We start from the raw sequence: 840,592 nt of genomic DNA on the forward strand, positions 1-840,592 counted from the left end.
CACAGTGCATCATTCCCTTTTATCTGCCTTCAGCTCTTGTACCCAATCCATCCAAATATCACTGTCTTCCAGAGTGAGTTGAGCATGTAAAAATTTTAGTCAATCTAATATTAATTTAGCCACACACACTCAAACAAAAGCCTCTGCCATTTCCCATGGATTTAATTCCCTAATCACTCTTCATTCCCCCATAAAGAGTAATGCAGCAAAATATATGTGTATTTTTTCAAAATTCATTTTACTTTAGCTAAGTTTAAGGTGATTTTTTTTGACAGTCAAAAAAAGCAAACACCATTTCCTAGTTCTCCTCTTCCACAGGGAGAGCTAACAGGCAGCATCCCTTCTGAATTTTAGCCACTGAGTTGTCCAGTTATCAGTTAGAGGCAAGATGTCCAACACAGGTCTATTTCTTTCCATGCCCAAATTTCAGCTGGGCAGCCCTGTGTAATCTAAGTATGGGCAAAAGAGCTAATTAGAAATGGCTCTTGACAGATGTAAACACTGAGAGCTGGGATTTCCTCATTATGGGATAGGCCATGCTTTCTTTTCTGATGTGTACGGCACGTGCACATCTCCCTTACTCTTAAAACTGCATGGACCTAATATCATTACATTATGTAGGGACTGATGAAATCCATGCACGACAAACTGTTTAGAGCCATGGGGGCTTCCAAGGAGAGAAACAAGAAAGAAGATGAACATTGGAGTATGGCTGTAGGGGCTTTATGGACCTCTGAAGCATGGCAGAAGTATGTTATCATTTCTGCATTTCCTGCATTTCCTGGGTTTAGTCTGTATCTATCAAAACCTTACTGACAAATATTCAGCCCAGCAGCTCATTTTCTCTATTAAAATGCAAGTGGCTGGAGTATTTCCTCTTGTACACCCAGATATACTGGCAGTATATCTTGGAAAACAAACCATGTTTTCTAAGGACTGATGCACATTTATTAATGGTATTGTATATAATAACATTTTATATATTGCCTAGTACATATTTTATATATTTATTATATGTAATAGTTTGTATTTACATATCCCCTTTCATCTATCTTCAAGCTTTTTCTAATTCTAACTCCATTTTAATGTGTTAGTTCAAAGGGAGTTATCAATTTGTTATTTTATAGATTGACAAATGGAAAAACTGATAAGTTAAATGACTTGTGCAAAAATTCTCAGGATCCCTCATTATTAACTCTAATATTGATTTAACTTAACAGAACAAACCACTTGATATGCATTATTAAAATTTTTCTAAACTAAGTTCCACTGTAAGAGGTGAAGACAACACTGTGCAAAATTTAGATCTGGACTATTTTTCACTGTTTATTTCAAGTAGAAGAATCAAATGCCCACATTTCCAAAGGTAATAAAATACAGAACAAAGCTGTGTCATCTGTGGTTATCAGAAAACCTATAGCTTTATTATTTACACCAAAATAAAACTCAGTTTATTAACCTGTAGTATTTGTGGTGCATATTACAGTTTTATATGATGTGCTTCATCTTGATTGTTTTTCCATGGAATGTTTACATGGACAGAAGAAGCAGACTATTGTAAAAAAGAATAATAATTTAAAAAATTAACATAACTCTATTGATACTATTTTGAAAGTGTTGAGGAAATGTAAGAAGATGGTGATTTTGCAAATTTATGTAATAACTTCAAAATTCTTGTCATATGATCAGTCTTTTATGTCAAACACATGAAATTTTTCCTGATTCACACAGATTCCACTCTCCAGCTTGCATTTTTGGTTTTAAAATAAAAGAAACAATTTGATGTGACCACAAATCTTTTTATTATGAATCAAATTAATAATTATTACCAGACGTGTTAAATGAGCAAATGTGTTAATAATAAATCTGCTGTGCACAAACACATGCCATTTTCTCAGATATTGTAAGAGTTATTTATGGTAAAACAATTTCTGCCTTCAACCAATTACTGCTAAAAGACTTGACAAATTAACTGATTAAGTGCACACAGAAGAAAAGCACAGAAAAAGCTCTCTGCTGTACATTTCCTAACAGAAAATTTACCTTTGCTTTGGACTCATCTGCAGATTGAACTTTCCCACCAAAATGGTTCTGCCATAGAAAAAAACTCATCTCCATCTTTTGTATTAGGAACTACTCTCTTCTTACGCTACACTGATCCCATTTTTATGATCATGGAGTCAAATCCTAAGTAGGCGTTAATGGAAGTTTTGTCTAAATAGGACTTCACTGAGGCCAGGACACTTTGGATATGGCCCAGTTTCTTTTAGTAATTAATAAAGTACTATAGCTACAGTACTTATTTACAAAAAAGTCAGCAGGCGTCAGCAGGCAGCTGTGTGGAAAAGAAGATGGGGGAGAATCAGTACTGGCAGTACTCATTTTCCATCTCTCTGGCCCTGATTCAGCAAAGCACTTAACCACATGTTTAATTTTAGGCGCATGAGTAATCCCATCTCTGCAGAGCAAAGCGTGTGTTTCATTCTCATTGACTTTAATGGAGCTACTCATAGACCTGTCAAATCTTGCGTGCTGTGCTTGACACTTTCACAGCTGATTCCACCTTGCTCAGCCATGCAGCATGGCCTTTGGTCAGCGTCTTTGCAAAACACTAGAACTTCTATGGGCCTTATGGCCTTGTGTCACCTGTGTTTCACTAGTTGTGTTTGGCATGTGGGAAAATGGGCTGGTAGTAAGTGGGAACCATGCTATTTATTCAGAGGATTTGCAGATCAGCACCAACCTCATTTTATTATACAGCTTGTGGAGTCATGCTCAAGTATTCTGCTGAATTGGATTCTATCATCCTAATCAGCTGAGAAGATGTCTAGCAAGGGTGTTCCTTGATCCATTAGGTACCCCAAGCTGGATAAATATACAGTATGTATTGCTGATGTACAGGACATCCGCTGCTCAAGAAGGATCTTTAAAGTAGAATAGGTGGATGCCTAGGGCCTAGATCCACAGTCCAGTGAGCCCTAATTTAGGAGCCTAATTCCACAGCCATGAAAGTCAGTGGATGTTTCCAATAAAAATGGGATCAAGGTAGTAGGCCCTCATTCAGCTAAACATTTAAGCAGATGCTTACTTTAAGAACATGATTAAGTCTCTTTGAACTCCCTGGGAATGCAACACGTGCTTAAGTACTTCAATGAATCAGGGACCTGTTCCAGCTTTGGTCCACAGCACTGGAAGGTATCTACACAGGTAGTGCAGCAATTTCCTGTTGCTGCTTGGGTCTCTGGCTGCAGCTAAATTCTGCTTATTTTGATAAACATAATATTCTTCCCACTTCGGTAATTATTTTTTCTTTAATATGCAAGGCATTATAAATGTGTAATTATTATTGAACTTTTATGTTTTAAATTGATTTTATGCATGGAAAATGTTTTATTCTACTGTAGTCTTTCTTTAGATTTTCGCTCTGGCCAATGGATTAAATCATGACAAATGATTTCTTGAGCATGCTGATGGCATTCAACTCCAATGACATTTCTAAAAACCTGTTCGTGATGGGTGATTTCATTTTCAAAACTTGCAGGCATTATTTATGGGAGAACTAAGGCCTTTTAACAGATACCTAACAATGCATTTATCTAGTTAGTTCATCTACTGTGTAAAAAGGGAAAACACTCAGCATTTATTCCTGCATATGTACTCTTATGAAATACTACATTTACTTTTGAGTCATCTGCTTATCATTCTTTCATGCCAAATTGGCTTTAGAGGTAAAGGCTAAAATCTTTACCGCAGCTGTTACGCAGTGCCAGTCAGAAAAGAGCCAGCATGGGAGGAATAATTTGGCATTTTGCAGCCATAGAAGGAAGCACTTTTCTCCCCTCAGATTCAAAAGTAGACTTTTTGACTAGAGCCTGGGGGGCCTTTGAAATGTCCAGGATCAACAGTCACAAAAGCCACTTTTTGTTGGATCAAGACCACTGCACATTATCCTAACGTCAGAGGTATAAAAGTGCAAAACTGTATATAGTGCATTGAAAAACTTTTCCTTCACTTGTGCACAGTTGGAGAATTGCTTGACATTGAAATTAGATCTCTTGATCAACATAAAAAATACTTGACATTTTGTTTGGAAATTTACTGTGTATGGACATACACAAGAGGCAATTGCTTAAAGTAAATACAAGTGACTCAAAGTCAATAAGCAGTATTTTCCAGGCTGACAAGGACTCAAGTTTTATAAAAGTAAAGCTGTCTACTAGGCATAGAAAAGGCACTGAAAATTAGGGATGGATGAGATCATTCTGTTTCATTTCAAGTACTACATTTTTGGTTTGAAAGTTCCAGCCTTCACAGGACTTCTCTTTCAGCTTATAAAAATTTGTGGGTATAAAAGGGGCAGAGACTGGAAGAGATTAAGAAAATTACTGAAAAAGTACAGTGCGTACTGTATGTGCAGCCATAAACTCAAGCATGCCAGCCTAGTCAGGGCATATGGCCTCCTTCTAACAAAATAGAAGTATATTTTATACAAAGAAAGGGAGTTTTCCAGCAGAAACTTTCCTCTCCCCTCAAAATAAACAAATAAATATATAAAAATGTTTAGCTATGACAGGAGAGATTTATAAATGTAAACAGATTCTGCAAGAGTAATAATCCATCTGTGAGATTAGTTACACTGAAGACAAACAAAACTATTCAAAATACTTAAATACTTTGTTTTTTGTCTCAAGCTAACAATGGTAGGTAAGGTTTTGGCAAGGACAGGTAGAATAAAAGTGGATAACATCAAACCCACAAGCTAACATTATATTTTCAGAGCTAAAGTGAGTTTGAGACCCTATGCACAAGTTGCAAAGAAGTTTGTGTGTCTCACAGCATGTGGTATTAATGGGTATTATGCACCTAAGTGCTTCTAAAATGAAATGCAGAGATTCAAAGAGTTGTGGTATTTAAATGACATTTAAATTATATTATATAGCAAAGATACTTCCAAATATGAATTTCAGGTTCCTCTGTTATTCATTTGGGTGCTTTTTAAAACAGTGTCTGATTAGTCACTTCTTCCAAGGCCTGTATTCTCATGTAGATTTCACATCAACTGACTCACTTCATCAATAAATACAGATTTTATCCTTTCTAAATATTTAAGGATGTCATGTTGTTTACTCGTACTAGGTTCAGGGACAGCTTTGGGTATAAATGGAAAAGGTAGCTTCCTACTACACTAGTACAACTATTGTACCGTTGCATGCCTCGGCTGTTCCAGAGGCAGATGCAGCTCAAACCATCAATACATGGAGAATCTCTTTCTGCTTTTGCCTCCTTGCACCATTTCTCTGCGGCAGCAGCAGAAATAGGAAACCCAGGTATTTTGTTTCAGTGTTGTATTCAGGGCCTGATGGTCTGAGGGTGAAAGTGCGTTACTTTCAGAAAAATCTCTGAAGGAAGACTAGCTGGAAGACAAGGAGGGAGAGGTCCCTTGTTCTCCCTAAAGTGTCCTAGGATATCCCAAATTACCCTGATCACTCCCTCCCATTGGCATTTTGATGCCAATACACGTCATGAGTTTATTGAGCTCATTCTCAACTCAGAGGCTTTTTTTAGAGATAGCTGGCAGAACAGGGAATATCTTATTTTAAATTGTCTTGTGGTAGAGAATGATATAGTGCGAACACCAGAGGAGAGGACTTTCCAAAAGTGTGCTGAGTCAAGAGACACAGACATGTTGTCAAATGCAAATTTTTTTACTGTCTCCTTACCAAAAAAAAAAAAAAAAAAAAAGCTGTTGGCAATACACAGGCCCTGAAAGCTGGACCAAAAATAACAATAATGCATAGACCCTCTGGCCACAGAATACTCTATGAAATATAGAGAATATAAATTACTGGCATTCCTGCTTGGGCTAGGCAAAATGGTGAAAGATATACAAGGAACATAACTCTTTATTCTTAGGCTTTAAAGTATTACAACAAATGAAAAGCGTGCTTAAAATGCTTGGATTTGTTTGGAAACAAAACAGATCTAATGTAAGTGACTTTAGTCCACTGTGTCCCCCAGGGGGAGCAATGAAAGTTCAGGAATGAGGGCTGCACACCTTCTAAAATGTAACCTTCAAAATCTAGGGCTTCATCCTGAGATTTTCAAGCAATGATACATCCACAGCTACCCCATCACTGTGGTATGGGCCCCCCTCAGTTTGGATATGCTCACAGCACTGCGGAATGTACAGCTGTTTGCTTACAGTCTGTAGGTGCAGGACGGTGAGAACCCAGGGAGACAAGAAGAAAGCTGTGAACCCCATCAGCACACACAACAGGTTTTGCGGGCACTGTGAAGGATAGAAAAACATGATTGTAAAGATGAAAAGATATTCACAGCATAGTAAACTGACCTGGAACCTCCAACACAAAGATGGTCCATGTCCCTTGATAAAAGTTTCCAGAGCTCTCCTTCATGGGATAACCTGGTATTTTCTTTCCTTCTGTATGGAGATGTTAATCTGGCATGGAGAAGAAGTTAATCTGAAGCATGGAGGTAGGCTCAGAACAGGCCTAAGAGTGGGTCACATGTAGAGGAGATTCTGAGCAGAAAATAAATAACACAAGTCTACATTCATAGACTCTTTGGACTTTCTAGACTTTATACCATATAATCTACTTATTCATTTTCCTTGAAGAGTCCTTCTTGCTCTAGACATGACCTGTGACTTGATACCCCTATTCTCAATGCATTCATTCAGGAAGCAGAATCTGAAAGAAATACTTCATTTCTGTGCTAATCTCTGCCCATTTTGACTAGACAAGAAAAGGAAAGTGATCAGTTCTGATAAGAGGAGACATGAATTTGGATCACAACAAATGATCTGTAGACTTCAGTAACTCGTCTGATGGTGGGGAATGGTGGAAGGGGGAAAAGAAGGAAATAGCGAACTTTGCATATGGAGGGGATAGCCAGGCTGCCTCACTGATGTACCGCTGCCTTTTCACAGCTTCCATCCTACTTCTTCCTCTCCAGGGTGCACAGCAAAGCAAGGCTTTGCCAGACTTCTTACTTGTTGTTGTGCCAGAATGATTATGGGACCTGGTTTCCAGACGAGGCTCAGTGTACCCTCCTCATTCACTGTAAAACTTCTCTGGCATTTTATGCCCTCACTTCAGCTCCCATAGTGTGCAAGCTGGGTGTGTTTTAATGAGTCTCAGCCTCATTACAAGCTTTCAGGAATGTGCAGGAACTGCTAAAGTTCCTGCTACACGAAACATTTTCCTATGTCCCTGCCCAGGAGTGGGCGAACATCTGGATAGCAAGAGACAGTCTGTTCAATCAGAGTGTTGGGCTCTTGGGCCCTGTAATGGAGGGTGGAGAAAAAGGACCCTTCTGGATTTGGTATGGAGCAATGACAGGAAACAACGTTTTCAGAGCTCTTGTAGATTTGGTAAGGTCTCACCTTGTCTGCTTTGGGCAGCTTGTTGTCAGGACTTTGTCCTTAGCTGGGCTGTCAGCTTCTCACAGAGGATGCCTGTCCTCCCATGTGAGCAACCTTCCTATGGACTAAGAGACATGGAAGAAACCAGTTAGCATAGGTCCACGAGGGAACCAAGTGGGCAGACAGGTATGAGAATCTGCTCTGGGGTCTTGGGGTGGAGAGCTGCAGGCCCAAGTCCCACCAGAGCTAAGGGCAGAGCACAGGACTGCCACTGGTGCTGAGGGCTGCATGACAGACTCAAGGCGTGTGAGCACTGCCTCAACTCACCCCTTATGCTTTGCCATTGTGACCACCCAAACTTGGTTCTAGTGATACCACAGAAAGAGGGATCACTTAGGGCTTTGGAGATGAGGAGCCTTATGGCAGCTTCAGTAACAAAGATTGCTCTAAAATTCCAAAACACACACACACAAATCTACAATAAATTAAAAGCCTGACCAGGTATTCCTATACTGACAATCCTGACTGGTAAAAGCAGAAAGTCAGGGACATCCCAGGTTCACCTGGAAGTGATTACTATGCAGATATTTTGCAACCAGTAAATGCAGTTGGTGCTCAGAAGGTGAATCCACCTCAAGAGCTCACAGAAAGAAAGCAGGAGAACCTGTGACTATGCATGAACTAGGCTAAGGACTAATCACTGCAACATAGCTCAGCTTGTACCTTTGCTCAAATGTGTTCTCGGAGAAGAGCCCACAGCAGAAATCCCTGTAAAACTAATGGTGGGTATTAGGGAGAATGAATTAATTAGAAGTATCTTATTGCCTAGTTAAACCTTTATACAACACTAAGATAGTTGTCGATCAAATAAGAATGGTATTCATTTATTACATTTCATGATACAATGTATAAGGTGTTATCAGTGGGACTTCAGAAGGCTGCAAGTGGGAAACAGCCTAAAGCCGGTAATGTACTAAATAAGGTATAAAGGTATACATTCAAGATGCTAATCAGACAGCTTTGGGGGCTGGGGAGAAGGAAGAAAAGAAAAATGGAAAAGATAATCCTCTGCATTCTTATGGTGCACCCTAGAGTCATCTTAAGAAATAAGAAAGCAAAGTCTTAAGAGATATGTATTAAAGCTAAGGAATCCATGCCAAACCCAGAAAAAGCAAAGAGTTGCAAGTCACCTGGAAGAAAGCTCTACAAATTATCTATCCTCCTGGAGTGAAATGTGCTGAAACAGCTCTCACCTAAAGCACAGAGTGCCTACAACATCCGCAGGTCATCACAGCTTTTTTTGTCCAAGCTGGCTTTGAGTCTTGATGGCAGCACCAATGGCCCTTAGCAGTAAGCCCTTTGCACTAAGGCAGCGAAGGTCCACAAATCCCTGTCAGGCTTTCAGGATTTAGTTCATTTCCTAATGGTCATACTCTTAATTGGCCAAAGTCAGTGGATGTGCAAAGCCAGTACTTAGCAGCAGTGAGGTTGGACACCTTATCCTTCCCTTTCCCCCAGCCAGAGATGTTCAAATCACTCAAAAAGGAAGGAGGGCAGCAGTCCCACAAGAGCAAAAAGACTTATCACTGGAGCAGAAGCAGGCTACAGCTCTAATACGGCCAGAAAATATGTGGGTAACAGGCCTTGATAAGCTTAAATTTGTTCTCAAGTCAGAGGTTTCAGTACAAATATGATCCTGGGCATATGTCATTCCTGAGTAGCCTTTCACTGAGTGAAAGAATAATAAGAAAGTTTCTTTGCAGAGGTGTAACCAGGCTTAACGACACCCGGATAATGGGGAGTTTTGCAATGTCTCTGTGTAGCACTGACTTTGTGATGCTCTCTGAGGTTACAGAGCTCTCCAGTACCTCTCACTGTAATCCTTTTCTAAATCAAATAGTGTTATTTTCTAATGCATGAATTGTATGAGTCTATGCAGACTGAAAATACATGTCTGCCCTTTGTGCAAGGAAAAACAGAGATGAAAGAAAAAAATGTTAAGACAGTTCTTTCACTATGGATTCTCTTATGATTGTTTCTTGACAAACCATAACTGACCATGGATGCTTTCAGAGACCTGAGACATCTACAGTGGCATCACAGATGAGACTGAAATGCACTGCTGAAAAAGTTAGCTCCCCTTAACTTTAATTAAGTAGTTCAGATACAGGAGTAGCACTGAGAGCTAGGCATCACCAGTGGATAGTTTCCAGACAAATCTTTAGACAACAGCCACTAGCCTCACAGGAGGTTGAATAAAATTAGCACAATGGACCAGCTTGTTTTCCTTTATTATTTCTTCCTGTTACAGCCTTATGTGTATAAACCAAAATGCTTACTTTTATTCTTTGTTAAAAAACTCTAAATAAAGGAGAACATTAATCTGCATTCATTAAAGATGCAACCTACTTTTCTAACCTTTATTTTTCAACAATCACTGGAACTACTTCAGCATAGCTGAAGGACTGGTGTTCAAGGGGATGAATGGGGCTATTCCCCCGATTTCTTGCTTCTTTGCTGTGGTATTCTCTCTGGGCCCTTAAAGTGGTCCTAGAGACACCATGCCAGATGTCTAGGGAGGTAGGGAAGTCTGTTTCTCTGTGGCTGTCATATCCCAGCTGTGGCAGGTACTGCAGTGCAGAGTCATGGTATAAAGTCACGCCATCCACATCAGATCAGCTTGCATTGTCCAGAGAAGTGTCAGTTCCTGTGGCTTCGTGATTACTCCCATAACCAAGACTTTTAACTGAGAACACAGAACAGGCTTGAACACTGAGAACAAAGCACATTTGTTTCCTTATATATAAATAGTGTCATGTGTAATAATGAGATAATGGGAATAACAATAACATGAATATCATTTGAGAAGTTAATTTTTCAGCCCAGCTATGCATTTTATATCAGCTCGGTTGCTTTAATGGTAATCCTAGAAAAGGTAGTGATTTGTCATTTCTGAATCAGGACTGAATATCTAGGTCAGGTACAGGTCAGCTCCTTTTCTAGAGGCTCTGAAAATCTGACTGCAGAGCCACACTTAGCAATTAGTGGAGCCCACGGCTTCCACAGACTGTAGTATAACTTCACCAGGAGGACATGTGAATAGAGCCAAAGAGAAACCAAAATCGGGGTGGAAATCAGGTCTAGGTCAAGGAACTTTTCAACTATCATTCCTGTAGCTCATCAGCCTGACAACCAAAAATTTAGAATAAAGGCGAAGTAACATAATCATAGAAACATAAGGTTTATTAACACAGGAGCTCAGTCAGATCTGCTGACGTGTAACAGCTGGAGGTACTGAAACCCTTAATAAATGGACCCTCCTGATGAGATTTACAAGAGCTCTTGATCTGTCATCATGCCAGTTGCATCTGTCATTTGCACCTGGTATGAATATCTTAGTTATCTATCAAATATCACTTTCATGTGGTCCAGCAGGACAGCTGGAATCACTTCACCTTTGTGTTGAGGCCTTTATTAACAAAATGTGTTTTATAAGTTTCATTTGTGCCATCACCAGTGTTGTTTGGTGCTGGATTATCCTAAAACAATGGTCAGGGCACATCAGTCCCAAACATTAGTGATGCTCAGTTCACAACCTGCATTGTAAATTTGATGTGTGTTTCTTTCCTCCCTTTTACAGGCTGTTACATTAGGGCTTGGCTTTAGGAAAGGAATCATCTGGATACCTACTTAAGCCATCATGTGAAGCATATATTTTGATTTTAAAATTTTATATACATCTCTTTGTGAGCCACCAGCATTTCACAGGACAGTATTCCTTTACAGGTGTTAGGCTAGATCAGCACGTGAGCTGAGATTGCCATTGTGTTATCTCTTTTCCTATTCTGGTCCTACCATCACTACAAATACATGATTGCTAGGGTGTTTCTATCATGTATCTTTGCCCTGAAGCAAGGAAAATGCTTAGTTTCATAACCGTATCTCAGACTGTGCCATCTTGGTCCCCTCACTCAGTGCCAGTTCTGTCTCCTAAAAGTTATCAAAGGCCATGTGAAAGTCAGGAGACTGACAAGGTGCCTCTTGCACTCGTGATCCAAAGGAAAGCAGTACATATAGGAACAGTTGCATAACTTAATCATGACTAGTAGTTAGAATGGTTGGGGCAGCTTTCTGCAAATGGAGCAGCAAGCAGTTATCAACATGGCCCAAGATCTGGATCTCTCTAAGGTTTTTATAGTTATTTTTAACACTTGATGGAGATCCTCAAAAAATGAAATTTACAAGTCTTTAACAAGTCTACCAGCCTATAATTTTGGGAAAGGGACACTACCAAGATTCTCTCTCCAGATTTATGAAGCACTTGCAGTTTAACTCAACATAATTACAAGATATGTCACTTGCAATCAATACAATAATCTGTAAAGCACAATTCGTGGATCTAGATCACTTGCACTTTTATTCATTTTCCTTTGAAAACTATATATCAGACATAATATTTACATCCTTGCAAAAATTGAAACACCTTAGAAAGTATTTTTTATCTAGCCATTTTTTTTTCTTCTGTAATGTGCCACACAGTAGGCCAACATCTAATAGCAACAGCTTATGGGCATTTTCAGCCACATAAAAATGCTCTTATCATATTCCCTTTTCCATGTTCATATGCCCTTAAAAATATTCCTTTAAATTTATGTTCCCTCAATGTAAATTCCAGATTCATGTATTATTCACCAGTGTGTGACAATGAAGTGTTGAATTTTATCCCACTCTCCCCCCCCCCCAAATGTTTTTATCCTATTGCTTCCCAGTTTGAAATATTTCAGTGTCACCTGTCTTTCTGTGTACTAGCTTAGTGAAGTCAGAAAAGGATTTTTAGGAGGTTATTTTTGCTTCCATCATGACTTGTTCTAGCTTTTCTTATTCTTTACTTGTCTTTTTTCTGCCCTGACTTTCTCTCGTGTACACACATTCATGTATTCATTTCTTATTCACACAGTGAAGCCTTTATTTTGCCAAGGAAAATGCACAGAAAGAGCTTGTGTCAATGAGAATAAAATCTCATTTTAGGGCAGGCAGAACAGGGGAAGACGGTGAAACCCAAAAAAAGAGGCAGCCTGAAGGATAGGGTGAATCGTTAAGGGCAGCAGTACTCTCCAGAGATGGCAACCAGATGGGCCAAGGCAGAGTGAGGAGAGCCAGAAGGGGCAGGTGCAGCTAAGGCTTGCTGGCTTCTGCCACTCAAGAAAAAAGTGGCAGTGACTGGAAGAAGCCCAAGGAAGAAGGCAGGATAGCTGGAGGAGGTGGGGAGAGGGAAGAGAGATGACAGTGAGCCTGAAAATCTCGCACTAAAGCTCTTGGCTGAGGAAGGGCCTGACTAACCCCTTCCATCTTCCCACTCGTATGGGCTGGTCCTGTCTCTCTCATCCAGCTGGCCTTTTGCATTGGCCAGGAAGTTTTATTGAGATGAGTACTCTATAGCTGAAGCCTTTTCATGAGAAATTTAAATTTAATTTTCAGGACATCTCCCCCTTATCTGTCTCCAAAGAACAGCCATGAAAGAGTGAACAAATTCTTTGATGTATGCTTCAAACTTACCCACCTCACAGTCAACGTCAAAGAAAAGCACCCATAAAAATACAAATGTCAGTGTAATGAGGCTCAACAAAAATGCATTGAAGAAGACAGCTTGGGCCACAGGTGAAATAAAGGAGGAAAAAGGAAGAGGGAGATGTAATAAAGCACTCAAGCATCCATAGAAAACATGTGCAGCTCAAGAACCTGCATGCAATAAGTCTTAAAAAAAAAAAAAAAAAAAAAAAAAAAAGAGGGAGATGTTATTGTGCAACTTTATTGAGCTTTTCTAAAGCATTTGGAAATGATACCTGATGAAATAGAATGGAGGAAGAGGCATCCAAGCTCAAAATGGCTATAAAGCTGACAATGTTAGATTACTGCGGTGTTGAGAACAGGAGGAAAAGAAGACACAGAAAGAAGAAATTTCTCATAGAAGATATACTGACTACTCAAACTATCTGCTCTCCATTTACACAAGTTGAGAAGATGAATGAACTAGGGCCTTTCTTGCATCCAGGAGTCAAGCAGGGTACTCTGGTAAACTGCAGGTTTATTTTGTGACTAACAAAAACTGTAGTACGAGAAGGATTATACCCACAGGACCCTGGAAAACCTAATGAAGAAACAGTGAAAAATTAAAAGATATTAACGTTGACAATATGCTTCATTTGAATAAAATAAGATCTATTCATATACTGGAAGCCCTAACAAGAGATTATTAAAGAGAATAGAGAGTCCTTTGGGAGGCACCTGTCTTTGTGGCATCTCACACTGAATTTCTCGAGAAATTTTTTAGCAATTTTTAGAATTTTTTTTACCTTTTTTTTTTTTTATCTTTCTAGTGAAAAGATGCAAAATAGATAACAAGGTCACTTGCAAAATGTACGTATATATGTTTCATAGAGGATGCAAAGAGACAAGACAATTACATTTCTGCTTTGTGATTAAATCAGTCTGTGGGGATGATGAAAATAAAACAGAAGTGTTGTTATTGACAAATTAAAATACTTGGAACACCCTTACACTTTTTTGACCACTTAAAAGAGAATGAGTAGATGTCTTCTTTCATCTGACCATGCTTGAATGTTACATCTTTTCTTCTAGCTCTTCATCATTCAAAGTACTGTAGGTATCTCAACTGACAGCATTTTTTCACACTATAAACCCCAAAAGTGTACAAGATCACTATGTAGCCAATGTAAATAACAGCAACAATAAGTAAGAGTAGTAATAATTATCACAAGTGAATTAATCTGCTAAACTTGGATAGAATTTTGTATTTTTATCATTTATTAAAGCAACATGTTCAACAGTTGTTGCTGAAATAGCCTGGCAGAGTTTAGGAAAAGCGTATTTTCCTAAACCCTTACAACTCTAGTTAATTTGTTAAAAATGTTTTCTATAAAACAGGCATAGCTTCTTATCAAAGTGATTTGAAAGTGAATGCATTCTCCTGAGCTTTCTTCCATGTCTAAGTAGAAAAATACTTATAGTCTAAAAGATCCTAACTTAAGCCCCTTTATCCATGATTTCAGCTAGAGGATAAGAGGTCTTTGTATGCAGTTTTCCTGCCATAGAAACTCAGTGATGAAATGTGATGTGATGGCAGGAGGGAGGTTCTGTTGTGTCAGAAAAGATTAAAATGTGAAAAGCATAACTATCCTGAAGTCTTTTGAAATCTAGGTCTCTCCTAGATTTCTTTTTACTATTGCCAGGAGATACTTCCTTACTGAGTAGCTGGTTTTGACGAGGGAATTCAAATGATACTTTGGCACATGTTACTCAGGGCTCACACTGAATGCAGTGTCCCTTCTCTCTTAGGGCAAAACTTTTGGGAAATTAGTACAAAAATGACTTCTGGAAAGTTCTGCATTCCAGAATTAGAACATTGCTGGCAGGTTTGTTCACTGCCTGCAAGGAAAACACTTTATACCAAATGCTGTTCCAATGGATAGCCAGGCTTCCTGATAGAGAGCCACCTTTGTTCAGCCACACCACATGGGCTGCTCCAAGGGAATAGACACCTTCCAAGCCCAGTGAAGAGACATGCTCCTTAAACAGTGATAATGTCTTTGAAGCACTGTGAAGGGATGTGCGTTCTTAGGATTTAAGACCAAAAAGAGAACTCCAGAACCATCTAGTCAAGCCTCCATTGGATCTTACATTTAATTTGCTTATCCCTGGGTCAACCCCAGTAACTGCAGCTTAACACACGCCTAAGCTCCAGACACCAATTTCTCGTGTTTACTATTTCAGTTTTCCTGTGGCTTGCCTCAGACCAAAAGAACCACAGAGTAAAAGTAGATTTCCATATGACTCTTGCCTCCCTTTCATAACTGGAAGAAAATGTCATAAAGTGACAGAGTCATGTTGAAAACCACAGATGAAGAGATAATTTTTTAAAATGTGGTTTAAGTAAATATCTATTTCCTAATTCTGCTCAGAGGCTTACCTAGTACTAAACCTAACTGCACAGATCTGAATTAAAGCAGACTAAATCCAGGGATTTCATTGAGTTCTTCTGTAATACAAGTGTTTTGTTTTTGATTTTATATTGCAGAAGTATTTCATACAAGCCATTGAGAAGAGAATCAGTGTGAAAGGGAGGATTGTTGCACATGCAAGCTTAGCACAAATATAGCAACCATAGCCATATCTCTCTGATTATATTCATCTGTATGGGACTAGAGATATGATCCAAGTATGTCCCATAGCAATGGACATAGAAGTCTCCAATAAAAAGTAAAAATCAGTTGGCAAGGGTACAATTAAAAGATATGATCAAGAAATAGTTGAATAACCACTGTTTATACATAAGTGAACCCATAGATAAATTAGTCCCTTTCCTGCCTAATGCATATATTTAATGTTATCAAGAATACAGATTTTTTTCCAAAGGTCTACTGAACTGTAAGTCTTACTAGATTAGGTTCACACTGTTATCCCACTTGCCTCATGTGGCTAGATTATATAGAGGATATTTTCACTAGGAAAAAAAAACTCATGGTGGATCCAGATATTTCTTCATAAAAGATAGGCAGCAGCAAGGAACACTTCTCATCCTGCACTGTCCAAAAGGCTTTTCTCTCTCCCCTCTCAGTTTTCCCTCTGTGCTCTGCACTTGAGCCCATTTCATCTTCAGACTTGACCTTCAACTGATGTTTGATATTTCTTTCCTGGACCTGCCCCAAACAGTTTTCCATTGTTTCTTCTTTTGTCATAGACAAAAAAAAAAAAAAAAAAAAAAAAAAAAAAAAAGGCAGAAGTTGGGCCTCTCCTTTTCTCAGAAGAGGACATGGTCATCCTTTGTGATGGCCTCAGCATCCTTCAGCACCCAACTTATTGTTTCACTTCTGCAAGTTACAGCTTGTAACTTCAGGAATCTTTCATGTACTGTGGTTTCTGTTTGATGCTAATTTATTGAAATATATAGGAAATTGAGTTATTAATATAAGCCTTATTATGCCTTTAAAACAAATACATTTCATCTTACACAAAAACCTGATAATGTGATAATTAAGATAAAGGTATTCCAGTTTAAAAGAACCAGAAACCACCATGTCCTTATCTTATGTAAATGCTACATTGTGCAAATCCTCTCAGGCTTAGTCTGACTTGGCCTGTGTAACATTTCAGCTGTTATATTTCAACTGTAATAACAAGCAAAATGTAATCTTAACAGATCTTATCAAATCACCACAATCCTTCCCCACTGAAGGACGAAATGACTTCTCATCAATGATATATTCTCTATAAGGGGTTCTTTTGGGGTTTGAGACCTTTTGTTTCCCTCTCCTTCCCTTTCTGAGGGAACAAGAGTAATATTTGCTAAAAAATAGCCCAGTCTATGTTCCTAAGAGCCTAAGAACGCTGTCTCCTTGTGGATTACAGCTGGCAGCTGTAAGGTGTAAAGTTTTACAATTTACAGTGCTGGGATTTCTTCTTCTTTTTAATCTCTGCTACTCTAAAACCTTTAGTTTTCTTGGCAAGATGTGAAACTTTAGATTGCTAGTTAAATACAATGTTCTGCCTGCAAATATTATAATGTATATATGGACTAGAGGGAGCATATAGCAAGTGAATGCAGAATGCATTAATACTGTCTAGTTTGGGGATAAAGCTTGAAAGTATTGGAAATTTTTAACAGCTACAAGAACTGTCATAAGGATGAAAGATCACTTAAGATGTGAATTAATCTTTTACTCTATTTATAGAAAAGTCCTGTTACAGCTAATATAGAATTATCTTGCACTTTTAGCAGAATGGGTATATTTCACCACTAAAATCTTTAGATTGATTTTAGATGTCTTCAGAAATTAGTTCTATAATCTTTTAAAGTACTAGTTTTATCAGAGAGTATAAATTAATTCCCATGGCAGTGCACTGCATTTATTCCATTAGATTCATTATTATTATCATTATTATTTCATTATGTTTTACAATAGCTGGACCACATCATCCCCTTCTGAACTACAGTCCTCAGGAGGAGGTTCAAATAGAAGAAGATTTTGTGAGGACCTCATTGAAGAGACGTGTACTCTCCCGCTGGAGGGCCCTGGTTTTCCTCAGTCCAAAAAGGGCACTGCACTATTAATTTGTTCAAATTCTTAAGCAGCTGACTTTGTCTATTCTTGCTTGGTTTGGCCTCAGGCAAGCCTTCTGGCTTACTGGCAACGTTGCTGTATTGTACCTGTGCTGTATGGGATTTCCTCTGGCTCTGCCTGACCCTAATAAAAGTCCGAAGAGGTAGAGTAGAAATAATAATACCAGAACCCTAAAGCAATTTTGGCTAGAGTGGATGCTTGCCATTTCCCTAAGTCCCATCCACTTCACTTCTCCTTTAGCCTGTCCTATCTTTCTTTAATCCCCATCTAGGAACCATGTCTCCACTTGTCAGCCCTGTCAGCAAATAAGTGTATAGGGAAACCTATCACTTAGAGAAGAAAACCTCTGTGTAGAGATCCTGTGTGCATAGGGAAAGTACCCAGTCCCCAATCAGAGTTTCCACTGGAAAAACAGACGTTCCCCCTCCTTTCTCTTTTAGGAGAGGGATCCCAATAGCTAATTTCTACAAGTCCAAACTGATTGTTAACAGACTTTGTACCGATCCCAGCTTTACCTTCATTTAAAGGAATGTTTCAGCAGTGTGCAACCTGGGGTTACTACAATGGCAAAACAAAAAACATTGGAGACGGGTTCAGAGAGGCTGGAAGCAAACTGTTACCAGCCATTAGGCTTTGCAGCCTTCTGCACTGAGCCATAAAGTAGATACGGAGGAGTCACTGTCTTTGTTAGAACACACCACACACAAACCATTTAATCCTCACCTCCACCCCACCCCGCAAACTAGCCATGGCTACAAATCTCAAAGTTTGTCTATGTGTCTCTCAAATCACTCCCACAAGGCTTCTCACTGAAGCATACTTGGTTGCTCCCTCTTCTTCATCCCTAACTGCTTGGCTTCTGCGCTAGTATCAAAACACTGCATAACCCGGGGACAGAATTTCAGCTCTACTTGCAATTTCCTCATCTTTATGATCACACCTTGACTTCAGTTTAAAGTTAAATATTCTTTCATCTTATGCTTGTTTAAAATGTTATATTTATGAGCCTCTTTAATCCAAACAGGAGAGATTACATGTAAAATGCTTCACGCTAGTTGTTTCAGAAAACTTACCACTTGGACAACATAACATTAATAACATTTTCATGGCTATTGTATTGAAATTACTACATTTCCTTTCCCTCCCTCTCCCTAGCAAAACATAATGAAGAATATATTGCACGTTATACCTTAACAACTGGCATAATTTCAAAATCATGAATTATTATACAACATGACATGAAAGGAAATAAAACTGCAGCTCCAATGATTTAACCTTCCTTTTATACTCACCGCTTCTTAAAACTGCCAAACTAATTTTACCTAATTTTAGGGAAAAAATTGCTCCTATGCGCAAACTTTCTCAAAATTTCTCAGAATAGTTGAGCATAAGTTTCACCCCATTTAGGTGGTAGTACAAAGAATGTTCTAATGTTGAAATAATGACACTGAAAGGAGGATAATAAAGGTTTAATACAGATGCACCATTCTTCAAAGAATAAGGTTGAAATTACCGTTCTTTTAAGTCAATCAAGCTTCTGTTGGGTTCAGAGAAGCTCAAGATGCCATTGTATTCATTTCATAAATAAACCTATACACTTTTGTTACTGTTATGGATGTGATGTAGATCAGAGCACAATTTATAACAGAAGATATAATAGCAAGAATGTTCTCTATAATTTGTAGATATTTAAAGTCACTGTTGTTCTTAGTCTGAGAACACTTCTTCTCTAGACCATCCATGGAAATATCCAAACACTGCTGAGTATATCCTGGTATCACCAGGAACTTGTACACAGTTCAGAAGGCAAGATGCAGTAGAACAAGTTTTAAACTTTGCTAGATAGTCACCAGCTGGACATCTGCACTTAAGCATCATGCTAGTTTATATATTATTGTTGTGCTCAAAATGGAGTTCAAGCTTTACTTCAGAGCTAAAACAACCACATTTGGATTTCACTTTATTATTAATGAGTTTTAAAGGGCACAGATCAGTCATTTTACTTCCCCCACCCCACCCCAATCCCCAGAGGCACTGGATAAATTACAGGGACTTGTTAAGCAGGGGTAGTTTTCCAAAATGCTTCAAATTAATGGTAAGCATCTTGAAGTGATTACTAATTACAATTATTTTGATGTTTGTATTATTTTTGCTGAAGTTAGTTATTCCTGTAGCAATTATAAAGTTACCCCCACCATATGCAGCCATTTTCTGTCTCGAGCTCTTAAGAGTTTTACATCACTTTCAGCCAATGTTTTGGGAATCGTTACCCAGCCCAGTTCCTAGATGAAGCCTTGGAAGTTGGTGGAGCTGGTGCATGGTGACCTCTACTGCTTGTGTAGTGCTATAGGCATAAAGGCTCACTGAAAGAGAGCATTGCACCAACTGTATGTATTTCATTATGGAAATATGGACAAAGTACTTTACTGAAATGCTAGCTTGTACTACACTGGGACAGTATCAGACAACCAGCTGAACAACAAGCCACTTGAGTTTAGAAAAAAAACAGTGTATATAAGAGGACATGTTCCTCTTGCACAGATTTATAACATCACTATATAATTTCAGCTGAAATACTGTTTATTTTAACTCCAGATGTTTGGCTGCATCAGCTGTTTACCACGATGAACACTGTGCGTATTAAATGAACTATACTATCTGTCATTTCACTTTGTGGGGAAAAAAAAAAAAAAAAAAAAAAAAAAGGTAAAAAAAAGTTTATTATTAGTTTCTAAAGTTCAAGTACCAGGATTTAACATGCAATAACATATAGAAGCATGCTAAAACGTATTTTTCACTGTGCAAAATGTTATCAACAACTTAACAGCAACCCACAATTCCTCCATGCAGCCCTCACCCTTACTTCACAAAATGACCATTAAAAGTAAATTTTACCAGTAGACAATTAAGATGGCAAGGACTAATACAAAGCCTAACACAAAGTATGGTGACATTTGCCAGATGCATGATCTGTTTTCACATGTGTTCTGGTGCAATTGTCAGTCCCCCCCTTTAAAAAAAAATAAAATAAAAAATGAAACAACATCTGCACTGGAAGATGGAAGCATCCTAGTCAATATAAACAGTGCTACTATTTCTACCCTCTTCCTGGAACAAAAGACTTTTCCCAGGCTACATTTTGTGTTTCTTGTCCAGTCAGTAAAGCTATTTATAGCCTCTCCCAGAAGGTATGACACCATCAGCCAGATTCAGTAGCTGGGACTGTGACATTTGCCTGGGGCCCTTTGAGAAATTCAAGATTAAAAACCTCTTTTCACATGTAGTATCTTTTCCAGGCATATTTTATAACATGCAAGGCCTGGACAATGTCATTTGATGTTGGTAGAACCCAAGAAACAAAAAGAATTGGATTAAATTTAGTTCAAATCAAATATTGTGAAGAATTGATGTTCCCAGCTTTGACATTTGACAGCTTTTTCCTTCTACCCATTCCTTTTCATTTTTTAAGTGACAAAACAGAAAAACATGAGAGTCAGGAAAGGAAGAAGAAAGAAGAAAACATCTCTAAATCCTGAAATTCCCAGAGATGAGAGCTTGAGATGTATGAATGTTTCCACAACTTCCGCAAGCTGGTCCTTTATCTGTGTTTTAACCTCAGCCCCATTTCATCCAGTAAGAAATAATCCTTAAGGATTACTACACCAAAACCTCAAGATTCCTGTAATCCTGCAGACCCCAAAGGCAGGTTTGAATGTGCAGCATCTCTAAAGAGCTAAAAAACATGTCTGGGTCAAATCGTGTCCAATGGGTAATTCCAGGCTGCAACATGGTTCATGGGAGAGGCTTGCCCAGGAGCACTGGCACTGTGTGCTATGGTATAACCCACCCAGCATCAGAGTGACCCAGGGCTGAGAGAATATAAAGACAAAATCTCAAGGAATATACTGTACCCAGAGATAAAGAGTTCTAGTTCTCCTTCAGAGATTCTGCAAGGAAGCTTTAGAGAGAGGGAGGGAAAAAATTGTTTTTCAGCTCAAATCTTGGTGTTTCTATTTTTTCCCCACAGATTGGGTATGCACAGTTAGATCATACTGTGAGAGGTATAGGGGGAAAAAGCCATGTCATACAGCTACGGAGATATGACAGAAGAAACTTCTCACCTAAAGGTACTGTCTGAACAGAAAATGAAAATGAAAACTAATCAAGAAAACTTGTTTTAGTTAAACCTGCTGTAAACATACAGTATCACAACTAGAGCATAGATATTTTAACTAGGCTACTAAACAACATTGTATATAACTGTTATTGCCTCTCTCTTTCAGAATAGAAAAAAAAATCTCCATAGTTTTTCATGAATCTTTGTATAAGTCAGTGCAAAAATACTGCTCTAAGACACAGCAATTACTTTTGATTAATACTCTGCATTTGAATTAGAAAAAAATTTGGGGAACATGCAGTTAAAATACAAGTGCTCATAGTTAAACTCAACAAACATTTTCTCAAAGAGAATTTCAAGTCACTTTTAAAATAAAATTACTTTTAAAATTAAAAAGATGTATTAGATTGCAAGACTGCTCCTGTTAAGCTTCCCATTCAGACTTTCTCATGCCTGCTACTGTTTAGGCAATGAATATTCATGAACATAAACATGATTTGTAACATCTGTATACCAGTGGCAGAGTGTTAGCAAGACTAAGACACTCTTTTGTTTGGGATATATACGTGTATACAGAAATAGAGACTTTCCCTTGTGATCTTCTCCAGAGATGATTTCACAGTCCAAAGTCTGGCCTTAAAAAATTATAATGCATGTCATATGATTCTGCAGAAACAGAAATGGAAGCAAAGTGTCTCTTAGCCCACAGCCAAACCCTTCTACCTTGCCAGAAAACAGAAATAAAAGTTTAGTCTGTGAATCCCTTTAGCAGCCTTCACTCTACTTAAAAAAAAAAAAAAAAAAAAAAAAAAAAAAAAAAGTATATTGTATCTGGTTTGTCTATGCTGAATCAATTTGAGTTTAACAATACAGATGGAAAAAAAAAATCTTCAGGATTAAAATTCCCCTTGTATATAGCATTTCTTTACTCCAGTTGGTCCAGTTGACTTAAATGATGTGGCAGGGCTTGTCACATGAGAAAGTCAAACTGATTTACTCAATCTCTTTTAAAATTCATTAGTGAAAAGAGTATGAACAAAACACTTGTAACCCATATGAAGTCTATTATTTCAGCTTTCCTCTACCTTGTTTTGCTTCATCTTAAATTAACTCAAAATTCTAAACTTAATTCACCAATTTAAGTTAATTCCTATCCTTTTGTGCCAGGTCTCATAATCCATTTAAGTTTGTACTTTAGTTAAACTAAGAGCTTACCTAAGTGGAAAGTTCCTTGAGACAGAAATCTAATTGAAACCAATTAGACAACAATCACAAGAAAAGGTGGTACAACACTTCATGGTGTAGTGTGTGTTCTGTGAGGAACATTTCTAATAAAAACTAACACAAAAACTAAGATAATAACCAACTGTGACCTGACAACAATATATTTATGGACATCTGGTTCTTTGCTAAGCATTTCACAAAGCTTTATCAGCTCGATAATGTCTTCTTCAAAGACAGGCATGAATACAGACCTGGACTTCTCATCTGCTGCTGAGTTATTTAAAACTACCTGTCTAGAACAGCATCCTCCTCAGGACACTTTCTTACTTTCTGGTCACTTTGAATTATGTTCCCCTGCTTTATTTGCCTGTAGGAGCATAAAGAATTTTTCCTCTGACTTATTACTTCCCAACTGTTGTTCTAGGCTATAACAGAAAGCATAGAATTGCATATTTGTGCAACGCCCAAATTACATAACTGGAAGTTTCAGTCAGAATGAAGTTAAACTGGTCCTGAGTAAGCTGCATGCCTCAGGTTCCTACCCTAATATATAATTCTTTGTGTGCAGGTCACCCAGAAGCTCAAAAGAAGCTCTAATTTGGCTATTGGCTTTTAGCAGTTCAATTGGTAATGTGAATTGAATCAGTAATTAAAGGTCAGTCACTCAGCTGGCACTTATTTCCAATTCAGAAATAAGAGACCTTGCAAATTCAGGATTCATGGAAAGTGGAATGCATGGAGTTATAAGATACTGCTTGTACACACAAATTTATAGAAAAGTGGAACACTTTTTATCACTTGCTTGAGTAGTATGAATTATAGTCTGTGATGCACCAAAAGGCTTCCACGAGCAATTTGGAGTTTTACTGCAAAATGTATGTTGATGAGATAATATGCAGTCTTCCTGTGGCAGTTTTGTTTGACTTTTTTTTTTTTTTAAACTGTACTGTGTCTTGTATTTTTGTGGTCTACTATGTCATTCTGCAGTGCACTCATCCAGTAGCCCATTCAATTTCTTTCGAAGGAAGATTCTTTTTGTGCATTAATCTTAATTGGTATCTGAGGCATTCTTCTTTTGGGTTGAGGGCTTTTGCCAATGTGCAGAAAAATGCTATTAGAAAACTCTTTCATCATATTCCTAAATCTTAATCTTATGAATTGTCATATACACAGACCTCTCAGTCAGCATGAAAACAGCCCATCTCAGTCTCTGTGTTGATAAGACAGGTAGTCTTGAGTGGAACATTACATCTTTTGCTGGTTCTTAGGTGTTGCTGCATACAAAATACAGATTGTTAGATATAAATACATGCTATGAAAAGTCAAAAGGCTCCAGTTATCTTACTGTGTCCACATTTCAGAATGACTCAAAACTCTTCTTCTTGGAAAGCCTGTAAAAGAAAGATTAATGGCAAATAGGAAGCTTTAGAAAACACAGACATCTGGAAGTAAAGATATCATAGTGGTGTAAGCCACAGTGGAATAAAACATTTGTTTAATTCAACCTTTAGTCTCTAAGGCCAGTCAATAAGGAAAGACAGCCAACAGTTTAATGGCACACATTTGTTTATGTAAGGTCTGCTGTATAGGAGAGCCATCCAATTTAGTTTGCAAACTCTCCAAAACAGCATGTGCTGGGTGTTCTGAGCTGTCAGAGCACCCAGTTCCCAGGGGCAAATTCATATCATCACTCATATAATCCATGAACCTCTTCTGTCTGGCTGATGATCTGTGTCACCTGGATGAGACCCAGCCTCTCACAGTAATGCAGGAGCAAGGAGAAAGCCAGCAGTGCCAGTTCCACAGGGAGAGCACACATCCACCCTCCACTCCTGTTGACATGAATGTTACAACATATCTCATCTGGATGTGCAGCTGCTGCACTATGGCAGTAGTTGGTATAGGTTCCTGCAGAATTTCACATGCAATAGTGTTAATATAAAAAAGCTAGTAGTAAACACTGTGAAGTGTTTTGCTGGTGATGTTTACATTGTGCTGATTTTAATTTCCCACTCAGCAGGTTGAAATACTTTCTTCCAATCTGGCTTTCTCCTTAATCATGTAAGTCTGTTTTTAATTGAAGCTGATATTAAAATAAAGTTGTTTTTTTTTCTTTTTTTTTTTTTTTTTCTTTTTCTCCCCTTAATGTGATTTCATGCAGTGCATTAGTATTCCCAAATATCTTTGTACAGTAGCATTGTCAATAGGTCACAAAACAGCCTCAAGGACAATATTTCTTATCATTATGGTTTGCAAAGTATTGCAAGAATAAGAAGAATCTCCAAACTCATTTGCCACTGCATCATCCTATAGTGAAGAGTGGAGGTTGAGCTTAGTATTTTGTAGACTTTCTAAAAATGAAAAGACTTTATCTAGTAGATGACTTGGTAATAGAAAGTACATTAGAACATCAATAAATCACACTGATGGATGGAGCCTTGTCAGGTTCTGAATTTAGCTTGTGCTAAAGTTAAATCCAATTTAACTGTATGTATAGGCAAGGTTTGAGAGACCAACCGTGAATTACCAAATCTTGATCCTGATTCTGTAATGTAGTGAGTCACCTCCATTTTCATTCAAGTCAGTATAAGTAAATAGTATTTAGCTCTTCACAGAACTGAGTAACACGTAGGATTATTCTATGAGGAAATAAAAGTAACTTTAATCTCTATATAATTTTTAAAATTTAGCTCCCTGAATGTGCACATCTAAGAAAGAAATAGTGTTGGACAAAATCATCTTTGAGAACTGAGGGACAATAATGTGATAACTCAGTGTCATAAATTAGCCACAGAGTCTCTTTGCAAGGTATGTTTATACACTTACAAGAACCACAGCAGAGTTTCTTTATGAGATGAAGACTGAAGAACTAGAATAATCCAAATTTCCCTTCTGCAAAAAAAGTGTCTGCTACACAAACAAGCTTTTGTATTTGTATGAAACCTTGCAGCCAGGGAGAGTCAGCTGCAGTCATATAACCAATTGCAAGTTTAGTTATTAAGTTAAATTGGAATGTGTATGGTCAGGTTGGGAGGGAGATTTCAAGGTACAAATACACGAAAATAAGAAGAATGCAACAAAAATGAAGGTAAATACTGGATTGGCAGCAATTTTCTAGCCTGAAGTTTGCAACAGAAGTTAGAAAATTTCCACAGTGAGCATACAAGCATTACATAGACATATAATTCCCATTTCCTTTGTTCAATTTCCTCCCAGCTGATTTTTCTAATTAAATTAGTTAGAGTGAAAGTCTTGAGACTTGATGCACATTGCACATTTCTAGGGTAGGACATGGTTAAACTATGAAATGTCTCTGTGATACTCATCTCTTTGATGGTACTGGAAGGAATGTGATACATTTGAATTTTGAAGTTCAAGAACCCTGGTTTTTACTTTGCTGAAAGGACAGTTCTCATCCCTCAGCCAACAGAAAAGACTGTGAGACCCTGCCTACAAGGAATGAACTGCTGTGTCTTCTGGTGTCAAGCAGTCAAAAACCTTCTCTTGGAAGCAAGTCAAAACTACAATTGATAAATCATAACTTCATGACATAAGCAGGATCTCAGTAGAAATTTTACTGCCAATTTTCTCTGCTGAGTAAAATGTCCAGTTTTATCTCCTTAAACAGACATAATGAATAGATTCTCACCCTCTCACCTCAACTTTTCTCACAGTTCATCTGAGACTGCTGTAAACTACAAAAAAAAAAAAAAAAAAAAAAAAGAGTGAATGTACTTAGAAATTATTTTTAAACTTCATTTTGCTTCATTCCCTTTCCCTTCCATAATATTTCTATCTGCATAAAGTCTTTCACCATCTCTTGAGAGCTATTCTTGGGCTTTATCTTTCTAGAAGCGCTTATATCAAATGCTAATTGGCTTAATTAACTACAAGTCATAACTCCAACAAAAGCATTTCCTATCTAGTCAATGTGACCATTAAAAAGTGATTTGCATTACATTTGGAACAGCAGATACTGAGCTTGTGAAAGGGACTAATGAAGCATGTGTTCTGGGCACACAAATCAGGTGCTGGAAGTGTAGAAAGCAATACACAACCCCTTTGCAAAAGCAATTTAAAGGATTTAACTACTAGTCATCTAATAAGGACTGAAATAACTTTTTGCAATGATAAAATAATTAAGAGAAACGGAGAGTAGCATCTTTAAGCAATTCGACAGTTACAAGAAGAAGCACAGTCTTTAGTTGTAGTAATTCTCCAGTGGTTCAGCGCATACTAGGTCAGAAAGATTATGTAAGCTATATCTTGAAAAAAGACTTTGGAAGGGCAAGTGCAGTGTTTAAGTATTGCTAATGACCTGCAGAGGCAAACCTGCACAACCACAGAGCTCTGCTCTTACATTCAGCAACAATGCAGCACCACAGGCACCAAAAAAGGGCATGGTTTCAAGTGAAATTTAGGTCACATATAAGTGCCAATATACAAAAATATAATCCTGTAGATCTCTGCATGGCTGCTAACAGACCTTGGAATTGCTTAAGCTCTGTAGGCACTCTTGTTTTCAACACAGACTTTCTTTCCATCGATATCTGTAGCTCTTATTCTTGGCGTGTGCATATGTATTTCACGTTGGCAGGGTCGAGCAGCAGTGCCTGTGCCTGGTGCTAGATCTAAATTAGGATTCAAGGGCTGGGTTTCAGAGTCCCTGCTTTGGGGTCTAGCACTTGTCTAGGAGACTTTGTCACAGCATGTCTGAAATACCTGCCTTCTACACAGCACACAGGTGAATTAGGAAACCCATTCAGAATATGGCCAGGAGAAAGAAGAGTGCTTGGTTGTCTTCCATTGCTCTTCTCTTTCTGGTGTTTTTTGGCAGTTGCCACAGCCCTGCAGATGTGTGGAAAGCCAGACTGAGTTCCTGCTACCCTCTGTGGGACCAAGAGTTCTGGCCACTTGTTCACATCAGAAATGGAGACCACTGCATATTCTTCATGTAACTTTAAGGTTAGCTCTGCTTTGGGATTGACCTTCCAAGGCCCCTTACAGAGTAAATTATTACATGATTATATCATCTGCTACTAGCATTTTAAAAGATGGCAGTAGCCCCAACCAATTTTCTGCAAGAATAACTGCAGACCTCTTCTGGGAGGTGTATCCAGAATGAGTAAGAAGCGTGTATGAATTAAGAATAAGAAAGTGCAATCCATTCTGGCACTCCTTAAGTTTCTCAGGTACTGTTTAGGCATTTTCATTTTTATTTATTTATATATATATATATTTTTATTGCTCATGAGCCAGGAAAGCTCTAAAATTCAGGTGTGGCAGTATTGTCTCTGCGGAAAGAGAAAGAATTCCTACCTCCTTCCCCTTCTGCTCTGGTACCAACTAGTGCAGCTGAGTTTCTTGCAGAGATCAATTACTGAGCAAGTGCTTTTTTTGATTTTATCGTGGAAAAGTTTGGCAGAACTCCTGCCCTATTTCAAGGCAAGCAGCAAGGGATGAACCAGCTCCCAGAGCTTAGAGGTTATGTCTCTGACTATTAAAGAGGTTTTTGAAGTTCCAGTTCCTCACCTCTCTTCTTCCGCAGCTGAATGTAAACTGAAAATTAACAACTGAAAAACATTAATACAATAGAAAATTTCAAATCATTTCCCAGTCTACCCATAAACTATCAGCAATATGCAACTTGACTTGTGACCATGTCTGAATTAATCAACATCATTAAGAGGACATAGGTTCAAACTTAACACTGAATGATGTTTCCCTAGAGCTGTTTTGGACCATGGCAGCTGTCATAGGTTCAGACACCGAGCAGAGTGCCAGGGCATGGCAGGGCCAGGGCAGCAGGCTAAGGCCTGGCACTAAGGCCTGCTCCAGCCCCAGAAGGGCTGTGGGGAGATGGAGCCTGGCCCTGCCGTGGCCTGGCTGGGGCAGGGGCTGGCAGCCCTTGGGGGTGTGGAGGGGTCCTGAGCGTGGGGTGGGTGGGGGCGCCCCAGGGAGGGGGTCAGGACCCTGAGGACCCTGATGCAGTCAGGACTCTGAGACAGGGCCCTGGACCCTTCCAAACTGGAAAGGCTGGATGAGATGGCCAAAAGAGATGGCCATCTCTTTTGGTGCAGAAGGGAAGTTAGCCTTGTGAGTACTAGCTTTGCAAACCTCCTTCTGCACAGGCTTGAGCTTTACTTTTCCATAGAATTAAAAACAAAGAGACACACTTAGAAATATGGACAATGTTGCCATGGACATGTCCCATGACAACAGCTGTTACTAGTTTTAAGTTTATATCCTCTCATCCAGACAAATGATATTCTCTTAATCATCTTCAGGCAATCCAAGCATGTTTTCTTTTAGTCTCATGGTAGCTTAGGCCTGGGCCTTCTGATAGTTTTCTATCATGTTAATCAGATGTTCCTTCTGTGTAATCACCTCAAACAACCGTACCTTTAATCTCTTCTTCAGTAGAGGTCAGATTTGCATTTGGCTGTTGGGTTGTTCTGCATAGACACACTCTCCAGTTGTGGCACTGATTAGCTAAACCATGCACAAACTTCTTGGATTCCCACATGCCACTGGACGTTATTAGTCTGATGGGGGCCACAGCTTTGCAAGGGTCTGTCTGTGTGTTTTAACAGGTCCATTCTTGCTTCTGTTTCTTGTGCTCAGTTTAAATATGGATGTTTTATATCTGTAGCTTTGGAAATGGCTGACATGATACTAAACTTCTGGTCATGTTCATGTTTTTTATTTCTGCAAGCTAAGGTGTCTTCAATGGATCCCTAACAGTAAGCAGAATTTTGTTGGAGGTGTGAACTGTAGGCACATCTGTAAGTCCTGGCACGCATTCCTCTGAGAAATCTTTTATTTCCTCGAAAGCATCCTTATATTCTTTCTCAGTATTTTCTTTCTTTCAAGAATGCATCTTCTCAAGATAGCCATTTAAAAAGTGAAAACCTTTTTTTTTATTTTTTTTTCAGTAATTATTTAATTTCTAATATATTTTTAACCACATACTTAGTTAAGATCCTTCCTTAAAGGGCAAAAATCACTCCTTTTAAACCCTGAATCTAACCATTTAACTTCTGTTGACTAAAGCTTTTCGTTCAGTGATAATATCGTTGTTTCTGGCAACACACAAGCTTGTGCACCTGTGTCCAACTTAAAATGAATAAATGTTTCACTTGCTTTTGGATTGATGGTTAATTCATCTTCTGTTGCAATGATGTCCAAAAATTCCTGCTTCTTCATTCCCTCTTCAGACTCTCCTGGCACTGTTAAACTTTATAGAAAGTGATGTAATTACTTACAGTTTCTGCATTTTCTTCTGAAGGCCAGGCATTGTCTTGTTTATTGCAGTGCATGGAGATGTTTCATGTATCCTGATTTTCATCTCCATATGCTATCCTTCTCCTTTATTGCAGTAATTTCTCTTCTTTTCCATCTTCTGTGTCAAAATTGCCTTCCCCCTGCAAGTAGCTCAGCTCAGACTGGATGATAGCTTTGCATGCTCTGTTAAAAGAAAAATCTAATTTATTTTTTTTAAGAGTTGAAACTACTAATTACGTTTTTTTGATTCAGATTTAAATCATGATTTGGTATACAGGAACTTAACCTTCAAAATTTGAGGTGCTTCAGCTGTCTGTAAGTCAGGAACTTATGGATCTTCTCTTTCCATTCTGTGATTAAGAAAATCCCTTTCTTATTTCCCATTATGTGGAGTACTGTGTTCCTCCATTCTGTAAAAGAGTTTCAGAGACAGCCATCTCTGTCCCGGTGCTTGTGAAGACAGTCCAGTTCCACACAAAGTACTCCACATCTCTCTAAAATTTCAGATCTGGTACTACTTTTTAATTATTTTATTTATTATTGAATACATACACACACACACACACACATATATACATATATATATATATTTTTTTTTTCCTTAGCTTGCTTCCTTCTTGGCATCCTGCATTGATCAGGAGTCATGAGAATCAAAGAGCTTGACAAATGTGTGGTTTAGGCTATAATATCCCAGCCATTAACACTTGATTGATGCATTCCCAGGTCACACAGTAATATACTTTTGATCCAGATCAGGTGTGGGCATACAACCACTGTTTTTTAAAATTAAAAAGAGTGCACAATAAGGTGCTAATGCTGTCTTTACACTGCAGGATTTTTGATCTCACACTATAGGATCTAAATCTGACTTTAATGTGCAGTCAGACCATGACCTCAGAGCCTGAGCTGTAAGCTAACAGCACTGCGTAATGTGAGCCTCAGCAGAACACAATGCATTCCTTGTGGCTTTCGCAAGAGTATCTGAAATGTGTAACTTCCAACTTAGTTTAGGTGAGTTACCCAGAGGAACCATGGTCTAAGATGAAGTTGTATAACAGTACATTTTTGTGCATACATAATGATATAGGACCTCTTGATGTTAAATATAAACCTTTTATTTAATTTTTTTTTTTTAATTTTTATTTTTCTAGTATGCTTCTCATTATTTTGTCAGGTTTTTTTCTGCTCACATTTTTCAGAGTCCAGAATTGCATCATTCCAATAAGCTTTGGATCTGAAAGCCAATTAACATATGCATTTAATGAATGTCAGTATATATTTATATTGATTTTCAAACACAGATAATTAAAATACTCTTTAAATATTACTGATTTTCTTGTGAGGTATGTCTTCAACTTATATTGTAGTTTTAGTCTATGAAGTCAATTCTAGATATGAGAGAATATTGCAGACTAACTAAAGAGCAGGCTTTACTTCAGAAATACTGTCATGAAAAGAAACATGATTGTACTTAAAGTGAGCAAGATGACATGTAGGAGGTGAGTGTCTATTTATACTCCATCTGTTCTGCAGACCAGAGTTGATCATATTGGTCTTTATCCTCTCATTTACAATCTAGGTTTGAAAATGTATTTAAATGAATGTGCTTAGGGTTAGAAACTGTGAAGAAACACCTGTGAACATATTCCTTATGTCACTGTGAATTCAAGTACTAGCCTTATTATTTCATAATTTATGAATATAATATATAATAATATAAATCCTCAGAAGTAGTTGACTGGGGGGTTGGGAAGATTTGAAACCTCACATTTACCACTTCCAACGTTGACAAGGAAATTAAAACTGTTAGAAAATGTTGCACTGGGATAGAGATATAAAAATATGGATCTGTAAAGGCATTCAAGGGACCACTTAGCCCATATGCTTCTAGTGGATGAAGATCACCTGTTTGTTAGATTGGATGTGAAGCTTTCCCAGAGGTGCGTTGGCTCTGTGCCAACTTGCCACCATCTATGCCACAGTTTTTTCATGCTAATAAGTTTAAGATGTGCTAATACAGGGACACCTGCATGCCTTTGGATGCACAGGCAGTGGGTTCAGTGGGGCATGAGGATGAAGGGATGGCAGATTCATGAGCAGATGGAAAGTGGCAAGCGGAAAGCAGAGACAATGTTAGGGTGGAAGGGGTGAGCTGGAATAGAATCACAGAATATTCCAAGTTGGAAGGGATCCACAGGGATCATCGAGTCCAACTCCTAGCTCCACACAGGACCACCCAAAAATCAAACCATATGTCTGAGAGCATTGTTTTTTCCTTCCTTCCCCTGTTAGATGGTCCTATAGCATCTCCTTTCCTACTTTCAGAGAAAAGTTCTGCAGAATTTCTCTGAAATTAGCACAGTTATTCTGCCTGGATTTGGGAGAGAGAATTTGTAGATTTTGAAAAGGAAACTTTCAGTTGTGAACAAGATCCATGTTCAAATACTAAAATTTATATTCTTTGGGGAACTAAATGGATTTCCGAGGTCTGCAAACCTAGAAGACTGGGAAATTGCCAGAAACCTGGCAAGGTGATGTGGTCATCATTGTGCTACAGAGGAAAGATTTGTAGAGCTTGCAATTGCTGTGGTACAACACTGCCTAAATTTTCTTGAGGGGAAAACAATCTGTACCTAACTTTTACAGTAAGCCTCTGTCAAGCAGTTCCATTTTCAGGAATCTATGGTGCAAACACTGCTTTGAACTGGAGAATGCTACGAGGTTAACAGAGGGCTCCTTAGAACTTGAGACCATGGTTAAACAATTTCCAGTGGACCAAGAGCAATCTCTAGTTCCACACTTTGAATTCATAGTTTTATTTTCCAGTAAGACTTTTAAAGTCCAGGTAGGACTTTAAAAATATATAATAATACCACACATGATCAGTCATACACAGGCACAAATGTGAAGTCTGAAGGAAGGGAAACCTACCAGACAGAATCTAAGCTTCTTTTGTTGGCAGATGTAAGGATTTTGCTTTCCTTTTAGGATAACTGTAACATTCCTTAGATAATGTGGGATGATGACTTTGAAAGTTGATGCCTTGAAGGCTTGATACTCTGACACTGAACATTTGTTTTATATGATGAAAGAAATATTGTGCCAAAGGGTTGATTTTCTACTTTTTTTTCTACTTACTACTACAATAAAAGGAACATTTGTATTAATAAAAAAATAATTATTAATCTAACTTCCTGAGAAACTTGTATGAGAAGTAGGTCGTTGATGCTTGTTTGTAATATAAAATATACTGGTGTCCATTTAACACTAAATATCTTATAAGTTGAGCTAATGTTGGGCAAATTCTTTGGATTTTCCACTGAGTGAAGGTAGTTTTATGGTCACACAGAGAAAAGCTATGTCCTTATCAATTTTAATGTTTCTTTTGCAAAAGCTGTACAGGAAATCCTGGACGGGTAGGAACACAGAACTGGTATTTCATTGTTTAATAAATGTCAATTATTTGGTTGGTATCTATTTTTATACTAACAAAGGAAAATGTAAAAGCATTCCAAGAAAACTTTAACAAGTTCACAAAGAAAAGCATGTATACAAAACTACATGAAACAAACATTTTTCAGATGCTTTTCAGATTTTCTTTCAGTACAGTTACTCAACTGGAGGATGAACCTGAACTGAGGAAACCATGAAGCTCAGAAAGCAGAAGATACACTGAAATGAAAAAATAACTGAATAACACTTTCTTGGCCTCACCATTTAAAAAATACCGACTTCTGAATGCTTGATAGTCAGAAAATGAGGATGGGATGATGTAGTCTGTTCAGATGTGAGTGTGAGTAACCGCTCTTCAGGTGTTTCACACTGTTAGTGCAGAAGGGCAATGTGAGAGCACTCTTGTGCCCAATAAATACAACAAGCTAGTACAACAAGGCTAGCTAGCCTTAGATTTTTCACAAAAGTGATTAGGAACAACAGTAGGCAGAAAATACATTCTAAGAAATCCAAACATGGATTTACAACACAGCTTCTTGACTGATCACTCCAGTATTAAAATAGGCTTGCATAAGGGGGTAGGAAATGGGAAGAAAAAGGCTCCTGGGGTTACTATATAATGACTTTTAGATTTATATTAATGATTGAAATAATGGATTGTAATTGAGAAGATATTGCTTGCATGTCAGTATTACCTCATCTCACATTCAACAGAGAGCAGTGGGAATATTTACTAAAACAAAACAAAACAAAACGACAAGGTGACTTTCTTTTCCAGAATTGAAACATTAATATATTCGAAAACAGAGAAACATGGGAAAATTCAATGGAAGCATTCCTATGGCTTTACCTAAATTGTAACTTTGATCAAATCCTGAATATTTCTGAAAACTGTGAAATATATATCTGGGCAAAGAAAAATCAGTGATAGAAAACCACTATTTTATGCTGTTCAAAGTATTGTGCTGCAAGGTATGTATTTATACACTATGATAGTACAAGCATAATAATTTTTGTAAATCGAAGTTATGTTCAAGCAGACAAGTCAAACATGTTGCCTGACATCTTTAACGCCCACTGAGTTGCCTTAGAATTTTCCCATTAGAGATAATTATTTATAAAACTTTGTGTGTGCTGCACATACAATGTGTAAAAATAGATACACTAGCTGGAAACAATTCTCCTTTCCATTCTTTTCAATTATTTTGGTTTACATTTGTGATGTTCCAAATGGTCACCATATTTTTTTCATTAATTAATTAAATTGGTCTTGCTTTTGTTTTCTATTGTAGCTAAACAAAGTATAAAAAGTTTCCATTGTTGCTGTTGCTGTGTTTCCAAAACATTCCGTGGTATGTCCAATTCACTATGTATCTGACTATTTTTCATGTGCTTTCTTTGAATGTTCAGTCTGCATGTCATGCAATGTTCTCTCTGGCATCTCATGTTTGAATTTCTTTCCTAGTCTCTCTCTTATTGTTTTATGTTATACTAATTTGATCATGATATGAACATAAATATTAATTGTGTATATTACACATACCAAATTTATCTTGCAGAGAAGTCTGGCATAAATATACTTCAGAAATGTTTACTGTTGATTTGATTTTTAAACCATATTTCCTTGGTTTTGTTTGTGCCTATTTTATGTCCATGTTCCATAAACATTTTAGTAAATGATCTTCATTAAATGCACAGTTATAACAAACTAATTTTGCTCAGATGCTCTAATAGTCACCAGAAATATAGTTCATAATTTATATTCCGTCATCAATCCACCTTCAATTTACCATTCTTGTTGTTGTAGCTCATGATCTTCTAAGATATTCCCCATTTATTTTTACTACAGTACTACAGTGTAATGCCTCATGACCTAAACAGGACTAGAGTAGTGAAACTAAGCAGATGAGCCAATGTCTGCAGAAACAGATCTCTCTGCTGCACAAATTATCCAGTGAGGAAACAAAGCAGTGGAAAATGTAAATGCTCATTCCATACCATTTGTGAACCATCTGCAGGCCAACAATTATTCCCTGAAGAAATTAATGTATATTTCAAGTCAATAAATATGAGAGATAAATATGATCTGCTAGTACAATTCACAACAGGGGGAATTCAGCAGTGAGCAATGAGCCAAAATCAGGTTAGGCATCTTGCAGCCTGACTTTTAGCTCTTGAAATAAGGTTTATATTAGGCTTAAGTAGAACATGTATTTTCCACCTAGAAGTGGAATTCACATAAAACAAATAAAGAGTTAAATTAGCTAATTAATCTGTCACAATGTTTTTCTGTTCTTTTATGTAGCACATACACACTCAATGAAAAATATTCTTTTTGCAAAGAAAGATGACATTCAGTCCAGCAAACTGAATATATTGTCCAGCAAACTGTAGTATACTTCTGATAGTGTTTACTGAAGTATGCTTGTTTTGTTATGGGAAGTAATTTATTATCTGTGTTCATTACAGGGCATCTTCTTAGCAACAGATTTCAGAGGTATGAAACCTGGCCTTTTAAGACCATTGACAAATACAGGATTTTTCAGGAACTGAATGTAAACACCTTAAAAAAACAAACAAACTACATTTCTCCTTTCAATGGAAGATATATTGATTAGATGGGAAAAAAAAAAGAACTTTAAAATATTAATAATATTAATATATTAATAGGACTGTAGGTAACTTTCATAACAAATCTTAGGGATTTCAGAATTTCATTGATAAGTTGTCTTAAAACTGCCTGTCTAGAATAATTTTCCTCAGTTTTTGGGAGAATGGACTTGTTTTGTTTTTAAAGGCCATACAAACTGAAGGAAGTGACTGTATGCATTATGTCACTGGAACTTTAGAAATCTAAAACTATTTGCAGCAGCCACAGCTGTTCTGAACACCTACAAAACAAATTTCAAATTTATTTTATATATAAAAGCTTATTTAGATTACTTGAAAATATATGTTGCATACTTTTAGGTCAACTGACAGGGGGCACTTTTCTCCAGCACCACATTATCACACAACTGAAGGGAAGAAAAGGAAAGGAAAGGAAAGGAAAGGAAAGGAAAGGAAAGGAAAGGAAAGGAAAGGAAAGGAAAGGAAAGGAAAGGAAAGGAAAGGAAAGGAAAGGAAAGGAAAGGAAAGGAAAGGAAAGGAAAGGAAAGGAAAGGAAAGGAAAGGAAAGGAAAGGAAAGGAAAGGAAAGGAAAGGAAAGGAAAAAGAAAAGAAAAGAAAAGAAAAGAAAAAAGAAAAGAAAAGAAAAGAAAAGAAAAGAAAAGAAAAGAAAAGAAAAGAAAAGAAAAGAAAAGAAAAGAAAAGAAAAGAAAAGAAAAGAAAAGAAAAGAAAAGAAAAGAAAAGAAAAGAAAAGAAAAGAAAAGAAAAGAAAAGAAAAGAAAAGAAAAAAGAAAAAAGAGTAAGTCTTTGGGAGTTAAAGATAAAAATGACATTTCTAATACAATAGGGTAGCTTCCCTGAGGAGATGTTTCGAAACTGAAGGTCAGTTTTTGAAAATCTCTTTAAAGAACATTTCAATTTGAAGAGGACTGTCAGAATGCAAATGTAGTGATAATGCAGATAGTGTACATCAAAGGTGCTTTTCTGTCAGCAAGGGGGGATGTTTCTGATTTATCACACATAAAACAAGTTTTCTGAGCACAATTTGCGATTATTTATTTATTTTGTGGTTCTTTTTAATAATGTCCTCTAGGCAACCTGGGAATGACAATATGCACTGCAATGTTCAATGGCAAGTCTGTGAATTTGGTGCTTGATGGAAGCACACTAGTTCAATAAAAAAACACCCATAGTAGTATGGAATAGTATTCCCCACTGTATTCCAAAGCACAGAGTCACCTCTGCTAGAACAGAAGGCAAGTTCTGTAACAATTTTCTTGGGAAATCAAAAGGCAGTTGGAGAAAATGAAAAATCTTCCATTCTTTGCAGTGAAAACTTATCAGATTTTAGACAGTATTTTAATTTACCCCTTGGAAGAGGTCCACTTTAGTTTTGATAATACACAATTAAACCATAATACTGTGACTTTCCAGATCACCTTCCCTCACAGAATGTCACTGTACTTTGCATACTGAGCTCTGGCTGTTACTGCTGATACACAGTAGTGCTCATATCCTCCCCTATACTCCCATGACAAGAGTAAGTAGAAGAAATGTGAAGAAAACAAAAGGAGAACTAATTCTAATGAAGAAATTATGATCTCCAAAATGAAAACTGAGTTAAGGGTTCTTAGACCCGTATTTCCCAATGGATACACTAAAGCATGTGTATTCAGTTTGAATCCCACCCTTTTATTCCAAGAACATAATTACGTTTTCTGACATATCACTTTGTTTTTGTTTTAGTGACGGAAAAGAGGTTTGATACTCAGACCTTGAAAATGCTGTAGCTGAAGTTATTTGGGTAAGATTGGGACCCTTTAGAACACCACATGTTCTGATTACAGTTTATTTGTGCTTCCGTCTATGGTGTTTAACTGTTTTGTCACCACCTGGACACAATCACCTGAGTGCATGTATAGAAAGTACAGAAAAAATATATATTAGTAAGGGAGTATGTAAGGTGCTAAACTTTCAGGACCCATAAGAACCACCATTTCCTGTAGCTGAGATGCACAAAAAGAAATTACCCTCAACAAGAGTTGAGAACAAGAATAGCTTGGGGAAGTTCAAAGTGGTAAACGAGAACATGACTGACTGCTCATGACTGACTACGTTAATAAGGCTACTCACTGGGATGACTAGACATGTCAGGCACAAATCAGACTGACTTCCTCAACTGGAATTACCTAGCATTTGGTGGCAGTGAATTAATTAGGCAGCATAGAATTAATTTGGATTATCACCATATTAACAAGCTCTCTGGGAACCAATACTGCATTTTTACATGGTGTAAAGCAGGTCCATCATTCTTTTCTTGAGTTGGAGAATCAGAACCTGAAGTTGGTTTTACAGAATCACAGAATAGCCAAGGCTGGAAAGGATCTCTGAAGAATATCAAGTCCAACCACCCTGCCGAGCAGAGTTCCCTATAGCACGTTGTGCAGGATGGCAGGTTTTGCATATCTCCAGAGAAGGAGACTCCACAACCTCCCCGGGCAACCTGTGCCAGAGCTCTGTTACCCTCACAGTGAAGATGTGCCAGCTCCATATTCAGCTGGAACCTCCTGTGCTTCAGTTTGTGCCCATTGCTTCTCATCCTGTTGCTGAGCACAACTGAAAAGAGACTGGCTCCATCCTCTCGATTCCCTCCCCTCAGATATTTACGCACACTGATGAGGTCTCCCCTCAGTCTTCTCTTTTCCAGGCTAACCAGGCCCAGCTCTCTCAGCCTGTCCTTGTATGACGGGTGCTCCAGTTCCCCAGAGCCATTACGGTTTCAAACATTAACTGACCAGGAAACAATTAATAAAATTGACATTAACTTCCAAAGACAAACCAGTAACGAAACGTGCTTACTGTGAACTGTAGTCTCATTTTCCATGTGCCCAGACTTGTTTTGGCAGCTGTTTTAAGGGAGAAAAACTACATTATTTACTGTTATACAACACTCCAATTTCATTTGATAAAATTATAGAACAATAATGTGTAAAAGCATGCATGTTCCTAGATTTGCCTTTCTGGAAACTCAGGTACAGTTTGCCAAGGAAAAATAAATTAGCAACAAATGAAACTACAATATTTCAATAACACACTAGAAATGAATGAATAATTGTAACACATTTTACCAGTAATTAATTTATGTTGTCTTAAAGCTAAATGCTAAATCACAATAACCAGGAAAATTTTAAGAAAATATTCCCATTGACAACCTGACATATTATTTTCATTCCTCACTGAGATCCTACCTCCAATTACATAACTTTTGAGCCCTGATGGAAAACATTTTCAATAAAATCGCGTTCTAAAAATATTTTCCATGGAAATCCATTCTGAGCAATACATCTCAAGTGGAATTGTAAAAATAAATCAAAATGTATGTCTCTCAGTCTACATTAATGTGTTCTGTATTGAATTCATGGGCTGTGCATAAAGGGTTAATAATTAACATGACTTTCTTTAGTACATAGTTCATGAATAAGGAATATACTTTCTGCAAAGTGCTGATAGAGGTGTCTAATTGGGGAAATATACCATTTATACAAATTTAATTCTTTGTTATGTCCTATAAAATTTCTGCACAGAGGAAGGGAAGGGAAGGAAATACAAGTTTAGAGTGAAATCTTGATATCAAGCTAACTCTTAAATTACTGTAGCAAATGTTGCCTTTTGAAGAATTAGGGCTAAATCTTACTTTCCTTTAGTCATAAAAAGTTATAATAGAGTTCATGGGAAATCTACCATTGGTTTCAGTGAAAGTACAGACTCTGACACTTGCCTTTCACTTGAGTCCTTAGGAACAATGAGTGCCATTTAACTCTGTATTACTGTAATCAGTGCTCTCATTGTTAAAGGACCAGTGAGTGGAGAAAAGAAAATCCTGAGAGTTTTAAAGCATTAAAAAGATGATACTTGAAATAAAAAAAAATACACAAAAAGCCATTTGAACTTTCTCTTGCTATATGTCAGGACGATTTCAGCGGTGAACCAGAGTTCACAATAATTTCTATACTGCTCAACTTCAATACATATAGATAAAGGAAGTGTACACAGTTTCCTTGCCTTCACAAATGTAAATTTTGAACTTGTTTTGTACAAAAGATATTTGATCATCGACACTGTTTGTCCTGAGTAAATGCTTTGGTATCCAAGCCCGCTCCCATGGAAATCAACAAAACAATTGCCATTGGTTCAAATGGTGATGACCCAGGCGTTCACTGTGTAAGTATCTATAAAGGATGTTTTAGTATTAATATCCGTTAGTGTTTTCATCTATGGACATCTTGTACATAATGCTGAATGTTTGTAATTGCTGTTCTTTTCTATACAGAAAAATTACAGCTATTAAAAGGGTATGGGCATCTTGATAAAAGCAGTAATTTCAATTTCAGTACTATTTAAATGTTTGATTTAGATTATCTTTTCTCTTTCCACATAACTAATGATTGCAATAACTGGTGTTTAGACAGATGACATTAAACTTGATTTGTGTGATTAACCAGTACAAATTGAATCCATTACAGTTTTTACATTTTCTGTCACTTCTTTGGTACTGTGCTTAAGGGTAAGCACAAGGACAAAATGCTGTGTCTCAAAGTTCTTTCTTTACATATCTTCTTTTTCTAAATAAATTCAAATGAATTCTGTGTATTAACAAACAAGCTCCACATCACAACAGAAATGTGACTTTAAAAGAAGCGTGACTTGTAAATAACAAAAGAATAATTTTTTAAAGTGCTTATTGGTCAGAAGTTTTTTACTTAAATCAAGAATCCATCTAGAAACAATCTACATGACTCTGTACCAGTCTTCATATTCTCAAATTAAAGCTAAAATATCTAGGAAAGTAAGGGCTTACCTTTTTAAATTGCTTTTGCTTAAAATTTTTAATCATAAACAACATAGTGACAGTTTTGGTAAAATCACCCTTATAACCTTTGTTAGTTATTAATGAGTCTGCCAATAAATAACCATTCAAGAGCTTAAAATGATAAAATTTGGTTTATATGCTGCCCATTGTGTATTTTGAGAGTTGTATTTTTTGAATTGACACCCATGTCTTTGAATATAAAACAGTTAGCAACTGGCACATTGATCCAAGTAACGTATAGCTCATTCTACACTTTATAACATCTGTGTGTCCTCTTGATGACTTCAGCCTTTCTAAGACTAACAAGTGAATTTAGGATTTATAGGTGCGAAACAGCATGGCTGCTTCAGCTGCCAGTCTTTATTCATGACTTTAATAATAGGAAGTGTAATAAACAATGTAGGTTTATAACTGTACATTTTAATTATAGTTTCTGAAGGTTTATTTAATCAGGAGAGGTAATCAATGCTTCTTCTGATTTGAAATTTTTAAATTTGGTGCCAGACACTACTGAGTTATTCACTAAGCAGACAACTTTGCTCCTTTCATCAATGATTCGTGAAAGAGTTGACAGCTTGCGTGTTAAGGCAATCTGAGCTTCAGTCTAACAATCTGATTCGTTGGCTGAGTAGATTTACTGCATCTTGGTTTTCTTGATAAATTCTATGTGAAACACAATACAAGCTGCCCTAACAACATCTTTATCTACATGAAAAAAATTATATTGCTCCAGGTGGAAAGGGAAGGAGTCTAAGAATTTTGTAATGAAACTAAGAATTTTGTAACGAAAAGTTAAAAGTTAGCACAGTTTTCATCTGAAGTTTTTAAATCTGCAGATAAGCTGTAATAAAATTAAGAAGTGATATTTTGCTTTTGGAAAGTCTTCATTAATTTTGAACAAAGATATTAAACGATTGTATCTCACTAGCATGTGCTGTATACACAAGGAAATTGAAAGTCCTTGCTTACTATACTCAGTGAATATAACTGCAAAGGCTGAAAGAGATAATTAAATTATAAACTTTAAAAAAAAAAACAAAAAAGAAGCATAAAATGAAATTATGGATTATAGGGTAGATATAAAATAAATGTTATGTTTATTATAGCTTTATTTCCTAGGGTGAACAGTGCATCATTTGTTGTCCTAAAAGGATTTTTCACTTTTGAAGTACCGAGATTTTTAGGCAGGTTTAAAATCTCAACCCCCTGTTTAATTACCGAAAACTCATGCTTTCTTGTATTTTCATTGAATTAGATAATTACATTTCTTCCTATAGTTTATAAAGAATGGTTACATATTTTATAGTAACTGCAAGTCTCTGAGGTACTTTGTCTACATAATATTGCCTATGTGTCTTTTATTTGTGAATTTTACAGATTCTGGCCAACAGTGTGCCTCATAATGTTATCTATACATACACTGTTCCTTCTGACCCAAGAACAAATGCAGTACAATTTAAATTTCTACTAAATTTCAATGGTAATACAGAAAACATTTTTTTGATTTCTTTAGAATACACAGTTACTTGAAGTCATTTATTGTTTTGATGAGTGACAAAACTATATTTTGAAAAAGGTCCACCTGAACATAAATCACAAGACATAATTTTGTATACATATTAACAGTAGTCAATATTGACTGAAGTAGTAGTAACTACTGAAGTAGTAGTAACTGACTGAAGAAGTCTGTTAAATTGATTTCAGTAATGATATCTGGATATCTGGAAATATTTTGATGTTGGACATACCTTATGACTTATGTTGCCTTTTAACACAAAGAAAACCAAGAGCAGAGCGCCATTCTCTTGCAGATTTCATGAGCAGCATCACTGGGATGTTGAGACGAGTGTTTTATTTATTCCTCTCTAGTTTGATACAGACATTGCAGACAGCCTTAAGGAAGATGTAGGTGAATGCTGGGAAGATTGGTGTAAAACAGCATGTTTTAACAGTTTGAGGCAAATCTTCATTATGTTGGATGGTTTCCTTGGAGGTTTGAGTTTAATGATGCTCTACCCTGGAGTTTCTGTGTAGAAAATGCCTCAGAGCTCTCCAATCTAAAATGACTCATGAAGAGAAGTAAGATATTGTGCATAGGATTTTTTAATACCCTACACCTCTCAGGGTGTCTGTTGGTTATTAATCTGCCTGATCTCCAGGAATTAATTTCAAGGCTTTAAGGGAGAAAGCAACAAGAATTATAACAGTAGTACAACTTCCTTGAGGTATCCTGAATCTCAGAAGGATTTTACACCTTTTCTTAAAGTACTCTGAAAGATAACATTGACAAAGATAACAAACATGGATAAGGAAATTCAAAGAACTTAGGTTTATTCAGCAGTAGTTTGGAGATAAATTATTTACAGCCACTGAACTGAGTTAGTTATTTCAGATGAACATGGTGACGGACAAGCAGCTGGATCCCAAAGAATCAGGCCACGCTCCCACTTGGAAGGAAGCATGGAAATTTTGAAAACTGCAGAATTTGAACAGATATCAGAAACTAAGGAAACTAAACTCAAAGTTCTAAGAGTTAGGTGAACAATTTAAATGTCTGGACAACCAACTACACTTCCATTTTGACTTGATTACAGAAACTGAAATTTCTCCATAGTTCATCTTCTAGCATCAATTACACTCCTTTCAGAGCACTAGTCATAAGTAACAAGAAGGGCATATATCAGTTCATATAAAAAGCATGTGAGAAAAAGGGATTTAAAATGGCAGCTCTATATTTTTTAAAACTGTCCTAGTATCAGTGATCTCTGACGATATAATGACAGTTATGGAAAGCTTTTAGGAAAAAATACATCTAAACCAGTAAGTACTGACAGGAAAGAATACTCCAATCATCAGAAGGACATAGAACTGCCACCAAGACAGATAAATTTCACATGCTTACTCTGTGCAGACTGACATACAGATTTTGAGTCCCAAGATTTTAACTCCATCATGACATAGCAAAAAGAGTTTTTACATCAGACGTTGTTTTAGCAATAAATTAATGAATAATGCCAATGAAGAAAATTTGTAATAAAGAAAAAATAATTAAAAAGAGACTTGAAACTAAAATCAAAGAAACTAGATCAGTGCAAACTGTTTTATGACATGATGTTCTAATGCATGACTCTGCATTAGAATTAGGACCGCAGAATTAAAAATAAAATAAAATAAAATAAAATAAAATAAAATAAAATAAAATAAAATAAAATAAAATAAAATAAAATAAAATAAAATAATAAAAAAAAGCAGAGTTGGAGATTTTAGGGCTACTACATACTCTCGGATATTAAGGTTCCACACATAGTGTACATATCCTCTTGTTCTTCCATCCAAAAATAGCTTTCAGCCCTAAGAAAAATAAATAAATCACTCAATTTCTGCTACAGAATGCACAGATATGCCACAAACAGAATCAGGCAAGCACCTGAGGGAAAGCACATATATCCACAATTCTTTAGGGAGTATATCAAGATTCATAGCTCAATGTCACAGTAAAAGGAAATGCAGATTCTTTTCTATCAAAAGACTTCATCATATTTAAGATATTGTTTGCATTATGGAAGAACTTCTGGCAATAACCACAAAGAAAAATTGTTTTATTCAATTTTATTACTGCTGGGGATTTTTCCATTATGTAAACAGTACCTCATAGGTATTCAGGCATCTCAAGCCTTGAAACAGCTTTGAAAGCAGACAGCAACTGATTTGGCTGCATGCAAACTCTTCATATAAATGTCTTGATAGTTATTATTCTAAGAAGCACATTGCCTCTGTCTTTGCCTGCACAGACTGCAAATTGTGTGAAAAGTAATGAAAAAGCCTGAGAAGTTGCTGGGGGGACATCCAAATTTTTCAGACCTTTTTGAATTCATGGAAAAGCATTTGGGCTAATCCTAGAGATGTGCTTGCTATTCTAAACTGTTCCAAACGTCTTCTTAAAATAGTAATAAGAATTTAACTCTGGATTTAGATATCATTATATATATCAAAATATCATACGCAATTAACAACAGTCAGTATATCCTACGTAATTTGGTCTGTGTTCAAATTAAACCAGGCAGAGCTTGCTGAAATGACTAGTTTTTGCTATGACTGGGTACATTTAAGCACTTGCTTGCAGTGAATAGCTGTGCTACCATTATTTGGATATCATATATGTCCAGCTTTTACTATTTGGGCTGAAAAAAACAGAAGAGTCAATTCATAACACAAAAAAGGCAATTTGATCCCCAAGTTATTTTTTTCCAACAGCACACAAGGTTGAGATGACAAGACTCTTAACACTTCATTAATTAGTCATCATGCTTTAGCAAAACATGATAATAACTAATTTCTTACATTTTTGTTCATCTTTTTTTTTTAATTATTATTTACTTTAGATTGCTTTCTTATACTGTATACTATTCATTTTTTTCCTTCCAGATGCTTAAAGATTTTTATTTTGATGCCTCTCCTGGGTAAAGAATCTACCAGGTTGTTAGTTACCTCATTACTCCCTATATAACAAAAAATCTCGTATATGGAAGGCCCCTTTTTCTTTTCTTAGCTGCACTCCAGAGATGCTGTGAGCACCTGCAACTTCTGTTAATTTCCTTGGGTATTGCAGGTGTTCAACAGCTCTAAGGATTGAACCTACCGGGACTAAATAAATATGAGAAGCTCGTACTGGATTCATGGAGCTAACAAGGACTGAGAGTCCTAAAATAGACAGTAGTGAACTTACTACTCTACTAAAAAAGCATTTCTTCCAAGTGAATACATCAAGAGAGATGTGGCTTATTAGAAAAATATCCTACTTCTCCTTTATTGAATGACCATGTTCACAAGCTCTCATTATATTTTGCAGTCTGAAAAAGATTTATTCCTACTAAGATCTGAATCTCAGTTTGATTCTTATGGCTATTACTTTCACTATAGAATTCATATACAACATTTTCTTGTTATTCTCATCTTCTGCCCACCAAAGTTGCACTCTTCCTTTTCTTCTTTATTCAGTATTTTATTATCTATTTGTTGTCCTTTATTTATTTATTTATTTATTTATTTATTTATTCTATGCACTGGTAGTTAATTATGTTTTATATTCAGTGGAAAATTCTAGTAAAAGCACTAGAAGTTACAATAGAAAATTTTCTCTTTTTTAATTGATTGAACATCTGCAAGTTTATTGAGGCAACCCATTGAGATAAAGGCATCAACAAGTAAGTTTCCCACTCATGAAGTCAGTACAACCAGGCAGAAACTGCCTAGCAAGTTTCCACTCACCAAAGATTTATATTTATACCCAACACATTTGGCCCAGATAATAGCTTTCTGATAAAGCCCAAGGATTAGAGAGTGAACCCCAGCACAGCAACTGATTCTTAAACATTGGCATCCACTGGACTAGAGCACACACAGTTTCTTGCCTGTCAGGCTAGGAACATGCCTGAAGGAAGAAAGGGTTAATATAAAACCACTCTGTGGGTATTTTTTATCTAGACTCAGAAGGTTCTAGTCTCTGCAAGGTTGCTCTATAACAAGCTGCTTCTGATGACATGAAGAACAGAGAAGTACAAAGTCTACTCACGTCTTGTCTACAGTACAGGTTAATTTTCTGCTTAAACTAAGAAATCCAGAAAAGAAAAAAGCAAGGCTAGTCAGAGACTGCTGATGCCAGCCATTGGAAAAAATTGTAAGTTTTATAAAAGAATTAACTTGTGATTTAAAATATCAAGATGACAGGTATCAATAGATAATGCCTTAAAAGGAAGAAATATTTACATTATTTTAAAATACTCATCACATAACATAGCTCATAACTTTTATAATAAAGCCAAATGTTCAACATTATTTAATAACTGCCATGAGGAAACAGTGGTATTTATAAAGGAGGTACGGCTCACTATTTATTTCTCATGATTCACAGAGGCATTGCATTTTTTATTTTTGCAGCTGAGAAGTAAATAGTTGGCAAACACTTCAGTATACTTGAGGAATCAATTAAAAACAACATTGAGAAAATAGCAGTATCAGTTCAGAGCTTTCAACCTATCTGCAATTTGCTTCCTCTTAAAAACATGACTATTTCTTCAGAGCAATAACTGCATAGCATCTGGGGGATTTCACAGGATCAAATAACTTCACAAGTCCTGACCAGGCAATGTTGTCCTGTAAAATGATATATGATTGAAGTACATTAAAACGTGTTTGACTTAAAAGTTAAGGCACGGTAATAGGTCCACATTTTGAAATGCAAAATCACCAAAAAAAAGATTATTCTTAACGCAAAGCAGAAAAAACACTTATCTAACAACACAACTATTGAAGATTTGTTGTGAAAAAGGGAAACAAACAAAAAAAAGTATGTATATTAAAGTCAGTTTACTTCTGTCACTATCAAACGACACCTTATCAACCCTTTAATCAATAAAGTTGTCTTTTTTTTTCTTTCTTTTTCTTCTGGTTGAACAAGAGAGAAGATACTAAAGATCAAGTTCTACTTGTTTTATGCAGCACATTCTACTACTGAAGCTAATTAACTGATTTTTCAAATGAGTAGGGCCAGCTGGATCTGGTCTTCATGTTGCATATGGCTTTTATCATTTCTATTTTTTCTTCCTAAACATATTTTGTGAATCAACCAGTACAAGATTGAATCAATGGGTATATTACATTTAGAAAAGGTAAATTAGCTCTAAATGCACAAAGTCTGATCTTCCATCCTGGAAATCGTACAGATCTCTGTGTGACTTATAACTGGTTGGCATTTGGGAAAATATATCATTATTTAAATATCTCAAATTGCTTCTCAGTAAAAATACCAGTTAGAATAAAAGCATACATTTGCTACAACTCAGTTGTTCCAAGTATACTGTGGTAGAGAGGAAAGTGATTTTTTACTTATGATAAAATGGAGCTATTAAAATGAAAGCTTTATAGTGGAAGAACAGTAATTCACATGAATGAATTTAAACTTTATTTTAAAATTTTATTTTGACTGTGGCCGGGCAGAAGCTGGAAAATGCTACCATGTCTTCTGATCACATTGTTACTTATCCAAAAAATGTCTGCTGGTGTAGAGATAGTGTGATTGATGATTCTAAGTTATCCAGGTCAAGCTCAAAATTAGTGTTAGTAGAAACACTGTAACATAAATCATTACAGAGTAAATATAGAAGCATTTGCTTATTAAATCCCACATCTATATTTGTAAAATATATCCAGGCTGTATGCTAGTCAAATATACTGCAGTTGACCCATACAGTTGGAAAAAGTGTACCCTCTCTTATCATAGATCTTAATTAAGAAATGATAACAACAACCTAATGGGACTTAACCTAAAATTTCTTTAATTATATGTTCTAAAACTTATTCTTTGGAAACTCCAGAATGTACGGTATAATGTTTGTTTAGCATTTCCATTTTTTTTTTTAATTATTAAATATATGTCGTATTAAAAAAAAATTCTTGCATATTTAAATTATTTATTTTTGTATTGTTTATTGACTTGTAATTACCATACAATTAAAAGAACATAAGTTTTACTGTTGCTGCTTTGCTGAAAATAAAAACATCTGCTGGGCATATGTTTATACTAAATTGAATGAATGCTTATACTTTTGCAAATATGAGAATAATAATTCTGCAACAGAGACTTTTGGTCTGTGCAGTAATAAATTGGCTGAAATAGTCTCATTTCACTGAGGTAGCCTTTAGGTACCATAAAACATAATGCAAAAATACCTGCTCCTTGAGGTAGCAAAGACGATCCAGAAGTATCAAAACTTCTATGCAGGGAGCCAGCACGACCTTTAACTGAAAGAAAGATTAGATGCTGTTATGATCTGGGGAAAGAGAGCCAATACACTTCCCAATGGCTACACTTCCACAAAACAATTCCAGGAAGGTCAATCATTTTCTAGTAGTTGTACAAATGTCACCTTGCCAATTTTCCCTGTGGGGTGGACATCTTCTAAACAGATTATATTAAAGATCAAAAATACATGGAATGCCATAAAGCTAGGAAACTACGTTACTTAGTTGGTTTTGAGGCACTGTCCAACAAGAAAATGATATTATATGAAGCAGAACAATTTTAAAGAGGGAAATAATGAATTTTAATAAAAAGAATTTTTATGAAATAACTGTGTGGAGACCAGTCTAGGTTTAAAAGGAGACTGACATTTCATTTTCCAGGGTAATAGTCCCTCTTGAAAAAGAATCTTCCATGTGTTCACTTTATTATTTTACTGACACCTAATATAGTTTTGAATAGGATATGCTCCAAAGTTTGGAAGGGGGAGCTGCTTTGTTTTTGAGATTGCATACCTCAGTGTAAGACAGTCCACCTCCACATAAAACTTAACAGGGCTTTGTTCTAGACTAGCATATATATAATACAAGGTAATGGTATTAATCCTATAACTTTTACCATATTAAATGCTTCAAGCTCGTTCATTCTGTGCTTGTATTTTTCATAGTAATCCATTATACAGCTGTCTGGGAGCTGCAAAGGATAAAAAAAAAAAAAGTATCAGAGTCATTCCAGTTTTGAAATATGAAACATTTTTTTCCTAATCAAAAGTCATCCTACAAATGAAATCTGTGTTTTGTTTTTAAAATTAGCAATTTACTGAGGTCTATAATAATTTTCCAATAGCAATTTCTCAGTTCTCATTTACAATTACTGTTCTTCAGATGGCATTTTGCACTGACATGAAATACTGAGATATATTCATTATTCAGAAAGCTCTAGTCGTTCTTTAATGAACATTGCACAGCCAAATGGAGATAATATTCTCATTTCCTTTCCCATATATCTTATACCTTGCACCCCCCAGCCCAAGAGATATATTTAAATGGCTGAAGAGTGGAGTCTAGTGTCAGAGTATCACGCTTAAGTCAGGACTCCTGGATGGTATTTCGCATTAAAGAACCTACTGTCAGATTCTGGAAATAACAGTTTCACTGTGTCACAAGTTACCCACCTCTGAAATAAAAGTTTCTCTGTTTAATTTAAACCACTGCATGTTTCCCAATTACTTGATTCAACACTGCCAGCACTGACATTGTAACCGCAAATTTTGTGACTTTGGGCTGATTTTGATCCAAGGCAGCTCAAGAACTTGACTATACCAAATACCCCTTCCCCTTTCAGCCCTTAGTGGCCACTGCACCACAGCAGGTAGCTAGGCCTATGACCATAACTGCACTCACAAAGTATTTTCTCTAAGGGCAGCTGGACCACAACATTTCCCAGGCTTTGTAGGTCCTGATGTCTCTACCCTTCTGATGTCCACAGTCCTGGATGCTAAAGAAGACAGATGAGCTGTCCACTTAAGAAGCCTGTCAGAGGAGTGGGAAGTAGGTCTGCAACATTACTGGTGACAGAGGGTGCTGGAAAGAGTGGGGGTGAAAGAGCCTGATGTATTGGCCTGATGCATTTCAGTATTGGGTGTCTGCAGTATGGCTACTCTGTTGTGGTTATGGAAAGAGCCCACAGCTTAGCAGAAAAGTAATGCTACTGACAAAAGACCAGGAAATATAAAGTGTCTAATACATTTTTGCACACTTTTATTAGCTAAGTCATCTGAGAGCACGTGGCTAATCCAGTCATAAAGGAATAAAATAGCTTAAAATAGGTAAACAAACTATAGAATATTTACATAACTTGTAAGTTTTAAAATCAGGTATGTATTATGAACTTCATCTTACGATAAGCAAGAAGAGAATGAAATGACCTCAGAACTATTACTGTCACTATTACTTTGAGAAGTTCTCAAAGATGGTGTGTCAGATTGCTAGTAGATGTGTGTCTGTCATTGTAGAGCAGTCTGATCCAACCCATTAAAAAATGCAAAGAATTAAAAAACACTAAACAGATAAGTAATGAATTTGTCAAGAATAAATCACAAGTCAGCCTGCTTGTAAGAAGGGTGGAAGGATTCATGTTAGGGAAAACCAAATGTCATATATTTTGACTTCAGCAAGGGTTTTGCACCATTTCACATAACAATTTCAACACCCAATATAAGAAACAAGATTTAGATTAAAGTATTATAAAGTGCGTGAATATTGTTTGGATGACCATAACCAGAGAGTTGTTATTAATGAGTCTCCAAAAAACTGAAAATACAGACCTAGTGGAGGTCTGTTAAAAAAAATGCAGAATGTTTTCATTAAGAACTCAGATAGAACAGAAACCACATTAACTAACTCTGCAAATGTGCAGCAGGAAAGTACAGAATTGCTAGAATTTAAATAATTTTTAGAAATTGGATCATTGCTTAGAAAAGTGTTTGAAGTGCTATATGGAAATGCAGGGGAGACTACACTCAGGCATAAATAACAAGCGGTTCCCTATGAAGAACTCCAAATGACAACCTGGGAGATGTAGCAGATCACAAGCTGAGCAAGAGTCACAGTTGTACTACTGAAAAAAAAAAAAAAAAAAAAAAAGCAATCACCATACTGCGACATGTATGGGAGAACAGCTTGGACAAGCAGGAAGTAATCCTTCAACCCTGCTTGGCAATGGTAAAGCTCTAGCTGGAATGCTGTATCCATTCTGGTGCAGCAGATTTCACAGAAATAAATGAGCTATTTGAAAAAAAAAAAATAAAAAATAAAAAAAAATAAAAAATAAGAGAGAAAAGAGATCAGAAATCTAGAAAATAGGACCTGTGAAGACAGATTGACAGAACTGGAACCGATGAGTGTAAAGAAGAGAAAATCAAGAGCGGGCATAATACCAGCTTTTACAAAGCTGCCACCAAGAGTTAAGGAAGGTTGTTCTCTACATCTACAGTGGGTAGAAAAAGAACTCATGAACTTGCATTGCAGCAAAGAAAATCAGTCAAAAACTTGAAAAAAAATTATCTCTGTGAGGTTAATTCAGGACGGGGGAGGTTTTAAGTCACCATCATGGAAAAGTTTAAGAAGTTTAGATACATTTTTCAGGAATGATGCAAAATTCTAGCTCTGCCTTAAAAGAAAGGGAGGGGTTAGAAGAACTTTTGTAGCCTTTGACTCTTTTTTTTTTTTTTTTCTTTCTTTGTTTTTAATTTAAAAAGAACTTTTTTTTCCCAAATACAGCAGCAAGGCTGAGAAGTTGATCTGACAGTACTAATGCACTGACTTTTTTGGTCTTGTTGATATTTTATTTCCAGTAAAGCTGTGCAAATATCGAAAGATCCAAACCAACTAAAATACATCAGTCATGAGATAAACAAAATAGTTTATTTGACCTCTGCTCTATAAGCTTTTCATTTCAACTGAGAATTAAAAGCATTTCAGTATAATGGATTTTTGAAATTATAGGCTATTTGGATTAAAATATAAAGATCTGCATTTGTAAAAATATGAACATTAAATCTTTCTCCTTTTGCATCCTTTATGTTCTCCAATTTTCAACATGAAACATTCCAATCAACTGTGAAATGTTTCACAAATAAAAAGCTGGGTCAAAAATGTCTCCTAGCTGTAGCCATACTCAAGTACTGAGCCCAAATGCTTTTGCACTCCCTCCTTGCTTAACACATTTTGACAGAATGCATCCTGCTGTCATGGGTAGATTAGGTGGTACTCCAAATTGTAGCTCAACTGAAAGTTTGGTTTGTGACCCAGCTGAATATAACAGGCCAGATGAAAACAAGAGAAAGCGTCTGCAAAAAAATACATTGATAGAAAAGGGCATTAAAAGGAAAATGGTCCTTAGCTCTGTGGTCAATTGACTGGAAGAAGATCAAAACTTGGATTATGGTGGTTTTGTTTGAAACTGCAACAGTTTGCTACCTGGCTTCAGTACTTCCTAGGCACCCAACAGAATCTTCAGCTATCCCTCTGAGGTGAAGTAGGACCAAATTATTTGTTGTGTTTTCAGGAAAAGATTGGACTTACATATGTAAAACAAGCCCCATTTAGCCACCAGAGTTGTGTGTGTAACTCTTCTCCATAGAAACTTGCCACAGATTTGTCTATATATATATATATATATATATATAACTTTAAATACATGTACAAAACTTACATTATGATGCTGATACTACGAACTCATGGCATGACTTAAAATGCATGAAAGAAACTAAATACAATATCATGCCCTTGTCTTAATAAGACACTCAAAGACCTAGATTATGCTACTGATGTTGTAGTAAGGAAGACTCAATGCATACGGAGCTTTTTTGGCTAGTGTACCTTAGTTGATTTAGCTCCTGATCTTTACCAGGTTGTGAACAAAAGTGCCTCTCTGCACCGTGATGGTGGTGCATCCTTTCTTTTAAAGTAGTTTATTTGTGTGATGGCTGAAACAGCCAAAACAACCAAGAGTAACTAGAGGTCAGTGAGATTCCCATTGTCCTAGTTATAACAATGCCACATGCTGGAGGTGGCACATACAATAGACTCATCTGTAGTGAGCATGAGGAGGCTGTCAACAGATCCTTGAGAGCAACTGAGGCGCTGCATGCTTGAGCAGACCCAGGTTATACTGGAATCTCACAAACATGCTGATTGAGCACACTCTGAAAACAGAACATGCAGGCACAAGGTGGGTGACAACTAGTAATCCCACACTTAAAACTTCTCTAGAGAGTGTTTTTTTTTTTTTTTTTTTTTTTTTTGAAGCTGTGACTTTCCCTAGGCTAAAAAAATTATGACTGAATTAAAGAAAGCCTCTTTTACTGCCCAATCTGCACTCTCTCTACAGAAGAGAGCCAGATTCTAGAGACCCTGCACACAGTCAAACAGATATAATGCTCTTTGCCACCTCCATGGGACTGTTTACCCCTGTGCTGGTTGCACATTTCCATGTTTCCTCTCTCTCCTTGCAGCAGTGCTGTCATGAACACTAGCAAGAGTACCAGAAGCTAATAAGGCAACCCTTTTAGCTGAGCAGTGTCTTAGGTCAGTTCAAAATGCTTGAGAGGCCATACCAGACAACAACTTTTTACAATTTTCCAGTGACTAAGGTAGTTAAAATATATCTTCCTGCTTCTCAAATAATGTAATTACTGAGAAGCCTTTGTTTATTTAGAATTTCATTTGAAACGCATTTCAAATAAATGCAATCTATATCATTTATAATTGTATCTAACTGAAGTAAAAGTCACACTTCTTAAAATTACGCCTCAGACTAAAATGTTATGCTGCCATAATTGGGACAGCATTTTGCCTGTTTCAAAAATAATTATACTTGAAAACAGCATTATGCAGAGTATATATGCAGTGTATATTTTATACACTTGTGTTACCCACGTCTTCATTCAGTATTTCCCAAACAAATGAACTTCAGAGTTTGAGGTTTTCACTGTCATTTAAAGACCTCAACACAGAATTTGGTGGGGGGTAGACATCAAGATCCTTCACAATTATAAGAAATCTCATTTTAAAAGTCCCTTCCTTTTCTGATTTCTGCAAAAATTCTCATTTTACTTCCAATTATAGTTATATATATTCAAGTTAGTTCATGTCTGATGTACTATGCAATTCCACTACTGATAGTTCCCCAATTCTAAGTATGTGGCTCTTTAACATTTTTAAAAATAACAGTAAAATTAAGCCATACAGTATGACTCCTCCTCTTATTTTGCTTTATTTGCCAACCACATTTTATAATATTCTAATCTATCATGTTAAGATAAGCATTTATTAACTTCATAGCAGGACACAGCACAATGATGTTTCTAAGAGACACTGACAAATGCCAAAAAATGAGGATGGTGTTCTTATGTGTTTTAGTACAGCAAAAGCACCAGACACATTCTTTTCGCACTAGCAACTGTGTGATATACCTTCACAGTATTTAACTTCGAAGGAAGTTGCTTCTTCCAATGCAAGTTAGCAGACAGAAAGAGACGGAAGGAAGGAAGGAAGGAAGGAAGGAAGGAAGGAAGGAAGGAAGGAAGGAAGGAAGGAAGGAAGGAAGGAAGGAAGGAAGGAAGGAAGGAAGGAAGGAAGGAAGGAAGGAAGGAAGCATTCACATACAACTGACAAGTTCATGGAAGACCCAAACATTCATTTAGCATTCTATTTGAAAACAACATTGGTTTAGCCTGTTGGCACATCAACTAATGTGCCACATGAAAAAAACAAAACATAGCAAAACAAAACAAAATGTATTTTCAAGTAGTAATTCTGTAGTCAAGACTCCTAAAAAGCTACTATATGCCAAGTTTTGGAAACTGAACATTACATGTAGGAAATAGATTACATATTCAGCCATTTGAACTTGGGAAAGTATAAGAAATCCGTTTGGTTAAAGAGTTTTCATATTGGTGCTGAAATTAAATTTAGAAATTCATCACTCAGCTAATCCTGTTGGATAAATTTAGAGAATGTCATGCTCCTCTGGTCAAAATCTTGTAACATTACTTATTCAGAAATTCATACAAAAAAAAAAAAAATAAAGCAAAATTATAAATATATATATTAAAGGTGTAAGGACTAGAGTTCAGTCTATTACTTTAGAATGTTCTCACATGGTGTGGAAACATAATTTATTAATAACTATTCTAGAATGGATGGAACTTCCCAAATATGTTGCTCTAAAAAAGCTCAGTTTTCTAAATAATGAAACTTACCCTGACAAGCTCCATAAGGATGGAGGCTTTTTATCTTGTCCTGGGCTCACCTGTTCACTTAATTGCAATGTCGTTTGTCAATGACATGTACAGAGCACAGAGTCTCTTCATTATATGGTTTAAAACAACAAAAAACATGTAAAACATTCTGTTCAACATATTTTGATACAACTGTGTTCAAGTTTAATGAATTGGAAGATCATTAGAACATCTGAAACAGCAGGTATAGGGACAAACTAGGAAATATAAGTGAAATTGCGAACAATATTGTTTGAGTAGAACAGATGTGGAAACGGGAAGGAACCTCCTCAAAGACCGTTTGCCATTACATGAGTAGAACATGGTTAGGGATTGAAATCAGGCCAGCTCATAACACAGGTTGGACAGAGAGCTAACATGGCTGGGGTGGGGTGGGGTGGGGAGGAGGGCTTCCACCTGCATGCTTCTCAGAGGGACCATAAAGCTTGAAAAGGCTTGTCAGATAGTCCCTTGTTTGGTCTGAAAAGGGGGAAGGTATGATATTAGGGATGGATACCAAGAAACTCCAGAGGTGTTTCCAAACATTTTACCAGCCACACATTGTGAAGCTATCTGCAAGGTACATTTACCGCAGCATTTTCACAAAGCACTTATGTGATGGGAACTTCTAACTCTCTTAGGAGGAGTCTTTGAAAGTCTCATATTTAAGTTTTTGGCTTTGCTTCCATCTCATGCTGCAGGAATCTGAACACAGCAAACTGGAATTGTTTTTGTATTCGTTTTAAAAAGAGTGCTGTTATCATGTAAATACGTGCAAGCAAGCAGAGCATAATTTATGTCTGCTGAAAATTTATTCAGGACTGAGCTTGATATATTAAATATAGATTTAGCTAACATGAATAACTGGCTCATAAGAGAAGACATCTCCTTAATCCATGTTCACTCTGCCATCTGAGCAATTATAAAAAGGAAATGTATATTAAAACTGCAGTTCTGAAACAGTGACAAATCACATGAAACTTGGAATAAAAGTACATCTGTGATCCTTCTGCAAAACCAATTATTTTTAAAATCAGCATATCCTTATTTTATTTTAAAAATCAATAGAATCAGCTACTTTATTAGGCTTATTAAATTCAGACCTTTGACTTTCTTTGTTACTTGATATATCACTGAGAAATCACTCAGCTCAGCTACTTAGTCTTCAGACTTTATGTGTATGTACAGGCAAGTGTTACTGTTAGGTGTTTGCTTCACCAAAATGAAGTAAAAAAGTCACATATGCATGCTCTTCTGCTAGTTTTCTTAAAAATTATTGCCATTAAAAAAAAAACAAATGACCAAATAACAAAAAAAAACACACTACTGCTGCATGAAACATATGTCAAATATTCACACTAACTATATAAAAACTGATCAAAGACATTAGAAAACGAATTTTGTCTGACAAAAAAGTAACCAGTTACTGAACAAAGTAATTAGTGTAATTTCACACAAAATCTATTTTTAGTATTCTCTCTACATGTTTTATTACTCAAATTAATACTATGGAGTTTGCAAAAGCACAAAGTCAATGTATCAAAAAGGAAGTCATTTAGGAATTCCAGTAGAGCTGAACTAGCAAGCCCAGCGTACTTCAGATCTGTTTGGATTTATTTAATGATAAAAATTCAAGCATAATTGCTAGAGGATAAGGATTATTTTATAAATGAATAATATGTAATAAATTGAGAAAATCTTACAAAAATATAGCAATCATATATTATTATGTATCCATTATCAATTATAAATAAACCCCAAAGTCTTGGTTATTGTAGCCAAATAAAGTACTAACGCATTCATTTAATTAAATATACTTCTAAATACATAACCTTTGCAGAATATATAGGATGATACTACTTATATCTATATTTAACTACACAGCTAAATCAAGGCTTTGAAATATTCTAACATTGCTAGACATAACATATCAAATATCAAAGTTGTTTAAATCACTTAAGATGATAAATGAGTTTTCCACAGGACATGAGTTTCTCTTACTGTGTTATTAATTTAAGTGCTACTGTGATGGGTACAACACCTCACACATAGGTCTAGTGCCCTTTCCTGATCCACCAGTTCAGATTTGACAGCTGTAAATCTGTGTGAGATGTTCTACCTGAAGCACAGGATCAGAAAAAGACAAATGGGCAGCAGCTATTTTTAGGAAGTCTGGTCGGGGTAGAGCAAGCAGGGATAGTGGAAACTGAGCAGTAACCATCTGTTTATTGTTGCAGATCTTATCTCAGACTGTTTGCCAAATAAATGACTTTTTTTTTTTTTTTTTTTTTTTTCCAGGGGGAAGAGCAGCAGGAACTTCAGGTTATGTGCAGACACCAGACTGTTCAAAACTGAAAAATACCAGTCACAGGCCACCTGGAAGCTTGGATGTACAAAACCAAGTAGATCTGCAACAACAGGCTCACTGACAGACATTCTTTTGTGTGTGAAGGTTTACAGTGACCCTTCCTTCAAAGTTGCTCTTGCTCCTCGTGAGCACATGTATACATCTGAAAGGGTTACGTGATTAATGAAATATTTTGACTAAATAACTATCTTGTATGCTATTTGGCCATAGCAGTAACTCCAGTATGTGTATAGCAGGAGATGAAATCAAAGTGGCTAATAGCTTTCCTTTGCGGATGCATCAGGAGTGTTCCCAGCCCTGTGTATCTTCCTGCAATTGGATGTGGCATTAAATAGTGTTTTGTGCTTAAATGAATCCCAGCCAGCTTCTGTTTCCTAAATAGCTCCACCCACTGAGGCTCTCACTACCAGAACAGTTGTCCTAGCTGGACTGCAGATCCCCACGTCTCCCAGCCTTAACCTGGTAAGCCTGTAACCTTTAATCACCTTAAATCAAAGTAAGGTAAGCTCTAACAACAACATTTTGATAATTTATCCCAATAATTACAGGACACTAGGCAATTTCAGAACATTTTTCTATCTTTTCTAAGACTAGATATACATGAATACTTACACAAGTACTTTTTGCTGTGGCAATGCCATTTGTAGCACTTATTGTCCTAAGTAGTAGCCAAATGACTTAATAAAGAGGCTTACTTTTAAGTGTATCTGCAATAAGGCTTCAAATAGAACTGAAACTCATTCTGATGAAGAAATGTGGCAACAGGCAGGAGTGACTGCCCTTGTTGCTTGAAAGAAGCAAGACTAACAGGTGGAAGAGCAGCCAGATCCTCCAGAAGAAAGAACAGACACAAACACTTCATTCTTTCAAGTGAGAGTCCCACATTTATGTTGAATTAGGTAAAACTGATTAAAAGGGAGAAGGAATCTGATTGAATTTCTCCCTTAGATATCTAAGTGATGCTGAATGCTTTGCTCATACAACATGGAGCACACAGGAACAGAGTGAGCTAAGACAGAGAAAACAACCTGGAATAAAATTCTGCCTCAGTGTGTATCCACACTCATTACTGAAGACCTGTGCAGGGATCCTTGGCCCACAGAGCAATGCCATTAGTTCTAAATCTAGAAGCAATATAACCATACCTGCGAAGCATCAAGCTGACACTAAAAGACTCCCTCTCTGCCCTCACAATGTGTTCAGACATTCAAAAGTCATGGTGTATGCCTTAGTTTTACCACTGAGGTGGAGAAATGTGTGAAAAGAATGGTTCTCTACTAAAAGACAGAAAAAAAAAAAAGTTCATTTACATCTCAGTGTGTGATCTGGACTTGACAGGCTCTTCTACATTGAAAAGAAAACACAGTGGGGGAAATTATTTTGGCTAAGGTAATGGGAAACTTCAGTCCATGAGCAGGAACTTGTAACAGTGAATGGCCCTAGGTGATAGGTAAATGTTATTTTTTGTAGAAAAAACTATTTTACTATTTTGTCTCACTCTTACTCACTCCCGATTGACAATCTTTTCATAAAGGGTCTGGTTCTGATTTCATATAAGCAAAGGTCTTCACAACAAAAGAGGCAGAGAGGCTTGTTAAAATGAAGAACTGGTAGGACTGAAGTACCTAACCTTACTGAAAAATAATAGCAAAAATCAGTTTACTGTTTGGATGTTTATACCTGAGAAAAGCCCTCATCTCTATTTAGCAAAAAGGCATGTATTTATGTAAATGAGCATTGAGGTGGGTCAGGTGTTTTATGCAGTTGCCCTCTTTATCCTACCTCTCTGTTTGTCCAGACTGGAAAATGGCACCGTGCTGGTCGTTATCTCTATTCTCTTGTAGAGACATATTCTCTTGTAGAGACAGTAAGAGAGTTTAGTCTCTTGTAGAGAGATTAAATTTTCCCATTGTAAAAGAATTGCATTACTATTTGATATTATGACTCTCAGTTTTCTGACTTTTAAAAATTTATTTGTTAAATATCCAGCATTTGCACTCATAAAGCAGAGACCACTATGTAAACAATATTTTCTTACAGTTCTCCCTGGTTGTATCACACTGCACCCCTAATTACTTCCCCTAGTGCCAGTGCTCTGTGGTGGATCACTTTTTTATCTCCAGATTTGGAAAAGTAATAAACTGAACACTTCTGATTTGACCAAGTCTTCCTCAGCTGCTTTTTTTTTTTTTTTTTTTTTTTTTTTCATGGAGACAATGATGAATGCCTCCTTTTTCTGTGGCTGATGGGCACATTTTTGATTATTTGGAAATATTATTATATTATTCATATATGCTTACTCCCGTCTTACATTCTTCCTAAGCATCAGTTTTTGGCGACCGTCAGAGACAGAGCAGACGTTTGGTCTATGCGGTGCAGCTGCTCTTTTGTTCAGTTTTTAAAACAGAACTAGAAAACAAATTCTACATAAATTTCTCTTTGATTTTTGTTGTCTTTGAGAGCAAGTGTTTAGCCTTCATCACAATTTTAGCTATGTAAGTATTTTTTCTGAAGAGAGAAATTTAACACATTCTCCATTAGCGTGTAGAAATAGTGCTGACTCCACCATGAAAACTGCAATGTCAGAGCCACTGCTGAGGAAGCGTTAACAACTTTCCTCATGCTAGCATTAAAATAGCACTGGTTTGTCCTGATGCAGATTTGAATATAGCTGGGAAATAAAAAATAATATTATTTATGTCAGCATAAAACTCAGTTGTCACCATGCAGCCAGCTGCACATAAAAATGAGGAGCAATACAAGCAAAAATGAACATTTACTTGAATCAGATCTTAAGCACCTATGCAAATGTGTAGCTTGAAGTGGTGTTGCCAGACGTTTCTCTCAGGGCAGCCTTGCCCAGACCCTTTCTAGCAAAAGGCAGTGCTTCTAAAATCAGACACATAACATGAAGTTTACATGTTCAATAATTTTAAAGGAAATACTATGTAACTCTCACCAGCAGCGTTTAATCAATAATTACTTAAATAAACTATTATACAATCAATCTACTATTGCGTTTGGATGATTGTACACAGAATAAGGAAGGTAGCATCTTACTAGTTGCTTTCAACTGAGGCAAATGCATTATGTTAGTGCCTATTTATCATGCAAGCATGATTCCAACATCATTTGCAGTTATTCAGTCTTTTATTTATGTTTGCATTTTTGTTAGGTTTTGCATTTTTCTCCTAGCTCATGGTTTGATGTATCCGGCAAATTTTAAGTGATTTCATACTTTGGCTTCTGATTGTAAGAGTTGAGTTACTGAAAGCTACTACATTCAACTTAAATACTTTACTCACTTGCCACAGCTATTGTTTCTTTGATTTATACATTTTTTAAAATAATCTAATACCTTCTAGTTTCTGTTACACAATTTATTCCCATAGCATGGTTATGACCTTACACTCACATAGCTATATTCCATGCCTAATGCTATGTTGCCATCTGTTGACCAATTTAACAGCTGTATGGTAAAGAACTAAGACATGACATTTGAGAACATGAAAAAAATCTGAAAGATTTTTCAATTTTAAATCTCAGATTTGTACCTACTTCTTTTTCGCTATGTAGGAAAGTTATTTTAAAAAGTTAACATTCATCCTCAACATTCATTAATTTAAATAAGAAAGTAATAGGTTTTTGTACACACAGAGGCTTCACAAGATCTTCAAAAGCTACTTAAGGAGACTGTCTGAAGGCTAAAATCAATAGGAGATACTTTAGGAACCAAACTGTACGAGAAAGTACACATGAAAAAGCAGTGAGTTTGTATTGCATAGTATTTCAGATGGATTTAAAACGGTGCAGGAGTTACTTTTATCAGAGTATACATTATCAGCACAGGCAAGAAGTTCTTCATGTTTGCTTCATTCAGCAATATTTATGGCTATATTTACTTCTAAATGACTGCATGTATAAAATGGAGCATGTAGCACTGTTTTTTGTTGTTTTTTTTTTTGTTTTTTTTTTTTTGCCTCAAAGGTGATTTTTAGGATTACATTCATAAATACTGGAAAGGCTTTCAAAAATTCTGATCATTAGCATTATGTATAATAAAGGATTGCTTTATATAAAGTCATTACAAAAAAAAAAAACAAAACCTTTTAAAGGATTTATACATGGAAGCTGATTTCCAAAAAACATGAAACAACTCAGCTTTGATTTATTTCTTTAATATATCAGTATGGATTATTCTATTATTATTGCTAAGAATAAAACTACTTTATATTTATACAGCAATATACAAACTACACAACTCAGTGGTTTAAACACTGCATTGTGGTGTTGAGTTCAAGAACTCACATGGATATAAGGATTTCATACAGTCTCTCCTTAGCGACTCACCTTTGAATCATCCAGTTCCAGTTTTTTCAGAGACTTTCTGACATAATCCAAGAAAGAGGATGATTTGGAGAAAATTTTCCCAACATGTCGTTCACTGCAAATATAGTGTTGAGATGCATGCATTCCAGTAACAGAAACTTACACATTTTAAAAATAATTTTAATTGGATTTTTAATTCATGGCAAATAAAGCTGTTGGACAGCCACTACTGTCAAGTTAGTAGCAATATTCCTTTTCCACCTTTCACTTATAATAACTAGCTAATACTTGAAAAACTTTTTAGACACAACTTACTTTTGAAGACAGCTAAAATGTGGGTAGTTTAGTTTCATAAAATGTTACAATAATGTATGAAAATGTAACGAACATATAGAAATACTGACTCATAGCAGGTCACATACAATTTTTCCCCGCCGTGTTTAAAATATTTTGGAGAAACTACACACAGCTTTTGTTAGTCTGAATTCACCTTCTTGACTATGCTCTGCTGTAACACTGCCCTCTTCCAGTTTTGTTGTGTAGGAGTTAACATTTTCAGCTACAGTAGCTGTTCCTGAGTATGCACTTCAACTAGTTAAGGAGAAATAACATTAAATACAAATATCTTCTTAAGAACAAACAAACAACACTTTTAAAATGTTTTAAACATTTTCCTCTCTTTAATAATAGTAATCCTCCTTACTCCTTACTTAAGCATCAGAATTAACATCCACTGAGGTCAACAGAAAGACTTTATTCAGTAGCAGTTCTAACGTTTTTTGAGTGGCAGGGATACCCACTCACTGAGAATCAAGTCATGTTTATTTTTAAAGACGAAATAATTTCTGTAGTCATATTTAATGTTGAGATGCATTTAAACATTTGGGCTCATGTGGTTTGAAAATCAGTTGATTATGCTGCATTGATACTGGAAGACAGGCTTCTGCCCTCCTAATTCTGCTATAGGAGGAAAGACATTGCACCAGGTATGGCTGGGTTAATTTTCTTCACAGCAGCCCATATGGCGCTGTATTTTGGATTTGTGCCTAAAAAAGTGCTGGTAACACACTGATGTTTCATCTGCTGTCACACAGCTCTGCCCTGTGGCAGGTTGGCTTGGGTTGGGCGGGGGGGGACCTTGCCAGGACAGTTGACCCAAATTGACTTTAAGGATATTCCATAGTATATACTGTCACACTCATCAATAAAACTATGGGGGGTAATCTTTCCATGGTAGCTGTTGCTTGGAGACTGTCTGGGCATCAGTCAGCTGGGGGTGGCAGACAGTGAGTGATTGCATTTGCTTTACTTTTTTTTTTTTTTTTTCCCCTTTCTATTTACTTTAGTTATTAAACTGTCCTTATCTCAGTGGATTTTTCTCACTTTTGCTCTTCCCATTTTCTTCTCCATCCTGCTGTGGGGGTACTGAGTGAGCTGCTAGTGGGTGCTTAGTTGCTGGCCAGGGTCAGCAAATATACTACAATATATTTACTAGGTTCTTGATATATACAAGTAGTTTAAAAAAGCAAAACAGATTAATGATAGTTCAAGGTCTTACATCTAATGTAGACATAGGCAGTAAGCAGTCCTTTACAGCTATGCTAACTGTTGGTCATATACCAGATTTTTCTCAGGATAAATGGGAATGTCTTTTTGTCTTCTGCACTATTAAAGTTGCTAGGAATTCTGAATAACAAGGCAGACTAAGATTTTTTTTGACTTTTAGTGAGTTTGCTGTTTGTTCTCTGTTGAAGACATGTTTTTTTCCATGCTTCTAGTACCAAGGAGGACCTTTTTAAGCTATGGGTAAAGGAAAGGTAATACATTTGTGATGTGGATGAACAAATGTATCCTTCATTTTAATACCAATTGATAGTCTATAGTCTAATGAGTCTGATTCTTAAACATGACTTCTTAAGAAATCTTTGGTTTGTGGTCTGTGAATTCAGAGCTTCCTACCTTTTGGTGACGCCGTAATTTTCTTCTATAATAACTTGAAGAACAGCTCGATAAAACAATGAATCTGTAGGCAGCTGCAAAATCAATAAATAAATACATACATACATTACCACAGCAAGGATTTAAAATTGGCATTGAAATTAATATCAGAGTAACAAAACCAGTATTGACTTCCTTAACTACCTATTGGCTTACATTCTTTACAATCAGTCATAACAACTTTAAGGGGACTATTCACTAATATTCTTGCACACACTTAAATTTACATTTTTGGTCAGATTCTAACGTAACCATTAATGTGAGAAAAAAAAAAAAAAAGAAACTTGGGCTCTGAAGTACAGTTCAAAGGTTGGCAGAGGGAAAAAGAACAGAGAAGAAAAAAATATACTGATCATGATCCAAATGCTACTATGCAAAATAAATATAACAATTTACCTAAACTGTTTTAAAGACAAAGGAATAATTCCCTAGCTGAATCATCACACACTGTAGTCGCAACCATGTAGAAAGTATTGTGCTATTAAAAACAGAAGACACTGAAAACTTCATATCTTTGTGTTTGCATAAAATTAGTTAATACTTGCTGATTTAAAATTCATGGCAAAATGCATCTACAGTAGAATACTACTGGGATCAGGGGGCTTACATACAGAAATAAGAGTTCTCAGCCTTGCCTTTTAACTATCTGCACAGTTGGTGTCCACCATCCCTGATAGGATAACTTGTACAACAAGAATTCAAAGTATTCACAGAAAAAAAAAATACAGGGATTAAAAATGAGAATGATGATGTTTCTTACAGATTCAAGCTTTTGTCATAACAATTTCTATTTTTACATTAGTTGATATAACACTGGGATAGAGTGATCCAAACCAGGGATATCAGAAAGACATTTGGACTGAATTTATGTAGTTGCTGAAAGATAGTGCAAGAAGCTAGGAAGAGTATCTTAATGTCTTAAATTTTAAGCTGTGCTTTTTTTTTTTTCAGACTCTTAATTGTCAAAAGAAAACAGATTCACTAGGTACAATTGTAGCAATAAAAATGCAATTTTGTGATGACACATGCTATCTATCAGGATTTGATGTAGTGTGTGCTAGTGTTTTAGATTCCAGAAATTCAGAAGTTCAATATAAGGTCATGGACTGAGAGCATTCAAAGGGGAAAAACACATTTTATCTTAGAATGGTTAAAATAAACAATATTACTTACCATTTGGCCAACTGCAATTCGCTCCAAAGCCTTTAAAAGTGAAGGAATTAAATTGCTGATATGTTTATTCTTTATCAGAACATTTTATAAACACATTGTATAAAAGTCAGAGGATACAACATTTTAAAAGATTAATGGTGTGATATAACATGAACTTGCACACTTTAAAGTGTTAATACCTTTAGGGACTCATAATCAGCTCATTCCTGTTATTTTGGTTTATTTATAGGAGACGTGATGATAACCAACTGAATGGAAATAGATGTGAGCAAATTTTTTTCCTTTTCTTAGTAATCTAAAAGAATTTCAGAGAAATACGTCATATGAAAGTGTTAAAAAGATTTTTTTCTGTTTTTGTATTATACAATTATAATTAAATATTTTATAATGTTATAAATGCAATGTCATGTATTTCTGTTTAATATTTTCTGTTTCTGCAGAAATACGAGTAATTCACTTTGCATAATCAGTACTTTAAAGTAAATATTATTTCAATGTACAATGTCTTTACTGTTACGCTCTAGTATACAGATAAATCAAACATCCTTATGTAAAGTTAAATAAAATAAAAATTTCAGAGGGATTTAAGTTTAAAAGGCTGTTCATTATCTTTCACAAAAAATTCCTCAGACCTTAAATCCTGATGCTAGTGTGAGAGTACTTGATTTTTATGATCCATAATAAAAAAGAATGGCAAATAATTAGAAGTATGGAATGTTTTTCTGCAGTTGAAAAGATACTTTTCCTGTAAAATTTTCAACTGAGTAGTAAAGACTGCACTAGAAATTAAGGTAAAAAATCAGTAAATTACCTGACACTACAATAAATTAAATAAAAAATCAAAAATGCCTCACTGCTTACATATTATCATCACCTTTAGTCCCCAGACTCCACCACAGCAAATAGAACTGCTTCTCTCTGAATTATCCATTTTTCCTTCTCCTAATTTGAGAACTGATCTTTCATTTCAAACTGTTCTTCAACCACTGTCCTAGTAGTTGCAGTTCCTCCATTCATGGATTTGCCCAAGTATCAAATCTGACTTTTGCTATATAAACTTATACAGTGCACGTCATAGAAGATGGATGTGGGCTCTAACATGTACTGGAAGGGTCCAAAACTGAGTATCTCATCCAGACCCTTTGGCCCTTGGCCCTTTAACCAATTTGAACAACACATAATAAAGAATATATGTAATAATTCTGAGTATATTAACATAGTTCAGCACATTCCGTCTCCCCAAGCTAGACCGTTGGCCCTAGGAAGAAGGTAGGTGCCCAGCTGCACTGCACTGTCTCTCCCTTGTACCTCCTAGAAGGCGAGGAATATCCTAGTCATGTAAAATGCATACAGGAAATTACAAACATAGTAACAGTAGAAGTATTTAGTGACATAGAAGAGCTCCTTGCCTTTTGTGAAAGTTTAAACAACAAAAACATTTTTAACTGCCAAATTTCTGTGAATTCTATGAAATCTAAAATAGATATATATGGCATGTTCAGTATGATCTCTTGGGGGTCATTTGCTTTCAAAATTTATCCTCCTACCATTATTGAAAGACAGCCCAAACTTTCCCTTTCCAAAAGAAAGGGAATTAGAAAGGAAATAGCTGAGGAAGAAATGGTATTGCATGACATTGGCAACAAAAAGAGAAACAGGCAATTCCTTTCTAGAAAGCATTTTTGTGATAATAGTTTTACAACCATCATCTCTAAAAGTAGCACTTTTTTTTTTTTTTTTTTTCGAACCTTGCCATGGGTAACACATTTAAGCCTTAAGAAATATTAAATAACCATCCTCCTATACCTTCTTCTGATAGCATTAAATTATCATGTTAGCTCAAGTTCATATAACCTTGATACGTTAGCCTATACTGAGTCTTTAGTTTACACTATTCTCTCCAACAGAAGCACAGAACTAGCGCCAGAAGCTCACCAGAACCTCTTATGATTCATCTCAATACAAGAAATTAAAAATTAATAAAGCAAAGGAATACTACTCTTCTAACTGAAATAGTGGTCAAAACTTTTGATACATATCTGTTCTTTCAAATTAGACAAGAGTTCATCATCCTGTCTTGTTGAGGCTAGGTCATTAAGAGCATTGCATCTCCTGGTGCAATGTTAAAAAGATGTTTCCAGCCTGTTAAGCCACAAGGATTTTAGAGCTCTTCTAGTTTTTGGAAGAGGCAGGTTTGTTTAGGTTTCAAACAGTCAGAACATTCAATATTATGAATCATGAAGGCGTTGGGGGAGTTACTGATTGCAATCCTTCTACAATTACCTTCTTCCCCCCTAAGTCCTTGGCCAGGAACTATTACCCCGAGGAGTTACTGTGTTTACGTTTCAGCAAAGGGTTGGCCTCTCTGTCCACTCTTAAAATACATTTCTGTCAATACTCATTTTTTCATGCCTCCAGCAAGTATAAAATATATAACGCTGGAAGGTCAATACTATTTTTTTAGATACAATTCATCATGCTTACAACATTAATGATGTTATTCTGTAGAGTCTTGGATTAAAGTCATGGCTCTAGGATTAGAAGCCAAAAACAATGAATTCTGTAACATCTGGATAAAGCTCTCAGTAGGAAAAAGAAAAGAAGGGGAACCATACCAAACATGCTGACATTCTAGCATTGCGACCACAACACCAGCCCTTGTCCTTCAAGTACTGACACATGGGAAATCCCCACACTTCCTCTGTGCAGTCTGCAAAATGGCAAAAACACAGGCACAGCTTTCATGAGCTCTTTTACTTACAGAGTAAACAGTATATTGAGCAAGATGAACAGTAGTTAACATATGGTAGCAGAATCATTTATCTGTTCTAACACGGTACCAAAATCATGTTGGTATTAAAATTATGATTTTCCCCAAAGCGTGTTTTTTTTTTTTCAAGTGGTTTTTATGAAAATCCACTGAAAAGAAGTTCTAAGGGATGACAGAAGGGCTTGCAAATACTCCTGGCACCCCACGCCTGTGCCACAAGATACAAGGCAGGCAGTCGTTCTGTGCAGCAGGACTTCAGTAACACTTCTCGTTGGCTTCTTCTTCTATCATAAACATCTTTTAAACATCACACAGAACAATGTGTATTTGTTTATTTCAGTTCTGAAGGTCTGTGCTTTGCTGTGAGACAGAATGTTTGTTCTCCAGAAATGAGCAGCTGCAAAGGCTCTTGCTGTTTCTTCAAAACACTGAGAAGCATTTGCATCACAATCTGTGCTCAGTTTGTTTCAGTACCATTAATATTTTGAATAACAACAAAACCCTTCATGTTTACCACTAATGAAAATGTGGAAAAATTAAACTACAAGTTCAGCCTAGTTGTTCAAAATATTCATGTTTAAATGTAGATGAAATCTAAAACATTTAGAATTTTTATTAGTGTATTTGCCAGCTGATTTTTAAGAAGACAGAATAAGAATTAATACTTTCTTTAAACAACAACAACAACAGAATAACAAATTGGCCAGGATCCTGGCTTTTTAGCACAGAAAGATGACTCAGGCATATTTGGAGATAAATCAATGTAATGGGGTTAAAAAAAGGACAGCAGAAATACAACTCTTCAAATTTACCAGAAGTCTGGGATACAAACACATAAGCAGAATTCATTTTGTGAAAGCTAGGCAAAGAAAAAGGGAAATAGGAAACTCTAAAGAATACAGTCCTCCTCCTTGCAGCAGCAGCCCCCAGTCTTCACTGATCTCTAGACACTAACAGTGAGCGAGAAATCTTCTGCAGGCAACCTCACACTTGGCTCTCCTTTTAGCCCTGAGGAACATCAGATATTATGGACTGTGTACTGCTTTGAGGACCACTGTTGAAGAACTGGATGTTAATGAGGGATAATTAACAGACAGAGAAAGAAAGTTCCTTTAGCCATGAAGATTAGATTTGACAAAACAGATTGCAGGTGGTTTCAGCTCTAGGACCATATAATAATTTGTAAGTGCCTCATATTCAAGGCCCATCTGGATGCCTACCTGGAACCTGCTTTGGCAGGGGGGTTGGACACGATGATCTTTCGAGGTCCCTTCCAGCTCCTACAGTTCTGTGATTCTGTGATTCTGTGATTAGTTAACTTTAAGTCTAATTACTGAGTACATGGAATGAAACTCTTGGTATTTCTACTACAGGGATTATAATAAGATCTTATTAAATATATATATTTTTGGAAAGCAAACAATGACTCCCATGGTTCCTATTGCAAGGGTCACATCAATAAACTTTTCTAATACACATTACATAGAATATTTCAAATACATAGACTGCACAGACTATTTCAAAGTTAAAATGTGCAAACTGAGTTAGAAAGATGAAATCATCAATCTTTTCAAGTTATCCCTTCTATTTTACACTCTCTTCTCTAGGCAAACTAATCATCCAGGCAATTAAAATCGCTACCCAGTGAGCTACAATCTCAGTATTAGTGCACTGTACCCATGCATAAGTCTGAACAATTTATGACACCTTTGAAAAGATAATGAAGCAAATCACCGTCTTCTTTATTAAAACTGTAAAGGGAGATAAACCGATAAACCAATACTCTAAGTTATATTTTTCTGTGTGTATTTTCAAAGTTGACCACATATCTACACTATTCCCTTAAGTTCTGTTTATTTTTCCATATCCAATGGATTCTCAAGCACACTGCTGATTTAAAAAAAAAAAAAAAAAAAAGTAAGATAAATATACTGCTATAAAGTTTATGTGTTTATTAGCTAGACTTTGCAAATCTGGAAATTCTTTTAATGCCTTTAACTATTTTTGGATACACTCAATGACATATAGCTCATTATTTACCATCTTATGCTTCTATCTGACAACACAGCAGCTGTTCTAAACTGCATAAAACTCTAAAAACATTCAAACTACATTTTAAGTATGGGTATTCTATGGAAGATTTCACAGCAAACAGCCCAAGTGATCAACAGTGCATGAAGCAACTAATAAATCATGTCATAATTTAATACAGGGGAGCCAGCTGGACAGAATTCTCCTGCCAGGAGAGGTTAACAATATGGGAATTCTAGGCAATCAGTGAGCTGAACTGAAACTATGCTGGGGTAATCCTAGAACCTATTACTTAAATAACTATGACTTTACCTCCAAGCTAACCTCCTAAAAACAGCAGGTCACATATTTAATAGAAGGAATTGCTGCAAATATTGCATCAAAAAAAAATTTGCAAAGGAAAAAACATCTGCCATATTTTAGAACAAAATCTGCAAACCCTGACATAAAAATGATAGAGTTAAAACAACATCATAACCAACATGAGAAATTTTACTCTAATTCAGTTTTTTTTTGCAACAGGATGGTTCATTGGAAATTATACAAGTAAAATCCTGACTAAGGTAGTTTGAAGATACTTGCTGTCATTTTTACTGTCACCACAAAATGGAGACATCAGCTAAAAGTAAGGAAACATACTCATCAAAATCACCCAGTAATGCACAGCAGGGTATAACAAAGCAGATTACACAGAAATGGACATGTATAATGCTAAATACCACAGTAAAAATTTCTATTATTTCCCTCTGAGTTCAGTAACATCCATAGCTTCATGGAAGAGTTGTTTATATGCACACATTTAAACAAACTAATCCTGTCCATACCATTCTTTTTTGACGGTAAATAATACTATTCTGATAGCCATGACATCTCTTCTCCCCATAAAAGAATTTAACTGGACCTTCCAAATTGTCACCACTTTTTTCTGTAACATTTTTTTTAAACGCCTTTTGAAAAACAAAGGAACTTTATGGAACTTAAAGCAGCAATCAGAGAATCCTTTGAAATATTTGCACAACTTAAGCAATCACTCCAAGGATATACTGAGTCTTCTTGTAACCACAAGGATGTCTCATGACTAACCTTTCAGCAGCTGATTTCTCACACTCCTCTAACAGGCAGAAATGCAATAGGTCTTGAAGAGAAAATACTATATGGAGAAGCTGTCTTAACTTTGGTTTATGACATACTCTAAATCCTGTGGAGGAGATGATTAAACACTATGGGAAACAAATGCAAACATATCCAGATGCCAGCCAGAACTGCAAAATATTCATAGAATTTTTCACTCAACACTGTCTAGCAAAGGAGAAGACAAAGACTCAGGTAAAACATTTCACATTCAAATAAATGCTGTCTCATATTTTATCATTAACTGAGCAAGACCAAATTTTCTATAAAGTAAATCAGATTACCTCTTTCCACTTCTGGGAACCCAATGCTACCAGTGATTTTTAATGTTGTCAGAATGAATTTCTTATTTCTTAACTCAGTCCTGGAAGTCATATGTCATTACCTGTCCTCTATTTAGACCTTTGTGTAGCACCTTCAGTAAATTGCTGTTAAATTTTGTAGTGACATCAGCCTCCTTCCATTTTGTATAATTTTTGTGATACTGTGATAGTAATGGCATATACCATTTGCAACACCTGTACTATTCTGAGTTCTGTTTGTAATGTTTTTTTTTCCTCACCGTACTTAAGTTCCAAGTGAAAAATATGACAATACATATTGACATCTGGCATATTGAAAACATTATACTGAGTAATGAAAAATAAATCACAGAAAAAAAATAATAATTAGATCAAACAACTTCCTTCATCTTGATTTAATTCTGTCTGGATACAGAAAAAAGAATCAGGCAAGTCTTGTTGTTTCCATCCTATTCATGGACCCACTAAAACTCTTAGGGGAACAGGATTTCCAAATATGGAATACCAAATGTTCTTTATTAATACTTTTTTTTTTTTCTGTAGATAAAAAAATATATGGCAGTACAAATAACATTAAAGGATTTTATAGGCTAATCCCTCTGCATATGCACAGTGCTTTTCAAGATAGTCTGAGAGAATGGGACAAGGTCCTCTGCTATCTTTCATATTAGGCCTTACATAGCACTTCCTTCAACTCTAAGCAATATACTATAATTTCTAGCATGTTAACCTTTAAAATTTACATTGCACAGCTTTATAGCAATATATAGTTTCTATGAAACGTCATAGAATCATCGAATCACTTAGGTTGGAAAAGACCTCTTAGGATCATCTAAAGAAATAGGTTTAATTGTTAGTACACAAACAAGCTCAACTAGGGCTCCACAAGGTCTTGTATTTTCTTGTTTATTTTCCTTTGTTAACACCTCATGAAACCATATTTGCATTTATGCTTCTCATCTTTTCACTCTCTTACTAGAAACTGTTTCCTTGTTTCCTGCTTTATTTTCTGCTAATTTTACTGAAATTATCTATTGAAACCATTTCTTAAATTCATCCTCACAGAAACAATCCAGAACACAGATTGCCACAGAACAAGGCCTATCCCAATAATTTATGGAAAACAACAACAACAACAAAAACACCATGAACAACAACAAAAAAGCAAACACAACAACACAGGGCTTTGTTTCACTTCTGTGGTACTGTATAGACCGATTATAATGTCCATTCTGAAACTCTTTGTCTGGACTTTAAAACAAAGTAACATTAATAAGTAACAATAAATGACAAAGTACTATAAAATAGATGATTCTAGCTTTCTTGAAACATTTTTTTTTTAATTCTATTTTTAAGATTTTAGGAGTTTCTAGTATATATATAACTATATCAGATGATATTTATTTTCTAGTAATGAAGTTTATCAGATTGTGAATAGTATGTGCCAAAGAGAAGGCAGAAATATACTTTTAGTACACAGGCTAAAGTCCCCACTTCACTCACTATTGTATTTTGTTTAAGAAACTATATTCTCCTTAGAAAAACAACCAATGTTTGTTTAATTTCTAAACTTTATCTTAGGCAATTTATTACTGAAATGTTGTGAAACACCAGTCTCTTAAAGTGTTTCAGCATGAGAACATAACTTCGGGAGAATGAGAGATTATTCTGTTTATTTAGTGCTGTTATGATGATTGTTTGCCCACAGACAGTTCTGTATGAAACCACTCACACAATAGTTCATGGTGACAGATATCTTAGAATTCCCTTAAAAATCACCGTTAAGACTGAAACCAGGCTCTGAACTTTACATATCATGTTTTGGCATTTACTTTAATACAGAAATGTATTAATGAATAAATAAATGTTACTATTAAAATGTTCACTTCAGAAATTTGAAATGTATTTCAAAATGGTGTATTATCACTAGTTCTTAATAATACTATTCAGTAAATTATCACTGTAGTATTATCTTGTCAGTAATGAATGCTTAAATACTTGTTTGTCTGTCACCACTTATAAATTACATTTGATACAAATGTCTACCTATCCTTTTATTTATGAACTGTGATCAGTAACAGCTCATTTAAATACTGCATGTAGCAATGTAATCAGTTAATGTAGGAGAAGTACTCTTAAAAGAACTTCAATTTCCTTTCTATATCTTATCTTTTTTTATTACATTAAAACAGTAACATCTCCTAATTGACTTCTTTTATTTTAATACTAACATCTATTTCAGCTGATGCCTTCCTGATGTCTTAATGTCCCATCTTTGTTCATCCTTACGGTCTGTCTCTCCAATTTACAAATTCAAATACAATTATGAAGTATAATTCCTCAGTCTGCACCTCTACTTCAGTGTACGATTTATGTATTTAAGACACTTAATTCCCACTGATTCATGAGGCTGCTTTTTTGAAAGTTTTTTTTTCTTTCTTCCTTTCATTTTATCAATTTCAAAGCATGTGGAACCTGGAGTTCAGATACTTAATTATTAACTTTGCTTTCACTTCAACTGCATTTTTGTACTTCACATCCAATGCACTTGAGTGTCTACCATATTCTGTGATCATGAAAGAAAAAGAAAACATAAAAGATGTACATGTATATATAAAAAAAGAAAACAACAAGAGTATGTGAAGGCTCCATTTTGAATGACTTCTGGGCAGTTACAGAATACTCACAGAAAAAATTAAAGGAGTGCCAATTGTACAGAAAAAGCAAAACTGCCTGAAGATCAGGCACAGCTGTCAGCGTGAGGTAATTGTACAGGGACTGCCAAGCACATTGAAAAATCTCTGTATTAATCATATACTTGTTGGCCAACAACGCTTTGGGATTCTCTCCAAAGACAGAGAAGAGTAATGTGATATGGCACCTAAAACCTGTACATGGCTGAATCCACAAGGCTGGCACTAGGATCTTCAGCTGCTGAGCACTAAGAGCAATACCTGAGAGGTAACAACCACAGGAATCATGTCCTTGCTTGGGTAGTTACTGATATATTGATTGTCAAGACAAAAACAGCTGTAATAGGAATAAATCATCCCCTCTGCCTTCATTCTTTATTATTCTTTATCTCATCGTTGTTATGTTAGTATTTGAAATCGCTTGAAAATCAATGTATCCTTTAGAATCACAGAATCATAAAGTATATTGTAAATGGTCAAATTGCATAGAATCACAGAATGGTTTAGATTGGAAGGAAACTCAAAGATCACCTTGTTCCAAACCCTCTGCCTTGGGCAGGGACACCTTCCACTAGACCAGGTTACCCAAAGCCCCATCCAGCCTGGCCTTGAACACCTCCAGGGATGAGGCATCCACAGCTTCCCTGGGCAGCCTGTTCCAGTGCCTCAACAACCTTTATCTATATAAAAAGCTGTGATCTCCTTCTGTGTTCCTTAGAGCCTTTCTACTTCCAAGGAATACAACCAGCATTCCTAGAAGTTAACATCTAAAGAAAATACAAGGTTAAGCTCATTTGACTACTGTACATGGCATTATTTTCCATTTCCCTTCTCCTGTTTATTTTTTTTTCTTTTTTAACTAATCAGATTCTTTAAAATATTCTTTAAATATTCTCTGTAGAGAAAGTGAATTTTGTTTCTGTTAATAAGAACACAATAAAATGTGGTTAATAATAGAAACATATTACTGAAAACTGAAAGTAAACTTTCAAGGAAAACACCAAGTGAAAAACAAATAAATGGCTACTGACAATTTTGTTGGTACTGACATTTCAGCAGGGGCTGAAATCGCAGGGAGGGATCCCCAGTCTTCCAGACTCTCTACCACTTGAAAGGCCTTTAATAATTTACAATCTAGACAAATGAAAGCAGCAGAGTGAGGGTGGAGATGACAAGCTTAGGCTCAGGAGCAGCTCAGAGAAGAAGCCTGGTCTCCCAGGAGAAAACAGAGTTCATTCTGGTACTATCAACAAACCCAAGAACTTCCATAAAAATTGAGGTTAGTAGGTGTGACAGGAAATTAAAACAAGTTCTTTGCTAACACTGTACTAAAATATTGCTTCTTAGAACTGTTACTTAATTCTAGGAAGTTAGCACCAGTCATATTAAAAGTCAACAACAGAAACATGAAACTCTTTCTAATGATGGGGTGCACTATAACTCCAATACAAACACCAGGGGGATAAAAAATACATATGGCCATTGATTTGGAAATACATAGTATATAGTACATTAAATACTATGCCATCTCCATCTATATGAACATTCAAAAGAAATAGTCATTTTCCAAACAAACAAAACATTTGCTAGTAAAAACTAGCAAACATTTACTAGTAAATGGCAGTTCACTAGTAAACATTACTAGTAAAAACATTTACTAGTAAAAACATTATATTATAGTAATCAAAATTAAAACTAAAATATTAAAAATGTTACATTTTTGCAAAGTCCTAATTGTAATTATATTAACTGGAAAGGAAAATGACTCCTAATTTTTAAGTTAAATTACCTGGAAGAAAGCTCATCTTTATTGGTAAATATCATAAATACATACATGCTCTTCAGTGCACAAATAAAATGGAATTATAGGATACAAAATCCATAAACTGCCTTAAAAATGTAGAAGCTAGAGGAAGACTACTTTATATAAGCTCTTTATACTGTAATTAAATATTTTTTAAACTTTGTGGTGTATTAAAATATTTTCTTAAACTGGAGAACACATTATTCTTCAGTTGCTTTAAACAAACTCCAAACAAAAGAGAGATGATTTTCAACACTGCTGAAAGCTTTTTTATACACTAGACATGTATACTTCTTTTACTTAGAGAAAACTCCCACTGAAGCCAATTATTGCCTTTTCGTACTACTGGACATCCCTCATGGCACTCAGTTAGCAGGGTGTGACACAAATTTAAAAAAGTAAAATAATGTATGTCTTAAATCATACATTTGTGAAGTAAGAGGAATAATTACAATATATACATAAATACAATATGTAACTATCCTTTTAATGTAACCAGTAACATTAACAGAATCATATTTTATACCTCCTACTTTTACTTCTCTTCATCCCAGATGTCATTAATTGGCAAATTTATGACTTATCTTAGTGGCAAAGGGTCTGTAACAAACATGAGCTATACCTAAATAACTGCAGGAGTGGACATACATGTACTGTTGTTATAATGCATTAGGAGTCTTCTATGTGACAAATCCTGGCTCATCCAAGTGGGAATTAGCACTGGAAAGTCACACTGTACATTAGATTTTTCTCACTAAGGCTTTGAAATTGTAATACTCACTGAGAACACTCTGCTTAAAAGGAACCCCACTGAAATCATTCAAATACTACAGGTTGTGTAGCTGGCTTAAATGCTGCAGAATGAAGGATTAGAGTATGTACAATTGCATATTTATGTTGATATTATGTTACAACACTGTATAAAAGGCAACAAAATTGAGACTTAAAAAAAGCAATCATTGCCACTAAATTAAATAACTGTAAAAAATATATTTCAAGATGGGACAATTTTTTCTGTATTTTAAAATGGCATTTGTTTTCAAAATAAATCTTTCTATGTTTTATTTCAATTCAAGATGCTTTCTATTTGTTCTCCCTTGTCAAATATGAAAATGTGTTTATGTGACTAGTTTTGTATAGTCTATTTGCACAATAGAAGAGATTTTATGCTGAAATAATGCAATTTTTTGTTTTAAAAAAGTAGACAATTACTTTATATTTATTTTTCAAAAGACTATTATTACATTCCTACACGTTACTGAAATCAATGGCATATCAAACATGTGTAGTTCATCATTTTCATGATATTTTGTTTCCACAGAGTTCATTTTAGAATCCTCACTCATTGCTGGAGAAACAGGCCTTAGTTCACATACCCTAGGATCTTTGCTCTTGACAAACAAAGGCTGTCACTACATACAAACTCTATTCTTATTGAAGCCCAGGAAGAATAACACTTATTCAGACAAGCAGAAAATAGACATTGTGCCTCAACAATATTATAAATACTACTATTCAAATAGAAAAGTAGTCTTGCTTACCAAAGATTTATAGCTTTAGTAATTCTTCTGCTCTCAGTGTGATTAATCTTTTTGCACTTTATCTCTATAACAGTCATTACAAAAAGAGAAAGGTTTTCTTCTCAGCTATGTAATTGATATTATGCTCTGAATATACTGACTCCATTTCAGAGCATGAAATTGTTAGGGTAGTATTCTGACTCTCCTTGAAAGAGCACAAGCACAATCTATGTATTGTGTTCTGCAGAGTGACAGAAGAAAAAAAAGGTTATTAGCAGATAACTTTATTAGGTCAGTAGAGTAATCAGCACAGGCAAACAAAATGTTTTTCTTTCAAGGGTTATAAAAGTAAAAAGTAATTCTGTATGCTCTTCTGTATGATAATAATTCTGTATGATAATTATTTGTATAGATCTCTACTTTTCTTTATTTTTAATCTCAAATCTCTTTGACCTTTTGCAGATATTTGAGTGTATACAGACCTTCTTACAAGTAGATAGTGGTTACAGGACTACCATTTTGATAAAACTATAAAGGATTGTTCAAGGAAACAAAGCATGGAAAAAAAATGAATGCAGTTCTTAAGCCACAGTATTGCTTAAGAAACTAAATATCCATAGAAGAAGCTATGCCTGATTAAACTAATCATAACTTTGTTGAAACACACTGGAAGACAAACAACCCAACCTGTTTTAGTTCCTTCATGGCTTCCGATGATGTAGTAGTATCTCAGTCTACTTCTAAGGTTCTGAAGAAAGGAGAGGAAGAACTTGAACTGCCTTTTCCTTTTTCCTTTATGGGAAAGACTAAATCTTCCTTTGATAAAGACTTCACAGTTCCTTGAATCTGTACTTTTCCCTTTTCCTAAAAATCCCACCACTAAATGGGATTTTCAGAGGGGGCAAAAAAAAAAAAAAAAAATCCTCCATTTCAGGATGTAGCATCACTTGTCTTCTAAACAATTTTCCAAATTCAAACCTAGGGTATGTTTCAGTAATTGAATATTATAGAAGCCCTGGCTTTTTCAATTGTAATCTCCTACTTGTAAAACACCCTTACAATTTAAATACATAGTGTTGTCATTTAATGTTCATAAAACTTAACCAGTTAATATTTTTTGAAGTTTCATATTTTCTTCAGGGTCAGTTTTGATAGAAAATGTGGGTTTTAGTCACTAGTTAGGTCTGCCACAAAGTCATGGAAAGATGCTTCATGCAACAATATCTAAAAATGCCCTGGAAAGGAAATCAAGCTCTTTGATCCTTTGCTTGCAAGTGTTTTCTTGTGTTGCCATGGTATCAGTGATAGCTATTTTAAGACATGGGATGTGGAATATCCTTGAAAATATAGCTAGGCAACATATAAATCATATGTACTCTAATACTTCTGAAACAGTGACTAATCTTTCCATATTTCAGTGGAATGGAGTAATATTATGTTTGTGTAAGGAGTCCTTTAGAAAATTCAGTTATGAAGTTTGTGTCTGCTGACTCCAACTTATTCAAAGCCTCCACAGTTTTCACAAATCTGATAAAATGCTGTACATGAATTGCAACTATACTTTGCATTCCTTTCAGATCCCTTTATTATCACAGAATCATAGAATGGCTTGGCTTGGAAGAAACCTTAAAGATCATCTGGTTCTAACCCCCCTGCCATAGGCAGGGATGCCACCCGTTCAATCAGGTTGACCAGGGCTTTGTCCAGCCTGGCTCTTGAACAGGGATGGGGCATCCATAGCTTCTCTGGGCAACCTGTTGCAGTGTCTCACCACCCTCTGAGGGAAGAATTTCCTCCTAACACCTAATCTAAATCTCCCTTCTTTTAGTTTAAAACCACTCCCCCTTGTCCTATCATTGTCTGACTGAGCAAAAAGTTGTTCCCCGTCTATTTTATAAGTCCTCTGTAAGTACTGAAAAGCTGCAATGAAGTTTCCCTGGAGCATTCTCTTCGTCAGGCTGCACATCCCCAGACTTTCTTCATTACGTGCATTATCTTCTAAAAGTTAGAGCTTAACAAATGTAGCCAAATCTTATATTTACCTAACTTGAGAGTTATAGATTTTTACTTTTTTTAACTTTAACAGAATGCCTTGTAGACAAGCACTTCTTCACAATTTCAGGTAAAACTCTAGAATTCCTCTGTCTACCATTTATATTTTTCTTCCTAGACCAGTGACCTGCTTTTGGAAGTCCTTACAAAACTGGAATTTATAATCTGCAGTCCTCAGGATAATTTCAGGAAAGGGTTCTGATCAGACAGCTATCACTCAAGCTACAGTTATAACTATTTATATGATTTATTTTATATTTTAAAATATGTATACGCAACTACTTAGCAATAGTAATGTTTGTATGTTCTTTTCTCAAAACAGAGGATATCAAACTGAAAAAATTCGCTGCTTTCTAGATTGGTTGTGATGTATTTCAGGGTATGGAGGATGGGAGGAAGAGAATTAGAATACAGAAACATATCCATTCTTTTTTAAGGGAAGTCAAGACTTAGAAAAATCTTAAATTTGCAGTTTCTGTCTGTTAAGTAATAATCAGAGTCCAACTGTTACACTGCCCCAGAAATGTGCTAGCTGAATATATGATAAAACAGCTCCCCTAAATCCCAAGAACAGAATCATAGAGTCATAGAATCATGGAACCATTTAGGTTGGAAAAGACCTCTAAGATCATCTTGTCCAAATGTTAACCTAGCACTACCAAGTCTGCCATTAAAACATGTCACTAAACACTACATCTACATGTTTTTTGAAGATCTCCAGGGATGGTCACTCAACTACTTCCCTGGACAGCCTGTTCCAATACTTTAAAACCTTTTCAGTGAAGAATTTTTTCCTAATATCCAACCTAAACATCCCCTGGCACAACTTAAGGTGATTTTTTCATCTTATCCTTTAGTGCTTGGGAGAAGATACTGATCCCCATCTAACTACAGCCTCTTTTAAGGTAATTGTAGAGAACGATAAGGTCTCCCTGAGCCTCTTCTTCTCTAGGTTAAACAACCCCAGCTCCCTCCACTGCTCCTCTAAGACTCATTCTCTAGACTTTTCACCAGCTTTGTTGTCCTTCTTTGGACATGCTCCAGCACCTCAGTATCCTTGTATTAGAGTAACACAATATTTGAGGTGTGGCCTCACCAGAGCTGAGTACAGAGGGACAATCACTTCCCTAGCCCTGCTGGCCACACTATTTTCAATACAAGCCAGGATGCTGCTGGCCTTCTTGGCCACCTGAGAACACTTCTGGCTCATATTCAACCAGCTATTGACCAATACCCCCAGGCCCCCTTCTGCATGGCAGCTTTCCAGCCATTGCTCCCCAGCCTGTAGCATTGCATGGAGTTGTGCCCCAAGTGCAGGGCACAGCATTTAGCCCTGTTGAATTTCATACAGGTGGCCTTGGCCCATCCATCCAGCCAATCCTGATCCCTGTGCAGAGCCCTCCTACCCTCGAGCAGATCAACACTTTCGCCTAAATTGGTGTAGTTCTGAGGGTGCACGCAATCTGCTTGTCCAGATCTTTGATCAAGAGAAGATATTGAAGAGAAGCGTCCCCAGTACTGAGCACCGGGAGACACCACTAATGGCCAGCCTCCAACTGGCTTTCACTCAGATTCACAACATCTTTTTGGGCCCAGCCATCCAGCCAGCTTTTAACCCAACAAAGTGTACATCCACCCAAACCATGAGCAGACAGTTTCACCAGGAGAATGCTGTGGGAAATGGTGTCAAAAGCATTACTGAAGTCTAGGTAAACTACATCCATAGCCTTTCTGTCATCCACTGAGTGTGTCACCTTGTCATAGGAGATCAGTTTGGTCTTCTTGAAGTGTCCAACCTTTGCCCTTCAGGACTGCCTCCCAAGGGACTCTGCCAACCAGTCTCCTCAACAAGCCAAACTCTGCCCTCTGGAAGTCCAGGGCAGCAATTCTGCTAATCCTCCTCATTACCTTTCCAAGAATTGAAAATTCTATTAATTCATGATCACGAATAGTTCCTGAACAGTGAAATAGGGTTTGTTTCAACCTAAAAATCATTAGCAAACTGTTTTTTTCCAGAAAAAAACTGCCATAATGACTCACTACATAAATAAGTTTATGTAAAAAGTTTCTAATAGATTGAAAAATCCTTACTACTTTGATGTAATTGACTATCAGATGCAGTAACAGTGAAGAATAACTCTAAAGAAATCTATCACTTTAATAGTTTAGTGCATTTAATCCATAGCAGAATCTCTGTATGAACAGCCAATTCTCCTTAGAGAAAGCCAAAATAAAACTACTTAGAATTTTCCAAGAGCTGTCATAATATTCCATATAAACTGAAGTTTAGTATTAAGTACTGCTTATAACAGCAGTGACATTTAAAGACAGGTGTTAAAAGTCACTGGCCTCAATTTTTTTTATTGAATAGAAATTTGAGATGACGCAGCTCCTCTTGGTTGTTGTGTTTACTAATTAATCAAAACAATGGTTTTCATGTTCTTAAGACTTCAAAATTATTCCCAGCATAATTTGGATTGCCTCATTACAGAAAATTCCAGATGAATTCAGTTTATTTATAAGCACGTGGAAGAATATACTGTATTCTGACTGCAAGATCCAAGGCTGTGACTATGGCATCTACTTTCACTGCAAATGCTCCCAAAGTATTCATAGAAGGACCAATGGCAAACTGAATCATGTAATTTTCATTCATAAAGACCATGTCTTTAGTATTTTTAGAATCTAAGAGAAATGTAAGCTATTAGTCTTCATAGTCAGCTTCTCAGAAAGAAAAAAACAACCTTGCGATAACCAAGGTGACTTAATAGCCCCACAACAATAGCTTAGTAACATTTTCTTGATATTTTATCAACTCGTAATCTCAGACATATAAAAGGTATGTTAGACATTGAATCACGTAATTTTTCTTCCCATGAGTATTGTTTAGTCCCATATAATACAAAATGAAAAAGCAATTTTTCACTAGCCTCAAACAAGACTGACTTTGGTATTCAATAAAACATAACAGCCAAGCAACATACAGCCCAGCCTTTTCAAGTTATCGTAACTGTCAGTGCACAGCAGCTTTTTTGTGGGCTGGCACATCTGCTTCAACTAGGCTTATGAGAACAACCATCTGCATTTACATTAAAGAATAAGAAGCAGCAAAGATGGAAAATGTGGTACTTGGGTTGGGGTAGGGCTTGGGGGGGAGGCAGTTTGGGAAGTTTTTTCTCCAGTGGAGAATAAGATAGGAAGAGGTTCTAGATGGACCTGCCTCAACATTTTCCTTAAGAGTAACCACCTCAAGAAGACAAAAAGCTTTTATACCAGGCAAAAGTATAAGTATAAAACAGAGCAATTATTTTTTTAAAACAGAATCCTCAAAGCTACTCAGTCAAAACAAGTATAAAATGCTTTATAACAGAACTTCCCACTGTGTCCTCACAGGCAAGCCCTTGCTTATTGGACTGATTTCAAACAATTGTGACTTGCTGTGTTCCATCAAATTCTGCGCAGTTCTGTTTGTTTCTTAGGAAGTTATTCTGTAACCACAGATACCTAGCTCAAAGTCTGCTTCCTAATACTTTAACTAGTCTTTTCACCTAAGGCCCTCATTAGTGAGTAGCTTCCCTGGTAGAGTCTGTGGCAAGTGAAGCACAACCTACAGAACAAATAAGACTGGTTCAGGGACCAAGTGGAACAGATGTGATGCATTTCAGGAGCTGAGGGAACTGGTTGGTGTCTTGTGAAGGCACTTGGTGTCTCTGTCACCTTTGAATGGTCACATCTATCAAGGGAGATTCCTGGTGATAGGAAAAAGGCAAAGTCTAGCCTCACACCCAGTCTAGCTTCAGTACTCAGAGGATTATGGAGCAAATCTTCTTGGAATTCATGTCCAGCTACATGAAGAACATGAAGAACAAGAAGGAGATTGAGAACAGTCAACAGTAGGCTCAACATGAATCAGCACTGTGCCCTGCCAGCCAAATAGGAAAACTGCAATTAGTATAGCAAGATGGTCAAAAGAGGTGATCCTCCTGCTGCATTTAGCATTGATTGGTGTGACCTCACCTTGAATACTGTGTGCAGTTCTGGGCTCCACAATATTTCAGAGGTATCTGAAACGTAAGGTACCTGAAAGCATCCAGAGGAGGGCAACAGAGCTGGGGAAAGGGCTGGAAGGCATGTCCTATGTGGAGAGGCTGAGTACATTTGGATTGTCTAGTCTGGAGAAAAGAAAGCTAAGAGGTGATCTCATTGCTCTTTACAACTTCCCGAGGAGGAAAAATGTAGAGGGAGGTGCCAGTCTCCTGTATTTGGTAACCAATGATAAGACTGTGGTGTAAATGCCTGAAGTAACTAGGAAAATAAAACTAACATTCACACTTTTAAGGAAAAGGTACAGCATTGAAGAGGCTTTCAGGGTAGGGCATAACTGCATTATCTGAGCATTCCCTAGGCTCCCAACCTTAGATGCTATCGCGCTGGGGAAACTTGGTGTGCTAGCTCTAAGGAACACCACGGAGCGTAGAGTGGAGTGGAGACACCACGGCTAGGCTCTGTAATCAGGTGGGGCCTCGATTGTTCTTGTGCACAAAGCTGCACTTTTTGCCACCCTAAGCCAAAGACCTGTCATGTTTTGACAAATGCTGTACCCTAGTGTACTTTTTGCTCATTATAATATCATTATAATACCAAAACACACCTCCATCCCAAAAGCTACCCGCCTCCAAGGTGCGACCACCCCTCACTGAGCATGCGCTCTGAATTTCTCGGAGCCTATTACTTTAAACGGAAACGGGAAAACTTTACACCAATCATAACTAAGATATGCTTGACTAGAGCCACTCAAGCTCTACCTAAAAGATAGAAAATAATATAAATTGGCCCAAGAGAGAGGGGATGTTAGGGAAGATACCATCGTCAGGGGAGATACCATCCCAAGGACATACAACATCCTTAGGACCTCCTGACTCCTGGGATCAGTCAACGGGCTGAGCCTCTCTTCCCCCCCCATTGGGACGCCTTTGGGTGAGATCTGAATATTTGCTTATAAATCTCTATAGAGTCTTTGATCCTTTTAACGCGTTTATTTCTAGGCTGCGCACCTATAACACCTGTAACACCTATAACACCTGTAACACCTAGAACCCACACCTAGAACCCACACCTAGAACCCACACCTAGAACCCATACCTAGAACCCACACCTAGAACCCACACCTAGAACCCACACCTAGAACCCACACCTAGAACCCACACCTAGAACCCACACCTAGAACCCACACCTAGAACCCATACCTAGAACCCACACCTAGAACCCACACCTAGAACCCATACCTAGAACCCACACCTAGAACCCATACCTAGAACCCACACCTAGAACCCACACCTAGAACCCACACCTAGAACCCATACCTAGAACCCACACCTAGAACCCACACCTAGAACCCACACCTAGAACACACACCTAGAACACACACCTAGAACACCTGTAACACCTGTGTATTTCATGCATACTAGCTTGCTTTTGCAGATAGTCACTATCACCGGCAATCCAAAAGAACCTGATTATCTGTTGCTGTAATAAACCATACTTGATTGCATTGTGATAGCTCTCATTAATGCAACTAGGGTGAGGGTGGTTATCCGTGATAGTTCAGTGTTCTGAATCTAACCAGACCCCCAGACGGTTAATGCATTGTTGGTGAATGTCTGAATGGACCCCCAGGTGGTTAATACGTTTTTGGTGAATGTCTGAGCGGACCCCCAGGTGGTTATTACGTTTTTGGTGAATGTCCGAACGGACCCCCAGTTTTGGTGAATGTCCGACTGGTTCAGTACTCTGAATCCAACCGGGCCCGTAACGGTTAATCAGCTACACCCCTTTAACGCGACAGTAAAATTGGCGTAGTCGGCAGGATTGCTATGGATAAACTACTGCAAAAATATAAATGTGCCCCTTCCCAGGCAGGGAAGGAGTTTTCCCAAAAGTTTTGGAAAGATGAGGAGAAAGTGGTAGAGCACATTGAACAGTGTCAGGCTTCACGAAAGATTGGTCAAAGAAAGGGTAAAGGTGCGATTTGTGCTGTGTTAGGAGCTTGTTTGTCTTGTGCTCGGCAAAAAGCTAAGGAAACTCCTGCTCCCAAACTGATCTCTGATGCGGAACATACAGCTTTGAAATCAGAGATTGATGTGTTGAAGTCATCATTGGCCTTTGAAAGGGAGATGGGAAAAACATTAGGAATCAGAGTGGATAAACTTTTGGATGAAAATAATAAACTTTCCATTGAGAATGACAAACTTGTGACTGAAAATGATAAACTTGTGAGTGAGAATAATCATCTTAAACAAATGCTGGAGAGGGTTAGTCATCTGTTAAATAAAGTACAGCCTTGCGCTCCGGTCAAGCAGATTCGTGGAGTGCTGCATAGTGCAGAACCTGAAAGCTGGGACAGTGATTTCTGGTCTGACAGTGATGATGGCGTTGAAGAGATTTCTGATTCTGAACCCCAATCCATTTCCTTGAGACCTTTGGTTAAGACTGAGACTACTGTTGATGATAACGATGAAATTCGCACTACTGTGCGAACGATTCCGTTGCCACCAGCAGAGTTGGTTAAAATACAGGAGAAGTTCTCAAGGCGATCAGGGGAATCAGAAGTTGAGTATGTGTGTCGAGTTTCTCTTAAAGGAGGAGATCGAATGATGTTGAGTGAGGAAGAGGTAGGAGGCTTTTGGAGACCTGGAGTATTTTTAACCACCACACCAGGAGCTGACCTGGCTGTAGCAGTACAGAAAGCAGCCTGCATTCAGGCGATATATGAAAGAGATGAATTTAGGAAATCCCCGATGTTAGCTCCTATTGATCCAATTCGGTTAATCCCTCTCATCCGTGGACTCCCTGATTGTCTTAAGATGTTTGTAGCAAACACCCAAGATCATATACTAGCTGCTTGTAGGGATGATGATAGTGGTTGTAGGCAAAATCCTAACTCCCCTATTCCCACCTGGAGTGAATTGGTACAAGACATAGATAAGTACGGACACTGAATGGGCTGGATTAATTCATCCAGTATTAAATCCCAAGACCACTCTCGGCGAGTCCGCCAAATCCACACTAAAAATCCCAGATATCCCAAATTCAAAGAGAGATTGAAACCTAATAGGGAACGAGGCGAGTTGTGTCAGCAAAAAAACTCTTATCCCCGGGGAGGGCAATGAGCCACCCTGCTCAGCAGGTATTAACAATTCAATGGCTCTCTAATGAACATATTGACCCTATCATTGCCATTCCTGTTGGACCCCGAAAAATATTGGTAAATTTTCTTATTGATACTGGGGCTCAAATGTCAGTAATTACACATGAGACGGCACAAACCCTGAGCATAACACCTGGTCAATGCAGGGTTAAATTCATGGGAATCAATGGTGTGGAAAAACAATGCCCCACTGCAAAAATTTCACTCTGATTGCCAGAGGAACAAAAATTAACCAGGGTAGAAGTATTAGTTGGTGCTGCATACACTAATATTTTAGGATTTGACATACTGCATGGTTGTATGTGGAAACTCCCTGATGGAACTGTGTGGAGTTTCGCGACACATCAAAGGGATTCAGGCACCTTGAGACTGAGCCTGTTACAAACATCCATATCCCTATCCCCTGCTAAAATCTTATGGGGATTGACTGGGTGGTAACAGAATTGGAAAAAAAAGGCATTATTAAAAGGACCCGTTCACCTTACAATTCACCAGTGTGGCCAGTAAAGAAACCAACCAGGCAATGGCATTTTACAGTGGATTACAGACAGTTGAATGCTAACATTTGTCCTTTGACTGCCACAGTTCCAAACATGGCAGAGATAGTGTAAGCCCTCTGTGTTTCTAACAGTAGCAATAGTGCTAACTACTCCCTAATATTTCTATGCGTGGGAAATCAAAGATTGCTATTTCACCCTCTTTCTAACCCTGCCGGTTGAATACAACCGAGCATATTTTATTTTCTTTTGTGTTCACAGGAATCCTGAGCGAACTGTATATGGACAGCTGGAAGATGACGAATCAACAGTTTGGATTAATGATGCTATGCTTTACCCTGACCTTGATGCAATTGCAGACCTTAAAGGAAACTTAGCTACTGTGGCTGTGCATGGAGCTGAGGTGTTTCACCATGGCATTTAACCATGTATTGTCACAGTATAGCACAATCACTGGAACATCTCAAAACAAAAAGGACCTAAATCTCTACATAAATCTCTACAAAATATTTTCAAAAGATGAATGGAGTTGGAATGATTCTCTAAGAATGGCTGAACTTTAAGCCATGTCTGGACAAACAATACAAATTGGTTGCCGAATAACTAACCGATCCACTTATAATCGGCCAACTGAAAATAAGACAGTTTACTTTCACCAAACCTATAATTTTGTACTGTCTCTAAGGTTACAGAGGCACAGAATTACTATTTGAATTCATGCTCAAAGGATAAGAAGCCTCTGCCCCTGCAGATATTTGAAAATGAACCTACTCAGCCTCACATTGGTCTAACTCCTTCCATCTTCAACACAGGTCCTTACATAATTAAAAATGTGGGACAACAACAAATTGTCTTTAACCCTAGTTGGTCCCTAAAAAAGGGCCACAGGATGCAACTAGGTTATTGGGAACAGGATTAGGTATATTAAATAGCATTGATGCTGAGGTCTTAATGAGTAGAATAACTGCTACTACAGATGACCTAAGGAAACTGGAACAACCAATAAAATCATCCTTATTGGCTTTAGGAGCAAATCAATGGCTTCTATCAGATGTTTTGCCCCATTGGGAACAAATTGAGGAAAATGATCATCAATTAATTGTAAATGCCCTTGGAAAAACCCAAGGCAATACCTCCCTTGCCTTGAGCTGTATCCAAGCGCAGTTATGGATACAATCTGTAGCAGCAGCTATTATTAGAGAAGGAGAAGGAGGAACTTTGCCCACTGAAATTCGAAAATTGATTTGGGATAATGCTTCAGAATTTGAAAAAGAATTTCAAGCTTGGTGGCAATTAGTCAACTTTACCCATTATGCAGAAAATGATAAAATTGTTGCCTTTATACTTACTATAAGTAATGCCACCATATACAATGTATATCCAATCATTGCATTAGGACTCAATCATAATGGAACTATACTTTATCCTAAAGAGCATAAAGTATGGGCCCATCAGAAGGGAGGAAAGTGGCAAACAATTGATGTAAATGCATGCATTGTGCGTGAACAAAAAGGTTTCATCTGTGAAAGTAACACACTGGAATCTCAAGACATTTGTCTTGACACTGAGCAAAATATTTGCCACTTTGAGATACATCCTAATGAAACCCTTGAAACTGTACTTGTATATATTGGGAAAGGTTGTGTTTGTATGAGAACTCATTGTGATTCTATAGTCGTAGATGATACAGTGGTAGATACCAGTAATCACTCTAATGTTTGTGTTTGCAATTTTACCAAAATTCTAGGATGTGATTTTAAATACTCAGTTCCTGTCACTTCTTGTCAACTTATTGCATCTAATTATATTCTGCTTCATGAACTGCTGCCTACTCCTATTGGGAATGAACCTCACCTTGGTGAAGAAATTGCTGGTACATGAGGACCTGAAGCAGCTGATGACACAAGTCCGAGAAAATGGACAAAAGACTCTGATTACTGTCCACCATGATGCACAAGAAATACATCGAGTGATGGAAAGATGGATAGAACCCACACCTAGAACCCACACCTAGAACCCATACCTAGAACCCACACCTAGAACCCACACCTAGAACCCACACCTAGAACCCACACCTAGAACCCACACCTAGAACCCACACCTAGAACCCACACCTAGAACCCACACCTAGAACCCATACCTAGAACCCACACCTAGAACCCACACCTAGAACCCACACCTAGAACCCACACCTAGAACACACACCTAGAACACACACCTAGAACCCACACCTAGAACCCACACCTAGAACACCTGTAACACCTGTGTATTTCATGCATACTAGCTTGCTTTTGCAGATAGTCACTATCATCGGCAATCCAAAAGAACCTGATTATCTGTTGCTGTAATAAACCATACTTGATTGCATTGTGATAGCTCTCATTAATGCAACTAGGGTGAGGGTGGTTATCCGTGATAGTTCAGTGTTCTGAATCTAACCAGACCCCCAGACGGTTAATGCATTGTTGGTGAATGTCTGAACGGACCCCCAGGTGGTTAATACGTTTTTGGTGAATGTCTGAGCGGACCCCCAGGTGGTTATTACGTTTTTGGTGAATGTCCGAACGGACCCCCAGTTTTGGTGAATGTCCGACTGGTTCAGTACTCTGAATCCAACCGGGCCCGTAACGGTTAATCAGCTACACCCCTTTAACGCGACAGTACAAAGACACTTAGGAATACCACAAAGCTGCACCAGGAGAGGCTCGGACTAGATATAAAGAAAGTACTTTACCATGAAGGTGGTCATACACTGGAACAGGCTTCCTAGAGTGCTGGCTGATGCCCCAAGCCTGTCAGTATTCAAGAGACATTTGGATAATACTCAATAACATGCTTTAACTTTTAGTTAGAGTGGTCAGGCTGTTGGACTTGATAATCTTTGTAGGTCCCTTCCAACTAACTACTCTATTCTAACAGGTGGCAGAGATTTATCAGGGACTGACAAGCTACACTGCCTTCTGTGATGCAGTGACTAACTCAAGGAATTCGGGGAGAGCAGTAATTATAGTTTACCTTGACTTTAGCAAGGCTGTTGGGAAGGTTTCCTTAGTATCTTTATGGCCAAATTGGCAAGATATGATTCCAGCAGGTAGACTACAAGGTGTGTAGAAAACTGACAGGACTCAAAGGCTCAACAGTGTAATCCACAGGTTAGGGACATGATTATTTCCCCTCTTTAACATTTGTGAGAACAAGAGTATCTAGAATGCTTCTTTGGGCTTTCCAGACCAAGATGCTGACTTGAAGAACTTCAGTGGCGACTATAGGACTGCAGAGAAGATCAAGGAGGGATCTAACTGCTGTATTCACCTACCTAATTAAAAGCAAGTGAAAAGGTTAAGCCAGACTCCTTCTGGAGGTGCACAGTGAAAGGACAATAGATAACACATGTAAGCTGCAAACTTCAAATAGATACAGGGAAAAAAAATGTTGTTTAGATAGTCAAACATTGGAATGTGCTGCCATATCATTGTCCTTAGAGATACTTTACAAACATGACTAGACAAGGCCCTGAACAACCTGATCTAAGCTGGGCCTGCCTTGTGCAGTGATTTGAACCAGATTTGGACCTCTAGAGGCCACTTCCAATTTAAATTATTTCATCACAATTCTGTATTTGTTCCATTTTGGATGCAGAACCAAACTTCATTTGCCTCAGACAGCTGCAAGAGGAACTAGTTGATTTCTTGTACAGAGCGAATTGTTGGATCTGTACCATCTGGTTAGTTATGGAGTCAATAATTCTCTAGAACACTTTGCCAGTTTGAAATTTATGCACGGGATGTGTAGACACTAGCCCTAATTCAAGTGTTAATTCCTTCCATCCTTCCATTTTTTTCTTTGAAGAACTATCTCTTAGATGCTGTTGGTCCCTGTACTCTTACTCCATCACTGAACATTTATGATATCACAGTAATGTAATATATGTCATTAGCCATGCAATAGATGTCTTTTCAACAGGAATATGACAATGACATTTTGATAATGCTCACAGTAATGGTAAAAAAAAAACACAAACACAATTCATTTGAGCAGCACTTGAACTTGCATGTTCTTTTCCCCAAAAAAGAATACTACAGTTTCCTTTTACTTTGCATAGAATTCTTCTTTAAGAGTAATAGGGCTACGAAGATGGTGAAGGGCCTAGAGGGCAAGACATATGAGGAACAGCTGAGGTCACTTGGCCTTTTCAGCCTGAAAAAGAGGAGGCTGAGGGGAGACCTCATCACAGCCTACACCTTCCTCACGACAGGGAGTGGAGGGGCAGGTGCCAACCTATTCTCTTTAGTGTCCAGTGATAGGACCTGAGGGCACGGTGTCAAGCTGCGACAGGGGAGGTTCAGGCTGGACATCAGGAAGAGGTTCTGCACCGAGAGGGTTGTCGCGCACTGGAACATGCTCCCCAGGGATGCAGTCACAGCACTGAGCCTGTTGGAGTTTAAGAAGCGTTTGGACTGTGCGCATAGTCATGTGGTCTAAGTTTTTGGGCAGACCTGTGTGGTGCCAGGATTGGACTCGATGATCCTTTTGGGTCCCTTCCAACTTGGGATATTCCATGATCCTATGATTCTATAATTTGTATCCACCATGTTGAGAAAAATCAAACAGCTAGAAATTTCACTACACAATTTGGCTTCATTTTCATACTATTGTGAAACTGCAGTATCTCTTATCACTGTATGCACATCTGTTTAGTTGAATTTTTAACAGGTTATCACAGGTGATCCTTTGGTGTTGTCTGAAGAACAATAATTTAGTAAGGCCATATGCACTGGTCTGGAAAAAGTAATCATCCCACTGCTAGAACAGGAAGTTATATCGTGTTTTCAATAACATGAAATAACCAAATACTTGAGACACACAAACTTAATCTCAGGTATGTGAAAAGCTCACAGTTTTTTAAAACATTAATGTAAAAAGAATTGTCTGGTTTTTACTTAGTGCGTTTCTATAATGCAAATATAGGAAAATAAATTTCAATTGTATCTTCTCTCCCCCCCTTTTTTTGTTGTTAATTTGAAGTTTGTGAAATAATTGAAATAATACACTGCAAAATCTTTCAAAATTGTTGCAGATCTATCCTGAGTAACATAAAAAGATCACTAAAACAAGCAAGAGCTGGCATGTGTTGTGGTCAATCCAGAGCTAAGCCTCAACTGGCTGAGCAGCCAACTGTTACAGAATACCAGCTGAGTTCCTCCTGCCTTTCTGTCTATGAAGTTCCCTGAAAGAGATGAAATAAACTTTGCCAATCCACTTCTCTCTCAAATTTGGTTGATAATGGTGATCAGTTTCTAAGACTTCAGCAGATGGTCATTTAGACAGCTCAGCTGCATTACACTTGTTTGCTCAGGAAAGCCAGACTTTTAATACTTTTAATTATTCATTAAAAACAAATGAGCTAAATAGAAACTAAAATGTTAATGCATCTGTTAATCTGTACACTGCTTAAAATAATAGCAGAAGATGCTGTATAAAATTCTAGGGAAAACACAGCATTTGGATGTTGAAGTAGAAAGTGACAAATTTTAGTTGTAGTCTATATCCTTTATTATTACTTTATACCAAATAGCTTTCAAGTTGATATACACAAAGTATTAAACCAGACAATAGTACTTCTGTTAGCAATGACTCCATCACTGTTAACTATAAAACATTAGACAACAGAAACAGCATGAGCTTTCCATGATAAACCCAGCAATCCATCAGTTTCATCTACTATGGCAATCACTACATTTGTGCAAAGACAGTCTGTAACTCTCTGTTGTTTGAAAGCTGTACAGAAAGGTAAAGAATTTACTTTTCAGCTAAAGATACTAGCTTTCTATCTGAAATAATAGACAAGAAGGAAAATTTGCCTGAGGTGTGAATCCCCAAATAATTTTCAGCTTGTCACCCCAAGAAAAACCGTTAAACGTACTGTTCTATAATGTTCTAAACTGGCAAAGCCCCAGAGCAAAGCACTCAGATGAATGCTTTTTAGAGTAATAATTTACATTACAAGGACTTAATTCTGCTTATAGTTATACATGTACAATTCAACATCAATGGATGCTGCATGCTGACAGCCAAAGGCAAAATCTGGTACAAAATATTTCAAAAGGATGAAAACATATTGACCAAAAAAGCCTCAACATTTTATGAGTGAAGTAATGGAATAAAAACAGCTGTATTCATAACCACATAAAAACATTCTGCACTAATGTCCCTAATTTCAGCAAGAATATTAGCAATGTTGGCATAACAGGAAAGCTACAGGGCATCCGGGAGTGAAATACCCACATAAAGTAATTAAAATCAGTATTAAATAAGCTATTGGAAAGGAACAAACATCAGGAGGTTATTAATTAAGAGGTATAATATTCTTAACATGCAAACTGGCAGCCACAAGTTAAACTCAGAATTACCTTCTTGGTTTTCATATTGTTCTGATAACAGATGGTAGCAGCAGCCTACACTGCAAACTGCTTTGATTTCAGGCTTGGCAGTAAATATTCGTAGTGTATTTGCAGCAAGATCACCACATGTATGCAGACCCACCATTATACAGTCCTAAGAAGAAAAAAAAAAAAAAAAAAAGGCAACAATAAAGCATCTCCCTGTACAACTGAAAAACTATGAATAACAACAACAAACTCCAAAACCCAAACATTCTGCAAATGGTTATTCACTTGTAAGGTTTAAATATACAACTCCATGACGACTCCTGGTGTTCTCTTCTGGAATTTTTCTAGGAACAATAAAAGCCCTTCAGTGCTAAGAAAACACAGTGTATTTCTTTTACAGGGAAAACGACTGCTCAGCATTTTGTTCACTTAGGAACTATACATCTCTCTATACTTTACCCACAGCGTCCAAGAGGAAGCAAAAGTTTAGGAGTGTGAACAGCAGCTGGTTTAACTGCATGGAAAGGGACATCTACATGATGACTGGACACTGGCCATTTTGTCTCATTTTTCCTCGCTTTCCTGTTATAATTTTTACTACTACTGATACTTCCTTTTCTTACTTCAGATTGTCTACCATAACATAAACAGATGGACCTATCTGTGGCATTTCTGATACTCTGAACTGCTGAAATCAAAACCACTTCCTAAGCACTAGTGTAATTTGCAGAGCAGGCCCTGCTCCATCTGCTTTGCTATTTCCAGAACTATACTTGTACTGCAGTTTTGCAGTGTGCATACTATCATTCAACAACAGATTGGTATTTTCTTCCCTAAAACAAAAACCAAAGAACTTCAACTACTCTGTTCTGCCCATTTTACTTTCTGCTTTCCTTTTTCCTCAGTTTCCCATTTCTCTCTATTTCTCCATCACAATCAGTCCTCTTCTCACTGTTCAGAACAAGACTTCTCCCTTCCAGCATTAAGAATTGAAATCTACATGGTAAATATAGTGCTTGTTCCTTTGAATTTCAGCCTAATTTATTAAAGGTTATCAACAAATAATTAGCCAAGGTACATTCAGTTGTGGTGCCCTTCTGCAGTCATTTTGCACACATCTATTTTTATTGTCATGTATTACTTTGATTTTCTCTCCCTACTGTATAGCATTCGTACATATACCTCCCTTTATTTTCCTCTGGTTTTTTTTTGTTGTTGTTTTTTTTTTTTCTTTCTTCTTCCCATCACTTTTCTCACCTTCCACTTTGCTTGTGCTGTTTCTCTGTGATTGCTTTCTCACTGCCCTAGCACCCAACATTTTTAGGTGGCAAAAGTTCAGTTCCACTTCACCTTAGTTTTTAAAGATTTTTTGCTTGTTAGCCAGCTTCAGCTCATCATTGCACAAATCTTTTCTTCCACATGAAATAGAGTGGAACAATAATGAAGTTTGGAGACTAATAGAAGATACGCACCTGCAAAAGCAGTAGTTAAACTGCTGCTTTAAAATTAGATTCTTTCAGGGAAAAGGGAGTGGAAGGTGGCTACCACATGACATCCATTCAATGTTCACAGAACATTAGTGTGCTCAAAACTTCAGAACAATATCAGTGCAATATGTCTGCGTCAGGTACACTTCTGGACTGTCACTGACTTCACTGAGGTTGCCTGGGTATAACTGAAAGCACTTTCTGGATTGTTGGCTTAAGTGTAGTAAAATTTGATATCTCAGTATCAGTTCTGGGCCCGTATACAAACATGCATTTCTATCCTAATATTTCATTGGCAATTCAAATCATTTTCAGAACTTACTGCATAGATTAGTAAATAGTCATTTTCCCAAATTTGGAAAAATTGAGAAAAAATCAATTTATGGTTAAAATAAAAAATGATGATGTTTGTAAAGCTATTTGTAAAATAAATTTTTATTTCTAAATATTCACAGAATACTTTTAGAGCCATTTAAATGATTGTACTTTTTAGGCATTTTAATTATACACATTCATCACACATACTGTGCAGTTTGGTTGTTTCTTTTTTTAACACAATAAACTTTTACTTTTTTACATTAATGTTTTAAAAGCAGGCAGAGATGTAGGATTTCTTCTGCTTTTTATATCATGCAAATCATATGATAAATGGAGATGAAAACCAGTTGTGCAAATTTAGAGGCATATGGTTCACTTACTGTTTTACAGGAGCATAAACAGCTCCTCTATAAGTAATACAAACCTATAGTCTTGTATTAGAAATGAATTACACCCCTGAACACATACAAGTTTTCATCTTTCCAAAAGAGACTGAATATATCTACACAATCCACGTAAGTTAGCTCAGGCACAGCAACTAACCAGCCATACAGCTTCTAGATTTGTACCATTGCTTTTGAGCAGCTGAGCTTGTGCTTGTTTGTGTAGACACAGTCCTTGTCTGTGCAGATTACTAAATGAACTTACAGTAACTCTGGAGAGCCAAAATATAAAAGCATTACTTACAAACAAAGCTCGTTACAAACTCTTTATGTTGACTTTTATAGTCAATATATTCTGTCACGCTTTCAAACTTTTACCAAGATTAGAAAAATATAAAACTTGAAAAATAAGAAATTTCAGGGAAATTTAAATTCCAGTGCTTAATATACTTGCCTACGTGGTAAATTTAGTTATTTTCATAATAATTAGATATTATCTATATCCAGAATTGTGAAATACCTGAACATGCTAGTATGTATGCTGTTTACTTTGACAGCTGATTATTATCTACTGCATAAATTCTACAGGCTGCTTTACATCTTCAAAATAATAATAATAATAATATTAAAATAGAAAAAAGTATCTCTGTGTATGTTAGAAATACTAATGTAAACTGGCTGAAAAACATTTGGTCCGAATATTCACTGACCAATAGCATTTTATGTACACTCATCAAGCATTATATATGTATGAAAACAGCAATATAAAGACAATGGACAATACATTTCAAATGAGTAACATAACCTCCAAATCTGTTATGATGTCACCAAGTTCTGTATCTGCAGTGATGTAGGAAGTCAATGGAAAATAAAGGTTTGATTCACTTGACTTGCTCGCTTTGGCTTTGATAGATGCCATTTTTCTTTGGGCCTTTTCCTCTTCACAGAGCTCCTCACTGTTACACTGGGAGGAAGAAAAAATTTCTACAGCATCAGCAGGCAGAACATTGAGAATAGCAAGAGCCTCTTCAGAAAGTTCACTTTCATTGCATTGTGCCTGAGCCACCAAATCAATTTCTGTTTGTTTGCTGGTCTCAGATGTAGTTACTTCTGTGAAAACACAAGAAGGAACTAAGTCTTGGGTAGTCCTTTGGTCTTGACTTTGAAGACAGCTGTTATTTAAGGTCCTTTCATTGACTGCTTTAGATTTAATTTCATTTTGCACTGGACTGTCATTTGCCTTTTCTAATCTCTGGCTTTTGGGATTTGCTCTTGCTCGACTCTGATAAGCTCTCCAGTGTTTCTTCAATTTCCTGTTCCTTTCATGAGCACCATTGGTGTTGATGTTTGAGGAATCAATTCCATAAACTTTTAAGTTATATTGCATGGACAAAAATGAACTCAGGTAGCCCTTTCCAGAACCTATATCAATCACCTAGACAATGGAGAGGAAAAAAAAAAAAGAGAGAAAAATAAAAACGAGAAAGATGTACTAAATTAGTAAGCAACAAGACACATTTCAATCAAATGAAAAATAATTGCTTAAAAAATTAAGCTTGAATTTCATAATTATTTTATCAGTGAAATTTCCGAACATGCTTCATCCATTTGCTTTTTGGTACACTTTTTGACTTTAAAACACAGAATTAAGTCTAAATTGATTTCCTCCTGGAAACAGACAATACAAGACTTATGCATTATACATGTTCTGACACTTTTGGAAAAGACTTTCAGTATATATTTTGACACAGAACTGCCTTCTGTTAAAGAAAATAACCATAAAACACTAACACCACCACCTACCCTTGCTAAATTGCACCAGAACATAGAGTTAGGAAAGGAAGTGTTCAGAATATTAAGTTTAAGTGTTCACAGTATTAAGTTTAGGCACTTAGCTGCTGTATTTAGGAGAATACTACCACTAAGTATACAGAAAAAAGCATCTTCATGTTAAGTGCCTAACTTAATCACTTCAGACATGACCTAAAGACATGTGATATGAAATACTATCTCCTAAGTCAAAATGTTTATTTATAAAAGTTTCCTATTCTGTGAAAATGATCCATACATCCTTATGCGTAACATAAGGATGGTTTTGTAATAAAACAAAGGACATCACATGTGCTTTCCACTGAGTGTTCTGTAGGAAGAAGTGAAAAGAGGGATAATTAGCTGAAAGTTTAGTTTCTCTCATAGCTGACAGCATGCGCTACTTCAGTGACTGACAATATGTAGGAAGGAAAACACTATGCCGAGTAGTAGCAAAAACAAGAGCAACGTGAGAACTTTAATTACTTGATCAAAGTTTTATATCATGCATGCTTTAATTTATAATACAAAGCATATTTTACACGAAGCATATTTTACATATATAAATATGTAAAATATGTAAAACATATTTTACAAATGTCAGAGTGACATTTCTCTAAATGAAAGAAATTAAAATGCTTCCTTCTGTTCAGGTACGTATCTATGGAATAGCCATAATAACTTTCTTTGTAGATGTTCCTGAAACTGATTAGTTCAAGAATATTTTTTATGTATTGTTCTTGGTTTGTCACATATTCATAAAAAGCTTACATTGATTTGTGTAAGTCTAAATACCAGCATATACTATATGTATCTATCTCACACTCAATCACATTGTTTTTTACTAGGTAAGAACATGCAGCACATCAATATCTGTACTGAAATGAAAAACTTATTCCTTATTCTAAAAATGTTCAAGATGCATACAGCCATGGAGCTAGAAAGAAACGAACTACTTTTTCACTGAGGACTACTTAAATCAGTGGAGAATATACACCATTACGTAAAAATTGTCTATCTAGGCCACATGTAGCTTTTTCATCTGCATTCTTCATGTAATATTACCACATGATTGCTATCTAAATATACTACAATCCTCATATTTTTGAATGAAATCTGTACAGGAGAGGATTTAGAGAAATAGAATTGATATGTTCTAAGCATCTTTTGCATTTTGAAAATGTTTGTCACATTTATCACCAATAACCTCCCAGATTATTTAAAAGTAAAGATATAAAAGTGCCTAAGGAATAATTTTACCCACCATTTTATGTGACAGACCTATTATGTAGAATATGCACACCTCCACTTCTACAAGGTATTTTAATTATTTCTGTGAAAGTCAGTATTTGGATAGTAAATTAGTAAATTATTCCTAACTCATACACGTGAACTCCAGTGACTGTAAAGACAAACTGAGATTTTTTTAGTTGTTTACAAGCAAAAAGAATCATAGAATCATAGACTGGCCTAAATATAATCTAGCTCCAGCCCTCCTGCCATGGGCAGGGACACCTACCACCAGACCAGGTTGCTTAAAGCCCCATCCAGCCTGGCCTTGAAGGTTTCCAGAGATGGAGCATCCACAGCTTCTCTGGGCAGCAGTAATACATTGTTAAATTAGCACTGGGAGAACAGTTCTAAAAAGAGAGGAAATTTTGACTAAAAATAAGAAGGCAATGATCTTGTGCTAAACAAATAGACTGGATTAAATTAATCCTTGCTTTACCTTCCCTTGATTACATAAGGAAAGGTAATCAGCAATCCACAGTATATCTGCCAAGCATGAACTTTTAAAATGAAATTTCCATGATATAATGAACTCCAAAGGTCCTGTCCATGGTGAGTTGGGTACTATGTTTAAACACAGTCTCTGGCACTGCACAATCAAGAACTCCATTTCCAGAAGCATTCCAGCATTTCCCAGCATCAAATCACAAATTTAATGGATGCTGAATACAGAATTATATTACACTTAGGTTATACACTGCAACTCCTGCTGCACATGCTGTAATTTCCAAGGAAACCTTCCATAAATACATTAAAGAAAACAAATGTGCATTTAAGCAGAGAAGAATTATCACTGGCTTCTTTTCCAACTTTAATCAAGAGTTACTTCCTAAGAAGTTCCACTTGTGTGATAAGAATGATATTTAAGAGGGGCAGTAAACAACTGAAAAAAATGTTAAATTGGTTTGCTTTAATGTTTTAACTCAAATCATTAACCTAGAAGTGATTACTGTAGTAGTAAAATTTTTGCTTTTATTCTCATTTTTACTATTTACTATACTATATTGTAAAATACCACAAGAGGACAATATCCCCTACCACCCATTATACATCATGGTATGGAGGTGAAATGGAGGGCATTTTTCAATCTGTCAGTGATCTGTAATATCTGAAAGAAACACCCTGAGGACACGTGCTGTTGTAAAACATGTGTTGTGTTTTCATAGCTCTAGATATTTTAATTAAAAGCTACATACATTTTGTTTTGCTGAGAAGGACAGAAAGAAATCAATAAAGAAAAAAACTCCCCTAAAACTTTACAATTCCTGTATTTTCTTAAGTTGAAAGGTAACCAAAACAAAAGAAGTTGCTTTTTAATAACTGAGAAGGAGGAGGCTGGCTTCTCTTTTTTTTTTTTCTTTTTTTTTTTTTTTAACATGTACTGGAAAGCTCTTTTCATATATTAGGGATTTGTAACTTTGAACAAATAAATTCTGTTACAGTGTATGACTAAAATGGAAAAAAGTTAATATAAAGCAGTCGGCATTTCATATTCAGTGATATATTGCAATCATATTTTTCATTAAATGCTACATTTTTTTCAAAAAATAAACAGAAAATAATCCTAAAGATACTACAAGCTGTAACTACAAGTGCATAATCACAAGCTGAAATTGCAGCATATTGACAGATACTTAATAATGATTGGTTTGAGATTTTATGAGTAACCAGCTACATCGGGACTTAGGTTAGGTCATTAAGGTGGCTCTACTTTTTTCCTCTCTGAATATGGGTTTTCCTTTCTTTTCATTCCTGAATCTCAAAGGAACTATTTAAAACCTAAATGAAAATGCTATATGAAACACCACCAACTCACCTTCCAGCAAATGCAGAGAACATTTATTATTACATTATAAGAAAACTATACTTTTCTACAACTTTTTCAGTATATGAAAGTCTTCAACACTTGAACAACTGATTCTTGCCCAAAGCATGAGGTAAGCAAGGCAAAAAACATGGTAATTAATAGAGAAAGTTACTTTTATTTATCTACTACTTCTGCATTTTTACTCTTTGTGGTTGTTCAGGGCATCTGTGTTTGTCACTGTGTCTGGCTCCTGAAGGAGCTACTGGAGAGATCACGCTCCATCTCTGAATGATAGCAGATGCTCACAAATTGATCGTGGCTCATCCAGTAATATTTGGCCTTAATTGCAGTTCTCTATTTACTTGTGAATCCCAGTTGTATGGAGAAGATTGCCTAACACTTTGCCCTGTGCAGCTGTTCCTCACAAAACAGACACGTCAGAATGCAGAGTTTTGATCTCAGATTCCATGGACGCTGGATGCCTGACACAAACCCATGAAGAGTACTTCACCAGAACATATTGGTTATATTATCTAAATTAAACTCGATCTGAGCCAAATAACTTCCAAAACAAAGTTCTTCTTCAGCTACTCAGAGCAAAATCCAAGTTTTGGGACCTGCCATGGACTTATGGTGGCAGCATCAAACTCTGCAGTCACATCCATACCACTAAGCAGAACGTGGTCCTGTGTTCCACCACCAGCGGGCGATTACCCGTGCCATTACTTTTTAGCAACCTCCCAGGTATGAAGCAGGCCAACTAATTCTCTCATTGTGAAGGCCAGGCACATCCTGGGGACAAGATATATCAGGAATCAAAACAACACAGACTTAGTCTTACAAAGTGCAGCTATCTCTCTTCCTGTACCCACATCTGATATAGTAATTTTAACTAGACTCAGACGTACTTTCTTTAAAAGCAAAAAACGCTCAGGGGGTTCAGCATAAAATCTAGGCAGATAACTCATGAAATCTAGGCAGATAACCTTATTAGTGTTGTGTTTATAACTAACTATAAAATGTGTCCTCCAGAAAATTTTCTGGGAATGAATATTAAGATGGAGGAAGTTAGTCTCCTAGAGCTAACACCTACAGCTGCTCGTCTAGAAAGCAAATGCAGCTTAGATGTAGAACAGAATCAAAATCAGAGTCCAGGTTAACTAGTCATCTACAGACTAAAGCAAGAGTGAAGATACATTAGGCACTAACTAGCGTTACAGAGATTAAAATGGTTAAAACATCTAATTTCACTAAACTGCTTAAAAATTTAGTCTTATCTCAACAAAGATTGGCATCACAGAATCAAATAATGCTTCATATATAAAGAGTTCACAGGCAAATTACTCATATGGAAAATAAGGAAGTGTTACTTTTGTCTAATATAAGGTGAAATAAGGTAGCGAATAAAGTCAAATATTGTGATGCTTGTATTTTTGTCAACAGGCCTACAAATAAGCATCTACAAAGTTTTAATGCAACAGTGACTTAGAGAACTGTGAAATCATAACTATATTAAAAAAAAAAAAAAAAAAAAAAAAAGGAAGTTACAGTCACATTTTGAGAAAGGAATACTACAATTCTTCACCATCTGAATGATGAAGATGTTGCTAATGAAAAGCCTTATAGCAACCTTCCAATACCTGAAGAGGGCCTACAGGAGAGGGACTCTTTGTCAGGGAGCATACTGACAGGCCAAGGTGTAATGGCTTTAAACTACAAAACATTTAGATTAGATATAAAGAGGAAATTCTTTACTGTGAGGGTGGTGAGGCACAGAAACAGGTTGACCAGAGAAGCTGTGGAGGCCCCATCCCTGGAAGTCTTCAAGTGTTCTCTGCAAACTGAACAGGTCACATCTAAACACCTACTTGAAGATCTCCATCCACATTAAAGAAAGCTGAACAACAGTATTAAAGAACAGGAAATAACTTAAATCCCTTGTTCCAGAATAAAAAAAAAAAAAAAAAGAAAAAAAAAAGAGAAAGAAAAAGATGTACTTAAAAAATTTCCCAGAATTTCAGCATTGGTGTATATCTGGTAGTCTTGTGTGTCTGAAAGAAGGATAAAATTCTGCTCTACTACTGATGTCTGTGGTAAATTGCCAGCAGTGTAATACAGATAAGTGAGACAGTATCTGTGCATAGCAAAAAACAGTACAATTTTTAGCTGTTCAACGTATAGAGGACGATTATATATATATATATATATATATATATATATATATATATATTTTTTTTTTTTTTTTTTGATCCATAAAATGAATATGACTCACTAAAAGGCAGTTCATTATACTGGTGCATCTGTAAACAAAAATGTCCTTCAGTTTGCACTGGAATGCTCTTCTTTAGCTACAATTATTTAGATAAAAATAAGAACAGCAGAGGCAGAATATCAAAATATGGTATTTGAACAAAATAAGGAGAATAATTTGGAAACTATACAGTGACATTCAGTACAAAATCCTTTCTTACCTGTTTTATACCGCAGTAATTTGCTATTTTGTCCACAAGCTCAGACATCACTTGCACTTCATGTGATTTCTTATTATTCATAAACTCATCAGTTTTGATACCTGTATCATTTTTACAAAAATATATACATTAATAAAATTCACAATAATGAAAATTTATTATTAGTCAAAATAAATATCACCCTAAAACTATGCTTTAAAATTTTCTATATTTTATGTGCAGTAATATTTAATTAAACGCCCACTATATAATTACAAGACTAAACTTCTGAATTACAGATAAATTAGTAAAATGCAACACACTTTAAATTTTAGTTCTGCTAGTGTATTTTTTTTTAAATGTACATATTTAATATCTGACCAGATATTAGATACAAGCTCCTACTACAAAACTACTACTTTTTTCTGTTCATTAAGAATATTAATTTTTATGTCACTTATCACATTTACCTTTACATATTTGAAATATAAGGGCAAGGACAATTAACAATCACATAGTGCAGATTATTAATTCTCCAGATTTGGTCACAGTACCAACTGGGAGACACTTGAAATAAAAGTCATGAACAATGCTGGTGAAATTCAAAGGAAGCTGCATTTTTTTTTCTTTATTTAAGCTACAGATAGATTACAGATCTGCTATATCTTTCCAGAAAAAATGATTCAGATTATTTTGATGAGAGGTAGTCAACTTCTGCCACCGGTTTACATCTTTACATCCCCCAACTAATGAAGAGCTCAGAAGCGGCTTCCCTGTGAGAAACCCTGTGAGTTGAAATGATGATGTCAATTTTTGTATGTCTGGGTGAGGATAGAAGAAACCAGCCTGCTACTGGTGAGCATGCTCCTAGAAAACAAAATGTTTCCACATAGCTATGGAGATTAATATTTTGCCCTTCTCTGCTTTTTGCACAGTATGTGTTCATCTGTCCAGAATCTGATCGTTAGGCAAAAACTATGTTCATTCCTTGATCAGACCATGCTGGGAACACAGCCAAGAGCGTTACTTCTTTAAAAGAGAGTGGGGAATTGCACTGAGCTCATGAGAAACCTGGTGTTTTCTGTATTTCTCGCAAAACCCACAGGATCTCTCCATTTCTTAAACATCTGGTTTTTTTATAATAAACCGTTATGACAATACTTAAAATGTAATATAGCCTCTATGAACTGACAAAAGAAAATAATAGCCTAAAATATTTTTAAACAAACAAAAAAAAGCAGCAACAAGTGATCTGCTAAAGTGTTCACTAAAGATTCTCATTAACTTTAAAATTACGGAGATCTCTGTGGCCTCCTAAAAAAATCTGAATTTGTAACCATTTCAAATGAAAAAAAAAAAGAGAGAGAAAATATAGACCTTTTCTCATTTATCTGTAAACATTTTGCTATGTGGATAAGCTTATTAAAAAAAAAAAAAAAAAGAGGGGGGGGAACATGAGGAAACAGACTTTTTTTTTTTTCTTTACAAAAATGTAAGTTTTGTTTGTCTGGTCTCCAAAGCAGCACATTCACTCTGAACTATCACCACATATCACACCTTTTATACCTTGCAATAATTGAGTTCAATACCTTGAACTCAAATGACTGAACAGGGCAATGCTCTGCAAAGTAGAATTTCAAACAGTACTTAAGTCAAATAAATGAATGCATTTCAAACACAGAGGGGTAAATCCAGAAACAAGACCCAACTGACAAAAACTGAGGTTCCAGTTTAAAAAAATACAGTTTGCTTACACCTACTTAGATAAAGTATTTACCACCTTAGTAACTGAAGTTTCTTAACTACTTGCTTATTTATCACAAAATGAACACTGTCTATACTTCAGCACATGGAAAATTACACTGTTTACAGAAAATTACCTACTTTTTATAAATTTTATTTTTGCTGAGTTTATGCAAAATTTTGCTTGGGATAGTTTTTTTTTTTATTTATTTTATTTTTATTATTTTGACAAACAAGCAAACACACGGCGATCTAACAGAAAAATCTCTATTTATGGGCTGGTTTATATGGCCAGAACTTCCTTTTGTGGCAAAAATAAAGTGAGGTTGAAATACTTCATAGAATTTCTCTGGCTATCATAGAGTAAAGGAAAGCTTAATGTTTTAGTGGTACTCAAATGCTGCTTATTTATACTGTTAACCCCCTAGCATAAAAGCTGTTTTCCAGTTGAAAAACTGCTTTAACCCTATACAGTGCCATTTGCACCTACATCATTAGTTATGCAGTAGACAGAGTAAGGGGAGACTGTCTTACGGGCCTAAAGGAGGTTTTCCTAAGACCTTCTATGGCAGGATGCGGGCTTTTTATACCATTTTCACTTGTGGAAATTCAGGTTTATTAGATAAAAATTCACAGTCCATGCCAAACCACCACCAGTGCAGAAGTTACAGTACTGTGGTTCAATTCTCTCAGCCAGACTGGCAGAGTCTGGGATGACCATATGCTAAAAGACATTAAGACAAACTGATATTTATAGTCCATGCAATTTAAAGATGGGTTTATTAACAGTCACTGCATGACTGTTACCTTGGCCATAAACATATTGAAAAGGTAGAGAGTACTCTAACTCCAATGTTCTAGTAATCCCCTCTTCTTATGTCAGGTACATAAGAGAAATTCTCCTTGCTGACTTCTGTCCCTTGGGCCAGGTTCTTCTGGATCCTGTGTGCTCACTGCAACCAACCCAATGGGGCAATGAGGACCACAGCGAACTTTGGTAGGAAGCAATGGAGAAACCCCTTCACATTCAGATTACATTTAAATATTGGTACTTAGCTTTTCAAGAAATCATTCTAAGGAAGAATAGTAAAATGTCTATATTAATATGCTAAAGAAGTTTGAGAACTATGCAAGTATGCAGTCTGTGGGAACGGGCTTATAAGCATGCTTGTTTTAGAACAGGAAAATTTATTAAAAACATCTCAAACATAAATTGAGTAATCCTGAAGCATATTTTTCAGAATATGGGCAAGGCCATCATGAAGTTACTAATTTCTCAGACTGACATGTCTCTTGATTTGCAAGGTTTAGTAAGTCAGGAAATGAAATATTTTCTGAAATACAGACTTAACTCCAAAATACCTAAAATAGTTTAAAGGATCAAAACTTTCATTTGGCAACTTTCATACTACAAATACATAATTTGGTATTTTGCTTTTGCCAAACAATTATCAGGAAATTCTACTAAGTTAATTTAACTGATACTGCCAATTCAACACAAAAGTTTTGAATTATAATACCATTTGGAACACATTTTATTTTCTAAGTACTACTAAGAATTACTACACCACAATCCCAGGCCCCAGCTACCCAACCAAACAGCACTCCTGAAAGACACAGAACAAAATAATCATCAATTGCCTTATTTTAGATGTTCCATTCTTCATGACAAAAAGATGAAAGAATGCTTGTATTTTTGTCTAAGAAAGCTAATTCAAGTATGAACTTAAGTACGTGTATAACAAGGCAAAACTACAGAATTACAAAAATTAGGCAGAACACAGGGAATGAGAACATAACAAAAATGGTAAGAGATACAAAACAAGCAAAAGAAAAGCAGCACACAGCTGTCCAAAAGAATAGCCTGAGACTGAAAAATAGCAGAAGGGAAGAGGCCAGGAACTAAACTTATAGTAAGACCAATGCACAGCAGACCATTAAGTCTATTTTAGCTACTTTTTTTGTGATTTTGAAGAAACTGAAAACTGGGGGCCCAAACATGGAAAATGGTAAAATTGAAAACAGAAGACTGCTGTAGGAAATGGGAGAGATACCCTATGTATCTAATGGTGATATCACTTAGGATAGAAATGTCACTGGCATTTCAATGTATAGAGACAAAACGCACTATAAAGCAAAGGCAGATGAGCTTAGAGTCTGTCTCTGAAAAACTAAGGAGAAATCTGAAAGACAGTGACAAATCTGTGATGACTGAGGACTGCATGAAGATCACATTTTCTGTGAAAATGACAACAGCAAAAAGTAAGTATAAATGTCAGTTTACCATCTGAAACAATAAATAAAATCAGGGGTAAGACTTTCAGTATAAAGGTGCCAACTCAAGAGTGTTTCAGTCAATATTTTCAACTATAGAAAATGAAATTACTCTAGTTTTTATGACGCGTATTTGGTATTAGTTCAAAAAATACAGATTGAATAAAATCAACTTATTTTGAAATATCAAGCACTTAGGGGTCCATATTCAATTAAATGTCTAAGCACATGATTATTAGTAAACAAAAGTTGTAACAAAAAATACTACTTGTGGAGGTATGGCTGCCAGCTATTAGGCTTAGACTTTTAAAAAAAAAAAAAAAAGGAAGACTAGCAATCGTGGCTGAGGAGAATATGAGAAGAAGAACAAAGGGAATAGATATACATAGAATACAGATGTTTCACCTGTATGCGAAATAATGATGTGCCCACTTGCCTATTTCATATCCTTTAAAACTGAGTCTCGGGAAAGCCTTATATGACTGACTGTCATGACCTCTCTGTTGAAATTTTAGCAAGAGAATCCATTTTCTAAATTATGTTAATGAAGAAATTATCTAAGAACAAATTAGTTGAAGTGAGAAGCATGTAGGAAGGAAACCCATGTAGGGGGAAAACAAAACAAAAAGAAACAACAAAACAAACAAACAAACAAAAAAACATAACCACCCTCCAAAACACAAAAATCTAAAGACCCTGTAGTGAGAGAATAAAGATTGAAATATAAATGTAAATATACCAGTTGATCCTTGGTTGTCTCCTCCCAGTGCTTTAAGTAGCTCTTCTAGTGGGGTACACACTCCAAGGTGAGACAAAGAATAATATTTGACGGCCAGGGCAAACAAGTGTACATTGATAAGTTTCTTAGAGTTTTCACAAAACACGTTGGAAAATGTGTCATCATCTGTATGGAAAAGAAAAAGAAGAGATTTCTAATAAAAAGCTTAACACCTCCGCAATAGTGTTGTCAGAGAACAACAAACAATAAATTTGCAGTATCAGACAGAAATAATTTATTTTGCATAAGTGGGGGAATTGGTTATTTTTCTTCACCTGTATTCCCCTTTCAAAATTAAGGTCAAGTTTTGCTCTTAGCTGAACTAGTGCAAAAGTGGAAAACTACTATTTTAGCAGAGCTACTTTAGTATAATTGACAAGAGAATTCAGTAAACATTATCACTTTTCTTCTGTTTACAAACTTGCTCATTACGACTTTCCTAGTTATCCCCATTTGACAATATATACCATTAGATCTAATTTTAAAAGAAATGCAGCTGTTCAATAGATGAAATGTTTTGACTTACAATCATTGCATTTACATACACTTTCCTAGCAGCTTTGTAGCTGGTGAATCTGCTGGGAGAATCAAATTAATTTTTATTACCAATCAGATGTGAGCCAAAGTTAGATTCCTTAGCATATTTTCTTTGACTGAGGATGAAATGTTTCAGTTTGGCATTACTTAGTTCTTTAAAAAATGCTCCCTTTTTAAAAACGAACTATTTCACTATTTTTAAGTGAAATGTACTGGTATGAATCATTTACTAATACTGAGATAACTTTACATTTTCTGATTCCTCTGCATTTGAGCTAAAACAATTTGTTGAGTTCTCTATAGCTTTGCTATAAGTCATTTTAGATTTCTAAATACTTGTAAATGATTTAAAATAGATTAATGCTAGTGAGCCCAGCAAACAAACTGTTACACTGGTTTAGAAAATGTCTCCTGGTTTACCTTTTCTCCCATGGGTAGATAGATATTGAGCAAGTGCATACCTAGCAGGGTAGCTCTCCAGAACTTCACCTCCCACCTGTATAACAAAGGATGCAGCTGCTTTTATTGACCCCACCCCTAATACTCTTAATTTTCTTGCATGACTACTAGTCACATATAAATTACAGTCTATTGAAAACAGACCCAACAATGTCAACACATTTATTTTCACAGCATAACATTACCAAGGCAAGAGTCCAGCAAAAAAAAAATTTGGGCCTAAAACAGCATTAATATTGTCTAAGCTATAACCAGAATTAATATTATTTCAGTGTCTGTATGGCACTCTAATTTTATATACTCTAATTCTCACTAATACAAAATCAAAAAAGAAAGCTACCTTTCTCTATAAATTATTTTTCCTTGTTTGTACTTCTGAATATCAAGTAACTTTTAGTTAATGAAGCTTCAAGAAAGATAAGGGTGTAATATGAGAATAGAAAATAAAGCAAAACACTAAGCCAGAGTAAAGACTGTGAACCTTTTAGGGAGAAGGGGTTATTTTGTTTTTCAGTGTCTCTGTAAGATATGATACAGGAAGATACGATACATGAAATTGGATGTGTATTGAAATGACTGAAGAAAAACAATGTTTTCTGGCAATACCTTCAAATAAAGCAAATAACGCATGAGTCTAATTGAATAGAAAATGGTAATTAAACAGTTTTAGGCAATAAAAGGAATTGTTATTTTTTCCCCCAAACTCCTGACAACCATAAAAGGAGGTAAATAACTACACACAAGAAGTATTTTCGCTTTCTTCTGGATAATTGTTGGGCAGGGAATTAAAAGTTTAAGTTTCTTCTTAAAAGAACAAACTGGCAAAAGAAGAAATTTGAGTAGTTGCCGAAGAAGAAAAAATTTTGTAAGGGACGTTCACTCATTTAACTTATTTTAGAGTTTCTGGGAATGAACAGCATGCCACAAAATGTATAAATGAAGGTAGCCTAAATAAGTAAAAATACATAGAAATCTTTATGTCTGATACAAGGGGGAAAAATCACTAAAGAGTCAGGAAAGAGAACAAAGTTTAAGAAGAGACTCAACAAGCAAGTTCATGCCAGCAAGTACTGAGAAAATGATAGAGATGAGGCATTAAACCTACTTTGACCAGCCAGCTGCTCAGCAATCTTGCCAGGTAAAGAAAAAATCTACTTTTACGATGAGAAGTGGGTGTTCCACTTTGTTTTATGTATAATAAAAACTCTTTTCATTAGTATAGTACTTGTGAAAATTCCTGCCCATTATAAAATATATGCATGTTCATTATTTCACTGGAGGAAATTTTATTTTTAGCATTTTAAAATGCTGCAGCACATAACGCTGAAACATATAATCTTTTTAGGAACTGGCACACATTTTTAAATATACTGGCTAATCTTGTATTGCAAACCAAAGCAAAAATCAGTCACGCAAAAACCTTTCCTCCTAAATACATATATTTTTTTTTAATGACATGACATTGTATGATATAAAGGACTTTTGAAAATACATTGGAATTTCATCCTATTACAAAATATGTCTTTAGCATATGTGAGACATATGAGAAACATATGAATAAAGTCACAGTCCAAAGGAAGCATCTATAAGGTCTAGGCCAGCAAACACATTCCCAATACGTCCTCTTTTTCCAACGAGAAAATCCTGAGCAGTTGCTAATTCAAAAAAATGGGCACAAACACATACACGATTAACAAATAACAAGTGAAACCAAATCCTGCCATGCCAAAAAATAAGGCACATCTCTGCAGCCAACACAATCAGACCCTCTCCATATTAGGCATCAAAAACCCATGGATGCTCTCATGCTCATCCCAAACCTCACACTGTTGTTTCTGACTCCTTAAATTTCTCTCACAGAAATCACTTACATGAAAACAACTGTCACAATGTACCAGAATGAACTTGCTCCATCAATTAAGAAAAATCAGTGTCAGAAATTGTTTCACAAAACCAAAACCAGCCTCTCAGTTTTGAGTTTAAAGGGAGCTGATTGTATTTGGGGTACAAGCAGGAAAATTAATATTTAGAACTCTATTGGACCATAAATTGTGTATTCAGTAAACTGGTTTTGTTATAAAAGAACATACCCATACCTATTTATCCCAATCTTCACCTTACCTCATGCTCATCCAACATGTAACTGTATCACACAAGTACAACTCATCCTGATACTTTATAACTTAACTAGGTTGAAGAGTGTTTACTGAAATTCACACTTCTCTGCTTCATTGGTCGGAATTTATGAAAAGCTTACAAACCCAAAGCTTGCCTGCTTTATCTTTTAGTATGTCAGGTGACAAAGAAGTTATCAATTCTCCTTACAAATCTCACTTAACTAGAATTAAAAGCAGTAATGCACGTTATAGAACTGCCCTGAATTCAGTTGTCCGATGGAAGAACATTAACAGGACTAGCAGGACCTCATGCAAAACAATAGGCGCATCATCTGTAATAATGCTCCTACCAAATTTCAGTTGTTGTCCCAGCTTGCCAGTTAAAAGGAAAAACCCATCTACATTAAGATATCCGAGGCATCCCTCCAAACTACAGAATGGCAGTTGTTGTACTACTGATTATTTATGAATGTTAAAAAGGGTAGTTTTCTCAAATTGTTTCCTCTTTGGTGGCTCTCAAGATGAAATCTAATATGTCTTTTAACCAATTGGTCCATACATTTGCAAATAAATCTTCAGCAGAAATAAATATATGCCAAAAAATGCACAAATAGTAGTACAAATGGTAACTTACAGTAAAATATGAAAGTACTTAGACATGGATTTTCTGTGCCTGTGACCAATCTGATTAAATCACATGATAAATAAGATGCAACATGGCAAAAGTCAACTTTTAAATGTACAAAATATATGAAGTGGTTTTCTGTATCTAAAAATGGATCTGAAAATTTTCTGTAGATTACAACTGGAAACCAGGGTCCCACTCTTCATAGGGTCATTATAATGAAATATTGTCTGAGGAGTATCTGAAAATATTCCTTGAAACTGATTTACAGAACATGTAGTCATCCTCTTGCATACAATATTGTACAACAGAATTACAATTTCTTGCTCACCTAATTCTCAGAGAAAACTACAATTCAGCATGTACATTTAACAAAATCCCTACAGTAAAATAAAATATTGTACAGAATAACAGTTTTGTGCCAATCTGCAGTAATGTAACTTTTGAATTTGCAGACCTATGTGAATATGAACTGACTACTTTACATTTTCAAACCAATGCTGGTCAAATGTAACCCGTGCTTTCCTATAATTTCATTTAGGATCCATATTAGGACAGATTCTGGAAAACTTTCATAATAGTATGGGGACTGTGATTGTATAAATGCACAACTTCTCAAACTCTTGGGAAGCAAAGGTTTTACCAGGTGAAATCAAAATGCCGTTTAATATATTATTTGAGTAAGGTATTTTAAATTTCTTCTCACAGCTACAACCCAAAAAAGGTACTTCTGTGAACGACTGCATGTTAGGAGAGCATTTGAGTACTCATTTCAAACTAAATGTATAACTAACATTTAAATATCTGACAATTTTGAAGAACCACACATACAGTTAATACCTCAGAGGAACATAAGGAAGAGCCTTACTGTTGATGTTGGGTTTCAAGATATGTGTGTGATATCTATTGTTATCGAGCTGAACTAATGGACTTAAAGTAGCTCCCTCTCACATTATCAATCTTAATTTTAATATAGGCTATTGTAGGATATAGTGAATTCATTTTCAGATATAAGTGGATGTTTGCAGGTAACTTCACTGGGAAATTTGTATTCTGTTACAATGGGTTTTCATCATATGACAGGGTGGACAGATAATAAGCAGGCGAACAATTCAGGCATCAGATCAGCAAGCACATACGCGTTTCATTAACAATGCTTCCAATGTTCTCACAAAATCCTGAGCGTGTCTCAAAACCTTCAAAATGTAAAATATCATACTATATTTTTATGCTAGAAAAGAGATGAAGTCTCTTTTTTTAATGAGTACAATTAATCTCTACAGAAACATAAGAAGAAATGTTCTATTTTAGCCACAGCGGGAAGGCTTCATATTCTTCTGAAACATGTGCTTCATTTCAGCCATAAATTGTATCCTTTGATCCAGTAATTTCTATATTAGATTCTATAACACACACTTTGAATATGGCTCAATAAATGATTTTCCAATTTTAAAATCTAGAAAACAATACTTTGTCTTCCTGACTCTTTCTACTTTTCAGGCCACCATCTCAGTATCTAAATCATTTCATGGGCTTTCCTATACGTACAGTTAGGATCAAGGTAATTTTCCTTTACAGTTCTCTTTTTGATGAGTTTATCCAAATAGTAGTTTTGTTCCAACCTCTATTTATGTTTAATTTTATGTTCCTGTTATTGCTTAAAATCAATTCTGACTCTGACATTACTCCTTAAATATATTAAAGGTTTTTCTCGCTGCTTCCAAACACTTTTGCTTGCTGTCTGGATCATTGCCTTGTTTCCAGCTGGCTCTCAAAGATAATTCATAATCCAGTGTCTTTTTCATGCATGAATAAACTATGTTTCTTTTTCCCCTGATACCTCAAACTTTTAAAAAGCAGTCTTACAGTTAATATTTTGAAGATCTTCAGATCCAAGAGACAAACGTTACAAGTGATGTCGCAGTTCACAGTTCTTCAATCACTTTCCAAAATCAAATTATTGTTTGCCATTTATGCCAAGAAGTACACAGCTCCACACGCTATTTTTCACGGACCCTTCCATTGCACTCAACATGTTTTTCTGTCTCATGTGTCACTGCATGTGCCACAACTAGCGCTACATGAGAACTATCTGTGCTTAACAAGCTTTGGCAGGATGCAGGTTGCTCCTCTGCTACCTTCTTTGTCAAAGCTGTTATGTGAGTTTTGAAACCAATCTCTTTGACAGAACTCGGGCCCCCAAAATAAAGCACCTGTCAGATGCTTTATCTTCATTTCTGTACCCTGCCTGGAAGTGCATTGCTGGTCTATTTCCCTTCTACTTGGAGAGCGGTAAATCCTCTCATACAGACTCGTAGCTGCCCTCCTCTAGTTACTTGAAAATTACTAAAAATATGAAGTGCTTCTTAAATAACTTGTCAGAAATAAAGCTGCTTTCTGTCATCCTGTGCCAGACACTCATTATTACAGACATATAGGAAAGCAGCGTTTAAGTCTTTTCCAGCTGTCCTCCACGTTTCCAGCGTTTGGACATTTGGAGGACTTTAACCGTTACATTTTTCCACTCGTGTGTTGGGTTTTGTTTGTTTGTTGGTTGGTTGGGTTTATTTGTTTGGGTTCTGGGGGTTTCATTTTACTTCTGTTCTTCAGATGTCAGCCGGGGGGGGGGGGGGGGAGGTTGCCTGACAGCTAGGAGTTTCACTTTGTTTCTCAGCTTGAAATGGGATGAAGCTTTACTATGAGGCCACCCTCACAAGTGAGCGCCTCCTCACGTGCAATTCCTCCCCGAAAGGCTCTGTTTTGTTTGAATCGGGACCACGCGTCCTGGGTAAGGTGCCTAAACCCCACTTTCTCCCAGAGACACCCGCACCGCTCAGGGCTGCCCCGCTCCATCCCCAACCCCCGGGGACCTCCCGCCTCAGCCCCGATCCCCCCCCCCCCCAGGCCCCACTCACCCCACGCCCCCCCGGCGGCACCGGAGGGCTCCCGCAGGGGGCGCCGCAGCGCCCGCAGCACGGCGTCGGGCGGCGCCGCCACCAGGCGCTGCCACAGCCCCCCCGCGTACAGCTGCGTGGCGTGGGCCCGGCACAGCGGCAGGGCGCGACCCAAGAACGCCGCCAGGCGCCGCAGCGCCGCCGCCGCCTCCCCCGCCGCCGGCTGGGGCGGCAGCGAGGCGGGCGGCCGCCACATGGCCCTCGCCGACGGCTCCGACGGCCTCGCCTCGGCGCGCCGCCCCCCGGCTGTGACGCGGTGGCGGCGCGACGCGGGAGGAGCCGCGGGGATGGCTGCGGAGCGCAGCGGGGCCGGCAGCGGCAGCGGGCGCGGGGCCGGGGCCCGCCGAAAGCGGCTGTGGAGGCCGGCCTCGCTGCGCGGCCTGCTGGGCAGCCTGCAGGAGGGTGAGCCGGGAGGGGCACGGGGGGGCCCGGCTTAATGGGAGGAAACGCTTCGGTACCGGGGGGGCAGGGCGCCGGCACAGGCTGCGCGGTCTCCTCCTCTGGAAGAGGAGGCGCAGGGGAGACCTCATTGCTCTACAGCCACCTGGAAGGAAGTCGTGGGGAGCTGGGGGCGGCCTCGTCTCGCAGATAAGTAGTGATAGGACCAGAGGGAATGGCCTCAGGTTGCACCAGGGGAGGTTCAGGCTGGAAACGAGGAGACATTTCTGTCAGAAGGAGCAGCCAGGCACTGGGATGGGCTGCCCAGGGAGGTGCTGGGGTCACCGTCCCTGGGGGCGTTCAAGGAGAGGCTGGGCGTGGTGCTTGGGGACACGGTTCAGTGGGTGACATTGGTGGCAGGGGTACAGTGAGACCTGATGATCTCAGAGGTCTTTTCCAACCTTAATGATTCTATGATGCCACCTAGCCCACCATGCTCTGGGGCCCCCGCTGTGCAGGGACTGCAGCAGGTGACCCCCAGAGGTCCCTCCCCACCTCAGCCACTCTCTGGGCTGTGAGCACACCACTTCCAGCCACCTGGTCTGGCCGCTCAGTGACGATTCCCCATTTTTCCCTTTCCTACGAAGTTGTGTGTTGGAGAAGGAAGTGCCTTTGGAAGCAGGTTTGGATTTCTGGCAGTAAGCTATGCAAACATAAAAATAGTGTCAGGTCGTGCAGCACGTCGCTGAAATTTCAGCCTTGGGGAAACAATCAAAGGGCAGGTCAGATTTGGGCTTGCTGCTTTTAGAAGAGAGTTGGTCACTGAGTGTCATCAAAGGCAGTTCCTGTTAAGACTAATGCACTTACAGTAATATTAAGAAAAATATCCTGGACTTCAGGTTAATAAGTGGTTATGTATGAGGCTGAAACTACCGTTAGCTTTGTTTCTTTCAATGGTAAATAATTCTATGATGAAGCATACTTATGAAATTGTAGAAAAACTTCTTGGACAAACGTGGAAAGAGGGAAGCTAGGAATAAAAATACTATTTTTGTGGAAAGATCTAATGAAATATTAATATGGCATAATACAGTATTAATAGTTTAGTAGCTGAGTGACTTTTGTCCTGGTGCGTTATGGCTGTGCAGGCTGCTTAAGCAGACAATATTACTCTATCTGTGTTGTCTTGACACTGAGTAGAAATGTATTTTGGAATTTATTTTGATGTTGTGTGTAAAGCTGCTACAAATAGAAGAGAAGTGTTAGTACCTCTTTTCACTGGATTGAAAAAGCAAAGGCATATAATGTTCCATATAAATTGCATGTCATGTTTGCGATGATGTGTTCTATTAAGAGATTAGGTGATAATTTTTAGTAAATCTGTAATAGCTACAGTGCTGCATTAGGAATCAGATTTTTATCAATGTTTTTCCTTGAATTTTTGAAAGATCCTAATTAAAATCACCAAAAGTAGTGCCTTTTTCTCTTTGGGAAACCACATGGGTGGGAAGTGGTCCTGACAAGAACATGGTTTGGTACTACTTCAGTACGGGTGTATTTAACTCCCTTTTCCCTTGTGTTTTCAGGACAAGGATTTGCATTTCGGAGAAAACAGAAGATTGAAAGAAAATACAGGAAACTATTGAAAAAGGAACGAAAGATCAATTCACCACAAGATAATCAATTTGTTGATACTTATCCAGAGCACTTGAAACATCTTTATCTAGCTGAGGAAGAGAGGCTTAAGAAACAGCACAAGAGACGAGATGATTCAGTTTTATCAGAAGAAAAACTTAACATAGCAGTAGAGTAAGTTTTTAAAATATGTCTCTAAAAACAAGTAATTGTTTTCATCCTTAAAAAAAATATCCTAGATTTTACACTTCACATGGACTTCATTATGATGACATGCTTAATTGAAAATGCTGTCAGGCCTTACATGTTTTTCTGAATTGTTAGAAATAAAGATAAAAGTTTGTTGTGTTTGCGACAGAATCAGAAAGCAAAAATTGATTTTAGAGAAATAATATGAAAGTTACCATTGCACTTCAAGGGTTAGCTCAAGAGCAAGTAGGCACTGACCAATTTTTTGATGTTCAATACCATATCAACAAAGATAAAAGCCTGCGTTTCAGGTAGTGCTCATTTCAGTCTACAGAGAAATTTGGTACTGTGTGCCTTATGGCAGGTTTGTATCCCTAAATTAAGAGAAAAATAAATCCAAATTAAATAATTTCAAATACACATGCACTTTAAAGTACTAATACGTCTCTTATTTTTTGGATAGTGGTAGTTGAAAGTGGTTGGTTTCCTTGAAATGAATTTTTAAATTGAGATTTTCTCAATTCTAGCAGTGTCCCGTGGTGTAACAGTCTAATATCAAGATCAAGGTGCACCAAAGATTAACTTTAATATTCCCATGTGGCCTTAGAAGATGAATATGTTTCATTATCATCTTCAAAAAAGAAAATGTGATGATACTCTGTTTGGTGTTATAAATGCCTGATATTTGTCTATATTTTTTGCTTTAAATTAATTCTTGGTATTTTTAAATTAAAGTTATTTTTCATAAATATTTTTTACATTATCTCTGTTCTGAGTTTGATAAGTTGTCTTCTTCATACTGCATTTTCTTCTGCCAGAATGAATGATATTGTGTGCTGTTATCCTTTTGTGATGTAGCTTGTTTTGGGGGTGGGATTTTAACTACAAACTTAAAAAAAATAAAAAATAAAAAAAGAGAGAGAAGATAGAGTAAAACCGTATATAACATAGTAAAGTGTTCCTAATCAAAATTTTCATTTTAAATAATAGAGATGTCATAATAATTTTTGAGTGTTTTTTTTTCTATTTACTTAAAATAGTTTTCCAGTGTTTTTTTTTGTTTGTTTGTTTGTTTTTTGTTTTTTGTTTTTAATTTACTTAGAATGAGTGAGAGAAACCAAACAGAGTGTTTCACTTGAGATCTAATAAATGTCAGGTGATTTAATGATGTATATTTCCTGTTTGGTTGTAATTCCCCCTGACACGCATGTACTTGTTAGGTTTGTCAGTAAAAGCAGGACTCATGCAGATCTAATGTTTTTAGAGCAGTGTTTTTAAACAATATTTAAGTGTGGTGACTGAGACAATACCTTTTTGTCACTAGTGCAAGGAATACTCTAAATCTTTGAATTCCAAGGTGTGTGCTTACATTTTCCTTATATTTAAACTTTCTGGGGAAGAATACATGAGAGAGAGGGGGTAAAAGGCAGTCGGATCTTAACCCTGCAGTGGAAGAAGGGTAGTGTTTTGTGTGGAATAGGCAGTTAATTCACAGGGGTATCTGAGATAGGACTGGTGTTTTTCTTCAAACCAGATTTTATTTTTTTTTCCAGTTTGCTTAATCTAAAGTTGTGATTATAAACCAAGTTAATAATTCTGCATGAATGTGGCTGCTAATCTGGGAGCTGGGGTGAAGCGTATGGACTGTTACATAGGCTTCAGTGTTTCGTGGGGATGAAAAATAGGACTTTAGCTGGATAATTCTATTAAAATATAGCGTATGTTGCAATTCAAGTAGTTTTGCACTTCTGAGAAGATGAAGTGTCATTACATGGTATTGCCACAAGATGGAGATAAGAATTTAATAATATTTATTTTTTCCCAAGAATAGGGGTATTCCTGTATGAAAGTATGAGCAAATGTCTTCACTTAGCTTTTTGATTTTCTGTCTGAGAGCTCCTAGATGATGATAGTAAATTTTCAGATTTTTTTAGTGAGAGCAGTAGACTAATCAAAAGCTCATTCTGTGAGCAGTTGTTAAATACCTAGCAAGGCTTGTGTTTTTCAGTTGTTCATGTGTGAAATGCTTGATACCATACTGCTTATGTGATGGATTTATTGTGAATCGTGAAATAAATAAATAGAGAAATCCACTCACAGTAGTGTGTAAATCTGTAAATGCCAGACCAATGGCATTTTTTTTTGTTCCCTTTTGTCAAGGATACCTGCTTAGTTACTGAAATTGGGAATGGATATAAATTCAGCTCCTAATTTCAGAATTTTTTCCCATCTCCATGTCAGCATGACTTCTCAGGTTCACAGTCTTCTGACAGACAGTTGCCCTCATATCTGCAGTTGCATGCATTTGGACCTAAAAATGAGATAATGCAGCTCTAAGCCAGAGCGTACAGTTTTTCAAGCTCAGAAGGTCTTGTATGATAGGGGAAAAAACTCTATAGGCAATGTTCTGGCTTCATGGGACACTATCCACGTGAAGATCCAGCAGATAATGTGTATTACTGAAAGTTCTGTGCAGTCCGGTCTCCAGTCTTCAGTATGCTCAGAATTGAAGGAACTTGGTTTGCTGAGTTGCTAGATGCTCACTGTGTGACATGCAATGCTGTTGAGTGTCATGGAACTGTATTGCTAGTAGGTATTCATACAGTATGGAAAGATGAGTTTTGCTTCTTAACATAATCTGTAAGTCTGTATATCTAATTGAATTAACCAAGTATGCAAAAAAACATTTGAAGGCTCTGACTGCGCAGTAGCTATGGGATATATAGTTATGGGCTGTCAGCAAGCAGACATATTTACATTTCATGTACTTCTTCTTACAGGTCAGTTACGACTGAAGAGAAGTTTAAGAAAAAAACATCAAATCAGAAGGCAAAAGAAGAGTATGAGAAAATAAAGGCTGAGCGTGCTAAAAAGAAAGAGGTAGATCTTAAACAAGTATTTCTGGATGGTAGAGAGACTAAATTACTCCAGATAGGACCATAGGAGGGGAACATAGGATTCTTCCAGTCTTTCAGCTTGCCAGTGATACTTAGGAATGCAGGTCTTTTGAATTACGACTCTTGAGTTCTTTCTCTTTTTGTCTTGCTCTTGCTGTTAGATGGGTTTTATTAGGTTATTTGGTTCATTGAGAAATACTTAGACCTTGATTTGTATGTCCCAGTGGAACAATAATGTTGCCTTGTCATGAAATGCAAATTCTCCATTCCATTTCCTATGGTCTTACTACAATGCAGTCTTTACCTTTTTTACATTATTTGATCAACAGTGAAACAATTAAATGTAACAGTATCCATGGACAAAATCTTTAGAACCACTAGTAATGCTTTTTCTCATTCTAATTTAAGGGGCCATATTCTTACAGGGAATACCTTAATGTTATCATTGTTGAATAGCGCATTTCAGTTATTCAACTGAGACATCCTTATTTAGTCTTGGTCTCTTCTAGTACATTGTTGGTTGGACTGGCACCCATTATCAAATTGTAGAAATTGTGTAACTTCATGCTCACAAACTAAACGTTGGTAACTACTGTATAATAATTACAAAGAAATTATATAGTTGAATAAGAAGTTATTAGGGAGTGAATTACAAGTAAGCTAAAGTTGATGTTACTCTTATTTAAAAAAAATAAAATAGTGTTAATCATTATTGTGGTAAAATATGCAAAGCATTCTGAACAGAGAGATATTACCTGCTCAGAGTGTTTATTTTCTTTTATTTTTTCCCAGAATCCTCTTAGATTTGTATTTAGAAATATTTTGGGGGTTATTTCTACATAATTTTATATTCCCACATCAGAGAGCATTCTAACTAATTTTTGTACATCACTGAAGCTATTTGTGCCATGAAGACAAACATGATTGATAAACTGTCATCTATTAGGATGTTCTTCAGAAACATTTGCCTTTGTGGTCAGCATGGTATTGAATTTCAACAAATCAGCTTTATGAGAAGAATCCTTCAGTCTGATTTGTGATGACTTGCCTATTATGGTAGGACATGATGCAAGTGAAGGAAGCTAGTTAGCTTGCTTGTTGTGAATGCTTGCCCAAATTACTTAATAAAATTACAACACTAGAGAAGGGGGTGTGAGCTCTTTGATAAAAAACAAACGTAATATAATAATTATCCATATAGAGTGAGTGCCTCCATTAGTATTTTGGTTGCATGCATGCAGTGTCCTCAAGTAAAGTGTCTGTAACTGAAAATTGTGTTAGTCTTTTTTCTGTCTTAGTAAAGACAGCAATCTGTTTTACTTTGGAGAGGATGGGTCATGTCATTTTGGTCCTGCTTAAGCTGCCTTTACATAATGCTGCTTGTGATGCTGTCCTGGTATCACTAACATGCCCACTTTCCAGATGGAATGTGTCCTATATCCCATCTGCCAGGCTCATGCACATGTCCAGTATCTTAGCACATCTTTGTCTTTGGCAAGAAATTTATGTGAGGGCAGCTGTATCAAACTCTTTCCGTCTCAATCAGAAGGAGAAAGTGGAAATTTTTTGGTACTCTAGGCATTGGAGAAAAAAAGCAAAGGAGTTCATTTGGCAGAAAGGATGTTGTACATTTTTAGCTGCAAATCTTTATCATAGGATGCTCTACTGAAGACAACCTGGCTCTTCTCTTAAAGCTTTAGACAATATAATATATTTTGATTTCACTGTGCTCCAAAAGAGAGTCTTAATTCAGCTTTTAAGAGTAATGGCCTAGTGTCAATACAATATCTAATTGCCAGGGTTTTTACAAAAAGAAATTATACTGCTTATATATGATGTAATTTTTTCATAATCGTCATTCTTCATTTCATTTCAGGAAGCAGAAAAAAGAAGACAACAAAGAGAAGAAGCTCAACGGTTGTACAAGCAAAAGAAAATGGAAGCTTATAAAATATTGAGTAAGAAGACCAAGAAAGGACAGCCAAATCTAAACTTACAAATGGAGTTTCTTCTTCAGAAAATACAACAAAATACATAAACCTCTGCATAAGTTTTAATGGCAGGTTTTGAGTTGCCTGCGGACATTTTATTAAATGACTTTTAATAAATAATGTCTTTTTGCTTCTGATTTTGATGTTGGCTTGATTTATGTCATCGGTCCAATGGTGGAGGATATTCATTCTGAAAATATTTATTCTATCTTGAGAGTTAGTGAGACCTGGTACCTTGAAAATAAGTGGTCTGTATTTCTAAACGTAAATTCTGTTAGCTACATAATATCCCAAATTCCAAATCGTTAGAGCTTGGTACTGTCTACATCTGCATTGTGTAAACTATTTTTTTTCTAGCAGTAGTAGTCACAATAACAGGAAGTGTTAGTCACAATTATTGGAGGGGAGTAAAATGAGAGCAGTAAAATGTGACATAGTTGATACCTCATGAACTGCCAAGGCTAGGAGTGTTTTGTGGACTGTTGGATAAGGTTTGGCACATGAAAGAACATAAACTAGACTCAGATGGCTATTTATCATTCCCTACAAAGAGTAAAAATTACCAAGGGTCAAAAAAGTGCTTTGAATTTAAAGATGTGGTAGATTTAAATAATTTTTGGCACAAAGTATATATGACTTTTTCCAAAAACCAAGTACATGTATGATAAAGATTATTTAGATAATAAAGTAATGATTGTCTGGCAGAAATTTCTCAGGACATTCTCTATAAAATTTGCAATAATTATACAGTATTACAATATAATTATTTAAAGTCAAAGTGAATGCAAAAAAAAACCAACTTATTTAAAATAAAAAGGTATGAGTAGAGATATAAAATGGTTTCAAATGTTCGAAAAGTGCTGTTAAATGAAGTTTGGAGATTGAGTTGTCTAAAATGCTTCTTATTTCAGTATCCTGAGGGTTTTTCCACACTTTGCAAGGCTTTGCGTCTTTTCTGTGTTATCATTTAGGAAAAATTGAAACCAAGTCCTAAGACAATGTTGGAGACTTTCTTGAAATGGACATGTCTGTTCTTCGAGGAGAGAAAGGGAATGTAAATGTAAACTGCCAATATTGTTCTATGCGTTACCTTCTACATTTTCCTGATAATTGCTGTAATTGGCAATGGTGATTGGTTCTGACCAAAAACACTTAGGAAGAAGTACAACTATTCATTAGTAGTGCACAACACTTTTCAGTGATAGCTACATGTAACTTGTGAATAACACAAAACAAATATCCACATGAATTTGTGGTTGAAGTTCATCCTCTTTGTTTGCATGTGTCTGTTACCCTGTATTATCTTTTAATACTCTAGCTAAGGAAATGTTAAACACGATGTTAAGATTTGTCACCTTAAAAAGACCTCCTCTCAGTTTGCCGTCAGTTGTTACATCTGCTGGGCAGATATCTGCAGTGATGTCAGATTTCTACTTATATAGGAAAGATTTCAGAAAACTGCAAGCCTTACACTAGTAATTTGTTGATCAGTAGTCATCCTGGATTATTGCTATTACTCTAGACTGGTATACCATCTGTATACCAGTACATTTTTAGAGATGGTGTATAGCTGTAAAGCATTTCGATGAAGTTTGAATGATGCATTTGAAAACCGAACTTGTTTCATGTGTTAAATTTAGTGAAAAGTTTACTGACAAAGTATTCTATATGCTTGATTCTTCATGGAGAGTAGCGTAGATAATAGGAGGTGGTGATTTAATAGTTTATTTTATGATACAATTTCACCGTATTTTGCAAATTGACTCAAATATATAATGTAACCAGTTAGCATTCATAATTCATTCAAATTATTTAATAGCTTTACATCCTACCCTCTTTAGCAATGAGAAGACTCAGTTGATGTGTGGGAAAGAACAGACTTCTCTCTAAAAAGCAAACCCTATTTTTTCATTCATGTCATTCTTCTCTGCTTTTGTTAAGGATTAGCATTTTGTTAAGGATTGAGGAGGAATTCAGGATACATAGTGTCTGTTCCATGATATTGCTCATAAAAGGTAAAATGATGTAAGATTAAACTTTTAACTGTTGCCTTTCTCTTCAGTCTTTCTATTCTGAGTACTTGCTGATACGTAACAGGAAACAAACCACTGGTTTCCTTGAAGTGGCACCTGAAAATGCCTCCATCTCTTCCAACAAAGCTTAAGACAGCCTGATCAGATAGAGCACCTTAATCAGAAACTGCCATGGTATCTGACCTTAGCCCCATCATTGCTGGTTTAAAGTAGGAGAGGGGGTTTGTTGTTTCTCCAAATCATCTTCTTCATACCTTTAGTTGATTTGGAGGTAAGGGAGGCTGAAGAAGAAAATTAAATTTCCATATTTCCTCACGCTTTACTCTGCGTATTACCATGAAGTAGCAGCCCAGGACAGTGGCAGTTAGAAGCAGGTACAGTCCAGTGTCTCAGCTACTCCTCGGCCTGCAGTGTGATGCTCTCTGAGATAATTCAGCACCACTGGAAGGCAGAGACACAGCAGCAGTAGCTCTGAGTAGCCCGAGGTCAGGCAGAGTAGGAACTTGAACTTTTGCTTTTATTTACAGAGTAGAACTGTAACAGCTGACCCATCATCTTTTTCTGGAGAAAAGTATTGAGAATGGGTGGCAGTAAAGGTTTGAGGAAGGAGATAAAGAGATAATTTATTTTTTGATCTGGTCATCACTAGAAAAAAAAAGTCCAATGTGAAAGATAGTAGTTTATGGAGGCTGTCTGTAAAAGCTACTGTTTTCAACTCTTAATTTGAAATGGATGAAAAGTTAAAAAGTTAGTTCAGTAATAAAGTCTTATAGTAGGCACAAATGATTTCCGATTTCTGTACCAAGAAATGTCCACTCCTTTTACTTCTTTTTTTTTTCTTTAAACGATGCTATGACTGTATTGGAGACGTGGAAACATGAAAAAGAGGCACGTAAGTCCTGCCACAGTTCTTTATCTTGTCACACTCAAGTTGTCTCTTCTCTAGCAGTTTGTTTTCTGCTCCCTGAAAGCTGCAGATCTTAAGTAGTTAAGGTCTCTCAAGTATGTCCTGTGAGTACAATGAAGTGAAAAGGATAGGGCTGCACAGTCTGAAATCTTACTCTTTAAATTGGGTATTCAATGAATGCAGGTAACTTTAGACATCTCTTTTTTTCCTTTCATTATAGACTGGTGAAGCTGTGAATCAGAAATAATGGGGGAAGAAACCATTAGGTACAATGCATTCTTTTTTCTTTTTGGTTCTGTGGAATAGAATGTGAAGCTTTCCAGGTTATTTTGCAGGTAACTTCTTGGGAAATCACAACAGGAACATAAATGGATCATCTCATTAGCTGGCCTTGAAGGTACTAGGACTTTATCACTCTGTATCCATCTCAAAAGGTATATATTTAGTGCTACTAAGAGGAAAAAGAAAACAAATACTTTTCCTCCTTTAAGACACTTAGAGAAGCTTTGGAAATATGGGATGATCTAGATTTTTTTAATCTTTGCAATGTGATAAATTATGCATACACTAAGATAAAGAACATAAAGTTAAAAACCTGAATGTAACCTTAAAAGTAGTTGTTTGAAATCACCATTCAAAGAATTTAGAAGCAGTTCTAAATAGATTAATAAGCAGAAGTATTGTGAGCATAAGAAAGGAGGAAAGGCACTTTATTTAATAAAATTAGTGAAGAGAGAGCTCTGGAATATCAATTTCCAGAATAATTTTTATTAGCTCATGTATGCCTTCTGGAAGCTGCTGAGTGAATTGTTAACAATGAACTGAGAGCCATGTAGCTAGCTACCTGTTTGGCTACTCTAAATAAAACCATTTGGGCATTGGAGGGTGGGTAAAAAAAAAATAAAAATCTGAAGTGGTTCAGTCTGAACTCTTAGTAAGAGAATTGTTGGTCCATTCACAAAGCTCCTGTGTAACTGGACCCACAACATATCTTTTGTGCACAGCTTTTGGCATGAACTTTGTTGTCTTCTAAGTGGTTTTCAATTAACAGTGACCGGTCGCTATTTTCAAGACTGGATTTATTTCTCTATTTTCATAAATTAAAGATTATCCACACATTTGTATTTATTTATTTTTTTAATATTGTGATATCAATCCAATGAAGAAACATGCAAGTCTGCTGAGAAACTGTATTTGAGGATCCCACTTTGTGAATTAAAAAAAAATAATAATAATAAAAATAAAATAAAAAAATAAAAACTTATCTTAATGTTTTACTAACCTTTTCAGTCTACACTTAATCACTATGTAACATAAGAAGCGAAATATAGATTTAAATTTCAACATATGCAAATATACTGGATGTTATTTAGTCTTCTAACTGCTGTGAAACAGTTTGTATTACAAAAACGTCAATGCTATAAAGCAGTAAGAATGTTTCTCTAAGCAGGGACTTTGGCTTCTGCCCACAGTAGGCGCTCTGGTGCTGGAAGCAAGGACCTGCAGATTAAGTGGTTATGGCAATGTTGCACCTATCTGCTTATGGACTCTCAGGGTGGACTAAAGACCTGCTTGGTTTGCTCCTCACTGCATAAATTCAGAGCTGAACAGCAAACAAATACTTTTATTTTTGACTTTTATAGTTGATGGTTTATGAGAGCTGATACTGTGCTTTAAGACTGTCCCTCCAAGCTAAGGAGCTGTTTTGGGACATAGAAGAAATGTGCTGTTTGTTAAATATACACACAGCATCGAACATTGGTGTCTAGCTAGTGTTAGGAGGAGAAATGATGAGTTCATCTAGACCGTGATTTTATACTCAAATCATTTAGTTCGTTTTCATCTGTATTAAGAGGAACGTACACTCAGACGTAACAGGAGGCTGCTGCTGAGTGGTTCTTTTACATAGTTTTAGCATGATGATTGCTTTTATCAGTTATGTTTGGGTAGTTCAGGGAATTAAGGTGAATTCTGGAGATTTATAGTCAGAGCCTAACCTTGTCATTTGGGTCCTCGTATCTAATGTGATCGTAGTGGCTAAACCCATTTCTTCTTGAAAACTATGCAGTAACTAAAAATTTTCAGTGACAAATATGACTTGTATCATGAAATCATACAACTCGTGTTTTCAGATGGGAAGCAAAACCCCAAGCGCACAGAAAGGAAATCGTCTGGTTAGTTGCAAGTGACTTCAGCCTATGCTGAGGATGACAGAAGCTACAAAATGGATATGAATAAGAGTAGCAGTTCTGTAGCTACCAGGAGGATTTCATTTTGAAGTAGCTGTAGCTGTCACTGATAATTTGGAAAGCAGTGAACAAATAGAAGCCTTATGGAAATAAAAGCAGATATGTGCATTCAGGACCACAGATACTAATTCATCTGTGGTACCCATAAATAGTACAAGTGTTCAGACATATAGCACACAGGAGTGTCTGTAATGCAGTAGTGTCTGTGCTCCATTCTGTGCATTGAAGGTTTAACAACATGTGAGATCCCAAAACAAGCATATGGTGCAGTACAGGCTTGGCTTGCCATATGGTATTGATTAATTGTTCATATGAAAATCATATGAAATCAATCATATGATTTCATTGTTCCTGTGTTTATTACTTGGAAAAAAACATAATGGACTGACAAGAATATTTATTATTTTTGTTTATTTTAGAGGTCAGAGGCAGGTAGCCCTGCCATGTAGTGAAAGATTTTCTGAGATATGAAAAGTGTAAGTGAAATAACATTCAAGGAATTCCTGAATATTTTTTGAGAAATTGAAGGTACATTTATTTGACCTGTTTTAAGAATTTAACAGAATGTAACATTCTTATTCTAATGTTTTCAAGGTTTTCTGTAGTCAATGATACCATCAAATGTCAAATAATCTCATCTCAACATAAATCACAGATAGGATACCTATATATATACACCCATAAGGAGTTTATGGTAACTAGTTGTAACATTTTGACTTCTAGAGTTAGGCGAGATGAATTCTACCTTGTGTCTTGAAGAAGCCTTTGCAAGGGTCATTTACAAACAACATTTATTTATTTCCATCTAGTTATTTCCAGTTATTTCCAAACAACATTTAGTGTTATATCCATAGTTTACGGTACAACTCTGTTAAAATTCATACTTAGAGAAAAAAAATGATTTTTGAAGGGTAAAATAGTCCTGGACCCCTGATGATTATAGAGGAGTATACTGTGTTCCTCAGATCTCTTTGAGCAGCAAGCTTTGATTTTTTGATTTTGTTAATGGCAGTTTTTCTCCCAATCCCTCCCCACCTCCCCCCTCCCCCCTTTTTTTTTTCTTTTTTTTTTACCTAACCCATAATGATTTACTACAAGGATTTATTTATTTTTTTAAGTAGCAGGACTTAAATTAACTGCCAGTTGCAGATGGAAAATACATGTCCTACAATTGCTCATCCTAATCTAAAAGTCAAAGACATGCTGATTTGAAACTGGAAATAACTTTCCTCCTTTTTAACATTAAAAAGACTTAAACTGCACTGTATATTGTAGGTCAGCAGCCTACTCACAGCAGTTACACATATGGCTTAGATTGCTTTAAGGAGACCCAGGTGGCAGAACCTGTACAGTAACCAGATAATGCTGGTTTGCAATAAGACCTTGTTTTAGCAGTTATTAATATCTATGTTCAGTTTCTCCTACTGCCCAGTTAAGTTAAATGAAAAATAACGTAAAATAAATAAATTCTTTTTATTTGTTTATTTGTTTGTTTTTCAGAATAGAATTTGGTTGAAAACTTATCAATGGATTTTTCAATTTGTTTTTAGTTTCAAGGAATAGCTTTACTTTTATATGTAGAATTATCTACCAGATTTACCAGGCTGGCACTGTTAGGTGTTCTTTCCCTAAGAATTGCACACACAAATTGAATATTTATAATTAGAAGTCCTAATTTATGTTAGTTACCTACACCAGTTTGGGTTTTGCTCTCTGACAGCAGTACAGCTGTATTTTTGTTGAGGATATTCCAGAGAGGAATGGAAGTACCTGATGAAAGTACAGCCACAGGTGGCTGTCTCATGGTAGGAAATTAATCAGGCTTTTAGGGTTATTGTGTACTTACAATTCAGTGCATATGCAGTGTGTCTGATCTTTCTGGCTCACCAGTCGTGGCAGTAAGCTTCATGGCTTATCTGTACAGGCATGGAGCATTAGGAGCTTTTAGAAATTCTACTGCACGTTTTACATACGTGGCACAAAACTGATTTGCTCAGCATCCCTGGCATGTGGCAACACAGAATTCAAGTCTTCATTCATGCTACTGTGTAAAAGATTTCAAAAAATACGTGAAAATGTTAGATCTTCATCATAATACTGGGTAGAAAATGGCCATAGTCACCAAATATTCAATAGTCTTTTCTGTTAATAAACAAAAAGAAATGCTTATTTTTCATAATTGTATTTGTTTTTTCTTCAGTGCCCTTTTTCAGTTTCCATCATATTTTCTAATGATAGCTTAAAAAATAGCAAATTTCTGTGCTTAGGATCATGGTGCATATATCTGCTGGAAGTAGGACATCTCTCAAACATACAGCTATAATATACAATATTTTATATTCCACTATAATCGTTAATGTGCTTCTTTTGTCATCTCAGAGAAATATGCTGTAAAATAATTTCTTCTTTTGAGTACAGCACATTAATTTCATTCTCCAAAGACAATGCAGTGAAAGCTTTTTTTTTGATGGTGTTTTGATTTCTCAAATTAATGGTCCATCTGTAGCAATGATAGGTTTGAAAAGCATAAATTTATTCTGTATCACTGAGATTTATGATTACTTATTATTCGATTACTTATTTCACTTTTGGTATTTATCATTTTTTCTATTTTTTCTTTATAGATAGTATAAATAAAACTGGTACCTTAGGTGAAGAATATAATTGGATTAAATTAGGTAGACAGAGATTCTTTTAAAATGCTTAATACGCTTAACAATATGCTTTGATATGCTTAAGAATGTACTTAGTGGTTGATAAACCAATACACATTAAAAAAAATATTTTAAAGTATGATTTTTTTAAATTGTTGTATATGTGTCAACGGGTTGAATTGCACTTCAGATCTAAAAGCACAGAACTGTATTTCATATGCACTCTGCTCAAGATTAAAAGAGTTATAAATTACACATCCGTATCTATATATAGGCATCTGTAAACACTGATCTAATTTTCAGTCAGACTTGCAGCAGTTCCTTATGATGCTCTTTTTTAAAAAAAAAGAACAAACCAAAAAAAAAAAACCACCCTTGTTTTCCAGATACCAGTGATTACTGTTGTGTCATTTTAAATTCAATTACATACACCAGTTTGTGATAATTTCACTCTTGGAGCCCAAAAGTGTATTAACCGTTGGTCCCCCATCCTTTTTGCAGTATTCTTCTCTGAAGCCAGTCTGTTCTTTAATGCATGAAGATAATGTGGAGATACACTGATAAATTGCCTTTGCGCTAAGAGCAATAAATCATGCTGAAAATAGAAAACGTTTTGTATTTAACAAATATTTTCACTGGGAGTGCACAATGAGGACAAAACACAGTGCCAGCATCTTCCACTTCTGCATGGTAGTTGTCTCCCTAGTACAGCAAGTACTCACAAATCCAGCTGTATCCAGTGGGGGATGGAGAGCCCTTCCAGCCCACATCCACACTTCCCATCTCAGAACAAGCACACTTACGAAGGGACTTCATCACAAATTAGTGGGGCCTGAGCATGTTCTTCATGTTAATCATGCCAAGTAAGAGGAACTGAAAAGGGAAATGAAAGGCTACCTAGTCCATTTTACGACTTTTCATGTTTTCCTTTTTTTTTTTTTTTTTTTTTTTTTTTGTAAAGAAACCTAGTAAGATTCAGATTTCCATTTATTTCTGGCACATCTGCTTTTCAAAGGCACCACACCTGACTGCACCGCAGAAGAGAAGTTATGTGGCGGTCTGCAGGCACAGTGGGAGCTCACCAGGAGCATTACCAGGGGCCTATGTTGGAAGCTGTCTGAAACTCCAGATTTTTGGGTTTATTGTCAGATGTCAGAATTAAGCATATTTCTGTGGGAAACCTGAGCCAGTACTGGTGGTAAATTGAATAAAAGAGGAAGATTTCATGGAAATTTTAAATTTGAAGTACATGTAAATTCTGAATAATGCTCATGCTGTCAACCTTTGCACTTGATGAAATCCTAAGGTTTTTGAATAGAAGTTGGACCTAAAATTAATGCTCTGTGGATTATGAAAATAAAGATTGTTTGCCAGCTTTCTGAAAGGTACTATGAAAACAAACAACAACAAAGCATAAAGACACAATTTTCACAGTAGCACTCTTATTTTTTTTAACATTTTTAATTTTCTGAAGATGCAGGGCTATACTGTAAACTCTTTTAGGTCATTGTCTTCTTTGGCTTTGGATTCACAAAACAAAAAATGTTTGTGGTGAAGTTACAGTATTTACCATTTGATGAAAAACTTGTGAGTGAAAAGCAAAAATAAAAGTCAGAAATGAGTTCAACTTGAAAGTATAATGTGTAGGTAACACTCAAAATGTTTTATTTTTAATTGTTATTTTTTTAATTTTATTTTTTTAATTTTTATTTTCAGAATGTTATTTGGAAAGTGTGAAATTAAGGTGTCTTGGACCTTAGTCAGCTCTTAATAATAATAATTTTAAAAGTATAGTCAGTTTGGTAAGGGCTCTCTCAAAAAGTTGTAGTCTCTTAAAAATTATGAACTCGATACAAAAACATTCCTTCCATTCCTTCAGACTGTGCTATACAAAAGTCAGAGAAGATGATTGTTGTAGGACTTCCGTGACTGCAGCTTGAATTATTTTCTAAACATTTGTGGTATTACTCCTACTCTGCAAAAATCTAATTTGTGCTGAAGACTACAGACTTTTGCATCTGTTAATAGTTGCAGATTAATTACAGGCTGAAAAGCTTTTCATTATCCTTTAATTTCATTGTCTTTTAATTTCAGTGCTATGGTAGCATTAATAAATTGTAAACAGTGCTTTGACAACAGTACCAGGGCTAGTGAATGCGAAAGAAGAGAGATTCTGGGATGGTTTTGGTATTAGACATAAGAGGTAAAGAAGATGCAGTCACGGCTGTGATGGGGCATCAGAGGAGTTTATTTTCTACTTCTCAAACCAACGTGGAAGAAGAGATCTTGCACTTCTTCCTGGAGCAGTGTTTCCCTAAAATGATTTTTCTTGCACAAGTGTTAGAAGAGCGCACTGCCTATACACACACCTACGTTCTTAATGAAAAGCAACACATTTCAGGAAGCTGGGGACATAACAGAAAAGAATGAGATGGAAGGGGCAGACAAATGGGAGAACTAACAGCCATGTGACTCTTAATATAAATAATACCAAGAATATAGGTATACGTAAACCACTGCGTTACAATATCATTGTGTGTGTGTAAATGTTCTAAAATATTAATGCTTGGTAGTAAGGCCAGACCTAGTACTTCCACATGAAGTAAACCACCTAATTTAACAAAGAAACTCATGTTTATAGAACTTCTTTTATCATACACATTTCAGGGTATAAATCCAAGACATTTATTTCAGTTTAAAACAGCAATGCCATTGCAAATAGCTAAATGATCTCAACTGGAGAAAAAAAAAATCTGTAGAAAATACTTTTTCTTAGTATGAGTGTACAAAATATGTGCTGCAAACCAAAGGGTTATTTCTTACCAAAAGCCAGTAATATAATCTATTTTGTATTTATTTAAAAACTTGAAACAAGTTAAATTTTTTTTTAATTGTTAAAAAACAAAACAAACAAACAAACAAACAAAAAAAACAAATAAAAACCAAAAAAAAAAAAAAAACGTTTTCTCTGATGCCAACTGAATTTGGTTGTTTCACAATGACTGTTTCTATAGCAACAGCAAACTTACTATGTAGATAATTTTTTTAAACAATTTAAACATCTCAAATTTGTGGTAATCTAGCTTCAGAGGGTAAAATCAAATACATGTCTACATTTCAACTGAGCCAATCCACTGAAAAGATGGAGTAAAATAATTTCCAGCACCCTTACTTCCATTGGTACTCCATGTGTGCAAGCAGTTCTTTTAGTCTTGGTTAAGAAAAGGCCACTGGGTGGTGTCATGGAGCTGAATTTCATCAGGAGACAGCAATTCATAGGTTAATAAATGTAAAAAAAAAATAAAAAATAAAAATAAAAATAAAAATAAAATAAAAATAAAAATAAAAATAAAAATAAAAATAGGAAGGGGTGTCAAGATCTAAACTGCTAGACTTGTTTAATGAAGCCTTTAAGTCTAGATTATCATTTCAGGTTGGGCTCATCTTAAAACCCAGTGATCATAGTTTGAAATTAGTTCCAGTATTAGAGAATCCATGGAAAACTGTGAACTCTCTTGATATAATTCTTATTTTTCATTTTATGCTGCCCACTTACAACTTTGGCTAAATCGCACTCTATGCTGGTTAGGATAGTGCAACAGTTACATATAGACTCACATTTCATATAAATAGAAGAAACCATAAGGTTTTGCATTATAGAGTGAATTTTAGTAATTATTTATTTCGTTCTCCTGAAAGCTAGTTGCCAGTTTATCAACACTTTTCTCTTAATGGGGGCATCAAAGCTGAGCAAGGCCATGTGTTCCACAAACCACTGAAAGCTGCACCACACCTGTCTTCCTACATGCTACACTCATCCTGTGCTGAATAAGGGACTCGGCCACTACCCCTCAGCTTCTCATCTGAGCTTGCTGCACTGTTAATAGCATAACCAAACACCTTTTCTTGCAGCAGAAACTAAGCAATCGCAACTCCACAACTCCCCTGAGCTCAGCTTTCTCCTGCAGGTGCTGCCGGCAGTGGCTGCACATTCCAGTGACACCAGTGTCACAGGCAGCCCAAATGCTCACCAGAGCCAGGGGGGCCTCTGCTCCTGAGCATCAATCTGGAATGACACATAGGATGTGTCTGAACCCTCCTGCAGAGGTTCAGCTGGAAGAGCTACCTCAGCAGGGCTGGGGACTTCACATACTGACATGGGGTTTGAAGAACCAGAAGCAGTCTACTGACATAAGCTCTTGATGGATCTGTGTGAGATACTGGTATTTGCTGATCTCTGCCAAATCTTCTGGTTCCCTGAGTTTTGGACACTGTTTCAGCTCAGCCCTATCTGTCAGTTGTAATGATGATGACAATCTGCCATCAACTGTTCCTTTTTTGATATATCTCAAAGAAACTTAGAATGAGGTCTTCTCTGTGAGAAGGAAACTGTATGGAAAGGAAAAATAAAGACCTTTTAGAAACTGGAGAAACAGACTTGTAGTCAGCTCTAGGTTATGAAAGTGCAAGTGTCACAAAATTGGGCTTTTTGTCTCTAGTTGGCTATTCTGGGCTCCTTCCTGAAAAATGCTTGGAGAAGATTTCCAGAGAAATTCAAATTAGTCGGTGGAGTCTTAGCAAATATTGAGGCATCTGTAAGATAAAAGTCAGTTTTCCAAGGTTAACCCAAGGAACTGATGTGCTCCTGCAGTGTTGTTATGGTTCTTCTTCCAGTTGTTTCGCTCAGACTTCTTAAGCTAGGCACGAAGACAGTCTGCAGTCAGGACATGTGCACCTCCAGGGTATAACATAAAATTTATTTGCTAACATATAAAAGATATGGCCATTTGCTGAGGCGATCGGCTCCGGGGCAGGCGCGTTCTGCAGCGGAGCTGGGGATCGGGCCAGGCAGGGCTAACTTTTCCGTCATCGAGCCTACTTCAGGGAGCCGCCAGGACCTGGCAGCCCTCGTGAGGGAGGCTGACGAGGCGTAGGCAGAGCCAGCAGCGCCCCCTCCCCAGCCATTCAAAAGCTGCCCCTGGGGAGCGCGAGCAACCAGGATGGGCGAACAGGGCATGGCGAGTCAGAAGAGTGTGGCGCAGCAGTTCGCGCAGGCAGGGCGAGCAGGAAGGGCAGAGTGCTCCCCCTGCCCATACGAACACCTCCTTAACAACAGCCGTTAGCCAGGCGATAATGGTCTCCACCAGGCACGGTGTGCTCTCCAGGAAGTCGGTACACACCCAGACCGAAAACCCATTCAAAAATGCAGCAGTTCAGGTCACGGGATGCAGGGAGTGTCTGAGCCTGTTGCTGCCATTGGCGGGAGGCAGAGAAACTGTGTGCGAGCAGGTGGATGACCTGATCCGCATGGTGGCGGAGCTCAAGGAGGAGGTGGAGAGGTTGAGGGATATCAGGGAGTGTGAGTGGGAGATGGACTTGTGGAGCTACTCCCTGCAGGGCCTCAAGGAGAGGTATTGAGGTGAGACACCCCAAATGGGGGTGGACCCCCTGCCCTGCCTCCGTTGGGCAGAGAGAGGGGATCTGGGAGTTGAGGAGGAATGGAAACAGGTCCCTGCTCAACATCACAAGCGATGCCCTCCCCTTCCGGCCCCACCTTCCCTTGTGCACCTTTTGTAGTTAATTCATTAGGTCAACTCTAACCACTAAGCCCCTTGTCAGGTTATTTCTACTAGTGATAAGAAGCAATTGACCTTAAAACTTTGAAGCGAGGTAGACAAGCTTAATCAACAAGGTCTCTTGGCGCCACCCTTGTTAAGTGAAACCGGCCAGGTGTGGGTCATTTGACCTTTGCTATATAGGAAGCATGAGGAGGTATGGGGGAATTGCCTCCCCAGGAGAGACTGAGGCTTGGGTTGCCTAGGGTGTTTTTCTCTGGTGGTGAATTGGGCTCAGCATTCCTCAGCAGGCTGCTTTTCCTTCATGTATTCTGCCCTCTCTGTTGAAATAGCTTCAGAGACTCTATGAGCTAGTTACACTGGTGGTGCCTTCTTCACTAAAACCCTGGTGGCACTACTTCACTGCGAAGCGCCTTGGAAGTGACTCGAGTTCAGAAGACTACAGGTAAGTGTTACCGGGTTCTGTGCTTGTCACTGTTGAGGAGTTTGAGTACTTCCTTCACCGTGTCAGTTTTCTGTGAAATTACTTACGTGGATTCTAAGCTCCATTCCAAAAAATGGGGGGGAAAAAAAAGAGTGGATGGGGGGCGCAGAGTGCCCTCCCCGTCCGGCCCCACCTTCCCAGGTGTCCTTACGCAACAGGTTTGAGGCATTGGAGCTCGAGAGACTGGTGGGTGAGGAAGAGGTAGCAAGTGTTCCCAGGAGGATTCCTAGGGCAAGGAGGTCAACTCCACACCTCAGGACTGCCTCCACCAAGAAAGACAGAAGTCTTATTGTTGTGGGAGACTCTCTTCTTAGCGGAACATAGGGCCCTATTTGTCGGCCTGACCCTACCCGTAGGGAAGTCTGCTGCCTCCCTGGGGCCAGGGACGTTGCCAGGAAGCTTCCCAACCTGGTACGCCCCTCTGACTATTATCCTCTTTTGATAGTCCAGGCAGGTAGTGACGACATTGAAGAGAGAACCCTGAAGGCTATCAAATGAGACTTTAGGGGGCTGGGACGGTTAGTGGATGGAGCGGGAGTGCAGGGAGGGGTACAGAGAGGACACGGAAAGCCCACCTGTTAAACACGTGGCTCAGGTTCTCTGGGTACCCAGTACCCTGATCTGGTGGAAGGGGATGGGGAGCAGGATGTGGCCCTCACTATCTGCTAAGAACTGGTTGGTGACCTGGTACGGCACTTGGATGTGCACAAGTCGATGCAGCCGGATGGGATCTACCCAAGGGTACTGAGAGAACTGGCAGAGGAGCTGGCCAAGCCGGTTACCATCATTTATCAACAGTCCTGGCTATCGGGGGAGGTCCCAGCTGACTGGTGGCTAGCAAACGTGACGCCCATCTACAAGAAGGGCCGGAGGGCGGACCCGGGGAACTACAGGCCTGTCAGTTTGACCTCAGTGCCAGGGAAGCTCATGGAGCAGATCCTCTTGAGAGTCATCACGCAGCACTTGCAGGGCAAGCAGGCGATCAGGCCCAGTCAGCATGGGTTTATGGAAGGCAGATCCTGCTTGACGAACCTGATCTCCTTCTATGACAAAGTGACGTGCTGGGTGGATGAGGGAAAGGCTGTGGATGTGGTCTACCTTGACTTCAGCAAGGCTTTTGACACTGTCTCCCACAGCATTCTCCTCAAGAAACTGGCTGCTCTTGGCTTGGACTGGCACACGCTTCTTTGGGTTAGAAACTGACTGGATAGCCGGGCCCAAAGAGTTGTGGTAAATGGAGTCAAGTCCAGTTGGAGGCCGGTCACTAGTGGCGTTCCCCAGGGCTCGGTGCTGGGGCCGGTCCTCTTTAATATCTTCGTCGATGATCTGGACGAGGGCATTGAGTGCACCCTCAGTAAGTTTGCAGATGACACCAAGCTAGGTGCGGGTGTCAATCTGCTTGAGGGTAGGAAGGCTCTGCAGGAGGATCTGGATAGGCTGCACCGATGGGCTGAGGTCAACTGCATGAAGTTTAACAAGGCCAAGTGCCAGGTCCTGCACCTGGGGTGCAATAACCCCAAGCAGAGCTACAGGCTGGGAGAGGAATGGTTGGAGAGCTGCCAGGCAGAGAAGGACCTGGGAGTGATGGTGGACAGTCGGCTGAATATGAGCCAGCAGTGTGCTCAGGTGGCCAAGAAGGCCAATGGCATCCTGGCTTGTATCAGAAACACTGTGACCAGCAGGGCTAGGGAGGTGATCGTCCCCCTGTACTCGGCTCTGGTGAGGCCGCACCTCGAGTACTGTGTTCAGTTTTGGGCCCCTCGCTACAAGAAGGACATGGAGGTGCTTGAGCGGGTCCAGAGAAGGGCGACGAAGCTGGTGAGGGACCTGGAGAACAAGTCCTATGAGGAGCGGCTGAGGGAGCTGGGCTTGTTCAGACTGGAGAAAAGGAGGCACAGGGCCGACCTTATTGCTCTTTACAGATACCTTAAAGGAGGCTGTAGCGAGGTGGGGGTTGGTCTATTCTCCCAACATGTGCCTGGTGACAGGACGAGGGGGAATGGGCTTAAGTTGCACCAGGGGAGTTTTAGGCTGGATGTTAGGAAGAACTTCTTTACTGAAAGGGTTGTTAGGGATTGTAATGGGCTGCCCAGGGAAGTGGTGGAGTCACCATCCCTGGAAGTCTTTAAAAGACGTTTAGATGTAGAGCTTAGGGATATGGTTTAGTGGGGACTGTTAGCGTTAGGTCAGAGGTTGGACTCGATGATCTTGAGGTCTCTTCCAACCTAGAAATTCTGTGATAGTTAGGAGTTAATGAGCTCTTAGTCTAAGCATTAGCATGCCTACTGCCTCTGGTATGAAGTGGCTTTGCTGAGAAGCCAGCATCAACCAGGAGAGGGAAGGGTTGGCCACCACCACTTACTGGGACACATCCTTCATACTTTGCGTTCCTGTCTGTCACCACCTCCATCAACCCTGATGGCACTGGCAATTTGACTCAGTGCTTTAAAGTTAGTTCCCAGATAAATGCACCGGACTGGGTAGCCTCCTATTCCCCCTTTTTATTTATTATTATTATTATTTAGGACTTTAAACCTGCAAAGTTGTGTTTTTACTCTCTCTATGAGATTCTAATGATACTATCTCAACCATCCTACCCCTGAGTGAGACTTTTGTGTTTTCTCTCTTTATTAACCTTCTCACAGCACTTTCACAGCTGTCTGGGCCCAGGTTATTATTCTGTGTCATGTGAGAATTTGATCTTGTATGCCTAGCCCACTGAGAAGAGGGGGGACAGTTGGTCAGGATTACAGAGAGAGGGTTTCAGCCTGTGCAATGACCCAGGGAAAGGTAGTCAGGTGCTCATCTGTCTGGAGAATGAAATTCATCATATTACTTGTTCTACCCTGCTGCTGCTTTTCAAGCCAAGTGTAGATTAGAAAAAGACTGAAAATTTTTATTGCTTGAAGTCAGTTTGGATCATGGAAGCAGCATTTTCATCCAAGGCAGGATCGTAGAGTGTGGTATCAGGTTCTTCCAGCCCAGGACCAGGACTCACATTTGTCCTCACTGAATTTCACAATATTCGTGTTTACCTATTCTGCCAACCTGCAGATGGAATATGGGTCCATCTGAACCACAGCCCTGCCTTCAAGCACGTCACTTGGAATTTCTGATTTGGTGACTCCTCCTCCAAGTCAAGACAGTAGACACTACAGGTCCCATGACAGACCCTTGTACTTCACTTGTCATCAGCTCCAGGTAGAATTCCATGAACTTCTAAGCACAGGCATCCAACATGTTTTTACCCATCTAGTAACCTGTTAAGTAACATTTTTTTAATGGGAAATATGTAGCATGTATTTCTCTCTCTCTCTCTCTCTTTTTTCCCACCAGAAAATAAATATTTATTGAAACTATGCATTTTTTATTATTATCTTGTTGGTGGTGGTTTGTTCCCAAAATAGCATTGGTAGGATACCTTTCATCCTAAATATATCTAAAATTAGTTTTATTTTCCTTATTGCCAACTGTAGAGCTTCCTTTTTATTCTTTATTTTTTTCAATTGATTTTCTACAACTTCTTATTGATATTCATTTCCACTACCATTCTTCTCTTCCTCTCTTATTAATATAAAAGGGTATTTTTATTAATCTGTACAACATAGTGATGTATACATGTAATAAAATTGAAAATGTAGAAGTACTAATTTGTATGCATAAATTCAATTAATTTAGCATTACTGAAAATAATGAACTCCATAAAAGAGGTAGTGATACTCCACATAAAAAAGGTAATAGCTGTTATACTTAACACCTATTTACACCTTATTACACCTAACAATCCTGAAATGCAGGAGTATTTTCAAGAGTATTTTTTACTGTTTTTTAAAATCCAGTATATCATACTAGAGAACACTAAAGGTATAACATCAAAGGAAAATAAGAGGTCCTTTTACTGAACATTTTAAACCTATCTGCTGTACCAAGATTTTTATAAAAATCATATATAATTTTTGGAAAGAATTTCATTCATCTCAGTAATACTAAGTTTTATCCTTCATCCTGACAGATAAAAAAAATTAGATCACAGACTTATAAATTTCTGTAGCTTAGCTCCAGTGATCATGATTATGTTGATGTGCAAAATACATACTAAGGCAGCAGTATGCTTATAATACTTCAAGAGATACAGTACTACCCTGATGTACCCTGATGTTCAACAATCTTTTAAATCTAAAAAAATAATGCAGTTATTATACAAATAAATAAAATAAATAAAAAAGAAGAATAAAATAGCTAGCTAGCTTGTTTATGATACCTGATACTTTTACCTAGGAGATTTACAGTGAATAACACCAATCTAGAAATTTACAAGAAGCACATTCATGCATTTATGCAGATTTTTTTCTAACTTCTCCTGAGACATAAAGTGATTTATACATAAATTGTGGCATCTTACAAATTTGATTTTTCTCATGAGTTTTATGGGTAAATGGATGTTTTCCAAGTGAACTTGTCACCAAGAACTTGTTTACATAATTTGATTGACACATAGCTCAGTACAATTATTTATATACTGTGCAAAAATTCCTGGGGAAAAACATAATTGAGGGGATTATTTTGTTTGCTGGAGCTCTAACCATATTCTAACAACAACAGTGTATGTACAACAGGGGATATTTTATACAATAATGAGTTTTTTAAACATTAGGCTTCATTCCGGATGTGGCCTTGGAAAACACAACCCTAGTAGATGATTGAATTTGAATTCTAAGGACCATAGTTTCTTGACATCCACCTATGACTGACAGCTGTGTTTTTTGTTTTTTGGTTTTTGTTTGTTTTTTTTTTTTCGGTTGGAATCCAAAGGCCAGAGCCATACTTGAGAAACTAGAGCAGCAATTTGTGCTGGGCTGAAATGAGGTGTGAGGAGGAGGACCCAAGTATTTTAGATTCTTCACATGAAGAATAACCTATTCTACAAAGCAGTCTTCAACATCTGTTTTGACCTGCAAAGTAAGAGTACAATGAATATGTGTGTGTGTTTTACGTTTAAAACATGAAGATTTTACATGCTCAGCAAATAGCATGAACTCTCCATTGTCTGATTTTTACCCTGGCTCCATAAAGCAATTAATCAGTCTTAAGAATGATCAGTTCCAGGGAAGTAAGTGTGTTCATTATACTGAGGGACAATATAATTGTTTAAACCAGATAGTAAGAAACTGCTATGGAGTTGAAACCATAATTCTGAAGTACTCAATCTCTTCATCTTCACCCATCTATTCTGAAAGCTGTTGTTATTTTTGTTGCAGTACTTGATACTAATAGCATTTAAGATACTTTTCCCTTTCCTCTAATACTGTACTGGATGTATTGTTTCCCTACCTGAAAATTGGAGGTAAGATTGCTTTGGCTGGGCTTGTCATAATCTGGAATTGTTCTGATGGTAATCAGGAAAACTGACATTCAAGACTGAAGATACTGCTTTTCCACTCTGGCCTTCATATGAAGAACTAGTTCAAACCTTTTCTTAGCCTGCCTCAGAGGAAAAGTAACTAACACAGCCTCACCCCTGGGGAACAGAAAAAGAAACCAATAATCTTATGTGATGCTTCTGGCAGCTGGCCAATTTTCTTGACTGAATAGAGTATCTTTCCAAGTCAATATCTTCACTATGCATCTTGATTGGGGGGTTTACTGGCCTCCAAGCTAAAAGAGAAGAAACAACAAATATTTTTCCTCAAAAAAAACCTTTCTCATCAATAGTTCTTTTCCATAAAACTTCATGACAATCTTTTCCCACACAGCCTAACAACAATACTTTTTTTCCAGACTGCATTCTTCTTCTTGGTTAATCTTCAAGCCAATGAAGACTCTTTTCTTAGCTTCTGCCTTTTTTTCAATATGGAATAAAGAGAAGTCTCTACATAATGGAGCAGATTTATTTGAAATCAATCCCAATTACAATTTTAGCTTTGCAATTTAATGATGTGTGGCCTGATTCTTGTAGGGGGAAAAAAAAAAGAGGAAAAGCAGTGCTGTGGTTACCTCCCTGGCTTCAGTTGTTACTGCTGGATCCACCAGCGCTCCTCTTTGTAGTCACAAACATCAGGAGAGAAGTCTATAATGGCAGATCTCAGCATAAGATCAGGCAATTACTTGTAATCAGAAGACTTCAAACAGTGCAAATGTTACAGTAGGTAACGATGCTCAAGACAAGAAATTATCTTCTTGTTTAGTAATGAGAATACATAATAATTCTTGTGAATTTCACGCTGAAAACATCAGCAGCATCTTTGCCATTCTCAACATTACCATAAGAGTAATGGTGAGAGGTCAGGTTGTATGTTCACATAGTATAACAGCTATGGTAGATCCCAGAAAATGAAGTAACCAAAAATAATTCCATTTTATTTAGACGCACTAGAACCACACTACACAGGAAAAAAAAAAAAAGATTTTTTTAGAAGTTTGTTTTGCTAAAAGAAAAATAAATTTCTGCCTTATGGAGTTTGTAGTAGCTTTAGTAATAAAATTATCCAGTTACTTTAATATTTTAAAAATAAAAATGTGATTAGGTGTGCTATGATTAGTCATAATTGAAAGAGTTTGCATTAACTTCGTTGTATTTAATTGATTCCTGGAGTAAAATTTTGATATATTGTAGGTAATTGGATTTTCATCTTGCATTTCCAGCAAGCCAGTTTTTCTGCCCTCTGTTTCTTTTGTTAACCTTTTCTGCCCCCATTCCAGTCTTTCATTTCTTGAAATGACAGAGTTCAAAGATCTGATCACAAGACTGGATAGATCTTGTGGAGCATAGCCCTTAATTTTATGTGTCAGTAATTTTTAAGCTGTAAAAGCAAGCTTGTTAGATCTCCAAATGAACATATTTTATTTGTTCTTGCTAGCATGTGAGGATAATAACGCAAACACAGTGCCTCAAGACCTTGCTGTCTCTGTGACAGAGAACACACAGATCTTTATGACCTCAGAGAAAAATGCAGTCAATTCATGTTGAACTGCTGATTTCTGACTACTGCCCCCTTTTCATATAGCTGCAGCTAGAGACTTCTTCCTCTGTTTGGAAATATCATGTATCAGTGCACAGGGAGTAAGTACATCCTACAATAAGCATAAATCACCTTCCATCAAGTATCAAGGAACAAATGCCTCACCTCAGACGTGTACCCAGCATTATGTCTTTGAAAGGCAAATATGTCTGGTGGTATGACAACAGTACAGGAAAACATTTTGTAGGACTTGCTGCTTTCATACAGCATGCAGAGTATATTTCAGGGCATCCTGGAAAGAAAGCAAATTTCAGCAGCTTTCCTAGTTTTGATGTTTTCAGATCACTTTAGAGGCAGATTAATGAAACTTTCTTGTATCAATTCTTTACAGAAATAAAAAGGTACAATTTGATCAGAAATAGAAAACAACACATATGAGAAACCACTGAGGGAACTGGATCTGTTTCATCTGGCAAAATGGAGGATGAGGGGAGACCTCATCACTCCCTAAAACTGCCTGAAAGAAGGTTGCAGCGAGGAGGGTGCAAGTTTCTTTTCTCACATGACAAGTGGTAGAACACAAGGAAATGGCCTCAAGTTGCACTGGGGGAGGTTTAGATTAGATGTCAGGAGGAATTTCTTCATGGAAAGGGTGGTTAGTCATTGGAACAGGCTGCCCAGGGAAGTCAAGTCACCACCCCTAGAGGTATTTTACACATGTGGATGTGGCACATAGGGACATGATTTAGTGGTGGACTTTAGTTGGTGGTTGGACTTGATGATGTTATGTATCTTTTTCAATCTAAATGATTCTATGATCCTATAAAATCATTATTCCAGATTTCCTATGCACATTGCAAACCATATTTTCTTGAAAGAAAGCTAAAGAATCATTTCAAAGCACTGTTAATAAATTTATAGTCCAAGTAAACATGTGTGTCTTTGCACTCAACCACTAGGTCAATAAAACATTTACAAAACTTGGTTCTGAAAATGAAGTGCAAACTTCTACAGGGGACACTCAATACTCATGTAAGTTACTAATTATACTACTTTATGGGTTTAAATTTACCGGTGGATTTCATGCTATTGTAAAATGAAGCATAAGTTCACTTAAAGTAATACGTTTAGTTTTTCATATCCTCTGATGTCATCAGTATTTATTTATTAAAATTCTACTGCAACATACCATTGTATTATGCGTGGAGTATTTCTTGTATCAAGTTGTGGACTGCACAAATTTTTCCAGTGATGGCATAAAACAGTTTAGAAAACAAAATGAAACAAAGCAAAACAACAACAACAGCAGAGACCCACAGACTGCTGCAAAACAATCCATGGCCCTATTTTCTTCATGTCACATTTTACTAGCTGCCTAGAAGTAATTCCTGGAATCTCAAGATGTGTGGATTACAAACTGAAAAGCAGATTTTACTATTGGGCTATCCTCCTCGTAGCTGGGGTCTGGATGCTAAAGTCAAGTCATAAGCAATCCAGGGCCGAAAAACAAGTAATTGCAAATCACATTCAAGAAGGAAGGAAAATAGAGTAAAGGCTGTAAAAAGGTCTGTGTCAGACCTTAGTTATATCTTTTGAATATAAATCTTTCCAGATAGATCTATTTAGATTAGTCTTTGTTAAATGTAGTGGTTTCATTAACAACATTTTACCCTAATAGAGTAGGCATCATTTTTTAAGGAGAGGCCATTTTAGTTCCACTGGAGTAGGGACAGTCAGTTCCAGGTGGGAAAATTTATTTATGGGTATTCACATGATGAGGGTAATGAATGAAGTCAAAGGAGAAAGAGATGAATACAGTGTAGGAGTCCTTCATCACATTAGATGTTAGCCTGGAACGCCTGGGATTGCTAGCAGGGAAGCATCATGTATTTTTTGATGAAGAAGGGGAAGAGTCAGCGCCCTCATACATCCCTCCACTTTACTTAAGACCCTACTGCCACCGTATGGGCCATTTCTCTTTGCTAAGCACTTTTTAAATTTAAAGACTTTAATGTGCCACTAAATGATACATTAAAATCTCTCTCTATATTGGAGAAGATTTGGAATTGTTTTTGGATATCTAGTTAAAACCTCCAAGATCCAAGAATCTCATGTGAGGTCAGGAAGCACAAGCTCTGGATGAATTCATATTTAACAGACCTGAACTTCTGGTTTACCTGGTTTATTCTAAACTAGGTAATGCAATTTGTTCTGTGCTAACCAATAATGTAAGAAAAACATTTTTGGCTCAACAGTGGTGCCAGGCTTTCAGCATTCATGAAGTTTTCAAAATAATGCTATCTTCATTCCATAAAAAAGACTGTTCAGTAAAGACATGTGAAGACTGTGAAGAATGTAATGATTTTATGCAAGATCTGATTGTGACAAGATCACTGCTAGAGGGACCTTTTAAAACATATGGAAGGATTTTTTTTGGATCCAAATCCTGAAACTGGATATTCAGGTATTGTGGTATTGCATTTTAAATGGTGATAATATGAAGAAATCCTTCTTCTTAAAGGATTTCTGCTTCCATTTCCTTATTCCAATATTCAGTTTGGTTTAAATTTTCTCTCACCTTACCTACATTCTAAGTATTTAGAGAACTACTGAAAAAAATATTATGGAAGATATGCTGTATTCTTCACTTCAGTAATACCCTTCCTAAGAGGATATTTTCAGTGATAGAACCAGATCATTAACAAAGAAACCTTGTTTTACTCTTTGTATTTTTATAACAAACTTGATTTCGGCCTTCTTATGAAGCAATTCTTAGCTGAAGTTGGGACCCTGCTTAATAATAGCAAGTTGTCCTTTTAAAGGGTTGTGTTCCATATCTTAGTGACTACTCAACATGACTAAGATCAACAGTACTTTTAGTCACTAAATGGGGAACTGATGGAAGCTGTGTGTTTTGGACAAATAAATAAATAAATAAAACATCTTTCTGACCTTACAAGTATTTCTTTCTTAGTGAGAGTTCGAACGATGTCAGATTTTGTCACAGAAAACCAACAGAAGGAATATTAGTAATATAAGTCAGTGAATTGGGAGTGGAGAAAGAACCAATATAAGGCTCAGTAAGTGTTCTTCACAAAATATACCCTGTTTCCAAAGGGGGGCTTCACTTTAATTATTTTTGCTTCAGATTTCATCCATTGAATTATGAATTTCTTACAAGAGACTTAAAAAAGTGTCTCACTTCTCCAGAGAAAACTGCAAACTGTCTCAAATAATGAGCTGCTGGCTTTGTGGAATTGCCTCCTTTGTTGTCATGGAAACTAAAGTTATGAAAAATGGAATGAAAGAAGCTGATGATGCCTCCCCTAGTTCTGCTATAACTCTTGGAGTTGTTACTGTTCCTTAACATAGATAATTATTTTTAAAACTTCAGATCAAAGAATGGAACAATATAGAGTTTTGTTGAAGAGTACGTAAATGGAGCATACTAATGCTTGTTTATCAATATCCCACAGAAGTGTAAAACAAATTCTAATTCCAGCAAAGGTAGTCAAAATTTACCAATAAAGTGATCCAAGTGATACACATTATTGTTCTTCATATCTTTGGAAACTTCCACCTGTGGGAATTAATCTCTTTCTGAAGATTAACTGACAGTTATTCTAGGCCTATACCTTCTTCAAATGTTGTTTCCCTAAGGTTAGTGTACAAAACTCTTCCAAAACAAAGCTGTGCACTGTCTCATACAACACGAATCACCTGAACAAAATCTAGCATGTATTTTATTTAAAAGAGCTGTCTCATGGGAACAGCCTAGCAAAAAGTCAGCAAGTCAATTGGTCTACCCAATTTATAGCCATTATCTCAAATCCATAACCAGCTTCCAAAAAAGAATCTTGTACTTGAGTAGTCCCACAGGTGACTAACATGGCCATTTTACTGTGGTAATCATCTAAATCAACCTCTATGTTAAGAGGGTATATGTACCATCAGGACCAAATTGGAAGTAGTTTTTACTGGAAATATACAGGTGTTTGTTGGGCATCAATGCAAATACAAACTTTGGTTTATTTTTTCCTGTCAATCTGAAAAGTAGATATTCTCTTTAGCTGGTCACAAGAAACTTTCCAGGTAAATATTGGGCATTTCAATTCTATTTCCTTCAACCAAAACCAGTCCCAGCCCTCACAGACATCTTTTCAAGACTACCAGGAAAATCTCGTTTCTTACAAATGTTATTTTAATAATCTTAAAGGCTCTGGGTCTTATCTGTGGACCTTCTGCAATAATGCTAAGCTATTTAAATAGATTCCTCCAGCTCAAAAACTTGAAAGAAAGGAAGAAAGACAAAGACTAGTAGTCCAGACATAAGTAGTGGCTGTCTGAAGTTAATAGTGACAGTTTTTTCAATAATCTCTTTTGACAAATTTGATGTTATGTGTTTTCACTACTGCACAAACAGATACAGTTAGTAGTAGCTAGAAACCAGTTATGATGGGCTCTGCCTTTTCTAAAAGGCAGTTATCAGGCATGTAATATCCCTTTCTATATAGTCAATAAACGCTTAGAGCACTGGATGTACAGCTAACATCTTAGAAACATGGAATCATGGAATGGTTTGGGTTGGAAGGGAACTTAAAGACCACTCAATTACACCTCCCTGCCATGGACAGAGATACCACCCACTAGATCAGGTTGGCCAAGGCCCCATCCAGGTTGGCCTTGAACACCTCCGGGGATGGGGCATCCACAGCTTCTCTGGGCAGCCTTGCCAGTGCCTCAACACCCTCTGAGTAAAGAATTTCTTCCTAATATCTAATCAAATTCTATTCTCCTCCAACTAAGGTGATTTAAATTTAAGCAAAGCTACCTTCTCTAACTCTTTAGTTAGAGGCTTGGTGAAAATACTCTCCAGTTTTTCTGTTGAAGCTGTGTGCTCTGCAGCAATGAACTTATCTTACTAGTGAATGGACAACAGGAGTATGATGATCAGCAGTTTGGCTGTTCCCATGTGAAAGAGTAATCAAAGATTTTATTACTCTCCTCCTATGACTGATTGCACTTTTCCTTAAAAACAAACCAACACAACCTTGAACAAATGGCAGAAGCATTTCTGAGAGGAGATCTCTGACCACATGGCACCTCTTTGTTTTCTGCTTGCTGTGTTAGGGCCCACAGCTTCTGTCTAGGGATCAGTCTGGGGAGCTGTCTGATGAGTGGCAGTTTGCACTGTCCATCTGGGGTGTCTGACTTGTCCCAGTACCTCTGTAAGCAGTCAAGGTGCTTAAGTCAAAGTTTTGTTTATCATTTTCAGACATTAAAGGATTAATATCGCAGTCCTTAACATGATGTCTGCCTAAAGCAATGTCCCTAAATCTTTATTGAATATGATCCTTATTTTTTTCCTTCTTCAATTTTGCACTGTTAAGTGATGAAATTACTGTTTTATTTCACTGTTTTATTTCACTGCTTTCCTTGTTCACAAGGATATTGCCAGAAAAACCCTATAGCTTGTGAGTTCCTCAGGTACTAAATTAATGATGACCACAAAAATGAGTATCTAAAACAATACAATAAAATGCCTTTTCAATTTATGAATCTTAAAAATAACTTCCATAAATTAAAATCCATTAAAAGATATTCTCACACTTTCCATGAGAATAGAATTTCATATGAAAATACTAAAAGTAGTATTAGCAGATAAAATATAGGAACAGAAAAGTGAAAATAAAAAACATTTTGTTCTTTCTTTAGAAAAATATTAGATTATATATAAATTAATGAAAAATATACCAAGCATGGACAATAAATCAATTAATAAGAGTTTTGTTTTGCTTTCAGCAAAGTCAGGATTTTGCTTTTTCAGTTTCTCCTTTGACTTCACTTTGACTTTATTCAGACTTGTTCATTCTGATTCACATCATGCTTAACTTTTAACTTCTTGTCATTGAAACCTAAAGCCAGGATTACTTGAAGGACATGTTTGAGTGCTTTCCCTAAATCACACCTTTGCCAAATCTGGTTTAATCATATTGTTTTGCTTAAAGAACGTTCATTCTTTAAGATCTATCTCCTGGATTTGTGTCGTTAAGTGAAAGTTTCGGCTGCAGTTTTTTTTCCTGTGTTTTCTTTAATAAGCACCCTGTCTTTTTAGCTGCAGATAAAAACAAGAAAATATGACTTTAAAATCCCATAAAGGCACATGTTATAGAAAACAAATAAAAATAGCCTCAAAGGATTATTTTTACAGCTGTTTCTTTTGACCTAACTCCTTGAAGTTATATTTTCAGTGATATAGGATCAAAATCTCAAGACACAAGTAGGAAACAACTACGTTTTCCAGGACAGATATAGTCTTGTTCCAGTGAAAGAAAACAGAAAATTCATGAGCCTTGCATAAGAATGTTTGAAGAAATGTTAAGGAATTAAGACATTTGCTTACCCTTAGGAACAATGAAGACATTAGAAGTGTTACCTTAGGTTACATTCTGCATACAATTTTCACTTTCCAGAAAATTTGTGAAGGCAGCAAAATTTAAGATATTCTTTTACCTTATGCAGTCTGCTGATCCACAGACTGAAACCTGCTTGATTTATGACCATATATAATTCCTTTCAATAAGATAATAATATCACTAGCATTGATGATACCTTAATGATCAAAAGTAGAACAGCTTGGAAATTTTATTTTATTTTATTCAATAAATAAAGGAATGAGGTGGCTTTTCTCTTTTCTTTTTCTTTCTTTCTTTCTTTTTCTCTCTCTCTCTCTTTCTCTCTCTCTTTCTCTCTTTCTCTCTTTCTCTCTTTCTCTCTTTCTCTCTTTCTTTCTCTCTCTTTCTCTCTTTCCCTTCCTTCCTTCCTTCCTTCCTTCCTTCCTTCCTTCCTTCCTTCCTTCCTTCCTTCCTTCCTTCCTTCCTTCCTTCCTTCCTTCCTTCCTTCCTTCCTTCCTTCCTTCCTTCCTTCCTTCCTTCCTTCCTTCCTTCCTTCCTTCTTTCTCTCTTTTATCATTTATGTTTGTTAGGACCTTTCTATACACAAAGTTAACATAATTCCCACAAGAAGTCAACCTTCTGTTTTGTTTTTTTTTTTTTTTCATTGACATAACTTCCTCCTCTGTTCTGGGGTGAAATTAAATTGCTACTGATATATCTAAACATAAGCATACCTCAGAAATCTCAGCTTATCTCAGATCAGATGAGGGAGCTATGTTTAACCACTGGAACATTTTCACAGAAGCTCATTCTCCATTATTGCAAGTTTCCACAAGGACCCCTGAAAACAATTACTTCTGAGTCCTGTATCTAATATTTTTTTCAATAACTGCAATTCTGATTCATCACTAATTAACATTTTGAATTCAAGATTGTTTTTTTTTTCTAAAATACATGCTCTAGTTCAAGTACAACTGTGTGATATGAAGTAAAATTAATTAAACCCTGTGGACTGTTAGTGTAATTTTGAATATTGGAGAGGATTACTCTCATCAAACTGAATTTCTTGAAGTTAGGCACCTAGTTTAAGTTAATTGTTTAGGATCCCTCTGTATCCCATTAGTAGAATAAGTATATTCAGACACTGGGCCAGACATCTACCACTGTCAGGTAGGTGTCAAAGACAGGAGAGATAGTATTTGTTTATGTTAGCAATGCCTCTCCCTCTCTCCGGCTATTGACTGTGGTGATATCTGGATGACCAGCATAAAGTTAATGATGCCTAAGTTTTTATTACTAAAATGAAGTGCAAGAAATCCCATTCTGTAATGAAGTTCTCATCACCACAGTTATTTGACACCAGGAAGCAGATTCTGTGAGGTGTGTTTCTGTGCTGTATCCTGGCACTGGCAGCAGCATCTTTTCTCTTTCAGAGTGCACCCTCAGCAAGTATGTGGATGATACAAAGCTTGGTGGAGTGGCTGACACATCAAAGGCACATGCAGCCATTCTGAGAGACCTGGACAGGCTGGAGAGTTGGTGGAGAGGAACCTCATGGTTTTTCAACAAGGGCAAGTGCAGGGTCCTGCAACTAGGGAGGAACAACCACAGGCACCAGTACAGGTTGGGGGCTGACCTGTTGGAGAGTAGCTCTGTAGAGAGCAACTTGGGGGTCATGGTAGACAACAAGGTAACCATGAACCAGTTTTATGCCCTTGTGGCCAAGAAAGCCAATGGGATCCTAGCTTGTATCAGGAGGAACGCAGACAGCAGGTCAAGCGAGGTGATCCTCCTTCTCTACTCAGCTCTGATGAGGTCACACCTGGAATATTGTGTGCAGTTCTGGGCTCCCCAGCACAAGAGGGATATAGAACTTCTAGAGAGAGTCCAGCAAAGGGCCACGGAGATGATTACGGGATCTGTCTTATGAGGAGAGACTAAGTGAGCTGCGCCTGTTTGGCCTAGAGAAGAGGAGATTGGGAGAGGATGTTATCAATCTCTATAAATACCTCAGGGGACAATGTAAAGACAATAAGGCCAAACTCTTCTCAGTGGTGGCCACTGATAGGACAAGGGATAATGGGTATAAATTGAACCACAGGATGTTTCATTGCCGTATAAGGAAGAACCTGTACGGTTCGGGTGACAGAGCACTGGAACAGGTTGCCCAGAGACGTTGTGGAGTCTCCTTCTTTGGAGATATTAAAAACCCACCTGGATGCAATCCTCTGTAACATTCTCTAGGTGACGCTGTCTGAGCAAAGGAGTTGGATAATCTCTGGAGGTCTCTTCCATCCTCAACCATTCTGTGATTCTGTGTGATTCTGTGCTTCTCTCCTCTGGCCCTGCTGCCTGCTGTCCTCCCTATAGGCCAGCCGCTCCCAGCTCCGCTTCTGCCATGGGGTCATGCCTGCCTCTGATGGCTGACAAGTAGAAAACTCACTGCATCAAAGGAGCAAATTCCTGAATATATATGGCAGTGGGATAACAGACCATTCTCCTTCTGAGCAAATATTAACTTTCCCTAATGGGAGAGGTGAAATTATGGAGATGCCCAGAAAGAACTTGAAGGAAAAAGCCCCAAGGGGAATGGAGAAAAACAAAAAGAATGGTTGCAGCAGAAGAAACAAAATGTAGGACTTAATGTTGTGTAGGTGTAAAAGAAGGTGATTTATAAAGAACCACAGAAGAGGCTGTTGAAAGAAAGACAGAGGAGACATAATTCAGGTTTTATTTTTATGAGAGACTTGAACGATCTCTCATAAAAAACTGTTCAGCACAGCCTGGCTAGTGAACAGTTAAACTGGTTCTCTTGAATAACCTATAGATTGACATTTGTTTCCATAAATTATTCACTGAATACCTACAAATAACAAACTCATTTGTTGTAACTGGCTTTCAAGCAAAAAAAGGGTGAAATTTTCAATACATTATTCAAACAGCTGGAGTTCAGATATGTTTTTATGTATGTCGGCCACAAATACACTTGAGGTGTTATTAGATGGCAAGTGTGATAAACTGGGCATTTCCTTTGCATCAAATGCTATTGATTGCTGAGCTCAGAGGGCCATTGTCTGCTGAAAATGTGGAGTATTTGAGCTTTTGCCAGTTCCTTGTTGCTGAGCAACGGCATTTGTCCCTTCCAGTTTCTTGTGTATGTAGCTTGTACATATGGATTAAACTGAATGTAGAATGAAAACTGCCTTAACTATTTAATGACCATATAAAATATCCTCTCTGTTTAGAAAGTAAGGGCTGCCAAGCAGTACATTTTCAAGATTCTCCTGTACAGCTTTGGCTACGTATAACACATAGCTGACAGGGAGCAGATAGAGGCAGGGCTGCTCTCTGAGGAGGGCTGCTCTCTGAGGGAGCAGAGAGCCAAGGAGTCCTTGTGCCAGCCAGGCAGGGACTCAAATCCAGGGCTCAGCTACACAGCACCCAAGCAAGTCATGGGGCTGACCAATAGCTGGTGGCCAGGCCCAACCAAGGGCACAGGTCATAAAGCACCCGTGGCCCATACAGGTTGCCAGGCCACAGGCTCTAGCAGGCCAAGCCCAGCTGGAGCTCTGGACTTCTGGGTGGGCCCAGCTGGGTGCAGCCCATGGCCCAGCAGCTCAGGGCTGGAAGCTGTAACCCTGCCCTGCTGTGGCCTGGCTGGGGCAGAGACTGCTGACCCTCAGGGTTACAGGGTGTCCTGGGCATGGGGCAGGTTGGGGAGCCAAGGACACTGGGCTGGTGGTGCCCACAGGGCCTTGGCAATGTGGTTGGTAAATATCTGTAGTGAGAGTCACATGTGTCCAGATTATTTTGTAACAGTGAACTTCTGGATAAAACATTAAGACCTTTTACTACATTTTAGGTAGCATAATGTGTTTATTATTATTATTAATTATTTTTAAAATCTGTAATGACTGTGCAAGCAAAAAAAAAAAAAAAAAAAAAAAGCATTCGTTAACGGTGAGACTGTTTTTCAAAATTTGGGCTGTCAGCAGTATGTCACCACCACAGGAAAATGAGAGCATTTTTGTAAGATCCACAGTTAGGTGAAACTGGGATTCACATGGCAGTGCTAAAATTATGTTGACCTTTTCATCAGTCACTTTGAAATGTCAGAAGTTTTCAACTGACTTCACACAGCACCTTTAGATACATTAAGCACCTGTTTTCTATCCAATATTTTAAATTTTAATATTGCGTTCAAATAGCTGTGTTAAAAAATAGAACAAAAAATGATTTCCCTCATATTTCCAAATGGAAACCCAAAGGTAAATTCAAGGTCACTTGTGTTCAAGTAGGAAGTTATTGGTGAACTTCGATCTATTGGTGAGCTTCCAACTCTTTCAGCTTCAATGAGATTCACAGTGTTTAATTAGAATGTTTTTATGTCTCACTGATGAAGTTAAGCAGCAGACATTTTAAGCTTGTTGAGAAACAGTCATGTTGCATTGAGTTACTCATATCTAAGAGTGGTTTTGGTGAAACGCTAATTCATCTTTTTTATTCTACTATTTCTACCTGGAATCTAACTGGTGCCAGCAATGTAACTTTTGACTGCCATCTGAAAAAGTGATTGGTAGTTCTACAGCAGATGAAAACTTTTCTACATATTGTATTTGATAATGTGGTGTAAATGCCTGAAGTAACTAGGAAAATAAAACTAACATTCACACTTTTAAGGAAAAGGTACAGCATTGAAGAGGCTTTCAGGGTAGGGCATAACTGCATTATCTGAGCATTCCCTAGGCTCCCAACCTTAGATGCTATCGCGCTGGGGAAACTTGGTGTGCTAGCTCTAAGGAACACCACGGAGCGTAGAGTGGAGTGGAGACACCACGGCTAGGCTCTGTAATCAGGTGGGGCCTCGATTGTTCTTGTGCACAAAGCTGCATTTTTTGCCACCCTAAGCCAAAGACCTGTCATGTTTTGACAAATGCTGTACCCTAGTGTACTTTTTGCTCATTATAATATCATTATAATACCAAAACACACCTCCATCCCAAAAGCTACCCGCCTCCAAGGTGCGACCACCCCTCACTGAGCATGCGCTCTGAATTTCTCGGAGCCTATTACTTTAAACGGAAACGGGAAAACTTTACACCAATCATAACTAAGATATGCTTGACTAGAGCCACTCAAGCTCCACCTAAAAGATAGAAAATAATATAAATTGGCCCAAGAGAGAGGGGATGTTAGGGAAGATACCATCGTCAGGGGAGATACCATCCCGAGGACATACAACATCCTTAGGACCTCCTGACTCCTGGGATCAGTCGACGGGCTGAGCCTCTCTTCCCCCCCCATTGGGACGCCTTTGGGTGAGATCTGAATATTTGCTTATAAATCTCTATAGAGTCTTTGATCCTTTTAACGCGTTTATTTCTAGGCTGCGCACCTATAACACCTGTAACACCTATAACACCTGTAACACCTAGAACCCACACCTAGAACCCACACCTAGAACCCACACCTAGAACCCACACCTAGAACCCACACCTAGAACCCATACCTAGAACCCACACCTAGAACACACACCTAGAACACACACCTAGAACCCACACCTAGAACCCACACCTAGAACACACACCTAGAACCCACACCTAGAACCCACACCTAGAACCCACACCTAGAACCCATACCTAGAACCCATACCTAGAACCCACACCTAGAACCCATACCTAGAACACACACCTAGAACACCTGTAACACCTGTGTATTTCATGCATACTAGCTTGCTTTTGCAGATAGTCACTATCACCGGCAATCCAAAAGAACCTGATTATCTGCTGCTGTAATAAACCATACTTGATTGCATTGTGATAGCTCTCATTAATGCAACTAGGGTGAGGGTGGTTATCCGTGATAGTTCAGTGTTCTGAATCTAACCAGACCCCCAGACTGTTAATGCATTGTTGGTGAATGTCTGAACGGACCCCCAGGTGGTTAATACGTTTTTGGTGAATGTCTGAGCGGACCCCCAGGTGGTTATTACGTTTTTGGTGAATGTCCGAACGGACCCCCAGTTTTGGTGAATGTCCGACTGGTTCAGTACTCTGAATCCAACCGGGCCCGTAACGGTTAATCAGCTACACCCCTTTAACGCGACAGATAACTAAAAGGAAATATTGGCTGAAGCTTAAATTCTGAAAACCTATAGCAGATTTCCATTAAGAGATAAGTCTGGCTCAGCAAATGCTTACCAGGGTAAGCATCTCTACATAGAATGTGGTCTGCACCAATACCTAACTGGTATGTGCTGTCTCTTTTAAGAATAGTGTTATAGCATATAACCATAGAATTATAGAATGGCTTGGGTTGGAAGGGATCTTAAAGATCATTTAACTCCAACACCCCTGCCATAGGTAAGGATACCACCCACAAAATCAGGTTGGGCAAGGCCCATCCAGGCTGGCCTTGAACACCTCCAAGGATGGGGCATCAACAACTTCTCTTGGCAACTTGTTCCAGTGCCTCACCACCCTTACAGTGAAGAATTTCCTCCTAACATCTGGTCATTTATATGGACATGAAATCTTACATTACAGGACGATTCAGGAGGAAGACTCTAACAGTAAGTAAAGCAAGAGAAGAAATCCAATCATTTGCAAGGTTTCTCTATGAAAAAAATCATTTTCAGGATCAGAACGTGATTATAGAGAACAAGTATAAGGCAGTGGTTAAACAAACAAAGAACATTGTTTATTTTTTAATTATTTGAAAGTGGCTGTTCTTCCATACTTCCAGATTGCATAAACAAACAAACAAAAAAAGATATATGAAAGAATTTCCCACATGAAGATGATTTCTATGTGAAAGCTTACAGACACTTACCACAAATAAGTTAATTATGTATATCTGACTTTCTCAGCCCTTTTCTGGATACAAACATATCTTCTCTGGATGCATCATAGCACCCCAACTCTTCAAACTGGTTCAGACATATATCACAAATTCTAAAATATCCTTCTCTCTTTTTCTAGCTCAATGCCAAGAACAGGTAAGATTTAGGTCTTCATCTGTTATTATTTTCTTTTACACCCAGAATATCTTCTGGAGGAAGTTGCTAACTTGAAGTAGAAATTACAGTCTACCCAATAATGTCCATGTTTTATTGCAAGATGACAAACATCCTGTGTGTGAAGAGCATTTTATATTACTTCAGGGAATATGGTTCAGTTTTAATGCATGCTGCTTGAAGTCCTAACTATTAAGGAAAATGATTTTTTTGGTGAGAAGTATGAAAATAGCTAGTTTAAAATGACTCTTTAAATATTCCTATTTAATTATCCCTAAAAAAAAAGTAAATATGGTTTTCCTGTGTTTTTTTTTTTTTTTTTCTTTAGCATACTTGGGATGTTGTAGTATAAGTGCGGGTATAGTAGAAGACTTTTCTAAACAGCTATTTTTGTTCACCTAAGCAGTTCTGAATTCAATGTATGAATGGAGGTAAGATGAGTAGGACTAAATGACACAGGTTATCAAATGGAATAACTTGATATAAGTGTTTTATTCCCTGGCCATTTTGGCTATTGATTGCATTTCTTAGCATCAAGAGTGTTATGTTCTCAACCTTACATTAATACAAATATAATCTGCATATGTACTTGGATTTATCTATACACATGGTTGTGTATATAATATATATAATAACTCTGTCATGCCCTGGAAATAATAGGATAGTAAGTTTTGATCAGATGCTTTACATTAAAGTAATGTTACTATAGTTAATCTATTTTAGTCATCCACTGTTAATATCAATTATTAATATATCTGATTCAGTGTCAGTCATTCTACTTTGTAATAAACACAGAAAAGCAGAATTGGATAGGACAAATTCAGAAAATAAATTTCAGAGTTAATGTATTACAATAACAGTAACAGCTAGCAATAACTGTATTAGTACAACTGCAGCTGGTACTTATGCATTTTTGTTAGAGAAATACAACAAATCATACACAGTGAAAGTGAGATATGGACATAAATTAATTAAACTAAATTAATATTATGACAAAATATTTCTGGTGAAAAAGGGCATGAGTGCTGAACTAACAACATAATCTCTTATGCTGATGTGTTGGTCTCATCCTGTGATTTTTTTATTTTTTTATTTTGTGCAGTGATTTATATGCAGTTGCCTGTGTTCTGAGCTGCTTTCTTAACATCAAGAGAAAGGTCTGGAGAAGTACAAAAGGCAGCAGGGATACAGATATCATACAAATAGTACAAATACAATAAATCAATATAGAATCGTAGAATCATTGAATCAGTTAGGTTGGAAAAGACCTCTAAGATGATCAAGTCCAACTATATTAAAAATGATGAAACAAAAAGATAAAATAATCTTAAATCCTTGTTAAATCCTCAGAACAGCAACACCGCTGCTACAGCAGTAAACTGATAGATCCATTCAACTCTGTAATGTGAGTCTTGTAGAAGTCTTGCTGAAGAATCTTGTGAAGAGAATGCTGGAGTTCTGCCTTAATTGCAGATTTATGCAAGCATGGATTTTCCTACTGAGTTAGATCAAGGTTTCACATAGCTGTGTTAGGATTTACCTAGAAATTTAATGGAATGTACATCTTCCCTTCAGTCCCTCATAGTCATTATTTTGCATCACGCTGCAAATATTCTTCATATGACAGAGAAACTCGACAAGATGTGCATTAAAAGTGGTATTAATTTTCTTGTGACAGCATCACTAATTGTGTGAAGAGAACTGGAATACTGGAATTCACTCATTGTGTGAAGAGAACTGGAATATACTTAACTGACCCTGTTCATTCTTGCAGCCAAGCTTATTTTAATTTTGCTTCATCTACTCCCTACAATTTATGCTAAAACAAATAGATTATGCAAAATCAAAAGCTGTATGCTTAGAAATATATCCAGTTAAAAGTCTTATGAAACTAATATTCATATGGCTTTGCAACATCAAGTGTTTTGTTACAGTATGAATTGAAGTAATGATTGGATGGCAATGATGATGGTACAAATAAGCATCTTTTTTGATAAGCATGCATTTGTAACCAATGTTACTGAAGGAATGACCCAGAAAGAAGTCCCTGCATTGCACTTTGGCTTTGGAGATAATGTTATTAAATTTTCTTCATAAATGGAGTAATCTGCAATTTAAAAAATCCTGAAGTTGTTGGACTCCCTTTACAGCCATAGAAAGACAATTTTGGAACTGTGTTTCTCTGAGAGGCTTTCTAAATTCTAACCAAAATTTATTCATGCCCAGTTTGTTTGTATTTGTTTTTATGCCAAAATTGTTCTTTAGATTAAATAGCTCTTATTCCTCTCTCTTGTTTATCCCCAAAGTGTTTATAGAGTGACTGTATTCCCTCTCAGCTTTTGTTTTGCTAGGCTAAACAAGGCAAGCTCTGTTGACAGATGGTTGGCCAGAACCCAGCCAGGCGAAGCTGACACACCAGCTTCAGAAAGCCAGGAGCAATCACTCTGTTCAGGCTACCTCCAGACTCTATTGCATCCTTTCAGAGATCTGAGAGTAGATAAACATTCTCTTGGGCTGTAGGTGTCTCAGTTATTCCCATTTGCCAATTACTATTTATTTATTTATTAATATTTGTCAGTCAGATGCTCAAACTCTTTTATGGACATGGGAAGTGTAACTGTAGTCTGTGTTGACATAACTGGACTAATTTTGATCTAATAAATTTGTACACCAACATAAATGAAAAGTGAACAGTCTTAAGAGGGGGCAGTAAAAAGCTGTTATGAATCCTCAACTCTTATTTCACAATTGAGGTATGGTGAAGTCCTTGCTATCAATGCTATTGCTTCCTTTTTGCAAAGTGAGCTTTGCTACATGGGTATACAATGACATGTATACTACGGGGTCACACCAATATCTGCTGTGTGTACATCCTGGAAAAGGATTTGAATGCTTATAGAAAACCAGAAATTTATAGAAATCACAAGAAATCCTGGATTTTTTTTTTCCTTATTTATTTAAAATGAACCTGGCAACAACAATTAATTTCTCCTTTTGAACCACAGATGTTATGGAAAAGAAATTGTTTGTTTCAGATTTCAAGTTACTCTCCTTTCCCATCTTAAAAATATTTTGCAGTCATAAAGTGGCTCCTTACCAACAGTGCTGGCTGCTTGTCAAGATGGGTGAGGTAATCCCTGCATATAGTGTTCAATTTTAGGAACTGGCTAATCTCCAAACTGTAAAAATGAATAGGTTAGGCTGTTGAAATAGGCTTTGAAATCTTGTTCTTGTAAATCTTCCATGGGAAAAATATAAATTGTGCCACCTATGAATAGTTTCATGACTAAAAGATCTGGTCAAGATTTGTTCCACACACATGTTCTGCTACTAAAGAAGTCAAACCTAAAAGGAGTATTTATCAGGACCAATGATGCATACATAGCTATCTGCTTCTCTCCTTCCCTCCCTCCTCTCTCCTCTCCCACATTCCTTCAATCTCTTCCTCCCTTCCCTCCTTCCTACCCTCTTTCTTATACCCAAGATTCTCTATTTTATCATATGTCATGGAATGATTTCTGTGAAGCTGCTGAAATGTTTACATATTTGAATGAATCAGGGGCGTAATTTTCAGTGCCAAAATCAGTCTGGTACAGCATTTTCTTGATTTATTATGATATAGATCATCTGATTATGACAATATTTTCTGTGTTCAATCTGTTTAACTTGTTCTTTCTCAATATAATTTTTCCTTATTTCCTAATTCTTTCAGTTTCTCTTTTTCTTGTTAGAACTGTACTTAAAGAAATTTGAGCAATATGAGAAATGAGAAAATATATTCATTTTGACATCACTGACACTATGCTTATATGTTATGTCATTTTTCTTTCATCCTCCACATGAATGCACATGATTAAATCCTTCAGCACAAACTGAAGCTTTGTTGGCTGTGGATGGACTTCTGATTTTTCAAAGCTATTGTAATATGAATAACATATTTATTCATTGCAATGCCATCAACAGAGAATGTTGCACCACAGAAGAACTTTAATCTTATACAGGGGTCTATTAACTGCTTTTTTTTTCCATCTGTATGAAGTCCCAGGTCAGTAAGTATAGATGCAAGAACTGAACTCAAATACATATTGTATTCAATATATTAGTAAACTTCCTTAATACTATTAATGTAAATTCTGCCATTTTCTGCAATAAAACTCATATTCACAGGTATTCAAAGGGCAGTCTTTGTTTGTGGATCCAATATATGGGTTTGGTGGAGACTTCAATACTTGAAAGTGTAATTTGTAAATAAAATCAGTTTTATTGGAATAGTGATTGAGCAATACAGACCTGGAAAATATCTAACTGATTCACTTTGAGGGCTGAAAAAGAGAGAAAAGATGGGATAGGGAAAAATCCCAATCAAACAGCATTCCATCAGCATCTTCAGAGCAGTGATAATGAATTGCCTGAGTGCCACAAGAAACTATGACTTGACAGACGTACAAAAAAATCCATCAATTCTGAGAGCAGTGCTGACCTGCCTGTGTATTGGTTGGCATGGACAGCAAGCCACTCAAAATCACTCCACACATGCAGGTATTCACAGTGCCACCATACACTTCCCATTCCTTCTTTAATGTTTCTCTTTGCCTGGCTGGATTTCCATATGTTATACTCTTACTGCCATATGGTGCAGTGAAATATAATAGCTTTTGCATAAACTTGTATGCAAAGAATTCCTTAATTAGCTGAAGCATAACATTGCTATCTCCTCAGTGTGAGTAGCACTGTCCGTTTCTGGCTGATCATCTAATGCGACTTTCATTGTTTACCTTGGCTGCAAACTGACACCATTTCTTCATAGTTTTATTTTTAGTGGTTCGCTGGAACTATTTAGCTTTCAGAAGCATACTTTGACTTGTTATTTTTTGTCGTTGTTAGCTGTTGTTGCTTGTTCTATAGTTATTAGGATTTTTTCTTTTTGATCTTTGTCCTACACAATTATAAATTATAAAGTCTCTAAATTAATAGCATGCTACAGTGCTGCAGTACTTAATTTTCTTCAGTGATGACATTTTAGAATTTTAGTTATCATCTCTTTATTATTACATTTTGAACATGAATATGTTAAAAAAAAATCCATAAAAGAAAGACTGATCAATTGAAGTATTTACATTTTGTTGTTTTTGTTTTGAATTATATTTTTCTTGTTTAAATGGTATTCAGCACAGCTTTATGCACTTTTACTACACAATTTGTTGTACATGTATACATGTATGTTAGGACGTTAACTTCCTCAAGTGGGACAGTGAGACATGCTGTCAACAGGGAAAATAATATCTGGGCGGGAATGTGCCATATAGGCAAGGGCAGTTTATATATAGTAATTCTTGAAGAAATAATAACTGCTGAAGTCATAATTCCTTCCAAGGACTTCCTGAAGGTGATATAGCTCTATTTAATCTTCAAAGTGAGTTAATTGTTTTCATATGCAGGAAGACAAGGTCCTATTATTGTGTTCTAAACTGCCTCTTGAATCTGGCCAGGCACAAAACTGAACTGATGACAGAACAACATCACTTTCAAATCAATTCTGTTTTGATAGTTCAAAGCCAATATTTAAACACAAAAATCTCCTTTATCTGTCAGCACCTGGGAAAGGGAATATGGCTGGAGTAAAGATGCACATGAGCAGAATGTTCCTATGCTGTAAATAGTCCTAAATTATTGACCTTTATGCAACCCTGAAGTGGTTTACTGCTGTTACTGAAGGTGGCAATGGTAAAATGACATGGTTTGGGGCTTCCATTTTTTTTAACTTCCATTGATTGCATTTCAGTTTGGCTCTAACAATGATGTACTGTAGAAAAATATCATCCATTTTTTGTTCCAGTTTTTCTGGAAAGGAATGAAGCTGTTTTGTTGCTTCAGAAATGAAGGCAAATTATTTTTCTACTCTTTCAATTATAAACAGAAATATATTTTTATAGTTGATTCTGCTTTTCTGTGCTACCAGATTTTGCCTTTATCTCCCATCGTAAGTCAGCATTTGGTCTATATATTTGAGTTTGTCTCTTTTCACGGGTATAAATACTGTTCTCAGATTAGGATTATGTTTACTTTGATTGATTTCTTATCTTTTTATTGCTAGGTTTGTATTTTTTCTTTTTTTTTTTCTTTTTTTTTCTTTTTTTTTTTCAGATTTAGTAGGTACATACAAGGTGTTCATGCTGCAAAAACTATTTCTCACTGTCTTTGAAAGGCTTTATCAAGGAAGGTTTTGTATTATCACCATTTTTTTTTTCCTGCAAAGTACAGTGCTTTAGATTCACCTTCTTTCATTTGAAAGTTTCTACCTAAATCTTAGGAATTCAGTGCATAATCAATGGGACTTGTCAATATTGGGTGTTGCATCTTATAAACATTCTAAACCTGGAAAATTCTGCTTTTAGTAGAACTTGCAGTCTTCTTTTAAGCTAATTTCATAACTGTTTCATGACTTTTACAGTAGTCTGTACAATTTTCCATTTAAAAAGTTTTTTTGTTTTTTTTTTTTTTTTGTTTTTTTTTAACCATGGTTTACTTTTGACAGGAGAGATTAATTTAATTTCTTTTGTTTAAAAAGAAGAAGAACAACACAGTTACCTCAAAGAAAGATCACAGCTTAAATCAATGTAATTTAATTCTGCTCATCCTCTTTTGCATGTTTTGTTTGTTTGTTTGTTTGTTTGTTTTTTCCCCTGCAAGTATTAGTTTTACTTGCTTTCATAATTTGTTCAATTGTTATTTTCATAAAATTGAAATCGGACTATGGTGCGATTACAAGTCAATGACTGGACTGGACTGAATGGACTACAAGTCAATGAGTGCCATGTCATTGTTCACCCTCTTTACTGTTTTCTGCTTTCCAGTTAAACTCCATTGACCTCATAGACCATATTTTTTTCAGAATTTAGTGGTGTAAGTAGACACTAAACTCTTTTAGTTTTGACCTGCTTGGGTTAAGTCATCTCAGTCAAGAATACTTTATTAGCAGCTACAGGGAAGCTGAACTGTCTTGCTAATTCACAGACTAGATTTTGGTCTTTAGCTAGCTGGCACTTGGAATATTAATTGTTTCTTAAACATCTATTGAGATGGTGGGCTGTGCTCAGATAAGGTAGAGCTCAATGTTCCCTTAAAGATATAAGTTCTAAATATACAACATATTTAGGAAAAAAATGACAGTTGTTGGATATGGTGCTTTGACTGTTGGCAGTTATTTTTCATTACTCCCTGCTTTAAGAAGTGTTAAGGTGTTAACTGACAATACAAAATATGTTTTTATATGTGAATATTGTAGCTCATATCTTCTGCCTTCTTTTATTGACGATAAAGTGGATGGGCTGCTAAACAAGGCATATATGAATGCAAATTCATTAGTGCATTAATTCAGGTAGTAGATATTGCAGTAAAACAAGTAGCACTCCCATTATACATGCAAGCTCATTTAACCATTTTGGTAGTTCTGTAGACGATAGAAAGTTCCAAAATTCTGAAATGTTTATTGTGATGCCAAACCCATCCTAATGGTCATTTTCCTGTCTACATTGAATTCTCAGTAGTGGAGAGAAGTGTTTATTTGAAGTAGGAAAACAATTACAAACAAATCTGTCTTCTAATAGCAAGCACTCTGAAATCAGGTCTCTCTTTGCTCCCATTAATGTGTATATACCACAAAAAGCTCCCCTGAGGACACTACAATTGCACAACTGGCGCACGGGAGAAAGGAGCTGAGCTCGGAGGAGTAATCCTATACTAAACATTCAATGAATGCAATATCAGGCTTAAGGTGAAAATGAAAAGGTGGCCTTTACTAAAGTTCCTGTGCTGAGGGCTGTTCAATAAGCAAAACACAAGACAAAGAGACAAATCAGTTTAACTCCACTGATTTTTATTTTATTTTATTTTATTTTATTTTATTTTATTTTATTTTATTTTATTTTATTTTATTTTATTTTATTTGTCTTAAATATGGTTTTCCATATTTTGCAAGGTAATGACAGTTGCTAGCTACTAAATACTTTTTTTCAAGTTGCTAATACCTTAGGCTTCTAAATTTGCATTTAGCAGGACTAGAACTTTTAAGAATTCTGCTCTAGGGTCGTTCCTGTTCAGTTCTGTACTTACAAATAATAGAGAATTTATATTCAGTACTGTCTGCATTTCTCTTATGTTAGTCAGGGAATTGTACAAAATACCTGTCAGTTGCCTGTTTGTAACATGACATTTTCGAATGTTTATTGTGAGTATAACAGCCAGCAATTGTGAAGATGTTGGATGCATTTCCCTGAAGTGGACAAATTCATCCCCAGAAAGAGAGGAAAAAATATGACAATAGCTTCACATCATATTCCTTAGCAGATGTTGCTATGTAATAGACATCAGTCCACAGGGAAAGCCACAGAAATTTGTTTGTGCACTTAAACAGTGCTTTATGAGAGACAAGAAATGTTCCTGCTGAGCAATAAATACAATCCAAGCTGTATAGTCTTTGTGGGAAACTTGTTCTTACAAATAAATATATAATTAACAAGAAATAAAAGGTGCATTTGGTGTCTTAAGTTGAGAATATATTGTTCCAGAATTCAAAAGTCAATGTGCCCTTAAGAGACAGAGCCTTGGCTACATTGCTGCTAAGTGTAAATTCTCTGGAAGGAGCTGGTTGTTTGGATGATTAAATCTGGCATTGGGTTTGAAGCCTTTTATACTTTGTGATTTAGCTGATTCTTAATATGCACAGGCTGGCTCTTAAAAGTTATTCTGATGACTTCAAAGATAGAAGCTGATGAGCCACTTGAAATACATAGCTTTGATAATACTTGTTAAAGTATTCTAACTGGGGTTCTTGAGGTAGAGATAGTAAAATCTTTTAGAAATAAAATTCAAAAAAGAAATAGAAATTCAAAAAGAGAATTAAAAAAAAAAATAAAATAGAAAGTCAAAAATAGAAAATTTTAGCTAGGTTTCAAATTAGGCAATTTTTATATGTATATCTGGGCTGCAACACGTCTCAGAACTCCCAATTAATTTTAAAAGCAATGCTCTCTATGAAACATCACAAAGCAAGTATGTTAAACTTTGCTGGGCTATGATTTTTTATCACCAATTCTTTGATAGCCTTAATCTGTCACAGCAGTCACAGTTTGTTTGAGCTAATATTGCTGAAATTTAATATCAAAAGTACCAAAAATTCCGAGTGGAGTATTGCTTAGAGCTCTCTTATAGACAGTACCAGATTTTCAGAGGATAACACAGAACTTCTTGTTCTGTGTTCTTGTAGTTTGAGGAAAGGAGAGGCCTAGCTGTCCTAGGAGCCTTAATTTTTATTTTCTCATACTCAGAAGCCACAAACTTAAATGTGCATTATGGATATGCAAACTGAAGATATTGCTAAGATATATTTGTGTAAATCTAAGATATGAAAAACAGCAAGTTTGACTGAAGTTGAAGATAATCTTCAATAATGAATTATATTCAATTTGATGGATTGGTTTGGTATAGCATTAACTTTTCTCAATTTTTCCCCTTTTTATTGCTGTAAAACGTCTATTTCTATGAATATAATTTACAGTTAGTGGTTGTGGCTCCATTTTTTTTAAATTGCTGAGTACAGATCTCAGTTGCTGCCTTGCATTTTGATGTCTGATTTATCCCTAGGAACCTGATTTTGGTAGCTCCTTATCTAATCCACTTGGGATCATTTTAGCCAGTTCCACCTCCCTGAAGACAGCTCAGACTGCTTTCTTCCTACCAATGTAGCATGCTAACTAAGCCACTGAGGCCATTACACTGGAATATAGTCCTACAAACTTGTATCCCTAGTACTCAAAAATCTGTTTTACACAATAACACTTCACAACAGAAAAACAACAGCTTCTACTTGTTATTTGCATTCTGCTTGGATGTGTTCAATTCCCTGATTTAGTGATTTTAGAGTTCTGTTTACTTCGCACTGGAGGAGCAATTTTACTGCTCACACACTTAATGCTATTAATTAGCAATAATGCATACAACCATGAACATTAGAGCCAGATAAATGCCTCCTACTATTTTAATTATCTTAAAAGACACACAAAAGAAAGACAGACCTATTTATTTTACAGCTGAAAGAGAAAAAATTTGTCTGTTGGTCATATGTAGCCTTTGTATTTTTACTAACAATATCGAGTGACAGTTAAAATATGCTGTCAAAAAACAAATACATGTAGTGAGAATTTTTAGACTAAAAATGGAGTAAAATACTTTTGATCATTGTGTTTTAGTGTATTAGCCACAAAGATTTGTCTCTTAATATGCAGCAAACTCAATTATCCTTATGTAGCTTGCTTTACAGTGCTCCCATTAGAATAAAAGAAGGAAGATCGATATTTTTATTTATTTATTTTTTTCCCCGGCAAATCTCCCACAACTAGACAGAACATAGACTACGCACTCATTATTAAACTGCACTTTCCAGGCTGTAGCTATGGTCTTTCACTACAGGTTTGTTAACTTCTATAGTATATTACTTGTCATATTAAAACTCAACACCAATTTAACTATCAATTTTGCTTAAATGAACTCTTTGATTTTAGATGGGATATGAGCTATATATGTCATAGGTGTTCTTTTAATGATTGCTAGTTAACATAAGCCTTATCATAACTATCTTTTTTAATTTTTTCAAAACTTACCTTGTGTTCCACTGCTTAATGGTGGGGCATGATCAGATAAAGATGACAAAAATGAAAGAAAAAAGGGATTGAAATTGGGGAATATTTGGGACACATACAATCCTAAACACCTAGCTATCCATATCTGAACAGAGCAAATTATGAGTAAGCTGGTTCAAGTCTGCCTTTGAGGCACTGTCATGTTACTGGTGTTTGAGACAGGGGCTGGCCATTTAAGAAGGCTCCAAAATAATGTTTTCTGAACACTATGGTTTGTTGGGAAACATAATTATGACTCCTCTTGTACACTGTGGAGACAACATCTAACATGTTCTTTGTCCAGGAACTAAGTAAATTTGGATCATGCTCAGTAGGAATTTGTTTCTCTGATACCACAAACCTGATGGTAATCACACTTGCACCAGACACAAGGCTGGTGGCACAGCATACTTGAGATGGAAACTTAGCAAAGAATGAGTGCTCACTTACTGCTCAGCCAGTAAACAGCTTAGCCAACAGAAAAAAAAAAAAAGTGAATGACAAATGACTGTAAAAGGTATTGTTCTAGCTATGTTACATCAGTTGGGTATGAACACACACACAAACAAACAAACAAACAAAAAAAAAAAACAGTTAAGAAAATGCACATTCACTGTCCTGTGTCCCTTCTTAACGGAGAAAGATACACATATTAAGGCTCTTTTTCAAACTAAGATTCTTCACAAGGGTCAAAAACAGTATGTGCATATTCTTTGAAATTGAATTTATTTCTGTTTCTGTAAGAAATGGAGCAGGGAGAGGAATAAGGAATGATTAGCAGGACAAGGGACGGTGTGATGCAAAGCACAAGCAGACAGGAAGGATCACTCAGCAGAGTGTATTGGGCTTAAGACAAGAAGGACATCGAGGTGCTCTGTGATTAAGGTAGCAGCGTTTTGGTAGCAGGAGGGCTGCAGAGGTGGCTTCTGTGAGCAGAGCCCAGCAGCTGCCCCATGTCAGGTCAGAGCTAGTTCCACCTGCCTCCAAAAGGGATGGCTTCTGGCCAGAGCAATTGAGCGATGTTGGTTGTGAGAGCAGATTTAAGAAAGGAAAAAAAACACCTGCTGCACCACAGCATCTGGGAGACAGGAGCAGCAGCCCTGCAGACACTCAGGTCAATGTAGAAGGAGGGCAAGAGGTGCTCTAGGTGCCATAGCAGAAGTACCCTTGAGGCCTGTGGAGAGGTGGAGCAGGCTGTCCCCCTGCAGCCCATGGGTCCCACATGGAGCAGATCTCCACGCTGCAGCCCATGGAGGAACCCCTGGTGGAGCAGATGAATGTGGCCTGGAGGAGGCTGCAGCCCATGGAGAGCCCCCGCAGGAGGAGGCCCCGGGCTGGAGCTGCAGCCCGTGGAGAGGAGCCCAGGCAGGAGCAGGGGTCTGTGGGGAGCTGCTGCCCGTGGAGGACCCATGCTGGAGCAGTTTGCTCCTGAGGGATGGATGGACCCCATGGTATGGAGCCATGTGGGAGCAGTTCTTGAAGAGCTGCTGCTTGTGGGCAGCCCCCACAGGTTCAGTTCAGGAAGGACAGCATCCCATGGGAGGGACCCCACTGGAGGAAGGGGCAGGGAGTGACTGTGAAGGAGCAGTGGGGATGAAGCATCAGGGACTGACCAAAGGCCCTACTCCCCATTTTCCTGCACCGCTCGTGGGGAGGGTGTAGAAGAGGGTTGGGGGACGGGAGGGGGAGGGAAGAAGTGTTTTTAGTTTGCTTTTAGTTTCTCACTGCTATAGTCTATTAGTAATAGGCAATTAATTCCATTAATCTCCCTACAGTGTGTCAGTTTAGCCCATGATGGTAACTGGTGAGTGATCTCCCTAACCTTATTTTAACCCTTGAACCCTTTTTCATTGTATTTCCCCCCTGTTCTTTTGAAGAGGAGGAGCGAGTGGTGTGGTCGGGTTTAGGTAGACAGTAGTGTAAAACCAGCACACAGAGCACAGACCATGCTGCTGAAGCAGGTCATGGGGCACAGAGTGGTTTAGAGTCCATCCCTGACAGTGCCTGACAAAGCAAGTCAGAGGAGCACGACATGATGTGGCAAAGAAAACAAGGAAGCAGGTAAGTCACTGCTGCAGGAGCAACTGATAGAGCAGAACGTGGTGCGAAGCCCAGCGCTGGCTGAGTGATGGACAGCCGATGAACCAGCTATTTAGAACAGTTTTCCCCAGCTTATTCATCCCATGCCTTCCTTCCCAGCATCACTTAACAATTTTAACTACAGGAACCAGCTGGCCTAACAGTTGCTTTCCCAGAGGAAGAAGAACATAAATTGTTCTAGTTACCTTTCAGGAGTTTTCACTCTGTTTATCTACCCTGTTAAGTATTCTCCCTGCAATAAGAAGATGAGCATACTTCTCTTGTTCTTCACAGTGAAGAGCTTTATGGGTAGTAGGCAGTAACAATAAATAGCAATATTTTATTTTATTTTATTTTACAGTAGGATTTCACTGGATGTTTTAAGTGTTCATGCTGGAGCTTTGCCTGCAAGCTGTTGCTCAGGCTTTAAGGTTCCTTGGTGCTTTACATGCATGCTTATACAACTTTATGGTGTACAGTGTTACTTATGGGAGAGTCTAAATATAGATTACGTTTGCTTCCTATAAAACACTGTGGACTCTCTTCTGCTTCCATAGAGGTCAGTGTCAATTTTGCCATCAAGTTTTGCAAGGCCAGAAACAGGTCTGAGTAAGAGAGAAAGGAAAATACTCAGGAGAACAGTAACCACACACCTGCAGTTTTCTTCAGCATTTCTCATCTACAGTATTTTGCCTGCTTAATTTGGCTTGTGTATTGTGAAGTGCTTTGGCCCAGCGTATTTAATGAGAAGAATCTAGCTTCTTTTACAGAAGCTAGACCTCTGCCACCTAGGGATGTGTCTGGAGAGGGAGCAGATGTTGACTGAAAAACAGGGACTTTGCCCACTGCATGGTCACTTACTGTTGGTTAGCTCATGGATGTTAAAGTGGAAAATAGCAACATACTATGAAAAGTGCTTGGTATTAGTCTAATGAAGAGAAGACACCAGATATTGACAATATACACTTACCAGAATTATAAAGTTTTGATGTTCATGAAAATTTGTTTTACTGGTGGTAGTTTGGGAGACAGATTTTTCATGTATTTGCAAGCACATAGTAAAAATTTGTACAGATAAGCATAGTTCAGATGGGTAAACTGCATTTGTTTATAGATATGGATAGGAACAAGGATGTTCAACCTGAGAAAAAGTAAATATTCTGAGGAATTTCTTGTGAAACAAAATACAAGAAACAAACATACAAAAAACAAATATAATACATAAACTTTTATTTTGTGATTTTAGGCTTTAAGGTTTTTCAATAAAAATTAATTTGATTTCAAAAGCTCATTTGGAATAAACAAACAACTTTCAATGCAGAAATGCTCAAAAACATTACTGAAATTCTGAATCTTAAAAGCAACGTACTATTTTCTAGCCTTTTTTTTTTTTTTTTTTAAATATAAATAACATGGCTACCAAAATTTATCTTAAAAAATGTAAGGATCAGCTATAGTTAATTAAACCAATCAAATCTGACATGGGAATTGACATGTGTAATGTGCTGGGTTATAGAAACTATCAGAATAGAAAGTTCATAGCCTGATGTTCTCAGGTCTGATTCTCATTTTACAGACACCAGACTGATACTAGAAGTGCAGCTGATTACACATTGTAGCAGATTAGGCAAAAATCTATTAAGTATGCTAGAAACAACTCTAATCACATTTTATGGTTAAAAGTGAAACAGCAATTCACTCTAAAAAGTTAACTTATGTTTGCTTAGAAAGTGCTCTTTGTACCATTAAGTGTGGATAACTACCCTTTATAGTTAGCCATTTCATTTGTCCTTGTTTATGAATAGATATAAATATATGCAATTATAATACTATTTTAGTGAGTTATGTATTAGTTTGAGGGATAACCCAATTTTCTGAGCACTAGGGATATGGGATTCTCTTATAAATCAACCATAGTTTTCAGCATACAAAAGCTGCTGCTGTCAGGTGTCAAAAATTGCTATTACCCATCAATGTCACTGGAAATATGGTCATATACACCAGCTAACAGCAGGATCAGAACACTCAGCTTCAAAACAATTTGAAAGAATCAGAACTGCTTGCTTGAAATAGCTACCAAAATAGAGTACAATGAAAATACTGGTGTGGCATGACATGAAACAACTCAAGAAAGAAACAAACAAACAAAAAAAGTTGAGATGTGTGGCTATAATTAGAATCCTCCTATAAATATCAACAGAAGGTGAAGAAATACAATAGCTAAACCAAAATGAAATGTAAACACAAAAGTAAACTCTGGGTTAATGTGATAGCTACCAAACAGAGAATGTGACAAGTAGCAGATAGATCTGAACTGTGAAGCCTCTTATGCTCCAAGCAGTAAATAAAATATAGAATTATAGAACTATATAGGTTGGGAAAGACCTCTAGATTATCTGGTCCAACCTTTAACACAGCAGTGCCAAGTCCACCATTAACCCATGTCATGAAGCACTACCTGGTCACTACATAACTTGCCCTAATATGTGTCTCAAGCATGTGAACTGTTATTCCTTATGTATCAGTTTTCAAGAAAATGAGCTAGCAACATTCACCTGAAAAATATCTAAAAAAATATTGTAGAAAACCTGATCAATACGATAATTGAAAAGTGTGTTTTTGTGTGTCTTCTTCAGTCCTTGTGAATTTTCCCATGCAGGTTTTACTGGGACCTGAAAATTAGCTCACCTTTTCTACAGTTTTCCATTGCCTACAAAATAGCATTTTTGTGCAATAGATATTCAATATGTTTCTCTGTAAAATAATTTCTATTACACTCACATTTATGCAAAATGAAATAAACTTTGCCTTTTGTTTTTGGTATGTAATAAATCCAGTTAATGAAACAAATCTTACTTTTGTGCTAACAGGAGGAGGTTCAGGTTAAGTAACAGAGAGATTGCATTAATTCCAGCTGAGTTAATGAAGTTGAGGTTTTAGTTAGCAGCAATTTACTGTTAATTACAAAGGGTCAACTGCCAAAAAAAAAAAAAAAAAAAAGAAGGGAAAAAAAAAGTATGTATAGAATAAAACCTATTCAAAACTAGAATGGTGTGAAATGTAGTTTGCAGTACCAATAAAGCAGCAACAGAGTCTAAGAAACAGAGATTCTTGTTCTCTGGTTGCATCTACTTTGTCAAATCAAAAGTCTGCAATGAGTCCGCAGAATCCATAAATATAAAATACTACTCAATTCAATGTCATTTGAGCCTGCAATATTGCAAGTCTTCCTATTTAGATGGGTTCTTGAGCCTGCGCCAAACATTATGGAGTGCCTGCTTTTTTCTCCTTGTAATCCCTTGCCATGCAGGTACTTTTCACAGCTGCAAGTGTGTTAAAGCTTGAGTACACTTTTGGATTTATATCTTTGAACAGAAGGGAGAGGGAACTGCATGTGATTTTGCCTATTTAAAAGTTATTTTTTCTGCCCAAATTGCCTATCTAGGTTCTTTCTATTACAAGAAAGAGAAATGCACTATCATGTGACAGCCTTCTGACAGTTTAAGGAACACATCTTATGATCTGGTGAGCCTACTTTTTTTTTTTTTTTTTTTTTTTAAATGCAGTAAATGCTCTTACCTCTAGAGATGTCATATACAATCACTTAAATAAATTCCACTAATGTGAGAGACATTTCTATTGCTAGACAAAGAAGATACTCTCACTCAAGAAGAAAAAAAGGTAGGTAAAATTTATTTTGTTTTAAGCATAGAAGAGCTAGGTAATTGGTTTTTGACAAATTAAATTTCAGAGCTTGCTTAGTAAAAAATAAAATAAAAAAATCTCTGCTCTGTGGAGTAAGGTGCTTTCTATGGATGAAAGCTGCAGGAACAAGAGGCAAACATCATGAAGCAGTTCAGTCCTCTTGGGTAAGCCAGGTAAGCCTGTGCATGCAGCAACAACTGTGATGATGTGGGTCCTGTACTCCACAAAGAACAAGGAAGAACAGCACCATAGACAAAAGATTTTCAGACTACCCTGTCTGAAATGCTAACAAAACTTATGTAGATATTCATGCTTTTAGTTATTTCTGCTTTTAATTATTTCCATACTCTAAAACAACTACAAGAATGATGCAAAATACACAATAGATAAAGAAGTATATCTAACTACAAAATGTAGTGGTTATCAATTACACTGACAGAAAAGAGGAAACAGAATAAAAGGAAGTCTGCATTAATTGAATATTACAAAGACACATTGCTGGCTCCAGCTAATGGAGTTATTTGGGAAACTTTGGGTTCTACTCCCAAAAGTAATGTCTCATAATTAATTTATTGCATTGTATTCCATCTGCAATCCATTAAGAAAGAATGTTGTGATGTGGAAACTTGCACTGTTGGCTCATGAGTGATGACTGCAATACTATTCCTAACCACAAAGGAATTTTTTTGGAAATTATATGAGCTAGAGCAAGGATAAATATAAAATGCAGTTGTACAAGCAATTTTAATACAAAAATAGAATGATAGAATGATGCCATTGAAAAGCTTTTCAGTCTGTTTCTTCCTCTGAACAAGACTTAACAGCTTTTGGGGGTAATCATGCATGTTTTTATGTCTGGATATGACTGTATGTCCTAAGCTAGACTTCAAAAAGAGTTTTTATACATATTATATATTGACACTTATAATTAGTGTGTTGCAGGTCATATGTTAAACAAAACAGTGAATCAGGAGGAAAGCATATTCATTCAAACACCAGCACCAAGTGCTTTCTAAGATTAAAGAAAAATGTATTTATTAAAATAATATTTTTATTCCCAGTGTTCTGGTACATTCTGGCAACTCTGATAAAACAAAAATTCTTTGTTTTTCATTTTTGACATCACTAATAGCAAACCACATGGAAATACATTATATGATTAAACATTCTTGCCTAAACATAGGGCATAGAATATTTTTTCTGACTAAGAGTACAATGCCTTTTTGATATATTCAATTACTTATGTCAGTTATCTAAGAACATGTTTTATTTAACACAATTTTATATTCCTCTACAGAAGATAGGCCATATCTTATAGTTTCAATGATGGCAGGCTCTTTCTTCTCAACACTATGCTGAGGTAGGCAGCTGTGGCTCAGGCAGGTTTGGTTGTACTGTTCCTTTTGGAAGGCTGCTGGTATCTCCAATGCACCATGATCCATGTCTACCTGCCAGGAGCAGGCCAGGAGATGGACACTTAGCAGGGTCCTGTTATGGGATGCTCATGACACTGTGGATCCCAGGGGCTGGCCCTAAGCAATTCACTCTGTGCTGCACCGCCATCTCAGATAGGTGGCAGGGGACACTGAATCACTCTTTACTCATCACAGACAAGTGAGGGTATTATGCACACTGGTAGTTGGTGACTTAGGGACTCGTGTCCTGCATAATAACAGTGTGGCTGATGGAGGATTCTGACTGCAGTAACCTGGCCAGCAGCATCCTGACAAGCTGGTCACCATGTGAGCTGGGGGGATGCAAAGCAAGGACATGGGGAGCAATAGGAACATAAGAGGTTAAGGGTTACACTGCCAATATCTTGCAATGTATTCCTGATGAGCTGCCCTCCCAGAAGCACCACAGTATGTCAGGAATGGCCAACATGTGCTTCTGTAGGAGGCTCAGACCACTTGCCAGTGTACCCTGTAAAGCAGGGATGGCAACCACATCATCCCCTCACCTGATTCCAGTATAACTCCATAACCCTGTGTAACAAATAAGTCCAGCAGAACTTGTGGGTTGCTTCCCACCACTGTACCAAAATATTAGATATCCTAAGTGAGTTTAAAACCTATTAAAATACTATCAAACTAACACTAGGATGGGTGTTTTCCTTATATTTTGGATGTATTTCATTTCGTATAACCACTACCAATAACAATACTTGATTATTTTTTTCATCAGTAAATATATCCACATTTGAAAGATTCTTTAGGTTGTGAGAAGTAATGCTTTGAAAGAAGAGTTTTATTGCAGAAGTATACATTTTTTTCATGAGGGTAAGCTGGATATTAGAGACTATTCAGTGCTAGTGCCGTAATTTTAAAAATGACAGATTTATGGTGCAAGTCTAACATTTGCTGACTTCTGTGGGACAAAGACTGACTCCATAATTTGAATGGATAACTTCTACTTAGCCAGCAAAATCACATTTGCCAATAGAAAGCATCCCTGATATAAAATCACCTTAAATAAGCAGAAGATACCTGACTAGTCATAAGTTATTATACCAAAACTAAAATTTTCAACAATTCTTGAGTGGGGAGCTTAAGTGCAATTTACTTCCAATACTGCAAAAATATATATTTTTAAAAGGTAGTTAATAACCTGCAAATATCAATGGATGCCAAATAACACTTTGAAAAGTTTCACCTCCAGCTGACTAAATGCCTCTAAGTGTTGATTCTGAACTGTGCATTTTTTAAGAGAGGACTGCAGTAGAGCTCCACATGCAATTTTTAGGCTACAGTACTGTTTTAAAGATGTTTCATTCATTCTGCCTTCCAAAAACCCCCTTTCAAAGCCAAAATATTATTAAGGAAGTTAAAAATGTATTTTTGCTAAGTTGTTTCAGTTAACTTAGTCAGCTGGTTTGGATTTAAAGTTTAGTTGAGAAATATGATTTTAACCCCACAAACTTGTGCTGTGGTCCCTGAGGGAGCAACATCCTGAAGCTGTCGTGACAGGTGGAAAGGGGCAAAAATACCTTAAAAATGTTGCAGAAAATGAATCTTGTTGTTTTGGGGCCTTATTGTTATTTATTTATTTATTTTCAAAAATGTCTCAAAGCTCTGCTGCTGATTGCCTCTCTATATAGCCTGGGATATGAGAGCATATCTATGTGTATATGGAAGAGAAAGATTCAAGGAGGCAGCAAGGATGCTTTGAGCACAATTTCCTCTGAAGCAGTTGCTCTCTCAACCCACACTCAGAATAGGGGGGAGGGGAGAGAGGGAGGGGGAAAGCTTCGTCCTTTATATAAGGAGTTAAGAATCTAAGGTGACCCCTGCATAGGGTCATTGTGCTTGTTTGTTTTTAAATAGACTTAGTTTAAATCAATGCAATCCCCTGCTCAGACACTTTAAGCAAGTTACATTGCTTAATTCTAAGCACATAATTTTGCCCCTAAGCTGGATAGTCAAAATAAAGCAATGTGAAACTTTCCTTTGTGTTTAGGTTGTGTTGATTTTAAAAGCTTTGCATACAGATGAATTACACGATTTCTGAAGTGATTTTAGTTGTACAAATGCAATTTTGTGTGTAAGCTTTTGTAACTGTTGTCTCCTCTGTGGTAGTAAATGAGTAAATGCTAGTTTCAATTCAAACTAAGCAGGACTGTGGTGCAGGCGTGAATGGTGTCCTGTTGTCACCTGTGTGGTTCAGCACTGCCCAGCCTGGCTCTACCCAGGTGTGCAAGCAATGCCTGGCACTGTTTAGGACATGTTTGGAGGGAAGCTCAGGCTACTGGGCAGTGTGTAGGAAGCCAACCTCTTTAGGGTCAAAAAATAAATTTGTCTGCATTGATACAAACTGTGCCACATAACTGGCCCACAGAGCCCTATGGCTTCTTTTACTTTCTAGTGGAGAAGCAGGAGGTACTCCCCTTTCTGCCACCTTTTCTCCTCCTCCTTGCAGTCAGGCACTAGTCCAGAGCAATTTCTGAGGTTTGCCTTTGTCTGTGTAGTAATTTTGGACCATTTAACTCCTGGAACTATTTATTGTTTTTGTATATTTAATAATGTAGTTACATTAATAGGTCCTTTATGTATTAGTATACAGTATATAGATAAGGCAGTAAACAATGCCACGGTAGTTATTTTACTATAAGTGGAGTTGTGTCTGTGATGTGAGCAAGGAGGAATGCATTTCTTTGTGCATATCGTTAAAGCAATGCAAGATGCACTGTGAACACTACAATGAGGAGGCGGAGTGGTAAGGGTTGGAAGTGTAGAATGATATAAACACAATTGCTGGCAAATAGGTGATGCTACCTCCTTCCTACATCTACATGCAGTAAATCTTGATCTACCTGGATGCATCTTTTGAACTGAAACCCCTACATTCTTTTATTGTATTTACAGTTCAGCAGCAGGCATAAAGTTTATGTCATTTCCAGACTACAGTCTGGAAATACTCATCCTTCACAATCCATCAGAAGCTCAAAGAATAAATTGTCCATAGACATTCTGCTTCCTCAGTAGCTTTACAGCACGACCAGTATTACTATTCTGTCAATAAAATTAATACGGAATTTTACTGAATTCAGGTAAACATGAAGGCTTACCTTCACGCATATTTTTGTCCAAATATGTATCTTAAGCTTCATTAAATTTATACAGTAAGACTTGTAGAAAAATTAGGAAGAGATTTGCAGAAGAAAATGTCTTTGTGTCTGTGTGGAAGTTTTGTTGGGAAACAACTGTCGTGATAAAATACTTATCCATATTTTATAGAATATGAAAAAAAAAAAAGCTTTCAATTGAAATATTAAATGTATTTTCCTGTTCATCTAATGTATCATAATTCCAGGAATTATCCATACAAGGAACAAATACATTTTCTGTGAAAACAAACATATGAACTCTGACTGTTGACAAGATACAAAATCCAATAGGAGGCTGTAAAGGACCAGCACAGAGAACAGCTGAAAATAAACACAATGTGATAAAGAGGGCTTTTGATTTTCTGGTCATCATTGCACAGGTTAATTGTTTTCAGACGCAACATTCCCATCCCATGGCAGACACCTGTTTTTCCTTGGCTAACACAATGCACTATTTTAGGCTAGTCTCCCAGCAACTTCACTGTTGGTTTTACTGCGTAGTCCCACTCTGTTATTAGACAACGGTGGGCATTTAGAAACTGCATTTATTCATCTGAGTTTTCCTTTAAAGCGTACTACATGTGCTTTGAAATTAAAAACTCGTGATCAGCAACTTCACTTACATGGGCACCATATACATATGCATTCATTGTGGCACTAGGGGACATGGTTTAGTGATGGGACTAAATAGATCAGGTTGATGGCTGGACTTGATGGTCTTGAAGATCCTTTTCAGCCTTGATGATTCTAAGATTTAATACATGAACTATACAAATAGGTGTATATAGTGTATGCATGCATATAAGCTTGGCATACCTGCAAACTCAGGAAGAAGTTATGTTGTAAATCTTATGTAGGATGCAAGCCTCGCAACATATATAGAAATGCACAGTTAGAATTCTTTGTACTAATGATGGTAAATTTAGGCTCCACAGATGTTGAGTTAAAGGATTATTGTAAACATTTCTAATGCAAAGTTTCTTATCACACCAATAGCGTGTACTTCATAAATAAATGTGCAGTATATCTCCCAATGTGCATGGCATGTGTCTTCACCAGTAAATTAAAGCCCTGTTTTTACCTGCACATAATTACAATCATCTGCTTAATGGATTTACTGCTTTGTTTTACACAAAGTCTAAACACAGAACTAGTAAATATAGGACATGTTAAATATGACATTTCAAATACTCTAGAACAGGAAATTAACTGACTAACATGTTGATATATAATACAACAAAAAGCTGTATAATTCTCTGTGACCAAACAGATTATTCCAGGCATGGAAAAAGACATTAAATGAATTATCTTAAATACATTTCATTTTACCTAAACATATTCTAAAATAAATAAAATAGTCTAAATCAAAACAGGCACTTTAAAACAGTTCTGAAATGAACTTCATGTGTTACTGAGGATAGACAAGGGGATGGATTTTACACAGCAGCCTGTAATTTTATTAATGTAATGTAACAGACATTTTTCATTTAAGTACAGTAAGAAGACCATGAAATTGGACTATTTTGTAAAAGAATCATAAAATCTGTCTCTGGGGACCAATTATCTTCAACATACCAATAGGATTCCACTCAATCTTTAAATCTTTTACATGGGACAAGGCTGAGGTACTAAAAAGTAATTTTATCCATCAATTCCTTAGCATTTCCACTTCTGAGTGGCACTTCACAGTTCTTTAATTTCCTAACACCTCTACCATGAAGCTACACAGGGTCTATCTGGAAATTCTGAGGATACTAAAAAATCCCTGCAGTTCCTCTGCTGGTTTTGGCACTAAACAAAAAGGTCTTAATGATTTCTTTTGCATGCAAAATTTCTTTTTCAGAATAATATTTCCTTTATTTCACTAAACATGTTTATTAACCATAAAAAATAAGGCAAATGTTGCATGCCAAATTGTATAGCACATGTACTTATATATTTTTATATATATATATTTTATATATATATACACACATGCATATTCCATGTATAATATAGAGGTTGTGTGTACCTGTTTAGAGGAAATCAAACAGCTATGTTCTTTTAGAAGTTAAATAAAGAAATATTAATGAGATTGTGTCACCAATGCAACTCCATATTACCCTGTCAACAATGTCATTACTTACTGTAATGTTGTTGGGTTAATACAAAGGAAGAACTGGTTAATTATAATAAGGTTTTATCTGCTTATGACTTCTAGATAGAGGCATTACCCTTCCAGTAATATTCCCCTGACATAGTAATAAGGTCCTGACTATTTCACCAGTGTTAATTAAAGCTAAATCTTTACCTGATTTTTTTTTAATGAGTATTGAACTTACATGTAAATTACTTTGGATCTTTAAACAGAGAGCTTTTATAATTTTCATCAGTATTCATTTCAGCTATGTTGGAATGGTCCCTTCAGCTTTTCCTGCAGGCATGGTAAAGCAGTTCCATCATGCATAGGACTCAGACTGCGTTGAAATAACAGTTATCTCGGAAACTGCTAGTTACGGTTTTCATTTTTGTCACAGTTTCTGGGATTGCTTAATCATATAGCATTAAAATAAATGGCCATCTATGCTCTCATTTTTATTGTAACATCAGCTTGTCGGGAGGAAGATAGGAAGATTTCTTTCTTTCTTTTTTTTTTTTTTTTTAATTTCTTCTCATGTCTTATGTGAAAAAAGTTTTATTTTGTGTGTAGAACTCATTGGATCCATAAAGTGTGATCTAAAGAATGGCAACACAGTTCACAGAATATGATGGTTGCTCCTGAAAAATGAATATAAGGTAAATCTGCACACGCACATGCACACCACTAATGAGGTTTCTTCTTTATGGTCTTAAGTTCAGTGGGCACAGGACTTATGTAACAAATATACTTAGGTAAGAAGTAATATTTTGAAGCTACTAGTGGCACAATTTCTATGTTTTTAGAACTTTTATTCTGTAAGGAGGTAAGTTTTCTGTTCTTTAACATCAGTTAATCCATACTGTCACCACAAGACTATTTTTATTACTGACTGTTTCACTTTTACCCCATGAGACCATAGAAAATTAAATTACTGCATTATGATTAGCTAATGATATGGAAGAATATATACTAAATGCTTTCTCCATTGAACTTTCTTTATTATTGTGATGAAACTTTCATGCTCTGTGATAATGTGGCATACTGCAAAACTCAAACATTTCAAGAAAAATCTTTTTTGTATCACAGCCTCAAATCAGCTACCAATGAATTGCTTAAGATGATATGAAAGTAATTGCATTTAATGCATATATTATATGTTTATTAAAAGAGAATTTCAAAACACACTGTAGGAGGTTCATGCTTCATCAAACCCAAACTTATTCCAGTAAGTCTTCCAGTAATCTGAAAAATCGAAAAAAATTTGTAATGAAGCATAAAAACACCTCCAGAGGGCAATATATCTTACATATCTTGGGATAAGATTAATTGTCCTTCAGAAGTACCTATTCCTTTCATTTACTATCTAAGAGTCTAGAAAAAAAGCCTGGTAGTTACATAAATTAGGACTATGCTTTCTGGTGGTTAATATTAGGGAGAATTTATCCATTTTAGTATTTTATAAAGAAAATTAGGTGTCTATTAAAGTTGGATGGGAACAAATTCTATCCAATCTTCAATTCTGAAAGCTCTGAAATGAAGCTATAGTCAGTATTTATTTTGCATTTAATTCTCCACCTGCAATATTTATATTAGGGAACAGGACAGACACAAAATACTGTCAGCATTTGGTTTAAGTTATTGTGTAGCTCTTGCTTGGTTCTTATTGTCTATATCTGGAAGAAAATCAAAATAATTTGACTTTATGATATGTATTTTAAAATTTCTAATAAATTTAATGCTGTTAGCTTTACCATTTTAAATTTAATGTTCTTTTAATCACAAGACAAAAGTTAAGAGATCTTAGAGTTCACATGAGGAAGCTCAGAGATGGGGGCTTTTTTTCTCTTAAAACTTTCAGAATTTAGCTTTTTAAGCAAATTTGTTGGCAGGCTGCTAAATGAGCTGGTGGCTCAAATAGTGGGTAGCTCACTAATATATATATAGGCTAACACATATAGCAGACACACTAAATCAGGCTAAAGTATGTCTGATCAAATGTCTTTGTGCAGCGAGGACAGCATCCATCATCCCAAGTTTGTGGTTTTCACCACAAAAAAAAGCCAGACTTAGCAGAGGTGGAACAGGCCCCAACTCACAGTCCCTGCAGCCTGCAGTGAATCTCCATTGCAGAATTCTTCATCAAAGCTGATGAAGGAAGTCTTAGGAAATTGGCATATTACAGCTTGTTCCCCCTGTTGAGGTTATCAAAAATGTGACTGACGTGACTTGGGAAAACTCTTCATGAGTGATTTGTAAAAGACAGTCCTTACATCCCAGATTAAACTTCATGAAAATTAGTGGCTCTTATGAAAACCCAGACTGATATCCTAAAATAAGATACCAAGAATCTCTTCATGAAAATGAAATACACTTTGTACCACATACTGTGCCTGAGCCATCTATGGTGGTAAAAAAAAAAGGGTCTCACTACTTTTCCTTCCAAACTGAAAACTTGCAGTGTATTAACCTATTCAGTCATGACTTTTCTGGTCTTTATCTCAATATGCTTACTTGATTCTGTTAACTTAAATGTTAAAACACACTTCATGTTACTGGTAGCTGTAAGCAAGGCTAATTGATCGATTGGTCACTCATTTAAATGAAAGTTATGTTAATTTACCCCTCAGTTTGGAAAGTAGAAATTACAAACATGGTTTCAAGTAAATACAGTTTATAACAAGACAACTTTTGTCTATGCTTTGAAGTGCAGATTGGAAGTAGGGGAGCTGAGCTACTTCTTCTTATTAATATGATGAACCATTAATGAAAAGTTGGTAAGTAAAATCAAAAGTTGGTCACATAACCTCAATTTGTTCGATTTGCAACCACAAGCAAAGCTTTGGTAGTTGCTCAGTATGCTTCATAGGGGTTAAACATCTGAACTTCTCACATTAAGAGATCACAGAAGTGAATATATTACAGGAATATTCTTTGAGTTACTCTACAATATTTAAAAATATTTAATTAATATTTTAGAGCAATATTATACTCACACTTCAAAGACATTTTTACTTTCGTTACCCAATCAGGAGTAATGCAGTTAAAAAGAGAAATGGAGTAAAGGAAATTTTGGTTAACATAAAACCAATAGTGATGTGAAATATTTATTAGTATCAAGAGTCCATGTTTTCTATTTCTCTCTCTCAGAAAGGGATAATTCAAGCTGAAAAATTTGTAAATAGAGGAAAGATGAAATGCTTCAATGCCTGCTCTTGTTTTTAATAGAAAAATTAACTTCCAACTTAAAAACATCTCATCCTAAAATGTTCTCATCATAAAACCTGGAATTGAACCAATTTGCTTTAGAAAATAACTTAAAAGAGAAGCTGGCTGAATTGAAGACAGGTAAGCAGAATGTAGATTCAACTAGATGGGAAATGAAAGGCCTGCTTATTCCTTTGTGCTGCTCTTTGTGTGACAGGTTGCTTGCACTTGGCAAAGCGTTTGCGCAAAGCAGATGCTGCAATACATTCAGAAATACACAGCTTTGACATGAAACATGTTAAATTTAGCATTCTCTATAAGATAACAAAAGATTGACCTTGACAAAAGCATAATCAGACATTTTAAAGCTCTCATCAGCACTTCAGTGCAATGAATTGATATTCCCTATGTTTTTTACAAGGATGTTTACATGTGTAAGGCAGAAGTGGTCCTAGCTATTGCAGCAAACCTATTCCCTACTCTCACAGAATATGAATGATTGTCAAAATGCAAAAAAGATGCCAAATTCTATAGGACAAAAATATTGTAGATAAGTGACACATATTTAGCTTCACATTGTTTATTTATATAAACAACATTTTATTAATATTTTATAATACTGTAGAAATGTCTCGTGATACAGATTTTGCAGTTAAAATGCCTTTCAGGGCTGTAGCACTTTTAAATATACTATGATGTGAAATTCTTTCAAAAATGGGTCAAGCATGAATTGAAGGTTGGTTCAACCGAAGACAAAGGATGTTATCATACAGAAAACCAAAGATTCCTTTATATTGTGGTTGTTTCCATGTAGTAGTAGCTTTCATTACCCTCCACATTTTTTTTTTTCTTAAATGCCTTCCGTATGGTTAAATGTAAGAATGTTCAATCATAACAGCCCTTTAATTACTAAAGCCATTAATTTAAGCTCTAGAATGATTATATTCTTGCATGAATAGTACATCAACTTTTTAATTCATAGAAAGTGAAACTGTATGCATGTATACACACATATGTTTATATGTAAATATGGATATATATATGTGTGTGTGTGTGTGTATATATATATATGCATGAGTATAATCTAGGCATGATCTTGAGACTGACATCCATGTTTATTGCTATGTAGTATAATTCTCATTTCACTCTATTTTCTGTTTGTCCTTCCCCCCTGCAAATACCAAAACTTCTAGTCAGTGTTTTGAATGGTTAAGCTATGTGGGGACTTTTCTTGAGGATTTTCATTCTGTGAGTACCAACAATTCTTAACAACTATATGAAAAGTACTTTAAATGTACAACATAATTTGAAAGCAAGAGTTGTGCTTTAACCCGAGTAGGCAGCTGGGCCCTGCACAGTTGCTCTCTCCCTCCCAGTAGAATGGGGGAGAGAATTGGATAGGTAGAAATATGAGAACTCATGGGTTGAGATAAAGAGAGTTTGCTAGGTAAAGCAAAAGCCGTGCATGCAAGCATAGCAAAACAAGGAATTAATTTGCTACTTCCCATAAGCAGGCATATGTTCAGCCACTTCCAGGAAAGCAGGGATCGTGATGGATAATAGTTAATTTGGAAAGGAAACACCATCAGTCTGAATGTCCCCACGTACACCCTCTGTCCCTCAGCATTTATTGGTGAGCACAATGCCATATGGTATGGTATATCCCTTTGGTTGGTTGGGGCCAGCTGTCCTGGTCGTGTCCCCTCCCAGCAATTTGTGCACCCTCAACTTACTCACAGGCAGGGCAGTGTGAAAAGCTGAAAAGTTCTTGGCACTGTGCAAGCACTGCTCTGTAACAACTGAAATATCAGTGTGTTATCACCACTGTTTTTATCACAAATCCAAAACACAGCACCATACCAGCTACTATATTGAAAATGTACTCTATCCCAGCCAAAACCAGGACAGATACAGAGCTGTAAATATTAATCTAGATATATGAAAGGAGTCTGGAGACAGGTGCACACAGGTATTTGATGAAGACAGTCATGTATTTCCTTCATTTAGCAAACTGATAACATCTGTACATGTACTAAGGACATACATCAGTATTTCAGTTTGATGATGATCAATATTTAGGACAACAGAAAGGGAACTTGCAACTTAAAATGATACATACTTTCTGATACCTTAAACCGGGAAATACTGTTATATAATTTCCCACAGATGTGTCTGATACTTAGTGTTGCTAATATTGTTATAAAGATTTTCACTAATACAGATGTCAAACATAGTGTGGATTTTCTGAGTGAAATCTGTAGTGAAGAAAATAATACATAAGGAATAAAGGTATTTGTTGGAAGATGTCCTTCCCCTTTACACAAATTTATCTTCACAGTAAAGGAAGATGATTTAGAACTGAGGTCTAGCCTGAGGACATTTACTGAAAATTAGCTATTTGACATTTTGATTACATTTGTTTTTGAAAACCGAGTAGTTTAAGCTCTGTGGTTTCTCAAATCAGGATACTTCTATTTTTGATGCCCCTGCTGATTGTACATTGCAAATCCCCCATGTCCTGGGAGATGTAACTCTCACTAGACTTAACACAAGAAAGAGCAAGTATAGTAACGCAGCTGTGGGCACAAAAATATCCTGATATTAATGGAATGGGAGGGATGAAGGTGCTGAGCTTGCTTCTTGCTTTTCTTCCCTCCCCAGTTCCCTCTGGGCACCTAGCAGGAGGCTGGAATTTTGGTGGGTGACAGGGGGCATTTCTATGGGGAGTCCTCTGCCCTTTCCACCCCAAATGTCCCTGCCACATTACAGCCCCATTTACATCTCCAGAGCACTTCCACAGTTTTTCTCTGGTTCTGTTAATCTGGTAAATAAGGCCTGGGAGTCAGAGAAAAACTGCAGTACTGCAAATACAAGTAGCATATCAGTCTCCTGTGGGAAAGACTAGCAAATGGGTTCATCTAAATCTTTTTGCTCCTTGTCTATAATTACTGTGCTCTAGAGGCTGCAGCAAAATGCACTTTGATTTTATAACCTCTGAGCTTCAGGAATTTGAATCCATATTTTTCCACTTCTGATGAAGCACCATAACCACTGAAGGAAGAGACGGAAAGGATGCTTCAGCCTCCCTGTGGAAAGTCTTAAGTTGCAGGAAAGAGCTTTGTTAAGACAGAAGAAGGGGAAGAGACAGAGCATGACTCCCTTGATCTAGGATGGTTGGCTGGTCCCAAAAGAGAGAGTTATGTGAGTTTGGATCCCAGGGCTACCCATGTATTTCATATCAATGAGCTGCTGCCTACGAAGCCCAGGGAAGGGAGACATTGGTGAACTGTAGATATACTCAGTCCTGCTGCCTTAAAGCTCATTGCATAAAGCAGATAAGAAAACATATTAAGAATAAAGTTCTAAGAGAAAGGATACTAGAAGTCAGTTCTGAGTTACAATGAGCAGAATTGAATGTTAAATTATAAAACAAAACATTAAGTACTTTCATGTAACTTTTATACACCTGAGCAATCGATATTTCATGTGTGATTTCACATAATCACAGAATGGTTTAGGTTGGAAGGGACCTGCAGCAGGGCCCTCTAGGTTGCCCAGGACCATGTTCAGATGACTTTAGAATATCTCCAGGGAGGGATACCCACAGTCTCTGTGGGCAGCCTGTTCCAGTGCTCCATCACCTGCACAGCAAAGTGATGCTTCCTGATGTTCACGTGGAATCTCCTGTGTTCCAGTTTGTGCTCCTTGTCTCTTGTCCTGGCACTAGGCACCACCCTTCCTTGTCACTATTCTTTTACAAATTATTAATGAATATATCTTTAGACAAAAAGTAAATCTAAAGACAGAATTTATATAAGAAAAAAAATATTTTATCAGTGCTTGATAAAGCATTCAGTTTCCATAAATCTTTTATACAACGGCAGTATATAATATCTTTAATCAATTATTTACATCTGCTGTAGATATGAAGTTGATTAAATGAATTAAAAACAAATAAAAAAAAAAAGAAAAAAGAAACAAACAAAACACAACAATGGATTTTAGAAACACTTTCCCCATCATGAACTTAATCTATCTCAGAGTAACAACTGTGTGTAAACTTTTGATATTTGGGGTTTTCTAATGCTACCTTTTGCATAATTACAGCATAATTTGTCATATTCTTTAACCTATTAATTATTAAGATCTGCTTTAAATCTTAATTTAGTTTTAACAAAGATTATTGTTCTGTGGGATACTGTATAATTATTATTATTTTTTTTCTTCAAAATGTTTTGCTTTGCAGAATGTTCCTGGAGGAGCTGCAGACTCTAGTATAAACTTTAGGTCTACTGAGGAAAGGCTTGCTTTTATTGTAGCTATCCTTCCATAAAATACGGTGTAAAAAACTATCACCTTCAGTTTGTCTGCCAATACTCCTTTATTTTTTAGGAGCTCTGGGTAGCAGTGCTGTAGGATGACATCCAAGCACAGGTGCCCAAGCAAATATGCAGTCATAAAATCTTTAGAGAGCACTCAGTGGTAAAAACAAGGACTTGCTTTTACATTACATTCTTATGCAACCCATAGAATTATTGCTTACAGTGGTATTGTAATGGCTACCTAAATTGTTAACATGAATTTCAGCTGGTGAATATAATTATTACACATGGAACTCTGACTTAAAGAAGGTTATTAAACTTGCAGAACAAAACATCCAAAAGTAATGAAATGTCAGATATATTTAGCAATGGGACAAAACAATACCTATTTTAGCTTAGCTGAAGTAACTGGAGTAAGCAGGCCAAATGCATGCTAACATGTGGCTGAAAGAGTAGGAGGCAACTTTGAAGTAAACACGAATCAAGAATCTGTGGAAGAATGAAAGGTTAGCATAATGTCAGGGTGTAAACAAATAAGGATGTACCCTAGAACTTGCATGTCCCCCAAATTCAAAATTTTAATCACTGAGCAGAATCATATCACCCCCTCTCCCCCACCCCCACCTTACTTTTTGAAGCAAATTAACAGAAATGGAATATTGTTTTTTAATGAACATTATATCCTGGTAACTGGACCTGTCTGTATGTCTGCTCCATGACTTATTTAGAAGTAAGAGGTAAGAGAAATGAAAAATTGCATGATCCATTTATAGAATGGATCCAAAATATTTTGTTTTCTCTAAAAGACTGTAAAGTAGGAAAATCAGTGCACATGAATGCATGGAAATAAACATAACCAGCATGGGATGGAAATTTAGTAAATTAGACATGTGGAGATCCAAATTAGTGTTTTTTTAATAAACTCCTTGGTCATGAGCCACCCTATCCTATCCTTTTTTTTTTGTCTGCTTTTTCACTTGAGCATATGAAAAAAGCTTCAGGGCATTGTATATATTTTATTTAATGGAGGCATTGCAAACCTGTTTTAAATCTCACCATAGTACCCATTTGAAGAAAAAAACACATTTTTATCTGAGGCTTGCCTTAATATTTCCACTGGTGGAGAAATAACCTTGGTGTTAATGAAATGCCTTATAAACCATGGAACTTTGTTTTCCATTTTATCTCCTTTCTATCAAGCTTATGCTTTTCTCAGCTATGTTGGGAAGTAAGACTTTTCCTTGTTCTGAATCCACCCATTTCATTTATTTGATTACCTTTTACTTTTCATTTTGTGTGTTTGGTGTAATGTCACGTAAGCCAGCTGTTCATCCTACAGTGGATTTTTTAGAGTGTGCGTCTGTTTCCAATTTTACAGGCTTGACAGATGTCTATTGCTCATATTAAGATTAAATTAGCTTCCTGAGACAGTCTATACCTCATATAACCATTTTGTTTTTTTCCCACACTCTGCTGTGCCACTCCAAGCCTGTCTTTTACTGAAGAGAAATGCAGTTTTCCAAATTCATGTGTTTTTTTTTGTTTTTTTTTTTTTTAATACTTTCAGCTGTACAGACATCCATCCATTGGTTTCCACTAGTTTAGTTTTAAACAGGAAAAAGCCTTCACAATGCAGCACATTTTTCAGATAGCACATTGGCTTCAATAAAGCTTTGCCCATATATTAACAAGATGTAGGTGCTGAACATTAGTCCTGAGCTTGCTACTGATGTCTGACTTCATTTTGCTAGTCACTTTTGACTGTGTCAGGTCATGATAATCAGTAATACACTCTGCATTCCATGGGATTATGGTAGGGAAGAGACCAAGCCAATTTTTTGCTTATTCGTGTGCATATTTTCATTTGAACTATACTTATTCTATTAAAGGACACTGGACACTAGTAGCAGTCTGAATTCCCTTCAGCAAGCCCAACTGCACTCTTTTGCAGACCTCTCTCTATCTTTTGCAGATCTCTCTATATTAAGCCATACAGCTGAGAAATTTTTTAGAAGACCAACTTAACTTCCTGGCATTGTTTCCTTAGGGATGTAGTGTATCTACCCCATTACAGAGCTGAAGAAGCTGTTTCTGCAAATCATTAAGATAGTTTATGGTACTCCCTCACCAAACTGAAAGTGCGGAAAAAAGACCACTTTTTCAGGGTAATTCATAGACATGGAAATTTAGTGAAAGGCCTATAAAATGCCACTCTTCACTTACTGCATGTGGTTTCTGTTTCACAGAACTTGGTTTCTGAAATTTTTGTAGGCACTTAAGCATCTGAGTATTTCTTGAGCTTCAGATACTGATATATTCTTTAAAGATTTGCATAGCTACTTATAGACTGGCTTCCAATTCTGTGGAAAAGTAGGAAAAAATCTGCAATTTCCTTTTAGGACAGATTGAGCTAGATATACATTTATGTCTACATTCAGAAGCTAGCTACATCTTTGTCCAGTTCATAAATTTAACCAAAAAAAAAAAAAAAAAAAAAAAAAAGCTTTAAGTACTAAGATTGAAAAGAAACTTTTTAAACTCCCACTCTGCACTTCCATCCTGTGAATGTGATAACTGGGACTCATTCTGCTAGACAGACTATTAGGTTGGGGATGCAGTGTAATTTTCCTTTCCAATCTCCTTTTAACAAATCCCATGTTTGGGGGCATGACATAATTTAGAAAATTGTAACAAAAGGAGCTGCAACATGAGAGACCTGCTCAACACTGGATAGCCTCTTAGTGCTGGTACATAATAACTTCTGGACTCTTGATTTAGGAAAGGATCATGCCAACATCCAAACCAGCCAGGGGTTAAGAGCATAGCTGAAAAGTGGCATAGATCTGCTCCAGCCTTTGAGTGAGTTGTGATGTGTCATTGCATGGGACAGCACCAGGCTCAACACCACTGGGATGTGGGCTGTCTGTTAGCCCACCTTTCCATGAGTGTCGTTGAAAAGCAAATGACACAGCTACGGGTGACTGCCAAATCTCTCACCGATTCTTCTTGTTTAGTGTATTATGAAAAATTTCTTTAATGAATATATGTAATTCCAGAACTTTTGATTAACAGTGGACAATTTATCTCTTGAAAGAAATTTGCAGTCTGAGTATGGCCCCAAGCTTTATGTGAAACACTGGTTGCAAGCAATTTGTTTTCCAGCTCAGAACTTTTCAAAGTTATATCTCTATCAGTGTAAATGATTTTATATGTGTCTATATATATAGTCTCTCTCTCTCTCTATATATAGTGTCTATATACTGGAGATATTCAGTTCCATTTATTTTGTACGTTATAACTAGTGGAGGAAAAATTCTACAGGATTCCTCAGTAGCTGCAAGATTATAATACATCTGTCTCAGATATGATATGACAGTTGTTCAGAATACACTTATTTGTTCGACATTTTAAGATGATTAAGAAGGATTTGCTTTATATTCTAATACTTTAAATTAGCCGTGGAATTTACAAACTGACCTAACTTTCAATTTTGTAGCAAATAAATTCAAAGAGGAAATCTGTGTATTTTCAAAATATTAATGACATATGTTGATGTTTCTTTTATTTATTCTACTGTACTAGTATTATGTAAAATTTTAGACAAACAGATTATCTGTTTTCGGTGGGAATGAGGCAATTAAGTAGATATTTTACCTATGGCATTTGGTTGGCATTTTTATTTCTACTTTATTCTTTTTGTCTGTATACATGGTTATTCTGTGTAGTTTTGAGACCTTTTCTCTGTATTTGAAACAATTACTTTGAATGTACTTGTAATCTTTCAAATTTAGAATAATTTTTTACAGAAGAAAACTGCAGATCATCTAGTCCAACCTTCTCCTCAAACAGCTTCAGGGAGATAAGGTTGCTCAGGATTTTGTCCAGCCAAGTTTGAATATGTCCAAGGATTAAGTATTCACAACCTCACTGAGCAACCTGTTCCAGTGCTTGACCGCTCTTATAGGAAAAGAGTTTCTTTCACATGCTGCACTTGTGTATTTTGCCTCTTATCTTTCCACTGTGCACCTCTGAGAAGAATTTTACTCCATCTTTTCTACACCCTACCATTAAGCAGCAAAAGACAGCAGTGAGATGTCTCTTTTTAAGGCTGAAGAGACCCCTCTCTCTTAGCCTCTCCTTACTGGACCTGCTCCAGTCTGCCAGTGTCCTTTTTTTTGGGCCAGGGAGCCCCAGGGAGCACTCCAGAGAGTGCTGTCATGAGAGGGGAATGAAAGTGAAGGATCACCCCCCCTCAACCTCCTGGCCTTACTGCTGCCATTGCAGATGACAAGGAGGTTCCTTGCTGCCAGGGCACAGAGCTGGCTCACTTTACAACCCTTTCGAATTTAAAATCTTAGTAAATCTTCAACCAAAATATGTATAGCTTGGGACTTGTAAACAATCATTGTGAAATATTCAGTGAAAATCCTCAGGTGAAGTCACAGCTATTTACATTGCAGATGTGATGTGCAGCATCAGGTGGTGTCTCTGTGACAGGGAAACACTTCCAGTTCCACTTGTGTGTTTGCATGATGTGTCCAGGTCAGGAACAGCCCTGAACTGTGCCAGCACCTGAGCATATAGCGTGCACAGGCAGCCTGTCTGAGTGGTTACCCTGTTGAGGCTGTGATGGAGTGAGTGCATCCCCGGTGCTTCCTGTGAGGATGTGCAGGCGGTACTGACTGAGTGTGCTGCCAGGTAATAGCCATTTTAGTATTTGTACGCTTTGCCTTTTTGCTGAATGTCCAATCTGCAGTTCAAAATATACATGAAATTCATGATATACACAAAGATTACACTGTATTAAGAGGACGCTTATACATAATATATAAATAGTTAATAAATTATTAATACCAGCTCTTAGTGCATAACATGGGCTTATTGTGGCTTAGCTGTTGAGGAATCTCACTTTAGTTTCAGAGGCCTCAGCATGAACCAGTCTTTGGACCTCTGATACAGGCTGAACCTGATTATTTAAAATGAAATTTGGTTCATGCTCATTTTATTTGGGTACCCCACAGCTATTATAGATGTGATACTAGCCATATGAGCTGCAGCTACAGGAAAGCTTTCTCTAAAGGAACCAGTAAAGCTCAGATAGATCTTTGATTTTTGATAAATTATTTGCATTGTAGTACTCTAAGCATATCAGTGCAATGTGTTACAGACTTTTTACAGGCTAACACAGTGATCATGAAAGATCTGTAATAGATCTGCAGTAAGGCTATTTCAATCAACAGTGCTCAAAGCTACTTAGAAGTAAACACTATTACAATCTAAAATTCATTTACATATTAATCATTGGGTAATCCTCTGTAAAAGGCATATATTTACAAATTTACAATTTATTTAATTGTTGCTCTTGGTAGTAGAATTCAACATGTAAAATACAGGTCTTTTTTGCATTAACTTAGTTGATTTCTTCAAAAAGGTTTTGCTTTTGCAAAAAAAAAAAAAAAAAAAAGAAAAGCATCTATTGATGATCTTATTGATCATCTTTGACTAAATTGGTAGAAATATAGCTACACATGAAAATATAAGGCTCTGTCTAATATTTATAAAGACACAAAAAAATAAACACATTAATTGATGTAAGAACCAGCCCATACAACCTTTTCAAAATAGCATCTGCCTTTAAATAAAATTAATCCTATTATAATTTTAAATCTGTATTACAAGATCATGATTGTGAAATCAAGCTTTCAGAAGTATGGTAATGGCTCTCTGACAATTTTTAAAAAAATAAATAAATTATATAAGCATATGAACTAAGTTCTTTGCTTTCAGAGAATGAGCTGTGTGGTGGTATGATAATGAAGAATTAAGAGTATCATTTTATCAATACAGTTAAATATGTGTCCTATTTCTCAGCATTATTTTAATCACAACAGTAACGGATAACAATAGTTAATAATACACTAGTGAGTTGATGGAAGTTGTCTTTTCCATTTCCAGAGGGAGGTGTGTTCCCTAAGTTTCACTGCCTAGTATGAGACTTCTACAAGTTTTTTTAAATTATTTTTTCCAGTTAATTTTGTTCAAATTAAACTTTTTGTTTTCAATTATCTTAATGTTAATTGTGACTTTTTGGAGTGCCAAATCTAACATATTTTAGTTAATGGATACACTTTAACCTGGATTTATATTCATTTATTTAAGTAGCTTCATAACATAGTCAAAAATTATGAAAAATACATCCTCAGCTGCCTGTAGGGCAAAAAAAAAAAAATCACAGGTTTTGAATCAAATGTTTGCAAATTAGTCATTTTAACCTCCCAGCTCTGATGTACTTTTTTGTACAAATGAAGCTTTATTTATTTTTAGAGACATTTTTGTATACACTGATTTATATAGGCAATACTGCAAAAAAAAATCCTTTGGCGTATCAACTGACCTTTTGGAAAGCAGCAGAAAAACAATGGCTTTAATTTGCACAATAAATCTTTTTTTTTTTTTTTTTTCTTTTTTTTTGTAATTTCTGAGCATTGTAAATATATAGTGTACCTGTTTTAGAAGTATTTTCTCATTACATACCATTTTTTTTTTATCATTACTACAATATCCTACTAATCTGTAGAATCTGAAAAGATTTTGTGCACCTGATAATCAAATTATTTACTTATCTCTTAAAAGAATATGCCAGAAAATATTCACTCTGAAAGTCAGTGACTGGAAATAACTCATGAGTTATTTATGCTGGACAGGCAGCTGAAAATGAGCTCTCGTAGTGATATCATGGTGAAAGCAATTACTGAGACCTTGTTTTTTTTTTTTTCAGATTGTCAGAAAGACTTTCCACCATCTATATAGCATGTTTATAGAGTACAAAATCTGAATAAATAAAATAAATAAATCACAGCAATCTCTTTTAGACAGCAGGTGAAGTATTGCAAAACCAGGAACTGAAAGCCAAATCAAGCTTAAATCATTAGAACCACTATTATCAGTCATTAATCACTGAAGCAAACTACTGGAGGAGTGATAACCTCTTATCTCTTTATGTCCTTAAAAAAAAAATCAGATGCCTTTCTATAGTGTAGCCAAACATAAGCATCAGGCTTAATGTAGAGTAAACGAGTGAAATGTGTTGGTCTGTACTGTGGAGAAGGCCAGAATATGTTATTTTCACTCTGTAGGGCTTGTAGGACTTCCAGAAATGCTACTAAACATAGACCAGGTTTGCTTAAACCATCTAATAGTCCTTTCTGGACATTCTGAGTTTTTTAGCTACATGAAAATCCTTACAGATTGGAAATCACAGATACGCATTCAGACTTTTAAGTGCCACTCACGGTAGCTCAGTTCACAGCCAGCTTTTCTGTAAAATGAGGTAGCAGCCAAACCTGGCACAGGCTGAAGCATCAGAACTGCCAGCCAAAGTCGATGGGATGTCGCTGTTCCAGCTGCTCCAGGGCCATGCATGCAACGACCAGATCCAGGTGTCTCCAGACCCTGCTCATGACAACTCCAGAATAACAGGAGAAAAGGAAAGAAGGAATAATTATAAGTAGCCTACATAAAGCAGGAGCTTATATTACAACAGTTCTTTAGCTAAAGTAAAAATGAAAAATGGGCAAAGTGGGATGGTTCACAGGAAATAGAAACTCAATTGCTGAGTATGTAGAAGGCAGTTATTGGAGAAGGCAAACAAGACCTTAATTATTACAGAGTGGGGAGAAGAGTGGCTCTCATGAGATGTACTCCTAGCTAACTCTCAGTTTCTAAGGAATAGGTTACTTTCCAGAAGGAGGAAATTGTTTTGTGGCCAAAAAGCCACAGTTTGGGCTGAGAGGTCACACCAGGGCAGGTGATACTGGCAAAAGAGACAAAAAAAAAAAAAAAAAAAAAAAAAAGAAGTCATGTTATAGTTATCAAAAATGAACTAGTAAACAAAATCGTGGAAATCAGAGGAAGAGAAAGAATAAAACGAAACAAAGATGAACATGAGAAATTGAATTCAAAAATGATACATACAAAGATGGGGAGGTATGTAAAGGAAGTTACTTCTGAAGTTACTGATTTCTCTGTTTGCACTCATAGGTAATTGTAGATGACAGAAAACGTAGAAAGAAATATAGAATAAGATGTGCAACATGACACAAAATGTTAAATGAATTAAAAAATGCAGGTGGCGTACTGGAAATAAGTGTTAAAAGGAACCATTCCGGTACCAACACATGCATCAGATCCAGTGGCTACATACTAGCACAGACCCAAGTAAGTGAATGGCTTGCAAACTGGGGGTAATAACCTTGGGCAATCTAGCTTCTGAGCTGTGGCAAGGAATTGCTTGGGAGAGCAGTATCTGGTTTTGGATATATCCATGCCAAAGAACATTGAAGTTATTATCATAAAAGATTCTGGTCTAGTGGGAAGCAACGTTTCCAGGCTTAATTGAATTTACTTGCATAGGTGCAGCCAGTGAGTCCAGGATAATATCTATAGAGCATGAGTGGGGTTGACCTTCAACCGTAGGAGTAAATTTGGCCACTGAGGGGAGAGAAAGGGCTGTGCTCTGAAGGTACTGTAAGGGATGACTGTTTCTTGGAGAGATTGAAGGGATAGGAACAATCAAGTACAAATGGAGGCTTCCCACTACAATTGTAGAGAAGAATGACAGTGAAACTTTGAAGGAACAATCAAAGCAGGAATAAAATATAGTGAAAAAATGGGATTAAATATCAGTGTTTTAGCACAGCAGGATCTGAAGTTTCAGATACCCATCCACCAGCAACATTCCTGTCTGCTGTGCTGCATATGGTTTACTGGGTGATATTAAAAGTATTTGCACACCAGTTCCCAAAATTAAACTCTTGGCATGTTTTATGTTTCTGTAACTCTGCAGGAATCATCTTTTGCCATGTGTGTGCTTCAGTGCCTCAAAAGCTTCAAGACATTCATTGCATCTACAGTAAAATAACAGTTGGTTCTAGTCAGCAGCAATATGAACTTGGGTCTTTACTTAATATTCTGTGGGCATATTCTTAAAACGTCAGTGCATATTTTAGACACTTCACTGCACTTCTGTGCGTCACTTCATGTTTTTCGTTTCTGTTCTGAAGTGCAAATATATGAGACACCACTGAAAAACCTTCAATTGCCATTGTACTGCCTCTGCAGTTTCTTTTGATTCATCATAATAGCTCATCATGGGAACCGTTTCTCTGTACACTTACGTGTATACTGTTCAGTGAAGGTTGTTTGGCAAGATGCATATGTTTCCTTAAGAAATACTTTTCCCTTAAGAAATACTTTTCATCTCTTGCCCCCACAAGAGCAGGTGTAAACAAGCTTTGTGTGGGCAAATAATCCAGTGTGTTGACAGTTTCTTCCTCCAAAGTTGATACCCCAAAGCTGGATAACTGTTTAACCTCCATGCTACCTATTCTGGCTGTTTTCATATGTTGAATTCAAATAAATATTCAACATTACAGTACATTTATTTTTCATTCAAAATCATTAAAAGTCAACAGAAAAAATTTGAAAAACAAAAACAAACAACAACAAAACAAATTTTACTTTGTTAATACTGCATTAAAATGTTACTTTCTTCCAATGCAAGTGCAGTGTTAAGAGGACAATTAAATATTTTTCAATTGCAGTGAAATAGGAACAGTGCTCAAAGTTCTGTGTTTTTTTCCTTAGTATCAAAAGCAACATTAAAATTGCAACTCCATGCTTTGCCTTGAGGTGTGTGAGGCTCTGCAGAAAGAACACTGAACCTTGAACTAAGATCCTGTAAGACAGATCTGTTTCTTTCCTTCAAATACATATTTTGATTTTCTTGAACTACAAGGAAACACAGATAGGAATAGTACCTCAGGCATGTCATTCTGGAGGCTAAGTCAGAGCACAGGCAAATAGGTTTTTCAGTATATATGTTTTTCATTCTGTGATAAAATACTATATTTTTCTTCTGTAATAAAAATTCTGTTTACAGGACTTTAAGATTGATTACATATGAAGCACAGTGTTCATGCTTCTGATTTTATTAAGCCTCTCTGGAATAAAGGTAAAGATTTGGTTATTTTTATTTGCTGTTTTCTGTTTTGATATACTGAAGCAGAGATTTTGTGAATTACACATATACATAGCTTTGGCATAACATTAATTTATTTTATGGGCAGGTGAAGATTTTAAATATGACTTTAGATCTACTGTTGAATATTTAGCCTTTAATTTTTGTAAGAATCTACAGTTCTTAATCTATGTGTGGTGGCAGCATGGTTCAGAAGATTGGACCAGGTCCACAAGCAAGATTTCTGGGTGCTATTTCTAGTTCAGGCACTGACTTGCTATATGACTACAGGCATTTGCTCTTGGCCTCAGTTTCCTTTCAGATAAAGTAGAAGTGACAACACTTGATTTCCTTTGCAAACTTCCTTGAAAACTAGGAGAGAAAAAACAAGTGGAAGGATCATGAAGGATCGTTTCCATTATAAATCAACAATAAATATAATTACAGAGGTAATTATATCCATACTAGATGAAAACTCACTAGCTCAGGTAGAGAAAGAGCAATGCCACTACAGTGCAGAGCTGAGCATGAATTGCCAAAGACACCCAGGTCCTGCGTACATACTCTGTTGGTTAACTTGCATAGAACTTGAAGTCTGCACATCTATCAATACGAGGGTTTAAATCTATCAATAAGAGGATTTTAAATTACTCATCTATGTCTGGGTAAGCTGCAGCCTGACTTCTGACTGCAGAAGATTATCTGCATCATTAAATTAAATATGCAAGACTTAATAGAAAGGTACTAATGAAGATGTGAAAGTGTAAAATATTCCAAGATTCCTAACAGTAAAATCCTGAAAATTGAATAAAACCTGAAATACTCAGCTGCACTCAGAACAGATTTAAATGCAGGTCTGCCTAGTCTCACTACCTGAATGTAAGATACCCTCACTGGCTCCTCTACCATGTTCGTAAACCATTGCATCAAGATCTTCTAAATTCAGAGCACAGCTCCTGTCTTCTTCTGCCTTTCCCCATATGAAACACTGTTTTCCCTAACCTGCAATCAGCTGAGCAGCAAGGTTGTCATAGTATAATGAAGCACAAAAGCAGTTGTACTGCCACAAGGAGATTTGCTTTCCATAGGTTTCTTCAAGGAAAACCCTATTAGAAAACACACATTGCAGCTCCATCCTTGCCCCTGTTTTGTGACTTTATCAGAGTTCATACATATGTGAGGTTCCTTACCCGATAAAGGAAAAAACAAATTAAAAAAAAATAATAGAATAATTCAGAGCCTTGTTCAATGTAGTCTGTTCAGATCCAAAGCTTTAAAGACAAGACTTTTTAACAGCACTTGGTCAGGCTTCAAATAATTAGGAGTGAGCATAAATCTAGGGAAAGGCTTGGCCTCATTTTAAAACAACTGAATACAGCATTACAACATTCAGCCACAGATACCCAGATGTAAAACACACAGTATAAAGGAGCTTAGAAATGTCAAGTAGTTCCTGAATAAATGAGTGGTTGTGCGTGAAATGATTGAAAATAGATAACATTAGCAAATAATCTTTTCTGATGAATGGCAGAGAATATATATGGTTATTACTAGAGCTCCTTAATATCATTTCAGAGAAGATTTTCTCAACAGCACTTCTACTTGGCTTTGTGATATAGTAACCTGTGCTCAACCAATAGGAAATGAATTATTTAATCAAGAGAAAATTGAAATGCAAGAATAAACAAATATCTGTGATATGTGAAGATATATGCCATTCCAAAATACAGTAGTCCAAGTAAAGTAAACAGAGATGATGCAGAACAGATTACACTGCAAAACTTTATCCAAGTTCACTTAGCATTTTTTCTGCTTCCAAGGGATCTAGGTTCTCATGCTTAGAGAGCATGGTGACCAAAAAAAAAAAAAAAAAAAAAAGATTATGTATAAATATATGTTCTGTGTAATAGAAATATACTGCAGAAAGCATTTCTTTGTATCTCTGCCTCATCAAATCAAATTTCAAATTTAATCTGAAAAATGTACCTCTTCTTTGCCTACCTACTTACCCACCCAAATTCTTCTCTCTCTGTCTCTGTGCTTATATTTTTTGGCTTTTTTCCTATTATTTACATCTAGAAACCCTGTAGAGATATGAAATATATAAGAAATCATACTGCATTCAGTAAGACCCATCCTGCAAACAGGTCCAAACAAATAATAAATGCCTAAGCCCACACTATATTAGAACTGTTTTCATAGGTATTTGGAACAATTGTGTTTGTTTGTTTGTTTGTTTTAATACCTCTTTAGACTTCTTTTTGTATTTTCTCCCCTCTTTTTTTCCTCTAACTTCTGTTGTCCCAGTATCACTGGAAGTGGAAATAAGGTCTGTGAGGAGGAATTGCAGCATAACACTTGGGAAGGAGGTGGTAGAAAAGCTGTGGGATCACTGCAACATGCAGTTTAGCAGCAGCAAGGACAGTTGACAACAGCAGGGTAATGCTGGATTATGCTCAGTGCATTGGTTGCCCAGCAGAGTCTGGAAAGGAATGAATCCAAGGAAACCAGTGATACTGCCTTAGAGCTGAAATGTAACATTAGCTCTTTGTTATAAAACAGTATGGTATGATGAAAAACCTGCCTGAGAACAATCACATTTGACCTTTAAAAATTTTGCTTGTAGAGATTACCCTTTTTTAAAACAAACAAACAAACAAAACGATAATAATAAACAACAACAACAACAAAAAGCCTTAATTGAACATAATGGATGAGCAGGGTGCCTCTTTACTCTTATCTGCCCAATTTCTTCAGTTTAAGTACTTCCTCCTGCTCTGTTTTGAAGCCAATATTTTTCAAAGTCAAGGCATCCCACAGTCCATACACTCCCAAAGGCACAGGGAACCCTAATGATTTACCTGACCCATTTTCAGCAAAGTCCATGATAAAATTTTTGCTGACCTGGACACTGATTAAGCCTCTTTGGGTCCTCTCAAGTCCAACTTCAACCAGTAGAAGACTTTAGGTGAGGAAACCAGTGAGAGTTGAAACAGTTCGTACTGGATAAATTCAATTTCCACTGATGTCAGTGGTAGGGATCTTTGGTTTTGATAGATGCTAAACAGTGATCTTATGTTATGACATTAAGTGTGCAGTAGGCTGCTGTAGTAGCATCAAGGCATATAACACAGCCTTTATATCTTCTGTACACTGTGACTTTTGAAGCATGATCAAATATTTTACAAGTATTATCTAACATTTTCATGAGATGAATTGGTTTTGGTACTGGTTTAAAAAAACAAACAAACAAACAAACAAACAAACAAAAAAAAAAAACAAAGAAAGGGAACTGAAGCAAAGGTTTGAGTTTTGAGAGACTATAACCACATGAAACAAAGACTTTTGATTAGATCTGATATCAAAGCTCAGGGGGAACAAGTGAAGAAGAATGGCACACACAGTTACTAATTACAAAAATAAAGGGTAAAGAACTTACTGCTGCCATTCTGTAGAGTGGGCTAGGATGATAAGCATTTAGTGTTTTTATCTGGAAAACTGTATTATTGTTCCAGAACACTGGAAGCAAACTATGCATGAGATGCAAAATAATTCATATAAAAATATTTTTCTGAAAATTTCTGAAAATATTGATGTGCCTACATTGTGTGTGAACTGATTAAAAAAGAAATTAAATTCCTAATTCCAATGGTTAAGATTTCATTCTTATTTTCTTTATATCTAAACTCTGTGAAAGTTGTACATTTTAACCTTCTGATTTTGAGCCTGGAAATTCTTTTGTCATTGATTAAAGTGGTGTTAAGGATTACAATGTACACTGTTGATTGAAAACTGTACTTTGTATTAATACACTACAAGAATAGTGGTCAAGTAGTACTTCCGTACTTTTATCTACTGTATACTATTAATATGACACAGTTGGGAATGAACCTATCTGAAAAAAAGGAAATTAATTTGTCAAGATAGAGGAAAGCGGAAGAAAAGAAAGACAATAATGTGACTTGTCCCCAAAGGTGTATAAAAATAACATCTGATTTGGCATCCTTCATTTCTTATATACCAGGAAATGTTTCAGTTAGGAGTTACACACTACTTCTGATTTACCAAATACACTATTAGTAATTTAGCTTTCCTCCTGGAGCACTCTTAAAACATTTGGGTGATTATTGTCTGATTAGAACATTTCTTAATGTTCCTTTTGTTAATTTTGCTAATTTGCTAGTTTTCACAGCCTCTTAAGAGCCACTTAAATTGCAGACAAACCTCCCTGCAAAGGAAAAAGTCAGGTCATGGGAACCTTTCCAGGGTCCTCAGCAGTGGACTTTGCTAAATACTTCTCCATTTTGTTTCCCTCTAATGGCTTTTTCCTCCATGTGTTTTCCTTTTATATATCCTGATCATACTGAGGAAGATTTAATATTTTTGAGTATTTTGCTTTTCTTTCCTCACTTTTTGTTTTTGTATTTTTATATTTACTTTATCAGAATTTGCAACCTTTTTTTTTTTTTTTTTTTTTTTCTCATTTTTCTCTCACCTTCAGCTTCATTTCTGCTTATTCAAGATCTTCTTAAGAGGGATATGCATTGCTGCTGTGCTTATAGTAATACTTTTTATTCTCACTAATTATAAAAATTTAAATGTTTAGCAACAATATTTGACAGTTTTGACAACTCTTTAAAAAACAACAACAACAAAAAAAAAACAATTTCCCTCTTTCCTCTTTTTTTTTAATTCCCAATGGCCAGCATTAGAGAGCAGCTCTTTGCCTGAAGAACTTTTAAACAAAACCCATGCCTTACCCACAACCAAGCCCAGGGCTGCATTTCCTATTGTGGGCTCCCTAATCAGCTGTTTCTCTATTTCTCTCAGGAGCCACTGATGGTATCTAAAAATTCTCCATTTCACGTCCGGATATGACATTTGTCTAGTCTATCTGAGAGTAATTAAAGTCTCTCGTTACAGTTGTATTTCCTGCTTCTCTGATCTCTTTCAGCATATTCCTGTCAATGTTGCTCTCCTAGTTGAGCTACTGATAATATCGATCCAATACTATATTCTTACTGTTAGGACTGCAACACTAATTCACATATAACCTTCCCTCTCTGGGTCACTTTCATTGGACTTTGATCTTGCATAGAGAGAAGCAGGATATATACCAATTATCAGTAAGCAATTATTTATTTGCTATAACACATGGCAGGGAAACTAAGACTTGTGAGCTACTAGGCTATATGTTAACGTGCTCACCCTCACTTCAATGAAGTAGTAGTAGAGCCTCTTCCAGCCAGACTATTGCCAGTCAGAAAAAAAAAGGGTTATTATCTACAGCTGCTTCTCAGTCCTTCAGCTGAACCTCCATATTGTCTTGTTGCTGTCTTCAGTGTCTCTGTTTTACGCTTTTTCTTCTTGTATGCTTTAGGTCACATACTTTCTTACACCTTCACAAGAGCTTTTCCAGTGGGACCGAACTGAAAAAGAGACGTTCTGTACCAGTCAGGCCCTGAAGCCCCAGGGCTGAGAGTTATCCATAACAGGATAACAGGGTACTGATACTCCCTCTTACTTACTGACACCTTTGGTTCATTGACTGGAGTGAAGATCTTAATAAATAATCCTAATCTATGACCAATGGAATTTATCCTACTTTTCTTGAGTATTTTTATCCTGAGTATTACAATGTCCCATGAACTGTTTTAAATAGCTAGCAAAGTAATGTCTTAGTTTAGGGGTAGATTTTTTCTAGTTCTGTTGACTTGCTTCTCAGTTTGCTGGCATTGGGGTGGAAGTAAATAGTACTGCATTGGTTCCCTTTTATGTGCTCCGGTCAGAACATCACTGTGTTGTTTTGTTACCTATGTGACGTTATGCTAAACTGCCATGTCTTTGGAATTAAGATTTGAAATTTCCTCAGCCAAGGTGAAGATGAACATGAAACAAAGATTTAGTTTCACTTAGAACTTCTCATTTGCTGTCTTAACATATGAAAATGCTGCATTGCTGAATGCTTCTTGCTCTTATCCCTGACATCTGGGGTATGGAGGACGATGTCAGCATTCCTGTGGCAGCAGCGCAGCTGCCTGTGTTGGAGGCTGGCTGGGAGGTGGCAGAGCCATGCAGCTGTGGAGCAGACTGCTGGAAGAAAAGGAAAAAGTCTCCTTTGGGACACTGCCTGCATGCCGGACAGCATGAGGGCCTGCTCACACTACTCTCACACGCAGTGGATGGCCCCACTGGGGTCACACACTCCTTCCTGCAGCATGGTCCATGGTGGCATGGCAGCTCCACAGCAATGTTGGCCAGGAGCACAGGCAGCCAAACCTTTGTGGATGGGGAACGTTGCAGAGACTGCTGATATACTCAGGACCCTAACATCTATTACTGTTTATTTTCATTTCCTCCTGTTTTCACAGTCTTTTCTGGTGATCATGATTCTCAGACATGTTCAATTTAAATTCATGAAGCATTACACCTCCAGCTGCCTTTCCTGCATCCTTCCTTGATTTGTCTTTTATCACTCTATCCACCTCACCTGTGTACCATGTTTATTGATAAGGCTGAGAGGAAGGACATCCGTCTCCTGTTTTCTACATATTTACCAATAGCTCAAGTATATTTGCCTTATTTTGGCTTGCAGGATCAGTATGCTCCTCAGTTCTTTTCTGTTTCCATTTCATTTCTAATCTCCTGTCTCTCTTCCTCAAAACATATTTTTTTTTTCTCACTGTCAGCACAAGTACCAAGGGACCACATGCTGGTTGCTCTTTGAACAGGGAATGTGCCTGTTGGCTCTTCTCTGGGTGACATTCCCTGTGTATCACCACAGTACCTTTCCCTGTAGTGTTCTCACCACAGCACATTTATCCCTGGTTCCCCTTTTGACTCCCTATCTTGTGTAATAAATACAAGGCTTTCAACTTTCATTTCCATATTACTACAATATCTCACCCTTGCCTCCAATCCAGCTTTGAATTTTTCCAGTATTCTTCTTCATCACCTTTTTGCAGCTGTCTTCCCTTCCCTTCTGCTTTATTATTATTATTATTTTTTTTTTTTTTTTATTGCACCTCTCCTAGCCCTCATTTTTCTTTACTCACCCCTCACATGTGGCCCAGACAATGTCTGTGATGGGCTGGGGTAGCAAACACCCAGCACTGCATCAGCCCCTTCAGGTCCGCTCAGTGCTGACTGCAGGGGGTTGCCACCACATGTGCTCACAGTCTGCCCTGTGTGCCAGGTTCTCTATGTGCCCACAGCACTTAGCCATCACCTGGACATTTGCCTTCATCCTACTCCTTTGCTCTGATGACTTGGCTGCTCCAAGATCCCACAGGATTCACCAAAACTCACAAGGTAACTCTGCCACCAACCAGGCCCGACCCATTCCAGCTGCCACATTAACTTCTTTCACTAAGGACTCGGACAAATCTCTTCATCCTTAGTTCTAGCATTTTTGGAAATAGCAGTTTCTTTTGTTTTAATTAGACTAGGACACTTTAAGCATTTTTTTTTTATTAAAAGCACTCCTTATAGATAGACACATCTATACTATAACTATATACAAACACCTATATATATATATGCACATATATACAGAAATGAAAACTGTGTGTACGAAGTAACCACCCCTTATATATGAAGACTCTGACAAAGAAAGCCGGGCTTAATACCAGAAGCAGTTGGCACTCCATCCCCATGAGGTTGCTCAAGCAATGAGCTATTACAACATTAGAGTGTATAGCATCACAGCTACAGAAAAGCAACGTCATATATTTTCATTTCAGTGATTTGTAATATGTATACTGTTTTTTTCCTTTGTGTGTCTGTGGAATTGGTATCAAATCATTTATTAGCCATGTGCTAGCAATCATCCTGAGGTCCTTGTCAAATTTGGTAATGAATTCTTCTCAGCTCAGCACTTGTTATTGCGTAATGGGACGTCTGCCAAGTTCTAAAATTTGATTTAAAGCTTTTAGCTAATTATACTCTTTTTCTATTAGTTTCATTTAACAAATTTGTTGCAGTGAAACTGTAGTTTATGACCTTGTTTTCTTCTAAAACAGAATAAATTGTTATAAAAACTTAACAGCAGGGAGGCAGCAATTTTAGCAGCAAAGTTCACACCCCTCAAAATATTAAATCATTATTCCCTTTTCTAGATAAAGAATGTAATCTTTTATTAAAAGTAAACAAATCTATAAACTGCTCAGTTTGTGTCAACACTGTTGTTGAAATTCCATTTTGCAGGAACCTTGACAGGAGAGTTCATTGGAAGTTCTGATGGTTCTAGAGAACAGAATTTGGTTTATACAACATGAAGTTATTGGTACATCTTCTTTGTTTGGATCTTCTTATTAATTCATGCTGGTCAATGACTTGCTTCAAAATAATCCACAGTGGAAATGGTGACCTCAAAGATGAGAAATCAAGTATTAGAAGAAATAGAGGTTAGGATAAGTTTAACTGCTTGGGAACACCTGAGATCATCCTGCAAAATTTTGCAAAACTGCAGAGGGCTCTAGACTGCAGGTACCCATGTATTTATTACTGATGAGTGGTTTCTGTTTTTTGTATGCTATTTTGTACATTTCCAGAATAATAATTCTGCCATCATATTAGCCTCACCTTCTGACAGATCTAATGATAACCTAAATTTAGGTAAACTTTACTCTTTTTTTGTTAAATGCATTTTCAAATCCTTCCTTGGTAATTATTATTCAGTACTGCACTTAGAAAACTTAAAAAAAAAAAAAAAAAGTACTTAAATTTATTAGTGTGCCTGGGAAATGTTTACAAGGAAACGTAACTCAGTAAATGTTAATTAAGCCATTAATATTTGACAGACTGAATACAAGCTCATTTTTCTTTTGGTGAAAGAGAAGAGTAAATATTTTTTGCTTGAGTCTTATGGTAAAACTTATAGAGCAGATAGCTACCCAGATACTTTTACCAATGAAAGACCAGCAATAGTGGTTTAATTCATTTTATTTCTGGAACTGATGAAAGGGAACCTTCATAGAGCTCCTTTTTAAAAGCTTTTCAAGGTTAAAGAAAAACAAAGCAAAACAACAGACAAACAAACAAAAAATAATGCAATTAAAAAAAAAAAAAAAAAAAAAAGGAATGATATATCTAATCCCAAAGCTTTTATGACCATTCTACAGTTGCCCAGTATCATTTTCTGTAGTGCAAAAAAGGGCTGTGTGATTTAACACACAACAAACTTGTGCCGATCTTTCCATCACTTTAATTGATGGCATGTTTTCACATATTCAGCTTTTAATGTCTGCCCTGAAATGGGATCGCTGATTTTGACACATCCTTTTATGCATTCCACTTACAAGATTTTAAACAAGTAGGAATGTGACTTCTTTAAAGGCTTCCTATTGTAACTGTCACTCACAGCACCACATTCAAGGACTTCTCTTTCAGGTTTGTGACTTCTTGCTTTCAACCCTGTGCTTGCAAACCATCCTCTCCAGGAAAAGGCAGAAACCATATCAGAGACATTCAGAACAAAAGCGGAGGGGGGATGGGCAGGGGGGGGTGGGATTATCTTATGGAAATATGCTTCAGGCAGAGCACAGCTTTCATGGAAAATAACAAACTATCTCAACTGTAATGTTCCCTTCCAGTTTAAATTAATTGTTTTAATTACCAACTGTTACCCATTACTTCCTTGTCCATGTGAGATGTATGAAATATGCTCAGATTCAGGGGGGCTAAACAAATTTGAACTGATGCAATCCACACTTTTTCTGGTCCTTCTTAAGAAACTGCGGTATTGGTTTGTCACCCGTGTGTCACTGAACACTGAAGCTTGTCATTTCACTGATTTTAGTCTCTTTCAGACCATATTTTTAATCTTTACTATACTAATAAATTTTAATGGAATATCAACCTTAAAAAAAAATGTCTGTTTAACTACATGCAAATTATTGTACAGGAATTTAATTTATAGTAGGAAACAGCAGTGGGTAAAGAAATGTATGTCTTAGGTAAGTGAAGGAAGGAGCATAAAAAGATTGGACTTGGTACAGGACAGCACTATGTGCTTTTGTTTCTAGCAAATAATTTGAGATGTTCATTCAACAAAACCAAACACGTGGTAAAAAAAAAGTTTGGAATCAAAAGATTGCTATGCCTGCTGCTATAAGGTAAGACTTCATGAAAATTTAAACACTTTTAAGTTGCTTCCTAAAAAGGAGGGTGGTCAGGCTAGGAGAAGTGTTTGGGATGTTTATACAAAAGGAAAAAATACAAGATTAAGAGCCATTCTCATCCAGCCATTTTTACCGCTGCCTCTCAATGCAACTCTGGCATTGTTTTTAGTGTGCACAAGTATGTTTCAGTCATTTGTGCTCTGCTATATGCTTTGGCTAGCAGACCCTCTTTATTCCACCAGGTAAAACAAGCTGCATTACAACACCTCAGTAACAATAAAACGGGAACAATTCTGAGAATTAGCTATCATATAAAAAATTAATGCATAGTTTTTGCTCTGTATTTCACATTGGTGTTATCAGGCTACAAATTAAGAACAAGGATTTAGCTACTGTTGTGTTCAAGTTTTGGTACAGCTTCTCAACTGGTTGAATTGGCAGCAGAGTTTAGTAAAGGTGAAGAGGATGGATGTCAGCTATGCCAGAATGTTTGACTGATGACAGACCTACCAAGAGACAACAATATATGGGAGACAATTATCTGTTTTTATGTTCACAGCATGTCTGATTTCTAGTCTAGGTAGATACAGACCAATGCAGCACTCCTGCCTGCAGCACTCCTGCCTGCAGCACTCCTAACCAGTGCCAGAGGTGAAGGTGAGAGATTTGGATGTTAAAGACTGGAAAAGGTACATTGGTCATATCTAAAGTTGACAGCCAGGAGTGGAAGCAAGCAGCAAAGCTGGAACTCTGACTATTCCTATAGTTGTTGCTGTTGTCAGCACCCTTGTTGTTGTTGCTGTTGTCAGCACCCAATATAATTTAAGAAATGTGCATTCCAAAACAATATTATCTATATTTTTACAAGTTTTTAACTTATGATTTTGAGAAGAGTGAATGGAAGTGTGAAATGAAAGGAGTGAATGTACACTCATCCTCTGTATAAGTGTACAGAACCAAGCATCCAAGAGAAGCACTTACTGTTCAAGTAGACTTTAACAATAAACTACCTTCAGCTTCAGTTTCTACTGCAAAACTGATCTTCATGTTGTTACCTACAATTTAAGTAGGAGTTGTATAAATACAGAATTCTGAAACAGACAGGCAAGACAGTAGGAGCTTGATCCTCTGCCTTACATGGTGATACCATTTCCAATACAGTAAATTTATGATCTATTACTATAGCTCCTAAGTGAAACAGCAATATAAGCGCTAACAAGACATTGTATCTTGAATAGATGATCATAATCCTTCCTGTTGCACTAACAGCTTTTTCAAAATAATTAGGTTCAAATCTCCTAGGATAATGGCATTTTGAAAACACTGAATGTATGAAATTTCATGTGAGGCATAACCTCTGAAATTGTTTACTTTTAATTGCCTAAGCTTTTATAACTATTCAGAGCTGATTTAAGTCAGTCAAAACAAGCTGATGAAAAAAAAATATATATATATATTTTGTAATTTAAAAAATATTGTGTCTTCATTCTTTACACTTATAAACTTCACTGAGAAAGCACATTGACTCTACTGTTCTTCACTCAGTCAATTACCTGATCATAATCACACATTTTTGTGGAGCACTGGTACTCTTCAGTTCCTTTCAAGAGGAAAATGTGGGCATCTTGAATATCTGTGGTTTTACCAGAAACTACTCTCAGTTATTTCCTAATTTAAAGATTTTTTGTTTGTTTCTTTTCTTCTGATCAGAACTTTGGCTACTTTAGCTGTTACCTTGGCAACTGTTTGGTCATTTATATTGCAAACACTGTTTGGAAGATACAAAGAGCCTTATGAGGAGAAAAAGGAAAGATTAAAGAATAATAATACAAAAAAATCTTGTTCTCTTTAGCCTTTCTATTTCTGCAGTCCCTCACTACTTAATGGGGACTATCCCTTCACTACCCCTGGGGACCCTAACAGGGCTTTGTTTTCTAGGAGGGGGAAAGGAAAGGAGTGGGGGAAAAGAATGAGTCTGTGCAGATGTATTTCTAGTATAGTGACGATTTGTGAAAGAAAAATACTGAGCGCATGCAACTTTTAAGCCCTTGGAACATTATTGTCAGAAGACTCCCCCAAACAATTCAAAATTAAAATGAGTAAATAATATAGCAATAATGGGATGAAAGGCCTCAGAGCTAAGACAAAAGAAAATCTCTAAATCAGAGTAAAGAGTATCATTTTATTGTATACTGCAGTCTGATATAGAAATACCATTATTTCAGCTACTGAAAAGTCATATCTCTGCCCTAGCAATTTTACTTTTATTTTATTTTATTATTTTTTTTTTTAAGCAAGTTGAAAGAGCCAGTACAGATCCCTCTGCTACTACAGCTAGACAGTTTCCACCATCTTACTCATTCAAAGTCTCAACATATGGAACTTCTCAACACCATATTGCTCTCAACAGTGTAGACATAACCACAGACTATGAATCAAACAACAGTTTAAACCTCAAACAAAATTTATAATAATGTACATACAAACTCAAAGACTACTATGATCAAACTCATAATTACTTATGAATATTAGATAACAGTATTCAGTTGTTTCATGTATGCTTATGAATGTATGATTTCAGAGGCCTTTGTTCCACCACAGCACAATAGTGAAAGAAACACTAATAAACTTCTTCAGTGCATCAGCATACAACTAATAGAACCGTATTCCTACATAAAGGTATCTAAAATCATTTTGAATTCACCAAAATGACTTGAAAATAACAAGACCATCTGTGATGGACATCTGTGAAGGACATATACATTCATTCTCTAGGGCATAGAAGATCTGAAATCTGAATTAACATAAATTGTAGGTGGTTAAACTAAAAATCAATTATTTAAAAACAAAACAAAACTAACTGAACAATAATTACAACAAACAAACAAAAAACCCACAAAGAAACCCACACATGAAAATCAAAAAATGGATATCAAAAAGCTAGTATATAAGATCTTACAGTAAAAAATTTGAGTGTGATTGAAGAATACATAAAACTTGGTTTCAGTACAGAAGATCAATGTTAAACTGAAAAAAATCTTTTTGGCACAATAGTATCACAGATGATGCAGTTAGAGTAGCTGATTGTCAGATAAACTTCACTGTGTGGGTGAAGAAACACAGAATTATGTGAAAAGAAATAAACCAAAATGTAAAATGTATACAAAAAGAATTCAGGATAGAAACAAAATTAGATACATGGATAACGGTGGCAAAAAAAAATCTGAAAAAAAATGTTGAAAGAAATGACAATGAAGTCCTTCATCCTCTGCAATGCCTAAGCAGCAAGTTCATACCAATAACAGTCCCTATGATGTACAAACAAAAACAAACAAACAAACAAACAAAATATTTAAGAAAGGGTTTATGAGGTGTTTTTTTTTCATTAGCAAGAAATTCTTGCTAATGAAGTATGGGACTAAAAAAAGCCCTCAGAAAGATGTCATTATGGACTACATGTCAAAGAAGAGCTATTATTTAAAGCACTCTAATAGTTAGTGAGATATTTTATTTCTTTCAGTGGTAACCAGTTTGCCATAATACCAGATTAACTATCAAAAAGAAGGTAACTGATTAAAAATACAAAGCTGGATTTTGGCCTAAAAGATCACACATTCACCAAATTTTCAGTATAATCATAGATACAAGAAAGAACCACAAATTAAAAAAGAGAAGAAGAAAGAAATTAAAAAAAAAAAAAAAAGGAAAAATCAAACAGAAAAAAAACCACAACCCACCACCAATAACAACAACAACAAACTTAGTATGCAGCGTTTAGATCATAATGAAGCTTTTGGCATTTAATACCACAATTCACACAGGGACATCTTGAAGTTTAAGGTCTACTAACATAAATGATCAGTTTTGAAAAGGTTTTACATTAAGATTAAGGTCAAACTGCATAAGTCTATAGTAACAGAAAATTACTTCAGTGAGAATTTATACTCTTACATCTGTGAGTTGCTTTTGATTTCAGTATGCTAAAAAGCATGATAGAAATGGCACAAGGCAAAAGGATACATGGTACTGGACCACTCATTTTTTTCACTGGTAATATGAATTCTGTTAGTTAATTCTAATTAATAACCAAAGGAAAATATTTTCTGAATTGCCAAAGCAACGGTTTGAGATGATCATTGAAAATTTACAACATAAAGCAAAACAAAACAAAACAAGACAAAGGATAAAATTTAGGTATAACTGAAAACACTCTCTAGTCAACATAAAAAAAAAATGCATCAATTTTTAAGCAAAGTACTAAAAATACATTTTCCTCTAACCTTTTCTGGAAACCAGAACTAACTAGACATATCCTCATAAGAAATTCAGAGAATCTCTGAGACAGATGTGCACCGAACATTGAGGAGCACACAAAGGTTGACCTACACAATTTGGTGTAGAAGATCATCCTAAGACAGACAATGGTGGAACTTGCTTTATGTTCTCTGTCTCATTAGATGACAGAAGCAAATCACAATCTACATAAAAAATGACATGTTCATCAGATTAGCTGAGTATATTACTCTTAATCTTGACAATGGTTTGGTATGCCACATCAAATTCAGGATTTACTATCAATTACTTTCAAAATTATTCCTGTCATTGATCATGTATGCTTTCTAATTACACTGTTGTGCAAACAACTTCATGTCTTCTTCACAGTATCTTTTATCATTCTTTGTACACTCTACACACTTGAAATTTAAAAGCTCTTCCCAAATGTTCCCTTTAAAAAAGAAATCATTAAAGGTATAAATTCAGCAACACTTTAATAAATTCATATATTTAAGCATGTATTTTGTTCTATTAATTCACAGAATCACAGAAGCACAGAATGTCTGTGTAGGCACGTCTAGAGATCAGCTGGTCCAACTTCGCTGCTCAAGGTCCCATAGAACACATTATGCAGTATTGAGTCTAGACACCCTTTGAATACCTCCATGGAAGGAGAAACTACAACCTCTCTGGGCAGCCTGTTCCAGTGCTCAGTTGCCCTCACAGGAAATAAGTTTGTCCTCATATTCAGGCACAATTTCCTGTGTTGCAGTCTGTGCCCACTGTCTCTTGTTGTATTGTTGGGCACCATTAAGGGTTTAGCTCCATTTTCTTGACACCCTCCCTTCAGATACTTACATACGTTGATCAGATCCCCCCTGAGCCTTCTCTTCTCCAGACTGAATAGGCCCAGATCCTTGAGTCTTTCCACATATGAGAGATGTACCAGTCCCTTAACAATTTTATTAATCCTTCACTAGACTCTCTCCAGGAGCTACAGGTCTCTCTTGTACTTTGGAGCCCAGAACTGGACATAGCACTTCAGGTGTGGCTTCAACAAGGCTGAGCTGGAGGGAGCATTACGTTTCTCAAACTGCTGGCAATGCTCTTCCTAACACAGTTCATTGGTCTTGGTCACAAGAGTACGTTGTTGGGTCATGGTTATGTTGTTGTCCACCAGCAACCCCAAGTCCTCTGCAGAGGTGCTTTCCAGGAGGACAGCCCCCAGCCTGTTATGCCTTCCCAGGTCCAGGATCCTGCCCTTGCCTTTGCTGAATTTCAAGAGAGCTGGAGCTCTGCCCAGCTCTCCAGTCTGTGGAGATCCTTCTGAATGGAAATTCTTCTTCCTTTTCTGGGGTATCAACCACTCCTCCCAGTTTTGTGTCATCAGCAAACTTGCTGAGGGTGCACTCTGTCCCTTTATCCAGATCACTGATGAATAAGGTAAACAAGTTTGAACCTGGTATTGACCTCTGGAGGACACTGCTAACTACAGGCCTTCCACTTTTTGCCACTCATCACAACCCTCTGAGACCTTCTGTTCATCCAGTTCTCAATCCACCTCAGTGTCCACTCATCCAGATTGCTTCTCCTGAGTTTACATATGAGAATATCACAGGAGGCACTGTCGAAAGTCTTGTCAATGCCCAAGTAGACAACATCCACTGCTCTCCCCTCATCTGTCCAGCCACTTATCTTATCAGGTTGGTTAATCACCATTAAATATTTCAGTGATCTTTAAATGAAGCTTACATCTTAAGGGGAATTTTTGAACAAGAGCTACAAATCCAGTCAGAAAATTATTTCTTGCATACAGATTTTGTTCCATTATGTTCAATATTGAATATGGCACAGATGCATGCGTAATCTGCATAGTACTGGCCCAACTGATAGTCTGACCTGTCTAATAAGTACCGATGTAATTTATACACTAGTAGTACTCACATGCACTGAGAGAGCAGTACATGTCTCAGGTTATGAAACTTGTTTCCCTTCTGTTCAAATACAATAAGCACACAAGAAATAAAAACACTCATTAATTTGGGGGGGGGGGGGGGGGGGGAGGAGGAGGAGGAATTTGGGAGGAATTAAAAAGAGTAATTTTCTGCAACTAAGGCATTAGAGCAAAGCAATCTGTAGTTTTAAGGGGGATATATGCGCTTGATATGTTCAATTCCTCCTTGAAGCCTAAGGAACATGCTAGCTCCCTTTTGAGGCTCAGGTAAAACCAGTAAAATTCATCATCTGATCCACAGTTTTAAATTGTGGCCTGGGGAGCCAAGGCTACTCTTGAGGGGGAGCAAATCAGAGTTCTACGTTCTATTTTAATATTGATGATAAAACTTGAAAGTCGTTTACCCTTTTGATGTTAGTACAATGTAAATTTGTCTCCACTTTTTTTTTTTTTTTTTAATTTGACTCATTAAACTTTCACAAAAGCATGAGTAATGGAAACTGATTTGCCAGGATTAGAGTTTCTTAGTGGAGCTATAGAACTGATTGTTTCTATCACCACAGCCACACAAATTTTCCATAATAAGGATGGAATAAAATACAATCATTTATGTTGAAACAGCCTGAGGGAGCTAGATTTGCAAAATTCTGTGCATATTTCAGCTGACTGATGAGAGTATGCATTATATGAAAGTCCGTATGTTTTTCTGAGCTGACAGACAAAAATGAACAGTTTCTGGGGTTAGTTCACTGGAATTTAGGAATTCCATTTTTGCATCTTAGGGAACCCAAATGTAAAAACATGTTCCTAAGAATACTTGCTTCACAAAAGAAAGAACACCAGCAAAACAACAGCTGGGCCTAGCAGTAAGACAAACCTTTTCTCATCAGAAATGAAAACTTTTTGACATGAGAGTCTCTTCCACAACACATTTGGTCTTTCACAGAAACCCACAACACAGCAACAGTTTCCTGACAATGACTCTCTTAAATACTCAGAGTAATATAATTTAATTCCTCTAGTATCATCTAATACCTTTAGTATTCCACAATGCTGGATTGGATATCATAACAAAACATGTATTCTCCTTGTAATTTTAATTGATACACTTTGTATTTGGGACTCAAAGAGGGCAGTGGCAACAATGGTATGCCCACTCATATTGAGAAGCATTTCTAGATCCCACAATTGCAATTAACATGTTATTGCTATTAAATCAGTTAACCCCATGTGGGAAGGAGGTGGAGAGGGCAGATTTATATGGCTTCTTCTGCAGTGAAAAATTTAGTACTAGAACATCAGCAGATGGGGTGGCTTCCTGTTTATCTAGCAGTTTCAAGCTCTTTCTGTCTCACTTTTAACCTCTGAAATACAGTGGAAGCAGCAATAACCTTTGCTGTATGCATATGGATTGTCTGTGAATTGCTTACAACCCAGCCAGCAGCCACCCATTTCATTAGCTTGTTATTTCAAGAAAAACAACACCTGGAAACCAGAATTTTATAGAGCAGCATCCCTCATCTGTATGCAGAATATATAGTTTCCCCAGGATAATTTTGTTTGCTTGCTGCTGGGAATATACTTCATGCCTGTTTGGTTATCTGTTGTTTATCCCCAAACTTGTCCTTGTGCCTGCCCATTTTTCCCACATTTTCATCTAAACTTCCTTCTCCATGCTTTGGGTTAAACTTGGTTTCAGAGGCTACCCATGCTTTCATACTTCTTATGTATTTGTACCTTTTGCTTTCTGCCTTTTCTCCTCAACAGCAGCACCTTTGGTGTTATTTCTTTGGCCTTGAACCAGTTTCTGTGTCCTGCCAAGTGCCATAGGTCTCACAAAGTGCTTGTTCTGCAGTTGTAATTTTGCTGCTTCATATAAAAGAGCAGAACTTGCTCTGGAGCACTTGCTATAAATAGAACAGATTTTTTCTTAGGTCTCCTACTGATTTGCCAGATTGATTGTATCTCTGTTAATCAAGCTGAATAATACATAGGCATTCTCTTTTTTAACTTAAAATTGTACTGTATAAATACCTTGCTTGCTGCTTCTGAATGGATATTTTACATTCTTTTAAATAGATGAATATGTTTATTATGCTTATATGTTTTAACTCTTAATTTTATGTTGAAACATCATTAATGCAGTAAATATCTGACTTGTTATTTACTCTCAATATAATTGAGATACTTGAAGGTTAAGTCTGATAAGGTGACCTCAAACTAAATTCTTTCTTTCTTCCCTTTGTTTTTACATAATGTCTGGATGTCAGTCTTTAGAATGTGTCAGTAAAAACAGGAAGGCATTTATCATGTATGTACATAGAAAAAATAGCTCTTTTCCTCTCATATTCCCCTATAAATAACTTGAAATACCATTTTATATTACAGAGTAACAACCTGATCAGCTGTAATAATAAAAATAAATAAATAAATAAATAAATTTAGATATTAGATATATCAGTGCGGAAAGGGAAGGAAATTAATTAATAAGTTATTTAACAATCTAACTCCTTAAGAGAATAATAAAGAGTTGGTCACTGATAGGCTAATTTCACTCTTATGAAAAGAGAAAATCTATGGGTCTATGAAAAAAGTGATGGACAATTTAGCCTTAAATATTTGCATAGTTTATAGGTACATTTAAGTAGAATATAATCCAGTTTATTTTTGAAGAAAGTACTTGCATCTGCAAGGTTTGTAATGGAGAAATAAATAAGTAAATATATATGTCTGTCATTTGCTACAAGAAGAATCCAATCCATTTCAAAAGCAAATACGTGTACCTGTAATGAGCTGTTTGAGTATTCAGATCATACATGTCAAATGTGGACCTTCAACTAATTGTCTAAGAGCATTTAATAATTAGCAACACAGCCCAGAAATAGGACATCTCTTCCACATTACTGGCTTGGCTATAAAATGTTGCTTAGATGCATTTAAATTAGCTTTTCAAATTCTTACACACATTTAAGAAATCTATTGCAGTCTCTTTTGGGAGTAGAGAGGACACGTATATTTTTAGGTGTACAGAATACGCTTGTTGTGCTGATATCTCCTGATAATCTTCAGTGTTGTACTGCAGTTCTGCTAGCAAACTCACAGCTGATGCATGACACAGAGGATGGCAGACCTGAAGAGTGCCTAAACCTGGCACAACTGCCAACAGAAATAGAAAGCAAATATGTGCAGAGAATGACAAACACACACATTCATGTACATAACTTATATGTTATTATCAGGAATAGTTCCTCCATTTTTTTCAAACTCTGAGATCCAGCAATTATTAGAATTTTGCACAGAATATAAGCCAAAAATTTGTGTAGGAAAGGCATTTCACATGCTTTGGCCAAATGCAAGTGACCTCAGCATTAACCTTATATTTATATATTTACATCATTCCTTATGAATTAATAGAAGCAGAGGGGATCTTAAATAACAAAAGAAAAATTAATCAGATTTCTAGTGAAACAAAGTGAGGAAGTTCATATATTTTTTTAAGGTAAGCACCTAGAAAATCACAGGGCAAGTACGTGGTATGATGACTCAATTGTTAAACAAAAGCATTCATTACAATTGTCACTGCTTAACACTGTTATGTTATTTTCATATTATTTAGAAAATTTTAAGATTCCATGCACTCACACTATTTACAAATAAAGATGCAGAAGAATATGAATGTTCTGATGTCACTAAAAGTCATTGAATGTACTTCTCTAGTTTTACACAGGTAGGTAAAACTGAAAGAAGATACACAGGCTTCCCTAAGGTTACATAGCATGTAAGTAATGGAGACAGGAATAGGAACAAGAGATGATGGTACCTGGTCCTCTGTTTTAATTAGTAGTTCTCATGAACTATCCTTCCAATGCACGTGCTACTACATGCTGAAGGACTTTATGTGATAAAAATCATTGCCCATAGCCTAACTTATATAAATTTGTCTATGAAGGTGCATACAAAGAAGCAGGACTAAACACATAGGAAATATGCACTTGATTGAATTCCAAGGTAGGTCTGGAGAGAATGGCTGAAAGGACAACCTTCATTCTATGTTGTATGTAGAATTGTTGGATATTAACTGCGTCTGATTTTACCTCTTCTGTATTTACCAGACAAATCAAACATAAATCTGCTATTTGTAACATAAATGTGAAGCAAGTAATAATACTCAAACCATTGTAATATGACATTATTCATATGTAATTTACAGCACAGCTTTTGCATGTTAAATGGATAGCTTACTGAATGACAACAACAAAAAGCACCACCAACAAAACAACAACCAAACAATTAGTCTTACGGAATGTAGAACTGAGATTTATGCATAAATTAACTGAATATTAAATATATCCATGAAGAAACACTGATGGCTTTAAATATATAATTAAAAACATTTGTAAGTCAACTTCCTGCTCAAATATACTCTGCATATGCCAACTAGTATGTATATTAACACAAAAAGAACAGTCCAGCATAAACATTTTTAGATGTACAAATACTTAAGGTCTGAATTTGTTATTTAGTATGGATAAAGCCTTAGTTTAAAAGATATTTCACTGAAGTTTAAGGTTGTCAACATTTGTTTGTGATCTTTGGTGTCAAACATCACATTTGAGTTTGTAATGGTAAAGTTCTGCATCTGGATACATCATTGAACAGTAATGTTGCCAAACAGGCAGGTAAAAAAGTCACTATGTCCATAAGATTGGCTGGAAGAACATCTTCTGCATAGTTGCTCCAAATAAAAGATATTTGGGCTATGAGTAAACACAAGACAAGCATAGAAAGAGCAGATGAAGAAATGAGAACTGATTTGGATATAGATGACACACAACATTTTGAAGGAGGTGATATTTCCAGTAGAGGTATAAAGGGAGAATCAGTGATAGTCAAGAATGGAAATAACTTTGAGAGGAGAAATCTTAGAACGGGGCTTCAGGTGACAAAAAGAAGGTCGGGTTTTATATTAGCTGGCTGATAAATAGAATATAGTAGCACTTGCAATACAGGTAATGCATCTGTGAGGAATGTTTTAACAATTCCAATTCGTGTCCATAAATTCGTGTACATAAAAAAAATAAGTCTGTAATAATGTAATAATTCTGTTTGAATCCTGTCTGCCTCTGGGCCCTGCACTGGCAATTTAATTCTTGAACCACAGATGCAGTGTGCCCCAGTCTCCCCCTCATTCCAGTCAGTTTATCACGTCTTCAGAAAACACTCCTTAAATTTATGAACCTGTTTGCTTTTGTTATTCCTGACTTCTAGTTCTAACAGTTACAGTTTTTCTTTTCTGTCTTCTTCGAGATTGATTTAACACTGCTATAGATGTTATGTAGATGACTGTGAATAGCTGGGAAAGAATGTTTTAATTGCTCGTGAGTCGCCAACCTGTTTGGGAGTTTCAGAACAACTGATAATAACTGGTGACTGCTCGTGACTGTTATGAGATCCTTGGTATCTGGCCAGGGGGGCCAAGAGATTAAGAGGAAGGAAAAAGAAGCTGAAGGACGGTTGGGAGACAAGACCTGTGGAGAGTGTACAGAGAGTGTTCCATAAATTTGGAATAGTGCCGAGTAAGTACAAAGGGTGAGAGGAAGACTACGAGCCTTCAGCATGAAAGACCCCTAGAGACCCCCAGAGGAGACTGATGCGCATGCTCCAGTAGGAGGAACTGGACCCCGGAAGCTAATTATAATAATCTACTTTTTTAGAAGTAGTAATGAATATGTATTAGTCTAGGTGCATAAAAATCAGCTACTTGATGTAACTGGTGTGCGTCCTAGTGGAGCAGAGACTCCCGGTGCACCCAGCGCTGTTTGCTTACCTCTATTCCTTTATATTCTTTTAATAAATCCTATTTTTTTATTTAATCCTAATTTGAATCCTGAGCCATTTATAACACATCTGTTATTAATTCAGGTTTAGTCCCAGAGCACAGCAGTAACACAGGTAGAGTGGAAGTTGTCATTAAAGTCTTCAGTAAAACCTCCATTTTCCATATAGTCATTCAGATTCTGCTATACATACCAAGGTAACACTGTGGGCTGAACCACAACTAACTTTTTAAGATCTATACTTTCTGGCTGTATTTATACCGGGGGGATTTTTGTAATAGTTCTTGCCCTAGAATACGTTATAAGTACATTGCTTCTGTCAAGATGTCTTTCTCAGGGCTGTCTTGCACCATGGATTATGTCCAAATTCCACCTGATTTAGCCACTACAGAGGGAGTTATGTGAAGGTTCTGTGTTACAGAACATCCAAACTTGCCAAGGTAGACGGTGTGTTCATCTTGTGCATTCTCTTTTCCTTTGACTGGACTGTGAAGATCACAGTTTTTATACCAACTTTCCGAATGTTTTGTGTTGGAGGTCAGTTTAGAAGAAATGACCATTCTACATCAGCAAAATGCTGCAAAGAACTCAGAAAGGGGGAGGAATACATTTAAGATGAAAAACAGGAGAGCAGATAATAAGGTGTTGGGATACACAGAAATGCTTAGATTAGAGCAGAAGTTAGAGTACAGTTTTGATTAGTGAGAAGTGACAGTGAATGTATGTGATCATTACATCGTAAAGAGAGTCTGGAGGATATGATTAGGGAAGCATGACCATGGTACTACTGTGGAAAAAGCTTTGGGTCACTTACCAGCAGCTCAGAGAGAGACACAAAAAATTGATGCAATGAGTTGATTTTTAGAGCGATCAATAGGTGTCTGATAGCTGATCAGCTGAATGATTTTTTAGGTTCCATTTAATCTATTGAGTGCCCATATTGATCCCCTTTGCTTGTAACATGACTTCTAGCTCATTTGTTGACATTGTGTTTTGTCTTGATCTCCAGCTGAATCCCACTCATGAATTCAACACATCTGAAATGATGAGCAGGCGAGCTGGACTCCAGTGGGGAACATCAGGAGGACTGGATTGACTGCAAATCTCTAAAAGAACCCGTGGAGTCTGGTGTCATGGAGAAGACTTCATGACATCAACGTTTGTCATAGGTGAAAAAAGTAGCTTAAATTGTGAGTGTTGACAGACAGCAGATAATTGGGAGAAAGGGGATAAAGTCTGAAACCAAAATTGACCTTTTGAATAGAAACCTGCTATTTGCTATCTGCAAATTTTACTGTCTGTTTGTAAATTTTGATAACACCTGGACTAAACCTGAATGTCTTGAATCCTCCAACACATACAAAGATATGAGACAGAACCACCAGTTAGGACAGTGACTGTCCCTTATGCTTCTGTACATAGATTATTCAGATTTGGAAAACTGAAGAATCAGAGCACTGGAAATAAGGGAAGGCTACAAATAAGGTTTAATTGAAAGAATTAGTCTTGGAAAGAGAAAGGGAATTTGGAAAGAAAATCCTGTCTGGATAAAAGATCCTGGAAGTAAGCAAGATCTTAGAGGTGAGGGAGATGTGTGGAGAAATGCACTAGAGGACACTTGGAGACTGTGCCAATAACACTTTAGACTGAGAATGACAAGAAGCAACACAGCAAGAACCAAAATGACTTTCTGCCCAAAGTTCCCAGACTAGTAAGGATCTTCAACAAAGATAAGCAAGTAGAATAAAAGCTCTGAACTGCTTGGCTCTTAAATAAACCTGTGTCTAGTTTTACTACAGGGTTTCCTCCCTGTCTGTCTCTCTCATGCCGACCACTCACGTTGCAGTCAAACACAATTCTCCATTTTGCTGTTGATGGATCCCAGTATAGATGTCAGGCATTTAATTAAGTTTTTATCTGTATATAAATATATTTGTGTTAGAGGCTCATGCCAAACAAAACATATGTACCATCTTACTTGTGCATACCAGGGAATAAGACTTGGTTCTAAGACCATCAGCACAGATTAGTTGTGTTTACATTGATACATGAACTGATCTACATCAATAATTGTTGTAGAATGCAGACCATAACAGACATATTCTTCCTTCTATGGCAGATTTTTCCAGCAGAGAGGTTCATTTCAGATCAGAATTGACCAGGAATAATTAGTTGTTGTTAACAATGGGGCATCTCGGACCCCAAAACAGGAGCAAGGCAACATAACAGTAAATAAGTACATCTAAGGGGTATACTTCAAGGAATCTGGGTCAGTAGCAGTAGTTCCAGTGGAATGAATGTTTATGTGGCAGTGTTTGGCTCCAGTGTCCCATAATTAGCTAGGAACTGCATGGGAAGAAGAAAGCTTAATACAGAGGTCAGCCACTCTTCCCCTCCCCCCCCCCCCCCCCCCTCTAATTATTTATTTATTTATTTTCAGAAAAAGCTGATGAGGCAAAAACTGAAACGACTGATTACTGAATAGCAGTAATCCAAAAGGTAGAAATTTTTCATAAGCATTGTCTACTGAAGCAGAAAAGGCAGTAGGAAGAGACTGAGAGCTGCTATACAGTATGTTAACAGAAACTGAAAGGTGTTATATTGTCACCCACTCAAGAGCAGCTCATTTGTTCATATACCTATGGCTGCTAGCTATCAAAGTGTACAGGTATTGCATAAACACCACAGTGATCTTTAGGCTGTGAATGCCCTTACTGTGGGGCTTCATTAGCGTTTTCAGTGTATTAGGTCTCTCAGCACCAATCACAGAAGTAACAGTTAGCTCGGACCAGCATATACATGTATAGGTCTGGACCTAGCTGACCTCCTGTGCTCTTTTGTTTTAAAGTAGCTCCATCCACAGCTTTGTGTTTTTGTTGTTTTTTGTTTCTCTTTTTAATATTTTTCATGGTATTAACATCATGAAGAGATGCCAGTGACACTCTGATCTTTCAGTCAAGGTCAATTTAAATATTTATTAGTTTTTAGCATAGAATTATATAGTTATTAATTGCCTCAATTCCAACCTCCATAAAACTGGCTGTTCCATACATTTATTTTGGCTGATGTTTCAATTCAATGATAACAACATTCTATTAAAAAACAAATAAACAAACAAAACAAGCAAACAAACAAACAAACAAGAAACAGCACAGGCATGGGTCTCCACAAACTGGGTGACATCTTAATATATGAAGCAGACTATAAGCCAGGCAGATGAAAGTTGTTGTGACTTGATAATGCAAAAATCTGGGACAACCACAACATAAAAAACTGTTGGTATAGTGAAGATAACATTACAAATGTTATTACTCATGTGGGAGAACTGGACAACTGCTTCTATTCTATCCCATTCTATTCTGTTTGCTTAGAATAGTTCTTCACTGCTCTTTTAAGTGTACAAATAAAGTATTGTTTTGATTTTCTTTAGAAAGACTGTGTTGCTTTTCTTCAAGAACATCTCATCTCATATTGTATTCTCCTCAATAATTAAATAAACAAAATTCCCAAAATACTGCTGGCCATCCTTTCTTCTGTCTCTTTTTATCTTACTCTGTGCTACTTAACACTGTTAATCAGACCCATCTAGGACAAGAGCAACAAGTAGTGAGAGCTCTATAGCTTTGGGAATGGTTTAGTGCTAGTACAGGTCCTGGAAATTTACCTAGCAGGAAATAGTTGTTTTTACTGCAAGGCAAGTGAACTGCACATAGGTTTGCAGCCTGTTTTTCTCCTTTCTGTCCATAATCACTTGTCTCCATTTTTATTATCCACTTTCTATCTGTCTGGCTTTCTAAGGTGACCCTATCAGTTTTGCTGGGTTAAGTAGTTATGTAGAGAGAACTTCTGTTTTCCTTTATGTTGTTCAGAATTTTTGCAGTCTGTCTTTGTTTTGAATTAAAGCAACCATTGAGATATAGGGAGTTTGCTGTTCCTGCTTGTAGCTTATGTTGCTTGGAACTAATTTGATCCCTTAATAAAATCAGCTCCCATTCAGGATGCTACTGATTTGGATTACATCCTTCTCTCCAAACAACTCTCAGTTGCTAGAAAACAGGCTCGTAGGCAAAACTATTGGATCTAACTCTTCAGGACTGCTAGCTTTCAGGAGTGATTTATTCAGAAGATATAAAGGAAGTGTGAAGGTAAAAGACTTCTTGCGTCTTTTATCTGGTCAGAATTAATAGTATTTTCCATTGGTTCCCAAACAGAAACAGTTATGCCAGTTGTTGTATTATTACAGCTTTTTTATCTGAACAGAGTGGGTACTATCTTATATTGTTCCCTTTGCAGAGGTTTGCCAAGCACCCCCTTTTGAAAGAGTTGGATGAAAGCTTCTGGGCCAAATTACTTCCTTAGATAGTTGTGTGAAATGTGCTCATCTGATTCGTGTCAATATGGAACAATGCTAGGTCTGCATGATATGATGAAATGTGACCTTCTGTCTTACGTATCCTTGTATAACCACAAGTCTAAGAAAAACAGAGTGGTTAATGTGTATAGTTCTTGTATCTTGCAAAGGAATGGTCCAGCAATTTGTGTCGATAGGGGATAAGAGAACAAAGGGGTTTCAGAATAACTGCTAACTATTATGATTACTGCATGGGACACTATGCAAGTCTCTGATATCTGGCCAAGAGATTAGGGAGAAGGGGAAAGCCAAAGGACGAGTAAAAGACAAAGCTTGCAGGGGACACTGCACAAGTTGCTGACATCCAGCCAAGATGGACAAAGGAGGACAAGAAAAAAAGCCTGGAAGGAAGACTACAAGCCTTCAGCACAAGAGACCCCCAGAAGGACCACCAGAGACTGATACGCATGAACCAGTAGGAGGGTTAGGATTCTGGGAACTAATTATAATAACCCTGCCATTTCTAGAAGTAATAATGAATATGTAGGTGCCTAGGAGCATAAAAACCAGCCGCCTGATTTAACTTGTGTGTGTCTTGGTGGAGCAGAGGCTCCTGGCGCACCCAGTGCTGTTTGCTTACCTCTATTCATTTAATAAATTGTAAAACTGATTGTAATCCTATTTGGGACTTTTAGGCATTTATTACAGTTGTATAATGAACAGCAGAAAAAGAAGTTAGATTTTAGCTTGATATTTTCTACACGGTAATTTAAGTTTGATAAAACCTTAGAGGTACACACAAGCAAGCAAAGGTCTTCAGATAACCTTGTCTGTAGACAAGGAAAGAGATTTCTTTCCAGCTCTTTTATCTGTTGTACTAATGAAACAAGGGTAGCTATTGGCACAACTGTGACCCCAGTGAAGAAAATAGTGTGTGACCTCGTGACTTGTGTTGTCCTTCCCTTCTGCCTGTATTTTTTAATGAGCTTCATCAAGGTGGTATTTTTTAACACCCTAAATAGAGGGATCGAAAGACTATGACAGCAAACTGGTTTCCATATTTTATTATATTTTTCTCATCATATAACTCATCCTGTAAGAAAAAGATTCAGTTTTGAATGATCAAATCCCATCAGTCAAAAAAGCATTGTATGTTAAACTGTGTAGCTGTCAGTTTAAAATTTTTCTGATGATTTCTGAGCACTGGCATAACAATAATCAAACAGACCATGACTTCTCTGGGTACAAAGAAGAAGATTTCTTCCTCATCTTTGTACTAGAATTTCTTATAGAAAAAGTAGCACTGAGCACTCTTCAGAATAATTCTGTTCAAATTTCTCTTCAGATTAGCCTTCAGTGTCTCTTATCTGGAGTTATACTACCTCCACAAGTCCAGCCTTTGCTCCTTTCTCTTGAGTGGAGAATGGTGGTGGGGAGCAATCATAGAAAGAACAACCAACTGAAATGCCAAGTGCTTTGTACTCTCTTTATCTTTCATTGAACAGAACAAAATATAGCCATATATAAAACCTATATAAATCATAAGGCTGCCTGAGGCCAGTTTTTTACTTTTCATTTTCCTTTTTTTTTTTTTTTTTTCTCCCTGATTTATCTTGCTTTACAATGAGCATGCATGCTTCAAGGGATACCACAGGACAAAGAGAATAATTTTTTCACCATTATTTTTGATCTAGACTTCACTATCTTCACTTCCCAGTTTCACTCCTCAGTGGGTAAAATGGATAGAGTCTAAATTTATGAGGAAAGCAGATTAATTGCAAAGATATTTTGTCTCCATAGTAATATTGCATCCTTGTTATTACAGATGAAAAATCACAGGTAAATAACACAGCAAATTCAAAACTTGGGCTCTTGTCAATAATAATTCCTAACTTCTTCTCCCCATCTGTTTTTATGTTTTCTTTTGAAGGAAAATTTTGAATTGTTCAAACAACTAAATGGTGTTTGATATTAACTTAATTATTAATTGATCACAATTATGAGAAACAAATTTATAATAAATATTAAAATATAATTGATGGATTGGTTAAAACACTAGTAAAATATTGCTATGTAGTCACAAACTTTTTTTTTAATCAGTTCCCTGGCAGAAGACAATATTTAAGACAAAAACATAAGTTTAATATACACAATCCTGGGGACAGAAAAAAAAGAAGCAGCAATACCCACCCTATATCCTTTTTGATACTTATCATCTGTGCATTACACTCTACCCACTCACACATATTTGCTAATGTTGTCCATGCCTTTTATTTTAAGAAAATAGGAGTTTGAATGTAGCTTTTTATCTCATAGAAAATTCTGTGCAGAAAATGAGGAGAATAAAAGGAAGAAAATTCAATTATTCATTCACATTCACATTTATTGAAGATATGCCTTTGTCTGTTAGAAGAAAAAAAGAGAAAATTCACACAAAGAGAAGATGCACTATGCTTAGATACATGAATTTCTTCCAACTAGCTGTGACAGCCATACACACCTTCATATGCACATATGTATACATAGTTTTGGTGGGAAGAAATGAAATAATTATGCAATTCACCATGAAAGCACACTAAACAACTGGTGTCCTGGATCCATATCAGGTGTTTGTTCAGATTGTTCATAGAACAAAGATAAAAAGCCAATGGAAATATTCCAGGCTACATGAGGACCTCACTTTGAGTTTCTTTCTAATGGATTTCAAGAAAGAAATGATTGCAGCAATTCAAGAGTTTCTAAGATCATTTTAAGCACACAGAGATCTCTGAAATAGACCTGTTGGTCTATTTGCTATCAAACTTTGTTTTATTTGTTTTAATTTAAATGAGGTAGCAAAATGAAAGAGAGGAAGAGTGGAAGGAAGAGTGGAAGGAAGGAAGGAAGGAAGGAAGGAAGGAAGGAAGGAAGGAAGGAAGGAAGGAAGGAAGGAAGGAAGGAAGGAAGGAAGGAGGGAAGGAAGGAAGGAAGAGAGAGAGAGAGAGAGAGAGAAAGAAAGAAAGAAAAAAAAGAAAGAAAGAAAGAAAGAAAGAAAGAGAGAGAGAGAGGAGGGTATGACACCTACTGATATAATCTATACGACAACATTTTTTTTTTTTTCCCTAATATCGTCCTTCAGAAAAACATGTATGTTATTTGGCTTTCTGTGACTTTAATTTTCTTCTCCATAGCTCTTTGTTACAGGCTCATAACTGTATTGAAGCAAGGTACATTACAGAAGTTATCACTCATTAGTGATACAGTTGCATGATATGAAGCCAACAGAGTTATTAAAGAAGCATTGTAAAATGAATTTATTTTGAAGCACAGAATGTTACAACTAACGTTCACTACTTTTTTCTTTGTCCACACTTCTTTTGCAATTTTAAGCTACCTGGAAGGTGTCATTTAGCTACTCCTTTCTCACCAACCTGGGAAATAAGTTCTTAGCCATAATCACTTGATTTTTGATTGTTTCTCTTATTTTCTGCCATTCAGAACTGTTGTTTTTATTCCTTTTCAGCCTAGAGGTTCAAATACACCTAAATACTATCAATTCACCGTAAGGACAAATTGTCTTCTCTCTCACTTAAGACAACAGTATATCTAGAAATGTTTGATATGTTGGCCTTAAAAAAAAAAAAAAAAAAAAAAAAAAAAAAAAAAGAATGTCTACATTTTATACTACCAGTATCATCATAATTGGACACAGAATAAAATCCCACAGGCAAGATATTCTGATAATAGGTAATTAATATCCAGTTTTGCATTTTACACTATAGAAAGCCTATTTGAATGTACATGCAGAATGACAAAGGAGCTAATATTTTCTTGCATTTTTTCTCAATATTTTGATTTTAAAATTGTTTGTGAATTCCAGCTATTGAGCTTTCAGTCTCACAGGCACATACAGAGATGCATAAGTAAAAAACAGAGATACTTAAGTAAAAAACAAAACAAAACCATAAACCAATTACAACACTCAACCCCCAACCTCCCAAATAAATAAATAAATAAATAAATTGTTTCCAACATGGTATTTTGAAGACTTTATGCATCTGCCATATTCTCAGACTCAAAGAATTAAAGAAACTTTAGAGAAGTAAAAGAAATTTTAAAGATTTTAATTTTATGTATACGTGCGCACACACACACACATATTTAACAGGGCTTTAAAATTTTGGCATGCCAGAATAATTATGTCTTCTCTCAGATGAAAATAGATTTTAAGAAAAATATGCAGAGGAAGTTGTATCTCTCTTAAGATTTTGGTCTCCATACTACTTTTGCCTTTAGGTCTCAACTGTTATGTTTCTTTACTCTAAGTGAACAGGAATTTTCTAATGAATTTATTTTTTATTGGAAAGAACTCATCAGAAATAAACATTTTCATGAAAATTCTGTCATTCTCTTCAGAAAAAAAAAAAAAAAACTCTTATGGGAAAATTTTCCTGTATCTAAGATAACATCTGGGAAAGTGTGTTACAGAGAGAGGGTCTGACAGACTGACTAGGGACTTGAGTGCTATGCTTTTGTATCCTACAAGTAGGTATCAGTTTCACTCTAGTAACATCCCTTCTTCTGTGAACACCTGTGGAAGCCTCAAGTATACCACAATGTGAAAGAGGGAAAACAACAACAACAACAACAACCAAACAAACAAAAAAACACACAAACGTATTTGTGAAGATTTATTTTTTTTGCCACATCCAGTTGTGAAGATAAGTAAATTTTTTCATAAGTTGGGGTTTAAAGTTAGCCTCTTAAATTCAAATGCATGGCTTAATTTTGAGTTAGCTGAGCACTCAGAGCTTCTATTATCAGTGATTGTACTTACTGTGTCAATATCTGCAGATCAAAATTTGAAAAGTTATTTCATATATTTGTGAGGTTTCAAGCCCACAACAAGCCATCAAGGTCTTCCTGTTTGACTTTCTGAATTATATGAAATTAATGTAGATATTAATTTCTTAATTTCTTTAATTGATGGTATGTTATGGTCAATGAAAAATGACACAAATCAATGACATTCTGCATTTCTGAAAATGTTGAAAATACTTAGTATGAAGTCTCAAACTTAAAAAATTAAAAATACATATTGTATTACAATACAGTTTTATGTACAACTAGCCATTTTAGCTTCTAGAACTGAATAATTTTTTTGCCTCTCTGGTTTTAAAATTTATTATTCTAGCCTTTTGTAATTTACATTTTATTTACACTAGCAAAGAAACAAAGTGAAAAATCATCCTGGACTGCTTGTAGTTCAGTGACACTTTATTTGTGTTTTCTCAGAAATATTATATATCATATATCATATATTGAATATCATATGTTGCATATCATATACCATATACCATATATATTAAACCTGGAACAGAGCATTTAATAAAAAGTAAAATTAATTAATTAATTAGGTAAAAAAAAAAATTAGACCCAACTAAATGTTGAAATGTTGTGATTTGGACCTGTTCTGATGCCCTGGACAACATGATCTAGTGGATGGCATCCCTGTCCATGGCAGGGGGTTGGAACTAGGTGGTATTTAGGGTCCCTTCTAATCCAAGGCATTCCATCATTATATGGCAGATTCTTTACCAGATTTACATGTAGGGTTGTTCTGGACTATCTGGGAAACCTACTGCTCTTAAAAGATCAGTGATTTTTTTTTCCTTCTATTACTGTGTAGTATTCATAATTTACTCATGTTAATTTGCTTCATGATGGCTCTCAGCTTTTAACTACTTGAATTTGATGTGGAACTCATCCAAGCCTCATGATTAATAAATGCAGCAGCTTTATATTAATCAAACAATGGCAAGATATTAAACTTTCTAGATATCATGAAATGTTATTTATGTGTTTCTAAAATAGCATTCAGTGTGTCTAGAATTATGATGCTAGGTATATTCAGTTTGCTCATCTGCCTACCTCAGATGTGTTGCTTTGATGAATAATGAACCATGCATGCATTTGTCAGGAATAGCCACTATTTTTCATTCTGCTGTGATGAAATTTTATGTTAAATATTATCTCCCATTTCCTTCAGTGACATTTTGTTTTCAGAAGAATAATTGAAAGTACTAAAATTCAACATTCTAGATAAAGTAGTTTTCTATAAAACCCTATGTTGGAACAGGTTTGTTCATAGCAACAGCCAAAGAAGAGGGAACATGAGGTTGTGTCACAAGTGACATGGGGAGGAAGTTAAAAGGGTGCCAGCCTAAGCAGGTAGTGGGACAAAACCAAAGGCATATAAGACCTGGCACTACAAAATACAGCTGAACATTTCTTCATCCTTTCATCCCATGGCTGCACAAAGGAGCAGCATACGGCAGCAGTCCAAGCCATATGGGTATCTGCAGGAACTCCAGCAAAGATCACAGCAAAGGCAGCAGGAGACATGCCCACTAAGAGCTGATGGGATTAAGCATCATGAGATCAGACATTGAGGAGGCATTCCTCTCTTATTGCCTTCCAATTAGTACCCTCTAACCTCAACAAGTCAGAAAGTTCATGTTTTAAAGTCTTAAAAAGAGCACATTATTGAAGAGCTGCAGCCATCTGTACTGATCTGAACCAAGAATGTGTGCAAGTCCCAGGAGTGAAAGTTTATAGGAGGTACAAAAATATCAATCTAAAATTGTAGCCTTTCTATTACCAACTCTCTTGAGAAAACAACATGTTGACTTTTACAAGTATTTTTTTTTTTCCTTTATTCATTGTCTATGATGTTGATTGCTGATTGAAGGAGCAATTACCAGCACCTTTGTGTTAAGGGCCCAGCTACCTACTAGTGTCACCCCTGGAATACAGAAAAGACTGAAGTGAAACTTTGGGAAGCTGTATAGTGTCTTTGTGGGGATGAAACTGAATTACAGCTGTGCTTACTTATCCAAGCTTCAACAGCTCAACCAGACAGTCCTGAAGAAGCTGACATCTGGGAAGGATGAACCTGCTTGAGACAGCAGTATCATATAAGACTCAGGTATCTTGTATGTATTGTTCAGTTTTCATATCTTGTCTACTGGCTTTCAAAGGCATTATTATTCTCTGTCATATCCTTTATGTAGGTTTTACATAAAGAAATTGTAAGAATCTAAATTTTACCTGAAAACAAAATCAAAGATAAAACAAAATTAATTTTTCAACTAATTGCTTATATATATATATATTGCTTATACTATGCAGTATAAGGTGAGTTCCTGATTTGGCAGGAAGATCCTACCAATATTCTTGGTGATAAAAATACAAATGTATTTTTCCACTAGTATAGATTAATTAAATACTTTTTGTTTTCTGAGAATAAAAGTTGAAAGATTTTTCAGAACTAAATGCTAACAAGAACTAATGCAGCACTGTTGCTGCAGTCGTCATGACCTACAAAAGCTGAGTCCATATTATAAAATAATTCTCAGTTTTTTTTAGAATAGGATTTTATATAATTGAATGTTTTTGTACTTCCATATAATTTGGCAATTAATATCAGTCCTGGTGTTTTTCAATGCTTCTGCACATGTCATTTTGTAGAATACCTTTTTTTTTTTTTTTCCTATAAATTTTAGATGTCACTTCACCTTTTTTCATTAATTGCTTTAAGCTCCTGTAAATTGCAAACATTTTTCTATGGTATGGTCAAATTCCTCTTTGATCCTCTTCACCAATGTTTGTAGTAGTCTAACTAAATTTATATTGTAAACTACAGAGTTGTCACTCATTGCACATGAAGGGCAGTTCATTCTTCTGGTGGACAACCTGAATCTAAATGTTTCATTATATTTTTAAAATGAGTTACCCGTCTCTGCAAATAATTGTACTTGGCAGTGGTGGCTCATAAGGACTAATCTTGTAAATGGAGTAAGAATAGTGAAAAATATTTCCTCAAGCTTCGAACAAAAAGGTAAAAGGAGCTTTATGTATAAAATACAATTATTACCATTATACATATCAACATTATTTACCTAAAGCTTAACACTGTCCCTTAAAGCACAGAATACTAATTCACATGATTTGTAAAAAAAAATAGGAGTTGCTCGCTCTCACTAATCCCTGGGATTTATACATGACACAGAGAGGCTCAGCTCCATATGCCTCCTGTCTTTTCCTGCCAGCTTGCTTTTTTCAAGTCATTAGCATCTTGTGACTGATAGCATCAAAGTCATGATCAGGTCTCATGTTGATTGATGCATGGTTGTTCACTCATTTCCCAAAAGCAAAATACTTTGCACCTCAGAACTGATAATATTTTTCCACCTCAGAACTGGTAATAATTGCTTTCTGAGTCTCTGTCCTGTGTACAGGGACTCTGTTTCTAGAATGTTTCTGTAGGCTGTTCTGTGCAGTGATGGAAAAAGGTGCACTTAAGGGGCTTACAGTCCTGGATGCTTACAGGTGACGGTGGAAGTCAGCAGCTCTTGGAGCTGTTCTCTCCCACTTCTTGTTTCAGCACAAGACTATGTTAAAAAGTACATTCTGGTACAGTGGACACATGATTTTGGCAACCTAACTCTGCTTAGAGTTTTGACATCCTCTAGAGAATCATGACCATCCTCTGAAATCTCTGTTTTGACAAAAGAACAACTATTCAGAATAAACAGTCTACTATTATGAAGTTTGCAGAATGGATTGAAAGGATTCATATTTGCTGCATCAAAATACAATGTGGCATTAGGCAGTGACTTTTTAGGATGATAGTTTCTAGATTTCACACTTGTTGCTATGGGTTGATATTTTTGCCAGATGGAATGGAAAACATTTACACCTTTCTCTTGAGCCTGAACAAGTAATTTTCCCTGAGGCTTGGTTTATAGTTGTACAGAGCCTGGGCCAGTAATAGTCACTGTATGCCTATACTATGCCTACAAAATAAATTATGCCTCACTACTAAATTAAGAATGGTTCTTTTTGTTTGACAGGTGATCTGTCATGATCTTTCATTAGATGACCTATAAGAACATTTTCAAATATTTGAGATACAAAAGCTCGGATTGGCATTACTCTTTTATATATGACAAAATGATTGATAGAAATCTAAATATTAGCTCACCATACAAAAAATACCAAGGCACTACTTCATTTGCATGTATTGTCCTTTCTGCATAAATCAGGTACAGCAAAATCCAACACCTAGTAGGATAGCCGGGAAAGTGTTACAAAAGCACATTGTGATTGCACAATATGACAGTTAATGAGTCCTTTTTTTGTCTAGGTAAAGCCTAATTCAGAGCACAGAAGGTAGGAAGAATATCAGTTAGTTGCTAATAAACCACCACATACTGATTCTGACCTTGAACTACAATTCAAATATGTTTTTATAAGTTGATGTGAATTTCAGAAGATAGCAATACATCTTTGCAGTTACTTCGAGTTACTACAATGGTTCTTTTAGCTGATCATTAGTTTAGACACCTCTGTAAAATATGTGCTTTGTTCTAGGTGCAAGAGTTTGGAGCTTCCTGCACTTGAGTTGCCAGGAACAGGCTCCTTCAGCACTGTAAGTGCAAAGTGGTAGGAAGCACTCATGCTTACAGTTTGTGTAAGCATACATGAATATACAGAATCCAGTCCATGAGGACTCCATCTTCCTGTCTAAATGTACATAATGTAATAAAAACAATATTTCTGTGGTATCTTATGCCCTAGAAATCTAGTATTGGGTGCATTTTAAACTCATTCATCTATTTTCTTTCTGATAATGTGTCATCATATATTCCTGTGGGAATGTGTCAGTACATGATTGAGCTAATTCTACATTTTTTTTTTAATTGGTCTAGGCAGTGATGATTGTCCAGCATCCAAGAGGAGAGAATCTGATTTGTAACCAATAGCAATGCTGTCACCACACAAGACAAAGCACCCTTTGGAGCAATGATTTTTGGCAACTATTGAGAGCAAAACTCAGGCATTTCCACAATTCTGAAAAACTGCCTGAATTCAGCCTGGCTTCATGTCACTTAGATGCTGGCCTGCTCTTGTTACAAATGTCCTCAGGGCACTGGGCTCCTGCAGGACAACCCCAACATCTCCCTTCTGCCTGACATCACCAGTGACAAGAATGATTTGGCAGCTAGAGGTTTTACAGAGTCCAGGTATACTCATGCAGAAGATAAACATGCCTTGGAGGATACTTTAGGCATTATCTGTACCCAATGTTTCCCTCCCAAAATATAGAGTGGTCTGCATATAGTCCCAAAGGCCAGGTTGATAAGCAGCTTGTTTAGCCTCAGGCCTGCCTTGTGATACTGCCATCAGTGTCATGTGGCTCATAGCAAGGACTATGAGAGTACAGTCTCAAACAGAAGCAGTTCCAGATTTAGCAACAAACTAAGTACTATACAGGGAATATTAACAAAGAAAATGGTTCCCAACCTAAATATCATAATGTCAGGTGAAAGACAAAATTAGTATGAGGGTCAAAGAGAAGGTGAAGAGAGGTTAACAAAAACAAAATTCCTGTTAATGCTTCCTGAATATTATTAAAAAACAAAGTGTGCCAATATTGGATGAATCTTGTGTGTTTATGAGTTGAGGGAATTAAGCTGGTGTGACTGAAGACATGAAGCACTGTTTAAACTCATCAGACCACATATCTAGAGAGAGAGGAAAAAAAAAAAAAAAAAAAAAGCTCACAACCCTAGATTACTTGCTTAAATGAACCTTTTAGAAAGATAGTGATGTACAAGGAACCCTGAAGGATTTGGGAAGCTTATCAGTCACTATGCAGACTTGCTTGTTTCTGCTTCATGTCTCAAGCAGCATTCTAAGAGCTGGAAATTCATTTTCTCCTGTTGCACTATGTTTTAACCACAGGCTGTCAAAGCCGACAGGTTCAAAGTATGTTCCAGTCTTGGAAATGCATATTCTTTTTTTTTTTTTTTTTTTTTCAGAAGCAGCTTCAGTAAATTTTTATCAATATACCTGAAATAAATGTAATGGGTTTTAAAATGGTTATGAAGTGCCAGCTCCTTCAGGGTGGAAAGGGAAACATTCAGCAAATTCAGGGGATGGTTTTATTGCAAGCAACCAGAAGATCAGTACCTTAATCCTTATGCATTTTTGTCTTTTAGTTTATGAATTGGTACTGGCATTATATGGACAAATATCGTGCATTCTGAGCACTTCAGAAAACAGAAACCTTGCCAGTTTAATTCTCTGTTCTTTCACTGAAGCATACTGAGAGAGCAGAGTACAAGGTGGGCCAGGCAAGAATATTCATCATTGTGCAGCCCCTCTCTCTGGGCAGAGTGTATGACCATCGTGCAGAACCCCTGCTCCACAACCCCTCAAGAGTTTCAGGCTTTCCACAGCTTGCTTCAGAAGACCCAAGAGTGAATAAAATTACACAGGACCTCACAATTATTTCAGAACCTTTGGGATAAAATTGTAGTTCAGAATATAACCCTACACAAGCAGAAGAAGAAGATACAGCCCTCTGCAGTGCCTCAGTCTAACTGTGCAGTGATAGGTGCATCTTGCGTAACTGCTCATTTTTAAGCAAAATATGCAGCAACGGGAGGGTGAGGAATGGATAGTGTCAACTTTCTGTGTCCCCAGAGTGCTGGATGGTGCAGATGACCTGATCAAAGCATCATAATTAATGGCAGTTGAAGTCATGAGTCTGCAGTGATAAGGAAGTGCAGGAGTTTTATGAATGTGAAACTAAGATGGTAAAGCCTTCCCACCATATTTTGCTGGGGGCTATGCCAAAGGACGTACCAGGCATCTGATGATACATAACAGCTTACCCAGAGCTACGAAGAAATAACTTCCATGCAGAATACTAATACAAAATGTGAGGAAATAAAAATATGAGAGGAAAAACAGAATCTTAATCAACAATTCAGAGTATTTCTGGAAAAAGAGTTAACACTCATCCTGATTTCTTTTGTTTATTGACAAAAAACCTTTTTTTCTTTCTACTGTCATATCTTACATCTCTTTATTTTGGATATATATTTTCTATATTTTGCCTCTACTTTTATGAGAGGAATGAAACATTCATCTTTTCAAAGTATATTCATTTAAATTTAATTTGATAGAATTTAAGGTTAGCACATGCTAACTGTGCCATTTGTGGGAGCCTTAGTTTCTGTGACTCACTTTAAGGAATGGAGTCCTCTGCCCAGGTTTGATTATATAGACTGTATTGTGCAGATTGCCAGCCTAGATCATCTGCATAGTAGCCCCTTGTAAAGGTGACATTTGAACGTCAGGGTTAAGGTAGGCTTCAGTTTGATTCAAGAAGTAGGAGAAAAGTCTTTCAAGTTAGAAATGGCTGAACATAATAGTGCATTTTCAATTATTAATAGAAAAAGATTTAGAATAATTATATTTAAGTGTCAAAAAACTTGCTGTTCCATACAAAGACTAATTATGATGAAAAAAAAAAAAAAAAGATGGGAAAAGCAATTACTTTTCTAAAGTTATGAAATATGGAAGCAACAGGTTTTGAGAGCCTTTAGAGGAAGCATTAACTGTTTTATCATATCCTCCCCATAGCAAACTTCCAGCAGAAATTTCCCATTAAAATATCCCAATTGAAAATAGTGACTTATATGTTGGACAAAGAAGCTTATCAAATATGATTCCTCCTAATCTATTTTCTCTAGTTTGTACTGTTCATAATTATAATATTGAAAGAGGAATGTGGAGGTGCTATTGAAAAGATTACTTGCAGTTTCAAGTCCTCTTTAATATTGAAGGTAATATATATTCCCTACAAAAACAGGAAACAATAGACAATGTTTTGTAGGCTGATTATGGCAATGTTAAAAACAGGCGTTTTTAATATTTTGTTATTGAGAAGTTTAATTCAGATTAACCAAAGCAGAAGTGAGTTAAAAATATCATTTTCCCCTATTATCTAGACAGTGTTTAAATATTCCTGACTGTTGGCTGCAGGTGTTTGTTGTTGTTGTTTTTTGTTTGTTTTGCTTTGTTTTGTTTTCTATATGAGCTTATAGGCAAAGGATCAAGAAAGTTTAATTAAAGACAACAGAGCAACACCATTGGAGTTTCCTACCTCAAATTAGGTCTGCTTTTGCTGTAAAGACTTCGTAAGTCCTTACCTTGAAGCAAGTCTCCATACTTGCTTCAAGTGTTTAAAGTATAGTTTTTCCTCTACTTTCTTACACTGGGGGCACCAGAAATGAATCTGAGAGGCATCCGTTAGTCAGGGGTGGGAAGCAACATTGCCCGTGGGGTGGCCATGCTCAAGCACAGGGTACCTGAAAGGCTGATTTCCGTACATTTTTCTATTCCTACCGATAACTTCCACACAAAAGACAATAAACACTTTCATTATTTCTGTTTCATTATTTTGTTTTGTTTCATTATTTTTGTATTTTTAATTAAGCCTATTTCCTTCTTGACATCTGTCAAAGTGAAGCAAGAGTTTTTGTAGTTTCTTACAAGTATGTTGCCCAAAACTTTAAATTGATGTTGAGCTTATTAGGAGTGCATTTTCTTATTTACTAGCAAGGTATTGGCTCTTTTAACCTTCACTTTCTATAATTTCATTTCTTCTGAAAAGTGAAATTAGTTTTTCCCTTACCACCACTGGTTATTAGTCCTCTTAAATACAAACATCTTTTGTTTTTGTTGTTTGTTTGTTTTGTTGTTTTTTAAATATTTGGTAAGAAATTTTAGCATCCTTGCAACTATGACACCATATGAATCTTGAGCATCCTTGTTGCTGAAACTGGCAACAATTGCTGTCAACTCCTTGTGCTACATTAACCCATATAATGTGACAGATTGCAAAGGCAGTAGATTTTTAGGTTTTAGTGAAAAATCAATGGCAGAACTCCCCTTGCCTCTGACATGTCTGAAATATCATACAGACATGTCTGAAATATCATACAGTCTTAGGCATACAACTTATCTGCTAACAGCAAAATAGACTGGGAAATTTCTCATCTTATGGAGTTTCTGATGAAAGAAAAGCATTTGAAAATCAAAAAATTGTATCTTTTTCATTTGATCTTATATGTGAAAAATATGCTTCATGCTTTTATCTATATTTGATTCCTTACATATGAATTGCTCTTAATATTTGAGTAAGGCTAGTATAAATCGTTGCATTTTTTACTTTGAATAATAAAATACACACTTCATAAGCAATGCTACTTCTTTTGAAACACTTGCTGGTGTCTTGCAGAATATTGCAATTTGCACAAATAGGTAAATGTTGTATTCATAGAAAACTGAACAAAGTTTTCTTTCCTTTTACAATGTGGCTGGTATACTGTGCTATTTTAAATTATTTCATCCTCTTTGGTAAAAATAGTTTCAAAACTGTTTTCTTCTCAAAGTATCTGGTAGATACAGTATTAGTGAGCTTACAACAAATTCAGACAAGGAAATAATTGTATAGAAAACCTGAACTGAACTGTGTCCACATCACAAATATTTGAAATAGAGTTGCAAAATTTTTTCAAGAATATTTATTTAAACAATAATTTTAGAGTGACGGACACACCATACCGCTATGTTATCAGTTCACAGTACTGGAATTAACAAAATTAAGATCCCAGGCTTCAAATAATGTCATCGGAAAATTGAACTTAGTATTTACCAAACAAAAATAAAAATACATTTAAATAATCAGGAAATTTGTGATAAAGGCTAAAGCTAAGTTCATAGATTAGTACTACTTTCAAAGTTGCATTATTCAAATGTTTTGTTTATAAAATTACAAAATTGACTTTCACATAAATATTGCAACTTTTTGTAGTAAAACTATGCTTTTATGTTATTAGTTGATACATAATGCATTTTGATTACAAACAAACTATTACCTGACATTTAATTTTGAATCTGTTCCCAACAAAATATGGAAAGAGTCTATTAAATGTCATCCCACTCTTATTAATGTATTTATTATTCCATTTAAGATTAGTAATTGTCATAACTTTGAGTGGCATTGCAATGTGAAATGATAATTCTTATTCTTAGATTTGAATTCTAGGTTGAATTCTTTGGTTTGTTTTCAATAATTTTTTTTGTTTTTTCACTGCTGTTCTCCTTTATAGTTTATTTGGGATAAATTATATTAATGGAGGTAGGAAAATGAGGATTGAAAAACCTTTACTAAATAAATATCGTATTTCATACATTCATACAGGTCATTTATACAAGTATTGCTAACCTACTGTGCTTATATAAACTGATCTTACATAAATAGCATTTTTTTATTTTTCATAGTTTACATACCAAGTAAAAAATGAGTCTGAGCTCCTCCACAACTTTTATTGTTGTCCTCACCAATCTTTATTTTTTATTTTTTGCCAAAGGACCAATCTCACTTTATTATAACTCGTTGATAAAACAAAGTGCTTTTACATGCAAGATAAGCTATTGTCAGTAACTAGTTTTCAGGTTGTAGTTGCAGTTTTCTAACTCTGAAATGAGCAGAATTTCAGTACACAGCCTAATTTAACTGCTATTACATTTAGTTTGCTTCTGAAATAATGTTCTTTTAAATTCCTTTCCTGAATGGCCCTGTAGGTAATGTACAAGTGCATGTCTATGTGTACACTGAAAAACTGTGGAAAACCAAGGCTGGAAATTTTAACAAAAGCCTTTATGTATATTGAAGTATGATTTCTAACAGATGAATAGAAATATATTCATCTTATGCCTCAGATCATGACAGGAACTCACTTTCAATGTGTAATCTTTTCATTTATTTGAAGAATATGGTATTTACAACAGTAATTTATATGAAAAGAGACAGCCTCTTTAAAAGTTGATGTTTATTTTTCTCTGGCAATAAAATTCCTATTCATTCTTGAGGACATACAGTACCCAGATATTTAAAATAAAACTGAGCCAAATAATAAATATAAATGAGGGATCGGTTAATAAAAAATAACATAACATAACATAACATAAAATAAAATAACATAAAATAATAACACTTTTTGATTAGTTTTAGTTTTAAAAGACCATGTAAGTAGAAGTTTAGCTTGGAAAGACAATTGTTTTCCATGTGTGCATACAGAAAGCACACAGGCAATTTCTCTTCACTGCTCAGTTCATTGGTTAAATTCAAACCAAGCATTAAAAATGTTCATTTCTTCATGTGAATCGATGTGCAAATCACTGAACTGAAGAAAAGCTGAGTGAGCACAGTAAAGATGGAATTTGTCTTGGGGATGAGGGCTAAGGCTAATGGCTTAAGACACCTCTTAAAAGTATATTGCATACTTATATTTTGTCACTCCTACGCATTTCCAGTCTATGGCCAGCTACTTCAAATTCCCAGGAAGAATTTAAGAGTGTGGAGAGTTCTGTTATTGCAACCTGGACATACAGAGAAGCAGCAGATCAGCACAACACAAGTGCCAGCAACGCGTGCTGGTGCAGGGATTGGGAAAGCAGGGAGGGGGATGAGGGACTGATCCTCCTTTCTCAAACTGTAGTGAATTTAGAGATTGAGTCTGTGGTGGAGCAGAAAATGTCCATTAAAAAGTCCAAACCTAGACCACAAAAAATCCAGGCTATAAAGAGTTTATTTACAGAGAGTTGCCATGGAGGCACCCTGCTTGGAGAGGAAAACCAGGCAGAGAGAGCAATTGAATAATAAAGCTGATGTGAAGTTATTATTATTATTTATGTATTTAAAGGAAATGGAGAGTGCCTAAAATAGGTATGCCTAGTATATAGCACAGAAGGAAGTCAGTCTGTTTGTCATTTGCTTTAGTGTAGAAACTTGACACAGAAAAGATAAAACTGCACTGAATGGATATGCAAGAGGCATTTGCTATAGCACTCTGACTTGCCTTATTTTAATGAGGTCGATGGTAGACTCTCTGTGGGGTAACTTCAAGGCAAATCTTGTACTTTGTGAGATACCTTCTTCTAGGAGAAAGATGAGTCCAGCATCATCTAAGCAGCCTCTTCTTGCATCTTGCCATCTTTCACTATTGAGTCAATAGATCATGCATATCCTTTGGGATCCTCTTTCCTTTATCTCATTTCTCTTCAGGAGATAACAGTGTGTGTGTCTTCTTGAAAGAACAGGCACAGTCTTTATTCTTTCTAATTTCAGTCTTTTTATCTAATGATTGATTATCAAAAGGACCAAACAAGTAACTCACCAATATGGTTGTTCTATTACTAGAACCTCAAAAAAAAAAAAAAAAAAAAAAAAAAAAAAAAAAAATTGCAATTCAGTAGCTCAAGAGCCTTTCCTGAATTAGTCATTTTTATTTGCATTGTTATTTGAGAGGGTGGTGCAAACAAATTCAAAGGAAATATTACTCTAAAGCTGACATTATTTTTTGCTTTACTTGTTTCTGCCTCTGTAGTCAGTAGTATTGAGTATAGCTACCTGGGACTCTTTCAAAACATTTAAAATATCGATTCATTAAATTATTTTGATGATCCACTGATTAGGAAAAAACCCTCATCTGTTGTGGTTTTACTCTGCTGAGCAGCTGAACTCCACCATAGCCATTCTATCACTCCCCCTCATCAAAGGAAGAAGAGGAGAAAATACAATGAAAAGGACTCAAGGGCTGAGATAAGGACAGAGAGATCATTTACTGGTTACCATCACAGGCTAAACTGACTCAGCATAGGGTGAGTAATATAATATATTGCCTATCAGTAGCAGACTAGAACACTAAAAGCAAACTAAAAGCACCTTCCCCTCTATACTCTTCAAAATCCTCCCCATGAGCAGCTACAGGAAAAGGCAATGGGGGCTGCAGTCAGTCCCTAACATTTCATCTCTGCCACTCCTTCACGATCACTCTCTGTCCCTGCATGGGGTCCCTCCCATTGGATGCCATCCTTCCCAAACTGATCCTGTGTGGACTTGCCACAGGGAGCAGCTCTTCAAGAACTGCTTCAACATGGCTCCATACCATCCGTCAGGAGCAAACTGCTCGAGCATGGGTCCCAAAAGGGCAGCAGCTTCCCCCATACCCTCTGCTCCTACGTGGGCTCCGCTCCACAGGCTGCAGCTCTGGCCCGAGGCCTGCTCCTGTGGGGGCTCCACCAGGGGCTCCTCCACGGGCTGCAACGTGGAGATCTTCTCCACGTGGGACCCATGGGCTGCAGGGGGACAGCGTGCTCCACCAGGAGGGGACTTCTACTTCATGCCTGGAGTACTTTCTGCCTTCCTTCTGCACTGGCCTGAATGTCTTAAGGTCTGGTTCTCAATCTTCTCTCCCAGCTGCTGTGGTGCAGCAGTTTTTTTTCCCCTTCCTTAAACCTGCTCTCCCAGAGGCCCAACCAATGTTGCTCGCTAGCTTGGCTCTGGCCAGCAGCAGGTCCCTTTTGGAGCCAGCTGGAGTTGGCTCTGATCTGACATGGGGCGGGCAGCTGCTGGGCTCTGCTTACAGAGAATACCTCTGAAGCCCCCTTGCCACATAAACCCACATTGTCAATACCAAGTGGACGAGGAGTGCTGCAGGACCGCCTGATGGTTTTTATCTGTGTGTATATGCACTGCTTCAGCTGAACAAGGAGGACAGTTGTGTAGTTTTTGTCCTGGAGATAGCAGACCTGCCAGGTGCCGCCTCACCCATGTTGATGTGCCAGCCCAGCTGGTGCACCTTTACCTCACTCTACCTTATGGATGCAGATGTGCCCAGAGCAGCCTTCAGGCCACAAGCATGGCCAGGACTCTTATCAACCAGATAGCAAGGATTTGAACCCAGCCCTCTCAAACCAGTCACTGGTGACTGAAAGCAACTTCATCTCTAACTATAATTTTTAATGAAAAATAGTTTACATTATTATAAAACTTTATACTAGAATTACCCGAGCTGCAGCATGTGCAAGACATATTGTATTCTCTTGTAGGTCTGCTATCAAAAAAAGGAAAAAAAAAAATTATTCTCTAGATTTCTAAAGTATTCACAAACACAATTTTTACCTGTGTTATCACATAATTTACTAAGCACACAGTGTACAATATTCCAGCTACCTACATGACTACTTTGTCAGGTATATTGCAAAACTTCAGAAAGACATTGAAATGACATTAATCATTAAGTGTTAGTCTGAGTGCTCAACTTCTGTTACTGTCCTTGATAAACCTGCTTAATTAAGAAAGGACAGCTGCATCATTCTAAAACCCAAGGCAAAATTGGCTTAAAAAATCAATTGTATTTTAAAAACAACTTTTAGTTTGAAATATTGGCAGTCAGTTTCCACCCCAGTGAGAATATATTTTGCTTAAAGTAATTATAGCAGTGGATATGTGTCCCTGGAAAGAAATACATTTTTATCTTAATGCCAGAATAGTATTGCTCCTTCCTAGGGTACACTCTTTACAGAGATCACCCAGAAATTCTTGCCTTCTCATGTCAGTGGAACAATTTAAATTCAATTGGCACCAAAGCGTTCCAAGTCTGCAAAAGAAGTAGGATGCTATAGTTAATAGACTTGTGAACTCTTACAATAACTTTACTTTCACTAATACACAAACATGACAATTTAGGTGTTTTTGTCCCTTGTCCATATATGTTTTTTCCTGACAGAAATCTTGTTCAACAGCTGTTGTCAAATGCAAAGATAACATTTTCATAAAAATAAATAAATAAATAAATAAACAAACTCTCACTCCCACAAAAAGAACCAACCTGTAAACCCAACACCTAAACCTAGCAGTATATAATGTATTTACATGAAAAACTTGGAGGAAATAAATGCTTTGGCAGAGGTGTAGGCTGCCAACATGCGTGATCTCAGCAGAAGAGCAGTGCATGGCAGGACTTATTCAGATCCACTGTCACCTAGAGACATGTCCAGGGGACACCACTCTTCCTAGTAGTCCCTCACCCCTTGGCAGTGTTTAAGAAATCAGCCATACTGAGACAATGGCAAAACTTTTCCTCTGAGTCATTTTTCCACTTGCACTGGAGGTAGTGTGGACTTACAGGAAGTGCTCCTGCTCTCCTGACAGTGTTTCTGTGCTCTTGCCTTCATTGTGCCAAGCAGTGAGCACAAGAGGTGAGATCCTAGGCAAGTTTTGCAGAAAACCAAAGACAGTTAATTTCTAAGCTGATTTCAGAAATGAGAAAGTAAACTAATTCAATAAAGGCTTCTGACAGAAAATAATGTAAAGGTTCATTCTTGTACATTTATTACATGGTTACACACCGCTTTTTTCTTCTGTTTTACTCATCTCTTATTCAAGTTGTTATATATTGGCTAATGTTATCTCTGTTAAAACACTATGAGAGCAGAAAGAATGTCAGTGATCCTTTTCTGTGAGATGAGGAATAAATTAATGTGTGACTGAGTATGTGCAGAGGTTTCATTCTGTTGTGGTCACTCTCTCCTTGATAAGAAACCAAATTTAAAGGGAGGATTTTTTAGTTTATTTGTACATTTTTCTTGTTTACAAAGTGTAACACCTTTTCCAGTGTAAAAATCCATGTTGTTGCATTCCTGTTTTCAGGTTCCATGAAAGGCTCACAGAGTTGGTGTAATGGCTGAGAATGGGAAAGTGAGAAGAGAGCTTTTTGAGAAAAAACTGCATTTATTCAATCAGACAGGGTTTAAATGGTTTCAGTGATCAAAATTGATTTGTAGTATTGTACAGAATAAAGGGCCAACTTTACAATATTTCAGTTGAATATTTAAAACCAAAACAAATTTACTGCATTTCAGAAACATGCAAGGCACTCATAACTAGCACCATAAAGGACTACATTACCCTTCTTGTAATGTTTATGAATACCATTGTGTCTTAAGGGTGTCTTTAGAACCTGCAATCCTGCATGGTTCTCATTTCCTTTCCTTGCATTAATGCTGATTTCCATTAGTACTAATTATACTTTTTAGTGTCTTACTTCGTATTGCTAATACCTGCCATAATGGAAGCCGCATATGTTAAACTCCCTTCTGAACTGGGAAAGTGGAAAAGTAGATTAGAAGATCTTTGGGGTAAGAGGGTTTTTTTTTTCCTTTTCTTCTTTTTTTTTTTCTTTTTTTTCTTTTTTCTATATAAACAGTCCTTAAACATAACTGGACTCTTTTATCTTGATGAAAGGCTCATAAGCATTGCTGTAATAGCAACACAAAGTCCCACGTGACATTGCCAATACCCTGCTTATTGTAGCTGACATGGTGCAGAGGGGATTATAAATCCCTACCTGGGTCCACAGGAGATGTAAGGTTGCAGCTTGGCCCCTGCAATATTTACAATGGCAAATTTTATTGTGCTTCCTTAACTTTGTTGACCAAAAACTTCCAAAAAAACACATTATTTTTTTCCTACCATTACATTGGTAGAAATGAAATTTCTCTGAATTACAATGAAATTTAATGTAAAAATAATTTAATCCATATTCTTACTGTGACATGTTTTTCAGTTATAATCAGCTCCTTCAGCATTAAAAAATACTTACATGTAACATAAGTAAATGTATTGTGTTTCACATTTAGCCTGAGAGCAAAGTAAACATGTCAAAACTAACAACTCCCAGTACCTTCATTGTTAAAAAACACATCATCTAAAAAAATAAAATAATTTTGGTGAATATTTATGTACACATTCTTAAGAGCAAGCAGTAATATTAACAATTCCTGAGGATATATGGAAACAAACAATGTTAGAAGAATACTGCAGTGCAAAGAAATAATTTATTTCAGTTGATCTGTATAATAGTTATGGGAATAACAGTCTCAGACCTCCTTTTTCTTTAATCTCCAGCCACTTAATATTGAATAAAATAAAACTGTGTTTGTGTACATATACAAATATACATCACTGTAGTACGGCCATCATTTTCCTCCTTGGCATTGCTGCACTACCAAGGGAAGACTTTCATAACTGTGCTTCCTGGAAATGAAATACTAAAGGGGAGTGAGAAGCAGCAATGAAACAAGGCAAAGTTTGTTTATTTAAGCTTCCAGTTAAAACACTAAGATATCATAGTTACAATCACAGCTGCATATTCCTCTCATTACTATTGGATAATGTGGGTCACACTTCACACCTTCTTGGTATGGGACTGATATGCTGACATAATATCAGTATTATAGGAACGATACAAATATGTGCACCAGGCAAGGTCAAATGTTTCCAGTCAAGGGATGCCTTAAAATACATCACGCAGTCTTTAATTATTAGGCCACATGGTATCTGATTTGGATGGCTGCCTGCATCATTTACTAAATAAGTATTTAGAATCATAGAATATCCCGAGTTGGAAGAGACCCACAAGGATCATCAAGTCCAACTCCTAGGTCCCCAAAGGACCACCCAAAAATCAGACCCTATGCCTGACAGCATTGTCCAAATGCTTCCTGAACTTTGTCAGGCTCAGTGCCATGACCTCTTTCCTGGGAAACCTGTTTCAGTGCCTGACCACCCTTTCGGTAAAGAAACTTTAGTTATAAAGTTATAATAGTGATTCATTAGCTGTTTTTACACTTCTCATTTGACTAGTTTCATGGAATGGTTCCATGCCCCATTTAGCATACACTTTTTATTTCACTTTACATACATGTATATACATATATATGTGTATATAAATGATGGCATTCACTTTTCTGTACTAGTTAGTACAAAATGCAAAAGTAGTTTTTCTAGTACTCTTAGTCCAAACATTTTCCTTCTAATTTTTGATCTGGATTTTATAAACGTTATGCGAGGTTTTTAGATGCTTAAAGGTCTTTGATTCCTAAGTTTTCTTTTTCACAAAAGGAAATGCTATTAAAATTCTGCTGATCCTAGAAAGATCTTGTCCAGTTCTGCATAGGCCTCACCAAAAAATTTACTGACAATATTATTTTAACTCTAATATAGGTCCTCTCAGTGAGACAACATGCTGATATACTTGTTAAACTTACCACATTATTATGGGCATTATTAGATATGACAACTGTTGAAAGTCTTAAGCTTGAAGCCATAGGGAATGTTAGAAATGGCAACTAATTTTAATTGTGAGGATGACTACTGACCATAAGATGTTACAACTAGGTCTATTTGTGTAAGGAAATTAAAATTAAGAAATAACTATTTTAAGAAATAAGAAATAAGTCCCTCATGAACTGATTCGTATATAAAAATTTTGTGTATATGTTTTTCTGTGCAAAATTACTAATTTTTTTTTTTTTTTCATTGTTGTTGTTGAAAAAATAAAGTCATTTCTGGGCATGTTTGCAATCAGAAGGGTATAAGGTTGATTGGAGTCCTGAATGTTTTACTGTGTAAAGATAAATCTGTGCCAGGATCAAGAATGAAGATCTCGAGAAAAAATGCTAAATATCATTACAGTTGTTTCTTTTCTCATGGCATTGCTCAACTACTTACCCTTTAAAATCTGCACTTTAGAAACATGTTTTCCTAAAATATATGTAGTTCCTTATGGAAATGTAATTACTTTTTACAATGATAGTTCTGGAACAAAAAGTAGAGAGGCTGGATTTAGCAGACAAGACCAAGAAATATCTGTGAAGGGTCACAAATTAAACTTACTGAAGGACAATTATATTCAGCAACATCTACTGATTGCACTGAAATGATTCTTCATGAAGCTAAATTTAAAATAGATTTTTTAAGAGTCAGGAAATAACTACAGAAGGGCTACTGGGCAAGAATGAATGCAGAAAAAATATTTTCATCAGTGAGCAATGATTACACTGGAAAATACTTCTTCATGACTCTAAATTAAAAAACAAAACAAAACAAAACAAAAAAAAACACTTTAATTTGCAATTGACTGGCTACTGAGGGAAAATAAATATTTGGGTCATGATATTGTTGGATGTCTCTGCCATTGCTACAAAAAGGAGAGCTCTTCTTCTAAGCCATTTAGAATTTCCATGTATAATAGCATTCAGTCGTACTCATTTTAAAGACAACATAAATGAAGCAGAATGATCTAATAGCTTGATTTGCATTATTCTACTCCATGATTCCTGACCCTAAACTTAATTCAGTTTAGTGCAGCTGCATTGTTACTATCTTTTGCAATTTGTGTTGATATCTTTGTCTTATGTCTCCCAGAATTTATATATATTTAAACAGTAAAATATTGCTAAACAACATCCCATTGCTAACCCATCCCTGCAACCTGTAGATTGCAGGCATACACAAAACCAATCTCTCTATGCTTTTCAACAAAGACTTCATAACAGATATGATATTAAGTATTCAGAGAAGAAAAACCAAAACCAACCAAAAAAAAAAAAAAAAGAACTTGTAGAGTACTGTAAATGTTTTTAGAAGTTAAATAATGACTTAACAATTCCACAAGCAATAGTCTGTAGCACTTTTTTTTTAAGTTTATTTTTGTTTCTGCTAAGCTATAAAATTCAGAAATTCTAGAATTCTTTCAGCCTTCAATGTACTATAACAGTTCCACCACTTTGCTGGCACGTATTCTGTTTTTACTTTTCATATGATGTAACTTGTTTTTTCTCCCAACTTAAACAGAAAATAACAGGAAGTTTCTATTAAGATGAAATACACCTCACCACAAAAACACAGAAGTCTCTTTTATAAGTAGAATTTTAAAAAATCTTTAATTTATGATTTTATCTGATTAAAATATGGTCCAGTAAAGGGATATAATTCTTTATGCTGCAGTGATCTTTTTTTTTTTTCCACATATGGAAGCCACAAAGTGAATGCAATTGTTCCTTTATAGAATTAAAGTGCTGCAAAGTTGTTTTAATGCACATAGTAATGAGATCCAATACTATAAAAATAGCTGTTACCTCTAAGAGATGCTATTAGGACTCATTTTATAATGAATGAATTTGCACTAATTTTCCCATGTAAGAGAGTATAAACTTTTTTTTTTTTACTTTTTTTTTTTGACAGTTTTGATAATTTTGCTATTCGGGAATTTCACCATAGATACATATCACTTACAAATGGAAAATTCAGTGAGTTCCTTCCAAGTAAGGTTTGAAAGGATAGGTATCACTACACTAAACCTATCTCCCACTTTTTTCTTTATTTTTCTTTTATTTTTCTTTTATTTTTCTTTTTGCAAATAAAGATATGTTTTTGTTAAGAAATATTTTCAAATCATATAAGGTATGAAATATATGTTGTCGAACTACCTGTCAACCTAAAACTAAGTTTATATTATCTTTAATATATATTTTTTCTCAGAATATGTTCCAGGTCATATCTAGTTAGTTTTACAAAGCACGTATATATTTTTCAAGTCCATCTTTAGTAATAAACATCATAGTTAAGAAGACTCATACGTTGAATCAATTTCATAGGTAGTATTTAAATATATTTTTAAGTGAACATACAGTTAAATGTTTTATTGGCATGTTGAGTCTAAGAACACTTTCTTTAAGGTTCAAACAATGGCAAACCATTAAAAACACACTTGACTTTCAGAATATCATCATTTTATACTAGTAATTTCCCAAAGTACTTATGTGTTTAAGATACCCATGTACTTAAACATTTACTTGGATTATTCATTATGTTTGATGGAGGATTTTAATCTGTGAGATAAATGAGATGTATCTTGTAGAACAGAGATAGAAAAAGTTGCACTTCACAACTGTATTGACTAAAAGCAATCTGATTAAAAATAATAATAATAATAATTAAAATGAGAATTAATTCCAGCAACGAAGAGTAAGTTTAAGAGGAAAAAAAAATGTAAAATGATGGCCAGATACTTCTTAAATGTTGGAAGAACAGTATCCAACCAAAGTTGATCCCAGTGGTAGGAAAGGAGAGGATTCCTCTTGTTAATTCTTTTTTAATTGTAGTTGAGTGAAAAAAAAAAAAAAAAAAAAAAAAAGAATGAAAAGATACTTCAGAGATGTTATTCACTCCACCCTAATATCTAAAGCAGATAAATGATACTCTAGAAGCCCTTATTTACTGCCATCACTTCTGAAGATAATATGGAAAAAGAGCTCAAATGTAAATGCTGACTTTGTTGACATCTTTATCTAGGTGAAATGGATCCCTTCCACTTGTTACTGTGTGGTTTTTTAGAAGTAAGTGCTCCTGAATGCAGAAATGCAAATGTCTGAAATGGATGGAGGAGAAGAAAGGGGCAACGTTTTGAAAACAGTTGGATATGGCACACTTACAAAAAAAAAAAAATAATCATTTAAAGGAGTTGTAAAGAAGCTATTATATAAACAAGCCTAGATTGTGACTTTATTCTCAATACATGAATGGAACTGTTTTGAAATAAAAAGTAATGGTTGGCTAACATTTTTGCTTATACAATAATGAAAGTATAAAGAATATACCACAAATTTCACCATTTAAAAATAAACAAACACACAAAAAATACTATCAAACAAAACAGCTTTCTCACATGACAGCCTTACAAAGGGCATTCCCTAGTCTCCATGAGAGCTGTACACACTTCCAAGGTTTGGATCCATTCTGCAGAAATGATTCACTACTGTTACCTACCTCCATATTAAGCAAACTCTGGAGTTTGAATAAACAGGAGATTTTACAGGGTCTGAAGATCAACTGAGATAATGTTCACATATGTAGAATATAGTTTGGTTTCAACAATTAACTTCAACACTTTTCATCTAAAAGCTGTTAAACATTTACCTCTTTTGTATGTCTGAACCACACTTGAAGGACCATATCTCCACTTTTTCTCTTCCATCAGACATGGCAAATACAGAAATTTCATGCACCCTACTCTCAGACAACACTTCAAGTTCATACAAGCAACAAGCATACAGGCAAGTGAAAGCCAGCTCCCATTTTCTGTGTGAACAAAATCCAGATAAAGACAATTTTGCTGGCTCCTTTACTGAAATCAGGCAAAATAATTTGACAAGAATTGAGGGTAATTTTTTCAATGCCCTCCTCCTCCTCCTCCTGGCCAGGAAGAAGACACGTCTTGTTCATAACCACTATAAGAGGAAGCTGTGTGATATCCCTCCTTCCATGAGCTACTTCACCTTTAAGACCACAGATACCTTATAAGAATAAATTTTCTACTAAGGATCGTTTTGATCTGGATACTCCTGCTGCTACGCCTCCCCTTCCCAATTTGAAGAACAAACATAAAGAGTCTACTTGCACCACTGGCACATTCTGTTACTTATGTGTTAAGAAGGAGAAACAACATAACTGAAATGCAAATTAAATTATTAGTTGGAAACTCTGAGTATGTGAGGGAGATTACATCAGTTTTCTCATTTGGTTCATAAAATTGATGTATAAAGGGAATTATGTGTCCAACTAATATACAATCTTATTCCAAAAATTGTATAACTAGTACAGGTACTGGATTCTTCATGGTATAAAAGGAAGAAATGCGTAGTAATCATTTTAGCTTTCAAGTCTCCACCTACAAGTCAGTGGGCAGATAAGGATTTTAGAATCTATGACTGAGATCTGTCTTCCAAAAACTGCAGAATATAAAAATAAATTTCCTGGATTTATTGACAGTCTCTTCTGGGAGAATCACAGAGACTATTTTTTTTCTATAAGTTATGTCTAAATACCTTTAAAAGCAACCACTAAAACCCCTTCAAAACAAGTCTGTGGGTGAAAAAAATGTTGAGACAATTTACAGCCTTTGAAATATTCCATCCTCTATATTGTGATCTTTTATTACCTGAAACAGAAAGGAGAATGAAATAATATCTGATTTGCCAAATACCCTTACACTTTAAAGGAAATCTTTGTTTCGGCTCCTTAATCACTGAATTTCATGTTTCCTGGAGCAACTCTTGCTTTGCTTTCAACCAACAAACATAGCATCACAGTTTATAAAAATATTGGTCCTTACCCAATCACTTTTGGAGGGACCACTCACAGCATTATCTAAGTATCCTTTGGTGTGGCTCAGGAAAAACTGCTTATCAGTACAGACACACCAGACACCATATGAGGAGATATAAATGGATTCATTTGAATATCAACCTCGCTTCTCCGTTTGAAGCACATTAATCTTAGGAAACAAGGCATATAAGTAAGTGCTAAGAACACAAAATAATCAGCATCATCAGGAGTAGTTGGGTATGTATCCTGTGGTGAAGTCTTCTGGGCAAAAGTCAGAATTTGCAGCTTAGAGCTGAGAGGATGTAGTCTGGACTGAGTAACCTCTTCAAGTTGGAAGTTGTTTGATGTGCTTTATATTCAAGTCCAGATGCAAAGTTAAAAGAACTTTACTGCATGAGAAATGTAAAAGCAAAGATTTTCAGAAGAATATTAAAATCTTTCCTGATATCTGAAAGTAAAATAAATAAATAAATAGATAAATATTCATTTGAATGTAATTGAAAACCCTTCTCAGCAACATATATGGTGAAACATAGTAGAAGAAAGATGAATCCTGAAATCAAAGCCTAGTGTTTGTGAGAGGAATAAGAGCATCTGCTCTCATTAAGAATATGGTAACAAGGTAGTTGTTCATTGTCCAAGATACATTTTTGTTAGAATCTCGGTTGTTATATTCATTAGGCAACAGCTACACTTTTATCCTAAATCTTTCATAATCTTCCTCTCATGTCATGAAACTATCTAACTGCATACAACAGTGCACAAAGACAGTCACATTTATGGGATAATATGTTAGACAAGTTAGAGACATGGCTTATTGGGTGATATTGGTAATAGGGTGATGGTTGGACCAGATGATCTTAAAGGTCTGTTCCAACCTTAATGATTCTATGATTCTATGAAATTTGCTAGTGATGGTTACATAAATATATCTATATAACATTGAAAATATTAAAGACAGTTGTATTTAAAAGCTCCATTGCTTCCACTCAGGTTGGAACAATCTGGTTACTTAGTTGGAAAATAAATGCTATAGCTGTAGCTGTTAACAGTTTGCAATAATCACTGACTATTGAAAATGAAGTTGAAAATCTTTCCTTTATTGTTTCATTATGATCATATAATTCTGCTCACATGTTCTTCCTCCTTTCCTTCCCACTACTAAAAAACAAAATTAAGTAAACCTTTAAAAATATTATTGACTTATCCCTCACTACTGAGCCTGCAATCTAGCCCTGTTTACATGAATCACTGAAATAAATTAATAACTTGTATATAGAAAGCAAGTGTATATTGAAGTAAATTTACATGTTACAGTAGTTCAGACAAAAATTATAAATCTAAATATCCAAAGTAAATCAATTGTGTATTTATCCAGAGCCTTCAAGAAATTCTGAATAAGTCAAGGGTATTCAGTGGCACTGACATAATGCTCATCCATACTATATCTCCCTTCAAAAAATCAGACAGATCTTGGACAAAAAGACTATAACCATTTAGGTGGCAACATCCTGTTCTAGAATATCCCTTCACAAGGCATAGTAAAGAAGAGCATTATACTTTATTTCCCTTCTACCATAATAGGCAAATCGACTCTTTCCTTGCTCTTTTCAAATAACTGACCATGTTCCACATTCTCCTGTGATGGCTTCTGGAGACATAGAATATGGCAGAATTCTGCCTTCTCTGCAAACATCCTTTTAGGGACCAAAAACCTTTCTGAGATTAGTCATCATTAAACTGTTATTTTCACTTCTGTTTCTTGGCAACTGGATATTATTTTAAAGCATTAAGTCCTTCTATGCTACAAATTTGGCAGCTCAAGTTTTAAATTTTTATTCTAAAAAACTAAGGGACTTAGTGATTTATGGTGATACAAACACTTCTATGTAATATATTGGTGTCAGTACAAGTTCAGTCTATTCATGTTTTCACTCTGATGCACAATACAGAAATTGTATTATAACAAAAACTTGACACTTTTTTATTCTTCCAAGTATCATGTGAGTGTGTTCATCTTCAGTGTCGTGTCATCTTCAGTGTATTATATCATCCTATTAAAGTTACAATATAAAGTTAAAATATTATTAAAATATTCCAATTAATATTCCAATTCCACAGGAAGCAGCGAGCAGAAGCTATAGAACTCTTTAAAATTTCTGAAATTGCAGTAGAAACTAGAGCAAATTAATAAAGACTAGAGTTTTCTTGTCAGCTTGAGATAGAATAAGATTTTCTATATTTTATATTAGCCTTTGCTGAGTGGCTTTCCAGTTTCCCAGGGAACCTCATGTAAAACTGGTATTAATAAAAAGTACCAGAATTACAGATAACATGTATTTTCTAAAGGAGCAATGATAGATGATACTGGCAATCAAAAATTATAATTCTCCCATTATGTCTTCAAAGCTGTAAAATATTTATGTGCACTTTTAAATTACTTCTTCTCCATGTTCTTTTAATTGGCTTATTTCCTAGTTTCTCAAAATAACTAACAATCATATACAAAGGCTCTAGCTTCCTCATGTTAATTTAGACAGTTGAGGTATTCAATCTGTTTTGTTTCCATAGATCATTAGAAGTGGGGTAAAAGTCCAGAAAATACTAAATTTTGTATATATAGGGTCCACTGCTATTCCCAAGAGACAACTCTTTTTTTTTTTTTTGGACAAATTTTATCTCAAAAATGTCATTGAAATGATTTTCTTCTGCCAGAATTAAAAACAGTCTTATAGGGTATATAGTGGCAAGCAAGGCAAAGAGAGAAGAACTGCTATCAACAGAATTTATTCATCCTGGAATATCTGGTTTATATTTGTAAAAACAAACAACAAACAAACAAACAAACAAAACACCAACCAACCAACAACAACCAAACAAACAACAAAAGAAAAAAAAATCAAACAAGATTTTATAAGATTCAACAATACTGCTGTCTTCTAGGAAAGCCCATGTTTCCCCATTCCTAAACGCAAGATGATATAAGAAGGAAATCCAGCCACTAACTTTTTATTGTAAAGTTATCTTAAGAAAACTTACACCTTTATAAAAATAGATTTAACTATATTACTAGGTTAGTAACAATTATTTTTTTAAGTGTTTATGTGAAAGATATATAATAGTTATTGATTATTATCCAAAATAAAGGAAGATAGGTTTCCACTGCATCTGCTTCATGACTGCAAAACTAACAAATAAAAATAAAATACTAAAAAATGAAAACGGAATATAAAATTCCATAGAGGAAGACACATGACATGGAAGAATGCCCAGTGGGGTACAGAAGGCATGGGATGGGGAGAGAATAGGAAGAATAAATGTAAGAAAACTCATGGCTCCTTCTTATTCCTCTAGCCCAATTCTTGTTGCTGAGTTATGACATTATGACATGGTATGGAATATCTCTTTGGTTAGTTTGGATTGGCTGTCCCATCTATATCCCTACCGAGGTCTTGCCCACCCTCAGGCTATTCACTGGGGTGGGAGCAGAGTGGGAAAAAGAAACAGCCTTGATGTTATGCTGTTATGCTTTTCAGCTATAGCCAAAACATCAGCTTGTTATCAACACTGTCTTGTTCACAAATGCAAAGCACAGCACCATATGGGCTGTTGTGAAGAGAGTTAACTCCATCCCAGACAGACCCAGCACACAGGCATTTAAATTATTTTGTGAAGTGTTCAGTATTTGGCAACTCCCAAAGCTGTTCATGCCAATTTAAAAATTAAGCCTGAGTTTTGTATTCAGCTCACAAAAGATTATATGATTACCTGTGTCTATTTCCTGTTGGATTTCACTGTTTTCACAGAGGGCCACAAAGCATATGTCCAAAGCTCAGCCTTATTTCAGACTGGTATCCTAACTTTCTGTAGTCACTTTTATTCTTTGCTAAAACCGTGTGTCTGATAACTATGGTTCCTGATTCCAATTCTAATTCCTTCACAACTGATTTTGGGGGCCTTTTAAAGTATCCGATTCCTGTAAAAAAAATTAAGAGAAGAGTTTGGATACAAGCAAAAGACAATCAATTATGTATGCAACAGTTGTGCATACTTTGACAGTTCTGAAATAAACTTTTCCTTAAATTTTAGTAACAAGCTAAAGTTCTGGATATGTCTTGTCATTATTCCATACAAGCAGCTATTGCGCATAATTTCAGTACTGCAGGGCATTTGTCTTGTAGGTTCAAATAATCCCAAAAAATTGTGATACATAGATCATGGTATTTGTTGTGCTAGTTTGTTTGGTATAACAAATGAAAATTCATCTGTATTAAAGATCACTAGATGTCAACAGGCAGAGAAGGAGGACTTCTTTCCAACAAAAAGTAATATAGACATAGCTAATTTAGACGCACATTCATATTTTATACAGAAGTACTTTCCTAAATGACCCTGTGTGGATGACCACTACACTCATATAACTCTTCTACTGCCTTGTTTGTGTAATTTTTGAATTGCTCTGTAATGTATGTATTCCTCAAACTGAAGTCTGAAAAAGAAATAACTATCCATACACTTTAAATTCTCTCTCTCAAAAAAAAAAAAAAAAAAAAAAAAAAAAAAAAAAGTTTTAGATTATAAAAATGGCTTATTGCTGGCTTAGACCCTTGACACCTACTTAGGATTTCTATGCTATTTTTAGTGGTGAATTGGTGAATTACATTCTTATTTGGTGCTAGTTTTAATGAGATTTTTTTTTTTTCAATGAGACAGGAGTAACCGAGCTTTTTTTACTTTACATGAAATTGTAGAAATTTGGAAATAATCTTTTACATTCAAAGTTTCTTGCATTTGGATGGCAAACAGGTTCTACTTAAAAGCAGAAACAACAAAACCAGAAACATTGTCCAAGGATTTATCTTGTAAACAGCACATTTAATAATAAAACTGAACAGTAAATAGTGGGTATATTATACACATTTGTTGTCTTTGCCTCAGAAAAACTGAAAAAAGGACTTAAAAAATTATGGATCACAATGTACATATATAATTCTATTCTTCCATAACTTGATTTGAATATCTTTTATTTCCTCTCCACTTAAATTTCAGCAATTCTCATGAATATCATGTCTATTATGAGGGAAGAGTATTTGAAACAGTTGATGTAGTTCAAATTTGCTGAAGTTTAACCAAGTAGAAAAAAAATAAGAAAAAAAAAAAAAAAAAGAAACAACAACAACAAACCAACCAACCACCACTACCACCAAAAAAAAAAAAAAAAAAAAAAAAAAAAAAAAAAAACTATAACTAGAAAGGACTTTGATTTTTTTAACTCTTGCAAAATTATATTAAATGTCAAAAATATTTAGATTATAGCAATCTAAATGTTGATGGAAGTTAGTTCCAACATTTCTGTTCTCTGCTAGAAATATCATGGGGAGTTATTAACTGAACATAAACATCCTGTTTCCAGAAGCAGTGGAGATGATTTAACATTAATCCATAATCTATTCTTCTTTGCTTCACACTACACTATTCTACACTATTTTTGCACTTATGTGACTCTTAACAGACAGTTAGATACCAGGTTCCTTCATCTGTGTGGATTTTTTGTATGTACACGTCAAAACATCAGACAAACTGGACTGACCAGCAGAGAGAGGAGATTTGCACATGATTATCTGATGTTTTGGAAAAGTGTGTTTGAAAAGTCTCTAACAAAGTTTCAACCTTTTTAGGAATAATGCTGAATGTAAAAGGGAAGAGGCTAAAGAACTGGTTAAAAGCCAACACATTGTCACTGGCTATTTTGCCTGCAAGCTTTACAAGTAGTTGATTATATTGTACACAGTTGCACATTCTCTAAACAATGTAATTGTTCAAGAAAATTTTGCTGTTTAGGCTACAGATGTTTCATTCAGCCCATAATCAGGGCTAATAAAACCTAATAATACTGAATAATTGTCCATGCCATAATTAGATTTGACTCAGCATACTTTTGTGTTAAAAAATACTCTAGCTACAGATTAAGCTTTATTCTCTTGAAACAAGCAATTCGAATGATGAGGCAGGTGCTTTCTCTGGTTTCACTACAATTCCTCAATTCCTCTCTTTTCTGATTTATTTATTATTTTTTAATTGAGGATGGATGAAAATCTTCATAAAGACAGGAGATAGCAGCCATGACACTTCCAGTGCAAAACAGCAAAACAATTTCTCTAGCTAAACATTAATCTGTAACATTATAGTTCTACAAGTAGATGTTGCAAAACTCAGCTGGGCAATACCTCTACAACTGGTAGCTCTGGCAAGTGGAAAGCAAAACATGAAAAGCTATTTTAACTGTTTATGGAAGAGCTGTTTTATCACAGAAGACACTCACATACATTTACCTTGAAGCTGAATGCTGCAGTTATAATACTGAGCATGTCTTAAGTAACGGACTCTTAGACCTCGAGCTTTGCCTCTAGAGCTTGCTTTTGAAGTTTTGTGATTCTGTGGGGAACTTTTGATTTGAAACTATTAATATGGTAGGAGAACATAAGTAGACAAAATCTGTCTGTTTTTAATTACTTTTTCTGTTCCAAATGAAGTGCTGGGTATTACAAAAAATCCCATACCTCATAACTAAATAATACAGAAGGATTTTTTTTTTTTTTCCTTGTGACTGAGAGCATTAGAAAAGCAGAGATCCTTAAGAGTGAGTGAAACTTCAAATCCACCTGGATTCTGTACATGCGGTGGCAAGTTTCGGAGAAAGAATCCAGACCTTCTAAAAGGGACGTTACATTTTTATCGTATGGAAAACATAAAATTGAACAAGAAAAGCTCATGATAAATGATTAGGTTCTCTGAATTTATCCATTGCCTCTTCAAAGACACTTACTATTTCCCCTTTAAATAACTAAAGTAACTGCTATAAATATCAGCATTCACAGTGACAAGAAGGACCATTTGAAAGCTTTACCACAGGGCAGAGTAATAAAATATGCCCAAATTTGAAGATCCCCAAATGCAAATAATTCAAATTTATATATAAAATGACAATAAATCTTTCAAGTAAAAGATGTTTACTGGATAATTGCATTATAATTTTGGCTCAGAACAGTGATATATTAAAAAATAATAATAAAAAAATAAACCTCAGTATCACTGGATGCTGTAAATAGCTTATGTCTAGCTGGACTCCAGACCCTGGTTCATGCTCCAAGGTCAGGGCACACACCCCAAACATTCTGAGTCTACTTGTGTTAGATGTGGTTCCCTCTGAGCCCTACTCATCTGAGCTACTGTTTCAGGTCTCCTCTTGAATGCTGGACTGTTTTTTCTTCCTTTTTGTTTTCTTGTTTTTTTTTTTTTTTTAAGTGATAGTAGAATACACCTGCACAAGTTGGGACTACATTTTTATTATGGATACTGAAAGAATATATTGTGTTTCCACAATGGATACCCCACTGGGGACCGCAAGCAATTCTACATGCTAAGCTATGCCTTGGAGTTTTGCTGAGTTTTTGCCCAAGAAACATGCTCTGCAGGGGCTGAGAGTTTATTGCATGCTGGCATAGCTTGTCTCACAGCCTTATAATATTTTTATTGCAAGTTTCTTTTGTTACCCAAATATCCAGTGAACTTGAAAATCATAAATCATTTTATTTCCTTTTTTCAGGGGGTGGGGGAAGATGACTCATACTCTGATCTCCAAATATCAAAATTGGGAATACACTGTTGTATGTTTCCCTAGCTGCATGCTTGCTGATAAATCACCTCACAGAAGACACTGGTACAGCCTACAGAGACTGCAAATTGTAGAGTCCCAGTGTTAAATATTTATACTCCAAACACAGTCTGTATGAATACATAATGAGCGCCACAAACTGTAGCATTCTCATTTCAAAAAGCTATTAAAATTGACAATTAAGTTGACAAATTTACCAAAGACCTACTCTCTCTTTTACCTCTGTCATTAGTGATCCAGTGAAGGTTTTCTCATTCTCCGTGAACAGTAGTGCTTCAGATACACTTTAAAATTAAAAATAATAGCTATGACAACTTGAAGATCTAGTTTTGGGTTTGTCTTTTGTTTAGTTTGAAATGATTCTTCATTCTCGGTACCTAATATTTTAAAAAAATGTTAGATATTAGACGTTAGATGTTTGTTAGATGTTAGATGTTTGTTAGATGTTGTGTGGCTCAACCAAATATCTCACAAAAACACACTTTCTTCCAATGGCAGATGTTTTGTTCATATGATGAAAAACAATATATCCACAGAACTGTAATATCTGAAATATTTGTCTGATATTTGTGAAGTGTATGAACTACATGTATAAAGACTACTTTTCTGAAGAAAGATTCAGTATAAAAATGACTATCAGATATAGTTTTGAATTTGGCAATATATATAATCATATTATACATGATTTTATAATCATATATTGTGTAATTATATAACCACTGCTTGCTGGTGTGTCTTGTTTCAAGTATATCTTTTATAAAGGTATTCAGGTATTGTTAAAGAAGAGAAGGAATCTGCTCCATTTTTCTTTCTGTTGTAGTATGAAACATGGAAGATGATAGCTACATTTTTCTAGCGATGGTGGAGCAGGCAAGTACAAAAGGAAAGATCAAAGAGGTGCTTGAAGCCTCTTCTTGTTTCAGCTGAAAATCGGTTCTGAGACTGTACCAAAGTGACATGCTCAGCAACTGATTTATGCACAGCAGCTTCAGTTCTGTAACCAAAAAAAAATGTCGTATAGCAGTTATTTCAGTTAGAAACCACTCAGGAAATTCAAGGCCAGCATACATCTTCAGCCCTACCAAGAAGGTGAAACTACCCCAAAAGGGCTTATAGAAAAAGCTCTTTCACAGCTTCATTGCTACATGTGCCAGAGCAGCTCAATATCAACTGAACACAATTTTCAAGGTGCAACATCCTATAAGGTTTTCCATTTTCTGCTGGTTTTATTCTTTGCTAAGAAGGAAGGCTGATCTTGTTTAAGCAGGCTAATGAAGCTTCTTCAGAAGCTCATCCAATTTTGCATCATATAACCCAGAGAGATATTATACTACATCACACAGCAATTGCAGCAAGTTGCTTTGAAGCAAAGAAAGGACTGGCATTCTGAACATTAAATTCTCTGTTCAGTAGCTCCACTAAAACTGAACAAAGAGGTATCATCTTTTCAAACAGATTACAGACATTAAGGAACCTGCTAATGGAATATCAATGCTTAATGTTTATAGAGGTTCTATTTCAAATACCAGTTTAAACTACTGTCACCATAACTGCTAGTGGCCTCAGGGTATTCACAGCAATCTGAAATCTGTATTTAGAAAGATGCTCTCAAAACAACTTTTCAGTTAAATACAACTCCACCCCAATAGCATTACAAGCCAAACTGGATGTGTTAAAAACAGTTCTTGCTCTCACTGAGGGTACCAGTTGTCAAATAGAGTTTGACAGAAGTTTAAAATCAAGGGTCCCCTTTACTAGTAAACATGAATTTAAAACATAACCATGGGAGGCTGACCATAAAATTAGCTATCTTCCTGTGCATTTGAATTTCCTTAAGGCATTTCTGTTTCACTCCACATCCCTAGCCTACATGGCACACTGTGTCAAATTGGATCAAACTCAGTTTGGAACAATGAAATCACAGAATCACAGAATCACAGAATTTCTAGGTTGGAAGAGACCTCAAGATCATCGAGTCCAACCTCTGACCTAACGCTAACAGTCCCCACTAAACCATATCCCTAAGCTCTACATCTAAACGTCTTTTAAAGACTTCCAGGGATGGTGACTCCACCACCTCCCTGGGCAGCCTGTTCCAGTGCCTAACAACACTTTCAGTAAAGAAGTTCTTCCTAAAATCTAACCTAAAACTCCCCTGAAATGTAACTGAGCTGTTCTAAAAACTGTTACTTTTTTGTTATTCTCTCTTTACAAACACAGAAATGTTTTTCATAAGTATCTGCTTCTGCAAACTCATGGAATCTGTCTAAAACTGAACTTTCCATCATGTGTCACACTATGCATCAAGTCCCATCCTCTTTTACCACTGCACAAAAGGATAAGCCAAACCAAGCTGTGAAAACTCAGGCCCTGATAGCAATTTGGAGCAACGCAGTCTAGCCTCTTAATTTCATGTGAGTGTTAGAACTCTGTCAGGACAATCTCATACTTACATAACTGTTCTAGGACCTCATAGATTTGGGTTTCTCTTCCTACTTTAAGTGTTTTCCTTAATGATCTTAGATTCTTTCTAAGAAAGACCTTCAGTCTCAAGCCATCAAATTAGTACTTCTTTTCTCACACTACTAACTCATTCTATGTTTATAATAGTATCTATGATAAACAAAGAAATAAATAAAAAACACAATAGAAATCAGTTTCTGCTATGTAGACAACTTAATAAAAAGATCTAAATTTAGCTGGAATTTCTATAAGCTTTAATAAATTTGTGCTGAAATACATATATATATATTTATATAAATATAAATATATTTATTTATATATATTTATATATACATTTATATTTCTATATTTAAATTTCATAAGAGCTTGCCACTAAAAAAGAAAAGTATATATGTATACTCTGTCTACCACAAACATAAAAAAAAAAAAACAGAACAATCAAAGATTGTGGTTTTACTAACACATACTTCCATCAAAATATTTTATTGCAGTTCTTAGGTAACTGACATATGGAAAAATGCTACCTGCAATGTGAGATAATTCATGTTCCTACATAAAATTACTCATGATCTTATATAGATATAAATATTCAGGATTCTCCTACAAAACCTGTAAGATGTATAAACAGAAACTAGTAATTCCCAGTCTTTGTGGATTCACAGACCACTAACACAGCTCTAATGTACCAGACAGTTATCAAATTCATGAAACTTTTGAGTAAATAAACTCAATACGTTAATTTTAACATATCCCAACAGACCAAGTCCTCCCACAACATACAAAGATGCTGGAACACATTGTCTTGTTTCTTAACTTTAGAATTCTTGCATATAGTATTGCTGAGTAAACATGGTTTTGACCCACAGAGCCAAATAAAATTTGGAGATAAGGTACCAATCTTGGAAACAGTCAGCTAAGAAGTGGAAATCTCTTCCCCACAGGAACCTTAAAATTCAAACACATTTTTGGGCTTGCAGCTTAGTAACAAAGAAAATGCAAGTGACCCTACTCCCTGCAAAATGAAGATGTAGGCTGCAGCAAGCTTGTAAGCCCAGAAATATGGGAGTTTAGCGAGTATCTCTAAATAAGGACCTCCAGCCATATATACATAGTGTATAGTAGAAGGGTAGGAAAATGAACATACATTTCTCATTTTACCTTTTGTGACCAAAATTCCATCTGGAGTTTTTCATAAAGGAATGTCTGTCCCTTCCAACACAGATGAATGCTTTGCATTTATCTGTTTTGTTTTGCTTGCTTGTTTGTTTGTTTTCTGAAGCATCCATAATGTTGCATTTGTTATTTAAGTTCTAGAAAATTAATCTTGTAGGGACATAACTCTGAAAATTAAGGGTTGCAGTTTTGCAAACTTGAACCTCACTACAGTAAAACTTAATTATAAATCTTTACTTACATTTTTTCACTTACTTTTACCTTTGGCAAATGTTTCTACCAGGCTGGGATTCCTTTGATAAGAATGTACCCCTAACGGATTCCTTTGATAAGAATGTACCCCTAACAGATTATGTTTATTTATATGCATATACATATATAAAAATACACAGATATGTGTGTGTATATATACATATATGTATTTCAGCACAAAGTATATATCTCTTTGGAGAAAGCAATAAGGAGAAAGTTTTGTTTTCCTTAAAAATCCTGTCCCATTTTGTTTAGTAAACATTAGTTCCCCTTTACTTTTGGAATCAAAAAAAAAAAAAAAAAAAAGACAAAAAAATCCATCCTAGTATCAAGGACATGCTGAAAAAGGATTCTTAAAAAGACCCCAGATTTGGTGAATTATTGAGTTTCTATTAAATAAATAAATAAACAAACAAACAAACACTACCTTCTTGGGGTTCTTGTGGCTGAGAAAGTTCCGTTGAAAGTTCCACTTCTGCTATACTTCCCAGAAGACCATACTTCCCAGAAATACAGGCACTGAGGCTGAGCTTTCCTAAATTTTTTCTTTTCTGCTCTGGGAGGCATTATGCTACAAGCCACCAGAACTGAGAGCCTGGCCTCCCTTACCAGGTAAGGCAGTATGCAAGAAAAAGAATGAATTCTCACATGTGAATAAATAAGGAAGATGTTGAACTCAGGAATACAGAAATGAAAGGTGAAAAAGAAAGCAAGGGAGAGAATAAAAGTCACAGGCAAAGTGGACATTACTGCAGTTGCAAGCAATAAGGGAATGGAGAGAGAAACTCCCGTCTTCCTCATTTTCTATATTGCAGGTAGAGATACTCCCAACCTGCAGATGTGCTCAGGACAACAAATGCAATTAGTGGAAGCTCTGTTTTGAACCTAAGAAAGCCACATGCAGCCAAGTCCTCTGGAAAATAAATAAATAAATAAATAAATAAATAAATAAATAAATAAATAAATAAGAATACCTTGGGCTTCTGCAATCAGCATCCACAATTAGTTATTGTTTGGAAATTTGAATGCTGTTTGTATACTTCAGTTCCAGGTGTGCAAGTAGGTATAATAATTCCTTTTTTTTTTTTTTTTTCCATGGTGAAAGATAAGATAGAAGACGTTCCTTAACATCTGCTACATTGTTCATACACAATGGAAAAATTAAAAAACTAAGCAAGCACACTGAATTGTTTTCTGTTCAGGACTCAGAGAATATGCAGTGAAAAGGGCATTTAGCCAAGAACTGTCTGATATTTGTGAAAAGTAATACTGAGTATCTGCATTTGGTAAAGAAAGCAGGAATATTATAACAAAAGAACAGAATGTGAGCTTGTACATGAAGTCTGCTTTCTATAATCACAAAGGACCCAAATTAATGTTATATAGACAGGAACAGAAATTATGTGCTTCTTAAAATTTGGTGGTTTGATCCAGCACTTAAAGACCACAAAGTTCTTTCAGAATAGGTAATCTTTTATGTAATATTCTTATACTTTAGAGAACAATTATTTCCACTTATATTGAGTAAGTTGGTGCTGGTTGGCTATAAATCTCATAGCAGTACAATTTCTTCAAGCTGTGCTATACTCCTGAGGGTGCCTGAAAAGTTGGAAATGTAGAAAATTGATATTTTGCCTGGCTGTAAAAAGACATGCTGCTCACCAATCAGTCAGGAGACAACATCTGACAGCCTCACCAAGATTCAGGCATTCACATGAAAGCGACAGTTAATTCAAAGATTCTGTAAAATACTGCCAGGACTTGAACAATATGTGACAGCATAAATCAACAATTTATTAATTAGTCATGAGAATCTACGAATATTTATTTAGGATTATCTCCACACAACTCCTTCAGGGATTACTGTTTGGAGTTTCTTTTTTGTTTGCTTTTCCAGACTAGAGTCAGCAAAATAAAATATTTTAAATATCAGGAAAAAAAATTATATTTTCTCCTTAGTTTCTTCTAAATTTTCTCTGATAATCAATTTTATTTGAATGGGTAGTTCACCCTTTAAAATTCACCTTTATAATCTGAGGTCAATTCATGTGTAGAACCTGATTAAGCTACTTCATAGGCTAAAGGAATTTACTTTCAGAAATTCCCAGTGGATTGGCAAAGAGACAAACTTATCCATTATATATCCTATACAGTGCATTATTCAAATCATTCACTCTTAACTCCTTAGGTAATTGATCACATTTTCTACCAACCATCTGTATATGCAAATGTCTTTCCCTTAAGAAATCAAACTTCCTGGCACAGTGTTGAAAATTAGTGTAGTCAATAAACACAACAAATGTGCCCTAGTAATATATTATATACCGCAGTAATGAGGAATGAGCAACATGTGTACTTACAAACAAGCCCATCAGTGACAGCAGAATATACTTTTCTTCATATGGAACTTCCTGAATTGTGGCTCTTGAACACACCGTGAACATACTTGAACATACCCTTTGCTTCTCCTTATGGACTTCTGCTTCTCACTTCCAATGGCCAACCTACAACAAAGGTAGCATAGTAAGATTGAAATTAGCATTTATTTTGTAACGAGTGAGTATTTTATTAAGCCTGATAACTACACACAAGACACTTGCAAAGGGCACAGGTTGCCCACAGGCGTTGTGTCAGGAGCACTTCAATAGTGTTGGGCAGTTAGAACAGCACAGACAATAATACTTTAACGAGTGAACTGGTCCAGAGATCTTTCTAAGTTCCCCTAAAGCCTTAGCTAATGGAAGGTGAGATTGTTCTCACTTCCATCTGGTTATCTGTGTTGAGCTCATAACACTGATTCATGCTAGTGTAAATGAAAAGATCAGTTGTGCAGTCCCAACTATTTTGTGTTCTGCCACTCTTGAAAATGGAAGACCCATCTCTAAAGGGCATATGGAGTCTCCATCTTTGTTTCTCTTTATAATGTATTTGTTTAATTTATTTTTTTTTTTTAGTCACAGTTGCAGATAGTATCAAGTGTATTTGGATGCTAGTAAACCTTGCATGGATGTAAATAACCAAAGACAGAGATCCAAATGGCTACAACAGTTACATTATTTTATTCTCACCATTGAGTAACGTGTGTAATTCAATAAGGTTTCAGAAGATTGAGGGAAAGATGTAATTTGAGTTGCATAGGTAGGAAATTGCAGTACACTTTGCACTTGCATGTGCAGAAATGCAAAGTTCATTTTATAAAAAAATGAATTCTTTGTCTGCTCTAACTAACTGGCCTGGACAGTGCTAACAGCTGCGTCTACTTCGCTGGTTTTGCCCAAAGCAGAAGTACAGTTTTGAAGCTAATCCCCTGCTTGTCTCAATTTGCCATGTGTTGCTTTACTGCTGAGAGCAGTTTTGCTGTTCATGAAATAGTTTTTTTTTTTCAGAGGAAACTGAATTGCCAGCTTTTTTCTCTAAGTGCTTCAGTGCTTGATGGGGACATAATGCTCTAAGTTGATGTGCAGGTTGAAACCCCACAAGATCTTCAACCATGTACTTAACATTTTTTCCTTACAAAAAGCTTCCAACTACATGAGCAAAGAATGGGTTGAATCATTCAATCAAGACTGGATGAAACCAGAAATAAAACCTGGACTATCACATGATGGGAGTGGGAGTAGCCTTAGCTTCAGTCACTTCAGTCTGCAGATATTTTCCTATTGTGCTAATCTAGGCATAGAGATAGGTTGAGTTTGACTTTTTTAACACTTTCATAAACTTTGATATTTGCAGAGACCCAGGAGCAGGCACCCCGATGGCTTTTTCCTTTTAGCAATGACAGGAGCTTCAACAGAGAACGTGACAGTCCCTTTCCTCATGCCATCATGCAATATATAAAAATAGTACAAGTAGTCCTTGCTGTTAAAATTGAATAGACTATTGCAAAACATCTGGAAAGAAAATGGAGTTAATTATCTACACTATTTCTCATATATGTTTCAAATATTTCTGATTCCTGAAAATCAGAAATAGAGTTTGTTTTTTTTTCCATGTCTCTTTGACTTATGAAATAAAGATGAGGAAGGTAAGGTTGCTATGCAATGTGGCATGGGAAGTTTCTTATAACTTTTACCATAAAAACAGTGAAAAATATCTTTACTAGTACTCCGAGAGTGGATACCTGCAAAAAATAGATATTGCTGATCCAGAAGTCTGATTACAATATATTGGATTTATAGAAATATTTAGTTGCAAAAGACCTCAGTGCAGCCAATATCTTTCTATTGATGCAACAGGAAGATCCTGTACTTGTAATTGTTAGAAGTCAGGAATTATTATGAATATAAAAGCAACTCCTGTAAGTTTAAATTAATTGCATAGCATCTTCTGTGTGTTGCAGCATATATTATGTGATGCATGGTAAGCTACAATGTTACCTAAGATGTAGAACAGCTGAGAGCTTCTGATCTTGAAAAGTACTGGCATCTCTAACAATAATGACATAATCAAGAACCAGGCAAAGAAATTGTAAATTCTATACTAATTTTAAAATAAGACAAAAGAATTTTTAATTGATATAATCTGTTTATTGTAATTTGCATGTTTCTCCCTCTTACAATTTATTCTTACTCAGAATGAAGAAAGTATTTTCTTTTTCATGGGCTAGTCTGTTATTACAAAAAATGTTTTGAAGCAATAATAATAACAATAAAACTTTACAAAATTAGAGAAGACAGATAATTTCATGGCCATTAGCTATATCTTCTTTTCTGCTAGCCCAGCCAACATTGCATAGATAAGGATTGCCTATGTTCATGCTCTCATTAAAGTCACTAGGAATTAGCAGCTGAAGTTGATTAGTCCCTGCTAGCAAATGCAAGTCATTTGTCCCTCAAAGCAGCAAATTTGCCTAACAGGAGTGTGCAGCCATACCAAACAGCTACAGTTCCTGTACAGCTGGGGGCCTTTGAATTAACCAACAAGTGTTTCCTGGGTGAGAGGCACAGCTTAAACATCCTCTCCTCTCTTATGGCAAGTATGAGAGAAATGCAGATGAGAGAGAAAACTGAGTTTGCAGTAATTTTGCTCACAATTCCTTTGAATTATGATACATATATGTATATGTCTATTCTGTTCAAGAGTGTTGCACAATAATTGATGCACTTTGAAGGGATTTATTATCATCTGAAATATCTGATGGCCACTGCTGTAGCTAAGAATAAGACCTCGTTTCTGTCAAAGCTTTTCAATGATAAATCTATGAATCCTTTAAATTTGAGGGCTCATTATCTCCATTTTATAAACAGAAATGTGTGTTCAAAAATGACTTGCTCGAGTCATTGCTGTCAAAGCTGGGAAGAGATCTAAAATTGAAAAATTTACCTCTTTTGCTTTATTCAGAGGAATTGCTACATATTGTGAGCAATATGTACATCTGAGGTTTGAGCCAACAAAACAATCTTTAGTGGATTTTGCCTTAGATTTCCTGGGCAGAATGAGCTTTCACCCTGCTTGTATTATGCTTGTTTGGAAGTGGGTATTTAGCAGCAGTGGGGAACGAAGGTTTTGTTGAAGAAAAAATAGCAGGCTGATGGTAGCACAGTATGGTCCTTCTCTGGTCTGCATTCAGCCCAGCAGGAGCGCCAGAACTGCTGTGTTCACTCACTCATAACTGTGTGTTAAAATACCAGTTAAACCTCTTTTAAAGTTTTTTCTTTTATTATTATTTACAAATGGTTTTCAATGCATGGGGTTGTCAGCTGCATACAAACTCTTTCAGAAAACAGCTTTTTCATCCCTGTCTCTTCATATACTGAATATTTAAATTTTGTAAAGTACAGAGTGCTGTATCTTCCCAACTTAAAAAACAAGAGTTCTTTTTTCATCACATTTGTGTGTCATCATTATAGCATTCAAATGATATTTAGCAAGCCAAAAGCAGGTTGCAAAGAAATTCATTTCTGGAACTTGAGCATGTTGTGTATTGTAGTTTTGCTCTGTTATCTCTATTTTTCTCTTATGAGCTGTCACTTTTTCAATATAATTTTAATTAAACCCCAATGCATGTGCAAAACTAAAATACTTGATAAAGGACAGAGGGGTCTGCCATTTGTAGGCTCAGTCCCCAAGAAATTGCAGTGCTCCTTGCAAATACTAATTACTTTGCAGTTGCTAGTAGTTGTTTATTTATTAATAATGAGAAGGTTTCTTATTTGTGCGTCCCTGTAGCATTCTGGAAACTGTCATGCTTCCAGTCTAATATGCTGTTCCATGGTTTTATAGTTTATAAACATTATTGTTTATGTATAAGGAGAAAATAAGAATAACTATTATCATGGCAGTTGCTTCGCATTCATTTCCATTCACTCACTGTTATTCCAAAATATCTGAAAAGACATTCATGGCTGTGTCTGTCACTTTCATAATTAAAACAGTTACCTTATTCTCATTTGACAGTCTCTCTCAATCTTTCAGACTTCATTTTCAGAAATATTTTACATGCACCTGAGTGTCTTAAATTTCTTCTTAGAAATTTTAAGATTCTGGCACATCATTTAAAAGTATACTTATTAATTTAAATTGTAGTTATAGTGAAAAAATGTCAGAACAGAACAACAGCTCTCTTACTAATATTGATAGAAAATGTGTTTTGAACTCTTTATTTAAAAAAGAACAATCTAAGAGAGGGGGACATAGAAGCATTAGTGCCTGTCATAAACATTCTAAATCCTTAATTGACCTATTAATCAATAAGCCATTTTCTCCTCTGATAAATATTGTGGGTGACAAATAACTGGAAGCTACAGCACTCCAAAACAAGGAAGAAAGCACTTATCCTAGAGAGTACCTACAGCATGCATAATGTGTTATGGAATACTTAAAGCACTGGGAGAAAGTGTAAAACCATTCAGATGCACAGAAGATGTAGCATTTTCTTGGAACTGAGCATACAGTGAATAAACAATTAATTTTGATAATGGAATAGAGTATCTGTAAAATTCTGCAGGGAATTAATAAATATGAAGTACTTCCAACAGACAATGTTTTCCTGCTGATTTATATACTCAAGCTTTGAAGAATTATTAGGTCTAATAGTATCAGTTGGTATTACCTTACTTCTAATAAATAAAATTGCTGTTTGTGGCATAGAAATATTAGAAAGTATGAAGTATAATTATTGGATTGACTACTACAAGTGGTGGCTTTCAGCCAGTCAAAACACATATGTTGGGTTATTATTTAATACAATAACCTAAGGCAGAACTCCAGCAGAAATCATAATGCATATTGCCTAATTAAAGAATATCAAAGAGTATCATCATGGAGACAATGACTCAATGTTAGGACAATAAATGTTCTCTTACCATTAACATTCCTTAACTTCTGAACATTTCACTTTGCAGGAATGACATTGCGCAATGAAAATTACTATACGTGATGAGAGTAATGAGCCTATAACCAATGGCAGTGCTGCAGGAGCTGTGAGATCCACCTGAACAGGACTACGCTCCAAAACAGACAGCTGCACCTTTCCCAACCCAGCACTTCAAGACTGGAGAATGCCATGATATAGTAGTGCTTGTATATCTTTTAACTTTTAATTTCTTTGGACACTAACAATGCCCTGTATTTTTGTCATTCTGATAAGCTTAGTGATTTTGTATGGCAATTATTTCACCATGACTGAGACTAATCCTTGGGATTCTAAAACACTTCTGTTTTGTTTATAACTTTCCCTGAAAAAATAAAATAAAAATTACTAGTCAATCCTTTGATGATTTCAAATGCCGCTTAAGAGAACTGAACCAAGCAACCTCCATCTGCAAAGCACAGGGGGCTTAAAGTATCTTAAGATTTGAAGGTGTGCAGTTCAGAAGTGCTCTTTCACAAGGGAAGGTGTCAAAGGCAAATTCTCCACACAAGTTCCAATGCAGTGTCTGCTGTGCTTTGCTATTAGTAAAGCTTTTAAATGGACTTTGTTTCAAATTATACATTATTAAACCTGATAGAAGGCTAGTTTATCCAGAGCACAAGTAATAAAAAATGGAAAGATATTTGCAATGCATAAATGTGTTCTTATGCTTAGATTGCAAGAAATGATTTGGGGTTGTCACAAGTAGAAGAAAAGCCATAAATAAGTTTCAGTAGCAATAGGGCATTTATTATTATTATTATTATTATTTAATCCATAGTCATTTCCTGTAATGACTGGAAAAACCTTGAAGAAAATGTATGCTGCTTTAAACTGAAACTATACATTTCTTATATGGCAGCTACCATTTTATTAGTTATTGGTTATGGTAGCTGTTTTTACTGTGGCATTCACCTTGCTTCACAAAAACAGTTAGCTTATTCAACGAAAAGAATGGCTATAGAAATACATTGGTAAAATTTCCTCTTCTAGTAGGATAGTTTCTCTTTTGAGCATTTCTACCTTTCCTCTGAGACCAGTGGCCTAGTAGTGGAAATCAGCACAATTTTGTGGCCTTGTTCTGGAGCTGTAAATCAAAGTTATCTGGACAAGGATTAAAACTTGTTTGTTTTGCAGTTCAACATCTACAGGATTTATTGCATCACTAGTAAACAAGATTTTTGCTTCAAGGTATTTTCAAGATATTTCTGTAAAGAAGCAATGAAAAGAACCATGAACTCAGAAGAGATAAAAATGCCCAGTTTCCTTTATAGTGTTCACTGAAACACATTTTCAACTGTTTCATTCTCTGCAGAATAATGATGTTGTCTTGTATTTGTCAGATATCAATGATATCAATGTGGATGGAAGCAACTACTGCACTGATGTTCATGAGAAGTGAACATCAGTGCAGTAGTTGTTCATCAGAGGGTGAACAATCTGTATTGGTAGAAATGCTTTTGGTGTCCTTTAGCATGTCACTGGTTGTTGACCTATTCTGCAGTTTCCTGGGATAAAACCTGATAAATTGGTGCCAGTCAGTGCCTACAGTTATTCCTGAATAATGCATTGAATGATAAAACAGGAAAACAAACAAAAAAAAAACAACAACAACCCAAGCTTCATTCCTGTTTCAGACCAGAGTCACATCAGTGTATCCCCATAAGATACAAAAGAAGACCTTGTTGTTAAGCATTGAGATGTGACTCAGAAAATGTGGGTGAAATTTCCGGTTTGGCAGATTTTGTGTGACCTTGAGAAAGACACATAATCCTAATGTATCTCAACTTCTACAACTTAGTACAGAAATAATACTGTAAGCTGTTTAAAAAAAGCTTATGTGGGGATAAATTCAGTGTCTTTCAAGAACTTCTGTACAACAATGAAGGAGTGTACTGTTATTTGTCATGAGGATAAGACCTCACTCTCTGAGCTACTCTGAAATATCTTTGCCTTTGGCAGCTTCAGTATAGACTGAACATGTAGAAACTGAATGGGCAGTGATGTGCAACAGAAATGGAAAGATCAGTGAAATGTTGGAATCCAAGTGTTCAGGAAAAGAAGGTGGACTTAGCTGTATCATGTGCTGAAGTTACACTTGGATCTTCAAATACAATTTTTAAAGATACTGTGTTCCCAGCAGCTTAGTAGACCCCAAACCATTCTTACAACTGAAACAAGTCACACATCTTAGGGTAAGTGTAGAAAATGAGTTAAAAATGCACACATCTACTTTGAAGAAGGACAGAACTCATGAGGCACTCTGTGATCTCAAGGCTCAAATATATCACTCTTCTAAAGAAGGCAGTGACACCCCTTCCCATGTCATCTGGAGCTTGCCATAGCTGAATACATAACTCACAGCCTTTTGAGTTTGCTTATGCCCCATATACTTCTTATACACAATACGTCTGCTCCATGTGCAACATAATCTTCCACAAAACTTTGTAGGGCCAAGGCCCTACATGTCTTTGCAGCCTTTGCTCATACCCCTCCAAAACCTAACGCTGTCTTTTGTTGCTGTGAACATAGAGAATGCATGCTGCTGCAGATGCATCTGTCATCACTTTACCTGCTCATGATTATGTCAGAGAATATTTGATATATAGTATTGAACACAACTATGGATCTACCACTCTCTGCAGAATGTTATGGTTTTTTCTGCAGAAAACATCTGGTATGACTGAGGTGAAATTTAAGGTACAGGAGCATAGTGCTCACCATACACTGCATACATAGCTTAAATAAAAGTTTGAGCACCTAGTAAGCTCTGCAGGGAGCTGGTGGCTACTGGGCAGCAACAAAACAGCAGCATTGTTTTGCTGTCTCTGGTGCATAGCTATGGTAAAGGGAAGACAAGCAGATCACTTCTTGCAGTACAAGGAATGACCTAAGTCACAGGTAACTCAGAAATTTAGAAATCTGTTCAAGGGACATGTTAGGAAAAAAATAAATAAATAAAAAATAAATATCTTTTCCAGTACTATCAAGAAATGCTCATTAATGACTGTATTTGCACAATCTCTATCTAAATACTTGATATTTCAGTCAAAGGGAGATTTAAAATTATCTAATCTGAGTTAGATAGCCTTACAAAATGTCTTTGTTTTTTAAGTAAATCCTTTTTGCAATGTGCTAGCCAGAACCATAGTTAAACAACAACTGAATATGATTATATTTTCAACTTATGAATTCTGAGTTACTTGGAAAGACATTAAATTGCCTCAGGTGTCTTTCTTTTGAGACTAGATTTTAAACAGAGAAGTAGAATATGATTTTTTTTTTGTATTGTTTTGTTTGGGGAAACAAACAAAAAGAAAACAGAAAAAAAACAGCAGTGTGATGCGTGAGATATTCTAGTGTATCTCTTCAAACAGTTTAGGTGAGATTATAAATAGTTTCTCAAATATATAAGAATTTTTTTTATTTTTTTTTTTTTTTTGAGATGGTAATGATATGGGAAAAAGGTGAAAGAAGAAAAAAGGCTGTTCCTTGCATCTGCAGGCTACTTCCCTGGTAATATCTGAAATTTGAATTTTTCTATGTTTGACTGTTTATGTAAATTATTTTCACTTCTTGATTAGACGGGTGTGATTCCATTCTGTTATTTTTTTCACGTTGACAAGTATTGGCTCCTAGGAGAATTTCAGCTGATGTCCCCTGATAGAAAATCTGGCAGGATAGAAAGATGAAAAGCCTTAAAGTTGTAAACATTCCTTTCAGATAGAAAGAACTGCCTGTTGTGCAAGATGAGGAAATTCAGAATAATTTTAATGATGTAATGTCATGCAATTCAGATACATTTAGATTTTATTCCAGGTAGTCCTTATTTATTTTCCTAGAAAAACTACATCACATACAGTTTTATCAATACATTTAAAAGAATAAGGTTTATTTTTTTTACATGGGAAAATGTTTAACAATACAGAGAATGCCCTCAAATTTTGTCATTTCTTATAACTGAGAGTATTTTGTTGTTGTTTTTGTTTGTTTGTTTTGTTTTGTTTGTTTTGTTTTCCTCTCACTTTAAAGAAGATGTAATTAGTTTTCTAGAGGAGACCTTGGAAAAGTCTTTTTCTATGTTCATGCCTACTGAGGTTTTCCCAGGATTACTAGTTTGTAATGGCTTCCATTTTTATGAACCCTGCTCCACAGCATACAATTTCATGTCACAGTTTCAGGAAATTCTATGCAGGAAGTGCTTCCAAAGGATGTGGTACTGTTTTGGACTTCATTCAATTTTTACAGTCTTTTTAATCTAATAAACTATGTGGGTCTTATGTAGTTTCATGCAAGTCGTGGATGTACATTCCTGTAACAGAAGCATGTTGATTTCTTTGCTGCCTACTATTTCAGCTTGAACTAAGAAAATATAAGAAAAATAGAAAAATATTGACATTGATAACAATGGGTGAGTACATGATATGGCATAATATGCACCATTTGATTTCTTTTTCCAATTGTGATCAGGAAGTAATATGACAATTACAGCAAGAAAAACAACACATTAATAAAATGAAGAGAAAACTGTAAAAAAAAAAAAATAATTAAATCTAAGATTTCATTTTATGCTTTGTATTTGAATACCAAGCATATCAAATTTGTAACAATTTTACTTCTCATTTCTCCTTTAGGACAGAATTCTTTTCTGAGACTTAGCAGAAATTTGTACTTTCATTTTTTTACCCACAATCTCTGTAACTGTGGTCACCGCTGTAGGAAAATAAATGCAACATGGCTCTTTTTCCTTACTTACCATGGCTAAATCTTAGGTTTACCCTTTGAACCTTGAAAGTACCAAAGTTGCATGTTTTCTCCTAAAGAAAGACTTGTTTGTGGTAGAGAACAGGTGGAGTGTCAATAACATATTCCTTTGGATACACAGCATTCTATATGAATCAAAATTGTTTCATAATTAGACTGCATGTTGTATCTATTCCCAGATGCCTCTGTCATTTTGTTTAGAGGAAAATGTGAAACTTAAGTATGATTTACTGTCTAGGGCTTCTTGCATGGGAATATAGTCAGAATGAGTATGGTAAATGGACTGAGGGAGATTGTTTACAGACAGATTGTTCATCATGGAGCTATTGTCAGGTAAAAGACAAAGGTGGATGTTTTCATGATTGTAAACTCATCATAAATCAAATTTGAAAGGTAATTCAGTCAAGCAATTAAAGCTCATGTAATTTTTACACCCCCCAAGAAATCAATGTATTGGTTCCTAATTTCTGCCAGATGTGTAATCTCTTGTTTAACTGTAAGCCTGAACAAGAATTCTTGAAAGTTCTCAGTGCTTTTTGAGCGCCAAATTCTTTATTATTTCTCAATGAAATTAAGGGAAAAAAAAGTTTTTGGAAAAGTAAAACTAGAAATTCTTCTTTATGTCATGAGCTCAGTTGACCCTAAGCAGAAATGCAACAAAGTGCTCATGCTACAGCATACTACAGCATAGTGCAGCATGATTTCAACTCACAAAAATAACAGTGCTCTCAAGATGTCTCAGTGTATAGTTCTGTTCAAGAAAGATCTCAGAATTGCATAGTAATAGAAGATTGCTAGGCTGTTAAGAAGAAGGAAATTTCTCTAGGAAAACAAAACAAAGTTTAATCAAGATTTAATAAACAAAGATTATCAAGATTTGATTTATCAAATGAAGGTTTAAAGATATTAATATTACAGAAAATACAGAGAGGAAAAACAAACAAACAAACAAACAAAAACTAAAAGCCAGGACTAGCGCAAAAGAAAAATGGCTACAAATTAACCAGAATAAATTGCTCTATAAGTTAGATAAATAAAACCAAAAAGTCTCCGTTTTGGAACACACCTAAAAGGGAAGTAATGCCCCCCACAAATTGATTGTCATTGTTTTGTGAAAGAAGGTCATATAACCTTACTGTTTCTAGGAGCAGGTGACTCAGGAGGTTCATTTGTTTCCAGCCTCATCAAGCTGCTAAAATATATTTTCTTTTGGAATTTTGTTCCCATCCCATGTCCTTTGAGATCTACCTTTTTGAATAATTACTCTTGATTTTAGTGAACCAGGACAAAACCTAAACATAGAGTTTATGTTTATTTACTTACAACCAAATGAGTCCTGGTGCATGAGAAGAAATATTAATAAGGTAAAATTTTAATCACATGCATATGCACATATGTGGTTCACGTGGATCACATATGCATGTACATACATGCATATTCACACTTTTCTGAACAGTTGCATGGTTCGATATTAAATAATTCTTCAGTTGATTTTTTTTACCTAGAAGTCTTATAAATATAATTGACCAGTAAGCCCATGGAAGCAGTTGTCCCTAGGGATGTCTAAAATGAGGCAGGCACTGTTATTAAATCACAGATAGGTCTTCTAATATTATTGTTTCAAAATCAAAACTAATTTTTGGTAAAACCGATTGAGGGCTCTGAATAATAACTAGAAATGTACTTGCCAGTCATTTACAAAGAAAGAAAATGCATAATTAAGTCTATCATACAGAAATGAAGCCACCAAATATTTTCTAGCTGTCAGAAATTAGTGTTTCATTACGGGACTTGTACTCTGACTCTAATACAAAAACCATACCACCATGGTTAGAAATCTCCAGTTCAAAAGAAATTCAGATAGATCTTTGTGTTTTAACATTCTCTAATTTACAGTTCTGTTTTGAAAAACAGCAGAAGCAACTGGACCGTGGAATAAATTATCAAGGGAAGTGGTCATGGCAACACCACTTCAGAGAGTGAAGCCTGTGACATTAGCAAGGATGGCTTAATGAACTGCTGTGCTAAATGTAGGTCAGGTTGTATTATACAGATAGCTTCTACCACACCAGTCTGCCCCTTTCCTTTTCACAAGCTTTCTCATTTGATTATCAGCCTCTTTTTTCAGCCCTCATGGGTGGGCCCCCCCATGTTGTGGATGGCTGTGGTTGTGCTGTAACTCTCACCCCAGCGGTTCCTGGCACTTGGGTTCCTGGACTGCTGCTGTAGCCTTCTGCACCCCTGGAGAGTCCTTGATTTGCCCAGTGAGAGAGCCAAGCCTGACCCTCAGGAGCACACCAGCCTCACAGCTTGTGCAGTAAAACAGCTGAAGCGGGTAGCACAACACAGCTCTTCTCCTCCTCCTCCTCCTCAAAAAACAAACAAACAAACAAAAAAGGATATAAAGGCCTCCCTAAGTAAATAAAAACAATTGGAAGACCAGTCTTAGCCACACTGCCTCCTCCAGCAAGCCCTTTACCTATGCCTTGGCCTGGGCACTGCTCAGTCTACTTCTGGTTGTCACAGGCCAAAGCTGTGCTGAGAGGGTTCACAACTAAATTGTAGAGGTGAACATGAAAAAATGCCTGCATCTACACCACAGATTGTTTCATTAATGTAGATCTAGCTGTGTAAGGAGTTAGCTGGCTAGGCAGGTGTGCTTATCTGTTTTTGTCACCCTTACATCATGTTTTTTTTTCCTCTTTTTTTGTTTTTGCATAGTTGTCCACAATGACAAATGGATTGATGGGCTTTTTAACCTTTATAATTATTATTATTTTGAGTCTGGAAGGATTGTGTTTGCAGCTGTCTACATGCAGATGTGAACAAAATCTCAGGGTAATGTTGGGAGCGTACATCCACAAGCCTGGATGCACCCCAAGACATGGGTGAACATATTCACCATGAATCCCTTGAGCTTACTTCTAAAACATTACCTACCTGTACTTCTTTATTTTAAATGGGGAACTCCTCAAGAGAAAAAGAAAATACTATAGAGTTTTTGTTGTTGTTGTTTGTTTTTGGTTTTTATTTATTTATTTATTTATTTATTTATTTATTTATTTATTTATTTATTTAATGTTATTTTCTGAAGGATCCCTTAGGGAGCATACTGATAGGACCAGGGGTAATGGCTTTAAACTAAAAGACAGTAGGCTTTTTATATAAGGAAAAAATTATTCACCATGAGGGTGGTGAGGCATTGGAACAGACTGCCCAGAGACACTGTGGATGCCCCAACCCTGGAAGTGTTCAAGGCCAGGCTGGATAGGACTGAGCAAATTGGTCTAGTGGAATGTGTCCTTGCCCATGGCAGGGGGGGTGAAATTAGATGGTCCCTAATGCCCCTTCCATCCCAAACTGTTACGTGATTCTATGATTACTGACTAGATTTGGAGACAGGATAGAGTTTGGGTGGAATGTGGGGATCCGAGACAGTGCTGAAATTTTGTTTTATGGACTACTCACTCCATAGGACTCAAGTGGAGTTTAGTTACTTCACATTTCTTAGATGGATGAAAAAGCTTCATTAAAATGATAGCATTTCTGAATAGGATAATTTTAGTGAGAAATGGTTTTAAAAGGAAAGTCTTTGCATGATCTTTGCAATACCCTGTTTTGTAGCTGAAAATTATAAATACCGTTCCTTTTGGAGCACCTTAGCAAAAAAATAAAATAAAATAAAACAAAAACAGTATGTTCTTAAGAACATAGAAGTGAAACTTGTTATTTACTGAAATGAAAAAACTGCTTTGAATGTTTTCGTTCAGACAGTTGTCTTTTTTTAGTACGTCCACCCACAAGCTCTAACTATGAAATGTAAAACATGAAAGGGCAGAGATAGTAGAATAACACTTTCAGTTAAAAATAATAATAATAATGAATATTTTATTAATCAAAATAACAAAAAATATTAATTACATATGAAAGTGAAAATTTAAATCTAAACTTCTGCATGTTGCTAGAGGTGTTGGTCCAAATGAGGTACTATTTAAGAAGAACTGAATACACGAATTCACACAAGTGATGCCAGATGCATGATGCATTTGTTACAAAATTGTAAACAAATAAAACTTCAATACCCTTTAATTACCTGAAATGCAGTCTTATCTGCAGAATGCAGTTTACCTTCAGAACAGTATGACATAAGGACAGATGACTTAAGGACAATGCAAAAACATTTCATGGCTTTTTCTTCTTTTGTAACATCTTTCTTTACTGTACAATTCATGGCTCTTTTAAATTTTAATTACTGAAACAGATTATCCAGAGAAGCTGTGTTGTCTCCAAATTTGGAGGGTTTCAAGATCCACCTAGATAAGGTTGAGAGCAACTTGGCCCAGTCTCAGAATTAACTGAGCTTTGAGCAGAATCTTAGACTACAGAATTCCTGAGGTCGTTTGCAACCTGAATTATCCTATGATCTTTTCAGTTATTCCACTTCTAAAACTTTATATCATGTTTAAAATATGCCTAGCTAATTGTTCTTTGTTTTAATATTTGCCTTATTCTGTGTTTATTACTCTTATACAATCTAAGAATGTTACCATATTTTGATTGCAATAAAATTCCCCCCCAACAAAAAATGCAGTTTTCTTTAAGTCTTTACTTCTACATTGATTTGAAGTTAATTTCCTGCAAAGAAACATTCCTAACTCTCCTACAATATTAACTCTTACTGTAAGAGCTTGTAACAAATATTAATGGTTTCATTTCATATAATTTTCCTTAATATAAACTTTAAAAATGCAAGCCATTTTATGCATATCAAAAGTTTATTTATAAAAAGTTTATTTATAAAATGGAACACACTACTTAACTGTCATAATTAACTCCCAAGCAGTCTGTATAAGAAATTTAATTTAGTAAGTAGTAATCTGCACAAACAAAATTCTAAACCTTAACCTCATTAGTTATTTCACTAATAATTAAAATCTCTTTTGTGTTTATTAGCCTGTAATAAACTTCTGTCACTATTGCAATTTCTCTCCTGCTTGGTCTGAGTATCTCTTCTCATGACTAATAAAATTACAGAAAATTGATCTAGAATTTTGTAAAGATTCCTCATAAAATTTTGATCTTTTGCATGGTGATATAATCCAAACTGGCCCAAACACAACCCAATCTCTTGGGACTGACCACTGGCCAGGAAATGTGTGGTGTGAGTGCAAAACACTAGGTTACAGGTTAAGAACTCTTAAGTGTATGATTTGTGCCATTTGTTATTCATAATAATAATATTAATTCATGGTCATTTTAGATTTTAGTCAAAAAAAAGTATATATTTAACAACATAGCAGGTGGTTTGGTGATTCGGGGAAAGATACTCGGTCACTCTAACTTTGACTTAAACCCGTGTTTTGTGTTTTCAAAGAATTTTGTGACTTTGCCTTCATGTGTTATTTTTATAATTTATAAAATATTATTGATAGTGAGACTAAGTAACAATGAGCAATACATGTATATTTTATTGAAAGTAAAGGTGCTGGATAGGTCTTCGTTATTCAGTTTAAAACATTGTCTTTATCTTCCCTTTTATTCACTGGAGAGGAAATTCAACATACCAGTACAAGCATAATATAAAATTTTCTCTGTTTGGAATGTATGAATATGAACTAACATTTCTATATTCTTGTCTTTAATAAAGCTGTACTAGTGCAAATTGAGCAATGGCAGTATTCACTTTCTCATTTTCTTCAAACATGGTTTCCTTATTATGTTGAATTCTATGAATTTGAATTTTTCAAATGAATAAGAGGAATATGATTCTCTACATGCCTTTATCTTGCATATTCTTTTATACCTTTTTTGAAAAATGGTTGTAAAGCATTACTGGCTAACAGAATTTTATAATCACAGATTTTACTGTAAATGAAAACAGAAGCAGAAGAGCAGTGTAAATCAAGCCACTTTTTGGGGGTGGCTGTGTGGTGAGAGTTGATGAATACCTGTCAGCAAAGTGGTGACTCCAGTACAGCCTCTCTCTTGAAAGCATCTCTCCTTCTTTTGGAAGTGATTTTAGGAAGTTTAAAATGATTTTGAATCCTGGCTCAAAAAGGTAACTTCCAGCCTCCCGGGTTTTCAAGGCAACTCAGGTAAAGACATGTTCCATCATTCTGGTTAGGATCTGAAATCATGCTTTGACAGAATTTTGTAACCTTGAAATGTTCACAGTATCATACAGTATCATTTCATAGTCTGGTTAAAAAAAATAAATTAAAAAAAAAATAATAACAAATTTAACTAACAGCCTTGTTGTTCCTTTCACAACAAGCGAGCAAGATTCAAGAGAAAACTGACTTGACCTAAATTCTTCTCATCATGAGAGGCGGTTCTGCTTCTCAACACTATTCAAGACTTGAATAGTATTTATCTGACCATTGTGCAACTAACTACAGTACGCTTAGTTGGGAATAGCTCCATTAGTGCTTACTGACCAGTTTTCCATTTCTGTTTTTGCAATTTTAATTTGATATAACTTATTAAATATAGCATTCAAAAAAAAAAAAAACTATCAGAATATTTCTCACATTTTTTTCATTTATTACTAAAAACATGTATTTTATAAATAATTAAAAAAAAAAAAGTTTCCTTAAAGAGGTTTCTTAGTGGTTATATTTAGAGTCTTATTTGTATATGTTATTTTACAAGAATGTAAAGGTTCAAAGTGTTCTAGTGGTACAAATCAGCAACAGACTTGCTTTTTATGCTTATACAATAAAATTGTTTGTCACAGGTGGTGTAAGTAGTGAAGCCTGTACTTAAGGGTGCCCACTAGTTTCCATTAAAAGACTCAGTCTGTAATTACTTTTAATCTTGTCAAACTTAATGTACCACTCAGCCTGGAATTTTCCATGTTATGCCTACTAAAGAAAGAATTTGCTGATTTGCTGAGGAAATATCAGTTAACATACTTCAGCCATTTCCCAGGAAGAGATTAGGGAAAACATTTTCATTCCTTATGTTAATAAAACTTCTATAGCATAGAGCTTTTTGAAATCTGTCATGCCTTCTTATTTTATTAAGTATAATAATGTTATCATAAATTATCATTTTCATTAGAGTTCTCCCAAACTCAGCCAACAGATAAGCCATAAAAAACTCACAATGCACAGTTGGCAATATATGTTCTTTCTCTGTCTGCACCAGCCCACTCTCAGCTCATTTGTGAGTGCTAGTTTGGACTGGGATTGCAAAATATACCTAGGTTGTTGACAGAGCAACAGGAGGAATGCAAGAAGCATCCCATTCCAGAAAGTCTGCAGTGCTGCTTGGCGTCACAGAGGCCACTGCCACCCACTGTTGGAAACCAGACTGTGTTTTTTTTCCCCCAGGGAAATGAAAAGAGGTGCAGCTGGTGAGATATGGCAGTCCTGTCAAGTCACTAAGTAGAAAGGGAAGTGGAGAGTTGCTGGAGAACATGTGAGGATAAGGCTGTGAGGGTAAGAGTGGTTCTGCCACCAAGTTCTCTGACAGGACAGAGCTCTGCTTTTTCTTTTGTAAAGAGCCTGATGTTCTACCTCCTGAGGGCTCTCAACACCGTTTGTCCCAGAAGTATGCCACAGATTAGCAGGGTGCTGAGATGGCATGACATGACATGGCATCCTCCCAAAAGAGGGGCACACTGAATGCAAAGAACTTAGCCAAGGTAAAAGAAGAGTTGGAAAGCTAAGAAACGAAAGGACAATTTTGGACGACAGGAGAGAGAGAAAGAGCTCTGCTTCCAATATCTGAAGATGTAAGATGCATACAAATGCTATCAAGGTACTAAGTATTTTGGAAAACTTGCTTCAGTGTGTTTCAGATTAGCAACCTGAAGAATGGACAGTGGATAATTTTGACCTTAAGCTATTTATGATAATTCTCCATGTGTGAAATAGAGTTACCTCACAGAAGGATTGAGTAGATAATTTCATTAGCATCTTTAAAAAATGTACTGGATGCACTGTCAAGCATTTAGAAAAGCACATGAGAGAATGAACAATTGTGTGTTCAAAATGGGTTCAGTAAATAATGAATACATCCATACACCTAAAATAATGAAGAATAAACAAACAAAATATCACCAAGTTATCCTTTCAAGTAATACTCTTCACTCTTCATCAACCAGGCTTCTGGAAAAAATAAAAATAAAAATGAAGCCTATCAATCAAAACTGTATATCTTGAGATACAGGAAGCCAAGTTAATGTAGCCTGAGCCAGTTTTGCAATTTCAGTGTGTATTTCAGGAGCAGGAGAAAATGCATTATTATGTAATATTGGAGATTTCAATCACTACTTAATTCTCCTGTGTGAAAGTAGCGTGTGGTTCCAGGAAGTTCTTTCTTGGTAGATACTGTCAGTAAAAGAGAATGCTTACTTTGGGCTTCCACTCAGCTAGATTTAAAGCTCTCATTTAAAGCTCTGAAACTAAAGTTTTTCATAGTATACAGCTTCAGTCTTCACACCTCTGAAACTTTAGTTTAGACTGAAGCTGTTTACTATGCTCCTAAATGTACAGCATTCAGCTGAGTTTTCTGTCACTATGACTATTTGATCAAAAGTCTGACTTTTGAACTCTACTGTTCTGTATATATTTTATGATGCTTTTTAAATTAATAGTACCATCTGTGTGTATATTTGGCACACTTTCCAATTTTGCTCTTCTAAGAAACATTATTTTTAGATATTCTGTCTCAGATAACAATCATATATTGAAATATATCACCTCAGCATAAGGAAAATAAGTTAACCTGAATCTGTATTCTCATAACTTTTTCTTAGCATTAGACGTACAACTTTCCTCAAAAGAGATTTAATAGCATTTATATGTTTTTTAAAGTTCCAATGAATGTAATAAATCTCTTGAGTTTAACGTCTCTACTTGGCAGTTTCACCATGATCCCTTGTTACAAATTAAAGTTTATACTCTAATCTTTAAGGACAGCTTATGTAAAATAATACAGTCTTGAAGCAAAACAGTGACGTAGTTAGCCATATCATTAAAACCTTTCTGAACATAATGATCACTGTCAAGCACACAGGAATTACTTTGCTTCTTTCATTTTTAAATCACAAAGTGGCTCAGAGCATCTTGTTGGACAATCATCACACAGAATCAGCAGTGAACACATAATCCATAAAGAGGGCATCATCTTATAATAATTCATTATCCAAACAATAGTGCCAATCTGACATTTTAGGTGGAAAGAGTAATAATTTTCAATAAAAAGACAATAATTTGTTTGTTTTCCATGTCCTACTTCATTAATACTGTAAGTGAATGAGAGCTCACAAAACAGAGATAAGCTCATTGTATCTGTTCAGTTTAGCCATGAGACAGTATAGGAAAGTTTACCTCTGAGCCACTTATTACTTGTTCATAAAGATTATGTAAACTCAGATCTGTATTTTGAATAGTTTCATGGATATGATTACACAGACTAGATACAGATACGTACTTATATTCATTGCTTTTATATACCATGCTGATTTTTTAAGGACTTTAAAACAGAATGCATCATCTGAGAAAATTGAAGACACCTAATATGTTGCCCTCTTATACACCTTATACATTTGTATAAGACATCATTTTATACAGAGGTTGTGAATAACTGCCACAGAGGCCTTTTTCACAAAACATAGTGTGACATAGCATAAATTAATGAATGGTTTCTGAAGGAATTAGTCTTGTAAGCCGTGATAACACCAACTGAAATATCAAAAGATACAAATGTCAATGTTCAACATTCTGATTAAATCTGACCTGATTATTTCTATCTTACAAATGATACCAGCCTAAATTCAAAATAAGGAACTAAACCAAATCATCAAAATCATGTTAGGTTGATGTTGTACTGTTTGTAGCATATGTGTAGAAATCTATTCAAACAGTTTTATAGAAATTCAAAACTGGAAGATAAAGTACCCAACAAGAAATTAGTATTTTGTTACTGGAAAAATAAAAATGAAATGAAACTTCAGTTCCTGGCTTGTAACATTTCCAACTGTGAAAAAAATATGTAAGACAAAATACTTTCTTGACAACTCAAGCTATTCTAAATTATAAAACAAGTTAGCTTTTCAGGATTTCCTAATCTCATAAACCTTTCCAATTCATGTTCTTTGATAGGTCTTCTCAGCACTTAAAAGATACATGTAAATAATGTAGATAATTTAAAACAAAACTAAGTACACCCCCACACATACCCTGAGAATATAATATCTGTCATACTTAAACTTGGAAAAAAAAAAAAAAAAAACAAAACCAAAACCAAAAAACAAACAAACACAAAGGACTTAAAATTCTTCAATTCTTTTGATCTGATTAAATATTCCTAGTAATAATAACAAACCTTCATTATTCCCATTACTCCAAGGAGGAAATTTTGGCCATCATATAGGTAAAACTAAGTTTATACTGGTGAACTGAATAGAGGGGGATGATATAAACCTAATCCAAATTCTCTTGGAAACAATTTTGTCTGCACTTTTTAAAATAGGTTTCTCATGAATGTCCATAATGAATATTTATTCTAGTTCTTCATGTTAATCAATAGAAAAAAAAAAAAAAATAATAATTATGTATCTTAGCCAATTCTTCCCACATTTTAGGAGGAGACCTCTGCAATGACTCTATCAGATCTTAAATACTGAGAACTAAATTTCCATTAAATCATTTTATAGTATGATCCCAAAGAGGTAGAGAAAATTAATTATAACGCTTTTTCAAATTAATGCCCTTTAATAAACAGAAAGATTTTCATTGTGAAGGGAAAATAAAAGAAATCTCTTATTTAGCTGAAAACCTGAATTGGAAATCAAAAGGCAAAAAGAGAGTTAAAGAGAAATGCACAATGTTATTTATTGGCTTCATGTGTAAAATATAAACAGAGCATATGCTACCTAAGAAAATGTCAGGGAATGGAATTATCAGGGAAACAGGTTTATAACAAAATGAAAGGAAATGCATTTTTATACAGAACAAAGTAGATTGTGGAAATCATCCCTAAAGAATATTGCAGAGCTCAAAACTTACATCAAAAACAGCTGGACTAATTAATGTAAGTTATGTTCATTTCTGTCTGATTAATGTGACAGTCTACATGCACTCCTAGCTCAGGAAGGTATTAATCTACTGAATCTGGAAATGGATTTCAGAAAATTGTTTTTTATACTCTCCTATAAGCATCCACAGTTCTGCCTTATTTTAGAGAACTTGTTAAGTAACAGAGATCCTCACTGCAACTCAGAATATTCTGTTCTTATGGTCACAAACCTTGGTAAAGTTGCTTTTGTTTCTACATTTATATAGACACAGATAAAGCATTCATATATGAAGTTACAGCTTAATTAGCCTTCACACAATGTTGAGAACCTCCAAGGTCTCCTTGATATCTACTCATGTGTTGAGAGGTTTTAAGGAATAAGAAAAATTAACATGCTGTTTTTCTTAGTTTGAACAGATTTTTTCAAAATCCCTGGCTATAAATTCTTAAAGATACATGGCTTCTTATTGCTGTTGTATGCATTCAGAGCTCTATTCACTTTTTTCTAGGGCTACATTCTTCATTAGGATAATCAGACTGCTGCCATTGTTTTTTTAATAAACTGGTACACTTCAGTCAGAGACTACACAGGGGCAACACATAAGAAATATGTTCTGCATAGTTCCTTATTCTGGACAGAATCTACTCTCTACTTCAAGAACAGTTCTTTAGATGAAAAAAACATTCATAGCTATACCTTCATGAATTAAATTGCTTATGGTCTTATACTGTTGTTACCACTTTAAAGATAATAAAATATTGATTGAAGCCCTAAGAACAAATAAATGCAATAAATCAGCACCCAAACTATATACATGTACATGAAACAAAGGTAGCTTTTCTAAAATTAAATATGTTTATTTCCATTATAATAAGATTTGTAATCTACATGCACAATAGAAAGTGAAGAAGATAAATGTGGTCAGATTCATTAGGGTCCTGAACTGTTTGGTGTGATGTTAACTAATTTTGAAATAGTTCCATATGGGGGGAAGCATGTGAAGACTTCTTGGCCAATGTAGTGTAGAAACAATGCAGCACGACATTAGGAGACATTTTGTAATGGTGCTATATGAATTCAGACTAGGAGGCATGTCTTAAACATTTTATAGCCTTATGCAAGCAATCACCAGCTGGAGAAGAAAAATCCTAATCTCCATGACCAGCAGAGAACTCATATAGCATTCCTGTTTCCTCTTTGCTTAGTTGTCTTGGTTTGATGAACTAAAAATGTGAAAATAATTATAATAATAATAATAATTAAATAGATCAGAAATGAGATATACTTTTATGCTACAGTAAAATTTTATATCATTAATAATATTTCAGGCATGGCAGAGCAACAAACTTCCATATTCTAATAAAACCAAAATTCTTCTGCCTTTGGAACTGAATGGTACAATTGAAATATTAATTAAGTTCCTGAGAAATGCCTATGTAGACTATGTAGACTATGTAGAAAGTTCCTAATCTAGTTAAGATACCCATGGATATAGCAATGAGGAGATTTATGAGTGCTGAGCTTTAGCCCAACTTTGCTTTCACTGAAATCAGCAGTAAAATGCCAGCAAATTACCCAGGAGAACTGCTAATGCAAGGCAGAGTCTGCAAATCATGCCCTGGAGATCTGAAGAAGAATTCTTTGTAAACAATTTGATATTACTGCATAACTTTTTCACAATGTTTATCATCCAGGTTTGAATTCATTCACAGAAGAGTATTTGAAGGATTCTGAAAATTAGTTAATCTTAAATTTTGAGATAATTATAACATTTCCTTTCCTAAAAGAACAAGCATTTATCCAGTCATAGTGAAACTTGTGTATGTATGTATGTATGTGTATACGTGTTTGTATGTAAACAAAGAAATATATATATATATATATATATATATATATCTTTCTGAGCTAAATATAAAAGATGGACAATTCCAGAAATCTTCCTGTTGCCTGTGTCATTAGAAGGAATTTGCAAAGTGTCATTAGAAGGAATCCTTTTCATCTGCTTAACATCTTCATCTGCTTTTTCTTTTTGTGCATCTCTATGCTGCAGGACCCAAGCATGCTTTGACTCATGCTTCTTGACTGTCATCCTACCTGGATCCTCATGCCATCTTGGGTGCAGCTGAACACTACACCTACACTACATGAGCAGTGTGTGCCATGCTTGGCTTTTCAGGGAAAGGCAAGAGCATTGTGCAGATCATAAGGGAGCTACACAAGTTCCTCCAGGTAGGATCCTGGCTAGGATCTCATTGCAATGACTGACACCTTGAGCCTGTCACACACTCAGTGGTCATTCTTGATAAGTATCTGGAAGCTCAGGTGTATGGGTGCAGGCAGCACATAGAGAAGCTTCATATGTACATAATTCCATATGTATATACTCATATACAAACTCTTCTGAGTATCTCAGAATAAGTTTTACATTCTTTCAAATTTTGTTGCTGGTTCCTATCCATGTCTATTTTACTCAAACTGTATAAGTAATTTCTACTTCTCCAGAGTCAATGGTTCCCTCTTGCAAACTGGTACAGATTTATGCGAGTCTAGTGCAGCTGACTTTCCCTGTAATTATTGTTTATGTGGTGAATCAGGGAAAAGCTATTTAAATGTTACAGTCTTTCCAGGCATTATTATCTTGTCTCTGTAGGAGGACTTTTCTGTCCAATCTGTCTCTATTTGATCTAGATGCCTACATGGGCCCAAATCCAGGGTATCTCTTAAGCACTTTGCTTCAAGCAGAAAAAAATTATTCTACATTTGCAACTTTGGTGTGATTATTTTTATATACAAAATGTATGTATGTTTGCTTTCCATACAAAGAGAAGCTCTCACCTAAATACTTTGCTCACTTCAGCCAATAACTGTCTCACAGCTGGTAGAACACAGCCCAGTTCTTATCAGTTTATTGTCATGGACATGCAGCTAGTGCTTCAATTTCCTTCTGCTTCAGTTAAGTGGTCTTGCACACCAAGGAACATCCAATAGTTTACAGAGTCAAAAAGTCTATAAAATTATCCTACACTCTATCCTGTCTTTCAGGAAGCATCTTCTATAAAGTTCTATATAGAACTTCAGTATGGCTTTCATAACAGCACCTCCATTTGTGTGTACTGAGTCCTAAAAGAGTTCAGGTTCTGTCATTTCTGTGAAGTACAGCCTTGGACAAATAAGGAATCTACCCTCGCTATTTCATAAACATCTTAATTTTTCCTTTACAGTAACTTCTTACCTAGTATGCAATGAGGACAATTCTGAGAACACAATCCACTAACAGCTGTCAGCTGTGTTCTGTCAATGCCATCTTCACCCCAGATTTTGCCTTTTTCTTATTCCTTAAAAACCTCTCTCAGGAAGGGAAATGAACAACTCCTAAAGTGTTTCCTGGAAATTATGTAACTACTCTCTTCTCTCTAGTACTCCTTGTCATCTCTTATTTCCACAACATTTCTGAATAGCTGGTCAGAAATTCTTATATTGGGAATAAAGGCGTATCTCAAACACGTTTTTGGATTTTGAGAAAGCTGAATGTAAATAAACATTGAAAATAAATGTGTCAGTTTGTAGTACGCCATTGTTTTGCAGTGTCTTAGGTGCCTTAGCCCTTGGTACTCTTAAAAGCCTTCTTTCTGCAGCTCTGCAACATGACTTTTTTCTTCTCTGACAGCCACTGAAGAGTTTTCCCTTTCATTTTTTTTTCTCCCTCTTTCACTGCTTTTCTGTGTGTTGGTTTGTTTGTTTGTTTGTTTGGTTGGTTGGTTGGTTGGTTGGTTAGTTGGTTGTTGTTTGTTTTTCTTTTTCCCCACTGAAATCAAGTTCCACCATTACAGTCAAGCTATGCTGTCATCTATGAAGCCCACTAATATATCTTTGTGCATATAAACATCCAATTTGTGCATAAATAAAGAAGGAATTATACCACAACTTTTCTGAGTTTTAGATTGCTGCTTTTTGCACCTCTATTGCTTGCTGAAATTGCTGCAAAGTTAGGAACTTTATGAAACATATGAGGATTCACTTTCTATATGGTCAAATTAATTTGATACTTTTGCATGATAGTAGAGGTTGATTACATTACAAGAAACGGCAAGTGTTTGCCAAAGAGAAGACATAATGTGCTGTTTAACAGGATCAAGGATGTCTCTCAAAAGACAGAGCATATTTTAACACCATCCTTAGATTTTGAAAAGCAACCTTCAAACCTAATTCCCATTAGAATGGGAAGCTCCTCAATTCAAGCATTTTAAGAAACGATAAATAGCCCTCATGTTGTTGGAATTAAGTCGCAGAAATCAGGTTCTACATTTAATACCTATCAGTTGATTTCTTTGGCAGCAATTAAATGGAGTGGTAAGAGCACTTTCTAAATCTGTGTGAAAAGGCTTCCCATTACTGGCATGAAAATGCAAATCCTTAGTGTAGCTAAATAGTACACTTGGGAAGAATCAATATTAGAAACAGTGTCAGTTGGAATGGTGTGAAACTCAAATGGACAGTTACATTCACCACTGTGAATGATGATTTTGATATTGATAAAGAAAGAGTGTGGGCATCAGCCAGAGGTCTTCCTATTCAGGTTTTCTAAAGATTGAATTCAATGAACTCAGAAGTAAAGAATTTGAATTTGCAGAAATATCTGAAATAGCTGTGCTTTTCCTAAGTGAGACTTTATGTTCATTTATTCTAGACTGAGCTGCTAGAAGCTCAGAAGTAGCCAAATCTCAGCTGCAAATTAAGTTGTACATTCTGCTATTTTGGGAATGTAGCTCTAAGTAACAGAGTCATCAATTCCTGTGATTTTATAAAATTGTAAGTTTTGTAATTTTATTACTAACAAAATTAAAGTTCAGATGATTTATATACAATAGGTCTATTTACAATATTGCCACAGCCGTAAATGCTTATCCAACTTTGAACTTGCCAACAAATTTCATGTTTGCTGTCACTTAGGAGTATTGGAGAAGATATTCAAATAATCAAAGTGCTTGATAACAGCTTGTTTCTCATGACACATAGAATGAAAGGAAGAGAAACTCTTTGTGGAACTGAAATAAATATAGTGATGGATCATACTACTAACTGTCAAACTAAAAGTTGTTAATTTTAAATATTGTTCCCAGTGAGAAGAAAAATGGAGCTGAGACAGTTAAAATCTTGTTTAATCACTCCTCAGGCTAAGGTATTTGATAAGAGGATTGACTACTGCAGACAAAAGAAAAAAAAAAAAAAAAGAGAGAGATAAAAAAAGAAGGCATGGGAAGTGTATCCTCTTGAGAGTAAATATGTTAAAATTCTAAATATTACCATAGTTTGAAAACACGTTTTGTATTTGTGTAACTTCAGACAGTATCAACTCTAAGGCATGTTGGCATGTTTTACACATGGTTATGTTTGTCTCTGAGCTGTGGTATGCAAAGTGATACACAGAATTAGTTTGATGGAGATATTTGAAAAATGATCATACAATTGTCATCATTCTAACTCTTTGAGAGTTATTCCTTATTCATATTAATAAAAGCATGGCACTCTGAAAAGAAAATCTCAGCAGTTTCTCTGTGAGAACAGTTTAAATTTGTTCCAAAATATCTGCGGTTTAAAATGACATTAATCCTTTAAAAGTGTTGTGGAGGACTGGCAGTTCTGCTGTGGTTATTCACATAAGTAACAGCTGAAGATTTAGGCCCACAGTATCTCTTAATCTTAAATGTTTCTACCTGCTATGCCTATTTGAGAGAACTATCTTATAAATAGCATACTATAAAAACTACTAAGTAAGGCTTTGGATATTTTTTCCCCCTTTTTTGTCATGTTTTCCATTCTCTGAAGAGCAGATTGCCAATCCCGAGATTCTCTTTTTCTCAAGAATGCAATTCATAGTAAATAATAACTATTTTTATGGTACTTCAGTTTCCACTGATTCTAAGGTGGTCAGTTTAGGTGCCTAACGTGTCTATTGCCCTCTGAGACTCTTTCAAACGTGAAACACCCACCTGGGGTTGTCCTCCATGCATCACCTAAAGGAATCCTGTAGCTTTTTGGACTGGCAGTTAGAACTCAAGAACAATATCACAAATTGCACTAGATGCTCTATGTTTATTATGGGAAGTCATGAGATGCCACTTCATTCAGCATCTGCCCTGTGATTTTAGAGACATTTTTGACAAATCAGAAGTGAATCTGCTTCTCACAGTCCATACATAATCCAAACGAGACTAATTTAGGTTCCCTTAAATCTTACAAGGAAGGATTTTTACCTAGGTAGAAGACACAAATTTCTGTCTGTGAAGTTGCACACCTTTCACTAAATAATGTTTCATTTTGAAGACATACATTTGAATTACCTGACTCCTGGGTAATTCTGGATGAAAGACATCTAATACAGTCCACTGAAAATGAGGGGGAGGTAGTCTAACCTTCCCCCACAAGAATGTAATTGACCATGTGTAAAAGGACTCAAAAATACAACTCAAACTGCAACCATTGTATAGGTTGATTAGGGCAATTAGTTTGTAATTGTTTCAAATAAATGTTTCCAGTTTGTGTGCAATAATCAAGCATCTGTCATTCTTTAAGCTGTGTCTCTCAAGATTTCTAAAGTATTTTTTTTGCCAACTCATCTGCAAAGTAGCAAACACTTTGTAGCATGCCTTCTGTGCATGTCTGCAGCTTCTTCTCTGTCAGGGCTTCCTTTGGTGTAAATTCAACTCTGAATAAATTTGTAGGTCACAGCAGAACTGAAGAGGTAAACCCATATGAAGTTGTAAAGAGACTTGAGAAACAAACTGTAAAGAAACTTGAGATATGCAAAGACAATTTTTGTGCTTCTCACTACATCCAAGTAAGCAATGGCACAGATATACCATAAAAGCATATAACCAAGCAGCTACATATATGTTACTTCTGTTCTTTGAGAAGAACAGATTTGGATTAACTTCCCCATACAGATCATTGTTATTAAAGGATAGGCAGTGTTATTAATAATTTACATATGTGTGAGTGTCTTTATATACCTATGAAAATATATACATAAAAGCTCTAAGATATTCGACAGTAAGGATTTGATACCCTTTATGAAAAAAGAAAATATAGTAAAATAGAACAGATTGTTTTTTCCTATGCAAAAACACTTTGGAGGCCAACATAAAGGAGACCATTTGAGATAGTGCTTTTGTAGAACCCTGGGATTGGATACAAACATGAGAACTGTTATTACAGGCATAAATAATACCAAGACTTTTTTGTTATGGAAAACTGTAGCTTCTGATAATACAAAACCAATGATAGGGCTTGCTGCTGTAGAGGTGTGATAGCCTACAGGTTTTTCTACCATAGACACCGAACTGAAGAGACTGTCTTGTTTAAAACTTGCTTTTAAGTAATGAGGTCATTATAAAAGAGGTAGAAGTAAAAGAGAATGCAAAAAATCTTGGACTGGGTGAATATGGGTTGATCACATTGGTTTAATTTAGCAAAAATATATCTTTAGCTGAAGTTCTCCAGTCTGATTCATTTCCCAACTTCTCTCCTCTAAGGAGAATGCCATTTTTCATTCAGAGTTAAATTAGGATAGCTATTGGTAAGCAAGTGGGAAGGCAAAACAATGACTCAGAATAACATCCCACAGCAAGCATTTGAGGGTAGTTTGAAGATGAGTCACTGGAGAGGCTTGTTCAACCTCCTTTTGAATTTATTGAATTATTTTTCAACGGGCTGAGCCAAAACAAAACAAAATAATAATAATAATAAACACACAAAAACCACCACCACAACAAAACAGGCTGAGAAAGAGAAATTCAGACAGAAGTGATGCTCAAAATGAAAAAGGAATGGAAGGACCATTCAAAGGATTGATAAAGAAATAGAGAAGATGAGTGAAAGTTCAGCTGTGACTGAGATACAAGACACAGTCTTGTGTTTTAAATACATTTTTCTTCAATACAATGCTTGAGCCTGTTATTAAGATTAAATAATGTTTTTGTTTGTAGAAAGCTGTCCATTTAATTTGTTCATCAACAATTACAATCTCTCAAAGGTAAGAACAGTCACTCCTGCTGGCTAAGAATGGTTGATCTTAGCCTGAAAATAAGAAGATTGGAAATGCAAGAGATGGAGGATGAAAGACAGTAGTCAAAAACTATCTTCATATTCCTAAAAAAAGATTCTGTAATGCCAAAAGGCCTACAGACTGTTTTTTACCCTGAAGCACTCAGTGGTTGTGTCCACATTACATAGTATTTGGTACAGAGACTTTTTTCTTTGTTTAAGGAACCTCTAACTCTATATGAGTAGTTTTAAAATTTTATTTTTTTTTAGTTTTAATTTGTTAAAGTTTCCAGTTTCTGCTGTATGTATCTATTGACTGCCTTATGGTATGGTCTAAAAGCACAGGAGTGTTCAAAGGCTGCAAAACCTGGTGAGAACATAATGTTGGAAGATGATAGAATAGAAGGAGATTCACTTTGTGAAGTCTTGTCTGTGCTGCCTATTGTTTCTGGAACAAACTGTATTCTGATCTCTCCCCATTGTTTTTTTCAGGGATTGCAAAGGAAAATGGTAGATAAGGTTGAAGAGAAGACTCCATGGGTTACATTCATCTTGCAGAACTTGCACAGGGGAAGCAGGGTCGAATATCTACTATGACCATTAGCTATTGCTTCATCCCCAGAAACAGGAAGATTATCCTGAACATTCTCAATATATAACAAAATGTTCCTGGAGGTATATATTAGATTGAGAACCATACTTCCACTTTGTTAGTACATTGATTGTTTGTCATGTCTTGCACCTGATGTGCATGTTCCTTGTTCTTCATTTCCACATGAAAGGCACTTAACACGTTACTGGGAGGTTAATCCCAATCCTAAAACATGGCAAAATACAAAAGAACCTTGATCAATGGGAAAAAAAAAATAGTAAGAGACAATTTCATGAAATATTTGTAAGAAGCTATTAATATTTTTTCAAAAAATAGTAAGTTTCTATTAACAACTGGAAAGAAATCATAAAAATAGTTAATTATAAAAGGTAATTCTGCATGATGATTCTTTAGTCTGGTGTGCATGCCGAAGGATGAAAAAGATCTGATGCTGAGGAGTTATGCAGTTTCTCAGGAAGAATGGCTGTTGGATGGCTCCTCTCTCTCATCTAGATAGAGACTGAAGTGGAAAGACTTAAGTCAGAAAATTATTTGGAGACATGAACCATGAAACTGTGGGCAGAGTATAGAGAAAAACAAGAAAGTGGAAGAAAATAAATAAATAAATAAATATGACTGGACAAACCAACCAAAAATAATGCATTAAAACACTGCACCCATAGAAAATTATGTTTTGTGCATGTGAAATAAATTGGAGAGCAAAAATTACAATCAGACATACAAGAAGTCATGCTCAGATTGTTCCTCACTAATAGCATCTCTTTTCTATCCAGCTGTCTGTTTTCATGGAACTTGTAGGAATTTAATATATTTGATATATCTCCCCTCTAGGGGAAACAAAAAGACATACCACATACAGTGTGTAATCATGAAATCTATGGTGATATTTAAAATGAATTATATTTCATTATCTCAGCAGTAAAATCTTGTTGATGTAGTTAACACAATGAATTATGTCTGGAGTTTTTGACTGAAATAAACAAGATTAGTTAGCAATGATGGATTACAGTAGACAGGAAAGAAATCCTGTTATAATTTACAGAATTCTTCTGATTTTATTTTTTTTTCCCCATTTTGACATTGTCCTGGTTTCAGTTAAGATAGTTAATTTTCCTCCACATAACTGGTAGGGTGCTATGTTTTGGATTAGGATGAGAAGAGTGCTGATAACACGCTGATGTTTTAATTGTTGCAGAGCAGTACTTACACTAAGCCAAGGACTTTCCAGCTTCTCATTCTGTCATGCCAGCGGGCAGGCTAGGGGTGCAGCAGTATCTGGGAGGGGACAGATCCAGGACAGCTGACCTAAACTGGCCAAAGAGGTATTCCATACCATCTGACATCATACTAAACAATAGATAGGGGTGGCTAGCTGGGGTGGGAGGGCTGGCTGCTCAGGAATAGGCTGGGCATCAGTCAGTGGGTGGTGAGCATTGTGCATCACTTGTTTTGTACATTATTATTATTATTATTATTATTATTATTATTATTATTATATGTCTTAATAAACTGTCTTTATCTCTGCTCACAGGCTTCACTTTCCCATTTCTCACCGTGAGCAAATGGTTGTGTGGTGTTCAGCTGCTGACCGGTTTAAACCACAACAGACATAAAATTGTATCCTAAATAAATGAACTAATACAAAAACACATTAATCCTATAGGTAATATAGCCAATTCAAAATATATCAGTGCAACCTTTTCATTTAGAAAAACCCCAAAATAGAAAAAGTGAAAGATTATGCTTTGCAGAACTGGAATTAACTGGAGCTAGACAAGACCAGTAGAAGTAACTGGTTTGAACAATCTCATTTTTGTAAAAAAACACCACCAACAACAACAAAAACAAAAAAACAGACTTGCTTAAATTGGCAATTATTGAGAAAATCAGATAGTAGCTCTGTGAAATTATCACCAAAAAATAATTCATGAAAAAGTCCATGTCACAAACAATCAAAGCAAAAATAACCTTCCTTGAACCTTTAGATATATTAATGCCTCCAGGGAGGGATTGTATTATTCATATATTCTTAATTCAAAACAAATATTTAATTGGATTCCCTTGTGTCTACTAAGAAGTGAGCTTATTAGCTGTTTTCTCCATGAAAACACTAAGAAGATATCTTTTCTTTATGCAATTATTTACTTTCATAAATATTTAAATAATATATTTCCAAAATTCTAAATTGCCAAATTTAGTCAAAACTGGCCAATGACATGGAAAATACTGGGTGAAGGCAGAAGAGGTATCTCACATCACAAAGCCAAGACAGAAAGAATGGTGTGAAGTTGAGTGTCACTCAACTATGCATTCTGGGTTCTGACTTTACATCATGACATTTTCAATCAATCAAAATCTGAGTAAGCGATCAGAAATGCAATCACACTATAAAACTTCACATATCTCTACCCTCAAAGGGACACATGGGAAATAACTGAAGTTTATAAAAGATACAAAGAGAGAGAATAATAAAAGGTCTACGCCTATGCTGGGCATGGAATCCAATAGGGTATTCCTCAGAAAAGAAGAGGAAACATTGGAATTTTAGTTTCTTGACAGATACTCACTAAGATAAGGCTGATGAAATGAGCTTGCAAAGTGAATTTAGCAGTCAGAAATCTGTATCTGTTTTAAATAAAAGCATCTCCTCCCAGCTTTTCCAAACATATTGTAAGGCAAATACACATTTATCATTTCGTTATTAAGTTATAGTGGGATTGAGGATTTTGCTATGTATCCAAGACGATCGGCTCCAGGGCAGGCGCGTTCTGCAGAGGAGCAGGGGATCGGACAATCAGGGCTAACTTTTCCGGCACCAAGCCCACTCGAGGGAGCCGCCAGGACCTGGAGGGAGGTGAATGAGGTGAGAACGAGGCGTAGGCGGAGCCAGCAGCGCGCCCTCCCCAGCCGTTCAAAAGCTGCCCCTAGGGAGCATGAGCGACCAGGAGCGCAGTGACCAGGACGGGCAAACAGGGTGTGACACGTCAGAAGGGAGTGGCGCAGTAGTTCGCGCAGCAGTTCACGCAGGCAGGGCGAGCAGGAAGGGCAGATTGTTCCCCTCCGCCCATACGAACACCTCCTCTAATGGCTGTCTACCACTAGCTCAGCTGCAATGGTGTACACCAGGCATAGTGCGCTCTCCAGGAAGTCTGTACACACCCTGACTGACTGCCCACTAAAAACTGTGGCAGTTCAGGTCTCCGGGTGCAGGGAGAGCTTGAGCCTGTTACTACCACCTGTGGGGGACAGAGACTGTGTGCGTGAGGTGCGAGCAGGTGGACAACCTGGTCTGTCTTGTAGCAGAACTCAAGGAGGAAGTCAAGAGGTTGAGGGATATCAGGGAGTGTGAGAAGGAGCTAAACTTGTGGAGCAACTCCCAGCGCGGCCTGAAGGACAGGTGCCGGGGTGAAACACCCCAAATGGGGGTGGACCCCTTGCCCTGCTGCTGTTGGGCAGAGGGAGGAGACCTAGGAGTTGAGGAGGAATGGAAACAGTTCCCTGCTCCACATTGCAGGTGATGCCCTCCCCCACCGGCTCCACCTTCCCAGGTGCCCTTACACAACAGGTTTGAGGCCCTGGAGCTTGAGAGACTGGTAGCTGAGGAAGAGGTAGAAAATCTACCCAGGAGGATGCCTAGGGTGAGGAAGTCAACTCCATGCCTCAGGACTGCCTCCACCAGGACAGAAAGAAGGGTGATTGTTGTGGGCAACCCCCTTCTCAGGGGAACAGAGGGCCCTATTTGTCGGCCTGACCCTACCCGTAGGGAAGTCTGCTGCCTCCCTGGGGCCTGGGTCAGGGACATTGCCAGAAAGCTTACCAACCTGATTCGCCCCTCTGACTATTATCAGTCCAGGCTAATATCCTAATAGTCCAGGCTGGCAGTGATGACATTGAAGAGAGAAACCTGAAGACCATCAAACAGGACTTTAGGGAACTGGGACAGTTAGTGGATGGAGCGGGAGTAAAGGTGGTGTTTTCGTCCATCCCTATAGTGGCAGGGAGGGGTACAGAGAGGACACGGAATGCCCACCTGAGAAACACGTGGCTCAGAGGCTGGTGCCAACACAGAAATGTATTTTTTTTTGACCATGGGGTGCTTTACTTGGCACCTGTCCTGATGGCCACAGATGGCTCTCTGTCTCTAAGGGGAAAACAGATCCTAGGCCAGGAGCTGGCCGGGCTCATTGAGAGGGCTTTAAACTAGGTAAGAAGGGGTATGGGGCTGAAACAAGGTTTGTTAGAGCTGTGCCGGGGGAACAATGGCAAGGCTGGGAGAGAAGGCAATGGCCCAACTGAAGTGCATCTACACTAATGCACACAGCATGGGAAACAAACAGGAGGAGCTAGAAGCCATCATGTGGCAGGCAGGCTACAACTTGGTTGCCATCACAGAAACATGACTGGAGTGCTGCAATGCCTGGCTATAGGCTCTTCAGAAGGGACAGGCAGCATGGAAGGGGTGGTGGTGTGGCTGTCTATATCAGAGAGAGTTTTGATGTTGTGGAACTTGAGGCTGGGAATGATAAGGTTGAGTCTCTCTGGGTTAGGATCGGCGGGAAGGCCAACAAGGCTAGCATCCTGGTGGGGGTCTATTATAGACTACCGAACCAGGATGAGGAGACTGATGAGGAGTTCTACAGGCAGCTGACAAAGTTGCGAAATCGTCAGCACTTGTTCTTGTGGGGGACTTTAACTTCCCAGATATATCCTGGAAGCACAACACAGCCCAGAGAAAGCAGTCTAGGAGGTTTCTGGAGAGCGTGGAAGACAGCTTCCTGACGCAGCTGGTTAGTGAGCCTACCAGGGGAGGTGCCCCACTAGACCTTCTCTTCACAAACAGAGAAGGACTGGTGGGAGATATGGTGGTTGGAAACTGGCTTGGGCAGAGTGACCATGAAATGGTAGAGTTCTCCATTCTTGGAGAAGCCAGGAAGAGGACCAGTAAAACTGCTGTATTGGACTTCCGGAGGGATGACTTGGAACTGTTCAGGACACTGGTTGGTAGAGTCCCTTGGGAGGTGGTTCTGAAGGGCAGAGGAGTCCAGGAAGGCTGGGCGCTGTTCAAGAAGGAAATCGTAATGGTGCAGGAGTGGTCTGTCCCCACGTGCCCAAAGACAAGCCAGTGGGGAAGAAGACCGGCCTGGCTGAACAGAGAATTGTGGCTTGAGCTTAGGAGAAAAAAGAGGGTTTACAATCCTTGGATAAGAGGGCGGGCCACTTGGGAGGACTATAAGGATGTTGCGAGGCAGTGCAGGGACAAAATTAGAAAGGCCAAAGCTCATCTGGAGCTCAATCTGGCTACTGCCATTAAGGACAACAAAAAATGTTTTTACAAATACATCAGTGCTAAACAGAGGACTAAGGAGAATCTCCATCCTTTACTGGATGCAGGGGAGAACTTAGTTACAAAAGATGAGGAAAAGGCAGAGATGCTTAATGTCTTCTTTGCCTCAGTCTTTAGTGGCAAAGCCAGTTGCTCTCTGGATACCAGGTACCCTGAGCTGGCAGAAGGGGATGGGGAGCAAAATGTGGCCCTCACTATCCATGAGGAAATAGCTGGTGACCTGCTACAGCACTTGGATGTATGCAAGTCCATGGGGCCAGATGGGATCCACCTGAGTATACTGAGAGAACTGGCAGAGGAGCTGACCAAGCCGCTTACCATCATTTATCAACAGTCCTGGCTGTCAGGGGAGGTCCCAGTTGACTGGCGGCTAGCAAACGTGACGCCCATCTACAAGAAAGGCCGGAGGGCAGACTCAGGAAAATATAGGCCTGTCAGTTTGACCTCAGTGCCAGGGAAACTCATGGAGCAGATTATCTTGAGTGTCATCACGCGGCACTTACAGGGCAACAAGGTGATCAAGCCCAGTCAGCATGGGTTTATGAAAGGCAGGTCCTGCTTGACGAACCTGATCTCCTTCTATGACAAAGTGATGTGCTGGGTGGATGAGGGAAAGGCTGTGGATGTGGTCTACTTCGACTTCAGCAAGACTTTTGACACCATTTCCCACAGCATTCTTCTCAAGAAACTCTCTGCTCATGGCTTAGACTGGTGTATGCTTCATTGGGTTAAAAACTGGCTGGATAGCCGGGCCCAAAGAGTCATGGTGAATGGAGCCAAATCCAGTTGGAGGCTAGTCACTAGTGGTGTTCCCCAGGGCTGGGTACTGGGACCAGTCCTCTTTAATATCTTTATCGATGATCTGGATGAGGGGATCGAGTGCACCCTCAGTAAGTTTGCAGATGACACCAAGTTAGGTGTGTGTGTTGATCTGCTAGAGGGTAGAAAGGCTCTGCAGGAAGGTCTGGATAGGCTGGACGGATGGGCTGAGGGCATCTGTATGAAGTTCAACAAGGCCAAGTGCCGGGTCCTGCACCTGGGGCGCAATAACCCCAAGCAGAACTACAGGCTGGGAGATGAATGGTTGGAGAGCTGCCTGGCAGAGAAGGACCTGGGAGTACTGGTGGGTAGTTGGCTGAATATGAGCCAGCAGTGTGCTCAGGTGGCCAAGAAGGCCAACAGCATCCTGGCTTGCATAAGAAGGAGCGTGGCCAGCAGGTCTAGGGAAGTGATTGTCCCCCTGTACTCGGCTCTGGTGAGGCCGCACCTCAAGTACTGTGGTCAGTTTTGGGCTGCTCACTACAAGGACATTGAGGTGCTCGAGTGAATCCAGAGAAGGGCGACGAAGCTGGTGAGGGGTCTGGAGAACAAGTCCTATGAGGAGCGGCTGAGGGAGCTGGGCTTGTTCAGACTGGAGAAAAGGAGGCTCAGGGGCGACCTTATCTCTCTTTTATACATGTAAGTACATTAAAGGAGGCTGTAGCGAGGTGGGGGTTAGTCTATTCTCCCAACATGTGCCTGGTGACAGGACGAGGGGGTACGGGCTAAAGTTGTGCCAGGGGTGTTTTAGGTTGGATATTAGGAAGAGGTTCTTTACTGAGAGTGTTGTTAGGCATTGAAATGGGCTGCCCAGGGAAGTGGTGGAGTCACCATCCCTGGAGGTCTTTAAAAGACATTTAGATGTTGAACTTAGCGATATTGTTTAGTGGAGGACTTGTTAGTGTTAGGTCAGAGGTTGGACTCGATGATCTTGAGGTCTCTTCTAACCTAGACAATTATGTGATTCTGTGATTCTGTGATCCAAAAGTTGGAGCTTGAGTCTCATTTCATCCTTGTGTCAAAGTTGACCTTCAGTGGCACAGCTGTAAGTTATGCAGGTTACCAGGTGAGGAAACATGGATGACTGGAATGTTGTTTATATACCACTAACTACAAAAAAATCTTATTTAACTATTCTTATCCCAACAAGCTACCTTGGTTTCAGACGGGTAATTTGCATGTTAGGAATACCAGTGATTATCATCATAATTTATTTAGAGATTTCTAACTGTTTGATGATGGCTCACAACATAATCATGAAATGATTCATGCTGCCATCATACTTCCTATCCAAGTCTTCTTGAAAATGTTATTTTTGTAGCACATAAAGCATACAACACATAGAGAACCCAGCTGTACATCAATGCCTTAATATGGCTTCTGTATTTCAATATGCAAGATACACTGTAAGGACACTACAAAGAGGTAACCTACCTCAAAAGATCTTGCCAGTGATTGATACGATCTACTCCTGCCTTTGTAGCACTTTTTGTGCACTTTTTGCAGCACTTTGAGAGACAGTGTGCTACATACATGTACTCAGTTGGATCTGCAGTGAAGGTAAAGTCTCATGCTAAAGAATACATGTATATGAACATCTGCCACTATCATCAATGAGGTTGTATAATCAAATAAACTCTAAAGTACCTTAAAGATGAAAAGCGTTATTTTTTCTTCCTCATGGCTTCCTCATGAGTGTGTTAAATGGCAGTCTTCCTACCAATTCATGAAATCTCAGAATGAATCTTTTGCTGATCCATTTAGATAGTTGAACTGTCATTCTAGGGGTAAACAAGAAAGAAAAGTAGACTTTTTCTTTCCAACATGTTATCTTTAAGATGTATTTTATTGTTGTTTTTATTTAAATTAAACAGAAGAAATACAAGTAAAAATAACACATAATGCTTGGAGATTTTACTTAATGTGAGATGTAATTTTTTTACTTTTTCTGCTCCTAAAAAGTATCTTCCAGTACCAAATAGTGAATCACTTTCCATTGACAACTAAATGCACTGTTGACGGTTTACAGCTGAGTTAATTGGTACAAGAGTCAAACACTCTCTATGACTTTATGTCAAATGGCATGGCTGACAAAACACTGACTGGTTTAACTACCTGGAAGACACACAGCATGCCAGTAACCTCAAGTGCTAACAGTTATTTGCTAGATTTCAACAGCAAATAGTAAATTGACTATCAGAGAAAAGACAGCTTCTTTTTTCCTCAGGTGAGATCTACATTTGAGAAAAGAGCAACTCATTTTATTTTTTTTTCCATCAGTAAAGAAGAAATTTTGTTTTAAAATTGCTAGGTATTAAAAGCAGTTATTAGGCTTGTTTTAAGGTGTAATGAATTTGAGTATATACAAGAATAATGCATGCACAGAGACGATGCAAAATAATGATAATTTACTTATTCTTTTTTCTTTCTTTTTTATTTTTACTTTTTTTTTTTTTTTTTTTTTTTTCTGGATTTTCTAAGCTTTCATCTTTTCAAAACTCTAATTTTCTAAAATCCTCTGATTCCTTTTCATAGAAACATCCAAGTCCTGCTTCCGGAAATACATAGGAAGAAACAAATAGGTCTCTGTTTTCTCAAGTTTGTCTTTGTCTTCCCATGAGAAATTTTGCAAGTATCTCTGCATCTGATACCTACAAACATGAAACATTTGAGAGGGGATTTTGAGTACTGCTTGGCTCTGGCAAAGTATGTCTTCTGGCCTGACACATTTTTATTTTGTCTCTCAAGTAGATCAAGCAGCAGAGTAAAATCTGTTTCTTAATTTACATCAGGAATGAATTCTGTAGGGCTTGAGGCATACTCTCCCTAAATGCACTAATTGTGACTGCACAGCATCACACACACACACACACAAAGCCAGCCTGTTTTGTAATGAAATGGATGAGCAATAATAGATTTGCAGAGGGCATAGGTCTGCTAATGGTGAATTGCTGTTCTGCTTCCTTTTCTTATGAGAGTAATAGGTTGGGAGGAAAGGAAGATCGTGTGGAAGCTGGTTAGACATGGAAAGGAGATGGTCAGGGAGTCGGGTTCCCTGGGGAAACAGGGGGGTGGCTTAACAGAGGTTTTTGTGGGCAGGTGGTCAAATGCAGTTTGTCACCCTCCAGGAGGCAGGGACAGCAGCTGAACTGGTGCCTACCAGTGATGTACTCTGCATGCAAAAAGAGGGAAGTGACATCAAATCATTCACAAACCACATAGACTGGACTGATGGTAACAATTATGTAAAACTAAATGTATATTTCATGTAAAAGCAAACCTGTTTAATAAATAAATATTTAAAAATATGACTATGTAGTGAAGACATGATCTGACTTCCTACAATATTTGAACAAGAGGAAATACAGCGTCAGCTACCTGTAGAGATTTTAGTTTACACACACAAACACACAAAGTTGTTAATAATAGCAGAACTAGATAGAATAAGATCAGAATAATTGATAGTTCTCTGTGCTGTTATTAATAGTTGTTCTTTATACTATAATGATAGTGTAGATTGATGTGTCTTTCTGCAAACTAAATAACATTTACATAACAGAAATAAGAACTGCTAAGATTCCTTTATAGAAAGAATCTTCATTGGTAATTATAAAATAATATTATTTGAATGTAAACAACTTAACTTATAAATACATTTAAAATAATGGAGTGAAAAGACTTATTGACATACTAAAAGGAGAAATTTGAGAAGCATTTTTAATTTTTTTCCCTATTACACTGATCATTGAGAGTAAGAATCCTGGGTTTACAAGTATATTACTCATAGAAAGGAGTAATATGATAAATATGTTAGATATGATGAGAACTCAGGTGGTCAGGTTGAAAAAAAAAAAGGCTTCTTAAAAGAATGCCTTTCTATTCCGATTTCCCTATTTATATTTCTTTTACATTTTGAAACATTAAAAAAAAAGCATTATTAAGAGTAAAAATAATAAAGAAACCTGCTTTTGGTACTCAAAGAGACAAGTAAAATATTTCTGATGGAGAAAACAGATCTCTCAAAATTCACTGCTTTAAGAAGATTATAGATCATAGTATATTAAAATGTGATTGATGTAGTATATGGAATTATCTTATTTATATCATACCATGTCTTAGTAAGTGTCTTCATTAGAGAAAACAGCCTTTGCAGTAATCATTACATGTCATTTCTCTTGAAAGTAATACTGGGGAGCAATGTTAAAACTTGAGTGGAAATTGAAAAACTGTCATCTCCTCAAATAACCTTTCCAGACAACTCCCTCAACATCCTTTTACTGTTTTGAAAAAAAAATATATATATATATAAATGTCTTTGCTATAGCAGCTGTTCCAATAGCAGTATGATAATCATAATAGCAGTGACATAGAATATATTTTCCAGAAGTTTGAGTTTTGCTTTGCTACAATTATTCTCTCTTACTCATCTTACCTCCACTCATTTAGGCAAGCAGTGTTGATAACGAAGTACTACCACAGTAAAATAAGCCTGTGTAAAGCTGCTCTCAGGTGAGTATTCTCTAGATCTGTGTATATACACATTTCAGTACAGGCCTATGAGAACAACTTACTCTCAGAAACCTAACTACAGCTATGACTTTTGTGCTATGAATGCTTCAGCTACCTACATGAAAGCAAGTATAGTTATAGTTACTGCAATCACATCCCCAGTTGCAATGTAGGCATAAGACTTCCTGTGGAGAGAGAAATCAAAGTCTGAAAGTCAAATACATTTGGTTTCTCAGATATGTTTCAGGTAATTTACAATTATAAAATTTGCACAGTAGGACTGCTGCTTCAACATGGTATAAGTTCTTCTGCTGTGCTATGCCAGTTCTCTCTGCAGAAGGGAAAACAAGGATAAAAAGTGATTTTAAATTAGAAAAAGAGACGCTGAATCAAGTAACTAATCTAAAACAACACTTTCAGACAACCACAGATCAAATCACCCATGCAATTTTGAATTTCACCTTGAAAAGAGAGCTAGGAAAAAATCCTTTTTCTTTCCTTGACAGATGAGGATTTTTTTTGTCCTCAGCAGAGATCTGAATGATGTTACTCATGCCACAAAAAGTATCATCAACACATCTTCCACTATGATTAGGTTTATAGTTGCATTAATTTGAACAGTTTAATTTCAAACTGGTATTAATACAATAATTTTTACATTTCCTAACTCTATTTAGAAAGCAATACAATACATGCAAAGATCCTTCTGTAATGACTATAAAAACTTGCAATGAAATATAATAGATTTCTTCACTGTTTTCAGTAACAGGTTATAAAATGACATAAATTTAATGTTTCACACTTTATCTTCTCATATTTACTAGAGATTAAATTTTGAGGCCAGAATACACCTGAGGAGTTCAAAGAACAAAACCAAAGTTGATAACTGAGACTGCTCCTAATTATTAGCTAATATATACTACCTTCATACAGTAGAGGCATACAAGACTGATATGTTACCTCTCTTACAGATTAAGCTAGAACACCCTATACAGCTAGAACACCCTATATTTTAATTCAAAACTGGATGTTATAAAGCCTTGTGACCTCATCTGTGAGTCTCTTCTTCAGGTTAAAAGTCATCTAAAGAGTTCATTCATCCAGTTTAAAATCCAGTCTGCACTCTTCCTTCTCCCCAGCTGTTCAGCTTTATTAGGCATCTAGATCCACTGAAAAAGAGGTATGTTTTAACACACTACTTGATACAGAATGATTATGTGATAAGAGATAATGAATAACATAAACATATGCCCAAGGTGACAGATGTTATGCCATGTTTAGCAAGAGTCTGTTCTTTTGAAGTCATCTCTTTTATCAACTTTGGTTTTGTTCTTTGAACTTCTCAGGTGTATTCTTTTTGACCCGCAGAGCACTATGGATGTTTTAATATTGTATTAGGTCACTTTACATAGCAGTTAAATTCATAAAAAGTCCCCTCACTAGCAGGGGGAAAAAAAAAAAAAAAATTAGTATGATGCACTCTGCTCTTTGAAAGAAAATAGAACTCCACAATTATTCAAAGCTACTTGAGAGCAATTTTGTGTCATTTCATGTAAGTTTAAACACCAGCTAAGATTGTACTGGTGTTACCATCACTATCTTGCATGTGTAAAATATTGTTCTTAACTGTCCATGCCTTTAGAAATGTTGATTCTTTTAAAAAATGTAACACTTAATCTAAGTACCAGCAGTAAACACAACACTCCAGGAAGAAGCACTGAGATGAATATCAGCAAGAGTTGCAGATATATAAATATTGATGCCAAAATATCGTGTCTGTCGTATGTGGATATTTCATGGAGAAACCCAGTTTCCACAGAGGATGTGACAGGGTCCTCTGTGAAATTTTCAAAATTTAATAAAAGAAGTTTGAGAAAATGAACACCCTGAATATCCTGTGTTGGTTTCAATTTAAGGGTATATGTCTATGCAGGTAGATTAAAAACATAAAGGATTCATTGCATACATGCACTGAGCCAGCTGGATTGTACCAGCAAGGTCTGAATGCCAAGTACCAACAATACAGATTAGTGCTTGTGCCTGAGCTCATCCCAAATAATAAAATATAGGAAAAAGCGGGGACAAGGGTGTTTCAAGGAAGACAGGGGGAGTATCTGCATGTCCTCATCCCCAGATCCCATGCAGCATCTATCTGTAGTAGCTTTAGTACCTCCTGCCTCAAGGGCCTCCAGCTCTGACAGATCTTCAGACCTGCTCCAGAAGTCATCCCCAAGTTCAAACCTCCAAATCCCAGTGTCATCTACATTAATGCCTCCCTTATTCAGCTTAATGTGCCTTGTGTCCTACTAATTCTGTCCAAGAATCTCTATTCTTATTTAAGTAGAGAGCTAGTCAGTGGTTCCTAACCCTTCTCTTAAAAATTATCCTTACAATGAAACCTCCTGTGAAAGCCTTCTTCCCATATGTGACTGATCCAAGTTCTTCCACTGAGAAACTCATCTTCCATTAACACATATGATCTTGGTACTAATAGACAGAATTTTATTGAATGAACATACAGAATTGTGTGCTCTAACACTGAGATTTCTGATGTGTAAACACCATTGACTTACCAAAATTTATGGGTACCAAAATGTGTTTGATGATCTGGACTTTCTAAATGTTACAGAGGAAGTTTCATATATTCCTGGATATACTGCACTGAATTCCTTTTTATTTTTTTTCCCTCCCAATTCCTCAGATATATTCTTTCCTCCAGACCATGCTTCCTCTTTTGTTCACCTTCTTCTCTTTGATTGCACGTCAATGGTTTCTTTAGCCATTCATTATAATACAAGCCTCAGGCCTGCAAAAATTGCTTTGAGGACTTAAGACAGTAATAGGGCTCAATGCTACAGTGTTTCTTCCAAAAAGCATCTGATTTACTCACAGAAAGGAATTAAAAGTAACAGATCTCTATGTGTCTTACTGTCAGCTTTCCCTCATGCCCTTACGTAAACAGAATTTCATTTTCATGTTTCCAGTTGTGATAAGGATGAACTGACAGCATTTTTTGCTACAGTCCAAATATTATACTGGGACATCTGTCAGTCCTTTTCCTTTTTTTTTTTTTTTAGGTTGAATCTTTTTTTTTTTTTTTTTTATGCTTTCCCGCTGATTCTTCTGGTTTATAGATTCTTATTCCAAGCAAAAAATAAATACATGTAAAAGAAACATTGGGATTCTGCTTCTTATCAAGGCTGTTATTCCACCTTTCCTGCGTACTGTCTTTCATGGTCTCTAACTTAGCATGACAGCAAGGATACCTGTTTGAACAATCACAGATATTTTCTATTATTCACAATACACTTCTTATTAAGGATAATATTATGATTCTTATCCAGTGTTTCTAAATTCTGGGTTGAACCAAGAATACATTAAAAAATCACAAAGTGTCATGTTTGCACTTTATTTTTGTTTTACCGATGAATACAATGACCAAGCTGTCTTATCCTCTTTTTAGGTTGCCATTTAATCTCTTGTAGCTATGACTCATGCATTAAAAATAAATTATCAATATTTATGTGTATCGTGAGTGTGTTCTTATAAGGAAAGAGGATGATGTTCTCTCAAAAGATCTAAACCATTCTGTAGGCAAGCTATTTTTAAAAAATGACATATTTTTGAATCCTGCTACTGTGGGAATATTTGACTGCATGCAGTCTTGGCATTGATTACACCCACCTCAGGCAGAGTTATTTCTTGTAATGCTTATCAGCACACTATAGCTAGTTAAGGACATAGTTTACTTTTTTGCCTAATGCAGCAGAAACTTCAATACTTTAATTTTTCTTTTAGTATAGCAATCAGATTACTAAAGAAAATATGTTTCAGTTCTAAAAGCTACAGAAGTACCTGGATAGGGGATAGGCTTGCGGTATAGATTCCAAGCAAAGCATTTTCTGGTCTGCTACTGAGCACCATGAAGTCAAAAGGAATTTAAGAGTAATAATCTAATCTGAGGAAATATAACTATATATACACGAATTTATAAAGATATTAGAGATATTAGTCTAATCTACTACTTCTACATTAGGAACAGCACTTAAAATGCATGGATTTTGTACTGCAATCCAAAAGATATGAGAGGAGAAATAAATGCAAGCAATACTTTCTCTAGTAGCAGATCTATATGCTGTTTGTTTTAACTTGTAGCTGGCAAGACAGAAAATGTGTGAAATGGGATTTTTGATGTTATGATAAGCTTATTTTGGTTTCTGCCCTGTCTGCTGGTGAGGACACACCCACGCAGTTTGGATCTGTACTTCTAAGCATGACTGATTCATTTTGGATGGAAAAAATGGCACAACACTACAAATTAGTCAACTGGAGCTGTAATTGAACAAAAGTAGAGCACATGAAAGACTCACTTTGAATGCCCAGATAAATCCACTTCACTTTCACTACTAGCATTTGACAAAGCGGGCAAATTCTCTGCTGCTATAAAAGCTTAATACACGAACAAGCCTTTGATGCCTTATTTGTTGGAACATGTCAAGGAAAATATTGACTGTTTCAGAGGCTGAAGGTGAACAGAATGAAATGTGATGAGTTTGGTTTATGTGGGGTTATATCTGACTTTTACTTGGTGAATTACAATAAATGTGAGCTTTAATATTTCTTTTTCCTTGATTTCAGCCTATGCTATCACTTCAGCCCAGATTCCTGAAAATGTCCTGTAGTTAGCATTGACTATGTTTATTAAACAAACTCTTATCATTTTTTATGGTACTTTACTTTGTTCAATTTACTTATACAACATGAAGGTTATTGAGGACCTTAGACAAATGAAAAAAAAAAAAAAAAAAAAAAAAAAAAAAAAAAACTTTGGAAATAAAATATTTTTTGGTACAAAATCACAATAACTACAGTCTTCCCATCGAAGATGGGAACTAACATAGGTACTGTCTCACTAGAATTACAGATGACTGCTCCAGGAAGGTATTGATCCAATTTGCCTGAATTCTCAGTCAACAGAGAAAAACAAGCATCTCTGAAGACCTATATAGGAAAATCCACTTGATGTAATGTAGCTGCTTTCTTTACTTTAATGCCTATACTGCAGATGCAATCAACACAGTTTTTGCTTAAATCCAAATCTCAGCATAGATTGAGACTTGTGAGGCAACCACTCCATTCAAACCAGCCACCTTTAAGTATTAATAACTAATATTAAGTGACAAGGATTATGGAGAATCCTAGAAAGTAGATGGACAGTGTTACTGTTTAGAAATGAGAGAATTTGGAAGGGACCAATTTTGTAATTTAGGTAGGATTTAGTATGTGATTAAATCCCAATATAAATTTCTTACACAATCCCTCTGAGAGGTCCTGAGAAGATGAGGTGGCTATAAATGTCATTCTGAAGAATTTTTGCTCCAGTGCAACTATGCTGAGACATTTTGTTTTCAGAGTTACTTCTATCTGTACTCCTCCTCTCATTACTCATTTCAGAAACATTATCTTTGATTATACGTACTTATATCTATGTTAACTCTATGTGTTAATTATGCAAATGGAAAATGTTAAAATGTATTATAGAAATCTATGATACTACTGCGAGTGTGTTTTTTATGTGATTTACACTTCTTCCATTAGCAGTTCATCATTTTTCACACTTTCACCTAACAAGTCTTCTATATTATTCAGCACTGCAGTAATAACAGTAAATCATAGAACATGGAGTTATTGTTAGACATCTTGCAAACTTGCATTGAACTTCTACCTAGTTAAAGTCTTCAGGCCTGGTTGTTCCCCAGTTACAATTCAGCCTGACTGTACGTCTTTAACTTGCTGCAGATAGGATTTTAACTCTGGTTACTGAATATTAGCAAAAGCAGACTAAAATTCAGGCTTTGTCTTAAAAATTTAGCTAACTTTAACTGGAAAAGAGCTGCTGTTAAACAAAGTCACAGCTTACACTTAAGTACTCAAACAAATGGAATTATTGCAATTCTGAATACCATAATCTCAAATCTCTTGCCACCTCAAAGAATTGCCATTTCTGATGTAAGTGAGTAGGCTTGCCAAATTTTGCAATAACATGCCTAAAGGAGAAATCTAATATATCATTTGCCTAAGCCAATCATGAAGTGAAATGCTGAAAAACAGAGAGGAACTTCAGCACCTACTCCTTATTAGAGACTGATGTCTAAATCTAGCTAGGTGGGCAATTTCTTTTTCCTTTCCCATTAATTGGCCAAAGATTGGTTTTCTATTAAGAGGAGAACAACATTATGTGTAATAGAATAGCTAATAAAATAGCAGTTAAAGCTGCTCAGCTAAGTAATGTGAAAGTCAGTGTCAAAATCCTACTTGTCCTAATCTGAAGCAATGACTTCATCACCAAAATTTGTCCTGAAATCATCAGAGCTCTGAAGAGCACAACTCTTACTCAGGGGTCCTGTATTCCTCTGGTGATTTTAAATACCTATATCCACAAAAGGTATTTGTGTCTCAGTTACGTACACCACAGATGAGGAATGTAGCTTCTAATGTATATACCTAGCCCTAAGAATACTGTTTTAGTTATAGTAAGTTGAAAAATATCAGGAGGACTGAGATTCTCCACATTCCTATAGCAGTTTGACCAAAATACAGGTTCAGGTCACTAATTTATATCAGGCAGGATAGGAATCTGATCCTAAATCTCTCATCTCAAGTGAGTTCACAACTGATGGAGAACCTCAGCCGGAAGATTTCTGTTGTACATGTTATACATGTATTTCATGAATAAGAGGTCTAGCATAAACTCCATGTAAGATAGGATTCTGGTCTTTATGAGCTGTGCCATCAATTTCATTTAATTAACTGTGGGACAGAATCAGTGTTTAGATACCTTTCCATCTGCCCACTGACATATATGCTGGAGAATACGGAAGTGGTGGAGCTAGGGACTTTGAAAGATAAATTAGATCCTGAGTATTTCATAAATCTCAACCATGAATTGAAATTAATCCTGGGCTTGTCGTGGGCAAGGATTTCAAAGGACTTTTTTCCAACTTGATTTAGAATTTGTCAAAAATAATATGAAATATAAACAATATAAAACATATTAAGTTCTATTAAATTAATGGAAATTAATTAAAATGAAAAAAAAATATATAGAATGTCTTATATGTGAAAGCTGCAGAACTAACTTAATTGGAACTGGAATTTTTGGATTGCTGTTCTCTAAATTGTCCTGTCTAAGTAGAATTTATCTCCTCTTTCCAAATAATAATGAAATAATAATAGGAAATTTCTTACAACTTCTACAAATTATAAAAGGACTTTTTTTCAGCTCTTCACTATTCACTTTTCACATTCCCCAAAGCAACATAAATGTCAACTGAACATATCCAAATAAAACCATTTGTACAATTCATGAAACAGTGTAGAAAGCAACTTGCTCTTGAAATAAATAGCAGTTTTCCTGTGACTAAAATATCTGTTTTCTATTTTAGATCACTCCCACAGACTTACAAGGAGCTTGTTGTGATTTTTGAATTGCAGAAGATACTAGGATTTATAAGTATTTCTTCCAGCTGCACATAAGCATATATATATGGACCCAAATTTATTTCAACTGCAACTTTTTTTAATGTAAGGGAGTTACCCACTGAATGAAATGTCCATTCCTGGTTCCAATTCTAAAGTATACCAACATGACTAAGAAAATAATTTACCACAAAATATTTAGTAGCAAAACTTACTTAAATGTAAAAGTACATCTCATAACCCGTTTTTTTTTTTTTTTCCTGAAGAAGATTCATTCTCTTTCATTCACCTCCCAGTGTTATCTAACACTTTATAGGTTTTGAGCATTGCTCATTTGACATGGGATATTAAGTAGTGACAAGAAATGTAATAGCCATAACGTTGATTTTACAGATATATTTCTGAGACCATTGGTCATTTCTTAACAGCTCACAAACTTTGGCTGAATTAAAGGCTTAAAAATTTCCAACATTAACAATTTCATTTGCCTTTATATTTTCTTTCATCCTTTTTGCTGAAATGATATTATTTTTATAACTTTTTTTTTATGAGACTTTTTTAGTATAACTGCAAGTTGTGATTGTTACTCTTGTTGTTGTCAGTTTTTCTAGTATAAATTCAATTTTTGTCTAAGTGAAGTCATAGGCAGGAAATATTTACACAGACATTCAGACATTCCAAGGATGAGATCTTTCCTTTAGTGCTTTTTCCAAATTTTCTTCAGTTTCAAATCAAATGTCTCTCTGTATGCCCAGGGTAGAAAAAGAAAGAAAAAACTCTGCAGATATTTGACTGATATTTGGTTTGAAGTTGAACAGAATTCTTCACACATCTAAACTAAGAATCTATCTTCCTAAGGGAATAAAACATCACAGAGCAACAGGAGCTGCACTCTTCAGTGGCCACAAAGATACACAAAAAGCTTTTATTTTGCATGTAGAGGAAAAAAAAGTCCTGCTTTGGGTACAAATACTACTCATATTAGACTATAGAAAATAAATGACACTAAAATAACCCAGACAGAAAATAAAATATATTGAATGCTTCTACCTTTTCTATATATGCCCAAATTGCCTTTTTCTGCAGATTTCTGGTTTTAAAAAGAATTAGCAGAATGTTTCTGAAGTAGCTCAGTATTCCTGGCTGCATCAGGAAACAGGCTTTCCCATACTGTCATACATCCATGTTTCCTCATTCCTTTGTTAAGACCTGCTTCCAGTTTTCTTTCTTGTTCCTTCTTACCTAAGATCCTGTTTGACTATGTAATTAATTTCAATATTTGCCATAATCTGGGGATTAGCCTGTTTTTACAGCTTGCTTTTATCCTATAGTTCTGCTTATCCTATAGTTCAGTCCATCCCAGTAGTCACCAGAAAGCTGCACATAATTGGCATCATCTGAGTTCTGCAAATGGCAAGAAGGTGATACTTTACAACCTGAATCAGCACTCATACAGTACTCATACAACCAATATACATGTAAGTGCAAAACAGGAACTACAAGAAAAGGTAAGAATATTCTCACCAGACAGAAAACTTTGCCTTTTCTTTTTCTTTTCCCCAGACATGATTAAGATGGATTTGGATTTTTGTGTTCATTTGAAATCAGTTTTCTCAAGCCATATAATTTTTTTCTGTTCATTATTTGTCCTTCTATCCTAAAAAAGATGTCATCATTCTGCAAATGGTTAATTATCATTATAAAAAGTGAGACAGTTAAAAACATCACAAAGAAGATATGATCTGTACACATTACTAACTTTTCTTGGTGTTTTTCAGGTGATCAAAAAATCTCCAGTGCTATGCTGTAGTGGAGTGCACAATAGCACTGATTAGGGCATTCTGAATAAATATGTGTAACTAAAATTGTAATGTGACTTTAGAAAAATGAAGAGGAACAGACAAATACATATTTTCCACAGGTACAGCAGCACTCTTCAGTTGCCCCAAATCTCCTTTGAAAGGTCTCAATTCACTCCTTTAAGGGCTCAATAATTCAGATTTTGGCAATCAGGAATTTTCTCCTTGTACAGCATGTTCTCTGTTTTTGTGTGAGAAACTGCTTTTTGTTACTGTTGTTTTTTTTAGTGTACTGTGTGATTAAACTGTGGCTCTGCCACTTAAAGTGCATCATTAATCATAAGACTATTGGGATACTGTTTCACTACTTCATTGGAGAAATATATGGTATCATCCAGAAGTTAGAAGTGGTAAAGAATGCTTTGTTTTCCTCTAAAAAATGCTAACTAGACCAATTAAGTGCCAAGTTTCACACGATTATAATAAGTTCTTTCTAAAGGAGCAAATACTGATACCATTACATGTTCACTTTTACCCCACAATTAGTCTCCTCATCTTCAAGAGAGGTAGTTAATATTTGTCACAGTATTTATTCAATAAGGATGTCCAAGTACCATCCAAGAAAGAGGCAAGTGGGATATAAAAGTACATGCAAACAAAATTCAGGCCCTGTAGCTGTAAGTGTCATCTTGTGTTCAGTAAAATTTGAATATGAAAGATTTTGTTTTCTGCTCTATTTGCTGTCTTGGTGCATAAGATATAAATACACGCACAAAAAAAAGATGATTAATTTGTTTTGAAAAGTGATACATCTGATGCTTTATTTGCTGACCATCTACAATCATATTTGGACACATTTAAACTCCTGCTGATTAGTATTTTACTTTGAGAACAGTTTCATTGATTTTTGGCCTGGACCCGAGTCCAGGAAGAAAAGCATCTAGTGCATGTTCTGATTTGGTTTTGCTTTACATCAGTGAAGCAGAAAGAAGGACAACTGATATGTCATTTAAAAAGAAGTGATGTCAAATCACTTCTTTCTGCTCTTTTCCTACTTCCTGAAGAGCCACAAGGGCATATTTAGACTTTCAAACTCCTTTTTGAACTATTTTTCTCAAAAGAAGAGCATACATGTAGTTGGATATCTGAACTATCTTTCTCCCTCTTTTCCTCTCTCCTCTTTTTCTGTAAATACCAGAGCAACTGCTAGTACTTTAGATGCTGGATACGTGCCTACAATGAAGGACACAACAAAAATGAAAAGAAATTCGCAGTGATGCAGATACAACTTATTTGCTCTGTAACCATGGTTTCATCTGTGAGTACTTCTATTGTTAGTACACTAATTTAAAGGCAAAGAGAACAGCAGGTCTTTATGATAGCAAGATAGATTTGAATCCAACATGACAGAATGTCTTACATAAGGGATACACAAGACTTAGGGGAGTATACTATAACGCTCGTTCTTTCCAGGACATTCCTGAATTACTGAAAAAAATAAATGAATCACATGCTTGAAAACACTGTGTGCCTTAACTGATTTCCTAATACTTTGCAGAACACTATGAAATTATGAAGACTGCATCATGCAGTGAAAAGCTAAAATAGCACAACATACCTAGATATTTTTCAGTACAATAGTCAGTATTGCATATGTTTATCAAACATTTTCTTTCAGTCACTTGATCTAACAAGCAGTTTTTGATGAATTCAATGATTTTAAACTACATTCATTTCCAAATACCCATTTTCTAGTAAGTCATATTAATACAACTTGGAAAACTACATCTTTAATCCCCACAGTTGATATCTGCTTTAGACACAAAGAATTAATAGTGAGGGAAATAGTCAAAAGAAAAATAACCACACATGAAGGCATCACTATTTCCTAGAAATATTCACAATAAAATAATTAAAAATAATATAGTAAGAAAGACAAAAAAAAAAAAAAAAAAAAAAAAAAAAAACAAGCATTTAGATGGTGAGAAATTACAATACAAAATAAATAAATAAATAAATAAATAAATAAACAAACAAACAAACTATTAGTATAGATATATTGTATGCACCATATTAGATTTTTAAAATGTGCTTTGATGACGGCTTGCATTAAAGTATGTATTATCTATAAAGAACAAATGAATGAATAAGTAAATAAATAAATACATAAATAATAAGAAAAGAGTTGACACTGTAAAATTCCAGTATTCAAATAGGTTAGGGTGTTAACTAAGATTTACCCCTTTATATGGATACCAAGGAAAGTCGTGACAGATTCTAACAAATTAATGTATGTTTACAGATTCTGCCATAGCTGTTTCTGTTTACCATCTGCAGAGATTTGGGCTGCAGAGAGAAATGGCTTCCATGACCCTCAGAACCGATGACCAACTGCCAGTGGGGTCTCTCCTGATTTTAATACCTGCGTTATGGAGCTGATGTTTGACAACACTGACTGGTTCATCTTTAGGCTGGTCTGCCTGCTGTGGAGTTTACTGATGATACAGAGAAGTTAGGCAAAAAGCTTAACTATTCATCATGTTACCATTTTTACTCCCTAATTCTCCCAAACTGAGATTCTGAGATTGCAGTTTCAATCTTCTTGGAACTGCTTCATCTAGGTTCAGAAGCACTGACTGATCTTTAAAAGGAAAACAAAGCAATATGAAAGAAGGCACTTATATACTATAACAATCTTTTTTTTTTTTTTTTTCTTTCCCCTCCTTTCCCCTCACAAGCATCTTTCCAGTTGTCCTTATTCAGTCTCTTTCCTCCTCTCTGGAAGTTAAGTTAAACTACAGGTTTGACATGCCTATCACTTCAAATCCCATAGTTAAAGATTACATGAGAGTAAATTTACTTTTAAACCAAATTTGAAACTCTCAGGTTCCATTACATTACAAAAGAAGACTTTAAAATGTAAAAAATACAGTAATACATGCAGAAAACCTGAAAGGGGAATTCTGAGACCTGTCACAGTCAGACAGAGACAGAAAGGTGAGTATGGATCTCGCAGCCCTGTGCCTTCTGCCATGTCACACTCCAAGTTTTAGTGAGAGTGGAAGGTGAGAGGCTTCCAAATCTCTTCTTCCTCCTGGACGTACCATGGATGTACATTACTCAGCTAAGTATGTCGCTAATTCTATATGCTCTATGGGGGCCAAGCAATGACAGGAAGAGATGATTCTCTGGAGGCAAAAGGCAGAGAGAAATGTCCCCAACCTAAAGCCTGGCTTGCCCTGAAAGGGTCCTTCAAAAGCCATTGAGTTACACTGCATGTCTGTGCCATGGAGGCCATCCATCACGAAGCACTGGAGGCAATGGGCCAGTAACAGGATCATGGGCTGACATGTACAGTCAGTAATACCTCAGTCTCTACAGCATATGAATGTGCGCTTTGCTCAGACAAAGCTCATTCACCTTAAATGCACTCTCACTTTAAAAAAACAAAACAAAAAAGCATGAAAGCTGCATATACTTCAGGCTCTTATTCTTTAGTTTGTTCCTCATTTATGTGGTTCACTATTTAAAGCGTTCAGTCTTTGTGTACACTCAGTATGAACTTATTTGTAAAAATAATGTGTGGTAAATTGGCAGACAAGTACAGTTTAAAATATAGACAATCTGTTGAGTGCTTTAGGAGAGCTGCCATAAGATTTCATTTCTTACATTATAATATGTTTAACATTTTATGCAACATAGTACTTCAAGTGGTAAAATTAAACAGTAAAGATTCTTTCAAAATGCCTTGTAAGGAAGACAGCACAGAGCAGCTGCTAAGGCGCAGCAGAGGTTGGCACCCCCTGGGGCTGGAGGCACCGCAGATCCTGAAGGGTGCCAGGGCAGAGCCTGACACCAGGGCCAATCCTACCCCCAACCAAGAGCAGGGCAGCTCAGGCAGCCCCAGCTCCACAGACATCAGCTGCCAAGGAGCAGGATTGGTTTAGGCTGGGCCAGGCCATGGTCCTGCAGGTGGGCCCAGCAGAGCCAGGCTGATGCCTGGGCAAGGCCTGGCTGTGGGGCCTGCAGCCCAGCCCTGCTACAACCTTGGGTCCCGAGCCAGGGGCAGGCGGGGGAGACTGGGAAAACAACAATCATTTGCTACACTCAGAAAGTATTGTGGGAGGCAGCTTACTGAGCTGTTCAAACTCATGGAAGAAAAGTGAATTACCAATAGTTTTTGTCATTAAATAAAAATAACAAATGATTTGCCTGAACATCTAAGCATTATAAAATCCAAAGTTAAAACTAAAACCTTTTACTATGTAGATCCAGAATTTCATCCTAGTTCATTACACCACACAATGTATTGTGTTTGCATTGTTGTGATTCTGTATTAAAAAAATATTTCAAGAAAATTAGACTTCACAGTAGTCTAACTTTAGTTAAACTCCATCCATTTATTTTTTAAGAAAGGTAAGTGGGCTTTTTTTGTTAAGGTGGAAGTAAAAGGTAGAGTTGCATGTAGAAAAAATGATTAAGAATTACTAACAGTTGTTAAAAGTCATCTTCAGTTATCAGCAATAAACCATAAAAATTCTTACCACAAAGAAACAAGTGCTGAAAAATTAGGGAAAAATAATAATAATAATAATAAACTTCAGTACATAAAGAACTGGTTTAGAAGTAGGATGTGAAGAGAAAATGCTTTCTAAGGTGTGTAGAAAATTAATTCTAAAATGGATCTTCTATTGGCTACATTTTACAGTAACATTTCCTTATTTTCAGACACTGTGGTTAATATTGAAAAGAATACTTAAATAATATTAGGGGTTTTAATCTGGTAATTTTCTAGAGAATTCTCCCTGCACTGAGATATTGCAGGATTTTCATTTATTTATTTATTTTAATTTTTGGAGCAGATCTGTTTGTAGGTGTGTATGAGAGTATGACTGTGTGCATGAAATGTGTCAAGTCTCCTTCAGCTGTGGGATCTTGAGTTCTGCAAACAATGACTTTTTATTCATCTCTGCTCTTCAGCTTTCCATTTCTTTCCTCCATCTGTTAACTAATAGTAGGAGAAGTGTGAAGTTTGTCATGCATACAGATGTTAACAAATCCTTGCTATGAGTGAAAATTGTTTGAAAGTAACAAACTAAATTGCTAGAAGTAATGCACCTAAATAGAAGAAAATATGACTAATCTAAAGGGTAACTTAGAAACTTAGAAATATTACAAATATATGAATTTCTCCCTACTATTTACTTTCTAATGTGAATTTTTATTCAGATAATTGTAATAAATGATTTTTTAGAAGAAAAAAAATATATATATTTTTCATTAAATGTAGTGACCATTGAGTAGCACTAAAAAGTATAAGCAAAAGTAACATATTTTAACAATAACATATTATACCAAGTATGCTCTTGACTAGCTTACCTTTTGTCCTAAATAATCTATGACAGTCTAACATATAGACAGCAAAACAAAGAGTAGGCTCAACATTACTGAGTTTTAATGTATATTTTAATTTTTAGTATTTCATGTTTAATGACACAATAAGAATTCACAGTTAGGGAATGTTTGTGAATGGCTCCTCATTCAAATAACTTAATAAGTGAAGTTCAGAAAAGATCAAGCCAAGAACCCTTGTGCTGGTGCTGCAGTCTGACGATGATTGGGGCTGAAAACTACCAGTCCTGTTACTGTATAGTTAATGCTGTTTGGGCCAACTTATGAAATATTCTCTTTTTTTGGTTGAAAGAAAAGTAGTGTGCAAGCCACTTTATTTTTTCTCTTTTTCTCTCACATTTTTTTTCTTCTTTTTCTTTTGGTTTATTATTTCAGGTTCTTTGAAGAAGAGAAAAGAAGAGAAAATAAAATAAAAGAAGAGAAAAGAACAAGGAAGGGGTGGGGGGGGGGGAGGAGAGGGAAGAGGAGGGGAGGAGAGGGGAAAAAGAAAGACCCATAATGCAACAGTAAGAAATAGCCAGTACTTATATATGGTACATCTAAAAAAAAATATCTTGGTAGAGGAAGATTTAAAATCAGATTGCTAATTTTTGGAGTGTAAGCACATCAGTTATTGATTTAAAAAAAAAAAAAAAAAAAAAAGTGATTAAAAACATTATTTTCCATATCTGTGGTGGAGATTTGCCAGCCTTGATGCAGCTCCATAAAAAGCTCAGCATTCTTTGTAACTTATTGCACACAGCAATCAACAAGAGCAGACACTGGGAAGCAGTGCAGGAATCTCCTAAAATACTGACTTTGTATATTGACAGAAAAAGTCATTGTTCTGTCAGGAACTGATAACCTTATTAGTTTTTTTCTTAGCACCAGAAGCTTCTGCTCTCTTAACTGCACCAAAACAGAAGTGGACATACTTTGGCTACAGATGAAAGTGAGTGGTTGAAAGGTGAGGAAACATTTTTAAAGATGGAGTAACAATAAACTGATCAGTTTTTGTGAAAATCTGTTTAACACCCCCAAGTAGGTATTTAACCTATGTGGTTCCTTACACCCCATGCTCTAGCAAATATAAATATACTTTTAAAACAATTGACAAAGCATTTTTACTAACATATTTTAACTACCATCTCTTGTGTGGTTTTTGTTTGTTTGTTTGTTTGCTTGCTTGTTTGTTTTTATCTTGTCACAGGCAGAAGGTGAAGGGTCTTACTTAAGCATATTTTCCTGTATGTCTTCAGTTTGGTATGTTTGCACACAGCTACTGTCAACCAGGAGGTAGTAAGATTCTACAAAGGTCCTTCATCTTATTATTTTTGCTGAGCAGATGAGATTTTTCCCAGTAATAAAACGTATGATAGAATGATAAAATCACAGAATGGCTTGGGTTGGAAGGGACCATAAAGGTCACCTAGTTCCAACCCCTCCACCACGGGCAGGGATGCTACCCATTAGACCAGGTTGTTTACAGCACCATCCAGCCTTGATCACTTCCAGGGATGGGGCATCTGCACCTTTTCTGATCAACCTCTTTAAGTGCCTTGCTACACTCACAGTAAAGAATTTCTTATATCTAATCTAAATCTCCCCTTTTTTAGTTTAACACCAATACCCCTTGTTCTATCTGTTATAAAGTGTTGTTATATTCAAGGAGCATAATTGTCAAACCCCAAGCTTTAACTAATCTAGATTACAGACAACAAACAAACAACTACAAAAAAAAAAAAAAAAAAGAATGAAACTAAGCCATTACATATATGAAAATACATATATGAAAATGCTGAGATTAAGAACTTCTCTTAAAATTCCATATTCCAGTGCATAAAATCTAGAATGAGGAACAGTGTGTATATTTTGACTTTCTCAGAGTAACGTGTCTGGCTGGGGAGACATACTGCCCTGTAGTACTTGCAGTTACCTGATACATACTGCAGTACTTATAGTTACCTGATCACAGACGGATTTTAATCCTGACAAATGTCACTTCTCTAGCAAAACTGAAAGATTTATGACAGTCTAACTAGCTGAACCTATCTCACTGATGTTACACAGAGATGGAGTTTACTGGCAATCTAGTGGATGGAAATCTTAATTTGTATTCTGCTTTGTATGGGTTTAGTGTAAAGTGGTTTGATTTATTTATCTGTAAAATATCCAGACAGCCCATGAAACACCTGTGAGATACCTCATCATGTTGGCATTTCCCTTTTTATCTTTTCCAAATTTGTGATAGAGCAAGAATCCTGGGGTGGAGAGTAGACTTACAACGTCAGTTAGTTAGTTTGTCATAACACAGGCTGTGATGGGAGATTGCCAGTGATGGTAAAGATTGGATAGTTTCATAATGATAAGATCTTTCATCAGCATCAGTTACAGCTCATATTATTCTTCACTGATTCCTCTCATCAACATCTACTTTGTGATCCTCATGCTTCACTTCAGAATTAGTTCCCCCTTCTTTAACACACACTATGTGATGAAGTGGATTATAAATTTGATGACCTTTAACAAATGCATTGTGACCACAAACTTTAAAATGTCTGGAGTATTTCTAAAATCATGACACATTATTTCTTGATCACAGTGGCTATTTTGAGAGTCGGTATGGTTTTCATCCCCAGTGTATGAAAAGGAGGCTCCTTAGCTGCGTAATGTGCATAGGATGTAATTTTCCCTCAAACATACATGGATTTCAGTGACTTCTTAAGATACCACTGCTACCTATTCACATCTACTCCATGCCAATGACAAAGCTCAATTAAGAGAAATATGTAAAGAAACTCCAAAACAGACAAAAAGAAAGCTTATGTCACAAATGGGAGAATATTCTTCTTGGCTTCATGCAGCTCATTGCTTGTATGTATATGTTAAAGATAATTAAAAAAAGTAATTAAATTGTAGTCTGAGAATCTGATAGCATAGCTAACTCCTCTCATTACAGCCAAATGCCACTTTTATTTTTTTTCATGGTGAAAATTTTTGTTACACCTTAAGTATTACAGTAGCTGACAATTAAATTGTTCACTCACCTTGTATGTGACGTTAGTTGCCTGCAACACTTCAACCAAGTAGCATGACACAGTGAAAAACAAGTGGAATGCCAGCTCTTAGACAATGTTCTCAATCATTTCCTGTCAGATCACATAAACTTCACCTTCACATTTCAGGTCTGATATGTGAGTAACTGGGATTTTCAAGTGGATCTTCATCAGCCCTTAAATCATATCTCCAGAAAAAAACATCCTGAAGGAGTGTAGTATGACCAGAAGAGTCTGGTCCAATCAACCTCTCCTTAGACTGGACCTAGAGCCTACTCTGCAGATCAGACTAACTGAGAGAGATAAAAGCTGTCTTTTCCCAGGTGAGGACTTTAGGCTGTACTGAAAGGTGCTAACTATGCTATCAAATTCTCAAGCTTCTCTTTTATTGATCTTTAGTTGGCTTTGAGCAATTTACATCTAAGCTAAAATTATGTCTCTGTTCTAAACTTTCCCCTCACCCCACCACATAGCTGCAGTGGGACATTTTTAAAGTTACCATGATGAATTTTGAGGCCACCTGTGGGATGTTTTTTTGTGTAAGAAAAACAGATTTATGAGAGTCTTCTGGCAAAACACAGTAATCAAGTTATGTCAGGTAAAACCCACAGCTGAAATAGGTAAGAAATTGAAACTGAGGAAATACAGAGAAACCCTTAAAGCTATGATAATATGCAGAGAACCTTTGGGAAATAAGCATGAATGTAATTGTAACGTACAATTGGAATTATAACTCCAATTACATTGGAATGTAATTTATTCACACAATATTACATTTCTTTTTTCCAGTCTCAGTCAAGATCCACTGAACTTTATTTTTGCACTCTTCTCTTAGTCTCTAATGGCTTCTTGATCAAGTGAAGACTCTCTCTAAACCTTGCTGCTTTTTTTCTTCCAACGTAACATTTCTAAGACAGATTCTCTTTTCTCTGTCTTAATCTAAAAATCTAATGCAGGACTTCATCATGCTGTAGTAGTTGTTGCCAGGCTTTAACAAATGAAGTGTTGCATTATCAATATTCAAAACAAGGCTCCAGGAATCACTTTCTCACCCTGTTGTTTTGATCACATCACATATCTTTGCAGCCATTATTACTGCTGACTTCACACCGTATGTTTTGAAAGTAAAGGCAAATCTTTCCAAGTTGCTTGCTCACTGCCCTATTCAATCAGTTATCCCTTGAGAGTACAATGGTGTCAGTTCCCTCTTTCAGCCTTTTCAAAGAAAAAGATTTCATCAGCCTCTACTTTCTCTTTGTGGGAGACAGCATGTGAGAAGGACCTATGGCTAGATTTCCACAGGGCAGGAAGCCAACTTTCAGACAGGTCTTTAAAATATTCTTTCTATGGTAAGATATATATATATATATACACACATTGATATACATACATTTAAATAACCTGGTAAGGAGGACTTCCCTTGGTAATAAAGAGTGTAGTCTCACTGTACTCTTCCTACCTGTTTTTACCAACTTAATTTGTCTCATATAAGTTCATGTGCTCAATACTAGATAAAATAGTGCCAGTTGACAGACTAAGCAATTCATACTTTGGGGCAATTAATAGATTTAGTTGGTATACTCAAAATTTGCTTAAGCAAAACTATGTTTTGGAGATCTGATGGTCAAATTCCCCTTAAGGGAAGACAATTCTCATAATTTAATAGTACATTCAGTCCTTTTCCCTAATAGAGTTTCCACAAGATGTATCTTTATGCTCTTATGCTCTTAAGCTCTTGATCAAAATTATCCATGCAGTAAGCTTTACCAAAAGATGCCCTCTACTATAGGGAGCATTCCCTTATTATGACAAAGCCCAAAGGCCTTGATCCGTGCCGGTGTTATTCCCTTCCCGTCACTTTCCATTTATAGAGTTTTTCCTTCTTCTATCTCATTGACATGAAAAGCCTACAGGCTTGAATAGAAGGAGGCTCCTGTTTAAATTGGTACCACAAAGCACAGGTAATAATTGGCTGCTTCTGCACTATGCAGCAACCTCAGCACTGGGAAACACGATACTTAAGCCACTTAGTCACCTGTAAATCTGGCAACAGAGAAGCGAAGGGCAGGAGGTCAATTAGGACAACACTATGAGTAGCAGTAATAGACTTTCTGTGCTGGGTTTTTGCTTTAACAATTGAAAGGCAGTAGAGAGGATGACCATGAGGAGCTAAGGGACAAACAGGCTTCCCAAAGTATACCACAAATGTTTATAAATCTAATGACAATGAAAGAAGTCTGCCTGTTATACAGCTCTGCAAATAGCTGCCTCTGTGGAACACAGACTGGAATCTTTTCTAAGATAAATGCTGAAAACAACCAGCTTGGGTGAGCAAGGACATTGAGCTCAACTCTCCCATATGGCTGGCAAATGGTTTAATCAATAAGTTGCTGTTTGAAGGAAGGAAAGAAGGAAGGATGTCATCAATGTCACTCACTTTAATCAATACTTTAAAGAAAAGAGTGATATGTCCAGCATACAGATTCTGTTCTAAGAAAAAATATAAATAACAAAAGTAAATAAATAAATGAATAATAAAAAAAAAATAACAGTTCTGTGTTCTAGGGAGTTTAAAGCTGAGAATCCTGATCTGGCATCCATGCGTTACCTTATTGTTCATAAGGTAATGTGTTTCAACCCTGGAGAAAGGTGGAGGGGGCAGAGGGACGATCAGATATGCCCTTCTTTGAAGAAGTTCAGCAAGGTTAGGTGGATCCCTCCTGAACATGCCTGTTCTCTTGAGAGCCTTCAAAGCTGCTTAGTTTTTCCTTGTTCACCTAAAGCAAACCTCAGAGTTGTGAGAGCCATATTTGTAGTTCTCTGATGGACGACAGATCCTGCTTGCAGCTACAGTGTGTTAGGCCTAATGTTAGGTCTAATGGTATGTGTGCTGCAGATGAATTAAATCAGTATAAAGGATTGGAATGGACAAGGACAGTGGCAAAAAGCTACCTGGAACAGTGGCACAGCTGGGAGAGATATTTTACTCTGGCCCTTTGAACCCATGCATTGTGCTTGATGGCCACGTTCTTGAACGAAACTGGTATGGCACCACTACTTCCTTTGCACTTGTTCTTCATGTCCATGTTGGCAACTATTCCCAGCTATTTGCTTTCTGTGATACATTTGTATTCTCTGTGTTTTTCTGTTTTATACAATGCAGTGTCAGGAATGAGCAAGAGCATAGACCAGACGAGCTGCTGAGTGACCGCAGCCTGTGTGGCTCTCTCCCCTCAGCTCCACCTTTCTAAGGTGGGTGAGGTGAGGTTGGACTTCTGAAGCAACGTAATCAGTCCTGTGTGGGATATATATATATTTCTGAAATATTTGGGGCAAGAATGAAGTTTGAGTAGTGGTTGCAATGCTGTCAAACCGTGAGTTCCTCAATTTCAAACTGACACCTTGAAAACCTCGATTTTAAATCGTTTTCTGGTACTCATGTATTACGCTCCCCATTCTACCAAGGCCTGCTGCCATCATCCCCTCTGCCCACCCCTCACTCCCAGTCGGAGCAGCAGTGGAGGGGAGCAGAAGGCCCGGGGCAGGAGCGACCACGGGCACCAACGAGTGGCAATGGGCAACAAGGGGCGTCAAGGGGCACCGTGGGGCTCCCTCACAGAGCCGGGGGCCTGCAGAGGGCCGGGGGCGCCAACGGCCGGGCACGCGCCCGCCCCTCGCCCCTCCTAACGGTCGCGGGGAGCGGTCGCGCTGAGGGGAGGCGAGGAGACGTCGCTCTCCGGCTAGGGTCGCGCCCTCGTGTCATTTTCTTTATATATATATATATATACATATATATATACGTATACATACACATATATAATTTTAAAGAAGGAGTGGGTGTGAGGGATCTAGCGCCGCGCGAGCCGCGAAGCAGCGGCAGCTGCCTCCGGGGAGCCGCGAGCGTGAGGCAGGGGCAGCAGACGCGATTACTTCAGAATTTATTTAAGGACTGGTGGAAACCACTGCGGCGGCTTCCAGGGGAAGTCCCCGCCGACGAGGAGCGCGCCCAGCCCAGCGGCGCCCGCAGCCGCCCTCCTTCCCTCCCTCCATCCATCCCTCCCTGCCTCCCTCCGCCGCCCCCGGCCATCGCCCGCTCCCGCCCGCGGCGGTGCCTCACGCCCGGGCAGCGGGCTCGGGGGCCGCTTGCCCACGCCTGGCATTGCCGAGTGCGCAGCGTTAATTCCGTGCCTGGGCTGCTGGGCTGCAGCACATACTCATTCCCGCTGCTTTGTCGCGGTGGGAGCGCAGCAGATGGCAGGGTTTAAACACCACACGCCCGACTAGACGAGATGTAGTGCCGCTCGCCAAGCGCTCGCTGTGGAGGAGCCCCGTGTGCCGCCCGGCTTTTTTTACACACGCATCGCCCGGCACTGGGGCAGGACGGAGCCGGGCAGCCGGTGGGCGGCAGCGATGGGGGCTCCTGCCGTGGGGACACGACATGCCGTGGGGACATGCCGTGGGGGCTTGCTTTTACTGCTGCCCCGCAGCGCCCAGCTCAGCCCCGGCACGGTGCCTGCCAGGCGGCGGTGGGCAGCGGCAGAGGGTTTCTCGCTGTGAAGCAGAAAGCCGCGGTCGCTTTTCATCACGCAGTCGTGCGTGCGTGTGGACCTCAGTCACGCGCGGAGGAAGAATTAGCCTGGGAGGTACTGAAGGACCAGGGGAGCCGGATAGCACTCGGCTAAGTTTAACAAAAGATGAGAAATAAAAGAAAGATGCTTTCGCCCTGGCCCCTCCCCACTGTAATATCTTGCCTCCAGCTGCAAAGATGCTGTTGCTTGAAAGGGGCTGCTGGAGCTTTAAGAGCCGCTCCCCCCCCTCCTGCTCCTGACAATGGTCTGAGCCGAGCTCTGCTTCTCAAAGCAAAATTTGTAATATGCCATTTTTCCTATGGATGCTTCTCCTCTTGGCTGCTGACGAAGTGACCGAAGAAAATGCCGAGGTGCCAAGCAGCCAGTCTTGCCGGAGGACGAGTGCGGGGGCTTGGGGTTTCTCGGAGCAACGCCTGTGTCACCATTGCTAGGAAGATGCTCCAGGAGTGCTCGGCTGTGTGAGTCCCCGCTCGAAGCCGGTGGAGACTGCGGTTGTTATTGATCAAGTGAAATAGCAGACGCCGAAATAAAAGCCACTAGGTACTGAACCCTCTATTTCTGAGTTAGACCTTCCCTCCATAGCTCCGACATCCTCTGGGAGGTGAGGTGCAAATGCAAAATCTTGCAATTTGCCTCTTGCTGTAGTGTGCGTTGTATTATTTAAATGTGTTTCTGTAATGGGAGTTGGGAGTTGGGGAATTTCAGAGTAAAAATCATGAAGGTAACTTCTTTTCTGTTGATGTGATTGAGGGAGATACGACACAAAGAACAAATAGTTGAAATGAGTCCTTTATTTAAGGTACCATTGTTGATTGCCCCTCCTATGTAGAAGTGCAGGATGCTTCTGTTAAAGGTGATATCATAGTTTAGTGATGACTGGCAGGTAAGGAGTTAACTAGGAGGAGGAATATGCGTGTAATGCAACTCAGACAATAGGAAGGATTTTCCTTATGGAATTACTCTGCTGCTTTAGAGCGATCTTGCTGAGAACATTTGAAAAGACATAATCGCGGAAAGAAATGGTTTTATTAGCCACAGTGTCTGTTTAACAATTTGGAAAAAAAAATAGCTTGTAAATGCAAAATATCCAGAATGATCCAATGAAATGAGTTTTCAAGCTGATGTCACTATGGACCGGCTAGAATATATGCTAGTTAGATTTCTACTTATCTTTCCTGCAGCAAAATTATAAGTAACTTGAAATGACTCCTCAACCTTGGTGTGCAAATCAAGCAGCTGAATATACAAAAAATAATAATAAATAAACACCAAGCTTTTAAAACCAATTGTGGACAAAAAGGTGAAGCAATAAAATTAAATTTACATCTAAGGTGGTACATCTAAGGTGGTAGCCTTCAAGGTGAGCAAAATGAATGCTTGCCTAAGAGCCTTTGTCAGGCAGTAGCCAAGTATTACTCTGTCTTCTTATTCTCAGACCTTGCACAACTGAAAGAAGTCCAGCTGGTAAATTACTCCCAGGCTACATGCAAATGTAGAGATGTTTGTTATAGAATTCGTATTTAAAAAAAAAAAGTAATTCCGAGACTCTTGGACAAACGAGAGAAGATATCAAATAGGGTGGGGTCCAATGAGAAGAAAGATGACAACTTTGTCATTTTCCACCTTTACAACTTATATATCACAGACAATTCAAGTAGTTTTCGGAAAAGTCAGTACTGGGGATGCACTTTCAAACCTGGTCCATACATGATTATCAGCATCTGCAGATAGAAGATACATGAGGATTGCTATCAGTTTAGTTAGCAATGCCTTATATAACAACTCTAACTAAGGGTGGGCATACGCTATGCTGTTTGTTGCAATTTTTGCCCATTTACTCATCTGAAGGTCTAAACTGAGCTTCAGAATTCCTAATTGAACTAATATTCAGTTCACTCTTAGTGGAGACATCATGCAGCTAACCCTATAGATTGGTTTTGACATTTTTTCATACCAGCTGAAAAATCTTTAATGCAATGACAGTGAATCACATCCTTTCCCCTCACTCATTTTAAACAGTGGTTGCTTTTTGTCGGTTGAATGCTTTGTGATTAGAGAGAAATCTTGGTCATGATTTCTCATAATATTGTAGGCTCTAGTCCAATAAAATCCAGCATGCTCCCTTATCAAGTGTAACATACATGTGTATTCTTTATGCTCCTCTTTGGAAGTAGTAAAATGACAGGAGGTTGATGTCTTGTCTTAGTGACTCCCAACCATCTATATAAACATATACAAACCCACTAAAGTCCATGATAGAATTGTCATGAACTTAAGCAGTTGGGCTTCGTGCAAATGTTTGGAGAAAACACTGAAATAGGAACCAATCAGCCTGGAAAGAATAGATTTTTCCATGATTTTCGTAGTAGATACACAGTGGATGAGGAAGAGTGTGTATTTAGAGAACTTTAATATGCTTCACAGGCTGCCATTGTGTAAGCATGGCTGTGATACCTGAGCACTTCTGGTCTAGAAATACTATTAAAATAAGTACATAAGCTTGAATTGGCTTAATTGTTTCTAAGTAGAAGAATGCCATGGTTATTACATTGCCTAACTGTCAGTCTCTTTCTAGGTCCACATGTGCTATGTGGATTTTAAGGGAAGCAGTAATTTGTCTGTATCCTGCTTCTTCTTCAAAAGCCCTCAGAGGGGGGTGAGATGGTTGAAGGTGCTGCACAGGTTCGGTATCTGTTGAAGTTTCTGAGAGCTGTGGGCACTTCATGTGCTTCCTGAGCAAGGGAGTTGTCACGTATGCTCTGTGCCTTCTGAGGACCCTGAGAGAGTGTTTGTGTATTAAAGATAAAATGCTGATGACTTAAAAAATATATATATTGCATTGAGGGATTGTTTTACTTACATTTAGAATACCTGGTAAAAAGGTAAATGTTTTACTGCAGAGATACCAACTTCAGTATTAGTGGAGTTTTTATTTTTCTTTTTAAAGAAAAACACGTTTGAAAAGTCTTCTTATGGTTGACTTGGATTATTCAAGCATAGTTTAAGCTATATTACTACAGGGCAAGTTATCCTTTTTCTGGAGAAGTAACACAATTTTTTTATTTCCATTGAATGAAGATATATGCAATGCATATTTAGGTATTAATGAAGCATCTGTCACCCTTTCCCTCCACTCCTTCCTCTTTTTTGCAGTCCTGGCCACATGGAAGTGTTGCAAAGGATAATGTGCACAGAGACTTATTTGGTTTTCATCAACATCTGTGGTCTTGGAGATGTGGGACAGAGGTGTTTAATCCACCACTTGCAGTTCCTGCACAACCACTGAAACAAATTCCAACTCCCTCAGTGTTCTTTCTGGGATGGTTGTGTTCCCTCAGGTGTAACTCAGTATGCCGTCACTCATACCCTGACAGAGTGAGATAGGTGTCTGGCCTGTTCCTCACCTACTCTTGAGGAACAGGATGCTTAATGAAAGTTTTTCTCATCCCTTTTCCTTCCTCTCCTTTCTGGCTCAATTTTCTGGGGGCAGCAACCCAGAGTTCTCCTCACGTGTCACAGAGCTGTATGGTCTTGCTAATAGATGGTTGGGCACCACTGCTTAGTTATAATTTGAGATATCAAGCTAGGAAACCGACATGAATGCCTGAAGTAGTCTTTCTTAATCTTTTTATCTTCCTTTAATATGACCAGAGTCTTGGTACAAAAGTCCTTAGTAAATAACTTCAGTGGGAATTTACTCAGACTCCACAAAGCTGACTCCTCATAGCTGGTTATAAATTTCTGAGTTTAATCTATTTAACACCAGGAACTTTATTAATTTATTTATTTTTAAGAAAGAATGGTGTTAGGAAGTTTTTTGGTTTTGTTCTTATTTTCCCTGACAGGAATATGTGTCCATATTTTTATTTCTCTCTAATGGAGTATTCAGAAAACTTCCTAGATGTACTGAGTACATCATGCCCTTATTTATATTATAAATGTTGACTTTATATTCAGACCTCAAATAAGAACATCTTTGGTGTTTGAATTCTAGGGAAAAATATTTATGTACTTTTTCTTCTTTTGTGATTCTAGAAAGTAATATACCAATTAACTACTGTCATTCCTTACATAGGTGTTCCCCTGCCAAGCTAGGCTTCAACAGCTTTTCAATCTTTATTCTGAAAATATTTTTTTGTTATTTGCTTTACTGGGTAGCTGAAAAGTGTAAAGCATTAAACTCTTTTTTCAAACTTTTATTTTGTTTGAGGCATTTGAATAAGTAAAACCAGAAAGCAAGTAGGGCATATTGAGCTACAAGACTTTTCAAACTTTAAGTTTACAATTTTCTAAGACATGGCAATTTATCATCCAGTGATAAATCAGTGGTAATTGTTTATTCTTCTTGTGTATGTTTTCTGACAAACAGCAGTTACCTGAATTTCCTTTTATTTTCTTCTTTTTTTTTTTTTTTTGAAAATGTGACCATACTCATGAATACAATGAGGTGAGCCACAACGTGGAGTTGTTGGGTTGTTGTGTTTTTTGTTTTTGTTGTTTGTTTAGATTTATTTCAAATTTCTCTTCAGCCTCATTTAAGTGTATATTAAATTTCAGAATATCTATGGTAAATAAGTAAATTCTTTGAACTTAAAGCTATCTCCAGAAACATGGAATTATTCAGTGTAGAAGAGGCCTGTGGAGATCATTTGCACCAACTGCTTGCTCAATGCAGGGACAATGTCAGAATAAGATCAGGTTGCTTAGAGTAAGTTTGGACAATAAAAGAAAAGTCAGCAATTATCTTACATTTCTGAAGTTTAGGGCAGAGATTTGTATACATCAGCTTTGCTTCTATTTCATCCAAGTACCTGAAAATTGTAACACAAGTTACTTTGCAACTTAGAATTGTGGCAATGCAATTCAAGTGTTCTGTTGCAAGCTTCAGAGAAGGGATTCTGATGCTCCGTGCACATAGCTGTTTGTGTTTGCTCATCCCCCATTTACTGTAACTGTCAGCTCTGAATTCTTTTTCCCTAACAGGACTCATCAGAGATATGTAATGGTAATTGCCTTGTAGTGTATTATTAAAAGGAATATTACCCTAGGTAATAACAAAAATCTTAATACAGCAGCTGGCACATACAGACCAAATGGAGGCATTAAAATACATACAAAGACTAGATGAACTTATTTTTGTGTCTGAATTTCAGTGAAAACATGAACTTGAATGAGAAACTAACAACCTATCATGTTGTCCAAAAAAAAAAAAAAATTTAAAAAATCAGAAATGTGCAGAGATGGAAAACTAAAGCCTGAATCTGCTGGGGCTATGTCTGTACAGTTATATGCAGCCAGTAGCATGGCAAGGGAGCAGGAGTTCAAAGCATGGGCTTATAAGCATAAAAAGAAAACAAGAAATAGCCAGATGTCAGTTTATAACTGTATTTAGTCCATTCAAAAGTCCTGGTTTAGAAAATCAAGACCTATCAGCACACCCAGTCTTTGAAGAAGCTAAGAGTGGTGGCTGAAAAGGGAGTTTACCCATGGTCCCCATTTTAACCTCCTGAGTTCTGTTCTGGGTGGAATTAATAATCTTACATGGATTAACATAAATTATATACTTGAGACAAGTAACTACTGGACATGCATGGATCTGTTCTTCCTGAACTGTATCTAGATCCAGTAGGTCTGGCATGCATCTGACCTGTCTATTTAAAAAAAAAAAAAAAAAAAAAAAAAAAAAAAAAAAAAACACGATGCCTGCATATGTAGTGAAATGTATGAGATATATCAAAACTTCTGTAAACTCATGGATCAGGCACAAAAATGCATGTGGCACCTTAGGTCTAAAACACAATAGAAGTGGGCCTGCCAATTTTTCTGAGCCTTTAAGAACTTCAGCTTTGAGTGTAATTGTGTCTTCTCCATAAATACAGTTGAAAAAGACATATATTTTTCACAGAAAGAATGACTATTGTTGGTTATTTTACTAGAGAAATCACTTTAAGGGTTTAATGTTCAAAATCTTTCTTGTGTAAGATACACGTTAGCCTAACACAGATTTGTAGTCCATGATTAGTGGGTCGAGAGTAAGTAGTTATAGTGATGCCTTCTGATTTCAGTCTATGAAATATTTCAGTTGATTATATTATGAAACCAGAATAGAAAATTGTTGGGGTTTAGGGTTTTTTAATCACCAGCTTTAGGTTTAAAATTGAAAATTACTTCAAAGGGAAATCAGAACTTGCCCACTATCCCAATTGGAAATTTAAAAAAATAATTACAACTACTCAGGGTGTGACCATATAAACAATCAGACCTAACTGTTCAGAGAAATACTATCTTTATTTTATGTTTTAATGTAAATTCCACAGTTGTTTCCATCTGCATTGTGTTGGTTTGTATCTTTCTGTGCTTTCGGTGCGTGCAAACTAAATTCCTTCCAGCTATAATTAACCTGGAAGCTTGCTCTTAAATGTAATGCCCTGACCCCACGTGTGAACCACATCATCATGTGGTTAACCATGGGTTGGCTAATACTTGTGCACCATCAGAAGGCTCTGGAAACTTCAAGAATTCATACAACTCCCTGACATGATTCACTTACTATATAAAGAACCAAATGCATATGAGCCTCAGCTATTTGTCCTCAGCTGCCAATCTTCTACTACTAAATTGTGATCAGTCTGTTTGTTGACACTTCCTCCTCTATTTACTTTTGTCAGTTTAGTGTCCTTTCTCTGCTTTACCTGCCCTATCTTTTGTTGCAACTGCCCTCACTGAACCTTGCTTATCTTTTTTACTCTTTTTTTTTTTCCATGTCTTTAAAATTCTTCAAATATTCACAGTATTTTGATTCTTCTATCAAGCAGAAAGTTTATAAAGGGTGCAATAAGGTCCTGGGGAAATGGCTCTGTTCTTAAACATGTGCTGGAAGAGGGCCAGCATTTCATGGGAATAGTGTTAAATGGTGGCAGCCTCAGGACATTGAAAGCATCCCATCTGCTGGCAGGTATGAGAGTGATAAATGCCAGATAACGTTTAAAAAAAAATGTTTTTCTAAAGGCAATAAGATACAAATCATTGTAATTTGGGCAGCATTGCATATATTTCTTTCATGAAAAGCTGCAAGAAATCTTTGTTTGGGAGCCCCATAACAGACCTGCAATTATCTGAATTTTTGCTACTGTTTTCTGGGTTGATGACCCAGAAGAACTCTTTGGATTGGATTTTGAACTGGATTTCCTTCAAAGTTGTTCCTGTGTTCCCACTGTTGCCTCCCAGAAAAGATCCATGTGGGGACAGGCAGGATTCCCCTTTTTCCTGCTCCTCACCACTGCAAGCATTAATACATCCTTTCTGTCACACCCTACCAGCACTCCAGATCTGGCCCAGCTTAGCTTCCAGCTTTTCTATATTGGCTTTCAGCTGAGCATGGGGAAAGGATGTATGTGGTTCCGACGGAACAATGGCATTGATCTCCAAACAGTGAGAAAGCAATGTACCTCACCAATCTGAATGCAGGAACTGCTGTACCTTTTAAAGATTCTCCCGGGGCTGTGAGCTGTGGGAGAAAACTTCCAAATAGCAACTGCCTACATCAGGATCTGCTCACCTGCTCCCTGCCTCCTCTGCGGTCTTACTCACAGCCCAAGTTAGTTACTTGTGCCATGTCAGGATAATGCAGCCCAGGCTTTCAAAATAAACACAGTGTTTCATCTACCCCCCCCTTGAATGCAGCAGCTTGCAGGGAGAAGGCGTGTCAAGAACAGTCAACTTGTGGTTTCCATGACTGTCCCACAACCCTGTATACATGTGACTTCTCACATTCCCTTAATGACTATAGGAGGAGATTTTATTTCTATTTTGAGAAAGGTGCTAAGATGGCAACAGGTATGTAGGCAACTGCATAGAGGTTTCCCTACCTGTTTTCCTCAACACAGCAATGTTGAAAAAGTGTGAAAAATTGCACTACTGCATATGAGCAGTGGTAGTGCATACCATGCCATTCAGACCATAATCCTCATCTGCATGTGCAGGACATTAGAGGTAGTTCCTTGAATCGTCATTCAGAGTACACCTGTGAGAATCCCCTGAGGCAAGATATGTGCCCCATGAGACGTTGATGTGCCGTCATGAGGCAGGGAAGGTTCAATGACTGTCTGAATTATGCCTTGATCTTTTCTTGAAGAATGGGCATGCAGAGACTTTGGTCTCTGGCCACCCGATACATCCTGGAAAGGTTTGATTAAACTTAGAAAGCGGCAGGTGGCCTTGGATGTTTTATCACTCCCTTTGCTCACTGTCAACTTGACCATCCCAAACTGGTTAGCCACAGGTGGCACCTGGGTGTAGGCACTCCAGAGAGTGATGGCCACATCGAGTGAAATGTCCTCCCATGACACATGAGGATCATGGAGGTGAGACAATGCCGGTAGTCCCACATCTCAAGATATGTGTGGACAGTGGACATAAAGTTACATCAGCACAAATTCCCAAAAGCTGGGAATTTTACTCTGCAGGCAAACTGAAGTGTAGGAGGATGGGTACTAGTTCATTCTGCTGGTGCAGCTGCAGAATTTATCTGTGGTGCCTCACAGTACACACTGTCCATGCTCAGAAGACAGAGTGGCAGGAACCATGAAAATCAATTTCTAATGGTGCAAATGTTTTTAAATATGAAGCTTTTTATGGTGATGGAGGCACTGATGTATTAATATCATCTCAGTATGAAAGGATGTTGTGGTGCATCCTAGTGGAGCCTACAGTTTCAGAAAGGAAAAGGTTTCTGGGGTAGAAAATTTTGAAGCTCATGAGTAATGGAGATACGCAGCATTGGATCAGGTAATCCTGAGTAAATTTACCTGACCCTTTTATTGGAGATACAAGGAACTTCAGCATGTATCACTTTAAGCTATTATCTGCTTCTCTTGCACCTAATTAATTGCTAAACTGTAGAATAGCCACAAACAACATTTACCTTGCCTCCATAACAGACATTTTAAAAACAGGATTGAGACCAACCTGAAACTTCAGTAGTGAAGCTATTGCCTATGAAAGCTGTGCAGTAGTAGCTGATAATTCATGCTGAAATACCAGTGTTTGGTGCCAACTTCCCTCGTTATCACATCTGCTGAAGAACTGAAAATTAATACTAAATTCTGCATTAACATTCTGAATATGACTGAGACCAGCTAATCCTAGTGAAGTTATGTTGATTTTCCAGAAGATCTTAGCAGCAAGCATTGTTAGCATAAGGATTGTTTGTGATTTAATGATGGTAAGAAGAGTTACTTTTAATGAATTAAGTATATTGTCTTAGCTCTTTTTTTCCCTGTTGTATGGAATGTCTTTAATTTGTCATCATAGGATGGCTTGGGTTGAAAGAAACCTTAAAGATTGTTTAGTTCCAACCCCCCTGCCATGGGCAGGGATGCCACCCACTAGTTCAGGTTGTCCACAGCCTTGTTCAACCTGGTCTTGAACACAGGACCAACTCACAGACCAAAAAGGTTACATTCTGTAACATCCAGAACATAACAGCCATTTTTCATAATTTTCACTGTCACAAATTCAATTTTCCTACTTTGGGAAAGCAGACCAGATTTAAGAGTACATAGAGCTAACAGTCATATGAGGTTGTGAAATTGTGAGAATCTCATATGACGGCACACTTAACAATAGAAGTACATCAACAACATGTAAACAACAAAGTTTACATCTATAAGAACCACAGCAAACATGTACATAAGGATTTTAACTTCCACTAGATGAATGAAAAGCACCTTTGTCCCACTTGGGTTTCCGGGAGTTGCTTACAGTATGAGAATTTTCAGAAATTAAGACTCAACTATGTAAAAAGTTGTCTGCTTTATGTAGTCATACTAGAAAAACAACTTCTGATTCTTAGGGTAACTTTCTATTTCTATAGTAGATGCCATCTATTACTAATACAATCTTTTATTTGATTTTTCTTTTTTTTTTAATCTAAGCTTTGAGAGCTGTCACATTTTGTGATTGTTTGTTTGTTTTTTCCATCTGATGAATGCATTATCTCTTAGCATAAGCATCTCCCCATATACATTCTAAGGTTTTGAGATTTACATTATCTTTATAAATGATGAATGGGACTAGGTAATACTACTTGTACTGCTTGGGACTGTTCTTACGAAATAACAGTGATTCTCTCCCTAGTAATTCAATTTGCATAAGATATCACATGGATGGTAATTAGCAGAGGGTTTCTAGTTCTTGACCTCTTGCTGAACAAGCTCACTGGAGAATAATTTCCCCTGAGGGTGGGAATAAGTAGATAGAAAAATAGATTAACCTGGTATTGTTAAGGCAGCATGATACTGGATCAATGGTTAGCCTGAGATGTACTGTAGAAATGCCTAGAGCAAGAAAAAATCCAGCAATTAATAGCAACTACTGGCATCAATGCCAACAATTCAGCAACGATATAAAGTAAGAGAGGGAGGCTGCAATTGCAGAGGAGGTCTTTTTTGTCACTTTTAAATAGTGCTATTTACAAAACTACTAATAATTTAAAATATTCTGTTACTCTCCATCTTCATCCAGTCCTTCCTTCGGTTTAGGATGCACATTCAAAATGTTTGCTATGTGGAATTAGTCACTTTATCTAATTGCTATCTATCGACCATCTGATTAACATTGAAAGCACAAAGTTTAGATGAGGGAACAGTGCAGTAATCTACTAACTGTATCCATGTGGCAGAGTTAATTCCTCTTATGAAATCCCCTCAAATATTTTTTCTACTGAGGAGCTTTTTCTTGATTTGTATTTTTAAAGAGATGATGTGCGAAGTGATGCCCACGATAAACGAGGACACCCCGATGAGTCAACGGGGGTCCCAAAGCAGCGGCTCGGACTCGGATTCTCACTTTGAGCAGCTGATGGTGAACATGCTGGATGAAAGGGACCGTCTCCTTGATACTCTTCGGGAGACACAGGAAAGCTTGTCACTTGCACAGCAACGCCTACAGGATGTCATCTATGACAGAGACTCCCTCCAGCGACAGCTTAACTCAGCACTGCCTCAGGTATGTAGCTTATTTTTTTTATTATTTTTTTAGGTTCACCATTTTTCTAGTTAATCATTGACTTTAACCCTAATCCATATGTATTCCTTGAGGGCCAAATTCTGCTCCCATTGAGGTCGGCTGCAGAACTCCTATGGATTTAGTAGTATCTGGCTTGCCCTCTTTGGGACCTATCTTCTCTTCAATGTTGTGAGCAGGAGTAATGTTGTTGACTCCAAGGAGAGCAAGGTGGAAGCCTATAGCTACTGGTTCTTTTGGCTGTTGCTCTAGCACTTAAAAGAGATTAGGGATCTTTTAAATTAAAGATCTAATTGTGGGAATGAAGAAAAAAGAATAAGGAAATTTCCTACAGACTCTATTCCAGATAAGAGTTTTTAACTAGCATTACACCAAATAAAATTAGTTTATGTAGGTCGAATAAAGTACTACACACAAAAGGAAAACCAACTGGCATTTTCATATTTTTGTTCAATTTTAAAATATAAGTATCATTATATAAAATTCCTTTTGTCTCTTTTAGGAACTGAAAATACATTACTTCAGTTAAATAATAATATGATGCTATACTTCAGCCCTTTATTTCAGTATAAAATTATTTTGCATTAGTATTAAAAACAGAGAAATATAAGAGTTCAGCCGACATATCTGCCCTGAGGTTTCAAATACACCATGTGTCAAAAAGCAGTTTTTCTCCATGTTATTTTCTTTGCATTTCCCGACTGTCTCTTGCTAGAGGGTTTGATTGTAACCCTGAGAGCCTGGGCATAGATGTATACCTGTTAGACAGTGACTAGAGAGACAGACAGAGAGAGGAAGCTGTATGATTGTAAGAAGAAGGTGGAAAGGATAAACTGAATCAGTAAGTACGTTCTTGAAGACAGAAAAGGATAAAGGCACCCAGTGGAGCTGGAAAGGGAAACAGTTGCTTAAGGACTTACCAGAGAAAGATATTGAAATACCACAGGATAGGACTGAAAAGGAGAGACTGTAATCATTTGAAAGTATTGGTTTTGCACCTCAAGCACTATCTTCAGGCAACAAGAATGGCTGCACGTGGCTTGGGTCAAAGAAAAAGGAGCAGCAATGATCCTGATATACAGTAAAATCAATGGGTTTTGCTTGTTTGTTTTTCTCAAATTTGTAGGCAATTGACCCTTTCTATTTCTATTTCTATTCTTCATAAAATAATGTAAAAGAATAAGCAAAAAACAGCATATATTACTTATTCTAAGTTTTCTTGCAAGAAATATGAAGAGAGAGGTTATGCATTTGTGAACCTCCCTATTCAGTGTGCTGCTTAGTACAGAGGCACTCACTATTGAGCCCATAATGAGGTGTTCCTATTGAGTGCTAGCAGGTGTCTAAGCCTTCATGTTTATGTGCCTCACAAAAGCAAAACTCTTGCTAAAATCTAGGTGATTAGGTAAGGAAAATAATGTTCAGCAGCAATGTGATACAGTACGTAAAACAAACAGAAACTTTAAGGAACTAGAACATGATGTGATTTTAAATTTTAAAACTTCTAGTAAATGTTGGTGGTGTATGGCTTTGAACTGTAGGGCTCTGCAGTCCGTACAAGTAATTTATTTGTCAGGCACACACTTAGCATTTACGCCAGGCACACTTCAGGCAGTATACATAAGTAGAGATGCAAGGTTACCATAGAAGAAACTGTATGACATACTGCTTACACTTCAAAAAAGAACCAGATTTTTTTTTCCCCATCAATTAGATAGTCTAGATCTTCATGTAAGTAATTCAGTTCTGTAAAAATCTGTTTTTATAAATACACAACACTGGCTTAGTAACACAGTATTCTCATAATATAGTCTTCCAAGAAAATAACTTGCATGACTGCCATGTTGTTTAGCTTCCTTTCTGGACCTGGGAAATCCTACATAGTACTTTTATCATTTTCTTTTTTGTTTAAGGTGTTATGAATAGCAAGTTTGCTGTGTTAGCTGCTTGACTGAGATCTATGACAAAATGCTACCAGGTACTTTTATTATTGAGAGGAAGAATTCTGTGTTCACTCCATTTAGAAGAATACACAAGTACTCTATATGATAGAATCATAGAATCATTAAGGTTGGAACAGACCTTCAAGATCATCTGGTTCAATCATACCCCTACTATTAGTGATGACTATTATTATATTATTTTATATAAAGTAACATCTAATGAGTCTTGCTTTATCTGAATATATTTCTTTTATCTCTTGATTTCTTGAGAGGTTTTCAAAACAATTATTTCTTAGCATTTTTGTAGTGCTTTGCATCTAGAAAGTACATATTGACACAGTTATGTTCCAACACTTTTTTGTTAGGGCACTGATTTTTTTTTGTTATCTTAAGAAACATTTGAAAATATAGAATGAATCATGGAATCATAGGAAGGTTTGAGTTGGAAGGAACCCTAAAGATCATCTAGTTCTGATACCCTTGCCATGGACAAGGACACCTTCCACTAGACCATGGTGCATAAAGCTCCATCTAACCTGGCCTTAAACACTTCCAGGGAGAAAGAATTCACAGTTTCTTGGGGTAATCTGTCCCAGTGCCTCACCACCCTCATAATGAAGAATTTATTTCCTATATATAATCTAAATCTACCTTTTTACTTTAAAGCCATCACCCCCTGTATTTCTACATGCCCTTGTAAAAAGGCCCTCTCCAGGTTTCTTGTAGACCCCTTTTAGCTAGGAAGGCAGCTATAAAGTCTCCCTGGAGCCTTCTCTTCCCTAGGCTGAATAACCCCAACTCTCTCAGCCTTTCTTCATAGGAGAGGTGCTCCAGCTCTCTGATAATTGTTGTCGCCCTTCTCTGCACTCAATCCAGGAAGTCCATGTCCTTCTTGTGTTGGAGGCCCCAGAGCTGAATGCAGTACTGGAAGTGGCATCTCACAAGAGATGAGGGGAAGTAGAGGGGGAAGATTATCTCACTTGACCTGCTGGCCACACTTCTTTTGATGGAACCCAAGATATGGTTGTTGCTTGCAACTGCAAGCACATATTGCTGAGCGATGTTGAGCTTCTCATCAGCCAACACCTCCAAGTCTTTCTCTCCGGAGCTGCTCTCAATCTATTCCTTGCCCAGCCTGTATTTGTGTTTAGGTTTGCCCTGATCTAGTTGCAGGGCCTTGCAATTGGGCCCACTTCTGAAGCCTTAGTGAAGCTATGTTGGCTGTCGCCAACCACTTTGTTTTCCATGTGCTTTCATTTCCAGGAGGATTTGCTCATGATCTTTCTGGGCACAGAGGTGAAACTGACAGGCCTGTTGTTCTGCTAGTTTTCCTTTTTCCTGTTTTAAAAATGGGGGTTATATTTTCCTCTTCCAGTCAGTGGGAACTTCTAGCTTTCCTTGCCTGATCCCTGGCTACTTGAACAATGTCTCTGTATTCCTCCCAGGTATATTAAATATGGAGGTTGGGATAGTAGTTAATGCTGTTACAGCTACAGTTGGAGCCAAATACTATAACCAAAATGCAAACTATGTGTTTAGATGGCTCTAAGTTTCTATAGTATTTTGTACTGCAACAGGGGAATGTATAGTTATCTATTTATTTCAATTTTGAGTTACAGATATTTAGTTTTCCTGTTATATTGCTATAATTGAAATATTGTTTAGTTCTATTAGATTAGCAGTCATAACCTTATGAACATCTATGTTTAACAGAACAGATGTGTTTAAGGAAGGAGGAAAAAATGAGCAGGCAATTACAGACCAATTGGACAAAATGTAATTACAGAGAAGACTTTAAAATTTATTTTGGAGGAAAAAGTAATAATAAGTCAAAAAGTTAATGTAAAATTGTGACAAGGATTTGCCAAAATTATCTTTATACAGAGTAACTGAATATCACTTTTTGCTACCTCAAGTGTTAGACTAGGGAACTATTACATCCCTAAACTAGCTATCTTCTGAAGTGGCCACTACTTCTTCTGAAGTAGTCACTTAAATGACTACATTTAAGTTAGTTAGGTAAACAATAAATGACAGATAGGAAAAAATGTCACTTATAGTAGACATTGACAGGATGAAAGGAAGTTGGTAGATTCAATTCATTAAGAATCATTAAGAATATGTTTGGGGATCAATTTTTGTTATTAATTTGAACACAGGAAATAGGAGCAAGACAGTAGAAATTTTAGATGACAAAATTATGTCAAATATTCAACTAAGAGAATGAGCATGATATTACAGTACAACAAGAGTAATAAGGTAGGATGAAATAGCACAGTATGAAGATGAGGACCCTATCTCTAGCAGTTAATAAAGATAAAATATGTTCTGGCCTTTTATTTAGAGAGGGAAAATACATATTATAGAATGATTGTAGGCAACTATTGAGAGGTGAGTGTGAATGAAGCAAATATAATTTGGTGATGCATTACATAAAAGATTTGTATTAGAAATAGGCAAGTGTTATTGAACCAAGGGGTGGTTTGAACCTTATTGTCTGTGTTTTTGGCTCAGTAGTGATTGAGAGCCAATTGCATGTTGGAAGAGATTCAGAAAAAGACTGCTAGAGCAAAGAGGTGATAACTTCTGCATGAAAAGACTAATTGAAATTTTCTTGCTTCTGGGGAAACTATGTTCAGAATGAATATGAGTGATTTTGTGAATTTTCTTGGAGAGGCACTAAAATGGAGAGGCCAGGTAAAGATGAGTGAAAAGTTTTAAGCTAAAAATAATGTTGACGGATGAACAAATTAGTATAAGGTGCCATGAATAAAGATACATCACTCATCAGAGAAAGGTCTTGAGTTATCAAGAAATGACATTTAGAATCCATCTTTCTCAGAAAAATACAGGGTCAATGAAAACTGTTTTTGAGATGAAGCTGGTGTGAAAGACATTATAGAGCATAGTACATTTGGTTAACTTTGAACTTGACCCATAAAACCCCTTCCTGGTTTTTATTTCAAACTTCACTGTGGAGAGATTCCACTTTGTGCAATCAGTCCACTTTGTGGAATCAGTCACAATGGTAAAATGAAACATGAGTCTGAAACTGAACTACTAAAACTATTAGAATTATGTGGTTATACAGTTAAGTTGAGAAGTGTTCTGTGCATATTCAAAATCTAGTTCACAAGTGGTCTTTGTTTATTCCTTGCAAGGCTGCATGTTGACAGTGGAAACCTCCAAGGAAAGTGCACATGGGTCTGCACTGCATGTTCCCTTACATCAGGAATTTATTGTATTTAGGTCATGACTCTAGAGTCCAGTAAATATATATATGTATATATACACAAAGTTATTTTTCTGTAGCATAAAACCTGCTATGCCAAAGTTTCTGTTCTTAGAAACTGTGACTTCTGTTCTGAGAGGTGGAACGATGAAAATGTTTTGTAACTTGCAACTTTCTCAAGCAAATTTCACCACAATCTCATCTAAGCTAAATTGTCTGGAAAATATCAGCAGTATTATTTGGCCTATAAACAAACATTTAAAAAAATACAATTGATGTCATTAATTTATAACAAATCATAAGGATCCCAAGAGTTGTGGTAATTATAAATGTTGTGTTCTGATAAAAAATGCTGAATTAGGCTTATTTCATGATTGCTTTATTATTTCTTTAACTTTTTCAAAAATAAGTTATAAGGTATGGAAGATGCTGAGGTAATGTTTATATGAAGATGTTCATAGGTCATTAATCTAGTCGAATATGTATATTTTGTTCACTAATAATGCAATTGGTCAGTGATTTATTTAGAAATTAACCAAATATTCACAGAATCACAGAGTGGTTGAAGTGGGAAGGTGACCATTTCTGACTGCTCCAGCAGGGTCAGCTAGAGCAGAGCCATGTCCAGGCAGCTTTTGGTTATCTCAGAGGATAGAGACTCCACAACTTCTCTAGGCAACTTGTGCCAGTGTTTGGTTATTCTCCCAGGAAAGAATGGTTCCTGATGTTCAAGTGAAACATCCTGTGTTTCAGTTTGTACCTATTACCTCTTTAATATTTTATTAACAGAAGAAAGGGATAACACTGTGGCACAGGCCTATGGCTGTGTGAGATGAAGAAATAGAACAGTTTTTAGAGCACTTTAAAGACTTTATAGTGCTGAAATGGGTCCCAATAATTGTTAGTCTGGAAGATTTCTATGTTAATTGTCAAAGCCATTCTCTTTCTCCTGCCCAGCACTGGAAATTCAGCTAGACATCACTGGACTCTTTTTTAAGGGATCATTTTAAATGTGTAACAACTTTTTGTTCTCATGAATGACTTTCAATTTGAATCTGAACTAATAGCAGAATTATATTATGAATGATTTTGGAAAAAAGTAATTTTAAAATAAGCTTTTAAATGCAATGGTTTGATTTTATTTCAAACATTTGTATAATTTAAATGAAAATGCTAAATTATTTTAAAGTTCTTTGAATAAAAATAAAATATTGAAATTTTAACTTTTTTTTTTATTAAGAGAATTTAATTTTGTGAAAGATTTGTGCATATTTCATAAAATAACCAGTTTTTATTTTAAACATTGCTAACGAATTCACACTTCAGGGTCCAAGCTTAGAGAAATGCGATTACAAGTCTGAATAATAATCTGTGAGCAAACTTTGTAAGTGAAGCATTTTTCCAGTTGAAAGCGGTAGATCATGACCTACATTCATTGACCAGGGCTTTGTTATTTATGGTATCACATTGATTTTCTTCAGTTTTTGTATAAAAAAAAAAACATTTTTTTAAAAGAATATTCATAGATCACATAAATGTCATACATTACTGAAGTTATACTGACATTTTCAAATGGGTTATATACAATGGAGCATAATTTTTGTTGATTTAAGGAATACATAGTTTTAATTGTATGATTTATTTCTAGGATGTTACCTGTGTTTTTATGTCCTTTACTGGGCAGTTGCTTTTGTACAGAAAGTCTAAGTTCTGATTTCACTGAGAATTTATTTTAGCAGAATTGTCTTTGCATGGTTGTAACTTGTTTCATGTTCTGGTGATCAGACTCTGTATCTAAACCTAAACTTTTATAGTACAATTCACCCCAACTAATAAAGCTGTCTAAAAGTTAAGCTCTTAGTCTTAATCGTACAGAATTTCTCTATAAGAAAATGAGGAAGAATAGGCCCATCAGAAAGGGCAGTTCATTTTGTAAATTCATTAATGACTAGCTTGAGTGTTTAACTCTTAGATAGCTAAACTTACATGAAGTGAATTCTGTGCACATCTATGGAAAAAATGAATTTCAAATGGACGTCTTGAAACTACAGTAGTCTAAACATGCTAATCATTGCTAAAGATGATAGAGCATAAATTCTGTGGAGGGACTACTGGAACTCAGGGTGTCCAAACCCACTGCAAAGCAGAGCTTGCTATCCAGGCCTATAAAGAGTGTGATACTGACAAATATTAATCAATTTCTGAGGCAACATCCTCTTCTGAGAAATTGTACAGCACTAACAACGAACTATATTAATGATAAAGAACCACCAAAGGCATACTTTTTTATTTCATAAATACATAATAAAAATATATAACTTTATCGAAGACCTAATATTAAATATTACAGGAGAACGACTGACTTGTCTGTCTCTATATTAGCCTCTTTAAATTTTATTTAAAGTATTTTTACCGAGAATCTCTATAACACATGGGGAAACATACAGTACTAAAGAATTTGAGTTGGACTTTTTTTTTGTCTTCATAAGAAACATGTAAAGGAAAAGGTTCTAGTTTCTTACTCTACTTTTTTTTTTTTTTTTTAATTTATTATTTATTCCCAACAACTTTCTGTGTATTGTGATTACAATGAATCTCTGTAGTGGATATCTAAATACCTGGTTCTAATTAAGCATAACTTTCTCAAGATGTTGCTAGAAGTGACTGAAATATTTTTTTTTTCTTTTTTCTTTAATGAATACTATTATTAGCATTATTTGAAAATATGTTCTTTCTGGTTATAACTAGTAGAATTCTTTGATCACTCATAGTACCCCTAAAATTTCAGCTAAACACTAATTGCTGGTTACAATAATTCAATAATAAAATCCGCAGTAGAAATATACTGATAGTCATTAAGGTTTTATTTCATCTAATAAGATACCACTTATTTGGAAATGCATACTGGAGGCAAGATAGAAGGGAAAATTCTAAAAGGGAAATGTAATGACCTTGTTTTATTGAACCAGTTTATGTAATTTGATCAATATTAAGCTTTAATAGGATTCTGTTTAGAGAAGTTTGTTGATAGCCTTGCAGTTTCTTCCAATACTGATGAACAATGAATATTTTACTGCCAGAGAAAGGAAAGGTATAGGAAGGCAACAGTCAGTAGGGCCTTATTCCAAGCCCCTCCTTCACTTTTCGGTGTGTATATGTGTTTTTTAATGTTTAATATATGTACATGTATAGTGACATAGTTACAAAATAGCACACCAGAAAAAGTACACAAATTCTTAAATAACTGAAAATTGTTCATTTAAGTCTGTATAGTTGTTAAGTAATTTCAGGTGTTGCTGTTTGAGTAGAAATAGTTGATTGACCCACAGTATTGTTCTTAAAATAGCTTATGTTCTTGTGATGAAGATGGAATTATGGGTTTTCTCCCACTGGTTATGCTGAAAAACATACAGTAGACTAACAATGCTATCCTGTATATTTGAATGAATAATCAGAATTTTTTTTAAGTGTTAAAAACCTTGTCATGTAAGAAAAGCTTTTATTAGATTTCCATTAACTTTCTTTATATTGCAAGATTATTTTTTCTCGCATTTCTACAGAATAATTTGAAAAGAATCCCATGTATCTGAGGTAGAAGTTCTGAGCTTTCTGTATCAGAAGTTCAGTGAGGCACCATTAAACATAAATATTAAATTAATTCTAGTAGAGTAAATGTTGAGGTAAATACCTTTTGTTACAGGATTTAAGTCTACAAAGGAGAGATGAAGCCTCTGGAATTCAAAGGAAATGGTCTGAATTTTTGGGTAGACTTGTGTGGTGCCTGGAGTTGGACTCGATGATCCTTATGGGTCCCTTCCAACTCGGGATATTCTATGATTCTATGATTCATTATTGTTACAGTGGTTTAAGTGAGACACAGTGCTGAACTGTTAGTTGTGGCCAACCTTAGGAACATTTAATAAAGATTCAACTCTGACCTTCCTGAGTTACTTAAAGAACATGTATCCACGGCTGTTTCTTCCCTACATAAAAGTGAATAAAACTTGTTTGCATGGTATTGAATACCAATTTTATTAGGTTGATGATACCTATTATTATCTGTCAAAACAGAGTCTGGCTCTAGCATGGGTAGGTCAACACTTTAGTTGGCTCCCGTTTTAGATTGTCTTTTATTGAAACTGCCAGCATATTCCCAATAGAGCACCATCATACGTAAAAGCATACATATGAGTAATTACTTGAATTCTTTTCAAGTATGAGTTTGTTTTCTTGCACTCATGAAGTCTGTATAATCAGTAGCAAAACAAAACAAAACAAACAAACAAAAAAACAACACTGTGGGCTTTATAATAAATACTTGATGACTGAAGAGGACTGATGTGACAGTCCAGCAGAAAGAAAAGCTGTTGATAAAAGAAAAAAGACAGAAACACAAATCATTAGAGGAGGAGGAGCATGTGGTGAACGCCTGAAGCTTGCAACAAGACTATGTACTCCCATTTCACTCTAAATCTGCTTCATAAACGTGGCTGTACCAATTATTTTAGCTTGAACCAAGTACATCAACTGCTACATTAACTATTGATGCTTCATTATCTCACTGCTTATAAAGACACAACTGAATGTGAGATAAAAATAAAATGACTCTGGTCAACAAAATAGAGCAGAGATGGTTATCCAAGTTATAAATATATCCGAGTTATAAATGGCTGTTGCCATGAAAAATCATAGACTGTAGTTTTATGAACAGCTATAGTCACGTCAAGGAAAAACAGGAAAAAATAAGTCAATTTAATAAAGCTTAGCTCTGATAGGATGCTCTTTGCTCATGTCCTTGAAAGTAGATGATGTAGAACATCATCCAAGAAGAACAGAAATGCAGGACAAAAATGTAGCTTCTTGAAAATACATATTCCTTCATTAATAATTTCTCCGTTAAAAGCAAAGAAAATGCATAATATTTAATAATCAGCTTTTGGAAACATCTCATTCAGTCTGTCTTACCATACCATACCATACTAACACATACTTGCTTAAAAACATGAGAGGATGTTAGAGACTTGATTTTTTCCAAAGTACACATAATTTAGCTCTCACTGAAGTCTGTGGAGCTTTCCTGGCGTCTCTGAAGAAAATAAATTATGTTGTCGAATGTGCATGTTTCATGTGGTCCCCAGGTGTCTGAATTTCTACGGATAGAAGTTATGTGCCATATACTGCAGTAATCTTGTTATACTTAATATAACATTTCTACAGTCTATTTAAAATCTGTTCCAAATCGTCATTTGATGAGTATATCTTATCCTTTAGGTATTCTTTTCCTAGTTGGAATCAGATTATGTTGGTTTCCTTTTGAATTGTTGATGTTTTTCTGCATATTTTAGTAGGCATGAGTTGTAAAAAAATAGCAATACTGTGACAGGCAATTTGCTAAGACAGTTAATCATCTATCAAAAACAGGTAGATGATATTAAATAATACTTGGAGACCTCCCATAAGATCCCCCTGTTGGAGGCTGGTTTATTTGAAATTATGAAGTAACCAGAATTACAGATTTATTTATTTTTTCCCATATAGGCTATTTTTTGTGAGGTTCTACACAGAAGGGACCATTGAAAAGGAATTTAAGCAATGATCATTACATAGTACTTTCAGCTAGGAACTAAGCTGAAAGTTAGTGAAAACCTGTGAGACTAAAAAAAAAGTGAAAAAGGTGAAAATAATGAGAAGGCATGAAACAACTGGGCTTTACAACTGCTAATGACTGATGATAAAGGGAAGAGGTAATGATGAATAGGTAATAAAGAAATACATAAACTATATTTCTATATCAAAGTGGTAGAACTCAATGAAAAGGGTAGAGTGAAAGACAATCTACACAGGATATAAAGCCCTAGGCCAGAATTCATTGAAGTCAGTATGAAAGTTTTCCCACTTACTAGTTCTATTAGTAATGATCTAGTATTTCTATGTGCTAGATAGAACTAGTTCTTAAAGAGCAAGTAGTTAATGAGCAAGTGGAGCAAAGGGGCAGAGAGGCTACAAATCTCATAATTTTTGCACTACCTGTTTGGCACTGAAATTACATCAATTAACAAATAATTGCATTGCATATTTAAACAAGTAAAATACACAATAAACAACCCAGCGGTTTTATAAACAGAAATTCATCCCTTCTCTTGGAACAACCTTTGTGCCTGTGATTCTTATGGAACATGACCTTCTGCCTGAATAGCCCACATACTTCATTTTCATGGGTTTATTCAGAAGGCAGGGCATGTGCATGAGAATGCAGTGCTGCTTGAAATGCTTCCAGTTACTTCTGGGGTTCTTTGGACAGTGTTTTAACAAATACACTATAGAGTTGGGGAAGGAATATGATGGTATATTATGCCTAGAAGACATTTTGGTTGGGAAAAAACATTTGTGATCATTACTTTTTAGCTTTCCTATTTGAGCAAATATGATTATTTGCACTGTAGCCACATCAAAAGTCTTCCTTGCCATTCATATTGTCAAAGCAAAGCTCATGAGAGTACTTGACTCTGAAGTGCAAAATTCTGATTTTTTTAGTTTTTGCTGTTACAATGACAAGTACTGTATAAACATTGAACACTCCAAGACAAATTTTACATTCAGAAAATACATTTTCTGATCTCCCCCCCCCAAAAAAAGTAATTATTTTTTCTTTGGTTCTAATGAGTAAAAATCCCATGTGGAATAATGTGTTTTGGAGATGGAATTTGGAGATTATATTTTTATAGATGGAGTTTGGAGATTATATTCTTACACTAAGTTTGTCATTCCTTTGTTTGTACTTCCTTTGCTTATTGATATGAAATCCTGAATTAAAAATTGAAAGAATAAGCACCCAAGAAAATGCTGAATAAATTTGCATTGTTTTCTTTTCTGAAAGGTGAAAAATGACTACATCATGTAATTGGAGAATAAGCACATTGGTATAAATCTTTGGTCAAAAAAAGTCTAGAGGACACTACTTCTTTTCAGACTTTTCAAAGACTGAATACTACATAGATTTCGTTGTGCCTATTCAATTCATTTGTCACTAGCAGTAAAATCTTTATATGAGAAGCATTCCAGCAACAACAGGATACTTTAAGATAGAGTATTTCTTGTTGTTCTCTAATTTGTAGACATTCATATCAAATCCAGATATCTTACTATTATTTGAGTTGTGGTTTGTGTCTGACATAAGCTAACACAAACTTTGTTAGCCAACAAATATTAAAAATTCTGACTCTGTATGTGGAACAATTGACCTGTTCCATTTCTCGTTTCTCCTGTTTTCTTGAATATTTAACTAGGTTCTGTGGGTCAATTTCCTTTCCATCTACCTCTACTTAGGGTCTCAGTTATAATTTGAATTTAACTGACTCCTCTTTAAGAAAGAAATGTGTATTTATTTTGTGTAGCCCAGGTGATCAATCTTCAGTGTCAGCTCTTACTACCTCTGTCCACAGCTGTGTCATGCCATTATTATCATACAGTGAATAGTTTAATAATATGTATATTTTATAGATTTGATACAGAGACTCAACATTTGGGTGGCACGGAGGGATTTGAGGTGGTATTGTTTTCTGAAATTAGTAAATTGTTCAAAAAATGTTTTCCAGAAGAAAATTTTTTTCACAAAATTGAATATGTCTATGCATTTATAAATTCTCTAAGTCTTCAAGAGATAGTACTGTGCATGGGCAGATGTTGGTTTTATTTCCATGCAAATAGAAACTTCTGCATACTTTATAAGGATCAGTGAAGATTATTTGTGAACATACATTTAAGTCTGAAAGTTGATAATCTGACTTCCGTAACAAATGGTTACATAAGAACTCAAATAACCTGAATCAGACTTGCTAACATGCGTATATTTGCCACTAAAAATCGGATGATATGTTTCTAACATCACTGTTTCCTCTGGTTAGAATTCTTTATAACCTGGACATGCTTGAATCAGAATCATGTACAAACAGTTAATTTCTGTTTGAACACATCCTTGATAATTTTGTGCTTTACGTTCATGTTACAGACCTATGATAGGTAAGAATGCAAAAAGATCAGTAACAATTTAAGGTAACAAAAAATCAATGTTTTGATCTATGATAGAAGATACAGAAAAAGATGTTTTTGTTGCTGATCATTATTTGTGTTGTCAGATATTACAGTAAGAAGAGTGAGAAGAATCATTTTTGTTCTGGACAGAATAAAATAAAATAGGCATTCTTTCTTAGAAGAACAGTAGCAGATACACATGAAGCATCTGAAATGCTGTTTATTCTAATTAAGGACAGTTTTGAGTCCTTCAGCATGATCTTTGTTTTCTAGAGTAACTTTCTTACCTAATTTGCGTGGTGATAATGACAATGACAATAATCCTCTTAAGCCACAAAACAGTGTTTCTTTTAGTCATAGTTTAAGAAAGAAACATAGATGTTTTAGATGTGTTTTGAAGATGCCAACTAGATAAGAAAAAAAAAATCTTATTTTTCAGTCTTTATTTAAACAAATTGAGAAGTACTTTATGTGAAGTCATATGGCACTGAACTGAATGTAAAGCAGAAGTTTACTAGGTTGATACATTAAGACACAGTTTACCTTTACAGTACTTTGTTTTGTTTTTCCAGAGGTGGGAGAATGACCTCAGGCATAACATATAGGCAAGTGTTATCAAGCTTATAACCCCACAGTGTTTGTTTCTACGGCTTACATACACCAGCTGCTCCCAAAGAAATGTAGCATTGCACTAATGATTTAACATGAGCATAAACTGCAGCAAGATAACACATACTTCTTTCTTTCCTTTTGTGCTGCAGCTGCAAAGCTTTCAAGCTTGTAAACATTTCTCTGATCCAGAGTAAGCATTTATTACTTTCTCAGCTGAGCAAAAATTCTGTGCTATTTCTAGAATGTAAGAACCAGGGAGATCGAAGTTGTGTTTCACCCAGTGTCCTTTCTCCAGCAACGATCAGCAGCAAAGGCCTCATGAGAAGGCCTCAGAGATTTACAGCGCCCTTTCCCAGTTGCAGCTGAGGGCAGGTTTTCAACTTCAATTTCAGCTTGTATTCTGCTCCTAAAATAGAAGTAATGTGTTTGCGTTCCAAAAATGCACCAGTCACTTCTTAGCTCATGTAAAATTAAAAAAAAAAATAAAAATAAAAAAAATCATAGCATCATGTTCTATTTTTTAAAAAATACCACTTGCCCATTTATGGGCATTTTGCCCATTTATGTACCCTGTTCTTGTTTTAAATAAGATGTATATTACAGCATAACACCAATTATATTGTTGACTAAAACTATGAAGTTTTCAGTCACTGCATTTTTTTTTTTTGCTACAGCATAGAAATTATGCTTTGGGGATGAAAAAAATCTCAAATTTATATCCTTTGGTTTAAATTTAATAAACTGCATTTTGCTATTCTTTTTTAACTTCCTACTATTACTTGTGCTGATATTGATTGAATTCTTAATAATATTAACTTTTTAACTCATATTTTTCTACGCAGTAACTGGTGTCTCACTTCACAAAAGCCTAAATGATATATAAAAGCATCCTTGATAGCTCTTTTTCAACAAGAATAAATATATTTTGGTATTTGTAAACATACCAGTCTTGTACATGAATGTGCTTATGCACATGCAAGCAATTACATAAATCAAAGAATATGTACATAATATTAATTAACTACAAGCTACGGATCCAGGTGAACACAAACATTTGAGAACCGATGTGACCAAGTCCAGTAGCAAGTTAAATTTAGTGGTCTCATCAGCTGAAGTGTTTTCTCCAAGTGAGAAGAAAAAATACTCAGGTATAGATGCAACTGAATACAAGATAAGAGTTGAGTTCTTGTAATGACTTAACTTTTGAAAAGTGCAAAAGTACATCATACAGTGTCCTTGCAAAATTGTTCTGTTGTCATTTCTGCTTAGAACATAACCTACCTACCTCCACTTTTCCCGTGAGTCAGTAGTGACTCATGTTTATTGTACATTGTCCTCCAAAAGTGAGTTATTTTATGAGTATATAGTGTGCTATGTATGACAGGCTGTGACACAAGTCAAAGTCACAGGAGAAATTGTTAGAATATTCACACAGAGAGTTGTACACTAACAGAATTTTAAAAGGCTTGTGACATATCTTGTTTGAAAGGGAATAGTCTCAACATGCCACAGATTAGTAATATATTTGTTTTTCTGACAGGGTACTCTGTAATGTAGTAGTATAAGTTATATAATTTTATCATGGTGTATCCTTAGTAGCCTTTGATATTCTTCTAATTTATAGTAGTGCAAATCAGTATTGGTATTTACTTACACTATTTTTGGAGACTGAGGTTCCTTTCCCCTACATCTACGCTGGCCTTTTTTTCCCCAGAAATGTTGTACACCTTGTTTTTGATACCAGTTCTTCTGCTGATTTTCATGGAGAAAATGTCGATGGCTGCAGAAGCCCAGTCCCAGATAAGGTGCCATTGCTTGTAGCTGGCATTGCTGCCATTGCCACTACATTCTTGTAGTAATAATACACATTCAATTAACTGAGAATTTCTGAAAATTTCAATAATGCAATTGCTACTGCACACAATTTTCTATTGAATTTAATTCAAAAAATAATTTTCAAAATGAATCTAATCACATAATCATTCTCTATAATGTTTATTATCTAAAATATTATTTTGAAAATCACTATAGTTTGGATTTTCCATGAAACAGAAACAATTTCCAATATTTTCAGTCTGTATGTCCACAGTTTAAGAATATTTTAGAACCATTTAATATAAATTCATCTATGAAAAACTAGCTTATAGGAAAACAAAAAAATCAAAAAACAACTCTGTATTAGGAGCAGAGGTTACTTGGGCTTTACAAAGGAAGAAATTACTCACTACAAATTCTTTTTTTGACAGCCAAAGTTATTTTTCAGAGAATGTCATGTCTGTGGTATTGTTTATGTTAAGAAAAAAATCTAACACTGAAGAAGTCGACCAGTTTTTTTTTGTTGTTTTTTTTTTTTTTTAACAGGTGTTGAAAAATCTTTGAACACTCAATTAAATGGTTATATTTTCATTCAGAAGTAATCTTCTGTTTTGATTTGCCTATATGAAAAGAAAAATAATACTTTCATGTGTAATTAAACATTGCAGCTGAAGAGAAAGGTTTTGGTTCTGTTTTGTTATCAAAGAAATCACACACAAAGAAAACCCAACAAACCAATCTTATAGAAGGTATAAACAGTTTATTAGAAGTGACATTTAAAAATGTCACTACTAAACTTCAATTTTAAAGCAGTGAAATCAGTATGAATATGTTCTATTGCTTACCATTATATATTTCACTGCATTATTCTTACTTATGTAAATAAATTAATCTCAGGAAGAAGAGTAGCCAGGACCATGCCCAGCCATTCACATGCCACTTTTGTTAATGGTTACTTCAGAAGGATATGCCACATATGTGCATCTTATTGTTTTTTTTTTATGTCACATAAAATAGATAGAAGTTTTTACACCTTCATGAAACAGCAACCTGTACATTTGTCTTCTGTGCTGATAAAAGACCAAATGGTGGTTATTTTGCCTTCAGCTACAACTCTGTCTCTTGTTGCTGTTCTTCCTGAAAAATACTTCCTGGTCAAACATATTGCTGCCAACTTTATTTACCATTATTCAGGGGTGGAGTGCATTGCCTCTGTTCATAGCTTAAAGAAGAAAACAAAAACAACAACAACAACAAAGAAAATAATATGGTGTGGTTTGATCTTAGTAATTTCCAAACATACCTGGAAATCAGGAAGGCATGCTTCAATCTAATTAGTCCCACATAAAGAAAAATTGGGGTTTTGGTTTGAAATCAGGTGTTTCCTTTCTGATTTTTTATTGAACTCAGCATGCTCATATAAATTTTCAGTAGTCAACTATTTTGCAACTGGTTTATTTAAGAAACTGTCGGTGTATTATTTAAGGAGCTTTCTGCCCTCTATCATCTCATGTAAACAGTCTAATCTCCTAACCCTCTGTCTCCAAAAATAATTAATACACAGCATTTGACATTAGTGTTTTACTTTTTGAGTCAAATTTTATCAGAAAGTCTTTTCTATGACTAGCGTGACATATGTAAACCTTTTGGCTTGGAAATCTAATTAACATTCTGTTCAGGACTTCAGAGGCAAGTGGCCTTTCTGCAGCTGCATAGGGGCATTTATTATTAAGCTCTGGTTAGAGATCATTTGAAGCTCATTTCCCTGCATTCTATAAATCTGTAGTTCAGTGAACTAAAGTAACACCTTGCCGTTCCTTCTATATTTTGGGCATAGCAGGAACTGACTGTTGTATTTCTCATGTAGAAACTGTATGAGGTACTCATCATTGCTGAGCACGTGGAGAGGAAGGAAGGAGAACAGACTAGAGCTGAAAGGTTTGCAACTTCAGCAAAGCAGTTGGAGTACATTGGGAATAACACATAAGATGTTCTCTACTTTAAATTCTTGCCTTATGGCATTTTTGTAGAGTTCAGTTTCTAACTAATTGAAGCAGGTTGCCAATTTACATCTCAAAGTCTAACATGAAGTTTAATTTAACAATGTTTCATACTTTTTCAGTATTCTGTGCTGGGGTAAAATGTAAAATGTTAAGGAAATGAAAACGTGATATTTCTACAGAGCAGTTTACTTAAATATTTTTTAAAGATTACAATCTGTTTCATGGTAGGACTGCCCCTGAAACAACCACATTTTTCATTCGATTATCTGTCTTCTAGAGAAAATGGCTCTTTACTGTCTTGAACAAACAGATCTCCCTTCTCTGCTTACTTTGAGGACAAAAAAAAAAAAAAAAAAAAAAGAGAGAGAGAATGTTAATTTGCATTTCTGCAAAAGGACCGAGGAACAGTTGGAGCAATATGGGGCCAGCCACCCTATATTAATTGTTTAACATAACACTATACAGTATAGGACATCCCTCTGGCCAGTCTGGACCAGCTGTCCTGGCTGTGTAACCTCCCAGTTCCTGGTGCACCCCCAGCCCCCTCACTTGCAGGGCAGCATGCGAAACTAAAAAGTCCTTGACTTAGTTTAAGTACTGCTTTGCAACAACTAAAGCATTGGTATGTTATCACTGTTGTTCTCATCCTAAATCCAAAACACATCACCATACCAGCTACCGAGAAGAAAATTAACTCAGTCCCAGATGAAACCAGATGAAACTGCTAAAGGAAAACTGTTGATATAGGCTTGTGGCTGTACTAACAAATAAAAACGGAACTGACTTTTTGAATAGATTCCCATATCTGAATTAAATAGATTCCTATATCAATTTTAAATAACTTTTTATGCTCAAACCTACGAACAAAGTGTTACCAACAAGCCTGTCATGATAAAGCTTTTAAATTACTTTCGAAAAGAAGGGACAGGACATAAACTAGTGTTAATGAATTCAGAAAAATAACCTGTGTAAGACCAGCAATGTTTAATGCCAATTTTGGTTGGCTTTAAACAACGCTGAAACTTCCTATTTATGCCATAGGCAAATGAACACTGAATGTTTTAGGTTGTGGATACTACTCATGAGACTGCTCCCAAAGCAAGATTTGTATTTAGTTGATTCTTTGGTTGGTTCATGGCAAAGCTAAATATTTTGAAAGATGTACAAAAAATTTTGGAACATGAAGTTTTGTGGTAAATATTAATACTTGTGAGTGATTCTCAAGGAATGAAGCTATATATCTTTTATTAATATATATTAATGAAACAATTTCAGTTTATATTTTAATACGCACGTTAAATCCATCTTTATAACCACAGGAAAATCTGTACAGCATGTAATTCCTATTTCTTGTAAATACAGGTTCAGTCACTGCCACCATTCCACGTTATGTAATTGTGTATGGTAGAGCCAAATACATCTTTGTAGTGTCCCCTCCATATGTGTGGGTACATTTCAGGTTTTCTTCTTTTCGAGCTTTCTCAGATAAGTACCTCATATGCTGAAGATGTCTTACAAAAGTATTTTCTTTTTATATCTTTTATCTGTTCTATTTAGGTGTTTGTTAATTTTCTGCTAGTTTTGGACTATATTTGGGCAATGGAACAGTTGAAAGTCTTTTCTGACCTTCATGTGGTTTTCAGTTGAGGTGTGTATAGTTTCTAGCTGCTTTAAATCAATAAAGTCACAGTGATATGATATGAAGATACAGTTGAATAACTACTAAATCACAAAACTTTAGAAGAATTGGTTAATGCAAAGCCATGCAGGAAAACAATTTGCATTAAATGGGTGTATTTAACATGCAAATTCATTTTACTGATACACAATCTTGCCAAATTTCTATGGTATTTCACCAAGTACTCAAAAGCAATGCATAAAATATAAGATGAGCTTTCAATTTTTCACATTTTTCCCTCTGTGGCATTAATATAATATTTTTTATTCTACATTATGGTCTGAGCAAAGCCCATTGCTGGGCTGTGGGGACCTGAGCCTGGCCTTGCTGCAGTCTGGCTGGGGCAGGACCTGCTGGCCTCAGGTGTGATGAGGGGTCCTGGGCCTGGGGCAGGTGGGGGAGCTCTGGGGGTGGGCAGGGACAGAGATGGGGTTCCTGATTATTGAGCTCCCAAGGAAGAACAAGAGAGAAACAGAGAAAAATCTACAAACAGTACCTTTAGTAACAAAAAAATAAATCATGGAATCATAGAATATCCCGCGGGGGAATGGACTCACAAGGATCATTGAGTCCAGCTCCTGGCTTCACACAGGACCACCACCCAAAAATTGGACCATGTGTCTAAGAGCATTGTTCAAACACTGCTTGAACTCCAGCAGGCTTGGTGCCGTGACCACTGCCCTGGGGAGCCTGTCCCAGTGCCCAACCACACTCTTGGTGCAGACCCTTTCCCTAACCCCCATCCTGACCCTCCCCTGTCCCAGCTCCATGCCATTCCCTCAGGTCCTGTCGTTGTCCCCAGAGAGCAGAGCTCAGTGCCTGCCCCTCTGCTCCCCTGTGAGGGAACTGCAGGCCGCCACGAGGCCTCCCTTCAATCTCCTTCGTCATCTCTGAACAAACCAAGTGACCTCATACATCTTCCCCTCTAGACCCGTCACCATCTTCGTTGGATGCTCTCTAATAGTTTTATGTCCTTCTTGTACTGTACCACCAAAAACTGCACACAGTACTCTTCTTGAATCTTTAACTGATAGTCTGTAATTCACAGAAAGGACAGGGTATTTTTCCAGGGTGGGTTTGACAGTATTGTGATCCGGTGATCTTATGAAAAAATAAGATTCTGCTACTGGCACTAAGCAATGGAAGATTGCAAATATCTAGTGAAATATGAAGAACTCTGTATTTTGCAGATACTAATGGCTTATGCTCTGTGATAAATTTGTATTTTGTGCATTTACCCCTAAATTTGAAATACATAATTCAGAAGGAATTTTTCAGTCCAACTTCTGCATTGACGATTATATTCAAAAGCTGTGATTTTGTGGGTTGTAGCCCCATGGTAAGCTCTGTTCAGCCGATGTGTCTTCAGCAGTCTTCAAACAGCTGGTAAAGCAGTAGTGTGAAGAAGAATCAGAGCTGTTGGGGATCACAGTTAGAAAACATGCTAAAAAATTTAGCAGATCTTAAATTCTGTCATCCAGAGATTTAAAAATCATTCAAGTGCCTTTTTTCACAGTGCTAATAGGAAGCTGATGAGTCCAATTATATGCGCCTGAGTGACAAAACAGTATAAATTAGTGGGATTTGTTATCAATACCCAATTAGGTTATAGTTGCGGTTTGTTAGAGATGACAATTCTCGTTGAGCTTTCAAAACAAAAATACTTTTCAACTAAAATGAGTCTTGAAATTCTTTCATGTGGAATATCGAATTTGGTCACAGATAATCTTAGCTAGTGGTTTAGAGCTTAATGACCTGAAGGTGTTCCTCTAATTATTACAGGGAGACTTCATGTAATGATTTGACTGAAGGGATATAACGTGCTTAGGTTGATAAACCACATATAATTTTGCAGTCTTTGTTACATCACAATTTTAGTGGTTGTCTAACATGCAGAAAAAAAGGACACTTCATTTAGTAAGAAGGAAGAAAATCATCTCTAGTGCCCTTCCTTCAGTCCATATTTTAGTTTGGTGGGGTAAAACCTTAATGTGACAGTCCTAATTATAAAAGTGTTACTTCTGGAAATTAATTTAAAAAAATCATTAGGAGCTCAATGATTATATTTATAAAGATTGTCTGGCTAATTTAAGTTGCAAAGGTACAGAATGCTATTACATGGTAATCTCATGCATTTTAATAGCTATGCAATTCTGAATAATTTCAAGAAGAGTGTTAAATTCTGTGATGCTGTTAATATACTTTTAACACAGTTTGTAGTTCATACTCCATTCATTGTCAGCTTCCAAATATAAATTGGAAAACAGGTATAGGTTAAATCACTTGAGAGGCTGGGTGATTAACCTAGTTAGTACACTGATATAGTCATCACTGCTCCACATAACAGCAGTCAGATGGGTGGGTATGCATCAGTAGGGCAACTTTGTGTCCTGGTGGGACAGATTGTCCTCATTCTTTGGGGGCATCTGCAGCATCCCTATTAGTTTCAGTGACTTGAAAAAATGGCCCAGATCCTTAAAGGTGTATTTTGCCCAACTGCCTTTGATTCCTCAAAGAGGTATACTGCTAAACTTCCAGCCTTCCTCTGTGTTCCCTGTACCTCAGCTTTCATATTCACTGGTTAAATGCTCCTTGCTGTGCCAGTAATTAGCACAGAGTAGCTAGGAGCTACAGCCCCTGCAGCCAACAGCCTATACCGCACACCACTGCAAGTTCTTGCAAAAGTAGCCTTGATTCTCATCTAGTCGTTGCCTAATTTGGGGGAAATTAAAAACCTGTAATTTTGTTTCATTGCTTTAATGCTAAAAAGTACCAACCTGGTATAAAATTTAGGTCTCTAGAGAACCATGTTATTTTTTTATTGTCTACAGACTGGCCAACAGAATATAATTCGTTGAGAATATATGTATTTTTTGCGTTGTTGGACTGCTCAAAACTGATGTTGAACTGTGGATAAGAGAGGTCATGGAAAGTGCACAGTACATCATGCTTGTTGTTCATCTCCTCTAGGCAGAGTTATGCAAATACATATAATTTTGCACTCTGTTATCTTTCTTCTGAGTGGATTTATTTCAAAAGAAAGTTGGTCTTTTGTAATGTGTAATCATGACCTGGTTTATAATGTAAAACACTTATTCTGTGACCAGCCTCAGTAAAGGAATGCAGTTGCATGTAAACCAAAAACTAACTTTTAGAAGTAGCCTTGTCTAAATTTGCTTTCCTGATTTTGTGGGTTTGTACTAATATTAACATGAAATAAGATAAAAAGAAGGAAAAAATAAAAAAAAGCTTAATCTAGATCATCACTGACATCACCGATGTCAGTAAGTCCTCCCTCTTATTAAAGGGAGAACTCTGTATCAGAAGTATATAGGTGCTTCTCATAATGTAAACATGTACAGTTGGCAGAGAAATAGTGGCAGCAATACAGTTACAGTATAGAGCTGTGGTGAGGCAGTGTTTTTCTAAGAAGTTTTTGAGGTATAGACTGAGGCTTAGGACTGCTGTGAGTTGAGGGGTGTAGAATGTGAAGTGATCATCTAACTTACAAAACACATTATGAGATTCCTGAAGGCTGGATGTTGTCACCAAAGACAACCAGAAGACTGGAGAATAAATGCTTGAAATGGCATCGATAGTAAATTTTTATCTTGACCAAGATGAGAAACTGAATTTTCTAGGTAAGATGGTGTATCATGCTGATGTAAAATAGGTATCCAAAAATCTTTTAAGAATTTTGATTTTTTGATTTTTCTCTTTCAATCTTGGTAGTCCATTTATAACCTACCTTCCATTTTCAAACCCATTGAAGTTATCTGTATTTTGGATTCTGAAGGGGTGTTTTTGACAGCAAAAAATAATTTATTGGATAAATAAAAATTCATGTAAATATGTAAAAATTGATACAGGGATACCATTTGTGCTCTAGTACTAGACTTACTAGTTTCCTACAAGATGTACAAGTTGAGATAAGACTAAGTTGGACATTAAATAAGATTCTGTGCCTGTGCTTAATAATAATTCATCATTGATGATATGGTAAAAAGAAAAATCATCAGGGAATTTGAAAGATTTCTAATTTTTAGAATTTAAGGGGCTTACCGTTGGAAAGGAAAATTTTATCTCTTCTAAAGCTTCTTGCAATCAGGGTTAGAAGCTTATTGCTGCAAAATATTGGAGAAGTGGTAGGAGGATGTAATAATATAAGGTTACGTCAAGTGTTGTAAACTGGCCATGCTGGTAAAGAACACTTGTTGCAACGCAGTTTACTTAAAAACGACAGGAAGGAATATGACATCATGCATTCTCAAGTATTGAAAAAAAAAGAAAAAAAAAAGTAAAGCCTACAACTGAAGAAGGACGTCTGTTTTGAAGCAACAAATTAAGTTTGCAGCTGATGGTGAAATTCGCAATATGAAATATATTTTCTTTTTCATTAGAAACTCTGAATGTAGAGCGGATCCTGTAGTATGGTAGACCTTGATAACATTGAAAAAGATAAAAAGTAGAGAAGTCAGATAACCATAACATTTAGACTGCATATTAACATTGCATATTCATGAAAAATATTAATGTTTGGGGGTTTGGTGTGTAATTTGAATGGGAGCATTAAGCTGCATGTGAATAAAAGAAATATCGTCAATCTTGAAAGTAATGGAAAAAAGAACTATTATAATACAAATACTCAGTTGAATAGAATTTCATGTAAAACTATATGTAATGATAAAATGCAGCTAGTATCTTAGCAACTACATGAGTGAAAATCAGGATAGCCATGCTACCGTTCTTTTGATTATTTATGGTGATACATTGTGGGTAGGAAAACGAATCCGAACTTCTTTCCTAAATGTTTTGTGATGTTTCTTCATCTGCTTAAATTCATAAAAAATTGAACTCTGAAGTTTTGCATTAAAAAATAAAAAATATTTAAAAAAAAAAAAAAGTAGGTTGTTCTAAAAGGCTATGTAAGGCTTCTGTAAAAAGAGAGATTTAGAAAAGTAAGGTCTATCAGTAATCATACTTGGCACAAAGTCAAGCATTCAGTTGTGCTGTGAAGCGGAATAGGTATGAGAAAGCCCACAGGGGTGGACAGTGAAGGTAGCAAGCAAACTGTAAGGAAGTCACACTGATACATAAAGACATCCCTTAAAACACTGCAAAACAAAAATAGTAAAAAGAAAAAAATCTAATGAGCAAAATGATTCCTTTGTGGATCAGTAGTTCTTTCTGCTGTTGTTTTGTCACCGGTTTGTTTTCAGGGCCCTGAATTTATTAATGCATTACAATGGTACTCTGCATGCAAATGGTTCCCTATTCTGCTCTTTTTGTTTTCCTGTTATAAATTATGTATCAGTATTAAGAAAATAAAGCTTCTCTCCTTAGAGCATATTTTTCCAACAGTGTGAGGACAGGAAAGTGGTAGAGCCTGCCTCACGCACAAACCTTTTTCCTGTCATCCCCCTGTGCTTCAGGTATGCTTAAAGCAAATCCTGTGGGTCTATATATAAATAGAAATGGTATGAAGTGCTCAGCCTCCTGTTGTTTGTGGACTGAGAACGTGACCTAATCCTGAGGCACAAAATTGTCTAGTTTAGAATGAAGTATTTTACAAGTTAAGTAATTGGTGATAGTTCTTTTATTCATTTTATGATATTATCTTGGCTTTTGGGGGAAGTAAAAAAATTTATCATTTGATACTTTTTACTCATTTTAAAACTGAGTGCAGCTGACAATCAAGAAATTATCAGAGGGATATATAACATTACTTGATTTGTATCTCAACCTTATTGTGTGCTTTTCTTCCTCAGATTGTTGATTTATTGCTTTGAAACTACATTAACAGCTGTGTGACACAGCTACCTCCAGGTAGCTTTAAATTATACATATCTAAATGTTCATTAAAAGAAAGAAATAATTAAAAAAAAAAAAAAGAAAAAGAAAAAAGTGTTTCTGGCACGTAGTATATAGACATGATCCCAGCTAAAAATGTTGATATCTTGATATGTTTTGGTTTGAAAGTTCATTGCATGACAAAATCGATGTATGCAAAGGTCATCAAGTATTAATTAACCAATGTTCATTAAAAAATGGCTGGTGATAGACTAAAGAAGCAACATTAGAAACTTATTTAAAATGAAATCACAGGTTCTTATTTATTTATTTATTTATTTACAGAAAACAGCGTTCTTACATCCAGCAAACACTTAATGTGTGCATATTCTTGAAACATGATGAAGCCTAAGGCTGGCTAATTACACCTGAGTGGCCCTGGTGTCATGGAAGGCAGTGGTAACCAACTGGCCAGCAGAAAACAGCCAGTTAGAAACAAGGCATGAAGCTGTGTGCAGTAGACAACATAATGGGCTAACTGGGTGTAGACTGCTGCCTTGTTTTTGTGAGGAAGTAGGCCTGATGTTACTGCTTTGCTAAGAGCCTGTTTTCAGATGGTTTCCACCATCAGCAGGATGCTGCTTCCTTCAGCCTACCTGCAAATTAAGTACCTTCAAAGTGGGATTTTGCAGCGTCTGAAATTAATTCTTCTTGAAGAAGTTACATAAAAGTAGGAGGTGGAATAGCTAGAGTAGATGGGAAGGTGATGGAAAATGGTTGTAGCTGTTTTTGTCTGCGTAATGGAGCAAATGTACTTCCCTACTGGCTCCTATGGGACTGGTTACTGAATTCTGAGCCATGTGTCAGGAGCAGTGTTATGAAAGCACAGAAATGGTAGAGATCTTTAGGTTCTTTGCAAACTAAACTACTGGATGGTGAAGTGGGGAGGTGGTGTGCTGTCATGCTATTGCCAGATTTCTGCCTCAAGAATTAATGTCTTCGACTTTTTTTTTTCCATGCTTGCTTGTCCTTGTGTAAACATTAATGGTCTCTGCTTCATCTCCCATTTACTTCAATGTGGCAATGCTAACGATTTCATTAACTTAGATTAATTTAACAGTGCTCCATACTGATTTAACTGTAGCTACTTTAATTTTTTAATGAAAATTGTTAGGTATTATTTTTCAGGTACAAAGTCACAACACTATGTTTTAAAACCTTTTATTCTGATCTTCTTCAATGTGAAGTCAGAAAGAATCTGTGTCTGTGTTCTATCAATCTTATAAGTGACCTTCTAACTTGTGGAGACAGCTTCTTATCTCCTTCTCTTGGGAAAGCAAATTACCTATAACTGAATTTCAGCTTCCTTTTTGCATGATTTATTGATCCTACCTGTAACTTTCATTCATTATGTTAAACTTGTGATTCAAAATCTTGATGAAGTGTTGTTTCTGTTCAGAATTGCCAGACAAAATAGCTTCTATAGGTCTCACTCCATTGTGTTGGTCTAAAACACATCCACTTCTGACAGCAGGCCATGTACTGGTGGTAATGAATTGAGAAACAGTTGCTTTCTTCTGCAGACAAAAGAATTTAATTAGAAAACAGAGAGAGTCTGTTTGTTTCTTTTCCAGTTCTGTTGTAAAACTTAGTTAGCATTGCCTCTCAAAAATACTAATATGCCTACTCACGCGCTCTTAAATTTGTCATTCCTTTCAAACTGTTAGTCTCTATTTTTTTTTCCATTTTTTTCTTCAGAAAGAATATGTCCAGCTACCTCTAATTTTTACCTCATACTTTGGATGTAATATGTTTGTTTTGTGTCTATTTTAGTCAGGCAATCACGTCTGTCTGCTATCATTGGTCTGTAGAAATAAATAAATATATATTTTCTAATGATAATTCATTTATTATTCCAAATTAATATTAATATGTATTATTAAGGAAAGATTTAAAGCTTTGTAGTTAAGTGTTTATGCTACCACTGAATTTCTGAAAAGAATTAAGTATTTGGAGGTTTATTTACTGATGTATTGCTTCAAATGCTTTTCTATAAAAACATTTTATCAATATATGTCCTTGTGAAGTTTATGCAGATTCTACAACTTTGTGCTGAATTATCTTATGATAATATGACATGCCTTCTAAAGTTTTGATTATATTCTGCATCGTCATTGCTATACAACCCCATTAATTAGCTGTATTATAAGATCTTTACATTAGTAAACTTCTTTGGATGTAGTGAATGTAGACAGCAAGTAAAAGTGAGAGACAGTTTACATTTTAAGCTTCTGTTTATGTTTTTTGTTTAATATCAATATAGATTCCTATATGAACTTCCCCTTACAAGAACCTAATGTTAACAAACTGAATAATGTAAGAAGTTTGATTAATCTGATATACAGACGGAAAACTCTAAACTTAAATTCTGGTAATTTTCTTACATTTTATCTGTGTTGTAGAAAATTGTATTCAGTTGAATATACCAACAGGACACCTTTTTGTAGTGGTTTGGTGAAAGTAGTTTTTCTTTCTGTTCAGGCTTTAGCTTTATGAGGCTTTAAACACTTACTTAAGGACTTAGGATGTTATTTCTAATTTAAAAGTAGTACACTGTTATCTTCCTCTAGTTCATGATGGATGTGTTGGAGGATTCAGATTTTGATTTTTATGTTGAACTTTTTCTATGATTTCTATTTTGACAATACCATGCATGCTTCCACTGAAAGTTATGGTTCGATTTACACCTAATATCTTGTTATGGAAGCTAACCAGCTGACCTTCAAAAATACTAAAGAGAAATACTAAAACTGTATTGCAGGTTTTTAGTAATGCTACCTAGTATACAAGAGTCCAGTGAAAGTAACCTAAAGAAATGGCAAAGAGAGCTCTTGGACTTGACGGCTTTTTTTCTTGTGCTTCCTCATTCTGATAAGTAATGGGTTAATAAATTCCAGGAGTTCTGTGTTTAGCACACAAAGGTTATTTTTGTTAAAGTTTGTTTGTCTTTTGTTTGTTTGTTCTAACTGTGTGAACCTAGGCATTTGAGGATATTTCTATTGACATGCATTAGGGTCTAGATTTCTGGTAAAGAAGCTTCCTCTCAGAATGTAGCACGTTTACTATCTTCTTAAGACATACCACTTCAAAGATCATTAGTGGTAGGCAACATGCTGCAGGTGTGTTTTCAGCAGGTCAGAAAATAAGTTAAAAATGCCTGTGTGTGTGTATGATTACTTTTTTTTTTTTTAGCCTTCTATTGTTACATCAGGCAGTTTTGAACAGACTTGCTTTTTGTGTTAGTTCGATGCCTAGAAATCTCAGCTATGTTAGGTGTTTTCTTACATGAAAAGCCTGTGCTTATGTGCCTTTGTTTATGTCCTCCAAACCTACATTAACATTAAACAATCAAATAGTATCCTTCTGATTGCAGTGAATGAATGGGAAAAACATGTCCAACTCCTATTAAAGCAGATAGCTTCTTGGTGAGAAGGAGCATCTCCAAGAAATTTCTGCCCTTTGCATGCATGGGGGACATTGGGAAGAAGACAAGGGAGTAGCATGTCTTAGACTTGTCAGCTAGATGAAGTTTGTTGTTTTTTTCTAGCATACCAAGTGTTTTAGGTATCAGTGAACTGAGGACACTCTATTCCTAAAACAGTAGCATTTTACCCGAGGCATTTTACTAGGTTGGAATCCAGTTATTTCTATTCTGCTTCTTCTTCAGCTGTGGGAGGGATTTTTAAAACATCCATGTACACTTGCATAAGTATGCATAGGAATTCTGTAAATTCTAGCCCTGGTCAGATATACTGTGAATAAATCCATGAACACTAAATATGAACATATTTAATTACAGAGTGATTTTTGTCTCTTTTTCACATGAATCAGGAAATGTACACTGCGTTCTTCCTCAAATCTCATAGTATTTTAGTCATCTGCTTGTTCCTGCCAGCACAACAGACTTATTTCCGTAGGAGAGTCTTTGGCTCCAGAGGAGAAGAAAGGTCAGCAGACTGTACTGTGTACTCCATGGCTGTCAACATTAAGGCAAAACCTCAATTTAATAAAAGCAAATCAGGTGGTCCCTTGCTAGTCTGACACTTTTGGTCTGAACTGAGAAAGAGATAAAAATTTGGTGTTATTAAAAATTGATAATGGGTCCTTAACTAAAGGTAGTGATTTAGGTCAATATACCAATTGAGTAAAGATAGAAAATGTTTATTTTGGTTACCATATTAAAGACAGAAAGGGTGGCTCTGTGTGTTCTTAAGCCTGCCTAATGGTTTTGACTCCCTAAGGAATGCTGGGAAGTCTTTAACCACCAGAATGCAGCTTAAATATATTTCTCCAACAGTGAGGTTGTTCTGATGATCATTCTGTTTGACATGCAGCATAAAGTGCCCCATTTCCATTCTTCCTGCAAAGCTAAACTATAGTTTGGTCTTCACTGTGATTTAGATGCACCAAGTCTGTCAGTCAGCAAGGAAACATAGATTATCTTGGCCACAGCTTTTCTAAACAGATGACAGACAAGTGCAATTTTGTTTGTTTTTGAAATGAGAAAAAGCCTGTCTTCCTTAAAACACTGAAATGACACAATTAAAGCATAGTTCTTCTGTTATGTCCTGAAATTAATACATTTTGACATAATGTTTGCATAGATTCTAAATTCTGATAGAGCATAAACATTAAATATTTAATCATATGCAAGTTATTTTATGCTGGCTGAAAGTAAAAATTTACATAGGACATGCAAGATGTAAATCAAAATACACAATGATGATACTTCCTGATGGGTGCATGAGTTCCCTCACTTTCTATTCCTTTTTTTTTTTTTCTCCTTAATGCTTTAATTCAATAACACAAGTTATTGTTCATGCTTTTGCTCTGGTTATCATTTCTTGCTATCCTTAACACTTCTTGTAAATTTATACTGACTGTTGAAAAGTAATTTTCTGTGTAAAAATGTTAAAGGGTGATCTGTGTTTAGGATAGGAGATGATAAATGCCTAAGAGACATGGGATACCTGTTGTACTTATCCTGTAAGGATACAAATGGTAACTGCCAAAGTATCTTGTACATACCTCATGCCACAACTTACATATCCACCATGTCCAGCTTTGTGGCTTAGTAGAGGAAGTAGAGGAAGAGAAGAAGGATTTTGTGTGTGTAAGTCAAAACAGGGTTACCTACAACTGGGAAGTATGATGTAGAACCATTTAAACTGAGAGCTACTGAAGACTAAGATAAATAGTAAGGATAACTTACTGTGATCATGTCTCTTTGGGTTGAAAGAAGACAATGTGTTTTAACCAGAGGAACAGTATCAGTAGGAGCCAGTAGGATTACCAGATGCATCTTTGAAATTCAGTTCTTACATGAAGGGGTCCAAAAAGGTCATTTAGCATAATGCTTCTCAGTCTTTATTGTTGAGGCTTGATTTCATTTAATCAAGAACCTTTTCATCCTTCATTATAGTATTTAGCTCCTGGTGAATGAGTAATAGATTGGAAAGGTGACAGGTCTGCTCGATGTCCATAATGCTATTGAGAGAAGCTCTGACCTAATAGCCCATTCCAGCCCAGGCACGCTAACTCTAAACTGATGTGTGATTCCTTTTAGTCTAAGGATGGAGATTGAACAGTGAAGGTGAAGAGTGAGCAGTGAAGCTCCATGTTTGCTGTAAAATATAAACAGTGTAACCTGCACTGCAGATGAATTAATGCAGCTAAGTCATATGCTGTCTTTGCATTCTTCCTCCCTACCCCTCCTTGGCTATAAATTGCATTGACAAACCCAGAAGCCAGCATCCAAGTCGTCTATATGCTTGCTGTCTCACAGGTAGGAATTCAGTTTGATCCTGTGTTCTGCCTTTTAGATGGGATGTGAGGGGTAATCATATTCATATGAGAACAATATGAGCAGCTCCACTGCTTGCACTGATTTTGATGCTTTAAGTGTGGATATTTTTAAGAACTAGCTGTCCCTCCTCTGCAGTTGCAAATTACTGTTTTACAGAAATTCTTGATCTTTGTCATATTCTTGAAAAAAGTATGTTTAATTATGAATTGGAAACCACATCAATCCCTTTTATCCCTATCAATTCTTGGCAGATTTGTAATTTTATCAGATGTGACTCTTCCCACCCCTTCAATTGAATTGTTCTGTATCTTACATTTGCTCATAGGATCACTTAGGTTGAAAAAGACCCTTAAGATCATCAAGCACAATAGACAGATACTGTTTATAACATAAAACAGGATTTCTTAAAGCAATGGTAAATTACCCTCAAATTCTGTGTATACAGTAGGGACTTGGTAAGTAATAACAGACTAGCTATGAAAGTGTGAGGTTTGGGTTTTGTTTTTACAGAAATGGTTACACACTCCCACCTCATGCTTTTTTTTTTCCTTTGTAATTCTGAATAATACTTATCAATTAAAATTTACTTGATCAATTGGAATCAGCCTTAACTTCTTCAGAGTCTCAGCTCTTACTCTTTCTTCTCATCATCACCAGTGGGTGAATGAAGGATGTTAGACTAAAAGCTCTGAGTAGCTGTTTGTATTCTCTAAGATGGTTCCTTTCCAGCTGATCTGGATTTTATGTCCTGATGGTCATGGTTGGGGACCACGTTGTAAGTTGGGAATCGGGAAGAGTGTATGTCCTGCTATCCTTTTGCTCCCTATTTAAGAGTTCCCGTTAAGAATCTACTTTTCATGAGAAATTATCTTTATTAATTAAGATTTCTTTTTCTTAATTAATTTTTCATGATGCTTCTTACCTGCCTAACTTCTTCAATTGTAGTCTTCTGAAAATAATGTTAAAACATTATCTATATACAATTAATAATCCATATAAAATTGTTAGATACACAAATTCTTCTGTGAAGTTCACATAAAGAGTAAACATACAAATTTGTTTCAATGAGAACACAGAATTTTAAGAGCACTCTTCTGAACTACTTAAGGCTACTTATACCTTTCTTTTCTTCTCTGCTTCTACTTATTATGTGATTTTAAAATTTTGCCTTAGGCCTGTCTCTTCCTACCAGGAACAGGAAGGCAATAAAACAAGGGCAAGCCCTGTCAAATGGCATACAAAATGGAAGTGTATCAGTACTTAATGTTACTACTGTCAGTTCATTTTTATGGTATGAGGGGGTTTATGTGACAGTGCTCTTCACTGGTGAATGCTGGAATATAGAAAATTTCTCTATTTTCTGTAGAAAAAGTTCTTCTATAGAGGGGAAGAGAAAGAAGGAGGTTCAGAATATAACTGGCGTTGTTCATTTGTGTTATTTGTAAACATGACTGAGTTTCTTCCATGGAAAGAATGTCACTTTTTAAAAATGTATTTATGTGAGTTGAATGTTTACTGTATTTCTCAGTCTTTAATTGGCACTTTAGGGTGCATGTTCTGCAGATAGATCTGCCTCTTACACTTTGTCAGGAAAATGCAATGACTGTATAATATTTATCACATTGTAAGAACATGTTGATGTTAATGTCAGTTTTGCTTGACCATATGCTTGGACTTGAACAGGCTGATGTAATATCTGCCTTCTTACTGTGTTAAATATAATAGTCTTAATGTGGAATAGACTGCAAATTAGGCAGGGAAAATTCTTCTGAGGATTTTTTAGCCATCTTAAACACAAAAGAGTTGTTGAAGTCAGGTGGCTTCCGTTTGTGTAAGCAATTACTTTGAGGAAGCAGTTGGAATAGCTGCATCATTGTGATTTTTTTAATGTGTGACCACCTAAATAAATAAATAAATTTTAAAAAGCAGCCCATTAGTGAGAGGCTGTTCAGAAAGAATTCAGTCTTTGTGATACTGCAGATGTTAGTCTGATCCTCAGTCACAGCTGCAACGCCACTGAAGTGCGTCTAAGCTTTCCTCTATACCTGTGCCTCTTCCGTTCACCAGTAACATGCCTGGAAGAGTTTTTATATATTCATCCATTACTGTGATGAACCTTTCAGCATTGTACATTATTCCATTTCAGGAAGAGAATAAAATGGAAACTGGTAGTGTTTGGCTCCACTGTGACTTGAGTACTTTGTGTGGTGGTATATTCCTCCCCTGAAATTGATTGCAGTAATTCTTTCATACTTAAAGTAGATCATAGCACTTGAAGGTGAATTTTATTTACTTCAGCATAAAAGTCTGTCTTTATTTCCTTTCCCTGCATGTTTTTGCTGTTAAAAGGTTTTATAGAAAATAAAAGCATTTATAAAATCGGTAGTTTTCACTTTGCTGTAGAACACGATTGTAGGATGAGAATTTTTAGTCTTCTAAAAACCAACTTTCAGTGATCACACTTTTGTTGTTGTTTGTTGTTGTTTTGTTTTGTTTGTTTATTTTATTTTTTAGTTTATTCTATTCCTGACATTACTTTTTCATAAAACTAAAGTCTGGTATGGTTAAAGAATAAATTCATTTTGATCCTTGTATACAAAATTATGGAATATTTGAGGACAGAATGGACCTACAGAGACTACCTAGTCCAATCCCCCTTCAAAGCAGGGTTAGCTTTGGACTAAGCTAACTGGTTGTTCAGGGGCATGTCCTGTTGGGTTTTGATGTCTTCAGAGTTGGAGGCTCCTCAAGCTCTGATGGCAAATTGTTCCAGCACTCAATCACCAATACACTGAAGTGTTAGGTTTTTTTGTTTGTTTGCTTGCTTGTTTTTTGTTTTCCTTATTTTTAAGCAGAAATTCTTGTATTCCACTTTGTGCTCATTGCCTCTTTTCCATTCAGTGCACATTTCTGAGTTCGGTTCCATCTTCTTTATACACTCCTGTTCGATAGTCATGCACATCACTATGTTCCCCCTCAGCTTTCTCTTCTTGAAACTAAAGAATCACTTGGAACTGTAACCAGCTGAGTTGATAATATTAATGTATGTAGGTTAGAATTTGTTGGAAAGTAACAATTTCAGAGAAGAGATGATACTTTCATCTATTTCGCAACTTTCTGTTTGGTAACTTTCAATTTTCTATGCCTGTATTGAGGTAGCTGATACTTGCACAGCTGTTATGAATTGTTCACAAAGGGACTTGCACCAGGGAATCTAACTCATAATGGTAGATATATAAAGCATTATCTTCAAATTTTCAACCTGAGAATCTTTTTAAAACATTTTAAAACCCATCCTTAATAATGCTAGTTCATTGTCTTCTGTGAAGTGTTTTTGAAAAAAAAAAAAAACACATATTTGCTGTGAAATTTGGAGATAATGCTAATATCTTCTTGATGCTTTACAGTGAACAGGGAGATGATTTCTATAACCAAGACTTGATGCTAAGATGGGACAATGGACTAAAGAAGCAAGAGAAATTTAAATTGACAGTATTGATTAGGAGAAGACAATATTGATTGCAAAGGTAATGCAGGTGTCATCACCTCTTGCACAAGTTTTTATGCTTGTTGCAACAAAACAGGATTTTATGAGTAGATTTGAAATGAAGTAGTAAAATAACAGACACTAGTGAGGGATTCCTTTCACAAGTGAGAAGCAATTTCAGATGAAACTCAAGATGTGGAGTACAGAATGCTACAAGTAAGCAGAGTTTTCTATCATGGTATGCTTATTGGTGAAACCCCCATTGAACTCCCAGTAGAATCCCAGTTAGGAATTCAGGTTGCAATTTTACTAGTACTGTAATTTAAGAGAGAGGTCAAGAAATGTCATTCCTTTCAGAAGAGAAATGTGCAATAAATCAAGCAACTACTTTCAAGCTTAGGTGTACAGAATAAATGAAATGATGGTTTCAGTCATGTCCATCCCTCCAACCCCATAGTATAAGTAGTCTCTGTTACGCTACTCTAGCTCAGTTTAATGGGATTAGTTTCAGTTGCATTCAATCTTCAATGCGATACCTGATATTAGGGACCTGATATCTTCTTTAACAATGGGTAATTTCACAATGTCTTTAAGACACTTCTCACCATCAAACATCTAAAAATTGCAGGAAGTCTTAACTGACAATTGTGTTTATTTGAATATGCTTCCAGGAAATGGTTAGGGTTTCAAGAAGAAGTTTCTCCTGACTTTAGAGCATTTAACCTTTCTCTCCATTTGTTGTTGTTGTTGTTGTTTGTTTGTTTGCTTGCTTGTTTGTTTAATAATTCTTATTATTGTTATTATTTAGATATCTGAATCATTTCTGGTTAAATGGCACAGACTTCCCTTCTGGTCTGTGTTTTTCTCATGGATACTAGAAAGATGAAGGGGAATATTTGCATATACAAATTCTACCCTTATGTAGAGAAGCAAAACCAGAGCTAAATTCCTAGTTCTTCACACAGATGGTAATGGGTCGTTATATCTGATATATCCCTTAATTACAGCTCAGAGTGAAGGAGACGTAGCCTAATGACAGTCCATAAATATGTGTTTGTGTGTGTGTGTGTGTTTTCTGGGCTGCTCATATGCTTGTAGATGTCAATGTTCATTTTTATAAAAGGAAGGAGAAATTGTATTCACAAATCAGTTTCTTATGCTATTGTGTGATTGCGAGAGAGAAATGATTAAGCAGAGCAACAAAGAGAATTAAACATTAAAAGCTGCTGGGTGTTCTGTTTCTGTAAACACTTCTGTATTCTGAATTAAATAGCATGCAACTTTTCAAAGCTGAACTGTTCTATAAACTGTGCCAGGTAGTGATGAAACTTGCTGAGATTTAGATGCCAGATTTGATACAAAGTTTAGTTGAATTGTGTGTATAGTGGTCTGCATTAGAACCTGATCCAAGATCTCTTTTGAACAACCTGTCACATTTCTGTGATGTGCTCACAAGAACAGGCAGTCTGAATGAGCACAGAATCCAGTCTATCAGAGAACACAAATTAGCATTTCATCAGTTTGGCCATAGGTTTAAATTAAGCTCACGCTTTCTGTTATCATTTTATTTTCACTAATACACTTATCTGTCACTTATCTTTTGGAGTTGTAAAAAACTTATCTACAGAGTGGGCCCAGTGGAATATTCCTTTGCCTTAGTAATTTTGGCAGTAATGTAGAGAAAAGCAACAGGAGTGGGAAAGATGGGGATTGTGAACTGTTGTACTTCAGTTCTGGACAGCTCTGCTACCTAAGGGAGCATAGTGTTTGCTGCTGTAACTTAGATGAGCCAAAAAACATTATGAGCACTGAGGCAGCGCAAACCTAGGAACATGCAATGATATTGACTCTCTCATCCCTCAGGCTTCTCAGAAGCAGTGGTAATGACACAGTGAGATTGACTTCTGTTTCTCGAGCCACTGAAGGCACCAGATGCCCTCAGTGCAAGCTGGTGGTGCTCACATTGCTAATCTGAGGTTGGGAAGTAGAGACTCTAGACTTTTTTTAATTCTCCATCCTCATCACTGAATACCTTAGTCTATTCAAATACTGTCAAATATAAACATGGATTTATTCACCATTCTTAGTATCTGCAAGCAACACTCATTTGAATACCAGAAGACAGGCCAAATGCAAATGAAAGATATGGGAACTTTGTCATCAACCTTCCATGGTGCAGAAGAAAGACAGTTCAGATACATTATATGGGCCAGCTGGCCAGCTATTAAATAGTGTTTTAAAACAGGCAGTAATCAGATCTGTTTTCCTTAAAATAAATAAATAAATAAATAAATCTCAATAGAGCAAGGGGAAAGTCTCCAAGTAACTTCTTGACTGAGTATAATTAATTAGAGTATGTGAGTTATTACTCATCTGCATTTTGTAATTTTTATCAGATTTATTTGTCTATTTACATAGAATAAGAATGGATTGCCTCCAGTTTTACTTGTCCAAAAATGTGAGTAATAAAAATTAAGTAGACATAATGCACTGAAATATCTTAGTACTGATGTTCATACCCACCAAAAAAGAAAGTACATTATAGAAGACAGACAAACAGCAACGAATAATCAAACAAAATTCTTCATGTTTTTTGGGATTTACACAGAGTGAGAGAAAAAAGAATTATTAGCAAGACCAGCTGGCAGAAATGTGTATTTATTTATGTCTGTCAAGAAATACAAAGCTATCTTCTGTTATTGGGACATATAAATTGATACTGTCATTTGTAATAAAAGCAGTTCATGTAGCTTGACTTCATTTGATGTATGTACAGAAAGATAGTCAATTCCTTACTGTTCTTCAGGGCAGTAATATCTATTAATAAAAACTGTTATATACTAAAAGCCACATAGTGACAGTTATATAATGAATCCTATAGATACTTTTAAAATGGAAATCTGGAATAAACATACTTCTATCCATATCTGAAGCAAGATGCTGTAGGAATAAAAAAATATTTTCTCACAATTTAGTGATTTAACACTAGGCATAGCTTCCTTAATTATTCACTTTAGTTATGGCCCTTCCTTGACACAAGCATAGGTAGTGGTTTTGTTTATTTCTAAAGATCTGTGACCTTACTTTTGTAAATAGTTATGAAATAGAATATTGATCACTGCACCGGAGTTAAAAGGATCACTAATAAAAACTCTTCTGTACAGTGTCTGAAGGCTGCAATATGTTTTTTCATATAAACATAAGAAGATAGATCCCTCATTATCTTTCATCACATACATAGACTATAATTAAAAGTGCTATTAAAATGAAAAACTTTCTGTAAATTGTCATGTTTTCCCAAGGTAGAAAAACATGCTTGTATGAGTGAAGCGTCTGTCAAAAACTTATGATCTCTAGTCTGCAAGTTGCTGGACTGGTAGTCAAAAAAGGCAAGTTTGGCATAAAATATTTTCCATGTAGTCCTGCTTGACTAAAGAGAATGTAAATTATCACTGTACACAGCAAATGTGTACAGACTGGATGTATGTGGTTCCACTTAGCAAGCACTAGTACAAGAGGGTGATACATTTGGAAGTAATGACATAAATACATTCATCAAAAATGCAAATGGCTTAGACCAAGTATGCAAGGGACGCCTGAATAAGAGATTAGCCTAACTGATAGCTTTTGGATTGAGGAAGGGAATTGCACTTCTCTAATGTTAACATTGATGTTGGCTATTAGACATGTTCTAACTAATCATGACTACGTTTATTATAAAAAGTATAATTCTGCAGATACTAACTTTTTTTTAAGGCCTGATCCTACTTTTTAATGAAATAGAGGTTAAAATGATACAGACATAGAAGTACAATGATTAGCTTATGTTCTAGAGGGGAGGACCTGGAGACTGCTCCTGCAGGGGCTCTCCCTGGTCTGCAGGTGAACTTCAGCTCTGGCAGTTGGAGCACTTCCTGACCTGTTTCTGCATTGACCTTAGTGTCTGCAGGGCTGCTTTTCTCTATGTTTTCTCACTCCTTTCTCCCAGATGCTGCAGCAGACTTATCCTTTCTTATACATGCTATCACAGAGATTCAGCCAGCATCACTCATCAGCTTAGCTGTGTCCAGGAACAGGTCCCTTTTGGGGCTGGTTGGAGCTAGCTCTGATCTGACATGGGGCAGCTCCTGGGCTCTTCCCACAGAGGCCACCCTTGCAGCCTCCCCGGTACCAAAACCCTGCCATATAAATTCAACACACTGTGATATGTGCATGGATTTGGGCAAAATCTAGCTTTTTTTAAAAAAAAAAAACAAGTACCTCTGAAATACTTTTTGTTGTTGTTATGCCTAGTCAGTATAAAACATGTTCCTGTCTAGAAGAGAACTTTGTTACAAAGACCATTCTTTAAAAACAAAACAAACAAACAAAAAACATTCTGAGGATCTAAGGTACGTGACTGAAGTGGATTGCTTCCTGCACCCTCCTCAGCCCCACGTTATATTCTCCTTGTGTAATGCCAGTGACTTTTAGAAAATGCAGCTTAAAATTCCCAAAGAAGTAGAAAAATCAAGTCCTGGGAGTATAGTAAGTTTAAGATCCTTTGAACATTTGTGACTCTTAATTTCTGAGAAGTGTTTCACTGAAGCAGTAGGATAATGTGAAGCAAAAGCTCATAAAAGTTAATTGGTTCCAATTAATGCCAATTGGTTAATTGGCATTACTTATTGGAAGAAGAAATTTTAAGGTATGTCAGGAATTTATGTTAAAAGTTTAAAAGCAAGGGTAGTATTTCTTAAGAAGTTGTCTACTTCTGAATATATTTGTTTATTTTCCATCACATGTAATGTTACTCTTCCCACTGGTAAATGTAGTATTTTTGCTGTGAATGGAAGGTCCTTACAAGAAGAAGGCAGATGTGGAGTAGGTATGTAAGTCTTGAGCTTATTTTTCAGGAAGGAAACAACCTGATCCTGAACACTTAAGATTCTTACTCCTACCTGTGTTATTTACATTTTTAGGGGGAGAAATGATCAGTCTTTAGAAAGTGCCATCTCTAAGAAATAATCTGAACCTGTTGTGATCTTACTCAAAGCACAGTTAGGATCATGACCTACTCTCTCCTCCACCTGTCATACAGTTCACACACCTGTAAAGGGGAGCATATAAACCTCCAGTTTTTGTGAATTCAGAGGACATAAAACCACACTTAAGTGGACAGGTTTGTTTCAAATAGAAGCAAAACAGGTTTTAATTCTTTATTATTCCTTCTTCAGGCTTTGTTTTTGCAATGGTTAATATTTTCTTCTTTAATTTGGTGTATGTTCATATTTTTTTCTTCTGGGTACCAAATGTCAGCATTCAATCGTATTTGAGATATTTTAATGAGACAAGAGAAGCAAGAAGTCTTGGCTGAGAGATAACTGGGAGTAAATACTACCTGAAGACTGGGTTAAATGTCCTACCCAAGCTGTCTTCGAGGGGACCTAGGCCATAGCCATTTCACAAAGGGAATTAATGATATTTTTCTACCATTTCACTATAAAAGCAACTATATAAAGTCCTTAAAGATAATTGGATGTATCTTGGTAGATGGTTTTGCAGAATTTCAAATGCCATTTCTTCCTACTAGTGATATGAGAAAGTGAGGATGATACTTAGCAGATATCTAACAGCTCTTCCTGAGGCTTCTGGTGTTCAGCTGGATATATTCCCATATAAACCACTTAAGGAGGGGGGCAAGTGTTTGTTATTTTTTGTTTGTTTTTTTTTAATCAGTGGGAAGCAAGATTCTTCTGCCTTGCTCTACTTTGGAATTATTAACTATAAAACCTCTAAAAGGATTTTCACCACACACTTTAAAAAAAAAAAACAAAACACATTTTGTTGAAAAGTCATGTAACAACAGATACTAATTTCTCCCAAACTTATGAAAATGAGAAGAATTAGGGAGGGGGTAAAGAGCATTATAATTAGAGATGGTTGGATATTGTTTGTCACGTATATTATTAAACAAATTATTGATTATTGGGAATTATATATTGAATAAAAATTACGTAAATTTAATACTTTGATTTTTTTTCCCCCCACTATTTCATCTGTTTCATTTTAAGAAAATGCTTTGCTCCTGTATGTCAGGAGCTACTAAGGCTCATTTAAAAAATATAAAACAAAAACTGTTTTATATCTCCAAACTATCTTGGTGAGCTAAGACTAACAGAGACTTTTTCTGCAGTTTAAAACATTTAGTTATTCTGCTGCTTAAAGCAAAATAAAGGGATGGATTAAATGATCTTGCCAAAGGCATAAAATTAGACCTAGACCTACATACATACATTAATTGTTGCCATTAAAAAGAGGTCCAAATGAAAGGAGGAGTTGTTTCAAATGTTTACTTTCAAGTTCTGTCACTTTTTGGCTAAGGTAAGCACTGTATTGATGCCTCTGATTTCCAATGTTGTACAATGTAAACAAGTACCAGATTACTCACAACTACTTTCATATAATATGAATGAAAAGTAAATAGACTCTAATGGGATGCATATGAATCATTTAAAATTATTGTTCCTGGAAGTGAAGATTTTGCCAAGTCTTCCAAGCTTCTTCATCTATGCCTGTTCAAGTTGCCTTATAACAGTGACCCCACCAGTCTACTTCTTTGCAGAGTGTTTGTTGTGTGTTGGATGATTTTTTTTTTCCTCTTGAGGAAAGCGACTTTTTGGCACTGAAAGGAAATTCCTCTTGGATGATCAGACAGCCCTTTAATGGAAAAGGCAGACTACCTCATTTCCCAATAAGCTGTTCACCAAACTGGTCTCTTGGTGATGTGCAGTTAAGCAGTGCCAGGAGCTGTGTGGCTTCCTTGCTTCATAAGTGCTCAGATGGGTCCTGTGAGAGAGGTACTGGGTGGTTGACTTCCTTCCTTGGCACAAGTTGCCAGGAAATTTTCTTCCTTTTCATTCTCAAAACAGGGATGGTCCTGGCTTGGCATTTCCTTCGCTGGAAGAATATATTACTCAACAGCTCATATATGTTGAGGGAATTGACAACTCCTAAAACTGAGTTTTGAGAGCTTGCCATGAGTCTGTGAAGTCCAGGTTAGAGATTTCAGAAGACTCTGTGAAAGATCTGGAATGTGTAGCTGTGCTGTTATGGCACAAGTCAGCTGTCGGTTACCAGTTTACAGTGGCTAAAATACATCTATTTCACAAACTTGTTGTCAGCAGATGTTCCTGGGATGTGGTGAGCCACTGTCTAGTGGTACCCAGAAGGTTACTTCTGGGTTTCTATGACAGGTGATGAGGCAGGAACTGCTGGCAGCGAGTTGAACCTCTCCTTCAGGTCTACCAAAATGAAGTAGTGTTATTTTTACCAAGTAGGTGGAGAGGTTCCTTGTAAAGGTCAACTCTTTCTAACAGGATAGATAAGATATGTGGCTCTACCAAGACTGCACTGCTTTCTTCAAAGACATGTCTTTCTTTCATCAAAGATGTGTCAAAGACAGGATGCTTAAGGGCAATGTTTTTCTGTAGCTAGTGCTTAGTTTTTATTTTCAATTTGGGATGAGGTTGTATTTAAAGTTACATTTCCCGTGCTTTTTTGTTTATTTGTTTTTTTTAAATAACATATAATGTTTAGGCTACCTCTGTGAAAGCCATGCTGTTTTCTTCAAAATAGACATTTTTTTCCTGTTCATCATAACTAATAAGTACACAGCCAAGCTATTGTGAGACATTACTAAGAATTGCACATGATTAGGGATTTTTTAGTGCTGTATTTTTTTCTTGGAAATTGGTGCTTCATTAAGCAAGTTACTTCAGGATGTGATTGCTCTATGCATTTATACTACTTGAGTTCAGGAAAACGTACCTGCAATTATGTAGTTGTGAGTGATGTTGAAACACCATTATGACTGAAACACAGCAATATTTTCACTGTTGTATTACTTTGGTATGTCCTGTGTTTCAACATGAGACACTCAGTAATTTTACTTGCTATTTTACTAGATTGTATTATATGGATTGATCTATTGCATCATTATATTTTTCATGAAAAGACTCGTGTTTGTTTTGGTAGCCTTCCTACATTCATTTTCCTTTTAAATTAGATAAGAAAATTTATTATTGGTTTGAATGGTTGTCTTCAACAGGTTTGTCCAAGCAATCAGTACACTACCACAACTTCAACTGTAATCCAGCTTGCTTTATATACACAGTGGTATTTACCTCAGTGTAGTATTTACCTCAGTACTTATGTAGAAGGCCTTAAGAAGGTCTCAGAAAGTGCTCATGAATGTGAGGTACCTGCCTGTGGTGGCTAGGAGGTGGCTGTTGCTACGTGTCTTGTTTCTGTGGGAGACCTGTGAAATGTGCTGTCAATGTTGCATCATACCATAAGTTGATGTTACTTGGTCAGGAATTGGATGGGCTAGAGAAGAAATTTCTACATTTTCTGTAACATCAAAGTAATAGATGCTTAATGTAAAATTATGTGAAAATTAAATTTCTAAGATAAAAGTTTGTGTTCATTACAAAACTCTCTTATTGCAGAGCCAAAGGTATGTTACAAAAAACTAAGTAGACATTCACGTACAAACTGTGAAATTCTGATAGCTTTTGTAGGGTTCTATGTCTGTGTGTGACACTGTTATTTTAAAATACGTATACCCTGATAATGTATGGAAATATTTTTAAATAATTATTATCTAGTGTGTACACATACTATAAATGTAGTAAAGTATATTCTGAAAAATAAAAAGTGACTTTTCTTTTTACTGTCTTTTTGATTGTGCTAAATAATATATATAAAAAAAGTGTCTGGGCTACACTTCATTTGTCTATTTTTCTAAATGAATATTTGAGACATTTATAACGCATATTTAGATAAGCTATATCTATAGCCATGCTTTTGTCCTCTTCTTTTACCAGCATGATACTATAAATGGCTGAACTTCTAATAATTAAAATATAAACTTTTTTTTTCCTGTTTATACACTTATGTGTATGTCATATCAAATCAATATCACAAATGGCTTTCTGTTGTATTTTGGTTTAACAACATTCCCTGTTTGGTTGGCATAAAAAATATATATTTAAATCATTTTGCTGTTCATGTAAGCATTCATATAAACTTTTATTTGCTTTGCACTTAGAGAACTTTTTTTTCCTTTTTCCCCTATAAAAATTTTTAGCATCAGTGTTACTGTTCCCAGTTATCCATCCCTATTGTATCTGAAGCTTAACAATTCACTTTCCAATGTCAATATAATACGTTATCATCTTTAAAAGAAACAGATGAGCCTAAAACATGCTGTGAAATAAACTGAATTCTCAAAAACATGAAGGGTACTTGCAGGGCTTGATAGCCTGAGAGGATGGGGAATGCCATAAAACACCTTATTTTAAATGAGTGTCTGCAAGCCTGTACTGGACAATTAACCTCCAAACAAGGAGATTGAGTCATTAGTATAAACTTGTTGGCTCCCAGCTCCACTATTACTTTTCCCCTTTACTTGTACCAGTTCCTTCTGCTGCTCCTTTATGTCATTTTAAACCACCTGTCGACATCCACATAATAATGAGTTTGAAGGGTGAGATGGCATCTGTCACTTTGAGGAGATGCAGGGCCAGAAGTTGGCTGTTACGGTACTGTCACATGAACAGTGTTACCTGCTTGAAGCGGTTTCTTCCCCAGGGCTCCTCCATCTATGATTCAAGGATGGCTAAAGGACTCCATCTCCAGCAATATGGCTGTAGATACGGAATTTCAGAGTTACTCTCTGGGCGACATGGTGCCTCTTCCCCAACCATCCATGCTCACTGACTGCTGTGATTTGGTCACACTGACTGCTGTGTGATCTGGGCAATGCAATGACTCCTATTGCAATAACCCTTTCTCCAGAGGACAGTGGCATCAAGGACAGTAGCTTGGGACCCAGTTCAGGCTTACAGTTCATTTTCTTTGTCTGAAATCGGGATACATGAACTCTCTCCCAGCCGGGATTGTTCCAGTTTACGTAGGGTGAGCAAGCTCAAATCTGCTGGCAGAAAGCTTTGGACACCTCAACTCCTTTTCCTCCATCTCCACCCAGAAAAACATACTGTAATGAAAGCCTATACTCTTACAGTATCGTAAGTAGGAAATATTTAAAAGGAAATAGTTATAAATGTCAGTACTAACCCTCAAAAGGCTTATGTTTTTTTTTCAATCTCCAACCTCAACTTTAAATTTCCTTTGGTCAGACATTTCAGTTTATTTGTTTGTTTGTTTTGTTTTGTTTTTCTCTATACACTGACTACTACAGTCTACCATCTCAAAGAATACTTTTCTAAAATAAGAAGAAATATTTGTACATGTTCTTAAGAAGGTGCTTGCTTTCACCATGAAAAGCGTACTAGTCTCATTTTCTCAAGTAGTTTTTGAATTTCAAACAGTAGCTTAAATGCTTTTAAGCTCTTACTGGTTTTTCTTCCAGTTTAATTCAGGTTAAGTCTAAATCGCTTCTTGGGTTGCATTTTCTGGTTTCAGGAATCAATATAATTGTGTTATTCCCCTATATCTAGGTTAACTGGGTAATAAATGCAATAGGTCAATGATCTGACCTAGAAAGAATGATCCTTCAAGCACAACAGTGTCTTCAAGTATCATGTTTCTCATGTTTTGCAATATATCGTACTTCTTTTCTACTTGCAAGCTATTTTCTACTATTTACATGCCCCTTCACTTTTTGTGCCTTTTTTTTTTTTTTAAGTATCAAATAAAGGGCACACCTTTTGTATCTTTGAGTGCAGGTATACCTGCACCCATTCTACAAGCTTAGTATTCTGAATCCCTTAAGGATTATTTTTTTTTTAGGAAAGGAGAAGTGCTATATCCAGATATTAAATATGTTTCATTACAGCTAGCTCCAAAATCCCTCTTTGAATCTCTATTATCTACTGTTCCTCTGTTAGCTACTGTGCTTTCAAAAGGTTTCTGATACTTCCTGTAAGACACAACTACAGATCTCACAGGTGGCAGGTGTAAGAAGATGAAAAACAGTTGGAGTCACAGCCTAGACCTCAGACCTTGTACACCATCAGGAGTTCTTACTCAAAATGTTTTGAGATGGACTTCGACATGCCATTTGAAAAGTACCTAAAATTAGTTTTTACTGAAAATCACCACCGTGCACCAAGTCTAGCTCTGCCCATCAAATGTCTGTACACTGCTGTGTGATCTTTCCAGCAGAGAGCACAATAAAAAATGTGGTGTAGTAGAAGTCAGTACCACACAGAATTAGTTTTTCTTCAGTGTACACATGTGAAGATACCACAGATATTCAGATATAACATGCATTCAAAGGATTTTACCTGGTGAAATTCCTGAAAAGAGCCACCACAGTAAGACTAAGTACTAAGTACTTAGAACAGGCTATAAAATCCCTGATTATAAACAAATTGTTTCTAATTAATGTTCATTAGCAAGCATAGGCCTCATCTTGTGCTTTCTTTGCTGCTACAACGGTCCTCACCAGTTTCACACAGAAACACCTTATCTCATAGTGGTGTGAAGGGTAGGTCCAGGTGTATGTGTCCAGACTAACAAGCTTCCATCAGAGAGGAACAGACAGTCTGTTTGTTTTAAGATTACACAAGGATGTTTAAAATGAAGAGTTCTATATAAAATGTCCACTGCAGTTAGCTATCCAGTTAAATATCTTCATTCCATAAATATTAATTAGTCTTATCACGTGTTTGCAATATGAGGTATAGTGAGTACATTTAACATTTGTCTCTGAAATTCAAAACGGCCATGTAACAAAGCTTAAATAAAGTAGGAATCACAGAAACCATTTATTTTGTGATTACACTCATATAAATAAACAAAAGGACAGAATTCTTAATTCTTAAAAATTTGCCTGCCTAATTCATAATCAGCATTGGCCCCATATTGATTCAAATGAGAGAAAAAAAAAAAAAAAAGAAAAAGTTTTGCTTTGAGTCAAAGTAAATATTTTTAAATCATTAAAAGTGAAATATCTGGATTCTCACCTTTGGATGAAAAAATCTAGCAGATTAGTTTCAGTGTAGTCTGAACCAAATATCTTCCCATCCACTATTTCACTGGTGGTATATTAGAAAAGTAGTGCTTAATCATTTTTTATTGTGATTTCCTACTAAAAGAATGTGGGGTTACTACACGCATTCATCCGTATCTACCAAAAATAGTTTCTCAATTCTGCGAAGTTGTATCAATCACAATAAAAACAGGCAATAAGTGAAAATGGTCCGTCATATGACTGTTATATTGATCTATGGCATCATCAAAGCACATGGTAGTAAGACCCAGCTTGTCCGTTTTCCCATTACATATTCAAGGGAATCTCTTTCTATTTGTTTAGGTATGTGATGTTTGCTCAGTCTACCACACAGCTGCCAGGTTTTCGTTGATAACCTGCTGCTTCCTCCACTCAAACCACTTTTCTGTCACATCCCCATTCGAAATGGAGAACTATGTATGAAGATACTGGTTTATTCCTGACAATCACCCTTTCCTCCCATACATTATCTTCCTGTTTATGTGGTTCACTCTCACCTCAGGTGACATCCAAGAACTTGAGAAAATGGTTCCTCACGCTGTTCCTTAGTCTGGAAAAGTCTGTGAGAGCAGTAATTTACTTGATAGTGAAATACCTTGTATTGTTATCTATTGCCAGTTGTCAACTGCACAAGGATTCCTTTTTTTCATCCTTTACCTTACATTACATGTAGCTTTGCGTTACATGTAACAGCATCCACAGAGAGAGCTGCCACTTTTTGACTGAAGTAAACAAGAGGAAAAGGCAATCAGGAAATAATGCAGCACTAGCCTGCCTCTGGAATATGCAATTTAGTAGAGGAATGCTTCAAAAATAGAATTCTATTCAACTTTATCTGTCCTGACAACAGAAACCAGAAACATAATCTAATCTCTATTTTGTGTTTGTTTACTGAGTGAAGAGATTGCAAAGGAACTCCCTGTAACCTTGTCAGCTAAAATGGTGAATTAAATGCCGCATCTTGAATTACTCAAGTTATCAACAAACTCACTGTGAGGCAAGGATAAACATGCCACAGTCTAGATATAATTTCCCTGCCATCCTCTGCCTAAATACAGTCCAGTTGTAGGAAAAGCAATACTTTGCATGTGGCTAGACCCATGGGAGTTTAAATAGAGCAATTACTAAATAAAGTCTCTGAACATTATACCTTTTGCTAATGTGAGGAAAATCCTTGCATGCTTCAATTCAAATTAGATATGTGAATGATAAGTTTTTAATATATCATAGTAACATAGAACATGATCTAAATGTGTTGGGGCAAAATGTGATGGCATATTGGAAGGGAGAATAAGACTGGACATCAAGCAGCAATGTTGCTACAAAGAAATGTACTGCATCTTTTCATTCTATGCTTTTGAAGCCTTCAGAGAATTCTTTTTCAGCTGGAATGGGTAATGATTATTTGAGAGATCCCTGAATTGGTGCTTCTACTCTTCTGGCAAGAATGAGTCTTATTTTTCTAGGTTGTGTAAAGCCTGACTTTGCAAAATATGAATTGAAGTACCTATGGTTATTAACATGGTCAGTAACTGCAAAGAACTGGGTGAAAACAAATAAGGACTCTTCTACTTCCTAGTAATTCTGGCAATGTTAAAAGATGTTACAAGATGGAAAATAACAAACAAACAAAAAAAACCTACACGAGCTTGGTTAGTTTACAAAAGGATTATATAAAGTGTTCATCTTCATTGGCACTAGGAGACAGACTTCTCTGGCACAAGCTGATCTTATGCAGTTCCACACTTCGTAGTAATCTAGCTGAATTTTTGTCAACTTTTGGGGGGCTAGGAATTGTTTTGTCATTTGCTTTTCTTTTGTTCCATCGTAGGGATTTTTGTTTGTTTGTTTTCTATCAAAAGAAAAAAGAAAAAAAAAAAAAAAAAAAAGCAAAGGAGAGGAGACCAGATCAATATTTAAAGTAATTGCCACTGGAAAAAACATAAGGCTGGAAGTTACAGATAAAAAAGCATGCTAAAATGGATATTGTTTGTTACTGTTTGAACTGAGAAGGCATTTTTAATGTGATTATGTCTACATAAGTCCATTGTAGTTTGAAAAAGGAGGATAAATACAAGTTATTGAAGAGTTTTATATGAGGTAAAATAGTTGACAACATGGTTTTAACCACTATCTCCTCATATGTCTGAAGTGCAGCCTGTTTTGTATTATTACCTCCACACAGGTAAATATAACATCAGAACTTCAGCATTTTTAGCCATTAGGAGCATGAAATTCCAGATAGTTAAGGAGACAATTTGGGTAAAAAGCAGAATATTCAATTCTGTGGATGTTGCAGTGAACATGTCGCACTGTTGAAACAGTGTTAAAAAGCAATCATAACACAGAATAAAATCTTTTGTCTCATTGTTATACTACCTCTTTGTTCCTTGAAAAATGTATCAAAGAAAGAGAATAGACAAAGGAGAATAAAAATATTGCATCTGAGGAAGAAAAGAAGGGACCGTGATTATAGAAATTACTAAAAAGTAATCATTCTTGTTACTGTGCTAAGCCTTCAATGAAACTGATACTATCATTTTATTCTAGACTCGATTTTATAAAAGGTGTGAGACAAGGAGACAGTGTTTTATTAGGTCTGATAGTTGGACTTATACCCAGAAAGTGGCCAAATTAGGTTTTCATACAGAAATCTGCATTACAGTAATTTAACCATTGTTTAAGAATTTTCCATGTAAAGCGACTATTAACATAATAATATTTAAGCTTTTTATTTTAAAACATTTATACACTTGACAGTGTTCGGTGGGAAATGGAAAAGCTTATTTCTTTGTAAATTTTACAGCGAAAGAGGAGAGTGGGAGCTATGTGCTCCCTACAAAGACTATTGTAAAATGAGGTGTTTTGCCCCACAGGTTTTAATGCACTTTGCATATTATTCTTGTTTTGTTTGGCCAAATGAAATAGGCTGGTATTTGACAAATTAATGTTTCTATTATAAAATATCCATTTTCAGTCTCATCTGTGATCTCTGTAAATCTAGGGTCTGAAATATTCCCTCCCTCAGTAAATTTTATTTTGCAAACTCTTAAGTAGTAATTTAGGGTTTTTAAATGTTTTAAATTCAGAGATTTTAAATCAGGTATAAAATTACATGAGTTATGCACACATACAAAGCATTTTAAAGAAAATAAATTTTTGGCTTGTTACAGCAGGTGATGTTTACATTTTTACAGTGACACAAAGGTGATTGATGTTTAAAGTATCATCTGCTACTTATATGCATGCAATTTTTTCTTTTATAGATTTGTTAAAATTATTGCTGCATCAGAAATTCTTCTTGTTAGCATTATGATTGTAATAATCAAAGGAAAAACTGAGTGTCCACTTAAACACACAATTATTTAATAAATAGGACATAAGCTTCCCCCTTCTGAAACTGCACTTTGCTCTGTGAGGACTTCATTTTCTATTAACATTAAAAAAATAGTAATCTAAATATTCAGATAGCAATTAAATATGATGTATTAAATGGTTTTGGAGCTGATCTAAAATGTATTAAGTTAGCCATTTCATATTAACTTGATCTTTCAAGTCTGTGTCTTGATTCTGAAAGGAACCAGAAAGAATATTTCCAACAATTTTACCATCATATTTGGGACTAATCGTACAAAGCTAGTACAGCACTTTACTTGTCCTTTTATACTGATAATAGATCTGTTTTACTGTCTTATGTTTACTTTATCATAATCAATGGTTTTTGCACCTGAGCATGAATATCATCAGTTATAAAATGTCAAAATTCCTTATAATGTTCTAATGTGCTTTTTTTCTGAAATCACAGTTAGTGTGAGTAAACAGGTAGTACTTTTCTGCTTTAACTTGCAAGTGATACTTTTCCAGTTTATAACAATCTTCCTTCAATTTTTAAAAGGATAATGAGGAGCAATATTTTTCTCATACTTTTTTTTTTTTTTCCCAGTAAATACTCTGAACTGCAGTTGAAATTCTTAAAATACAGATTTCTACTTTTTTTTTTTTCCAAATTTAGTGCTTCCTTCTTTAAAAGACTAAAGGAGTAAAGTAGTAGAGACTGTGAAAAGAGCATGCGTGTTCTACACACACACACCTGAACTTCCACCCAAACTAGCTGGTACTTATTCATTATACTGATTTAAAATAATTGGAAACACATTGTTTTCTGGTAAATAAATATACTTCTTTGCAAATGTTACCAAAAATAATCCTATGTAAGATGATTTTATGGTGATAGTTCCCTGTCCTCAGTGAGGCAACCCTAATTTTGAAAACAATTATTTAGAATGAAATTGGAAATCTAGTTTTTGAACTTCTTTTTTTTTAACACCTTGCTGCTTCCAAAAAGATCCGTGAGGTTGGTTTAAAGAAGTAAAATTATATAGGAAAGAAATGTTCTTTCAGATTCCTGAGTTTAGCCTTGGTCAATTAAAACACCAAATTTTAAAATTAAAATATTTGAATTTATCACACTTGAAATGCTTTTTTAAATACTTTTTTTTTTTTTCAAAATAAAAAAGTACTTAGTTTGAGAATATGTTACTGGAGTATTTCAGCAAATAAGCACTTAATGATACTTCCTCTCAAAGTTCAAGTAAAGTAAATTTGAAAATTTATGTTCATATAAAACAGTTTTGGTTTTGCAAACCAACATCTTTGAATAGAATAATATAACTCAGAGACTTATTAAAATAAATAAATAAATAAATAAAAGCAAAAATCACAACTACTTAAGTGGATAAAGAAAAAAACATACTTTTTTTTTTGGAGCACTACTGTCTTTTTTCTTATATCCGCACAGTGGCATATGGTATACATTCACAATTTATTTCACTTTCCTCACTTGAACAAAGTCTTTTCATTCTTATCAACTGAGATTATTTAGTTGCAAGTAAGCGTTCAAAAGCTGGGTTTGAAAACTTCACAGTAATCTCACTTGTAAATCAGGTTTTTGCCTATGCAGCAGGCTATTAACACTATTCTCTATATATGTAATGCACACTTCTTGCAACTATAAAGTGTGAAGTACACTTTGTGAACTTCATCCGTAAACATTGCTCTCTGTTTGCTATCTCTTCAGCTTTAATTATTCTGCTGTATGAATGTGCGTTGTGATGGTGTAGACAAGTTCTCATTATAACTTAAATAAGCATCTCTTTTTGCAACCATCTCTCAATCTGTGCATTGTAAAAGACACTTAACTATAAAATAAATCTTCTGGGACTCATTATGATATTTTGAAATACAAATAAAAATTACCTTGGGCATTTGCTGACTTACACATACTTTGCAAATAAAAGGCTTGTTTTTTTTTTCAAGTTTATAAGAAATGAGATCTGTCAATGACTGTACTCATAGTCCTCCACAGAAATGTTATAAATAAGCATATATATTAAGGACTGTCTTTTGCGATTTGAAGTGTTTATGTTGCTGCAGAGCCAGGCAACAGCTATAAGAGAGCAGTGTTCTCTCTTGAAGATTGCTTTTGGAGAAATAGTAGTGTTCCTGGTTCTCTCTTCTAAGCTCCCAGTATGAAAGAAGGAGAGAAATGAAAGAATGGGAAGAGAATAATCTCCCTTAAATAAATCACTGCAGTCTAGATGTGCTTAAAGTTCATGAGTTGCTAGCTGTGCTTCACATTACAGGAACTGCTAAGGTTATTTTAAATTTTACTGGCATTTCTGCTGTTACTGTAACCTAATTTTTTTTTTTCAGAGGTGTATGAGGAGTTTAGCTGCTGGTTGAAGTTCAGTCTAAAAGGAATTCGAAAAGGGATTAGGAAATATCTCTGACTGACCAACTAGAGAAGGTTATGCAGAGAAAACAGCCTGCAGCCAAAGAGAAAGAATGGATTTTTCATTGCGATACTAACACAAGAAGCCGATGAGCTCCACTGTGCTCATCAGTCTATTCCCTTATGTGAACCCATGTCCAAAGGGATAATGGTAATTTCTGCCTTGTCAAATTCTCCCCTTCTTCGTGATTATCCTTGCACCACTGATTCAATCATCTGACATTCTGTTGCAGATTAATTCCCCCTCATGGATCTTTTATTTATCTGTCTATCTATTTATTTTATTGGAGACAGGGTATGGATCCAAGCTTGTCATTTTAAGGGAGTTCTTTAATGGCCAGATGCTCTTATGTCAGTAGAAGGAAAAAAGGAGGTAAGAGGTAGGCAAATGAAAGGAGAAAATTTGGAAGAGAGGATGTGGCGAAGAAACTGATTTGCATACAATGGCAAGAGGATAGGAACGTAGTAAGTTGTTTTGGTTGTGTCACTTCCAGGGGACTCTGTGGAAGGGTTACGCTACCAGCACACAGCAAAACTGTGGCTCCTTGTGAGTATTCTGTCACTGGAAAAGGACCACACATAAACACTGTGCATTTGACAGGGTTATGTATTTTATGTATATTTTCTCATTTCCAGTCAAAGTTGAAAGATATTGAGTTAAATAATTAACCTACCTTCTGCTTTCTATAAAGTTACACGATTTTTAAAGGAAATTCACTGGATTTGGGATAATTAGTATGTTCCTTGTGTATTATTCATCTGTTTTTCTTTTAAAAGCTATGAGACTTTTCATTTTATAACTCACGATGTGTGGTAAACCCTTTTAAATATTTGTAGGTAAATGAAATTATTTTACATATACTACTGGCTAGAAACTAAAGGGAAATTCCTCTAAAATCTAAAAGAGATTAAAATATAGTTATGAAAACATATGAAAGCTTTCATGAAAACATTACAAATACTTGAATGCGGATGGTAACAACTTTCTGTGCCTTCAAAAAGGAGCTCCTGTACTTCAGAAGCTGCCTCTGCTGTCACCAGCTGTCAGGGAAATCAACAGAGCAATGCATTTTTGCAGTTTGGGTAAATGTAGCAAAAATATTCTGGAAACATTAATTTTGTTTTCAATATGACTCTTCTGTCTCATACTTTTCATAAATGTTTTCTCAGATAAATCAAATGGCATGAATGTTCAAAAAAAAAAAAACATGTTAGGTGAAAATCTTTTTTTTTTTTTTTTGAGTGTATACTCAGGAAATCTTATGCTCAGAATTGTTTTTGTTTCCTTAGTTGAGGCACACGTATTATGTAAGCTGTAGTTGCTGTGTAAGCAGGTTCTTGTCAGCACTCAGATCATCTGCAGATCAGGGGTTGCTCTCTGAAATAGTTTGATGACTGATCTTAAACAAAATTGTTTTTGAAAACTGTAGTCAGGAAGAACGTGACTTTTTAATATTAAATATTAACCTCATTTTAAAATGCCTGTAGGCAATAAGACGCCTAAAAGAAACAGGAATTCACTGGTTCTGATCATTCAGGAGAGCAAAGCACACCAAAGAAGCTGAAGCATGGATATTTACATTGCATTTTTGTGCATGCCTCTCTGCAGTAGTATTCAAAAAGCTCAAAGAGAAAGAGACATTATGTGTGTAAGAACTGGAGAGAGCCTGAGCAACTGAAGAGTGCCATGAAATATTATTGGTGCCAAACAGAAAAATTTAGCTGTATCATTACAGCTAAATACAGTGGTGTATAGCATTAAAATGTGCAAGCAAAGTGGAGCAGCCATCTTTCAGAAATTCAGGCATTGCAGGAATTCATTGAAAGATGAGATGCCCATTGAAGGTATTAGTTATACATGGGAATTAACTGTTTGTTGTTGTTGTTTTTATCTTTTGTGTTAGTGGAATACAACTAGGAAGGTATCAGAACGGTTAGTAAGTTTTGTCTCCTTATCACCTTGTTAAAACTTAATTGTATAAAATCCTCACTGTGTAACAACCTTTTCAACTCAGTAAGGAATTCAGTTATAGATACTGGAGAAGAGTTTTAAGGATTAGCAAGTACTAGTCTCATACAGTCAAGATGGAAAAAAAAAATAAAAATAAAAAATCAACAGCTCATCTTTTGAACCTTAAAACTTTCATAACGACCATGGCAGCCCAAAGGGCCAACTATACCCTGGGGTGTATCAGGCATGGCACTGCTAGCTGAGTGAGGGAAGTGTCCTTCTCTGCTCTGCCCTGGTGCGGCTTCACCTTGAGTACTGTTATGGGTACCACAATATAAAAAGGACATAAAACTATTAACATTCAAAGGCAGGCTATGAAGATGGAGAAGGGTCTACAAGGAAAGTCATATGAGGTTGAAGTCCCTTGGTTTGTTCAGCCCAGAGCAGAGCAGGCTGAGGGGAGGCCTCATGGCGGCCTGCAGCTCCCTCACGAGGGGAGTGGAGGGGCAGGCGCTGAGCTCTGCTCTCTGGGGACAGCAACAGGACCCGAGGGAACGGCATGGAGCTGGGACAGGGGACAGTCAGGCTGGGTGGGAGGAAAAGGGTCTACACCAAGAGGGTGGTTGGGCACTGGGACAGGCTCCCCAAGGCAGTTCTCATGGCACCGAGCTGCTGGAGTTCAAGAAGCATTTGGACAACGATCTTAGACACAGGGTCTGAATTTTGGGTGGTCCTGTGCGTACCTAGGAGTTGGACTGAATGGTGCTTGTGTGTCCCTTCCCCCTCAGGATATTCTGTGATTCTGCCAATAAGTAATTAATAAGAATAAACAGCAACATCTAAGAGTGATAGGATTCTCTTTACTTGCTATATACAGTAGATATGGAGTTTGAGTGTATTTGTAGGAACATGTAATAAAATATTTATAGTTAAGAAGGTCTAGAAATCCCAAACTTTGGGATCTTTTTATAACCTATAATACTTTTTTTTTTTTTTTGTAATCACTCTAGGCCAGCTGCATACACAGTTGCATGTGTCAGCTACATCAGGCTCAATATTGGGAACACTTCGTGAATACTTAAGTTATTAAACTGTCCAGACTAAAATATTCTGCATAATAGGGGCACTCTCCTTTCTTTCAGCAAATAGTACCATTCTTAGGTAAGAAGCTGGTGTGATATACTCAGTGCAGGAGATCCTCTAAGGACATAGAATATAATAATTCCTGCAGTGAGTTTGGGATGTTAGCTCATCAGCCACATGACAGAAGTTTTAGAAAAACTGTAAGTCATCGTATTGATCCAGGAAAAGGGAAGGAGATACTTCACAGATGCTTTCCAAGTTTTTCTGGGTGTACTGAAACTTAAGGTAATTTTTAATCAACATGACAGGCTGGATTTGTGTGCTTCAGTTATAATTCTTAATTGTTAAAAGTAATTATGTCTTAGTTATTTTGAAGTTTTTAATTTCTTTGAGAGGCATTTGTTCTCATACATGAACCAAAGCTATGCTCCCTATGAAGCTGCTAATGATGCGTGATAAAAGTGATGTAATAATAGTGATTCAAGCTAGTGACTTGACTGACATTTCTATTAAAAATAAAATATATTTATTTCAATGTACATTTAGAAAGGAATGTGAATGCTTTATATTATGTATCAGGATCAATTTTGATCATCATTACTTTTCCGGTTATCCACTTCCCAGTGGAAGCCTGTGTATGTTTATTTTTATTTAACAGAAATGAAAAATATTCCTTCTTAATGTATGATCTTTGGTTTATAAATAGATACTTTCTTATATATTCAGTAATATATACAGTAGTCATGGAAAAACATAATTTGTTATAAACAAGTTAAGATTATTTATTAAATATTTTTTTCAATTACATATATATTTCTAAACCAATAATTAAGAAACAACTTGAAGACTCCTGTCATTATTAAATTGCCATACATAAGTACAGAACAATGTTAAAAAAGAGAAAAAATATACCCAGCTGAGAAATTTTTGATGATGCCTTACACACTTCTCACTTTTCTTATTGTAAAGGACTTGCATTATCACTACATTGCTTTCTAAACCAAAATATTTTATAACCAATCATCTCAGATGAATGCAGAATTTAAAACAGTAAAATGCAGTTAGATTTTCATTCCTACCTCTTAATTGCATATAGATACAAAAAGAAAACAAGGCGGTGCCTATAAGAGACAGACACAGACTGTGAGAAGTAGAGCCACATTATATGAAGGTAAATGCAGAGGGGCTTTGTGTGCTTCAGGGAGGGAGAGACAAAAGAACAACTCATTCAGCAGGAAACGTGCTCAGGGCAATGCCCTTAGAAAAATGTCATCACTGCTGAAGGTGATGGGGAAGAGGAATAGTTTGCTGCCTCTAATGGCTTGCAGAGTTTGCAAGGCCACATTCCTATTTGTGCCAAAACTGTGATCTTCCAAGAGCTCCAGCAGCTGTGCTGCTCCCTGTGTTCCTTACTTTTAATGATGCTCTAAGAGTGGCTCCTAACTATATCAACTACACATTAAAGATCATGGCATGCCCTCTGTATTGGACCTCCTCTGTCATCAGTGGTGAAGTGTAAGAGTACAGAAGTGGCTGTTACAATCTGGGGAAAAATCTCGGTATGACTGATTAGATTTTCCTTTGACATTTTAATCATCATAAAAATTCATTGCTGCTTTGTTGCACTGAAACCTCTGTGAATTGGATAATAAATACATGTCATATATTTGAAGGATGACTCCTTTCCCTGAAATTAGGTAAACTCAGCTAAACATTGACAGCGCTACTGATCTCTTGGTTGATACCTTGGTTTCTCAGAACAGTTCTGAGACTGTGTGACATGTTATATTAAATATAATATATGTAGTGTATTAATATACATTATAATATTTATATATGTGTATATATCATATATTAAAATATACCATACAGCACTTACTTTAAAATCAGTACTGTATATTTTCTTAAAATTTAACTGCTAATGAACATTATATTATTATGCTAATTATATCCCTTCTGTCAGCATCTCACTGGCATCAAACAAAATAAATAGTACATGTGTGAAGTTCTAAAAGTTGATTGATTGTAAGTGTGCTAAAATACCTGAATAACTTTGCAGCACATTACACAATGTCTTCTCTGTAAATAGTCCCATTCAAGCTACGGAGACTAGTGAACCAAGTAGATTTAACTTTCAGGCATTGCTAACAAACTACCATATGAAAATGACATAGGAAATAGTTCACAGACTGATTGTACAAAATCACTAGTACTTTTTATTTTGACTTCAGTCTTAGATCTTATTTGCATATGGCTTAGTTTTGACTTATGAGTTGCATGTCTACAAGCATTGGAAAGAAACTTGGGCTTTATTTTCTAATAACACCCCACACATTATTTCTAGAACTTATCAATTGCCTTTAGCATTTAGGCCCAAATTTAATACATCCAATTGTTTCTGTATAGTATATTATTTTTTTTTATATGCTGCTTAGTATGTGTCTGGTTTGCAAAAATATGTACACAACATATGTCTTTTCTATTTGCTTCTTGTCCAAAACTGTTTTAGCACAAATTAGTACATAAATAGTGACTATTATTAATGCTGGCATTAGTCTGGAATCATTTGTTATACCCACTCATCTATATTTTGTATGCTGATCATGTTGAAAATCAATGAAGCATGTGAAATTGTAAAAGACAAAGTGGAAACATTTCCAGCTCTATCCACTCCTGCTCACAGATTAACTGTTTTAATCTTTGAAAAATAAAATCCACATCATTACTGAAGCAAACATTTACTTATATCCATACATAATGTCACTTATATAGTATATAATTTCATACTGGTAAGTCGAGGAGAGGGAATGAAGCAGTATGGCTGAATTGCTCAAGATTACTTTTATGAAGTTAGTAGCAGGGGTGGGACTATAATTCAACCATTTTTGTAATTAGGCTGCAGACCAATCATTCCCAGAATCCTGTCTAGGTGATTATATCCACCTTACATTACAATGCCTTTCCTAAAGGGCATTGAACTCCAAGCTTGATTAATGGTGACACATTACTTTCTGTGACAGAAGCATAAGCTCTGAATGAACAATTATTTAAATGTTCTCAGCTGAGAATCATGCCCTCATCATCCATGCTTGATGTACAAACATGGTCTCCTGACTGTCTACGCTTTTGCCCATCTGTTTGCATGGCACAATGCCTGTTCTCAAGTAGGTCAAAACCTTGCCGTAGGGCATGTATGCCAGGCAACAATGACTTTAGATGGAAGACTGCATAACCCTGAAAGTGTCTCCAATTTTGCAGGAAGTCCTTCCTTTGGTATAGGATTGAATCATTAGCTCCTCAGGTTTATACACGTAGCCTCAGATATGACAAGGCAGTATCAGAACAAGAGGGAGAATAAGGAGAGGATGACTTAATATGATAGAAACTAGGCAAGAATCTTTCTTCAGTTTTGTCTTCTGTGGACTCTGAGAAGAACAGTATAGTTTTCATGTTTTTAAGAGTGGAACTGCCAAATTAAAGGGAGAATCTGTCGTGGTGTCCGTGGGTTTAGGTTTCTCTGTCTACTTCTACTCTACATCGTCAAGAGAAGATGCCCTCTGTTTGGTCCTGCGGTTGATCAATGCTCATATCTTTGTTTTCTCAAAAATATAAGAGATATCATATGGAGAGTAGACTGTTAAAATAATTCTTACCCCAAAAAGGAGTCTGAGCTTTGTTATTGAAGTTTATATACATGTGTGTGTGTGTGTGTGTGTGGTATGTAAAAAGGCAGCATACAAAATGGTAATAATGAAATTGTTATATCGTATGACTTGCTGACAGCATGAATAGTTATACTATAGATAGCAACATACATGTCTCTGCAGGAGACAATAGGGCGAGTAAAACATCTTGCATATGTTTGACAGTCATGGTCTTCTCTCAATAGAATAGACAGGAATCAATCTTCTGAGCACAATGGCTACTGTATTTGCAAAATATAAGTTAATCTGTTTTTGCTTTTTTTTTTTTTTCAATTTTCAATTACAAAATATTTGTGATACTTTCATGTTTATTTAATTTCAGAACAGTTTATAAAAGTATAGCAATATAAACACAAAAATGGTTAAAATTATTGTTCAGTTTCAACAGTTTCTGTACCTTGAAAGTCAACAAAATAATTCAGATTGGAGATCTATCCTATTTTTTTTCCCTATAATTTAACATCAGTAAAATTATCTCAGATTTATACTGTTATAAATTGACATTCATGTTAATGTATTATTGTAAAATCTAAATTTAACAAACAAACAAAAACAGAAACAAAACACAAAAGTACAAAAAACTTCTGGAATTCAGACACTGCAGAAAACTCCATACAATTTATAGTGCACTTGTTCCAAGAAATATAAGGTAATAAGCAAAGTGCCCTCTAGTGTAAAACGTTTAGCAATGCCTGATTGTAGACTGTGTAGAACACGTAAAATCTTCCACTCTGTTTTTGATCAATATGGGTATGGATAGAGATGAACTTACTTAATTTAGCTGGTAACTCATAACTGATTTTTCACTAGCATATTAATCTGACTTCATGAATATAAAAGCAAATTCACCACACCAGGAAAAATCTGACAACACAAGGGTGAACATCTCAAGAACAGTGTTAGACATGTGCTGTCCTAAAGAATCCTCAGTTTCCGTTATATACTGCTGGGCTTCCTTTGAACAGTGTCAGTCTAAGTGGCTTTTGCCAGTCTGTTGTTTCTTCCCCTCTTTCCCACTTGCTCCATGCCAAAATGCTGGAGAGGGAGCTCCTGGTGCCATTGCCTGTATAGAACAGACTGAACAAATGTGGGAAGAGCTAACATCACTAAGGTATGTAACTAAGTTTCTAACACATAGCTTACAATTTGTCAGCTGTTCCTTCTTAACTGTGACCCACTGCAATCTTTTATTTAAATTGTTCAAGTTCTCCATACAGATATACATTTCTATAAATCTAAAGATGTAATCCAGAGTGCTTAAGGCAGCAGCCTGAGTATCAAAATTAGTTTCACAAGCAATCTTGGTATGTCTGCAATTTGATATATCAGCATGCTGTGCTGGAACTTGTAAAACAGCTAGTAAAAAAACCTTAAATGCCAGATATTTCTGTGCAAGCATGTGCTTCCCAGTGCTTCCCAGAACTATTCAGGATTCAGAAGAATGAGCTATCTTCACAGGTGACAGACCTGTAAATTTAGCATTTAAAAGGCTTGAGTAGGAGATTTGGGGTCTTAGTTGTTCTCAGCTTGGATCCATTGCTCTGTCACCCTGAATAAATCACCTAGCCACTGGACTGTCAGCAGCTGTCAGTGGTGCCCCTCAGTGTCCTGCCCATGGCAGCTGTTCTAGTAGGCAGCCAGAAGTGCAAGTGCAAGAACTGCTCAGGTGGGACACAGGTGAGCCAGAGTATGCCACAAGTCAGGTTAGACCCGCTGGGAAGAAGCAACCCAGCAGCTCCAGCACCTGGTCCTTGGCTGCTGAAACCCACTGTACTAACCCTCTGTCATTCAAGCTTCCTGAATTCAAGTTTGGACCAAAGTTCCATTTGCTAGCCTTGGTTTTGGACCCTTTTATTGTTGGGCAGTTCCAGCATGGGCAAGAGGCATAGTAGCTCTCACATAGAGCAGGCATTGGAAGCTCTGATTCACAACCTCCTAGGCTGTGCATGTGTTCTTACCACTAGGACATGACCCTGATTCAGTATAGTCACATGATGATAGTATCTCATTTGTGCAGCTTCTCAGATGGACCTAAATATGTCTGCATTGTTTTAGATGCACACACTGCAGCTTTGTGAACAGAGCCTTGCTGACTCCGAAATCAAGTTCTTCAGGGGCCTACAGGTATAATTTGGCCAACCAATAATTAAGAAAGACTGAGAATTGCTGGGTAGAGATCTTTGGAAGGTATCACAATATACCTTCATGAAACAGCAAGCTGTCAGAGGATCAAAACCATTCAGGGTGATATAAACAATTTCCCTGATGGTTTTTCAGAGTTTGTCAGCATTTGGCAAGCTTGAAGATATCATTTTGGATATGTATCATTTTGGTTGTTTTGGATATTCTTCAAAGAGATTTACAAGGACTTACAGAAGTACCCTTTTGTCTGCTTTCTCTTGCCATATCCCAGAAATAATGGGCAGCCTACAGGGATGCCCAAACAGTTATGCTCAAAACATTAGACCAAATCTTTCTAAATAATATTCAGGGATGTGTACTACAGCTGTGTCAGAGTAGCTATATGTGGTCAATAATAATAGTTTTTTGCAGCCCAGAGAATTATTACACTAGACAATAGGAAATGAAATGTAACCTACTCTGAAGAACTGAGAGAACTGTTTACTGCCTGCATTGCCCCAAGTGATGGGCTATAAGAGATTTCCCAGTTTCATCAGAATTTGCTATAAGCTTATCTCTATACAGTTTTAGATTACCTTCCTTTAAGTATATGGTTTATTTAAATTACATAGTCTGGAGGTAGATTTGCAGAGGAAAGTCTACAGAGAAAGCCTGAGGAAAACTAGCTGGTTAACTGTTAAATTTAGGAACTGTGAATTATCTTCTATTCTTCTCTTCCCAAATTCCATCCTTTCAGTGGCTGCATTGTAATGAGTACTTATGGTTTACCTTGCATTCCTGTTACTAATATCAAGAAAGAGACAGTCCTTTAGTCCTTTTACAGGTCTAGCAACTTCCCAGTCAGCAGGTCCGTATTTATGGATGCTATTCTGAGATACCTAATTTCCTGTGCACTCTGTGAAGCCTTGGTGCCTAATACAAGGTTTTGGATACCACCCCAGTTACCAGGTGCCTCCAAGTCACTTGTATAAGCACCTGATGCTTTTTTTTTTTTTTTAATGTCTAGCCATTAAAACAGAGTTAATCACCTCTGAACTTCATTTTGTTATATCCAGTGACGTGAGGGGTAGCTGGATGTTAGGACGTAATACGGTGAAGTCGCTTATCAAAGACAAATGGCAAATTTTACATGACAAAGTGAAAGAGCTGTAAGTGGATTTATTTTACAAAAAAAAAAAAAAAAAAAAAAAAGGAATTAAAAATCAGACCTAGTATAGGTCAGACTCAGACAAATGTGTATATTAACCCTTACTTCAATATATTGTTAAAGAGATTTAATACATGTAACAGATTCTGAAAGCTTGGATGCAGGAGCAACTGCCATTGAATTAAAAGTATCTCAGAGAATGCTGAAATTTTGTATAGAAATCTGGTTTGAAGATGTGCAGCACAGGTTTGAAATTAATGTCTGAAATTAATCACTATCAATAATAGATTCTTGTAGATAACTAACAAAGGAACTGTTGTTCATACCACAAGAAAATCAGTCAAGCTCATGACATGCTTATCACTGTCAAGTGTAATCATTCCCGGATTCACTGGGTATGTGATAAATCTGATAAAATGTGATTTAGTCACATTAAGTTCATTCAAAACAGGTTGTTGATGCTGAAAATCAAAAGGACTCCAGCTGTAGCTTTCTGTGCAAAACAGAGATTTTACAGTAAAGGTCAAGTATCAGTTGTTCTGAAAATTGTCCTACAATTCTTGTTGTTGATATTCAATACTGGTATAAAATGGAAAAGAAAAAAAAAAAAAAAAGTAGTAATCATGTGGTGGCTATCAAGAACAAACAACACACACAAAAAAAAGCATCTTAAAACATTAAGATTAAATCAAAACTCAGAGATAGTCTGTTGGCCTTCTGCCACCATCAACTGCATCTTCTGTTGCCTTTCCTCTTCTCTACTGGAAATGGTAAAAACTACAAGGTGAATCCCAGTGCATTGCATTTTTTGATCTCTGTTTTATTGCACGCATCACATTCTCCGGATATTTTTACCTTGCTGTTTATCTCATAGCTAAATTTGGAAAGCTGTCTGCAGGCTGGTGTTCTATTGAATGAGCTGGCTGCATGAAAAGATACGTGACATGATTTTGCACCAGTTAGGGGACTGTAAAGTAAGAGCACTGTTCACTGGGTTCACCAAGGGCCTTTTTACATAAATCAAATCTTTCCTCCTCATATCATGTGAAAAGACAAAACTAAACCATTAATCCTTTTTCTGATTAATTCTCAGATTTAACACATAAATCATTTGGAGGAAGAAAGGAAAAGAAGATGTATTACCTTCTAAAGTAACAAATTCAGGACCTTGTTAAAAAGGCTAGAAAGGGACCACTAAGATCAGGCATGCAGATTTTCCCATAGAATTATTCTGTATATTTGACTGAAGTGGCTGAAATCTCATTTTAGAGACACAGAGTCAATATATCAAATTTTGTGGTAAGTGATTTTGGTTGGTAATTTCTATAAACAGAGAAGTGCTCTTGCATTTTAATTCTAATCTGATGTGACAAGCTACAGTGCCAGAGAAAGAACCAAATCAATGTATATCTTATATCTAAAATCTTTATGCTTTTTCCTTTTATTTCCCCAATCCAAATTAACAGAATGCTTAGGTAAATTTTATATATTTGTTAATGTTGTCCAAGCTTGAATTCACAAAGAAATTTTATTTCACAAGCTTTTGGCAAAAAGCTGCTTCTGTGGAAAAACTAAAACTAAACAAAACACAGTGTTAGGGAGGGGATGATGAACAGGAGAAAATGATAGAAAAGACAGAAGCAGGGCAGAGCTCTGAGGCACTTCAGATGTGAGGATCTTGCCTGTGATACAACAGGGAATCTGAGATGCCTTTGCCTGCCTCCCTGGCTAAATTTAAAGCTATGCTTTTGAAGTCCATCTTTGGCTCTGAGTGGTGCTTTTGGGAATCCTTTAATCTGTTCCATTTTGCTCATGGACATGATACATTAAGCACCTTGTGAGAACACCACCATTTCTAGTCATCCCATTTTGGGAAATGCATAAAGTACTCCTTGCCCAGTATCTCATCTAGATAACATTCATGTAATGTTTCATTTATTAAGTGAAGGATCTACCATATAAAGTCAGTTTTATATAAAGTTGTTATACTCTACAGTATAATAGGAACAAAATGAAAACACATAACTTTTTAAGGGCATCAGTTATGAACACTACTGGCAGATACCCAAAAATAAGGGAAACTGTGACATGCTGCCAGCAACTCATAACAAACAGACTCAGATCTTTGCAAAATATTTCCACTCCTAATATTCTACTTTTAACATCTGGAAGTAGTGCTCAAATTACTTTTCCCTGACTTTTTTTTTTCAGAATATATACAAATTTTCTAATCTGTGTTTGCTTTTCACAGATATTTTTACAAATTATTTTTTTTGCAGGAATGTTCAGTGATACAAGGAAGTTTATGAGTTATTCATTTTGTAATGATAACTAAATGATGGCGTCAGAAATTGATTTACACTATGTTCACCTTTCCAAGATCTAAATGTGTCTATTTAAAACAATGAGAATGTCATATGATAATGCTCACCCATTTTCAGAAAAAGAAACAACCAAGAGTTGTTCATAAAAATAATTAGAAACCCACCCAATATTAAATCAACACTGACAAAGTTCTGTTTGTTCCATTAAAAAACAGCATGAGAGATAAACAGGGTGAATAATTGTTCATTGTGTATTAGTCACCCTGCTGCAGTTGTTATTATTACTAATAATAGCTGTTTCAGAAGGTTTAGACCCTGAATTTGGATTAACTTTTCCATCTGCTCATCAAATAAAAGTTCTTAATTAGGCAAAGGCTTGGGAAGAATTAGGAGCCTTTGACTAATCATAGCTAGGCCTTGGTGGACACACGAGGCATATCTTTTTACTATCTCATCCAGAGGGAGGGCCACCACAATGTCTCTGTAGGTGTATTATCATTTTCACTGTATGGAAGTTGTAGGATTTTCTTTGGAAAATTTCTTTTAGGATCTTCTCTGGCTTTTGTCCCAAACAGCCATTCACAATATTTCACTAGGTAAAGTAGATACTAGTAGTACAGGACTTGAAAGGATCCAAATCTATATCATGCTGTCTTGGGCTGTCTTCTAATCAAACATCACAATTAGGAACAGTGTAACCTCTCATTACATCACATTCAAAACAGCATCCCAAATTATGTTTAATGTTTAAAATCAGGACATAGACCCCTCAGCAGCCCTGGTAGAATCCAATTACTCTCTCTTTGAAAGAGGCACTCCCAATTTGAGGAAAATGCAGAGAGAGAAGATACATGCATGAGGGAGAATGGTTCATGGCAGGGGGTTCATGGGTTCATTTTGGCTGTGGAAAAATGTTTTTATTTTTATCACTTTACAAGCCTCCAGAAATCCATGTATACAATCAGAACCTTAACTTTAAGGATGGGCCTGAATTTTATTTGAAGGGTATACTTTTCTAATTTAAGAAAGAAAAAAAAAAAAGTTTGTATTTTGTGGTACAGCTTCAGATCATTTCGTATTTTTGTAATTAAAAAATTAAAACATTTTCATTTTCTGTTGCTCCTCGGGAATATGAAGTAAAGCTACTCAAATAACTTTAGCAGATCCTACTGGTTTTGCTTTGTAGTCCACATTTGCAGAGATGACCCTCTCAATAGGAATTGACCCTTATGATACCTCCTTGTCACTCAAGAGTGACAGCCAGTTGCACCACAATTTTAAGGGCCACTTTTCATGCAGTTCTTCAGTACTATTAAAACACTATAGTGTGATTGATAATAAATAAAAAGTACAGAATATGCCTTCAGGAATTCCTTTCTATTCTTCAAAAAAATACAAATGAAAATCAGCTTATAAATAAGTCTGTGACCAACCCCAGATCACTACATTTATTTTTTTAGCAAAACTTGATATTCAATTGTAATTTAATAGAGAGGTACATAGTGTAGGATAAAAGGTTCTGTTCTGTTCCCTTTTTCCTTTTCCATTAGATATGAATACCCTTTCTACCATGATAATGACTCTACTAGGGTTCAGCATCGATATTGAATGTACTAATCTTAATAAAATTAAAATCTGGAGTATTAATTCATTTTAATATTTCTTTTATTTTTTTTTTCTCTCAGTGTTTACTGTTTTTCATTTAGGTTTCACTCCTCTTTGTGATTCCTTTTTTTCTGTGCTACCTTCTTGTAGCTTCCAACTCTCCTTGATCCCCAGATAATTGGTTTCCTCCTCTCTTCTCCAGCTGCTCAGAGATTGCTCTGTCCCCATCACTTAGCTGTCTGTGGCTTTGCACTCCTGATTTGCTCTCTGCAGTTGTCTCCTCTCCCACTCCACTTCATATGTGATCCACAGCAAAGAATCACTGACAACTCTCAGGGAACATTAGGAGCTGAGATTTTTGGTTTTGACCCTTGATGTGCCTACATGTGGAAAAGCAAGAAAACAAGGGTGGGGGAACACATCATGCTGATGTTTATTCTATTTCCCCTTCTATCCTGTCTAAATGATGATAAATATTGTGCTTATATGTGCCTAAAGCATAGTACAATCAGGATACAGACAGTAGCAATGTATTGAAACTAAATACATGAGACAAGAGCTTCTCTCAAACCCTCATCAGTGATTTTCTTTAAAAGATTATCATAATTCCCTATTTGCTTCATAAAAGTAACTTCTGCTGCATTTCTGCAGCAAAGTTGCAAACAGAATGGCATAACACATTACCAGAGGGGTTTTCTGGGTGAGCCACACCATGTTCATAGAAGAAAGCTGAAGTTATAATGATATTCTGTGATCCATGCTAAAAAGAAATTCCATTTAAAATGTAGCATTTATGTTAGAAAAGCTATCCACTATTGCTATTTTTATTGATAGTATATTTCAAGATAAATTAATTTAATTTAATCTGTAGAATGTTTGCTTAGATACACTGAGAAGAAATATGGTCCCATGTGCTTGTGTAAAGCTTTTGTATTTCTAATATATTTAAACTAAGATGAAAAAACACACAAACCTGTCCAAAAAATGGTATTCCTACTACAAGGTTTTTCTTAACAATAAATATATATTTCTTATCAATAAATACATATTTCAGACATCAGCAATACTAATTTTGGTCAGAATAATAAACTTAGAGGAAAATCTAGTTACCAGCATTCTAGTAAAATTTAAATATATAAACTCTCATAGATTAAGGTAGGAAGTGACAGCTAGTTATTACTTCTGAGATTAATCTTTGCAGTGCAGTTGTGCAACGCATCTCAGCTCCAATGTGCTTGCTGCTGTATACATGCGTAATGCGAAGACATGGGACTAAACTTGAGATAGATCTAAGATATCTCCACCTCAGACTGGAATATTATTTTTTTTCCATGAAGATTTTTTTCATGAAAATTTGATAATTTATCAGTTGATTTATTTCCATTATATTGCTAGCACCTGTGTTGAGTCAAAACTAATTGAAATGACAACGTCAGAAAGCATTTTGTTGCTGATTGTCTGTAGATAGAGTAGGACACAGCTCTGATGTGAGTGGAGGAAATGAGCGTAGTTGTTGTGGTGGGGATGGCCCTTCAGACCTCAGCTTGACTATAGTGCCTCTCCTAGCTCCTATATCTTCCCCTTGCTGTGCTGGGGTGGCAGGGACATAAAGTCCCGTTTCTTTCCCCCAGTATAACTACACACTGTAGCTACAATGTTGGAAACTCTCCCACCAGTTGAGCTCTTGGTACTAGAACTGAGAGGGCTACATGAAACCAGCCACCTGCAGCATTAATTATTGAGACATTTACAGCTACTCTGAAAACTTCCCTGACTTCCTGGCCCACATCAATGCTGTAATTTCAAATAATTATCGGGTCATTCTATTCACTGAACCAACCAGCTTGGAACTCACAAAGACTGTAAGTTAGCTGAAATTTGAGAAACTGCATCTCATTAGTCATCCTGAACAGTATTGATTAGGATAGGATGTTGTAGTAAGCTTTCCTGACATCTTATTTCTTCCAAAAAGAAGGGCTGAACCACCTAAGCACGATCCCTCCCTCACTAGGAGGAAGGACAGCAGAACTGTCAATAGCACCCTGTGGCATCAGAGCCAGCTGACAGCTCTTAGGGACTGGTAGATGCCTGGGAACAAAACTGCTCTCTTGTGGACAGGGAGGTAACAGGTGTTTGCTATGTTAAAGTGGGAATTTGTTAGTCTGGAGGCAGTGATTATCATTTTGCATGCTGGCATCTTTTGGATACTTCTTTGGAGGGAGAGGGGAGAGAAAATTAATTTGCAGGGTGGATGGGTCATCCTGGAACAGTTTCCTGTAAAACATGCTTAATCTATGCTTCTCCCTAGACTTCGTCCACTAATGCAAGGTTCAGACTGAGCCTTTTGTGCAAGCTGACACAAGTTGATGAATCTTGATGAACCCTCCATGTCAGCCTAAAGTTGGGTGCCCAGTGTCAGTAGGGGGAAAGGATATCATGGGGGCAGGTGGAGAAGGGAGGAGAGTGGTTTGTGAAGGGAATGAGAGCTCGCTTCTCTCACAATCTCCTCAAGTCTCCCCTGCCTATCTGGAATACTTCTGCTTGCCACCCTTACAGCAGTAATTTACCTGTGTGGCTGAGAGGTTTTCTTAGTCCACTGACCTGGCATGTTATGTCCTGCTTAACCTTCTTTTCTACAGCACTTTAACAAGCAGGTAGATTTTCTGCTGTGAAGGTTTGATTGCTACAGTATCCCTGTTTTTACCAGTTACAGTAAAAGTTTATTTGTTGGTAAAAGGCTCTTTCGTGTAGCTGAAGGCAGATCAGACCACCAGGGGAAGATTTTTTTATTTGAGGAGAACATGTAAACAGCCACAAATGTTGTTAAGTTAATGAAAATGGGATAGAATCAATAAATATAATATGATATATCCCTCCTTGGACCAGGATTTTAGGCTTCACAGACATTTGCACAATTCCCAGTGAAGCCGGTCTTTTTCATCAAAAGCAGAATTTTACCTGTCTATTAATAATTTATTTTACTATGTGTATTTTTTGTAATTTATACGTTCCTGTGAGTAACTCATGACTTTATTGGATCTGTGTTAACCTCATTCCCACAACATTCAAATGTGTAATCATCTTACATGTCCCCGGTGAGGAAACAAAATGAAGGAAAATCAAAAATCCAGTTTTGACAATCCTGCTTACCCTGTAGAGTACCTGACTCAGGCAGTAATCCTGTTGCAGTCAGCAAAGCTTTTTCATGGAATACACCCACAATAGTGGACACAGGCCTGGGGGGCATGATCTGAGCCTTTCTGGGCCAGTCCCTTCACAATACATTCAGGAGTAGGGCAGGAGCTGCAGGCTCCTGGCACTCACCTGAGTTAAAGCAAGTGATATGCTGTCATTGCAGGCCTCTACTGGTGAACCACTGCAACAGAGGGGACACTGATGGAGTGGGGCTGGGTGGGCCTTGCCATGGGGTGTGATGGGCTCACAATGGGGTGCGCTGGTGTCCCGCAGGCGGCACAGCTGAAGGGTCCTTTTCACAAGGAATTTCATCTCCACTGTTTACTAATCAAGAGGTTGTACTATACAGGCTAAATAAAATGGTGTTAAACTTCTACAGAGAGGGTGGTTGCACACTGGAACAGGCTCCCCAGGGAAGTGGTCACTGCACCAAGCCTGTCTGAATTTAAGAAGAGATTGGACTGTGCACTTAGTCACATGGTCTGAACTTTTGGGTAGACCTGTGTGGTGTCAAGAGTTGGACTTGATGATCCTTAAGGGTCCCTTCCAACTCAGGATATTCTATGATTCTATGATTCTATGATTCTAGTTTCTTGTCTCTGTAAGCCATGCTAGGATTTTTTAAGAAAGAGCACCATCTTGTGGAAATACGTGTCCTGCTTATGCTGAACAGCCAGAGTGCAGATAAACTGCAATACAGCAAGTTTCAACCATCAGTAGCCATGATTACAGTTTTAATGCTGAGAATTAAGCAATAAGAATACATAAAAGATGAGTTATGTTACTTTTGTATTTTTATAAGGATTCAATGAAGACTTTAATTTCGAACCATAGAAATAATTTCAGAGCTTACGTGAATAGACAAATTTAAAGATTAAATAAATAAGGAGCTACTTCTATACATACTCTATGATGACAAAGTGACTGAATTGAATTTGAGGCTGATTCCTGAGATTATAAACTTTTCACTTGAGATTTAGGATTCCTGTATGGAAATTATTTTATAACATAACTTTAGTCTATGCACTTTCATAACATTGTTTCCTGCAGCGAGGCAGTGGTCATAAAAGGGAAGCCATAGTTCTGTCCTTTGCAGTAGAGCCGGCTTCTAGAGACTGATTTAAGTCTACAGTGTATCCTTTAAAAAGCATAGTCACTTTTGTAATAGATGTCATTATACTGGCGATGAAGTGCAGTTATGTTTAGACCTTCTGTTATGTTTGATTTCTCTGTACTTCTCTGTACTGTCTGTCTGGCTTCATGCTTTGCTTTCCAGAGACATTATCTGTAAGCATGACAAATACAACTGCTTTATTAAATGGAAATGAGATGATAAATTGACTATTTATATCAGTTTATCAAGTTACACAAGATATCACACTTATTTAAAATTAAAATAAATCAGCACTCAAAATTTACCTTTTTACAGCACTTTATTTTCATGTGTATGCATCAGTCTCTGGTCTTCCAATGTAGTTGCAATCTCTAAACATAGATGTTAATACAGAGTAGCTGTTGCAGTCAAGCCTGGTATTGCATGCCCATGATCAGATCTGCACAATTGTCCCAGTAAGTATACCATCACCCACCAGGTCACTGCATCACAGTGACGCTGATCATTTGGTGTATCAGAAGTAAAGCCTTTCTACAGGAACATCAAAGTATGTTGCTTCAAAACTAGATACAGAATTTCTTTTGCTTTCATTTAACAGAATGAATTCTCCTAGTCTGTTGCAATGATATTATTTTAACTATATAATACATATAGTACATAATATATTTAGAATTCAGATGTATATTTGCAGGTACATACATGTATGTGTTTCTGTAGAATAATTCCCCAAAGTTGATTAAATGAATAAATGAAAAGACTTATGTTTTTATGCCTCTATTTCCAGCATACAACTGTCTTGCAATAACTGTTTTCCTGGTGGAAATGCAGTTCAAAGTTGGAATAACTTAATAACTGTATAATTTAGAGCACTTGCAAGTCCCTTTTGTATTTGCAGAGTGGACTTCAATACCATGAAAATAGTTTTTGTACTCCCATTAAATCTCCTAACCATTCTACGTAGTCATTGATTGTTGCACTGTTATATCCTATCAAATGATGTGTGTTTAAAGGATGTGCTAAATCAGACTGCAATATCCACTTTGATACGTGGATCTCTCTGTAGGCACAACATTTCCTGAAAACTTCCCTTTATGATTTTGAAGGAGCCAGATTATTTGTGATGGCCTCCTGAAAATCTTCTACTTTTCTTTTTAGAAAGCAGCTCATTCTTACTGTTGTTGTAGGACAGGCCAACACAACTGATCAGAGTGATACCTTTGCTCCTGTATTGGTAATTGTATTTTGCCTGCCTGCATTCCGGTTAATGGGCATGTGTGCATGTTCAGGCTAAAAGCATACATTAAAGCCTTAAAGCCTTATGTGTCTATCTCCAGTGAACATAAATCAAAATGATCTATATATTAGTATATATAGCTACATATTACAGTCTCATCTGAGAGATCACTGAGACTTTTTGAACAAATATAGTAGAAAAACAGAAGTGCTGCCTAGTAGAGGAGACGATATCTAACAGTTTGTTATTCCCTTTAACCTTGCTTAGGAATACACACTTGTAGAGAAAGTGCAAGAAAATTTGGAGAGTATTCTGACTATCCATTTGCACTTGCCTTTTTTCTTGTTGGTGTTTTGTTGCTGTGGGGTTTTTTGTTTGTTTTGTTTAATTTCTGAATTAAAGGTGGAATCTAGCACCTCGTAGTTGTGTAAACTGTGTTCTTTTCAATTTTTTTTCATCTTTCAATACTAAATATTCTGTGCATGCAGGTAAATGATCATTCTTTAACTTAAAACTTATTGTGTTGTAGGTGAAAACTAACAGAACTAAGGCCTAACTATTCTAACTACTCCGTCTGTGAATGACTGTTCTAAAAGGTTTGACATTTATTACCTTTCCCTCTTAAACTGCTATTGTTTTGCAGTTTGAAGAGAATGTGGTATCTTTCACTTTGCCTGAAAAAACTATCAAGAACGTGTTCTGAAACAATTGTCTGCAGCAGATCCAGGTGTTGTCGCCTCTCTGCTTGGAGAGAGATGCCTGCTCTTGGCCAGGGTCACCTCCCAATGAGGCGGGAATGATGATGTGCTTGCATCTCAGCCACTAAATTACATTCCTGTGCAGTAGTGCAAACCATTTTTATTAGTAGTTTGAGCTAATATTGCAGCCTACAAAGTGCAATGTCTGTGAGTGAGAATCCATTTGTCAAAAAGGCAGAATACTATAAGTGGATATACATACCACTTTCTATAGTTTAAGAAAATCCTTGCATATACTCACGTCTGTTCATGTTTAAGATGTGTGAAAAGTTTCTTAGTGTTAGGAACAGCTTTTCCTCTTTTGGTTGTATATGTGATGGGTGCCTCCTTCTGAAATGACACATCTAAATACATCTGCCTGGAATCCAACAGTCACAGCTCTACTGGAGATAGAAGGAAGGTGCTGTAATTTTATCTTTATTTTGGCTTAGATCTTTTTCTCCGTTGCCTCATTATTTCTTACTTAGAAGACTGCTTGAAGGTTTATTCTGTTGTGTTTTCAATTTTTCTTTTATATGTTCTGCAGTTGCTGCATAATATTGAGATTTCAATGTGTACGATGTTAAAAAAAAATAAAAATAACAAGGAAAAAGGAAAAAATCCCTTCTTGGTCCCCTCCCCACAGATAAGAAATTCTAGGGTTTTTTGGGTTTAGTTTTGGTTTAATTATCTTGCCTTTGTATAATTGTTCTAACTTGTAAGAAACTGTGGGACGTGTATGCCTACCAGGAAGAGTTGCCAACTTCCATTTTACTGTATGTATCAGTCATTTCAAGGATCTGGCCCCATATTATGTAATTTGTCAGGATTCATACTCATCCAAATAGGTCATTAAAACAATTATATGCAAGCTGCCAGAAAAGCTGTGTTTAAACATTCTACATTAAACACTGATTTTTACATATGCTTAGCAGGGACTGTTTCCTTTCCAAGAGATGGGTAAAACTTTCTGGCATGTTTTTGCAAGGTGAACATCAAGGAGTAGTCCAGCCGATGTTATTTCACAAACAAAAAAATGCAGTCATCAACTACTTAAATTTTGTATAGTCTTGTGTGTGGCCTGCAAATCATATTTTCCCTGATATCCTGTGCCTTAGTTTTGATAAATTTCTGTAGATTCATCACAGTCCTGGCAAACATGCTCCCTGGTGCTGCCGCCTGCTGCTTCTCTTTGTTAGAGCCCAGAGTTGATAAACTGCAGTTTGCCTGAGTTTGCTTTTATACAAAGCAATCTTTGCTCAATATTTTTTAATCACATTTAGATCTGAGATCCACTGGCTTCGTAGTGATTCCCTCAAGCCCTTTTCCTTGATGACACTGGAAAGCAGTCTGGGTGTATATTCGGACATTTTAGAGTTTCAAGAATGTGTAGAATACAGCACATGTACACACATTTCGTAAGTCGCTTACATCTTGCTCCAACATGGCTAGGAGGCTACAAAAGCTCTGTGTGTTAGGACATACATTTCCCAGTTTCAGCTTCAGTTTTTTCACCATCCTCAAGTGGGGATCTGGGTGTTTTGTTTGTTTGTTTGTTTGTTTTCTTTTGTTTTGTTATTTTTTTTTTATTTTTTTTTTCTGAAGACTTGCTCTGATCTGTTTTGTGTTGGTCAGATGCTGTGGATCAGACAGAATGCAGATCCTTCCCCTGCTTCCTTGTGATCCCATGACTGAGATAATAGGTGACTCCCACCAGCATTTGTTTTCCTTGTCATGTGCTTTCTTTGAGTGTTGCCACCCACGCTCAGAAGAGGAGAAAACTTATTCTCCCGGATCACCACCCCCTCTTTTTGCATAAAGTCTAAGGACAACTGCAGGGACATATCATGAATCAAGACTGATGACAACAAATGGTGGAGTCTGCACAGTTTGATACTCCATGATGGAACAATGCCACAATAATAGACTCAACAAGAAATGTTAGCACTGACTTTTTTTTCTGCAAAGAGTAGTAATTTTGAAACGTACTGCTAATGCAGGGACAATTCTGAGAAAATTTCAGCCTCATTGCACTTTTCTGGATTGTTGTTACAAATGTCATTTATAAGTAACACAGTAATACCTCTAGAGAAAGAGATATAATTTTCTTTTGTACTGTTTATCTTGCATGAAACAGAAGTATGTATAGCTCTGCACCAATTTTCCACAAGGGAAACGAATTCTCATCCCAATTGTGAGCTTTAAAACCCATTCCAGGAAGACTGTAATTTATATTTGCTGTTTAAATGTGTTCAGTAGTCTAACAACTGAGAAAAATGTCATGAGACATACTTGATACTCTTTTACTATGTGATTTGGAAGATTCACCTTAAACCATCACCTAGAGTACATGTCATAGACTACCAGTGAGCAAAGTGGCTTATGTGCATATATGTTTGCAAGACCACAACTCTAAAGAATTATCACGAGTTAATATCTGGCCTTTTTTCTCAACTGTAAAATATCCACAAATTAAGAAAACAATAATACAAAATTATGTTGCCTATTTTTCCACATTAAAAATTTTGTGTATGTATTAAAAATAGCTTACTATTCACCTTACTATGTTTTCTCTTGAAAGAGGTAACAAACCAATTTAATTATAATAACAGTTTAATTCTTCACAGTACTTCTTTGTAATTACCTCAAGCTTTCATTTAAATTGTTTATCCCTAGTGTTAAACAGTATGTAATACAAAGGATTTCTACAATTTTTTTAACAGTAGCTACGGAAAGATTATAAATCTTAATTACTCCAAGTGTTGGCAGGCCTTAAAAAAAAAAAAAAAAACCCATACAGCTTATATTTTGTCTGAGTTTGTACTTATTACTTATCTGTACAAGGTAATTACTGGACAGTAACAGACCTGTGAGTGAGTTACAACTTTAATAGTTAGCATAATATAATATAAAACTACCATGCTGACGCCAGCGAGTCTGGGACACACTTTCATAACTTTCCCATTTTTCTTTTTTCTCCACCACCAATTCTGGATTGTACTATGTAACAGCCCATCTCTATCTGAGCTGTTTATCGGTTTCTTTTCCAAGAAGCAAGCACCTTTCAAGGGAATGAGACAGGGCAAAGAAGGCCGAGCACGCACTCATCTCGACAACATTATCCTTGATCTGATAACAGACTTTACACCTCCCCACAGTTACTGTCCATCTGCACCTATCCATTTACTGGTAACCTCAAAGAGCTTCCTTGATGCTCCTTCACCTGCTGCTAAGGTCTCCTGTGGGCAAAACCCACTGAGCCACCAGCAGCTGACATGGGGCAAGCTGGTAGCCAGGGGCTGGGCTGCACCACCGCCATTTTGAGTGCTGCACCCGGCAGTGTTAGGCAAAGCGCCAGAGTGAGGAGGCCAGGGAGGGGATGGCCAGCGTGTGACTAGCTACATGACTCAGAGCAGTGCCTGTGACTAGAAAATTATTGCTTTTCATCTTAGAATTCATTGGTGGAGGCCTCCCATTTAAATCCTAAATAGGATGTTGGATTTTGATAGGAAGATGTCTTGCTAGGAATAAAGTGAATTCTGCCCATAAATCCTTGCTTCCATGCCCATTACAATGTAAATAGGCCTCTAGAGCATCAGTGTCAACTTGGCTATTCTTACTCCAGAGATTTAGCTTCTAAATCCGTGTTAAACGTGTGACACGTATCAGTGCATAGCTGACAAATGACCCGATTCACATGTGCTGTCATGCTGGATGTTTGCTGATGTCCCTTAACTGCATCCTGCTTGCCTGAGATTAGAAAGTGGGCCCTTATGTTTTAAATAGGATATGCATATACTTAAAGAAAAGCCTACTTAGTAACTGAGGGGCCACTTTCTAATCTCAGATACATAGCATGCTCTGCCTGTGTGTTCTATATGGAGAACCATGACGCTGCACAGAGATTAGTGTGCCATTAAAGCCGGGCATTCTGCAATAAATTACCTATATGATGATAAATATTTTATAATCATCTCTTGAAACAACAGAGTTTTTTCATCTTTTTTAGTCATATCAGTAGCTTCCCTAAACAATTTTCTGAAACCTTTATTTAAAAGACAGTATGCAACTTTGATGTGACCTTTGGTAGGATGATTCACGGATTATTTTTGCTTGAATAGTTTGATACCCACATTTGTTCTCTTTGTATCTGCAATTGCAAGTCCTATGGGGATAATTAGTTTTGTTTTAAAAGCAACCACAATGCAGTGGGAATGCTGTGTCTTTCACACAAGGTGGATTTCTTTCAAGTATCTTCCTTTTTAGTTGTTTTTGGTTTTGTACTCCTTTTTTTTTTTTCTGAAAAAACATTCTCATCTTTCTGAAGGCATATTCAACACTGCATATTCATTAGAGAAGATTGAGTTTTAAAATGCCTCAAGTGATTGAAGCACCATGCAAGACATAGGGGAAACAGTAATATCAAAATATTTTTAAGATTGTGATACAAAATTTACATCAGCACAGAAGAGGAAACATGAAGCTTTCTCTTGCAATGAAGCCATTTTTCATGTAACAAGAAACTCAAAGTGTTCTAGATTCTGGTTTCTTCAGAGTGCCCAGCATTACTATACCCATGTGCTGCTCACAGACTGGCTCTGTGACCACTTCTTTTTACTAGCTGACGTAGAAAAAGATAGAGTTTGTTAGCACTCATTATGCTACACAATTCCTTTGAATACTCACATGTGCATTAACATGTTCGTGCACTGAATTGCTGGGGAAACCCAATGCAAGAGTGATCAGTCCTCACTTTGAAGGTATATGCAATCTTTTTTAAATTCTTTTTGGCAGTACTTGTGTAACTGTTCTGCCATTATGTTCTCATCTTCTTGCTTATGTAGCCTAGTTTCATGGAAAAAGCTCATCTTCCATTCTAAACCATTTATTTCTCTACACAATTTTTGCAGATAAAGTAATACCTATACAGTAATATGCGTCAGCAGAAATGCTGTTCTGTGAGGCGACCTTTGCTTTTTAACAGTTTTGAAACCTACTCACATAGTATAGCATTTGTTTTAACTAGCCTAGTAGTTTATTATAAATCATTAGGAGATGCATTTGGTAGTTGTAGTGTTCATAGTCTGCATTTGTTGCAAGGTTTAGGACACTAGCATTTCAGTTATCAGCTGGAGGAAGTGAAAAAAAGTACTTGCTTTTCACTGTGTATGCTTCCAGGACTGATACGTCATAATCTACAGAGCAGAAAGAGGTGAACAGAGCCATACAATCTGGGTCTTGTCTGTGGATAATTTCTTGTCTGAATAGCTGCAGACACAACTCCCGTGCTCTGCCGTCTTCAGAATGAAACATCAATGATGTCTAAGCCACTACCATTTAGTTAAAACAGTATTTTTTCAATTGATCCTATAAAATCTACCTCACCAAAATCTTGAAAAGGGCACTAAACAAGAAGGAAATAATCAATTTTTTCAATGTCTAAACCATAAAAGTTTAATTGTGTAATCTACCAAATCCATAGAACAAAAACATTAATGTTGAAAAGAGCTCTTCTGATGGGAGATATCCAGTGCAGTTATACCAGTAACATTTTTTATATATATTACAGCTTTAGGAAACACTGAAAACTATAATTCACTAACATCCTGACAATTTTTTTTTACCGTTATAGCTGATAGAGATCTCTTTGTTCTATACTTCTAGATTGTTAGGGCAATATTATTTGCTACTGGAAGTAATTTCTTTTGATGAAGAACTGATTAAAAAATAAGAACTTAACAGTGAATACTTTTCATTTTGCACAGCCCAGCTACCAGGGAAATATCTGTGCTCTCACTTATCATAGATGCTGAGCACTTGCCTTTGCTGTGGAAGGTGATAGGAGGTGAGGATGCTCAGCATGTATTAGAAAAAGCCTGTGGTTAGCAACACCTCCTAGCAATCATGAACTGAAACAGAAGTGAAAAAAAAAAAAAAAAAAAAAAAAAAGCATTTTAATTAAAAGTTGCTTCTCCAGAGTCAGCTACTTGTAGCTGCATATTGTGAAGGGTGAAGTCATTTGTAAAATAAGCAGAATTAAAAAGAAGTTTGAAAAACAAAGAAAACACAGTCTACAAGCAGAGATGCTTACCTCAGTTTTATGTAGGACTTTCACCTGCAAGATTCAATATGATCTGTACTCTGATGATTAAATCAAAAACACTTAGTGAAAGACGATGTTGTCTTTGGGACTCTGCTGTGCCACTGATTACAGCTACTAGGGTGCTGGAGTATGTGAAGAGCTGAGAAAAAAAAATATAACCTGCTTTCTGGCTATAGCAGTTGAGTGCTTGTCAGAGGCATGCCATGCTATCCCTGACTCTACTGAAGACTAGTTGTGTGCTTTTGGTTATCACATAAACATAAATCTTGACAGACAGTTGGGAGCTGGTCTTGACAGATGGTCTTCATTCTTAACTTCTGAGACCATCTAAGGTTTGCAGGTCTCAAGCACTCTCAGTCAGAATGACAAAAAAGATATTGAGTTACATGATATTGAGTTATTTGGAAAAACTTGTGTTAAAGTATTTCCTGTTAGATGTAAAATGGACTCTTTTAGCCATAATTTGGTTATGTCATTCTGTATGAATTACTGATATATTCCTACTGAAAAGTAGGAAACATCCTCATCTCAGGTTATACAAAAAAAAAAATTCTTTGAATCGCAGAGATTCAATGGCAACATAGAGAAATGTAGATTTTTCTGGGTGGGTGTTAGCAAGATTAAGTTAACTAAGGCCAAGTCTCAAGCAATGGAATACATTCTTATCCAGAAAGCAACATCATAATTTTGAAAGTATTAATAAAAAAAAAAAAAAAAAAAAAGATATCAGACCACACAGAGCCATTGTTCAGTGTAGTTCTGAATTTTAGAAAATGTAAAAGTGTGGAAATATATTAAATTTGGAAACTTCTCAAGAAGACCTCTCCTATTGAATTAAGAAAACAAGCAAACCCCAAACTGCTATGCAACTGCTGTTTTCTTATCCCCATGAGATAAAAAATATCTCCATATCACGTGGATTTAATACTTTGAGCATGACAGAGCATGATAAAAAAATATCAGAAGAAAAACGTATTGAAAGTTTTTCTGGTAAAGGATAGCAAAACTTGAGATTCAACTGCTATATTATAGTTTATATGTATGTTTGGCAAGTGTCTCTTAAGAGTTCAGATAGTCTTTTTCTTCTGCTAGGGTATTTCTGCTGTCTAGGATGCTGCATAAAGTGATATTTCTTGACCCAAATATATTCTGAGAGAACTAGAAGTTGTCAAAGGATGTCTTTAATATGAACATCTTTCACCTTCTTAGCCTGCTAAAAATTAGAAGAGTTATGAAACATGTTGATTACATCTAGTAATTTGGCTCCTCTATTTCAAGAAAACCTTCATTCTTTAAAGTCAAATGTTTTAAAACTGAGCCCAACACTTTAAAAATAAAACAAAACACCACCACTAGCAGCCCAATAAACCTGCCACATTACTCGACTTGGCTCTTACTTCATCCAAAAGTTGTCTTCCACTGACACATTCTTGAGCCATTTCTTTAGTACCTTATGCAACTTCTGTGGAGTAGCTTTCAGCATTTCTTTTAATTTTCAGCATGGTCTTCTCTTTTTTTTTTTTTTTTTCGTTTTCAATGGCTTTATGTCATCCTCTTTTAATACAGCTAAGATATATGCTTTTCTAGGAATTTCTGCTTATGACATGATCCCTCTTGGTTAGGCACATTGTTATATAAAATACATGTAATTCACATTACGAAATTTGAAGTATGTCCAAGATTGGCTATTTTCCACATTGAACTACTAGTCTAGAACTGAAACTTTCATCTAATTTAAAGATACTTTAAAGATGTATAATTCCTTTGACCAATCCTACTTCTGTATCCTTAACTATTGCCCTGAGATCTGGTGTCTGACTACAGGACACATGAAAACCTTGTGCATTTGTATTGTTCGTGTTTGGATTTTCATATGTGATCCTTACAAAGGGGTCTTCCCTTTAACAGGAAACAATCTTCTATGATCTTTTTAATTTACCTCCTTTACTACTTTGTCTTCTCATCTTTAAAGATTTGTAGGATGTATAAGTTTCTAAATATTTGCTTGAACACAAGGTATTTTCTGTGCTTTTGACAACTCCCATACAGTTGGCTTCATTTTGTTTTGCTTTGCTTTGTTGGTTTTTATTTGTTTTTGTTTGTTTGTTTTTCCTCCTGCCTGTCTGTTGGATTTTGTTCCTTTGTGGCTTTTATTGTTGCTGTTTCTCTTTTTAAAACTGTACTATATACATTATGTGCTTTGTGCTTTAGTTTGAGAGCTCTGTGTGTGTGTTTCTCCTTGTTTCCTGGTTGTGATAAACTTGTGCCTGAATCTTGAGTCACCTTCCACGTGCAGTTTCATTGCTAACTGCGGAGAGTCCACCACATAGTCTACCATGAATAATCATGTCAAAAATTGTAAAATCTTGACAAGTTGGGTCTCCCCTTCTCTCAAACTTTCAGACTACATACACCCTGTATACTTAAGATTTGATTGCGCTATGTCTAGTAATATAACCTTTCCAAATTTTATTCTAGATGGCTTGCATATAATGAGCCTTGAAGACTTGGCAATACAGCTGCAGGGAATCAATAGTCTTCCTATAGAAAATACAGAGAAAGCACATGCTGTTTTGCACCAAAAGCTAGGGATAACTGGGTGAAATAATTAGGGGTATCCATTGTCTCTGTTATACCTATCTGCATTCTCTCTCCAATTGCAATATTGTATACCTAAGTCAAAAATGCAACTGCTACACTGCATCCAGTGTGCTTTACCTTGATTGAAGTTTTGAAAACAGTTGATTAATTTTGATCATTGGTATCCTGTCTTTAAATAAGACCTAAACACCAAATGGGTTCCATCAGCAAGATTAGCATTGGATGAAGCCTTTTATCGTATGCCATAGCTCTAAACCTGGAGATACTTGGGATGTCAGTATGCTATTCGATCAAACAGCACTGGAAAACATTCCTGGACTGTCAAACACAATCCATATGTAGTAGTAATCTGTTGGCCCAGACCCTGGCACACTTTTATTCACTCTAACCTGGACCTTTATCAGGCAATTCCTAAGTATGGTGTAGGAATGGGACCTACAGGGACCATTCTCAATAAGCAGTTTGTATGCAGCCTCTTTTGGACACTTCATAGCTGACTAGCATGTCTGTGTACTTACTTTCCTGTGCCAGCTGGACACAATGACTGGGAACTTTCCCAAGCACATTTACTCCAATAATAATACAGTTTCCCTTTCCCCTCTAATGGTGTCACAGCCTCCATGCCAACTCTGCTACCTCTTCTGTTAAACTTCCTTAGCCTTGACAGGTTATGCCGGTCTCTGCCCTGCCCCATGAATGTCTTCAGTGCCTCAGATACGGCTTCAAGTTCAGATGCTTCAGTGACTCAGATACTGCTGAGGTGGACAATGGTGGTGAAACATTGAAATCTTTGGTATGGGATTGCATAAGAGAGGGATCTTTGTCTAACCAAAACAAGAAGGTACTGAGCCAAAAAAAAATAAATAAATAAAATCCATGAAAGGGGATTCATGAAACAGATTTGTGCTTGTTGAAATTTATTGATAATGGTAAAAGTTTATTTTAAGTTCTCATGAAAAGAGGTGGTTTTCAACCATGAAGCTTGTTCTAACGGGTCATTTTTAATCTAACTATACCATTCAGTGTTTCACAACTGACATTATTTTTCTCTGATAACTGTTTACCATTTTGCATCAGCTGAAAAAATGAAATCACAGAAATTTGGAAGATTTTTTCTTGATTCTTGTAATGCAATTGAAGAGTTCACTGGTTAATTTAATATGTGAACAGTTCAAAGACATATGAAGTGGTAAAATATCTTGTTTAGCTTGAAAAGAAACTAAGTTCATCTGTTCAGATATTATGAGGCAGAGTATATTTAATGGAAAATTATGGGGAGATAATCATGAATGAGTCATTTGAAATTTAAAAAAAATATAAAATCACACGTTTTATTTAAATTGTTGACTCATCTGTGATTTATTTTCCCAACTGTTCTGTCTTTCTTGTCTGTCAAACCACTTCTATGGTCATCTCATTTTTTTCAGTTAAACAGAGTGCAAATATAGAAATATGTTCTGCCTTTTAATGAAATTTCTGTCTTGGTCATTGCCTGAAAGCTTGGAATTGAAATTTGCGTTCGTGTTCATCTAAATTGGTTTGTATGCCACCTGTTTTATTGGAGGTATAATGTTGTTCAATCTTAGCAGACCACAGCTAACTGCAAGTTCAGCACCATTTTCCATGTACCAACTAGAAGGTTTGGAGTCTTGGTAAATGGATGGGAGTAGGAGTAAGATAAAATGTTTCCTTTTGATTTCCATCTGGATGTGCTGAAAAGAAGCATGACATGTTCTGTCATGGTAAGATAGCATCAGGAGATTTAGAGAGGGAGAGGGAAAATGATTAGATGGAAGAAGGAATTTTTAAGTGAAGAAAGGCTGTCAGGATTAGCACTGTTGGTTAAAAGAGAAATAACCAATGACATATTTACAAAAAATATAACTGCTTTCAAGGAGCTACAATAAATATATCTATTTTCTTAACAGAACAGAATAGTAAAGTTGACTAATGAAAACAATTAAACCCAATGAAGTCAAGCAAATTCTATTCTGTTTATATTTTTTTATGGGTCTCCTTTCTCTAAGGTATTGCTGAGCATAAGTACTATGTCATACGCTGGAAAGGACTAAAGTTTTATATGGACCTTAAGTCAGTAGACGGCTTTGGCCATTTTTTTTCCAGATTAAAATTCTTCCTAATGCAATTCAATTTGGAAACCTTTCTACACATGACAAATACTGTGGTTTTATTGTTCTTTAAGCCATGGATGTATATATCTCATCTACGTCCTAAGTTCATTATATATCTGGTGCTCTACAATTTTTCAGGGATTTCCTATGCCATTTTATGAACATATTAATTAACATTTTAACTACTTGCCACTTATCAAATGTAAAGCTGCTTGATACTTTATGAAATTCTAAACCAAATTCTGAACTGTAAAAGTTAATAAATGTGTATTATATCAATTTAATGTACATACGAGCCATGCTCATGCTGCAGAGAATATGGAATAAGCACAGATGTAATACTTAAAATTAGGAAATGGTTGGCCTGTGGTTGCTATGTTATTTAACCCTGTAGATGTGATTTAACTTGTTTTTCTCACATTATCTCCTTTTATAGAATGTAATTTTTCAGTTAATTTTGCCATGTATTCAGTAGTTTGGTTGTAGCCTGGGATGCTAATCTTGCATGTGATTATAACAGCAAACTGAATCTGGATGCAATTGTGAATTTGTTGCTCTGGATGTTGCTTGCCATGTCACTTGTTTTGGGAAAGTAGAAAAAGTCATTTTCAGTTTTGTGTGGTTTTGTTTTCCTTATAGAAAAAAAATGTAGTACATGTTTCTGTTACGTAATGTCATATGAATAGTTATTTATAATAGTAAATTTCTATCAGGTATGCTCAAGGAGCAATACTTTTTTTTTTTTTTTCCTTGATTATAATATTTTCTTGTCATATTTTGATGGCATTCAGTTCAGGCTCCCAGGGTAGGATTCACTGCACCTAACTTCAGACATCTACAGTGTAGGCATTTCTGTTTTACTGCTTCCCACCTCTGTGGTGTGATTCATCTCAAACTAAAATAGACATCTAAAATAGGTCAGAAGCAGTGCCCCTTGAATGTGTCTATCATACTGGCTTTAAAGGGAGCCTGTGGTAATGCGGAGAGACACTGGCACTTACACTGCAGATAAAGCCCACCGGAAGATGCTGGTGTTCATTGCTACCTTTGCTCCCTTGAATGAGAGAATTGGAAAAGATACCTTATGCTGCATTGGCAATGCAGCATTCACTGTGGGGATGTAGGCCTTACTCAGGAGCAGCCACAAAATCCTCAGGTTCCCACCCTGAGGTTCTCCATCAATGAATAGTGCTCTTCCTTGGATCTAGCAACTTTATAGTCTTATCACTAACTTTTCAGCATTTTCTAAATGAGCTTTGAGTTCAGAATAACAGGAAGTCATCATCTTCAGAAGGGACAAGATCCAGTGCAGAAGGGACGAGATTTTGAATAAGGATGAAAGTAATATTGTGTCAGTATCACACTATTTAATTTAGGTTTGACTACTTTTTCTTTAAAGTAGCTATTTTTCCTGACCATCCAGTCCAAGTAAGTGTTTTTAGACTAAGATTTTTAACAACAGTTCTTTCTTCACTTGATATTGGTATACACATTTGTCAGTTATTGATTGCTTTTCATCCTGATTTTCTAGCTAAAAACATAGATTAAGCAATAAGAATGCTTAAGGACATATATATTACACTTATAAGTGTATGGCACTTTTTAGATGTATGGCAAGATAAATCCTGAATAATGCTGCTTAGTCACTTGCATGATGAATATTGAAGGAAAAAAAAATCTTCCCTTTTCATGTCATCCTGTTGAATGTAGAAAGGAAATTAAAAATTCTTTTATTTCTCCTATGTCCTATAAATAAATGTCTTATCTTGTTTGTTGTTGTTGTTTTTCTTTTTAAACATGTTTAATAAAGAGTAAAGATGGCTATTGTGAAGATTAAGTCACAGAAAGTCCAACAGGTGCTTTTTGGGAGCATATTTGCGTATTTAGCATGTTCTGAAGGAATTCAGTCCAGAGGCTAGGGAAGTGGTGTTTTTCTGTTGTTGGCTTACCAATCTCCTTTCAGGATTTTCTGAAAGATAATAATCGAAAATCGGCATTAAATCACCAGTAATCAGCATAACATATGCTGTGATTGCACAAGTCTAAATTACAAATGAAATAAAACATTCAAAATATTTACTTGTATTAGAATTCACAATTCCTGGCACTGAAAAAGTGCCTTTCACTTGTACTTGTATACCATAGTTTTCTTTCCATAAGATGCTGTGTTTGCTTGTACTTACTAGGTTTGCAGTTGCTGGATAGTCCTATATTTTTGTAATAGTGTGTAAGAAGAAATGAAAGTCTGGTGAGTCAATAGTTGGAACAGCCATTTGGCCTCAGGACGGTGTTGCCTGATTGTTTTATAATCCTATATCTTTTCTGTATTGAAGAAAAGGTGATTTTAAAAAGTATTAGTACACAAACACTCCCTCTGCACTTTTGAAAGAGAAAATGGTATCAAGAGGTTAAGGACAAGCACAGAAGAAATAAAATATGTTTTGAGGATATACGCTGTTTATGCTTTCGGCCACGGCCACTTATCTTTATAAAGCTGTATGACAATAAAGCAATGTGCAGTATAGCAAAGTCTTGAAGTCTTTTCAAGCTAATATGTTATTACTGATTTGTGGTATGTACTGGAAATAAAAATGCGTTGGAAGATTTGATTGATTGTCTTTACTTTGGCTGTAAGTGGGAATTTTGCATCGTCTGTAGAAGACTGGATTTTGTAAATATATTTGGAGCGACAGGTCTGACATTTTCAAACTTACTCAGTCTGCTGTGGTCTTAACAGTGAGATCTGATGTTCAAAATGGCATATAACAGCATCAAAAGGGCTGAAGAGACATAGAGGAGCTATTCAAAGGCTGAACATCCCTGCAAATTAGATGAAAAGAGTCTTAATTAAACACACAAACTAGTAACTGCTTTTGGAAGTATGACTGTATGTATTGTTATTACCCTTAACAGTCCCTCAGGAGATTCAAATTCCAGTGGTTGTACTCAAATTCAGAATTGATATTCTACTTAGCTACCCAGTAGTTTCAGACAAGAAAACTACTAAGGTAAATCTACTCTTTGGAACTTTACTAGAATATCAGCTCATGCTCTATGTGAAAGAAGTATGCAGTTTTATGGTTTTATTCCGGATATTCAAGTTTCTCCAGCTTATGTTCACATCCATAGAAATGTGTTCACTAGCACAATAGAAAAAAGCTATGAAATTTTTAATTGAATAAGAAAAAAAAAAAAGACACTCTGAAAACAGACCTTTTGCAAAGGCCTACTGATATCCATAGTTCATATTCTTTAAATGTAATGATCAGTTGTCAATTTTAGTTTTTGATTCAGTTCCCTAAGTTCTTACTCAAAGGACCAGTTTAAAACTTGCATGCCTCACTTGTTAAGACAACAGATATTTTCCAGATGGAGCAGAAATAGAAATAAATGACTAAGACAATTGCCTTTGAACAAGCTTTTTTGACAGCTTTTGTCTTCTAGATATAATTCTGCTACTCATTTTCATTAGTATTTTACTCTCTGGACATTTTTTTTTACTTGTGGAACAGGATACATCTCAGTGTATGTGAAGATTGCAGAATCAGTATAAATAAATACAATGAAAGATAATGTAAGACAATACTTTTAGGAAAAAGAATTTAAGAGTATTTTTGAAGGGATGAGAGGCAGGGTAGAAAGGATATCTATTTGTAGTGATCTGTGCTAAGTCACAGTGATTTAATGCCTTATCTGAAATTTGTAACTTCTTTTATTTTTCCATCATAGGCCCTCGTCCTATTTTTAAACTCATGATGAGGCACCTAGTATAAGATGTTCACTTAAAAAGAAAAAGCCTCTCTGCTGAAGATGATACATAGGCAATGATTATCATCTCTTATGTTCTTTCATAATTTCACTCATCCTTAATGTACTGTGATGTCTTGCAGTATCTCTGTGATTTAGATTCTACATTTACTGGTAAGAAACGACTCTTATTTTGCCAAGCACACTGATACCACTCTGTATAATGTTATAATATAAACAACTTAAAGGATGTAAATAGTGAAAGTGATACCTAAGTGATATGACGCAGGGTGAAATAACAAGCTGACTGTTTTCATTATTTATTTGCTACCATCTGGAATCACATTATTTTGGAGGTTTTTGTCTTGATTCATCAAGAGTTAATTTTAGATTTGACTAGAATTTTATTTAAAATACCCATAAATGCAGTCACTGCTATGATTTTCCAATAAAAGTTGTCTAATTCTAAAGAGCCTCTAGACTTTTTCATGAAATATGACATAATGCCACAACACAGAAATACAGTCATTCCTGGCATCAAAAGTAAATAGCAGTGGCCACAGGTTGTGTACTAAGTATACCTGAGTACCTGTGATTTTGGCAGTTGAAGCCGGAGTCATGGAGAAGTGGGACAGAACTTAGTGGAACAGAAATAAATCTTCCCTCATTTTTTGTTGTTTTCTTTCATTTCTTCTCCTTCCACCTTCATGTTATGCTCTATGAACAGAATGCTTTCCTCAGTATTCAAGCATTATATTTTCATTCAGTTTCTCTTTTTGATTCACTCAGTGAGTCACTGTCATCAACACATAACTTAAAAATAGATAAAAAACTGTATTTATATCAGGCTCATTTCAGTTACCTAGCAAAGTTTCTTTGTTTAATTGTGATTTACTGATGGTCAAGTTGTTCTGAGGAAACATATCCAGTTTTGAATTGTGTTGAGTTGAATTGTGACAAGTTTAATTGTGTCAAGAAATACAGAATGGTACTTTGGATATTTCATCCCAGTTTCGCTGAACCATTTGGAAAGGAAGTCAGATATACAACTAGGTATCAATAATTCTTGAGAGTGTGAGAAATAATTTCTCACACCTGTGATGACCAGGATCACAGAATCACAGAATCATCTAGGTTGGAAGAGACCTCCAAGATCACCTAGTCCAACCTCTGACCTAACACTAACAAGTCCTCCACTAAATCATATCACTAAGCTCTACATCTAAACGTCTTTTCAAGACCTCCAGGGATGGTGACTGAACCACTTCCCTGGGCAGCACTACCATGTGGTCAACAATCACCTGCCCAGAATGTTCAAAAGAAAGTCTTGCTTATGCCCAAGCAAACAGATTGAAAAATCAGGCATTCTGTCTTTGGGATTCATCTGCATTGTAGCTATATTTGATGATTGTTGATTACGGACTGCATACTCGGTAGGTTCACAGAATCACAGAATGGCTGAGGTTGGATGGATCTCTGGAGATCATCTGGTCCAACCTCCCTGATCAAGCAGGTTGACGAGGACTGTATCTAGGCAGCTTTTGAAGATCTCCAAGGAGGCAGACTCCACAACCTCTCTTAGCAGCCTGTGCCAGTCAGTGCTCAGTCAGTCTCACAGTAAAGTGCTTCCCGATATTCAGGAAGAACCTCCTGTGTTTCAGTTTGTATTGCCTGTTGCTGGGCACCACTGAAAAAGGCCTGGTTCTGTCTCTTGGTACCCTCCCTTTAGGTATTTGTATACATTAATAAGTCCCTGAGCCTTCTTTTCTCTAGGCTTAAGAGTTGTAACTCTCTAGGACTTTCCTCATAAAAGAGGAAAGTCCCTTCGTCATCTTTGTGGCCCTGTATTGGTATATTGGGCTCTCTCCAGTATGCCCATGGCTGTCATGCACTGCGGAACCCAGAACTGGATGTTCAGGAGCAGCTTCACCAGTGCTGAGTAGAGGGGTTGGATCACCTCCCTCGTCTTGCTGGCAATACTTTGACTAAAGAAGCCCAGGATACTGTTAACCTTCTTAACAACAAGGGCACATTTATGTCTCTTGTTCAACTTGATGTCCACCAGGACCCCTAGGTACTTTTCTGCAGAGCTGATTTCCATCTGGCTGACCCCCAGCATGCACTGATGCTTGAGTTTGTTCCTTCCTAGGTCCAGGACTCTGCACTTCTCCTTTCTGAACTCCATGGGGTTTTTATTCACCCATTTCTCCAGACTCTCCAGGTCCCTCCGGATATCATCATGATGCTTCAGTTAATCACCCACTCCCTGTATTTTCATGCCATCAAAAAAATCTTACTGAGGGTACATTCTGTCCAATCATTGAGATTATTAAAGAAGACATTAAAAAGGACTGGACCCAGTACTGACCCCTGGAGTACCCCGCTCATTACTGATCTCCAACTACAGTTTGCACCACTAGCAAATGTACTGCAGGTTAGCTCCTTTAAACTCACTTAAATATTTGAATTAGTGATTTTAATTTAATTTTTTATAGTGATATTGTTCAAAAATGAATTCTGCAGTTTGCTATTTATAAGATAAATAGTTATGAAAGTTTGATATTAGTTGAAGAAAGTGGTATGTGTTTTTTGTGTTTTTGTTGTGTTTTTTTTTTTTCAAAAAAAATTGCAGTAGTTAGTAAAATGTCCAAGTGTATGCAACAAAGAAATTGCATTCATATTTGCATTTCCTCGGAACGCTTCATTTATTGTTCTTGTGCTTGAGAGGGTAGCCATTGTATGGAATAAGCCTGTTAGGACTACACATTTTATCTTTAACTGTTGCTGACATACAGTTTACATATCTAATGAAGAGATTTTGTTCTGCAGTGTACTTGTCTTCATAAATTTTGCAAATCCTGATGTTTGAGGTTAAAATAGGGCTCATAAGTTCATACTGATTTGGTACCAGCACTTGTAAGACACCCTCACCTGTACAAGAATGGCTATTTGTATATTCAAGATACAAAGAAACACAGGACCATAATGGAAAATGTTGATAATCAATTCTCAATTGCAGAAGCAGGATGAGTTGCAGGCTTTGCCTATCAGTGTAAGCTGATCTATTTCTAAAAATCTTTAATTCCAAATGGATTTTCTGTTTGTAGCAGAAAGATGAAAGTGACCAAAAACTTCCTTATACTGTGTTTCATTTTCCTGAATTCTCTCTCCCACTTCATCTTGTGGGAGCTTTACCAGCTGGGAGAGGTTAGTTTTCTGAAACTAGGTATGTGTGGTTTTATACATTCTTAGTTGTTGGATAATATATTTTGTGTTGTGTTGTGTTGTGTTTTGTTTTGTGGAAAACTATAAATACTTTTGGTGTGCAACTTCATTAAATGAGCTAAAAGAAAATGTAAATTAATTTGGATATGGAGAACAATTAGATGTGAAGTCTGGCTTTATGAACATAGTTATTTTAATTCCATATGCACTTGGAATATCTTTTCTCTGATCTGTGGTAAAGGATTAACATCTTTTCTGTTGTTAATAGCTGGAGATCAGAACTCTTTAAATATTATCAGTTTTCTGTTTAAAGCAAATTCAGGGAATCTTAGCCAGTTGAGTGATGTGTCATTATGATACTCTCTCTACATTGATGTCTACAACAATAAGCAGATCTTAAAGGAACATCAAATCAAGTACAGTATTGTAGATTTTGGAAACTTAGTTTGGTTTCTGCCACCTTGACACAAAAGTGGTGAGGATTAAGTTTAATTTGAAAGCTCTCTAATGTTCTGAAAACCACACACTGCCACTACTCTTGGAGGAAGGCACCTTTCTTTAACATGGTTTTCCCTGATAAAGACACAAATGAGAACAGTATGTGATATAAAGTCCATGTTTCTGGATAATTACTCATCTAATTTAATAAAAACTGGTGATTTAAATCTTAACTCAAAACATCTGGTTTTCAGCACTACATATTCTGAAAACAAACTACACCTCGCAAGCTCTAGCATATTAAAAAACATTTGTTTGCTAATTAAAAATGTTCATTTTGTCTCTACAATATGAGATGTAAGTTTTTGTATCAGTTTGCCTGAATTTTCAAAGTACTTCATATAACAGATATATTCTTCCTATTTTAAAGTGTAATCTATTTTTATACGCTATTTTTATAGCAGATATATGTTGGTGCATGTAAATCTGTATTTGTACATATGTAAAACCATACATAAACCAGTAGATTACACATCAAAAAAAAAGAATGCTAGTTAAATATATATATACACCAATATGAAAGTTTTTGAGAGGGGTATCTAATGAAAATACGCAGTCAGTATAGCATACATAATATAGACTAAGAGTTTCATATCTCTTACATTCAAAAATAATTGGAACTAGAGCCATTTTGGAGAATTCATTGCCGTGTGTCCTACCTATTATGGATGTTGGGTTTATTTTCTTTTCGTATAGGAGATGTTGTTTTTTTTCCTCTAGTAAAACTCCTTCACTTAATGGAATAGTTAAACCATTCATTGGAAGACTCATTTAAGCAGTTATTTGAGTTCCTTTGTGAGCACTTCTACCACTGAGCTGTAGTCGTGGTCCACAGGTCTCTCTCTGTTTGTCCTTTTGGATGCATTCAGTTTCCTTTATTCTGTTCCACTTTCTGCTCACTTTCAGGCTGGGTTGCTTGATACTTAGCTCAGTATTTGCAGTATTCAATTAAACATGGGAGACCTGCTTTCAGCTTTTTCTTCCAAGGACATTGCTGAATTCCAGCTACGAGGCTGCTGGCTTTTCTAAAATGTAGCTGTCTCTGTTGGTAACTATGAGCATGCGTCGGGCCAGTGTTCCTTACCAAATTCACCTAACATCTGACCCATTCCTGTGAGGAGGCTGTTTTCATGTTTTCCAAACAAAAACAAAAGAAACAGCAACAACAACAAAAGAAATAGTTTTGCATAATTTTTTCCAAGCTGTTTGGTTGTTACATTAAAAAAAAATATAGTCATTACTGTTCACATTTTCATGAGAGATAAAAGTTAGTGGAGAGAAAGAACAGAACTGGTGGTTGCCTCCTCTCCAGATCTATACTGACTAGCTAAGAAGACGTATTTATTTGAACTTAAAGGTAGCTTACTTTATATATATATATATACAGTTATTATTATTATTTATTTATTTATTGAGCGCAAATTCCATTGTTTAATTAGGAAGGTCAAAACAACAGATAAAATATAGGGGACAGTATTTTGAAAAGCAGTAATTTCTTGAAAATAATGGGCAGCTAAGTCATAGTGGACAGAGATCCAAACAAAACAAGAGCTCCCAGTTGCTGCTGTTAGAAAACAGGCAGTCCTTGACAAGTAAATAGGGAGCTAACAAGTCCAACAACAGCAATAACATTATGATTGTTGAATGCAATATTGAGGTTGTTACTAGAGTGGTCATCTTTGACTTTGGTATCAACCATTTCTTAAAGATTTTGGCAATTTTTTTTTTTTATTTTTTTTTTAATGAGCTAGATTACAGTTTAGCAAAAGCCAGGATGATGGGAGTTTCCTATATCACTGGTAGAAAAGAGAATAAAAAGTTGTGAAAGGTGAAGCAAGAGAAGTTCGAATTAACAGGTACAGTCATTTAGTAATGATAGTATTTAAATTTAGTAATTTAGTTGTTTGCTTATTGGAGGCATTATCCATTATACATGGATTTTTGACCATCTTTCCTCAAACTATGGACTTGGGGAAACAAATAGGTACATTTCTGTGGTCTTTCAGATCAAATGATCTTAAGTGTCCTTGAAGGAAACATTATTTATTGCACTGCATGTTTGGTGGCTAGATTATAAAGAAGAAAGAGTCCACTTACAATAAAAGGTCCTATAATCAGATTACCAAAAATCCGGTATCTTTGCTTTGACCAGTTGAGGGACCCCTTTGCTAATACCAGCATCTAGATTTTTTGGAAGAGAAACCAAAAAGGGGAGTAAAGTCTGCAATGTGAAATCTAGTTCTCAAGAAAATGTTACAGGCAGTAGTTTTCCTCTGATCCTGCAAATGTTTTGGAAGTAATATCATGGTAGTTATAAGAAAATGTTAGACATTTCTAGGATCTGAGAGGATTTTTTTTCTCTTTGGCCTGCAAAATAAAATAATTGTGCCATGCACTACACTGGCATACACATTTAAACAGACAGACATCTCTGAAGCTATCCTAACCTCTTTCATAGTCATTTTACTTTAGAAACTGCATTATCTTCAGTTGGTAAAAGCATTAAGATAATACAGAATAAAAAACAGGCAGCCCGGCAATTCATCAGTTTTTTGACAAGTTTCATTTTGAGAACAATTTCTTAAGTGGTTTCTGTCTCCCTTTTAAAACTTATGAATAAAATGCAAGCTGCTTGAAAGAAACTGTAAAATTAGTTTTCTAACCTCTTTAGATTTTTTAACTTTTACTAAAACTCCATTTTAGCAAATGGATTACTTTGTTGTTTTTTGTTTGTTTGTTTTCTAAAAAGTGTCATATTCTTTGAATATTTCTTTTTTAATGTCTTCATGTGGTTCAAATGATCTGCGTGAGAAAAAAAATAAAATACAGTGAATGTTGTTGGGATGTTCAGTGCAGGTGTAAAAACATACTGTGTGAAGTCAATAAGCTAGACTGTAGGTCTGTAACTTCATGAAGAACATTAAGTCTCAGAATAAAATTTCAACTTTATATTTAGTAATGTTAGGTAAACCTTTCCTAAAGAGAGATTGAGTTGGAGATGAAAAAAAAAGAATTAGGAAATAATGAAAAAAGAGAGGTTCACAATGTGTGTTATGTCTGAACTGATTAGAACTGATTTCTCAAAAAAAAAAAAATATCTTATTTTCCACATAGTATCAAATATATATACATAAACCACAATTTTCTCTTTCTTTTATCTAAGCATGACAGTTGAAACAAGAACCCTTTGTGTTATTTAAAGCAAGATAGTATGTGTTAACATAACTGTTGACAACTGAAACATTAAAATTATCATTCTTATCAAATACAGCTATAAACTGAACATGAGACATGCTTCAGGTTAGTCAGAAGAGGTCCTCTGTTTTTCACTGTGCATGCTTGCTTGAAATGAAACTGTGTGTTATTGGTTAACTGGGATGCTTAGCATAATCACTTTGCAAGGCTGTGGTGGAGGGAGGTGATTATCACTGAGAACAGATGGGCAGGTCCAGAGCATTGCCAGATCCTGCACAAGCTCCACGTACTGTAGGTTCTAGCTCTCTTTTCTTCGGCATTTCTAATTTTTATGCATTGTGCATATTTTGAAGAGCTGGCTGAGCTAAAGGTCAGGGAGCAATGACCTTACAGTTTAGCTCACAGATGTAGGAGTGGGGAATTCGAAATGCTGTCGCTGTACATCTGAACGGATGGAGCAGACTACATTTTGTACAATTGCCTCCCTAAATGTGTGAAAGGATTTATCTCTGAGCTTAGCACTCTACTCTGCATCTGTAGCTGTCTGTGGATTGTATTGTGTGTGTGACCAGAAATGATATTCTCGGATATGAACACTGTCTCTGCATCTCCTAAAGTGCATCCTCCTAATGGGACCCGGTTTTATACTTTTCAGGTAAGTGAACTTGAATAAAACCGAACAGATCTTTTGTGGTACTTAATAATGGGTAAACTTTGAGTAAGAGTAGCTAATAGGTTAAGAAGCTTATGTGTTAATTGTTTTTTCTTGGTAGTAGACAATATGTAAGATAGTGATATTATCACAGTAAGTTTGCTGCCTTCACAAAATCAGCATGTAAATTGTTCATAAATTAATACTATATCACATTCAAAATGATTTTGCTATTGATTCTATTTCCCAATAATATTATTGTCTCAAGATTTATTAGATTTATAGTTCCTTAGACAGACTCACACTGAGCCTTGCTGTTAGTTCTGATAAACACTGCCTTGGCATTATCAGAAATTCCAAATTCATATAAAAAATATTTTAAAACCTTAGGATGTTGTACCAATCTGGATTTTTTGTATTAATCCTGAATGTAGTTTCATGCTAGCTGATGCTTAATTTGATTCATTTGGGTAGCCATCGTACATGTGCAAGAGATAGAATAGCAGAATCTATTGTTAGGATTATTAAGGTTCCTAGTTTTAAGTCAAGTTTCATCTCATTCAAGTAAATAATCTTGTGTGTTTAGCCAAAGGTAAAAATGTATTGTATGCTCTAAATTTAGTGTGCAAACCATTCTAATCACACCCACCTTTCCATTGCTTTTAATTAAAAGAAATCTTCAGTGTGTCGGCTCTGGAAAAAATATATAATCCTACACGAAGTTTTTGCAATAAAAAAGCCTCTGTCCCCCTCCCCCCCCCACAGCTTTCCCTTATAGCGTTCTGGCCCTGCATGGCCAAATATTCTCTTAGTTAAAGTGGCAATAGCTTTTCCAGCTCAGTCTCTGATACAGTCAGGATTTAAATAATCTTCCCATTCTTGGTCATGTGTATCAGTTCTGTCTTTTTGCTTACTTTATGCTATTGTAGAGTGATATCTTTAATATTCAGTACATGCTGTGTATGCTGCAAGAGCAAACAATATGAGGCAATTAAAAGTTGATCAAAAAATACATAGCAAACTTCTTTGATGAAATACAGGCATCCCATTCTTTGGGTCAAATAACTGCATTTCATTCTTGTGTTCTTTTAATCTGTTGTTTTAATTGTGCTGTCTTGCCCTTCTTACAGTGATGTCAAATGATAGTTGAGGGCTGTGCAGAAAGAGTGGCATCCTCCTAACAGTGACGATCTGCTGATCCTGGCAGTGATTCAGAGACATGAATGCCCCAGGCCTGTTCCACTACAGCATGACTACTTTTTTCACACACTGACATCTAAATATTCTGTACAGCCTCCTGTAGCTATGCTCTTAAACACAGTTCTTGACGTCAGGTATTCTTTCTGAGTGTGTCAAGTTGAAAGAGTCACTAAAATTAGGGTGCTTGGTTGTGATACCAAATTGACTTTTATTATGAGGTACTTTATGAAACTGAACAGTAACAATTTGAAATATATTTTTTTATAGTATGTATTGTTGTTACTAGCAATCTCTATAATTTCTGTAGACATTATTCCACATAAAAATATCTCATTTATAAATAATTAATTGCACTGATTTTTAAGTGGAGAGGACAATAAATAAAAGGAAATATAGCCGGAAATATAGCCTAATTTTCTCTTGCATTTTGGACACCTTAACAAGCAATGTAGAGTTAAATTTATATTTGGAATGTAAAGCTGCTATTTTAGGACAGTCTGTGCACTAGAACAACTCAGTGTCATTAGTGTTAACAGAATCTCTGACAATTAAAAAAAAAAAAAAAAAAGGGAAAAGAAAAAGAAAGATTGTATTTTCCTGTGATGCCCTTTTAAAATATGTATTTTTTATATATGTTGTATATTTTTTATTATATATATATATATCTGTTTTCATCTGTGCAGTAAAAAGAAAGATATATGAACCAACTTCCCATTTCTTGCCTTAGCCTCCTATGTCCTTCCATGCTTTCGACCATCGTTCCTCTGGTATCTTCTCTTCCTCTCTAAAGTTACTTCAGTCTTTGCTGAGTAGGTCCTTTTACTCAGAATGACTTCATGCATCTCATATTTGCTTTGGTCTGTTTTAAACTACTTTCGCCTTTTGCTTTCTTGCTTACTTACTCTATGGTGTCTATATGCTAAATTATAATTTCTTTTGAGACAGAGATTCTTCCATTTAAATACCTTGCAAAGTTATTGGCCAGTTTAATGGTTCTTAATTTGAAATGTATGTGCTGGTATTTATTCTAAATACATTAAAATCTAGTGAAGCCAATGTCTGACATGTTCAAAACTGAACCTATACAAAAAAAGTGAGATAAGGACTTGAACTCTGACTGATGGAGGGTAACAAATGCTTAAGCTGCTGAATTAATCATAAATTAATAATCATTCAAAAACACAGCATATTAATTCCCTCAACAGCAAAAATGGTGTTGAAAGAAACCTAAAGCATGTGCACAAGTTGTATGCTTATTACTGTCATTTCACTGATGTTCTTAGTAAATAAAACCAAACTGGCCTCTGCAGGCCAATGCATCTAGCAGAATTCTTGGACTGGGGAGGATCATAACAGCGAATATCTGTGCAAGCTTTTGAGCACTTATTTAGCTCTTATTCAAATGCTTTGAATAGTATGCCTTATGATCAACTTTCTAAAGTGTTTTTTATAGGTGAGAATTAATTGAGATTAGAAGTCTGCCATAAATTTGCAAATTCAGACATTTTCTTGCCTGACAGACTTTTTTTAGTCTGACAGACTTTTTTTAGTAGATTAAATCAACAAGGAATTTCTGAACAGCTAATTGCAACATTTAAAATTACATTTTCATCTGCAGTGTCAGAGGATGAATTAATATTTTTGTTTGCTTTCCCCTTCTCTCCCATTTTGTTTTAATAGTTTTTGTTTTCTTCTGGACACCTAGTGTTCAGAAAAGGTATTGAATTTGAAAATTGCATAGATATCTGTGACTATCTGTGTAATATCATGAAATTACTAGCACCTTTGTTCTGCTTATGGAATCTGCCATGAAATTCTGCAAATGTTAAAACCTTGATTGGAGTTAGTTTATTTACTGAACCACCTGTTATAATTAAAACAAACTCAAGCTTTGATCCTTAGACTATGCTTGATTAAAGCAATTAAAATAGAAAACTGTATGAGAGGAGGTTATATAAAGAAGTTATATACTGTATGAAAAGAAAGAGTTGTAACACTATTATGAAAATGATTTAATTTTATAAGAACCAAGGCAATGCCAAAATTTAGTGCTTTGTATTTCAATATCTCTTTATTTCATCTCAGTATGCTTGTGCCAACCTTGGCAGACTTCTGCAGTTATATAAAAGAAAACAGTATTTTTCTTTCTTTTTTTCTTCAGGATTGATAAAAGATAGTATTTCTGCTACTGTATGTGGAAAATTAGTTTGCTAGCAGTGAGCATATATCTTTCATCAAAGTTGTAAACATCAAAGTCCAAGTAGTAACATTGACTTGCTCTTTGGTTGGTCTTGTATGTATTTAGTGATTATTTCCATAAAATAATGATGCAGGTGGAACAGTCTGGATTAGAAAAGAGAGATTTTCAACTATGTTGTTGGTTATGAAATGGGAAGCATTGATGTACTGAAAAAATATTTTTTAATCAAGTTGGTTTTTTAGATCATTGAGGGTTGTTGCATTTTTAAAAAGGCACAGAACAAAAGAAATTAATTTTAAAATTTCATGTTTCTGTTTTGAAAGTTGGATAAGACTGCTTTGATCATTTAAAAGCAACCTTATGCTGGCGTTTGTCATATGTAGTAAATAATTTTGGTTTAAGTAATTTTGTTGTCTACACTAATACATGTGAATACTAATTTGCACTACTTATAAACATTGAAATTATCTTCACATTTTACATAAAATTTATTCCAATAGAATTTGAAATTAAAAAAATAAATCTGTTTAAGCTTCTTAAAAGAGGAAATCTTTTTTAGTTTAGAAAAATAAAATAAAATGTTTCTGTGAACAGTATCTTTAACTCTTGTTATTTTCCATTATTAAGGTATGCACACATCTAATGCACAGATCTAAGTACAGACATAAATGAGGGCTAACAAGGGGTTGCAAGTAGGCAGAATTTAAGAAGCAGACATGCACAGAAGAGAGACAAACATTCAGATTTCTGCAGTACATGGATCCTGTTAGATCTTTAGCTTTCAAATCAACAGTATGCAGTAAGTTTCCATAAATGATAAATACAACTGTTTAAATGTTTGGATGTAATACTAGCCCATTTTATAGTCAGGTAAGATCTGGGGTTTATAAATTGAATTTTCAGTACAACTAGACTATACTCTTTTTATACTTCAAGAAGTATTGAAAAGATGCCTGGTATTTTCCAAAACCTTGGGAGGTTAAAGCAGTTCTTTAAAGTTGTCTGAAGATCAGAAGACCCACAAGGAAATAAAATTACTTTCCTACAAAAGCTGTAGAGAAATCTTAAAAGCTTCATATGACATGAAAATGTAAATATGCTACAAACTACTGTAAAAGTGCATTGCTGATCAAAGTTTTGAATCTGGGTTACTGGGAAACTGGGAAATGTTTCTATACATAAAACATATCTATCACCATGATCATAATTACCACTAGTTCTTATTTGTTAACAACTATATTATTATGATAATGAATTAAAACAGAATGCAAAAATATGATACTTTCTAGTACAGAATGTGCTTTCAGCTCTATGGAAAAAAAAAATACTCTATTCAAAATACTAGATGTACTTGTTAAGTTTCCTATATTATGTAGTTTAAGTGAACTGTATACTTCTTCAGAGCTGCTGCTTTATACCATCCCATGGTTTTACTACTACAGTAGTCCTATTGTTCTTTCATTTATCTCCTTATACATAAAATAGTAAATAAAACAAAAGGCTTCTCCTATAACAAAAATGTATCTTGTTAAAATCTATAATTGTGCTTATTAGAATAGATTTATCATTAGATCATGCTTTGGGTAGGTAAGCCATGCTACCCTGTTTAGTAGGCCATAATTTTTATTTTGTTGCATCACATGTTTCTATGTGATGTAATCTGACATCAGACAACAGTTTGGGAGTTTGTTTTAACAATAACTGCAGAAATCTCCAGGTCTCTGAAAAAAATATATATTTTCATTGATGAAGATGGGTTATTGTTGACTACCTTACATCTGACACAGTCACTTGTGCCATCACAGAATTCTTGTAAAGCGTGTGTTCAATGACATAGTTTTGTTCCTACCCCATGCAAACTTGATTGCATGCATAGAAAATGTACTGTGATTTATATGACATATAGAATATGGTCAAAAATTTGTGTATGCTTTCAGAGCTGTGTTGCCTGGTCCACAGAAGAGCTGTGGTGTCTGATCTTACACCATTACATCTTTTACTCTTCAGCTGATAGAGCACATGCAGCTCCTTCTAGCAATCCCCTGCCAGGCAACAAATTTCTTCCCTACTTTACCTAAATAAACCTTTTCTCTCTATAGTTAATCCACTGGCACAGTACATTTCTTTTACAAATATGTAAAAGTGCTAAAGGCATGTTTTTTGTGAAAGCTGCAAGTCCATAAGAAATCAGCAACTTATATTGTTAATGATAGTAAACATCATTAAAAGGCCAACTGTAAAAGGAGTCAAGTGAATAATTGCTTTTATGTGCAAAAAGGTGGGGTACAGATCGTCAAGGTTGTTTTAGGCTTCAAAAGGTTTGAAAGCTCTGTTAGTGAATACAAATTATAACAGTGGCAGCAAGGCTGACAGAGAGGTGTATTTAAAGACCTCTGTTAACAGTGACAGAATTGTGCTTTTGGACCAGTGGTTTGCCCTGTAACCATAATAAAAATAAAAATAAAAATAAAACAAAAATAAAAATAAAATAAAATAAAAATAAAAATAAAAATAAATAAAAATAAATAAAAAGCCTGAGCATTGTTAAAGTCAAGATGCAATACTAAAGTGATTTGTATTGCAAGTGACTTGGAAATATTTATAGCTATATAAATGGGTTTTATGTAATTTTGGAATTTTGGAATTCCAGAGGAATTGTGTAAGGAATTTGCTTGCATGTTTTTTTTTACTCAGAAGAAAATGACAAACGGCAATAGAGATTGTCCTTACAAGTGCATGGCATTTATTCTGATTTATTATTACTATTCTGTGAAATGTATTTTCCTTGCATGTTTTGTGAAGAACAAAGTCAAAGCTTTTCTGCTGAGATAAAGACACGTTAATGTGAATGTACTCCAAAGTATTAACATTCTCTGTATTCAAAAAATGATCAGTTTTGAAGGGCAAATATTTAAAATTTTATACATGAAAACATGTTGTACCAAATAAACTTTCAATAAGTTTCATCTGATAGTGCTGTTAATTTGTCTTAGTAGAATGGAGAAGACTACGAGCATTTATTAATCAGTCCAGATGTTCTGACAACAGGCGGGTTCCAGTTTTCTCCCAGTTGGTCACAATGTGACACTTGCACTCCAACAGTGGAACACAAGTGTTCAGGCTGGCTGAAAAATAAAAATGTCATCCAAGTGTTCCAATAAAAAGCCCTAAACCTGTGTTACTGCAACAGGCTGAGTGTGCCTTCCATATCTAGAAAGATATTTTAGTTTGCATAAGGTTGTTGGTGTTGTGTTTTGTTTTGTTTTGTTTTGTTTTCTAATGATTATTATTTTATTTTTTGCATAGTTCTGTTGCACCAGAAAGTTATGATTTGTTGCCATCAGAACTCATCAAAGATCATGTTCTCACTACCAGCAACCCCGGTTACACAGGGAGTGTCTTTGACAAGCCTCTTCGGTTGCCATTTAGCCGCTGATCTTTAGCTGGAATGGTGCTGAGAGCTGCCTCTACTGCTGTCACGTACCTTCTTTCTGCTTAAAAATTGGTAGCGTTGTATGGCCACACATTTTCAATGTTACTCTTTTCAGTCAGTCAATAAAATGGTCTGATACCTTTTATGAAACTGCTGCTCTGCATGCAGTGAACTGAGAAAGATGACTGGATATTAGCTGACTGTTTTGATCTATAGATACATTTGCATCCTCCTCTGGGCAGAAAACATACATTGCTTATGGAAGAAATGAGAAACATTATGGTTCTACAGTAGGCCTAATTACCATGAATTTGATAGTGGAAACTGGGAAAGATAATCCTTCTCCCCAAAAGTCACAACGTGAAATAAAACATCTATGCACATACAGAGACACATCCTCTACAACAACAAGAAGCCAAAACAACAGCAACAAAAGAAATTAATCAAGCATAGGATTCTGTCTATGGTATCTTTCAGTTGTAGAGACAGTAAACCATGGTATTTACTCCAAGAATTTGGTAATATATTAGAATAAGCAAAGAATACAGAACTAAAATATAGACATATAATGAAATGCAAAGAGTTTACAGGCTTTGTGTGTTAAGTCAAAGTTAAAGTAAAATTTTCCATTTTCTTTTGCGTATCTTACAAAAATATTTTGTTCACATAATAGCATTTTTTTCATGTGTTGAAGCTGAACAGTAACCAAGCAGTGCAGTCAGTGCACATTTTCCATGTAGAGTTACTGTTACTCAGTGTGGCCAATCCTAGACTTCAATATAATGGAGTAAAAAAGTCAGCAAGTACCTTTTCTCTTTATGCCAGAAGCAGTAGGTATGAAGCAAACCTACCATTTAATTTGCAGTGGGCTAAATGTGACCAATAAAAGCAGCGGACCAGTAGGAGGAATAGCAATAAGAGTGCTTTCCTCCTATTCCATAAATAGGATCATGATAGGGTTTCTGAATCATAGCTAGAAACCCTGGCTCCATTTCAGGAGTTCCTTCACTGTCAGATTCTGAACCTGGGCTTCTTTTTACCAGATTTTGTATAGAAAATAAAACTAAAGGAAGAAATGCACTAGTATTTTCCAGAATAGTAAGAATACCAGGGATTATTAAATAATATGTGTGCTGTTTTGATACTGGTTGATGCATTCTCTTAACTGTATGCCTTCTGTATAGGGTGAGGGGCTTCAGAGCAGAACACATGGCTAATAAACTATCCTTATAGGGAAAAACAGAACACTATAGGCACATCTCTGTAAATTAATGTGTACTGAACAACCTGTACATACTACGATGACCACCTATTGGAAATAGCAGAGTTTTTCCCCTCTTGGTTATTACCAGACTTGCTATGCAGCACTGCTGAAGCTTTCCCATCCCTGTAAAGGAAGGGAGAGTAAGGACTTCGCTGACTTCATTGTACTTTTCAAATGTATTCATAGGAGTTTTCTCAGATCTAGATCATGCTGCCTGTTATGCAATGGATCATGTTATTGGACCATGTTAATAGACAATTATGCAATGGACAGTATTACTTCCTTGTATGTAGTAAAGGAGAGTGTTTGGTCTGGGAGCTTTTAGTTCTGTCTTGACTACATTTTAATGCTATGTCTATTTCTCTTCATCTTCAATTGTTTTTTTCAGTATAGCTTTTATTTTCTGGAAGTCTGAATGAATCAATTATATGAAGATGAATATAGTCCTACATGCCAAATGACAACCCTATGCTAATTAGATACCCTTCAAGAGCTGGAAATAGTATATATCAGTACTTTTTAAAAGTGTTTTTAGCTACAAAGTACCAAAGATACAGCCTAAATACAGTCTGCATTAAAAAAATAAAAAATAAATTAAAAAAAAATGAGAGAGAGAGAGAGAGAGAGAGAGGTCTTTTTAGACTCAGAAAATATAATTAAATTGAATCAGTATATTTAATAATGAACACTGTATCCTGATTATTTTATATATAGCATTTTGTTCTCACAGTCTTTTTGTACATGGTTTATAAAATTGTAAGTCTAGGGGTGCTGTTGCTTTCCTGTTATTTGTGCAGCATTTACTCATCCAGTCGTCATCATCAGCTGTCTCAACAGATGTTGAGAAATGAGTGATCTACCTGAAAATTTTATCTTTTTTGTTTCATCTGTCATAAGGCAAGAAAGAAAGATAGGCAATGTTCAACTGTCCTATGATCAATGGCAAGTCATGTAATACATGATTTTAATGGTGTTAAGTAAGTTGAGATGTGAATAAACTCTTTTGCTGAAGAGTTTGTTAGCCTATAAATGCGTTTTCTTTTTGATCTTTGAAAACTACTCTGACAGATTTATTAAAGTAAATATTCTAATTTTACCTTTATTCATAGGCTGTATTTTCTCTTTGAATGAGATAGTTTTAATATACATCATAAGATCTATCATACTAAATTTCTTAGTAGTGATTTTAGTAAATAAATCTTATTTCTCCTCATCTGTTCATGTATAGTTCAATATTTGGTTGGCATTTATGCTTTACATAACGTTTATGGAGGACTAGGATTGTTTCAAAGTGACAGCTGACTTTCAGTTGATATTGTGATTCATTCAAATATGTAAACAAAAGAGAAAAATGTGGATTCAGTATTTTCATTTGAAATAATTAGAATTACTGATTCATGGAAATCTAAGTGATATGTTTATGTTTTTTTATGAGGAGAAATTATACAGCTTCATATGACTGTTCCTTTGAAATGTGTTACTTCTAGTGATTGGTCTAACAAACTATGAGATAGTTTTTTTTGTTGTTTTTGTTTTTTGTAATAAAATATTGTATGACTGTGTGCATGGTTGTAGTACAATGTGAAGAATAACTGTCTACAGCTTTAGCCATCACAACATTGGTGCTAAGCAATGTCAGAGTAGTGAGGAGATGCCAATGACACAGAGTGCATTGAGTGTTACATGTAGAGAAACAGTTGTGCTGTAAGCATATTAAGTCAAGATGTTGGGACATATTCCCAAAGTCTGAGGTGTAGGGGAAAAAGTTGATCTGGCTTCATCTGCTTATGTCCACAATAATAAATATTGTTGTAGAATAAAAGTTAACCTCTAGGGCAAAAGAGGAGGTAATAAGGATGAAATGTCTGTGTCATCCACATTTGGAGGCCAGGCAGGTTGCTTTGGAATAGGTCTAATCAAATCAATTAGATGAACATCTGTGAACTAACAGAAAATGTTAGGTGCACTCTCAGAGATCATCTTTCAATTTCATTTTGTCCAGGAGGGATCCAGTTGAGGCACTCTGAAATCACTTCATAAAGCAAACCAAATCAAGTTGAGGCATTGTGTTTTGTTATTTTCCTACCACTCTATTGCTAAAATGAATATCCTATGGATAAAATTATTACAAGGATGTTATATTTCTGGGCAAATAGAAAGTATCAATCTACAGTTTTAATGAAGCAATAAAAATGTTTCTGGACATTAAGTTATAGAACTGTCATTTCTTTACCACAGGATCTCACATTAGTAGTAGGCAGAGAAAAAAAAGTATTTCATCTTAGTAACTGAGTCTCTGTTTCACATAGTTGGAGATCTAAATCCTAATCTGGTTCAGTGGACAGTTTTGATTTATTTCATAATATTTGAAAACATATACTGCCTCTGCTGGCCTAAAGCCTTGGATAGCTTGGCTAGCACTGTAATGACCAATGGAGCAAAAAATCTAACTATCTGTTAAACTGTGTTCAGCAAAAGAATGAAATTTATAATTTGCCCTAAACACATGCATACACACATCTATTGCTTGAAGTGATGCTGTCAAAATCAACTTTATTCTTTGGATAAAAATCTGATGACAGTAGTGCTTATATTCATTTCCTCAGGCTGGGAATATAGCTTGTTTGAGATGGTCTGTGAATTTTGAGTTGGTTAGTGATAGCGACCCAAATATTTTTTAGTTGGAATAAGCAAAAGGGTGATATTAAAATGGAATTTGTCGGTCTTTATCAGCTTCCACTTTAATACCATAAGAAAAACTCCTCTCTTTTTCCAGCAGATACAACAGTCGTTAGCATGTTTATCATAGAATCATAGAATATCCAAGTTGAAAGGAACCCACAAGGATCATTGAGTTCAACTCCTGGACCCCCAGGAATAACACTGGAGATTCCTACACAGTTAGTCCTTTGTGCTCAGCAGAAAGCTGTGAATAAGATGAAGAGCAAGCTTCATGAAATTTACCAGCTGCAGCTTTCAGTACTGTTGCATCTGAGGTATCTGCAGACCTAGCTGGAAGTCCTAAACTCTGCTGACCCATTCTTGGTCTATATACTTGGCCATATGAGCAATATCCTGCTTAACATCCAGGACATCCCACATGTACATAAAATTGACATAGTTTATATAAATATAAGCAAATGAAGAAAGAATGAGCAGTTTTAGAACAATCTTAGAAAGATGATCAAAAAATTGTTTGTTTAACTTTGGGTTAAACAAACATAAAACTCCACGAATTTAATCAAACTTAATCATTCATTAAATCAAATTTAATCAAAAAAAAAAAAAAAAAAAAAAGGAGGAGGGATTCGGTTTGGTAGGGAGCATGACCCAAAAACTACAAGTTACCATTAAACAAAAGAATCTGTCAATTCTACATAGATTGTTGCTTAGGAAACATTGTTTTTTACTTCTGTTTTAAATATAATATCTTTGCAAGCACACACAAAGTTTCTCTACAAGATTTCTAAGAATTCCTAAAGGTATGGTTAGAAGCTGTAATGGTTTCTTTCTGAAGTTGCAATGCTTTGAATTGCTTCTTGGAGCTGGATTGCGTTCAAGTAGTTGAATAGCTATCCTCTTTTAATCAAAATAATCTTGGAAGCATTAGTCATGATTTTTGGTTAAAGTTGAATGTTATATTACAGCAAAGTAATATTGTAACAAAGAGTAAATATTTTTAGTACTCAATATAGCTTCTTTTTTTTTTTCTCTACCAGAAGTCACTGTCTGTAGTTGCATCCTTTTGTATAGAAAGAAAATTAAATATAAAAAGACACACTGATATATTTTCTTCTTTGATCCTTTCTCTCTAAGGATGACTCAATGAATAACATGCAGAATACATCTAATTTCAAATGCAGTAGATGCAAGTATCTTTGCTTCCATACTGTGCTCCACCACAACATACACATCGCTGGTGACTGGCAGGCAGATAGTACTTACCACAACTAATATGAAAGCCTGTCCCAATTTGGAAGTACCCTGAAGGAACTCTCATTTTTGTGGAGCTCTGCCACTAAAGAAGTCATATCTGGAATCCATCAGGAGACTCAGCTTTGTCACTATTCACTGTTCACTGGAGTTCAGTATACATGTACTTTCAGAGACAAAGGCACTTTACTAAAGTGATCTTACCATTCAGCATCTTTTGAAGTATACAAACTGACATGAAAGTCTTGATCCAGTAGTAGCATTCATTCATTTTTGTTTGTTTGTTTGTTTGTTTCTGTAGCAAATGAGTCCAGCATTATTTAAATTAAATGAATATTTGTTTTCCCTTAACCGACAAAGTACATATTTTTGGCTGCATTTGCCTTTACTCACTCACAATCAACATCTAAGACCCAGCAGGAAATTATGTAGTGCACAGTGTGTTTGGCATTTATGGAATTAGAACTCCTGATGGTAATGTCCAAGGTGGACTGGAACTGTAACATATTTTGGTTGTTTACATATTTAATAGTTACACTTCATATGTTTTGTCCACACTTTTAGTCAATAGACTAGGAAAAACTCCTAGACTATTTTTGCTAGATGGTAAAGATGGTAAATAAATGGTAAAGATACCATTGATTTGATTCTTTAGGTTCTTATTCAACACTTTGGTTATGTGATTTTTTAAAAGCATCAAGTTTTGTGCTGGGGTTCACAAATTATAATAACTTTTAGCCTGTTCCCTTGTAGGGCATTTTCATGTGACAGGCTTTTAAAAATTAGAAGTTACAGTTTTGTACATACTTTTTGTGCCACATACTTTTCTGAAGTGTTACCTTTGTAAAGGGTAACACTTTACAGGCTGTATCTTATTTCCCTATTCTGAACAGCTATTCTGAACTATTGGAGCAAGTTTCATCCTGTCACATTTGGTTTATGAGGACATTCATAACAGGTCTCTGGAATGAACTATCTCCATTATATATATACGTATATATAATTATTGTTTTTATTATTTTTATTATTTAACATTGATAGGTTTTGTATAGAGAAAGTACTCTGGAAACATGTAAGTATCAATATTGTATTAATCTTAAATTAAATCTATAATCTTTGAAAAAAAATAAAATGCAAGATTAACCTAACATACTATTTAATATGTTGAATATTTAATTATATTATTATTATTAAAATGTCCCTCGCTCTTTATGTAGATATCTTAATCTACATAAATCTTAAGTGTAATGCTTATCTGTAAGAATTTTAAACATGATTGCTAGAATTAGTAAATAAAGGAAGCAAATATCTCTTCCATCCTGTTCTTTATATTATGCCACAATTTACATCAACTCTTTGCTTTCTGATATAAAGAGGGAAATACAGTGTACACTGATGTCTTCTAACACTGAATCCTGGTCCAGTTTAAATCTCATTGATGTTGCCTGGAATAGAGTAAGAACTTCTTTGAACAAATCATAGTTCCCTGATTTGTGGACATGGAAATCTTTAATTTAAAAATATATATTTTTTTAAGGAAATGTGGTAACATGACCCTGAAGACAGGCAGTATTATATCTAATTGTTACACCTTTGGTTTAATTAATATCTTTAAACTGAAAAGACAGTGATTATAAATCTTTAAACCATATCTTTCCAGAGAAAGAAAAGCACCCTTGCACCCTTCTAATCAGTTGGTATCCCCAGATTAAATTACTCCATCATGGGTTGTGGCTATCTCTAGAGTAACAGTGGTGAGTGTTACTAGTGCCATAGTGTATCTGGCATACATAAGAATTTAAGGAGCAATGGAAATTCAGAAGTTGAAAGTAAATGCTTATAAAAAAATCCATGCTCTTATATGTATGTCTTTTAAATTGAAAGTTTCACATGGGAGTTAGCTATCTATTTCTGTTGGAAAATCAATTTTTATACTAATACAATAAAGATCCTAATTCTCTAAACATATGAAATACAAATATCCCTGCTTTGTACAACATAGCTACTATTTCAATGGCATTATTTCTAGTCCATAACTATATAAATTTATGTTTATCTTCATTGGTCTAAAACCTGTCTTGCAAATTTGTTAACTAGCTAGCTTAAGCTGAAAAATGATAGGTCAAATGAACTCTGAAACACTGCAATTTCATCAGTTCTTAGATACTTTTTAGGGAAGTGGTGGTTGTAGCCCAGTTTGCATGGTAACCGTGCCTAGTAATGAAAATTTGCCACTATGAAATACTGCCTTGAAACAATATCTTGGCTGCTACATTAGTTGTTTTTTTTTCTTTAAGTACTACAATGATGTGAAATTTCAACACAGGTGTCAGAGCAGCTTCCAGCTGAATAAAAATTAAATCTTTTATGCTTTAAAGAGCTCTGATTCTTTAGAAATAATATGTTTTGTATTTTAAAGTAGGTCAGTACTTCCAGCACGTTGAAAGTTGATGCAATAGTGGATTTTTTCCTGACATTTATTCTAAAATTTCTTGATAAAGGTTTAACCTGCAAAATTAGAGAAATAAACTTTCTTATCCCAGTAATTTTGCATAAGCTAAATATATGAAAATAATTGTGTGTTTGAGCACATATTGGTTATATATATTACACTATGGAAAAACAGCATATTGGAATCTGATATAAATTTCAGGAAAGAGGAAAACTTTTGTTGTTGCTGTTGTTGTTATTTTTGTAGTTATGAGGGATTATAGCAGTCAAAATTTTAAAATGTCTTTGAGAAAGCATGAGCTCTTACAGCTATCCAGCTGTCATTAAGACATTCACAGACTGCTTAAACATGGTATTTACCAAATTTAATTACCAAAAATATTCATAACAAGTTTTGTGCTTCCCAGACAAACATGAGGGTATGGCAATCCAGTCTTGCTTAGATGCAGCCATCTAGAGGCTTTTTGTTTTGTCTCTGAGTAAAATAACTAATAAAATTCTAGTGTCCGGATAGAAGTTCAAATCAGGCGTCTGATATGTCACTGGAGTATCTAGGATAGGGGCTTAGGCTTGTATCTGTGGTAGGGATATGAGATAGGTGGCATGCTTGAACAATTCAGGATCTGCTTCCCACCCTGTGTGACTAATTGGGAACTCTGTAAATGGTTCTGTTCTCACTCCTTCTCACTGTAGACTCTGAAGCTGGAGAAGCTGGGGAATGTCATTGTGTAGTAGGAACTTATAGTCCAAACGTGTTTGTTTGTTTCCTCCCTGAGATTCATTCAAATGATGCAGAGTTTCAGAAAACTGTTTTTGAATAGTTGATATGTTTCAAGGAAAAAAGCTGTTACTTGATCACTACTCAATGACAAATGATTTCAGAGCTCTGAGGTGAGAGCTGAGAGCCAGATTCACAAGGACTTACTGGCATGATCCTCAGATGGGCTCCCAGTTTTCACTGAAAAGCTAGGAATACATTGTGTCTAAATCTAAATTCACAGTGGAATGACAAAAAAAATGTTTGAATAAAGTATAAAATTAGACACCGGTAGGATTTGAAAAACCTTTCCCCCCAGGAGGTAGCCTGAACAAAGGAATAAGGTTTTCCCTCTGTGTACAGTTTCCTCTGTAAATATGCCAAGACAAAATGATTTTGTTTTGGCAAGTCAGCATTTATGAAATCATCACTGGTAATTCCCTGTCCAGCAGACAAAAATTTAACAATCCTCGAGCTCTCTGCAACAGAGCAATGGGCTAGAATTAGATCTTTTGAAGATTACTAGTTATTGTAAGAGAAAGGATTCAGAAACATGAATTATTTTTATTAAAGAGAGGATTTTGCCAAGGAGACAATGAGCATTCATTTTGATATTGAGAAGCTTAAGTGAGAAAGCCTCGTAGTGTGGTTGGAGAATATGCTGGAAGCTTTCCTATGGCAGCTGCAGCGTATGAGATCCAAATCACAAATTGGATTACATTTCTCTCACACATGAAAAAGGATATGGATATTTTCAAATTTAAGTCCCACTCATTTAGTGTACCAGCTGCTTTATCACCATTTAGTCTCCTTTTATTCCACTAACAGTTCTGATATAGTTACAGTTCTTTTAACATCTCATTGAACATAACAAAAATATACATTCAGATTATACAGTATGGTATGACTTGATACTACTGTAATCTACTAAAGGAATAATAAAAAAGGTTCATTCCATACTTTCTGCATATTTGGGAAAAGCAGGCATGCTAACTCTGATTTTTCATCTCACATTTGCATTAAACCAGTTTAAAAGTGGAAAGTCAAACCCATTATTTTCTTCCATTTAATCTCTTCCAAATAACAGTGTTAGATTACTTCCTGACAGAGTTTAATTAAAGGCTCTGGAAATTTTTCCTAAATGGAGGTTTGAGATTCTTCAGGAGACTTAACTGTGAATTCATCTGACCAAAAGAAGACTAGAAGAACTGTTGTCATAATTATTTTATTTACAGGGCATGGATGTCTTTGTTCATGATGTGCAAAAGCTAAAATAATTTCAATTATATGTAAAGTTATCCTGGTGAGCACAGAAAAAATAAATTACTAAATGAAGGAACAATTCCACTTTTTTTCTTTCCATAAACAAATTTGAAGTGAAGAGAAAATACAGACTCCCTCAATTTATCTGTGTTTTGAGGTCCTTTAAAGATTCTTCTTTCCAATATAATTGTTGCATCTTCACTTACAGGGTTCATCTCAACAATTTCATCTCACTTGATATTCAGTATCTATACTGTAAAGCTCTACCCAGACTTCTAACCTTACTTGCAATTCCACTGACTTAAATTCTGTGTACTATGTAAAGATAAAAACTACTCTAAAAGCACCTGTTTATGAGATTTTGAGGGCAGCTGATGGTTAGCTTAGGTTTTGTACATGATGATTTTTGGTCAAATTTATCTGCAGTGTCCAGAGGCTTAAGCAGATATTATTTTTATTTTTATTTTTATTGTTATATTATTTTTAAACTTACCTCATATTTTTACATTTTAAAAATTTAAAGAAGAGTACACTATTCTTGATAAAAACTTAATGCATTTTTATTCACTTAATTGGAAGAAAGCAAATCTGAATATGAAAAACATACTCCTAGCATCTGCTGAAAAAATGGGTAAAAATAAGGAGATAGCAAAATTCAATGTAGTAGCCAGATCCTTTCTTGCCTAACATCATTTTAGAGAGCATGATACAGGCTGTGATGTGAAAAAATGACTTTGTGCTACTGAGAAACAAATTTCCCTAATTTTGATACCAAATGTTTTATATATATCTTCAAGACTGGGATCGCCAATAAAGAACAGATGCACTTTGGATTTTTAGAACAATCTTTCTTGAAAGATTGCATCTAAAAATACTGTTTACTTACATTTGTAGTAGACTTAGCTAAGCTTTCAAATTTGACTACTGCCTCTATGGTATGTTTACTTTGTTATAATTCTGTTTCCTTCATTGCTAAAGGAAATTTCTGTCTGTTTAATATTGAAAATGGTTTTGATGTATTCCTATGTGTCAAGAATTGAGAGACAAAGCAAAACAAAATGAATTGTAGTCAAAGCTTACATATTAATAGATCAGTCTTGACATGATAAATAATAATATAGTATGCTTCATAAGAATATATTAAACCATATATTAAATTGTCAGTCCTTTTAAATGTTACTTTTTACCTCCTGGAATTATAGAGGTCAATTTTAAGAAGTTAGATTTTATGGGAAAACATGTTCAATTTTTGTACATAGGTAAAAAGAAATACATTTCTATCTACATATATTTATATATGTATTTATATCTAATACATTTGTGTCTAACAATAAATAGGCTGTACTGCTGACACTCAATGGACATTTTCAGTTTTCTAAGTTATAAAGATAGCTCTTTCCGCAGAATTCAAGTGACAATCTATTGAACAAACATTATATAAGGAGATGCTTGATTGTGGAAAATGACCATTATCTCTCTTGGTAAAATGTAATTGTAAAAATAATTCTTAGTTTTCACCATGGAGTATAACAGAAAGTTAAAAATCTATCCCTTTTTTCTTTTTTCTGCATTCCAATTTCTATACTGAAATATAGTATCTACAGCACTATCTTCTTCATAAATTTGACAAGTGCATCCATCAAATAAAGGCATCTGTCCATTAAATAAAAGCATACATGTATATCAGGCATTATAGATTGGGAAGCAACTTTCCTTCTTTGTCCTCTGGATCCAAGAAATGAACTTTGCCTTAAGAAGTATAAAGATGAAAGAATTGCAGCCTTTTTTTTCCCACTATTTCAAGCCATCTGTGATGGTCATAGCACCGATCTGTCAACTTATGAACATGATGACGCAGATATGTATAGCTTCTATTTCAGCTTCTTGAAATGTTTAATTACTTGCTTCAAGAGTAGTATAGTTAGGCAGTTTGTAGCAAACAAATGCAATAGCATCAGGATAAGAAGCAGTCTGGAAAATTTACCAGAACTAGGAAATGACTGTTCTCTAAAGAAAGCAATGGTGCAACTGTAGAGCCCAAATACTTCTACTGAATCTAGGAACTACAATTTAGTTTGGAAATTGAGAAGTTCCTCTTTAGAAGGAGAAGGAAATCTGCTCAGTGACTGCCACAGAGTAAAATGCTACACTGATGCCAGATTTTCAAAGTCTGAGATATTCAAGGATTAGTAAACCTTTAGGTAAGAAAATCCATTCTTACTATTTTTAATATATATATAATTAATGTTCTATTTGTTTTTGGTTTTTTTACCATTAATGTTGAGCCTTTTTTCAATATCTCATATTTTTTAACAGTTTTGTGTTTCAGGTAAGCATCTCTGAATGGAATCTTTAGGATCTGTTAGTTTTAGGATCTGATGCAGAAAGCGTCTCAATCCATTAGCCAAGGAGGACTTCCAGGCACAGAAAGTACAATTTATAGTCAAAGGGGTTGTGTGTAATTTATCTTTTCAAATATCATTTAGCTCCAAAACTCTTTTGCTTAAAGCCAACACTGTCTGAAACCCATATAAGACAGAAAGAATTGTGGGGCTTATTTCTAGGTAAAAGTATAATCTTTGTCTTCAGCATGAAGTGGCAGGACTTTGAGGCTCTCTTGAAGGGTTAATCAGATATGTAGTAAGATCTATAGTGGTGACATTCTTAACTTCACAAATACAGCTTACTCCCATGTGAAAATCAAGTGTCTTGAAGCTGGTTTAAAAAATGAACAGGATCTGCCACTTTATTAACTGCTTTGTGCATGTGAAATGTTTTTTCTGAACATGCCATTAGGTAAAATACAAATTGATCAGTGTCATTATCTAGATTTTTTCATTAACCTAGCAGAGTAAATCACTTTTGTTAATGTAATGCAAACATTTAAGAAAGTGATTTTGTAATGACTCCAGTAACACTGGAGAATGGAAGCACCAAAACGACATAATCATCTGTACTTGTGAAACAGGTAGCCAGGTAGAAATATTTTGACTGCAGAACCTCAGATTCAACAAAAAGCATTTATTGTAGCCAGTAGCAGAACAGATGGAACTCCGTGTTTGTGAGCTTGCTAATGAAACACAAATGAAAGTGTTTCATATTAGCTATTGCTTGTCTTTTTCTTTGTTCATAGCAGCTACTTTTTTATTTTATCTTATTATTTTTTTTCGAGATGGAGAGGTAAAATTCTTTCAGAAATTACAAGTTTCTTCACAGACTAACATTTTTGACGTTCTTGTGCTTTGTGGGGTTGAAAAAAAAATCCATTCAAAGTCCTGATGTGGTAATAATATGAGTTTTACCACCTACAAAGGAAGGATAGCTCTGTTGAAAGTATTCAGTGATCAACCTGTGATCTGACCTTTTCCATCTCTCAGAGGAAGGATTACTGATAAAGGCTGGTATGTCTTGCTCAGATTGTCAGTGTTGTCAAAGACTGAGAGTCCCCAAAGCTCCACCACTTTCATGGAGCTTAATCACTGTGAAAGTGAATTGAACTAAAACATACTTCTTTATGGGAAAGCTGGTGGTAATATGTAAGATAAATGACTTATTTCTTCTTCTTTTTTTTTTTTTTAATATGGTTTATTTAATACAGTTTCTTAGTCTTAATATAAAATTTTATATTAAACCATATCAATATCTTCATGATTCAGTGTCCTTTGATTTATTTTTACTGGATTTTCATCAGATAAACATTAAAGCATAATATGTATTTATGCTTTGTAATGAAAATAAATATTATATTCTGGTGTCATTATCTTTTTATCTTCAAGTTATAAAGGGTTAACTCTGTCTCTCTTAGGAATGCTACATATTGATGGCAGTAATGAGCTAAATTTTAAAATATGAGTTACATTGAATGACTTGGAACACAACTGCAAACGTCCTCAAATATATATCATTCTGCTAATTCCTTTCAATGATTTACTTCAAATTTCCACTGTCCTGTTATTTACAGTTGTTGGAAATGAGCAATAACAAATTTGAGATACTAAAAGCAAATAATGTCTAACTAACTCTGTAGTTTGCCCCCATAATTATGCAAAAACTTTATTTTTCAAAATTCCTGAAACACTAACCATATACTTAATTGAAGGTAAAAGAAAATTTCCTTGTTTGCACTTGCCATGGCACGTATATTTCAGTATCAGATACAGTAACTTATCTGTAGTCTGTCTAGATTAAAAAGTAAAACTGACTTAAGTGTTTCTCTAATAACTTCAATCATGATATTTTAAGAAAATAAGACATTAAGCCAACAATGCTGTATTTGATGTAGTTTGTCAAACTGATTCATAGGAAGTTAAAATTGTAAGGAATGTAGTTCTCACAAAATTCGTTCATATTAAATTTCATATTTAAATATTTAATATATTATAATATTATATATCTATATATGTGTATATAAATTGTATACTGCCTTTTATCAAAAGCATTCAGGTTATTTGTGTTAAGATCAGTATCAGAAAGTTTTATAAAAATTGTATTTCCAATTATTGTTTTTCAAAAAATGTTTAATGTATCACAATGTTTTGCAGATATTCATGTACAGCAGGAGAACAACAGAATGTCTTTTAGAACATATACATAATATATCAGTTAATAGTGCTAAGGTTTTAGAAACATTTCTGCTAGAGAAATGGAAGCAACATGTTGCTGTGTGTTGTGTGGTTCTTTGTGAAGAACACAAAAATGCCTGGCTGGGGAATACTTCTGCTGTCAGACACTTTTCAGAAGCCTTTATCTGAACCCACAAAATAATTAAAAAATCAAGAATGAATCAATATAACGACATGTATATATAAAATAAAAATTCAAAATTAGTTTTGAAGAATCATGCTGAGTCATTATTAGAAGATAAGTTGAGACATTAGCAGTTTAACATTTCATCCAGAGACAAAAACAAATCAGGATAATACTGGAGCCTCCTAGGCTCCCTTACCTAGCAAGGAGGAAAGAGTAATTTTTCCTCCTTCCCCTAAGTCAAGCTTTGCTGTTGAGCATAGATGTAGCCATTGATTGTCACTGCAACTGTTACCAGATCATAATAACATAAATATTAAATATTTCTTCTAAAAGTTTTAAGAAAAGGCTATATTTGATATAAATATATTGTTGTTTCAGGTCCTTCTTGATATTTGATAGAATTGTGTCAGTAATCCAACCTAGAGGCATATTTCACTGCAACAGGAGTATAGATAGTAAGGGTTAACAATAAACTTACCATTTATTGTGAGAGAGCCATGTAAATACAATAAACAAGCATCTAGCATATGTTTGTAATTTTCAGTATTGTCGGGAACCTACCGGTAGTTGAAGAGTACTAGTACTATTAAGCTAAATAGCTAGAGTTTTCCTTTTCCAGGAGAGCGAGAATAAATGCAGGCCTGTGTCAGGAGGAAAAAAAAAAAAAAAAAAAAAAAAAAGAAAAAAAAAAAATACAGAATTAGTCTGTAGGGATCCATGGCTCACTGACCTTTCTAGCTACCTCTTCCAGTTTTTACTCCCATTCTGTGAAAGGGTGGCATCCTCTAAATAGAACAATAAACAACAAATAAAAGTTATGTTCATATATATGAAATAATGACTGCTGTAGCTGATATTGCAGAAAAGACAGTATACAAAACAAGGTGAGGAATTTACAAACTTCTGTCATCTTTTATTAGGAATTTAAAATGTCTTGCAGTGATTTCAGCTGACATTATTTCCCCTCTATGAAGCATGTCTTGCAAACAGACTAAGCTACTTCTCCTTAGGGGGGCTTTGTGATCCAATCAATGAGAGAGGTTTGTAACAACATACCATATGCATGCCATAAATACAAAACAAACTATTAAACTACGTTTTGTTTTGTTTTGTTTTGTTTCTTCAGTCTCCCCTAACCCAAAAAGCAGAGTCCAAAGTCACAATTTATTTTTATAATTCCATTAAGAATATAGTATTACAGAAAAACTCCGTGATTTTTTTTTGCTTACACTCTTGCTCAGAACTTATGTCCAGTTTCCTTCAACATTTTGTGTGTCAGCTTTTTAAATCACCTTAGATGAATGATCTAGAAAAATAATATTTTTTCATTTTTACCTTTCTGTATGCAGTTGATTTGTGCATACTTTATCTATGTATACTATATTTTCTTTATTCTGGTCACAATAATTTACAGTCTTTAACTTAAACTTAAGGAATATTATTTTATTTAAATAAATTAAATTAAAATACACATTAATAATTACATACATAAATTGTGTTTTACTCATCCCTGATTCTAGAAACAGTCACTTTATTTGTTTTTTTAAATACAAGATTAATAATATTTTAAATACAACTTTATTTATTTTTTTCCCCTCAGATTCTTTTGTATACTAGATAGTATGAACTGGTACTTTGATTTAAACAGTAAAAATCTCTCAAACATGTACATGAAGCACACCACCAAGCTTTTTTTTTTCACATAATGCAGCAATACACAACAAAACCACTCAGAATAATCAAGAGTGATTGGTAAAACATTTCATCATAGTTTTGATCAATCATCTCTTCTATTTTAATTTGGGCTTGAATACTATAAATCACTGCATGTTTTCAGACTAGTTATTCAAACATTAAAAAAAAAAAAAAAAAAAAAAAAACATACTTTGATCTATAACAGTGCTTTGAATCTTTTGTGGAAGGAAAAAGATTCACTAGTTTTTCTTTATCTAAATCTTTTCACAATGTAGATTTCAATATGCTTTTTTAATAAGGAAATGTTAAAAATTATTTCTGATCTCCTTTAACTTTCTCTGTTCATGTTACCAGTTCTTTCCACTACCCTCTTTATATGTTCTCCAGAGAACAGATATTTTGTATTTTCCTACTCATGTCTTTCATTATGTCCAACAAAACACTTCCAGTAGGGTCCCAACATAAAAGAAGCTAATGGCAAAGGTTTTAAACTCATAGAATATTTTGGCACCATATGCTTAGCAGAAAGTTTTATTGACAGACAGTGATATTATAGCTAAATTAAAATTAAGCTGGCATGAGTGTGATGAGACAAAGCTGGTGTTTTAAAGGAGCTCAGATTATTCCATATTTGAAATCCTAGCTCTAGGTAGGAAGCCTTTTCTTGTACTAGATTAGAAAAATTGAGGACATTTTAAAAACAACTTCCTACTTTTTCATCACTTTTCCTTTTTCCTAATTTAGATTACATGATACAATCTTGCCTTTCTTGTTTTATTCTAAATTTTAACTATCTAATATTTTTTGGAGGAAAGTAATATACTACAGATACACAGTTGTTCCTCTCCTTCCCGTCTTTTCCTCCTCCCCTTTAAAAACACAAATTTGGTACAGGCAAATGACTGTAGTTTTATGCTTTGCTCATGTGCAATAGCTGACTGACCTGTGTTCCCAGCAGGCTGGGGATTGGAGAAAGCTCTCCTGCTTCTCTGACCCTCTTCTGAAATGTTCATCATTTGAATAAGGGACCTGCAAAAAAAAATGGTGATGCTTTCCAGATAGTCCAGTATGTGGTGTAGACCTCTGTAAAACGTGCTATGACTGGAGTGCAAGACTTGCATGGTGTGAGAAATACAGAGCCTATGTATATGAGACAGGCTAAGTACAGAGCAATGCATGGAGTCCCACTGACCTCTGCCAGCAGTGATTTCAGTTCATGTTATTTTGCATTTCTAGACCTGAAGAAAAACTAGTTTTTTCCTCTTTTTGAGAACAGGTTCAAGGGGAGGTCATTTCAACAACACTGAACCTCAGTTTTTAATGTCCACATACATTTCTACAGACTAAAAGAAAAATATTTTCACATATATATTTTAAGTTAGTTTCAAGGTCAAAGAGCATTTGATTTCACCAGAATAAGTATCATGCATTGCTGTTGTTATTTCAGGTGATTATTTACAGCTTGCTGAGATCTGGAGCTGCGTGCCTCAGCTCTAGCACAACACAGAGCACGAAGATTTTGGAGCTGCCAAACTCAACTGAGAGACATCAGAGCATTCTATATTTCTGAGAAAGCATACGATGTATCTTAATTAAAGGGTCAAACTTCACAGTTTTCTTAGGCTGCCTTCGTAAGTCAGTTTAAATTGAACAACTGAACTTCGATCCTGAAAAATCTGTTATGAACTTCTCATACAGACTCAGACAACTTACTTGTCATTCCTTTTCCTTCATACTAAATGTGTAAAATAAGCATAAAATGCACACTGTTCATCCCTTGTTCATCTCGTATTTATATGGAAGAAAGAGTAAGGCTCTTGAACACATGGCTTCCTCTGTTGCTTTAAATGTCCCACTTTTGATTTAAAGACAAATCATGATTCTTCTGATTCATTTTCTTCCCTATATGCTAGCACCAAAGACGCAATTAGCAGAGCTGCTGCAACTATCAGGAAGAGACCGAGGGGGAGGGAGAGACAGATGACAGGGCCAAACTGCTTGAGAAAGACCTGATGGCTCCAAATTATTATTTCAAATACTCTGGTTTGGGTGATTTTGGAGGCACTCTGTTCTCCTGGAGTCAAGAGAAAAATAAGCAGGTTGGCTGTTGAGCAAGTTCTGTTCTTCATACAGAATGTGGTTTATTTTTAAATACCTGTAGGCTGCTTGCAGTTTGCAAATGAAACATGCTTTCTCTCTTTCAAATCAAACAATCTGTTTCAATGGTACCAATAAAACTGGGTCCTTAAGCTCACATTTGGACTTTAGGCACCACATAAGCAATGACAGTAGCAATTTACCCAAATAAGGACTACATATATGTTTAAAATAATATTATTTTTTGCTTTTCTTGTAACATTTTGTCTTTCTTTTGGAACATAAGTAATAAAATAAATAGTAAAGTTTTAGTATAGCATTTAACCAGAAGTGATTTCACATATGAAATTGTATTTCTTCATATGTCCCAAGTTGAGAAAAAGTGAGTAGGACCAGCATGCTAAGACAGTAAGGATGCTTAACAGCTTTAACGATAAAGAAGTGGAGGTATTTGGCAAATTTCCTCAGGAAAGGCAAAGCTTGTCACCTGCCTAAAACTCTGATCAAAGCTACTTCACAGATAACCCATAGAGGAGGTGTGGTGTAGAGAAAGAAATATCAAATCCTGAGGTTAGATCAAATCCTATGGAATAGCTACTGCCTAAGGATACTTTCAAATTTTGATCTCAAATGTATTTATTTTTAAAGATAAGCTTCATACAAAGCAATAAAAGAAATTCAAGTTATTGTTCATTGTTATGTGACATTTATCATCTTTTATCATAATGCTCAGTTCATCCTATATCTCTGAGCACATTTTATCTGATATATTTTATTGGAAGCATCACACATCATACAGCATGTTATCATGTTTTACCAACAAAGATTTTTTATTTATCTATTCTTGACTCATATATTCAATTTGCCATCAAACAGAACCCCCAGATCTCTTTCAGTGGGGCTGCTCTCCAACCTCTTATCCCCAAGTATGTACATACATGTATATCCAGGGTTGCCCTGTCCCAGGTGTGGAATCTAGCACTTGCTCTTGTTACATTTCATATGGCTGGTGATTGCCCAGTCCTCTAATTTGTCAAGATACCCATGCAAGGCCTTTCTGCTCTCAAGGAAGTCAACAACTCCTCCCAATTTAGTGTCATCCGCATTCTTATTTAGTACGCCATTAAGTCAAGCATCCAAATCAGTTATGGAAACATTGAAGAGAGCTGCCCCTAAAATGAAGTCCTGCAGAACCCCACTAGTGATTGGATGCCAGCCTGATGTAACCCCATTTATTAAAACCCTTTGAGCCTGAAGCTTTTTTTATTTTTATTTTTTTAAAGTGCATTTTATATTATAGGCATATATAAAAGACATTTTATATTATAGGTCAATTATTTTATAAGCAGAACAACAGCAATGTATTTTATGAAACTGAAGTATATCACAGTCAGTGACAACACTAGTGCCATTTATTATTACCAGACTGCTTGTAGAGTTGGGGATATAACTTGGTAGAATTGGTAGGGTTAAGTTGATGGTTAGACTTCATAATCTTAAGGGTCTTTTCCAACCTAAATTATTATGATTCTATTAATAAGCCAGTGTAATTAAGACTTTTAAAAGAACATTTTCAATTCTTTAAGTCTATAAAACCATTTTATAAGATATGTTCTTCATTTTGTGTTACATTAAAAACTGATGACCTTGTTTTTGCTTTTCAAGTTTCTGGTGAAACTAAGCCCACTTGGAAAGATTGCCTTTGCCAACATAGTATAAATAACTGCTTGTGACAGATTTCTTAGGAAATGTTACCGATAAACCTTAATTTTATTTGTGACTCCTTTTTTAGTCATAGACAAGGTATTTTCCTCATAGAAAAACAGTGAGGAAGAGGTCTGAAATATGCCCTTCTATAGAGGGTCTTCTGGGGACATGAGACAGAATAGTAAAACCCAGCACAGAAAAAGAACTACAATGGTTCTATTCTTAAAAACTCTTTCCAACTTTAACAAAAATGTCTCTTCTTTCCAAAACAATTTTTATTTTTTTTTCCAAAATGGATGAAGCACAGAAAGACTTACCAAATAACATGTTTTCATTCTCTGGATGGACATGAAGATGTGTCATATTGCCCTCGGTATCAGTAGATGTTGGGGAAAAATACGCCTTCCTTTGTACTCTGACCTTTAGAAATATAATAAAAGAGACAAATACCTATTGAACAGTCATTTCTAGGGTACATTAGAAGGAATGTGTATGTATCTGTGTTTTGGAGAACTACAGGGCACATAATAATATAGGATGATTTGGGATTGTGAAGTAATACTTTGTACATAGTACTTACTATTTGTTTAAAAATACAGGAACAAACTGAGAGGAAATTTGTCGTAAATAGGTAACACAAGACTGAATGCTGTGCATATAAGCAGTGAATGTATCTGTTTCCAGAGATAGTTATAGGAGCAGATTGCATATACATTTACTGTTTGGCAAACTTTCCAAACTTTCACTATTGTGTTTTAGCCCATAATTAGTTTTTAAGAAATGTATGAGAGAGCAATTTGAATGGAAGTTTTTCTTTTCTTTTCTTTTCTTTTCTTTTCTTTTCTTTTCTTTTCTTTTCTTTTCTTTTCTTTTCTTTTCTTTTCTTTTCTTTTCTTTTCTTTTCTTTTCTTTTCTTTTCTTTTCTTTTCTTTTCTTTTCTTTTCTTTTCTTTTCTTTTCTTTTCTTTTCTTTTCTTTTCTTCTCTTCTCTTCTCTTCTCTTCTCTTCTCTTCTCTTCTCTTCTCTTCTCTTCTCTTCTCTTCTCTTCTCTTCTCTTCTCTTCTCTTCTCTTCTCTTCTCTTCTCTTCTCTTCCTTTCCTTTCCTTTCCTTTCCTTTCCTTTCCTTTCCTTTCCTTTCCTTTCCTTTCCTTTCCTTTCCTTTCCTTTCCTTTCCTTTCCTTTCCTTTCCTTTCCTTTCCTTTCCTTTCCTTTCCTTTCCTTTCCTTTCCTTTTCTCTTCTTTTCTTTCCTTTTCTTTTCTCTTCTTTTCTCTTCTTCCCTTCCCTTCCCTTCCCTTCCCTTCCCTTCCCTTCCCTTCCCTTCCCTTCCCTTCCCTTCCCTTCCCTTCCCTTCCCTTCCCTTCCCTTCCCTTCCCTTCCCTTCCCTTCCCTTCCCTTCCCTTCCCTTCCCTTCCCTTCCCTTCCCTTCCCTTCCCTTCCCTTCCCTTCCCTTCCCTTCCCTTCCCTTCCCTTCCCTTCCCTTCCCTTCCCTTCCCTTCCCTTCCCTTCCCTTCCCTTCCCTTCCCTTCCCTTCCCTTCCCTTCCCTTCCCTTCCCTTCCCTTCCCTTCCCTTCCCTTCCCTTCCCTTCCCTTCCCTTCCCGTGATTGTATTCAGTTAAAATTTTATATCTATATCTTATGGAAAAAAAAAAAAACTGTAAAATAAATTTCTGTAAGAAGAATATTCACCAGCTTTTGAAATACAATGAACCATGTTCATTTTCATTCATACTTTTCAGCATAAAAAATGATGTGTTTGAGCATCACATTCATGTGCATGTCTATAATTAGCAGAATAGATTGAGGGATAGCAGCCTTGCTTGGTATCTCCTGTATGCAGATCATGCCTTTCAACTTTATTAAAATTAAGGTGGGTGATTGTTTTAAAGGGTAGAATTACATGAAAAATCCAATTGCCTTGTAACCACAGGAATCGAATTCAAAGTCCTGAAGGCCTTAGGGACTTGACAGTATCCAATTAAATGAAAAGCATGTCTAATTCTAAATGGCTAACAGAACATAATTACCACGGACGACTAGAAATAACAGGATTAAAAATGAAAAATTACTCTCTATAATTGTAATCCTGAATTTATTGTGCATGAATCAGTGGTAAACTGATGCATAGCAAATCTCAGGATTGGTAGTTAAAGAAGAACTAATCAATTTTTATTATTTTCTTTTGAGGAAACAGGGAAGTATGCAACTAGCTTGTATATACACATTCAACTTTCTTCTAATACCTCAGCAAAACACCACTGCAAGTAGCTGTAACTCTGCCAAAGTCTTTCTTTCAGCATGCTTAGACCAACACAGACCCACATTTTAGTACAGTCTAACTCACAGACTTGTGAAACTAAACATAAATGCTTGTTCTTTCTGATGGCTGCAGCTCTGGGGAATCTTTCCACTACTGCACAGGATTTGGGGGAGACATTATCAGCCTACTGAAATGAAACTGCTTTTGATAGAAAACCAGGACAGGTCAAACTAAACCTCAGATGACTTCATTGTGTCACCAAAAATACTTATGTTGATAAAGCCTATCATGTGCTGTCCAAGTGCATGAAGAAGCTGAGGAACACATAGGTAGTGTAGTACTAACAGAATGAAACATGTTTAAATGCCTTTTAGGACAAGTAAGATAAGAACACGATATTAAGATTCTTTCTGTCCCACCACAGAGCAGTCCCTGGCCAGTGACTGCTTTAACCAGGTGAATTTGATCGTGGGTTTATTGATCAAAATCTATGTGAGGTATCAAACTACTTAAAGCTTATATTTTGCTATGCTTTTATACAACATATGCTAATTAGCAATGGCTTTCAAAACACCTTGTAGTGAAATTGTATTGTCTTCCATGGCTGTCTTGATCCCATAATACAGTTCTTGATTGTAATATTTTTTCATTCCTTCCTTCTTGCCTGCCTTCCTTCTTCCTTGCCTGCCTTCCTTCCTTTTTTGCCTTCCTTCCTTCCTTCCTTTCTTCCAGTAGTTCTGAAAAATAGTCTACTATTCCTGAATTTATGTTTAAATTCATCTAGTCTTTTTCTCCTATATTGCTTAACTTTCCGTTTTACATTACTTAGGTAATCCATTATAATAATTATGCAAAATACTGTATAATTAAATCTTGAAATGTTTCTATTTATCTTAGCTTATCCAATTAAAATAGTAAAATCTTAATCCTTACAATATGGCTTCGTTACTGAAATGTAGTATTGGCAAGGTAGTCATATATCTGTAATATACCTAAAGGTTCTGCTGGATTAAATTTAACTCTTTTTAGACCCAAATATTTGTCTCCTTATTCAGAAGAAGTTTATATCAAAGGCATAAATAGTTATTAATGTGTCCAGAGGCAAGTTCATTTAAAAAAAAAATAATAATATTCAGGAATAATTAAATCTTAGTCCTGTTATGCTCTGCATAGATCATAGATCCGAATTTATTGTATTAAGGAAACCTCAAGGTTACAAAATCAGAACATCAAAGAACTTTCATGTTGCACAGAGAAAATCTCTTATTTCACCCTCTCAAGGATAAATTACTACTGAAACGCACCACACACTTAGTTTTATTTTGATTCTTCCTTTCTTTTGATTTTCCAGAATATATGAAATATTTGTAAGTAAGTTAGTACCTTCTCCATCTTATTTGGGCTACCCTTTTTGAACTCTACTTTTTTAAAAAAGTTCTATCATTTTGATAACTGTTGATATTTACCATACAGCAAATGGGGCTTCAATGATGCAATGAATCTGCTTATTTAAATAAATAATAATAACTTAGGTTTTATAGATTCAACCTTTTTAAGATAATCTCTTGATTTCACTAAGTCACCTGCTCCAGTTACCTGTTGTCTGTCTCCCACTACTTTGACACTGGATATTGAAAATATATTTAAACTCAGAGGATCATATAATTATATATGCTACAGTGTATGTATAATGATTACAGTTTCATTATCTTAGTGTTGTATCATCATTATTTTGTACAGAAGCTAAAAATGAAATGAGTAAGGCTGCACATTCAAATGATGCCTGCTTCCTGTGATAGAGCCCCCCTAAATCATTTAGAATTATTTAACTACACCTTGACATGCTTCCCAAACTATTACATAACTGAGGAAATCAGAAAAATGGTTTGCTTTAGGAATTCAGGATTTATATAAACACAGCCATTGAAGGTAAGTTTTTCCTTGAATGTCAATTTTTCTCCCTTCGGTGTGGCTCTTTATTTTTATAAGCAACATGATATACAAACATTATTGAGTTAGATGGTCTTGCACATGAACACCCTCCCTGCAATCTCCAAACTTCTATTCAAGCACTTTTAACATTTGAAATAATCAGGGGTATCTACTGCAATGGGCAAAAATATCATAAAGAACAAAATAAAATGCCCAGGAGGAGAACAGGAAAGAAAGAAGAACATTTAATATATCACACAGGTCCCTACTTGTAACTTTGATGTCAAATCAAATTTCACCATCAAATGAAATGCACAGAAGTACCAACTCACGGAACTAACTGGCTGTCAGGGGAACAACTAATTTGGAAAGAGGAGGGAGGCATATTAGAGCACTGCTGCCAGGTATATCAGCCTTCTTGATAAAGAATGCAATGTGAAACCCAGCAGGTTTTGGTTATCCTTACTTACTGAACCTTACAGATAACTTTTCAATTTAGGTCAAGTCTGAATAACTGTATTTATCTTTTTTTTTTTTTTCTTGCCAAAAACAAGTTGAAAAGGAAATATAAAATGTTTTAAGTTGAACTGGATATTTCAGTAGACAGGTACTTTTAGCACAAATATCTGTAAAATCTGTCATCTAGCGAAACTAAATTTTTAAGTCATTTTATTACCATCAATCTCAGATTTTTTGGTGCAATTGTTAGAATGAAAAATGAATCCAGTTCCATCCATTCTTTTTCCTCTGACATGCTGGTAAAATTATTTTTATAGGAGGTTGTCATGAGCCAAACTCTTTGAAGGCTTACAGTCATAAAAATTTACACTGTTCCCATGGCTTGCAATCTTTAAATAGTTTGTTCAAACAAACACATACTTTAACTTTACTTCTGATAAAAATTTACTTCACTGAAATATTTAAATACCATAGGAAATATCATTGTGTAAGTTTATAGATACATATTTTTATTACAAAACATGTATCTCTATTTTGTATCATGCAAGATAATTCTTAAACATCTATATAAAGCACTGTAATTTTTGCCCATCTTTTTCTCATCCTATCTCTGACTGCTTCAGGGGACCCACTGTAGCATATACATAAATACTTGTCATAGTTATCAGAGATGGGTTTTTCATATTGATAGTGATTCAAAGGTTCTGCATTCTTTGTTGAAGCCCCTGCTTTCAGCTGCTCACTGATAGGAGATGTCAGCCTTTGGGCCATACCGGTGCTTTCTCAGGAAAGCAAAAGTGTCAGAAACTTTCACCCTGCAAGCTACCTGACTCATCTGTCCTTCCTGCATCTATTTCATGCCTTTTATGTATACATACCATAACCTCAATGATGCTTTTTATTTTATCCTATTGGTAAAACACCTATCAGCTGTGTCTGGGAGCTCGCAGACCTTTAGGCAGAGAAGGACACCATCCCGTGCATCTAGTAATAGGGATGCTTCCCTGAGTTAGTGCCACTTTTTGCTCTTTTGTACTGCTTTTCTTTTTTTTTTTCCTTTTTCTTTCTTTGAAATTATATAATTCCTACTTCAGATCAAAGTGTCTACACTGATTTATTTTCAGATATAACATGGTGATTTTTTTTGTGCCATTTAAAAGGAAGCAGCAGTGGTAACTACTACTCAAAGGATTAAATATAGGGAGATTTCTGAAATGTGATTACTACACTCTGTCAACTGACAGGGCAATGGCAGTGAGGTCTGGAAAGCTTTCTTGAACTTAGCTTCACAATCAAAGATTATGGAGGTAGCATTCATTTTTGTGGGTAAAATTCATCTGTACTGATAGCTAGAGCTAAAATTGTATGCTATCATACACGTGTGAGAATACATACAATGGAAGAGAATTGACTAACTTTCTATATGTAAGTAGATTAGAAAAAAATGTTTAGCCTATTCAAGCCTCTCAGTAGTCCAGAATCAGCAAGAGTCACTTACTCTGAGATGTCTCTCATACTGGAAGTGCCTGTTACAACCCAAACACCTCTTCAAGCAGTTGCAGATGTGATTAAGAGAAATATAGCTGAAAAGCAATTTACTCACCCATGGCTGCTTAATTTAATTTTAATATTCCTTATGGCTTTAGTAATCTAGTTTCATCATGTAGTGTTTTATTTGATCTGAATATGTTAATAAGGAAGACTGGTGTGTCTGAAGAAAAGGGAAAAGTAGAAAAACAAACAAACAGTAGTAGGAGAAGGTAATTGTGTTACCTATATTTCATGATGCTTGTATTAATGGTTTTAAACCTTCTGAAGCAGCTGTGTAAAGCATGTAGAAATGTTTTGAATGCTAATTAGCATTAGACAGTGAAGTCCACATGTACTTGGACAAATGAAGCCACTCTTTTCTTAGTGAATTATAAAGACTAAGCTTTAGCTTTGTCGAAGTGCATTAGACATCCTTAGCTCACTTGAATGTGATGCCCTTCTGAAGCTGATGAGATTCCTTCTGCTTACAATTAAACACATTGTCTAGTAATTTGCAAGGTCAGAGACCCTGAAGGTTGGCATGCATAAAAAAGAATTGAAAAGGACTGTCTAGTGTATCAAGAAGCTGTTAAAAGTATTCAGTTTTTCACAATAATATTTTTTGATAAGGATAGAATACCTTAAAAGTACCCAAGCTATGTAACTAATTGATTTCACATAATTTACAGAAAGCCTATCCACGTTAAAATCATTATCAGTACTAAAACAAATAAAGAAACAAACAAAAACACATGAAAAAAAAAATTAAGACAGAACTAAACATGAAACATCTTGAACAAATACTAAAAAAAGGACCTGGTAGAAAATGAAAATTGTCTTCTCAAAAGAATAAATGTTAGATAAACAAGAAAAAGATATACATGATTAAGTATCATTGACTTCTTTTTTTTTTTTTAAGTAATATACCAAAATAAAGGTAAATAAAATGTTTTCTATGAGAAATATTAAAGCAAAACAATTTGAAATATAAAAGAAAAATACCTTTTAAAATTCATTTAATATTATTATAATTCTCATTGCATATTGAGATAATTCCTACATATCCTATATTTGCAAGATTTTTGCTCTCATACTTCTCAAGAAAATAAGTTACTCATTATCTTCCATATGTCATTCCTTATTGAATAACACCTACATTGCTCATACCACAATGTTATAGACTGCAGGGATATCCATCATTGAAGACTAGGTCTGACTCAAATGGAGAAAAGTGCCTTAAACAACAAGCCCAGGTACTTTTTCTTTCCTCTCATGAACAGCCTCCACATGGTTGGGACCATGTTGGACCATGGTTGGGTGTTTTGGAACTGGCCACAGTATTTGGCTGCTTGAAGAAAAGAGCAAATCTTCTGTACTTGCTCTCTGGGAGGGAGCATGGTGCTACGTTTGTCTTTTTGGGAGGTGGACAAGCACTTCTACTTTTTGGATTGATACAGATGATATAGTTTTTCAAACATCTGTGCAATGGCCGAGTAGGTGTCTTTTTTTTTTTCCTTCTATGCGTTTAAGTACAAATCAATCAATTATGCTGCTTTCATCAAAAAGTGTGTTTGTCCAGATCCAGAAAGTACCTGGGTTTTTAGATGCTTCTCAACAGTTAAAAATCACCATTCTGAAAATGTAAGTACTCCCACTTACATTTAAGTAAATATGAAATTTGATTGGTTTAAGGTTAAGTAAATGTTGCCCCAGCTCCTCATTGTATATAGGAAAGAGGAGTGATATTTAAGTTTCTGGTTGGTTGCAGTTCTACAGGTGTTAGTAGTTTTAACTATCTTTTATAGTCCAAGCAGAAAACTGCAGTCATGGGACAGAATAAATTTTTCCTGTATTAACAGAAGTGAAAAAAAATATATATTCTTGTAAAAGATGACTCAGCATCTATGAAGTTTTTGTTGTAGTGTTTGGATTTTTTTTTTTCATGTGTGTGTGGGGGGGTCTTTGTTTCATTCTTCTTATTATTTGAAAATGAATGACTGTAGTAATACTCCAAGCATGCTGAGGCCTCCTGAGCAGGCTATCTGAAGTCTCCAGGGCTGCCAAGCTATTTTTCAGTTACATGAAAGAATATCAACACACACAAGTAAAATTTAGCTGGTAGACCATGAGTTTAGTGAACAAAGTTAAGGGCTTTCAAATCAAGCAGATCTGGTATCTCCAGTGTGATTCCTGAAAGAATGAAAGGAATTTTTCTCATATGCTAATGCAATAAAAACAGTGCTTTTCTTGCCAAGCTTTGGATTTGCACACCTTACACCTGGTTCACATGTGTATTCAAGAAAATTATGGCCTGTCATTTAAGCCATGTCCTGTGTAATGCTGCTTCATGCATACGGGCCAGCTCAGCATTTTCAGAGTCCTTACATATTAAACTAAAATCTGAGTGAAGTCTTCTAGGGATGTTATTTTTGGCTTTGTTTTGCTGTGTTCCGTTATTGTTATGTGCATGTTTGTTTTGTTTTATGAATACAACACTCCTTGTTTACTTTCTGACAAGGGATTATCATCATCTAGAGTAAAAGAATGCTTTGAATGAGCTTCTGCTGCTAACAGTGAGGAGGATCCTAAGCTTCAAGTCTATAAACCTTTTATGTGAAGGGATCAGTGGGGATTTTCAAGTTGACTAAACTGATGGAGATTACCATACCGAACAACTCTCCAATAGCTGAAAAGGGTAGACATATGCTTCAGACAAATGTACTTCAATTGAGTAATTGGAAAGCAATGCAGAGTATAAGAACTGCAAAATACCATGAGAAAATTATTGCAAAAAAAATGCATAGATTTTTTCACATTTTAGCTGAAATTTAATGTGCTAAATATAACACAGCTGTTATGCATGATAAACAATATTTTTCCTTATGTCTTTGAAGTGACACTGTTTAATTATAAATAATATAAAGTTTTTATCCATTGGATAATTGGATTAAAAAAAAAAAAAAACTGCTAAATTATCTAGGTAGCTAAAGTGAATATCAAGATAATACTATGTGTTCATATAACAGAACAAGTCTCAAGTAGATTTTAGGAAAAGTGTTGTTCCAAAATCCTAATTTTCCTGTCTTTTTGTAGAGTATTCACATGTATTTATTGTTACTCAATTTCATGTACTATTACAGGACATACTTAACTGCCAGTGGTATTTTGTTCAGGCTTCAAGGTGGAATGACCAAAGGAAACACCTAATAACCAGAAAAATTACTTGTACATTATTGCAAGTACTTAGGGTGTTTACAAAGTGCAATCTAGTCCTGCAAACACCTTACAAAGTTGCTCAGACGGTACTGTGCTTCCTCATTGAACTGGAACATGAGACACTGGAGAGGAGTGGAGGTGACGGACATAAGCTTCACTTGGTGAAATGCCTATTCAGACTCCATGATATTCTCCATGTGTTGTAGGCAAATGTGTGCATACATAATTATAAGTATACTTAGCATTTTAACCCCCATGTTCCTTTCTCTTTAATGTATTTTACCAAATAAAATACAACTCAGTAGGTTGGGAAGGGGTGATAGGGTTTAAATGATAGCATTTAATAGAAATACTTTTCTTCACAAAAGTACGGTTGTTTTCTCTAGATAAAAACTGCAAGACTGAAGGTTCAAATTAATATAAATAACTACTTGAGTGAACTAACTGCTTCAGAAACAGCTATATTTCTCAATATGGAAGGCACTTCTCTCTCCTCCCCTCTCCCCCCCCCCTCCCCACCCCTCGCCGAATGGAAAAATACATATTGGAAAGTTTTACTATGTCTTAAAGAGTTGAAATAAGTTTTGACATATACCATCCAAAATCCTCTTCAGTCTCCAGAACTTCTGAGACATTTATTTTGGTGTGTAGACTTTGATAGGCAGGGGACCCAAGGCTGCCCTCTAATGGCACTTTCTCCTATTATGCAGTGAATGCACGGATAAACCCTACCTGGTAATTGCTGTACTGTTAAGTTCCATAAACCATTTCTAGTAATTATAATTATTCTGTATTTCTGCAGAACACCTGTAAGAAAATTTACTTTTCATCAAATGAAGAAACAGCTAACCAGGTCTATGGCAATTTTAGTATTACAGAGGTCACAGATGAGAGAATAGTTTTCACCCTTCATAATTTACCTATATTAAAAAAAAATAAATCCCTCTGCTCTTTCCTAAAATGGATTTATTTTTGTCATTGCAATTAGAGAATATCAGGAGAAGGTTTATAACTGTGTTTTTTTCTGCATCTTTATGCATGTTAGAGCTGCTAACTTCTATCAGCTGGATATCATCCCTAAATTAGGGAAATAACATGTTCTGACAGGACTCCAGACAGGCTACTGCCAACTGCTGCACCTGTGTGTGAATCTTAAAAAGGGTCCAGAAAGCAGAAGAAAACCTAATTCACTGTAATTTAGGTGTTGGGTTTTTTTTATTTGTCTGTTTGGGGGTGTGGTTTGTTTGTTTGTTTTTTGTTTGTTTGTTTTTTTGTTTTGTTTTGTTTTTTGTTTTTTTGAGCTATATGAAAAGAAAATCTCCTTTGGATGAGATATGTCTCTGCACTGTTTCAAAATAGCAAAATGCTCTTATGTTGTCATTTAAAAAAAAAAAAAAAAAAAAAAAAGGAAGGGTGCATTCACAAAGTATTTCCATTTCTTTTGACTACCTAAATAATGCCTTTTATACATCCTTATTTTTTAGGTAATATTGGTTGAGATTAATTTCTTATGTTAGAATATAAATAAACAAGTTTCTATGATATTAAGTGACTGTGTCTTTGCAGAGTGCACTCATTTGATTAATAAAGGCTTTAAAAAAATAATTTTAATCACATTTGATGCAGGCTGATAACACCAACTTTTTAGCATTATCTAAAAAAAAAAAGTTTAAAGTGTATTTCCCAACCTGCCTGTTGGTCTGGAGGAAGCATGCCAGATTGAGCCGAACCTGAAATTCAGGAGCAGATGTAAAGTTCCTCATGCTCCCTCAGAGAATCAGCAGTATTTCTAATGAAAAACCACACTAGAATTTAGTTAATTCACTTTTTCAGTCTTCCAGGGGAACAAACAGCACATAATAATGGGGTGATAAGAGCTGTGTTTATGCTTATGCTCACCGCAGAAGCAGTAAAATGTTACAAAGAACAGCTCAGAAGTGCAGGCCCTCTCATGGAGAAACCCTATAATTGTGTAGGTTCAAGAGAACTTTTTCTGTAAATAATCCTGCATGGGATTTTCTTGCCTTTCCCATGCAGCTTCTGTGAGATTATAAACCATGTAGTTATTAGGAGAGCAAAAATTACAAACTCCCTAAAATCAGTATTGTGAACTGTGAATAAGTCTCTCAGTTGTCTGTGTATTTCTCTCAAAGTTTTCTGTGTATGAGAATAATATGACTGAACAGTTGCAAGTGGGTAGGGAGGATAGGAAGAAGGTAGGTAGGTAGATAATCAGAAAATCAGTGAATGAGTTGTTTTGATTTTGTCTTTGATGGTCCTGAACTCTGAAGTTCACGTCCTCTTTCCAACCTACACAGATTCTTGAACTCCTAAACTTGTGTAGTTTATCAGGTTGTTGTAGCTATCCTCTGGGATGTTGTACAGAAATTTTGATTATTTTAATCACACCATCATTGTAATCCGCTTTATGAATGATAATCTTTAAAACGTAAAAATAATTACAAAGCATAATTTACATTTCAAAAGAGCATATAGCTTATATCAGTGAATGAATAATACATTTACTTGACCTGGAGCTTCTTCAGTGTTGGTACAGTGATACAGATAGCTTTTAATAGCTTTTATACTCTATATTAATTTTTAGATCAGTGAATTTTGGGGTGTGTTTTTTGTTTTGTTTCTTTATTTATTTATTTTAATGTCAAGTCTCCCTTGAGGATAGAGATTAAAAAGAAAAGAATCTCTGAGGCACCTCTCTTTAAAATTATGAAATAATTTCTCTGTCTAACGCAGACCTACAGGCCTGCAATTAATTGACACCATTCTGTTGGTCTTCCTCTTATACAAGCCAACAATTGTTCCTATATGACTAACTGTGTTTACTAGTAGAAAAAAAAGCTGCTAAGACGTTTCTAGTTTGCGAGTTAACTTAAATAGTTTTATTTTAATATCAAGCCAAATCATGAATTTTTCCTCTAATATTAAAAGTATCATTGAAAAATTGCAGTCATGGAAAAAATAAAAGAATAAGGACAAACTTTCTATAATTACATACTGTCTTGTTCTATTGGCACTCTGTAATGAGACCACAGCAAATCAGTATCCTCTCTTCCCAAATACAGATACACAATAATTAGATTTTCCTAACAACCGAAATATGCATGTTTATTTCACAGTGTAATCGCTGAAGAACCTGTTTATTCATTTTGAATTTTTAAATAATAAAATATTATTCTTATGCTTTCTTAGACTGCTAAGAGTCAGTTACACCTATGTGTAGAATCTAATTAATTAATCAGAATTATGAGCAATTTTTTTGATATTTTTATAAACTTAAGGCTTTATAAATGTTGTTTATATTGGTTCTCTAGGGACACAGGCAAACTTTCCATTGATCCAAGCAAAGTTTTTAATTTCCAAAATTAACAATTTTTAATCTGAAAATTCCTATGGTAAAATTAGTTTTATGTGTTCATTCTCTGCATTTTTCTTAAATTGTTTTTGGAGTAATTGACTTCACTGCAGTGGCTATAAGGGAAACTTGTAATTTGTTAGCACAAAATCAGACTTTATTTTGCTGAATAAGTTTCTGGCATAAAGTATTAACACTTAGTGCATTTATGCAGTTAAATAATCACAGAATCATAATATTCTTCCCAAAACTGTTTTTATTATATTTTAAATAAGGTTGTTGTTCTAAGAGATTTGTACAGTTAATTTTTTGACCAGTTTATACTTCAATAGAAATCTGAGGACCACATATTTCTCTGCCTATGTGATCATAGTGATCATAATGTGATCATTATGATCGCAATCACTAAGAAGTGATTATGATTTTGTTGCTTATTTTCTGACTATGTAATGGGTGTTTTTATCAGGGAGGGAGTCTGCTGACTGTACCTGGATAGCAGATAGACATAATTGCACTCAACTACTATTACTCAGTCGTAGTATTTTGAATTTGTTCATCTTTGAGAAATCTCAGTTTGTGTAACAGTTCATGTGCAATAAAAGTAAAGATGATTGTCTCTATACTAAACTAACCTCACTCAATTAAGTGTCACCTCTGTAAATCCTTCTCTACAGCAGTGCTTGCATGCTAAACTACTAGTGTTCAGTTTTAATTACAGTTATTCAATTTTATCCTAATATTTAGAGTATTTTCAGTACTTCACCATTGGACATAACCCCTTTTCCCAGTAATATACCCCACTCCTAACAACTAAGCTCTTCACATTCTGAAGTTGTATTTTTTTATGTGATGCTAAAATTAACTGGTAGGAAGTATGTGCAGTTTAACTATCAACACAATGAGAGGACACACATGAATTAATATAATCTCTTTCAATTCGATACTATTATGTAGGTAAAGATTAGAGTAATAACTCTAACATTTCCCATTTCAGTATCTATAATGTATTCATATACACTATTGGCCTTCCTATTACTTCCAGATGTTCTGAAATGAAAACAATTAGTAAGAAAAAGTATGCGTGAAATGTTTATTAAAATAGCATATGAAAGCAAAAAAAAATAAATAAAAATAAAAGTTATTTTATTAATAGTTACCTCACTGTTCTTGTATTTATTTCTGCATACAGTGTGAACAAACTAGATGCAGGTACTACTTCTTCCTTGAAGGCTGAAGAAAGATTGTAGTCATTAGTCATACCTTAGTAAGCATAGTTTGGTCATCATGTTCTCTCCTTTGCTACCACCTTGTTCAGATTTAACAGAATTATAACATATTTTAATTGCAGGAATGACTCTGTATATAAAGAGGGAACTCTTGGATATCAAGTCTGGACTAGATCAGTGTATCCATGAGAACATTAATAGATCTGTTATGATACTTCTTCTTGTGTTAGAGCAGTGTTGTGTATATTTATAGATTACATCTCCCAAATGGTTATATCTGACTTGAGACATATGGGAGAGTGGGCACTCTGTACCAGCTGTAAGGAGACAGGCATTAGCAGCCAGAACTTGACTCCACTGTTATTTGCACATCTTGCGTCCTCTTATAAAATGTTGCATTTCTTAACCACATATTTACAATTGCTAGCTGTGGCATATAGTTGTTTCTTAAAAAGTCACTTTTACACTTTCATTGTTAAGCAATTTTCATAGACAAATGAAGACCATTGTTCACATATACTCAGAGCAGTAGGTGTAAATGGATATTAAGAATCATATATTAAAGGAGGCTAAAGGCTCAATATAGGATTCAGTGATTCCTGTTGTAGCTTTGTACATAAGCTAAAGAATGATTTTAGAGCATTATATAAAATTTAGTTAATACTATCTATAACAAACATGGAGTGTTAGGTCTTCTACTTATGTTTAGACACTGTAGCTAATATCTTTATTTTTTTTATATAAAGTTATTCTGCATTATCAGTAAGACTGTGTAACTGGAATCTCACAAAGGGACTATGGTAATGATTTCAGTAAAAAATTATTTTCTTTGTTCTCAGTGGAGGAGGTGGAAATATCACCAAAGGGTGATAGTCTACCAAAATGCAACTACTAATAACAGCATAAGTATGTTTTAAGTAAGCACTGTCTCTCCAAACTATACATCTGTCTGCCCGACCAGCTAGCTTGCAAAAAGTGCTGTTAAATCCACCATCATAATGTGTTACATATCTTCCAATGCTTTCTAAGCAAACAAGCAAACAACACTTAGGGAAGAGGGTCATAGAGAGACTAACAGTGCATGTATTAAATCAATGGTCCATCCTGTTTCACTTACAGTATTTGTTTTACTGCAAGAAAACCTTCCAAGTACTGGTATCATTAGTTTTATGAAATGCTGTAATAGTGATTAAATTTCTTCTTTAATATTTTTTAAATGAGGCATCTCAGAATTTCCTACTCAAACACATTCTCTTTCATGCAGAGCATGTGATTAAGGCTAAGCTCAGGAAACTGGTGCTTGGTGTAACTATCAGCTTTGCTATTGTGAATTTTGTTTGTCAGCATTAGGGGAGGAATCATTCATCTCCTGAAAGTTTGCTCTGCTAGACACAATGTAGGAATATGTTTAGCAGTTGGTCTCTGAATTAATACAGATGCTAACTTATTTTTTAAGGAAAAAGTTGGCTTAGTTTTAATGGTTACAGAGTGATTTGTAGTGTAACAGTACAGAAAGTGAGAGGTAAAAAGAGGGCAGGAACAATTCCGTTACTTTAGCAATGTCCTAAATTATGCCAATACTCATCATTGTCAATAGCTCATTGTAATTTCAGTTAGTGTATATATTTGATAATGTTACTGGAACATGAGTCTGAAACTGACTTTAGCCTGGTCTTGTCTAAAGACAAGAGAGAAGTGGTGTGGAGCAAGTAATGGACAGAATAAAAATAAATAAATAAATAAACAAACAAACCTCTAGTTATTAGAGTGGATTACATCTAAAAACAATTGATTTAAAGATTACATGCTTTTGTTGAAACAAAGGAAAATGTTCAGACTGAGAAGTCCTGCCCACAACACAAAACTGGGATTAGCTACTTTTACACGATAATTTCCTCCAGTTCTACAAATCATTGGTATCATCTGGAGATGGAAGCAAGAGAAGTACAACACAGCTTCCTTAAGGGAGAATATAAAAGTAAAAATAATGCAGAGAGAATTATGGAGTCCTAAAAAAAGACTCAGCCTTATAATATACAGTTACCATCATTACTTTCTGTCTATCCTGTCAGGCACCTGCTACAGCGAGATCCAGAAATGAGACAAAAGGCTCCTTTCAACATACAAATCACACTGAATACTTTCAGCTTTATAATTAGGGAGGGATGTTTCTAAGGGAGGAAATAGGGTATTCGCATGAATACACACCTATTTAAGCAGAGAGATAAAGAGATATTCTTCATTTAAAACCTTAAGTAAAAGAGACAATAAGGACCAGTATCACTAGCTTTGTCCTTTTACATTCACAGTATTGAAGATATATATATTTTTTTAATTTTATTTTTATAGTTATAATTTAAAATAATCTTGAAGCATATCTGCTCTGTAAAGGAGATCTGTATAAACAGCCCCTTTTCACTCCAATGATCTGTCTCTTGCACGCATTCTGAGTCATACACATACACTTCAGGGACAGCTATTTTTTCTCAATTTTTCACTCCTCTGTAGAATTCTAATATCAACAGTACTCTAGGGAAGTGAGGTGCAATTTATTCCACCTGGTATATCATCACCGTTATCACTAACTCCATCCTGATTTCAAAATGTTAATTACTTGTGGTGACCAAGACAGAAATAACCATTTCTGACTTTGAGATTCTAATGTCAATCTGCATATAGTAGATCCTTCCATGCCTTTTTTACTGAAGCATTTGTCACACCGGAATTATTTTTCAGCAATTTTAATGCTAATCATGATGTAAACTGTGGTATTTTTAGTGGATAGATTACTTTTTGTGTGTGTGTGTTTGTGTGTGTGTGTGCTTTTCAGAAATCAGTGCAGAGGAAAGGTCCCAGTCCAGCATTTATTTTGAAAAAGCAGAATTTTAAGTAGCTTTCATCATCCTTGACTTTATGGGCAAAATCATACTTGAGGATTTGTTCTTTAAGGAGTTTTTGTATGAAATGCGAATTAAGTATATAAAACTGAAAGGGTTTGTAGTCATACAGATGTATATATTTTGCTTATCTTGATTGATAAGTGTCATTTTCACTACTTTTGAAGTTTATACAAGGATTAAATAATGTTTGTAGTGCTGATACTGTTCTATGTTGTTGGAATTCAGAAGTCTGCAGTAATCTTTAGGAAGACCAATACTGGAGAAGTTTCATGGTTAAATACAAAAATTCAAAAGCAACCACCAACCTGAAAATTATTTACATTTACTTTTTGAACTAGAGACTCATTTTATAGAAAACTTGAAGGAAAAATGCATATATACTTTGTTTCTGCTCTCTGCATTTATACCAAAATAAAAGTGGATTAAAGAATTTAAACCTCTGGAAGATTTTCCTTGGGAAGTCCTGTAACTGTATTCCTATTTACTTACTTATTTCTATGCTTAAATGAAATAGAGATATAAAACTGTATTCATCAGTAGCTTATCCTTTCAAAATCTGATGGAATTGAAAGACTTAAATGATCACAGAAAGAGGATAGCTGGGAAGTAGATTGTTATTAAATATAAAATCTAAATCTATGTCATTTTGTTCTAAACATAAGAGGGTTAAGTAGGCTGCCAGTAGTGCTGTTCAATTAAAAATGGCTTATATCCCATAGTTTGCTATTAAAGTGTGTCTGTTTGAGTTAATTCCACAATAAAATTGTTTGCTTAAAAATTCTTGTAACAGCATATGGGCAGGGTTTTATGTTAGTCAAGCAGATGCACACAGAATTCTAATATGCACTTAAGGAGATACTTTTTTAACGATAAAAAGACTTAACCTATATTCACAGCTGGGATTTGCATGAGGGTGTATTCGGGGAGGTATTAGTGACCACCATCTTGCTGCACATGCAATTTTTTCTTCTGTGGGTGTGCTCAAGTAAGAAAACCTCAAATCACCACAATGAAGATTATGTCAGAAACACCATTTTCTTGTGATTTACATATATATGTGTGTACATATATATATTCTGAAATTAAACATAGGCTGTGAACAAATAATATGAATGCATTCTGTCTAATTCAGCACTTCACCAGCTGTGAAAAAACCTTTAGTCTGAAATATGTTTCCCAGTACTGCTCTAAATGAATCTAAAGAGCAAATTACGTGATTTTTAAAAGTGACTGATGTGCCTAAATGTCTTATAGCATAAAGTTGTCAAAAAAGGTACCATTCTTGAAGCTTCTGAGAAAAAGATACACAGAAGTGGTCAGAGGACACATGACATTTACATGTTGACTCCCATCGACCTGAACTTTATGTGTTGCTGTGGGCCCCAGTCAAACATTTGGTTTGCTCTTCTAAGTATTCTACACAAAGTTTGTACAACACAAAAGCATATGGAGGTTAGGTTAGGCACTTTTATATGGAGTTAGATAACACAAAATTCCTAGAAAAGTTAACAGGCAATATGGACTACATAATGGGAAGTGGTCAGCGTAAACCAGCTTTCACAGCTTTGGTAAATGACTTTCAGACATTTCAAGAGAATATGATGTGTAAGGATTACCGATATATAAGAGTCATGAGCCTAAATGGGAGACTTCTCAGTTGGTTAAGTTGTTTATGGGCAGAATGATTTACAGTATTTGAGGAAAAGATGGACTGACATTTGGCAGAACAGCAACTGCTGGCAGATTAGAAATGAGAGAAAAGGTTAGTGGTATTTTAACAAAAAATTGTGTGTGCAATGAAACTAAGACACAGCTACCCAACCCCCTCTATTTTAGCAGAATAAAATTACAATTTTGATTATAGATCTTTCTGTTCATACAGATAAACCTGGTGCAGTAGAATTCTGGGCATAATAATTTGGATTTAATTGGAAAAATGAAGCAGAATACTAGCTTTTTAGTTTATATTGTGTGAGAGTTTTTAGTGTAGGTTGATTATAAGTTATTCTGAGCTTTAAATGTGAGCCCAGAGAAAATACCAGATGTGATGGATAGTGTGGGTATAATATATATAACGTAATGGATTTTTTTATTAATATGCTTGAGAAATAGGGAAATAATCTTAGAACCTTAGAACCATGCTTCTTAGATGGTATTTTTCATTAAAGGTATTGGGTTTTAATATGAGAAATAAAATGACACCATTTAGTAGGTATTTTCAGGTTTAAACTAGCTGTCCAAAGGCTACAGTTCAACACATTTTGATTTTTGATTGCAAAAACTCCTCCCTCCAAGCTGGATTCTTATACAAAGGATTCTTCCTCTTTTAGCACCTGTCCAAACACATTCTTGAGCTTTGTAGTTTTTTAACTGCCGCAGAAATACAGAAGTGAAGCTTTCTAAAATGGGCAATTGGCCAGCAGTAATCAGCCATGTTCAAAAATGCTGCCTGCTGCTCTGCTTCTGCCTCATCATTTTACAGATCACTAATCCACAGGATCCTTCTTAATCTATCCCTACTGGATTTGATTTTTAAGGTTTTATTATAAAGCTATACCTCATATAAAGTCCTTGAACTAACTATAATATTTGCATAGGGTGTTTTTATATATCCACTGTTGTGACAAACAATATTTTCAGTCTTCAACATTGCATCTGTTTTTAACACCAGGATTATTTTATGTTCTATGTAGTATATGCGCTTTCAGCATTAGTGATACTACTTAGAAAGTCTAATTAAGGATCAGGTCCCATTGTTCCGGGGAAGATAGAAATGTATTTGTGGCTACAAAGACCACACAGAGAAACAATTTAACACGCCAAATTATGAGTCTGGAAAAGATGTGTAAAAGCAGAAGACAGTACACTACTACATAAGACATGCATCCAGTAATATAAAAAGGGAAGTTTTGTTGTTGTTTGTTTGTTTTGTTTTGTTCTGTTTTGTTTTGTTTTGATGTATGGTCAAAGAGCTACATGGAGATCTTCATAAATGAGCAACATCGTTTTGAGAACTTGCAGTCTGCATCTTCCAAATTACTGAAGTTCAAGTACCCAATTCACATACTTCGAAGTAGTTTGCTTGATTGTCTTACCTGCATTTGAATTGAGCACATTTTGAGAAGCTTTCTTGAGAAGATTCCACACAGCATGGAAGGATTTAGTGTTCATATTCCACATGACTTCAAAGTTCAGCAGAACTGGTTCAGAGCAACAGATCCTTTAATTAAAATGTCCTTCTTCTTACAGCTACAGGAATAATTTTTGTAGAGCATATGTGCATAAACAGAACATTAATTTACCACAGCTAATGATATCCTTTCTGAAATGAAATGGTTAAAACTGAAGCACTCTACTTAACAATAAATATACATTTATTATATATATGCCTACATATATGAGTGAAAACAGCATTGAATTTGATTTCTCATGGGATTAGTCAGTAGTACATATGTTAATAATCTCCATGATTATGTGAATTGAGGTATATTTTTAATATAGTAAATGATATATCACTCTAAGAGGCAATGCTGAAAAACCTGATAAATACTTGAAATCTAAGGACTTTATATCTTTCACAGGACTTCACAGTGTTGAAAAGCATTTTTGAGAAGCTTTACTTAGGAATCTGACGACATTTTTTTCAAATGAAAGTGGCTGGCCTTTTTAGTTTTTAAGGATAGAAGAGGCACTAAAGTCATCAGGGATCTTAGAAAGAGCTAATATGAAGTGTGAACCTTTCCATCTTCTCCTGCGGAGCCCCACGAGTTCATACAGCTCACTGCAGTCCCTAGGGAGCTATCAGTTCAGCAGAGCTCAGTGCAGAGCAGTATAGAAACACCTGTCTCATATAAAAGAGTAGCATGGACGTGTCATTTTGTTGTCCCAGGGTTACCGAGTACATCTTCTCCCTAGACATCATGCCTTACTGGTCCAGCTATGCTGTTTCCCATTCTGGAGTTAAGTTGTTCAGAACTAATTCAGGGGGTTGCCATTGTACAGTGTAACCCCACCCACAGACTGTGTTATTTGCACTGTAGATTTTGAAATGATTCCAGTTGTGAAAATCCTTCTATGTTTTTGTTTGATTGTTTGTTCTCTTTTTGGCATATTTTATTTATGTTCCATGTCTGGTTAGGACAGTTTGGGCTGGATTTCTCTTTGACTCTTACTCTTTGCCTGTGCTTAGGAGAATTAAGACATAAAATGTACTTTGTATTTTTGTGTAAAACTTGCTCATGCACCCAGAGAAGAGAAGGCTTCATCAGAAATAAGCTCCTTTTTTTTTTTTCCATGCTGAAAAAATCCTGGAGAACCGAGTGGCATCTGAAGCTTGGGGGCTGAATGCAAAAACTACTGGCACTGGATACAGATACAAGCCTTTACCAGTTCATACTGTTATCAGGCTAGCTACTGATAAGAAATGAACAAATAAATAAATAAGATCAAAACTTAGCAATTTCAACTTTAAAGACTGCTGATGAATACTGTTATATGTGAGCAGGGTATTCTTGTTTTTCTGCTGTGAGAGTTAACAAAATTTCAGCAATGTGTAAACACTGTGAAAGAAAAAATTAGCTATCCCATCTGCTATCCTCTGACTAACATTTCTTCCATCACATGTTTAACACTAAGCCTCTCTGATGGAATTAAAAATAGGTAGCTACAGAGCCCACATCTCTTCATTGACACTCAGTCTTTGAGACTTACAACCACAAAATCACTGGAGTAACAGACCCAACCAGGCATATATATAAAAGCCACATCTTCTGTAGAAGCTCCATTTGCACTGTTTGTGTATCTAATCTTGCTAGGAAAATACTGTTGTAAAGTTCAAATTTGAAGATAAAATGCACAAAGTGGAAAAAGTTAAAAGTGTTTATTTAAGCTCAACAAGATGGTGAGAGGCAGAAGGTTTAATTTATTCTGGCTCTTGTACCAAAACATCAACACAATATCTGATCACCTCAGAATCAATGACAGTGACAGTGAATAATTGATCTTTTTGTTTGGCTGCACAACAGAAAAATGGAAGAATATAAACCTGTCATATTTTTTTTTCTTTTTTTTTCTTTTTTTTTTTTTTAATAAATAACAATATTGTACTGCCTAGCGAAGGGTTTCAAGTGTACTAAAGCTTTTAAATAATAACAGCAAACTGAAAACACATCCACAGATGTAGGGAATTGAAGATGCATAACCAAATAAAAGTTCTTAAACAAGCACTCATGAAAAATGTCTTTGTTTCACTGTACATGTGGAGTTGTTTCAGACCCTGTGCTGCTAGAAGGACAGGTTCTGCAAAGGCAATAGCTTCAAAGACATTTAAAAGATGAATGAAACAGAGAATATTTTCAAAACACATTGACCTGAAATTGTAGGTGTGATTTCTTTAACATTGCTGTCTTTTTTGCAGGAACATTTGGGTACTTATCTCACTATACAGTATTTAGTTATTCAGTATCACACGGGGATGCAAAATATCTAGAAAATATTTTTTTTTTTGTATAGACGTTTATCACTAGTCCCATCATTTTATTTGAGACATCTGGATGTGTAAAACCATAAAGCTGTTAAAATTGCATCAAAAGGAGCAGGGCTGTTCTCAGCTAGATTCTCAGATGGAAAAGGTGGTACTTGTAAGTTTGTGTGACACTCATAGCTAAGGCTACCAAATCAATCCATTTATTGATCTAATGTATGTGTCTCTGTTCCACAACAAATGTGAAAGTAACAGCCACACTCCCAACTCATATATTTTTAATTATGTTTTCTGTCAGTGTTAATCATGTGTTCCTTGGGTACACAAAAGTACATATCACAGCCAACGTCTGGAGACAATGTTAGATAATATACACATAGTAGAATTTTTCATGGGTTTTCTTTTTGATATTTTTGAATGATAATATCTGTATTTAAAACATGATTTAATCAGTTATAATTTTAAATTGCAATATAAAATATTGACTGTCATATTTTTTAAAAAACTTTTTTTTCTGAGCTTATTTCCTGTGACTACTGCTACAATTTTAAGTAACATTTCTAACTACAGAAATTACCTGTTTTGTTGTTTGTTTTTTTTTAATTAATATCATGCACAAAAGTGCAACAAAAAAAAAAAAAAGGAAAATGTTTGTGACTTATCATACTTTGAAAATAGATGAATTGAAGGGAGGGAGGGAGGGAGGGAGGGAGGGAGGGAGGAGGGAAGGAAGGAAGGAAGGAAGGAAGGAAGGAAGGAAGGAAGGAAGGAAGGAAGGAAGGAAGGAAGGAAGGAAGGAAGGAAGGAAGGAAGGAAGGAAGGAAGGAAGGAAGGAAGGAAGGAAGGAAGGAAGGAAGGAAGGAAGGAAGGAAGGAAGGAAGAAAAAACTCACAAGGACATCGCAATAAGACGTCTTTTCCATATACACCAAAATTATAATGATTAGAGTAATACACCTCATAATCAGTTACCATACTAATAACCAAAGATATTTCTTAGTTACATAAGATACTTCATTGCATTGAGCCCTTCATGTTGATATCAATAAGACTAACATCAGGAGTGAGCTCTTTGTAGAATTCAGGCCTTTACAGAAATGTCAGCCTTTGAGATATTTTCCAGTAGTTGGTAGCAAGTTGCTTGGCAAACAACTGCATAGTCAAGTTCAGGAGTGTGTCTATACCATGCCTATTCAGTGCTTCTGGCTTTCCACCTTTCAGAACACAGTGCTGTGAGTCTCCCCAGACTTGGCAGCTGTGCTGCTGTTACTGACTAAGAATCTATCTCCCTTCCTCCTTCTCCCTACCAAGCATGAGATGTTTTCAATGCTTTCAAAGATATTCCTTTTAAGACTTTCATGTGAGTTTGTCTAGCTAGGATTATGCTGCAGGGTACTTCCTGTGGCTTATCGAAGCTAATGCAATTTATTTTAGACTCCAATGGAAAAAAAAAAAAAATATTACTTAAATCATTTCAAGTCCTACTAGTTTGAATCACTTCAATACTTTCAAAGCAAAGTATTGTATTTTTCCAAGAAAATTTGAATTAAATAACAAAACTCCTCGTCTATGCTTGGCATTCCTTAGGGAGTATTAACTAAAGTCTTTCTGGAGACAGGATTGTGCTATATTCAAACCATCTAACTTTAAGGAAATTCACACTCATATTAATAATCACCCTTCAAAAAGTACTTCCTTATTCATCAATACGTCAGGAATCTTTTAACTTCAAGTACTCTGAATTACATTTAATTTGGATGAGCTGTGTGAAAAATTTAATTTCAGCTTCCTTGGTACAGACTCTGGATCACAGCTGCCCTTTATTGATCACAGAATCACAGAATCACAGAATTTCTAGGTTGGAAGAGACCTCAAGATCATCGAGTCCAACCTCTGACCTAACACTAACAGTCCCCACTAAACCATATCCCTAAGCTCTACATCTAAACGTCTTTTAAAGACCTCCAGGGATGGTGACTCCACCACTTCCCTGGGCAGCCTGTTTCAGTGTCTAACAACCCTTTCATCCCTTTGATCTTTGCTGTCTCAATTTCTTCTCTGTAGGAATTTTCTTTCAGTTGATCAGAGTATTCTGATCTCTCCTTTTCCAACTGTTAGAGGACTTGCACAATTCACAATGCTCAGATATTTATAAAATCTTGACAGCTTGCTGTTTCTCCTAAGGAGATGCTTTGTCTGGGGGCTATTAGTCCACATCTTTCCTTTCATCTTCTATGTTTTATGAGCACCTTATACCTTAAAAAACTAATTCTCAAAGCATGTATAATATGCAGATATAATCATACTATAGTTTTGTTACAATTGACAACTTTTCAGTGATAATAGGACAAAATTTCAATGTGTTTTTTTTGTTTGTTTGTTTTTTTTTTTTAATGTCAGAAAGCTACATTTGTTTTTCCTCACTTTTCTCACTAGAAAATATTAGTGTTGTTGTCAGACAGTCAGGGTTCAAATTTGGATTTTTTACACTAGAATACCTGTTCTGCAAACTAGATTCTTTCTTTAGTGATATACATTTCTCTAAATCTGCAGTTGTCATGTACTCAAAAGATTGTTTTGTCTGGATCTGCAGTCTTTTACGTTGCTGTGTTAGTGAATCTGAGAAAAAAAAAATATAGCCAGTATTTATCCAGTGATGCTTTGATGCTAATTCTTTGGTTGTTTGAGCAAGTGTTGCCAGGGTAATGTTTTACTGTTTTGTTATATTCTTTTCATGACTGTCAGTGAAGCATGTGCTCTTAAAATCAACATTTTAAGGTGTGCTATAGTCCCAGTTTTATATGTGCATGATAATGGTTGTTATAGTCTAAAATCTAGATGCTTATTTAGGTAGAATACCTGTATGCAGAGAAGTGCTGCAAGATTTGAGGTATCAGGATATCCTTTCTTTCCAGGCACCTTTCTTTCCTTAGTTACTGCTGTCTTGGTAATTTTCATCTGATGCACACACACTTTAACCACCCTTGCCCTTAGAGAAATACAAAGAATTTCAACACCCATTTCTGTTCATTTTCATTAAAAAAGATATAGTTCTTTCAATATTCTGTTAGGAAAATCCATCTGATTTGAAAATGATAAAGCTCCAAGAGACAGAAAGGAATATTACACATGGAGACATGCTTGAGTTGTAAGCCTGTGTCAAAAATGATGGCTGAGAAAGAGCTTTAAAAAGCTTTTGCTAATAAACATGTTGTTTATTACATAAGGACACAAAATTCTCAATCTGTTCATCCTGAAAAGTTTCATATTTATTTTAAATCAAAGTTGTTTCAGTTCTTTCCTTTGCAATTAGAATTTAATTTAATTTTTTGAACATGTGCTTTTTAATAATTCTTTTTATAAAAGCTCCTGTGCAAAGACTAGATAAAGTCCCTCTCCTACCTACTAGTTATCAAATGTAGAAATCTATATTTGAGTTATAGTTAGTAAAGAAAAATAACCAGTTCTACGTGATATTCATCCTAAAACAGATCATGACATAGGCCAGATGAGTTACATTCTAAATATGTTTACACTAACTATAGATGGTGAATAACTAAGATTAGATAAATCCTGCACTTTAGCAAAAGTCCAAGAAGGCTTGACTAAGGTAGATCTGACGGATGATGGAAGTGTGCTATCACTTTCTGAAAAATAACTTTTCCTCTCTGTGAACATCTACAACTGTATTTTCCCTATTTTTCTTTTCATTTTGTGCTGACGATACTATGTTATATATTCTATATACTTTCTTCTTGTGTTTGGTGAGAAAGACAGATTTTCACAGAGTTGGAGGCCTTCCCATGCTCTGAGTAATCCTGGTCATGAAAATCTGCATAGGTAAAAATGAAAGAATGAACTTAAAAATGGAATTTTGATGTATGCTCCTGATCTGAATCTTCTAGCTGCCATTTTTTTTGTGTTAGGTCTTTGATTTGTTTGTTTGGTTTTGTTTGTTTGTTTTTCTTTTTTTGTTTGTTGTTTTTTTTAAAAAAAAAAAAAGGATTGTTTGCCAAGTGGAACAAGTGGTATTCAGTCATACATAAACCAATTCAAATGTATCTTTGTAAAAATAAATCAAATAAAACATCTAGAAATAAGAAAATCTGTTTTAGGTTAAGGATAACTTGGAAACCATTCTAAACAAATTGGCTGCTCAAACCTATATGATGTTTATGAATTCAACCTCTCTATATGTTTAAGTGAAAATGTGCAGAATCTTCTCATAAGTTACAAAAATTCATATTATTCATTTGGAAGACTTTAATTTATACAATAAAAAAAATTCTGCAGTAGCATTTTTCTAAATACCTTTATGTGTGAATAAAATTGACTTGCCAGACAAGTGCATCAAAATATTTTATGGGTAATTACTGTAAGATAGTAAGGCTCTAAATCCTCTAAATCTTGGTTCATGAGATCTAGCATGTTTTGAAGGAATCCAGTTTGCATTTTGTTTTGTCACCTACTAGATTTATTTCTTTAGTTCATTGCAAGCGGAGAGATTTGCTTACAAAAGAGAAACTCAGTGTTATTTTTAAACAGGTTAAGTGCATACATTAATGTGAATGGAATTTTAAACATTTCGTTTAAAAAAAAAAAAAAAAGGATTGTTTTTTATTTTGATGGTATTGGATTTGGGGGGTTGGGATTTTTTTATCTCTTGGGACTCCCTAGAATATCTGAGTAGGAAGGTACCTAAAAGGATCATCGAGTCCAAATCCTGGGTCCCCAAAGGACCATCCAAAAATAATAAAATAATAAAATTAAAAAATATATAAAAAATAAAATAAATAAAATCAAATCAAATCAGACCATGTGTCTGTGAGCATTGTCCAAAACTTGAACTCTGACAGGCTTGGTGCTGTGATCAGGTCCCTGCGGAGCCTCTTTCAGTGCCTGATCATACTCTTGGAGAAAAACCTTTTCCTGATGTCTAACCTGAATCTCCCCTGTGGCACCTTCAAGCTGTTCCCTTGGGTCCTATCACGGGTCACCAGAAAGAAGAAATCAGCACCTGCCCTTCCATTCCCCCTTCTGAGGAAGCTGTAGACTGTGAGAAGGTGTCCCTTCAGTCTTCTCATCTCCAGGCTGAAAAACACAAGTGATCAGATCCCTTTCTTCAGTATCTAGTCCTTCAGTCTGTACATATAAGCAGGGTTGGCCCCTTCCCAGGTGCAGAATCCGGCACTTGCTCTGGTTAAGCTTCATATTGTTGGTAATTGCTCAGTTCTCTAATTTGTCCAGATCTCCCTGCAAGGCCTCACCACCCTCAATGGAATCAACAGCTCCACCCAATTTGGTATTGTCAATGAATTTGCTCAAAAAACCTTCAAGTCCTTCATCCAAATCCTTTATGAAAGCATTGAAGAGGACTGGTCCTAAAATGGAGTCCTTGGGAACCCCACTAGTGATAGGTCACCAGCGTGATGTAACCCCATTTACAAGAACACTCTGGGCCTGACATGTCACCAATTGTTCACCATTTATTATGCTTTTATCTAGCTGTATTATCGGCATTTTGTCCAGAAGGATACTGTGAGAGATAGTATTGAAAGCTTTACTGAAGTCCAGAAAGATTACATTGACTGGCTTCCTTTGGTCAACTAGCTGGGTGATCTTGTTGTAGAAGGAAATTAAGTTAGCTAGACATGACCCTCCCCTAGGGAACCCATGTTGGCTCTGACCAAAGACTGTGCTGTCATGTAGGTGTTTTTCAATAACTCCCGGAATAATCTTCTCCATAATTTTGCCAGGCACTTCAGTGAGACTGACAGGCCTGTAATAGCCAGGATCTTCTTTCTTGCCCTTCTTGAAAATTGGGACTACATTTGCCAGCTTCCAGTCAACTGGGACCTTTTCCAATTCTCAAGACCATTGAAAGATATTTGAGAGAGGTCCTATGATGACTTCAACCAGCTCTCTGAGTACTCTGAGATGAATCCCGTCAGATCATGGACTTGTATGTATCCAGGTGGAGCAGCAAATCCTGCACAAATTCAGGGATAACTGGGAGTTTATTGTTTCCACAGTAACAACTTCTGAGTCAGACTCCATGGATGATCACATTATTTCCACTCCCTAGTGCGATACAAGAGAAGAAACACTACATTTGAGGGTTAATGCAAATAATCACTTATTTTCTATCAGAAATACACTTTTCAGATTTATTTTCAAGAGGATACTTAAAAACAGTGTTCTGTGTTGTCTCTTTGTCTCTCATAGCTTCTTAGTTGTTTTCCGTGAAAGTGCCTCCAACTCCTCTCCACCTGTATCCTCCATCTTTGAGCTGTCTTTCCAAGGTGTAGTTTTTCTGCTTGCATCTGCCTCTCCTTATGACTTTCTCAAATGACATTAATGTGAAGCTGAACTGATTTCTGACATCTGGCTGATGCCCAAAGGGTTATGAACAGCTGAGGAAAAAAAAAATAAATAAATAAAAACACATAGACTTGTTAATTTGCCTTTGCTGCTACTTTACAGCATCCTAAGCAGCTTCAGTTCCTGAAACTGTGGGTAAATCATGAAAGTAGCACTGCATTGGTATATATTTGTTTGGCGTTTCAATGTCTTTTGAGAACTCAATGGATTTGGAGGTCTTTAAGTTAAAATAAAACTACTGCTGCTGAAATCTGTGGCTTGGGCTTCAGTACTTCCTAGGAAAAGTAAATAAAGCAAGTACTGTGAATTATTTATACACACTTGAAATGTTCTCTTCTGCCATTTTTCAGAAAATAAAAATTCTCAGACCTGTACCTGCACAGTGCCTAGCAAATCTTGTGGCCAGTTTTAATAAAATTTATTTTAAATAAATAATAATTGTTGTAAGACAGCAAGAATGCATGTGATGACCCTGATCTATTCAGGACCAGCAAAATGTTGTACAGTCAGAGAGGGAGAGAGACAAATCTCGTGGAAGCTAGCTGAACAGAGTAGCATTAAATCCCCCAGGAATTAGCAGTATCATATGCCTATCCCACTCATATCTTCAAGAGAAAGCTGTATTTTTCCCTGGAAGGATAAACATTTAAAACAAAGCATCAAATTAATAACTGTTATAGTAAAACACTCTATAGGCCACCAGATATCTACATTTCTGGGAACATCTTTCTCTTAGTGGACAGACTATAAGAAAAAAAAAAAAACAGGGTGTAACAACGTTACCTGTATTTATTGAGCTTATAGAATGAGGTTTTAGTTTTAAAAGTGATACTTAACCTGTACAAAATAGAATATGAAACTCCTTTCATGCGGTCTAGGATTTAGACTAATAATCTCAGCTGACCTATTGTTGTTGGAATTAGAATGGGCAGAGCTTTAATGAAAAAAAATCATTCCTCTTGCGTCATCAGGCAACAGAGTGCTCTTACATAGTTTTTATTTTTCTCTTTAACTTCACCCAGCTCTACAACTTTTAAAATAGTGTTCCCTCTTTCTCCTATAGCCAAAGACAGATAGATCAGGAGTAGATTCACTTAATGACTATATAGTATTTAAAAAAAAAAAAAAGGGGGGGGGAAATCATTATAAATGAAGAGAAGCACTGTGTGGTGGATACCTTTCCAAAATGCATATAAAAGAAAGATGGGGGGAGGGGGTAGGTGGAAGAGGGAAGGCAGTGTATATTCTTTAAAATCCTTTTCATATGTATTTTCCCAGATAATATTCAAAACTATCACGTTCAATAATGTTTATCAATGACATCATAGAATCATAGAATCATAGAATATCCTGAGTTGGAAGGGACCCTTAAGGATCATCAAGTCCAACTCTTGACACCGCACAGGTCTACCCAAAAGTTCAGACCATGTGACTAAGTGCACAGTCCAATCTCTTCTTAAATTCAGACAGGCTCGGTGCAGTGACCACTTCCCTGGGGAGCCTGTTCCAGTGTGCAACCACCCTCTCTGTGAAGAACCCCCTCCTGATGTCAAGCCTAAATTTCCCCTGCCTCAGCTTAACCCCGTTCCCGCGGGTCCTGTCACTGGTGTTAATGGAGAAAAGGTCTCCTGCCTCTCGACACCCCCTTACGAGGAAGTTGTAGACTGCGATGAGGTCTCCCCTCAGCCTCCTCTTCTCCAGGCTGAACAGGCCCAGTGCCCTCAGCCGTTCCTCGTACGTCTTCCCCTCCAGGCCTTTCACCATCTTCGTAGCCCTTGACATGATGATAGATATTGAAGATTGAAGCTTGTGCCTTGAGATGATGGTAACTGTGTATATGAAAGTTATACCACAGCAACCTTCCGTTTTACACTCAGTTTATGCAAGATAATTATTTTTTGCTCTGCATTCACATCCTTCAGATTTACAATTTAATGAACCACTCAGAAATTATTAAATGTGGTCTATCCAATATTCCCCAGCCCTCCTCTGTGTTGAGTCTAGGGTAGGGGAATCAGAGTCACAGGCAGAGTCTCTCAGTTTGTCCCTGTAGGGCACTGAAGCAGTTTTCTTCACTCTCCCTTGGTCTCTTGACACAGCTGTGCTGAACACAGCAGTGTGGCAGGGTATGGTCAATTCTTCACAACTGGCTTCTCTGACCACAGGGGATGGACTGTGTCAGGTCATTTCTTTTTCACCCTGCACCAGGGGACTGAGTTCAGGCAAGATATTATGTCCTTTTTTCTTTGTAAGATAAATTAAACTGGAGTTTTCCACATTACCGTCTGAAGAGAGAACTCCTCATTACCTTAGATGTTTTCTGTTACTTTTCTTAGGAGTTGTCATTAGTTTACATTTAAAGTTTGGAATATTAGGGATTCATGTACCAGCATAGCATAAATGGTATAAAGCTCGCACATAACAAATAACTTGCAATGATTTGTACAGGGGGTACAAGAGGATGTTCCCAGACTGATGAAGGAAACTTTAAATTAATACAAGCTGTTTTGTTATACTTAATACTTCTCTGGATATGAAGGATAAACCATTACTGAAGCTCATCTATCTATGACTACAATTTCCATATAGACTATTCTGAAGACTTTCCTTAAAAGACCAGTTTGTTGTTGCTCAGAGCACTTAAGTTCAGTTTAAATTTTGATGAGTTGCCTTGAGTCAAAGTTTAAATTCTTTTATGTATATGTATGTACAGCTAAATGATAAAGGTGTACATGTACGATTAAATGATAAAGGTGTACTAAGTGCCTTTAAAGAGTAGCCTCGCTAAGTAAATACACATCATAAACAGTAAAACACAAATATATTTTTTTTTATGATGCAATTAACTTGCTCTGAGTCTTGACGTTTGAGAATTCATAAGGGTGGATTTTTTTATTATTTTTTTTCCCATCATAACAACACTTGCGTAATCATGAAACAAGATAGCAGGATACCTAAGTACGAAGTAAAATCTGCAGTGGGCTTCTCCAGGCAAAATGACATTTGCCTCTTGTGTAGTGATAATGCTTAGTCACAAAATTCCTCACAACTATTTTTCAACCTTTTTGTCATTATCACACACATTCAAGATATCAGATCTCTTACTGGAATTAAATACAAAAAAAAAAAAAAAAAAAAAAAAAAGAAAAGACGCTTTAGGCTTTGTAAAGCATTTTCTCTGAAAACATATACATAATAAATTCTGTAAAAACACTGTTGTGAACTCGAACTCTACCTGTCTGCACTCTAAAGAACTTCTGAAAAGTATATGAAAAAATCAAAGATCAACATGATCACAGCATTCAGTAAAGGTTCCTTTATTACTTACCATCTTTACTTCTTCTTACATGTTAATTGTACTCAGGAAATCCATTCTGGTCCTCCCTAGTGCACATGGAGGTTGTACTGGTTGCTGGTTTTTTTGTGGCCACACTCATGTAGAGCACATGTGTCTGAGGGGGCCTCCACAGCCCCAGGAGAGCAGAATCTTTCTCAGGACTGCAAGAAAGCACCACATTCTGCACTCACCATAGGTACCTTTTCTTCGTCTTCGTCCTGCTTCTAAGATACCAGGGGGCAAATTGTCCCTTGGTTTCCAAGAAATTTCACGTACAGTCATATGCATTCAGGAAAATCAGGGAAATATTTACTCTAAAATAAAACAAAACAAAACATTTTGCTCTACCAAACTGGCATTTACAGTCCTACTATTTTTTCCCTATATAGAAAGCTGAGGATTAAAATAGGAATAGTTTGAAATAGGCTTCACCTTACTTTTTTGGGCAAGCAAAATTGTGTACTGCTCATGAAATAGATTTAGGCATGCTTTCAGCTTTGCTGTCTGCCATAGTCATATAGTTAGAATAGGACAACAGTAAGCTAAATTTTCAAATTAAAGCAAGTATGATTCACTATATTTTAAACACATTTGCAAAATTTTGGCTTCATTTTGCCTTTGAGAGAGCTTTCAATGTCACTGTGAACCATGCCTCATTCTTAAGATTTCTCTCTCTCATAAGATGAGGTTTTTGAAACCTGTATAGGCTTCTCAGGTACACTTGAGCTTTATCTAACCTGGATGTAAATTTTGAAAAAATTTTAACAATAAATTTTTAACAATAGAGGATATGGCTGAATTAGTTCTGTGCCTTGCTACAACACGGACACATGATCTCAAAAAATCTTAATGGCTACATAAATTCAAACACTGCTTCTGTGATCACTGTTCCAAACCTTGCTATTAAAAAAAAAAGTCCTAAATTCAATACATTTAAATCAACACTTTATAGTTTAAATATAAGATGGTGTTTTAACTACAGTATTTTTCAGCATTCACATCCCAAAAGATTTTCAAAATGATTAATCAAGGAATAATTAGACAGTTCTTTCACTCTGATACTGGTAAGAAATAAATATGAATCTTATCTCTTTAAAATGCTTACTTACTTATGTCATCTTGTATCATCATGTAACAGTCCTGTGGGAAGATTTCTACACTGCAAGGCTTGTCTTTCTACATATTAGATTTTAAGGACCAGATCTTGCAATTTTTTTAACATGTAGATTTAACTCTACAGGGAGAGCAAGTTTCCTGTGGCTCAGTGAGAATGTTCCCATGTACAAAGTCAAGTATGTACAGGTCATTGCACATACCAGAGAGCTAATATAGATGTAGATGGTGGTAGAGTGTGGCTTTTGTTATTCTTTTTAATTTCTTTTTTTTCCTGCATGTCATCATCATCAAGCATATAGTAATTATTAATTTATGCATAGTGTATGTACAAATATATGTGAATAGATATAGGTCTGCATGTGTGTATACGCACAATAAACATCAAATGTTCTTATAATATGTCTACAAGTGCCAATGGCATCTTGGCCTGCATCAGAAATAGTGTAGTCAGCAGGACTGGAACAGTGATTGTTCATTTGCACTTGGCACTGGTGACACTACACCTCAACTACTTTGTTCAGTTTTGGGCCTCTCACTACAAGAAGGACACTGAGGTGCTTGAGCATGTACAGAGAATAGCAACGAAGTTGGTGAAGGGAATAGAAAACAAGACTTATGAGGAGAAGCTGAGGGAAGTGGGGTCATTTAGTCTGGAGGAGTCTGAGGAAAGACCTCAGCACTTCCTAGAACTGCCTGAAAGAAGGTTGCAGTGAGGTGGGTGTCAGTCTCCTTTTTTCAGGTGACAAATGGTAGGATTTGAGGAAATGGCCTCAAGTTGCACCAGAGGAAGTTTAGATTGGATGTAAGAAAGAACTGCTTTATGAAGATGGTGGCTTTATGAAGAGGTAGGCTGCCTAGGGAAGTAGTGGAGTCCCTATCCACAGAGGTATTTAAGAGACTTGTGGATGTGGCACTAAGAGATATGGTTTAGTGATGGAATTTGCTAGGTCAGGCTGATGGCTGGACTTGATGATCTTAAAGGTCAATTCATCAACCTGCTGGGTTCATTTTCCAGAATAAATGCCAACTTCTTTATTTAGTTAAGTCCCCTACTTGACTAGCCAGGAGAGATTTAAATGTATCCGTTACATTTTTTTGACCTCCCTAGTTATGCTTCCGTTACACTGAAGGAGTGGTTTCCTCAATAGATCTAAGTGTGGCACAGTCTGTCTTTCATCTTTTCCACCTAAAAGTCTACCTTGCAAGTGGGCTGTGTGTCTGAGCCACCTGCTGGAATTCTGCATGGGGTCTAATGTGTCCCAGAGGGTGCAGTCAACCCTTACCCAAGAACAAATTTTGACAGGCAAGTTTGGTCTTCAGTGAGCCTGAAAGAGTTGTCTTCATTGCTTCACTGTTTTCTAAGCCACCCTTTACAGGCAGTTTTAAGACTTATAGCCAACTGGTGAGTCTCAGAGGTGGCTGCAGAAGAGGAAGGACATGTCATTTTTTTTCATAATGAGGTCAGCAATGAAGATCTGAAATCACTTGTTAGTTGTCACAGACTTCTTTAATTTTTCCCAAGCAAGCCCCAAGGGCTTCAAACCACCACTTAAAAGTGATGGAAAAGATCTGGGAAAGTGATGGAAGAGATCTCTTGCACAGGCAAGTGCAGAGGTATCAGCAGAACTGTTCTCGGGATTAAAATCGTGTCCAGGTTGTCTAGATACATAGACTGGCTTGTTTCCCTTCTGTCCAAAGGAGTTCTCTCTATCTTTCTCAGTTTATAGGTACCAAATCTAGCATCATGAGAACTATGTGTTCTATAAAAATAAATATTGAAAATAACAGTTTAATATTGAAATGTAATAGAATCATAGCACAACTTAGCTTGGAAGTGATCTCTGAAGATTATCAGTTCATGTGTGACTAACCAGATGAGGTGTCCCAGGGTTCTGTCCAGTCAAGGTCTGAAACAGTTTTCAGTAAAAGAGAACACATCAGTGGGATAACTGTCACAGAAAATTATCCAGTATTCAGCCTGTGAATTTTTAAATATACCTTTGTGATTATTAAATTACACTTTGCCACCACATGGATATGACACTTATCTTTCTCTTTAGATCAGGCAATATGAATGACATCTACGTAGTTACTGTGAATTCACATGGCAACATAACTGTTTAAAGTTGTTAGAATAGGCTTGTACCGTCACAGATATCAGAGAAGTCTGATGTATCTATGATGTAATGCACCATGATGTTCAGTGAGGCCTTATGGCCTTCAATTGCAATGAGAGCTGTCTATTTTTTAGTATGACCTATAGTTCAAGTTATGCTCAAAAAGCAAATAAACAAAAGAAAAACTACAGATTCTGCATTAGTATGCATTTGTCCAAATGGGTCTATCATTTGAATCTGGATTAAACTGATTTCAGCGTGAGCTGAAGATATGGCTCATTGAAATGATTTTGTTAGCTGAATGGAGTAGTATGTGTAATAGGCTTCATTTCTTCAGGGCAGGCTTAGCTGAGGTTAATTTTATAGTCTGGGTGTCCTGGGGTGGTTGTTGTAGAGAATAGGTAGCGAATTTCACTATGAAGTATAAACTTATTGAAATGTCATATCTTATGTACTGTGAAAGTGGGGATTATTCACGGGAATGGCTCTAGAAAGTAGGTAACTGGTTTGTGTCTTTGGGGCTTTTTACCTTGAAGACTGTTCAAATGGCTTTCTAACACATTACCTCAGTTAGCTCCCCCACAAAGAGATGACATAAACATGAAGAAAGAACCAGTTCTTTTCTGATTTTGCCTATTTTCACTCATTAATATGAGTGAATGAAATTTTCAATAGACTGAAATACTTAAATAGCATTTTAGGCTTTGTTGAATGATGTAAGAAAGGTCACATAAATGTTCTTGTGAAGAAGCACCAAATACTGTTCTAAAGGAGAATTTTTATCTCTGAGAGAATAATTATCATTACTTTTCCAGGAAGCAGATCTGAATGGTCAGATACCTGCTACAAAGGTTAAAGAATAGGGCTTCCCCAGTTATGCATTGATTTCTTCAGTCTCCTAACAATTTAGATTTATTCAGTGAGTATCTCTGGCAACAGTTTTGGATACTACTGATTATGAAATATGACTTTCTTTTTTTATGCTGGCAAATCTGAATACATGTTCTTATTTTGGAATTCACATTGAAATTAAATGTTGTACTGGTCACATCAGAACTGAATGCAGAATTTCCTAAAGCTTTGACTGGAGACTCATTAAGAAGGTTTGGATTCTAATGATGTGGGTATTTAGGAAAATGTCTTGCTTCATGTGATCTGAACAGGAAGATCACCTGAAAGCTCAATGTAACTAACCAGAGAAAAAAATAAAGTTGCTACAAGGGGTAAGCTCAGGAATAATAGTATTAGATACTCTGACTATTTTAGACTTCATGAACTTTCAGCTATTTCTAGCAGGTAAGTTTACAGAATTAGCTGAAACTGCATTTTATTTTAGTGCTTCCACAGGAGAATGAAATTGTAGTCTCAGATATCCTTCTCACTGTTCACATCTATCTGTGAAATATAGGCCAGTTTGGTGCATATGCGGGTCATTATTTATGATTATCATCTGATGCAGTCAAGGAAACTCCAGGAGGTGTAGGTTGATTGTGTGTGTACCTAGAGGGTTTTTCACAGGTGATGCTTTTTTCCTTTGCATTCCACAATTTTTTTTCAGATGTGCCACAACCTCACAAAGGGCTCTTTTATATGGAAACCAAATAGAGAGAGGAAAGGGTCCACCACTTAAGATAAAGCTTGAAAATCTGTCCCTGTGTATGCGGTTCACAGCAAACAGTAGTTGAAGCACTCATCCCAAGCCAGAACATATACATGTTCTAGAGCTTTGGTTTTGGTATTTTCTCTCCCTGTAGACCCAGCTATCTCCCTTGATAAATTTTGATGCTTATTATTTTTCTCCAAGAGGAAAAACAAACTGTAATAGAAAGTTTCATGAATATTACTTTTAATAGGTTACAGTTACTAGACTACAAAGTACTAAGTAGGTGTTATAATATTAAATGCCTTCTTTAATAGATTAAATATTTTATCAACATGCATGAGATGGGAATTGCTGCATTACTTATACTGCATAATTCAGTCCTGAATTTTGTATCTCAAAATTTACATATGACAATAAAATATACTTGCCTTAATATACATAGTTTGAAGACAAACAATTTTAGAAATAATGCACAGGTTTCATACTTTTTATTGAATGTTTTTGTTTCAGTTCTCTTCTCTTGAACTTGACATAATAGCTATACTATGAATATGATTAGATAGGAAATTACCACAGCTGTAAGAAAACAGACTTACATCAATGAAAGATCAAAAATCACTCATTTCTAGTTATGTAAAGTTTCCTGGCTTGAATAGTCAAAATATTGGACCTTAAACATATTAGTTACTAGAATTAAGCACTGTTAATTTTATACCTTTCATTAATAAACTTTTCATCATATTTTTCCAACAGGAAAATGTTAAAAACATAATTTGAAATAAATTGCTAAGAGATTAGTGCTATTAAAACAATTAGGTACAGAAAAGATGAATATACAGCGCGTGATAACAGCGCAGATGCAGCAGTCAAAAGTATACAGTAGTCCTCCTTTTCACATGAAAGGACAAAATTATCAGAAATCATCATATATAGTGTACATATTGTATGTATATTAATCAAAAAATGTGCAATAAAATGTAAATAATTTACACATTAATCTAGGTGCATGTGTTTCTAACTTTTTAAATAGTTTCATATCTATAAACATTGAAATTAAATTTAATGGGCGTTAGGCTAGTAATAAAGATGTATAAGACAAATACTGAATACATAAAGTTCATAATGTGTGTGTTTTGTTGTGCTGAGATATTGTTCATTTAAAACAGTGTCATCCTGACATAATGTGGGCTGTGTCTTCCTTACAAAATTCTGGATTAACAGTGTTTTAAATATCCATCTAAACATTATCCATCAGCTGATCACAAAGTTGCTTTGCATGGAAATGTTCTTTTCAGAAGTAGTTATTTTGTATGAAGTGAAATTTCCTTTAAAAAAAAAATCAAAACAGTATAATGAAAATGCTTTCAAATATTTAAGGGTGTGAATTTGAAGAAGGGAAAGTTGAGACAAGCAATATAAGAATTTGTTGGTGATGGCAGAATGGAGAGTTTTGCTTAAAATTCCAGATTTAGTCTTTTTCTTCCCACTAATAGCATAAGTATACTTTAAAGCATTGAAAGTGTAAAGTGCTTTCAAATATTTAAAAATTTATACAAATCATAACATTAAGTGCATTGGCAATATTCTTCATAGACAGAGAAAGATGCATACATGCCTGTGGTTAATATTAAAAATACTGAAAATGTGCACATTTTAATTTCCTGCACAAATAAGCCACAACATAGTCAAGTTTAAATTCATCTTAAATTATAGTAAAGTCATTATAAAACCCACATTGTAATATGTTGTATATTCAGATGTTATATGGTGCTATTACAAATACTTGAATATCAAAATGCTTCCTATTCAGAACTGTAAAAATACTGTCTATTCAGAACTCTGTCAATTATATGTATATACTCTATCAATACCAGGTTTACCACCTCACTTACTAAAGTGGTAAATAGTCACAGAAATAAAGTTTTGGTCAATATTTATTTTGAGAGATGACAAAGCTCAACTATAATTAGGATGAATGTTGTGTTTATTATTACTCTCAACAATGGAAATAAGTTGTTTAGAGAGTTAGTCTAGTAACCTGGTTAGATTGCCCACAGAAGCATTTTTTATGTTGGGCTCTGCAAAAACACACGAAAAGGTAATGAAAAATGAAGGAAAATAACATTTAATGTTAAAAAGTATTCTTTAAAAGGGACTTTCAGATTTTTAACAACATATAACTTTTCGCGTGCTATTTTCCATTATTATGATTGTTTGGTACAATAGATAATCTGAGGCAGCTTGAAAAAAAATATCTGTTTAATAGGTAAATTCTTCCTTACAATTTAATAGTTTCTTATGTGTCTGTCCATAAACTGTTTTAATTTGAGTAATTTTGGGGATAAAATCCTACTTTCCTTCTTTCTTGTGAAGTGGTCAATCTTGCTTTAGGTAGAGAACTCAGTTTAAAGTTAGTCATCGAGGTACAATTATTTTTCCACAGTTATCTGACTGTTTGACAATGTGTCAGAGTTCACTTCTGCATAGCACTGTACAGAACATACAAATGATATAATATTTGGTTGTTAGCACTACATTAGCCAAAAGATGTAGCGATACTTTTAATTTTTTCTTTGTGAATGTCAGTTGAGCAACTTTTTATTTTCTCAGATCAGCTTGTTTGAATGATAATTAATAACATTCATCTTATTAACATGGTGTAATTTAATTATACTGTAGCACTTTACAAAATTCTGTTCCATTCAGCAGAATCTTTGAATCCCTTTTTCAGATGACGGTTGCTGCTGGTACGAGCATTGAGAATAACATTCAAAGGACCATATCCTGCCCTAATGTATGTTTTACATATCTTGGATTTTTGTTTAATTTAAATGCAAAACATCCTTATGTGAATTTGATATTTTGTTGCCCACGGGAGCTTGTGCATCTTGAGGTTACTTCATAATATATATTTCAGGGTCACTGAATATTGTACTACAAGTGAGGTCTCAGCCTATAAAAATACTGAATTAGTGTCATTTATCTATATGAGTTGATGGCACTACTGAATAAATACAATGATAATATATTCACAGTTCCTTCTGAATTTACCTTGCTTCTCTCCCAGCTCAATGCTCTTGTCAGTTGAAATGAGTAGAACAGCAGTAGGCAAAATGAGGAAAGCAATGAGAAGCTGTATTTATTCTACTTAACCTTGTTCTAAATTGGATTTTAATATGAAGATGTGTAATACTAAATTTGGAAGAAAGGTAATTTTGTTTTTCTTGCTTAAACAAATATATCCCATGATTTAAAACAGAAGAAAGGAAGAGTTACTACTGCTGATGAAAACAGAATAAGAAAACAATTTTTGCTAACAGAAAAAGCAATTTATTCACTTGTAGTATAATAAGTAACGTATCACTTTTACTAAATCTGTTCTGAAAATGGAAAGTCATTGAGCCAAAATAGAGCTGTATACATTAATGGGGTAACATAAATGGGAATTTGGGATGTACTGCTGAGAAAATATTTTGACTCTTCATTATATAGAAACAATTTTTTGTCATATAATGTGTTTAGCAATTTACTTTACAGCTAAAAAATATTTATAGGGGAACTGTCAGAAGGAGATCTGGATAAACATTTCCATCATTTTTTTGAGATATAAGATATAACCAAAGTACAAGTTACAGTTAAGAACTCAGTTCATCCACACTATTTCTGGAAAAGTAAAATAAACACAAACAAACAAACAATTTTTTTTTCCTGGAAAGGTTATATATTGAGAAATTCTTTATGTCACAATATAAGAAAATATTGCATCTGACTGCCTGAATCATTATGGATTTCTGGATACATCCCTTGAAAAGACCAATATAGTAACTTCTTGACTATGATTTGTACTGCTAGATTCATTTCAGGCTTGCTTATGTGCAGAGGAAAAAAGTCTCTCAATATACAATACATGATTAATCCCCAGTCTCTTCCAGATTTTCAGCATGATTTTAACTTCAGCAGGGCAATCTTGACATTTTGGTCTGCAAATAGTACCATTTTTAATGAAAGATAATAATTCACAAGTATGAAAAACTGCAGGATTTCAGATTTAGGTACTTTGGTATGTACCGTTACTTCACAATTGTTTGGGGCATTTTATTTTATTTTTGAAAATTACATTAAGCCAGACTCTAAATAGATGCTTCTTAAAAGAATGACGTAAATCAACAACTCATAGATTACTTTTTCATTCTTTGGATTATGTTCAGTACCACCAAAATCAGTATGGGATTCATTAACTGTTGTTGAACAAGAATGTCCGTATTCCTGCCTTTAGAAATCACAAGAACCATCATTGTAAACTAATGATCCCTCTCCCCTTTGAAAAGAAAGAAAGAAAGGAAAAAAAAAAAAAAAAAAGTAGTTTATTCTCTCTGGAATCCTGTAGTTTTCTTTTTTTTTTCCTCTAAAAAGAAATATATCAAACTCATAAGAATGGGAATAAAAATTAGAATTTGTTACATGCTCTTCTACATACTGCATCTTCTGATTTTCCTGCCTAAAGTTTAATGTCAAATTCAATGTAGTTGTCTCTGCTCCAGAGACTGTGAAGGCTAGAGTCAGTATCACCTGTCAGCTCTCTGAAAATATCAGTCTTTGTCCATGTACTGAAAAGGGGACCTAAAAGGTCATGTTGGCTTAGACATCTTGCTTATAGGTTATTAAAATTATGTAATACAAACTCTGCTTTCTCAGTTTAACTTGTTACAGCAAAATTTACTTCGCTAAACTGTAGCGAAGCTACAGTTTTCTTCATTGAAAGAAGTGAACGGCTTCTTTCAATGAAGAAAACAAGGTACACCATTTCAAGAATCATCCCCTTAAAATGACAGAGGAATTGTGACAGAGTGGTCTTTTTTTTCTTAACTTAAGCAGTAGGTTAGGTGAATAGCTTAAACTAGACATAAAGTCTCAAATCTGAAACTTGGGAAAAAAAGTAATTCCTGTCTGGATAACAGTGAAAAGTCTTGCAATGCAATTGGAAGACTGGGCTTCAGTATTTCCTTCTGAATTCTCTCCACAAACTAAAAAGTCTTACATGCTCTTTAATAAAAAAGTTCACATTCTAGATTTCACTTTTAGTGTGAACACTAAAAATAAAACTTTTAACGCTTAAAACTACTATTTTTCTCCTGCTGAGAAAATCATTCACAAATGGTGTGAAACAATCTCTTTCCATTGTTATTTACTTACACTCAAAACCATTTTCAATAGGCCACAAGATCTAATATTAAATTCTCATTATATGAATGCATGGAAGCAACCAAATTGTTAACTCTGAAGACCTAACGAGGATATATCATATTTTTTCTATTTCAAATTTTGGAATAATTCTCAAAGTTTATCTTGTGCAGATGATTTTTTATACTTGAATTCTGCAAATTTATTTCCTATTTTATCAGATTTCTGAATTTATAACAAAGCTTCCAGTTCAGAGACAGAATACATTCCTTACCAACATCTACATGTCATCTAAAAGCACATAGCCTGCAGCAAGGATAAAGAGTGGAAATCTGTGCTTACCCCTTCACCCAGCATCTTGCAGGGTACAAAGGGAAGGAGGAACATACTTTACATGTTCTTCTCGTGACACAAGATCTTCCTGGGACACTGTAACAAATACAAAAACAGATCCAGCTTCAGTTTCTAATGAATAGTGTAACTGAAAAGAGTCATCCAAAAAATTCATGAATAATTGCAGTTTTTAATTCATTCCTAAATCCTCTACTCTCCTGATGTTTGGGAACCATTTATGAAGTCCGTCATTACTGAATAAAGCCCAGTTTCTTAGACTTTTTTGAAAGCACACTTGTATATTAACATATTAATATAGAATATATTGTTCATGAATCATATGTGCTAAAACATGAGAAAAACACTTTATTACACCTAAGTAACATCTATTAATGATATTAACAATTAAACTAAGCAGGTATTTAAATATAAAGAGTGTAGTATGATATTTTACTTCATAGAAATACACTGCAAAGCTTGCAATAAAATTTAACAACAAAAAGAAACTGCTATATATTCAGATTTGGAAACTCAGAAATTATGAGGAATTAAGGTGAAATTTTGTGGGCAGTTTTCCAGAAATGAAAAAATATAATTTCTATGCTGTTGTTCTGTGAAGTTTATACCTCTACAGTCTTCATTATAGGCCTCAATTTACCTTTATTACCACATAAACTTTCTGTATTCTATTTCTCATTATTATAAATTGTTTACATGAGAGAAGCTGAGTGAAGAAATTGGTATTATAGAGAATAGTAATATGCTATTACAGTTTATTCCCTTCTCTTGCATATTGTTTAGTAGGATAGTAGGATAGCAGGATAGTGAGAGGCACTTACTCTCTTTCATGCAAGATATCATGCAAGAAAAATATCATAAACCTTGATCATATCTGTACATATGTATTATTTTTATATTTTAGCTGTTGAACAATTAATACATTTGCTGTACACTTTGAAAACAAGAAACTTTTTCTTGATAAGAAGTAATTTCTGTAAGGTGCTTTTAGAGTTCACATGAGTTCTAATATGCCTTGATGGACATCAGTCATAGATAAAGAGTTATTTAGATGGAACAGTCTATCATACTCTGATATTTCTATGCCATTACTTGATGATATTTCTATGCCATTATTTGAAACAATGCAAGCTAATGGTCAGAACAAATCCAAGACACTTTGTATGCAGATCCAATTGCTGTAGTTGAGTGACCTTGAGATTCTGCAAAATAGGGGTATTAATACTTCTTTAGAGCTCCTTAATATAAACAGTAAAAAAGTAAACAGCAAAATATGAAAGGTAGGTATTAAACATTGTGTTTTCTTTATTCAAGGCAGCAGAACTTTAAGGGGGGGGGGGGGGTGAGCTGTTAACGTGCTTTGTATAATAAATTAAAACATCTTTCACAGTATATATTTGAATACAAAACTAATTATTTTATTTTGAACAAGTACAAAACAATGCACCATTCTGCTACTGTTTCCACGGAAAAGACACATTTGTTCTGTCTAAAGGGAGGCACACCTTAAGAATTCTTGACAGAGATTTCACAAGTTTGAAAGTAAATACTTTGGAAATGCAGGACCTTTAAAATGCCAGCATATGTGATTTGGGCTGCTTTGTTTGGACAGATGTTTTTATTAGTTGTGTAGCTTAATGAGAGTAAATTTTTAACATAAACGTTTTTGATTGTCTTATGGCTTTAGGCAAGATATATGGCATATTTTATACAGAAGTTCTATATGAAAACAGCAGTTTGCCTATGCTTTATCAAATTCTACTGCTATGCAGTGTCTTTTAAAATATTCATTCATCAGCAATCTTAATTCTTTACACTATTCCTAATGTTTTGAGGGGGATGGTTACAGTGAGGAAGAGAGATGAGAGAAAGCTTTGATAAAATACAGATACCTTAAAATATTCTAAATGAGGATGAAATTGCATTTCCTATGTTTTTTTGATAGAAATAAAGATGTTCATGTGAATAGGCTGAGCATTTTTTCCTTAAGTTTAAACCAAATGCCTTTATATTTAGGAAAGCTGAAATCTTTTTTCTTTTTTTTTTTTTTTTTTTTTTCCTGTCCTGGGAATGTTTCTGAGGTTGAGAAAGGAAAAATAATAATCCAGAACTATTGGGCATAGGAACAAAAAGTCAGAAGCCTAAACATAATTGAAATCTCCAACCTTTCTCAGGCAGCTATGAAAGCTCTTTGACCTTTTAGCTGAATACCTTCAGCTCTTTCAGCCCTCACAAGATTCAAGGAATTTACCAAAGAGTGGTCTCTTTGGTAAATGTTGTACTCTTGAAGGTACAAACACATTTTATGTGATTGGCACACCTTCAGGTGTCAGACCGCGCTAGCACTCAGATGTGTTACTTTATCCATGGGTTAAAAAAAGGGGAAAAAAAAATATATGGATTTCTGTTCTCAAGCTCTGCACTTCTGATTTTAGGAGTAACTTCATTAACAAATAAACTTCTAAGCAGAAAAGCAAATTAAATTAGTTCTAATTGCTGATGACAATATTTTTAACATGACACTAATCTTTTGGCTGTCATCTCCCATTTCCATGCCACAGGGCCAGCAAATTGCACTGTGTAGACCTCTTGTCAGGCAATTAGCTGTCAGATCTGCCATTTGCCCAGCTGTGCCAAGTGTGTTAAATCCAAAGGTAGAAAGAGAGAGTAGCAGTGCACTACAAATCGGGAATTGTGTCACTAGCAAACATGTCTTAGCAACAGCATGCTGTCCTGTTCCTCAAGTGTGTGACCACACACACCCATGGTAATGTTGTTACATGGACAGTGACTGTGTCCCAGCATAGCACTCCAACATGTTTCAGTGCCATTTGGACTGACACAGTCCCAATGCATTGATTCCGATGATGTGAGAGATTAAAAATTGCAAAATGGAAATCAGAAATTAAGAGCTGTAGCACTGTTTACAAGCAATTCACAAGGAACAATGATCAGATGATATCTGGGTTATTCCACACTCTTTTGATTTTTAATATGCACTAGGAACTGACACGATACCATAAGGTTAGATCTGCTACCAACTAAAGCATTCTAATTTATAGTTTACCTGTTGTACCTTGGGAGAGGAAACCACTTAAAAATCAATATAACAATGAACAGTGCATTAAAAAAGTGTTGCCCAGGTTCACAGAAACTGGACACTACTAGACAGCTTTACTGAGCAGGTCCTCAGGTATGACGTACCCAGGACCCTGCCTGTGGTGCCCTGGGAGGCTTCACGTTGTTGTGGGCTGACCTTGTGTCGCGTTAAAGGGGTGTAGCTGATTAACCGTTACGGGCCCGGTTGGATTCAGAGTACTGAACCAGTCAGACATTCACCAAAACTGGGGGTCCGTTCGGACATTCACCAAAAACGTAATAAACACCTGGGGGTCCGCTCAGACATTCACCAAAAACGTATTAACCACCTGGGGGTCCGTTCAGACATTCACCAACAATGCATTAACCGTCTGGGGGTCTGGTTAGATTCAGAACACTGAACTATCACGGATAACCACCCTCACCCTAGTTGCATTAATGAGAGCTATCACAATGCAATCAAGTATGGTTTATTACAGCAACAGATAATCAGGTTCTTTTGGATTGCCGGTGATAGTGACTATCTGCAAAAGCAAGCTAGTATGCATGAAATACACAGGTGTTACAGGTGTTACAGGTGTTCTAGGTGTGTGTTCTAGGTGTGTATTCTAGGTGTGTGTTCTAGGTGTGTGTTCTAGGTGTGTGTTCTAGGTGTGTGTTCTAGGTGTGTGTTCTAGGTGTGGGTTCTAGGTGTGTGTTCTAGGTGTGTGTTCTAGGTGTGGGTTCTAGGTGTGTGTTCTAGGTGTGTGTTCTAGGTGTGTGTTCTAGGTGTGTATTCTAGGTGTGTGTTCTAGGTGTGTGTTCTAGGTGTGTGTTCTAGGTGTGTGTTCTAGGTGTGGGTTCTAGGTGCGGGTTCTAGGTGTGTGTTCTAGGTGTGGGTTCTAGGTGCGGGTTCTAGGTGTGGGTTCTAGGTGTGGGTTCTAGGTGCGGGTTCTAGGTGCGGGTTCTAGGTGCGGGTTCTAGGTGTGGGTTCTAGGTGCGGGTTCTAGGTGTGGGTTCTAGGTGTGGGTTCTAGGTGTGGGTTCTAGGTGTGGGTTCTAGGTGTGGGTTCTAGGTGCGGGTTCTAGGTGTGGGTTCTAGGTGTGTGTTCTAGGTGTGGGTTCTAGGTGTGGGTTCTAGGTGCGGGTTCTAGGTGTGGGTTCTAGGTGTGGGTTCTAGGTGTTACAGGTGTTATAGGTGTTACAGGTGTTCTAGGTGCGCAGCCTAGAAATAAACGCGTTAAAAGGATCAAAGACTCTATAGAGATTTATAAGCAAATATTCAGATCTCACCCAAAGGCGTCCCAATGGGGGGGGAAGAGAGGCTCAGCCCGTCGACTGATCCCAGGAGTCAGGAGGTCCTAAGGATGTTGTATGTCCTTGGGATGGTATCTCCCCTGACGATGGTATCTTCCCTAACATCCCCTCTCTCTTGGGCCAATTTATATTATTTTCTATCTTTTAGGTGGAGCTTGAGTGGCTCTAGTCAAGCATATCTTAGTTATGATTGGTGTAAAGTTTTCCCGTTTCCGTTTAAAGTAATAGGCTCCGAGAAATTCAGAGCGCATGCTCAGTGAGGGGTGGTCGCACCTTGGAGGCGGGTAGCTTTTGGGATGGAGGTGTGTTTTGGTATTATAATGATATTATAATGAGCAAAAAGTACACTAGGGTACAGCATTTGTCAAAACATGACAGGTCTTTGGCTTAGGGTGGCAAAAAGTGCAGCTTTGTGCACAAGAACAATCGAGGCCCCACCTGATTACAGAGCCTAGCCGTGGTGTCTCCACTCCACTCTACGCTCCGTGGTGTTCCTTAGAGCTAGCACACCAAGTTTCCCCAGCGCGATAGCATCTAAGGTTGGGAGCCTAGGGAATGCTCAGATAATGCAGTTATGCCCTACCCTGAAAGCCTCTTCAATGCTGTACCTTTTCCTTAAAAGTGTGAATGTTTTATTTTCCTAGTTACTTCAGGCATTTACACCACACCTTGACCTCCCCACTGTACATGGGGGCCGCACGGACTGGCTATCTGCTCCAGCACCTGGAGCATCTCCTCTTCTTCTGACCATACCATTCCCTCTGCTGTTTCTTCCTCTTTTTGTTTTCTCCTCCTTTCTTTTTCCCCCTTTATTAAATAGTTTCCCTAAGGTGCCCCCAGAGTGGCTGCTGGGCCCAGATGAGCCCTGTGGTGAGGCCAGTGGAGCTGGCTGGAACCGGCCATGTCCGGCACGGGGCAGCCCTGGCCTCTCCTCACAGAGGCCGCTACAGCCCCATGACACTGCCAGGGCACCTGCATACAGTTCATTTGTGTAGCCATTTACTAAGCATCCCTCATGTACTCAAATCTACAAACAGGTATGAGCACTGTCCATGTCCACCTTATAACCAATGTGAAAATATCTAGCTTTTAGACATTTAAAGTTAAGTTAAGAGGAGTTAAGAGGACTGGAAAGAGAGCTTGATTCTGCTGCAGCTGCTAGCAGTCTCAGTCATCATCCACTTCTAATAATATAAACTCAGCTTTATTTAGTTTCAATATTCACATTCACACCACCTTTAATCAAAGTGAAGTTTACATTCTAACATTCTCACATTCCTAGCATTCTTACTGGTCCTAACGAAAAAGGCACCAAACGCAAAACCAGAAAAAGGCCAAAACTGTCCCTTTGACCAATCAGACAGCAGAAGAAATTATCCTCAGAAAATGACTAGTGTGCTTCTTAGCAAATATAAGCTTAAATGGATTTAGAAAATCCCTTTAAATGTTTATTTATCTGCCTTTGCCACATGGCTGTCATGTGCTGTGATTTTGTTAACATTTACAATGTGAAGTTACGTTAAATCTATTCAAGGCATAGATAATTGCCACTCACTGTGATCAGTGAAAGTGTGGTAAAAAGCTCACTGACTGTCATTTGAGACTAGGATTTGAATTACTTCAGATATCTAGCAGTTTCTTAGACATAATCTTTTGTGTGTATTTGTTTGTTTTAAATAGTGTGTTAATGTGCTGATGTTTCAATTAAATGTAAGCATCTGACTAAACACCTTCAGCTCTAATTTTTATAAAAAAGAATTGACTCTGGTTGCTTGTAACCTGATCAGTGCCTCAAATCACAGGCTTATTTTTCCACAAATAATACCACCATTATTTTTTTGCTTTGATTACATGTACATTTTTATTACTACTAAAGATGTTGACTGATTCCTGGAAGTTTAGTCAGTTATTGTGAAAGGAATATTATTCACCATCTACAATATTTCTCAAACCCTCAAAAGATGAAATTTTCCCAAATTGCAGGCAAGACAATAAGCAGTAAGTTCACGGAGCATCAGTCCTTGCTACTTCCTTTTAATATTGATGTTCAACAGTTTAGCAGTGTTGTCCTGGTACTAGACCTCCAGAATGTCAAATTGTACATTTATGTGGTGAAGTGTATGAATGCAAGGGTTATCTCACAGTTATGCTTCAGGTCTTGAATGGGTCACCATGTCACCCTGTGGCTCTTGTTTGCTGCTTACAGCTGTGATCAAAGCACAGTGCTGTTCCCACCTGCCTTGCGTGGCTGGGTGTTCCTCTCCCTAGAAACAATGACCGGAGATACAAACCATACTGATTTGAGTGGGGATGTGCCTGGGACGATTTAACCCTGCAACTGGAAAAGGTAGTTTTTCACCAGCATAGATGTAGCTGAGATGGATATGGTGCCAGGAATATTTGATTTAAAATAAAATTGGTCTTTAAAACCATTTGGAAATGGTTTCTAAAAATGTAGCTATAATCCATGTAAATGCATCTAAATTCCTCAGAAAGCATTGTATGTTTGTATGTCTGACAGGTAACCAGAAAAATCAGCTGTTTTAATGAGTTATAACAGTCTTCCTCATAATACAAAACCATAATACAAAACTTCCCATAATACAAAACTTCTCTCATTTTAATGGACAGTAACTGCTAGTATTGTGATTAATAGTTGTAGTAATAATGGTAGTTTAGAGTCTGAGAATAAAATAAGAGTTTTGAGGACAATATAACCCCCACAGATGTTCAGGAACCCCAGTCTTAAGATTTGCTTACATGCTTGCTGTTAGATTCTATGCATAGAATTCAAATTAAAATCATTGTAGTGTCTAAAACAAACACATTTGCCTGACAGCAAATCAAGTTAGAGCTAGGACATCAGTACTGTTCATAATTAATGCTGATCAATGCTGAAAAATAATATTGTCATTGAGATCTTCTGGCCTCTCTTGCTTTTGGTGCACAGCTTAATAAATCTGGGAGTCTTTCTCTCGCTGCTTTTGTGCCTTGCTGGAACTCAAGGAAGGCAGAGGAGAAAGCTCTCTAGAGGGAAAAAATCCCATCCTAGAAAGAAATAAAGATGAGATTGAAAAAGGCAGCCTAGGACTGGAAGGGGAAGCAAAAAAATGATGAAACATTAAGCATGGAGTCTGGAAGCAGAAGGACCAGAGACACCAGTGTGAACAGGAGCTGGTGGCTGTGGAGACAGTGAGACAGGCTAATGAGACATAGAGTGGAGAAAGAAGATTTCAATGACGTAGCTCTCCCAGATGACAGAAATGAAAAATTTTCATGGAACTGTGTCAGTTTTCTCAGGAAAGGTATCATCTAGAGGCTGAGGGAGGGTGGAAGCACGACAGATGTGCCCCCTCAGGAAGTATCTTGAGTTCCAATAGGACAAACTGTAAACGATGGTATAACAGTGGCTTATGTGCACAAAGCACTTCTATAGACAACCATAATCCTGGTATTGGCACTCTAAATGACACTCTTGCACTCTTCTAAAAGAATTTTACTGTTATTCTGTTTACATACAAATATATTACATTTCAAGTGGCTAGATAGAAATTGTGTTGTAATTGTTTCCTCAGCCAATAGTTCTGGTTTATTAAATCGCTAATAGTTGTCTGCTAAGAAGAAAGAAACATGCCCCAAGAAATAAAAGGAATTATTTTAAGGGTCAGTATTACTTAAGCACTTGTTTCATGCTTTCAGCAGATTGGAGTTAGAAATAATTGGAAAGCATACTGATATTGCGTGTGACGGATCAGAGGAAAAAGCTTACACAAAAGATTATGTTTTGAATTTCTTCAGTGCCTCAAGGAAGTCATTGACTTGGAAATGCATAAATGCTTTATACAATAATGATTAAATATACATGTAATACTAAGGCAAAGATTAAACTTGATTTCAGTTTCCCAGAGGAGATGCCAAGAATAAAATAAAATAAAATAAAATAAAATAAAATAAAATAAAATAAAATAAAATAAAATAAAATAAAATAAAAATAAAATAAAATAAAATAAAATAAAATAAAATCTATATTATCTATACTGTGAGAACTCTAAACTGTATATCTCAAATATAGCATCTTTATTTTCTTTATCTGAGGGGCCATGATGAAACATCATTTAATGAAATTCCTTAAGACAAATTCTCCTGCCAGTGTTACAGTTACATTCTAATGCTGCTGTAGTGCAAAGTAATGTTTACAATAACATGGAAATGGAAATATAATCTGTGGAGTTTTGGTTTAACCTGACCTTTGAATTGAACCATTGCTTTTCCATTCATATGTAGTAAACCTATTAAAGGTTATCTGGGTACTGGTACAGCAAATTTTGAAAGTTTTCTTTTTTCTTTCTCCATTTAAGTTGTTGTTAAATTTATTCTTGGTGAAGAACACAACAAAATTATTTTAGAAGAGCTTGTTGCAAGAACATTTATTTTTCTGATGTTTACTACATACAATTATTATTTGTATGTAAAATATGTGCTTTTTATCTATGCATGTGTACTTCTGTATTCTACATCTTACAGACCCAATGATATCAAATTATTACCATCAACTCTTTTTACTCTCTTATTTCCTATCTTGTATTTTACATTGTAAAAAACGTAATTATACGGTAAAGCATAATTATATGGTAGGGAAAATTGTGAAGAGACGGATGAATTGAAATAAGGGAAATATTTAAAAATTAAACAGAAAGGATAAAAGGAAACATTTATTTCGACAAAAGTGAGCAGAAAATGAGTCTTACGAAAATAATTCTAGAAAGTCCTCCTGTATTCTGCCAGACATTAAAATTCTCTCTTAAACATACACTTTTTATTCTAAAGACAAACAATGAACAAATTTTGCTGCTTTAACTTCTTGATTTTGATGCATATTGACTTACGTCTTTTTTTTATTATTCTTGCACTTGGACCAGCAAACTGTTTAAGTTTGGGATAAGTTTTACACAGATGGAAAAATAGTAATTTTCAGATCTTAGTTTCTAGGAGATTAAGCTGCAGACTTTTTAAGACTTCTTAGATTCTGTTTAAGTTTCTAGAGTAGTGTTAATGTAATTCTGAAAAATAGTTAGCAAATGGTTATCAAAATAAATTTGACATAAAATGAATAACTTTTCTGTTTTAAAAATGCTAATTTAAAAATATGTTTGAGAAATAACCTTATTCTAGTTTACTTTTTATTTTAGCATCCTGAATCAATCAATCAATTTCTAGGTTTATGAACTCATAAGGATCTCCCTGAAGGAAGTTCACTTTGTGAGGGTATTTTTATTTATCCGCATGCATCTGAGGTGTGCTTATTTGTTTTTTCATTTGTTTGTTTGTTTTTCTGATGAAATAGGCTAAATCTGTATGTAGTAATTATTTAATTGTTGATTTGGGTAAACAACAGTTTTCCTGTCTTCTCTATGGTCAGACCCTCCCACTGAGGATCAAAAACTGTTAACAAAACTCAATTAATTTTGTCATGATTTATTGAATTAACTAATATTGCATTTGAGGAATAGAGGATAGAGGAATTTTGAATGGGTACATGAGGGAATTTAAAAATAAATAAATAAATCAGAGAAATACCACTTAGAATTTTCAAATATTTTTGGTGAATTAAACAAGTACTTTATAACCAAATTTAATATATTTTGCTTGATTTCATCAGATGAAAATGTTGCACTTTTTCTTTTTGATCTACTATTTTTGCTAAAGCAAAATAATTTGAAATTTTCAGAAATATTATTAATCCTAGCTCACATTAGAAAGTCTGCTTTTTCTTAATGTCAGGAAAAAGGAGTTTTGTATTTCCATTTAGTTTGAGAAAGTTTTTGTTTGTTTGTTTGTTTTTTCAGGCAAGTATCATTACTGAATCTTTTTTAGGAATCATTAAACTAATGTTTAAATTAGTTTTCTTTCTCAATTATTAGACTCAAATTTCATCATACATTTTTATTTGCTCCATAAACAATCTCTCTGATGTTTCACTTTAAGCAGAAGAAAATAGATACAGTACTAACCACTTTTTCAGCTCAATCAATTTTAAAATATTGGGTAAGAATCAATATTTGTCTTGAGAATGAATCAATTTTGATTGATAGCTATACTTTTAAATACAGACTTTGAAAAGATGTAGTTTCTCAAGATGTATTATTTACCATTAGGTGAAATTAATCAATATGTGATTTACCTGGCTGGCTATTTAAAATAATACAATTTGTCATAAATGGCATGGACTGGAGCTGGAAGTGTGCCTCTAACTCCAGGTTATGCTGTCACACTGATCGTCTTGCATTATTTTTAATTGCTAATGCATTTACACCTCTTCTAACCCAAAGCCAAATGAAGTTGATGAAAGCAGATGAAGGGCAGAAAAAGGACTAAGAGGTTGTAATATGTTTAGTATTTATAAAATGAGTTACATAGTGAGTCCTATGACATAGCCTATACTGAACTGTATTTTGCAGACACAATTAGTCCATGTTAGGTCCTTTTCTTTTTTCTCTAGGAGACATGAAAAGACTGGAAATGATAGTCCATTTCAATCCTGTGAATTACTCAGTCACCAGAAACAAGTATGCTAGTCACACGTAGGAAAAACAATTGTTCCTAAGGGCTAGTGTAGGAATATACCACATACCTACTAGATAACTTTGTGCTGTTTTCTTCCATAGGACAGTCCAGTCTTATGACCTCCTGCCCACAAACAACATAACATTTCCATTAATGTTCAGTTTGTATATCCCTTTGAGAACAAATCTGAGCTCTTACAGTGGTTTGGTTTAAAGATCTCATTTAAGCTACAACTCCAGGACCATCTGTTCAGGCAGCATACACCTGGGGGCAGTTTTAGTGTGCAGTAGCTGTAGCTTCTTCTGCAAAGAAACATGCATTACAGAGTATGAAGAGAGGTTTTGGGAATTATTTTGTGTTTTAATTCCCTTTTGAGGAGCTATGAATGTATGACTTGCATGTATTTTAGCTTGTCCAAAATCCTCTAAAAGGTATCTCATCCTATCCACTTCCTCATCACCCCTTTAAAATATTCAATTCTCATATGACAAACATTATGACACATTTGCAGTTATTCATTAATTAGTGTATCTGGAAACAAAAAGGCCTTGTTTTTTTCCCATGAAAAATTACCTGTTTATTAAAATGTGATACCTAGTAAATATCATGCTCTTATTCTTCCATTGCACACGAGAATGAGGTCATCTGCTGACCACATCTCTTCCTCAGCCCATTAAATCACGCACTTTGCAGCTGTCAGCCAATTAAATGAAGTTTCTCTGATAATATAAATGAACTTTATTTGGCCTCAACAAGAACATTTGCCCAAGATCAAGACCAGAAGGAGAGTGAAGAAAGGGGCAACACTGGTAAACACTCAGGGTGTCAGGGACAGGAATGCCCTGCAAGACAACTTCAGTCCTAAGACTCAGCCAGATGGTACACCAGCCATCTGTAGATTTTATTATTATTATTAATAATTTATTATTATTATCATTATCGTTATTATCATTATTATCATTATTATCATTATTATCATTATGCCAGCCACATAGACAACTCACACTGCAATTTAGGATTCACAAGCTGTGGCAGCAGATACCTCTGTATCTGGCATAAATGTACACTGCTGCTTATTCCAGAAGGCACCCAAAGGGAGGGGAAGCACTCTAAGCTACAGCCACATGGAAATTTCCCATGGCTGGAAGCAATCATCCATAACAGTAAGCTGTTATAGTAGACCCAGCACAATTTACCTCCAGGACCACTAGCTTTCACCCAAAGCAGGTTTGGTTTGGGAGTTGGTATGAGCGAGACAGTAAGACACTGAGTGATTTGGCAGTGGCTACCACATTTTGAAGGCTGAGAAAGTGTAATTAGCATAGTTTTGACCAGACTATGCCATTTTGCCTCTACTCTTGAAGTGTTTCAAGTTTTCACTTGCAGCTTCTGGTGGGATATAGAAGAATGTACTGCTGTTGCCTCGGTCTTCATCTACGCAAACTGTACTGGGTCTGGCTGGGACAGAGTTAACTTTCCCTCCACCAGCCCATACAGTCATGTGCTCTCCACTTGTAGCTAGAACAGCACTGGTATCACACCAAGGTTTTGTCTATTGCTGAGCAGTGCTGGCACTGACTCCCTCCAAGCCCACAGGAGGGTGGGGGTGGGCAAGCAGTGTGGAGGGGACATCACCAGGGCAATTGACCTAAACCGACCAAGGGGATATTCCATACCATATGCTGTCACACTCAGCAATAAAAGGGGGTAAAGGGGTAGAAGAAAGAAGGAGGGCTCTCATATCTGTCCTCCCCAGCAATTGCTACATGTATTGAGGCCCTGCTTCCCAGAATGTGGCCGAACATTACTCATCGATGGGAAATAGAGAATAATTTTTTTTTTCTCTCTCTGTGCTTCCAGGCTTTTGGCTTTTGTGTGTGTGTGTGTGTTTTTGTCTGTTTGTTTTTGTTTGTTTTGTTTATTTGGTTGGTTGATTTTTGTTTTGTTTGTTTTCTTTTTCCTTCTTCTTCCTTTTCCCTTTAATTAAATTATCCTTATCTCAACCCGTGAACCTTATTTTCTTTCCAGCATACTGTCTTCTTCCCTTCCTCTTCTTTTGAGGAGGGGGAGTGAGAGAACAGTTGTGGTGTAGTTTAACTGCCCAACAAGGTGAAACCACCACACAAATATGCATTGTTAGTTCTCAAGCCTATCAGAACGCCCAGATGCTTTGCAATAATATGTTTGTTGGTACCTTCTTAATTGCTATTTTTGTATACTATTCTTTTTCTTGAATATTACACACATTTTTAATTATGTCATTCCATTGTAGAAGATTACTGAAATCTAGCGGTTACTTCTGTGTTGTTGAAATTCTTATCTTGATTTGCTTTGTTTGTTTGTTTGTGTGTTTTGTTTTTGTTTTTTTACTTATGAGAGTTAGCTATTGTATACATACTCCTGTCAGGTTCGATTATTGTTTCTAGTTATTTTCTAGTTATTATTTCTAGTATTATTTTGTTTGTTTTCCTGCTTGCAATTTAATATACTTTTCAAAGTTGGTTCATTTTGCTAAAAAAAGAAGAGTTTGCAGTTAGTCAGGAAAAAGAGGATTATTACACTCGTGATGTTGCTTCTACCTAAAAATGAGAAAATAATAGAAATGAGAGCACCAACTGAAAAGTGAGCTGATGTCAACAGGTGGCATGGTCCAAGCTGTTGACCCAAGAGTCTATAAAGGAAGAGGTAGCAATAAAAAAGGTTGAAGGACAGACCCATCAAGCTGTAAATTCTACCATATGAAAGTGTTTAATTCAGCTTTCCACTGGATTTTCTGTTTTGTCATCCCAGGTGGCTATGATGTCTATCTTTTATCATTTGTGTTGATTTATCAGGAAAATTGATTACACAGTATGTAGCTGATGCCAATTTTCTGTCATGTTGTCACATTGTCTCTGACTCAGCCACGGCAATTTACTGTTTTCTGTTTTATACCTAGATTGTAAGTTCCTTCGGGGAGAAACCACGTTTTTCTCTGGTTTCAAACCACTTGTTGTGATGAAATATTAGGCCTCGGGGTATTGTTTTTAGGCATATTGATAGAACAAATTAATAAAAATCATTTAATATGAAACAAATATGTTTTGTGTATGGAATGTTAGAACATAAAGACTGAGGGGAAAGTTAGGTTACTTTAACTGGGGTCAGACAGAAATGTCAATGTATTTGACCTTGATGAGAAAGTGCTTCAAAGTATTATACTATGGGAAGATATATTTAGTTTTCTTAATATTTTCAAAGGGCATGAAAGCACCAGTTCTCTTTATCACATTGTAAAAGTTTAGTTCTTGTCCCTTCAAACAAGGTTTAGACTTCCAAGTCTGACTGACTTCTGAGAGAGACCTCTGAAGTCAGATTTATAAGTCAGGATAGAGGAATCCCAACTAGATAAATAGACAACTCCATGCTTGAGAAGGAATCTAGCTGTTGGATTTAGGTTATCACGATGCAGATGACTTTTTAAAAATAACAATTCCCAAAATGTTAAGGTATTCTTGGGATCTAGTTTGGACAGATTTACTATGAGGGACTAACTTTCAGACCTGGATAGCCTTGCCACTTTAACCGATCTGATGAAGGATATGGGTGATAATGTACATCTGTCATCTGGGTCCCAGCGTGAATTCTTCTCTTGATTGAAAACAGTGCAGTAGGTGCTAGAGGCATTGCCGCCTGGTACTTTTAGGCCATGGGGAATCATTTATGACATTACTGCTGCCATAGAAACCTACTTAAACTCAACAAAAACTCAATTCATGGAAAAAGCTTTTGAGTCTGAATCATTCATATGTAGTTATTCCTAAAAGGTTTGACAATGTAGTCGAGATTTCTGGAAACATTTTACAGTCCCTCAGAACAGTAGGTTTATTCATATGGTTTAAAACTCTGACTCTATCCATAATGTAGTCACATGTTTTGTCATTTTGGTAGAGCCTTAACATAAATTAACATTTTGCACCTGTGCCTGCATGATATCATCAATTTCTAAAGAACTGAAGAAATCTGTAAGAGCTATTGAATTTCTGCTGCTGAATTCTCAGAATTTCAGAGCCCAATATTCTCTGACTGTGTTCATGTATTCCACAAAAGGAGGGTTTAATGGTTCATGCCAAATTTCCTTATTTGAAGGTATTTGTCAGTACATGGAATTTTGATTTAGAAAAGTAGTACAGCAATATACTGAAGTCAGAAGATAAGCAATTGTAATATACAGTTGAAATGTGATAACTATTGCCAATCTCTTGCTCACCATCATGACACTGGATGTCCCCCATCTCTTGGAAAGAATACACACATGAGTTAAAGCCAGTTCAAGCCCTTTGCTCTCTTCCAAGTTCATTTTGCTGGTTGTTTGATTTTTATATTCTTATGTTGCGCTGAGCCTCTTCCTTTCCCTCATGCTGGGCTGGATGGCACAGGAGGACAATGTTTTCTCTAATTATTTAAGGGAAGGCCATTTACACAGCCAGTTGACCTACTCAACTGATACAGCCATTCATCTACAGTAAAGGCCAACCCTTGGTACTGAGATAAGTTTTAGCTCCCTTTATGACGGCTGAGGCCACTTCCTACATTCTTTTCTGAGATTTGTAACCACATCATTCTTGCCTGCCTTTACTGAGTCTCTTTCATTGTAGAAGCACATTGATCAGTCACGCAGAATCTGTCATGTTGCAAATTACAGCAAATATTCTTGGAAGAACAAAATATGAATAAAAAAGATAGTGGATCATACATGCATTTACCTCTTTTCTTAAGTTCAAAGGAGAGAGCTTTGACCATGTTCAGATAATAAAGCCACATGGATTCAGTTAATAAAAGCATTTAATTTGTAAAATACACCTTTTTAGTCAAATCTCCTGGAATACATAAAAGATGTCATAAAACAGAAAAATCAATAAACAAACAGAAATGTAGTACTGAAATGGTATATTGGAAAGAAAAAACAGAAATAGAAATATAAACAAAATATGAACAGAAATATGGTACATGCAAAGGTAAAGAATAAATCAACCATATGAATAATTGTTTTTATTAAAGAATTAGTTTTTTGATATCAATACAAAGATTTGTTTTTAATTTTATTTTTTTTTTAAAGGCCTCTGAAAGAATATCCAGTTATTACAGATAAGGCATTTAGAGAATAAGCTAAAAGAAAACTTTTCATCTATATTTAAAAATTAAGTTAGGAATATGTTGTTAAGCAAACTGTTTGTTAATTGCAGATCTAGCAAACACCTCGTACTCAGATTACCATAGTTTTACATAAGCTATCTAATAAAAGGAAAATAAAGTTATTTAAGTTTCAAAATCAGTTCTCATAAATCAGTTCTTTTCTGTTGAGAGAGGTGATTAATTTTTATTTGCATCTCTGTTTGCAGAGTTTTTATGCATTCAGATAATAAAGTTCATCAGTTTGGTCCAGATCGGGCAGAGTCCATTGCCCAGAGTAGTGTCATACTACACTGAGCCATCAGCTTTCCAAACTGTTAAGTGACTTAGGGATTTTGCCTGCCAGGTTACCTGTAGATGGCTTTCAGACAATCTATAAAATGGTACCTGTGAAGAGCTGTGAAGAGCTGAAGGTGGGTTGTGCATGGCCACATCTGGGATTTAGTAACAGCTACAATATAGGCCTTGGCATGGAACAAGAATATTTAGAGCTATTTTTTTCTTCATTTCAGATGGCTAGGATTCTTGCATCTTTTACTTCCTTCTCACCACAGATTCTAAACAACATAAACAGAAGTGCTAAATTGGATGTCTATATAACCTATTTATATATCTATATATATATCCTGCAAGAGCAGGGATATATTCAAGATATTTTGGTAAATTCATGTGTGATGTTTATATACTAAATATAGTATATAGACAGGAAATTACCTTTTTGTGATGACAGAGATTTCATGGCTTCAGATTGGGAGGACTAAATAAAAATTTACAAAGTATGGTATAGCATGACTGCCGTAATTATTCATAATCTTTACTGCACTCGACTAGGTCCCACAGCTTTGTTTTAAGTTGCAAAGCACATACATTCTTTAAATGATGGACAGTAAGGTACAATTATCTGAAGATTTTTGGTTTTCCTGTTCAGAAAAATCTTGTTTTTATTACTGGGAAATTTATCTTCATGTACCAATGGCATGATAAAATGCTATAGTATTAGTTTATTGTCTACTTTTTTTTTCCATGTTAAAAATACTAAATCTCATTGATTGGAATATTTCTCTACGGTTATAAGAGATTTTTCCCTTCTACTGAGGAACTAAAAGGAATGTTTAAGTTTAACGTAAAAGGTTTACTGTAAAGTTTTGTTGGTAATTTATGCAAATGAGAAACTCTTTGATTTTACTCACCTTTAGCTTGTACAAGAAATTCTCATCTGGAAAGATTGTCATCCATTAAACTTTACTTTCAACTTTTGACTGCTTTTTAGTGTCATCTTGATTGCAAATATCTCTCCAGCTAATGCTATTTGTTGTATCTATATATTATTCATATTTTGTGTTAAATTATGCTGTGCCCTCCTTTCCTTGTTTGTTTGCTTCTAATTTTGTTTGGTGAAAGTTTGTCACATTTTTCGCAGCTTTCTGAGATGGTTAAACTTTTTTATCAGATATACCAAGTAGTTGATGAGTGAAGGGAGGTTCCTTTACTTATTTATTTACTTTTATTTGCTTTCTGCTTTGCTGAATAGATATTTCCAGCTTATTCTTTTTAAATTTATCTCCTCCTTTTGCTGAGTTGCTCATCAAAGAAAGCATTAGCCACATTTGAAGACCTGACAGAATAAGCTGTATGAGTTTGTTAATTGCTATCAGCTATTAATTACTTATCGGTTTCTCAGAGCAAGCACATAGATTAATATGAGGTTCCTATAACATGGACACTTCAGGGATACACTCCTGATTGCATTTGTGAGCAGTGGCATGTTGTAACAGTATTATTTCATCTGCTGCTATGAGGCTAATGAAGGTACCGGAATAAATCATCCTGGCTATAAATGGAGGAAAGAATGACAGGTGAGACCTGCCCTTGGGTTTGAACTGTAGCTCTTTGCCCAGCTACAATAAAAGTTTGCCCTTTAAATCAATATGCTGCACAATTATAAATAAACCTCAAGGAATTAATAGGTTGCAGCTACTGACTTATTTTTTATAAGATTTATTATTATTATTATTATTTTAATAGCTCTAATTCAGATTGCTTTCTGCAACCATAGGCTCCGAACAGAGGGGTACCAGGGCAAAAGTTGCATTGTGTAGTTGCATATTTTGGTTGTCATGAAAAATAAAAACATCTAACAGGAAAGATAGGATCTTGTCTCATTTAGCAATATTGCATTATGAATAGCTATAGAAACACCTTTGAGAAGATTTGTGAGGTTATAGTAGCAATGCATTTCACCCTAGTTGGCAATTATAAGCATAATCTGAAACAAGTGTTTCATTTCTGTTAAATTTGTGGTGTTTGTCTTTGTTGGGATGTTTACTTGTCTTTTTTTATTTTTTTTAATGGAAATATCCTGTAAGTGCTTGGTGGAAAAAATATGTTTTTAAAGTACAGCTTTTTTACATGTTAGCTTGTTTGATTGTTTGTTTTAATTTCTGAACCTCAGGGATTAACACATCTTGCAAAAATACAAATCATAACTGATTATACAGTAAAATACAAAAAGAGAGCTTGTGAAGTGTTCCTATACAGTGAATGATAGACATGTATCTGTGGTCAGATAGAAAATATGTCTGTATGCATTCTGTTTCACAGGGGAGGCATAACATAAATATGGTTTGTTTGTGTTGCACATACACTGGGATTTGTGAAGATAAGTATCATTAAAATCATGTTTTCTCTTCCCACTTGAGCCATTGTGATTTCAGAGGAAGGGTGATAAGCAAGGACTAAACCATAGTCTAGTATAAAGGGTCATGATATTTAGATGTATCTGGAAAAAGTACTTAGCAGGCCGTTTGTATATGTGTGTTTGTGAGAGTGCATGTATTTTACTAAAACAAAACCTTAGAAAGGTAAATTTTTATTTCCTCTCCCTTTCATATGACTCTTTCAGATCTTGTGGTGATAGATGTAATCCTAAACTAAGGCTTTCTGAATAGAAGAGCTCAAAGTTGTCATGTATACCCTGTTCTGAAAGATATTATCTATGTTTATTTAGTTATCTGGAGACACAATGTAGTAAGTAAAGACAGATGTAGTACTGAATTGGTAGTGATGTAGTAAGATAATGAACTTCAAAGAGGATCAGTAGCTCTACAGCACCTCAAAGGCAACCAGGCTTGTTTGAAGTGTAGCTTTCATTTAGAGGGTTAGATCTGGATCAGCAAATCTCCAGACTTTTCAAAGTGACAGTTACACTTCAAACAAGCCCAAATGTTCCTGATGTGTGAGCGGAAAGGGTGGGTGCAGGGGGAGGGGGTAGGAAGGTTGAACAGAGGTGAAGATTAGGTAGCAATAGGAGCTGCAGGAGGAGAAGAGTTTTCAGATTCCAGGAATTTTCAGATTTCAGGCCTTTGACATATACTTATGGCAAAGTATACATATTTTTAATTAAGCCTAATTAAAAACAAAATAAGATGCGGGTTTGCCCATTTCTATTTTACAGAGAAACATGAATAGTATTAGGTGGAGTAACCTAAGTTAGCAAAACTTTAGTCTGGTTCATATATTGTTTTATGTATGTTTCATATATATTCATTTATATGAAGTGACCATATGTATATTTGAGTATTTCTGGCAAGATGTGGTGGTTTTACCCAGGTGGGCAGATGAGCTCCACCACAACCACTCTCTCTCTCCCCCACCTCAAAGGGAAAGGGGGAGAAGATACAATGAAATGGGCTCAAGGGTTGAGATGAGGACAGGGAGATCACTCACCAATTGTCATCACGGGCAAAACAGACTCAGCATAGGGAGATTAAAAGAATTTATTGCCTATTACTAACAGACTAGAGCAGTAAGAAACTAAAAGTAAATGAAAAACACGTTCCCCCCATCCACCGTTGTCTATGTCCTCCCCATGGAAACACAGGGGAACAGGCAATGGGGGCTGTGGTCAGACCCCAATCACTTGATTTTATAAAGTTACATTTTTATTATTTTATTAAGCATACCTAAAATATTAAAAGATTGAATGTCAATTATTTAATGTACTATGAAAGGGAAAAATACAATTTTGCTGTGGAAGGAGGGATGTGCTCTAAATCAGAATAGCAGACTTGTTGACCTATTATTAATAGCTGAATTAGTGATCAGTGATAAGATTCACCCAGAGACAATGCTGAGGAGGAAGGGAAGGAGACAAGTATCAGAACAGTGTGTGTTCCCCAAAATGAGGGAGAAGTAAAGATCACTCTATATTTTGTCACGTTTGCCTGGAAGAAAGCAAGATGCTGTGCAGAGGAATAAGTCAAAGCTAAGAAAGTTGAGAGTTTGAAATGTAAATCAGGCATGCTAAAAATCAACCAGACTTGTAAACTGGAATTGGCAACAAAATAATCTGTAGATTCCTTATCAGCATTGTAAGACATGGACTATTCTGTTTACTGGTAAGTATGTGTTTCATTTTACAGTCACCCTCCATATATTCTCTCTGTCAGGATTTATTTTAGGTTATTTCTTAGGGCCATATACTGACCTCAATCTGCCTTATAATGGGAGTTGTATGTATGTGTTTATATGCTGAAGCCATTGTACAGTCTGTAAAGCACTTCAATAATTTGCATATTATGTCGGGAGATCCCAATTGTTGGGTTATGAGCATAAAATATAACTGTGCCAGCAATGGGAGGTGGTAGTCATGTAATTCAGTACAGAAATTTATTCTTTGCTTATTCTGCTTCTTTGTAACTATTTCACAAATTTTATATTTAATATTTAAATATCTGAAAAAATATGCTAACCAACTGGAATAAAGTCAATCCCACTTTCCTTTGTCTTCAGCCCTTTATGAAATTGTTTTATAAATTAGTTATAGTCTGTCATTTTAGACCATATTTTGCTCTTTTTCTTTATTATATAGATAATCAATTTTTAACTGTGGAATAGTAAATTGTCATCAGTTTTGTTGCAGTACAATATTTAACCAATTAAGGCATACTCTTGTGAATATCTTTGATGTTAAAAAATATCATTTGAAAATAATAATTTACTCTAATTTAGTCTGCAGCATAACTATATTCACAAATTGTGTCCTTTTAAAAGGGGTGGATATAAATATTTGTGGGACAAAGATTCTGAAATACAGCAATTAAAGCACATTGTAATCCAGTCTGTATTTTCATCCTATACTATCTATAATATTGCAAGCTGTTTAAAAGTCACCCACCTAAATTATAAATTATGCTTTATAGTATTCACAAATGAGTGATGCTTTCCCCATCTCACCACATTTCAGTAATAATCCAAGAACTGTTTATTTTGGTTGTAGACCCTCTGTTCCTCAGTGTTCCCATCAGTAAGAAGCAAAGATCTTAAAACACAATTGTTGCTGTTTTTAGAGTATGCTGTTCTTCACCTATTCTAAATTGAACCAATCTAGTTAACATAAACTACAAAATAAGAGACCTTTAAATTTTCCATTTGATTGCTTTAGGGAAAAGAAAGAAGACTTCAGTTTCATTCTTGTTCATAAGTAGGAGAGAAGACTCTAGTTTGATATAATTATATTTGCTACATCATAACAACTAAAAAAGTATTTTAAAGTACATTATATTTTTATAAATTTTAACATTGAATTCTTATGGATGGAGACTTTCAAGTCCTTTGAGGCCTCAAGCTTTATAGCTTGATACTAAGGATAACAAATAAGAAATATTGAATTATCATCTACTGCCTTGTGTTTGATATGACTTGTGAACTCATATCTACTATCATAATTAACAATTCTTACAGAACAAAGAAAACTTCTTGTAACAAATTAAAAAACAGTTGTTGATTATATCATGCCCTTTTTTCCTAGTTCTACTATTACTGTAACTGTGTAAACTAGCTTTGTTTTAATAGAGCACTACCTATTGGTATTCTTCAGGAAGCGTCAATATATATGGATATATATATTGTGTGATCGATATATAGAGAGAGATAATGCAGAACACCAATTCTAAATTATTAAAAAATGGAGGGAGTGGGAAAAAATATTAAAACAATAGATTGCGTACCTCACTCAGCAGGTTTCCAATAAAGAGCAACAGACTGACAAAAAAAATAACAGTATCAACAGAACACTTTTTACCTGGTATTGAATGAAAATCAGGTTTCTAAATTAGAAATTTTCAGGCTAATTCTGATTGAGAAATAATGGAACACAGGCTTGTGTTCAGTTTTTTGGTCCTGATGAGAATGTTAGACTCGGGTCATTACTTGTGGCTGTACTAATTTTCAGTGATTCTAAAATCATGAATTACCTTCATATTATTATTATAGACCTGGATTCAAGTGGATTCTATAATGGCAGATTTGTGCTCATGTCTCCTATGTAAAATGTCATATTTATTCCTGAAGTAATCCTGAGAAAGAGAATCATTGCAATAAATCGAGGCATAGCCATAATGCTCATGCTGCTGGGGAGATTCACTTTCACTTCTTGAATCTGTAGGAATTCAAGAAGTGAAAGTGCAACAGGAAAATTAGGCAGAAAAATCAGGCAGAATACACCACAAGTCCTAGCAGTTCTATATTCTTCCTTTTATCTATATCTAGAAATACTGGCATTTTGACTAATATATTAACAAGTAACAATTAATGTTTCTTTTCGGTTGACTTTTAAAATATAATTTTGAAAATTTGAGGGTTACTTGTGCTACTAAAAATCATGAAAATGATATAATACAACTGTTGAAATTAGATGACATTTATAGAAAAAAGTCAGGTTATGCGTGCTATAAAGCTAATCCTAAATATAAATAACTGAATATATATATATAGTATATTTAAATAACTGAACTCATTTAATATGTTAAAGGGCCTTAATGAGATGTGTATTTAGTGTGGTAAAATCCTTAGTTCTCCCTTATTATTCTTTCTGGTGTTTTCTAGAAGCAAAATAAGTCTTTACATTTTTAGGCATTGAAAGAGAATTTGGAGCATTTTGTTGTTGTTTAGAAAATCCATTTACTTCTGTTTTAATATGGGACCAGAGTCTTAAAAGTAACTACTCCATTCATAATAGTAGGCCATCCACAGAGAGTCTACACTCTTCTGCGGAGAAAGGAATGGTTGAATAAAAATATATATATATATTTGCAAACTTTAGTTCAAAATACAATATAACTTCAACAGAGCATTTAAAGGATGAGTTCTGTCATGATGGAAAGCTATATAACAGCTCTTCACTTGTCCCATTTTCTGTTCAATAAAGGCATTGATATCATTTATTCTTGTAGATAATATTGGCTCCAAGCCTCTAAAAAGTGTTTTTTGTGTTTTTTTTTCTTTTCTTTCTTCCAAGAAGCATTGACTGTGTACTTATGTGTGTGTAAGTGTCTGCATACTTCATAATTTCAATCCATGCCCAGAGTTCTGAAAAGGGAAATAAGGAAAAAAAAAAAAAAAAAAAAAAGTGTGGGGTCACAAGTCCACTGTGTTACTGAGTTAGTTTTCTCTCTTATGTAAGAGAAATCTCCTCCTCTTCATTTTTCTCTGTGAATTAATGAACTCTCACATTGTCACATTTAATCATAGTTTCCACAAGCTTGATATCATGCAGTCCACTAAATAAGCCAAACGAGCATCAGTAACGTCTGGATAGTTTGAAACATATTTAGTGGATAAGTAAGAGTCAATAAGACCACACCCTCCATATCTGAACCCTTGGCACAAATTAACCAAAGTAACTCTCAGTTCAAATTAGAGATTCATTGTTATGCATGAAGAGACCAAAATTTTCATCCTGAAATCCAAAACATATGTCATGTTTTTACCTGGATATTGTTATAATACAGTGTTTCAAGGTACAGTATTGCAGGATTTAGAGTTGGAGTTTTCTAATCTAACCCCCTTATTTTGAGGGTAAATGTAATGTTAAACATTTCAGAAGATTGATACAAAAGTTGTGATATTAAACCTAAATATTGAAATCTTGTATTCAACCTAATCTAGAATGAAGGACTATTATTATGGCTCTTCTGTAGTAAGAAAAAGGGAGACTCTCATCCAGAACTTTGAAGTGTTTTGTCTTGCTAATAGCTGTCAAAAAGGTCAAAATTTCTGTGTTGGTAGTGGCAAAGTTGCTAAAATAAATCCTTGGTTAAACAGCATGAAGTATTTTTAGCAATATTTCCAATGAAAGAATAGGAAAAGAAAGAAGGTACAATTTTAGAAAACTGAAGTGGATGAAAATACAACAAATGAAAGGTTAAAGCTCCCAGGGAATTGTAGTAGATAGTCATTTCTCATGTTAAATGACAAACATCCAAATTAGTGGGAAGGCAAATCTGTCTGTGTAGATAGTGTTGAATATAAAATAAAAATGGTAAACCCTAGCCATTATTTATCCATGCAGAGATTAGTTTATTCTTTCATTCTTGAAATGAACCATGTTTCAAAACTGGAAGTTCCAGAGGAGTTTTTAAGCTGAATCTCCCCAATGACTTTGAAATTGATTTTTTTTTTCTTTGTCTTACAAATTTTGTCTGAATCTCTCCATTCTTTCGTTAAGGATGTGGGTGTGTGTATGATGAGAGGCTGTTTGCATTTTTCATTTGGGTTCAACACACTCCATACTGTACTATACTCATAGGCTGACCAGTCAAGTGTTGCAGCTCTAGGGTCTCATTTCTATGGCATGCTCTTACCTTGGAGGCTAGTTGTATAGGTTTTCTGTGCATTTGGTCACGCAAAATGAGCCTTGCAGAGCTTTCCTGGGAACAATAAGCAAAGAAAGCGTTTATTAAGCTAGTCCCTAGTGGTAGAGATTTGACAATAAGGAAGCTGTGGTATGCCTCCTCTGCACAGTCCTGCTGCCAGCACATCTGGCAGCATTGACAGCCTGGCTGTCCCAATGGCCTCCCACTCTCCTGGGCACCCTTGAGCACTGACTGTATCTCAGCTGCTTCACCAGGGCATGTCCTTGACTCTTGGACTGTAATACCAAATGGTCCTTTCATTGGTCACAAATTTCTGTTGCATTTGTTTTCAAGGCTTCTGCTGTCTCTTCAAAGATACACATGGGATAAGTGAAGAACTGTCGTTTTGAGTCAGCTATTTGCCAGTTAGACTGAGTGTTACAGCCCAAGACAAAAAGGAAACAACAGGCCAAATAGGTCCCAAGATTATATTTATTTTTCTGTTGTTTATCATGGAAAAAAAAAAAAAAAAAAGCGTCCTGATATCATTTTGTAGTATAAGAACAATGAAATCAACTGAGTAATTTTCATGGTTTTGATTCTCTTTATTTCTTAATTAGCTTTATATCCAAACAACTTGTACATAAGCTTTAAGAGTGCAGTTGTGCCTGTCAAGTCATATTAGTTATGCAACAGATACTGCCTTCAGGGCTCACAAAGTATGTCTGACCATGCAAGATTTCTGCTGCAAACAATAATTCCAAATGACAGTATTCCCCTGATCTCTGTTTATGCAGGGGGAATTGCAAGAGCAGAGGTTGTTATCATCGCATGTTATTTATTACATAACAAGATAAAAATATGTTTTGCTTTCCATCTAACCTGTGGGAGAAACATCTTCTCTGGAGCATTACAGTGTCATATCTCAGGGATACCTTGGAGTGAAAGGGCATACTTAAAATGAGTTTCACTTGTAATGTTGGAAGCATGAATTGAAAAGCAAGTTTATATGAGCTCTTATCATAGCTGTTAATTTGTCAAAGCAGACGTGACAGAAAAAGAAGCTCTAGGGCAAACTCAATTTTACTTTGAGACTTTCCATGAAAAAGACTTACAATACAAACAAAAAGAAAAATAATGCTCTTTCTATCATCATTCAATTCCAAGAAGTCAAAGCTCTTGACTTGTTAACAGTCACTTGTATCTCAAATGAAGAGATATGGCCACTTGAGCTCCAGAGGTATGACAAAGTGACTCGTTCTTGTAAATACTGGTACTGCAAATATGTCAACAACAGAGGAATTTCAGAGGATAACAGCAACTGAATAATTAAAATGTTTGAAGGAGCTGTGTCAGTGACTAAGTAAAGAGGTCTAAGATACTAGATACATGTAGCCCAGACAAACTGATGCTTAATAACCATTAGGGTTATAAGCTGAAAATGTTTGGAGACTGAGAGGACACTGTTAAGTATGGGACTCTAGGAGCAGAATTTTGACTAATGGTTTGTTTTCAAACAAGGGAAAGCTTAAGCTGATGTCAAAAGAAAAATTCACAAAGAATACTATTTATGACATTCAACAAAGTAGTAGAAATTCAAATGTCTATTTATTTCCGATTATATTGACATAAGCCTGAAAGATCATACCAAAGGTCTATTTAAATTTCAACTAAAACAAAACAAAGAAATGAAAAATAGTAGATAAAAATGTTGTCATAGTGCTTATATTAGCAGTACTAGCAACATAGATTTACCTACCATAAACAATATAAAGTTTATGTGAAAAGAAGTTAAAGAAATAATATGTGCATATGTGTTTTCCTGATTCAAAATTCCAATTAAATCTGACCTTAAATTATTGGGTTATTCTTAAATATGATATTTCATTTGGTATGTGACATTAATTAACAACCTTAAATACAAGAGTTTAAGCAAAACTAGACAGCATGACATTGCTAAAGTAAGATCTAAAGGCACAAGTTTTAACTATACTTTTGAAAATTTGAAACAGTTTTAAATCCAATTTACAAAGCTAACTTAAGGACTTAAGGACCCTTACATCATATATTGTATACTGCATATCTTACAAAGTTTTTGACAACTAGGATGTAAGATCAAAATACGGATTAGGAAGGATGGCACAAGACATCATTACATGGTTCATGTGATCAACAGCTAATCTCTAAGACAAAATCCACTGAGAATATCAGAGCAACACTTTCCTTACTGGCATGCAGTCTGCACAGAGGCTTAAAGTAAATTAAAGTTTAGCTGCTGAAAAAAAGGGGGAAAAAAATTATATATTTATAATATATCGATATATTATTGACAATATCGATCTTATATTATCAATAATAGTATATATCATTAACTATTTCTGTTAGTATAAAGCAGAATAAGCCTAAGAATACCTACCAAACTGTTGAAAAACCCTTTCATTTGAATAAAAGCTGCTTTCCACAACTTGAAGGGAGAGAGCAGATCAAGTTCTTTAGAGATCATTGCCAGCTTTTGTCTTAAATAGATTTAGTCTCAGCTTTATCCTACTGGCTGATGAGATAAACCACCTGGATATGTTTTTGGAGTTAGGAATAACTGCAATTTAATCCTAGCTGTTTATGGGTGCTTTTAAGTGCTATTTTTGTCAAACTCAATTAATTTACTTAATATTTTAAAATATGTTTATACTTTTGTTAAGCAGCAGTGCTTTTCATCAAGAGACCTATTTTTTCTGGTACATGGTTTTTTCTGGCCATATTACAAAGGCTTTTCATTCTTTGTTTCACTACTTCCATGAGATGTAGAATCTTTTTGGTATAATGGGTAAATCAGCCACTACCATTTAGTATACGTTGGGCTTGTCAAAAGTAGACAAAATGAAACCTTTTCCTTATTGAAATTAATGGCAAATCTCTGAATGCCATTTGTATAGGTAAAATTTAAGTATATATTTGAAGAGTAACAGCAATAGCAAAATCAAGACCTTTAAACAGGAATATTTCACAGATTCATATGTAGATACATTGAGTTGAAGCTCATTATGCGGTGTCTCTCTTGTTATAAAATAGGCCAATTTTGTTTTCTTTGTGCTGTAGTTCTGGTATGTTATGTATGGGGAATGTTGTCATCATCTCAGACCTTCTTTTATTTCTAAACTTATGCTAGTATTTTGCATAGGTACTTTTTATTAGATTTATTAGTCTTTATGAAAAATGCATAATTTTAAAAGCATTTGATAAGTGTTGATGTTTATACATGCTATTTTAGTTTGTATTGACGATTTGTAAATATTATATAAATCCTAAAACTCTAGAAAGCATATATATTTAATGATTTTGGGGTTTAAACTTAACTTTATATTTGACTTTATTTCATAGGAATTTGCTGCACTGACAAAAGAGTTAAACGCATGTAGGGAACAGCTGCTTGAAAAGGAGGAGGAAATTTCAGAACTGAAAGCTGAAAGAAACAACACAAGAGTAAGTATACAGCAGACTTTTTCTTGATATCAAGTATGTGTAAAGCAGGAGGAATATACTTACATATAAATTTAGATCATCATTTGTGTAAAAAAGAAGATAAAATTCCTTGCCTTCCTTGCAAGATAATTAATTGAAATTAATTATCTTCCTTGCAAGATAACTAATTGAAAGATATCTTTCAATTAGTAGTACATGTCTACAATACTACAGTTCTGCAGGAAATGACTGTGTGTTTTAGCAAGATATATTAATAACAAACTAAACAACAGATTTTGTGTATAATGAGGTAAGTACATTCAGTTTTAATGTTTTCTGTAACAAGGGACTCACAAAGCTTTCCAAGCCACTGGCCCTGCAAAAGTAGCCTGCATGCACCCTTATCAAGGCAAAATACAGAGGTATGGCAGACCCAGCTTTCCCTTGTGCCTTGGATTTGATCTGAATAAGGATGAGGTGAAGGCTGCCATGTGTATCATAGTGATAAGTGTTGTTTAGCCTACATGCAGCCATTGTGATCCTTCAAGTGAATGTCATTTGCCATACAGAGAGGACAAGATTTCACCCTTAAATTTTCTATATTCTACTTCAATCAAAATATATTATTCTGTCTGTAATCAAGAATCCATGATAATGCTTTCTAGTGTCTACAAGATGGTACAAATGTAAAAGTGTGTAAAATGGCTTGAGGAAAGAGAGGGCCAGATCAAGCAGGAGTCATACTGGAAATAGGCATACGGAATAGATCTCAGAGGTTGAACACCAAAGATATTTTCTCACATGCATATTCCATTCTTCTATGATCTGAGTAACTTCCTGCATTCATCCTCTCACTAAACTAATAGCACTTTGGCATTGCAAATAACACATTTTCTTGGTTAGCTGATTTGCATTCTGAAGGGTAACTAACAAAGTGCTTGACAAAAGAACTGAGAGAGGATATTTCTCACTGTTTTTTACTGCCCAGATGTAGCACCATAGTGCTATAGACTTCAGAAATCCAAAGGCAGGTGATACAGGTTTCTACAAAGAGAAAGCTGCTTCATCTACCAGCTCAGAGGAGCAAGAAGAGATGATCACTTTTAAGTACAAAAGTCATAGATGTGTTGAGATTGGAAAATGTGAGGGGAAAAATAAATAAAGCCTACTTTTTCTCCCATGATTTTTATACAATCTAAACAGTCCAAAGTACATGTAGCTCCCACAAAAACAGAATTAATGAACAGAGAAAAATATAGGAATTGTAGTGCATTCTTTAAGTTTAGCAAGCCATCTCAACTACAAATCTGAAGTATTTCTAAAGCTGCTTAAATTATCATTAACTGCTACATGTATTGCCTGTTTTTAGTGTTTGGAAGAAAACTAGGAAAGTCAATTTAGAAAACCATTTGTATAGAATAAACAATAATTTGTGTTAATTTCTAACACAAACTAGAAAAATAACCAAATTTGCAATGACATCTTCTCAGATATCATATGTTCTTCATAAGAATGTAGACAAAACTGCCTAGCACAAATCCTTTTCCATTTCTCTACAAAGCCAATTGAACTCCAAGTATGGTATATTAAAAATGCAGTGTACCAATACCTATTGTTTGTCTGATATAATAAGCAGCTCAGAGTAGGAAAAAAAAAAAAAAAAAAAAAGCCCAGTGGTCAAACTGAGTCAGCTACAAGTCAGATTGTGCTCTGTCATAGCACTTCCTTTACAAACCAAGAAATTTATATATTTTCCTATCTTATGCTTCTTATTCTATATAAAGTACAAGGTAAGAGATTTTTTTGTGAGCATTTAATACTAATTTATGAGAGTTAGAGTGTGATGATCTTGCCAGAAGTCCTTACAGTTTAAATTAATAAACTCTACTGTTTTTTCTTGAGAGTGAGGACAAATCTAGGCATTGGAGATGAAAAGACTTAGTATACAAAAATATGCAGGAAATGCAGAAAATGCATTTATAAACAAGAGGGGAAGATATAGACAAGTATTAACAGAGGAGAGAGAAAAAAGTCAGAGATGATGCCTTATCCTGTCCTCCACTGTTTTCATTAACAAATTATGACACTATTGTGTCATGTGTATATATTCTTGCCAGGCTGTCATATACTAAGTTAGTCGCCAGAGTCTGCTGTAATAGTCATGCTGTTTTCTGTAGGCTTTGTTTATAGGAAAAGACCAGCATTTTAGGCACAAAGCTGTTGTCTTCAGAATACAATCATCTCAATGACGTACTAGTGATGAGATTTCCAACATTCGTTGACAAATCATTGTCCATAATGAAGCACTTTTTAAGCTGAGATTTATGCTGTTATTAATGCAAAACAGCAATAATAGTCTGTCAGAAAAAGCTGTTCCATTTTTTCCTGTTATTAAAATAAAGATTCTTATTAAAGTAATAATATTTAGAAGACTTTTGGGATGAAAAAATGTCTTTTCTGATAGCTAAAGTGAGTCCAGCTAATGCTTCTTTCTATCCACACCACTACTGTTCACACCTAACCCAGCTTTAGCTCAGCTATGATAGTAAGGTTTACCTGCCCCTAAGGGCACATAGCAGCACTACCCAGTACAACTACTTTTTTCCCAGGTATCACTTTCTTTATTCTTAAATAAAGAAGCTCAGTTCTAAATGCTCATGTTCAAGTTTCATGTTTTGAAACTTTTTAATCCAACCTTTTACCTCGCTGTAAAGATAGCATCTACTGGAGATCAGCAAGAAGAAATTAAAGTGGCAAATCTGTCAGATTCTCAGTACACACTCCCAGTCACTTCTTGCCTTCTAGCACCCTTTTACACTTCCATTTAAGCTTTGCTAATTGTTTGTTTGTTTTTGTTTTTTACTTTATTCTAGACCCACACCCATGTGTTTCTTTATTTTGTGGTAACACCCTCATACAGTTTTTGCCAGTCTCCACAAAAAAAGCTTCAAGACCTGGTTTGCTATTTTATGACAAGCTGCAGTGTCAGACCTTGACAGTGAAATGCATTAGAGAGAGAACACACTGGCATAACATTCTTTGCGACCCATAAACTCTAGGTCTCAGCTACAAGACCATCGTTTAAATATTACCCCAGTCTTTAGTTGTATTCCTACTCAATCCTTTGAGCAATATTCTTAAACAAAGCTCCCTAGTGATCTTTTGCTTTTAAATATGTATTTTTACTGCCTACAATAATTAACTTCTCACATATTATGGTAGAAATATTTTCATGTCAAGAACTTAGCTGACAACTTAATCTGTCAGTACATAAGGCAAAATAAAAAATGCAAGAGCATATGTATATGTATTGATTGGTGTCGTATTGCTGACAGGAAGACAAACAGTTTCTCTCTAAAAGCATTGCATGTGACTTTGAAAACATATACAAAAATATCTTAATAGAAAATGTTAGTTATTTCTATTGATGTTGTCTAGCTAGCGATCACGTAAGACTGATGGCTTTGTGCTTTGGCACAAACTTATAAAATAAGACTAATTTGGCTATGCTAAATTTAAATTAAAGTTGAAATTTATTTTTGTCTCAGTCTGTATTCTTCAAAAGTAGAAAAAGTTTGTAGGATTAACTTTTTTAATCAGAATATGGTTATGAGGAAAACTGGGTTTTGGTTGGGCACCTGAAACAAAAATCTATTAACATACTGATATGGATTAATCTGATTTTTATCTTTAAAAAAAAATATATATATATATATAAATATATATATATATATAATTTTTGTATATGGTATAAAATGTTACTCAAACTATTCAGAAATATTGTATTTCAAGTCTTCTTAGAAACAAGAAAAAAGAAACCTATGCTCATGAATGAAATACTAACAAAGGTTAGTTGTTATGTTTCTTTTACTCAATACCTCAGGAGATGAAGCACTTGAAGTAAACATCACTGGTTTAGGTTCAACTTTATTGTCTCACTTCCTTAATGAATGATTTTTGCAACATCTTCTGTTAGTCACTGCCGTCTCATAATAGCCATAGATCAGAATTTTGCCCTCCATTATATGGTTAAATTGTCCTTGTGTTGTGTTGTAAAACTCTAAGAATATATTTTAAATGAAGGGTTTAAATCCTTTATTTAATCGGTTTTCTTAGAGATCCCTTTACTTACATTAGTTTAATAGTTGCTGATACTAAAACAGACACTGTCTTTTTTAAACAAGATAATGCAAGTTCTTACAGTCTGAAAGCATGAAAATAAGTATAATTGTTTCCTAAGATTCTGTAAAGGCAAAATCATTATTTCCCTAATGCAAATGATGGCAAAAGTCATTATTTTTTCATCAATATTATGATCTCTCTTCTATGCCCCTACATTTCTTCTTCCAAAATTAGAGCTTGTATCACAGAAAACAGGGTGACAATAGCTACTTAATAGATAGTAATTCAACACCTGTATTTCCAGACACTGTGTAACAACAAGTAGTATCAACCGTTCAAACAAATAGTCATTATATTGCTATTCCTTATTTTCATAAAAGAACCTTTCTTCATTTCCGTATTTTGTATCATTATCCTGATTATTACATTTTCTTTCATTCTTTTATTTCACATATGTGTGTTTCCATTAGGTTTCAGGTTGCCAGTATCTTATTTAAAGAAATAAAAATGTAGGACATAAGCTGCAGCTAGGCTGTAACTTTGTTTTTTCAAAGTAAGATTTTTCACCAGGAGTTTACCAGTACAGCTGTTTGACATCACCCCAGCTAACCATGGGAGCAAATTGGTTTCCAGCACTATTGAACGATGCTGAGGAAAATGACTGGCTTAATGACTGGTTTTAAAGATAATCTGCAACCCCATATCTGTTTATTTTACTTTTCTTTGCTTGCACAAGAGTTGGAGTGTCACCAAACAATGAGCATTCTAAATACAGACTGAAAGGAAATTCAGTTTTGACTGTACTGATTAGTAAGTAGACCTCAAAAGAGCGTTGGGCTCTTAGTGCATTGCTCCATTCCTGTAAGGAATCCCTTAAACCAAGTGTGTCTTAGTTTAGTTCTGTAGAAGAAAATCTATTTTCTTCTATATTATTATTTTCCCTATCTTCCATTATTTATGCCTCTCATTTTCTCTCCATTACCTTCTCATTTTATTTTATTTTATTTTATTTTGCAAAAAAAAAGTAAAATAAAAAATATAGGCAGGTGATAACCTATGCACATGTAGCTTGCATTGTTAAATTTACTTATGCATTTCCATTTTACAATGCTTTGTAAGCCACCTGAGAAACACAGTAAACTGTATTCTAGTAGTTATCTATATTAGCTCTAATTATCATTTTAAATATGCTTCATTCCTTCAGAAAATATGCACTAGAGCATTTTTCGGTCTTTATATGATGATTTTTAAACATTGTTTGTGCTCAGGAAGAGTCCAGAGCTCTAGAAACCTCCACCACATTTAGCTAAGGTAAAATTATCATCACATCATCTTGAGAATCCTAAAATTTGCCCAGCATAAGAGTAAAAATCAGTTGTCAGTTTCATAATTTACTGTCAAGCTTATGCTTTCCAGCAAGAAAAGCATAGCATTGACTGGATATTATGCGTGGGTGATTCTGTCCTGCTTGCTGCTGTTGATCTTCATCTTCTCTCTTCAAGCTGCCTCTCCCTGTGATTGCCTGACATCTGTAGCAGCTTGACACAGCGTGAGGGAGCAGAAAATGCTTAGCAGCACATGTTCTTTGTTAATGCCGGAGTGTAATTGCAACATACAAAATACAACAATACCTAAACAAATTGTTTGTAATTTAAATTACCAATATTTTTACATTAGTATTTTGATGTGAAATCTTGTTTTGTTCTTCAAAAATATATGGGATGGTAATTATTGAGGTACATGTATATAACAGAGAAAGTCTTCAACACAACTCCTGCCATCCCATCCCCACCCATCTCCCCTCCAGCCAGATACTTTGATTTCCTTCAGTCACTTAACTTTAACATTGCTCAGACACACTATTTTCTTCAATATCAGTTTTGTGTTTTTATATGTCTCTTTCCCCATCAATGTAGTAACTAACATTTCGTACTTCTGCAACTGTAGCTACATGTGCCATCCCCAGGAATGTAGGGAAGACCTTTTTTAAAAATATATATATATACTATATAAAATATATATAATATATATATACACACACATTTTATGTACATGTAGTTGAAGCAAAAAATGAATAAAATAGCAGTATCATTTCAGCAGAGGAGGAAGCAAGGATTTGCTGTCAGATGTTCTGAGTCTTGGGTTGGTTGTTCCCTTTCAGCATGGCTTGGAGTAATGCAGCACAGGTTAGTCATACTCTCTGGTCAGCTAAAGTGGATTTGCTGTAAGCAGTGCTCACAGATTTTGTGGAGAAATAGACTTGACTTTTGTTGTAAAGCAAAAATAATAAATTGCTATCAGCCAGAAACCTGTGTCAGCATGTCTTCTTGAGCATTCTGAGGGCTGACAGCAAGGAAAATACTGCAGAGGTAGTTTCCAGAAAAATGAACCACTACTAGTTGAGTGGCCAGAGTGAATAACAGTAAGAAAAAGCATGAAATGTTCACAAGTAGTTCAGTAATCCAGCATGAGTGCTTTGACACTTACCTGTGGCATCATCTCATCTTTCTATATTAAGGTTAAAAAGGCAACACAATATTTTGCACTTGAAGTTTTATTTAACAACTATGAAATATGTGCAGACATTTATATTTGGATTTGTCACCTCTAAAATGGTAATTCTCAGTTAAGGACAAAATTAACTTTTCTGTATATTAAATGGATGGCTTTGGTTTGATTTAATTTTATGTATTACAAGTTTTTAACATGATAGTAACTTAGCCTAAAGTTAAATATTTTATGTGCTGCTGTACAAAGGGCTATGGTGCTGTGCTGTTCATTGTTCATCCCACACAGTAAACTCCTCCACATTCACCCCATAGGAAATTCTGAGTTTCCTGTACCCCCAGACCATTCCAGTCTCTTTTTATACATGGAAATCATATTTAACTTTATTTTCTTAGTCCCTATCACTTTCATCAGTCTCCATTCTTCCTTCTCTTAAGAAGGTTCCCACCTTTCTTCTGTCCATGCTGACTTCAAGTTCCCTGTCAAGATCATCTGTTTATCCCAGCTCAAAATGGGATGACGAATGTACACTACTTTTTCCTTATCGCTCCTTTTTCCCATGTTCCTTATTTTTCTCTGTTTTATAGTTTATGCATAATTCCTTCTGTAATTATTTTATTTTCCATGTCGAGAATTCTGTGTTGCCAATCAATTTTCTTCCCTCTTATACCAAATTTTCTCATTTTTCCTTCTAAAGAAGACTTGAATACAGGCTCTAAGAATTCTCCCTTCTGGTCCAGGATGATTTGTTTAGGTTAGTAGAGCATCAAATATGATAAATTTGCTCCGTGATAGGGCAAAAAATAGTTAGCAAGATTATGGAATACTGCATTGTTTTAATGGGTGTCAGTTTAAGCTGCGGACAACTGCAGACTGACTTACTTGTCTGTGCTGAAAGTTTAACTGTGGTTCAGTATTTTCCTTTTTTTTTTCCAATTTCCTCAGAAATCTTTCTTTGAAGATGTGGGACAGAAAGTAGGCTGTAGAATTAGTAATCAACTATTGTCTTTCTTTCCCTTTGTTATCTCCTAGATAACTATTGACTTTCTTTTATTCAGTTATCTCCTAGATAACTAAATGGCCTGGAAAAAAAAATCACAAAGGTAATGAATTTAGACCATATTCAAAAATTCTGTTATGATAGCAGTTAAATGTGCATTTAATTTCTGTTATGAACAGAAAGACTCTGTGTTTGGAAACAGTCCTGATCTAATCTAAGTTACAACCCTACTACATTTCCATATCAAGTTCCTGATGCCTCTGTGATGAAGGGGCCTCTTCAGATCTGCCTGTTACTTTGAACTGCTTCAAGTTATTAAAAATCTGACTAAATTGTTGTTGGGCCTGTAGACATCAAATGACAATGCTCATCCATCTTCTTACTCATGTGCTTTTGATAAACATGGGCCACCACTTGAATTCAGTAATGGTGAAAAACACACAACCTTCTTGAATTTCATGGAGCCATTGCAATTCTTTGTGTATTAATATTATTCATACATGTATTCACTATTTTTTGTGGATAATGCAATTATTGTAAAATTATAAGCAGGTGCAAATCCACATACAGGAATCATGCTTGAAGTAAAGATAACATCAAACCTGAATTGTTCCTGGTCTGATAGCTGTATATAACTATTCTAATGTAATTATACCCTGTTTATACCCTTTTGTGTCTATTAGTTCATGTAACAATAAAGGTCATTATGTGTCTGAGAATAGCTATAGATGACAGAAAAATATAACTCTTTTCTAATAGTAGCTATATTAAGAATAGCATCAAAGGAGCAATAATAAACAATTATCTATGTAACTTTAAAATTTCCAGTTCAATGGTTTAGGTATAATTGTATGTTGTAACTGCAATACATTTATCAAGTGTTGTGATTCATGAATTTAGCTACCCTGTTACAGCCTTACAGCTAAGCAATTATCTTCTATGTTCAGATAGTAAGAACAGTAGGGTTAGAGATATGAAAGCCTAGATAAATGGTGAATTTTCTGTACACCAAGATGTCATTTTAGTATTTCTTTTAACATACTTAGAGTAATAATGACAAACAATTATCATATGTTTTTACAATATGTCATTTACAGGTTATTCTGCAGGTTATTTACAATAGCCTGAAATACACTGTTCATGTTTGTAATAAACAGACACAATGAACATTTTAGAACAAGTTAGTGACAATAAAGACATGTTAGAGTAAATAATCTTATAAATGTAATGAAATATACATTTTGCTTTTACATACTTAGTTAAGTAACTTCCAATACAATTTAAAGATATCACAATTAGGGTGAAATAATTATAAGCTGCTTTTATATTTTTGCATGATGTTTTAGACTGGTTTTGACTGTTATTTGATAGCTAATGCTTATCAATTACAATGACAAATAATGTAAATATGTACTTAACTTAGTTAAACAGTGACTCTATGCTGAGTGATTTGTTGAGTTTACTTTTCATAGAGTTTTAAATGAAATTAGGAGTTGATTTTCTATTTTTCTACTGATCTGATTTCAATTGATTTTGAGTCATAAAATGTTGGCAATAATTCCAACAGTCCCTCCCATAATGAGGTGGCCAAGAAAATTGCCATTTGGTACCACACATTTTGTAGTTAGAATTTCCATAGCATTTAAGTGCATAAGAATTAATAACCTTTTATATCAAATCCAATAGCTGTTACTGGAGCATTTGGAGTGCCTTGTCTCAAGACACGAAAGGTCACTGAGGATGACAGTGGTGAAACGGCAAGCACAGTCTCCTTCAGGAGTTTCCAGTGAAGTTGAAGTCCTCAAAGCTCTGAAATCACTATTTGAGCACCACAAGGCTTTGGATGAAAAGGTACAGTGTGGAAAGAATGTTATCAGATACTCCCTTTGACTTACTATACTGTGCTTTATAATGCTTATTGTGTGTTTCCTTCTTGGTATATGTCTTGTACTTAAAACATTTATACATGTTCAAAGTCCTTAAGAATGTGTGACCAATAGCTACTTTGCAATTTGGGTCACTTTAGCTGTCTTTTGTAGTCAGTAATACTGACTTTTCAAAACAAGCAAATCTGTCCCTTACCAGAAAGACTTCTCCTATTTAGGAATTAAATGCCATGATGGAATTTATGTCTCTAATATGTTTTCAAGAAAGTTATTGATGAGAAAATGTAGACTTCTCAAACTTTAAAAGCACAAACTGAGGCAGAAAGAGACATTTCTAAGTGTGTAAAAGAGCTTTCCTCTTAAAACTTTTTAGAAGGAAAACCTAAGTTTCAGAGATGTTTACGGCATTTACTACATAAGCACACCATTTTCTCTAAGATTAGTGCAGTATGAAATGAGTAGTAGATCCTTCATTATCAAAGCTAATGGAGAGCTTGCAGAATCAAGATTAAAAATCATTCATGATGTTAACTGCCTAGTCATATTGTTAAAGGGAGTCTTTCCACTGTATTCTGTATGTGTTTTGTATTGGAAAGACTTTTGTGTGAATGAAACTTCATGTAATTCTGAGGTATCACCTTGCATATTTCTTTACATGAATTACAAAATCTAATTCAAGTCTAGAAACAATATACTCAGAAAATGACGCCTCTGAATTAGTAAATGCTTCAAAACTGCACATGCAGGGAGCATTGTTCACAAGCAAGGAACCTAGTTCCTTGTAGAGTCTGTTTTGGCTGACTTCTCTGGGCTCAGAACTGCGTCTGAGTTGCTTCTCTGAGGAGGCTGAGTAAGCGGTGGAGTCCTCTTGTGCAGCACAGCATCTGGAACTGTTGACTGCATGGTTGAGTTCTGTTGTATAAAGCCAGTTTATTGGCCTCACAGTAATAAAATTAACTTTTTATTTAGAAATATTTGAAGAAGGTTGACAATATTTAAGGAACTATTATTTAAAAAACAGCTTTATGAAAAGAGTAGCTGTAGTCATATAGTAGCATTTATTCTTCACTGCTAGCTAAAGAGTGAAACGTGGGTTATGAGTCATTCAGGGTTTAATTGTCAGGTTCCGAGTTAAATTAATTTAAGCAACTTATGCCAACTCCAAAATTATTTTGTATATTAGGTTATATATTAAAATTATTATGTATGTCTCTTAAAGTATATGTTCTATTCAGTTATGTATTGTGAAAGCATATTTAAAGGAAAATTAGAAAAAGGAATATAGTGACTTCTAGCTGCTGTTAACAATTAGTTTTAATAAGTTTTGGGCCATCATCAAGACTTACAAAATTCTGTATTATTAAGAAAAATCTTTTGAGGATTTATAAGGTTTGTGGTCTGAACCTTGATTTTTATCCAACACTTTAGACATTCATAAAACTATAAAGAGTTCTCCTGCTTTGTACTTTATGACAACATGTTGGAAAAATATGAGGAATAATAAGAAATAAATTTTAAATACATTCTAATTATTCAGCAATTATTTATTTATTATATATATTTTTGTGAATGTTTAGGTTTTATTTTACTATGCGGTTTATTTTATGTATCAATTAGATTAGATACAGACTTAGACTGAAGCCAAATATAATATTTTGGCCTGTATTCCTAATTTTTTTTATTTTTTTTTAAGTTAATGTAACAGATTTGAATCCGTATTCATTTAAAATTTTTGGACTGACACGGGTACACATTTTATGTATCTACTGGGTCTCTTCCCAGTGGTAATGATAATGATCAGTGTAGAAAAATCAGATATCTGCAGTGATATTAACATGAGGTTTGTTACAATAGAAAAGTTGTTAAATTGATTGGCCAAAATGACTTCTTTCTATGTGTTATTCACCTGTGCTTTGAACCATTTTTCTTGTGAAATAATGAATCCAATTTTATTATAAAACATTCCAAGGCTATTCAAGGAAGCAGTTTAGTAAATGCTATTAGAATAACCTGTTATAAACCTAGTACACATTATTTTCAGGTACAAATCCTGTATAAAATTATGCGTTCATGTTATAGTAATTCTCACTAAAAGGAATAGAACACAGATGTTTTATATACCATACAGATACGCGATGTTAGAATGCTACCACATTACACCATTTATCGTTGCAATTAGCGGGATTTTTATTCAAAAATAATGGAAGTGAAAAAGACTGCAGACACCCAAATTGGCTAATAAACCTTTATGATTATAGTTCCAATGTTTCATTACCCTAACTGTAATTTCTTTTTCTACAACATCTAGTTGAAATTTCTATTGCTGAGTCTTGCACCTGCTGCCTCTTGCTCTATCACTGTGCATCTCCAAGAAGAAACTGTCTTTTTCTTCACAGCTTCCTGTTAGCTAGCTTTTGACAGCAAAGTCTCCCATGAACCTTCCTTTCTTAGGTTTGAAATGACCCAGCCTCTCTTCATATGCCATGTGCTCCATCCCCTGACCAGCTTGGTGGGCTTCCACTAAACTCACTCCAGTCCGTCAGTGTCTTTCTTGTACTGTAAAGCCCCAAACTAGACAAAGTATTCCAGCTGCAGTATCTAAAGTCCTGAGTAGAGAGATATAAACAAAACCCTTGACCCACTGACTTAACTTTTGGTGAAGTAATCCCAGGTGTTTCTGGCCTCTTTCACAAGGACATAATCATTCATCTTGCTGTTCACCACAATACATAAATCTTTTCTTCTAAACTGCTTTCTCCACCCCAAACCTGTTATGTTTCTTGAGATTCTTCCATCCATAGTAATTGGATGACAGTTGGACTTTGTCATTGATCACCAATTTCTGAGCCTTGCAGTCCTGCCAATTTTCCATCTACTGTATAACTCACTTATACAATTCATATCTCAGCTTTTTCTCTAGAGGGGTATATTGAAGATCTTGCAAAAAGTCTTAAAACATTCACTGTTCTCCCCTTATCCATGGAGCCAGGCATCTCATCACACAAAGTAGTAAGGCTGGCCAGGTGACATTTCTCTTTTACAAAGTCATGCTGGCTCTTCCCAACCACTGTCTCATCTTTTATGTGCCTGGAAATGGCTTCTAGGATTATTTGTTCCATAAATATCACAACACTGATCAGTTTGTGTTTTCCAGGATCTTCCCAGGATAGTTGTTTCCTTTTGTGGTGATGGACATGATTTGTTCTTTTTCCACCCACTGGGAACCTTCCCTAACTGCCATGAATTTCAAAGATATTAAAAGCCTCATTATGACAATGAATTAATCAAGTCTGTCAGCACCTTTGCGTGCAGCCAGTCTAACCCCTTTGACTCAAGTATGCCCAATTCACTAAAGTGTCCTGTCTTCTTGTATTGTGGGTTATGCTTTGCTCCCACAGATTTGTTGCTGTGCTTAGGGAGGTCAGTTGGCAGACCTTACTAATAAATAGTGAGGGGAAAAAAAAAATACAGAATATATTGATGTCACGGGAAATAAAAACTGCCTCATCAGAAAATGCACCCAAAAAGGAAGTAGGTTAAGGATAAAGGGTAAAGAAAACTGACAGAATTGCATTGAAAACCAATAACTTAACCATCACAACCTTGAAAAAGAATAGTAAGATATTTTCAGTAAATCTTTACAAAAAAAATCATTTTTTTTTTGTTTAAATTTTGTTTACATTTACATGTTTTTTGTTTGGTTTGTGTTTTTTTTTTTTTTTGTTTACATTCTTCCTAAACACAAATTTGCTGTTTTATCTTCACTTCCTACACAAAAACATCTTGAGGTGCTGTAACAAGCTTTGTCACAAGACTTGACTAGTGGTGCAAGGATTGCTATATACACAGTACAACTATAAAAACACAATCATTACTATAATAAAATGCAAAGAAAAATATAAAACAGACTCTAAGATGGAAAATAAAACATATCAATTTAGGATTCATCTTTCCAGGGAGGCCTGTTTAAGGAGAACCAGGAATTGAACTTATCTCAGAATGCTTATTGGTTCTCTAGATATTACAGGAAGTCTAGGCTTTATCTTTAGCTTTCATCCAAAAGACAGACCAGTAAAAAGCAACCATGGCAATGATAGCATTACTCAGAGAGAGCATGAGTATCTTTAACAGTTATTTCACCGTCAGCTCCTTCAGCATCTCTTCATTCCCTATAGAATGAAGGCTTTTCATGAACTTCCCAATAGCAGAGAGCCAGTCCTGTTTGGTTAAGCCCGATAGATAAATCCTGGAGAGCAGAAGGCAGTAAGAGTATGCTGTTATTCTTGCCCTATTATCCAATGCCAAAGTCATAGTTGTAGTTCACTTTGTGCAAATTTTCATTTTAGGGCATGGAGGTAATGATAACATTCCTTTAGTTTTGACTATTTACTGTTTTATACTTTTTACAGTCTATTTACTGTGTTATATGTATCTCAAAAAATTCATTGTGTCTTCTTGGCCAAGTGAATTGTCACAGCAAATGAAATTCAAACTACACTAAATGTATTTCTCTATAGGAATTTAATTTGACAGAAACTGTATGTTATTTTCAAGCATCTTTATATGTCTAATTATACTAAATTTCTTAGACTGAAAACTAACACAGGCAGTTTTGCTACCAATTCTAGATTTTCTTCATATTTAGAGTTGTCACACATCCTGTCAGCAAAAAGACATGGAAAGGGTCACAGTGTAGCTGGTCTATTTAATGACATATTTTATATAATTTTTCATTCCAAAGGAATCTAGACTTTTTTTTTTTACAGTAACATTATGTTCAGTGATTGTGTTGTTTTTTTTCTAAGTATAAAGTTAGTTTATATGCTGCAAACAATGGGTATTGATAAAAAAATAAAAAGGACAAGTTTTAAACAGAGGTTAGGACTGGTTAGGACAGGGACCAGTATGAAATTCTAGCATCACATTTTTAATAGGCTTTGCCACTGCATAAGTCACTTGAAATTTACAGCAGTATTCAAAGGGATGATCTGTATAGATATACCAGTTCAGTTAATCACCCTTGACCTGCTTAAATGTTTCAGGTCTCAAAGGCTTCTCTTACTGCTGTTAAGTAGATGATATCTTTCTTTGTTTCATGCAACAAAAATATATAAGTAATGTAAAACAACACTGTGGGGTATACATGCATATATGGAACAGTTTATAACACAGCAGATGAAGAAGAGATTTGCTAGACATCATTAGTATGGAATAGAAAATATAAGCTTACATCAACTTCATGGTTAGACTAGTCATTGTACTTGAGTAGGTCAGGAAGTACATATTACTTATATGTAGTTCAGGAAGAACAAAATCTAGAAAAAAATGTTATTTATATAGCTTAGTTTCCTCCTAATATCTGTCTGAACATTTTGTTTCCTGCATATTTTTTTTCTATTTTGATTTAGAGTTTTGGTTCAACTTTTAAAATGTACGTTGGAAAGAAGAAACATAAGGAACTTCTTCTCCAAGCTCATTTTTATTTGATTTTTTAAGACAAAATGTCCAATTGATCTTCACAGAGAAAAGAAACTACCAGATCTTACTGTCTTAGCTAAGATTCAAAAAAAAACACTAGTTCTCTTAAGATTAATTCATGGCAGAAAAGTATACCTGTCTACTGTTGAAAACATAAACAACTTATTCACGTCAACATTACCACTATCTTTTTATTCATTAGCAAGTAGCTAAGAGAGCTTTTATTCACTAGAGTGTTCATGAACAAAAGTGATTCAATTCTAGCATGTGCAAGTGTTTTTAAAAGCTCTTTGTGGGCTGCAGATCTGGAGAGAAAGAAGAAAGAATTTGACAGCTAGGAAAAAAGTGGGAAGCAGTTGCTAGGAGACAGAGAAAGATGGGTGATATTTTGCACCGACAGTGGTGCTAACATAACCTTGACTATGTTAGATTTCAAGATAACATGGCTGCATTTAAAAGCCAGTGGAGTACCCGGTCATCTGAGCCCACATTGGGTTCACCCAGTGACAAAGAGAGAGCAAGCCTTTTCTTTTCTATTTGTGGCACCATAATGGGAATCTGGCCTTTAAGAGTGCATATTGTACTGTTTTCCAATAGATCACATGACATCTGATTAGTCTTACTTTGTGAAGTCCTGTTTAGTAAAACCTTAGCTAGTTCCCAAGAAAATAGGAATACATTTTGCATGAAATTTAGGTAGTACATTATTTCTGAAGTGATAAACTCAAACACAGTAATGCTTACTTATATGAACAACATTTACTCAATTACTGTCTTTAAGCTACAGATAAAACGATGTCAAATTCTATTAATTCATCAAAAAAAAAATATCAGATAAACATACTTTGCAGTCGTTCCCGCTCCTTTGTCTCTCAGAAGCAAGTGACCCAGAAAAACAGATTTTATTGCATCTATGACAAATTGGGATGGTTCTGTTTGTTTTCTTTAACATAAATTTGAAGAGGTAATCCAATACAAAAATCAGTACAATACATATTTATATGGCTTTCAGAGACTTTTGCTGATGTCCCTTATTTAGGTTCAAAGTTTATTATATATGAACTTAAAAAGTTCAAGAAAACACTAACACAATCACAAACTGGTAAATACTACTCAAAGTATTTTTCACAATATATGTGTATTGAATACATTAGTATGACCTTTGCAACCTGTGCTCTTTTCTGGAATGTGAATGACCAAACCTTAAATCTTTATTCAGCTTTTGTGTTCTCCAAGTGAAATCAGTTGAAGACTAAGAAGTAAATTTGAATTAAGAAATAAAGTAACAATTTCTGGGCAGTAAAGTAGAGCAGATTTCTCCTTCAAATCAGAACACTGATACAGCTTTTTTTATTATTATTTTCTTTCTTTCTTTTTTTTTCTTTTTCACTGGCATAATGGAAGATTTCCTTGGCTTTAATAACTGCTAAGTATGTGGTTGAACACAAAAAATTAGTTGCAACATTTCCAATGTCACCATGGCAAATGTGAGTCTAAATTAGTTGTTCATTGCTCAGATGAAAAGAAAAAAGAAGACTTCTGTGCCAAGAAAGAATTTGCTTTCATATCCTTTATAAAATCTTATATTCAGAGAAAAAATAAAAGCCATCAGACTGCAATTTTGGTTAGGCCATTATAAAAAAAGACAGCACATTAACTGTGTACATGCAAAGGAGGAATATGAAGGGAAAGGAAGGCAAGGCAATACAAGACAAGGCAATTTCCATCTGTAGCTTTGTTTCACGCTGATACTGTTCCATGTTGTTACCGACAAAAAGACAAGAAAGCAAAGCTTGGATTTGAACATAATAGCTTGATATTCAAAATAACGACATTAATTCTCTACCTGTTTTTTTCTGAATTGTTATGTAAAAAATGTGTCTCCTACTTTGTCTTTAAAACAGCTGCCTATTATTTCCAGGTAGAGTTGTTTTTCAGGCTGTAAAATGTCTGTATAAAACCTGCTATGATTCAGTTCTACAGAGCCACAGTGTAAAAAGGTTTTTGTGTGATTCCAGCTTGTTATGGCACTCTGACCTCCTCAGTGATGTGGCCGAGTTGGTTTGCAAATTCTAACAATACTCTAAAAGAATGCAAGTGTTAGACTTTTAAAATCATGCATTCTCATTTATAAATGAGAATTTATAAATCAGCTCACTTGGGCTTGAATATATATACAGTTTCAGGAAACTTTAGGAAAAATTAAAGTAAAATTGCTAACTCATTGCATTTAATTTCAGCTAGCAGCAATTACCATCTTGTGAAATTTTCCTCAATCATTTTGTCCCTCAGCAGCACTTACAGCCAAGACGACTGAAGCCAGAAAGAAGACTCATTTCTCTATGTATTTTTTACATGTGGGCTGAGATTTCCATTAAGAAATTATATTCTGCCAGCTCCCACTGTTTTCAAAGAGGTTCAAATCAGACTTCTCGAGGCAGGACTACACCCCTCACTGGTAGGACACAGACTACATATACATTTGTGTAGAGCTAGTGAAAGATGGAAATGGTGCTGGGAAGAGAAGAAGGATACAGAAAGAGGTTTTAGGATCTGCTGAGGAATCGGGGGAAACTCTGGGAAGATAGAGAGCATGGGAGGAAAAGAGAGAGAGGACGATCATCAGAGGGCTGGAGCATCTCCTCTATGAAGACAGGCTGAGAGAGATGGGGTTGCTGAGCCTAGAGAATCATAGCATCATAGAATCATTTAGGTTGGAAAAGACCTCTAAGATCATCAAGTCCAACCATTAACCTAGCACTGCCAAGTCTACTACTAAACCATATCCCTAAGTGCCACATCTACAGGTCACCTTCAGGGATAGTGACTCAACTGCTTTCCTAGGCAGCCTGGTCTAATGCCTCACAACCCATCCAGTGAAAAAATGTTTCCTAATATCCAACCTAAACCTCCCCTGTTGCAACAAAAAAGAGGGCTCCAGGAAAACCTTATAGCAGCCTTCCAGTAAAGGAAAGATGGGGAAGGACTCTTTGTCAATGAGTGTGCTGATAGGACAAGGGGTAATGGTTTTAAGCTAAAAGAGGGTAGGCTTAACATTAGATATACAGAAGAAACTCTTTACCATGTGGGTGGTGAGGCACTGGAATAGTTTGCCCAGAGAAGCTGTGGATGCCCTATCCATAGAAGTGTTCTACACCAGGTTAAATGAGGCTTTGAGCAACCTGATCTAGTGGGAGGTATCCTTGCCCTTGGCAGGGGGGTTGGAACTAGGTGGTCTGTAAAGGTCCCTTCTAACCCAAGCCATTCTCTGATTCTATATTAGTTCCAGGTGGTGGAGTCATACTGCCTTACTGCCTTGACCGTTTTTCCATCTGGTTAGGGAAACAGGTCATCAAGCTGCTCTTGGAAGGTGGGAGAACTGTAGAAATAATTCTGTTTTTTTGAGCAGAGATAAGAATTAAAAAATTAATTTAAAATTTAAAAAATTTTAATTTAATATTTAATTTAATTTTTTAATTTAAAAAAAAATCAAGCAAGCAAAATTTAAAGTAAAGCAATGAAACAAGAACACTTTTTCAGCTATTTAAACAGTAACAGATTTTCAACTATAGTCAGAATGCATTATGGTTTTGGTGTGAAGTATTTCTATGAAAGATATAATTGCTTGGAAATTATGAAGAAATTCATCTGCCTCACAGATGAAAGGCATCCTGAACTGCCACTTCAGGATGACTTAAACTTCATTTGGTTAGTTGAATAACAGACACAGTCAGTTACTGCAGCTCAGCTGTTGATTACATATTCAAACTCTACATGAAATGCCCATTTAAGCTACATGTATCTCGAAGATCATTAAAAAACTTACTTTTTTTTTCTTTTTCTGATAGCGCTAAAGGAATAGAGTTCTTTTTAATCTTGGGAGCATCTTAATATTCTTAAGCCTCTTCAGCTCACTTTTCTTTTGTTTCTTTGAGCATCTGTCAGTCATGCCTTCTATAGTCTTAAGGCTAACAGCCTAGTTTAGTATATAATAAAACTATAGTTACCTGAGAGTTTTCATATAATTTATTTGTCTACATAATTTTGCATAAATAAAGTTGAAGTTTGTAAGGAAAACCAAAAACCTCAAAGTACTGCATAAGCAACTATTTTTGCATTTGTCAGAAAGGCTGAATAGTTTTATTTTTTTGTGTTTGTTTCCTGAATATATATTTGATGAGATTTTAATAGTTTTAAAATTGAGATTTAATAAAACTACTGTACATTCTATGTTGCAGGTTTGCTAACAAATACTTTTCATCTACTGAATTGTAAACTTTTCTTGTGATTTAGTGAGTCTTCTAGCAATGTTTGGCTTTCACTATCAGTAATAAAGGAAAATAAAGCATGCAAAGAAAGAAAATGGCATTTATTAGATTAGGAGTTATCACAGGAAAAATTATGAAAGCTTTGGGGCATAAACATCATTTTCAGGGGTCAAGGGCCTGGAAACAATTGTACATACATGAAAATGTACAATGTTTCATTGTACCCGAATGATTAATTTTCGCTTTGCTTTGTTTTGCAGCTGAATCTACTAATCTAATAGAACATTTTAGCTTTCTCTACAAACACCACTAACAGTCTTAAATGTCCTTAGATCATAAACTGGAACTAACATAGTGCAGTGGGAATGGGAGTTGAAATATATGCTGAGTATATGCTAAATTTTGGCAAGTCATTTAAGGTGAGTTGCCTAATGAAGTTGTGCAATTTAGGAGAAGAGTTGCCATAAGATCCCAGACAGAAGAGGGAAAGTCACCAACACACAACGCTGAAGCTCACTTTAGGTCATCTCTGCCTTTTGATCATATTGAGAGCCTGGTGCCCACACTGCTAGCTTTGGTTATGTGTGGTTACATGAGCTGATGCTGAGCCAGGGTGCTCAAACAGTAATGTCTTCAGAGGTATCGAATTATTATTGTTGTTGCTGCTGTTAGTTATTATTATTAATGGTGTGAGTCATAGACATACAACAGGAACATCTCTGAAGCTTGTAGAAGCACAACACACACTTCTGCTTTTGAGAGTGTAACTTGTTTACGATTTTTTTTTAAACCCAAACAAACTGCAAAATGATATGAAAAATCTTTAATGTGTGTGCCTGAAGGCAATGCTGCAAGTTATTTTTTCAGTGAATTCATTGCATTCAGTTAATATGAGCAGATCAGTTAATATGAGCAGATTATCTACCATGGAGAGGGCTTAACACATTTGCCAATGTTTTTTTCCTTACTCTTTGTAAAAGATGCTTGTGAATGACATTTTATATTTATGCATAATATGGTCTTAGAATATTTGCAATCGCTGTGTATTCCATCAGATTATAGGCAAACTGTGGAACAGCAGTATGGTATTTAAAGTTTGACACCTAGTTTTGTGGGTACATTTTACTACAGAGTATGTCTTATGAAAGGATGCAACACACATACCTATAGACTAGCAGGGCATACTGTAGTGCATATGGCAGATTATATTAACTTTAAAGACCGATAGAGATTACGTTACTGCACATATTTTGATTTTTCTTCTAGGTAAGGGAGCGACTGAGGGTTTCTTTAGAAAGAGTCTCTGCACTGGAAGAAGAACTAGCTGCTGCTAACCAGGAGGTAACATAAACACTTTCTCCCCTTTTGAGGTTCGATTTCTGTAATATTCTGTCCTGTGTATTCCAGTCACATTTCTTAAGCCTCTCAGGAGAAAAAAAAAAAAAAAAAAGATAAATTACATTCTGAATAAACTGCTCAGCAAGGCTTGTTTAAGGTGCTTATCAGATTAATACAACCTTTTGTTCCCTAATTTATTCTGTTCTTCTGTTGTGAGCAAACCACAACTCAGGAACTAGTGACAGGCTCTCAAATTTTTTATTGGACATGAAAAAAGAGTGAAACAACTAATCTGTCAGATACTATAAGAAATTTAATTTCTATTATACTATAAAATTAAGTAAAACACATATATGTACACATGATATATATATTAACATTGACATTTTTAAACTAAGTGGAGGAAATAACTTTATAGTTGATGTCAAAATTTAGGTTTGTCTGCCCTTTTAAGTGCAGTATTTCACGGTGAACTGTGGTGCCATATTACTTCTGTGAATTTAGACAAGAGATTTTTCACCTGTAAGTTAACTTGCAGACTTACCATAATCTTTTGTTTGAAAGGGTGAACAACAACACTTAACTGTATTATACATGCAAGCACACACATATATAGAAAGGAATTCTAAACCCTAAGGAGACAATGCTGAGGTCTGACAATATACATAACGGAGTTGGCTAGTCACTTTGCTATCCCCATCATATTCTGAATCTCCACCTGACAGGTGCCTTTCACACTGTTTAATGTAAGTTAAACAAGAGAATTGGATGAAAGCTATTTTGGGTTATGTCCATTTACTGGTATCCTTTTACTCAGCCTTAAGACAGAAACTGAAAACAACTACAGGCAAAGTTAAACTACTACCAAATTATTCAAGGAAAATAGAATACCATTCAATTCAGAATAATGTATATGACATGATATAATATAAAATATATAGTAATCAAGCAGATTTTGTTCTGTGTTATTGTTGTCGTTGTTGTTGTTTTAAACTCCCCTATATTAAGCTAGGAAAAGTTACTTTCCTAAAGTAATTTCTTAGAAACAGGATCTGCAATTTATTAGTGTTTCTTTTTTATAAGCTATGAACCAGATATTATGAATCACCCTTTTCTTTGAACAGATAAAGTGCAGTTACTTTATTTGTAAAATAAAATCCCTCTTTTGCTGTTGCATTTCAGAAAGTTCAGAATACTTGGGTTCATATGACTTACATATACTCAACTAATGTTTTATTTGTACTAGCGCTTGTTAAATAGGAAACCGTCCTTTTGGACAGTCAAGCCAATTCAGATGCATCCCATTCCTCAGATCCCTTCCATTCATGACGCAAGTAAATCCAAGTTCACTTCACTGGGCACGGGACCAGGTCTTTAGAGCATTGCCTTATTATTTGGAGATTGAAAGAAAATTAGTTTAAAGGTGTACAATGAAATGAGTTTGAAATAGTATTTTCATAGCCTTTCTTTCCCCAAATCCATAGAAATAATATAGAAATAAAGTCTTTGTGTATGCATGATACTAAAAGTATTTAGAAAGACATTTAATCAGCAAAGCATGACATGACACAATCAGAATACTGGTATCCCAGTTTCCATTTCAAAAAATTAGTTATTTAAATGAGCCAAAATTAATTAGATAATCACAATGTGTAAGTCTGTTTTTATACTAGGTTCCACAGTGAATGCACAGACAATAAAGAGCTTTAAAAATTTATCATACTACATATGAAAATAAATGGGCCAAGTTTCCAAGGGAATTGAACATATGCTTTTCAGTAATTTCCATATCCCTGTCACTCAGTGTCTGTTCTCCCATGAGAATACGTATTTACTTTCACATCCATTTTCTTGTACTGATTGTAAGAGTGTACTACATATTCAGAACTATATCCAAACATAAAATGATGACAGTAAATTTGCCCCTTGATTAGATGAGGATATGATTAAGTATACAATGAAAATCAGATTCGGGGATAAAAAATAGTAGAAATATATCTGTTAAGGTAGCACCTTTCTCTGAAATGCCTAGCTTGTGACTATGGCTCTGATGCATGGCAACAATGAGAAACAGCAGACATTTCATATACATGTCAATATAAGGTGAGTACTTGTATTGGAATAGCGTTACATAAAAGGGGGCAGGAGGGGGACAGAGAGAGAGACTATAGCTTTTCATCTGCAGATAGTAAATAATCTCTCATTTAACAATCTTTTTAGCTTATTACATGCATACCAAAAGGTGTGAAAACATCTGGAAATCTGGCAAAACTGATTTCAGCTGTAGTTACTAAAACCATTTTTAAAACACTTCATATTGAAAGGGAATTGTTACACTCAGTGACTTGAAATTGCAAGGACAGTTGAGATGGACAGTTGGACCCATGGGGTGAACTTAGCCTGTGAAGGTAACATTTATATGTAATCACATAGTGGTAATAGAGAAGGACCTTGGTATACAGTTCCAATACTTACTATTGATATGGCATAAGTCACTGTTGTTGGTTTGGTTGAACTTTTCAAAAGCAAGAATGTACACCAACCAGTTCATTGCTGGTTTGATTCTGTGAAGACCATAGTTTCTGTTAAAGAGTGAATATAAGTTTATCTTCTTTTCAGATAAACGCTATGCAGAAATTATTTTGATTGCATGTAATATTTTTTAAATGTTAGCAAATTGTGATATTGTAAGCAGTCAATTCTCTCTACAAATTAATGTATAAGGATTTCATCAAGTCATCAAGGGAGCCCTTATATTTGTTGTAGAGGAAGAGTTACACAATTCAGTTAGTTTAACTATCTTACTGTATATGAAATCTTGGTTTTAAAATGTATCAAGATGGTGTACAGGATAGTTAAGCTGTACATCGTAATCTCTTTAAAATTTATTTACAAGTAAACTATTCAGTATTTTACAGAGCACAGGATTCAGCTCAGAATTAGGACTCTTTAACTTGGGTATCTACACATGATCTGGATGTCAAAAATTTGACCATAGCCTGTGTTGCTCTAGGAAATCTGATCTGCCACATAAACTATCTGCCAGGGCTGCCAGATGAGACACAAAATGGGCAGGAGAGCTGCATCTGTCTGGAGCCAGAGGTGGGGAAGGAAAATCCCTCTCCACTACAATGAAACTGCGTGCCTGTGTTAGGCAACTAACGCATAACAAGCTCAGATGCAGACACTTAAGGCATAGGCAGCTAAATTTGTGTGTCTTAGACATACAGTGGAAGCTCACTGAAATCAGGCAGTGGAGTTTATATATGGGAGAGATATAAAACGGACCTCTATTATCCTTAAACACTAGATTTAAAATAATTTAAATATATGTTTTACATAGGGAGGAAAAAAAAAAAAGTTGTTTGACTATATATTTTACCTTGCTGCAATTAATTTGTGAATGTAGAAGGGCCCTTAAATATAAAGGCAATCTGGGTTGCTGTTGGAGAGTTTTCATGCAGACTGTGGTAAGATAACTCTACAGTAATTCATTCCATTGTACTTACAATATTTGCTTTTTTTTTTCAGCAATTATCATGTGATATACAAGAAATTATAATTTTTATTTCTTTTATCCTTACATTAGAAGCCATTACCTATTCACAACTGGAAGATGTTGTCCTATTCATTGTGTCTGTTGTAGCTAACATGAATAGCAGATATTGTTAACAATTTTCAGAAGTATTTACCAAACAATTTTAGTTGTAACTCTGTTTTACAGTAATTTTATTTGCTTACCCCTCAGATGCTTTTAAAATGATGCAGTATTTTATCCAGTTCCCCATAACACACAGTCTCTCCAAATAGTTGTGGCTGAAGGTTATAATTTGCAGCTAGCAATTATACAAGCTGCAAGTGGTACAGCCAATACCAAAATTCAATAGAACAGTAGTGTCTGTTTATGAACATTTTGAAGGCAGATGTGATGTTTCTTAGTGCACATACAAACATTTGCAAATTCCAACAAGGTTCTGTGAACCATATTCCTCTTTACACGCTAATCTGAGAAGAATGAATCTCATTTACAAGGGATGTGGGATGTGATTTTTTCCTTCATGGTTTTGTCATTTATGATCTTCATGGAAATTAACTTTAGTATTTAAATTACTGACAAGATAACCACTTTTGTTCCACAGCTTTTGAGATCCTCTAATTTGTGTTATGAGCATGAGTCTTTTTTAAAACTATGCTAAACTACAGCATGTGCATACACACTGAGATATTTTATTAGCCCTATATATCATCAGTAACTCAAGCTCTAGTGGCTTCCAAAGGGCACAGAAAGTAGAAAGAATACAGACAGGTGATAGCATGGCCCATACTGATGTTTTTTAATCCATTTCTGCTCCAATGTAAAGTTGTAAATGACAACAGTTTTGATTCCCATTAAGAGATTTCACTGTTTCCCAGACCTCTCAACAGTTTTCCCCCCAAAATAACCTTTAAAACTTTTTTTCCCAAGCTTGTAGGTATAATTAAGTTTTATACATGGTTTATAGTACAGTGGGACTAAGTCACATTTTTAAAGTACAGCACTTTGCATACAAATTTTCTCCTGCCCTCCTCAAACATTTATACAGCCCTTGTGTAATCTTTCTGTGCTGTTAAGATTTGTGTGATAAGTGGCTTTCCAAAACTCATTTGTTTCTCTTGGTGGTTTGGTGGTTTGTTTGTTTGTTTGTTTGTTTGTTTCACTTTTCCTCATTAGTAGAAAATGTACCATGGAAAATACAGCATTTATTACATTTATTATCTCAAGGATATACTTTTGGAATTCAGAAAACACTGGCACTGTGTAGAATATGAAATTAGAGAAATTACTGGTTTGAGGTTCTGTATCACTCTTACACCATACGCTTTTCTTCAGCATTTGTTGAAAATGCTAGTGCTGCTTGAAAATGCCAAAGATGATATTGCTTCTGTCAGTTGACACACAAATTATATTTAAAACACTCAGGCTGCCTTTTAAAACTCCATTGTTACAATTTCCTCTTGCTTCTACAGAATTTTACTCAACAATTTGAGGATAAATTTAACTCCAGGAGCTATCAGAGAGATTACAGGAGATTTGGCCCATGATACTATAACTGCATACATTCTTTTATTTATGCTGTGTGTTTTTGTTTTTTTTTCTATAGCATACATGAAAGCATCCACAAATTATTTATATCACTGAAGAGAAAGGGTGATCTGTGATTTATGAATGTTTATATTCTATACTAGAAGCACCAGAAAATACAGTAACTTATTCATAAAAGAACTTACAAATACACGTTAATTGACTAGCTTTTGCTATGTAGTACAAGTCAAGAAACAAGTACAAAATGCAGATACATTCAATAGTTATGGACAGTTTTGACTCTGACATTGAGGAATGCTGCAGATGTTATGTCACTTATGCTACTGAAATATTCTTTAGTATTATATGTATAATACACAAATATTATATATATATATATATATATATATATATATAAATAAATTCAGCTAACTATGGTGTGTTCTTTTTACCAAGAGCTACATGTGAAACCACGTTTTTAAACCCTAGCTTTTAGAGAGTTTCAGCTCCTATTAGCCTGAGGCACTTTGTGGTACATTTTTTTGGTGGCCTTAGCCTTTGTAAGGAATACAAAGAGATTTTTGGAGTAGAAATGTTATTAAAAGTATACTTTGCTGAGAAAAAGAATATTTGCATTTCTTGAATATCTAATACACCCAATATTTCATCAATCCAAAAATTCAGAAATTGATGGATTTAAAATCTCTGGATGAAATAGGGTGAAATTTGGTGATTTTTTTCCTGGGAGGAAAAAAAAAAAAAAAAAAATAAAAGAAAGCTTAGGCTAGATGGTTTGTATCTATTTTTGGTGAGTTAAGGTATGTTTCCTGGTGAAAAATCTAAATAAACTTCATATAGATTTCACCACATTTTCTTAAAACAGTAAAAGTGAAAATTATTGCTTTGTAAATGCTCTCCTATGTGCTAATATTATTCTATATTATTATTATTATTATTTAAAGCTATAACTTTACACAGGTCTAACTCTGGATAAACCTTTTTGTAGTCTGAATCATATTTTTAAATGTCTGTGTTACTGTGCCAAATTATACCTTTCCTGCAAAGATGCACATAATAAAAATATTTTGTTTTGAAATGTAGTCTTTATGTCCTGTATGTAATTGCTTTTCATTTTACCTTTAACTTTAAATGTTAACTCTGCAAAAAGTTATTGTTGCCCTTGTTTTAAATGCAGTAATGAAGCAAAACAATGCATTTTTGGCTGCTTCTTATATACCATGTCCCACAGCATTAATTTAGATGTCTATACAACTAGGATGTGTGGCAAGGCTGAAAATTATATCCTTCACTGCATTATTTTTTTATGAGGTGGGAAAAAAAAAAAAGGCACAAGAAATAATCAGTTAAGTTGCTATAGGTATTCTATTTTATGTCCTCAACTAATTCTAATCTAAGGTATCAGAGGAAAAAAAAATCCAAATTCTTTGTGGATATTGAGGGCAGCAAGTCTGACCTCTGCATTTCCATCATCACAAGCATTTTTCACTAAAGTCTGAGCAGCATAGGTCTAAACTCCAATGCATTTTCCAGATAGTCACTTAAGAGCATTAATTTCTATGGACATGTTTGAGACAAACATCACTATTGCACATGCAAAAATTGCTTTTTAGTATTACATAAATAATACTTTCTATTGAGAAAAGTTTTCTAAACAATTCTGAGTACAAAATGGAAAGATTTTCTACAGTGACAGCAGATAATGATTTTGTGCATATTTTAGACCTATTTATGTGTAGGCCACTGCCTACTGTTGACAACCCAGCAAAATATGTTAAATATAACTTGAGTAACTTCAGTCTTTTCTAAAATTATTTTGGAGAGCAGGATTGTGTAGCTGTCCAAATGTCTTAGGGCATTTTCAACAAAGATAATGAAATGCTGTATTCCCTTACACCTCTGTTTAGTGTGTAATGACCTGTAGCAAATTCTAAAATACTGATGTCAGTATTCAAATTATGCATGGATTTTTCATCTAATTTAACTGCCTTCTATGTATTCTTCAGAAGAAACAACTTTGTAGGAAAGACTGATTAGCAGAAAAGAGAGCATGAAGTGTTCTCTTTACATATGAATGGATTAATCTACTTCGAGATGATATTGTTGTTAATGAAGCAGTCAGATTCTTCAACAGAAATTATAAGCATCCCCACTGCAATATTGATGTTTTAAAGATCTTGGTTCACAGATAACGTTTCATTTTATGTACCTGTGAAATTTTGTAATAGGTTTTGTTATATGAAGAATGGTGACTAGACTGAATCCCAGTGTCAAAGGTTAATCACCAAAGAACAGAGTTCAGTTTCACTCTTACCACCCACAAAACAGCCTGAGATCTGTTGCACCTCTTGTTTTTCTGCTATGAGATTCCTGTCAGTATCAATAAGCATATACACATTATTTTGAAATTGTTATAAGCTGTAAATTGTACTTTACAAAAATTTTATTATTTTCTTCATAAAGTAATGCTTAACGGAACATGACAAAAAACTATGGAGAACTGTGATTTGCTAATTCCTCTTTCTTTACTGTTCCCTCAAACCTGCTGTGCAGCTGTGAAGCAATTGTTTAAATATACATTAAAAGAGCAGAAAGCTAGATGTTTGAAATCTATTTTGCAAATCTCTTCATATCTCCTTTTTTAATCTGACAGAAATATTTGACTTAATGAAACCTTGGTCCCCCATGATTAGAGACACTGATGGTTTAGTGCTTTGGTTTTATCTCTGAATAAATGATTACTGGAGAGCATAAAATCCCAGTTTCCTCCAAATCTTTTCTCCAAACTCCTCGAAGATTAGCATTTTCATCAAAATGAGCATAAACCTAATCCTATATATATATTGTATATATATATATATGTAGTTCCTTATGTGTGTATTTTAAGTATTTGCAGGGTGTTCTAATTCATTCTAAAAAGAAGTTAGCTAGCCTTACTCTAATGTAGAAATGTAATCTTCTTTTTGGTCCATTGTCTGGATACTGTGCATAGTCAGGGAAACAAATGCATACAATAAATTCATTATTGTAGAATAACAGGACTTTTTCCTGCAAGAATTTGTGGAGATCTTCTTCCTACTTCATTGCTCTGGCTACAGTTTCCACCTGCTGGATCTCCCGTTTCTCCTTACTGCCTTTCTCTAGAGCAGAGGGTGGCTCAGCGTTGCTTTTACTACCTCACACTGACCAGAAAATTTTCCATGATAAGGACTGTTTCAGTCCTTAATACATAAACTCTTCCATATGGCTTCACTCAGACAGTTCCCACTCTAGACCTTAAAGTGTTTTCCTACATGTTACTTCACATTAGAAGAGCATCACAAACTTTTAAATAACAGTTCATTATATAAGTCCTTAAAGATCTTTCCTGTCACCTTCAATACTGATTACTATAAAGCAAGTGATGATGAAATGTGATTCTTTTACATCCTTTTTTTTTTTTTTCTTTCAACACTTTGGTCTAAATAATTTGAGAAAAGGAACTAGGAAATCAGTGAAAGTATTCATTCTACATTTTTTTTAGAAGTTACATTCTCATTTTTATACCTGTTGCCTAAGTTTTCAGACTTTTGCATTTGGGGTGAAACTCTCTTCTTATTTGCATAACCAAATTTGTTCTAAACTTAATTAAAACAAGAGGACTACAGATTATTTATTTATGTATTTATTCATAAATTTAGGAGCCATATATTGCATCTTCACATTTGTATTTGAGTGCTTTTATTGCACATTTTTACTGTTCATTTTTATTGCATTACCACATTCTTGACAGAGCTCCAGTAAAGGACCAGTACTCCATTTCATTGTACAAACAATAATAAAAAGTGCATCCTGCTCCACAGCATGTTTAGTTTAACAGTCTTGCAGCATCATTGCTTGTACTGCTGTGGAATGGAGGGCATTCCCATAAAGCAAAGGTAGCACAGTGACCTGTGCAATACACGTGGCAATCATCACTTACTCCTTTTTAGCATTGTAGGAGCTCTGAGAATATCACAAGAGTCAGGCTGATCTGGTGCTTTCTGAATATTCTTGCTCCTGAAAGCACTGAGGTTATTTTAATTGGGTTTTACTGTTCTTACAGAAGAAAAAGTAGGGTGCAATCCAATAGATTTCATGGGCATGATTATCCATTTCATAAGTATTGATAGATAAGCACAACTAAATTTCATAACTTGGTTTTTGACAGCTGATGGCTGTTGCAGTGTCTAGCCAGGTGCACCATGTAGCAGGCAGTTATGGTACACTGCATAAATCCTGGTATGTTGCATGAATCCTAGCAGGCCCACCATGTCATAACTCCATGCTGAGGAGTTAAATTTGTGAGTACAAGCCCTTACCCAGCTGCATGCCTCTTGTTTTTGTTTGTTTGTTTTGTTTATTTTTTAATAGACTGGGACTGCAGGAAGGGAAGGAATGACAGTGCTCTGCATAATGGTCCAAGTCTAAATGACAATAGGACATACCATTCAGGACTCAATACAAAATGCAACTATTCTGCAGTTAATCAACATGTATGAAAAGTTTCCATTTTCATGTGAAATTCAGTTATTATTTTGAGGGTCTCTACAATGCATTACACTCAACAGTAAATAGCGATCATGGAGTATGCCTGACATTTCTGCAAAACCGAACTAGATCAATATGTGACACAACCAAAGTTGAAGAACATGTCTCAGAGTTATAAACGGATATCTTCTCTATTTTATGCCAGATAATTACAGAATAGGAGAATTCTAAGTTTGTAGCACAGGTTCCATGGATTTTTTATTTACCACCTATTCCTCACCCAGAGTAGAATAAAAGAAGAAAGGGACATGGCAAGACAGACAAAGAAATACCAGTTAAGGGAAGAAAGCAGGGATGGCAGGAACCAGAGGTGTGGCTGAGCATATTTCACAATAGTTTGCTTGTACACATGAACCTCCAGGAGATTATTAAACCAGAAGGTTACTTGTACATGTTTTGCTTAGAGATTGTTCACAGCATGAGATTTGACACTGGGATAATTTCAAATTGAATTCAAAATCATGTATTTGGCAGCCTGTTTAGGTAGCTTACAAATCAATGGCATACAACGCTTATAGACCTTGGTTTCATAAAGTTATGTTAGCAAATGCCTTACTTTAAACACACTAACTTGTTAAAGTAAAGAACATAGCATATGTTTAAAGTTACGCTTAGCTGATTTGCATTATAGGGCTTGCTATTGCTTTTACAAAGAATATCATTGAAAATTTTAATGCCTAATGTTTAATTTGCTCACTGCCTTTTCATAAGACATCAAAAAGAATATATCACTTCTGTTTGATCTGTTATTTTGGGATTCATAGGCTTTGAAATATATGCCATTTTACTATGCACTAGATGTATAAATTCAGGTTTAAGAACATAGCTGATTATCTTTTCATCTGCATCAGCTTCAGGGTCATTTGACATTGTCAAATGAGATGTTCAAGGGGATCAAGATAATATCACTGCAAGAATCAGTCTTGTTGATTCTTTATCCTTAACAATCTTCTTGTGCATCCATCTTGATGAAAATACAAAACACACCAATTTTGCTTCGTTTATGATCTGCTGGAACAATATTTTATTATTTAGTTAATGTGCTTTTTGTAACGATTAAGCAATTTTGTGTTTATTTGTTAAACATTACTTGATTTGTTAAGAACATCTACATCCACTAAGTCTCAAAACAGGTATTAAATAGTGTAACAAGATCACAGTATTATGTTTTATGCCTATTACTCTCCATAATGAAAATTTTAATGCATAAATTGGCCTTACATGCTACATTTGAAGAAAAGATTTTAGTTAATGACTTCAGTCAATAAATAAAATCAACTTTAAGCTTCAATACGTTCATATTTATTAATCAATATTCTAATTAGCATGAACCAGAATATATATCATTTGCATTTTCATATTAGATCACCTCAGCCCAATAGTGCACTTGAGTATTCTCCAGATTCAAAACACAGTTAACTAACAAGATGGTAAAAGCTAATGTCTGTGAGCTGTGTCAGCAATAACATGAATTAAGGGAATGAATATACATGATTTCCACTCAGAGGTCTATATTGGCTCTCATTTGTCATTAGACAGAGCAAGGTCCACAAGTCTGACTAACAGAATCTATATTTCATGGAAAATACCAAGAAAATTGTTTACATTTTTATACTGGTCTGCTAACTGATAAAATTGCTTAGTGTTAAAATATTTGTGAGAAAAATAGGAAGAGAGAGTATGCTGGGAGGAATAGATGTATCTTGGTAAACGTTTATCTCAAAAAGTACACATATCATTAGATTTTTAACAACTATTTTTTTTAAATCTGTTCCCATCGTATGTCTGAAACAGAAGTGAATCTAGAAATAATTTTACTTAGGGTCAAAAACATAAAAAATATTTCAGTTTTGATTGAGAAAATTAGATACAATTCTTTTGGATCTTCAATGATGTCTTGAATGTCAGCATTAGAAAATATGTATCATATTTATAGGTATTATCAATGTATAGGTGGAATTACTTTGTACAGAGTGTTGTACAGAACTTATTCTATTTGGTTCAATCTGTGAGAAATGATCCAGCTCACTTAACATTGCAGCTGGATGGTGTAGGTTATATACTTTTAGTTGCATAATCCATGGATCCATAGTTACAAATATATATATATATATATAATTTCTTTGCATTAGAAAATGGCTATCAGTAAGAATGTCACTGAAACAAATATTAACATTTTTACTGAAATTAAATGGGTGTGTGGGGTTAAGTTTCTGAAATTTAGACTTTGATTCACTCTACAGTACTTTGATTTCAACAGACTGAGTTAGAAGGTTTAAATTGGGATTTCCTCTCTTTGTGAATGCCAATCAGGGTTTTGATGCTCTTAATTGTAATTTTGGGGTAAGGTTCATTTCTTTTCTCGATTTTTATTCATACCCTATCTGTTGTATTTTCATGTTCTGTACAATCAGTAACACAGATGGTGATTTTAATACAGATACAGTATATGGAAAATCTAATAAAACTGACTACACATACAGAATAGTGGGTTTTTCATAGCAGACATGTCCACTTAAAATAAATCTAAACTCTTAAATTCTCTAGATTACACTATACAGAGAAAGCATATAAAATTTTATTTTGGGAAGACTGTTTTGACTCAGAGAAATATATTAATGTAATCAGAGGAGGAAAATGGATTTGCAGTGTAAATAGCTAATTTATTTTACCTTGAGCATTGGTAGTTATCAATTAAATGCTTATATACTAAGAGTAAATACATAAAACCCTAGATGCACATTATTTCAATTATGTTTTTTTCAATGTCTTGGATATCAAAAATTAGTTTGAATGTACAAATATATATATGTGTATGCACACCATGCATAAATATATGTTTGTATATATATATATACAGAGTGTGCATATATACATATATGCAAGGTGTGTATAAATACAATATATGGTACACATATTGTAGTAAACAATGAAGATCTGCCAAATCTGTTCTCAGTTCTGGCCAGCTGGAAATAATTCCCTCTGCTACCAAAGGACTCTTGGGATTTTGTATCCTGGTTTGGGTACATTACAAGTGCCTTTGTGAGAGTAATAATGAAAGCATAATAATTTTGTTTAGCTTGGTTAAAAAAAAAAAAAAAAGAGAGAAATTAGTCAGTAGCTGTCAAATACGCACTGTGATACAACCATGTAATTGATATTTGTTATTATATTTCCATTTTGCTAGTCTATGTAAAAAACAGTTCATCCACTGTATCATGTTTCAGTGTACAATTTTTGTGGCAAATTAAAAGTAGCACCTTTTTGTTTACTTTCATAAGAGTTTCTGAAGAAAATGTACTGAAATGTACCCAGTAATCTTCTGTGAAAAATCCTGACAGATTTTTTTTTCATAATAGTAACTGCACAATTGCTTTAAATGGCTTCTATTCTGTTTACAAAGCATTACCAGTATATCATAGAAATAAATGGTGCATGCTGTAGACCATGCGCAATAGCACAAAGCAGTTATTTGCACGATAAAACTTAATTTGGTTCAGAACTCATCATTATGAGTGAAATGAAGGAGACTAATAAAGCCTTATTACCAGCACAAAACATTGGTGTATTAGTACATCTAAAGCATAAAAATGGCTGCCAGTCCAGGCACTTGGTTCGGAAAGAGACTGTGCTCACTGATGGCCTCAGAGGATGTAAGTTCTGAGCTGACCCTGCGGCTAGCTGAGTGGGTCGTGGGCCAGCCATGAGCTGCCACTGGACCACAGTACCCTGGTCACAAACAAAAGTGCCCTCAGAGACACATTGATGAAACATTGACACCTAGAACCTGTCAATAGGTATCGTGAGCACCAACCACCAACAGTGAAAGATCACAAGTATGGTTAGTAGTCTCACCCAGGGCCGCATCTCAGCGTATGACCTCCCCCTTTTGCCACCTGACTGACTTTTTAAGCCAAGTATCTTTTACAATGCTCCTCTGATCAGGTTTAATAACATTGATATAAATGTGAACATAAATTCTCGAGCCGCATTAGCCAGCACATGCTGGCTTTCTAGTAATGATAGGGCAATGCTTCTTGGCCACTAAGGAGTATAAGCATATAGATTGATTTATTTATTTTATTTTCCTGCTTTTTTAAGCTCCGTAATGCATAAATATACAAGGTCTGTTTTTGTTAGGTCTACCACTGTCTAATCAACAAGGTTATAAAAATTTCCTCATGAGGTTGCTCTCACCTTAATGAGGATTTCTTCATAGTAATGAAACCTAAACATCAAGTATTAATAGAAGGTCAGTAAACTCAAAAATGAAGGGATATAGTGCAAAAATATTGAAAATATGTACTATTCATAACTCCTACCATTTTTTGTCTTTGAATAAAGTAGTATTTTTCTTGACATGTCAGGATATGTTTTGGCTCAATTGTGTAAAGTTTCTGGAAAGCTCACTAGCAAGAAAATGTACTGGAATCCAGACAAACATAACATAAACCTAGCTGAGGTTGTCAGTCAGGCATGAACACTTATTTTAAAAGTGAATTTTCAAAATGCTACAAAAGCCCAACTTATAAATTTGTCTGATTCATTTAAGTAGTTGAATGGAAGAGGACAATCTGCCAAGTTAAAAAAAAAAAAAAAAAAAAAAACACTATGTGTTTTTCCTTCACCATACTGAGCCCCCAAGGGGGGCTCTTATTGCTGAAGGTTTCAATCCCTACCTTGTAAAGTTATTTCTGCAATCTGGAAAGTTTTGGTGGTTTTTTTTGTTTGTTTGTTTTTTTACTTTTCTTTTGTTTTCTCAAAGTGTGGCTAATGTTGCTTACAATGCTGCACAGTCTGTAGTTATTTCAACTGTTGTGAAAAAAAAAAAAATTTATAACTGTGTTTTTAAATATAACTGTTTGGAAAGCTCAGAACCTACACTGCTGAGTGGAAAATCTAAAGAATTTTGGCATTAAAGACAACTTCAAGAAGATTAATTTTTATCTGTTGTTTTAAAAGGTTCTTTATGGATTTATGATGAGTTTGGTTTATTAAGCCAGAATGTGTGTTTGTTAATGTCTGTAAAATTCTGGAAGGTTTTAATTAATTTCATCTTATAGAGCGACAAATCCAAGATTCTGCATTTGGTTGTCTGTTAAAAAAGTAAATCACAGAATCACAGAGTCATCTAGGTTGGAAGAGACATAAAATAAAATTTGTTTCTTTGCCTTAATATTTTGTGCTACAGGAGAGGAGAGGAGAGGGGAGGGGAGGGGAGGGGAGGGGAGGGGGATGGAGGGGAGGGGAATACTTTTATTAGGCAAGTTATGGGGAAAGAAAGCTACACAGAGACACGTTTTTATAATGTCTTTGTCTCAGTAATTTACAAAGCAGATGCATCAGACAATGGGTCTTTTCTTAAGATCAACCCTTCTAAAACCTCTCATGAGCCTTACACAAAAAGCAAGGTACTCAGAAGCTTTAATGATTCTGTTCCTTGGAAAATGGCCTGGAGATCCATCATAAAAGACCACATTGGTGTAGAGGTAATCCTACTTGTCCCCTTACTGGTGATTGCAGCAAAGCAGATTTTCTGAAATAAAAGGGTGGACTGGAATCCATTAAAACTATATGACCAGGAAGCGGGGAGAAGAATAGATGAAACAGTTGGTGCTGTTAGTTGAAGTTAAACTATTCAGTTAACTAAATAGTTAAAGTTGATGCTTTAAGTAGTATTTGTGATTTATTTTATTTTTTAAATAGCTTTTCAAAAGCAGTACAAATTTGCTGTCATTCTTAAGATTTTAGAGCTATGTATTTTAATGTGTGGATACGTATTGCAGATCCTATGAGTCTTCATAAAGAGCCATGTCACAATGGAAACTAAAGTCCATTGGTTTAGTTTATTTATTTCATTTTTAATTCTTGAACCTGTCTTTCAATTGCATCTACTATTAACTAATCAGAAATGTTTGAACTGTGGTTTCAAATAGTCTTTATCAAGTAAAATAGTCTTGATCTGCAAGACCAAAATTTGATGAAAAATTTAAATTCCAGTGTTAAAAGAAAGTTCACAACTACTGAGATTTTAGAATGTGTGAAGTCACAACAGAAATTCCCAAAAAACAAAACCTGCAACAAAAATGGAGTTTCAGGTTTGGTTAAATTGAATGAAAAAAAAAAAAAAGATTTATTTTTTTTTCATTTCATGTTATTCACTGGAAAGATTTTCCTTTTCTGTTGATAAAAATTAATTGCTATCTGCCTTCGGGGTTTTCTTTATCCCATCTACCAAAGTCACACACTTTGGTGGGTGAAGTTTTCATTATTTGACAAAAGTTGGTGAATCTTAGACTTTGAGCTGCTGTTGTCTAGTGAATGGTGAGAAGGTGGTTAAGTCACACACACATCCTCCCTGTGTTTTTCAGAAGGACTTTTCAGAAGTTTGTATTAAGAAAAAGATTCCTTGTGAAGGCTTAGATGGCAGGGATCTGAATGTCTGCCAAAATAACCTAAGTTGGTGCCTTGTATCATAGTTGGTACTGAAATCAAACAGGTCTTGCTGAAACGTGGATCAAGCTGCTAATTCAGAGAATATTTTGCAGTGCTCCAAGTATGACTTTTCACCACAGCAGGTGCTGGGTTGGTACCTCTGCTTCTCACGGTGAGAGCCTGTGATCCAGCTGCCTTTGTACAGGCCTGTGGTTGCAACTGCTGTTGTGCTCTTAGCTGGGCGACTCTGTGGTTTGGCACATGCAAGGTTTCCTCCAGGAGCTTGCAAACAGTGACAACGTGATGTAACTTAGAATTGTTTTCTTCCATGCAAAATATGTTTTATTATGCCAAAATTTACACAGAGAAAGTGGATGTGAAATTCCAGAGACCTAACACAGACCTCGCATCGCCTGGCAGGCCTCAAGGTAGACCTGCCATGGACCCCACTGCTTGCCCTGGGCATTCAGCCATCCTTTTCTTATGACAGAGCCATTCCTCATGTGATCTCAGTTCCCAGCAGCTGCCTCAGCTGGAAATTGCTGCCAGTGCCTCTTGTAACTCTTTTATCAGATTAGTCCATTTTGATTTCCAGTCTCTCCACTAAGCTTGCAGTGCTAAGGCTGTGATGGCCTCTCCCCAACAACAAGAACCACTTCTGTGTCTAAAGGAATACTCTTTGACTGGGTCATGATTTTGCCTTTCCTGCCTGGTTTCTTATGCCAGGGCAGGTAACTCAACATAAACAAGTGCACAGGGAATGAATGTTAGGTCTTCAGGCATGTACATCTTAGGCATCATTAAAAATGGAAGTTTTCAGTTGGAATATGTTTATAGACTAGAAATAGCTAATCTTTTTGCCAGAAAAAGATTTAAAATCTCAGTAAACTTTTGATTTATAGGAAAAATATAACTGCTCATTCAGATCACTTGCAACTGTATTATAAAGGGAGATTTCCATTGAAATCTTATCTTACCAGTTTGAATACTTATATACCTATACAGAGTTTTTGGCTGTGATTTCATGAGCTGTCTGTCTTGCAACCTAACAGTAATTTATCCAGTGTTGTGAATATATGAAAAAAAAAAAAATGCAGGTAAGTGTACACTATGCAGTACTATAATTGCTACTATTCAGCAATCATGAGGCTGCAAGTGATAACATAGGAGAGGGATAAAAAAGCAGGAAAGCAGTGGATGGAAAGATACCACTTTGATAATTTGTTTTGCTTTTGGTTTGTAAATTACAATAACTTTGTAGATTGGAGCAATCTGCTAATAAATTTCAAATATTTGTCCCTTTACCTGTGAATAGGTTTCCTCTGCACTTTGAAAAGTATTTACCCTCCGTCTTCAACAGAAAATGTGTTCCTAACACAAATATCATTCTTGAGATATCTGGACCACTAGTATTTTAATCTTCCATTGTGAGGGCAGTTATGAAGACAAGTGAATTAATGGTTACAAGGAGTTAAGTATCACGACAAAGAAAGTGATAGAGATACTTTTGTAGGTAGTAGAGGCTTGGAACCTAATATGATCTCTTAGAACAGTGGAAACAGTCATTTTTAGCTACCAATCCAAAATTGTAACATTCCCTGCCCTCATAATGGAGAATGCATTTCTGTGCCTTGGATATCAGCATTCCTGGTCTTGCATCACACAAAACTGTGTTCAAGTGCGAAGTTGTGAATGGCATCTCCTGGGCATGCACTTATGCTGCTTCTGATATCCTGCTGATAAACTCAGACTGCAAGGATGTAGGTACAAATGTCTTAAAGTACTGCACCTAAATCTGTCACACCTCAGCTGACAGAGTCATTAAAATTACAGTAAAATTTGAAACTATCCAGTGGCTTTCTAATTAAATATTCAAAGTCTCTTTTGAACAGAATTATTAAAAGATTTATTTTTACTCAAGAAGAAATACAATTAAAATTAATATTTTGACATATCTGAAGTTTTTATGCAAGTCCTGTTCTTACAATTTACAGCAGGCATTCAGGTGACCCCCACTGAATGAGGGGCATCCTTTCTAAACCTGCCTTGAGGAGCACATAAAATATGACATAATTGCCTTTGTTTGGTTTTAAATGTCCCATGACAAATTCTCTTTTCATAATACCTAGCTTTTACTCAGATTCACAAAAGGTTCAATTTGTTTTTTAATGAAAAGATTTTGCAGGTGTACGTTCCATGCTGTGTCTTTCCTCCATCAAAGAATGAAAGAAGTACAATGTATTGTTAATACAAGATCCTGATGATACACAAGAGTGATTACCATTATAATTCTTTTCAGAAGTTATATATAAAATGTCAAGAAAATTCACATGCATTTCTATCCCTGTAACTAAAATAAAATATTAATAATGACAAATCCTGTCATTATTCCGTCATAGTACAATTAAAATAATTTCAATCAATCATCTTATTTAAATGTCTCTTAAAAGTCTAACCAGTGGCTTCTGAAATGCTGTGTTGAGATTAATATAAATTAGAAATATAATTTGGAAAAAAAAAAAAAAAAGTGAATTTATGCTTATGAATTAGGATTTAAATTCCATTTAGGTAAACGGCATAGGAAACCACCCCAAAGCATCCTTTTTTCCATGCGCTACACCTAATTATTACCATATAAAATGATAGACATTAATTAAACCTTCACATAAGCTATCCCTCTCAAAATTAAAGCAAAGTCAAAAGATGGACTGGGAGTTTAAATTATGTTCTCAGTAGACTGAAATCTGATATTTAACATTGTTTAAATATAGACTGTTATGATAAAATAATGTAGGAGGACATCCAAGTAGTCAGTTTCACTGTTCTCTGAAAGACTTAGATGAGAGCTGGATGGAAAACTGACATAATATATTCACAAGAAGTTTGGCTTATCATACCATCCATGTAGAAAGAAACACATTTTTGACTGGACTATTTCAACTTAAGAAAAATATAAAACTAATAAAAATAAAAACCTTGTAGGTCTGTCAGCTGTAGCAAAGTAAAAAATGGGAATCAGAGTTTAATTGGCTAGAACAGATTTGTTTCAATGTTGAAAGATCAAAGAAACAAGTTCAATAGTTTAAGGTAGGAAAAGTATATAACAACTAGCTTTTCAAAGGCCTGAAATCTTTGACATTTTGACGCCAAAAAAGGTCTAACATTGTTTAATTGATCCAGCTTCTTACTGTTTTTAGGGGACTGTATAACACTGTATATGTTGTTTAGAGCTTCTTTTATCCACAAAAATTAACTAGTTCTAAAATTCGTAAAGTTAATAGTAACTTAAAAACTTTGAAGTATAAAAATGAAATAATCAAGTCAAAAATATTTATCACTGTTTTAAATATCAGAAAGAATCCTACAAAAATAAACACCTGTAATATTTTATCTTTATGTGTTTATTAATTAATTTAAATATTTTTATATCTCTACATACAAGTGTATATTCCATGGAAAACAAAATTAAAACAAGGTGATTACAGTAACTACATTTAAATCCTTTACTGGCAGATGGTTTTAAATACAATTTAATTAACAAAAACATTGAAGAAAAAGTCAATAGAGAAATTGATTATGCAACTATTTAAAAATCAGAATAGGATTTTATTTAGCCTACATAGAGGCCTTATACTTTTGAAAGCATATAACTAAGTTTATTTGTCTGTACTGTTATACACACTGAGAGGAAAAAAAGCATCCATGAGGTAACTGGAGCAATTTTCCCCACCACATCTGAGGAGTGGGCAAGACCAACTATACTGTATTATAGAATCATAGAATGGTTTGGGTTGGAAGGGACCCTAAAGATCATCTAATTCCAATCCCCTGCCACGACAGGAACACCTCACACTGGACCAGGTTGCTCCCATCCAACTTGGCTTTGAACACTTCTATGGATGGGGCATCCACAGCTGCTCTGGGCAACCTGTTCCAGTATCTCACCACCTTCACAGTGAAGAATTTCCTCCTAATCTCTAATCTAAACCTACTCTTTTTTAGTTTAAAGCCATTATTCATTGTCCTGTTACTGCAATCCCTGACAAGGAGTCCCTCTCCAGCTTTTCTGTAGCCCCCCTTTAGGTACTGGAAGGCAGCTATAAGGTCTCCCTGGAGCCTTCTCTATTCCAGGCTGAACAACCCCAACTCTCTCAGCCTCTCTTCACAGGAGAGCTGCTCCAGCCCTCTGGTCATCTTTGTGGGCCTCCTCTGGACTTGTTCCAATATGTCTATTTCCTTTTTGTGCTCTGGTCCCAGAGCTAAAACAAGACTGAGATCTCACAGGAGCAGAGTCAGGGGGAGAATCACCTTCCTCGACCTGCTGGCCATGGTTCTTTTGATGCAGCCCAGGATACAGTTGGCTTTCTGTGCAACAAGCACACATTGACAGCTCATGACACGCTTCCTGTCAACCAGCACCCCTAGGTGTATATAGTGTAATAATACATGGTATATAGTGTATATATAGTATAACAATGGTATAGTATAGGAATATATCATATATATAGTATAGTAATGCTATACTATAGTATGCTATACTAGCAGCATACTTTTGGTTCATAACATGATTTTTTTCCTTAAATTTCTTCACTTCCTTGATGGAATCAATTTTGCTTCTATTTAGCCATCATAATGCAAGCACCTAAATTTAATATAAGCACGGGTTTTCAGTCAGGAGAAAAGATATGCATGTTGTTCATCCCACCTCTTTCAGACACAGAAGATCTGCTGACAGTGTTTCTCTCTCCAACTTTTACAGAAGGGATCAGATAACCACTTTAATCTTAGCATTCAGCACTTTAGCTTTTCAGTTATCCTGCTCTGTGCCAGCCAGATAAATTCAAGATTTTCAGCTCAGCTATTGTATTTGTGCCTTAAGCCAATGGATGATACAGGATACCTAAGGGCATTTTTGCCCTAAGTAGAGTATGCTCTGTTGTGGGGTCACAGGCCAGGATTTCAAGAAAAAGTTTTTACATGTAGGAAATGTACCCAGAATATTCTTCTTGTAATTTATAGTATAAGATACACATTAATAGTAACAATGGCTTCTCCTAAGGATGTCAGAAAATTTATAAACCTAATGGCAAGGGCTCTGTTTTATCTGGTCCCTTACCAGTCATTATTCTCTGATTCACTCCAAATCTTACTGTCTAACACACCCAGCAATGTTCTCCTACTTCCAAGCTCTGAGGTACCCTGAGCTGTCAACTACAAAATCACTCTTATATTGTGTTCACAGTAAATTAGTTATCTAAAGCCTGGAATTATAATGAGGTAATGAATAGCCTCTCAGGAAGTATAGAACTGTACAAAGGTCTGTAGAGACCAACATGCCTGTGAGAAGAAAGCAAGGTTAAGGAACATTTTTTAGGTTTTAGGGTATCTTCATCATATTAAGCCACAACATTTAGAAAGTTCCAGCTAGAGAACTAGTACTCTAGATTTAAATTTAAATCCACAACTCTTTTTCATTCTTCTAAAAGAATATATATATATATATATATATTATTGCAAATTTTCAATTTATTTGACTGAGTTTGGCAAAGTTAGTAGGGATCCAAATTTAGACAAGATAAAAAGCTATCTTAGGACTTAACTATGGGAGTACTAGCATCTCTGCAATTTTACACTCACTTCAGATTCAAGTGACGTTGAAATATGTTACTGTGGTCCGGTTCAAAAGCTTTGCAAGTGTGCTAAATAGGAAAATAATGTCTGTAATAGTGATTTAGAAAAGTAATCTAAAGATTTGAGGACCACATTCAGAAGCTAATGAGGAAAAAACTATGTGATATGTTTTATCATATCTTAGGAGGTAGTACTTGGACTTGAACCAAAGGTTCTGACTGTCCAGTTTTCAATAATTATGATGGTATTCATGCACATTTATTTTTATTAATGTCTTCTGTTAATTTAATTTAAGCATATATGACTTCATCCTCAAGAATATTACCCTTTTCTTTTTCAAAAGAGAATTTAGCATGAAAACCACTAAGAATTATGCCAAATATTGTTGCCTTATAGTGTTACATAATATGTAGGTAGTTGAAAAGCTTACTGAAGACAAGACATACTTTGTAAGAGGTATGTTAAACTGTATTGCATAAACATAAACATAAATACAAGGAATATGTATGTTCTTATTTCTCGGAAGCAGTACTACTGAGTTTTATCAATCCTGAATGCTAGTTTGGTAACCATTGTGTTCAATGTGAAAGAATAATAAAGATAGAAGATAAAGCAAGACATAATGCTGAATATCCTGACATTCTGTCATTCCTTTGTATCCTTAACACTCCTTAATCATTAATAATATAAGTCTGTTTGCTTGTTTGCTGTGTTTGTTTTTTTAAAACCTCTCTGCATGTATAGACCTAATTTTGCAGATGCTACAAATGGCCAATTTGGTATCAAAATGTCACTAGATTTAACAAACCACCTGCTAAGTGATTTTTGGTTTTCTTATACATATGACCATTTCCTTTCTATCTTTTGCAGATTGTAGCTTTGCGCGAACAAAATGCACATATTCAAAGGAAAATTGCAGCTGGTGAAGGGCCTGCTGAATCAGAGCATATTGAAGGAATGGAGCCAGGGCAAAAGGTTCATGAAAAGGTATAAAATACTAGTTTTCACTGGAGCACACAATCTATATAAGAACTGATTCAGTTTAACACTGTAATGTGAATATGGTGTAAGTGTAATGTGAATATATTGTAAGTATAATATGAATATTTTATGACTTCCATTTACAATATTGTCTGCCCACTGAAACCAATGTCAAACAATGAATTTGTTCATGTGAAAAGCAAGTGCAAATGGGCAGGTCTTAGCTCTTTGATCAGATATTGAGTTAGCCTACAGATTATAGTAAATTTTTATTTTGTTTGTTTGTTTGTTTGTTTGTTTTGCAAAATGCTGCAGTTAAGGATAACAAGTCCTGCTGAGTGGTCCTCCCTATGTCATAGGCAGAAGAGCAAGGTGTAATTGTATATATATACTAGGGCATACATGCATAAAGGGCATATATGCAAAAACTGCTGCCAATATAGTCCATCAGGGAATGACAAAGAGACCTAAAAACTAGAAAAACATGTTTTCCTCTGTGTTATGCATTGACATGTTGCAGGTTTATAGCCTTGCTCATACAGAGAAAAGTGAAGAGCTTATTAATTAACATTTTTTCAATACAAAATAGCTGTATAGAACTTAGGCTATTTGCCCATTTAAGGTTGAATGACAAAGACAAGTTAGAGAATATCTGATTTAGAAATAAGGATTTCCTCTGAATCTTAGTTTTCCAGATGGATAAAAAAGTTGCATATCTTCTCTTGATTCACAGTTATTAAATTAATATGCAAGCATAATATAACATTTTGCAGACAGTTGAATTGAGTAAAGTTTCTGCTTGGATCTCTAATTGTGTATTTTTTATAATGACATGTGATGAACAGTGGCATAAATCATACTTAGAAAAATAATACACATTATTACTTATTTAGTTTATAGATAATCCAATTTATTAGAGTGTACTTGCACTGCAGGCATTAGTTTATATGTTTTGCAGATTACTATGTAGGTGTATTTTTCAAGTTATCTATGTGGTTGAGAAACATTTAGTAAATAAATACTGTTCACCTTTTTTCTTCCTTGAAAAATCTTACTGTTTGACACATCCACAATTTAATAATAATAATCCACCTCACCTTCCTGAAACTACCTAATTTTTTCTTGTTGAGATGAATTAAAGGCCTGTTCTTTTGCTCCTTATAGTAATGAAAGCATTATTATGAATATGGAGAGCATAAGATGCTATGTTGCTGCTGGATCTGCCAGTGACCTTTAGTTAGGCAGTGTGGGAATGTTACAAAGCTGCAGCAAGGAGGTTCAGACCAGATATTAGGAAAAATTTCTTACCGTGAGGGTGACCAAACACTGGAACAGGCTTCCTAGAGAGGTGGTTGATGCCCCAAGTCTGTCAGTGTTCAAAAGACGTTTAGACAATGCCCTCAATAACATGCTCTAACTTGTGCTTAGCCCTGAAGTGGTCAGGCAGTTGAACTTGGTGACCTCTGTAGGTCACTTTCAACTGAACTACTCTACTCTACTCTACTCTACTCTGTTCTATTCCATTCCTTTTCATTCCTTTCTGTTCCTTTCTGTTCCATTCCTTTCCATTCCAATTCACATCATCTGCACTAGTTACTTTCTAAATTTCTAAATTTCTAACATTACCTTTGTGCCCACCATTAATTCCTTCTTAGTTTGTAAATAGAAGTCCTCACTTTGAAAAATACTTCAGCTTAAGCCTGTACACTAAACATTACTTTTAAAATGCCCTTCAACTTCAACTGTAGGGATGAAGGCCAATAAACTATGATGCAATGGTTTGTACCCTCTCTTAATTCAGGAGACCAGGGTTCAGTTTCAGTCAGACAGAGTAGTTCCTACATTTCAGGTTTCCACTTTTCACAGCTGATATATAGGTAAAACTTAAATAATACCTTCAGCACTATTTGGACTTCTCAGGAGGCACATACATGGTAAAACGCACACTGAAGTAGAGCTTGCTCAGATTCTGACAACAGTTAGTACCAAACAGATACAGGTCATTACAGGATCTCTCAGGTAAAAGTTATCTGCAGAAAGAGATAGTCAGCCCTGGAAAATATGCAGACTAGACTCTTTTGGGAGATTTAAGTGTGTCCTAAATTTAACCTCCATTCTGAAGCGGGAATAACTTTTTGTCATCGTTGGTTCCACCTATGCTGAATGGTTAGTATATTCTCATGAAAAGAAAGAAAAACGAAACAAACAAACAAAAAATATGACTGCATTTTACAGCAACACGGAAATATATTTTATATTACTTCAGTGCTTAGAAAAAGTGCTGAAGGAAGTTATTAAATATTTTTAAAGCACTTCCTAGAAAGAGGATTTAAAGAACAGTCCAAGAACTTTCCTGGGACATTTTTATACATTTTTTACATTTATACATGTAACATTTACACATGTAACATTTACATTTTTTACATTTATACATTTATACATTTTTATACTTTTTGTTTTTACATTTTTATACATTTTTATAAGACGATAAATTTGGCTCAAAAAGAAATTGTTCTAATATACCATAAAGTGATTTCTATAAAGCAGTGGCTGCTTAATGATATTTTTTAAACTGAGTAGTAAGGTAAATCAAGATAGTTAATCTTTAAGAAATAGAAACCATATTAGCGGTGATGGATTGCAATCATCAATGGAGGCTGATTTTCAAGGATAATTGAAACATTTCAAAAGAAAATAATGGTAAAATAGAAGTATAGAGAATTACTAACTAGGTATATTTATTATTTTAGAAAACAAAAGAAAGAGAAAGAGTAAATCGTTTTCAGATATGATCTTGAAAAGTCCAAACTTCTTTTGCCCCAAATTGCTTTCAGTTTGAAGGAAAATTTGTCAAAATACCCTAAAAGTAATATTTTCCTTGCTAAAATATTCATTAAGTATTGGTGTACCTGAGCTTGCGATTGAATTTCAGGCACCATTTACCATACGTAACTGGAGCAAGAAATAAGAACGAGTCTCAGATGCTGTTAGCAGGCACAGTGTCTTCTCATTTCTTGCTATAAACTATGGTGCCATTATGTGGTGCTTTCTGGACCCCCCAAAATAAGACACTGAGTAGCTCATTTTCAAATAAAGTCATTATTCCTTGCTGATGCTTATTTTAGCATTCATGCAAGTCATGGGAAATGAGTTATTCATTAAAGCGGAATGTTTTCAGAAATTTTCATATGCAAATTGAGAAGGATTGAAGTTACTTTGGAAAACATGTCATTTTCTGATGTTTGTATACCTTACATATCAACCATTATAGCATGTCCTTCACTTATAACAGTGTGTTTCAAAATTCATTGCCTATTTCTGGCCCATATTGGAGAATATTCCGGAGTAAGTTCCATGCTACAACTTTTAATTCAAACATATAACAAATCATTGCTATAATCCTTCTGAAGTTAATAGAGTTTTATCAGAGATTAATTTATGTGGGGAATTATTATTTTTATTCTCACAGACACCTTGTATGCAAAGGATGGCTCCTGCCTGACTAAGCAATTTTGTGCAGATCTCATTACACTGAAGGCACGTAAGCTAAGCGTGTACGTGCAGTGTAGATCAGGATGTTTCTCCTTGAAAAAGCACTGTTCCTATTTTTAAACTTAATTGCTTAATTGCTCTGTAACCACAGCCTATAAACACTGGCACAAAACAAAGTCAACTTGTTCCTATTTATTGCCTTTATATATATACATCCCACATCAATACTTATAAGCTGTATATATAACCTATACAGGTACCTATAACCCATATATATATAAAACCTGTGTTCCTTTACAAGGAACTCAGACCTGTATATAATTACTTTTTCCTGTATTAAACAGGTATAATGCCTCATCGTATGCCTTAGGCACTCACATTCACCTCATTTAAGAATCACATTTTTTTCTTCTTTTTCATGACACTAATGTATTCCAACAATTAAGTGAAACACCTGCAGTTTATAAATACTAAAATCTGTTAAAAATTTGACAACAGTTATAGACATTGCATCCTGTAGGAATAAAAAATATTTTGCCAAACTAAACTCAGAGTAGGCTAATCAAATTAGTTTGCAAATCAAATAATATTAAGAGGAAATAGTATCTAAAACATAGCAGGTCTCTTTCAGAGCAGTTATTGGAATCTGTTCCGTTTTTTGTACTTGACTATTTTTGGATCTTCTGATCACTTTTGTCTGTAGCAAGCTGAAGAAGAAAACTTCCAGCTTCTACTTACTAATTTATTTCATGTGTGCTCCTTTACTCTTTCATTTTAATTGGCAGCATAGTGGAGCAGCAAAGAATGGAGTGAAGGCAGGGCACAGGCAGCCCTCATTAGAAGTAGCATTTTAAAGAAGACTGTAAGGATTTAACACTTATTATCAAAGGGATGTTTGTAACTGAGAGAAAGGTTGTTGTAAAGATTTCTTGTTTGCTGTTTAAATGTAATGATGCAGCATGATGTACAAAAATAAAATAGTGGGCGACAAATCCTTATCCCAAAGCATTCTAAATTTAAAAAGTAATACACTTCAGACAAAAAAAATAAATAAATAAAAATTAAAAAAAAAAAAAAATCAGATGATGGGTTAGTTTCCAAGCAGTATCTTTTGGGCTTTCTAATAGATAGATATCTTTCTAATAGACCCTTTCTGGATTAATATTGATACCCTAATTTAAAAAGTGTGTGCTGAGGGAGTCTTAATGAAGATTGATGGCTTGACGCAACTGGAAAGGTAAGGAATTTTCAGAACAAAAAGAAAAATGGGAAAAATGCTGCAGCTGGGACTAAAAGTCTTTATAAATCTAAGGAGTCAGGCCTATGCTGGGAGTATCCCTAGTGGAATAATATGCAATATTCTCTGTGAAAGAGGCTTTAGGCAAATATTCTGTGAGTACCGTTCTGCTCAGTAGCTGAGTATGTTTGTATGATTACAAATATTTAGTGCTCATTGCTATGGCATAGACATTTTATGATACTGAAAAGCTACATTACTTTTGCATTATTCACATGATAAATCTGACTTTCTGTCAGCTCTTTTTTGTCTGTTCAATATAAATTAACTTGTCTTTCAGTCATGGAAACTTATTTTTCCTTTCACCTAACAGAAACCCCTATATCAGGCCTGTTAAAATACTGCTTTAGAAGTCTTACTATCTATTTTACTCCAAGCTTTGTGCTAGCTGACTTTGCTGGGTGGCTTATAGCAAGGAGTCTCTATGCCTGCAAGCCTGTGTATGGCTTGGTTTGGGCAGCTAACTAGGCTTCTAACAAAGCACCTGGAAATTGTTTCTCTGTCCTGCATGAAATCTCAGAAATTCTTTCCAACAGTACAAAACAGAAATACGTAGACATTCTGGAAGGGACTATCTCCAAGAGAAAAATGCCCACCCATCAAGTAGACTTTTTTTTTTCTTAATCCCCCTGCCCCATTTTGCAAAATGAGTAGACCATGACAGATGATTACATTCATCAGAAAGAAGAATAAGAGCTGAAAGCTGATCAGGAAGCAGAATTGTTCCAGACTTTTAAAGTGGTAATAAAAGGCGGAGTCTTTTGATGGCTTGAAAGAAAGAGCAAGACAATGAGGACATTTTGAGAGAAAAGTGCTGGAGAAGGTAGCTATTTTCACATGAGTATGTCAGGGTAGCGGGGGAGAAGAAATTTGAGAGAATGTTGGCTTTGGTAGTTGATTAGAGACTGGGGAAAATTCAGGATAATTGAAGAGGAGGCCTCTAATGATTATGATATTACCGCCTGACACAGACCAAAACGTGGAAAAAACTAGGGAAGTAGCATAGCTTTGAAAGATAAAGAGACAAACAAGCACTTAGAAATCACTGTGATATCTTCAATGTAATGCTATTTGTTTTGGTATAGCTTTTAAGATCTTGTTTTGTATGCTGATTTTATGGATGATGATCAGTTTACTTTTGCTTGTAGTTTAACTCAGTTGTGGTTGGACTGCTATGTGTCTTTGTTAATATCATTTACTTTCTTCTAAACCTTTTTGAGCATGAGGCATTCAAACAGAATAGGGATAAAAGCTCTCTACGCTATAGTGAAGAGCATCATCTGGTAACTATTGCTATTCATTTTTACTTATCTATCTCTTTACTATCTCAAATAGCATCGGTAAACGTTGCTTTTTGCAGCATTAAATTTTACTCTTGCTTTCATAAAGTCAAGTGATGTGTATAATTCAGGTTCCTTTGGTGTTTATTTTAATTCCTTTTTATTATTTCTATGCTACAGAGTTTCTACAATTTTATTTCACGTGGAAAACATAATTTTTCTCTCTCTCCTGTGAAACTCTGGCTTTCATGGACAACTTTTCTAAGTCATGAGGAACATCTTCACCTACCACTGCATAAAATAATCTTTTTCTCTTGGGATTTGGGACAGTGCTTAAACTATTTTAAAGCTTTTGAGCTCCGTATGGCAATTCTTCCCTATTCATTCTCAGGTTGAATTTTCTATGTTTATTATTCTTAGGGATTATCTTATTCCAAAGAGAGTTTAAACATAATTTAGGTTTTAAAATCAGTACTACTGCTAATCATATTTAATTTCCAAAATATTTGGAAAGTGATTTATACTAAGTGATTTATACTATTCTGTATATTCCATATAAAGTATAGGAAAGCTTTTAGACCTCAAATGCCATGTCAGCACCTCAGCAACTGACCAAAATTCAGCCATATTTTATAGAAGAGCTGCTAGCACCCACCTTTGTAGAAGATGGAGTAAGAAACCTCACAAAATGAAATGATTCAGCATTCTTTCTTTAGGTTGAGATGCCGCCAGCATGTGAAAGAGGTGTATCTTGGAGGCCAGTAAGCATGAGCATTATGGTCACAGGCTCATGGCAGATATGAGGATATGTCATATCTGAAGGCAGGTGAATGGAGTATATTCCAGTCTCCAAAAGCTTCTGCAGCAATGAGATTCTGGTACTTGGAAACCATTTTAGCCTTTTCTAAATATTATGTTGCTTTCTGAGAACAATTCCTTGCTGAACTCTAGCTTGTATCCATCCTTTTATTTTTTACACATGTCTTAGGTTATTGTTTTCCTGGCCAACTTCATGCCGGAAAAAAAAAATAAAATAAATATGCTCTGATTTGGTATTTTATAAGGTTCAGAAAAAAAAAATGCCTCGGCTTGCACTCTTTGCTTATGTATATTTGCAGTATTTATATTGGCAAATAAACCTTCACATAGTAAGCAAATCAAACTCACTATCTGCAAATGTTTTATGTTAGATTTTTAATGTTAGATTTTATACTTCATGCCAAGAAAAATATGTAAAATCAACATTGTTTTTTCTTTTAAACAGAAGGGGTTTTTTTTGTTTTATGTTTTTGTTGTTTTTGTGTGTGTGTTTGTTTTTGTTTTAAGATACTTAAATTCAGACATGGTTCTATTGTAATGTTGTGTCAGAAGTCTTCAGGGATTTTTCTATTTGCAAAAGGTAGCCTGTCTATTAGGATGAGAGCCTGACAGAAATTTGTTCAGCATGAACTCTCAAAGAACCACATTATACTGACTTGAGAACATGGTGAGGACTTCAACTTTGACATTGTAGATTTACAGTGCAACCACCTTGCCAGTACTCCATTAAAGAGAGAGAGAGAGAGAACTTAGGAAATGTCTTCGGAAAAAGTAGGAACTACATATAAGGCACATGCTTTTAGGGATTTTAAAAAAAAAAAAAGAGAGAGAGAGAGGAGAAAAATGGAGTTGCTTTCACCACCTGGTTTCTAATAGGAAGTTGAAGAATTTTTTTTGCTTTTAATTATTGAACAGTACCTTGTGGTTAGACAGAGCTTGATTTAGTCATCAGGGCTGAAAATGATTATGCGTGGCGGGAGGAGGGAGGGCATTGTGCACCTGGACTGCCATAAATTTAGATACACTGAGGAGGAGTTTTATCAAGCAAATGAATCCTATCTTCACTGCTGTCTGCTCAGAGATAACCCTGTGAGATGTTCTTTGTTTCCTTCTCACCACACACCAGGCTGAAGTTCTTGTTCAAAATATATAATTAATTAGTGGCTTGTAGTATCCAGCAATAGACAAAACACTGGTGTGATACCAGTGCTGTTCTAGCTACAAGTGCAGAGCACAGCACTGTATGGGCTGCTGCAGGGAAATTAATTCCATGGCAGCCAGACCCAGTACACCTCTGTGCACTAGAATCACAATCCTTTCTCCTGTTTTACTGGGAGATGCTTATGATTACTTTCTGATCTTTACCTGGGAATTTTTGGCTTATGCTCTTTTAGTTAAATATGTCCTTCCTCAGTACAGCCAAGTGTACTACTTCAAACTATATGGAAAAGTTAATGAAATTACATTAGTGAAACTGTCATGGAGATAAGTTGCCTGTCAGACAGCAATGTATGAATATATGTTGACACATGTGAGAGTTAAGAAATAGCTTCATTTTCTTTTTTTAGGCCTGCTGACTGAGTTTATTCATAAGGTAAGCTAACGTAGTCTGTAGGCTCTCTTGTAAAGTCATTATTCATTCTCTACTATATGTGACGTCCTTAAGAAAGGATTTCATCATGTGTGCTTCAACTTCGGCTTCTAGTCAAAACTGTTTTTTATGACATAATGACTCCTGGGTGAAAAATGCTTTTGCTGAAGCTATTAGTAGTTAAACTGTTTGAATAGTTGAAATGTGTTAATATACTGAATTCACACTGAAGTAATATTGTACAATGTAGTAATTTTGAGCAATGAAATTAAAGATCAGAGAAAGTTTTCTGTTTCCTTATCCCCTCTATAAGCTAGATCTTATCACATAACTAAAATAGATTCAGGTCTGCTCCTAATCTAGGTAGACCTGACTAGAAGGATTAAAAATAAATAAAACCCACAGCAGTCCTTCCTCTTGCTGTTGTTCTCTCTTTCTCTTCCCCGTGATGAGAAAAGCAAGTGCCACATTTCTGGTTAGAAACATACCTTTGTTGGCTCTGAACCAGCCCAAACAAAGTAATCCAACCTTGTAGTAGGTCATTAAGGATGATGCTGACCAGATTTTCATCTGATTGAGGAATCCATGGAGTTGGAAAGAGGTAGAGACCCTTATAGCATGTGTAGCAGGTGCCCACATGTGCAGCTGTGCAGACCTGTAGCTGTGTCTATCTATAGAAAGCAAAAAAATGAAATATAGAATATGTGATGCTACTGTTTCTGTGGCACTGTGGTCTAAAGAATTAAATGTGATAGAAACAAATGGAGTATCTTTTATTAGAGAAACAAGCTAGTAAAAAGAAAAAAATGCAAAGTAGTGGCTCATATGAGCTATTTGTCATGTTTCTTTTAAGCAGAAAACTAGCCATTGCTAGATACTTTTATTTCATGATTTTTTTTAATTAAAGAGTCTATTTATCTATAGCTTTTAATGACAGCATTTGATGGACAGAATTGTGAAATTTCTTGATAACTTTATCAGAATGAATCACTTGTAAGACAAATATGGGCACCATTTACAGTCTTCTTTTTCTCTGCAGGAATGTTTTGATCACTTTTGATTATATTTTTTTTTTATGTTACCACCCTGCCTTATAGACTTTCTAAGTCTTTCAGATTACTTTCAGCAATTTCTTTCTTTCCTCTTTGCACTGACTTGATGCTATTTCTTGCATATATTGGGGATTTTGGATAGTGTAAAGATGAGACAGGTAAGAATGTCTGCTTGGAAACATTTTTTGTACATGCTCTTTTGACAAGATTTCCCATAGTATTTCAGATAATAGTTAACAGAGATCTATTTAAAACTTAGACTCCAGCATATAAGCATTCAGTTACTTGTTTGTTTACAAATGTATTGTGATTAATACACAGTATCATCATATGAAAATTCTCTGAGTGCTAAGAAATATTTCAGCACAAAAAATTCAGCCAGATATAAACTAAAGAGAGAGAGAGAGGGAGGGAGGCAGGCAGAGTATGACCATATAAACTGTTAATTAAAACCCTCCTGAGAAGTAGAGGAATAATATCTCAGTTACGTCTTGAATGAATGTTTAATAACTTTCTGCCAGTGACCTTTTTGAGTGATTATTCCATGTTATATATCTATATAGCAGACAAATAAAATAACATGGAGATTAAAAAGTGACAAAATGTCAGTTAAAATCCTAAGGCAAAGTTTTGAAAGTATGCTTCAAAAATCTAAAAACACTATTTTTAATCTGAGCTTTTTATTTTTACTGGGATTTAAAAAAATATAATAATTATATATATATTTTTTTAATCTCAATCGTCCTGAGAAATATTAAAGTGTTGAAACATTTTGTAAAAAACTTTGGGAAATTTTAAGTATCAACCAGTTGTGTATATTAATATAGGAATAATATAAAGCAAAAGTGAACAATGTTTATAATTAAAGCAGCTTATGCAAAGAGCTCATCAAAGAAATATGAGGGAAGTTTATGTGCATAAATCAAAATACATACATGCATAATTGGCAATCATGGAATTTGTCTGTTGGTGAGCAATTAATTCTCATTACATTTTATTTGTGTCCATTAATCTCAGATATTGATTGAACAGAATAAACTTGATCTTTCACTTTTTAATTTATATGAGGGTTAGTTATTAATTCCTTTAGAAACAAATACTTTATTAATGGGGGAAAAAAAAAAATATATATATATATATATATATTTATGCCAGTAAATATTTTCTTCTAGATATTGAAGCTTGCCCTTTCAAAACGATTAGGGTTCATATAACATAGGGTACATGATCATATGCCATTTATGTATTTTTCATATTTGCTAACTCACTTACTAAAATTGCTGCACAAACACACTTAGTGTAAACACACTTGCTGCAATTCATGGAACACTGTAGGGAAAACAAAATACACTAAAATTTGTTCTTCTGTGACAACTGCTAAAATTAATATAAGAGATTAAAGCTATAAAACAGGTTATAATAATCATAGATAAAAAGCTATCTCAAGTTTACACAATCTAATAAAGAATGATGGTTGGAATGTTTTATCCTGAGTATTAAGTTGTTTACATGACTGCTTCATACTAATGGGAATTTGATTCAAGTAGAGTAACTGAAAGCTTTCAATCAACAAAGTGAATGTAAATACATTTTTTCCAATTGCCATTGTCATTTTCCCTGGATTTCTCAAAAGTAGATCAACAATGGTTCAGTAACCAACATAAAATGCCCAGATAATACAATTGACTAGGATACAGAAAGCAATTTTGGAGCTGAATTATTTGATGTAATGAATGCTTATAGGAAAACAATCTTATTCAGTGGTCCACGGAGGGGCAGGTGGTCTTGATCTGGGTTCGTTTTCTAGGTGATTGGGGAAAGAATAATAAAGCCATTAAACAGAGTAACATTCCTTGAATTTGTTAGTTTTCTGCATAAATATATTTTGACAATAATAACACACAAAAGCTAATGAGCGCAAACTTGTTTTCCTCTAGAATCCTTCTAGTCATATTTTATATATGCATTGTTATACACCACACCATCTCAAGGGCAACAAGAACTCTTTAGGACCAATGTTCTTGCATGATGCTCTTTGAGATCAATAACTCAGGTTAAATGACAGCTACAGTGATACATATATACTTTGTTCCTATATTGGATGACATTATTTTAACTGGTAAGATTGCACCCAATCAAGACAAATTATAACCATTTGTAATACTTTGATATATTTTTCCATGTTATATTTTAAAACCAGATAATTTTGGTTGGTCTTCTTATTACTTTTTTGTTTGTTTGTTTGTTTTTTGGAAATGAGAATTAAACTCATGTGAAACCATGGCTTAGCCTATGGTGGTAAAGGTTAACATGACTATCTTTTATAATGAAGAACTGCCAGCAAGTCTTGCTACTGAACACACTTCTTTCCTGGAATCTCTTATGTGTTAGGTAAATCATATTCCTGGAATCAGACTCCAAAGACAGTAAGATGCTCTGGAATTTTTTTTCTTTTATAACTTTATTCATTCAGGCCTTTCAGTAGTTCACAATTTACTTCAGCAGAAATAATTTCTGATGTAGACTTAACCAGTATGTTGACTAAAGTCTCAGAACTTTCTGGTGAATTGAATTGGTGAATTTTTAGTGTTACCTCCTGTCTGCAGTGTGGGCTATTTTACAAATGAAATAGATTATGAATAAGTTTAAATAGTGTGCAAGTTTGGCTGAAATTCATACATGCATTTTGGTGCATTTTAGGAGTAATATTGCTGCAATTTGGATTTGAATAGCCATAATGTCAAACTAAAGCTATTTTTGTATACCACTCTGCTCTTAATGCAAATATTTACACCTCCCTGTATTACATTCTGGAATCCCTTGATTAATTCATATTAATTTTTTGCAGTTTTTCATGAGTACATCTCTCATCTCCAGTGAAAATTATTGTGGTATTTTTCCCTAATTACTTCTGTAACTTTTAATGTAATCTTGATTTTAGGAATTCTTTAGATAGAGTCTATATTAAAAGTTAAATAATGTCACTTCTCTATTAACAGCGCTTATCAAATGGCTCCATAGACTCAAATGATGAAGCCAGTCAAGTTGTTGAACTCCAGGAGCTACTTGAAAAGCAGAACTATGAAATGGCACAAATGAAGGAACGTTTGGCTGCACTGTCTTCCCGGGTGGGAGAGGTAGAGCAAGAAGCAGAAACCGCCAGAAAGGAGCTAATTAAAACAGAAGAAATGAACACTAAATATCAGAGAGATATTAGAGAGGTAAGCAGATCACCACACTCACATCATACGTCTTGATAGTTGTTCTTCAGGTACCGATTCAAGCTGATAGGTATGAGATTGATTCAAGCTCATCAAAAAGTACGAGAAGCAAAGCTGAGCATTAACAAAGGCTCATGTGCATAGGAACCACAATATTTACATTAAAGAGATTTTTAATACTATTTCTTATAAAACTGTATTCCTAAAAGTGGATATATATATGTGAAACTCGCATAGGAAGAAGGCCAACTCTTCTGTGTTTTAGCATTACTAGAGCATATTCTGGCAAGTATATCAATTATTGCCACATTTGTATGTGGAAATTTATTTAACAGAGATGCTGACCATATAAATAATATAAAATACATTTTTTAAAATCTTGGGCCATTATTCATATAATAAATTATAATGTATATTCTTATGGGGCAACTTCATTAGCCAAGTTCCAATATACTACTCCCTTCTCCCAGTGAAACAATCTAAGAAATTTCTCCCTGCTGCATGTAAACATCAGGGAATATCAGTGTATGTCATGGAAATATATTTAGGGTTTCCTTTTCTTTTCTACTCTTAAATTTGTGGTGCTCCCCAGTATTCTCTAGAATATCTTTTCACATAGTCTCAATATGTGTGGATAGTTGGTTTCTTTTTATCTTTTCTTTTTTATCAGTTTTAATATTTTGAAGGTAGATTATTTGTATGTTACACTCCTTTCTACAACATTGGTATTTCATTCATGTGTATGTAAGTGTCTATGTATAAATGCAATGTGTATGTGTAAATGCATATGTATGTGTATATATTTAACCTGATATTTCTAGTTTTCTGGCAGAAATACTCCTTCTGAACTTCTGATACCTGACACAGCCTAAAAACATCTTCACATCTATGTGGTGTCCCTTGTAAAACACTACATCTTGTTTTATAAGATTACAAAAAATATTTTGCACCAGTATGTTTCTCTTTTTCCACAGCCACTCTCTAGAAGGGTCTCAAATCTCTCCAATCTCATTTACTTTCTGACAAATTTTGTTGTTTCCTGCACACCTTGATTGCCACTTGCTGTTGTTGCCATTTTGCTCTTGTATACCATGTTACATTCACTACAGGTTTACTTGTTTTCAACCCTTTTTTTCCTAAGCAAAGTGGCACTAATACATTGCATGTAGAATAATTGCCACATATCAGTGCAAAATCTACCTTGAAAGATTTTTGTAAAGGTGATTTGTAAGATACCCATCTTTATTATTTCATTCTGACACAAAAGATGAAGGGTATGCATCTAGGAAGCTCATTTAATATTGTATTGTAATTGCCATTATTGTAACTCGGATACATTGCTCAATACTTTTTCTTTGTGTTTGTTCTTTCCTTTAGGTAAGAGGGAAAAAATGAACTATGTATGTAATTACTATTTTTATACATTATTTCAGTAATATGCAAATATGCAAAACAATAACCTGGATAATAGTCCATTTTAGGATGAGCTATTTGGATTAATGTATATTTTCATTTTGTTGTACTGGAAAAGCAATCTCTCACTTCACTACCACTGCTTTCATATTGTAATATAACACAACTGAAAACTAGAGAAAAATATACTAAATAAGAGGTTTGCTTGTTTGCTGTACTCAATAGCTACCATTTTAAATATCTTAATTGCAAGAAATCTCAAAAGGAATAATTTCTTCTTTAAACAGAGAAATTGCTGTGCACACCTTACATTACTGTCTACTGGTAGTGTGAGTATTAAACTGGTATAAAATGATGAAGCATTTTAATTGCATGGTTCTTGCTTTTTTTTTCATGTTAGGCAATGGCACAAAAGGAAGATATGGAAGAAAGAATCACTACACTGGAGAAGCGCTACCTCAGTGCACAGAGAGAATCCACCTCAATACACGACATGAATGACAAGCTGGAAAATGAACTTGCAAACAAGGAAGCCATCCTACGTCAGGTGCAGTATCTGCATTAGTTAGTTGCTTTCTTCATAAACAATCAAAATTAACACACACACAAAAAGGAACAGATCTACTGTAGGAGATTTTCACTAGGTTAATCCGATAATTTTTAATTAAGTTAATCTAAAAAAAAAGGTTTTTAACTTAGCACCTCTAAGCTTCATGTCAGCTGCTACAACCGCAAATACCACACCAATGTGTGCATTCAACATTGTGAAATAACTGTGTTTTCTAATATTGTCTTGCATAAATGTGCATTATCATTGTGAAGGATTATCTTTGTTATGTAATGATTCTCTAAATTTATTGTAAAATATATAAGAATAAAAATGGCGTAAGCACAAGAAATTCACTTCTGCAGGAAAAAAAATGCATAAAATAGATTTTAATCATTTCATATGTTGACAGTGGATAGGTAAATTTTTATTATCTATGAATATTGGGGAAGAGCAAATGTGATTATGCAGTTGTCTCTTATGGTTCTTATGGTGCTTTCTTTCTACGGTGAATCTAAAAACTGAAGAGTGAAGTAAACAGAAAACACTTTTATGTTCTGAAGAATGCAAGTTGAACTGAAATCTTATGAAGTTAATACCATTTAAACTGTAAAAGATGAAAATGCTCCTCAGCATCAGTATCCCAGACGTTATTTTTTTCTCAACTGTTGTATCTTCAAACAATGTCAAATGCTGTATGGAAAGTAAGGCATCATAACCTGACAATCTCTTTCTATGATTGTGTACAGATATATTTACACACATACACACACCACTCTGTGTGCATATATGTGTACATGACTACATGTTCAGGAAAATTAAAGTATCAAAACTCTAACTCTCTAGCTTCTACCAGTTTGGTGTGACTAACTTAAGAAGTATCTTCAGCTGTCCAGGGGTGGGGAGCACAGTGGAAGAGCAAAACACCTGCATCTGTCCTTAGTCTTTCTTAATGCTAATGTAAGTCATGCTGTGCTGTGGAGGTCTACCTACTCAAAGCAGTGATCAGTAGAACTAAGCTTTGAATATATGCAAGCAGACTTAAAGTTCATTTGCAACAATGCAATGTGAAAAGCCTACTTCATGCTTTTGAAGGATTAAAAACAATCTCAAATCACAGTGCTTTTTCATTGTGACTTTTATTACTTGGAACGTGAAACAAAGGGGAAAGCAAATACCTAAAAATTCTTAATTGTGGTGTATCTCAGTAGGCCAGAAAATACTGCAGTTATCAAATGCCCTGCTGTTTCTCTTTAATGTTTATCACATTTTACAAAAAGTGATTTTGTTTAATAAGAGACAATTATAGCTTCACAATGAACAATATCACTGCAACCTGGAGGAACTAGAAACCATGTTATTATAATGACTGAATTAGCTGAGCAACAAGTGTCAGTCTTAACATTTCCAATTATATTACCATTTGCTCAGAAAATTCGCTAGGAATTCTACCATTCTGGAATTATATTTATTTCCCATTTTAGTTTGTGCATAAACTTTTTTGTAAGATGGATAAAATGCTTCCATTTAGAAAATTAACATCTTACAGGTACCAATACTTTTATTTTGCTTAGATAAACAACACATTATATTTTTTTTATATTTAATTATGTATTTTTTCAACTTCATAAATGCATTTTTATGATACTTTTTTTCACTGTCATATTATTCTGAAGCCTCAAATCACTCATCATTGGTAAAATTCACAACCTACACAGTTCCATGCTTGAGGTAATACCTTTCCAGTAAGTTCTCCCAGGTTGTGGAATACCTAAACCTATATTGTGAGTTTAAACCATACTTAAGTAACCAAAGGAAATCTTAAGTCTGATTTCAGTTTGTTTGTTTGTTTTAATCTATCTTCAGCTGGAAGACAAAAACAGACAGCTGCAAGAGCGTCTAGAGCTGGCTGAGCAGAAGCTGCAGCAGACAATGAGGAAGGCAGAAACCTTACCTGAAGTGGAGGCTGAACTGGCTCAGAGAATTGCAGCTCTGACTAAGGTACTGCTCTGAGAAATAGGTTCACTTCAGAAGCCGCATTGTTTAATATTGATTTGCATTGTGGTTCCTCACCTCAGGGAGAAAACAAAAGTTGTGTTGAGCTGATTTGAAAGCAGATGTTTCCTGATAAGTATGTGCCACAAGTTCAATATTAACCAGGAGTAGTTTCAATGCCGTATTTTTAATTCTTACCATTTTGATAACAGGTAAAGTAGTTATCTGTTAGGTAGCCTACACTGTACAAAGGAATCGTATGTTTTCAATATATATCACGTATATGCGACAACAATTGGTTTTGTTCCAGTAAGTGCTATAAAACAAATGTTAATGGCAGCTGGGATGATTTGTATATCATAAGTGAAGATGACTTGCAGTACATACTTACAAGACTTGTTTTGAATGATTCTTTGCATTTGCAAAGACAAATGTGAAACTCTGAAGACCTCAAAATGTGTTTTTTGTGATAACAAAAAAGGTAGCTTTCTTTCAGAAAAATAAGAAGGTAAAAATAACTTTTCAGTAACGTGGTTATCATATTTGGCCACTAATATTTTCAGGTGTGCATGTGCTTAATACTGGAGTTCAAATATTACCTGTCATAAGGACATACAATGACAATGTATATATTCTTACTATCTTAGAATCAGACAAAGAAAGTAAAATGCATTTAAGAGACTATTACATACCATTCTGGTTTATCTAAGCTCTCCTTTCTCTATTGCCAAGGAATGTTTCTATCTATTTATATGCCTAGTCATTTTTATATGTAATGGATTTCTTTTTCAAATTTCATTTATAGTAAAGCCTTTAGAGCTGAGCACCTCATTAATAAACCTGATTATAAGTAATTTAGTTGAAACATAGAAGCATAGAAAAGATTATCTTATTTTTTTATTATTTTTATGAAGGCAATTTAATTATTCAGTAATCAAGATTTCGTGCTGTCCACTTTGAAAATTCCCACCCATTTTATGAATGGGTGGGAATCTGAAGGGCAGACCGAAAATGGTGGGGGGGTTAAGGGTGGGGAGGAGGGGGACACAACAACAACAGCAAAAAGAGAGCTACATGAAGTACTAAACAAATACGATTGCACTTTAACAGAAACTCATGTGCACAAAAGAGCAATCCCTTGGCAACTTAACATTTTTTTCAGTTGTTTCTGGTTCAACAAATATTCAGATATTCTAATGCCATTAGTAGTTTAAAAATATTGTTTTTTTATTTTAAGATGTTTTTTCCTGAATAATTTCTCCAGCAATTAGGCACCAGTAAGTATTTTGCAGTCTCAAGCATGTCTTTTCTTTCAACTGCATTTTTCCTTGAACATATACTTTAACATCTATTAATGACAAATATTGTAAGAAGAAATTTCATTTCAGTCATGCAGAATACTCAGGGACTTCCAGTTGTTATCGTGACCATAAAGCTGCAGTATACATCCCTGTTTGTCTTTTTGCATTATTTCATGGGATGCAGTTAAAGGACTGTGAACAGAGATGATGCTCCACCCCATTTCACATTGATGTACATTACCAAAGTTTTTGCCAAGAGAGAAACTCTAATGAGTCTATTCAGCTATAATGCAAGTTCATTCCATCTCTCTCTGATTACATCCCAAAAAAATAAAATAAAATACAAAAATAAAAATTATCTTTTTGGAATACATGCCATGAAGAAAGATGTCAGAATTTGTCCAACAGGCCGTAGAAGTCCATAGTTTATATGTTGTGTATGACATCTTTGCCTACTGTAGAGCTTACTGAAGTGCTGGTCTAGCAGCTTTGAAGCTTGATGTCCAGTAATTTTCATGAATCACAGAAATGTAGCTTGGAACCTGCCACTGCAGCTTAATTAATAGTTTTATATTGGCTAACTGGGATACTGTTATGACATAGCTACTCAAAGAAAGTTGCAAAACCTATCTGAGGAGCTGAATAACGCTAGGTAATTTTGTCTGTGTTGAGGTTTTTTCCAGCGTTAACATTGTTAGTAGTGCCCAAATTAACTGGCTTCAGACTACCTTAAGTCTGTCTACCTGAGCTGTGGTCACTGCAATGCCAACGTATACTAAGTAGAGGAGTCCTCTGAATCAACTAGCTTGTCTTCACTGGGGGGGGGGAAATAAAGAAAAAAAAAATCTGATTCTCCTTTCTTTTGTACTACCTCAATGAAAGTGGCTCCACTGAGATTAATGGGGTTACAATCATGTGAAAGAGGTGAGTTAAGCCTAATATATTTTACATGTTTATTAAAGGAAAATGCTATGGGATAACTGGAAACCTTGACTGCTTCACTCTGGTTAAAATATAAGCCTGGTTATTTACATGTAGACATAAAACAGAACAAACAGGTTCTGGATTTGGGTGTGATATTTTTTTCTCAAGCTTAAAATATGCATGTTACAATTCTGTATTCAATTTATACTTTTCCTCATAATAAACCTGGGTTGGGATTCTGCAGAAGAAGGATGTGGAATGAGATCCTTCTATTGTGTCAGTTTTAAAACTTGAGTGTTTTTTTTTGTTTTTGTTTTTTAATATGGGCTAGTGAATGTCTTTTGCTACTTTTCCATGCCCAAACTAGTTCATAAGGAGTGAACTTCCAAAAGTTTGGACTGTACAGTGAACTCAGATAAGTACTCATAAATTTACCTAAATTATTCAAACCTTTCTTTGGCTTTGTTTTCACTGTGTTCTGCCCATTGGGTGAGCAACTGGAGGGTTAGTCAGCCTGTGGCAAACTAACCTGGAACAGCATGATCCCATGTACTGTGCTGTCCTGCCTGGCCGTCGCACTGGCATTCTGTCTGGTCATGAGAAGTAGCGCAGCTCTCGGCATGTATCCCGAGGTTGAAACTGCCATGACTCATTGAACCACTTTGTACTCACTCCCACAGTATTGGTCTGATTGCCTAACCTGGAGAAGAGGCAGTTGGTGGTAGAAACCACCACCCTCAATTATTAACTAATCCTTTCTTTATCCTGGAAGATGTTTATTTTCCTTAGAAGGGACAGACATTGGAGCATCCAGCATCTTCAGATGGTTAGTTTGTCAAACATGGTTTCTGCTTGCATGTATTTAAGGAGGGGTGTAGTAGAGACAATCAGCATCCACCTACTTCCATTTGGTCACTCCCACCAGCAGTCACTTTCCCCTTGGGCGCTTGTGCTGCAGAGGTACCACGTCACTTCTCTGATCACAAGACAGCAGTCAGCATTTAACTCCATTCTTCCTGTGTGTGGGTCACCAGAAATATCAGTAGTACCTCATAGCTGCATCAGGGAAGCACTGAGATGGAGGAGAGGAAATTGAAGCACCAGTTGTATATACCATAATCATAGTAAAACATATTTAGCATAGTAACACATCGAGTCTATTTTAAAGGTGAAGAAAAATGACATGAAAGTTGAAGACAAGTGGGTCATGATGCTTGTTTTGTGGTGATGCAGGGATCTGGTTTGTATTAAGTAGGCAAAGAGCTGTAATAAATTGAAATGAGAAGGGCTGTAGAGGTAAGGATGAAAAGTGGACAGAGAAGGTCTCCTTCAAGCAGTGGATATGGTTAATAAAAAAAATGCTCTGAGAAAAAGGGAGAAAGATAAGATGATGTATTGGCTGGAGAAGGAAGTTGACTGATCTTTTGGAAATAGAGAAAATCTTGAATTGGGAGGGAAGCCCAAGATAATGCCACATTTACAACTCACTCTCTTCTCAAACCACCCCTCTTCTTGTGTCTCCCCTTCCACAGAAGATTTCCTACTTTTTGGTAGGAGGAAAAAGTGAAAGAAGCAATCTTTCCAGATGTAGAGTGTAGTGAGGAGGTAAAGGAGGGGCAAGAATGTGTGGATATCTAATAACTGAAAGATGGGGTATCAGGAAAAGGGGTGACTTAAGGCAACACATCTTATGTCGTCATTTGTAATAGGCTAAAAGTGAGCCTATAATTAGTAGTTGATAACTTTTTGAGCTGTTGTGGCTCAGTCACCACAATCACCTGTTTTCACCACCAATTGCATAATAGCTCACTTCAATAGTACATTATTTTATCCTTGAATAACTCACTAATTCAAGAGATAGACAAAGGAATATGTGCCATAAGAAGCCAGTAGAAAATATGGAGACAGCAGGTGTTCAAACATCAAGGTCTCAAAATTGTGGAAATTGGCTTGTACCACTAGAAAAGTTGAGATTTGTTCCTGCAGCTCAGCATGAGGAAGAAAAAATTATAGCACCTGTACTATACAGGTGCTTTCTGCATCAGTATGATTGAAATTGGATTTTTTTCAACTAAGGTGCAAAGACCTAGAAAATGTGCAGTGCCAACAGTAACAGATGATGTGAAAGCAACATTTTTTTTGTGGGCGCATTAGCAGCAGGAGCATCAGCAGAGTTTTAACAGGGTTAGAGATCAGTAATACAAGCTGCTTCAGTATTCCCTCAAAGCAAAATTTTCCTGTCTATTACTGGCTTATACTGGCTATTTCTTTGCTATGTCATAGCATATAAAGTGCAAAGTGAGCATTAAGACTCATGCTGGTATTTTATAAGGCTCAGACATTGTTAGTTCTTGTCCATATATTTTTAATCCAAAGATACACAATTTCACTAAACCTATTTATAACTGAATGTGCTGGGTAAATGCTTTAAATGCTAATTGCTGAATACCACATCATGTGTCTTACTAATCCTCCCATACAAAGTACTAGAAAACAGTCATTTATGTCATACTAAAAAAATAATAAATAAATAAATAAATAAATAAAAAAGAGTAGAGTGAGGTTTGCCAGCAAGTAACCAGATAAGTATATTTTAGAAAGTTTAAAACTTAATTGACCTTTATCAAAGCAAGTCAGAAGACATGCAGCTTCTGTTTATGAAATTTGGAGACCACAGTTCTGTCTTGGTTCTTGCTATAGGAACATGACTAACACAAGTGTCTCAGCCTCTGCCTCATACCTAGAACCAGTTGATATTTTTAAAGTAAACTTCTGAGTCTTCAAAAGCTCTTATTCTAATGGGAGTTTTAATATGAAGTAAGGTAACTGTAAGTATCATGCAAAAAGGTATATGTTACTGAATAAAAGGTATATCTTACTGAATTGTTAATGCATCAGGAAGTGATAAAATAAGAAGATTTAGATACACAAATCTTAAGAGAATGTGTTTTTCTTTCAAGAACATTTTCTGTGTACTATGAGAATTGTACATTCAGAAATACAGTTCTGGAAATAATTGTACTTATCCTTTTCCAAGTAATATGGCTAATACCACAATTGTCTTATATATTTAGAAGGCAATTTTCACCTAAGAAATAAGCTATTGCATTGTTTAGACTCAAAATCTTTTTTTTAATTTGAAAAATAAATGTGAATAACATATCTATCTAGACTGGCTTCTAAAGGACAGTTTATGACAGATAGCCCCACATATCAGGAGTCTTAAATGAAATCTAATTTGAACCTAGAGGTTTTAATTTGATTATCTTCATATTGTATAGACCTGAAATTAAATATATAAAAGCAGTCAAGATTAGGTAACATGTTTAAAGTTTTCAGTCAGCTAATGAAGCTTCTAAGTTGTTTAGTTTTGTAGGCTAATACCCTCAAACGCATTTTATATCTCCCTCAGTGAAAGTAGTTTCAAAAGAAGTAGAATTCCTTAAGCCTTCTCCATCATCAACTCAGAGCTTTGATGATTTCAAATCTTCTCCTGGCCTTGCAGAAGTATTAAGGGAAGGCATTTAACCAGAAGTGCAGTCAGGACTCAAAAAGGGGAAAAGTCTGCCTCCTGTGGAGATGAAGTTTGGGCACTTCATGGAAAGGATAACATGACCCGTTTTTTGTATCCTCAGGGACTGAACGTTTTTAGTCCTATCTTCCCATTTATCCAGTTTGGGAAATGAAGTAGCACATTATCACTTCTGTGCTGAAACAAACTAATATGTAAAACTCAAAGATAAGATGAAGAAAATCATAAAGGGATTGTCACTGGTCCGAGTCATAACAAATTGGCAGAGTAGTTTCAGATAATGAGCAAGTCCAGATAAACAGTAGGCCTGGTTCATGATCAGAAACAATAACGACACTTATTAAATGAGCTTAGTTACAAAGTATACTGACTTCCCCTTAAATTTGCAAGTATCTGAGTTTTGTGAATATATGCAATTTAAAGGGAATGTTAGTGATCTTCAAAGTTATGATTTATTATTGTATTTATGAAAAGCAGGATTTTTAAAAGAATGTCTTTGTATCAAAAACTACAGTTTATATAACTCAAGATCATCGTTTTCTATCTGATCTTTTGGTACTGATAATACTACTATGTTTAAGTTATGTATAATTTCAAGTTACAATGTACAGCTGGAATTATGTTGGTATCTATTCTAATTATTCTGACAAATCATCAATAGACTGAAGTCTCTGAAAAAATAGTCTCGCTAAAACATATAGTTGTAGAATTATTTATTGCTAGTATTAAAGTTTGCTTATCTAAAGATGGAGTTCAAAATCTCTTTCTGAGAGGGTAAATTAGAGGGAGTGAAATACTCAGCATTTGACGGTCACAAGCTCACAATTCAATTTCATCAGTAGCACTGCCTATACGCCTTATGCACATTCTTATTTCCATAGCAACAAATCTAGTATAGCATTTCTTTAATTTTTTTTTCATTTCAAATGATAACACAGGCTTGTTTGATATGACAATAACATGAATATTCATGTTCTGCAACATGTTCTGTTGGCCTAATTAAGGTCGACTTCTGTCAGAAGTAGTAATGAATCTTTGGATGGATTACCATTTCTATATTCAGTAATGACTTTTTTCACTCCTATTAATGAATTTTTATTTATAGGTTCTTCTTTTATCTGATGACCTTGATCTTGCAAAGGGATCCACCAGGGTGGATCCTTTCAAAGGGATGAAAACCATATCGTTTATTTGGATAGAAGGGCTTGCATAGCGTATTCTAAAACAGAATACTGAATCTTGGCTTTTTCTCTTTTGACGTTCTTTCTATTTCCTAGAAATTAGGGAATGTATCACATAACATTGCACAGTTCTGTAATTGACCAATCCATTAATTAGTATTTATGCATTGTTTTCATTCCTAGAAAATGATAGAAGAATAATAAAGGACTTTCTGACATTGGCCTCTCAGAGTCCTATTCTGGTGTTTGGTTTGCCATAATTCCAAAAAACATTAGATTAGACAGTATTGCTTTGAATTCACTCTATAGTAATATGTCATCAGCCAGCCATCACTAACCTTGGACTTTCATGTGTAGGTTGATAGCTTTTTAGCATTCCATTATTTTTCAGTTTTTCCATATCAACTGCATCATATCCACCTAGTATCAGTGTAGTTTATTCCACCTAAAAATCTGTCAGTTAAAAGTATTAAATTTTCAGTCACACTTTTTTCTTTTAAGCATTCTGTGCTGTGTTCTGTTCAGTGTCAGTGTCTTTAGTTCTGATTTTTCAATTTTGTCCCTCTCCTTTTCCTTGACTTGTTAGTCTGATCCAACCTCTTCTACCTCATCTGATGATTATCAATATATTATGGAAGCTAAACTACAAGAAATGATCTCCATACGTAGGAAGGTAGTCCTACTGGACTTTACTTTCTATTGCTAAATAGAATCCATTTGATTTGTTTTCATTTTTTTTAACTTATTTTATTATTATTATTTTATTGATAATCAACCATCGTGCAGTTCAGTGCTTCAGGAGCTTACAATTTTACGATGGCAGGTTTGTGTTCAAACCATGCACAGTCTGCATGTTACATTTGGCTGATTTCATTGCTCATAAATAACTCCAATGTTTTGCTGATGCTTGGATGTAACAGGCCTTTGTAGCTGACACATTTCAAGCAATGCTGTTCAGCTGCCTGTTTAAATAGTTTATTTTCTGAAAACTAAGTTTGCAGTTAGTAGTAGCTTGCTTTATGTTTTGTTTAAACTTTACTGAGATAAAGACATGCAAAGTCATTTAAATTACAGAATGAGTCTTTCTATTTTTTACAGGCAGAAGAAAGACATGGAAATATCGAAGAACGTATGAGACACTTAGAAGCTCAGCTTGAAGAGAAGAATCAGGAGCTTCAAAGGGTAAGTATATTGCAGACAACTTCTGTGTGCTTTTCTTCTTTTAATTTGTCAATACAGTAATACTTATGCACTCCAGCACACAAATCGATCTACTGGTAAATGTTTTATTTATAGCAGTGATGGCAGCATCTTCACATTTTATTCAACTGCCTTAATAAACTAGTTTACACCCACTCACAGGTTTCAAAGTATTCTGTTGAAACAAAAATTAATGTGCATTAGTTAATAACTGTAATCAAATTCATGTGGAATTGTTCATGTGTTCAATTACCATAAAATCTTTACTTTTTAATGATACAAGACTATGCTGGTTAATTTTGGACCTTACAAATCTGTCTTTTCTATTCTATGTTAAAGGCAAGGCAAAGAGAAAAAATGAATGAGGAGCATAACAAAAGATTATCAGATACTGTAGACAGACTTTTGACAGAATCCAATGAGCGTCTGCAGCTACACTTAAAAGAAAGAATGGCAGCACTTGAAGAAAAGGTACTGTACAAAGGGCAGAATAAAGTTCATCTCAATAAAGATTTTTCTGTACAAAACATATTCTACTTTTATCAGGATGGAGGTATCATACTAATCTTGTATACAGTAAATATGACTGCAAATAAAGTCTAATTTATACATTCAACTCCTAGTTCATGTATGAGCTCAAGAGCCTTTCCATGACTATTCTAAACTGGACATTCTGGGTATTATGAGTCCCTGTTTTGTCAACAGGGAGCCAGATGAAGAGCTGGTAAATGACAGGCCACAATGCATTACAAGGCAGTGAAAGAAAGGGGATTACAGCCGAGGAATGGCCAGGTCTCAGATGTGCTGTCATTCCTGAATTTTAGCTTGCTGATTTTACCTCACTTCCTCTGTAAAGAATAATATGTTATCACCACAGAAGAAAGAGGAAATGTTATTTACAGATATTTTGAGATGTGCTAGCTCTCTGTGACTTAACAAGCCTGTAAAATTTAAATTGTGAGATCTTTCTATTTAGCCTCCTTAATCCCTCCCTCTTCTACCTTTAGTTTGATCCAAGGAAATCTTTCAGTATCTTTACTTCAGTGTCTTTCACAGGATGTACTTCTGGTTTATATCACGGAAACAAAATGACATAACAAAGCAAGAAATAGGTCTGCCAAAAGAAGAACTGGGCAAAATAGCTGTGTAAGCATGTGACAGTTGCTCAGTTCAAGAAAATGACAAACTTGTTGCTGTTCTTGAAAAAACATGTTCATACATGTTTGGGTAATTTAAGGTGTATTAAATATAATATATATTCAAATTGAAGCTGTAAAGGACTTTAATTTTACAGTCCAGTGAATATGAAAACTCATTTCTTACTTAAATTTGCTATCTTGTGTATAGAGGTTAAATGTATATAGCAATATCTGATATTCAACATTTATCTGATTTTTCTTCTCTTTTGTCTTTATTTTTATTCATTTTGTTTGTAGAATGTTTTGATTCAGGAATCTGAAAGTTTCCGGAAAAATCTGGAAGAATCTTTACATGACAAGGTACTACAAATAATGTGATTTTATCCGTTTTTATCAAAATTATTTTTTTTTTCTTTTGACGTATGGTATATTTACTTATCCAAATATCATGTTAAATCTTCCTGGTATTAAAGATAATTCCTTTAATCACCAAGATATTTACTAGCCAATGAAGGTCCCTAACAAGTCGTCTGAGCTAAGTTTATAGCTGAAATCCTAGCCTTGGGAAGTCAACACTAAAATTCATATTGATTTTACTGTCTCTGTAATTTTTGTTCTATCTGTTTTAATCCTGAAAGAAAAAAAAAAAAAGAAAAAAAAAAAAAAAGAAAAAAAAAAGTCTTGTTTAACAGGAATTGTATAACTGGTTATACTTTCATAGTTAAGAATGTAATTTCTTGTTTTGATGCAATTCTTCTTAACATTTAGCATTGGCATTATGCTAAATATAACTGAAAATGGGCTTTCTTAGTTCATTGCAAATGAACTCCTAATACTGTTTAGTGAATCAGTCAAAGTAATTATAAATATTATTCCAATTCCAAATGTTAAGATTTTGTTTTGAAGTTATACTTGCCTTGAGGGCAGTAGAATACACAAATACAGTATCTGTCTTCACATTCACAGGAGTGTTTTTATAGCATATTAAATCTACTTAAAAGAATCTTAAAAGCATAGCTTCATTTAATACTAAAATAAATACAAAATTCTGTATCTAAAAACAACTACTTTGAGAAAAATAGCAAAAGTAATATCTATTCAAATCATTTGTCATTTTCATCTAGATTCAGATAACTTTGTAGAAGGGCAGAGAAACATTCAAATTAAAGTCCCAAAAAGGATCTTGTGAAATTGGTTGGCTGCTGCAGATTTCTTGTGAATCTAAGCAAGAAATTTGGGACTTATTTTAATGGAATCTAAGCTATAGCAACTCCTCTAGTATGGCTACTAATGTATAGTAATGGTGCTACTCATGGTGTAGTTTGTTCACTGCCATTTGGATTGCTCATTTGTAATTATGCCCCAACAACTGCTCTACTTGCCTGCATTGATGTAGTCTTTCCACTACCATTTGTTTTGTCTTTGCAAATTATAAGAGTGATTTTGATGAGGAACTTCCTGCAGGAAGAGGGGAAGGAAATGCAAAATAGGGGAAGGACTTCTACAAAATAAGACTTGTAGGTGTTATCAACAACAACATTGCCCTTCCTTTATTTTCTGTTGCCACATACTTCCTGTCTTACTACAGATGGCTCAAAGGTTGTAAGGTTATTCAACTGTAGCAAAGTCAGGATCATAATTCACCATCAAGTTACATGACAAAAAAAGACATTTTTAAAGCTGTGTCAAATGAAACACAAATTTCTTCCGCAGAATCTAAACTTGAATTATGAATACCTTTTTTTTTCTCGTTTTCTTTTAACCTGGCAGGCAGCTAAGCACCACACAGCCATCCATTCATTCCACCACTAAGCACCACACAGCCACCACATTCATTCCACCAGTGGGACAGGGGAGAGAACTGGGAAAAAAGTAAAGCTCATGGGTTGACATAAAGCCTGCTTAGTAGGACAGTGTGAACCTGTCCTGTCATCACTTCTAGATAATGGAAAAATGGTAGGGAGACCTGTACAATCTCCTCTTGATGCATATGTCATATTAGCAACAGACTTGAATGAGTTCAGTGCTATTTCTTATTATACTCAGAGTTATATTCAGTGTAATTTATTTTTCTTGTTTAGCCTTGTAAGGTTAATATCTCAGAAAGTTAAAAGTACTTTGGATCACAAGTATATCTTAATTTTCTGATTTCCAGGAAAGACTTGCAGAAGAAATTGAGAAACTGAGATCTGAACTGGATCAAATGAAATTGAGGGCTGGTTCTTTAATTGAACCCACATTGTCAAGGTAATATTTAACGACAAAAGCTTCCTCCCTTTGAATTGAAAGAGAACACAGACATAAGTGTCAAGCTTTTACAACAAGAGTGCATTCAGACTACATATAATCATGTATTTCTTTAAAAATATTGGATCTGTGGAATGATTATTGCTGTAGCTTTTCACTTTTTTCTTAGGTAACTGGGGCTTTATAGCAATGAGAATGCACTGAAATATTACTCTGATTAAGGAAAGTCTTTGAAATTATGGAATGTTTTTAAAAACATAGCCAAATACCCGTTTTCTCTCAGGATTCTGTAATAACAAAGTTGTAACCATCATTGTTAATACTAAAGCTGCTCAGTATATTTAAGACCATATTTAATTTTTTTTGTTATTATTATTAGCAAGAAGTAGCACAGATTTGCCTAATGTATAGGAAAAGATCACAAAACTTGAACTAAATATTAAGGCAATATTCAGAGTGTTCTGACAGTAAGAGTGTTCTGACAGGGCATTGAACATTGTCTCTCTGGTGGAAAGCAATATGGGAACAACAGTGAGATATGTACTGTAGAAACTGGACTAACAGCTGAAATGAATTTATTATTCTAGAAAGGCAGCCCTTCTTGCCTAAATGTATGCCTAAACCTCAACTTGTTTTATCATTTGGAATAATATTTTTCACAAAATCATAGAATATCCTGAGTTGGAAAGAACCACAAGGATCATCAAGTCCAGCTCCTGGCTCCACACATTTGGAGTAGTGTTTCACTTCTAATACACTTCCCCCTCTCTGGAACAGGGAAGTTTCAGCATTAAGTACTTATCCTTCTCAGTCCATATTCATTTCTGTATTTGTAGGAGTTTGTTCTTTCAGAAGAATAATAATGAAGCTGGGCAGCAGATAAATATCTGCTGCCAGAGATGAACCTGTGTTGTTTCTTATTATCTACCAACTTCCTACAGAAGTACGAAGTATTTATATACTTCTGTACATACTAAGTATGTTATCAAAGCAAAGTTCTATTACAGCAAATATTGTACAAACTTAGAAAAGACTCATTGCCCTAATAGGTTTACAACATCAGAGGGGAGAGACATACAGATAGATTTAAAACAAAATGAATCAAAAGATTATTGCCTGGCAATGTAGATAAAGATTTTAAGACATTTTTAGCCCAAGCCCAATTGTTATCAAGATTTCTTATTAGTATAGCAACAAAAACAAGTTGTAAGGAATTCTTTAAAAGGTAATTTCCTCCTCCCCTCCCCACTCTCCCTACCCCCAGACCCCCAATATTATGGAATCCCCACAATAGGAAGCCTAAGGGAAGGTAGACTGATAGCTGCCCAAACAGAACATTTATGACAACAGTATGAACTCAGATGCGTGCTCTACCCAAAACTAAAGTTCTAAAACAAGTTCACTGTCCATGAAATTTTAACATCTCTGGTTTGATTTCTGTGACACATGCTCACATTTCAGGTATTCCGGTGCCAGATATTTTATTCATTTGTTTTCTTGCAGTATTTATAAAAAACAAATGGTGTTAGCCCTTGAAATCCATCCATTATTATTTTAGCTTTGTGAAAATATTTATAATACCAGGCAGTAAGTTAAGTTTCTCCATGTGCTCTGTCAAAGTTCCTTTATTTGGCTATAAAGTAACCCATTTCAGGGCAAAGGGGTCGCTATTTGGTGTTTCTGAAGAGATAGCTAATCATGTTTGTTGTTGCTTGCTCTGATGTGGAGGGCTTCCTACTAAAAAATGTAGTCCTCTGTATGTTTCTGCAGGTGCATGGAGTCCCTGTAGCTGCTAGAGGTTTTCATGTTTTTCCACTATCTTCACATATCAATTTATCAATTATCATTTACCATTTATCAATTAATAGTACCACAGTTGTAACATTGGTTTATTATTTTTTTTAATTAAAATGGTGTGTGAAATTTGAGATGAATGCTACAAAGTGCCAATATTTTTTAATTCAAAGTAAGTTCTTCTTAAGGAAAAGTAAATCTCTCTTCTTAGAAACAGATACAGAACTAGAGACCAGGGAAACAGTCTGCTCTTTTCAGCAGAGATATATGTGCTTTTGTGAATGATTTCCTTCATTTAGCTTTTCTTATGTCCAAGATTAAAGCTATCACTTTCTTCAACATCTTTCCCAAGTGAGAAAATTGTTTTAAGAACAAAACTTATTTTGTTTCCCAAAACTTATTATTAACATTGCTGTGAACCTTGTAAGTTGTAAATATTTTCCCAAGTTTAAAAAAATAAATAAATAATTTAAGTAGAACATGAAACTAATTTTATGCTCTTATAGTGAAATGTCAAGCTTATTTAAGGAGTCACTATAAACAAATGTGATTGGTTTAGTACAGTATTTGTTACACTTCACTTTTCTACTATGAGCATACTATTCATATATTTTTATGTGGAGATTGGTTATATGTTAAGAGCTAGAAATTTGACAGGTCTCCACTGCTATGGTTGAATGCTTAAATGGTGTACACATCCTTGGCTCTTCCGCATCTTCTATGCAGCCCGTAGTCAGGTTGTTTCTAATAGCACCAAGTAGGGAATTTTTACTGCTGCTATTTTATCAAGGACAGAAAGGCCAGTGACCACTATCTTCAGAAAAGAAAAGATATGCTGACATCATCGAGTATATGTCTCACCACAACATCCCAAGACTTAACAGGACTACAGGAAAAATTTGGGGTCAACTATCATTATTCCAGAATATTTCTGAAGAATGGGCTATTCTTCTTGTTGGAGACAGAGCTTCTGTTTTCAAAACCATAGTCATGTCTTGAATATATTTTTATGGAAAATGTCTTGGTACTCGTTCTTAGGTTGCATCCCTCATACCAGTTAAATTTCTCAAAAGTATCATCAAATAAACATAAATCATTCATAAACTATGCTATGTATCACAGGGCAGTTCACTAATATTTTTATTTTCTAATATTTTTATAATGCTGAACTGTAAGAATGTGTTATAGATAAACTCACTCTTGAACATGTATCTTTCTTACAGTAACCTCAAGCATCTTTATTCAGGGAAGTAGTAGAAGAAAAGTGTACAGGACAATATATTCAGCAGCCAGTTCTGCTAATTGTCTTGTCCTAAATTCTGCTTGTTTTCTACCTTAATTTTCTAGTAAGATCTTATAGTTTCCTTATTATAAGATTTCAACTTCTCACGTTTTTGTTTTGATTTTTGTGATATGTTTTTGTCATTTATTCTCTGATACATAGAATCATAGAATGGTTTAAATTGGAAGGGACATTAAAGATTATATAATTCCTGCCATGGGCAGGGACACTTTCAACTATACCAGGTTGCTCAAAGCCCCATCCGACCTCTCCTTGAACGCTTCCATGGATGAGGCATCCACAACTTCTCTGGGCAACCAGAGCCTCACCACCCTTATAGTGAAGAATTTATTCCTTATATCTAATATGAATATAGCCTCTTTTAGTTTAAAACCTCTACCCCTTGTCCTATCATTACACTTCCTAACAAAGAGTCCCTCTCCAGCTTTCCTGTAGGCCACCTTTAGGTACTGGAAGGCAGCTATAAGGTCTCCCTGGAGCCTTCTCTTCTCCAGATTGAATGACCCCAACTCTCTCAGCCTCTCTTCACAGGAGTGGTGCTCCAGCCCTTTGATCATCTTTGTGACCTCTTCTGGGCCCACTCTAACAGATCCTTCTTATATTGGGGACCCTAGAGCTGAATGCAGTACTGCAGATGGGGATCTCACAAGAGCAGACTAGAGGGGGACAATCACCTCCCTTGACCGCACTCTTTTTGATGAAGCCCAAGATAAGGTTGGCTTTCTGGGCTGCAAGTGCATGTTGCTGACTCAAGTTGAGCTTTTCATTCACCGGTGCCCCCAGGTCATCCTCCTTAGGGCTGCTCCCAACCCATTCTCCACCCAACCTCTATCTGTGCTTGGGATTATCCCAACCCAGGTGTAGGACCTTGCACTTTGCCTTATTGAACTTCAAGAGGTTTGTGTGGACCCACTTCTCAAGCCCTTCCAGGACCCTCTGCATCCCTTCCTTCCAGCATGTTGACCACACCACACAGTTTGATGTTGTCAGCAAACTTGCTGTGGGTGAACTCAGTCCCATCGTCCGTGTCACCAACAAAGATATTAACCAGTGCTGGTCCAGTACCAACCCCTGAAGAACGCTACCTGTCACTGGTTTCCACTTGGATATTGAGCTGTTGACCACAGCTCTTTGAGGGTGACTATCCAGCCAATTCCTTACCCACTGAGTGGTCCATCCATCAAATCCATGTCTCTTCAATTTAGAGACAAGGATGTCATGCAGAACAGTATCAAAGACTTTGCACAAGTCCAGGTATTTGATGTCAGTTGCTCTTCACTTATCCATCAATGCTGTAATCCCATTGTAGAAGGCCAAGAAATTTTTCAGGCCACCGAATTTGTCAGACAATAATAATATAATCCACATAGTAATATAACTCACATAACTTGTTTATTAAAAATATCCGTGTTCCTCGATTGGTCATTGGATTGTTGTTTTTGTTATTATTACTACCACTATTATTACTGTATTTAGTCACTCAGTCTATTTCTTTGACTCTTTTTTTCAGGCCTCACCTTGACTCATCAACAGAGTTGAGGTATTCTGTGGGCTCACTGGTTGATAGCCAGTCTGACTATCGGTCAACTAAAGTGATAAGGCGACCTAGGAGGGGACGGATGGGAGTACGCAGAGATGAACCAAAGGTTAATCCCCAATTTCTTTTCATATATTTCCTAATAAGAGCATGTTTTTCAAGTTAATAAGCTTTTGGTTTGTGTATTTCCAGAATAAATAAATGAATACTTACATATATGCACCAAGTTTTTTGGTGTTTTGTTTTTTTAAATGTTTATATACTCAGATATGAGTATTGTACTAAAATGAAGGCAGAAAACATTGAAAATCAGACATCAGAGTTCAAACATGCTTGATTATCTGTCTTTTCTTGATATCTTCATAATTTTTCATAAGAATTAACTTTACACAGCATTAGAAATTGTGTGAAAATACTTTACATCCTCTGCAATGCCAAATGCCTTCTTGCTGTAATACTGCAAGTATTAACAGAGAATTAATCATTGAATAAGTATTCTTAAACGTTAGTTGCTTTCCTTTCCCATTTTATAATTCAGCTTTGCAATTGTTTTCCATGGAATAAGCCATATATATCCTAATTCTTGGTTAGGTAAAATCACTTGGAGATCATGAGTGGAATAGGACACAGCAGATTGGCGTTTTGAGCAGCCATCCATTTGAAAGTGACACTGAAATGTCTGACATTGATGATGATGATAGAGAAACACTTTTCAGCTCCATGGACCTCCTGTCACCAAGTGGCCATTCCGATGCCCAGACTCTGGCCATGATGCTTCAGGAACAGTTAGATGCAATCAATAAAGAAATCAGGTATGTAACCTTGAACCAGCTGTGGTGGTGTTCTTCTTTACAGCTTTAAGGTCTCTTCAGTGCACAAGTTCAGATACCATTCATAATGATTAGGGGGCCACTTGTACATTTCAAGGATTGATAATGTGTCTGCTTTTCCTATGAGAGTGTTTGTTGTGTGAAGGTAATATCGTTTTCTTCAATTCCCAACCGCACAAAAAAAAATGTTTACTTTCAAAAAATGTTTCATATAGAGAACTGCTTGGCAATTGAAAAGAAATACAATAATAATAACACATGGCACATTTGACAAATCTCCCTCCATTGTCCTCTTTTCATGTTTTTGTTTTTGTTTTTTACCCTGTTCTGCATAACTCTACCTGCTCACTAATGACCTCCTATCTGAAATACTTTGCTTCGGTGCTGTTCATGGTTTCTTCTGGTGATCATTCCTATGTTACATCTAATAGAAGCCATGTTTCCAAGACATGGTTTTGATTTTGTACGGAACCACAGAATGTGATTTATTTTTTTGCATGCTCCAAGGTTGACTTATAAGTCTTGGAAATGGGCAGTGAAATGAATATGTCTTGCTAAATTCTGTGCAAATGTAACGGAGTGATAGAGAATCCAAACTACTTTAATAAAGTAGTTTTTATAAATGAAACTATGTTTTAAGCTGAAAACATTCTTACGTGTTTTTCATGTGTAAGATAACCTTTAAAAAGCTGGTATGTCAAAAGCATCCTCTCATTTCTGTAGAAGGAGATGATGATGTTACTAAATGTATTAGTCACTTTCAGGTAATTTTATAGACAGAAAAAGTATGTTTAGAAATATAATCAAAACCAGATTACCTTCTACCAGATCTCGAACTTTCTTTGAGCAAGGTATCTTTAAAGACAGAACTCTACTGAAATTTGTGGAATTTGAATAACTTTTGCATTCCAAGGGAGACTTTTTGTTATAGATCTACAGCTTTCAGTTTTCACTACTCCCAGAATTTCTTCATTCAGATGGGATTTTATCCCATCCTTCATTGCACCTATCAAGAAAGAAATGTAGAGAGAAATTTTGTTGTTGGGAGGCTAAGTCTCATTAAAACAGTGTATTTAGAGCACGTGTACAAGAGAACTTTATCCATAGTTTTTATTATTACAAAGTCAGCGCTGTGACCAATTCAGGAAGCTGTAGATTCAACAAATACATGTATATAAGTTTTAAAGATATTAACATGTTAAAAATTTAACAAGTACTTAGCAACATGGTCTAGTGTGTGGTGTCCCTGCCTATGGCAGGGGGATTGGAACTAGATACCTTTGAGGTCCCTTCCAGCCCAAACCATTCTGTGATTCTAATTACATAATACTATAAAATATTTTGACAAAGAATTGTACATAAAGGTAACATAGATATTATTTGTGCCATCTTGAGTCAGATCGTTGTTTTATTAAACAGAGGATCTTGACTTAGATGGTAGGTACAGTTTTATGTGATGAAAGGAAGAAAAAGGGAGAAAAGGAAGAAAAAGGCTATATGTCACATATAGCCTTTTTTGCTGGAGGTTGTGAGAGAAGTTTATTTCCCCTACTGATAAGCATATACTGGTATATAGGCTTTTATTACCATAACTAAAAAAGCAAGCCTGCTTCACGGATTCAACATCTCCAGGCTTCATATTTTGTCATTTTACTTAGATCTCTCATCCTTTTCCCTCCTATTTGCAAAAATAGATTCCTTCTAATGTGGGTTTATGAGCAAAGAACATCTAAGCAACGCTAAAGAATCCAGTGGAAAGATCCTGTTGAAGCTTTGTATGTCAAAGAAACTGGTATTTATCGCCAATAAGAGTTGTTATAACAAAAATCACTTAAAAACATAATACTTTAGAAACTTTCATTTTTCATCATAGGGATGAAACATAAATTATTTTGCATGTTTTCTTGTTGGTTTTTTTTTTGTTTGTTTGTTTGTTTTTAATGTGGATTATCCTAGCAATTCCCTTGGCCCAAAGGCCCAATTTCATTTGACTTTGAATTTGTGTTTATGCTTTAGCAACAGAAAATCAGATGAAACCAACTTAAGAGTGGAATTAGTTTTCTATGGTAAATCAGATTGTTAACTCCCCCTCTCCTGCACTTTCTCATTTGCAAAGAAACTAGTCTTTCTGACATGTCATACATCGAGTGTTATTGTTGGGCACATTCTTTCAATTGTTTTTGAGGGTAGAGGAATTAAGAAAAAGGATTTTGTAATTCTGGTGATTAAAAACACCCTTTTCAATATTATTTTGGGATTGATCTATGAAACTCATGTTTGATTTGTTGTTTTTTTTTCTTTTGGATCTGCTTTGAAACAAAGTATTTTTTAGGTTTAGTTTTGGGGTATGCAGAAACACAAGAAGAAATTGTAATGAGAAATTAAAACACAGTAGTGGGCATATATAACCTCTGTTGTACGTATATATTGAATGTGAGTCTCTGTGCATATGTGAGACAATGATAAGTACCAAGGAAGAAAAATTTGCTTTCAGAATCGGAGAATGCCTTTAGAGTAGTAATTCTAACTAAGTTGAACCATGTTCTTTTATTTCATAAGGTTAATCCAAGAAGAAAAAGAGTCAACAGAACTGCGTGCCGAAGAGATAGAGAATAGAGTGGCCAGCGTGAGCTTGGAAGGCTTAAACCTAGCCAGAGTCCACCAAGGTACATCCATTACTGGCTCAGTGACGGCATCATCACTTGCGAGCTCATCTCCTCCCAGTGGACACTCAACTCCTAAACTCACACCTCGCAGTCCAGCAAGGGAGATGGACAGAATGGGGGTAATGACACTGGTAAGAACCTCTGTGATGCCCATTTTAGGTGTGATGTTTCTAGCATCATCTTTTCACTGATGGCTCATCTCTCTAATTCTATATTAGCCTCTCTGTCATATGAATAGGTAGTAAATTCCTTAGAATATGGACATCTGTGATTTTTATTTTTTTTTGCTATCGTGTTTTCTGAGCACTACGTGATTCACCAGGGACATCCTAATCTGAGGATCAAGGGCATTCAGCACAAAGGCAGTGGAAATAATAAGAAACAGAACAGATCATTAGAAATACTGTAATTCATTTATATGTGGAAAATGTTTTGTAATGAAAAGCTCTGAAGTGATGTAGTTATTACACAGTGGGGTTATTAGCAAGTTTAAACCTCCCAGAAATGTGTAGCAGGCATTAAAACCTCATCATACTTGTACCAGTTTGTATGTATTCTTCATGACAGTATATTAAGCACATGAAATAGGTGCTTCTTTTTTTCCAGTAATTCATTTAACTGGTATATTTCAACATTACCAATAGTTTGCAATACCTAGACTCCAAATTATCATGCAAAGAAACTCTAATATTACTGTACCTTTACATACATGTTCTGAGATATGTCTATTCTGATTTGAAAGGAGATTTGCAAAAAAAAAAAAAATAATAATTTTGGTTCTAGACGAAAAGGAACTGCACATAGTCATGTAAGTCAATGTAGCATGTGTCAACATATTCAGATGTTTATTGATAAGAAAGCAGACAGAGTGTGGTGTTCAGTGTGGGCTACAAACTGAAATTTAGAGCCTGAGTGAATTCATCTACTTAAGCACTAAGAATAAAATCAAAGCAGCCCATTCTGATGATGTCTGATATACAGCAAGGAGAATAGGATACATGTAACCCCATTTATTTCTTGCTGTTTCTCTGGTAATCTGAACATCATCAGTGTCCTCCTACAGTCCATTCCTGGGAAGCAGCAGCAATGGTTCTATGTGGAGACAAGTGTCCACTGATGGGGCCTCTCAGCAGAGGGGAACTGAGCTTTGATTTCAATCAGAAAGCAGAAATTAACTCTCCTAGCTGAAAAGGTTCCCTAGCTAAGAAGAACTGAGAGTGAAGCCCAGCTATTCATCCTCCATGTGGCTCCTACTCAGGTGGGAGTAGAATTTTTTGTCTATCTTCATCTAGCTGAGTATTCCTTCCCTGTCCTCTTTCTGGAAACTGACAGCAACTTGTACTCACCTGAACCTATTTGCTGCCTTCTTGGGAACTAAAGACAGCAGCTTCTTATTGTGAGAGGAGATCATGGCTGGCAGGTGTGACAGACCGAGGCACCGTTTCTTTTTTCTCCCCCTGGTGTTCCCACTGCTGAAGAGCAGAAATTAAGATGGTAGTGGTAAAAACCATTGTTGAGAAGGTGGATGTACAGGCTGCCATGGTGCCACCCACTTAACCAAAGCAACACCTTCCTCAATATGCAGTTTGATTCCACCTACCGTTTAAGCTAAACAATTTGGCTACAGATTAATGGCAATGATTAAACTGACCTCCCAGTTGGCACCTGTGCTGCCTAGTTGCCTTGATTTAGACAGTCAGTGTGTTCATCAGATTCAAATACAAAATGGCAGTATAGACTCTACATTTCGTGTTGCTATGGCCTCACTGGCATCCAGCTGTAGCTGGACTAAAACTCGGATACGTCGGTATGAATTGCAGCCAGACTCTTGACATATCATAAACCATAAAAGTAACGCCATACAAAGCACATACATTGATTGTTTCAGTACACTGCCCCTGCACTATTTTAGCAAGAGTTGAATGTTGAATATCTCATTACCTTCCTGGCTGGAGACAGACACAGCACACTATCAGACATCCTCCAAGTGGGAATACTTGAGCTGGGGAAGAGTTAAGTAATAGCCTGGTCTCTAGAGCCCAAGTTACCAAATGGTCCAGTAGGGGTAGGTTGGAGGAGCAGTATCACAGGAGTTTCCACACCTCAGATCTATGCAATGAAACATTCTGTAATTTCTTCAGCTCTGTTTGTATGAAGGAGACATCTAACAAAAAATAAAAATGAAAAGGGGTTGAACAAAGCACATTCTATCAGATTTCTACCACCAAATAATGCTGCAGTACAGAAGACAGGTGAATTTGTATTCATTGACCAAAGATGCTAAGCTCATTAAGACAGGGTAACTGGAGAGAGATACCACTTTTTCTGATGTGGTATTTGCTGATATTTTAGGTTTATCCTCGGTGAATCACTGGTTAGTTTATAATATTATATAAAACTGCAAATATGATATATATATATATGTGTGTGTGTGTGTGTGTGTGTATATGTATGTTTGTGGGGATGGGGTTAGTGTAAGGTTTTATATGAAAAATCCAAAATTAAAAATTGCCGTCATAAATATGGAGTATCCTATTCTTTGCTAAATTTATGAAAATAAATGGGATTGTAACTTTGGGAAAAAAGAACTGCTTTCACAGATGTTGTATTTATAAAGGGTTATCTTAAGTTATGACACCACATTTATAATCAGTATACAATATTGCCATATTATATATTAATACTAAATTATTAAATTAAATAAATACAAATTATAAAATTTTAAATAAAATATTTTATATAAATTATTATTAAATTGAAAATATTAATTTAAAGTCTTTAATTAAACATCTATTTCATGATTCTGAATGTCAGAAGAAAAAGTGTGTTGCACTGTTATGCTCAAATAAGATTTATTAATCATTCTTTTTTGTTGTTGCTGCTTTTGTCACCAATTTAAGCCAAGCGATCTAAGGAAACATCGGAGAAAGGTATGATACTGGCTTTTTAAAAGCTTGGGAGAGTGCTTTTGCCATATTCCTCTGCTATTTAAATTAATGGGTTCCTTCCCAGGCGCTGCACCCCTTTCACTACTTTTCATCCAATACTTGAATTTTAAGACTACCTTGAAAGGCTTCCAGGGGTCACTGCTACTCCAAGAATCAAGGCCCAGTAGTGATACTTTGCAGGAGCCACTACAGAATACACTTAAAGGAGATACAGTTAAAAGCAAAGTGTGGGCACACAGTCAGATTGCTTGAAATCTTGCAGAGCAATATAAAGGTATTTGCAGAACTGGAGCTGAGTATGGTAATTATCTTTACATGAGAGGAGACAGTATTCAAATTAAATTATTATTTGTTGTGACAAAACTCCTTTTTTCATGTTTACTTTCAAGTGCTCTGACCATTCACTTAACAAGCTGCAGAGGGAGTAGTCTTGTTTATATATTTACCTTCTCCCTTACTTCCCTGAGAATTTTGTTTACATGAATAATCCTGCTTAATGAAAGAGGCCTGCTCATGCATAAGGTTATTTTCATGTTTAGACCTTTACTGGATCAACCCATTTGGGATAAAAGAAATTAATTTTGTCTCCAAGTGTACTCTCTGTCCTTTCAAATATGTATTTCAAGCAGCCATGTTTAGGCAATTTTGTTATTTCCCAGTGGTCTTTATAAACAATAAGAATCCCTACAATTTGTTCAAAAAAAAAAATAAAACCTGCCCTTGAATCCAAACATGCTTCAGTTCAATTGACAAATTTGTGAAATGTATGTTGAAAAATTCATGAAAAGCCATTTGGCTCTCAATGTAGTATCTATCCCCCAGATTGCAGTAGTTGAAGAAGATGGGCGTGAAGATAAAGCCACAATCAAATGTGAAACTTCTCCTCCTCCAACACCCAGAGCTATTAGAATGACACATACCCTTCCTTCTTCATACCACAATGATGCCAGAAGGTAAGATATCCATACCATGCATCAGTACAACACTTTTACCACATAACACTCTCTTCAAATCATGTTGTTTACTCTAAAATGTCCTTATCTCTTCATGTTTCTTCTTGGTAATTGTTTCCTGTACCATGAAAGAAACCTTTGCCTTTATCTCTTATGTGACCTTGACAATATTTGTCAGTGCTAAAACAAACGCTAGATATTTCTGTTTTAAGGTGTAGTTTTGATCACTACTAGAAGTAGTGATCCTGCAAATCCTAGAAAGACAAATATGAGGAATATCCTGTATTTGTCATCAGTTCTTAGCAAATTAAAAATATTTATTTCCAGTCTCATATTGCTCTACATATTACTAGATCACTTAAGGAGCAAGATGTGATAATTAATTTCATTTGTGGAAAAAATATTACTAAATTATAACTAATTCATTTGTTTGCAGAGCTGCTCAGAAGAAAATAAAATTAAATAATAATAATAACAACTTGTTATCTGTTCTATTTCTTTATTATCACTCATAGTAGTTTGCCTGCTTCATTGGAGCCGGAAAGCATTGGTCTTGGCAGTGTCAATAGCAGTCAGGACTCCCTGCACAAAGCTCCCAAGAAGAAAGGAATCAAGTCCTCAATAGGACGCTTGTTTGGTAAAAAAGAGAAGGCTCGACTTGGACAGCTGAGTAAGAAATTTGTGGTACCGAGTCAAGGTTACCACTTCACAGTCATTTTTCCATTTCTAATTTTTGCTTCTTTTCAGTTTTCCAAATTGCTTTTTGTTCTCTTTACTCTGGCAGAACCTTCCCATTAGACTCCATTGTTATCATTAATTATATGTCAGGAGTTTGCTATGACTGTAACACAAATGAAAGAAGACTTCTGACACAAATTACTAGCACAAATTAAAACTACCCTCTTGATTGAGCCTGCTGCTTCACTACTTTCTTGAATTAGACTGAGTATTCTCAAATAATCAAACATAAAGAGGAGATAAGAGAGAAGTAAGTATACACTCTACTCTAAGGGGTGTAAGTATGTGATATGGAAAATCCTTGCAGGTGTAGTTGCCTTTCTCACTGCAGTGTGTCAATAGATATCTGCTAGTGCCTTTCACTGCTCTCCTCACTGTACTTTTGCAATTAGCTATGCTGCCTATGACAATACCTTGTTTTCCTCCTATTTCTTTTGCCCTTTTCCCTAGCCAAGATCTTTGTCTAATTCATGCCTAGCAAAATTTTTCTTCTGTGATGTTTCATGAGATATGTCCACACCAAATGCAAAAAACAGTCATGCCTCAACTTTATTTAACAGGTATTTAACTTCATTTAGGTAGAAAAAGCAATGGAAAGTTAAGTCACAGTTAAGGCACAGGCTCATAGTTATATGTACCCTGATCTTTAGCTGCAGTCTGTATTGCTAGGCTATCTGATTTAGCTAGATTAAGATTAGCGTACAGGTGCATGCCACACAGACATAAATTTAGTAAAATAAAATCGAAATAATATCTCTTTTCTAGTCACAAAGATGTCAGAGTACAGCTTTGTGAGGCACTAAATTTTTATTGGCATGTTGACCATATAACACCTACAAAAATTTTTAAAGGTTTGCAGTAAATGTAAATGCTTAAGTGATGCATAGGCCTGAAATAATAATAAATTAAAATACATTAAATATATATATATTATTATTTTTTATTATTTTTTATAAAAATAAAAAAATAATAATACCACCTAAATTCATATTAATATATGATACTAACGAATACTAATCACAACTTATGCAACTACCAAACCCATTAATAAAATCCTACAACATAAGATTATGCAAAGTTAGGATCAAAATATCGGAGTAAAATCAAAGGACTGAGCATTCTCCATTTACACCCCAACCTTTTTCCTATTTATATTGTGTTCTTTAAAAAATAATAATAATTTCTAATCTTGATTTAAATTTGTTTTTTCCTCACTACGGTAAGAATAAAACTGATTTATTCAATCATCTTCATAGTTTAATGTACTTCAGGATCCCATTAAATGGATCTCTCAGATACACCTGCATGTCGCCATCTGCATTAATGGAGAATTTTATAACTTTAGTCTGTGGTATTAATTCAAATTTACATTCTATAAAATCAATTTTATTAATACTGATGGATTATGTATAATAATTTTTGATTTCACAGTAACTCAGGAACACGGAGGACAAAGATGTAATAAATATATTGGTCTTCCCTGCAATTCCTCGCTATATGAACACAAATAAAATAACACCTTTAAAGATTGCCTCAGGAGCAATATAATCTGGCAATAGATTAATTTCTTATAATAGCCAACATGATTAATAAGCCATATGCGTAATTGGATAAAGCCTGTTTGTAATTCCCAACACCAGTTCATGAAATTACACTATTAGCTATTAGTGAAGATTTGCAATTAAATGAGTTTTTTGTGACAACCGTCTTTTAGCTCAGTAGCAAAGATTTCAGTACAATGCACATTTTAATTAAGCAAATTAGATTTAAAAGCATATACAAAAATTTACAGTAACTAAAAAGAACAAAATATTTTAAGAAATTAAGAGACATTGAGCAACTGAATTACAGAATAGTTTTCTTCATCTTAATTTTTAAAATAACAAAAGACAAAAAAACTTGTGTGGCAGTATCCATTCAGTAATTGTTTAAAGACAATAAACTAAAATTAAAATAGTGGTAGTAGTTGAATTAATTCCATGATAGGTTCAATATCACTGCAGCTATATAATTAATAGATCTATTCATAGTAAAATAATGTTACAAAAACCTAAATAGTAAATCATATCATCATTGCACTGCAGTTAGTATATTTATATGTTTTTCATTACCTAATTCTTTAATTAAAAATCAATAAATGAATATGATTTGATTCTTTTCTTAAATTAAACTTATTCTGATTTGATATAGATACAGACTTATATTTATGAATATGGAAAATACCTTTTATTCAATAGAACACTGAGTAGTACAGAGGCAAGAAACCTGATTTTGAGCCTCAGAAACATTAATTTGTTTTGTTATGTGCATATTTGCACGTGCACACAATTATGCTTAAAGGAACAATTTAAAAATTTATGGCAATGCATGGGATATTAAGGATCCCAGTGACATTATTATACACTGCATGTACAAATAATACTTCTGTAGCTGGTTCCATAATGTCTCTAAAATCATGTGCAATATATACTCTCATCTAAGAAGCAATATTGGAACCTCCAAAGTTCCATTAACTTCAGAAGATCCAGGCTGTCACCCAAAAGATTTCCTTTATCCACATTACCTTCAAAATTTAGTTTTCCACTGCTAAACTCGCCTTTTTTTTTTTTCCTAATTATTTTCATAATTTGCTATTTTTATCATCTCTGTTAAACCACTTGTATCATTGTTCAAAGGCAAGCGTAGGCCTTAGGATATCTTTCTTAGAATCAGGATTCCAGTTTTCTACATCCTTCAAGCTTTCTGTTAATAATTGGGGGAGGGGTGTCTTTTATTTAATTTTCCGAATTTATTCGATTTTAAATTTATCCCCTCCTCTCTCTTGGGGAATACCACACTACACATTTGCATATTCTCCTCATCTTACAATTAAAATATTCTAGTCCCTAGAACAACATATCACAAGGATTTTTAGTACCTCCTGGTCTAGTTCATCTGTATGGCGTATCATATCATCAAGATCAGTTTGTTCAGAACCATGGTCATCTGCATGCCTGAGATACAAACAGGTACAATGACCATATCCGATACAATGTGCCCTGGTCATTCAAAGGCCCAGATGTGTTTGTCGTGTGGTAAAGTCTAGTATGCTGACAATACTTTCCAGTGTATGAGAGTTATCATTTAATGTCACAGTCATCCTCAGAGTGGCTCATTGAGTTTGATCAGTATGTGAACAGTGAGCTCTATCAAGTCACTGACTATTCTCCTGCATTAGCTATTTTGCCAAAGGAAAGTAGGAGCTGTAGCACTAAAATTCTCTGAACAAAATACTTGAGCATTAGAACTTTACAGGTTTTGTTCCTTAAGTGAAGTGGTAATAGCAGCACTGATGCTGATAGGACATAAGCCTTGAACAAAGAGTATTTGCAGTATCACTGCCTTGTTATTTTTTCTAGCTCTGTCAAAAGCACAGATTAACTTTCTAAAATGGAAAGTAAGCAAATCTGTCTGTTGTTGAATAATATTGCCCCATATCCTTTAGTCCTTACAAGAAGTAAGGTGATCTAATGGTGCTGTCAAGGAAGAATGACGTTCTAGATGGATAGCTATTGAATGTTACATATCTTGCCTTTCATCAAGATGCTACAGTCATAGAGGAAGAACTGGATTTATAACAAACAGTAAACTGAGACCAGATGGGGACCTTCAATCAGTCAATCAATAGAAAGCCTGTGTTAGCTATTTGATTGATAGTTACAAGCTATTGCAGTTCACTTTAGGTGTTTTTTGTTGTTTTTTTTTTTCTTTCTGTCACGCTGAAGAGACACCAGTTACATTTATATCATTTCACTGTGATAAGGTTGAAAAAGAAAGCTGTTGGAATCAAAATCAGAAATCTGGTTACAGTCACTGAAGTGCCAGTTCTCTGTTTAATCTTGCTGATGTAAAGGTGCTGCTCTTTGATTCCAAGTGATAAGATGAGGGGAAATGGCCTCAAGTTGTGCCAGGGGAGCTTTAGATTGAACATTAGGAGAATTTCTTCACTGAAAGGGTTGTGAGGCAAACAGGCTGCCCAGGGCAGTGGCTGAGTCACCATTCCTGGGTCTTCAAGAAATGTTGAGATGTAGAACTTAGTAGCATCGTTTAGTGGTGGAATTTAGTACTAGTTTAAAGGTTTGGACTAGATGATCTTAGAGGTCTTTTCCAACCTCAATGATTCTATGATTTTAATCCCTCATTGCACTGCCATCATACCATCTACACCTAGCATCTGGTAAGCTGCTCTCAGAGTCAGCAAGAAACGTTTGATGAGATATTTTGTAAGACTTTGAAAAGCAGATGAGAATAAGCACAGTATACAGTTTTGGTTTTTGTGTTTGTGGTTGGAGGCATCATTCTCATCATGAGATGTGGAAAATTAGTGCCCTCTTTATTGAAGAAAAAATCCATCTAGCCAGTGGTAGAGGTAGAACTACACCTGCTTTGAAAGTGCTGCTTGAAAATCGGTTTTTATAATTTAATGTCATAAAATAATACTGCAGTTGGTTTTGTTCCCATTTGGTTGAAATGCATGTAAATGTGATTTGCAAAAGCCTGTGATGATATTTTGCTAGATACCATTTACACTTCATTTTATGCTTAAAATCCCTGAATCAGAACAGAAATCTTTTATTTTATATTGTGCTGTCCTAATTATCCTGGTGTCCACTCTACAGTTGTTTACTATCCATTAGTTGAAAAATAAGAATTTGCCAGTGACAAATGGAGAAAAGCATCAGCATTTCCTGTAACGTTGTCTTTCTGTGCCACTTCTGAACAGGAGCACAGCAGAAAGCAGCTTTCAAAGAAGTGCTGCAGCCAGTGTCTATGCAGATGCACGTACAGGTGTGAGGGCTGCTTAGAGCCAGAGGTGGGAGACTGTGTGCTGGCAACTCCATGAGCAGCTCACTTCTACCTTGAATCCAAGCAGCAATTTAAAAAAAAAAAAAAAAAAAAAAAAAAAAAAGTATCTTTCAGCTTCTGCACTGGAAAAGTCTCACATTAACAGACATAATTTTGATCAGTATGGATTAATAATATCAATTTTGTCCACGGTTGATAATATGATTATAGTTTGGTCCAGGTGTCCTTGCTTACTGCAGGTTTTCCTTGTGACTTGAAGAAAGTTCAGGTTACCCTGGCATGACAGCAACTGGGTATCTAGGGGGCTTCTCCAAGGAGAAGGCTTTCTACTCCTCTGACAAACTCCTCATGTCATCCCTGGTTTAGGAGTTTGGAAGGATAATGACATCAAAGACTGTAAGGCTCTCTGTGAGGACAAAGTGAAGACCTTAGCATGATGTCATTAACTGATGCTATATTATTTCAGTAATAATCATAAAGTTCTTGAGAAGGTACTTTCATCTGCAGGTTTCCCAACTAAGATTAAAAAATCATGAAGGCATTGCTCACTCTGGACCATGAGACTGATACTTAGGAGTCAAACAAGCAAAGGAGAAGACCAGGGTGCCCTTTTCATACATTTCTGCTGAACATGAGGAGGAAGCAAATTTTCCTTCTACTTTTTTCCATGTAGCAAACACTTGCCAGCATTAGATGTTCTCGACAAACAGCAATTGCCATGAATTAAGTAAGAAAATATAGATGACTAGGGGAAGGTCAGAATGGGTATTGAAGGGTTGAGAGAACAACTGGGAAAGAGATGTAGGAAAATATGTTTGTTTTTGTTGTTCTTCTTTTTTGTGTTTTGTTTTGTTTTCCTTTTTCCATTTTTCAACACAGGAGGCTATATGGAAACAGAAGCAGCAGCACAAGAATCTCTGGGATTGGGCAAACTTGGAACCCAAGCAGAAAAAGACCGAAGACTAAAGAAAAAGTGAGTACCACCTTTAAGTTTCTTGTATTGGCTCATACTTGAATCTAATGTCAGTTTTTGTGTTGTTTTTATGCAGATGTATAATGAGAGGCAGGACCATCTACTAGGACTGTTTATCACTTACCATGTGTGTTGTTTTTTGTTTTTTTGTGTTTTTTTTTCCCAGTGCAACTGTTTTTAAAGCTGCATATAAAATATAGGAAAAATATTGTAATTTTGTCAATTGTATAATATTGTTTCATTTGCAAAACAGTAAGAGAAAGAGACATTTTCTGTTTCAAATTGTCATTAATTATTTATCATTTGGTAAGAACAGTGCTTAAAAAATAGGCAAGCAGTGAAAGAACCATTTTAGTGACTAACTACATGAATTTTTCAGAACAGATAAAAGATTGTTTGCATTATCCATTGAACAAAGTATTATTTCTGTCTATAGAAGTTAAAGGCTTCCCATAAAACCTAGCAGCTTCACTTTCTTGTGTTTGTCAGCAAATAGCAACCTAGTTTGTTGTTCACCTAAATCATATAATACCTTAGTGCTGACTCTGGTGTACCTACTTGTAAAACCAGTACACTGACTCATAACAGCTGCCAGGAGCTAAGGAGAACTGTCAAAATAAAGCTACAAACACAAAGGAAACCTCTTGGCAGCATCACAGTTCCAGTGTAATTAGATGGTGTCTGAGAAAAAAAAAATTAAAATGACATTGAAAATTCTTTTAGTACACAAACAGGTTTATGTTTCATCCATAATTTAGTGCTATTATTTAATTATTTAATTTTGAAAGCCTAATTTTTAAAATGTTTGGTGTTTTCATGTCTTTCTGTCTTTTAATATTCCTTTGCAAAGTTTCAAGAGAATTAGCAATTCTAATCCAAAAAAAGCAAGGGATATGTTTCAGCTTTTCTTTGAATTTATATGTAGAATATTTTTAAACACTACTTTCATGTCAAGCTACTGATGAAATATGTCTTTAAGTGTGCATATTTGTGTAACGTACATATGTAAGTATTCAGATTAATTTAACCTCAATTTAGCAATTAAAGATAGAAAAGCAGTCATTGTGCTAGCTGACAAAGAAATGTTTTAAATTCAATTAAGAAACTCAGAATAACATTCACAGGGATTTTGCAGTTGATGAGTCTTGTCTTTGGATTTCTTATCCATACATCTGTTATCACTCCCTATTCATTTAGAAATATATGTAAGTAAAGAGTATATTACTACACCTTTTTATTAAATTCTAGTAAGCATAAAGAATACTATTCACTTTTTTATTTTTTTATTTTTTGGTAATTCCTGTTTATGTTCCAGCTATGAGGACTGAAGGTACTACAGCACCATTTTTGAAGGGACAAATGGACAAATTTGTTCACTTTTTCATATATTAACAGTTATTTAAACTGGATAAAATACCATAAGACTTGACACATACTACTTCATATATGACAGTGCCTACTGAGTTTTCAGTCTAGAAATAATAGGTATACAGGTAATCAGTTATTAGACTTCTGTCTAATCTCACATAATGAGACTTTTCCATGCTGTCTTCTTTTTCAAGTCTTTCCTTTTCTCTCCTGTGTCTGTCTGTCCTTGGTTCCTTACAGATTAGGTGTAATCAAAATACTCTCTGCTAGAAGGAAAGGAATCTTTCCTTTGTGACTATGACTATTATCCAGTCTGAAATGTATTATTAATGACCGTGATAGGTATAAATTATATACCTATGTTACAAAGATCTTTTTTTCCCATTACTTTAGGTATGTTCATAGCTTCTCACTTCAGTATCCTTTTGACTGATTTTAAGATTAATCTTAATTTACTATCAGATAAATGTTAAGACATTTCTATCATAACTGCCATGTGTTGGTAATTTATGTGTAGAATATGTAGTTGTAGAAGAACTGTAGTACAGGAAAAAAACAACATTTTTTAGAGAGATACATGGGATTCAACTGTAGCATTGTCATTAGGATGTGAGTTATCAATAGGGTAGACGAAAATTAACATTTCCATGTAAAAAAATGCAGTCATGTATTTGTATGTTTTACCTTGCAAAGTATTCAGTTGAAACAGTCCAGAAAGTCACTTTAATGACAAGCTTGTCTCAGTAGGTCAGGTTCACTTTTGCCAACACTTAGTTATGCATAACTACCCCTAGAAGTATCTTTCAGAAACATACAGTAACTATAAAATTACTGATTTGTGTAATGCAAATGAGAAAGTAACGTTAAGGATGATGGTAATTTATATGATGTCTTTGTAAAAGATAATATGAGGAGTTTGAGAATAATTTGCTATCTCATGATGTAGCAGTAAGATTTAATTTCTGGTGTTTAACTTGTTCTTATTGCTAAATAGGCCCTACAAACCCCACAGGGGCAATGATCCCAGTCTCACTGAAACAGAATGAGCAGAGCACCTCAGTTTCTGAGGATTTCTTTGGCTAATTTTGATTAGGACACAAAATCCCAAGGGAACCAGGCTTACCAGAGGAATAGTTAAAAGACAGGATAAAGCAAGAAGCATTCCTTTGTATTAAATTTCAGGTCAGGGAGAGTTTTGCTTATGCTGGCTTTGTCACTTAGAGGAAAAAAAAAAAAAAATCAGTGTACCCAGAGCCAAATCAATTTATTTTTTTTTTTTATAAAATGGGAATAATACTACATATTGAACTTGCGTTAATGGCTCAGTGAACTTTTCTTTCAGTTCAGTGGTAAAAGCCATACTTCTGATGTAGGAAAGCCAGGGATCTCCCCTTGATATGAAACCAAAGGTGGGACTCATCACTCTAGCCAGAACATTCTCACAGTTTTCATTAGCTTCAGGCAAAATTCACCAGAATTTGAAATTAGCTAGTTAGCTAAAAAAAAATGATAATAAATAAATAAATAAAGGGTAGTTGTTCCCATTAAAATGTATTTCTTCTTGTTGAATCAGTAATTTAGCAAGTTTGCCCACTAACTTAAGGATGGAGAAGCACTATGTTTCAAACTGTGAGCTGTTGCAGCCAGTAGGTACTAATGGTCCCCAGATGTCCTGGCTACCTGTTCCCCAAATAGCAAGCACATGCATTGACCCTGCTCTGGCCTCCTGGAGTTATAAACACACTGCACTGTGTTATACTATTTTAGCACAATTTATATGCATAGACTAGATTCCTGAATAATACATTTCACTCTAAAGAGTTTCTTGAGAGAATATGATATTTCTGGAGACCAAATCCCTCTCCAGTGATAATAGTGTCATTAACCTAAATTTCAAAGTTTTCCTGCTTCTTGCTTAGAAAATGCTATTTAGATGTTAAATTTCTTTCAGTTTCAATTGACTACTTAGACATCATTAAAATGTAATTATCAGTTTGTCTCAATGATATGTCAGATTTATAAACCTCAAACAAGAATCTCTTTTCATCCAACATTTGGTTATTACAGTAAATATATCTGTAACAAGTGTTTCTCCTAAGGCATCAAAGAGAAATTAAGGGAGCTGTGTATAATTTTTTTTAAATTAGACCCCATTGTGTTCCTCGAGTCATCTGAGAAGATAAGCTTAGGTTGCCTGAATCATCCATAAATGTTTACTCACAGAGGTGAAATACATGATAGATCTAGTTTTTTTTTTTTTTTTTAAGCCTTACTATTTGTAAATTGAACATGCAGTCCAAGAAAACAAAAATAAATGTTATAGGTATTTAGAGCATTTCGGGTGTTATTCTGTTGATGGGTGCTCTCTCTTAGTTGTTTTTGTTTGTTTGTTTGTTTGTTTGTTTTCTAGTGATTAATCAGTCTCCCTGTTAAATAAACTGATACTAGTTTCTCATTCTGAATTTTGTAGCCAGGAACTCCAGCTACTATTTCTCAGTGGCTGTGAATACACACACTATCCCAGCTGTTCATAGCATTGTTCTTGGTGGGTGTTTTTGTACCAAGTGATAGGACTGTGCTTGTAACTTGGTCTTGCCTTATGCTCGGGGTTTTCATCAAAGCCCAGGCTGGTAGCCAGCATACAAACTTTTGGGCTAGTCCAGTTCCTATCATTACTCATGAGGTTCATGGAGGGTTCAGATGCATGTGTGTAGTGCCCTCTGGGATAGGTGAAGTGTGTACCCCACACATACCTCAGAAGAAGGGTACTTAATATGGTGCCTAAAATCAAATAATCTGTATCCCCTATAAAAACCACATATCCCCACTGACTTTACCTCAGCTAGCTTTTGAGGCAGTTAGGAGAAACTATGCTTTACTGTCCTTGTAGCTAAAATATCGAGTGATACTAACTTTAGCCCTTTATAACAAATCTATATTAACAATTAACTCAGCAAACTTTGAATATTGTCAACAAATGAATCCAGATACACTTCCCTTTTTGCTATAACTCTTCTAGTGAATGTCAGCTGAATTCTACTATTCCACAGGAGTTTTGCTAAGGAATGATACTAAATCATGTTTGCTGAAAGGCCTCATTAATGGCAAATACATATTTAGGTAGCACAGAAAGTTGAATGAATTAGGCTTTGCCTTTCAAATTGCAAAGTGCCAGTGATACATATCCTTTTCAAATGTTTGATTTGATCTGCAACAGTATGCAATATATCAGAACATAAGTATCTCCCTGAAGAAAGAAGCATACTGAAGAAAGATACATGCCTTTTATATTGCACAACAGTGTGTCTGATTGGTCATTATAATTAGTATTTCATGTGCAGTCTACAGTAAAATATTTCTTAGAAATGGAAAACAAGTAAGCTTGGCAATGATCATTTTAAAACTTAAAACAAACAAACAAACAAAAACATTTAACTGACAATAACAGTATCCATACTGAGATACAGCTTTACCTGGAAATCATGTAATCGCCTTCAAAATTATGATTACATTTTTGAAAGTTTTGCTTGCAAGCTTGTCCTTCTTGCTAACCTGGCAATTGACAGTGAAGGAAGGGTATGCATGTTTCATCCTATGCAAAGTGCTAACATAAGGTAAGGTCTGAGAGACATTCAATTGCTACATAGTCCTAGATTGCCACACAGAGGAGGATTTGACCTTATGCATGCTGCTAGTACAGTTTGAAATTGGTCTATGGCATCACTTTCTCAGTAGTCCTAAATCCTATACATAAATTATGTACATGAAGAAACTTTATATGCTAGTCAGCTAACCATTAACTGGATCATACTGACAGGGTTCTTGTTCAAAAGCAGATAAATTCCCAGTACTTCCTACAATGCTTGTTTGATTTGACTCTGGATAAGAATCTCTTTTTTTTTTTTATTTCTTTTATCGGTGTAATAACATAAATCCTTTAATCTCACGTCTCCAAGACAAGCTTAAGATGTAAGGTTTATATCTTCCATGGAAAATCAAAATAAATATATTTCCCATGAACATGTTCTGGAGAGGTTTACTCCACAGTACTCCACATTTTGTTTGCAAGGTACAAACTCCTGACTCAATCAGATTGCAGAAAAGCATTGATAAGTGAGGACATACGCATATGCTTACATACACAAATAAAGTCCTGTACAATAGGCCTAAGTAATTCTTGCATGTAAAGTTACTGTGTAAAAAGAAATCTGTAGTATGCATGACCTTATAACTAACCTGAGAGAATCACAATGCAGCTAAGTTTCATCTGACTAGTCATATGAACATCAAGCACCAGTTACTTCCATATTAACAGAAGAACATATTATACTAACTGAGTTTAGTCCCTTTCTACCTAAAACCAGGTGTGTGTTTTTGAAACCATCTTTATGTTTTTCATTTGTATATCTTTTTCAAAACTTGAGAGATGATTGAGAAGAAAGTTGCAAAAAATACACCTCTTGTTCTGGTAATCTACATTTAAGTCACATTGATAACATAAAACAGAATACTTGGACTTAGATTTGCCTATAGAAAATCAAACTTTTTTGATCCCTATCAACATAAAATATGTCAAGGTAGATCTTTTTGTGGAATAAGAGTTTGAAACACTGTAGTCATCATTTAGTTCCTTTTGAATCCTCACAATGCCTCTTTAATTAGGTTTTATGTGTGCAACTCCAATTAGAACTTGACATAGTGTATTTGTGACTACAAATAATCTGTCCTCTGCAGTATACAAAGAGCTGTTTCTAATGACTTTCTTAATTGCACACATTTCAAAAAATGAATCCAATTGGATTAATTAAGGTCTTTTTCTGTGCTATCCATCTAATGTTCCCAAATACTTAATGCTTATTAAACACCATTATATCCTAAATGTACATGATTTTTTTTCTTACAGTAGCTCTGAAGAATATTTTTAAAACAAGTTTGTTTGTTTGTTTTTTTCAATCTTTCCTGAAACTTTAGGAAAATTCAAACTTTGTATTTAATTCCTTCCTTCTTTTTTCATCTATGAGAAATTATCTGATGTAGTAGGTAGCTTTTAGACTGCTCTTTAGTTCTTCCTTCCTTTCTAGCAAACAATTCTTGATTCATTACCTATTATTTTCTATTTTCTCATTCCAGTGGAAGAGGGAGAGGTATTCAGTGTTCTGATGAAGTCAAGGATTGCACACTCTGGCCACCATGGTTTTCCTTGGCTGGACTGGGTTCTGGTCCTTGAGACATACATAAAGATGTCTTTTTTTGGTTACTTTGCCAAACATATTTTTAACCTTTATTGAATAAAAGACTCTTTGAAATAGTTATTCAATAAAAGCTTTTACAACGTTAAAAAGGTATCTTGCTATTAAATTAGATATTAGGGGAATTCTTTCCTTTTGTAGCATTATCAGTGCAAGGATATATGGGTATTTATTTTGCAGAGGATTATTAAACCTTACTCAGAGTATTTTGAGGTTAAAAAAAAACAAAAAAACAAAAAAACAATATATTGTATTTGTGAGAATGTAAACAATAATACCTATATTGAACTACTTTTTAAAATCCTGTATTTTTAAATAATATTTTTATCTTTTTTCCAAGTATTTTTTTAATTCTTTTCTCCATACAATTTGTATTTGCTTTTAAAATTTTTAATCAAACAAAATATGACAAGGTCCAAAGCCCTGCCTTATCTACACAGGTCTACCTATTACACTTTGAGATTTATTGATAAATATTGATAAATATCCTCATACATGCAGTTGATTCCTAAACTCTTATCTCTTGAAGATGCAAATACCTTTCCGATTATCTGTTGAATTAAGACTTAAGGGAAGAATCAATAAAACACAGCTGCAGAAAAAAATCTATGTCTTTAGTTTATGTCTGAGGGAAATTATTATCTACATTCACTAAAATAGCAATGAAATGGTTATCATATGAAAAAGCAAAAGCTAGAATTTAAAAAGCCATTTTTTTTCTGCAGTACTTTATTTTTTTTCTCCAGACAAGATGCTCAGGAAACAGAGAGATGATCATTGATTCTCTGCTGCTGTAATGGGGGAGACTGGAACAGCCTTCAGGTCCCTTAAGTTATGCCAAGGCAGCTGCAACTTGCCAACTGAGTAAAGCTGCCAGAAAATTACTCACATTCCAATTAATCCCCCTGTTTATTTCCGTCTACCCATATCCAAGGGAGTATTCAGAAGGATATGTAAGAAATAGATAGTTCAATAGATTCTGTAAGGTCCAAAATAAAAGGCAAAGGATTTCAAATCAGTCTTCACTTTCTCTTCAGTGGAAAATGAGTGTGATGGATATTTGACACAAAAATCATGAATGTATATTCAATCCTGATGGTACCTCCATCATATTTGGTAATTGTTTGAGTAGTTTTCTAGTCTTCTATTCATGCATGCCTTCATTGTCCTTCCAATTCTTAATTTTCCTTTCTTAAACATTCTGTGTATGACTTTGCCATTTGTTTTCATCTGCTTTTCTATTTGCACTTTTTCTCCTCCTCTCTTCCAGCTGTTCTGCTTATCACACACAAACACAGAAACAAAATTTAAGATCTTGGAACCAGCCCCTTCATAAAATCACTGAAATGAAAGCAACATCTTTTTAATTAATAAGAGCACATACTTTTCACTCCAAAGTTTTCTACAGCTGTATGTACCAAGCATTTTTATATCTCTGTAAATCATTGGTTAATTGAAACATAATATTCTGAGATATCTGGAGTTCATTCAGTCATATAATTTTCTTTTTATGATGGCAATTAAAGGATGCCGAAGAAAGTTTATTATCGGTGATGGCATCCTGGTTTCTCCTACTTTTATCAATTTTTTTTATTGGTAAAAATAGGTTACCTAGAGGGCAAAACATTCACACCAGTATCACTACTAATCTAGCATTACTAGGACTGCTCAAATTGACATACTGCATAATTACAGATGTTAGTCATCTCTGTGTAGGAAATTTCCTGCCTATTTTGATAAAATAATCCCAAATCTATGTAGTCATTACTACAAGAAATTTTGCTAAAATCTTAGTGAAGTAGATGTAGGTAAGTAAACCTTGGTTCATAGTCAACTCTTAATTTTACTGTGTCTCTGATTCAAATCTGGGCAGCATGCTTTGAGTTGAAAATCTAATCCACATTCACTGTGTTTCCAGATCTTTAGTATGAATATGTGTCATAAATGTGCTGCACTGGTACCTAATAAATAACAACATCAGTTTAAAGAAAATCTCATTTTGAGAAATGCCTCTGTTCTTCATAAGGGCATATAACTTCTTTAAAGCATTCCAAGACCAGATTTCAGTAGAATCAAAGAAAGATTTCAGTAGTTATAATGGTGTTATTATTTTATCTATCATATAATTTCTTTATGAACTAGTATATGTTCATTAACATTTATGTGCTTTTTTTTCCATTCATCTCTCTTCATCTCATGAAAAGCATATCTGGGTAAGTTAAAACACCATGGCTGCTGAACATACTCATTTTCAGCACCATGTTTATATTCTATCTTTTGTTATTATTTCTTCTTTTTTTTTTCCTGTCAATCTTATATAAACAATCCCATACAGAAAAATGACCCAAATGAAAACTTCCAAAGCATTGAAAGCATACACAAATTCAGGAGTTGCTCCTGCAAGGCTTAACACAGTGGAGGAAGTACTTGGAGATAACTGCCATAAATGTTTTTAAACAAACATATTTTGGGGAGTCTAAAGCCTAGAAGTGCTAAGACATTTAAAATTTTATGTCAGTGGAAAAATTTACAACAATGAATGCCTCGATTAACAAATGCATTTAAGTATAAATTCTGATTAATTAAATCTCAGAGGACTCAAACTTCTAAACATCATAGCAATCCAGAATACACAGTTTCTTTTTCTGTTTGAAGCCTCATGCTATATTGCTGTACAGAAATATTTCATTTGTGCATGTAATTTTTCACCGGTATATTTTTAAGCTTGATTTTTTGATTGTTAACCTGATATAAAATTTAAAATTTCTATCTCTTGGAGCTTAGGTAGAAAATTTCATGCATCCAAAGAGTGTATGAGCTACAACTTTCTGATGGTTGAAGGGACACAAAAACTTGCAGAGAGCAGGCTTTACTACATTAATTTAGAATGTGTGATTATGAAATAGCTTTTTGTCTATAATTAGATTTAATAACATTTAATCAACCTGGGAACTCCAGGTATCTCTAATTTAGCGCACTGCATACAAGATTGCAAGGTTATGTATTATGCAAGTATGTTTATTTTACAGGTGTTTTATTATTTTTTTCATAGTAGCTGTCTGTAGATCTAATTTGTTAGACCTATATTAAGCATTCCTGAACATGCTTCACTTAGCTTAATGTACATCTTCAGAAAAAGAATATTGCCCTTCAGCTTGCATATGCTGACAGCGTACACCTATATAGAGTAATTAAATCTGCTTTCCTAAGCTGCGTTATGTGGGATGCTGCTAAACTTAAAATTCCATTTCCTTATTTTATAGATTTAAAAATTTTTATTAATTGTTTCTTGATTTAAGCCTGTTTTCATATTTCAGTCATTCTTTGCTGAAAATTCTTAGTGGGACACAAAACCTTTTGTAAAGATAGAAATGGAATTTTCCCCCTTGTTCTCAGTCTGCATATTAGAGCAAGCATCAAAAAGGAGAAAGAATGAGGAATTCAAATGATTTAAAAGTCAGGTTGCCTGACAGCAAAAGTTGCAACAAAATCTTACTCAGTTTTTAATTAGTGCAGGCTTCAGTATTCAGATGGATCCTTTCAGATTAAATTCAATCCATATTATATGACAATATCAAACCTGAGTCTCATTTCTCCCTACTTCATTAAAAAAAATATTTATACTTCTGCAGAAAACAAAAAGATAGGAGGTAACTTATTTGCCATAGACGTTTAACATAAATATTAATTTATACAAATACAGGTAGTTTATTTTGTCATATGATGATTTCAGCTACACAATTCTAGCCTTTTTTAAATAGTAAATGGCAATAGAAAAGATAAAATTCAAATCCAGCTCAATTCATTAGAAATCCTCTCTCCTGAATTTTGGAATCTTTGAAGGTAAGTACGTTAGTTTTGGAAACACTCTACAGATGTGGCAGATGTGTTTGATCTTACACTGAGATCATAGAGTTACTCAAACACAGCATATTTTGTGTCTACTTCTCTTCTAAAAAGCAGTTGTGTACAATTTGGTTGTAAACTAAATATTTTAGTATTTTTGATAATGATTATAGTGATAGCAGCAACAGTAGCAATAAACAGAGGGTGTGTTGGCAAACTCTTTCATCTGTTACCTTTTTGAGAAAATGTCTTATGAGTAAAGGCCATTTCCTAGGATCTAAATCACCCATTGGCCAAAACTTCTAAATACATTTTGCCTGTATTTTACTAGTATGATTTGGTCTCAGTTTCACTGTGCTTCATTCTGAGTTCATCTTACATTCATGGTCACATTTTTACTGAAATATTATAATATACATAATGTAATATCCTTGAGGACTTTTCCTGTGAATCCTCACAGTAAGTGCTATTATTTGCAGAAATGTTAAGATCTATGTTGAAATACTGTTCAAATTCAAGTTTCATCATAACAATGTTAGGACTTAGTTTGTGTACTATGTATTTGAATTATGTATATCAGAAGTCCTAAGCTGTTGTTTCTTGTTTACTTCATGGGAGGGAGCCCCATCTTCATACAGAAAATTGAATGCTATTGAATGACATAAATTAAGATTTTGTTAACTTCCCACACAAAGACTATTTAAAGAACCTTCTTATTTTTAATAAATTTTCTTGCATTTTACACAATAAGTTGATGAGTGCTGCTGATACAGTGCTAAAATTTGCCCTGTGTAAGGGAGTAGTATATAAGAGAGAGAAAATTTCAAGGATAATAATGTAATTTTGGTCTTACTATTTCCCCCTTTCCTCTGCTTCTATGTACCTCTGATGTCTAGAGGGATATGAAGCTATCATAGTCCTCATGATATAAGACAGTTACACACTCAGCTGTGGGATGTAGTTGTACCTGGTGCTCAGAAGAGTGATGCTAAAGAAAATGGGTTATCATAAAAGTATCCTTAAGAAGTAATTTTTTGGCCCTAATCAGAAGACAGTGCAAGGGAGGCAAGCCCACACCTCTGCCACACAACTCCTCAACATGATATGACATGTCTTTTCTTTTCTGTCTTGAGAAAAAAAAAAAAAAAAAAAAAAAAAAAAAAGAGAGAGAGAGAAAGAGAGAGAGAGAAGACAGCCCACTTTATCAGGTACTCTCTTGAAGACCAACAAGTACAAACATCTCTGAAATTTTGGATTAATGCTGAATAGTCGATGTTCATGAAGTGTCCTTATTTTGCAAAGCCATGCTCAGGGTAACAATATATTTTAAGTAGCATATTACAGCTTCTCCCACAATGGAAGAAGATTTTATTCTTGAACAGTAATAATGTCAACTTAAAAAATACAGCTTTAATTTGGAATTTATTCCAACAACAGTAAGTGGTTTAAAGCCTTATCTGCAAAATAATACTTATCTGCAAAAAAATAATAAAATTGAGTAATGCTTAATTAATGTCAATTCTCCTTTATCAGTCTTTTTTCATATGTTGCCAAGAAACTAAATGAGTATGAAAATGATTACATTTTAATTCCCTATCTCCTTACCAATGCAAAGTGGACATTAATAACATGTAGTACTTTTCTGACAGTCTTAGAATATCCCTACACTTCCTGCAAAGCATCTTCAAAATTAGAGAAACTGCACCATGTTATTTGTTGTCCCTAAACCTTGTCTTTAGAGTGAAAGGAAGGGAGAATGACAAGCTTATGTAGGTTATTTATCTCTTCTTCTTCCTCTGGTCAGTTGTATGGTTTCATAAGGAAAATAGAAATGCAGGTGCCACAGTCAAATTTGGGTGTCTTCTGTTTTTCAGCTCAGGAAGCCACTGGCTATCCCATAAACACATCAGTTCATTCTGGCTGTTCTAAAATATTTAGATTCTATTCTAGAATAGGCAAATTACCGGATTCATTTTTCTGATGATTTGCACTATTGATCAAAATACATGTTTTTTCCTACATAATATTTGATACTTATTTTGATAGAGTGGAGTTCTTTTAACGGTATTACTACATATCAAAAGACAATTTGCTATGACTGACAACTAAATGATACCTCTCTCAGTCAAGAAATAGAAATTCTGCTTTCAGTTCTGGTTTGGAAATTGAAGGTTCAGTTTATACAGATCTCCTAATTTAAATTAAAAAGTAATCACATAATAATGTGTTTGTTTTTTTTTTAAGTAAAATATAATTTAAATAAGCTTTAACGTTGGAGAGGTGTTTAAATGAAATGTCCTAGGGAAGGAAATATAAGTTCTGAAGCATACAATTATTTTCAAGGAAAATAAATATTACAAAAATCCTCTTAGTGTTCCATATCAGTAAGTGAGGCACAGACCTTATGGTGCCTGTATTCCTGGTGCATGTCTGGGCAAAGAATTTTAACTTTGCACTAAATATATTTTCAAACCAAAACACTTCTACAAGCCAAGACCCTTTGGATTATGTGTTTATCATAGTCTTTAGCTATAGCATATGGAGAGAGCATCCCATTTCTGGCCTGGTCTCCGTTTCTTTAGCCAAAATCAATAACTACAACCATATTTTCCTTAGCTGTGTGAGCCAGACTGCTTCTGAATTAAAAGAAGTGCTTTCCTACACTTGAAGCATGTACTTGAGTAATGCTAAACCTCCAAAACAAACCTCAGGCCAACTCAAATGCTGCAAGGTTACAGGGAACTCCATAGAAATAATCACTTCATAAATCCAATATAAAGAAAGTAACTTTTTTTATGAAAGTAAGAACTTAAAGTGACCACAGCACCTTGGTTCTTGAGGCCACACAGGGATTCAACACCAAACTGAAGAAAGAGGACAAAAGTTCCTCCTGAACCCCTTCTCTGTGTAGACCACATGCCACAGATCTGCTCTGAGCAGAAGATTACCACAAGCAAGTGGCCAGTTAAAGAAAAAAAAAAAAAAGTGATAATTTCAATTTTTTTATTTATTGTGAGAGCCAGCCCAGCTCTTTCAGCTGTGATGGGTGAAGATCATACCCCAGATAAGGAAAAATCTGGGATCAGGTTGCTCTGAGGAGGGTGTCTCCATGGGACTCCAGACTGGAGAAGGAGCTGCTCCCTGAGCTTGGGCTGGCTTTGGGAAAGGAGAAAGTCCCATGGGACTTTGCAGGTCTGTGCCCTGTCAGGGGAAACTGAGTCTAGACAAGTAAGGAAAGGGCAGCCCCACAGGCTTGTTTCTCCCTGAAGACATCTGTGCCAGATGGCAGCCCTGGTGGTCCCAGGAGACACACCACCGCCTTGGGGTTATGGAGGGAGGTGCTGCACTGCTTCAGCTTCACAGGCACGCTGCAGAACCATCTCTGAGGGAAGGCTGAACCCAAATTCCTCATCTGCATATAGCTGGGATGTGGCCATTTGCTGAGTTTGGCCATGCCTCAGTTCTGCTTTCCTAAACATCTGAGCGTGTATGTATGTCTCTACTGGCCTTCACTACGGGTCTCCCTGGGGATATGGGATTCCCGCACCTCAAGCTACTGAAGGTAACATGACATTTGTGTACCCAGATAGCAAGTCTTTCTCATTTTACTGAGGATTGTGCTGTCATGGAAAGCAAGGGTAACTCTTCAGTGTCTTTGGACAGCCAAGTGGCAATAGATAAGCTGTGCTGCAAAAGATGTGTGGGAGGAAAAGCTAGATAAACTTTAGAAAAGCTGTCAAGTATTTGTAGTATTACATATTACTACAGCAGCAATGTAGAAACTAAAGCAGCTGTCTTCCTATTAATACACAGAATGAGGGATTTAAACACGTATGCAGAAACGCTATTTGAGTTCCATTTTTTACTTAAGCTAAATTCTCTGTCTGTTCCCTTGGCAGTCCATAAATTCTCAAAGCAGGACTCCTTATGAGTAAGATCTCTCCATCACTTTTATTTGCTGTGATTTTGTAATACATATTCTTGAAAGGCTGCTAAGGCAGTGAAGAATTGCCAAGGGATAACTGAACCACAAAGGCTGTAGTAATAAAGGAGGAAGGAGCAAAATTGAAGCTGTAATTCTAAGATTTCCTTGTTGTGTGGGAATGTAAGCAAATTTTAATACTCCATTAGCATAGTTCCTGTGTAATTTCATTTTCACTACTGCTTGTTGCCGAGAGCATTCTTTTGTGTTTCACTCAGTAGGAGGCTGCAGAATGTACATTGTTAAATATCAGGAAAAAAAAAAAAGAAAAAAGAAAAAAAAAGACTCTTGAAGGACTGCTTTTTCTGTGCCACCACCACAGTTGTCTTTAGTCATGTTACAAATGCAACAGCAGTCAGTTAAATGTCTGGCCAAATGGTTGAATGTGTTTAATACAGAGCATTTTCTTGAAAGTCTAGCTGACATACTTATACTTTAACAAACATTTAATACTGTTGTATTAGAAGTGAATTTTAAGCCTTGTGATTTTTTTTTTTTTTGCCACAGTTTTTCATACACACTCTTTGCAGTCTAGAGAAGCTGCAGAAGTAGGAGTCAGATTGGTATCCCATCAACTCTGTAAAAATATATCCATGTATATACGTATAAAACTGAGAAACCACATACATAAATTCTATAAGCATAGAAATATATACATCAGTAAAGCACATGGATCTCCTTTTGGATATAAACAATAAAAAAATGGAACTATTAAAGCCACAGCCAATTCATTATTAACCATGGATGGCTTATTTAAGATGAAGAACGGCTGTACACCAGAGACCCCAGAATTGTACATAGCTGATCTGGCAAGGATAAATGCTTCAAGCACAAAGACTTCATAGACCCTATTGCATTATATCCAAGGTCTAGAAGATGGCTATTTAGGGCCATTCTGGGTCATTACCAGACGATAGCTAAGCTAGTCTCAGGAAGATTCCCACAGTTTTCTCTGTTCCCCAATGTCTTCTGTTATCTGGGTGGTCCTTCTATACAGATTACCACAGTTCTCTATTGCTTCAGATGAGAACAGGTAGAAACCTCTCCTTTTGTATGTTAGGTGATTAAAAGGAGATCAAAAAGAAGATTTTTTTTTTTTAAAAAAAAAAAAGGTCAGGAATAGAATAAGGAATATGTTCCAAAATGGGAAGGAGCTGTATTGTTCATTGCATTTTCTATGCCCTACCAATAACTGTCATTGTATTTCACTATAGTTACCCTTAACAACAAGGCATGGTTGTAACTATATTGTCTATATGCACTGCTCTGTGTATGTAATGCTTTTGATCCATTTTTAGACATGAACTTCTGGAAGAAGCTCGGAGAAAGGGCTTGCCTTTCGCCCAGTGGGACGGGCCGACAGTGGTTGCCTGGCTGGAGGTAAGCATTAGTCACAGCTTTGAAACGAGTCACATTGGCAGGCTGCTTCTACACCCTTGTCCTTACAGATTTCAGAAGAGATTATTGGTCTGCCCCTCTTTCGCTGGCTCACTGTGCCACCAGCACTAAGCAGATTTTGACACTGGGTGGTGTGAAACAGAGTCTGGAGATGAAAAAAGCAAGGTGGAATTGCACAGGGGAGTGGGGATGGGGCAAAAAGGACTATCATCACTTGAGCATACCCTACTACTGCACTTGGAATTGAAGCACAAATTCATTAAATCTCATAATTTCTCATTCCCTAAATATCTAAAAAATCTTAAAACAGGATGGTATGCTAAGGAGAGAAAGTAGTTATTAAATTCTATTTGAGTTTAACACAAAAACTACATCTGCAGAATTGTTAATGAATTTAACAAATTTGTGACTTTGGTCTGTTTTCAAATATAATATATATATAATGTTATATATGAATAAGTATATATTATATATTATATGTAATTATCATATATTATATATAGTTATATAAATATATAATATAATTGTAGTTATATATAATAAAATGTATGTATAGTTATATATAATATATATAAATATAGTTCAGATCAGATTATATATATAGTTCAAACCAGATTCTATATAATTATATATATATATTTCAAATATAATATTGGAAAGGGCTAATTTACCTGATCTACCTATTTAGCTGGCATCTACAAAACTTCTGCTTGTAATTTCAGGTTCCTAATGAAAAAGATGAAGAGAAAACTGCAGAAAGGCAGTTCAAGTGTTCAAACATGACCTTCAAAAATTAAATTATATCTTCCTTACAAAACAAACAAACTGTTAATATTAGAGTATTTGTTAATTTGGCTACTAATGGACTTTTTCATGACAGTTTGACAGTTCTGTAGGCAGACTTGTATCAGTCAGAAACATTCACTAGTACAATCAAAACTGTGACGTCTAACCAGTATTTCCAGCAGCAGTGTGACACTGTACTAGACTGTTCCCAGATTTCCGGTAAGCCCAGTCCTCACTGGGTTATCTGCACTGTTCCTGGAAAAAAATGAGCCGAGAAGGGTAAGATTGTGCCCACAAGTACACCACAGAAAAGAGAGAGAAAGCCATTTTAGTAGAAAAGGGGAAAAATAACTTAATCAATTCTTATTAGATTTTTTTCTATGTATGACAAGACTATCAAACTGCCAGTAATACTGACTTGTGCCAAGATTTGCTTGTTAAAGGCACAGGAAGGGAGGAGCCTATGTGATAGAGAAACAGTGGTAAAAATAATCCGAAGCATCCCTTGCATTCTGGCTTATAATAAAAGCAACAAAAAGAGTTCATGTGAAGCCATGGCAATGGTTCTAAAACAATTCCATTTTAATAAATAGTGTGATTGTTATACTAATCTATGTGTGTTACCATGCTTATTCAGGCTGATAGTTGCCTCAATGATAAATTTCATGAAAGAAATTAAGCAATGCCTTGAAAAAATGTGTACTTTATCTCAACAGCTCTGGCTAGGAATGCCAGCTTGGTATGTTGCTGCCTGCCGTGCTAATGTGAAGAGTGGAGCTATTATGTCTGCTTTGTCCGATACCGAGATTCAGAGAGAAATTGGAATCAGCAATCCTCTTCATCGCTTAAAACTCCGATTAGCAATCCAGGAGATGGTATCGCTCACAAGTCCATCAGCACCTCCAACATCCAGAACAGTGAGTCCTGTTCAGCTAGCTTCTTTCCCACTTCAATCTGCAGGAGTCTGCAGAAAGGCTTTTGGAGTTAGAGAGTGACTCTGGTAACACACAATTCACAATCAGTGTGAACTGTCGTCTAAAGAGTTGGAAATACTTGTTCATCAGTCACTCGATTGTTGGTCGCTGATATTTTTCCTTTAGCTGACACCTTTTTTAAGATGTGCTTTTGATTAACCTTGATGTTATCTAAATGATCAGTATTGAGCACCTTATTTATAGTTTTACCTGTCTTTTACTTCCTTCAGGTCAAATCTCCCAACCAAATCAGATTGTGTTTCTCTTCTTTTGTTGTTTATTATATTTTTTTGTTTGTGGGATGGGGTAAGGCAGGAGAAGGAAGAGGTTATTTAGGAATACAACTATTCTGAATCTTGATCACTTTCCCCCTTTTTGTATCCTTTCAAATGTTTTCCAGTCTGAGTTGGCTGCTTTTAGATTCTTCATGCTTTTAAGAGAAGCAGTGATTGGAAGTGTGAGGGCAGAGCATGGAAGGAAGAAGTAGAGTGTGTGCATTTGGTGAGGAAAGGGGAGAGAGTAGAGCAGACAGGAAAGAAGCAAGTAGAGAAGAAACAGGTTTGAAAGGAGTATATATAAAAAAAAAAAAAAGGCATGAAAGTACACTGGGGCACAGCAAGAATATATGTGCTGCAGATAAAAGCACCTCCTAATGGAAAGTGAAGAAAAAAGAAAAACAGGCAAACAGGCCAAACTGATGAGGGGAAAAAGAAAAATATACCAAGAGGGTATCTTATCAGTTTCATGCTGAGAGGCTGATGGTGATGACTATGAAAGAAGCAACAGAGACTGAAACAAAACAAAACAACAACAACAAAAAGTTATAAAAATAAAAACAAACAAACAAACAAAAAAACGAGGGTTGATTATTGGAAAACATGGTGTAGGAGTGAAGGACAAGGACTAGTACTGTAGTGCAGCCTAGACTTCTAAATAATAATAATGTGATAAGTAATGATGATAAAACAATGTTAATGCTACTACTAATAATAATAATGATATTTATATTTTGTGATCTGTAATCTTCACGGAATTAATCAAGAATCTTTTGGAGGAAATGAGAATTGAGATGCATTTGAGGGATTTAGCAATAGATCCAGAACCGCTGAGCTATATAAGCAGTTGAGAAACTGGGCAAAAGGACACAAATTTTCTCATTGACTGGCCTTTCATACTAATGCTGCTAAGATCCTTTAAGAATACAGTTCACCATCCAATTCTTTCTCTGCACAGAACTGATATGTATGTCCTAACCATGCTAATATCACGAATTGTAATGCCGATGAATATAATAGACTCAACACAGTGTTGAATTACTAAGCAGCTATTTACCAAAATCCATTTTGACTTTAATGTTATTTCAAAGCACAAGAGAATTGTCACTTATGAAATAAGAAAAGAGCATATATGAGCTAGAAGCACTGGGAATAATTTTGCTTTGCTCTTAACTTCACATTAATTAATTGGCAACACAATGCTGCACTGCCCTGGACTATGCATTTCTGAATCCCAAGTCTTTCTGCCTCCCTTCTTTCTCAGGAAAGGAGTTAATTTACTGCAGCTCTCAAGAAAGCACAGCACATTTCACCTGATGCACAGCAGGCTTCCACACCCCCTCCCTGCATCATCTCATTGCCCTAGTAATGAACTGACTAAAAACAATACAATGAGGAAAAATAGTCTTAGAAGTGTATTCTCTTGACGTTTTTGATTCACAGAAATGTGGGGGAAGCAATCATTATTTAGATTACAATATGAGCATGTGATGTGTGCAGAATATTTAGGCTGGAAAATCTTTGAGAAATGAAGCTTACCTCCAGACAGAGCTATGACCTAAAGGTTGTATTTGCCCCTTGCACGTGAAACGCAGCTTTAATTCTTCTTTTCCTTGTGACTACATTCATCCATCAGTCCTAGCTGAAATATTCCATCATGTCTGTTTAGGCTCAGGTGTGTTCTCTAACAAAGATGCAAAACAAGTTGTCTAAAGTTGTCTCTAGTTGCAGCTTGGTAGAGGCAAGATCGTGGTTGTGCTGATGGTGATGCTATACGCTGTTAACTTACAGTGGTGCTGCCTTTCTTCTTTACCACTGCTTACCTAATGTGGATCCCTCCTGCCTCCCTGTGGGCCTTGTTCATAGCCCTCAGGCAATGTTTGGGTGACCCATGAAGAAATGGAAAATCTTGCTGCTCCAGCTAAAACGGTTAGTCTTTCCATTCACATTTATGCATTGTTTCAGTGCTCAGAAGAGAACTAGGGTGCATCTGCTTTAACACAGATGCCATAGCCTCTCTAGTCTGCTTCCCAAGAATGACATTAGAAAGAACAGTTCCACCATTTCTCAGAAAAAGAAATTACCAACTGCGTTGCAATCACAAATGTTGTACATAAGTGAAAACAGCTTTGGAGTTTTGCATTTCTTTTTCCTGCCAATGTGAATCCTCATTTAGTGAAATGAAATCATTGCAGTTTCAGGTGCAACATTTCCCTGGTACCCCTTCTAAACATAATTTTGTATCTGATGAACCAGAACAAATAAGAAAAGTATTGAGAAATGTGCATAACAGAACTCGGAGTTTTCACGAATGCTGAGTCTTTCATGTCCATACTAGCATAGTTGTGCTCTTTGACTTAGGGTGCATGGAGTGTGTCATTTCTTTATTTAGTTTTATCAAACCTCTCCCTGCTTCAAGGGACACACAAATATTAATACATTTTATTTCATTGTTCTGACTTTTTTCTTTTCTTTGAAACATGCATTATTTTGGGTCTTTTTTGTTTTTTTAGCAGTCCATTAGTCCATAACAACTCCATAATAGTGTTTATAAAACATGATGCGATGCAATACTAAAAAGAGATGTCTGAAAAATCTTTAATTTGGAAAACTTTACAGTCAACTTAACCCATAGATGGTGAGAGAAGCTACATTTTAATGCAGTAAAAGCTAAAGCTAAATTTTAATGCAGTAAAGAATACTTACTTCATAGAAATGTATGCTTGCTGTATTTTCTTTTTGCTTCTGTATTTTCTCATGAATATTCACGAAGTAGATTTTCATCAATATTTTTTTTACAACCAAGTTACTTTACAGTTTTATTGTTGATGGTAAAAACAAATATAACAACATTGAATGAGCCAGAGGTAGAGTTGATCCTATTTAACTGGTCAGCCAGAGCAATTTATTTTTCGTCATAAAATTGCTGTGTGGAAAGCACTTTTCAAACCATTCAAAAGAACACAGCTTTGTATTGTGAACATTGTGAGATCTAACTAGCAATGGAACATGACATTTATAATATCCAATTTTGGGAAGTAAATGATTGTGTTTTGATTGTGAAACCATAGAAAGTGTTGGAGATAATGCTGTAAAGTTTCACCAAGCTATAAAGATTTTCTATCTTGAAAAGAGCTAGATTTGCCCTCCTAAAATTTTATAGTTTTAGTCTTGTAATTCTTCAGATAGCTCATCCCAGGGCATTGCTGGTGACCTGAGTTCCAATATTTATGAGCACATTCTACATGTATGTTTTCATTTGTAGTAAGTTTACCATATGCATGAAAAACACATCTTCTTTATAACTCATTTTTATTGTCTTTTTACCTGCTTTACTAATTGCTTCCTGCTGATAACACAGAAAGAGTCTGAAGAAGGCAGCTGGGCTCAGGTATGACTCTTTCATGTTTTATTTATTTATTTATTTATTGAATGAATGAAAAGTTAAAAATAACAATTTACCCAGTATCAGTAGGCAAAAAGGAGTATGGTATAGTGGTAGTATCTCGTGAGTGAATTGTAACATGTATGTTTTAGTATTCTTCAATATAAAAACAGCTCTGGACATACTATAAATATTTTTCTTAAAAGAAATTGCAGTTAGCATATACAACATAGTGTTTTCAGGGTCTTCAAAACAGTCTCTTATTTTACATGCCCAGCGATTTTGTTAACCTCCCAGGATTAAAGAATCACGGATTAAAGTATCCAAAATAAATAGCTACAAGTATCTTGATATCCAGAAGGCAAGTATTTTAATGGCCCAAAATATTCTGAAAGAATGAGGGCATTTGGACTAACCCAAATGCCAGCATAAAGCTTTTGCCAGTCATATCAATAGAGGAGGCTCTGCCCATGCATTCTACTTGGAGGATTGTTGTCCTCTGAATATGCACAAACGTGTGCAGTCTCGCTCTCTCTACTTACAGCAAAGCCTCAAAGTCTCAAAGGACACTTGGCAGTTTTCCTGCATCAGGGCACATACAGTAGAATCAAAGAATCATTTAATTTGGAAAAGACTTTTAAGATCATCCAACCATCAACCTGACCTACCACATCCTGTCACTAGCCCATGTCTTTTTGTGGCACCAGTAAGGTCATAGAGGTAAACATGTTAGGTCCTTTCTTTATATTCCTACATCCTATTATGCCCATGTTTTTTGCTTGTTAAGTCCACAGAGACACAGAAAGTCTAAGTATTCCCAGCTGGATGTATTTTAGAGATATTTTATAGATAGATTCTACCTCTCAGCTAAACCAAGAAAAGATTATCTTCAGTTTTGAGAATAGGCTAACAAAATATGCCAATTTAGGGAGGAGTCAACATTTCTAAAATTACACAAGATGTTTTTAGAAAAAATCAGAGGCACAATTGTATAAATCATACTCAAGTATCCGTCTACAGATTGTCTTGTATAATAAGAAATAATATTTTTCTTCTTAGTTGGACTATCAAATATTTAAATTCTTAAATTTCCTTCTCTCTCTGTATAATAGATAACACACACAATCTTATTGTCTTTACTTATACCTTTCCTCTTCTCTTCAAAATCTCACAAGAATGAGAGATGAGAGGACTGTATTTTCCCCCACAGAAAGTATACCTAGCTTACATTGCGTTATCCTTCAGTCTATGACAAGAGACATACCAATATAAAATAAAAATTTTAAGTAGTTAGACTTGAAAATCAGTTTTAAGAACCACCCTCTTAGGGAAGTGTTAGTCTTGCAATTTATGTGTTCTTTATTCCGTTAAATTGCAATAGTGCTGAAATAATTGACATCAGTATGATATAAAATGTATCTATTTTTTATCTTCATTATGCAAACCATATAAAAAAACTCAACATTTATGTGTTTGTTTCACATTTATTTTTCATTGCCCTCTTAAAATCTCAGCTATGTAGTATAGTAGCTTCAGGCCTAGCTTCTATAAACTTCTGTAACTTAAGAAATGATCTCCCCCTTTTTTTTCGTTACTTTTAATTTTTCTGTAGACACTGGCTTATGGTGATATGAACCACGAATGGATAGGTAACGAATGGCTCCCCAGTCTTGGTTTACCTCAGTACCGCAGTTATTTTATGGAGTGCCTGGTCGATGCAAGGATGTTAGACCATCTGACGAAGAAAGATCTGCGTGTGCACTTAAAAATGGTGGACAGCTTTCATCGGTATGTTTGCATAAAGACTGCATGTATATAGCCTCTTGTGTGTGATGCGGTGCTCAGTGCTGCACAGAATAACAGCACTGGCTATTTGTTGTTCTGGCTTGGAAAACTACAACTAAAAGTATGTGTTAAGTGTCAGAAATGTGATGGGAGGTATTCCTTTAGTAATAGGTACAGCATCACAATTCTCTCTCATAACTAAGGTACTTGTATGGATCACTTCATTATTAGCAGGGAACCATTAATGTATAAATAAAGCCTTGACAATACAGAACCACTAATAATTTATTAAGCGGTTTAAAGTATCAGAAAATGGCAGACTAACATCTGAAGCCCTGAGATCTAGCAGTAATGAAAAATTATTTTGTGTAGTACTTAAAGGCCGTTAACAGTACTAGCAAATTGACAGTTGCTCAGGTTACCGAGGGATATAGCCAGAAAGCTAAATTGGAAATATAGAAATAAAGGCATTTAGACTTTAGGAAATGATGTTTATGTGACAAGGAGTGGATTTTGTTAAATTTACTGTCTGATTTGACACCTTTTGAGGACTGATCTGACAAATCATTTCACTGAGCTCCCAAGGGCTGACCTTTTCTGAATACAATTTTTAATGTTTGGGGTTTCTTACACTAGAACATATATTCAAACATTTTCATTTTGTTTTTGTCCATTTCATTTTTAAAGTCTGTGGATTTTTTTTAATGATTTCACTTTCCTCTCTTGCCTCAAGATTTACTAAATTAGCACCATAAAACACCTCATGTGACATGCAGGAAATACATCCTAAATATGTTCCCATCTTCAAAATTTTCTTTATTAACTCTGTAAATGTTTCTCTTTAAATAACAGAACAAGCTTGCAATATGGAATCATGTGTTTAAAGAGGTTGAATTATGATAGAAAAGAACTGGAAAAGCGAAGAGAAATGAGTCAGCATGAAATAAAAGGTGATAGTTCCTGGGAATGAATACTGAGAATGTTTGTTCTTTTGAAGCTTCACACTATTAACCCCTTGGCATGCCATCTTAGCAAAGCATTTAAGCATGTGCTTTAAATAAAACTTGCATAAATCCAGCTGCCTTCAGAACACAGAACATCTCCCTAAATTAGGCACAGTTAAGTACTTTGCTAAATTGGGTCTGCAGTTCTGAAATGTGGTTTGATAGCTTCCTTTTGCTAAAATGGATTTTGGTGACAGACTTTATCCTAGCCTCTTTCAGTCTCAGGAGGAGGCCAAGCAGCCTGCAGCTCACTGGGATGTGTGGGAGCAGCACTGGGACATCGGAGCACTCAGGGCCCTAACTCTGTGCTCCTGCTTTTTGAAGCTTTTTGAATTTGCCCTTGATTTCTTACTTCACAATGTGCATCACAGAAAAGGTTGCTTGGAGGGGTGGCCACTGAGGCAGCTGCTTGATAAATATAGGAATAGCTCCTAACAGAACTGACCTTATTGGAAAATCTAGCAGCTGGTTTAAAAGTATGTTCTGTGCAAAGCTCCCTAGAGCAGTTGCTGTTTCACTGCACAATTCATTTTTTATGTAGCAATTAGGGTTGTTGTTTTCTCCCATTGTCAGAAGTGAATCCTTTGATTCCTTTAAGCATTTCCAGCTCTTGAGACTGACAGTTAACACCTTTCAAGCACAACCCTGGTTAGAAGAGCTTAAAAGGGTGAATAGAAGGGTGAATAGCTTCAGGGAACGTGCTCTTTTGCTCAGAGACATGGAAATTGGGCACAGAGGCTCCCATGGGGATTTGGTTATTGGTCCCGGGTCCTAGTGTTGCTTCAGAAAGGTAATAACCCCCTGCCAGGCAGCAGTCAGCTAGAGGTGGTGCCAAGCAGGATTTGGTCTCACTGATCCCTGTCTCCCTCGCTGTGTTTTAGCACATCCTGACCCCAAAGTTTGGCATGCTCTTGGTCAGGTGATGGCAAATGCTGCTCCTAGGAAATGCTACCTTAGCTGTACTTCTGCAAAGGGTTCAGGAACAATCCCCATCACTTAGCAACACAAAACACAGCATTGCATTTCCCACTCACAAGTACAGAGATCAGTGTGAGTGATGTTCTTTTAATCTAACAAACAGGGTAGGATTCTTTTTTTATTTATTTAGAGAAAAATCCTCAGTAATTATTTCCAAGCTCATTTTGTTGCCTTAGCTTCATAATTGGCATGGACCTGAACCACTCTACCAGCCTCCAAAACTAAAAATAGTTTTAGTCTAAAACTGTGAACTCCTCATTTGCATTCTGGCAAGTTATAAAATGGTAGGTGCTGACCTAACTCTAAAAATGTTTAATACAAAATTCTCAAGTGAAGCTTTGAGGAATTGTTATTTCTCCTGTGCCCTTGCACAGTTAAACTGTAAAAATCTTACCTAAGAATTGAAAAGAGTTTGGGGGGTGTTAATTCCACCACTGTCCTTTCTTGGGCTTCTTACTTTCTGTTACTCTCTTGCTTTAAGTTCATCTGTCTGAAAGTGAGGTGCTTTTATCAGCAAGTCACAGAGGCTATCTTACACCTGATAAAGAAACGGAGACGAGGTATCTAGAAGAGGTGGAAGGAATTGCGTTCTGGAGATGCCCTCTGGTGGCACCTCAGAACCAATTTGAAATAAACGTTTAACATGAAGGTAGCTAAAACCACACAGTTACTCCCACGCTTTAGGGTTTGGGGAGATGTTGAAGCCATTAAAGCTGTATTAATAGTTTCCTGGTATTCCTCATACTAAATTAAAGCAGTATGAATGCATGCACCTATATACTTTGGACGCTAGCAGTGACCAGGAGACTGAAGCAGTGTTGTGTCCTTTCAGATGTGTTGGTGTGGAGCAACGATCGAGTCATACGCTGGATACAAGCTATTGGCCTGCGAGAATATGCAAATAATATTCTAGAAAGTGGTGTACATGGTTCACTTATAGCACTGGATGAAAACTTTGATTACAGCAGTTTAGCTTTACTATTACAGATTCCAACACAAAACACCCAGGCAAGTTTGCTCATGCTACTTCTGGTTAATCTGTACCCACGATTGCCATTTATCCCTCTTCAACCATTTTAATTTTTTACTTTGGTATCTCTAGGCACGGCAGATCCTTGAGAGAGAATACAACAACCTTTTAGCACTAGGAACTGAAAGACGACTTGAGGAAGTAATTAATTTTATTTTAAGTATTTATTAACCATCATAGTAAAATATATACATTGAATGCAATGCATGAGGACATGTTAATTCATATATCGTTCAAAAGAGTCCATTACAGGTATTTAAAAAAAGGAAATACCAAACAAGGTATTTTTAAAGTGACCTCTGTATGGCTACGTATCCATATCATTTGGGGAGCCAAATTTTGTTCTGCACTCTTACCTTAAGATGAACACTTCATGTAAAGTTAAAATGCAGAAAGGAGTGGAAGATTCAATGACCAGAGTGTGGGGAGGTGTGTGGAGGGAGTGCCTGTGCAACTTATTCCTTGGGATACTTACACCTTTTTAAAAATAATAATAATAATAATGACAACAACAAAGAAATAAAAAAGTGTTTGTTTGTTTCTTTGTTTGTTTTGGGGGAGGTATTTTTATTTCTTTAAAGATAATCGATGTATCTTAGAGTGGGATTTGGGGCAGTTACCTCAGATGGGGAAACCTAAAATCCACCTATGTAAAATATTCATCTTAAGGTAAGAGTATGTCACACAAATGTTCAAGTTCAAGGAGGAACAAAACTTTTAAGAATGTGATGAATATGCCTATGATTCTGTGTATACATGAGTGTTTAACTCTTTATTAGCACTTTACCTAAGCTTCCTAATGCAGCAACAAACAACTGCATCAAATACAGTAACAAATCACTGTATTTGGAAGAGAACTAACTTCTAAGTTCTGCTTTAGCAGAATCCTCCAGTATATCAAACCACCGACTTAAAGAAAGCTTTCCACTCTAGCATTTAATATTTCTGAAGCATTTACTCTTATAAAAGTGTCTCAAATGAATTGTAGTCACTGGATGCAGTGCAAGAAAGCAAGGCATTTGCTGCAAAACAAATTTGACAGTGAGAGAGGCAGCAGGCAGCCAGATTATCAATCACAAACGTCATTTTGCTTTATCCAATACAACTCTGTGTCTTGACAGAGCGACGACAAGAACTTCAGACGGGGCCCCTCCTGGCGACGACAGTTCCCTCCCCGCGAGGTCCATGGCATCAGCATGATGCCCGGCTCCTCCGAAACACTGCCAGCTGGGTTCAGACTAACCACGACATCAGGGCAGTCCCGGAAAATGGCAACTGACGGTATGAAGTCATTTTTGCACTTACTTCTGAAAAGCAAGACGTTTATTCTAGTATGCTAAATTGACTTTTAGTGCATGTTTGCCCTGCAATGGAACAGCTGAGTTCACCTACCCAGCCTAAGGAGGCTGAGAAAGTAAAATTAGGGAATGGAAAATTGATTTTTTTCGTGTTTGCTTCAGGCTGTCAGGGTGCAAGAAAAACACTCAGAAAGCGAGGAATTAATTTACTGACATGCATCTAGGATTACACACAGTATCTAAGAACCTTTCTCAGCTCATAAACCTCTCTACTAGGTGGAGTTTATTTTGGAGGATGAACTTACAAAGGACTATCATTTTTATTTTCCTACTTGACTTTCAAACCATCAAATAACTGAAGTTGCTAAGAACTAATAACAACCAGCAGTTAAGAAATACTGAAATTCATATACTAATTCTGTTATTGTAGACTAGTTTTAATTTTCTCTGGAAATCCTTCTACTTCTAAAAGATGCATTAATTCAGTAATGACTTGAAAAGTATCAAGCAGATCATAAATAATAAATAAGTGAATTTTTAAATTGTTTTAAGAAGGCAGGGAGAAGGGGAAAAATCCCACTGCAGCTATTTCTTCAGGTATATGGACAACAGAAAACATGTGAGTACACCTGTCAGAAGTTCTGAGAAGTACCAGTGCACAGGCTGTCCCATTTCAAATACTGCTCTTTATTGCCTCATGAGAGAGTTTAGGTCTATGAATAGATTTATATTGCAGTAATGTAATACACAGTAGTGATTACATTTTGTAATTCTTTAACAAAGTTGGCAGGAAAATATAACCATCTAAATTCCATTAAAGTATCTCACCTTTTAAAAATATTACTTTACAATTGCAGATACAGATTCAATAATTTACTGAGTGCATCACTATATTCCATTGACTCCACTGCTCATGTGCACGCTTTGCTTTTAATCCTGCACTTTTTGGCAGTTTTGAAGTCATAAGACAAGAATCCATTCCAAGGCAAAATCCATGCACTAATAAAGGTGCAAGCTTCCTTGGCATTTCCATGGCCCACATTACTGTAGTAGCTAAGTAGCTAAGTAGTAGATGTAGTAGATGTAGTAGCTAAGAACATTACAAACATTCATAGACTTCATCTGTTAGCCTTACTATAAAGTAGAAGATACTATTCCCATTTTACAGATGGGAAACTAAGGCACAGAGGAGATTTAGTGATTTACTGCAGATCTTCCAGATGGTTTATAATTGAGCTGGGTCCAGAACTCAGTAGACTTAAAAGTAGGTAGCTTTGAAGACCTACATCTTCATCCAGAATTGGGCTTCCTATCTTCCAGTGATGAGAACAGTGTGGTATTTAAACATCATGACAAGTACATTGTTAGGACTTCCGATAAAATTTTAAATTGTGCTGACTTAAGGAAGGCAGATTCAATAGTAGACCAGACATGAAGAGACTTTGAATGAGTTCTGCACTGCACCATGCCCATATAATGTCAGAGAAAGTCACAGAGCAGTTTAACAGCCATCCTTCCAGTGGGAAACAGACTGATTTATTTTCTTCATGATTCTAAAGAGGTTCTGGTTTGTTTCTTTTTTTTTTTTTCTTGCAATTTGCAGTTGCTTCATCACGACTGCAGAGGTTAGACAGCTCAACAGTTCGCACATACTCATGCTGACAAGGCCTAGCAAAGAAGCCAGCACTGAATTGTTGTGAGTATTCATAAGGGGCCATCATGAAACCTCTTATATATGTACACTACACCCAGTATTCTTTGGCATTATTCAAGCAAGAGTCAGCTTGGAGCAGAGGATATAACTTAGACTCACTAAGGCGGCCACTTGATCAAGACAACAGCCTAAAGCTCAGCCCAGGAGACACTATGCCATTCCCTCCCTATCTCAAGTAGCAGGTTCTCTCTGCTGGTGCCACCTTAGCAGATGAGACAGTTTACAGACAACTTCTCTTCAGATTATAGCTCACCAAGCATAATGCACTTGTGTGCTCTCAAACTTAGAGCTAGAACAGGGGGGAGAGAGAGAGCACAGGGCACTGAATTTACTTTATGAGAACTTAAAATAATTCTACCAGGAGCTCAAGAGAGGGGAAAAAAATCTAGTAAAGCAGACGAGATTTATTTATTTATATATTTTCTTTTAATGAGAGATACGGATTCATTTAGAACATCAGGTAGCTGAATAAAACTAGGAGAGAACGTCCCCTACACAGAAAATCTTCCAAAGTTATCTATTACAGAAAATCTCATGCTTCCCAAATCATTCAGAAATGACCAGTGGTAAAGAAAAGATATTCTGAGCTGGATACAGGTTTAGATCAGATCTAGTACCAGAGTTCATGTTTCATCTCTCACCACTTCTCTTTTAAATACGGCTATGAGTCTGTTATCCTTCCAGAGGTCTGCAGAAAAATACTGTTTGCTACTGCATCACAAGTTTTACAGGAAAGATTAACATGATGAGCACTTTCATCAATATGGCACCATTTCATGCTAATATTTTCTCAGTAACAGAAGCTTTTTTTTCCATTTAGTTACTCAGAGGAGTTGGAAAGTGTTTTTGGACAGTACCAAAAACCCACATTGAACATGCTTTTGATAGCTGTTGCATATTATAGACAAGACATGCCAGGATCTGCAAGAAAGGAATTGCTATTTCTAGTTTTTACCCAACAAAGTCCATTTTTAGATCTTCAGTCTGGAGAGGCTTGGGATCATCATGATTTTACTTATTCTGGGCATATTCAAAGACCATTAATGAACAGCAAACGTTACCATTGGGAAATGCTCAAGAATTCTGCTAATAGCATCAGCCTTGCTTCATAGATCTCAGAAGACTGCAGGTGTATAAAATTGTCATGTAGTTAAAAAAGAATCTTCAAGCTACCACTAAAAAATAAGTTGTTGTTTTGTTTTTTTTTTCTAAAATAGGCAAGCTGGTCCTACAAAGGTGATGATGGAGCACAAACTATATCAAGCTCCTTTAAGTGTGTGTGTGTGTAGATTAGGGCTTACTTTATGTTATGTCAATAAAGTCAATGACAATACTCCCAATGAGTTTGGTGGAGGCAGAAACTGATAGCAGAGACGTGCATATTTTCTCCTATATGCTCTATATGCTTCAGACTTGGAATGTTGAAAGCAATGATGAAGAAAGTAAGTTCGAATGCCAAGCAATCTAATAGGCCAAAAATAGGCCAAAAATAGCACATAAGACAATATTTTCCAACAGGTCTGAATAGTGCAAGGGCAGAAAGTGAAAATGTATATATTAACAAAAATTAACTTACAGTTTTCTAAGGTGTTTATTCTTCAGTAATTGTCTAGAAATGGTAATCCACAAACTGAAGTGGCAAAACTGTTGGCACTGTATGCATATAGGTATATAGGTTAGGTATATTGAGCAAAAAGACATTTACAAAGTTATAAAAGCTATACAAATTATCTTCAAATTCTATAGGAGCAGATCAAGTATTTCAAGTGTTCCAAGTATCAGTGATATATGTATCACACAGGGGCTTGTAGTTTGGCCACTGTGTTGATTACATACTGATTTTAAACACTCAAGAATTCTATCAAAATTTAGAGCTAACTTAAATACAAACTGTAAAGGGTAATATATAAGGATGACTGAAACTAATGTACTGCTATTTCTTTTAACTTACCTTAAAGTCCTTTTAGAGATGCAACAAGATGGTGTGAGCTAGAACTTTTGTACATGCACTGTTTATCAGTGCAATTTCAATACATCACCTAGGTTGGATACCAAGTTAAAATTGTTTGGAATTTCAGTAAATTATATAAAAATTACACAGGGAAAATATTACCTTCATTATTATATCAGACATTTAAACTTAAACCAATGACCTAAATTTATCTGAAGCTGTTGAAGGACCACAGAAGTCTTTTCAGAATTTGTAATCATATTTCCTGAGCAACAGTGTCTTCAGGGAAGGAACTGATTGATAGTTGTAGAGAAGAGATTATTCATTATAACGTCTCCTGAAATTTTTCAGATCCAGGTGAGACTGGGACCCACCTTGCCTAAAATAAATCAGTAGTCCTGTTACTACTGTGACTAAAATATTTGCATGTGGGACTGATTCTAACCAGGCAGCAGAGGAGAAGGCTAGTTTGATGAGCTATTGTTGCACAACAGCAATATAAGAGAATTCTTAGAATAGTAAAAAACATTATGCATGTGTAAAGCAGACTAAAAAAAGAGCTGCAAATGGGTTGCATGTGAAACAATGAGATGGTCTGTGATGGCAGGCTGCAGAATTCTTGTACTTTGCTACTCACATTTCTTACAGAAAAAGTCAAAGCCTTATATTTCAAAATAGCTTATTCCAACAACACCAACCAGGTACAATCTTACAGTGTCTCTGGATGCTTCTTCACGACTGGATTCAATCCACATGCTTTCAGGTCATATTTCAGGTATTTTTTAAACATCTGTTGAAACCACCCTGATGAGTTTACATAAAACATGAACTGACATTTTCAGAACAGTTATGTGAACATAGTCCACATGGCCCAGTTTTAGTATACTCTCAAGATCATAAATAAAGAACACTCAATACCACTGTTGCCTAGCTATTTAATCTTGTAAAGAAGTTTAAGAGAGTGCACATGGGATGGTCCAGCTTTCTGCTGCGGTGGCTGTATGTTTTCCCTGCACTTCTGTCTTATAAAATACTTGTCACCACCACATCATAGGGCTCAGCCAGGACAGTTTCATTGTCACAGGCTGGTGCAATAGCACATGCCACAGTTTCACATTTCTTCTAATGAAACATCAAGGGGGATTTGGTAAATCAACTGTGACCTTCATCAATGAAGGATTCCAAAGAGGATTCGTAAAGACAGATGGGGAAGAAGTGTTTCAAAAAGATGTGAATGGTATTCTGGAAACAGCTGGTCCACAGCAAAGAAATCATCAGGGTTAAAAAGGTAAATGCTGTCAAGCTGCTGTGAACAAGGAGAATCACAGAGTACATCAATAGGGTCTATACACTTAAAATGTGTGTTCAACCTTGTGCTAAAGAGGCAAAGGTCTAAAGATGCAGGAAACTCTAACCACCAACACTGAATCAAAACATAAAGAAAACAACTGTAAAATGAATATACACAAGAGTTTGTTTCGAGCAAGAATTAGTATGCATTACTAAAAGATCAAAATGCATAAGTGATTTATATTATAGATCTAAAATTAAAGACCAAATACACGTCTCCCTCAGATGGTCAATTTTCAGTAAAACGTGCAACAGCTTATTTAGTACTATAATATTTTCTAGTGTTGTTGCATCCTGGATCTAATTACAATGAAAAAAAACTTACTAATTAATGTTTATTTTCTCCTTTAGATGTCATCTCTTTCTTCTACTTTACCTGAAGTGCACTACCACTACTTAAGAAAAAGAGCATTAAAACTCTCTGCAAGAACAGGGTAATAGGGAAGAGAACACAAAAGGTTTATCAGACAAACAGAACTGATATATTGGTTAATTTAAAATAAGAATAAAAATTTAAAAAAACTAAACTGCTTAAAAAAAAAAAAAAAAGACAAAACAACTTCCCCCTTTCCTCCCAGCATCTCTGTCATCAGAAATTTGGCAGTAGTGCACATCCAAAGCTTTTATCAAATGAAGCCACTCATTTTTACATTGTTTCATCTGTTTTATTGTAAAATACTAGACATTTCCGTATTTACTGTGTATGTATTTCTTTTAAAATGTGTAAGTCTTATGTAAATGGATATAAATATGATTTTTTAAAAATAAAATCTATGGTACATGGGGTCTCAGTGCAAACATTTGACAATACAGTGTCAATAATACTGTTTGTAACTTTCCATTCCACCATTTTTACAGTTTTTGGATTGTAACAGTCAAATGAATATGTTTAGCAGAGTTAGAAGCTTCAACATGTTCCTACTGTAAAATCTGTCAATATTTAAAGCTGAACACCTGCCTCTGATGATGTATAATAGAATGACATAACCTGGAACTGGAGCCAAAATGGACCTCTAAAGACAAAATGAAAATGTTAGATAATATAGAGAAGCACCATGATGGCTCACCTCTTAAAATCACACAAATAAACCCAGAACTGTTTACAAAAAAAAAAAAAATGCAAAAAAAATGCAATTTAATAAAACAGGATTTATACAAAAAAAAAAAAAACTTTCTTCTATGTTACCTGCGGACCAAGAAGAATCTTGCTTTACCAAGAGCCACCTTTTTGTTCCAGGATCTTCAGACACCAGCCAGCATTGGAAAATTAAATCTAATAATTGCATAGAACGAATTGTGTGCGATTCTCAAGTTTCCAAATATATTCCACGAAGAAAATGAAAGAAAAGAGAAGCCAAACCCCACCATTTCTTCATCATAACAGGGCATTAGACAGGCTCCTGTCTAATGTTCTGCTTTTAGCCAAGATGGCCTTGCTGAGACTTCACACAAGTCTGTTTTATCAGAGGAAATAACTGAAAGACAGAGTGATTAATATATAGTGTATAAAAGTTTAGAAGAGCAAATATTACCTGCTGTGGCTTTATTTGGTGGTGTTATTGTTGTTTATTCTTTGTTTAAATGGGAAGTTTCAAAGTAAGACCTACTTAATAGTCATTTACCTATTTACTATTTTTCTGCTGCTTGATCCTAGCTCAAGACCTGTCTTTTAGTTATTTCTTTTAGCAGTTTGATCTGCCATGTTTGCACGTACATAAACATTTGTTTTTGTCTATTTTCATTTGGCAAACTTCAGTCAATCAGATGGTGAAAGATTTTTCTCCCCCAATGTCAATAAAAAAGAATTCAGTGCTACTTGTGTTCAGAAGTCTATTAAGCTTGGTACGTAGTAGCATTAGAATAGTTTGGATGTCATGTATTTGTCATAGCTAAGCAGAAGCACATTTTGCCACTAACAGGTATGAGTTATGATGAATTTTCTGGTCAGAATCTGCCACGAGAGGGAGCACGCAACTTGCTGATGCATCCGATCAGACGGATTTGGGTAGAACAGAGCTATAAAGAGACAGCAGACAGCTCTTCCACATACAGCTTCTGGGGCTTACCTGACCTTGCTGCTGATGCTCCTTCTTCTCTACCCTCAGCCCTATTTTGGATTAGTTTAGTCCAGAATGTCACCAAGTAAAGCAATGCAAACACTCTTTGCAGTGTTTGTAGTATCATTTGTATAAACTTTTCATAAACTCCAGTTCCAGTTTTCCAGAATTTCTTTTCCAGCATACATTTCCAGTCACAGCCCACACTCAAATTCAGTGGCATGGGGGATAGGAAGCAGAAGGGAATGAGCTGCATTAGGGAAAAGAGTGAGCAAGGTCTGTAAATGAAGCTCTATGAATACTGCCCTGGGAGTACCCCGTACTTATTTCTACAGTAGAAAAAACAGGCCAGAAGAATTAAACATATATTAAGAAAAAATACAAAAAATAAAATATATGTACCATTATGACTTCTTTTTTGATCACAGGCTAACATATCAAAACTCCTAGTATATCCAAAGCACAGCCACAGCTCTAATCTTAACAGCTATAAATTGTGAGTATGCTAACCTCTGACCCACAATTGATGAATAATTATGGTATCAACTTCTTTCAGATTAATTTCAGTATCTCCCTGGCCATTCAAATCTACCCACATGCTTCTTCTCTATAAAAATAAATAAATAAATAAATAAATAAAATGAATGAATGAATGAAAGAAAGAAAGAAAGAAAGAAAGAAAGAAAGAAAGAAAGAAAGAAAGAAAGAAAGAAAGAAAGAAAGAAAGAAAAGAAAACAAGTGTTCTCTTATCACCTGTTAAATAGGCTTGTTCTTTCTTGATTGTACAACAAGGCTGCAGTGCAACGATGGAGCTGGGCACAAGAATAATTACCTCTTTCCCTTTACACAGCTTGGCACAAACCTAAAGCTGTAAGCAAAAAATTCTGCAATCACAGATCCTCAGAAAAAGGTTTCTTTGGAAAAAAAAAAAAAAAAAAACAATGCTTATGAAAAAAAATAAAATGTTTTTCTATACTGCATCACTGCTATGATGTGGCTCTTTACCTGGGTTTTCTGAATGCTGATGAATGAGCCCTGTGGCATTTCTGGAATCCTCCACATTATCATGGCAGTAGCAGTGAGTGCTCCTGACCACTCTGCCCCTCTCTTATCTCAGTTTTGATCTTGAATGTTTTCCAGCAAAACAGGGAAGAAAAAAAAAAAAAGATAAAAAAAAAAAAAGAAAAAGGTCATAGAATATGCTCACAACTTCTGAATTTGCCAATTGCTTATTGTTTCTTCATCGGAATAACAATGCTGTATTTGAGTAACTCAAAGCATTTAAACTTTTCATTTATTTTTACATGCATTTCAGTATATTTTATATATTTTTACAAGGATTTTTACATTTCTTGTTCAGTTAAAAACTGCAGCTTAAGAAGTAATGCATTTATAGTGTGCATCCTCCGTTTCCTGATACATTAAGAATCCTGAAAGTATTTTGAAAATGCCAATACTGTCAAGAAGTGGTTGCCCAGTATGTGTATTTGCTACATTTCTTAGCAATATATATCTCAACAAGTCTGAAACATCTAATTATGTCAGTGAAAGCACATCCTGGTTTATCCTTTTCACGAGTGATGAAAAACACAACAACAAAATTATCAGAAAATGCAAGGAGTAAATGCTTGCATTTATTTAAAATACGTATTTTATATTCAACATTACTATAGATAAATTAAGATTTTAACAGATTGAAAGACAGAAATCACCTATTATTTTACAAAAAAAAAAAAAAAAAGGCACTTCCAAAAGTCATTGAATGAAGCAATTAGAGGAATTTATAGCACAAAGATTTAGGAAAAATCAGTAGAATAGAGAAAACTAATTTAATTTTTTTTTGATTCATAAAAATTTAACTATTTAACTGGCATAAGGCTCATAATTTATAAGTGAAGACAAGTTATGTCTGCAATGATTTTCATATCACAATTCCTACTTATTGCTGTCTTCAGTTTGTGACTTACCTTCTGATAGCTGTTGTAGCCAAATTCAAGTTATTGGTTTCATTATACAATAATGGATATTGTAGAATCTCCATCACTAGAGATTTTCAAGATATAATTGGACAGGGTACCAGGTAATTTCATCTAGGCTCCCTTTCCCCATGAAAGGTTGGACCTGATCATCTTTCAAGGTCCTTTCCAACCTGGGCTGTTCTGTGATTCCATGATTCTATTATAATGAGATAATACTGTGACTCCTTCCAAAGCTATATCAGTGTATGAATACTATTTAAAATTCTTAGCAATCTTAACATACAGCATATCATGACAACATGCAGTCTTCAATATGCTTCATTGGCTATGGCAATACAGTAAAGAACACAGTACCATTTATGTAATAAAGAAAAAAATAGCGCCAATCATGACTAGTTTTTAAAATATGTATTTCCTAATAGAAAGTCTCTGCATATTTCAGTAACTGACACTTTTAATAACCTATTTCCCCACTGATTTTTTCTTCAGCACTTCTTCTATGTGTTTAAACACACTAGCATCTTCAATGGTTGGTGTTATCTGAAAAGGAAAAATATACATAAGCAAAGGATAGTTGATTGCACTCCTTCAACAGTAAAACAGAATTTAGAAGATTCTCATCTAGAGAGGTAAATTTAGAAGATTCTCATTTAGAGAATCTTCTAAATCTAGCCTTTGAAAGCAGCCAAGAAAAAAGAAATGTATCTGGTAAGCTCTGGAAAATGAAAACCTTTGGGGTAATAAACAGAAATAAAATACTATGTAATACTTGAAGTCATGGACCAGTTGCAGAATGGTCTAGAGAATCAAAACCATGATGCACTTTGGATGTCTTTGGATGCACTTATGTGCCTAGTTCATTAAAGCATACTTCTCTAGCTTACCTTATACGGCTTTCCACTGACAAGTGCAGAAAGAGCTGAACGTGGGATCTTGCCAGAACGCGTTTTTGGTAGCTGTTTCACAAACACCCCCTTCTGAAAAGCTGCCACAGGACCAATGTTATTTCGAACGCTCTCAACAATCTCTTCCAAAATCTTCCCCTCTTCTGTCTTTATACCTAGTAAAGAAGTTCATATCCTTTAACCTTTTCAGGATTTTTGCAAGCTTTAGTACCACCAGTAGCAATGAGCTCTCACCTTCTCTGAGTACGCACAGGGCAAAGGGAACATGCCCTTTTAATGCATCCTCCTGGCCTACAACAGCACAGTCTGCCACAGCATGATGGAACAGAATACACTGAGGGACAGAAAACAAAACTAAACCAGATAAATAATTTGAACATCTCAGTTAAAAAAAAAAAAAAATCATAGGCAAGGACATAAAAAATAGACTTCTTAAGTTTTGACATCAAAAATCATTTAGTCAATACAACTCAGGATTCCAACTACACATGTTGCAAATGTAACAGTGAATATTTACACACACACCTATGTGTAGTTATCAAATAAGTGGAAGAAATAAAAACTGTGGCAGCACAAGGTACAAATACAGAATCATAGAATCTGGAATCATGTAGTTTTGAACAAAGCAAAGGTGATTTCCTTATAGTTTTGGGAAAACAAGAGTGTCACACCTATGTTTTTGTTAGGTTGATTTTTTGCTGAGACAAATAATGTTAGTCTAATGCTATGAATATTGTGCAGTTAAGTGAGTAAGGACCAAAACCACAGAAGCATTTTTATTACAGGGCTATAAAGTCATATTTATTCATTCTTATTCTCTCTGATGCCTTGTATCTTTTTAATTCTTTGCCAAATACAAGCCCTGTCTCAGCTTGCAGCCAACCTAGCAATCAGCTGATCCTCTTGGAAATGTGAGACCTCAACATTCTTAGACAACAAAGCGAGTTAAATCAAAGTCCCTTCTTTCCTACTGCGTATGTACACAATTACACAAGTGATGGACACCACCTCAAAATCTCATTCAGGAAAACAAAATGTGAGAGACTCTCTTGTTTCTAATTAGCCAGCTGAGGTTCTTACTTCGTGGAAGAAAAATCACCGAGATGTCTCAATGCATACTGAGATATGCATCACTAAGTCTGGGACAAAGTTAGACTTAAGGCACCAGCAGTTGTGAATCCTCTTCCAAAGCACCTAGCTCTTTTCATGCAACTCCAAATCCTGGTGGTATTTGTCTGTATTACATACACCTACGAGCCTGGGTCACATCTAGTCCAGAACCTCAGTAACACATTCTATTTCACACTTTAAATACCCGTTCTTTTCTGCTCTCACTTCTTGATCCTGACCACTGCGACTTGATTGTTATAGAATTAAGAAGGAAAGAAAAAGATGAAACTATTTTTCATCTACTTTTCTATGAATTATGCAGAAGTGGGCTAGTAAGGTTATCAAACTTTGTAAGACAGCTTGAAAAGATGATCAGAGAACAGAATCAACACTAGCCACCTAAAAACTGCATACAAGTAAGAAACAGAGAAAGTGAAGGGGAATTCCTTGACCCAGTGGGTACAAGGATGGACTTCTAATGTAGCAGCAGACAGAAACCCCGCTGTCAGTAAGGGAATTTTTCATGTAAAATTCTTTAACATCAGAGCAAATTTAGAAAGAGTCAAACCAAGCACTCAACCACTGATGTACAGAGATGGATGGATCAACACAAGCTGAGGTTACCAAAATGGCTAACATTCAGTGATTGGCAAGGTAAACAGTAACTCCTACTGCATCTCAGTAAAGATGGAGCCCTGACGATACTAACAGACAAAGAAACTAATTGTTTGTAACATAATGAAGCTGAAACACCAAAGTACTAAGGTATAACTAAACCTGTTAAGCTTGTAATGCAGCTATAATGTAAATACAGTTAATATACTTGCTCAACAAGGTGACTGTCACTTAATTAGAAGTCTATTCAATGAACCTCTAATTCTGTATTTACTGATCTTACTGGAAAGCTAATTGTGTTCTTGTTAATGCTTTCCCATTTAACTAGCAATTTGCTGTGCATGTATTAAGAACACTATTTTTTAGCATTGTTCAGAAGGTGAATAGAAAAGCATCTAGAAGTCTGTAGTGATGAAACACCATTTCTGGGGAAAGCTCTAAAAGGGAGAAAAACAGCAACACTGAGCTTCTGACCAAATTCAGATGGACACAAAAATGACATGAATGTCATCTTTGAGGTAATTCAGTTCCTCATTTGCTGTGCAAGGTTCAGATCCAGCTTGATACCAGGAAACAATGCTGTTGTGGTAGCAGAGCAGTAATGGGGGGGGATGAGGTTCCCTGTTGTCATAGAGCAACACAAAACACTCACTTCAAAGGGGCAATAGATTTAAGCAGACTGAAAGACACCTTTATGTCTTCACAGACCTGTCAATACAGCAACTTCCTGGCTGACTGCTCCTTGAAGAACTCCCTACATTTATAAGGATTTGTTCCCTTCTGTTAAATCAGAGTTTCTTCTATTCTTTTTTAAGTTACTCAGTCTTCAAAAAAATACAGCCACTAAAACATACTAATTAACATATTGCTAATATAAACATTAGAAAGGAAAAAAATCACAAATTAGTTTGTGATTCAGTGAACAGTTAAATTCAGAATTTTAAGTATATTTTTCCCTTGTACTTACCTAGCACACCTTTTCCTAGCCACCCTGAATAACCAACTGATACGTCATCAGGGAAATTTATAACTGGCAACAACAGCAGTTGTAAAGGAGTAAGTGAACAAAGATATGAAATTAAGATACTATTATGTACTGCAGTATTTGCGACTTTTTGAGTTTCATAGGAATGACATTAATGATTTTCACTCAGCAGTCGGATTTTTTTAAAGAAAAATTTATGTTCATTTACCACTGCTCTTACAGTAAGAGAGAGACAAAAAACAGGTCTCAAGGAACTGAGAACGAAATTCTTCGAAACAAGAAAAAGTACCAAATGTGAATCTATGCAAAAAGGAGTCAGATAACACCAAACACTATAAAAAAAAAAAAAAGACAAACAAAACCCAAACGACTAAAAACTGTATTTTAAGAAAAAATAGTTTCTACTCCTAAGTGTTTTCAGTAGCTAATGAGCTAATGCAAAAACTTGACATGCTGAGCCTACCTTACCTTAAAGTATTCCCAAGTAAATATGTTAGAACTTCAAGAACACTTTCCATGCTACCACACTGCCCCTTACCTCCATCTTCATATGTCATATCACACTTGTTTTCTCAAGCCTGTGATACAAATTGCTTATTATTGTCTTAGAATACACTTTAATAGGAAGGATCTGAAACAATTACTGTTTTTCCTAAAAGTACCAATGCAAATGCAATCAAGATAAGCAGAATGAAAATTGATTTTTGTGAGATTTTTAGTCTTCATGAACTCAGGTTGCTTTATTCATGTTTCACTCTTCTATTTTACTGTCAGGCAGAGCTTACCTCTTCAATTGCACCTGCTGAAAGTCTGTGTCCCGCAATATTGATCACGTCATCAGCTCGAGACAGGACATATAAATAGCCATCTTCATCCATATAACCTGCATCCATAGTATCATAATATCCCTAAAAACAACATAACCAAAAATGCAAATAAACTCAGGGAAGAGTACCAGAAAGATCCATCCATTTCCCAGGAAGCCAACACACAAAACTGATTGTGTCAAATGAAGTAAATTGTTGGTGCCAAAAAGATTTAATTCTATTTTTTTCACCATTCTTATATCATCATATACCTTGGAGCTCCTTTTTCAGAAGTTTTTTTCAGTCTTTATTAAGACAGAGCAGAAGCCTGGATTTTTTCCACTCTGCCTAATTTAATCCCTGACAACTTGGAGAAGGATGTTGCCTGAATCTACACAAGAGTGGAATTGTTACAATACAATGACAGTTGTCAAATTGACCCTTACGATACCCATTTGCTGGATCCATTCATACACCACTATCATGCCAGCGCACAAAGAAAATAATCTGCCTGCTCAGTTCACTCATTTACTTTTATTGGACCAAACCTTCCATTCTGGACAGTCTATCTGGACCAGTCCATCTATTTCTAGGCAGAAAGGAGGACACGAGTCCCTAGATAGTTCATCTGACAAGGACAATTCAGTAAGGAGCCTCCTACATATATACACATGTGGTAGACAAGTGTGTATTTTGGACTGATGCTAAACTAGAATGACTGCATGTCAGTGGTAGTGGATTTGAAGTTATTCCAGTCTAAGCTTGAAATGAATCAATGCTTTTATCTTTATTAGACCAAATGACATAAAACAACTTTTAGGTTCAGAATCTTTAAACTTTCTTTACAGAAGACTTACTTCTTTTGTTTCAGATCTGAAAAAAATCAATGTGACCAAAAGCTGGAAGTATGTATGAAGAAATGTTTAACTTGAAATGCTTTTCAGCCCATAAGAAATGTATCAAAATATTTCCCATTAAAATAAGATACAATTTTTTTATGCTACCCAATTGAAAATTCATGGCATTCACTGCTGCGAGATTTCCAAAAGTTTATATAAGATATTTTGTAATTCTTACTGGAAATTTTTGGAAATACAACTTCTGGAATGTTTCCTGATTTTCCCAAAGTCCTGAGAATGCTCCAGGAGGCAAAGGCAACCTTAAATTAAAAAGAGCAGAGTGAAGTAGTTAGAAACACAGATATAACAAGTACAGTTCGTGCTCTCCATTCACACTTCATATTCAGATAACAGTCATTGAGTAGGAATAAGAAAACAGTTTTGTTTAATAATATGTTGATAACAGATCAACAAGACTGTGCATTTGTTGTGATCACATGTGTCTCTGTACCGTATCCAGTCCTTGCCTTGTATATAACACGTGTGTCTAATATTCAACAAAATGATGTTTGGTCTAGCAAGCACTACATACTACACTATAAATATGCCATCAGCACTCAGCTTCCAACATTTTGATGAATTAAGTATCTCTCAGAAATGTGTGCATATATGCTATGATTCAGACAAATTAATTATTATGGGTATCTATTTATCTAACACGTACAAGCTCATGTATAGGCAAACAAATCATCAGGCACACAAATCTTCAGTTTCTGTAAAAAGATTTAACAATTTCAGTCACAATAATCTGAATAAAAATGTTTTCCTTCTTCTAACTCCACATAATATTATTGGAATTATTTTGTGAATTATTTGAAAGTATATTGATAAAAAGTCATTTTAAAAACTTTTTAAAATATCTGCAGTTTGTTTTTTTTTTAAATATATATATATATATATATATATATATATATTTTAAGAAGTGAAGCTGCAAAATTCTGGAATGATTTATTAGTTGAGTTTTCAATTCATACTATATATCCATTCTTCAGCCAAGGACAAGAACGTGACAAAAGACAGGACATTGCACCTATCTGCCAGAACAGGAAAAGCTAGACAAGACTCAGCTAACAGAGAAGTGGTCATTTTTGTCCTTCAAAGGCAGGAAGCTGTGTTTAACTCTAAAAGATACATATTCAGGCACAGAACATCCAACACAAATTTCATAAAGCTTAACCCTAGTAAGAGAGAGAATGATCAGGCAAGGAAGCATATTCATACTGGTAAAACTGTAAATGCTTCCTAAAGAATGCATATGCCTGCATTCCTTACAAACAAATCTTTATCCATGGCATTTTATTTTTTAACACTGACCTCTATGAGCCCAACACTGGTCCCTATGAGCCCAAAAGGCAACATCTCTAGCAGCGTAACACCACTCTGTATGGCAGCAACATTGATATCATTACAAGTCTCCTATGATGTTCAGGTCCCAGGAACAGATCTGTTACTACATGTACATTTCTAATGTTACAGTCATAAAAGTTTTATATATATATATTCATTTATTTTTATCTAAATAAGGTATAAATAGTAAGAGTTATACTCAAAAGGCCGCATCATCTAGCAATGATTTAAATTCACAACTTTTTACAATGCCAGGTGTCTCCAAGCTAATTCAGCTCAAGTAGCATAATAGAATATACTACTATAAATACTACCGTTATTCTAAGGGTTTTGTCTCAACACATCCTATAAGCCACATTCCTTGAAAGTATGGTTAAGGCAAGGCCACAAATGCCAGACACTTCCCAGTTAGGCACCCAGGCTTCAGGAGATCTGGCTGGCTTCTGCCCCTCTGGCAAGAATTCATGAGACCTACCAGCTTAGTAAGCACCCTTGTGATACACAAACATGCCAGAGTATTTGCCTTGAAATAAATACAGTAAAAAAGCAATATATCAATCCCTGTGTTTGTGTGTGTATGCATTTAAATGAAAAACCTCTTCTTCAGATTTAAGAAAAACCACCCAAGAGTGGTAGTTACTATGGTTGTTGCCTGGTTGCTAATAGTTCATAACGGCCTGAATCGTTGCAGATTTTGAACTTTCAGTTTATTTAACAATCTGAAGCATTCTTGTGATGGGAGAGAAAGGACAGTTCATATTGACAAAATCCTTAATAAATTCACCAAGGCTCTATTCAGTGGTTTCCACTTAGCCATTAAACAGAAGAGCTAATTTTATTGCAGAAACCAGGAAGACATTTTGCCTTCTGTAACTACAATTGTTTAGAAATCTAAACCAAGAACTACGTAACATATCATCAAAAATATAATCCCTGCTCCCAATGTTTTTGTTTGCTTGCTTGGTTAGTTTGTTTTGTTTAAAGGAAAAAAAATGCAATGATATCCACAGTGCATATTGCTGAGAAGCAAGAGAAATAATCTTCTTCAGTCTATGGAAACCAGGCTGCTAACCTACTGGCTACCACAGGTATTTCCACAGCACAACACATAGCACGATACAGACACAATCTGAAAATACCCCTCCTTTGTCTTCTCTAAAACACTACTTGCAGTTAGGACTCCATTCCATCTCCTAAGCAAAAAACAAATGCCATCTTCTTTGTGTCAGTCTTTCGGGCAAAATAATTGAACAGTGATGGGCACATGCAATTCTTTAGTGGTAACAAAGTGCTTAGGATCACAACTGACTACAATTCGTAGGTGCTGGGAAAACACAAATTGCTAATAAAATTAATAAAGGTGGAATTCAGCTTGCCAGAAAATAATTCAGCATACTGGAATTTTGCCAAGACATCAGGATCAAATAACCCCGAGCCAAAAGTATCTCCATCCCACTGCTGTCCACGGGAACACTGCCATGAATTCTAAAGGGAGAAGCGCTGGATCATAATGATGTGAAAGGAGAGAGAAGACTGAAATGTAACACTCTGGTTACATTTTATTAAAAAAAAAGGTAATTTTATTACAAAGTGAGATATTAAGATTAGGTGAGCTTGGCAGCATCGCAAAAACCTCTGAAGTATGATAACCATTTTCTAATAGCCAATTTGAAACTACAATCATTACCTGTTTTTTGAGCATTGTTTCATAGTTCATTTGTTTTTCATGCAACAGTGGTCAACCCACCTGTAACATTGCCTGGGAAAAGATGACTGTGTCACATCCTTTCAGGATGCCACTTAGCATAATGATGCAAGATTTCTTGCTGCTGGAACAAATTATTGACACAGACCTCAGAAGATTATTTAGAGGGAAAAAAAAAAAAAGCTTTCTGAAAGTACAGATGAAAGTCAAAACTATTACAGGTACTACTTTTCTGAGTTTCAGAAAGGAGAAAAGTCATCCCTTCATTTATTCATTTTATGGTAGACAATGGCAGTCACAGGCCGTTCATTACCACCAGGCAAAGCAAATATCAGCCATGGTTACACAAGGTAGGCCTGTGAGTGGAATTAAGTTATCCTGATTGGCAGCTATATTATTACTCATTATTTGTGTAGTGCTGTATGTAAACAGCGCTCTTCAAAAAAATTTTTTGTGATTGCAATTTGAAAACCATCTCCAATCTTCAAGCTTTTTCAGGCACAAAGAACAACAGGACTGGAAAAAATATCCCTTTAGTCACTTGAAAAATGTCACAGAAGCAGTTGGTTTCAGTGTGTATTTTGCAGGAAAAAAAAATCTAGTTTGATAGGAAAGAGGAAAAGCATCAAAAAATGTTAAAATGCCTGGAAAGAGTTAAAAGTAAAAAAGTTCAAATGCTACCCACATGTATTCAGCTCATTTTTGGACAAATTGCTCACACATTGAAAGTTGTGCTCATTGTTTCACTTGTAAAGGAAAAAGACAGAGCTGATAAAAAAAATAAAAATAATAATAACAAAAAAAAAACAATTATCTAAAATGACCTCCCATACAACACAGCCTAAAGGATATCATCTACTAAATTCTACCTCAAGCCTGTAATGTTTGGTAAAATGAGCATTTATTTACAATCCACGTTTGTGGTGTCAATAAAAAAACACCATATTCCTATGAAAGTTGTTCCAATAGCTTATTTGTAAGGCACTGCTTTCTAGGTTTTATAAATTTAGCAAATTGTACTTAGGTGTATGGCTGTTAATTACAAGAATGTATTGCGAGTAGTCTATGCAGGATGACACACTTTCTTTAAACGGTTCTACAAGCAACATTTCATCTCTGCAGCAAGAAGTGTTTGGAGAATGTTCTCAGACAATGTTCTCAGACACATGATCTGATTTTTGTTTTTTGGGGGTGATCCTTTGGGGACCCAGGAGTTGGACTTGATGATCCTTGTGGGTCCCTTCCAACTCAGGATGTTCTATTCTTAAATGCAATTTAACTAATCACTTAGTTAAAAAACTAACACTTATCAGTTGTCCACTCCAACTTACAAACACATTTCAGGATCGCTGAACATATAATGCATTGTCTCTCCTCTTTCTGAATATGGAACGGAAATGCTTATGTGATTCTATGCAGTGGAGACCAGTAAAAGTAATTTTTAAATACTTATCACATAAAGCCCCATTACAGTGGCACAAAATTAACGAAACAAAACACTAGAGGAAGTGTAACATGGTTATGGACATTCCTAAAAGGATCTAGAGGGAAATTTACTGGTAGACATTACTCCCTGGATAGAATGAATATATGGCAAACGTAGTCCTCTTTCTTTCATGAACAAATGTAAAGAATGAGACAATGCTGACAATGGTCTCATTAAATAAAAATAACAGGTTTGCAATGTTCATAATGAAAAAGAGCAAAATTGAAATTTCCACTGCATTGGAATTTAAATAGTATTTCTCTTTGCTAACATTCCTTTGAAGTTTCTCATTGCTAATCACGCTTACACATATATATACACACACACAGCTTCTCCGTTTTGTATTAATTATAGGCAGGTCAGAACAAAGCGAGCACAAGTGTGTCACTAAATCAGACTGGTCTTGCTAAAGGACGTGGAGGTCATTGATGCTGTGATTTTCACTTCAGAATGAATTCTTGGTTAATTATTCTTCACGTCCAAAGATTCTAGCTCAAAAAAACATAAATGTGGAAACAATTCATATAAACCCACTCTCATGAGCTGCAGTAATCTTCATTTTCCTTTGCCCTTTCATCATAAATGTTGTAACACTGCATTTGATTACTCTATCCTGAAAGACTTGTGAAGACAAAAATATTGTTGCATGTCCAGGTAAATTATCCGCTGTGAGAGTTCTCCTCAGTAAAAAAAATCTTTCCAAAGGACACAAAGATGATGATTATTTGAAAAAACATCTGGTAGGTATGAGAAAAGAAAATAACATACTTGGTGCTGGGAGATGGAGCATGTAAGAACGACCTTTCTAAACTATTTGACTCCTGCAGGATAAAATTAAATTTCAAAACTCTATTGCAAGAACAGCTATTTTAAATACTATACTTATGAGCATTGCAGGCCTCAAGCAGCCCCCAACAGTCCTTATCAGCAGTTAGACTAGCCTAAAAATAACCAAGAGCTGCACCATGCCACTTTTGCACAGCTTGTATTGTAGGCAGTGTGTGGTCATACTCCATTCCCAGAAATACTGAAGAATATTTCTCAATTCCTGTATGCTGCAGATAAAGCAAATACCTGTGTTTGGTCGTGTTTTGTTTTGTTTTTCTAAAGCAGTGGACCATATTTTGCTGCTGACTGTATGACAGAAGAAGAGTCAAAACTATCCCAATTCTCCCACTTCATCACTTCAAGATGCCTGAGGATCCTGGGTTGATAAACAAACCCTGCTAATAACAAGGATCATCACCACTACTTTTAAGGGATTTGTATGAGTAGAGAGGTAAAGAAATGAAGAAGGGAAAGGCTTCCTTTGCAGGAGGGTTTTATGCAAACTAGTCCTAATCTAAAAATTAAGGAAAAAAAAAAAAAGTTTTACAGCTAAACAACAATTGAGCTGAGTGCAGCAGAAGATAGAAAACGTGATGTCTTAACCTAACAGCCACAGATTTTTATGAACACAATAACCAACTAAACACTGTCAAGAAATTGTCACTTATTAGAATGAAACCTGGAACAAAATTAAGACACTCCAAACCATAATATCCTAAAACCAACTTCTCGTAACAGTCTATAGATTCAAACATTGGACATGTTAAAAACACCCAGAACTGGTCTTCTAAAGCTCATCAAAAGCTTTGTCTTTTTTTTGTTTTGTTTTGTTTGCATTTTATAGTTAGGCTGCAGGATGAATTTTAAGAGCATCTTGAAAGATCATCAGAAAAGACACAGAACAGAAAGATGGGTTAACAATTAATGTTTCATAATGACTTTTTTTTGAAACATTGTAATTTTGCCCTTACTACTCTTTCCCCAATTTCAGAATGGATATTATAATAAATAAGAACATGACGATATAATAGCAATGGTACAGGGACACTATTCACTGAGTGATCCAATGAAAAAAAGGAAGAAAAGAAAGAAGGGGAAAAGGGGAAAAGGGACGGGAGGAAAATAAGGAGGAAAATCTCCCCACTATTTCCCTATCAGTTTATTTGGCTGCAGCAAAAATCATGCTGGGAGAGATAAAACAACAAATCAATACATAAACACCCTTGCAATCCCTTAAGAAAAAGGCCTAAATATAGGGCAGTGTTAGGGAAGATAAATCTTGGCTTTAAAACTTTGAGAATAGCCCCAACATATCTCTTAATGTGATAATATCCACTTCTGACAGGCATGTAAATACCAAGATAGTTATGACTCAGAAATGTTATCCACCTGTTTGTAGATATAATTCATCTCATTTGGCAGAGAATTGCTAAGAATGAAATTAATTTCGCGTAGCTGTAGGTAGCTAGTGCTAAGCACCTATTCTAAACTGTCTGTGTCACCCCTACAGACAGCAAAGAGACATAAGCACATCTGCAAGGTGATTTCTTCCATCCTAGCTGAATGCCTATGGCAGCTAGGGGCAATTTTCTTTCCAAATACCTTTGTCTATCCATTGACTACAAACCTAAGTTTTATTATGGCAACAGTTAGGCATGAAAGAGGCAGAAGTTTCAGAAAATACTTAGTTTGCTTACTTTACCACAATATTTCCTAAAGTCTTCGTCTTCACTGGTTCCTTATTTTCATCCAGAATCATCACTGTAAAAAAAAATAAAAAATAAATAAATAATAATAATACAGGAAGAGAACTCCTGTTAAGTAGAGTATTTTAAGGTGGAAGAGTGGAAAACAGTGTCTTCATTCACGGATATCAATTTATGTCACAGTTGAGAATGGCAATACACCAAGCAATTAAAGGTATTAAGTAATTTGAGAGTACAAAACTCGATAACCCTATGACATTAACATTCAGCCTTAAGTCCTAAAAGTCTCAAATAATACTTGTGCTCTGGGATTAGACAGCACAAAGTCAAAAAGGGAAAAAACATAGAACTGAGAATTAAAAGACACCTTCATATTGGAAATTCTAAGCTTGCAAATAATGAAGGATTTTTCAGATATATTATGAGAAAAAGTGTTCAGATAACATAACTAAGATTACTGGAGGCTCATCTAGATGATGTGAGAAGTGCTATTAGCAGTAGATAAATGTGCCTGGCTTTCAAAGGCTCTCAGGAGACTCAGAAAGATGGTCCCCAACTGACAAGGTTATTCTAGTCTAACACAAAGATGTAATTTAACTTCTGAATTACCCAAAACTGTACAGCAGCATTATGCTAGAGAACACCAAAAAATCCAGACCTTTGAAGAGAAGACTTTTTCCCAGATGACAATGACCCATCACCTTCAGATTGCATCTTGGTATGAAGTATGTAGGCTTCTGAGGAAAACCACCTGAAATAGCCTCCTCAGGGCAGTCAGCTGGGAAATCCACTACAACCACCCTTTTCATCTGAAGGCATAGGGATAAGGAAGAATGGTAGATAGGCCACAGTACTTCTTAACTAGAGTATCAACTTGGCCTATGATAAATGGAATTGAACAACATGAAATGACTAAACCATGGAAAAACAGGGACAAATGGTTTTGACAGACTAAGCTGACATGGGTTTAAAAACATGCGTTTTGAAGTCTGCCCAAGCAAAGAAAGCTATGTTCAGCTGGAATTAAACTAATACAAATAATCTTACATTCTGTATTAAAAAGTTACAGAGGAAATGGGGAAAAGAGGATGATAGACTTTTCACTAAAACCCCGCTAAGAGTCTTATGAGTAATATCATATATTATCCGTCCAAAGAACAGAAAAATCTGTAATTTACTAGTTCTGGATGAAGCCACTCCTTCACAGAAAATGATATTTTTTAAGTGACTGAAGAGCCTGCTGGAAGTGACAGCTCAGCACACAGACACAGGCAAGTCAACCACACCAGTTTTATAATTCAGTGACTTGGGATCTTTTATCTTTTTAGATGTTGTGAGAAGATGGCAATGTTACATTTGGAGAATTTAGACTTAGAACACAGAAAGACCCACAGAAAGACCCACACAGAACCCACTCACCTGTATCTTTCAATGCTTTCCCAACCCCCAGCTTATTTTCCTGTTTTTATTATATTAAAGTAAAATGTAAACAGTTTATTTTATTAGGGTAGGAATTCCAGCATTTATTCTCCTTGCAAGCAGAGTATTTCAAAATACAAAAATACAAAAAGGGGAGGGTGGTTACTGTACTGCTTATTCTTGAATTACTGATGAACTGACAGTACTTCTAAATGTAGGACTTACTTCAGTTTGTGAACAATGCAATGAAATTATCTAAAAAGATTCAAAGAAGTAAATTTATTTCAGCAGTATGACAGGAAGGAAGTCTACTTAAGTAGACTTTTTAACTTTCTATTTACATCATAGCATAAATAAAACAAAACTTTTGCAATGTCCAAAAATCACTACCAGTTGTATAATCTAAGAATACAAAATCTATCTTCTAATGCATAAGGCATAAGAAACTCTTCTAATTAATACAGTAACAGCAGCCAAAACATCAAAACAGATGTGGGTGACAGCAAGACAGCTGTCTGCACAGAGTAATTTCAGAAGATCCACTACTTAATGAATGGCTGCATTACAGGACATAATTGGCCTCAAACCAATAAGCAAAAAAGATACAGTTATTTCCTAAATCTTTAGTGTATTTCAGTGCTCATTTTATTTTTCTTTTCTTATTGCATGTTTAAGATATTTCCTCTGTTCTGTTTGAAGGAATTCCTTCCTTACACTCGGTGCCATGTTTCAGAAAATTCAAGTGTAATTTTTATATTCTTGCTACTCATATATCTTGGGGCAGGACATTTTCTAGCATGTGTCATACCTTTTTCCACTCTTCCCTATTTATTACAATTGTAGACGAACTTCACAGCTTGGTTTTAATGCTGTTTTTAAACTAATGTTCGTCTTCATTCTGTAAGTGCTAGAACCCAGAACAGCTGCACGTATTTTCTTTAATGTTCATTTCCATTTCTTCCATCAATTAGGAGAAAAAATGGCTAAGCTTTTTCTGCCCAAGAATGTGAGAACCTTTTCTGAGGACAGTTTGATCTTTAAGAAATGTAATTATTATTTGGACTTCAAGTAACTCTTTAGAACTGTGTTAAGATCAGGCTTCCCAAGTATGAAAATATTTTTGCATTCTTAATCTGTAGCTGTACCCTCTACAAACAAATAGCTTCCAGACAATGAGCGCTCTCCCTTTTACTGCTGGTTCATAACCTAGCATTTTCCGATCTGGAAATAAAAATGCTCTACAAGTACTCAAAGATAATGTGCTTAAAATCAACAGGGGAGGGGAGGGAAAGGGAGGGGAGAGGAAGGGAAAGGGGAAGGGTTCATATCCTTGCCAGGTTACTTGTTAGTTCATTAGTGACACCTTTGTGGAAGACACAGATGTCACACTAAGAATTCCCTTTGTGCACTTCAGGATACTTCTCATACAAAACTGTAGCACCAAAAGAAAATCTAATCAATAAGTCTCTGAGACACAGTTATTTGATGTACATCTTCCAAAACAAAACTATTTAGGCTCTGAAAATTGAAAATACAGGTATGAAAAACATTCCAAGTGCAAGTTACAGCAGCAATTATTTGTCTAGTTATCATTTCCTCTTCTGTTGATGGTTATGACTAACATTTTTCCTCCCACTGTGCCAATACAGTTTTACTGCTGCTTCTCATTTAATTCTGTGCAATTGTAGATAAAGCCTTAAAGCACAGTATTTTTTTCATATCTTTGTTATATCCAGTTTATAAGTATGTGGTAGCCCTTTTATATAACAAAAGTAGGAGTAGTTTCTCAACATTTTGGAGAATTACACTGAATTTCTTAAGCACAGTCACATTCCACAACACAAAAAAGGCAGCTTCCTATTACAAGAAGGAGGAAAATGTGTTAGCAAGACTGTAATTTGCTTTTCCTATGAAGTCTTAGATTAAAGTGCGCTTACGCAGGAATATAAGCAATATCCTTTTCTAGCAGCATACTTTTAGCACAGTCTTACCATTGTATCCTGGTACTGGTTTTCCTGCTTGCCCAGGTGGAGGCGTTGTAGAGTTTCCCAAACCAATACAGGAAGCAGTAATTGCAGAACCAGATTCTGGTAAAAGAACACAAATACATCAACCAAGATTGCTTCTTGTGTCATTGAGTATTTATTGTTTCTAAGTTTTGCTTCTGGTTCAGCGTATCACAATTAAAAAAGAATTAAATAAATGTGCCAGACAAGAAATGGAAGATTGAGAATTCAGAAGCTTTGTATTTGTTATCCAATAATACTCATAGTTTTATCATTTCATCACAGAAATCTGCATTCTTCACAGGAGAGCTTTTGCACTCCATAGGAGACAATCAAAAATACAAGCATTCAGCATTACACCTTTAGATTATTCTGCTATGGGTATGATGTTATACTACACCAGTAGGAAACTGCCTACAGCAAAGCCATGACAGAAATACTGTGTATGGCAGATGTATTTCAGAGGTTGTTTTTACAAATGAATATCTTTGGAAAGAATGAATTCCAGAAAAAACATCAATCCACTCTTGACTGATTATCTTATCACTGTAGGGCAGTGATAAAAAAGTATCCTTAGTTCTATTGTGGAGCTGAAAAATTCTACACATTATGAGGTTTGGAAGGTAAATAAACACAAAATCTCCACAACAGTATTGGTCAGGAAAATCATAAAAAAGGAAAAACTTCCCAAATTTTATTGTAAATAATGCAGAAAATTCAGGAATACCCCTTTTAAAATCCTGGAGGTCTCACTAGCATTTCTTGGTGAGAACTATTTCAGGCAATAAAAAGATTCAATATTCGAGAAGAAATAAGGTAGAGAAGTCAGAACTAAATTTCATGTTGCCAAGGAACGCTGTGAGGAACGGGAATCAAACAGCTCCAAGATTTTGTGATCATAATCCAGCTGCATTCTCCTCCATCTACAAACATTAAAGTTTTACTAATGATAGTATATTAGAGTTTTGTTGTGCTTTTTGTTTATTTATTTTGCCAGAAGACAAATAACTGGTTTAAATAACTGCTGGTTTTTGAATCTTAGGAAGAAATTCATTCATCTAACTGCAGACAAATAACTTAAACACCTGCACTGTGTGGCTTTGCTCCCTGTGTGGTGCTCACTAAAAGCAAAAGCAAGTAGGTCTGGAATCCCTGCTGCACTTGTCACATAAAATACCTTCTTCGGACAGCACGAATATCCCCAGTAGTGCCTACGCCTTCCTAATTATCCCCACAGTTAGGCAGCTACAAAGTTCTCCCTTCTCACCCACCCCCCCTTTAGAAAGCTCAACTGCACATAATGCATTTATACTACAAGAGCTATTATTAAGAAAGAGGAATAAAAAATATATTGTCATATAGCAGAGTCTAAGTTTGAAAAAAAAAAAAAAAAAAACACAGTTCTCCTTCCTTTCCCTGTAAGAAAAAATAGAGAAATTTATGCTGCAATAACTATGGGACAGGGGTGGGAGGGGGGGAAGGTGTAGGTGGCTGTAGATAATAGCAAGGACACAATATGGGGCTGGAACTATAAAAACACAGTTTTATCATTCTGGAGATGTCCCAGGTCATTTGGAATTCATAGTCCACACCATGCTTAAGTTTCAGCACAGCTAAGCAGGTTTGTGTTCAGCTCTGTATTTGGGCTCTGATCAGTTATGCCCAAACTTGTCTTCAGTTCTCTTCCATTAGCTCACTAGAGTTGTTTTTGCTGTGAATTTTCTCAGCTTCCACAGCATTTCTCTGCCACTTCAAAAGTAGTTAAACGATTACTCAATTGCTTAAAGGAGCAAGAACAAGAACAACACCACCACAAGTTTATGTAATATTAAGTTAGGTGTTAGTAAGTAGCTGAAAATTAGCATTAGCATCGCATACTTATCCTAGGGCCCAACTCCAGCTGCAGAGCACAGACCAAGAATGATCAACCCTCCATGCTAAAAAGTTTGCTTGGTTGCTTCCCATTTTCCATTGTTCTATTTTTTCTACATAACGCACATTTCCCACACAAACACTGATCTTGTTTTTTTTTTCCTTCCAAAAAAGCAGAACATCCAAGCTGCAGTTATACAGACACAACGTCAACATGTACTAATGTAGCCAGCAAGCAATCAGACTGAAAGCTGCAGGAAGCGAAACCCACAATCTATTCAGCAGTTTCAGAGCTCCGTATTTTGCACAGTACTGAAGTTACTGACCTCAACTTTTTCCCTTTTTTTTCCTTAGAGCAGAATGAAAAAATGCACATTCCTTAGAGAAAAGTGAATTGGAAAAGACAGTGGAAGGGACAATTTATTTTTGGCTGCATTGGCAGGAGAAGTGATGGCACAGATTACATCTTGCCTTACATATTGCAAGGCAAGAGCTAAAAACCATACCGTAACAGATAGATGAGAAAGGTATTCATCAACTAAACAGTCATTAGATTTGCTACTGAGAGAGAAGGAACACAGCACCATTGTAACCGGAGGCACTGATAAGATTTAAGAACTGACAGAGATTTCTCAGGAACTGACAGATTTCTAATCGCAGAGCTCTCAGTCAAAAAAACCCTTGGGGAAGAAGAGGGTTCTGTGAAATTTCTAAAATTTTGTTTGGATTTGTTTGATTCTTTGATACACTGCTAATTAAAAGAATACAAACCAGAAAGGAAACATGGTCACACTAGTTTGTGTTTCTACTTTTTGCAATACTGTGAATAAGACTGAATGTAAGTCCATTTATTCTAAACAAGAATCACAAGTTCTAAAACTTTCTGAATAAGTCTTTAAAATTGCTGCTGTTTCTTCTATTGTCTTCTCAATTACCAGTAGAAATACATTACTTCCATATTTACCCAGTGTTCAAATCTCTAGGGTGTGCATTCAATTCCCATGGGTCAATAAGTCTTTTTATATACATGAAAAAAATATGGCTTGTTGGTATTTGGACCAGATATTAATTAGGTGAGAATTAATTAGGAGAGAATCCCAGAAGCATCCACTCTTTATGTTAGGTTAACAGTTCCTGAATGTTAAAATATTCTCTTGCAAAACAGAAGCACCAAGGAGTACTGTCAGAGGATAGCATGCGTCTTTGTGCTGTACATTTCTTAGGAAATCAATGTGTATCTTTCAAGCAGGATGCTGAATTGAAATATCCATTTCCCAAACCAATCAGAAAACAGCAACCGCTTTCCAGGACAGCATTTTTCATCAAGGAAAAAACAGCCTGACTTGAAAGGAGAATTGAATAGAAAATCCTGCTGAAAAGAAATCAACATTGTTCAGAAGAAAACAGAAAAACAACTACTGATGAGAAATTTTTCTTACCAATTATGTATACTACAAGTTCTGTGTGGCCATTTTTTATATTTCCAATAAGCAAAGCTACTTAAGAATCTTTGTTTGAATTAAGTATGGTTTATTTACAATTAAAGTCAAGATTTATATGCAGGTTACAAGACATAGGTCAGAAAGTAAAAACAGCAGCAGTTTGAAGTAGGATAACGTGTCAAATGGACATTGTATTCCACCCACCCCTGTCTAAATGTGCACACATTTCTTGCTTGACTCATTTGTTTACAGTTGGAGATTCTCTGAAATTAATGTGGTGTCTAAACAGATTCCCAATACCGCAGTCTTTAGGAACTTGCATATTTTTAATGTAACAAATAGAACAGATGATCTGTCTTCAATCAATCCCTTCTGCACACATGTAAGGTGCTAGCCTTCCACTCCCTATGCAAGCAAGTCAGCAGCCCTCCAGCTATGGAAGGCTTTTCAGGGACAACTGGGTCATAAACCCAGTTTACTTCTTGCCTAACACCTTATAATGTGACAATGAAACAGCTATTTAGAAGAGCAATGTTTCACAACTAGTCTGGACATTGAAGTACATTCAACATCTGCTTTGAGTTATAATGGAGGGAATATATATACCTCTGAGAATAATGAAAAGCACTTCACAGAGACTTGCAAGACAGATTTACTGAGAGATTGTCTTAAAATCATCGCTGTTAAAATGTCCCAAGTCCCTCCTTACATCACTACTTTCAGGATAGGGGCTGATCTAAAGAAAACCACCCTCAAATTTCAAAGATGTGTCTCTCTCTTTATGTAAGAGAAAGGAGGAATTGTCATACATTAACACATTAACATATACATAAATGTAATAAACTAAATTCTTGCTGTGACAGTACTGTTTTCAGACATTTTCCTGGCAAAGTTGTCATTTTGGTCAAGTGGAATTAAAGGCATCACTGCAGCAGAAGACAGCACAGATGAAATGGAGACAAGGGTCTACAGAAGGGAAGAGGCTTAGGCAGTACCCATCACCATGCAGTATCCATCCACACAGCAAGAAGACAGCTCTGAAAACTTCCTGCACATGTTCCCTCCACACAGCGGTCATTTTAGTTATGCCAGGAAGGACAGAATGAAGAAATCAATAACGTACCAGGAACATGTATTCTCAGCATGTCAACAACTAATGGGCACCCAGAAACAGAAAACCACAATACCAGATGAGTTCTAGCACTCAAAATCCACATCACAGCATGCCATGCTGCTTCCTTATAATAAAACTAAACCCAACACATCACAGAAATATGTACTGGGGAGGACTCTGACATTCAGGGACCAGATCATTGATTGTTCATACAGACCTCATGTTCTTCATCCTTCAGCATATAACTCCGTACAACTGTCAGTTTCCCAGGTGATTCTCCATCATTAAAACCCAAGCCAGCTTCCAAGTCTCTGACTGCACTAACAGTAGGTGGCCTCACTCACAACTTCAGATTTAGCACTGTTAAGCCATGATAAATTATAGATAGGCACGTTGCTGGGCTGGTAGCTCAAGCACCACTTTAGTCTTATGCTCACTGGCCTTGGAAGAGAATTTCAGGTAATCTTTTTACAGTATAGCTCAGTTGTGCCTTCAGCAGACACTCAAAAACATCAACTGCATAATTTTGCAATAAAGTTTTCTGCATCTTTTCCCTAGAAGATACCTATATTCTCTGCAGAGCTCCAGGTTGACACCTAATGAAGTATTAACATGTAGATATACCAAGTACACTTGGCTAGTGCTGGGCATTTCACTACAAATAGTCTGATCCCAATTATCCATCAAAATTAAAGCAAGGACATGACACCTGGACACTCTTACCCCAGGACCACACACAGCAAAGAGGTACACAGGTTGGCTGATCCCAAGGGAGTGGGATGTGATACTGGGCTATCAGCTGGAAGACTGCCAAAAAAGTACGGTATAGATGAACCCAAATTGTCGGTGTACATTGATATCCAATGATTTTTACAGCCTCCTAAGGATAAAGGCTAGTGAAAATTGCTTTTTTAGATATACAATAATCATATCAATAAATTCTCAATTCCTTTTACCTATTCCTTCTTCAATATAACTTAAGCCTTAAGTTAACTGTAAGCCTCATGGAAAAACAATGGTATTGTTCACCTTGTTCCTCACATCCAAGTGAAAGTAAATTCAGCCTTTCTCACTGTGTTAATTTGTATACAGAAGCTTAAAAAATTGCGGAATTGCTTAATTTTCTCTACTCAGAAACTGTGATATATTACCTCCCAGAAAAAAAAAAAGTATGGAAAAGTGACATAAATAGGAAATGAACCCATTTCTAAAAGGGTGACTAAGGAAATCAAAAAGACCTGTTAATTAAGCAGACTGTCCAGTACATGTGCATTTGCACAATACAACAAGTGCCTGGCACAAAAATTTGCATTGTTTCTGGTTATGGCCACCTTCTATTTCAAGTTTTCCTTATTCTCCATATTCTTTAATGTACAGTAGGCATCAAGAATGCTTAAACAGGGCCATGCACTACAGACACCACACAAAAAGTGTTTACTGTCAGCACAAACAAAAGCATAGAGACAATGATGTGGCAGCCATATTCATTTTAATTATCCAACACATGAAGAAGGCTAATTTTGCAATTAAAATGCACAACTGGACAAGCAGTTGCACAGCTGACTTGATTTAAATACACAGCAGCACAGATCATGGAAAAACAAAATAGGTTCTCATCATTCTGCACCTTGGCTGTACATTCCCATCTTTCCTTTTTTCGAGCATGAATACTACCATGCTTTTATATGGAACTGCATGAACTGACAAAGATTTAAAATAATGTTCTTTCTTTTAGCTAGGTTAGTTCTGGGCTGACATTGTTCACCACACAGCCACACGCGTGCTAGGACTGGCCTCAAAGAAGGGGTACAAACATATTGCCAGAGATACGTCCCTCTTTCAGGGTTGGTTTGCACTTTGCATTCACCCAGGGTGCCAAGCTATTTATTTCAGTATGTTTCATCAAAACAGGAATAGAATCACATGTATTGTCTGCCCCACAGTCAATTTGTCCATTTAGTCTAATCCCTGATTCAGACTATCACTTTACATTTTAAATTACAAATGCAACAAAAGTACACATTTAAGTACTTCCATGAAACGAGCTATTTTTCTGGAACAAAGTTTTAACAACAACTACCTTACTCAAAGCTCATCTAGGTAGTTCCATTGGTTTCACTTTATTTCAGATTCTACCCTTCAGCTGTGTAGATGAATGCCTCCCACCTCAGCTGGGACACAATTCCCCACCTTAAAAGTGAATACTGCATTGTGTTGCAAGTTGCATGAATTAATATATTTTAATCTTTTAAACGAATGGGTAGGCATTCCCATATTATTAGACACGCATACAGTGCTGGGTATGACTGCTTCAAGCTTGTTTGCATAACCTAGGAATTATCACATTAATATCAACTTGACTGCAGAGCCATATTAATACCTGTACAACAACAGCTGTGCACAGCTAGCCAGAGGCAGAGTATTTGCCTCATTTCTTGCAGATGTACAGAAGCTTAGGAAAACCACAAAATAAGCTAAAGCTATTTGCAAATCTGAAGCCTGTTTCTCAAAAAATCCATTTGTTTGTAAAGTAATATATATTTTCTGAAGTGCCAGAGTTTCCATGCTTATTTTTAGAACTGAAAGTCAGATAAGAAACAAGTAATTTTTGAAGTATTTTCTAAATGTTTCAAAGCACTTGTAGGCATAATGCATCAATTACCATGAATACGTATTACACTTGTGAAGGCCAAATACTTCTTGTATAACAATTCTATTGCTGTATTTGATCCATTCATTTAAAAATAAAATCAAACCCCCAAACCGTTAGAATTCTCTCAAGTTTCTCTTTTATGATTTTATCCAAATACAGAACATATTTACAGACTGTGCTGTGTGGAGCAGTATCATACATACATACAAGACCTCTGAAGATTTCAAAGCACATCCAATCAAAATTGACAGTATAAATGTGCAAAATACAGCTTAGTTAGCTATATATATCAATTACCTTAGTTAAATGTTGGTGGACCGTGGCAATTATCAAAATTAAGTCCTCTAAAAAAGGAAATAACTTCAGTCATCGTGAACTGGCAAACTAGTCACAAAACACCTGAAGCTTATGCATTAATTTTGTAATAAACATACCCGGCTCCTTTGCTATCCAATGGTAATTTGGAATGTATATCTTATAACTTGCACATAGTGAAATGTGGTTCTGTGGTCATATTTTGAAGAAGTCAGATAGCATGTTTAAAGATGTCAGGAAATGCACTGAATTATAATATGCTTTCAGACTATAAATGAATTTCAGATTTTTATTTCCTTCCTACTGTAATATCATAACTGATACACGATGAAGTACTAAGAGATAAATGGAGGTTATAAAAAGTAATTATACATCTCAGTGCTAACAGTTTACTGTTTAATCGTTTGGGGAAATCTTAATATATTGTATGCATCGTAATACTACCAAGACAGAAAAGACAGATAAAATTGCTACTGTGCAATTCACAATATTTTTATCTTTATCTGGGTTTAACATCTTAGAAACTCCTGTTTGCTCTCCACTTTCACTGGGCAGCTCTAAATCTTGTAAAGGATTATTCCTTACAAGCAGTAGACTCATGCAGCTTCCCATGAGTGTTTCTGTTCTCAAATCATCAGAAAAAAAAAATCATCTACTTTACACTAATGAGGGCTTTATTCTCTGAGCTACTGCAAAAAAGCAGTTGCCATGCAACAAGAATGAGATCAGCAACCTGTAACACAAACTGGAGGTGCTGCCACAGCTTGTCTCCTTCGGGCACTTGAGGCTGCTCTATTCTCACTTAACACACTAGCTCCGAAAGGTGTCCCCTCTTCTTCATTTGCCTATCCAGGGCACTCTAAACGTTGTTCATGGATGAGCTCCGTAACTTAAGTTTGCTTTACAATTCTTTTATTCTCAGTCATCTCAACCATACAAATATATTTTTTAAAAGCAGAAAAATATGAATAATGCTTCATTCATATTAACGGATGCCCCTGGCTGCACGTGGAAAGGCAATCAGAAGTGATTAAGATTAATAAACACTGAGAAACTGAAGTCAAATGGGAACAGAAAAGCTTAAGGTACTTTCTAATTATTTTAAATTAGAAAATGTCAGTATACATAAGACAGAAAACTGAAATTGTACATGAGACAGCACGTTTGATACTGAATTTTTAATCAACACAGAAGAGGTGCTCACCAGCGGGAGGAAAAAAGAAAGAACACCCAGGTGGAAAAGAAAGAAAAGTGAATTCCCAGGAATTTAAAGACAAGAGGTACATGTTTTTGTTGTTTTGTTGTTTTTTTCTAATTATTTTTTTCAGTAGAAGGACCTGGTGTGCTTACTGGCTAACATGCTCAGAGTTCAATCAATTCCATAAATAAAAACAATAGATTCCCCCCCACAACTCTTTCACTGAACTAGTACTGTCTTTGCAATCTGGAATGTACATGTGGATTCAGGTCTCCCATGTCCCTTGCTGAAGAGGAGCTGTTTCCCCTCTCTTTTTCCCTCCACATCTGAATGTTAACATTACTAAAATACTGGGAAGGAGAGGCACTGACTGCTCTTCACAAGTTTAAGAGATTGGTTGGCTTGCCCAAAGCAATTTAGCCCAAATTACTTGGCTCATTAAAAAACTGAAGTTACATTAAATTATGTTGGCTCCTTGAAATTACATGAAATTAATAGAGTAGAGTAGAGTAAAGTACAGTAGTTCACTTGCCTGTGTTTCTCCTCTCCCTCAACTGACCTTGTAACAGGTGTTCATGTAATCCATAACATTATGCTCTGAGGCCTCTGCAATTCAGGGCTACATAGCTGCAGAGTTTTCCACAAAGTAATTCCCAGTTTTAAAGAACTGTTTTGTGAATTAGTTTCCATCAAAAGCTAAATATGATCCTAGTCTACAGGATACAAGTGTCTTTAAAAGCAAGAACAAAATGTTTTTCACTGAGGAACTATCTGATAACCTAAAACAGTCTGAACTCTGAAAGAAATCTCTGCCATCCATCTCAGCTCGTAGATCTGAGCATCATCTTCCATCTGAGCTCTAGATGCTTTGGTTACGTAACTCCACAGCTGCAACTCTGGCAAATTAAAAAAATATAAAAAAAAAAAAAAATCCAAGAACTGACTCTTTTGCTGCAAAAGAAACAGATATCTTTTGTTTAATTTGCCTTTCCTGTTGCCTCTTTCTCTGAAAATTTCATCATATTCAATGGACTTAAAAGCACATCTACGCAGTTTGTCCCAGGCAAAGCAGAGATGACTGAAGAACATTGTGCTGCCAAGACAACACAATAGAAACTGAAGACAGGACAAGACCATGCTGCTTGGAGACCACATTAATAAACTGTTCCACTTAAATAGTAGGAGGAAATAATTCATTGAAATATATTACACTGTGTATATTTTCATACTGAATTCAATGGTACAATTGTTCTGTTTGCATGGTCCCAATAAAATATCAGTACGACCAGTAGTCCTGTGGAACTGGCACTGGATCAATTTGCCCAGAGAAACTGTGGATACACCATCCTTGGAAGTCTTCAAGACCAGGCTGGATGGGACCTTGGTCAACCTCGTCAAGTGGGAGGTGTCCCTGCCCATGGCAGGGAGGTTGGAACTAGATGATCTTTAAGGTCCCTTCCAACCCAAGCCATTCAGTGATTCCATGAGAACTGAAAATGTGCGGTCTTCTCATAGTTCTGCCTGTTAGTGAGCCGACACACAGAACCCTTAAGGCAATCATATCACAACGTGAAGCAGCTGATTCTCCAACTTGAACCTCCTACATTTACATGCTCTGTAACTTAGATTCCCGTAGTATAAGTACACAACTGAAAAAATAAAATAGCGTCGTGTGTGTGTGTGTCCCAGAAAAGCACGTCTCTTGACTGGCCTTTTACACACTTCAAATTTATCCCTGAGTTTTTTCTTTGCATCCTATATTTATTAAGAAATGGAAATTTTACTTGCTAACTTCTAAAAGTGTCAAAAAAGGTATATGAGACTCATTTTATTTCTTTCTGCTACAAATACTGAATAGCTACCATGGAAGCAGCTAGGAATGTTTAACACAAGCTTTCAGAGCATCTGTGCTTCTGCAACTCTTCACACCTTCATTACTGTTGTTGTTGTTTAATTCTTGATTTGAAAGCTAGATCCAAAACCAATGTAATCCACATTTCTTTGTGTACTGAGACCACTCCAAAGAATTTGACACGGTGAGTATAACTTAAACATTGTTTAGGTTTTTTCAAATAGATTTGGCAAAGTTCCTTGTGAAGCTCCTAGCAGGAATACTGAAATGCAGCATCATTCTCTATAAACATCATCATACACAGAGAATTAAAACAAGGTATGAAAGACGCTTTTCTGTTTTCCTTCATGAAGATTCAAAAGGCCACAAAACATATGTAAATATGACATAAAAATCTATCTCTGAGCACAGAAAATTGTCTTCTAACACTGAATTTGCAGTGGCTTCCTGAATAGCTTGTGGTAGGTAAGATAGTTGTCTTTCTCAATTTAATGTCTGTCAGACTGGAATAACTTCAGTTACTTCACCATGGTGTTAAAAGAATTAATTTACTTGTGTTTGCACAATTACTTTGAAGATTAAAATTGCTATTTAAATACTAAGTGCCATTTTGTATATATAAGCAAAAATAAAACACCTGCACAAATCTAAAACAAGATTATCCTCTCCCTATGTACAGATGAGTACAGGATCAGAAAGGGCTGTTCTTTCATTCACTGCCATGTCTCCAAAGCAAACAGCAAGTGCTAAGCAGTCCATATTTCATGAAATCCTACATGCCTCTTATTGATCCTATGACATGCATTGCACATCTTTTAAGGTGTGCTTACTATATTTAGCACAAATATTCAAATAAAAAAGTGTTATTGATGAAGACGTTGACACAAATTAAAGCTGTAATCAATTGGGCTTTTCTGGTATAAACATCTTGAAGGCCTCTAATGAAAGCTTCTTTTCATTTCAACCGCTTCAATTCACAACAATTTAATATACTCCATAAATATTCCAAAGACAAAATGAAAGACTACCTACATTTCTAAATAGCCGTTTTACATTTCTTTGTCTTTTTTTTTTTTTTTTTAATACTTTAGCGTGTCAAACTTTCACTCATTTCTGCCTCCAAATAGTGACTCGGTCACCTCTGTTCTGCAAATCTATCTATTCCGTACTTATCTCAGTCATAAGCAAGGTAATAGAAATTACTCCATCTTACAAGACCTACTGATAACACAAATACTAGACTCCTCCACCACCTTCTGCTTTAGCCTCATTTGAAAGAGTCAACAACTAAGACAAAATTGCATGAATAAGACTACAGTATTCGGGTAAAATTACGATGCCAATATTTCTCACAGAGTTGCAATGTTATTGCTTTGGAAGAACACAGACATATATCAAATTTGGGAATATATAATAATTTGCTAGATTATTAGAGGTAAAAAGCATTTTCATATGTAGGAATAAGCCATTAACTTTCAATCTTGGGACTTTTAAAAGGTGGTTCTCAAAAACTGACCAGCTTTCATGGACCCCCCCTTAATTCTCTAGAGTAGACTCCCAGGGGACACTGCTAACTAGCTCCCCAAGAAGCTTAAAGCACACTCTTTTAAAACCCAGGGTGGCGACTCCACTGACTTTTTATCTGCTTACTTAAAAAATTTTGAACTCGAGTAATTCATAAGCACTGTGGCCAAGACAGCCCCTTACTACTGCATCTCCCACAAGGCCTTCCCTGTTCTCAAACAACAGATCTGGGAGGGCTCCTTTCCTAGTCGACACACTTAGTATTTGTGTCAAGAAGTTGATCTATAACATGCTTTATGATTCCCAGCCTTACTTGTTGTGGCAGTATGATATTCCCAGCTTATGTCTGGGAATTTGAAGTCTCCCACAAGGACAAAAGCAACTGATCAGACAACTGTAGGCAACTCCTAATTACCTACAGAATAGCTCATCTATGCTATTGTCCTGGGTGGCCAATCAATGGTTGTCACCCACGACTACATTTGCTTGGGTTTCCATCCTTTTAATCCTCATCCAGAGGCTCTCTACTGCATCATCCCTAACGGCCATACAGTCTTATCTCTCCCTTATGTACAATGCAACACCTCCATCTCACCTGCCATGCCTATCTTGAGTCAACAGCTTTCCATTCCAGCATTCCATTCATTTGTTTTTAATTTCACAAAATATATGTGTAATATATAAACTTAAATACATACATATATATATATACATACACACATACAACATAACTTAAACATGAAAGCTTCTCCAAATTTTCTGGTATGAAGAAGTCAAACATACAAATGGATACAATTAAACCTAGAAAAATACAGTAACAATACCATTATTTTTTTTAAGATAGGGATCAGATAATGCTTTTGTTTTTCTACATAGCTTTTAAAAATGCCACAGTTTAAATATATCCTGTTATAAAGTTATTTTTCAGACCACTTCCAAAACAAACACACTCTTTCTGCTGAATTTTTATTTTCATTGTTAGCCTTTCCTGTTTCAATGTTCATGGAAACACATAGCTGACCTACCTGCAGACTCAGGAACCAAGTCTGAAAATACTTCATCACCGTATTTTACAAATGATAGTTCAAAACACTCACCAGTTTGCCACCAGTGGTCTAAGACAGGTACCTTGAAGACTTTTTTTGACCATTCTAGTGTGTCCACATCACAGTGCTCACCAGCTACAAACAACGTTCTGAACCTTTAAAAAAAAAAAAAAAAAAAAAAAAAGGTATTTACCTTGATCTGGACAAAAAAGGAAAACAAGAATACAAATTAAGTAAACATCTGTGACCTGTGTCCCAGATGGGATAAAGACAAAAGGGGAGGGAAGACTGATATTCCTTGTATGCTCTGAGTAACAATCAGAATCTTAGCTATACTCATTTATGCTACCTGATACATCACGTAAAAGCAGGTTTATTTTCAGAATTCAAAAAACTATATCCATTATTTCTGAACAGATTTTAGGCAGCCTTGTATTTCTTTCTAAAGCAAGCACATTAATATTTGGTATCCAATGAAAAAGCTTCAGTCTCCAGACTCTCTTATATAAAACGGCAGAACATTCACAACTGACCTAAGACAAAGAAAGCCAATTACACTATGGAACACAAGCTACAAATTTCTACTTATATCTTAATCTAATCTGCAGTGTTATTTCCCCATTTCATGCACAACTGTCAGTTGGCAGTCATTTGGAAATCAGACCTAAACAGTTCATAAGAATTAAGTCAATTAAAAGATGAAATGTGATTCCAAACAGGGGAAGAGTCAATGGGTCAACGTCACAGTTACCTTGACAGTGAAGATGAGAACAGATTCCACAAGCCAACCAGAATACACCCAGGTCATGGAATTTGGGTGTTCGCTGCTTTTCAAACACAACAGGCAGCAATATGATTAGATGGCCTGCTTGACAGCACTGTGAGTTATCAAAAAAAACAGGTCTGCTACAGATCCTGTAGCAATATGAGGTTGAACAGGGCTTTTATCCTGCAGTAATACAAATTAAAAATCTCTTTTGCTGTTTAGCATAAGTCATGTTTAAGACACAGGTGATGTTTTGAGAGCAAACAATTTTCAAGATTTGACTCCAAAAGCCAACAAGGATTTTGAAGCAGGCACACCATAACCTTTGGAAACATCACACACAATTTTGTGCAGTTGTCAATGATGCTACCAACATTAGTTTTTAACAGGGACTTATTTAATTTATTTCAAAAGAACAAAAATCTGTTTATCATTCAATTTACTCCTGTAAATCAAGTACTGCCATGTATACTGGAAGCTGGCATTGTCTACCACCCCTGTACCTTTCAGCAATAGTCTTTTTTATTTTTTAAATCAGATTTAAAAATAAATCGCCTTAACCTATATCATTTTTAATAGAAGTTTTCAGGAATTAAACGTAGCATGGTGGAACCCTCTTTCAGGGATGCATTCCTAGACATTTGACTTAGTCTCTAGAGTAAGTAGGAATACATTTTATCCCACATGGGAAAAAGACATCGCACTTCACAGATTCTGCACCAAATAATGGAGGAGAAAGTATCATATATCGAGAGTATCAAGTAAAAGTGTTAATCCAAACTGAAACAGAAAATTATCTCAACATTGGATGGAAGAGTCCATCTAAATAACACCCGAAAGCAAGAATTTTCCTAGAAAGAAAATTTTAATCATCTGTTGGATTCGACTTCTTAAGAACTGCAGCTTAACCTATAAAATAACACTCACTGTAACTAGCTAGACATTAATATTGAAATCGTTACAGGATAGCCAGTCTAATTTAAGCACCTTTCCCAATTCAATAATATACACGACAGTATTACACATAGCCAGGAACTTAGAGCCATAACTAGATGTTACAGTAAAATAATCCTTATCTAACATGGAAAGAAAGGCAGGTAGAAGACTGTCAGCACTACATTAAGAAGACTTACAGCACTACACTGGGATTCAGAGAACAGTCACTGGACATGCCTTTTTTACCCACAGGTGCAAAAAGCTTTGGATTTTGCATATAAGTGACTAAAGACAATCCACAAGAATACTAGACACTAAATGCTTCACTAGAGGAGAAGTTGCATACCAAGGGATTGCATAGCCCAAAGCTGAATGAATTCTGAGATGACTAAATCTGTGTGCAAATGGAGAAGCTCATGAACTACACGCTGAGTAGGAATGACGAAATACCCCTTTACATCTGGGGCAACTGCTACCAGCAAAGGGACTCTAACTTGCCTGGAATTCTTTGGTCAGAAAATGCAACAACTTACAGAGCAGGTTAGCAGATTTTCTTGTCATTTATTACTCTAATTATACACTGACTCATTTTAGTCACTGCCTAAATAAATGCTGAGAAATAGCAATTAAATTTTCTAGCATCTGTATCATTTTCTTGTCACTAAACATCACAGAAGAACAGGGCATTAGGGTCTCAAATGAGCTTGTTCCCCATTTCATGGAAGGGAAATGATTGCTGACAACACTCAAAATAGACAGAAGAAAGTAATGATGAACTTGTAATGAATACCTGAGGAATAAATCCAGCTTACTGATAAACAAAACTTCCCAGAGCAATTATGAGAATGGAGGTCTAATTAAGCTACATAGCTTTACATCTTGCAGTTCTCTTTGGAGAAGTGTGATAAAAGATGTTCATGACTGAATATTGCCTACAATCTGACATGGCGCTTGTTTGATGCTGAGCAAATTATTCAGCTCCAAGACTGAATCTGGTCTAAAACCACATATTTTTCATTTTTAGAATATTTGGCATGAAATGCTGAAATGTGATTTGTAGAAGTACTAAACACTCTCAGATGCATCAAGTCAGTGTGAGAGGCATTTCAACTACAAAATGCTAATAATGTATTTTAACCATATAATGCTAAAAACTCGGAAATAATGGTAGTTCAATAGCTCAGTCTGGTATGCAAAATTAATAGAAGACTTTTACCTTAACCTCTCTGTGCCTCAGCTTCTCATCTGCAAAACACGAATACTACTCTCTCACCTCACAAGGGATTTGTGAGGATGAACTCAGTCGTGATTTTGAAGCATGAGATACCACGATGATAAAAACTTTAAAAACAGCATGAAACAGCAACATATAACCATAAGCAGTGACTAAATTATGGGGAGATAGATATTGACTAGCTGCTGATTAAATCAACACTGAAGATCCTGTGAACTCAGAGAAGTGGGAGGTCACGTGGGAAAACAGTATGGGATCGTGTAATCCAAGTCTGTATTACAGGGTATAAGCACAGTGGAGTAAAATGGAGGTAAAAGTGGAGTAAAATACCTTAGAGATATCTTTCTAATGAGCAATTAAAGAGTCATCTTTTTAATAGCTTGCCTTTTCTCCAAACTGTCAATATAAATTCACAAGCAAATACATATACACCTAGACTATATTTGAATTATATTATACATAGGTGGGCAAAGCTCCAGACATTGCTACTCTTAGCTCATTCAGTCTGCTTCTGTAAGAAAATGCTTCCAGTGTATCCTTAGTTCACCTTTTCAGAGAGTACTGCTTTCCCAGGGCTGCCTCAGGGTCCTGCTGACGGATTGCTCTAATTGCAGTTGGTGAAGTAAAGAGGGCAGCTACTTCATGCTCTGCTAGCACGCGGAAATAGGCACCAGCATCTGGCGTTCCCACAGGCTTCCCCTGTGGAGAGAATAATTTAAAACGTCACAGGATAAAAATACTTCATAATTCCTTGACAGTTCAAGGCTTGAACGTGTAATAGTAGCGGTAGCACAGCAACTGAAGTAATTTCAAATAAGACTTTAAAGAAGGATTTGTTAAAAATAATAATACATTAAGTGTACTCACTTGCAGAAATAAATTTCACAAGCTTTGGGCGTAATCTCTGAGAACTGAGAAAAATGGGTCAAACGGACAAGCAAATGAAGACAGCCCCAAACATCTGTTATTACACTGCCAGCAGAGGGAGTCATGCCTACATCTCTCCTTACTGTCAAACAGGCTGTAAAACATTCATGGTCCCACTGACCTAGGAGTCTCTGGACACAGTGGCACTTCAGCCATACCCTATGCACAGAGCTGCAGGTCATAATGCCAGCTTTTTGTCACTTCGAATTTGTCTCTCATTTCCGGAAAAATTCCCACTCGGCTGTTTACAACTGGCTTACTGGTATCTTTGTGCTGCTATCACATGAGAAAACTGGAGAGAAGCCAAAGATCCCTTTAACTGTGTTAGTGTGGTATCTGCTGGGTTTGTTTGTTTGCTTTTAGAAAACTAAACATTGTCTTGAGCTACAGGGCATAGTCAGGAAAACTGTAAACAGAAGTAATTGGACATGACAAATCGTCCACTGGTAAATAATAATAATAAATAATCAAAAATATTTTTCCATGGTGCTGCAAATATGAAAAGCAGTCAGCACAGGCTCACCTAACAACAATGTTTCTGTATGTGTTACTGGAATGAACGAATTGCTCCGTACGTATATCAAAATGAAAAGATGTTGTTAAAGCTCTGCAGCTGTCGCTACATAACCTTTTCACTAGAAAGGCCAAACTTGGAAGATGAACTTTGACAAAGCATACAAACAAGACAGGAGAGACAAACACTTGCAGGAAGCCATGAATAAGGAGAAAGTTGCACCACTGAAAATGTCACCAAATTTACAGCAGTTTACCAGCCACAAAACAAATTTATACCTCCACCAGCCTTGTGTAAACGCAAATTTGCAGTGTGTCCTGCTTAACACGCGTCACCCACGTTCATGTATTTTATTACTTTCAAGAGTTACAGGCACAGCTTTGAATTTCTAACCAGCCACAGGGTGTATGGTCTGGACATCTGCCAGTAACGTTCAAGAAACTTTTCTTTTACTTTTTTTCCTCTGAAGCAGCACATTTGCAAGAAGACAAACACAATACAACAAATAGATTAATAGGTCCAGTGGAAAAAAAAAAGTAACATGCAAAACTTTAATTAATACTTTTCAATTTGCCAAGATGCAAATGGAACACAGGCATTTGAATTTGAGTTTACTAAATCCCCTACTTTTAGTGCAGTAAGAAGGCACTAGTAACATAGTAAATGCCTTTACAGAATCACACACAAATCGGGTTTGTTGCCCCATCCCAACAGAGCAAACTGCCGGCTGGCTGTGATGCAGGCTCCCAGGTATTCCTTTTCCCTCTCCCTTTTCCCCACTGCAAATCCCCCCACACTTGTTGGGCACCAGCTACAAGACCAACAGTGGCCAGCTGGCGATTTCCAGAGCGCAGGATGCCCAACCAAGGCTGGCCACCTACTGCTGGCTTAGCGGCCCTACAGTGAGCTACTGCTGCTGAGAGCAGTGCAGCAGCGGAGGATGGCTGCAAAAGGAAAAAAAGCAGGGCAAATCAGATGGCACAACTGAAGATTTTATTTTATGTTTTAAGTATAGAGGACATAATGAGAAGCAAGTGAAGAGAGAATAAACAAAAGAAAGAGTTCCCAGCCAAGAAAGTAGGGAGGAGTATCACTAATGCCAAAAACTTTCTTTTTACTAATAGCCTGTCCTAGATTCCCAAAGAGGCATGCAAAAGGAGATTTCTGTACTGAAAAAAAAATAATGTGGTTTTTTTTTGTTTTATATAACACAGAGTTCCCAAACAAAAACCTTTCATCAGATTTTCTGTCCTTAAGCCTTCTCCTCACACACATCTTCATTGTAACTTTCATGTATTCATCCAAGTGCTCACCAGTACTTGTTGATGAACCTCTTTATTCAAGTTCATGTTATCTCCATATAATATTCACTATACCTGAAGATCTGCAATGATCTGCATAGGAGTTAAACCTTGCATCACTAACACTAGAATGGACTTTGAGCAAAAAATTCCAAATTTCCATAAACTTCTCATTAACTAATTATGTAATTGAACTAGTACCACTTGTAGTCATCTTGGACAGAAAAGAACAAACAAACAAAAACCTAACTGTGAGGCAATCTGAAGTTGGTTACTCTGCCCATAATAATGTAGCCTCTAATTTTTAAGCAAATGAAAATTTCCAGAGCCCCTAAAAGTGTTGTGTCTGGCCTCAACTCTACCCTCTGGGCTTGGCTGCAAGTGCTCAAGGCCAGGATTGCTATGGAGTGGCTGTGAAACCTGGGGCAAGAGAGCTGCAAAGAGGTGTGAGGAGCCTCCCTTGGCTCAGAGGCGATGCATGCTCAGGTCCCTGCCCTTGGTGCCTGGCCAAGCCATGCTGCAGCCCTGCCTGTGCCTCACACCTCCAGCGAGCTCCAGCTGACCCAAACCCTGACCTCAGCTTCAGTTTGGAGAAGTGCAATTCTCAGATCTAAGAGAAAAACAAGTAAAACAGCAAGAACTGTGGAAGTAAAGGAATAGAAATTTCCCCTGACAGTCAATTAGAAATAGTTCCTAATAATAAGGCAACACTTAAAATTTTCATTTAGGGAAAAAAAAAATCTGGCCTAGCTGCAAAATATTCTTATTGATTCTGCAGAAAATGCTCTCCAGTGCCTTGGCAGATGCATAAACAAAAACTGACAAAGGCAAAATGAATCAGAGACAGTGCAAATTAATTTCAGATCACGAAAAAAAAAAAAAAAAAAAAAAAAAAACTACTAATAAAAGAGCCAAAGTATGTTCTCATTTATCATAGAAAAAAATTGTAGAGTACTGCAAGATGCCATGGGAGGCTTATTATCACATGCAGTTTTGATTTTTAAAAAGTCACTGCTACAAAAATTACAGCACAAGGTAACTGAATTCAAAATATGCTGACAGGTTGCTGAGTCAATTGGAGAATGTAAGCAAATGAGATGACTCTACTGCATTTCTGCAGGGATCAGCTCAAGACCTGATGCAATATTTGCATCAATATTGCAGACAAAAACTTATTAAAAAGAAACCACTGTCAGTAGTATCCATGGTTGGCAGGAACTGAAATAGTGGTGATCAAGAACAAGGCAGTCAGGAAGAGTGATCTGCATCACCCAATTTTAAAAAAGAGATGTAGGAGATTCACTTCTTGAATCAGATAGGATTCAGGTAGAAAAGTCTTTCTTTTAATAACCTACCAAGAGACTCAGAATGACAGACAGGTAAGAATGTGTTTCTTTCTGGAAGTACCTAGACTGAGCGCTTAATTTATCACGTCTACCAACTGAGCACACATCCTCAGGCAGAATGTGTTGATGGATAATGCATGATTATGAAAGAAAATTTGTAGGCAGCAAGGATGATCAAGGGGATAGAAATGTTCTCCGGTGGAGAAAGTCAGAAGCTATTGGGATGGATTACTTGAGAAAAAAAAAAAGAAGACATATTAGGAAAACTATAATAAAACAACCAACTACACATCAATAACAGCTCAGCAATTCCCTTTTTGCCTGACTTGTAACAACGTTAGGCTATTCAATTAAAGATAAACTTCAACTCATGATGAGGAAATTCTCTCTGCATAGTGAATAGTATACATGGAGCTCAATGCCACTAAAATCTGCTGACACCAAGGAGGTATCAGGACTCAAAAGAACATCTTCATAGAGGTGTTCCTCCTTCTGCTGTCAGCCCTGCTGCCAACCCCTCGCTACAGACTTGAGATGACACATCCTACTGAGTTCACTCCGCAAATATGACCAATATGGGCAATGGCAGAACTGGCAAACTCCAGGGACAGTGTTTTCTTGGTAAGCCAATAATGGCTTACAAGAACCACAGCAAGGCTGGATGTCCCAAGCAGCTAAGAAATGCGCCAAAGTAGAGTAAGTGTAAACCCGGACCCTTTGGTTGCGGCTGCTGCTGTGTAGGCTGTAGGCTTGTTGCAAGAGCAGTGGCTGGAAGGACCCCTGCAAGAGCTGTGGGGAAGGCTACCCAAGCACAGAAATGTCTCACTGCAGCTCTTTGTGGGACTACAGTTCCTTCTCTGTCCTAGACCACTCAAATGAAGTCCTCAAGGCACAGCTCCTTGGCAGGCATGGGCATCGTCCTCTTCCTTTCCCTGTCTCTAATTCCACATCCTGAGCATTGCAGTAATGACAACGCTGCTGTCTTCCTGGCATTACAGATCACAAGAAGTAACTACACTTTCTCTTCCTGCTGCCCGTTTGCTTGGGATCCAACCCTCACAAACAACCCAGAGTGGGATGTGAGACTTCAAGTAGCTTATTTATATATGAAGTCTATCATTCTTTAGAGAAAAACAAAACAGTACAGATGAAATGAAAAAAACTCCACTGTAAGACGATCATGTAAGAGATTACTGAAGGAACACATTGCTCTACTCATCATTACTTCTTGTGTTACTCCATACCTTCTAGAATGAAAACACCTCCATTGCAGTATTTACTTTCATGATTCCCTTCTGGAAATTGCATGCAATAATTTTAATGTTCTCAGTGGTCAAGAATAGATACTATAAAACTATCCAAGTCTTTTCCTTATGTCTGGGAAAATGTCATTTACCCACACCACTTTCCTCTTCTACTTAACTGGAGCGGTGGTGATGAGTTAATCCCATTGGAATAAAGAATCCAATTAACATCTATTATGTGCTTAAACATTAATTGGAGTATAATAATTTAATACTCAAACTAACACGATATTTGATTCTATAAATGTGTACTTCTGCTACCACCTAAAGTTTTTGATCCATGTTATTCAGAATATGAGAAAAGTCAATCATGGTGGTCCCCAGTCTTAAAATTCTATTGGTCCACTGGGAAACCATTGTATGTTGTTTCTTTTCCATAGTAGAAAATGGAACTACTTTATAAAAGAATTAAACTTGAAAAGAACAACTATTTCTTTTTTCTTTACTCTATTTTCTTTGTTTTTCTAATGAAAGACATTTATTACTGAATTCTCTGTTTAATTACTTGTAGAGATCCTTAAGCCACTGAAGCCCCCAAAACTGTATACCAGAACTACACTGAGCACCTGCAAATGAAATAAAGATCAAGATGGGGTTTGGAAGGTACACAACATCAGGTAAATTGTCCAAATCAAAAAATCAACACAGAAAAGTGCTTAATTTATTTCTTTTCCAAACTTCATCTGAGCTCGCACATTTAGTGTCAATACACTCCAAATATGTTGTGTGTTCACTGCCTCCAAAATTTCTTAATTAAAAAGAAAAGGAGCCTAAAAGTAGATATTATTCATAAACTAGATTTCTAAATAGAAAATTAAAAAAAACCTGACTAGTGGATGGAATAGATGAACAAATCATCTGAAAACTCTGGATAATTAATACACTTAGAAATGTAAAGAACACGAACACAAGGGTGAGAAAAGCGATTAGTATCTATATAGGTATATTTACATGGCATTTATGTTTACCTTGATAGACATATCAAGGTAAACCTGCACAGGAGAATGCACATGCATGACACACACTGACACTGAAAGCACCAGCTCCTAGCAGCATATGCTGAGATTTCTCAAATTCATACACATGTAAGTAAGAATTGAGTCTACAAAGTCTTTGGTCAAAAAAATCAACGGTTTACTCCTTCACGTACTCCTAAACCAGAAACGATCTCACTGGAAGACTATTGCACATCACAAAGTTAGCAATCCATTTAACAGTTGACCTGAGGAGGTGCAGGCCTGTGCTGTGCTGCACATAAAATTTGGCCCTAAAGGCTGTGTTATGTTGCACATAACCCTTGGCTGCAGGACAAACTTTGCCAGCTAATCCTAACAGAGGAGCCTGTCTGTAGACAGCTTCCTCTTGGCCCAGGCTACCAGGGCCAAAGAGGAAGGCCAAATTTTACAGTGAAGCAGCAGATTCTCATGTGAACATATTTATGTTTAGCAGCAGCAATAATGAAGAGATTTTATTTTACAATGCTGCACAATGAGCAGCATCAGAAGGGACGTAAGATTATCTGTCCCCTTTTCTCCTACTGTTTGCCTGAGGAAATGGTATTTTAGTCAGTAACATATACCTTACTTACAGGGAGTAATATTAAATGCTAGCACCAGTGTTGCTAGCATTCCCCACAATTTGTTTGCTTGTCTATCTCTTAACTTTGCACAGAAGATCTACACTATCTGAGTAAATCCAAGTGAAGTAATAAACAAAGATTTCTAGCTTGTGTAGAGACTGTATATCAGATTTTTTTTGCTGGAAAAGTAGGTACAAGCTTGAGGGATGACATGTTAGTATTTAAATATAGCCTGCAGGGATGGCCATTTTAAGCCTTCATTTCCAGAAAACAGGACAAAGTCAAAATAAGTAACAGATTTTTGCTTAAGGATACTAAATTTCCAAAGACTTTACAGTTTTTATATAGCATATAGGTGTAATAACAAAGATCATTACCACCTAAAAGGGGAAGGACAAATGGAATCTTGTGGGACATTGTGTGCAAAACACAGACTGCTCTTCTTCACCTCTCCACCTCAGAAAAATGCAGGTGAAAACTGGATACTGAATATATCTGTGTGCAAAATTTTAACTTTAGTTTATTTTTCAGAGCCAAAGCTTGCTCACAGTAGTCTCTTCTGTCACCCCATAATGCTAAAAGGAGTGTCCAGACTGTTTGTCATCTTCACAGGAAAATAATGCATTCACTTCAAGCTTTCATGCTGAATGCTGATGCATTAAGGAAGTCAGTAAACTTCATCTTTCCTGGAGGGAAACTGGGTTTGAAATTAAGAATAGCAATTTGTTTAAGTTTCCTCCAGTTGCTGCAGTCACTGGCTGGAAATATTAATGTGAGATTCTCTATGACTTAGCTGTTTAGGGAAAAAAAAAATGTTATTACTCTGTGTAGTTTAATATTTAATAAAAATACTTGTTTTGCAGGCCTGCTTTCCTGAGAGATTATTGAAAAAATCAATTCAAGGTCTAGACACTAAAAAAACTGTTATTTGCCTCAGACCTTACAGATCACAACATGTGGAAGAAAAATACCCTAACAAGAGATCATTTTCTGTTTCATACAACAGCTTAACACTTTACCTGGCGTATTTCAGTGAAGGGAAGAAATCAGTAGAACCACAAAGATGAGACCAAAGTCCATACTGCATTTTTAAGACCTCAAAGTTTGCTATGCTTTTAAACATTGCACTTTGTTTCTTATTTCACATTTTTCCATTACAAAAATTATAAACAAAAGCACAAAGCAACATACACAGGTGTCAGCTGGGCATAATCTGCTGTTTTATGAGAGATTACCAATCTTCTTTCTACGCACACTGACAAAAATAAACTTAATATCATGGGAAACAGTAACATGAAACATGAATATGAGCTCATCCAGTGTCACAGACACGGTTCACACAGCAGCTTCTCGTGTACACCCAGCCTTTTCACTGGCAGGGCAGCACAAGAAATTGAAAAGTCCTTGAATAAGCCTAAGCATTGCTCTGCAACAGAACATCAGAGCGTTATCAACATTACTCTCATACTAAATCCAAAACACACCACCATACCAGCTACTAGGAAGGAAATTACCTCTATCCCAGCCAAAACCAGGACAGTGCTAATTTACAGCCCAGACTCTCCACTGTAACTCTAGCTCAGGCACCGTCTTCTGCCTTGATGCTGATCCAAGAATCAGCGCTGGAATCTGTAGTACTCAGCTTTTACTCTCCACTGCAGTCATCAGACAGGAGGGCAAACTTCTTTGTGTGCTACTCAGGCTGCCCATGAAGTCACTGGAAGTGGCTCACAAACTAGATTTGTACTATGAGCCAGTACTGGAAGAGGCCAGGTTTGATGAATTCAATTAAAATAATTTTGAAACAACCTGAGAAGAAAAATCTGAAAGAAGAAGTAATACCCTAATTCCACATTGCACTTACTGCAAAAACGTCATTGTTGGTAGTACACATTTACCTCATACAAAACTGTAGGGTTCCCATGAAGGAGAGGCCCATAGCAAATGTAGGAATGGCCAACTACCCAGCCTAAATCAGAAGCTGCCCACCACACCTAAAATGAAATAAAAAAAATAAGAATATTGTTGTGTGCGCTTTTTTTAAGACAAGTTCAAAAAGAAATTATACAACATTTAAACAGAATTACCTCACCAGGTTTGAGTCCATATACAGCTGACATTGTCCAGTTCAGCATTACTGCATAGCCACCTGTTGGTCTGATAACACCCTAAATAAGAAAATTTAAACATTTAAGACCATTTAAAGCATGCAATAATATGCCTGTCTTCAATTAAATTTTGAATTTTTAGCAGTAACAGACTTAAAGTTATCCATTTCCAATACTCCTCATTTAATAAAAGGATCCTTTCTTACAAGTATATGCTTCTGCTAATGTTCCAACTGAAGTAATGTTGGGGAGAAAAAAAAAAAAAAAGAAAAACCCAAGTCCTATGACAACAGTTTCCAGAAGACAACTAACAAAGACTGAAGTTGTCTCATTCAAATCAGATACAAGTTTTAAGTCAACTTATGCTGACAAAAATATAAGAGAATAAATCCTTAATTCATTTTATCCATCTAAATGTTAGTCATATTTTACACTTATTGTCTAGGCTCCCTGAATCCCAGTATCAATAGAGAAAAAGGGGCACCTGTGGAATAGCCGATGCCTAAAATAACTGGGGTGAATTACTCTCTCTTTCTGCATGCATTATTTCAGACCTTGTCCAAGAACCTGGGCACCACTGAGACACGGTAGCTCATTAAAATGGAGATTGCCACAACAGAGAATGGTTAACTAATGCTTTGTGAATTTCAGAAAGCTGTTTGCCTTCGTTAGTCTCAGTCTCTAACTCAGTCTCCACTCTGAGATTAACAGAAGTTTTGTTATGGAGATATCACAACTGAACAATTTTACTTGCATGAACACTTAAATCTAAGTCATACCAGTGTGATACTGGCTCCGAATTTGTGATAGTGAGATCACTGCTGGTAAACTACATTCAGATCGAACTACTCTTCATAAAAGAATTGTAAGAACCAAGCAAACACAAAGAGTTTGCTTTTAAAATAAGATCTTTTAAAAACAGATCCTTAAGACTAATTGACACAAACATTTCCAAAGAATGCCCTATGTTGATTTACAGCCTTACTCAATCTTAACTTTCATTTTCATGGGATTTATAGTCTCAGAACTGTTCAGCAACACAAGCCTTTAGAAGATTCCTAGTTCCATTTAATCTGTAATGTCATTCATTACATCTCATCTATGAGAAGATTAGCTAATATGTAAATAATGAATAAGCAAAGTCTATTCAGCAATAAATGCTATTGTAGAAGTGATATATTAACTAATCTTGCCATTAAAGGACTACCCTATGCTCATCTCAAAATAGTTAAAGTACAGAAGATATTCATGGATGGAAGACATTCTACTATCCTCACAAGCTTTTATTGTATGAATATTTTGGGTTAAATGAAGTATATTTTTGTACTACTATTTAAATAAACAAACACAATTTACTCCAGGACTTTGAAGTAGAAAAATATGAATAAATGAGTTTAAAGCATTTCTAGCAATGCTAATCATTTATAGCAGTGAGCTCCAGTAAACATTTTCAACCTTTTTAATTAAATATTTTCCTCAAGTGGAACTGCAAATAGGTTACAAACAGTTAGACTACAGGTAGTCCTTTACCTTGGGCAAGCCTGTTGTTCCAGAAGTATACAGAATATAAAGCGGATGGTCTGAAGGAACAGAGACACACTTATAATGTTGTGCTTTTGAAAGCTCTTCTTCCCAGTCGAGATCGCGGCCTGGGGCAAGAGGAACATGTCCCTGCCCATCAAAAAAAAAAAAAAAAAAAAAAAAAGTTCAAAGAAAAATGGTTGGAATAAAATGTAAATAGGTCAAAAAAACATACTATTCAATTTTCTGTACAGTAGGAGTAGTTCTATTTACTATGTAAATATTATGCATTTAAGTTTTCCCCATAAAATACAAAACCAAACTAGAACAGATACATTTAAAAAAAAAATTACTTGTAGAACAGAGAAGACATATGGACTAAATATATATCTGAAAGTTAACAATAAGGCACTGCAACTGTACACTCACCAAGTTAGGTCGCCTGTAAATGAGAACTTTCTCAGGTTTGTTCTGTACCCTTGCAAGTGCTCCTTCTAGGAGTGATATATATTCCACTTTCCTTTTCGGTTCAACTCCAAAACTTGCTGTTACAATAAGTTTGGGCTAAAATGAAGAAGTTAGACTGTTGATATATACATTTGCAATGTATTTTTATAAAGTATATGTAACCTAATATGTATATGTATATGTAACCTGTTTTCCATGCAATTAGTTGGTCAATGAAGCTCAGTATAGAAAATCTATCTTCATATAATTAGAACCAGAGGTTAGATCAGTTTCTAAGGAAACAAAGCCTGTGTGATCTTGCTGTCCATGCATCTGTTTTTTGTTCTGCAGCACTCTAGTAACTCTGACACTCTTCAGCATTTTCAAACAAATTTGAGCAACAACATTAAGTACTTGTAAATTGTACAAAATTTACTGATCAGACAGAAAACCCCATCTCCATGTAGCCCTCCACTAAGGAAAAGCTCTACAACGATGTCAACAATCATCTGTCCTAGTCAGCCTGCTTCCTAATTATGTTTGAACACTTGAACAAAGCTATAGCACTTTGGTGGCTCTTTCTCAGCCTGCAATTAAATGACACGGGAGGGTAAGAGGGGGAAAGAGGAAAAAGAAAACAAGCAAGAGATGACAAGAAACTAGAAATACCAGAAAAGAATAAGCGAAAATTGTAAAGCACATGAGGGAATTTAAGCTAGAGTCTTTCAAGTGATGGTTGCAGGATTCAGGATGCAAATCCCATTAAAATCAAATTACTGTAGTTCTGCTTTGTTGTTTTTTTGTTTGTTTGTTGTATTTTTTTCTTTGTTTGCTTGCTTTTTTGTTGTTGTTTTTGTTTTTGTTTCTTTGTTTGGTTTTTAGAATAATTTCTATTTCCCAATGTGGATATAGAAGATTTCCAGATTTTCCATTACATTTTTCATTAAATCAATCTCAGTAAGATGCTGATCCAAGATTTCCTATGGCAAAAAAGTCACTTCACTGCATACAAATGATTTTGATTTATATCCCAAGATCAGTAATTTGTATTTCTTGTATTTCAGGAAAGGATAGCACCAAAGAAACTATATATTAGAACACATTTTAATTACAGAAGAATGAGCCTTCAATCTCCTTGCTTTCCTCACTCTTATCCAGCTAGTTTAGTAAACGTATGCATCAGCATATATCTCATTAGGTAGGCACAAACAACAATGCCACAGTTAAGATTTCATTAAGATTGCAAAGAAAGTACAGATTGTTTTTTACAATTTATTCTTAAAATTATTTCAAAGAATAACAAAATGTTTCCTGTATAGATCTGCCATTCAGGGAAGTTTGATAATCAGTTTGTACTCAAAATGAAGGTTTCTGATGAGCTTTAAAATTTCAGCATTTGTCATCTTTCCCTTTTGGGATGCAGCAATTTTGATAAAAGATGATACAATACAGCTAAATTGAAAATTCATCAGGAGGCTACCCTGGAATTAGATATAATTAATATGTTATTAACTTGTTTGTATTCAATTGTTACAATGAATGACTGTTGCCAGTTTCAGTTTTACAGTCATATGTAAAATGTGTCCCCTCTGCTCATAAACTACTTTGTAAGCAGCAAGGAAATACAAATATAGCCAGTACTACATTGGCTAAGGTGATGTATTTCCCAAGTGAGGGTTATTGCTTGTAAGCATCATGAATCACTCTGTGCAAATCAAAGGTTCAAAACTAGTTGTTTCTAGTGTTTTACCTCTCTGTCTACTGATATTATTTCCCCTGCACCTCCACTCCCATATTGCTTTTATACACCCGTTTCCCACCTCTTCCATGGCTCCATGTAGTCCTGCATGATAGATTACATAGAAATACAACTAGTATGATGGAAAAGCAGAGAAGTTCTGAGGTTTGCTGGGGAAGGAATGCCAGAGATAGTGAGCTGTAGAAAAAAAAAATATGAAGAAGTAGAAGTGAGATAAAGCAAGGTCCATTAGTACTAGACCAACAATTTTATTCTACTGTAAAGGCTCCTTCTACAAATTCTTCCATAGTGTCTAGCAGCATGCAAGGCAAGGTTTAGAAGAAGCAACTAATGCTTTTAGTGGGCCAACTCAGAAAGCTGCAAAAAGCTCAAACTGAACACAGGCAAGCTTTAGGTATAAAATGTCAGTACAGTCATTAAGACATTTATGGAGAGATCCTGCACTCAAGCACTCAACCAACACACAAAGCTCTTTCCATTTCTTGCCCCAGCCACACAACTGATCACAAGCCTGTCCTCATATTTCTTGCACTTTCATTGCATTGGTACTGCTCTGACTATGTAGTTATATGAGCCATGCACATTTATTTCCGTCAGGTATTATACATTGCTGTACACAGAGACCAGTATCATACCATACAAGTAAAAAATAAAGAGCAAGATACTTGTATATTACTGTATTCTAATCTATAATACATTTCTAAAAATATATTACAAAAAAAAAAATAAAAAAACAGTGCTTCAAGTCAAGACAGAACTGCAAATATTATAAGGCAATTAAGTTTTAGCAGATGAGCCCGCAGTCTTAATCATGGAATCATCTAGGCTGGAAAAGACTTTCAAGACCACCAAGAAAAGACCTTCAAGACCACCAAGTCCAACCTGACCATCAACCTGACCTACTGAGTCCCATCACTAAACCATGTCCCTTAATGCCACACCCACATGTCTCTTAAATACCTTCAGGGACTGGGACTCCACCACTTTCCTGGGCAGCCCGTTACAACACATAACCACCCTCTCCATGAAAAAATTCTTCCTAATATCCGATCTAAATCTCCCCTAACTCCACTTGAGGCCCTTTCCTTGCATCCTACTACTTGTCATCTGTGAAAAGAGATCAACACCCTCCTCACTGCAACCTTCTTTCAGGCAGTTGTAGCAATGAGGTCTCCCCTCAGCCTCCTCTTCTCCAAACTCAACAACCCCAGTTCCCTCAGCTGCTCCTCATAAGCCTTTTTTTCTAGTCCCTTCACCAGCATCATTGCTTTTCTCTACACACACTCCAGAACCTCAATGTTCTTCTTGTAGTGAGGGGCCCAGAACCGAACACAGTACTTAAGGCACGGTGCCACCAATGCCAAATGCGAAGGAAAAAAATCTCTTCCCCAGTCCTGCTGGCCACACTATTTCTGATGCAGGCCAGGATGCTATTGACCTTCATGGCCACCTGGGCCAAATGATGGCTCACATTCAGCCGGCTGTCAGCCAGCACTCCCAGGTCCTTTTCTGCCAGGCAACTTCCCAGCCACTCTGCCCCCAGCCTAAACCACTGCTTGGGGTTGTTATGACCCAAGTGCGGGACCCAGCACTTAGCCTTGTTGAGTATCCTGTGACTGGACTCAGCCCACCAGTTCAGACTATCCAGATCCCTCTGCAGAGCCTTCCTACACTCAAGCAGATCAATGCTCCTGCCTAACTTGGTGTCACCTACAACTTACAAAAGTTGCACTCAGTTCCCTCATCCACATTGATAAAAACATTAAACAAAACTGGCCCCAATACTGAGCCCTGGGAACGCTACTGGTGACCAGCCACCATCTGGACAGAACTCCATTCACTGTGACTCCCCAGACAATTCTTCACCCAGCAAACTGTACACCTGAGCTGCATTTCTCGGGGAGAATACTATGAAAAATGGCATCAAATGCCTCACTAAAATCAAGATAAACAACATATATAGCCCTTCCCGCTTTTCCCTCATCTACTAAGTAGATCATCTTATCTTAGAAGGAGACCAAGTTAGTCAGGCAGGACCTGCCCTTCATAAACCCATGCTGGCTGCTTCTAATCACTCCATGGTCCCGTATGTGCCGCATTATGACAAGTAGGTGTAACCATTTATAGTCACATCTGTGCACAGGAAATATGTCTTGCTCAGAATTAACTATTGCAAAATATTAACTTATTTTTTTCAAGGATGCCTTATTAAAATCCCTGACTGTGTCAATAGTAAATAAGCGAGGAATACAGTATTTCTGACCTCAATGGAAGATCATAAAAGATAGTTTTGAATAACTTGGGTGTCTCTTATATTTTGCATTTCAAAGAACTGTTGTGCAAATCGTAATTCTGCTTTAACCTGAAGAGCTTTCAAAAATCGTGTCTGAAAAAAAAACATTACTCTTATTTATTTTGCAGGGTTTGGACTTAAAGTCTAAAAAGGCCTCTAGAATTGCTATATAATTATTGTGATTCCAATAAAAAAAAAAATCTGTTTGTCAAAGGCATAGCAACTGCCTTATTTAATAAACACAGAAGCACTGTTCTTAAAACATCCTTCTCTGCTTTCCTAGTTTATTAAGATAAAGTGCAAAACAAATGAACAAATGTCATGTTAATTTCTCAAAATATAATTAATGTTCTTCAAAAGTATCTACTGTTTTGATATTGAAAACTACATATTCTCAAATTCAGATGAAATAAAAGATTTGAAGAAATGCCTCTTCTCATACACTGTATCGCTTCATCACAATTCACCACAGAAAGTCTATAACACTGCCAATACCTGGCAAGAGTAGAAATTAAACCTATTAAAATTCAAGTTAAACTAAGGCAAGTTGTTAAAGTATATGTAGTTTTTCATAGTCACTAGAAAGTATCTGTTATTTAGGTCTTCTGGCAAAACTTGAAGTTCAACCTTTCTTCTGAAAAAGCACCTCGAAGCCAGCTTTCTATTCCATGTCTTTAACTCTTTCTAGTTATTTTTTCCAAAATTAGGCCCTGTACTGCAGTACCTAATTCATACAAAAGCCTAATACAAATACTTGGGGGGGGGAGGAGGAGGGGGCTGAGACTGCTTCAATTAATATCTGAGTTCAGGAAAACACTTTCTATCACAGCTACTTATACTCATATCTTGAAGATAATCTAGTAGCATGCAATTCACTTATCAAGGAAGTTTTACAATACTGCATAAGAGGGGAAAGGCTTGAAATTTAGTGTGCCTCTCCTCTTTTCTTACACTTTCATTATATATCATATGGATCAAAAAATAAAACTAAATATTTAGCTCTGCCTTTTAAAGGAAAAAAAGGCAACATAAATTAAGATTTAATCCATGGCCTGCAGGTAGTAATTCTATAGCTAGCCATTAAAATGACGTGCTTCATGACCTTGAGTAAATAGTTTAAACTTTCTCTGTTTTCCTTTTAATGCATGACGCAAAGACTATTACAGTGCTGTCTCTTTTTGTCCCTCTGAGAAGGTCTACTGGGATTAAGTAGTTAACAATTGCAAAATACTCTAAAAGTAAACATGCTAGATGATTCATATTGAAACAACTTTCATTTTCAACTTTCACGTTTATTTTTTCTTATCAAAATCTAATCTATCACTTTTCCCTAATCAAAAACTTCTATGAGTAAAAATTAATTTTTACAGCTTTTCAAAAAGTCAGGGAACGGGAAAAAAGACATGGAAAAACTCAACCTGCCCTTAGTCTCCTTCCAGCTATTTTTCATAAATAAACAAAGCACTTCAGCTATTCTATTAACTTCTGCTTTGTTAGAACGCCAAACAGGGGTGGCAGGAAAGGGGAAATGCATTCAACTTTTTAAAAGAAGTGCTTTCAATTTACAGATATTCATAAAATTCAAACTTTAGGGATCTGAAGAGCACTTCTGCACACAAAAATCTCAGTAAAAGTTCCACAAATCCTGCAGACTTTACCCTGTATAACATTTCTTCTAAGCTAAGGCTTCTAAGTCTAGCCAACATGATTCAGTGATTATGGCTACTGCAGAGGGTCTGAATGATCCAAGCAACTGATCAAGATGTCAGAGAGTTTTGTTCATTGATAGAAAACAAGAACAGAAACTTCCAGTATAACCACTGTATACATATACATACGCAAGCTCTTAATATACCAATGAAAGCTACTGAGCTGGTTATTGAAGTATTATATGCATTTTCACTTAAAAAGACTTACATAATGTTTCATAAACATGTTTAACTTGCACCTAACTCGGAAGCCTTTAAAGCATTCACCTCTATTGCCTGTGTTCTCTACGGAGCCATTAATTTAAGGCAGTTAGCTCACTGTTTGCGCTGATTCTTGTACAAATTAGATGAAGTAAATATAGCTGAAAAACTTATTACTTAACATATACAAACATCAGGTAAACCAATGAAGTCACTGAGGCTTGGCATAATGTAGATTGTTGACACTTGAGAAAAATGCTGGGTGAGACACCAAAATTTTAAGGTGATGCTTAGTAGAGACTTTCTTCTTTTTTTGTCAGTCAGTCTAAACAGACAACAGTATGTTAAATAATCATGATTTTTTTAAAGAAATAAAAAACTGTACTTAAATGGCAGATACACAAATACAACCCTTAGCACACAAGTAATAAGTTCACATTTCAGTTTAGGTGTTACAAGCAAATTGAGACCATATGCCACACAAAAGGAAATGTTGTTATCCTTTCAGGGGAAAAAAATGTTTTTGACATTGGTTTAAATAACTAAGGCAATGGCATTTGTTGTTCTAAATATGTATTACCTTTGCATGATCAATGCGAACAGCAAGCTCTTTAGAGGCAAATCCACCAAAAATCAGGCTATGGATGGCTCCTATTCTTGCACAAGCCAGCATACAGTATACTGTCTGTGGAATCATGGGCATGTAGATGACAACACGATCTCCTTTCTTCACACCATGCCTGACCATGACATCGGCTAACTTGGACACCTGTACTGACAAAACATTTAGAACATATTAAAAATTTATCCAAATCTGATGTTGCCCCATGAAAAATAACCTTCACATAATCAGTAGATGCAGGACGTTATGAAAACAAGCCAGTAAGATAAAGAAAGTTGATGAACAATGCAATCAAGGTTCAATAAATTTTGGAGAATTTATATTTTTTGAAACACTGTAATACACCTTTTTATATAAAATGAATGCGGATTGATGCGTATTATTATAATATTATAGCAAAAATCAATAGCAAAGTTTTGCAAATTTTAAATGCCGCTCTAACCATGCGTTCTTTTATCCAGCTCACTTACATTTCTCAAATTTACTTTTTTTTTTTTTAATATACATAAGCAGGGCATTTTATAACACAACTTCTGTTCTACCTACATTTGAAACACAAATCAATGTAAATTAAGCTCTCCAATTTTCTCCAGTGCAGTGCTGTAAACTTCTCAGAATTTAAGAAATCTTATACCCTGAGCCAAATGCAGGTACAAATTCAAAGAAACACAGTTAGATTTAAGAAAACATTTCTCCTCTCATTTTCAAATTTCTTGTATGTAAAAGCCTGAAGATAGACTGTGTATGGGAAAAAAGAACTGGCAAACAAATCTAGAAGCTCAGAAGCAATGTCAGCCATCCATATCATTGTGAGGTAAATATTCACTACCTCAAGAGTGTATAGTCAATACTACTTTTGTGATAATGTACTATTTCATTAGCACACCAGGACAGTGCCTAGTAAGTTCTTTTAGCAAGTGAACTGGGAAGCCTGTGACAAGTGCTGTGCACTTGTAGCAGCATGGAATATGGCATCTTCTGAAGGAAAATCAAATTACCAATTCCCCAAGAGTAAACAAATTAACTTACCTGTCAGAGGTTTCTGGAGTTCAAGAGGCTGATGGTTGTGCGACACTCAGATAATATCTAAACCTGTCAACCTCATTTAATTTTTTTAATAAACATCACAGTTTAGAGAGGTAACCTGCTCTGGGAAGCCTGCTTAAGCAGGAGAGTTGGACAAGATAACCTGCAGAGGTCCCTTCCAACCTCAGGCACTCTCTGATTCTGTGAGTGTAAGTAGAAGAGGTACAACTTAATTGCGTACATAACACTGGTCAATAGGTTAATGGGAAAAACTGCAGACTAGGTGGACACAAGGTAGACTAAAAAGCTATTACAAAACAGGACAGAAGTAGAAACATCCCAGGATGTCACAAGCTGGAGATTTCCACAAGCATTATTACAGTCCAACCAGAAGTAACAAGAGCTCATGTTTTGTTTGAATGGTCCTACACTAATGATAAGACTAAAATGTTCAATTCTCTTAGAAGTTCTTGGGACGGCTAAATACACATATAAATCTAAGTTCAGAGCAAAGGATTTGCTCTGTTTTGCAGGGGAATTCTTCTTATCCACACTAGTAAAACACTTTTCTTTGACAGGTCGCCATTCACTAGAAAATACCACGGTAATAGAAATTTTGAGATTCTGATTTCTTTCGCTATCAATGCTATGTGAATCTACTCATATATGAGTATGTCACACCTTACCTACACTCTGTTATTCCTTATTTATTCTCTTTATCACATAGGTTAGGTTTTAAGTAAAGTTGAGTCTTGTGAAAGACTCTTCCTTTTGGTTTCTATCAGACTAAGAAAGGAAAGGGGAGACAAACTCCTGAGAGCAGCAGGGGGATGTTGCCTGTAGAATGGAAACTAACCACTTCCAAGCCTCCGAAGCAAAAAGAGATGTTTGCAGTGACCTAGCAAACAATGCAAGCTATGGGAAAGCCTATGCCACTCTTGTGTAAATAGGAATGGAGGAAAGAACCTTATTTTTCAAGGATGCACTTAGCGGTGTAGCTAAGCTACAGCTTAGCTACAGCTGTAGATCAGCTATGAAATGTTTTGCTCCCATTTATATTGTTTATCAAATTTGCATTTTCTCTATTTAAAGAATTACTTTATCCCAGTTTAATATTTCAAATCCTAATGGCAATGTTACTTTCATTAATTTGCAGGCATTTAGGTGCTTTCTGCTATTGCACTCAAGAAAACGTGGGGCAATAGCATCCAGTCCTGGAACACAGCCCATGCATGCACTGCAGAGTGGCATGGCATTACTTCACTGCTTCTCTCTTCAGTGGGACCACACATCCAGACTTTCTGCAACATGAGGCAGTAACACCCAAGAGCTCCAGACAGACCTGAGCTGTGTTTGTATTAACTACACAGCTCATCCACAATCAAACCATGTACTACACCTCCACCTGAGGATTTAAGAAAATGGAAACACAGGAGCCCCAGGCATGGCTTGCATGAGAAGGTAAGAACAGTTTCCCTCTTTCATAAACACTGCATAAATCCCTGCTGTTATTTTCAGCCACAAGACAAAGAATATGTTTATACGGCAAAGTCATCAGCATACCAAGCTGCAAACATACATAAACTAACGTATGCAACTCATTCATAACAGACCTCTCACATTAAATGTTACTGATTACCAGAAGAAAATATCTTTTAATTTTAGACCTATTATTACCTACCAATGTGCTATCAAGTACAAACACAGATCAACATGGCTCAAATCAACATCTATACAACTACAATTTATAGCCATACCACCAGCATTTAGTCATTTCTAGGTAAGATCAGTGAACATAACTGTAGGTATGAACAACAACTCTGCTTACAAAGGTAAATTCCTTTTGTGTACTTCCCACTGTGAAAATAATAAAATCTGAAAACTCATTTTAACAGAGAGAAAATATCAACTGATCTCAAAGAATTTAAAAACCTAATCTTCATATTTGCTGCTTGTGAGACTCTCAAGCAGCACGTAGACAAAAAGGACAGAGAAAACAAAAATAATATTTAATGAGTAAATCTATATCCTATATAAGTAATAGTAAGAATAGTAAGCAATAAATAATAAACACAATGGACAACACGTTCATTTTTATTTTTATAATTATTACTGATGCTGAAAAAAGGCAATGTTTGCCTGTGGATGAAAAAGGCATCATTTAAAGATCATAATTAGTAATTTTGTAATGGAAGACTCCCAGTGCCTGTATAGGAGCTACATAACTTTGGTACTTGGCTGTACGAGGGAGACAGTGAAGAGAACTGCATATACTGAAGGAAGTTTTCTTGAAATCTACCATGCATAAATTTTACTTAAAGCAGAATATACGTAGCATGTTGCAGGCAGAAACCACATCTTCCAGACAAGCTCACTAGTTACTTGTTTGTACTTAACCCTCCCACTCTGCAGAGTTCAATGTCACCAGAGACATTAACCCAATACAATATGTGGGTAGCTACAATTTTCCTTTTTTTTTTCCTTTACCCTTCTGACAGCCAGTGAGCATTTGCTCTACAGAATAAAACACTGTCTCCATCTGCAACTTTTTGGAAGATTGTGGAACATCATAAAGCAGGTTTACATTGCCCTTAAGATTGATGTGGAAACCCTGAAACATTCAAGCAATCCTTCTTCCTAAAAGGGAGGAAAAAATAGTGTGAGTAGTGACATTTCATTGAACTGTTAAAAGCCATGAAACCTACCAGTTTGTTAGTGTGCAGTCATTTATGGTTTACATTAAGACAGCATACTTTATCACTCAAGATTTTACAGTTGCTATTTTCCTACGAACATGCTATTTCTCTGCTCTTCTTCAAAGTTTAAGACTGCTTTATTGCCTTAATATATTTGACACTTCAGTAATAAAATGACTTGAGACAAAGTGATATAACAGGAGGCCAAAGTAGGTTTTCAGATTTGAAGATCTGGACTTGTTCTCCCATGTGCCTGGTGACAGGACGAGGGGGAATGGGCTAAAGTTACGCCAGGGGAGTTTTAGGTTAGATGTTAGGAAGAATTTCTTTACTGAAAGGGTTGTTAGGCACTGGAACGGGCTGCCCAGGGAGGTGGTGGAGTCACCATCCCTGGAAATCTTCAAAAGACGTTTAGATGTAGAGCTTAGGGATATGGTTTAGTGGGGACTGTTAGTGTTAGGTTAGAGGTTGGACTCGATGATCTTGAGGTCTCTTCCAACCTAGAAATTCTGTGATTCTGTGATTCTGTGACTTAAATTACACTTATGTCAAATGCAAGCCTTAGTGAGCAGTTTTGTTTTTACCCTGCCACCAAACAAACACTGTATCTGTATTAACAGTTCAGGTTTGGAGAAGTAGTGTGGTTCTGAAGTAAATCAGCCAGCTGTCCCCAGTGGTTTAAAATACAGTTCAGTTTTGGTCCATGCCACAAGAATTCTGTTTAGAAAATACTAAAGCAGAAATTCCACTCCAAATGCTCAAAAATTAAATTCCAAACCTGACTGTGCTGAACAGTGTGGGTCTCACCAGTGTCAAGTCTTTGACACAAATCCTCTTTGGATTGAGGGAAAGCTGGGTACTGTGATACAGATACAGGGTCCTGGGCACAGATACAGGCCCATCTTCCTTCCTGGTCTGGGAGACCAGCTGTGGAGCGTGTGCCTGCTAGAAGGGCCTGGGATGAGATGGGGATTCTCTAAGGGTCACCAGCATGGCATGGATTTCACATTTGATCAGAAGCAATGCCACAGCATCCACTCTGCAGAAGAGATGAGTTCCAGACACGCATTTGCCATGGAAGAAATTTCAACTAGTTGTAAGTGATAGACAATAGTATTCTGCAAAATTCCTACAGCACCTATTCCCCTTACATGCTTATTTGAACAACGTCCATTCAGTGTGGGGAGAGTAATCAAGCAGCAGTGAGACAAATCAAAGAAAAGCATGGCATTTCCTAAAGGCATCCGCAAGTCAAGGAAGCAGAGATTTGTGGAACAGCTACATTCTGACAGCTGTGAAGTGAATTATGGGGCATTTGTTTCAAAGGATCAAACTAAACCTATTGCAAAGTAAAACCTGCAAACCACATATAGGGGAAACGTCGGGAGCCTCAGCAATTAATTCAGCACGGCTTTGCTTTGCTCTGCCAATACTGCACCAAATTCTACATTACTGCAGGTATCACTGATGTTGACATGCTGCAGTGTAACACCTAAGTCAAGGGAGTAGTAACACTTATGTCAAGGTAGATCAAGTTCCTGCCACTTCAGATTTCTAAGGTGACTTGGAAGTCTTTTCTGTGGAACGTGAGAAACCCAAGGCAACACTCTTCATAAATTCCTGATTAGTCTCATCCTTTCCAGAATACTAATATTGATATTTTTGAAGAGCTACTCTTGTACATCATAGTTAAATCTTTCTAGGACATCTATTGAAGAATGAATTTTGAAATTTAAATAGGATAATGAAAAACAGCATTGAACAAAAAGTCTAATACATAGTTCTAGCAATGGAATTTTGCTTTACTAGACAAAGAGAATAAACAGTTTGATTGTCAGTCTCTGTAGGATTTTCTTTCTGTATTCTAGTTTTGATTTTATAGCACTTCTAAGAATGAATATCTTGAAATGAAAGTCATTATTTCTGGCTAAGAAGCACTTGTCCGTTTTACAAGGCAGAAGGCAAAGAAAGAAGATGGAGTAAAGCACGTAGAATGAGAAAGACTACTAGAAGCAAAACAACCTGGGTGATTCTTCAGTCATATATATACAGGAGATAAATGCAGTGCAAGACAGACAGACAGACAGACACATAAATACAACCTGACAATTCCTAATACAGCTATTTCAGAAGGAGATGCCTTTAGGGTGGGTAATTACGGAAATTAAAAAAAAAAAAAAAAACATCCTAACAAAGAAATTACATCACAATCCAGTGCTGATAACCCTGAAGCCCTTCTCTCTCATTCATATTTTTGTAACATTCAGTGCTGTCAGAGACTCAGCTTGGGGGGAAGGAGGTCTGGATTTTAGTAATCCTGTCAGGTTTTTGCACTTAGAAATTATTTATTACAGCACTGAATCCAGCACATTAACTGTGCATCATTTCTGAAATAATGACCAAGAGAAATCATATTGTTTTCATGTACAATATCTGTCAAGTGTCAACAACTGCAAATAATACATCATTCAAATTCTTGAGATTTTTGTATTATTTTTTTTTAGCAAGGGAGGCAGCCTACGAAAATAACCCAGTAATGTAAACACAGAGGTATTTTCACCCACCTAACAACCTTCCTCTTAACCTGAAAATGGCAGTACTTTCCAACACTTTCCAAACAGAAAGTGTTTTTAAATGAACAGAAGCCATTGTTTTCTCTCTCTCTCTCTTTTTTTTTTTTTTTTCTCCCCTGGGTATATGTATTTTTCCCTAACACTACAGAGATTCAGTAACATTTCTAAAAGAATTCATGTCTCCCTTATCTTTTCCTGGCATCTCACTACTGGAATTAGAGACTATCTCAAGGTATTCACAAAGCTTACAGCTACATCCCCATTTCACTGTAAGCAGTTCAATTATGTAATCCACATTTAAAAGCCTGTAAGAGGCATCAGTAAAATAAATCCAATAGGTACATTCTGGAAGACTGTCATGTCATCAGTTTCGTCAGAGCCCTACTCTCCACATTTGCAGCATTCCATCTGTAACACCATATAATTAATACAATGCAATCATATACACTATGTTAAAAATTCACTTTAAGAGTCACAAGACTTTTCAAATATAGTTGCACAGAGTATCAGCACAGACAGATCTTTTCATTATTTGTATCAATAAATTGCTGAAGTTGTCCTTCTACTCCAATTCTGAAAAAATTAAAAAAAAAATAAAAAAAATTGTTCCTCACAGGTTGGACACTAAACATCCACAAGCTTCCAACATTTCTCTCAATTATTTACAGTTTAGCAGTGCTTAACCTTAAAATTGCAGCATTGTTGTAGCTCTTAGATCTGAACAGCAGTGCAATGAGTAAAAAGGATAGAGGTAATCTGAAAGCAACAGGCTTCCTGAGGACATAGCTCAAGCTATCCCACCCTCCCTAAGGAGTTGTATTATCCCCAGCCAAGCAGCTAGGTCATTTTTTTCATCCTTACCATGTGTTTGATCCTTGGACAAATGATCCAACCTGCTACGTAATTCTGCATCTTCCCATCCTGCGACCCACAGTTATTCCACATAACTTTTAGTTAATCCACCTATCAAATCTTCTTTTACTACCAAAAGCCAGAAAGAAATGCATCGCCTCAAACCCTGATCTCTTGTAGAGATATTTTGAACAGGCAGCCTCTCTGAGAAGACATTCTCAGTGAAATAACAGCTTATTGGCCTGGCAGGCTACAAACATTCATCGGATGGGTATAGTTCAAACTACAGTCTGCACTTGGATTCCCATTGAAGGCTATTTTAAACTGGGAAAGGAACCCCAGAAAGGAAGCAAAAGGTTTCTTTGGCCTCTGGAGTATTACTAAGCCTATTTGTCAACTTTGTTCATACGTCTGGTCTACACTCATACCAGTCGGTAATGAAGCATGCAAATCAGTGAAAGTCTATTTCAAAACTCCAGCATACAGTACTTTTGGCTTACATTGAGCAGACCGAGAACACAGCAACAAGTAATGGCAGCGGGATGTGAGCCAAACACAATAAGGCATGCTTCATAGTGGTTTAGTAAGCCTTTTCCCAAAATTGTTCTGGTCTTTACGAGATCTGTGACACAAAACACACCCGCCCATGTGTCTGCAATTTTCAGCCTGCAATTGTGCCTGCAATTTTCTGTGGGTTTGTTTGTTACCTGGTATTCAACAGTTACCAGATGAACCAAGTTAAATTTATTCCACAAGAGTGGACTAGAAAGATGCAAATGGGAAGTTATTCATCCCAAACCCTGCCTTTCACGATCATATGCTCTTTTGATTAAGGAGAATAACAAACTGTACAGAATTCAAACACAATATTAAGATAGGACTCAGCTAGCACCAAGATTACATGTTTAATGTGCTTACAGAAAACACAGATACACAAACTTAGGAGACACACACACACAGAATCACACAGAATTTCTAGGTTGGAAGAGACCTCAAGATCATCGAGTCCAACCTCTGACCTAACGCTAACAGTCCCCACTAAACCATATCCCTAAGCTCTACATCTAAACGTCTTTTGAAGACTTCCAGGGATGGTGACTCCACCACCTCCCTGGGCAGCCTGTTCCAGTGCCTAACAACCCTTTCAGTAAAGAAGTTCTTCCTAACATCTAACCTAAAACTCCCCTGGCGCAACTTAAGCCCATTCCCCCTCGTCCTGTCACCAGTCACGTGGGAGACACCAACATCCACACTAAAAAGTGAACTAAGGCTACTTTTCAAGTGCTGTTTAGAGGAAATTTCTGCAGAGGAAGCCCACAGAAGATCATTTACATCAAAATGATGTATTCATTAAAATAAATGAATAGGTATTTACATATATATACTTTTTTCATTTATACATATACATTTATATACGGTACATGACAAATAAAATTGCATATAATTACAATTTATTTATAGATAAACATAAAGACATAAAGACATATAGACATAGACATATAAAGACATAAACATATAGAGATTAAAAAAAAAAATAGACAAGAAGCTGTGCCCTTTTAAAGCTGCCTGATTTCTTAAAACACTGAAATAGTGGTTTTAGCTCCAGCATACTTCATGATAACCTTAAAGTTCAGTTTTGGACTTGGTAAATCAACAAAAAACTGGTGAGGAGTAAATATTTTCTATATTTTTCTTACAAGGTATGGTACAGCAGAGATGTATCAGTCTTTGTGTCTGCATGATTATTCTTTTCTTCCAACAATGGAATACAAACCTCACACACCAAACTAGTGTATTGTGAACTTCATTTAACATTTTAAACGTAGGTTTGCATTACATGTATCTGCAGCACAATGAGTGTGTTCCAACCACTTTAATGCATCTTGCAGTCTGAAATTCATTAAGCAAGAAGAGGAATCTGACTTCAAAATTTCTTTGTGTTCAGTGTTAAGTGCAACTGCTATATACAACTAGAACAGAAAAGCAGAGCAAACAAAGTTAAAATACAGCATTTGAACAGGAAATTCAATTTAAGTACCAATTATAGCAATCGGCATGGGTTGGGCCTGGTTGAGGGTGGCATCAGCAGCTGACCTTTGGTAAATGACAGCGTCAGGTAATGAGGCTGCCAAATTATTGGCACAGAGGAGTAGCATGAGACCTGCTGATGGCGGCACACGGAGAGCCTGGCACTCGGGGCTGATGTTGAACTGGGCATTCGCCACCCCAGCAAGGGGCAAGCTGCGTTGGCCACCCCAGCTGACAGTTGAAATCCACGGGCTTCCCAAACGGAGTGCTAGTGCAGGCCATCAGCACCCTCGCTATAGCCTCCACCAGGCATGTGACGCAGCTCGGCCTGGACCTGCTTCCTGTTCATTGGGCATTTGTTTTTACACTCCATTATCTGCAGCAATAGCCAAGGCGTGCACCTTCATTATTACTACAACAGCACTGTTGTTCTTTGTAGCAACTCAGTGCCGAGTGGCTAGACTAATATTTTGCTTTACCTTTCATATAGGAAATAAGAACTGTTAGGAGACGGGGCGGGGGGGGGGGGGGGTGGAGAGAGAGAAATCAAGAAAGAAAAGTTCAGAATTTAACTGACCAGGACAAAAAATAACCAACTGCAGAAAAAAGAAAAAAAAAAAAAAAGGTAATTAAAGGAAGACCAAAACTTCTTAGATGCTCTATTATCAGATAAAAGCAGTGAAGCTTATAGATCAATACTGAGCACAGCAAAAGGAATAAACTAGAAACTAGCAAGGCAGACCACTTCTGCCTCCCTAATATCTACCTGCTGTGCAGTATTTCCAATCTATTTCCAGTAACAAGGTTATTCTCAAACGTACCTGTTCAAGAAGTTCCTTATATGTTATTTTCTCTTTGGTATTTGTTACAGGACTGTCATAAATAATGGCAACGTGGTCTCCTCGTCCATTCTCAACATGACGATCTACAGCATTGTAACAAATGTTCAGCTCTCCACCTACAAACCTAAAAAAGAAGTTGAAAGTACATTACAGCCAATGACTAATGTCAAATGACTACGACAGGGTTGATTGTTATTGTTTTTTCTTTTAAGGAATGAGAGCGTGCAATTGAAGCATCGTCCATAATAGTTTACAGTCCGTTCAGGGAGTCATTTTTTATTCTATAACCCCACAATTTACTTAAAAAGCTACATAAACCAAGATAAGTAAAAGAAGTAAAGTACTTACACCTTAATTGACTTAACAAAGAATATGCCAAAGAATATGCTAAACTGGGTCTTGATTTAACTTACTTTGCATCAATCATTCTGATTTTTATAGCTACAGTTTCAGGGAACAAGACATACATTCACGTAAAATAATTTTGACATTATGAAAATATCTTATTACACTTTGTACTGGCATGTAAACTTATCTTTTAAGAAGAGTGGGTTCAGGACTCCAAATGTTCTTAATCACATCTTGGCAGTAACAGTTAAGCATACATGCATCTGTATCTAAATGAAACTGACACCAACGGTCATAAAACCCTATAAATTTGTTTGATAGGATTGCTCTAAATTAGGATATTTGATGTATTATTCATATATCCATATGAACACAGGCCATTGAATAGTCCCTATTGTCAAAGAATTGCAATTATTAAAGCAAAACCAATTAGGATGTTAGGATGTAGCAACCTTTCCTGTGTCTCCTTTACAATGCCATTAATAGGGAGAAGGTGGGAAAACAAGAAAGCAAAAAAAAAAAAAAACATTCTGTGCTATAAACCTTTTCCCATAAAAGAACTATATGAATAATAAAGGCTTGTCAGTTGCTTCAAGTAATACAGATAAACTCTGTATTATTGTCATAAAAGCTGTGTAGGCTTAGGTCATTCACTGATTTTTATATCATATCTCTGTAGGACGACGTGAACAACGGAACAGCAGAGCACAGTATCTGGGTTACCACACATCGCTATTTAAGAATGGTGGAAGCATGAGTGAGTGGCAGAGCTTGGATTCCCATTAACTTATGTAGCAAGATCAACATTATCAAAGACTTTTTTTAACTAGTGCTTGCAAACAAGCCCCCCCCAAAAAAAAACGTGACTGCAGGCTGAAGCAAAACCCAGCGCTCTACACTGAGAGCTCTGGTGCCCAGGTCAGAGGGAGGGAGGGAGCACAGCAAGCAGCGAGACACCTACGGCGGACACAAGTACAAGTCTCTTGCTTCTCTACTTGTCACTCACAAACGTGCTGGAATACCCCATTTTGGCTGACAAATTAAAAAACACCTGGCTTTGAAGAACTGCCCAGGGCTGCTACAACTTTTTGCATGTTCATCTTTTTGCCAAAGAGATGAGTATCTCTGAAGAACATTAATTTGCTTGAATAAGCTTTAGCTGGAAAGCAACAGCAGCATTAAAACAGGCCCCAACCCTGGAATAAGGACATTAATTTAAAAAAAGAGATCTAGAACTGAAAATAAAATATTCCACTAAACTGCAGAAAGATATGAGATGGATCTGCAGGATGTTTGTAAGAGTTGCAAGTGAATCTTGCCATCAGCAGGGCTGTAAAATGCTAATCTGTTGCTAACCAGACATTTATCTCAATAATGCTTATGGACCAAATTCCAGCCTGAAGATCTTTTCTTTAGGCTCATTTCCTAAGGCTGGGAAAGGAATAACAGTAAACAAATGGAGCAGAGGAGGAGAAAAAAGAGAAACAAAAAGAGTGAACAGTAATAACTCCAATACATAAAAGAAACAGGATTCAGTTTACCACCAGTGTCTTGGAAGAGTTCGTCTCCTATCCACTGATGCTACTGTGGAAGAAAAATAGCAGGGTTCCTCCTGCCAAAATCACAGCAGAATTTAAATGTGGTTATAATACCAAAACAGCTTGCTTCACAGCAACTTTTTAAGCTAATGTTCTGCCAATATCTACCTTTTTGGCAAGTCTTTTTTCCTGTACATCCCTGACAGCAGTAGCCTTTGGTAATCCACAGGACGTGTAACTTTCATCCAATAACACATCCCTGTAACAATTTCTGTGTGGTTACCGACGCCCTTAGCCCCTTTAAAGCCACCTCCAGCTGTCAGCAGGAATTCCTGACTCCCTGGTCTGGGGCCAGCACCTCCCATCTCCTGCAGGTCTGGCAGAGCTGCTCTTGTTGCACAACCAGGGATCTCAAGAACAGGCACTGGCTTTTCTTTAACCGTTCTTTAAAACAACTGAATCTTCAAGGGGAAGTAGAAGAGGCAAGGAAGCACTGCTCACACTCTCCTACAGGTCCTCCATAGCAGGACTCTGCTTACATACAGCTTAACATCTACTATCTGTGGCACCAAAATGGTTTTTACTGCATTCAGATTTTTTTTCAGATTTGTCAACAGCCAACTTGCTAGTAACAAAATAAGTATAATCATGATGAAGGCAATACATAATTAAGCCTAAATTCAAATATTCTAAAATTACGTTGTAATTTCCGACAATATCTGCTATCTTCAAAATCAAATAGCTGTGTTCAGAGACAATTTTTAGTTTCACTCAGTGGGGCTCTGAGGCAAAGATAATTAAGAAGAAAAATGAAGGATGGTAAATGTTCTGAATAAACTCAGCACGTATGCAAAAAGAAAAAAACACAGTACAATTATTTTGTACTTTAAATGTAAAAAAAAAGAAAAAAAAAGAAAAAAAAGTGTATCGCTAATTCCTGTAATGCCATGCACAAGCACTTTCTCCAGCCTGAATTCCCAGGAATCAACGGGATTTTTTTTTAATTGTTTAGATGAAGTCAGAACAGAAGTTGAATGTAGCGTTAAACAAAACCACTACAGTATTAGATATTTTAAGATAAAGGTACATTAACTGATCCAGCCACATTTCTTTAAAGTGTCAGTAATACTTGTATAGCAAACAGGGTAACATTCCTGAAGCTCAAAGGTGATCTCACATAATGTTTATGTCTTAGAGTCATGAAGAACACAGCTTGCAAAATTGCCCTCTACCTGCATTAGTTAGGAAAGAAAACGTTTCTATCATTCCTAACAAAAAAATTGCTTAACCTTCCTAATCAGGATTCCACAAGATCCCCAAATAATATGTTCAAGTGTTTCACTACCACTAATATTAGAAAGATTTTTTTATTTCTAAGGTCTAAAATTAACATCTCTCCTGTCGCAATTTAAGATCCCTATTTTCTGACCACTTCAAAGCAGACTTGAATTTCTCCTCGAGCTTTGTAGCCAAAATTGATGTATTTCAAAACATGTCTCCTTTTACTCGTCTCCACCAAACAATTTCAGTTCCTTCACCCTTTCCTTGACTACTCATTCTTATTTGCTATTCTCATTATTTTTTCACCCGTACCAGCCACTGATGCAGGTCAGAATGGCCAATGGTGCCTTGAGATGATCAAAAGAGCCAGACGACAGTGGCACTGATTGCATACCTTTTGGACAGCATTTTGCATCCCACTGATATAATACTGGTATTTCCAATAGAAGAGACTAAAGAAAGCGCACTAGGGCATGCTGCACATTTTTTATGCTTTTCTAGTACTTAGAAAGGCAGAAATTGGATTTGTCCTATAAACTGAAGTTTCAGATATGTTAACAACCTTGTTCAGGTGAAGTAAACGGGACCAGAAAACATACATAAAGTGTCTGTTTCTGCCAGTCTCAGGTTTGGCAATCAACACAATGACACTGAAAATAAAGAATGCTTGTTAATTGACCTAACAATATGTCTCCAACACATTTTCCAACTCAAGATGCACAGACATGAATTTCTTAACACTATTTTAAGGTTTTCATAAAGTGCTTCCTGTTTGTTCAGAACATGTTCTGAAATCGCCTCCTGTACCTTCTTTCTTTCTTAAATTTAGTCTTTTCCTCAAAAGGTTTATCTGTCTTTTGTTCTGCTAGGCACACAGAATAGTGGTAATCATCTGGGACTTCAGAGGCAGCAAAACACTGCACCAATATCTCTTACCACCAGTATCACCAGTATCTCCAAACACTACACAGCCTGGTATCTCTTAACATGAACTTAAATTAAAAAAAAAAAAAAGTACATTGCACATTAAGAGCATTAAACAAATTTGAATTACTTGAAGCTTTATTATCCACAACATAGCAACAGACCCCTGACAATCAAACAATAATTAGGGCCTGATGCTGAGTCTTCAGAGACTTGCATCCATGTATAATCGCACCAAATCGCAGAATGGTTGAGGTTGGAAAGTTTCCCTAGAGCAACCTTCTTGAGCAGGTTGCCCATGACCATGTCCAGGAGGCTTCTGAAGATCTCTCAGAAGGTGCCCACTGCCTCTTGTCCTGGCGCAGGGTACCACTGGAAAGAGCCTGGCTCCATCTTGCTTACACCTTCCCTCCTACTTGCACACACTCATAAGATAAATTCAGTCTGTGGCAATCTGCATCCACAGAGGGGTAAAGATGCCAGGGGGACAGAAGGTCAGGAAAGACCACTGGAAGATAAATCTGACCTCAGCGTATGAAACTTCATCCAGCTATTCCTGTCATAAGCCCAAATAACTTCATCTAAGAAGCCAAAATGCTTTAAAAAGACAAAACCACATCAATTGCAGCCAGCAAGCTTATCGCACTCATCAAATCAAATTACACTTGTTTGACAGGATCTGATAGAAAAACCATGCTTGCTAGTGTGTATCAGATTCTTATCCCTTAACTTTTAAAAAGTAACTATCCTTACTTTTTCGTTACTTTGTTCAGGAATGCCAAGGAGCCTCAGTGGTCCTTAATGGTGCAGGCAATCCTACTTCTAACCAGTGCCATGACCTAAAAACCCAAGGTCAGTGGACCACAGGTCTCCTTATCAATCCACTTGAAGCCTCCTGACTGTTATATAGCCACGATGACTTAAAGGGATTTATGCTGGCTGGGTGCTGCTTAACATTCAGCTTAAGAGATAAAACAAATTGTCACTGTGAGAGCTGCCACACAGCAATCACAGACACCAATAAGAAAGTTTCCACACTGCTGGTTCTGTCTCTGACAGGTTTGAGTGATGAGTTTTGTTTTGTTTTAATTATATTTTGAGAATGCTTAGTATTTTTAAATTAAAATCACAGAAAAATATTAAAAAGACAAAGAACATCAATGCACCAAAGACACCCGCTGTCCTGCCTTGCCGTTTTTATCCTGGATAAGCTTCTCTTTGAGAAAAGTTCAAAGAGAACGATGTCAATTTGCTGAAAAAAGAGATGACGGCGGTCATGACAAAACTTTACCAGGCAAATTGCCTTCGAAGAAGCACCGAAAATCTTTTCCTGAATTTTGTAAGGATGTCCGTTCTGCCTGAGCAGTCACCGCTCCCCACGTGGATGCGCATACCAGGCTGCTGCTAACGCTTTTGCTAAACATTACCTTACCGTGCCCTCGAAGCGATGACCTACTCAGCCCATTTCTAAAGTTAAAGAACTGCAAGCCACCACCTCTGCGTTCCCACAGGCACATCTTCCATCCCCCTGATGCCAGATCCCCAGCACTGACAGCAACCCAAAGCGGGCGCACGGGGAGCATCAGGCTCACACACAGGGCACCCAGACCCACCCCAAGTCCCCCCCCTCACCCGTCCGGATTTCCATCGTTAATCATTCCCATTAAACTGTCCCACCCCTACAGCAGGGCAGCGGGCTCGCTGCCCCGAGCACCCACCCGACCCCCGCTGCCCCCGGCCGGCACTCACCAGGCGGCGCTCCCGGGGCCGCGGCTCTGCAGTGCCCGGTCCCAGGGCTTGTCCCAGCGGATCAGCGCGGCGGCCGCTCCCCAAACCTTCTCGGGCTCGGCCACCGAGGCCCTAAACACCGCCTCGTAGTCGCCCGGCGCCCGGCAGCAGGCGGCGCGGCCCGGCACCCGGCTCCCCGAGCGGGGCAGCCGCAGCCACCAGCCCCATCTGGTGCCCGCCGCCAGCCTGCCCACCAGCCCCATGGTGCGCGGCCCCCGCGGGGCTCCCACAGCCCTCGGGAACCCCCTCGGATGGCGGCGGCTCCACCGAGACCGGCCCCGGCCGCCGGCTGCCCTCGGCAAGCGGAGCGGAGCACGGAGCTTGGAGCCCCGCCGAGCGGGGGCGGGCGGCCCGGGCTGCGCCCCCTGGGGCCGGGCCGGGCCGGGCCGGGGTGGGCCGGCCGCCATCTCGGGGGTCCGGCCCCGCCGCCATCTCGGGGTCGGGGTCGGGGTCTGGCACCGCCGCCCTCCGCCCTGGTGGCCGGGTCCGGGGCCCCGTGGGCGTGCGGTGGCCGCTAGGTGAGGGAAGGGCACAGGCGAGGGCAGGCTCCACAGCTCCGTTGTGGAAAGGAGACGAACCCTGGAGGTGTTACCCTTTCCTTCAAAACCACAGGCAGTCCGGGTTCCTGAGCGCTTGGCGCAGGTGTTGCCCGTTTTTTCCACGTCCAGATGCTTTTTCTCCTTGTGAAATTCTTTTCCAGTTGCAATTTGAAGATTTTTCTGCTTTACATTTTTTTTCTTTCCCTGAGGAAACTAAGTCATGGTTGCAAATCATCATCACATCAAATACCGTGTCCTAAATCTAATGCCAGCTCCTAAACCCTATCCACAAATAATAAATTAATAAATGAAGACCACTGCTAAGCTTTGTCTCCTTGAATACTGCACTCAAAACTCCACAACTGTTCCTTAAGCTATTACATTCGTATGTCTGTACAAGGACTATCTAAGCCTGAGGTAGCAGAATGTAACAGCATGACTGGAGAGGAATTTACTACATGACATAATATACTATTACATTACATATTTACTATATGACATAATATACTATGGCATGAATGGAGAAGAATTTACTATAAATATAATCAGAGAGAAACTGAAAACAGAAAAAGAGAGACAGAGAAACTGAAATTATGTTTGGCTTAATGACTTGCATGATATATAGCCACAATACTCCTCAGTATTTATTTTGAAATACACTCGTACTTTGAGAAAAACTGCCTATGAAAAAATAAGACATGTTATTAATACCACAAAAAAGAAGTCTGTTCCATATTCCAGAAGACCTCCATCATTTGTAGTGGATCTTTTGTTTGGCACATCTTGGCATATATTTAGAAACCCTTCCTAAGTTTCAATGGTAGTGTTTCAGAATATTGTAATGCACAAGTCAGCTAAGACATACACCGGCTTCAGAGACATGTCTTGTGTCTTATGAAATTATTTTAGTGCTTTAATAGGTCTATCCACTGTAAGTCTCTCAGGAAATTTCTTCTGGCAATCACATTACAAAAAATGTTACATGGTTAAGAGGAACTCTGTAATTCAAAGAAGATACATTTTGTACTCATAGTTGACATAGGCATCTGTTACCTGAGTACTGTGGAATTGATACAATGAGATCATAATGGTGTGTCACATTACTGGTAAAGTAAACTCTGACAGTTTCCCATGGCTTGCAGGAGCCATTGGCACCGACCAGCGCTGTGTGAACTACCTGCCCCACACTGCACCACAGCTCAGCTTGTTCTGCTTCCAAGCAGGGCTGTAGTAACACAGCACTGATGTAGCAAGTTGGCATCAGAGACTCATTTATAATAAGTTCATCTTCTCCAGAATCCTGAAACACCTACAGGACTAAGTGGACAAATGAAAATTTCCCTACAGCTTGCCTACAAAGCTGGAAAATCAAAAATACACTTGGCAGGGAGGGAGGGAGAGAGGAAGGAAAGGAAAAAGGGAGGGAGGGAAAGAAAAAAAAAAAAAAAGTATGAACAGCTTATGGAGGTTGTAAACACTGTGACCCCCTGACAGCCTGAAATGAGGCACTGCTGCTGAGTGCCTGGTAGTATGGCACATGTTGTACAAATGTGCCTGTAGAACGCTGCTTCGTGGATAACGCATAGTTGCTCTTAGAGTTCAAAAATATTCCCAGAGTTTTATCTTGTACTTCCTACTTTTAAGATGACTAGCCTCCTTGTGACTGAAAATTCTGACTGAAAGCAGTTACAGAAACATGGAAATATGTTTTTTTCCCCTTTGGGGACACCTGTTCAGACCTAATGAACAGGTCTTAGACCTATGTAAGCCTACCACGTGGCTGTGCAATGACCTCCCTACCTGTGGTGCACTGCCGGTGAACCTGCAATTGCCTCTGCACAATGTGGGAAGCCCATTCTCTCCAAATCAGGTTGTTAGAGCTGTACATTATATCCACTCTCAAGGAGTAACCTTTCTTATTAATTACTTTACAAGCAACATTCTTCAGATCATCAACACTTTGATGCTCATATGGTTTACAAGAAGCCTGTAGCACTTGGATGTAGCCAGCCTCTGAGTGGTGATAACAAACCGTAAGCCAGAACAATATCTCCCTTTTTTCTACTGCAAATAAAACTACCAAGGACAGACTACCTGAAATATTAATTATGTGCATTCTGTAATGTGTTAGTTGTAGATGCTAACACTGAAAGAAGGATCCCTAGATTTAAACACCTCATGGGTAGTGTCTGGTGATGCCTAATATTTCTTATGGTGTTGAAAAGCAATGCTAACCATGTTTCCCCTCTGCCCGTTATATATGTTTAATATCAAGGCATAAGCACTTGGCAAAGGAGTTAGTATTTCAACAGTAAGCGCTCTGTTATTCATTTTTATTATATGGCCTACTAGAAATAATACACCAGAGACAAATGTATTTAATCTGAACACGAAGTGCACTAAATTCCTATTTTAGGTAACATACTAATACCTGTTTCCTAAAGGAATGTTTCCAATGAGTGTCTATGGAATATACTTCATTAATTAAACTACTCACGGCCCATACTGATATTTGAAGGGCAAAGAAGGGATTGCAAGCTCTCCAATTGTATGCTAGTAATTTAAGATTCACTTAGAAATGCCATTATAGCAGATTTCTGAGCTGTTGAATTTTCCCTCTAAGGATTTTTTTCTTTTTTTTTTGCAAATGTTGATGCCCCCAAAACTCACATTCAACACAGAATTTTGAAATGATATCTAGTGACGTGTGTAGCAATTACCCTTGTAGCTGCAGACTTCATTGTAAAACAATGTTTCTAGGCATAGATGTAATTGACAAACTACGAATCTTGGCATAGGTAATTCTGCCATTATAACATAATTTATCTGAAGACTTTCTTTTGCTTGAAAAAATAACATTTTCCACAACTGTATCCTTTCAAGCAAGGCATGCATGCTTGAAGATTATATATATGTTGAAAAAAAAGATTAGCAGAAAAAATATTATGAAGTATTATATTTCTTGTATCTGAAATGATTTGACCATCCTAGCGTACAAGACCTTCAAACCTTGTTAATTCAAACTGCAGTTCGAGAGTCCTTTCAGAAGCACAGATCAGAACTGCAAAAGAATTAAAAGAATTAGGACATAAGTTAAATCACTTTGCTAAGGTTCTATACCACCTTTTGTCCAACTCTTAGGCAGCATCTCTCCCAAAGAAGAAGACTGAATAAGTTTCAAAGTCCTACATGCCATTAATGTCTGAGGAATAGAGACAGGTGATTTTCTACAACATGCAGTAGTCCACAGAATTAACTTTAAATCAAAAAAAAACCTTTTCCATTTTCCTACAAGGTGATGAAAGTAGGCACCTTCTTATGTACATAAATGCATAAAATTATTTTTCCAGTTTTCTAGTCATCTTAGAATCTAAAACATATCACAGCTTTACTTGAAATGCACCAAAAATCTTGCACAGAATGATCACACAGAAAATAATTAAGATGTGGCTTGAAAAAATACATATTTGGACAGAACTCTTCAATTAGACATGTGCCTGTGACTCAACCCAGGTGGGAATGAGGCATAACATGACCTAGAGATCTTATGGGATGAAAATGCAATTTTAGTATCAATTATTACTGACGTTATCATTTGATTCCTCCCCGAGGACGTCCTACAGTTCAGGACGACCTGTATTTCATTCATATTTTTAGAGATGTAAGTGTAGTTTCAGACACCTTCTTGGTCATGTGCTTAGCTTTATTCATTTGAGTAGTTGTACTTACATGAGACCCTGCTAAATCTGAGTCAAATGTTCAGACAGTTTTGATAAAATTCTTCTGGGCAATTAACTTTTATACTTTCAAGTTCTAAGAAGACTTTGAAAATGAGAGAAACAAAACCAGAGAGATTATGGGGATCTTCTTAAAACAGCAACGACAACAACAAAACAACCTAACAGCAACAAAAACAAAAAAACGGGATCTGTGGTAAACTTTATGGGGGACAGGTAGCATTTTAGCTACTGCTTTGAATTCCTGCTGTTGTGGTTTTAGCTTACAAACTAGATGATGTAATTTTATAAAGATTGGCATTGAACTTTGATTTTGATGTAATCCATGTCCTCAAGCTCCCCAGGTTCCTGAAATAGCAGGTTATTGATCACCTCTACATGAATAAAAATTGCTGTTTTTTCCAAACCTATTCCTGTTTCTTTTATATGCCTCTACCACTGTTTTCCAGATCACCACATCAGAATGACCACAAGCGCAAGCACTGTTGTTAAAAAGTAGTCAGCATTCACAGAATCACAGAATTTCTAGGTTGGAAGAGACCTCAAGATCATCGAGTCCAACCTCTGACCTAACGCTAACAGTCCCCACTAAACCATATCCCTAAGCTCTACATCTAAACGTCTTTTAAAGACTTCCAGGGATGGTGACTCCACCACTTCCCTGGGCAGCCTGTTCCAATATCTAACAACCCTTTCGGTAAAGAAGTTCTTCCTAACATCTAACCTAAAACTCCCCTGGTGCAACTTAAGCCCATTCCCCCTCGTCCTGTCACCAGTCACATGGGAGAACAGACCAACCCCCACCTCACTACAGCCTCCTTTGAGGTATCTGTAGAGAGCGATAAGGTCGCCCCTGAGCCTCCTCTTCTCCAGGCTGAACAAGCCCAGCTCCTTCAGCCGCTCCTCGTAGGACTTGTTCTCCAGGCCCCTCACCAGCTTCGTCGCCCTTCTCTGGACCCTCTCAAGCACCTCGATGTCCTTCTTGTAGCGAGGGGCCCAAAACTGAACACAGTACTCGAGGTGCGGCCTTACCAGAGCCGAGTACAGGGGGACGATCACCTCCCTAGCCCTGCTGGTCACACTGTTTCTTATGCAAGCCAGGATGCCGTTGGCCTTCTTGGCCACCTGAGCACACTGCTGGCTCATATTCAGCCAACTGTCCACCATCACTCCCAGGTCCTTCTCTGCCTGGCAGCTCTCCAACCACTCCTCTCCCAGCCTGTAGCTCTGCTTGGGGTTATTGCGCCCCAGGTGCAGGACCCGGCACTTGGCCTTGTTGAACTTCATACTTAGTATTTGTGACGTATTTCATGATCCTTCTTCCACTACATAACTATATTAATTACATGACAAGGAAAGCTAAGTTCAAACATTGTGAGAATGTGCTGTTTAAGTTCAGCTGCAGAATTACCTTGCAAGCAAAACAGAAACGATCACCTAAGTTGACTAAGTGCAAAGTCAATAATGTACTTCATTACAACTGTCATTTATTAATGTGTGCTGTATTTTTAAGAATGAGAGTTCATCTTTAGCTGTATAGCAAACAATTCTGTGGATGTCTGGAATGATCCCAGTCTTGAGCAGCTCAGACTGGCAGAGAATGGATGAAATTTCACAGCAGCTTTGGGAAGAAATAGTAGCTCAGATTGCCCCAAATAACATCAGTAATAAACTCCAGAAGTAGCTTTTTCTATAGCTCATACTGCAAATAAGCATGTCACAGGATTCCGTAAGAATGTAAATACGAAAAAATAGGTATGGATTCAGTCCAAAGAATCATTACAAGTAGCAGAAAAACTTACTGATAAGCAAGTAGAAAAACTGTATTTCCAAATATATTCCATTATGCATTCAGGTCCACCTCTCTCTCTTATGGTGCTGCCAGACACTTATGTTTTCACCCATAGAAATACAATTCCAGAAAAGCTCAGTGCATTTTAGACTGCAGAGTAAAAATTTATACTCACTAAAGTTAGAGGCCAAAAGTCATTATTATAATAGAGATGAGGCTGCATGCCCACCTTCAAGATACTGTTTTTTGTTTGTTTGTTTGTTTTATTAATTTCATCTTCTATAGCCTTTTATACTAGTCTATAATGAATAAAACTGTTTCATGAATGCTTATACCTACTTTCCACACTTTAAGGAGAAACACAAGGCAAAGGGCAATGAGGAAGGACATCAGATAGTCTACTTAAGTAAGCTCTCTGGATCTGAAAAAAAAAAAAAAAAAAAAAAAAGGGCAGGAAAAAAAAAATGTTCTCTGTCAAATAAGTATCAAACAAGTGGAAATCAATGAGGCAAACACCCCAGATTAAAACCTGGTCATTTGCCTTATCCTTGATGTCCTATTGTTTTCTTTTCTCCAAGCAACCTGAAGTTTACTCAAAGTATCTATACAGTTCTGCTTTTCCAGGGTCAAAGGAAAGAATTTCAACATGCACTCTGCTTGTTCAAATATTTGCTTTCTCTTGTTAAGGGAAAGTGGTGAATGACTTCTAGGTATGTGTTTTAAATTGTGCACAATAGTGGATCTTCAGTATTTAATTCTCAGTAAAAACTCTGGGAGGTTTATTTCTGTTCACTGGAATATCTGGTTTATTTATAAATCTTAAGAGCCTTCAGCTGGTTCTTGCTCAATTATCCTGTGTATGTACTTGGAATTATATATACAATTTATATTATAACTGTGTAATTTAATAACAGAGAGTACGTTTCCCATTTATTTTGAATGTCTAAATCTCTAGTGGACTTCTCTTAAGCCCTATATTTTTTACCTCAGCTTTTGTGAGGACCAAATTCATGAATATTTATATGGAATATGCAAATACCCATTACAGAGAGCAGGATCTAATGTGAGGTGGGGAATTTGTTAGAATTTTAGAGCCAAGTCTTATAGGCTACATCAAAACAAATTGCTTTATCGGCTGTTAAACCCAAACAGCACATTTGAATTGTAGTGCCCATGCATAATGGTCTCTAGAAACCAGAGTCCAAAGATTGACTTCTTGGACTGAGGGAGTATTAGGCAAGCAAAACCAATGTCCATTTCTTTAGACTTGTGCCAGGTGAAAATAAAATAAATATTTTAAATAAATATTATAAAAATAAATATTTGAGTAAAAGCTTTCTTCTTTCTTTTGATATGCATTTGTTTTTCATCTCACATCAAAATTGTACATGATCTCATAAACATCAGAAAAATATTTTCAGATGTAGTTAATACTTTTTTTTTTTTTTGGTATTTTAAAATGTCTCTTTTCTTTTAAAGAGGCACTCTGAAGTATGGCTCTCCCACTAGAGAACACTATGATTTAATACAAAAAAAAAAAAAAAAAAAAAAAAAATCCTGCCTTGTAACAACTGGAGAAGCCAGATAGCATCTTCTAGAAAATTCATTTCCCCCAAAGTCAACCAATTTTCTGGACAGGTAATATATTTAATGAAAAATGAAATCATGGGATTCTGTTTTCCCAACAACAGTAATGAGTCATTTTTTACACCATTTGTGGTCCGCTACCAAATCTCGTCTTTCCATTTGTTTTAAGTGTAGGTAAATCTGGAAAACAAGAGATAAAAACCTGTCTCCTCATTCTGGTACTAACACAGAAGTGACATTAGGTAAAACATCATGAATAAAATAAATAGAAAAGTTTGTTAATTTCTGCTTAATAATTGACCACAATCAAATATCAAAAGTTTCAGTATTAATACCCATACAAACAATCAAGACACCATAAGCTACACAATCCCTGAACAGCCTGAACTACATTTTAAATGGTAAGGAAAAAAAAAAGTTATAAAGAAGGTGAAATTATTATGGATATTTTTTGAGTCTAATTTGATCATTCCATAATTTACATTTGAAAACTAGAAAAAGTGATGAATACCAAATCATCTTCCCTCCGAGAGCTAGCAGCATGCATGCATGCATAAGTTATCTTTTACAGGACAAGTAGAGGGTGGTTTTCTGGACAATCACTACCTACTTAGTTATGGGTATTACCAGTATTAAAAGTCCTCAGATTCAAGAACCCCAGGTATGGGAAATAATTCCAATTATACACATTTCTTTACATTTCAGTAATCAGTCTGACTGAACAAAAGGATGGTAAAATATATGAATTAATTAAAAAATAAATAAAAATAAAAATAATAAATCCATATAGTATAACTTCTCTAGTATAACTTCAATCTAACAAGCTATACAAACATGAAATTTTGTTCTCTGTCACAAACTTACTATTAAAGCAAAGAGATGTCAGTTCCACTTCCCATAATCCTTACACATCTGAAGCTAAAAACAGAAACCTCCATATGACATGCATGAATTGCTCATGATCAAATTTTACCTCTTCAGTTATACAGAACCTGTCTTAATCTTCCTTTTTTTTTTTTTTTTTTTTTTTTTTATTCCAGGTACATTTTGGCTCTTGTCTTCTGAAAGAGTTGAGTTTTGGCATTATTTAGACAAGGCACAGCAGTGTCAGTAGTATAACAAACAGTTAATAGGACTCAGGGGACCAATGTTTACCATGGAGCTGCTTGCAAGTCATTTAAACTCTATGTTTTTGTTTCTTCCTCTATAAAATGCTGCCTTGACAGTAATTTCCCTTGAAATTTTGTTGATGGTGGTGTTTTTGTTTTTGTTTCAGAGCAATTGGTAAAATCTGAGAGTTATTAACCACCAGTTCTATACAGCTGCATGGTGATCATTGTGCCCTCCATCTACAGGTTTCAAGCCACGATCCTGAGTTTCTTTTCTTCCCTAGTTAAAAGTTACCAGGGGCCACTGCCTTTTAGACTACAAATAAGATAGTGCTACAAGCTGAGATACCTGTCTGCTTGGCTTTCTGTCTTCCTGCTGTTTTTACATTCATGGTGCTTTCTGATATACCATTTTCCCCTTCTTTCCACCCTATTCACAGCTGTGTGAGGATAACCATGGCGACAAAGGACTTCTCAGCTATCATATTAACTGTTTTGTACTTCTGCAAGCATTTAGTGCAATTGACAAATAATTGAAGGCAAGAAAATTCAATCACAAACTAGATGGGAGATCCATCACTTTCCCTAAAAACAGCTGTATTAAATAACATGAAGTGAAAAAGCATCAGAATACATCAAGTGTGACAGGAATCCAGCCTTCTGCTTACACAGCTCAGTGTCTTCTACAGGAAGCTTGACTCCAAAATTCTGTTCTATTTCTTGTCTGGGAGTCAGGAAGTTTTAATAGATATTACATGGGTATTGGTAAGTGATGTGCGAAAATACAAACTCAATCTGTAATTGCAAGTGTTTTAGTTTCAGGAATAAAAAGTTACACAATGCATGCAGGGCAATGCATAAGTATTCCAACACGTAATGCATTATTACAATACTTATTAAGACAACCTGTCTCAGGCAATAGAGGCTTTATTTAAATTAACAAGTCACGGGACATAACAGGACTGGATATATAGAAGGAAAAATTCAGCGCTGAGAAAACATTAATGGTTGAAATATACAGAACTCTTACTTTGATTGCCTTTACACTGATCCAAATCGCTGTTAACAATTGAAATGTATTATGTGCGCCTGGGACTGTGTCTCCTGCTCCAGCACCACCTGAAGTGGAATTGCACTTCCCTGCTCAAGGTCTGCTCTGTCCTGTGCACTTCCAGGAGCTGTTTGTCATGGAACAGGCCATGCTGAATTTCTTTACAAACATGTTTCAGGTGTTCTGAACTTCAGCTTGTGGCTTTGCAAAAAAATGTTAATATAAGGTTTTGAAAGGTTTTGTGGTAGCAGCCTTCTTCTCTCTAACAGAACAGAAATGCTGTCCAAGGCCAAGCACAACTGATAAATACACTACTGGCCTACATGTTCTCGGCCACTGCTCAAATGCTCATCAAAAAGCACACTGCAAATTTAAAGAACTCAAATGTACTGAATTGTTTTCAGATTGCTTAAGAAATACTCTTCTGGTTGTACAAAAAAAAAAAAAAAAAAAAAAAAAAAAAAAAAAAAGTTAAAAAAACAGCTATTAATTTGAGTGCATTTTCAGTTCACGTGTTTAACATGAACTATAATGTTAGTAAATAAAAGTCTATTTCAGTGCAATTCTTTAAAAGGAGATGGATAACAAAAGGCAGTTTGTTCCCATGAGTGTCACCCACTCATGTTTGCTAGTACTGAGCTGGTTTTGTATACACCAGCAGCCGTATGTGATAACAGAGCATTTATTTGATAGCTGCCCTAGCTCTGATACATCCTCTTTCATTTAGTTTAGCACCAGGCCAATATGCTCAGTATCACCAGGGTGGTCTACAGTCTTATGATCCGCATCTGTTTATCTAACAGTACCATTTTGCGTGTGTGTTTTTATTTTTGGTTACTGATTAGGACTGAGATTTTCACATTACACTCATGCAACTTGAGCACACAACATAGCACCACCCACGACTGATGCTAACCCTTTCTTCTTTACTGCACAGGATAACAAAGCCAATTCATCTGAATAATTACACCATCGGAGGCAAGTGAGGGACCTGACCGGCAGGTAGCTACCATGTGATTTTTTTTCTTAATCTTTCCTTTAGAAAGGAAAAGAAACACCACAGACAGAAGCCTCGATTATCCAGAATTCAAAGGGCTTGTGTGTCAAAGCAGCACTTCTGCTGAACTCTGGCTCCCTATGAACCTCTTTCAGAGTTTACATTTGTAATTTCCAGCTCAAGGCTCTCAGTTAAATTGTTTCAGCTGTTCATCTTCAGAGCCACCCACTCATAAGTAAAAATGAGTACTACAAAAATAAAATCCTGGCAGGAAATTTATGAAATTCATAACTCCAGAACAAAACTGGTGGCTTATTTTCAAGATTATCTTTTTTTTTTTTTTCTCCATTTACTACTTGACATTTTCTCCATTAAAGAAATACTAATTATGGTACTTATTTATACAAATACCTCATTCTGTATTACCCAGAAATCGCAAAGTTATTGTTGGATATGTATGAAGAGGGTGTTTTAAACAGAATTCTATTTTCTTCCGTATGACTTACCCATTATCATATGGAAGATAATGAAGCAGGCAGTAACCTAAATCTATTTAATAAGGTCTACCAATCTGTGAGACCTACAACATTCACCTTTAATTGCTTTCATTATATAGCTTGATTGTGTTTGACATCATTAGGCTTCTAAACTTAGTATGTGCTGTAAGTGGTGTTGCCCATGGAACGCGTCTCCTACTTTTCCAAATCAGCAGATTTACAGTTGTCTTGCATCACAAAGCAAAAAGACATATCAAAAGCTAACCTTTCTAGGCTATACATGTTTTCTAAATTTCTTCAGAAGAGCTGATCAGATACAGTATGACAGTTGTGTCCCACAGGAAATTATACACATCAAACAACCAGTAACACGTAAAAAATATCTTGGTCCATTCAATCCTTCTGGGGGGTTAAAAATGCAATGAAAAGCCAAAGGTGGGATTTATTCCAATGCCTGTTAATGATATTTGCAAAGAACATTTATGAGTCAGAACACAAAGTTTGCTTCACAGTGACTTAACTTGCCAGCCAAGAAGTGCTCTCGAGCTCTGCTAATCAAGGGAATGAAATGCAGCCTGTGGGATCAGGCTGAATCTGTTACTCAGAAGCTGAGAATTTAGAGTTTTGTTGAGTTACCAGACCAGACTTAGAACTTTTTTTTTTTCCAAAATATAGTTAAGTAGTTTTTATGCTTTGCCACTCTTAGCACTGAAATTTCAGTACAGTACAAGACAAATTAGACATGCAAGTGCCTATTAACGATAAAAAGAGGTAGGTGTGCCTCTTTCACAGTTCAGAAAAGTTCCAGTGGTTTCTGAGGGTCTTATGGACTCCAGAAGCCTATTCCTGAATAAACCATAATCTAATCATGTAAATGTTTGATGACAAATCAGTGAGTCAGACGGCTGTATGAGGATTTCTATTTATAGTTTTTCCAAAAAAATGTCTCCTAGTGCAGGAATTTTATTATTCTCTTCTAATATCACTTCTAGTTTGCCTTGTTTAGGAAGTTAAAAATCTTCAGACTGCTCCGTTCTTATATTGTCCTCTCAAGTAATCATACAAAGGAGTTGTTCGAAATATTCCTAGTGTTGTGTGTTAAATCACACTGCCTTCATCCAGATTTTTTTCAGCCACTGTTATTGACTAGAAATTCTTCAGTTTGACCATTTAGGGTTAAAAAGACCTGGGACTGACCAATCAACCTGGGACCGACCTGTCCTAATCCGTTTCTACTTATAAGGCAAAATTTGACTTCACTTTAAGGCAACTTTTTCACACAGCCTGTTGTTCAATCTTAACAATTGCTTAAGAACTTTCTTCAAAGTCAAGCTTACCTGCGTGCACTCGAGCTTCTGAGATTTTTTTTATTTATTTATTTTAAGGGCTGGGAAGGGAGCTTAGAATCAATGTAAGAAAGACCTTGTGGAACAGGCTCACCTACCTGGCTTCAGTTTTAAGGTCAATCGCTCCTTATCTCTAATAGAAATAGCCTGACAAGGGGCTTAGTGGTTAGAGTTGACCTAATTAATTAACTACAAAAGGTGCACCAGGGTCATATTTCTGTTGGTCATCCATGTATTTCTGTTAGTCATTCTGTGAGGAAAATTAGTACAGAGCCTGTTAAATATATATATATATATATATGTATATATATATAAAAGAAAAAAGAAAATGACCTTAATGGCAAAAAAAAAGGCCACATTGTCATCCATCTTCTTAAAGCGTGAATTTTCTTCAGAGTGGGAAGGCTTTGGTAAGTAAATGCTTATATCCCTTAAACGATCATTTGAGGCATGGAACATTTAGAGCAAAAAAAAAGAGGAAGAAGAAAGCCAAAGTTGGAAATCGTCTTCCTGTAAAGACAAGTGGCCCTAAAAGCCCAGCTGCTTCCCAGTGCTGGGGAAAAGGTGGCACCCAAGAGGGAGGGGGGAAGAGAGAAAACTCTGGTTTTGCCCTAGAACAGGATCCTCCTGCCTTAAGCCATCTACTGCAAGCTGGTGAGCCTCAGGCAGGGGCAGGCAGGCAGGCGGGGAAGCCCCAGGACCTGCCTTTTAAACACCCCACTCATTTCCTGACTCCTCTCCTTGAAGCAGAGGTTCCCTCAGGAGCCCAGGCCCCCCCCTAAGGGTGAGCCACAACAGCCCAGGTCTCACCAGGTTTGGTATGGACCCTCCACCACTTTCCCACTTGTATTTCACTGCTATCCCCAAACTTTTCTTCCCCCTCCAGTTAAAGCCTCCATTTGCCTCTTTATAAGGGCAAAAGACGACTTAATTACTCCCAGTCTCTTCCACCTGTTTGCTTGTTAGTGCTTGTTAGCTTGCCAAATTTTTTTTTCCTCCCCCTGACCCACAATGCAAAACATGAACTGTTTTGGGCTGGGAACTTGAGAGCAGGGCCAAGGCAGCCATTTCGTGACCAAGGTGCAGTCACCAGCAGCCGTCATTTTCCTGTAGCATTTGACAAGACACGTGCACTGCGGCACGACGAGGCCCAGAGTGGCAAGGACAGGCGAGGCACTCACCTGCAGAAAGCTCACAGGAACAAACGTCAACCCACATTTAAGACTCTTGCCACTGCTGCCACATCGACCTTTCCAAGTTCTCTTTTCCTCCCCCTTTTAGTTAGCCCTGGTATTTTGGTGAACCAGAAAACAGCACACAAGCATGTGACTTCTTCCTTAGTTTATTTCACAGGTCATTGCTCAAATTTACAGTACGAGTATTAAAAAATAAAAATTTCAAACTGTGCACCACATAATCCGCAGTTCTGGGTTCAAAAGGAGGAAACGATGACACACAAAGTTCTCTTGCTTCCTCCAGAGGCATCATCATCCCTTTCCAACTTCGCACCTCTTTCCACTCTTGCTGTCCTGACTTTCTCAGAGGTTGTACGGCCAAGGCCAGGGAGCACAGCACAGATATCCTACGAGAGCAGCCGACTCCCTGATGCACGCGACCTGCACACACCATCTCGGACTACAGGTCACCTCCTCCAGCCACGGCCAAGAACCCAGACTGCCCCTTCATGCTCTGGCAGCCTCTTTCCCGTCAGGGGCTTCTGCTCAGAGAGGTGCCTCTGGTGCCGGGCACACACAACCCCAGCAGCCCCCCAGTCACGCCCCTCAGCGAGCCTGTGGCTCTTCTGGAGTCCACATCCTAGGGCTTAGTTCCAAGTCTGGGGGCGATCTGCTTGCACAACAAAGAAGCAGAGTTGTGATGCTGCCTCAAAAAGGGAAGGCCCTTTCGGTCTTCTGCTTCCCTTTGCCTTCCCCAAAGAGCCACGAGATGAAGCACAGGCTGCTGCGGGATACCCCAGGATCAGTCCGTCACCTCTTCCTTTATGCTGCTGATGGGAACGGGAAGCTCAGTGGCTTCAAACTCCGGCAGCGAGGGGTCAATGGTTTCTTCTTTCACCTGCACGGCAATGACTAGCAAGAGACGGGAAGGAGAGGAGCATAAATAGAGGAAAAGTCAGTGCGGTCCATCTTCTACCTGCCTGGGTCCACACAAAGGCGAAATTAAACCTTTATGAGTAACTGGAACCTTTGTCAGGCTCCATTCCCGTGCACACAAAGCACCTCACCCACCCCCTTCCCCAGTACCTGCCAGGCCGGGCAGGTGACCCAGCCACCAGATGCTCTTCTGGTCACCACATCCCTTGGTGCTCAGCACCATGGGCAGTGCTGACACGCTGTGACAGCCCTTAGAGGGAGCAGGACGTGACAAACACCTCTGACACATCCATCTCCTTCCCAACAACCTCCCCCAACCCCAGCCTGCTCAGTAGGGCAGCCAGGCCCTCAGCAGGCAGCAGCAGGATCAAGACATCCCGCTACAGTGATGCCATTGAGCCTCCTAGGAGGAGAACCTTCCCAGAGAAAGCAGGCTAAGGCTTTTTTGCTCTTTCAGCTCTAAAGCAGCAGAGTCTCTGCCTCTGGAGGAGCGAGGAAGGACAAAGCACAGCTTGTCAGGGACATATAGGGTGTACACAAGAGCTGTACAGGGCTATAGGGTTGAGTAACTCAGTCCCTTACTCTCATCGGGTGGTGGCTCTGTCAAAACCTTGATGGCAGCTTTTGCTTCTCGTTTCGTCCTCGAGACAGAAGGCTTCTTGACGGTCTGCTTGATCGGGCGGGTTTTAGCAGGTAACTTTTTTCCTTTTAAAAAAAAAAAAAAAAAAAAAGGAGATAACAGCATAGGGAAAAGTGAGTTCCTTTCCCCTGGAAAACCAGCACCCCTGCTCCACCGAGAAGCCATATGCCAGGGACCAGCACAACTGACCAGCAAGCTACATGGTCATTAGCTGCCAACTGGTTACCCCAAGAAAATCACCTACTGAAGGAAAACTAGATCGATCGTCTCAAAACATGCTCCTCTGTGTTGTCCTTCATTAAACCCAAGGCACTTCAGCGCGTGCTTAAGTTCCAAGGAGCTGGTCCTGCTGGAGTCAGTTAAGAGCTTTGCTTACCTGTCTGGGTCTAGCCCTAAAAACTGGGCACGGTGGCTCCAAGGCACGGACACTGTAGCATTAATATTCTCCGTTTTAGCTGATGCTTTTATTTAGGTTGAATGCCTTTTATATTCTTTAGACGTCCCTTCCCCTCTACCCCCCAGGAAGGAATCCCTTGCCCGCCTACACGATTCGCCACAGCGACTGCAACACTGACGACAACAACGACAGGATGAAACAGCAACACGGTCCAGCCCCACAGCTCGCCTCCTCAGCCACCTCGAGGCTTTCTCTCCCTCAGCACACAGCAGCCGGGGTTGCTCGCCCACTACCCTCCAGCCGCAAGGAAGAATCTCCCTCTGACCACGGACACAGTGGGGAAAGCAGCACACCTCACGCCTGGAAGCAAGCGCCATCTACGCCTCGGCCGACAGAACAGACTGCAAGACAGATCCTTCCCACACACACAGCTCTCTGCCCTTGGGGAACGGGGGTGATTAAGAAGGATGAAGCTGAGCTGTCAAACCCACAGCTGACTCAGAGCATCCACAGCAAGACAAGGCCTCTCTCTCTCCTGCTCCTGATCATAGACAGGGTTCCTCTAACTGGGCCCAGCCTGCGAGCGAGCGGGAGGGCGCTAATCAAACATCACTCACTCTTCTTTCCATAGGGTTTCTTCCTCTTCTTGGGCACCTCCTTGGCCTTCGCTGGAGCTGTGGGCTCTGTCATAGAGACGAGAGGGAAACGAAAGCCAAGTCCCATAACCAGTAGGTAACTGGGATGAAGTGACAAAAGCGAGAAACAAGATACACCCGTCCCCCCGAGTCATTGCCCTCTTCCCGAGACAACCAGCTGGAGGAAAAGCAAGGCTGGAGCGCGGTCGCTGTCCTGTGCTCCCCCAGCACAGGGGAGAGAGGCCCCGTACAGACTTGCCAGGGACAGTGGAGAAACAAGATTCGTTGCCTGGGACAAGGAGAACATCTACAGGTGAGGCAATGGCCTCCCCGTGACCAGGAAAGGAACAAACTCTTGAGAGAGGGATGCTCTTACCTTTTACAGGCTGAGTCAGAGAACTGATAAGAAAAGGGAGCAGGGGCCAAGCTGCCCCTGCGACCCGGCCGAGGCTGCGGTGTGCTTAGTAAGAGGGAACTGTGCGGGGTCAGGACCGCCTGGAACCCTACCCAACTTCAGCAGGAGCAGTTTTGTTGGCGTGCGGGTGAGGGAGTAGAGGGAAACCTGAGCCAACCTCAAACCTCAGCCTGTTTTCTCCCTGCCACAGACTCCCCCCTCTACCAGCTGCGAGGCTGTGTGGCGGCAGAGGAGGACTGGTGGCAGCCAGCACAGACCAAGCCAGCAAGCTTCTCCTCCACACGAGGCCCCAAAAGGAGGAGCCGCTGATGGCGAAGGAGGAAGGCCCCCTTTGCCTCTAGCTTGAGCTCACCTGGAACGACGGGGGGTTGGAGCTGGTAGCCCGTCAGCTCGCACCACCCCACGGGATAGATGTCTGGAGACTCGCAGTCCACCCACTGGTCGTACTCGCTGTCCCAGCCGTCGAAGTGGATGCTGAGCAGGCGGTGCACGACGCGCTTCACCGTGGCCACGCAGATGAGCCGCGGCTCCATCAGGTCCACCGCTTCCACCTTCATGCCTGCCTTGAAGCCATGGTTTGGGCAGTCCTGGGTGCGTAAAAGATAAAAAGAGGAAAACCCAAGGCAATTGCAGCCAGTCCAAACCTGCATCCAGACGGCAGCACCCTGGAACAGCTACAGGCTTACTTCCAGCAAGCAGACAGAAAAAGCCCAAACTCAAGCCACTTCGATGCGCCTCCAGCCAGCTTACAGCAGGAGGGGACATCTGAACGGATCCAAGGCCAGCTGCGTCCCTAGAGAATCTCAGCCCAGCCTTTAGAAAACAGAGCCTGAACTGGGGGAGCAGCACGCAGCAGTTAAGAGACACCTGATCAAACCCAGAGCCTGAGGCAGCGCTGGAAAAATCCTAAAGACAAGCACAGGCTCACTGCTGCTGCAGTTTTTCTGATGCCAACCAGACTACTTCCACCCAAACAGCAGCATGACCACAGGTATCAGGTGGTGCAGAACCCACCAAGAGCCTGGAGCACCAGGGAACACCGCAAAATTGCAGGTTCAGAGACATCACGACATCCACCAAGGTGTGATGGTGCTTGCCCTGAGCAGCCAGACATGGGATTTACTTGGAGATCTCCTCAGAAGTGCTGACTGGAAGCAGACAGCAGCCCTGTCCGACATCTTCATTAAGGATTTGGATGACAAGGCAGTGCTCTCAGCAAGTTCACCGATGACACAAAACTGGGAGGAGCAGCTGACACAGCAGGGGATCGTGCTGCCGTCCAGAGGGACCTGGACAGGCTGCAGAAATGGGCTGAGAAGAACCTCGCGAAGTTCAGCACGGGGAAGTGCAAAGTCCTGCCCCTGGGGAGGAACAACCCCAGGCACCAGCACATGCAAGAGACTGACTGGGTGGAAAGCAGCCTTGCAAAAAAAGGACCTGGGGGTCCTGGTAGACACCAAGTTGAACATGAGCCAGCAATGCACCCGTGGGGCAAAGTATGTTAACAGTATTCTGAGCTGCATTAGGAAGCACGTTGCCAGCAGGTAGAGAGAAGTGATTCTTCTCCTCCACTCAGCACTGGTAAGGCTGCACCTGGAGCACTGGGTCCAGTTCTGGGCACCCCAGTACAAGGACATGGGTGTACTGGAGAGAATCCAGCAAAGAGTCATGAAGATGATGAAGGGATTAGAGCATCTCTGGTGTGAGGAAAGGCTGAAAGAGTCAGGACTGCTCAGCCTGGAGAAGAGAAGGCTCAGGGTGATCTTATCCAGGTCTATAAATACCTGGGGGGTATCTATAGGGCAGGTGCAAACAGGGTGGGGCCAGGCTCTTGTCAGTGGTGCCCAGTGACAGGACAAGAGGCAATGGGCACAAACTGGAACACTCAGGAGGTTCCACCCGAGCAGGAAACACTTCACTGTGCAGGCAGCTGAGCACTGGCACAGGTTGAGAAAGGCTGGGGAGCTTCCCTTCTTGGGGATTTGGGAAAGCTGTCTGGACACAGTCCTGTACAACCTGCTTGAGCAGGGGGTTTGGACAAGAAGACCTCCAGAGGTCCCTTCCAACCTCAGCCACGCTGACAGCCAGGGCTCTTGTGCTCCACCTAGCTGACTGCAAACATCCCTACACATCTCTTCTCCCAGGCAGCACTCACTGTGTTGAAGAGCCGTGCTGGAACAGGTCTTGATTTAGTCTTTTCCAGGTAAGTTTCCCAGTTGAAGGTCTTTGCATCTTGCCCTGCAGGAGGAAGAATTGGTCAGAAGGAAAAAGGCAGTCACTGGGCAGACCAGCTGAGGGAAAAGGCAGAACGGGCAAGAAGGAACCACTGCAACTGCTTCCAAAGCAGTTTCATTAACTGGCACGTTCGGCCTAGTTTTGGACTTCAATCTAAGGCAGAGACTCCACAGCAGTCCAGCAACCCCCTCCAGTGGGCAAACAGGGAAGTTGTGCAAGATGCAGCACTGAACGCCCATGTCAGTCACACATCCAGACCACAGAGAAAGGTGAGGAGAAGGAACTAGCAGGAAGAAGCATGTTGAAAGCAAACCACTAAAACCAATCTTTCTCCCACTAGAAGCAACGTCAAAGTGGACAGAACAGCACTGCACGAAGTGCTGCAACAAAGAACTTCAGAGCAGGCCTTTTGTGGTATGGCCGGATGAAGCAGTAAAATCCACTCTGATTTTTCTGCAAAAAAATCTCGAGATGCAATCCTTCTGTCTCAGATTTATTCGTGCAAGAAGAGAAGTGGTGACTCCTGCTACTTGTAATGACTGAGTCACGTAGCAATAGCTCTGCTCATCCCTCCTTGCCCTTTCACAAAGGGATTTATTCAGTTTGGGGATTGTACACCTCTCCCACTCATCCTGACCAACGTTAATGGCCTCAGGAGATGTAACTTCAATCCACAAAGTACCACAGCTTGGTTTACCAGCAGAGCTCAGAGGGCCTGGCTTTCTCCCCAGCCAGCCCTATCTCCCCCCAAAGCAGGCAGGGTGGGACCTCGTGGTTTTGCTTCACCTGAACCTCACGCTTCTCAGAAAAGCCCATCCAGCAGCTTCCGTGCAGGTTGGTACCCTAGACCACAGCCCAAATCTCACCTTTCGGAGGGGTCAGATCAATGCTGTTCTTCTGACAGAAGTTGACAGGGAAGATGGCGTGGGAGGAAGCGTGATAGCAGAACCAGTCCGAGCCGTCGTCAGATGTGGCTCCGTCAATGCTGATCATGAGATATCCATCCAAGAGGACCTAAGACAGGAGGTGAGGGGCATAAATGAAGAGCTTCACTTGCTCTAAAGTCTCTCCTTTCAACAGATTCCCCCAAGAGCTCCCACAGCTAGATCACTGTTGCCACTAGATAGCAAAATGCAACATTAACTGCTCCAGGATGTGTGGTAGCTTCTCGTGCTACGTCAGCCAGCGCAAGCTAAACCCCAAAGCAGCAACTACTGCAGGGCTGCAATTAACACTAATGGCTTTGTGCAAAAGGCTCAGCTCTAAGCAGGCAGGAGCGCTGCTCTCCCTCACAACCAGACTCCTGGCAGCCCAGAGCCTCTACACCAGTCAGGTTGTTACCAACCAGTTTGTTACTGGGCTGAAGGGAAGGGCACTGCCTTCAGAACTGCCTCTTCCTACAGCAGCAAGACTTGTCCCTTCCTGTCACTTGCTGGCAATTTGTACCTACCAAACACGACAGGCACGCCTGCCCCAACCTCGCTGCAGCTCCAAGCGCTGGCGAAAAGTAACATTTGCCAGACAGAAAGCTTTCCTGGCACTCCCTTGCCAAACCCCACACATCAAAGTCCACTCTTGGGTTCTCTGAGAGCTTCTTGAGAGAGCAAGGAAGTCCAGGACAGTGCTCTGCTCCAGGAGACGCAAAGCACCTCACAGAGGAAACGTGGCAGAGAAATGTGCTTTCCAACTCAGGCACAGGAGCAGAGCTCTCCACCACCTCATCAGGAGAGATCAGAGGTGCAACCCTCCTCAGCTTCCCAAACCCATGAGTGCTGCCCATAAAGTCCCACAGCCCTTTCTCTCCTCCAGAAGGATGCTACGGATGCCTCCCTGTATGCACTCCAAGAACCAGAGCGCATTAGAGACCAAACCTAGAGGCTGTGATGTCTCAGGTGAAGCCAGAGCACCTCCTTCCCCCTGCCCCAAACTCACCTTGCAAACCGTGGCCACACAAATGTTGCCCAAATTCAGAGGGTCGATGGCTTCCAGTTTCATGCCTTCTTCAAACCATCCGCCTTCGGCATAGACAGCCCGTACCTACGGGAGAGTCCGGCACCTCAGTACTGCCAGGGGCATGGGACAGCCCCATCCCAACATCAACTGCCCCCCTACAGACAGGATCAGGGCTTCTTTACTTGGCTCAGCCCAAGTCAGGAGGGGAAAGGAAAGAAGAAAACTACACAGAGGCAGCCAGTGCAGCACTGTCTCTGTGCCAGCAAGCTCCTGCCAGGGCTCTGGCCAGTCACAGCTGCAGTAAAACCTCTTGATCTCAGTCCCTACCAGTATGATCCAGCCCTAGGTCTCACCTGGTCTCTCCCAAGCAATCTCCTTGCCTCTCCTGCTCAAAGCTCCAAGGATTGGAGCCCTTAAATTGAGCCCTTCAATCTGATGCTGTCTTCTAGTTCTTTAATCTTTTTATTCTGCCTTTTCCCCTGGCCAACTACAGCCTTGACACCCCAAATACCTTATTGCCCTATAGCTGGAAGGGGGACAAAGGAAACCACCACTGCTTCCTTCGCTGTGGCCACCGCAGAAAGCGAGACTTGTCTTACCTTTTTAAACAGGTACGGGACAGCGTCACAGTAAATCTTCCGGAAGGTGGGATGGTTTGCCATGTCACTGCGCTTTTCTTCTGTGAGGAATGGAAGAGGGGAAAGAGAATTGAGAAACCTACAGCAACCACAGTAAGAAAACATAATTATCTGTTGAGAATCTAACAGCTGTAGAAGAATCAAATCAGAGATGGGTAATAAGAACAGCTCCATCCCCCTACATCTTCCTGTAACATGAACTGTGATACAGGGCTTGCTCAAAAGCAAACACCCAGTCTTCCTGAGCACTAGTGGTAGCACCCCAAAATGCAGCTGTTATCACCAGGGACAGGCAGCAAGGGAGACACAAATCAAAGCATCAACGGGGCTTGAGTCTAAGTCCAGAAGGAAAAAAAAAACAAAACCAAGAAAAACGGTCTCTGGAAAAACACACATGGTGGCATCTGGTCTTACAGAAACCAGGATGAATTTTCTCAGAAAGCTAACATGACATTGCAGATTTTGCATTCGCACAGCATGGGGACAGACTACCTGTAAGAAACCCTACAATCCCCTGTCCCAACCTTTTATCTACCTAGATGGAAAAGTGGCAGACGTGGCTGCACGGACCTTATCCATCACGTCTTCCCAGCACGTTGAGTCCAGCGTTAACAGCAGGACCCAGGCAGCAAGCCAGCAGATGTGTGTGGTGGCCTGACCCCTACCTATCTTCTTCATGCTGTGGCCCACTCGCCGTGACCAGCCCACGGGATGGATGAGAGGGCTCCACATGTGGCACCAGAAGTCATCGTCGCTGTCCCCGTCCTCGTAGAGGAGTCGCAGCCGGCCCCCGATGACCGTGTCCACCACCGCCATGCGCGTCCGGGACACGTGGTTCTTGTCCACCACCTCCACCCTCATGCCCTGCCGGAACGGGTACTTCATGCTCTCCGCCATCTGGCAACAACAAGCAGAGGAGGCGAGATCAATCCCACCCCGTGTCTTCCTTCCCAGAGACTTCAGAGAACAGCTTTCCCCCCACACAGCCTTGCACGGCCCCAAACTGGCTGGGAGACACCTCTGGGAGGGGACACGTGGGAGTGAGTTCATCAGGGAGGACAGGGGGCTGCCAGCCCCACACAGGACACCTTTCACATTTTTACTGTGTTCAAAGGTTGAGCAATGTGATGACCTGCCAGCTTCAGTGCTAGAGATCCTGTACAGACTGACCCAAAGATGCAGGCTCAATGAGCCGCTGCCTGCAGTCTGGCTGATTTTTGGAGACCTGCAGTTTGTTGGTAGCAGCCTAGCCCTACGCACCCACAAATAGACAGAGGTGTTTATAGAACACCTGACATTTTGGCACTGGGGTCCCAGAATGCTGTGAAACCAAGCCACTGCTCAAAACAGACCACCCAAACCAGCCAACACCTGACCCCAGAAGTTCAGAGGGAAGGTCCCCATCCCCACCGCTTCTGCTCATTAAGTGGGAGTGGGATGCTGGGAGGAGAAACATCCCGACAACATCTCCCTCTAGCACCTCCCTTCCATGGCACGAGCTCTCAGCTACAAGCTGAGACCCAGGAACACACAGCAGTCAAACAATCTTTCAGCTTCCAGAGAAGTAACGAAGAAAACAGAAGCTATCAAGGGCACCAGCACAGGTGCTCCCACGCACATTGAAGGTACCGGTGCCCCTCTGGGTCAAGCATCACTCATTGGTGGGAAGTACAGAGTAGTTTCTTTCCTCTCTCTCTGTGCTTCCATATGGTCTTTGCTTGTTTTCCCTCCCCTTTTATTTCCCTCTCCCACTTTCCTTTTCCCTTTAGTTCATTTATTTTTCCCTTAATAATAATTTTCCCTTAATAATTACTTTTCCTTTAATTAAATTATCATTTTCTCAACCCGTGAGTTCTTTTTTCCTTTTCTTCTTCCCCTCCTCTTCTGAGGAGGGGGAGTGAGAGCAGTGGTGGTGCAGTTCAGCTGCCCAGCAAGGTAAAACCACCAGGGCCCCAAAGGAGAAGTTGTGCTGCCAGGGCACGGGGGCTGAAGGAGGTACACGGGCATTGCACAGGTCAGAACCAGACCAGAAGTGTTCCCCACATACGTCTCGGCTTTATTTCCACAGAGCAACAGCTTCTCACACTTACCTTGATGTGGAAATCCACTGGGATGGTCCTGGCTCCCACCAGCTTCTTCATGAGGTAGCTTCTCCAGTCAGTGTACTTGGCATGAATACCTGGACACGCAGAGGGAGAGAGCACATCTTTAGGACCAAGGGACTGCCCTACACCTTCCCCCGCCCCATCTCTGAGCCCATCTGCATTAAAAGGCCTTCTTCACGCTCCAGTCCTGCACCTGCTCTCAGGTGGACACTGTTCTGCAGGCTTGTCCCCACATCACCGCTCCAGGAGGGACTGTGCCAAGCGGACATACAGCTCCACTCATCTCGAGTTGTGGTGTTACAGCAAACACGTGAGTCACACCAAGCACATCTGCTTGCCAGAATTCTGCTAAATTAGCATCCCCCTCCTAACCGCTAGCTGAGCAAGGGCTGGAGCCATTGTTTTGCTCAGAAGCACCATCTGGGATGTAGGACCAAGAAGTTCCCCCAAAGCTGAAGCCCAACAACCTCTGTGTGGGTCAGCAGGAGGAACAGCCACGGCACTGAGCCAACGTGCTGACCTCCCTCACCCCCCACTCACTTTGTGGTGGTACCAGGATTTTGCTGTTGATGGCACACCAGCCGATGGGATGAATATCCACCGTGCCCAAATTGCACCAGAAGTCATGGCCGGCATCGTTCTCAAAGCCCTCGTACCGCAGGAGGGCCCTGTACCCTGCCAGGACAGAGCAGACAACCAGAGAAAGGCGTTAGAGACCAAGAATTTCTCTTCTGTCGGGTACCACAGGCTTATTCCCTACAGCATGGCCTTCAGAGCTCTGCACAGGTTATCAGAGCTTCTCCAACCATTCTGGCAGCAGAACTGCCATGTCCAGAGAAGGGCTGTGCAGCTGGTGAAGGGCCTGGAGCACAAGTCCTGTGAGGAGAAGCTGAGGGAACTGAGGGTGTTTAGTCTGGAGAAGAGAAGGCTCAGGAGAGACCTCATTGTTTTCTACAACTGCCTGAAAGGAAGCTGTGGGGAGTTGGAAGTTGGCCTCTTCTCACACGTAATGAGCAATAGGACTAGAGGGAATGGCCCCAAGTTGTGCCAGGGGAGATTCAGGCTGGAAATGAGGAGGCATTTCTGCTCAGAAAGAGCAGTCAGGCGTTGGGATGGGTTACCCAGGGAGGTGGTGGAATCACCGTCCCTGGGGGCGTTTAATGAAAGGTTGGACGTGGTGCTTGGGGACACGGGTTAGTGGGTGACACTGGTGGGAGGGGAGCAGTTGGACCAGATGATCTTGGAGGGCTTTTCCAGCCTTAATGATTCCGTGATTCTCTGAGGCTTCACTTGAGCAGCTCTGCTCTGCTCTCTGCAGGTTCCCTCAGCAGCTGGCCGGGAGCTGTGCCGGAGGCGTACCTACGGTCTGGATGACGGACGCGATCCAGTACACTCGGCTGGGGAGCACGGCGTCGCTGTTCAGCACTTCCACCTTCATTCCTTTCACCACATCATCCCACTGATCGAAGAGCGGCACCTGAGGGGGTGAGGCAGCCACAATGGGAGAGGGACACTGACAGAACATTACCTTAGACGCAGACTGGCATGCTCTGCCCCTCCCGTATCTGCCAGCAGCAACCGAACCATGCCAAACATCTCTTTGGGGTGTTCACTGAGGATCCCAAAAGGCACAACACTGTAGTTCAGTGTTGCTCTGTTTCATTGCCAGCTGTCCTATAATCCAAAATTTGTTCATAACACGCAGAGAGGATAGAGCTACTATAACACCTAAAACCTGCCCTCCTTCCATTTCTCTGCCTTGGCTCCTCAGCCCACAGGGCTCACCAGTGCAGTCAGTCCCAGAGGAAGCAGAGCTGTTGGAGGGGCAGCTGCTGCCAGGCCTGGACGAGTTCCTCCCTGCGCCCCACCCTGCGCTGTGCTCACCCACATGAACTGTGCAGGCAGCAGGGATCTGTCTCCTGCCCACCTCAGTCACACCTAATCCTGCCCCCAGCCCTTGCCTATAACCACTGGCAGTGTTTTTACCAAATCTGCCTCTGCTTCCTCCCCCAAAACTCATGGACTCCCTTTCTTAGCTGTGAGGAAACCCCAGCTTCCTTCCCTGCAGCTCCAAACCCCTCTCCCCGGTCTCTCCCCACCAGTCAGAGGAGCACGGGGGAGCCCCGTGCATGCAATGTGTCCCACGCACACCGCGTGGCACAGCCAAGAAGGACTCACGTGTTTGAAGCAGCTGACTGGAGCTGCCTTGAAGCCGTGCTCCTGCAGGTACTTTCCCCAGTCAAAGCCCAGGACAAGTGCTATGAGCAGACACAAGAGAGGAAAGTCAGGTGAGGAGGTTAGTAAAAGGCACAGAGCACTCAGCTACCCCTGGACTCCAGCGCACAGCCACGCTGGGCCCTGCTCTGGGACTCAGCACTCTGCCCCAGCACGCAGGGGCTGCTCCGCCCGCTGCAGGGACTGGCTGTCCCTAAAACCCACCCGTGAACAACTCGAGTTAAATACAACCCCAGTGGGCATGGGGGCAGCAATCAGCTGGGAGCAGCAGGGAGCCTGTAAGCCAGCACCTGGTGGGACTGGGACCACAGAGCTCACACTTAGAGCCCTCCACATGTCCTCATCCCTGTGGCTCTTGCAGCTGCACCTCCTCACACCTTGCCTGCACTCACCATCCTGGCCCGTCAGCGTCCCATCTGCCAGCTGCCCTGTGCCCTGCGAATGGAGGAAGGCCCCGATCTTGGCCGACCAGGCTGCCTTGTGCAGGACTTTCGCTTTCTTTGTTGGCGGTTTCCCCTACAAAAGAAGGAACATCAGTGGTACAGGAGGGGAGAGGAAGCCAGCTCCTGCAACTGGCAAGCAGAGGATGCACCTCTTCCCAGGGGGGATTTCCGAGTGACTACCATTTTTATTAATGCTCGCAGGCACAAGAAGTGGCAGCAAGTAAATTATCTTCTTCCCCAGCTTCTAGGAGGCAGCACCTCTCAGCTGGTGTGCTTTCTCTAGGGACGTTGAGCAGAAATAGCAAACCACTGGTAACGGCAGGCTGTGATCTCACTGGACAGCAGCCACCCACCCCCAGCACACCTGGACATCCTGCTCCATCAGCAGAGACAGAGGAAGGATTTCGACTCACCTGCAGCCTGGCCAGGATGCTGGCCTTCTTGGAGTTCGAGGAGTAGCTTCTGGAGCAGGAGACACTGCAGAAACGTTTGGTCTTGGAGAAGAAAGCCTCCCTGGTTCCCACAATGCCACACATCTCGCACACAGCTGAGAGGGAAAGCAGAAAGGTGTGAGCAGTTGGCAGGGCTGACGCACTACAAGGACAGAGCTAAGGCCAGGTACCCCATATTACACATGGCAGCTCCCCCATGTAACCCAAAAAACGTTGTCCCAGTCTGATTCTGCTCCCAGAGCACGTTCAGGACAAAGTCCCATGCATTTCAGCCTCCCTCAGCCCTCATTCTTTCCATCTCGCACAGGAGAACAGGCAGGCAGTGCAGTACCTGGCTCAGAGCCGCTGCCCTCTGTGATCCGCCCCGCGTGTGGCTGGTGCACAGGGGAGGTCGGCAGCTCTCCAGCCTCCCGGTCCACCACCTCATCATCGCTGGACTCATCCAGGCAGGAGCTGCTGTCGCTGCCCACGCTGCTGTTGTAGCTCCGGAAGCTGTCGTAACCCCCAAAGATGTCCAAGTCGTCCTCTTCCTCTTCCTCCTCACCTTCCTCCTCCGTCCGCTCCAAAGATGAGGTCTTGTGGCATAAGGAAGACACCACCTGACAGAAGAACCAGTCTGATTTTAAACCAGACGTTTTATACCAAAACGCAGGAGACTGCGTCCTTCCAGCCTTTCCGTACAACCAGATGTCTCTACACCTAGACAGCTTCACCAGCTCCTCACACTACTGCAGCCAGCCAGGGACAGGTCCCACCCTGCTACAGCAAGAGAGCAGAGAGGCAGGGACAGAAGGGGAGGAACAGGAGCCCAGTGACTGTTCCTCAGACTAGGAAAATCTTGAACCAGGCTGGAAATAAGAGCATAAGAAGCTGGGAAAAGGCGTTAGCCATTGAAAAACTTTTTTACCAAAAGGGTTGTTAGGCACTGAAACGGGCTGCCCAGGGAAGTGGTTGAGCCACCATCCCTGGAGGTCTTTAGAAGACGTTTAGATGTAGAGCTCAGTGATATGGGTTAGCGTAGGACTGGTTAGTGGTAGGTCAGAGGTTGGACTGGGTGATCTTGGAGATCTCTTCCAACCTAGAGGATTCTGTGTGAAACGAGCAGCAAGAAGCCAGCAGCAGCACGGGGAGAGGGCACGGGAAGGCAGACCAGAACCGCATGGAGAGGCGCCAGGGGACGGCCGCTCATCCAAGCAGCCAACACCAAAGGCTCAGCAGCGGGCCCCTCACCTCGCAGCGGTGAATCCCCTCTGCTCGGTGGCTCGGGAGCCTTATCAGAGACACGAGCAGCGCCATGAGCCCGCACCCCCTGCACGCCGCCTGCCTCCCACACCACCCCACCGCGGGCTCCCCACCCTTTAACCTCTCTCCCCCGAGCCCACCCCCAAAACCAGCGCTCCTGGCGCCCTACAACCCCTCGGCAGCCTCACAAAAGCCCCCCCGCCTCCTCCGCAGCCCTCCCTGCGGCCTCACCCCCCTCCAGCCCGCATGGACCCAGCGCTGCCGCCCGGCCCCGCGCCCCGCACCCCGGCGCCTCAGAGCCCCTCCTGCAGCAGCGGGAGCCCCCCCCGTTCCCCCCCATCCCCATCCCCGTCCCCGTCCCGCCGCTCACCTCCCCGTTCCCCTCCCGCTCCCGCTCCTGCTCCATGGCCGCCAGCCCGCCTCACGGAGCACCTCCCTCCCCCGGCCGCGGCTCTGAGTGGCAGCGGGCGGAGAAAATGGAGCTGGAGAGCCCCGGGGCTCGGCCCCGCCGCGGGGCGCCATGGGCACTGTAGGCCCCGGGGGCGCCGCCATGACGGCGGGCGGCAGGGAAATGGCGGCAAGGGGAGAGGCGTGAGGGGGGGGGGACGAGCACTCTGTCTCAGAGATTTCAGACATAAACAGATCGTTGGTAAAAAGCGGTGCGATTTATTTTAAAGCTTGTGTGCGTTTATAGCATAGCTTCTTCATAGTACGAGTCTGCCCCTTTGGGTTATTTTTTCCCTGTGGAGAAGCACTGTGGTCTTAGTCATACTGCTAAAAACATCCCTTATCCCAGCTCACTGTCAAGAAAAGGAAAGAAACAAGTCTCTCTCCATATCTCTAGCACTGATTCTCTTCCATGCAAAAGCTACACCCTCTGGAGTTACAGAGGTATGGTGGTGGCGAGCTTGCAGAGCCTAATGTGTGCAACTTGATTGGCAAATTTCAGTAGCGTGTGGGGTCCTCCAGGTTCAGGTTTCCAAAACAATCCTCCGGGGCTGTTAAGAAAGAGAAAATTGCTTTTACAGTATTTAAACAACGCAGTTGATAACAAACTAAATCATAAAGCCTGCTATTCTCCTGCAAGTACTGCTAGAAGACAGTGTAATGTATGACAGACAAAAAAAGATGGTTCCAGATAAGACACCAATACCAAATTAAAACTTCATTAAATCTTTCTACTGCAGTAATTTTTTTTCATGCAACATGTTAGGAGCTATTGCTGGTGTGTAGCCCCTGCTTCCCAGAGCTGAACAAGCAGCACTGCTCCCTCAGGTCATGGACAGGCTGACTCAAGGCTGAAAGCCCTGAAAGCCCAAGTAAAAATGAGTCTTGTATGGACACAGGACAGGCTTAAAGATAGTCCCCATCCCATAGCTGTTTGTATCTTGTTGCTCTTCTTCATAAAACTTTTTGAAAAATAATTGTATTTAAATAGTTTCATTTTAATTTGAATCAGATTTAAATTGACTAAGGAATATTTCTATTTTCTTTAACAATAATAGGTTTTTATGCAACATTACTTGTAATGTCTCACGCTCACAGTTGCCACGTGTCAAGCGGTAATGTGCACAAGTCCACGTCCTTGGGGAGAGGAGTGAGTGTGCTCCAGCCTGACCGCTCTCCAGCACTCTGAGCCTCCCCAGAAGAGTAGCACCTTCCAGGCACTCATCCCAGTCCTCCACACATCTTCTTCTGGCCTCAGCACCATCCCAGAGTGAGGCAGATGAGCTATATGTGCAGCTATAGTGTTGCTCCAGCTATCCTTGTATGGGGCCAGCTTTCTGGCCAAGAAGCTTCATACGCATTTCTCAATCAGAACGCACTGAAGAACCACCCCTTCTAATTTGGCTTCCTTACATCTACATTCATGTTTCCTGAACCAGGGTCCTGTATCTATTATCATATAATGGACAGATGACCGTAAAGTCAGATGGTAGAAGCCTACCTTGCATGTCTGGTACTGCCTCTCACTGTCTCAACAACACTGCATCTTTGTAAAGCTAGTTGCTGTCTTTAAGGATGTAACAGTACAGATAATCTCAAGAAACCAAGCCCCAAAATTTAGATTAGACTTCACTTTTCCTATCTCCTTCTCTAATAATTTTCCTAAATTCTTCTCTGAGCCAAGTATCTGTGAAACGATGTGGGCAAAATGCTCAAGAGTATATAGGAAAGACAGTACACAGTCATGCTGCACCAAGTAGTAAGTAATCCAGCTGTTCTTACTCGCAGACATTCCTGGCTGAGGCTGTCCCATGTTGGGCCCTTGATTCATGGGAGCCTGTGGCATGCCTGGTGCATTTGGTATCATGTTTTGCTTCTGCAGCCTGATTCTTCGCTTTTCCTCCAACTCCTTCTGAAACTTATAGATCCTCTCAGCTAGCAGCTGATAGTACTCTGCCTGCAGGGGAGGAGCACAAGTCAGGAAAGGAGATGCATTAAGTAAAGGCAGCGGGTCACAGTAATCAAAGTAATCAAATCAATCGAGGGGGTGAGGGAAGAAAGGGGAAAGAAGCTCTTCCTTCACAGGTACTGTCATGAAGCTTTGTGCTGCCTTTGCAAGACCCCAGCAAGTCTCAAGCACAGCACAACACCACAGGCACCACCCCGAGTCCCAGCACACCACGCTGACGCCAGCAGCCCTGGCACATGCTCTTCCTCAGCCTGGGAGGCTTATCTGTGCATCCACTCCTCCTCCTCCCCAGTCACTGCCAAGGGGGCTCAGAGATGTGCAAATGATGACAGAGGACAGTATCTCACCCTGCTATTTGCCAATTCATACATGTCACCTTCCACCTTCCGAGCGTATGCCACCAGCTGCTCCATCCGTCGATCCTTCAGTGCTGCAGGGTCACGAATAGGCAATATGGCTAGGACGCTGAAGAAAAAGCACACAAGCTATTAGGTTGTCTCCGAACCAGTGATTCATGGAAGAATTCTACAAATCAAAGCAAATTAGTTATAAAGTAGGTAGCGGTTTATTTCGGTGCCGGGCACATGTGAGATAGCTCCCAAAGGCATGCGCACCCTAACACGGCAACTTGATTTGGTTACATGCAGTAAAGAGTTACAGATGCATCAGGTTTCCCAATATGCCTACACATATGCATAACCTATCCCCACTTTGTATTACAATTAGCTCCAAGAAGTCCTTTCTATAAACTCCTCCCATCTGCGCTTGCACAGTGCCTTCTGCTGGTGGTCATCGGGGGTTAGTGGGGATGAAGGCTGATAACTCTTCTTCATCACCACTAGCTGACCCCCTGCCTTTGTACAGATTCAGCTGTTCCTTGGGTCTTGTCCAAACCACAAGGTCAATCTCATATGTTTTTTGAGACAGGTTCCCCATTTTGTCAGGAAAACCTCTGTGAGGGGCCCCGAGACTCCTTGTTTTGTCTTATTTGCACATTAGTAAGCAAAGACACTCAGCGATATCTATTTTAATGCAATTAAGTGAGCCCCCATTCTTCCATTCCTCGCTTTAATAATGTAGTGGGTTTATGTGGTAAGGTTTTGGTAGCAGGGGGCCATAGGGGTGGTTTCTGTGAGAAAGATCTAGAAGCTGCCCCATGTTTGGGAAGGGCCCCATTGTTTTCCAGATCTGAGCCAATAAGCGATGTTGTTTTGCGCCTCTGTGAGAGCATATTTAAGACAGGAAAAAAACGCTGCGCCACACAGCAGCCGGGAGAGTCAAGGGAGTGAGAAAACAGCCTTGCAGGTGCCAAGGTCAGTGTAGAAGGAGGGGGAGAGGTGCTCCAGGCGCCGGAGCAGAAGTCCCCTGCGGCCTGTGGTGAGGACCATGGTGAAGCAGGATGTCCCCCTGCAGCCCATGGAGTACCACGGTGGAGCAGTGTTCCATGCTGCAGCCCGTGGAGGAGACCACAGTGGAGCAGGTGGCCCTGCACCAATGGAGGCTGCCGCCTGTGGAAGACCCCTGCCGGAGCAGATTGCGGGCCGGACCTGTAGCCCGTGGAGAGGAGACCACGCAGGAGCAGGTGACCTGGCAGGAGCTGCTGCCCATGGGGGAGCCAGTTGGAGCAGTTTTCTCCTGAGGGATAAACCCCATGGTACGGACCCATATCTGGAGCAGCTCTGGAAGAGCTGCTGCCTGTGGGAAGCCCACGCCGGATCAGTTCATCAAGGACTGCATCCCGTGGGAGGGACCCCACAGCACAGGGGACGAGAGTGACCGAGAAGGAGTGGCGGAGATGAAGTGCTGTAGACTGACCATAACCCCCATTCCTCTGTTCCCCTGCACCGCTCGGGGGGAGGAGGTGGAAGAGGGTGGATGGGGGGGGAAGGTGCTTTTGGTTTCTTTTCTTTGTTTCTCACTTCTCTAGCTTGTTAGTAATGAGCAATAAATCTTACTATCTGTCTTCTTATGCTGAGTCTGTTTTGCCCGTTACAACAATTATTGTGTGATTTTCTCATCCTTATCTCAATCCTTGAGCCCTTTTCACATATTTTCTCCCCATTCCTCTTTGAGGAGGGGGAGTGAGAGAGCGGCTGTGGTGGAGCTCGGCTGCCCACTCGAGCGGAACCACAACATAAGCAAGCCCCCATTCTTCTATCCCTGGCTTCACCAGGGCCTCAGCACCAACACAAAGGGATGGCAACACAAAGCAGCAAGCAAATCATCTGACAGACTGAGGATTTTGTTATTAGCTACTCACAATTTATGAGCAAGTTCATCGCGCATAACCGGAGTGACCTGCTCATGCCAGGGCTTGCAGCTGGCCCCAGATGGGAGAGAGCCTTCTGGCCCCTGGCTGGAGGTGCAGGGGAACATGGCAACCCAGGCAGCCGCAGCTTACTGAGGGAAGCACCAACAGAACCTCCTGGGAAATAAAACCGAGAAAAAGCAAGAAACTGTAAGAGCACAGGGACGTTTCCGGTAGGGCGGGTAGATAGCTTGGGAGGGGTTACTGGGGAAAAAAGTGCCGCTCCCTCACTGATCTGCTCTGAGGTGAGCAGGGGAGGCAGCATCCGCCCCGCTGAGCCGGGTGCCCCCCGACCCCTCCGTGCTGCAGACCCAGAGGCGGGGAACAGCCTGCCCAGCTCTGCCGGGAGAGGGAAATGGAGACCATCATCTGTGCGGCCATCGTGGGTGCCTGCGAGCAATTGCATTCTTGGGAGTGTCACGTTTTGGCAGCAGGCCCTGAATGTACACAGTTTTAAAACTTCCTGTGTGGAAGCAGCCGGTGTTTCCCTTACTGATTCAGGATCCTCTGGCAGAACCTTCCTTGGCAAAGGCAATGCCACCTGCTTGGCCATGACATTTTTTTAATTGACAGCGCGTCCTACCTTACGTGTGAACACGTAACAGCCTTCTTAGATGTAGGAGATTTAAACCCCCAAAGATTTAACCATCTGGGAGATAAATCCTTCAGTTTTAAGTATTTATACCCCCCATCTCCACCACTAAATTTGCCTTTCAGTGCTGAGCTGCGCTACCTGTTTGATTCCTCCACAAGCCTGGGAGGATAGCGTAGAACTTAGTAGTATGGCTTAGCAGTGGACTTGTAAGTATTAGGTTAAAGATTGGACTAGATTGATTCGTGGAAGAACTCTACAACTCCAAGCACATGAGTAATAAAGTAGGTACGTGGTTTATTTTGGTGCCGGGCACATGTGAGATAGCTCCCAAAGGCATACGCACCCTAACACGGCAACTTGCTTTGGTTATATGCAGTAAAGAGTTACAGATGCATCAGGCTTCCCAATATGCCTACACATATGCATAACCTATCCCCACTTTGTATTACAATTAGCTCCAAGAAGTCCTTTCTATAAACTCCTCCCATCTGCATTTGCACAGTGCCTTCTGCTGGTGGTCATCGGGGGTTAGTGGGGATGAAGGCTGATAACTCTTCTTCATCACCACTAGCTGACCCCCTGCCTTTGTACAGATTCAGCTGCTCCTTGGCTCTTGTCCAGACCACAAAGTCAATCTCATCTGGTTTGTGAGACAGGTTCCCCATTTTGTCAGGAAACATCCTCTGTGAGGGGCCCCGAGACTCCTTGTTTCAGTTAATTTGCATAGTAGTAAGCAAAGACACTCAGCGATATCTATTTTAATGCAATTAAGTGAGCCCGCATTCTTCCATTCCTGGCTTTAATAATTACGATTGTTTTATTTAGAAGTCATTAATTTGATTAAGCCCTAGTCTTCTATCCCTGGCTTCAAGATGATCTTGGAGGTCTTTTTCAACCACAACCATTCTATGATAGTGCCATCACCGCCTCTTGCCAGGTCACCTTCCCCAGCAGAAGGGGCAGTCTGAAGGAACAGTATGTCCAGCCAACAGCAGATGATGAGACACCACAACATCCATATGGCCTGGTGCATTACATACAGTTTACCAAGGCAGAAACCCTTTTACAAGTGCTTTCTTAAGTCACAGTTAAGAGCGCTCTCTCCTTGTGGTGACAGCAGGGAACTGTTTGAGAGACTTCAGCACAGAGCCACAAGGATGATTAAGGGAGTGGAGCATCTCCCTTATGAGGAAAGGCTGAGGGAGCTGGGTCTCTTTAGCTTGGAGAAGAGGAGACTGAGGGGTGATCTTATTAATGTTTATAAATATGTAAGGGTTGAGTGTCAGGAAGATGGAGCGAGGCTCTTCTCAGCGACATCTAATGATAAGACAAGGGACAAAGGGTGCAAGCTGGAACACAGGAGGTTCCACTTAAATGTGAGAAGAAACTTCTTAACCGTGAGGGTGACAGAGCATTGGAACAGGCTGCCCAGAGAGGTTGTGGAGTCTCCTTCTCTGGAGACATTCAAAACCTGTCTGGATGTGTTCCTCTGTGACCTGATCTGGGTGTTTCTCCTCTACGCGGGGGACTGGACTAGATGATCTTTCAAGGTCCCTTCCAATGCCTAACATTCTGTGATTCTGTGATTCTGTGAATTGGGCCCAGGTGATGGAAAAAAGGCTTGAAATCCTCCAGTACAAGCTTGGACAGTGAGCAAACAGAAGAGCACTTGAGATCTGTTATTTTTTAACACATTATTTTGGGCTTCTAACTTTTGGCAGCACTAATCCAGCCAGTGAATGTGGTTACAAGCCATGGCAGCATGATTGCTTGCTGTTAGACGCAGGTTTTACCTCAGGCCTTAGGCCGCCCTGGCTTGCAGTCACCAGGCTTGGTGAGGTGTCTGTTGCATGGCTCCCAAACCTCTGCTCACCAGAGAGACATTGAGTCAGGAGCTCATTTCAGTGCCACACTCCAGAAGAAAAGGGGAAAACCCCACAAAGTCAATCTGAAAATAAGCCTTCTGATTTTAACTCCCTGCCCTATTCTGATCCTGAACAACAATACGGATTTGAATAAATTTCATTCTCCCTTAATCCATCAGAGCCTACTGAATTGCGAGAGAACCAGCTCTGTGCTTCTGTAAGAAGAACCTAATGTCTAGAACCTAGTCTAACGGGGAAGGGAAATGTGTTAGTCTCACTCCCTTGCCACCTGCAACACACTGCAGCCATACAACACACAAAAATCATCCCCCTGAAGCTATATAGATTCCTGCTCGACTATGTATAACAGTGCAGGGTGTGGTGTGGTGTGCTCCAGTGTGTTTGGAAATGAAGGCAAGGGGAAGGTGCATCTGCCGAAGCTGCGCAGAGGCCATGGCACGAAGAGGAGGGAGCCGTTTTCTTAGGCAGGTGACATACATCCTCAGCGTGGTCATTGCAGCAAAAGAATCAGTCTTCACAGCATGTCCTTGATCCTTTAAATTTGTCTCAGATATTTACATACATCTGGGAACACTGAGCTGCAATTCAGTGCAACCTCCAGCACAAAGAACTTCATGAAGAAATTAAACATTGAAAGGCAAGATAAACAAACCCTTTGTAAGAAGTTGGGTCTCAGAAAAATACAGCTCTCTTTAAAGGAACACATACGTTTCCATTGACCCAGGACATGCACAGACAGTTCCAGAAGAGGACTGACATAAAAGAAGAAGCCACTGCTTTTGTAAGCATCATGAGTACCAGAGAATGGCCTATAGAAGCCTCCATCATCGCACAGCAATGCATATTCCAAGGAAGAATCCATTTTAAAACAAGGCACTTGTTTTATTGCATAGTTGATCATGACAGGTTGGATGCAGAGAACAAGTTCCTGAATTCCCCTTCAAAACAGAGAACAAAAGTGCCATAGACACCTGTTTTTAGTCTGATCAACAGAGAAACAAGCAGTGCAGTAACTGTAGGTGCCAAGGCCATGCACAGATGCTTATTTCTGAACAGGAACATCCTCTCTCAAGAGTCGTGGGGCAGGGAGGCATTTACATTCAGCCTCATTTCCCCACCACCACATCTGAGTCTTTTTTTTTAAAAAGTGACATCACAGGGCTGGGTACTTTGGTGCCTCTGTCGCATGCACCATCACCATCTGCAGACCATTAAGAAGGGCAGTATTGAACTCCTGCTGTCCATGTGTGATCCAACAGGACATTAATGCTAGTCTCACCTGCTACTTAATTGCTGGCTCCGGGCTTGCACAAGGCGGCTGAGGCTGCAGGGTGGCTCCTGCTGACACTCAGGAGGAGCCCAAGTGGATTAGCTCGTGTCTCCTCACAGGCTGCAGAGAAACTCAGCTGGGCTGGGCAGTGTGTGCTGCGGGTTTCAGCAGCAGTGCCAAGTAAGGACAAAGACTTGTCTTACCTGTGGGTTTGTGTGAGTCAGCATACACCACAGGCTGGAAGCCAGTTGGGACACCAACCGAAAAAGCAAGTCCCAATCTTTGACTGGACAGAGATGTAATGCGACTGTGCTCGAAGCAAATGAAATTCCTTGTCTCAGCACAGCACTGATCCAGCACCACGCTCAGTAGCTGATGCCTCACCTACAACCTGTTGCCAGCTCTCCGTCCCTCAGAGGAACCTTTCAGATCTTCCTCCAGCAGAAAAGAAAATGTGCTGCTCCATAAACCAAGCAGGCTGCATGAGTTATGTAGGGATGAGGTTTTTTTTGTCTCCTTCACATGCCCCTATAACACCTTTTCAGAAAAGACACAGCACATGGTTCACAGCCCAGGAGCAACATGTGTTATAATGGGTGAATTAAAAAACAAAACAAAACAAAAAATAAACCAACCAACCAAACAAACAAAAAGGATCTCCAAGATACCTGCCCCAAAAGTTTTCCTTAGAGAAACATGAAGTTACTGACCCACTCACACAGGAAGAACACAGGATTCTCTGTCTGCTGCTCTTCACTCTCACTGCAATTGCAAGAAAGCACAAGAAAAGGAAATGCCTGAAGGCCCTTCAGCTTCAGGAATTAGGGTTGCTACGAGCAGAAAATGGGGTCCAGGCTACCACTGCTGTGTTGCAGTCACCCTCTCCTGGACCTGCTACATCACTTGCCAGGTGTCATCTCCCAGCCAAGGTGCTAGAGCCACCCCAGCTTCACCAGGAGCTATGAAGGGCTTCAAAGATAGCTCAGGTGCCAACGGTAATACTTCCACCCCTCCAAATCCACCGCACTCCCTACAACATGGAGCAGAGACGGGAACCATGGCTCATTGCCCATCAGCACCGGTTACAGAAACAGGTTTCCTTCTCGAACGTCCCCTGTGTGCACAATCCCTCCGGAGGGGTTACAGGCAAGACCCCGCTCTAAGGAAGTGCAACTAAGGCAACTTAAGGCAATCATCAAGCCCCTGTTTTTCTAAACGAAGTGTCAGATCAAAGTCGGCTCAGGCAAACACCAGTGGCAGGCAAATAAATGCCTGGTAAGGCTGACGGAGCAGCCCCATGGCTTTTTGACAGTGGCTCAGAAATAGATGCTGCTGAAAGCACTGCAGGTGCAGCCTGGTGTGCTCTCACACTTTCAGGGGCCAGTCTAGGCTCTGTCTCAGGTCAGGATCTATAGCATGTGATCTATTTTGACAAGCACAGAGAGAAAACGGATCCTTGTGCAACGTGACAGTTATGAAGGGTTGTGTTGTACAAAGGCAGCCACTAAGAGGGCTTCTAAAACCAAATATTCCTGGTCAGGACAATGTATCAAAGATGTATCAATGTTCTTCAAAGAAAAGCTCATTTTAAAGGTAGGAGGCCTCTTTGCACACTTGGGAAGAAGCAGTCATTAGGAGCAGATGCTTCTAACGCACGGCAGGATAGGCCACTCTCTGGAGATGCTGGGCCAGAGACCTTGGGTTTGGCTGGAATTGGGAACAGCACGGTCAAGGACATGGTGTATGTAAAAAGACCGTCTCGGAAGGAGAAGGTTGAGTTTCTTGCACAGGAGCTGGATGTGTATCAAGCACTGGAAGAAGCACAGGAAAAGGCAGCAGGAGCTGGAATGGCTGGCACTGCCACATTGTGCGTGTCAGCCTCGCCGTGGTGCTGCCGCTGCCTTCAGGAGCCCACAAGCCCTGCACTGTGTGAGTAACTCAGGCCCTGCCAGGCTCTGTCTGGACTCGTCTTGGCCTGCCCAGAGCCGTGCTGTAGCTCATTTGGCTGTAACAGCAGTTGTCTAACGAGCAGGTGGCTGCTACCAACATTGTTTTAGCTTCCATACACTTGCTGTTTATTTATTTTTGTGACAGACAGCAGGTCCTAGCGAGAGGCCCGTTAACTGCTGGGCCTAGAGCGCAGCACCCAGAGCGTTGCTAACGCAGGGCTTTGCACAGCAGCAAGCACAGGAGGCGTTCAAGGCAGTAACAGGCCATGGGGCACGGCTTCCAGCAGCCCCTGGAATAGCTCTTCTTGTAAATCCAAGCCTCCACCCAAACTGAGCTCTCCTGGGTAAGGATGCAGCTTTGCAAGGCTCGGGCCAACGGCAGCGTTCATGGCTTCTCACTCTGGCTGAGGCTGGCTCGTGATGGCATCTTCTTGGAGACCCGTCACTTTCCGAAGTTTGTCTTCGCTGAAGTCTGTGCCCATTGAGTTGGGAACACAGAGACTCCCATGGTAAAGAAGGCTGGAAGCTCGTGACTTCTGGCACCAAGAAGATGTCTTCTGCTCCACCTGCAGATCTCCAGGGTAGATCTCGAGCATATCAAGTACAGCTTCATGGCTCTGGATGCAGTAGCCATAATTATAGGGTCTTCTGCTTGAGGGGGAGCAACAATGCAGCGGCACACCAGAGATTTAGCTTTTATGACCGTGGGAAACTCTTCAAGGATCAAAGGCTACCATGAAGAGATTGGATCCACACGACCAGGGAGGTAGTAAAAGCATCTTTGCTAAGCTGCCCAACCTGGGGAGCAGAGCTTTAAACTAGGAACAGCAGGTGAGGGATGGGACAACTGACAATCAAGTGAGGACAGGACAGACTAATTTGGCTGGTGGATGTTGCAGCATGGCTTTGAAAGGAGAGATCCTGGCAACAACAAAACACGGCAGAAGGGGGCCCAACCCAAGCGTAACAAGGAAAGCAAAAGTGAAAATAAGGCAGTTCTGGGAGGACAGCGTTGTAGGGAAATCTCTCGGCTTTTCTGGGAAGTCAGCACATCTGGGTGTCTCTCTGAAGTTCTTTGTCATCAGCAATTGCAGCTGCCTGAACCTGCTGGGAATGTTTAGAGCACCATCTTCACTTCTGTCAGTGAAGTAGGATCCAGTTCAGGAACATTTAAACAAACTAGACACGCATTAGTCTGTGAGACTTGATGATTGCATCCCTGAGTGCTGAGGGAGCTGGCTGATGACATTGCAAGGCCAATCTTTGCCGTCTTTGAAAGGTTATGGTGAATGGGGGAAGTTCCTGAGGAGCAGAACAGAGCAAATGAGAGTCCTGCCTCAAAGGAGGATCTGGGGAACCACATGCCAGTCAGCCTCACCTCAGTCCCCGGTAAGGTAACAGGAATTCTTCCAGAAACCATCTCCAGACACAGTAAGGACAAGGTGACTGAGGCCAGTCAGCATGGATTACAGGGTAATCACGCCTAGGCAACCTTCTGGGATGAGGTGACTGACTTGGCGAGTGAGAGGAGAGCAGCGCATGTTGTTTATTTTGGACTTATAAGGCTGTTAACATTGTCCTTGACAACACCCTGAAAAAACGAGGAAGCATGGACTAGATAGATAGACAGTGAGGTGAATTGAAGGCTTGGGATCACCGGCACAAAGCCCAGCAGAAGCAAGTCACTAGCAGTGTATCCAGGGGTCGGTACTGGGGCCGGTACTGTTAGACATTTTCATTAGTGACCTCAATGACGGGGCAGAGTGCAGCCTCAGCAAGCCTGCAGACACAAAACTGGGAGGAGCAGCTGAGACACCAGAGGGCTGTGCTCCCATCCAGAGGGACCTGGACAGGCTAGAGAAATGGGCTGACAAGAATCTCCTGTGGATCAGCAAGAAGTGCAAAGTCCTGCCCCCGGGGAGGAACAACCCCAGGCACCAGCGCATGCTGGAAGTTGATTCGGTTGAAAGTAGCTTTGCAGAAAAGGACCTGGAGGTCGTGGGGGACACCAAGTTGAACAATGTGCCAAACAACTTGCCCTTGTGGTGAAGAGCATTGCCAGCAGATCAAGGGGGGTGATTTTTCACCACTAACTCTGCACTGGTGAGGCCACCCCTATGTCCATTTCTGGGCTCCCCAATACAAGAGAGACACGGAGCTATTGGAGAGAGCACACTTGAAAGGACCATGAAGATGATTATGAGACTGAAGCATGCCCCTCACAAGGAAAAGATGGGACTGTTCAACCTGGAGAAATCTCAGGGGGATCTTACCAGTGTGGATAATTACCTGATGGGGGAAGGAAAGATAATGGAGCCAGATTCTCCTCGGTGGTGCCTGGGAACAGGACAAGAAGCAGTGGGCACAAACTGAAACAAAGGAAATTCTGTTTAAACATAAGAAACTTTAGTTCCTGTGAGGGTGGTCAAGCACTGGACCAGGTTACCTGGAAAGGCCATAGCACCTCCTGGAGATACTCCTTTGGACACATCCCAGTACAACCTGGTCTTGATGACCCTGCTTTGAGCACAGAGGTGGGCTGGACGATCTCCATAGGTGCCTGCCCACCTCAGCCGTTCTGTGATTCTGCAATGAGTCGCTGTGCTGAGTGGAGGATCTATGATGCTAGAACAAGGGAGGCGGTGCAGCCACAGTCGCAGGATGCCACTGCCCAGTGCTATTGCAAGGCACCAGTAACCAAATCACTGGAGCAACTGGGAGCTAGGTAGAACCAGTTTTAGATATAAGAAGCATGCAACATGCAGAAAACACTCCATAAACAGCAAATGTGCATATAATGTGGAAAAGTGAACCAGTGAGAACAGTATTTGGTGTTGTTTTACAGCTGATCCCATAACTGAAGGAGAAACCATGAACACTATACTCCTTCCCTGACAAACTCACTGTGAGCTTGCCCCATTTGCAACTTCAGTCATCAGCTTTAGGACTGGAAGTGGCAGTGGAAGGGGCAGACACTAGAAAGTTGGTGCAGACATCCCTGAACTGCATGCAGTTTTACTTTAAGCCTTAGTAACATTGTAGCTGGACAATAAATCTTTGTATTGCTAAAACTTTTCAACACTAATTGGTGATTAATTCTTAACTTTGTGTAGGAGTTCTTTTTGCTGGACCAAGTGGCTAACAACCTACTGCCATGCTGGAGCCCTACCCTTTCCCCAGTCAGCTGCGGCGTTGGCTCAGCTGGTGGGTTCTGGTTCTCTGCTGGGATCAGGGAAAGCAGAGCAGTGAAGGGGGAAGGAACCCCACGCAAATCCAAAGTCCCCGATCATCCACACCACCTCAATAAAACATTTGAACTTGGCTCACAAACTGCATCTACGAATAGGGACAGAGCAGCTGTGCTGTCACATGAAACGTCTTGGTGATGCTTCAGCAAGTCACTGCGTAGATGTTCAAGTTTGGAAGATTTGTGGCTCTTTGAATCAAACCTGCTCTGCCAGGTCTTGAGGCTTCCCCACTTTAGCAAGGGCCAGATGCTGCTATGCAGGCTGGGACAAATTCAAACCAGATTTTTTTTTTTTTTGTGCTAACATCGGAAAAGTTTGCTTGCATTCAAGCCTGTAAGTTGGGATATACAAAAAGCAAACACATGCCAGAAAGCCGGGTACACTTTATACTTGTCTAGTCAAAAAGGGTTTTTATTTGTGCTACAGCCTAACAAGGCCCAAGGCTGAAAGTAAAATGAGGCTCTGCATAGGTGTGGGGAAGAGGAAAACTTCGTCTAAAATGGAGAACCCAAGGGTCAACCATCCCACTCCACTGTCCTGGCCTTCAACACGGGGCTTTGTGTTTGCTTCTCTCAGTGCCTCCCACTGCAGATGCAGGAACTGGGGGCTTCAGGGGCTTGGTGCAGAGCTGGCCGTGCCCTCATGGGAGAATGCCAAAGCACAGGGCTGTTGTTTTTTTCTCTGAGCCTTCCAAGGACTTTCCACCATCCTGCTGAAGGCTTTTTGCTATCAACTACACCTTTCTATCCACAGGACAATCGATCTACTGGTGTTTATACCCAAATACCACGCATTTTATTCCCATTTTCTAACAGCCTCAAACATCTGTCCACTTTGCAAGACACCATTGCTCTTGGTCAATGCTTGGCTGCGGCTCCCATCCATCCAGCTTCCTCTATCTTCCGCCAGCCCTTTTTCCCCTGAGGGCAGCTTGCTCACACCATTTGCCGGGGCTCGGTGGACACAGCAATGCTCACGCCACACCAGACTTCCAGACCTGGACCCAGGTCTCCCAGGTGCACAAGTTACTCCCTCTGCACCCAGCTGAGTGTTTTGGGAAGCCTGCAAGGGACCCACTACACAACACACGACTTTGACATGACAGGATTAACACCACGTGCAGGCAGTTGCACACAACTGGGGTTATTACACACGCACGCCCCAGCTGAAGCATTTCTGTGCAGGAAAACCCCAAAACAAGACGGAGGTGCCTGACCTGCAGACGTTACTGCCAGCTGTCCCAGCGCAGTGCCTATGGGGACACCCACACAAGCTTACCTCACGCCCCCACCTTGGTGCCAAAAGTTGTACAATGTATTCCAAGTGAAATAGGATCTTTTAATGTCACATATCCAAACAATAGTTCTCATCTCCAAATGGAAAATAGGTCCTTTGAACATCAGCTGCTCCCAGCCTGGCTGAGCAGGGTGCGGCGCAGCTGACTGGCACAACTGTTGAGGTCAGACCTCGGTTCTTTGGTAAAATACATGCCACGAACAAACGCGAATGCAGAGTTGTACCCAAAGCGTCCATTTATAAGACTAATCGTCACTCCACGTCCCTTATTATAGATTTGCATTTTAAAACAGTCATATACATTAAATAGCTCTCCAACTTCTCAACAGCAAACACGGGAAGCAGCACAAAGTCGGCCACCCCGCCAGTTTATGAACAAGCAACACATGTTGGAGCGAAGGGAAACATTAAAAACAGGCGTTCTGTCTCACACAGTTTATTTAACAATAGGTAATAAGAAATCAATTTTTAACAGTCTATACAGTGATCGAAAGTTCGTATTTATAAGTAATCAACTTTAATTGCATGATTTACAACAGCTGAGGGTTTTTTGCTTTCTATTTTCAAGTTTTACAGAAGGTGGAAGAGGGTGGGAAAAGGGCATGGGAGAGAGAGAGAGAAAGCAAGCATAAAGAAGAAACCCCAGGGACTTTCTCAGGTTAAAATCATCCCATTGGAATTGTTTCTTACCCTCTTTTTTATTTTTTTTTCTTTTGTTAGATGTAAAAATAACGAAAAAATTCTTTCAAGAAAACAGAAACCACAATATATATACTACATCCATTTGGCAGCTGCCCCTGTGTATTTGCAAAAATGTTGTTTTCTCTCTACATGTACAAATTATTTTAATACTTGAAGTTTTTTTTAAGCTCAGACTCTTGTATAGAAAATTCTTGGAGGACAAAAGTAGACTTCAGGAGGGGACTGAGTTATTTAATATTTTTACATTTTTCAAAGAATTGACATATTTCCAACCAAAGAGGAAAAGATCGGTATTTACTTTAATATATATATATTTATATATGTAATGTATTTTTAAAGCAACATTAACCCCTTTTGTCCTCCGGTTTTAGGAATAGTTTCTCCTGTGTTGTTGTCTTTAAAATGTTTCTGTTGTTGTTTTTTTGCAGTGACATGAAGAAAAACCAGAATAGGGAAAATGTTTACCATCTGCCTCAGTAAATAATAACTATCAATATTACATATTTTCATTAATTTAAAAAAAAATAAAACCTATTGGAGGCATGAGTAGGGTGTCCTTTGGTGAACAGCCAAAAGATCACCCTCTTCCCCTGACCTCCCCAACGCACACGAGGAAAAAAAAAAAAAAAAAAACAAGAAAAAGGACTGGTTATGATTCCAGCCATAACAAAAATATATTCTTTGTACTCTACTGTCCCTCAGGTTCGTTGTTGGTTTGTTTTTAAAACCACAAACTACTGCTGCAGAGTTCAGATGTGTCCAGGGAAAAATGTTGTTTTAGCTAAGAAAGATTCAAAAAAATTTGTCTTCAGTACAAAAAGTCTTGAGAAAATAAGTTTTTTTTCTTTTTTTCTTTTTTTTTTTTTCTTTTTTTGCTCCCAAAATGCTACAACGTGTCTAGTGTATGTCTAGTGTACTCTGTGAAAGGTTTGAATTCAAGTCTGAGTTCTCGGAGCTGAGCCCCAGTTCCGTGGCGCTTGTACCATGGAGGCCTGCCATGCCGGGATTGCTAGCAAGCTGGGAAAGCATTGCACTCTGGTCCGGGCTGGCAAAGTGCCCTTGATCCATGGGGTTAGCCTGGGCAGCTACCAGTCCTGGATGTGGGGAGCTGGTCTGCGGGGAGACGTGGTGTGGAGAAGGCTGAGGTTGCATCCGGGGGGACGGGCTGGAATGGGGGGGCTGGGACTGGGGCCGCGGCGAGGGTACAGGCTGCGGAGAACGCACTTGGTTGGTGAGCGATGAAGGGAGCTGCTGGCCCTGGAGGTGTGGGGACTGGGCCTGCGTGGGGAGCATGTGCTGTTGGGGGCTCATAGGATTGGGCTGAGCTGGGGACCCCATCTGCTGCTGAAGCAGCCTCTGCTGGAAAGCCTGCTGCAAACTGGCTCCTGTCTCTGCACTCATCGCCTGGGGGAGCTGGCTTATCTGTCCCATGTTTCCTTGCTGCATCTGCTGCATGTGGTGCTGCATTCGCTGCTGCTGTTGCTGCTGCTGCTGCTGCTGGGGGTACCCCACGCCCTGCGGCTGCTGGAACTGGTTGTGGTTGGCCATCCCCGGCCCCAGCGCGGGTCCCGCTCCTTGCTGCTGCTGCTGGCGCTGCTGCTCGATCATCTGGTGCCGCCTCATCAGGAGGTCGCGGAACTGGGGAGCCATCCCCGAGTGATTCATGTTCATCTGCTGCGCCTGAGGATTCATCCCGGCCATGGCCTGCTGCGGCTGCTGCTGCGGCTGCTGCTGCGGCATGCTGGGCCTCTGCACGCCCGCCTGCATGGGGTTCATGTTCTGCATGGCCGGGTTGGGGTGCACCCCCGCCTGCTGCCCTTGCATGGCCTGCTGCGGCTGGAGCCCCGGCTGCCCCTGGGGCATCCCGGGCTGCCCCGGCATCCCCTGGGGGTTCTGCGAGCCCGCGTACTTGGCGGCCCGCTGCTTGATGAAAGCGGCCAGCAGCTGAGGGTTGGAGTGAAGGATGTTGAGCACCTGCTGCTGCTGCATGGGTGAGCTGGGAGACCTGAGAGTCCGCAGGAGGTTTTGTAAGGCTGCCTGGGGCAGAGGTGGTTGTTTGGGCTGAGCGGCGCCGGGGACCTGACCCATCCCTGGCTGAGGTGCCATATTCATCGGCTGACCCGGCTGGGCCACGGACATCATGGATGGCCTCTGCATCCCCGGCTGCAGCTGAGCTTGGGGTAAGCCCCCCTGCACCCACGGCGGCTGCTGCTGGATTCCTGCCGGCCCCATGCCTTGATCTATATGGCCACCGGGACCTCTGGCTATCTGCGGAGGGTTCATTCCCATCGGCGGCATCTGGGGCATCTGGTGCTGAATCGGCCTCTGGAAAATCTGAACCTGGGCCATCTGCCGCTGGGTCTCCGCCGCCCGCTGGATCTGCATGGCCATTTCCACCGCTGCTGGAGGAGGCCCCTGAACCGGCGGCTGAGGTGGCTGGGGTGGAGTCGGAGGAGTCACCTGGCCGCCTGCCTTGCCCTGGGACACAGCGCTGGGGGGCTGAGTTCTCGGCATGGAGTAGGGCGGCATACTGTTGGGAGGCGCGGGCTGAGGCTGCGAGGCGGGCTGCGGCGGAGGCTGGGGCTGCGGGGTTTGCGGCGTCGGGGGCTGCTGGCCCGTCGGAGTCGTCGGGGTGGCTGGTGTGGGCGAGGGCAACCCCTGCTGCTGGCCCACCACACCGGTCCGCTGCATGCTCGCCATCCTCCTTCGGAGCATCTGCGCCTGTTGCAAGCGGTGCTGAAGCTGCTGCTGCCGCAGCTTGTGTTTGATGTTGAGGCAGAAGGGCACCGGGCACTTGTTCTCCTGGCAGTGCTTTGCGTGGTAGCAGCAGAGAGCAATGAGTTGCTTGCAGATGGGGCACCCGCCATTGGTTTTGCGTTTGCAGCCTTTGGTGTGCTGGACAACCCGTTTCATCTTCTGACAGGACGGCAGCGAGCAGTTGGCATTGCGGCACTGGCAGGCATGGACCAGAGACTGGATGCAGCGCTGGATGCTCAGGCGACGCGAATCACCAGGGCTCTGCGTGGTTGCAGTCTGCTGGTTGTTGCTCTCGTCATCTAGACCAAGGCCTAATTTCTCCATCTTGTGGTCGTGATTCTTAGTGTTATAGCAGGTGATGCACAGGTCGTAATCCTGGAAAGACAACGAAGGCAGAGTTATCAGTGATCCCGTAACTCCATACAATAAAATAAATGCCATGCTACCCCAACAAGTTGCTCCCAGACTGCTCCTTCCAGGCAAATTGTTGCTTGAGGGAAAAATTTACTTTTTCAGGCTACGTTGAGGTAGCAGAGAGGAATAAACCCAAATTATTGCCAGAGAAAGCGCATGGGTGTAAGGGTGTCTGAAATTTACACAAATAGCTTGAAAAACAAGTTTGCTCTGGGTTAGTAAGTCACACGTGATTCAGCTGGGCTGGAAAAATCCCTCTCTTTCCTGATTAAAAAAAAAAAGAGAAGAGAGAGGCAAGGAACAAACAGCTGCCCATCTACTGCCTCTTCAAAAGGAGTACGTTTTCTCTCAATCTTGACCAATTTTCAAAGAAAGCAGAATGAAAGCTGCATTTCCAAGTGAGTTAAACTGCAAAGTGTACTGACAGAAGAATAGAACAGCATTTACATTCTGTGAAAACAACAGCCAAAGAATCTGGGCTCAGTAACTGATTTTAAGAAGATCCAAGTCCTCAGGATTCATTAATCCATAGGAAATTTGGAATTCATTTTCCAGTACATATTGCAAAATGAGAGCATCAAATTTTAACTAGGGATTTTCAGAACTGAATCCAAGGTAGTCATTTAATTCCAGCAGGCTACAAAATTAAATTAAGCCAGATTCGAGATTATTCCAGCTTCTGGAGGACACAGCATTGACACAGGCCACTGGGCTTCGTCTTCAAACACCCTGGGTATTGCAAACACGTCTAGGACAAGTATGCTGTTTGCTACTACAGACCGACAACAGTTTAGCAGAATAGTCACACAAGTACAGGAATCTGTTTTATAGCACAACAAAATCTCTGTAATGGTAAGCTGATGAAGAACCCTATTCAGAGAAATATCGCAGCACCACTCTGACTCTGGAGGAAGGAAGGATGAATTGCACTTCAGAAGAATCAAGTAAGCCCACTATTACAACTCAAGCAATCGCTACAGTTTCCAGCTGCTTAAGCAGCGGTACCTTAAATGAACTACGGGAAACACCATTCTGCTATTTTAGTTCTTCACAGCATTAAAGTAGGAGACAAAAATCATATCAAGTAGTCAACTAATAGCATTATCTGATACAGAAAACATTTCCTCTCTTTTCTAACTACCAGAAGATGAGCTGTAGAGATCTTTTTCATTAGTTAATATTGTGAAATTAGTTGAAGAGCACTCTGGGCACAGAGATACAGGCACACGAGTAGGGAAACCTTCACCAAGCATACCTCACAAACAGTGCAGTGCCATCTGGTCTCCACATGATGCTTGCACTCATTGCAGGTGTAAACAAAGCGGTCTTGGCTCTGCGTATGCAGCTCCACCAGCATGCACATGGTCGACCACTGAGCCCTTCGTAGTGAGGAGAACTCCAGGTGCTTGTCTCTAGCAAGGGTTAGGAAAGCATCGCGCCCGTCCATCAGGTCGCATGGAATGAGTGGGTCAGGCTCAACGATGGCAGGCAGGGAGTTGGCTGCAGGGCCAGCAATGAGACGGATGACAAAAAAGACCTAAGAATCAAAGAAAAAAAAGAGTTAATGCCAGATTTAACAAGATGTTTTCTTCACCAAACTACATTACACAGAGTGCACAATTCCAGGTCCAGCTAACACTCAAATGATGTGCTGCTAAGGTGGTATGTTTTGTAAAGACTGGGAAATTTCAAACCTCCAGGTACACTGCAAGCTCACCTTCAGAAGCATTAGGTAACGTGTGCTGGACTGAACAGACTAACAGTCTGGATGGCTACAACAGTTTTACTGCTAGGAAGTTCCTTCCACACGTGCACAGTTGAATTAACCCCACTGCCCTCATAGCAAAGAACGCCCTGACTTACTGGTACCTTTGTCTGGTGGGCCACCCAATTCCCCAGCCATACCTGTATGATTTACAGCACACTGATCTGTTGAAAGTACTAAGTTTTTGTACACTTGCGTACTTAAGTACAAGCTATATTTCTCATTCTATCAGCTCTTACCTCCTTGTGTTTCTCCATAGTGGCATACAGCTTCTGGGAGAGGTCATTGGACACATTGGGCATGCCAGGCTTCTTCTTATTGCCACGACTCAAACTGCTCTTGTTCTTACTTGTCTTCTTGTTGTTCTTCTTTTTGGCATTTTTGCTGTCTCCCTTGCTCACCTGGCAATTTTAAAGGCATTTTATGTCATGTATCTAAGTTACACCACATCAACATTTTATTACTTTCACACCTCTTATAATTGCAGGACTAAAACTCACAGTAATTCACTCCAAAGACACTTACCATGGTGTCCCCTGAAAGGAAGTTAAGATTACATTAATTCCACTGGAATCACTCCATAAGATAACAAGATCAACAATGCATAGCTCCAAAAGCACTAAAAGCATAAATGCTTAGGAGGGATAAAGAACACTAAACAATATTTATCGGAAGTTGTTTGTCTCTGATAGCTGAATGCTGAAGAACCTGAATAATCACAAATGGGTTCAGCAAATGGCCCTCGCTGCATTTTAAAACTAAAAAAAGCAGAACTGATATTACACTAACTGTAGATAAGAGACTTAATCACGTAGATTTACCTTGTTACACCCCTCTGTCCAACAGTTCTTAACTGTATAATATTAAACTGATTTTTATATGAAGTTTTTCTTCCAAGTTCAAAAGGCCTTAGCAATATCATTTCTAATGAGGATGTGATAGGAGGAAGGTGCAACAGTTAAAACAGGTCAGCTTCATTTCAGTTATAATCAAATACCAATGAACAGTTTACTCTCTGTGCTCCTGAGAGGGCCTCTCAAAACACTCGAGCATATGACAGTCAAGAATCAAAGCAATTCTTAATTCAAAAAAGCTTTTAGCTAAGCTTAAAATAACTTTATCATGATGGAAATTTCCAGTGAACATGAATGATTATCACTTAATTAGAGTCTACAGATTATTATTGCCTCAGATTTCATTGAAATCTGGGGTAAATAACAAGTTCAATTTATTTTTAGTAACAAAGGTTGAACAGCAATATGCTGCAGGCTTTCCCCACCATGAGTTTTTGGGCCAAACTGCTGTGAAAGATCAACATAGGCACTGAGAAGCATCACACACACAGCTAGGTCAGATTCCTCAACACTGGTTTCTGATAGATGAGAGAGATGTGAACCTGCAACTATGCCAAGTGGGGAAAAAAAACCAAAATGATGCCTCCCCAAGTAACTATTTGTTAGTTATTGCAAATTCAGTATCAAGTTGCCTAATTCCCAGATGGCTCAAACTTAGTTTATTCAAAAGCCTTGACAGGAGGTGTTGCAAAGAGCAGCACAAGTAGAACATGTGGTTCTCCTGCAACATTAAATTAACTTTTTGATGCAGAAATCTTTTAGGAGAACGCTGACTCTAAACCAGAACAAAATTCAAATATCATAAGATGAGGAAGCAGCAGCATTTAAACAAGAGTTAACTAGTAAGTTCTACTGTGTGAGTAGGATTACTAACTTTTCACTACCTCTTCCACAAAGAGCTCAACAAAGCAAGGACAAATGTATGAATTCCACATCTGCTCATTTTCAAATTTATTTTTGAAGAGGTATAGCTTTTTTGTTCTGTGTGGAATGCAAGAGGATATTTTTTGCATGTTCTCCTAAAAAAAATTGCACAAGATACTAGCAAAAAAAATCTGTAGTTTAGGTAGTCCCACAACAATTCAATAGGATTTTGTGCTTTACATCCTCAATACTGTAAAGCTTCCCACTTAAAAAACAAAACCCTCAGTTGAGTAAATCACTAAATCACAGCTGTCTTGCTTTCTCCAAGTGTTCTGCTAAGATCACTGTTGTAACATCTAGGTTGGAAAGGAGAGACACTGTCCAGAAGCTAAAGCTTAAGGAAGAAGCTTCCAAGCCAGGATGAGCTTGCAGCATGAACATGGATAATTGCATTTCAGCAGCAAAATATTCAACTAACAGTTGTTTCACTTTAATTGACTTTGGTAATTAGTTAGGTTTATAGCCATATGAACAGCCACTGCTAATAGAAATGTAGCTGATATTCTACCAAACTGTTAATTTATAAAACGTAAATTTGAATTTTCCATTACAGCAAAAGGTGAAAAAGCCAGCCATGCAAATAGCCTAGCAGTGTTTTGTGTTGTTGTTGTTGTTGTTGTTTTTGTTTTTGTTTTTAAATATTCAAATGACTATAGGTAATCACAACTTTTACTTTAGATCATGAAATAATGGAAGCATTCTTACATCCGTGCTTTCATTACTAGTGTTCTCTTCTCTCTTCCGTTCTTCTTCCTCTTGCTCGAGTTCCTTAATACTCTCCTCTAGAACATTCGGCCAGAAATCCCCTTCAAAGTAAGGTAGCTCTTTTGCACTTGTTAAACGGTCTTCTGTCGCCTGCTTAAATATATCCTGAAAAAAGAAAACAACATCTGGTTACCACTATTACAAATCAAGTGAGTAAAGATAATTTTCAATACATGATAAAAAGGCACTAATATCTATAATCACTGACCTCTCTACACTAGCTGGTAATTCCAAAGATTTTACCTATTCCCAACTTTGTCAGCAGCCTAACCCTGAAATCTTAACACAGGAAAACCAGAGATTACATAAATTCTTTACATCGTAAAAATTAGATCCTTATTTGTGAGCATTATTTGTTAGCATTGCTCACAAATTTAGTTTATTCCAGGTAGTCATTTTAAATCTCCCATTAGAATTGATTTCAGAAGCTACATGCTTTGAATAGGACAGGTTAACTCTAAGCTTTTAGTGCTCAATTCCCTTAAAACTGATGTAGTACACTCCCAGAATCAGACAATGCATAAGGCAAAGAAAAAAAAAATGAAGATGAGACTGGTCAAAACCCTCCCACAACACAAACATGCACTTAACAAACCTTGTAATCGTGGACAATGCGCTCTGACACAGACTTGTCCAACATCTTCTTGTACCACTCTTGCAGTCGTTTGGGTTTGGGTATCTTTTGGTCAGGAGGATGACAGTGGAAGATGTAGTCATCTCCTTCACTTGGTGGGCATGCCCAGATATGTCCAGTAGTATACCTAGCATCGTTAGACAAAAAGAGTACATGTGGGCTCTGATGATAGTTAATAGAGCTTGCTTCCCTCTCTGCCACCAGATGGAGCTCCCACAAACTTGGCTGCTATTACCAGAAGTACAGTAATTATACACGTAGCTCTCCAAGATCTCAATTCCAGTGTTCATTCCAGCTCCATTCACACAGATAACATTAACACCTTTCCATTAATTATTTTTATATATATATATATTTTTTTTTTTTAAGAGATTTAGCACTATATACAGAGGAGCTCATATCCAATGCGCATGTTTTTAAGTCAAGGTAAAAAAAAAAAAAAACAAAGCCTAATGCAGACCCGCAGTTACCACCTGCCAATTAACTAACAAGAAATACGGAGACGAGGTATTTTATAGTAGGAAAATGCAGAATGCTTTTTCTATGAGACACTAATCATTCATTACCTAGCAACATTTAAGAAACACAATTACTTAAACACACTTCATTTTTCTACCGTAGATTCTTTTTAATTTTGAAAATCAGTTTTTAAAGGTTTCACAATTATATCTGGAAATAAACAAAACACAGTCGCTATCAACCTATTCTGTTGGGTATACAATCATAAGCACTATGAAGACAGATGACATCCAAATAGTAGCAGCTGCAGAGACTATAATGCCATGAAGATCATTTCTTCATCCTCAGTTCTTCTTTATTAGTTTTTAAAAAGAACTCCAGTAGGAGCAATAATCAGATCTCAAGTTAGAGAAAAATAACCATCCTTGGTGCGTTGAGAAACAGTTCTGCAGAACCCTACCCAAACCCTGGGAACTGCAGCCAGTTGTCATTCCTTCTGCCTGAGAATGGAGAGATGATATTGCGTGACCAATATTGTTTTCCCAAAATGAGAACCTGATGTTACCCATTAGCACAGAACAGCATTAAGTAAAACTGAGCCTTGAGCTCTACACATAAGTTTTTCAGACTCACAGGTCAGAAAATATATAACAAAACATCAGGAAAGAAGTCTAATATATGCCTTCGAAGTGTATATATTCATCATAGGTGAATGTAACATCTCTCTGAGGTACTGTAGACAGTACAGTACCATCCACCCCTCTGTTCTGACTCCCTCATTTTTTCTCAATTACCCTAAACAATCCCTAAGAATTTCTTCATGAATAACTCTGCCAAACTATACCAGATACCCTTAACAATAGACTGATGTTTACCTCACTGCCTTTCCTACTTCAGTTATCAGTCATTTAATTTCCACCCTTCTCTCTCCTTAACGTGCTCTGTGGTGTTTTGTTCTGTGGTGGTTTTTGTGCTGTTGCATGTATATTCTGTTCTTTGGTGCTGTCCCATGTATACTGTCCTCTTCCTCTACCTTTCCAGTTCCTCACAATTTGAACTCCTCCTTCTCTAAGAGGTTTCTCAGTAGCCTTGCACAGCTGTTAATCAGTGCAGACAAGACACTTACCTCTCTCCTCATAAACTAACATGGATAAGAACTTACTTGCCAGTCCAAAGGAATGACCTGATTAAAGCAGTGGCGTTTCACAAGGACTGTACAATCAATCAACAAGGCCAGCCAAATTTTGTTGTCCATACAAGGTTAACTTTTTCTACCTAGACTTAAAACAGTCTGGAAATGCTTTTTATACCTAGAATATGTGAAACAAGCCTCTCCTGAAATACCTGTAAATCCATTTTTTTGTCTTCTCACTTGTAAACAGGTGTTACCAGTTTATTCTATCACTGGTTGATATTTAAACACCGAATTCTGCACAATAAGATGAAGTAACTTAATTTGCACTAAGAACATAAAGATTATGCAGATTTATCTAGCATAAATCTGCACAGAAAACATTAAAAAGGCTTACCCTAATTTCTTGACATATTCTAGATATCCAATTAGTATTTCGTGATAGACAGCAGTCCTCAAGCATTTAGGGCGGAAGAAATGAACACTGTCGAGGTAAGATATATACACTCGCCTAGAAAAAAAGAGGGCATGATGAGAAGCAAAGATTTTAAGTTAGTTCTAGAAATTTATTCACATTTCATATATTTGAAGCATCCAATATAATCTTCTAATATAAAGTCTTCCAATATAAAGTCACTAATCCTAACGTACCAGTTTTTGATATCTTTGCCTCCTCTCTGTAGAGCCATCCAATCCCTCTCCTTAGAATACTGACAGCTGATCCTGAAGTCAGTCTGACAGCCAACAACCCCAGTAATAAGTTATTTTAACTAAATATCCCCTCCAGAAGCTATTTTGTTTCTAGAAGCTAACACAAATAACATTCTTCAGATATGCAAGGCTGAAGCTCTATACAGAACCTCAGAAGCTTTACCTAATTGAAACATTACCAAAACAAAATCAGATTTCATGCAGCTACTCACCTTTGATTGGGTGGGGGACAGTCTGAGCCGTATTCCTGCACATGCATCCCAAAGAAGCACAAGTCTACACCATCAATCTCCTCGAAGGCAAAAAGCGCTTTTGTTCGATAAGGGAAAGACTCCGCCATCTCTCCGTTGTCTACAAATCTGCACATTAGAAGGTAAAAAGGGAATTCCAAATGCATCCACATATTAGAGAATACGTATCAGCATGTAAAGACAACAAGTGTAATTTTAGGGTAATTTTACATTTAAATGCTTACAGACTACTCAAATATAACACATCCACTTTGTGCTATGAAAAAGACAACACTCATCAGAACTAATATGCTCCCGTAGTACCTGTTTGTCAAGAACTGGTTGGTAGCGAGGTTTTGAATCCATCAGTATTTTTTCTTTATAGTAACATACAAGCAAATTCAAATAGTTTTCCCTCCCACCTCCTCCTCAAAACAGATCAAACCTAGAAGCAGATAGAACATACCTTGCTTTCATTCCTGGCTTCACTTCGACAGTTTTGTCAGACGCATGTACCACCCTAACTGTAACCTCTCCTGCCTCCGGGTGATTCTGTCGCCTTAGGAAGTCATTGACTCTGTTCTCCAAGAAGGTACCAAGTCTTGTAGCCGGTAACCCTGCAGGAAGAAGACACCATCTCTGAATATATACAAAACCAAAGTGTTCAAATGTGATTTCTCTCTTCAGGTGAGAAATGAAAAGTGACTCAACACATGCAGTACGTTACTATAAATGAAAGCATTATCTTTGAACGCGACCCCTTCTGGATAAAGATGAGCTGCCTTTCACCTACAGGCACGCTTATGGTTTAGACATTCAAACAAAGAAACAATCTGCATCTCAACCCAGTTCCTATCTGTCTTTAAAGTCAATCACTTAAGGTTCTTCTTGAATAGAAGCTTCTAATTACTTAAACTGGATTACAAACACTGCTCTCAGATGTAGCTTAGACGAGACAAGATGTTGCACTTAGAAGTATATTCTGTCTTTAAGTCACACTAGTCAAGTTAATCTCTTTACTTCCCAAAGAATCCATTTTGATAAAGAACTACTAAATCACTGTCTGCAAATAACAGGTTGTTCAGAAGTTTCTTCAAACAAAATGCAGACAGAAGCACAAGCATGGAGTTAGCTGACAAAACCTAAAGCTGAAAGGGAGTTCAAAGATTTGTGGTATAACAAGGCCCGTCTCACTGCTGCCCACTACTTCTGACAGAGGTTACAGATCTGTCACTCGGCTCTTCCATTTTTCAATTTAAGACCTTCTTAGCGAAGTATACAGCGTATACATCCAGCATCACCATGTACGCAGTATGTATGTCTGGCAACAGATACAGGTTGCTAGAAAGAAAACTTAGGTGGTAACACCTGTATTGAAACTTTTGGTTTGCTTTCCATTTCATGAGAAATGCTGAAGAGAAATTTTTGACTGAGTGCTAAGTCTATCAGTCCACCCCCTAGCCCCACCCCAAATTTCAAGACAATTTACAGTCTTGGACAAACTCCTTCCTCATTTTCCAAAGCAGCAACTTAAGTACCTGCATAACACTGCTGTTAAGTTAGATTTGAATCTCCAAACATACTGGTTGACTGGAAATTATTTTTTTTTGAGCAGCTATAGTAAATATTTACTATTTTATGTACACTAAGCTAAGCAGCTTTCTAAAGACTTGTTTTGTCTAGGTGGAAACTTGTGTGATTGCTGTCTCTGTTCCATATAGTGCCTTCAAATCAGCTCCTATTAACCCTGTAACAGATAAAAATACCATGGATCGTGCACTAGCAGTGCTTTAAAATAGTACATAAATCCTGTACCACAGACTATTAACCAAAAGGCAGCACCTGAGAATGCAGACATTTTGAAGACCACAGAACAGATGTTCAAGAAAGTGTCCTCCACCTAACTCAAAGACTGAAATGTAAAATGAGCATAAAGCCAATTCTTCCCCACTCTTAAAGTATTTAAGATTGCTTGTGCAAATGTCATCAGAAACTTACTTTTAGCAGAGAATTTGTTCTCTTTCCTGGTTCGTCCTGTTTTCTTTAGGCAGCCATCACAGACAAAACTGAAGCAGAAATATGGTAAAGTGAAAAACACTCCAAATCAGACCACAATTTCCTTAGCATCTTATTGGAGACAAAATCTTTCACCAGGTAAGGTCTGGAAAATACCTTAACCGAAAATTGAACTAACAGACAGCACAGAGAATAGTGCCAGCAAAAACAGCTGCGGTACAGGATCCAAGAGGTACACCGCCTGTGTACAACTCTGCCACAACCTGCAAGCTTCAGCCCAGGAAACAGCATCTTTACTGGCAGGTCTGACACCAATTGTTCCAGGAATACTTTACGTTAAACAGTCTCAAACTGTTAAGAAAAAATACAAGTTGGCTAGAGGCCAATCTTTTTCTTTCCTTCTTCCCCTCCTTATTAAAAAAAAACAAAACTTCAGTACATTGTAGCTTATAAAAAGATTTGCAAATTATTTCTGTTACAGTGTATCTACCTTTTCTGCAGAAATGTGAATGATAACAAAATGGTAAAAGTTAAAGAGCTCTCATCAGGAAGGAATCATCTCAACTCTCCCTATAGATCTTTCTCTACATACAATGTTTAAGTTTCTTTAAAGGGATATTAAAGCAATAAAAGACAGCATATTTTGATCAACAGCTACTCAGTATTTAAAGACAGCTACGCTGCTTTTCAATTTCATCTGATCAGGGGGTCAAGAAGGGGAATTCATCTTAAAATACTTCAGCGGTTACAAAATTTGAAGATGACAAAGCAATCTGAATTGTGCAGAAAATAAATTGGTATGAAATTGTTTCAAACTAAGAACATCTTTTCACAAAGCAGAAGTACCTTTAAACATAAAAGGCTGAAGGATAAGGCTGATAGGCCTTCTACATACAGAATGTTAGAAAACTTCACACGAAATAGTAAGACATGATTTCCAAATCTGAGGTTACCGTATGTATTCTTTAAGTTTTTCAGGTGGATATGCAACTTTTTCCATTAGACAGGGTTTTATTAGACATCTTTAGACATGCACTAACTCCAATAAATCTATCTCATACTCTACTTAAGGAGAAATTCCTCACCCAGAAGGCCAGATTATCTCATTATGAAGAACACAGATCTGGTGCATTTTTCTTCCACACTCTATACATTCAACAAACCTGTAGAAAGAAAAAAAAAAGGTGGCAGGGAAGCAAGATTAGTAGTACCATTAGTTGTTTCTGCATTCTGTAGTACTTTAATAAAACAGTTCTAGTATTTAAGGTTCTCGATTCTATTTATCATAGAGGATACCTACGCTGAGAACAGCCTCCAGAATGCATTACAGATCTGCAGGTAGGCTATGCAGGGACACGTTACACCATTTGCTTGCCTTACTGCCATCTACTTTTTTTTTTTTTTTTAATTAGTGAAACCCTTCTAAGACTCAAACCTGTGAACTGCTTGTTGCTGCTACAATAAAGAAAATTGATTCACAGCCATCAGAAGCAAGGAACCAGGAGAAACCGTGGGTTGTTAGTTGCCCCACTGTGCTTGAAGCCTGGGGAACATTGCACATCTACTGCAGAAAGGTGGGAAAGAGAAAAACACTAACAATAGTCAAGGGCATTTTTCAGAATTCCGGAGATTTAAGGACAGCTCAGAGCTAAGTCATGCTGTTTAGGTCACAGATGTTGGTGAATATAGGTTTCCTAAATAGCTAAGGTTATTTCATGTATCAGGACAATCTGACTCCTTTTGAATACAACTGCTTCTAAGTCAGACTTAAAATGAATAGTTGTCATTTATGTAGGGCACATGGTATCATACTGTAGGTTAGGCTTGTATGTTAGTGTTAGGCTGCATCTCCACTATAACAAATGGAAAGACAAGTTATGAATCAAGTTCCTATTTTCTCCTTCCCACAGCCCTCGCAAAATAGAAGAAAGAATTGGCTGGCCTTTATGCCCTTTACAAGAATAGTGTGGGAAGAATAAATATCCCTGCTACTCATTCGAGAATGAGGATAGCATTTTCAGAGTAGCAGCACAGGTGTATAACGAAGGAGCTCAAAGTGGCTTCAAAAAAAAAAAACCATCAGAAATACAAAGAAAAGCAGCTGAGTCACCACCATCTTTACTGAATGCTTACAGTTCTGCTTCTAGAGCAGTACAGAAGAACCAAATAATTCAAATTTAACAGATCTTTTCCTTCTACTACAGCTGCCTGTGAAATATGACAACTAGAGGAGCCAACAGCACCAAAAAAGCTACTGCCAAATGACCCAAATCAGTTCTCAGACATGCACTTGCTGCAGCAGCATTTCAAATTTAGTTATCTGCATTCATTCTTTTGCTGGATCTACATTAAAGACAACAAAATGCACTAATTTCAGGCCATACATACAGCTTTACATTTTTCTTAAGTACAGCTGTGGTAGTTTGGGTACTCAAGACAGAATGGCAGATATGCTGCTTGTTTAGCAGCCCCTGCCGGTTAACGAACAGAGCTACACGAAGTTTGGACGATGATGAAAAACAAAGCTAGTAGTGAATAACATGTCTTTAACAAAAGAGCTATGATGAAATGAGGATCATTCAAGATGTGACAGCATTACTTACAGTTCAGGGTCCAGTGTATCGTTTTTCCTTTTCGAAAACTGTTCTTTGTTTATCGTGCTATGGAAAAACAGGCAATAAAACTCAGTTTTAACACAAGACAGCATATATTCATGCCATACCACACACACGTCCACACACCAAGACAACACCTGCAAGCAGATTTTTTTTTTAAACACTCACTAGCACTACAAAGAAGGGTATCTTATTGCTCAAAGTGATTGACAATCAAAATATATGCCACACTTGACTCTGCCCACTGGAAAAAGAAAATTCTCTGTAGCACAATAGCTTGTGAAGACCCACATTGCTCCCTTATTCAGTTTTACCCAAGGATAAATAGTAAATAGGTGGTTCAAGTTCTGGAGAAGCTTGATCAGTCTCTCATAGTGAAAGGACCATTTGATATGCCTCTGATATTCTGAAGGCAGAGAATTCCAATTATCTTTCATTACTGAAAAAGGATCTTTTCTTTCAGATTCCTCTAGCCTTCCTCCTAGATTAACTTCAAAGGAGAAATTTAAGCTTCCAAACACTCCAACCTCAACCCAGCCATCACTTTGCACTTTAGGTTTACCTTCCTTTAAAAAGTCCTTTGCAGGTCTAGAAATTTTGTCTTTTTGACGGTATGGTCCCAGGTATCTTTTACACCAGTGTAATTCAAAGTAGTCCAGAACATTCATAACAAGAATACCCAGATCCCTGAGAATTTACCTTAAGGAGATGCTGGATAACATGAGACAATTGATACATGCCTCCCTAAGAAGGGCTGAGTCTGTGTCACACCAACTTGCATTAACCTTCCAATCCTTTTATTTCAGCGTTTATTCTGCAGAATTTCCAGTTACTCCAAACTGTAGCTCTAGTCACCGAAGTGTTCTAATAAGACCTGACATATGTTTCTAAGCTTTTTTTTTTTTTTTTTTGCTTTCCTTCATTTTAACTACACATTACTGTAACAGAGGAAGGGAGCAAGATCTCTCTGCCCCATCAGAATGAGGTCCTGAGAGAAAGCCTTTAAGTAGGAGAACGAGTGTTTAAAAGTATACTTGCTGCTTATGTGCAGCTTATAGTGTCCATTTTCATTACATAACAGCCAAATATTTAAAGCAACTACAAAAACAAAGTACATTATGAACTGGAAGTACCTTCTCACCGTTATTTGCTTGAAAGCAATGGTTCATTTAATTACTAAAAATTAAATTTGTTGCTAGCACCTGTATTTCCAAATGTCGCATAACAATTGAAAAGCACTCTATGCTGCCTCCTACCCTGACTCAAATGTTTGTGATGAGCTGTGCCAACTTATGCCTACCAGACAGGCTGTGTTCTCTCAGCAGCTAGGCAAAATTTTGTATACACGTTTGATATTTACTTACATAGACCTCAATGTACCTATATACTTGCTTTTCTCATGTGTAATTACCTCATATCCCAGATATCATACTAATAAAATTGAACAATATTGATTAAATCTTGTCTTTGCTTCTAGCAGAGTAGCAATCCATACTATTCGCAGGGGCCTGGCCCATTACACTGACCAGCACAAGAACTATTTATTTTTCCTTCCAGAGCAGCAGATACACTTATACCTGCTCAAGCCCTAGTAGATTCTCCCACAATTGCTCTAAATACATATGTAAGCGTGACCAAAATTCATTGATGTGCTGCTGAAGACAGCTTCTACTTCCAGCAAAAGTCACCTCAATCTGCCCAGTTACTGACTTTGACAACTCTCCCCTTCGCTTTAGACTTTCAAGTTCCCCACTTGTTTCTATCTGCAGAGTTCTTGGAAGGTCCTTCCCCAGAATAGCTTTCTTTAACATCTTAACAACTCGAAGCCTTCAGAATAACCGCTTGGCGCTTAGCTGTCCCACAAGGGCTTCCTTAGTCTCCCAAAACTGATTCAAGATTTTTGGGGGAGGTATGAGAAAGGCACAGTGGAACAGATGACTGTCCAAACAAGTTCCTACCACCATGGAAGATGCAAGGAAACCCATCCACAGCCTTTTGCCATTATTGGTTCAACAACTGCACAGATTTCTCATAGGCAGATGGCACTCCAACACTGAAATATTTGAATGGCAAAAAGGAGGTTGCCTGCTTCTGATTTAGATGAAAAGCAAGCTGAAGGATGAATAGCCAGCCTATAAGCAGAATGTTACATTCAACTACTTCAAGCTACATCTGTCACCTACCTGCCTGTAGTCATGGTTCTTTTCTACATTCAAATACTTTGATGTTTTTGTCAGAAAAATAGTGATTCTCTGCTTTTTCTCTCTAGCTCTATAGTTGCAATTTCTCCTCACCAACAGTTGAGCCAGTCAAGATTTTAAAGAAGAAATTTACAGCACAAGCCCAGGCTTTTACTAAAAATATCTGGTCCTCCCTATACTGGCCTAGAAATAGGGTCACCAAAAACTGAACTCCCTCTCCCCCTCTCCCTTCAAGGACGCACTTTAGACCATGACACGGTTCATGAATGCATAATCCAAGCAGACACGAGTAACTTACGTTTGAGGTTGTGAAGGGTCATCTCCCAGAGAAACGCTCTCCCCTTGGATTTCGTTGAAGCACTTCTCACAGAAATGATACCTGTCAGCAAGAAGGCCATATTTGGGTGAACTGCTCCGTCCACACAACACAGCCCAAGCCAAGCAATGGAGCCACCAATCACAGCAGGCCAAGGAAGGGACAGGAGCAGAGAGCAGGTCATCAACGGCGGCAAGGATATTCAATGATGCAGATTTATGGGCCCCACATTGTGTTTGGTTGGTTTTGTTTTGGTTTTGGTTTTTGGTTTTGTTTGTTTGGGTGGGTTTTTTGCGCAATCAAAGCCAAGTGCAGACAACGACAAGCACGAAGGAGAAGATACACAAACAGACAAAGAAATGGGGGTTTGCAGGACAAAAACAAGAACATGGAAGCAGGACAAGACAACACAAAGCAGAAAGCCAAGGCAAAGCACAGATTAGCAATAAATCTCTCAAACGGGTTCTCAAGCAGCAAATGATTAAAGCAAATTAAACGAGTATTCCATTTTAGTATACCCATACCCTCTTCATTTTAATAATCCATGCCACACATAGCAAAGAATTAAAATGAAAGAGGGGAAGAGCAGAAAGAAGGAAGAACTGCTATGCTGATGTAGAAATCAGCATAGCAGTTCTGTTGGCAGGAGGATCTATAGGACATCAATGGAAGAAGGATAAACCTTCCATCTTCAATGAATAAATGCTGAAAGGCCACAGGATTCTCTCCCAGTTGAAAGGGGAAGCTAAACACCAGAATCTTAAAGAATAAAACAACCTCTCCTCAAAATCTTTCAGACAATTATAGAACTGTCAAACTATATATTAACTAAACCTCTAAAATTATCCACACATACACAGCTCTTCTACAGCCCAATCTGAGCACAGAACAGCGCAAGTATCAGTACAGTAAGCATCACAGAAAGGTTTCATTTAGTGTCATTTACATTTGGAAAAAAAACAGTGGTTAATTCAAGATTCTACCCCAGCCTTCAGAAGTGTTCTGAAACTGTGGCCTCTCTATTACTAAAGCACATTAATTGAGTGCACAAGGCATCTAAAAACAGTTACAACAGCTTATTGTAAAGCTACACAAACCAACACTACAGCAGCTGTTAAGCTAAGAGGAACAGGTCTCAACCCTCTCTCCCAGCCTTCGTCTGAGGTGATGCACAGAACAGTACTTCAGGGATTGTGCACTTCAGTCTACGGATAGACACGTACGTGTGTGTATTGTTATATACAAATAAGTCCCATGTGCACATGTTAACGTTCCATTCTGATGTTTGAAAGCAGGTAAAGCATGCCAGACTTTGGAATACTTGTCTTTTGGTCCATCAAGTGTTTGATCATAGATAAATGTAAATAGAAAATACTGATACGTAATACAGAGCTTATTGTAATTTTGGACTTTTAGAATACAGAAGTTATGGGACTCTGCAAACTCAAATTACAAACAATTTCCCTTCTTCATTCCTAAAAACCTCCATTCACTGCTGTAAAACTTTACGAAGCCTAAAAAGGTTCAGGTATATCTGTTACAGCTCTTTGGTTGCTTCTACCTAACCAAGTGCTTGAGAAATTTATAATTCTTGCAAAATCTTGACTTTCAGGTGAAAATCTGTTTTCCTTGTTGCTGTTTTTGAATGGTGTTAGAACAGAGCAGGATCTAAATGGATGGAAGAAATATAATTTGGAGGTAACCATCCCTTTTCTAGCAGGTGCACTCTGGCAATAGGCATGGGGATACGAGAGTGTCAAAGTCTGTTTCTTCCTGCCTCAATCCCTCAGTTGGCAAAGAGAAGCCTAGCAAGAAATCTTTCCTTAGAAATAAGATTAGGCTTAATTACTTCAATAAACTGGAGGTCAAAAACATTAGTTAAGAGCTGTAGAACTAACAGCTCTTTACAAAGCTGCTAAAAGCCTGTGAAGACAGCTCCCTTACTTATGGAGAAAAAGCAAGCAATCTACTTAGTATCCGAATATAAAAAACTTCATTGAAGATTTGCACCACAAAAATATATTTGTTCTTCAGTTAAAATTGCAAGAAAAACAAAAACTTGCCAAGTATGATATGTATTATGAACATAACATACTTGCTGTATGTGTTTTTTTCCCCATGAAAAATACTGCTGCATGGTAGCAAGCAAAGACAACAAACTAGTATATATGATATTTAATTAACTGCAGGATAATTTATTAAGACATCACACATTATTGCAAGCAGAAAAGCATAGACTACAGTGCACTTTTGCAAAAAGAAATCACTAGCACACAAGGTAAACTATTCAAGGGCGCTTCCAGCAACTTTTTTCTTGTAACACGAAGGTGTACACATATAAAGAGGGTGTATGTATATATACATGCATGCCTTTGACAGATTGATTGCAGCATGCACAAAACTGCACCAAGTGAGTTTTCCTTACCTGTTCTGGTAACTGTAGTAAGTGGCATCTCGAGGGATTGTGCATAGCTGTTTGCCATAGCAACACAGAGTCTGTGGCGAGAACTCCAACTGCAAAGAGGAAGGGGTCATCTTAGTGCTCATACATCGTCACTTGCTCTCCATCGCAAGCAAGCATGACCCAGACACCACCCATGACCACGTTATTCTGTGCACAGATCTCACAGTACGGCAAGACTACAAAGAGTCATAAGAAACATTCAGTAGGCTGTTATTCTCAGGTTAGCTCTTCTCCAAACATGGAGAGCATAACAAAACAGGAGAGTGGAAGTGCAACAGTCTCAATACACACTGAAATTGAGAGCATTTGTGCAGTAACATCTGTTTCATTTGTAATTATGAACTGGTTAGCACTAAACGAAATCAACATAAGCTTTCAGTAACTGACTCTTCCCCTGCAGCCCCCCAAGGGCTTATATACAAATATATGATTTAAGCAACAGATAGAATTGGAAGATGCATTAAAAACTTAAAACCAGATCACTTAAGATTAGTGAATCCTGGTAAGCTTTCATAATTTCTGAAACACCATAGTTGCTAACAGCTGCAAGTGCTGTGTTTTTCCTCCTCAGTGTCAGAAAACAAGCAGCAGAGTAAAAAACAAGAACAAGAATGACTTTTCCTTACCTTTCTTCCACAGCAGTAACCAAGGCTCTGCATAACTGGGTCAATTTCTTGCTCAAACACCTCTGCCAGTTTTGAACAGTACTTATATACCCGGGAAGTTTTGCGGTTATAGAGCCAGGCGTTATTGAACATGAGCCAGATGTCATCTACATATTGCCATGGTTCCTGATACTGCCCTGTATCCAGCTTCCTCTTTATAGTAGAGAGGTCCATGGGGTTCTTCACTATGTCAAAGTAATCCTGAAAGAACAAGTAGCATATCAAAATACTACTCCAGAACTACGTTGTGAAATGACAGCAGAGGCATTCTCAGCATATAAATTCTTCTGGGACACAGCAAGAAAAACAGGTTCCTCCCTGACTTGCCTGTCAAGCTGCTTGTGACATACATTGAAGTCTAAGCAACACCATATCATTCCCTAGCGCTTCCTTTTCATTATTCCTGTATTTCGCAGGCTCCATCACTCATCTACTCTCGATGAAATAAAGCCACTACTTTTAGTCAGCAAAACAAGGCTTACAGAAAGAAGGAAATGGCAGTGGTTTTTGCAGCCACTGTGATTCTGAGGATATACATAAGAACATTAGCATAAAGAACCTGTGTGGTGGTTTGGTTTTTGTTTTTTTTTTTTAAATAGGCCAGCTAATTTAATAACAAAACCCAGTAATTTTATTAAGGTGATAAAAGATGTCATGTCTCCTCCTACAAATCTTTCATCTAACAAATGCCTTTTTCCAATCCCCCCCAAACAATATTAAGACAAGCAGTCCTGTAAAAGTCCTCCAAATATGACAGCCTAACTGAAAGCTTGCTCAAGAACATTAGAAAGACTTATGCCTGCCTAAAACACAGGTCTTGCAATTTTGCAGAAAATTAAAACTGAATAAAGCCATCCAATCAAAAGAAATCTTTCAGACAAATGTTGCCCAAATGACTTAAGTAGGAATTCTTTGTACACATGTGGGCAGATAATAAACTTTGTGTGGTCAATCTGGAAAGTTTAAACACAGACCCCTTAAAGAATACTAATTTCTTCCAGAGACAACTCTAAAGCAAGCAGAAAATTCAGCCTAAAGAAAAACAAGTTGAGTAGTCTCTTCTTTGCTAATAACTTAATCATTGATAATTTTATTTTCAAGTGGTCTTAATCCACTTAGTTTCCTACATACTCAAAGCTCTGAATTCTACAGGTGCTTCTCATTGATAGAAGCATCACAATGTGAAGGAACATATATAAAAGAATCCCCCCGCAGCAGTGGGAACTGGTGGTAATCACTTCATTGGATGGTCCACCTGCTTATTTATCAAAAGGAACACAGAACCAAATGAACCTTTGAAAAAACAAAACTTTCCTAACTCAAACATCATATGTTCCACTAAGTTAAACCTCTTCAAACACATCAACACAAAAATGGCAACAAGACAGACTAAGCTGTTCTCAAGTAGATATGTCATAGCGTAGCAGTTCTGGGTTAAAGCCAGGAAAATATCTTGCTAAGAAACTCACAGGAATTCCTAGTAGCTGGGGATCCACAGGCTGTCGAAATGGAAGAGACTCTGGATCCTGACGGTAAAGTGCCTCCAGTGTTGGCATAAGTGCCTGCCGCAACTCTTCTGGCTTGAAAACTTTTGAAAAACAATCAATGTTAGAAAGATAAAAATGTCTGTAGGGAAGAAACCTGCTGGGAAAATGTGGTGTGTGAAAAGACTACAGACAACTCAACGCATACAAGATACTTAACTTGGGTTGTTTATCCTCTCAACACTAAGTTCTGAGTAGGACATTAAAATGATCACCTGGACATAAGGAAACTGCCAAAACATTTAAGAGGATCTTGTTTCAAAATAGGAAGACACCATTAAATTTAACAGCTAATTTTACATTTTAAATATGGTCCCTCTCTGATGTTCCAGGAATTTACAGGAATAACAGAGAAAAGTCTCTCCCATCTCTGTTGTATGGACCATTTTACTAATGCTTAATGTTTAATACTAACGCCTTAAGAACTTGACCAAAAGCAATTACAAGTTGACATATTAGGCATTTTTGTCCAAGAAATGGCCACAAAAAAAAGCCACAAAACCAATTCATATAAGTCTACTGATCACCACTGAAGAAAGCTCGGTCTCCATCTGCCCCAACCCCTTTCTCAAGATTTCTCTAGGCAGATGAATTTCAGTCAGCATTCCCGCTTACTTTTTTTCTTAGACTGTCCTGCTGCTGGAGAAGACTGAGTAGCTGGAGTAGTAGGTCTTTCTTCCCCCTCTGGTATTTCAGTCTTCACTTCTGTTTTCTTCTCTTCTTGTTCCATTGGGTCTGGTTTACATTCTTCCACAACTGGTTCTACTTTAACCTGAAAATTAGATTACAGCCTGTCACAGCTGCCTGCAGAGTCATCCAGCCATGTTTCTGTCCTTTAAATTTCTCTGCTGTCTTGCTCACCAATCTTCCCCAGGAAGAGGGCTGTCTACTTTGTAGTTGTTACCTGCCTAAAACTTGATTAGATATGCTAGAACATATATTTAAACACTACTGTAGTAGCAGTGATAAACTGTTGAACAATTCTGAGCTGCAAGCAGACCCAGGGGCATTCATCCTGCTCCTCACACAGGTTTGACAGTCTGTCCTGCACTGCAATTGCAGGAAGGACGACAGTGCTGGCAGCCACGCTCCTTGTTGTCCTCACTGACAAGTTGTCATGGACTAGTAAAGCAGCCTGTCATATACAACCACAAAACAGAGACCCTACTTTAAGAAGAGGGAGGGAAGATGACAATCACAAGAGCAGCAGATAGCATCCACAGCCCCCACTGAACTCTAGGAGGAATCTCTTTTATGGAGACAGAGCATCTAACAGCACTAGATGAAGATATTCTACCCAACAACAGACCAAGAAACTCACTTCAGATTTCTCCTCCATTTGCAGCTCTGTTTGTTCTGGCTCCCCCTCATCTGTTTTAATATCCATTTTCACTTCCTGCAAAGGTGGCTGCTGCTGCTCTGGAGCAGTCTGCTGAGAGTTCACTTCTGTGCTGCTGGTGGATGGGGGGTTGGATACCTGCCCATCAATGCTTACGGCTGGTTGTGAAAGCTGAGGAGGAAAAAACACACATTACAAATAGGCTTCTAGTGAACTTATTATTTTTCTTTGCTCTAATCTACCTTTCACCTATACTTTATTTCCACCAAGTTTAAATGCACTCTAGTAATTCTGCTTGATTAACCTGAAGTACATGTTGCTACACAACTCCAGCTACAGAAAGACATGCACTGGAAGAACTAGCACATAGATAATTTCATATTGTTCCTCACTGTACACCATCACTGTGTGTACGTAGCTATAACTGAAGGGCTCATGCCTGCTTCACTGCAAGTTTCTAAATATGCATGAAAAATACTTCTGTGGAATCACCAGGTGACTTATAGACTCATCTTGAGGCAAAAATGTTACTTCCCAAATGCAATTTTTTTTTTTTTTTTTTTAATATTAAGCCTCCCGAGAGCTACTTCCAGAGTCACACAAAAATAAACATTAACTAAAAACCTAAACCTTACACTTGCCCATATGCACCATTAAAACAGTTCCTTACAGGTGTTGTGGGGTGCTGAGGCTGCAGCGGTGCTGTTGGTGTGGGAACAGACGCGGTCGTGCTCTGCTGTGACAGGGGCTGCTGCTGTTGCTCTGCAGAGGGGGTAACGGGAACTGGAGGCTGGACCTGTGGAGGCAGCTGTGCCTGTGGAGGTGTCGGAGTCTGCCTTTGAGCAGGGTGCATAGTTTGCGACTGCGGCCCAGGTGGCATCGCCTGAGGAGTAGGGGTGGGGGCAGTGGTGGCTGCTGCTGCCGCCTGCTGTTGCTGTGATCCCAAGCCCGGGGGCGTGTGGTGAGGTGTTGGGGTTCGACTAGGTACTGGAGAAGGAGAATTTCTGTGCATGGGAGGCTGTGGAAGGGGTGGGCAGTGAATGTGGCTCCCTTGAGAACCCGGAGCCATCGCAGGAGAATTCACAGGACAGGAAGAGCTGGTCATTTGTGCCTATGGGAGAACAAGTACACATTTGTAACGACTTGGAACAGAAAAGGAGAGAAGTTGCTGTTAAATGGCAGCTTTCCCACCGTTACTGGCGCACTTTTTAAAGCGATAAACTTTTTTTAGACTGGTTCAAGAGGAGAACTGGGCAATTTATTTTGCTCCACATGAACATAGAACATAAAGCCGTTTGCTGGTTTATTCACCTCTAAAACAGAAGTTTCAACTGAGCAACTCATACTCAATGTATCTTAAGAACAGAACACCTACACTTCCAGTTCACAAAACATTTCTTTCTAAAAACGTCAATATGTACATCCTCAATAAGGGGCAATGCACCACAGTGGAAAAAAAAGGATTCAAATATACTTAGTGTGCCCACACCCTCCACCCCCAAGACTAGAAACTGAATTTATCATCAGAAGTACAGCTGTAACTGCACTGAGATTATAAATAAATGTATTGGTCAAGGAAAAAAAAAAAGAGCTGTCACTCCACAATAATCTTGCCTGCAAACTAGGAAGAACCATCAACGAGAAGCAAACTGACGTTCCCTACTTCTTCCTGGCCTGAAAGGTTCTTGCTGAAAATGGAGAGGGAAAGGACAGAAAGGAAACTGCTAGACTGTAAGGTCAGATCTTTAGTAGCGACAACCCTCCTGTTCCCCAAAGCCAACAACACACATTTGGTGGTCCTGGATGAACATGCCTTTATGTGACTTACTCTTTCAGCATCTCTTAATTTCTCAGGCTCTGCTGTTAAGCAAGAAATGCTTTACTATATGCTGAATAACAATTCCTTCCTTGCTCCAGAAAAACAATCTTAAAAATCCTGCCACTTAAACTTAAGCCTGAGAACAAGCCAATAACATTTCACCCCTGCCATTACCAGCACTACAGCCAAGAAAATGCTGAGTCTCAATACATGAATTCAGTTGACTGTAACTCCAGCAGCATCTTAAGAAAACAAGTTCTTCTCCGTTACTACAAACTTGAACGATGAAACCCATATGTGAGATAGAGCCCACTGAAGCCACTTCCAAAAATCACAAGCTTACTTGAGAAACTGGTGTCTGATTGCCAGGCTGAGCCATAGGCATGCTCGCTGCATTCATTCCTGGAGAAGCAGCAGGGAATGGGTTCTGTTGCAGAAACTGATTCTGACCAGAAGGTTGGCCAACTCCTGGCTGTTGCATACGTGAAGGAAATCCCATCTGTTGGAAAAGAAAAACCCACTTCACACAACGTGCACGTGCCTTTAACATTTTACAAAAAAACATTTTTCTTGTTGCAGAAATGGATGCTTGCCACTTATATGTAGAATACAATACAGAAAACCTGCTATAGCTCCTTTCAAAAAACAAATTATGATCATTTCCCCTGTCTGTTAAGGAACAGGATACTGATTTCAGTCTGGGACCACGGCTTAGGTTTGTTCCTTGTTTCAGGAGTTCGACAGCCTCCAAACCCCACTTAAACTTAGTTTTCACTGAATGGAATCACTTTTTTTTTATTCACCAAGATCTAAGGCTGACCACAGAGCAAGTAAATCTTTTAGTGGGGATGCAAGAGAAGTGTCTGCAGTACACAGGGAGTGTTTGAATTTTATTCAATTTCCTTTGCCTGTGTTAAGGGCAGCACAGCCAAGGGCGGCAATCCCGCGAGCTCGGTGCCCTGGCCAAAGGAAGCGTGCACTGACCTGGTTCATGGCCCCAGCCTGGCTTAGCTGTCCAGGGTGCTGAAGAGGAGGGGTTTGCCGGGGTCCCATCGGTGACAGCTGCATGTTCATCTGGCCAAATTGATTCATTCCTGCACATTTGTGCCAAAAAAAAAAACCTTATGAGCAAAGGCCTGAATTTTCATTAGGATACCATTCAAGATTTACAGAAGAAACGCTGTTAGTTTCTTCCTGGTTATTTTTTTTTAATTAGTTTTTAAGTATGCAACACAGTAATGGAAATATCTCCGCCCATCGACCAATTACATTGAACAATTTGAAATATCAAGTGATAGTGACATCGATACCATACTCCTTCAGAACAGACTCTTATTTTTTCCCAACAGACTTGCTTCCACATATAGCTTCAGAAAGCTTGCATTACCTTAATTATTAGAAATTCACTTTAATTTGAGACAGTAAATCTTCACTTCCTTAAGTGCCTTTTATGTTGGCTACAATACTTCTTGTACATGTAACAGGGTCCCACCCCTTCCTTCAAAGCAGTAGTTCTCACCATCCTCCCTCAGCTACAGAGACATCTTCATCTAAGCTGACTAGGCCCACCATGTCCAACTGTCCCCCCACCGTCCTCTGTTCACACAAACAGAACTTCCAAAAGCATAAAGTTCTTCATTTAACAAAGCAAGCAGCTAACAAGCAGCTCAAATTCCCAAGATCACGAAACACCATTATGTATGTATTATAAAGTATTAAAATCTCTTCTTGAACAAATGGGAAAAGAGCAGGTGAAACAAGGGCTGCAGCAAGAGCTGCCTAACTGCAAGATTCCTTTACAATCACAGGAGCATGTTTTCTTCCAGTATTTACCTGGCTGTGCCTGCATGCGGTTCATCATCTGGTTTGGCACATTGGCACGTATCAGCGTTGGGTCGGGAAGGGGACCATCTGGAAAAAAAGACATTGGAATAAGATTATGACATGTAGAGACCACCAGGTTTTATCCACCAACCATGTTAATAAAAATTACACACTTAAATCCACGTACAAAAAAATGCACTGGCACTTTCCAGTAATTCTAAACACTCTTATTTTAAGTCCCTGAATCGTGGAACAAAAAAACACAAGTCTCCCTGGAAATATGAGCGTATCCCATTGGGGAAAGCGTTCTGACTTAGAGACAGGTTTTTGGAAATTGAGGACAGATAGGAAGTATGTTACCAAAGTACAATGAGAAACTCAGCTGCTCATGAGCATTCCAGACCACAAAAACTTCTACAGACCATTCTATGCCGTTACTGCACTTCTAGATTGAAAACACTACGAGAACTATATGGCTCAAAGTATTTATCAAAGCTCTGAATTCTGAGATACTGACATATGTGAAAAACCACCCTCATGTCACATCCACTGCTGAAAGCCAACCTTCTACAGAAGTTACAGCAAATAAATTCACAGTACTAATCTTAAAGGCCTCTCTTGCATCTTGGTAATGCATCTCAGCATATCCAGTTCTGACTTCAAGCACAAAAAGACCCAGGACTGGATTTACCAAGATACATTTATATTTAAAAGAAAACACAGATTAAGCTTCTTGTAGAATAATGCTGAAACTACTGGATCATTATGCAGTGCTCGGAAAAAGAAAGGGAAGTTTTTTGCCTCCTCAATTGCTAATTCCAATTTTGACACTATCTTCTTAAGATAACATATTAGTGTCATTGACAGCTATACATCTGTTCCCATTAGATGTCTTAACTCATTTCTTATCTGTGAAGTAACTAAGAACAAGCAGGACTGAATAAATCAAGGAGAAAATCCTTCTGAGAAGGAAACTCTCAGGAGAGTCATATGGGGGGAAGGGCAGATCTCTATCATGCTTGCAGAGCTGTTGCATTTAGATTTAAGAAAGACTATTTCAGTCTCTAGAGCTGTCAGTCCAGAATCACAGACAAGTCACCCTGAAGTAGATTTTAGTTGAAATATTTAAAAATATTACCTCTCCTGTATAGTTAACTCACAGTACACAATGCCATTTAGAGAAACTTTAGAGAAATGTACAGGTTAAAATCCTGTATGTTAATGATCTACAGCACTTAATTTGAAAAAAGCATCAGCAGATATCCCTACCCATTTTTAAGGGCAAATATCACCTGCAAGAAATAGTTATCTGTGTGTACCCTGTTACTCAAGCAAAAATATTAGATATCTGGCAAAGCCTCATCACTTTCTAATGCTGTAAAGAAACATTACACTCTAGCAGCATTATAGTTTTGATCATTAGGTTCTCTCCAAAAATCATTTTTCTTCTAATTATACAAATGCCTGGGTAGAAAGGAATCTAATAATAATCTGTTCAGCAGTAGGAGGGTCAATTCAAGCTACTGTGTAACGGAAGACAGCTACATGGGAAAAAAATAGGAATCCAGTTTTCACTGCATGCTGGAAATGCCATTTGTCCAAAATACAAATGTGGCACAGAATAAGCACTATCTGCACTTTCAAGGGCATAAATGCAAGTAGGAGAAGCACTTCAATTATCAGACTCTGCTTAGCAACAACAGTAATAGTGACGATCATTTTAAACACCACACAACTAAGCATTATAAAATATATTTATTCTGCAGTAAGTGGGGTTCTCTTCAAATCGATTTCTTTTAGAGGTGAATGTGATGAGACTGAAGTTCTCCAGTGTTAAGAGCACAACTTGGTCTCCATTCCCTCCAACCTCAAAACAATCAAAACAAGTGTAAAAAAGGTTTAGGATATTTCAATTTGCTAACAAGACTAAAAGATTTTATATAACCTATGGCCATCAATTAATAGATAAGCAAGGCAAAGACTTGGCAAATATTTCTGAAGATGAGAAAGCTGAGTTTAACTTTGAGTAAGCCAGGTATCTGTGAAACGATGAGGGCAAAATGCTCAGTCTACCATAAAGACAGTACACAATCACACTGCACCAAGTAGTAAGTAATCCAGCTGTTCTTACTTGCAGACATTCCTGGCTGAGGCTGTCCCATGTTGGGCCCTTGATTCATGGGAGCCTGTGGCATGCCTGGTGCATTTGGTATCATGTTCTGCTTCTGCAGCCTGGTTCTTCGCTTTTCCTCCAACTCCTTCTGAATCTTATAGATCTTCTCAGCTAGCAGGTGATAGTACTCTGCCTGCAGGGGAGGAGCACAAGTCAGGAAAGGAGATGCATTAAGTAAAGGCAGCGGGTCACAGTAATCAAAGTAATCAAATCAATCGAGGGGGTGAGGGAAGAAAGGGGAAAGAAGCTCTTCCTTTTGCAGGTACTGTCATGAAGCTTTGTGCTGCCTTTGCAAGACCCCAGCAAGTCTCAAGCACAGCACAACACCACAGGCACCACCCCGAGTCCCAGCACACCAGGCAGACACCAGCAGCCCTGGCACATGCTCTTCCTCAGCCTGGGAGGCTCATCTGTGCATCCACTCCTCCTCCTCCCCAATCACTGCCAAGGAGGCTCAGAGATGTGCAAATGATGACAGAGGACAGTATCTCACCCTGCTATTTGCCGATTCATACATGTCGCCTTCCACCTTCCGAGCATATGCCACCAGATTCTCCATCCGTCGATCCTTCAGTGCTGCAGGGTCAGGAGTAGGAAATATGGCTTGGACTCTGAAGGAAAAAGCACACAAGCTATTAGGTTGTCTCCAAACCAGGGCCTCAGCACCAACCCAAAGCAGCAAGCAGATCTTCCAACAGGCTGAGGCACTGCTACCACTCCCAGGTCAACACTCACATCATGCTGATGGCCCAAGTACAGAGTGGAACACTTCCAGTACGACAGCCCTGGAGCAGTACGTGCAGCTCCATGAACAAGGAAAGTAGGAGCACCTCTGACAGGCTTCTGCTTTCCCTTCTCACCAACCCTCACAAAACTCACACTCTGGCCCCTTAGTTTTGTTGCTAGCTACTCACAGTTTATGAACAAGATGATTTCGGAGATCCTGAGTAATGTCTTCATGCCACTGCTTTCGGATTCCAGTATTGGATGGTTGAGCTGTTGGCATAGGCCCCAAACTGGCAACGTTGGCGCTTTCACTCATCATGGAGCTTCAAAACAAAGTAAGAATTTGAGGGTGGAAGTCCAGCCCAAGCTTAGTCATCTTACAGTCATAGCCTCTTTTTGACTAATGTTAGCACAAAGTGCTAGTTCAGCCATTCCTTAATCAATGGACAAACTGTGCAGAAATAGCTGCACAGACACCAAAACAACGCATCCCTCGCAGGATTAAAGAGGACCATGAAAGAGTACACGCTGTGCTACCCAAGGATTTGGAAAACTGGAACAAAAGCTAGAAAATCCAAAAGGGAGAGATAACAATCACTGGAATTTACCCCACTGTTTATTCAAGAAGTGCCATGAGACTTAAGCATAAGGATCACTTTTACACCTCAGCGAACAACTCACCCCTTACTCCCACTGTGGAGCAACGGCAAGTTCGTGGTATGCCATCCTAATCAGCAAACGCACCAGTGCTTCAGATCTGCCCAGATACTAATCCAGATAACATCTATAGCCTCGATGGCCTAAGAAAATCAGTTTGCAAGCACCAAGTGCCAAAGTTCAAGTGGACACCAAGACCTCTAGAAAGGATACGAACTGAGATATCCCAACTACACGGCTTCCTTGCCAATTGTCCTTAGCAGCAAGGATCTGCTCAGCCCCTCTCGGCACAAGCGTGCAAACCCTTACTCCCATCGCCTTCATCTCATTTACTACAGGCAATCATCAGCATTTGCAGCTGAACAAAACACTGGGTTGCAAAAATTTATTCAACTTACTTTTGGGAATTCATGGTTGAATGCAACATTGAGTCAGGCAGCAGGCTGGGGGTTTGAACCCCTACTCCTCCATTCACTCCCATTGGATTTGCACCTAGAAAACATAAGTATAAAACAACCAGCTTAATTACTAAGCAAGAACAGCAATTGCTCAGCAGTAACAAGGGTCTAGACTTTCAAGTACTTTGATTTTTGTGGAAGGAGTTTAATTACTGTCTGCTCTCTTTACCACTTATCCCTTCCTTTTACCAAATTAAAGTCTGAGGCACAACGTTGGTGACCTCAAGGTGAAGCAGCACACAGTATTACTGTTCTGCACACCTTCCTGAACTTCTCAAACAAGCCATTTACATTTGCTGCCATGTTATGTACCCGTGTCCTTTCCTGTGACCCTCTAAAGGTCCAGCATTACAAACCAATTCTGTTGTTTGCTTAGAAGTTTTTTCTGTGATTCAGAGGCTTAGGATAGATATTCAAAGGCTTTGAAAACAAAGCATCAGCTACAACTACATCTGGCAAGATCCCCTCTCACTCATTCCACACTCAGGGAACCTACAGCTAACTCCTGTGTTCGTGCTAAAAAGGAGGAAAATCCGACAAACCTTTGCAGGAAGAAGTGCTAGTAATTTATGTACCAACGTCTCATTTTCTGCATCATGGCAGATCTCAAGCACCGTAAGAAGTGCCTACACACTGCAGTTAAGACTCCAATAATGATGAGAAATGCGGTGTATATCTGCCCAGAACTTCTGAATAGATCACTTTGTGAAGTTGAGTAGCATGAAACCCATTACAAGGCTTTGCATGTATTTAAGACATCCGAATCCTACAGAATTCATACTTCAAGCAAAATTAGACACTGTGTACCAGAGAAATCCACTGAAACTAAGTTAAGCAAGTCTAATATATACCTCTAATCTCCTAGTCAGTTGTTTAACAGCCCCTTCATACAGCTCTCTGAAGCCCCCCTAGCCTAATCACTTTTATCCACAAATTCACTTTTACACCATCTGAGAACAAGCTGGTATAGAAGACAACTGTAAACCCTTGCCTCACCTCTCCCTTTTCAACTGCCCAAAATGATTTATTTAATGTTTGGAGGACTGCATCTCTTCAAAACCAGAGTCCTCACCAAATCCCAGTATTTCTTCTAAACTAGGTGGCATGCAGTCAGTCCATAAGCTGATTCCTACCTCAGCTTTCTAATTTCCACTCCTAACAATGAAACAAGTCAAACGTCCACATTCTCCATGGTTGTCCTTTCTCCATTAAGCACCAGTTCTTCACTCTCCAAGAACCTTTCAACCCCATCTCTTTAGCTTTTTTTTTTTTTTGAATCAGTGCTACAAGGAATGCCCAATTAAGAAGTCACAGGCCAAATTGTCTCATTTTTTTGAAGAAAGGAAGCAGAGAACCACTTCAAAAAACTGATTACATCTCTTTCAAACTCCTAAGCCCCTTACCATAACATTTTGGACCTTCTAGAAATTCATTCATTTGTAAAGCACTAACATACAGCAGAAAATCATCTTTTATCTTCCTGTTTTAAGACCAGGCTCTCTTTTCACACTGAAGGCAATGTTGCAGCAGTATACAAGACATATGTGACCTACGAGGATCAGTCATCTCATTAACAAGTCTTCTTTGCTTATCAGTCTTCTCCTGAGTAACTCAGGAATACGATGTTCTTTTGTGCAGAAACAGCACATCAGAACTGCAGCCTGCAACCAGCTGCTTACTTTCCTTGGCAATCTCTCAGTCCTTCCCACTGGCAATCCTGCGCTAACACAGCACTCATTTCATTCAAGAGTTTGTCACAGAGCATATAGGCTGGAGCACTACAATCCCATACAAGCATGGGTTAAATGCCTACCAGCCCATATTTCCACTTTTCAATTAAAAACCAGCACTGCTTAAGCAACTCAAGCTAAGAGCTGAGGGTGAAAAAAATTCCTCTGATGTAATCTCAAACTATCAGCATCGGATTTGATGATTAAGGGTTACTTGATTGGACACCAATGACAGCCAGGGTACAATTAAACTCTTCACATTAAAATTCTCATGTCTTCTGTGATTTTGCAATAAGCCACACAGCTTACAGTTACATGAGTCCACAAGACAAGATTCAGAGAGCTGGTTTGTATGTACTACTTCACAAATTTTTAGAAGAAGCATTACACATCTGAGATACAACTGTAAAATGCTACAGTCTGAGTGACAAGGAAAGCACGCTTAAACACAAGCATTTTGATGCGTGCATTTCCAATTAAAAACTCCCAAACCTCCTGGAACTGGCACAACAGTACAATAATGAAGCTAAAAAACAACATTAGAATAAAGTTATTTGGAAAACCTTTATCCCCCAAAATACTTTTTCCCTCCAAAGAAAACACTTTTCACAGAAAAATTTTGTAAGGGAAGGCATTTCGGTCCTCTAACGTTCCCTATTGCACTGAGCAGCCTGATATCCCAGGTCTATCTGTATCTGTATTCAGATATCTGAACTATCTGTCTTCAGGTATCAGGTAAGAAAATTTGCATCAGATATAGCATAGAAAGTTGCCTGTAATTTGTGTTTTAACTGACAGATCTACTTACTTATGGGATTCATAGGGCGCAGGCCTTGGGGTTGCTGTCCTTGTTGCTGATTCTTCACTTGAGCCTGAGCCTGTGTCTGCATCTGGTTCCCTTGATAGGTCAGTCCAAGGGCTGCGTAGGCTCTCTCGATGGAGCTGGGGTCTATCTGACTGGTAGTGCTTATGCTGGGCGTTGTCTGCTGCCCCACACCAACCGAGCCAGTATTTGCAAGTCCTACGGCAGCTCCGCCCAGCAGTGCTGGAAGAAACATGCCAAAAGTTAGTAAAGACAACAGAAGGCAGCCAGAGATCCATAAAAACAGGGAAAAAGAGATGACTGGCTATTCAAAAGCACCACCACCTTCTAGGACTACGCAGATAAGAGGCCAGGTTTGGAAAAGCTGTCATGAAACAGAGACAAATTTTGATCCAACCAGTCATTCCAGGAATATGCTGTTTTCCCTTCAAGCTGCTGAGGAAACCCACACTAAATATTTAGGACATCTGTTCGCTCGAAACTGAGAACAGAGGCACCTAGGTCACAGAGGTTAAAGACAGCACGGTCTAGCTCTTCAACAGCCACTGTCATGGTTTTTCATTTTATTATTGTTTTCTTAAAACATGAATATCCCAGCTCACCGTGGTCATGAGAAGAGCCCAAAGTATACAGGTAACATGATAACAAATCTTGCAAGTTTTGGCAGGAAAACGCATAGGGACAGAAAAGGGAGGTGGGAAAGAAACATAACGCAGTCAGAGGATGAAGACAGAACAGAGATCATCAGGACTGAAATGGCACAACCATCTTTGCATACGCATGTCTGTCTCCAGAAGCTCGTCAGCTCAAAGAGGTGGTAGAGAAAAGCAAATCAATTAGTTGAGAGTACTGTTTATTGTTCACCCTTACCACTCTCCTGCTAGGAAAATCCAATAGATTTTGATTTGGAAGTTAGAAATCTAGCTACCAGAGACAGAAAAATATTCTGCCACGACAAAGCAAGAGGAAAATCCTATTACACATTTCCAGGTCCAAGAGCATCACCATTACCCACCTGGGTGCAAGCAAGTTCAACTCCTAACACAAATTTCATGGTTTATCTAATACAGGGGAATTTGTAGCAGACTTACATTGTTGGTTTCTTTTGTCTCCAGCATTTTTGAGAGGCAAACACACAGGACAGTCATGTCTCGTACAGTTCTTCCAGTGCGAGATGATTTGTCGGGAAGACGCGCAGTGTGCCACTGAGAAAGGGACGGGAAAGGAAAGGAAAACCTTTACAAACTACTGCCAGCATCTCAACGTGGTCAATACAACCCAGGTAGGGAGCAAACACTCTTGGAACACGCATCTATATCACAGTTCAGTAAAGGATTACTTTAAGTAGTTCGGTACTAACTAACCCTGAAAATATAGCTAGACTCCTTCAAATACTATTGGCTCAATTAAAGCTTGCTTGGAAGCTCCATGTCACGCATCCAAGCCTAGCTCAGAGGACAACACCATGCACATCAGGGACCAGACAGATGGAATCAAACAATTACCATGCCAGCCACTGGCACAACCCTGACGAGGGATGGTAACAAGAAGATAACACACATTTTCTTTGGCTATTAGGATAGACTGAAGAGTTCACCGGTGCCAGAAGCAGCTTAACTCCTGGCTACCTATTGCTTGAGACTTCTCCCTTCTTTTTAGGGGATACAGATTCCTGCCAGCAGACTCCTCCTTTGTGTCTGCCCTCAGCAGAAGGCAGCATCCAAAAGGCCTAGCAGTGAGTTACAAAGCTGAGCAAAACATCTTAATTCATTTCTTTGTTATCTTGCCTTAACTTGGCTAAACTTTAAGACTCAGAAGTTTACCATACACATTCCTAAGGGGACAGACAATTTAAAAAATAAAAAATCCATTTCCTAAGCTGCCCACTTGTTCTCTCTTACTAGGAGCCTTTTTGGTCTTGCAAAGGTTGACATCTATATCACCACTCCTTCACTTACCCTGGCAGGATTTGCCAGCCTGACAATGTGTCATGTGGTTCAGGACATTCTTCATGGTTCGGCAATGAGGGAGGTTGCACTGTCGCACCTCACCGTTGGCCTGCTCTCGCCGCTGACACTTGTGAGCATGTAAGAGGAGAACTAATTGCTGCTGGATGAGCTTGCGTTTTTCCGGATCCGCTGTTGGGGCTCCAGACCCCATTCCTTGTGATGCTGCTGGCCCCATCCCAGCTTGCTGAACTTGGGGAGCCTGTTGCTGGCCCTGGAGGAGGCAGAAAAGAAATGCCCAGAAATAAATCTATTTAAGAATCATCTATTTAGCATGTGAACACCAAAAAATAAATCAATGAAGAATCACTACGCTGTGTAACCAAGGGAATATCCCATCTATCTGCACCTCTGGATGACCCATTTTAAACAACCCCTCAACAACAGCGTGGGCAGCACTTCTCTTGCCAACCACAAAGTCTTCCCCACACCACACCCTCCTATTTCTAGCTCTCGCCTTATCGAGGACTGGCAGAATTTAACTTTGCACATGCTCACAAGTAATTTGTGGTGCTAGTCCAACCAGAAAAATATTAACAGCACTTCAACCTCAGATGATCACCTCATTTTAGAGGCTAGGGAACCGTATCCCCAATTCTTACATTAGTGGAAGAAAGCACCTTTTAAAATGGATAGTTTTTCCCCTCCTGTGGGACTCCTAGAAAAGGATAATGAAGGGGAAGTTTGGGAACCTTTTGCCATTAGGAAACTCGCACACACACATTCAGAAAAAGGATCTGCCAGTCTCTGTAGGAGAAGCAGCACAACTTCAGCATAACGCAGGCCAGAGAAGTAATGTCAAGTACGGCAACACCTACTACTTCTTCCATACTTCTGTTTATGTCTTCAGACTTTTGTGTTTCTTGCGAGTGAAATGTGAGAAGCACTCACAAAGAAGAGGGACTCTGTGTCACTTGTCTCATTTCAGTTCAGCAGCCTTCTGTTTCTAACGGACTCTTCATTCACTGAAGGTTTTAGGGAATGTTTCTGAAGATTTCTTTTTTTTTTTTTTTTTTTATTAAAGAGCTCAACTACCTGCATACTGGTTTTAAATTAAAAAGGGGTAATTTAACTTAGACATTAGCAAGAAGTTATTTACTATGAGAATGATGAGGCCCTGGCACAGGCTGCCCAGACAAGCTGTGGTTGCCCCATCCCTGGAAGTGCTCAAGGCCAGGCTGGATGGGGCTTCGGGCAACCTGGGCTGGTGAGAGTTGTCCCTGCACATGGCAGGGGGGTGGAACCAGATGGTGCTCAAGGTCCCTTCCAACCCAAACCATTCTGCGATTCGATGATTCCTAAACCCCAGTTCTTCCATAGCCCTTCAATACCTATACTAACCTTTCATTTGACAAGGAGGCTTTACCAGTTACTCAGTCCCCTCATGGTTCTTCTGTGCTCCAGTATCACTCTGTCTTTTTTGCAATTTTAGTCTTTTTTGCCCAAAAGACAACTGAGATAGCAAGCACGTTTCATTCCTAGACCCAGCAGGGTAGTAACTCAACTGCAAGAGTCATACGGTCTGCACTGAACACCAGTTTGACAGCTGAGATACTGATCTGCAAGTTCTGGCTGCTTCTTTAGTGGTTCATACAACCAATGGGTTGCATTAGGATTCTGGTGTTTCATAATCAACTTAAAAAAAAATAATAAATTGGATATCTTAACCCCATGGGCTCTATCTAAGGCACAAAAGTTACCTCAAAGCATTTTTTTTTAGCAAGTTACTAAGATCAAGAAACTGAACCCCAAGGAAGCAGAAAAAATCAATGTAAAATTTGAAGCAGTGAGAAACACAAGCTATATTCAGAAGAGCGATTTTGTTTCACAAACAAGAACATATATGCACAAAAGTAAGACAATGCTGTATGTCTTCCCCCAATCAATTTAAACTTTCAGAATAATGAGGGAAACACATTCAGCTGTTGCTCTCCTAGAACATTAGGCACTAGTGCTAAACTCAGGCTGGGGAGTCTAATGTTAATGCTCGTCATTTATAAGCTTGGGCCACCACTCACCTCCCCCTTCTTCATGCCCTGCTGCTGTAACAGTGCTGGAGGGCCAGGGGGAGTGACAGGGCTACTACAGCAACGTCAGGAGCATTGCACGTGTTCATGTAAGAGCACAATAACACACACAACTGGGGCTTCGAGGCACTATCGCACGTGATATGTTTGAGAGCTGCTTCTCTCTCCCAAAAGCATCAGTGAGTAGCAGCAGGAAAACAACCCTCAAGGTGATTTCACACTGAGACCCAAGGAACCAAGAGCAGGGATGGGACTGGAGAGCAAAGGTCACTTTGGATAAGGAGCTCCTTTTCATTTCCTCTGCTAACAGGGTTTGAAGGGTGAAGAGCAGAGGTGCACCTTATGAAAAGAGGGAGCAACAGCCCAGCCCTCTTTTCCACACCAGCCCTTTCAGGAGTTGAAGCGCACTGCATGTTGATACAGAGCATGAATTCACACTGGGTATGACAGCTGCAAGACCTTTAACAGGGCAACATCTGAGCACTGCACACTGCTACAACATTTACTGGGGACATTTTTCATTCTACTTACCATGTTCGGCATTCCTGCCCCAGGCACTGGCTTCTTGTCCATTGGGAACTGCGGGAGGCTATTTTGCAGTCCGGCTTTATTCTGCATCTGAGGTCCAAGACTACTGGCTCCGATCTGCTGCCCAGTATTCTGACTGTATGGCTGACCATAAGGACTGGGATTGCTCATCATTCCCATCTAGGAATTAAAATGGCAAGATGTTCAAGTAAGATAACGTAGCTCGCAATTCAAAAGGCAAATGAACACTTCAGAGAAGCGAGAATGATTACAGCCATGAAACGACTGCAATGCAATTCTGATCCACATGCTCCCCTTCTTGTGTAGGTATCCACATCCACCACACATTAACTCCTCTACCTCAGGGATCCTAGAAACAGAGTAAGACCAATTTATCAACCTTGAGGACAAGTCTGGTCAGAACTAGCCTGATTCTTTCTTTATTATAAAGAATTCATTCAACACGTTTCTCATTCCAGCTTTCTCAGTCACAACTCTGCACCATGGACTACATAACGCGAGTCTGGAAGAAGAATTCTGCTCCCTGCATCTGTGTACAGTCCACCTGGGGACAAATGCCCCCTTCATCCATATCAGCAGGGCTTATCCCAAATACCTCCTACCCAGCTGTCAGCACTCCCACAGCTCCCCTCCAGAGGACTGCACGTGCAGCACACCCCAGTTTCAGTTCAAGAGAACAGGCACAGGTAACACCGTGATCACCCAGACACAGGAACTGGTTTGCAGCGAGCAGTACTCAAGGTCAAAGGAGACAGCAGGAACGCTGCTAACAACACGAAGCTATTGAACCATTCATTTATAGGGGAAGTAGATTCGTGTTTCGCACAGGCTATATGTACAGGCTATACGTTGCTTTCTGCACTGTGCATCCCCCCTTTGCATATTCAACAGTTTTAACACACCAGAATCTGTGGTTTGGTGCCCTGGAGCACTCCAAAATCCGAGGAACAGTTAGGATCCATCAACCGTGCCAATGAAATCATTTCTTCTTTAGCTTGTTCCATTTGATTCCCATCTATTTTTCATGGAAAATTTGGGCCTCTAAGACCAAAACAACCAGTGATAGAGGACCAGGAATATTTGAGATTTTTGTTCAGATTACCAGGCTCTCACCATTACTCAGTCAGGATCCTCAAGGAGCCATAACTCACAAAAATAAAGCCCAAAAATACTTGAAAGAGCTGTGTGCTTCAGTTCAGATTAGCACTTGACTCAACGTTCAGTCTATTTGACATTTTTTGGTTCAAGTTTGGGCATTTTCCTGGATCCAGAAAAGCATACACAAGCTGCTAACACAGGTCTCCTTCCTATCACTCCTCTACTTGCCCTCAAACGCTCTTCCTGTAGCAGAAGCACCCTGGTGCTGCTCCTCACCGAGCCTCTCCAATGTACACAGAAAAGCAATCCCCAAGTCCAGAGATTACTTGTGATTAGCCAGAAGTTTTCCTTCCTCAGGCTGTAACTTCTGCCAATCCTTTCCAAAGGCCTTCAGCTTCATTTATAAATAAAGCAGGATCAAACCTATGCTACAGGAAACGGGGCAGAAACCTCGCTGACAGCTCTGCCACTTTCGATATCTAAATGAATTTCCCTGGGGACAACCCCCATCTCTTGCCCCACACGCGATAACCACGATTACACAGCAGTAATTCACCGGAGAGTAATGAAAAGGCCTCTCCGTGTGGCAGACAAATTGCGCAACGAGGAGGAACTAAAAACACTTCCTTTGTCCCGCTCGGCACTGCCTCTGTCATGTCTCCGCTACGAGGAATACGCACACGGAGATCAGTCCTGTAGCTGCTGCCAGAAATGAGGCAGGTAGTAAGACTTCAGGCCTTCCTGCCTCCACGCAGAAGACCAGTAAGGTCTCTCTTCTGTGCAAGTTGGATGGAGAAGAAAAAAATCTTGAGAGCCAAACGCACTGATAACTTTGGGGAGACTTTTCCCACTGTCACTGCTGCCTCGAATTGACCAACAGGTCAGTGGAGGACTGACAGTGGGAATTACTTCCTTAGGCAAACAAGGTGGGTTTTCCTGGAAAGACAGCCTGATCTCTGGTTCCAGAAAGGTTGAAATTGGGAACATCTCAAAGAATGGACATTTCTAAGCAAAGTTTTAAGTTAATTGAATTCGCGTTCATAGTTAGCTGTTACCAGAGTACACACTGCTACCAGCCTTAAGAAAAACTAAGCAGCCAATTCAGATTAGGTTGAAGGCACATTTTCACACCCTGATGTCATGGGGAGAAAAAAAGAAATCAATTTGCTCACCTTCAGCAAGTTGGGACTTATGTTGATAGCCAAGGCCTCAGAATGAGCGTGGCCTGATGAGCCAGCTCTGTCCTGGCAAGGGGTGTAAGACAAACCCGGACTTCCCAAAGCACCTCTGCTATGTCACTGGCAAGCAAAGCTTTCTGATGAAACACAGGGACGAGGTTTGACCGTGCCAGTCAACCTTTGTACCCACAACAGTACGGCTAGATACGAGTTTTAGGTGAAGCCCCTGGCTTTTTCAGATGTGCAGCTCAGGCTGACAAAGCACCGATATCTCTGATGCTTTCTTCAGCGTGAGCTGAGCCATTAACATTGTTTGGGGTACAAAATCAGCCCCTCAGTAAGGTCACCTGCATGGCAGAAATGCACTCTCCCTAGGGCCGAGAACCATCACCTACCCCCCAAAGGGGACCTTCTGCCCCCACCCCATCCTCTGGGAGCTGGCAGCAGACCATGTGCCCCACTCAGCCCAGCTGACCCCAGTGATCCTGTCCCGGCCCACAGAGGCAGCGAATACCAGCAAAGCACTGACCAGGACAGACAGCAGGCACAGCAAACTGACCCTAAAAGCCACGTGCAAGCAGCACCTCAGAAGAGTGCTTAAGTTCATCTGTTGGAAATGACCAGAAAGACTGACATACAGTTCACCAAATTAGTGACCTGCTGGGCGTGAGGGGTAAATACACCATCAAGTGCAGAAGCACCAGCCAAGGAAGGGTGGTATCAGTGCCATTTAGGTCTACGGCTTCATCTGAAATACCACGCAAAACCCTACATGGCCGAGTCACAGCTCAGAGGCAGTGAGTACAACTTCTGCTCGCTCCTTCCACTGCTCTTTCCATTTTCTTCTTCATTCCCCCCCATCTGCTGTTTTCCTCCTCACCTCAGAGCCTCGAGTTCCTTTTATCACGTACACAAGGACTTGCACATGAAGAAGAGCAGACAAAGGCACATCACAGTAAAGGAGAAGAGAAATAAAGGGCAATGAAGGATGACAACACATGGCTAATAGGTGACAACCTCAAATGCTTCTTCCTGCCACAGCGAGCTGAAAACAACTCCGCTCAATTTTCCTGTCCCCCCTCCCCAGCCGGAGCAGGGCAACTCCAGGGGTACAGGAAACTCCCCACTGCTTTGTTCTCATGCCACCAAACAGATGCAGCTTCAGCTTGGATGACAGTCAAGCAACCAACAACTCTGCCTCTCGTTTTACTGTTGGTGCCATAAGCACAGCCCCTACCAGAGGAGGCATACCTGTTGGAGCTGTGCATGCAGACATGCCAAATTTGCTACTGTTGCTCTGTCAGTGAGGCAGTTGCTTTCAGAGCTTGGTATTCGGAAGCCAGCTACGTATCAGCAACTGTGACCGATTTGAAGATTTGCAAAGCTAATTGTAAGGAAGAAACAGAATGAAGATATGAGAAGATTGGTCCAAATAATCCAATGTTTGCAGCATCAGCCGTGCCTCTCTGTTGAGGTAAGTGCAGTACATGCACTAGGTGAAGGCTACATGAAGGCGATCTTTCCACGTACACGTGTCCAGGGGTAGAAATTAACTTCCCTAAAGCAGGAAGGCAGTTTTAGCAGTTCTCTTCTGGAATTTGGCAACAACAAACCTGTGCCCGTGATACCTGCTGCATTCTTTGCAAGGCCTGCTAAAGATTCTTTGCATTTGACCACATTACATTTAAGATACGTACTGCAAGACAAGCATTACTGCACTGTCATCCCTGCAAGAAACTCCCCTACCCACCCCAGAAACAAGTCCTTACTGCTCCCTTTCTCCCCCAGACACATTCCTCCCCTGCGCTGGGATAAAGTGAGCAATTACCCATTTTTCACACCTTGGTTCACCTCAGGACCACAATGTGCAGCCACACTTTCAATGGCTTAGTGCTCGATCGCATGGCACACTTGGGGCATGGAATCTAAACACCATGGACAGACCCACGTGTTGAATCCAATGCTTCTTGAAAGCGATATGTAGAAGGTCAGTGTTCTTGGTTGCTTTATAACGTGGAATGAACGTTACACTGAACGTGCTAACACTAACAAGCAAGCTTTTTCTCATTTCCCTTACCTAAATTTACTATTTGAGGGTATCATCACTTTAAAATTCTGCAATTTTGAACAAGACTTGGACATTTCTTACTGCCTTATTTAAAGGAAGGTACGGAAAATCTAAATTATGTTCATATTTGTAAAACATTACAACTTATTTTTCTTAACAGAAGTGCTAAGCAGTGGTAAAGCACAACAGTGTCCCCATTACAATAGCAGAACTCCGTATATTCACAGTAGACAATAGGCCAAATGACAAAATTAACACTGGAGCTCTAAATGTTTGAAGTGATTTCACGAGAGTGAAATAATCACATAGCAAAGGCTGTAATTTCCCTGCTAATCTGAATTGCCTTCATGTCCGTTTCATCGAGTACCAGAGCACTTCTGGGATCAGCAGGATACTCCAGCTACATGACCTGAAGGTCAGGTGAATTTCTCCGCTGTAAGATCACGGAAATACAGCCACCAACTCGTATGCAAAATCCTCTCCCCCTCTAACAAGTTCCCAAAAACCTGGGAACTCCAGGCAAAATCCAGCAGAAGAGCTGAAGAGCCACAGGAAGGTTTTAACTATATATATGGGTTTCCAAATGAAGAATGGTTCAAGACAGGGAACACAAATTTGTTCTTAACTTACTGTGGAGCTTGAATTCGCTGTTTACACTTAAATTAGCCAAAGCTGTAAGGCCAGCCAGTGAAATAAGAAGCCTGAAAAATGTTTAAATGCTGAAAGAATCAAAGCATTACAAACAGTTTCCAAAACTCTATTTTAAGAGGACAGACATTCCCGTTACACTTCACATGCACACCAGCAAGCACACAGAAAACAAAAAGCTATTCAAGAAAGCTAAATTTGTTACAATTCCTCCCCTCTCCAGAATTTCCTTTTAGGCTAAACCTCCACAGGTATTTTTAAGCTGACTCTGGTACCAGAGCAGGGCCCACACCCTGCTCGGAGCAGCACCACCCTCTCCTTTAACACGTCCCCTCCCTAATATCAGGGCTCGCTCTGCAGTCAGCCAGCATGAAGTGGATCAGAAAACTATATTCAAATTATTATTTTAAATGACCAGGTGAGTTTCAAGCCTGCATTAGCTCCTCGATACAATGTCATGTAACTGGTACAGCGATGGTTTGCAGACAATTGCTTCTTCCCATCTCAGTGACTGCCTGTATCACACATAACAGGATTGGACCCCAAGACAAGTGGCAGGATACCACGATCCCAATTTATGCCCACCTGGTGACCCCAAACCAGTCAGTGACGCAGACATTTGGGATCTCCAGGCTTAAAAAAGTAACTTTCACAGCTAAGAGATTGGGGAACTCTGTGCCTAATGTGCAAATCAAGCATTCCACTGCTGCCAGCCCATCTTTCAGGAGGAGAGAAAGAAAATGCTTCAGCAACTCCATGGGACTACAGAACAAAGCAGAAACACGGGCAGTTTTACTGTACAAACGGAATACCCGCTCGGAGCTCATCTCTGCTATTAGGAGAGCATAACATCCTCCTTCCCAATTAGCTCACATGCCAGCAAACATAAGCTATTCGCCTGTAAAAACCATGGCTGACAACACATCTGTTTTACTGAAAGCCAATTCACAGAGGCAACCCTCACTTCACCTGAAGAGGCTGACTTTGGCAAGCCAACCCGACGCAGTTAACAGAACCGAAGCGCCTGCTTTGCTCTTTTCCCCCTCCTGCCAAAGGACAGCTCTTGAATAATGCACGTTTCTGCAGCGATGAAGGAAGCGCCCGAAAGTTATTACACAAACTCCCACGTTCGCAGCAACACAGGGCTAAATTTACCAATTAAAAAAAAAAAAAAAAGCCGCCTTTTGCAAACAACTGCTCAGGGTCCTCTGTTTTCCTCTGCTTTTTGAGGATTTGTAGGTGGGGGGGGGGAACAAAAGCAGATGGGTGGAGGGAGAAAACGGTCAGACATGCCTGTTGTCAGCTCCTGCTCACTCGGCTGCACGAAGCGAAAGGCAGGCTGCCTGCCAGCAGCCAAACCAATGGAAGACGTTCTGGAATTTCAGCCTCCATTTCAGACCCTTCCTGCGCATCCGGCAGTTTGAACTGCTCCGCGCGGGCTGCGCCCGCTACGCTCACCCCGCCGGGCTCGAGGCTTTTCTCTCGACGCGTAAAGAGCTCAAAGTTTTGGTTTTCATTTTTAAACCAGTCTGGGATTATGAGCTAAAAAGCAGAAGTTCTCTGTTCGGTGGGGAGGTTCCCAGAAAGCACAAAACGCTGCTTATTTTAGATACTCAGCACACTCCGGAGTTTGAGAACGCCAGGAAGATGATTTAGTTTTGAACTGCGTCAAAAGCCAAAACCTCAATTTGTGGCCTTTATTTCTCCCAGGTAAGAGGAGGATTTTTGTTTGTTTAAAAATTTAAAACCTTACTTTAGGTTTGAGGATGACAATGTGGCATTTCACCAAACTCTCAACGCATCGATTTCTGCCCTCTGCATACAGCTTTCTGAGCACCAAAGTAATTTTTTTCGGAGCCAATAAGCAACGAATTATCTAATTCCAATACAAGAATACCTCCAAGTAGCTACTTATTTCTTACCAATCTGAACTGTGTACAGATTTTTCTACTGTAGCAATCTGACTTTGCAACATCTTATTTATCGGGCAAGAATATTTGATATGAACAGGTTGCAACATCAACTCATCCCTAGCCAAACATACCGGGACCATGGTTAGCAGCACACTGAGCCCAAGCAACCAGCTAAGACCAAAAAAGCTTGTAATTAATAATGGTCACAAGACACTACACTAACATCATTTTACTTAATACGTACAAGCATAGAAAAATCATTGACACAGCACTGATTTTCACTCGTTTCAAGTATGTTTACAGGCTGTGTTAGTTATAATTACAAGCCCTCCAAGCAGACTGATTTTGGTCACTCCAGGATGAATCTATTCAGGTGTTATAAAGCACCTTAGAAAAAAAGTTTCCACTCATTAACCAATAAACACAAAAAATCCACCTGAAGTGAGCTGAAATACTTAGATATTTTCCAGGCTTTTTATCAAAACACCAAAACCTGATATGAAACACTCATCTGTTTCCCTACTCTAGAAAAGCTACTTGTCTTTATCATGAACACCTCCTTGTAACTTAAACCACTCTTCTCTCATCTTTTCAGAGCAACCTACAACAACTTTATTCTAATCTCCTGAATTATAAAAGCACATGTAAGTCCCCCACCAACAGAAAACCTTTTTCTGCTTTCTGATTTACCCTCCAAGAGACAAAACCTTTATGAATTTTAAACCTAGAACTGGATGCCAATAGTCTTTAACTACCCTACCCTTGTCTTTGGGCATTTACACAAATTCTTTCACCAATAACTCAAGTATTTCTCAAGGGCAATGTACATCTTACACACTACGCATCAGTTCATTCAGACCTGCATTTTCCTTCTTCTCATCTGCTCCAGCATAACCCAATACATAACACACCTCAGACAAAAAATGTTCTAAGTGTCACACAGAGAAGTTCCAAACTTCTAAAACATCCTGAAACATTCCCATCACACTCACCACATTAGATGGGAAAACACATTTGTGGACAAAGGCATAAAAGACTAAATGCTACCAAGTTTTCCATGTTGTTGATAACCTATACTCTCACAGGACTTAAAAGAAAAAAAGATGGTTAATCTAGAAATACTCTTGCTTGTTGAGCAAGACCCAACTTTTGCCTCCAATCACTTAAATTTCAACATTATATAAACAATTAAGAGTATTGGATCCTGGGGTAAAGAGACAAAACCCCTATTCTACAGTTTTCCTACTGCAGAGGAACCCTGTTCTACAGAATCCTTACTGCAGAGGGATCTGCCTCACAAAATAAATGCCAAGAAGGAAGATAAATCAAGCCCAGCTTGCCTTGCTTACCTTGTTCATGGCTCCAGGCTGTGGCCCCCTCAGTGCAGCCTGCCCTCCCATCTGCGGAGAGCCTTGTTGCAGCGTCTCAGCCAACAAGTTGCCAGCACTTGCCATTCCTGGGTTCGGGTAGGGCATATTAGGTCGCCCTCTGCCTGCTCCAATCGAACCGTTCATGACTTGCCCCTGCATCATCCCCTGCCCGTTGCCTGCTGCCAACATCCCCGGATTCATGCCAGCATTCATCCCCGTGTTCATTCCCATGCCAGGCTGGTTAACTGGACTGTTTACTGTTGGCATCATTCCTGCTGCAGACTGGGCTGAAGGACCCTGGTTCGGGCCGCTCTGAGCCATGGCCATGCTGGGAGAAGTCAGCCCAGCCTGCGCCATGGGGCTTTTCACCATGCTGTTCAACATCCCCATCCCAGGGCTGTTCTGTTGCGTTTGAGCGGCCATGCCCTGGCCAGGGCCACCAACCCCCATGTTGAGGTTTGGGGAGCTACCAGCCCGTAAGAGTTCGGACAGCTGCTTGTGTTTAGAGGCAGCATCTTGTGCCAGGCCAAGGCTGGTCTGCAGCTGATTAATGTCACCGCCATTGCTGAGTCCCAGTTCGGTGGAGCTGATCAGTTCATCTGGCAAGTCGTGCTCCAGATCAAAGAGCGATCCAAAATCTGAAAAACAAAAATGTTACATGGGGTCAGTGCAATCAGCAATATGTCTTGAGGAATCTTGTTTATCAATTTCCATTTATTTAACCATTAAAATTTCACTTTTCCAGCAGAATTCCTCTATCAGTCATTAGTGAAAACCATCCCAATTCGTTATCATAAACAATTTCTAAACCTTACAAAGTACTATTTGGAGGAAACCATTCTATGTCACTTTTCTACAACAGTATATGCTGAAATATCACTGGGTATCTAAGAATGTAATCTCCCAGCTTGTGAAATTCAAAGGGGAAGGAGGAAAAAAATGTATTAAAATCTCATAATTCACCAATGGAATTAGACAACTATTAAGAAGAGTTAAAAGATTGATGGGAAATACTGTCTTTTGATTTTTGACTTTCACTGAAGTGTCACTTCCAGAAGAGAACTAACATAGTAATATGGTTTTCAGAAAATGCTTGCTATTTACAAAAAAAAAAAAAAAATAGCAGCTTTCTTCTTGTTTGGTGGTGGTTGGTTTTGTTTTAATTTTCCACATCCAGTCATTCCCAGCACAGAACTGCAAAATTAAATTGAACTTCATGGAATAGGCAGTATTTTCCCCACAACAAGCATAGTCAGAAAACAATTTCAGTAACCCTCCTGGCCATGAGGTTGTGAAAAAACATTAGGATTGGGAAAAAAAAATTCAAGAGGTTTTTTTTTCTCTTGAACAAAAACCCAGAGTAATCTCCAAAGTAACCAAATGGCAAAATCTTATTACATAGTGCCATGAATTTGATCAAGCCAACAAAACGTTTTATGTCTGCAGAAGTAGCATGCACCTTGATCTGCATATTTCATCTATAGTAGCTAAAACAAAAATAATCTAGAAAATTTGTGGCTCAAAGCCAAGCTATTGTGTGACGTAGCCACTTGCAACAGCCAGGCTATAAAACTCAGTATTTAGAATTTGAGAATACACAGTAAATGATTTATTTTATCTTAACTTTTAGAGTAGTGCAGCATCACTTCTGCCAGAAAGGTCATTTTCAAAACCTTCAGATCTAGACGATGACTTAAAATACTACTCATTTCAGCAATTGCAAAAAAGGAAGCGCCAATTATACTGAATTTTACAGAGGTTGGCAAGATGACTTGTTCTAAATATTGATGGAAGAGAGTACAGTTAAACCACACGTAAGTCAGAAAAGCTGATCAGCATCAGAAATCTATTCAAAATGTTTCACACAATACCATAAGTTGCCAAGCAGCTGAATTCCAGTACTAATAGAGAAGTTGTGTTATTTGTTTTTTATAAAACGCAATTTCCTAACTGTTAAAAGATCGGGACTTTTAAGAATTCTAAGCATATGATATAAGGTTGAGAAGAATGCAGGTATACCAAGAGATCTCAGAACATCATTTATGTACTATTCACTAATGTAAAGCACCAGAAGAAGAATGAGTTTCCAAATAACCATGCTTTAGACTATTAATAAAGAATGGGCTAGCTGATTTTAAAGGAAACCTTGTGCCAAAAGTTATGTTTTGCAGTAGATACTAAGGATTCATCTTTCAATTACATCTCCAGCACTTTTCAACATGATTGATACTTGTTGAAGATTCAGAAGTGAGGGAAGAAGCAGAAGAATAAAGTTTTGCCCAAGTTCTACATTTAAAATAATGAATTTAGAGTTTGGGGCTGGTACACGTACCTCAAAACATACCTCCCTCCCCAAAACTAAGAATTGAATATTGATGCACATGGGAAAAGCCACAGTAGGAAAGACCCTCAAGATCAAGATAATGAAGAAAGCCATCAAAAAAAATACTACATGACAGTTTAAAATGGCTTCAACAGGCAAACTAAGATGCTTCCAAATGAGCATTTTAAGGTGCCTGTTAGGATGTCTTTAAACAGACAAGCATTGAAACACTGTAATTCAGAAAACACTCTGGCAAAACAACCTGACAAAGATCTCACAACTCAGGGAGTGAAAAGTAAAACCAGCAATTCTCAAGCTCATCTGCTGTCTAGAAAGACTTCTCCTAGATGAACTGAAAACTTAAGTGTCCAACACAGACCCCATACCTACAGCAAAACCATACTGGAAGAGCACAGCAACCTCCCGTCTCTGAACTGGGAAACATTTGTTCCAGCAAAGATGCTCAGAAGGCAGTTTTGTGACTGGCTGCAGATGGACAAGAACTGCTTAAACAAATGCAGGTTCCAGGACATGGCCAGTCTCAAAACAAAAATCCCCACTTTGCCTCTGCTGAGACCAGACCCCTGCATATAAAGCCGTTCACAAAACCACCTGGAAAACGGTCAGTGATCATCTGAATGATCTGAACGATCATCTGAGCTACTTGTTTTTTCAAACTATCACCCAATATTTACTCAGATTTGTTCAAATGATTTCAGATACAATGCTACCAAAGAGCAGTGCAATTCTTATTTTGAAAGACTGAAAGATTTGCTCATCTTTCTTCCCAATAAAATATTAATCTGCTTCTATGAAGACCTCATTCTTTCAGCATTCCTTCTGGACAAACACGGGGACACTTCCAGCTGCAAAGCTCACTCCGTCAAGTCCACCTCGAATATCCTGGTACAAGCAACCAGAGCTGCTCAGCACTAACACGCTAAGACCGTCAATCCAAGAGAAGATGCAGAAGACACCATAAATGATTCCTAGCACCTACAAGGCAAAATCAAAAGCCATTAATACCAGTGAAGCATCACTCAGGTGCAAGTTTGCCTTCCTCACCTTTTAGAAAAGATTTAAAAAAAAAAACAAAAAACTTTCAAGTCTTCTCCAGCCAGCAGATTAAAAATCAACAAAACCAGAAAAAGGTTCTGTTGTCTGGTCAACTATGAAATCCCACTCCTAGTCGGCTGCCAGGAGGCAGAAGATTTCAGGTACGAGACTGAAACACGACCAGTCTCAGAAGACCCTACAGAACAATAGGACTTTGTGTGCATACAGCAAGAGCTCCAATCCGTTTCACAGCCCTCTACGTACTCTGCACACCCTAAAGCCCACTGTAAGAGACCTCCCTATGGCCAATCCAAACACTGACAGAGCTAGGCCAGACAGCTCAGACTACATGAAAATAATGGCAAATACATTCACACGAGAGCCAACGGAATAGCTTAAGGCAGAGATGATAAATATCCAGAGAACGGAGTGACTTTCCAGTACACTGAACGCACAGCTCGCCTTGCCATCTTTTGCGTTAAGAAGGAAGATTTCTAAGAAAGCAAAGTTTCTTCGTGGGAAGTGGAAGGAGACAAATTAGCACTGCAAGGGTTTGTCTACCTGATTCCCAGAGCAGAAGGCCACTAACTGACCCAAGAGCTCATCAGAAACATCCAGCAGCAAGCGTTAAAACTAGATCTTGATCCCGGTACAGCGACACAGATTCCACATCATGCTATTAATGGTATTATTAGTGTATGCAGAAGCATGCACTAGTTGTCCTTAGGAACTGTACCACCAGGGAACCTTTGCACAGGTCTATCTTGTAGCCCAGAAGCTGGCCCAGCTCACCATGGCTGTCGGATCTGCCACAAGAAGGTGGGTCAGAAGAGAGCAGATGGAGCAGGTCTGTCTTTCCACCGCAGTCCAGTCAGACTGGATCAAGTAAGTGGAACTTCACCCTGAACTGCAAGGAAGCCACCTCAAAAAACTGGTGCGTTAGCTTTCCTTGTCTACCGTGAATTCTGTTCTCAGTTTTGGACCCTACAACCCTCTGCCTTCTTAGTAACTTGCCTTTGATGGCGCCTGATCTGCAAGATGCAAGTAGACTGCTGGCCTGGGTGGGAAACACCAGCAAAGCCTTGAAATCAGTACAGACTCAGAGAGGGCCATCAAAACTCTCAAGTGATTAAGAAATCAGTGCCCTATCAAGCAATCAGATTCCAGATGAGTCACAAATGTGTATTTCAAGCTAGTTTTACTGCAAGAGCTCCTGGTGGCCCCAGTGATAACCGTTGTCAGAGCACGCAAGGCAAGGTAGAGATTTCTGACAAAAAATGCTTACAATGCAGGGAGAATATATCCAATGCTGACTAACGAGCAAATAAATTCACACGTGGGTTTCAAATTGCACATGCTAGTTTCTCTTGCATGCTTTCTAGCCTCATAGTTTTCTCATTTCTGGCTTAAGACAGACCTCTACTCCCCTTTTGGAACAAAACACGAATTTCTATCAAAACGAAGATTACCTGGTTCTAACCAACAGAAAGCTGACGTTATTCATTGCAGCCTAAAAACTTGCTTATGTACTACAAAATTGCCCAGAACACTTTATTCTCGTGTGCACTGCCTGATCAGCCACGAAACTGGAGCAGAGGAGGAGTTGGTGTATCTGAAGCACGTGTGAACAGCAGTGCCTGGAGAACCCTTCATGCCAGTCACGTAAGAAAGACAAGAGCTGACTCCTGCGCTTACCTCGGTGCTGAGCTTTTTGGTAGGTGTGAGACTTCCAGTTCCTGTCCCTGCACCTCTTACGTTATGCTCTGAACACAGACAGCAAGGTAGAAAGCTGCCAAACAGCCACCTCTTTGCACAAGCATTTCTGGGCTCCAGGAACGTATCAGTGCATCAAATATATGCACCACAGCTGTTAAGTGCACAATGAAATAAGGGGATAAGGCTTAATACAGGACACTGAACACAACATAGGCAAGTGACAGGGTTGACAGGAGCTGCAGGTGATGCTGGACTACACAGAAAACAGGATACCTTCACTGTGCTTTCAGACAGAGCCCAACAACGAGCTGCTGAGCTCAGCATCTTCCCCACAACAGTGGCATCAAAGCTATCCAGGATCGAACAGGGCTTAGATGTTAACAGAGAAAATGCCCAGAGGATACAACCAATACCCCAGAGTAACCAGCTACTCAAGTCTGCAGTCAAGCACCAGCATTACAAGCCCTAAAATACCCTTTAAAAAAAAAAAAAAAAGGCAGAACAGGACAAGGAGCCACATCCTCACAAGACAACTCTCAGGCACCTGTGAAAACACAGGAGCAAAGGTGAAGTACAGATATGTAACAAAGTGCTACTAAAAGAAAATCATCGATTCCCACGGCATCTGCAATGGCAGAAAATTAAGCCAGTCATGTTCAGGCAATTGCAGCGGGGAAAAAGCATGCTAAGAAAGAGGCAAAACTCTCAAGATTCCTACCAAGTGGGCGTGAGAGAGTTTTGCTGTATTTTGGAGAACAGATTTACTCTTACGATTAAAGCCCTTTAACGAGGAGGCTTTTCGCATAGATGCTCTGTGAAGCCACAATTACCCAACGGTAACAAGAGCTCTGCCAAGCCATTTTCCCCACCTGAAACCGTGCAGTTAGTTTTAATTAATCTATTAGCTCGATGCAAGGCAGAAGAGGAAACACTCGGGCATCAGCCAGAGAAATTTAAGGTCGAGATTCGCTGCCGCCACGACCCTAGGCCATCAGCCCCTGTGTAAGCCTTACAACGACATGCTGCCGAAGTGGCAGCGTGACGCAGGTCTTCTCAGTTGCTCTTGCATAAGCAGGAGTGAATCCTTGTTCTGCATTACGGCGCTCCGCTAACAAGGTCTTCAGCATCAGACTATTTTTAATTCTGCTCTCTGCAAGAAAGTGGGGAAGCACTGCCTCCTCCTTCCTTCCTGCTAATCCAGAGAAGACCTGAATTTGCTCACCACATCAAGAAACTTGATAACTTGAAGACAGACCACAAACAATACTAGCAGAAAACACAGCTGAAAACGGAGGCACGCTACTCATTCTGAGAGGGAGCTCAGAGCCCCCGGCAGACAGCAGAAGGCCAGGCACAAAACATGTTTGCACATCACGCTAGCGCACAACTTCAGGCATGGACCTTTAAAAACAGCCCGTTGATCTAATTCCTCATCTCGAATGCACGTGATTTCAGCATTAGTTCTAACAACCGAGTATAAACATCAGAATTTTGCAAGCATAAAAAAAAATCACTCTAAAGCAGCAACCACTCGTTGCTCAACTTCTACCAAAGGCTATTGGAGGACCGCACTCTTCCTTCAACTTTTTTTTTGAAGCTATCCTAATCTCTACTCAAACACTGCGTCAAACACATCAACTCCTTCTTAAAAAAAAAAAAAAAAGTCCCAGATTTGTTCAGGAAAATAATCTGCAAGTTTAACTCATACCAAGCTGCTAGCAACAGAAAGACCAGTTCTTGTGCACTCTGGTTCAAGTGGGGTTTGCCGCTTCAGGAGCGAACTGCATTTACAACAAACTGTTTTCTCTCTCATTCAGAGCTCTTTAAGAAGCACTAAAGAGAGATACAGATGACTGCAGTTCACCACTGAAAAAAATTGAGAAGATTTATGATTCTGAAATATAGATTTTGCTCTAGGAAAATGGAAGGAGTACGATCACACGGAAGAGACGTTACTTAAGGTGGAAGTTCTTCCTGCACAGCCTATTCACACTTTTATGTAACAAAGGTCCCAGTCTTGCTGCCGCTGCTGACCTGAACAAGATGAAATTTTGCCATTGTAATTCCAACATGCTGAAGTCACACAGTTAATCATTTACTTGTGAACATGTTATTTGCATAAATTTCCTTGTGCTGCTTTTAACTTTAAAGTCTCCCGATTGGTGTTCTTATTCCCAACAGTACCCTGCCTTGGGATGCCGCTGAAATTCCCCCAAGACCACGTTAAGTTACCTACTGCTGGTCTGTGAGAGCACTAAGTAGTAAGAATGGGATTTCAGTTGGGAGCCTGATAAATGATGGACCACAGAAGTCCAGAAAGCTGAAAGTGCCTTATCCATCTGCAGCTTTGGGAAGTTTCTGGTTTGCTACGCTAGCAGGCAAAAACATGGGTGCACACAGATAGGAAGGGAACACAGCTGTGTCCCCAGACAGACCACATCAATTTCAGAAGCGATTACAAATCAGTTTCAAGAAAAGAATGAAGCTCACTGCACTGCCAAGTTCACACCAACTTCGAAGTAACACATACTGTATATAAGATCACCAAAAAGCAAAGTGAATTTTCTGAATACTCCCAAGTAAAAACGGAAAAGAAATGTTAAATTATCTATATAGAAGTCAACAAATCAGACTTCTTGAACCGGTAGCCTACCAGAGCTCCTAAAATGACATCCAGGAATATTAGTTCAGCAGTTTAACTTCAGTAAGCCATATGCCAGCACCTTGCCAGAATTTTACTTACATGAACTCTAACATTAGATTCTTTTTGTTCATTAACACAGTAAGAGTACGTTTTAAGAGAGATTATCTATTCGCTTGTTTCTGGGAGCTCCACAACGCAAGAACCAGTAACTCATTTGTCTTCGGAAAGCCTCTGTAGAAGAATCACCGTGCCTCTCCTACCACCATGCCTCTCCTTGCACTCGTGCCTCCGCAAGCAGACAGACACGGTTCCAATTCCTACTTGCTTCTTACGGAGATGCAGGGATAGGCGCAGCGCAGAGCTGTTCTGCACCATCAGCTGGAAGAGAGCAACAAGTGTCTCCACCCCATCTTGCAATCACTGGTCACAGAAAATCACCTGCACCGTTTCTGAAGATCCTGTACCCAAACTTTTACTTTTCCTGTGAAAATCCAGGTTAGGACCACAACTTCATACCCACGCCTTCCTGTAAGCACAGCTGACAGCCAACTAAGCCAGGAGTTACTTAGGACTGGAGCACAGAACATTTTTTTTTTTTTTTACTAATTTTCTTCAAAAAAAGTTATGTAAGATAAGTGTGCTTGAAGTTAAAAACAACTCATCATGTGTTCGCAGAACTTAGAACTTTTTTCAGAACTTTATTCAGTTCTGTTTTTGCAATACTTTAATATGCCAACCCATTTTAAGGAAACACGTTGATATTTAGGAAGACAACAAAACCAGTTTGTCAGATCCATCACTTACCAGCCAGGGAGAGGATTTCTATGAATCGCCCTAAGATATATCCTACAAGAAACCCCTACAAATTCAATGTAACTACAGATGTTTTGTACAACCACATGCAGGGACAGATGTATCTTGCTTCAGCCTGCTGCTACAGTTTAAGTAAAGAGAAAAATCCATATCCTTGGAGGCAGGTGTGTACTGTTTATCTGTCAGTGAAAACTGCGCAGCAAAACTACTCCATTTGTCAAATCTAAGGGACTCCTGGCCAAACCCTCTCAGAGGGGGCACTAGTTAGGGTGATGAGAAAGGTTAAAGTAATATCATTAGTGTTAGAACAAGTATAGCAGCTGCTTTAGCAGGAACAGCCTAAGTGAGACACTGAGGTGACAGCAGAGAAAAAATAAAAATCCAGCAGCCTAGGAAGAAAATGGAAAAAATATCCAATAAATCGCATCAAATTAAAATCTAGTAATAAAGTCACCTTGTCCAAGTTATAAAGATACAAAAAAAAAAATTCTACAGCAAAAGTTCTGCATTAATCGCCAGGATCTCATGAAATGCACATTCTCCAAAAGCATACATCAAGCCCTCAACTCTGCTACACCCTCCCCAGATAAACATTGCTTGTTCTGCAAATACAGAACTGACCTATACTAAATCCTAATGCTGCTCTGGAAATGTTGGGAAGAGATACAAAAAAATCAGTATTTTTTGTTTGTTTTTTTGTGGTGTTTGTGTTTTTTGTTTGTTGAATCTAGGATTTATATTCCCAACTCTAGGATTTGTACTCCCAAACTCAGCAACAAAAGCTTTTCACCTGCAATATCAAGTGAATTTGTGCTTTTAAACTGCAACTCTAAACTCATTTTCTAGTCTCAAAGGTTTTTATTCGTAAGTAAGCGCTCAAAATTCAGTTTTGCATCACAGTACGGATGGTCCCTGAGTTGCAGTGCTATTTCTTTACAAGCAGATTTCCTTTCCAACCCTGTGCAAAGGAAGTACATACCGATGTCCAACACGCACAACCCACTCAAAGCAGCGAAAGAAACAGAGGTGTAGCAATTTGGAGGTCTAGAAGGATCAAAAGCCTGTAAGACTTTCTTCTAAAAGTTACACAGCACCATGAGAATGATCAGTTTGCCAGGTATTTGAAACATCTTACTCCTAACAAGATGTTTCTTGGACAACCTAGGGAACTCCAAGGCAGAGATACCCGTTTGCCATCACGGGCAAATGCAGCGTCCGCTGTTGGCTTGGAAGTTCATCCATTGCAGCGCTTGACGTACACTATGTCACCCAATAAACCCTATTTTAATGCATCTTATATGATGACAAAATACTTGGAAAAAAGTTCAAAAGCGACTCTCAACAAGAAGGGATAGAAATATTTAACTGATGGCTGCAAATTGAACGTGGCTAGCGACTTGGTCTTAAATGTTAGTCAGAAAACAGACTTGTAAAAAGTATTTGAAAGAATGTATATACAAGCTCTAAGAAAAAAACTTCCATAGCAGACTGGAAACAGTGTTGAAAACCTTATAAGTGCCTCTGGAAGAGGCAGTGAGACAAGATTAAGATTCATTTCAAGCAAAGAAGCAGCCTGATAACACTTGGAACGAGTGACAGATGAGAATCAGTCAAAAACTGTACCACTCCAGATGAGATTTAAAAAAAAAAAAAAAAAAAAAAACAAGATTTAGAACTTTGATGTAAAGAGGAGTAAAGTTTTAAAGGTCAGAAGTAGTGGGAAAAAAAAAAAGAAAAGAACATGCTAGTTTTATATAAGATGGGTACTGAAACAGACTGGAGATGTGCTACTCCTCAGAAAAACAAAACTTCTGGACACGATAAACTGAAGGAACTTAAGGCACATATCACAAACACAGAGCGATCTCTAATCTAACACTCGTATCAACTAATTGTAGAAAAGTGACTTCCAATGGTAGGGCAAGCCAGAAACACTAAGCACTTAAAATCCTATTTTAGGATCTAGCAACCAAAAGACATGATACCACCCAGCCACGCTAGTGCACAGAGCATATTCCAGCTTTATTCCTTGCTCAAAGAGCAGCTCAGAACCCACAGTCAAAAAGTTCTCCTAGTCCACAGAACACAGGTCATTTCTAAGGGCGGGGGGATGAAGACGATTTGTAAAAGAAATCATAAAAGGCGACTAAACTCACCCCACCAGCACACGTGGGTCTACACAAACCATGTAGGAATCTGTATGCGGCAACTGCAGCCCACCTGCATCGCTGCAGGAAAAATTGAGGGGCTCGGAAATAAAATGCCCAAAATAAAATCACTGGTTTAAAGTACCCAGCTAAAAACGTATCTCTATGAAAGGCTTCCGCTCACTTACTCAAGGAGATAATTTTCCAGGATGCGCTGAAATTATTCTGCTATAGTGACAGAAACAAACTAGCGTATACAACAAATCTGCTAATACAGTGCTTAAAAAAAGGCTTCTGAGGCTGGATGCAACATGCCACAACAAGGTTTCCATTTCTATCGATATTTCCATCAGTATCACACCAGTACAGAAAAGCTGCTAGCACAGGATCACGAATTCACATGCTATACTAAGAATACTGTACCAATAAAAGGTGACCCTACTGTACAGGTATTCATATCTGAACAAAATTCACACATAACTGCCATTATTTTTTTAATCTAATTGAGTTTAGTATATTCCAAACCCAGAACATCAGCTTCATCCAGGTCTACAATAAAAACATGGGTGAATTAGAGACTCAACTTAGTGTCCAGTATAGATACTCCTAACACCTGCAAGTTTGGGAATAAGTTAACTGGAGCCAGCCATTACTTTCAGGTATCTAACAAGCTAAAACAGTGTTTCATGCTAAGAACTCAGTCAAAAAGGTAACAGCAAGAGAAACACACTGAGAGATCTGCTACATACATGTGCTGGGAAAAGTTTCCTTAACATTGCAAGTTTCTTACCTCTCTCCCTCCACATGGATAGTGTGAATCTAACGCCAAGTTTAAAAAGATCCCTGCAGAAGCTACATCAGCACCCACCACCTTTCTGATTTCCTATCATTAGCACAGGAGGGGGGACAATACCAGTTCTCTAGTGTGAAAGTTGCTTGCGCTATTTCAAAGCAAATTTCAAGAGCAGATAGGTTAAAAATGTTTCCCACAACAGTAGAAGCGAGAGAAAAATGTGCCATTCAAGCAGCAACTGAAAAACCCAGCCCTTAAAATACGTTTATCAGCTCGGCGGGGTTTATTTTATTCAATTAGAAAAACAGGTACGTGGAAGTGTCCCAAATGCAGGCAAGGAATTGTCAACAAGAAGTCCTTAAGAGTAAAAATCCTTCAACAGTTTTCTGTAGCATACATGAAGCATTTGCAGCACTTAGAGACCTCTGCACCGCTACCAGGTGACGACGATCTCAATGACTGAAAAAATTTATTCCATTTTGTGTGCTGTCACACCTGAATCTCTCTGAAACTGACCACAAATATACAAAGCTCATTTATGAAGCTGCTCAGCAAGCTAACTATGAAAATAAACTAAATATTCTGTGAAAATCTGCACCTGTTCAACTGAGATAGATTCACATTATCCAAGCCTGACTTGATCTTAAACACCTCAACTTTGATGCGTCCATATATCTCAACCAAAATAAGCCTTCAGTTTTCATGCTTTCAGGTATTGAGACTTCCCTCAAAAGCATTTTATTTCACCTCCATAAATAGAACAAGATCACCGCTGCCCAGGCAAAGTAAAAAAAAAAAATGGTTACTACCGTTAGGCACTGGTTTCCAAGTGTAGCATAAAAAAACAACTAGCTCCAGCTAAAGAGCAGCTTCTTCAGCCTTCTGCTCTCTTCGTGGAGACCTGTTGCTATTAAGGAGAGTTGGGGCCTCCACTTGCAACATTATACTGATCCCACTGCCTGTACCTACAATGCTCTGAAAGTTACATACCAACTTTTCAGAGCTAATACGTCATCCGCCAAGAACAGAAGGCAAAAATCAAGTTTGTGAAGATGATTCCAAGCAGAATCACACCCACTGCTCAGACAAAAACTGGATACTGAAACCTGCTGTCTACTGTCAAGTGACCAGCCATTTTACTTTATTTTTTTGAACTCTTCCTTCTTCTTGGCAGCTCTAACTGCAGCAAACAAGGCTGGTGGCATCAGGACACCACCACTCACCAGACTCTAGCAGAAGGAGGCTGCCTCCATCTGTAGGCACACTCTGTAGGCTTAAGAAGATCTAAAGTGAGCCTAAAGAAACTCCTGGGGGACAGGTAACCAAGTAGTCTCGTAGCAAAATGATAAGAAATGAGCTTTGCTTCACCAGAAGCATGAAAAAGCTCAACAGCCCTGTGGTCCTCCATCTCCCCTCCCAGTACAACCAGCTCAGATTCACTACTGGTTGGGACACCTACATTTTCCAACCTCCAGCCTGCCTTCACAGCATCACCAAAGACCTTTGCAGGACTGCAGAGAAGCCCCTTTATCCTCCCAAACCCCAAGTTCACAGGGCAATTTCAGACATTTTAGTCTCACAGCAAAGAAATGAGAGATGCAAAACGAACTGCACTCCATATTGATTCTTAATGCAAATGAGGTGAAATAACATTTTGTTTCTAAGTCTTGAGGAACCTTAGGCCCAAAACTTGCAATCTGGATTTTGGTTTTGGCTCTCTTTTCCCCAAGCCGATGGTTTATTTGAAAGAGAACAACAACAAAAAAAATGATTTTTAGATATTCTTCTGCAAAGAAGAGCAAGAAGAATTGTAAAAATACATCAAATAACCAGGCTGAATGCGAGGGGGGGGGAAACAGCAGAGAAAAATCTCGTTTCTGAACAAGCTGTGAAAAAAACTTGTATATATGCAAAATAAGAACCAAGACCTGTACCTGTGTACGTACAAGCGTACACACAAATTCAACAATAAAGTGCACGAAACCGGCATCTTTAAATCCAGTTGCAGAAAGACGAAATAGTGCTAAAGGCACGGGCTTCGCAAGGAGCTCTGTAATAACTATTGTGAAAGCCACGAAAATGACAAACTGTTATCTGCAATTGATCAAAAGCACAATAAACTGACCAGCTTTGCCTTCCAACACTTCTCCCCCCCTCAAAAAATAAAGACAAACAGGAGGCAGGAACATCCCAAGGGCCCGGTATGAAACGCGAACGGGTTCAAACGGGGCTGGAAGGGGAGCAAAGCCCCGAGAAAGGCCGAAGGCAGGCGCAAGTTCGGCTTCTGCCAAAGGCAGGGGGGAAGATTTGGGGCAGGAGAGGGGAGAGGAGGGCAGCAATTGTGGCATCCAGAGGCTGAGGGCCCGGGCCCCCGAGACTGACCTGTGCCGTCGCTGGCGGACACGGAGAGCGCCGGTGAGGAGAGTTTAGGCCGCTTGGCTGAAGGCGGGCCCGGCTCCACCACATTCTCGGCCATTTTTAATTCTTTTTTAGACAATCACTCCGAGCAGAGAGACGCAGGGGGGGAGCCCCGAGACCTTCAGCTTCTCCTCGGGCCCCCGGCTGAAGCCGCAGCACAACAATGCCGACGAGAAGGGAGCGGGGAGGATCCGGCTGGGGGGGGGCCAAGTTCCCCTTTTTCTGCCCCTCGGGCTCCGGGAGGGCGGCAGCGGAGAAGCGGGGCGAGGGTGGGAGCAAGAGGCCTCTGCCCCCCCAAGGCGAGAGGGCTGAGCCGAGATGGGAAGAGCCCCCGCCGAAAAAAAAAAAAAATAAAAATAAAAAATAAAATTAAAAAAAAAAAATTGAGGCTGGTGGTTCGATTTTTTTTTTTTCTTCTTCTTCTTCTTCTCCTTCTTCCCTCGGTGAAATTAATCCCGGCTGTTGTGCTGCTGGTGCTTCCTCGCCGCCGCCACCATCATCATCTTCATCCTCCGGGGGGTCTCCTCCTCCTGCTGCCTCCTCACCGCCGCCATCAGCCTCTTCCTCCTCGGCGCCGTCCTCCTCCTCCTCATCGCCACAAGGAGGCGGGCGAAGGAGGGGAGAGGAGGAGGAAAAAAGAAAAAAAGCAGCTCACCGTCCTCTAGCAGCGGCTCCTTCCCCCTCCGACACCACCCTGCTGAAAAATACCCGGGGGGGAGGCGGCGGGGCGAGAGGCCGAGCGGGCGCGGGGTCCCCAGCTCCACTCGCTCCTTCCCTCGCCCGTCGCTAAATGGCTGCAGAAAGGGGAGCCGTAAGGATGAGGAGGCTGAGGATAAGTCCCAGGAGTCTCCGCTTCACATCTTGTTGTGCAGGGAAGGAGGAGGAGGAGGAGGAGGGGTTGTTGTCCTGCTGGAGGCAGCGCCGATCGCGGGCTGGGAAGGTGGGGGGCGGGCTCCGACACCCCTCGCTGCCCCCCCCCCCCCCTCCTCCACCACCTCCCCGCTCCGCTCCTTTCCCCCTTCCTCTTTTCTCTCAGGAGCGGGCTGCCCCCCCCTCGGGCGCAGGAGGCGCAGGGGCCGAGCCCACGGCAGGAGGAGGAGGAGGAGGAGGAAGGCGCCGGCCCCTCCCCCCCTCGCTGCCTACCTTCCCCCCTCCCGGGATGGTGGCGAGCCCCGGCGGCTCGGCTGGGCTCGGCTCCGCTCCCCGAGATGGGGGCAGCGGGGAGAGAGAGAAGCCGCCCCCCTCCTCCTCGGGGGTGGGGGGGGACCCGCACCTCGCCTCGGCCAGGGGCCGGGGGAGGAAAGCCAAGAGGTTGGTGGCAGGGAGGGAGGGGGGGGGGGGTAAGGCTCAGAGACCCCTCGGAAAGGAAGAGCCGGGAGGGGGGGTAAAATGTAAAATAATAAAGTGAAAAATTGAAAAATTTTTAAAAAATAAAAAAAATAAAAAAAAAAAGGAGGAGGAGGAGGGCGGGGGCCTGGCCGCGGGGTGGGTTAAATGGCCGGCGGGGGGGGTGGGGCGGGCAGCGCGGGGGCCGAGCGCAGGCTCCCTACTGCCCCTGCCTGGCGCTGCCGCCGCTGCTGCTGCTGCTGCTGCCGCCGGGGCGTGTGTGGCGGAGCCGGGGGGCGCCGGGAGAGGAGAGAGAAAAAAAAAAAAATAAAAATTAAAAAAAAAAATTAAAAATAAAAAAAATAAAAAGGGGAAAAAAAGAGAGAGAAAAAAATAATAAAAAATAAAAATAAAAGAGAGGCGTAGCGGGCGCGCTGCCGGCCGGGCCGTGTCTGTGTGCGCTGTGCGCTGCCCGCCCCCCCCTCGGCTCGCCCCGTCCGGCGCGGCTCCGGCGGCTCCGCGCCTCGGCCGCACACAACCAAAATGGCGGCTGTTGTGCTGCGCTGCGCTGCGCCCCGCTCTGCTCCCAGCCGCTCCGCTCCGCTCCGCACCGCCCTCCCCGGGCAGCCAGCGGCGGCGGCGGCGGCCGGAAGTGAGCCAAGAGGGGGGGGGGGGGGGGGAAGGGAGGGGAGGGGAGGAAGGGGGGGGGGGAGGAAAAGGGGGCGTGGCCCGAGGAAAGGGGGCGGGGCCTGGCGGGCGCTGGCGCACACAATGGAACGCGGGGAGGGAGGGGAGGGAGGGGGGAGCCGCCCAGCCGGCGTCACGAGCCCGCCGGCGGCCAATGGGAAGCAGGGCGTTAGCGGAGCGCTTCCGCAAACTGTGCGCGGCCCCGCCTCTTAAAGGGGAAGCGCACCCTGAAAAATATCCCGGCTCCCTGCTCGCTCCGGCTGCCGCCGCGGCCGGGCTGGGCTGCGGGAGGCACCGGGAGGGAGGGGGGAGGCGGGGGGGAGCCCCGCAACGGCCAGCGGTGGGAGGAGGGGGCCCAAGGCGAACACTGCTGGGGCTAACGGCTAAACCTCACCCCCACCTTGCCTGTGGAGCGCTGCATTTATGTATTTTAACCCACAGCTGAGCCTAATTTTAATTTATTTTTCTAAAGTCTCCTCAGAATTAAAAGCTGACTGGAATAAAGCCCGTATAAAGGTTCTCAGGCTCTCCACAAGCCCTTAGCCCACCCCTCAGTGAGGAGCGAGCACCAGCGTTATAAGCACAGCGAGGAGTCCGCACAAACCCCTGCCCGCCCCTAAAAGCCTGCCCGGTGCTGACCAACTTTTTGCTGCTCCAGAGTGTCGGATGGATGAGTTGGGTTAGTTAAGTGCTAGAGGAAGCTGGGAGAAAACCAAAATCAAGCCCTTTCTTGTGTGTGTGACATCTCTGCGCTGCCTTAGGACAGCTTCAGAGAAGCGTACCTGTCCCGTCTGAAAGGTGGAAAACACGCACCCTTGGTGAGCGCTGCCAAACCAGCACACATATTTTTAACATGAATTATATTAACCAATATGCTAGGAAATCTATACCTCTGGTATATGAGGAGAATTCACAACCAGGAGAATTCTTTACACGTTAGAAAGTCATATTCAGTTAGCTTTCTGCAGTAGGGACTAAAGTATATTGAAAACAAATAGAAAACAATCAGCATGAGAAACTACCTGTATTTTATTTTCTGGGACAAAAAAAAAAAAAAAAAAAAGGATTAAAATAAATTTAGGAAAACTTCATCTGTTCGTTTTTCTAAAAACATTGCAGTTTTCTTAAACAAACCTCAATACGTACACAACCAACTGTTGGTAAATGTCACCTGCCAAAATGATAACATTTAAAATTACTGGAAAACAATAATAAAACATAAACTATCCTAAAAGTAATAAAGCCAAACAAACATAGATCTACGTGAATAAAACCAGGAAAGAAAGAAGCTAGGAAAAAGAAAACAAAGCTATTTACCCAAGGACAACTACTTCTCCTTCTTACCTCTGCTTCCCCATCCCCATACTAAGGATAGTTGTATTTATCCCTTGAAAAACAATACCCAGAAGAATTAATTAGCTCATTATTGCCAGCAATTATAATGGTTGTTATGTGCTTTGAGATAACTGGATGAAAGTACCATAAGTCTGATTAAAATAAGAACCCGCTCAGGAAAGCAATAAGAAGAGGAATGCGAGGCCTTGAACTTTTATCATGGGATCTTGTTTGGCCTTAGTTGGTCGTTGTTGAAAATGGTAAGCATGCCCAGCTGTTTTGAGGGCTATGGGAACAAGATAACATCCCCTCGCACTGCGGGAGGCAGCGGAGTGCCCAGAACTGGATGTCCCAGCATCACCAGCACACAGCATCTTTCCCACCTGTGGGGGCTTGGGGTGCTCCTGCCTTCTTATCCCTGTTCCTTACTGCACTTCTGAGCTGCTTTATATTTTTTTTCCTGAACTCTCCATTGCTGATGCCTGTGTCTGGCAGGTAATTTGTCCTACCCCTCAGCTGCCTCGAACCACTGCAGGTCCTTGCTCATGCAGCACCTCTCCTGGGGGGAGCGGGGAGGAATGACCCCTGCTTCCAATGAAGGAGAGGAGCTGCGTGTGGAGGGTCCCTCTCGGTGCAGGTTGGAGGGGCGAGGAAATGATTTAGGGCTGCAATTTTTGCAAATAATGCCAGGGCGCAGCAATATTTCTGGAAAGCGAGAGCCAGCTGTGCCTGAGTGGAGAGCATTGCTCAGTGCAGTGTCAACGTTGAAACCCAGCGGCATTTTGATACGATACAAATTTTATTAAAACCATAAGAAGTAACCATCCAATAGCTGGTTCTTGCAGCTAGTGTATACATAAAAGAAAGGGCTGGCTAGCTGACAACGAGCAAAATGCTTGCAGTCCTCAGCCCCAGAAACGCAGGCTTCCTTAGTCACACAGCTTTCAATAGCTGCAAACACGGAGTTATGTTGCTAAATATTAAGGGCTCAGCTGTTTACCAGAAGAATGTTTCCTCCCCGGAACACATGTTTTTGCTTAAAAGAAGTTCTCCAAAACACTTCATTTCATTAGGAAAAGCAACATTATGGTCCTAACAAACATGCCATACCGTCCCCCCTCGCAAGAGCGAAAAGAAAAAGCAGACAGTGCTGACCACTGCATTTAGCAGAGGGGCAGAGGTAGGCTCGGTGTAAGAAACACCGCAGCTTGAGATCTGGTGATTTAGAGATGATCTCACACTCTGAAATGTATTTATCTTTATGCATTGTTTTCATATTCTGTTCCACGTCAAAGGCACAAATCTGAAACAGCACCAGGAGACCTGCACCTTGTCCCATCGTTGACAAATCACTTTCTTTCACTCCCGTGGCTCAGCTCTCTCCAACGGGGAGGTGATGCTTTGCTTCCCCTCTTCCATAAAGCACATCAGGATCATTAAATAAAAATCTAGGTGCCACTGTTTCTGTGAGACTGCTCTTTCTTGTCTTCTTAATGAAATCACACTGAAATTAATGCATTTGCATCAGCAGTTGATTAATCCCACTATGTTACAGGGACAAAAGCAAGAGGTTCTAGAGCGAAAACGTAATATTTTTAATTAAGAGCCCTTGAATTTCCATGGGCTTTGAGCTCACAGAGGGTGAAGTGGTGGCAAATTTCTGACTATATTTACAGTGATGTACTGAAAATGGTCATTGTGCCGTGGAGCTCGAGCTAATATGGGAAATCTGTGTTGAAAGAATTACAGCTATAGTAATGATCAGAGGAAGCACACTGTTACATTCCTCTTACTGCTTTTGACTCTGGTATCCAATGGGAAAGTTCTTGATAAGCTTTATTGTACTGCAGAAGGTATAAACAGTGTGCTTTGAAATCTGCTGAGCTTAAAACCCAAACTTTTTCTGTTTGTTCCCAAATTGTCCCACAGATATAAATCCTCTGTCCACACATGCTTATAAACAACAAAATACAATTATTTCTGTTATACCTTCCCTTTCTTGGCTGTTTTTTTTTGTTGTTTGTTTGTTTGTTTGTTTTAGTGGTCCTTCTTTAATTCACTTTTTTATGTGCGACAATATTCTTCTATACACTGAACTGCAATGTATTGTTTGATGTTTGCAATCAAAATGTAAAGAAGGAAAAGGAACATTTTTCTGATTTATTACTTTACATGCTCTGAGATATAAAGTGATTCTTTCATTGAGGTCAGGAAGGCATTTACTCTTCAACAGAGAAACGTACTGAATAGAAAGGTTTTCTGTACAGAGGGTATTGGCCTTCAGACAGAGCTAACGGGACCATACATGGGATAATACACTGAGCTCGTGTATGGGATAATACACGGAGCTAATCAACACAATCTGAGCTGTTTTTACAGTTGCCATGGGAAGAAAAAAAAATCCACAGGAAATATAGTTTTTTTTCTTTTTCCTTTTTTTATTCTCTTTTTTTCTTTTTCCTTTTTTTTCCTTTTTTTCTTTCTTCATTTTTTATAAAGTGGTCTTGTACTTCCTTGGCTTTTTGGCTTCCCAAAAAAGGCAATGCCTTCATGCTTTCTTTCCACACACAGATAAAAGTCAATAATTAACCACAAACACCAAAAGCCAGGTGACTCTAATGCAACACCTCTGTGTAAAACAATAGGGTTAATCATCAGTTCCTTACCTTCCTAATTTATTTGGCTTTATCACTTGTCTTCCCAGAAGGTCCGTCTTGAATCCTCACGTTTCAACATCTGTGAAGTTTTTTTCTCTCATTCTCTCCTGGCAGTGATGCCGATGCCAGGCGGCCTTGAGCTTTCTGTTATCACTAAGCCAAATTGTTAGCATCCTCTGACCTTCTCACACAAGAGACTAGGGAGCCTCAGAAAAAGGGATCAAACCCCGATGGTGTTATGTTACGGTGGACACCATGTGGTAGGTGCCATGTGGTGGACTCCAGCAGCCTAGGTGTGGGATGTTAGTGGACGTGAAGAAAAACAAGCACTGAAGATAGGAAGTTTTAGTGATTCTGAGAGAAGAAAAATTGCCCTAAATCATGTCCCACAGCAAATCTCAGCAAACTTCTTGATGTGGTTTTCAGCAGACAAAGATGAAGCATTTTGTCTTTCACTATAGCTGAAGAAACATGCAGGTGACACTGGGGGGAATGCAGAGGGCTCTTCCTGGTCATCAGAAAAGTAATTTGAAGGTTGATCTACTCAGTTGTCAATATTTATATGATTGCCAGTTTGTTGCTGTTTAAGAACCAGCTCCAAGGAAATAAAGTGTGAAGTGAGATGCACACAATCATAAAATGCTGGGAAGTTCAGTTTAGCTTTTCACTGCCTCACACGTTGGAAGCAGGGAGTAAACGCTTTGTACAACTGTGTGGGCCCCGTAAAAGAAACTGGGTCTCAGCTGCTGTGTGTCGGGGCGGCGGGTGCCAGGAGCCATCCCAGCACATTTAGTCCCTTTCAGGAAAATCCTTTTAAAATTGTTTTGGCTGAGGTGGCTGCCTGCCCCTTTGCAGAGGAGCTGACGGGAGGGGAGGTGCAGGTGTGCCGGGATGAGGCCACGCCAGGCCCGTTCCCATGCAGAGGGGCTGAGCCGAGGGCTGAGGCCTCGGGGTGAAGGGCGCGCGGCTCCCTTCTGGGTGTTTTAATTAAAAGACGGGCAGGAAGTCCAAGAAAATGCCTAAAATGGCTTGAGCCCTTCCTCCCGATCTGGAAATGGATGTCGGCAGCGATCCCAGCCCAGCCACCAAACCCCTCCCTCCCCGGGGCTGCATGGCTCCCGATGCGGCGCCTGCCAGCAGCCCGCGCTGGAAGCGGCCACGGCTCACATGGCAGCAATGCACGGGCGGTGCGTGGCCGAGGCGGCGGCTGCCTGTGCCGACGGCAATCCGTCATGTCCCCGTCCCAGCGCCTGGCCTGGGAAGGAGCGATTAAAATCCGACAGGGACCAGTCCTGGTTTACGAGCAGAGGAACGGTTTTAAAAGAGGCTTCCGTGAGCCTGGAAACAAAGCCCAGTTGAATCCTGCCAACGACTTAAATTGGCTTCAAACCAGGCCCCTAACAGCTTTCCCGGTTGAAATAAATAAATAAATGAGTCGCTTGTTTATAATTTTTTAAGCCAGCACAAAGTTTGGGCTGTATCGTCTGGCCTCCTCGCAAAGCTGACAGATAGCAATGTCCGTAACAAACACAAATAACTAACTGCACAGTTGGGAAAGCTGCGTCCCATAGCCATGGTGTGATGGTCCCTGCCATCATGGTGTGGCGGGTCCAGGGCGGCTGGCCCAGCTTTGAAGGCATCAGCCCTAATTCCTTCTCTTTCCTTCTGCTCCCATCCTGCACCACGCATGGGGCCTCAGCCCTTCTGCTCAAAATTTCCAATTGCTCATCTACAGATAGCCCATGGAGAGCCTTTTGGTGGGACTTCGGCTGCTGCACTCCTTCCAGCACCCAGCTGTCTTGCATGAAGTCCATCAAGACTTGCTGTGCTTGCGGTACCCACCCCATTGATCCCTAAGGACTTCAATACAGAGCTCTGCATGCTTTCAAGGGAAGGCTAAGGGAGAATAAATCACCAAACATGGAGCCCAGGATACCCTGCCCTCTCCTCAGTGCACTGTGGAGAAGGATGTCCTCGAAAAGTTTGACCGCTTTCAAGACAAAGCCCTCTGCAGCCCTCATGCAACAGTACAACAGGGGGTCTTTGGGGGATGCTGGAGACCAAACCTGCTGGGAGGTGACTTCATTCACAGGGTGTGCGGAGACTCGAGAGCTGCAGAGCTGAGCTGCCTGCATGGGCCTCACCCAAATTAACTGCTGCTCGCAGGTTTGTGACCTCTATTCGATAGGGTAGACCTGCCTTGCATATTCTTTTCAGGTTTGATTAACAAGGATGAGCAGATGAAGGCACACCTGAGCAAAGATATCGCTAAAATAGTTCATTAGTCTTACTAAGCTAATTGAATGTGGACCAATGAAATCAACACACCAAGATCGTGATTAAGATTGAATTAGTAAATCAATAGTTTCAAATGATCTGATCGCCAAATTAAATATCTGCCTATCAAAGTGATTTGTGAAGTTGTCACTGGAGACATCACTCAGATTTAATCTCATCTAGGGACACTTCAAGAAGGAGGCTGAGTCACTTTTCAGTGGATGCAGTGACCCTGCCATTGAAGAATGTAGACTGGGAAGGATATAGGCACCGGGGAGATGTGGCCTCCACTCCTGCTTGGATTCTTTGCCAAGACGCACAACCCACATCATGCAGTAATCTTATTTTAGCTCTGTTTTGTGAAGTAACGAGACAGGTATCTCCACAGCACCTTTCCTGTAATGACTCTTCCTTAAACTTTAGGCTTATTTCTGAACTTTGTTTTGTTGAGAGATGCACTGGAGGCTTCCTCTGGGTGCTCAGCTTGGCGTCTGATGCAGTCCCTTATCAGCCCATGCATCATGACGAGAGCCTTCCCTCAAGTCCAGTTTGTCTTCCTCTGCATGGGTTATCCAGTGCAAGATAGAGACATGATGCTGGTGTTTTTGTTTTGGGGAATGGATGACACTGAGAACAGTATTTTCCACATTGCTATCTTTTGCATAGGTGTAATTTCTATTACAGTCAGCCTCAGGTTCAGGCTATATGGCTGGTGTGTTTGACCAATAAAGTTTTCTCAGGATCAGCCCTAGACTGGGCCCGTTTTCTTGCTGCAAACGCCAGTCCAGGCAAAGTTCAAAATGTCTTTGAATTCCCAGCTGATGGAGGCTCCAGGCTTGCGGGTAATGCAGAGAAGGCTTTTCACATTTCTTTGTCACTAATGTGAGTTATAGTGCACCTAAGGCAAAATAGGGGCCTTCAAAATAAAATAAATAAATAAATAAAAATGTAAAATAAAAGATGCCTTGGTTCCCCTTTTGCAGAGACAGCACAAATCAGGAGGCGAGCTCTCCACAGTGCTCTGGTAGAAAGCAATTTCCTGATTTAGGGTGATATGTAGCTAAGGATTTTGACTGATCTCATCTATATGTATATTCAGTCTTTCCAAGATGTTATTAGTAAGCATACCCCAAATTTGAATGTCTTATTTTATTGTATAAAGCCTCTTTTACATTATTTTTCCGGACAGTTATCTGTGTTACATGCAGCCTGATACAGCTTCAGGTCATCTGTGGATTTAACAAACCTCATCTTTCTTCCGTCAGGCAGCTAATTTATATTAAACCAGTGAGCGGTTCTGTACCTGGGCCAGATCCTGACTGCCCCTCACTCAGTACAGCCTTTTGTGTTGATAGCATACCACTGCCATAGACTGAAATAGTGCAAGGTTTTGCCACCTGTCCTCTGCTAGTTTCATCCAACGAGTTTCCCTGCCTGGTTTAGGGGAGCATCACTTGAAATCATGCCGAAGTCTTAATGCAGTTGATCTGTGCCATGTCTGGAGCTTCTCCTTTACCCACGGAGCCTGCTCTTCTCTTTTAGAAGACAATCCAGTAAGGTTGGCGGGGCTTGCTGTTGACAAACCCAAGCTGCCTGTTTCACCTCTTGTTGCTACCTATATAAGTTTACAAATAAATAGATTATTTGTTCCTTTTTTTGTTTGTTTGTTTTCTTCTTTTTTCTTTTTCTTTTTTTCCTGAGAGTTGAAGTTAAACTGACTGGCCTGCATTTCCCTTGGCTCGGATTTTCTTCCCTATTCCACTCTTTTGCCCTTTTTTAATCTTTGGGTGCTCTGCCATGTCCCCCCAAAATTCCCCAAGTTAACCACCATGAGATAACGTGAGATAATGTCCATCATTGCTGGATGAAATTCCTCCTGCAGAGTGAATCTGAAAGCATTTAGCTCATCCAGGTGCTCTTCAGCCAATTCTTTATTCTGGGCTTACGTCTCAGTCCCTGTGTTAGTTGTCTGCTTGGCAGCAATATTTTCACTGAAGATCGATAATAAAAAAGTATGAAGCACTTTGACTTTATTGACATTATTTATCAATAGTATTTGCTCTTAATTGAGTAGCAGAGCAATACTTTTCTGTGATCATTTTCTTATCACGAAGTGAGATGAAGTCCTCTGTGAGCTGTGCCCTATACTGGGTACAGGGGTGGCCATCCCCCCCTTTTTAATTGTTGTGTGACAGGGGAGGAGGTGAAGAGCCAAGCTGGTTCCTTCTGGCCTCTGCCCATTTTTAAATACATTTTCTAAAGTTCTTCTGGGCTTACTCAAACAGAAATTAGAGATGGCAAAGACACGTTTTGGCACCGAAGTTGCCTCCCCAGCGCTCATGGTCAACCCAGGGGACTTGCAGCTCTGCTACGGCCACATCTCTGAAGGGTCCCCTGCAGAGATCTGCAGTCCCCACGTCAGCCCAATTTCTCTTTGACCGAGGGGACCATCAAGGGGGACCCTGCCCGTGCAGCCCCCAGCCTGTCCCCACACGGCTCCCTGCAGCAGGCAGCCCCAGCCCCCATTTCGGGCCGCTCGTGCTCCTCGGTTTGCTGCGGACGCCGGTGCTGCTCTCTGCATCCTTTTGGAAGTCCTGTCGCTATGGCGACTGGATGCAGCTTCACCGTCGGTTTGTTGTCCATCTATTTCCATCAGAAGCGATCCTGCAGCTTTTATGTTTTTTACTGATTTTAACTCAAATCGCTCGGAGGTGGTTTTGTATGTAAGAAGGAAGCGATGCACTGCAAAGGCAAACTTCCAGAAACCTTTGTGGTCCGCGGTTGCCTTCGTTAATTTTTTAACGATTACAAGAGACTTTTCATCAATTTCTTATCAAGTTTGTGTCATTGTCACAGTGCCCTTAGAGAACATCAGGGAGAGAGAGAGACAAATCTCTTTGCCCCTTGGGATGGCTGCAGATAACACCAAATTGCTCATCATCACCTGGTGGCAGGTGGCAGCGCGAGGAGTGATCCTGTTCCCTGATTCCTGGGGGACACACGGCACCCACCATGCACCCCAGGACAGGGGACCACAAGGGGCTTCAGCTTTCTGCCATTTTGGCCCTGGTGCCAGGAGCTGAGCCGGAGGTGGCTGTGGGAGATCCTCCCCTGATGTTCCCCAGCTGAACCAAAGGGAAAAGGAGAGGAGAAACAAAAAGGGTGAAGCCTCAGAGCATGCACATGGTAACTCCACTCCTCTTTGCTCACCTGCAGGTGCTTATTCACCACGGAGCAACATTTCAAACCCTACAGTAGCTCCTCACAACGAAGTTCATGCTCTTACCTACCAGCTCTTGGCATTTACAATCTGATGACTATTTTAACAAAGGATCATAAAATTGCATCCGAATCCTTCTCCACCTGTCCCTGACGAGGGTTTCTGCTTCTTGCAGAGAGGTTTTCCTCCTGCCTTCTGCACGTTCCTCCAGCTGACCCCAGCCGTGGCACTGGCACTACCCTCCACACACCCACAAATGTTCCTCCTTTCCAGCACATTAGCAAGTGCAAAGCTGTTAAACTCCGACGAATCTTAGTAATTCTTTTGTATTCGCTGCATTTAACAGTCAAACAGTACGTTTAACAGTGTTTGGTTTCAAAGACAGTGAAATATCTCCGTGTACCTTTGCTGCATTCCCGGCTTTCGCATCCAGGTGCAGGCAGGAGAAAAGCTGCTGGGCTGAAGACTCGGGGCTTTCCCTGGAAGCCTGAGATTTGCAGTGAGCAAAACATGTCAGTCAGCGTGGAGTTTAATAAGAGCTACAGGTAACTAATAATGGAAATGAAGAAGTGAAATCAAGAGAAATTATCTGGGAGGAAAACCGAACTCTGCTCAGAATGCCTTCAAATACAGAAAATAAGGCTTATGGGGGAGCCATATGTATTTTTAGCTGTGTTTAGAGTTCATTTGCTCTGGACAGTCAAAATAAACAACTTTCTTTTTGGATTTCCTAACATTTTCATTGGCAGAGGAGGGCACAATGCTCTTGGATGTGGTCTTCTGGAACACGGTGGAATTCTTAAATAAATGTGCTTAAAAGGCAAAGGGTTTCCTAGGCACTGCAACAGCAGGTTTTGAGAAACCTTTCAATTTTCTGGACAAATCCAAAACGTCAGGAACCTGTTTGCTAGAATCCACGTGTAAAGGACTTCTGTGTTCACCTAATCCTCACAGTGAAAAAAGAAATAAAATCCTCAAATGGCACAGCGACTCTCAGATGAAAAGAAACCTCCTTAAGTTACAATACAGCACAAATACGAGTGTGGAAAACCTGGCCAGATGCCTGGGATAAACAGGCCTGGTCTAAAATGCTTGGGTTGATTTCGCCCCACACTTCAGCTGCTCCTCTGAGTCGAGGGATATCAGTAGGTGCTTTGAAAATGTGAATGAGGGCCAGCCCTTGGCCTGAGGTTTGCAGGGAGCAGGGCCTGATACTTGGCTTCTCTAAACAAGAAAGCTCAACAGTGATGAGAAGTCTCCTCCCTGTCCCAGTGGCACGGCTTTGGCTTTTGTGAGGCTGTTCCTGCAAGCGCTGAGCATGCTCACGTTGGCTCAGACATTATTAAAAATCCTTTCCAAGAGCCTGGCTGACTGCACACACCAGTGACAAGGCTGCTAGCATCAGAGGAAATCCCAACTTTTGTTTGGAAGAATGTAAACAACGGCTGTTCACAGAAGGGCTGCTTCATTCAGCATCCAGGAAACAAAAAAATAAAACAACCAAAATCCAGCTCCCAGGCCATTGCTCCACCATTGGCTTCTGCTCAGCACCATCCTGCTCCTCGGCCAAGGGGCTGATGGCTGTATAGGGACTAACAATAGGGCTCTTTGGGAAAAAAGCATAGGTTAAAACACAGCATTTCACATAAAAATACATGCATGCAGGCTTAGATGTCCTCTTATCCCGAAGCCAGCCCCTGTTTCTGTTCAGAGCTGAGCTCTGAGCATCATTTTCATTTTTCCTCTTTATAGGAAGAACAAAAGTTGTAAGTGAGCACAGAGTATTGTGAGTTCCCAGAGATGTGGGATATTCGAAGGGCTGTAAATATGAGAAGTGTTGAAGTCCTTGCTTTTTGGGCAGCGTTGCAATCCAGGATGCCATACTGGAAGCACCAAGCCGCCCACGGTCCTGGGGCAGAGCT

The 840,592-nt window shown here is 37.1% G+C and overlaps 8 protein-coding genes and 1 long non-coding RNA gene across 30 annotated transcripts; 4 read left to right on the forward strand and 5 right to left on the reverse strand.

Moving 5' to 3' along the window:
* Positions 1-46,637: 46,637 nt before the first annotated feature.
* Positions 46,638-59,143, forward strand: LOC140002424 (uncharacterized). The gene is made up of 3 exons (XR_011808909.1): positions 46,638-46,756; positions 50,303-50,427; positions 57,960-59,143. It is a non-coding gene; the product is annotated as an uncharacterized lncRNA (long non-coding RNA).
* On the reverse strand, positions 46,943-115,359 carry METTL25 (methyltransferase like 25). The gene is made up of 12 exons (XM_027451362.3): positions 114,918-115,359; positions 108,226-108,390; positions 103,491-103,591; positions 96,919-97,548; positions 93,947-94,091; positions 68,145-68,239; positions 65,530-65,559; positions 64,318-64,391; positions 62,380-62,473; positions 49,496-49,570; positions 48,808-48,879; positions 46,943-47,232 (listed from the first exon to the last, which is right to left on the reverse strand). The coding sequence occupies exons 1-12, from the start codon at positions 115,150-115,152 to the stop codon at positions 47,146-47,148; spliced, it is 1,803 nt and encodes a 600-aa protein (XP_027307163.3). The 5' UTR covers positions 115,153-115,359; the 3' UTR covers positions 46,943-47,145.
* LOC140002422 (uncharacterized) lies at positions 71,424-89,903 on the forward strand. The gene is made up of 2 exons (XM_072037108.1): positions 71,424-71,656; positions 87,798-89,903. Exon 2 carries the CDS (start codon positions 88,488-88,490, stop codon positions 89,415-89,417), a length of 930 nt encoding a protein of 309 aa, XP_071893209.1. The 5' UTR covers positions 71,424-71,656; positions 87,798-88,487; the 3' UTR covers positions 89,418-89,903.
* On the forward strand, positions 115,151-122,093 carry CCDC59 (coiled-coil domain containing 59). The gene is made up of 4 exons (XM_072033081.1): positions 115,151-115,358; positions 116,921-117,143; positions 119,939-120,038; positions 121,932-122,093. The coding sequence occupies exons 1-4, from the start codon at positions 115,151-115,153 to the stop codon at positions 122,091-122,093; spliced, it is 693 nt and encodes a 230-aa protein (XP_071889182.1).
* A 204,742-nt stretch (positions 122,094-326,835) lies between these two features.
* Positions 326,836-655,042, forward strand: PPFIA2 (PTPRF interacting protein alpha 2). Of its 15 annotated transcripts, none has more exons than XM_038181210.2 (33): positions 326,837-328,168; positions 338,385-338,635; positions 499,718-499,780; positions 530,660-530,761; positions 540,057-540,221; positions 551,269-551,343; positions 573,926-574,042; positions 586,567-586,788; positions 588,602-588,748; positions 590,615-590,749; positions 598,268-598,354; positions 598,780-598,863; positions 599,221-599,352; positions 600,318-600,380; positions 602,176-602,267; positions 606,875-607,010; positions 607,493-607,713; positions 610,291-610,528; positions 613,298-613,327; positions 614,168-614,298; positions 614,817-614,968; positions 620,761-620,854; positions 636,598-636,679; positions 638,200-638,400; positions 640,599-640,661; positions 642,094-642,123; positions 643,730-643,905; positions 644,755-644,852; positions 646,717-646,892; positions 646,987-647,055; positions 648,036-648,195; positions 649,816-649,908; positions 653,579-655,042. In XM_038181210.2, the coding sequence occupies exons 2-32, from the start codon at positions 338,387-338,389 to the stop codon at positions 649,872-649,874; spliced, it is 3,849 nt and encodes a 1,282-aa protein (XP_038037138.1). In that variant the 5' UTR covers positions 326,837-328,168; positions 338,385-338,386; the 3' UTR covers positions 649,875-649,908; positions 653,579-655,042. The 15 variants fall into 15 exon arrangements, with proteins under 15 accessions (XP_071893223.1, XP_038037138.1, XP_071893231.1 ...); XM_072037118.1 differs by having other exon boundaries at positions 326,839-328,168; positions 614,814-614,968; positions 654,465-655,042; XM_072037112.1 differs by having other exon boundaries at positions 326,840-328,229; positions 614,814-614,968.
* A 1,864-nt stretch (positions 655,043-656,906) lies between these two features.
* On the reverse strand, positions 656,907-723,304 carry ACSS3 (acyl-CoA synthetase short chain family member 3). Its single transcript, XM_027451335.3, has 16 exons — positions 722,522-723,304; positions 716,661-716,805; positions 706,623-706,811; positions 700,063-700,197; positions 699,643-699,783; positions 698,092-698,172; positions 697,903-697,998; positions 689,581-689,732; positions 686,149-686,252; positions 673,067-673,162; positions 669,648-669,711; positions 662,763-662,844; positions 661,665-661,787; positions 658,404-658,503; positions 658,149-658,324; positions 656,907-657,804 (listed from the first exon to the last, which is right to left on the reverse strand). The coding sequence occupies exons 1-16, from the start codon at positions 722,965-722,967 to the stop codon at positions 657,727-657,729; spliced, it is 2,208 nt and encodes a 735-aa protein (XP_027307136.3). The 5' UTR covers positions 722,968-723,304; the 3' UTR covers positions 656,907-657,726.
* Positions 723,305-736,541: 13,237 nt separating this feature from the next.
* L3MBTL2 (L3MBTL histone methyl-lysine binding protein 2) lies at positions 736,542-751,238 on the reverse strand. 8 transcript variants are annotated; one of them, XM_038168505.2, is made up of 17 exons: positions 751,087-751,238; positions 749,806-750,073; positions 749,436-749,569; positions 748,972-749,095; positions 748,523-748,602; positions 747,704-747,821; positions 746,885-747,019; positions 746,330-746,418; positions 744,905-745,136; positions 744,201-744,280; positions 743,581-743,685; positions 742,515-742,662; positions 741,569-741,651; positions 739,766-740,000; positions 738,981-739,046; positions 737,909-738,031; positions 736,542-737,302 (listed from the first exon to the last, which is right to left on the reverse strand). In XM_038168505.2, the coding sequence occupies exons 1-17, from the start codon at positions 751,120-751,122 to the stop codon at positions 737,193-737,195; spliced, it is 2,166 nt and encodes a 721-aa protein (XP_038024433.1). In that variant the 5' UTR covers positions 751,123-751,238; the 3' UTR covers positions 736,542-737,192. The 8 variants fall into 8 exon arrangements, 4 of the variants coding, with proteins under 4 accessions (XP_038024433.1, XP_038024434.1, XP_038024436.1 ...); XM_038168508.2 differs by having other exon boundaries at positions 737,249-737,370; XM_038168506.2 differs by lacking the exon at positions 738,981-739,046 and having other exon boundaries at positions 751,087-751,237.
* Positions 751,239-751,516: 278 nt separating this feature from the next.
* Positions 751,517-755,618, reverse strand: LOC101800767 (histone acetyltransferase p300-like). The gene is made up of 4 exons (XM_005021270.5): positions 755,393-755,618; positions 753,480-753,597; positions 752,946-753,120; positions 751,517-751,714 (listed from the first exon to the last, which is right to left on the reverse strand). The coding sequence occupies exons 1-4, from the start codon at positions 755,506-755,508 to the stop codon at positions 751,662-751,664; spliced, it is 462 nt and encodes a 153-aa protein (XP_005021327.2). The 5' UTR covers positions 755,509-755,618; the 3' UTR covers positions 751,517-751,661.
* Positions 755,619-766,104: 10,486 nt separating this feature from the next.
* On the reverse strand, positions 766,105-828,060 carry EP300 (E1A binding protein p300). Its single transcript, XM_027451182.3, has 31 exons — positions 827,133-828,060; positions 813,238-813,896; positions 804,966-805,142; positions 802,360-802,621; positions 801,493-801,606; positions 800,387-800,623; positions 797,789-797,882; positions 796,922-797,056; positions 796,501-796,618; positions 795,966-796,140; positions 793,844-793,921; positions 792,995-793,104; positions 792,354-792,509; positions 790,862-791,302; positions 790,174-790,362; positions 789,468-789,624; positions 788,778-788,896; positions 787,270-787,509; positions 786,605-786,693; positions 784,162-784,242; positions 781,651-781,707; positions 780,133-780,210; positions 779,030-779,097; positions 777,498-777,648; positions 777,014-777,160; positions 776,488-776,601; positions 774,461-774,626; positions 773,806-773,970; positions 771,562-771,723; positions 770,813-771,094; positions 766,105-769,518 (listed from the first exon to the last, which is right to left on the reverse strand). Exons 1-31 carry the CDS (start codon positions 827,224-827,226, stop codon positions 767,284-767,286), a joined length of 7,350 nt encoding a protein of 2,449 aa, XP_027306983.1. The 5' UTR covers positions 827,227-828,060; the 3' UTR covers positions 766,105-767,283.
* Between the last annotated feature and the right edge of the window lie 12,532 nt (positions 828,061-840,592).

This window comes from Anas platyrhynchos, chromosome 1 (genome assembly GCF_047663525.1).
Source record: "Anas platyrhynchos isolate ZD024472 breed Pekin duck chromosome 1, IASCAAS_PekinDuck_T2T, whole genome shotgun sequence".
In the NCBI taxonomy this organism is placed as follows: Eukaryota; Metazoa; Chordata; class Aves; order Anseriformes; family Anatidae; genus Anas; species Anas platyrhynchos.

What these genes read in the sequence shown, in the direction of transcription:
- PPFIA2 (XM_072037118.1), top strand. Translation starts at nt 338,387, where the DNA reads ATGATGTGCGAAGTGATGCCCACGATAAACGAGGACACCCCGATGAGT. An exon ending in TGATCTCCATACGTAGGAAG is followed by an intron (nt 598,355 to 598,779) that starts GTAGTCCTACTG and finishes TATTTTTTACAG; the next exon opens with GCAGAAGAAAGACATGGAAA. An exon ending in AAGAAGGCAGCTGGGCTCAG is followed by an intron (nt 642,124 to 643,729) that starts GTATGACTCTTT and finishes ATTTTTCTGTAG; the next exon opens with ACACTGGCTTATGGTGATAT.
- EP300 (XM_027451182.3), bottom strand. Translation starts at nt 827,226, where the DNA reads ATGGCCGAGAATGTGGTGGAGCCGGGCCCGCCTTCAGCCAAGCGGCCT. An exon ending in CCCAGCTACTAGGAATTCCT is followed by an intron (nt 787,510 to 788,777) that starts GTGAGTTTCTTA and finishes TTGTTCTTTCAG; the next exon opens with GATTACTTTGACATAGTGAA. An exon ending in GTTACTGCTGTGGAAGAAAG is followed by an intron (nt 786,694 to 787,269) that starts GTAAGGAAAAGT and finishes TCCTCTTTGCAG; the next exon opens with TTGGAGTTCTCGCCACAGAC.
- L3MBTL2 (XM_038168505.2), bottom strand. Translation starts at nt 751,122, where the DNA reads ATGGAGCAGGAGCGGGAGCGGGAGGGGAACGGGGAG. An exon ending in CAGCACGGCTCTTCAACACA is followed by an intron (nt 740,001 to 741,568) that starts GTGAGTGCTGCC and finishes TTACGCACCCAG; the next exon opens with GACTGCCCAAACCATGGCTT. An exon ending in AGAGCCACCACCCGATGAGA is followed by an intron (nt 737,303 to 737,908) that starts GTAAGGGACTGA and finishes GTCTCTTGCTAG; the next exon opens with TCATTGCCGTGCAGGTGAAA.
- LOC140002422 (XM_072037108.1), top strand. Translation starts at nt 88,488, where the DNA reads ATGAGTAGAATAACTGCTACTACAGATGACCTAAGGAAACTGGAACAA.
- ACSS3 (XM_027451335.3), bottom strand. Translation starts at nt 722,967, where the DNA reads ATGGCGGCCGGCCCACCCCGGCCCGGCCCGGCCCGGCCCCAGGGGGCG. An exon ending in ATAAGGAACTTCTTGAACAG is followed by an intron (nt 706,812 to 716,660) that starts GTACGTTTGAGA and finishes TTGTCAGTACAG; the next exon opens with GTGTCCAAGTTAGCCGATGT. An exon ending in CCTGTGCGTACTCAGAGAAG is followed by an intron (nt 658,325 to 658,403) that starts GTGAGAGCTCAT and finishes CTTCTTTACTAG; the next exon opens with GTATAAAGACAGAAGAGGGG.
- CCDC59 (XM_072033081.1), top strand. Translation starts at nt 115,151, where the DNA reads ATGGCCCTCGCCGACGGCTCCGACGGCCTCGCCTCGGCGCGCCGCCCC. An exon ending in AAACTTAACATAGCAGTAGA is followed by an intron (nt 117,144 to 119,938) that starts GTAAGTTTTTAA and finishes TTCTTCTTACAG; the next exon opens with GTCAGTTACGACTGAAGAGA. An exon ending in AGCGTGCTAAAAAGAAAGAG is followed by an intron (nt 120,039 to 121,931) that starts GTAGATCTTAAA and finishes ATTTCATTTCAG; the next exon opens with GAAGCAGAAAAAAGAAGACA.
- METTL25 (XM_027451362.3), bottom strand. Translation starts at nt 115,152, where the DNA reads ATGTGGCGGCCGCCCGCCTCGCTGCCGCCCCAGCCGGCGGCGGGGGAG. An exon ending in ACAATATGAAAACCAAGAAG is followed by an intron (nt 68,240 to 93,946) that starts GTAATTCTGAGT and finishes GCCATTTTGCAG; the next exon opens with ACTGCACAGAGGAAGTGTGG. An exon ending in AATTACGGCGTCACCAAAAG is followed by an intron (nt 62,474 to 64,317) that starts GTAGGAAGCTCT and finishes CTATATTTGCAG; the next exon opens with TGAACGACATGTTGGGAAAA.
- LOC101800767 (XM_005021270.5), bottom strand. Translation starts at nt 755,508, where the DNA reads ATGTTCCCCTGCACCTCCAGCCAGGGGCCAGAAGGCTCTCTCCCATCT. An exon ending in GATGAACTTGCTCATAAATT is followed by an intron (nt 753,598 to 755,392) that starts GTGAGTAGCTAA and finishes CTTTTTCTTCAG; the next exon opens with CGTCCTAGCCATATTGCCTA. An exon ending in ATGAATTGGCAAATAGCAGG is followed by an intron (nt 753,121 to 753,479) that starts GTGAGATACTGT and finishes CCTCCCCTGCAG; the next exon opens with GCAGAGTACTATCAGCTGCT.